The 1,127,807-nt window shown below is 42.3% G+C and overlaps 15 protein-coding genes across 27 annotated transcripts; 8 read left to right on the top strand and 7 right to left on the bottom strand.

Annotated features, from left to right (window-relative positions):
* The first annotated feature begins 2,454 nt into the window (after nucleotides 1–2,454).
* BID (BH3 interacting domain death agonist) lies at nucleotides 2,455–25,300 on the top strand. 5 transcript variants are annotated; one of them, XM_062570285.1, is made up of 7 exons: nucleotides 2,455–2,609; nucleotides 18,574–18,677; nucleotides 19,919–19,985; nucleotides 21,572–21,782; nucleotides 22,820–22,965; nucleotides 23,893–24,096; nucleotides 25,059–25,300. In XM_062570285.1, exons 3-7 carry the CDS (start codon nucleotides 19,977–19,979, stop codon nucleotides 25,068–25,070), a joined length of 582 nt encoding a protein of 193 aa, XP_062426269.1. In that variant the 5' UTR covers nucleotides 2,455–2,609; nucleotides 18,574–18,677; nucleotides 19,919–19,976; the 3' UTR covers nucleotides 25,071–25,300. The 5 variants fall into 5 exon arrangements, with proteins under 5 accessions (XP_062426269.1, XP_062426297.1, XP_062426288.1 ...); XM_062570304.1 differs by lacking the exon at nucleotides 2,455–2,609 and adding an exon at nucleotides 3,986–4,099; XM_062570294.1 differs by lacking the exon at nucleotides 2,455–2,609 and adding an exon at nucleotides 17,292–17,655.
* Nucleotides 25,301–26,313: 1,013 nt separating this feature from the next.
* Nucleotides 26,314–73,936, bottom strand: BCL2L13 (BCL2 like 13). Of its 3 annotated transcripts, XM_062590715.1 has the most exons (7): nucleotides 73,632–73,936; nucleotides 68,005–68,193; nucleotides 57,434–57,544; nucleotides 56,316–56,472; nucleotides 51,630–51,699; nucleotides 45,238–45,381; nucleotides 26,314–33,490 (listed from the first exon to the last, which is right to left on the bottom strand). In XM_062590715.1, the coding sequence occupies exons 2-7, from the start codon at nucleotides 68,123–68,125 to the stop codon at nucleotides 32,681–32,683; spliced, it is 1,413 nt and encodes a 470-aa protein (XP_062446699.1). In that variant the 5' UTR covers nucleotides 68,126–68,193; nucleotides 73,632–73,936; the 3' UTR covers nucleotides 26,314–32,680. The 3 variants fall into 3 exon arrangements, with proteins under 3 accessions (XP_062446699.1, XP_062446719.1, XP_062446709.1); XM_062590735.1 differs by lacking the exon at nucleotides 68,005–68,193 and having other exon boundaries at nucleotides 73,632–73,935; XM_062590725.1 differs by lacking the exons at nucleotides 68,005–68,193; nucleotides 73,632–73,936 and adding an exon at nucleotides 64,940–65,000.
* A 2,094-nt stretch (nucleotides 73,937–76,030) lies between these two features.
* On the top strand, nucleotides 76,031–87,402 carry ATP6V1E1 (ATPase H+ transporting V1 subunit E1). Its single transcript, XM_062590701.1, has 9 exons — nucleotides 76,031–76,147; nucleotides 79,330–79,395; nucleotides 80,807–80,916; nucleotides 81,374–81,440; nucleotides 83,286–83,375; nucleotides 84,731–84,799; nucleotides 85,152–85,246; nucleotides 86,113–86,200; nucleotides 86,786–87,402. The coding sequence occupies exons 1-9, from the start codon at nucleotides 76,115–76,117 to the stop codon at nucleotides 86,846–86,848; spliced, it is 681 nt and encodes a 226-aa protein (XP_062446685.1). The 5' UTR covers nucleotides 76,031–76,114; the 3' UTR covers nucleotides 86,849–87,402.
* Nucleotides 87,403–109,000: 21,598 nt separating this feature from the next.
* LOC134148505 (chromatin remodeling regulator CECR2) lies at nucleotides 109,001–206,176 on the bottom strand. Of its 4 annotated transcripts, XM_062590686.1 has the most exons (19): nucleotides 206,027–206,176; nucleotides 155,554–155,648; nucleotides 134,780–134,963; nucleotides 133,616–133,755; nucleotides 132,970–133,074; nucleotides 132,294–132,343; nucleotides 129,693–129,862; nucleotides 128,896–128,973; nucleotides 123,914–124,070; nucleotides 119,607–119,736; nucleotides 119,277–119,314; nucleotides 119,080–119,171; nucleotides 118,665–118,791; nucleotides 116,803–117,239; nucleotides 115,451–115,579; nucleotides 114,442–115,261; nucleotides 110,576–111,986; nucleotides 109,549–109,654; nucleotides 109,001–109,287 (listed from the first exon to the last, which is right to left on the bottom strand). In XM_062590686.1, exons 4-19 carry the CDS (start codon nucleotides 133,669–133,671, stop codon nucleotides 109,282–109,284), a joined length of 3,912 nt encoding a protein of 1,303 aa, XP_062446670.1. In that variant the 5' UTR covers nucleotides 133,672–133,755; nucleotides 134,780–134,963; nucleotides 155,554–155,648; nucleotides 206,027–206,176; the 3' UTR covers nucleotides 109,001–109,281. The 4 variants fall into 4 exon arrangements, with proteins under 4 accessions (XP_062446670.1, XP_062446653.1, XP_062446644.1 ...); XM_062590669.1 differs by lacking the exon at nucleotides 128,896–128,973 and having other exon boundaries at nucleotides 110,576–111,983; XM_062590660.1 differs by lacking the exon at nucleotides 128,896–128,973 and having other exon boundaries at nucleotides 206,027–206,175.
* Nucleotides 206,177–236,245: 30,069 nt separating this feature from the next.
* Nucleotides 236,246–259,121, top strand: ADA2 (adenosine deaminase 2). The gene is made up of 10 exons (XM_062590646.1): nucleotides 236,246–236,411; nucleotides 237,346–237,671; nucleotides 240,523–240,748; nucleotides 248,389–248,599; nucleotides 251,687–251,814; nucleotides 252,903–252,993; nucleotides 253,311–253,419; nucleotides 254,387–254,544; nucleotides 255,402–255,604; nucleotides 256,546–259,121. Exons 2-10 carry the CDS (start codon nucleotides 237,359–237,361, stop codon nucleotides 256,655–256,657), a joined length of 1,551 nt encoding a protein of 516 aa, XP_062446630.1. The 5' UTR covers nucleotides 236,246–236,411; nucleotides 237,346–237,358; the 3' UTR covers nucleotides 256,658–259,121.
* A 6,279-nt stretch (nucleotides 259,122–265,400) lies between these two features.
* HDHD5 (haloacid dehalogenase like hydrolase domain containing 5) lies at nucleotides 265,401–275,234 on the top strand (the record flags this gene model as incomplete). The annotated part of the gene is made up of 8 exons (XM_062590633.1): nucleotides 265,401–265,433; nucleotides 265,560–265,760; nucleotides 266,702–266,814; nucleotides 268,302–268,395; nucleotides 268,900–268,933; nucleotides 269,402–269,576; nucleotides 269,896–270,084; nucleotides 270,680–275,234. Coding segments are annotated over 8 exons (1,209 nt in total), but the record flags the coding sequence as incomplete, so codon positions are not given.
* A 6,593-nt stretch (nucleotides 275,235–281,827) lies between these two features.
* On the top strand, nucleotides 281,828–283,345 carry TMEM121B (transmembrane protein 121B). The gene is made up of 2 exons (XM_062567509.1): nucleotides 281,828–282,085; nucleotides 282,311–283,345. The coding sequence occupies exons 1-2, from the start codon at nucleotides 281,828–281,830 to the stop codon at nucleotides 283,343–283,345; spliced, it is 1,293 nt and encodes a 430-aa protein (XP_062423493.1).
* A 4,028-nt stretch (nucleotides 283,346–287,373) lies between these two features.
* IL17RA (interleukin 17 receptor A) lies at nucleotides 287,374–310,532 on the bottom strand. The gene is made up of 13 exons (XM_062590621.1): nucleotides 310,386–310,532; nucleotides 302,643–302,667; nucleotides 299,584–299,730; nucleotides 298,215–298,339; nucleotides 297,011–297,137; nucleotides 295,036–295,083; nucleotides 294,787–294,944; nucleotides 293,495–293,572; nucleotides 292,977–293,052; nucleotides 292,879–292,893; nucleotides 291,973–292,074; nucleotides 290,882–290,923; nucleotides 287,374–290,236 (listed from the first exon to the last, which is right to left on the bottom strand). Exons 1-13 carry the CDS (start codon nucleotides 310,530–310,532, stop codon nucleotides 288,720–288,722), a joined length of 2,607 nt encoding a protein of 868 aa, XP_062446605.1. The 3' UTR covers nucleotides 287,374–288,719.
* A 1,657-nt stretch (nucleotides 310,533–312,189) lies between these two features.
* Nucleotides 312,190–807,884, bottom strand: CACNA1C (calcium voltage-gated channel subunit alpha1 C). Of its 2 annotated transcripts, XM_062590597.1 has the most exons (49): nucleotides 807,383–807,884; nucleotides 732,283–732,606; nucleotides 726,165–726,268; nucleotides 521,310–521,449; nucleotides 513,527–513,666; nucleotides 489,067–489,228; nucleotides 486,536–486,732; nucleotides 464,626–464,729; nucleotides 458,212–458,384; nucleotides 435,815–435,905; nucleotides 426,921–426,947; nucleotides 424,719–424,879; nucleotides 423,679–423,904; nucleotides 417,526–417,733; nucleotides 416,607–416,727; nucleotides 414,545–414,659; nucleotides 413,320–413,440; nucleotides 413,134–413,203; nucleotides 406,480–406,612; nucleotides 404,637–404,766; nucleotides 400,805–400,864; nucleotides 396,993–397,099; nucleotides 395,033–395,120; nucleotides 394,467–394,574; nucleotides 393,691–393,743; nucleotides 393,437–393,583; nucleotides 392,364–392,565; nucleotides 391,740–391,898; nucleotides 389,265–389,375; nucleotides 372,536–372,619; nucleotides 371,835–371,918; nucleotides 351,383–351,415; nucleotides 348,229–348,357; nucleotides 344,518–344,583; nucleotides 340,814–340,905; nucleotides 339,750–339,915; nucleotides 338,741–338,868; nucleotides 336,956–337,052; nucleotides 334,944–335,046; nucleotides 332,592–332,693; nucleotides 330,997–331,124; nucleotides 329,655–329,789; nucleotides 328,279–328,631; nucleotides 327,364–327,390; nucleotides 325,928–326,056; nucleotides 325,338–325,447; nucleotides 323,203–323,306; nucleotides 320,011–320,334; nucleotides 312,190–319,736 (listed from the first exon to the last, which is right to left on the bottom strand). In XM_062590597.1, the coding sequence occupies exons 1-49, from the start codon at nucleotides 807,510–807,512 to the stop codon at nucleotides 319,440–319,442; spliced, it is 6,603 nt and encodes a 2,200-aa protein (XP_062446581.1). In that variant the 5' UTR covers nucleotides 807,513–807,884; the 3' UTR covers nucleotides 312,190–319,439. The 2 variants fall into 2 exon arrangements, with proteins under 2 accessions (XP_062446581.1, XP_062446575.1); XM_062590591.1 differs by lacking the exons at nucleotides 372,536–372,619; nucleotides 489,067–489,228; nucleotides 513,527–513,666; ... (2 more) ...; nucleotides 732,283–732,606; nucleotides 807,383–807,884 and adding exons at nucleotides 437,886–437,960; nucleotides 465,103–465,206 and having other exon boundaries at nucleotides 323,203–323,327; nucleotides 329,655–329,804; nucleotides 391,740–391,919; nucleotides 486,536–486,626.
* On the top strand, nucleotides 794,639–840,813 carry DCP1B (decapping mRNA 1B). Of its 2 annotated transcripts, none has more exons than XR_009960223.1 (9): nucleotides 794,639–794,798; nucleotides 795,974–796,014; nucleotides 798,530–798,657; nucleotides 818,949–819,015; nucleotides 821,169–821,304; nucleotides 829,782–829,910; nucleotides 830,668–831,507; nucleotides 837,942–839,337; nucleotides 839,815–839,856. XR_009960223.1 is itself a non-coding variant. In XM_062590605.1 (9 exons), exons 1-9 carry the CDS (start codon nucleotides 794,646–794,648, stop codon nucleotides 839,893–839,895), a joined length of 1,824 nt encoding a protein of 607 aa, XP_062446589.1. In that variant the 5' UTR covers nucleotides 794,639–794,645; the 3' UTR covers nucleotides 839,896–840,813. The 2 variants fall into 2 exon arrangements, 1 of the variants encoding a protein (XP_062446589.1); XM_062590605.1 differs by having other exon boundaries at nucleotides 837,942–838,190; nucleotides 839,815–840,813.
* A 17,635-nt stretch (nucleotides 840,814–858,448) lies between these two features.
* Nucleotides 858,449–990,064, top strand: CACNA2D4 (calcium voltage-gated channel auxiliary subunit alpha2delta 4). The gene is made up of 40 exons (XM_062570259.1): nucleotides 858,449–858,537; nucleotides 863,512–863,593; nucleotides 869,590–869,706; nucleotides 871,216–871,275; nucleotides 873,291–873,453; nucleotides 876,017–876,148; nucleotides 877,201–877,261; nucleotides 877,891–878,041; nucleotides 878,896–878,970; nucleotides 879,888–879,977; nucleotides 890,053–890,166; nucleotides 891,220–891,298; nucleotides 893,018–893,151; nucleotides 894,945–894,962; nucleotides 896,224–896,301; nucleotides 897,619–897,699; nucleotides 900,110–900,184; nucleotides 901,604–901,690; nucleotides 905,225–905,296; nucleotides 909,408–909,469; nucleotides 910,109–910,176; nucleotides 910,310–910,355; nucleotides 911,890–911,987; nucleotides 914,081–914,174; nucleotides 917,088–917,183; nucleotides 919,158–919,285; nucleotides 921,898–921,978; nucleotides 964,043–964,104; nucleotides 965,279–965,293; nucleotides 967,226–967,270; nucleotides 968,259–968,321; nucleotides 974,275–974,345; nucleotides 975,204–975,279; nucleotides 977,093–977,145; nucleotides 978,145–978,200; nucleotides 979,677–979,697; nucleotides 985,075–985,192; nucleotides 988,019–988,131; nucleotides 988,969–989,051; nucleotides 989,877–990,064. The coding sequence occupies exons 1-40, from the start codon at nucleotides 858,449–858,451 to the stop codon at nucleotides 989,961–989,963; spliced, it is 3,294 nt and encodes a 1,097-aa protein (XP_062426243.1). The 3' UTR covers nucleotides 989,964–990,064.
* LRTM2 (leucine rich repeats and transmembrane domains 2) lies at nucleotides 939,946–946,885 on the bottom strand. The gene is made up of 3 exons (XM_062570272.1): nucleotides 946,819–946,885; nucleotides 942,456–943,046; nucleotides 939,946–940,585 (listed from the first exon to the last, which is right to left on the bottom strand). The coding sequence occupies exons 1-3, from the start codon at nucleotides 946,883–946,885 to the stop codon at nucleotides 940,131–940,133; spliced, it is 1,113 nt and encodes a 370-aa protein (XP_062426256.1). The 3' UTR covers nucleotides 939,946–940,130.
* A 9,256-nt stretch (nucleotides 990,065–999,320) lies between the features above and the next one.
* ADIPOR2 (adiponectin receptor 2) lies at nucleotides 999,321–1,042,998 on the bottom strand. Of its 2 annotated transcripts, none has more exons than XM_062590568.1 (8): nucleotides 1,042,912–1,042,998; nucleotides 1,020,849–1,021,085; nucleotides 1,008,881–1,009,000; nucleotides 1,006,974–1,007,145; nucleotides 1,006,136–1,006,322; nucleotides 1,004,806–1,004,993; nucleotides 1,003,600–1,003,793; nucleotides 999,321–1,002,096 (listed from the first exon to the last, which is right to left on the bottom strand). In XM_062590568.1, the coding sequence occupies exons 2-8, from the start codon at nucleotides 1,021,011–1,021,013 to the stop codon at nucleotides 1,001,965–1,001,967; spliced, it is 1,158 nt and encodes a 385-aa protein (XP_062446552.1). In that variant the 5' UTR covers nucleotides 1,021,014–1,021,085; nucleotides 1,042,912–1,042,998; the 3' UTR covers nucleotides 999,321–1,001,964. The 2 variants fall into 2 exon arrangements, with proteins under 2 accessions (XP_062446552.1, XP_062446561.1); XM_062590577.1 differs by lacking the exon at nucleotides 1,042,912–1,042,998 and adding an exon at nucleotides 1,024,477–1,024,498.
* Nucleotides 1,042,999–1,051,305: 8,307 nt separating this feature from the next.
* On the bottom strand, nucleotides 1,051,306–1,069,032 carry WNT5B (Wnt family member 5B). Its single transcript, XM_062570248.1, has 4 exons — nucleotides 1,068,938–1,069,032; nucleotides 1,067,929–1,068,176; nucleotides 1,061,334–1,061,626; nucleotides 1,051,306–1,052,790 (listed from the first exon to the last, which is right to left on the bottom strand). The coding sequence occupies exons 1-4, from the start codon at nucleotides 1,069,015–1,069,017 to the stop codon at nucleotides 1,052,332–1,052,334; spliced, it is 1,080 nt and encodes a 359-aa protein (XP_062426232.1). The 5' UTR covers nucleotides 1,069,018–1,069,032; the 3' UTR covers nucleotides 1,051,306–1,052,331.
* Nucleotides 1,069,033–1,087,562: 18,530 nt separating this feature from the next.
* On the top strand, nucleotides 1,087,563–1,091,208 carry FBXL14 (F-box and leucine rich repeat protein 14). Its single transcript, XM_062570236.1, has one exon. The coding sequence runs from the start codon at nucleotides 1,087,627–1,087,629 to the stop codon at nucleotides 1,088,827–1,088,829; it is 1,203 nt and encodes a 400-aa protein (XP_062426220.1). The 5' UTR covers nucleotides 1,087,563–1,087,626; the 3' UTR covers nucleotides 1,088,830–1,091,208.
* The last annotated feature ends 36,599 nt before the right edge of the window (nucleotides 1,091,209–1,127,807 follow it).

Here is a 1,127,807-nt window from a genome sequence, read left to right as displayed (position 1 = left end):
TCTGTTTGTTATGAAAGTAGCTCAGAAGCATCCAACACTTTCCCCACATGGTTGTTTCATTCCCTAGAAGCTGCCTCACTCATGCCACGTTGTTCCCCTTTTTACAGAGAGAGATGAAGCTGGGGAAATGGGTGGAGACCTGGGCCCTATTCCCACTCCCTCAGATTCAACTCTTGGGTAAGGAATACAAAGAAAGGTAGAACAGTAGGAGTGTGAAGAGGGAGCAAGGAAGGCTGTTGATGGCTTCACATAATAGTATGTAAAGCCAACACCTGCCACTTTTTGGCAACAGCAGATACATATTAATAAACATTATGTAATATGGCTACTTTGACTGGATAAAGACAAAGATGTTCTTTTCTTCCACTTCTGTAAATTTCTCTCTGTACTATGTAACTTGTTAGGAAAAATAACTACAGAAGGGAATCATGCCTAATACCATAAGAGAACAACTAGTGAAAAAAATGGTGTTCTAGCTGCCCTGGCATGTAACTGTTTATAAGAAGTCCTCACAGTGAATATTATGGGCAGCTGCTTATACTAGTCATTGCATTTTTAAGTCCTGTATATAGGAGAATGCAAACCTCAAAGGATGCTACTTGTCTGCTCTCTCTCCAGTAAAGTATTTGTGGAGGAGATTTTCTTTAAGCAGTAAAGTAGAATCCAGGTGCATCTTCCTCCTTTAAACTGTAAGCATCAGAAGCAATAGAGCTGTTTCCAGAGACAAAGGATCCTATGGATGGTAACGGGGTAGAACCACAGATCTGACCCACGGCTGCTTGACCTCAGCTTCATGGCCAGCGTTGTCCTCCCATAGTGCAGCTGGTGGGAGGGGGTCTTCTGCTTCTTTTTATAGAAATTACTCTATGGAAGCTATAAAGAGTTCCTTCCTTTCTATAGTTTCTTAATTTCTGAAACAATAATCAAAATAATGAAAGGGGGAAAAAAAAGAAAGAACTGTATTTTCTCTTATCATTTTCACAATAGTTTAGAGCCTTTGGGCAGCAAGGGAAAGAGCACACAAGGTTTTTCAGGCTGAGTTTTGTAGCATCTGGAGCTTTCCACAACATCTGAGCTTCGGAAGTCACATTTCTTGTAAGCAAAAGATGAGATCACATCTTTTTTACTAGTACTACTTTCTATAAAGATATTTCATATCCCAATTATTCAGATGCCATAGAACAAATAATATGAAGCTTTCTTAAAAGAGATATATGTACCTTGGGCAGAAGAAAGGGAGAAGTAAAGCAGTTTTGAAAAACAGAAACCTAGCTTCAGTTCCTTGTAATTTATTAAAGCCAGCAGCTGCCAGATACGTACATGTCCAGCTTTTTTCCCTAAATAATTCCCAGTGTGAATACAGTTGATGGGTTGACGAACACATGAGTCAAGTCTGAATCAGAATTGATTTGCGCTGCATTTCGCAGAATCCCAGCAAGTTTTAAAACATTGTGTGATCAGCTTTTCCTGATTAACACACTTTGCTTGCTCTGTGCAAGGGATATGGTGACTGCGCATCAGGAGGAAGAAAGAACAAGACAGAAACTGTGTTGAATAAAAACAAATTTTTTTAAATAAAATTATATTTAAAGTAAAATGGTATTAAAATACTTTAAATAAGAGTATACTAAAGCTATGAAACTACTTAATTTTAATTTTAATCCATACAGCCTTTAATAAATTGGACATGAATAGATTTAGGCTGTGAAGCAAATGATCTTCCAAACAGTGGGGACGAGGCACCTGAATTGCTTTAAGACGAAGTTGATACGTACCTGGAAGATGCTGTAACAGCAAGCGGGAACCTCCGGGCCAAACGGCTAAGCTGGCGAAACCACTCTTGGGCACCTGATGGGTTGGAGCCTCTGTGGAAGGGTGTTGGGAGGAGGCTGGATCAGTGTTTATTTCCACTTTATTTAGCTTGCTCTAATGCCATTCTCTGATGACTGTCTACAACCTATAGGCGTTTTTCCCCTGAACACTTCACGGGCTGGTGAAGGTGGGGGAAGGTTTCCCGCCCTGGTGTCGGCCAAGGCTGCGCACAGGCCTGCCATGCGCTCTGCAGAGGGCTTTCCCCATCTGTGCGCACGCCTGGGCCTGGCAGACATGAGGTCCAGAAGAAACCTGCCGCCAGCTCTGGCCGCCTGCCCCAGCCGTGCGGCCCGCGCTCCCCCGCGGCGGTCTCCGGCCCCTCCACATCGCAGCTGCGGTCTCTCTCTCTCTCTTTTTTTTTTAATACCTCTAAGGAAATGCATTTGCGGCCTGCGGTGAGCGGGAATATACGTGACGTTGCACCTATGCGGCCAGCCCTTCCCTTCCCTTCCCAGCCCAGCCCCAAGACGGCGGCTCCCGACCCTCCGCCGCGCCGCTGCGCGCCGGGGTAGCGCCCCTCTCCCCGCGCGCCACGCCGCGCCCGGGCAGGGGGCTGTTGGCCGTTACGGCCGTTACGGCCGTTGGCCGTTACGGCGCCGCGCGCCGCGCTTTCCCTCCGCGTTCGGAAGAGCGGGGCGGGGCGCGGCGCTGAAATAGCGGCGCCGCAGGAGGAAGTGGGCGAGTGCTGGGCTGCCTGGCTGGCGGCGCGCCCGGGGCCTGCCGGCGGCAGCGGCGCGGTGAGTATCGCAGCGGCCAGTCGTGGCGGGCTCTTTGCGCCCTCTCCTCCTGCCTCGCCGGGGCCGGGGGGGACGGACCGCCGGGCCCCGCGCTGCCGCGGCGGGCGCCGGGGAGCTTCGCGGCGCTGCCCGCCGCGCTGCGTGGCCGCACCTGCCTCTCCCTTCGCCCTGCCTGCGGCGAAGGGAGGGCGGCTGCCGCCTTCGGAGAGGGCTTGAATGGCCATTAAAGCCTGGGGGAGGGGGGGGGCCTCCGCGGCGGAGGGCGAGCGGTGGCCGGGGAGGGCGGGAAGCCGCCTGGACGAGCATCGCGGGGTGCCCCGGCGGTGCCGGTGCCGCTGGGGTCCCCACCACGACCCCCGCCCTCCTTCCCCGAGACGTGTCCCCGCGGCGTGAAGCCGGGCCGGGCAGGCGGTGGCCTGCCGCGGTGGGGCGGGCCGGGGGTTCCCGCCCGTGGCAGTGCAGAGTTAGGGATCCCGGCGTCGTTATTACTATTGTTACTTTTTCCTTAAGAACCCTTTCAGTTTGCTTATTTTCTTCTCCCCCCCTCCCCCCAGTCACTGGCACTGTGAGGGGGGATGTATGTGCTTTCTGCCTTTTATTGCTGTAGGAAACTCTTCTCTCTCCTGACAGTTTGCTGATTTCTTTCTGCCTGCTGAATCCTATCCCGATCTTCTTCTGTAGGTCAGTTAATCCTTGTTTTACTCAATGTTTTCTGCTCTCTTCTTCCGCTGAGCAGTTTGTCCTTGTGCACGTTGTCTGTTCTCTGCTCTTTACTATCCCGTTCTCTGTCCATGCTCCTCTTTGTGCTGTGATTTTTTTTTTTTCTTGTCTGCGCTGTTATTTCCTCTGGCTTATGTCCTGCTTTCCCCAGCCATAAGCAACCTTTGCTTCGCTGTTTCCTATTACAGACTGTCCTCTCTTCTGGGGCATAAATCGCTTTATGATTTATCTTTGAAATCTTTATCTTGCTTTATCCTACTTAGTATAGTCCGGTGTCTTGCCCTCAGTGAGTTTTCAGACTGGAGGAATGTCTGCCCAGAACAAGAGAGCAAGGAGTTAATCCTGATGCAGAAACTCCAGAGGGATTGACTCCTGCTGGCTTTTCAGCAAAAAAGTGGGAGTGGTTTCTAGTAATAACGCCATAATTTGCAGGAAAACTGGGCGAGTGATGCAGGGCGAGTGATGCAGGTCAGTTCAGCCTGTGTGCTTTTTCTCAGCTCTTATCTTCCACAGAGCTGCGGATGGCTGTGGTAGCCTGTTAAGGTGATGAGTGCCTTGGCTGTTTCTTTGTCTGCTGTGAGCAGCACTGGTGTTCCTGTGATACAGTGATAATGTTCAGTTCAGGGTGACTGAGGGCTGGAGCAAAGAGCTGCCGAGTGTGTGAAGTGGAAGGGAACTGAGGGAGCAGGTCGCATGCCTTGGAATGGATTTTTAGTGCCTGTGTGAAGTTATGGTCTCTGTGTCTTAGACTGACAATGGCTTTGAACCTGGTAAGTTTTGTGTTTATTTTTTATTAAAGTACTTTTTTCTTTCTCTCTCTCTCTCTCTCTCTCTTTTTTTTTTTTTTTAAGCTTTAACTAAAGACCAAGTACAGGGCCTTGCAGGTATTTAAATCACTAAACTCTTAATCCAGAAAAATCTATACTTACTTCAGGATAGTCTGAGAACTGTTCTGATGTTTCTTAAGGTATTTGCCTACAGTCCTGGAATACTTTTTATTAACTTTTCCAAATGATTAAAAAGTTTTAGGGGAAGAAGGAGCAAAAGGTGATTCCCCAACAGGAAATTATTTTTCTTTTTATTTATATGACCTTTTGCAAAATTACACTTCTTGTGGAAAAATGATGGGGGTGTTGTTAAAAGGTTTTTTTTCTCAATAATCAAATTGAAACTTTGTTTTCGTATGTGTATGAAAGCATAACATCTTGAAAAATATTAAAAGAAATTGTCCTTTTTGCCATCTTTTTATAAAAAGATCAACCCTGTTTAGAGCCTTCTTTAGTTTTTTTTAAAAAAAAACATTACAACCTCTACTCCTTGTGACAACCACTATGCTGATGCTGTTATACAAAACTTCTGGGGAATTCATTCTATAAGTGAATGAATAAATAGTGTTACTAGCAGTTTATTTGCTTGACTTTTTTGCAACCTTCCCATTCCTTCCCGTTTTCCAGCCTTCTCTTCTAGGCTGCATGTTTTCTGCTACAGTTAACTGACTGGCAGGGCTTAGGGACCAGCCAAGGCAAAAGCTCCATTGTGCGTGTGCCGAGTGTAGCATCTGATTGTGAGCCTTCTGGGTAGGCTGTGTGTCTCATTGAGCACCAACTCTCTTGTCGTCTATGCGCTGAGCTGCATTAAAAACAGTAATGGTATGCACTTTTCAGTGGAGCTTGTACTAAGAAATGCTGTTGTGAAGATCTGGCCCTATTTGGCTGATCCTACTTGTTAATACTTGGTGATATTGCTGAATTCAGGAAGGAAAAACAGACTTTAGTTTTTGTTTAGGTGGTTTTGTTGTGTTGTCTCCCCCTCCCCCCCCCCCCTATTTCTTACAATCAGATTAGGCCAGCCAGAACTAGTACAACTGAGATAGTGAGTATGATGCTATTTCTTACTATAAACCGTTGGCAGAGTTTTGACATTGCCTGTGCAAACCTGGAGTCTCTGATCTTGTGAATTGTGCCTTAGTACAAACCTGGAGTCTCTGATCTTGTGAATTGTGCCTTAGTGCTGAGCACTAGGGTAATAATCTTCCATATGATGTGAGGGTGCTGTACAGGTGCTAACCAGTTATGGCTTTTGATTTCTGGTAGCTCCTAAACACTAAGAGCTGTGATGTGTAAGTAGAGAGGCCTGATATTTGTATATATTCACTAAGCACTCTTATGTGGAGTCTGTTATACCATGGGTTTTTTGTGTCCTTTCTCCTGTGTAAGAGGAGTCTGGAGAGCTGCCAGATTGAACAGATTTTTCTATAATAGAATGAAAATGTTTAATCTGGAAGCAGGCAGGCACATAAATCTAGTAACTGCCACCTTTGGGGACCTTTCTGAGGTAGCTTGGCATTTAGAAGTTATTGCTTCCCTTATGTTGCCTCGAATGCACAGTGCTGTGCTGCAATGTGTGCTGGGGGGAGGAGGGACCCAATATCCATTAGAGCAGATAGCTTGGTCTATGGTTTTCTCTGCTCAGAGGAATCAACTGCAAATGTGCAGGTTTCATTTCTACTAGTTAGTAGTTCAACAAACCTGTGAGGGAGCAAAACTTAATAACCTGTGAGGGAGCAAAACTTAACAGCAAGTCTGATGTTTCTTTGCACAGTGCTGTCCTCTGGTTTTTCTCTTACCATGTTGTGTTTTTTTTGTCTGCGTCAGACTGCCAACCGTTTGGGGTAGGAATTATATTGATCTGTGTTGGCTGTACAAAGCCAAGTACATGTAAATATTTCTAAGAAGGGAGTTGAACTCGTGGCTTGACTAAAGATGCAAAACTCCTACTTGAAGTTTGACCTTCTGTTAGTTTGGGGTGGCTTATCCTGAGATGAAAGAGGAGGACTGGGTTCAGCCTTAGCTAAAAGTTGTCAGTTATAATGATTAGAAATAGTGTGTGTAGTTTGGTTCCTGCCATGGAGATTTTTAAGTCTGATTTAGACTGACCCAGACCAAAGAAGACAGACAGGAGGGGTAAAATGTAAAAAGAAGTATTAGGTCATGCAGAATGTTCAGTCTTTTTCTTTGGATTTGAAAAAGATTTGCTCTTTAAGCTTCAGTGCTTGTCCTGATTTGTGGCAGATACCTGCAGGACAGCAGTTGTCATTCTCTGTAGGTATCTCAGCTATAACTGATAGTGAGTAGGACTCTATGCATAACTGGCAGTGGTGTGCGTTGGGCACTTTCCCCATAGCTGAATGAGCTTGACTGCAGTTTCCTGCCCATTCTTTTGCAAACAGTTGCACAAGTGTATAGTTCTTACTATGTTGTGTGTTAATGTGTTTTTTTTACAACAGTTCCCCTAACAGAGCATTGTTAGGACTGATTTGAGGAAGTAGAAATTTCTGGGCTTGATCCATTTTTTAAATTTATCTCTTTGCACTGATGTGGCACAGGAGGTGACAGAGTCCTTCCTGATCACAGAATGGCTGAGGTTGGAAGAGACCTCTAGAGATCATATAGTCCAGCACCCGTTAGCTAGAACAGGTTGCTGAAGGCTTTGTCCAGTTGAGTCTTGAATCTCTCTAAGGATGAAGATTCCACGACTTCTCTGAGCAACCTGTTACTATGTTCAATCACCCTCACAATAACAGGACTTTTTCTTATGTTCAGATAGAATTTCCTGTGTTTCAACTTGTGTCTGTTGCCTCTTATCCTGTCACTGAGAACCACCAGGAAGAGTCTGGCTCCCTCTTTTTTTATACCCTCTCAGGAATTAATGTACATTTTTGAGATTATTTTCCCTTCCCACCCCTTATTTTCTCCAGGCTAAAGAGTCCCATCTTTCTCTCCCTTCATCTTTGCGGCTCTTTGCTGGACTCACTACAGTAGCTCTGCATCTCTCTTATACTGGGGAGCCCAACGCTGGACCCAACACTCCAGGTGCAGCCTCACCAGTGCTGAGCAGAGGGGAAGGATCACCACCCTTGACTGCCTGGCAATGTTCTGCCTAATACAGGATACTATTGGCCTTCTTTGCCACAAGAACGTGTTACTGGCTTACAGTCAACTTGTCCAGCAGGACCCCCACATCCTTCTTTGTAGAGCTGCTCTCCAGCTGGTTGGCCCCTGTGTGCACTAGTGCACAGTGGGTTTTAGTTGACTGGCCTACTTCATGAATATGAAAAGGCTGCAGATCTCATTCTTCAGATGTTTCTCCATTTGTCCTGTCTTACGACAAAGAGGTGTCATTATGGCGCTAACCTTTTACCTCAGTAGTTTGCTCACTGCTTTATTTAAAAGATCTCAGCTTTCACTTGGCTTTAAATAATAAGCAGGGAAATTGGACTATATACATGGATGCTCATGTGTGCTGAATTTCTTTTTTAAGAACAAGTCTGCTGTGTTTTCTGACCAGTCAGGATGCTTCAAGGTTCTAGCATGCCCCACTACAGTTTTATGCTGAATGGGCAATGAGTGTCACTGCAATGCATTGGGCTATCCCTTTCATCTCCCTCAAAGGAGGAAACATATTCTTGGTCAGTGTAACTCCAGAAAGCTGGGTGTAACTGTTGTTACAGTCTTAGATTAACAGCCATATGAAACAAATCCACTTGGATCAGCTAGTTGCTGTGTTTTGGTTTTTACATTTGCTTCCTGGGTCTAAGAGTTAATCTGCATTTCCTGCTGATCTAAAACTGAAAGTGCAATGCTCTGCACTTTTGTTATGCACAGTCATGTTTCTTCTAAATCCACACATTTCCACAGTGCTGCTAGACCTATAACTAGGGAGCCTGAAGAAGTGTCCGATAGGAGATCAGTGAAGGGTGCTGGGGTGTCTTGTGTAAATGTCAGATTTGTCCCAGCGATAAGAAATGTGTTGCTTTTCTACAATTCTGTCATAGTTTCCAAATAGCTCCTGTTTTTTTTTTTTCTTTGAAAGAGAATGTTCTCTTGGCTGTGTGCCATCTTTAAAAGTGCTCAAAAGAGATCATTTATTCTCTTCTTTACTAGAGAATTTTAAAGAGATCATTTACTCTCTATTCTCACAAAACGTTAATCAGGAAATGCTGCCAAAAGGCTCTGGTCGAGACTCTGAATGCTGTTTTCAGTTATCATCATTCTTGGTTGCCTGGTTTGATGCACAACGTAAGGTTATTGGGGACATCTGAGCACAGTGACCCACCTTAAGGTATCTTCTCGGTATGCTTTTATTTTTCCCTGGCATCATCTGTTGAATTATTTGCTGGGGGATGGGGAGATGGCAGTTGAAAGACTAGGACAGTGGGAGAGAGTCTCCTAAGGCCAGTATGGTCAGTGTAATCAAAGGAACAGTGTTGTGCTTTTCTTCCGTGGATCATCTTTTTGGCTGTTCTACTAATGCATGGTTGTTCCCTATCTAAAAGGAAGGGATATTTGTAGCTGATACACTTAATGTTTAGGAGGATGAAAGTTCATTTTAAACTTTGTCTTTAGTTTTGGAGAAGCTGTCCAATATTGAGAAAGTTGTTTTTAGAGCAACTGAGCATGTTCCTGCAAAGATTTTATCTTTGTGCCCCTTCTTCTATAACTGCCTTAGCCCTTGTCCTAGTGAATGCTTCTGATTCTGGTAAGGTGGACAGTCTCCACTTGAGTAGCTCTGGGAAGTATTGGTTGGTCCAAGAAAAAAAGCAAACAACCAAAAACTCCTGAAAGCAGACTGTCATGTGCTCTGAACTGTTGACTAGTAGCTCTGCTGGTGCCATCCTGGCTTTTTACATCTGCACACTTGGTTTCAGTAAGCAGGCAACTTTGATCAGTGTTTGGACGTGTATGTTCTAATGACCCATGCTGATTCAGCATTTAACTCTTTATGTTGTGAGCATCTTCATAGCTGCTGTCTTAGAGAAAGCAGTACACATCTGACTCTGGAAGAGTATTTCTTGTCCAGCCATATGGCCTGAAGGTAACTGAAGGCAGAGAATGTGTCGCTGTTGGCGGCCACCCACGTCCACAGAGCCATTCTCTTGGTTTTGATGTTTCTTTCTTTGTTTACCTAATTTGCCAGTCAGGTGGAAGAAAGAAACCAGGTTCTTCATATTCCTCTTTTTTGTAGGTATCAACAGTGAGATGTAAGTTGCAATATGAAGTGGCATTCCTGTGTGGTGGTATGTGGGTTTTTTTGTTTGTTTTTTCTTCCCTTGAGTAGTGGATGAGCTGTGTCTACCCTGGCACATGAGAAGAGCTGTAAACCTGTTAAAATAAGGAGTATATTCTTGGCATCTAGGTGGCATATCAGTTTTTATTCCCAGGCCCCAACAACCAGTCCTCCTTCCTGAGGATTTTTGATAGCTTGTTCTTGTCTGAGCCTCTTTGAGCAATACCTGCCTTTTTTTTTTTTTTTTTTTTTTTTCTCCTGGAGTTACTGTTGCCAAGTGATACCAGAGACTCCTCTCCCTTCCAGAGGCTCAGCACTTTGTCCCTGCTTTGCTGTAAAAAGCATACCAGAGTGCAAGCATCTGGAGCTGATGCCCCAGCAGGGCAAACCAACGAGGAGTGTAAGGGAATTACCGTGTGAAGGGAGCTAACTATCTGCCTCTTTTTTGCTGCACATCTGAAGTCTTCTTTAGGATAGTTGTCAGCTTTGCTCTGCTTTCTAAATCTGTGAGAAACTTTCATGTTCCTCACACTTTAAATCTTCATCTATGCACCCCATGTGTTAGTAGCATTTTTCATTTATCAACAGTACTGGGGATCTCTTTGCTTTTCTGGTCTATTTGTTTTTCTTCTGTAATGTCAAAAGACCAGAATATCATGATTCCTCAGTCCTTGCATTTTTTCCCCCCCTCCTCCCAGCTGTGACCCAGTGAGCAAACAGTAACAACAGCTTGAGTATGCCCTATGACATTGCTGTAGAGTTGTGTTGCAGCTCTGGTCTGATATGTTTGGGCTTGCAAATAGTAAACTAACCCTATTTAAACAGTCTTATGTGATGGTTTCTGGGATTAGTCTGTTTTTTATGTCAGGTCCAGCTATGGCTGTTTAGGTGAGTTTTCTCATGCTTCTGAGAAAATGAAACACAGGGCTGGCTAGCCTGACTGTGAAGATGTTTTGCTCTGCACCTGAGGAGAAAAGCTGAGTTGTAGATGTGAATGAACATGGCAGTCGGGATCCAAATCTTGCACCTTTCTCTTAGATCTGTACATGCTCAAAATACGGAGATATGTATACACTCAGCTTGGATCCAGCTCTAGTGTCTTGAGTTAGCTGAATCCAAATTGGGGCAATTCAGGATAAAAGTTTTCTGCCAAATAAACTTCGGCCCAGTAGCATCTGTATGCTGGCTTCTAAAGAACACTGAGAAGTAGTGTTGTGCTGCCTCTGTCACTAACCTGTCATAGAAACCACAACGAGCCAAAGTCCTTGCCTTCATTTTGGAGATAATTGGTAATATGTCTGTGTTCCTTCCTGCTCACTGACGTGTTATATAGGGGCTGGGGGAAAGGGCATTTTGAGCCTAATTAAAATAAAGGCTGATGAGGAAATTGAATGTTTTTTCAAGTCAAAGTATTGCCCTGATAACTACAGGGTTGTTATAATTCATGTCATGTGATCATTCATCCAAAAGCACAGAATGAAAAAATCTGAGAACAGTAACCAGAGAGATGAAGTAAGTCTTGGGTTGGCCTTTTTATTAAATACTTATCTTAAGAATAGACAGTAAAGCTTTTCTTTTTAAAAAACAAAAAATAAAATGCCAAACTAGCTCTGCAAAGTGTTTTTATATAAAAATATACAGATGGGAATAGCTTGAATCCAATCTGAGACACTTAACATATTAAAGCAGCATAAAGAAGCACAGGTAAATATGCCCCAGGAAGGAAGTGGAGTCAGAGAAACATGTAGGGGCATCAGATCTTTGTGGCCCAGTTAGAACTTCAGTGCCATTGAATACTGGAAGGTAAATATACAATTAAACTTAATTAAGTTTTAATATACAATTAGTTGTTTAATTGTATATTAAACTTAATTAAGGGCGGGAAACATTCAGCATGTTTCAATGCATTTTTATGTAAATAGCATCATGAGCAAACTGCCTTCTACCTGCCCTTTGCTGGAGTTACTGAAAGTGAGATTATGTGGAAATATTGAGAGAAGATGCAGTCTGAAGCTGAAAGAGAAACAAAAGCAAGCATTCCACACATTTGAGAGCGAGGGGGTGTGGTGTGGATCTAAGCAGCCTCATCTCTGACAAAAAGCCTGTCTTTCCTAAAAGTCTAGCAAATAAATGACTTGTCTAGCAAATAAATGACTTGTAACTAGAAGACAGAGTTTGTCCTTAGCTGGACCACAGACCTGCTGGTATCTCAGCTGAGGTATTCTACACAGCCTCTCAGCTACTTTTGAAATGAAGCTAATAGTGTTGTATCCTCCCTCTCTGAGGGAAATGCAGGGAAAAAAGCTTGTAATGTAGAAGCTGTGGCCACCTGTAGTTCCCTATGATGGGGAAAGTCCTGAGAAACTTCAAGCCAATAGCTTTGGTTTTACCCAGATGGCACCAAGCCATTGCTTTGCTTTCATGGTAGCACAGGTATGGGCAGCCACAGATTCACAAAGGCCCTTTTTCAGCCCATCCTTCAACTGGCTCATACATTGCAGGGTCTCTCTTCCTTCTCCTCCCCCTTCCTTTCCACCCCTTAAGCCTGTGATCTGCTCCTGCTTTGGAAGGACAATGCCTCTTGGAGGTGGCAGTCATGGGGCCTTCTAAGCACAGTTACGCCCCCCCCCCCCCACACACACACATGGGGGCAGGTTCCCTGTGGTCATAATATCCTATTTATTAAAATGGATTTCAGCACTGTTTTGCCTCATTAAACCTTGTTGCAGATCAACAAGGCTTACATCTTAAGGGGGAAAAAAACCCCATAAAGCTATCTTCCTTTTTGCAGTGGTTCTCTTTCAGACTTTGCAGAGTCTGAAGCACATGTGCAGGTGCTGTGGGACTGGTCAAGTTTCTCCTCCCATAGCAGAAAAGCATAGGGAAGAAGTATGGTATCTGTTTGCTGATGGCTGTGCTGTTTCAGTTTCTGTTGAGTTTGTGCGAGGAACCGAGTGTGGCAGGGTTATAGGGATTCCTTTAGGGATCGTGGGCTGAATGGTTTGGAGTTTGCTTACACTCGCATGGCTGTGAGAGCAGTCTGGCACAGCTAAATATCCTTGATCAAGGAACTCTATAGGTCTATGGTGCTGTTGCTCTTTCTGACTTCCCAGTAACAGTTCATTATGTAAAGCAGTAGTGTATGTGAAGTGCTTTCAGGAAGGCAGTGAAATCAAGCTGTTGTGACTTGCCCTGTCACTTGGCATTTTTAAATCTGTATTTTAAGCTACATTGTCTCCGAGTGCCTCAGTTTCCCTATCTGTAAAATGATGCCTTGTTCTGCAGCTCAACAGTGAAGTATTTGATTGCAAGACAAGTAATATCCAACAGGTACAGGAAGGGACAAACAGGCACTGCTTTTGTTTCTTACAGTGTCATCCCAACTGCCAAAAACAAAGCAAAGTTTTTATTTTTATTTTTTTTTTTTTTTTTTTTTTGTCCTTCAGCTGCCAGTCAGAGAGCAATGTGCACGTTGTAAGTTTTCCCTTCCTGGTAACTGATGCATTATTGCTGATTCAGCTTTGGAGATTTTAATTCACTCCTAACCCAAACTTGAAACAAAGATAAATATCTTGACAACTCGCATAATAGGTCCATTGACTGATAGCACGTCTGACCAGCTATCTGTACAGGATATTTCTCAGAATCTAAATGAGTTATGGGAATCAGTCCTACAAGCATGTGCGTTTGCTGCTGGGAAGAGTTTTATTACCCAAACTGTGTCTGGTACAGCTGAGAACATGAAATGATTTTTGTTTGTTTGTTTTTGTGAAGGACAAGTTAACTTGCTCTCTGTGCAGCCTGCAGACTAAGTTGTGAGGATAAGTGAAGCAATGGTAAGTAGAGACATCATTCAAGGGATGGATTCATCTCCAAGCTCTCTTGAAGAATAGCAGAGAATTGTAAAGAAAGGATGAAAGTTGATTTATAGGGTGGCTTTCCACTGTTGCTGTAGGAGACCTGGGACCTGCTCTTGTTTATGGCAGCTTCGAGAGCTATTAAGAGTTCCCCTAACTGGTATCCCTGTGCTGCTGGCTGTCTCTATTGCTGCCATGTGGGATGCTGCTGGTGGTGATATGCTTGCAGTGGCTGGAGGCACAGCAGACCTCCAAATTAGTTGTTAATAGAGCAGGTGAAACGTTGCATGCTTTGCAGCTGTACTGTTTCAACGAACAGCTCCTTACCTGGTAAGACAAAATGTGCAGCTGCAATGCTTGCTCTTGAAATAACTGTGTGACAATGATATGGCTGAGAGGATCTGATTTCATTTTGCTCCAGTACAGCTATGGCCACAGCTGCCCCAGGGGGCCAGTCCCCGGTATATACTTCTGGGGTTCAACCATGCAAATTTCCAGTGCTGCCTCTCTCCCCAAGATGCGCAACACTGCTGGTAATGACCACGGGAGAGAAGTGTCCTACAGTGGATGAGGCTCTTCCTCTGGCTCACCCCTCCCAGAACAGCCAGAGATATTGCTGTGAGGTGGGAGGAGATGTAGGCATGGAAGAGAGCCACGGGAGGTAACTTATCCTGCAGTCCTGCCTCTCCCTTCTTTCTGCCCTGTGAACTTGAAGTGTAGTTTCTCCTTAAAGGTTGGAGTTGGAGAAGAGATTGTGGCCCTTCCTGCTGCCACCTGTGGTGTTGCCATCCCTCCCTAGTGAGGTACAGCTAGGAACAGCAGCTCTGATGAGCTTCTTGGTAAGATTTAAAAGCAAATATAACTTGTCATGAGAGGGAAAAACAGATGGGACCGCAGATGGGTAAGATCTGTGGTGTTGCAGGAGAGAAGTGTGTAGCTGCCCTCACAATGACTGGCTGAAGTGGTGTTTGCCTCATAAGAAGCCTTGGAGGTTTGCTGTGGGGGAAGCACTTGCGGCCTTATCTGTCATGAAAACTGGCATGTGTCAGGGTGGAATGAGCTGTCATCCAGCACTGGAAAGTAGCTGGCGGGTGCATTGCTCAGGCTGTGCAATGATGTTTACTTAACCTTTGGCCTGTGTTGAGATCTATGCAACTTAAGCAGGCAGGGCTGTATGATGGCACAGAGGCAGGGGTCGGGGGAGCAGGCATGACAGCATCTTAGTAGATTAACAGCTTTGCTTCCCCCCTCCTCCCTTATTGGAAACTGTGTCACAAGAAATATAATCTTGAAAATACAGGTACATTGTGAAAGTAGTTAGCTTAATAGTTTCCAGTTGTCAGAGCTAAGGGAAAGCCCAAGGGGGTGTGTGTGTGGATGTGTGTGTCTGTTTAGATCTACAGAGATTCATGAAACCACTTCTGTTGTGTTTGCGCTGTTCCTCATGAGGGAAGCATTGTATGCAGGAGCTACAGCTACTGTTTAATATTTGGGCTTCTAGAGCTCATCTCTTGAGGTTAGCCCCATCGCGTGAAGTCTGGTAGTGTCTCGTGACTTGCAGTTGTGAGAAATACTTGTTTTGTCACACCTCTCTGTAGGCTTGTGGTAGCATGTAGTGCTTTCCAGGATTTTTGAAAAAACTCTGCTTGTTGCTCTCTGCCCCTGTGTCCCCTGCCTCCTTTTGAGCAAGGTTCAGTGTGAAACTCACTGTACGCTGCTGTGTGTTAACATATAACCTCAGCCTTTTTATGCTGGTGCCCAGGCTGACTGGAAAGGAAATGTCTTCCCCACCCTCCCTTCTTACGCTACTCTTTCCTGGTGTGTGTTTTTCCTCCCTGAATTCTTTTATTCCTTTTTTCTTTCTTTTTCTTTTCCCTTCCCAGTAAGTTTCTTTTACTTTCAGCTTCAGAGATTATCCTCTCCCCAAGCTTCGCTGGTTCATCACTGTTTCAGTACACAGCTCGTACTTCAACTGGTGCTGATGAAGGATGGAGAGTGAAAGAATAAGGAGATGAGAAAAATTTGCTGCTGAAGAAACTTACAAGAAACGCATTCAGACTTTCAACTGCAACCCTATCATTTAGTGAGAGACTTCTCTGTGGAGTCTCTCCCATGACAAAATGTTTAGCTGCAGTGAACAAGTCCTGCAGTCTGACTCTTCAGAGCTACTTCAGGGGTCCTAAACTTACATTTAAATTATTCCCCTTCCCCTCTAAAAAATTATAAGGAATATGGAAAGAATTGATCCAAAACCGAATTGTTTTCTTATCTGTTCAGCGTTTCAAAGTGTCTGGCTGTTCCTCAGAGACAGTTGTTGCCACTGAATATGTTAAGCTCGCTTGTCTAATGAGTAAATTGAATGTTAAAGATCCTCATGTGTTAGCAAAATTATTTGGTATATCAATTTTTAAAAAGAAACCTCCGTAAAATGCATTCCTAGACTTCTAGCAGCCATAGGCAGACTTAGCAAGTGATCTAGATTTACTTGTTTTTCCAAATATTTTGGGGTATGAACAGGGAAAAAAAAACTTTTATCTGGAAAGCATTTTATAAATACTTTGATTCTCAGTACACTAGCAGATCTCTTCATTCAGTTTAAAGTAAGCATTTCTATCAACCAGAAAGTGTCTTAGTGTGAATCTAAAGCTTTTAGTCATTAACACTTAAGAATCCTAATAATTTTAGATGCCAGTGACATAGTTAGTTTCACTGTTTGGGGTTTGCTTTTAGGAGGTACAGTTTTTTTTAGATTCCATTAAGGAGGCTGACTTCTCAGGAGGAACTTTGACTATCCAAAGCCCTTGTTTTGATTCAAAGTAATCATCTGAAACTTGAGGTCTCTGGAATTACTTTTTTTTTTTGGGGGGGGGGGGCATGAAAGACGTTCTTGTTCCTTTTACCAGGTGTTTTTTGACCACCCAAGTAGAGCTTTGTTAGCTGAGGGCTGGAACCCCTCTGGGACTTTCATTTTCTTCCTTTATGCAGGGAAGAATTCATGAAATAATCATCCTCAAGCCTCCTTGCCTTCGTTTTTTACCATTTAAGGATTTGGGGAGCTTTTCCCCAGCTCCCCCTTCCTCCACCATGCCAGCACTTAATCTTTGCCCCTGTGCAGGAGTGAACAATCTTGAAATTTACAGCTATAATGGGTGGTTTTGAAAGTGTCTCTTTTGGGGACTTGCCCAGAGGAGGGTCTAATTTTGCTTAAAGCTGAGACAAACCTTTGAGGGGAAGGAGGTGGGAAGAACCCTTGTGTACAGTAGGTCTCTCTCCATATGCACACCCATCACCAGCTCTGAGTGTGGCAGGGCAGTCCTGGCTGCCCTGCCCCTTTCTGCCTGCATTGAGGTCCTTCTCCAGGTATTTCACCTGTGCAGAGTATCTGGTATGCAGGGAAGATCTAGTGCATAAACTTCAGGCTCTCTCTGAAAAATCACTATGCATTTTGAAAGCTTTGCTTCCAGAGCTTTAGAGCTATTGCCAGACACTTTAGACTTACTGCAGCTTTCCAGGAATTCATGTGAGGAACACGCAAAGCTGGATGGACTCAAGCTGTCTTACTGGCTTGCTGTGCTGACGAGGGGTTGTGGAGATGCTTGCAAAACCTGTGTCAAGCTGCTGTGCCCTGCCTCTCCATGCTGACCTGTGTGGACATGCCCAGAATAGACCTGGATCTGTTTAGTTCGACTTGTATTTCCTGGTTTGGGAATGGAGCAGAGTGCCCCCTTTCTGCAGCCTGGAATATTCTGTGCCTCCATTTTAAAGCAGGGAATGGAAAAAGACAATAGTGCACTTCCCTCTGGCTGCTTGTTTCTTGAGGGCTTGGAGTGAACCAAGGAGGCTTCCAGGCGGTATGAAATAGCATGACAAACTGTATGGAATCTGGGGCCTTAAAGCAGCATTCAGAGCTCTCCTTGGAAAGACATGTCAGGTGGCAGCTCCCCAGGGAGTTGTCTTGACCTGGCTTTTCTATCCTACCCTCTTCTGTAGGAATGGCTAAGTTGGTCTCTATGCAGGCTGATGTTTTACTTAGTTTGTTTATAACCACTTGACTTCACTTGTCTGACCTTTTTGCAATTTACTGGAATTTGCCTCCACAAGGGAAAAAGTAGATCATTACAGCACAGTTTAGCTAGATGGAAGTGGTTTCACTGTAAAGTCTCGCAAGAGACAGTGTGGCACTCTCTAGTGCTGCTACTCAGTTACTTGTGTGCAGCTCACAGCTGTAACAGCTTGTATTGCAGCAGACGTCTGTTGGAGAACTCCATATGTCTGCTCTTTTGCGTATGTAGTGTGACGTGAAAGGCATATGAGGTAACTTCTTTCTGTTTTGAATCACAGAATGGTTAAGGTTGGAAGGGACCTCTGGAGATCATGTAGTCGTTGCACAGGATTGTGTCCAGGTGGGTTTTGAATATCTCCAGAGGAGACTCCACAGCCCCTCTGGGCAATGTGTTCCAGTCCTGTCACCCTCACAGTAGAGATGGTTTTTTCCTCATTCAGGTGGAACTTCCTATGTTTTAGTTTCTGCCCATTGCCTGTTGTTCTGTTGCTGGGCACCACTGAAATGAGTCTGGCCCATCCTCTAGATACCCTCCCTTAAGGTATTTGTAGACATTGATAAGATTCCCCCCTCAGTCTTCTCTTCTCCAGGCTAAACAGGCCCAGCTCCTGCAGCCTTTCCCCATAGGGGAGATGCTCCAGTCCTCTGATCATCTTTGTAGCCTTATGCTGGACTCTCTCCAATAGCTCCATGTCTCTCTTGTACTGGGGAGGCCAGTAAAGTACTGCAGTGGTCCTGCAATAGGCTTTTGGCATAGACTGGAGCTGGGTGAGGATGAGGATGATTGTCCTGTTGGAGTCCAGGGAGATCACTGATGAATGTGATTTTTTTTTTTTTTTTCCTTTTTCAAAGCAAATGGGATTTGATCAGTCTGTGTCCACTACTCCTTCAAGACTCTTTTATAATAAGTATCAGCTATGATGGTTGAGGAGGTTGTGATGAACTCGGGAGTGTTAATGTCTGAGGATATCCATTGTTCATTAGCAGTGACAGAATGCCTTGGTTTGGGCTGAATCACTGTGAATGAACTATTAACACAAAAATATGTGTGTGTATGTATGTGTATAATACATGTGCAAGTTGAGGCTTTGCCCAGCCTAGAGAAATTTTGTTCATCTGTGCAACTCCTGAGATGTTTGCAAAACAGATCTGGCTGGAGACTTTATGATAAGTTTTCCCCTTGCTTCATGGTCCTAGAGATTGTGTTTCAAGTACTCCATCCCCTGAGTTAGCATCTCTCTTTCTGCCTCTCTCCCAGGAAAAGAGGTCACCCTCTCCTGTTTCAGAGCCCCCGTCTGATCCCAGGAGAACTGAGAGCACTACATTCTCCCCAGCCTTTAGAGGAGACTTCTTAGGGTAGAGGTGAGTGGCGGGAGTAGAGATTTGATCTGAACAGAGAAAGCAGTGTCTTGAAGCACAACAGCAAAACTTAGGTCTCTGTTTTAGGAAGTTGTTAGTTTTCTAATGTAATGATTAAGTGAAGACAAAAGCTCACGCGTAAGAGCCTACTTTGTATACAGTGACATATTTGAAACTGTCTTTTGGTCTTGGGAACTTTTAAGAGCCTTTGAAAAATTAAAAAATTCCTAATCTCAAGTTGTGACTCTGTGGTTTCCTTCAAAGTTTGAGTTGGTTTCTGCTTTCACTTCCTCTCTTCCACCTGCACTCTTGTTTATTTAAAATAGATATGAGGAGTTGATACTGTAAAATAGGGCAATTATTCACTAGCACAGATCTGTGGTGTTTAGCAGCTCATCTGGTTGTGCTTCTTGATGCTTTCAGCTGATCTGGATCATTAAGCACCTGTGCTGCAGCCGGATTACAGCCTTGGGTGGAGAAGGCCTGGTGGAAATGTAGTGCCCACTTTCAGCCAGGCCCTGCTCTTTGAGAGCTGAAGCCAGTTTGCATCAGGGATTCACATGTGTAGTTGCAGGTTGTTGCATCTTGGACAGCAAACATAGGGGCCACAAGCTGGATTCCTGCCTTCCCTGCCTCAGCTGAAAGTCCTGTATTCTTGGCATTTGCTGTGCCACACCAGTGCCTCTCTTGCTCTGACTTCATGTTCCAGTGTGACTGCTTGACCTGCTGGTCTGACCCACCTGCCAGCTATGCCTGGCTGGAAGAGGAGGAGATCACTGTGCTCTTACAGATCCCCTCCTTGGTGGATGAGGGGTGCTACCTCTGTGCCCTCCCTCCCTGCCTGCCTCTTCCCTTGTGGCACTGCCCATACACAGGGGAGGCCGGGAGTGGTCAGCCCTGTCGGTCTCTGCACCTGTCATGACAGCAGAGGAGACTCACCTTGGGCTTTTAGTATAGGCAAGTTAAAGAGGAAGGCTTCCTCAGCCTAGAGGGCCATCTGCTTGCCCAGTTCAGCTTTCTTGCTCCCTTTGGCACTACGTTGCTTTGTTTTTAGCTTTACTGATTGCTTGTTTTCCATCTTCCTAGCAAGTCTTCCTGCTTGCTCATCTGAGGGCATACTGTGGACAGTATCAAGGAGCCATTGATAACACCTAGTCCAGCCTTCCCTGTCCATAGGTGCTTGTGTGAAAAGTGTGCATTTGTTGAAATTTTTATTCCTTTAATCCATTCTCACTTCTTTGCAGGACAAGGACTTTGGGACTGAAGTAGCAGGCAGTAAGAGCCACTCTTTCTGGAGCCATCATGGAACAGGTAAGTTACAAACATGACTGAGGTTTGTGCTGCAAACTGACCAGTGATTCTCTTTTATACTTTGCCTGAAGTATTTCAAAATACTTTTGATATCATGTATTAAAAACATGCCTGCTCATGCCCTCACATCTCCCCCAGAGTTCCTGCAGGTGCCTCTGACACTGCTTTTTCTTTTTCAAGAATAGGGCCAAAAAGAAGATGAAACAACTTAGTTTGCAGGCTGCTGTGTTACTTTCCAGTCTCATGTGTTCCCTTCAGGTTGCAGGCCTGAGATATGGCTGATTTAAGAGACTACAATGTTTGGTTAAGCAACATACAACTAAAACCAATAAATCAATGTTATTGACTAATAGACATACCACTATAATCAATTCTTATACCCAGATTTGTACTTCTGGTACTGATAATCTGGACCCTGTATTGGGATATTGGTATGGTTACATAGTGTGGGTGGCCTTGCAAGGTTCCACTCCCCTGAAGATCCCTCAAGCTCCCCAACTATCTGGTTCATCCTGTTTGTGTATTGATTACCGTATGCCTCTTATAAGAAAAATCATTCTGCTTTAGCCTTGATTCTTCTTGCGAGTTCCAGTTAAGCCTAAGCTCTCACTTCTCTTATAGGCAGTCTGCTTACCAGTGTAGGGCTCTTTATTTTTTTTTTCACCTCATTTTATTTCTGCACTTGCACAATATCCTGTTCTCTTAGCTGCTTAATTACAATTATTGGCTAATCTGGTTTCTTACAGAGGCCTATGCACTACTGGGACCTCCTCCTTGCATCACTCTGACTACCTGCCAGACCTCCTCAGCCTGACTGTAGTTTGGGGGCAGGATGCCTGGCCACACAGGCAAGGCAGCACATGCCTGCTCTGAAAGTGGAGGTAGATGATATCAGACACTAATAGTCTGCCATTTTGCTGTCAGTCTTCTTGCTGGCAGCCACATGGCTCTCTACAGGGATCTGAGCAGGTATATTATAGACCTTGTCTAGATCCCTCTGAAGAAAGGGAGTTGAAGTGTGAACCTTAATTTTTGCAATCTTCTGTTACCTCTGTTCACCAAGTGATTTCTGCCATACTCTGATTACATTTAAACTGAGAGCTGCAGGCTTACAGTTATATATAGGAAGTAGAATGCCTGATCCCCAAATACACAGGTGGGTATCTGCATTTGGAAGACCTGAATGGAGAAATGGATGGTTTGTGTCAAGTACACCTCTTTTGTAAGAACTACACTCCTAATCAGAGCTCCTCTTTCATCAGCTGGGAATGCACAGAGGGTGAGCTCACTGCTTCAGAGAGTCAGCTCTCTGCTAACTTGTAAAAATGAGTTTGGAAGAACAGTTGATTCTGGTTTGTAAGAACAGCGCTATCTATCTGGCACTTGCCATCAAACAGTTGTGAGTGAGTAAACATCCAGGAGTTAGCATGCATTTGCAGAAGTCTTGTAGGATCCCTGGCTGACATCATTCAAGACCTTCAAAGGAGGCCAGAAATGTATGCCTGCTGTTGGAAAACATATATGCACAGACTTATTTAGTGGTGCTTCTCCTGGGCTAGGTTTAACACTCACTGTCTTGTGTTTAGGATATCCACAGTGATGGATCCAGCCAGATGGAGTGTATCCTCCTGTACAACTTCCTGCAGAGCTCCTCCAACTGCGAGTTCAGAGAGCAACTGCAGGCTCTACAAAGTCAAGTGATCTTACCTTCCGTAAAAACTGTCTGTTACTACGATGATGAGGGGGAGCTTCAGACAGATGGGAATCGGAGTGGCCACTTGCAGAATGGTGAGCTGGGTGAGTATTCTCCTTCCCATCAGCCTCTGAGGCTTATTATTATTATTTGTTATTTTATTGTCTTGCATGTTGCAGAGGAGTAAGTTTCTCTCAGTTGAGAAATTCCACAGCATGGCTATGGATGGTGCTGCTTGCTGGAATTCTAACACTTGGAATAATAGAGCTAATACTTAGCACTATCTCTCTGTGGTTCTCTGGATTACTTGTCACCCTAGGTGTCTTATCTGTCATACATCAGAGAAGAGCTCCAGAGCTGGTACTAATATGATCACTCTTCTTAAGCAGCGTGATGCTGTGTCAGGCTTCACACTGCTCCTTGGAGAGAGTTTCAGTACTTGGTCCTTAATAGCACTAGTTCTGGGGCTAGGATTTTCAATACAACTCTTATTTTGCTACTGAGTTTCTCTTTCTGCTGTACCAGTGTGGTGGAGATGGTTTCTCATGTAGTTACTGGTGCACTTAGTACTTCACTAACCATCTGCAGCAGATTTTTTCCCCCTTGTCCAGGATGTGTCATCTAGTACACTAATCTTCATCTCAGTAGGGCTAAGAGGACCTGCACCTGTAGCCCTCCACCATCCAAATCTGCATTGTTTCATGTCCCAAAGTAGTATAGGGAAGCTTTGCAAAACAGAGACACTGTTTTAGAAGGTGCTTAAGACATAGGTCATGAAGAAGTTACATTCCACTCCCTCCCCAATTCTAAACAAATGTTGGCTGTAATGTCCTGTACAAATTTTGGTTTGATATATTCCAACTCCCCCTCTAGTATTTATTTATTTATTTTTTGGACAGGGTCTGAGGCTACATTTTATCCAGGTTAGAGCTTAAACTATTTGCACACAGTCTCTTGGAAAGTTTATATTGTTGTGTGGACACAAACAACCTATCATACATATAGCTGTCGCAAATGCACTATGGAAGAGGGGGACGGGGGTTGATGGAGATGCCCAGGATGCCATGAGTCCTCTTACCTGCAGTGAGTGTAGTCTGGCTGCAGCCTGTGAATTTTATGTGTTGGCTTTGTGTGTTGGCAGCATTTGTTCCTGAGGGAAATGAGGAAATTCTCCAGATCATTGGTGCTCAGCTTGCTGAGATTGGAGACCGACTGGATAAAGAAATCCATGCAAAAGTAGTAAATGATCTTGTACAGCATTTTCTGAATGAGAATCTGTCTAGAGAGGTGAGTGAAAAGCAACTTGACTAGTAGTAGTGCTTTTAAATGTTGTTGAACCTTCCTACTGTGGCTTTGAAGCAGCAAGCTGGCAACATCTGCAATTTTTTTGCTAGTTTGTTGCTTTAATTGTTCCTAGCTTAAAATTCAGCCCCTACATTTACCTTTGATGTGAATGTTTGTTAAGATGTGATTCTGTGGCAGCTTTGCACCCTGTAACAGCCTATGCCTGGCAAGATGGGCTCATTCTCCCCTTCCTGCAGATGAGGAAGTTGAGGTGGTGAAGGTTTTCAGAGGCATTTTTGCCCTCGTTGGTGAGCTCAAGGGCTTAGCATCTTTGAAAATCGCCAGTCTAGTTAAAGCTCAGTATTTGAATGATTTCTGGGAGGTGTGGGGATGCTGGTGCCAAGTTGTGTACATCTGATGCTGCCACCTGGGCAATACTTGAGCAAGGCAATATTTGTTCCATGCCTGGATCCTTTCTCTAGCTCCTATCTCTGAAGGATTTCCAGTAAACCTCACTCTACTTTCTCACTAGTCTCCACCTAAACACAGTGAAGTTCAGAGCTACACTATGGGGGCACCCAGGCCTCCTGGGCCCTTGTGGGACCTGGCAGGCTGGGTGAAAGCCCTGAGGAGGGGTGGGGTCACTGTCGTGCCCCAAATATAAAGTGTTGTCTGGACTCTCCAGCGGTACGTGTGCCATCACCTTTGCTTTAGTCTTGGCTGAGTGGCTTAGCTGTGGGGTAGCCATTCCCATTGCCATCTGGGGTGCTCAACAGTCCTGGCAGGCTGCTGTGCTAGGGAGGAAAAAGAGGCACCCCATGAGGTGGTTGGACGTTCGTGTTGGTCACTAGCACACCGTGCGGAGAGCCCTTTCTCCTGCAGCTGTTAAACCAAGACTCTTCCTCTCCCCTGCCCATTCCCTCCGTGCAGGAGATAACCCGGTGCCTGTCCCAGGCAGTGGAGGGGCTTGCGCGGGCCATCCCCTCAGACATGGAACAGGAGAAGGCCTTGTTGGTGCTAGCAATGGTCTTAACTAAGAAGATTGCAAACAGAGTGCCCTCCCTCCTACAGCGCGTCTTCAGCACCACTGTGAACTACGTCAGCCAACACCTCCACAACTACCTGGTCAGAATGGTGAGTGCTGTCAAACAGCTCGGCGGCCACTCAGCACGGGGCTCTGGCTTGGCTGGGAGGGACCCTCTGTCTAGGAGGAGCTCTGAATGCTGATACCCTGGGGGGTGGGGAACAGAGGGGTGCCGCACCTGCACATGCCTCAGTCCCCCTCCACCAATCTGGATGGGTGGGTGCGTGCCTGCACACATGCATTTGCACTCATGCATGTGCACGCCCACACACCCCCATGCGTGCACTTGCACTCTCCACGAGGCAGTGCCTGTAAGGATGGATTGAGCCCAACCGTGGGAACGAGCACAGTGCCGCAGTTGAGTGCCGCAGGTTTGCAGGCCGCCCCGTGCTGCGGTCGTGCTGTGGGCAGCAGCAGCAGCAGCTCCCCCAGAGGGGCCTTGCTCAGCTGGCGTCACGAGCCTGAGCGAGTGCCCTGCACCAGGGCAGTTAGCTGCGGGGCAGTGAGGCACTGCTGGGCAGCACTGCCCTCCCCTCTGCTCAGCTGAGCTGCGTTATCACAGAAGCCTGGTCTGTTATCACAGGAGTAGCCATTGCTGCTCAGCAGAGTGCTGACTGACAGAGCTGACTACAAAGCTGGGGAGGGCTTTGCTTCAGCAGTCAGCTCCCTTCCCCTCCCCAGTGTAGCAGCAGCAGCTCCAAGTGCCCTTACAGGCCATTCCCCGTGGGCACCAGGCGCCAGCTCCCGCCGCCAGCCTAGCTCTGCCGTTGGCACAGAAACCAGGGCGTCGGGCAGGTGACAGCAAGAGCAGCGCAGCAGGAGGCAGAGCTGCAGCGAGGCGCTCGGACCTGGTGACCAGCAGAGTCGCAGGGGGCCTGTGGCGGCAGCTGCTGCTGCTTTTCCCCTCCCTTGGGAGCTGCTGCAGGGAAGGCAGAAGGTGGCAGGCAGGCACAGGGCTCGTGGCTGGGGCAAGGCTCTGCTGCTAACACTGGTTCTGTTTCTTTCCTGCTAGCTGTATGAGTGAGGACACGCTGCTCCAGCTGCCTGTGTGAAAGCTGTGGCTTCCTGAGGACTCTGTACTCTTCTTGATATACTAGAATGATTTTAATCCTGAGATACAGCTGTGAAAAAGGAGGCGCAGCTATGTAGATAGGCTTTCATAGACTAGCACAGCAGTGACTGTGAGTTGCATGAGTGTCCTGCCAGCACCTGTAAGGAGTAGTGCTTGCCCTCTAGCGGTCTGTCAGATGGGGGGAGGGGTGGGAGTGGGGGGGGGGGGGGGGTTGGGTTTCTTTCCTCTTCATTAGCAGACTTAGTGCAGGTGCAGACCTGGCTTGTGCCTCCAGAGGAAAGGCCATGCCCCAGCGCCTGGCCTCTCGGTACCCCTTCTGATCAACTGCGGCATTCTGCTTTAGCTGCCGGCTTCCCCCAGCCTGTTGCTGGTGCTGCAGCCGGGCTATGGTGACTGTTAGTCAGTCCCAGCAGGGCCTCTGCTGTAGAACGGGTGGTTCATCAGGATCACGCACTGAGGGGGAGCGGGGAAAAAAAAATCTAGATTATCTCAGATTGAGCTGACTGCAGCTGGAACCCACCCTGGAAGAGGCAGGTGAGGCATCAGCTTAGATGGTTTAGTCTTAATCCAGAGCAGCTATGCTTGCCTGAGAAATGAAACTAAAGCAGAAAATTAGAGAAAAGTACAAGAGTAAATTGTTTGAGGGAGCACAGTAATCTGGATATGCTTGGTGGGGGGGGGGAATGTTCTTTAGCTTTAGAATAGCTTGCTGCAAAGAAAAAGAAGGTAGCAACCTTGAATCAGGAAGAATATCTGGTATTGCTGACCAGACCCTATTGCATTTACATCTCAGAGCCTTGATATCTTGTTGAACAAAAGAAATAAGACTCAGGGGTTTGTATATGATCACAGAGGGCAGCGGAGGCTTCATCCAGCTGCCTCAACTTTTGAGAATGTAAATATTTTGCTTTTTTTTTTTTTTTTTAACTTAAATAAAAAGATCATTTCTGATGGCAATACCACTCGTAAGAATTTGAATTTCTGCTCTACTTTTTTAAGGAGTTGTCATTCTTTGTGCAAGTTCTTACATTAGAAGACTATAATAATGCTTATGAGGCACCTAACAGCAATGGAGATGTTTTTATTCCTACTGCCTTAGCTCATCTTGCATAAGCAAATTGCATAAACAATTTTATTTTTGTTCTACTGCACTATAATGTGGGAGGAGGAAAGCACAGAAATAGTCTACACAGTGTTTTTGAAAACTGTACCATTTATTAAAGTGCAACCTGGGGGCATGGTCTTACAGCAGTGTCCCAGTGGCAGAAGGAAAAAAAATATACATACCCCTTCACTTGTATTGAATGTAGAACAATGAAGCTGGAAAGAACTTCCCTTTAAAGGTGGAAACACTTTTATTAACCAGATGGCACAAAAAGCTTTAGACAGTTTTCCCCAGGAAGGCTGCACTTACTTACATAGTAAAAGGAACAGTGGGACCAGTTCCTTGGTAACTGGTGACTTCAGGACAAGTCAGGGTATCTTCCCACACACAGGCCACGTGGGAACACAGCCTGATCTCGCTGCAAGTCAGTCAGCCTCTGTCTAGACCCAGCAGAAGCCTAGTGGGAGATATCCCCTAACATGCGTACATTGCAGTCAGTCCCATTAGACTTTGCTACTTAACAAAAATCAAGTGGCATTCTTTTGGTCTGAGTGGGCTTTAGCCTTATAACACTTTCTGAATAAAAGCTTATAATGCAAGTTAAAAATGGGGCAGGACCCCCTAAAGATACAGCAATTAGATGCATCCTCTGCTGCTTGTTCTGTCCAAGTCAATAATGTTCCTTGCCTCCCCTGCAGATACTGCAGGGAGATTGAAAGCAGCTTCCACTGGAAGCTAACTCATTTCCCCTCTTCTACAGCATAACCATAGGCAAGTCAGCCTACCTAAGAGACCTAGAGAGGGTCAGTTGTTTTTCTGATTTAAAAAAAAAAAAAAAAAAAAAAAAAAAAAAAGGGATAAAGTCATTTCAGTAAGTGAATATTAGCTGTGGTGTCGTCTGGTTCCCCTACATTTATTGGTAAACACAACAGCTGACCTGTTCCACGCTGGTGCAGGTTGCATTCCCCAGTTCCCCAGCCAAGGAAACTAATCCACGCAGCTAACAGCAGCAGATGCAAATGGAGACCCACTGCATGTAGCTAGTGCCGTATTCCCTGCGCCATGCTGGCCAGCGCACTACTACACCGGACTGAATCAGTGGTGGCTAAAATGCTTTTTTTTTTTTTTTTGTTTTTTTGTTTTTTTTGTTTTAAATGGCAGTACATAGCTTGCACTTCCAAGCACAGCACAAATACACACACTCAAAGCAGTGCTGGTCTTGTAACCATCCTAGTGCAGAAATTTAAGCACACCAAGCCAAATGAAACAATGCACAGTTTCTGCCTCCGCTAGGTACAGGAAATGATGTTCTGCCTCACCTCGCCATGTTTCACTTTGAAATGCACCCCCCCCCCGACCTGTAACCCACTGGAGTACAGAATACACACAGCAGAGGAGCTGCCCTTCAGCCACTGAACGCAGCAGTGTGGGTCATGCCAAGAATCAGAAATTCTACTGACAACCTGGGCGCGACACCTAGCAATGGCAGCCAGGCGACTGTTTGCTCCCCCCCACCCCCAGCAAAGACTCTAGTAATTCTAGCCTGGATACAACTTTTGCAGCTGCTGTTAGCTCTGCCTCAGTGAACTAAAGACTATGCCTATTAGAAGTCCCACCTTTTTTTTTTTTTTTTGGCCAGGATAGTGACATCTGCTGTACTAGGACTTTGCTAGTACTGCCATACTGCTGTAGCTTAAATGCAGGGAAAGCTCAGGACCTCAAGTTACTTGACTACTACAATCACTAAAATGGAAAAAAAAAAAAAAAAAAAAAAACACTCTGAAACTCACCTGTTTAGTAATGATAAGATGGTCCATTTGCGACCATTAGAAAGCACTGATTATTTTTAAAAAAGTCCAAATTGTTAGCCTAGCTGTGATCAGAGATGCATGAAAAGAAAAACAGGATTCAGACAACAGAACTTGACCTGCGCAGAAGCGCTCGCAGCACCTTAGCATCCAACCTTTCCTTGAGCTATAGGCCCCTACTGGCCCCCAGCCAAGCTGAAAATCACTGCCCTTGCAAACAGCAAGGATGAATTCTTATAGTCAGTCTGCTCACTAGAAGGAAGGTTAGGAAATAAATGAATAGCCAACTGCAAACGCCACGCCAACAGGACCTTCCACTTCCCTTGTTAGCTGACTGTCCACAGCTATAACATCAACGTAACTGCTGGAGAAACCCTCTTCTATCTAGAAGCTAAACTGGTGTCCAAAACCAGGTGCAAAACTAAACAGAAAACATACTTCCACTGCATCGTCTGGCTACATACTGGGAGCCTCTGTCCAAAGCCTGGTGAATACTGGAGCAGGCAGATGCTCAGTAGGTCACACTTGAAGTCTGGGGGCTCTGTTGCTTTCCTGGCTCAAGCTTGTTCCATCCTTAGGCCAGAAGTGGTATTTCAGGTGTCAACCTCTAGTACAGGGCAGCCAAATGCCCAAATCACTGCAAACCTCTGCTCAACTTCCACCTACTCCAGCAGGAACTGAAACCTCAAGCTCTCAAGCTGCTGCTCTCTGTGTGCCTGGTGCTGTTCTGATTCCGACCTAGGTGAGTGGCCTGAAACCGCTACCCCGACTGCAGCTCCACGACCCCAGGGATCCTTACGCTTCCTACGTCAGCAGTCGCCGGAGCTCGCGCACAGCTGCAGCGGGGAGGGGATACGGCTCTGGGTCCCGGTGGTTTGGGTGTTTATGTTACAGAGGGATCCTGCGTTTCAGTCTTTGCTCGCAGACCTGTTGTTTTAGGTTTGCTTTACATAAAAAGACCTTGCTTAGTTCACAGCAGTAATGCCTAAGTGAGCCTTCCTATAGCCTAGAGTTAAATATAACGGAAGTTTAAGTCACACCTTAGTTTAAAAGCCTTTTCCTTGACAGTTCCTTATTTAGCATGCTACCAACTGCAATTTTTTTTAAAGTATTTAACTCAGAGTGTGGCTTCCAAGTAAGGTCTCTTAATTGGATACAGAGGAACTCCCTATTGCAGTAATTCACACCTTTTACAGATATAGCCCTTTGTGGTTTTATCATTTTAGCTTGAGGATGTGCAGCAGACGAGCACAAAGTGAAGAAAGAATGGGTCAAAGGTAGATATTTTGTTAAGGTACAGTCCACTCGAGGACAGATATTGAGGCACTTTCGGGAAAGGGATAAGCAACACAAGCAAGAGTAATTCTATATGCTCTTTTTTAAGTATATAGCAGTGTCTTTCCTCTGCCAGCTGCAAGATTCACTAAGTAGAGGTTGCAAGCACGCAGTTTAGTGTCATTACACCATTCAGTTTAGGACTCCCCTAAAACACTTTAAAATAGGAAGGAAAAAAAATCCACTTCCTAATTCAGACCTATCGCAGGGCAAGAAGCCTGGCACTCAAGTCAGTGATAACACTGTCATCTGAGCTCATCCAGCCCCTTTTGTCACTTCCAAAGGGCCTGTGCTAGCACTGACCACAGGACTCCAGATTTAGTAGAATTAAAAGTTCACAACCAACTTTTTTTTTTTTCTTTTAGCTAATGGAGTGTTCCTAGAGGAAAGACAGATATGTGAGAAATTTTATAAACATGTGGTTAGCAGGATAGCGGAGAAGAGGATGCAAGTTCTTTGTCAAATCTGTAAGAGCCTAAGAACAGGAAGTATCAGCAAGGGACCAAGTAACCAAAACACACAGTTGTGCTACTGATGCTCCGTTCAAAGTAGCAACACGCCGGATACTTGAGATTTTCACCCCACTGCAAAAAGCTTAACAAAACCGAAAGTTGTTTGTTTTCCCCACTACTGCTGCCTTCTTCCTCTCACTGCTGTTTGTTGGCAAAGACACTTTTTATTTAGAGCCCCATTGGGCTCTTTGTGTCAATATGCTAGGGACTTTTTTCTCCCTAACTTGCATGGATTTATTATCTGTCCTGTGCCCACGTCCTGCAGTATTAGTAAAATAACCACTTACAGAGAAGGGTGAAAAGAACACCTTTTCCCCCACAGCTTGCACACAGATTATCGAGAATGTCCAAAACCCCCATCTCTGGTTTTGGAGTGGATTTGGGTACTGCTGTATAACCCACCGAGTGACTACAGACGGGGGATTTCCCATATGTCATCATCGTCAGCAAGAAAACAAGAAAAAAAGTAGTAGGAGAGGGGCAGGCCTATCCCTGCTTTATTACTGGGTGATAAAGCAGCACTTGCCATGTAGCAAGCACCCTTGCAGATAGTGTCACCTGCCAATAAATACTGTTCCAATGTGTACGTCTGTGACAACGGGATTAAAAGGACCTCTCCTCTCAAAGAGGGGAAAGCTCCAGGGAGGTACCAAGAGAGAAAATTATGGCAGCGGGAAGGCAGATGTACTGCCCCTACACTGTACCTGCAGCAGCGGGAGCCCGTGGCGTGAGGAGATCCCTGTGACAGTTCTGGGCACACAGCACAGCAACGTGAATCTCAGCAGGGCACCAAGAAATGGCAAAAAAAGATCAATTCAATTTCACAACAAAATTTTTTTCTTCTTCTTTTTAAGGCCAACCTGCTACCTTCTGTACACAGAAAAAGAGCAGTCTATGATCAACAGCAAAATCTAGAACCCCTAAGCTAAGGTTCCTTCCATAGCAGGAGTATATATGTGACAGTCCTTTCTTTTCAATATTCAAACTGAAACAGCTCAAAATACAGGAATTTTTCTATAGAATCCATTATAGAAAAAGGTTAAAATAAAAATTCCCTAGAATCTGCCAGCTTCTTACTGACTTACCAGCATATTGGGATGTGAGAGGGATAGGAAAAAGTAGCAAGAACTCACCTCATGCTAACTTGGAGAGTGTGCTAAAATCTCTTCATCATCAGATCACTTAAGGAACAGGCTCATTACAAGAAGTACAGTAGGCAAGGTTTTCTGTTTTAAGAAAGGACCTTGTCTTTGTGCTTTATGAAGAGTAAGCTTAACAGTAAAAGCAAGCTCACATTTCAGTTTTTACATTATCCTAAGTTCCTTTTCACCTACTTTCACCTGCTCTAAGCCACAGTGCCAGCAAAAACCCTCAGAGATGGTTAGTAATTTTGCCTGGAAAATCTAAGATTTTGCCCACAAAGCTGCAGTACAAACACAGACACAGAAACACACAAGGAAACAGAACACTTGCAGTTGATCTGACGTAACTAATATGTGCAGCAATACTTAAAAGGCTTCTCTTCAAAAGCATTTGAAATGTGACTGCCGGAAGGAAGAAGGATTTACTTTTTCCAAGGTAACTTTTCTCAGCATTTGTGAATCTGTGATTTAGCTAATTACATATTTAGAGTCGCAAAAGAAACTGCACTGAACACCACTCAGGGTCAGGCCAGGAACAGGCAAACAGAGGAGATATTTAATGCTGTTTTGCTTAGTTACTAGAATCCATTACTTTATGTATCTGGGATTCTGTCACAGCCAAGACCAAGTTAGGACTAAATACACGCTGTGCTTAACTTGTGAAAGACAATACAGACTGCAGCATGATATAGGACAAAATAGCATTTAACCTTTGAATTTCGCAGGTGGCATCAGTTTGTGTCTCACTTTCATGTAGTTTTGCCATTTATTTGCTGCATATACACTTGTATCAAAGTACTTATCAAAATGGCACCATGTCTGGTATGAATTTTGCATCTCTGGTAACTGAAGTGTGGCAGTAAAGTAGGCCGGGCAGGAGCACGTCAAATGGATTCTCAGACCAGCAAATAGCAGTGTACCTCCTCCACCTTCCTTGCTAGCAGCAAGCGCGGTTCTGCATCTCCCCCTCAGGAACACCAGAAAGCTCAGAGATAATACGACTATAGAGAGGCAGCTTCTTTACAGGATGGGGCTCCAATAAATGTTAGGGGCCAAACCAGGTGTGAGCAAAGAGGTAAGAATAAGCACTCTCCCACTGGGGTTTAGAAGGAACCTGCAAGGTAACGAGGAGCAGTGCAGTACCTGAGAGGAAGCTGAGACAAAAGGGAGACCAGCCTCTCGCTACAGGATTCAGGTTGGCTAATGTCTGTTAAGGAGGACTCGGGGCTGCAAAGGGAAGTGACAAGACAGCACAGCTGCAATAGCGGGTCAATCTGAGAAGCTAAAAGTTCCAGGGGTTGACAGCAGCTGGCTCTCCCCTTCCCCTGGGGATTCTCTGTTCCAGTTCCTAGAGTATGAGCACCCCTTTCTTCAGCACCTGCACTTAAGTTCTTATATTTGCAGATTTTTTTTCTTTTTTTTTTTTTTAAAAATACCCCTGTACTTTAATCACGAAAAACCAGTCCCCACCCTAATTCAACTAAAAACATGATTGTCCATAGCTGGAGGCTTATGGAATAACCTCACCCCATCACCATTAAGTTACTCAAGTGTCCAATTAAACAGCAGGCAGCTCAACCTTTAGTTAACACATCTACGAAAACAGGATAATGCTCTTTTCTCTCCCCCCCACCTCCTCCTCCTCCTCAAGAAAACTCTGTTACTTCCTTCTAAGCGCCAGCGCTACTCCAACTGCTACAGCTAATATAGCTACTGCAGCAGCCCCACCGTACAGCAATATAGATTTCCCTTCTGGCAATAAGATAGGCTTCTCCTCTGCAGCGGAGGATTTCTCTTCCATTTCTTCCAAATGGCTCTCTTTCCCCACTTTTTTTTCCCCTGGAAGCAGGATTTTCTCAGGTTCTGGTGCAGCCTTTTCTTCTGATGGGGCTAATTTTGGAACAGGTTTACTTAAGATGGGGATTTCAGGTTCAACAGGCTCTTCAGTGCCTTTTCCCTTTTCCTCCTGTTTTGTACGAAGTGCAGAGGGATGCGCTTTTTCAGTAGACACAATTTCAGCTTCAGGTTTTACCTCCTGTAAAGAAGCAGGCGGTTCCGGGAATGCCGCCTGCATGGTCTCTGCTGCGACTGCTGACACCACTGCTTCCTCAATCCCCTCTGGGATCTCTTCCTTCTCCACATGAACAATATCGGAATTGGAAGAGTTGTTCTCGCTCCTTTCTTCACCCCCTCCATTGCTATCCAGGCTTTTGACTTCTTCAGGATCCATGGCCACTTGCTGCCAGGACTCGGGTCCCAGGGAGACTGGCAGGCTCTCTGTGTGCCAGCTCTGACTTGCTGACAGGGAGACAGGCAGGCTCTCCGACTGCCACGACGTGGTCACCGTGGGGGACTCCGGGGGGCTCACCTGTCCCGAGTTGTCACTAGTCAGGATGTAGATATCATTGCTGTCCTCTGCGATGACCCCTGGGTACTCCTCCTCTTCGGATTCCAAAGTAAAGACTGTCCCCTACAAATGAAAAGGAGGACACAACGCATGAGCAATGAGGTTAGCATTACGTCCCCTGTACGGGGAGGAACAAGGCACCTGGAAACTCAGTAAGGCTGGCAGCAAGATCAGAGGACCTCTACAGGAGCAGGATTTGTCTGACCTACATTTTAGAAGAGATTACAAAACCCAGCCGGTCCTACTGGGATTTTCAAAGAGCAGAATCACTTACAGGAGCTTTGCTGTGAACTCTTCTTCCCTTAAAGTTACTGCATCACTCAGTACATTGCCAAAACATATTGTTACTAACCAAAGAAGAAGAAACTTAAGTCCAGCACAATAGGCATGTGAACGTTGTTCAGCATCTCTCCCCTCTCCATTTTGTGCAAGTCCACTGTACTGTTTGCCCATTTCTATATAAGGCCTTCTCTGTATGTTAATTTTATTGCATTTCCAGCGCCATCTGAAGCCTGCATTTCTATTTTGCACCAACAAGTTGTAATTTATAGTAATTCACATAATCTACTAAGAACTAATTTAGCTACTCTTAAAGTAGTTGACTTTCCAAGTCTGGCATTGTAACTTTGGCCACACAAATTAAGTTAAACCAAACAAATGATCACAGACACACAAAACTGTAAAGAGGGTTTCTTTTGTTTTTATTTAGCTAGGTAAAGGTTGACATTCTAAAAATTTGGCATTATGCTCCAAGTTAGGGAGATTGCAAGTGTAAAATACTGATTCCCCCCAGTAAGAACAGCACTGTAGATTCTAGTCATGCACAGACTGCTGAGTAAGTACCACAGAAGAGATCTGCTTCAAGAGAAAAATTACAAGGGAGGAAAAAAAGTGCAAAAGGAGGACCTCCTAAGATGGGTGTGACAATAGGAACATAAAAATAACAGAGACAGAGATGAACCTCTATCAACCTTTCAAATACAATCCCATCATAACATGAAGCATTATGGGGAAAAAAAATCCATTCTTCTCATTTTCCATGCCCCTTTTCATATACAGTAGTTTTCCTAAAGCAGGCCCCTCTCTTTCTGAAACCCTTTTCAACACCTACGAATTTGTATTTGGATTCTGCTTCAGTTTCCTACCATGGTTTGGTAGGAAAATATGCAATGAATACAGAGTCTACAAGTCGGTAGTTTCTAACTTCTAGTAGGCGTTATCAGAAGAATTCATAATGGCTATGCCAGCAGCAGTGTTTTTTCTCATAGAAGGGTGAGCGGTCTGCATTCTCCATAAACACCAAAGTACATTCTGCAGAGCTACTAGACACTGTAATTCTTCACTTTGCTAGAATAGAGAATGACCTCAGAAAACACAAGTAAACAAGAAAAACCCTAAATTAGCAGGCACAGGAGAGAAGCATAAAATTGGGACTTGAGAGTTTTATGCAACTTACAGATAGTAACATGGTGCAAATATCATCACATCAGTAAACTTTCTAACAAGGGGTCACTGAAGATTGAGTTGTGCATGGTGTGAGGTCTCTCAAACCATTCCCCCAAAACACCCTGCCATTCTGCAAAACTGGATGGACTCAGCCCTGGAGATTTTACAGTGTAGGCTGTAATACAGGAGAATACTAGGAAGATAAGGATTTCATAACTTATTTTGATAGTACAGAGGTGCGATCTAACTAACATCATCTTAGAGCACTGAATGTTGGAAGATACATGTGCACTAGTAAATTTGGAGAGCACTTTGAAAGAAACTTTTCTTAATAAATTCATTTAAATTGCTTGGATGTTGGAAGTATCGCCTGGATCAACAACAGGTTCAGAAACTCTGAAGAGAAATGATAAATAAAATTCCTCAAGGAGAGAGTTAAAAGTGATCAAGCTGTTCACTAAGCAATTGAAGATGTGCATATAGTCTTGATTCAGAAGGAAACAAAAAATAGTAGTACATTATATTTATGAAAATGCTTAGACATCACACATAGGCCAACAGATTCAGAACAAGTTCTGTCTTATGAGCAGTAACTGAGAATTCAAGACTTTAATACCCTCTTAAAAATCTTATTTCATTTGGAAAACAAAACATGGCTCATACCATGGAATGAAATGGACTTTTATGATGTGGGAAGAAACAACAAGTGTTCCAAAGTAAGGGCAAAGAAAAAGATGACCAAACAAGAGTAAATAAATACGAATGTTACTGAATCCCACTGCAGGCCAGAGTTCCTCCACAGCATACAGAAACAGAATTCAACAACCACATGCAACATCCTTTCATCCTGTTTTGGAACAGGATGAAACTCGTTTCCAAAACTGGAGACTCAAAATCAGAAGCAAATCAGGCACAGCAGTTAACTTCAACTGCCCTATGCTGAGTCTGGAAAGGCAGCCCACATCACACTGACATCATACATTTGCTCCCTTGATCACTACTATTTTCTCTGGATGTTGATTAAGAAACAGTCTCACTGTAATATAAATACACTAAAAAGCCACCTACGATAATAGCAAATTCTGTATTTCCACAGGCTTTACAGATTCAGAATAACTGCAATTAAACAATGAAATAATTAAATAATTAAAATGCTGAATAAAAATTGCAGTCTCATGAACATCTGACACTATCCTCCTCTCCACTCAGTATTACCCTTTAACAAATAATAATCAATGTATTTCCTGTTCAGAGCTCATCACAACACAACAGATTACATTTGTAATCTGATGCTAGCAGAAACCAGCACGGGAAGAAACTCTACTTAATTGATAACAGTTCTTGACTTAACATACCACTGGAAGGGCACAGATTCTATTGTGATTGATGAAACATGAAGCATACGAACAAAATATTCTGAGATGTCACTATGTTTCTACAGAATTATGAGCTCTGGGTGTTCCTAACAAATTCTTTCCAATAATAAACTAAAAAACACACCAACTAGGACCATTCTCAGATTGCTTAGATTCCTCTGAATCATTATATTAAGGCAAGGTGAAAGTCAAGTGCCTTTGAGCAGCAACTCAGCAACCAGCGAGGGAGGCACTTAATAATTCCTATTGACCGACCTTATGTAAAGAAGCTGTGGTAGAACTTACGCCATCCTAATATTTGTCAATATATATTTTCCTAACCTCTGTTCTACTCCAGATCTGACATGCGTAAGTTTTTCCTTTTCTTCTCATTAACCTCATAACTAAGGAAAATCAAAGTTGTTCTTTGGGGGAAAGAAGAAAAAAAGCCCACAGACAATTTAACAATGATAAAAAATTAACGTGTAGTATAGACAAGGTCTTACCACAGCTGCTACATGGACTGATAGCTGCTTAGGCCAAGTGAAATATTTTAGCTCAGTATGATACAATGCTACATCCTCATGGTCCGTCACAAGGCCTCCTCAGCAGCTTAATGTACAGATGCGGAGGCCCATTTGGTGGTGGCACTGGACAGCACTCATATACAAGGATCAGGCATCAATTTTTCTGGTTATTTCCATATGCCAGCACACTTTGACATGCCATGTGATCTGTTGAAGCACTTTCACTGGGGATATGCTTCTCACAGCATACAGGTAAATCAGGGCATAGGCTGAGAATAACAGGAGGAACTGCTTTGGAGAGGGTAAGGGAATGAAGGATGGCAGTAACGGGAGTATGGGCAATCCTCAACGTTTCAAAGATTTCATTAATACATGTACAAACACCATTCCACCTCCAGCAGAGTGAAAGGCCAAAGAGGTTCAAGTATTTCTCTTCCTGCACCATGAAGAATTAACTGACCCAAAGAGAGTTTTAAGGGGTTCTCTACAAATCAGAGCCTGAGTAATTCCTTCCAGCAGAAGTCCATTCAGGCTAAAAACTGCCAGTGCCTCAGAGACAGAATTCTTAAAGCCTGAAGAGACAGATGGCACAACGCTGAAAAACCTGGGAGAGACCTAAAATACAGAGAGTCAATCTATGATTTCATTACTTTTTCATCAAAAATGTTTGATGACATAACAGACATTACTTAGGATGCAAAATTAATATTTCTCGAGCTGAATTATTCAGAAAATCAAGAGAACAAAGCTAAAATTTTGTGCTGAATGGGTTGGGGGTTGCAACTTTCTTTTGGTTTGTTTTTTGTTTTTCTTTTAAAACAGCTACCATAAAAACTCAGTAACATTTAGGACAAAGAAGTTTCACAAGTCAATGATAATCCTTGGCCTATGCAGTTTGACTTGTAGAAAATTTCCACAAGACTTCTACAAGTGACAGAAAGCACTTTAATAGACATGCTATATTCTCACTAAGAATAGGTTCACAGCATAGTTCTTATGGCATAGTTCTTATGTTCATATGTCAGAGCTCATATGCATTCATTTGTGCAATATGAACATGTATGACACATGGTGAGCTATGCTAAACAACTGCAAAGTGGCAATAAAATGAAAAAAATACTCTGAAAACTGGTACTGTAGGCTGAACCTGTCAGCTTGGATTCAGTTGTAGTCCTGCCAGCATCAGAAATCACAATTTTGTGGAAAATCACTCTCAACAGTGGATTCTGAACACTATCATCTTTAACATATAGTCAAAAACTGCTACTTAAAGGCACCTGTCAATTTTCAATCGTAATTTAAAGACAATAAGCATAAAATAACAATTCAAGACTTGGAACCTGATCTTCACAGTGCCTCTAATTTCATAGTTTTCTAGTAGAAAGTTCTGCTATTGATTGTATTGAAACAAGCTGAATTACTATCTATAGTAGTTATTATTCAGAAAAAATTAACTCTACATAAGAAAAAGTCTTGTTTATCAGAATATTAATTTCAGCCTAATTTATGCAAAGCTGCTTCTGACAGAAATTGATATTTGAATTAAAATTCAGAATGTTGCAAAGATACAAATAACTTTTTTCCTAACAGAAGTAGTGTTACATATGTAATGGAGATCTTATTAAATAATGAATGGAAAGAGACATGCCCACTAAGTTATCTAACAGAGAATTTACTGCACTTTAGATAAAACTTTGAATATCCAGCCCTCTGAACTACTGAAGACCAGATGCATGCCAGAAGACTTTCTAATTGTCGTAGAAGCCCTAGAACTTCAAGTGTGACAAAGCTGAATGTTTTAAGAACTGGAAATTAAAAAGTTCCCAAATTATAACTGACTTGATAAGTATCACACTAGTTCCTTTGTATTGTCCTTCCAAAGCAATTTTACTTGGACTTAGAGAATCTCTGCAATTTGCTTGCCTGGTTGTACTTCTTAAAAAGCTCTTGTCAAGTCTGTAGCACTGAAACCACTGCATTTTCCTAACAGAGGAAAGAAAACTGCCCGACTCGCACAGTTACATGGTACATAGCATCTGGCTGATGGCTGCCATTCACATGCACTCGTTTGTGCTGCAGGAACGTGGCACATACGGCAATATACGCAAGGGCTTGGACTGCAGCCACACACAAAGTAATCTACTGGGTAAATCTCTACCCACACATTTCTGAGCCCTTAAGCCAAGCTAGTAAGCCAAGTCAAACTACAAGTGCATCTCTTGGTTTCCCACTGAACATTTCTTCAATTTCTCTGCTAAAGTATCCAAAAGCACCCTGTCAGCTTGCTCACCTACTCGATGATGCCCGATTAACTTACTCTAGGACAAGGCTTTAGCTAGATGTTACTGTTTGCTCCAAAACAAAGATAAAGTTTTATTAAAAATCTTCCAAAACAATTATTCAGTTAAAAGTGTTTTGAAAAGCTTGACTATTTTTTCTGGGTCAAATTTGAATGAAATTTAAACACACAAGTAACATTTAACTCTTCGCTCACACTGTTACTGAAGTGCAAGCAATGACCCAGTGAAGAAACTTACTCAAAATTCATTAAAAAAAAAAAAAAAAAAAAAGCTCCAGAGTCAAGTAAATCTCCCATGCCTCACACCTTAGATCTTGATTTTGTCCAACACAGGCAAAAATTACATATATTGGTCAGCCAGGAGTGCCACCTTGTGGAAAAAAAATCTGTTCCCTGAACTTTGTTTTTGTCTTTTCTTTCTTTCTCTTTTCTTTTCTTTCTTTTTTTTTCTTCTTTCTTTCTTTTTTTTTTTTTTAAGTTTCTCTGAAATTAAATAGACCAATATAAAATCTCCAAGATTAAAAACTCCTTGAAATACAGGAGGAAAAATTGACAGCCTGGGCAAAGAAAGTGGCAAGCAGAGTCTTTACTAATTTACTCCAATTATAAAAAAAAAAAAAAAAAAAAAAATCGGAAAACACAACACAGTTCAGTAGTTTAAGCTGCAGTCACTGACTTTACCTTGTAATACATCCTATCAAAAGGAAATGAGGTTCATTCAACACTTTCTTCACATTCTGATAGCACCACAGCAACAATACAAATGCTAGAAACCCATCAAATGCATTCCTGCTTACAGTCTAGTGTCTGAAAAACAAAAGGCAGTGAGTCATGAACTGGCTTGTGCCCAAGAATCCTGAGATATCTTCCTCTAAAGAATTAAGCAAATTTCCAACACTAACAAATTTCCCCAGAGATGGAAATGCAGATGTCATATGATTCCTAGCTTTAATTTAGGAGCAGCCTTACACCAGCAAAACAATAAGGTGCCCTCTATGCCAACACCAGAGCAGGAAAGAAAGGTCATGCCCACAAATTACCAATATAGTTGGGACAGCTTCACTCCAGCCTAAAGTAATTCAAGCTAGAGATTCCAGTCAGTCTGTGCCTCTGTATTCAGACTATTTTACGCCTCTTCAGAAACCAGGACATGTGCAAACTCTTTCTGAATTCTCACTACACCATTGTTATGTCAATCCTCCAGAGAAACGGCTTATAAAAGGATCAGATCCAGATCTAAAAATACTCTTAACAAAATAAAAAGTAACAAAAAAATCCCAGGCATCTAATGTGTTATTTATCTATATAGAACTATTAAGATAGGAGGAGTCAAGAAAAACTGAGCAGAATTCACAAAAAAGACTATAGTCGACTTAAAACTTCCCATAAAATTAAAAAAGGCATATGAATCAAAACAAAGCACACTGATATTACAGCCATTGCTTTCAATCCTTCCAATGAGTATTTTGGCTAGAATAGGTAGCCTGCAGAAACGATCCCATTCCTTCTCCTTCCCTCCAACATACCCTCTACTACCTGCAGAGAGTCAGCTCTCAGATTTTAGTTTTAGTAGTTTAAACTAAAGTCAGTAATTTAAAAAACATTTCTTCATACAGACTGAATCGAGAAACCTTGACAAACGCTTTTTTTTGGGGAGGGGGGGGGGCGGGGAGGGGGCACCTGGGAGGGAAAGGAGATGTAGTTGTTCAGTCATGCACTATTTAAGCTCCTTCTTTTTTTTTTTTTTTTCAACCACGATGTCTAAAAAAATTTATTATAATACCAAAGAAGTTATATTAGAATAAAGGTGGATATTTCACTGATATGTTGCACGATAAAATCATGAAGTATCATTATTTTGAAAAGAAAGCTCCTCCTCTAGTTAGATTCCCCCCTCTGGCATCTTTACACTACTAAAAACTTACCTTCCATTCCCTTCCCTAAAATAACTTCTCCTGCCTCCAGTGCAGCACGTCTGTAGATTTCTGCATTGTCATTCTCGAGGCAGACAACTGGACTGCTGCAGAAGGAGATTTTAATCTCCAGCTGCGCAAACTGACTGCCTTGCTTCACAAGTACCTTTTTATTCTTCTCTTCCTCCAGATTTTTAACAGACTCAAGTACATAGATTATTCAATCACTAGCAGCAAAGAAAATGTCAAAAACAGTAGAAAAGTATCAGACAAAACACTGGAGACAAAGTAACTTTTTTTGAGATTGAGATGAGAAACTATAAACAGTATGAGCATATTCCAAACAAATTTACTTTACCCTCTTCAACGTCAGGCTAATGACTAGTTAAATTCAAACCCAGATCTGAACACTGTAACACATGGACCCTGGGAAGGCAGAGACAATTTTAGTCAGGAGTCACAAATGCAAAGATCAGTCTCCCACTGAGAGAATGCAAAGATCAGTCTCCCACTGAGAGAATAAAGGTTATTAACTAAATCCCAATAAGCACAGATTACATGCACTTATTTCAGCTCTTTCAAACAACTGAAAAACAGACGGACTTGTAACATGAACACAAAGCTGAAAAAAAAAAAACCCAGCTAGCCTCCAAGTAATTTTATACTTCTTCCCTTCTTACAGCTATTCCCAGATTATTTCAAAATTGATGAATCTGGCCATGAAAAACAGGATATGGACAGCTTGAGAAAAAATAAATTACTTGAGAGGAGAGGTAGGAGAGGAAGAAAATCCTTACCAACTGACTGGCCTTACTATGCACTTTTCCAGGAGACCAAGAATTGCTTCTGATGCAGCAGTTTTCAGTCCTGGAGAAGTGGAGAAAGAGCAAGATAGGGAGGGAGAGAGGGTGGGAGGGGAGAGAAAGGGAGGGGAGGGAACAGCATTTACACTGCACGTCAGTTTGTTGAGCCCTAACATTGCTTTCAGGAAAGAGAACTAAGCTACTGCCAAATCAGACTGAGAGTTGCTTTACAATGGTTCAAAATGATAAGGGAATGAGATTTTAGAGCATGATCATTTAGGTTCAAAATCTAGAATCAGGAGGAAGAAATGTGTATCTCCACGCAGAGAACTTGAAATATCACGCATGCCTTTGGCTCCAAAAGAGAGACCATACTGAAATTTAAACTCAAGAAAAATAAATGCAAGAGCTGCAGCCAAAACTGCCATTGCAAGAAGTGAAAGAGGGACTATCCAGAAAAAGCAAGGTTTCTTTGCTTTCAACTTGCATCTACCTTCAAATCCAAGAGACTGCAAACTAGATGGAGTAATCCTTTCAACTCTTCATTCACAGCCATTTATGCGACAGCTGCATCCAAACAACATACAGTGTCTTGAAGATAGAAGCACCTATTGGGTAAACCTTCCAACTCGAGCAGTAAAATACACCAAAGGGAATGGGGGACAGAATGCAACATACATTGTATACTTGATACTATTGTATCAAGTACAATAATACACAGGATACTATTGTATCAAGTACAATAATGCACAGTATCAAAGCATGGTATGTGCTTAAAAATAAAAATAGGCCAGTCACTCTCCTACCAAACAACCAATCACTATAACCCAGTGCCACTCTACGATTAGAAGTTAATTGAATTACTATTTTAGCGCATGAACAGAGATGAGGAGGGGGCCGCTCACTGTTTCAGCACATCGTATCATCCTCACATCTGTACAGGACAGAGATGAAAGATCCCAAAGATACTTCTGGGATCAGAGACTCTATATTTAGTATTCCAATTTCCCATCCCTCACAAAGCACATCGATTTCTTGAAATCTATTGCACTGCTACCTGATTTCTTAACCTTCATTCCCTTGAGCTAACAACTTTGCTTCTAGTAACTACTCCTGAGTCAGATGCCTTCCCGGACCTACAAGCTTCCCACACCCAAAAAACCCGCTTGAAATCTGGCACACAAATACAATCTCTGGAGCTCTTCAAACTGCAGAGCAGCACATTATTATGCAGCAAATGGGCTCACTGTGTTACTATCTCAGTAAAATCAGTACCCCACAGGAAAAGCAGCTGAAAAGAGGACGAGCTCTGCTAGCTCCTTTCATTCCTACTGGTTACTTCCCTCCTGGCAAAGCTAGGATTCAATCCAAAAACCGAGGAAGATTCCAAATGAACCCAAATGGTGCCATAGGAAGAGAAATAACCTGAGTGACTGCAGAATTTTTGGGGTCTTCTCCTTAAAATAAGCTCCTGTAAAGCTCTCCTGTTCTCCTCGTTCACAGACCATAATACACAGCTCTGTTTTTTTTTTTTTTTTTTTTTTTTTTTTTTTAAGTAAGCTCTGAGCAGCTCCAGGAAAGACGTATTTGCTATTCACACTACTCTGGAACAACACAAAACCTAAACCTCTTATTATCATAGCGATCTCATTAATTAGAGACTCTTAGGTTTATGTATTGGCCTTATAGCTTCAGCCAAGCATTACTGAGAACTTGATCTGCACACAACTCCTGTATCTTAAAAAATACAAGCCACACACATCACAGCCGACAGCATGCCATGTAGCTCTCCCCTCAGTCCTTCTCAAAAGACAAATAACTCTTCCACCTGTGCTCCGCTCCTTGGTCTCAGTACTGCCATCCCTAGAATACCATCTTCCAACAAAACGACTCTGAACAAACTGAGAAGCATATCGCTCAGCAAAAATGAACATCATCATTACAAGAAACAGATGGGCAGAATAAACCCACACACTTGCTTCCTTCAAGACCACAAGCACAGTGGGTTCCTAACCCTATCCCCAGAGCAACTCACAAGGCCTTACGGCTGCTACCTTCATTCAGTTGGAAGGGGTTTTCATCACCTTGGCTCTTTCCTTGCCTTTTCTGCCGTTTCAAAAATAGCTCTGGCCTGTTTACTGAAGTGCTTATGTCAGTTTGATTTTATGCCTGAGTGGATGTATACAGACAAGCTCCTAGTCCATTAAACACCGACTACCCAGATCTGTACGTACATGCACAGTCACACAAACACAAAGCACATCCCCCTCCTACACAGGCAGTGCTGGAAAGCTGCTTGTTTTCAAAGGCTTTGCACTGTAGCAAGTAGGTCTATAGCAGGCCTCAAAAAGGGCTACAAAACTGACCACAGACTTTTCTGATAGAAAAATACTAGAACAGTAATCTTACGCGGGCCTTAGGCACTAACATCCATCTGTCTTACAGGTGCAAGTAAGGATGTTCACTGTTACAAAAATACTCGTAAATGCTGATGCATTTACGAAATGGACTAAAGTCCAAATGAATGCTGTTTACAGTTGTTTCCGTCCATTACAGATAATGAAAAATCCCTTAAGATTTTAAAAAGCCTTATCCATTCTTGCCAGGAAGGGAAAGGGTACAGTAAGGTGCAGACACACAGAAACAGACTCCTCCTAAGAATATTACAGGTAAAATCTGAAATAAGAGAAGCTGAATGAGATTTTTCCTACCAGCACTTTTTAATCACCGTTTTTTGTTTTTTTTTTTTTAATTACAGTAAATCTACTTGCTAGAGCCATTTCACTAATCCCAGATTAATTCCGCTCAAATCTGGCATCCTTACCAAACCTAGTAATCTGAAGTTCAGCCTCCTTCAGCACAGCTCTACCTTCCAGATCCAGCTCATCAAATGCGATCAGATAAAATGCAGAGGTAGACCATAAGAAGGGCTTAACTTTGACAATTTCCAGATATCTGACACTTTCCAGTGCAAACCTTGTAAGAATACATATAGAATACATAAAGGCAACTTTCTCAGCATGCAGGAACATAGGTCATTATGAATTTAAGATTTCCACAAGAAAACACAGTACAAAGGAATCTTGATTGCTCATTCTAGCCTATGCAGATTCACATATCACTATAAAATCCAGTACACATTAGCTATTTTATCATTATAAAATTATAAAATAATTATATAAAATTATAAAAATAAATTAATACCTATTGGCATTTCTGTATTAAGTGCTCCCCAAAACTTAGCTGCTAAGAAGATTCTGAAATTTAAAGGCATTTCCAGCTGTCACTGAAGTATGAAGATAACATTAAAAAGATGAGTCTCTCTACTTTTTCTGAGACCAATACACCTCTTCTTTCACGTGCTTATTCCTAGCAATCCCTCTAACTTTCACTGCTATTAAGACTAGAACTATAGAGCTAAAAATAAACTTTGAACAGAATATAGAAATTAAACACTGTCTTCTTACCCATCCTCCTTGCTGAATTATATAGTCTGCAGCATAATCTTCTAGATATGTCACCCCAAAGTTCACAAGTGCACTCAGTGGTTCCTGGCCCCTTCTGGTCAACTCCATCAGAAATTGCTGTAGCAGAACCAAAGGCACCAAGACCTTCAAAAGACAAGAAATAAGAATGAATACAGAAAGCACCATCAGTACTGCTGTGCAGGTGAAATGGAAGAATTCATGAGGTCTGAAGAAAAGGTACAAAGGTATTTGAACTGCAGACTTAATTTTTCTGAAGACACAAGACAAATAAAATACAGAACAATACAAAGCTTTTGATCTGACAAGCGGAATACCAAGCGTAACTTAAGACTGCTACAAAAACAGAACTGTAGTGGTTTCTTGAGTCCCATTTTTTCACAATGCAGGATTCAGGTAAAGAAGCAGAACAGGTCCAGTAGCAGAACTTGCTCCAGAAGTGATGAAATACATCATCATAATTAGTTTGAAGGGATATGCATCCAAAACGCTTTTAAAACAGCAAACTCATATATTCTTGAATAGATGTACTGTATTAAAAAGTCTCTTTAGAAAGTTCACTCTCTAATATTCAGACAGGACAGAGGCAACCAACTTCCCACAGCACCATAACATTACACGCATGTTTAAAAATGACATATAGAAAGCCCTCTCCTCATTAAACTCTTTCTCTTGTTTTGCCAAATTTAACACGTATAGAATCCCCTCCCTCACCTTCAGCTTTCATTCCTCCCTCCAAATCTTTTATGTTTCAAATTAATGCTTAGTCTTACCCAAATATGAACTACTCTGGAAAACGTAGCACTCTGTGAACCTACCTCCTTCACATTACACAGCTCTTCCAGACACTTCATTCTGAAGTTATGTTTTTGACTGCCTAAATAACAGGCAGGTGAACTTTGAATTTATTCTTCTAGAGCACCCAAGTAGCCCTCTGTTATGAACTGAAGTTACTAACATTTGAAAAAGCCCTATTACAACACAAGAGAAAAACACTACTAAGTTTTACTATGCCTGGTTTGTGACAACTGCATTGCACATCTATTCTCTGTAAAGGCTGCAGAGGGTCATTAGAACATTGCAAAAGGGGGAATGTTGTTTCTTGTCTGTAAGAGGGGATATTCAGGTTAATTCTATGTCCACTTCTTTTCCCATCAGAAGGTTGATGTCCCAATCTCCTCCTCCTTCAGCCTGATTATCTTTTCTGTAAATATACTCTCATTACTCTTCCTAGACATGACATCTTAGGATGCAAAGCATGGAGAAAAGAGCATAGGAGAAGCAGGTTGGGTTTGAGACTCTTTCTAAATTCACAGTGGAGTCACACTCAGATGGACACTAAACAGATGGGGCCTTAAAAATGCTTGTAATGTGATAAATTTAACATATTCAAGCTGATTAACAACAGAGAGAGTGCAATACTACAAAGGACAGATCATATTACTTTCTTCTGGAAAGAACAGTTAGCACTTCATTCATTCAACTAGGAATGAGATGGCTTTTGAATTTTAAAAGCTTTGAGGGTTTGGGAGTTTCTTGTAATTAATCTCAAACCAGAGACCAAAAGGATGCAAGCTTACATTTATGTGGAGAGGTATACAGAGCAGGTCAAGGAGAGGTTAAGTGTCAGAAGAAACTTCAGTCTTTTTGGATTAAAGGAAAAACAGCATGCTGTCAACATTAGGTATCTTTCAGAGGCTTTGGGCACACCCGCATAACTCTGGGACAGCACAAACATTCAGATCTCAAAATATTTAACATCTACTTTCAGCTAAAGGAAAGAGAAACAAAGGCAAAGCAAGACTGCTTAGGAAATTAAGGGAGATCAAATGTTGGCACACTGAACATGATGGTTGCTTTCTTCCTTTGCCAATTTAAACATCTAATCCATCCTCTCCTCCCAAATTCAGCCAGTCTCTGGCAGGCCTTAGGGGCAATGAAGCAAATTCAAGGCCCAATCTTCAGTACCATGCAGACCAACACAGACAGTTTGGTTTTGCTTTCCCACTGAAGTTATTGGAACTTCTGCTTTTAAGATCAGTAGCAGCAGGAATGGCTTTGCACAACACCATCCTAAATCTGTAAAAGAAATCAAGTTCATAGTACTTTGATAAAGGTTAACAATAGCCCATTTTATGTAAGAGTAGCTATGTGAATCTCAGTGAGATTTTAACTAGATCATAGTAAAATTATGGTCTTAAGGTCTTAAAGCAACTGTGATTTCCTCTACCAGTGTGCACTGGAAGGAATGCTAAGGCTTATTTAGATTTTGATTGAAGAAAAAGCATGTACAATAACAAGTAGAGCATGCCAGAAAATAGTTGGTGGGAGAAAGCTTCTAGGGAATCACTAAACAAAATATTACTTTACTATCACAAGTCATGCAAATGAAAGATTTCTGTCAATTATACTACTTCAATCCCCCAGTACAATACTACAGATTTAGAAGTAAGCAAAAAGAATATGAACTTACAAAGAAAGTTCAACTAGCACTCTGAAAAAGCTGTATCCAAAGTAGTTGCCACTCCTGTGTATCTTTTTACTTTTTCAACATGAAAATTTACCTAATTTTTACCAGACTGTTTCTTCCATTTTTGTTATATTATCCTTTTGCTCCTTTAATCAGTAAAAAGGGACATTCAGATTACTGAGAACCTACTTAACAGTAGGTAAGTAGGTTACCTGACTCCCAATATCAGTATTTTTTTTTAATCTGATGCACAATAATGGGATTGTATTTTTTGAGTATATACATAATACTTCATTTTAAGCAGAAAGCACAAAAACTCAGAGTGGAGTATTTCATTACTACATTTTAAAATATGCCTATTTTATTACAGAAATATAATTCCCTCTAGTTTTATCATCATCATTATTAAGAAACTTACTTCAAATAGAAGGCAAAGACTCCTTCCCTTTAAAAAAATCTATCATCATGGTTTCCAAGAAACATATGGAGTATTTTTTCCTACTGAAATCCCTTTGCTGAAAACCAGCACTTCAAATAGGTACGAGTATGCTTTGCTTCTGAGAGATGCAAATGAAGAACTGATATTCTTGTATATTAATTTACCTTGCAGTATTTCCTCACTCAGATGAATATTCATGTTTTAGTGTCTGAAAACATTCCTCTACATTCCATGTACCAGTCAGTTAATCAAATCTCTTCAGCAGTTCAAATGTACCAATGCACTCTGATAAAGGTCCATAATTTTAAATGGAAAAATAACAGCTGTATTTAGAAGTGGCTCCTTTCTGCTCATGCTTGCATAATGAACAACAAATCCTGTGAAAACTGGTATGACTGAAAAATAACAGGTTCCCAATTCTAAATTAAGCTGGGTTTAACCAAGCCTTTGTCATTATCCAACCTGTAACCAGTAAAGTTAAACTGTATCAATCCGGTATCTCACAGAAGATTATACGCTCTCACCACATACAACTTTGAGTAGAACTTGCAAAGACTGCTTTTAGTCTGTCACAGAGATACCGGGGCACTAAAGGATCAGTGTGGCTCTCTGAGTACATATCATTCATTATATTAAATAGGTGGGGCTTTTATACATCTATAATATATACATATTCACACACCTATATCTCTATATGTAGGTTGGATCTAGTAATTTGACAAATGTGAAACCACAGTAAAAAAAAAATAGTTCATTCTGACTTGGGCTTCTTACAATGTTTGGCTTGCTGAAGGGGACTATGGCACTCTTCCTTTGGCAGCACAGACTCAGAAACATGAAGTGAGACTTTATTACTTCTTCATAGACAATTAAATGCAAAAAGAACATCTTGCTATGCAGGGTACCACTACTGAGCACAACAGATGCAACCTGCATTTAATTAAAAACACATTTCATCCTACCGGTTTTAGTTGTTTTATATCTTCTAGTCTGAATCAAACCATAGCCCCACACCACACATGTACTGCCAGCATTCCATCTGCAGGAAGGCATTTCCACATCTTTAACCAGCTAACGTCTACCAAAACTCCTGTGCATCTTCTTCATCTTGTAATGGCCACGGGCATACAACAGGGAGCGATTTATTATTCTGTTCAGCTAGCTCAGCTAGTGGTTTGTTATCGTTTAGGTATAAAAGGGCCAAAGTAATTTGCTTCAGTTGAAGAATATATATATTTTTTTTATTATTAAAGGGAAGAACATTCTTTTTGTGCAAATTGACAAAAACAAGCACAACAGGAAACATCTCTGAAAAATCTGAGGAAATGTTGGGAAAGTATCTACAGACAGCTCTCTAAAAGGAGTACTGTGCTTCTTGCTTTCTCTCAGATTTTTACAGGTAAGTACATTTAATAAATTTTTACTATTAAATACATTTTATAATGAATAATATGATTTCCATATAAACTACTTATCCTTACTAATTTATTTGTCCTTCCCTCTTAAAGCAGTCATGCTCTGGGCATGTTTTCACTACAACGTTAGCTACATGAAAGAGAAGAACACACAACCTTGAAAGATATAGCTTCCATTCTTAGGGAAATGCATCAGCAAATTTACAAAAGTAGACAAATTCCTGATAAGAGTTAACTTAAACATACATTTTTCAGGTTTTCACAAACCTGAGGCCAGCATAGCCTCATTTTGCTGCTAAAGGCTTGCTAATTAGACCTACACTGTATGTCTATTTTTAGCTACATTTCTAAATTATCTTTTTAACAACTTCTTCTCTGGAGTGAAAATTAAGATAGATGGAGGACAGTTGGAGAAAAGATACCTAGATCTCTTCTATTATAAAAGATGACTCTGATTAAGACAACAAAGGAATGTAAAAGGAAATGAAACCAACCCAAATGTATTCCATTTCCTCAAAACAAGTATTATTAAAGGAACTGCTAGACATTCCTGAAGCATCAAGATATCTCAAAAACAATACCAACAGATATTGTATTAGTCTACATATTTTCCATTCTAGTTTGCTTGCAAACTGTGAATTTTGAAGTAACAAATGTTACGGACAAGCAAAGACAATGACAAAAGTATCTTCTGGCTGATACTCTCAATCAAAAGCTGATGAGGATCCAAAAAACTGTTAGACACTGAGGCTCCACAGATGTAATAGAAATGGGGGCTGAACCATAAAATTGCAGAGGTGAAAGATCAATTTATTCAGGACTATAGCAGCAACGCGTCTGAACCAAGAGTGTCTGGAGACACAGGAGGCAACCGACCACTCTGTAGCCACCTCCTTCCTTGAAGCTGAACCATGACAACTAATTTTATGCTTGTTTTTAGTTTTTATCAACTGCAAAGTAAGATGTTCCAGTTTAAACACTTCTTTGATAATCCGATTTTATGGTAGTTGAAGCTAAAGTGGTATGATTCACAATGCGATAAATTGAAAGCACACTAACATCAGTCTGGGTCACAGGGAATAACTTATCAAGTAATGTTAATAAACTACTACTTTAATTGTGCCCACACCCTTGGTTATAGGTAGATGAGAGAAATGATCAGTATATGAACCAAGCAGAGAAATCTAGTTAAGCAAATGAAGTGTTTCTGAAAAAAAACTTTTTTTAAAAAAAGAGGAAAAAAAAAGATTTCTTGTTCCATTTCAATTTTAAAACTAAACTTTATCAGTCAATTTGTGATTAAATTTGCAAATAGTTGTTTTATTCTTCTCTTTTCTGATGTCCCCTGAACCTGTCATAGAATGGTTAAGATAATGAATGATGAATTAGAATGATTAATAAAATATGAATCTGGGGACAGGAATGCTACTCTGCATTAAAACTATCACAGGAGAGTCCTTTTACAGACGTGCCTATTATTTTAAAAAGAAGCTTCACATTATTTGAGATAGCTTCTCCTGAAACCAGATACTCACGTCCTCCTTATGTTTTCTGAACAATTTAAATACTTTGAAGATATTGTTTATTTTACTTTCACCACGTTTAATACTTTATATATATATATATATATATTCTCTCTCTATATATATATATTTTTTTTTTCCAAGTATGAGACAGGAAGAATGAAATAGTTGAGAAGTATTATGAAAACATCCCTCAGATTTCAGTACAATACCACTGAAACTGTAAATCTCTCTTGGAAATTTATTTTTTTTAAATAGTTATTGTTAAAAAAGTATTTTAAGCAACAACTCTCATTTTACTATAGCAAAAGAAGATTAGCCTAATACTTCCACTTCTGCCTAAACTATCTAAAAGCTAGAAAATATATCCACAGTATCATTGTGAGAAAGAAATTTACTGCATTCTAGAAAGCAAGCATGTTCTTTTTATTCTCAGTCCTCTGCTACGCCTAACTGCACCTAGTAAATACGAACACGGACATCAAGTAGACGAGAAAAAAAAAAAAAAAAAAAAGATTGCTTGTTACCTTGTTCCATCCACTGGCATGAGCAGCTATCTCCTGTGTGCGTTCTCGATATTCTTGGTACGTTACTGGCCTGCAGAAGTTAAATCAACACTGAAAGTTATAAAAGGAAACAAAAGAACAAGAATAAAGTAAAATTCTCAATTTCCAGAAAGCAAAATATTTTCACATACATTACAGCAAATAATTTTCAGCTAACAAGTCCCATGTTTCAGTGTGTAAAATAAAATCACCAGACAGGGTCAGGGAGCCACCACCTTCTCCCAGTGGTATAATATTGCAAAATGGTTAGCTATACTTCATAATAATATGACAATCTACAATTTAAATGACATTAGATAAGAAGGTTCTCTAATGTGCTATCAAAATTATTAAGCTCTTGCAGGGTATCTTTGTAACTTTTCTATGACCTATGATTGGGGAAATTAAAAAAATACTAGCAAATTCACATGAGAGGTGACTGTAGATTAAAATTTTTTATAAATAATACAGACTATGAAAAAACACAGACTGTTTGACTGTGTTAGCATTACACTAGGGTCAAAGCTTTTACTCGCAAGAAGCAGTACTTTTGATCACAAAAACAGCTTTGTATTTTAATAAATATCTCACACGAGACTTCTAATTTTAGAATTACCACATCTCTTCTCTGAATTGGGATGGGGAAACTTTTCCACATGCTCTCCTCTAAAAGGAAATAGTATCTCAGAATTAGTGAATTTGAGGATTCTGCTGAGTGACAACACTAAACATGCTGCTGCAAGAGCAGTTACCCTGAAGCCAGACCACAGCAGAAAGCAAGTTCAAGCTTTAAGTCAAATTTGGTCTTGGCCAGAAGAAACAATAACTGCTTATTGATGTCTAAGAACCTGTCAGGATCTAGCAGCCTATTATGCACTAACAGAAACACTTGTTTATATGTATATAAGAGAACAGGAAAACATCAAATATAAGGAAAATAAGCAAGTATTTTGTCAAGTAATCCCAGTGTAGCAAACAGAGTTGAAGTTCACTGAGGAAAACATAATTTGGGCTTGTTATTTTAAGTGCATTCTCTTAACTTCCTTGGTACATTAATTCCTTTTAAACTCAAATCCAAATGAATCAGCAGGATGAGAAGAAAAACAACAGCTGCAGGAAGGATATTAAGAGATTAAACAGCAGCTCTAGTTCACCTTACAAAAGGCATGTATGTCATCCATATTTTCACAGGCATTTCAGACTTATTTATGTAAACATCTAATTGCATTCACTGAATAGACATAAGGCTTCAGGGAGCCTGAAATCTTGTTTTTAATGAATAAGGACCTAGTAAGCAAGGTAGCAGCAGTGGGAACCTCACTTATGTCTCCTGCATAGCATTGAAAAGCATATATATATATATATATATGTATGTATATAAGTATATAGGTATATATGTTCACAAATATACTTCCAATGGAAGCTTTTCCTGTAAGAAGCACAAAAACCCTACAACATCAACGTACTAACAAGTAATTATTAAAACATTTACATCTAAACTCATGTAATTTTTAAAGCCCTCACCTAAGGATCTCTTCAGAAGAGAAACAACCTAGGATGTACCAGTTAAGATCAAACACTACCAGATGGACAGCTAATATTCCCTTACCTACAATGTATAAGGCATTTAAACTTTTATTTAAAACTTCTATTACACAATACTGTCACTTAAATTTATGATTTTAGATGCACAAAAAGGACAAGTTGCAAGATCTTTCTGTTAATTTTCTAACTTGTTGCCAGTATGTCTTTTTATTGAATAGTGAGGTATTATTCAAAATTTCTGCTCTTTAGAAGATTCTAGTTTTTAAGGTCACATGGGCAATGTCTGACTTCTAAAGGCAGACAAGCTTCTCCCAATTCTAGAGGAATACCAGCAGATCTAGGAATTAGTTAAGAGTAGTAGCTTAAGGAGAAATTTGTAGCACACATACTGACTTCTGTGGTTAATTTTTAGTTCACACAAGATTCAACTTTCTTTTTGACCCTACAAAACTGCATATAGAAGCAGACATTAAATCATAGAATCAGTAAGGTTGGAAGGGACCTCTGGAGATCATCTAGTCCAACCTCCCTGCTCATGCAGGGTCACCTAGAGCATGTTATACAGGGTTGCATCCACGTGGGCCTTGAAGATCTCCAGAGAAGGAGACTCCACAACCTCTCTGGGCAGCCTGGTCCAGTGCTCCATCACTCTCACAGGGAAGAAATTCCCCCTCACGATCAGACGGAACTTCCTGTGCTTCAATTTCTGCCCATTGCCTCTTGTCCTGTCACACGGGACAACTGAAAAGAGTTTGTCCCCTCTCCTTGACATCCTCCCTTCAGGTACTTGTACACATTGATAAGATCCCCTCTCAGTCTTCTCTTCCCCAGGCTAAAGAGGCCCAGCTCTCGCAGCCGTTCCTCAGAGGACAGGTGCCCCAGCCCTCCTATCACCTTCATAGCCTATGCTGGACTCTCTGCAGTAGCTCCATGTCTCCCTTGTACTGGAGAGCCCAGAACTGGACACAGTACTCGAGATGAGGCCTCCTCAGGGCTGAGTAGAGGGGCAGAATCACCTCCCTCCACCTGCTGGCAACACTCTTCCCAATGCACCCCAGGATACCATTGGCCTTCTTGGCTACAAGGGCACATTGCTGGCTCATGGTCAATCTGTCACCCACCAGCACTCCCAGGTCCTTCTCTGCAGAGCTGCTCTCCAGCAGGTCAGCCGCCGGCTTGTACTGGCGGCTAGGGTTATTCCTCCCTAGGTGCAGGACTCTGCGCTTGTCCTTGTTGAATCTCAGGAGGTTCCTCTCCACCCAACTCTCCAGCCTGTCCAGGTCTCTCTGAATGGCAGCACAGCCCTCAGGTGTATCAACCACTCCTCCCAGTGTGGTATCACCAGCAAGCTTGCTGAGGAGGCACTCTGTCCCCTCATCCGGGTCACTGATGAAGAAGCTGAACAGGATGGGACCCAGTACTGAGCCCTGGGGGACGCCACTAGCCACAGGCCTCCAACTAGACTCCACGCCACTGATGACAACCCTCTGAGCTCTGCCTTTCAGACAGTTCTCAAGCCACCTCACCGGCCACTTGTCTAACCCACCCTTCCTGAGCTTCTCTAGGAGGATGTTATGGGAGACAGTGTCAAAAGCCTTGCTGAAGTCAAGGTACACAACATCCACTGCTGTGCCCTCATCTACCCAGCCAGTCACTCCATCAGAGAAGGCTATCAGGTTGGTTAAGCAGGATTTCCCCTTGGTGAATCCATGCTGGCTACTCCTGATCACCTTCTTTTCCTCCATATGTCTGCAGATGACATCCAGAATGAGCTGTTCCATCACCTTTCCAGGGATGGAGGTGAGGCTGACTGGCCTATAGTTGCCTGGGTCCTCCTTCTTGCAGACTGGAGTGACATTGGCTTATTATATGTATGCTTCTGAAAATTAAATTCTGAGTTGACAGGCTGTACTTTTCCACTAGACGACTCAATGAGAAGAGCCAACTGGCTCCAGATGCAGTTATAGCCAGACATTACATTGGACATCTGCTGGGGAGCCCAGACCATGTCCATCAGTCTTAAATGAAACTAGTCATAAAAAGTCAACAATCCTTATTGGTTACCGCAAGAAAATGGGCTAGTTAAGTAATGACTTCCACATCCATTACCTCTCAAATGTTTGCCATAAAGGGGCCTTCATAAGGGCACAGTGATGCCTCTCCAATGCCTATAGGGAATACTTAAAGCCCAAATAGCAAATTAGAAAGTTTAAATTAGGCACTGGTATCTAAGCTTATAATACCTTGCTATTTAAATATTTCATGAACGCAAATCTGAAAGAGCAGTACTAAATATTCACAGCTCCTTTAGAGCCATGTTAGTAAAACCAATCCACAAAACATATATAGTTCAGACAGCCATTTTCTAATGCGGTTTTCACAACTGCATTTATATAACTATACCTGAACTAGCACCTTCCAACTCCAGCTCCCTACAAATACATTTTGGAGCTCATTCAGCATTCTAGCCAGATTTTTAATGGAGACAGTAGTTCATGTGGCTCCACTAGAAATCAGGCTAGTAAGCCAAATTAGAAAAAGAAACGGCCACAACTTGACAGATCTACAAATCACATTAATCAAGACACTGGGATGCCCAGTGAATGAAATGAAAGGACAATTCCTAATACAGTGAGGTTAGCCCACGTGTCCACACTTTGCTTCATACGTGTGTCCGGAATGCTGGTCATAAAACATCAAACTACATTTTCTTCAGGCTGTTCTCCCTCTCATCTTGGGCATGACTATAATCAAACTGCTCACCCCACTTTTTCTATACAGTAGAAGTTAATTTGGCTGTAGCCTAGCATCCATGAAATTGGCAATGGCAAACAGCATTTGCCAGCTGCTAGTTCCACCAGTAAATCAAACTATTCGAATTAATCTCAGAAGTTCAGTGATAAAAGATTAGGAAAAAAAATAGAATTTAGCTTACCTCAAAGAGCAAATACTACAAAGAAGTATTCAGATTCTATAACACAAAACAAGAACCCAGACAGATAAAGGAACACTAAAAAAGACAGAAACGCAATGCAAAAACATAGTGAGCATTGTCAGAATGTAAGCAGCAGCTACAATGCAAGAAGAAATATCTTCCTTTCAAACAGGAAAAAGGAAACTCACTTGCTAAGCAAGCTCTGAAGTGCTTTGTGCAGATGTTCTTTCAATTCCTGGGACACTTTCTCCCCTAGGTGAGCCAGGCAATCTTCTATTGAGCTCTCTGGATTGGCAGGACTGAATACCGGAGAAGTGTGGCAGTCAAATCCTGTACTGGTAAATGCTGAAAGAAAAAATATGGAGATATACCTAAGTACAACAATAGTCTCAGACTTCCTATGCCACTAGTTAAGCACAATTTATATCAGGGAGGAAGAAATCACAACTTGATTGTCAAAGCATGCTATGACCAAATTCCAGTAAAACAAGTACAGGCCAAATTTACTCTGGAAGTGGTACTTAAAAGCCATAGAAGACTCTGAGCTATATTCTCCTTCTAGGTCTTCATTTGTAACCATATCCTAAACAACAAATTCATTGAATGTGCAAATATTCTGAATTTTAAGCTAATGCCAACCCTGACAGAGCAGTAAGAGAGCCTCTTCCTCATGGTAAAATTTGCCCAGGGGACATATCTGTGGCAGTACCGGAGTATCAGTTCTTAAAACAATATTCTGTTCATCTAACCTTTTCCCTTCAATCTGTATCTTCTAGGACAGGTCCAGGACTATACAGATGAATGAAAACAGATCCAGAGCCTTTCCATTTTGGTTTCTCAGTTTGCAACACATATGCAAAGCAAAGATCATTTCCAAATTATCTCTTGCTGGGAATCCCACAAAAGTCACATTTAAGCTCAAAGCAGGGCACAAAAAAAGCAAAACTGGTAGAACTGAGACACTGGACAGATTAAGTCCATTCGGGAGAATGACTTTAGTTGCTGTTTACCTCTGTCATCAACTACAGCAGCTTAAGGGTTTCTTACATTTCATTATTTATACCAACCTACTAATTGCCATTTAACTGTTTGCTTTGGCTAGACTCCACTGCTCTAAATGGTAAAGTTTAACTTTTTACTTAATGTGACAGTAGGTAAAATTTTTTTTTTTGGGGGGGGGGGGAGGGTGGAAGCAAGACATTCAGTGCAGCCAAAAATCTCTAAGTAGAATACCTGTTACAAAATAACCACTGTTACATTGTATAGAGATTGTCAACTGAAATGAGAAAATCTGAACAGCCTGCACCTTCCAAGATTTCTTCATCAAGATGTTTTAGTTCCTCCTCAATTTCTATTTTAATCTTCTCCAAAGCCTCTTTCTCCAAAGCATGGTGTGCCATAAGCTGTTGTTTAGTCCCTAAAATAAAACAGGAAAATTACTCAAATGTAGTATTTCAAATAAAGTGGCTAATGGAACATGATATTGAAATTTTAACTGCAAAGAAATTCAAGACAAAAGTTATTCAGACTTCATTCCCAAAATGTTCCCTTGAGCGCACTTATTACAATAGTTTTATTACCTGAACCCAGAAACACAAAAGTTTTGGGGCTTTTCAAGATACAATAGATCCTTTAAATACAAATTTATAAACAAAACAATTAAAATATTCAACAGCTTTAAAAAACACTAAGCAGTTTATCTTAAATCTAAAATCAAAATCAAATCAAAGCATATAAATAGGCAATAATTAAAATTAATACACTTATTATCAAACTACACCAAAAACAAGTAGATGTCTTTACAAGCCACAATATTCAAATTTTATATAGGCACGAGTTTGATATTTTAGAAACAAAATATAAAATTTATAGAGGTCTGCAAAGTTAGTAAAAATACTCAGAGTAATTATGCAACTGTATCAGTGAAGAGTCCTGAAATCTATTAACTATGCATCATTTCCTTATTCACGACTACCCTACAGGCCACAATATATCATTTAAGATAAGGTTCAAAAGTAACAACTGAGGCAAAATGACCCACAATTGTCAGCCATTTGTCAATTCTCTCTCCTAATCAAGTCACACAGGAATTTGAAACAGCTGCATATCTCCTGAGGTACATATGCCATGGTTTGGGATCGACAATAAATCTTCCATTTGCTGACTCTAGACTTCCGGTCACAAGAAGTTGCTTCAGCCATATCATTTAAGATTATGTAGCTCATCAACTATCTCAATTATTATGCTGTAGAAAAAAAGATATAAAAGCATTTCCAAACAGGTGAAGGTATTTAAAACCTGGAGGCCAGTAACTAGCAGCATACCCCAGGCATAGAGGTCAATACTGAGTCCAATTCTGTTCAACTTACTCATCAATGACCTGGATGAAGGGACGGAGTGCAGCCTCAGCAAGTCTGCTGATGATACAAAACTGGGAGGAAGTGGCTGATTACACCAGAGGATTGTGCTGCCATTCAGAGAGACCTGGACAAGCTAGAGAAATGGGCAGAGAAGAACCTCAAAGTTCAAGAAAGGGAATTGCAATCCTGCACCAGAGGAGGAATTACCTCATGCATCAATATCTGCTGGGAGCTGAGCTGCTGGAAAGCAGCTGGATATGGTGGTCCTGGTGGACAAGCTGATCATGAGCCAGCAATGTGCCCCCATGGCAAAAAAGGAAGAGTGTTGCCAGCAGGTCAAAGAAGGTGATCCTCCCCCTCCACTCAGCCCTGGGGAGGCCACACCTGGAGTGCTGGTTCCATAGTACAAGAGAGACACAGAGCTACTGGAGTGAGTCCAGCAAAAGGCTACTAAGGTGATTAAGGGACTGCAGCATCCCTCACATGGGAAAAGGCTGAGAGAGCTGGGTCTGTTCAGCCTGGAGAAGAGAAGGCTGAGAGGGGATCTCATCAACACATATCAATACCTGAAGGAAGGATGTAAAGAAGATGGCGCCAGACTCTTCAGTGCTGCCTGGGGACAGGACAAGAGGCAACAGGCATAAACAGAAAAAACAGGACATTCTGCCTGAATCTAATGAAAAACTTTTTTACTAGGAGGGTGACTGAGCACTGGAGCAGGTTGCCCAGAAAGGTTGTGGAGGCTCCTTCCTTGGATATATTCCAAAGCTGTTTGGATACAGCCCTGGGCAATGTACAGCCCTGGGCAATGTGCTCCAGGTGATCCTGCTTGAGGAGGGGGCTGGGCCAGATAATCTCTAAAGGTCCTTTCCAGTCTCAACCTCTCTGTGATTCTGTGAAAACATATGAAGCTAAGAAAAGGGCTACCGAATTTCAACCTTTCCAATATAAGACAGTATGATAAAATAACTACTCAAATAACTTTCTGGGACAGGTACTAGTGAAAAGAACAGATGTTTGGGGCATACATGTCAGTTCAAAACTCTTGACAATTAGCTTTTATTCATTTGCTCATCTTCAATGTTCTTTTAGTTTTGCCCATCAGTTTTCAAGCATGAAATCCCCCTGTTCTTAATGAACACTACAGAAACTTCCACTATCACCACACATCACTGACTCAATAGCCTGCTACTGAATTTTAATTCTTCGTTTTAACTACCTAAAACAGTCCTGTACAGAGATATAATGACTCTATTATATCCACATGAATATAAAAGTGGATTTTGTATCTCTCACCTTAAATAAATAAATAGATAAAGCTGACCAGAAAGTTCCCCTTTGCTAAGTAATTCCTCTTCTGTCCACCCCCCTCCCTAAGCGCCAGGGAAGGAAGGAAAGTTGCTTTCAAAAGTATTAGTGACTATATTTCCCCAATCACATTTTCCTGGATCTTTTACTTTTGAATATTCCTTAGAATTATTCTGGGGGACTTCATGTTGTCCGACATCCACGGCTTAAGAACCATCTTCTGTCTGATCTTCTGATAATGCTGCCTGTGTTTCTGTTTTTGGCACCCAAATGCAAACAACTGTCAAACCTATCTCACCCTTTTTGCACCCACACTAACTGTTTGCAACTCTTCCTGGGCATCTTGGCACAATTCAACTGTACGCAGCTTCTTCATTCAGTTGAAGAAAATAAAAAGGGACAGGATTTATATCTGTAATGTTGATATTGTCCAACCTTATTCCTTCCCCACTGCTTATTTTTTACATCAAAATCTTCAAGTTATAATCTTCAGTCCTGCAACAACCACTGCAGCTTTCTAGCATGTCTTTTTTCATCCCTGTTCTAAAGGCACTAAAGCATGATTTGGCAGTCTTATGAACAAATGCTTATTCTTCTTGGTTCATCTTTAGTTAAATCTGATTGAAGTCACATTAACTATTGTACCACCTTCCCCTTTTCTCCATAAGGGGCACACAATAAACACTAGTTTTCATATGAGACATAAAGGCATCAACACCAGCTAAAACACACAGATATCTATAGAGTACACAAAATAGAGTACATTTAATGTATTTAACAAACACTGAATAAGCTTGCAATTGCTTAATTGCAATAAGCTTGCATGTACACTTCAAAAACAAGTGAAAATCTTCAAAAGCAACTCACTGAACATTTGTTTATGCTTATGTATGCAGCACTTACGGATATCTGCGAGACAAATTTATGTGAAATGGATGTACAGGATAACGTAAAATGTTTATACTTACTTACTCAAATAGTTTAAAGGGCCAAGAGATGGTCAGTTTAATTTCATTTTACTTAACCACAAAATTATATCATCATTACCATATTCAGAACAACTTCATTTAGCTTCTCAAATCCCTTGGCAAACAAAGAATCTCACTTTGTCCTGCCGAATCATACATTCCAGAAAGAAGCAAACTGTTCCTTTTTGTGGCTAATGAACAGATACTCAGTAATACCCCGTCAGTCCCCTTAAGGTCTTTGAATGACTGAATTACTGCTTCACAGTCAAACCCAACAGGTATATGCAAACACAAAGTCTTTTTTTAACCTATGTTTCACCCTGCATTTGGAAGGAAAGAAGGCATTCAGAAGAGTAACCATTCTCACAGGACTAATGTGATGTTGATCACACATGACAAGTTGTCATACTTGATAATAAGTCATGTGGAAAATGGAATGATGAGAAATTCCACTGCTGCCAGCACACAAAAGAGCCGTTTAGATAACCAGCACTGCAGAGTCAATGGTTTCCATCCCATAACACCCATAAGTTTGCAGCAGCTGCTGAGTTTCCAGTAGCACCTGACCATTCAGTCACGCCAAAACATCAGAAACCCATCCCTCCTGGCTCAGTGACTTTGCACTGTTTATTCCACTATCAAAGGGCTTCAGCCTTCTACGTCTCCTGTATGTTGTCCCTTCGCCACAAAAATGCACCCAGTATGGGAGAATAGCATACCCTAATGACAAACTTCTTAAGAGAGCAGTTACCCTTTTCCTCCTTTAGAGGACTTCCAATGCAGTTTGAAAATAACTAGGATAAAACAGTAAAAATAGCTTCCATTAGAGTGAGAACATCATATTTTCATTCTTTATTAATGCCAAAGGTCACACTATAAAATGTGCTTGTAAGATTACCAAGAAGAAATGCTTTCCTAGGCTGAAAAAAAATGCCCAGGTTTATCTATTACAGGTCTTTGCTAAACTGATCCCGAAAGGCTTCTTTCCAGCCCAAAGACACAAGAAACTTCTTTTTTTATATTACTTTTTTTTTTTTTTTTTTACATAAATTCTTACACAAAGAAGGTAGCACATTCCACTTTCTATTTAAGAAATAAGTTTTCCCCCTTTGCCCAAGTATTTTCTTGTTAATAGTTCGTTTTTCAGGTATCAGGTAACATGCAAACTAGGGGGAGAATGTGTTCCAAAAGTCCATCGAGTACTGCATCACTGACAATTAGACAGTGTTATAGATGGTAACCTAATTTAATACTTCAGTTAAATTCCATCATTACAGCCATTCCAGACCTTTAGTAACAATACAAGACTAACCTGTTCCCCAAGTTTGATCCTGGGAAGAGGAGGAGTGATAGAAGTCATTCCTCAGAGTTATAGAGCCAGCACACCTAATTCTATTGTGTTTGTGTCAAACTAAGGCTAATAAGAGACAACAGCAACTGTAAGAAGAGACTTAAAGAAGTTGTACGTCAATTTAGTTCAGGTGAATGCAGGGCTTTGATGTCACAGATCTATGCTGGAATGTTTTATTTTATATCTGTTATTTTAACTTATTAGTATGTCTGTTTTCAAGTTTCAAATCTCTGTATTAATGTCTGCATAGTTAACATCGAATTAAAAAGTCATTTTCAGTATGATTCAAGAAATTACACAGTATCTCAGGCTCTTTAAAAAATAAGCAAAGTGGAAAAGCAAGCATCTAAAAATTTTGCAAGCACTGAGAAGTGATGCAGATGTAAGAGATCTATTTAGATATGTATTCATTTTTTTCCTTTAATGAAAAGTATATTCATTACCCCAGGAAACTCCAGAACACAGACTGTCATACTAGATATAGCCCTTGGTTTGAAAAGAAGTTGAAAAGAATCTACTTATAAGGAAGTTTAAACATAAATATGCCTTTACCCAAAAAATCAGGTTCAAAATTCCATTAAGAACCAAAAAGACATAAGAAATTGCCAACCAGAAGTCTTTTCTTTTGTGAACAGAGAGGAGGCTTAAATAAGTGGGAATTTGCATCTCTGGAGGAACCTCCTCTTTCTTCTCCAAGTCACAACCCCAAGAGCTGCCTTCTCTCTCCTGAGTTCAAGAAATAGTTCCCCCATCACCTCTAACAACTGGATTGGTCTGACATATGATGTGTAGCTTTTCAGATCGTGACTTTTCAGCCAAACTATACATATTTTGCTGTAAGAGTAAAGTTTTTAAGGAATGAGTTACTTAGCTAAAAACATCTCACAGTCTCGTTCATTTTCCACAGAACAATGACAGGTACTACGATGGATAAGAAAGATACAGACATGGAGGAAAAAGAAAACCAAGATATTCTAAACAGCCACTCCATTTGATGACAGAAACTCTTGCGACAAGAGTTATCTCACCCGTCATGGTCAAAACTCTACAATAAATCTACTAATTTTAGATTTACTATGGCCACAGAGGGGCCTTGAGCTCACGTACAATGCCGTAAATCACGAGCATCTCAGTATCTGTACACATATTTCCTGAGATGTATCAGAGTTCTCCTCTAACTGGTGCCTGTGAACAAATACATGTAAAATTCACTTCTCCTAATATCCCAATTCAACATCACTTAGCAATAAGAAATCTGTTTGGGAAACCAGCACCACTATAATGGCTTGATTACTGAATATATACAGCACTTCATACAGCAATCTCAAAACAGATAATGGTTGAAAGGACAATGTGCACAGTAATTGGATTACAGTTACCATGGAGAACATGCATCTCAGGAAAACTGTAAAGCTGTCGAAGTTGTGTTCACCTCTTGTGCAATCTATGCCATGCTTAATAGTGACATTGATTATAAATCTCATAGATGCTATTGCAAACTGAAGGATAAGGCCTGTTATTCTTATAATTCTGACCAGGAGACTGTCTAGGAAAATACAGAGAAACAGCTTTCCTTAGAACCACAGTTGTACCTATAGGCTCGTAAGATGGAGTTAAATCATGCAGAAATCAATGTTAAAAAAAAAGAAAAAGTCCCCCTCCCTCCCCAAAACCCAGAAATACACTAACAATTATTCCCTTTGATCAAATTTTAAGACGCATTTGTAACACTGTGTACTGAATCAAAGTACTTGGACACTTCTAAAAGACAGCAAGTAGCACAAGCAGCTGCAGTAGACTGGAAGCCTCCATAATGAGTGTGAGTTTCAGTGGAAAAAACTGTAGAAATGTATTCCAATACTTGATACTTATTTTCAGCATACTTTCAGCATATTTTCAATACTTGGTATTTACTTTGAGAGCTTTCTCCCACATTTAAGTAATCGTACTCATCCAGTCCTTCAGGTTGTACGAATTTACACGTATGATATCTTATCCTGCCTGTTCTATCAGATTTCTCTGAGCAATCTGTATTATTCATCTATCTCAAATTCTACCAAAAAGTAATGCTTTTTACTGCTAAAGGATCTTACTTTAAATAAACTGAAGCTGGAGTTATGTAGAATTATTACTTCTCCAGAATTGGGACTGGAATAGAAGTTATCTCTAAAATTGTTTCTTAGTTAAGTTTGCTGTTTCTTCCGCTGGAGACACTGACATCTACTGCAAAATTCTACACAGCTGTAATATCAAAAGGATCATTTTGTCCAATAAAACAACCTTTTCTTCAAGTGCCTGGAAAACTGCATACACTTCTCTCTAGTCCCTGCACTCTAAATAAGTGATATCCAGGTGCTGACTTACAGATTGGCCGCCTTTGGCTGAAGTTAGAATTGTTTTTAGCTAGTGGAACTGAAGAGACATTTCTTGCAACAATTTAAGATGGACCAAGAGACTCCAAAGGAATTAAGAGTGAGGTAATTCTTCATGTAATTTGTCTGAGCTTTCTCTTTACTAAATTAATTCTCTATGGAAGTCACCGCTCTATTAAAGTATATTAAGCCTGCAAAAATTAAATACAAGTTTTTACATGAAATCTAGCAAGTAGATCTGAGTTTTTGTAACAGAAAGACACACGTCAGAAAAAGAACTCTCCAATATGAAATGCAAGAAAACACAGGTTTGGGGGAGATGACCTAACAGGGAAATGTAAGCGAAGGGACAAAAGCATTCAATTTTTCCTACAAGTTATAGCAGAGATAAAACAGAGCATTACTCTTAGGAAAGACTGCTATTCTTTTGGGTTGTTTTGAGCCACTGCATACCTTCTCCACTTTATCTGGAACGTTGAAGCTTCTCTTTGGTATCGGACAGTGAGATCTAGGAGCCTCGGGGGAAGGTAAAAGCAGACTTTTACCTAGACTCAGGGGAAGTATACAATTAATAACTACACCTAGTATATCTTATTTCTCTATATATGCAGTGGAAAGAGAGAGAAGATCCTATGGAGTAAGAGTCAAGGCAGCTATAATTAGAATCTCACTCTAAACCGCCCCCTAGAGGAGCCTCTCACCCCCAACACAGATGGAGACTAAAGAGATTAATACAGTGAGGCTACAGCCAGCCTTTCTGGATACTCTCTTTATATTGCAGTGAGACACAGAAATTGGACGGAGTCATCTGGACCTAAGAAAAATGTATGAAGGGAGATTATTATATAACAAAGACTCAATACCTTATAAGAATGAAAAGCATACAACAGAAAAATGTTTTGCAACTAAAATATAAATCAGATAACCATTAGCACAACACCAGTGATTAGTGTTTTAAATACCAAAAAAAAAAAAAATCAATGAAAGTACCTCAGAATCTGTCAAGATTTACACCAACAGTTGATGATACTGCATGAAAAAACACACCGACAGACATACTATAATATCATATTATTATCCCCCATATATTTTCCTTATGAAAAACAGAAGTTTCTACTTCATGATGGCATTCTAAACAACTATTCATCTTCATTTACTGGCATTCACATCTCTTGCTCTTTACAGGTTTCTAATACTACACTTGTTACTGTAATACCCAACTAATTCCCGGCAGTGCATTAGGCAGTGCAGCTAACATCCGTTATGGGCTGCTTGTTCTCTCATGGTCTCCTTAGGGAAGAAGTTGAAAATGTAGAGTGCTTTAGTGCAGTTTTCAGCATGTTCTAACCAACAAGAAGATACAGATTGTACATAACTACTTCATATTTAACCAAAATGTATATAGCACTTCACAATAAACACATGGCCCTTACCACAGATAGCCTGAGTGTACAGTTGAAACAACTGTTCAAGCAACAAGAAAAGCAGTAGGAGAAAAGTTTTTTTTTTTTTTTTTTTTTTTTTTCCCTAATGGTCAGATAAATTGAGAGCTGTTACAAGGATGGAAAACAGGAAAGCAACTGCAAAGTGAAGAAAGAAACAAAAACAAATTAAAATTACATAGTGCCTTAAAAGGAAGGATAAAATGTTTGTGCTTTGTTTAAAAGGAGTCTGAAGTTTATCTAAGGTATTCAAAACACAATGAGAAACAACATTGCAGCTTAAGAGTAAGGGGAAATGATTTTTCCAGTTTTGATCAGAAAGCAGTAAAAACACTGAAAGAGAGATCTAATTACAATGAAAAGAGGGATCTAACTACAGTGAAAGATGATGAAGGAAGGAAAATTTGCATTCACTTTCTGTTTTTGAGGGTGTTGGTGAGGGAAGTGCAGGAGAGTTTCCTGTTTAGGACAGAAAATTTAGAGTAATGGGGATGAAAGAATAGATTTTCAAAGTGTAAATGTCTTGAAGTATTTTAATAGCAAATCCCAGCCCCACTGTAACAAAAGCTAATATATCTAAGTAGTGGATATGAGATACAGTGAATAATGGATTCAACAGTTATCTTTAATCAAGACCTCAAAAATCTTCTTAATTGATTATAAAATGTGCATGTAGACATCTGCAGCAGCACTACTTCTTTATACAGTTTTAATAATGTTCTTTAATTCAAACATTTCTTATAGGTGTCTGTACTGAGAAACAGTTCAGGGGTTTCCTCTCAATTTTCAAATATTTCATAGGTAACTATATCCAAATTATTAGAAAAAGCTTTAAGACTAAATTTCCCTATTGAGTCTTACATTTTCAGAACGAAGCAGACTCTTCCACATAGTAGGTTTGTTATGTACTTCATATATTTCCAATTATAGTCCAGTTATCCTGATTGGATATCCAGAATGAGATGTTATTCCTAAAATAACCACATCTTCCAACAAAGAGCTTTATGAAACAGCATTTTGGCACTAAGGTATCTCTCCCTTCACAGACCACAGATATAGTCAAAGTAGAAGTAATAGACACATCTTAAAAAAAACCAAAAAAACAAAAAAACAGTATTTAATTTTATAAATGGTATATGATATAATCAGCATATGCTCTAAATTTTATCAGTTTGGCCCTAAAATGATTTCTGTTGTATCTTTGATGCTATCTTTTCATTTTAGGCATTTTCTTCTGCTAACAGATAACTGAAGTAAAGAGTATGCATTCTTAAATGCTTATTCAAGGAAAAAAGATTCTAAAATCTGCTCTTTTCTCAAATGTGACTTTTATCAGAATAAGTTGTGGCTAAGTGACTGAAACATCATTAAGAATTGACAGGCCATCAAAATAATCATGACAAACACATTGCTTGTTTTAAGTGCTTGCTACCACAACATAAGGGAAGGTTTACTCCCTGGAATATGAAACAATCTACCAAGCCTCTTTTGTTACTCCCAATTTCCTATGTGCATAAGCCCGCTCTGGAAGAACAATCTGACTCCATGCACTCTTTGACTTCTTAAAAATAAACAAACAAATAAATGCAGCATAGGCCAGATTACGCCTCACATCTCCACACTACCACTGACTGACAACAACAGAAGCGTTAATGTAATACGGCAAAAATATTTAGTATGTGACATTGCTTAGGTCATCATTCAAAGATTATGCTGGTAAACAGCATTTCATACCTGCTTACTTCCATTTGTGTCCCAAAAAAGGCAAACATGGGCTCAGATTCTGAAGATGGCTAAACAAAGATGATAAATACTCATCTTTCCTAATCCTGAAGACAGCTATTTAAAACCACTTATTTGCTTTACAAACACCAATCACCTCTGGCATAGCTCAAATTAAAATAGCAATCTAAATGCAAACAGTTTTGTTTCCATCAGCATTTTTTCACATTACTTTAAACGAATAATAGAGAGATATACAACACTAAACATCTGCCTGACATCCTACATATATGCCAAACAGTTGAAGATTACAACTGATTGCCAAAATAGTTACATGTATGTATGGTATATCACCTTGAGTTGAAGGAGAAGGATGTTCCTGTGGCTTCTCTTGTGATAAAAGTCCCAGGTAGCTGAGAACTACATATTTTGTTTCATAATGAAATCCTACAGGCACAGCAGTAGAGGACGCCATTGGGTTGACTTGCAATGCTTCAGTGCTCTTATTGGACACACTGGGTTTTCTCTGGTAACAGATGAGGACTGTAAGGAAAAAAATAGTGTGTTTTGTTTGTTTTTTTATAAGGTTGCAATAGGTCATGAACTCATACATAACAAGGAATTATGTAATGATCTTAAAGTATGATCCAGATGTTTGTCTTGATATCCTATGCATTCTTATTTTAATGAGAATTGTGCAGAGTCAAATCAAATGCCTCCCAGTCCAGTACCCTGTCTGATTGTTGCCAGCAGTGGAATTTCTCACTCCTGCCTCACATACAAACTCTCACATTAAAGCAAACTGAAGAGTTCCTCACCATGTGTCCTCCTTACAAATGTCTCCCAACTCGACCTCACATAAAAACACATGCAAAGAAAATTTTGAGGTATTCTGAAGACTCAGTTAACTACAGTTTGAGGGAAAAGTTCAGAAGAGTCTCTCTCACCCTAAGCCTCAGATGAGTATTTTCTTGCCTCTCAGATTCTCAGCTATTCTGATGCTTAAAATTTTTAATGCAGCAAAAGTGACCACAATTGCCTCAAATTCATTTTACCATTCCAACAGCAGCGTAAAACATATGGTCAACAGAGGAAATAAAATTCACATTTATTGTAGAGATTGGAAGAGCAGATGGTTGTGTGTCCTGGACTTCTCACCCAGACATTAATACTGATAAAACAGAAATCCACATCTAACAGCAACATCTGGCCAAGGATCTTCCACAATTTATTCTGTTTAGTCACTCTTTTCAAATATCCAAATGAGAATAACAGAAAAGTTCTCAGCAACTTCAGAGAGTCATTCCTGAGCAAGTAGTACCTCACATTTAGCCATCAAGCTGGATGTTTAACTGAAAGGCACACAGAAATGTTGAGGATACACAACTTAACAGGTACTGAACAAGCTTGGCAGTTTATTAGTTTGAGACTATACCCATCCTTAGCACAAGGAAGTAAAACAAGTTTAGCAGTAAAAGTGCAGTAAGAATGAGGAAAAACTCTCCTGAAATACCCGATAAGTTGGTATACCTCAGGAGACTTCCTGATTACTTTGGGAATGTCTTGAGACTTAAGATAGAATTTCTAAACCAGGCCAGTAAACCAAAGCACCATCTGCAAATGATGCCTCAAGATTAAAATAAATAAATAAAGCACACACACACACACACACAAAAAAAAAACCATTGATCTGTCTACCTGTATCTTGGCTAACCTCTAATCTCCCTCCTCCCTGGAAAGAGGTTCAGATTAATAGCAGTACAACCGGTTACTGAGGATAAGCAGAACCAGAACTACGCTGTGGTGTGGTTACTTTGTAAGTAGTTTAGCAAAGAAAAGAAAAATGTTTGTCAAACTAAAAGCTACAAAGCAAAAAGAGTTGGTGGAAAATTGGCTAGGCATTCTTTCTTTAATCTTTAGCAATTCTAGCTTCTGAAACTCATTCAGCATTAAAAACAGAGAACGAATCTTTCATGAAGACTGTACCCTGGGAAGCTCTGTCTCTTCTTATGTATTTCAAAACGCTTGAAATCCTCTTACTAGAAAGATTTAATTGGGTCTTTGCTACAGACAGAACTGAAGTATCAGTCTATATAGGAATGGATATTGAGGCTTCGAGCCAACGCTCATCTCTTTCCTCAGAGCAGTAATCGCACATTTATTTTCTCTCTTCCATCCCAGAGTGCTCTATAGGCAATGTGTCATGCTTCAGAAACATAAGACATTGGAGCAAAGGATAAGAGCCGCTTTTGCACAATACACAGCTATCCTTCAGCCACTATCACAAACTGAGACTTTGCTAGAACAGGGACATTTGGCAAAAACAACCGCTCAAAAAAACATTAGGATCTTTTAACAACAGATCTGCTCTTCAGATCTTAAACCAGATGTGAAAGATGTCACTCATCCAAAAGCAAAAGCTTCCTAACACATTTCAGTTTTGTTCAGTAGAACAGCATAACCCTGAAAACAAGATGCTTCCTGCTATGCCTACGTAATGAATGGGAGCCCTTCAAGAAAAACCGAACAGATCTATCTTGAAAGAATCAGTCTGATGTATGGTCCAGAAAAATTCAGACACTACACTGTGTACCGAAGAACAAGTCTGAATATATAACAAAGATTTATTCTTAAAAATAGAATTCCAAATCAGCACCGAAACTGAAAGAAAAAACAATCTACCAATGAGACTGCATACCAGCACAGCGATCTATGTGCACCAGTCAAACCTAATTCATGAAAATTTCAGCATGCTTAACTCAGTATCTCTATGGGGGAAGGGTGGGAGAGAGAGATTCAGACAACTTAATTAAATAGTGGTCAATGTTTCCCTGGGAAGAGATTAAAAAGAAAAAAAAAAAGAAAGAAAGAAAGAAAGAAAAAGAAAAACAACCTGCAGATGAAAAAAAAAAAGAAATCACTTTAGTTAATACAGTCTGAGAGGTAGTCTTATACTGAAATGACAAGGGAAATATAAAAACCTGTATGGAAGAAATATCCTAGGCTTCATATAAAAGAATATCAGACCAGAAATGCATTTCAGAGTCACCAGTCCTTCCTTGAGAAAAGCCTATAATGCAATCATTCAATTATTCATTTTAAATAGTGAATGATTGTTTGTGTTTACCAAGAGAGAAATATTGCCTCACATAGAGCAAATATCTCAGAAAAGGCCATTTTTCAGCAACAAGTGGGAATAAAACAGGACACAGGTTGAAAGGCCAGATCAGAGGAGGGAAAGCATTCCATTTACCAGAGCATAGTGCAAAAAAGACCAGAAACTACTGAAGAGAATGAGACAAAGGCTTGTATGACATGTAAAAGAGCAGAGGAAACAAGGCAAGGGGGTTACTATGGGGGTAAGAGATTCAACATAGGAATACTGCTTCCTCAAAAGCCAAAGAGGCCAGAACTGTTATGAATTATTTCCTACAAAAAATTGCAATTCTTCTCAATTCCTGCATGTTCGGCGGGGGGGGGGGGGGGGAGCTACACATGCTCAAGCTTACTTAGCTTGACACTCCTTCAACTCTGTTGCTATTTGCTCTACATGGGCTGAGCTGTTCAACTGACCTGAGAACCGGAGTTCCAGTCAGACTGCTATTTCCTCATGCAGGCTGTTGCATCCTAATCCACAGAAGAGTTACAGCTTATTTCTAGCGCAATGCAAAAACTACCAATGAATACAATGAATATAATCCTTTAGGAAAGGAGCTTGGATGTTTTTTAGTCCTCTCCTGTACGATCCTAGCATGCATCATGCTTCACATTTACTAAGCATAATTCAAAATCCAAAATGCAACAGCATTATGATACTGCCTTCAAGGACAAGCTACCAGTTGTCATCAATATCTAATGGATATTCATTCGATTGTTGCAGGTCAGAGACATGCCTCATATGGATTTAGAGCTGTGCCATTGCAAAATATTTTGTTGCATGTTTATAAACAAAAGTGCAGTTACAGATTGGCTTCATTACAAAAATAACACCAACATCATGAAAGAGTTAAGTCTCACTTGGAAAGAGTCATTCCAGGGTGGGAGGCAATTCCCATTTTCAGCCCAAGTTACCAAACTTCACTTACTGGCTGCTAATGTAATTACACTAGAGTACTGCTGAAACAGAATCCCTTCCTATTGCTTGAGAATTATTTCAGAGCATGAGTGGTCTCAGTCAGGCAGTGTTAAGCAAGCACAGAGGGTGAGAATTAGAGATGTAACAAAACCACAGTACAAGAGTTCAAATAATTTTTAGGGAAGCATGCTGCCAAAATATTCTGGTTCATCCTCCTGGTATCTACCTCTGTAACACGTAACCACTCTTAGCACTGTCAGCTCAACACACTTCAGTCTAATCTACATCATTACATTTATACCATGCTCCATATTACAATTTTCAACTCTCAATGAGTTGTTTGCAGCTCACATAACTATAAAACCATGCCCCATATGAACAACAAAAAAAACATTCAAGTGCTTTCAAGTTTACCAGAAGGGTTGTATAGATATTTTGAATGAAACTTGCATGTGGAGACTAGTTCAACCTTGCAGCAGTTTGTCTCTGAAAATATTTCACCTACCTGGTAGGATTCTTCAAGGCACCTGATTATGATGAAGCTGGAAGATAAACCCTTCAGAATATTTTTCCAACAATGTATTACAGTATCACTTAGAGATACTGATTGTTTTTAATAAATTGAAAATTACTGAGTTCAAAGAGGTCAATTCCTACTGCAAAAGAATCAATACCACATCCATTACTGATCCTCTAGTGGCATTTAATGGATAAAAATACTGGAAAACATAGCAGTCATTTATCTGGCTGTGGCTTTAGCTGACCTTAGATGGAAATGTAATTAAATGAGCATTCCAGACAAATGTTTTGCTTTTATTTTAGGGAAAAAAAAATCCCCCAAATCTTATGAATTATCTAGTACAAAGGTTTTCAGTCTTTTAAGCTTTAAACAATCCCACCACAATATTAAATCATTACAAACCCAACCTTCATGAACATGTTAAAAAGTCCAGTTTTCATTCACTTTGTTTTCATTTGCCATGTGCTACTTGGAGTTGAAAGCAAACAAGCCAGCAGGTAGCTAATGCAGCAGCTCTCCCCTTGCTGCAAGTTTCCAAAGCAGCAGGCAAACACAGGAATGAAACAGATAAGCAGGACTCTCAGAGTGCAGCGTAAGCTACTCAGTTACTACGGCGATGAGTGAGGTATTTATATCGAGGCAGAAACAGCAAGAGGCAAAAAGACGGGGATGAGTCAGTCAGCAGGGTTTGCACTGGAATCATATGCCTCCATGCTAAATCAGTGCAAGCACCAGGTGCAGGCACAAAGCCCGCGCAGCCAACAGGCGCATCCTGAGGCCACCTGATCTGCTCGCTACTGAACCATCTGCAATTCAGGTTCAGCCGACTCGCCTCTGCTACGTCCTTCAGGGAGCTGCGGCGAGAGGGGCGGCAGCGAGGAGGGTGGTGGAGGGGGCCGGGCCGGGGGTGGCGGAGTGGTCACTGCCCTTTCTCCCGAAGCGCAGGGCCGGGCAGGCCGCAGGCTCCATCGCGGTGCCTGCACACCCGGTCCCCACCCAGGCCTCCAGGGAGGGACCCGCAACGAATTGCCCCACACGCGGCCTCCAACGGCCGGAGTCGGGGGCCCAACGGCTGCGAGGGGGCGCGGCCCGTCCCCGCGCGGCCGCAACGCCACGCGCCGCCCCGCCCCGCCCCCTCAGGACAGTGCGCGCAGGCCACCGACCCCGCGGAGAGTGGCCCGCTGCCTGCTCCCCCCCTCCCCCCCCCGCGCGCGCGCGCCGCCGCCGCACTGACTAACGGCCGCGGGGCGCGCGCGCGCGCGCCCGCTCCCTCTCTCGGCCGGGGCCGGGCGGGGGGAGGGGGAAGGGGCCACGCGCTCGCCGCCGCGCGCGCGCGCGAAGGTGGTGGGGAATAATAAGCCGCCGCCGCTCCCACCCCTTCCTCACCTGAGAGCGCCGCGAGGCGGAGAGAAGGGGCCGGGGAGGAGGAGGAGGAGGAGGAGGAGGAGGGAGAGGAGGGGGGAGGGAAGGTCGGGCGCGTAGCGGCGCCGCTCCGGGTCGGTCCGCCGAGGGTGGGGGGGGTGTGGGTGTGTGCGCGCGCGCGCGAGGCGCTGCGAGCTTTGCCCTAATTTGCCGCCGCCGCCATGACGGAGGGGCGGGAGGGGAGGAGGGCACGGCGAGGGGGCATCACGTCACAGCCCCCACCCCCTCCCCCCGCCGGACAGGGAAACAGGACCCGGAAGGAGAGGTCAGTCGCTACGTGACTTCCCCTTCTGCCCCTCCGCCGGAAGGGGCAGGAGGAGGCGGTGCCGCGGGCCAGGGAGCTTCCGCCTCGGTAGCTGTCATGGCGGCGGCGAGGCGGCTTCGCGCGCTCGGCACGTGACGCGCGCGCGCCCGTCTCGCGCCGGCGCCCCGAGCAGGGCAGCGGCCACAACGCCTCTCCTGCGCTCAAGGATACGCGTGCCAAAAACGCAGCCAGAGCATGCGCAAGTCATCCTTGCGTGAATGTAGCCACTGCTGATTTTTTCCCCAATATAAAAATTCTTGAGGAATATATAATTGCAGTGGCTATAATCCAGTTGACATAGCATAGATTGGGGTTAACTTCAAAGTATGACAGGGTATCAGAGAAAAGCCCAGTATCAAGCCTGAGACTTTGCAAAATTACTAAGCAATAAGAAATAAAGTAAGTTTGAATAAAGTCCTGACTACATTTTTATTTTTTCAGGAAGAGTATAATTAGTATTAAACATTCTCAAGTTTCAAAACACACTCTGCTTCTTACATTGTAATATAACTGAGTTGTAAACATTTTGTACGTGTTCTTTTATATATCTACAATGATATGCTAGTTTTCCTCTAGAGAGTGAAAAAAAGGCACACTAAAAATTAAGGAAATAAAAACAAGCCAGAAAGAAACACGAATATGACAAATGCCGTATATGAAGCTGCTTGTAAAGAGTGCTTCTATTTTTCCAGTAATTGTACAGGCATCATGGGAGTAGATGCTTCAATTAGAATAAATAATATTGTACGTTGTGAAGACTACTTAAAATAACGTCACACAGGGAACAATGGGAAATAGTAACAAAATTCTTGAAAAATTAGTGCATCTTTTCAAAATAGTCCTGAACAATTTGTGATTAGGAATTGACAGAGGCAACTAAAAACAACAATAACAACAACAAACTACAGAGCTCTTGAGTCTTCTAATGTATTTTTGTAATGAAATGCTGGTGCTGTAATTGTTAATCATAAAAGTACAACCAATCTTAGCAGTCATCACAAGACTTCACTAAATCACTTGCACCTGAAAGTTTGTGCCCTCCTACCTCCCTTTTGTTACCCAGCCTCTTCCCTCCCCTTAGTGAGCTATTTCCTGTGTCCTTGTGCTTTACTCTTCATGTTCCTTAACGCTGCCCCTCATCTCATTCAGGTGTAAAAAACTGAGTCAGTTCCATCGCACATGGCCCATCTAAGCATGAAAAAAACATAGGACTTTAAAAAGTAGTATTTCCCAGCCTTATATAATTGACTGCTGAAAGTAACCTTGAGATACTAAAGATAGGAAGTTGGGGAGTTGAAAACATTACCAAAAAGTCTACTTAAGCACTTTATCAACAAGCTTTTCTTTGTGTTTAACCTGAATCCTCTCTGTTGTAAATTAAGATTTTTATCTTAATGTGCTACTTCTGGAAGCAGCTCTTTTCAAAATTGGACACAATATTCCAACCAGTCTTAACAACACTAGCTAGAAGGGAAAGACTGCTTCATCTTTTACATACAGTGCTCCTGAACTGTTTGCTATAGCCAAAGGCTTGCCAGCCTCCAGCAGTTCCCAGCAGGTGAGGTGTGCCTGGTTACTAGGGAAGAGAATATTGCAAGTGAGGAGGGAAACAGGGAGACCAAGGTCTGAACTCAAGGTAAAGCAGCATGTCTTCACACTGTCCTCCAACAACTCTCGAGGGCCAGGAGCAGTCAGCCAGGTCCAGCTGCATGATTTTAAGTCACTCTCAGGGTGCCATGGGCTCGGCATGATGCCAAGGAAGCCCCACACACAGAACACCTGCGCTGGGGGATTATCTTGACAACCTGATTTTACCCCTTTCAGGAAAAACGCTGTTGTGCTTCACAGCTCTCCTCCCGCGGCTGCCCAAAAGCCTGAAACGAATCCGCCGAGAGCCGCCGCGCGGCAACCCCCAACCGCCACAAGATGGCAGCCTGCGCGGCTGAGGCACAACGCAGCGCCCCGCGCCCGTGACGCCACGCCGGCGCCCGGGTTCCTATTGGCCTGGAGGAGCGGGGGGGGGGGCGGGGCGGCGTGACGCAACGCCGGCAGCAACAGCTGTGACCCGAACCGGATTTGATTCCACTCGTGGTCGCCAACGGCTCCAACCGTCTGTCCTCGAGCCGCTGCCGCCGCTGTCATCATGGCGCTCAGCGATGCCGACGTCCAGAAGCAGGTACCGGTTGCGGGCCCCGGCCCGGAGCGGCCACCGCTGAGGCCGCTGCTGAGTCTGTGCTCCCGGCCCGGTTGGGGGTGGGTGGGAGCTGGCGGGACGGAACCGGTGTGAGGAGAGGCGCTGCGGGCAGCGACGGCAGAGCTTTGAGGAGGCCTCTAGGCTGTGCTAAATGGGGGGCGGGGGAGGGGGAATGGGGGACGGGACAGCCTTGCCTGAGCTGACGGGCCGTCCCGCTAGGAAGAGGTCAGGTTGGAGGCGGAGGGATAGTGCCAGCTCTGAAGCAGCAGCCGTACCTGGAAGTGCATCCTATGGCTGATTCACGTTTTAGCTGCTGAATAGGGTCTCCCACTCTGTTTTGGCACTTCTCTTGTGAAGGCAAGGCAAAAGGGAAAAGTCTTCTCTGGGAATCTTTGGGAGAAATAAAGCCAACTTCTGAAGAAGTTGATTTTTCTTTTTCTTGGTGGCTGCACATGGGGGAACTTTGCTGGTAAATTTTGGTGATATCTCATGACAGGCTATAATGAACGTGATCAGAAGCAGCCTTTAGGCTGTCTACAGTATTTAAGTCCATTCTGAGGCAGATAAATACAATACCCTAGGTGAGCCTTATTTTCCAGATCTTTTGTTAAGGCCCCTTTTTTCTTTCTTATAGATATACTAAATCTAATTAGCTACAACATGGCGTTTGTGCAGGCTGTTCAACTCTCTTGAATACTTTTTTTTCATTTCTGTACCTTAAGCAGCATGGTGCACCTGGACTTCTCTGGCAGTGGAAACTCGCAATGCCGAAGTCTGGACTGGGATGCTTCTTCTAGTCAGGACATTCTGTCCTTATTGACAGTAAACAGTGCCCTTCCATAAAAAAACTGCTTTGAGCTGGGTTGAAGGTGGTGTGGAACATTAGAGACTGCACAAATCCAGTTGAGACTTGTCAGTGGAGTTTGCTATGGGTGATGGGCAGATCAGTCAAGCTCCATATGTCCTTTGCATCATAAGTGCTTAGAGTCTCACTTTCTCATTCAGTAAACATAGTCTCTTGGCAAGGAAATGTCACATTGAAAGTAAAATCAGTAGGTTGCCTGTTTCCAAAAGGGGGGTTGTGACATTGCATTCTCTTGATTCTTGTGTGCAAAGATAGGATTTTTTCCTTTCTTTTCCTTGATGATTATAATAATAAATCTGACTTTGGGGTGGTTTTGCTCAGCTGCCATGGACCTGAACTTCAAAGGCTAGTTCAGGATATACAGATTCACTGAACATGTAATGCAAATAGAAATTCACATCTGTGGCCTTTTTTGCTGTTGAAATTAGGATGATCCTGTTAACTGGAAAAAAGAACATGGCTAATAGCATGCTCAGTTCTGCATGTGTATGAATCCTGATGTGGACTTGGCAAATGATCCTCTGAACTGCCACTACTTGCTTTCAATAATTTTCTCACTGAAAATTATTGTTAATAAAGATTTTTTTTCTCCCATTGATAGATTTGCTTACTTTCTTCTGAAAATAGTGGTTTACAAATGGTTGCATGTAATCTGGGTAGTCATTTCTAGCTAAAGCCAGTCAGACAACTAGCACTTACTACAGAAAGGATATTCCAAGTAGTACTGTTGGAAAAAAGAAAAATCCTATATGCCTTTCTATAGGAAATACTGCTGTGCAAAAGCTATTCACTGTGCACAGGTAGATCTCATGCTTGGCTTGACCAGGTATCTAATTGGGAGAGCAGGATAGGAAGCTCAGGTTGTGGGTGGACTTGTTTGTAGAAATGTGGCAAACTGGAATTAAGGAGTTGCTGACTTGATATTCAGAATGGCAATATCACTCATTTCATCCATTGTACATGCTTAAAATCTTCCCCTCATCTGTGAACTTCTGTTTTTCTTGTTTATACGGACATGATGCTGTTCTGCGCATGTTCGTTCTCTTTTCATATTGTCACCCTTTTTCTCTCTTTAAAATACTTCGTTTTAACATGAGAGTATATAAACAGGATCTTTAATCCAAGTTTGTTCAGATCAGGTTGAGAAATATTTCTCTTCACTAAGTGTAAGCAAAAAGACAGTAGGGTTTTATGGTCCACTAAAGGATAATGCATTTGCCCCTGGAAATGGCTATGTATTTTCAAAGGTGTGGTTTGTGTCTGTGTGAGTCTTTATAATGTGCCTTAAATGTGAACCTAAACTTAGACCAGGTCACAGAATGGCATGTAAGCATAGCAAGCAGAACTTACCATAATTGTTTTCCTAGTTTTGAGCCACTGGGCCTGTGCTTTATAATGTTTTGGGGTGGTTCAAAAAGGTTCTTTAAATTGATTATATTAATGTATACCTCTCCCTAAAGCAACATGTGATCTACTTGATGTGGTCTTGATCAAGTAGCATAGCAATCCCTGATTTCTTCTTCCCAACCCCTCCAAACTAAGATGCAACTACATAGTAAAATCACTTAGAGAGCTATTTTTTTTATTGAACAGTTTTGTCACAAATTCATGACCTTGTAATTTTCTACAGAATTTATTACGTTTGTCAAGAAAGATTTCTCCTGTGTGTAAAAGAACCTGTTCAGATCTGCCCAGGGTGATCAGTAGCCCTTTGCTTTCTTTTAAACAATCATCTTGTGTGGAAGGCCCAAGTTCATTCAAGTGCTATCTATTCCTGACTGAGAGCATGGACTCCACATTCAATCTTCCATGTTTCATGTGAATGTTGTAACAATTAGACTATTTAATTTTAGTGTCTGTGTTCTGTGTCTGAGTTTTGTTTTTTTTTTTCCCTCTAACTCCCGGGGGGGGGGGGGGGGGGCGTTAAGGGCCTTGTTCTCACTCAGTGAAGAATGAAAATGTTGAACCTCAAATTTGTACAGGCTGACTTTTTGGTTTGTTTTGCATAGTTGCATTGCACTTCTAATTAGATTTTTCTTAAGATAGCCAATGAAATGGCATTGTACAGAATTATTTTTAATTGATTTTTCAAGCAACCTGTGTTACGCTGAACTAACTTTTTTTTTTAACTGTATACTCAATTTAATTTCTTTGAAAAACAACACACTATTGTATGAATTAAGGAATGGATATGGAGAGGCATATTGTGGAAATGGCGATATGGAGGAAATGGAGGAAAACATTTCTTCTCATCAAAGTCCTTCCCAGCAGAAAATGTTTTCTTTTTTCTCTCTTGTAGATTAAGCATATGATGGCTTTCATTGAGCAGGAAGCCAATGAAAAGGCTGAAGAAATAGATGCAAAGGTAAAAATGCAAGTTCGTTGTAGTAAGTGCAAAAAGAGAACTGCATCTGGCATCCTGTTTGAAGCCAGAGCAGTCCTGCAACACTTTTGAAAGATACAGTTTGCATCACATTTATTTTTTACATAGCAAAATGATGTTACTAAATAAATAGGATGTTTGTTAGCTTTTGACAAATCAAATCAAGACAGCTGAGTTGGAGCTACTTTTGTCAAAGTTTTCGTAGTGATTAAATGTGAACTTGTATGCAATTATACAGGTGCTTATAAGCAAGATAACTCATTTTTAAAGCAAACAAGACCTGAATGTTAATGCAAATACACTAGATTAAGTGGAAGACTCTCTCTCTGCCCCCATAACTCCCCCAATACACACCTCCAACATGTAACTTGGCATCACTGAGGATTAACTGGCTGAATTTTATGTTGGTGAAAACATATTTGTGAACCAGTTCATAAGTGTACCTACATTTGTGTAGCCACCCATAGACTAAGTTTTAGATGCGATTTAGTTGGCATCAAAGGGAAGTAAAGCGTAAATTTAAGGCATGAATTGAATTACTTGCAGAATCGTTCACTTGGAATAATTCAGAAGAGAATGAGTATAATAGTAACCTGGTGATAGAATATAGATGTTTACTAAATAAGGATTAATGGTGCGTTTAATATTTGGTAAAATGCAGTTTGGCAGGTAATCTGCATTATACCAAAAATTTAACTGGTATTTGACTCACCATGGGTATTACTGTACTAATAATCTTCCATAAACATTTTGACCAGTTCTAAAATAGGTATTCCTGATGATCTGCAAGCAGAGGTCAGGAGTTGAGTTTGGATATTTGGATATAAATATGAAAATTTCCCATGTGTTTTCATATGCTATCTGGGCTATCTAGCTAGGCTTTTCTAAAAGATAATACCTATGTTATCACTATGCTTCTTTAAGAATTGCTTAAAATAATGGAGTTCAAGGACACTGAGGGCCAGGTAGCTTATTTTAGGTAGAATCTTGTATATGCTCTCTTTCTGGCTACCAAAAAAGCAAGCTAGGTCTGAAGCTCTCACAAAAGGGAGATCGTCTTCTTAACTCCTTACTCACTAGATAACATGTAGACTCGATATTTTATGCTTCAGGACTGCAGAGGGACAAATATGAGCCATCAAAGACATTGGTAAAATAAACTACTTCTTTGTTAGCGAGGTTTTAGTTTAGCAAAAACATGCTGGACTCCCACTGACCTGAGTACTGATTGAAGTGTTTTGTTTCTGTGGAATCAGAAATTTTATCATCCTGGCTTATCCATGAATGTGTTAAAGCATAGCCATTTCATTTTGATTCTTTTATTTATTTTTTTTTGGTGGGGGCGGCAGCTGTGGAATCAATTTCCACTTCAGTTATTTAATTTTTACTGTAGGCAGAAGAAGAGTTCAACATTGAGAAGGGTCGCCTTGTTCAGACACAGAGGCTGAAAATCATGGAGTACTATGAAAAGAAGGAGAAACAAATTGAACAGCAAAAGAAAATGTAAGTTGCTTAAGTTAGATGTTTGACTTCAGAGCCTGAGCTGCCATCTTGCTACCAGTTATATACAAATATTCTTTTTCTTGGTAGGTAGCTAACATACTGAATTTTAATTTTGAGTTTTTAATAATTCTGGGGAAAATTATTGAAGACGAGCTACAATAGTATAATGGCTAGGAGGTCTGGTGAAAGGATCTTCTGTGTTCATGTGTAAAGCTCTTCCCTGGTTTGTTACCTTAGGACTAATGATCCTGTCAGGTTTGTTTTTGGTGGGCTATTATGGAAGGAGATGGTTTTGCATTGTAATCATTTGTGCGAGTTCAGAAACAGATTCAGACAAGTCAACAGTCTTGTCAGTAAATGCTGTAGAATTTGTTATCTTTAAAGTATACATTTAAATGTTCTAATGTCAGTGTTCAAAGTTTGGTGAATTGATTCAACTTTTCCATGCAACTTGCAGTCAGATGTCCAACCTGATGAATCAGGCAAGACTGAAGGTCCTCAAGGCAAGGGATGACCTTATTGCAGTGAGTATCTGAATTAAAGACATGGAGATTTTTTTCCTACCATGTGTTAAGAAGTGATTTTATCTATTCTCTAAATAAAAATATGGTTTATGATTGAGTGATGTTTGCTTCAGAGCATCTGCAAAAGCCATTTTTGCATGTTGAGAAGTCATTAAGTGTAGTCCAGTTTCTTAATCAACTTTGGCTTATCTTTAGTTTCAGTTTCCTGCCGTTTTAGGTAAATGTAGTTCTCTGCCAGCAGCATGGGAAGTAGCGGTTGTATTTATAATTCAGGCAATACTTTATTTCCTTAAAGAACAGGAACACGCTCTTGCACAACAGTTTGCAGCACTTTCAAGTCCTATTTGCCTGAAGTAACATTTCTACATTAAAGCTAGCATGACATGGCCTTAAGCAAGTAGGCTTAAAACACCACAAAGTGGGTGGTTCTATCTCCATTAGTGGTTCTTAGTAGATCTAAAGGTTTTCTGGCTCTAGCATATGACAGGTATAGGATGATTATTTACCAGTGCAAGCTAAATGTAGTCTTAGTTCAGTGTTACTATGTTTGTCTAATATGGCATGTAACATATTCTCTCGTTCTGTTCATTATACAGCTTGCAAGTTATCTAATATCTCTTTTACAGCTTCCTTATCCCATCTCAGAAACAATGTGAATTTTCCATATTTTAGCTAGGTGGTGCTATTGAGCTATTGGAAAAGCAGCGAGAGCTGTAGAAGTTGAAAATAAAAACTAGATAATGTTGTCCATATTGATGCTATTCTGAAAAAAAGGGAGTTAGCAGAAGGAAGTCACCAGTTTATTGATTCTTTAAATCTAGTTTCAAATTTTTGATTGTTATTACTAGAGAGAAGGAGGGTGAGTGGCTGAAGTGTTAACTCTATTGTGATAGTCTCTGCTGGGTAATCTCTTCCTCATTTATCAGCTGACTCAACCTCATGCTTCTGAGTGCATAACACCCTTCCTCATTTTAAAACACTTAAAGTCACATGCTGCAAGCTCATTTTTCCTTTATCGGATCATTAGCCTCCTTCATAAACAAGAGATGAGCATTTCCAGAAATGCCATGTTACTCTAGGGTGAACAGTATAAGCAAATTTGACAATGATGTTGATCTGTGGTAATCTTACATTTTAGCACTGATTCTGTTAACATGTGCTCTTCTCTTAATCGCTTGAGTCAGGACAGTTTAATAATAATGAAAAAAGTTTTACACCAAATCATACTATTGCTTTGTCAGAAGGAGGTGTGATAATAGTTCAATTCTGGGAGCTATGTTTGAGCTGACTAAAATTTCTTTAAAATTTCTTTAAAACGCTTTGTCAACTGATACAGATTTCCTGAATAAAGATATTCAAAAAACAGCTATTTCAATTAAAATTAATCTTTCCCTTTAAATTTAGACTTGCATTTACTTAAGATTTAAAAAACACCTAAACTGAATGTTGTCGATACAAAGGTAGCTTAGGTTTCTTCGACCACAAAGCTGGAAAAATCAGTTATTTGGACAACTTTAGTTTGTTAGATGATTTAAACATTTATTTTGTCTGTCTGAATTAGTTTTATAAATACTAGACTCTTACTACTGAGCTCTCACTTTTCCATGAAAAAAGGAATTTGTCTGATTACAAGGGGTTCAAACCAAGGCAAGAAGGGGGTACTCTTTGGAAACAATATTGTGTTGTGCACATAGATGAAGGTCTAGCTTGGATGAGCACCAGCTGGAGTGTACATTTACGTGTTGGCAGGGTGTGATAGCTACGCTAGGAGTACAGAAAGTTGGTAGGCATGAAACCAAATGCCAAACAGATGGGCTCTGCTGATCTGATTTCTTCTGAATGTAGGATTTGCTGAATGAGGCCAAGCAGAGACTTGCCAAGGTGGTGAAAGATACTGCCAGGTACCAAACATTGCTGGATGGACTAGTTCTACAGGTAAATATTTAAATCATAACAAATAGTTGATAGCAGCCCTATTCTCCTAGGTGTCCATCTTCAGTCATCAACGAACTGTAGTGGTTACAGTTATTGTATGAAGTCTAGATCAAATATTGCTTGGAGGGGGTTAGCTTTGGTTAGTTTTAAATGTCACTTCTCACTATATCTTTCAGTCTTGGATTTTGAACAGGTAAGTTTGTGGCTGCAGCTTATTTTGGAGTACAAAACTTAACAAGCAGTTGGCTTCTATTATAAGTACAATTGCAGATGCATATATTGTAACATGCACATTTAAGATATAATGTGCACAGTTTAAGCTTCTGTAGTAAGTAGTTAGAGTGAGCTTCTGAAATGTACCTTTGTTAAAAGCTGTTTCTCCAAACCTAGAAGTTGAGTCTTCTGCTTTTAAAAACTGTTGAGCATTTGAGGCTTACAAGTCCTGTCTGTGACAAAACTTACTGTAGTATGGCATACATCTGTGACAGACATATAAAACACAAATCAAGGCTTTGCTGAGACCTGGAATACCATCCTCTAGTCCCAAAACTTAACTGCTAGAAATGGAGTGTTGGTCAGGGTCTTACTGCACTTACTCTTGTGACCACCAGTGCCACCTTCTGGTATGAATTAGTCCTTTTGCCATGAGCTTGCACAGAAATAGGGCACCAGTTCTACCTCCCTCAGTTTGATGGCAGAAATTTTTTTTAGTGCTCCCTACCAGCTTGTGTTTTGAATTTAATACTGTTGTTTCATTGCCACATGTAGGTCTGACCTGTGTGGTATTGCTGTACATCAAACAAACCTCTCTCACCATTGCAAGCTGGCACATCTGTCTTGGCTAATTAGATCTGATTCACTAAGGGAGCAGCTCCTGTTTCAGTGCTTATGTATTACTACAGCAGTTGCAAGACAGAAGTTATTAGAACAGGCACCTGAAATTACTGCCTGCATTAATCAAGGGCTGTACAGGAAACCGTCAGTTTGGCAGCTTGCTTGGTCTACTTACAGCAGTGATCCTTTATGTATGTGTGTACGTTACCTGGGCAAGTCACTCCTACAGTCAATACGTTAGCTACACTTGAGTTCCAAGTTTGTAGCTAGCACAAAAAATGCATGATATGTAGTTGCAGGTTCTTTTGGGTTTCCCAGATATTGGTTGTATCCTTTCTTGGAATGTGTGTTTGAGGTGACCATGTAAGCAAAAAACTACTGCATCTTTACTAAATAAAATAGGTTAATGGTGTCACTTTTTGATTATCAGTTTGATCAGCTCCTGTCCTTTCTTGGGGTTAAACAATTCTAAAACAATTAAAATATTTTTCTGATACTGTAATGGTTATCTTGTACCATAGGGATTCTACCAGCTGCTTGAGCCCAGAATAGTTGTTCGTTGCAGGAAACAAGATCTCTCTATGGTTAAGGTAAGATGCCTATGATAAAATGAAAATATCCATACACTCAAAAGCTGAGACCTGATTGCAAATATTGCATGCTCAGATCCTACCTGTGTGACAGGTAACCAAGTAAAGCACTTCTGCTGCACATACAGTGCAAGAGGACAGGTATACACTTCAATTTGGGTATCATTTACCTGTTTGGATATTCCCTGGGAATTTTAGATGTTAAGAATAATAATTGCTTTTGACTCAAAGGTCATTCAGAAATAAACTTGCTTTAAAACAAAAGTTTTAAACTACAAATGAGTGACCAAATTTATTACATGATGTGCTAGCATTTATCAGTGCTTAATCAGAGGTTTATTTTGTATCTTAGACTGCTGTACAGAAGAGCATTCCCATCTACAAAAATGCCACAAAAAGAGATGTGGATGTTCACATTGACCAAGACAACTTTCTGCCAGAAGAAATGTAAGGAAAATGGAAGTCCCTTATACAAACTACTAACTTAATGCAGTTTTTTTAAGGCACAGCTCCTACTAGGGCAATCTCAGAAAATTATGTATGGAATAACTGCATAATGTGTCTGCTGCTGTTCTAATGGAATTTGGTATTTCATGTGAGTTAAGCATAGATTCTGCAGCTTTCTCCAGACAAGTATTACCTAAATGAAAAATATCAATAAAAGTTTTGTGCAGCCTCTAGGCTGTTTTACACTAATGAAGTAGACAGTGAACAATTGTAGGCAGAAACTACTGGTATTTTAGAGAGGGAGAAGATAGATGTAGCTATGCTTTCTGTCTCAAGAAGCAGCAAAAACCTGAGTCATAAGGAGGAATATATGGTGCTACAGGGTGTTTACTCAATGGGGCTTATGATCATTGGTCTGCAAGGCTTTATTCTCATATAGTATGATAAAAAACGTAGAACAAAGCTTACAAAAGTAACCATCTTTTCTTTTATGTATGAGAAAGCAAAGCTTCTTGCTAGAAACTCTTCATTTCTGAAAATATGAAATCTCCAAGTCTAAAATTTTCTTTTGTAGTGACAAATTTCATAGCTCCACTTGCATCTCAAACATGCTAATAAGGACCCTTGTATGTAGCTAGGGTTTCTAATAACTTTAAAGATGATTTGCGGTACTACTTCACTGCATCACTTTGACCTGTTTTGTTAAGGCATAATTTAAAAACAAAGTTCTGGTCTACATATCTGATATTGCCTTCAGTAGGGATTTGGGATAATGTCTCTACTACACTATAGCTTTAAGATGTATCATGGATTGTTTTTGTTTTTTCTTTCTTTTCCTTTTTTTTTTCCCCTTTTCTCCTTTCTAGTGCTGGAGGTGTTGAAATCTATAACCGTGATGGTAAAATTAAAGTTTCTAATACCCTGGAAAGTCGGCTGGATCTTGTAGCCCAGCAGGTGAGTTTGGCTCCCAACCGAGGTGAACAAAGCATAATTAACTAGTTTTGTCTTACAACTTAATCCTTATGTTTTCAGTGTGACAACAGTCACAATACTGTGTATGATCAGATTTCAACATGGATGACAAGTTAGAATTTATTTTTGAAGGTAAACTATCTACTGCTTGTGCTTTTCCTATAACAAATAGAACTTTTCCCCAAATGCTACCTTTTGAATGAAGTATGAACGTAAAACTCTAGAAGTGGTGATAATGAAAGACTTGGTATGACTACAGTGCAGTAGATGTTGAATTACTGAGGCTGACTTTAATTATTGAAATTAGCTTGAGTACTGGGAACTTTGGCTGAGATCCTATCATACAGCCTGCTGAAAAACTAGCTCTGGCATCTTTTGCTTATGTTGCAATATAGGTAAGTCCACAGACTAGCAAACAATGTGTGATCAGATGAAAGCTTCAGAAAACTCATACTAATGGACTTACTACTTTTTGTGCGATAGCTAGGCTAGTAACTATGTTTGCAATCAGAATGTATAACAATTATATTGCCTGATAAATATAGTTCATGTACTCTTTCTCAACAGATGATGCCAGAAATCAGAGTGGCGCTCTTTGGTGCTAATGCCAACAGGAAGTTTTTGGACTAAACCTCTGTGAGAGAAGGTGGGATCTGTTCCACTGCCATACTGAAGGGATGCAAAAGCATCTGTTAATTTAAAATCTTGAAATGTAACATTACTGTGTCATCCAATATCTGTTCTTCAATGGAATAATTTTGCATACCTGCTGTGCTTAGCCTCTCCACTTGTGGTTAGAATGCATTGCTCTAGGGATGTGAAGACATACATGCTCATCCAGAAGTGGCACTAGAAAGTGGAGGGATTTGAGCTCTTGGCTTTCCTTGCACTGTTGTGGTGCTATAAAGACAAGTGGTCTATTTAGGGTCACTCTTTGCTTTGACCACATCTCTCAAGTTGTCTAATCTGTGAAGTGAATTGCTATGCTGCCCGTGAGAAATCCTTTTCCAGCTAGTCTTCAGTGTTATAGAGGGCGTGCATTCATTCCCAGGGTTAAATAGTTTAATTCATATTAGTTGGTCAGGCACAGTTTTCTGTTCTGTATATGTGATTTAAAAAAAAAAAAGAAAAGCCTGAGCCTGTGAAAATTTATTTATTAAAATAAAAATGCGTGTGTGTATGGAGTTTTTCGTAGCTTCCCTCTGCGTGGTTGGCAACAACCTTGAAGAATGGGCTTGTGTGTATAAGGACTTACTGCTTGTGGGTTTTGTGTAACAACTGTTCTGTGAAGGTAGAATGCAGGCGCATGGATTACTTCCACTACTATTTGCTCAAGCAGTTTGGGGATTTAGGTTAGCACTCTGAGTAAGGGACTCTAGGATGAACTTCATTCTCTTAAAATGAGTATGTAGCTTTGCTATTTAATCCCTCGATCATCTTTCATAAGACAGAATTTGAGTAATGCAGCTGTACTACTTAAAATGGATTATATCTGTTGTTGTATCTCCATTGTAAGTTTGTTGCTTCTGGGCAGGAGATCCAAACCATACTACTTCAGTAATTGCATTTTAGGATTTGAGGAGCAGCAGCTGCCTCTGTTATAGCTATTCTTTTATTGTTAACCTTTAACTTCTTAAAGTAATGCAACTATCTTCACCACCTAAGCTGTTAAGATTTACAAACACTTCTCCTTTTCTCCTGAAGTGTGTCAAGTATTGTCTCTACCTTACGTGGCATAGGAGTGAGAAACTCTTGAGGTGACTTTCCACAGTGCAGCTCACTGCCAGAATACCTGAAGCTTCATTTAGCACTCAACTCTAAATTTTTTTTCATGGAAATATGAAACTGTTCAAATGAACTGGTGCTTGAGCATGTTTTATAGTCATGCTCTCTAAGTACCACACTGATTCAGGAACAACTGGAATTTTACATTGTGATGTGAAGAATATTTGCCACTTGCTACATTACTTGTTACTTTTAGCAACACTGCATGTTTTTAACCTGAGGCCCTTTCTTCTTGCGCTGAGGTGAATACCCCTTTATTCTAAATGTTAGATGATAAACCTTTCACTGGCTCCTTTATCTAAAATGGAGATTAACTGCCAAGGAATTCCCAAGTAATTTAATCTCTCTTTCTAAGAGAAATGCTTTCAGTTCCCTCTTACAATGTAAGAATACTTAGCAAGTGTTTTCTTTTTTTTTCTTTTTTTTTTCTGTCTTTTTAACTGCTCTGCACTTTTGTGTTTTGCTATCCATATCTTGCTTCCATAGATGGTATGGTACTTACTCTTTTAGTACTCTTGCTTTTTCATAGATTGTTTTATGACTGAGCAAGTGTATTGGATCAAGGTTCTGCTCATTCTAGACATGAAATAACCATTACAGCCTGCATTGCTGCAACTGTCAGGGATCTAGTTTTCTGACTATGTGCTGGACTCTGGCTTTATGACACACCTGTAGTGAGGGAAAAGCTTTCACCTGTGCATGTGTATTTATGTTGTTTCTACATCTAAATAGCGTTTTTTGGAGCAGGTTTGTTCCAGTGTTTTCTAATAGTTTCATTCAACTCATCCAGTTATTTGCCAGTGCTTTGAAAATGCAGCTGAACTTCGGTCCTTATTTTTCATATGCTTATGATGAGATACAGGAATTCTGAATGTTGAAATAGAGTGTGCTATCTGGATATAGACTATTGAAGGAAAAGACAAGATGAGATCACTGTCTTGGTAGGCAGTGTGCACTGAAAACTTCACGCAGGTCATAAAATTAGTTGCTTGTGTTACTACTTCACTTGGAAAACTGATACGGGCAGTAGTATAAAGCACGTAGACAAAATTACAGTCAGAATCAGCTAAAAGCAGGGTAAGGAAGAGGCAGATGGCTCTATCTGTTTCTGTTGTAGCTGATTTTGCAGTGATAGGCAGTATTACAGTATAATCTTCCAGTAGATTTTATTTAGAAAATATTTGTATTAGAAGTTATCAAGGCTTTTTCCAATATCAGTAACATAAACATGCTTGGCTGTGTCAGAGAGGGATTTTTTGTACAGGATCTGATAGTTTGCTTCCTTTCTTGAAGCTAGAAGGACCTTCACAAATCAACATCTTGTATGTTTTTGAAAGGCAAAATAAAAAGTAATGAAGTATTTGACTGTGGAGCTCAGTGAAGCATATTGGAGTTATTAATTACTGTGTTCTGTTCATCTTATGAACACTTCTTTTGAAATATGCAGGAAAGAGGAGGAAATACCCTTTGTCATCATGACTCATATAAAAGAATAGTGGCCACAAGAATGCTTTCAGCTTGGAGGGGATGTTTGGTTAATCACTTAAGCAGCAGTGTCTCAGAGCAGTAGACACCTTAAATTGTCTGAGCAGTTCATCTGTATCTCATCTGAAGTCTCAGACCAGTGGTTTAGTATCCCGTCCACAGGAGCTAACAAAAGCACTTTTGCTGCTGAAACTGCAGACCCTCTCAACTCAAGCCACGTCAGCTGTGACAGGAATGTACTCTTGGGCCAGCAGTTCCTTGCAAGAAAGCACTGATGAGTTTTAATCTGTGGGGCAACCAGATGAGAGAATATAATTACAGAGAAATGGTGTCTGGATTACCTGGAACATCCTTACCCTTCATCCCAGGTAATAGAGGCTGTTACCAAATTTTATTACCTTAGAGGTACAGAGAAAAAGTGGAATATGCAATCTAGGCTTATTAGTCGAATATGCAGTCTGGGCACAGGCCCAGAGTTCTCCATGCTGGCACACTCTGCTAGCACCCTTAAAGCTAGGGGAACAGGACCAGGCTCCAAACAGCTGCCCTTAACTGCCTTCTCACCTACTCCACACACATTTTCTTCCCCCTCTCCTTCCCTCCCCTCTCAGACTTTCACTGTCTTCTAGAGATCTCTAAGGTCTCTGGCTTCCAAGCACAGCTATCGATGTCTCAGGCAGTCAATGGCAACATTCTTCTGTTACTGGCTTCCTCACAAAACAGCAACAGGCAACCTTCCCTAATAAACATCCCCAAGCTGGACTCTCAACACTAGCTTTTAAGCAAGACTTGGTTGCATTTTTCTCCAAGACTGGATCTGAGAAGGGAGCTGAGCACTTAGACTTCAATAGACTCCCAAAGCACACTCCCTTTCAGTACCTGTTTTCTGCAAGTAGTACTCACTCGCTGACATCCAGTTGTTTAGAGTTTTGTTTTAGAAGTTAGAGCTCTATCAACCATTACTGGCTTTAAAAAAGGTATTGAGGACTCAGTTCTTAGATACTTTCTGGTTGTTTTCTTCTAGTCTTTTTCTCACCTTGACACTTGTGTGCACCTCCAGGGATCATTCATATGGCATGTGTCTCTCTGATTAATGCTAATACCACTCAGTGTGAAAATTCAGTACTAAAAACAGGGTTGTGACTCAGATGTGCAGCGATGTTTTAAGTCCTCTGCTGATCACTTAGTGTCAAATCAGCTCAATATCCACTGCCAAATGTGCAGAACAAGAGTAGCATTATCTGTTTCCCTGATTCCTTTTCTAGCACTACATAGAACCAACTCTGTACTCTCTGTTAATCTATAATGCATGCCTCTACCACTACAACTTAATTCTTTTGCCTAATTTAATGCCTTCTTTGTTCTCTTCTGTCTAGTAGTCCATCTCTTAATGTGCTGGTCTGGCTGAGGGTTTGTTTATTACACCCTACTGAAAGATGGATAAAGATCAATATCCTCTTTGATTTGCCCTAGGAAATCAGGTGAATCAGTAAGAAAACAAAAAGTGTGCATCTTAATTTGCTTAACTCAGCAGTACAGTTCAAACTGTGCTGCAACAACGCTCTAGCAAGGAACTATGAAATCCTTCTGAAATATTGCTTTAGTTTCACATCTTTTACTTCTAAAAAGTTGTGTTCCAGTGCAGAAGAGAGGCCTGGGTGAAGACACAGCAAATTCACTAACTATATTCACTCAAATAATCTGGGAAATTAAGAGACAGTTATCCATTTGTTTAATTCTAAAAAAAAAAAATTGCAACAAAAGAATAGAAATAAAAAAATGGAAATAAGAGACTTGTACCAGAGGAAAATTCTAGCCAAAGAATTTTGCTTGGTTAAGTGAACTCTGAGCTACTATTCTGGGGAGCAAAGACTTGAGAGTGCTATAAAGTAATTTGGCAAAAGGTGTGTAGCCTTGAGCTGGAGCCCGGATAGCCAAACCATGCTGCAGCCTATGTTTGCCATTTGATGCAGGCAGCGTAGCGGTGCAGGAGAAACAAGGGGGAGCCCCCATCCAGGAAGACCCTTCCAAGGCTGGGAAGTTGCTGCCATTCTCAGCCAAGATAGAACTAACTGGGAAAACACAAATTATCTTCCTAGATCCTTTTTCCAGAGGATCCTATACTACTTCTTTGGTGTCACATCAGATAAAATAGGAGAAACACCTGTAAAGGTGTGTTTTCAGGTTAAAAATCATAGTGAAAATACATTAAACAAAAACTGTAAAATGCTATATGTTACGCTATTGGAATCATATCCACCTTGCTTTAGGTAGCTTGAGCCCAATATGTTGTGAAAGACTCAGTTTATGTAGTGAAATTGTTAAGGGCCCTCCCATCATTTCCAGAGGCCCTATTTCCATGAGGCCAACTTCTTTTTCCGGACAGTCCCTGGCCTGCACATCATCTGTGTAAGCACCAGGTGACTGCATAGCTTTTTGTACCTGGCATAGCACCAATTGCAAACGCTGTGGCTGTCTAGGATCGTGGATTTCTTCCTATCATTTGCCAGTGGCAGAAACATCCATATTTTTCAAATGAAAGAGTTTCAAAGTCTTTACAGACTGTTTACAAGGGGATGGAGAGAGAGTACACTGGTTTTTGAGCAAATTTGGCTTTATAGCGTGAGCCTCTAAGATCTAAGGAACTCGTCCCTCTCCATAACATTAGCTTTGGCAAAGTGTTTCCCAGCTGAGGTTGGCATTGCCTTCCTACCTTCCTGCACAGATGGTGAAACTGAGGCACAGAAAAAGGCAGGCCCATGAGAGCAAGCATGCCAGCCCTTGCCAGGTCACCCGAGTCCCCTGCTAGCACTTGTAGTACTTTTTTCAGTTCAGCTTGCCTCTGGCAGGCTGCCTGGTGTGCAGCTCCTGTAGGGGGACATGCTGCGGTCACTAGGTACTGGAGGTGTGAGGGTTACAAACCAAACCAGTGCTGGGCTATACTGGAAACTTGTGCTTTCTGCTGTAGCAAGATGGTCCACATTGGTTCTTCAGCCTTGTGTATAAGCAGCGTTATTTCTCACACCACTTGCTGACTGTTGCCTGCGGTGGGATCTTAACATCCTTCTCCCAGTGAAAGTCCCTTTTTAGACAGAAGGTTGCAGCAACGCTGTGCTGGGGCCCACCGCAGAGCGTTCTTGGCACATCAGCTGGAGCTGGGTGGGTGCTCTTCCCTAAGGGGCTCCAGAAGGGCCGTGGGTCCCCTCACTGGTCTTTAGCAGCAGCTAAATGCTGGAAGTTAGTCTCAGTGCAACTCTGGAGTGGGAGCATAAGCATATTATTACTGTGGCTAAACATGAAATTATGAGTATTTTCCCAGATGTGCACAATGTTGAGCAGTTAAAGTATGGCCACTCAGTCCACACTTCTGCCCAGGGGTTTTGCTCTCCGCTCCAAACCCTTTGAAAGCAAATGGTAGCATCGCTTGCCAGGGCTGGGCCAGCAGGAGCCTGGCGGCTCCTTTCCGCAGCTGTCTGGGTCATTTCCCAGCCCTCCCTGCCCGCTGCCCTCAGGCTGTAGGAGGGGGGAGGACTGCAGAGACCTCTCTGGGACACAAAGGACTTATTGAGGGCTGGATCCCTGCACCAGAGGAATTTGTGACATGGCCCCAAGCAGCAGCCTGGACCTCCCTTCATGCCTCCCAGTTCAAAGCAGCCCTCACCCGACCCTCCAGGAGCCTGAAACTGAATTTGGGGAAAAGCAGCCACCAGGCAGAAAGCCCTAACTCAGCTCCCAGGTATCCTATCCTTCTTTGGCATCAGCAGCTTCTTGCAGAGGACAGCCCTGGTGCTGCAGGATGGAGAGCACCACTGGACACAGAAACACACACTGGCCACTGTCCCAGCCGCGCTCGCAGCACCCACCCTACGTAGCTGCTATCGCAGCTGCACCGTGAGCGTGTGCCTGCCCATACACACGTGGTAAGAGTGCTCAGGGCACTTGCAGGCCTGCTCCGCAGCACCTTACCCAAAAGTTCACCTCCCCGCCAGTGTGCAGCAGCCCAAGGCTGCCTTTTTATTCTAGGACATGGCCTGCAACAGTGGCCTCTGCTGTCTACAGACATAAAAAAAAGAAATCCTAAAATGATCCTGATACTCTGCAGCACAAAAGGAAACGGCCTCCTCACTGCAGCTGGTGATCAGCTTTAAGTAAGTCATGAAGCTCAAGATAACGCTATGAGAGTTTTTATTAACTAGAAGCTGAGATACTATTTCATACTTTTCTTAAACATAGAAGTATTTCCTTTTTCAAAAAAAAAAAAAAAAATCCAGTGGCTTCAAGGACATCCTGCAAGGAGTTCCACAGCTTGCTTATGTACTAATTCAAAAGGCTTTATAATAAATAAGCATATTGGGATCATTTTTTGAGACTAGGCTCAGCTTGAGTCATTTAGCAGCTATTTAATCACTCAACCACTAATGATTATCTTCTTTACTTAGCTCTGTTGCTCAGAAAGGCAGGAACCCACATACCCTGTATGCACAGCATACCCCACACAGTCCCTGTCCGTGTTTGTGCTGATCAGTGCGAGTCAGATGCTCCAGGAGACAGAAACTTCCCAAGATGTTGGCTCCATAGACTGCAGAAGTGAGATACCCCAGAGATCCCTGCACACCACATCATACATGTATTTGTGTGTGTGTGTATACACATATGAATATATATTTATATGTATATGCACAAATCTGTCTGTCTATCTACAGCCACGTGGCTATTTACATACACTCACCTTTGAGAACAGTGGCCAGAAGAGATCGCTGCTTACCAGCTTGAGTGTGCTCTCTGGGTATGACCAGAATCAATCCCTGGCCTTTCCTGAGTAAGGGGAATGAAGGCTTAATTCACACCATGAGAGGCAGTGAACCCACTGCTCGCAGCCCTTTCCGATCTCTTGTGAGCTGAAGCGGTGGGAGCACAAGGTGGTGAGAAGATTGCGTTAAGAGGAAGGGCTCCTGTGACAAATATGGGGGGGGGGGGGGGGGGGGGGGTGTCCCTGCTGGCCCCTGGATGTTTGTTAGCCTAGAAGGCCGTACGACCGGAACGGTCCACGGAAGGAGAAACTCTGGCTGAGCAGCAGGGACTTCCGTCGGGAGCATCACTGCAGTTTCAGGATGGGCACAGCCAAACTGCTAAATGCAACCCGGTGCTGACATCCTGCCTGCGGCAACACCCTACGTGGAGGGAGTGCTGCTTTGCTGTGTGAGAGGAAATCACTCCTGACTTAGCGCCATGATCACTTCATCACTTTTGGTCTAATTTTTTTTTTTTTTTTTTTTTATTTATTTTTTTTTTGTTATTTTTATCCCAGAGTAGCTGCAAATACTGCTGCAATTCAGAAAAGGATACTAATTTATAAAAACAATTGAAATGGTTGCTGCGCCAGCTTTGCCAATACCGTCCTGCCACAGCGATTGCCACCGCCTCACCAGGGCTACGTGGGGAGGCACAAAGTGTTTGCTTTCATCCAGTCTGAACCATTTGGCTTTCCGTTCCACTAAGTGACCGCTTGCTAAGTCATCTGGAGTTAGAAAGTGGAGCAACCATCTGGCATCTCCCTGTTCCTTATTTAATGTATATCAGTACCATATCTCCCTGCCTCTGATCGGTTTTATTGCTCTTTTTACTAATCATGCCTTTTTCATCATGCATTTCCCTTTTCATTAACTGCCAGCTACCTGCGATGACTGGAAGCGATGGCCTCACGCACCGCAGAGACCAGCTGGCAATCGCCCGGGTGCCTGAGTGCAGTGATCCCCCACAAGCAAACCCGCCTGCACCCTCGGAGAGACAGGATGGGGCAGAGCCGTGCCTTCTCCCAGCTCCTGCGACCGCTGAGCATGACGTGGGCGATGGGGGCCGGCATTGCACACCCAGGGCAGAGGCACGTGCAGCTGCACATGCCCCGCAGCCCTCTGCTCTGCACCTGCGGACGCCCACCCTGAGAGAACATCCTACGCCGCCTTTAAGTGGTTACACTAGCTGGGTGCCAAAGGGCAGGTGATGCCTCAGCCAGACCATGCTAAGCAGATGACCAAGTGCCCTTGACCAGAGGGTTAGAGTAGATGATCTTCAGAGATCTCTTCCAACCTCAACTGTTCTGTGTTTCTGTGATTCCTTGGTACCAGTTTTTCTGGTTTGTGTTTTTACATTGCAGGAGGGTATCTGCCCTTCAGAGTTAAGGGAGTGAGGAGGAGGAACGGAAAGATTTAACTTTGCTCATTTCCATATTTTTGCTCCTTTGACGGCTGCCAAATGCCACTCTGCAGCTTGCTTTGGCCAGCGGGATCCTCTGGAGTTACAGGTCCAGCAGGCCAGCAGCCAGCCCCATAGGACCCTCTCCTGGCCGCAGATGCAGTCACTCAGGAGTGTAGCAAAGGATTTAAAACACCCTCTGTCATGTAGAGCAGACGGGCTATGTGTGCACCTCAAGGAAACCTGCATTTCAGGGAGAAGACGGAGAGGGAGTCCTAAGGCAGCAGCTGAGCAGCAGCAGGCTTCACCCTGAATTGCAGGGGCTCTGGAAAGGGCTGCAGAAATCTCCAGGAGGGAAAGCTAACATTCAGCTTTGCATTTCCATCCTCTACCAACACCCACTGGCTGACGGTAACCGCTGCTCTCCTGCACTCCCAGTGCCCAGGGCGCGTAAGGCATCTGCCCCATCTCCTGGGTTGTAACCAAGGAACAGAAAACACCCGAGGGAAAGGGGCATTTTCCAGTCAGGCCGGGAGAGCCACGGGCGCTGAGGTACATGGCCTTGCTCTGGCAAGCAATATTCCCAGAGGGATGCTCCCTTGCACGAGCAATGGGAAGGGCAGATGCAAGCGCTGCCTGGCTGCCGAGGTCTGGGGCGGGGGGTGGCAGCTCCACTTCCCTGCGTGCAGCTCGGATCCCAGCTCCCTTCCCAGCTAATGCTTTCAGTCAGGCTCTGAGCTCGGAGGGAGCCCACTATCCCCAGGGCAACAGCCAGCAGGTTGGGGAGTTGGGGGGGGGGGTCCCGCAGGTGCTCCCTTTCTGGAATTTCCTCCCTTTTCTTCCCTCCAGCAGTGCTACCACAGCCTGCTTCCCCACCATTCCCAGCTGGCAGCTGCGGAAAAGACGTGCTGCCGGTGTACGGGAATGTCAGCTCGAAAGTGCGAGAGCGCCCGATGTAGGGGGGGAGGGCGATGTTCACAGAGCAGCCTGGGTTCAGGGGCGAGCTTGGGTTGTCCCCTACAGACTTTCTGGGGAGCCCGCGCATTGCTCTCTCCTCTCCCTCCGAGCTGGGGGAGCTGCCTGCCCCGCAGGCAGCACGAGGATTTCAGTTCAAGAGGTGTAAAAGGACAGTCCCGTCCCTTCCACTTCTCCCTGTGCTGCACGGATCCTCACCGATATGGCATGTTTCTTCACATCATGGTTATGCCGTGCCTGGAAATTAGCACAAACCTTCTTCCTGGAAGAACAAAAGAACGAAAGAAAGAGAAAGTTAGAGAGAGAGAAAGAGAGAGAGAAAAAAAAGGAAAAAAGGAAAGGAAAGGAAAGGAAAGGAAAGGAAAGGAAAGGGAAAAGAGAAAAAAGAGAAAAAAATAGTTTGAGTGCAAGTGATTGGGCTAAAAAGGATGATCTCGATGTTGAAATCCTATGCTTGGCATTTCGCAGGGTGCCAGACGAGGCACTGAAATCCTGCCTTCTGACCTTAAAACTTAGGCGTGCTCTGAGCTTGCCCAAGGGGCGTTTGTGAAAGAATAACAACTCCCCAGGGAACCGTTATTTGGAAGCAGGGAAGTGGTGGCCGGATGCATTTCCCCAGGGAAGGGGAGATCGGAGGAAGGGCGCTTTGAGGCCCGCTGCCAAGGGAAGCGGGGGTAGATGGGGTAGACTGGCAAGGCACAGGCTGCAGCTCCTTTCCAGGAGGGAAGATGCACTTCACACGCAGGTAGGTCTTCACAGGGGACACACTGGGGTGCCGGGCAACACGTGCTCTTCTGCCGGATTTCTCCCGGGAACCTTTGCAGAGAGGCAGAGGCCAACAGGGGCTATTTCCCAGGGGATGGGACTTATTTTCCTAACAAAACATAGCAGTGCAGGATCTTCCCCAAACCCTCACAAGCCATAAAAGCAGCTGGGGCTTCAGAGGCAGTCGTAGGTCTGCAAGCATCTCCCAGTTTGCCTCCGCTCCCACTGAAAGCGAGAAGCGTGGGAGCCTCCCCGGAGCTCAGTCCGGTAAAACCCCTCACGCGCGCAGCCTCCATCGCTTGCCGGGCTTGGCCGGAGGAGGCCTCCTGCCCCCGTGGCCGGACGAGCCCCGCGTTTGATGGATTGCAAGCCTCCTCCGCCACGGTCAAAACAGAGGTCACGGCCTGAGGAAATTGCAAACAACTTTTGCCCACCGGCCCCGGAAGACTCGGCGAATTCATGACAAGAGAGTGAGCTTTTTACGATCACTCGACATTGGCAGAAACGAGCCTCTGGGCCCAGAGCAACCCCACTTGAAATTAAGTGGATGTATATATTTTTTTCTAACATGTATGTCTACACAGAACATTTCTGAGAATACAGAAACGTGCTATCACAGCTTCCTCATAGCCCTTCCTCTGCATGCTGGCAGCCCACGATACGGCGGGGGGACTAACCTCGTGGCGCAAGAGTTTTCAAGTTTCCAGGACTCCGGAAACCCGCAAGCAAGGGGACTTGGCCAACAAGGCCCCGAGGCGTAACTCTTGGCCAACAAGGCCCTCGAGGCGTAACTCACGTAGACTCCCGTGACAGGCTGCACGGCGCTCCCCCAAGCCAGCTGAAGCCGAAGCCCTGGCGGCGGCCACGGGCTGCGGTTTTATAGGTTTTTCTGTCATAAAACTCAAGATGGGAACTTTACCTGCTGGAATCTTTCCTTAGGGGAAAACACAACCCTCTCTCCCCCCAACCCCCCACTTCTTCCCAAAACACCGCTGTGTGCCAAGCGCACTCTGGTTTTCCCTCCCTGTTAGGTGCCCACCAGACACCTGAAGTTCAGCACCTCTAGCAAACCTTCCTACAAAGTTGGATGGACCTCTGCAAAGGACATGACAGCCACCCTACACTCGAGGCTCCCACACTCAGCCAGGAGCAGGAGACACCTGGATGCGGTTTTCCTGGGACCCTGCGGAAGGTTGTCCCTCCTTTAGGACATGCCGGTATGGGTTTCTGCTGCTAAGAGCCAACATTTGGCTTTGGCTTATTTCCCCGTAACGCGTCGTTTTCTTATGGTGATGGAAACCAAGCGGTGGCCGCCCGCGGTGCTGTGGCGTTTGCCTCTGCACCCAAGCCGGGCACTGAGAGCAGCCGCTCAAGCTGACCCGTCCGGCCCTTCCCCATTGAAGCCCGCGCAGGCGAGCCAGTTGCTCCGGTATCGCTGCACCAAAAAAAAAAAAAAAAAAAAAAAAAAAAAGCCTCCCAAACCTGGAGATAACGTGGAGGTGGGAAACATCCTAGGAGAAAGGAAGCTAGAAACAAAGCCAGCGGTTCAAAGCCTTGTTTTAAGAGTTCAGGAAAGCCCTGTCTTGTCCCAAAGGGGCAGATTTCCCAGCCCAGTGAGGGGGATGCGGAGGGGAAAGGAGAATCGTGGGCAGCAGAAACTAGAGAGGTGAAGAATAAGTTGTGGGGGGGGGGGAGGGGGCAAATGGCCTAGCTTGACATTGCCTGTTACACTGGTGATAGCATCTTGCCAAGGTTAGGATGTGGCATTTCCTATAGCACAGATGAGCTTTGTCTTCGCCTCGGGTGCAGAGTTGCTCCCGGCGCAGCGGCTTGCAGACCCTTCTTGGGACTGGTTCCAATTAGCGTCAGCTCAGCTCAGCGCCGCTTTAGCCCGAGGATTAGAAACGTCCTCCTGCCGATCCCCTCTGACCCAAGCACTTCCTGGGACTGAAGGAGCGACCGAATTCCTCCCCTTCCTAAATTGGGCAGTTCGCTCCCCTCCACCTTGGACCTTGGCCCCAGCTGGCAGCGTGGCGGGAGAGGGGGAAGGGGGAAAACGTGACCGAGAGCAGCCCTGGGCTCGCCTCCGGGAAGGTCTTACCTCACCCCCACCTCAGAGCAGAGTGCCTCTTCAGACAGCCGGCGATTGCAGCTGGGCCTGGAAACTCTCAGAGCAGCCGTCTGGCCATTTTGGGGTGCTCGAGGTGTAAAGCAACAGCAGATCACGTCCTGGGGTCCTCCAAAAGTCCCGGGGCAGGAAAGCATCACCATGAGCTCTTGCAGGTTCCACAATACAAGTGCAGATCTAGAGGTGTAGTAAAGTCAAATCCTACAGGTAAAATCAGCTCCGAGGGAAACCCTGCAGGAGCAGGGGTGGCAGAAAAGGCTCAGATGAGCTGGGGATTTAGATCAACTCCTGATCAATTAATTTGCTTTAGTTTGTTTGCCATCTTCATAACGCACCAAGGGGATGAACTTGCTGCTGAGGGCACCCAAGAGGGGAAGACGACCTGCAGGGACATCGTCGCGGCACTGATTTGGTCAACAAGCGGAGGGTCCCCCGTTGCCCACGCACATTTTGTGCACCTCTCCTTTCAGAGGCATCTTGGGTCTCCGGCAGCAGGGGTGGGGAGCAAGCCAAGCTTAGGATGAGCCCGCTGGCCCCCGCCCACGCGACAGCCCCAGAGCCGACGTGGGCAGATGGGCCCCGGTGGCGTAAGCAGACTGCTCTGTGAAGCTGTTTTGGCAGTAAAAGAAGATGTGAGCAACAGCATCTGTTACTAGCCCTCAAGGAGACAGAGGGAGCTTTCACCGGGAGGAGAGGGAAGGAGCTCACAGTACGCTGCCCCGCAGCCATCGTGCCCCCCTGCCTTCTGCCATTCGTCCCCAGCTTTCTCATTTGCTGGCACCATCTTTTAAAGAAATCGCACCAATTCTCTCTTGATGAAAAGCTGCTGGATCAGCAAAATGGAGTCAGTTATATATTCAGGGACCAGCCAAGCAAGAGCCAAATGCAAGTTGCCTCCACACGTACGGCAGGCGCCTTTCCAAATCAAATGGTAAAGCCAGTTCCCAACTTCAGCTGCCGAGTCCATTGTAAGACAGTGCCATGTTATCTCAAAAACATCTGTCTGCTCAGAAGGCTGCAATCACTGTCTCATTTCACATGAGAGATCTAATAAATAGCAAATGGCAATCGCGTCTTTGGGCCTGGTACGGATTGAGATTGTTGGACATGAGCTTGAAAGAACCTACATTCAGTTCATCCTTCACTGCAGCAAGACACTATGGCCTTTACTCAAGGGCAGTGATCCGTTTAAAGCAAAGACAGGTTTTGGGTGAATGTGAGGGAAAGGGCTACGTGAGTCCAAAGACCGCACAGTGTTTTGAGGGCAAGCAGGTCTTCTAGCACACACTGCCATGACTGAGCTGGAGAAAACCTGCAGCCTGCCAGTGACTCACAGGACATTGGTGACATTATCTCATTTCCACTCAGTTGTGCATATGCAGACAGCTGTGCTTCAAAAGGCAGAGTGACCCCAAGTAGTTTTCCAGCTGCTCTCCTGTAAATGGTTTTCAGGTGGTACAACCACATCTGATGGCAGCCCAGTGCTCTGTCTCTCTGAGAAAGACCGCTGCATTCCCTTCCCTCCCCTCTCCACTCCCCCCTTGCAAAGGAAGACCACCACCATCCAGGAGACAAGAAAACACACATACAGCAAGAATGATTGCTATTTTAAGAACATACTTTATACAAAATAACCAATTCATATGGAAATAAAATCTACAGACCTCCAAGGATCAAGCTTTTAAAAAAGATCTTTAAAAAAATTACCCAACACACAGTATTAAACTAACTATTGAGGTAACTGTCGCTCTTGGGGAACAAAGGTAATCAGCAGACCAAGACAAAATATACACAATATAAAAATAAATAGCATTCCCCTTTCCAGTATTGACCAGGAAAGTTCACACAACTTTGCAGCAGCAGCAGGAGAGAGAAGAGGATCCCTGACACTGTGCTCTACAGGATGGGGAGGGAGGCAGGGGCTATAGCCAGGGCTCCCGGGAGGTGGCTGATGGCAATGCGTGGTACCTGAGCCCTGCTGGGGAGAGGTGCCTTACGGGGAGCAACTGCAGCAGGAACCATTCTTGCGCTGAAAAATTCAAGCCATCGAATCCAACCTTTCCTTTGCACGAAGGTTGAATGGCATAGGCAGCCTACAAGCTCTTTTTAATCATCTGAAGATGAGCAACACAAGCCCTCAAGTGCAACGTCATACCACCCAAAAAAATGCCCTGGTGCAGAGCCCTGCGCAAGTCTGACTCTCCCCATGGAAAGAGGGCAAGGCAAGGTTTTGTTTTCACAGCGTGGTGCAGGTCTCTGCTGCAGCATCGGCTCACCAGCCTGTTGCCCTGAATACCTGCAATCAGATATAGCTGCAGTCGGTTGATCGAGGCCAGACTTTTGCCCCCATGGCCACTACACTTCCTCCCTAGCCAACAACAAAAAACACAGCAACAAAAGAGCAGCCTGACCCCAAAAGAGAAAGGCTCTGTTTTTTCCTTATGCCCCCGACAGACAGATTACATTCTTTACAAACTTACAATAATACAGAAAACCCAACATGACCCAACTTCAGAAAAATGGATGTAGTGGTGTAGGCTCTCCTGCTACCTTGCCCATCAATGCCAAGTCAAAAAGCAATGGGTTGGTCTCCTCCAAAATGCACAAAACCAGTGATGTGCTTGCCCCTCGCTCCAAGGCACTGCACTCCAGCACGAGACACCCTCTTCCATGTGCTCTGCTCTGAGCCCAGGCTGTGGATGAGGCTTGACTCTCAACAACACACTTGCTTCCCTTTATATCTTCCCGAAACACAGAACAAGTACCAGGTCTCTCCTGGCTGTATCAGTCACTGGGAGAGCAGAAGCATGGCATAGTCACGCAGTTAAAATGCAGGGCCACAGAAAGTACTGTGCTTCTCTGCTGAAACTGTGGAGACCCACAGTGTGTTTTACCCTCTCTCTGAAACCATACGTGAAGGACAAAGTTGCACTGCTGTACGTTATTATTGCTGAGAAAAATCAGGCAGCGGTGCTCATTGATCTATCAAGGAAGAGCAATAACAGCTTTCACAGTGGGTCATAGTATCTATTTAACCTAAGCTGCCTTGGAGGTAGATGTGCCACAGCACTAGTGTGGGAATGCTGCACAAGGGCTGAGAGTGAACCTTGTGCTGGCAGAGGGACAGGGTGGCAGACCCAGGGGCACATCAGACAGCACTAGTTAGTCACTGAGGACACCTTAACTTCACGACAAGAGTAACGCATACTCCTCACCTTCTTTTTACATGTGTACTCAAAGGAGACAGCTGGCAAGTTCAATCTTCAGCCTTTCGGCTCGCATGGGCAGTGAGCTTTCACCTCTGCATTTGACAGCAACTGACTGCAGCAAAGTGAGCAGAAAGAGACTTGAAAATCAGGAAGCAAGGAGAGGGAAAATGTTGGTGCATGAAACAAAAGGGGGTCAGAGGACCTTCCACATGAAAGGTTGAGGCCCAAGCTCCTGTAGCTGTCTGACTGAAAAGGAGATTGCTACCCTGACATACTAAACAGTGTTTGAATGAACTACGTGCCTGCTTGCCTCTCACCGATTTGAAGGCCAAAACAGTCTGTAATGGCCATCTGGTCTAACCTTGTCCATAACAAGGGAATTTTGCCCACACAGAGTCAATTCCACTTTTATTTAAAAGATACTCCAATTACTACCCTTCTGCTAGTGAGCTATGATTTTCAAAATAAAAAGGGCGAAGGACAGAGGGACATGGTAGAGCTAGTGACAATCCCAATTAATCCTCAGCCCAAATTAATCTTTCATCCCCTCTTCCACTGATGAATTCCACTCCTGGATGCACCGTCCTTTTCTCTTTGACATTCATGTTTCAAAAACAGGAAGACCTTTGCCAAAAGAAATCTAGGCCACTGTTGCAGAATAAGGAGGAAAAAAAAGAAAAAAGCAAGTTGACACAAGGCCAGCAGTGCTAACTACAAAACACTCCATGGTTTCTCAAATACTGCATGTGAGAACAGCAGAGGCAGGACAGATCACTGTCAAAAGGGTTTCAGCATCACACAGCTTGTTACACCTGTACTTTTAAGATATACTTGGATGCTATTTCCCTGTCATGGCTTTCCTTGCTCTAGGGGTGGATGGAGCCTTGCTCTTGTCGTCCAATAGCTCCTATTCAGAGACAGCTGGAAATGGATCCTCCCCACACACACACACCCCAGCTCTTTTTTCAGAGCAGTGGGCTGCTGAGGGAGGTGGACGGCGGCGAGTGAAAACCAGAATGCTTAGTTCATTATGTGCTGGTTTAAAGCATTTTCCTTCCGCATGGGCGGCAGGGGTCCTGCCAAGCCAGAATGTGCTTTACCCCCATCTGTATGTTAAACAGGTACAGATGGGCAAAGGCTGGAAGGTCAGCGTTTGAGATGCTTTCTCTGTTACAATAAGCACATGCTCTTAAAGCTTGTCACATGGTCTGCAGCTGCAACACTACTTTCATAGCCTGCTATCTCAATCTTGGCCTTACAGAAAGGATACAGCACTCACACACCTGCTGTTCAACCACTAGCACCACACTTAAAGCAAAACAGGAATTCTGCAAGGGCACCTTCTCTACCAGTAATGCACTGCAGTAAAAACTTTTTAATGGGTAGCTTTTATTAAAAGCAGACCCAGTTGCATGGTTACTATGTAATGAGAAGAACCAGCGGCAACTACACCTTTATGGATTCTCCTGTTTGGTTTCTCCAAGCTACCCCTTGGGATGCTGGTTCCTAGTCACTTAGTTGAGCACCTTCTCCAAAATTTCATGATGTGTATCACAGCACCGAGCTGTCTCCTTGGAAAACAAAAGCAGAACAAAGCCAATAAGAGCAAAGAAATAACCCTGGCTGATCATAAAGATGTGCAGAAGACTGAGATAAGCAGAGGAGGAAAATGAAGGTTGTTGTCTAATTATATTTTCATTTTAATTGGAGAAGTGTTGGGGTATAAAGAGAGAGAGAAGCTTCAGGAAAACTGTCTCAGTCAGCAGAATGAGAGACAGCCTCTGTGACTAGCTTTCAGATAAGACATCAAGAAGCTGATAGTTCTCCAAGACCCTGAGAAACCACACTTACAAAAATACACACCAGAGATTTGTTTCAGAAAGTCTGCATGGGAAAGGCATTTGGCAGAGCAGAAAGAATTAGAAGCTGTTCCAAGAAAAGTGTCTTCATATACTTTAAAGTCACAAATGAAACAGTTGGGCCTTGAAACTTCAAATTTACTTTCCTCTTTTGTCTTCTTCATTGCAGACTGGTGCCTTGGATTGCTACTGAGTGGTTTGGTGGCTAACACCATGGAATTTATAAACTGCAGACTTCTGCTGGACACAGCTAAAAATCACTGTGAAGCCTCAGTTATTGGTCTTCTTAAAATACTTGGTTGAATTGCCAGGGCCTATAGTGCTTATGATGCCCAGAGCTACCAGAGTCCAGTGGGAAGTTGATACAATGGCAATTATAATGGCAATCCAGCATCTAAGGAACGTGTGAATACACTATACATCATATGCAAAGGAGGAGGCAGTAGGGAGAGCAAGCAGCTAAAAAGCCAGAGTAGTGCACAAAGCTTTTCTGAGAACATGAGAAACTTTCAGCATGCTAAAGCATGGACAGAATCTTATTTGTTCTGCATATTATATAGTCCTGTTCAACAAGAAATCTGCAATTATAGCAAAACACATCCTCCATATATGGAAAAGTAACAGCTACAAGAAACGTTCCCAAGTCACTAGTTCAATATGCTTTTTGAAGAAGGACAAACTGGTTATATGCTACATTACAGCAATGCTGGGGTACAAGACAGTGGTGTTCCAATCACAGAGTGCAGAATTTCTCTGTACTGCATTAAAATGTTACTTAAGATAGTGACAGAAGTCTCGACATTCAAATGCCAGGACATTTTAAAATGCAGTTGTTTCTCCTGCACTGTACACCAACCCATGGAAAAGCACCACTCTCTACATGCACAGCTGCCATCTCACTCTCTGTCACAATATCTACAAATCAGTCCTGCACAGCAGGGGCTGGAAATCCATGAGCTGTAAAATTCAGATTTGCTCTGTACATTTCTGTTGGCACTCCATCTTTGCAACCCATTCCCAGCCACTGTAAGCTCTCACTGTGAGGGGCAGGAATTTCTATGATTTGTTTAGATTGTACCTCGTGAAATGGTGCTCTTGATTTTTGGGGAATTCCTAGATGTTATCGTAGAAAAACCGCAAACATTTATGAACACAGCATTTGAAAGTCTGGATACTCAGTGCTAAGATTCCACAAGCAGCTCTCTAAACTTAGCAAGTCCTACCCCTACAGCCCAGCCATAGCTCCCCCATACTACATTAGTACTTTTCTAATACAAACCATGTGTCCTCACAATAGCAGCTTGTTAGTCACTGTAATGAGAATTACCAACTACATCAAAAGCCATCTACCCAGAAACCCTCCCAGGAGGTATCAGCTTCACTGCTCTGTGTTTCATCTACCATCTACGAGTCAAAACCTTCCCTCAGATTTCCATTATGTCAAAAAAAGATATCTTCGTATATCACACACCATATAGGATGCTCAGGGTATCTATCATTATCTGATACTCCACTACCCTCTCTTGGCAGACCACAAGCAATTCTTGCCTTTCTTACTCCTCCTCTGTTTTGATCTGGGGTTGATACTCATCCAGATACCATGACCACTAGAACCAAGTGCCAGCTTCAGATGAAGACCTCCCCAGAGTGCTGCTGCTGCTGCTTCTTCTTTTTTTTAAGCTTCTAAAACCTCCTGTTCCACAAAGTTTACAATAAGCTGAAAGGCACTTCAAATATTTGAGTAACTGTCCGTAATACAGAAGATACAGGCTGAAGTATATGGCAGGGGTCATTTGCAGAATATATGTTCATGTTTCCAGAATTTCAAATACTTTGATACAAGTTATATTTTATATTTCCTCCATTTTTAAACATACTTAAAAAAAAAGAAGCAACTGTTTTTTTCTTTTGTCCTGGGTTTGTTATGCTGAATAGCAAATATATTTTCACAGCTTTTAATAAATACCCATTACTGTTTCAGTTCCTCCACTCATTGAATGGCATGAAAAACTATATTCGGATCTGCATTTCCTGGTAGCTGGGACACTTTTGAAAATGCACCATCAGCCAATGGGCCAGCAGAAGACTTTCAGACCTGGGATGAATTCAAAAAAGCCATAGTCTTGTTCCTGGCTACAGAGAGCAGTTGCCTGCCTCTCACTCCAAGGACAGCCTTTCAGACGATGTATTCCAGTCTACAGCAGCCCACCAATGACAGCTGCTCCTTGTTTGATAAACACAAATGAAAAAACACAAAAAAAAACCTCCCATTAGCAGTTTTATGGCATCTCCAGGTAGGTATTTTAAACAATTCACATTATATTGAAGTCTTTTTTTGAGGAGGAACCAGCCAAACCAGGCACTCCCTGGACTTAACAGAGAGCAGCTATAGTTCGCTGGCTAAGGCAGGGTGTAAGGAGAACTGAACTGATGAACACGTGTGGGAATACCAACAAGCTGTTTAACTTCTGTTAGGCTTGGAAAATGCCTTGCCCCTACCCAGCTCATCAGAGGCAAAAGTACTGTAGTAATAGAGCAGTAAGACCCATTGCTAAGACTGGCACTGACATGATAGTCCTTCCTCGTGCTGACTATTTCAAGAAAGACTGTTCCTCATCTTCTAGGCTTTGTGTGTTTCCAAAAGCTTATGACAGAAGGAATAATGGCCCAGCTGGATGCTAAGTACAGTTTGCTCAGTTTGGCCTACACATGGTACATCTACACAGCAAGACAAAGGCATTGCAATAGCTCATGCTAGCGCAATCCAGCTAGTACAGGTGAAGACAACAAAGCAGCCAGAAAATTTCTCCAGAAACCTGGAGATGAAGACCCTCCTCTAGTTGGCAGCATAGACTAAATGTCATGCTGCACTGTGTCCTCTTCTCTGCTGCCACTTGTGCTAATGGGAGCATATTAGCTGGTTGGCATATTAGCACATCCTTCTTTTCTTGCACCGCTGTCCCTCTAGTCCAACCTGCACCTGACACTGGGGCTGTAGCCCTGACAGATCTTGCTGCCCAGTCTTGCTGTGCAGCAGCTCCATCTTGTTTTACCCCTGACACTGTTCCCAAGAACATTCAGCTATGTCTGCTTGTTACCTTTAAGATGTGGATAAATATCTGCAGATGAGATTTCTACAGAACCCATTGGTCAAAGCTAAACTTGAACTTCAGTCTCAGGCTAAGAATGTGAGTTCAGGCTCCCCAGCTGCAGTATTGCTGGTGAGGAAAGTCCCTTCAGACTGGGTATAGCCTGTGAAGGAAGCTGCCACTAGCACTCTAGTACTTGCTGTCATGTTATCAATAATAATGAGTTCAGTGAACCCACAGCAGCCTTGTACACTCAAGCACACAGCCCTCTTTTCGCTGTACATGCCGAGCCATTGCACCTCTCCATTTGATCTCAAAGCAATGCTTTTTGATTCACCCATAACTTGCAAACACGAAGGCCAGCATGATGGGCCAAGAGATGCACTTGCACTGCAGCAAACAAATCATTCCCCCCAAGCAGCTTCACGTTCCTGTTCCACATGGAAACTAGAGTTGTCAGGAATTCAGGGGTACTTTCTGCTCTGCTGCTGCTAAGAAGAAAATGTAGCCAAGAGACAGTGAAAGAAAAATGGGGTTTCAGCTCCCGTCCTAAGGCAGCAAGAGATTACAGATTTGCATTCTACTACAGAGAGATCCTGCTCCACACCCTAGCTGTCCTGGTTTCTCTTAAAGAAGTTCAAGATGACCACTTTCCAGTTTCTAGAGGATAAATTACTGCTATCAGAAAGGCAGGGAGAGCGGTACTGTACTAGCAGAAGGGACAACGCCATGAGTGTCCTGTCCTGGGTTCAATTCCTGGTCCTGGTTTCCTTGTTCCCCCATGATGACAGGAGCTGGAAGTGCACTCAGGCCCTGGATCCAGGGGGCAGAAGAGGGGATGAGTGGGAAAGGAGGGAGAAGAGAAAGAGGAGGACACATTATGCTCCTGAGAAATGCCTGCTACTCAAAACAAGCAACTACTGGGTTATGTCTCAGTTGCAGAGAACAGGAAGGAGGACAGTAAGTTGTCATCACACATTCCCTCACCTCTCCCTATTCCCCCCATATCCTGAAAGATTTCAGTATGACATGATTGTAAACAGTTAAGGATTCCTCCAGTGCTAAGCCCACTACAAGCTGGGCCCACCCCCTCCCCCATTATGTACAATACATTCACCAACAACAGAAATTTATTTAAAAAGGCAACAGGTTAAATTCTGTAAACTGGATCCAGCTCCAAAACACACACGTTAATACTACAAGTAAAATTCCATCATCATCCTCTTCCACCCTGAAAAATATACCTGAGTTTAGCAGTCAATGAAAGTTTCAGTCCCCACCCCCGCCCTCCCCACCCAAAAAATCCCTCAAACCCTGAATGAGACGCAGTCTCCAGGCATGGAAAGCCACCAGATTGGGATGCTTCCCCCACGGTGGTGAGCCAGCTGCTCGGCTGGCTGGGGGCCGGCACCGCTCTGGGTTTCTGACGCAAAAGCCATTGTGGCACCATGTTCCACGGCCCCAGGAAGCTCCGTGCTGCTTGGGTGAGGGGAGGGTGGGAGGAAGGCCTGCCCCTCCTCCCCCCTGTCCAAATCACATGTGGCTTTCATCTTCTTGAGGGTCTTCCTTCCTTGGACTAGCTCTGGAAGAGAAAAAACAACAGGCAGTTTTACAAAGAAATAGCCTCATGATTTCACACAACTACACAGCAATATGTGTCAGCTCAAGCTATGCTTTACAATCAGCTGTGACAACAGAGACATCCACAATTCCTCTGCGTAACAGCGAGTTCACTTCCCAGCTTTCTCTAGTGCTTCCCACTCCTAGCAAATAGGTCATTCCTTTAAACGACGGGGAGAGAAAAAGTTGTCATCTGAACCCTGTTCTCTTTGGTAGCTCTTACTTGATCCAGAGGCAACGCTGACGGTTTTTGTGGCGTCAACTCCTCCCGGGACATGGTTGCCATAGGCATCTTCGGGAAGGGAACTTGAGCCTGATGCATTTGCATTCTGGAGCCAGGTTGAATGGAGAGAGAATTTTAGCACATGAACATCAAGAATAAATCCCACCTACTCGGCTGAATGCAGATCTTTTACATAAATGCACATATATCACATGCACACTTTTCTTTTTGGCTTTCCCCCAAAACACAGACTTTAAATCCATCCCCATCTCCTCTAACAGATGACTTAGAAGTAAGCCAAGTCTCCTGCATACTGGAAGAAGGGAATTCCTTTATTTCCTTTTTCTCCACACCTGCCTTGCAAGGTAACAGTTTATTGTTCAGTTATGTGGGAATGATGACAAAACAGTAACAGTGGCAGCATATTTATATAATCTGAGCATGGAATTTTTGGAATAGTAGAATTTTCCACTTGGGAATAAAACATGATATGCAAAATCTTAGTGAGAATTAATTTGCTTTGAGGGAAATTTGAAACAGAGGAAGAATGAAGGAAGAGGAGGGGAAAAAGGAGGCGACATTAAAGTTATTGGAGTTGATAACAGGAGGCTAACTTCCACTTGAGTTAGCTACTCTGCTCCATTTTGAAAAAGATGCAACAAAATTCTTGCAAAACAGTAAGTGCCCATTTGCTTAGGAGATGTGCAACACTGGACAACTGGACAACGCATTAGGGAAATACTGTCAGATAAAACAAAACTGTGGTACAGGGATGGTCAGGGCAGGCTAACAGGTCTTCTCAATTGCTAATGTTGCTTGTTAAAAAGCTGCAACAAGACTCTTCAGCTTGTAGAAAGGTCTAAGAGAGTCCTCCTACTCCAAGGGCCCATGAGTAATCTGTTAGCCTTTCAAAAGCACCTGTCAGTTCCTCCAATTTCAAGTCAGAGCCTTTCAAGGATATCCAATACTTCTTGTCACCCTGGTGTCACCCCCTCCCACCTCACCTTCTTGCCAAAAACAGTCTTACCCTGACGATCTATACAAGTCCTGAGGTGGCCCCCCCATGCCACCTCCACTGCCTCTCTGCTCCATCAGCAAGGCCTGAAAATGGCCTATGTTCTCTTCTCGGCAGCGGTACAGGGGTCCCTCCTGAGAGAGGCCGTTGGCCTGGCCAGGGGCTGGGTGATGAGACAGGTGAGCATTCACAGGTGATCCATATGTCCGGGGCTGGTAATGACTGGTGGGATGCCGGGATGCATAAGGAGAGCCAGTCTGTAGCATTACCCCATGGGGAGGGAAACTCGAAGGCCCAAATCCCATGCCCGAACCCAGGTGTGCTGGGGGAGCTCCATAGAGGAACTCTCCTGCTGCCACTGAGCTTTGCCTCTTCGTGGCCGCATTGTGGTTGTCCAAGTCAAGGAACTCTTTGGGACTCTCTGGCCTTTCCTGGGATTCTTCAGACTTCTCATCTTCAGGCCCCAGATCCTGCCCGTCACTCGGAGAAACCTCTTTGGCACTCGCTATGTCCATGCGGTTTGGAGAAGCCAGGGCAGCGCTCAGTGACTCACAGCCCTGCAAGCTGCTCATGTTCCCCCGATCAGAGAAAGGGGGTCTAGCCAGAGGTGGGTGGGTGGGTGGATGCCCACTGGGACTGGCCTGGGGATGGAGAGGCCTCTGCCAGTCTGAGTAGCCTTGCGGACAGGTGTAGTAAGGTGGTCGCTGGTAATGGTGATAGGAAGGCTGCGGCTGGGGCTGGTAGGGGTACGGCATGCCCTGGTGGGGGCGGTATCGGGGGAAGACGCCAGGATGGGTGTTGCTTGGTTGGAAGCCCCGCGATGGAAAATGCTGTGGATGAGACACTGGCGGCGGCTTCCCACCCATCACGGGGCTAAATCCTTGCAAGCCTGGATTGATGTGGTAACGTGCAGCCGAATTTGGGTATTCTAAACCAGGCATGTAGAGAGGGTGAAACTGGTTTGGGGCGGCCCCCATGGAGCCTGCATCCATGCCAGGGAGACCAGTGCTCTGCCCCATACAAGGCACACCTGTGTCAGGCAAAGCCTTCCCCCCGCCGCAGAGGGGCTTCTCCAGCAGGTTGGCAGCCAGCCCCTTGCCCTCCGTGCTGCCTGATGGCCCTTCGCCCACAGTCCCGTTCTCGGTCATTGGCCTTCCTCTCTCAGAGGTGGGCACAAGGTCCCTCACGCAGCCCTGGGTGCCTGGGCTGGTATAGGTGTTCTCCACTGCCCATGCACTCTTGCTTTGGGCTGCCTTCAGGTCGTTTTTCGCTCCTGAGCCGTCTCCTTCCCCATCTGGGGGCAAGGTGCGCCGAGTGCACTCCATGGGCAGTGGGGCTTTGGGATGAGGTACGAGTTTGGTGTAGGCCCCGTCAGGAATGCCGATGCACTGAGCCTTCTCGTCCATGCTGGTGGGTGGCTCTGCTGGAAAGAGAGAGGGAAAAAGTTGCTGTTGGGTCTAAATTTGGAAATCAGCCCTCCTTGCCTAATATATATGTGCTTATTCATGCTCACCTAAAGCAAATTTGCCGAAGAAAAAATCCTGTCAATTTAACAAGATATACCAAAATAACCTCACAATATCTACTTTTGATAGGAAGGATAGCAGCCTCTGTCATTCTGGGTCTCTTAACATCCTCTTTGCTGCTGAACCCAGCAAAAATGTGCTGGGCAGCACTGTCTGACAAATCCCTAACATTTGGATGGAGAAAGCACTCCACTTTGTTAACTGTGTAGAAATGGAAAAGAAAGAGTGACTTTCTAAAATCATGAAGGTATTTTCACTAAAGACCAGGTAAGTACTACAAAGTCTCTGATAACCCATCCACTATTCAAACTTCTCTATGGGACTGTCAGGGCATGGCACTACACAACTGCTGCACAGATTCTGCAGGGTTACGGCCTTCCTGCCACTTCTGACATAAGATCTTTCTTTTGGAGTTTTTTAAGGTTTTGAACTGTGTTTTTGCAAAGTCAGGCAACCTTTAGTAGCTTGTTCTTTTAAAACAACTCTTAAAATTGCTCACAAGGTTGCAGCTCTCTTGGAAGGACGGCACACGTGGACTGAATCCATAGAATTGCCTTAAGATACAGACCCAGAATCATTTGCAAACCTCTAGTAAATCATGCCTCCACCAGATCAACTTTGCACATGTGGGTTTGGTCTGAAACACGGGTGTGTACCGATTGCCTAACAGAGAGGCAGAGTTGGGAGCGACCACAGGATCCATGTAAGAGCAAGCTAAGAAGCAGAGGTAACGACAGCTTGACTTCAGACTGTGTTGCCCCTTCGGGTCCACTAACCCCATTTACCCACAGCTTGGGCAAAAGCACTACCACGTACCAAGATACTGCAAACCAATTCCTGCCGTATTTCAACCAATCATGATTTGGAGATGTAGCTGCTCTGCCTGGTAATTGCTCAAAGTCCTCCCTTAGGCTCTGTTCTGCATCTAGCACAGCCAAATGATAATGAATTTTAAGCAATGCCACCCAAGGAAAGAGCTGCCTTTCAGTGCAAGACACACAAGGGATTAATAAAAGATAAAGGTTTTTGATTTCCCGTTTACCAGCTAGAATGAATGACCCCCGCCCCCCTTTTTTTTGGGATCTGTAGGGTTTTTTTGATCTCTACTCTAGGTTTGTTTTATTTTTAAGTTTTTTTGATCTCTACTTTACCAGATAAAATGAATGAAATTCATCTAGAAAGAAACTTGTGGTGGCACATATGACACACTGCCATCTCATCTAAACTGACATGGCTGTTCAGTGGTTTTCTGGCACTCCTCTTTCATGACTTTGAGATGTTAAGCTCATGAGGCACATATGCATTTCAGAGGAGAAGCCATACTGACATATACCAAAAGAACTGTATTTAAACCATTTTTTAAACATCTTCTTTCCTACCTAACTCTTTGCAGATTCAATTTTTATATTAATTCCAACTGAGCACAGGAAGCATTACAGACTATGTTTTGCATTTGCCCCAAGTGGCACACTAATAACTGCCAGGTATAACTGGGATAGAAGAGACCTTTGGCAGGCTAGTGCTGGTGCCCTGGCAGCCAAACAAAAAAGTCTTGGAAAAATCCTAAGTAATAGCTGAAGCAGAAAATATATTCCAATAAATAAATAAATAAATAAACCCCAAAACACAATATGCCTAAGAACTATGTCTCCACAATTATTTATTCGAGAGTTTAACTCTTTTCTAGAATAAAACTTGTTTTCTTGCTGAGTATTACCCAGTGTTTAAAATGGACTCAGGGTAAGTCTGAAAATCAGGGTATATATTTCATTTCTCTAGCAGTGCAAGTCCAAATAAAGCCATATTGTTTGCAGAGAAAGCTTTCGTGCATCTGCAGCACCACTAAGTTTTGGACCCTAAGAATTTGGAGGCCAAGAGCAGGAATGTTTTCCCCAACAAGGCTGGTCTGGAGGTGCTCCCTCCTTCTCCTTAGCAGCACACAACACATTCTGGGTGCAGCTCCCAGCCCTACGGTGCAGCATCTCATGCCCCAATATGCATGTTTGGCTGTTTGTGAGGTGCTGCTGTATGCACAACAAACATGTGCAGAATAATACAAGGGTTCATGAAGTAGCATCTGCTGTTTGGATGCTGGACAAATCCCAGCAGCACCAAGGACAAGAGGGGAAGCCTCTCAATGGCTTTCAGCCAATGCCTCTCTCCGAAAGAGGTAATCAGTGGGCAGAGGGTCCATCAGAGTACAGGAAAACACAGTGCCGTGTAGCAGGGCAAGTAGCAGATGTGTGGGAGCAAGCAACGGTGAGGTGGGTAAAACACATAGGCAGGGAAAGTACAAAGTTACAGGCAGGTGCTGCCTGCCCTGGCAGATAAGCTCAACATGAGAGGAGTTACCTTGGTTGTTCTCCGGCTCCATGGTCTGACTGCTCTGCTCCTGCGAGTTCCCATTCCCCATGATAGGTTTTGGGGGCTGCATGCTGGTGGACGCCACGTGAGCCAGCTGCGGAAAGGGGCCAGGGAGGTGTGGAGGGGGTGGCTGGCGAGGGTGGTAAGGCACACCTGGTGGGCACACACGGGATGACAACTGCTGCATAGCAATCATCTCCGGACTGTCCATCATGGAGTCCCCACCCTGGCACCCTCTTTGAACCTGAGGTGGCCCCCCAAACAGAGAGGCTGGTGGCTGTGTCATTCGCTGGCTGGCAGCTTTCCCAGGTGGTCTGATATATCCTGAGGGAGGAACCCCATGAGGTAGGAAATTCGATTGCTCAGTCCACTGGCTGGGAGGCAGAGGTGGCCTTATGGCCCGTGGGTCCATCATGTGACTCAGGGCACGAGGCTGGAGAGAGGGCCCTGGTCCCAGAGGGGGTTTCTCCTCAGGCCCGAGGGTGCCCTGGCCAGCAGCACCATGGCTGCCATTCCACAGTGCTGGGTGCGCACGGTTCAGGTACTTGTAGGGTCTGTACATGTGGCCTGGGGGGACCTCCGAGCTCTCCAGCGGCCGCATGGGAGGCCCATTGTGCCTCGGAGGAAGAAATCCTTGCTGGTATTGCGCCGGCGGGTACACGGCTTCGGGAGGGGGACCGCTCATCCGCCCGAGCTGCAGGGCTCCGGGCCGGGGGCCAAGGCCAGCGACATGCGTCGGTCCGGCACACACCTGCTTCTCGGAGGTAGCCAACCTATGCCCTCGGTGTTCATTCAGTCCCACGGCCGGCTAGGCGGAAGGGAGGGAGACAGAGAGAGAGAGAGAGAAGGGGTGGTTTTAATGAGCTGTCACACTGCAAGAGTCACAGGAAGAAACAGGGAAGGACTGATAAGTGCCAATTGCTCATTCCCAGGAGAAGTGATGCCACCATCACAGCCTCTTATGAAAAGAGACCACAGCATTTCTGAAAGCTTTTACCTGCATGGCAAAGTGCTGGTGCTGCTGAACCGGATCTCCAGGATGGGGTTCTGGAACTCGTGGTGAGCCATACAATTTAGTTGGATCTGATCCACGTAGAGGGCCAAATGATCCTGGCACGGCTGGTCTCTGGGGGTGGTGTGAGGAGGAGAAACAAAATCATTTGTGAGATGCAGCAAAGCAACAGAGCGGCTACACATAAGACACTAGGACTGAAGCAAATAGACTTTTTGGAGATATCATGATAAACCTGGGGGCTTTCCTATGAGAATGCACAGCTCCCTACCAAAGAGTCACCCTCATTCTCCTCTCAGCCACATCTCCCTGTGCTCACCTCTTGCCTAAGTAATTGGAAAAAAGCAAGAAGATAGGAGAGGGCAGTGGTTAGCTCCAAGGAGAGGAGCAGATCTCAAGAATATGGGTTCATCAGGAAGTGAGTAGAGTGAGGGGGAACATGCTGGATTTCTTTCAAAATACTTGTTGGCTCCACCTCTCCTGCTGGCTCCCACTATTTGCATCACAAGAGTCGCTCTAATAATTTTGTTTGACTTCCACCTAAAAAAAGTGAGTAGCATGGATCTCTGAGGAGCAGCTGATACAGCGTGCCACACGTCATTGACACCAGACGTCACTGGTTAAATGGAAGAGACAGTAAAGGATGGGTGAGGAACAGTCCATAGGGCAGGCAGAACAGCTGGCACTCAGAGAAGAAATGTCAGGCTAAACAGAGGTCACTACAGCAGTCCAGGGTGGCTTTGTGTTTAGTTTTGTTTACTGCTTTTATAAATACTCAAAGCACCAAGTGCAGTAGCACACAGATGGCACAAAGTTACCAGGCAGCGGTAAACAATTGAGACAAAAGATGAGTGGCTTGTTCAGCATCGTAAAATTGAGGTTAAAAGAGGGAATGTGACTGCTTTACAGGCATAAGCGGGTAACTCACCAAGGAGAGAAAAGAGGTACGGGACAGTGTAGGCCCAGGCATGCATCAGTGCATGCTAGCCACACAAAAAGTTAACAGACTGTTCCTAACTAGTAAAGCATCGATCTAGAACAGCCTCCCACTACAGAAGTAGCTTATTTTTTAGCCCCAGTTACTCTTTAAGATGGAGCGTATTCTTTCCAATCCTCTTCTTCCCCAGAAAGCTGCTTGGAGACCTGGGAAGACCGAGCTGAATCAGTTTAAAACTAAGGGCTGAAAAGCTTAAGTTCTAAAAAACACAGTTTTGGCTCTTAGTCTCCGGGGAAACACTCTTGCCACACAGCGGGGAAATCTACAGGAGACAATTTTGTTCTCTTTTACCTCCCTCCATGTGTCTGATTGGTGCAAAACAGCAGAAACTACTCCTTACCATCTGGCCGGGATGTGGCACAGGGCTGGGCATGCCGCCATACTGCAGTGGGCGAGGAAAACCTCGCCCATTGGAAGGGCCCACTTCCCGAGGAGGCTGCATTAGGTTGCCACTTGGATCCTCTGCAGAGGAGGAGGAGAAGGAAGAGGAGGAGGAGGAAGAGGACGAGGAAGCAGTAGCCCTGGAAGTAGCTCGATATGGTGGGGGTTTCCCTCCATTTTCCAGGCGTTGCTGCCTCTTGCCTGGTCCCTCTGGGTCTCGCGACCGAGTCCAAACGCTGCCAGTGCTGGAGCGGCCAGTCCTCCGGCTCCTCTTCTCCCGCCTCCCGTCCTCTCTGATCCAAAACTCCTCATCTGTGTCTCCATCTTCCCCAGGGAAGTGCTTCATCATCGCTCGGTGGAAACATCTCTCCAAGTTATAGGCCATCTTGGTATATTCTGTAGTCAAAAAATCCAGCAACATCAGGGACAGAGCCTTACAGAGAGGAACAATCACACAACATCAGACTTTTCTCATTTCTAATAGTCCACATTCAAATAAAACATCTGCTCCTACAAATTCCTCTGAGGAAGACTTTTGTTTGTAACTAATCCACTTCTGTTTATGTTCTTAAACCCAATAAGCAACACAGCATCAGATCTGTTCAGTAATCCCACTAAAGGAGAGGCATACAGGCATAACAAAATAGCGTTAGTGGCATGATTTGCACAGTCAGCATTAATCTAGTATTCTAGAGTAGTGCCAAGATTTACACTATGAAAAACATCATCTCTGTTTGCAGATATGTATGACCCGCACAGTTAGCCAGCAGAGAGCCGAGAGAAGAAACGTTAATTTCTAGCAATGTTATTTGATTACAGTCAAAGGCTTTTCTTGGAATGGTTCAAATCTCCACTGCATGCTACCAAAATGGAAAAATCAAAGAGTTTCTCTATGTGCAGTTTCTAAAGCACTTGCTGACCCTGACACAAAAGCTAGTACAAATATTACTCTCCCCAACATGCCATTTCCACAGGACAGTTCAGCTCAGAGAGGCTCATACTTTTCATTGAAGTGGATAGGAAGGAAAAGATATGTGAGAGGTGTTACTGACAAGGCCTTGAAACAAATGACTTCACAGTTGTTTCCACTGAACTAATCCAGAAGATCCTCAGAAAACAGAGCTCTCCCTGTGACAGTGCTGGAATGCTTTTGCTTGATGCCCACACTGGTAAGCTGGGTTGCGCTAACTACCTTCCCCTTTCAGGGTAGCGTTGCTGAGACACAGCCTGCAGTGATGACCCACCATCTGGGAATTGATTTCTTACCTAAGTAACACACAGAATTTTAATTGGCATGGCAATTAAACCAGGGTTTCCCATTAGCAGACTCATGCTGTTCATCCAATAGCCAAGGAATCTAAACCCTACATTTCCATCTAAATGGCTACATGCCTGGTGCCTTCCTCACTTTTCTTGTGGTATTCAACAAAAATTGGGGGCTAATCAGGCTCCTATGCTCCACAAAGTCTTTGTTACTCAGATATTATGAGACAAAGAAGCACAAAAGACACATGAAAACACACAACGGAATGAGCTCACAAAGAAACAGACTTCCCTCTCTTTGCCCCTTCTGCCTTCACTACCTACCACCATGGGGGTCCTTTAACATGCCAGACCCCAATTCAGCATGACAACTGTACTAAAAACCTGTCGGAAACCTCAGGTCTTATTAACTAAAGAGCTCCTACTCTCTTCTCCTCCCTCCCACAAACACCCTAAAAGAGAATAAACATAAGTTAGGTACTGGTGAGTAGGGAGAGATCAGTGCTTGTTTTGAGTCAGCACTGCAAACAGATGAACTTATCATCTTAGCACTCTTACCGCTGCCTTCACCATTGTATTTTAGACAGTTCCTGAACATGGTCTTCATATCACCCACAAATTCCTCCTTGGTGCAGTACTGACCTCCATTCAACTTCTTCTCCATGCTGGAGATGTCCATGGGTGCCTGAAACACAGTAAAAGCTCTTTTCAGTTACAGCAAGAGCAAAGGGGCTCACAAAGTTGCATATATTACTGGCTTCCTCACAGAGACGGACGGTGAGCAGGGGCTCACCATGAGATACAGCCTCTCGCATTGCATTTCCTACACTTGCAAGGTCAGGATGAACTACTGGAGTCAGGCAGTTTGACTATGAGGGGTAACACAGCCCACATAATGTCAAAATGCTACCCAAACAGCTGCATCCCAGTCAACAAAAACCATCAGCCAAGCTAGCTGGACCGCTTCCCCTACCTTAATGATCTGGTAGTAGTTTGGAGCATACGATTCATCAACAGGCTCCAAGAAAGGCCAGGAGTCCTTGTGAGCCTTTACCACATCTAGAACTGACAGTAACAAAAGAAAGGTGAACTGTTACACACTAATGCCCAAGGGATTATTTTACTTTGAAAGACTCATACAAAGCAGAAAGCTGAGGTAGGAAAACTAACCTTTGTACATGGCTGTGAACTCATCATCCAGTTCAAAGCTGTAATGAGAAGTGCAAACAGTGAATATGCAGACTTAGGACTTAAAAGATAGGTCCCTCTTACTTCATCTTCCCTTCCACCACACACAGAGTGCAAATGATGTTAACAAACGTGCCTTACCATGAACACTCCTCTAGTGTGGACCAAACCCTGATGTTTCTCAGCCTTCTCCTCAGTGCTTTCCAACCTCTCTTCTACTTCATTCATGTGAATGACCATACTCCTCTCTGCCCCTACCCACTACACAGACTTCAGCATACAGGCATGCTGCATATTCAGCTGCATACTCACAGGTCCTTGGTCCTTCGCTCCTCCCTGGTAGGGGAACTGGGATCCAAGTGGGAAAGTTCTGGGGGAAGCTCTTTCCCTTGCGCCAGCAGCCAGGCCCGCTCTTCACGAAGTTTCCTCCTCCTAGCCCGTTCTACAGTGGGAGGGGAGACAAGTGAGAAAGCAGTTCGACATTCCTTGTCAGCAATATCTTGCAGGGAAAACTAAGGTTGCTCCTATAACTCTCAAGAACTCCAGTGAAATGCCCTCATTCTTCCAACAAAAGTAGCAAGAGCAAAGAAACAGGAGCTTAGAATACAGTGCACAATAAATATGCCTCTTCACTTTCCCTTTACCTTATCACCACCAATTTTGGAGCTTTACTGTGATAGAGCTGCTCCTAGTCAGCTTCCAGACAAATTCCTGCCCATGGTATGGTACAAAGACAGACATTCAAGGTACAGCTCAGCACTATGGAAACAGCTGGCTTGTTAAGTTACCACCCTTCAGCTGCTTGCCTCTACTTCTGTGCAGTTACAAGGACATAAGCACTCTTCAGCCAGGTGAACTTAAGGCAGCTGGTTTTGCAACGAAGTGGATGGAAAGCAGTGTGGAGGGAAGGGTGAAGTACTTCTACCACATTGGTGACAATGAGTAACTGCAGCCATCAGTATCTGCTGTCACTACTGCTAGCTTTGGAAAGATTGTTCAGGTAGGCCTCCACGGCCAGCAGCCAGAGGGAGCAACTAACCACCCAAGGGGGCCACTGGGACAGTTCTGGTTTAAGAGGCGAGAGGAAGAAGCAATGTTAGTAATATAACCTGTAGTTTGCAACCAGACAGCTGGCTAACAGATTGCTTCATAATAGAAAGTTTATGGTGTCTTATGAACCTCATTTCCTTTTTTTTATAGGAAATCTGAATTCATCTGAATTGCTAAACACCTGCAATTGTACCAACTTTCTGCTCAAGTAGAATTCTGCGAAACTACAGCCCAACAGGAGAAACGTCGTAAGAGTTACACCCCAGAAAACAGATCCCATCAGGGGAACACCCAGAATGAAAGAAAGATGGGGCAGACTCAGCTGTAACCCTCTAACAGAGGCTACATCTCAGAAAAATGCCAAAGATTCAAGAGGCACCAGTACTGGTGGAAGATTATTAACATGCTCTCTTACCCTGCCAGTCAAAAGCAAGTGGGTGGGGGTTGGGTGGAGAAGGGCAAGAAATGAGGGAATGGACATTTCCAAAATGTCCCAACCTGCATGCATTTATAGTCTTTACTCATACATGAGAGTCACAGCTCACATAAGCTTTCTGCTTCTAAAGGCTTCCAATCTTTTTCTGTAGACACTGAAAAAAATGCAGACACTCCTTCCTTGCAGAGAAGTTGATGGCCACACCTTGTGCCCAGCCACAAAGGGAATGGATTTTTATTCTGAGGAGACAGCGATGTTGCAATAATACACTGACGTGGCACCACTACAAATCATAGTTTGACTCCACAAATAATTCCTTCCTTCTAAAGCATGCTCTGACAAGATGATGGATATTATTTAGGAATAGCTACAGGGTGAGTATTTCCAGAGTGGTCCATGGCCAGACATGTTAAAGACTTGGTAGAAGAAAGTCTAAATTTCCCTTTATAGCACTCTGGGTAGCACTGAAGCTGGGAGGAGAGGACTTGCATCTAAGCTGGCTCACAGCATCTGTCAGCATCTACTGTAACATTTAACAATGAGAAGTATGACACAAAACTACAGTTAGCGGAGATTATTAAAGTCAGTCCAAGCACAATTCAATATTGCATACTTCTTTGGTAGAATTAACATCATTTAAATGACGCTTTTATAGATGGGTAAGTGAGAACCCGAGAAAAATATGCAACAATGATTTGGGTGGCAAAAGGCAAATCTCACGATAACAGCAACCAAATAGAATGAAGGTAGATTTTAGAAAGCCTTCAATGCCTGCTGAGGATCCAACCAGGTAAAGTGACAGGAACTGGGAAGTGCTACCATGTTACCAGGCTGAAGGACAGTTAGGGTTAATGGCAGGTCCCTCTACCACTGCCAGTAATTAAAATATCATGTTAATATCATATTTGACAGTGCTCACTGTCATGTTGGCCTAGGCGTAGCCCTACCCACCAGGCTTTCAAAAACTAACCAATGCCCTAGAAAGTACACAAACTGCTAGATAGTCGTATGCGTGAGAAGTGATGTTACAGCAGCATCTGGGAAGAGAGCTGGAAAACTCTAACCTGCTGTTCTGGTAGAAATCTAGAAAGCTGCTTTAACTCATAAATTCAGGAAAGTACAGATGGGCCCAGCAGGAGGCTCACTACCTGGGGTGTGCATTGGAGTGGGGGGAAGTGAAATCCCAGAGTGAAAAGAGGAACATGATCTAAAAACAGACATACAGTCCAAAACTAAGAAGCAGGTGAAGTGCCGATGAAGTCTTATCACAAGCAAATATTTCATGCTGTGTTTCACATCTCCCCTCTACAGAATACCTTATAAAATTAATGTTAAATCCAACACAGATCACAAAGTACAAGAAAATCTTTGTTACCCCTAAAATCTCTGTTGGTAGATGTCCAGTATTAACAAATCTAACAAACGACTCTTTTTCAAATCACTCTCTGCCCATCATGAGAACTGTCAAAGTAAATGCTAATGGAGGATATATTTGACAATAAGGCATGATGGTTAAGAAGCCAAAGTTTTACCTCAATAATTGCCATTTCTAAGGATAAAAAATACTGCAGTGATCTATCTGAAAAGTTTATTTAAATGGCTGATTTTTAAACAGCTTTTGCACCAGGTTAAAAGCAGATTTCTCTTGACTTAGTCTAAATTGACTGGAGACAATTAAACTGAAATAAATCGTTCAAACCAAAATAAAAGCATCTCTGCCAAGATAAGCACTAATGTATACTAAATTAGCTTAAAACAGAATACTCCAATTCTTAGTCAGTTTTTCTGAGTGGCTCTGCTGCACTTGCATCAGATGATGTAGTGACTGTATTTACCAAGAAATGGACATAGCTGATACCGAAGCAATGCCTGAGCAACTCTGAATGCTAGATTTACCTTTGCAGCTCCTTTGAAACTTCAGAATTAATTTTGTCTGTACACATGGAGAACTAAAGCACAGAGAACGTGCAGTTCGCCAAGGTGAAACATATCTGTGGCAGATCTGGAAGCTGGATGGTTCCAAGTTTAAAGCACTAGATTAGCCAGGACTGGTAACCAGAACTATATGAAGGCCAAGTAAGTAATTGGGTTTTCTAAAGATTTAAAAGGTAACCAAGTAAGAAACTATTCTTAGATAACATCTGGTCTGCTATCAGACAATAACTGTATATCAAACATATCAAACTGGTAGCAGACTGTTTTGTCTTGGAAGGTTTACAGGGTTTGTACAAATTTCGTTTCTGTTTTTCGATTCTTTATCCACTTAAAGATTCACAACATTGATACTACCCCATGTTACCAGAACAGTTTTCTGAAGGTGTTCAGTGTTCCCCTGGAACTGCAACAACCCATCAGTTACGGTGGCAAAAACAGCACATAAAGGAATCCCCCGTACGGGAGGCTGACAGAGGGAAGGTGGTCAGGAACAAGCCTGCTCTGTGATACCAGCACCCACAGATACTGGCTGAATGCCTGGTGTCTGTATGTCAATATAACTTATTAAACACGAGGGTTTCTTGCACAACAGCTTAACTTTGTGTTCAATTTAAAAACAACAACAACAGACCAAAATCTGAAGCTGTCACCTTCCTGTGCTCTGGTTAGTCTTGTCCCCTCATCCCTAGCTCTCCATCTGATGAGGGAGGTAGCAATACACTGCTCTTGCTACTTGTGTACTGTTCCCTTCCCTTTCTCCCCAAAGAGAATCCTCCTTTCACTGTGTATTAGACCAAAAGGACCAAATGCTATTCAGCACGAGCAAAGCCAACTAAACCTGCACACAGGGGAATCCATGAGGACCCATGTGGGGAGACAGAGGAGGTACGGGAGCTGAGGAATAATGGGAATAGCAGGAGAAAGAAAGTTTATGGAAAGGGAGAAAACAGGTATGATTTGAGGGAGATGACACAGTTGAAGTGTAAACTAGAGAAGAGCCACCCAACACTAAGGAAGACGGACAAGGGAAAAGAAACTACACTCAGGACAGCAAGGCCAACTTATCTGAGATAAGTCCAAGAAAAGATATTCTCGTTAGCATGTCTGGCAGGGGAAGAACACAAATGGCAGATCTTAATTTGAGATCTCAGGCTTGGCTTTAAGACTCCCACCTCTAGTTCATACTGGCTGCACATACCTTCCACTGCTTTGACCTTCTCTTCCATCTCTCTCTTTCTCTCCTCCTTTAGCAACTGTTCTTGTTCTCTTTTTTGCACTGCTATAAGGATTTGGCGCTCCTCCTCTTCCTCCCTGCGCCTTTGTTTCTCCATCGAACCGAGCACATTCGGGTTTACCTGTAACGAAAAGATGAGCAGACAACTGTAATGTGTTGGCTTATTCAAGCCTGAGCAGAGGCAGGGTTATTTGGAAGAAGAATTAAAACATAGTTACAATGAATGGCTGAAAAAAGAAAAGACTTGTACATCTGTTTTCTCAGATGAAAAAGCAACATGTAAAGGAAAATTATTTGTGAAACAGTGAAACACTATTGATCCAGGAACAAAAGAAGGAGAACGGATTAGTCAGACAAACTGCCACCCTGCCAGGGATGTACCATGTGGTTTTTCCTTCCAGGCAAAGGATCCTGACTGTTGACATCCTTGTACAACCCCTATGCCCTCCCAGCTAGTTGAACCCTGAGTGTTGTGAAGTGTGAGTAGAAAGGGCTACTCTGCCAAATCTGATTTTGCTATAAAACACAGAATACTTAGGATACGAAGAGAGACTGATACAGCCTTAAGTCAAAGTATCAATTCACATTGTTTTCTTTTCCTATTTAAAATAAGGCCTATCATGTTTTTGTGCTAATCTCTCCTGAACTGCCTCTCGCTCATTTGCTTGGATAGCTTTCCTGCTGGGTCCCCTGACCAATTTTCTCCTTCAAGTATGTCTGTTCCTTTATTGCACCACTTCCTTACCTCCCTACTGCCAGCAGGCTGTGTGTGTTTAGTCCTGCTCAGACCGCAGACTTTCCAGACCAGGAACTGCCTGCTCCTGTTTCTCCAATAAATTGCAAGGTATATATATGGCATTGTGGAATTACCTTTATTAGCTTAATTTAATTATAAGACAAAAGAATCAGTCATTTGCCAGCCACTCATACTTCTTTGACTTCTGCAATATCAAGGTATGTGCATCTCTTATCAGCAGGGAATATCAATCAAAAAAAAAAAAAAAAAAAACAGTATGCCTATAGTTTTCTCCACCTCCATTTTCAGGGAATAACCAGCAACCGCCACTTAGGCAGAAGGCATTTCCTGAGGATTAGCAATCAGCTGGGGTCCCTTGGCCGCTGCTTAGACCATCAACTTCCCCAGGCCCATTATTAATCCCCAGAAAAAAATCTGGCACTATGATTACTATTTCATCTTTGTTTCATTGCCTAGGAGTGGAACCTCAGGGTGTTTAGATAAATGCCCAGAAATGTTGTCTGGTTTTACTGCACATTCATTCATTCACTCTGCCTCCCCTTCTCTACTACAGCACTGCCCAGCTATCTCCTACCACAGCTCTCCACGGACAAGGACAATCTATATTATCTCCCTGCTCCCAGCAGCAATAGTATGTTAGGAGAATTATTCTTCAACCACTAACAGGTACAGAGAAGAGCCTGAAAGAGGGCCATGGGATTATTCACAACATTAGGACCATACCCCGAATGTAAGGACAGACTGGGCTGCAAAAACACCTATTTTGCATTCATCTTTCTAGGAAAAACCCACATCATGACCCCACCACAAGGGAACTCTGCCTATGGTCTTTTCCTTTTTAAATCTTTGCCAAATATTAGTACTTCACACTTCTGTTGCTTCCCTAGGTAAACTGTTCTGCAAGTCCGCACTCCTCCAGGTCAGCCAGTTTTTCCTAACATTCAGTCTAAAGTTAATTTTCTTCATTTTCTTCCCTTCATTCCATTCAATTATTCCTAGTTACACTCTTCTGTGTCACCATAAATTCTCATCTTCTTCAGTCAAATTCCAGCGTTTACGGGCTTCCTCAGACACTTAAACAAAACTCCTGTGTTCATGTAATTAGGTTAAATGTTTCCTTATAAAGCAATCCTTCCAGTTCTCTAATCATTCTAGTTGCCTTTCTCATCTTGCCTCCAACTGATCAATATCCAAATACCAGGATCCTAGGACTGAAAAATAGTATGCCAAGTGCAAGAGGTCAAGACCTTAGAGAACTGGATTCTACATTTTTGTTTTTGATTCCTTCAATATCCCTTTCTCATTTTGCTCAACCATCCATCCTACTTTCTACTCATGCACTCCAAACACCATCCTTTCATGTCTGACACTGACCATCAGGCAGTTTCACCCAACTTTATTGTCCAACCTTTAAATTACAATAGGAACCAAAGTCAAGTTCTGCAGCAAGCAGGAAGAAGAAAAGGTAAGCAGGAAGAAGAAAAGGTAAGCAGGAATCAGCCATCAGAAGTTAGCATGTCACAGATTTTATTTACGATGTGACCATCAGCCTTTCACTTCTCCAGGCAGCAGATCTAAGCCAAACTGTGGTGCCATACTGTTTTCTGCAAATGTTGGGGCACTGGTAAAACCTTCTGTTTTTTTGGATTTATATAGCTTCCACCACTCACATCCTACAGAAATGTGAACACAACATCCAAGTGGCAGTGCTCACTCCAGAACCCCTCCAAGCCTGCAGAGTGCATTGAGCACCCTACGCAGAAATAGCATAATAGAGGACCCAGGATGTGTCCTAGATCAACTCACCACAAATACGGCAGCGACAGAACAACATGACACATTTAAAGTAAAGGAGAGACAGTCATCCTAGCAGATCTAACAAGAGAAAAACATAAACCACAAGCCCAGTGTATGCACATGACACAACAGCATTTGCTCCCTGTAGCACTTGCAGGGCAGGGGCAGTGCTGGGATGACTCTTCAAGACACTCAAGATGCAGAAACAGCCTGATCTGCAGAGGGACCTAGTACCTCGTGCCCCCCTGAAGCCCACTGGGGCTGGGGGTGCTCATCTCAGGGTTAAAAAACAAAAGCAACAAAACTAAGTAAAATCAGACAGCTCCTAAATGTGCTGGAAGCAGACACCTACTAGAATGACAAAAGCAAAAAGCCAGCACAAGTAAAACTCCCTTCCTGAGTCAAGAGCTGGCAAAAGGACTTTTCTCCAGCTTCTCCCCACTGGCACAGAAGAAACCCCCTTGCATCTGCGACATCACCATCTCCTTCCCTCCGCCAGAGAGCACTCCAGGACACAACATTGCTGCCTTCCCCTAGACCCTAAAAGAGCCAAATTTCTCCTTTTGCTTTGCTCTTTAGACACCAGGTATCAAACTTCACAAGCAGACGGGGTGGGCACTCTGCCCCCACCAGCATGCACCCCCAGCCCCTTGCCCTCCAAGCCTTCCCCATTCCAGTTTCCTCAGTGCTGCCCTAATGAGGGTGCTGCTTAGGCAGCTCTTTAATGAGGAGCTAATCTGAACCACCTGTTGAGAAATCCCTCACAGTATTAGAAGCCTATGGAGCAGTTACATCTTGGACTGAAGCAGCATTGGACATACAGAGTTGGCAGGAAGGGGTCACTCCTGCACCAGACCAAGTTCTTTTTTTTTTCCCCCTGAAACTCGTCTACTGCTCACTCAGCAAACAGGCCATCAGACATGCTGGCACCTTCTCTGACTCCCCTGTGGCACTTTGACTGCCGTGTCCTGCTGGGTAGCCAGTGTGCGCATCCAGAGATTTGCCGCCCTCCTGCTTGCTGGCACCCCACAACACAGCGTTTGCTGGAAATGTTTCACCAGCCCACAGGCAGCAATTAGCAGCCCTCTGCCACAGCAGACCTGGAGCACCTGCGGTACTGATTAGCATCATTCAGGCTCCATGTGTTTCCCACTCCCCTCCTCCTCAGGGACTTCTGCTGCCTGCGAACAAACATGTGTGCCCTCACCTCCTGGATGGTGGGCTTTGCAGAGAGCAGCTCTGGCCCCACACTGACCATTGCTGGGGTCTTATTTTCCTCTCTGTAGGCTTTTATCTGCACCGTGATGAGAGGCTCTTCCTTCCTTTTATTTACCTATTCTAAGTAATTATATTTATCGTGGGGAACTGCACTTTCTCCTTTGTTTTGCAGGAACCTCTGACCCTGGCTCACGTGGGATATTCCCTGCAGTTTAATTTTCCAGGGTTTGGCAGCATTCTGGGACAAAGCACCAGCTAACTATGTTTTCATTACACCTACAGTGAGAGATTATGCCATGGCCATTTTTTTTTCTCCAAAGCTAACCCTGCATTGTCTGACCAATTTCTTTTGCTGGCAGTTGCCAGTTCAAAGACTCCCATCTCCACCGTACTATGCCCCTGGCTGTGCCAACATGACTGTTGGATGCTGTGTGGTGAACCGGACAGAAAGACTGATCTATGTTAAAAATAATGCCAACCAAAGGAAAAAGTCATATTTAACTCCAGTCATTTTCCCGGGTCTGGTTCACTGCACAGACCTGCCAGCCACAGTGCCGTTATACTGATGGGGTAGAGAAGAAGGAGTGAGGGTGAAGAGGCAGGGAAGAAGCTGTTTTAGCTGGCAGTCCTGTTTTTTGATAGTATTTCTTTAGACAGCCTAAACTGTGCCTTCCATTCCCATCTGATTCCCTCCCAACTCCGTGCTGCATCAAGTCATTCTTCTCTCTCTCTCTCTCCGTACTATCTACACCCTCATGTGTTTGCAGCCTCACGTTTTCCCCTTGGCTGAATTTCTGTCATTTCCCTTTGTAAGCCAGTTCCTTCTAGCCCTCTCATCCTTCTTCAACTTTTCTTTGAACTGCCTCAAATGTGCCAGCACTTTCATTAAAGTGGAATTCCCCAGACTGAGCACAGATTTCCATATGCAGCTGCACCAGAGTTTGCAGCAAGGCCTGTTACCTCCGCGATCCAGAGGGCAGCACCTCCCTGCTTGCCATAGAAACCCTGAGTGTCAGGCTGGATTTGACGGGCATTACCACCCATCTCTCTTTCAGCACAAGCACTTTCAAATGACTCCTTCCCACTGAATAGCGATGCTGTGGTTTATTTTTTCCCCCAGGAGGCATCTGCTTTCGCCTCCCTCCGTTGTCCTCCCCCTCACACCCCCCCTCACCTCCTGCTTGATTGGTTTGATGGGCTGATGGTCAGACATCCACCTGGGAGAAAACTCTGTCCGCTGCAGACGCTTCTCCTGAAACAGGGTTGAGAGTCGAGGGAAGGAAAAAGAGAGTGGATGAAATTAGGGCACATTGGTGATACTGGCGGAAGAAACTCTGAGGGCTAGAAGCGACCATGAAATCCCTAATAGCTTTACAAGGGTAGCAAACAAACAAACTGAACTCAATCCAAGAACGTCACGCTGCCAGCAGAGCCTGGAGGATACCATTCCAAATCTGTCCCCCCTTAAAATATTCATTTGACAGGCAATACCTCTATGAGTCTAAGAGCTCTGACTTACTGTCTCAAGCAGACTTAGCTAGGACAGCTGAAGCAGCAACTGCCCCTTCAGCAGAGCCAGCTGAGAAACTGCAGTTCAAGTGAAATCAGTAGCAGTTTGCATGGAAAAGCTAGGCTGTACACTGCAGCAGTTCAAGAACAGACAGAGATTTCCTGCTAGCAGAAAAGGGAGAAGAACACAGCCGAAGACAGTAACCCCTTCAGCCTTTCAACTTACGCTGCCTTGCAATCATGAACCAGATCCTTACACATTGACTCAAGCCCTATCGCTCCATGACAGGGAGTCTTTCTCCCCATACATAATGCTTAACAGCCCCTGCATCCACGACACTTGCAGGCTGGAGTGAGGAGCAGGGTGGGGTGACAGCTGCCTGGATTCAGTGCTCCTGCAATCAGCAAACATCCATGCTCTTGAAATTGGTCAGAGGTAAACAGGATGCCATGTCTCCTCACCTTCTGCGCAATCATGTTGCAGATCTCCGGCAGGAAGTCTTCACTCAAAAGTTTGTAGAGTTGCCGCTCTCTAAGGGAAGTCCTCTCTCTGAAGCTTTCTGTGACCTGCCTCCACTCCTCTTCCGTCTGACACAGCAGCCACCATGTCCCCCGACCTGGCCCTTGGGACCCTTCAACAACACGAAAGGATGTTATCTCCATGACAGTTAGGACTAGAAACTTTTCTCTATCCCTTCTCCTATCATTATGGCTTGGGAAAGAAAAAAGATACTACTAGTGGTCACTGTTAAGGAGAACATGCTCAGTGAGGGAAAGCACTGTCAGTGTAAAGAAAACGAAAAAACTGCACTGCTGTAGACCCAAAGTTCTCTTGATTCATGGGAAGTTTTGTTACCTCTCCTAGTGGCACTGAAAGAGATGCCAAGACACAGGGCAATTACATAGGCAAAAAATAACATTGGCACTTTGCAACACGTGGGCAGTATGACACGCAACAGTAACCTTCCATCCCAGTTACGGCTTTCCATCACTTTACATGATCAAAGGGTACCAGAGAAAAGGATTTAATTTATTCCTTGTAATGGAGGCTGTCAGCCAAGGCAGAACATAGGGTAATGTAAATGTCTGATTATTTTAATCTGGCAGCAGAATAAAAACATTGAAAATAAATATTATTTTGAAATAAGCCAAATTTTTAGCACTGCAAACCTTTACTGTGGTGAATAAAACCTTCCATTCTACTCAAATAAAACATTTCGTTTGCAGGCACTTGAAAGAAAAGAAGAGGAAGTGAAGGACTGGGTTCATCGGGCTGCCAGATGGGGGGGAAGTTCCAAAAGTTCACATCCCATCCCTGCTTGATTCAGAGTTGAATCTGAAGCAGACTTCCCACTCTGAGCATGTCTTAACTACCAAGACATTCTGAGCTGTTCCACTTTGTGTGAAATATTTGAATATTAATTGTGAAGGGAAGACTCTCCAGCGTGGTGGCTAGAACACCCACCTGGAAAGAGGGAATGTAGTTCCGGTTGCACAAATGTTTACACAGAGCGGAGAAAACTCATCAGTTGCAACTTGCACACTTTTGCCCCAGGACAATCTCTAAACAAAAGGGTTACAGCCCACGTTTGGGGAGGCGTAAGGTGCTGGTTCAAGTCCCTTCAAGCTGAGGGGTTCTCAGCTCCCTCAAAAAAAAAGCATGCTAACCACTGGCTGCTGGAAAGAAAGAAAGAATCCCACACCCCATTGGCAGATGTCACGTAGCTTCTCACTGCATTTTTAAACAAATTTATTATGAAAAAATAAAGAACCCCCCTCAAGCCCTCTCCTCTCTCAGCCCAAGCCTGGGCACTTTGTGGATTTGAGCTGCGGTAGCTCTGCCACGCAAGCTACTACTTTGCCTCAGTAAGATTGGAGAGCTTGCTGCCTCCCTCCAGCCACCTGCCCTCTGTCAGAAACTTCCACGCAGCAGTAGTGACGCAGACCAAACATGTGCTAGTCCCAGGTCACAGGCTAGCGTATTAGCTTAACCCACCATCAGTTTCAGTTCAAGCTAATGTACTGGTCTGTTAACTGAGATGGTGGAGGACCAAAACCACATTTATTTCTGTCACCCCACCATGCTCATTTGGCAGAAGGAGTTATTGGAGCTAAATTTGTGTGAAGAGCGTACCTGCACACTGCCCTAGAATCTGCCTTCTTTTTCCCTTCCCTTGCCAGCTTCTTATGGCAAACTCATTTCAAAAGCAACCAGGACTATTGCCCTATTTTGTGCCACCAGAAGATTATTCCACTGAAGTGACACAGTTCACTAGAAAACAATGATCTGATAAAACCCACAGTATCTCATGTGTGTAGCTTCAGCTTTGCCTCCAAACTATGGAGCAGCAGCCAGGAAATCCGAAAACAAAGGAAGACGAGAAGGAGGCATGGGAAAGACAATGCCCCAGTTGCCTTTTATTGTGGAGGAATGGGCAGGCTGAGCCCATGACTTATGTGGAAGCCAAGGGATTCTCATGTATGACAAATGAGTACCAACCCCTCAGACTCAGTTTCACATTATGTTGCCAACTCTCTTTTTCTCCTTCCCTCATTAACCCTTAGGTGGATATCCTCAAGTCAGCGTCTACAGAGGATGGAGCCTAGCCACCCAACAGCTACTAGGAGAGAGAGGTGAGGAGAATCAAAAGCCTCTTCGCAATGTTGGCATCACTAATTCTACTCTCTCTTCCCAGTGCGTTTGGTACAAAGGAAAAAAAAGCTCCCACTGCAAACAGGGACCTGTATTCACCTCACCCCCAGAGAAGCAAAACTGATTCATTTCTATCCACTCTAGTGAGTAGGTGGGCCCCTAAGGCCTAGTGTAACCCAATACACTGCATTTCTTCATCCCAAACTAATCCATGATAAGATAGGAAGTATGTAGGTACCCAGGCTCCTAGCTGTACAGCAGCCTGTAATGCTAACCTCTCCTCCAAACTCAGCTGGAATCACTAAGAGAAAGACTCTCCCTTTCCTCAGAAGCCCACCTCTCTAGGCTTTGATAATTTAAGAGCTGTGTGAACTGATCATATCAACCCTGACCCCACAAAACCTCTTTACCATTTCTTATCTGTGTCTCATGGATTAGCAAGTTCTCTTCTGCCTTCTCCCTACCAAAAAGAAAGAGAAGGGTTGATATAATACATTACTTAACATCACTGAAATGCAGCCATTTCTGGGTAGAAGCACGGGGAACACAGAAATTATTTGGTGCATAGCAAAACCATAAGAAAATCAGTGTGCAGAACACACACATTCAATATATGTATCATAGCTTCATAACACTTTAAGAAGTGAATTATTTAGATTGGTGTTTGGCAAGGACTGTATTTCAATTCTTACGGGAAGTATCCCAAAATCTATACTGGCTCAAGGGGGCCAGAATTTTGGCTTCAAGTACTAAACAGTGAAAGCTTTCTTTATCAGGACCATATTCCCTAGCACTGCACAGAGGAACTGCATCAGAAGTCAGGCATCAGGAAGAGTGATACCCACTGTTTCACCAAACTTGGCTTCCAGCTCAGTCAGAATTTTCTTTGGAGAGTGATCAAAGCACCTTCCAAGTCTGAGCTTGCTTCATTTCAGAGATACATTGAAATTACGGCTGCATGAGATAGATATACTTTTTGGGGGAAGCCCCGAAGTACATTATATTATTAAAGGCAAGAAATATCAGAGAGACTTCCATCTGGGAACATGTGCATTCTACAACTATCGCAGAACAACCTTTCCATACCTCAGTAGATTTTCCTCCAGCAGTTTTTTTCGCTTTGGGGGTCGCCCTCGTCTCTTGCCTGTTTTCCCAGGAACATTTGGGGTGTTTGTCTGCCCCCCACATCCCCTGTAAAACAACAAAATCAACATGAAATATTTGCTGAGCAAGGGAACCTTGGCTAGCAGGAAAAGAGAAGGGTAGGGAAATTGAAACAGCTGCTAGGAACTAAACCAAAGGAGGGATTAAATCAGAGCAGCAACAGGATGAAGAGGGAGGGAGGGAGGGAGGAAGGGAAGGAGAAGCGGGATTCCCACTTGCTGGGAGCCTGATCTGGGAGCCGCCGGCACGGTGCAGGGCAGACAGCTAGGAATGTGGTGGGGCAGGCAACATCACTTCCACAGCAGGTTCTCGTGGTGCCACAAAGGCTGCAAACTGGCTCTAACACAATGCACAACACGGGGCAGCTAGCAGTCTGCTTGGCAACTCCAGTCTTGCCCTGCATCGACATAGCCCTCTCCCAGGCCCTCCCTTTGCAGCCACACACTCCCCTCTGTGACAACAGCAGTCAGGCGGAGAGTCCCTTCCAGTCAGGCTGGCTGCACAGGCCCCCCCTTCTCCCCATGCACCCAGACACAGGGGAAGTGCAAGGACTCGAGGGGGCTGTTACCTGTCTGGAGCCAGTTCTCCATTGTTTTTTGCCTGCACCGGGTCCTCCTTGTACATCCGCGTGCCGTAGAAGTACCAGTACAGCGCACCGCTGCTGTCCTCGCCCAGCGGCTCCACGCGGAGGCTGTCGGCGTCCAAGCCCTGCATCCATGGGGAGCGCCCAGACAGACGGTGACAAGTTGAAAAGCAGCCACACTGTCACACAAGATGTGATGACACCCCTCCCTCCACAAACACCTCCCTCCCTCCCACCATGCCATAACAGCAGCACAGCTGCTCTTCCAGGCCGTTCTGGGAAAATGCGACTCCAGAGGGAAGACGACATTCGCTCTCTGCCCAGGGAGGGATTTAGATTGGCATCTCTAATTTGAATGGCCTCTCTCATTTTAACATTTCATCTTCGGTGCTCCTGACAGGGAAGGTCTAATTAGTGCTGGTGACAGTCATGCACAGCCTTGAGAAGTGCCCTGGAAACTCTCCCCACTGCTGCCACTCCCATTCCCCCAGCTCTCCCACTACACTTCAGCCCCATCCTTCCATCTCACACTGCCCCTCAGCAACAGTCTCCGCTCCTACAGCACTGCCCTTACAGCTGGAGCATCTCCAAATTCAGTCTTCTCAAAAGTGTAGCCAATGAAGCCAATTTACTTAGTGACTTTTGTGTTAGAAACAAATCTACAGAGGACGAGAGTCCCAAGATCAGTCCAACACATTTGCCTTGGCTCTTCTGCAAGTGAGGGTGTAGGGGGAGGAGAGGACAAACTGTCAAAGCTTGTTGCACTGGCACCAAGTACCGGGCCTTAAAACATGCTTTTCTGGGTGATGGGGGAAAGTGTCCTTGGCTTATCAAAAGCACACCTCAAAACTCATGAGCAACCCACAACTCTTTGACTTCACAGAAAAAGCACAATGAGCTCTAGTCACCAACACATCAGAAAGCTATCAGGAAAAAAAGACAGAAAAGGGCCACCAAGATAAGCGCATTGCTGAAATGTCTCTGACCTGTGACCTAAACCCCACAATATCCTTGCATCATGCCCAACTGCACAAGGGAAACGGGACACTGACTTCCCTCCCTTCTGCCCTCCCCAGGAAGATTTCTTAATCCATCCAGCTCCCACAACTGCACCATCTCCTCCTTCCCCACTCCTGCTGCCCAAAGCACCTTGAGGAGGTCAAAGACATCATCTGCATCGAGCCGGTAGTCACAGAGACGGTGCAGGATCTCGACTCGGGTGCGCAGGGGCAGCTCCTGGAATGTGGATTCCCGCAGCGGGTTGGGTTTTCCTTCCTCCAGCTCCCAGCGGTAGTTGATGATGTCCTCCAGGTAGCTGTGAAATGTCTGTGATCTAGCCAAGAGAAAAAATCCCCCCACAGTCACTCTAGTTTTACCATGCCAGAAATACCTAACGTGACAGGGACAACCTAAATAAACACAACACAGAAATAGTTAACGCTTGAAGGAAAACTGCCTAGGACAGCTGCGGTTCACTCTCTCTCTGTTGTCGAGGTTTCCAAGCTCCCCTACCAGTACCATAATCTGGTTGCAACGCTGTGGGATTTCACGTTACATACATGCAGCTTACAGCACTCTGTACTACTACTGTTTTGCTTCAAGCTGAAAGAACAGGCTAAACATGATCTCATCCCGCTCCATCCTCTTTTTATCACAGTGAGCAGTACCTCGTGCCATCACAGGCATCGACCCTCTATGACACTAAGATGCAATGCAGCAGACTAGTCTGATCCCATCTGCCTCCCTCCATTTCAATCGACTCTTATCTCCTCCAGCTTTCCATTTGCTTCTCACATCTGCTATTGCTAAGCCCTGCTCCTCCCTCTGCCTCTTGGGAAATTTTCTATGCGCCAGGTCAGCAGCTCTGAAATTTTGGATAGCTGATCCTCTCTGCTGCTGTCTCCTTGCCTCTCATACTCCTGTCACCGCCCCCATCCTTCTCTCCCTCCAAGCTCAAAGCTGCTGCTACTTTTCTCCTACTTTGCCAACACCGTCTCTGGCAGGACATATGCGCAGCCCACCTTGGCAGACTGTAGCCTGGGCCCTGCTACACAGCAAGGCTCATTCCTAACACTAGTGTGCCTCACAAAGTGTTCAGCTCAGAGTGCACACTCCTCTCCAGACTCAAGGGCTCAGGCTGAACATCTCTTTAGCACTTCTGCTAAAATGTTTTTTTTTTTTTTTGTTTGTTTGCTAACTAGGGCACAGTAAGCACCCATGCCTTTGCAACAAGTTCACCATCTAACCCAAGGAAACATATATGTTTCTTCTCCTTATCTGGTATTGTTGAGTATTATAAATTGTCCCATCTGACATATCTTGGACCACTGATGAAGCTTAAGATTAGAAGAACTCATATCTATATTTTAAGGAGAGCTTATTCTGATTGTTGAAAAATTCAGGGAAGGGAATAAAGAAGGTATGGTGAGACCATGTATCCCTAAAACCAAAACTTCTTAAGGAACTGTCCATATTGCTTGGACTCCTGAGACTTGCCAGTCTCTGTTAACCTGCTAGAATTGTGTCCTGCGCACAGAAAAGGGGGAGCCTTGCTGTGCCCAGAATCCAGCCACTCTTACACATACAAGCCATCCATATGCCTGGAAGAACACCACTGGGCACACATTCCCACCACCCCTCAAATAGGCAGCTCAACTTGATAGGTTTTTGGCGCAAACAGATTACTCTATATGATTAATGGAACTTTGCCAGTACTACAGTATTGCATGTGCCTGAGAAATTGCTAACTACTACAAAAGCTATTATTATTTTTTTAATGAAGAGACAGAGGAGCATGATCTAACTGGAAGAAGATTCTTAAAAGTAAACGAGAAGTTAGCTATTAGACAGCAAGGCTTCAGACATTTGGTAAAGACTGGACAGTGACTACAAGAACTGAGGAGCAGGATGACACACAATTTCTTCAAGCCCTATCCACCTGGATTTCCTTTCCTTCCTGAATGGAGGGGTATAGATGCTACTGCCTTGTAGATTACTCTCTATGAGCCAGTTTCTTTCTGCATATCAATGAAAGCTGACCTCTTAGAGCTAACTCCTCTCACCGGATGAGTTTTATTGGCCTCCCTATTCTATTTAACAACAGGTGCATGAATGTATGTGGATTTAGTGAATTCTGCAGCCTGCAAGCTTCGTTCTTTTCCATATGGCACAAGCAAAACATCAGCATTTCCAAATGTCAATGTTTTTCCCTACTGATATAAGCAAAACCACACGTAACTTGAAACAGTTCTTTCACCAAAAATATTCAGTCAATACAATAAAGAAGGACAGTTTCATCAAATGATTCATGTTGTCTCAGGCACAAATTTTAGGGTAAAAACTACAGAAACTATCCTTTTATGAAGTATTGAATGCAGAGTCAACCTACCTTACATTCGTTGCTGTACATTTCTATAGTACCTTCATTATATACCTCAAGACCCAACCCAACTTTCAGTGAGGACTTCGGCTTGTCAAAAAGCACAATACTAAGTATAAACTCTTTGTTTTTAGGAGTGCTATTTGATCACACAGATTAAATATCAGATATTTACTACAGGTCACCAAATAGAAAAAAATAAAATAAAAAAAGATTTGACTAAAGCTTTTAGAACAGAAATAATGACCTAAGTCTCCTTCTCTGAAAGCAGGCTTATGCCTGCATTGTTCTTCAAATGCTTCTTCCATTATGAAAGGTGACGGAGAGCATCCAATTCCAGTAGTACAAGTTCATCATTTTGAAACTCTGTCAGAGCTCAAGGTAGAAGATTATCTGATCAGGTCTGATATAGTGGCTCTGGTCATTTCCAGTAAAATTGACCAAATAAACACTTTTCCTAGGATCTTGGAAAACAGTGGTGACACAGGATACCAGAAAGAAGCAACAGAAGTTGCTTTATCAGCTCCTATTTTTCTGCCTAAAACTTCTTCTACAAAAAAAGGGAAAGACATGCATCAGACAGATAGTCTTACCACTTGTATGAGTTCACTTTTCTTGATCTTCCATTTTAGCTGCACCCCCTTAAAAGAATATCCACCCCACTGATCCAGGAAGCTTCTCAATTCCATAAGATCATCTGAAATCTTTGCCAATATAACTCACGTTCCCTTTGTGGATTTGCTCTGTTGACTTAACCAATTTAGTTCAAGTCTGACGTTCACATAACACTAAAAATTTCTGCCATCCAGCTCAGTGTCCGATACATTACAAGCTCTGTTCTCAAAAGTACTTTGAGTTCCTACCCCATCAATTTTCAAAGACAGCTACTGTGCATTTGTCGCTTTGAATAAGGATAGAAATGAGAACCAGAGATGGGAACCAGATGTCTCAAGGCATTTCCAACCACTCTTGATTCTATTCAATTTATATTTTCCCTCTTCAAGAGGGTTGGCCTCATTTTCCCAGACAAATATGAGGTCCCAGTCTTCAACCTGTCTGCCACACCTATGCTTAGTCTCCCTTGGCCTGTCTCAATTAAACTTTTCTTTGCAAAAAGTTTCTGAAACAGGCTGTCTTGATCACAGAATAATATCTGCAGGGAGCATTGCAACTTACAAAAAATCTAGCCTTTGAGTTCTTCCACAGACAAACCAGAAATGCTTGAAACCTATTATTTAGCGTTACCTATTAAATCCAAATCCAAGAATTGAAGAGACAGGGCCCAGGAGTGGAACGACCTGCATGCCTTCTTCAATTCAACAAACAGGATAGCGATACATCTGCAGGTGTGTTAAGTCCTACATAGTATGTGCTGCAGTTGAGAATCTCTGAAAACCCTTTTCTAGGTGAGAAGGTGGTAGGAGATTACCGAGATAATAAGATAGATATATTTCTTCTGATGTTCTCAGCATCACCAACACTCAACTGACAGAAGCAATGGTAAGTCAGCAAAGCTTCTTCTCTACAAATTCAGATATTCAGCAGCTGGAATAGATTCATACTTGGACACATTCTGTTTCAGAGCATGTATCCAATGGAAAATCCCTTTTCCTGTCATCTTGTACCACTAACAGCAAGGGTCATGTCTGTTTAGTTTCTGAATTTAAGAAGGACTAGGTGTCTTCAGAAGAGCTTTTTCACATTGAATTAGTAATCACTTGATCCAGAGGGGAAATCAAGAGAGTTCTCAGTGTCCTCCCTGGAAGCAAATTGGGGCTCCTGGTAACAATTAAAAAAAGCATTTGGGACCATGGGCCATAATGACTGTCATCGTATCTCACTCTTCTACGCCTGCCCCCATGCCATACAGCAGAAGCATCTTTCATACAGCTCATTAGCCAAGAAAAAATATTAAAGTAATCATCTACAAGAGGTCAGAAGAGTTATACTTGGAACACTTACTATAAAGCTTCCCCCTTCCTACAGACAGTTTTTCTCCCCATCCCAACTTCATTAGCCTCTGTGCTGTTAAAATTTCACAAAATCAAGACAAAGTTTCCCTCACTTGCCACAAGGTCCCTTTGCTCTACAGTCACCATCTGATATAGAAAAGAATTGGGATAGCTGCAGTAGGGAGATGGTAGAATAATACATGTGTATCTAAGTGAAACATCCCCAGGTGGATGATGTGGATGTCCTTGTGACATAATTCCTTTTCTGTAAGCATACAAGGAGCCTCATCCTCAACTGTATGCTCTGAAACCACCGTGCTGTCATCAGTAGTCCCTGCCTTTCTCCAATCACTAAAAAGGGGTCAAGCTGAATCACATCTGTGGCTGGAAGTTTTAAGCATATGCTGTGTACCTGTCCATATATAAAAAGAAATCTGTCGTGAGCAGAAGGACATGATCTAGCACACTCGTCTCAAAGGGGAGAAACAACAGCAGACAATCCACAAGAGTACTGGCGATGTTGCAGCTCAAGTTGCCTGTGATCTTTAGTAGCAGCTGCAAAAGAATCAGGGCATAAAGAAGATGGGGGCAAGTTGAAGGAGTATCAGCGTCCAGAAAAATTATCAGCGTCAGAGAAATTATACACCCCCCCGAGAGTCGAGCATGGCAGCCCGACCATCTGCCACACGGCTGCCTCGCAGAAGAGGGATGTTCCTCTGTGCTCCAGGAAAGGGGAGCCGAGGACTCCTCCCCCAGCATGGTGATCACAATTCAGCAGTCTGTCTCCACAGCAGCCTTCCCCACACTCAAAGGCACCTTTCCCACCACCCAAGGTTTTAATGTGCTGGTCTCTTTCTTCCGTCTGAGAGGCTTGGCTGGCACCTGGAACTAGCGAAGTCCCCTTCCTGGTGCCTGTGTGCCATCGCTGTGTGCAGTCTCTAAGAGCATCTCCTCTGGATACCTCAGCAGGAACATGTGAGCATTTCACAGGGCTCACAGGATAAATGAAAAAATTTATCCGGAGCTTCGGGTGAGCACACTTGGGAGAGGACAGCTGCACCTACAGACCTCAAGCCTACAGGCACCCTGGAGGGCGACCTCAATCTGAAATCCCTTCTGAGCAAACCCAGGACTGTTAAGACTGCAAGCATGGGTGCGTGTGTGTGTGTATACATATACATACATACACACACACATATATTTTTATGCTCAAGCCCAACAGAAGCAGAGCCATTTGTGCTTTTATTTTTCAAGTCTCCAAAGCACATTAAATCTTGGCTCGGAAACTGTAAACAAAATCAAGCCAAAAAAACAAAAGCAAAAACAAACACTGATTCAGTAAGAGAGTCCCCATGTCATCTGCACTTCCAGCAGGCAGGATGCCATGGACCAAGTATGGATTTACTGTCACAGCATACTTCTCTATGTGGCCCACTGCTGCCAATTTTGTTATAAGCTCCCCCTCTCTGTTCCCCTCAAAAAGCCTAAGACAAAACACACAAAAATCTCAAGCCTGAGAAAGCAAATATTGGATCAAAAGAAACATTAGGATAAGAAGTTGGAAATATTGGACACAAAAATCTCTCGATGATGCTCAGATACTGCTGGCACACACAGATAAGCCTTCTGAAAGTTCAGAAGCCAAATAATTGCCTGGGCCCACTAGCTAGAATATCTATCATGTTGACAATGTTTTAAGTCTCTTGTTTCATTTAATTTACAAAAATGCGATGGTAGAGTAAATACTGGAACACTCTTTAAGTAAAACTGCTGGGAAAAGGGTAAGCCTGACCTATGTCTTACCCACATGGCATATTGCTCTGTAGTGGAGATTAAAACCAAGAACCCTGACAAAACCAAAGGATGACAAAGAGCAGGAACATTAATAGACCTTCTTCACCTTCACCCAAGAGACTTTCATACAGTGTGAGGGAGGAAAATGGAAAACAAGACTGGAAGAGCTCAACTTCCCTCAAAGACTATCTTCTTGTAGTTCCTTTTACAGAGTTAGTCAGTAAGAAAAACAGTAGAGGTGATATTTCTAGTCAGTAAAAGCTTTAAAGGCTGAAAAAGACTTGGATTCCCTCAGCAAGCAACAGGCAAATAACAGGCAATAATTGCCTTTGCAAGGCAATTCGCTCAGTAATAAGCAAAAAAAGATTTCTTGGATTGAAGATATTTCACCTTATGGGCTGGCACCTTTTATATTCTGAATTGGCAAAAAGGTACCAGTTCGGTGTTGGGAGTCACTCAGGTGTTAATGAGAGCTTTAATTGACAGATGGTATTCCAGATATTTTCCTCTCTCCAATGAAGATAGCTTCTTTGCAACAGCAGAGATCAGGAAAACTAAATTCTTAACAAGCATACAATGCTTCGGCACAAAGGCAAGCCCTCTAGACGGTAATGGGAAGGATTCAGGGTTTGCTGGGATGACCTCAGTCAAACATCATTAGCAGGGTCAGGAGAAGCAAAGCCTATTTTAGATGAAAAAATAACGTAAAGGCCCCCATGATCAATCTATCGTGGCTTGTCAGAAAGAGAAAGCATAGGCTGACCTTAGAAGCAATATGAGTTACTACTACCAGCTTGACCTTGAGCTCTCATGTAACAATGGAGACTTTTTTTTAAACTGTATTAATGAGCTTTCTTATCTGAGGTGGGGGAGGAAGGCTTATGGACCAGCTTGTACTTTACCTTCAAACAACTTACTTTACTTAGAAACTAAGTCAGGCATGGTGCAGGGGAAAAAAGGTACTATCCCGATGGGGGAGAAAAAGATCAGATAGGTACAATCCTGATTTCCTTCCAAGCCCTCTGTGTGCAGCCTGCCCAGAAGACGTGCAAGCCAACACAAAACATGTATTCCTCAGACCATTGTCATCAGGGCAATCAGACTGGCAAAGACTCAAGGGCAACTAGTGCTGTGAAGGGCCTCTCCTTAAAACACTTCACCACAGCAGAGTAAAATGTGCGGGGAGCTGGAGATCCAAGAATCGTGACCGTAAGCTTTAAGAGCCACATTTTGCTTCCAATCCAACTAGCAGCTTTCTGCATTACCTGCAGGGAGAGGCTTTAAGAATACCAGCAATGGATAGTCTTGAGGTAAGGAATAACTCTTGGCCACACCAACCCAGTGACAGGCCTCAGCAAGGCTGGACCCTGGAAGAGCCCTTATGATGGAGGAAATAAACACCTGGGCTCATCCTGCTCTTCAGTGCCCTCTTTTGACTCGTGCTTGGGGAATATGCGCTGATCTACATGGAGCTGTGGACAAAAGAAGGATTGTTTACATTAATGGACCCTGAATGAGATCACAAAACGGGTGGGAGGGTGGGAAAGGGGGAAATCAAACTGGCCTGATCAAAGCTCCAGTGAAGTCTCTCTTCTAGAGTCAGAAGAGAGCAGATATTGCTGGAGTATGAGGCCATCATGAGGCATGTATAGGCACATCTCTACCTCTCATCCTCCACTCTTAACCAGAACTAGCTTTCTGAATGCAGATGCTGTCCAAACCTCAAATAGCTCTGCCTGCATGGCCGTTCAGGAGCACTGACAGTGTAGGAAAGGAGAAAAAGGCTTCAAGAGTCAGAGTGCAGACTGCACAAAGCTCTGCATGCACCAGTCTGTCTTCATACTTCTAAACATGGGAAGATTTATTTCTACCTTACGCTCATGGTTTTGCTTCAAAACATTAAAAAAAAGAAAAAAAGTTGGTTAGTAAATGGTAAATGGCAGCAGCTCTGCCCTAAAACAGTCTCGTCTAACCCCAGGAACTGGCATTTCCACATCCCTGAAAGATACACTCATGTCTTCAAAAAAGTAGAGGAAAGCGGGGTGAATTCAGCACACTAGCTATTCCTGCTCCCTGCCACTCACCCGCCTGCCCCACGACATGCCTCCAGAGGCTGAATGTGGCACTGAGACAACCTTCAAGAGCACACTGAACAGACCACATGACAGGAGGAGACATTAGGACACCAATGTAATTTAGGACCCCCCTTCCAACATAGCAACACAGAGTAGGACAGGAGGTTCTCAAGCAGAAGGGCTGCTTGATCTAGCTAAGAAAATCTAATTTACACAGCTGGATGCTAGAGAATCCCCTGCCTTCCCAGCTGAACTTTGAAACCATTTATATTTAGGAGAGGAAAGAAAGAACTGAGAGAAACCAGGTTTGTCAGAAGCTAAGAATATTCCAGTCCTGCTCCTCATCTTTCTTCATCTTACCTCAAGCAATCTTCCACACACTAAAAACTGGAGAAGCTGGAAGGGGAGCTGGCAGATATGCCGTATCCCACAGAGAAGTAGAATAGGAACAGCTACGGAGCGAGACAGTGTCTCCAGGGATGCAGAGAGAATGGAGAGCTGATATGGCCTGTCTAGTCTAATAAGGGATCACACCACAGGAGCATGTGCTGGCTTGACAGAAGCAAGTGCAGCCACTTAACCTGAATATGGCAGCTGAAGTGGGAGTATTGCTGTGCTACCCCCAAAAAAGGGGAGCACAAAGGAAGAAGGGGAAACCACAAGGTCACCACAGCTCTCACCCTTCAGGGAGGCTCCAGTACTGCACATGGAGACTTCCTGCAGCCCTGACAGAAACACTGAACAACCAAGAAAGTTTCCAGCTTGGGCTCTTCAAACCCTACAAGGCCACACTAACCAACTCATGAATCAGACAGACACCTTTTTGTCTGCCATGAGCCAATATGTGTTGCTTTCCACTTATACAGACTCCTTCTCCTTCACATGAGAGGCAAAAAGCTGCTGGTCTACTCTTCCGAAAGCAGAAAACTTTCGGAACAACTGAACTCATCAGCCAAAGCAGCAAAAGGCATGCTCTAACTTTCCACAGCTGCCTAGCTGCCCATGGTCCACACTTTTCCTGTGATTCTGCCTTTATCTAGCAACCACCGTCCATGTGACACAACTGCTGGAAGTCACTTGTTTGTTGTTTTGCTATGAGAAGACATAAGAGCATCAGAGATACTGAAGCAGATATAAAACTGTCCCATATTGGCCTGTTCTGAAAAGGTTTTTCCCTTAGGCTGGCAAACGCCAGGGACAGGCAGGAAGGCTGAGATAACTGTCTATTTGATCTTCTCTCCCCCATTCACCCTGGATTTTTCACTGCTTTATGTTTACAAAATGCCGAGGCAGCTAATCGGTGCTCTGTGACCCCTGTTAATTGGGCTGTGTGAGAGAAAGGCGGCACCGGCAGGAGAAATCACACGTACCTGTTACTTTGAACTGTCCTGTCGTTTTCCATTTCCCTGCTTGCAGGAGCTCCACGCACCCTTCTGTGAGCCATGGCTGCTCTATTTTCATTGTCACCCCCAGGTTTAGCAGGAGAGGCCACAAGTGTTACCATGCAGTCGTCCCACCTTTAATATGTCAAGGTAGCAGGAGACAACAAAGAGGCACATTGTATTACCACTCCAGCTCCTTCCACGTGTGTATGACTTTTGTTGAAGGAAACGAGTAACCTGAAGGCACCAGTGGCCTTTCTTTTACCTATGCTAAAGCGCCCCTTGCTGCCCTTATCTGCCCCTTTATTGCTCCCCTTCCTCCTCCTACACTGCAGTACCAGGAAGAACGCAGCAGATGCCCAGCATCTATTCCCCCATCTCAAGAGAACAGCAGCCTGTTTGGACAAGTAATCCAGAGATAGAAACCAACTGGTGTGAAGAGGCAAACCACGAAAGAAAAGAGGGGAGATTTGCCAAGTCTGGCGGATTATGCAGTACGTGGAGGATGTGCAAGATGCATATGATGAACTATATGTACATTGGGTGATGGGCCACATTTGATTTTTAGATAGGAGCAAGGGTTGCCTGCATATTTTTGTTGTTTGATTAGGGAGTGGGAAAGGAAGAAGTAAGAAGAATATGAGCAGCAACAAAGCCAGAGCAACCAGAAACATCCCAAACAACAGCTGAAGACATATGGTAGCGTAGGAAGAGAAATTCCCTAGAAGCAGGAGGATGCATAAGATCACTGCCTAGGCAGATTAAGAGAATATTAAAGGGATAAAATAAAACTTAAAATATGACGGCTTCCTGTTTGTTTTTCATTGCCATCTCAACCTCTCTCTCTAACTCAATGAGTCTCTGCACAGGCTCCAGGAAGCGAAGATTTGTGCTCTCAGTGTACACAGACTTTTGGTGTTAAAGTAAGGAAAGAGAAGCAACCCTCCCTCTTCTCCCCCTCACAACTACAGATGCTGCTTTTTGAGTGAAAAGTGATAATGACAAATCAATGCTTTGAATAACTGGGTTAAAAGGGGAAAAAATCATGAAGTCTTCTAAAAGATCCTGAAACATCACTCTGGTCAGCATAGAATATTGCTATATGTAGTTGTTAAAGCATGAGGTAAGGTAGAAATAGATGCTCAAAAAAGAACATCTGCCCTGAATGAATGCAAAAAGGAGATGATTTGAAACAGTTTTTAAAATTTTCTTTTTCCTTAGTTCCAACACTGCATTAATATCAATTAATTAAGTATAATTCTGCTATTTTCCATAGATATTGTTTGGATTGATTCAAGATTACCACACTCCCCTAAAAGCATGTTTAAGCACACTTGCCCAGCTTTGTCAACACACTAACACCACAGTTACTCTGTACTCCACAGTTTATGCAATCTTACCGTTAGGTACTACCCTGAAACCATGAGTCAAAGGGCACAATAACAAATCAGCTGCCATCAATGTGACACACAACCCATGAGAGTGGCAAAGAATGGTTTAAACTCAGAGGAAACCACTCTGTAATCAGCCACTGGTATGCATGTTCCTACCATCATGTTGCAACACGCTCCACAACTCCAGCATGGAAGAAAGCAGACGATATGACGATATTGTAGCTCTTTTTTTATTCTTGCCTAAAATTACAGCTCTTATTTCTTTGAGATATGGCTGAAATTCTAAAATATTGTGCATCTGGAAAAGATACAAGAATGTCCAGGAAACTCGTAGTAAGACAGTCTGTCACATATCCTGCCTGTCTGAATGGGAAGATGACTTGGGAGTTTGTCAAGCATGAAGAGTTTCTGCTCCTTTATAAGACAGTGAAGATCTGAGAACAAAGATTCTTGGAAAAGAGCACTGGATATTATAAAATAAAAACTACCAAAAAAGGTCTTCTAATATTTGTCAGAGGAAGAATACAAGTCTTTGAATGACATCAGATGCTCATTTTGGTGGGCAGTCCTTCAGACGTGGAGAAGGAGATGAACTGCACGACCCAGCAGGGTCAGCTGCTCTTTTCCTGCCCTGAAGAATCAGTCTATTTAGCCAAAGGAACCCAAGAAAGAGGTAACATTGGTTATTGAAGCTTTGCCTAGAAAGAGAAGCAGAGCCAGTACCAGAACAGGGTGGCACCAGCGCTGATGCCATCACACATCATGTCCAAGGTGAAAATGACCAAGGAAAGAACTTATCTCATCCCCAGCCCCCATGATAAGTTAAGGATAGAGTTGAAAATTTCTCTGTAACGCAGCTGAAGAAAGTTTTGTAGTAAGGTGATAGGTGATACTAAGGGATATCTCAAAGAGATGTATATGTCAGCTCTTACTACATGATGACATTTGTGACAGTGATCTTGGCTGTGGAAAATGACTTTCATTAAGCAATGAATTCCCTAGCATACTAATAAATATGGCTGGAGAGCTGAGGAGTGTTGGAGCCCAATCCATCTCTATCCAATGCGAACTACCACTACACCTTAAGCAGGAATAAGAAACTTTCCCTGACAGAATGCTAAGATAAAGCAGTAAGAATCTTCTGAGACTAAATGTAGAGTTTTCTGCAAAGCTCAAAATCAGAGGACAAATAACTGAAGTTGCTGGCAAAGGAAGAATGGCAGGAGACAGAACGGAGGTCCAGAGTCTCAGAGTCAGCACCAGGATGTGTACTGAAGGCACTGGAGCATACACCGCTACCGAAGGACAGGAAGATAATGGCAAGGAGACATATTATGACCAATACTGAAGTTGGTGATAACAATGAACAAGACAGAGGTGCAGAGTAGGAGAGCCAGCTGAAGAAAGAATGCATTAATCCACAGGGCACAGCTGGTCTTCTGATAAAAACATTAGATCACCTGGAGAAGATTAAGCAGTACGATGCCAAATTGGAAACTTTACAGGCACATCAGCAGGCAGCAGTCTTGATAACACCAATAGACTTAATGGTATCAGTAAATTATGTCACTTTTTGGATGCAACTGAAAAGCAAAGAACCAAGGTTCTCCTCAGAACACATACTCATGAGGCAATAAATCTGAGACACAGCAGTTCCCAGGCCTGTTTTAGAGCTTGACGGGCAATTCTTGGGCCTCAAAACAAAACTGGCTGACCTGGACCTTTTGGAGCACAGCTTTAAAAGGGAGGTGCCTTCCTTTCTCAGACAGGAGACCAGAGTTTTTTCAGTCTTGTAAAGGAAGTCAGACAAAGGCAGGAGGGTCCCCAGGCGGGGTGAAATGTTGATCATGAAAGACTAATCAGCAGGTGAGAGAGTAACTCCTCCAGTGGTGGAGGCCTCCCAGCATGGATGGATGCCTCCCAGCGCTCCTGAGGAATTTGGAGTGATGCATTCTTCTCTGGGCAGTTCTTCCCCAAGGCTTATCAGACAGTGAGGATGGGAATCACTTATAGGCATAATGATCCCACAGCCAAGACAGTGTTTGAAGCCCGGGGACTTCTGCATTGCTTCTGTGTCAAGTACCTTGGGCTTTGAATAACAAAAGACAATCCCTTGAGGGATTAAAAAAAACAAAAAACCCACCCCTGTGTTAGAGCTATTTATTAACTAACCAAAGAACTATTTACAGGTTATTAGATACAATAAAAAGGGAGAGAGAAGGATCTGAGTGCTTAAGAAGAAAACAAGTACTTTGGGGAAAGCTAACTTTTGGGGGGTGGGATTTGGGCAATCCTGGAACGGAGCGAGAGACCTGGTAAGATGCTGGCTGCTGCTACTGCCTTGAAGGGTGCTGCTAAAGGAGACTTTGATCCATGTACATTGGGCGTATAGCAGGTACATACTCTTCCGGCCTGGAGTAGACATGCATTCCTTAAAGAAGGGAACTGCTGCCATGCAGACACAATTACATGTGAGAAGCACTGCTGTACACCCTGCTCTTGCCACTGTTTGCCTCTTTCCTCCTCTGCCTCAATGCATACATTTTGACTTTCAAGGCATCAAGTTCTTTTCCTGGTTCTGTGCTGTGTGACCTTGACAACGAACCACACGCAGTGTATGCACAACAAATCACTCCAGAGGTGATGAAATCAAGACCAAGCTTTGCCAGCCTGTATTTCACAAGAGATGAACACAGCCTGGATGGTCCAGGACGAAGAACCTACGATTCTCACCTTCTAAACTGTCTTGATAAGACAGCAAAGGCCTTGGTCTCTTTGTGATGGCATTTTGCTTCTCTCACAAGTTACGCTCACTCGCATCTGACCAGGCTTTAATCTGTGCTAGCTAATTTTCACCCACACGCTTCTTTCTTTCTATTGCTGTTTTTGGACAGTGATGCTCTCTTTGAAAAGAAGCAAATCTACCCTGGGAGTTAGAGCCAATCAACTTAAAGCCCCGAATACATATCTCATATTCTGCCAGAGCAAATAAGAAAGAGAAAGAGGTTCACTTGTGCTCCCCATTCAGATTGGGAGCCGATCATTACTTATTATTCATTCCTGGATCCTTTAAGAACAAGTGAAGCCAACTTAATGTTGCATTGTTTATTCCTAGTGCCCATCAACAGAAAGCATACTCCCAATTCATAGCCATAAAGAAACACAACAGTATTATGGCACCATAAGCTCTTTTGATTGTTCGGGGGCTCTAGAGAGGACCTTAGGGTATTGTAGTGATGATGAGCACTGTGGGGAAGAAACTACAGTTATTGTGTTGATGATGATGGGGAAATAGTAGACATGCATGTATTATGGCACAAGTCCATACAATACAAGTCCCCATTTGCCTCATTGTTCATGGAAAAATATGCTTCATGTGGAAGAAGAAAGTCTCTTCTGAGGCAAAAAATACCTAGCCTGAGGTTGCATTAAAGCAAAAAAGCTTAGTAAGTTACTACTTAGAACCAGCCCCGCAGATTATGACTTTCTTGGGACAAATGTAAAATATTTTTTTTCGGATACACTGTCCTAAGGAACGCCCTTCAGGACTTGATTCAGAGCTGGCTTTTTCCTCCTCTTTTCTCTAAAGTTCTAACTACCTTTGTTGGTTGAACTAGAAGGAAACTAAGGAAAGATGGAAGGTAAAACGAAATAAAACAGAAAGTATACATGACTGAGTATAGAGATTGATATGACACCCACATCATTATAACAGCTGAGCAGCTGGCCAGCACCCAGCCCAGCTGTTCATCAAGCTCACTGGAGCTAAAAGGTCTCCAAGAAAATAATTTCTGAAATTTTACAATATTCTTGGGCCAAAGTTCACTGTCAGAACTCAGCTAAGTTTCTGGAGATGGCCTGCAAAAATAACTGTGTGGGAACAAAGATCCTGCACTGGTGTTTTGGACCATTGCTATTTTGAAATGCAAGGCTCAAAAATTAGGGTAAAAGTTGTACATGGAGAGTTCTCATGCATTCTGCCTTCCTCCCCTGCCCCAGAGAGAATATGTACATGTCTCTTCTTTGTCTTTTTCCTTTTGTCTAAACAGAAGATGTTTTCACTTGCTTTCTCAACTGCTTTCTTCATTATTGCTTTCTTCTTTGGAGTGCCTGATTTGCAAACTCAAGAGCTCAAAATACAGCTGTCCATTTCATATTTCAAATTCTGACAGCAGCAAAATGACATCATTGCAGTCTCCAAAACCCTTCACTGACTCTGCTTTATTCATCCTTTCAAGACTAGCCACCTTTTCCATCCTGTCAATGTTTTGCATAACTTCTTCTCCCCAGTTATCTGATCTATTTCTCTCTCATCCATCTGCCCTGGCAATAACAGCACAGCTTTCACATTCTCAGTCTCTCCTCCTACCATTTGCATTCTCCATTCACTACCACACACATATAGAATGGTACTTCCATAATGTGCTACCAACTTTTCCTCAAATTCTTCTTTAAAGATTCATTTTATCCATCTGAGAGTCAAAGACATTTACTTAGCTTTATTTATACTTGAACTCTACAATTTTATTCCACTGTGCTACTCAATCTCTGAATTGTTGACCGTGTTATTTTACTGCTGTAATCTCATCCTTCCTTCCCCAACATCTCCAGCTGCCTCATTTTCACTTTTTACCCTTTAAAAGGATCACCGTGCATGACTTGGTTGTTATTATAATAAATATTAATATTGGATTCAAGATGAGCAATGTAGCCACTTCATCTCCCTCACCTCCTCAAGATACCTCCTGCACTCATGATACTGGGTTGATTCCAGAGGCCATTCACCAATCTCCATGATGTATGCAAGGCAGCACTTGTTAAAAGTCAGACTGTAAATAATGCTGATCTTGTTGATATTCACACTTGGCATTCATGAATATGATCCAGAGTTAGAAAGGGGATATGCAACCAGGCCATTGGAATAGTTGTTGTAATCAAGGTCATTGGCAAAACTGTAACTGTCGGCTGTTAAACTCTTTCCCAAAGGTGCTGTTCCTCAGGTCTCTCTTGACTGAGCTTACACTATCTGCCCCAGATGTCATGCACCGATTGAACTGCTGAATCCCTTCAGATTGTCACTGTACCTTAGTTTAGTTATTTTTGCTTTCATTTCATATTTTCGTATTTTGTATTTCATATTTTCGCTTTCATATTTCAGTTCATTACAGTATCTATGAGATTGAAAGCTTCTCATTGGTTTGCTTTTCTAGTAATCCTCTTGACCTGCAACTTTATTCCCTAAGCGAGACCACAGTAAAGCAGTTCTTGAAAGCGTACAGCTCTCAATCATGTGCAGAAGGACAATTTTAAAACTTTAAGCATTTTATTGTGGACACTCTTCCAAAACATGAGACTTGGGTAACCCCCAAATTGCACTGTAAAGACACAGTCCTAGCAGAATGAAGAACAAAGATGAATGAGCATGACAAAACAGAAGTAAGAAATGAAATACTCAAAGCCATTAAACCTAGTCCTCAAAAACAGCCATTTTGCCTCGATGGGTTAGAAGATTTCAGATCATCTCTTACCTTTTTTGAACTACCTCATTTCTAGCTAGAGTGATGCACCAATGTCTTGGGATACAAGAAGAAAAAAAAGAAAAAGAGTCTCATGGGGCATAGATGAGAGTAGAGATATTGTTTTTGTTCTTCCTCCCTTTTTGGCACCTTTGTCCACTTTGAATAAATAAGAAGTGAAATATGTTGTAAGAAAAAGCAATTAAAATGCTTTTCAAGATACAATAACATATAGTTCCTGATGAGAAACATGATAAAGTCACTGAAACTTGTTATGCCCTCACATGAAAAAAGTAGTAAATATGCAAGAAATAAATATGCTGGGAAGAAAGAGTTTCGCCTAAAGAAATGCGGAACAGCAGCAGCTTTTCTGGATTATTTTAGTTGAACGTGTCCATCTATGTCACACCATCACTTCTTACTTAAAAACAGCTGCAGAAGGCTCCTGCTGTGGCCTTTGCCGTTAGCTGCAGCTCTGATCTTCCTGTCTTGATACAAGTCATCAAGTCGCATTTCCTGTTGGAATTAAAGTGGCAGCCCCTAGGGATTATGCAGCTGCCCAATTTATATCAGAGCAGATTCTGAAGTGAGTACAAGTATTTCTTCAAACCGCTTTAATTTTTTTAGTATAAACTCCATATTCTATTAAGAACTTTCTCCCTTTTCACTCCTCACTTTCCAGGCAGTCACATTTTGAAACCATTGAAAGAAAACAGACATTTCAAGGTCTCTGGACAAAAGCTAGTAGCAGGAAAAATATATGGGTAAGCTCGTTGGCATCAAACCAAATCATGCCTATAAAACAAAACTGAGCAGTGAGGTTACATAAAAGATCTTCAAGGATATTAGTTATTACATGGTTAGTAGTCACATAGTATGTATGGTATATAAATACGAAGAATGTTATTTACTTGGATCAGAACAAAAAGAGGAAAGAAGAGGGGAACTGCTTCAGCCAAGTGCTTTAACCACCTGGTGCCAGACAAGATCATTGCAAAACGAAGACTACCAGATCACAGAGATGCAGACTACCACATTTTTTGTTCTGTTCTTCTACAATGCTTAGCACAATAAGATCCAGGTCAATGAACAGTGCTCCTAAACACTGCAGTTATGATAAACAACAATTTGAAGACTGTCATGTGGCATCTCATTAAGTAATCTTAGTAGTTAAACCCAAATATCCATAACTCAAAGGAAGTGCTAAATTTACAGTTAAGACTCCTTAACGACCAAATAAGGCAAAAGCAATTTATCTTTTGTATTTAATTCCTTAAAAAAAAAAAACTGTGATAAAGAGTATCAAAACCAAGGCAAAGTTGCAAACCACACTGTTCTACCTGAAAATCAAGAATCATGGAACCTTACAAAATTAATAACCTTATTTTTCTCAAATACCAGTAAGTGTATCAAACTAGAGCATGTTAAATTGTGTATTATAAGGGCTCTCGGCTAGGTTCCATTTCCCAAATTACTTGAGAGCACATTATAATTAGCAAAGGTATGTGACAGTTTTATACCCCTTTATGATGCATGATTAAAGCCAGGCAACCCAGCTCAGTCGTAAGTTCTGCATGCCATCAAAACAGATGTGACAAGAACTACAACCTACTCCCAGACAGACTGTGAGAAAGCATAGACAGATAACATTTTGGCCATCAAAGAGGTAAGACACTGTACAAAACTAATTGCCTACTTCTCAGAAGAGTTTTGAGATTTAAACTATGGTTTACATGAAGTTTATATTCAGTGTCCTGTGCTTAGGCCACAGAGCTCCAGTGTAAGAAAAAGGATGAGAATAGCTACCTTCCCCTGTGAGGTGCAACTGGGAGCAAAGTTTATAGCCTCAAGATTAACAGCCCAGGCTCGGCATGAGAAAGCACGGCACAAATAGTTGTAGAAGTTGCTGTAGTAATGCCGCTGCTCTAGCTGCAATAGTCCAAGAAACTGCTGACATTTTCCATGCAAGACAGATACCTTCGACCTGGCAGCAACAGAGAACTAAGAAGCCCTGGCCCATCATAAGAAGCCGGCTCTAAACTGATCTTCCACAAAAAATGTGCTTCTCCTATCTGTGCGTCTCTGACCACTGAGCAGTCAAGCAAAAATCAATTAGAGGTTCAACTTATTATCATTAATGGGGGATAAATTAAGAACAGCAGGAAAGCTGTGCATCAGCAAAGGCCTATGTTGCCTGAAATTAGGCTAGAGGGAACACATGCATTGGAAGTAAGTGCACAAGGAACAATGAGAATATTAAGTTTCAAAAGCAAATTTATTTTGGATGAATGTTTCATGACTGGTTTTGTAAGCATGAAACAAACAGTGGCTCAAGTTTGTTCCTGAGAAATGTATCCAAGCCACCATTTTTATTCACAGATTTCCACATCTAGACTAACTCTTGATGACTCTTTCTTTGTGCCGTTCCTCTGCATATAGCATATGCATAGCATTCTGTTTCCAGCTAGCCTCCCTATTGCTTCCTCTGCAATGCTTAAGAACTCACCTCCGTAAAATCCTAGCAGCTACGGACAGTTTGCTTGATTTATTCCTTCAGCCATTTGTACCACACCATTCCTACTCTGCTGTTCTTCCCGCTTCCTCTGGAGAAAACATTTTTCTTCTTATTACCCTACCCATGAGTTAGTCCTCCTACACAGTAGCTACTGCTTAGGTGGCCACAGTTTTCACTGTCTGATCACCCATTTCTCCTTCAGGTACCTCATGCTTTTCCTAGCACCACCTTTTGGGTGAGGTGCAAGTTCTCGCAACCACCCTATGCTGCACATGCATCCTGACTAGACTACACAAAAATGCATATATGTTACCCTCCCTTCCTTCTGTAATGAAATTATTTCCTTCCATCTTTTATGTCACCAATCAAGGTGGTATTTACACACATACAGAATGGGACCTACACACGACTGAATAACTGCACATTGTTGAGCGGCCAGATGAGTCACGTAACTGTGCATGAGTGTATATTCAAGCCTACATGTGTAAACTTCCCCAACAGACAACCTGCCAATGCCTAACAACTCACCCATGATTCATCCCTAATTTTTAGCTAATTAAACCAGCTGAGAATTGGAGGCAATTAAACAGTGCAAATGCTAGGCAGACTCTCTTAGAACTTCAAAATGTAGGATTTATTACATTTGTGAGCTACCTCTTGTTTGGGCACCAAAATGCTTAAGCCATTGAAAACTAACACAGCACAGTGAAAAACAGACGCACAGTGACAAATCTTCCACTGCTTCTACTAGAATGAGTTAGTTAATGTGGGCAAAACATTTGAACTACTTTCTGGTATTTCTGTGTGCAGAAATAAATTGGCTACATATTTGTAAGCAAGATAGTATCACTCTGTGGATGTTTAAATGAAGGAGGTATATATGACTGTGGTCACTTTACAATCAAGCTTCCCATTACATCAGTTTCATTCAGAGATAGTAAATGCAGTGGAGCCACTCGGTTCCTGATACTCAGAAATGCAAGAGAACCCATTTAAATGGCAAATAGACACACACACACACGTACATATTATAGTTTTTTTTGGTTGAACAACATCATTTAATCAGAAAAAGAAGCCTTCAAAGCAAGCACTATGGTTATGCCCACATACTAGCCTAAACCTCTGCACAACAGGGGAATCTTAGGGAGCAGGATTGCTTCACACCTCTTCTAAGCAACAGTAAGAGTTGCCAAGATGTCTTCATCTCCACAACTATGATTTGCTATTAGCAGGATTCACAAGAAAAGAACACTGCAACAAGCCTTTGTTACCACTGAGAGTGCATTTTACTGTGTGAGTGGCAATCCTTTAAAATTATGTTTTACAGATGTTTCATTTTGGGAAGCTACTTAGGTGGGCACTAACTGTTTCTGGATGTTGAAACATCAGGAGAACATTCGAAAGTCCTTCTCAACATCTTACAACTGAACTGATTCCAGTGTTCCTCTTATTCCCAAGAAAATAATTACAGTATCTGTCACCGCTCCTGCTGCCCAGCCTGTCCCTTTGTAAAGCAGTGGAACCTTCCACGCAGGTAAGGTGGTTGCAGAGCAGCAATTTTTATTCTGTGCAATGCTTACTACGATGTCACTAAATCGATCAAGTAGCCTGCAGAGCACCACAGCAGATGTGAATGTTCTCAACATGCATTTGTGCTACAGCAGAGTACCAGATTTGCATGAGATCTGAACACCACATTTTCTTCCACAGACTTTCGCTTAGCAACAGGTCTGTAACATTAAAAGCCTGCAAGAGGGGAGATGGAATTCCCTTCCACTTAGTGAAGAATTTGCCCTGATTGCTGGTGACTGTCGATCCCTTCCATGTCATCACTCTGAAGCTGTGAAACATCCCTGCGACTGTGTTAATTAGCTCTCATTGCAAAGTGCTTAAAACCATAGAGTGAGGTTACTCACGTGATATCCCTGCGCTGATAGCAACCTTGAAGAAGGCAAGCGATCAGGTCACTGATAAACTCCACATCATCCCTGTGAAGAGCAGCTTCCAGTTCCTAATGAGCAGAAAGGAGAGAAAAAAAAATTCCAGTCATCAAACTAATTCCTCAAAATACTCTGTTAGCTGACCAGGACCAGAAAGACCCGAACAGTCTGAAGCACCTGTACAGCAGCAAAGCATACATGATGAGGAGGGCATAACCCCCTCCTCATCATTAAAAATAATAATATAAAAATATTAAATTTGAAACTGTTTCTTTTTCCTTTTCCTTTTAATTCCCCCACCCTCAGCTTTTGCTTCCTATTACCTCTTCATTGCAAAAGTTTATGAGAAGACCTTGAAAGGCTTTTTACTAAAAGACACTCTCTAGCCAGAAGACTAATGCTTTTGTCTGGAAACAGGAAAAAAAAAAGAAAAAGAAAAAGATTTAGTGAGTTTGAGCTACTACAATTAAAAAAAAAAACAAAAACAAAAACTAATCTCTCCTATGTACAGCTGATGGGCAGGAATTAACAGTTTCATTCTGCTGCTTTGTCTTCCATTCACTAACAGTGGTAGTGGCGAGTTAATTTAAATGACTTGCTCAGAGAGTGTGGCGCAAAAAGCCACTCAGGCAGAGAAGCAGCAATTTCAGATAGGTAGCCAGAAAATGGTGAAAAAGCTAGAGTAAATGCCTCAACTCCCCCATATCCCCAGGAATTTTGGTTTTCTCCATTTTTTTTTTCACAAGGAGAAAAAGACAGGATGGAGGGATGTCAGGCCACATAACCTGATCCAAACTCTCAACCCTTGACCAAACAGTGGAGAGTATCCCAGCTTATTTCAGGATCCATAGAAATGATAAACTTTCAACTCTTAGTAGTTAATACATATCTTGAACATGTTGTGAGAAAATATCCGTCTTTTGACTGGCAATTTCAAGCTTTCTTTTCAAAATGTTACTAGGTTAACTAAAGTAAGTTGTGTTTATAAGCTAGAAAATCACAGCAAGAAAATCCACTTTTCATATGAGTGATCATCACAGTATACAGCAGATAAGATTTAATACGGATAGATAACATAGCCATAAGAATTTATTCTTTTTGGGTTTCAGAGTAAATAATGGATTGAATACAAATTCCTACTTGAATGTTACTTAGCAGACTGTTATACAAATGGCTAAGCTAATGGCTAGAGAATAAAGGTTAATGGCCAGAGAATAAAGGATAAACGTTTTGGCACTTACCCAATAAAGAAGAGAAAGTGCTTTTTTATTAGACTGCGGTAACTGCAGTAATAAAGTTATTGATAATAGATTGCAGATTAAATGCTGCTTGTAGTATTTTATTGGAAAAGTATTAATGGCATATTTTCACTATCAACACTACTCTTATTTATTTCTTGCACGATATCCAGAGAGCTTCATAAGCAGAAGCCCAACACAGGCCCTGTAAAGTATATATTAAAAACATTTATTATTTGTGGAAACTGAGGCAAAGAAAGGACAAAAGGCAACCAAAGCTTCACACGGTGACCATGCTGCAGAACTAGGAAATGTCCCAAGAATATCTGTGCTGGCCTCTAGCTGACTGCCTTGCTTAATGGCAAGTTAATACAAAAACTACAGTTATTACTTGCCATATCTTGGATGGAGTGAAAACATTGCTATAGAAAAAGTAGTAATTAATAACAGTAATAGGTCATGAGACATGTAAAACTAAATTCACGCAGTAAGCAGGTAGTATTTTGTAGGTGTTGACTTGCTTAATTTTTAAAAGACTTCTAACAAAATATAACTGAGAAGGGGAAAAAAAAAGAAAGAAAAAAAAGGACGTGATGGGGTGGGGGAAGAAGAAAGGATGTGATGTGATAAAATATAGCTGCTCAGGTACGTTACCACCATGAACTTGCAGCTTGTGAAAAATGACACGTTAGGTCCCAGAATGAAAGGGGGAAAAAAGTGAGACTCGGGATATCCTTCCCCCCACGCTGCCTTCAGCCTCTCCCCCTCCCACTGCATCCTTGTGCGTTAAAGCCATCAGTCAACAGCCTGCCCTCGCTAGGATGTGACAGCCTTTTGTACCAAGGAATATTTAAATTGCTTCCCATGAGCCTCTTCAGCCCGCTGTTTGCCTAGCGCTCATTAAACAGCGGCCACAACCTGCCCGGAGAGCCCGCTATCTGCCAGGGTTGTTTTCCAAGCCCAGCGGTGACCTTTTCCGTCGTCGGAGTTCACAGGTCGCTCGCGGAGGAGATACGGGGGCATTCCTCGGGCGCCCGGCAAGGTGCCGGCCACGACGCAGGACAGGCGCGCATCTCCCCGCGCACCCGGCGCCGGGCTTTCCCGGCTCCTTCCCGGACCCATACGGCGCACCCGTAAGCGCAGTCGCCACAGTAGCCCAGGAGCGCGCGGAGCTCGGGGGCTCTCCCTCACGTCAGGACCAGTGAGCACTGGCACTGCATGGGGCTAACGAAGGCCCATCGTCAGCAGGCGCGAGGTTGTCAGGCCCTCTGCAGACCCACATTTGCAACCCGCTCCCCAGTGCACATGTGCGATCCCCCGGGGTCATTTGGTCCCTGCCATCCATTGCACTCAGCATCAAGCCTATGTTTAAGGCACAATCCAAGTGTCGTTGTGAATATTTGCCTTGAAAAAACGACAGCACCACAGTCCCCTATGAAGTTCTTGGCCGCTTCTTTTCTGTTGGTGCTGGAGATCAGACAAAAGCAGTAAGAGGTGGCTTAACTTCCCCGTGATGGGTCCGTTGGCCTTGTCCAACCTAACATGACAGTCTTCTATCCAGGAAAGATTCTCTGGCTTTCTGCCCCCAAACATCCAAATCCTGGAGGTTTACCATTTTCCATCCAGGCAGATTCACTGGCTTTCTGCCCCAAAACATCCAAACGCCGGAGTTTTCCCACGCACTGCCTGGGGCACCCTGGGAGACGTGGGAATGGCAGGTACCAGGAGGACACGATGCACATTTTAACATCTCAGGACCACGAACAAAGAATTAGGATCCTCTCACGTTTCCACTGCATCCTCTAACCCATATTTTTAAGAACAGAAGAATCTTTGCTTCTCTGACCCTCACGCACGTTGGAGCAGGGAGGCGCTGGAGCGGCGCACGGGATGCGCCTAGGAGAAACGCCACAATCCAAGAAAGAAGAGAAGAAGAAAAAATACCCCAAACCCACCCAAACCAGTGGCCTGTTTCTCAGGGCGAGCGCTGCCCCAGGGCGCCCGCCACCATGTGCCCGGGCCCGGTTAGGGTGCCGCGTGCCTCCTCGGCAGCCTCGCCGCCACCATCCCCCCCGACGCCTGCAACCCTTTTGTTTTTCCCCCTTTCTCTTTGAGCACTGAGCTGTGAGCGCAGAAATCTGAACCTTGCCAAAACGCTTTGGGGACAGAACAGAAAGGAAACAGAAGAGGCAGCAAATCAGCAGAGGAAAGCGGGGAGTGAGGGGGGACACATCTCCTCCTCCTGTAGCTGGAGAGAGCAACAGACAGGAGAAAAGCAGGATTCTCCCCCTCTCCAGCTGGCGTCACACCTCATTAGGGAAAAGCCTGTTTAACGTCTTTCCCTGCCCCCAGCCCCCGACTAAATCCCCTCTGAGTCCTGCAATGGCTGTTGGGAAGGAGCGCGCGCGTGGGGCAGGGGTGACCACCTCGCCCGGCAGGAGCGCTGGTCTGCAGCGGGGCTAGCCAGCCCGAGCGCGGGGCCACCCAACGGCCCCGGAGCTCCGCGACGCCCCGTGCCAGAGAAGCGGGCAGGTACGGTTAACTATTTCGGTGTGCCGTCGAAGGCGACAAAGGCTCGAGTTGGAAATGAGCGCTGCTCAACTACCACCACAAAACAACTGTGAATATGCATATATCAAACCCTGCTATTACTTGTATCTCTTTGCAAATGCTGCTTCACCCCCCTGTGCCAGCAGAGAAGAGCACAGCTGGTGCCCAAGCCCCAAAGCATGCGACTTTTCAGTTTCTGTCTGGATTTTTGGAAGAAAAGACCATCAGTCACCAGGAAAAAGCAAAAAAATTTAGTTCACAAACATGACAGCACAGACAAAACAAGTTACCAGCATCAGTGTAGAGATGATGAAGGAAACAAGGGTATTGCTGCATACAGTGGCTTTTTATAAATACGGAAACTCACAGGTCAGCCCCAAGCAAGCTATCTGCTTGGACGGTGGCATCACCAGCCTAGGGGCATTCGTTTCACAAGACAGCCTCCAAACCAGCGGGGAAGCCCAGCAGGCGTGAGGGCACCGCGCGGGCAGGCAGCACGGCGGAGGAGCACAACTGCAGTGCCAGGGCTTCCTTGGTGCTGCAAAGCTGAATCACCTATAACCAACTGTGATGGACATAACCAGTTTAAGCACAGCTAAGCCCTGCCCAAGTTAGCTGTCAGTCTAATAACCCAATCCCTTCAGCTCTATTTCTATACTGCGGCTATTATCAGCTTTCCGTTGCGATACTCTGAAGTGACTCAACAGGCTTTTGCAGAGAGTTTTAGGAGATCGTGGAGAGCTACTAGCAGGCTATGTTGAACCAAACCCAACTCATTGGTTGAAATTTCAACACCACCACTAAATTCAGGACATTCTTCCCCCCTCCCCCCCCCCCAATAATGATATTAATGATAAGAGATGCTTGGGCAGGAGTCTGGCAAATTCATGCCTTCTGGAAAGCTAAAGAAAGAATACAGTTTACTTAGACTGGGAAGGAAGACATGAGGACAACCACAGCTCTGAAATACTTCCAAACAAACACCATCTATCCTAGTGCTCCCTGACACTGCTGCATGTGCTTCCTATCTCCAGCTAAGAGCTCCTGCTCCCCCCCCCCTTAAATATCCAGCTGTCCCCTTAGCTATGAGCAGAAGTAGCCAAACCCAGCAGCATGCAGGGACTCTGGGAGTGACAACCACTCCTCCACGCATACCACAGAGAAAAGTGCAGCATCTTCCTTTCAGTTGCAAAGCATACGCAGCCGATTCATCATGAAAAAGTCAACGCAATGAAAAACAAGAGGTTTTGATATGATGGGCCACCTCATAGCTGCTTGGTAAAGAGGATGGGGAAATGAGAGCCAAAGGTGAACAGTAGCACTCCACTCAGATTTAGAAAAAAAAACGATGTCCTCAAAAGTCCATTTCCAGACTACAGTCAGAAGTGAGCAAACTTAAATTATTAATCCAGCCACTTAGTCTGTCAGATCATATGGTGGAATATATCCAGGCATCTCCAAACAAATCCAAGAGCCGGTTATCTTAGTGGGATGCTGTGTGGTGTCCTTAGGATGTATTTCCCATGCCTAAAAACCCATGAACCCACCCAGCAACCAGAGATTGCTTTCTGCAGGCCACTGCCGCACTCTGCCTGGCTGTGGTTGCTACCAGTGTAGGAAAGTTTTCAAAATATGACACCTACTGAAATTTCCCAGTGTGGAGTGACAAGCAGAGGGGGCAATTCCAGGGAATGAAGGGCACTCCTAAGGTATTCCTGATACTCTGAGAACAAAAAAAAAACCTGTGAGTTTAGATCACCACGATAAAGTCGCATAGAGATGTTTTGGCTCCTGATTCTGATGCAGTCTCTGAGCTACAATCTCCAACTTCAGTCGCTAGTTGGAGACACCATACTTTATCCAAATATTTGAGAGGAGATTACACTCTCTGCCTCACATGCAGGACACACCGGTCCCTCGTGCCTCCCTGTCCCTGACGAACAGCTTGGCAACACCATTCAGGCTGGTATTTGTGCAGTGCCAGGGCCAGTCACAACTGCAGCTACACACTTCTCTCCCAACTTCCCGGTGTCCTCGTTCCCCCAAAGACCTGCAGGTGACGGCACTGCAAGAGTCTCCATACTACCCTGGGCGGATTGCTTTAGGTGACCCTGCTTGAGCAGGGGAGTTGGACTAGACGATCTCCAGAGGTCCCTTCCAACCTCAACCGTTCTGTGATTCTGTGGGAGCTTTTCTAAGCTAGGGAAGCAGTAAAACACTAGAGTGTCTCAATGAAGAAAAGGTAGCATACTACCCCCAGCTCCTCCACAGAGATGGAAACAAGCCCAGAAGTAATGCTGAATCCCCTCCCTGCCCTCCTGGCAGTAGGGACCGAATCAGCAGCTCTCCTCAAGCAAACACCTTCTTGGGTACCTCATCCCCTGCAGACCTCTGATTCAGAGGGAACCAAGCCAGCCTACGCAGCCTCAGGGGCATGAGATGAAGTGGTTTAATAACGCTCAGGGCTGTAGCAGTCCATTGGGTCTTATCTGAGCTGTCAGACTGGTGTGCATTGGGTAAGCGGGGGTGGGGGCAAACACTTGAGGGAAGAGAAAAGCTATCCTGCTGGAAAAGAAATACGATTCGGCGAGGGGGTAAAGGAAATCCAAGAGCAGCAAAAGCCTTCCCTTTTTCTGTTTCTTCAGATCAATCTTTAATGTCTGTCAGTGCCTTCAGAGACCTTGCAAACTCTGCCTCCCTCCCTTAACTTTCTGCAAGCAGACTTTGAAGGCTATTTCAAGCGCGTTGTAAATAGGGGCATAATGTTACTCCAGAGCTAAGCAGAGGTGTGAGATGACAGCTTTATATTAGGGAGATGGTTATAAACAGAAAGCCATGGAGAATTTGTCATGTTGCCTCCACATCACTGCTGTTTGCAAAGAACAAATCTCCCATGCTTCCCTACAGTGCTGGCAGTGCAATGGATAACCTCAAGCCTTCCTCTCTCTCCTCCAGCAGCTCCCTTTGGCTGCAAAAGGGGCTGCACAAACATTGAACTTGGTTTAGTTCAGTCCCAGCAGGTTTGAAAACACAAACTCTTTCCAGTACTGATGAAGCTTTTTGGTCAGGCTAGAATTTGAGGCTTGGTTTGGAGACACACTTTGGTTTTATCTTTCTTAACCTCTCTACCAGGGTGCTTAATGATTTTGGGCAGACGCCAGGCTGCTGGTGCTCTGAGACCACTGCACCCCTCGACATCAAGCTGCTGTCTCTGTCACTCCCTTAGGACAGAGAGCCTTCCCTGTTTGCACAGCACAGGGAGGCTTGCTCTCCAACTGGAATTTTTCACTGCTGTGTAATACAAACAAATACGAACAGCTCACACCGGGTGGCTAAACTGTATTGAGAAGAGATTTCAGAACGATCAATCCAGCCTCCCTCATGGCCCATAGCAGCGTACTGATGATAACAACGCTTTCTCTCCTCTGAGCCACCCAGTTCATCTCGTCTGCAGCGTAAGTGATTTGGGAAAAGAACCGCATTTGTTATGAATTTTATGCACTGTCAGCACTTAAGAGATATAAAATTGCTGCTGGTTCATACTTCCATGCCCTGCAAAGAGCCTTTTCAGATGGACAGTGGTACATCTGAAGTCTGAAGCTCTGAAGTAACAAGCGATTAGTTTGTTTAATAGTAAGACATTAATATTTTACTCCTCTAGAGTAGCTTTCATCCTGGAGCATCAAAAGCATTTTAAAATCACTTAATGAAGCTTCACAGCACCTGTGAAGGAAGGAGAGGCACACAGCCACACAGAGAGCAATGTTAAAGCTGGAGAAACTAACAAAAACCCAGCATCCTCACCAGGGGCACACTTCACACTTGAGGCCACTGCTGCGGCCACTTCTTCTTTTTCAACAGTTTTATTAGTAGCCAAGGCATTTGGAGATCATGCTGTTTCCCTCCAAAAGATCATGTCTCCCTTTCAAAATAATCCCCTCTTCCTTCAAAGCAGATAATCTATGCCATTTACCCATAAGCCAGTTATGCTGGCAGTGGGGCAAGCATCACACCAGGCACTGAGCTGGCTTTTCATGGGAGACGGACAGAAATTTCAGCCTCAGCAGAACCAATGGTCTGCAGTCTATGGTTTGCAGACCTGGTGGAAGACTTCCAAGAAGCCTGTGAGAGGCATTTAAGAAAATTAAGCTTAACACCAGTGCATTTAAATGTCTAATCAGGGGTCCATGCCTTTACTGCCAAAGTACTAGGGTCATGCCCTTAAAAAAAAAAAAAAAAAAAAAAAGAAAAAAAAAAGAAAGAAAGAAAGAAGAAAAAAAAAAAAAGAAAAGAAAAAAGACCCAAGACAAAAACTCCCACAAAGTGGTTGACCAATACTGCCCAAGTCACAAGTTCAATTACTCTAGCTGAAAATAACCTCCAAGCACAACAATATGAGAGGAAACAAAGTTTTTGAATTGCATCCTGTTTGCCTCCCTGTAAGAAAGATACCATTTATTGCTTAGAAGTATCCTCTCAGGCTAGCAGCACTTGTATGGAATAACAGATGTATTCAGATTATTAAACTACTCGTAAAGTCTATTTTTTAGGCTCTTTCCCACCCTCCCTTTTGATAGTGGGAAGACAGGGGAAGGAACATGGTGAGAAGCTAGCTTACCACTAGTTGTATCCCACCATTGGGACCATTCTGAAACCAGCCCACGATGCAGTATAACAGCATTACACATTTTTGAGCTCTCACAACCTCAGGCCAGTAGAATCTTGCTGGTAAAAACAAAGTGAAACAGAGTAAAAAACTCTCCCCAAAACCCTCTCTCCACAAATGCTGGATTTAGTGTTTTCATTTATTGCCTAAACACTACCAACAGCTGAAGGCTAAACATTTTAGCAACTGTTTTACATAGCACCTTTGGTAAATGTAATGGCATATGCAGAAATAGCATCAGCATGGCTACCTGTCTTGGATGTTGTTTTAGGAAACAATATCACTGGGTTAGTTATGGTACCTCCCCAGACTATTCAGCTGCATGATAAATAAAGAACAGCTGATCCTACGATGTTACCATCTTCTGCAGTAAGAGGCTTCCTGGGTACCTAGTGGGAGCTCTGCTAAGCTTTTAAGCCCATTGGCAACGTGGTGAACAGTCTGTAGCTCCAAAGCCAAGAGGCTCGAAGTAATAATCCGATTTCAAAGCTCCTCCTCCTCTCCAGCCAAAGGCAACAAGGGAGGATGAGATCAGACTGTAGATGCTCTTCATTTTAGGTCTGGCCATTGCGCTCATCTGCTCAGCATGAGCACAGGGCAGAGAAAGGATGAACACCAAAATCTGGAATGGATTGCTTGGCTAAAGTTTCTGCAAAGATTTCAAGACTTACTAGGAAAATAACTTTTTAAAGGCAATTTTTACAGTTCTCAATATATCCAGGCTTACACACCTTAGTCAACTTCCACTTTTCTCGTTTTCATACTGTCCAAAACTCCTTGGATTTACTTTTTCCTATCATGTGCTGCTGATGCAACATGGTATTCAAGCTATGCAGCTGTTTCACACTCGCATCATGAAAGTCCTCTTGTAAAAGTGAAGAGTGGCTCTCCAGCGCTCATATCGCTGCCCCCTCCCTCCAGGGCGTTATTAGCTGCCACTTGATAAGCAAGTCATGAAAAACTATGTTCGCGTGTGTCGAAAGAAACTAAAAGCACAGATCATCCTTTAAGAATTAAGGTGATTCCATTATATCCCTTTTGCCCCTTTAACAAAAATGAAGGCCTGGCTTTTTGAATGGGGAAAAATTCCTGCTCACCCTTGCCTGAAAAAGCAGGATGAAACAGTAAAATGCATTGAGATAAAAAAAAAAAAAAAAAGGCTGTAAAGCCTCACTTTTCTCTTTAATCTGATCTCCCCAGCCAGCCATTCTTCTAACTCCCCTTCAGCTGCTGCGCGGCAGTCCGCAGCCCGAGTGCAGTCCACAGCGTACCCATCACAAACAAACCCCGGCTTGTGGCTCAGCAGGGAGAAGGGTCTTAAAGTGCCACCAGCACTAAAAATCCTTCGCCCTCACTCTGGGTCAAACAAAAGAAGAGACAGCAGCAGAGCCTGGAGTCACGCACAGGTAGTCCACAGATTTCTACCCCCAGCACGTGGCGAGCGTGATATGCTGAAATCCGAGTTCCAGGATATATATATATACACACATGCACATACTAATTCAGCAAAGAAATATCTAAAAAGTACAAAATACATGCCTATCAGCATGAATCCTGATTACAGAATCAGCCAGTCACCCAGAAGCAGGAACTGCACATTTGCAACAGGCTTAGTTGCAAATAAGTCTAAAAAACATTTTAAAAAACCCAGATCTATTCTGCTGTTATCAGTTTGTAGTACAAAAGAAGCCTATTAGTTGTGTTTCTCTTAAATCTCCTTCTGTGCTACTCTGGAGAGCCAAAAGTTTTGCCTTACTTATTGTCAGAATCTCTGTATTTGTCCCAAACTTGCACAGTCCAGCCATACTTCAGTGCAAAAATTGAAGGCCTTCACACAGGTTTCCTATTATTATATTTTATAGTAAACACAGATGCTACCATATTAATGAGAGGTATGTACACTAAGGGATAGGCGTCTCGCAGGAAATGGTGTTTTAAGTCTGTCAAATATTGAAACGTGAGAGTCACAGCTCTTCATGCAGCTCTATCTTAACCATCATTACAACACATGTTGCTACAGGAGCCAAGGCCAAAATAAATCTGAGGGGAAGCTATCTCTTCCAGTACTCCTAAACCCTACCTTCAGCCCAGTCCAAAAAATCTGTATTGCATTGGATGTGTGTAAAAGCGCCCCAGAGTTTTTGAAGCCGAGCAGGAGCTTGGAGCACCCGTCCCCCTGCGGCCGCGATCCGGTGCGCATCCCGCACGCGTTCCCGGGCTGGCCTCCCACTCCCAACCGCAATCCTACGCTTCCTTGGCTTTCCTGCCGAGCACGCGGACCTGTTCTGCTCCGCTGAGCGGTCATCTGCCACAGGATGCTTGGGGGGGAGGGAGAAAAAGAGAGGAAAAAAAAAGCCAAACAGGACCCAACAACGTTGCCTAGTGACGGCACCGGCTGCCGCAGGCGCGCGGAGCAGCTGAGAGAAGCAGGAACCTCGCAGGAATTTGCATTCCCCTAATCGCAGCTGAGGGAAATATAGCAGGGAGAAGGGTCTGGTTAGAAAAACAAAGCTTTTTTGTGACATGCTCCAAGCGACCAGACATTAACGCAGAGGCAGTCAGTGAACCATCCTGGCAAACGCCCCTTGGCCAGACCCGGCACTGAACCACCGTACCCACCCAAGCCTGGCAGGAGCTCAGCTCGCGTTCGTGCGCGCTATGGAGAACGATGTAAAGCCCTCCGTGGATTTAGGAAACGGGCCCTCCACTTTTTATTTCACATCTGGCAACACTGCTCAACAGAAAAGGTGATAAAAGTGTTTCTAGGCCTCAATCTTTCCAGCGCACAGACTGAATATCTTCTTCAACATACACTCCATAAGGGAAATTCTCCTGTGGCTGGACTTCATATTGTCTTTATAGCCACTAAATTCACAGGTTGCTATAAACATTTAGCTGTTTCTGCAATAATAGTTATTTGCCAGAAATGGCAAATTATTACTAATGTTAATAATAATTATGTTTGTAAATGTTAATACTAACTGTGGTCATAAAACATGTATTATAAACAGGGCCATAATTTTAAAGAGGGACAGTAAAATATTGCCCAGACACAGAGGAAACTAAGTCTATTGCTGTAACATTTGTTCTAAAGATGTTATTTCAGAGTACCTTCTCCTTCTAAGTCCTCCCTCTTACTCAGAGTAAAAAAGAATATATATATTATATATATACTTTAAAAAAATTTTTAGAAATCAAAACAAAGGTATGTTGCATCTTGTAAACTGTAACAGCCAGCTTTGTTTCTGCAAATCAGTGCACCAATGATGACACTGGATTATCAAAAGATCTGCACAAAATGCTTCAGTTACATGAAATAGTTGATCTCTGCCTGAAGCAGGAAAAGCGGTAATAGATAATTATATAACCAGCTTGTAAAAGTGCTATTTATTAGAGTATGGGATTGGGAAAGCCCTGGCTTTTATTCTCACTTCATGCATTCAGTGATGAGAGCTAAATTTCTCTCTCCCTCCTCCTCCTTTCCTTCTCTCTCTGCAAAGTTGGACAATTTTTACCCAACCCTGTATATCACTTGAATCTTTGGGTGAAAACAATGCTGGGAATGATGTACTGCTACTTTGCTAATACACAAACGCGGTTCTGTGTAGATAACAGAATAAAACTGGAACACTTTTCCTCTCTACAGCATGCTTAGATAAGGTAGCCCTAGGACTCAGGGGTAAGCTCAAAAGTTCAAATGTTTTAGTTTGAAAGGACATTGGCTACTGGAATTCAGATCTTCAGATCTTGGCTAAGTGATAAAATGTAATAAAAAGAACTTTGACAGAAGGTCCCTCTCCCTCGCTTACCCCCCCCCCCCGGCTCTTTCAAGGAAGAAATGGGAACATCAGCCATTCTGTATATTAACTAAGCATAGCAAAAAACACACATGGACCTTGTTCTCAGTTAGCTGCAACTTGATGGTTCTGGAAATCTTTCCTCAGGAGTACAGTTTTCTCTCCCTTTCTTAGAAACGATGGACAGAGGAGAATGCAAGCGGGAGAAAAATTAAACTAGTGGCAACAGACCTTGAAGGTCTGACAGTGACCTGCAGCACTAAGGTCTTCGAAACTGCTTTCATTTGCCAGAACATAAATTAGATCCCTCACTAGGTACAGCACCATGGTTAATGGGAACTTTATAAAGCCTTCTTTGAAAATACAGATTATATTTTTCAAAAAAGTCTAATCTTGTAGTTTAAAGTGCTGTACTTGAAGCCAGGAAACCTATTCCCAGCTTTGTCAGGCTAGGTGACTTCAGGCAACCCACTTGACTGTTCTCTGCTGTTTTTCCAATAGATATGAAATATAGATAAATACCTAAATCTCCCATGTGGCTTGATATTTGTAAGACAACGAGCACCAACTTTACAACTCACAGATCTCTCAAAGCAGGAGAGAATGGCTGGCCCTCATCTATGCATGTTTGCTCAAAATTCTCCACAGTCCCACAGATGACAGCAAGCACAGCTGCACCAGGCAGTTCATAAATTCAAGAACCCTGAACTAGAATATTGCAAATAAAGATTTTTCAGCAATGAAGGAAATATCTCATTCTGTTTAGCACTTAAGTCCCCAGGAGGTGCTCAGAAGGGGCAAAACAGAGATTTTATGAAAAATTCCAGTTTTGAAAAAGCCATGTTAGTTAGATAACTCTTAAAGAACACCCTTTCATTACAGGACATGTTAAAAACAACTTAAAGACTATAAAAGAAAGTGAATTAAAAAAAGAAGAAATAGGAGTTTCAAAGGTAAAACATACAATGCAAGACAAAACAGAATATTCAGCATTTGGAACAATCATCACCACTTTGTTTCAAAGAATAAATTAATCCTAGACAAGTCTATTATGAAAACCAGTATCGGCATAGAGTTTCCCCTCAGAATATGATTTCCATTTCCCTCAAATTTTCACACTCTTTGTAGATTCATCTCTCTCAAAATTTTAAATAAAACAAAGGAATGTTTCAGTCATTCATAAAACAGCTCGAAATAAATACCAGAATTTATCTTTGTCACATTATCTTGTTTATTTAAAGCTAGATTGCATGCAGCATGGAGGGGGAGAGGGGGCTGAAATAAGTCCAATCGCCTAGCAAACTTCTGGGTATGAAATAGTCCTATGGTTACCAAAAATCCTTAAAAGAAGGCACATAAAGCTTCATACATATTACACACAACAAGAGTTCAAAGAGTCAGGTTTTTCAGGACTGTCTACAGCTAGTTTCTGCATACACCAACAGAATGATCAATGCATTCATATACCACTACTCTTCAAAACATCCATTTGCCCGTGAGTACAGGTGACTCTGACCTGGTTACCTCCAGAGCAAAGCTTGACGGGACTGAACAGCACTTGTGTTGATGGGTGATAACATTTCTTGTGAACCAGTCTCAGTAATAATAAGGCTTTTGCAACACTTTAGCTCCAAAGACTGTTTGCAACTCATTCCCTTCTAGCATAGAGAATCCCAGGAAGTTATTTTAATGTAGTAACCTCCAAACCACTTCCTGCCAATCAAAGAAGAAAAAGAAAATGCACAAAGCCCCCACACTGCATCCTAAGCTCTACGATTTGCTCATTCTAGGGTTATTTGCACAGAAGTTATCAAACCACAACAATAAAATGTTGCTTTGTTTTCCTCTAAAATAAATCTTGGTACTGAAAAAAACTCTCATTTGAAGTGCAGCAATGTTTCACCTACGCATTTACAGCAGGCACCCTTAATCAGCACAGAGCCATATCTATAGCCAGCAATCAAGGAACAGCATTGAGATATTGATTTCTAGTTAGAGTGCAAAACCAGGAATTTGCTTTCTTCTGCATCTGCCCTTGATCTGAAAAGGGGGAAATTTTCCAAAAATGCCGGATTGACTTTCAGGTGAACCAAGGCATCACAGTTATTTTTCAAATAAAAAGCAATCGGCTATTTTTTCGTAATAGCACTTGCAACAGAGCTAAAACAGTTTGCTTCATTGCTATTCATTCTTTTGAGCATGCATCTAACTTTTCAGTCACTGTGTGCTTAGTGTCCATACAGAAGGTAAAGCAGCGAGGAACACTAAGGGATTAATTCTCACAATAGCAGCAAGCAGGAGTCTCAGCTCCTGGGGGGCCATGGGAGAAGGACGAGCCTGCAGACTGCCTCACTGGTCCTCGCACTTCTTGCCGTAATTTCGTATTCTGTCTTTCTGTCTAAAGTTACCTTGAAAGGGAGATACCATGGATGGGAATTTTGTTAAACCTGCAAAAGCTATGAAAGGGGGTGATGTGTGAAATATATGTGCTAGGCATGGCACAGTACAGTGGTGGAGAGTTAGCTCTCATACTTCCTTCTCCCACAGCAGGGGTAAGAGATCGTTTCTGTTTTGTTTTTTGTTTTTTTTTTTTTTTTTTAATTGTCAGAAAGGCTTTGAGCCACTTTTACTACAGAAGAAGATCACACTGGCAGTATAATCATAAACATTAGATTCAACCATTGATAATTTAAGTGTAACCTCATTTATTCAGATATAGTTTATGGAAGTATTTTAGTGAGTTTTTGTTATAAGCAAATTCTTAAGTATCTTTTCTTTCTTTCTTTTTCCTTTTTTTTTTCCTAGCAAGACCGTAAAAATCATTTGGGATGGAGCAAGGGCCAACAAAGGAGGGCCCATTGCATTAATTTTATCTTCAGTCTTTATTAACGCCCGTAACATATACATAAGAGGACCTCATGCATCTTTACAGAATTTAACCTCACAGCAACCATGTGGGTTTCTCACAGATAAGCTAAGTGACTCGCCCAAGATCACACAGGAAACCTGACGCAGAGCACTGAGTCTAACAAGTCTCAGACCAGGCTTCTGCAGCATTAATCCATTTCTAATTTAGTTTGATTTAATTCACTGCTCAGCTAACAGATTTATTCCAAAGGACGCAGCACACAGCTATACATTCAAGGAAGACTTTTGGTATTTTTCTGTGAATCCCATCTAATCTTAAATCTGACACAACCTTAACGACAGTCCTTGCTAGTACTGCCACAGTCAGAGGCCTGAAATGCTGCTGACCTTTGAAACTGCCTCACTGCTAGACTTGCTGGTAGAGGAGGACAGTGGTGGGAGTAGCACATTTCTCCTGCCCCACTCACCCCATCCACAGAACACGTATCACCAGTGCACACCAACTTCCAAAGTCCATGTGGGAGCACCTCAACAGAAGCCCGAATCTTCCAAACGCTTACAGCCCACAGCCTGCCACTTACGCTGAAAAGATGAGGGACTTTGCTCTTCCAGGGAGTCAGAGTACTCATCTAAAACGTGGATACGGCAGCTACAGTTCATACTGCTGTAAGCACCGAGTTCCCTTGCACGAGCCATCCTTGCTGGGTTTAAAACATGCTGTGATAGTAGGACTTGTGCAGGAAGGCACTCTATGGCAGGTTCCAGCTAGCGCTGTTTATCCAGGATAACTCTGAAGCAATGCTTATGGGTGGACATAACGTACAACGTAAGAAGCAAACGCAAGGCTCTTGGTGAGTCGCCAAGCTCGTGCATATGTGTCCGCTGTGTGCGGAGTCTACACACTATCAAGTGCATCTGGAAGGCAAACACACCATACATCTGTGCATCAGTGTTGCAGCGGGTCCCAGATACACAAGAAACATCAGACCTACTATGCATAAGTTACACAGATCATCTGAGTGAATTCTATCCAAAAACTCCCAGACAGGAATATACAAGACCCCAGACTTTCCAAAACTGTTTCTTTAAGATTTGCAATACTGCTTTCCTTGAGCTTTTACTCACACTGTGATGAGATTAAGCCCCATTAATGTGAGACATTTTTAAACACCACAAACTGGGGCTAAACTTGGAATTATCTGCATGGGTGTAAAATTATATGTTAATGCACACAGAAACCAGATTAGAAGACAGATGGTGAAGAGTAAAAGAGAAAAAAGAAGAGTGGATTGGATATACATATGTGAATTTACATTTCTGTGAGCTTGGCACAAATCTTAAAGGCATTTTTTCCTTCCAGCGTATTAGAAAGTTGCCTGTCTGCTGGTACGCTAGATAAGACAAGAAAGAGCAGATGCTTCTGAAGGGCTTTGTAGTGCGAATCTTTGGCAGGAATTTGGAGATCAAGGTGGGTAGGAACACTGGAGGAAGGAAGCTCTTCCAGATATAGTAGAAGCATAAAAAGAGAGAAGAAAGAGGAAAAAGGAAATTCTGGTGAGGCAAGAGTAGCTGGCAGAGCTCAGGCCACAAGCAAGAGTGGGAAACGATCAGCTGAGATGCAACCTGGGCAACCAGCAGCATGCAGAACTCTCAAAGCAGAAGCAACAGAGTAGCTGACAAAAATGAATTAAAAACAGTAGGAACGCCTAGGAAAGGAGCATAAAACATCATTATACTTCTGTAAAAATACAGAGCACATCTGCATCTTGAATACTATATGCAGTTCTGGCCCCCAGATTTGAGGGAAAAAAAAGTGGAACTGGAAAAGCTAGAGCAGAGCGACAATAATGATCAAAGGCATGGAACAGCTTCTGTGGGAAAAACAATTATGCAGGATGATAAAGGTCTATAAAACCAGGAATGGCATGGTGAAGGTAAAGGAGTGCTCAGGGTCTCTTCTGAGAAAAGAATGAACAGACATTAAATTAAATTATCAGGTTAAAAACAAACAAAAGGAGGCACTTCTTTGCACAAGCAATAATTCATCTGTCAGTCTCTTTGTCATGGGATATAATGGATGCTAAAAGTGTACATGGGTTCACAGAACAAATGGACAAACTAAAGGAAGAAAAGAATGTATCAAGGGCTTTTAATACAAAAGGAAGTCCCTGAGCTGCAAATATGAACTAGAGGTTGGGAGCATAGTCTGGGGAAGTATCATTGCTCGATTGCCCTGTTCTGACACACTTCCCTGGGTATCCGCTACAGAACAAGAGACAGGATGCTGGGCCAGACAGGTCTTTGATCTAACCTTGTACATCCATTCCTGTCTACCAGGCAAAAAAAAAAAAAGGGGGGGGGGGTTGTATTCCATGTGCAATTGGGACAGTTGCAAAAACTGAACAGGAGAGAACAAGATTCATATGGCAAACACTGAAAACATTGGTTGCCTAGAGCTGAATGTCACAGAGGAGGGAAAATAAAGGCCTTGAAAAATCTTGTTATAGTGTTAAAATGAAGGTTATGGATGAAATTTTTGGCAGTGGGTATATGCATAAATACACAGAAGAGTATTTCAGATGCAGAAGGGAGTAGACTCTTGATTTCACATGACTTGGGATGCAAGAAGGGAGAGAAAAAGAAGGGGATAAAAGAATGGTATTGAAGAAGACTCCCAACATGTAAAAACTCCACTCTTCTCCAATGCCTCTAGCTATAAGCAGAGATGAGAGGAGGAGATGAAAAATGCAGCTTGACATGCTTGTTCAACTTCAAGAGATGATTTTCAGATGAGGCATTGGAGATGATCACGTAATTAAGGCACTAGACAGACACAGGGAGATCAGAGTTCATGTCCCAGCTGTGCCACAGACTTCCTTCATGATGTTGGGCATTTCACTCGTTGTTCCATAAAACTAAAAAAAAATATTTTGTTAATGCACAGGAAAGCTGTGAGGCTGAACTCTTCAAACATCTGAGATGCACTGTAGTATCTGAAGAAGCATAGTTAGAACAGCAAAAGCTGAATACTTGCACTCCCAGTACTACACTTCACAGGCTACTGGAACCAAATACAGAACGGGATGTAACCAAAGTATAGAGCCATGAGCACGCAGGAAACAATTTAATCTCAGGAAATCAATGCAGGGAAATTAAACCTGTTAAGGTATGAGCGGAACAGATACTGCAAGTCAAAATAAGGCATGGAAAACGCATTTAAGGAACTGAAAAGCTTGAAATGCCTCTGAAAAATAACACTGCAAACTCTACAAAGGATTTAGCATAGCTCTAAAAGGGTAGGAGAGAAATAAGGTTATTGGGTTCAATGTGACAAGTACTGTAGTATCTGTGTCCACATCCAAGATGCACTGAATACTTAGAAATACAGAAATAATAATACTTGACATAAATTTTGCAAAGATATTAAATCTTCTACTGAAAAAAAATCCCAACACTCTAGAAACCTCATAGATCTATCTATATCATGAAAGGAGATATAAATAGACTCTGACCTGGGATACCAACACCACTGCAAAATCAGCAAGAACAGCAACAAAAGGTGTTTTGATCTGGTTGGATGTTACACTCAAATACTTAAGACACGCTAATACCTGTAAATTGTACTTACATAAAGCTAAATTTGAAATGGCAATAACCAGTAAGAACTGAAGCTTTTTCTGACTTATATCAGTCATTAAGATATATTTCAAAACATCCAAAATAAATATTTGCCAAAAGATGTAAAACAACTCACAGACTGAACTAGTAGAAAACACAAGGAAGAGCCCAGAATAGACCTTACTGACAGAATAAATTGAGCCTTGACATGTGTGGGTCCCATCTGCGAGCACTTGAAAGAATACACACTTCATTTCTGTGTATTCCTTTCACTTTGAATGAAATCTCACATTTAACTTTGTACCGTCGCTGCCCGACTGATGCCATGTTCCCCTGCCTGTGTCCTCTCCTTGCCTTCCACCCACCACTCACTATCAGCTCTGCAGCAACTTCTCCCCACATGTTGGTGTACGTGACAAACCAGGATGGTTCTTCTATCTCAAAATGGACCAGTTGGCTGAGATTTCTTTGCTGGATTATTTTATGCACGGATCAACCTTCCTCTGCCCAACACATGCACACTCATGGCAACACAGTGCAGCGCGCGGGAGGCGGCGACTGCCGGCACCGGGGTCAGCAGTGCCTCTGCCAAATGCCTAAACCTGCACAACGCTCAGCACACAGGCGGGCACTGGGCTGCGAGCCAAAAACCTTACTTTCTTCTTGCAATCTCCAAATAAAAACTGTATGTGAGAGGCTGAGATCTTGATTTTATAGAGCCCTGAAGGACCTGAGGATCAGCAACAAACCAGGTCAGTCGGCTAACTGCAGTTAAGTCAGTTTTATGTGCAAAAACTATTTCTAGTAACACCCAGCTGTTCGAACACAATTTAGTACTCAACTACATCGTCACACCAGTTTAAAAGGTTTTAGTGCATTTTTAGATCAATTCCAATTTCCATCCAAAAGTATGTTACTACAGATCAAAAGTAACTGTTTTAGTCTGTAAACATGAAGAAACATAGAAACAGGAAGTAACATAAAACATTAAATTAAGAATCCAAGTTAATGAATATTACAGCCGTAAACGGCTTAAAGGCTTATAGAAAAAAGTACTGAATTTAATGTAAAAGCTGAAATTTGGCTGTAAATCCCCACATCTTAGCAAGACCAAGTGACAATCCACCTTTTACTAAAGCACAAATGGCAAAAATTATTACAATCATATTTAAATGAAAAATTATCACAGATGTTCACCTTTCAGTTTAAACACGCAAACAATTTAAACCAGCCCACTTAAGTGTCCTCAACGTTTGAAGAGAAGGGGTTATCATGATACTCAAAACACCTCTTTTTAAAGCGTATCCACAGTGAGAACCTTACAAGAGCGACTGAACTTGGTAAAATAAAGAGATCAATCAATATTAGAAGGCAATGCACATACTGAGAGCTTAACCATGCTCTCTGCCTTTGCTTTGACCACCAAGCGCACGAGAGGCGTCTGCAACATGCAGCACTAGAACAGGTACTGTCAAAACACAGGGCAGCCCTTCCCTGGTGCCTTAAGTCACAGAAAATTAATCCAAACTGGAAACAGACTGGCCCCGGTTGCACTTGCCTGAGTGTCAAACAATGCAAAAATGAAGTGGCATATTACATATTTTGCTGGCAGCTTTATCATTAAAATTACATAGCAGACAGCAAAACTGCAGGGGAGAGAATATCAAAACTTTGCAAATAAAAAGCAACAGTGAGACTGGTACTTACAGATATTTGTGAATCTCATTTCAGTACTGGGTAAAATGGCTCAACGGGGTAGCTACAAAGTTAGGCTAATAGGTACAGGAGGCACAGATTAGCATGGTATTTACAGAAAATAATGGAGGTGCCCATTTTTCTTCTATAAGGGACGTTGGGACAGTGGTTAAAGAAAAACTGGTACATATAATTAATTTGAATTTTCAAAAAGCCTTTGGTAATATTAATCACCACAGCCTATTAGGGAAACCAGTCATGGGGTGAGAGGTAAACATCTGTCAATAGATTAGAGCTAATTTAGAAAAAACGAACAGCACAAATAAATGGCCAGTTTTCAAGAGGGTTAATGGGGGAAGTCCCAGGGGCGGATACTATGATCAACATTTAATATATTAAATGATCTGGAAAGGGGCACATACAATGAGGAATAGGAAAAAAAAATGTGGATGATACAGTTCAATAGGTAAGTTAAAACTGGAGAGTATTCTGAAAAAGAATCCCAAGGATCTACACAAATTACACCAAATAAAATTTAGTACATACAAGTGCAAGGTTATGCAAATTGGCATAAAGAGTTTGAACTAATTGTCAACATAGATCGGTTCTAAATTAATTGTAACCATTTGAAGAAAGATCTAAGTGCCCTTTTGGACAGCACAGGGAAAACATCTGCTTAGTGTTCAGCTATTGTCAAAACCGCAAACCAGATGTGTAACTTGTATTAAAGAGAGATAAAGAATGACATGGAAAACAATTTCAGTCATGAACATTACATTCAATTGTGCTCCATCTCTGCAATAAAAAGAAATATCAGAAACTTGAAAGTCCAGAAAGGACTGACAAAAGTTAGAGATCTAGAAAGAAGCTTGTCAAAGAATTTATTTACAAAATATACATATTACAATTACAGTAGGATCAGACTATCTGAACCCTAGTTAGCATGAATTTGGATGACCTATGATTGAGTAAAAAAAATGTTTGCTGAATAAGAGTTTTAATAATCTTCAAATTTTTGGGCTACGTTCAAGGTGAGATGAGTAAGAGACGAAATGATCAAGTACATAAGGCAGCAGAGAAACCCATCTGGATGCACTTATGCTCCATTTCCACCCTCTTTTTCTCCCAATGAGACAGGAGCAAGGAGTTGTCCAACTAAATAAAAGACAGTAGATCTAAAAGTGAGGAGAGAAAATACTGTTGTACCCATACATTAACCCATAGAACTCCTTTCTGCAAGGTATTTATTGAAGCAATAACCCTAATAAGATTAAAAACCACAAAGCATCAACAATGTCAGCAACAAGAGGAAAGAGAATACTGCAGTTTTCCCATTTGGTCTTTGCAGGATTTTACTCTTTCTTCTAAGGTATCTAATATTAGGTATGACTCAGGACAGGAAATGAGAACAAGCTGGGCCACTGGCCTCATCCAGGACCTGCTCGGGAGGTTCAATGTGAGGAGGCAGACAAACCCTGGACATGAAAGTATCTCAACATGAAAGAGGAAGGAAATGGAGAGGACATGATTTTAACTTCATTGTGTGGAGTATATTCAAGGAAAAAATGGTTTAAGTCAGCACAAGAATAGGTGAAATAATGCTGAGAAACAGAGCTTTTCATGTCTAAAACTACTCATTTTTTCAGCCTTCTCTGAAGAGAAGATGGAGGTGATATCAACTCTACAGTTACTGTAACTGCCTCTTCCCACCCAAACCAAACAGGAGACAATTTTTGCCTTGGTCTTTCCTACGTCTGAATATCCATTCAGATCAGAGCAAGGATTTAAAATAGAATAGCTGTTGCTGAGCAGTAACACACACAGACAAAACCTGAAGTGGACACTGGAAGCAGGATCACACAGGACAGGAAGGAGGGCTGTGCATCTGCCCTGAAGGTCACACAGTGTGGTCCACTTCGTACCATTGCAAGTAAAGAAAATGGTGGGCACAAGATTATCACCCTGACAGCCATCCAGCCCTAGAGGACAAACTAATTATTGGAGGAGATGCCAATCTTCTCATTATATTGGAAAGGGAAAGTATCTCCATCAAAAACCAACCACAGAGCACAGTCAGCTAGCTTGTGCCCTTCACAATGAACCGTGAAGCACTCACACGGTAAGATGACTACAGCATATCTGCTGTCTACTTCCTTCTCACACCTTCCAGTAAAAGCCTGAGTCACTTGTTCAGTACTTCAGTTTTGTCAAAAGAAAGCCAGTCTGAACAGTACAAATGCTTCCTCTTGGTCAAACAATCCTGTCATTGGTTAGCGAGAGGAACCCACTACTGATTCATAATACTAAACTTCCACCATCTTCCAATTCACTTTCTCGAGCATGAAGCTCAGAAACACAAAAGGCTTATTAGATCCTATTTTTAAGCCTGGACTATTTGGGAGATATTCTCTGCTGCCTAGTTTTCTCTCTAATGTGTTATTCTAGTGCAAATGTCCCAAGAGTGGAGCCTTCCTTATATTCAGAACCAACCTTCTCCTCCTTCAACTCAGCTTATTATTTTTGTCACCCAAATGCCTTGGCTCTCTTGGTGTCTGTGTCCCTTAGATACAAGTGAACATCAGACACATTGGATATACTGAGGTCTCTCCACCTTTTTTTTTTAATAATAGGATCATCCTACACTGTTGTTATTGTTGACATTCTATGACTTCCTCACAATTTTTAAATATTTATACGTGCAAACACAATTACACAAAAGGGCAGGAGTTACCACCGGTCTTACGGTATGTTTTATGGTATCATACTCCTCCTATACATGCTGCCAATAGACTTCCTTTCCATTAACATACATTTAAGAAAAAAACATCATGCACTTACAGCCTCTTTACTTTTCCAAAACAGTTTTTGGAAATTCCAAACAGCTTTACTGTTCCAAAACATTCAAAACAAGGTATCCAACCCACAACAAACACAACATATTGGATTCACAATTTAGCTCTTTAAAATAATAAATACTGAGTTCATTTAGATTCTCTATATTGGTGGTATACATAGATCACATTTTCAAAGCATCTTCAAGAACTGAGGTTTTAGGTAAAATACTCAATATTGAGATTTTGGCAACAAGACATGACATACTCATTCTCACAACTCAACTGCTTCCAGTGTGTTTGGCATTATTTTTGTCCAGTTATGAGAGCATACACTTTTCATCTTGAATTTCTTATCTATACATTTAATCTCTCCAGGCTCTTGTCCTATCAAATAAGACTCCTTTAGCATTTTTAACATTCAACAATTTAATTAGTTGCTTATTTCCATCTCTGAATCAACAGTGAATTTATGACACAATCTAACTCTGATACCCATGGCACCTAGATACACATCCTCTCAGTGCAGTGCAGTTTTCAGTTACAGGTTTACCCAGAGTGTGGAGGGAAGACCTGGATTTTTTGGTTATTGCTTTTACAGCTGAATTCATTTAGCAGTGTAAATGAAGCAACATTATTGAGACAAACAAAATGTGTTACAATAACACAGTACTAGGCATCAACTGCTTTGGCTAACAGCACTTAATAACAACATCATACTAACACTGCTTCACTTAAACTTCTCAACCAAAAGAAGGTTCAGAAAGCATGAAACTAAAGGAAAGGCTAGAAGTCTATGTATGTACACAGTGCTAATCAACAGTAAGTCTCATTTTAAATCCATTATGAAAGACTTTACTTGTGTATTGAATGCACTGGAGAAAGCAGTTGGCAGAGAAGGGCAAGTTACTGGAAGACAGGGCTCATGCAGGATTTTCTGGAAGCACATAAAGTGTCTGGAACCTGTCCACAAACACCACCCTGTGCGCTTTGCATACCGTGTGCTGTGGCAGCAGGACAGTGGTTGAGCAGTCCAGTCCCTTTTCCTTTCCTTCTCCACTGCCTCTCTTTCTCCCTGCTTCCCTTGTGAGCACAGCTCTGTCTTACACTACCTGAAGATCTAGTCTTAATTTGCTTTTTACCTGCTGAGAAGACTCCAGAGGGACACATGAATCTCTACCTGCTGTTAGCATTTCCATAGCAGAAATGGGACATCTTAGATTTGTCTAAAACACAACAGAAGAATGTAGCTGTCAGGTCGGGTCAAACCAAAGGTCCATCTAGCCCAATATCCTGTTCAGACAGCAACCAGCAGCAAATGCTTAGAGGGTGCATAAGAATGGGGCAAGCATACCATAAGGCTTCCCCCCTACCAGCTTCCAACAAGCTGTGGCTTAAGACTTCCTGTGCCAGAGATTGTATCTTTGTGTTTAATTGCCCTCGATGAACTTCTCTTCCATGAATTTGTTTAATTGCTTTTTGAACCTACCTAGACTTCTGGCATCCATAACATCCTGTGGCAGTGAATTCCAGTTTAATTATGTCTTGCAAGAAAAAATACTTCCCTTTTGTGCAGAAAATTACTTCCTTTAAAAAAAACCCTACCACTAGGTAGGACTACAAGTTCCAGTAAAATATTGGAAGCAATCACTGCATTCAGTTGTCCTCTCTGGTCTTCTACATAAGGTTACTGCCCAGAGTATTAGATGAGGCTGCTGGTGGAAAAGGTGAAAGGCTACATGGTGGTGTCCTACATGAGTCGAGAACTTGCAGTAATAATGAAAAAATAGGTTGTGTCTACACTCCCGTAGTGTTGTACACACTTGCAGAATCCAAGGTTACAGGACAAGATTTGCTCCCTGCTAGTTCGCAGGATATAGCCTATATTCTAAAAGTTGGCAATGTTACATTTTTATAACTTAGGCCTGATCACAATGAAAACTCTTCTTACTCTCCCCTCTTTTCCCAATGATCCAAACCAAAGAGCACAGAATCTTTCCACACATTGTGGGTTGCTCCTCTCCCTCCCCCCAATACTGGGCATATTTGAGTAAACTGTTCCCTCTTTCCAAAAGTGCAAGGAAAAACAGAAGTTATCAAGGCTGAGAACTATCTTTGTAACGAATCAAAGTGATGATGGTCCTTGCAGGACCAAGAGGAGTAACAGTCACCAACACTTCCTTCTTACTGTTACGGAGGACATTAAAAAGGTTGAGTACAATTCCCTATCCCTACCCTCCTAATCTGCAACAGTGCTTGAAGTGGTCCATTCAACACTATAAATAGGTCTCTACTTAACTCAGCTAACACCATTTAGCTCAACTCAACATGAGTGCAAGCGGCTACACTGCAAAATTGCATACAAATTGCTGGATTCATAGACCTGCTGCTCCCTTCAGCGCTTCCAGGGGCATATCTCACAGCTCCTGTAGCTGTTGCCTCTAAATATTGTGGGAGAATTTTTTGCTTTTCTGGAGACACAAGGCAAATTTGGAGAGGTGCTAGAGGGATTTAAGCACTTAGGTGCTTTAGCCTGTATTAATATTGCAAAGTCAGAGGGTTAGTAGCTTCAATGAACACAGTGCTTTCGCTGGAGCTTTCAGCTGCAGATAACCTCTCTTCCCTGTGCCAAAGTGCTACTAAGCTTGTCAGAGATACTGGGGCAGGGGGCATAGCAGAGAACAGGAAGAGCAATGCTCAAGTGAGATTAAATCCTACCCTGAAGAAATAGTTGGAGCTGACAGCTGGCCATTACTGTCTTCCAAGTGTTTCAGAACATTCCTCTTCACAAGCAGTCGTCCCCCCATTTTATTTAGTTTTGTTAATATTCACTGACAATGTGCCACAAAAGTGAAAGTCAGAACCAGCCTCTGTTTGGATGGATAACAGTAATCTGATAACTAAACCAAGAACAAAACTTAGCATTTATTTTCTCATGAACTCAGACCCTTCGTTTTCATCAACTGAATGCAGAAGTGCACTCAAAACCAATTTTATTTATTTATAAATGTTGCTGCATTCTCTATTCTTGGCAACTGGTGCTCATGACATAGTGGCCTGGGACGTGCTAGAACGGGGCTCTGGGTCACCTTGTAAGTGGTAGCAGCAGCTGCCTCCTGGATCAAGCGTTTATTAACCAACAGCTCAGGAGTGCTCTAAATTAAGTTCTCTGCTCCAGTCCCATTTGGAGGGAGGTGGCGGGGAAATACTCCGCCACTGCTGAGTCCCTATTCGCTTCCAGAGGGACACAACAAAATTTCTCCTACTGCTCTCTTCTAATAACTGTTACCAAGCTAAGATGCTCAAGCCCAGGTTTCCTTCAGCAGCCCTCTTGCTCTGCTTGTATTCCAGCTGCCACAATTTGCCACAAGACCACTACACAGCAAATTGAACTGTTGGTGGGCCACCGTCTTGACTTTTTATTTATTTATTTTGGTGGTGGCATTTGGCTTTTTGCACAGTGTACAGCGCCTGCCCTTGGATTGCATCCATGCTGCCTCAGAAATGCCAGTGCAACGCCGGAGCCAGCAAGGGCGTCTTGATAAAGCCCAACAGCAGAGGGTCGGGGACCAAGGGTACTCCGGGCCCAATATCCGCCGCTTGTGAGAGGAGACTGTATAAATAGCTGGCGTGCACATACTCCGGAGGAGCAGCAGGGGAGGGTGGGAGGGGAATCTGAAGTGTTGGGCCCCAGCTGTGAGCTCCTCTTGTTTTTGTTTTAGGGTAATTAATGTTCCCCTGAATAGAGCCAGGCCATGGGCTCCTGTTTCTGTAGCTTTCAATGCTATCGGCTGCCCTTATTGGACTGAGCTGGGAGCTGCGGGGGGAGGTTTGTATTTCCTGCCATCCCGAATAAATGAGGTAATGTGAGCGCATAGGACTGGGGGGGCTAGAGGCAAGGCAGGGACGGATGGACGGACGGCGGGAACAGTCCTCAAGCCCCTCGCCGAGAAACCTCGGCACCGTGCCGCCTGCCCCTTCCGACTTCTGCATACATATTAATTCTGCTGCTGCGAGACCAGGAGAGACCACCTTAGCCCGGTCCCGCCGCCCCCCTTTCTTCTCCTCCTCTCTCCCACCCCAAACTCCCTGCGCGCCTGAATTAGATACATTCCCCCTGTGCTCCCAGACGTCTCCATCCCCTCGTCCCTTGACAGAGCAATCATTTATCAAGTTGTTTCACGCGTTGTCGGGGAGGGGGGCCCCAGGGGACGGGGGTTTGTTTCGTCCCTTTGTTGTGGCTCCACAGGACGGTCCAGCTTAGTCTCCAGCCAACTGCTGAGAGTTGCCGGAGTCCAGGAGCAAATGTTAAAGGGGCTGCCTTTCATCTGAGGGCTGATCCTGCTGCCTTTTCATTTTATTCTTCCAGCTTCTGGGATGTTACTAGCTTGTGCCCCCCTCACCCATCCCACTATCATTCTGCATGCATGTTTTTGAGGTAGCAGAAGCTGGTTTTCTGTGTGCTTGTCTCTTCTCCCCCCTCCTCCAGTTTCCCCCATCACTGGCCCATTCGAGCTCTGCAAGTTAGATTTACCACCAGCACTTTTCTCATCCCTGAATATAAGATATCATAAATCAAATACAGTTAACAGCAAGCCCTTTTCATGCAGCACATCTCTTCCCTGTGCACACTTTGGGGTATTGCAAGGGTTTTTCCTCTCTCTGTGCTTGAGAGACCGCATAACTTTACAGAATGTATTACCACCAAAACATATCAAGCTTTTTTTTTTTTTTTTTTTTTAAAAAAAAAAGGGGGGGGGGTGGAAGAATAGAGATTTTTGGCAAAAGAACTAAGTAAACCTGCTAAAGAAACAAGAAATGCTTTGAGTGTTCTTGTGCCTTAGACATTCTTGTGTCTCACACATGGAGGACTGGAAGGCAGATGATCAGGGCTGCACTGCAAGCTGCCCGGGATCACACAGGAAGTTTGTGGCAGGTCACTTAACCCCTCTGCGCCTCCATTCTCCACCTGAGGAACAAGAGCACTGCCCGGCTCTCAGACATCCTGCCTGACTATACTCATTAACCTGACGTTAATGCCCTTAGGATTCTTGGGTGGAAGGAAACATGGAAATACAAAGTGCATTGAAAAACAAGGATATTGCCTGAAACAAAGTACCCGGCTACCTGCTTGGAAACAGCTGAATAACAAGGAGGACCCCATAAACTGTCAATCCAAGTGAGCCATTTCCTTCATTTATCAAGATACATATAAAGTACATGCAAATTATATGGCTGCATACTTTTATTTTTGACAACTAAATATAGTCAGTTTTCCAGCAAACTCAGACTGTCCTCTGAGTTTGAGCACTTCCCTGCTATAATTTGCTGTACTTCTTAAATGATGGACAGAACTTCAAGGCCAAAAAAGAAAAAAAAAATACCTAAACCCTTACTCCTTTAGCTGCTAAGTAGCCACTGTAAATTCCACACATTTTACACAAGAGAGGGCAGGAACTGCCTGTAATCTGATGTATTTCTCTCACCACCTTGCCTCCATAACTCTTCCTTGTGGAGGAGAGCTGGATTCATTTGCTTCCCAAGTCAATCAACAGAGTTCATGAGTCAGCCAAGGGAATGCTGAAAAGCAAGAGGGTATGCTCCTGCCCCCAGGAACTGATTACGCTGCTGCTTAATTGTTCCCAGACTCTATTATCCTGGAGAGACTGCGCAGCACCAGCCAGCTTGCCGAGAATACCTATTCCACACAGTCTACCTCATCAGACATACAGAAATTTGCATTTTTTTCAAACCACAGAGCTGTTGAGACTACAATAGTTAGGTTATTAAAAGAAAGTTAGGTCCAAGAGATGCCTATCGGAAAAATCATCTGTCTTCTGGATCAGAGTTGCATATTCTGTAACTCTGAAGCTGCTAGTAATCACAGAGCCAGACAGCCATCTGATACCAAGACAGTTCAAATCTGCAACCAGTGTGATATTCTGATATCGCTGATCCAGATAATTCCTTCTGCTCTCATTCTCTACCAAATCCAGATAAGCATTCAGGCTACCATTTCTACCCCTTTCCCTCCTTCCCTATTACTCTTTTCCTCACCCAAAAGATGGCACCCAAAGCTTCATTTCACTCTTAACTCATTGCTAACCAGAGCAGTTTGGGTTTTTACACTGCCATACTGCCTTACTTATTACTACTTCTTTCATATCATCTGTGCAGAGTGTTGACCTTCCATAACAAAATTTTGGTGACAGAAGGAAATGCTGCATTCAGAACTGCAAAAACAACCTTAGTTCTGTCACATCATTCAAACTCTTTATAACAGCTATTAAATGAGTGATCACCTACTTCTCTATTACACTTCATTCAGTACATGGGAGAGAGCAATGAGGAAGTAGACAGCTGTTCAATATTGATTTTTATCTTTCTCATTCTTTATGTATCCCTATGTCTAATGCACTGCATAGCTTCCAAGCCCCGCCACCAAATAAGAAGCTATTAATCGCTCCATAGACTTTTTTCTCTGGTGGTCCTCCACACAGTATCTCAATTAAATGAAGATGAATTCTCTTCTCAACCACTTTACAAGTTAACGATTTTTAATCCTATTTGACAAATGAGAAATTGAGAAAGGACATGACCAATCCTTGCATGGGTACCCTTACATGAGTAAGCAGTGATGTACCTCAAAGGCAGGGAAAGCAAGAACAAGACCAAAGCCTTTCACGAGCCTGTGGCAGAGGTAGGCTTGTTCCTGCAGTGCTCAACCCAGCTATTGCGACCAATTTCAACTTTAGCAGCAAGCTCTTAGCACTTTCTAAAGATATACCGCAACAATACAGCTAAAGATAGCTTCTGGTTTTCAGTCCTGAACCCAAAATGACACGCTATCTGGCATTCACATCCCTCAGCCACTTCAGATTTTTAACACATTTAACCAGGTTAACTTTGCACTGGCTGGCATCTGCTGCCACTCGTCAGCTGGCATTGACAGGGGCTCATTCAGCCAGCGAAAACTGTGGCCCTTATCTGGACCACCGCAGCCTGGGATGGGGGCTCATGCACACCATGCTGCTGGGCAGCCTCCACGGCTGTACCCTCTATGGTGTGGCCAACACTGTGACTCGTGGGGCTGCCTGTGACACGACATGGGACCCCACCCCGGTCTCCCTCAGCTCACGCACACCTCCACAAACCACAGCATTGCCACAGAGGAGGGGCAGCTTGTGTTCCAGCTCCTCTGGAGGCAAGTGCTGCTACTAAACACACACGGTGACAATAACGACCTCAAGAGCACAAAGATGGGCAAATGGAGGTTGCCGGTGAGAAATCTGGGCAGTCACTTCTGCCTAGACAACAGTTTAAGTCTCTGCAACAGATGAGGGCAACATGCAACTGATCATGCAACTCTGCATCAGCCTGTTTCTGGCAGCAAAGCTCTCCCTTCCTCCTCTATCCCTATGCCACAGCACACTGCCTCTGGCAATTATTTTGTTGCTTCTTTGCAAGACAGACAAGTGAAATTATTCCAGTTTAGCTTCTGAAGCCTGGACTTCCCCCCCACCCCCCATTTTATAGGCAGAGCTCTGATGTTGTACAAAAAGGGGTTGTAAACTCTTAGTCTAGGAGCAGGAGTAAAAGAGGGAAAAGGCAACGATCTCAGACCTGCTTTGCTACAGGAGCGACAAGAAACATGGCACTACACCTCACTTCCTGCCCACCTTCAAACTTCAGTAAATGAGGTGAGACTCAGACAGCTAACAGATTCATTCAATGCTCAGGCCTGATTTATACTCTCAGCACCATCTGTCCTACAAACTGAACACTGCCATTCTCCCATAGAAAAAGAATGTGACCCTGTAATTAAAAACGATCATCATCTGCAGGTACAAGGTAATAGATTAAAGGTTGCACAGACAAGTGTAAATCTATAGTTTCCTGTCAAGTAATTGAATTTGTAATCATTTAGCATCAGTTCCAACACAGAAAACAATAATGTGCAATAAACCCTTCGCTATCATGCCACAGTGGTGTTTCAAAGCAGACACCTTCTCTACCACTGCTACCACTTGAGCTTGAGTACAAATTACGTTTGCAGACAAGGAGAGAACACTGTACTTTGAAGCAGTCCCTATAGCACTGAAACACTGGAAAGCATACAAGAACAGCCCCATTTTACAGGCTGCCTTGCTAACTGCAAGTAGCTAAGAGGGTTTCCCCCCGCTCGCCTCAGAGCTAACAGCTGGCCCTTCAGTTTGTTGCATTATAGTTACAGGTTTGGTTTTCAGGGTTATGTTATTGCTTGCACTTGTCAGGTTATGAGCTTAGGATTAATATTATAAATATTAATTAGGGATGCTGACTTTTCCATTATTAAAATATTAGAGTCAAAGTGAGGCTTGAGTTAGGTGTCATCTGAACAGGTGCATGCTGTTCCTCTCCATCATCTACTGTGAGAGAGGAACACCTCCAGAATGATTCAATTCAGTCTAAAACAGGCTCCTCTCATCTCTCAAACATTATTCCTTTCCACAGACCATGATGAAAACCTGCATGACCAGTCTGACCTCAGGGTCCACATTCAGCACTAAATTATTCTTGCCCCTTTTCTGAATCTCCACCACTTACTTCAACTCACACACTATGGTATGGCTGGCACAGCTGTTTGCAGGGCCATTCCATGAACAGTCTAATGAAGCTGATGCAGGTGAAAAATAACTGGTGGGAAGGAAATTGAGTTGCTGCTAGTTGCACTAGCCTGACGAGCTCCCTGACCTATCTCAGCGTGGCCCCACAAACAGTTGTGCTGGCACACCTGAAAAGGTGCTGCTAGAGATATAGGGACTGTTTCAGTTAATAGTGCTATCAGAAAAATACACACGGAACTAGATGTTAGACTAGTGACTAGTGTTGGGCACATAAAGTAAGAGGAAATTAACTTGATCTTAAAAAAAACAAAGGACAGCATTCAGACTATCTTTTCTTACCTAAAAAAAAAAAAAAATCCCCCCCCCCAAAAAAACACGAGCGAAACCCAAGAAACACCCCCCTCTCCAAGCAAAAACAAACAAGAAAACCTACACTCTCCTGTCTGGCCAGGTAAGAGCTGCTATTTTGTGTGTTCCTTACCCACAGGTCCCATTTCAAGTGCTCACATAATGGCTCCTGAAATGAGGTATCAGAGTACAGGCACCAACCACCCTCAAAGACAAACTATCCCCTGTACAATGAGGAAAAAAATGGCATTTTCCAACTACCCCTTATTATCAATCCCAAACTCAGATGTTCCTCCCCCCCCCCAAAAAAACCCAAATCAACAACTAAATACCCTTATTTCTATCACCCCTCCTGCCCAATGTCATATTTCAGCAAATTGTTTCAGACTATACAGCGCTAAATGTTACCTTAAAACAATTCTTGTGACAATCCTGCTCTCTGTTCTGGGAGGTGGGAAAAGAACAGAGGAAAGCATTACATATCCTCAAAACCATGATCTACTGCCTGCAATAGTCTTGCTGCAAGCAGGAGGGTGGACTAGAGACCTCCAGAAGTCCCTTCCGGCCACATAATTCTGTGGGGTTTCCTTGTCAGTCTCTCCTGAAGTCAGGTTTGACTGGCTTTCCAATCATAATGCTTCTCACAGATCATTTACACTTCAAAGTCTCAGTGTCCATTTTAGCATGATCTCCCTGTTCAGCCTTCTTTCACTGTGTTTTCCATGCTCTGTGGATGGTGTAGCACAAAGCCAGTGCCCCACCAAAGCAGGCAAAAGCATGGCAAAGCAGGCCATGACACCCAGAGCAGGATATCAGTGTGGCAATACTCCACCCACCAAGACCAAAAGACTGTGATGCAAAAGCATTTGAGGCTGGGTGCACATGTGGCTGGATGCCAGGGGATCTGTGCAAAAGTAGTTCAGTAATGTTCAACACACCTTGGATCTTCTGGTGCAGGAAGGAGGCATGAACGCATCTAGCCTAAAAGATACCTGTCTCTAAGCTGCAGCAGATACCACCCCCATCCCACTTCTTCCTCCATCTGTGAAGAAGCTCTTGTGGTTGGACAGGGAAATTAGAGTGTTCCCTCAATTCCCAGCCAAGTGAGAAAGGCCAGAAAGGCACAGCATTCCTCCTCTTCAACCTACAGGAGAGCAAGCTACTCTTTTGGTGGCACAGGTCAAAGCTGTGCACCCTTGCTACAGGAGGAACAGAGACCCTCACTTGCTATCTTTCTGGGCAGGGACCTTAGACTACAAGTAAAAAGTGTTATTTGGCAGTTGGATGTTTCTCCTGCAAGAGGGCTCTGTCCTAGACAGAGCTGAGCATCTTCCTGTTAGTTAGAAAACACCATGGAAGAAAATGCATGACCATAGTGCAGCTAGTCCTCTGCTTCAAAGAAGCCAGGAATATTCCCATGCAGTACAGCATCTCCCTACCCATCCTGTGCTGCTGCTCCACGTTTGTCACATCACGTGTGAGCAACGCCTGTGCAACACATACCAGCCAACTCCTGCACATCCAGACTCATCCTCTTTGCTCAACCAGGTTGATCTGGAGTGGGGGGATACACACTCAAAAGGGAGAAAATGGGGCACTGATGCAGCCATTTGTTTCGCTCAGGCGCAACTTCAAGCGCTGCTGCAATTGTCTAGAAATCAAGCAAGTGGCTGAGAGCACCAATTAACACCTCGGAGGGTAAAAACACCTCCATCCCAGCTCTCCCCATTCCCTCAGCAGCTTAGCACACCGGCAACCTGAACGACTTCTCCTCCAGACAGCAGACAACCAACCATGCGGCCAGAAGGGAGGAATGAAGGTGCACACAGTGCTCTAGGAGGAGAGAGAGAGGCAGAACACACTAATAACTGTTGTAAAATTTTCTATACTAGAATAAAAACTTAGGAGTCAACCTGAGACAATCAAGGCTGGTTTGGAGGAATACTGTTTACTTAACATTTCTTGGTTAATAGCTGCAAGCTGTGAAGATTTCAGAGACAGACCTTTATGCAAGAATACAAGCAGGGAAAAAGCCATACAACCCTCTTCAAGCAGGGAAAAAGCCATACAACCACTTTAATCATAACTGTTCTGGGGGGAGGATTAAAAAAAAAAACTTCACATTTTCTTCATAACAAAGAAGAAATAAGCATATGACCTTATTTACCGCAAAGTTACCTTGAAGTCTTGTGTAAATTCAAGTTTACCAGCTCAACCACACGCAACTGTCTTATGTTACAGAAACACATAATACTGTTTATATAGCACTCCACATTCATTGTACAAACTGGGTAATAAATCAAACAGAAGTCATGATCAGTTAACAAAAAATCAGATATCCCAAAGATAAAGCTTCTGTATCTTGTGTTATATCAGCAGCTACAGCCAGAAAAAAAAGAACACCCAAACAGCTTTGGGATTCAGAGTCCCTTTATTAGAACTTGTGCTACAATTTAAAACAATACAAAATTATCCCTGGTTGAAAGCAAGGCTAGTTACAGTTCACGGTGGCATTGCCCATCTACCTTAAGGTTTCGCGCTGGTGCAGCTGAGTGGATGGCTGAAATGTGAGCACACTCCCAACTCACACAAGGCCTCGGGCTTCGCTCCTTGCTGGAGGCGGAGGAGCACCACCACTGCTAGGAAGGGAGCAGTAAGCCCAACCAGCTAAGCTGCACAGCTCTCCACCACACCCCAAGGGCCTTCGCTTCAAAGGTGTAACATTGAAATGCTAATCTCATACTGTAAACCCATAAACAAAAACAAAGAGGACAGAAGAGGCAAAAGCCTCCCTCAACACCACCCCAAACTGCATTTCTGGCATTCAGGCATACAGGGTCCTACAAAGCACGCTTTTGCCCCCTCCCCATGAGGGCAGCAACAGCTCTAATACTAAAACTGCAAACAATCAACATTCACGGTTAGATGCATTTAAATGGCCACTTCTACCACACACTAAGATAGTCTTTATTTCAGAAATCTCTACAGAAAATAGCTTTTAATTACAACAAGTGATCAGGCGCAGACCTGCCAGCCTTACTTACCACTCTTTCACAACAAGATAACATCAAGTATTAAGAATACTAAAACCTAACTGGTTTCTGCAGTTGGGCTCCAGCTTGACCCTGCTATATGCGGAATATGCTTTTTTCTATCCATGCCTGCCCTCTTGCTCATAAAATGCACAAACCTGCCCGCCCAAGATGCAGGCTAAGAGGCAGGAAGGTACCCTAGCTCTTGCTTTGCTACAGGCTAGACGGGATGGAGAAGACAGCACAAGCTAACTGGTGAGGAAAACAGGTCCGACAGCTTGCCTTGCAAGGGGAGACTGTTAATATCAGGGATCAACAGAAATGTGCTATCCCAAGGCTGGCCGGCCCATCTCTGTGCTTACTCTGCTCTTCTCTCCAATCCCTTTCGCACCCAAATCTATAGCAAGTCAGCACAGGAGATCACTTCTCACAAGCAGATGCCCCGCGCACCAGACAGAGTGCTGAAACTGTCTAATTACCCTGAAATCTGCCCTTTTGTTTCGCATCCTCCTTGTTTTCTTCTGTCTCCTGACCCGTTTTCAGAGGCATTTCTGGCTGCCTGTCATGTGGAAGCCAGATTTTAAAGACAAAGCAGTAGCTCATGCATTCATCCCTCCGCTGAGGACTGGCTGACACTGAGGGCACTACCACTACCACCAGCCTTCAAGAGAGAGGAAGAGCACAGGTCTAGCAAGGCAGGCTGTGGGTAAGGGGAAAGCCATTCTGCCTGCCCAGCAATTCAATAGCAGGGAAGCTGAAGAAAGCTGTGGTTAACTTAGGCCAGAAGGTCCGAGGGCTCTTTTCTGCCAAGTTTAGTCTTGGATGACAGTGAAATGTGCTTAATTTGACAGTTTCGTTTTAACATGTATGGGCAAAGTCCAGAAGGCGACAGCAGCAAGGCAGCAGAGCTGGATTATTATAAGGTGGCTTTGCTACTGCCTCAGCCTAGTGCGCAGTACTAAAAACAAAAAATTATAGATAGTGCCTGTTCATTCTAGCAATGAAATAATCAAAAAAGCAGTCTCCAACAGTATAACAACATTCTCACATGCACATGGCAAGAGTTATGAAAAAAAAAGTCAGCCTCTTGCTATAGATTTCAAACACTGTGCTCACCTTGGGCATTACAGAAGCCGGGGCAGAGCACTGGAAGTGGTAGTAGTGGGGCTGCAACATGTAGGACTATGGAGAAGTTTGGTCTAGAAACCAGCAGCTCAATACTACAAATCATTATGTCTGCTATCATAGGAGACACTCAGAAAAACTGCTTGAATTTGTATCACTTCTCCTCCTCCCAAACAAAACCAGAGCCTCAGTGGGGAAGAACTGCAGGTCTGTTAAACTGTTTCTCCCTGTTACTTTTTTCAGTTTTTTTCTTTTAATCTACAACATAGGAAAGTTGTGAACGATATGACGTGTGTCCTCCTATAACTACAGGAGACACACTTGTCTTCCCGTAAGCACATGCAAAATGCAGTTCCTCAAGCAGCCATTGAAGCAGTAGAGAGAAGTATGTAGTTAACAGTAAGTTTAATTAGTGGAATCCTGTCAAAAAAGTGGAGATATTTGCCTTAGTTTGGGGTTATGTGTCTGTATGGATGAAGAATGCTTCAGAGGTACAGGAGAACATCTTCCAACTTCACCTGACTATTTCTCCTGAAGAACTGTGAAGTACATCTTTCTTCACAGACACTTTGCTAGCCAATACAAAGCCATGGGCTGGTTTACCACACATGCCTGGGCACCAGCTTCCGTAAGCCGAGTGCATTCTTGAGGCTTTTGAGGATAAGAATTTGTTTTGTTTTGTTTTGCTTTGTGTGTGGAGTGTTGCCAAACAGAATGATCACGGAGCAGGTAAAATACCAAATGCCAACTCAGTGGGAGAGTATAACCACATACTTTCTTGTCTTTGCCATGCTCTGCACAAGAAACACACCTGAGATGTCCAGCCCTGGCTGCATCCCAGCCATTCCCCTCTTCTGCTCACGGTCCCCACATTCGAAGAGCTGACCTCTCCATTTCACACAACTGCACCCCAGGCATGCAGGGCAGCAAAGGGTTAATTTAATTAGTTCTGTGTGTGCTCAAAGAATTACAGGCAACTTCATTTAATTATTAAGTAGCCAATCAGGTAATCTCTGTATCTGATTAGCAGGCTAATGAAATAATGTCTTCCAGTTCAAAGCTGTCATTCCAATCAGAAGACAGCCCTTCAGCTAGGAGGAAAAGCTGGCCAGGTTTCCCTGGGCTCCCGGCTTTGGGTTTTGGACAGGGGAATGAGAATAGGGAGAGTACAAACCTTTCAATCTTGCACACTACAACCTCGGCCTTCGCACAGGCAAGTGCATCTTCCTGGGCAGGCGTGTGCCCCTCGCCTCCTGCTCCTGGATGCCCACGAATACACCAGGACTGTGAGCAGCCTCTGAGCAGGGCGCCCCGAGCGCCAGGCCGTCACCTAGGCACTGACAACTGAGAGTGCTGCTAAATATGTGGGGCATGACTCTGCGATGGTCCACATGGGAAAAGAGTCACACAGCAAAGCCATTACAGTGCTAAGAGGAAGCCAGAAAAACCTCCTCCCTCCCCCACCCCGCTCTCTGCTCCTGTGTCATATGCAGTTATTTCCAGCCTGGGGAAAAGTGCAAGGCAGCAGCTGTCACACGAGGCAAGGACTTGCCCCCTTTAAACAGGGATTTCAGGACTAAATGACCCATTACAATTAACACAGCTGCAAGAACTGGGACACTTCCACACAGCACAAGAGGGGGCTTGGGAGTGGGGGGGGAGGAAAGGAGGAGAAAAATAGAGGGTTAGGACCATGCTCCTAAGACCTGGCATGGAGTCTCTGACCCCTCCGCTTTGCAAGTACTAGCTCAGCTGTCTTCGTCCCACTGCTATCACTCAGCCTCACGCCTCATGCCAGAAGCCCCTGCCGCAGTGCTGAGCTGAAGCCTGGTTTAAGCTCACCACACCGCTTGCGGGGGCTGCCCCTTCATGGCACTACTGCTCCTGCTCAGAAATTCCCCTTCCTAAGCAGTAACACTAGGTACTCCACTGCAGTACGGCAGCATGACTGCTTTTTGCACAGCCATGCACATACCAACTTTTAATTAGATAGCCCAGGTACCAGTATCAGCCCAGCTGCAGCAAGATGTGGTTCAGCATGACCTAACCTCCAAAGTATCTACCCAAGGACAGGCTTTGCTGTCCAAGCTCGATTCTGTGCTGCTGCTGCAGCTCTAGTGCTGCACGTCCTCTCTGCTGCCAGTTCAAATGCTAATTCAGGTACAGTCACGGGAGTTGCCGCAGCACCTTTGGATTGCAGGGCACTCGCGTTTCTGAGAGCTAGATCCTGGTGAGACTTCCACTCTCCGGCTGTGTTTCCCAGGAAAAAAGCACAGCCTCCAGGATACCCGCACCAAACGGCAATAGTTTTGTTAAGTCACCACATGGAAAATGAATGCACTTAGAGAGAATCCCAAGAGGCAGCAGAAAAATTGCAAGCAGTCTCCAGACAGCCAGCTAGACAGCTGGCTTTCTACGAGAACACTGAAGTGTTGACACTTTTTGTTGACCCTTTCTTCCTGAGCATATCCCATGAACAAGAAATAAGACTGCCAAATGGGAAGACACATTTCTTTGCTGACTACAGCCATTACAAATGAGGGAAACTGGTTAGATCAAGAAATTCAAGCTTGGACAGCACAATGAAGCATCCACTAATAATCAATCCCTTAACAGCCTTCCTGCCAACTGGCTACAGATTAGGCAATCATTTTAAATTGTACTTACTCTTCCAAGGAAAAACAACACAACACCATATAGAAGTTCATGTTTATCCTTTAATTCTTTAAAAATTTCTGTGGAAACCAGTCCAGCTTACACTTACCAAGAGAAAAGTCTTCCTAACCACCCTCCTGAAAAACTTCAGTCCTGAAATCCAAGGTGAGCTCCTCTGGCTTATGCTTTACAAGTTACAAAACAACAAGAACAACAAAAGAGAAGTGACAGAGTCTGCTGAGGGACTAAGTATATTGGCTACCCAGATACTATTGTTATCTTGTATTTCTGCCATCCTGCTACCTCAAGAAACACATAACAGGACCTGCCAAGACAGTGCTGTTTCGCCACTTATTAACCAGCACACAGATGCAATTCGAACCCTATTTAAGCACAAGCATCTGAAGCAGCCACCTGGGGACCAGCATTCCTTGACAACCCCGTGGCACATATTCCCGCCCTGTGTCCCCCAGCGCTGAAACCAGGTCAGGGAGGCAAAGCATGACCTGATCTCCACCTCTGATAGCACCAAGCCCCGTTTCATCCCCTCTTGCCACTGTTGCCACAGTCAGCAGGTCTGACTGCATGCGCCCCCGGCGAGCAACAAACAGGATACCGATACCCATCCACACACTCGAAGGGACTCCCCTGCAACGCTGTGGCTATTTGTGGTTCAGCCATCATCCAAAACTTCCCAAAATGAGAAAGTCCGGGCATTTGGCAGGGCAGATGCTTACTATAGTGAGCAGTTTGTTCTGCCGAGGGACTCGTAACACCCTCCCAAATTACACACTGCCCTTTACAGGACACCGCAACAGCTGGAATCGGCTCCCTTCTCACATTCCTTAATAAGTACTTCCATAGCCACGCAGGGTGAATGTCGGGCATCAGCTGCAGTTAATCATAACCAAGAGCTGCGCTCCCTTTTACCATGCTCCAGCACTATCTGCAGCCTAAGAATATCCAGCACCACCCTGTCGGGCAAGGGAGCCAAGCGGGCCAAGCTTGGGGGCCTCACAGGTCCCCCGTTACCAGGGACTTTCACTCTGCCTCCTCCTAGCAGCAGCCTTTGGCAGGGCCCCCTGATAGCTGGTCGAGATCCTACAGATCATGGAAAGATAATCCATCGCACTACTAATGCACTACTGCAGCTGTCCATGGAGAAAATCCCCTTTCAACCAAAAAAAACCCTCAAGCCCTTTGATCCTCTCCAACACACAATTATCTTAAGGGCAAAGTAGTCTTCTGTGCCTCGGCACCTTGTATCGAGCTAAAAGAAAAGAAATCGAGACAGCTATTCCATGCTTATTCTACATGGCTGCTCTGTCCTACAGGGCAATCAGTTCGGGCTTTCTCACCATAGGCAAGCAAATCCTGGTGGATAGATACCTGCATACGCTGGGTGACCAGAGCCTGGAAGAAATTTTAGGGACAAAAATGTTGGTTTGTTTAAGACAAGAAAAACCTGAAATTCTAAGAAGGATAATCAGATTTTTCACTACTTTGTTTCTGTGCAAGACAATTAAACTGGTTGATTGTGACTGCATGTTTAGGCCTGAATTTGGAAGGAACAATTTAAAGGACAACCATGAACTTTAATTCATATTTTTTTTCCTTAAGTCAACTCTTAGAAAGCATATATACATATATGCATGCATGTATAGTGTAATATCTACTATTTCATATTATGTGTATGCATGTGTGTATATACATATATATACACACACACACAAGAAAAAAAAACACAGAGCAAATCTTGATTTAGTGTCAGAAAAACCACCCCAAATATCATTGTAAAAGGATGATAAGGATTCTTCCTCAGGTGTCTCCTCTTGCTGTGTGACCTCTTGTTACCTACAGTTTCACTCCACCTGCTACCCAGAGCTGCCGTGTGATAAGCATTTCTTTCAGCAGAAGGGTCAGCTATAAAAAGCCCTTCCTCTCCCCACCGCCTGTTTCCATTCTTGTGCCACTACTTCAGTTATGCTGGTGCAAATCTTTGTGGAGCTACACAGAGAACCAGCTTATGAACACACAACTCAAAGGAAAAAAATATACATATATTTTAAATTCAGATGAACAGTTTTAATGCCATCAGTGAAGGGTGGCAGGAACTGTTGCGAGATAAACACTTGAGAACATGTCCTTTGGCTCCACCAGAAACTCAGTCATGAGTCCACACTAATAGTACAACAGTGAAACTGGCTGTATTGGCTGTCCAATGAACAACACAAAAATAAAGATATAAAGTAACTTCTCTAATCTCCTGAAATCATGTTAATCCAAGAGGAACTCAACAACCGCATTTTGTCCAAATTCTTGAACTAGTTTTTTAAAATCTTTATATAAACTACGCCACGCACACATTTTTCTACCAATCACCAACGAATAACTTTTTGAATTCTTGGTCAACTTAAATCAAATGCAGCATGAGTGCAAAGGTCTTAGACACATAGTTTCTATATTGAGCGCTCAACCACACCTGGCCCCTACATATCCCCATCCCACCCCCCCCCCGACTGTATGTTTGCAAACCAGCACGTGCACAGTCTGCACGAGGTTTGGCTAACTAACAGACCAAGCAGCAGCAGGTGAACAGCAGGGGATGAAATAAGAGCTTTGCATGGGGAGGACACCATTGGAAGGAGTCATGAGGAAGGGTACTGAGGAAAGCTAGATGTGAAGGCCTGATGGGCTGCCACATCCCATGTTCAAACCAGAAGCCCTGTAAAGCCAGGACTCGCTTGTGCTTGCAAATGCACTAGGTGTGCAATTGTAAAAGCGTTTTACCTTTTCACAGCCCCCTTAAGGTTACCTATTCAGGTGTCACAAAGCAAGCTGTATCTTGGACCTAATTCAGTAAGGGTTAGGCCTAATAGAGGTTTTACAGTACTATATGAAAACACGGAAGGGGTCTTTCTTGCAGGGCTTACCCCCCCCCAAATTTCTTTCTGTGTTTGAACCTTCACAGCACACCAGAAGAGGGAGCCTCTGACTCCTTTCCCATGCTTATCATTTGTTTTATATTAGCAACAATGACAAGCTCTATTAAGAGTCAAGCTCCTAAATTGAACTCTCACCTCTTGCCTCCTAAAGCAAATAAGAAAAACCCCCAGCAAGAGCAAAAAAACAAAACAAAACTCTTTGCTTTTATGGATGTATAAACATACTTGCTGCCTAAACTCCTTGTGTACATGGGTCATCTGAAATGGAAAAAAACCAACAACAACAACAACAAAAAAAACCCACTCAGCTCTTTCTTCCTACCTTTTGGCCTTGCAAAGCTGCATCTCCTTTAGAGCAGATGTAGTGGGAAGAAGACTCCAGTAACTAATGGTTTTACCAACGAGGAGGAACAAGACCCTCTGAGGCTGCTTTCACACCAGGAGCCCCAGTGACCAGAGCAGCACTAAGCCAAGAGTTTCGAGGGCTGCAGCGGACTGACCCGCTGGCTCACCGCCGGGCAAACACGAGGTCCCGCTCCCATCGCGCTGCCTCCAGCACCACCGGCAGGAAGCAATCCTGCCCAAGGACTGCCAGGCCCCAGCACGCTGCAGGGCAGGCGCCGGGGAAGGGGCACGGCCGCAGTGTCAGGAGCGAGGCCGGAGCAAGGGCGAGAGCTGGAAAGGGAGCAAGACTTCCTCCACGCAGCGGGCTGCCCGCAAAAGCGAAGCTTCAAGTTTCACAGCTCCTTCAGCAGCAGCGTACGCAGCCCCTTCCGCGGAGCCGAACGCGCCGATTTAACCACACTGATTTAAAAAGCAACAAAGGAATACCCCCCAAGCAGGCAGCAAGGTACTGAAACAACCTAAATCAATATAAGTAGAAGCCGAACTAGTTTAAGTACCTCTAGCATTAAGGATTTGCATCGTTTAAATCAGATCATTCTTAAAATCGTGTTACATTGGTGGCCTGCCCTAGGACAGAGAAGGTCTAAGAAGGTCTATATGCCCCTTATATTTCAAATCTTGTGGTATTGACTTTATATATGGTCCTCTCCAGCCAGCCTTCAGCACCCCTATCCTGGATGATATTCAACAGCCTTGTTTTCAGGAGAAGGTTGGGATCTTACCTAGGCATTTATATATACATAAAAACAGTCCATAAAGACCTAACTTTAAAAGGAGTCACATACAGCTGTTAGGCCACCTCAGAGCAGCATTTGCAAAGCAAAGACCTTGACTGCAATTAGTCTGTAGCGCCAAGTTATTCCCCCATCCCCAGTAAAGACTGACTTAAAAGCACACACACAACAAGCATGAAAGTATAGCAAAAACGTGTGCTCTGGCGACAAACAAAACGCACCAAAAATCAATTTTCTCTATCAGCTGTTTTCTGTTCTTTTACACAAAGGACTCCAAACCCCTCCTAATTACAGGAGTACTCCACCTAACAGGATCTGCTAAGGCGGCCTTCCTTGCAAGGAAGGGAGGGAGAAGGGGGACACAATAGGAAGGAGACTTGCTAAAGGGAATAGATCTGTTAAATTAACACATTTTCTGTCAACCAAATCAGCTGCCCCCAGTGCTATTGTTGATGAAACAATGGAGACCCCAGGAATGGGCACCCATTAAAAGGAACAAGCCTGCTGAAAGGATACACTCTAAGGCACAGCCTTGTGTGTTTAACAGGATTCTCTACTGTAAGGAAGGAGGAATCACTGGGCTGCATTGTTCCCACAACCCCAGCAGATGCTGTTTCTCCGGGTAACGAGGGGGGAAAAATAATTTTCATAAACATCTACTCTAAGATTTAAACTATAAAAACTTTTAATTCAAAAACTTTCAACTCCCTGGCTGTTGTCGTTTCTCCCTGGCCCTTTTCTTGAGGAGATTTTCCCTGAAAGAAGCCTATGAAAGCATCCATTGCCATTACAAAAGTTAATTCTTCACCCTTCATGCAGGCACTTAACAGATGCCAGGGGCAGAATGGCACAGCTCTACAGTATTCTTTGCAGGGAGAGAAAGAGCACAGTTAAGCAGGTCTACATATAAAGCTGCAACACTTTTAAGGTGTTACTTTTAACTGGTTTAGTTGGTGCAAATTCTAAAAAGCACATAAACTTGAAGCCTAATTTAGATGCACCATGCAATGGTTTACATCAGCTTAATTAAATTAGTATAGGTTTGCAGAGAGTCAAGTTGTTGTAAACAAAGCAAACTGCTAAGTCATATTTAAACTATTATAAAGAACATTTTTTTCTAGCAGGGTTTACACTAAATTATCTTTAAACTGTTTTCTAAACCAATTCAGCTTGAACTGTTAAACTTGTGAATGCACAAACACTTCAGCTAACAACAGATGTGATTTTTCACTCTTCTGTGCTGCTGCTGGAAGAGGTAATTGCCTCCAACTACTAATCACCGCAGAAAACCCACAGTACCAACCCCATGTACTCTACCAAAACCTCTGAATTTCTCATTGAAGTCGTCTTTCTCTTATGCCCTGGACTGCTGCATTCATTCTCTCTGACTTCCCTGTCACCTAAGTCAGATCCATTCAAAATGTTGCTGTCAAAATAACCTTCCTTAGCCATTGTTCAGACACCCGTCCTTCTGTGCACAGCCAGTTCTGGGTCCTTTGCAGAGGCTTAAGATAAGGCTTTAACTCGCGTATCAACCTCCTAAACTACCTATTCTGTTTTTTTTTTTCCATCTAATTATACAATCTCATTATATAAAATATAAACACTTGTTAAAAAGTTTAAGATTTACACTTGTGAAAATGTGACTTGCATGTGAAATGTAAACCGATATAATGCTTTCCAATTTGCAGACCACTTGAAACAACAGCTCTGAGAAGTATCTCTCTGCCTCCCCCTCCATTAATCTCAATGGACTCTAAAGCTGAATACTGACATTTAGAGTGTTAATGATTCTATTATGAACAGAGTAAGTAAGGCTGCAAAAGTGAGGCCCAGTAAAGAAAGAATTGCTACCAAAACATGGGAAGAAGAATGGTAACAGAAGCAACAAAACCAAATGGTGAATGAACAGGTAGAAAGAGCAATAGAAAAACAGCACTAAAGCCTAATGTTTCAGCACATTTTTCCTCCCCGAGGAATGACCGTGGTATATAACCCAAATTCGCACACCAGTCCATAAACGGGTATCTCTGCACAGTGGGGCTGACACTCTTTCTAGCATGCATGTTTGAAGCCCATCATCACTTTTCCCAATCCTGTCTACTCACCATACAGCACAAGTCTCTGCACTGCCATTTGCTCTATTCTTCCTCCAATGATTTGCTTTTTCTGAAACGAAGTGCTGACTCCAGCTAAAGTTAAGTTTTGAGGGAGCAGATCCATTATTCAATCTTTCCCCAAGCCACTCGCTTCCACTCTGATGTTTAACACCAATAGGCAAACAGTGAGAAGGGCATCCTAACATCTGAACAATTCTACTGAAAAAGCATTTTTATTACCTCCAACCTATCTTGTGTGAGTAGAGCTCACCTACATGAATTCATTTACATTTTTAGCTTGCACGTTACACCTATTTGTGGCACTTGCCTTAATTAGATTCTAAACTCTTATAATCAGAAGCTGCTTGGCCATCTCAGCTATTACCCAGGCACAATGAGGCTGATGAAGTAAATGCTACTATAAAACAAACAGTAACACAGTCCTGGACCAGAACTGCTATAGAGGGATGGAAATTTAACATTCAGTTTTTGTAGCACACTGTTTATGCATTTAACTCCATTCAGAGCAGTGACAGAAAGGTTGAGCAGTTTTGGTATCGTGGCTCACACAGGACCCACCCAGAGGGCAGAAAGCAAGAAACTCCACGGAGGAATAACAGTAAGACCCAACACCTAAAGTTTAACATGTTAACCATTGTTTTTTAATGTGTTTTTCTGTCTGGCTTGCACCAAAAAACCCCCCTGTCCTTTGCTCTCTACCTCACAGCCACAGCTGAACATTTGCAGCACAGAGGTGGGAAGGTGAGAGATGCCATGGAGTAAGCTGCCTCCCTCTCCCTACACTCTTCCTCCTCCTAAGGGACCCACAGAAGCAGTAGCAGCCACTGCTTTGTAACAGACACAAAATATTTCTAACGGGAAGAGCCTGTCCAAGACCTGCAATGGTAGATACAGGGTTATAGGAGAAAAAAAAAAAAGGAGTGCCAGAGCAGGGGTGCTCTCTTTGGGTGGGAGGAGAGCAGCTAAAGGTAGAGACAGAGCCTGAAGTGTGAGGAAGGGGAAAGAAGAGAAGAAAAGCTTCTTAAAGCTATAGTGAAGTTAACAGCTGAGCCAATTTGCCCAAAGGCGCTTTTAAAAACCACAGGAAAAGATTTATGTTTTCCCTATGTAATGTGGCTTTTCCCCTTTTCCAAATAAACTAAGTTAACAACAACGTTTTGACTATTTTCAAGTAGGTTCTCAAAAATTGCTCCTCTGGACCCACCAAGGCAGAAGTTCTTAAATGGTTTAGTCCACCGTTCTCAGGAGCACATGCCGAAGAGCTGGGTGGCCATGCCGCTCTGGCTTCTCTCCAATTTATTTTTTTTTTTTATTTCAGTTGTGCTGAAATATGCCTGAAAACGTTAAGCGTTCTTCTTATATTTTCTACGTAAACAATTGCTGCAGCTACCAGAAGCATTTCTGTCCCATAGGGGAGGGCATGTGTCCAGGAGACACTGTAGCAAGAGCTGTCACACACGACAGTCTGGTTGTGAAAAGCGAAGTAAATCGCTTCCTATCATCACATGTACTAACTTGACTGTGGAAAGCATCTTTTTTTTTTTTTTTTTTTTTTTTTTTTTTTTTTTTTTTTTTTCCTACCACAGTAAGCCTACAAAAAAAGGAAGGTTGATATCCCCCACGTGGACAGGTCTTCTCGCCCTGAAATACTATTAGGGCAGATAAGGACAAACACTCGCTGTAGATTTTATGAGCCACCAGGAAAGAAACCACAACCAGACCAACACAACTAAAAGCCCACTTTTGAAGTGGCACGGAAGTTTTGTACAGCAGATGGCTGACAAGGCAGCCATTATAAAGGGGGGGAAAAAAAGAAAAGGGGGAAAAAAAAAAAAAAACAAGAACGCAGAGGTCCCCTCTGTCATCCTTGAGAGATCCATGCAAAACCCGGCGTGAACCCGAACGTGTCCCGGTGCACACGCATGCACTCGCTCGTGGCCCACTGAACTTTTGACCTGGTGGTCGCCGAACCCCTCCTGAGCCCATCGCTGTGTGATGCTGCGGAGACGTGAAAAGCGGAGCCCCGCGCCCTGTCAGGCGCCTGCATCTGCCGGAGCCGGCACGGGGGGCTGGCTGCGCCCACCCCCTCCCCGAACAATGCCCGGGGCCCGGCCTGATGGATGCGCTCCTTACTTCCCGCTCCGGACACCCCTGCCCCAGTCTCTCGCTACGCCGCGGTCCGTGCGAAAGAAAACAAAACATCTGCTTCCCAGGTTTCTGACACATCCAGCTGCTGATGGCAGCCCACATCTGGAAGGCTCACGTTCTTTTAGGCCGGTAACGATAGGGCAAAAGTTTTGCATTTAAAAAGGGGTGGAAAAAATACCAGGAGAACTCCATGCTGCCTCATTGTATTAATTACCCCCCCCCCAAAAAAAAAAAAAAAAAGAGTCTTCAAGTATCATCAGCAAATCTGCTCAGTCAGGGTGGGACAGGTCCAGATGGCCTATCACCATAGCACCTTCTGACTAAATACTAGCAGAGCTACCAGAAGAAAACAAATTGGTAGGTTGGGGTGAGGGGGAGAGGAGTAAAAACAAACCAAGAGGTAACAGCCCCCCCCCTTTTTTTTTTTTAATTGATATATCTCCAAAGATCAGATTTTGTCCAGTTTGGGAACAGCAGTGACCATAAAAGTGAAACTCACAGTACAGTAAAGTCTGAGCAACTGAGAACACAAGGGGTATTTGTTAGCGGCACAATTACAGAGTTAGTTTAAAACTTTCACCATTTTAAGAATGTTTTAAGAGTCAAGCAAACTCTTGACTGGAAATACCCTAACATCAGCATAAAGAGGCACCAGCCAGGTTCATACTTGAGAACCAACCTAAGCCCTTCCCACCAGGGAGAATATCCTTCAGGAGTAACTGACTGCATCCCAAGTGAAGCTGGTCCATGGTGACATGGGATGCAGGTGGACAAACATTTGCTACAAAGCACTTTGAACATCAGAGCGTTTCAGCTGAAATACTCTGAAGTGACCCACGAGCTTTGCATTTCTGATTTGCTACATCAGAAAACAGGTTTGCTCCAACCCACCTGCTTTACTTTGCATCAAAATGGACTGTGGCACTCAGCCCCTCAGTTACTGCATCCCAGAGGAGGGACAGTAACTTTCGATCAAGGGGACAGTAACTTCTCAAACCACTTGTCGTCAGCCACAAGCACGCCTCAATAACCAAAGCAGCTAGAAGAAAGAAAATTTCATCTGTAGATGAGTGCACAATCTCACTCTTGGTGGCAAGCCATTTTTTCCTCCAATATGCCTTGAATACTAGTGCTCCTCAAATGCCTACAAGAATGGCCATCTCTGTTTTATGCAGAAGCCTCTGAAACTCAACGTCCATCTCGGATGTACCAGAATATCCCGTGAGACAGTCAAAAGGGAGAATGGCATTTCGAAGTGAGAAACCAAGGGAGGAACCTTCTTTATGCAGCCGAATAAAACACAAACCAAGAATCACATAGAGCAACACTCAAAAAAAAAAAAGTGTTTCTAAGTCCCTGTGTGGTTTCACTCCATAAACCACGTAGGCTCTTTGTGCAACACGCCACTCACAGATATCCCTGAAACCATTGACGAGACGGGAACAACTACACCAGGAAAGAGGTAACAAGATGGTGAACTTTAAGGAAGAGCAAATTTTAAAGTAGCCTAAACTAGACTGCTCGTATCATGCAGGGAAAGGGAAAGAGTCGCACTCTGCATGCCTGCAGATGCGAAGTTACGACAGCCCTATCCGTTCCCTTGCAGCATGCAGATTTTAACCGTGATTTCCACCAGCCCTCGTGCAAAGCATCACCCTACGCGCGGAGGTGCCTGGCGACCCCGTTTTTGGCGAGGCCGGTCGTGCTTGGTAACAGCCCGGGCACCAGCCGGCCCGGGCTCCTCTCCCCCCTGCGACCCCCCAAAAGCAGTTAATTTGTTCGGAGTGATGTTAACTCCCCCACCCGAAGCGTGCCCCAGGAACCAAAGGGGAGCCCACGGCCGCTTCATTTGTGAAGCAAGCCAGATGCTAATTGCCTGCAAAGGTGAAAGGCTAGTGCCTCGGCCCTTTTATCACTGCAGACCCAGGTTCCTCCAAGACTCGGCGCTGCCGGCCGGAGAGCCTCCCCCTTTAATGGTTTTGCCTCAGTAGGAGGGGGAGGGGAGTCCCCCGTCGCAAGAAGTTGCATCATTGAGAGACCTTACCCCCCTTTCAGGATTTCGCACCGCATAAGGGATTCCCCCTCTTCAGAAAGTCGCATCCTGCTCAAGGCGTTGAGCTCTTTAGGGCTTCGCGCATCCTATTGAACTTTCCAGCATCTTTGCAATTCGCATTCACGGGGCAATTACTGTCTTTAAAACACGCACGCCACCATGTTATTCAGCCGGTTTATTGCCAGTGTGCTGGCAAGAATAGCTTTTCACCGCACGCACAAAAGATTTCCTACCCCGACACACTTTGTTTGTAACGTTTGCAGCCAGGGCGCAAAATATTTACAGAGCATTAGCCACACGCACCAAAAAAAAAAAAAAGCATGGGAAAAGTTGCACCACACAATAAAAAAAAAAAAAAGCATAAAAACAGCGAGTTGCCTCCCCGTGGCGGACAGGCACCGCAGTTTCCCCGAAATTTCCCTGCTGCCTCTCCACCGCAACCCGCGCAACGAGCGCGGCGCTGCCCCGCGGAATAGCCACCGCCGGCGGGACCCACCGAGAGCCCGGAGGAAGGCAGCAGCCCCGGCCGCCGTGCCGTGCCGTGCCAGCTGGGACTCCCCCCCCCCCCACCCCCGCCGGGACCGGCCCCAGGGGGATCCTGGGGAGGGGGGCGGCCTCGCCTGCCGCCGCCACCATTTTGGGCAAGGCTGGAGGGGGCGCGGGGAGGCGCGGACGCCCCCGCTTTGTGTGTGCGTGTGAGTGTGCACTTGTGTGTGTGTGTGTGTGTGTGTGTGTGTGTGTGTGCGTGCGTGCGTGCGCGCACACGCACGGACAATGCGGCCCCGCCGCCGCGCCTGCCCGCTGCCCCGGCCGTGCGCCCCGTCGGGGGCCGGGCGGGAGGGAGAGAGTGCGGGGAGGGGGGGGGGGGGGGGGACACGACCGCGGCTCCGGGACGGCGGCGCCGAAAGTTTTGCGGGAGGCGCCGGAGTTGCGGCACCGCCGCGGGGCTCCGCAGCCGGCCGGCGCCGGGGCCCCGTCGGGGCGGCGCGGCGCAGCGCAGCGCGGCGGGTCTCACCTCTATCTCGAAGTCGGGCAGGCGGAAGGCGGTGCGGAAGAGCGAGCAGAAGTGCGCGATGGCCGGGACTTCCCACCAGGAGCGGAGCTCGTCCAGCGCCGCCGCCGCCGCCGCCTCGGAGCCGGCCACGCCGCCGCCGCCGCAGCTGCCGTCCTCCTCCGGGCACATCTCCCGCGGCCGCCGGCTGCCCGCTCGCCCGCCCGCTCGCTGCCTCACTCCGCGGGCGGCTGCGCGCCGCCGCCGCGCTCCGCTCCGCCCGCCCCCCGGCGCCACGCCGCCCCGCGGCCGCCCCCCGGCGGCCCCGCGCTGCCCCCTCGCTGCCGCCCGCGCGCGGGGCCGCTCCGCGCTGCCGCGGGGGGCGCTAGAGCCGACGGGGGCGCTGCTGCTGCTGCTGCCGCTGCTGCCGCCGCCGCCGCCGCCGCTGCTGGTGGTGGTGCGGGCGGGCGGCGGCCGCCGCGGCGCGGGCCCGGCCGCCTCCGCCTCCCCGCGCCGCGGCCCTCGCCGTGCAACGCCGCCGCCGACGGCGGGAGCAGATGGGGCGCGTGGGGAGGGGGGGGGGCCGAACGGGGCGGTGGGGTGGGGGGCGGTGGAGGGGGCGCGGCCTGCGGGCCGGGGGGCGCGGCACCAGGCGGACGGGCCAATGGGGAGGCGAGAAGGGCGCCCCCGGGGCGGGGAAAGGGGCGGAGACTCGGGTGGGAGGGGGCGGGGCCGAGGTGGGAGGGGGCCGCGCGGCGGTGCACGAGGAGGGGGTGGAGCTGGCGCTGATCACAACAACAGGCCCCCCGCGCCCGCCGGGACACGCCCACCGGGGCGGGGCCGCCGTGAGGCGAGGCGAGGCGAGGCGAGGGGCAGGCGTCGGCCGTTGCTCCTTAACGGTTGCTCCGCGGCCGGCGGTGGGCTGCGCCCCTCCGAGACACCTCGCAGCCCCTCGTGGGCATCGGCTCACCTCCTTCCCCCGCCGCAGCGGGCCCTGGTCCGTTACTGCCGTCGGGGCTGCTCCCAGCCCTGCCTCACCCCCCTGCCTCAGCGCTCCTTGGTGTCCATCTTCAGCCTCCCATCAGAGCTCCTCACCTCAGCCATTGCTGATCTCCCACCTCAGGCCCCCATCTCAACTCCCTCACCTCAGCCCCCGCCAGTCTCCAGGGTGGGGGCTGGCAGCATAGGGCTTTCTGGCAGGCCTCTCTGCAGCCCCCTTCTCCCCCCCAGAGAGGGCCTTGGGCCTTGCCCCTGGTGCCCAGGCGGCCCAAGGACATCTGCCCCAACACCAGCCCAGTTGAGCCATGGTCTGCGTTCCCCAACTTGCTGTGCCAGGCCTCCAGATTTTCTGTTCTGGCTTTATATTTTCAAATGAAGGAAATGAAGGAGTGGTGCTTCTTGCTCTCCCTACATTGCTGCAGCAGTAAGGATTTGGGAGCTCTCTGTCTTGAGGTGCTTTAACATCTCACTTGAACCCCCAGCACCTCCATTTCTCTTGGTCCTGAAATGAAGAGAATAACACTGCCCTGCTTGGAAATACATTGCAGAAGAGCATTCTGCAAGAATTAGGTATCAGCTTCGCACAGGATGGCTGGAATAAGGCATAGAGATTTAGTGAAATACTACACTGTTACAGCTTTGTTACAGCTGACCCTGCATTACTTTACAACTGCTCAGTTTCCCTCTGCAATTCAGCTTCAGACCTTTGCAAAGTATTACTGGGCACAGCTGCACCAGCTTAGGATCTTACCTCCAGAGAAACCCTTGCAAAGACTGTTTAACCACAGTTTAGGACTTCATCCTTCCTTCCTTCCACTCCTTTCTACCTTCACCTCTCTGGGGTCATTTTTATACCGGTACTACTTTTCCTAGTGCTTCCTCTCCTTTACTCAGTTAACTTTCTTGTCTTTAGTTCTTACTTCTGTATCTGGCGTTCCCTTGCTGTCTCCTGTATAGTCTCCATCTAGCAGAAAGTGACAGGCTGCTGCTCACAGATGTGCCATGGTCAGTGCAGGAAGGCACTCAAGATACCTACAGCCCAGGATACGGCCTGAGGTGATGTAGTGTTGATAATGCCTTCAAATCTTGCCTGTTTGATGTCCCCAGACATATTCTCAGTGAATGCAGGAAATGTGGCAGAGCGGTACTCTGCCCCAACATTTGTAGTACCCCAGCAAGCTCAGGTACGTGCATTAGGCTCATCCTCTGAGGGAAACTCAGGGCATGGTTTTGGTTACCCTCAATCCAGCTTAGGCTGCCCCCAAAAGGAGCAACATTTTTTGCCTCCCAACAACATCCCTGCCTTGTCCCTTGAGTGAGAGTTAGCAATCACCTGGCTGCTGGGTGATGTTGAGTGGCTCACTGATCTGACAGAAGGCGGCTGCTTTTTTTTTTTTTTTTTTTTTTTTTTTTTTTTATGATGGTGGTGAAGAATTAGTTTTCTCTCAGATCAACAGAACTAGCTTGATTAATCCTAAAACCACACAGTCATCAGCGCTGATGTAAAGAAGCATGAAATGCCTGAGAAGAGATGAGAGGGAGAGTACAACCTTCTGCCTGAAGATAAACTGGATCAGGCTAAGGGGAAACTGCATCACAAATAACCTGCTCTGTCTCTGGTTTGGAGGCAGAAGGGAGGGAAAGGCTGGTAGCATCAGTCGGACAATGGCATTGTTGCTGCTGAGTTAATACCAACTGAAATAGAGCAGCCTATGGCTCTCAGAAATGTGATTTCAGACTGCAGTCTCAAGCATCTACTTCTGTTAGTTCCGGGGTTTCCTCTCCCTCCTCCTTTTCTAAATGTAAATTTCTAAATGGAATAAAGAGTAAGGAGAACGCATGAGAACCGTGCCTAGGCCACTGTGTACTAGCCTTACCATGAAAACTTTGGCCAAGGGTAGGAACTCTTACTTTAGAGAGGAAACAAATAAAGAAGCAGCACTTGGGCTATCAGCAAGAACAACCTCTGAGCTCATTGCCCTTTTTCATATTGCAGGATCAAGGGATACCCAATGGAATGGGAAGGAAGCAAGTTTAAAATGGTGCAAGGAAATACTTGTACTGTGTACAATTAACACATGGTATTTGTTACCATAAGGTTTCATTGAGGCTGGGAGATTAGCAGGATTCAGAAAAGGATTAGACATTTATATTGAGACTAAGAGCATTCATGGTCACGTTAGACAGGATATAAATAAATTTTAGGAGGGATATAAACCGTCAGGCTTCAAGGCACAACATAACCACTAAATGATGGCAAGAGATTAGGGGGAAACTTCCCTTGTGGGCAGATTAGTCTGTAATTGTCCACTACAGGGTTTCTCACACCTTTCTTTGAAGTATCAGATAGCACCAACTGTAAAAGTGAGCATCCTCGACTGGAAGGCATACTGGTCTTATCTGGCATGGCCATTGCTGTGCTCTTCTGTGTGTAGGGGCTGCAAGGTTGCTTTAGAAATGGAGTGACAATGAGGATAAGTAGTGATATGTGTGTCAGTGTTACATGGGGCAGTGTCAGGCACTGACCACCTTCCGGTTGGCTGCAAACTCCACACCTACAACAGAGATTTCCCAGGCCTTCTCTGCCAAGGTGTCTCCCAAAACACATACTCTTAAGCCAGTTTATAACTTACTTTTCTACATACAGTATTTGTGCCTGTTTTCCTCAAAACTACATTAAAAAAAACTTTTGCCTTCGGCAATTTATTATTTACATGAGACCAATATGTTGTACTGAAATCCTGACTCTTTTTCAAGATACAATGATTCTGAGACTTGGTATTGAGCAAGGAAGTATTTGATCTCTTGTGTACTGTATCTGCCTGCACTGGATTAAACCAGCTCCAGCTAAGATATGGTAATTGCTAAAGAGGAGTTTGCAGCCTAACATGTAGTACTTTAACTCAGATCAGTATAAAATACCAATAGCTCTGTATGAGAAATCTTGGGTCATAAACCTCCAGACACAGTTTTCTCTGGGGCAGTTATTGTGGTATTACTTGACTTTTAAATAAACACCTGATTCTCCCATTTGAGCAATCTTTTTGTCCTATTGCTGTTTAAGGGGAGTTTATGTTGCATTTATGTCTTGCTTTGTCTTGACATTCCTCCCTGAATTCCTGTAGTGTCCAGCCATGGCTTATCTTACTGCTGCATGTTAGCTTGTTCTTGACACTAGGTCAAATAGCTTTGTAGTATCCCCACTTTCTATCCTATTAAGAAATTTGTGAATCTTAATGAAGTTTCCAAATCTCTCTTTTTGTCAGAAGAGGTACAGTCCTAATTTCTCCAAAGATTTTTTGAATTAATTTGGCTCCCTCTATCGTCCCCATTCTTTCTGTCTGATTGTGTCTTCTCTTATATTGTTCCTTTTTACACATGGAAGCTGGGATCTGCACATGATCTACATTTAAGATGGATTCACTTTGCCAGGCTCTTACACTGTTCTTAAATCACTTCATTAGATTTATTATTCAAACACAAAAATCTTTGCTCTCCCACTGCTGTTCAATAGAGGGCAAAGACTTGATGAATGCAATCCAGCATTTCCTCTGTGATAAATATCTCCATTCACAAATCCTGTGTGGTTTTCCCCCTCTATACCACCTTTGGTTATGAACTTCCTGCTCATAACCAAACAAAACCAAAGCCTGTTCTGACAAGTGTCCTTTCTTAGTAAGCTGCAGTCATCTTCTCTTGATCGTTATTTCTCTAGGCTATTGGTTAGACTTCACCTACCTACTGATTCTTCTGCTCAGTCTCCACCAGTGGCTGCTCCCATCCCTCTATATACACATTCCTCCCTATTCCTTTGTTTTCTTTTTCTTCCTTTCCCCCCAAATGGGCCATTAGTTGAATGCGTGTACCATGTACACCCACACTAAGAAAGAACTCTGAGGCTGATGGAGTAAACCACAGGTTCAAGTTTTTGTTGTTCAACATCGACACTGGGTTTCTGAGCTCGTTTCCTTAAGAAAAATGCCAAATTCCAAGTGCCAAAACCAAGCAAAAAAGTTCTAGGTGGCACAGGGATTGAAAGTCCTCTTTCTTGTATGACATCTTTCATCTGCAAGTAAAAGGAAGGGAGGAATGCTTTCCACTTTCTCTGAAAGGATGTGAAAAATTTGCCCAATTTGGCAAAGATTAAATGACAGAGAGATCTCTTGTCAGTAAAATGTAGCCTGCCTTTGAAAGAGAATGGATTACTGATGGTACAGGTCAGTTCATTTCCAACTGAAGTGATAGTTCCATTGAAAAGGATCTCTTTTTAAAAACTCACAAGTTCCTTGTATTTCCATTTTACCTCTTTAAGTTAAAGCCCCACTGACTAGATTTCTGTAAGTTAGGCACAGAAATATTGGCAGTTTTCCCTCCTAAAGACTCAAAAGCACTTGCAGAAAGATCAGCCAAACTTGAGACTCAGTTCTCAGTGGGAGTGCATTCTCAGAAGCACTGGGCTGCAGAGACGTTCTGTTTTTTCATAAAATCAGGGGAAACAATTTAAGAATAAGTTAAACTCCCATTTTTTCAAAACAGGCAGAACTTCTATATTTCTCTGTGTGAATTGCTTCAGCTCCGTTCTGTAGCATACTCAAATTTTATTGCTCCGTTACTTATATTGACTTCTTCAATAGTCTAGCACCAGCAAATCTCACTACCTTTGCTTCTTTTTGCTCTCCAAGTTATGGAGCAGAAGACAGTTTTGTTTTAGTCTCCTGTTCACCTCAGGCTGCTTCTACCTTCTAGGACTCTTCCCATTTTGATCCATCTTCAATTTCCTTCTTCCCTTTTCAAGGTCTTCTGCACTAAAAGATTTTTGGTTTATACATCACCTTCCTGAACATAGCAAAGACTGCAGCTGAAGTGGAGTACTTAGCATCAGGGCTCAGGCTTTAATCCCTGGATCTGCCTTTCTGACTCAGGCAGCAAGTCAAGGAAACTGTGGCACAGATGGTGAAAATAAAGGCACAGGATTTTGTGTAGGGTAGTGGTGAGGCCAGGCTCATGGAGGCAGCAGCAGAGATCACAGGGGAGGTAAGAAAGTAGCTGAGAAACTTTACTTCCTGTAACTAAAGAAGGAGAGAAGAAAGAGATAAATTGTATTGCGTTTTGATAATTTCTTATTTTAAGCCTCTACTTCTGATTTTGAAAGAAGAGACAGAAGTGGCACACAGGAGGCTGAGAGTGCACACAAGAAAGCCAATAGGAGTGGAGCAGTCCTTTCTTTGACCAGAAGGTGCTAAAGGAGAAGAAAACCGATCTGGAGTGGAGGAAATTGGTGTAGTCATGAGACTGTGTAGGGCAAGAGAGACACAAGGGAAGCTGATGAGAGAAACTGATAACTACAGGAAGAGGTAGGAAGCAGGGCAAGGAGCCTACATGCCTACTTCCTAGTTAGGAGGGAAGTAGGAAAAGTATGGGAAAGTCTGCAGTCACAAACACTCTCGGAGTGGAAGGAACAGAAAGGTTGTAAGAGGAGTAGGAAAGAGCAGGGAACTCTTGAAAGAGATGAGTGAAGTCAGGGAGAGAAAAACCTGAATATAGAAAAAGGAATAAACGTGTAACAGAGACAAGGTCAAGCAGATGGCTGTTCTGGTGAGTAGGATGGCCCTGAGCAGAACAAGAAGGTGAGGTGAGAAAGATGCAAAATGTGAGGTCTCAGCAGCAAAACAGTGTGAGAGTTTAACTCATTGAGAGTAAAGATGGGAGAGTCAGTGAAAAGAAGAGTCAGCTGTTAAATCAAAGAGTGAATAGGGAAGAGATGGATGGGCAGAGACCACTGCTACTGATTGGAGGCATTAGAGGGATGAGGGTTTGACTGGACACTGCTTGAAAGCACAGGAGATGGGTTAGAGGCAGAAGAAGCACAAGAAAAAAAATGATGTTTTTATTTAATTGGCATCATGTTGCAGCAAACCAGCTTGCACAGTCTGTTGCTGAACTCAAGAGTATGCTGTTGATAGAGCTATGTTTAAACCAGCAAACATGAACAGGGCTGCAGTTTTAATTAGGACACAAACATTTCTTCATAGCTTCATGAGATTGTGTGTGATTCTTGCAGCCTGCATCATGGCCGACATGGATATGTGTTTAATCAGCCCCTAAGTGTTTGCTTGATCAGAGTGTATTCTTCAACTTCTCAAGCACAGACCTGAGCTGGTACACTGTGGAGGGTGCATTTGCAAAGGCGTGGTGCAGTGTCTATTTTGGACATACACATTCAACTTGCTCAGTTTACAAGTTAATGGGAAAGCACTCACTCCTACAAACCTGACCTAGTGTCTGAAAAAAAAATGGTCAATACCTTTTTGTAATGTCCCAGGAAATTATTTCACAAGAAAACAAAAATATTTTCAGCCAAGTACACTATTGAAAAGTAGGAGGAATATCACGTTACTGAAGTGCAGCCACTCTTTCTATGAAGTGTAACAGCAGTCATGCATCCTGCCATAAGTTTAGGTGGAAAATTGCCAACACTGTCATTTTTAGCTTACATGGGTTCTCTCAGGTAGTCAACAAGCACCTACCTACTGGGAACTTGGCTAGCACTGCTGTGGCAAAGCATCCTCCATCACAGCTCCTCTCATGTGTGTTTTACTGAGCTACAAATCAAACCAAGAGATCTGAGGTTAAGCTCTCAACGGATTTTCTGCTCTTTATCCATTGGGGTTGAAAACCACAGGTTGTAACTTGATGTTTTGTCCCCTAGAGAGTAATCAACAGGCGAAAGATAATTTGCGGCAACGGATTCAAGCTGGGGAATCTGATCTTTCCAAATTCTCCCCAAAGAGCAGCAGTGAGAGTGTCCCAAAGTGTACACGTTCGTTTGTGGTCAGCCACACTCACAGCTGCTGCTGAGCACCGTTAGATTTATCTGGCAGAAAAACGGGTCAGAAGCCTACTGGTTTGAATGGCAGCAAAACAGAAGATGGAAAGCTAACAATATACCTTGGAAACTGTGGCAGGAAGCAGAGTGGGGAGACATGCAAGCCCAAATGCTTTCATGTCTCTCCAGGCCTGTTGTCTCTGCTTCTGCAGTCCTCAGCTATTCCACAGGCAACAGTGCTAGAGCATAAAGAGATATTTTAAGTTTTTCCAGGCCAGCGGTTAGCAATAGCACTAATAGGTGTACTGTGTGCTTCTGTACCGGTTCCTATAGATCGCCTCAGAGCAGCTAGCGAGAGATTGCAGGGGATTCATCACTGCAGCCTGAGGTTGTCCCACCCAGGTGCAACACACTGCAGAGGCACAACACTGAAAAGCAAGAACAGCCCGAAAATGAAATGCAGTGTGCACTCCACACATAGAGGAGCTCCCCATCAGTCACTCCAGGAGAGAGTAACTATATTCCATTAGGGAAATTAAAAGCCCATTTTGATTACAACCCATAGGTGTAAGGTTCTCTGTCTCAACACCTTCTTAGATTGGGATGACCATTACCAAAGCAGCTCTGACAGTGCTGCTAAAATTTCCTTTGTTCTAACAAGTCTTTTGTAGTCTGGACCTTAAAACACAATGTGTGAGAAAGCTTGACTTATTATCTAAAACTGCTGATCCCCTAAAACTTGGAGAGGTTTTGCTCAGCAACTGCCTGTGCAGAACAAGAGGGTTCCTGTTCAGACCAGGTATAAAAGATATGCTTTCCATGGAGGTTTCTGGGCCACATTCAGAGCTCATGTACACAACTGAGTCCATAGTAACCAGCAAAGGGGAGTGGACTGGGGGATGGGCAATCTGATTGCTGCAAATGTTGAGGGGGCTGGAGAGCAAGGACCTAGAATGGTTTGAGTTAAACCTTTTCAATACTGCATTTGACCTGTTAGTCACTTCTCCTGCTTCACTACTTCTGTGATGAGTGCAGCTCCTGAATTCTAAAAGCAAGTTTACAAGTATGCATTTCTACCTTACTGATAACTCTGTTGCTACTGAATTTGGCTAGGGAGATACGCAAATCCCATTCCTTCCATAGCAGTCAACAGAAATTAAAAGTAATGTATATTTAAACCCTACTAAGAGTGGGATCCTAGATTAGACTGACACATGGGTCTACAAATAAGGCAGAGCCTCACAGAGGACTGAGCCGCCATCCAAACATTAGCAGTACTGAGGTGTGATCCCAGCTCCTTCACTGAATTGCTCTGTGCCTTTGAGTATATCAATTCAAATATATTTTCCTCATCTATAAGATGGGAATAGTCATATTTATATACCTCAGGGAAGTTGTGAGGCTTAATTAGTTAATGCTAGTGCCTTGTCAGCTCTCATTACCATGGTAGCTCAGTATTTATTGCTTTGATATTGTAAAATGCTACTTATATGCTAAATATTATTATTCTGTGTAAGATGGGAGAGGCTTAATCCAACTTCTCTGTGTATACCAGAGGCAAGGAGGTGACATTCCCAGTAATGACATTGATATGAAATTTAGCCTAGATGAAGAAAAGTTTTCCTGGCATATAACAAAATTGATTTAATTCCAGATCCTTAATGTAGATGCTCTTGAACCAATTTAAACTGCACTTCTACTGTTTTGCTTAATTCAATACATGTAATTAAACTTAACCAGCACAAACATAATTTAAGCTGGTTTAGACACATATCTGCTTGGATTTAGTCCCAGTACAATGAAAACAGCTAGGATCACTTCCCCTAGCATAAATAATCCTGGCAGATCTCACTCAGGACAAGATCCATGAAAGACTTTCCAAAACTGTCTGGGTGTCAAGCCATTCTGAGAGAAGTGGTTGCCAGCATTGTAGGCAGTGAGAAGGGGGCTATGGTTAGCAGACTAATGGAGTGAAAGGATCTTAACTGTCCAGCCACAAAGGGAAAGGGCTAGTGACTAATCCAGTTAGTCATCTCCAGACTCTTCCCAGAAAAGTCTTGCCTATAACTGGGGAGCTCTCAGATGTTCAGACCTTTTTCTGTCAACCAGTTAAGGAAAATCCTGACTCTGTACAGGAGCACAATCCTGGGCTATTTCCATTAGTGCTAAGTGTGCATTAGAACAGACCTTAAACATTGGCAGCTAGCCCCAAGAACCTTCCTTCATACCCCAGCCTCTCAAATAGCTGTGTCTGGTAAGAGCAGTGGAGTGCTTGGCTAACCATGTGGCTGATGGCAATCAGCACTGAAATTAGCACTTAGGCTGCTCTCCCTGCTGCATGTGCACAGGGGCTAGGAAATGATTTTACAGGTTTAGGTTTAGGTTTATAGGTATAGGTCTCGGGCCAGCATTTGTCCTTTGTGAGATTGGACACAGCTGGAATGTCACAAAGCAGAGGGGCGGGGGGCCTGCTGGCAGTGAGGCTGCTTCCTTTACATGAACTGTGGTGCACAGGGTGTACTGGGCAGTACTAATCGGGATGCAGAGTGCTACCATCTCCTTAGATCTCATTTATATGTTCATCCTTCCTCTCAGCATTTTGCATTGTACGTACATCTGCCATCTAACACTAAATCCAGGAATCTTGTGGCACCAGTACAGTTTCACATGTCCTTCTGCAAGGTTTTGGCCCTGATAGCCACAAAAAACAACTGCCCAAAGGATTGCAACCTGGTCAGTATTTGCATGGCAGTGGTCTCCTTAAGGATGAAGTAACTGCCTGTTGGGAAGCAGTCTTGTCCATCTGATGTAGCTGTGGTGTCCATCAGGGCAACTCTGCCACTCAGAAACTCCCAGTGGTGTGGACTAAGGCCATGCAATGTATTTAATACAGGCCACAGGATGACAGTGGCTGGCTGCCTCTCTTGGTCACTAGACTGGTTTAAACCAGCAGTCTAGGGAAGGAAAGAAAAGACCTGCTTGTGCCATTGCTAACACTGCGGTTCACTGACTCTTCCATCTGGTTTTCATTTACTACATTTCATCAAGCACTTGAGGCTCAACTCCAGGTGCCCATGCTAATAAGGTGTCAACACAAGCTGCTAGTGCTCCTTAAACAAGGCATTAGATGGGAGAGGTGGCATAGGCTCCTGAACAGAAACCTGATAAATATATCACATCACATCTTGGCTAGATGAACCGCTAGGCTTCAGTTCCCAGCTCCTTGAACAGTTCTGCCGATAGACCTCTGCTCTTACCTGAATTCAAGATGGGGGACTTGCTAAAGTAGCAAGCTGTGGTGGGATGATTGCTGCCTGAGGAAGCATCTGACTTGTCTTAAACCTGTGAACTGATAAAAAATAGAAAAAAACATGTAATAGAGAAAGGCCTGCACTGGCAGGGAGAAGAGCTGGTTGATCTAATCTTTCTTCTGTGCTTAATAACTTTCCTTTCAAGTTTTGGGTTCCCACATCCAGCCCTTCAGGTTCTCCCTTCCCTCTGAGACCCATTTTCCTGCTGGGGGAAGGGGTGTGGGCTGGCAGCTCTGTCTGTCTGCCCCAGCGCCCAGGATGTTACCAACTCTGCTAGACCATGGCATCAAAAGAAAAGCTTGATGTTATTAATGCTGTAGGTAAACACCTAAATAAACAGCCTGATTTGCACATGTACATGGCACCCAACTGCCCTGGCCAATTATCTGAGTGACCACCTTCCCCTTGCCTGTTGCCAGGGGCTGCTCCCAAGGATGTGCACATACAATGGGGTAACTCCACTGCTAGCCACAGAGGTGAGCCACTTTAGGCTCTGGGGGAGAGCAGAATCTGCTCCTGAGCTCCCCAAAGGAGCAGCAAGGCTCTGATTTATATATCTGGACAAAGCCCTATGGGGACCTGTTATAGGGAAATTAAAAAAAAAATATATATGCTTTACCATTAGAGAGCAAGAAGGGCTTAGAGGGTTAAAATGCGAAGTGGTCAAGCTATTAACCTTCTAATTTAGAAGGAACGGTCACTAAATTATAGGGCATATTTCCTTCCTCCTCCTCCAAAGAATAGGTCTTTGAAGATGATACCAGCCCGTTGTGAACAAGCAATAAAGAGTAATTAATCGTGCTCTGAAAATATGATCAAATACCGGCAGTGAGTCACAGTTGAGCCTGAGGAGGTTAAGGAACTTAAAGCAGAGAGTCAGCATGACAGGCAAATAGCAAATCCTCCCACTGCTGCCTGCCACCCCTACCTCGTCGCTTGGGCCTGTCCCCATCAGGCACATCAAGCATGCCACCTTGAGCAGGATGTGGACACCACAATGGGAAAGCTTAGTTAACACGGTTGTGTGAGACCTCGTAAGATCGGCTGGGTCAATGCTCGAATGGGAGGTCCTGAGAGAGCCCTTGGAGAGCACAAGAAGAGCTTATGTGGGCCAAAATCTTCCCTTTGAGTCAGTGCTGAAGCAACTCCCATGTAGCACTGGGGGGCAGGTGTGTGTTTAGGAAGGGGAGGGAGATGGGATTGAGTTTTCAGAGATCCTATCTTTTAAGAAGTAATATTGCATACAGGCCCTTGCCAGTCCTGGTGGTTAAAAATCCCCTGGCATTATTTGGGCACATGTGCTCTGGGCGCATTATAACCTGAGCAATTGTATTTTGCTAGTCTTAATTCCAGACAGCTTCAGTCAGAGGAGAAATTAATCTTCCACTTCTCTGGTGAAATATGCCCTGCTGTGCATGGTCTATGCTAGAGGCAGCTGCACTGCTAGAAGGAGGAGAAATGGCTTGTTAGTACATACTGCAGAGATGCTTCTGGGCGAAACGTGTTTTGTACATTTAATCAGTGGTCAGAATGGACAACGGGAATGAGAAGTCTCAGGAGACAATGGACTGTTCCTGCAGCCCAGTTCAGAGAAATGGCAGTGCACAGCTCTGTCGTGCTGTGAATTGGAGGCAGGGCAGACCACCTTATAGTGGCCCCTTGACTTACAGCACCAAATGCCTGCTTTCAGCCAAACACTGCTGCTTGGGCACATGTGTTCCCCATGAAGCAAGCAGGAGAAAACCCTCACCAATGTTAGGAAGGCATAGCAGAAAGCTGTTTTCTCACTGCTGCTGTGAGATGTAGGGGGGAAAGCACCAGTTCACATACCAGAGGGCCATGCCCACTCTGCTGCTCCTCTGGGTGAAACTGTACAAAGAACAGAGAAACGAAATTCACCCTTCTTTTTATGTAGTATCATCTGTAAAGAAGCACAGCTGAACTGCCAGCTAGATTTAATGTTTAAAGCCGCTGCTCTTGCTCTGGGGGCTGTGAAGAGGCAGGAGCTGGGCTGGCACTATTTGGGCATGAGTACTTCACTGTACCCTGTTGAGATGGCGCAGACACCTCCTGCCAAATGCCTGCCTGTGTCAGGAGCACAAGCAGAGCAGAATGGGGAGTGCATCTATGAGCCAGCAGGCATGGAGCAGTGCTGAAGGGGCAGTAGGAACTGGACCAGCCCACTTGAGGATGGTTTATTAGTGGCATGTTTCTTCCCTCCTGTTGTTACTTGGCGAGCTAGCTAGCAGCTTGTGTGCTTACTTTTGTTCAGATACTCTTGTTTGCTTATGTAGGTGCACTTGACATCTGCAGGCTCCAATCTTTGGTGGCTCAAGGGCACAAGCAAGTAAGATGCTGCAAGTAACGTTGTTCATTGTCTTTGTTGGAAACTGGAATGATGCTAAAGTACTGCTTGCTTGAGGCACCTGAGTTGATTTTTGCATGACCTACTCAGAGTTTTTCATCTGGATGACAACATACAATCTTTTGGGCATTCTTCAAATTGAATTTCTAAGCAACTACTACATGTCTCAGGAGTGAGCCTTCTTCCCAGTTCATCTGCTCCCTGGTCCATTTGTGTATGGCCATTCAAGTTCACCCTGTACTCTTCCACCAGGTTTATAGCTGCAGGTAAAAGCTGGTCCGCGAGCTCTAGGTCGAGGCCACCACCTAAGTGACTTCTATTTTTATGTGCTCAGCATGCCAAGGCCTCAGAGAGGAGCCTCACTCGAGGCCAGCATTTTCATAGGGAGTCATATTGGTTAGAGAAGCGGAACTTTACTTCTTTTGCTTTTCTTTCACTACCTTACATGTCTTGCTGATGTAAATAAAGTTTCTAAATGGCCATTACAACTCTACTCGTACCTTCCCAGAGCAAGTGCTTTTCTCAAATAATTTTTCTTTGCCATGAGAGACAGGTACCACTGTTTTAAATAAATGTTACAGAAGTCAGGTTAAAAACAGAGAGAAGCAAAAATTCATTTAGAAAAACATTCTGACAACATTGCAACAGTGATATTGCATATAAACCAAACTGACAGTGAAATGTTCCCCTGCAGTCTTCCCAACTTTGAAAACTGCATTAGAGAAGATTTACAGAAAGAAAAATGAAGCTGACTTGAAGTAGAAGAGAAACAAGTCAAATTAATTCCTTTGATCCATTCCCAAGAGGGAAAATAACTAGCATAAATAGTGGCTTTTAAAAAAGTGCTATCAGTTTTAGTAGTCCAACCTTTTACTAGTACAAGTGATCTCTGTGTATCAAGATCATTGTAAAGTGAAGATACTAATCTATGGTTGTAACTATAGGCAGTTTTATTAAAAGGTCTTTGTTAAAAGCCCTTAGATGCTACAGGGAAAAGACTAGAGACAGAAGCAACAAGTACTGTAATGAACTCCAAATATATCACTACCCACTACAAGATCTGCTTAACTGTGTGCATTATAGGTTCCATACTGCTAATTGTCATATTTTGACAGTAGGCAGAATATACTACTTATTTTGATAGTCTATGTGGTTAGGATAGGCAGGAAATTCATACAGCGGTATTAATGTGAGGAGGCATGTGTGTGCATGAATATATACATTGTGTGTTTATGCGTACACATATAGCGTATGTAATATTTCAGGGTAGCAAATTGCAGGAAAACCCCAAAGCAGATGAATGAGGAGCTATCTAGCAGATCAGGCCAATGATTTGCTCCTCTGTTTGAAGTGTCATGGGAGAGGGCAGGGTTTGGGGAGGAATGTTTTACTTGCCAGCTACACATAAAAGGCTGCTAGATAGCTTGGGTCGATAGCTGGCAGTCTCCTGTTGCTACATCTATTCCTGACATCTCCACATCTGCAATCAATGCCTGGTGAGAGACGGTCCTCAAAAAAGAGTCTAGGAGCAGTTACTAGGGTGGGGGTGGGGGGGAAGGAGGTGTCACATGAAATTGCTGGTCACTTACTGACCTAATGGGTCACTGCTGTACTGTCCCAAATCAGGTGTCCATCCTGCACTAGGAGGTTGCAGGTGGCTCTCCGTAACCATTCTGCCCCCTCTTGCAAAGAATGAATGAGGGGCAGGACAGGAGGTTTCTGGTACAGCTAGTAAAATTCCTAGTCTTAGAAGCACCTGTCTTTCATCCCAGGTAAACGGACCCTAACACTGGCAAACCTCTGCCCATCTTCCCCCATATTTTCCCCCTCATGGGGTGGGGGGTGCTGAGAAGGACAGACCTTCTCCTCTCCGAAATATGGCCAGTCATGAAATACTGTAAGTGTTCTCTGCCCTTTTCCTGCTCTAGCTGCTGTGCCTCATGCCCCATACTGCATCTTTGTAGCTAGGGAGAGAGGGACATCATATTTTAAGTGCTCACTTCCAGTCGGTATTCTTCACCATTGCCTGTCTGCAGGCTCCTCTTGTCCTTTCCTGGATAGATGCCTTCTATAGTTCAGCACCAATTTCCTAAAAATGAATTTACTGGACAAGGAATCACATGCTCTCTTCCATTTTCCTACTTACCCTGCCTGCCTGCCCACTTGAGGTAAACCTGGCATATAAAAGCCTTTATTTAAAGGCTACAAGCTGCCTGAGGCAGCGATTGATTCTCCCTACATCTTCACATAGTAGCCAGCACACTGGGCTCTGGGGCCTGGATGAGCTACCACAGGTGAAATAACACCTGATGAGAGAGGCGCTGTGGCATAGAGGGGAAAAAAACACCTATGTGATAACATAGAGGATAGTTTTGGTCCTTACTCCTTGTGCCATAACATTAGCAAAAACATACCCAAGATTTTTTCTTAAGTTGGCAGCTGGCTTTGCTGAGCTCTGAAGTTGCGGCTATGAAACACCAGATTGCGACTGAGCAGAAGTCTGTTGTGACAGCTGTACCCATCAGGCTGGAGCCTCTCCCTATCCCTGTGCAGATACACTCCAAGAGACTCTACCAGCAAAGTGCTTATAGCACAGGAACAGCTGAAATTGCAGAGCTGTAACCTATCTCTCCCCCTCCCAATACAAGGCTAATAGCACAGACAGATATTGCACACCACAGAGGAACCAAACTACCAGTGTCAGGGTGCCCCACACCACTCCTGGAACTGCCCAGCCCTCTGCTAGCAGGGCCAGCACTGCCTGGCTAGGGAAGGCCCCACTCACCTATTTATTCAGGAGTCCAGTGGGGGTTAATGCTCCTCTCTCCCAGTTGCAGAGTGACCCAGGTGGGGCTAATGAGCACTTGCCTTGCTTAGCTAATTAGAGGCTCTTAGAGCAGCAGACTGCATTTTGAGGTGTGGGGCACTTGCAGAGGGAATATAGTGTGAGGGTTTTATTTCCATCAATATATTTTTTTTGGTCAAATAAAAACCTCTGGCAAGAGTAGCACGGCACAGATGGGAAAGAGCAATGAGATCCATAGTACCCCTCCCTCCCTCTTGTAATCTGCATTATTCTGTGGCTTCAGAAGGCAAGAGCAAAAGACTGGGAAGGCTGGACAATTTGCTCCCCTACAAGGAAATAAATTTGGACCCCAATGCAGGAGATGATTGACCCACTGCCTGCACTATCAGGGCACCCTCACCACAGCAGGGGCTGCCCCTCTGCTATGCTGGGTCCATAGCCATCACCTGCCACCTGGAGGGGTGAGGGACACCAGGCTGCGTCCCCGAGTGGTACCCGCTTGAGCTGAAAACCTTGCGATCTTGAATGTGCCTGGAGGAGGCCGGTGTAGGGGCCTAGGCTTGTCCTGCCCAGTATGACGGTGAGGGCACAGTCAGCCTCACCAACGCTGTGTCCAGCTGTCCCGTGTATGGCAGTGGACTGGCAAGTGCGTGACAGCTCAACGGGATCTGGGTTTTAAACATCACCTCTATCATTATACACCCCGAGAAGGCCATTAAATCCTCTTGACTCTGTCCTGCACTTACGGCCTCGACCTCCAAAAGTTGTAGTCCGAGCTCTTTCTTGCCTGCCCAGCCCTTTAAATACAAATTAGAGTCAAAAGCAGCGGCTGCCAAGAGGTGCTTGTTTTGCTTCACGCTATTGCAAGCGGCATTTCCCTTGCCTCTTTCTAGCTGTTACTTAGTTCCCATCATGTTGTTTTCCCCTGGCTTTTCCTTTGTTTCTTTCCTAGGGAAGCGGCACATCATTACAGCTGGGCTTTCTCTAGAGCTCTCCTAGCCGAGGTCATTACTTAGCTTGTGAAATCCAACAAGGTTGCTGTTTGTATGGATGTGAGGCCTCTGAAAAAACAGCTAATCAATTCAGAAAATCATCTGGGTGGTAACCCCACTGTCAGCTTATTTTCTTCCCTTCCACTTAGACATCAAACTGGCTGAAGAGGGCTCTGGGGAATGAGGCATGCACTGAGAGCTGCTCCTCTGCAGACACATCTGTGTCTTTCATCAGCAGGGCTCAGGGAATACCACTAACGGGAGAGGGGAAAATCTCTTTGGAGCAGATAGGTTTGCAGCCACCATCCTCTCCCTCTGAAGAGACCCAACCCAGCGGGGAAGTGATCATTTGAAAAGTGGCTAATGCACTAATGTTGTTTGGCAGAAACTGTCACATTATATACAGATCTGGGGGAGGACGGGGACAAAATGCACAAACAAACAGGGCTACATTCAAATAGCCTCACTTCAGTAGGCACCCCCCCCCGGCTGCAAAACCAGCTCACCATGGCTAAGCGGAGCGACAACTGTCAAAAGCATATGCAAACTGGGTTATGTCAAATAAACTTACTAATTGCTGCACTTTGCTTTCACCCACTTTTGCTGTTTTGCGTCTTTGTGGGCTACACTGGAACAGTGCACAGTCAGAGCAGTAAAGCCTCTCCCTCTGGTTTTAGTAATTAGGCGTATAGATGCGCAGCTCCTTGGACACTGGGACTTGGTGGTGTCACAGCTCATTCAGAGGAGATAAGTCACATCTGAAAGCCACTCTCTGTTGTACCAGCTATTCCTTTGAAGCGTGGGGGTGGGTATGAGTGTGTGTGTCCTACCCGTGGATTTGGCCAGCAGTCTGGAAAATGTCAAGGTTGGGAAAGGCTGAGCTTCATTTGCTTTTCACAGATCTGGGTAATGAATTTTTCATCGTAAAGTATTGTTCTAGCCTGAAAAGTGAGTCCGTAGCACTGGCATTGCAGGGTTCCACACCTGTCTCAATTGGTCTGTTTCACATTTTCTCAATTTACTAAACAGGGATTTTTTTTTGTGTTTTGCCACCCTGCAAAATAAACAGGAATCATGAGGCTTCAGTAGGGACTTTCTTCTTCATGTGCCTTTATCAGTGTTCCAGATTTTGCCAGCTAACTCTTTAAAGTGATTTCCGACACTGGTGTTGCTTTTGCAGGGAGAACAGGTAACATTGAGGTCTCAAGAACTTACTTTTGTCACTAGATGGAATAATTGTAATTCTGAATGCAAGTAGGAAACAGAACTGCAGAGTAAAAACAAAGGCATTTTCCTCCCTAGTCATGGTTGAGTCAAAGTCGTCGTCTTTTTTTTTCTTTTTTTTTTTTTTTTCTCATTTGTGGTTGCAGCTTGATAAAACTTCATAAAACAATGAGCAGGCTTGAAGGATTCATTGGAAGCTCCTCACCTCTCTGTTTCATTGTATGAAACCTAGAGATATTCAATGACATTGGAGGCAGTTGTGGAGCGATAAAAGGCAGTATCTTTTCACACCATTCATATTTTACCTGTGGAACTGGCTTCAGTCATGTGTGATAGGGACCAAGAGGCTTAGTAGGATTCAGAAAAGAGTGCAGCAGGTCTCAAACGTTTTTACTGACAATATAAGAACCTATAATGGAAGCAATGAAAAATTCAAGTGATGTAAGCCTTGCTTGTCAAAGCTGAATTGTCCCTCCATTGATGTGGTTTGGGGAAGTATTTCTTCAGGAGGCATGTTGTCCTCCTCCTGCCCACTGGAGGGTTTTGTGTCCCTGCCTGTGACGCTGACCCTGAGAAAAGCACTTCGCTTGAACAGAGGAAGAGTTAGCCTGATCTGATGCAAGCAGCAGTTGGATCCTCTATTTCTACTTAAAATGTCAAGCACTGAATATGCTCACTTTACTCCTGAGGTAATCTCCTTTGCGCTCCGGGCAAGGAGGCAGGATTAGAGGAATGGTCAGAAGGGTGATGCCCAAGAGGTCCTCACTCCAGTAAAGACTTGTATGAGATGCTTAAGAGAAGGTGCAAAGAAATCCTTTGCCTTAAAAAAATACTTTGGGGCAGAAAGTCTCATAGTTTAATTGCCTGGTCAAGCAAGAAACGAACAAGAAAATTATCTTTTTATCTGTTTTATTTCCCCCTGAGTTGTATTTCATTGCCTGTGCTGTAGCATTTGCATTTTGAAACACAGAAAACACAAATTCCCCAAATGCTTTCCCTCACCTTTTTGTTATTTTACATGTTTTAAGCAACCCCAAAAGGTGACAGTATTGTGCCAGATGTGTGTGTGTACAAACTGAAGTAGCTGAACACGGCTGCTAGGCACGGAGAGAACGATTCAATTGTAAAACAGGCTGCTATCAGATGTAATGGAGACCAAGGACTTAACAGGGGTCAGACTTGGGTCTAGTTAATCAGATGAGAACAACTAGATTTAAAATACCCTATCTGCACACTTAATGGTGTTCACACATGCCACGGCCGGTAGAAAACCAGTGCGTGCCGAGGTGCAGCAGGTTACCAGTGGCTGAGCACAGCCGTGCTCCTGCCTGCGGCACAGCCGAGGGGGGAAAACATCAGAGTTGCGGCGTAAGCAAATGCGACAGTAAATGCAAACGTGCGCTTAAGGGGAATTCCTAATAGAAGTCATAATAACTCGTTATCGCTAACAGATTGTGACTAACTGTTATTATCTCCAGGGGTGGCTGGAAGACTGAGGCGTCCTGGTTGCTTTTGTCTTGGAGCAGCCACATCCACCCTTTTCTACCATGCTCCCCATTGCCCTTCTTGCCTGGTTGCCCCGGCAGGACAGATGTGCTGGACTGATTTGGCCAAAACATGGCCGGGCACGTTCGGGGTTTGCTTTGGAGGTGCCCCCTCATTTCCCGTTTGCACCCTGGGGGCCTAGAGCGTGGGGGAGGTGGGTGCGGGTGGAGGGGCCGAGCTCTGGACGCCGCGGGATGCCGAGGGCGGCATGGGAGGTGGGAGCAGGTGGCGCCCTGCTTATCTGCTCAGCTGTTGGGTGGCTGCGGAGAGACAGCCGCAGCTGGGAAAGAGCACAGGGTCTGGCAGGCTTTCTGCTTTCCAGGTTTGTGACCATGGCAAAACCAGCGGAGAGCGACGCAGCTGGGAGGCAGGGCCCCGCTGTGGCCCCTATGGTGCGACTCGCCCCTCGCAGGGGCTGCGCCGGGCGGCAGCGGGGGCTGCGGCGGCGGCATCCACAGGCCTGCGCTGCTTTGTGCCCGTGCAAGCGCCCTGGCGGCAGCCCCTGCTGTGTGCCAGCGGGGGCCTTGGCACTGCTCTCTGGGGCATGCATTTATAGCTGCTCATGCAAATAACCTGGAAGTGTCCCCTGGAGTGGGACAGCTGGTCCCCGGCAGCGTTTTTGGGAGCATTCTTTATATGTCCATGTAAGTACCCTGGCAATATCTTTTGGGGCTTGCCAGCAGGGGCCCTGGCAGAGGCCAGGAGGCAGCGTCTCGCTGGCTGAAGCCCTGCCAGCTGAAGCTTTCTGACAGCAAAGCTTTCTTCTGCCCCTAACAAAGAGCCAATGTGGCTAGCGTTATTCATCTATTTCATGCCTTGCTGCTTTTAATGTGGCAGGGAAATACCAAGAGGAGTTTTAATTTGTCCAAATGATTTTAGACAAGGTTAATACAACTCATCAATAAATGACACTTTTTATTAAGTTTTAATTACAATGTCATCTCAACAGGCTGGACTTGTCCTGCCTGCTCAATGTGGCCAGTGGGTTTTTGTTTGAGGTGCACTTCCTTTAGCTTCAGTGATTAATTTCCATTGCAGACCTAGGAGCTGACTCGCTGCCGGAGAGCCAAACTGTCTCAGTGTATCACCACTGGCTGTAGTCCCTGCACTGGCAATTAGGGCTTTGCATCCTCGCTGCGAATGGGGCCGCATGCTGGAGCGGCACTGCGAGGGGTGGGAGGGGGCGGCGTGGCGATGTGAGAGACATTAAAATGTACGCAGACAAAATGCAGTTGTTAGCTCTTTCTTCACGCTAATGGAGATTGTCCCTTCCAACAAGCTACAGCCTGGCTCTGTATCAATGCCTCTGGGACAGCTTGTGGTGTGTTTTATTAGGCCTGATTACTTATTCTGCAGAAGGGCCTCACCTGAGCAGATCTCGATGTAGAGTCTAGACCAAAGTCTTTGAACCTATCACACTACTGTCCTTGCCTTGTCCCTACCCTGATACATCTTCGTCTTGGTCCTGGAAAAGAGCCCAGAAAGACTGCTGGTAGCAGGTAGCCTGCTTTCCTAAACAGGGAATGGAGAAGGATGAAACGAATGCTGATTGTTTAATCTTTGCTATCTAGCTCCAGAGATGGGTTTTGATCACCCAGGAGAAGCTGCAGATAGGAGCTGTTTCTGGTCCGACTCACATGAAAGTGAATAAATGCAAACTATCAAAAACAGTAGAGTCAGTCAGAAGTTCAGCTTGGTTTATAGTTCTTGCTCTCCAGCCTGAAATCAGGAATACTATTTTAGCATAAGAAGGTGTGTGCATGCAGGGGCTAAAGCACAGTTTCCTCCTGTGCACCATCCCACTGTTTGTCCCCAGTACTGTTTCAAAAACCCTGCTAAAACGGTTATTTTATGCTGGGGGCAATTTCTATCAACTTTTTCTTCCTGTAGCAACTTTCTACATCCTTTCTGAGCTAGCAAGATCTTTCTAACAGCGAAGAGTCTTACTGCTACAGAAGGCACAGTAGTGACAAACCACCACTTGTTTATAACACTACAAACCAGCCCTCCTTCCACTGCTCTGTACCTTCAGATACAGCTGGGCAAGTGGTATCAGCAATACCTAGCCTTTGCCTCTGCAGAGGGTGCCTTATACAAAGGGACCAGGCAAAGAGAGCTCTGAGTTGCAGAAGACCTCTGTAGGTAGAAAGGCAGCCAGATTTAAACTATGTTAGCTATTGAATCAAATACAACATAATAAAAAGTCAGAACCAAGACTCTGGGTGAAACTGGGGTACTCAGCTACTGCACAGTTTACCTCAGGTTGTATTATGGCAGAATTTACTGTTCAAGGCAACAGAATTGAAGGTAAGTCTACGGAATGAATATTGGTTATAACACAGACTGGTCCCAGCCAGGCAGAAAGCTGCCACTGGAACTTAGATGCGGTGTATCTTGAATGGGACTTTTCCTTAAAAATGTCCATTGTTGTTACCAGTGGCATTTGGGGAGGCACTTGAGTCTGGAGACTGGAATAAGGTTATATTAATCCTTGACATCTATACCTGCCTTGAGAAGGATCAGATAGGGTGGTAGCTAGTCTCAGGGTCTTGAGCACATCCTCCCCCAGGGGTTTGGCTCCTTGGTTTGGCTCCTCAGAGCCCACTGAGAAAGTAGTGTAAGGGTCAAACCTGAGGCCATGAAGCCTCCGTGAGGGCCTGTCCTACTGTTCACTTTTAAGTTGAGGCGCTCATGCTTGGTCCCTGCCTGAGCTACACTGTGGCTACATTGTAGTCATGCTTGTGTCTTGCCATGTACCCTGGTGATGCAGATTCTGTCCTGCTGGCTTGACTTCCTGGCTTGACTCCAGCCTGCTTTGTCGTCATGGATTTGTCTGGCAGTCATGGGACTCTTGGCTGAACCTGGTTACTATCACCAGACCTGCTGTGCTCTTCTTGCTCAGCTGTTGAGGGACCATGCCTCTGTCAGTGTGTGCCACTGCTCCATGCTTGCCTTGTTATCGCCCTTCAGCTCATAGCTCGTCCTCCCTTGTGGGGCAGCCACCCTTGCTGCTCCCTCCAGCTAACATGCAATTGATTTCTAGGTCCCTAATGTTGTTCGTGATCTTGCCTTGGCTGTCACTGTTGGAGTGAAACTACTGAGAACCATAGTAGGAAACAGAGTTGTCCCTCTGCAGAAGGCATATCTACCAGGTAGGACATAAAGGAAGCAGCTCTCATATATTACAATGCAGTGTGGAGATGAGGCAGTGTTCCTGCTCACATGTGCCACATACCAACATCTTCATGCCTGTTAGAGCTGTGGGGATGTATCCAGCACTGAAGAGGGCCCCAGGAATGGGGAACTTAAAGCAGATGATGGTAACAGCTCCCCAAGGCTCCCAGCATGTCATTGTGGAGGGGACTGTGCTAAATGTAGAGCTGGATTCCAGGATAAGGTGGAAAGACTGGTCCCTGCAGCTGTGTTTCCTCCCATAGCTGGTGATCCAGGTTATACAGTGGGTCTCATAGCAGCACTGTCCAGTGCTGTTGCATAGTTTATTCCTTAGACAGGAGTCGTCTTCAGAGCCAACAGTGAGGTTTGAGAGCCAAGTCTTGTTTCTGACGATTGAAAGAAGGTGGGCTTCAGCTATCTGTTCCCAGGGCGGAGTAAAAGAAGATTGTATCCCCATGCATAGCATATGACATGAGCTGTTTGGCTTGAAGACCCTACAAGCTGTGCCCTTGAAATCTCTGTCTGTGCCTCACTTTGCAAAGTCACTGTTCACACTGAAGCTTGCTGTTTGACAGGCTTCCAAAAGTGACATTTGTACTTGTCTACCTTGACCCTTGGGTTGGCATAGGTGCATTGAGGATTTCTCTGCTTGCCCTGGTGATGCAGATAGTGCTGTCACACTTTAATGTAAAAGCATTTGTCAGTGTGATTTAGGAGAAGGTAAGATTGTATGTAACACTACCTGCCGGACAGAGTTGAGAAACACTGAGGGATGAAAAGCAAAGTTTTATGACCTGGGCTGAAATTTATTTGAAGAACAGGGTGAAGAGATCTATACCTGCAGGGAATGACATGAGCTTTTTCTGTAGTGATCCTGAGTGGCTGGGCTCTGCCCTTCAGTCAGTACTCTGCACATGTGACTGCTGATGTGATGAGCACCCTCCACCTTGCTTTAAGCTCTCCTGATCAGGTGCCTAAATCACCACAGAGTGCAACCCTGCCTGAGGAACTGGGTGAATGCTTGGGGGAGGAAAGTGCTGTTCTGCTGGCAGTGCTGCTGGCAGTAACAGAACTAACTGGCTTGAGGCCAGTGTTTGCATTTGCTATGATACTGTATGGAGGTACCTGTACAGAGGAAGAGGCAGAAGCCCTGTTTTGACATTTCCAAGCCATTAATAAAGTTTGGAGGTTTGCCTAGGCAGGATGAAGCTTGGCTACAAGACAGACGTTTTTGGGGAAAACAGTCCAGTTTTAACTTAGATGCACCTCACTGCAGTTAATTTTGTAGTACAAGCCAGGTCTAAATGCCATCTTCCTTGCTTTGTGAACAGGAGGAAAAATAAACATATACATTGGTGTGACTTCTGAACAGCTGAAGTAGGGCTGTAGCTAGAGGTGTGCTTCCCAGCCTTTGCTGTCCTCTCTTCCAAAGCACCTCTGGAGGCTTAGATTACATGACAGGGCAATAGCTTTGGGATACAGTGGGGGTATCTGTCTTTTCGTGAGACTTGAGAGACAGACAGACTGACCATGGTGCTGTGGCATAGAAAGGCTTACTTATTGGGCTTGGAGTACAAGTGATGCTGGAGCAACCTAGGGAATGTAGATGTAGAGAAACAGCCAGCCAAGATTGTGGAGACACACATTGTCCTGGCAGAGGTGAAAGGGAGACTCACAGGTGCACAGCGACAAATTCAGCTCCTCTGTTTCAAGGCATGAAGGACTCCTAGGGAAAATGTTGGGGGATTGGGAATTTAGGAGAAGATGGAGTATGCTTCAGGGGGCTGATGAGTGGAGAAGGTAGAGAAGAGAGCAGGTTCTGGTTTGGGAAGCCAGGTGGGTACAGTAGGAGGCATGGATTGAGTGGGGTGTTTACCAGGAATATAGCTTTTAGGGGTAGGAATTTTGCCCTCCTTCTTATACTAGGGAAAACCCCCTCAAAACCACACTGACCTGTGGAAGACAACACAGCCCAATGAAGGATGGACACCCCAGGCAGGCAGGAAACCTGATGCGACTAATGAAAAAAGCAAGAAAACATTTCCTACAGTGACACTGGGTTTCTTCCTTCCCTAAAGTCACTCTCAGCAACCCAGGATGTTTCTGGTATTTCTGTTGCCTAGTTTGCACTTAGTTTTGCCTCTAATAAGTAGGAGAGAGAAAAGACAAATAATAAACTTGAGGCTGTGCTAATGCTTGCTGGGGGCCTTTGCACAGAAACCTTGGAGGCAGTTTGGGATCTGCCCTGTGTGGCACTGAGCCCCTTTCCCAAAGTACCCAGCGCTCTTAGCTCCCTCCACCAGGACCCCTTAACAGGCTGCAGCTTGGTTCCAATGTGACAGGGTGCTAACACCTGCTGGCTTGCTTTGTTTTGTTCTTCCCCTGGTGCTGGGTGACAGCAGCAGGGAACAGCCCTGGGGGACACTGGAAGGAATGATACAGTTTGACTTATTTATTTGAAAGCTCAGCTCAGCAGCAGCACAGTGCCAGACCAGCGTGCATTCAGGCTGCTGCTGGTGAGTGCCACTGACTCCGCTTGTTACGGCACTAGCGTTGATAAAGTTACTGAGCTCCCCAAGCTACGAGACCTGCTCTTGTGAGCAAGACGGATTTGAATTTTTGCAGGTGTGCTGGGAATAGCCCAAAGCGCCTCGTCTCAGTCGCCGGTCAGAGGAATTCGTGGCTTTTATATTTGGGAGCCAGGCAATGATTACAAATCAATGACTGCGCTCCCTGAGTGATTCATCATTAACCTGGGAGTTTTGCTCCTGCCCTGGCTCCCTCCATTACCTGTTCCAGTTCTCATAGCATCTTGAATTTTAAATTCAAGATTTTAAATATCATCAGATGGCTGTGGATGTAGCTGAGAAGGAAAGGAAAGAAAACACAGATGTATGGAAGAGCTGGGCAGCTAATGAAAGGCAGAGTTTCTGAACATGGAGGGAGTACCTTAAGGGTGAGCTGAACTTGCTGCAGGCTGAGATGCAATGCTGCCAGCACAACCCACATGGCAAACTGGCTTCTTCTCCACTGCAAGTCTCCAACTGACCTCCTCACTTGTCTGGTAAATGACTCATATTTTTGCCTGGCTGGGCACAAAAGGGGTGAAAAAAAGGCAAAAAAATACCAACCCATGCCCAGCCAGACAAAAGTAGGCCAGTGGGGAGGTTATAATCATCCCAAACATCCTGGGCTAGTCTATTGTTAATGATAATTTATAGTACTTTGCACTTTTACACGTTCTAAGCATTTCACAGGAATTAACAGGGGGTTGGGAGACTGAACAGTTTGGAGTAAAGATTGTCACTGTGCTGCGCTGCAAGCCTAGCAGGGAGGGACATGCGTGCGACATTTTCCAGAGTCCTTATTAAATATTGTGTCTGCTTACATATGGCTGCCTTCCCCTTCCTTGTCCCACCTCACAGTTTTCCTTTCAAACTAGACTATGACCACTATGCATACCTGCTTTAAAAACTCAGTCATCTAGCAGCTGGCTATGGCAGTGCAGCTATTTCACCAGCAGATAGAGTAAATAATTGCAACTGTCAGCAGGGTAGCTAGATTGGTAACTGTTCCTGTTTTACACATAAGGCAGCTGGCACAGAGAGAATGTCTAACTGGTAAAGCTGAGAACACATTTTCCAGCTCCAACCTCCTTTCCTTGGGCTTATACTGATACTTCCAGAGTATAGCTTAGATTTAAGTGTGCTCAGAATGGCTAGGAAGCTAAAAGACATTTCAACCCTCTGTACTATCAGAAACACCCCTTGGTTTGGAGAAAAGCAGCAAGTATAGCTTATGCAAAATGCATTGCCAAAAACAAGAAGCACAAGCTGGGGCTGCACCACTCATAGTTTGCCCACTGCCTGCTATGTCATTGCTGTAATTTCTGCATTGGTCTGTAAAGCATCTAACTTCTGCAAGGTCTTCACCTGAGGCAAGCTGATCCTCCACACAGAGGCTGCAGCAGAAAGATGGACATTGCAGAACACTAAAACACTGTGCCAAGTGGAAAGACAAAGTTCAAAATAGGAGTCCACAGACCCAACACTGCTGCCCCTGCAGCCCTTCACCTTTCCTTTCACCCTTCTGCTGGGGACAACCAATGCTCCCCATCACACTGCTGCTGCTGCAAAGGCCTGAACATGGGAGCAGAAACCCAGATGTGGCAGCAGCAGGAAAGACCCAGGAGGATGAGCTGGGAAGCAGAGAGTGATGGTGGGGAAACACGTGGTTGGGGAGACGGTAGCAGTTGCCTAAAAGAAGCTCTAAAGAACAAAAAAACGGGTTCGCATATGGAACTGAAACTGAACCAAGGGGACTTCACTGAGTGCACTAAATGGTGGCCACCAGCTATATAAAGCTTCACATGCATCTAATGTGCAGCTGGTATTAGAGCAAGCTGAAGCTTGCACAGACCCAAGACAGCTTTAAAACAGGGCTTTTGGAAACCAGTAAGTATGGCTGCAGGAGCACAGAGGTCAGCCAGATCTAGAAGCCACTCAAGAAGCTAGAAAATAGTTATGCTTGCTCCCTCCTCAACTCTGCACAACTGGTGCCCCCACCAGCTTCAGCCAGGGAGATTATTTCAGGAGCTAATTAGGACTGGAGAGGAACTGCAATAGTGGTCTCCTGGACAGACTCAAAGAGCTGTTATATAGCCATCAGCCAGGCTACCCCATCCTTGGCAACAATTCAAACTAGCTAAGAGATACATCAGTTTGGAAATGACTCTTATAATCATCCTTGTCAATGCTTTATACAGGGCAAGTCTTCCTGTCTCATGCCTTGATTCCCAGTGAGGCCTGCCACCAAAGCTGTGAATACTTGCAGGCACTAAAAGAACCCAGGTCCTCTCAACAAATGAGGCTTTTGAATGGTGATAACCATACTCTGGCTTGTGTTATCCTATTCTCCCTCCCTCCATCCCTTCCATCCTCAAGGGCCATAGGAGAGCTATCTAAAAGCAACTTAACTCTTATTTCACTAGTGCAGACTCCCTGCGACGTTTTTCAGAGCACAGGCCACACTTCAATAGAGAGCAAAGCATCTCAAACACCTTCTTATTTCTTAGCTTATTTCTCTCAACATCTGTATAGCATTCATCTGGCAACTGTTACAATTGCTTATGTGGAAAAGTTCCATTAAATAAGTGTTTTAGTACTGGACTTTGGTTTTGTTTTTCAAACTCAATTTAGCAGGATGAATCAGTGCTGCAAAACTGGCAAATATCTGAGGCCCTCTGGCAGGCATTTCTAAAACCACTGCCTAGCTGTGAACTGCTGTTTGAGGCCCTTCACACAGTGCTTTAACCAGTCTTAATACCCTTCCCTTGGAACCTGTCTCTAGTGCCTGATTTCTCACTGCAAAGCCATTTTTCTAACTGCCTAGCCTGAATTTGGTTTTATGGTCCTAACTCCAAGCTTTACTACTCTGAGATAATTAGAGCAATTCCCTTCCTTCGTTTATATTGTTCCCTTGAAGGTATTTATGGGCATAACACTTGTCCCTGCTGAACCTTCCCTTTTCCATGCTACATGCCTTGCTCTTCAGTCTCTCCCACTACCTCTGATCCTTGGATTGCTTTAACAAACTAATAGTTGCTGTGGAGCCTTCCACAGCTGGGGCATCCTTCAGGTTCAGAGAGCCTGAATACACTCTCTACTCCTCTGATTCCTCCTTGAGGGCAAGACCATCTCAGGGCTCAAGAAAAGCTCACTCCTACTGAAGAGTGACCCTCCACACATGCTGTCACACTTGGGGTTCAAAAGAAGAGTCATTCATGGTGCACAGGCCTAGAAAACTCTGACTAATCCCTGAATATAGTGGGCTACCCTTTTTATTTTCCATCAGGATTGATGACAGCATTAGTGACAGCAAAGGGTGAATGAATCAGAAGAGGAGAGATGGCATGGATTATCTGGCTGGTCACCAGCTGGAATATTCAGGGTGCTCTTCACTGTACTAAGTTTGTTGCAGTGGTGCCTGGTGATGAAATTTAATGTACTACTGACCAGACTATTTTCTCTACCTTTAAAACAGTCTTTTTGACTGCTGATGGTTGTTTTCAGTAACTGTTGACTTACAAGATTTTTTTTTTATTAAAAGAATTAAAATCATTACAACTTTGGTTAAATTAAACCAAGTGGACTTTGTTCTCCACTGGAAGCTGTTTATGTAACATCTATTTTAAATAACTTTAAAACTCAGCCTATTTAACTGTGCAAAATAAAATAGTGAAATTACAATATTTGTTATGACTGAAAAAAAAATCGGATCAGTTTTAACAACTGTGTCATCACTAATCCCTAATTTACTCCACAGGGAAAAGTTTATCCCTGTGTGCCAACTCTACTCTGGTGAGTCCAGTCAGATTGGCTTTGGCCTGGTTTGCAGAGCTGACAAAAAAAGCATTAGGCAAAATCGTTTAAAACTACCTTTACAAATTCTTATTTTCTCAGATTAAGAAATGTTACTAATTAGAATTTGCAGTATTATTGTTAAATTAAATGGCATTAGAAGCACAGTACTCTAAAAGGGATTAGACTAGCCAAGCTCAGACGTATTCCTGGGACTCCAGAATTTCCCTGCATTGGGAATGTCTAAGTATTTCTTTGAGGATATTTAAAAGCTGTGTAGGAGTACCATGGCATGCAGGAGGGCTGCAGAGAACATGCCAGAGTTTGCATGTGAAGGGTTAAAGAGTCACAGCACTATCAGGCTCAAGGAGCAGGGTGTTTGTGGAAGTGACCCTGCTGCTTTGGCTCTCTTGTTTGCAGGGTCCCAGGAGTGCTGGAATTGCCTCCTGCTAGCGCAGGCAAAGGATGCAGCTCTCCTTACCCGGCCACCAGGCTTGCAACCCCTTGCCTTCCTGCAGCTTCTTTCTCATAACTTCTCCTGCCTCCTCCTCCTCTTTATATATTCATGAAGCTGTACAGACAGGGGAGGAGAGGAATAAATAAAAGCTGAGCAAAGTGAAACTCCAGTACAGGAAGGGGAACTCTGTGTGCTGGCTGGGCTGGCTCACGCCTTGTTTGGCACAGCCAGGACAGAGCCTGCCTGTTTAGCTTTGGCTGTGGCAGTTTTTGCTTACAAGAAAAAACTGTTCCCTGCACTCTCCAATTGCAGTTGGATGAGCTCTGGATGCAAGGAGGAGAAAAAATAACAGTAAGTGAGTCAGTCTCAGTAGGGCTGTCATAGTGCCTTTTAGGGAGTTTCTCTCTCCAGGTTCAGAGCCAGGCCTGATGTCAGCAAGTCTTCATCTTGTGGGACCAGCTGATGGGGCAGAGGCAGAGAGGGGTGGAAGAGCCTAAGCAAAGCTGTGAGTAGAGAAGAGGCTAGAAGCAGAAGGCATGTGTGCAAGCAGGATGTAATATATAATTCACAGGGGACCATTTCAAAATGCTGAGTCTTTCTCCAGCCTGCTTTGGACTAGTGGGATTGGTGTTGAGGGTCACTGAAGCCTGGTATTGGAATGTTATATTACAGCTGTGCTTTTTCAGGGAAAAGGCAGAGACCTCCGAGTTCACATGTGCCTGTCTTCTGTGATTTACATGCTCCTACTATTCTCATATTCTCCCTTCCTGTCTCATTCTCTGGGATTGCAAAAAAGGGACATGCTCCAACTGCTACAGGGGAGTCTTTTTGACTGTAGGGAGCCAGGATGTGCATAGCTCTGCAATTCTGCACAGCCTATGCACTCACAAAAGCACCTCCCCAAGTGCTTTGTCCCCAGCTTCTCTCACTTGCACTGTCACCAGTGCCCCACATGCTGAGGGGGCTTCACTCTAGCTTGCAAGCCAGAGTCCTTACCTTACCAGTCCTTGGCCCTAGGGACAGACCTTCACCACATTGCAGGTCCATGTGATGTGTTATCAGCCTCATCCTATGCGGCACTCCTTCCTCCCTGCCCTGCCACCAACCTTGCACTGTGTCAACAAAATCACAAAACCTTGAATACAGGAGGTGATGGTACCACAGTATCACATTAACCCACTACTTTTGCAGGATAGAACAGCAGTTTAGTGACTCAGTGTGTCATCACTAAAATTTCACTGTCTGATGTGCGCTTATACACTGATTTATTTATTTATTTTTCCAGGTGCAGCTCTAAGATGAAGCTTCCATCTGGGCAAAGCATAAGGCTGGTATACCTTCTGCTGAATCTGGCTTCTTTCTGTCTCCCCAACCCACTCTGGAAGGACAGAGACTCACTAATGCAGGAGGAAAAAGCCCATCAGACAGGTGGTAATTTGGTGCTGAACAAACAGGAACAGCAGCTCAGTACAAAGCTTGTAAGCCTCAAGAAGAAGGAGGTCGCTACAGCCATGAATACAGGCCTGTTCCCTCCAAGCATGCACTTCTTTCAGGCCAAAAGCCTCATTGATCAAAGCACAGTGTTCAGCACATTAAAGCGCATGCCAAAAGGTAGGCTCTGGCGTACGGGTTCCTGGTCCTATCCACCCTTCCCCTGTTATTGTCTACGTTAAAGCTAGGATGATGTACAAGATGTGGCAAACCTCTGATCATAAGCAAACTTACAAGAGCTGTGAACAGTACTGACTGGATCCCAGGGAGGGTTCTGTTGCGTAGCCTTGGGATAGGAGCAAACAAACAGGAAATGGGGATGGATTGCTCAGTTGGTTAGCACGTGGTGCTAGTAATGCCAAGGTCGTGGGTTTGATCCCCGAATGGGCCACTCATTTGAGGGTTGGACTAGATGATCTCCAGAGTTCTCTTCCAACATTACCAATTCTATGATTCTATGGATTGGATGAATACATGTTTCCAACAATGGCAGCACTTATAATAACTTAGCTGAGATTGCTGCATCCCCCAGTACACTTGTTTTATAGCCAGTTATGTAGTTGATCTGCAAGTCTACTGGAAGTCTGAAGGTATCAGAGGAGAAAGGTGTGACCTCTAATACTGCAAGCTTTTACTAACTGAATGTAAGTCAAAGCCTCTGTTGATGTGATCTGTAGAACATAAAACAACAACAACAACAACAAACTAATGTATTCTTTTGATCAATCTTTCTTAATCAAGTTATCTTCTGCCCACTTATGGGAGACCTCTGCTTATAAAGCCAAGCATCTGTCCTATTGCCTTTTGTCCAGACACTTTCTCCCTTGTTGTTGTTCAGCAAATCATCTGCTAATGGACTACCATGCTCTACACCAGAAGTGGCTTCTTTATACTCCACAGCACACAAAGTTTTTAAGGCATTTGGGACAATTTAGGTTGCATACCAGCATGAGATTGTCTGATACATTTATCATATCCTATGCATCCTTCATTGAGCACCTGGAACACAGCAGCATTTGAAGTCACAGCTCTCCAGGGTACACAGGAGAGTGGGAAAGGATATTTTTAGCTATGTGGAAATCTAAGTCACCTAAGCTGGGCTTCAGGGAGGCAGACATCTCCACGTCTGAACTGCTGACAGTTCAGTGGAGAGGCAGGATATCAAGCAGTTGCAGTATGTAGACCTTGAGTCCTGACTGATTTCTCCCTGCACATCTTTGGTTTAGTGAGGAAGTATTTGAAAGAGGTGCCTTCTTTAACTAAAGGTAAGAGGCACTCGGTGAAAATTGTCAACACCCCTACTACTCTGGATGATACACTCACCTTTCTAGAGGCAATCCCATAGCCTTGCCCACGGAGCTCGCTGGCAATAGGCTGGTGACTACATTCAGCACAGTCAACAGGTCAGCTCCTCTGCAAGAGGGCTTCTCATCTGCAAGACCATGATACTAGTGCTTGGATAAGAACTGTCTAGCTCCCCTCCCAGTCTGATGTGGCTCCCTGGCTTGCAGCATCCTGACTAGTTACCATAAGTGCTTGGGATGTCAGCATGGCCATTATCCGTTCACCAGAATTGGGTGGTAAGGAATTTAAAGGCAACCCTCTGTCTTCCTCAAACAGGGTACTTTGAATACCCAGAGGGAAGCAGAGAAAACTTAATACTTTCCAATCCAAGAGATATTAAAATAGGTTCTGATAGCCCTTGTAAGAACTGCAAGCTTTTTAGGGTTAGAGCACATTCTTTTAATTGCTTGTGTAGAACGTAGTCTTATGAGGCCTCAATCTTGAGTAGAACCTCCAGGAATTACTGTTGTTTCAAATACTACTGTAATAGCTATTGCTGCTCACATAGCGAAAAGGATGGTACTGTAAGTGACAGGAGGCTCAACTTTGGACAACCTGCTTTTACAGACACAGCCTGTTGCTCTAGCTCTGGTGAGAGCAGTCCCTGCCATCACCCAGTAGCTTAACTGTCAGACCTTTTATGATGACTGATTATCAACTTACTTGTCTTGATGTTTCAGTTTGTCTACCACCACGTGACAACTAGTCTTCTGTTCCTGCTGCTTATTCTCCCTCCCTGTTCTTAAGTGGGTCAAACCCATTTTTGATTACAAGGTCTCCCCTAGACCAATAATATGCATATCTGTAAGACTAGCTTCTTCTAGTATAGCATCTCCCATCTACAGAGGGAAAGTTTAGTTCAAGCAACAGTGTAAGAAGTCTCTGCAAGAGAACAGATTTTGGCAGTACAAAAGGAGGCACTGAACAAGGTGAGCATATAGAAATTTCCTATGCCAGGAAGGCTCAGAAAGTTGCCAACATACTGCACAGTAACAGAGCTTCCCAGAGGCACATGGTGCTGGTCAGCAGCAGATGTACACTGTATTTGATAAGGGGTAGAGGTGGATGCTCCTTCTGCATCTGACTAATTTCCCAGTGCCTCATGATCTGGGATTTTGGTGTAGGCCAGAGATTCCAAAGAGATGAAAGAAGGACACAGATGCAAAAATTGATGCTGAGACTCAAACAGCTTAGATACAGAGGCTTGGTGCAGTCTGCCTGGTAGCCAGCATGCCTTTGAATGGCTGCCTACTGTGAAAGCTCCTCTTTAAATAAGTGGGGCCTGTGCCAGCTCACAGCAAAGTCTGTCTGAAAGACCTTTAATAACTCAGAGAATTTTCCATCCCAGTGGAGAAGTAGAGCTCCCTACTGATTTCCTCCCTGCCTCTTCTCCCAGTGAGCTGTCATGCTCTGCCTGCCCTCTGTTTGATGTGAAGTGGGCCACATCCCCCAGCAGAGAGGAGGCAGAGCAGCCACTCAGTCTCACTGGTGGGAGAGATCAGTCATGACTATCTAGAAGCATTTCCAGATGCCCCAGGAGGAGCAAGCTTGAACTATTACCACATTAAAGCTGCTTTCCTTCTCTTCAGCTGCCTTGTCTCATTAGAGTTGCTTTTCCTCTCACCAGGTGCTGTCTTACACCTGCATGACTACGCCATCTTGAGTGTAGACTGGCTGGTTTACAATGCCACCTATATGCCCAACTGCTACATCTGCTTCACACGCACAGGCACAGTGCGGTTTAGGTTTTCCAAGCCTCACCCTCCTCAACCCACGCCAGTCCAGTGCTCCGAGTGGGTGTTGCTGGAGACATACCGAAAGCAGTTGCCCAATGTGACCAAGTTCGATAACAGGTGAGTGAAAAGGAGTTGCAAGCTACTTCATAGTAGCATTACATAGCTGGCAGGATCATTTTGGTGCACCTTTCCCATCTGCTTGCTGCTCTGAAAGCAGGGTGCTTCATTTAAAGCTGTGTAGGCAGAACAAGTGAATAACAACCTAAGAACATGAAAGATGCAGCATTAAGTTTACTAGAATTACAGAGTATCAAAATTGAAGTTTCCTGTGCACTCTTGCTTTGGAGCTTTACACAGACAGGGTTGAACACAGTGGTTTAAGTAGTTTTATGCCACCTGCCCCTACCTTCCCTCAGCACCTATATTGGAGAGACTTCCAGCATAGTATAGGGCTGCATGGTAAAGGACTTTGTCTCCTCTGTTGAGGTAACCAAAAAAATAAGTAACCAGTAAGGCAGAACATCACCAAAGAGCAGGAAGTCAGGTAGCTAAGCAATTAGTCTCTCCCTCTACAGCAATAAAGTCATTTTTTAAGTCATTACTTTGCCACAGGGCAGGAAGTTGGACAAACTACTTAAGTTAAAGTTATTGTAGTAACAAACAAACAACTCCCCCGCCCCATCAACCCCTTACTTCCTAAATGCTCACTTTGAAACCAGCTAGGACTCACCATGCTCAAGCACAGGGCACTCATTCCTTGTAAGAACCTCAGGCACCAGGAACTGCATACAGCCCCTATGCCTGGCAGCATATTCCGCTCAATACCTGCCTGCTAACAGAGCTTCCCTCCACACTAACAGGCCCTCCTATAGCTATCTAGGAGGTCTTACATCAAACTACTTCCTCCAAAGCATCATCTACTCCTAAGAACTCCTTTCTCTGGGGATTGCAGCCTTTTATCAGGATCAGGTGTTTGCTGGTTGCCCAGCAGCTGCCCAGCATTTAATTACTTACAGGTGGGTGGGAAGAGCCTGGATCCCCCTCCGGAAGGAGGTGACAGGAGGATGGAGACCTGTCTCCCTACTGAGGGGCCATTCAGCCTTTGACAAAGACCTGCTGAAAAGACCAGGAGGCAGTGTGTAGTTCTGAGTTGCATTTTGGGGGCTGGATGGCATGTGCTAAATAATGCATGAAGGCAGACACTGAGTAATGAGGACAAAGAAAAATATTGAGTAGCAATTCATTCAGAGAGCACTGCTGTCCACTGAGCTCAGGGAAGCTGGGTCCTGTGGAAAAAAATAGTATGTGGTATAATGTAATTAAAGATGGTATTGTGGTGCTGACACACAAGGAGAAGGCTGGACTAAGGCCATGTGGTGAACCTAATTACAGCATTTCCTAAGTGAAACTTCTTGGCTTTTACTGTAGCACTCTTTGGTGAGCTTGTGAGTATGCGTGCTTTTAAGTAGAAACTATTTAAGTCTCAGGAAGCTGGTACCCCCTCCTCATGCAGTCTGACCGGGCTCTGTGCCCTGCAGATCCGGGAAGCAGGTTGGGTTGGGCTAACAAGCTCTGTTGGGATGGCATTGCCTTCCCTCCTTCATAAACACAAAGTGGACTTCTGCTTCTGGGTAAGGCAGAGAGAGCTGACTCTCCTGGGCACCCACTGCTCCTCTGCAGATTCCTTTGCAGCCTGTTCCTTAGTAGACACCTATTTCCAGGAGGCCAAAAACCATTCCTAAATCCTAGACTAGTACCCAGGGATTAGATCAAAATAGGCTGAGACCAAAGTCTGAGCACTTCCAGAATGGAAGGAAAATGGACTCCCCACCTTTTCTACACAAAGGCACAGCTGCCCTGACGTGTAATGGAAGAAATAATATCCAGTGAGAAATCACTTATGCGCTTCTAAAGAGAAAACTGTTTTCCCATTAGTTCCTTTCCATTTCAACTGGGAGTGATGAGGAAAGAAATACCATGGCACCAGCCCTCTTCAGCTCCACCAGGAGACCCATAAATAATGTGCAAGAGATTAGATTTTGAAATAGCTTCACTTTCTTGAGGCACAAGCAATCACACTGGCTATTTTGGAACTTCTTAGAAGGAAGCCTTCATTGTATTTAGTTTTAGTTGTATTTACGTAGTGTGATGTCTCTTCCTGGCTGAGGCTAGGTGACATGACATCCTACAGAGGAATGAGGGTGGAGCTGTGTATGGCTTGATTCCCTATAGTCCTATTTGGGTCCTGAAGTAATATCATCATGTTCCTCTTGTATTATTTATCAATAATGTCTAGTAACTGCAAGTCAAAGCAGGACTTCATAGTGGTAGGTACTGTACAATACAGGACACAGACCCTGCTACACAAGTCTGACCAAGAGTGGAAAGGGAAACTGAGGCAGAGACCAACAAAGTGATTTTCCTCAGCAAGTGTTAGAGCGAAGTACAAAAATCTAGTTCTCTTGCATCCTTGTTGTGCAGACTTATTTATTTATGTTGTATTTTGAGTATTTTGAAGTTGGAAAGGAGTCATTGTACATAATGTGCAGGCACATGAACAACAGCTACATTGAGGCACTTCCCCTCCTATTTTGATCTAATCCCTGGGTACTAATCTAGGGGTTAGGAATGTTTTTTGGCTGCCTGGAAATAGGTCTCTAGCCAGGAATAGGCCCCAATCTGTTCTGCTTCTCAGTTTCTGGAAACTCTCCCAGTCTCTTGAACATGTGCATCCCAGGCTACCTCTTTCCTGCACTCCTCTTTGCCCTTGAGCACTGACAAACTGAGAGAAAGCAGATGTCAGAGGAAGGAAGGGATGGATAGTTGGATGGTTTCAAGAAAGTATCAGTGGAATATGGCAGAAAGGAAGGGTTCTCATGCAAGATAGTGCGGCTCAGCAAATGTGAAGGGAACAATGAGACCGTTTCCTAGAGGATGCACCTCCTTCACCTTACTACATTCCTGATCACCAAACGCAAAGGAGTGAGATAGGTACCATTTCATTTTTGTTGTTTTTATTTTTAAGTTTGTGTGTGTGTGTGTATGTGTGTTTATGCTGAAAGTCTTTTTGTTTATTTACCTCAAAAGAAGTTTTCATCATTCATATTCAAAACACAAGTCCAATGGGCCAAGACCCGTGAGTATTCTGTTACTGGTAAACTTCCAAAATGATGCTATCACAAGAGTCAAGAGACTGTGGGCTCGGAAAAAGAGAAAGGAAGGGAAGTTTGCTCTGACAGTTAAAAAGATTTCCTCATTTATGTTACAATTAATTATGATATAAGAGAATGCCATTTGCTTCCTCGAGATGCAGTGTAATTGCCACTGTTTGTAAAGCCAGAGCTCACAATCACCATGCTGCAATATATCTAAGGAAACAGCATTGATATTCCAGATATCTGTGAAATAACCTCCCTGCTAGTAGCCCAGGGATTAAGGCTGTGCCCAGCAGTTCAGCTCTTGTGGCCCAGTGGAGCTCTCTATCATACGGATGAAGTCATCTGTGAGGGAGCTGACACAGAGGCCAGGTCTAGGCAGTGGAGAGAATTCCCCTGGGTGCTAACGGCTGCCCAGACCTCCAGCAACTTCCCCTTCATGTCTTCTGACTTGCCCTAGCCAACAGAAAAATAGGGCAGCATGTACATTACAAAAAAAAAAAAAAAAAAAAAAAAAGAAAAAGAAAAAAAAAGAAAAAAAATCCACTACAGAAACAAAACACTGTACTCCCTCTACGAGTCTCCCCTTGGGGAGAAGAAGAGAGGAAGAGAGAGAACGAATGAACCACATGTGACAGATGTTAGTCACACTATTTAATGCATCACTGGAAGACATTCAGATACTACGGTGAGGAGAGTGCTATAATTACCCATATAGAATAGAAAAGAAGCAGGAAAAAAAACACCTTTAAAAAACAGGAAGAAGCAACCTTTCACTCTGATATTATACAGCGCAAAGAAACAAAGCAGTTAGAATAAAAAACAGGAAAAAAGAAAGCAAAAACAGTCAAAAATAAATAATCCTTAGCTGGTCATTCTAGTTGTGCCCCTTTGGGCATATGCATTGCGATAACATTGTTCACTGCATATATGATATGACATGGAAAGCTATTTGTAGTCTGCACCTGATCACTGAATAAGTTCCATTCCAGAAAATAAGCAAAAATGTATTTATGAAGCTTTGCTTCATCTGCATCAACTACTCCCGGTACAAAATTATCAGCCTGGACCCTTAGGAGATTATCCTGTTATCAAACATGGATCACTGTTACCTAATAAATCTTCACAGTTCTAAGGATCAATAATCAGTCTCAAAGGAAGGGGGATCATAAAAAACATTATATGATTTATGTGCTTTTAGGAGCAGGGTGGTGTGGGAATTTATTGCTGTATCTAGCCCAAGAGCACAGGCTGAGTAAACAACCCCAAGTTTGCCCTGCTAGATTTAAAAATAAGGAGCGGAGCACTGAGTGCTCTTTGTTGAATGAGTCTGTTCTCATGGACAATGGGAAAAAATAGTTGGATCCCAAGCAACTGTTGGTCCTTATCTAAACGAAGCTCTAGATGGTGGCGAGAATAGGCTTGCAAGATCTTTTGATCCACGCGGAGGTTTTTCCCGCAGTGTTTCCAGCACTAAAGGGAGAAATGCCCCGCTCGCCCTGCTGCTCCAGGCCGGCGATCTCTGCTGCTGTGCGGGGCCTGTGAGGAGCCCCCGCGGCCAGGCCCAGGCAGGAGCGTGGGAGCAAGGCCAGGCGAGGAAGGGAGTGGAAAAGTTGGTTTGAACGGGACTGCTGCGCGTGTTTTCCCAGAGGCTTGGTTGCGTAGCCCGAGCTCTTCCCACACAAAATCTTTTCTCCCCTCCCTGCCGAGCTGGCGCACACCCGCTCCGCTTGAGGCCAATCTCCGACTGCGCTCTGTCAGTCAGATAAGCTCTTTAAAGATGCCCCTGGCTCCTGCATTCCTGGTTTCTAGGGTGATGCTACAATGTCACTCCTCAGTGCTCCCCCAAACATGTCTAAAATGCCAAACGCCACTGCAGGCCGCAGTACAAAATACTACACATGTGCCTCCCTGGTTATGGTTCAGTTCCTTTCCATTTTGTTGCATTGTTTACTGAATAGTATCTGGGGTTGCCCAGTGTTGTGTGATAATGGACCGAAAGGCCCCATTGTAATGTGCAAGAGGGCAGAGCTAAAGTTGCTGTGGAAACCTTAACTCTGAATATCCTGACTGTTGTGCATTTAAAATCTCATCCTCAATGTGGTACAAATGTCTCTGTTTATATACAGTTTTGTTTCTAAAAGTGTTCCCAGCAGACAGATTAAATGAAGAAATGAAACTACAACTGCTGGAAGAGGGTCCTCGGAGAGCCAAAGAGCAGCCAGTACACAGATGCTGGGAGAACAGCTCCATTTTATGCTCCGAATGGAGGATCTCCAAAGGAGTGTCCCTACCCAAGATGCCTTCGTTTATAAGTTTGGACCAGATCACACTTTAGATCTCTAAGAGGGAGATTTTTAATTGAATCCACAGAAGCCTCTTGGAATGAGATAATACAAGCACAAATCAAACCCACATCTCCTATATAACAGAGCAGAGTACTGTGGTAGGATGAGGGGCAAAACATCAAAGACAAAACATTATTAAAGATCAGTAGCAGTTATCAAAGAGAAACCATATACTTGGATGAAAGATGAAGCTTGGCCGAAGGTATTTCTATCTGAACCTGCATAGTCTCTGAGACTAGATAAACATCAGGCCTAGTAGGATTGGTAAGACCGTGAGCCTCAAGCACCCTTCTGTGTAACTAACACTGATGGCTTAGTTGTCCACCCAGGAATGAAGTTAATTGCTCCCTGTATTGCCATTTAAACTTTGCTTTCCAGCATGAGAAATTTCTTATAAAATCTTGTGGGCCAACTTAAAAAGTGAGGACACCTACTGCCGGAGGAAAAGTTTCAGGCAGAATGAAAGCTATAAGCTTTCCCGCAGACAGACTTTCACCCTGTCCAAAATGCAAATGCTCACCTACAGCTACACCCACAACTCAACAACAATACAATTACTGATTCCAATTACTGGTTCCCTCAAACTCTACTTGATAAAACAACCTGCTCCCTCTCTGGATTTCTTGAAGAGGCTTACATTCCAGTAGAGTCTATGAAAAGAATAAATATATTTCCTGCCCCTCTACTCAGCCCTGGTGAGGCCTCATCTCGAGTACTGTGTCCAGTTCTGGGCTCCCCATTACAAGAGAGACATGGAGCTACTGGAGAGAGTCCAGTGTAGGGCTGCGAAGATGATCAGAAGGCTGGAGCATCTGCCCTCTGAGGAACGGCTGCGAGAGCTGGGCCTCTTCAGCCTGGGGAAGAGAAGACTGAGGGAGGATCTTATCAACGTGTATAAGTACCTGAAGGGAGGGTGTCAAGGGGATGGCAACAAACTCTTTTCAGTTGTCCCATGCGACAGGACCAGAGGCAATGGGCAAAAACTGAACCACAGGAAGTTCCGCCTGAACGTGAGGAGGAATTTCTTCACTGTGAGAGTGACGGAGCTCTGGAACAGGTTGCCCAGAGAGGCTGTGGAGTCTCCTTCTCTGGAGATATTCAAAGCCCACCTGGATGCAACCCTGTCTAACATGCTCTAGGTGACCCTGCTTGAGCAAGGGGGCTGGACTAGATGATCTTCAGAGGTCCCTTCCAACCCTGCCAATTCTATGATTGCCATCTCAGTAAGAAAAAGACAGGACCCACAATTCTTATCAGTTATTTCCCAGCAGACAATCTGAAAAAGTTATCAGCAAGTCACAAGCTTTCATTTAATGGGCATTGCACCTTTGTTTCACTAGGGGGGAAAAAGGATTTCTGATTCACAGTCATTTTTCCTCTGCTTATTTTAGATGACACATTTTGATGACACAAAGGTACCAGGGAAAGTTTTAGGTTTAGTAAGCAGGCTGGTGGATACCAGTACTCTGGTGTCTCCTGAACACTACCTGCCTTTAGATGGTAAATAGAGGCACTGATGTGATAACTTTTTGCATGCATTTAAGATGTTTGGGAAAATATATTGTCTGCAGAAGTAAGGTATTAGGTTACTCTTGGATTAAGAGTTCTCCTGGGTAGGAGAGTGCAATTCTTATGATATAAAGTCATCACACTTCCTTTTGTAACTCCTATATTACTCTTTGAGTTTTTACCCTCAAAAAGGAATGGGCAAGTACTTTGCATGTCTAGTTGTAAGCTGCATGGAGCTTAATGTCTAAGGTACGACTTTTTATGGGTCAGAGGGCACAGCTATTATCTGTACCAATCATTAAACATAAATATATTAGACTATATAATTTTAAAGTAAATATAGGGTAAATATAGGTGGTAGAAAACCTATCTGAATGCATCATAGTTGCACCAGTTATATAGTACATTTGATGGTATAATAGTGCCGACAGGCTCCAAGTTAGGCATTGAGCCCTTGTTGTGGTAGGACTGGCTTTTCACCTCTTCCTGATCCTCCGCAACATGCATGCCTTCTTCAGAACAGTTGGGCTGTGCTGCCTTACTTCATCTGAGATGGTATGGATGGGAGACTGTCATGTCTGCAAAGCTGTGTCTCTGATAATAAAACTCACACCTATCTTGGAGGAATCCTATTTCCTCCTGTAGAAGTTACCCAAGTTGCCAGCTGGTGGCTTTTGGTATACTGAAAGCCAGTTGATTTGTTTGATCTTCTAATTCTTCCTCTTCCCTTCACCCTTTTCTATAGCTTGCTGAGAAACTTGACCCTGGTGACAGATGCCCCTGAGCTGGCCTATCCTTCTCAGGCTTACATTTGGAGAAGATTTGAAGAAGTCTTTCTCATTGCCTCTGGCCTTATCTGCTATGCACCTGTGTTCAAGGCCTATTTCTACCAGGGCCTGCTGGAACTCTATGAGGATAACATACAGTATGTTGAGATAAGAGCTCTCCTGCCTGCGGTACATATTTTTTGGCTTCTCTAGTACTCTTTTAAATCCTTCTTTCTCCCTAACTTTTCTCAAGCCCTATCCTGAATTTAGTTTTGGGGTGTTTGCATACCTGGTCTTGTAAGGATACTGGAAAAACTTTCTCATATTCAAAGGTTTTCGTTGAAGATTTGCATACTCAGGGGCTTGAAAATGAGAGGTACTTTGTTCTTACTGATTAAGGAAGATACCTACTGTGGCAACACTGCAAAACTGTGTTGTAGACTCTGACCTGTAACTGTGTCTAATATTCCTGGTTGGGAAGATATTTAGGATTTGTCTGCACCAGAATCACCTGTTCTGCTGTAGCTATTCTGGAATAATTTCCCATCTTGTAATATTTACATCATTTTAAATCTACAGCTTACTTCAGAATGACTTCTCTGAATAGGCTAGAATATTAACTGGCAAAACACTGTCTTCCAGAGTGTGCAGACAACCTTAAATGTTAACTCTGTGAGGTATGAACTGCTTCTTTCATAGCCATTAACACTAAAATTTGTTGATAGTAATTTGGACATTTCTCGCTGCATATGTCCTAGAGCCAGTAAGACTATCCTACAGTCCCACACTGCCCATGACACCATCCCAAGTGCCAACAGACTCCACTCCCATCTTACAGCTACGACAACTGTCACTTTCTCTGAGACAGTTTCTACATTCCAGACATGCATTTTCCATACAATCCTCCACAAAAAACTCAAAGCAGGAGATTGTGGGGGTGGATGTTTACAAGAGAGGCAAATTCCTTATCAAAATAAACAAACTAGGGCCATCACTCCTAATTACACCATTTATTTCCATCTTCTAAACAATCCATTAAAATGGGAATGAAATTGCTACATGACATCCATTTGGCAGCACCCAAGGGACACGGCAGCTGAGTACCTTGTATTGAAAGGCAGGTAGCGGCTCGCTGTGGGGAACACAGCATCCAGAGGACAGAGCAGCCACACTAATGTCTCACCGATAGTCTGACTCCAGAACGTGCCTGCCAGCAACTTACTTAAATCATTGCGTTTATGAGAAATGGCTGGCAGGCTCACACCAGCTGCAGATGACTGTCTGCAACCCAGCAACCATCGGTGCTGCTGGGGAGTCCTCCAGAGCCACCCCATCGGCAGGCAGCCAGGCATTGTTACAAATTTGGAGGCTGAGCTAGCTTTCTACGTCAACAGCTGGGGAGCGGGCTGTCTAACCTTGCCCTGTTGTGGCTCAGGCTGGCCCCGTGCAGAAACAGGGCCGTGGCATTCAGGGCTGTGGGCTGGCACGCTTTACCATGCCTGAAATGAGAATGGTGTATTAAAGGGAAAAAGAAACAAAAGGAGGGGAAGAAAACCACAGAGCTTATATGCATCTTACTTTGTTGGGAGTTGGTCACAAGCCAATTCTCCCGAACCAGCTCAGTCACCATCTGTCTTTGGGGTACCTGGAAAGAGCAAACAATAGCAGTGTCAAAATTCCTGTGCTGTGAGACAGCATGAGTGCTGGCATGCCTCCAGGTCACAGAGGTTTCCGGGCCAAGAATATCTGCGATGAAATGAGTGTGTGGGCCTGATTGGAAAATACCCTGCATTTACCGGCAGCCATTAGACATGGTTGTAATGTCTTCCGAAGGGAGGCTTGGCACAAGAGATTTGCTTCCCATCCAGGCCCTAATGCTGGTTCCAGGCATGGGAGACTCTAGAGCCCCAGGCTTGTTCACACCTAGAGCTCAAGTGTGCCACAAGGTATGCGCAGGCAGCCTGCCTGCAGCCGGGATAGCACTGTAAGGGCTGCAAGGATCCAGGAGTGTGCACGGCTCCTGGCCTCTGCAAGCAGTGCAGAGCTGGTGAGGTCAAACTGGAGATGAGAGGGAAGAAAAGCCTTTCAGAATGAAAGTCAAGGTGAGCACGGTGTGACAGGAATGATGAGATATCTGCGGACCTAGAGATCCTCTGCAAGGCTTGGGCAACAGCACTGATACTGTACAAAAGCTGGCCTTGCAGCAAAGCATGCCAGAAGCGGTAACTGAAGACAAGTAAATGAAAGTCAGGATTCAGTGGGAAACAGCAAACATTGTAGAAAAGCTCCCCCAAACCCAGCTGTGTTTGCAAATTCAGCTGTGTAAAGTCTCAGATTCCTGTGAGGAGCAGTAGTGGAAAATTCCCTTTGATAATCTGCAGCCACCCGGTGGCTCCCGGTGCCTACAAGGGGAATGCCATGCGGGGCCCGCAGGCTTAGCAACTGCAATGAATGCAAGGGAGCAGCACCAGCGGGACAATGAGAAGGTGGAATGAACTAGTTTAGGAGTAAAGAAAAAGAGAAAAGTGAAAGAGAAAAGAAAGAAAAAGAGAATGGATTGAGTGATTTTAGCCTCCATTTCTTATGAGCTCAAGGCAGTGCCTTTGTGGATTTGTAGCAATTAGGGCATGTAGGGTCTACACTCCCGCTGAAATCAGGGCAAAAGCCCTGCACATAGCCCTGGTAGTGAGGAACTCACTAAATAAGCTGATGAGACAGAGCATGCAAAAAGGATTATTTTTCCCAGTTTGCAGCCAGAGACCTGGGAAACCGTGGAAGGATTAAATGACCTACTCAAGGTCATGGAGCAAACCTCAGGCAGAGGGGAGCTGAAGTCCAGCCCAGCTAGTAGCTTATGGAGCCCAGCCCTTGCATGCTTTGGGCCTGCCTCTGCTGACAGAATGCCACCACAAGGCGCAGAGTATGTATGAGCAGCCAGACGGCTGGACAAATGCTCCAGCGTTTGATATATACATGAGTCAGAGGTCATGGCCTCCTCGGGATACCCAAGAGCACTACTTGCCATGTCTGAACTTGTGGAGGAGAAACTAGTTTCTGGTATCATATAGTAGGGAGGAAAACCACTCCTCAGTTCTTGCCAGCCAGTTAAGGTTTCAAAAAAATATATATATTCTGAAGTTTTAACTGTTTTTTTCTGCCCTGTTGCCAGGACTGCAGCAGATTGCTTCTCTGAGAGTTTTCTTCAGTTCATTTCTTCCTCCCTCTAACAAAACACTTTACTAACTCCTGTTTGCCATGTACTTCTTTGTCCTACAGGTGTACGAACTGGATGGCACTCGGCACAGTAAGTCCTGGTCCGTGGCAACATATCAGGAAGTGACCAAGCAGTTTGTGAAAGATCACCCTGACTTTGTTGGAGCAAAGATTATATTTACAGCACACAGGTAGAGGCTGAGCATGGCTAAGAGCAGTGGGGCATAACCAGCTAACTACAGTGGAGGCGGCGGTGGGGAAGACTCAGGCAGCATGAGGAGAAGCAATGCTTTCTGAGCGACAGGCTGGAAATGCTACAGTTTGTTAGCAACGCCTGCATGGGTTGTCAGACCTCGGGTACTGACTCTTGAAGCATTTCCTGGCACTCATAGGAGGTTGAGGATGAGAAATCCTCTCTACAAACCTGTGTACGTGCAGAACAACTAGGTTTAGCTGATGGCGTGTGCCTGGAGAGGCAAGCGTCTGTGAGTGCCCGGGCACAGGAATGAGTAAAGGAAAGGCTGCTTGTGTGCGTACGTGTCCAAGCTGCATGACCTCTCCTCCTGTGCCTGGACATACTCTCCCTCTTTGGAGGCTGAAGCAGTGACAGAAGTGCCCGAGTTTGGGCACTGTATTGCAAAGGTCCTTGCAGGACCCTGCAAATCCTATTCTCCCAGCAGCCTTTGTACGGTATGTTCATGCTGCTGTTTGCAGGCAGATACAAGGCTGTTCTCCAAGTCAGCCAGATGCCATGAAGTCATGTGAGGTGATCCTGAGCAAATATAACATACCTCTCAGCAGCACTTACTTGCTCCGACTCTGCATGATGAGGTTTCCTGTTCAGAGCTGGCTTGCCTCTGGCCAGCCTGGGTATGGACAGAGTGAGCTTGTGTCTGTCTGCAAAATGCACTATGATGTTCAAGTCCAATAGGGCTGAAACCTATAAAACTCTATTTAAATGCAACTGTTCTCCCACCTCCCAGCAAAATAGTAGAGAGGGAAAAGATGTTTAAACATTTTTTTTCATGCTGTTCTGTTCCCTACTTGGTATATGGGAATGCCAGTGAATCTTTGACAAGCATGCCTCAGGGTTTCTTTTCATAATATCATTTTTCTACTGCTGTTACTTTGGAGACCTGAAGCTGGATGCCAAATTCAGGAGGACCTTGCATTTTGGAAATACCACTGAGGGCCCCAGTTCACAGTTCAAACAAACCCAAAGAAGGCAGGCCTGTAGAAGTAAGCCTCTGCACTGCTCTCTCTCGCTCTTGCTGTTTAGGATGCTGAATGTTTCCCAGATTAAAGACGCCATCGTCACTGCCATGGCACTCAGAGCCCGCTTCCCAGACTTCCTGGCAGGCTTTGACCTGGTAACTGTATTTCTTCCATGACTCTGAATTAGCCTCTAGAGGTGCAATGTAACTATTTGTATATATGGTTTATGTTTCATACCAGAGCCAGATCCTCTGCTGCTCTACTGAAATCGGTGTAAATGAGTCATAAATCTTCTACTTAAGGATTTTGCTAAGGATAGTTAACAAAAAGACCTGAAAGAGTCAATTGCCTTCCCCCTAAAACACAACATGGCAATTTCAGTACAGTTGGCAACATGTACTGATTTCTAGCTGTGAGTCCCACCATCTTCCAAAGCACCTTCAAAAATATCTTTTCTCTTTCTCCTCCCCAGGTAGGCAATGAGGACGAAGGTCATTCTTTATGGGAGCTGAAGGATGCCCTGACCATCCCATATTCCTTGGGGGTCAACTTGCCATACTTTTTCCATGCTGGGGAGACTGGTAAGCATGAGGACATAAGCATCACATTATTGCTTACAGAGCCAGGAAATTAAGACTTGCAAAGCATAGAAGAAGCAAGCCTTGCTGTGTCAAAATGGGTGTATGTGTGCATGCATGTGTTTGCATGAGTATAATCTGATTTCCCTGTACTTCTCCCATATCAGCATGTTACTTAAGCATTCCTACCTGCCACCTCTCCTACCTGCTCCCTGCTTTTAACTATAGGCTTCATGTTGCTGAGCTTCTTTGCCCTGTGTATAACCTGGAGTCATGCAGCAGGAGAAATCATTGCTGGTATGACTCAGCCATTACTTCCATCTCCCATCCACAGCAGCAGCCTTTATTTTACATTTTAAGATGAAGGAATGTCTGAGCCAGCTGCAAGTCTTAGCTGAATATACTTACCAAAATAGCTGACTCTTGTCCTTCATTCCTGGGGTAGTCTGCTTATTTGGAATATATTATTCAGCCTGTTTAGGTGGGATTTAACCTACCATGCAAGACAGTTGTGTCTAACTATTGCATTGTGCTTATTAAATGTTGACATCTCTGGAGAAGATGTCTACATCTGAACTAGTCACTTTGGGCTCCCTTTATAGTCGTAAACAGTAACAGGCACTTCTAAGGTGCATTTCATTGCCTGTAAAGCAGAGGTCTAAAATAGGTCATACTCTAAAAATGATTACCTCTCTCCCTTAACTATAAAGAGAGCTCAGGGTGATTAGCTTAGCTGTAAGGGTGATACAGTGCACATCTAAAGTTAGGCAAGATTAATGAGTATCTTCGTGCTAGGCAATGTCCCAGGCAAATCTGTGTCCCTGCTGGACTGCAAAAGCAAAGTTGAAACTCAGAGCATGAGAAACTCTCTCACATTGCAATTGATACCTTTATTAACAAAACTGTCTAGCCATTTGAGAAGATATATTTCCTTATTGCACAGCAATGATTCTTATCTGTCTCTCCTCAGACTGGCAGGGCACCTCTATAGACAATAATGTGCTGGATGCTCTGCTACTGAACACCAGCCGGATTGGCCATGGACTTGCCCTCATTAAACACCCAGTAGCCAAAGATTTATCTCTGAAGAGGGATATTCCGATAGAAGTCTGTCCTATCTCCAACCAGGTATGTTGGTAAAAGCTTAGGTCTTAACTCAGGGCTTGGGACATTGGAACGGGATTCACCATAGCAACTAGGAGGAGCAGGGAGCTGGAGGGCTCCCTGCTATGACAGCTGCACTTTTTGTTGCACCCAGGTTGGCAAAGTTTTCTTTGCACATTACTCTGCTGCCTGCTATGCAGACACACTCTGTCTATGTGTAAGGTTTGTGCCACCAGTCAGCTCAAAATCTTTTAAATCCCTATCCAGAGGGGCCTGGGAAGACAGCCAGTCTTCCGTAGTGAAGACAACAAGGCCCAGAGCCAGGGAGATGCCTAGAGGCATAATGAAAAATACTTTAAAGGCAGGAGGGCCAGAGGTCAAGAAGCTGAGATGGCAAATGAGAGTCCTTTTGGTTTCACGGAATTCATAACTCTTTTGTAACACAGCTGCATGGCACACGTTGTCCCCAGGGTGCAGCAGAAGAGCTAGTCTGGAGTGAAGATGTACCCTGATACCATCTTCTGATTCCCTGTTTTTAATGTCATGGCAAATTTGTAAGAAATTGAAACACAGTCCTTGAGCCATTTGCACTCAAATTATTATAAATAAGCAAAAGTTATTCAAACCACTGTCTTTGATTTAGGGGATTAACTTAAGAGACCAATCTCCCTGTATAGTCTCTGGAGAAAGGTAAGCTCCTCCTGCAGCAATTCAGAGTAGGTGCCTAATACGCTCTGAATAGCCCTCTGGAAGCTCTTCCTCCCAGATAACTAGCAGCTGACACAGGCAACTATAGGTATGTGGTGTGATGGGTGCCACAGTGCAACCATGGGTACAGCAATAACCCGACTTGGTGTCGTCTCTCACTCTTTCTCACCGAGGTGCTGCTGTTGGTAGCTGACTTGCGGAGCCACCCTGCAGCCAGCCTCATGGCTGAAGGACACCCCATTGTGATCAGCCCCGATGATCCCCCTATCTTTGGGGCAAAGGGTGTCTCCTATGACTTCTACGAGGTGTTCATGGCCATTGGAGGGGTGAATGCTGACTTGAGGACCTTAAAACAGCTTGTACTCAACTCTATAAAGTAAGTTCTTTACCTCTCTAGGCATAGTAATTCTATGGGGAATATCAGCTTGCTGTCTGGAAACCCACTTTATTTGGATTTTGGCTCCAGAGCCTCCTCCACCACATGGACTGGGCAGATTTAATTCAAAATCTGCTCTGTCTTAGCACCTCCTCCAAGAGCAGCACATGGGATCCCCAGAATCTCCTCTGTCTATGCCCTAGAGAACCTTTCTCTAACCCAGAGTCTTAGTTTATTCTCCTTTTCCATCCTGCATGAAGTTACCTCTAGCACCTCATCCTAGGAGGGGGAGCAATGCTATGTTTTTATATCATTTGTCTATTTCTACTTGAATTTGACTTGCTCTGGTGTTTGCCATGGCCCAGTGGATAAACAAAGAAAAATGATTTGCCAGCATATAATTTGTGTGTGTTTAACCACTTTTTCTGTTTATCTGGACAGCACTGAATGTCCCAAAATAGTTTGGACGTGGTGCCCAGTGTCTTCTGGCACATTCCTAGAGTTTTGTCTGTTTGCCAAATCCCGTGCCAATCCTCATGTCAACCCCAAGCCCCCGCATGGCTGGGGAGATGACAAATACTCTTATTTCCTACTGATTTGAACTGAGTCCAGGGACAACCTCAAAGCAACAGTAGGCATGTCACTTTTGCACTAGCCACTGGGTGCTGGTCAGAGACCCTCCCAGCTAATACAGGCTGAGCTGGTTTGTCCTTGCAGTGCAGGAGTCGGTAGCTGTTGAGATCGCTGTGAGGTCTCTGGTTCCAGTATTAGCCCAGCCAACAGGAACTCAGGGCTCCCTACACTGTGTTACTCTGTGCAGCATAGATATGTCCTGTAAGGGTTAATCTGTTGCTGCTTCTTGCCGTTTCATTTTGATCACTGATCTTGAAATAGCTGCCCCCTGCCTCCTTGTCTCATACTGACTTTTCTTCTCCTCACAGATACAGTGCCATGCTACCAGAAGAGAAAGCCAAGGCCAAAGATATCTGGCAGAAAAAATGGGACCAGTTCATAGCTGACCTCTCTGATGATAGCTTTTTGAGGGAGCTTTAGAAGGGAGGAGAGCCATCTCAGAAGGCAGCTGGCAAGTCAGAGTGAGCGAAGCTTATTGCTAACGCAGAGACAGAGAGTGCTTCCTGCATAGGGCTTGAGCAGACAAGCCTCTAAGTCTCACATGGGAATGGGTGATTCTGGTAAACTAGACTTAATGCTAAGAACAAGTTGTGCTATCCTATGAAAGTCATCGACTGGAGGTAAAATGCAGTTGTGAGCCTTTGTAACAGCAACAGCAGCAACAACAACAACAAAATACCCTGCTCAAAATGACATAGTCAAAACACAATTAGAAATTGCCAGTGACCAAATCCTGACATTCTTGTTCAGGGAAAACATGGCTTCTAATTAGAGTTAGTGGGAGATTGCCAACATGAGGATCTCTGAATTTTGCCTTATCATTACAAAACGCAGACCTTGTCCGGAAACAGCTAAGACAAACATCCAGCCATTTGGGCCACTGACCTTCAGGAGAGCAAGGACTGAAAATGACTCTTGTTATGTTTAACCCTGGGCCTGCTGCCAAAATAGCACTGCTAGGTCGAAGAACCAGTCATAGGTCTGATGTCTGCTATTTCAGGACTTACCAGTGCTGCAAACAAGTTGATGGAACTGTACAAATGCTCCCAGAATGTTGAAGCTTGGTCACACAGTGATCACAAAACTAAGAAAGTGCCTCAGTTGCTGACGGTTTTTTCAAGCAGAATCCTTTTGTGTCCTCTGGTCGCATGGAAACTAAAATGCTTTTCAGCTGAGAAAAAAAAAAAAAAAAAAAGCCCACCCTCGCTTCCCAGATCCAGCTTAATTAAAACACTGCTCCTGCACAAGAACATGTTAACATAGGGCTAACCTAGTCTGATCTGCATTTATAGAAAGCTCCTTTTGATTTCTGGGGGTTCCACTGTGGGCATGCACTGCCTAAATCAAAGCACACATGTGCCCTTATTCAACTATGTCCATATCAGACAGACCTTAGTGGAAAGCCATTCTCATGCTTTGGATATCCAGTATTTTCACCTTTGTAGTTGCCAGTTCTTTGGCAGAAAAGTATTGCACCAATTACACAATAAGTAGTGTTGAGACGAGCAGATTCCCTTGCTTAGCAACATCAGAAATACTGGGGAAAGAAATAGTTTCAGGACGACTGCTTTGTATAAGGGAGATTTAAAAAGAAATCTTAACCAAGATGCTAAGCAATTTCAGCAAAATCCTTCAGCACAAATGTTGAAAGGCCACATAGCCCAACTATGCAGCCAGGATCAGCTGGAGTCTTTCTGGCTTCAGTGGAATCACACTGGTTTGCCTTGGCCAAGGAAGCTGTCATGGAGAATTTACACTTTTTCCCAATAAAAGATGTCTTCCTCCTCAGAGCCTACAACTTGCTCTGTCTGTCATTGCCTGATCTGACCAGCTCAGGCTAACTGGCTGTCTTTACATTTTCTGCTAATTGGTCCAAGCTGCCTGGCCATAGTCTTTATTTCCACCCACCTCAAGTAAAATGCAGGTGGGACAAAAGAACACTTACTGCAGAAGCTAATCAAGCTGCACAGCCTGTGTGTCCCTTGCTTGCAAAGCATTAATTTGTCCACATTTCACAGACTGCAAGTTTCCATCTAGCTATCTCAGGCAAAACCAAAACAAAAACAGAACACACTGAAGGCACCTGGACTGCAGAACACAAACCAGCAGAAAAGCAAACCACAGAAAGCAGAAAGTGGGAACCCACTGACAGATTTTGCTAAACAAGTGAGTTTAGCTCCTCATACCACTACCTCTTCCAGCTACAGATACCTCCAGATATGGCTTTCTGCCCACATGACCCACACCTTCCTCTGAAGACCAGCAACTGCTCTTTGCAAGTTAGCTGTTCAGAGGCCTTGATGCAGAGCTGGTAAGGGCAGTGAGCTTTATACTGGAGGAGGAGTCAAGAAGAAACACCTCCTCCTCTGTGGGTGCAGCATACAGGCCTCCAAGTGATGTCCCCCAGGTTGCCATTGCTTGGAGATTATAAATGGTGACTGGGGAAATGCCTTTTCTTTTACGCTGATGAGAAAAACTGCTGCAAAATGCTGAACAAGTGCTAATGAGTGACCTAAAGTCACGTCCCTCTGAGCCCTCTGGTATTTCAGCTTACTACATGTCTGTGGAGGAAGATCTTTTATTTGCTGTGAGCTGATTCTCCCTTAAGTGAGCCTCTTTGCTGCACAGTGAAGCTAATCATTAGAGACTTTGTGTGGGAGGACCTCAGGTCCCTAACACAGGTTTACCCACCTCTATTCCTTTTCTACTTCAGTGAAAAGGTTTTAGCTGTCACAGTATTGACCTGTATACTTCCTGCATGTGTTTTCTCAGGGGCTTGAACCACTGATGGCCTTTTGGTTACATGTACTTCTCCCTCCTCACTATCTGCAAGCAGGGTTAGCTCTACTGATTGCTGAAGACTTGCTGAGCTCAGCTTACCTGTTTTATCTGGTTTGTTCTCACCTTCCTGTGAAAAACTTCCTGAGCATTAGGTCATTACCCTACTTTGCAGCAGGAACTGTGATGTGTTGTGGCCTGATGTCTGGAGTCCACAATGGCGATGCTGTTCAGGACGATGGCACAGCAGCCACTGGGGGAGTTTCAAATCAGGCAGGGCTGAGGTGATCTTAAATTCCTCAAATGGAGCCCTCAGAAAGGTAAAGCATAGTCCTTACAGGCCTATGTTTGGATTTGTGACTAGCCTAGAGATTCCTTTCTGCCGAAGAAAACCATCTTAGGGTTTGGTCAGATGGCAGAAGCTTTCTCATCCAAATCACATATATTTAAATGTGAATTTGAATTGAATGGAGGCTCTTGACTCCAGTGGTACATCCTTCCCTGTATCTCCTTAAACAGATCATTGTTGTGTACAACTGGGACTTCCAAGTATCTTCTGGCAATAAATAGGCTTTACCTCTTTTAGGGCCTTTGAAAGACAGATAGGAGTGGGGCTTGTCTGCTTTACTGCTGGGGATCAACGTTTTGCGAGTGCGTACTTTTTCAGAGAAAGGTACAAACTGCAAAACCTAGACTGAATCCCCACCTCTCTAACTCTTGGAGTAGAAAAAGATAGGAATTTAGGCTGCACCACAGCAGTTTAAAAAGATCATTCCATTCAGATATCTCTAAAGCTTAGGGGAAAATTGGCTATGGGGCTTGGCTGAGACTCAGACTTAACGCTTGCAGTAACATTTAAAGGATTTTGCTGCCAGTCCATCTTCTCACCTTCAGTACTTTGGTTCCCTGCTCTGATTTGTGGTACAGATACATGATATATAATGTTCTCTTGTCCATTTTTTTCAGACGACAGTATATATTTTAGTTTCTAGACCTGTTTCCATTGTGGAGGATTTTTCTCCCTCTTTTGTCAAAAAGAACTGTGATACCTGTATTTTATGTGAGGTTTTACCCTGGTATGTGCAGAGGGATGTTTCATGTCGCTCAGGCTGGAGTACAATTATGAGGGAGTCTGCAATGTCTTCACAGCTCGATGCAAAGGGCAGTTTGATCCATGGGACCAACATGCTGTGGAGACAAACCTAAGACGCATGGCTGTGCACTGCGCAGGACTCTCAGTTCCCCTCTTCCCCAGCCCACACTGTAGCTGCAGCCAGCTCTGGACATATCTTTGCGCAGAAATAGTCCAATGGATGTGTTTTGCTTGTGCTGCTTCTCCTCCTATTACAGTGTGTACCATCTCTGTGACAGCTACAGCATGGGAAAGCAGAAAGAACTACTGAAGGTCATTTTACCTGCTTTTAGCAAGAATCTAACGGGCAACAAGGAAAGAACAAACACTATGTGACTAGCCCATCCTTTGCAAAGCTGCCAAGTGCCTTGTGGAGCATCAGTGAGCTACATGGTACAGTCTGAAGGCTCTTTGTCCCAAGTGCTAATGGCGAGTATGGGAAGAAAGGGCCAGCTAGAGAATCCAAAAACCTGAGATGAAGGAGGCATTTGGATGAGCAGAGTTGGAAGTAGACACAAAGGTAGTGGGAGGCTGGGTAGCCTGCACTGAGCAGGACAGAGCTAATGGGGCCAAAACAGTCCACCTTCACTATCCATCCAGTCTCAGAAGCAAGGAAGGAGAGCAGAAAATGCACAGAAGTTCTTGTATCACTTTTTTCAAGCAGTCATATGGATACAGCAAGTCCTATACCTGTTATTTCCCCCATCAGTCTCTTCTTGCAGCCTCTTCAGAATCAATTTGTTTAAAAGGGAAGTGGATAGAGCTTTGTTAGTAGCACACCATGTCACAAATCTATTGGTGCTTTGTTGCACGGCAGCTTAGACTGCCTTTGGGTCATTTTAATAAATGAAATGTTCCTCCCAGGCACCCACTGAGAGGAAATGGCTGACCCAGCACTAGTCGTGCTGTCAAAAATCGTGTCAATAAAAGCAGGGAGAAAAGTAAAATAGTAGGCTGGAGAAGTAGGGCCAAATGAGTAGCTGCATATAAACTTCACATGAGTCTCCATCACAACAGTGGGACTAAGCAGATACCAGACCCTAAGCAATGCTGTCTATCTGGCTATAAAACATAGGGCTGTAGAGGTATGTTCCATTAGTTCCCGCTGCTTGGCCTGCTTCAGGTTTTTGTCCTGTAAGTCTTTGAATTAGTCTCTTCACAGGTAGAAGAAGGACATTGGCCAGAAATGTGTAGCTCTAATTGGCCAAGTATATAATTCTTTTCTTTACAGCCTTACAACAGTTGCAACCATGGCAAATGGATCAAGTGTTTCCTGTCCACTGAGGGACAGGCAAGTGAAGGGTCTGGCCCTCAATTCTACTGGCTTGTCATTTTTATCAGGCTGTGTCCTTCTCCTTGGTCATTACAGGATAAGAAAGGCATTTTACTGTATTTTCTCAGCCTTTGGCTTGTCCATCATTCCATGAGCAAGCTGCTGCAGAGAAAGAGAATAGAGAAACCAGAGGGGGAGGGTTGGTACAGTCCAGTAGAGCCTCTCTGGTAAGAAATGAGACTGAAGGTATTGCTGCTTTCAAGGGGGGTATTAGAAGGTCAAGAAGCGGGGTTGATGACAGGGCTAAGAGTCCAGGGAAAACACAGCTGCAAAGTTTACATAGGAACCCACAGGCGAAGGCTATGGGCAACTGCCTGCTTTGCTTGTGTTTAAAGCTAGCTATGAGAGGGGGGGAAAGCATCGAAGTATGGTATAAATGGAGGAAGAAGAGTCTCCTGCGGGCTGGTGTGAGAGGGGCCGAACAAACAGTTCTGGTGCACTGGGGGTGTTATGGGATATGGCTATCACCAGATGTGCATGTAGAAGAAATTGTAAGGCCCATCTATAACATGCAAAACAAGAAGCTCTTAGTAGAGTTGGTGAGAAAGTCTCAACTCTTCAAGAGAAAATTATACCACCAGATGTTAGCACAGTGATGAGAGGGCTCAAGTCTATGACTGCTGCTGCTGGGAGGACCAGATTTCAGCAGCCAAAGCAGGAGCTGTAGGGAGCAGCGCCTGGCAGCCATGCTGTTGTCGGGCCCGGCTGTGCATGCCAGGCTCAGCCTGCGTCCGGCTGCTGGCAAAGTCCCTCTGCAGTGGTTTAAAAATAAACATTTCAGTCTGTTGGACAACCTTCCTTGTAAAAATAAATACAACATCTTTGCCAGCCTCCTGGGAGTACTCACGAGGATCGACTGGGGCACACGTGCCCTCAGAGGCAGATACCTCAGCTGGAAACACGGCACTCTCGCTCAGCGGCGTTTGAGGCACGAGGGGGACCAAATCTCCTTCTGAGCCCAGACCTTCGCTCCTTACGCTGGTCACTTCAGAGGTCTGCAAGCTTGGACAGCGCTGTCACAGGCGCCAATGTTTTCTTCCGCGGCCGATTAATGAGAGGGAAATGCTCCAGCGGGGGTAAACTGAATTTGCAGGGACCCCATCTCGCCCCGGGAAGGGTACTTAGCAGCTGACTCGTTGTTGCTCCAGGTCCCAAAGCAGAAAGACACCACCTAGCTCGCTCTTTCTCCTCCCTGGGCGGGGGGGGGGGCCGTGCCGTGGCCGAGCAGGCAGCCGACCCCGCGGAGCAGCGCCGCGCAGCGCCGCGCAGCGCCGCCGTGGAGCAGCGGCGCCCCCTGCCGGCCCGCGCCGGCTGCGCGCCCCGCGCCCGCCCGCCGCGCCCCTCGCCGCTGGCCGCCGGCGGCTTGCGCGGCCTTGGAAGCTTGTTAAGTAGCAAAAAAACAGGTGAAAAAAACCCAGGTCGTCTACTGGTCCGGGGCAAGGGAAAAGCCTGCTTTTGCTCCAGTCTTAAATTTGTGCAGCACCAGCCATGAATGCGTAAGACCTCTGGGTATAACACGAGAGAAAAAGCACTAGAAAACAAAACAAAACAGAACAAAACAAAGAAGCCCAGCCAAGCTTGAGGATGTTTAGATACCCTAGATGTTTTTTAAATCAGCTTAGGTTGATGAAATTCACCCTATGTCAGAGAAGAGGCTAGGTCTCTACCCAAGCTTTTTGCAAGTCTTGGAAAGGGGCAAAAGTGCATTTGCAGTTAATGAGAAGGGAATGACGGACCCCAGACGCAGTTTGGTCGGCCTCATGTCACTGACCAGAAAGGTGCTGAGGCAAGTAACCAAAACAATTAATCTAACCTGCAAGTGGTTGTATCATTAAAAGATGATAAATCCCTCTTAGCCATAATCAGAGTAAATCACAGTAAATTAATCCTTTTTTTCCCTCTCTGCCAGAAACAACCAGCTTGGTAGGATAGTTGAGAAACATTTGTGGTTTTCTCGTTTGTTTTTAATTTTAGAAGGTCTTTGGTTCTTTCTTTGACCGTATTTTTCTTCAGCAGCCAAAGGAAACAAGGTCTGCTAGATGGAAGTCCCGAGCTGTAAGTGGGTGTGTAACTAGCTAAGAAGATGTATTTAAGAGTAGCTGTAATTAGCTCAGTCCTGCTACTGGAAGATGGTTTTGAGCCCGATTCCACAACGGCCTGTTGTGAGGCTGCTAAGACTCAATGCTTTGAGTAGCACCTCCAAGGCCAGCATCAATTCTGCCAGAGCAGGAGGAGCTCCAAACACATCTAAGAAATAAAAGTGATCTTGGCAGCTTGTAGAAATGATGTAAAATAAACGGTAAGTAATTCAGTAACAGCAAGGGCCCTTAAGGAGGAATAACCGTCTGCATAAATGTATAACCTTTTGTTGCTGATGCTGTGATATCTCCACAGAAAGGGCTCTGGGAGCTAGAGTGGGTCAAAAATGAATCAACACTGCAGTTCACGGGAACGACAACATAAAAACAATCAATCATGCTGGGATGCCTGAAGTCATACGTGCCAAACCTGTCCTTACCATGGAAGTCAGGAGACAGACAACCTACTCAGAAAGCAAACAAACATTGTTTCCTCTCTATGGACATTAAGCAAACCTTTAGCTCTATTCAGCACTAGAAAAAAAACACCAAAATACAGTATCAAGATTTCTGTGGCACACCACAAGAAAGAGGTTCAGAGTGCACCAGAGAATAAGAATAATGATCAGAGTTTTAGAAAACAGAGATCTGTAGGATAAAAGACTTGAGTTTGTATAGAAAAAAAAATGAGTGAAGGCACGGTAGGCGTTTGCATAGTTTTTTTTTTTTTTTTTAAAAAAAAAAATGCAGTGAAGATCCTTTGCATGTCCACTGCAGGTAGGATAAGTGGTTTATTAAACCTCTGCAAAGGCCTGTATAATTGATTTGGAGGGGTCTAGGCCTCGAGCTCGCGTCCAGCCTTCATCTTTCCTCGTTAGTGATCTTGCACGGCTTTCCTCTCGCAGGGGCCGTTTGCATCTGCTTCCCTCGAGCGCTTCCACTTTCCTCCATCACATCAAATCCTGCCAGCTTCACTGCTCCTCCTCAACACAGATGCCCGCTCCTATGATCGCTCGCCATCTTCAGCTTCTCTCCCAGTTTTACTGAAATCCCAAGTTTTTCTCTGTAACAGCGCAGTGAAAACTTCGGAAGCGTACTCAGTGGAGACGAAGACAGCGTTTAAACCAAGTGTTTGAGCGCCCCAGAGCCGGTGTCGGGGCAAACTCTTAGGAAACACGCCACTATCAGCGCCCTTCCCACTGTGCTGCGCCCTCGACGCACACACCAACTCGAGATCCGAGCCCTGGCTGCTCTATCTCTAGGGCGCCAGCGCCGTTGCCTGCTGCGGAAAGGGCGGGAGGAGCCGTTAGGGATGCGGCCACGGCCAGGCACGCGCTCGCCCACGCGTGACACCGCCCCGTGGGGAGCCCGCGTCCTGTCTCCCTCCAAACCCACGGCTCGGTCTCATGGGGGGGGTCGCACCCCCAAAACGCGGGGCCAGGCGCCACAGCCCCCGCCCGCCCCCGGACCCCCCCCCCGCTGGAAGTGGCCGGACTCAACCGGCTCAGACCGGCGCTGCGCGGCAACGGGCGGCGCCGCGTTGTGACGCGGGGCGGCGCGGGGGCCCCGCGCGGCGGCCGCCGCCGCCGCCACCCGCCCTCCCTCTCCCCCGTCCCGCCCCTTCGCCGGCGCCATGGGGCAGGTAGCGCCGCCGCCGCCCGCCCCGCGTCCCGCCCCGCGTCCCGCCTCCCTGGGAGTTGTAGTCCGGGGACTACGAGCCCCGGCGTGCCCCGCCGCCGCGCCCCGGGGCCGCGCGGGCAGGCGGGCGGGCGGCGGCGCGGCATGGCGCTGCGCGGCTGCCTGCGGGCCGGGCGCGGGGCGCTGCGCGGCGCGGCGGCTCCTGTCCGCGGCCGCGGCGGCGGCGGGGGCGGCCGGGTGAGCGGCGGGGGGCCGGGCCGGGCCATGTCCTTCGCCGCGGCGCGGGAAGGGCGCAGCGGGGGGGGGAGGGGGAGGAAAGGGGCTGCCGGGCCGCGGTGACCGTGCCCTCCGCTCGCCTTGCAGCCGCCGGCCTTCGGCTTCCTCTTCGACATCGACGGGGTGCTGGTGCGGGGCAGCCAGGTGATCCCCGCCGCCCGCGACGCCTTCCGCGCCCTCTCCGACGCCGGCGGGCGGCTCCGGGTGCCCGTCGTCTTCCTCACCAACGCCGGCAACTGCCTGAGGAAGGCCAAGGCCGAAGAGCTGTCACGGGCTCTGGGGCTGCAGGTAACTGCCCGGCCTCACACCCACCTGCCCCCCCGTTGCGGGCGGGAAACGCAGCGCGGACGCCGCGAGGTATCGCCTAGGGCAGGGTCACCCCCAGCGCGGGGAGACGGGGGAAGAAACCCATCCCCACCGCCGTTTCGCTCTGCGTCGCAGCGCTGGGCGTTGAGCCGGCCGGCCGAGGACGTCGGCTGTGCCCCGCAGCCGGGAGGTTGCCCAGCGGTGCCCATGCCGGGCTTTCCCATGGGGAGGAGGGGGGAAGCTCTTACACTGGGGTGAAATAAGTCCAAGTGATTGAGAAACTGCTTTTTCACAGCACCTTGAATTTGATTTTGTGTATCTGTACTTTGAACAGGAGCATCAAGAGGAGGAGGGAGCCTTCCCAGCACGGCTTTCTGGGGAGGGCTTAAGGGCGAGGAAACTTTGACCTTCATAGTACAAACAGATTTGAAACTTCAGTCAAAATAAGCTGGCTTCCGGTTGCTGAGCCTGGGTCCACTAGGGGTGGGGAATATAAATTTGTTCCTCGGAGCTAAATAAATAATGAAGAAAAACGTATGTGTTTTTAGGCCAGCTTGGCCTGGCAAGGGGGCTACAGAAAGAGGGCTCTAGCAGGAGCACACAGGAGTAGGAAGCCCTGCCTTGATCTACCCTTGCTCCCGTCAGGACCTGTGCAGAGGCACTGCTGAGCGAAGGAGAGAGAATCCTGTTCGGATGCAGTCTGAGTGTGTCTGTGTGGCTGTCAGCTGGAGCTGGGTCCATGGCAGATCCCACTAAATGACTAGCTCTGCTTTGGTATGACCTATTAATTGACAAGGACAACAGGGATGGGCGGAGGAAGGCAGCAACGTGGCGAAAGGGAAGCGGCCTTGCTGCTGAACACTGCATGGAGAAGGGCAAATCTTCCACATTTTTCACCCGAGCACCTTTCCTCCGTTCTGCAGGTGTCTCCAGAGCAGGTGATCCTGTCCCACAGCCCCCTGCGGCTCTTCAGTCAGTTCCACCAGAAGTGTGTGCTAGTGGCGGGCCAGGGACCTGTGGAGGAGAACGCCCAGAAGTATCCTTTGCTACAGTTGTCTTGCAGCTGGCTGCTTTTCCCGCTGTAGCCTCCCAACTAAACACTGCTCTTCCAACCCTGCCTGTACCCAGAGCATTTGCTCAGTCAGCTTGCAGGAGGGCAAGGAAACGGGAAGGCCACTGGTCTTATGGGGAGGGACCCTTATGGAGAGGCTCAAGTGCAGGCACTCGTCATTTGCCTTTATCTTCTGTCTTTCCTTGGTCTGCCTTTTACTCCTCACATTGATTAGCTGTTCTGTGAGCTGCACTGCTATTCTTCCTGGTGGGATCTCACCTGCAGGCTTTGAATCTCTTCTCTTTTGGGATAGTACTATGCTCCTACCTAGTCTTTAGAGGCAAACTAAATTACAGATTACAGCCAACCCTCCACAATTAAGATTTCTCCCAGGAACGTGATTTTAAGCAAATGCCTATAAAAGCAGAATGCCAAGGTGCAGGGCTGTGGTTTAACAGAGAATCAATCCCACATGCATATTCCCTTGTTGGGCAGAGTGCAAAGCAGGTCTGGCATAGTCTACTTCTACAAGCAGGAAAGAAGCACCTGCACTGTTTGTGACATCCCAACCTATGTGTCTGCTCACCGTTTCAGCCTGTTGGCTTATTGCTTAGGTGTCTTTTGAGTTTCCCCTCATTTTCACAGTGCCATTCCCTTTTCTAGGGCCTTTGAAGATATATCGCTTTTAGTGCCAGGGTTAACTCTGTAAAGAGGACCTCATCCAGACCTGTTGCTGTTCACTTAGCTTCTCTGAAGCTGTGGGCTTGGGTCACTGTTCTGTCTTTCCAGTGGCATCTTTGAGTCGGCTTAATGGGTCTGGCAGAGAGCAACATAAACAGGAAAACAGAACAATAGACCCTCCCCTTGTGTATGAGCACATGCACACGCTTACTCATACACACCCATACAGAGTCACACCTTGTACTTTCATTTGAATGCACTTGGTACAAAGTCTTGGCCTGTTCTTGCCTTTCCCCAGAGCAAGTAGAGGAAGCTAATGGCAAGTTATCCTGCAAACAAGTACGGTTCAGCCTTCCCTTGCCTTGGTTTGTCAGCATGCACTGTTTTCTTGTCCCCAGGCAAGCTAATCCAGAGCTTTACTGATTCTACTTCAGTCCAGAAGCTTGGCCAGCCCCCTGCACTGCCCCAATACCAGAATCCTGGTCTTAAAAGGTCTCCCAAAGCACATCCGTTCTGCCCTGGAGCAATCTCTTTTCTTGACCTACCACCAGAGGCTGCTAATGACAAAGTAAATCCCTCCAGTCTTTTCGACCTTTAGGACCACCTTTAAGTTGATACATAACACACAGTTTGACTGAAAACAATGAAATTAACCAATTATCAGGTGTAAGTAACAGCTCTGCTACTGGGGCTTGTGTTTCTTAACCTTGTAGATGCCTTTGCAAATAATTTATTTATTTATTTATTTTTAAGAAATAACCTCTCTATCTTTCCTTGATGATCTGCAATAGCTTGGGGTTCAAACATGTGGTCACCATAGAGGCACTGAGGAAGGCATTTCCCCTGTTGGACATGGTGGATCAAAGTCGGAGGCCAAAGGAGCTGGTAATTTCCTGATATGTCAGTAGAACGAGTGGTCTACTGTGTTACAGCTTATAGCACAGTGGGAAGAAGCTGCAAAGACACAGAGCAGCTGTGCCTTTGGCTAGACCTTCTCTAGCGAGAGCCTGGGATTGGTACCAAGTAGCCAGAATCTCCTGTGCTTTCCAGTGTTGGCTCCTGTTGAAAGGGCAGTAACTTTGCCCTCTTCTTTCTCCCGCGTGCCATGGCTGTGTTTCATTGCAGTTCCTTGCAGTGACTGACAGGATAGTTTGGTTGACCTCTTCAGGTCTGAGAGACAGGAATGCAGGATCTGTGAAATCCAATCTGGGTGGGGGGGGGGAGGGGTAAAAAGAATCTTTTTGGGGATTCAGAGTAGTCTGATAGGGGCTTTATCCTACCTTTTCATGGGTCAACCCTAGCAGTGTCATAGGAAGCATTTTTGTTTCTGTTTTGAAGAGGGCATTAGCTTTTACATTAATAACTCAGCCTTCTATTTTTTTCTGGCAGCCTCCTCCAACCACTGACTTCCCCACTATAGAAGGTAAGCAGTAGCCTTTGTTTACGTGTGAACAGCAAGCAGAAATAACAGGCGAGCAAGCTGGGATAGGAGCTAATAATGTGCTGTCAGCTCAGCAGTATCCACAGGCAGCTTATTGAGAGGATACAGTTTGGAGGCAGTCTAGCTGCACTTGCGCAGCATGAAGCACAAGCTGATAAGACTGAAGCCAACTCCTCTCTGTACCACATTCCCAACACCTGGAAGCAGTGGTGAACGCAGCAGAGTCCTATGCAAACCGGAGCCTGCTACTAGCTGTGCTGTTATTGTAGCAGTATTAGCCAGGGCATCCCACCAGAGGGAACAAAGTGAAGAGTGGATGGCTCTTTTATTCCTTCAGGATGGCTACTTTATTTCTTCTGGAAAAGTGCAGTATGGCAGACATTATGCTTCTGCTAATAGGTCCTGTACTTGTGTGCTGTGAGTGTCAAAGCGTTTCTCGAAATATTTCAGGGGTGATTCTGTTTGGGGAGCCGGTCAGGTGGGAGACAAGTCTACAACTTATTATTGATGTACTCTTGAGCAATGGGAACCCTGGGGCAGAGCTGGAAGATATACCGTATCCTCATCTGCCTGTTCTCGCCTGCAACATGGATCTTCTGTGGATGGCTGAAGCCAAGATGCCCAGGTGAAAAACATGTCTGATATTTATTTCAACCTAGTTCATACAGCTTTCTTACAGATCTTTTCTTACACAGTATGTTTCTTCAGTGCAAGAACCTGACATTATGGCATTGTTAGCAGTAGAGACACTAAAACTGTCTGAGAAACAAAAACTAAAACTTAAAAGATACAAAAGGCAAATCACTTCCTGTGTAGGTGTGTGGGTAGATACAGTGTCCAAACCAGGTGATACCCTGGTTGCAGCAGATGGCCCTCCCCGCAGAGGGGTGTTTGCCATGCAAGTGGCATGACTGAGGGCACTGATGACTTCCTTTTCGGAGCAGGTTTGGCCATGGCACTTTCCTTCTCTGCTTGGAGAACATCTACAAGAAAGTGACAGGCCGTGAGCTGAAGTACGAGGCCTTGATTGGCAAACCCAGCACAGTCACCTACCGCTATGCCGAATACCTGATAAAACAGCAGGCTGAGAAACAAGGCTGGAAGTCTCCCATACGACGCCTCTATGCAATTGGGTAAGAGACCATCTTTCCTGCTTGCTTCCTTAGGGAGTTGTATTCTGGATTTTTTAAAGTTTTTTATTTTTTTTTAATGGGAATTGCTAAAATGAACACCAAAATCATCAAGTCATTGCTGGTGTCTCTTGTCCTAGAACAAAGGTTTGCTAGATCTTTGCACCCTATGCTTCTAATAATTAGAAGGGCACCGTCAGCTGAGGAAAGCTCTTGCTGCAGGATGCATGTGACATGACTGGATTAAAGAAAAAGATAGAAGACCCGGATGTAGTACCATTAGCTGATTTGGCTAAACACTCTGGGGTCATAACGGTTGCATTACAGTAACGACAGAACCTGCTGAGTGCTTTGGGTGTGTCTTTTTCCCTTTGAAAAAAAACATTTGTGAAGCATGTGTCCTTTACCACAGCTGAACAGGACACATCATTGTGTCCTACACATCCCCTACTGGTCCAGTCTAGGGGATACTCTTGACATTAGCAAGTGTCCTGTGCCCCTTCCTCTCTTAGTGCTGCCTTAATCCCAATATGTCAGAGCCAGAACTTGATGTATGGGTTAGTTTCTCATTTCTGTTTCATACTGTGGCCTTATCCAGGGATAATCCCATGTCCGATATCTATGGGGCAAACCTCTACAACAGCTACCTCAAGTCAGCTCACCAGAACCAGGTCCAGGCTGGGGTGAAGAGGAGCCCACTGGCAGCTAGTCCCCAAACTGAGGAGAAACTTGGGCAAAGGAAGGACTGCAACATTTCAATGGAGAGCTGTGAGTCGATTCTGGTCTGCACCGGGGTCTACCGCCACAATACAGATGTTCCCAATAACCCAGAGGAATGTGTGCCGGAGACTGTGTTCCACGGGCATCGGGACTTCTGCTTTGACCCCAGCCTGGTGGAGGCATCTTACGTAGTACCGGATGTAAATGACGCTGTGCAACTTGCTTTCAAGAAGGAAAACTGGAGCTAGGGATAAGACAGGTGTGCCGCAAAGATCTACAGTCAGGGGTTTCCAGTAGTGGAAAGGGGAGAGGGGGAGAACAGGGAAAGACCTGGAGTGATCTAGTCTAGCCAACATGAAAGAAAACTCCTTTAAACACCCCTTGTTTGTACTGATACTCTTCTGCAATCCTGACAGCTGCCAGCAGGCTTTCAACTGTGAACTTAACGTTGCTACAATCACAAATTGAACCATAATGGGAATTATGGGATATAATGAGAAGGCCTGTCCCAGCAGTCCAGTTTTGTTCTGCCGGGGTTCCTTCTCTTGCACCCTTTGTGCACAGGAATCAGACGAGCCTACTCTCCTCTTTGCAATGTATTTGAGGATGAAGCTCTTCCCTGAGCAAAGAGGCACCATCAGCCAACATACCATACGTACAATGTACCATTCGTCCAGTTTGTGATGTGAGCAGCCCAGAAGCTCTGCTATGGTGGCACTCTGCCAAGGGAAGGCTTTAACTCTTTACACTCTCCTTCAGTGAATAAGTGCCTATGGACTTAAAAAAAATTCTACTTGCTTGGGGATTTGGCACTGTGTCACTGTCAGTCTGAAACAAAATCCCATTTTGTAGCCCTCCAGCAGTTAAGGTGGGGGCAGGCCCCCTGAAAGGAAGCAGCAGTTGCCAGAGCAGTTTGCTGCAGGGCCAAGGGAAAAGTTGTATTATTCCCTCCCCACTATTTAGCATTCTGTGAGTACTTCTGCCTTTTGCAGCCAGCCTTAGGATTCAGCAGCTGGCTCTCAATAGCAGAGGGAAACACCTCAGTGTCTGGATTTCCAGAGGTGTCTTTGCCCAGAACTCAGCATTGCAGCAAGAGGCTGTTCCTGTGACCAGCCTGGCCCCAGCTGTTGCAAAGGGCAGCCCCCTGCTCCGGTTGGCCCAGTTTCCACAGGGAGGCCGCTGAGAACGAGGGCTGGCTAGCACGAGTTGCAGCTCACCTTTGCTTCTTCCTTGTACTTAGGGGTCGAAAGAGCCAGGATCGTACCCAAGCCCCAACCCCCAGTCTTGATCTATAGGAGCTCAAGTCAGTCTGTCCTTTGCTGCCATCTTTCCTCTCACCCCCATGTGGTTTGCATCTCAGGGATATCCCATATGGTCTGATACTTTCCCCAATAGGGTCTCTGTTCCCTCTCCTTCCTGCAGCCTGGAGGTGGAACCTACTAACGTGCATTAGTTGCTGGGGTCTTGCTGCCCAGGACTATATTCATACCCCTAACAGCATATGCCTTCTGTTGCCTCTCTTTCCCTAGTGCCGACTAGTCAGAGAAAGTTCACAGCTTGTGTCTCCTTAGTCCTAAAAAGTTAAGTAAACATTACTTGAGAATCTTTATGTGAAAGATTGGCTCAGGAAGGGATTTCTTAATTGCAGACGAGCATCATGATTTTAAAAACATAAGCCAATCTGCGTAAGCAACAGAAAGCCTTTGGAGCCAATACACTGAATCATATTCGTAGTTATACCCTACTTGCCCCTTTTAGAGATTAAAATTCAGTCTGAGGTGCCTCCATTTCCCTCCTTCCCATTTTACCAGGCAGCTGCATATACAGGGTACAAACAAGATAATACTGCACAGAAGTCTGTGGTGTTCTCAATTAAAATCTCAGCATCCACACGCACAGACATTCTGTGTCGGCAGCTCTCTCTGTTCCTCTTCCAGTACTGCTGTATCTTGCTAGGAAGGTCACACTGCAGAGGGGGCTCTTTGCTTACATTATGCCAGGTTCTGTGCCCTGAGGGGGCTGGTGCTCTGTCAGTGACCGAGACAAAGAGTTCCTTCTCTGTTCCCTAACAGGGCAAGTTCTTTCTCTCCCTTATATTCCGAACAGAAGCAGAAAAATACTTCTGGGTGCACTCCCCTCCTATGAAATCTGTAATGGGAAGCAGTCTCTTCCTCACTTAGCACTAGTTGGGGCTCTTCTTTGTCTCATCAGGACAAAAATCACTTGGCTGCTTCTAAGAGAAGCTGTGATGTGAGGAACACAGTCTTAAATTTTAATTCTTTGTCTTTCACTGGAGAGAAAAAGAAATGATTGTTTAACCTGCTTGTACAAAAGCTCATTTCCAGTTCCCAGAAGAATAAGTACAGAGGTTGACTTTGTGTTTAACATGGAGAAGGTCTTTTAACTTTCAGAGCATCTCCAGAGTCAGAAATGTGCTCTAGACCCAGTGTGCGAGGCCTGATATTGGAGCCCCAAATCCCATTTATTCTTAGACTCACTCTGGTGTCTCTCAACCTCACTTCCACAGGTGACATCCAGCAGCAGGAAGAGGAATGCTCCTTTTCTGAGCAATATCTGCTAGCTTTGGTGATTAGCTGGTGACTTCATTAGGATTAACTGGAAACTGTCTTCTAGGCCATAGGCAACAGGGAGCCTCGCTGCTGGCCATGCCTTCCATTTGGGTAGGTACTTATCTGCAGAAATACTAAGGTTTGTCCATCTGTGTGTGCAGTGGCCTTTGGTAGAGCTCTTTCTTGTGATGTGTTAAGATCATGGTGCCCGTTGCTCAAAGACAGGATGCTGCTGAGACAGTGTTCCCAGGGGCTGCAGTGCTGTCAAACCCTCTGTCCTGAGTTGAGTCAGGCGCTCTGGCTGCCATTTCTGATAACTGTGGTAGCTTTGTGGAAGGAATGTGCAGAGAAATTTTGAGAGATCGCAGGCGGTTTTGTAATTTCATATCAACATGCACAGCCCACCTCAGCCAGAAGTGAGGTAAGTAGCAAGGAGGAGATAGGGCCTCCTCCAAAAAGGGAACAGTTTTGCATTTGCATGGAGAATGAGCCAGGCAGCTCCATCTCTAGAACAGTAGTGAAGATGAACTGACTGACGTGAATCTGCTTTGGATTCCAAATCTGCTTTTAGCTTCAGTTTTGGTGGGGTAGGAGGAGGTTAGCATGTTAGAGTTGAAACAGTGCTCTGGGAGTCTTTAAAATGCATAGGAGGAGCTTTAGTGATTAAAGAAGCTTCACTTTTAAGTTGAATCTGGGGAGAAGGGAGAAGAAAGCTAGAAGAATTTCCTATCCTTTCCCCTATTCTTGCCAAGTAATGCTGCATGCAGGGCTCTGCTCGGTCTGTGCATTGATAAGTCAAATGAGCTACCCTTGGTCTGAGCCACAAAGAGAACTTGTCCCTCTTCCTCTGCTCAGCTCCTTGAAACAGTGCACTTTGTCTGAGTCACTTCCAAGGAACTGTGTGGGCACAGTGAGTGGAGTAGGAATTTGGGATCTCCAGCTGCTGATACTGACCTGGTTATAGAAGATTTCTACAATGAGAAGCACTTGCCAGATACCTGTTCCATGAGTTTTGTGGTAGAACACTGTGCAGGCTGCTGGCTGATCTGCAGATCTGTATCTATCTGTGGATGGGTGCCTGTTAATAATAGAATTTGATAAAGTCCTTCCTCTTGCTTTGTTTTCTGGAATTAGCTTTAAGTGTGGCTGGAACATAACCCTTCCTTTGGCTCACGTATTACACAGATGTGGTATTTTAGATACCATATTTCTGTTTTCCAGTAAGCATACTTCTATGCACATTATTGAACATAGTAATCAGGAGAGAGGATTTCACTTGCCAATGTAATCCTGTAACATTTTTTTATATGGTGCATTTCCCTGTTGCAACAAATGCTATGAAGACCTGATCCTAACAGCTCTGTGTGCTGCAGATGGATGAGTTTTGGTCAAGCCCTAAAGGAGCAAGTAGTGAGGTGAGGCAACCGAGAACAGCACAGAGTAACTGCAGGATGGATAAGTTATTTTGGACCTGAAGCAGAGCTTCTATGTCTTGCAATAAAGGACAAAATGTGGTTTTGAAAAGGGTGGCCAGAGAAGATGATTCCCTTATTCTACAGGACACAAACAGCTTGTAGCCTGCCATTCAGGGAGTGGTGTAACACTACTGTGCCCTTTCTTCCAATCCTATTGCTGGTATGTCTTTTTTATCTGATAAATGGGTAATTTGGGTTTCAGATTATATCTTGTGCATTGTAACAGGGTGATCATGTATCGTAGATAGAAATCACAAGCTCTGATATTTCTAGCTTTCGTGTTAAGTTCTACCCAGTTCCAGAGCTGCTCCTTTGAACTAGCACGTATGAAAAAAATAACAAAAGAGGATTTCTGTGAAATAAATTTTAACATGCTGTGTGTACTGTATCATGAGTATTGTCCTGGCCTTTTTCATGCCTTTGTCTTAGAAAATAACCAGGACAAATTCTGTCGTCTTCTGTTCATCAAGCCATTCTCAGGTTTTCTTTAGGGAGCCACTCTGAAGGGTACCCCTCCAGCAATTCTTTTGATGGGCCAAACTATCATTCCCTGTAAGCTCTGTATCTGCTGTACACAGGTGAGATAAATTAACTTTGACCATTCCCCCTTTAGTAGAGGAAAAAACATGACAGATCACAAACTATGACATCCTTGCTGACTATTCACAGTCATCAAGGCCTGTTTTTCTGCTGCATACACTCCCTACCCTCGCTCCCCCCAACCCCCACTAAGTAGCTTAAGCTATTTTTCGGTAAGTTTGGGAATGCCACTTGTATATAATACACTTTCAGGGAAGGCATTTAGTTGTGACCTTGCACAAGCAGTTTTTTGTAATGACTACTACAGTGTAGGGAAGCCAAAAACTAGGTATCACCAATTCAACCTGCTATTGCAGAGAGAGAACAAGCCTAAGGGCATACAAAAACCATCCTTACCGTTAGCTTACTAGCTGTTGTGTAAAACCATTAGTGATCATAAAAGAAGCCCAACTTGTCTGACAGGAGCCATGCTCTGGTACCTTTTGGAAAATATGAGTGGAGTTACAGAGACAGTTACAGATAGTAACTGACAGAAACTCTCGCAGTAGAGCCAAGAGCTTCCACTGACTTCAGCAAATGAAAAATTTGAGATCCTACCAGGTGAAAATCTTCAGCTTTAGTGACCTAGAAACAGTCAGTGCGCAATATTTTACTTGCCTTGAAGAGCCACACAGAAATACTTAAACGAAATGAAGGGTGCAATGAAACACTGATGAAGGAACAGCTTAAACAAGAGGGGCCGAGGGACTGCTGCCAGGCAAGTCTGGGGGAGCACCTTCTGGAGGAAGTGCTGAAAAATGCTTAGTTTGTAGATGATGATGGATCTCAAACACAAGCAGTTACCGGCTCACCCTGGTACTGATGTGGGCTCTTCAGGGGCATGCCCAAACCCACCCTCTACCGAGTGTAGCTAGCATCAATTATAAAGGCACAAGTCCTTTGGACGAGTATGGATTTATGTACCCACAGGGACGATATGGTGAAAATAACGCACATAAGACCCTTATGGATCCAGTCTGAAGCACTTCATAAACCCACACAAGCAGGACCAAAACTAGGAGCCAAGCTGTTCTGTCACAAAAATATTTCTCTCTAGTTCACTATAAAAAAACCTTATTTTTCCTTTCAGTCTGTTCAGCTATCAAGATCTTTTTATTTTCCATTTTCTTCACCTAAGGTCAGTTCCAGTACACACTATGTGCCGAGGCTGGATAAACACAAAATATTAAGAACAACCCCTAAAGCCACTATGCACCTGAAACCTGTGCCCCACCACAATAAGCATGAAAAAAAAATCTGCATTTTACATCAGTATCAGTCTTTGAACTGAAATTTGTTTATAAGTAATAGGTTGTTAAACACTCATATCCTTTTGAAGGAGACCTATATTCCCCAAAATCAGAATTTTCAATCAGCAGTTTAGTTACAAAGACTTTGCATTCAGAGGTAAACACACTGAGGCATCTTTGAATTTTCGGTACTGGCCAGGTGAGACTGCTCTACGCCTGTTTGTATCTTCCACCCTGGACATTTTAATAGATTAAATAACCATGTTACAAAGTGTGCATCAGAGCCTTCCCATCCCACACAAAATGCATTTTAAGTATGGTTAGAGCAGATTACACTAATTCAAACTTACTGAAATCAGCTTTGCCTCTTCTCGCTCCCTCCCACTGCTGCCGGTTTCTGACAGCTTACTGCAGGGTATAATCAGGGTTTTAGCTTCTGGTCTTTTCTTCTGGCATATTTTTGTCTCTTTCTTTCTTTTTTTCCTCCCTTCTTCTCAAGAAATAGAGTCATTATTTTGTTTCCTCTTGAGTTCTGCCCTCAAGAATTTTTGCCTTTCCCCCAGCAGGGGTATTTTTGAGGACACTCTGCTTGTCTCCACTAGTAGAGAAAACTAGAAATGGTAGCATTTTAGGTAGTCACTATGACTATTTCATAAAACCTTGTTCTCCACTGCTAGCCTTTAAACACATGCATATGCACAAACACACATAAATATATAAAAAGGCCAGAAAAATGGCTTTGGAGTCGCTGTAGAGTAGAAGCTATCTATAGTTTAGCCTTTTAGTGTTTTAACAGTAATGATTAAGCACTAACACCTCCAAGGACTGCATATTGCGTTAAATAACTGGATCATGTGGGAGACATCAGCTTGTCATATTTCATCCTACAGCATGCTACAAAAAGCTCTTGAGTGCCTTCTCAAGCAGAAGATATTTCTCCCCCTACCTCCATTTTAAAACACAGGCACAATTTCTGCTTCCTTCCACTCTTTTCTTATTCGCACCTGTTTGTTCAGGTTTTCTTCTCCCTGCGGCACTCTGCTGGCCTGGAGAAGCATCGGATCTGAAAGCCCACGCTCAGCCCAAGGAAGCCTTTGGCTCCTGCTCTCCATCCCAGTGCTCCCCACACATAGCTCCCCTTGCCCAAAGGCTGCCAGATCCCCTCCCCAGTTACCTCTAGCACAGGGGCCTCCTCAGCAGCAATCCTACCATCCCTGGAGAACATTTCCATGCAGCTCCTCTTGCCCTGCTCACCAAGTACCAGCCCAGCACAGCCGTATTCCCAGGGGCAGCAAGGTGCTAACCCATGCAGACCCACTTAGCACCCAGTTCTCCCCACAGGTGCCTCACTTACTATACTTCCCCCTGGGCTGCCTTAGCTGCTTCACCTGGCCAGCATGTCGGAGCCCGTTTTCCCCAGGAGGGCAGTCCAGCTGCAGGGCTGGCAATGAGACTGCTCATTCCTCTCAAAACTCCAGGGACTCTGTCCAATTGCACTTACCCCAACAGGTGGGACAGAGTCCAGTCCACCAAGAAACACAGTCAAATGTCTGTGAAGCAAGCCTCAAGCTCGAAAGGAGAGAAGATGTGAGCAGACTTCTAGGACAGCTAAATGAACGTGTCCTACAGCATCCAAGCACGAGGAAACACACTGTGCCACAAACCCTGGGCAGGAAAGCCAGCAAGGCAAAGCAAGCGCTGCCTGTGGCCCATGTAGCACAAGGAACAGCCCTATTTGTATGAAGACTGTTGTCCTGAGGGGCCCAGATGGACGATCTGTTTTCACTCCGGGTCCTGTTGTCCCTTGAAAAGTTTTCTTGTAGTAACAGGTAAATGGGTTAGAAGCAAGACCAGTTTAGCCAGTTCTCAGGACTGACAGGTCTCTGTCGCATTAATGATGTCAGTGACCCAAATGTTGGCTTACCTTGAGAAGGACACCCTCTAAATGATGACCAGGATTCAGTCCAGAAGATTATGATTTTACCCTCTACCCTAGATCACGTGTTTACACTGCCATCTAACCTAGTCTTTATGGAGAAACCACATGATAGAGGCACAGTCTGTATTATTTGTAGCCTGTTGTTGCTGCTCAGATTGACCTGCAGCCATCCTGAGCTGACTGAATCACAGGGGCATTGGGCAAACTCTTGACCTCAGCCAAAGAAAAGGGGCACTAGGCTGTGCTTGAGCCTGAAACAGGATGCGGACAATGGACATCCTCTCTGGCCATAGTCTCGAGACTCATCCTCCTCGTATAACAGCAAATACCTGACCGAGCCCTAAGCAGCGCGTTTGTCCAGTTGTACAAAAAATATAAACAAAGAAATTCTTTGGCCATAGTGTTCTTCTTTGGCAGGCAAGTCTGTATTTGGTATCAAAGAGAGAAAGCCTGGTAGGCTGAACACCAGCGCTCAGCAGCAAAGTCCAGGCACAGGGATTTTGTCTCCAAAACAGTTCACATGTCTTGAAAGGTCTCGAGAGCAAAACAAACTCCTCATAGTGCATTTGGTAAGGAAAGGAGAGGTGGTTCACTGCTCACTGTCTTTTTACATCTTGAATTACCTTAGGTGCAGTCAGCTCAGCAGAAAATGTGATTATATTGCTTCTGTCACTTAATAGCTAGCAATTTTCATGTGCTGGGTGGCAGTGGGCTGGCACTACACCCTGGCAATGCAGAGGAAAAGTTTGGCCAATGTCACTACAAAAGCAACAGTGTGGAAACACCACTGAGGCGTTGATATGGGCTGCAGAGAGACAGGAGCTGCCGAGGGAAAGGACAGTCTCAGGCCTCTGGCAACACGGTCGAGGCGACACCGCAGCCGTGACGCCCAAGCCATGCGCCTCGGCAGGGGCCACCGAGCCAAATACAGGGCATCTCTGCACGGCGCTCTCTGCAGCCTGCCAGGAGAAAGCCTCAGCCCCCCCACTGCCAGGCAGACACACGCTGGCAAATGACTGGTGACAGATCTCTTGGGACTCACCTGATTTTAAACTTGTGAGCGCTGGTCACATGTCACAGTCACAAGGCTGGTGGTGCCTCCCACTGCATCCTGGTCCCTCTGCAAGCATCTTTGTAGGTGTCATGACCATTTTGCATTGGGTTTCTTGTGACATGCTGTAGTGCCTGACCACAAAGTGAAGTATTTTTATTCACTAATTGGCAGGGGAATTAGAGAGAAATGCTTCTTAAACAGCAAGACAGTGCACGCATGGACCTAAGCATTGAAACACAATGTGAATGTAGCAGAAAGCACATGTCCCCCCCCCTTCTAGATTTAACCCAGCCATGCAGGCAATAGCTGCAGAGATGCAGCAGCATGGGCTTTAAAACAGGATGAAAACCAGTGTGGGAGACCATGGGTATGCCTGTGGGCTGCTGGCATTATTTAGGAGTTGAGTACTATGGTGCCCAAGTAACTAGATTAAAGTCTGCTTGGCTTCCTATTATTATTTTGCCTTTTTTTTTTTTTTTTTTTTTTTTTTTTTTTTTTTGCTGTTCTGTGTTTAGAAAACAGATTTATCTGTGGTCCTACTCTGATCTCCGTTAACAGACTAATACTTTTGCTGTGACTCGTCTTATTCTTCCCCTGCTTGCTATGTGCCTAAAGAAGTCTCCACATGCCAGCCCACCCTGGAGCTCCTCCCTCCCCTTCTCAGTTTTTTCTTTGTTTCAGGTTCATGAAGCCTCCTGGTACGCCAGGCTGATTTCTGCTTGTTGTCAGGAGCATCCACGGGCATTTACTGACACAGGCCTCCCCAGGGAGGCTGCACCAGCACTTGTATAGTAGGCTGTTGTCACTGGCCTTGTGGATGTCCTTTCTTGGTCTTCAACAGCTGGGGCTTTCTCAGCCCAGTGTGTTGATTAGCCTACGCCCTCAAAAGTCTTGTTGTTTTGGATATTTATCAGCAATTGTAATTTATACAGACTTTTGTGGATGCAGCTTATGTAGAAGGCTTCACTTCATGGTCTGGCAGCACTGGGCTTATCACTGACAGGTGTGCTTAGGAGTGGAGCTGCTGTGGCTGCTGAGCACCAAACCACTTAGCGACGTGGTGTGTCCAGTCATCATTGCTGATGCTGAGCCCATTTCCTGGACATCATTGCTGGTGGTCCAGTAAAGGCCCAGAGCAGTGATTTCAGTAGAGGTAGGAACCTTACTGCTATTTGCATCAATTTAAAGCAGGTGCCCCATGAAGGCCAGCTGGGCAGAGCACTCAGCACGTAGCTTGGCTGAACTCAGGAAACCTATAGGGTAAATAAGACTTACTTTGATGTGCAATTACTCACACCAACTCGAAAGTATGGGCAGCTGCATGTCCAGCTCCATGGATGGGGAGCCCCAAGCTAGAGCCTGAGCACAGGCCCAGTGCCAGGCCTCTGCCCTCATCGCGGTTAGCCCAGAGAGATCTGGGAACACAGTGCTGTTAAAGCACTTCTGACTTTCTGGAGTTACCCATGCAGAAGCCTGAATATGTTTGTGTATAGGGAGGGCACTTGGTACAGGTGGAGGCTTTTGTGCTGCGCTGCAGTTCTTTTGGAGCTGATGACATGGGGGAACCTTGCTGCCTTTTCAGCTTTGCTGGGAACCTGGCAGCAAATGTGTACGGGACCCTCTGGCTCTGCCTGCGCTGAGCCTCGCAGGCAGCATGGCCCAGGGTCTGCGCTGTGACGCTTCAGGTGCCCCGAGCCCCTGCCCTGGGCTGGCGCTGGGGGTCCCTGCTCGCCTCCAGCGCGGAGCCCACACACCTGGCTCCGTTCAGATTTGGGGAGCAGGTGCCAGCCTGCTCTGCCCCTCACCTCCGGTTACGGCTCCCGGGGCCTGCCCCACCGCAGCCTCTGGGGAAGGGAGCCTTCCGCCCCCTCCCCCACCTCCCCCTCCTCCTCTTCCTCCTGCCTGCACAGTCTCTCTCTGCTCCCCCCCACCCCCAGCCCACCAACCAGCGGCGGAGGCGCCCGCTCCGGCACCGGCTGCGGCTGCGGCTCCCGCCGCCGCTGCCCGCCGGCTGCCGCCGCTCGGGGGCTCCTCGGGGCCGGGGCCGGAGCCGGGGCCGGTGCGGCGGCGCGGGGCGTGGGGAGGGCGGGCCGGGGGCGGGCCGGGGCCGCGGCGCGGCCGTCGGGCCCAGCACGCCGGCTCGGGGGCCGGGGAGGACCATGCACCGCGCTGCCTCCAACCAGCGCTCGGTCTCCTCCTCCTCGGGCTCCTTCCAGCCGCCGCCGCCGCTGCCGCACGCCGCCGACCGGCAGCCGCTCTTCCCAGGCGGCTGCAGCAGCGGCGGCAGCCGGCGGGGCTCGGGGTCGAGCTCGGGCTCGGCCCTGGCCCGCCGCCCCCGCAGCAGCGGTAGCAGCACCGAGGAGGAGGAGGAGGAGGAGGAGGAGGAAGAGGACAGCATCAGCATCAGCAAGCCCCTGGTGCAGCCGCCCGCCGCCCCGCCGCCCGCCGCCGCCTCGCCGCTCCCCAGCAGCAGCAGCAGCAGCAGCACCAGCAGCGGCGGCGGCGGCGGCGGCAGCGCGGGCCGCAGCATGACGGCGGCGGAGCTGTACGGGGCGGCGGCGGCGGGCGGCGCGGCGAGCGGCGGCGCGGCGGGCGGCGGGGCGCTGCCGGGGCCCGGCGGGGCGGCGGGCGGGCGGCGCTGGGGCTTCAAGGCGCTGTCCCTGGTGCTGCTGCTGGGGCAGGGCGCGCTGCTGGACCTCTACCTGATCGCCGTCACCGACCTCTACTGGTGCAGCTGGATCGCCACCGACCTGGTGCTGGCCGCCGGCTGGGGCATCTTCTTCTGCCGCAACAGCCGGGCGCGTCGCCGGGAGCGGCCGCCGCCGCCGCCGCCCGGGCCGCCGCCGCCGCACCCGCTGCTGCTGCACGGGCCGCCCGGGGGCCGCGGCGCCGGGGGCCGCGGGGCTGGGGCCTCCCCGCGCGGCGGCGACTTCGCCTACGCGCACCTCGCCTGGCTCATCTACTCCATCGCCTTCACGCCCAAGGCGGCCCTGATCCTGGGCACCTCCATCCTGGAGCTGATCGAGCTGCGCCTGCCCCTGGGCACCACCGGCTTCCGCATCACCCTGGCGCTCTCGGCGCCGCTGCTCTACTGCCTGCTGCGGGCCATCGGCACCGAGGGCGCCGGGCAGCTGCTGCTGCCGCCGCAGCCGCCGCCGCAGCACCGCGCCGCCGCCGCCTTCCTCGCCACCTGCCTCGACCTGCTGGACAGCTTCTCCCTGCTGGAGCTGGTGCTGCAGCCCGGGCGGCCGGCGCCGCTGCCCGCGCCGCTCCGCTACCTCCTCATCGCCGTCTATTTCCTCTGCCTGGCCTCGCCGGTGCTGTGGCTGTACGAGCTCAGCGCCGCCCGCGCCCCCGGCGCCGCCCGCCTCGCCCTGCACCTCCTGCTGCCCGCCGGGCTGCTGGACGCGCCGCTCCTGGCGCTGCGCTGCCTCCTGCTCCTGCGCTACCAGCAGCCCCTCTCCCTCTTCATGCTGAAAAACCTCTTCTTCCTCGCCTGCCGCGGCCTGGAGGCCCTGGAGACCTGCTGCCTTCTGCGCCCCGCCGCCGTGCCCGCTGCCAAGTATGGCGCGGCCCCCGTGCCCCCCACCGCCGCGCCGCTGCCCCATGGCCTCTCTGACGCCGACGTGGGCCCCCACGGCTATGTCAACGCGCTGGCGGTCACGGCGCAGGGCTGAGCCCCTGCACTGGTGCCGCCTCGGCAGGTGCCCCCCAGCCGCTGCGCCAGCCCCGCGTTCCTCCCCGTGGCTGAACCGCGGGCGGGAGCTGGGCGCTCACCCCCCTGCAGCAGAGCTCGTCCCTCACCTCCAAAAATGCGCCTGCCCTCGGCAGTGAGTCTCTCCCCAGTGCTTTCGCCACTTTGCACTGTTGGAAAGAGCCAACTCTGTCTCCTTCGCTGCCTGCCAGGCTGTCGTGTTGCTTCGTCACCGTGGATGTTTCCTTTTCTCTTTCCCCCCCAAGCAAAGGGGACCAGCGGATTTCCCCCTTTCTTCAACATCACCATGAGATGTGAAAAAAGGTCTGAACAGCAGAGACCTGCCTTTGGGGTGCACACAGGACAGAAGGAAGCACACTCTGGATTCACTAGGGCTTGCAAAGCTGCCACCCCCGTTTTCCAACAAGCAGAGTCGAAGAGGGTCTTTGAGGACCAGCTGGGAACTTCTGGAAGTCAGCTGGCCACCAGGTCATTGCGAGCCTAGAAGCCACTTTCTCCTTGCCGAAAACGTCTACCTCTGTGCTTCAACCTTTTGCATCTTACATTGACTTCACACGATAAAGAAACACATGAACCTGAGACAGACATTAATCTGGGGGCTTAGGCCCCATTTCACCACCACTGAGACATTGAATTCTGGTGAGAACAGGGTTTACAGCAGCTTACTGCTTACTTCAGACGGCAGCACCCACTTGCTGGGGGCTCTCACTTCTCTGTGAATAGGCATGCTTACCGGGTCAGTGTTGGGTTTTCTTTTATGTGGAGTGTAGGGGCTCCCTTCGCACAGGCAGGGCAGGCTGGACAGATTTTCTCCAGCCCCTCTCCCCATGTGCTTGGCAGAGCCAGGATGGGCTAAGCTGGCAAACCGTTCCTCTCTCAATGAGCAGGGAAGAGGAGCTGGGTGCTGCTCGAGGTGGGCCCTGTGCTCAGTGCACCTCACTTCTCCGCACAGAAAGCGAAGTGCTACCCGAGTCCCTGTGTCGCAGGGGGCCGAGCTAAAGCTCCGGCCCCTTGGGGAAAGCCCAGAGGCCAGCACCCTGCCCTCTGCACGCATGCGGTTAAGGGTGGGTGGGGGAAAAAGTTAGTTGTAAAGTAACCTCCTGTAGAAACACTATTACCTTTGGTTTTATGCTCCATGAGTGCTTGGTGTGGGGTAAGGCCTGCTCCGTTGCCTGTCTATAGCTGTTCCTGAGAGCAGTCAAGTGAAAGCAGGAGCACAGATGCCAGGCACGGAGGGAGGACTTCGCCCCTCACAGGTTTATATTTTGTTATCCGGGCAGGACCGCGTTCATTGAAAACGTGTCACAAAGTTTCCTGCCCAGAGCTGTTGCTCAAGCCGTCCCTGTGGGAAGGGGAAATAAAGTGCCGCTGCCTACTACCCAGAGGCAAGAGCAGGCCCCCAGGTGCAGCCCATGCCAGTCCTCCCCCCGCACCTCCCCTTTCACAGGGCAGGACCCGCCGCCTGCTCTAACACACTGCTACAACGAAATGTTTACAGTCCGGTAACTTCCAACTCCCACGGGCAGAACTGTGGGGCCACGGGGCTCTCCTCCCCCTGCCCTCGGGCGGCCGACCAGCATCGAGGGGCTCCTCAAGATGGGTCCGTTCAGACCTGCTGCTCTCCCCCAGCCAAGGGGAGAGCCAGCAAAGACCAGGCTGAACTTTCCCACCAGTGCTTTATTTATAATCTGAGCCCTTTGGCGGGCAGCTGTGTGAATTTTGGCCAGTGGCCTTCTCTTCAGTAACTTTTCTTTTGTCTGGACAATCTTGGTGCTGTGAGTGACTGTGATTGTAAAACTAAGTACTGTGAATTTTTCCTATGTGATGTGAGATGTGTCTAGGGGATGCTAATTTCCTGGCCAAAGGGGATGAAATGGCAGGTAGACTGTGCTTGTACAGAGATTTGCTCCTTTGTGCCTCTCTCTTTCAGCACTAAAAAGACACTGAAAGCTCAGAAAAAGCTTGGGTAACATTAAAGAGAGAACGAGATGGTACCTGAACCCAAGAGTACTCCCCACTTTAGTCAAAACAGTCGCCCTCTCCCCTTTTTTGTGAGTTTTTTTTTATTCAACTCTAGCACCCACAAAGTTTTGCTGTGGTTAACTTTATGATAATGCCAAGGGGTGTACAATGACATCCCCACCGCACTGAAGCGTAAGCACAGCTGAGAGACTAGAATAAGAATCACAGCAGAGTTGTTAACAAGTCTCAGCTTCAGTATTGCTCCATACAACACAACAAAGCTGCTGTTTCAGCAGCGAGTGCCTTTTTCCATTTAAAACATTAATGCAAAAATGGCATACCGGAAATTTATCCAGCCATCACATACTCCAACCATTGACTGCATTAATAGTAAAGTTCAAATTTGTTCTTTAATTTGAAAATTACCCTGGACAGATGACAGTTCAAAATAGTGTTTCTGCTGTATAAAATTCCCTCGCAGAAAGGTTCATGGAGCGATTCCATGGTTTCTGGTACTCGGTTGTAAGTAAAGGCGCTACGTAAGAGTTTAAAGCTCTCTCAGCAACTGACTGTACGGAAGCCCCTTGCAACTAGAAGGGCAGCTCTGCGGCCACTTAAATTACTTCCTACGGAGAGACATTTAGAGCTCTTTAATTCCTTGTTTATAAGCCTGCTCCGCCTTTTGAATTCCCTTCTCTTTGGTAACTGAACTCACTTCCTTTTACACCTTTCCAGCATGTGACAGAGGTCTCTGCAGAAATGGCAGTGGTACCATTACAGTGCCAGCAATACCTCACACCCAACGCACCTTTCACACTTACCAGATATTCTGCCCAACATTAAATTACTGGCCCAGGTCAATATCACCTTGCTAAACCAATTTGTGCTATGCTAAGACATATGCCCCTTAACAGTCCTGTTATTAGATTTGTAACAGAATTCACCTATTTCACATTTTATTGCTGTTTCCTAAGAAACTGTTTGCTAGCCCAACAAAAAGATGACAACTCCCAGGAGGAGAAACTGAAATTAGAGAGGTGGCCTGTGGCCAATGGACACTTGGCATCCCTGTGGCATTAATCAGAACTTGTATTTTTTAAAAAGCAAGATTGCTAAAATAAAATTAGAAACTTGTGACTGATTTTGCTCCCTTTCTTTCTTCAAGTCTTGTTGAACTACTGAATATTACATTCAGAGACCAACAGATGCACTAAAGTTATCTGTCCTTCCTCATTTTGGATTGCTAAAGTGTCCAGATATTCCCCAAGCTTAAGCTTATTCTAATGAAAGTAAATTCTGAAAGTTGCAACACAAAGGGAAATTCTTGAGAAGGGGATGATTAATGCAAAAAAAAAGTTTAGATGATGCTCCTGAACTTCCTACTCAAATCGCTTACAGAAATACATACCACTTGAAAATGGCTCATGACGTGAAAAAACAGATTTAAGTGTTAACTACTGTAAAATAAAAGGAATTTTATAAACCGGATCATCAAGATGACAATTATCTGCATACTCCAAGACAAACAACTCACTGGAGAAACTCACAGTTGCCACTTGCTTAGCTCCTGTCGTCCAGCTGGTCCTGTACAGTCAGGAAATAAAAATGGTACCTCCTCCAGCTAAGTTCAGATACGGGCAGGCACTGTCCCTCTGTCAGTTTTGCTAGGGGAAGCAGGCTCTGCTCAGCAGTCCTGCCTCACTAACCAGCTTCTGCACAGAACATATAACTTCTTTAACATCCATTTTGAGGAAATGGGTATTTCTCACATGTGATGTCCCTCAGCAGTCTCCAAGAGCACAGCTCCTTGCAGGAAGGTTATGGCATTTGTCAACTGGTTCAGCTTCAGTTTTATCTTAGTTTCAGATTTCTACACAAAATACTTACACAAGTGTTAGGCATAAATTGAGAAGACGGCACAAAAGTATTTAAGTAAATATATTCTAATGTATTCTTGTGTTTTGTTCCTTAAATTAAAAACAAGTTAGAAACATATACATTTATAAAATAACATAATACATCATTGGCTGAAAAAAAATCCAGATGGAGTAGGTTATCTTCTGAAATAACAACATTTAAAAAAAGCTGAAATAAAATTCTCTTAACATTTTTGGACAAGTAAGCTCAGGACAGTTTACTTACAAGATGACAAGCTTGTCTGAGCACACAGGAGAAAGGCACAGATGTGTTTACATCTCACAAACTGCCTTCCCAGCTTGCTGGACTGCAGAAACCACGATAACAAACAGGGTGAATGGCAGCTCTGACTAGAGTGGCAATGCTACAGGGGGCAACGTGCGATCACTTACGGGGAACTATTCTTTCTAGTGTGTCAAGCCCAATTTTTTAAACATTGGAACTCATAGTTTCCATCATTGCTCCTGGAAGACCAACCCCTCAGTTTATTATTAGCAAATATTTCACAACAGTTAGCATCTGTTCAAGCTACATTCCACCCCCTTCCCTCCCACAATAATCTTTCATTTCCTTCACTGTGCCACTAGCTACATCTTCAAGTCTTCCGGGTACTAAGATGTCCAAAAGCAAACAGCATCACAGCAACATGTTATAGAATTTGCCAAACTCCCCTGATTCAGCAACTCTCTATTCAGACCCAGGTTCTTCTTTTTATTGCACAATGAACCCAAATCCCGTTTTCTGCTCAGCATACCTTTTTCCCCAACTCCCTTTTGCCCCTACTGCTGGTTTGAAGCACCAAACTCCTACATGAGATATGGAGAGCTATTAAGGAGACAAAGCAGCCTCCTAATTTAGAAGTTTTTTCCTGCTACTACTCAGGTCTTCCACCTGATTTCTGAATGGCCACAGAAACGCAGATGTATCAAAGAATGAATGGCAAAAATGAGAATCCATCCAGGCAAGGACATCCCTAACCTTGCTGAAGTTTAAGACACACGTCTTTAACACAGTATTTAAAAGAATTTTTTTAAAAGACATTAAACTGGCAATATAAAGTTCGCTATGCTATCTAAATCCATTCTGATTTCTGACCTTGACTTCTATCCAGTGCAATAGATCAAGGACAGTTGCTGCGAAATCTGAAGGCACAGCTGGATGAACCACAGTGACTTTTCTGCCATCAGCCAGTGAAGATCCAATGTAATACGTTTCCCAGAGGAATAGAATTACTACCTTTGGCTAATATTCTTGTTCCCTCCCCCCAATACAGAGCTTGCAAGCAATGACATTAGTCATCCAGAGGGCAATCCTGTCTCCTGACAGCAGACAGGAAGCTCCCACCAATAAATTGTTTGTAATACAACGGCAAGGACCGTGTTTGAAGTGTAGTTTCAGCACTGTGCAGGATACCAATTTCCATCTCTATTTCAAACAGAGCATGTCCCCAATGGAGCCTAACAGTCCTCCAGAGATTGGCCCATGTCCATCACCTCAGATGGATACCTCCAGTCATAGCTCTGTTGAATGTCCTGAAAAAACAAGCGCTGCTGGAGGCTCTTTAGACTACTCAAGACCTCTGGAGAGAGCTCATGAAAGAGCATCTGTTTCTCTAGTTCCTCCTCCTCTTCTTCCTCATCTTCCTCCACAAGGTCATCAGGAGGCAAAGGAGAACATCTGGAGATGTATCCCTGGTCTGATTGCATTGACTGTCTTTGCTCTTTGCATTGGTCATTTAAGACTAACTGGTGTAACTGGTGTTGCTTGTCAGCTTCCTCTGGGCAGAAAGAAGGTTCTGAAGGCAGGACACTCTGCTGATAAACAGTGTACATGAGTCCATTCAGCTGGTCTTTCAGTTTGCCTGAGAGGTTTGCAGGATTATTATCTATTGCAGAAACTTCACAGTTGTTATGGAGGATGATGTTATTCCTCACTGGAAAACTTGTCTCCAGAAAAGGGACTCCTTCCATGCAGTCCTCATTAGTCAGCACATGATGACGAAGTACACTTTTGTCTTCCATGGGAGGGACTAGCTCTACTGCCTGAACTACAGGAGCCTCGTCCATAGGAATGACCGTAATCTGAGAAGTCACATCCCCAGACAGATTCAGCTGAGGCTGCAGTTTGCATCCTCTGCTCTCACCTTCATGCATGTGGAGGTTGACAACATAACAACCATTAGGATCAGGCTCCTGTAGGTGCAGCTGATGTCTCACAATTCCACCCTGCTCACTTAGCAATGAATCCACCTGACTGTCTCTGTTTAGAGACTGCACCTCCTCATCATTCTCCAAGCAGATGCTTTCAGTCTCAAACCAATTTGGGTGCTCTGTCTGCCACTCCTTGAACTTTTGCACTGCCTCTTTCAACTTCCATCCACTAGGGGTATCGATGTAATTTTCAGCTGTGATTTCCTGGAATCGATGTATACGTCCTGGTTCAAACTTCTCCAGGTCCTGAATCCGAAAATAAATATCCTCAAACTTGTCCATTAGTTGGTACCTGGAAGTGACGTTGAAGAGTTCAGGTATATCCTTCTCACTACTTATCCCCTCAAAATAGCAGACTATATACATCCCAAAACAGGCTGGCTTCTTGAAATCAGGCAGGATCAAATTCAAGGCTGGAGTGAACAGGTCTCCAGTTGGCTTTTGTTGATCTTGCTTGAGACACACAGGCTCACTCCCAAGCATGGCCTGCCATTTGGCTTGAGTGCCACGTGAACATAAGATAATAATCTTTGAAGAGAGGTTTTCCATTTCCTTCTTCTGTCGAGTAAGCCAGGGTAATACCCCCAGCTCTGAGATCTGATGATCTTCCAGCAGATCTAAGGCCACAGCAGTGCCACAGACTGTCATCAGAAACTCTGCAAACTTCAGCACCACATCCACATAGAGCAGGTGATCAGCAGAGTACACAATCCAAACCTTTCGAGGCTTCAAGGATGGCAGAGGAAGGTCTGGAGATAGCACCTCTGAAAGACAAAAAAGATTCATCCCAACTACAATTCTGAAATTGTAATGGTGCAAGCCAGCAGCAAGCAGCGTAGGACAGTATCAAAAGGCTATTACCGGTTTTGAAGCTATCTTGGCAACATAAGCAGACAACATCTCGCTGTAGGAATTTAATATGGAAGTCCAGACAGTGGAGCTGTGGTTTACAGTAGCAACTAAATAGTTCACAGAATTTCACCATGCATAGAAGTAAAGGAGACTGATTTCAATAGTCTTTCAAGTATAGCTATAATCCTCCCTGGTAAGCTGCATTCACCCTCACAGCAATCTCCTGCTGCTACGGCTTAGATGATTAGCCAGGGTTCTTTTGCAAGTACAACCACAGCTGTACCAACAAAGCAAAACAACAAACAAACAAAACTTTATAAAGTAGTTATCTCCCATCTGCCAAAGGATGGCATTCCAACTTGTATATTCTCTGTCCAATGTTACCAGTTATTAAAAAGTTCCTTTTGGCTGACTAAGACGATATTGAGGCTATCTATTTTGGTTTTGAGAAGCACCTTATAGAGGAGCAGAGTCCATGGTAACCCCTCCTGAAAAACTATTCCAGAATGAATTACATCTGAGAGAGTGCTTGACAACACAAAGGCAAGATCTCTTACCAGTTTGCAAGCCAATGCGGCTGCTTTTCCCTTGCTGGCGTCCTGGAAGAGAAAGTCGCTGTCAACTCCAGCAAGCAAAACAATCCCCTTAAAATAACAACTTCTTCCAAATATTAGATTTGAAAAATCTCTAATTGAGAGGCAAAACAGGAAGCGAAAAGCCTAATAAAAACATTAAATGAATACAGACCCTTCCACAGCCAATTTTATTATATGCTTTACATTGTTCTTCCTTGGAGAGAAGGGTTGCACTCAAAACTGTTTTCCATCTTTCCCAAATCTTGCTGGCCTCTGAAAAATGAGTACAGAGCCCCCACACCTTCTCCTACTTCTTCTTTAGAAGCTGCAAGGTATTTTTTAACACAGCTTTTTCTTAAGAGGCTTTTCTAAAGAAGCAGCTGATGTGTCTCCTGGTACATCTTACAAATAATTTTTATGTTGAGAAGTCCTTTGAAAGATTTTGATTACTCCTTTCAGGTAAAAACCTTCAGCAAGTTGTACAGTCTCCCTGTGATAATTGCCTCATGCTTACAGCACAAAAGACTGAATTTGTCTTTAATTACCCAATTTTCCAAACTGCTCAGTGTCAATCTCTGTGCTCCATTTTTCTTTCTCTGTCTTCACTAAAGAATGTTATTTAAACTCCAAATAGTATAGAAGCGATTTCTGCAGAGACACTGAGGTACAGGGGAAAGACTATGGTCTTGTAAAACACAAATTTCTATTCTGTAAGGCTCTTACACAAAGCAGGAGAAAAATAAATGGAAGAGATAGGTGCAGGGACCTGGTTCAGTAAGAATCAAAGGGCTAAACCATGAAGTTCCTTTTTCCTCCCCCCACGAACGTCCTCTGAAGCTCTACGACAGAGAAATGTTAGCCAGTGCACCCCATCAAGGCTTTACTGAACTAGGTGGATGATATTAGGATGTTACACAACTCTTGCGACATAAACAGAAGAAAGCATTTACATAAGCAACATATCAGTGGCAGAATATCAAAAAGGCAAGGAAGAAAACAGTAAGAAAAATAAAGGAGTAGGAAATATTAGTTGTAGTGCTCTGCCTTCTCTTTCTGGCTGGTATGAGTCTTACCTGCTCGTTTTTTGGTCATACAAATGACAGCTCCTATGACTGATCCCACCAGTAACACACAGATCCCAGTGATACACCAATATAACCATATAATCATATCACCTACGGTATAAAAAGAGCACTCAGACATGGCTTTCAACAGTTAAACAGTTTCACCCAGGAATAGAAATTTCTTGAGCAGCCGAAGCCAAAACAGAAGGACCATGGTTCTGCCCGAAGCTATGGGCAGGGCATGCTGACAGTCCAGTATTTCCCCCATCACCCCTCCCCAGCAATGCCACACTCACATTTGAGAACAAAGTCCTGCTTTCATGATGATGCTCTGCACTATAGGCTTGCTCCACAAAGAGCAATACATGGAACACATTGAAACAACATACTGAAACCACAGACCAATAGCCTTCATCTGTGAACAGCATGCATCCCATATCCTGCTTGTTCACAGGATCTACCTTCTTAAAAAAAGAAATTTAGGATGAAGCATTATTTCAGTCCACAGGGGTGTGTGCATGTGTGTGAGAGTGAGACAATCTTGGATAAAACTCACTTTTCACAGGTGGTGTGGCAGCCAAGAAAAATCATTATGCACATGATTTATCTTGACATTCATGAAGATGAATATATGCAAGCTATTCTCTCCCAAAGCTCTTTTTACTATGCAAATTTTTTGAACATTGAGTAAAGTGACAGAAAGTTTTAAATAAAGACTCCTTGTCAAAATAGTATTTCTCAAAGAATTTCATGCAACTCAAGTACCTCTAAAAACAAAAATCATCATTCCGTAAGGTTCATACTGTATACAAATACTTGCCTTTTAAAAGCATGGTGAAATAACTACCACAACTCACGTTCTGAACTCAGCAGTTCTACAAGGAGGTATTTCAGTGTTTTGGAAGGACTGCTTACCTGATGGATCTGTACCTGCAAAATACAGAGCTGCATTAAAATTTCAGCTCTCATCTGTAAAACAGTAAAAACCTGATTTAGAGAAGAGTGTGTCTCACTTGGAGTCGGTGAACACGGGATGGAAGCAGAATGTCTCATACAGTCTGTGCCACAGTTCACAAAGAATGGCTGGATCTGTAGTCAAAATAAGAATAGCTTGTTTTCTGGATTCTTAAGAGCAGTTCTGTTCCCTATTTCGCTTTCCCTCTGCCTCTTCATTCCCTAAAGCTCAGCACAGGGCACAGAACTCATTTCCCTCACAAAATCAAGATTAATCAGTGATTTGCACACTATTCACTGTACATTAATAAGGCAGTGGGCTGAGATTGCATACCTGTCAAATCTTTTTCCTGTGTCATTCAGGCTTGGCTACCCTATACTAGAATGTAGAGCCACTGTCTATAGAGGGCGCCTTTACATGAGAAATTACCCTTTCAGGCATAGCCATTATTTCCCTGATACGGGTAACTGGGGATTAGCCAACCTCAGAAGAAAACTGTGCAAAAATGTTATATTCAGAGATTGTTGTTCACTGTTTTGTTGGTGAAAGAAGGACACAGGAACAATGAGACTGTACCTGAATTTTGTAGTTGCAACACGCTTTTATTTTCTTCTGTATTTTGATTGTAACGTTTACTTGCTGCTGCAGTCCATCCTGTAGAAATCAGAAACTACTATTATAAGAGAAGGAAAGAGAAAACAGTGAAAGCAATAAGAAAGGAGTAGAGAGGAGAACATGGAAAATGTGAGTTACTGGTGTGGTACAAACAAGCAGAAATTCCTAATTTTGTTTGGAATCAGAAGCTCATAGGATGAAACAGATAAATGTCCTAGTGACCATTACTGGGGGTATCTCGTGCCACTGCAATTGGAATGCAGTTAAAATAGTAGGCTAATGTTGCATAAGTAGCAGTAAATGAGTAATTAAGGATGTCTTTTGTGCAATTTCAAAAACATTAAACTTACAGTTTCTTTACAGCGTTAATGTCTTAAGACATTTGATGCTCACACTTTAATTAACAAATAATAGTTTCTGGTTTCTCTGAGTTTAAGAAAAGCTGACTTAAAACAATGAGCAGAGGCATACTCTGAAATGAGGTATAGTCACCTCTGCCAGGGATATATGTACACAGCTGTACATGCTGCATCAGTAATAACTTCAGGCATAGCTGGGTGTGGCGTCCAAAGGATGTTAAGTGTGGAAGGAACGGAAAGATTAAGCAAGGTGAATTCCAGTTTACTTGCCCTCCATCAAGGCAGGATAGGGACTAGCATTAAATTTTCAGTATTCCTCCTTCCTCAGATTCCTGAAAGGGGCAGTTTCTTATGTCAGAAGACAACAGTCCGCCTCTACTTTGAGCTTCTCAGTAACACAGGCTTAAGACCTACAGGAATTGATTCTCAGTTTAACTGGAACACTTCTTGCAAAAGCACTCAATCTTGATTTCAAAAAAACAAATGCACCATTTCATAAACTGCTTCAACAATTTATTGTACCCACTGTTAAAACTTTGCACCTCAATTTTGTTCGATTTACTTAGCTTTATCTCCAAGGCACTGGCACAACAAAGGAAATAAAGCCCAAATTGTCCAATGTCAAATTTCTGTCTTTATAGGTGTTTACAGACTGCCCCATAACCATCTCATAAGTCAGTTTATTTTTGTGAACAAAGTCTTTTACTCTAATGCATTAGAAAACATGCCTTTGAGAACATCCTTTTGATCTTTTATCTTCCAAAGGCCAAATAAAAATCTGAAACTAATTCCTTGGAAATCATCGTTCAGGTACATTTGTTAGTTCTCCTAACATCAGCTATCTGTTTGTTTTGTGACTATTAAAGAAATAGAAATCATTTGGAAGGTAATTACCTCAGTGAAATCATGTGTGACCACTTCACATTTCTTCTCATTCAGGAAACTGGTCACATGGATTTGGTATCGGGCAGACTCCGTCCATGGGTTAAAGCTCACAAGTAGAGTCGCATCATCTAGACTTCTACCTTGGATCTTGGGCTCCCACAGACTGCCTGCAAGAAGTGCAGATATTCAAGTTTCTCAGCTGCTTGAAATATTTCAACAGGGCACCAATGACTGGTAACTTAAACAGACAATTTTTACCTGTATTTATACATGGAACAGTTCTTTTCATCCGAGAATCCTTACAGTCTGCAGAAAAGAGATCATCAGTTAACAGGTCAGAAATACTGCACTTCCATTCAAGAGAAATATCCCCTTTATCAGAAAGCAGACATCTAATCTGGAACCCTCCTTAAGGAGCAGAGATTTTTATTTCAATGCAGTAGCAAAATTCTGCAGTAGAATAACATTGCCATTTCCAAGGTGAAAACTATCCCTTCCACTGATGCTATGTTTTTAAGGATGGGGGTAATTAATTAGAAAAAGACTAAAACTGTACAATGCTTCTAATACTGTCAAGTATTAATGCTTAATCCTTGCTGGTTGAAGACTTGTGCATTCTCAAGGGAGGGGAGTTACAACTTTATATGGATCTCTGGACCTACAGAGAGCCACAGCCATAGATTCCACCAAAGTACTCTGTCCCAGGAAAACTAGCATCTCTGGAATCTCTTTCTTGATCCTGCAAATGCTCTTCCACATTTACAAGTTTCTTAGCTTTATTTACCAGATTGGCCCTGCTTTTTGAGATCTTTTTCACAGTCAAATCTAAACTTATATGCTTAGCTGCGTGGGATTTACAAGTCTCAGCCTAAAATATTTCTCCTCCAGGGTCTGGAGACAACAAAGGGAAAGAAACAACTCCTTCCCATTGCTTGAAATAGATGGAAGAAAATACTACTGATCTTAAATTTCCAACCTTCTGTCAAGTTTATGCCCCTGTAATTCACAGGTAAACTCTAATCAGCAAAGCTCCCTGCAACTACTGACCTCGACACAATTCATTAAGTTCCAGAAGAACAGTGGCAGATCAAAGCTAGAATGTGCTCTGCATAATCAGTGCTAAAAACCAAGTGTCAGCTCTCCTTTTCCAGCTGCACAAAGACTGACAAACCACACACTTTGTAATTTTGTAACTACAGAATTACACTCCCAAATCTAAGTTAAGAAGAAAATGATGGACCAGTTTAAGCTGTATATTGAATGCCATTTACAAACGGGTCAGTACAGCTGGAGAGTACTGCAGATGTTCAGCATATTCAGGAAAAAAAAGCCCAAACACAACAGGTTCTTTTAGTTAGAGGAACATTTTTACATGCACAACACAGGGTCAGACACACAACTGTCAACATTCTCGGTAAGATTTGCCTAATTGTGCCTCTTAAACCAATCCTTAGGTGCCTAAAATCTGACATTAGAAGCTAAATTTTACTCATCTTGATTTGGAAGTTTTGGTCTGTGCTTCAGCATCCACAAGCACAGGGGCAACTTCCAAAGATTTCAGATCAAATAAAAGCAGCACTGATAGCCTGCAGAGAGCATGAAAGATTAGTCTAGAGTCCTGTGCAACTAGATGAAATATCTTTTTATCTACTCCACTGATGAACATTTCAGCAACAAAATTCAGCGAATGTAATTTATCTTTACACAGCCTCTCAGAGAGGCATCTATATTAGTCTTCAAATTTAATTACGACTTTCTGTTTAATCAGAGCTGCAGCAGAATTCCTAATAAGCAATGCCTCAGAGCCCAATACTCTGTCCAGCTTCCTAGAGAGCATATAAAAATTTTTGTAACAGCATTTTCCATCTAGGAAGCTACTATTCACCCAGAAGAAAAGCGTCTGGCCTCCACTGCATTGTTCTTTCACACACATCTTCTTCAATCACAGATTCATGTGTTATCTTTCAGTGAGATGATCCCAGAAACAAGGATGGTAACTTTTAACACAGATGATACAAGCACTTTGGGGATAAACTACAGCAACACTGTAAAAAAGACTAGCATTATGACTTTTCTAAACAGCTATATTCAGAAAGGACAAGAGTTTTACAATACTGTTATCTAATTACCAAACTTGCTCCCTGGTCATGTACCTGATCTGGACAGAAATCCAGTCCACAACTATCAAACAAAATTACAAGCTCAAGGCCTAATGAAATGGAGCATCTCTTACCAGGCATCGTGTAAGGCATGGACTTGCAGTTGTAGTCACCATCTGTACCCAGTTTGGGCAGGTGGTAGACAGTCACTTGGTAAGTCTGGCCAGGTTCCACCTCAAAGCGGTCAAAACTGAAGTTCCACTGAAACAAATCATTCAGAAGGACTTAAAAATCAGATAGTTGTGCTATCAAGGCACTGAAATTAACAGTTGACATGTTTTTGTCCCACTGTGTTCCTCCATCCTACAAGGCCTTCTTTTTGAAGCCTAATTGTTAAAAAAAAAGGAGACCCAAATGCCTTAAATATACCAGTCTCCTGGTCTTGCTTTCCTGTCTCAAATTCTCATGTTTGCACTGAGGGGAGTACAGTTACTCCTTGGGATTTATGAGCCGAAACAACAGTTTCACGCCAAACAACTGCATGGACAGCTTCCAGTAAATCACATTCTGAACTGAAAGGAGATTAGATTATGTAGTTGAGACTAAAATTTTAGTCATATATGAATCTTGCAGTGCCACATAAGTGCTAAGCATTTAAAATTACAACTATACACGTATAGCTCTGTACCCAGCCATTTTTTTCTATACTGCTTTTCATATGTCAGCAATGCTGTGAAAATGCTGAGGAAGGCATAGGGTCCCGAGGGTAAATTAACTTCGGCCCAATTCATCGAGCAAAGAAATGAAATTCAGCTTCCTACTGTTATAAAGGGAGCTGTGGATGCTCAGCATTTTTCTGATGAGTCTCCTAATCTGTCAGCATATGGTGGAAAGACAAACCTGGAGGTTCACACTTCTATCTACAGCAGGACAATGCAAGAGAAAATTGGAAGCACAAGGAAAGACTGAGTTAAAGACAGTGCCACAGCTGTCAGGTAGAAAGCAAAAACTGCTATAACTGTTCATCTTAAGAACATCTACTACAATGACACATGCTAGGCACTGAACTAGCATATAAAATATCAGAAGGTATTTATTACCTGAAGGACAATAAAAGTGAAAGAGAAACCAAAATAGGTAAGGAGCTTGCACACAGTCACACAAAAGCACCAAATAAACTGGAAATTACACCAGGCCTCAAGTGCAGCATCTGCCTTGCTACATCAGCTCTTCCGACTAACCAGTTGGTGCTTTTCATCACTAGACTCGCTATGTGACAGAGGAAGCGGAAACAAACCCATGGACTAGAAAAGGTGGTTCAGAGCCCTTGGCACTCACCCGGCCTCCATCCGGACGGACCTGAAACGTCAGGTTGTTCTGCAAATCAAACTTGGCGCAGACCTGCTGATTGTTGCTCACCTGCGTCACAGACAGCTCTGCCCCCTCGAGATACTGGATGCTAGCTGCAGGCACAGGGATGGAGAAGTTGTGAAGTTTTTCTTTTCCTGCCAGCTCCACGCGTACAGGCTGCAACCCCCCACTGAGCCTACCACAGAGCCTAGTCTTGTCACAGCCTCACTGCTTTGAAGTCCTGAGGACGCCGACACAAACACATCTAGCCATGAAGCAGTCAGACTGCAGCTTGTCCTGCGCATCAAGCGCTCCCTCCGTACAAACGCAGGAGCAGAGGGAAAGATAACCTCACTCTTCCAGGTGCCCTGGCAGTTCATAGCTTGTGAGTGTTGTGTTCAGCCCTGACTCTCAGGGCTGCTTTATGCAATTCTGGCACCAGAACAAATATGCTTTTATTTTGGCATAAACAATCCCAGCGAGCACATTTATAACCATGACTACCAGATAACTACGTTATCTGAACCACACCTGCTTCTACATTAACACAGCTACACTGAGATAACAACACTGTAGAGACCAGCCCTCAGACACTGATCCTACAGAACCAGAAGGTGAATGTATTTCATTCTGCTTCAGATCAGTGCAAAACTGAACAAGGGTATGCAAAGGGAACACCATAAATGAACGGAAAAAGAGGCATTTGGAGAATGAAAAAAATTTACTGGCATTTAAGTACCTCGTTGACTTACTGGTACATGCTAAACTTCCAGCAATGAGACAACTATTTCTTCATCAAGACACAGGTGCACATAGGAAACCTAAGTTACAAGGACTGCAATATCCTAAATGGGAAGAACTTGCACTAGGTTAAGGATAACAGCACATATGCAACTATTTGCGCTCTCAAATTAATTCCCATTTGCTTTGTTCACAGACGAAGCTCCCCTGTATAAAACAGCCACAGTCACTACTCTGACTGAACAGCTCTTGAGAGAGTACTGCTTGCAGTGGGAACCTCCTTCCTTCCCTCACTACTGCAGCAAAGGCACGTTCCACTGTTTCATTCCCTTTTTATCCATTTTTTCCCACATTTTATATATCTCTCCATACTAACGGAAGCATTTTAAACTCTGTTGAAGGCTCAGCAAACTCAGAACCCTGACTCAGGCTGCAAGAAACCATCCCCCAAAATGAAAAACAAACCCAAAACAAAATGACATAGCCAAAACTCCCAAATCTCTAAACTCTGCTTCCATAAGTAGATCAGACTTTGAGTACTAATTTTCCTCTCAATACTTACTAGATCCCATCTAATTCCTCCACTCCATTTTCACGTTAAACCACCATCACTTACCATCAGTGGCCACTTTCCATTCTATCCGAAGCACAGGGAGCAATTTTCCATCCATCTGACGGAAAACGTCAGAAGAAACATGAAGACTACTGGGAGCAGAAGGCGTCCACGCTGAAACCCGCAGCCAACTTATCTCCATGCAGGTACCTGTCCAGCAAAGGAAAGCTGCTATTTAGGAGCAGGGCAAAGGAGATTCTTCCCTTGACACCAAACTTGGATTTCAATAGTGTTTTTGGTTCTGACAACAAATTACCACTAGTCCTAAGTTTATCTTGCTTCCATCTCTCCTGTCATGTGCAGCAATTTATTAAATGTGTAGTCTGCCTTTTATGGGATAACATAAGAGCAGCTTAATTGAAATTATGGTCTTTGCTTTGTCCCTGGGGTACTCAGAAGGCAAAATTTGGTGACAGTTTAAGACTGCTTCACAGTTAACAAAGGCAGCTTTCAGCATGCACAGACTCAAACATGAACTGGGAAACGCAAGTACTCAAAATAGTCTGTAATACCATGAACTTGTGCCTTCCAGTAATACATATTTCCTCTTTTCCTTAAAATCCATGAAATGGATTATTATTACAATCAACCTGGTTAAACAAGTCAAGTAAGTTTACTCAACATCTCCTGCAGCAAGTCCACTCCTTCATGTGGAACCAGACATGTGCTAGAAGACTAAATTTCAAGCCTTCCAATGATAAAAGGGTCTATCAAACAGTAGTTAAGCAAGTTGTTCCAACAGTTAATTACTTTCTGTTTAAAAAGTGCCTTAGTTCTAATCTGAATATATGTCTCACTTCAGCTTACAGCTCTTTTAAACCTTTCCTAAACTAATAAGCCCTCTGGATAGAAAAATAATTAATGCCAGTCACCACAGTGTTAGAAAAACAGGTCCTGTAATTTCATCAGAGGAGAGAGAGAAAAAAAAAGACGACAGGCGTTACGGCCAGACATAACCTACTTAAGACTTATGGAAGACATTTGACTTACCATCAGAACATATTAAAAACAGTTCCACTGAGTATCAATGAAGCACAAATGTAGGAAGAACTGACAAATCTCAAGGTCAAGTAAGTTGCCAGTGGGAAATCATTAGTTTGAGTGTTTTTAACAGCTCTGGGCAGGTGGGGATGGGTGGGCATGGGCCTGAGGCTATGCATTTTTAAAAGTATATATCAAAAAATCATATTAAATGTGAATCACTTCGTATCCTGGACTCACTCAGACAAAACTTTTTGACATACTATAATGTACATACAAGTACAAGTTGTGTAGGCTACATATACCTAGTGAGAATTTATAAACTGAGCAATAGTACTTCTGAAAACCTAGTAGAAAAACTACTGAACATGAGGTCCTTGTCACACAATCTATGAACCACACAATCAGGCTAGCATGATCACTGTGTATGTAAAAATAATAAAAACAGAACAGGTAAAATGGCAGGTAGAATATAGGCTTTGGAGAGATGGCTTCCGCTTCAGCTTTTTGCTGTGTCCACATTAAAATGCTGGAACATTGAAATGAAAAGCAAAGAAGGAATTTTTAGTTTGACACTTCCCTCTCCCAAATAAAAGCCAAACATGTAGTTTCACTTTCAGCTTAAGCCAGTAAAACCCATGCTGCTAATGAAAGGTTGCTCTTCCCTGGCTACATTTTCCACTTGCTCACGGCTTGCAAGGGAGTAACTGTGGGGCTGCGTGATGACCTTGTTCAGAAATGGATCCAGCAAACAAAGTTTCACCGTTTCTTTGGTAGGCTACTTGGTCAGAGCTCAGTGAAGCTGCTCGGCCTGCCGGCCACAGCCGCTGGCGCTGCCTGGAGGGGAGCGGGGGCCAGGCCCAGCCAGCCGCCAGCACGGACGGAGCAGGGACCCAGCAGTAGTTTGCCGCTACGGGCTGGATTAGCTCCCCTCGCAGAGCGTGCTTCCAGGCCTTGCTGCTGGGTCAGTGACGGGAGCAGCGGAAAATTGGCACCATCCCTTCTGACATCAGCCTATTTTTTGGCTTAGGAAAAAGTTAGACCATTCTCAGATGCTCATTTTACAAGAACCTAGAGGAGCCTAGAAAAATAGCACATTCCAGGGCAGAGTGTACCAGGCACTAGCAAGTCTTTCCCTGAGAGGGGAAAACCAAAGTTAGACCCAAAAGGCGGAATTTAAGCCAAACAAACTCAAACAAGGCAGTGCATTAAGTAACAGCGGAGCTGCAGCAGGGCTTAGCTGTGCTGTCAAGCTGCATCCTGATGGCTAGCTGCCAATGCAAACCCCACCTCTCCTGCTGCCTCCCTCTTGCCAAAAAAGTTTAAAATCTGTTTTTTTCCAGCACAGTCAGCTCCCTGGTCTGGCTTGCCAAGCATGGCTGCGTAAATACTTGGATCTGCATCATACAGGGTGGGCATAGAAGCAGATCTAGTCAGATGTCTCCCATATACCAAATGAACAATCTGCCTAACCTTTTTTTTTTTTTTTTTAAATATTGCTGATAATTCTACTTAAGTGTAGCAGATCTGTGCCGTGGCTAAGATTTGACTCCTTACACCCAGTTTATCCAATGACATCTGTGTTCAGTAAGGCTTATGATAACTTTAGTTTCCTTTCCCAACTCATTGTATTTATCCTGGATAACTTATATTCATTGCCCTCAGTAATACCACCACCTCCTTCCTGCTCCTTTCTTTTTTTTTATTCTAGTTTATACATTAATCTTTCCATCAAGAATTACTATTATAGATGGCAAGCCTGTAACAAAACAAATGTTTATAGACAAACTTGCCCATCTCTCAAAATTGACTGCAATAGAAGACAAACAATTTGGGTTGTGTTTCACCCTCCCCTCCTGTCATGAACTCTATCCTGAAAGACAGACTTAACTTCACATTCCTCTTTTGGCTATATCCGATTACGGATCAAATAGGAAAACCCCTAAGGCCAGGTGCAATAGCAATGCTTCACTTTACATTTCTCTGATTTTAGTAGAAAATTGTCTTTGCTGCACAAAGACAGTTAAAAAAAAAAAACCCAAAGTCTGAGGAAAAAATCACAAAGAAGAAAAATTACTTACTATTTCTTACGAAGCATTTTAAATCCTGTGAGGAGAAAAAGAAACAAGAATGTTACTCACAAAATAAAAAACTGGTTTGACATTGGTTTGCTTCTACTTGGTGGCAGGAGAGGGACAGATACCAAACGGTTCAGTGAACAGCAACACAGATGGGCCAGAAGAATTAATCATTAGAAAAACCACAAAGTTTAAGCAGAAAAACAAATGACACCGGGTATGAAACCTCTGTGCACCTGAAACGCACACTTAAGTGACAGTAGTAGCAGCAATAATAGAATGAAATTGAAAAGAGGCAAAAATGCAAAATGACGACAGTCAAAACCTTCCAAGACTGTTAAAACCAAACCCAATGTGACATGAAATACTCTGTCTGGAGAAGACGAGTACGATTTTAAACACCACTGCCTTCAGTCACTGCTGCCCAGCACTGATCAGGGCAGTGACGCTCGTGGGGTCTGAGCCCAGCCTGCCGGAAGCAGGAGCTGCCTGCAGCTCCCTTTGCTGCTGCGGCACCGGATTACGCGTTGCCTAATGAGGAGCATTTCCCACGTCTCGCGTTTGGAATCAAAAAACACAGTGCAGAAATGTTCAAAAAACTTACCTTGGACAAACGACGAGTAACGCACACAGGAGCAACAAATGCTCCTTTCCCTCAACAGAAAGGCTGAAGCTTTTCCCTGAAGTAATTTAAGAATCAGGGAAAAGAAATAAGATAAACCCTTTCGTAAACACCAGGCCTGTATGGAGGATGCAGTGTTTTTATTTTCGAAAGATACAAATACACTTCAGAGTTGATCCATGACAGAAGAAAATCAGAATTAGACTCTTTCCTATTGAAGTTAAGGATGCCCTGAATATAAAGCAGCAAGCAGAGGTTATATGGGCTCTGTCTGGTTTCTCCCATGTATGTTTTGTTTATTCTGGAAGACACCACGGTCACTAGAGAAAAGCAGCCTGTAAACTTACCCGGTTAGTGTGGAGCAAATCCTAGTGATGATAAAGTGTGAAATTCTCACTGACTTATCAAACAAAGATAAAGGCTAGGTTCCCTCCTGCTCTTTTCCTAGGAGGGTGGCATGCTGTTGCCACAACATAATTCCTACAGACACAAGGCAGCGGTGTTTTTGACCCTTGTAACCTGTTACAGCCAGCTCGAGGTATATGAGGGACTTGAGGCTGAAGTAAAAGCTATCTCTGGTTGTGTTCACTGGGATTTTCATAGGGATGGCACTTGATAAAGCCAGCTTTCAGTACCTTCTCCGTAGTGAAAAATATATTCCAGCCCAAGAAGGAAGGCTGAAATTTCATAGCCATTAAACTGCATTAGACAGTTCCACTGCCAGCGAAACAACCCTACACTTCCCTTCATTTACATCCCAGCTTTGCACCCTCCCTTGGGCTGGCACAAGTATTTAGGTGGCTACATGGGCATCTTGATCCAGGCTAAAACCAACCCAAGGTGAAGAAGAGGAAGTCAGCTGTGAATCAGGTCTTTCCCCATTCAGGTTTGCCACAGAGCTGCTTATACGAGAGAGGCCGTGAACAAGCCACCACGTCTGGGGAGACTGGGGGACACTGTTCTCCGATGGCCATGCTGCCTTTTGTCTCCTTGTAACACACACAGGGCTGCATCCCAGCTTAAGACAAGTCCTAGTGAAGGCAAACTATCAGAGCAATTAATAAACTTTGCAGTATTTGAAGGAAATGCAGAAGATAAGCAACAGGTGAATTCAGGTATCATACAAACTACTATAAGCAATTGGTTATTTTAAATGTGAGTTGATTTTCACTGATTAGAATATCCCCCCCCAAAAAAAGCTTGAGAAATTAATGACTATATTTCAATTAATGCATCTGCATTCCTACAAACTTTCACCTAAAGCAGACAGATTTCATATTTAGCTCCTCATGTTTATAGAAAAAAAATGAAAAACTGAAAATTTCTTCCAGGCCTTTGTTACAGCAGTCAAGCGGACAAGTATAAATCCAGTTTCAGGTGTCCTTTAGAGGTAAAGACATCCCCATACTGATAACCAGTAATACAAAAGTATCTAAGCTATCGTTACGTTAAAAAGATTCAGTGCAACATCAACTGCATAATATTGATCACCTTTTTTTTTTTTTTTTTTTTTTTTTTTTTTTTTTTTAATAATTCAGGAAAGACTGCTCAATTACAGCAAAGAAATGAATCTGCCTAATCAGCCACTCTGACTTTTTGAATATATACAAATCTATACAACACCTCACCTGAAAACTAAACCTTGATGAATAACTATTTTCCTACCAGCTACCTAGCAAAGGGCCTCTATTTTTCCAATTAGAAATTTAAGTGAAATCATTTAAGAATGTTAAATTCGGATTGAAGCAACATCCCACAGTCGGCACAAATATTCCAGTTGCTTTTCACTACTGAAACTTCCCCCCTTATAAATGAAGGGGGAAGGGGAATAAGCAGCAGCATATTTAACCTTTCTTTGCTGCTACCCCATTCTGTTCCCTTCCTCCTGGACCACAAGTATTAACAGCTCCAGTGCAGACCCCCCCCCCCAGTCTGCTCCTTCCCTAGCTCCGCTTTGCCGGTGGACTGCCTGCCTCATTCCTGGGCTGCAGCACTAACAACTCTGGAAACATCTAGTGATTTACTAGATGGAAGTCTCAGGACAAATGCCACCAAAAGCTGTTCTGCATAAGGCAGAGGAGAGTAGAAAAATACTAGTAAAAATATTCAAGATTCAACTAGTTAAGAAAACAACTAGTAAAAATATGCAAGAGGTACTCTTCATTATTTTCCATGCACTCAAAAGGTCAACACAGTCACAACTAAAAGAATTAATCAATTTGAGTATCAAATACTAATTTAGTCTGTGAATTACACTCTCACAATTACATTGTACCAATTTAAATTACTGCAGACAAACAGGCAGGCAAACCCTCCAGAGAGTATTTGACTGCATCAATCTTAAGGAAAAATGCTTTAGAAATAAAGGAAATATGACAATTCTGTGCCTCAAAAATTTTTTTTTTCACTGAACATTCATATGTAGCATCTGCAACTTAAATCTTTTGACAATGGAAAAAAAAACTAGAATGCAACAACTGAATGCTAATTATACTAAAACCAAACTAGCTAAGCTGTATTCACTGAAAGAGATTAAAAAAAATGTAACTACCAGTATGGAAAAGCAGATTAAGCTATGAAAAGAATTGACTCCTAACACTTCAAATGCTTAATCAGACTTTTTTTTTTTTTTTTTTTTTTTTTTTTTTTTTGGCAAAGCATTTAACCTGACAATGCTTCTTGCATTAACAGGCAACAAAACCAATGGGCTACTAATCATATATTTTTCCCCTAGTTTAAAAACTTCATTTAAAATCTACCACTTAATATCATGTCATTTTGACCTTGTGCTGTTTCAGTTATCAGCAATTATTGTAAATTGCACCATGATAAAGTCCTTGTATAAATTATAATGCTTTATTTGCCTAAACAGCAGCAATATCTGCTTTCATCTGAATGTTAGTGTTTCTGTTTATTAGCAGATAAGACACGGTTAACCAAAGAAGCGTTGCAATTTCCGTTTTTTTTTGTTTTGTTACAGATAGGAAGACTGATCCAGCAGAGCAGGCAAACAGATTTGCTCTTTGCCCAGGTCTGCTGTACCAGGTGAAACGTTTGCAAGGATGTTCCCAGCAGGGATGAGTCTGCCCCTTATCTGGCATTCATTAAAAGGGCTACAGCTGGACCAGGCGCCATCAGTTTGTTGACAAGGGCTGTGGACTAACCAAAATTCAACATTCAAGAGTTCTCTTCAAGCACTAGATTTCATAACTGTACTTATTCCAGTAGGTCACTATTCCAGTAGGCCACAGCTGTATTCCCCAGCCCCACTCAAGGTTTTCAGGGGGCTACATTCACATGTTTTTTCCTACTCTTCATCTGTTGTGCAAGCGGCATTTGTTTACCTCTAGCTGGCTACATTAAAGTGTGCTACCCCAAGCTTTATTCTTGCTTTTGGCAACAAAGAAGAAAAGATCACATACAACATGAACCACATGAATCTGAAAAATTGAACTGATCAAGAGCACTATGTCACAACAATCCAAGCATTAAATTAATAGAAGGCCAAGATTTCCCAGCAGGATGCTGTGGTAATCGGCAAGAAACTGCACTGAGCTGTGAAGTTATCCAACTTGCCTTTAAAAAATGGCTGCTGCTGAAAGGGAAGGGCACTTACCCCCCAAAATTTACCTGTCATCTATGAGCTATTCTAGACACTTCCCAAAGCTTGACCGACTTCAAACTTACTGTTATTTCCTTTTCCTGATTCCTCGCTTCACAGAAGCAGAGACTGCCAGGACATTTGTATTTTACAAGAATAACTACTGAAAGATGTTTAACACCAGGAAGAAACAACCATCTTCCACAAAATTGTTGTGATATTTGTAATTTAGCTGGTTAACAGTAAAGGTGAGTTAAAAATCTTTGTAGAGAAGACACAGAAAGAGTCTCTCAGGTGTACCACCACTCATCTTCACAAATGGAATTGCATGAACTTCCTCTCCAGAGATTTTAAGTGCATGTCCATCAACTATATACACCTATCCAACAGTATACAGATAGTGGGGTTATAAATACTGTATTCCTCCAGGACACAAAGTATGCTGTGTCGTAAAACAGTTACAGCCCAATGACTGAACATGATGATTAAACACTTCACTGTGAACAACCAGATGGGTATCTGTGGGATGTTTTTCCCCACGCACACTGTAAGGGCAGAACGCCACCTCCCCACAGATGACATATTCAACAGTTACTAGAAAGAACTAGATTTGCAACTGTGTTAACTGCTCAGCCTTAGAACAGAGTAGATTTGATCAAATGGTGGCGAGTAGGCTCCATTAAGTATATTTGTTGTCATTTCAGTAAGATGAGCTCCTGTTCACAGGAGTTTTATTTATTTTTTAATTATTGCAGGTGTATTCCAATATTACGCTCTTCCTTCTCTGCCCCTTCTCCAAAACTGTCTTGGCCACAAGAGAGTTTTGCTGAAAAGCCACTGTAACTTGCCTTGACCTCCTCTAAAGTTCAGTAACAGAAATGAGTGTGGTGGCTTATGAAAAGGAAGTGTCTCATCAGCCTAACTCAACAACAGCTGCCCTGTCAAACCACACTGCAATCACCAGTTGGCAGGATTACTGAATCGCCCTCTGAAAACAGTGCAACTGGCAGAAAAGGGGAAGCTGTTTTCAACTGTCATAATTTCGGTTGATGGTCGTTTTCCTATACACGTCAACAGCTTCTCAACTGCTTTTGAAGAGGTTGGTACAGGTTTGTTTAGGCCAACTGATTTTTCATAAGTTGTTTTGCACTTTAGAAAACGGCTTATCGAAAGCAACCAAAGTAGCAGGCTTCCAAATTCACTGGTCTACAAGCACACACAGGGTGATATGCTGGCAATACTCTCACTGAGAAACTGTGTTTGCTTTCCCTAAAAAGTGCAACCAGGAAGACAGGGCCAGTCAAAGCCCGAGCATCCAAGGACTCGGGGTCCTTGCATAATGCATTATTCTCAAACTTTGTGCAACTAGGAGTTTGGACACACGCAGCTGTATCAGGTGCCTAAGCAATGCTGTGGTCTCCGCTTTCCCTTTTCCTAAGGTTTTGCATTTTGTAATTCCTATATGTCCAGGCTATACTGAAATTGCAGAAATTGACTGTCTTCTTGGAGTATTTTTAAACACCCCAAGCAAAGTCAGCACAGGAGAGGCTGGGGAAACATGGATTAACTCATGGCCAATTATTAGGACAGGAGGCAGAATATACAATAAATAGGAAGTGTGTAGGGAAAAGATTATAGAGGAGCAAGAATATCACAGTCTAGGAGACAGCTGAGTCTCTTGCAAGGGCAGAAGGAAGGGACTGGGATCACAGGACATGCTCCTCAGCTCAGCATTCAGCAATTCCAAAATTTAAACTAATCAGGACAGGAAAGTATTTCTTTAGGTCACTACACCATGGTAATTGTGCTAAAGGCTTCACTGAGTGACATATATAGGAGAAGACACTCTGAAATGGCAGATGTGCTGTGGAACAGCTGGGATTTATGTTTTCCCTTAAAGGTCATATTTTCCTCCTGTAGCAGGCCACACATATCCTGATTTAATACAGAGAGGGAAGTTTTCTTTAAAAGAGCTAGAAACACAAAGTTGAAAAGAAGATGCAACATACTACAAGAAGCAAATCATTTATTTACCTATATGCTCATTTATAAATCTATCATCCCAAAAGAAACATTTTGCTTGACATATGAGCAACTTTATCTGAAGAGCTGCCTTCTCTAGACTGCTGGTAGTGCATCATGACATGTAAGTCCTTCCAACTTGGAAGACAGCTGCCCATTATCCTGTAATTATGCATGCACCATTATTATTATTAACAAAAGAGAGATCTTCCCCCCCCATTTCTGTGTATTTTTTACATGCATCTTAGACACTTTCCCCCTAAACCCACTAGGAGTTCATACTCCAGGCCAACAAAAATCACATTGGTTAGTTCACTTCTTAAATATGTCACATTTGCACATCTCTTATTTTACATCCTCTCCATCTGGCTGCACTAGGAGGAAAAGCAATAATAAAAAAAAAAATCAGCCTTTACAAAATTTGAGAAACACAGATAATTTAACTACTCCTTCAGCAGGTTTCCACCCAAAATTCCCTTAACTGTAAGGAAGAGGTTAAAATATTTGTAGCATTAGGCAACCCCAGCTATTAGCAAAGACTCACATCCTGCCCAGTTACTCCAGACAGTTTGAGCAAATCCCAGCGCGGCCCCTCACGGCCGGTACCGACGGGCGCTTCCCGGCAGGGATCACATGACCGCGCCGACGCTGGGGCATTTACAGTTTCGGTTTTAACGTGAAAGTTAACACAACTGCTTCGTTATGAACAGCTGCTTTGCTGCACAGAGACCGCAACCACCACAGCTCCGAATTGCAGAGAAAGAGGAAAAAAAAAGAGAGAAAAACAAAAAAACAACAACAACAAAAAAAAAAAAAAAAAAAAAAGAGAGAAAAGAGAAAAGAGAAAAGGAAAGAAAAGGAAAAGCAGGAGTGGTTCTTAGCGGAGCAGCAGGGCAGGACGCGGCCAGGAGCAGGACCACAGCGGGCAGCGCTGGCGACGCCGCCGGGCCCGGGAGCAGCGCTCGCCCCAGCCCGGGCAGGGACAGGCTCCTTCGGGGGCACCGGGACGACTCCCGCCGCCCCCTCCCCGCCCGGCCCGGCCGCCCCAGGAGCGGCCCTTCCCCCCCGCCCGGCGAGCGGCACCGACAAACCCCCGGACAGCAAAGCGCCGCCGCCCCGGCTCGCGCCCCCCGCGGCGCTGCCGGCGGCCGTTGGCGGCCGTTGGCGGCCGTTGGCGGCCGTTGGCGGCCGTTGGCGGCCGTTGGCGGCCGTTGGCGGCCGTTGGCGGCCGTTGGCGGCCGTTGGCGGCCGTTGGCGGCCGTTGGCGGCCGTTGGCGGCCGTTGGCGGCCGTTGGCGGCCGTTGGCGGCCGTTGGCGGCCGTTGGCGGCCGTTGGCGGCCGTTGGCGGCCGTTGGCGGCCGTTGGCGGCCGTTGGCGCCGCCGTCCCCGCGCAGCCCCGTCCCCGCCGCCCCCGCCCCGGTCCCGTCCGGGTGCCACCGCCGGGCGGGCGGGCGGCCGCCCTCGTGCCCCCGGCCGCCGCCGCCGCCGCCGCCGCGCTTACCGGCTGGGAGCAGGTGAAGGGCGGCGCGGCGCCAAGCAGCAGCCGCAGCGCGGTGGCCGCGGGCGGGACGGGGAGGACGAGAAGAAGCAGAAGCCGCAGCGGCGGCGGCGGCAGCCCCGCGCCCGCCCTGGCCGTGGCCGCGGCCATTGCCCCGCCGCCGCCGCCAGCGTCTCGGGGCTTCCGGGCTCCGACCTGGGCGCGGGGCGGTGCCGCCCTCACCTGAGGAGGGGCCGGCAGCGCGGGGCGGGGCCCGGAGCATCGGGGGCGGGGCCACTGATTAGGGGGCGGGGTCCGGGGCGGGGCCAGGGAACAAGGGGCGGGGTCTAGGGCCTGGGGGCGTGGCCACGGAGCAGGGGCGTGGCCTGGGCGCCGCGGGGTGGGTGGGCGCCCCGGCTAGGCCGGGTTTGGCTGCGGGCCGTGGGGTGCTCGCGGTGTCTGCGGGTGCGGTGTCGCCAGAGAAAGTTTCTCGAGCAAAGCTGTGGGGCTGGGAAGCCGAAGCTTGTTTCGTCCGGGGATGCGTCCTTGATTTCGCAAGGAAACGAGAGCCATGTCAGGGCTCTTCCTGCTCATCTTCGCCTGGCGGATGCCTCTAGCTTCAGATAAATATTGTGAGCGTTAATAATGACCACTGATAGAGGGCTGTGAATGCCCAATAAGAGGGTATCGCATTTGCCTACAGCAATTTTTATTTCTCTGTTGTGGGGATATTCCAAATGGGTTTAATTCATGGGAGTCTGCGCAAACCTGTCATTTGTTTCTGATGCTCACAGGATTTCAACTGCCTCATGAGTTTCCACTTTGACTTTCACGCCTTAAACCTCAGACAAATCCTTGACTGACTTTCACCTGGTTTTGCATCCAAACCGTAGCCTCCGTATTGGCTTCACACAGAACCATAGCCCGGCCCAGGGCAGCTCAGCCGCGACTCCAGCTCAGCAAACATCTCAGCAAAGCTGAAGTGTTTGCTGGACTTCTGCTGACAGCTGAGAGCACGGCAGTTTCTTATGTTTTCACAGTGAAAAATGTCTAATGAAGGCCAGTCCGAGTCTGGCAATGAAGAGGCTTCTGGTAATCATACTGTCATTCCAACCCCTTATGCCAGGGAAAACCACAGGTTTGAATCATCTTCTGGATTTTACTGTTTTGTGACACCACTAGTTAATAGTAGTGAATGCCGCAAAACCTGCAGTGCGACATCTGTGAACAAATCAAGGACTGTATATATGTATGTGTACATAATTGAAGGAAAATATTCCTTTTTATTTAGGGAAGATTTTGCTCAGTCTTGTAGAAATATACTTGGTCTAAGTGCACTGTGATTTATAGTGCTGTGACAGGAAATACAGCGTTCACCTGGCCTCACAACGTAACTGCCTGCCAACCACGCTGTCTAATCAAAAAGTGAATGTGTGATATGCCAGTTACTATCGTTCCATCTGAGCTGCGTGGCGTCTGCACGTATTAATTACACCATAATTAGGTGGCAGGTATTCATTTCGGATGCGTGCGCTCAGTAAGAAAGAATCCTCTGTGGCAAACATTAAGTGTTTGGTCATACGTGAGTCACCCTTCGGTTGTCGTTGCGTGGTAGGATTTCTGCAGCGACCGCGACTGGCCTGAGTTACTGTTTAACCGTGGCTATGCGAGACTGTTCGGCGGCCGCTGAAGTGCTCGAGAGGCCCCTTGAACTGCAGCGGGTCTGCCAGCGGGAAAGAAGGGGCTGCAGGGAGCTGATTTTTCAGCCACTGCAGTGAGAAGGGAGCAATGTCGAAGGAGTTCTGATAACATTTACAATAGTGAACGATTCTAGACATTGTTTAGAAATTTATTAGCAATTTTAAAATAACATCATTCCTTAGATAAAAATGCAATCTTACAGGAATATACATTTGTCCCACACCGAGATGACCCTATAGCTCACTTGCGGGCCATTCGCTCTAACTTTCCTCTGTTGATTTTAAAACGTGCGAGAGGGCAAGACGGACTCTGGCACTGATGACAGGCTTACATGACGGTTACAAACTGTACAGCGTTATTTACAAAAGCATTTCTGTGGGTTCATGAAAACTAGATATAAAATTGTGGAAGGAGGAAAAGACTGGCGAGAGGGAAGGGCTTGGGTGAAGGTACAAGGGAGGGCTGGGGGGCTGGTCAGGGAGCGTAGGGAAGAGTGGAAGAGGAGGTTTATATCTGGACTGATTTATACTTGAGAGAGGTCATTTTACAGCTCTGGGCAATTCAAATGAAGGCAAAACACTTATATTTATCAACATTTATAGCTGATGATCAGAGCAGGAAATGATGCTCCAGGGCCTGAACTTAAGAGGTGCTGAGGATCCCCATCTTCCCTGAAGTCACTGGGAAACACAGGTATGCAGTACCTTGCCAGGCCAGCCCCCAACCATATAGATACAGACCAGATACCCCTCATACCTTAAATACTTTCGATCCTGTTGTGCTCAGTCATTGGTGCTGATGCAAATTTAGACTGAGGGAGAGATCAGCTCCTAAATTACATTTTCATCCCTGAAACTGGACTCGAGTCCAACCACTTCTTGCCAGAATTCACCCAAAGCGCCTTATCCCTAAACGTTATCCCTCAGTCTACCAAGTGGCAATCATTAGGAGGGAGATTTCATCATTCAGAATTGATTTTTTAAGGCAGTTTTAAAAGTATCTCCCTCCTTTTATGTGTGTGTGATGCAGCAAGGTTTTTCAAAGAGATATTTACAATCATCTCACTCTTCCTCCTCTGAAATCTTCCCATATTCAAACGGTCAAGACTGAATAATCCTGAACCAATCACTCTCATGAGTGACCATGAAGTGGCTGATGTTTAGGTAGTATTGGTTACCAGTCTTTCTAATTGAGACAGGAGCAGACTGGCTTAGGATGCTTAAAATATTGAAAACATTACAGCCTGTTTGGGGGAGAGCTTGCATTTTGCCTTGCTGGACAAAATGCAGAGTGCAGCAGAAAAACACAGGTAATTCATCACCTGAATGATGAGGCTGGTGGAGGAATGGTGTCTGATTTGTGGCTCTGTTTTGAATAGGAAAATGCTTCGGAAAGGGGCTGTTTGGACACTGGCAGAAAAAAAAAAATCTGTTGTTGGATATAATCATGCCTGCTCTCTCACATGGGCTTGCTGCCGCCCCGTGGGGCTGGGGATGCAGCCCCTGGCTAAGGGCTAGGCAGAGCGGGGTGAGCTGTAGGCTGTTTGTAGGACATGGCATAGAAAAGCAACGGCATGGAAATGGGGAAATGGGCTCCTGGTAGTGCCTGACCAAGCCCTTGGCAATGTTAAAGCCGATTCCCTTATTACCTCAGTCATTGGTGCTGCTCCTCTCAATTAGCCCTTTGGAAAGGGACTTGATTAAGTTGCCTAATTGTCTGCTGCCATCTGAGACTTGTGCCATCCACATGGGGCTGGTAGACGTGACACAGGAGCCCTAGAAGAGAGCCATGCTTTTTTGGACCACCTGCCCCAGGCCAGGCAGAATACCGTAGGATATCTCAAATGGCAACAGATGCATACATTTAGGCAACTGGATCGAGCCCTGTGCCCCTAAAGAAGGCATGTTTTTAATGCTCAAGTGTTAAGTTCCCCGTAAGGGACAGGGGAAGAATGGAGGGTTTAGCTAGAACACTAAAGTTTATATCAGAAGAGTTTTTTTTTTTTTTTTTTTTTTTTTTTTTTTTTTTCCATTCCAGTGTGATGCTACTGCCTTCTCTGAAAGCAAGTGGAGCCCAGTCTTTCAGTACAGCACATATCTCTCTGCTGTGCTTTTGCCCTCACCCATCCCGTCACAGGATGCTGTAGTAGCAAGGTCCTTATGTTTCAGCTGTCCAGAAATAAAGCAGCGACAGAGAGCAAAAGCTCTGGGGACTGAGATCCACTGGAAATCATCTGGATCCCTGGGCTTGCTAACCTAGAAAAAGACTTTATTAACTTTGCAACATTCAAGAGAAGAGAAAATGAAACCCTATGCAGCTATTCATTTTTTTAAAATTTATATTTATTACTCCCCTTCAAAGAAGAAGACAAATGGGGGAAAACCATTTTTTTTTCTGGGCCCTGTCCTGTTTTCCACATTCTTTGCATCAGTAAAACCTCCATAGCCTCCAGCGTATTCATTTCAACTTATCCTTGTGTTAGCAAGATGGGAGCTGGGGCTTCTGCTGGCCTGGAATGAATAGTTTTTTTATGCACTCTACAGCCTTTGTTATCAGAGCTGCTAAAAGCTCACCACAACCAGAAGCCCCCAACTGGATTTTCATTATTTTAACAACTTTGTTGTGTTTCAAATTTCCTGTTCAGTGTTCCTCTCCCCCACCCTGCCCCTGGCACTGGGACAGTCACAACTGGCCCGTGCGTGTATTTTAGGATACTCACTTCTGTCTTAGTATGGCTTCAGTTCAGCTCATTGGACTGATGGGTTGGGGTTTCTCATCTACACATAAGAAGCAAGGCCTCCAACTTTATCTACAGCACAGGTCAACAACCCCACAGGCTCGTGGTGCTGCTACCTAGTATGATTGTGTCTGTGTGCAAACACGCATACATTTCATACAGCAATCTGAAACTATCAGGCAGAAAAGACACAGGAGCCTGGCTGAGACCCATACAACTGTTATATTGGCGTCAGTCTAAAGAAAGCAATGATACATTGCTTTGGAAATTATCAAGAAATGTAAAAAAATGCATTTGCCCTTTTTTTGTTGTTGTTGTTGTCGTCATCGTTGTCATAGTCATCGGGGGGCAGGGTCAGAAAACAAAGCAGAAATAGATGCGATTCTGTACATGGCGCCTCTCTGGCTGTCCCTCCGTGCTGGGGTACGGTGGGCAGGGTAATAAAACAGGTCGGAGCCCTGCAGTAGCAGCAGCATCTACACCATCATCATTCATATATCCAGCTGAAGAGGCAGATGATGCAGAAAGGTCTGTGGATAACGAAACGCCAGCTCTGGATCACGAGTTCCACCTTTTCCCCTGTCACATCAGCCACACAGAATAAGGAAGAAAAAAGAAATGCACCTGGTGTGGCTGGGCCAGTACTGCCTGAATAATGAGCAGGAGTGATAAAGGGAGGAGGTTTGTTGTTTTATAAGAAACGTCTTTCGTCTGCAGTGTACTCTTAGCAAGTCAGAGGTGCTCAGTGATGAACAGCAGATTGTTCTCCCCATTCTTGCCTTCCTTCCATGCCACTCCTCAGCCACCAGTTCCTTTAAAGTTTCCATCCACAGCACAGTGCTCATACCCGCCACCCGCTCCCCTACACAGGGGAAGGAAGGACACTCCAAGGACTAAACCTGCCCCCGCCTTCCCACCATCCCCTAGACACTACCTCACCTAAAGGAGGCAGTAGCTCTTTGCTCAGGCCTGTCACAATGTGCACGTTGGAAGTACCTCCAATAAAATAATAATAATAAAAAAAAGAAGCCAACTTCCCCAGAAAGAGAAATTTGCACAGCAGGCATCAGCAATCATTGAATTTAGCACCTGCCCCTCAGACTGTGAAGTTCATCTGCATCCTCTGCTAGCCACATGTTTTTCACGCTGCAGGACCTATGGGAGCTTTCAGGAGAGAGCAGGGATTTCCCTGCCTGTTGTAGGCTCTGACCCCTGAGGGAGTCAGTTTTCACAGGGAATATATGGGGAATAATCCATTCTATCATCTTCCTTTCCATCCGGAAAAATTCTAAAGGTGACATACACTGTCAAGCACCCCAAACTCCCACTGCTTCCACTAGTCTAGATCAGTACTTTGCTTCCTGGGAGGAGAGAACACCTCCACCTCCTAGTGGGAGGGTCAGATGAACTTTCTAGTGAGAGAAAATGAGATAGCAAACTCTTGAACTGATTTTGCTTTCAGAAACAGCCAGCCAGGAAAAGCGTTATTTCCTTTCAAGTGGCCTTGGAGCACCTCAGCACTAGCAACAGCAAACTCCCAAAGGGACAAGCACTTGCACAGGCATCTCAAGACAGGCAGAGCGGATGGAGAGGACAGGAGTGACTTACGTCAGGGGGGTAACGTTCTCCAGGGAAGTATTGAATTAGGACTTTGAGGCCAGATGGTTGATGAAGCGGATTCACATGTCTCTGGTTTAAAAGGCTTTGTTTTTTTTGCGAGATGTCTTGAGCTGCTACGGGTCAGTGCATAATGACACTGAAAAAAGTTCACTGTCAACAATATTCTTTGCTATTTTTGCTTTAGGGCCCCAGCATAACCAGGAAATTAAACAAGGGCATTTCAAAAATAATGGAATCAACATATACAATAAATGATGTTCTCAAACATCTGCAAAAGTTCAAGATTTGAATGAAAGTTTAGTTCTGAGTCAGATCACACCTCCAAACTCAGCACTGATCTCCAAGTTTGTGAAGCTTCTCTCAAAAAGGGAGAAAAAACAGCAGTAGTCTAGACAAAAATCAGTTGCATAAAATCTACAATAGGTCCCTGTTTTTTCAGCCTCTTTCACTGGTTAGGGCCACTGACCAGTGTGAGGAAAATCAAGAGAGGTTCACATTCACAAGTATGGAAATATCGCTGGGATATGCTGTGCCATTAGGTGGTTTGTGACTTAGACTCACAATATGAACCACTAAGGCCTGGGAAGAGGGAAGAGACCCTGCACAGGAACACCAAAGTATGGATTAAATCACTTAACTTCTGCATTTTGACCTGCAAGCCAGACTGCAGCAATTTTCCAAAGCAACTCTGCAGAGCTCCTTCCCTCACTTACCCCAGGCTCTCAGTCCAGGCCAGAGTTAGGTAATTCTACTTTGCTGACCATTCTGCCTGTTGCATTTGCTCATCCCGGGATCCTATTATTATTGATCAAGATTAGCTATTTAAGAAAAATGATTTGAAAGCAGATTTTTTCCCCTGCTCCTTGAATTGCTGGTGCCAGCTGTATACCAAGAATTGATCTGCCAAATTGGTTTGGGCGTCTTGCCACCCTCTAGTGGGAAGAGACTTTTAGAGAAACTGAGCAAAAGGAAAGAGAACAAACCTGAATAAAATGTCTCGGTCTCGAGAAGAATGATTTTATACCAATAAAGTCATCGTGCATGTTTAACGAGAGTGAGGAAAAAGGAAAATGAACACAAGATATGCAAAATCAGTAACGTTCAACCTGTCAGTGGATTGCAGAATAGTTACTTACACCAGATACACGTTGTTCATTGTACAAATTAAAAATGAAAAAAAAAAAATAACCCAAAACAGTATCCCTTTCCCCAACCACACATAGAAAAGCACTTAAAAGTTCAAAGGTAAAGCTTGGCACATTCCAAATACGAAATGATTCACTTGACATGCAGCAAAATATACAAGAAGTGATTTTTTTCTTTTTCTTTTAAACAAACTCAATTCAATTCATTATATTCGCTTGGCACAATTGCAATTCATTTTAAAAAAATATTTGAAAAATACTGAAACTGACCTGAATTCAAGTATAACGGTTTGTTCAACAGAAACATTATCATTGCAATAAAACATCACACAGAATATATTGAAGCGTAACGCCTTCTGGTTTTTGTTTTCTCCCATCCCCCTAATTTTTTTTTCTATACAGTGTTAATGCCAGCACAACTTACAATTGTATTTTAAAATTAATATTATTGCATTGTTTTTGCATATCTTGTGGAACAAAAAATGCAAAGAGTTACTGATTCCCCTTTCAAAAGCAGAGACAGTGGTTTGTTTTTGCATTCAAATGGCCCCAGGTACAGATCTCCTGCAGTTCAAACCAGGATGTGGAGAACTGCATGCACTTACCCCCCCACACACGCGCACGCACACTCGCTCGGTATTGCTCCCACGCTCACAGGTATACTTAGCACTAAAAAGAACCCAAATCAATCACTCAAATGTGCAAGACTATATCAAGTGCATTGCCTACTATCTTTAAATTATAAAACAACAACAAAAAAAGGAGGTTTCAATTACTAGCAAATAAAATTACAAATTCTTGGTGTACATAATGTTTGGTAAAACCTGTCTATCGTTGTACTTCTACCAAATTTCAATGGAGAAAAAAACCCAGCTTAAATAATACAACATGATCAAACCAATTTAACATTTGCAAAGGTGAAAATAAACCAAAACAAAAAGGTCGGTGATTACAAAACTTTGTAAACACTCCCTTCTCCCTCCAAAAAATAATCATAAAATAGTCAAAATAAAAACTGCAACATGCTTTCAAGAAAATATCAAACCGCAAAACAAGGAGAGATCTACACAAGCCCATCACCACCTCAGCAAGTACAGGGCAGGGGGCTCCGCCCCGCCGCAGAGCCTGCTCCCCACTCTCCCACCAGCTGGCACCGCTGGCTGCCGGAGCTCTGATTGGCTGGCAAGTGGCTGCCTGAGCTCTGATTGGCTGGCAAGTGGCTGCTCGAGCTCAGATTGGCTGGCAGGAATGACCGCCGGAGCTCTGGTTGGTTGGCAGAGACCGCTGCCTGGGAGTCTTTGCAGGTTGGCTCGGCAGGGTTCGGCAGTGCCGCCACCTGCCCCTCGGGCGCCCTCGGGCTTCTTCTGCTTCCTCCTCCCCGTCATGGTACTGGAATCCACAGCAGAAGAAGTCCTCCTCTCCCTCCGAATCAAAGGGCCTTGGCTTTATGGAGACGGTGAGGCTCATACAGAATATGTGCAAAATGATTTTTACAAGCAAAGTTGAAAGACACCCGTTTGACGCAGGGTCCTTTTGGCTAGGGCCATCCACAGGAAGCTGAGGTTCCCCTTCGCATTCAGGAGGCAGTCGTCGTTCCTTGTGCAGGGACTGAAAAAAGAGGAAGCTGGCTCTCCTCTTCTTCTTCCTCTTCCTCCTCCTCCTCCTCACTCTTCCTTCATGGACATGTGCTGGGGTTATATCCACTCCTGAAAAGCTTTCTTACACCACCCAACTCTGCGACTCGTCCCAACAGAAATGAATGAAGAACGCTGTTCCGGTTACTCCAGGTCACGAGAACAGTGAGGCACTTCTGAAACAAACCCATTAGGAACATTGAAACAAATAAAAAACCAGCATCGCTTCCAGCCCTGGCAACTACAGGCTGCTGATATAAATCCTGCTGTCCTTGAGCTCCTCCTGACTTTTTCTACAATCCGGGTTCTGTACCTCTTCCTCTTCCTCTCCTGCACTGTCCTGCCCTGGGTCCCTGCAGTTAACAAAAGGCAAGAGGTTGCCATTGGGGCTCTGCTTGCTGTTACCATTGAGAATGTTGTCTGCTGCATTTTCCATCTCTTCTATCGTCATGTCACAGGCGTCTGCGAGCTCCTGGGTTGTGACCTCAATGAACTTTGGATCTTGAGCAAACTGCATCAGTCCTTCCGAAATCAAGACCTTCAAAAGCAGGTAGGGAACCAGAGACAAAAGAAACATCAGTACTCTGCATCGTCAATCTTATGGCACCCCTATCACAACCCTCTTTGCAGCTGTATTTTCCCTAATAATCTTTCTTCTCCTCCCATTCATGCTGCTAACTCCCCACTTGGAAATGGGCTTTCCCATTCCTGACATTGTGAGCAGCAGTATTTCTGTTGCCCTGCTCTTTTGAGGGCCACATTTCAGGGTGTCCTTGACACTGCTCATGTCCTCGGTGACTCCGCAGTCTTACCGCTTCAACCAGGCTGCCAGCGCTGCCGTGAAACTGCCTGTTGCTCCCTCCGGTCTGACTGGGGACAGTGAGGGAGACTGGCCTGGCTCTCCTCGGGCTGCTGCAGCCACTGTTGTCAGGGTACCGAGAGCTGCAGTGTATTGACGGGAAGCTGCTGTTGAGTTTCTCGCTGGACTCTGCTCCATCGAGGCGCAGAGTCGGGATGGTCTGCTGTGGCCAGCCACGGCTGCAGGGTGTCGCGGGGGGCGTAGCACACAGTCGGGAGAACGTGGTGGGGGAATGGCTTCGCTGGAGCAGGGGACTCAGGCCTGCCACTGCCAACGCCTGCGGACAGAGAAGGAATAAGGTGAGTTAGCAGCCAGGCTAGCATGATTAGATGGTGGAGAAATTGTCCAGGAAAGGGTCTTGAGCTTTGTGAAAACAGTTGCCAGATCCTGGAACTGTATAAATATTTATTGTGAATGCATTTTGGAAGCTTTCTTTTAAATGGTGTATCCTGCACTGGTGCCAAGCACCAGACTGAAAACTTTCAAGACTTTGGTTCATCAGCCTTGGACCCCTCTGCCCCGCACTCACAAGAGTGATGAAAGCCTGCTCCCCGCAGTCTTGCCAGAACCACCACCTCTTCTCCAGTAGGTGAGACGGCAATTCTTTTTACCACCACTGCTACCACCCCTACAGCTAGCAGCTTTAACTGCCAATTACTGTGTTTTTGGTCAGTATGTGCTATAGAACCTGAATGGATACCATGAGTGAATCTTAAATATGTCTGCAGTTGGCAATAACTGTAAATCCACCACTAGATTTTAAAGCATCTGCTGCTGGTGGGAGGATCACTATCTGATGAATGTCCTTTGAGCCACATAGTCCCTCTTGTGGTCATATGTGTAACCCCTGAGTCATCCAGCCTCCTTCTATAACATAAATTTCTCAAGAAGCCCCTCTTTGCACAGGGCTGATCTGATGCCTTACTCATGGTGACCAGTGCCTTGTTCATGAGCAATGCCACTAACCTACCCCACAGAGTTCACTACTGCCTAATATGAGTAAAGAAATAAATGCTGACCCACAGAAAATACAAAAGAATGTGGATTTGTGTTGCAGAGAATCCTTTCATTAGGGATGAGGTTAGTCTCACTCAACTTGAACTATCTAAAAGCTATGTGTTTAGTGCAAAGTCAGTGTCTAGAGAGACACCCAGAGGCATCCTGCCTGATTTGCATACCTACCTGAAAAAAAATCCTCTGGAGGATGAGACTTAGACTAAACTTATACTTGCTCTTTGGGGATGCCGTTTCCCTCTACTGAGTACAACGGGCCTGAACTGACCGGTTTAGACTAGACAGCTAACCTTTAGATATCTGAAGTTAAGTGAAGTGAATTTTAACGTAAGTGCTCAATCTAGCTGCCATGGGAATCCTTGGCAACTGATTTCAGTATGCTATATTGATGATTTTACAGTGACAGAAGAACAAAAGAAGCAATTACTGACTCAATTAGTCCAGTAATGTTCACCAAGAATTAGATGTCAGACTCTTATCAATTTTCAGTGAGGAAAAAAGCCCTTAAAATTCTTCTGTACAGGTCATGTCCTGCAGGCTATGATGGCCTCAGCAATTTGCTTAACAGACTAGACTTCAAGGAGAGTCCTGGATTTGTTGGGAAGAACAACTGAACCAGTTTTTCAATAGAAACACATACAAGGTGCATTATCCAAAACGTGAGGTGATGAAGCTGAAAGAAGCTCTGAGGGATTGTTTCAAGCTTCAGCTGCATATATTTACATATCCATATGTATGAGTATTTTTTGAGAAAACCTCTTCACGCATGCACATGCCACAGAATCTACTGCACTTAGCAAGGTGCAACTTTTCCTGTTCATGTTCTTGTTTTAAGCACTCTTGTAGGCTGACATCTTTGTAGATGGAATAACACTGCTGAATGTTCCTGGCCAGAGGCCAGATGCCTATTTCAGGATAACCCTGCAGGCTGGTGGAGTGATACTGGGGTAGGTAGAGCCCCGTCCCTCAAGGTTTGGGGCTGCATGGTGGGATGTAGATGGGTGAGGTAGGTCCATCCTCTTCATACAGGTTTCTGCCTTCGGAGGCAGGTGATTCTGCCAGCTGGCTGGCTGATAGGATGGGAAATATGTGTCCTGTCTGCCTGGCTTACCATGGGAGGTACCCCATGGGAGATACCTCCAGAAAGCCTCAGGAAGGCTATTACTGCTGTGGGGAGGGCAGGAAGCTGTTAGCTGCCCACTACCTGCTCCCTGCCCCTGCCTCAACATTTTTGCTGGTTGTCTCTGCCACAGCAGTAACTCTCTGCAGACCATTGCTTTATGAAGGTCTATCCTTAAAGGACAACTGGCTGTTGCTGCCATGAATGGAGGTGAGAAAAGACAGGGAGTCTAAGGTGCACTCACCTCTCTCTTCTCTTACTGCTATGACTTCTCCCTCCTCCTATAGCTACTTTGTGGCATTTTATGCCCTTACGGCAACCCAAGGAGGTGGGAAGGCAATTCTGCTCTGCCTAGAGGATTGCACAGAGCAGGGTACCCTATGCTGCAGGGCAGGCACTTGTCTGCACCTGTTTCTTTTATGGTGATAGGCAGTGGGAACCATCAAGCTTGAAGACACAAATCTACTTTTGACATTGAAAGCTGGCTAATCATGTAGATATGTGCCTAAGCATACATTTGCTAGGCTGCTGAATGCAGTTATAAAGAGCTTAAGAAGCTGATTAATTACATGTAATCAGTTTATTTTTTAAAACAATTAATTATAGTTACTGGTTACCTTTAATTAATATAGAAGTAGACCTTGCACATTTTATTCATATAAGTACTATCATCAAAGCCAGTGTAATTGCACTGCAGTGTGCAATTTCGGTAGTTATTTTTATCTTGACATTTTAGGTAGGTTTTTATTCTTCCTTTTCAAGGACATCAGATAATGATAACTCTGCTAACTCTGGAAGATATGTTCCTGTAGCATTCTTCTGGGAGTGATAAAATCCTGAAAGCAGGAATGAGCATGAGGACAAATTCAATTTCCAAAAAATGAACCTTCGGTATGAGTGAGAAACAATCCCAAAGAGTCTTTAAAAAGTTGGCTGTATACAGTGGGAGGGCACTGCAGATGGTAGATTCTCAGTTGCATTACTGGGCCCTTCATGGTTATTAATGCTTACCTGATGATGTACCAGATGCAAAGGCAGAACTGTCTTCTGTGAGACATCTACACCCTGGTTTTTCTGTCTTTTCAGACACTCTAAGTGAAAAGACGCTCTTCGACCTGAAACACAATCACCGAGAACTGTGTCCATCACTCACACTGTTCTACAGATAATCTCATTTCAATTTGTTTTAGTGCACTTCCACTGGAGAAATAGCAATGACATCTTCACTTTAGGTTCTGTCTACTTGCCCTCAACACCTTGCCCTTTTCAAAAACTGTTGTACTTGCAAAACACAGTCAAGAACCATGGAATAACCAGTGCTACCTTCCAAGCAAGTTGCAAAATAAAGTTCTAGATCATGGTTTTCTTTTATTTTTCTCTTTTAAAAAATTGTCCTAGCAGATACCATACAGCTTATTTCCCTACAAAGTAGTGAAAGTGTCCCCAAATCTCTCTGGTTCAGGTAAATCTCTCAATGGGGATGACAATGGATACTCTGGCTCCGTGCCTGGCTGTACACATGCACAGGAGGAAGCATCGGGCTACTCGGGTGACACTGGCTTCCCACTTTCATGTGGTCTGTTTCCCTTAGTGCCACGTGTACCACAGCTTATGAGGCTGTGTCTATAGCAAGATCAAGTAGAAGTGAATTATTTACATCAGAGGTTGAATTCACTGATGAACAGAGGTTTGGGTATGTAAATGTGCAGCATTTACAGAAATTTGAAAGAGAGGAAGAAGGAAAAGAAGAAGGGAGGAAGGGAGGAAGAGAGGAAGAAAAAAAGTCTTTTTTTTTTGAAAATAAAAATGATTGAAAGGAGTTGAAATATTTACACTGGTTACCTGCTATGAAATTAAACTTTATTTCTGTAGATATGAGAAATGTATTCCTTATACAGGAATAAAAAAGTACTGCAAGGTATATTATGAACAAATACATGGGCTCTACTTCTGAATAATCTAGAGCTGCATGGCACAATAAATACTTCATGTACTTCTCGGTCCCATTTGTATTTTTCTAAAATAAGAAAGAAAATTAGAGTTCTGAAAATAATAAGTATCTGTATTATTGATTTGTTGAGAAAAGGTCCCCTCCACGGCCTGGAGGGAACGCATGTTATGATACATAGAACTAATGCTCTGATGCAGATAAAACATGCTTCCTCTTTCTTGAGAAAAGTCTAGTAAAATGAATATGACATCGCTATATAAATATTAATTGGAATGCAGTTAAAGGAGCATTGTATCAAGGTTTGACTGCAAATCTGGCCCTCAGGATAGACATTGGAATTCTTGCTGCCTACTATTTTAAGTTTTGAAATAACAAAATGCTTTTGAAATTTTCACTGGTAAAAGCATCTTGAAGGCTTTAAGTGAAGACACACTAGCCTCACTTTAAACATTACACTGCATAGTCTGTCATTGTTTATTTTGTAAGAATGTATTTTATTTACAGTATTCTTTTCAGTCCCTCGCCTCCCTTTTTTTTTTCCCACACCACTACTCAGGGAAAAAGTCTGAAAGGTATTCTACATAAAAGATCTTATTTCCTTCCAGACTCTCACATTTGTCCTGGTATCTTCATCAAATCTTATGATCTATGAATTTAATTTGAACATAGTCTGCACACTTAAGTATTTGAAAACCCACTACAATTACAGCAGAAAGCAAATTCTTATGGTATTAACTTAATCTGAAATTCACTGTTTTCCTCATAGCAGCCGTAAAAGAAAACCTCTCCTTTTTTTCTGCTGAATATACACACAACAGAACACTGTTTACTGAAGGTTAGTCCATCCATTGACTCCCTAGTGTCTGTTTGGAGAATATACAGCACTCTGATAAACTCTCCTAATTCACATACAGGTCTAATCAAACAGATCACATGGATTATCCAAATAATCACAGACTGTCCAAACAACCACAGATTCATCTACTGATTAAGCATCAAGTCAGCACAGGTGTCTGCTGGCGATGCATCTACATGATCACAATCTTATGCACGCTGTGAGATTCCTGGTCTCATGAGCCAAGTGCAATATACACTAACATTCAGGCCCTACATGTGACAGGATTCCTCCTGAAAGATGTAAGAACTTTGTCAAGACAGAGTAGAGCAGAGCCTGCATGCCACCCTGGGATGTTACCTAGTGAGGAGGAGCACAGAAATCCTTTCTTCGGGGAGTGCCGGGTGTCCTCTCCTTTGTTGTTTTCTGGTGGGGTAAGTTGTCTATTTTCATCATCCTGGTATGAAAGCCTGGAAAGAAGAACAGAGGGATGCTGGAAAACTATCTCACATTGGACAATAACCCCTCTTCCAGCAGGAAAGCCAGGAAGAACATACTGTTGAATGGATGCAACTAGCCTAGCTAGCTATTGCCTATAATTGATCCAGGAGCAGCCACAGAGGTGTTGAGACAGAGACATGCTCTAAAGGTGAGATCTGGAAATGTTAGATAGCAGAAAAGAATGGGAGAGAGGACCTGAAGATACAAAAGAAGATATCCAGATATACAGTTGAGAGAAGAAGGAAAAATCCTAGGAGAAAAATTGTTTCAATGTTATTTCTCAGGGCTGAACTACATTTTCTTTTACTCTGATATTTGAGTTGTCTGACTAAAATCTTCTGGTCTCATCCTAGAAACTGATTTTTTTGTAGAAAAATGTCACCTCTTCCTACGGCTCTCTCTTAATTAAAGAACCCCCCAAACATCTTGATTAAAGTTGCAAAGCTCACATTTCAGTAGAGATCAGGCTTGGTTCACTACAGTACTCCATGTCTTCATTCAAATTTTCATCATAAGTCTCATCCTGAGAAACTTCCTCTTGGCAAACAATTGCCAGCTGGCTGTCTCTGGAACTGGAGCTAATGAGCAAAAAAGACAAGTCAAGATACGGAGATGGTAAAGAAAACCTGTTACAGAAACAAGAATGACAGGCTCCATCTGTCTCAGCTTATTATAATGGTGCACAGCTATCGTAGAAAAATCAATGACTGAACAGAGCCACAAAGCTCACAAATACAAAAGCAGCAACTATTTTCTGTGTTGTTTTTCAGAGGAAGAGTTTCTTAAATCAAAACTGGACAATAGTGTAAGTATATTATTGTCATGTGTGACCATGTGTACTAACTGTGAATGTACACATCACACTGACCACATTTCCAAAGATCTGCCTCATTGAACTCATTGTAAAATTTGAGATGTGCTCTTGGAGATGCTTCTTCTTCTCTTATTGCAAAAGACTTTGTTAAGAATTTTGAAGAGCAGCCTGCTAACCTAATTACCGTTTACCCTCTCAGCTCTGTGTAGTATGATCTCTGCCTCCCAAATTCTTTACTCTGCACCACCTCTCCGCTGCCTCTTGTCCACATTCTTGTTCATTGCTGACTTATCCATCTTTTGTTCTTTTTTTCTCATCACTAATTGTAGAGAGCTTCCATTGAACTCAGTAGGATCTGTTCAAATTCTTAAGCATAAGAGCCCTTAATTCCCTGTCTTTCTTCTTCTTGTCCCTCTGTTTCACATTCCAGGATCTTGTATTTCATTTCACTTTGAGTTTGAGGTTTGTGAGCAGCAGAATAAAAATGGAAGCTTGAATCTTAGAAACACCAGCATGAAGGTACTGGAGCCAATTTCAGTCTATTACTAGCATTCTCAGAAGGCAGCAGCGTGGCAGGTTTTTGCATCTTTCAGGGACAGAACAGGAAATATTATTTTCTCATTTAATTCAGTCAAAAAGCACTGGGAGCATGGTACCGAACGGTTTGAAAGAGAGTGCTGCAGTAATCTTCCTGCTGAGATGGGAGGCAATTAAAACGGCTGAGGTGCAGAAAGAACAACTCAGTAAGTGGCAGCTCCTCCTGTTCATTGGTCTATGTTTAGCCAAAACATACAGATTTTTTGTACAAACACACCAAGGAACACTTCCTGTGCTGTGATCAGACTGTGCCTAGGTGTGTGAGCCCAGCTAGAAACCTAAAAGACTACAAATCATTATCTGCCTGTGGGTAAAAAGAACCCAAGACAGGAGTATTTTCTGGAGATGTTATGGAGAACATTACTTCTTTTTCAGTCCTACTGACACCAAGAACTGACACCATTTGAACTGTCAATGGGAGAAACAATGGATCTTACACCTGGAGAGTATCACAGCATGAGAGAAAATACATACCATCCCAGTGTTTCATAGTAATGTGTCCTAGTTCAAGGAACATGGCCAGGGAAGAAAGGAAAGAGAACAAAACCATGTTAGCAGTGTCACATCAGCACGGTCAGCAACAGGTAACAAATGGTAATACATGTTATGTAACTCCCCTGGCCTCCCTACGGAAGGCAGGGAATGGAAAAGCCACAGCATTCTTCACTCAAGTATTTTGCACCCACTGATTTTTCACCATCTTATTATCTTTTTTTTTTCTTTTCTTACAGCAGCATTCCTCCACTTTCTCACATTGCCCACTGTCTGCACTGAAAACAAATTTCCAGCTCCCTCCCACAGTTACTGGAAGGGTTAAAAAAATGTCCAGTGCTGGAAATGTTGCTTCTGTCATTTTACTCATCTGCGTGCAGATTTGTGTTTCAGCCCCAAAGCTGTTCTGAGAAGAATATTTTCTTTGCTTTACATAGTGTTGCATTTCTGAAATCCTTGCAATCCTCCTCCCAGAATGCCTTTGGTGACCCCCTGGAGGAAAAAAAAGAATGACTTCCTTAAAACTCCCTGTTGGGTTTCTTTTTCTTTTAATTACCAGTACATAAAACATCTCCCTGCGGTGAAGGAAGGCTGTCTTTGGTTCTTACAAAGGTTTCTTCATGAAAAAGCTCAAGGAGATCAAATGTATTGGTCAGTGAGGGTGTTATGTGCTGCTTCTTCCCAGTGGTCAGCTAGTGCATATTTGTTGCACCATGGTCTTTGGCACAAGTGGAGAACCAGAAAGCTCAATTCAGGCTGCCAGCAGGGCAATGCCTTCTCTTGTTTCTAGCTGATGGGTGATTTTAGCTGCTGGGTGACTTTAGCAACAGTGCTCTGGCATTGCCATGCATGTTCCTTTCCCTGGTCCCTCAGCCCACTCTCTGCTATGAAGCTTACCTTTTGGAGGGTAGTTTCCAAGAAGCCTCCTGCACACGTATAGTGGGTGACAAGGGGGTGCCATGGCCTTCTACTGTGCTGACAGTGCTGGGGTAGCTGGGTGGGCTGGGGAAGCGGCACAGGGCAGTATTGTTGGCGTTGTTGATGTTGGCATTGGAGCCTGAAGATGAGTAGCTGCTGGGAGTGAAAGTGGAATCTACCAGCTTCTCATGGGATGGAGACTCAGTATCTCCCTGGTTGTTGCCAGACTTATTGATGTGCAAAGGTCGCTGTGTGGTGAATGTCTGGGGAAATGCGCTCCTGCCATCACTTTGGTAATAGCTGACATGGTTTCCAAACAAGCCGCCAGCTCTCTGTCAGGGAAAAAGAAACAAATTTCCTTTTGTAAATGAGAAGATTTGCAAGGGGCTGGTATTTGTTGCTGAACCTGTTTCAGGGGGAAAAGAAAATGTGAAGAACAAATTTTTGCATTATGGCACTGGTGCTCTCTCTACTAGAAGTTAAAGTGCATGGACTTCTCTGCCAGAGAGGCCTGGGACAGACACACCGAGAAAGCACTACCTTTCTGAAATATTTCAGAGAACTGGCTTTAGAGCAATGGACAGGTGCATATGTGAGGCAAGGGTATTTCTACAGCTCCCACCAGCCCTGGCAGGAGTGGGTAGGGGTGCAATAACCAGGTTACTGCTGTCTAGTCTTCACAATGCAGTTGCAAAACAGTGTCTATACATGAGAGGGAATTTGAGAAGAACACTAGAAATGATTAATCACCTGGAGGAATGCATGAAACAGGATTTTCTGTACTGTCTACATGGTCAGTAGCAAAAGGGACAGACAGTAATTTTCTGTAAATATTTGAAGGGGGAAAATGCCAAAGAACAGCAGAAAATATTACCAGGAGCCAATTAGAAGAGATAAAGATGAAGTAAAAAAGAGAAGATTTAGGTAACTTATTCAGGAAATTTCCTCCAGGACCACAGGAACTCTGTTAGGTTCTGTGGTAGTTTTTGAAAGGAAACTTCTTGGGCCGCTGAAAAAAAGCGTGAACAAAACACTGGTGTGTGCCTGGCTCATGTTCTGTGGATGGGAAGATGAAGCTGAATTGAGCTGTTCTTCTTTGACCACATCTGGCCATTCTCACTCTAATTTTATTTAGGTTTTATGTAAGGGAAACTTCCATTGAGAAGAAAAAGTGATAAAACCCACATAAGATCCTCAGGACCTAGCACCTTGAGTCTACTAGTGTGCTTTCCAGTATGGTCTAGAAAACAAGAAAGAGAGGTCCGCTGAAATACAAGGTGTATGAAACAGTGTGTTGCACTCATTGAGCTAAGCAACAGGTCTATCTTCAGCATGTAAACTTGTTCAGCGCCTACCCGGAAGATATCATCTTCAGAGGCAGCAGAAACAGCTTCTTTCATCGCCTTATCTAGCTCCTCTTCAGCTGTCAGATCTCCAGAGATTGCTCGTCGGATCTCCGGCCCGATGTCATGAAGTGTGCGCAGACCAGCCTGCAAAACGGCAAACTGTACAGCTTCATATCTCCGAGTGGGTATATGAGAAATAAAAGCAGTGTTATTTCTTCCCAAGCACTGTGAGGCCATTTTATTTAATACAGCATTCTCAGATCCTGGTAAAGCTGCAACAAATTCTGTTCCCTCATTTGCAGCTTAGAGATGGAAAGGCTCTTAGTAGCTTGCAAAGACTTTAGGTGACTTGTTCCTAGCCACACAATTTTTGAAGGCACCGACAATCCAACCCAGGAATGCTCATTGCTAGTCACCTGGTTGCATAACTGCAGGACATAGGCATAAATCTACAGGCCTGACTAAGCAAGCTTCTGTGCAGTCAGCTTTGGGTTCTCAGATCCACAGCCAGAAACCCTACAGCATCGACAGTTTCAGCTGAACCATGTACTCAGTGCCTCTGAAAATCTGTTCTTTTTAGTCAGGAGCTTAAATACGGATTCAATAGCTCAACTTCTGGCATCTGGATTTAAACAGTCCTCAAATCCCATATTGACTGGAAAGGATATCAGTCAATAAGGAAGTCAACCCAGGGAGGTATGCTAAGGGTGTGTTAAAACCTCTTTTACAGCATCCTGTATTCGTATCACAACACATTTTAGTTTGCTGGAATTCCAGTGTCACACTTCTTCCTTAATCTACAACTGAGAGACTGAAATGGTACAGACTGTATAATCAATGGGACTTTCTCATTCTTTTGGACAGCCTAGCAGTCCACTCAACAGTCTTGTAGCAGTGTGGGTATTAGAGTCTGATGTCCTGTCCAGTGGACTATGATGCCTTGGCATCCAGATATCCTTCTTGCTTTTAAACTAATTTAGCCTCTTGGCAATATACTCTCCTTTACCCACAGTTCACAGTTACAGTGACTCTCCTCAAAAGGGATGTAATGAATATGGTAATAAATGTCTTCCAGACACTTCATACCAGCTTTCTAAAGGGAACCCAAGTTTCAAATGTTATCAGCTGATCACTAAACAATATATATAAACTCATTTGTGCATTTCACCTCCAGAGCTAAGGTATATGGTCTGTGGTAGATAAATACTTATTCAAAGGGATTGAATTGAAGGTGCCTGCAAGTTCCTTTCCAGTGGGGAATGCCCACTGCAGCTCCCAGAATGGTTGAGAGGGAAGCAGATTCAAATGCCTCAACTGCACCACCCCTGCCCATCCCTGGCCCATTTTTCACCTGCAGGGAGAGTGCGTTGCGCTGGGAGGGCTTGCCCACTAGGCCCTGTTCTTTACGTTTCTTGAATTTCCGGAAATACTCTTGGATTAGGAAAGTGGCATAGAACTTCCCAACAGTCACCTCGTCATCTGAAAAGGAGTATGTCCAAAAAAAAAAAAAAAAAAAAAAAAAACAAAATAATCAACTGATTTTAAGCAGAGAATTTGCTAATGTGAGACTTGCAATTCAAAGCAGAACCTTTAGGCACCACAGTACTTCTTTGTTTTTCATGGTATCAGTATGTGGGGCTGAAGGAAGTGATTATTCCACAGCCAGAGCTTGCTGAGAGGACTCAGGAAGAGAGGGGCCAATGGCACTTGGATAGACTGCTAACAGAGAACACCTACAGTTATGTACCTGTGGATGCACCTTGGTTATCATGAAGGGTCTCCTAATCTTTGCAGTCTCTAGTACTGGTTTACTATATAGGACTTTGTTATAGCAGCAGCCTCCCAGTATGGGTTAACACATGCTCCTCTGTCTCATGACAGCCTAGGGTAAACGCATGCTCAGAGTTTGGGCTCACTAATGGCATGTGACTGACCATCTGCCCCAGACATAATCTGACCCTCCTCTGTCCTAAAACTTTGTTGGACTGTGTGTAGCATGGGTGCGATAGGACCAAAATGGTCACCCTCCACCCCCAGGAATGGAATCATTGCCCAGTTCTTGCTCCTGAGTGAGTCCTCTCACTCAACACAAACTGTCAAGGAGCCAAAATATGCACTTAGCTTTTACCCAGGTAACTCTCCCGTCTTCTCCAAATCCCCAACCCACTAAAAATTTTATAAGATACGGTGTCCACTGACTTCAGAGTGGGCTGAGCAAGGCTTCAGGATCTGATTACAAACATCAAGTATCTGCCAAGAGTTTTTTTGTGCTACAGCCCCTGTAGCCCCCTGGAAGGTCAGTGAAAATCATACTGGATGCATCCTGGCTCCCAAGAAGCCTGGAGAAGGAAGAGCCCAAAGGCTTTGTGATTATGACTCATCAGGGATGCTGCATAGAAACAGTCAGTTATACCAATTCAGACTGGCTGAGGATTGGCCCCAGGTCTGTAAGTCTTTGACAGGTATCATAGTAGAAAGTAGTTTTGCTACAGAAAAGGTAGTTTTGGTAATTACAAAGGGGTTATGAGAAGGGGTTGCACACTTGAGTGAAAGGCCAATTTCTAACATGCATTAATTAAATCCACATCTTCTCTGGAGCTACTCAGCTCTGCTTGCGTCCTTTGTCCACAGCACCTACTGGGCAACATCCAGGGGAGCAAGTGCCCATGACTGGGGTCAGATCTAGGAATTAAGTTTTCTAACTCCTATTTAGAACCCCTTTCTTCCTTCCCTGATTTCTCAGCAGTAAGAGCATCATGTTCTGGTTATTATTAGCAGAAACAGTTCTCAACCTGATGAAATATCCAGCCAAGTGAACAGGTTACAGCTTGAAGGAGAAAGCATGTACCCCATATTCCACCTGATGAGTCCAGGGTGCAGTAGGACATGTCAGGTAGAAGAAAGGACAGAGAAATTTCGCAGACCACGACAGCATCCTGCACTCACCACCTGCGGGGGGCACCACCTGGTCCAACAGCTTCATACTGGTGCGCTTCCAGATTTTCTTAATTATTGCTCTCAGCTCTTCATTGGCTTGCTCTAAGTTACCTGCAGGGTGAAAATCATCAGAGACAGAATCAAGCCAGTCCCTGCTGAGGAGCGATTTCACATGTCTGGCACAACAATCTGAGGAGGAAAATAGCAGAGCTTTTTCAGCAGTAGAAGGTTTTGGGCAAAGATAGCTCTGACCATTGCTAAATCTTCCTCAAAGCAAGAAGTCTTCTTCCTAAGTATATCTAGTCATCTAAGGGTAGGAAGGTGACTGGTAGGTATTTGCTGATACTGTGTTACTGAGTGTTTGCCTCCAGCAGCCAAGAACAACAGAACAGCAGTGCAACTTTCTCTAAAAAGCAGTGATCTCATTCAATAGTTCCAAATTTTAGTTGAGATCCAGTGAAGGTTAAATATGATGATAATAAAAGTCCGTTACCAGGAAACTACTATCAAGAGAAGAGAAACAATTGGTGGTAAAGAACTCTGAAGACTTGAGTCTGCTTTCAGGCCTTCCCAAGAGTTACTCACTGCATTCCCTGTATCCCAGCATATGTCAACTTCTTTACATAGTGCCAAGAGTCTGCCTTGGAGAGAGCCTGCGCAGTACTCTAAGAAAGCACTCAAAGAATCTGCAAGGCCTTCACTATCTGACTGACAGGGCAGTCTCAGGATATTCTTGTTTATTCTCAAAGCAACAGTATAAGAGGTAACAAGTCTTTTATGTTACTGTCTGAATTTAGATATTATTTGTTTTCTCCTAGAGGCTCTAAGCTGATGGAGCATTAATCCAGCCACATTACTCCTCTGAGAGTGGAGCAGATTCATTTTATATCCTTTCCTTCAAAGCGCCCTTTTCTTCCCAAGCTGCTCATCTTCATTTTAATTTCTTGATTCACATACATTTAAACCCCTTACACTTGAAGTGCCCTCCTCTCTCTAGGTATACTAAACTACTGTCTTCCCCTTCCAGATCTGCTGTTCCTGTAGCTTTTCTTATAGTACCCCAAGCATTAAGGCTCCTCAGTGTGTTGCATAGGGCTCTGCGTGCCAGAGAGTGTGCCACTTAATTGTCTTAATACAATTAAGTGAAAATGGAGAGACTAAGTAAATTGTTGAGGATGAAACAGCTAGACAGCATCAAAGCCAGTAATTTGACTCAGAAGAGCTGATCCCAAACTCTTGCCCTAACTACTTATAAGATGCTGCTAAGGCAAGAAGGGAGGTAGTTTGAGGCTTCAGATGGTTTCACAGGAGGTCACTGGCAATGAATCAGAGTTTGAAGCTAAGACAGAGAAGATCCAATTCCTTTTGGGCCTCTGTTTCATCTAAGACACAAGATGTGCTGCAGAGGTTGAGGCTGGCTTTTTTCTCAGGAGAGCCACTTTTGCTGTCGTCAAATTATGCTTAGCACAACATCCAGTGCCTTAAATGCAATTTTTAATTTTGCCACCTTTTTGGGGCTCAGCTGTCAGTATAATTCTGGCATGGTAAGCTAGGCTTCTGCTAGCCTCTACTTTCCTATGCCTAAATGTAATGCAGCCACTCCTGAGGCAGAGATGTTTAACTGTGAATCACAACTCTATATACTCTTTAAACTATGTTATTAATATGTGAAGCCGAATCTAGGCTCCGGGCCAATATATTTCACTATAGCAGGTAATGTGCAGAGTTTACCAATGGTGAAAAGCTGAGCTCAAAAGCTTGTCTGCTTTCCCTAACTCTGTCCTCTTGTCTATGAAAAGATACTCACAGTCTCTATGCCCTTGGCTTCCCATATGTCCTTAGACCTACAATAACATTGTCACTAAAATGTGATGTTAACATCTGCTAATGGAAGCACAGGAGGAATTTTAATGAGATGAGACCCTCTGGTCTAAGCTTTCGGCCTCCCATGGACTGGCAGATTAGTGGTAAAGACTGCTTTTAAAAAGCTGCACAGCTCTGCAGTCAATTTGCACAAGGGAAGGCTTCTCTGCCCCTCTCCCTTCTTCTGCTTTGACCAGACAGTCGGTGTGAAGCTTTTGAATTCCAGACCATCATAAAGATCATGATTGGTAATCTGTGATGATACCATGGGAAGCACCAGCTTTCTAGATAACACTCAGCTGGAAACACTGTTCTCTTCCTAGAAGATATTATTCTTCCAAATATATTTACTCTGCTTTTTGTACTATGTGCTGCATATGAGTAACTGGAAGGCTTTTACACAAGATGTCATTATGTTACATTCCAGCTCAGCACATGTTGGCGTGGACATCATTCAGGTACTGCAAGCGTACCTTGCAGTCAGCAAGGTTATATTACCTTCTGTCTTGATCCTCAGTGCTGTTCTGACCAATGCAAAGAGAGTAGCATTGAACATGACAGTCCCATCACTATTCAGTGGCATATTCATGGAGACAAGGCGCTGTGGAGTAAGGACAAAAAACAGAACAATCACACTACCAATACATGGACTGAAAAAATGCTCCTCCTTCTCTCTCACAACGCCCTCCAGACCTGTCATCCCTCATACCTGTGCCTCCATGGCCTGTAGATTTGGTTAAATAATAAAAGGACTTGTTGCATCCACCACTTGTCCCAGCCATGGCATGAGTTTGCCCTGGGGTCTGTCTTCCATTGCTAAAGAGTCCATTTTTTTCAATATGAATATCACTTTCTAGCCTTTATTTTCCCCAGTGGCCAGAGGTCATTTGCCCACAGTGCATTTTACAGACAGAAGTTATTCCACTTCTCAAATCATTTGGCTTTTAAATGACTCCTTTCATTCTTATCAGGAGCAAACTGATTTCTTCACATCTCACAAGACACTTCGCAAACTCCTCTGCACTAAAGCTATGTCTGGTGCAAATGTATTTAAACAGAGAATGGGTATCTTTCACTGAAATAGCTGACAGACTGGATCAAGGTGGACTAGCTGAACCTGAAAGTTTGTCTGTTTTCTCCACCTATACCCTCTCTTCCTTTTACAGTAGAGTTGCGTCTGCCCTGCAGTCATTTTGCAAAGCCATGTAGGACAGAGAGTGATGCCAAGGACCGTGCAGCTTCAGGGGAACTTCCACAAGACCAGTGACGTCTGTCTGAAGTAAAATGTAGTAAAGTCACCAGATCTTACATCCATACTTCTTTCTTAGGAGGTAAGAGGCATCAGGGACTTGGTCTGTGCTTTAAGGGGTTGATTTTGTTAGAGCTCTGTCTGCTACCACTTTCATGCAATGGGCCTGGTTCAGCACAAAACTGGAGTTTCTCATTCCCTGTCACTACTAGTGCTTTAATGGACTGTGGGATTTGAACTGGATTGTTTAGATTGACAAAAGAGACAGAAGATAGCTAGGTAGTAGACTAAAATGGATAGGCAGCAGGCTGCAGAAGGCATATATTTTTGTGTAGAGGTCCCAGCATTTGTATATTGCGCTGAGATTTATACAAACCATCTACAAAAGTCACATACAAACTCTGAGACTTGTGAAGTGATGAATGAGGAAGCTCAAGGGAAGGAAGCACAAAGGTTATAAACATGTCATTCACTAGAGTTAGCTCTTTTCGTTAGCTGGGATCTCACAGCCAAAAAAATTAATAAGACATTTTCACTGAAAATCTGCCTTTGTTCCTCCTTTATTTTAATACTTTGTTCACTTTGCTATTCAGTTTCTATCTATTTAAGAAAGAACAAAAGCTAATATTACGTTTCTGGGTTATTACTTTATACAAAGGAAATCTTGGAGATATTTTTACTTGCCCTGTTATCTGTCCTAATCTGGCTTTTTGGTATGTGTGTTTGATACCACAAACACATGCAGTTGATACAACGCTTGTTATCAGAGAGCTAGAATTATATGAACACCCTCCTAGCTAGACACAGGGCTGATATAGCCAGTGCTGCCTTAACGGTGCAGGAAGACCTGCCTGTCACAGAGTAGAGGGCCCTCCACCACGTTATTACCAGCCGAAAGGAGCAGGGGAGCAGTGCAGACTGGAGATAAGCTGGGTTCAAACACGTGCTATTCCCAGCTTTCCCACGCTGGGGCAGCACACACTGCTTCATGCATCACTGGCTCAGCTTTCAACTCAGCTTTCCAAAGGCACATCCCTAAATGTCTACGGGGGCCTCACACTTTTGGAGCTGCTGGGCCTTGCCTTGCAAGGGGTCTGTTGTGTGCGCTAAGCAGCAGTCTGCGTAGCAGCTCGCGGAGAAGTATAGAGGCTGTGCATCAAGATTGTCTGGATCTTACACTCTGGATTAGTAATAAAAGGCCCCTGCTTGGTATTTTGCTGCTTCTGACTCCCAGCCTTCCCTGGGCCACACTGTGCCTTACTTTGCAAGCTACTCGATGAGGACAGAGCTTCCCAAAGCCCAGGGGTGGCTGAATCCGCCGGAGCAGTGTCACCACATCCAAGTGCTTGATCCGTCCCCTGAGGAAAAAAGCAAGATGAGGGTCACATCCTTAACAACCTGCTGATTTCTCTGCAGAGTGCAGATGTAGCCAGAAGTATCACTGAGGTCTTTCCAGACCCATACTGCCAGTCTCTGTAACCTAGACATAGCCTGTAGGAGTATTTCAGGCCTCTTGTGTCCTCAGGATTTGCCCAATACTCACAGAACTCCTACTAGTACAAAAAACACACCGGTCAGTCAAACACAAGTCAATACTTGCAATAACTGACTTCAGTGTTTTGAATGCTATGGATCCAAAGTGCACAAACCAGCACTCTGGGGTTGTCTCCCTGCCTCTGACCTATTCTATATCTGTGGCTGCCTGTGCACCTGCTAGCCTTAGGGCTTAACATTTACAAAGTGCAGAGGGTTTCTTTTTTTTTCTTGGTGCTTTACTTCCCAGATGAATAGCCCTGAGCCACTATCTTTCGATTCTTGTTTATGCTTCTGGCTGTCATTGGAGCCAGTGTGAAATGAAGTCTTGAATTGCCTCCATAAACACACCTAGGAGGCGCAGTATGATTTCTTCCAAATTTTGTAAATGGCTTTCCAAAATGAGAATTCTCTCATGGTGAGAGGAGAGCTACCAGAGCCAGAGCTGGAGCCTTAGACATGGGGCATTGATAAGGAAGAGGAAAAAAATGCGCATTTATGGATGGGAAGGAACAAGATGTCGTCTGGAGTGAGAGGTTATCTATTATATAACTCCAGCCACTGTAGTTTTGTCTTCAAACAAGCACAAATACTGGCATGTGTTTTGTTAGTAAGAAATGTACTTATTAAGATGTTCTGCTTATCTCCTAGTGAAAATTTTTCTGGAGAGTCACTACAGATGTGAAGAAAGGTTCCCATTTAAATACCACTCTGATAATATGACACAGGATCGCATCCTGCAGAGCCTGAGCCCAAATTAATCTTGACACTGTCTACAGATCCAGAACCAAAGAGATCTGCTTTCAGTTTACACTAAGATCTCCTTCCACAGTTTTGCAGTATTAAGGGGTCTTTATAATAGCAATTGTCATTAATACCATAATGCCACAGGGATGTAAATGCACTTTAAGCCTAAGCATGCCTCAAAGAGAGCATGTACTGACAGATGTCAGTTAAGCTTTTGTGTGACTTATTCTGTTTATTTTTGTGTAACTTTAAATTTTCCAGGTCTGCTGATGTGAATAAGCCTGCAGACCATGTAATGCAGTCATGTGAAGCTACAAGTTATGATGGGCCCATATGACATGTTACAAAATGGAGATTTGAGCATAGCAGCTCTACTGTGAGCAGAAAGCCAAACAGAACATTCACAACTTGGATTCAATATACTTCCAACACATACCACAATAAAACAACCCTCTGACCTCCTCTAAATTTCCTACTGTCCCCTTCCTAAACAACCTGTATCCACCCCCCACTCCAGACTGAAGGTGAAACAGGGTCCTGTCAGGTAAAAATGCAGCCCGGATGCTGAGATTTCTGTGTGTATCCTAGCTCTGCTGCCCACTGGATTCACCAGCAATACCTTACAGAGGTATCTGTTTTAGGTTTCTTGCAGAGAGAAAGTGGTTCCTGCAGGAAGAACATGGCACTGACTGCAGTGCATCTAGAGACTAGAAAAAAACAGGCCTGTTCTCCTGAGAAGTACTGGTATTCCTGGTGGGTTACTTACTTGGCTTCAGGGTCATACTCTGCCCAGATCCTTTTAAACTCATCCAGGTGGTGTGGTCCTAAAATTGACCAGTCTCGTGTCAGGTAATCAAAGTTATCCATTATAACAGCTACAAAAAGATTGATGATCTGCAAACAAGGATAGAGGTGATTTAATGGATTAGGCAGGTAACAACAGACTTCACCACATCCCCAGTTCAAAGTTTGGACTTCGACTCACAAAACTGTGAAGCCCTTTGTGTGTGGGGGGGATTTCTCTGTTCCCCCATGCCAGTTCCATTTTAAATGAGAGGATCCTAGAGGCAGGATTTATCAGCTGATCTTATCTTTCTCCTCCCAACTGAATGGATGTGGCTCAAGTTTGCTGACTTCTCAGACATGCTGTGATGGCATTTTATTTACCTATGTCTTTTCCTAGAAGAATGTGCTATGGTGGGGGACACCTGGGATTTATGTTCTAAAAGCAGTGGGCCTGAGATAGAAGTCCTTTCTCCTGGCCCAAGACCAAGCCTTTTAAAATGTTTCTGCTGTTCATTGGGAGAGTTTTGCACACTGATGCCAGCTGCAGAGCATGTGCTCAAGCTCTGAGCAATGCCGCACTGCCAACACTGAGCAAATGCAAGTGGGATATGTGTATTCTCACAGTCATTGCTGCTGGCAGGGGAAGAAAAACCTGCTCAGCTGGCAGAAGGATGGTAGGAGGGAAGGTGGGAAGTGTGGCTGAGGCGTTGCTAGCCTCAGCACAGCCCACAACACTCTAATTTGGTTTTCTCATCGAGGGGGAGGGGGGAAGAACATTCCTTTGCTGTGCACAAAGAATTGAGACTGGAAGCAGAGCATCCCCCAGAGTTCTAAAGAGAGGCAGAAATTGCAGTGATCAAGGGAGTGCTCTCATGGGAAAGACGTGATGGGGAGATTTCCTATGTTTGAGATAATTTTTCTGCTGTGCAACACTGAGGCTCAGGGTCAGTCCAACACAGGGCACATTTAGGTTGCTAATACAGACTCACCAGGAAGGCACAGAGCATGTAGAAGCTGATGAAATAGAAGACAGCGAAGCTGCTCCCACAGGAGTGATCAGCTTCTGTAGAGTTGGCCGGTTCTGATTCTGGATCGCACTTTTTGTCTGGGAGACATGCCAGCATGATTTCCTGCCAGGCTTCACCAGTGGCACACCTGGGCAGAGCAAAGGGCAAGTCAAGTCAACAGTCACCTTCCATTTGAGAGAGGAGGGACTGGTACATCAGCAAGCTGCTCCTGTTGCCATGAACGTTAATGGGAATTTTGCCACTGAGGTCAATTAAGAACAAGCTAGGCCTATCAAGGAAGAGGGATGGCCTAGCTGTGACATACATTGGTTACTACTCTCTTTGGCTTTGTTGTCATTGTCATTGTGTTGTTCCTTACTTACTCTGTCTAGTCTGGGTATGGGGCTGTCATGCTCCAGCCCGCCAGAGTCATGGAGACTCATGTGAGGTGGCTATGTCTTACATGATGCTAAATGGAAGGGGAAACCTAGTTTCTCTGATATTAGTCCTTCTCCTTTCCCTTGCTCCCCCCTCCTTGCAAACAAGAGGAGAGTGCTGAATTCCTGCCAACTCCCAACCCTTCTCTCTTTTCTCTTCAGCACCCTTTCCTGGTCCTGGCACACCTAACCACAACTGGAGCACAGTGGTAGGCTAAGCTAAGCTAGGCATGGCCACACCAAGGCACAAGCAGGGTTCATGTTCTTTTCCCTGCTACAATAAACAGCAAGTCATATTGACTGGATTTAAAAGAAAGGAGTACTTAATGATGAGTATCAACATTTGAGAGAGCTGAAAAACTGGCCACCTTCCTTCTCAGTAGGAGGAATTGCTTCCCTCCTGGGACAGTGGGTATTGGCCTGTGTCAGCTGGCAGGTGTGAGGGTTAACAGACCAGTTATTTCATTTGACGTAACTCCTAGGCTACTACTATGGTGCATGTTTTTACTTACCTCATGAGCATGACATAGTAGAAGCAGATAAGCTGTGTCTGAGAGCAAAGGAATAGTACTCCCAGACTGACACTATCCAGAACTGTCAGACACCCACCTGAAAAGCAGCAACACTGCCTGGGGGAAGGTCTGGAAGTTGTTGTTGCGGTTGATTTCTGTGGTATCATTCAGCGCAATTTTACCAAACACCTGGCAGAAAGCAGAGGTCTTTTCAGGTTAGCCTTGCAAAAACCCCAAACCTCTTGTCACTTGTAGCTCTTCATTTCACTCTGACTCAGGGGATTTGATATATAACAGGATCTGCTTGTCACTTACAAAACATTTCCACTGGTCTTTCATATTCACTGTTAGTTCCCTTGCTTGTACTTTATCATCAGCAAAGCACTCACATTGTAACAAGAAGCATCTCTTGTTTAAACAACACATCCTTCCTTATTTCATACACTGTGAATAGGTGATACAGGGTCTTAGATAGGGATGGGGTCCAGCTGAAATAAGTTAACACAGAAAGAAAGGCTTTTTTCCCCTCATTGCTTATCTGTCTTCATGAGCAGGAAATCATAGCAAAAGACCATCAGCTGCAAAACCTTGAGCTTCCAATGCTTTAGGATGCCCTGCATCTTCCAAAAACAATGTAAAGTACATTGCCTTGGATCTGGAGATTATCCAACCGCCTGCACCTCTAGGAACTGTGTTTGTCACCAGGAGGTGTTTTAGAGCCCCCAAGAATGCAGCAGTGCAAAGATGATGACTAGATTTGCCCAGAGGAAAAGCGAATGGAGCAATTCAAGAAAATAACAAAACAGATGAAATCAGGGACAAAGGTTAGTGATGTAAAGAAGAGAGGCATATGAAGGAGAAGATCTGTCTTAAAGGCCTCACAGTGCCACTGAAAGCAGTGGGTCTGCCCTGTGGAACTGATGAAGGCTGGTGGCTTGTGTGTTGTTTTGAGGTGCTCTGAAGAGGCAATGCTTTTGCAGAGAAGGCAACTCAAGAATTATGGGGCTGCAGTGAATTTGGTCTTCGGTACAAAGAGATGGTAACAGCTTAAGGCACTGTATAAGACAAATTCAAATTATTTCTTTTCAGCAGTTGTGCATCAAGGCATTTCTCAGAACAAAGCTATTTCAGCTTGGGGTTTTCACTTGGGATTTTTACTTTTTACTCGGGATTATCTGTGCCCCATCCCTTGACTATTCCGAATTTTAACTTAGAATCTAACAGCCCTTTCCCTAAATCCATAGAAATGGCTTACAGAAATCCATAAAGATGGCTTACAACTTCCTTCTGTGTCCAGCCAACCATTGCTGCACCAAGTACAGTTCACCTAGTCACTAGACAAAGCCTACAATGATGGGCACACCTTTTGGGAACGTGCTCTGAGATGTAAAGTCTCCAGAGCAGGAGAGTTTCAGGAGACTTTAACAAAGTCTTTTGTATTTATGGGCATTGAGACTAAGAACTTAATAAGCCTTCCCTAGCAGAAAAGTCTCTGCACAACATAATCAGGACAATAGTAGTCAGGACTATTTATTTCCCATCGATAGCAATCTGACAGAGATCTCAAGGACTGGGAGCTGTAATCTCATAGCCAAAATGAGCATCAGAAACACAGCAGCTCTGAGAAAACACCGACCTTCCTTTCAAGCAAATGTCACCAGTAATTAGCACCCCAAGACAAATAGCAACATGGAGTGAAGCACAGGGACAGGAGGGAGTGTCTGTACATGGAAAACTTTCTGCAGGGGTTGTTCTTGGATGTATGGGCCTTTCCCAGCCCCTCTTTGGATAGCAGTGACAGCTCCAGCTGCATTGAGGAGGATCAGGAAGACAGTTTAAATGCTCAGAGGAAGCTTGAGCTGAGGCAGCCCATGTTTTTCATTTCAGGCAAGCGTAGGCAAGGAAACTCCCCATGCTGGAAGTCTGTGATTGTCCTTTTGACCCTGTGGCTTCCCTCACACATGATGCACTGGCAACAGCTAATAGGGGTGTTTCATGTTAGCCAGCCATAAAGAGCTGCAGGCAGAGATTCCTGTCTCTTGGCCTCTTCGACCTGTGCCTCTTATCCATCAACATCAGTTTTTATTTTTGCACTTGGGCACACTAGGTAGCAAGGCTTGAATGTTATTATGTTCCATGCCAGGGGAGCAGCTGAGATAAAGTGGTAGGTCTCCTTTACATGCAAAATTTGTATGCTGACATCAGATCTGGTACATCTAGGCATTTAAGGGTGCTGCTTAAAAGAGCAGAGAAGGATCTTCTTTCCTACGTGTCCCTATGTGTGAGGGAACTTCATGTGTTAGTATGTTCAAGAGAGCAGCACACTAAATATCTGAAATGTCATGAGGACAAAAAGTGATGAGGACAGGTCTGCAGACTCTAAGAAATGAGAGAAGATTAAGAACTCCTGTTTTTGTCAATGAAAAGATGGTAGAAAGTGATCTAATAAACTAGTATGTAATCTGCTTCAACATGATTGAGAGCTAGATGACCTTCAGGCTGCTGAAATGGTTAAAACAGAGGTTTGAATCTAAATCCAGGATTAAATAGTCAACTGAGAACTAGTTCACAGAACATGGAATAGAATTACAGAATCATACATCTAGCCTTGGTAGTGATAGGATCATTAGAAACTGAAGCTAGGTAGGTGCTTGGAAGCCATCTTTAATGCTTTCTTTAGCTACATAACACCTACGTAATACTCTCAAGTGATTTTCTATATGGCATAGGTAATCCTGTCAAGATCTTGGCTACCTGAGCTAGTTAGGTATTAAAGCAAAACCAGCAAGTTTAAAGTGTGAGTCTGGTAGATTAAATGACAGCTGCAGCTACTGGGGCCAAATGATATGGCCCCATATCTATGATAATTCAAGAAATGATTAGCTTTATTTTTCAAACTGAGGAAGAGTAAACAGCAGTCTGTAAAAAGATCTGATTTTAGTAACAGGAAACAAAAAAATGGTCACAGAGGTCAAATGAACATTGTTAAAAATTCTGTCTGCATTGTAAAACCAAGAAGCCTGTCATATTTAACGACCTCTGGAAGTAATTATGACATGCCTTTCTATACTTTGGTCTCTGGTCCCAGATGGCTGACTTCTCTGATATCTTTGATTAATATGGAAGTGGAAAGTGAAGTGTAGTTTGAAAGGCAGCACAGTAAATGAGGCTGGAACTGTCACAAACTGTGCCTACATCACGTGCTTTCTTTAATGGTCCATACGCGACATCAGTTCCTTGCACAGGTGAATGCTCAGGCTGCTTCCAAGTTCATTTTTGCCAACTCAATAGGACATTGTATTGATGCAGCTTTCTGAAGAACTGGCACAAACATAGAGAATTGGTACACTAAGTCTGATCCCATATTTGCTTTCATGAGTGTAAATCAAAAGCTGCTCTTTATAACTCACTGGAATTACACCAGTGCAAAAGTGATGTAAGAGAAAAATTAGGTTTGTTCAATATGGCATGGCCATGAGCCCACTAAACCAACTACTTTGAGCCAATGAGCAAGCCAGTAAATCACCTTTGCTACAGCTGCTGTGCATTCCTTTGGGAGTGTGGAGGGCTGGCATGTTGCTTTTATTATGTTATTATGTTCTGCTGTTAAATGGGATTCAATTTGGTTTTGCTGGTGTATATTGCGTTCCTGTTTGAAGCCCATACGCAGACATGTTGCCAGTCAAGATAAGTCACCTTGTTACATTAGTGGGAGAAAACATTATAGGAAGTCCTTACCACCATACATTGATCTGGTGACTTCCCCTGTTAGAAACAGTTGAGCTCCTTAGTATCACTTACCTGCATCCCAATCACAGCATAGATGAAGAACAACATCACTATTAAAAGAGCCACATAGGGGAGAGCCTAGAAATGAAAAAAAGAAAAAAAAAAGAAAGAGAAAGAGCACTGTGTCTCCTCTGAACTTGCCACACTGGAGCATATGCTCCTGGCTTTGGCAATGTGGGTTGAGGCAGCCCCAAAACTTGGAGTTTGTAATTTAGCCAGGTGGCCGCTAGGTGCCTCTACAGGCCCACATTTGCTTACCCTCTCTGCCACCACCCTGCTGCCACCCAGCCCAGAAAGGATCTGACTCTGTTCGCACTTGTGGTGGTGTGGCTCTGCCTCCTTCAAATCAATCCTGTCCATGACAGAACAGGGAAAGTGATGGCACAGGCAGTATCCACAGCTCTTTATCAACAACAGAAAACTGTTGTAATAGGTATTACTCTGTGACTAACGGCAATGACTTGCCTGTGATTTTTTCTGGATCCAGTCTGGTGGAATGAAAAATGCGACAGCTGTTAAGATCCAAGTTCAATGGCTGGTACCATCCTAAGTACTTGCAGCAGCACCAGCTTCAGTCCCTGTTCAGCATTAGATGCTTGTAATGGTGCCTACAATGCACTAGGTGTCTGTGATCAGCTGCTGAAGAGTAAATGCAGAGCCCTGATATGCAGTGCTGGCTTGTAAGGAAGAGGCCAGTGCAATCAACAAAATGTTGAGTGCTATCAGCTTCCTCCACCACTAGCAGGAATGAAGGGCACAACTGTGGATCTCACAAGCTTGGGCTTTCCAGAAGCAACTTTCTACTCTGTGCTCTGACCACAGATTTTCAGACCTTACTTCAGAGGTAATGCATGGATATGCATGGTAATTCATCCTGAAAATGTGAGCACTCTCCATGGTCTGGATTTTGGACACCCTGCTTCATGAAGTATCAAATGCCCACAATATTAAATTTTGTTTTTATCTGAGATTATTTACACATTCCAAGTTTATGTTAAATTTCAATAGGGTAAAATCCCACGGGAAGAATTCGGGAATAATTTTCACTGACCACCATCTGAATTTGATTAAGACCTGCAGAAATCGTCTCAAAGAAATCTGAATATTAAAATGCCCCAAATTTAAACTTTTAAACAATGCCTGCAACCATCATCTTAAGACTGAGAGATTCCTCTGTGTTTTATGGCCAGACAAATCTGTATGGTTATCCCACAATGTCCATGGATATAAACCAGCTTAGAGTTTGGCTGCATGCATTTTGTGACAATCCGTTCTGGACTTCAGTCACACAGGACCTCAGAAGATTTCCCGGGATAGCATCCAGACAGAACATAAAGGTCATAAACCTCAGAGTTTGTCCAGCTTTCACACAGGCATTGGAAAACTGTCATCCCTCCTGGCTCTCTACTTTCCTTCCACTTTTTTTCTGCTCAGCCCACTCCTCTCTCCTGATGCACCTTACTCATCTCTACTTCTTATTCCTCATGCTCCCTTCAGCTCACCATGTCCCATACTCCACTCTTCTAACTTTGTCCTCCTCCAGCTCTGTCTTTCTCTGGTTTTACTTGTTCTTTTCATTCCCACGGCCTAGCCTTGCTCTAAGCACCCCTCTCACTTCCTACTCCTCCCACTCGCCAGTCTGGTCTCTGTCGCCAACTCTTCAGGCGGAAACCCCGCTGAGCATTTTTCCCACCACACACTCCTCTGATCAGTGCCTCAAGTCGTATGGATTGCACATCATGCACAGGACACTTGGTAGTTGCAATGAGATCTGAACTCCTGCACAAGTTCATTGCTTATTAAGCTGTCCTGTAAGAAGAAATACACTTCCTAGAAGCATGTGGGGACACAGAGAAAAGCGTGTGCCAGACAAAAAAGTCCACAGAGATCCTAGATTTTGACAGTGGGAGTGGCTGAGTTAAGAGTTCTGCACTGTGGCTATTCTTAGCTATGAAAGCAACCTAGAAGCAATTGCAAGAGGAGGAGCCTTCAGCAGAGAACACCGTGTTATAAACAGCTAAAGGCTTTCAAGGGAAAAGGCACTTGCTTGCAGTGCTTTTTTTCCCCCTCTCCTTTGTGGAAGATACATCCCTTGGCACTTTCTCCCATCACCCTTTAGCCCTGCCTAAGAGAGACCAATTCTCCAATCAAAGAGGTCTGAAGGTCACTGGAGGGAAGCACACTCCTTCCCATCCACCACGTCCTCTCCAGCCAAGAACTGGGACAAGTGGAGCTCAGGATTAAAGAGAGCTGTTGTTGCTCAAGCGACTGGAGGAGCCAGGGGCAAGGGGAGGGGATGAAGGCGCTAGGAAGTGTGACTCTGCCCCTACATCAGGGATGACTGAGCTTTGCCAAGTGCACCTCATTCCTACACACTCTGCCAAAGCAGTTCCACTGGAGCTGCTCAAATAACTACCTGAAAGTTAGCAACCATATAAGCAATGGAAAAAGTTGCACATGGTACAGATGTGTCAGAAAACTACCGTGCAATACTACATCCTTACTGCTTTGGTAGTCAAGGAGTGGGAAAAATGAAAGTCCTTTACATCAGCCCAGTCGTATGGCTACCAAGAAGACCTGAGAGCTGCACTGGAAAGAGTCCAAATTTGATCCCTGGTGTAAACATGTGCTACTCCCACTGACAGAGACAGAAGTCATGGTGATCTAAAGCACAGCAGGCTTTGGTGCCAGTTTGTGTTGTGGCTGGTGAAGTTTAAGTTTTAAAGTTCAGATCAGTTCTGTTACCATTTGATTCAGTAAAAATGCTATCAACCATTTAAAGCCTGAATTGAGGAATGTTTTGTGTTTTATGACTTCTGTTTTATGACTTCTGTGTTTGGCAAGTTAGTCTTTTATGCTTTTGTCTAGTGGCTCATCCTGCATCTTTTCATATGTTTAGATCACCATTTGTATCACCGTACTGTATTTTCTCTGACACTGCCTCATCTAGGCTGTGCTGGCCCAGTAAGTCCAGGTCAAATATTTGTAAAATGCAGAAACATGCCATGCTTCATTTCTCACTACCATTTTTCTATACATTGTGCCACTACTGGATGGTTTGAAAGCAATATTTGTAGCAAGCAGATATCTCTTGCTTTTTTTTCCCCCACAGAGGTGGTAATTCTTATCCAGTCTGGTCTCCTTCCCCTTCCCCTATCTGCTCTGATACTTTACCTACCACCAAAATTCAGCTGCCTCCAGGGCAAAAGAAGCAGTAATTTAATAGCTTGGCATTGTTACCAAGGCCAAAGGTGTTGGGCAGAAAAGATGAAATTCTTCTGAATGAAGCACAGGGGCAACACACCTCTAATATTCACTGGAAATCCTCAAAACAAGGCTTAAGAGAAATTTATTTGAGACCCAAGTCTTCCCCTCAGATGTAAATTTCACCTACAATAACAGATATAAAATACAACTACAATGGAAAAAACAGTTGATGGGGTTACAGACTGTAATTGAGCTGAACTGAACTATCAAAACTGTTCAGAAAGGTCTCAGGCACTTACTCATACTTTAAGATGAAACTCATACCCATGCAGTGATCCACCATAAGCCCCGTTTACTTGAGTCTCATTCATGCCATATGTCGCTTCTACGCACAGGACTGATGAGCATCCTTTGTACTCAGGCACTTCCACTTATGGGAAATCCCTCTTTGAGGGGCAATGAAGAGGAAAAAGAATTAGGTATTCTACATATACTCAGAGATAAGTAAAGGAATACCTGGAAGGACTTGATGAAGGTCCAAAGCAGAGTCCGGATGCCCTCCCCTCGGCTCAGGAGCTTCACAAGACGCATCACACGGAAGAGTCGGAAGAAGGTGATTGAGATGCGAGAGTTTTCCTCTGCGTTCTGGAAGCCATTGGCACAGAGGCAGGAGTTACAACAGCACGAGAGGAACAAAGACCCTGGGTCACAGAGAACACTATGCCAAGAGCTCACTGCACTGTTCCTCGTCCTGGGCATGCTCCTGGGTGTTGTGCTGCCCCACCACCTCAGGGACGGACGGATGCTGGCCTGGCCTGCTTTCTCTCCCATGGTAGTGATGCTATTCTACGGCGGCTTTCAAGACCATCAGCATCTCCACTGAAAACACCTGAACTTCTGGTGATCAGAGATTGTTTACGCTCTACTTCCCCCCATCATTAAATTGGTGAGATGCCATTCTCCTTTGATACTGTACTGGAGGAGAAAGATACTTTCTCTTTGAACCTGTATTTGAAGCTACCACATCAGGAACCTCAGTCAGCAGCTCTAGTGAGTCTGGTGCTGCACATCAGATGTGTAGCTGGCTCTGCTGGGAAATAGGAACAGGTCCCAACTCTGCTTTGGTGTGCAAAGTCCTGCATGGGCACGGCATTTGTTGCCCTCAGCTCAGCTGCTAGCGTTTCTTGTATCTCTGAGAGCCCTGCTGCTGCTGTGCTGCTGTGGCTGAGCCTCTGGGTGCTGAGCTCTGGTTGCTAGCTCCCACTGCTCTGCATTTGGGACTTTCACATTTCTCATGACCCCTTTGTATTTCCCACAGTCTGTGCACTGCTTTTTTTTTTTTTTTTTTTTTTTTTTTTTTTTTTTTAATTATTTTGGCTTCATTGCTACTGTTCAGCATGGTATTTTTAAATAGTCTTTTTTTTTGGGGGGGGGCTGTGCTTTTCTCACAGCATCTGCTTAGTCCCTAAGCATTTTCCCCTCGGCCTGTAACCAGCTTTGACATTCCTCAGACTTCACACATGTGAAGGCAACAGTTTCCTGAATGCTGAGATGTCAGCAGGCTTACCTGGGCCTCTGTGAGGAACCTGTTATCTTGCTCGAGGGGATGCAAGGCTCAGAAAATGCAATGTGATTCCCAGGTCATTAACTCCCTAAAATATTGTGTGAAGTCTGTGGAGCACTAGAAGCACTGTGGGAATGTAATCTTCTGCCATACGGGGAGGTAACACTGTTACCTTGCTAGTTGACCTGCTCCTGGAGCAAAGTGCACAGAACCCCCATTTCTATCCCCACCCGCACTGCAAAGTCCAGAGTTTAAGCCCCCAAAGAGCAACGTTTAGGATGAAGAAACAGTGCAGATCACCCCTGCTGTTAACGACTCACCACTGTGTAAACCAAGAGAGAACAGACCCTTTGGATTTCCTGTCAGAGGGCAACAAAAACAGCATGTGCTTGCATTTCTACTTCTTATAAAACCCAAGGCATAGAAACTGCCTGGTTGCATATTTCTGTGATTAAAAGTCAGCATGTGCAGATAAGAATATGTACCTGTGCTGTGTGCTTGCTCCTATTTCCAGCCTGTGCTGTGCAGATTCATGCTCAGCTTTGCTGGGTCCCCAGCTGGGTCTCTGCCCTGCCGCCTGTCAGGCAGCAGCAGTGTTGCACAGTGGGTGTAGCTGTTTGCTGCTGTTCTGTGCACAAGTGAGCTTGACTCTCACAGAAAATACAGCAGTACATTTAACACTTCAGGACTGTACTAGAGCTGCGGTTTGACTATCTATGTGAATCTTTAGTGGGTATGTTGGGTATCTTCCTGCTATATGCAGCAAAGGTTGATGCTAGGCAGCAAAGGTTGATGCTAGCTGCCCATGCAGTAATGAGGAAGGGAAGACTAGGGGTACAGGCTTTGCCAAGGGACAGCCTGAGTGCTCCCTAAATCTAACATCATCCTCTTTTTCCAACTTGGGACCACAGCCTGGGGGCTTCAGTTAATGGGAGGGAGTTGCTCTGAAGGTAAAGGAGAGAATCTGGCCTCTGAGCAACCAAATTATCATGGCATTCAATACCCTCAGAACTACAGTTCTAGTGGGCTGACTATAATGTCACACATCTCTGTCAATCCTTCCTAAAATCCAATACCACTCAAGAGAGTTGAGATCCAAATTTAAAAAATATGTGGATCGCAGTCTTGCTGGAATTGTGCCTAAGAAAAAAGGGTTCACTTACTTTAACTGTCAATGCTCTCATGGGCTTGGCTCTTTGGCTGGCAATGAGCTGGGATACTGGTATGGAAAGGGGTTTTAGCAATGCCTCCGCTTTCCTTGCTGAGAGGAGGCAGGAACTGTAAACAGAAAATTAGCCCTTCTTTCCTGGATGAGACAAAATGTGAGCAGTGGACAAAGCAGAACAAATTCCTTCAATTCCCCGCAACTAACTGGCATCAAACCACTTAGCAGATCTGATGCTGGCCTGAGGGAGCAGGCCTGAGGGAGATTATGTTTTGTTTTAGGACTGGATGGCTACAGATTAGCCAGTGTCTGAGTGACTTTGCTTACTTCCTCCTTGCTTTCATCCAGCCTTTTGATGACATATCTTTGCCAGAGGAGAGATCTTATCCAAAACGGCAATCAAAGATTGGACTTACTGCAACTCTGTTAGGGTAGTGTGGGAACTGCCTTGCACATCAAGACAGCATTGTTTGTGTGCACCATTGCACAGCTTATTCTTAGGTGTGCAAAGTATGAACCCTAAAGTTACAGTGACATCACCTCATCAAAGAGGAGCTGCCGAGTCCTAGTCATTTGTAGTCTGTAAGCTTGGACATGAAGTCACATTGCAAATCCATTCAGTGTCACATTGATCCTGACAGTGTGTTGATAACAAGAAATCTTATCAGTTCTCGTTCTCTCTTGGTGATTCATTAGAAGGCAGAACAACAGTTAACTTGACCAAAGGAAAGCTCAGGATGCACAAGAAATACACATGTGCAGCATATTCACAGCTCACGTGAACACCAGACTCACACCAATACACAACACGGCAGCTTCATGCACAAATAACTAGGCTGGGCTTGGAGAGAGAACTTGTGATCAGGGGGGAAGAGAATAAAGGAGTGTGTTAGAAAAAGTGTCACAGAAGCTGGGAGGGTGGTCTGTATTTTTGGTCTTACCATAGAGGAAGAGCATTGGGTATGTTCAGCTGGCTTTAAAGAAAGGCAGACAGAAATAAGCTGTAATAAGTCTCCAATCAAGAGGCCTAGTAAACTAGGTCCTGGCTAACACAGGAGCATCAAAATGGCAGAAGAGGGCAAATGGCAGTGTGAAAGAAATGCACAAGAGGCTGAGCTCATTCCCTGGGACACACAGGATCAAAAAGTTGGCCATGGCAGAAGTAGGAACAACTCCTATTGAATTTGATGTGAGCTGTACCCACTAATACCATGTGCGAATTTGACCCAGTATCAATGTTAGACATCCTGGAACCCAGGTAGTGGAAGTACTGATACTGTTAAGATGTTCCTGGTATCTCTACTGTCAAGTTCAATACAGGGGCTGAATTACCTCCCCAGCTCAGATCCAGGCCATGTCTGCATAGGGAACAGCCAGCTTCCAGTGCATCAACCTGATTGTAAACCCTTAATAGCCCAATGCTAAAGTAACACTTTCTATTTATATAGCTCCATTCCCTTACAGGTATTTCTCAGTGATTACATTGCTGTTAATAAAACAATGAGTTGGGATAGTGGAATCATGCTCTTGGCAACCCTACAGAAGACACTGCCAGCTGAGGAAAGTGGGTTGGTAAAGTTGTTGTTTAGCTTTCTCTGATTTCACCAAGGTCCCAGTAAAGCCCCAGGGACCTATTGGATATGTCCACTGAGGCCAAGCTGAGCTGAGTTCCAGCCATTCTGGGAACAACTGAATTGCTGCAAACACTGTGGCCTTAGCCATTAATTAACTTCTGGGGGGCTTCTTCCAATACTGAGGTCAATTCAAAAAAAAAAAAAAAAAAAAAAAAAAAAACTAAGGCAAGAAATACCATTAGGCAGAAGAAGCATAATTAAAAATAAATAAAAACAACTTCTCTGGGAGCCCTTCAGTTAAATGGCAGCATAATCCTCTAGGCCTAACCTCTATTACATGCCATATACTCTGTCTGACACTACTTCCTGTGACTACCTTCACAAAGCTGAACTTAATACATTTCCTTTACATTTCCTTTTCCAGTGGTAGAATTCCCTTCTAGTGCAATGCAGGACTCCTGCAGTGCGTTCCTGCTCTCCAAGCACACTGCACTAACAAAACTGGCATTGTATTTTGCCATTACCTCAATAAAAACTGTATTTTGGATGCCAGGTTTATTTGGTGACACATACAAATGAAATAAAACCACCACCCAAGCTACACCTAATCATATATTATTGTTTTGGGTTAACTGATTGGTTTGACATTGTCAGTGCTCATTGCTTTTTTACTCCTCTTTCACATGTTTTGTCTCATGTTTTCAGTTTACATACAGGCAAAATATGGCTTGAATATCAAATAAGGAAGCGGTGCCCACAGAGATATTTCTTACCGATCAGGTGTAAATTTTGATTTCATGTTACTGGGCAAACCTCTCCTTTCCAATAGTGACTTTCCCTGTTCCACCCCTTCCACCTTCTATCAGCTTGGCAAATCATCTTTTTCTAATAATAGGAGAAAGCCTCAACCTGCTAGTTGCTGCATTCCTGGAAGAAGGTACAAAGCACCTGCGATTTGACTGAAGGTACCCAGAAAATTTTCAGCACCTTTCAGGATTCTGCATCCTTCCTTGGTGGCAATGCGAGTGCATCTCAGTGCAGTCCTGACTGACTGACTGTCTGAGGAAGTGTTGTAAGTTACTCTGGAATACTGTAACTTAATTGTCATTTTGTTATCCTTAACATTTCAGCTGAAAGTGAGGAAAATAGTAGTGTAATAGAGTAAAAAATTCTGTATAAAAGATGCAACTATATAAGGAGTTAAGACTGCACTGTTGAAATGGAAGGCTCAGTTTTGAGGAGTTGGCAAGGTATTAAAAAACTATGAACCACACGTTCTGAGTATCTTCTGCACTGCTAAGAAAACAGAGGTTCTCTGACTCCTCTCTCATTCCCCTAACTGTCCTATGTTTTAAGATGGGGTCAAATATGAAGTAAATTATATTAGTAACTACAACAAAAGCTCAAAAGCAGCATAGGAGAGTTTCTGTTAATGCTGGCAGGTGATATTTGTATAGACTCTGGCACAGTAGACTGATGCTCCTGATATGCTTGTGCTCATACAGTATGGGTATATAAGGGGGAGATGGTGAACTACCTCCACAAGGGTTTGAGAGAGGAGCCAAATTCCACCATTTTCCACTAGTGCCAAACAGCCACCAAATGGACTGAGCACAGATATCTGAGAACTTGTTAAGACTTTCAGCAGTGGCCATTCCTAAGTATACTGTAGAGAGAAAGACTGCTAGCTTTTTGAGAACCTTTAACCCTGCAAGCGATGCAGCTACACCAATTTTAGTACAAGGGCAGGCACTGGGCACCCAAGAACATAATAGTCAAGTCAGTTCATAGGAAAGGAAATCATGGTGATAGGTACTTGGAATTAAAGCCAGTGTCTTATTCCCATCTAAACTGGACAGGATTTATTTTCTACAAATCTCAGAACAATGTACAAAAGCAAATCTTCATCTGTATAATATATTTGAAAAGCCTTTTTGAGAAATAACACCACTTAAGAGAAAAAGGCATAGGGTTTACTCTCTAAAACTTACAGCTATCTCTCCCAATGTTTGTGGTCTAACCTTCAAAGGAACTTCAGCTATTCCACTGTGTTCCTGTCACTTGGTACACAAGTAACATCCACATAATTGAATGAGAAAAGGCAACAACAGTAATAGATCAAACAAGAGATAATGCCCTGAGCAACTTCAATTGTAGAGAAAAGGGACCCAAAGTGACTGGATCACAAACAAGTCCAGGCACATGTAAGAACAATATAAAAAAGGACCTCCAGGTTGAGAGTGGGAAGAGAAGTATCTGAGACAAGTGCCTTTCTGCCTACTCAACACTCAACATGGACAAGTGCAAGGGAACTACTTAGACCATTTTTTTTTCTTTTTCTTGATATTACCATATTTAAAGAGGTAACAGAGATGTTAGGAAGCAGAAGAGGTCAAGAAGAGAAAAAGGTACTGAAAGCCAGAACAAAAATTCAGTAGGTAAAATGCTGAGGGAATTTTGAAGCATGTCTGGAAAGCTCTTCATAATATTGTTGCCCACATGTACCTTATTTTAATGTTGTTCTAAGTGTGTGTCAAAATGCCAGTCTTTTGTATCGTCACACTGCTTGAGCTGCTGCTAACCTGTGCATGTCCTTATGGCCCCTGCAGATACAAAAATGAAAGGCATGGCTTATGCCAATCAATAATTCAGGATCCTGAGTGGGGATGACTCTAGAAAAGAAGAGAGCGTCGCAGAAGATAGGCTTAAAATCTCAGTGGCTACAACATCAAATAAGGTAACTGATAGTTCTGTTTTCCTGGTAATCCTGTTGTCTGTGTAATCAATAAGAAGAGCTCCCCCTGTGTAGGTGGGAGTAAGGCTTTCTGGTGGCTGTTAGCAAAGAACATACCACATCCAGGTGAATTCATGGAGCATCAGAGTCTTCTGAATAGCCATCCTGACTGACATATTAAACTTGGCATCTAATCTTACATTAAAGTCATGGAAATAATGGTTCACAGAGGTAAGAGGATTATTATGTTTAGGGGCTTTCCAAACACTGAATGCTTGGTAAGCTAAGAGAGGATAAAATTTGCACCCCAGGAAAACCAATTTCAATGTTTCAATGGCGATATGTAACAGTCAACATCATAGCATGCTGATGACTTAACATAATCCATTCTGAAATTCTTCATAGGTGATAGCTTGGCTTCTCAGAGCTGTAACAACAGAAGCTAAAACACAAGCATAAAGACTAAAGGACTTTGTACTGTCCCCGTAGAATTGAAGTCCCTTGAAATATCCATGGCTTAGAATATCTTCTGGATAGATAAATATGTGGAGGAAAATAATAAGCTGAATTAACAGATTTAAATGAAAGTTTCAGTAGAAAAGTCCTGAGGAGAGATAAGAGTCCTACACAGTCCTTGTGGAATGCTGGAGATGGAGGAGTACGTTGAGAGGTTTGAGTCCCCTGAGATTTTTGGCTGGTTGACTGACAACTACAAGGGCCATCCAGAGAAACAGCACCAAAAAATGTCTGAAGTGGAGCTCAATTAGGTTTGTACAGCACAAACTGAATTAATACATTCAAAGACGTTCCTTAACTACTGCTAGGTATTTTTCAATACTTTCAGAAGCTTGACTACCATTGAGATGTCAGTACCAGCAGGTACTATTCCCATTACCATCAGTGCAGATGCTAGTGACTTTTTACACCACGGAAAACAGTGTAATATGTTGAGTTCAGTTCCTACAGTGGATTCAGTCTGTGCTATGAAGTCCACATAGTTTTCTCCCCCACCTTTGAGGATTAAAACTTCCTTTCTGATAGTTTTTAACTTTCTATCAAGATTTCTTCTATTTGTAGGGAGAAACCTTTTTGAAGCACCCTGTGAGACAGAATCTAATTTTAAAGTTGCAGAGAACTTGAGCATGGTTTGATCTGGGGAATCTGTAAGCAGCTGAATATAGAGAGTTACTGTCGTCTTTGTTAGTCAGAGTTGTCTCAGTCAATGCAGTCCTACAATGACAGTCTTCTAATTTTGCCTAATAGCCTAGACTTGAGATGGGAGGAAATCTGTGTCTGAGACTTTGGCACAGTGATATGAGAGAGCTTCTTCACGTATTTCTCGTGAGAACAAATGGTTAGATGCTTACATTGCTGTTCATGATAAATGATTTCTAATTGTATTTCTCAAATAACTACATGGCTTGTAGAAGAAGCTTTTCAAAGACCACTTGCAGTAGTTGGTTATTCGTGATGGCTGTCTGCTAATAATGTTGTTTGATTGTTGTTGACACCTGGGAAATGAAAAGCTACAGATGAAAATGCTGTATTTGTTGGAAACTTCTCCATTGATCTGTTAGCTTTATAACATGGGTTATGGGTGACATATTCATCTTGTGCTATTTTATACTCCTTGCAGGAAAGATGTTCCTGAGAATCCGCATTGTGGAGTTCACTTGAGCAGATTGCAGTGCTGTGTTGTTCATTTGCAATTCTAGGATGTCGGTTGTTTTGAGCAAAAGTTATTTGTATACAGAAGTCCTCTAAGAGTCCTGCCTACTTTGCTCATACTGCATCTCTAACTTTCTTGGATACAAAATGAATCAGAGGGATAGAAGGAGACATTTTGGGGAAATGATCATGTCTTACCAACATAGGTAATATCTTGAGAGGAATTAAAAGCAGTTTCATTAAGGGACACCTGGAAGGCAACAGTGATTTAAATTTGTTGCTGCAGGGAGTGAGAAAGAACTCAACGATTGTATCAGCTGCTTGGCCACTTACAGCTTGACTGGATGCAGAGAGCACATATAGGGCAACTGTAAGCCAACACCACCACTATTCTGAAGATTTTTGTTTTACACATGTGGGTCACACACAAGCTGGAGTGGGATCTCCAAGGATATGAGCTTCAAGAAGAATGAAAATTTACCAGAGTATAGGACAGAGAGAGATTTAGAATTTATCAATGTCATGAAGACATGGTAAGAGAAAAAACACTAGACTTCCTGTTGCATTTGTAGTGTCAAAAGGCTGAAGTGACTTCTGGAGGCTAACAGAAGTTTTTGTGGAGAGCTAGAAAAAGTCAGGGCTTCAAATCAACCTGGCTGCTGCCATTACACTAGGGAGTTACCACAACCCCTCTAGAGTCATCTCTCTGCCACTGCTGCATGTGGTTTTAATCACAAGTACTCTAGAGATAATCCACCTGCCACTGAAGTTTGTGAAATTATTGTAAGATCAGGCAAAAAAGTATCTGGTATTCCTCTGTGCAGGAACACTACTGGATTGCCAAAAGCATAATTCTCAATTACTACAACCTTACAGTGAAACCAAATTATTAAAATTAAAAAAAAAACAAACAGGCAAGGTGCTAAATCTCTGCATTCTTCCATTAAGAGTACAGTTCTTTGAGAATTTCTGGGCATATTTTGAATAAAACTAGCCAGAATTATATTCTCTGCCATAAAAATATTTTCTATTGGAAGAATGCTAACATTGAAAGTGAAATGTTCTGTAGAAACATGCCAATTTTGGAAAAAAAGTGTTTCTGAAATGTTAGTAAGATTGAAATCTCATATTTTGTCCTGTTTGTAATAACATATTTCAACTTGAGCTTTCATTTCAGTTAGAAACGTTACATACCTACGAAAAATCACTCCCAGAATGAATTGTTTTTAGTTTACTAAGACAAATGTTTTGATTTTCCCCAAACGATTTCTGTTGGAATGATCTTTTACTGGAAATTTTGCAATTTTTAATTTTTATTCTATTTTAAAGGAGGAAAATCTTTCAGAATTTCAGGGAGCCTTTGTGGAACAAAAATTCAAGCCTCCCCACAGCTCCAATTTTGTGTGAAGCACTAGAGTTTTTCTGGATCATTTTCATAAACTGAGGTTTGTTTTTAGTGTCTGTTAGAAAGGGACATTCCTTTCACAAGACAGGGAATCAAGGTGTATGATGCTGCCTTTACTGAGGCAAATGCTGACTATTGCTGTTCTCCCTGTGGTTCAATGGAACATGCTAATCTTCAGACAGCTCTGCAGAAGAAAGCACTTGTACTATGGAACTAAATAATTATTTGGTGTAGTATGGGGAATTAGGGAAAAGTGTGAACAATTGACACCTGTAATTAAGTTTATCATTACAATCCTGCCAGCACTAATTAATGTGTGTCATTATATATTAATATAAGTGCCAGCTCATGCAGTTGCAATATATATATACATATATATGTATATATATATAATATATATTTTTTTTTTTCACATAGATTCCGCATGAGCTCAGATACTTGGGGAAATATTAGCATACCCATACGCAACAAAAACCTATTTTGGATACAGTTAAAAAGGTCAAAGTAACTTTTACAGCAAATGAATCTCATACTTTTTTTCCCCTTCATTTCCTATGTATGCTAAGATTTTTAAATTCCAGAGCTTGCTTTTCTAATTAGCTTCAAATATGCAAATCATACCAATTTGAATAGCTTATTAATTAATTTCACATATATATCTCCATGAATTTTCAGATAGTAATCTTATAATTCCATGTGCTTAAGGTAAATATAAGGGAAGTCAATTGCTTTAATTCGGTTATGCAAATTACCTTAGATTGACAATTACTGGACAGTTAATGAGAGTCACTTTTTATATAGCTCAAAGCTGTATTTTTTTCATGACTTTCAGAGGAAAAGTAGAACAATTGGGAAAGTATGTCTATGCAAATTATTCTTAATTTTCAGGATGTTTTAATAATTCTTCTCATTAGCTCTGGGTAAATGATGACTTCAAGTTTTATGGTAATGAAACCCGGGTGTTCCTGAGAAACAAGTAGATACTAAATGCTATCAGAGATGCAGTGCTCATCTCCGCTGTACAAGGAGTGGTCTGACTCAGAGGGCCAGGTGCAGGCTTGCCTCTGTGTTACTGTTTATTTTTTGAGGGACAGGTAGCAAAAGAAAACCTTAGCACATCTGGATAGGAAGGTCTGAAAATAAACCAAACCATGAAAATAAATGTTGAAATGCCAGCTCCGTGCAGAATTTCTGTTCATATTAAGGGTTTTCTATTTTGAGTATGAGGTGAGGAGAGATCTTGCTGATTTGAATACCTCTGCCAGAAGCCATGTGCGACAGTGCTGACTATTTTGCATTTAATTTGCCTTTTTTCCTGACCAGTTCTTGATCCAGGGGACAAGGGTTCCCAAAGGAGGTAATCAGGTTGTCCCAGCCCAGAACAGATTAAGGGGATGACCCAGGAAGCTGAGTAGACCACTAAGCAAGGCGGAGACAGTGCAAGTCTTAAGAGTTCCCAGGTCTTCATTATCCTCCATGCCTAATAGCCTCCTCGTTGTTTATAAGTAGTTCAAAGGGTTTCACTCTTTTTTCAATGGTAGAATTAATATGGCTTTTAAATACCAAACCTAGCAGTGTAGTTAGCACTGTGATGGAAAGAGGAGTCTTCTGTTTCTCTAACTTTTTAGGAAGATTTATCTTCTCTCTTACATTGATCATTTCTTCTTTCTCTCCGCTAGTTTTTTTTTCAATTGCCCAGGAGGCAGGAAAATCTATGAAGCTGGTTTTCCAAACAGAGCACAGCTTGGTTCTGACTTTGACTCATTCCTGGCAACAAAGCTTTTCATATTCAGGTCTTATCACATTCAAAACATCTAAATACATCTATCATCTTGACTTCTTATCTGTAGTAGTGCTGTGAAAGCACTGTTGCTCTGGTGGGCTGCATGTAGAGAAAATAGTATCTGACATAACTTGGCTTGTTAAAGTTCTTGTTTATTAGGATGATGCCTGTGATTTTTATCTTGAAGTAAAAAAGAAGACTTCAAAGCCTTCATACCAGTCTTGGTTTCTTTAAAGACATGTTGTTGTGTGCTGCATAAGGCGTAGCTTCTAAGAAGTATCCACTCCATTCCTCATATCATCCCATGGCCTGTCTTGGAAGGGGTAATGGCAGCAGAGTTCTCTAAGCTGAATTTCCTGAGCCATAGGTAGGCGGGACTTTTCCATGTCTCCAATGCATTGCAATATTCCATTAGAATCACAGAATCACAGAATGGGGAAGGTTGGAAGGGACCTCCGGAGATCATCTAGTCCAACCTCTCTGCTCAGCAGGGTCACCTACAGCATGTTAGATGGGGTTGCGTCCAGGCGGGCCTTGAAGATCTCCAGAGAAGGAGACTCCACAGCCTCTCTGGGCAACCTGGTCCAGTGCTCCGTCACTCTCACAGTGAAGAAATTCCTCCTCATGTGCAGGCAGAACTTCCTGTGCTTCAGTTTCTGCCCATTGCCTCTTCTCCTGTCACACGGGACAACTGAAAAGAGTTTGTCCCCGTCCCCTTGACACCCCTCCCTCCAGGCACTTATACACATTGATAAGATCCCCCCTCAGTCTTCTCTTCCCCAGGCTGAAGAGGCCCAGCTCTCGCAGCCATTCCTCAGAGGGCAGATGCTCCAGCCCTCTGATCACCTTTGTAGCCCTACGCTGGACTCTCTCCAGTAGCTCCATGTCTCTCTTGTACTGAGGGGGTGAGTGAAATCAGCTGGCTTCATATTCCATGAAGACTAATGATTTGAGGAACTAAGCAAAGTCCTGGAAGCATGTTATTCTATCATGGCTGTGCTTTGTCAGTGGTGCCTTGAGCATTTGAGTAATTTCTTCCACAGCTATTTGTTAATTGGCTGATAGGATTGCAAAGTGTAGGAAGAGAAGAAGGAAGAAGAATGAAGAACAGATTGAACCTTGATGCCTTGATGCCATCGGTGTCAGTAGTTGCTCTGGGGAGCCTCACTTGTATAGAACCAAAAGGAGGCCAGGGAACTTTGGACCTTGAAAGACTTCATCTATGAAGAGCTTTACTGGGCAGCTCAGCAGGGTTTACTGAAATGTGGTTGGCAGGAGTATATGAATCCACAAGGACCCTTCAGTAGCATCTTTGCAGCACCTGCATAATCGATGGGGAATTACACTGCCAGAGTTAAGGCCAGAAGCAGGCCTATCATTTGCAAAAAGATACTCACTTCTCAGTATGGTAGCTCTTCTGGGCATTAATGGAGCCAGACGGAGAGTAGACCATGAGCAGGTTTTTTCCAGAGATGAAGGCAGTTCAAAGATTCTGCCGTGTCATCAAGATCCTTCCTCTGGCCAGCCCAAAGGCTCTGGGGCAGGGTGAAGAAGAGTGAGCTGTACTATGCTTTGACAAAGGTGCTGGAAGAAACTGCTCATCCCACTCAAATCAGAAAAAAGCCGAACCCACCTTTTTTCAAATGCAACAGGATTGTGTATTGCAAAGGACTTGGGATACAGGTGAAATAGCTGTCAGTCAATATACTCAAAATACTCAACAGACCTCTTTCCAAGAATAAATGATTACTGATTTGATGTTTTCTTTAGTAAAAAAAAAGAAAGAAGTTGGATGGTTTGGATGAAATAGAATACTTGCTGCATGTAATTCAGTATATTCAAGTACAGGCAATTCAGTATATTCAAGTACAGCTCAAAATTCCTAGCTCTAAATATCAATTTGTTTTAGTGCTTTCCCATTAACAAGTGTTTCCTAATAGCTGAGGCATTTTTGCCTTCATGTCAGTTCAACTTAGGAAAAGATGTCACTTTTTTCCCAGTCACTCAGACAAGGCTTAGCAGACAGCACTGCTGACTGCTATCTCCCAGTTTAAAAGTGGGTATTGAGACAAAGACCAGACAACGTGACCAGCTGGGGTATCCCACTGCTCTGTGCTGTAGTCAATTTTACTAACAGTGTCTAGCCAGACCCACATTTTTGGCTATCAATCTTCTGACAATCAGAAGCAATCCAGTTTCTACAGCCAAATCATCCGGATTGAGCTGGGAACGGCTTGGATTTAGCAGATGTCTAAGGAGATACATGGAACAGAATTCATTTTGTTGGCATTTTGTGCTCAACAATCCCATGAGGAACAGACCAGTCATGAAAGGTAAGAGCACAGCAATTTTAAAAGCAATTGTCTAGTGAGAAAAAAAAAATACGTTTGCCTTGTTAGTAAATATGAGGCTGGGTTGGGGTGGGAGCTGAGAGTGCTAAAAGAATATGCTTTATTGCCTATATTAGAAAGGGTAAAACTAGTTACTATTTGTTTACCTTTGATTATACACCTGGCTGGGAGACCACATTCTCTTTCCTAGCAGCAAAAACATAAACAAGGCTTTATCTAATGGGAATCTTTGGAGTTCCTTTTAGTCTGTGCATTTGGGTTGGCAGAATGGTACCCATCACCATGCTGAATTTTTGCTGCTTAGTGCCTGGTACTAAAACCTTCATAAGGCGGGAAAAAGACTTTTCCCTTGGCTGACAATATCTTAACTGAAGAAAGAATTGATAAATCACTGATAGAGTAGGTAGAGGGGAGCTAGCCATTGCCTTGCTGAAAACTATTGCCAGTCCTCCTTGAAAGCCTGCGAAATATGAGCTCTACTGCACAAGATTTCAGCAAAATTTGGGGAAAGTAACTAGAGATAAGCTGATGGAGGAAAAGAGAAAATTAAAGAGAAAAACAAGTAAAATACTTGTGCATGTCTTTCACTTTCTTCTTTTCCATCACCTTTATTGCGTTCATTGTAACTGACAGTACAGTTTGTAGCCAGTTAGCAGATCTCTAGCTATGCATAATAGTAAGGTACGGTGCACACATGGGGTTTTAGAGGACTGAGGTTAAAAGCTGTTGCAATTTGGATGAAAAACAGAAGCTTTTTACAGCAAAACTGAATTAGCGAAGTACAGGGGATTGTGTACCCTCTACTACTGCAATCAGTATGTGTGGAACAGTGACACTGGAAAATTCCTTGAACATTCTAAGCAAAGTAAGTCCTACAAAAAGGAGAATTAAATGCCAGAAAATATTTTTCATTGCTTCAGGGAATGGAGTTGAATGACATAACTAGCTGAGCACCTTTGAAATCAGCTGAGCACCTTTTTGAACATCTAACTTTATGGTGCTTGGGGAGCTATCGTTAATTAATGCTTACATTAAGAGAGCATCCAAGGAATCAGAGTCACAGATTTTCTACGGATTCATAAAAAGATACAATCTCTATTACAGTTCAGGGAAGTTAAAAGAAGTTTTTGCTATGCAAAAGGAATGATTTATCCTGGCTAGCAAACCAATGGAAAATGTAACTAGCTTGGGTTAGTTTTAATGTTTTTTATTTTGAAGATTTTAACTAGCTTTGAGGAAAAACATGTTGACATTAAAATAAAAATGAAATATAACTGTATTATTTCTCAAACGTTGGTGCCTGAGAATTGTAACTTATTTTTTTAAAGTGATGTGACAAAAAAAGACAAGTTAAATATTGATCAGAAAACCTAAAAGTAACTTTTTAAAGATCTCCTTGTACTTAAATATATATGCCATACACATATTTCACCATTGAATAGACACAGGACAAGGCCTGTAGTACTTAGTGTTCCCACTATTAGCTAGTATTGTTATTGTAACAAGAATTTATAGCTCAATAGGCAGTCAGGACTCCTGCCCTAAAAACCTTAAAACACACAGAGGTTTTGGGCACAGGAAAGCCTGTGGTAATTAAAAGCACAATCCAGTTCACAGTACAGTCAATGAGACAATGTGTCCCACCATTTTAAAGAGAGCTTTAAATATTTTTTACTCTGAAGGATTCCAGGCAAGTTTCTGCATCAGGTCATATAGATACAGAGCTATATAACTTCATTCTTCTTACCTTTCATTTTACTGCTTTTATATTTAGGTTATAAGTGTCTTTTTCTCCTGGAGGCTGTATCTTCCTTTTCTCATGTGTTAATTAACTACCATGTCTGTGATTAGATTTACTCAGTAAGGCAAATTTATCTTTATCTTGCTCTTAAATCTCCCCTGCATTAAAATACATTGTGATTATTCCATGCATCTGGAATAATATCTGAAGCCAAGTGTAACACATAGTTTTGTGGAAATCGCAACACTGAGGCATTTCCTCAAAACTGTGTAATAAAGACAGTCTTTCCATGTTTTTTTCCCCATGCAGACCACAAACTTTATTCTTATGGTGCATTGCGAATATTACTAGTCATCAGTAATAGCTCACACGCTCAGGTAAACTGGGAAAGGAGTCACTGGCATTCACTGCTCCCTTTTTGCAAAAAATACATTTTTTTCCTGTTTGTCCACATTTCACATAGATTTCCTTACTAAAGAAGCTGTGTAGTTATCAAAAACATTCCTTTGAATGGGTAAATCATATTATGCATTCTGGAAATGCACTCAGAATACCAACACTTTTTAAATCAAAAGAGAAAAAAAGAAGAGGCCCCATCTTCATGACCAATAATACGTAAATAAAAATGAAAATAGCCCTGTTCAAACATGGTTGTGGTCAAATAGTCTTAGCATATGTCCTTCTCATCAATACAGCATGAAAAGCACACACATGAATTGTTGATTAACCATGACAGGCATCAAATTTAAATAGATCTAAGCATAGTTTGGGGAAGAGTTGAGGGCTGCTTTCCCAATGTTCACAAAATAAACCATGGAGCACTATCATTTGCTGCACCAACAGCTCACAACCATGCTTCAACGTGGCTTCCTAAGTACAGAAGCTGGGGCCTCAGCAGTGGGTTACCTGGATTACTCTAGAGATAAAAACACCATCAGACATTCAAAAAAAATCCAACCCCCCACCCCCAAAGAATTTTATTAGTAGTGTTTCCAAAGAGAAAACAAGTCATATATACATACGTATACACACGCACAGGGATAGCTCAGGACTACATACAACTTTTAGGATGGCAGCAGTAAGGGTATGACAACACAAGATGTCAAAAGAAGCCACTGTGCTTCTCCAGCCCTTTGCTACGTAATTTGGAGGCCTCCGCTACCCAGATGGCATTTGAGGAAGCGAGGGGGGAGGGAGAAAGACGGAGGGAGGAGAGATGATTTCTGCCTCTTCCAGAAAGTTTGGACAAATGAACTTGCAAGTTCTAGGAATTGCAAGGATTTGCATCCAGCGGCAGCTGATGGCCAAAATCTGAGCAGCAAAGGGCATGGAAGCAGAGAGAACCAGACAGACAGAGACAGAAAGGCATACAGACAGACACAGCAACAGAGATGAATGCAAGTCCCAACTGAGGTGCAGGCTAGATGTGTGTCGTCCTTCCACTGATCCTTGCTCCCATTGCAGGGGTGTGTGTGTGTATAAGACTGCATTATAGAGGCCAACTGCTCCAGTTCTTACACACATGAAATGCTCTGGGGCAGTTTTCCCTAAAGAAGGACTGCAGAATTTAAGCCACTGTTTCTCTGCCTTCAAACACATTGATTGAGGGTGAAAATGAACTTGTGAGGTTTAGTGTGGCTGGAGACATGGGAGAGGAAAGCAAGGGAGAAAAGGAAGAAAGGAAGGGGTAGGTTAGAAAGGAAGGGTGCAGGAGAAGGGTGAGCGGGGGACAAGTATATGCTGTCAGATATTCTAGAGAATGGGAGCAGGAGCCTATGAGAAATGACATGAAGCCTCTTGACATCAAAAGCAGGATGACTGTAAGAAAAGGCTCCATGCACCTGGTCTAAGCCTGAGCTGCTTTACCTTAGGGGAAAAAAAAAAAAAAAAAAAAAAAAAAAAAAAAAAAAAAAAGGAGCCTAAAGGAGAAACCACTGCACAGGTCTCCAAGTATTCTTGGGATCTGAATGCTTCAATATCTCTCTGGCCTTACTGCACTAGTACTCAGCAATCAACAAAGCTACAACCCTCTACCAACTCCCTATCAGAGCTTGGAAACCTTTTCAGAAAGTACTCAGCCCTTCTAAATATCTGACAGACAAATGCTAAACCACTATCCAGCAGGCCTGGGCACAACGGTCCCAGCTAACATTTTCCAGGGGAAAGTGTACAGCAAGGTGACTTACTCTTACTTTCTTCATATCGGTATCACTTCCTGAAGCCCTAGATCTTATGTCTCCCAGAGGTCACCATGGATCAGATCAGCACACAACATCGTACTTTCCTGTTCTCTCCTCCTGTCACCTCTTCCATTTTAAAAAAAAACATTTCCATCAATCCCCCGACCAGTGAAAATGCTCACTCTTCAGAAAATGCGTATTGCTGCAATTGGAAGGCAACTTATGCAGGCAATTTCATCCATTATTTCACATAAATGCACAAACCACCAGTTACCTACCTACCTCCCTGATGGTTTTCATCTTGTCCCCAGGCACCCCCTCTTGGCTCTCTGTCACACTGGTGTATTGTATTCTGTACCTGTCTCGTGTACCTCATCCTCTGTATATCTTTCAGCATCCACAGACATACTCAGACATGCAGGTATTTTTGTGGTCACTGATTAGCACAGGTGGGCGGATACCAGTCGTTTTTGTTCAGTCATTGTCACACGCTCTCAGACACTGCTGATGTACACAGAGGTAACCATACATGCAAACCTGTTCAGAGTCACCAAGAGAATCTGAGAGGACAGGCTCATGGCTTGGCACAGTAAATGCAGACCCTTCCATCCTGACATCCTTTCAAGATGGACAGACAGAATCAAACACACGACATCTCCACTGCCACTGATATCTACGCTAGTGCTCTGCAGGCACACATGCTCCCACATGAACACGCCTCTGTAACTCTCACACATCCACAAGGCATTAACTGCCCATCACATCTGAATGGAACAAACTCTCAGCTGGCCACAGAAACTCGTCCAGGTAAGCACGAGCTGCCATGGGATTCACTTTTGCAGCAAACGAAGACTTAACCACAGTGAATCCTCAGTCTGACACTGAGAAAGGACGCAGTCTGACACTGACAGAAGAAAGGACATTACTTCAGCAGCTTTCTCAGTGGCTCAGGGTCTGAACTGTTTTCTTCCACTATTCTGCGCACTGTAGCTCAGAGCACAAATTAAACTTAATCTCCTCTTTGGTACAGCACAACAAATAGTAATGAGAAACTTTGCCTAGAGGAGGGGACAGGAGGCTGTCAGTCAGCTTCACAAGACTGAACTCTGGGCTGTGTCTGCTGATGTGGAGAGCAAGGAAATGTAAGCTCGTGCTTGTGGCTCCTTCTTGGATGACATATTCCAAATTTGCTAGCTTTTGTTCAATTTCTATAATTTTTTATTTCCTTTTATTATTATGATAGTAATCATTTTTAGCACCATAGTGTTTTCCAATAAGGACCATAAAGTGTTTTGTAAAAACTAATGACAATGCTTTCTTGGGGAATCATCACAACCCATAATTTCCAGATGCGGAGCCTGAGGCAAAGGGATGAAGTTAAAGTCTAAGAAATACAACCCACAGGCCATGCCTCCCAGGCTCCAAACATTACATCATATTTCATCTTATCCCCCAAAGCTCATGCTTGGTCTTAGCACTCAGAGACAGTTGAAACATGGCAGATGTGGTTTCTCCCTGGGATATTCCTTTTTAATAGCAGATTTAAAAACAAAACTAAAAACCCAAACCCTTTAGTTACTTAAAGAGTTGCCTAGTTGTAGCTCAAAATAGAATCAATGTTTATAAAAAATTTTGAAAGATCTTCATTTTGTGGCTAGGAAGTTAGCTGTGTAACACTTAGTAAGAAACAAAGCTCTGAAAATGCAGTCATATAGTAATCTTGAAAATAAGCTAATTTAAAAGTGAATTTGGCATAAACTGTGTAACTCCCGGAAGTTTCCAAACCTGCAAAATTTTAACCTGCCCTGTGCTCTTTGCATATATAATCATTAGTGCAAGTGCATATATAATTATTAGGGCATCGTTGTGTCTGTGGGGCTGGCTGGGGGGGACCTGGGAAGTGTTCCCAAGTTGCAGTTGGATGCAATTGGAGTTATAACTTGATATACTTTCATGCCATGGAGGTGTCTTAAGTGGGGGCTTCCCTAAGGTTTGAGGAATGCTGTGGGGGACCTGACTTGTGAGTACATGCCTTCTCACTACATGTGAATACAGAGCCATGCTAACAAATATATGCTGAACTTGACATGCGAATGTACATTCATCCAAAGGCATGCAGATAAACATGCCTGCATACAGTCAGCTCCCAGATACAAACATCCACCCATAAGCAGATCAGACTTGCACATTAGGAGAGCCACACTGGCTCTGAAAATGTATTCATATATACTCAGGTACATACAGAACAACCCACGTCTCCACCGACAACCATTCAGAACACAAATACATATGCTTGCATACACATCCTGTCTTTCCCACACACACAGATTCATGTCTATACACTCTCCCATTGATCTGTAGCCCATACATAGGTATCCAAACACATTCAGGAAAATATACTATACCCAATGGAGTATACACACGAAGACCCACACATGCACACTCACATATATCTTAACGAAGGTTTTGGTCTGGGAAATTCCTTTTCAAAAAACAAAAATAATTGTCAAAAGGAAAAAACAGAGCACGGGAAACTGCACAAGTAAATGCAGGCATATTCCTACACACCTACCGTCATGCCTGTCTATCAGTGTTCCCACAGCAACCACAGCTACAGCACCTAACACATTCTGGGTATGTTCTCTGTGTGCAAACATCTGGTGAACCTCACAGAAATTTCAGGATTAAACATCTACAGCCTCATGTCAAACTAACCTATGCCAGGTGTCTCCATCTTCACTAACTGACCTCAGTGAAAGCTGTCCTTAGATCCAAGAGCAGCACCTTCCGAGATCCTACCACACACATTCTTTAGCTTCTAACGAGTTGGGCAGAAACATCTTACCTGCACCTGCCCAGGCTAAACATCTCCAATTAGTGGAGCTCACTGATGTTTTGGAGTTTATTTTTTCTTTATTTTTCAGACTCCAGGTCTACTGGAACAAGACAAGACAGTGTACAGAGACACAAGGCAGGGTTTGCTCAAACCCACAAACAGCAAGAAAGCAACAAGCTCCTGAGGAGAAAGGGAGAAGTGCATCTTTTAAACTGCCTCACACTGCTTGGGAAGATGACAACTGTCCATCCAAGATGGGCTGATATTTCCAGTGCCCATCTGCTAAATATGTAACATCAAGTGCTGCTAGCAGGTAAGGGAATCCAACAGGACAAACCAACATACAATACATTCTCTTATTCAATAACGGTTATAAGTGCAAAGGGTTTTCAAAACATTTCAGAACAAACTCCATCCATAGTTGCTGCTCATTTATCAGTGCATCAAAAGATTGTGCAAGTTTTTAGTAACAAACGTTAGAAACTAGTAGCAAAGGACTTGCCTAGATAAAAAGAGAAGATTTAAACATGCCAGGTAACAAAAAGACATGTGCAGAAATCTGTGAAAACTGTATAGAAGGAAAGGATTCTTTAGAGGAAACACAGGGACCATCATGAAATGCTGTCTGTAACCCTTGCTAAATGAGTAAGGGCTACTACTGCTGCCTCCTCATCTAAGACAGGTGACATTTTTTTTGGACAGAGGCACACCCTCATTTTTCATATATTTCTGTAACCAAAAACTGGATTTTAAGCCTTGGCTAACATGGAAATGAACCTGAATTTAGACAGAGAAGGAAAAAGAAAGGGAACCTTGTCAGTGGTAATTCAACGCACCAACATGGATAGCCCTGGAGACTGAAAATCTGTGCACAGGACCTATATAGCACTATTATCAGCAGCATGACCTCTACGACATGCTGAGAATGGTTGCCATTTATCCTGCTTAAATCTAGTGTCTAACAGCTAGATGTCTACCCAAACCTAACAACCTAGATACTCTGCAGTCATTGGATGGGCATCTCTAAAAAGCAATTCATTTCACCTGTCACCCACACTTACATAGGAAGGAATTAGCAGGTCTGTGGAAGTGTGTATTTCTCTCTAATAACTGTAAGAAGATGCCTGGATGGGTATCTGTCTTCTCTCAGATGGCTAAAATTTTGTGAGATGTACATCAAAGTGTATCAAGCCTTGATGTAAGAATTTTTTTAATTTATAGGAAATTACTCCAAATTTCTTCAAAAGGATCCATTAGATTTTCTTGCCATACAGCGTTTCTTGCTACGAAAGGCCTTCATTTATTTGACAAAATAAAAGGATTTCCCTTCTTTTTGCTTGGAAGACTTTTCAACAAATTCAAATACATCAGTTAGAAAGGTGTTCTTGATGTTTAGCATAATTCATCTCCCATTAACTACAGTTATTTCCTCACTTATCATGTACTATCTCTTTGGATGAAATCTGAACATTTGCACAATGTCCAGCCTAACATCAGGTTACCATTCTAGTTTTCTTGTGACAAGGGTGACATACAAAAGGCTTTCATTTTGTTCTTTAAAATTAATTGCTTGAGCCGCTTGATCATTTCAACTTCCCTCTACAAACTCAGCCCAGTCTTAATATCTTTCTAGTAAAAGGGTAACTAAAATTGTTTACAACATTCTGAACAAAATTGTAGCAGGAAGCAGAACACTTATGAGATGTTAAAAAAAAAATCATTTTCATTTAGGGACTATTTTCCGTTCTTTCAAAAGACAACGAAAATAGATGAGGGTAAAATATTTCATTTATTCAAAATAAAAATATTACAATTTGGAAAAATTTGCTTGTTTTAGAATTTAGAAAAATTAAGAAAGGCTTTAACGGAAAATAAAGTTGACCAAAATACCAAAACATTTTGTTCAAAATAAAGCATTTTGATCTTTTCAAAATGTCTATAATTTCTCCCAAACAAAGCACTGAGTGAAAAATATGCTGTCACTTTTCTACTTGCATTGGATTACCTCTATGGCAAACAACAATTTCAAGTGGGAATGTTTATTCACTAGCCATATCATTTTGCAAATTCATGATCTATTTGCTCTATATTAAATATGCTCACAGCAATTTTTTACAATCTTTCTACCTTCTGGCTTCACTAAGCTGCATTAGTATGTTATTTTTGTTCGTGCTCCTAAATCCAAGGGGTCCTTTGCTGTCCTTCTTTTGGGAATCTTCATAGTTCCTGCCTGTTTATCCTGTAGTTCTACCCCATTTGATGCCCGCCCCTGCTGCAGCCCACCCTACCCCTACCCCCACCCCTCAAAAAAAAGAGGAAAAAATTGCTTGATATGATTTATTCTTTGAACACTAACTGCTCATTTCAGTCTCCATGGCTCATTTAATCCTTCACCTGCCCACTGACATGGGCATTACCAAAGCAAATCAGTGCCTATTGTGCTGGTGGATTTTGTGAGATGTAGCAAACTGAACTGGGCTGAATCATGGATATATGGGTTTTTTGAATCATGGATATATGGGGTTTTTTGTGTGCTTTTTTCTTATAATTTATCTACCTTTTTTTTCAAATTAGAAACTAAATATTAGGAGCAGTTTCCTCTAAATAGGGTTGATTTGACCTTTATTTATTTTGGAGGAAGCCTGGGTATGGTAGGAAAGGAGCACCAGAAGGATTCTAGGTTTGGTTCCCACAGTTCCACCTCGAAAGAACTGACCTTTAGATCTCTGTGGGGTGGAGGGTATTGAACTGCCATGGGAAGCAAAGCATAATGCTGGGTAGACCAAAGTGCTGGGACTGTTCTAGCAACTTCCCATGGCACAAATCTCTTTTTCACTTACACTCCACATTTCCCATCACTTTTCCTGCTATACAGTTTAATTCATGCCAGGCGGTTTATGAAGGAAAGAAAATGATGCAACAGTCAAAAAGTCCTTTAAGTCGTTCCAAAAATTAAAACAGAATAAAAAAAAAGAGAGAGAGAGAGAGCTTCAAAACTAAACAAAAAGCTCTTAAAACAAACCCAAGAGAAAGGAGGAAGGGAGAGGAAAAATAAAAGAACCCGGGAAAGACCAATGAATGTTAGAGCAGGCACGATCATGGACAGACGCCAGCTACTTACGTTCACCTCGGTGATTGCTATATCAACAATGCTACCCACAACAATCAAGGCGTCAAATGTATTCCATGCATCACAGAAATAGTGCTGCATGTGGCAGAGAAGCCAAGGAAAGAGAAAGAGAGAGAAAGGAAGAGAAAAAAAGAACAAGAGAGAGAAAGAAAGAGAGAGAGGTAGAGAAAGAGGGAAAAAAGATAAAAAGTAAAATAAAATAAAATAAAAAACAAAACAAAACAAAAAAGCATGAAAGAGGGAGAGAAGAGGAAAAAAATAAGAAAAGAAAGAGGTTATGTGGGCATATTAAATAGTCTCTTACCACTCTACAGTATTGGTTGCTCAAACCTCTGTAACGTTTCACATGATGGAGGGTATCAACAAAAGCCTGGTTAGTCAGAAAGTTACACTCAAGCATGTCTACCTTTTGGAGGGAAAAAAAGCACACACACCCCAAACTCTGTGCGCTTTCACCAGTCACAGCCTTGGGGCGAGCTATGACAAGTGAAAAAGAAGGAGGCGTTTCCCCCCCCTCCTTTTTTTTTCCCTGGGAGAAGGAGAAGGACGACGGCAAGTTCAATAAAAGCATGACTAGAGGAAAAAAAATCAGAAAAAATAAAAGAGAAAGAGAGAGAGAGAGAGAAGGAACAGCGGAGGAGGAGGAGGAAGTGGTGGTGGTGGTATCCTGGGGAGGGTAGAGTAATACTCACATTAGTTTCACTGAGAATGACGTCTATAATGCTGCCAATTACGATGAGGAAGTCAAAAACATTCCAAGGATCACTAAAGTAACCCTACATAAGGAAGGGGCAGGCAGGATGGGGATTAAAAAGGAATGTTAGACAGACAAAAACAGTTCAAAATTACCATTAGAATTACTGCCCTGATAGCTCAAATGGTATTCCTCCTAAACCTACTTGTTGCATCTCAAGCTGCTGGCCAGTGCTGATATCCCTGAATTGTGTGAGCTGGCCCTTTCCAGGTAATGTGATCCCTGGATAGCGACTGCTCCCCTCCTGAGAGCAGGGTGAAGAGAAGCTACATGGATGGCTTTGAGGCATGGCTGCTTACAGGAGTAGGGATTGCAGGGCCAGCTCCTCTGGACATCTCCAATGCCTAGCAACATACTACCTTTCCCCATTTCAGATGGGTTTAGATTTGTTTGGGAGAAGAGTATAGGAATGGTGTCATATTAGCTCAGAAAAACTGCTCCCCTTCTGCCCATGTGAATAACAGTCTGTATGTTGTATGTGAGGCTCTGTGCTGGTGCTAAGAATGACCAGGTGCCCCATCACAGCAGAGGAGAGGGCACAGCTGAGCCAGGGGATGTGCTAGTTCACTAGGCTCACTGGTTGTCACATTTCTTTTTACTCAGCCATAATGTGTATTATGGCAGCCCTTAGACTAGAAGCTTCTACTGCTAACATCTTAGCTCCTTTCTTAAACCACAGAGCCAAGCTGTTATTTTTGTTACTCATAAATGACTTCTGCACTGTGAAATGACAGTGTGAATGTAGCATGTGTGAGTGTATCCTACAGGAAGAGGTAAGAAAGGAATCAAAGTTGGCTTTAGCATCTGCTCAGAACAAGACTAGTTGCTAACTCATGCTAAAGACTGTGCCACAGCAACACTGAGACATTAGATGTCTAAAACTAGCCATGGCAGAGCTTCTAGGATGTGCTGAACTCATACCTTCATTTTGCTGTGCAGAAATATCTTGCGTGATGCATCTCATTGTTCTAAGCAGTGGTCAGAAGATGCTAATCTGCACTGCTTGCCTTCCTCATCCTGCATAACTTTTTGCTGAATGGGCCATGAGGATACAAGATCCTTTTAAGAAAGGTCCTGCTCAGCCTGGAAGAAAAGCTTCTCTTTGTCTACTTCCTGTTCAAATTAGCATCATGAGCAAAGAAATTTTATCTTGGCTCACAAAATACCTTTGCACACCTCTCCTCTTGTTCTGCAGTCCTAAAAATAAGCAAACACATAAGTTTCTGTGTTCCTTTTAGGTGTTTTGGTTTTGTGAGCACAGGCTAGTCTGACCTCCCTGTTTCCCAGCTGCAGCATGTCTCCAACAAGACTGAACCCAAGTTGCACTGTGACTGCTATTCTTAGCTAGAGAGTCAGGTCATGGGTAAACTCTGAGTCTGTGTTCCCAGCCAGCATTGCAGAAAGCAAAAAGAAGGGTGGGGGGAGGGGGAAAATCCCAGCACTGGCACTGCAAAAGCCAGGCTTGGGAACCTGAAATTACTGTGGGCTCAACCATCCCCTAGAGCAGGCACTGGCAAAAAGTTTCTTTCCAAAATTTGAAACACTGCCTACCAGGATGCTTTTGAGATTTATGGTTACAAGCTATATTACGCATAGGGCAGGAAAAAAAAAAAAAAAAGAGGCAGAGAAAGACACTGCCCAGTTGTGCCCAGTCCACACCAGTGAAGGGTGTTGGTAGACTGGACTTAGAAATCTGCTTCTCAAAACTACAAAAAAGCCTTTAATTTTGCCTGAAATACATAACCCTTCCTTAACCAGATCTGCACTGTGAGGAGCAATCATCCCATGACTACTCATCACTACACAATTAGCTACAACAGGAAGGAAGGAAACAGGAGCAAAAGCAAATACAGAGAATATTATTATTCAGCATCCAGCCTAGAAAATACATAACAAATATTAGAATGAATTCAGCGGTGATGTCCAGCATCGTTAGCAACCAGATGGACCTGAAATAAAACTGTAATTAGACTTCACCAAGAGGAAGGGGAGGGAGAGAATGGCAGATTAAATTGTAGAGGCACACACATTTTAATAAAGGACAGATACAGATCATACAAAGTTGCAAAAAGTGCCATTGCAGCCTGATGCGACCTTGGCAGAGAAAACACTTGCAGGATCAAAGAGAATGGAGTAGAAGACAACAAGCCCAATCCTCCTGCCCCTGTTCATGTGAGCAGTCCTGCTGAAGGCAATGGCACTGTTCACATGGCACAGCCAAATGAACAGTGCTATTCAGTAGCATGGCTATCTTCCATATACTTCTCCAACTGTACAGTCTGGGAACTATTAAGGATTTCAGCAGCTACCCAAACAACTCCAGGAAAAGCAGAGTTTGCTTTTGGGCAGCTGCAAGGGTGAAGATTAGAAACAAATTGTGCAGGGTTTTGCCCACAAAAATGAAGACTCCCTACTTTTAAATCTGTGGTAATGCATATGTGGTTCTTTTTAGTAGCTATATGATGCCAATCATACAGCAAAGAATATTTTTGAGGTAACCAATTTAGCAATTTCTTTTTACTGAGCAACTCTGGACATGGAGTCCAACGGCCATGGCTGCTGTTACAACAGCGTTTGCTGTTGGTACACGGCCAGGGTGACAAGTAACATCAAATTTTGTCCTCAGACGACCACTGAATTCACCAAATTAAATTCTGCTCCCACTTGCAGTAATGTAACTTCACTGAAAGCAACAGCATTATGCTGACACAGTTGGCACATCTCAGGAGAGACTCGGACCTGGAAAGAAAAGGTCCCCTTTTCATTGCCATCACATATAGCTGATTTGGACCTTTGTGAGATCACAGCATATCTGGGGTCACTCTGCTACCTTCTGTGGAATTGCTCCAGATTTACTCTTTGAGTTCCTCCCCCAGGGATGCTCTGCTGAGTCTCATCAGCCAGCTTCTCACTTTGAAAGTCACGGGCTGGTCCATTATGCAGTCACAGAAGGAAAACTATCATGGCATGCTACTGCTTGGCTGTAAGGTAGACTCAGAGAACTCTTCTCTTCCTCCTGAGCCTCTTATATAAGGGATAAAGAGGAATTATGGGTATGAATGTAGTTTTATTCAACCCCATATCCAATATACCAGTGTTGAATTAAGAAAATACATGAATTTTAAAACCTTCCTTTCCTCCTCACCTGCTCCCTCCGTATTTCAAACAGAAAGGTGAAAAATAAGAAGATATTATTCACAGTAATAGAGCTCAAAGAAAACGGAGAACATAGATGCTTCATTTGTGTGCAAGTTAATGGAATCCTTCCTTAAGGCAACATCCTCCTTAGAGACATTTACCTATGAATGACAATGTGATTACTTAGTTTTGGATCAGACCTCATAATTTCGTCGAGAGTTATGAGTACATACAGAGAATGAATTAGACCCCTTGGGGATTTGCCTCCTGTGATCTCAAAGTACCTCTTAAAGCCACATTCCTCACTGAAGTGTACCAGGGTGGCTAATGAAAGACAAGCTGAATGAAGGAAAAGGTTTCACTCTAATAAAGAGGTTGTATTTCCAAACTATTTTTCCCACCAGAAAGTTCTTATACTTTTCCCAAGGGGGTGGAGGTCTGACTGGAAATGAATTGATGGCACTATTTGTTTTTGCAGTACAGGAATTTAGAGTGTAATACCACATTTTACCCTTAAAGGGAGATGCTTGACACTGATTTAACTGTATAATTACATTTTGCATTATGGCAGCCCCAGGGACCTATTGGGGACTGGTAGTTGCCTTGTCTTGTGGGAATTCTGTGGAGACTCATGAAGCTTTTGGGGAGAAAGGAGGACAGAAAGAGACCAGGAGGACTGGACTGAATATTCAGGAAACATGAAAATACCTCACCATTAGAGCACATTATTTCCCCATTTTTTTATTTCCTCAAAGGTAGCCAAGGATAGTAAATCATCATATGATCAATAAGTTGATAAAAGGCTGAGCATAAATATTCAGTAGCTGACTGGAATGGAATCTCGTTTGTGAAAGGGGAGCAGACATTGTATCATTTCAGAATGAACATGCCAATCATTTTTAGGTTTCCTAGTTGCTGCAGTTAGCTATCAAATATGTTGGGGTTTGTTTTGGTACTAATGGAGCCACTGAAATCTCTAGAGACCATTTCTTTTACCTCACGTGAATATGAGATCCTAAATGCAGTATCCAAGAAACCATATTAACAGCAGGAAAAATTGTCCACTGGAGGTCTGAGCTCAGAGTCACCTGAGGCCTGTAATAAGAATGTGCTGTGGCTAGAGAGCTATATGGCTATGCTGAAGCACAAATATCCTGAGGGGAGGGCTGTTTGAATCATAGTACCACCTGGGTTATGAGCATCCAGCCCTGTGGGAATTGCAGGGTCACCTCAATGTTAATTGATGTGCAGATTTTTGTCTGCTTAGTCACAGGTTTTCATTTCTGTCTATTACTAGGTGGCTGGCAAAAATTAACAAATCCCTCTGAGTGTAAAGCCTCTAAAGATGAAGGGCACAGCAAGGGTCAAGGGTATTCACTGAGTGGGAACTGAATGTAGGTCAGATGGTCCCCAGTGGCAGAAGCTGCCGCAATATCGCAAGAAAAAGGGGAAAGATATATATGTATGCATCCATGAATACACAAATGAAGAGATGAGGGTGGGAAAGAAACTGAGACATATAGATACCTATGGAGCCTAAGAGGAAAGCAAACTGACTGGAGAACCTTGCCTCCATTTATCTGAAGTAAATCTGTATGTGCAAACAATGAGGGAAATATTAATCTTAATCAGCTGGAATGAGTACATGGGAAAAAGAGAAAGGGGCTGGTTTCCTGATATCCATATGATTTCTTAGCAAAAAATTCCCGCTCATTGTAAAGGGCACCAAAGCAGATTTTGCTGATTATTTGCAAAATGAGATGAACTGCTGCAATTCGACAGATAGATACTTGCTTAGAATGTGAATATGTTTCTGAAAATGCTGCAGGCCATTTGGAGTTGTGAGAGACAGTTCTCAGATTTCATTAAAAGAAGCTTTCCTGGAAAGTATTTTTGCAAGGGACAATCTCACTAGAAAACAGAATTGAATGAAGTGACATTTACACTGCACTGACTCTTGACATACCTTCTTAAAACATATATGAGAGATTTACATGTAACCTGAAGAATCTTACAAAGCTACAATAGCTCCTGACATCAAATGGAGATAATGCAAATTCTGTTATGTGGAGATATCATTTAGCCATAGCTACAATCAGGGAAATTAGCAGAACCTAATGCAAAAGGAATAAAGTGGAGGATGCTGCTCCTTGGTGCTTCTGACAGACTGCAAGAAATCAGAATCTATTTGCATACTATCTATCAGCTCTCATCCATTGATGGATTAATTCTGAGACATAGACTCACTGCAGTTCACCTAACAATTGCTGTACTGACTCACTGCTGCAGGAAATTGCACAATCTCCCACCCTGTACTCTACCAAATCTTTCTGCAGACAGAGATGGAGGAGAAAAGCTTTTCAGTTCCCGAGGCTTTTCTAAAGGTCTCATCAGTTCTGGAGAAACCTGCCTTTCTTTGCTTATTCAATAAGACAATAAGACCAACTTGTAAAGCGAGCTAAATAGATTTCATATTTTCTTTTATGATCCTCTCTCACTCTGATTCCTTCTCTCTCACACAATTCCCATATGAAGATGTTACTGAGAGCAGACAAGGGTCTTCTGGGGTGTGCAAGGCCTGTCTGGACATACTGGACAGCATGGCAGAATCAAAGAAGCTGAAGGACTTAAATGGTTCTGTAATCTGGAGAAAGATTGAAGTATTTATTTCCAGGCCACTGGTATAAATCTGGGGTAGTTTGTTACTGGTTAAAAGTGATCATCTTCTGATAATTGCTTGAGAACCTGCAGTTGCTGAAGTGAGTTACTTATCTCAGCTGTGCTTCTAGTGGATAAATATCTCCATCACAGAAAAAACAAACACACAAAACAAAAACAAACAAAAAACCTTTGCCTGAACTGAGTTTCCCAAGCCCTCTTTCAACAAACTTATTAACAAAAAATTATGGAGGCTGGAACTCTCTTGAGTCAGACAAGAACTTTTTCATCCTCTTCACACCTACAGATAATCAACAACATTGAGGATATCTGCCAGAACAGTCTTTATCGTATCTGTCCTGTGAACAGGAAACTCACATTTCCAGATCTTGCAGCCCAGTTTATTCCACCAGAACTGTATTGTCTAGATGGTACCATGAGTCTTTCTCTGTCCATTTAAGCGATGGTACAGTTATATCACACCTCCTTCTACTTTCATTTTTCTAAAGCACCTGTCATCGTAGTATATAAGCACTCAGCCATGTCAGAGGCCTGAATTGCAATGTTATGGTCACAAGTCCTCTAAAGACTGGGATAGAAGCACAGCAAAAGTAACATGAAACATTTTTAAATGAAGCATCTCCTAGAGGTAGCAAAGATTGTATTTCAAGACTATATGCTAAGAAGGCCTGAAAGAACGATAACAAGATGACATACTGAAACAGGGCTATTCAGCTAGCTGATCCTGATGTTGCTTTTGGCCTGAATTACTTATAGCTTCCTATGAAGGAAGAGTAAGATAGGTTGAGAACAATAGCGCCTAAAGCTTCCTTGTTATAAGTGCATGAAAATGGAGGCAGAGTAATGGAAAGTTCTCAATCCTGCCGGCCACTTGGAGTAATAAAGTAAAGATTTTTGAACTTCCTCCAGGTCCTTTGTGTGTACAGTGGTACTGAAGGGGGTGTTGGGCTCTTTTCCTCATAAACAGTAATTACATTTCAATCATTTAAGAATTACTGCCCTGCAGTCAGAGACCAGACTTGTTCTCAGTAAAGAGAAATAAAATCCGTTTTACTCGAAAGACTGAAAAGTGAATGTGATTGACTGCTAGTTCTGAACAGACCAGTTACCACACAACGCATTCTGTATGGTGAGATCAATGAAAATTTTGCTGTCAAATTCCATTAGGAAGAATCTATAGATACTCAAAGATTTTTCAAGGTTCAGAACAAGCAGGTCTTGAGGAGAGACAACAACAACAACAGTCTTGAATACAATAAACCAAACTAGCATCATGAAACAGCCTTATGAAAAGGACAAAAGGATGGGCTTTGCTGTTTCTGATGATCTGTCATCTGAAGTAGGACTGGTATCACAGTCTAGGGAAGAACATTTCAAAAGAAGTAAAACACAACTCAACTTGTAAGAACAGAACCTATACACCTTTCAGAGCAAAGAGCCATTTACTATTGTGGAAAGATAAGGCAGTGACAGACACTGTGGCATACAACAGATGAAGAAGCAGTTTATATAAGGGGCTGGATTTGGTATAGTTTCTCAGTCCTCATATTTACCAGATGAAAAGGATATGGTCTGCTCTGACATGGTTGCAGCATGAACAATGGATACTCACTGGCAGAAAGGCACATTCATAGATATGATCAATAGCTTTTTGAGTAGCTTCTTTTTTTAAGTTATCTCAATTTTCAGAAATGATTTAGTTTTAGATTAGTTAATAAATAATATACTAATTAATAAAATAATACTTTCACATAATGCTGGCTTTCATATGCCATCCATCAGTCAAAAAATTTTACAAAAGAGGATGGCTATTCTCATTTTACACTTGGGGAAGCAGAAATACAGAGAATTAAAGTCTCCAAAGCCTCACAGAAGCCAAATACATGATAGAGAAGAGGTATTAGCTTAGAGTCTAGTCCAGTGACCATATGGCTTTGAAAATGTCATTTCCTAACATACCGAAAAGTTCTTGCAGGGGCTGTATCACAGGCTGTTATCTGGTATCATTGTTATATAAAGAGAAGACTCACATCCGTGAGAACTGGTCCTCTTAAAAAACTTTATGATGGAAGTGATAGAGAGTTGGGATTTTTCTTCTGTGAGTGAGAGCAAGTCACTTTTCCCTGGAACTGTTCCCTTTACATGCTGTTGCTGAAGCTGCCTATGCTGTTGTGAATGAGACCCCAGTGCACCATCCCACTGGGCTTTTAACACTGTGTGAATAATTTTCTGTATTAAATAATTAAGTGTAATAGCTAATACAGTACTTCCCACACTGTTGCACTATGCAGTCATATCATTATTTTTGATCATTTATAATGACATTAAAACCCTCAAGTGCCAGACTGAAAATAAATCTGTCACAATTTTGCAGTAATATGCAAATTCTCTGGGTATGTTTGCTGTGAAGGAAAAGGTCCTCCCTCATTGAAACTTTTACCCAGCTTTTTTAACAGTTATTTCTGCCTACCGAATTCTCCATTGATCCTTCAGAAAGCTGGAGGACTGCATAGTTCTGGCTGAGCAATGTTAGAATATTCACATGTTCTATGTAGAAATACTTAGAGGAGCTATTTCTGTGCAAAAAAAAGGCAGCATCCTCTAGGAATGAGAAAGTTTAAACAGTGTTTAAACAACAACTGTAACATAGGAAGCAGTGGGTCGAACAGCCTTCTTACTCCTTATCAGCTATTTCAACCATGACATGAAAGGACAAGCTTTTAGCAGGAAAAGGAAAACTTGTTATTTATACTCATTTCACTCTTGGCCTCTTCCTTGGAGACATCAACAAGGAAACCAAATGAGATCAATTCTGTAGGTACATTTCTGTGACATACATTTTCCATGAGGAAACTGGACAGAGACCAGTATGCTTCATAGGGGTTGTCAACCAGTGCTCAGTAGTAAGACTTTGCTATTTCCTGACTCAAATTCAACTACAACTTTGACCTGGAAATTACTGAAAAATTCCATTTCTCATCATCAGTCTAGTTCCTTCTGTTATATTCACATACCAAATGCTTTTCATGCTATATGACCTGTTCAGGTGGAGTCATGGCCTATGCTACCTCAGATTATAGGCATATTCACAATAGAAAAACTTTAGTCTAGAACTACTTTCCTCCTTTCAGAGACTGAGGAATAGCCAAACTTTCCCTCTTGCAAACAGTCAGGATCTGCTACAGAACTGAATGAAATCTATAAGCACCGAAGAAGATTCCCTGGACTTCCATATGAAGAAGGCAGTAACGTGCTTATTGACTCCTCCCTTGTGGAAGCTGTTACTAAATGAACCTAATCTCTGAGTGTCCTGTTGCAAATTTTCTTTCTTTGTACTGAATTGGAAGATTTGTTGCTTAAGGCCCTATTGTTATGTCAGGTATACTTTTTAACTTAATGGGCCAGCACTCTAATGCGGTTCCTCTTTCTTTTAACATCCCTCCCATGTAGTATCTCCTCCCTCCCATGTAGTATCTCTGTAGCACAGACTCCTGAAGAGTTTCTATTTAAAGCCTGGAATACCAACAGCAGCTGCTTTGGCCCTTGGCTAGAAGAAAGCCTTTCCTTGTTTTCTGAGAAAGTCTCATAGCTGAGCTGCTGTGAGAATGCTGTGGCACAGGCTCTGCTGCAAGTTGCCCAGTCACTTTCTCAGCCTCTCTCTTCTTTTCCTTCTCCAGGACACATGAGCAAATAGCAATTCTGTAGAGCAAACAGCATCAAAGAGCAAGTCCCCTTAATGACCTTATGTTCCAATCTATTGATAGGTATAAAGGATTGGGATGACCTGATCCTTTATGTCTAGAAATATCTCAATTATTTCTTTGCATCAAAGTAACCAACAGATCTTGCTCTGACATACAGTACACTTAATATTTGCTTAATGACTTAGAAAAGAGGTTCAATTTTCCTCCCAAATCTGTGGACATAAAAGACTATATGGTCAAATCTCCATGTGACATATATGCTATGCAAAATGCATGAAACTCCTGGCAGACAAGGTTACTAAAGAGAAAGCAGAGGAGCGACTAATAAGGAATTAAACTTTTTTCTTTTTCTAATCTATTTCCAAAACCCTCGGGCCCGATTCAGCAACTTCTTGAGAGCCTTGGTCTGACTGCACGGATGTTGTGCAATGCCTGGACACATACTGCAGAAATGTCAAAGATTTCTGGTCATCTGGCTGCTGGGCTTGCTGAAACTGCCATGTTGTAACTCCAGCTGGGCTGCTGGGTATACAGGAGAGCATGAGTAATATTTAGCATCTTCAAACCCTATTCAGAGAAAATTTTAGGGTGAAAAAGTAAGGCATTTCTGAAGAAACACACTGATATTAACTTTTTGTAACAGGTCTGAGTTTTATCCACAGAAATGGGATATTTTTTATTGAAAATTATTCTAATGAAACAGTACATGGAGAGGCGCTGTGGCTGACTGATACAGAGGTGTTTGAACATGGAGATCTGGGATGTCTGCCAGTGAACTTCAGTAACACATAAAAGCACAAAAAGAAGAGGCTCATTAGCTTAAAAGCTATGCAATTCTCTTTGCTTTTAATTCCCCCCACTTTTTTTTAAATCTTTTAAAAATTCTTTTCCATCTCCACTCTTCCTTTCAGACCTATTTCTGTTTTTATTGTACTGTTTCTGTTTATCTTGCACTTTTTTTGGAGCTCCAATTGCCTCTTCCTCCACTTTACCAATATTTTCCTCTTTTTGGATCTTGTGTTTACTTTTTGCTTTCTCCCTGCAAGAATATTCTGTCCTTTCTTCTCTCCATTATCTATGTACGACTTTTCCTCCCCTCCAGGTTTTGTTCCCCTCTTTATTTTTCCCTAAACATGGCCTTTCCTGTTTATTTACTGCTCTCACTTTCTTCAGTCCACTTACTCTATTACCTGGCTATTCCTTGTTCTCTCCATGTTCACTATTTCTTACCCCACAGCATCATCAAATGTAGCCCACTCTTCCCATTTATTGAATAAAGTATGTTTCTTTTCACCCACAAATCCTGAAACACATTATTTTTCTCATACTTTCTTTTGCCTTTTACAACTCTTGTTACAACTAAAGGCAGAGTGGGGGTTGGAGGCTGCCCTGCCTATTGCATTGGATAGATGACTCAGTCAGCACATGCTCCATTTCTAGGTGCTGTCCCTTTCAAAACAGAAAGGATAAAACTGAAGCTGAGGAGAGGAAACAACCACATGACTATTTAGGTTAAGAATCTACCAAATGCAGCACAGACAATCTGCAAAGTAAGATTTTCTTTAACAATCAGAACTGTGTAGACAAACTTTGGAACAGGGATGCTGTTACCTGTGCCAAGGGCTCTGGAAGGTTGTAGTTCAGAGACTGTGTATAGCCTAACACAAATTACCGCACACTTTTATTATGTATATTTTTATACAACCTACACTACTAATTTATTCCACTTTACCTCATCTCAGACCATTTGATTTTTAATCAGACATGATTCCTATATCTGTTGGCTGGACCTGAAGTATTTTTCAGAGCTGGGAAAAGACCACTCAGTTGTAACCATGTTTCCTGACATTTTTGTATCAGTGCAGAACATCTTTACTCTGCTTTCTCCATGTAAGCTGGAGCAAGGAAATACTCTGATGAATGATGCCAGGGCAGCACACTAAACTACACAGGTATTTCTAAAGCTACTAGAATGAAGAAGTACAAAAATTTCTCAAATTAACCTTTCTGGTGTCAATTGGACAAGGGGATAGATAAGATATAAAATTTCAATTGTTTGGGAAAACACTGAAGCATCTACCCTAACTAAGGAATAACAGATTGTGATCATGATAAGAAAGAAGAATACAAGCAGCATGAAGCAGCCAGTGTGACTTTATGAGACACTGCTCAAGGATTTGTGTGTATAGGCAAATATGTAATAGAAATGGAGTAGTTAAAAGGGAACAAAAGCAGATGAGTCATTTTGTAGGTTTGAGAGGAAGATGTCAATGCATTATATACATGATAAATGCTATATGAGAGGAGCTTGAAGGGGAATGAAGAAGGACAAATTCATTGGGAAGAAAGAAACACTAAAGAAAGGTAGATCTGTCAATAAACAGAGACTAATAACCATCGGTAAGAGTACTTCTTACTAGATACAGAGAAGGAGTGACACTCGTGACTTCCACTGTTAAAAGGGTCATAGCCCTTCCTGGGATCATATAGGATTATGTGCCTTGTACTGAATGTGAAACTTGTTTGAAACAGTACACAGAAGCCTAAACTCTGTTTTATGAAAACGGTATTAGAGAATGGAAGTAATTCAGAGGAAAGTCACAGTGATAAATGAAGAACTGAACTACCTATCTGATGCAGGACAGATGGTATTGTTACAAGATGCTTTACAGGTGACATCCATAATACCAGTGAAAGAAAGGTGCTGATGGTGTCTAACAAATGGAATAGACTTGTGATCTGTAATCTCACAGATGATCATAATTCCAAGGAAGAAATCCCCAAGATTCCCCTTTCACATACAGATGTGAATTTGACAAGATATATGAACAAATACTTTATCCATGGAAGTAGTTCCACCGATGTATCTTCCAACTTTGAGATGACAGAGAGGATGAAAATTCACAGCTCTCAGATTTCTAGTCCTGCCCTAGCTAACAGGAAGATACATGAAACATTTCCTGAAAGAAGCAGAGGATGTGTTTTATCAGTAAAAGAGTTCATTCCAGAGAGCTGGAAAGATCTGAAATTCCTAGACAAAAATCTCTCTCTATACTAAAATGGCATATATATATATATATACACACCTATGTTACAGATTCTTGTGAATAGGAATTTCAAGCCATTGTCTTTGAGTTGAAAAGATAAACCCTAGCCAGGTTTTTAGAGAACAGCTGGTCTTTCATGGACTACTCCTTGTGATGATTTTCTCTTTAAGAAGCTAGGACAGTAGTAACTGTGAGCACTCCAGAGAGCACAGCACCTCTGATTTCCTTCAGCAGTTCTCTTCAGAAAAAGGAGAAATAAGCAGCAGCTTTGTGCACCCAGGAACTGGAAAACAGCTTACCGGACTGGCCAGAGAACTTAGAAAATTAGAAAATCAAAGCAGCAAAAGGCCTTGGCTCAGGGGTATTAATTTTAAACTGTCTGCCTCTTTGAAGTAACTAGTCCTGAATCAGTTTATGAACTTCAGCCAAGGCAAACACACAGGTCAGTTTGGGTATTTTGCTTCAGAGCAGCACATTAATACTCTGTAAGGAGATGTAGGGCACGTAGTGGATGTTTTCTTTATCAGTAGCTCTAATCATCCCAAATCTCTCTTGCTCATTGTTAAAAACCATCCTACCTTGAGTGCACCAGACATGTATGAGCCGTCTTACACAGTGTTTAGACTTATACTGCAAAAACGTCAGAGAATGGATCCTCTTCTCCAAAAAAAATGTACCATGCAGAAACACATGAGCTCTGAGGCTGACCTTGTCCCTGCCTAGCATGCACTGCCTCTACCAGTGGAAAATTACTACAGCTAACATGCCCCTCTTCTCAATAACCCTTTGCTATCTATAGCTTCTTTATCTTCCCAGAGACTAAACAAACTCAAAATACTGTTCACAGAAGATGGTCAGTAATAAGGTATCAAAGGGATGCCCTGACCAGACCAGCCAATCTCACAGTAACAGTATGTTTAGTCAGAAAAACTCTTGTCTTTCTAGCTACTCAAGAAGCTATAGGAAGCTATACACAGGAAGAGTTCTGTGGCAGCTACTTCAGAGCTACAACTTTGTTACAGTGCTGCCTGCTGTAGCTTAGCTGAAGGTCAGCTGTAGTACCACTCTTGAGTTAAGCACAACAAAACTGGAGAAAATGGAACACATTTTACCAGTTTTAGCTTGTGATGGCTCTCACATCACATTTTCCTGGAGACTGTGATGAAGATGAGGACACAACACCTCCAGCTACCTAAGTTTCTCTTGTCAGTCTTGTTGCCTACAGCTCCATCATTTTAGGCAACTCTTCAGACAGAAAAGAGTGATGTTTAGGCATAATATCAAAATGAGATGCAGTAGCTTAATCAAAGGTTGATCTGGGCTTTAATACTCTGGAAATGGCAGACAATTCTGACTTCAGTAGAGATTTCACAACTACTTAATCTTGCTATTCATACCTGGGAAACATAAACATCACTTAGCACCTCATCTCTTTGTCTGCAGAACTTGGTTGATCAGAGAGGAGAGGATAGTGACTGCTCCCCAGTAACGTTCACCCAGGTGACACTGAAATCCTTTTGCACTTTTCCAGGCTTCCTGGGGACAATCTCCATCTGAAAACTTGTTTTGCTCATTCTCATATCTTGCATAATAAGAGGACACAAGCTCTGGCCAAGCAGTGGGCAGCCTGAGGGAGCAACTTTCTCCATTCTGGGAGACTCCCACGTTAGAACATATTCCAGGCACGTTCAGCATCAATACCAAATGTACAACCCAAAAAGAAAAAGACTGTCCTGCAGTGTTGGTCCACATGGGTTTAAATGGTCTTCTGGAGGGAGAGGTTTCCTTCCTTGGAGAGCAGTCTGAGTCAATACAGAGCAGGGAATGAAGACTGCAGGCCAAATCCTTGTACCAAATAAGACAACAATGGGAAGCTACAGAAAGCATTTTGATGTTCCCAGACCTGAGTCACTGAACAGGTACTGAGCATAATTCAGCGTGAAGGAACACTTGCTGGAGGCAAGTGCTTTTGTTGTATTAGCTCTTTTCACAAATTCATTCCTCTTATTCTTCCCTGTAGATCCTACGGTTCCATTTCTTTAAATGTTATTTTCCTTTTTTCCTAAACTAGCAGTTTAAGGGTTAGTACTATTTTCAGCACACAGGGTAGACTGAGATTTTAAGCAGATTTATTCTTCTCATGGCCTATCCTTTCAGGATGGGCAGGGCCCAATCTGAGGTTGGTGTATGAACCCTAGTTAAGAAGACTATTAATACTCTACTATTCTAGTCAGAAGGAAAATCTCTCACATATTCTCACTTTTAACTGTGCAGTAGCTGGGGGCTTAGTTTGGAAATTATAGAATCATAGAAAATTGGGCTTAGAGAGGCTTATAAGATGGTCTCTTCCTTTATCCTGGGGCAGCACATATATCCTAAACCTCTTCCAACAAAAGTTCATCTACCCTAATTTGAAAACCTCTAATGATGGAGATTCCACAACCTCTTTAGGCAATCTGTTTCAGTCCTTTGCTACCTGGAGGATAGGCGTTTAACTTCAGCTGATTTTGATTAATTCTTTGTTGTGCAGCAAAGCTTGAAAAGGAGACTGAACACAGGAATATGAGAGACAAAGTAGAAGAGACATCCACATAAGCCCAATTCCCTACTGTTAGAAGCAATCATGTCACATAAAGTCTTTCCTGAATGTGTCAAGCTCAATATTTAAACTAGTTAGGCTTCTTCCCTTAAATGTTCAAATGAAATTCTGCCTGAGAACCTCACCTTCCTCATAGTTAAGAATCTTCCTGTAAAGTAAAACTATGAAATCAGAAAAGCATTACAAAGCCTGTAAGATATATAATGTGCAGATAGTATTTTACAAAGTGTGAAAAGATGTGCTTGATAAGAGATATAGCAAAATCTCAAATGTGAAAGGTAGATCCCTCTTGCAAATTACAATCCTTTGTAGGGGATTGGACTTCAGATGATTTTTCAGATGATATACAATTACACTTCTAATTTCCCAAGACTGTGTTTTTCTGTGAGATCTTGGACACATCCTTCACAGGACAGCAAGAGATACTCCTAGTGTTCAGTGATAATGGGCTCAGGACACAAGACAAAACTGTGACTCTTCTGAAAGAATTCCTGGAAATCATGTAAAAAGGAAGACAGGATGGGTGGAAGGAAATAAAAACAAAGAAAACAAGAAAAACTAAGACTGAATTCAGTGGAAGGGAAGAATGAAGCTTTTCAGCTGGAGCTCTGAATTTCTGCAGTCCCCTAAATGTTTAACATGAAGGACAAAAATAACTGTCAGACATGGTGGTTCTCATCTTTCCTATTATTGTAATTGACATTTCAGTCTGTATCTGCCAAACCCAATGTATCAAAGCATCTGTGAAGATATGAAATGGCATGAGGTACCTGTGTTTAGGTATCTGAATTCCACTCCTTACGACATCACTGAATTTATACTCCAAAGAATAAAGCCTCACATAATTTAAAATTACATGAGGTCAGAATTTTTGTCCTTGTCCTGCACTAGCTGTGTCAAATGCGTCTTATGCCAGGGTAAAACTTTACCAGCAGAATGCCATGGCCTTATGGACACAACAATACTTCCGAACAGGGCCTGCTGGGGTACTGAATATTATCAATGAAGTCTTAAATTCAAAATGAAAGTAATTCAAACCAACATGGAGCTATAGCCACTACAGAAGAAAAGCTATTTTTTTTTTTTTTCTTTTCCCAAAGCTCGTAACTTGAAATGAGTCATGCTTAATTAACTTCACTTGGGCCAGGATACTAATCATGGGATGCTATTTGTATTCTATTTTAGGAAAGTAAGAGAGAACATTAGAATAACATTCAGCATGGAAACCATGTTATAGCCATAACATACTGTAACTAGTATAACTTAATAAAGAACTAGGAACCTTCTCTACTAACAGGCTCTTTTTTTTAACGTGTCTACTCTCCAGTGAGAAAAGCTATCAAACACATGTGAGACTCCAATCCAGAGAGCAACTGTCCAGCTCAGTTATTGATGGGGGTGATAGATCAGAAACTTTTACCTCCTCCTTCTCCTCACAGCTGCCCCACACACATGCACACACACACAGAGGCTGGGAAGCTCCACATCTATAGCACCTACCTTGGGTTTGAAGGCAATTAATTTCAGGACCATCTCAACAGTGAAGAGGCCAGTGAAGAGCATGTTGAGGATATTCATGGCTTCCTTGAACATGCAGCTCTGACCGTAGTGCTGAAAAATAGGCATCCCAGCAGCAGTGTGAAGAATGAATGTACCAGCCACATATGATTCCACAGGGCCCCTACTAATCTCCTTTGAAATCAACGTTCTCTAAAGAAATCTCCAGCACACCATTTTTTTCAATTTATAATCCCTATCATCCTTCACATACAAGCATTTTCATACCTCTAGTCACTTCTGCCATTTGGCTCTGGATCACTTCTCTCTCTCTCTCTTTTTTTTTTTTTTTAAAAAAAAAAAACTTTTTGAGTGGGGGGTTACTTGCACTTATCATTCCAGTTGAGGACTCATTATAAATTTGCATAATGGTACAAGACAGTCTCCAGTTATGTTATCTCCCTCTTCCCTAACACTTGGATAACTTTTTTGCTTGACTGCTACAGCACAGTGAATGGGGGTTTCATTGAGCTGTTCATAATGATAGCTCTTCCCCAAGTAATTACATTTAATTCAGGATCCTGCAAAGTACATAAGCAGATCAAATCATATCTTTCCAATATGTATTATCTTGCCTTTGTCAACTCTGAATTACATTTGCAATCATACTGCCCATTCACTTAGCTTTATTAAGATCTAATGAAGTTACTCTTTGTCTTCTCTTTATTAATCGAAACAGTGTCTTCTGCAAATGTTGCCACCTCACTCTTCATTTCCCCCTTTCCAGATCATTATACTGGGAGCTGACTACATTACCTTAGGTCATCTTCCCATTTGTATAATAAGGCTCTGTTCTGAGTTGCTTAACTATGCTAAACTTAAATCACTCCGGCTGAATTTTCCTATTCTGAATTGGCTCAGGATAATTTATTTAATCATTGAAATAAATAATTTAAATTTAATAATGTGACTTTCATGTTTGCTACAGCATCTTTGCTGACAGGGAACTGGGGCTATTTTTTATGGGCATCCCGTAGCTGGGCAAATTGGGAATGATCCAGTGGGAAATGAAGTGGTGGGATGCTAAGGTCAAAAGAGAAGTTGGTGTAGGAGGGGAAAGAATGGGGCAGATTGGAGGAGGGCTTGGGGAACAGGACTCAGAGTAAGGTATGAAACAGAGACAGGAACAAAGTGTATTGAACTATGAAATGGAAAGGGAGGGTTCATGGAGGGAAAACTGCAATTGGGAGTCTATGTAGTGAGGAGAAGGACTGGTTCAAGAATGGGGATCTGGGACTGTCTGGGCCAGAGTCTGAGGAAAGGAGTTCAGAGGCAGATTGGACTGACTGGGCAAGAAGAAGGGATGGAGTTCAGGGAGGAGAGTGATGGGCAGCCTAGTTCTTAAACAGCCGGAGTGTAGAGGAGAATGGGGCTCGAGTGGCTGCGGAAACTGTAACTGAGGAGCTAGGCTTAATAGATGAAGTATAGGACTGACTGAACATGGAAGCAGAGGCGAGAGCGGTCTTAGGTAGAGACGGATGCGAAGTAACAAGACAGAAAAGGAGAGGCTTGAGGAAATGTACAGAACAGCTTTTATCTACAAGGACCTATTCCTTGATTGAAAAGAACTTAAACTTTACTTTTTGCAAGCAGGCCATTATGTAAAGATTGTGTGTCCTCCCCTTTTATTTTTTCTATTCTGTGCATGTAAATCTACTACTGTTATTTGCTGTTCTTGTAGATCCAGCAGCATATGTTTGATAGCTAGGTTCACATTAGATGTTTGGAAAACCTTCTCACAGTAAGGAAGATAAGTGCACAAGCATAGGGGGTAGTAAGGCTACCATTTGCATCACTAGTGAAGCAAATTAGGCAAACATCTGTCAAGAAATACTTTAGGTGGAGCTGATCCTGCCTAGAGGTGATGAGTTATAAAACATGGCCTCTGGAGATACTTTTTAGTCAGGTTTCTATGGGTCTTAATACAGAATAAAAGAGATGCTAGAGATCGCCTGCCTTCTATCTCCATTTTCCTTATTCATCTTGTTTGCCCAAATATTTGTTCTCTGTTTTTTTAACGTAAAAAAGGCCAAAATGTAAACTTTAGTTTACACAGTTCATATCCCATTTCTACTTTTTAGAGGCTACAAGTCAGAATTGAAAAGTCACTTGTTCTTATAGTGACCACTGAATTGATCTCTAACTGTAGGATTTTATTTATTTATTTATTTATTTTGAACAGGATAAACAGAATTGCTGAAAGTACCAAATATTACTGGGAAGACGAGGAGAGGCAGATTCTTGATTCTAACTAAATGTCATCCAGAGTGAACATGGTACAACAGTAAAAGTAGCATGCCCCTCTTTCTCGGTGCATGGTGTGAAAATCAAAGTTGGCCTCAACCTTTGCTGTTTTTACATTTTCCGCAGCAAGGTCTCATAACTCATCTCCAGGGAGTCTTCTGCTTGCATACTTACTTGCATGGCCAGGCAGATGGTGTTCAGCAGGATCAGAACGAACATCAGGTACTCAAAATAGGTGGAATTCACCACATACCAGACTTTGTATTGGTACTGGTTTTTAGGGATGTACCTCCGCAGGGGCCGGGCCTTCAAGGCATATTCTACACATTGGCGCTGTGAAAGAGGCACAGTAGACTTAAAAATCAAAATGAAAAATATGTTATTGGTCAGCTGCCTCCAAAAATAAAAACAGTAAGTTCAGGTTATGTACTGAAATGACGATCCTTGGAATAAGAATATATTTTATATCATAATCTGAATGCATCTGTTCTATTAGAGAGATCCATACGTACTTACTTTGGCCAGATAACATATTCACATATATCTAATTAATGTCAGCGAACCAAATAATACAGCACACTTTAAAGTAGATGTTGGTCCTGTGTGCAAATCTTAAAGAGAGACTTTTTTTTTTTTTTTTTTTTAACCTGGCTCCTGAAAGATGGCAGTATAGCCAGCTTAGTGTTTTAGCTTGTTGGCAGTCCCTACATGTTCCTCTGTGGATGTATTTTCTCTATAAAATGTTTATTGTTATTGTTTATTGTATTTCTTAAGTGGTAATGAGTAGCTGTAAATTACCTGGTTTTTGTCCAGCTCACAGTTCTTGTATTCCTGTTCTCCTTGCTCCTGAAATGTGACGATGACGAAACCGACGAAGATGTTCATCATGAAGAAAGCAATGATGATGATGTAGATAATAAAGAAGATGGATATCTCAACCCTGTGATTATAGATGGGTCCCACATCCTCCATATGGGAATCAATGGACCTATACAGCAACCTGAAAGCAAATAGGAACCCAATGCAGAGAAAAATTTGCAACTGTTAGGAGGCCTTATAGGTCATAAGACTCAGATTTGCTATTTTTCTTTTAATTGTATCAGAATGTTTTCACTCGCACATGTGCAAACTTTCACCAATTTGAGTGTAAGCTTTTGCAAAAGAGAAAGCACAGCCCTTACTAACTTTATACACTTGAGCCTGTTCAGAGGTGAAGTGTATTCACTGTTAAACAATTAAAAAGTTAGAAAAGATCCATTCCTTCATTTAACAGAAAACATAAGAGTCTGACTTCCTGGGAACTGGGTTCTGTGAGAGAAGGGGATTTCAGTGCTTTTAATACTTGCTAACACTGCAGTTAGCATCACCCAGTGACATAGCTCTGGGGCAACCCCATCATACCCTGCACACCCATGTCACACTGACAGAATGGTGCAATGGAGGTCCTTGGCCCCTGTGGTACAGGCAGTGAAATATCCCATGTCTGCCCATACTGCAGAGACAGCACTGGTGCACTTCATACTAGCCTGCTGGCTCCATGGGGAAACTTGCAACATTTGGCAGTTCTGGTAAGTCAGTATTAGTATCAGCATTAGTACCCACAAGTATTGCTATCAGTACCACTACTGGAAATTGTTTCTTAAGACCTAGAGATGTGCTGTGCACTGTTGACAGATGAAAGAACAGCAATCCTTCCAGGCTGTTAGGAATTTACAAAGGAATTATATAATAATACAGTGACTGTTGCTACTATTGCTACCTTTAATGCTCTAGATTTTTAAAAATATCCTGCATTTAAATTTTCTTTTTAGAAATGAATGAGGACATTGTCAACATCACATCCCAGCCCTTGCGGTCCAAAAAGCACTCACTCTGGCCAGCCCTCAAAAGTTGAGACAGTGAAGAGGGCCATCATGGCAGTCAAGACGTTGTCAAAGTCAAACTTGCTGTTCTCCCAGCTTCGGGGCTGGATCATTGGCTGGTTGACCTCACCATCTTTGTATGTAATGTAGTACCCCCTGTGGTTAGAGGAAATACCAAAAAAATAGGGCAATTGCACTTCCAGTACCAGGCCCTGAAAGCAGGCAGACAGTAAAAGAGGCTAACCAGGAAAGATCAGACTCACCTGCATTCTGCTGCAGTCTGCTTGGAGCTATCAGTGCAGCTGTACAGTTTGCCCTTGAAAAAGAAGAAAGAAGAATGAAGCTTCCTTTCCTGGAAAGACTTTCCTTTCCTTTCCTGGACTGTGCGAGGCTTAGGGCAGGTCACGTAGCAAGAAGACTAGATTTACTACTTGCTTAACTATGAGAATGTTTACATGCTCCTTTGCACACAGATGTGAGCAAATGGATTGAAATTTGCCTGCATCTGGGTAGTTCAGAGCACAAGCTTTCATCTGCCTGCACAGAACTTTTCTGTGTCTCACTGCACGTCTACTGAGTGCTGTAGAACATTACTTATCAGAAGGGTGATGAAGGGCAAAAAAAATAAAAGTAGACCATAAGAAGAGAATAAAGAACCTGCAGTGATCATCTGGCATGGCCCTTCCTCCGTAAGATGGTGAGTAGACAGAATCTGCTAGTCTAAATCCTTTAGAATAGCCCCATTCACCTCCCTGCCACTGAGGTCATGCCACAAACTATTTGGGAAAGAAGAGGGTGACCAATCTTACTGTTGGTTTCTTATGATTACAGATGAAATGCAGAAATTCTGCATGTGCCTGGTCCAGATTGGGGGAATTCATAGTAGCAGGAGCCAGGGTAACATGATACTGCTGCAGATATATTTTTCTTTCACAAGGGAAGACTCCATCTCCCCTTCCACAGACTTCTTCATGCTATTCTTCCCACCCCAGAAGACAGCTCAGTGTGATGGATGAATGAATGAGTCCAATGGTATTACCTTGAACAACTGAACTCCAATGCAGGCAAACATGAACTGCAGCAAAGTGGTGACAATCACAATGTTTCCGATGGTTCGGATGGCGACAAACACACACTGGACCACATGCTGCAAATGGAAGATAGGAACAAGAGTAACTTGTAGGATTGTTCTGAGCTGCTCTGGCTAGGGGAGAGGCCCATGACTACAACAACAAATAAAAGGATCTGATTTAACTATTACCATTAAGTAATGTCTCAGGAAATAAAACTGACCTCTGACATTCTTCATTGTACTTTAGAAGCAAGCAAAAGGGGACAGGAAAGCACCAGACCTCAAATGTTTAATACGTCCAGCAACACGTCCTTACCTAGTTGGGCACCCACCAGTGCACGGATGGGAATTTAGCTAATAGTGCAAGGGTGGAAGAATTAAAGTAGGCTTGTGAGTCCATCTGCAACCCTATCCAACTGCACCATTTGACATTAGTGGTGATCCTTGAACAGCACTTGAACTTTTATAAAAGTCCTGATAGACTAAAAAAACTTGACTTTGTAGTTTACAGAATGCATTGGGACTCTTTTAACCTTTAGGCCTTTGGCTCTGTTGATGGCCCTCAGTGGTCTGAGCACTCGCAGAACACGTAGGATCTTCACCACATTGATAGCACTGGACCTGAAAGAAAGAATCAAAAGGTCAGCTTTAAGAGATACAGCAATATGGCGAGGGACATGCTGTAAGGGGCAGGTGGATTTCATCCACTCATTCTCGTCTGAAATCCTATACAGCCTTAGACTTTTAGGATACTTGTGGAGTCAGTTCTCTGCTACTGCTATAGCAATTCAAGGCATTGGGTGATTGTAATCAGAACTCAGATCCATCTGCTTCAAAAGCAAATGCTGATTTTACTAATACAGACTCTTTCAAACTGTTTGCAGTTTACAGCTTAGGGCTCACAGATGATCATGTTTTGATTTTAGCTATGATAAAATGTATATTCCTAAAATGTATATTCCTACTGATCGGTACACTACCAAACATTTCATCCTTATATAAGAAACCATTTAACATGAGTAAGCATATGCTACAGATTAGCAATGCTAATGGCATATGTACAAAGAAAATATATTTTATCCTTGAAATTTTAAGTATGTTTGAAAAATGTGTATGGAGAAGGGCTGCCATTCTAGACATTTTACAAAAAACTGTGATGGGGGTGAGGAAACCACTCTGAGGTTCTTATGTAGGTCTTGCTTCCTGATCTAAGCAGGCACAGGATACGTTTGCCTGGTGTTCACTATCCTTGTTGTATTAATGAAAGGAATGGAACATGGGCAGTCTTTTTAAGAAGGGCAAACTGCCAAATAGTCTGTAGATATTTAATGGAAACTGTGCCAAAATGTAGTCATCACATGTAATTTTAAGATAAGGCTCAAAGAAGTGCTCTGCTGAAGTGTTAATAGAAAAAAAGGAAACTCCAGGTGACTCTGGCATTTAAAGGTATACCACCCAGCTGGGTTTGATCCTGCAAGCTACTGGCCTCTGATCCAGCAAATCAATTAAGAGTGTACATAACTTCAGGGATGTGGAAACTCCCGCTGAATTAATTAGGGTTAGTTACGTGCTTAATTTTAAGTTCTGAACAAAACTGTCTGCTACAATAGGGCCACAGCTATCTGCATCTTCAAGCACTGAAACCTTAACTGAGAATTTTCTCCATTCTATATGTCATCACACCCTCCTACTGATTTTGAGAATAAGCTTCTTTTGCTAACATATGAAGAGCCTAGTTAGGTCTGTAAGAACAAAACAGCAGGCCAAGATGAGCACTGAGCCGTTCTTCCTTGACTGAAAGCCAAATGAACCTAGTAAAATCTTCTGCTTGACTTATCAAGTTCTGGAATATCATATTTGAGCTGCTAATCCGTAATGGGAACAACTGAGAGCTGATTTCTTATCAGGTGTGCTGTTATTACTTTGGAAACATCTTATCTGATGCATACAGGTCTATATAGTCAAGTAAATTCATAAATTTATTAAGCAAATTATCAGATCAACGAATACAAAGTGGAAGTGATGGAAGTAGGAGCAACTGACACTGCCACCACGGCTCTGAGGATTCTTACACAGCCCTTCAAGTGTTTGATAATATTTCACTGACCAAGTCTCTTAGGGAGTAGCAAAATGTTATCAGTCTGTTTCCCAAAGAGAAAAGATATCTCTGGGAGGAAACAGTTAAGTGTCTTAACTATCCTGAACTGATACAGTATCTCAGATCTTGGAACAAAGCTGTGTCATGATTCCCAATGGACCAAGTTTCTTGTTCTCATTTGCTCTTTCTGGGAGATCTGGGTCATCAGCGTAGTATAGGCCAATTATTATCTCCCCTCAAAGGAAGAATTCTAATGTCTCCTGAATCATCTGGGAAGAATACTTTCAGGCTCACAAGAAAAATCTTGCCTAGATAAGACAATGAGACTGAGGTATCCTCTCCCATCCCAATCCTACTATCTGGAAAAATCAACTAGTCAAAAATAGCTCACTCACTGGATCCCAAAGGAGATGAGAGAAACGCTGACCACCAGCAGGTCTAAGATGTTGAAATAGTTCCTGCAGAAGGAGCCTTTATGGAGGAAAGCCCCGTAAGCGGTCATCTGCAGGGAGGCACATGAAGACAAAAAAATACTTTGCCATTAGCATCTGTTCAGAAACCAAGCCTAACTGTTTTTTTCTCAGAGTGTACATTTGGGGAGGGGCAGTATTTCTAACATAGCAGACAATTTACCCCCAGATCCCAAAGGAGAAGTTGAAAAAGAAAGAATGAAGAAGACAGTAGGATAACTATGAGAGAACTAACTAGGGAAAGTCAATATTAGGTTTGGTGAGGAACAGGGTGCTCATATGGTCTCTCTGGTACTTTTTTCTCTGCACTTCCAATGCCTAAAATATGTAAGACTCAGAATCAGCAAAGCAGCATAGTGACTGTTTGCAAAACTACTCTTTGCAATCATATGCTTTCTCCTTTATCTTCAGTGACAGGGGACATTTGTGAGTATTGCACTATAAAAAGGCCTCCTTGGCTAAACTGAACAAAAATATGAAATAAGGGGGACTCTCCTGTGATGTTTTTCAGAGCTTAAACCAGCTGCAGTGGACAATTGAGCTTTCCTCCCTCTGCACAAGAAAAACCAGAATCCCTCAGGGACTTCATGCTTAGGAGTACACCTTAAGCAATAGGAAGAATTCCTGTTCTCTTCAGTTTGCTCCTTCTATTCAGCTCAATTGTGTTCAATCAATTCTTCTTCCCTCGTCCAGTTACCTTAGTCTTTACCCTACAAAAGAAGCAATTGTATTTTTCTTTGCAAAGTCCAAGGTAAGATTCCTTGAGACAGAGAGGTCTCTTTGTGAAGGTAATCATTATGAGCATCACACACTTGGGGAATGGAAACTAGTGTTTACAGTTTTTGCATGGGACTCTGCCCTGCTGGGTGTGTTCTGCTGAAGGGGATGTCACAGGTCTAGAACTGGATAAAGTGACAATGGAAATAGAAGTGGGTCTCAGCCACCATGTCAGACTTAAACACTTCAGAACTCAGGAAAGTCAAGGTCCTGACTTTCAATTTTAGGCTGAGCTCTATTTCAGAATATGAATAAATATGTCTGGCATGTCAATATCTCAAAGCAGGTGAGGTGATAACGGTATTTGCACCACTCACTTGGCCTTCTTGAGTGATCTGATGCAGCTGCTTTGAGCACTCCTCAACCTTACAATTGCTAATCTTACTCCATTATCTGCATTAGGAACATGGGCTTCTAAATTTGGTCCTCTGCATCTCATCTAAGTTAGATGCCTGAAGCAACTTGAAGCAGACATCATGAGACTATTCCTCAATGACCAGTTGTAGCCCAACTCTCCCAACTAGAAGTATGAACCAGAAGTTCAAACTGGAATTCTCTGGTTCCTAATAGCTCAGGATGGCATACCCACTGGTGGTTTCCTGCCATGTCTACCTGTGACAACTTTAGCAAAAGTGGAAGAGCACATGATATATCAGATTACTTTTTTCACCAGACATCCATGACATCAGGGAATCAACTGTCCATCAGTCAGACAGAACTTAGAAGGGGAAGAAGTATAAACTCTGATCCTGGCTTAGAATTTATACTTATAGACACATTCAATTGGGGAAGAGGGGGGGAGGTTCTTGCCATAACAAAGTTGGTAAAGATGCTCTTTAGTGGTTATGTTTTGTATGGCAATACTGAAAGAAAGAAGACACCATTGAAATCAGGAGGGGAATCTCTGCTGAGTTTAAGTTCTATACAAACTGTGGTTGTCTCATGCATGTTGAGAGATTTTGTTACCTTAGGAGAGGCTCTCACAGAGTGTACAATCTATGCCTGCTTTCCACCTGGGGCACTGAACAAAGCTCCTAGAATGCTATTTAAAACTAAATCATAGTTATCTTCAATGGCATGCTCAAAACACTGCTAAAATAGTCATCTTGCTAACATTCATCAAACTCCATCATGTCAGTGTGAGGCTTGTATGTGCCATCAGCAACACTGAGGTAGATGACACTTGTTTCTCCACCATCTCAAATCCATATAATCATTTATTCCTTTGCTTATCATTTACACTAACTTTGTTCTTGCGCAAAAGGTTGTGCACAAGGCAAGGCATCAGAGAAACAGGCTCTGAGAAACAAGCCCTTGTGAGGCAGAGACTGACAAGATAAGAACAGAATTTCTTAAATGTCTGTAGTCCTTGCACTCCTCTCCTACTTGGCTCTGAAGAAAATGCAGAGGTGTTGTCACATAGTCACTGAAGTTAATGGGGAAATTTTGCCAGTGGTATCAGGGAAACTCAGAGATAGTTACTATGCAGTACACCTCTGATGAAAACAACGCAGTATACCAGTTGATTAGGTTAGGTTCTGCTTCCACTGACATTGTTACAGTTTGCTTCAGTGGGAGCAGAATTGCTACTGTAAATTCAAATAGGTGGGAAGGTGCCTTGACGTAGAAAGCTAAGCTTTGGACTACAGCTTTGGTTTTAAATATTGCTGCTGAGATGTGTGTCTTGTTGGTAGACCATTTGGTGTGTGCATATTTGGATTGATTGTGGAAACACAGATGAATACTGGATTGAGCGTGACGGCAGAATACATACATCGCTCTGGAGAGCATTCTGGCTCTTGTGCTTTAAAGTCATATCAAAAGCACACCTCTCTACAAAAATATGCAGAGTTCTCCCTGACTGCCAGCCTCCAGTTTGGATACCGTTATTAGGGACCTGAGCTGCAAGATCAGAGCAACTCTAAGGAGAATGCTGCTGCCTGCCAGCACTTAAAACCATCTTGCTGAGAAAAAGATCAAGCTGCCAAGCAAACCTAGCATTTGAGAAGCCAGAACTTTGCTCAATTACTGTTATTTAAATTATTAGCCTAATAATTTGGGAAAATTAGAGTTAAGATCAAGGCAGCCTATTTTTATTTGCTTCCCAGTTGAACAATTCTCCAGCACATTTCCATTGGTACAGAGCATGTTCCTGGGAAATCTGAGGCCGTGTTTCAACCAGGTGGCTCAGTAATTTTCATTCTCAGCTACAGTCCTTCACATTTCAGTTCCCTCACCATATCTAAAAAATGAGCTTCTGCACTGAATTCCCTGGTAGAACCATTTCCTATCTCCCATTCACCTGTGTACACTGTAATCTTGGGCAAGTCATTGGCTCCCTCTGGCCCAGTGTCATTACTTGTGCAGAACCAATACCTTCTCTTTGGGTTGTAATATGCAGAAGAGGAAGTACATGTGCTCTTGTACAACAAACAAAGCCTGTTTTGGAAAGACTGGCCAGGATGGAGAGAGCAAATTTTGAGGTGTTGGCCTTTTTCTTGGTCCTCTCTTACTTTTCCCAATCCATCCTTTCATTGTGATTCCCCAGTAGAGGACCGTGCTGATATTGGCTATTACAAGTTTGAATATCAAATTTTCACAGGAGACTTCCACAACTACTAAAAGGATCATATCAAAAGATAAACAATCCTGTATGTAGAGATAATATTGGGGTTTAAAGTGATACAAGAAAAAAAGATAGATAGATAGATAGATAGAGAGAGAGAGAGAAGAAAGGAAGAAGTGTATTGCTCAGATTGGTTACCTTAAGAATAATTTCTAATGTAAAGATACTAGTGAAGACATAGTCTGCATTGCCTAGGATCTGAAAAATAAGCACAATTGGGTTAGTGGTACTGAGCGTGACCCAGGAACAAACAGGCGTGTGTGTTAGCAACAGATAGTGGCAGAAAACTAGTAAGCTTGTGATCGAGTAATGGTAGAGAAGATGGGCACTTTACCTTTAGAGCAATTTCAATGGTGAAAATGACAGTAAAAACTATATCAAAATAAAAGAGAATCTGTAAAAACAAAAGGGAATAGGAGTGGGGAGGGTATATCAGTGACTAACCACTGGAATGGGAAATCACAATTCAAAATCAAATACACAAGCCTCTTAACAAGGGGACAAAGAGGAAAATACAGGAAATATTTTTACAATGATGTCCTGTTGAATGCAGTGAAAGTCTTGGTACGGGTGACAAGAAGTACATTAAATGATAATCTTTGCTGAGTTACAAAACTATGAGGGCTTTGAAGGCAAAACAAGTTCTTAGTTGTTGTAGGCCTTTTTTTCCCTCTCTCTTTTCTTTTAAATTTGTATCTGTAAAGAACAGACAGTTCAAGGGTCTTCCCCAATAGATTTCCAAACTGAGAATACAGGAATGTCTAGTCTCTCAGTGGAAAACATGCAATTCCTTCTTATTAATTTCAGGTTCGTTCTGTGACTTTTGCAAAGGAAGGAAAACAAACTGCAAATTGATGCACAGGGGCTGCTCTAGTTCTTCTTTTTATAAATGTCTTGACTTGCCCTGGATTAGGATGAATAACAAATATGCATTCTGCCAATTGAACAGAATTGAACAGAACTGCAGCTTTATCTTGGAGTCATAATTTGTTCATCCACTAGAGATGCCTAGCTTAGATTTTGCATCTTTCCATTGGCATTCTGGGGAACAAGTAAGCTGAAAAGCTCAACAGTCCCATGAACTTAGACTCCATAGTGGGCTTAACAGAGTTGTACATAGTAAGCCACAAAATAGGGCCACAGAAGGCAACAGAAAGTCTGGAAATGTAACTTGACTTTCAAAGTAGCAGCATTAAGGACAGAAATGTCTTTTACTGCAGACCAATTTACATCCCCCAGAAGCAAATGGGAACTTTACTACTGACTACAGAATTAGACTCCTTTTTCCCAGTATATTCCAATATCCCAAACCCTTTTGTTTTGCCTACACCACAAACAATGAAAAATCAAACAAAAAGTATTGTTCTGTTGGATTACTGTCCTCTTAGCTTAACCAAGTTATAAACTGAATAATCACTATGTAGAAGCAGTAGGAACCTGGTCATTTGTTTAATTTAAGCCTTTACTACTGAAAAACTAATAAACATAAAGCAGCAAACTCTTCTCCACCACCAGGAAGATGTTATGCATCCCACAGGTCTTTACTGTATCTGGATGCTCTTATCCTAACCCAGACTTACAGCTTAACAAAGAATAGCTAGATTCTTACAGATTGTTATGCCCGGGGCAATGAGATAGCTATTGCAAACTGTAGTGTTATTTTAGATTGCATCATTTAAGCATGACCTAAATCCATCCCAATTTGCAGTCACTGAAGATCAAACACAAAAAGATGTATCACTTACTGTGACTGTATAACTTAAAATTCGTCAAGTCACTGTCAATTTTTGACTTCTGTAGAAGTTGTTCTCACTCTTCAAGGCTAGTTTGGGCTCCACATATATTTGCAACTTAAAGAATTAAAAAAGTGCTATTTCAAGGATGGACTACCCTCAGTTGCATCCTATATTAACTTCCATACATTATAACTGGAAATGTCCCTGTGCATTACAGCCTACTAGGTCCTGACATTTGGTTATTATATCAACAGAATAATTTTATAACCAATGGGTCAGATTCATAGGTACTCTCAGACTGCTGAGCATCACTCCACTAACATAAAGCAGTCATAAACTTGATTAAATGGATGATTAAGCTGGGTCTGCAGCTCTTTTACATCACCAAAGCACAGCAAAGCAGCTAGACCATACTGGTGAATGTGGCCCCATAGCTGCAGCTAGTAAAAAGCTGCTGATTAGATGAAATCATGCCTGCTGGAAACGACCACAGATCACCTGCGCAGGCAGTATCATTTACCAGCAGGCACATTTATCATCTTCTATTTAATTTAATAATATTATTAAATTATTAAAGTATTTAATCCAGAATAAATTAAAATGAAAGAGCACCTTGCCAGAATGCCAAACAGGAGAACATTGTGGGCTTATAAAATTTTAGGTCTTGCTTGAGTTTTGAGGCTGTTTGATCAGATTGGAGAGACACTCCAAAGACTTGCTGCCCGAGCTCTGTACAACACAAGAAAGACGCAGCCACCAGCCCACTCCAGGAAAGAAGACTCCTCCTTTCCAAAGCTCTTTGTTAACCCTTGTTGGAGGAGGATCTCTTCATTCCTGTCTTCCTGTCTGGAACGGTTTGTGGGTTTGTGTTAACAGCAGAAACTAGGCTGCAAAAGTCCATGTGAATAGGTTAATACCTGATTATGTTGTCTCAGAGCAAGGGCAGGGGCAATTAGTTCACCTGCACCTCTATTTCCCTTCCAGCCCTCTGAGCAGGCACAGGGCAGGACATAATCTTAGTGTTCTACTGTCTGCAAAGCATAAAGGCAGATCACATTTGCAACCCAAACATTTTGTCAGTATCCTCTTACTTGATACAATTTTAAACATCCGTACCTGCAAAAATTAAATACAGATTTTCATGCAGCAGCAGTGGATTTAAATGGCCAAAACAACAATTTGTCCCAAGCTTCTAGCTATCTATCCAGAACAACTAGCTTTGATTAATTTTTTCTCATTTAAATCTCTCTGCAATGTATTCTTCAGCAGCTTCTGTGGCGTGTCAGAAGCCCATACGCCACTGGCATCGTTCTCCAATGCTAAGGCTGACATACGTTTAGCTCTACACGATAGACACACTCAGCTATGTGGAAGTGTGGGTCATTGGTGGCACAGGTTTGACTGTATTATTTAGCACCTTCTTTCAGGATAAAATGCAAAGCAGCTCTGAGATACGCTCAGGAATAAACCTCCACTATCATCTTCTCTGTAAATGCATGTATCGGCCAGGATATTTCAGAGGAGGCAGAATACTGAGCGTTCAATTATGGTTTTAATATTAAACAATAAATAAATTGGCCCACTGTTCAACTCTAGCAAATTCTTCCAGCATTCAAGCAGAAAGATGCCCAAATGCTGCTGCAGACAGCAGAGATCAGGAGTGTCACATATGACTGCAGAAACTTCTGATTTCTACAGTAACCCCAGATTAATGGAAACAACTACTGGCAGACTTAGGAGACCACTGAACATTTCAAAAGGCTAACAGGAATGTCCAGAAAGGAAGGACAGAATGCATCTCTGTGCTGAATGCTTTCCTCTCTTTCCCCCAGCCTGGCCAGGAGAGGAACATGGCATGTTTTCTACTCAAATTTAGTAGACTTTCAGACACATTTACTTTGCAGCTTGTGTTCAAACAGTCTGATTCTAACCTTAATGACATTGACATCCCCCAGAGTAACTGTGCCAAACTCAGGAATGTTACTCCTGATTTATACCAGGGCAAACAAAGTAAGAATCAGACCATGCATTTTTTTTAGCTGTAAAGCAAGTGTAAGGCAGGAGAGCAGATGTTCCAAAGGGAACTTGCAAATCGCAAGAATTAGAATGATCTGAACCCCAACCAGTGTTTCTATCCCCTTCTTTAATGCCTCAAATCCCAAGAAACAGTAATTTTGCTTCAGTATCCTGTCCCTTCTTCTCCAACAGATGCTTATGAAATGAACTAGGGGCCAAATTCTGCCCTGACTCACACCCCCTGTAAAGCTCAGTGATTTCACATTCACAAAGCCTACAAAAGACACAAATCAGTGCAGAAAGTCACTCCAGAAGTCTCTGATGCAGTCTTTTCTGCCTTTCCTGGCTTTGACTGGTGATCTGTTTGTACCACACTCTTAACACACTGCAAGGGAAGGAGAATGGGAAGCATACTTGGTTCCTAAAGGAGAGGTGTCGGACAGGGTCCTCTGCTGCCAGGGAGATGCTGCTGAGCAAGATGAAAAATAGGATCAGGTTGGTGAAAATATTATCATTAACGATTCGATGGCAGTGGACACGAAACCTGCAAGAGAGAGGAGAGGCATAACTTTATCTCTCAGAGAAAGGCAAGACATGGGAAACATTCCCCCCCCTCCTCTTTGGCCAGCAGGACTGGACCTGGAGGACTGTTCTGCAGAGCAGCTTTGCTTTGCTCCAGCAGCAGGTAAAATCATGGCCCAGATAGCTGTGCATGGCCCTACTAGGTGCTGGGCTCCCTTGGATCTCGATTTCACGAAATGATACACAAGGTGTGATAGGCTGCCTGTAAGACTCATGTTTGGTGTGTTTGAAGAGAGCACAGCCAGCCTCTCCTGACAGAGCCTTTCATGATTTATATGTGGTCTAAAACCTGTCAACTTGAAATTACATCACTCACTCTCATTCATTGTGAACAAGTTAGAGGAAAGCAGCAGAAACAGGCTTTGTAGTCACTACTGTCTTTCCAAGCTGAGACTGGACTGTCACTGGGCAGAAGTCACAGGGGATCCACCTGCTACTAGTGCACAAACCCATCAAAATGAATGTAAGGAAGCCTGGCTTCTGGAAAGGGCTTCTGACAGGACAACATCATGCCAAGCAGGGTATCTGCTAATGTTCAGCCTAATATAAAGTGCTTGCTGCTCTTAGAAGGAAACTAGCACAGGTAAGTAGCAGTCTCCCATCAAATGGCAGTGTGCTTACTTGAAACCATTAAAGCACCTTCCATACAACATCAGAGTATGAGGAGTTAAGCCTCATAACAGTCCTATGCATAATTCTAGAGACACTTTGTTAGTCTGTTCAGCTCTACTTTTGGCTGTTCAGCTTCCAAGCTCCTATTATACCAATTCTATAGATGATTGCAGAGGTTAATTTACTTCTTCAACAAGCAACAGCAGATAAAGCTGACATTACAGTACATGAGTCCCAATCACTGCTAGTCCTTCCCTGTTACACACATACCAAGGAGGAGCGGCACAGGCCCTGCTGTGCATAGACTGGTTCTAAATTCCATTTTGCTCTGCCTTACTTCAGGGACGTATTTGGAAGCATAGTCCCCAGGAAGAGGTTGGGACACATGGTATCGCACAGAGCACTGGGCAATTAGCTCATTTCTGCACCCTTCGAAAGATATACATAACCCTGCGTTCACATTACTTGTCTCACACATCTGTACTGAGAAGAGAGGTGGGGAAATGTGAAGCCACACTGCCTGCAGGAGTCTGAGGGAAGAGTTTGAGAGAAAAATTACTCTCCTCAGCCTGCCTTGGGAGCTGTGGACTCTCCTTTTCCCTGTCTTGTTTCCTGCATGCTCACTCCTGAAGGTAGGAGTAAGCAGAGACACAGGAACTTCCTACTGGGAATAGATTTTGAGCAGTCATTAGGACAAGAGGCCTTCCTCATGCTTGACTGCCTACCTGATGGCTTGTTTGAATCTGGATCTGTACACGTTGGAGAATTCCAATTGCTGACTTGCTTCAGAGTCCCTTATTTCCAAAGCTTTTGTGATTTATATTTTCAATCAAATATTGCAGGTGCCCTGACCTCTCTCATTGAACAGGCATGCAGTTAGGGGGCTCCCTACAGCCAGGCTTTCATGGAGATTTCATGCCAGGGCCTTTGAAGGAAAGACTGGCGAAAGGAGGCCTCTGGTATGAACTGCTTGAAGGGAGCTTCACAGCACACAGCCTTTGGGACTCAGGGTCAAAGGGGTACCTGTCTCCTCCTGGTTCCAGCAGAGCAGCCTCTTAAATACCTGTTGTTAGGACTGAAGATGAAAAATGCGCTGGCATCAGGCATGGGCACAGCCTTTTCCTTGAGGTGCAGCTCTGACATTGGGCGAGGTCGAGGGCCAACTGGCATCTCAGGTTCTTCCTCATCTTCCTCTGCTGCAAGAAGCATTTTTGTCTTTTAATACAAAACACAACCCATTCTAGAGTTCTGGGGTATTTGTCTCTATCAGAACTATAGCTACACACTTAGGATCATCCAAATAGGAAGATGCATGCTCAAGGTTCCTTCCCCTCCACGGCAGCATCTGCTGCTCAGCACCCTTCCCAGCAGACATTGATCTAGTCTGACTGTAAAACCATCAGTGCTGGTAAGTCCACAACCTCCTCGTAATAGTCTCTTCAGATGGTTCACTATCTCTTCTACAAAAAAGCTTCTTCTAATGACTAACCTGAATCGTTCTTGCTGTAGTCTAAATCCACTAACTATTGTCTTATTTTCCATGGACACAGGAAAGAGATAATTCATTTCTCCTTTCAGCAGCCTTCTGTTATTATGTCTCTGCTAGGTTTTCTGGTTCCTAGAGAAAACAAAAGTAGTCTTTCCTGATGTGCTGTGTTCCCTAGACCTCTGATCATTCTTGATACTTTCCTTTGAGTTTTCTGCCGTTTTCTCCCACAACTTTCTTGCAATACCTGCAGTTTAGGTCCTACTTCTGAGAGGAACTAGATTACTTCTTATATCTTGTAATACTATTTTCCTGTTTGAATGTCATTTTTGGCACTTTTTTCATCGCATCCTGACATTATGTTGCCATTAGTTCCTGATCTGTGCAAAGCACAAATCCTTTTTGGCAGACCTGCTGCCTAGCCTGTCATTCCCCACTCCGCATTTGTGCTGCAGACTATTCCCAAGAGTGGCATTTTGATCTCATCCTTATTGAACTGCATTGTATTTTCCTCAGATCATATCAAGATCTGCTTTTCTCCTCTCCCTCTGTGAGAGCTCTGCATGGAGCTATTGCCACACATGGGGTTGCACCTGTAAGAGTGCACAGAAGCCACAGAGCAAACATGGAGGACATGTACTTTGTCTTACAACAATCAGAAATTCTTAAAATTGCCACTTTTCAGAATTCAGAAAAGAGAAGAATGAAAGGGCAGGCGACAAAGCTGAGACTTTTGAACTGATGCCTATGAAGCAGGACTCCAGGCACTGTGCATATCAGTGACTGCCCTCAAGGAAGAAAACACAGAGATGGGGACTAATGGCAACATGAGAGTACCTTCCACTTTTGAGGACTTCCCCTACCCGTTGAAATGAGATGCTGTTTTGGAAATGTCATGATAGGATCTTACTATTTTAAAGTTCACAATCCTCTCATTTAATTAGCAAGACAAAAAGAAATATTTTAAGAAGGGAGTCTGACAAATTACATCCAACTCATTCATCTTCCCGCTAAAGTAAAGAAGGAAACTCCAGTTAAAATGTTTATCTGGACTCTATGAAGTAAGATAAATTCCAGAAAGAGCCTGTTCCTTTACGGTCAGGTGCTGTGCTTGGCCTGGTAATAGACACATTAGAAAGAACAGATGAATCAGCACAGACTCTAATCTAGATATTAGAGACAGCAGAAAAGTGGCCTTTTCAATGCACGCCATTATTGCATGCAAATAGGCCTCTCTATGTACACTTACAGTAGCAAGAATTCAGCTCAAAGCCATGTGATAGATTTTTGGATAAATGTTTGAGCTAGTACAAGGAGTTTGTACTTTTTGAGTAAGTCTATTTTCTAACAGCTCATTTTTCTTTTATAGTATAATTTTCTTTCTATAGATCTTATTGGTTTAAGAAGCATTCTGTCAGAACTACTTTTGTATACAGCACTTGTAAAATTGGTCTAGTCCAATGTTAATGCTCATAATTATATAATAATTACAATACTTAGAACTTACATCGGATATCTACAAATTTCAAAGTGGGCTGGCAAACAGTGAGGGAGATTAGCACATCTTTTTTCTTCTTTAACAGTCTGGAATATCAATGTCCCCGATTACTTAGGATATCTGAGAACTCTCATTTAAAAGACCAGTGTTCTGAGTCCTAGTTCTGTGCCTTTACCACTGGATCACTCTTTTTATTTTTCTCAGAGGGATGTTGAAAAAAGCCATTTCAAATGGGCATGGAATAATGCCCCAGAAAAATGGACTCTCAGCAGAAGGATCAGCTTCATGAAGACCATAAAGAACATCGTTTCTCTTTTCTTTGTCTTGTGTCTGCCATAGAGCAAGAAATATATTAATAATTCTGGCAACCATATAGCTTCAGACTAGAAAACATATTCAGTCTCTCAGCCATGAAAAAAAAAGTAATGTTCTAAATGTTTTTCATTTAAAGTAGGGTTTAGGGCTCAGAAGAAAGGACAAGCTGAGGGACAAATACTCAAAGGGTAACACATGATTACAGCCTTAGCTCAGGCCACTACCTAAGCTTTCTACCAGTACAAAGAAACAGTATATTGCATAGCTTCCAGTATGCATATAAGCAAAGGTCAAGGCAGTATTCATAAATAGGCTGGGGAGTACATCTGCTGAAATCCAACACCTGCTCTTTGACTGTATTTTACACCTAAGGTATATTTGTGTTTAAAAAGTGACCCTTCTAGTGAAGCCTGCCCCAAAATCATAAAGAAACATGACTCAACGGCCAAGTTCAGATTTCCTCAGGTTCAAGAAAATTCAAATCCAGGACTGTCGTTTTGAATTATGCCTTATTAGAATGCTGATGTCCTTTGGCTGTAAATCCATAAGCACACACATGAGGCTACAGTGTAGCATCAGTTAGAAGTTTGATTATGAGAATTTTTTTCTCTTGTTATACAAAGACCAGAACTCCTGCGTAAGGGCACTACTTTGCTTTAGGCTCCCATGAATCATCCCAAGTTTTTTCCTTCATCTGACATTCTGTATTCTTGTTCTGTTTCTGTACTAGACTGCAAAACTTGCTCCCTGTCTTCCTATAATAAACATATCATCATAATAAACCGTCCAGTGTACACAAATCTCTGGTACAACTAGTCTTGCCTTCCAGCAAAGGGGATAGGCAAACTGATGAGTTGCAAGTACACGGAGGATTCTGGGGGATAAGAGCAGTACTGTGTAGCAGTCAGAAGAGATTATGGAGAAAACTGGTTGAGGAAATGAAAGCTAACAGGAGGTAGGGTGGGGTAGGGAGTAGGTTTGAAGAACAAAGGAAAAAATAGATGAACTGAGCATTTCAAAATGTTTTTGAACACTGGATTTTCGCAATGAAAGTGAAGGATTTTCAGAGGATGGAATGACACACAACCATGGGAAGGTCACTGGCCTTAAATTGTAAGTGGAAAACTGGCAGAACAAGCTGACTGCATCTAAGAAGCAATAGGATATTGCATTCCAAGCACAGCTGAAATGCATCAACATGCAAGAAATGGGCAAAAAAGGTGTTGTCCCAGATTGACAGGATGTGGTTACGCAGCATCTCCTGCAGCACAGCTATACTGATTAGCTGTAAGCAAAAGGACTTTGGAGTGGTCAGATGGACACAATAAAGTTGATAAAGAGACAGAGGTACACACTGTAACTGGGAAATTCTTGCTTGCTAATGCCAGGGGAAGCCTTGGAGCCTCGTCCTCCAGAACTGACTATCCAAGACAGATGCCACGTGTCACGTCAGGTCAGAGAGGACCTTTGTATTTCAGAGCTTTATACAGAGATGACTATGGTACATCATCTGATCTAAAAAGGGATTTATAAAAATGTACACTATCTGAACCTTACAATGAATTCCATGAGTCTGAAAGAAGTGGTCAGTTAATAGTATGAACTGTTGGCTCTCATTTTCAGCAAATAGCTAACACTTCCAGACTGTTTGAAAAGAGGAAAAGTAACTTCAGTCTTCATAAAGGTAGTAAAAAACAGTTCTGGGAATAATCTGTTTAGAAATAGTATGATACAATGACAAATTACCAAGATGCTGTCCCTTTGCTCTGATAACACTTTAGGAGACAGAAGATAGTCTAAGCATTTGGAAAACTAAATATGTCAGGAAAATACAGATTCTTTGTTCAGATTCTGGGTTTGCTTTAAAAGTATGACAAGCCAGGGACTGGCACCTCAAAGTAGGAGCTTAGAAGTGCTTTTACTTATTCGATTTTCTACACTCTAGTCCTAGGTATGGCTACAGATAAAACATCGCTAACACAAATTGTAGATGGTATTTTTTGAAGTACAGTCTACGCACTGGGTGATTTCTCAGGCTCTCCACAAAAGGCAACTAAGAAAGTAATTCTATTATCAGTAGGCTTAAATTTGCAATACAGGTGGCTTTTGAAAAATGTAGGGGTCTGCAAATCAAAATCAGTCAACAACCACGACCAGAATTGTCTCAGGCTGTTTTAATACGTGCTTATTACTAAGCACGTATTAAAACAATTCCTTTAGCCCACTGAATTCTCCCCCAATTCCTTTAGCCACTGATTGTGGATGTCCACTAAGTGGCCTGTGCCGACAGGGATGCTTGGAAGATTAAAGCTGGAGTATTTTCCCCTAGCCAAGATAAAACACTATTGCATGATGTTGGAACAACCGTCTATTCCTACAAATATTGATGAATACAAGTGCAGCAAATGCGGGGGGGGGGGGGGGGTTGTATTGAAAATCAAATACAAGGAATAGTTTTCCTTTCTGCTTGTCTGAAACACTTGTCCGTCTAAAATGAACTAATGTGTCTTTTTTCACCCTATCAGATCAACCTGTTTACAAACACTTACTAAGAGTTACAGAATAAAAGAGAATATGATTTATTACCTACTACAGACTGTTACATAACCATAGAAACACAGAAAAACAGAGTAGGAAAGGATCACAGAAGGTCCTCTATTTCATGCCTCTGCCAAGCCAGGCTCACACAGTTATTATATATAAGTGTTTTCTGGCAGATATTTTTCTGACCTGTTCTTAATAACAGTCAGTGATGCTGTGCTTCCACAACCATCTTCACAATCTTTTCTGGCCTTACCATTAGAAAATTCTCCCATAGTGTGATCTAGTCTGTTACTTCTCTTGTAAAGGAGAAGAAAAGATTATTCTCCTCCTACCTATAACAGCCTTTTATGCATTTGAAGACAGCTCTCTTTAGCCTTCCCTACCTCAGACACACACAGTTCTTTCAATCTTAGTTCTTGCTTCCCACATTCATTACTTTCACCAAGCTCCTCTAGACTCCTTCCAATTGAACTCCACTTCTCCTATCTAAAGCTCCCAAAATGAGACACAGTACTCCAGCTGAGATTGTCTTAATGGTGAACAGAATAAAACAATTGTTATGCTCAGGTTAGCTTTCACTGGACTATTAGAAGTAACCCATAAGTTGACCAAGAGTTCATGTTTTTCATGTTTTGCTTTTTGCATGCAACCATGTTGTTGGCCTGCTGAGTTTGTAATCCATAACAGGATTCAGATTCTTTTCTCAGGACTGTTACCTAACTAGCTGTCACCTAAAATCCTTTATTTGTGAATTGTTCATTTCTGCCTACAGGTAGAGCCTTGCACTTTCAACTTTTTTTAAACCATTTCTCCATTTCCTCAAGATCTCTTTGAATTCTAATGCTGCTCCTTCAGCATGCTTCCAGTCCCTTCTAGCTTCACGTCATCTGCAAATATAATAAGCATACTTCCTCCTCCATCATTCAGGTCATTAACACTGAACCCGGGACAGACCTTTGTGTTGCAGAACCTCACTTGAGCAAATACTCTCCACCTAAATGGTCTGACTGATTTCTCTCCCAATCATCTAGACCATGTTTTTCTAGCCAGCTTATGAGAATTTTGCAAGAGATGATACAAAATTAAAGCATATGACACTTACTTCTCCTCCTCCATATACAAATTCTGTTGGCCTCTTTTAGAAGACAATTAGAGAGGTTTGACAATTTGTTCTTGGCAAATCTATGTTGGTTGCTAGTCATCTCCTTATCTTGCAGTTATATATATGTATATATATATATATATGCAGTTCGTTTAAGCATTTGTTCCAGCACTTTTCCAAGAATGGAAGTTTCATTGTCTAGCTTATAATTCCTCTGCTCCACCTCTCTAAAATATCCAGCCTTCATGACTTCTCAAAGAAAAACTGCCAGAAAAGGTTGCTTCAACTAGCTTTTAAAGACTTTAGGAGGAAGACGATTAGGTCCAACTGATTTGAAAACTAGCCTAACTCATGCTCTAGCATGTTCTTTTCCTACTCTAAGCTAAGACCTTGTGCCTTTTGTATTAACAGGTCCCATTGACTATTTCAATTAAGAAAAGAAACTTGTGCAAAACAAGGCAGTCAAAACTTCGGCTGTTAAGGGTTTTCCCTGAACACTGAATACAGAAGAAAGGACTGAAAATATATATATAATCATATAATGTGGCATTTGTAGAGAAAAAAATCTAATCAGCATAGGGACTCGAAGAGATCAAGTCCATAGCCCTGCAAACACAGGTAAGCCCATTGTCCTGTTTCATCATGAAGGCATTAAAAGCTTTGCACACCTGCTGCCTTCAGACTGTATCAGATGGAGCAATTTGGCTCTATGTGCATTAACAACTGGAGCTTTTGTTTCCTGAATCAGGGATAAGAAGAAGCAGAGAAATACCTGTCACTTCTGTTGTGGGATATGAGCTCTTTTCTTCACTTTCATTGGGCTGATACTCATCTACGTTGATCTGACAGAAAGAGAAGAGGCAAAGTCTTTATCAAACAAGGCAGAGGGTTTTCATTCCCTCAGAAACCCAAGCTGTTCTTGCCATCACTGCACAGAGAGTGGTGGCTGGCAGCAGACCTTGGTAGCAGGCGGGGACTCTCCATCAGCAGTGATCGATTTCAGCTCAATTTTCTCCTCCTTTGTCTCCTCCTCCACAGCTGCTTTTTCTATCTCCTGTTTCTTTTCGGGACTAGCAGTCCTAACAATTTGACAAGATAAAAAGCAAGTAGTTACAAATGTGAAAAGCTGTTTGCCTTTCAGAAACTTCACGTAGTATAGCACACATCACAAGAACATTCAGCTGGCTGGCATGTCCATCCTGAGTCCAGATTACATACATACCACCTTTTTATCATCTGCAGGCAAAAGCAGAGAATCTGCTCTAACTCTCTGCAGCATCCTCTTATTTTGTAGCTTTCTCACTGCCATGTATTCCTGTGGGGGGGGGGGGGTGTCAGACAGTATGTGCCTGTGTGTTTGTGCACATGCATATTGTATGTCTGTGATCAGAGATCTCCTTTTCATTCACAAGTTCTACCCAATGACAAAAGTATAAACTGTCTTCAACCCATAGTTTGTGATCTTCTGTTAGCTTGCCTACCAACTTTTCTGGGATCACAGTTTGCCCCTCACCTCACTCCCAGAACTATGGAAACCCTGCTGACTGTTCTGCAGGACAAAGTAGAACAATCTCCTCCAAAAAGCCTGGAAGAGAGTGAATAGAATTAACAAACAGGGAGAGACTTCCCCACTGTTGGCTGCTGAGAATGAAAGAGAAGCTCTACAGTCAGCTCATGCCTCCTAGGAGTCTGCAGAAATACCAGGAGAACTGACAAGAGGAGAACAGAATGTGGAGAAAAAAACAGCTGAATCTTATGTCATGGGAGTGACAATCTGAGAATGTGCCTTGTGCTCCAGCGCAATCAGAAGATAATAGGGAGACTGAAATGGCATTATCATACTGACACCATTTCATGCTTTCTCCACAGACACCCTGAAAGCTCATCAGTCACCCAGAGTTCCTCTCCTCTGCTCACATCATCACAACTGTGTGGACTTACAACTCACAAGATTTTATTGTCCTATAGTTTCAAGTGTTTTATTCAAAATATTATATAAAACAATAATATATATAATTATATAATTATTATTCACATATATATGTATAATACATATACCCTTCCAGAGAAGCTATACATAACACACCTACATATGCACATGTATATATGTGCATAATGGATGTGTATATAGACACATACAAATGCATGAATTTGAGTGTAGATATGTATACATATGGGTTTACCTAGCTAGTTTTTTCCTTTCTTTTTCCTCTTCCTCCTCTTTCTGTGCAGATGTTAAACTCTCAGCATCAGCAAGGTTGTCCACAGCAATGGCCAAAAATACATTCAGCAGGATATCTGTTTGTGTTATACTTAAAGAAAATGGGCTTTGAAAACTGCAGAACAACATTGTACCAGGGGTGTCTTGATTGAAACTTTTTAGCAAGCTGTAATCAGATCTCCTGGATTTTCCAAACTTCCAGTTCACACAGATGTTCAAGATGTACATATCCAGCATGCACAAACCCACACCTTCCATCCAAATGGCTAACACACTGTATGAGGTTTCCAGACTGATTGATATAAAGCATCCAAGTCCAGATTTGAACACTTATATTTCAGTTTCTGATTTCTCAGAAGAGTCTCACTTAGTTCAGCAGATCCCACTGATGATAACAGGAACTGTGAATGCTTTGCATCTTTGACAGGTCAGGTTATTTTTATTAAAGCACCTAAACAGAGCTTCAAGAGCTTCATAATATTAGGTATCTAGACTTCCTGGTTTTGGCTGATGTACTCAAATTGAACAAACTCATTATAGGCACTCCCACAGACATGAGTGGATCCAACGGACAGTAAGCATTTCTGAGGAGACCAAAGAGAAAATTCCTTTGGGATTTGAAGCACTGAAGGGACAAGCTGGTAACCCTGCTGTCTCCTAGCAGATAGCCCATCCATGGAAGCTACATTATAAAGCAGGTATACATGTGCAACTGAAGGGGAAGCAATCACAACTTCTTTCTTGTCTGACAGTCAACGTTCAGTTCTTACATTACTAATCTGAACACCAGCTTCTTCTACAAATTTATTGAGAGTGGGTCTTATTATACTTTAATAACTTTTAAGTAAACTCCAAGGCTTAGTCTTGAGCACAACCATCCCCCTCCGTGGGTTCCAAGGTCTAGTAGCTCCAAAGCTAGCCAGCATGTTGAACTGGCTCACATACTCCTCTGCACTTCACAAGGTGATTCAAACTATAGCTTTTTTTAAGCTGTCAGGCAGACTGCCTAACTCAACCTTCAGATAAGTGGAATTGCACAATCCCACTTTGAAGAGAGGGTATGCAGGTCAACAGAAATGTCAAATAACAGGGTTTGAGAGATCTGAATTATGAGGAAAGGCCAAAAGAGCATGGCTGAGTTTACAAGGTGGCTTTATAGAAGAATCAGTATTAAAGAAATGTCACCTCTGACACAGGAGGGCTTGGAAGGGAAGAGAAACTGAACATGAACAAATCTGGAGCAAACTGAGATATGGAACAGAACCACAGTTGCATGTTACACGCAAATTCTTATGAAAGGACACTCATGGCCTAATCATGCAATGTGCTCGTACCTCCTCGGATACATATAGTGCCCTCATTTTACCTTGACGCCAGAGACTGAATTTAGCATCTTCTTAGGCTAGCAGACAACAGAGCACAGAGTTTTCTATTTGAAGGACACATGGGTTGCATTAAGTGAAATGGAACGTGGTTCCCGTTAGTTTATACATGAGTTAATGTATGATCTCACATAGATCAATTATGTCAAACATATGTTACTCTTACTACAGCACTTGTATATGTATATAGCATATTGTAATATACGTATTTTTGTTCCACATAAGATTTGGATGAAAGCACATGGAATATATTACTGAAAAGGCAATTAAAGCAAAAATATACAGTAAGTACAGTAGGTAGACATAGAGATTAGCTTCTGGAGAAGGCATAAAAGAAAAACCCACGGGGGAATTAAGGGGAATAAAAATTAAAAACACTAAACATGTGAAGTTACTAAATAAAAGCTGGCATGCGGAATTGGCATGTAGCTGGCTCTTACAACTGTTTATGTGCCTGAAGTCTTAGCACTAACTAAAATTCAACAAACTTGTTTAACTTCTGGCAGTGCCAAGCCAAAATTCAGTCCTCAGGAAAAGGTAAAGATGCAAGGTATGTAATTCATTATTTACTGACATGACAAAATAGTAAAGAGTGGCTTTAAATTCAGCCCCACTTGGAGAAAAGACAGCATCAAAGGATACAATTTCCACAGATGAAGAGGATGATGAAGTAAATACAGACCAACATTCCTGGAAAAGAGGGGCCGCCATAAGCCATGATCCCATCATACATCACCGAATTCCAGTCCTCCCCAGTCAGGATCTAAATGACACATTCCCACCAATAGGGATACAGTGTTAGACCACACAGAGAATTTGAAATTTCTATTAACACAAAGATATCTCTTACTATCCTACAGATACCCTCCCCCAGGATGCTTGAGGACTCTGGATGTGTCCATCTAGAAAATTTAAAGGAAAAAAAAAAGAGAGAATGCAATGCAGGTTTATATTCTAAGTATTAAGAAACCAGAGATGTCCCCTTGAGGACTGATGTTCGAAACCAAACAGCTCTCCAAGACAACTCTGTTCAGGCATTTCCCTCCCACATGCCTGCTGTTTCAGACAGACTGTACAAGCCACAGCACTGAAGACAGCACTTAGTGGAGCCCCCCTGCCACTTTTCTTCACCATGAATGTGCAATCATGATCCTGATGCTCTTGACAGAAAATAGCTGCCTGCTTAAAGAGCATTTGATTTCTCCTCTGGTGCTGTGGACAGATATTTGTTCTCCAGTACTGTGTGAGTAGAGAGCACACCAGCAGGGCTAAGCCTTGGCATGCAGGTGGTGCCCTGGGACATGGCAAGAGCTGTTCTCTTGTCCTATCCTGCTAAACACTGGAAGCACTGCTACACATGAGGACTGCAGCTTTGGTTTCCAATCTTGGGAGAGAGAACCCCTGCTCTAACATCATAACCTGCTGCCTGGCTCCTAGTGCTGTTAGCCTGATTTCCAGTCTCAGGGACTGTAAGCCTGCAGAGGAAGGGTGCAAGACCCGCTCTCTTTCTCCCAGTGCAAGAACAATGTCTTGGCTTTATCAGGATTACTCTTGTCCTTACCTGAAACACAGTGAGGAGGGACTGGGGGAAGTTGTCAAATGTACTCCTCCTGGTTTGCATCTCATCAAAGTTAAACTTGCCCCCAAAGAGCTGCATTCCCAGGAGTGAGAAGATGATAATGAAGAGGAAGAGAAGCAGCAACAGGGAGGCAATGGAACGGACTGAATTCAGGAGTGAAGCCACGAGGTTACTCAGAGAATTCCAATATCTAGGAGAGAAAATAGAGGCAGTTAAAATTTCTTTACTCCAAAACAGATGCTCATGGACTGCAGAGGACATTGGTTCAGACTGTCTTCTGCATATAAGCAGGCATTTCCAAATAGCCTGTTAAACAGTGAATCATTGATGTGCTTGCCTAAGATAATGAGACCTACTGCAGTTAATGAGTGTTTTTACTACCACATGTGTACATACACAATTCCCTCCACCCCCCACCACATACACGCACCCAGAAGATTATTGCAGCACTCTCTATCTAAGGCTCTTCAAATCTTCTATCAATATACAGTGATTAGTTCTTGCTGCTTAAGTGAGTTACATTCTCACCAACCTCATTACAACACTCACAGATGTTATAGCAGCCAGAATACCTCACTCCAGAGAATGGTTTGTAATAACTAACAGGAACAGATGGGGAAACATTTTGGATGCAAATACCAACTTGTCCAAAAGCTAGTGTGCATGTATATGTATTTGTGTTCACTCATGGATAGAGGCTGCTAAGCTTCCCAGGACTGGGAAGAATGAGAGAGATATTAAACCTTCTCCTCCTCCAGTGCTTGTTTTATATGGACACTAAAAAAGAGACTCCAGATCTACATCCATATAGCCCTGAGTTCCCATTACTCTTGGAAGAGCACACCACCACTGCTTCTTGGGTATCAAACCTACTACACTTCCTCAGGCAGGCTGCAGAACAGGGCTTAATCACAGAATCACAGAATCATTAAGGTTGGAAGAGACCTCTGGAGAGCACCTAGTCCAATGCCTCTGCTCAAGCAGGGTCACCTAGAGCATGTTGGACAGGGTTGCATCCAGGGTGATGGGTTCAAAGACAGCTGGCCAAGATATTTCCAGAATCCCCAAGGCACCAAGGCACCAGTTGATCACAATGACCCAAATCAACAGATATTCCTTCTATTCTCAGGGACTGACATGAATGTCTTAGATATGACTAAAGTGAAGGCTACTTAGACCAGCTACTGAGAGAAGGACAGATGACTTGTGATCTCACACAAAACGACAGAAAATTGTGACTTCTGCTTTTAAAACAATTACCATTAAAGAGAGATGATGGCTAACCCCTGCTCTCTCACACTGTATTCAGACTTGCACTTGGATCAAATTGATGTGTGATGCAGAGAAAGGATATTCTTGCGCCCATAGTCCCATTTAGGGATCAAAGAGATGCCAGTAGCATGCACTACCCCAGCATGGGAGTTTGTTTGCTTTGCCGGCTTGTAGAATAGCTGTGCGTTGAAAAAGGCAGCATTTTTCTAAGGAATCCACCAAATCACCCATGAAGCAATTTTCCACAGAGACAGAAGTTCCACTTAAGAAGGATGGCAGACATGTCTAGTGCTCTCACTCCTCTGAGGAAGCCCGATCCTTCAACATACAAATCTGTCTGTTCTTCAGGCAATGCAGTCAGTAGATACAAATGTTCTTGAAATCACAGTTAAATTAATATTCCCCAAAAGTCAGTGTAAAAAGAAGGTTTTCCTTCTCCCATGGGAGATAGGAATGTTAGAACGGCCCAATCACTTCGTAAAGGTTAGCAATCTGATCTGCAAAGGCACTCTGCCACGTCCTCTGAAGTTCACCAACTAGTTCATCTCCAGGGGCTGAGCTTCAAAGAGAACTGTGATGTTTTCCCTCCAGCCTCACTTCAGCACTTCAGAGAAAACTAAAATGCTTTAAACTTTAACTGCAATTAAAGAGATGAGCAATGTAAAACTACAGAGTAAAGGTAAGGGCATAGAAGCTGCAGGCTCTGTGCCACCAACTGTCCGCATTGAAGTGCAATGTAACAGCTCTCTGTATTTGCGTTTACACTTAAAGCTCACATACTTTCAAGCTTTGGGAGGAAGGGAAAGTGATTTAGGAAAAAGGACAAATTTATTCCTGATGGAACTTCAATGGCTTTAGCAGTCTTACACTAGAAACTGATAGGGTCCTGAATATCTCTCCAAGTCCTCCAATGTCAGCCAAGACACATATTTTCTAGGACTCAATCTAGCAATGCCCTTAAGAGCACAGAATAAAGCCATTACAAATGCGAATACTCTCAGTGACTCACTTACTTAAAGCTTAAATGCTTTACTATCTCAAAACACAAGCACACAAACTTTTATGAGGTCTTCACTTCTAATAAATGGCTGAGATTCTCTTACTAGAGATTCAGTTTCTTATGCAACAATCAAACTTTAAAGCAATTAACTTAGATGATCTAATGATAAAGTTCCTGCTATATTATCTGTGCTCTGCTAATCAGAAATACAGCACCATTAGAAAAGCAAACAAACCAACCTCCTTGACCTTCCCCACCCGCCAAAAAAAAAAAAAAAAAAAAAAAAAAAAAAAAAGAGAGAGAAAAAGAAAAGAAGGAAAGAATAAGGAGGGCTGGACTTGACTAGAAAGTGGAACTAATGAAGGTCTTAGTGTTCTAGAAGTCTGAGGTTCCCGTATGTCACATTAGCTGGTTGCAGAGCTAACACGAACACTCACTCAAAGCGAGATCTGGAGTAACTCAATGAAACACATATCAAGAATGAATGAAGCCCAGACAAAGAAAAAGTCTCTGACCATTTCATCCTTTTCTTTTAATATACTACCAAGGAAAAAAAAGTTAGAGTAAATCTCATAGCACTGCTTGACAAAATCAGAGATTTTGGACCAGTCAACACAATATGGGAAGTACAAGAGAAAGAATCGCTGCTTCCTCAGACTGCTAGAGAACTGAATGCACTTCTTGACATTGCCCACCTGAGGAACTCAGGCCCTTGAAGAGGCTAATGAGTAAGTCACTGCAAACCCCTAATGAATAGGATTAGATCATGATCTTTGTTTCGAAAGAGAGGAATAAGATGCAGAGAAGTTACATGGTTTGTTCAACATCTCACACAAACTTAATTGCAGAACTGGAATCAAATTTTTTTTTATTCTCTTCCCTCTCCTCTTTATTGCCTTTCACTATGTTTTTACGATACTAGCAATCACAGATGCAGAGCTTAAAACAATAGCAATAGCTGGCAGGCTCCTTGTAGTAAAGCTTCCCACACTGCTTCTCCAATATAACACCACTCTGAACTTAAGTAGAGGAAAGGGGGCCCTGTCTCTCTTCACAAAAGTTAACAGAGAGGTATCCACACTTAGTGATGGGATTTCAGTTTACTCGTGAAAATAAATTGACTTATCTTCAGTGTATAATGGAGTAAATACAGGGATTTATAAAGCAGCAAGGGACTGCGTGTAAAGAGACAATCATTTGTCTTATCTTAGTAAAGGAAGATTTTCTGGGCAGCACTGTAAAAATTAGGGATAATAAAATAAATAGATTATTTTGACTGCTTGCCCTAATGCAAAAGATGAAATAATTCTGAACAGGACTTACACTCTTGAAAGAAATGTTTGCTCTTGAAATTCTGACTGTGGTTTCTAAAATGATATGTTGTTCTTCTGATGGCATCTTTATTTGTTTCTATTATATTATGGATCTGTACTCATGCTTTTCCTAGAAGATTTTTTTTATGCACCCAAAATTTGTTTGTGCTTAATGCTTAGCATGGAAAATCCACACAATCATATAAACACTAGGCTACCTACTGACATACGCTTGCTAGAATAATTTCCCTGCTTTGTGCTTTTTTAAATCCCCTTGATTATCACTATTTCCACCTCCACTGTATGTCCACATGTCACTGCTTGTGAATACATATTTGACACAAAACATTACATTATCATCCCTCCTATCCTTCTCACCTTTTCAGGATTGTATCTTTCCATATTATCATTGCACTCAGCTGACATATTCTACCAGTACTGATAATGTCAGAGTCACTAAATCATTACTGTATTTAGAGCTGAGTGAATAATGAAAAATACTGTATTTTACCAGAGAATATCAGAAGTAAAAGTTAAGTATTAATGCTAGAACATTCTCCCCTGCAGTCAGACATGAGTGGGCCTAAAGCACTGCTTGGAGGCTTGTGCTAGGGCCTTCCTCATGAGGGTGAACTTCACCCACGGAAGGGAAAACACAGATAAATCTGAGATTACTGCAACCTACTTGCCAATATTTTAGGAACAGAAAAGGAGGCAAAATCTGATTAATACATTATTCATTGTTCCTTAGCTCTTACTGTGCTTTACACATAGACCTCTGTACAAATTACAGGACACACACTTCAGGTAATTATTTACTGCCATGCATAACTATATTTTAGTTCTGCTGTAGGTTGAAGATAAATGCAACTAGTCCTATGTCTGGTTGATTTCTAAATTAAATCACTGTCAGAAGCTTTTGGAATATTTGAATATTCCAGTATCTCAACCTTCCTAAAGTATTAGTGACATTCTCTTAGTATTTGCCTTTTTATTAGAGAATTCTCCTAACTAGATTACATACTTTGTGTAGAAGTGGAGAAAAGTCCTGAAAAAACAATGACCTCTTCAGGATGCTGTGCTAAATTTTATGCTTTTATACCTGTTGGTATGTTGCCCTCGTGTATCTGATTACTGAATGCCTGAAACAGCTACCAGTTTCCCCAGAAACCAAGCCTGGAACTCAGTGATGATGATAGCTTTCAGACTCAAAGATTCAGAAAATGCAGTCACCAGACCAGAGCTCCTCACTATTTCTAAAAGAGCAAAGATGCCTTTCTTGCTGGGAACCGTTGTTAGCTGGAACATTCTTCCCTCTCCTATGATCACTCCTCTACATAGACCACTTTTTTTTCCTTTTGACAGTTGTAGTCTTGCTTGTCCACTTTGTCTTAGATTGCAAACTGATTTTCTGTCTGCCATCTGATCCTGAAAACCATCACCTTGCCAGAGAGATGAGGTTCAGAAGCTTTAAGGGTAAATCTTACCCTTAAAGGTAAGGGTACTAGAATCTAAGTCAAGTTTTTTTGCTGCCTCAAAACTCTGCCATCTTGACTGTCTTCCTGTTCTGGTCTTGTTTTTCTCATGCTCTGTGTTTTTTAACCCAAGTTCGTCAAAAATTTCCTTTTGGGGAGTTTAAAGTGATTCTAGGGACACTTGTATAGCTGAGTCTGCACAAAACTCACTCTTTCACCACCTCAATCAAGCCTTTTATAGAATGGCAGGCCCTCTGCTGCACTGGGGACCACCTCAGCAGGTTTGTTCCAAGAGCTTCCATTTGGGTAAGTCAAAAACTGACCTGTCTCACGACCTCCCCTCAAGCTCAAAAACTCCAGCTAAATCCAGCTGGTGTTTCGGAGGTGCTTGATTGCAGGAAGTAGCTCTTACTTAACAGGCACCCCTGTGACTTTATGTAAAGGAAATACATACAAGAAAAAGGAAAAAGAGGGGAGATTGGACTCTGGAAATGTCGTCTCCTTCACAGAACTACTGCTGTCATGCTAGCTCTTCTGAAGGAGAAGAAGGGCTGGCAAAATCTTTTGCCTATAGCTGCTAGTGTTGACACCTTCTCCCTCTCAGGACACTGTTGAGTCCACTGGAACTGGCAGAGGCTCCTCAGTCAAATATTTATGCTCAAAGCAGTCTTTCAGGCTTCTCTCTACCACCACAAGGCAACAGAAAAGGTCACAAAGCTATCTGCTGTTTTATTTTCACTTTTTATTTTTCAGGCAACCCTTAAAGCCTAAGTTCAGCTCTTATTATTATCCTCGTAGATTTCAGTTAATCAATTTGCTTGGTATAAGATGTCCCCAGTCCTCTTTGCCAGACTCTGCACCATTCCTTACCACTTACATCAGAGACGTCCAGCCCTCCCCATCCTGCACCAATCTTCAAAAGATGAAGACCATGAATCTAGTACTCTCACTATCCAACTGATGGTAGAAAAAGTGAAAAGATAGGCATGTGAGTGTCTTATACCCATATGTGTTGTGCATTGAGAAGTAGCCCTCCTTCATTTCCAAAGATGACCTCCAAAAAGCACAAAAGTACCTTGTGATTTTAAATATTCTTAGGAGTCGAACACATCTCAACACCGAAATGCCCAGCGGTGACATGATCTTTGTCTCAACCAGAATTGTTTCCAGGATTCCTCCACACACAATGAAACAGTCAAACCGGTTGAAGAGGGACACAAAATAGGCCTGGAGACCAAGGCTATACATCTTCAGCAGCATCTCTGCCGTGAAAAGAGCTAGCAGCACCTTATTGGCAGTGTCTCATGAAAAGTAAACAGAAACATATTAATGAAACTTAGTCAAAAGACCATCACAGCCAACCATCAATGTTTGCCTATGACAAACCCATTCTGGGAATAATCTGATAGAGCAACATCATCTAAGCTTGGGTCAAAGAATGATCTTCAAAGTGTGGCCATCTCCTTCACAGAAATGTTTTACAAAGATGCTTACAGTGCTTCTTATAAATTGTGTATATAGCTATGAGGTATTGCGCAACCACACAACCTCCATGGCAGAAATAAGCCTTCCCGTGCACAACCTCCCATCTCACTTGTCATCTGCAGATGAGAGTGGGAACAGAAAAGCTGCTATGATAGCTGCTGTTGCTTAAGTAAACCTTTCAGCTGGTCTTACCTCCAGTGAGGCTTCAGCAGTTCTGCAAACAGAGGAGAACTTTACAAATCTTTCTTTCTTTCTCACCTCCCTGGTAACTAGAATTTATCATAAATGCCATTTCAGGGAAAACCTTGGAGCATCTGTGGCTCCCAGTAGTCATCTATAAATTGGAATTCCAACTGCTGCAGATATATATGTAGTATAAGCTTCTGCTTTTACCTACACCTATTGAACACTGCCTTGGTTGGCAAGCAGGAAGCTATGGATTCCCAGAAACCTCTCCTAATGTAGGCAGGTTTTTTGTTGTGTAATTTAGTTTCTCCACAGACAGAGGACTATATTTGCAGCTCTGTGTACTACTTTTTCACTTTGTGGCTATCCTAATGCATCAGCTCATCCCTCAGTCCCCTTTCTAGACACTGAAGATAATAAGCAGAACCACTAGCCCTTCCTTACCTTGGACCTCAGTGAGCCAGTCTGGTTGATTGTAGTGTTCAGAGGCAATGGTAAGAGTGTTGAGAAACACGAGGAAGATCACCAACCAGTAGAAAACATTGGACTTGACAGCAGCTCGGCACTTTCTTCTGCAGAATCGATTCCATCGGCGCCAGTAGCGGCTTGAAAAATTAGAAAAGGAAAAGTTTTCTGATGGGACACCTTAGGCTACTGCAAAGCTCTCTGTCAACTATTCAGTATCTATAGGTGGTAGAAAATAACTTGGAAATTCATCCTGAGAAAATGTTCTTTTGTTTTAATCTGAGTTGACAGTTTGGGCCATTCTTCTTTTAGCTAGAGGAATACAGTTAGCCCTAAGTCAATTTGAAATATTTAAGGATGAATGAACCTCTTCAAGCAATGTCTTAATCCTATTAAGACATCCATCACCACTACCCTGAGAGGTCTTTTAGCCCTGTTCTCACAGAAATCATTATTTTTCTTGTATTTAATGCTTGTGGCCTGAAATGGGACCTGTCCCAGTATCAGGATAGTCAATGAAAAAATGGACCTTTGGATAAAACTCTTGGATAGATGAGGTCAAATAAAACCTTGAGAGGGTTTCCAATATTCAGCAATGTTCAGGACCAGGCCCAATCTGAGGGCTAGCTCTGAACAGAAAAACAAAATTCAGGGGACCTCAGCATTGCCCTTTCATGCCTGGAACTAAGGATACCGTTTGCTAATCAACAGACCTTTTAAAGTTTGTCTTCCGTGAATACATCCCCTGGTGTCACTGATTTCTGAGGGTAATTACTAACCACAGAAGATATTTAAAGCTAATTACACACCTCCTACTCTTCAGAATTTAACCTGCATAGCAACCAGTTTCCAGGCAACACTTGCCACTGTATAATAAATCTAATAGTTTTTTTATAGATACTATATATGTATGTGTATGCATGTGTATGTGTGTTTCTGTAGACACACATACATACAGAACACTACAGAACAAAGTGGCAAATTGAGGAGAGAACTTCTATAGATCAATCTTCTCTTTGATATTACTTCCAGTGATAAATTGTGACTATGCTTGATGTGAAGGCTCAGCATCTAGATAAACTAATGCCAAACACTATGAACTTCGCCCACTGTCCAAGAATTTTGCAGCAACATTTTAACATCTAAGATGTTTTTAGCTATGCAATTTGTAAAAGCATCCAGTCTAGGTAACACAAGTATTTAACCTGGGTTATGTGTTTTGCAGTGGATTGGGGCAAAGACATGGTCTTCTCAACATTCAAAAAAATACTCATAATACTTAGGCATTCATGTTATCCTTAAATCATCACACATCCCGTTGCACATTTGTACATGTGCATGTATACGATCACATGATGATACAAATGTTTTCCTGTGCTTGCACCTACACAGTAATGCATGAACTGCAGGAATGTGATAACTTATGCTACTCTGTACATGTATGCACACCTACAGCCTGTATCCATTATATAGATTCCTGAATTTATATTACTGTTTATTATCTAGGTAAGCCAAATGGCAGAGTTAACTCACTTGTCCCTGTTACTGTGAAAGCTAATTTACTTTTTTTACAAAAGTAATTTCAAATTCAGAGTTATAGAGGCAGCTGGGCTCCAACTGAAGAGATAGAAATGGACGGGGACCACAACAAAGTATCATGAAATTAATCTTTCCAATAGAAACACATAGATGATTAGCCTGAGACTGCTTCACATTTTTAAGAGCTGTAAGTCAACAGAGAATCAAACATCACCAGAAAAACTCCAGGTTTCCCATGGTGAAATGAAGCATTCTACAAATAACCTGATGATGCAAATCTCATCAGTTGAGAGATTTATAACTAAGTAGAACAGAGTACTGGAACAGAGTGTAGAAAATAGAAGTTGAGCTGACAGGGTTGTTGCTGATGGACATAGTTATGATTATGTAGTTGAACTTTTTTTCTTCTACTTTTATATATTTTATGGCTCAAGATGTGTAGGTAGCAATCAGATAGGTACTTCTGAGTGAAATGCTCTCAAGAGTCTCTCTGCCTTACTTTAGTGTGAAACAGAGATAAGGGACGTTGATTTTAGGTAGATGAATAATTCCTGCCCCACAGATGCAGGAACAAATCACTTTACAAGGCAAGGAACAAAACAAGTAGAAATGAAGAAAAACATAAAAATCTGCTTTACTTACCTAAACTTAGATTTGGAGATCCGATGCCTGAAAGATAAGAATTGCCATTAAAGTCTCTAAACCTATGCCATCTCTCCCAAGCTTTTATGAGAACAGCAATAGAAAGAAATAAAATTAAGTACATTAAATTTTTAAGGATACTGTTTTCTTCTTAAATTCCCTGTAAGTTAATGTAGACACTGGGAAGGGCTAGGATTCCCTGATATTCAAATCTTGTTGTTTCCCTAGTCAGAAGCAGGTGTCATGCCATGATGGGATCCTACCACCTTTGGACATCAGTAAAATAGTCCTTCTCTTGGGGGAAAAGGCTGTCCTAAAGGTAGGGGCACTCTTTACCTGCTATCAAAATCTGAGTCTTCTCTTTGGTCACTGGGTTTTGTACTTATATTAAAATATGTATGACTTGATATACACAAACTTGTTGCTGTCACACATCACTTCTCTCTTCAGGATAGATAAACCCATTATGATACTATGGGGAAAATAACATTGTGTTTTTTTTCCCAGCAATTCAGGCAAAAAGAGTATATGGTGGATATTTTCAAACTTAGATTCTAACACTCATATTTATTGTTATCTATGTAAAATGCTTTGGATTTAAGTGAGGCTGAACAATTGCCGATTCTGAGGCTACTAATGGAATTTGGGGTGTCAAGCTTTCCTTAATACTGGGCCATACTCCCACTGTGTATTTTTAAATATCTAATTCAATGCAATCAAATTAATTCATCTAAATAACCTCATTTGCTTTATATATGAAGTCACAAGCAAAGCTAGAGTCAGACTCCATTTCTCTAACCATTATGTCACGCTGCTTGAAATACATACTACAGGACTTCTGTATCCTTTGGCTGTCTCTTAGTACATACACATTGGTTCATAGAGAGACATAGTTACATGGATGCAATGGCACGAGTCTGGGATGATTTAAGAGGCTGCAAAATCTACCACCAATAACAAAAGAAATGAGAACCTGAGGAGTGACTATCAAAGAGATACTTTTGCTGTGCTGAAGTATTTTTTAAGGTTTCCTCTATGATAGGAAAGTGATCCACTGTTGACAACAGCCAGAAAAGGTCTTCCTTATCAGCTTAAAAATGGATTTCCTGTTAGCAGACATGGGAGAAAGTAATTCTCAAAACATCCAACACTACTTTCTGTGGCAATGTTAAAAATGGTCATGTTCCTGTTTGAGGACATCAGTTGCTGACAAGTAATCAGTGATGGGTCAGTTTCTTTATGTGGGAGAGATTTTAGTGATAGCAGCATTTCACCAGCAGATGGTCCAAGACAAAAAAAAAGGCGTCTACACTGAATATATCTTTCCTGCTGTGTCACTGGCAGCTTGTCTAGGCCACATGCTTAGCAGCAGTGTTGCTACAGACACATACAAGAACTCTTTCAATAAAGAAGAAATAATACAGTGGTCGAACAGAATGCTAAATTATGTTGCAGAGATAATGTAAGCTTTAATCAAGATGGCTAGTGAAGCACCTACAGAGCATATCCTTCAAGTTAAGACTATCCAAACAGTCTCACTGAAGATAAGTCTTGCTTGAAAAGCCCTATCTAATAACTGTAATAGATCAGATCTATAGGCAACAGGAATGAAGGATCAGACAAAGCCAGGAGAAAGAAGAATTAAAAAAACAGGATGAAAAAAGAAGGTGGGCACTGAAAAGAAGACAGTGAAGACATTCATAGGGAAAGTTTGGAAGAGAGAGAAAGTGAGAGAAAGATACGTCATGGAGGACTCCATTGGTGTAAAGGGAAGGACGGGGAATGTGAAGTCCTCTGATGACCGCATGGGCTGAAGGTTTCCCAGTAAGGGAGCTGTGTGGCATTTAAGGAAATCTTTTATTTATTTTAGCAAAAGAGATGTAGCAGGTGTAGTACTCATCATGCATGTGATAATTACATCTTTGGAGCATTATGAGCTGCAGCCAAGTGCCTTCACTGCTCCGACAGGTTGGCTAATAAGTCCTCCCTCCCCGCCCCGCTTCTCATGCCTTACTGCTAAGGCAGAAGGCTTTATCACATGTGGGTGTGCTATATATATAGAACAGGACAAGGAAGGAGGAAGAGATTTATATTTAGAGGCAGAATCCAAGAGTGAAAAGGAATTTTGGAAACATGAATTGTACAATAATTGTTTCTGCAAACATTATGTTCTAATCTGAAACACACTTTTCAAATGACCCTTATCATCAAGAATCTTTTGTCCTTCAGAACCCAGTTAACTATGCCATATATAAACATGCTCTTATGACATTGCTAGCGGCTGTCAAAAAGTCTGGATATGGGGCCTTGCTGTGGCCTCTTTGTGATGCTCCAAATTTGCACTTGCCAGGGATTCAAGGTGGACCAGCTTCTATGCTGATGAGTTTAAGTACTAGTCTTCTGCAACCCTTGTATCTTGGGAGCTTTATGTCACTGAGAGAAAGAGAGCTTCCCCAGTTGTTGTGTCCAGCTCTGGAATGTCTTGAGAAATTGTATTTTAAAATCATGGTATTGGAACCTATACAAAATCCATTTCAGATCACTATTGAGAATTTTTATTATAGGAACTATGTAATTCAGATTATCTTTTAAAAAGACAAACAGAAAAAAGTCCTCTACTGTTCAACTAGTTATCTTCTTAATTCTCTAGACTTCTTCTAACCTTACATAGCTATGCACCAAATACAGCTAAGATAGTGAAATTTAAAGATTTTATCAGCATAAACTCAGAATAATCATTATAATTCAAATGCAGTGAGTCATCCTATATTCTTGTAGATAATCTCTTCATTTCTCTGGTCATGGTGTACACCACAGAAGAGAAATCAGACACTTGCAAAGGGTGTGCCAACCTTTGGTAACAGAGATGGAGGACTTTTTGTTGTAATTGTACACACAACGAACAAGAATTCTAGAAAAACATTGCAGGTCTCTAAACATGATACAAAAGCCACGCTACAGTTGTTTTTCAGATATTGATATTACTATATGGGACCAAACAATTATTTGGCAAGCTGGTCACAACTACTTTTACACTGTATGACTCCCCCTAGCAATTATCTTCATGAAAACTTACAAAATCCCTTGGATACTACTGAAAGCTCTCAGAAGAGCAGAGACACAGAAATTCACTTACTATGCCTCTTGGTTATAGCAGCTTTGGAGTTACAATGTCACATCCAAAGAGCTGCATTGTGCTTATCAGAGATTTTAGAACTGTGAGAACAGAGTCCTGTTGTGATACTGATTCTGTGCTGGTGCAATATGGTGCATTCCTACTGTTACTGGTCAAGATGCACAAGTCTTTGGAAAGCACTTTTTCTCTCTCTGTCTCCCTGCTGATGGAGGTACACTTCATTGCTTCTACTCAGGATGCTGGAATGCCTGAAAAGAAGATGGTCACCCAGGATCCTTTTCCACACATTCCTGGGAAAAGAACATATAGCAGCAAGACATCTTTGGGAATGCATGCTGTATTCCTGGTAATCTCTCAGCTTAATAAAGTGTAAGGGCTAAATTCTCCCCTCAGGTATGTCTCTGAGAATCACAGTGAACCACCTGCTATCCTCTGTACAATGTAGGTAACACTGGGCAGTTGTATAGGGGTGTGCACAAACACTGAAGAGTACATTGACCTGAATGAGTGATGCAAGTTAAGAGCAATATGGTCACTGGCCAGCAGCAGTGAAAGTCTAAAGAACCTTCCTAAGAAAACTGGGTATGTCCCACTAAAAGCTGAGGTGGCTTCCTATTCAATAGGCTTTCTTATGGGCTGGGAAAACAACACTCCAGAATCTAGTGGATAATCTTGCTCTCTCTGTGGCAATTTACAGGTAAGGCCTCTTACAATTTGAAGTGGGAAGAAAATTCTTCCTCCACAAGGGCATGCTATTGTCCTTTAGACACATATGTAGGGCTGACTGTGAATATCAAAAACTGTATGCCTTTAATAAATGGAAGAGCAATAGCTGAGGCTAACACACAGGGGCTGATCCCGTGTGTTTTCCTGCTAAAGTCAGCAGTGGTTTCAGAGCTTTTGGCAGAGATTTCTTACCATTGATCCTGAAGTGATAGGCACATTGTCTTCTCAGAAGGATGCTATCTTCTCATTAGCGGAAAACCAGCAGCAATAGTAGTGAATGACAAACCTGCAAGCAAACTGACTCTTTCCTCTTCACCACCAGCTCTCATGCTGATTGTTGTAAGAGCTGCATAGGAACTAATTTGCCACCCAGAAAAGCAAAAAGGGAAAATCACTGATGGTTCAGCTGCCACGGAAAGCTTTCATTGTTCATAGGATGTTCAGGACATTGTGTTTCCAGTTGGAAAGTTCATATTGTCTTATCTTGTTTTAACCCCCTTTGGAGGAAATGCAATTGAACTGTCCTCCAAATGTATGGAAAGCCTCGCCAAAGTGAAATGAGAAGTGGCTTATTGTTTCAGTGAAAGCAGATCATTTTAAGCTCTCTTTCATTTTGAGCTCAAGTGCTTCAGTTTTCTAATGTTGCTCCACGGATCATTAGCTTCCACAAATGTCTTTCTTTAGCTAATACATATGCATAAAGGCAAGTTCTTTTGTGGCACTTCAGATCTGTATGGTTGTATTAGAAAATTAACATTCTGGTGTACTAGAAGATTACAACAACAGTCTGCACAGAATAGATTACTATTGATTATAAGCAACAGCCTGTCCTCAGTAATCTAAGATCTGCAGAGCAGTAACCACAGAGGCTCAAAGAAATTGCTCTCTACTGGTAAGTCCTGGCTATAAGGCTATCCTCTATATAGAAACCCATTCCTCCTAGGTCTGGGTTTATCCTACTGATACTTGTTGTAGAGGAAAAGTATTTCATTGTGCCATTGACAACAAAGTATTAAAGCTGTGACACAGAAGAAGTAAGTTAAAGTTTCATTTATTAATGTTGTCCTTGAGGATAAAAGCTGTTACGTTTCTAGTACAGGGCAGATATCAGTGCAGTACAAGGCAACACCATGACAGAGATGATACAGCATGGAAGTTGTGGGATGCTTTTCAGTGTCCTGCACAACCCTACAAAACCCTTTTCAAATGCAAAGTATCCCTAAAGCCTGATAAAGCTAATTCCTATCTTAGGAAAGGAACTACTGTCTGCTGCAGCTCTGCCAATGGCAGTGGCATTATAGAAGTGATGAACATGAGTTAGGGACTTTTTGTTTTAGTTCTAAAAAACAGGGTTTACAGAATAAGCAAATATAGAAATCCTTTTAGATTCCTCCTGAAAATCCTTTTGCTGGTTTGAAGGTGGGCATTGCTTCAGACTGCACAGCTGATGAAGGCACTTCCTACAATACAGATATTATAGAAATAAAAGCTTCTTTGGAGACAATTCATCAGTAGGAAATGGCTTGTGTTAGAGAGGTACTTTCCTGATCTTACACAGTATATGTGTCTATGGAGCTGAGAAAGGCTGTCAGGGGAGATGTCCAGTTCCAAAAGAGATGCTTGAGCTTGGCTTCTCAAACAGATCTTTCTGTCATTCACAGATGCTTTCTAAGCTCTGCAGCTTTGTATAAGAATAGAAAGAACTACTGGTAATTCTAAGTTAGCGTCAATACAAATGTTTTTGCTTTTAGATGCCTGGTCATTTTCTCTTTTTGTCATGTGCACATTTGGATGGTATGGTCAGCCTTTCATCATGATGGGGTTAAACAGCCTTCCAGCCTGATGCCACTAAATAAATAAATATATTACCTTTGACTTGAAATCTCCCTGTTGCTTCAGTCATATCTGGTTGCAGCTTCCCAGTGCAGTTTCTGCTCTCTGGGAAAAAGTGTGTTTATACCAAGACAACGGCCACTAGGTGATTTTAGCAGGCTGGCAAAATGAAGATTTGTCTACAATACATAGAACTCAACAATCCAACAAAAATCTTGTCTAGCCATTTCAACTGCAAAAACAAAATCCAGAGGGCAGATGACTGCTCAAAAGTCCAGGCCTAATCTTTAGCTGCAGTAAATCATGATGGCTTGACTACAATTATTAATGCTCACTGAAAGTCAGCAATATTAGATGAGGAAATTATTTGAAAAGCTCAGGCAACTTCACACAAGAATTATTCCTGTTCTTGAGCAATGCTGAAATTATCAGAATCATTACGCCATTTCTGATGTTCTTAGGTTCCACACAAGGCAAATACTCATTCAAGGCAATTTTGAAATCCTCACATTTTATATGTTCCAGCAGAAATGTTGGCTTATAGGAAGTTTAACTGAAGATTCAGTAAGAAGAGGATTTAGTACTTCCTGGAAAAGACAAGTTCTCCCTGGTCTCTCTGCTTGAATGTGTGATACAGTAAATAAACCAGAAAAGAGTCCAAGACTCAAAATCCAGGATGGATTTGAATTTATGCTTCCTTGAAGAATTTTCAGCTCCACAGCTCTGAAGTAGACACTTTATAAAGGCAGGAACCATTGGCAAAATTTGTGTCTCTGTCCAAACTTTCAAATACAATGATACAGCCATTCATTTCCTAGTTGGAAGAAGCTCATCCATCTTTTTGAGATGAAAAACAATCTCAGTGGGGCCTTGAGAATGCAGATTGTCCTTGTGAAAGGAGTAAAAAACCCCTTCTCAATAACAGACTTCAATTCTCTACTATATGCTACCTATTTTTGAATGAAGTGGAAAGTGCCAAGGAAAACGTCTATCTCCCTGAACCTTACGTGTCATGCTCTGGTGAAACATAGGGTAGCAAGGTACACGGGTATAGTGATCACTGTGCCAGACCGTGATACTGTCATTCTCCTGTGGATACATTTGTCTATTTTAAGTAAAATCTGTTCTAAGTCATGGTTATGTTTAGAGTAGGGTTTAACTTCAGCTCTCCTGGCTACATTCCAGCTAAGATTACGTGCTGCTTGCCAAAATTCCCCATGCAGTTTCAGTGCAAAACAAGCCATCCCTCCTACATCTCCTTATATATTTGTGCCTTTTCTCCTTATATTTTTAAACACCTGTCACATTTTAGCCTGAAGGTGGCTGAACTCTAACGCTTTGAAAACAAACCCTGCATATACAGTCCACAAAGTGTTTTAGGACCCTTTGGGATTTAGGACATCAAATGAATGTAAGCTGTAATATTAAAAATATATGCAACCTTATAGTAACAGTTGCCATTGTTGTTGGCACTGTGCAGCACCCGGGGGACCCACTGTGTTAGGCACTGTAACTGAAGAATAGACATGGTTTTCCAAATTGGATCCACCTTACAGGAGTGGTCACATATCCAGCTGCTGCTTCCCATAATGCCACAAGAGCATATGCAACTTGGTAGGGTGCTAATAGGAGGGCTACATCTGCCTTTGCACTATCAGTAGGTTTAGTCTGGTTCCTTCAGAAAAGAGTTCATAATCTAAACTATAATGCCAGACTCAGCAGGTAGATAACAGCAGGCAGGTGAAGAAAAACAATCATAAATAATTTCTCAGGGGGATCATAAGCCACTGGCTGTCACTTGCAGCAGAGCAGACTGAATTTACAGTATATTCCATATATCATATGCTGTAATGTAGATACGATCTCCTTCTCCTCTTCAGTTTTTAGAGGACAAGGCCAAGGGGTGTGTGGAGGACATACAATCAAGGCTTACAGAGTCATGAAAGTGATGTATAAGCTGAATGCAGAGCTGTTGTTCACCAAACTTACAGTATTAGAAGGAGAGGGCATTCACTGAAACTAGTAAGAGATCAGCTGAAAACAGATACAAGCAAATACTTTTCTACACAGCAGGTAATGAAATTTGGAATCTTGTTTCCATAGGAGGTTGTAGGGGCAGACAGCACAGCAGAATCAGATATAATCCATGGACAACAGGTCCATAAATGTCCACTAAAGGGAATAGGCAGAAATGTGCCTTCTAACATCTTTAATCTAATGAATGTGAATTTGGGGTAGTAAAAGGGGAACGGAACATAGGAAATGTCCAGGCTCATGCATTTGCCCTCCTACCACTGCCAGGACTTGAACATTGGGCCAACTGGACCACAGGTCTGATCAAAAACATTTCTTATGTACTTATGATCAGCAGTTGACCAGCACTGAAGGGCTCCAGGTATGCCCCAGGGACAAAACAGTGCCTCAAAGTACTCCAACATGCTTCAAGCAATAGCAGCAGTGTGCTTAGTCCATCTTCCAAGGAAATTTGGAGGGCTTAACATATTCCTCCAAAGCATAAAGTCCATTTTTTGTTTAAGTAAGTAATGCAAAAGAGAATAGGACTCCTCTTTCTCTGTGGCACTAAAAAATATACTGTAAAGTATAAATGCTTCCATATGTGCTGTTTCACATATTTTTGAGTGTCCAGTACATACAATGGTGCAATTACAAGGAGGTATTACCTCCTGCTAACTGACGTATTTCTTTGTCACTACAGTGATGTGTTCAGAACTTGAAAGGCATAATTTGGGCTGTAGGACGGGACTTATCATTAGTGTTTTTCCATTGCAAGACTCCATAAAATGTACAAGAATCATTAGAGAGATTAAAATAGAACAGTTATTTCCACTTTTTGGTCTACATATGCTGGATTTGATTATCTATCACTAAAGAGGAACTTTTAAGTAAGAACACTTTTACATCAGTTATTCTTTTAGCTATTATGCAAAACCATCCCTGCTTATCTTGGGAATTCTGTGCTTTATTTATATCTTTGTAACTCAGAGTCTCTCCATTAAGATCCAGAGTGAGTTTACACTGAAATTAAGGTAAAGAACCAGGATCAATAGACCTTCTGCACTCTTTCCTTTCCCCCACTGTGTAGTTTCCTCCCCCTTAAAAAGCCTGAAATTTGTCCTGATATTAACCCTCCCAGCTCAATCCAGCCCCTACATACATATCTCTGTGTATATGTACTCACGCTAGCCTAGCACCGCAGTTTTCGCCTTCAATATCTGCTCCAGGGACGTTGTCTGTGTTCACGGACTCGGTCTCACTGGTGGGCATGCTCACTGTAAGAGTTGAAGGGAAGAAAAAGATAGGGTTGGCCATTAGAACCCAACACACCTATTAGTCAAATGTGGCAGTGAAGGAACTGGCTTAATCAAAAGATACTCAACCGCAGCTCTTGAGCAGTAAGCAATATGCTAGGCAAGCCTGCTGCCTCCCTGCCCAAGGCAGGCTGGGCAGGTGGAGCTTAAGAACATGTACAAGTTACCCAAATGCCAAAGAAAAGGGGAAGAAGCAGATGCTTTCTTTCTTTGAGAGTCAGTTCCTGAAAATTTGAAAAATAAGAACCATTGAAAATTAGAGAAGCAACAAAGAAGCTTTTCTTCAACTTAGTGGAACACTTAAAAAATGCCCCTTTACTCGCACTAGCCAAATCACCTCACTGCCCTCCTCAGTCTCTTATGTGATAAGTGGAGTGCGAGAGTGCAAATAAAAAGCACCAGATTGACAGGTACTCAGACAAGTCTTCTGTTTGTCCTGAAAGTATGTACTGCATAAATAATATTGGTGGCTCATCTGCCACATACTACCCATTAATGTACTTCAACCTTACACTTAGAAACTGGACATGCAGGGATAAGAGGGGAATTCAGAGTTTCTGACCCATTCAGATACTACCAATGAAAGAACCTTTGCAGAGGTTTTGTGAAGATACCCATCAACTAAGAACTAGGAAGAGTCTCCTAGGCTTTTATAGAAATGTCATGGAATAGCCATCAAATGAAAGGAATCCTAGGTCTAGACCTATCTCCTTCGGATTCAGAGAGGTGTCACATATCCCATGTGTTATCGAACCCTGAATATTTGGTCTTATGTATATTATATGACCCCCATAATTCCCTTTTCACCTGTTGCTCCCAGGTCTCCTATACACTGTGAGGTGAGCTGTAATAACTCCTTAATATAAAACCATTCAACATAGAGTAGGACAAAGGATGACACTCCAATATTGTATCCTCTTTCCCCTCCCCCTCCTTTTCAAATACACAAACAAAATAATAAAAAAAAATCTTTCAAACTGAACAATAGAAAAGTTTGGCAAATCTCTCAGATATCTGGTAGAACTTCAGAGCATGACATGCAATAGCAACTGGATATAGATCTCAAATGAGACTTGAGAGCACATACTATTAGCTGTTGGAGACACTTTTAGCAGCTTGTCAGAATACATTATTCATTAATAAGAGTGTATCTATTTGTGGGTCCCTGTAGCAAAAGGAAACAATGGAGAATAAATAGGCTTTGCATTTCAGTTGGACATAAGTTTAATGGGCCTTGTGATCAAGTCTTCTTTTAAAAACTAGAATGATATCAGAATCTTTCCAAAGAGGTCCTGTGTTTCTGCATTTGAAATATCATTGTAGAAATGTCTCCTAAAAATGTACTAACTTTCCTTTATCCCAACAGTGCAAGTGCCTATAAAGTGCCTCTTTGGAAATCGGAAGTTCTTGCACTGTGTTCTTAGGACCATATGAAATAATGGACTACCTTGGCTCTACATAGCCATGAAATATTCTACTCTAATGGTGCCTGTTGCTTTACAAAGAGTAGCTGTTTTAATTGTCTTATCTGTTTGCAAAGAAAAATTAAGACATCAACTATAAATTCATATTTTGATGCATAAGAAAGAACAAGGTAAGCTGTATGAAAAACAAACATTTATGATTAACATTCCCTGTCTAAGCCGTTCAGCAAAAAAAATTGATATTTGGCAAGTCATCTTCAAAGACGAGGTAAAGCACTTTAATGACATTTGAGCTTGTTTGTAAATGGAAAACAAATTTAAAGACACTAGCAAGAAACTGATTTAAAGAAAAACCTATTATCTTGAGTGCATGAAGAGGACACTGCACAAGCAACAGAAAAAGCAAGGCATGTGCAAGCATGAGTATATGAAGATACACTGTAAGTAAGCATGTATAGAGATACATAAACACACACAGTTACACACAGTGTGGACACAGAGTGCAGTGGAACATTACCATGGGTTTCTGTGGAGTGACTAAACCAAGCAAACTTCCCTTTCTTCTTATCAGGCAAGCCAGCTGGAGTGCTTCCTTTCACAGACAAGATGATCAGTGTCAAGTACCAGGAACAAGACATCAATAGAGAACATGCAGCCAGTGACAGGCAAAAGAAAAAAACAAGGAACTCAGCTTACACGACATCCATTTCTGTCTGAAAACTTCATCACATGAATTAAAAATACAGAATGAAAGGTATATGGAAGTATGAAGTATTATAACAGAGCTCATCAGAAGACAATTGTTCCTTGCTTTCTGTTTTGTTTTACATTTGAATATTTAGAACACTGAGTTGCTGAATTAAAGTTATGGGCCAAATCCTTTCCCCAGTCATATCAATAGCAAATTTTTTGACTGTCTGATGTATCTAAATCAAAGAGACTAAGGCAATCACAATTTGTCCCTAAGTTATCCCCTGTCCTTCAGGGCCAGAATCAAGACCAGACTATTTCTGAAAGAGATTTCCTGTATTTCTTCCTAAACTCCTCCCATATAAAGAAACTCTGGCAGAACTGCTAATGGAAAGTTGTTTGTGTGACCACAGTTTTGTGTCTTTCCCCATCTACAAAGATTAACAACTCTTAGCATGCATTCAGATACACTGCTTTAACCAAACCAGCATCCATCTAAACTATGCCTCACAATTTCCATCTGAGTTTACATTTGGCATTTACCCTCTGATGTCCTTCTGCTGCATGGCTTTTCACAGCTTTAGTTAATGTTGATCCTCTGCTTATTACACACAGAGGTCCTCCACCCACATAGATCAGAGGTGTATGCACAAAGCTGTCTTAGAGCTTACTTTGCATTTCCCTAATCTTACTGCTACTCTGTGTCTGGAAAGCCAAATTAAATTGAGGGATGCAGGTGCTGTGCCACGTGGGCTGATCAGATTCCTGTGGTTCAGGCTGTGAGCTCACTGTCACCTTACTGGCATTTATTATCTTCAGTGCATAATGCACTGATATAAAATGTTAAGGACAATAAAAAGAATTAAGATGGTATCAAGTGTAGGAGGAATCATGGGCTAGAAGTTAAAGGTCAGGACAGACAGGAGATCAGAACTGCATTCCCAAATGTGGTATTCATTCAGCATGGCAATTGCTGATTTTTACTGGTACTTCCTAACACCGTCAATATCAGAGGATAATCATGTGCACTAACGCTGTGAAGTTCATTCAAGCCAGATAACAAATCCTGAAAACAGAAGATGCTGCAGAAGAGGTATGTACAAACTAGGGCTGAATATGAGAGGAGGTAGACCAAATACTGCCCAGATGGCATTCTTATCTGATTCTGCTCTCAGACACAGACCTTGTGCCTGCATCCAGGCTCCAGTCTAGAAACAGGGCAGACATTTTTTGCAGTCAGAGTAATTAATTACTGGAACCATGCACCAAGAATGCTGGTGGCAAATCCACCACAGGAATGTTTTAATCAGGAGGAGATGTTTTTCTAAATGGTGGGCTCTAGTCCAGAGCAGAGTTATGTTTGGGACCACGCTATACAGACTATGCAATCACAACGGGCACTTCCTCCTTGCCATTTGGGATAAAGAGACAAAAGCAGGAATGGGATAAATGCTTTTTTTCCCTCCCACCTAGACACAAAGTGACTTAGCACTGGAAATCTTGGTGCAATTTTTTTAAAGAGAAGTGAGACAAATTTTTAAAGGCGTGAAATGGCATATCTCATGGCTTCAAGAGAATACAAAACATAAGGACCACTAGGCTTTATATTTTCTCTACAGTCGCTTCTAAAGTGTTTGCACTTCTTAATTTTCTCCACAGTGTGGCTCATTTCTGAATACAGACTTTCTCTCCTGGACTATCTAAACTCCAATTTCGTATTACCTACATAGCACTCCTGCAGCAACTAAAGCAGTAACAAATGCTATCTAGCAACCCCCTTAAAAATAAATTTAAGAAATGCTTCCTGTTATGTTAATTCTAGCCCTGAGGCCCAGCAGACAGAAATAAGGACAAACAGTCTGAATTCTGTGACTGGTTAGATAGCACAGACATGCAAGACCCTTTGAGAGCCTGTGTTCCATGTTACTGGCATCAAGCATTGATACAAGCTCTGCTCTTGCACTAACATATGTCCCTCCACCAACCAAATGCCCCATGGACATGCAAATAAATTATTAGACAGCAGGTTGCCAAGAGACAGTCAACCACTCAAACAAAAAGCTAATACCCTTCTGTGTAATCTTGAGATAATTTTTTCCTTTACAGACTTAGAGAATAATAGTTGCTCCCAGTTCAGAAATATCATTATCACTGCTGCACCTGCATTTATGACACTGTTTTCATCAGAGCAGTAGAAGTCGTGCAATTCAAATTTTCAGATGTATCCCCATAGATTATAATGATGTCACACTTACTGAATCACAAGTGCTGAATTTCTCTCAATTGCTGTGATAATTTAAGACCCAGAAAAGCAGCAGCTCAGAGAAAGGGTGCCCAGATCCACAAATGCAGATAAAGCATTTACTTTTCACAGATTTTCATGGGACACATGTGCCTAAATGAGTTTGCATTAGTTTTAGAACTATGTGCATCAGAGGCTCTTCACATTGCCTGACTTTATGCCTCTGATTTAGCTGTTTGAGTTAGGCTGTAGAGGCAGATAGGTTCCTATCACAAGTTTTATGAAAGACCTTCTAATGGCTCCATCAACTATATGGACAGCCTGGGCATTTAACTTACGCCCTTAGGTTAGATACCTGACTTGAAACAGTATGGCTACCCAACATGTACAAATGTGTTGATTGTACTAAAAAAAGACCTGTACCTGGTTTTCAGATTGAGATGGGAATAATACACTTGACTGTTTTTTCTGATGTGCTCACTTGGACAGCACACTCCAATTTCTAGTGGTATTGAAGTACACTGCAAAATATGGGGCTAAATCACTCATTTTGCCTCCACTGGTGTTTGATGTCAGAAGGACCTGATGTTACTCTGCTACCATCTCATCTCATTGTGTCACCTTGGACATATCATCAACTCTTTCTAGATATGTGTCCATTTTCTCTAAAATGGGGATTACAATTCTGCGCTCACCTTGCAAAACTCTGAGATCTGCAGATGAAATGCATTACAGTAAGTGCTAAGTACTATAGTTATTACTGATGCTAATGTTTCCCAAGCGAGACTCTGAAGAACTATAAAGCAAATCTAAAGAGCAAAGAAGTCCCATGAATTCTCCAGCTGGGACTTAAGATTTCTTTTTCTATCAAGTACAACAAGAATAAATTACAGTATCCAGGCTGCTTCCTTTAACAGAATGTGCATCAAGTGAATGACTTTGTCTCCAGTAAGAACCCTGCTTCCCATGGTGCCTCTCACTCCCATCATTTCATGAATCAGTTTATGGGCAGATGTCAGAATATCAATCAACTCATCTTTTTTTTTTTCTGTGGAGAGCTCTCATTTTAATTAATATATGAATATTGCCTAGCTTTCCTCTTCTCATTGCCTGTTTTGGAAATGCTGTACTCATTCAACTTATTCACTAATTTAAATAAGACACAGCTTTCATTCTGCTCCATGCATACAGTGTCTTAGTAACAACCAGTGAGTATGTTCTTACATGCAAGCAGCATGTGGAAGGCAAACTATCAGAGATATCTGACTAGTTTTCTCTAGATTTGTTCCTGATTCTGGCAGAAAAATATGCTAGCTATTACTGGGGAACACTTTGGGGGTTTCTATTTTGAAAAGGCATTCTGCATTGGGGAAGCTTCTACAGAAGAGAAAGGGGAATCTGAATTATCTGTGGATCTTGGTAGTTACATACCTTCCAAAGTTAGATAGACTGGATCAATGAATCTAGCACAAAAAAAATTCCAGAAAAATGATGAAAATATGTGAAAAATGCTTATCAAGGGCTCAGAGGCCAATGTCCACACAGGAAGTATTATACACACACCATTACAGTATATATACATTGCATAACTTAATTTAGGGATATGTACAAATGACTGCAATTAGAAGAAGACTTGCAAACAGAAGAAGAAGATATGTACTTTCACTACATGTTGTCCACAGGATCTAGAACAATAATAAAGAGCCATGAAGCAGTTGCCAGTTGCACCCACTTCAATCAAACAGAAAAAAGCTTTAGGTAAAAAGACTGTGACATCAGTAAATCAGTAGCAAAGATGGAGTACCTAGTATGTAGTAACAGAGCTTGTTATGGTAGTAAAACCAGGCTGGGTATTGGACTGCATCACAAAAGACTGATGCAATGCAGTTACGAATGGAGCAGAAGTAGGAAGTATAGCCGATTCTGAGAGGGAGTACTGTATATCAAACATTTTGATTATGTTTAAATTACAGATTTTACAATACAACTTAAAATACTTATCTTCCATGTAATAAGACTTATTTTTACATGGCTTCCTCCCCTTCCAGAGCCTCACCATAAGCACATATGCATCCTGTGATGTTGAAGGAACACATGGGCTAAGTGATCTTACACCATACTCAACAAGGAATATGAGAGGCAGAGGAATGTTTCAATTGTGCCAGCCAGATCTGTCATTAAAACATGCAGACTACTGCACACCTGTGAATGCATTACCTTGCCACTAATTACTCTCGCTGGAACTGTAGTCAAACTTCACAGTTACTTTAAACAGCAACTATTTTTCTTCTTTTCATAATAATATTGACACTAGTATGTAGTGTTCCATAAATATTTGTTCATTTCAGCCAGTGAGTGAAACACACATTACACAGAAGACTGCATAACGGACACAATTAAACTTCTCCCAAGGGATGGCTGTCACAAGCCTTAAATGTATACTGTTCTGTATTTGAAAGGAAGAACTTAAAATCCTCTCCCCACTTCCCTGCAGAGGTGTTTTTTGCCTAACCTATGGTATCTCAAATGTCTCACATGCACAGGATATAGGACTCTCACTCAAAACCAGACTTTCCAGAAAGCAGCCTATAACTCCGTTAAAAGGGGCAAACGAGCACTCTCCCTGGAGAACTGGTTGTACTGCTGAGCTAACATCTGAGTCCATATTAGGAGCCCACTCAGCGCTCTGCGGAGTATCTGCCTGCAAGAGCTATGGAAGCAACTCGCTTAATCCATGCAGCTGAAGGAGCACAGGAACAGCAGATGGGCTGGGTCACAGGGTGACAGAGCTGCCACCAGAATGAATTGTAAAAGATGCCTCTCTTCTGAATATGGATCCTTCCATGACATCCTGAACCAATTTTCTAGTCTGATAAATGACTTGTGTTTTTCATTTTCCTTGTCATTAGGAACAACTACTTGGACAAAGTACAAGGCATTTATAGACCAGGACATAGTTTATAGCCTAACCTTCTGGTGCCTCTCTAATGCTTTTAAGCAGCTCTTCTGATTTGCCAAAGAATTCTGGAGCAATTCATAAAAAAAAAAAAAAAAAAAAAAAAAAAGTTAAGAAAGAAGAAAGCAAAAAAGGAAAAGTGAAACAACTGAGTATCTACAACTCTTTCAACAGTAGGCTGTGATGGTGAACAAATCAGAACACCACATTCTGAATCATTCCACAAGACACCTTTGTATTCTTATGGTTTTCAGCAAAGGAAGATGTGAGAAGAAGTAATGCCATCAGTTGTGCTTGAATCCACCCTGCATAATGGTCCATGGATTCAACAAGCAGGAGCATAGGATGTTTTCTGGATATCCTAGCTTGTGATGCTCTGGGCAAAGCAGAAATCCCAGCATAAAAGTCAGAAGGATTCTGCTATTGCAGGTTGATCTGGCAGTGCCTCAGAAATGGGTGCCCAAGAGCTGTGCATAATGTAATGGGAAATGATACAAAAAAATTCTTCTTATGAACAAAGTAACCAATTACAGAAAGGACCCCAATACACCAACCTTAAGTGTGATTAACATCTAAAAAAAAAAAAAAACCCTCACTTTGATCATTTTTATCCCCAAATAATCATGACATTTCTCATACTTTGCTCACTAGCATTGTTATTAATGTCAATAATCAGCCACAAGCTTCAAGTACAGAAGTGTTTTTATAGCAGGTCACATGTGTCCTTAAACTCCTGTACATGGGAAAACTTCTGCATCTGCCCATCCACACAGATGCACACTTGGGTGGTGAATCAGTAACTCTAATGAACAGTAAGTATGATGAGGATCCATACTTCAGCAGAAGCATCTTTGTTCTTTCAGTTTACAGCCTTGTGAACCTGCCTTCCCTGCAGAGTTCAGGAGAAGCAAAAAATTGCAGAAGCCTGTTCCAACTTGATATGCTTAGGTCATCAGAAACTCTCCAGGGAGTGCTGACTTACCACCAAGACTGCTAAGCTTCAAAGTGACTGAGATGCAGCTCTAGCAGTTTTATGACATTCCTGCCTGTCACAAGCCATTTCAAGGTGAGTGACATCTGAAAACTCAGTGAGTGGTTCAAGGTTTGTGAGATAGAGTGCATAAAAGGATACATCAGGACAGCAGGGACTGCACTTCTGTCTGAATGGTGCAGTGGATGGGAGCCATGGTCCACTAGCCCACTATGAATATATTTTGGGGAGGAACATGCTCAGTTCAGGTAAAATTCCTGCTGAAGCCAGTTTCCTAGCTGCAGGGTTGTATGTGTTCTCTCCAGAGAAATAGTTTAACATAGATCTGTTTAAGGACTACATCCAGTATAGAGGAAGGAAACTATTCTCCTGGAGGCTGGCCCCTGTTAGTAGAACATTCCCCCCCCCCCCCAAAAAAAAAAAAAAAAAAAAAAGAAAGAAAGAAAACAAAAATGAATGTGAAACAGAAATTGAGCTGTACTTTTTCAAAGGACAGGTAGGTCACCTGGACAGATGTTGGGCCATACCTGAAGAAGCTGTGCGAACGAACAACAGTGACTGAATATTTTTATCTGAAATACCACCCTGCAAGTTGGAATAGCAGTTTATGTTTTCTGCAAGTTGAAAGATTCAGTTTGGGAGTGACTTGCTCAAAATATTTCAGCATTAATATTATCAAGGAAAAGAGAGCAGCAGATCGCTGTCCATCTGAGCAGGCATGTTGCACATGCAGTACCTGACAGACCCAGCAAGCACAGACATTTTCTAATAGCAGTATTCAAGTAGGTTGTGTGAGAAGCCTTCTGGATGATGCCTTCCTGATGGCAATTGACCAAGCAATTCAATTCATTGATCAACAGGAACAGTAACACCCATGATAGATGTAGGTTATTCTTGAGTTATATTCTTTGATCACACTGAATATTCTACTCAACTTCACAATCAGAAATAGAAATCACCTCTCCTGTTCTGAAATGTCCACAAAACTCTGTTTTTAAACCTTAGTCTATTACATTTCTTCTGTGATTAGTAAATAAAATGCTTGTGACTGTGTGCTGCTGCTGCATGTGGTGTTCTTTCAGACACTTGCTAACATAATGACTAGTCTGATACTAGACACTATTATCACAATATCATGAGTCAGAAGCATGAGACATGCTAGCTGGGCAGGCTGTGCTACTGTGCAGCCAGGAGGTAAGTAAAAATTTCAAGTTAAAGGATTTTGCCCTTAAGATCAGCTTGTCAAATACGTAATCAACACTTTTGTACATTGAGAATAGGTCAATTACTCCAAGTCAAAGAAACGGGCATTTTCTAGTAGCCTTGAAATAATAGATTTTTAATTTGCATATACTTTTAGCATTCAGAAAGAGTGAGGGACCGATAACAACAGCTTGAGTTAAGCTTAACGTAGGGAGGTGTTACACAAGCTTCCCTCACACAGCTGTGTTAAAGCAACTCATTCGTGACCTGACATGCCCCTGTTATTCTGCTTATGGTTCTTCAAATAGCTAGATAATACACTTATATTTTGATCTGCACATCTGTGAGGAGTCACATAGCTTTGCCGCTGCACCTCCATTCCAACAATAAACCCCTTTGCTATGTGGGTTTTAATGCAATTGGTAACATCCCCATTCTGATATCCAGTAACTCTTATGTTACCTGTCCTAGGATCCCCTATGATCCTCTACTGTCTACTTAGAAGGACACCTCTGAATATAGTCCTTCCTCAAACAGATAAGTAAAAGTGAGCTGCATCATGCTGTGGTCATATAAATGGAAATAAGGATATAAGCAGCCCTAAGAACATGCATGACCCCTGAAGTGGAATTTAAATGTAGGACTCAAAATATGAAAGGCCATTTCCCAGATCTGTTGATTTATCTGTACTGTCCTGCTAACTGAAGAGCTGCTGTAACCAGCAGGCAGACACAGTGACACAGCTACTTTCAGTTCAGTTCCCCAGCTGGAAACATTCTCCTTCCTTCTTCCCTCCCCTCCCCCCGACCCCTGGGCTTAATATTGTTCTTGAGATAACTGGGATGGTGGAACCTGCATTTCTTCCCAGGAACAAACACAACTGGAGATTTTTATCTTATTAGCAGAGAGTACTGCCATAGACAGGAAGTTTCTCACCCAATAAAGAGTAAGTGAGGAGTCACAGAGCAGAACTTTGACTGCTTCTCTGTTAGAGTTATGCCTATACTGAGGTTTTGCAACAAGTTTCCTAGTCTTCTCAGCAAAACACTGAATAGGGCTGAATGCCATTCACAACTGTTTATTCTTTTCAACCGTGCCAACACTGGCTATCAGTTCAGTAGTATACATACAGTTCAGCTGTGTAATGTCACCCAGACTCCTTGTCTTTAAAGTCTGCCTCAGGAATATCACAGCATCACAGACCTCCCATCAGCTACTGCTCATTGCACTGCTCCGTCACACTGCCATTACAGCTGCGGGGTCAGTTTTCTAACCCTACTTGAATTTAAAACACAATACTATTACCTTTGCCCTCTTCTGTACTTGTTTGTGAATATGCTCAAGCAAGTGATGGACTATTCATGCTGCCCTGCAGTCAGGTGTGGGGAAAGTGAAGGATGCAACTATTTCCCTGGGGAAACTCTGCTGATGCAACTCTTGCTTCCTCCAGCCTGTCCTGGACCTCTTAGAGACTTTCCACTTTGGCCCCAATCCCCACACAACTCTTGATTAGGGTCCAAGAATACTTGCTCTAGGCCTCAGTATTGATCTTCTTGTATGTGAATCTTCAAGATAGGAATACAAAATGCAACAGGGAAGAAAGATAGGTAGGCTGGTCACAATGAATACACACTTACACTGAGGGGGGAAAAAAGCCCTGATCAGAACAATTTCTGTAAAAGTGGGTACCATCACACTCCTCTATCTACCAGGAACATTTCTAAGACATTTTGCTTACAAGATCTGTGTTGAAGTTCCTACTTGGACAAATTTTTTTCTATGTGTCTTCAGACAAACTACATTCGATTGTCTCTACCAAGGCACTGGATGCCTTTTCAGACACCCTTTTTGACTTCCCTGCCTGGAGGATGCCCTTTCAACTATCACAGCAGAAGGGGGCAAGCCCCCAGTGCTGTATTTATCTGTCAGTCCAAAATAAAGTTCTTGGGTACCATGAAGTGTCTAAATAGGTATTAGATGACTATGTTTAGGAAGCTGAATCCCATCTGTATTATCTATGCCTGAGTTTCCTGGGAAAAAGAAAGGAACTATAATGTTGTCTTTTGCTTGCTGAGACTGCAAACTCTTGGAGTCAAAGATGTCTTTTATCTGTGTAAATACATATTTTTGTTTGTGTATACAGTCCCAGGCACACTGTGGCTTTGATCTCAGCTGACACTACTGTAACACAACTAATTTTCACCCCCAACACTTGCTCCTAACGCCAGATACATGCTCCATGTCCCTCAGACATCACTGCTGAACACCACAGCCTCTCTCCTGACAGTTCTTTATACCACATTAAAAAGTCTTTAGGATTTCAGCTGCTGTTGGTCCTGTTCATTAATGCTTTCTTCTCAATGAAGAGACTTTTAAGATTAAATCTGCAATGATAATTGGTAAATCTGCAATGATAATTGGTTTTCATATGCTGATCTCTGGTTGTCCTCAGCAGGAACAGTTTTGAAAAACACTTTTTAAGTGCCCTTATAAAGATTTAAGAATACACATTAGTTATTTACTTTAAAAAATGGCCTTGCTGTATAAACAGTCAGTTTAGAGGTTGTGGCTTTTCTTACTATAATTTTCTGTGGAGACCCTGGTATTGAATGCCTTCTACATCTCTCTAACAACGAGAAATAAAGCACATCATGCCAGAAAGTATAGTGATAGCAATTTTCTCACAGACTGTTTCCTTTACTGTCCCTTCTTGAGAAGTGGAATCACCAGGTCAGTGGATAAGTAAGGACAGCTCCATGAAGCACATCCTAATGCGGCAGATGAAGATTAATCTATTTGCAAAAAGGTGCCTTCCCCAACCATATAAACAATGGTCTCTCTCTAAAGCCTCACCTTCAAAGATACTTATCTATGACATACTAGTATTAGACAGGATTCCTACATCAATGTAAGTCTCTCTTCCAGCAGGCAAAACAGAGGTGTTACCTCACCAGACACACGTTGCTAGGAAAATAGCCTTTATAGTAGATAAACTTAATGCCCTATCAACATTCATGTCAGCTTCTATATGCTGTAGCTTGTCACATTTCATGCTCCAGCAGTTCTCAGTGTAATGTTGTTCACACTCCAGGTTAACAGAGCAAGGGAATGGAGAAGCTGGAAAAACTGTACAAGAACAACACAAGCCAGATACTCAGCTGCTAGAGAGCAGAGTGCATGTAGATCACCACTTAACTACTTCAGTCACAGAGGATCTTACAGGCAGAGCTTTTCCCCAAGCATGAACTATAGCAGCCTAGAAGCTTACCTAATTTATGTAGTTTTTGATGGCTGTAAGGGGATAAGAAGAAGAATTGAGACTAGAGGCAAAAATTAGCACAGCTTTGGAGTTTGCTCTCCACACGGCCCTCCCTTCCTCCACATAACAGGACCAGCAATGGCAAAGAAGATTTGATAGATGCTCTTTGTGGTTTCAGAGTTAGTTAATTACCTCTAGGCCTTCTCTGTTCATCAGCACTCACTCAGTAAGTGGCTGCTGGAGTTAGACACATATCTGCATTTGGCCCACCTCTCCCAAATGAGTGAGTTACTCTGTGCTACTTTCCAAAAAAGGTATTTTCTGCTTCACCAAACAAGACCAAGCCTCATACCGAGCTGAAACAAACACTTTAGAGTTATATACTGTAGCACTGGCCACAGCTTTGTCCTGAGGATTTCTGACTACCAGCAGTTCTTTCTTCTTTTTTGGAAGGGACCACTAGAGAGGAACCTTACTGATTCTATGATTCTATGATTCTTTTGCTCTCCATTCAAACAAAGGAAACAAGTCCTTTTCTCCATACTGTGCCTGGACATAAAAAGCAGGCTTGAGCTACACTGTTTCTATATGCCATTTGGTTGGATAGGATTTACCCACCCTTGGCAGTAACTACCACCAGGGAAAGAAAGGGGAGGAGGTGTTCAAATGGTTGCTTGCATTTTGTTCTATGATCAAAGTTTCCTTTCAGCCAGAAAGGGAGAAGGAGAAACTAGGAAATTGTGAAATTTATGTAATGATGAAACTAAATACTGCTCTTTGGTTAAATCTGGGTTGTTAGATTATACTACTAGTTACAAACAAACCTGTTGATTACCTTACAGAGTGAATCTCCATTCATTCAGGGGAACAAGAAAACTGTATCTATTAAAGTGATTAAGATGATTACAGTGAATTCCCAAAGAAGGAAAATAGTTCAAACACATCCTGATAAAGCCTTCAAATACATTATTTGATACAATCCATGGTCAAAATTCTGGTTTAGAGGGCAGAACAATGGTGTGAGAGACTATTTGGGCTCTGACACTGAGGGGCAGGGTGATCTTGAGAAAATCATTAAACCTTTCTGTGCCTTTTTCTCTGAACAAAACAGAACATTTTCTCCATGTAAGAACCTGAACAATTTTCTCCCTCCCCAAATATTAACTTGTATACATATTTTAAAAAATAGATGTTGTAGGTGAAATATTTCTAAGCATAAGTTAAAACTCAAACTTTCTAATTTCACTTAATTAAGAAAACTGATTTTATCTTGCTTTGTAAGTGTTTCCTCTTTTTTTCTCTTGGAAAGGGAGAGGAAGACAAGCAATCAAGGAGAAAGGCCCTACTGTTGCCCTGTTTTTTCACTGAAAAGAAGAAAAGAAAGCAAGATCTAAAGAGAGTCAGTAGGGAAAATTTTCATTTTTATTTTTATTCCAATAGGGAAAAAGTCAAATGTTGGCATCATAGTCTTGTTGACATCAATGAAATAGGAGGCAAAAGAACAAGTATTCCATTCAAAACAATCCTTTTTGTTACTTCACAGACTTTTTAAAATGGCAACATGCTAATTTTTTCACCTATAGAGCTGAACATAATTGCCCCAGGTACTCTGCTATTGCAGCTCCATAGAGGGTCATTATGCCTTCTCATTCTTTTTGTTTTATCTGTCATTTTTCCACTTTAGAATATAAAAGCTTCTCAGGGCACAATCCCACATTCACTTAAAAACAAGTATGGAAGCAAAATGCTAATAAAGACAGTGGGTCAAATTAATGACTAATACAACTTCATTTTAGACAGTGGAATTATGTACTGGGGCAAACATTATGATCTGGACTATTTGGTCCTGTAAGTAATTTCAGATCACAGATATCTCATGCTCTCCCTTCAAAGGACAATAGCTGCACAATCCTGAAGTCATGTGTGAGCACACTGCAGCCGCTGGTGCAGCATGACCTCACACTGCACAGCATTCTCAAGATCTGACATTTGGGCATTTTATTATTGACCTCAGATGAGATAGATCAGGACCCAAGTCCTTACCCAGGCAAACGCCTAGCACCTTCAACAGACTTTTGCCTAAGCATTGCAGGAGTGATTCAACTCCATGTAAGATCCAATGTCCATTTTTCTAGGCACTCCAGTTAGACATCTGTAGCACAAACCTATGTGGCTATTTGCAACCTTAGCCACTCTGTGTCACAAAGCAAAGACAAAGCTGACTCATCATTTACTTTGACAAGCCTTTGAGTAACTGTACTCCAACATAGCTATTTGTATTAGGAGTAATCTATGAGCTACTTCAAAAGATGAAAAGATACAAAAATACCACCAGGACTGTTTGCTAGAGCATTCACTGGGCACAGTATGCAGTCGGGAACTGCTGTCACTCCTACGCAAGCAAACCATGTTTTGGAACCTGCAACTGAATATATAGAATTTTTTTTTTCTCTAGAAGAATTGGGTAAGTACAGTGAACACTAGGAAGCACTTCTTTTCCCCCTCTGTCTCCAGGTGAAAGAGAATAAATCTATCGCAGCTACTAAATTCCTTGTGAAGTACCTATCAGTGCCCTTGCAAAACGCCTACAATTGTTGGCACTGAAGCTCGTCTTTTCTTAGTTACCAGATGATTATTTTCCACATCAGTGGACAATGATAAAACTAGATGACACTGTGCTTTCTTTGTCTATAGATGAGGTTTTGACAGATAATAAATCATTTCACAACACTGGTTTTTATTTCCTTGTATTTATGCATGAAAAGCAAAATGCAACTGGGTTGTATCATATCATTCTCAAATCACTAGCTGGTTTTGGAGGAACTAAATTGATATGGGTTTCATTTTCCAGTCTGTGCCTCTTACAGCTTTTGCTTAGATGACCTAAAAAAATCCATGTGAGAACCTCTTTTTTTTTTTTTTTTTTTTTTTAACAATAGCCAAAATCCTCTAAAATATCAAGCTGTACTCTGCTGTCACAGATGAGCTGCCCATGTCCTTCCATATACACATTTAAAAAACTGAACTAATTCTGCAGAGGATGAAACTTGAATGAATCAAGGTGAGTTGAACTGCTGTCAACAGACTTACTTCAATGCATTCTCGTTAAACAAGAGACAAGAATTAACCCAGCACACTGCCTTTTTGCTTGTAGAGTCAGAAGCATGTGTTTAAAAGGAAGTAATGGTCAAGACTGAAGTTAAAATGGATGTCTTGGATATATACTCATTTTTCACATGGAATCTTCCATGTTAATTCCCTAGCTGTGCAATTTCCCCATTGAATTTCATGACAGAAACTGGACCAACAGCTTTTTAGGTGATCCTGAAAATTTACGCTTTAACCAGGTCTGTGAAAATCCTGTTATTTACTTCTGCCTCAAAAATTAAAAGAACTGAGGCTTCTACTTCTGGAGCTCTCAAATGCTTCTCTTTTCCTGTTTTGAACTACTGACTCTCTTGTTCTCCTTATTTCTGGCCTGATGTTCACAAGCACGAAACGCTTCCCTGGAAGATGCAGATTTTCCAAAAGTTCTAATGGTCCAAGAAGTCCCATTTCTTCTTTTTACTTTTGCATCTGAAAACTTCCTTTCTTTCTCAAAATTGCTTTCTCCTAGGGAAGTCAAACCTTGCAAACCTAAGATTAAATATACTGCCCAGAATTAAGCCCTAGTCATGACAACATGCTGCTGTTCACAAGAAACATTGTTTTTAAGTGAAATACAAAATACATAGTCTGTCTAAAGGTTAGGTCACAGTTGATTCATTAGGGACAGTGAACTCAGACATAACTTTTCCAAAGATCACTAAGGTCCTACAAAAACTGCTTGGAAAATGAAAACTGAAGTTTGTTTCTTTTTAAGCAGCTTAGACTTTTAGAAGTTTTAGAACTTGCCTGTATTTCTATACTTTTTGTCTTCATGTCGGCACCTCTGCATTCCCACTTTGAGACATAAACCTGCACGTACAGTCAAAATTGCTGTACCTTTCACCATCCAACATACTCTTTAAACTACTCTTAGATAGTTTTGATAGGCAACACATTGATTTCCACTATTACTTCTGTTACATTACATGAAAACCTCATTATCTACAGCCATCAGTTGGATTACAAGAGAATCCTGGAGTATGATTAGGCTTTGAATTTTTCTAGGGTAAACTACTTGCAGATCAGCTCTTCATAGAATTTACACACCTGCCTAAGATATGACTTAATTAAAGAAAATGTGTTTTCTTGAATCATAGAATGGCTTTGTTATCAGATATCAGGCCAACCAGCGGGCTCTGTTCTACTTAGGGACTCTGCTGACATCAATGGGGTCCTACTTGCATTACAAACAGCAGCAACTAAACAGGACTGAAATAAAGGAAGGGCAAAATCTGTGCAGTTAGAAATGTCAAGTTACTTCTGCCTGGCTATTCACATTTTTTTCCTGACTCCGGTGCAGTCATTGGGAGTTTTTCCCATTAAATTCAATAGGAAGAGAATCTGGCTTGGAAGGAGGTTTCCTGTTTCTGCCCACAGCAACATAGATGCATTCCAGACCATTCTTAGGAAGAAAAAAAAGGGCAAATTCCCGGTTGCTGTGGTAACAGGAGGGGGAATTCTCTTTTCTATCATGTAATTTTGAGACTCAGCATCTGTTTTGTGCCATGACATGTGTTTCTCTCCTCTGTCAAATTAATGTTTTCTTCCCTTGCGAAGGGCTCATCAGGGAAAGGGCATAGAAAAGAATCATAAACACGTACAGCCCTCAGAAGCCTCTTTACCTCATATCTGCCATAATGGTGAAATCATGTTTGCAAACAATAAAGAAAAGCTGCTTTATAAATTTCTACCACTTCCCAGAACACAGAGGATGGATTCAGCTTGCTCTGTGAATGCCCCTCAATGCATGTGAGACATACAGGTAATTAAGCTGCCTTACAGGAATGCCAAGACCTCTTTAGTGGAAAGTATCAGTTAAAGTCTGCACAGATTGTCCAGCTCAGGCTACATTTACCTTTCTTGCTCATACTTTCCTCCTCCAAGGTACTCACTGTTGTAGTGCTTGGATTTGTTGATCATTTCATTAGGGGCTGTTAATACCCACTAAGACTTAGGACAGGTTTTGAAAGCTTCAGGAAAGCTGTGGCACATACACAATACGACTGATAATGCCATGAGGCCTGCAGCACTTCTAAGGATCAGCAGAGACAATCAGACCAAATGGGGATGCAAGTGAATTTCTCTTCCCTTCTGCCTTGTGTTCTCTGTTTTACAGAATGCCACTCCTGTGCTGAGAGGCAGGCAGCTCTCCTTACAGAATAGGAAACAGCAAAACCTGCCTCTGCAGCCAAGCACAGAGAAGAGAATGGAAATATAAATTCCCTGTGTTCAGGATGATTTAATTCAGGTAGACTACTTAGGCCAGAGCCAGACAGTATGAATTACTGAATCTCAGAGTTGCAGACTTACATTTGCTGAGACTCTGGCTTTATATATATATATATGTGTGTGTATATATATATATATATATATATATATATATGCTTGTTACTTGCTGCTTAACTCTTCTGAGGGTCTTCATGAAAAAAAACTCCAAACAACCTCCAAAACACTAGAGAAATGGAGGCAGCAAAGCTTGAAGTGACTTCTTTGAAGTAATAGCGTGAGCCATTGTCAGAGTTCATGCTAGTGCCCAAGTGCTCCTGAGCATTAATGCATGTGTAACTGCACTGACTTGTAACTGATGCAAAGTTTGTTGAACAAGTAAAACAACATCTGTAGAAAGTCTGATCTGCTTCATATGCTTCGGTAAATGGTTATTTGAAAGGCTTAAGGTTGATAATTTAGAAGTCGACATTGTTAATACACACATCACTGAAGAAAGTATGTTGAAGTGTGTGAAGAAAGGGGCAGTAACACTCCACTGTGAAGATCAGGACCTTATACTGAAGATAGGAAGCAGTGAGTCTGAAGGATACCAGGGATTAAAATTGACTCAAGAGATAACAACGCTGAAGTAATTGAACAGATATCTGATCCCTTCAGAGAGGGCTAAACACAAGAAGAGAAGCAGGAGAAGTCTCAGCAATGCAATGCCAAGAAGCCTGGCACAGCTAGCAGGTGGGATTCAGATGTGCTGAAGGGAATCAAGCCTAAGGAATTCCTGAGGGCATTTACAATTGTATCTTAATTGCTGTGCCATCTGTCCCACATAGTTGGAGCTTATCTTGTAGATGGGTTGGATGAAGCGAATGAATACCATCTTTCTCCCTCAGTCTAACTTCTACCAGTGAATTTGAACACTGGCATGAATGCCAAAACATTCAGCATAGTAGATAACACACACAGCCTTCCCCACCCCCATCATTTACTTGTGGCACTCTTTATATGGCATTATCTTAAGCTGACGCCATTAAGAAAAGCACCTCCACTTCTCTGTTTGATTTTGCTACACAGTGTTCTTTCAACTAATTTTCTAGCAGATCCATCAAGCCTCATGAGCTGTATGCCTGGACTGTGACTCAGCTTCAGGAGAGCAGAAAGGACTGTTCAGAGCTGCTCTGTACTGGTGGGCACCAGGCAAATGCTGGTTTCCAGCACAGAAGTGGCTTGAGGCTACTCTGTAGAAGGTATGTTTGTAGGCAGAAGGATATGTAAGATGTGTATATAGGTAGATACAATATATGAAAGACAAGCTGTCAGTCAGTGAAGTGAGTATTACATTTTAGGATAGGGTGTCTGCAACCTATTTCGCTTTGAAAGTACTATAAGCCTTGTCACGTGAATAAAGGCTGAAACTCAGAACTATCAAGAAATACAATAAGGCTTGAACAATATGATACCGGTGACTGTACGAAAGTAAATATAGCAGCCTACTGGAAAAGAAAAGGATTATTCTTTATGAAATACAAAAGGCCGAAATCAAACTCTCCTGGGTGCAGCATGCACCCAAGGATTCTTAATGGCTTTGGGGTGGGGCAAGGGGTTACTGCTTGCTCAAGCAACAGTGCTTTAGTGTCACTAACAGTTTACCATTTTGATGCAGAAGCTATTTAGATTAATTTGGCATTCACAGATGCAGGCCACAGATGCAAGAAGAATACTGTTATAAACATCCTCTTCTAGATAGGGGCATACATATCAGAGGAATAGAAAAATATGTTTCATGGAGTGATCTGTTTGCTTGATCTCTGCCATTCTGTTCTGCGGAGACTTTTGTTAGCATGACTGTTGTCCCCAGTACCTGGCCAGCATCAGTCCACAGCCTTCCTTCACATGCTGAGCGATTCTTCTCAACAGAGGTGCAATTCTACTCTATAGTACCAGGCATGGCAGACATCTGTTCTCAAGCTTGGTCTGTCACGTAACAGAAACTGATGAAGTGATCCAAAACCACAGTGTCACAGAAAATGGTATTTTTTGTAGCAGGGATTGATTAACAACTATTGCCCTTGGACCTGATACTTGGCACCAAGACACTGCATTCATTAATGGTTTGGAAAAGAAATCGGTAACACGTTAGCTTGCTACTAGCATGTAATTCTTTCATTAACAGACAACTAAGAGAAACTCTAGAGAAGCTGTGAGACATAACAGGACTAATTCTTATTAACCATGCATTACAAAACTAACCTTATGAAACTGAATATGAAGAAGTGAAAGCAAGCTGAAGATGTACTATTGTTCAGTTCTAAACATCACCATCTATAAATAGAGTTTGTTAGCTCAAATTTGGATTGCCTCCCAAGGCAGCTGCAATGAAGCTACTCTTACTGCAAAACATTTTTGCTGAAGTAGCATTATTTTCATGCTAAAAACAAAAATTGAAACCAGCAAGCAGCTAAGGTAGGTTTTCACAACACTACCTTGTCAGTGTGGCTACACTTTCCTTTGACAGGCAGGCCTCTAAGAGGAGCGGGCAGTTCAGATGTGATAAAGATGACCCAATTCCCACTGAAGTCAACAGAAGGCCTCCTGGTGACTTCAGCAAAGTTGTTTGTCAATTTAGGCCTTGGCTTCCCCACTCAGACCTCATGTAAGGACACCAATCAGAGCTTCAGAGCTCATTACAGATTTTTTTTTTAAAGAAAGAGTTCTGTCTAAAAAGAACTGAAATTAGACCACCACACCCTTCCATGTCTTATTATAGGCCACAGACCATCAAATTCTGGCCATGAACCATAAATTCATTATCAAATGATTACTGAGCCTATATTCTCAAATGAAGCTGTAAGCTGTACATAGGCTTATACACACGCACACACAAAAAAACCAACCTGATTTGGGGAAAGTCTTAGAGTACTTAGTAGTCTAAGACTAAAGAGTCTAGACTCTGAAGATTACTTAGTAACCCTGATTACTTCCTTAAATCCAGATACCTAAGATAGTATGACTTGATATTAAAGATGCTGCATTTCTTTTTTCTAAAACAAGAACTTAAGTGTTTGGGCAGCTAGAGGGAGTAGTGCTTACTCCTCCTCCAAGGATCACAAGCATCTGATACAAATCTTACTTTACTCTCCTGACACAACTTTCCAGTGTCCAGTCTTCCTATTGAATGGAATATATGGTTCTAATGAGATCATCACACGGATTTTGCTTATTTGGTTGGAAAGGTGCTCTCTAGGGAAATGCTTCATGTCTTCTCTTTCAGAATCAAACCAGGACGATGCATATTTCAGTAATGAAAACTAAGAGTAGTGCCACTGGCTATTAATGGTGTAACTGTCTGAACTCTGACATTTCCAGACTTGTGACCTGCAATGATAATTGCTAGGTGTTTCTGAAGTGATACACAGCCTGGGCTGGTAAAAGAGAGGTAGAGGAAGAAGGTAATGACATGTAAGGAATTGCTGCTTTCTTTAAACCTTTCCTCCTTCAGCATTTCTGATTAGTAGAGATAGTTGGTAAATTTTCACTTTGTAAAAGCATCTTCTCAACTCCAGAAAAGAAGAATAAGAGATAATTCCCTTACAAGAAATCTCTGAGAGTTTAATTTCAGTCTGGCAAAAGCAAATGTAATTCCACTGATTTCAGTGGAGTTACAGATGGCCCACTTAATGTACAACAGAGTTGATTTGGCCTTTCTCCCATGCTGTAGTATTGCTTTGCCTAGAAACCTTTACTTTCAAAGTAATTAACCATGTGTCAACAGTCTGCAACACTGAACTGCAATTAAATAAATGAATAGGATACAGATGTATATTTTAAAACTTATTCCAGTAGCAGACTTCTAACAGCAAGTATTGATTTTTTCTTTCTATTTAGTATCAGCATCTAACATCAGTATTACAGACAAGAAGCTGAGGATCTGCAGAACAAATTCAATATTTTGTATGTATTTCACCTTCCCACAGTTTCCTAAAGGCACTCCACGGGACTCATGCATAAGGATAGTGAGAGTCCCAGGAAGAACTTTTTCTGTCTAATAAGCAGTCTTGGCATTAGATCACATGGGCATGAGCTCCCTTGCTAAAAGCATAGTAAGAAAGAGAGACAGAAGAAAATTGCTTACTGTTTCGAGGTTTCTCCTCATCCATGCCTTCATCTTCATTTTCCGGATCAATATCTTCTGCTTGTGTTATCCAGTCTAAGTATCCCTTCAAGTCCTCCTCTAGCTGTTGTTTTTCCCGCAGTTTCTGGAAATCACCACGAGCCTTAGCCTTCTCTCTTTCTTTGGAAAACTCCCTAGCAAGAGGGAGGGAGGGACAGGATACGGACGGAAAGAGAGGAAGAGATTGAAAAACAATGAGTTAGATGGATTTCCACCAGAAAGAGTCCACTTCCTGTGTATCATCACCAACTTTCTCTATTCTTTCAGTCACACACGTATGGAGTATTCTTGCTAGGTACACAGGTAAAACAGCTGGAGTGTCCACATTTTTACTAGTGCTTAAAGATAAGTACCGTTTTTAATCCTATCATTCTCAACATTTGACTGATAATTCAAACAAAACATATATAACATTTATGCAAAATACCATTCACTTCCTAATATTCTTTACAACTTGATTATCTCCAACTGTTATCTGCAAATATCTGTATGAATAATGATTAATTTAATTCAATGATGAACTGTTTGACAATAATCTGACATCTGGAGAGTGAGACGATGGCTCTAATTTGCAGCCAGTTATCAATCTGACCTTATGATTACAGGTGTAATCACAAATAGATTGGGCTAAGTGTAATTAATGGTACCCACAATTCAATACACATTCATTATGGATACTTCCACCCACAGTCCTGGACAATATATTTCAAAAGTCATACTTCAGTATTTTACTGCAGATTTTCAGTATTCAGGCCTTTTATCTCAATATGAAACATATTTTTCAATTCTCAAACTGGGGAGACAAATACGAGCAATACTAGATTTTGCCAGAAAGTGAATTGGTTGGTGGCTTGATGAAAGCCCACTATGGGGAATATGGGCTTAAATAGAAAGTGTAAGAATAAGAATTTCATGTTGCTTAGTTATGATGCACAGTGTCTAATTTGTCTTCTTTTTTGGCTGTAGGCTGTATCTTCCTCTGTCAGAAACTCATATACTGGATTACATTTTCTAGAAATGTTGAGCTGCCTCCATTTAGAGACCCTTCTGTGGTTTTAACTAGGTTTTAATGTTTGTATTTTAAGAAGTGTGCTTAATGATTGTGAATAGTTCTGGACCAAGAGCACCAAAGCATTAAGTCCTATATCTGCTGAAGCCGACTGCTACACAAGGCCCACTGTGTCTAGAAATGAGAGGTAAACTCATTCTCTTCTATGTAACATCGTTTATCCTAGCTGATGACTGTCAGTAATGAATGGTGTTTCCAGAACCTCCCTAATCTTTGCCTTATGCTTGCTGCTGCAAAAAGTAGTAGAAAATCCACCAGTACTTTGGTAACAGTAACACTAAAACTATAAAAATCCTACCCCAAAACATTAATGTATGTCGCACAAGCGTCTTCAAGTAACCAACATGGAGATGAATTTCTAATAAGGAGGGTGAAGTTGTTTGGTCCAAGATCCACTGAAAGACTTCCATTGACTTCATACTCTTTGGATTATGCTTTCTATATTATGAGCAGTGCTTGACATTAGCATTGCAGAAGAATGAAAGTAGGAATAGGTTTTCATTTCAAGCCACAATATGTGACAAAGCATGCCTGTGTAATCCTCACCTCTATCACATGCCTAAGTTTTCAAGCCTGTCCCATAAAATTGTGATAACTAAAGTGGAAATGAAGAATTGAATCACTGGCTTCTCAAACCTGAAGAATGATCACAGTCAGCCCTGAGACCAAACTTGGCCACAAGACATAAACAGCTTCTGCAAAAGTGGCAAGAACGAAATCAAATTTTTTCTCACTGAAAGCCATTTGTTGTTTAAATATATATATTAAAAAAGCCAACAAAAATCATAAAGACTGAAATAAAAGAAATTTTTTTGAAAGATCTAATTTATATTTTCTGCTTCAACAACATCTTTCCTCTGGGTCTCTCATAATGCCTTACTCAAATTAATGAATTAACTCTCCAAAAAATATCACTGAATGTGGCTATATATTATTAATCCTATCTGATAAATTAAATCCCAATATTTCAGTTTTAGTTTTTTAGAACCTATAACAAACAGGTCTAATTTTCAAAAGGACAGGGCCCACAACCTCAAGTGAGGACTATTTATATTTTTATGGGTATTATCTGAAGGGGCAATATGAGACACCAAAATGTGAAAAACAGTACACCGTGGCCCAGCCCACAGAAAGTGAAATTTCTACTGTGTACTAAAGTGGATCATCTACATTAGATTCATTAAAGCTGCATACCTACTTGGGTCTTTTCAAGCCCCACTTACTGCCTCTCTCAAAGGAGATTGGATGGGGCGGGAGAGCTGACAAAAATAAAGATGGTGAGATTTTTGCATCATGTCTTTACACTGACTGTCTGTATAAGACTGAATTTGTTACCTAATTTTGTAATGGCACAGCTGAAAATACTACAATCGCCTGGTCTAAATGCTACCTATTTGCATATCTCTTCCCTTCTACAGTGTATGGTATTCCGCCTGTCAGATGACTCTCTAAAGAAAACAACTTATTTAAACGATCTTCATTTCTATGCTCTACTAACATTAAAACATAGAAAACAGGTGGCTCAGGAAATCACTAATGCAATTCAAAATACTTCCCATGTGGAACGCCAGCCTGTATTCAAGCAACTGTAGTTAACAACCAAAATCTGCTACCAATGAATGTTCATTTACTATCCTGTGTGAAATGAGTTGGTGACCTCAGTCCAGTTCCTATTGCAGGCAGGTGTGCATATTACTTCTGCCACCTTCACAGTTGGCAATAAATGCTCATTATTGCAGTTTCAGCAGGGAGGCCAAGGATCAAATAAACTTTCTGATGGAAATGCCATCTTGAGTCTGAGGTGGCCTTCTCAAAAATGATTGTACTATCATGTCAGGGAAAGGAAGACAGAGGCTTGCAGAGCTACCAAGTAATTTGTCTCTTTCCAGCAGGCTGGAAAACATCAGCTTAAGAAATTGTGAATTGGGTTGTTCTCACCCAATTCAGTTTGCTTCACTTTCCCTCTCTTCTCCCAGAAAACTCTAAGATACATCTGCCAATGGGAACAATACCAAAAAGCAGAGTATTCCAGACAGAGGTTTTCTTAGTGAGGTTAGGGTGGGTCAAGATCATGAATATAACAACACAGTTCTGTATCCTGTGTAGATCCAAAAGAAAACTTCTCTTGCCCATCCTGATGACAGAATATAGAAAATTCCTGGCTATACCTAATTGCTCTATTATTATTCTCATTTTGAGAAGTGATGGGAGGTGAGCAAAACAGAATTCTAAAAGTTCAGAGATCTTGCTTACTGCTAAAAAGCACAATGCAGGGCTTCAAACCTCATCCATCCTGACAGCTACAGTAAGGAATGGGATGGGTTGGAAGAGGGAATAGAGATTGGGTAAGACTCCAGAAGGGTCAGAAATACTGCTCTGGCAGTTCCCAGGAGGAGCTGCAATCATAGCTAGCCTTCCATTCACTCTAACCTCTTCCTTGGCAGAAAGAACAGCAGAAGCAGCCAAATGGGTTTTCCAGCGTCCTCTCAGAGCAAAAGAGATGGCTGTTCTCTTGCCCTCCATCTGCCCTAGGCAACTGCTTGCTTGGCCTATGTCCTGGGATTTGGATCACTGCTAGGAAAGATATGTGAATAACACTGCCATTAATCTCCTTACTATTTCACTGAAACAGATACCGCAGATACAAACATCTCTGATCTCTGCAGACCTCTAACAATGGCTTTACTCACAACAGTGATGTCTTATCCTTTTGCCTGTTCTTAATGAGGTCTACTGTGTGGTCCACCAGCTGGATATTTCCTTTGGAATCCTTGAATTTTACATTGTGCTTAGTCAAGATACAAAGAGAATTATAGCTCTACACATTAATATTCTTTCATACTATTTAGCTTAGCATGTGACTATTAAATTCACCAAAACGACCATGAATGAGTGAAATACTTAAGGGAAAACAAATTGCAGGTGTGATCTTTAGGCAGAAAAGAACTCAGCAGTCAGTTTTGCAGATGCAAAAAGTCTAGGTGTGATCAAAGCATCTTAGTGAGTACAATTAATTACACTTACGTATTCAGAAGTGATTAAAAAACTGAGCTTATCTATTATTGATGAAATATCTACCTACAAAACATGTTTGGTGACGTTCCTGAAAAAAATACATGAGGAGATGTCAGAGATGCCCAGAATGGAGCTATGAAGATGACCAGGAATACTGCTTTGGATCTGCAGAGAACAAATCAGTGGGTCATCCAAATAGAAGAAACTTACAGCAACAGTAAGTCTATAAAAAAAAGCTGAATCTGCAAAGCAAAGACACTTTGTGACTCTGCAAAATTTAGAACTGTTTTATAAAGTTAATTGTTTAAGAACTGCTTATTTAGCCCAAAGAAAATTTGGAACATTTCTCCCATCACTTCTGTGTTTTTTCATGGATGCAGATGCTGAAGTTTCTTTTTACTTTTCTCCAGTTGGGAAAAAATTTGCAGAAACAGTGCAGCTGTCATAATACTGTGAACGCAGCCAGGAAGAGTGACTCACAGCTTAAACAAGGTGAACTTCATGTTTGATTTCAATTCTCCCTACAGACTATTTCCATCTCTCACCACTAGCTGTGGTGAAGTCTAGCTGCAGTATCTCAAAAGGTGGGGGATGTAGGTCCCAAAACACCTTCTTGAGTTGAAAAATGAAAGACAGAGGAAATTCAATTTTCAGTTAGGTACAGACACAAATCCAAGAGCTGGTAAAGTGAATCAGCCCTGCTTCAACAGTGGGTACTCCTCAAGGCTGGGCTCATGGGCACAGTTTATCCAATCAGATGCTATGTAATCTTTAATCGGTCTTACATGGTCCTTGATTGCATCTCTGACATGACAAATTGCTTACCCACTTCTCACTGGTCATCATCCTTCACTACTGCTGATGTCCTCACTTGCTGATTAGAGTATCCATGTGAAATAGGGAGGAGCTTATGTTTTAAAATTGTATCTCAAGTATCACTCTCCAGAAATCCAACACAGACTATTGCCTGACACTTCATTCTGGCGACTTATTCCCTCTCCATTTACTCTCTTTGCAGCAGCTGTCTTAGCTGCATGTCTCCTTCAGCAGAGTAGCAAAGACAACAGTAAACCTCCTGTAAATCCACAACTACCTGTCACTTTGCATGATGGTCAGTGAAGGATCTTCTCTATTCTTAATACTGCCCTTCCTGTTTTGTTGGCCTAAGTACTGAGGATATAGACAGGAGACTTCAGGACTCCCCAGCCTGGCAACACATAAAGGCTCTGACCAAATTAATTTGGAGCTCATTACAGGTGGCAGGATGTTAGGAATAAAAAATAAAAAAGGATGCATAGAAGTCCTCATACCATATTAATGCATCTACATAGAATGGCTTTAAGCATCCAGTCATGCTCAAATACGGAATCAGAACCCTAATTCTAGGTAAACTTAAAAAAAAAAAACAAAAACAAAAACAAAAAAAAAAAACCAAAAAACCTTGCAAGGAATGCTGGTTGGCTTGATTTTTTCAATCATCTTGCTCCCCAAGGACATTAAAGTTTTTAATTACTGGGAACAGTATCAATTGTTTTTAACCAAAGCTACCAAAGTGATGCCTTGCACTGAGGGTTACACTGCAGAGCTGAAATACAGCTAGATGGCTAGATGTCTTAGGGACATTTAAACACTAGAAGCAATTCTCCTGCTTCTTTGTTCATCCTTAGGTCAGAGGGAAATGATCTTTTCTCCCTGCATCATGCCCAAGTTTGTAATCTGCACAACACAGATGTGCTTACTGAAGAAGAAACACGTCCAAGACTCTCTCTAGAGAAAACAGTCTCCCATCAGACTGTGCTTTAGAGATATTAAGCAATGTGAAAACTTCTCATGTGAGAAGACAAAATCTGGCAGGAATCTCATTCCACAAATGTGAAGAGATTTGCCTTAGCTGTCTCCTTCTTCCTTCAGTACTCTTGACTCTGCTAGAGATTTTACAGTAATTCTTTTCTATGGTGAAAGGTATGCTTCACTTACAGTCAGTTTTACAGGGGATATATATAGTGTTGTGTTCTTCCCACAGAGCACAGGTAGAGATTTTGGGTAGAGGAATATGTTTAAAGGCAAAGAGTTGTCCTGTCTTTTGCTCTTTTTTGATTTACTCAAAAGACTCCTTCCAAGCCACTTGGAATGCCCTATTTTGCCATTTGCACAACAATAACCCAGGCCTTCTTTAAAGGTTCCTGAGATAACCCCACCATTGCCCTTTGTTTTGGTAACCAGAGAGTAGGAATAGAAATACAAAATTTTTAAAATAAACAATAATAAAACATTTTCCTGGTACTGCTTACCCGCTAAGTACACCGAGAACCAAGTTAAGTACAAAAAATGACCCTATGATGATTAGTGTAACAAAATAGATCCAGGGCCAGTCCCTTCCTATGGCATCATTGACCTGGAAGAGTGGAATGATAATTAGTGAGACAAGCTCAGTTTCTGAGCACTGCAAGGCTCCAGCCAAAGAGATCCCAAGTCACCAGCAGTAAGGCTTTCAATAGTCTTTTTTTAATGGAAATTTAGGAAATGTTGGCATTAGCAATTTTGGATGCACTCAAGTTGAATTTCTTTGCTGGAAGATAACTTTTTCTGTTACCTATATTTTTATTTGCAAAGTCTGAACATTTTGTAAAAATATTTCAGAGTTGATGTGAAAACCTTAGATTTGCATTTTTAATCCCTCAGAAAGAATCCTGGTGACAGGGAAGAACCCTTATTATGGAGTCTTGCCCTGTAGCATTGGAAAAAGGACACCAAAACTGTCGGCTTACCCGCTCAACACACCAAGAACCAGATTTAGAACGAAAAAGGATCCAAAGATGACCAGACTGACAAAATACACCCATGGTAACTCATAGCCCATAGCGTCCTGCATCTGGAAAGACGAAGGAAAGTTAGAAGACAGAGAGGGAAAGCAGAAATGATTAGGCAAAGGAACAGATGGAAAGGTTTGTAAACAGAGCCTGTGGCTGGTTTTCACATAATCACAGCAAGCGTTTTTGTATGTTCTTTCTGATGTGTCCTCTCATTTAATTGGATGGTTCTCTACCTGTTTCCTTACAGGCAAAGATTAATGTAGGCTGAGATACACCAATGTGCCATACTGGCATTTTTTTGAATACTCAAAGCTGCAGGCTATCACTTTCTGGAGTTTATTCACAGGACCACAAGGGTCCATCCAGTGACTTCTAAACTTCTGTTTTAATCTCCTGCATGTATATATGACTGTTTGCTGCCAGTGTAAATATTGTTAGTGCTTGCTAAGCATTATTACAATGTGCTATCAGGTCACATTTATTTTCCATCTGTAACACAGGTTCACATACCTCAAAGAGAAGCATGTGGTGGCATTTGTGGGCAAATACTGATATTTTCCTAGCAATGCTGTGGTAATTTTTAGTTAACCACAATCAGAGCAGTAGCTGTATCCCTTAGAGGAAAGTCTTATCAAGGCCTGTCATGTTCTGACCAGGTCAAGTGTTTTCTCAAGCTTTCCCACAAACTTCCTTTCTCTCTAGAGAGGAATCTCTCCTCCACACCAAAACACAATCCCTACACAACTGAATACTCAGAGAATTTCAGACTTTAAATTGATTGTCTTGAGCACAGGCCTGACTTTAACACTACTACATGAATCTGCAAATAAAGCAGGCAGACTATCATTTTAGCACCAGAACTTACAGGCATAGAGCAGCTCTAGTGCATAATATGATATTTTATGCATTCCAAAAGCTCTTGTACATACAAACACCATTTTATCTTGAGGTGTCCTTTGAAGTTCAAAAATCTCCTTCACATGATGGTTTCATAAATACCACAGCCCCCTTTTTCTTTACATTTCATAAACATTTATATCCTGAACAGACATAGTATTATTAAAGAAACAGGCAGTGGTTAACATTTTCAGGAGCACTAAAATGATTTATGAATGTAAATTTCCAATTTAAAAGTACCTAAAGGCATAAAGCAGCTTAGGTTCCTTTGGTTTCAATGCTTTTGAAAATTGTCTTCTATGCTCTCTCCTTTGCAACCTAAGCATTTGTTGTGATCACAGAAGAAATATTCTTCCATACATGGGCACTGAGACATACTTCAGGGGAGCAGATCTGACTTAAGATTTATAACAACTCAGGAAAGGAATTTGAGACCTTCAGTAGGACAAGGCAGGAGAGTAACACTAATATAATCAGTTCTTGTGGATAGAACATCATCCATTTTCAGTACAGTCACTGAAGTCCTTGTTTGGCAATGGTCCACAGTCAATGGGGTGATCCAGAACTCTATCTCAGGGCTCCTTCAGCTGCAACTTAACCGAAGAAGGCTCATTAAAGAATAAGCTCAAAATATGCCCCAGTGAAAATAGTTCATCAAATCTTTCCTCAGAGGATTAATAAATTTTGTGTTTGGAAGAGAGTGAAAACCTCTCTTCAGAAACCCAGAAAACTTTTCCCAGGTATATCATTCAGTTTCCTTTGCATACCTTTTTGGAATCACCTAGTTAATTTGTAAATGATACTAATTGTTCATTATGTTTGCAACTACATTTCAACTCACACAGCTTTAAAAAAAAAAAGGTAACTGACTGGTTAAAGACTGGTACCTCTGCTGTGAAACATGACAATGATTTAAAGAGAACACAATATAATGATAGAATAGCATATTTATCTCAAGTCACAGAGGAGAAATTGGGCAGGCAAAGTGTAACTACTCGAGCTGGAATTAGGTCAGGAAACAAGACTTAACATCTCCTTTCTTATATAAAGAATGTCACTACCTATATAAAGTGCTCCACACAATGACTATAAATCACTTTTTGAAAAACTGCCATAAGAAATTACCAGCACAGGCAGAGTGATGACCTGACTTCCCTTTAATTAGGACTGATGGTGATAAGAAACCCTCAGCTACATGGTACTTATCTAGCAACATTTTTTTTCAATCAGATGAGAAAGTGAATAAGTAAAGCTTTTCAGGGCTGTGCAAGTGAATCTTTGTACGCTATGCCAGAGTTTCTGGTACATAATTCAGATGCTTGACCCTTCATACTATTCTACCATGAAGAAACCTCATGGTAGAATAGCAAGAAACTTCTGCTCTGGCCAGGTAAGGTACATAACAGAGTATAGTGTACTCCAGCTATTCCCAGTGCCTGTAAATTGCATAAAGACTGGGTCAACTTCCATCAGTGCAAATTATCCTAAAAAATAGACCTGCCTCCTAACAAAGCAGAGCACTGGTGCTTCTCCCCTTCACTGCCCTATCATATAAGTAACAGAGAAGCTGAGAGATTGGAACAATACAAGCTTCTCAAGAGTAGAGAAACCATCAATATTTTGCAGAAAGCTCATTATTTAGCATCTCTCTTCCTGGAACCCATCACACAGAACTTCTCTGTATGTTGGGTGCTCTCACATCTCATTTTCTTTAGAAGGAGGTGACAGTATTCCATACTTTGTGAGACTGAGCCACAGGTGATAGGTAGGTATGTTACATGTTGATATACTATTAAGTAATTGGTTAAATATGTAGAATACTCCCTTTGATAAAGAGACAGTACTCTGTTAGCTTACTATTTGCTTGAAAAACGTCTCCAGGAGAAACACAAGACAGATACCTAGGCTGCTTGGCAGAAGGTGGAGGGGAAAAAGAAAATACACTTATTCTGAACAGTAACAGCAAAGTATTAACATTTAAGAAACACTAAGTTCTTGGCTAAGATTGTGTCCTACCAAATATCTGGAAATGCTTCCTCTAAAATGAAAGCATCTTGTAAGTCCATAATAGACTGTGCCCAACTGAACAATGTTTCCATACTGCTATCAACAGAAACCTTGCATCTCTGATTCAAATTCCTTCCTGGAAATTTATCAGCATTCTTCAAATATGTAGCTATTCATCACATGTGTATGCATACACATATCTTGCTGACTGCAGCTGGAGGCTTCTACAACAAACTTCTACCTCTTAAGTTACGTAAACATAATTTAGGTGGTACAGTTGAATTTTCCTAATTATGATATTGAAGTGGAGAAACTCACAGCATCACAACAGGATCAGAATGAGATTTACCATCTACACACCACTGAGTGCAGAAGATGACATTGGCAGAATATTTTTTGTAGTATTTACTGTGAAATTTACCAAGTATTTACCAAGAAAAGGGTTCTGTTACAAATTACCTCTCTAGTACAGACAGTACAACTCCTGACACAGAGCTCATCCATCTGGTTGCAGAGTGCACTTTTTCTCCCCTTATTTCTCCCTGTGTGCTTATTATTAACCATAGGAAGCTCATCAGGAAAGGTGGATCTTCTAAATTTGCAGTTCCAAAGATTATTAAACATTGTAGGTATGAGCGAGAGTACTCCCACTAGAGTGGGCAAGGTGACTGCAACCTGGTGTCAGTTAAAGTATGTTATGAGACAATTACTAGATCAGCTATAAGCACAGCATTGGTGGGAATCTACAAATGGTCATTTATGTTCTCTAACTCAAACTGCTTGACCTTTTCAGCTCACATCTCCACACTAACATCTCCTTACTCTCAGTGATCAGAAGTTTCGTACGTTTCTGAATATTGATATATCTATCATCACTTAGAGATGATCTCTGAGAGACCTCAGACCAGCCTCAGGATTACTGGAATTGAATGAGGCTGAGGAGTCAGAGCTATTGTACCTCTTAGGGAAGAAATCTGCTTAAAACACTCCTTAGTGATCAAAAGGTGAGCAGTGACCTGCAAAATCCAGGTAAGTCTTTCATTCAGTAATGCTCTAACCTTGCACTGGACTCGGGTTGATGGGACTGGGACTAGAACCAAGTTCCTGCACTGTGCAAATGCTAGGTCATGCTGAGGGTTTTCCAATCACTTGCAGTGAAAGGAACAGGAGGGTCATTTTCTTTGAAGAGCAACTATAGCACTCCTCTAACATCAATTTTGTTTCAGCTAATTGTCAGTTTTGTGGCAACAGTGGGGTCCACCATCACACTATGTGCTAGTTCTCAGTATTAAAGAGTCAAGCTACTCTCTAGTTAGTCCTTGGATAAGAGCATGGAGATCTGCATTTTCTGGCAGGAAAGGCTGTCTTCTGTTTTCTAAACAAGGTGCTCAATTAGAACTAAAAAGATTTGGTAACTTTCAAACTGGACTACATAATCAGAGCTCTAGTAGTTATGCTTGGAAACACTGTGATTAAAGAAACACATCTGGCATTCTCTTTAAGCTTTTCTAGATCTGTGTCATCCTTTTGCCTTGGGTCCTGTCAATAAACACTTGTAAGAAGCACTAATACTCTCCTACATAATGAACAGTAGTAAGGTACTGAGAGACATAATGGGATGGATATGCACAAGTTATTATTTTGTCAAAGCTCTTAACTGCCACATGGCAATAGATTCTATGTTGGTGTTCTTTTACAAAAAATATCTTTCTGGGAAAACTCAAGTATCCCATTGCATTGGCTACAACACATATCTCTTGTTATTAAAAAGTTGGAGTCAGTCTTTCCTCTCTCAGCCAAGTAAACATCATTATTGTACAAATATAATTACACACAGAATTACAGAATTACACATGGGAATTGAATTCTGATACTTTACACTGATAATTTTGCTTCCTGGGAACTGTAGAACCCACTCAGCATCAAGATGAAAAGAAAGTATTCCAGCATATCTGAGAAGGTCTGCTGGATGTTGTGTACTATGGAAGAACTCTTCCTTTTACCAAACATTGTTCTCAATTGCTATCATGACTATAGCATTTCAACCTTCATCTGAAGGCTTTTATCTCGATGATACAGACTGTCTCCCAGCAGTGACATCAGCATTTTTAATTCTGTAGTCTGCTAATCACAGTTATAACCTACAGTTTCAGTAGTGCCAAGGAGTAAAAAGAGGGAGCTAAGACACTTGTGCCTTGTGAATTTGCAGAAGTAGGTGAAGAGAGATAAGTGGGGGCACATGAGACACAGCTGTTACTCTACTTTATCTGTTCAGTGATTTTTTCTTTTTCAGAGGTGTTAGTCTGGCACATTTTGCAAACATCTCATTCATTACACCAGCACCATAGTTCAAAGATAATGTTAGATGTATGTTATCTATTAACATAATAGTTCATCAACACCAGGCACATAGTAGAGATCTATCTTTCAGTTAATGGGGAGGATTGATGCAACTCACTATACTCTCCTGACTTCACAATTCACACACCCTCATCCTTACACGTTGTGCCAAATATCTTTCAAAAACAATTGACAAACTCAAGCTACAAGAAAAGTTTCATCCATTACAGAAGGACAGTTACCACTAGAAAGCAGCAAGCCGCTCACGCTAAGTACAGTTGAAGGAAAGAAAAAAAGTAGTTTGTCTTGCTCAGTGTGAAATACTGGACGACTGCAGGTTAACGGAAAGCAAGTTAGCTAGGACACCAGGGCTGGCTTTCTATTTCTTGAATAAATTGCTAATTGATTTTTAATGACTAAAGAATGTTATGATAGACTTTTTTAAACACAAATCAAGTGCTTCAAGTACTCCATAATGAAGCATACAACCTTTCACAGAATAACATTAATCAAGAAGCACAGACTACTCAATAAAATTAAAGGGCAGTAAATTTGAAACTTGTGTGTAGAAATGCTATTTTATGCAGCCTACAACCAATCTGTGGAATTCACCACCTCAAGAAGTGACCTAGGCAAATCCAATGGTAAATGCCAATAACAAGATCTCTAGGTGAAACTGAATCTTGCTTATAGTCATATAGGGAAATAAAACTGGAGAATACATGGAGAGAGAGAGAGGAGAAGGAAGAGGAGGCACACAAAACACTTAACTCTCCCTGAACACAGCTTCCTGCTCGAAGCTTTCATTTTGAAAATCATTTTTTTCATTAAAAGTACTGAAGCACTTCAAGGATTTGTAAGTGATTTGGTCAGTTTAGATCAAAGTGCATCATACTGATAAGCATGGCTCAGGGGACGGAGAAAGACTTATGAAAAAAATAACATTAGACTTAAATATTTATCATTTATCAATAACAAAGAAGTTTGGGTTAAAATAAAGAATTTTCCTTTTCCACACCTCCTCTTACAACGAATATTTGGGTGAATGCATTTTATTCAAACACATTCTCATGAGCACTTACTTTAAACGGCTCGAGCAGCACTAGAAACTGTCTTTTGTAGAGGATAAGGCATTGTTTTGCACTGGTGGGGGACAGGAGGAGTGGAGGAGTTTTTCCTAAAACATTTTTATCAGAACTCAGGCACAAAAAGGATCAGAGTAAACAACAGAGGTTGGCACTTCACCTTTCACTGCTACACCTAAACTATGCTGGCCATATTCAAGAAAAAAAGTCTAAACTACAGATAATAAAACCTACGTATTGGAGTCTCCTTCTCTGGAGATCTTCAAGGCCCGCCTGGACGCAATCCTGTCTAACATGCTCTAGGTGACCCTGCTGAGCAGGGAGGTTGGACTAGATGATCTCCGGAGGTCCCTTTCAACCTTACTGATTCTGTGATTCTATGATTCTATTAGGCAAGGGCTATGTGCCCCAGAGAGGAACAGGTTTAAGATTTTCAACTATTTCTGCTCTTCTGTTATCTCTTCTGCTTCCATTATATTGTAATAATGCTTCATGATTCAAAACTTTGCTTTGTTGTTGAGCTCTCAGTCCAACTGCCTGCCTAAATGTGTTGCACTCATCCTGTCAAGGAAATAATATGGTCTCATAAAACTGATGCAACCCATAAGAAGCAAATAAGGCAGAATGAATTTGCCAGGAAGTAGCTGGATAAATCTATACAGTGAAGAAACAAAATAAACCCAGAGATTAATTTTGCTACCTTTATTTATGCTAGATGTAGTAGATCAGCAGAAATTGCTGAAGAACAAAATACTCATCCTAAATGTAAATAGGGATAAAGTTGGCAGTTCCTAAGAATATTCAACTAAGAACTGTAATTGGTGATGGAGTGTTTTTGAGGTTGCTCTGCATACAAAAAATAATTTGTTCAATAGATTACTCTCTTCTGGCTAATCTCTCAATTCTACAGCTGATTCTGGTTTAGGAACACCTTGGTTCTGAAACACTTGCAATCTTTGCCTTAAAAGCTCTCGCCAGCAGTCAGTACAGACAGAGGACTCATGACATGAAGGCTTGACTCTTTCCTTTCTATCAACAAGTTTTTTTGTCCTTAGAAGTCTAAGGCTCTGTAGTGGTCATGCTTTTTTACAGCTCTTAGTTAACTGAACTGTGACTATACAGACTGTGATATAAATAAATCAGCCCCTGAATTTGCAAAAAATTGTCATCCTGAATTTGCAAAAAATTGTCATTGCTATTTAGCTCTGGTGACAAAGTCTGCATACTAATTTTCTCTGACCTCTAACAGTACTGCTTATGTTATATTCTTTTTTTCATATAAAACTTGCAATAAATATATTGGAAACCACACTACTCTTAATATTGCTTTTTCATAGAATCATAGAATCATAGAGCAATTTCTTTTTTACACAGAAATTTTTACAGAGAAATTGCTCAGTATTGTTCACAATTTCTAGCTTTTTTGCAAAACTATAAATCCTAAAAGAAGCCCCAGGAAGAGTTTTATGAGGGAGTAAAAAGGGACACAGTACTAAAATTGAATTTCTGTATATGTTAGGATCTGAAGAATTTTATTCTGTGAGACAAAGCAGGGGATTGCTTCTTTAGCACTGAAATCCCACAGATCCTGAATCTGCAGGTGTGTTTGGAGCCTAAATAGCGTGAGGCTGCTGCATATCATGTCTATAAAGACATGAAAAACGCACATTTTTGCTTCAGAATTCTACGGCTGGTCTCCAAACACATCTCAAGTAAGTCTTTAAACAGCATACATCCATCTGACTTTACTGTTCACACAGGAAGCAAGAAAGGATCGTATTTGCTATTTCCCATCATATGCCCCTAACACTGGATTTAGACTTACTGCATCTTTGTCCTAGAGATGAAGAGTCTACCTTTCAAATCCCTCAATATTTAAAATCTAATCAGCTGTCCTTGCTCGGTTGGTTTTTAATCCAATATTCATGTATGTGCATAACTTATTTGAGTAATTGCATTGAAGTCAATGGTCAGTAATATTGTTACCAGTAGAAATGAACTTACACGTTTAAGCACTTTGCTTGAATGGGGTGGGGTGCAGGACTGGGAAAAATATATGATAAGGAGCTCATTTTCTGAAATGTGCTGTGAAGAAGAGGAGTATAAAATGAGAAGTTTTGTGTACATAGTGACTAAGAGATGACAAAATCATCTGGTTCATAACAAAAGGCTTTGAGCATTTCAGTCTAGACATTCTAGTGCATCATGAGAAGAATTATCATTCTTCTTGTCAACCTGAAATACTCTTTTAGCCTTCCTGAATCTGTAAGACAGGTGATAAGAAGCAGGAATCAATGGTCTCAGAGCTGACTCACAGCAAAAGGGTACAGAAGGGGAGTGGAGAAATAAAAAACCCAAATCCTATAATAAGCAAAATATACAAATAAAAATAAATAAAAATAATAAAAATAATAAAAATTATACAAATTATACAAATTAAAAGAAGCTGGACTCACTTTTCTAGTGTCTTCAACACAAAGACAAGACAGAGCTGGATGCAGATAAGTGCACAAGGATCAGGAACCAGGACAGGGAATGCTTCAGCCAGGTTATTCTGATATATGGTAGGATCAAAGGAAATAACGTAGGCAAGAGCCACCATATGTGGACAGTAGCAAGAACAACAGGTAGCATTCCAAGATTCTTGTGTGTACCTCGATTTCCCAATTGTTCTGTGTGTTGTGTAGTGATGAAAAGAGCAAATTAAAATTCCATCCTGACCCGGAAATACTGGCAATTTGCACAGAACTCCCTATAGCAGGCTATGGGAGACTTTGGCTGTGAAAGGACTGCCTTGATGAGGACAACAAAAACTCAAGGGAAGAGATTAATTTGCAATAGAGAGCCCTTGGGAAAGAGCCAAAGAAACTGCAGCAAGGGACGGTAAGTCCAGAAAAAAGAAGGGGAAGGGGGCAGACAGATCTGAGAAGATGCAGCCTGCCAAGACTGCTTCTTAATCCCTGCTAACAAAGACTACGCTGAATCTGCTCAAGGTGTCCTTACCCAATGCTTGCTGCCTGCTCTGATCCAGGTGAACCATAATTCCTGTTTTATTTTAAAATCCTTTTGGTCTAGGTGTAATTCACGGCTAGGCTGCCTGATTTCCTTCACAGAAGGGTGAAGTCGCTGTTCAGAGCTGACCAAGCGTCCCACACATCACTACGGAGAAGTGAAAGCACTGAACCTGATGGGCTCAATCTCAGAGTCAAAAGAGCATACACTCCTGCAAAAAGTATACTTTGACAGGCTCCCACTTCTCAGAGAGACCATGTAAAGGCAGAAGTCTTGCAGAAAGGCTCTAACAGGCTGCTGCAACCTGTGCAAGTACAAGGCTAGACTGGAGACATACAAGCAGTGTCAGCTGCTTGACTGCAGATAAACTGAGAACATGTAAAACATGTTTGAGCTTCTCTGAAATTACATAATCACAGTAGAATGACATTTGCTGTTGTATAAACTCCCTCTGATGAGGAACACATAAAAAACATGAAACAAACTGTATTTGTTTTTGTTACATATACTATGCAGGAAGTAAATTGCTACCAGTAGAATTTGCCAAGCCTATTTTTTTACAATAGCACCAAGTTGTATTTTCATGAATCATTAAATATTGGCCGTACCTTCTCAAGAGTATGTTCATTTTCTCAGCTGGATAAAGCCTCATAACATTTAAGACACATTAAAACCACCAATTTTCAGCCATCCAGCCCCAAATTACTGATATTGTAAGCTCACAATGTTATTTCATTTTTGGTCAGTTTTTATATTCACATTTCATCTAGTTTTTGTTTGGGTGCACATTTTTTATTCAGTCAGATTTTCTTTAAAAGACTGAACTACTAACTGAATTTCAAGGTCTTTGTGCATGTCATTTTAGGATCTTAGATCTGAGATCAGGAAAAGAATTAAAATTTTCATTCAAATACCAGCAGGTCAAAGTGTCTGTAGCACACAATAACTGACTTGGACTGTTTTCCCCCTGAAATCTATTTACATTGAATATGCTCACTGATTCTGTATTTTTAAGGCTTGTTAGTTTATGCTTGTAGGAGAGAGAGAGGGAATACTGACTTGGGTGTGTTTACTCCTTGTCTTAATTAAACTTGTGATTTTAAATGGACATCATCCAAGCTTGTTATACAACTTCCATTGATGGCAAAGGCTACCAGCAGCTGACTTACTACTTTTTTCTTTTTAAAATAGAGGAATAAAAAGTTAGGCTCTCTGTTGACTAAGAAAACATGGCAGTGTTAATGGGTTTTGTTTTCACAAAGTTATTAGCACCAGTAAAGCTCCAAAAGGATATGGATTTCAATGGCAAATCAGCCATCTGAAAAGTATGTTTTGCTGACATAACCTCAGCATCTTCACTTTTGTGAGTGAAAAGTACCACTGGGAAATCCTAATCAACTATATTAAGGGACAGAAAAAAAATATTCAGGAAGGAACCATTTATATCTTCCTCTCCTTCCACCTGTACTCTCTGGACTTTTCTGTGGGACTTTTGTATTAAATTTCTTCTGTGAAAACCAGAGGGGTCTGTATACCTCTGCAGGATGTTTGGCAATACAGAGATTCTGAACTCCCACCAAAAATATTAGTTACATAGCTAGAATTCCTTACATCAAAGGCAGCTAATTTCTGGGCTCCAACTTCACTAGCTCACCTTCTTTCTGCAGGTTTAATGGGTAAAGGAGAAAAAAATATATTTCTAGATGTATTTCAATTCAGTTTACCAAGGAGCAATATTTAGAAGTAAGTCAAGTGTGGTCACTGTTCTGTTAGTTCAGATGCCCTGAGATGGCAGAAACAAAATAGGCCAGAATTAATTCAGTTTCAGAAATGTAAACCTGAGAAGGACTTTTTTACAATAGTTTGGGCTGTCAGCCTTAGTGTCCTTGATAGTTCATTTCAGTTCTCACCCTTAAGTTTCTACTGGATGAATTATTCCCCATTAAACCTATAGCACAGCATGGAAAATTGAGGCCTCTGCAATTCTGGGTTCCTGCCTTGCATAACAAAATCATCTTTGCCTGAGTGTTAATTCTAGACTAACCTTATTGAAGGTAGTGAACTGAACCTACATCAGTGAAAGATCAAAACATCCTTCAGTCTACAGAACACTCTCAGATCCTTTAGGGCAACAGTGGTTCTGTGAATGAGAGAGATGAACGAAACATATTTAAAATGAGTCAAACTATGAGCTGATTGCAGTGCTTCTGGAACAAATGAGGAGGTTGAATGAAAGGACCTTCTGATTTCAAAGTATTTTCCTCTTTCGACTCAAAACTGTTGTAGTCCTGTGGAACCAGTGCCTTGTGGATGAGGCAGCCAAAAGCCACAAGACACAGTACAGCCTAGCATCTCTGTCACTGCCATGTCTAGGATTCATAGCATATGCTCCATCCTCACCAGAGAACCAGTGTCCCAGCAGGATGGAAGGGGACATCAGCTCCCCTACTCATACGTTCCTTAGGTTCCATAGTCATAGGTTCCATCTGCCCCTGAAACATTTCTGCTTAATTTACAGTACTCCACAATGCAAAAAATATAAGATATAGTATGTTCTAGCAGTGATAGCAACTTAAAACTAATTCTTTGGTACTCAACTTTCAAAAACACCTATGCAAACTTCCAATTTACAAATGCAAAAAATCTCTTGATGTAAGAATATGTCAGCCATATATTTGCATGGATGCATTTTGGATTTAACTTTTCTCTTTTTTTGCTTGTTTAACACAAGTGAAATCTTGATATTCATTTATTGCCAAGTTACTCATATTCTAGAGAGTTCTGGAACCATTGCACATTGACAATACATATAATTCCCCCTAAACTATTCCCTTAAAAGATTTTTTTTAATGGTGTCTTTGGTCACCCTATTGCTGCACTGGGCTGACTACGATATACAGACTAGCTGGAGGAGAAAAGGTAGTACACTGACCCAGGGAAAACTCCTAAAGATGTAAGGCTGAGACTGAGCAGAAGGTCTCCAGGACTTTCTATGAACATATGGCCTGGAGTGTAGCATGCCAAGCCTCTGCCCTTGGTCATTCTGCTTGTTGATACAGTTGCCTCACAGACCATTTTTCCTACTTCTTCACTTCTCAAAAGCTAGTATCAGTAATTACATTATCTTTGCCTTATTACTGCACTACTCTTTTTGGTTGCTGCACAGTATATCTACTTAGAGGAGATTCATTCTCTTGAACAGTCTGCACAGCCAGGTCCCTATATGGATAACAGCACCCATTAATACTCTCCATTCTCTCATGCAGCCAAGTAAGCAAGGGAGTTCGCTTGTTGGGGTGAATTTACAAGTTTCAGAAATGCCCTATAGTGACCTCCAAAAATTACTTTGACTTGTGTGACTTAATCAGGATTTGAATTCAGGCCTCCAGAGGCAAAAGTCACAGAGCTTAATGTGAGTTGCCTTGTTCCTACATAACTCTCTTTCTCTCTATTTCTTTCCTCTTTAAAAAGAAAGGTTGATCTTTGAAAAAGTCATTCAAAAGCCCAAAGGCTGTTCAGCTACAGGGCTGATAGTTCTTTCATTATAGCTACTACAGCACTTCCATCTTTTATTGCTGCTTCGCTATTTAAAAATCTTTTTATCTTTTAAAAGCTTTGGAAATTCACCTCAAAAGAATAAAGCACTGATTTCAAGCATGAAAATATCGCCCAAGACGGTGGATTTCCAAATGTAAAGATTTCATCTCATCTTAGAATTCTGGGCTTTACCTTCCTGTCTCTGTTTATTTCACATTTATGTTTGCATGGCTGACTATCTAGAAAGGATTTTCTGCCTGTTTTACTGTATTGCTGCTTTATAACTGCCTCTACTTTTCTCAGTGCAGACCGATAGCAAATTCTACCATGAATACATCAGAACAGCACTGATTGCTGCATGCAAAGGATACACAAGTACTTGCTGTTCATTGATTTACATAGTCAATTAAATCTTTAAAAATAAAGAGAATGAAATTCAGTACTGTAAGCTGTAGATAATCATTACCTTCTTTCTTAAGTAGAGGCATGACTGTCAACTCTTTTATTTTACCCTTGATCTGTATATCCCATTTTCCTTTGTAGACAGTTCCCCAATCTATGATATTCCTAGAAATCTATTCTACATTTTAGATGATGAATCTAGCTTTCAGCTATGAAATCACACCCAAAACTCACCAATAAATTGCATCGTATTTAGACCTCATAGCACAGATGATATACCTTCATGTCATAGGCACACTACACTCACAGATACTGTACAAAGACAAGTGGTTCACTGAAAAAAACTACTGTCAAAATGCCTGAATGTAGTGCAACAGCATACAAAGCTGACCCTTCTTTTTTCATGAGTTATCAGCAATAGTAAGCACACAACATCAGCATCACATCCAGAACTGAATTCTTGTAAATATGCTTTGAACATCCATAGTGTGGATGTTCTGTGTCAACTATTCCTCTGACTGAGTCCTGAATCCTTGATTTGCTAGTTCTGGTTACTTGGTATCTTTAGGAAAATGTGCCCACAGTCATTTTTAGGTCTCTGATTTGCATGCAATTCAGAGAACTGGAGTGAGAAGCCTAAGAGAGAAGAAGACATTTCTAGGGAAGAACATAGGAGCAGCTAAACTATAAGCTTACAAAGGTATGACCAGCCATGAGAGGACCTGCAAGTCCTGCTCAGATGGAAATCCCACTGAAACTGATGAAGAAATGCAGAAGCCAATCTCAGTGGACCAATTCTCTGTGCAGACAGGGAACATTTACAATTCACAGTAAAACTGATAAAGAATGAGCTGTATGGTCTTGTGTCTTGAGAATGTGATGTTGAAACAAAATTAAATTCAAATATGAGGCTTATAAATAGTTGGTTCTAGAGCTACCACTTCTGTTCTGACTTCGTATGTATTTCTAAGTCTTTTTCTTTCTCAGGGACTAGATCATGAGCCAAAGTCCACTATTTGTGTATCTGAATACTGGATCTGGATCCAAACTTAAAAATTCTGAACATGATTGTTTCAGAAGGCAATGATCACCAGTGATCATTCAAAAATATGACCAAAGTAGTAGGGCCAAAGAAATGAACCCAAAAATAGAGACACTCAAATCCTAAGTCACTTGAAAGTGTCCCAGTAGTGCAGCTCTTAATTTCATAGCTCTGGGATAAAAGATTAAAGACAAGAAAGGTCTCTGTGGTGATTAGACAGTAGCAATTAGGAAAGAGCCTAAGGAAGAACAAAAGAAAAGAGAACAGCGAAAGGGTAACAGAAAGACAGGGCTATTAAAGAGGTCCTTCCCACGCAGGAGCACTGGGCAGAGGGTCTCCACTAACACCACCCCATAAACATCTCATGAAGGAGCTCATTTTAAATGGAGAGCTTCTTTTCATATAGAGGAGGAAGGCTGAGAGGCCCAAAGTTGAGGTCTGAAGGGCTCATGAAGCCTTTATGTCACACAATATGTGCCCATTTTGCATTAAAAGCCACAAATGTTCAGCGGCAGATTTTTTGTGGCAGCTGGCAAACAGCAAGTCATTGCTTGTTGCTCGCTTTTAAGGCAGCAGTAGAGGCAACTGCGACAGTTTCATGTGCGGTTCATGGAAAAAATATAAGATTCAAGTCAGCATTTATGCAAATTAAGTGTGGCCACTGCATTTCCAACACAATAATGCTGCAGCACTTCAGTTCTCAGAACTGTGGGCCCTCTCCCCTTACCCACCACTGTTACAGCAGATGGAGATGATACACCGTCTGCAATCACAGACATAGTCTGCTCATACTTGCGTGCTTATTCTTTGTTATTTTTTCACATCCATGCCAAACTCTGCCAAAAAGATGATTAAAAAACCTCTGGCCCACAACAATAAAAGCTCAGCATTTTTTTGAGAGGAGGGGGGTTGGGAAGAAATAAACACCATGAAAACATATAGACAGATACATTCTTAGAATCAGATAATTCTCTTGTGTGGAAAGCCTTACTAATTCAAGCCCAAGTGCTGCAAGAATAACAGGTTAGGAAGAAAAACACAGCAGGCAAAATTGGGGGTTGCAGCTCTGTGTTTAATGTCTTCTACTTTGTGGCAATATCATTGTATTCCTCACAACATCTTCCTCATTGGCTGCTATAGGCTGTGGAGGGATGAGAAAAGCTCACAAGATATGTCAAGGCTGTTAGCAAAGTAAATTATATCTGTTTTCCTATTTGTTCTTCAATTTGATTTCACGTTGGGAATTGTAAGGCTGACTGTGAGCTCCAGTTTCAAGTTTAGTTTGTGAATCTTGGAAGTACGATTTTGCAGACTCAGAGATTGGAAGAAATCTTTCAGGTCAGCCTGTCTAACCCACTGCATCTTGTATGCTGTCTTTGAGGATGTGCTGCTTCTGAATGGTTTCACTGATTCAACCTCATTACGTTGTCTTGGTTGTGGCTCTAGGGCACTGTCTTATATTACTAAAATGTTTTCTCTCCTAGAGACTGGGCAAAGCTACCAAAGATCGTTTAGTTAAATTTGAGGGAGTTAACCTTTTGTGTGCCAGGTCAGGCATCTCTTCCAGAGACAAGTCCATGCCCTGGATCTGATCCAGAGCTGGCTTTAGTCCATCAGTAATAATAACAAACTCCTTAATTTACAGTCAGAGCCTTGAGGTAAGCTGTCCCTAGAAGCACTGCATTACCATGTTATTTTGAGAGACTCATCCAAGTATGCTGAAGCATTGTCCAAATGACATAGGACAAAGCTAATACTACTATAACTATGGCAGGCTTAAGGCTGTTCATTATTAATAATCATCAAGTAGATCAAGTAGAATTACCTAACTCTATAATTCAAGCTGCAATGGCCTAATTGTATGCAGAGTATCCCAGGGCCAGGTTCTCTGTTACTCAGTTACTCAACATTGAGGTACTCTGTTACTCAATGCAACAACATTTGATTGCAGTTTGCCCTTGTACTCTGCTTTGTTTGCATTTATTTATATTTATATAGGAGGGTGGAGAAATTGGGCCCTTAGAAGAGAGGCTTCTGTGGGCACTTTTGTATGCAGTGTTACAGGGCTTCAGCTGCAGAGAGCAGAATTCACATGAAGATGAAAGTCCGTTCTAAAGACAAGGCACTGTACAAATTGTATTTAACTCAGAAGTGGAACTTCCCCTAAAGGACAACAACAAACTGATTAAAAATAATTAAAAAGAAGCCCCATTAGGGAAGGTTAAAAGAAATGGATCTGCTCAGATTAGATAAAGATTAAAGGGAGACACTAAATGCCTACAAATACTTAAACAGGATGTTACAAACGGCACAGGGATTAATCTTCCTCATTAGTCAAAAAGACAATAAGAAATTACGGACTGCAATAGAGATCAATTACAAAATGCAAAATGATTCAGTTTATAACATTTGTCTGTATCTGCTGCTGAAAGTTCCCAAGACTGCGGGGTCTTCAGAAATCTGCCCAGGTGTCTGCAGGAAGGAATCTGCTAATGCTAGTCCCTCATGCATTAAGAGGCTTGAGAATAATAAACTCTATCTTGCTACAATGCACAGGAAATATTATGATCAGTAGAGGTGCCAGTCAACTCCAATGATCCTATGATCTGCCTGCATTTGAGATAAAGCCACCTGACAGTTTAGGAGGATAAAGTAAACTTTTTAAGACTGAGGCAGTTTAGGAGATATGCTCCTATAGACACTTAATGCTCCCTTCAGCAAAGATCAGTCCTTCAGCAAAGAGTCAACAAGGTTGTTCTCCACTGATTTTCATCCTGTCCAACATAGTTACTTTACATAAGAAATTTGGCTCATTCCAAGTCTTACTTGCCACTGTAGTGGTGTCAAACTCTTTTTCCCAGCATAATTCTTTCATGTTTCAAAAGAAGTGAATTAATTCACAAATCTTCTCTGTTGAGTGAGGGAAGACCTGGGAAGTTTACTGATCTTCTCAACATCAAGTCCTTCTAGAGAACAAAAATTTTTTGCTTTCCTGTCCCTGGTTATCTTTTTGTGATCATGTGGATCACAGGCTGGGAAATAACACTCCATGATAGAGGAAACAAACTTCATTTAAGAGGTGAAAAGCTGAAGGTGGTATGATGGAAAGCATGAAGTAGGAAGCAGGAACCTGAAGGTAAAATCTGAAAAGCTATCTAAGTGGATTAGGAGTCCAGGATTAGGACCTTGTGGAAGGCCATATAGCTTTCTAACTTATGAACATCCAGGTTCAACCTTGCAAAGTGTGGCAAAAGATATACTTAGGTTTTATGAAAATACTGGTTTATTTTTTAGGGCATCATACTGAAATCTGTTAAGTTCCCTCCATTCCCACTGAGAGAAACTCAGAGATCTAGGTACCTCTCAGAAGCTATTTTTCAGGAAATAGGAAGGCCTAATTGAAAAGCATTTATAAAAGAGTTCAAACCCAGGGAACTGTTCCACTGGCTAAATATTTCAAGCCGAGTAATTCAGCCCAGAGCCTTATCTGTTTTTCTGCTAAGGTTTAGGTCAGGTTCTTATTTTCAGATTTAAGGAGAGAGCAAAGAAAGCTCCTTATATCCACAGGTAGTCCTTTGAATGTTATCACAACAAACACTAAGGCTCTGAATAAGCATTTTTAAGTCCTTGTGTGGTGCACATGACTGCATGCGGTACATCTAGACAGTATCAGTAATATTTTACAACATAGAAAGTGAGATCCTGACATTTTGAGAATAGCAGGCATTTTGCCATTGACCTCAGCAGTATCAGATTCAATCCTTGGTATCTACTCTGATTTTCAGATGAGACAAGAACCTGCTTGAAACTTTGAATGCTCAGAACTTTTAATAATTAACCCATTAGCTTACATCATTAAGTGTAGGTAATTATTTTGGAAAATCATGACCTAAAATTTTCAGCCACAAAACTGACTGATTTGCAGACAACTGTTCCTTATACCTTTCTTTAATCAGTATTTCCCTTTCAGATTAAAATGGAAAACCAATTCTCAAGATGAGGATAAAATTAGAGAGAGAGGGGATCTATAAGTCTGAATTTCTAATTTAACTGTGAAGATACATTTACTAATAGAGCAAATTTTAATTCGTATGTTTTCACTGTTAATGCAGGATATCTTTTAAAGAGCTACCTATTTGAGAAGAGACTAGCTTTCTATCTCTCTGCTCTCTTGTGGAGCTACAACTTGTAATGAGTTGTCTACTACCTGTACTCTCTTCTTTGGCTGAAAAAGGTAAATGCCAGGGAACAGAGAGAGTCATATATGACTCAGGCTTCACTAAAGAAACAGTGGCTCACACATGTTTAGAAATCTGCTTATACCCTACTCAAACTACTAAATTCTTCTTTCATTCTCAGGTTAGAATGTTGCATCTTTATCAATTCTTTACTGTTTAGAAATACTCTTCCTATTGGATCTGGCCACTTTAATCTAGAATGCCCTTTGTGTGGACTACAAAAATTACTGTATAAACCACAACAGATACAGTTTGAATTTTTATCTATGGATGAAATTGCAGTATGAGTGTTTAGAGATTGTTTCTACAAATCAGTATTACAGACATAATGCTTCTCATCATACGTGTGTACTGCAGTAACTGTCCAGTCAACAGTTGCCCAAAGAGTACCACAGACTTCTTTGCAGAAGGAGATACCCACAGCATCTCAAATATCTACTGTATGGCAAACATTGATCAGTGCTGACTTCTAGCCACATTGCCACTATAACATGAAGAGGCAAAAAGTCCCATGGAGACAATTGCACTCTTAGGACTGTTTAGAATAGCTTAATCCTGTGTGTCTGTCACATCAGGTGTTCTGCACATCAGATATTTACCATATGAGTCAAGCTTTGTATTTCATGGTCTTTAAACATAGATGGTACATTTTTTCTTTATAAACTAAGTTTCTGCCTCATCCATTACTGAAACTGTATCTGCACTGCTAACTCTAGCTTTTATAGTTTCATCTAGGAATAACTGGGAACTGACAATAACAAATACTACTTTTGTTTCAAAAAGCAAGCCTTTTAGTAAAGCCATAAAACTAAAATGTCCCTGAAAATAATGACCATCAATCTGTACTAATTTCAGGTCTCAGTTCACTGTAAAAAAAAAAAAAAAAAAAAAAAAAAAAAAAAATCAGCTCAGGAAATTAGTGAAAAAGCTGTCTGAGTACCAAACAAAAGCCAACTGCTAAAATTCAGGTTGCTGTAGGGATGCCACAAATAAATGAAACCATCTGCAGCAGTCATAGTAGAAAATCATTTAGCAGTGAATATATGCCTTTTGGCTTCTGTTATTAGGCAACTGATAGTTGAGTTCTGAACAATTCACATCCACTCATGCAAGTGATGCATGAATCCAAAAGTGTGAGGATTCACTGTGTCTTTCGTAAGAAGTGCCTTTGGAGAAAATTCTGAGAACTTGCAGATAAGGTTTTAAGTGAAAAAATGGTATACAGTGCAACAGTTGTCTTCATGTTTACTCCTCATATCATTTATTCTCTCTCTATTTGCCCTAAACTACTCATAAGTCCTCTCTATCACACAGAGAGATGGCACTAAGAGAGTGGAGGAATATGAGATAAATATGATAAAAAGTTATATTATATATAACTGCAGTTGAACAGTTAAGCAGTTTTGTCCAGTTTCTTTTTCAACTTAGCTTCTGCTATTCTTCATTATTTTATTAATTTACACCCTCATTTCAAGTAAAGTCAACTTTAGTGTTCTGAGACTCAGATTCTCCTTCTGTTATGATTTCTGCCCTTTATCTCAGGTGTTAGAAGAAAGCTAGAATTACAGTTTTAATCTAAATGTAAGAGGATAAAAAGACTACTGTTAGCTATTCCACACACAGTATCTATTGCAGATAAGCTAAATCTTCAAAGGAAAATCTTGTACACTCTGACTCACTGGTGGGCAGAATGCAGCTTCAGGCTTGTGTTTAAAAGAGAAGCTGATGCTGATCAACAGAGCAAGCCTGCTTCAGTCTGGACTATCCTTTTGTGTGCTTTAGGCCATCTTGAGTTAAATTCCATCATGCATTGTAGCACAATTTACATTGGAATTCCTATCATCTTGGAAAACTAGGTGTCATAACATGCTAATCTTCAAATTTAGTCATAGTCCAGGTTAGCCCTGTATAGATAGGGCAGAGCTGTTTCGATTAAATTCCTGGACTTCAATATAGTGCTGCAGAAGTTGATGGCAACAGCTAAATCCAGAAAACATTTTGTCTGATTTACAGTTTAAGACTCATCTGATTTTAACTCCTATAATGTAATTGTATTGCCACTGAATCTCCCAGCACAGTAAGAATTATATTATTGAAACTAAAGCCACTGAAACTTCCAGAATTAGGGTAAAAGACGAGTTCATTTAAAATTATGCATTTACAGTAAAGATAAGGTCATATTTGGACTAATCATATAAACCATGACCTAAATCAGTATGAGAGTTAGGATGGGGGCAAGAATTAGTATTAGAGTAATTCAGAATGAGAAATAGTGCTGGCATGAAGAAGTGTGTGTGAGGCCCTTCTTAAAACCCATGCATAGATCAGTGTAGTACCTTTGAAACCTTCATGCCACAGGCAGAGGGTGTGTGAGGCCCTTTTTAAAACCTATGAGTAGATCAGTGTTATGCCTTTGCAACCTTAATGCCACTGATAGAGCACCCAATTATCTGTTTTAAAAATACTTTTACATTAGTAATCTAGAGATGTATGAGATAGTTAACCACTTCAAAGAGGGTCATGACATGTGCACATGACATTCTGGTCAACAAAGGTACACTGCAAATCTTCAAACCAATAAGACATGTGCAATCCTTCAGTATTTTAATATTGATAGTAAGTCAACATTTACATTTGATTTAACTATGCCAGATAAAATCTCTCATATAACTCACCAATACTGAGCTAATTAAAGCCTCATGCTAGCAACCATGCCTTGAACATATAGAACGACCATGGAAAAACAAAGATCGAACTAAAGCATCAAAGTCTCAACTTTGCTGGAGCACACAGGTAGGCATTTCAACTTATCATTTTCGGATACGTACCCAGTACAATACATCTGTCCAGCCCTCCATGGTGATGCACTGAAACACTGTCAGCATGGCAAAAGCAAAATTGTCAAAGTTCGTAATGCCATGCTTAGGTCCCTCCCAACCTGCTTTGCACTCTGTGCCATTCTGACACTGCCGTCCATGTGCAGACTGGGGAGCACAAGGAGAGGGATCATCTTCTGCAGGTGTATCTAAAATGAGAGGCGGGGGAAAAAGGAGATGAAGAGATTTAACTGCCATTTGACATACAGATGAACAAGTAAAGAATATTTGGTTTTGGAAAATGCATACTGCAGTGAATTTGATGGATTTTTCTGAAGACACCCAAGAAACTATTGATTTTAATTGGCAGAGGGATGTTTGGTTAGCTGCAATTTCTTTTTGTAAAAAATGGCCAAGCTGCCAAACTTTACAATCAAAACTGAAATGTACAATTTTTAATGTATACGCTTCTAATAGGAAGAAAACTGCCCTCCAACGTTAGAGGGAACACTAGGTCAAGTTTATCATGTTTCCTTAGTCTGCACATTTATAACGAGTATTTTCATACTGCAGTCACCTGGCTGACTGTGTTAATCACAGAAGGTAACAGCATCATTGAAGGTACTGCTGTTAGAGCCTCTGGAACTCTGCTCTTTTGGAGGTTAGAAGCTGTGTGGTATATTACCAGTAGCCATGTGGCACTCAGAAGCTCTGTAAGACTTTAATGCTTGATTATCCATCCTTTACTCCATATAGGTGTTTCCAAAGATCTGGGAACCATACAGCAAGCCTGCCTAAATGCTTTGGTATGTGAAAAATGCTACATAAAGCGTTTTTATAAGCATAAAACATCCCACAATGGGAACTTTTTTAATATGAACCTAGTGATACATTTATAACAGATGCAGGTATTCTGATCATATTTATACCAAGGCATGCAAGAAATAGCAATACTAGAATTAGATGCTGTAATGTGTAGTAATAGTGTAATAATTGTGATATATATACTTTGAAGACGTAAAAAGAACTGACAAGTCATTATGGTTCTAGCACCATTTCCAGAAGATGAAATTTGCCAACATTAGAATAGCAAAAAATAAAGAACTTCTGAAACAACTTCCTCCTGAATGATATTTTCTTGATTATGAGCAGAACTGGGTCATTGGCACCCACAAGCACACAGGGGCTCAAATCAAATGATAAAGAGCAGATGGTTAGATAGGTGAGCAAAAACAGACTAATTTGAAAGTTCTTTCCTGATAGATTTGGTGTAATTCTTCCCATGAACATACTCTCACTTTCTAATTAGCTGTGCTTCTAACCACAGTCATAGCCTGTGATTAAGAAGGCAACAAAGGGTACTGGCCCTCAATTAGATGATCCTTTACCCTCATACAGGGTATGTATTTGGATGTATTTGGGAACTGGACTAATAATAAAATCTTAGGGTTGCTCATTTCCATGATGCCAGCTCATTTCCAGCTCAGTCTGCTAGTGGTAAAATCATTACTACTTTAGGGTTGCTTGAGCCTCTGGGAGATTCGTTAAAAACTCAGCTTGGCTTCTAGTGCTAAAGGACCACAAAAAGTCTAAAACTATGTTCAGCAAAAGTTGGCAGTTTGGCTTGTAGCCTTGACAGACCAGCAATTGAAGTGCCTAAGAACAGAAAGCCAAACTCTTACTATCAGAGGCAGTCTCTCTACATCAAAACTGATTCACATTCAAGGGACGGGAGAGAGTTAACTACCATGCCTGTGAATCCCCAAACACATACACAGTACGGAGCACAGGCCACTCATTTCTACAGCTAGAACAAATGCTCCACTATAAGCCAAAACCTCCCTCAGAAACTCTTGTGTTTATTATCATCTTTCCTTTTCACTTATGCACTTTGTCTGAAGGCACCTATGAACTTGCTGTGTGGGTCACTTTTATAAAATCTAGCCCCAGGTAGCTTTCATTTGTCTTTGTCTCGTTTGAGAAGGGTATTTCCTGCATCTGCTGTTGCTTCTGAAGTGTATTGCTATCCACACCCTGGCACGACTAAGTGACCACGATCTCTCAAACACAGCTTTTGCATCATGCCTCAGTGTCTGCTGTTTCTTGGCTCACATGCCCATAGTGAGGAAACCCATTCAAATGGCTTTCCTTTCACTGAGCGGGATGAAGTCTGGGTGAAGAGAGGAGATTAAAGACAGTGAACCAAATATTTAATCAGGAAGAGAGATCAATGAAGGAACTGGCCTTTATAATAAAAGTGCAAAAGGATGTTTCCATTCATCCTGGAGTTTTTGTTTCAATGCAGCAGGTGGATCAGCAGCACCAAATTATTGCTGCTCTCAGTACTTCAGGATCCTAACACATGGTTGCTTCACACTAGGTACTGTTATTTGCTCTAGCACTCACAGACTGTCATATGACTATGCAAGAATACCCCTGTCAGAACACAAACACCTGATACTTGCATTGCACTGGTGAAAATCTTCATATAAAAGACAACAAACCAAGGAGGTGGGCTCCATATCATAGAGCATGCCCCTTACCTATTAGTCCCCCTTGTACATGGTAGCATGTCTTATGCATTTTCCCCATGAAAAGCTCCAGTCCAATGATGGCATAGATAATTATGACAAACAGCACCAGCAGGGCAATATGCAACAAAGGGACCATGGCCTTGATAATTGAATTTAAAACCACCTGGAGACCTGCAGAAAGAACAGAAGGAAGTATTTATCAGTGAGGGAACAAAACTTAGAGAAGCACCTATGGGAGACTATAAATAGCGCAATAATATGTTATTTCTAACTTGTTTCCCCACCACCACCAGAACTCATTATCTCGATGATGTAAAATCTCTCATTTACAGAGGACCTTCCCTCCAGAAGATTCCCAGTGTTTCACAATTTAGCACTGTACCTTGAATCACGGGCCAAAATAAAATAGGTACTAGCTTACCTGTCATTGAAATGCCACCTCTGTGGGGAGGGAATACATTAGCTATTTTGCCTTGAAAATCAGACTTTAGGTATTCCCCAGATAGTGTTTAGCAGAGCTAAAGTATGGAAAAACGAAGAACAACCAGAACTGAATCAGGACAAAAAGAATCATAGAATCAGTAAGGTTGAAAGGGACCTCTGGAGACCATCTAGTCCAACCTCCCTGCTCAGCAGGGTCACCTAGAGAATAGTGAGATGTGCAAGACAGCAAATGCTGGGGTGCCATGGAGCTGCACCACAGAGTGTGGGGAGGGATGGCAAACTGACGTTATGTCCTTGCTTAGATTTTGGGTCCTTCTAGACATTTGACTAGTCTCAGGGAGAAGGACCACCAAGCTCCTTCTGCCTGAGAGCTCCTGGCCATATTGGGATCTGCCTACACTTTAGATCAACCTCATCTTACTTTAGTCTGAGTGCAGGAAGAGAGAGAACCATCAGCACTGGTTTTACACCAAGATTTAGGGATAATTCTGTAACAGAGCTTGACCAATTCCCAGCAAGGAGTATGAACAAAATGTTACTATGCAGTTGTTAAGGCATAAGACTGGTATAATTCCTATTCTTGAGCCAGCCACACATTTCCAAAATGGCACTGACAGTGACTTGTAGCCTGACTTGCCAAGATGATGAACAGCTGCTCCCTTAGATGCAGCTGACACAAGCTGCAGATTCATTGGCTTCTCTGTCTCCTTCTCCTCACTTGTAAAATCAGAATAACAAAGTCAGCTTCATAAGCCTTGCATTTATGAAGGTCTTAAAGTTAATATTGTTGCTAGCAGTGATGGCAAGTGCTGTCATTGTCTTGTTATTAATGCTGGGCATACTGAGAGACCTCTAAGACTGTAGTCTACAAATAGCCAGATCAGAACAATTATAAGCTCATGATTTTGCAATGACTGCAAGCCAGAAGCCATCAGTGTCTTCTGCAAATGCTGTCATCTCCTTAGAGTAGTTGGTATTAGCTGTGATTTTTGAAAAATATGATTCATGAGTTGAAAATGCTTGTTATACGTCTGCCAAGAGAGTTTGCAATAATGATTAACTTTTGAAATCTACCATCTAAAATCTTAGATTTTCATTGCCTTCCACCCTCTTTTTACAAATTCAAATAGTTTCTAATAAGAATGACACATTTCTTGACAAGCACTTTCACTTCTAGGCAATCCACTTGTCAAATGACAACTAAGGCTGAGACTGCATTTGCTCACAAGTCATAATGGCATGCAGTAGAAACAATCAAAGGTGGTATTAGCTGTCAGGTCAACAGGATCATTCACTGTCTGCTAGTAATCCCAAATTGGCTATTAGCATCCCTTTAATCTGAGTTCTTTTTTCAGGTGTCTACAGTCAGTTCAGCTACCTGTTAATGTCCCATACTACTACCATCCAAAGAGGGAGCTATTCAGCATGAATTACTCTGGCTTTCATAAAGAGTTCCTTAAATGAAGTACAATACTGACAGGATCAAAAATTATCATATACAAGAGTGGGATGCTCTGTTAGCTCAGTTACCATAGGTACTTACTTTAGATAGGTAAGTCACTGGGGAAGAAACTATTGATGTGATCACATGGGGCAGCCAAGTTTTTTCCCTATTCTTCCTAACTGCTCACTTCATTTCTACTAATTCTAAATATATAGAGAAACTGAATAGCATTCCACACCAACATCACGCCATTACTTTACAGAAGAGAATGTGAGGTTCACCAGAAAATGAAAACAATATGTCACATCTTCTCCAAAACAATGTAAAACATTTAAAGAAAGTTAAGAGTATGGTTCTCAGTAAATCTGAAGAAGTCAAAACTTTGTACATTATTTGTAGCTGCAAATAAATCTACACAGGAGCAAAAAAAAGACCTAAATTTTTAGCGATTTTAGGAGCCTCATTAATGCTAAATATAGTAAAGATTAGAAGGTCAAGAGTTCTAAGGCTAGCTCTTGCATTATTTATCCTTCATTATTATTATTAATTGATTTAACTTTTATCATAGGATTTACCCAGGGATCTTGAGAGGGTATTGAGGACAGATGCAATGATGAACAAAATGCTCTCTCATTTTAAAACTAGATTCATTATCAACCACAGCATTAAAGTGCTGTAGCATAGTGCAATGTCCAGAGAAGATAGTATCAGCACAAACCAATGCTGCTTGTGATAACAAAGCCGTGCTTGTAAAATCAAAGGCTTGCACCAATAAACACGAGAGGGCAAGGTGTTTAGACAGCCAAGGAGAACATGCATCATCAGAAGATTTACAGGTTCTTCAGCTAGGTTAATTAGAGAAAAGCTTCTCAAGGATAATAAACCAACTTTCAAGAGAAGAGCTATTGAATAATGTTATCGTGAATTGGTATGTGTGCTCTGCGGTACTCTATTTGGGCAGTCTGTTTTCAAATCCAGATGATTCTGCTATTTAGCAAGTAGTATATACATTACTATTAAATTATTCAGAGATTTTCTGAAAGTTTAAAATCACTAACTATGCAGCTACTTTAGAAATGTTCTCTCAGAAGATGTACTGAATGCTGCTCTAGAGGGGCAAGGGATATATGCACACCACCATGCTCCTGGTATTGCTATCAAGGTTATTGCTCTGATATAGTCGCTGCCAGTAAGTTATCTTATTTTTCTCAGTTCAAGCAGCCACTTGCAACATGAATAGTTGTTGCAGGGAATAGAATGAGGAATCAGGCCTGGACAATCAGAAAAATCTATGTTGTAGAATGGGGAGAGTAGATGAAGAATGAAAGGAACAGAGAGAGCAGCACAGATAAGCAGAACAGACAGAGAAACTTTCTTTTTAGGAATAATCACAGAATCACAGAATGGTTGAGGTTGGCAGAGACCTCTGGAGATCATCTAGTCCCATATCCCCTGCTCAAGCAGGGTCACCTGGAGCACATTGCACAGGATCACATCCAGGTGGGTTTTGAGTATCTCCAGAGAAGGATACTCCACAGCCTCTCAGGGCAACCAGTTCTAGTGCTCTGTCATCCTCACAGTAAAGAAGTTTTTCTTCACATTCAGGTGGAACTTAGTGCTTTGGTTTGCGCCTGCTGCCTCTTGTCTTGTCACTGGGCACTAGTGAAAACAGTCTGGTCCCATCCTCTCTACACCCTTAACACATGCTCCAAAACACTTCAAAACTGTGCTCTGACTTCTGAAAAATGCAGATTAGTGTTTGAACTGAGCAGGAGGTCTAATAGCTGATCAGATGCATTTCTGCTCAGGATAAATATAGGTGAATCACTCCCTTACAGCTAATCACAAAACGTTTTCTAGCCAATAGTGAGAACTTCTACACACTTTTACGTGCTCTTTTCCTGTATAGAAGAAGAAGAAATAGTTGAATTTACAAAGAAACCACTTCTCTGTCCCAGCTCATGCATTCTCCTAATCTCTGCACACAGCAACATGAAGGTAACACTCAACACGTGCCCTCCTGATACTGGCGCAATGCAGTCCCCTCTACCACTTACCTGTTACATGCTGTTACACACCACCATACACCACTGGGATTTTTTTCCTTGTGGGGACAGAGGACTGCACTCCTAGCAATGAGCCATGTAGCTAATAAACATAATTATATTGTAACACTTGATGGTCTGACCAGGCTCAAAAGCCAGCCTCTGGCTTTCAAGCAGGTGATGTCCATAACCACCTCCCCACAGCAGAGCTGATAGCTGTGTTTTCATACTGCTTTACGGAGGCAAGCTAGCAATGCCATCATTGTCTAACCATGAATGCAGAGAAACACAGAGCCCTGAACTTATGTCCTGGCAAGTAAATATAGGAAGAATTGTTTTTCAAATATTTGTTATTCTGAATGTACTTATTCATTTGTAGAAGCTCGGTCCATGTGCTAGACACTCTCCAGACATCTGTGAAGGCACAGCATCTGCCCTGAGGAGCTCACACAGGACTCAACAAAGAGATAACTGCACAGAGGTTAGGGAAAGTGCCACAAAGAGGATTGTTTTCAGTTTTCTAGCTTGGCCTTTTCTTCTCTTAATAATTGAAGATCTTAAACAGCCCTTAGTATTTATTTTAAAAGCATTTCCGTTTACCTTTAAAAAAATCTTAGCTGCATTCTGTTGGCCAACACTGACTCCGTAAATGTTTCAGTAAGCAAAACACATTAATGCCATTCCCTGGGCTCACAGAATTTAGCATTTATTTACCTGGATAAAACATTTTAAATATTTATTACATGGAAACAACATTGCTTTTTATGCCAGGTCAAGCTGTTTACAGCCCCTGCAGGACTGTGTTAACTCAATGGTTTAGGGCACCATTGGAGATGAGGGGGAATGGAAAGAGGAAAGGAAAATAGCCCGTACAATGCAACATACATCTTTCTTAAAGCTCTGGAAATACACTGTTTTGGGGATGCTGCAGTTGTTTTACAGCCATTGTTCAGTGCTGTATTTTTCTCTCAGGATAATGCTCAATCATGTGAAGGGCTGGCTGGTGTCTCCTCAGTCCAGTCAGTTACTGAAGAACATGCTTATCAGTAAGTATGCAAGTGTCTACACCTAAAGCAATGGGATTACCTGCATACTACATTGTGTACTTACAAGCTTTTTTGGATTTAGACCAATGCTCAGCAAGATGGCACAAAAAAATTACACCGGACCCAACTGCTAAAATGCACTTGGCATTGTTGTTCTGTGGAACATTTCCAAGAAATATTATGGTAGGCTAGTCTCAGAAAACAAAACAAAACAAAACAAAACAACCTCCTATACACATTTGGGCCTTTCCAAGCACAGCTCTTTCTTGCAGTTTCACTTGCCTTTAATTTTGGACCAAACTTGGTTAGCTGGATTTCTTGTTCTGATCAGATCAACAGCCCAGATCTTCAGAGAAAGTGTTTCCTGATTCTGCTTCTTCATTTGTTTATGCAAGGCTATCTTTTGCCTACACCATAAAACTGCTTGAATCATGAGTATGGCACAGTCTCACACATATGATCTTCTAGGAGCAAGGAAGTAAGAATAAAAGGGAAAAGAGAAGACTCTCTACTCCCCCTTCTTTCCCCATGCACACATACATACACAGATTTCAGTAGCTAAACTAGTGCCAAGGGTGTAGGAGGTAATTATTTTTCCTTTAATACAGTTCAGAAGAAAACTACTACTTTCTGCAACTAAGGAGGAAGCAGGGGAGGAATTGTGACTCAGCACAGTGCCTGAGTCAGATCACTTCTGGGAACCACTCTTAAGTGGTGGAGTTCATGCACCATCTCCTGCCATGAGCTAAGCCTACTGAGAAAGTACAATTATTTCTGATACTACACAAAGAGAATGCCATGACAGGATCTCCATTTCCAAAACACAAACTATGTGATCAGTAATATTCCCCAAAGGGAATGTTTATCATTTAACAAACATAGGCACTCACTACAAAAATGGGAAAACCCTGAGTATTCATGAATATGATAGGTTTTATCCCCCAAAAGACTGGAAAATGACAGATACTTTACCACGAAAGAATACGCAGTCATAGTAAGACACCCAAGATGAGAACATCTGGAATGATTTTTGAGAAAATTTTGAAGACTTTCCTCACCAATTTTGCAAAGGGAACTTAAATGGTGCAGTTCAGTTAAGGATAGCTATACAGTAATAATTTAGGGAGGTTGTCCTTTACTGTGTAGCTGGAGTCTGCAAATACTAGCAACACTGCTGGACAAAGCATATTCTGTGGGCATAGTGCAACGTTCTTGGAGCTGCAGATATCATTTCTATTTCATGAATAACACAGAAGGTCTTGGAATAGGAAGGCAGGGCTCAGGATATGAAACTGTCTGAAATTCCTGAGAGCAAAGAAAAGCTAGGAAGGACACATTCCAAGTGGGTGGATAATGCCATTTAAACATATATGAACGTATGATTCAAAATCATGTGCTGGATGAATAGAAAAAGAAAATTTTTGCAGCTGTTCCCAATATTCTCATTCCTCTGTTTCCAATTTGTGTTTCCATTGACTTTGCAAACTGAAATCCACACACATACAAAAGGAGATTACTCCAAATGGGCACAAGTCTGTGAATATAACTGTTTTATATTTGTGAAGTCTTGCAATACTGCCCTTGCCTCATCCTCTGAGGCGAGAAAGGAATAGCGGAACAAAACCAAAAGCCACAACAAAACCCAACTCTTTCCTCTGGCTCTTTTTCTCCTGGGAAACAGTTCATCTTCAGTGTTCTCTGCTTGTCAGACTGACCTAGCTTCAGCAGCCAAACAATACAGCTTGCCCTCAACATGGTGACCACAGAGCCCCAGCTTTCAGCTGTCTGAAGAGGAAGATTGGATAAATGTAATGGCATACACTGTCTTAGGCTCTTTGCCTCTCTGCTGGAAGAAACCTCTGTTTCCACCCATAAGAGCACCCCTCTCCCCTCCTGTAGGTGCTTAACACGTTTTTACAGCTTTTTGCTCAACGAACACTGTGTCTACTTTCTTCTGAATTTGCTTGCTGATTAGAAGAGCCTGCTCATCTTGCCAGTCCCAGCACATTAGGTAGCTCAACTTTAATCTCTATTTTATTCTCCAGACATCTGAGGTATTTCATCCTAGCAAGGTTTGGCTGAGGATGTAGTCCAGGCATGATCTTCTAAAGATTTCAAGGTAAAAACACGGTGTAGTGTCCCTCACATGCAGTAACCTGCGTATAGAGAAACAGCATGGAAAGCAAAGCAGCAACAAATTGCATGCTGAAAATTGTGCATCATGGAAGAAAGACCATTTTGGTCAAGAACACAAATGAAATGTTGTAAATTAATTTTGAGGCTACCTTTAACAAAGCCCATTGCAAAGTAAGTTTATGGTGAGAGGAGCGAGGACAAGGTCAGAAATTCACAGTCAGGCAGGAATTCCTAAAGATGGGCTATATAAGTAAGGTAGGTAGACTGCATTCAGGATCCTTGGCAGTACCAAGGCTGACAAGGATCACCTACTTCCTGGAAAGTAGCCTTGATTTTCTACTGTCTGAAGGATCATAGCCTTTCTGAGAAAACTGCTCTTGTGCTCATTGTGAAAGTTTTATTTGTAATTTGTCTATAATTAATCATGGTGCGGGATCATAAATAGGAAGAACTTTTATTCGTCCTCCTCCCTGCACAGCTATGCAAAACCAAAGACAATCAGCCAGAAGACTGCACCAGTTCTTAGTGAAATGATCCATCCCACTTCCATTTTATTTAACTTTTCCTTGCTCAGTCACAGTTGTGTCATACAATAGCCTTTAGAGCCAGGCACAGGAGCAAATTTTGGCCCAGTCCTGTGCCACTAGATCCAGTGGAAAAAACTGCATAGGAGTGTGTCAAGAAGCTGTTCTGTCTTAGTCTAGTGGTCAAGTTAACAGGAAAAACAATCCCAAAGTTAAGAAACATCTCAATTGAGATGATGATGAAAGAGCTTTCTTTCAGAACTCCAAATGCAGTTTGTACACAGCTCTGAATGACTGCACACATTATTGTGTCCAAAAGATTTCATTTTTGAAAAAAGGAATTATGGATGCCTGTAACTCTGTTTAAAGCAGCATAATAAAAGAAACGGGCTCAAAACCTGACTTGTGAATACACTGACATTTGAGTGGAAGACCAATGGCTGTCAGGTTAAAAATACCATTTCAAATTTGCCAAAATCTCAGGGTCATGAACAGTGTTATTTTTACCTGTTTATTCTCATAGCTTTCTAGGTGAGATAATGTCAGTTGCTTGGGTTCATCACTAAATAAATCTTCCTGTCTTCTAAATTCCTTTAGTTGGCTGAGCGCCTTCTCCTGAAACTCCTCCTGACTTATCAGTTGTGAATAGGCTCAAAAAAGATAAAACTAGTAAGGTAACAAAAGTTAACAGTGATCCATCAAATGTAAAAGTGTATCCAGAGATGACTATATTACAATTTTGGGGGAAAAAAATATATTGATGACAGAAATTGATCCTTCTGAAGCCCTATGAGAATTAAACTCTTACAAATCTATCATTACTGGTGTACCATCAACTATGCTAATTTCTACATTCTTGTGAAAGAAAATGTGTAACAAATACTAGCTAAACCCTAAAACTTGCTAGATGGCAGTCCACAGAGAAGTAAAGCATCATATGTAACAAAAGCAGGGTATATAACCTAGCAGCAGAAAACTTACACCATCTCTTAATTCTTGATAGTGTCTAATGAGCTTAGTTGGGCTACCATTTAGGCAGATATAGCATCACATTTTCAAAAGTACTGTCATACAGAGTGTTCAGGAGTATTTTCGAAATAACTTTAGGAATTTTGGAATTAAGAAAGATACTTAACAGGGTACTGAAAGAATGAATGTATTCAAACCACATGGTATGTGATCACCACTGTATTACTGTCTTCATGCACATGTGGGATTTGTTTGTGTGTTCTTAACTGCTGAAAATGTTGCTAATGAAAATGCATGCTCTAATGCTAAAATTCTTGAAAGTATATAGCCAGACAAATCCAAACAACTTTGCTTTTAGTTTTAAGAACTGAGTTTGGATTTAGGGACTCATTCATTCAGAGATTAAATAGGCCCACCTCAGAATATCTAAAACTCCAGCTTTTTGCTTTCCATACTAGTAAGACTGTTGCTTTTGCCTTTTATAAACCTAATTAATCTTCATAAAACTGGGTTTGAAGACATCAGATAATAAAAGAGATGTAGGGGAAAAAAGCCTTCTAATATAATAAGCAAAATCTCTTTTAGTTCACTAGGTAGCTCAAGTATGTTTGGACAAAGAAATAAATAGCTGCAGCTTTTCCAAAGGTGTATTTGTCATAAGAAAGAATAGTTCTTTATTGATATTTACATTCTTCGTAACTTTATGACTTGTAGAATTCACAAGATTTTTGTGCAGATTATTCATATTTTGCTGGAATAAATTGGTACTAAAAGCTTATTTACTTTGAATTTCCTTGTATATATATTAAACTTTAAGAAGAGACTTAGGTCCCTTAGATCACAGGGCTCTCTTTCTGCAGGTATAGCGAAAACTGAACAGCTAAATTAAACTCTTTACAGATGCCAATGAGACAACTGCACATACAAATCTGTGTGGAATTTGGCTCCCTCTAAGTAAATTTTTTAAGTGTAATTAAGATCTCAACACTGAAATGTTAAAAGTAAGAGAAGAGTTGAAGCTTAAACTGAAATTTTCAACAACATTGGGAGAGTAGAGTTGACATTCAATCCTAAATTGGACACTGTTTACGCTAAACAGCTCAACTTTGTAAATCATAGAATCAGTAAGGCTAGAAGGGACCTCTGGAGATCATCTAGTCCACCCTCCCCGCTCTGCAGGGTCACCTACAGCATGTTAGACAGGGTTGCATCCAGGGGGGCCTTGAAGATCTCCAGAGAAAAAGACTCCACAATCTCTCTGGGCAACCTGGTCCAGTGCTCTGTCACTCTCACAGGGAAGAAATTCCCCCTCACGTTTCACGTTCAGGCGGAACTTCCTGTGCTTCAATTTCTGCCCATTGCCTCTTGTCCTGTCACACGGGACAACTGAAAAGAGTTTGTCCCCGTCCCCTTGACACCCTCCCTCCAGGTACTTGTACACATTGATAAGATCCCCCCTCAGTCTTCTCTTCCCCAGGCTGAAGAGGCCCAGCTCTCGCAGCCATTCCTCATAGGGCAGGTGCTCCAGCCTTCTGATCATCTTCGCAGCTCTACGCTGGACTCTCTCCAGTAGCTCCATGTCTCTCTTGTACTGAGGAGCCCAGAACTGGGCACAGTACTGGTGATGAGGCCTCCCCAGGGCTGAGTAGAGGGGCAGAATCACCTCCCTCGACCTGCTGGCAACACTCTTCCTAATGCACTCCAGGAGACCATTGGCCTTCTTGGCCACAAGGGCACATCGCTGGCTCATGGTCAGCTTGTCATCCACCAGCACTCCCAGGTCCTTCTCTGCAGAGCTGCTCTCTAGAAGGTCAGCCTCCAGCTTGTACTGGTGCCTAGGGTTATTTTTCCCTAGGTGTAGGACTCTGCACTTGCCCTTGTTGAACCCCCCTCAGGGGGTTCCTCTCTGCCCAGCTCTCCAGCCTGTCCAGGTCTTTTTGAATGGCAACACAACCCTCAGCTGTGTCAGCCACTCCTCCCAGCTTGGTATCATCAGCAGACTTGCTGAGGAGGCACTCTGTCCCCTCATCCAGGTCACTGATGAAGAAGTTGAACAGGATGGGACATGGTACTGAGCCCTGGGGGACACCACTAGCCACAGGCCTCCAACTGGACTCCACACCACTGATGACAACCCTCTGAGCTCTGCCTTTCAGCCAGTTCTCAATCCACCTCACAATCCACTCATCTAACCCACACTTCCTGAGCTTCTCTAGGAGGATGCCATGGGAGATAGTGTCAAAAGCCTTGCTGAAGTCAAGGTACAAAACGTCCACTGCTCTCCCCTCATCTACCCAGCCAGTCATTCCATCATAGAAGGCTATCAGGTTGGTTAAGCAGGATTTCCCCTTGGTGAATCCATGCTGGCTACTCCTGATCACCTTCTTTTCCTCCATTTGCCTGGAGATGACATCCAGAATGAGCTGTTCCATCACCTTTCCAGGGATGGAGGTGAGGCTGAGGGGCCTATAGTTGCCTGGGTCCTCCTTCTTGCCCTTTCTGAAGACTGGAGTGACACTGGCTTTCTTCCAGTCCTCAGGCACCTCTCCAATTTTCCATGACTTTTCAAAGATGATGGAGAACGGCCTGGCAACAACATCCGCCAGCTCCCTCAGTACCCGTGGGTGCAGCCCATCCGGGCCAACGGATTTGTGTACATCAAGCTTGCCCAGAAGGTCTCTAATCCTTTCCTCCTCAAACGAAGGAAAGTCTTCCCTTCTCCAGACTTTCTCCCCCACATCCAGGCTGCAGGATTCGGGAGGGCTGCCCTTAGAAGTGAGCACTGAAGCAAAGACGGCATTCAGTAATTCTGCCTTCTCTGTATCCCTTGTCACCAGGGCCCCTGCCCCATTCAGTAGCGGGCCCACATTTTCCCTAGTCCTCCTCTTGCTGCTGATATATTTGAAGAAGCCCTTCCTGTTGTCCTTAACATCCCTTGCCAGACTCAGTTCCAACAGGGCCTTAGCATTCCTCGCAGCATCTCTACATACTCTGACTGCATTCCTATAATTCTCCCAGGTAGCCTGTCCCCTCTTCCACATTCTGTGCATTTTCTTCTTCTATCTGAATTTGGCCAAGAGCTCCTTGCTCACCCATGCAGGTCTCCTGCCTCTCTTCTTGCACTTCTTACTTATAGGGGTGCACCGCTCTTGAGCCTGGAGGAAGTGATGTTTGAATACTAGCCAGCTCTCCTGGACCCCCCCTTCCTTCTAGGTCTTAACCCATGAGATTCCTCCAAGTAGGTCTCTGAAGAGCCCGAAGTCTGCTCTCCTGAAGTCCAGGATTGCAATCCTGCTTGTTGCCTTAGTTCTTTCCTGCAGGATCCTGAACTCCACCATCTCGTGGTCACTGCAGCCAAGGCTGCCCCCAACCTTCACATCTCTAACCAGTCCCTCTCTGTTGGTAAGGACAAGGTCCAGCAGGACATCCTTCCTTGTAGGCTCCTTCACCATTTGCGACAAGAAGATATCATCAATGCACTGCAGGAACCTCCTGGACTGTTTGTGCCTTGCTGTTTAGTCCTTCCAGCAGATGTCAGGGTAGTTGAAGTCTCCCATGAGAATCAGGGCCTGTGATCGTGAGGCTACTTCCAGCTGCCTATAAAAGGCCTCATCAACTTTCTCTTCCTGGTCAGGTGGCCTGTAGTAGACACCCACAACAGTGTCCCCCGTGTTAGCCTGCCCTTTGATCTTTACTCACAAGCTCATGACTGCCTCCTCCTCCACCCCTAGACAGAGTTTGGTACATTCCAGTTGCTCTCTCACATAAAGAGCAACTCCACCACCTCGCCTTCCTGGCCTGTCTTTCCTAAAAAACACATATCCATCCATGACAGCATTCCAGTCATGTGAGCTATCCCACCATATCTCTGTGACTGCAATGAGATCATGGCCCTACGATCGCACACAGATCTCCAGTTCCTCCTGTTTGTTCCTCATGCTGCATGCATTGGTATACATGCATTTTAAAAGAGGTGGTCATGCGTGCAGGTTTCCCAGGAAAAGTGTACGAGGGTCCCCCATACCCATGTCCCAAACGCACATCCCCAGCTGCATGCAGCCACTGGAGGTCTCCCAAACCAACTTGTGTTTTGTTGTCTACTCTGTCTCTGTGACACCCTCCTCCCCCTTCCTACCTAGTTTAAAGCCCTCTTTACTAGGCTGGCCAAGCTGTTTGCAAAGGCAAATGTGCCCCACTTGGTGAGGTGAATCCCATCTCTCCCCACCAGTTGCTGATCTTCAAACCATGTTCCATGGTCATAGAATCCCAAACCCTGTTGCCAACACCTGCGGCGTAGCCAGTTGTTGATTTGGAAAATTTTCCTACTCCTCCTCCCATGCCTCCCCCTAATCAGCAGGACCGATAAGAAGACCTCCTGGGCTCCCAGATCCTTGACCACCATGCCCAAGGCCTTGCAGTCTTCTTCTTTCCTCAGCATGGAATCACCCACCACAACCACTCGTCACCTCTTCTGAGTGGCCACATGAGGCACAAAGTCAGACAGCCCAGTTGCTTCCCTTGAGGTCATGTCCGGATTCTCTTCATCCCAGAGTGCACTAAATCTGTTCTTCAACTGTAACTCCAGGTCTACAGGAGGATTAGGGGCCTTTCTTCTTTTTGTTCAAGAAGCAACTAGCTTCCAGCCTTCTTTGACAGTGCTGTGCTGTACTATTTCACTCTTCACAGAGTCCTCCAGCAACTCCCCTGCTGCGGGGGATTGGGATTCTGGGAGCAGTACAGTCTCTGAGAATGCCCTGTCTATCTCCTGCTCACTTTCTTGCATGTTTTGCAGTCTACTGACTTCATTCTGCAACTCTTTGACTTGACGACACAAATAGTCAACAACAGCACACCTCTTTCAGGAGGGCAGACCATCAGTCCAGGCCTTCTGGAGAGGCTCCAAGCACTCCCTGCAGCCTGAGACCTGTAGGACAGCATCTGCTGCAAGAGGCTCTGTCTGGGTTGAAGCTTTCAACACAGCTGATGGAGCAATTCCCACAGCTACTGGCAAATATGCTTTGTGGCAAGTTATAACTATATTTGCAAGAGTGGGCACTACCAGCACCAGAAAAGAAAGATGTCCTCTTGCACCTAACTGTGCTCTTCCTGCACAAACTGCTGCATCTGTTCACTGCCTCTGTTTGCTGCGCTCCAGGCCTGGCTCTTAAATAGACCTCTCTCTACTACCAACTCACAGGGTACTTGATCCACCATAAACAAGGGCTACCTGTGCCAAAAGCCCCAACTCCCTCTATTCAGGGGCAATGGAGACTGCTCCTTAGAAGTAGCTACACCCAGCTAGAGGGGGTGGTAAGTGCTGGGGCTTCTTCCAGGAGAGCTTAAGGCTTCCTGCAGTTGCTCTTGCCCAGCTCCCCTTACCTGTTAGCAGAGTCACTCTCTAGTCCCCTTGTTCCACAAGGGTCAGCAGACCACAATGTCGAACATGGGCCCCAGATTTGCTTCATCTTAGTTCTAATACCGTGTATGCGCTATTGCCTTCAAAAAGGCAAGGCCACTGCAAGAATGATATTTGATTAAAAGATCAGAAGCCTGAGAAAATTTTAGAATGGAGGTTTTGTAGCCAATCTTGAAATAGTTCAAATTTCTACAGATCTTTCCACTCCTGAGGCTTCCTAAATTTCATTTTATTAAAAATATGACCAAAATAGAATTTCGATAATAAAATATTTCTTTTATGCTATGAGCTCTTTTCTGTCAAAAATACTTCTGATGGAAAAAATGTTGAGTAGTATTAGTATTACTAAAGTTAAGAAACAGAGATTCTTTACAGAGGGCTAGCAGATGTTTTCTGAATTGTGATTGATGTGGCAGAACAAACTATGGTAACATAATCTAAAACTGAAAAAACACAAGGCATAACTACGGAACTCAAACAAAATAGTTATGACAAAGAGTAGCAAACATATGGGATAGGTACATGTGTTAAACCGGGATTGGATTTGCTTCTGGGAAAAGAGGAGCATAAAAAAGACAGCTGATATCCTTCCCTTCTGGTAGGAAGAAAACTTTGATAAAATATTAAGAATCTAGGCAGATTAGGAGGGCTGAAGTCTGCCAATAATCAATATATCTCCACAATCAGAATAACAAATTATTTGTTCTGTCAGTTAACACATTAAATACAGAAAAGTTTATTAACTGCTCATACCAGTCAACATTCCTGGGTTATCAACAAGCACAGTAATATCAAGTAGACATAATTCTGCAGACAACAGCTGATTTGATTAAGGTAGCTAGTAGATTTACATAGCCATTTAGATCTTCAAATATATTTACTCAGATTTGCCTCCTCTCAGCTATGTGTAATTTGTAGGGTTTCTTTCCAACACTTATACAAGTATTGGTACAAATCCAAGCAATACCAAAAAATAATTTGTTTGGAGGCTGAACAAGAGACTAAAAATGCATTCACTGGTTGAGAGAAATAACTGAATGGTCCATTACCCTGTGCCTTGCTGATATTTTTATCATGCTTTGTTAAAATAGAACACAGTGATGACTAATATTTAACATTCTTCTTTGGAAGCCTAGGATGAACTAGGATGATTAATTAAAATGGTGCTAGAGTCACTGGAACATCTATGTACCTCCTTGTGTCCTGAGCAAAACACTATTCTATGAACTCTCTTATTTCTCAGTTTCAAGTCAAATGCTAGCCCTAGGGTGTTAGCCACTTCCTCCAGAGAGGATGGGAAGGTTTCTGGTATGTTCAAAGGTCCAGTAACAGATTAATAGACACCAATTCATTTTAGAGAAACAAACATAGTACTTCAAATAATTCCTTGCAAGACCTTAAGACCTTAAAATTGCAAATTTTAGCCAGTTGAAATCAGAAATGAAATGCAACCACACTTGATGCTAAGCCTAGGACAACATCAGATGATGTAGAGAAGTCATTAAAGAGAGAACATAAATAGAAAACAGAGTGGATCATGTCTTTGCTATATTGACCTGAAACAGTAAGACGCTCCCTCGCCCATCTTTGGGATAGTGATTGCCAGCAAGTGAGCAACTGGGAACCCAACACACTTTTGCTGGTAACAGTTTGCTACAGTCTGCATGTATACTTCTGTTCCTTTATGGTCTGGACAAATACACGTCTAAACAAGGATGCAAACTGCTCTTAGAAGACAATAGATGGCATTTGCAGATTTTTAGGCTCATTAGGACAAGCCTTTGCTCTCACAGAGCCATGCCCTATGCCCATTCTGAATGAGACCTCTGGGCACCGTCTGAAGAATAAAAAAATGGTGCTACAGAAAGAGTCTGATACATCTGGAACATTTCTGAAAAATCTCCTACTCAGCCAGGCTAGTGGTTCAGACTATCTCCATGTCTGTTCTTTGATGTCAGTGGGGGGTTTATTTTCTTCAGTTGGAAAGCACTGCCTACACCCTGATGTGGTCCCACATTATGAAGACATGTTTTGCTCCATCATGAAGATGTTTAATAATCATTCCAGCATGCTCAGTAACTGGTAGGATAAAGCTTGACAGAGTTATTTGCTACATTTGTAGTTACTGCTATTTTTAAATGACCTACACAGCAAAGATCAAATAATAAGTATTTCCTTGTTTTCATTGGCATTCCTTAAATACAAGAGAAATCTTTATTACAACAAGAAGCCTGTGCCTCTGTGAGTAATCTTCCTTGCTAGGATAAACCTCTTGTTGCTACACTCGCGTTAATCTCTTCTGTCATAAATTACATCATTTTGCAGGTTGCATGCCTCTAAGAAATACGATTTAGATCCTGACTGTGTAAGCCCTACTCACAGGAATGATCTTTAACTATAGGAGAAACTATGCTGGAATTAAATTATTCCTTTGAATAGGAGCGACCTAAGTAAATAAAGGGTTTGCAAGCCTGTGAAGAGTTTTAAGTTAAATATACAGAAATAAGCCTAATGAGGACATTTGGTTCAGGCTGCTCTCTCCTTTTTTCCCCCCCTTACTCTTTCCCATTTGTATTGAAAGCACAACAAATTGGCCACTTGAGATTAAAAACAGCTAGGCAATGACATGGGAAAGGTGATGTGACTTGTCCTCACATGTTGCAGTGTGTGCTGGAGAGATGGTACTAACAGTTGAGCAGTCCTAGTCAAGAACGAAGTAGCTTGTAAGAAAATTTTGTCTGTCGTTAATGACCTTACACAGGTTCAAAGGTAGACAATTTTTTTTCCAGGCATATTGGCTCCTCCAGCAAGGATAACTCCTTTCTATCTATGCAGACACCTTTCATACTTGATAGCTTTGATTAGGCCTCTTCTCATGTCTTCTCACAGCTCATACCACATCCAAGGCAACCCAGAATCCTCCATTTTTATGATATTCGCACCACAACCTCACATGTGTTGAAAAGGTAAATTTAGGCTCATAGCTCCACCAGTGGCAACGTATAAGTGCAAACAATGTGCAAACCAGATGAGGGTCAACCCTGCTTGGCAAGAAGTGTACACATTTTGAAAAAAAATGAGTTCTTGATTGCCAGCCAGTTAGCATTTGCTTAAAACTTAAGATTTAATATGCACTATTCAACATACAGGAACAGATAGTGGCTCACATTTCTCTGCAATATTCCAAAAACACATGGCTCTCAAAGAGGCATTATTTTGGATTTCCTCAATTCTGTATATTTAAAACCTCAATTACATTATTTCTGTAACTATATAAAGTAGTGTTAATTTCCTTGGGCTGTGTGGAAAACGGAGAAAATACAGTTGAAATTTTTGATTGTGCATTCAAAAAAGAAATCCAAAATGCAATCAAATAACTGCATGGAGTATGTTATTTCAATGGCTGCAAACATGGAATCATTGCAACAGATCCAGCTGCTGTGTTTCAGTGACTGGATAAGGAATGACAAGCACAGTGACACAAACAGGAGAGGAATTAGAGGTGAAACAGTCAGATACAGAGGATGAAAAAGGTGAATGTCAACAGCTGCATGCTGAGACTTGGAAAGAGCTGAGAACCCACATAATTGTTTTAGGCCCCATCTTTAGCCTCCAATAAAGTTTTTTGGCATATCCAAGTTACCATGATGCTACAAATGAGAAGAATGATTTTCCCCCAGGGGAAGAAATTCTAGGGTAGTCAAAAACCACCATTTCTCAGGACTGGCAGAATTTGGGGGTTCAGGAGGAACTGGGCTCTCTGCTTAGTGCTTGATCCTTATCTACTGGCATAGCTTTCTCCATACATCAATTACAGTGGCTTAGAGGCTGCTTCAATCACACTTGAGTTCATTTTGGCCTCTAGACAGATTCAGCTTTACAAGGATTTCACAAGAGAGAGGATATCATGCTTGTTCTCCCCCCTGGTTAGGTATATTACCTCTAAATCAGGTGTAGCTGGAGACCTAGCCTTCAGTATAGCATCACCTTCCAGCTCACAGGACTAAGAGGCATTTTGATACACAGAAATATCAACACTTTTTTTTTTTTTTTTTTTTTTAATAAATCATTTAAAAGCAAATTCAGTTTCCTGAATGAAAACAAAACATGAGACAGAAGATTCGCTTGGACTTACTTTAGGAGGACCCAATAATTAGTTTGACATACCTCTGCTGTATTAAACCCTGCAAGTTGCTCTAACTTTTGCAGGAATCCTGCAGTCCTCTCATATTTTTCTACTAGTGGGGGAAATTCTGAATTATGAGATCATACAGACAAAATTCACCTGTGATTTGAAATTACTAGATTAGATCTTATTTGTTAAAAAAGAGGGGGAAAAGTATTGCCAGTTTTGGAGAGAAGAACAATCTTACTCGGAAAATGTGGATTGCACCTTAAACATTTTGTAAATATTTGTAAGCCTTTTTCTCTTTCTTCTACCAAAAAACCTGACTGTGCACTGTTCCACTCACAAAAACTAGACAAAGAAAAAGCCAGCGCTATCATCCCCTGGGATTTCCTTGCTTCGCCTATCTCCACTGATATGGCAAAATAACAAACCCAATTGGATGACTTTGCCAACACACCATCTTGCAGATGGGCTAAGTAACTTTCTTCATGTATTACTCTTTTTAGAGGCACCCTCAGGGACATTTTAATCTTTTATCCTGGTTGCAGTATGCAGTGAACATAGCATCATATATGAGTATCTAAATGACTCAGCTCAATCAGGACATTGCAAGTAAATACAGAGTACTTTGCAACATGTTGCAAAGTTTAAAGACATAATCTGATGAAAACTAGAGAGTTTTGGATAAGGATGGAAGATGACTGTGGTAATAAGAAAACACTGCAATAAACATGTCATAGTGAACATTTCTGAGACTGAGAAAGCAATGTGAATTCCAACAGCATTAATAAAGAGTATTTCAGGGCAAATGATGATTGGCTGTGGTAAGACAGACTAAAATCTAAAATCTTGTCTAAATTTTTCATTCACAGATGCACCTTGTCTGAAGGTCTTATCTCATTTTAACCAAAAATATAGACTGAGCTAGTTAGATGCTGTTGTTTCACTGACAGAAAGATATTACACTGTCATGAGGAAGGCCTGGTTTATGTTCCTCTGCTCATATTCTGTTTCCCAGTTACGCAATCACTGCAAATCCATTAGGTCATGCATGTACTAGTGAAAGATACCTTCCCACTCTGCTTTTGAGCAATTCTCTTCAGCTAGAAATCAGCCATCAATGAATCTTGAAGATATCACAGGCTTAGTTTTCTGTGGTTATTATTATTATTATTAAAAAAAAAGGCAAATTAATAGAAAAGACAAGTTTGCGCTCTAATTTTGGTAAAGATACTATGTTCTGCTGCCCATGTACATCTGGTTGGTCAGTGGAGGACCTCACTGACAATACAGAAGTACAAAATAAAATACACTTACTGATCAAATTAAACGGCATTTGAAATTATCTAGAAGAGCTTATAAATCAAGTTTGGCTGAAATTAGATAGGCAATTGCTAATGGCAACAATTTAGTTACATGAAAATGAAGTGCAACATATAAAGAGCACGAACAGAATGTATGAGGTGATACAATCAAGCAGCATGAATTTACTCACACAAAAAGCAAATAAAAATTGAACTTATTAAGTGAAATGGGCATGAGTTAGCATATGTAGGAGTAACTGACTGCCCTTTCCAATAGTCAAGAGTGATTTTTTTTTTAATTAGATCATGCTTCTTCACTGCCAAATTGGCTGGGTTTTTTTTGCCCTCTTCAAGCACAAAAGGTTTAAAATAAGTTTTAAAATGTTCAATAATGCAAAACAGAGATAGAAAAGTAATCAACCAATAACTCCTGACACATAAGGGCTATGACTCAATTCTGTCCCTAAAAAGCTTTGCAATGCTTTACCCCTGCCAAAGGAGATACTGAGTAACAATTTCCAAAGCACTGAAGTGATTATATTTTGGTGTACAAGCTGATTTTGCACTTGTCCACTTATGGCTATCAGGAAAATTGTTTTTCTTTTCTTTCTTTTCTCAAACCAATATATTGATCTCAATGCCATATTAAGATGGATTTTCTAATGCACATGAGGAGCTCTTTTTATCAGGAGGCCGTTGTGGTAGAGTAACAGGTATGCTGGAATAAAGTATGTACTAGATGATAGATTATGTTAGCATGACAGTTCACAGAAGCATTGAACAGTAGACTCTGATCTGTGTATCAAAGATCTGAAGGGCTCATGTCTAATTTTTAAAAGTAACTTATCACTTAGAAACCTAAATCATTCATGTGGTTTTGAAAATGTTCACCATTGGTGGTAAATGTTAACATTTACCACTGGGGTGGCAGACTATACTTGTAGAAGTATACTGGGAACAGATTATACTTGTAGAAGCAATACAACATTTTAAAAAAGAGTTAAAAATGTTTTGCTTAATTATCTTTTTTTTTGTTCATATGGCAACAGTATGCACTGAGATGCATCTAATAATCTAATGCATCTAATAATGCTTTGCCATACACCCCACACCATTACAACATAAACTGTAGCTCTTCCCATTTTGACAGAAGACTAAGAAAGGAGCTCAAACAGTTATTAAAAAAAACCAATCCTACTGCACTGCTTGGAAATGTGTAAATAATAAACACCAACTATTAACAATGTAATGGGATCCCCAAAACATTAAGTTATGGCTATTAAGTTCAGTTAAGGTCTTTCCCCCCGTGCTGCAATCACGTTTGTAACTTAGGTATGAAATGACTATCTCACCTTCTAAACAAAATGACTATCTCTTTTCTTATCACAAGTGGTCTTGTGAATGCCCATATAATCATAAAGAAAAAAAAATACTGTCTGTTCTCTTAAGGATTATGGGATATTTATTTGTTTTCTTGCAGATCAACTACTTGTCATGTTGAATAGTCCCTGAACTCTTCCCTACTTAGCTGAGAAGTTTTCTGGCATGAGATAGCCTCATCCTGGGGACTATGCAGGGACGGGACTGACAGCAAATGGATTCTCAGTTCTCATGCTGCTGTCCTCTAGCCCTCTATCTGAAGCTTTCAGACACCCATGCTGGCCCATACATGTAGCATATGAAGCCAATATGAGTCAAACAGAAATAGAAGCCACTTCTGAAAGTGTTTAGCCTTGAACGTTTACTTTCATTTGTCCATCTGTTAAACCTAGATAGTGGTAATTTACCTTAGAGGGCAATTCATGTTTTTTTCCATCCACTTCTAACCATACCTTTGTGAAAACTCCATATTCTGAAACACTAGGTCATTAAATTCTCTAAACTGAATTCAAAAGATGCCTCTATTAAATTGGATTATTTCCAATGCATCGAGCAAGAGAGAAACAATTCACACAAACTCTTCTTGACTCAGAAAAAATGATTCCCTCCTCACTGCTCCCGTGCCACCGGTCAATCTCTCTGTCCCAGATTACCTATTTCCCAAGCCCAGTCCCAATGAGTTGGTTATAATTTGCATAGTTCACCATGTGCTTCATAATTTGGTTTATAAGAATTATTGTGCTTTGCAAATTTTTTTTTCCAGGTTGTGGTAACTAGATCCGGACCTCAAGCCAAATAGGAGATGTTGGGCTTTCCTTGCAGAAGGCAGCTGCCAGTGACCTAGACGATCCCCTCTCATAAATCAGATGCTGTTTCCACACCCTGTCAGAGTCTGTTAAATGAGAATAAGCTACAGGACACATTACACTCATGTAATTTTAGGACAAATCCAAGTAGGTAATCTCACAGTGAAAAAAATGCTGTATTTTGGAAGGTGAAGGAAGCAAAAGGCAGTTTGTTATGGATGGCAAAGCACAAGTGCAATGTTGATAACTCATGTACCAGAATTAGTAATGTTATCTCAGGGACAGATTTGGAATGGGATTCAGAGATTTGACTTCCAAATCTCTTTACTAGCTTATTATGTTATAATATAGCCTTGCAATGCACTATTTATGGCTGGCTCAGGCAATGTTATCTGAAGGCCTCATGAGAAAAAATATACACTAATACATATGGATTTGGTAACATCTACTAGGCTAATCAACAGGTGTTTTGTACAATATACAAATGTGCAGAGAAGACTGAGGCCATGCTAGCTACAGATCTGAACAGACTTTCTAAAAACCATACCAGCCTCGAAGAAGCCTGGTTCAATAAATACAACCCTGTTGAGAACCATAAAGATTAGGAGAGGATGCAGCTATCAGGTCAAGTTGATGGTTTGCCTGCTTCACACTGGACTGACATCTGATTGTCTAGACCAAATAACTGTTAGTTTGCATCTGGCTCCCTGCCTCTGTTCTGGTGCAAACTGAATACTTCCCTTTATGAGAAAACCCATAAATGGACTAGGAGATAGATTATGCTGGCATCAAGATGCACATGGCCAGATTTGGCTTCCTCAGCTTTCTCCTGTCCTCTCAGAGCACCCAACCAAGACTAACGCCCTCCCAGATGAGTGGTTGATTGTTAAATGGATACATATTAAACAGAACTCAGAGTGATGGGATAGCTTTTCTGCACACAACCTGTTTACCTGAAAGGGCCCTGAGACTTGTAAAGATAAAAAGTAAAAAAGGCAAAAGTAGTAATCAAACTCCATTTGCACCCCTTAGTTAGGAAAACACACATTGCTCTCAAAACAGCTAAAGGTATAAGCACAGCTAAACTTGGCCTATGTCAGAACAGCTTCCAGACCACATCCCCGGCATCAGCTGCATCTCAGCAAGAACACTCAGGTTCACAGATGTTTAAATATGAGGCTGGTCACTTTAAGCACTTTTCTTCTACCAATGGGTGGGAACACAAGAAACCATCAAAAGACTTAGATCAGAGAATGACTAGAAAGAACAACAACGTACAGCCAGGAATTAGTGGGTGCCAGTGCAGACCAAACAGCACAGGCAGAAAATGCTGGATGTGACAAATCCCACTAAGGACAGAGCTGCGTTTTGCACTGACTGAAGGTTTTGCATGGTGCCTGATTTTCTGCACACATCAACTCACTGCAGTAGGTTTGCACACTCACAGGTGGTAAAATGTTTAGTGTGTGTCAGAGAGGGATGCCCTTAGTTGACTAACAGACAATATTTACTTCTCTGTATTTGCTACTTACCCATCAACACCCAAAGCAATCCCATGCTGGGTACAAGCTAAGGCCCTACAGGGAAGTTACCAAGCATGGCTATTTTATGAGACTAAGTATGAGTGCTGTCAACTGCTTGAACATTTTGCTTTTATTAATGCTTCAACTCCTCCCACAGAGATTCTCAGCTTCCATTCAAAAAGTTTCTACCCATTATGGTTGTGGAGAAAAGCTGAAAATATGGCTCTAATATAACCTAATGGGTCAGAAAGCAAGCCAAAGAAAAAGAACTTCATGTTGATTTATTTTGTAACAAATTAATCATGATCTTTAAGCTAATCTCAAAGAGTTTATGGTAGCCTGACTCAAGGTTTTTTGAATGACTGCAGTATGAAGTACTTAAATAAAATATCCAACGAGCAGGCTCCCTAAAAAAAATAAACAAAGTTCTCTCCATAGCTATTCTGGAAAAGATTAACTCTTTTCCTGGTTAACTATGTATCTCACTGCTATCAACACAGAAATCAATGACAGTTTCCAGCTAACTCCCTTCCCAGGAAGCCAGTAGGTCCATTCTAAAACAAACTCTTGAGCCAAATGATATGATCCTCACATACTGGTTGTCCATTTTCCACCTCCGCAACAGAATTACCAGCCTTCTAGTTACTCAAACCTTTGTTGTATATAAGAAAATGGATGTTAGACTATGAAAAACTGAAACTGCTTGAGGACTTCCTCAGAGTCATTACAAATGACTTAAGCTAATACAACTAACTGAGACCCTGATTGTTTCACTGCCCAATGTTCTGCTGGTTCCAAATTGTTCCCAACACTCTCGATCAGCATATTGCACGCAAACAAGGAAACGCAGTTTTAATGAAAAAAGGCTCCAAAAATGAAAAATCCTCCAAAATCTATACAAATGACCATTCAGCATTTCCATCAGGGTCAAGTATTTATAATACCCACAATATACCCTGACTTCATAGTTGTTTAAAGCATCTAACATAAACAAAATGATTCAAACAGACTATATTTTAATTTGTTAGCTTGAAATCTTGACTCTCCCACTTCCATTGCTTAGAAAGTTTGGATGATCAAATCGGACACGTGTCATGGAATTTCCATTTCCCCTCAGCTCTGGCTTGGTCCTCTTTTGATTAATATCATATCTATCATAAAGCTACAGTCATGTGAATGTACCTCCTCCAAATGCCAAAAAAGTCTGCATCATGTTGCATTGTTAAAATGATTACACAGAAGGATTACCCCTGCCTCATGCCATGGCACACATGCGTAAAAGAAAGACAATGATGTAACTTACTAGGAACTCCAGACACCAGCCGTAAGGGACGTAATACTCGGAAAGCCCGCAGTGCTTTAACATCGAATCCGGCACCTTTTCCTCCTATTGAATTCCCTCCATCTGCTTTGGTTGCTTGTTCTAAAATTGCACTAAAAAGCCTGCAAAAAGAAAAGAGGAAACAAACTGTAGGCAGACAGCAAGGCTTGGGCTAAACAGGAACAGAGATCATCATCATCATATCACCCAAACTATCTTACAGCCCTGTGAAGAGTGCCACACATCTCACTCGACTTTCACATATGGTAGAGGAAAGAGATAGACTTGTTCCATATGCAATAGCCTAATGGTGATGTCTACACCATTTGCAAAACATTTGTTTCTGGAATAGATATCAACATGATACGCTCCTCCTTCAGCCTCATGGCTCCTTGCAGCCAGCTTGCAGTTTGCCCCCGGGGCCAGAATGCCTGGGCTTGTGGGGAGGTGTGCGCCCTGCCCCATGCACTAGGGCATGTTGGGCACTGTATGCTTCAGAATGAGCATTCTGGCAGTACCTGAGGCCAAGCATAACATGTGAGTTTCACTTTGAAGGCACCCTCCAGGCTGCCCTTAACAGACAGTCTGTACACACTCAGTGGGAGCTGGGTGGAAAGGAAAAAAAACATGAAATTTACATTTTGCCCTTTCTGCTGTCATTGGTTTGCTATCTTTATTAACCAACAATCCACCTTAGGGAAAAAAAATCATCATTTGTAATTAACCCAATTATTAATTAAGTGTCACCCATTTTACAGGGAATTAAGATGCACCAAGGTTACTCCAGGTAGAACTAGATGCAAAACTCAGGGATCCTTCAAGTTGCACATTTTCAGTGTGCTCAGATTATGTGCTTGTGTATCCCATTGTTAATCTCCTGAGGCAGTGGCTAGGGAAGTGCAAAACTGTAGGAGTCTTATGTTTTACTACAACAGTCTTAATGTTTGATCTTGGCTAAAAGGAGTTGCTCCTTTAAGGAGAGGGTGGCTCACTCAGAATACATTTGAAATACAGAAGAGGGTAAGAAAGACATTGTTTTTTTAAGAAAGAGTTGAAGGTGCACTCTAAGTGTTCATAAGAACTTGATTTAATGTATTAGCTTTTAGGAAGCAGCTACCATTTTTCTGGTAAAACATTGGTACCTTTGCGGGAGGACAGATTTCTCATGAATTTGCTAATGACATTGTTTTCAACCTTATGAAGTCATCAGCTTGAACCCCGCCAAATTCAGTAGAATTTAAAAGCTGTTCCAGTCAAAATGGGTATCTGGCACTCTATAGAAAAAGCCTGCCTGCAAGAGGCAGAATATCCTGTGGCCCACAGTAAGCCATGGAGTACCAGAGGGACCTTTAAACAAGCTAGCAGAGATACAAGAAATACTTCTGTTAGAGCATCCTGGATTCAGCAGTGACTAATTTATGTCACGGACACTGCAGTCTGTAATTCCTTTGTCAGGATCTCATCTACACACTCTAACTGGAAAACTCCACAGCGATCCTCAAAACTGCATACATAGCAGAGACTGAACTACTCAATTCAAAAAGTTCCAATCCCTGCCGTCCACAGTTAAAACTTACTGACAAGGCCATGAATACAGGAAGCTTGCTCTGGACAGAAAAAGGATTCATTTACCAAGCATTTAAGCCAACACATTTCCTCAGCACTAAATCCACACAAAAATGTGGATTTACTGGAGTGCAAATGTGAAATTAGTTTCTCAAGCAGTTTTTAAAAATTCATATGGAAAGCCTTATAAAACTTGTCAGCTGTGACTGAGGAACTCCTAACTCGATCTATTCAAAGCCCCAACTCCAAGTACTGCAGAAAGATTTAACAACTAGGTAACCAGCGTGGGAAAAACTGTGCGTGAGGAGGCTGGATGCTGAGTTTGTAGGTGTTGCAGACTGAGAAGCAGGGTTCAGAGAAGACAAAAACAGAGCCTATGAGAAATACTGAGACTGCTACAGATATCACAGGCAGAGATAAACAAGGGCCCATGCAAGGAACATGCATCATTAGAATATACACAGTTTTTGAGCTTTGTACGTAAATTACACAGCATTGCAATTTTCTGCTGGTCTTTGTAACAGAAACACTGTGGGTCAAATTTGATCTAATGTATTTCCAGTAAGCTAGTGATTAAGCTCTATAAATGTGTTATACTTCTTATTCAAACATTTCTGTCTTCCTAGTCAACAGAATTCCCATGCTAGATTATGAGTGGCATACCTATACAACAGTCCCGGTCTCCCGGGACCCTCTGGAGGAAAAAAGAATTCACTGCAAAACGTTTCTCATGCTGTTTTTCAGCTCTCTTTTGCAATGCTGAAAACAAAAAATCTTAAATAAAGAACTCTGAGTCGGTGACTGTGCATAAATGAGGGTCTGTTCCCCTGGTCCCCAACATCACTGGACCCATGTTCTGTTACCAAACAGTAATTCTTGGAAACTGCTACTAAAGGCATCTTCTCCTGCCACTCATGCAACAGGCAAACCATGGATTACTCTAGAATTCTATATTCTAAGATAAGTATTAAGTCAATTTGGGAGAAGCACCCCAAGCGAAAACACCACTAAGAGGGCAACTTACTGCAGTTGAGCTGGAACCGGCCTTCCCAGACTAATGTAGTTCTACTCTAGGCCAGCTGGCCCTGCTCATGCGCTTCAAAGACGGTACACTGTATGTGCTGACTTAAGGCATCTGAAATCATATGCCTATTGCACTTCAGAAGTAATTTGCAATCATTCCTGCAGCTCCTCAATTAAAAACCTAAATTTAAACTTGAACTGTATTACTCCTGTCAGTCCTACTTTAACATGTTTACTCCAAGCTTAGTATCTTCCTCTGTACTAATCCTGCTTTTTACTAATGAAATACAACTTTTTATTTCTCTGATTTCTCTCCCTTCTGCCTCTACACTGGGGTATAGACTCTGTGCCTGACCTGGCCTACTGAATCTCCATCTATTCCTCTCTTCAAATTTAGAGGACATCCTGTCAATCACACTTCATTGTGCCTACAGCCTCCTTAGTTACAGCATGGACAGACATCTGTGACTCAGAGGCTACAACTACTTCAGTGCTCCTTTGGTCATAACTTCATTATGATCTGGAGAAAAAAAAGGAAAATTTTGTTCATAAATAGCACAGATGATTAGATACAGAAGAAAGGTAAGGCTTCCAACCCCCTCTTCCATTATCCTCTTCTAGGGAAAACCCACAACCTATATACAATTTGTAGGTTCTATGAGCTCTACAGAGTCCTTCTAGTTTGTCAGATAACCGTTCCTCAACCCTAAAAAAGATAGATGGATGTAAACTACCTATATAAAACTTCAAGTTAGAATCCTTCTATTCTGTATTAATAAGGGAAGATGAATGATAACCCTCTTGATGAAAACCTTTGGGAAAAGTATGTATGGTGAAATGAGGTCCTGTTCTTCTCTTCTCTTCTCTGTAGGTGAGTTAGCTGAAATATATGCTCTAAGCATGATGTGAGACAACACTGCTGACAGAGAAATCAAAGTTTGAATGATGTGAAAATGCAAATGGGCTAATCTCTTGCGGCCTCTGAAAATTTCACCAACTCTTTTTACAAAAGCTATGAAAATCAATCCTATTTCCTTCCAACTACCTACTTTTTGCCAACCTAAATTCATGTCCCATTTTCAATGGATATAGTAGTTTCCACCGATGAGGCACAATTAACCATATCTTGATTGCTGAATTTCACCTGTGACATGACTACATCTGAACTAAATTAGACAGAGATGAACTTTAAAGCAGAAAATAAATATCTAACATACATATGCATGAATGGACCCACTCCACTTTCTTAACATTTACTTGTGATATATAAAGCTAGCTTCACTGCTTTCCTATTTTTTCTGCTTCCTTTTTGACATCTGAAATATCAAGAAGATTTTCTCTTTGCTAGATGACCCCAACAGCAGCATGACAGGGCTGAAACCTGCTCTACAGCTCTTCATCTCTTCCTCTGTGGGGAATGGCAAGGTGATTTTTGTAGCATAAAAAAGAACTTGTCAAGGACCTCCAGAAAATAGAGGGAATAGAGCACCTGGAATTTTAAAGCCAAAAATCAGCAGAAAATTTGAAAGAATGCTTATAGGTACAAAGAAATAGTGAAGTACAATGACTTTTTCACCATGTTTTACAGTTCACCTGTGGTTTGTGAGTATGGAACTGTTTGGGTCTGCCCTTTAGAAACTCCTCACAGGCTTTCAGAAAGACATATCCTGTGACCACACTTTCAAATCTATTCTGAATTTCAGAGCCTTTGGAAATACATTCACTGCTTACCTTACCAAGTAAGACAGTCTTTCAAATTATGACACCTTTTCTTTTTCTGGCAGTAGCTATGGGTCCTTGGAGAATGCCTGTGCTTGGCAGACAAACCAGAACACTGCCAGTAAAGAAAGATATTCTTCAAGCGTAACATTTTCAAGTTAGTTTTCTCTCAAGAGAGATTTCTTCCAACAGCTGAACATTAAAGGACATCACTGTTTTATCTGGAAGTTTTATGTTGTACAAAAGAGAAACAGTCAGACTGAAGGAAGCAAGAAACAATTTGACTATTGGTTAATGTTTGCGGGCTGTACCCCATTAGGCAGCTTAGGGGTGTGATCTCTACTCTTAAATAATAATGTTCTTATCCACAGAGCCCCTGATTGATACCCACATGGAAAAAATTCTTCAAAGCAGTATTTAACGGTGCTACAATAGCAGGGTCATAGGCTATTTTAAGATAAGATAGAATCAAGCTTTAAAGTTAGCTGATGAATAAGCAGATCTTGCACACTGCAAGAACAATAAGCTGTTACAAGCCTACAGGTCTGAAGTGCATCCTTTCTCCAGAAAACACAGCAGTTTTCAATACTCCCCTCTCCTGCTGTGTATTCATGTGGCCATACTAGAAACATGGACTCTGAGACTCCTTTTGATAGCAAGGAGACCTGTCTTCAGAAGGTATGGAAAAATATACAAGCAAATACCCATTTTTATAAAAACTGAGATTGCTTTCTATAATTCATGGTAGCTTGTACACATTTCCATTTTCCTCAGACTCTATTGACTTGTACGTTTTAGTGTAAAGGAAGTCAGTTTCTTTGTATTCTCTCTTCAAGGTAGTAGCAGTAAGCTGTGTATATAGGTAAACAAAAAAACTGTCTTATTTTCACTTCCTTATCTTCCAGCAATACTTGAAGAAGTACTTCCCACCTGGCCTTTATATTTTTTGTAGCAAGGGCAATCATTGCTGAAAATGAAGATTATTCCTAAAACAGAATAAGCGTGACTGGCAGCTGCAAGGGTCATTTCAAGACTTGATGCTTCCAGTGTTAGTTCCATACCATCCTTAATTCCACTACGAAGTAAACCCCTCTGCCCAGTGCTACAGCTGCATTCAAGTAAGTCAGCCTTTTCTAATAGCTCTGGCAGTGGGCAAGAAAAGAGCAGCAAGAAAAGTTAATTACCATTCTTTTCTCTGCACTTGCTTTCTTTCTCCTTCCTCTTTTTTTTTTTTTTTTTTTTTTTTTGTTTGTTTGTTTTAAACTTTACCATGGGTCTTTCCCTAACAAAATACTCAGCTATGCCAGAATTTAAACATAATGTCATTGAGGGTTTTCAGACTGTAAAAGACAGGGCAGAACACAAACACACAGTATCACCACCTAGATTTCACAGAAGGTCTGTGGAGAGAAAAAGTAGTGCACTAGCCTAGGCTCTGATAGTGTACAAGTGAGTTTCAACAGATAAACATCAAAAGAACCCATCTGGCCTTGAAGTGAAATCCGTGTCTTGAGATTGCTACTCTTTAACAGAGACCTTGGGGTCTTGGCCATGTTTATTATACTTGTGCAATCCCTCTTCGGTTACATTTTTTGTTTCTCATCTACAGAGACTGAGAGTTGCTGGAGGTAAGCACAGACAGAAGAGCTTAGAGCTGCTGCTTCTGTCACTGGCAAGGGAATTAATTTCAGCCTGAATATCATCCTGCTGATTAACTGCCCTAGCAGGAAAACTGAAAAGAACTGTACTTAGATATAATGCTGCCTTGTGATTTCTGGAGCCCTGCTCTTCTACATTCCTATGGAAAAAGAAAAGATAACACGTTTAAAAATTCTCTTTCTCACAAAAACAGTAAGGGAACAATCATATTCACAGGACTTTGTTTCTCCAATCTTTCTTCACCTTAAGCAGTGATTCCCAAGCAGGTGAGATGTCTGAGGGCATTCAAAGGTAGAACCAACTAGAGAACTGGACATTAATGCCAGGTACAGGTGGGAGATTTGCCAATTTCCAATGACTGTTTTGCTGTGGCATCTTCTGGCTACAGGGAGCAACAAAGGGCAAGGGTAACTGGGCGCTGCTGCACGCAGAACAGTTATGCCCACTTGGAGGTGGGGACGCTTTGGAACTAAGAACATGTTCCAACTTGTCCTCCCTCCTTCTCACCATGAACCTTCCTTGCACCCACTCTTCCCCATGATGCCACAAACCAGCAGGTTCAGGTAGCACAGAGCAGACTGACTGGTGTTGACTGGTAATTTCTCAGGTCAGACTTGCACCAAAAATACATGCAAGAGGCCATATGGACTTCAGTTTAGGGCAGAAATTGTGAGGGGCTTTGACTGTTTATAGTGCCCCTATTTTGATATTTTCTCTAGGAGCCGATGCCGGTTCCTTGGGAAAGATGTCAAAAGAGTGCAAGTTTTTGTAGGGGATGAAACTCTTTAGCCATGGAGGGGCATGGTGGATGGGACAAATTATTCAGCCAAAGACGTACTTGGTGTCATCGGAGTAGATTATCCTTACTTTACCATCCCCTCTCCTAGACAACAATTCAAAACCCTTGGTTATCTCTTAACCTCAGCTTGAAGCAACAGAAGATGTTTTATTTTGCTTTTCTGGGAATCAATTAACCTTCTAGCTTAAAAAACATAAGAGGAGCAAGGGGATTAGAAAAGCTGCACTTCAAACTGGCAATCTGATCCACAATATCAAAATTAGTCTTTAAAAAGGTTCAAAACTTAAAAGGTTAAAATCAAAATCAGAGCACTGAAATACCAACAGAACAGTGTGAATGAACTAAAGAACGTATTTTTGTTTGCAAGTGTGAAAACTTGAGATTTAAATTGTTAATCCTTATTTGGGAAAGACAACAATCAGTAAAACTCACAAGATTGCAGAATTCATTTCACATCCAACTCTAATCTCAACTAAAAGATGCCACAAAAGGATTATTCTTACAGAATTACAAACAAAAGGGGTTTCTTCCAACAAGAGTATATTCAGTAGTTTATCCAACAACCTTGCACTTCTCCCTCTTTTTATCCCTGTCCCCAAAGAGCAGTTTAATTTCTGTGTCTTGCAAACCATTAAAAGGCTGAGCAGCAAGAGAAACACACAATCAGAAACTGTACCATCAACAGACAGGCAGAACTAAATTTTAAGGTAAATCAATACTACACTAACTGAAGGCAGCACGAATCAAGTCATACCTGAAGAAGACTTATGTGAGTTAACTCTATTTTTAGATTACATAGTAACCTTTCATAAAGGGTGTGGAATCTATCGGAAGGCTAACATGGGAGGGATGAATGGTGGTGGTAGAAAGAACATGATGGACATCAACCCCTAACATCACCTGTAAATAATGTTACCAACTCTTTCTCTATCCTCAAGTCCCAAAGAATCCCCATGTTCCCATGTGCAGTGCATTCAAAGACAAGATGGTGGTACTCACCCTACTACCACAATTATAAAATCTAGTAAATTCCAGCCATTGCGGAGGTAAGCGTTGGGGTGAAAGAGAAGTCCATATGCTATTACTTTTAAAAATGCTTCCACTGTAAAAATTATGAGAAAGAGATATTCCACTCGTTCCTGGGGGGAAGACAAGAAAACAAGAAAGACAATAGTTAGCATGACTGAAAAACAGTGGAAAAGAACATCTTTTTTTTTTTTTTTAACTTTCTATCCATACAGCATCCAACTCACTGATTCACTGCTTAGGTACATCTAATGTGCATGTCTTGCTAAAAGACTTTTTTAAATTTACATCTGCATAGTGTTGCAGCCAGTTTGACAGGACAGTGACAGCAAATTTTGCCTTGGCAAGGACTGAACATTGCACAGGTCTGTGCACAGGAGGAGGAGAGAGGATTAGCAGGCATGTTCTAGCACTCAGTCCTCTGCAGGGTACATTGTAAAATATTGTCAGTCTTCAAGACGAGCTGCATGCACCCAGTTCTTTTCTGCCTCTGGAGAGGAAACGTTGCTGGATGCAATGCTGTGGAGAGACATGGGGAGAAATAGCAGAGAGGCCCATCTGGGACTGATGCATGTGTCATACTGTGCCTTCTTTTTTTGACTTGTCATATGGGACTCCCTTTTCCTTTGCTGGGGAATAGGTAGGCTGAATGTTGGTGACAAACGATTTACAGATCAGGCCGACTAATGCAAGAGGCATTTAGTCATTCCATCAGAAATGTACATGACTGTGAAATACAGGCTGCAGTTAAGCACATCCAAAGTCACTCCCAGTTACAGTATAGTCTGATTCAGGACAAACAAGCAGACTTGCGGAGTCAGTACACAGACTCTCTGTCTCCCCTGTCCCTGGGATTTTTAACTCCAGTGAGGAATCAGACTAGCAGTAATAATGCAGAAATGGCACTTCCATCCAAGTAGGAGGGAAACTGCAGCATTAGCTGACCACTACAAAAGTGCTGCATGGCAAGCTGGGTAGGAAATAAATACACGGAAACTCGACGACACCAAAAGGAGACTACGTCCCTGCAAGGTTAAACTACAAAATCAGTCATTAAAAGTTCACATTAAAGAAATAAAAATATGTGATAAATACAAATTAAAACAACCTAGAGATTCTAGTTTGATTGCATCTTGAAGGATACCCAACTAAACAATCAGATAGGTACATTATTTTTCTTTTCAGCTCCAAACTGTCATGGCCCTCTTTCAGCTCCAGGTAATTAAAGGCAATCCACTAGCCACTAGTTATCAAAAAACACATTAACTAATTCATCTTCATGTTTACATTAATGTGTTATTTTACATGCCTGAAAAATTCTGTCTGACAGCCATAGGCACGTATTTCTGCTTCAAAATATTGCTGTTTTCCCTCAGATAATGCTATCATAATGTTTGCAGTATTCCCCTGTGCTTAGTACAGGGAATATCTACAAAAGAAAAAGATTGAGTATTGTTCCTTGCTTATTTAATCCATTTGTAAAGCTTTTAAACACATCCGCAGTTCTCCCTGATAGATTCAGGACATTAAGTTTTTCTCTCTCCTCGAACTTAAAGGAGGAAACAACAGCATATAGCAGTAGTGATTACCATATCTCCAGCTCTCCATATAGTAAGTGCATTACTGCATATAGCCTAGGAATTAGCACGTAATTGCTAACAACTACAGGTCCAGTCATGGGCATGGCCACAGAAAAAAACCTCCATAATGGCTTGGTCCATTCTTAGAATGGATTAATCTGGCTTTACTCCTCTCTGTACTGCTCCTAAAAACAGAGTAGGTACTAACTGGTATACAGACTATAGTAAAATAAACCCCAACTATCAGAGCTCTATGCACACATTTGTAAAGTACAACGAACTGTTAGGAGACATCTTAAAAAAAAAAACAAAAACATTGTGTGAAGGGAAGTCTTTATGCAGTGTTCTTCTGATTGCCCTGCACCTTTGCGCTGCCACATGCCTCTAGCAGCACGGCATGAGGCCAGGCTCCAACCTGGCACCGCAGGCAGCTACCTTGCGCTAGCTCTGCCCAAGAGGCAATGCTCTGGCTCTGAGAGGACAAGGTGAAGCCTGTGTGAAGGCTGGCGGAACACGAAAATGGGCACCACAGGGGAACAACATGCTGAGAATTGAAGATGGCAGTATGGCGTGTTGCATCTGGGATTGAAATGGCCTTCCTAGAGATGAATGAACACTTTCAAGAAGGAAACAGAGATTTCTCTTGCTACAATCCAGTCTATCAATGGGCCTCACTCTGTGTTTCAGCTAAAGAGTTTCTGCAGTTGTGAGCAAGTTTTCATTCCCTTCCTCCAGAAGGGTCACCAATAGGCCTGTGACCGCTCTCATTCAGACTGCTTTTGAGCATGCCCTTCACAATTAATTCATCTGACATCCCACTCCATAGAGACATGAGCTCACTGAGAAGCCCCCCAAAATAGTACTTCACCTAAAACCCCTCTTGGCACTCACAGCTGAGACTGGTTTCAAGGAGATTTTGAGAAGCTCACCATCTTCTTTGGTTGGTTGGAAACACAGTGATGAAAAAGAGGAAGCACTAAAGCTGACTGGGCGCTGAAAACACTGTTCTTGACTATGAGGACCTCTAGGACCTTGCCCTTGGACAAATACTGCTGCCAGCTTTGTGTCTAGCTTTGCACTTGTTCTGTGGCTGCAGAGCCCTGCTGCACATTTTGGGCTAGAGGAAACTTTCTGCTCCATAAATTTCATTGGAATACCTGTATTATCTGCAATCAAAAAAACCCCCAAGGAACGAAATAATCTGGAAAATTCTAGAATAAACTACATTTTTGTTGTTTGTTTAATACTCTATGCACTATCCAGAATTTCAACAAGTAACAAGTTCCATTCGGCTGGGTTTAAAAGCCTCGGACTTTTTTGTCTCCTGAAGACACCTGTGGAACTACAGACTCCTGTTTTGTCACTGTAATAATGCAGTTTGTTGAACCTTGTTACTGAGATAGAAATATGCCAAAATATTACACTCACACACCTGTACATCTGTACATATATGCATGTAGATTTACACATATAACTACAAGCTGCTTGATTAAAATCTTTACAATGCTCATGCTCTGGTAATGTGGCAAGATCCACGCAAAACAAGATTCTGCAAAAGCCTCTGCAATGACAATAACATACAGAATGCTGAGCAGAGGAGAGAGGTTTTATGATCCTCTGCACTTGAATTAATGATTTCAGGATCTAAAACTGAAGGAAAAATATTGGCAAGTTTAAGCAGTGCAGTTACTCCAAGGCTGTTGCAGAAAGCTACTCTTGCTTACAATTCAGAAGGATTTAAAAAAATGAGTAATTAATTTGTGTTTCTTTTCCTACACTATAAAACTCAAGAGCTTTTTATGAACACAGTATATAGCTCAGTGTAACAGGCAAAACAGTCTTGACTGGGGGAATTTAACTTAATTTAATTTATTGCCAATTAACAACAATCTTTGATTTCTGATTTGGGTACTGAGAAACATAAACAATTTAACATGTAGGGAAACACCCTTCCTGCCCTTTCCCAGGCTCAGCTTCAGCCCAGGCACCTCTCCTCCTGCCTCCCAGTCTCAGCTCCTCTCGTTTTCGCCATGAGTCCCCCCAATCCCTTTGATGAGCTAACGGGCGGCACAAGAGGTTGGCATGGGGGCTGAGTGGTTTCTTTCTGCTACTCTTTGCCCGCTTCCCCTGTGCTGGTGCAGGTCTCCAGGGGCTCCTCCGAGGCACCTCCTCAGGCACGCAGCGCGTCCCCAACACCAGCACCACTGGCCTGCCGCCCTCTTTGAACCCTGTCCTGGTGGCAGCCATTGAAGCCTCAGCGGGCGGGGCTGCCTCCGGCAGTTACAGAACCGGCTGGAAGCGGCCGAGACCGGCACGGGGCGGTTTGTGGCCCCGCCCACCGGGCAGCCCCCGCTGCCCCGCCCTGCCCATGCCCTCGGAAGCGGGGAGCTGACAGACGGGACTCGGCTACCCGCAGCGTGAGGCCGCAGCCTGAGGAGCACCTACCCCGCGCGGCAGCCGCGCAAGGATTGCTTTACCTCTGCTGAATGGGCCGCTCGTTTCAATCCTTGCTGTCAGGGATGAGGCGCCCTCGGCCCCAGTGTTTCAGGCTCCCCCCCGCCCCCACCTCCGGGGACACAGCTCTGCTCCTCTGAGGAGCCAGTCTGGTGCCTTTTTAAAAGAAACACAGGGTGTCCTCTGGGGAGAGCGCCCCTCTACACGGCCGCTACCTTCTGGGAGGGAAAGGAGAGGCGAATGGCGTTGTCACTTAAAGCACGTTCCCAAACCCCAGAATCAAAGCAGAGGGAGCTTATTTTGAAGCTATATGGAAGAGGCAATGGTGTTTTTCCCTTCCTGCCTTAGAAACGGGAACTGTGGTGAGACTGCTGAGGTACATGAAGGATATTGTAAGTGGCAGAATTACAAAGTAGGAACTTTGTACTTGGACAGTAGTGATGAAAATGGAAGGAGAAAAAGGCAAAATACACGTGGAAGAAGAGAAACAACAATAGTTTGCTAAAACTGGCCAGTCTCTGGAGCATACATAGATGTTTTGGGGCTGGCTCCACTGCCTTTCTTTTTATAGATACAGGACATGAGCATCAGCTACAGTAGCTGATACATTAGCCAGCACTAACATTGCCAAGAAACAAATTGCTTATTTTCTTACTCTTAACAAAGAAACAGTAAGTAACTATTGAGACTCTAACATATACTTCCAAAAGAGGCTCACAGTATTAACTACAAAACCCCTCTAATGCCATCTACATTCTGAAGATGCTAAGGGTTTGTTTTTGTTTTTAATTAATTTTTAAACTGTACCTAATGACATCCTGAATTAATAAGAGTCTGAAAACAGGAAGTAAAGTAAACCATTGCAGGGAGCCGTGAAGTTTTTCTGCCATTAGGAAAGTCCTCAAAGGATTCACTGTAGTTTGATGCCCAGGCTCTCCAGTCTCCATGCACCTGGCAGCACTACCAGCTTACAGTATTTGCATTACAGGATTTCTTCCAGGCTCCAATCAGACTCAGGTCCTTGCATTTCAGTCTAAAATTTAGTCATTACCGGTTTTCTCAATCTTCACTTTTTCCCTTTGCTCACACCTAGCCCAGCCTGTGCTACAATCTCCGTTTCAAAAGCTAGCTCTTGCATATTTGAAGCAATATGCAGCAAGTCCTGCACATCTATAACCTTTTTAGCTGCCTGTTTGACCTTAGACTAAGTTACGTCAGTGTCTGCATTATTATTCCCCAGTGCTTCCCTAAACATAAGAAACTACATTTCTTCAATAATGCAAATATGCAGTTATCTAAGGAAAACAGCAGTGTTTTAAGGGCCTCTGTCATTTAGGATGTTTTGGCATTAATTGTACAAACAGCTTCTGAGAGATACAAGTCAGAGTGGAAGCCCTCAGACATTTTCCTAGTAGGAAAAACAATCTTTTGCTGATTGACAGTAAGGAGACTGAACTACAGTGTTGGGAAAGAAGTTCCAGAAAACTGTATGTAAAAAGTTCCATGTTTTTGGATTACAGATTATCATCACATCTGAGATACGGATATCCGCACTGTGTGAATATGCTCACCTGAAGCTACTGTTAGCATTGACAACTTCGACCTTTGGTGCTGAAGAACCACTTACAGGATCAATTCAATAAAGCTGATGTTAAGTCAGGTTTGTTGACACTGGGTCAGTTCTGAATGCACTCAGTTGCAGAGGAGATACTTCCAGCTAAGTGTATGTGAATATACTGACATGACAAACATGTGAAGGAATAAAATGTAAAGCATGCTTGAGTTTTTTTTGTTTGTTTGACTCCTTAAAATTACTGTAATTCCAGAAAAAAAGTGTCAGTTTTCCTTCGTTTCATAAAGTGAAAAGACTGGTAGGATGGCATACTGCTGAACATAATTCCTTTGCTGTTACAAGTCCTAAAGCTAGTTCTAAAACAGTGCCCCTTCCTCTAGCTGTTCCCTATGAATAATATTTTTAAAAATCAAGCAAAAGCACTAGCTAATATTACCTGACAAGAGTAAAATAAAGCCACAAAGGGAAGTGGATGAGTAGCAGACAGCTAAGCCTAGCCCACTGTGTTGTAAACAGAAGTCAGAACAGTTTCTGGAAGATTAGATTTCCAAGCATGTTCAGCACTGCCTTCCCCTACTCCACCCAAATTCAGTATCTGTTTTATGGTAAGTGTTACTGTGAGAAAAACTAAATTTGACATGGCGTACTGCAGAAATACCCCCTTTTAACTAACAGCTGATCCTAAAAATGGGAGTTACTGTCATGTGCAGCTACTTAAATCCAACATTTGAAGACTAAACCAGATAAATACAGAATTCTCAGTAAACTGAAATGAGAAATTACACAACAGGAATGTTGTGCAAGCCACTCTTCAGTACTTTATAATAATTCATAACATGTCTATGATCCATTTGAAGATCTCCCACAGAAATGAATAGAAGAATAGGACATTAGTAGTTCTGAATGATCACAGACCTGATACATATGCTCTATATACAAGAGTTCCTTGGTAAATCAATGAATACTTCATGTATAGCTCTTATAGGATCTAGTTAAGCTCCTTATTTTTCTTAGGGTACTCTAGCAAAGATCAAGTTGAAGTTATTTATGGGTTCAGTGGAATTACATTTTATGTCAGAGTTCAATTGTAATACAAAGTCAAGGTGTAAGAGGGTCAATTCCCTGTGCTAGGTATCTTGTGCAAGCATACATTCCCTTTCAGTGAGCCATGTGTTCCTTATTCACTCAGAGCAAAATGCAGTTGAGGATGCCATTACTGTTCTGATTAATCAAAATTTCACCTCCATTTTTGCTAATAAAAGTGGAGAAACAGGCTCCAGCTATACAGAATAACTTAATCATTGAGAATCTTGCATTTCAGAAGGCTTGACATGCCAGTCCTGTGTGCACCAGAGGCAAGGCAATTTTGAAATCTTTTACTGGAGAAGGTTCTGAGCAACTTGACCTAACTTTGAGGATAGCGCCGCTTTGAGATAGAAGTTGGACTCGTCGACCCACAGATGTCCCTTTAAACCTATATTTTTCAAAGATTCTACACCCATGTTTTCTCAATCTAAATGCATCCCTGTCCTCAGCAGGATGCCTCATTCTCCATGGTTAGACATGCCCCTTTCTATATCCATATAAAGGATTATGCATCCAACTGGACCTAAATTTTGGACTCTGGTGCTGATTAGATAATGTCTAACCAATATAAGATTTTTCTTTACAGTTTTTGGCTAACAGTAGGGGAAATCTCTTGGGTTTTATTGCTTAAGATTGCTTCTTTCTTGGTTTGAAATAGAACAATAGGATTCTCTCCATATTTGAACTAAAGCCAGAGAATATGTTCTGCAGGAGTTGGGAGTTTTTTGTGTAAAAAAGAATTGGAGACATCCAACCATTCAAACCTGCATAGTTCTGAGGAAGCAAAGAAAGTCATATCAGAGGTTCTTTTGGTTTGGTCCACTACTCTGATTAAGTTGAAATGAACTGTCACTTTATATTCTGGTCAGATCAATATGAGATTTCCCTTCCTGAGGGAAGCAGCATTACAGAAGGCAGCATAAGGTTTATGATCGTCAGCCTCATTTAGGACCTCTGGATAGGAATTAAAAGCTGGCTAGGTGTTGTTTTGTTATAATGTGCAGGAATGAAATTTGCCCCCTAGTAAAAAGCTTTTTATTAGTTCCCTTTATGCAGTTTCAGATGCAGTGAGGCAGTCCAGTACCTTCTCCCAAGGTTAAAACAGACATTTGAAATGCCACAGTCAATTGTCCATCTACCAGACATGGACTGAGGACAGAATACCAGAGGCATCCATTTAAATCAGAGCAGCTTCAGTATGACAGCTACATCTAAGAGATCATCACAAGGCATATCATGTCTCATTCAGCTTCCCAAATGACTCTGGTAAGTTAGACATTGGCTACTCACCATTCCATTATAAAACTTTATTAGTATTATTAACATTAAAACAGCCCCCTCTAGCCTAATCTTTCTGTGCTCAAAACCATATTGGTGTTTAATGCTGAGCATTTTGGTGCCAGGCAGAACTGTAAATACATACCCCACTTTAGAAGGAATTTAAAAAAAACAGCTGTTAAATGATACTGGATTTTCAGGACTGTTTATAAAAGGCCTTTACAGCTCATCATCTAAGCAAGATACACTAAGATGCTTGCTGCTGGAAATAAGCTACAGACACAGAAATGACTATTCTAAAGATTTTATTGCTTCTTACCATATATGGTATGGTTCCTGAGATCATAGTTTTTGAGTTCTTCTCATTATATGATTATCATCTGATCATGATGATCATGATCAGTGCTTTCAGTACATTATTTCCCAATGAGTTTCTAAACTTCATAGCTGTAGGAAAAATGCTTAAAATAAGCAAATCTCAAATGTCTGACTGCTGAAAAGATGTAACCCTGTCCTCAAGGGATTTATTAATTTCAAGTCAATCACATGATTTTTAGGGCAGATGATTGATTTTTTTTATTCCTTGGAATCAACATTACCATAATATATTACATATCATGTAATTTGTCTGCCTTGTAAATTTAGGCTGCTGGAAGGTACTTGGAGGAATCTTCATCTTCATAGTCAATCATCTCTTCTAAGAGCTCACTGAAATTGAACCCCAAAATGAAGGACTGAATTTCCAATAGAACTCAACATGTGGATAGTGTGTTCCTTTGGAAATCTGCCCATAATGAGAATTTCTATGTGCCAAAGGTTTTTATATTTCCCTCATGGATAAGGGGTGTGGAAGAGTTGCATTCCATACCATTAATTTAATGAGGTATCTTTTCTCTCGGAAGGGTTTTTTTCTTTCTGTTTTAAAATGATCCAATCCTCCAAAGTTCTGAGTAATTTCAGTAGATTCCAGGTTAGACGAACATATAGTCTAAGTCAAGGATAATTTTGCTACTAACTTGAACATGGAAAGTATTATTCTCTTACCAGATAGGTCAGTAAGTATCTACAGTCTGGATCCCCCATTTCACCTCAACCTGTTCACAATGCTCAGGTGACACTTAAGAATTGGAAACCTTCCCTCAATCCCCTTGCAAAGGAAGCCCCAATCTGAAGGCACCTCCAGTGAGCACCAAACCAGCAGAATCACTGGCAACATCTTTCTTGTCCAAGCCCTTGAGTTAGGGCATGTTTGTAGGACAGGAGAGGAGAAGAAGAAGAAGGGTGAGGAGAGCTGAAGAAAGAAATATCTGAACAGCTAGCATAGGATCACTTGTCAGCAAACATGGGTTCCCCAAGAAATGATAGCCACAACCAGCACAATTTAGACCTTCCATGAACTACTCACAACTACTATAGGACTTGGACTAAGAACTGTGGAGCCACAAAAAAAAACCCTGCAGAAAGCCAGCCCTGAATCTTTGTTTTAATAGGCCAATGATCACAGAGTTTTCTCTGACTGACCACTCAGAAGGAGCTAATTGAATCCCACTTTTAAAATATTTTTGTCAAATGCACTTTAATCTGAACACTCTTGTGCATTTTATGATGCTCTAATTTATGTTTCTAATCTATTATGATTCTTTTATAATTGTCTGTGCAGCACAGTAATGCCTGACAGGGAATGCTTTATAAATAAATTGAATTTATGACTATTTATAACTCTCCCTCTTGAAATTTCTAAGCAAATAAAGTGATATCAGTTCAACTCTGCATGTTCTAGGATTTAGGTCTTTCAGTACATATTCATACAAACACACAATACGCATATGTGAGTGAGAGAGAGAGAGTGCATGTGTGTGGGGGGAAATGTGCCTCTGTGTGTGTGTGTGTGTGTGTGTGTGTGTGTGTGTGCTTGCATGTGCGTGTGTGTATGCATGCATGTGTGCGTGTGTGACCTTTTCTTTCCACAAGTAATTTAAGGGCATATTTAACATTTTGTTCACACTGCTCACAGTAGACAGGAAAAACAACTGAAGGGAATGAAAAATGAAAAGTCCTTGCAGCTTCTCTAGCTCAGTTTCTGTCTTTCCTTCTGTGGGGTAAAGTATCTGAGGTTTTGTTTACTACCTCTGAGTAAGTTTCTGTTCATTTGCTTGCTGCTTGAATGGACAGGGCACATGAAATGAGGCAGCTAAAAGGACCTTTGACAACCAGCACATAAAACTCATTTTAGTTCCTTAATGGAAGTCTAATTGGTAATTAAAAACATGACTGTGACCTGTGCTGTACCCAGAGAATAGAAATGAACTTCATTTTGAACAGACAAAGCTCACAAGGCTACAGCTCTTCATAGTAGCAAGATTTCTTCTGGGAAAGGAGAAGTGAACTGCTTTTGCTTTTAGCAGTTTTTGCTAATTTATGCTTACCTGAACCCCTCAAACTACTGATATTCTTTGCCAGCTTTTCCATTCCTTAGCTCAAATTCCACCAGCAACTTTGCTTACCCTTAACATAGTGGCTGCAGGTGCTGAAAGACATCTAGGGATTAGAAGCTGGAAACTGGAGTTCAGATTCCTCATCTCTCAGTGAGACTGGGACATGTTTCTTCATTTTTTGTAAGCCAAACCTTTGTTTCATCCTCATATGTGCATGTATTGGGGCATAAAGGGGAAAATACCAATTCTGACACACAATACCATCTTTTGACCACTTGGGCTGACATTAGGTCTGGTATATTTTGGTCAGATAGCTCAGCCAGTAGAAAAGACAAGGCAGTGGATCACCGTCACAAAGCCTGCAGAAGCATTCTAGCGGGTGCAGATTAATGCAAGGTCAAGTCACATCAAAATATTTGTATTTGCTTCAAGAAATCCAAACATCTGGGAATGTTAAAACATTTTCTTTCAATAAAAATGTTTAAACATAATGCTCTGTTGTTTCTGCACTCAAACTCATTGAGAACTCCTTTGGAGACAGGGGAGAGGAGGAACATCATATTTAGAGTATTTCAACTTTTCATTCAAATTTTCAACCAAAACAAATTTTGAATATCAGAATTTCCTATAAAATGCCTAGATTTCAACCGGTCTTGCTGGCAAACAAACAGGAGGGAAAATGGGGAGAAGAGAAACATCTCTGAAATGGGTTAATGCCTACTAATGCATTTAATTCATGAAAAAGGAAGAAAGACTTTTAATGTAGTTCAGGCATTAATGAGGAATGAATATTGTCCTAATGCCACTTTTTGCATGTAAAAAAAAAAAGACTTAAAAGAATTATAGTGAACTACTAATTTTAAAGCCAGAGGAGAGGCAAATAATGTACATGTTTTTTTTTTCTTACTATGATAAACACTTAAAGCAATATTTATGCTCAAGTAGGTACTTTTAAAATGAAAACTATGAAAAATATTACCCTCTGGACAGTAAAGGTCAGTAATGTTATTAATTTTCTGTCTTTAATTAAACTCAGCTTAATCAGCTTCTGGCTAGTTTGCAAAAAGGTATTTTCTTCCTACATCCCTCTGCTTCAAGGGTGGCATATCGCCTGCAAATACTATATGCTGTGGGATCTCTGTCTAAAGAGAAAATTAGGTTGCAGCTGTCCTGTGCGCAGCATCTAAATCCTGCCCCTAACCAGAATTCCCTTTCATCAGTTACAAGCAAATCCTTATTAACCCCATGGCTCAGGAGGTCACTCCTGGTGAAATGATCTCTCAGAACTCAGCCAGATTTCCTCTACGTCCAAGAGACTACTGCTCCAGGCTGGCAAACATTTTGCCAAATGGACTTGAATTTCAAAGATTTTGTGTTCACTTGATAAAAATAAGATGTTACACACTTTGTGTTTTCACTCTGTTCCCAGTGCCCCTCTCTCTTCAATCACTCTCAGGCTCTAAGCAAACAGGATTCATATTGATCTGCCTGAAAATTATTTTTAATGCTATTAATGTTACAGGCTGCTATACTGGATGTCTTCCAAGCTTTTCAACCTTACGTGTTGTTCTGACTGATCTGTAATACACTAAAACCATCACTTTTGCCCGTCTGCTGGCAAAGTCCCAACTCGCACCACAGAAATAAAACACAGCCAATGCCTGCACGTGAACTCATTTTGGTGAGGTATAAGTGTTTTCCTGGGCTCAGTACATATTCCTCATAGCCTTGCAGATTCTGCACAGTGTCATCCTGTGACATCTCTGGCTTTTCACCCCCTCCACTCCCCCTGCCCCGCTTTTTGTACATTTTAGGTCATGCATATTAAAGCTGGGCTCATTGCTGCCAGTGCAAAAGTGGCAGGAGCTGGATGAACTCCTGGATAGTCATAAGAGAATTATTCTCTTATCATATTGTTATCTCCCAGTCAAACATGCAGCAATTACTAAACCAAAGACTGTCACATCAAACTGAGAGACATCAAATCCAAACTTCATATTTAAGGTTGTAAAAAGTTAATAGCTTAAATTAATGTGATGGTATTGCAGGTAACGCTCTTAAGATACATTGTACTATAAGGCACCACTTTGAAAAAAGTGAGGGCAAAAATACAGATTTTATAAACACTGTCATGAAGCAGATTTTAACTGAAGTCCTTATTTGGACAAGTTTTATATCAACTTCTAGAAGTCTGGCATGAGCAAGAATTGAATAAAAACTAAGTACAGTAAGCTTTGGCCCAGTAATACTTGAAATATTTTCCAACATTGACACTAAATATAATTGCAGAGACTGAGGATTTTAGTGTTTTAATTGTCTGCAAACTCTTCTAAGGAGTGCTGTGCTCATGTTTGAGGAATGAATGGTGAAACGGATTAACAAATGAAATGGAATAAGGCATTATGAATTACAGAACAGCACAAAGGGTGGGAAAAAAAGGAATAAACACATAAATGGTGAAAAATAATTTAGGATACAAGTATTTCATTCTGTTTTAAACAGTCTTTGGTACCACTAGTAATACATGAATGGAAGGAGAGCAAGTTTTGCAGGTGACAAGTATTCACAGTCCACAGCTTCCTTCAGATCTCTTAAAAAGCTCCAGAAACCAGCATAGAAACTTAATATTTTTTCATAAAACAGTTCCTTCATGGAAGACGACCTTGTGATTAATTTTTTGCAAAGATTTTTGTGTTTTGCTAAATTATTTCCATTCTAGTTAAGCAATCTAAAACTGAAATTTTCCAATGCCATTTTTTCCCCTCATAAGCATTCCCTTCTTATAGGTCCATCATGATTCATGAAGATGTGGGCAAACACTGGTAAGCAGGCATGTCACAAGCACTTGAATCAACCCTCTGAGCATAACAGCATTCCTCAACTTATCTTCCAGCCACACTGTGTCACTACATGTCCTCTCTTTCACGCTGCTTCTCTGTCTCACTTAGCTTTATTTCAAACTCAATTCATTTTCACAAGGAGCCGAAATGTAATAAGCAAATAAGACTGTCAGTTCACTGACTGTTGACAAAGGGGCTATAAAATAAAATAATTAAGAGAGTTTCTTTAATTTTCATTAGTTTCTTTTCTGCAATCACTCCCTTCATGAAATGTTCAATTACCCAGAATTGATGCCATTAGATTCTCTGTACTATACTATGTTTAGCCAGACTGCTGCACAGCAAACGGAAATGACAATGAAATCTCTTGTATAACTTGCCAGATGTGTAACTAGTACAGCTAAATTCGTCCCACAAGTTTTCTAGAACTGACTGAAAGGAGGAGATCATTAGAGATAAGCTTGTCTTATCACCTTAGGGCTTTCGATCTTCACAAAAGGCTTCAGGGGCTATAACTGATTGCAAACTGAAGATGACTCAACATCACACTATTGCAAAACAAAAAAAGCAAACATCATGCTGGGATGTGTAAACAAATGTATAAACCACAAGACATACTCAGCAGGGGTAAAAATTCTGCTGAAATTCTATGAATTCTGCTGAAACTCTGTGATTGAAGGAGTACATGGATGGACTGAAGAGGGTAGAGGGAGAACAACAAGGATCATCTGAAGTATAGAAAAATGACTTGAGAGAAATTACTGTTGGGAAGCTGTTCATCATAGAGAAGACAAGGCAGACAAGGCTATAGACTGCTGCAAGAGACAGTGAATAACCTGTTACCTACGTTCACTGTGGACAGGGCAGGAAATAATGGCTTTACACTGGCACAGAGACAACTTAGGATGGCTATTAATGAAACCTTTCTTTGAGATGGCGGTACTGGTAATAGCTCCAATGCGCTAGAGCACATTACCTGGGAAGTTAAGAAGTTTAAAGCAGTAGAGGCTAAACCCTTCTTGGGCGCAACAGCTGGACCAAATGGCCTCTCAAGATTTCTTCTAGCCCAGGCTTTTGTAGTTCTGAGGCTCAAAGAGCTGTCCAGGGTCATAAGACCAAGCCAGATTTGTCTCCTCAGAGAGACAGCTATCTATTTGCTTTGGATGCAAAGACATCAGGGGACAGTCCTTCCATATCCACGAGTGAATAGCCTCTCAAAATCTCACTGACACTCTTCCAGCTAAGTGGATCTATGCAAGAAATGTTAGTCATTTGGGAATGCAAGAAATGCCATCATTTGAAAAGGACTCAGAAGATCTCTTGGGGGGGAAACAGAATTCAGACTTCTGCCCTGGCAATCCTGCTGGAATGGAGTAAGTCCTGTTCTTCTGTTGCAGATTCAGGGTTTTTAAAGATTACCTTCTAAAGGCCAAGTTAACCAGAGAGATTGTCCCCTCTTTCAGAAGACTCTCAAGGCTTATTGTTCTGCCCAGTTCTCCTTTGCCTACTTCATTATGATGGGAGTTTTTCTTCCACAGTGGAATTGCCTCTGCAAGGCTTTTGGGAACACGACCTTGTGAATGTTTAGTCTTCTTTTGATCTCTTTTGCTTAGGGTCCACAGAGCCCCCCTAGCAGAAATACATGAGCTTTGCCGAGCATATTTTTAATTAATCCTGCGTTTATAAAAATTTGGGGATTATTGGATTGCTGAACTCCTTATGTCTCCAGAGCTATGCTGGAGTTTCCTTGATACCGGCAGCAGAGAAGGAGTTGGCATTTGTTGAGAGTTTGACTTAGGCTACTAAATTAACTGATTTCTAGTAGATCTAGTAGATCAGAAAAGCCTTCAAAGCAGCAATACTACTACATTGAATAAGTACAGTCTCCTTCACCCAAGGGTGGCAGTGGACTTCAGAGACAGTAATGAATGAATTAAAATATAAATCATATCACATGGCCAAGAGAGGAACCGTCCCTGTTTCACAATTGGGAAAATGAAGAGATACATAGGAGAAAGGTATCTGAAGGTTTGGGGTCTTCCAGTTTCTGAGTACCCATTTTGGAACAAGACAGCCTTATTTTTCAGAGACACCAAATTCTTTATTCACTAATTAGAGTGATGATGCCTCCAGGGATATGAGTTTGGCATGCTGACTTGGCTGACTTACCCAGCTAACGAGCTGATAACAATTTAGAGAAAAGAAACCTCTGACAAGCATGAAAAGATTTTGTCTAAATGTTTAAAAACCTTTGATTAATTCCTGGTGAATGAAAACTGAGATGTTGCTGCCTCTGTCCCCTTTTCCCTCTCAGTTTTTTCCACCCCACCTCTTGCCTTCTGTTTCTGACATCTGTCTGTCCTGTTGCCTCTTTGGTTTTGTTGTTGTTTTTGTTTTGCACTCCGCTTTTGTCCTTTGAATATACAAAATTTCTAGAGGTTCAGCTGCAACTGTATGTTTTTTGGGGGTTTCCATCTCTAAAACACAAGGTATCCAATACTGAAAAACAAATTTGGAAATTGAGCCTGCGTGATTATTACCTTATGACAAAATCAGGAGTAGAAAATTCCAGCAGAAGGCCCCAACCCCCAATCTTCCCACTGTGGGAGAATACTCTTCTCTTCTACACTCTAGATAAAATATACATACTAGGCTATTTTTGGGGGGTACTAAAGAAACTTCATTATATGAAAAGGATATTTGGTGGGTAATTTCTCTAAGCCATTCTGTGCTATAGCAACACACTTATGTGGCGGTATTTGTATTGTAACACCAGAGATACCAAGATGTTGCAAGAACAGCTGCAGTGTTGACTGGAGACCAGAAGACCCCAAATTCTCTCAACTGGCAAATTATATATGAACAAAAATGTCAAAAAGAACCCAGCAGCCTTCTGTTGCCACACTGGTTAAAAGCAGGGAGGATATTATATGATATTATTTGATATTATATAGCATAATACTTAATTTTATTGTGCTGTGGCTGGTATGTATTTTCATTTGCTGACAGGTCCACAACCAATGCTGACTGAAGCAAAGAGGGCTGTGGTACGTCTTGGTAGGTAGAGATAAATCCATTTACACTCACCAGGGAGGGAAATCGAGTATCTGCCTGTACAACAGAGTTCAGTTGCTCCATTTATAAGCCTGAATTTGGACAAGAAAGAGCTGACAAACTTGGTGCATTTTTCATTTCAATGGTCCCAGTGCAGTTCAGAGTTAGACCCTGTGAGTCAGTCTGCTGTTCCTCCTACCTGTTGCTATGTATGTTCTTTTTCTGTGAAATCAAAACATCCTTTGCAGAATAGTGAATCAGTTTGACTAAAACAGTATCTGACAAGACACATTCCCCAGGAACGTAACCAAGTAATGTAGCGTCTCTCTGCTCTTTAAAATGCAGAACAAAACCCAATTAAATAACAAGACAGTGCACCTACTGAGCACACAACAAGGCTTACATCTCTACAGCTCTGATGTAAAATAGGCACAATATAGCTCACTCTTCTAAAGCCATCACACTTCTTAAAAGCAATCAGAAGAATTCATGCTGTGGGTAGACTAATGAGAATGAAAATCTAAGATGAAATTAGGAGCAGGTCATAAAGGAAAGAAGGTAATATTGACTTCTGCTTAGCAGTAAATATTCTTTAACTTATTCACTCCAGTCCCTACAAATTGGTACCAATAAAGCTTTTGGTAAGGCTGGCAATCTGGAGCGTTGCAGTGTGAGCAAGAAAGACCTTCACAAGAAGGGAAATGAGGGCTTCTGATAATCACCAGTAAATACACCAAAATGACCATCAGACAAATCTTGCATCGTTCCAGCCTCAGCTGAGCCTGCCATGCCCTTCCCTCACCAGGGCTCCTACTTTATATTCTCCCAAAGGGAGCTTTATAGCCTCCTAAAATAATTTTTATTGGTCTCTGTTTTACAAGGCAGTAATTTATAAGAAATATACTACAGTTTTAGCAGTTATGCTTAACTGCTTAAAAATATCCTAGTATTTAGGAAAAAGAACCTAAGAGTAACAGGCACTATCAAATTCTGATTTTCATTATTTTTCAAATTCAGTCCAGTTAGGAAGAAAAGAATATGCACTCTCACACATACAGACCTATGCACATCAACATATTTTAATGGATGATTTTTTTTCTCTTACAGTTAGCCTCTGAATTTTTCACCTCTGAGCAAGACCTAAAAATGTACCACATCCTCTGTACTGCTCTGTAACCTGAAACCCCAAGTCTCCCTAGGAAACTTTCCTTTTAGAACAATTTAATAAGTTGTGATATTAACATCCCAACAGCTTTTCCCTTTGAGTTCCCCGTGTCATTCTCACTGTTTTGACTAATTCCTGCTAGATAAATACAGCTTACCTATATTAGAGAAATTCCTGAGTTCTGCCTTTTTTTGACTGGTGCAGCTTTCTGTACTTTCTATGCTGAGCTCTTAAGTAGCTCTGCATTGTTTAAAAGCTGTATCTTTCTACTCAGCACATCTACATTCCAGCGGAGAGTTACTTAATCCTTTTGTATACTTTCAATCTTTCTGTAAAGAATGCAGAGCTGAGCTCTTTAAAGGGAGGCAACATAAAAATCTATTTTTCTTTTATTAATGGAAAATAATCCCTGCACTATTTTTAAAAATTCCCAAATTCCCACCCCCCCCCGCCTTTTTCAGTACTATCTTTTTTCCTGCTTTGCTCAATTATAGCTGATTGGTTATTAACTGCCATGACATATGAGTCATGCAGGATCTAGGACACAGGATGTGTTCAGAGTTGCTTAATCATGTTCTAATATTTAACATGTACACTTGTTTATTAGGTAACAGAGTTGAGCATGATATTTACATTGTGCTGTATTAATTTGGGATGTTAATGCTAGAAGGGGCCAGAGAATAGATAAACAAATGTGATACAGACAAGTCAGGAGGAAGAAAGAAAAGAAAACTTAAAAGCACAATGAGAAACAGACTCTCATGGCACAGGAAGAAAGAATGCACATTCAAATTTTTCTATCTAGTTGTAGGTCTAATCTCAGTTACACCATTTTAAGCTCAGACTACCTTCCTGTTCATGGTGCCCTTCTAATTTTACCCCACAGTCGTAGCCAGTCTTTCCACACCTCAAATTCTCCTGGAAAATACCTAGATCTCAAATACCTTAAAACTACTTCAGCATATGATGACAGCTGCCTGTTCACCATATCTTAAGTTTTGCTGCCTATTAAGAAATTGGAGCCCTCTGTCCCCACTTGTATGAGGAAAGGAAAGGAACATCCTATGTGAAAATATATCCATGTTTCTCTTTTTCCTCTCTCACTCCAAGCAATTAGTCCTCCATCAGCACAGCAGACAGCTTTCGCAAGCTCACAGGAGGAAGCCACGCCGTGTCAAGGTGAAGCTGCCCATCATGTTGAATTCAGGAGCAGTGCATTAATGTTGCTGAAAAGGCAATTTAGTCTGGAAGTTCCACTGTAAGAATCACTAGCTTTATCATGGGTAAAAACAATAAAAGCCTTAAATAAGTTTCACAGCCAAGTAATCTTATCCAAGAATGACAGAGCTTTGTAGACAAGATGGAAGAAGAGAAGAGGAACAAGATGTGCTTAATATATGCAATGGTATTTGAACTTGCAATACTTAAGGAAGGAAAAGACTATGCAAAAGCCAAAAAATGCTATTTGGCTAACTTGTCCTGGAAGCACTTGACAGCCAACATGGCTTCAAAAGGCAGTTTACTGCAGGGAATGAGGTCAGACAGCTTTGCATCAGAGATGATGGCATTCTGCAACACACAGAGGGTAGATGCCTATTTTAAGGAGATAGTTTGGTGTCTCCAGAGAAACTTGATGTGGGATGAGACAACATGGAAGACTGCAGCAAGAGCTGTCTTAGAAGCAGAACTTAACTTGGGTATTGTTTTACAGATGAATTGCTTATATTGCAGTTCTTCATTGTTTTTCTTCCCCATACTTCGTAGCTTTTTGTCTCTTGTCCTCCTTCCTGTGACTTCTCCCATTTTCATTCCACTTTTATCATCTCTACATAAATAATATTTTCTTGATTTATGTCATTTTCTGTCAGTACTCCCGAGCCACTGATAAAACACTACAACCACCTACAGTAACAGCTTGTAATCCCTATATTGGATGTGTTTAATGGAAGCCCACAAGTTAAAATGTATTCCTTAGGAGGCATCAAAAAGCCAACAAGAAGGCGTGAAAAATCCAAACAAGACTAAACCAGGAAGGCATAATGTGAAAAGTCAGATTCAATTTAGAGGAAAAAAAAAAAGATTATTGAGAATCAGAGGTGCCCTGGCTCTTCTTTAATAGCACACATGGACCACTGGTACATCATCTGACTTGCAGAGAACTGTTGTAATGAAATTATGCTACTCTTCAGCAAAGGATTTGAACAGAGGCTATGCAGATGGCAAGGTATTCCCAGATGCTAGGTTGGGCCTTTATGGGCAAAAGCTGATAAACTTTTAATCTGTGTTATGGACAAAATGACTCCCTAGCAATTCCCAGGAAAGAGAAGACCCAAAGGTCACACAGCCACATTTTCCTATGCTATTGCTAGTCCTGCAATGGGCACAAGAGTGAATCAGAGCCCATATTTAAGAGACCATCTGTCCATCAGCTCCTCTGTCTGTGCCAAAGCACCTACCAGCATTTTGGCATTCCACATTTCAATCTCAGAATCTTTCACTGACTCGAGTGAGACTTGTGTTTTCCAAGTAAGTATAGAGATTTGTTTTGCACAGCAAATTTTATAATAATTGTGTTCATGGCACATATGCATCTAATTCTTTTAAACTTCCCCCTCGTACATAATTTCTAACAACGATCCCAAATTGGTCCATTCTGTCTTCACCTCTGCTGTTCACCTGGCTGCACAACCCCTTCCAGAGAGAGGTGCTTCCACAGTGCTCTGGGAAAGACTGATCATTCTGCAGCCAGCCCTCATCTTGGCTCCCCACTCCTAGGCCTCATTTCAAATCTTTTCCCACTTTTTCCCCCAGCCACTGAGCAGTTTTCTTGCAAAGTAAGCTGTAAACAGAGTTCATTTCCCTTTCCAACATTACAAACATCTTTGCCATGGCAGACAAGCTAAAACACTCAGCAATTAAGATATCACTTCAATTTATTACCCGATTCAAATTATCAAGGACCACACACTCCTGACAGTTCTCTCAGAAAAATGAAAAAAAAAAAAAAAATCATACCTCATCTCTGTAATGCCTGTCCAGAAATGTTACCACTTGAGTATCTCACAAGTGATCATAAAAACCGCAGCTTTTCCAATACCAAAATACACAAGAACCTTATAAATATTGATTCGATTTAAGGGAGGAGAGTCAACCAATATCTGTGTCCTCTGCCAAACTGCTAAAGGAAAAATACTAAAGCAGATTGGTTTACAACTTTGGAGAAGAATTGATGAAGTTCATACTATTACAAAAGGACTTTTGTCTCCATAACCCAGTGGGCTTCTGCATTTTTCCAATTTTTGATTTCCGTGTCATGTTAACAAATCTCTCTTTTTATCTTGCCACATCTTAACTGTTATTCAACTGAAAAAGAAACATGAGGTAACCAGAGAATCTATGTGGGATATTTGGTACATGGGGTAGAGGATGGAGGGAAGGCAATGAAATCCTCTCAGCCTGATTTGTGCAGGAAAAGAGGAGAGAAACATTATTACCTTGAAGCTGAGAGGCAATATACAGATATGAGTGGCAAGGGTTGTGGAAACACGGAACAGATGCAGAAACTAAGGAATGTCACTCATTCTCAATACCTCTATGGAAATATAAATTAAACTTATGTAACACTTTAAAGCTAATGGAGCTCCTTACAATGAAATTCTTGCTCCTTAGGTAGGTCAAGAGTTCCTGAGTGAACAAGTTTGTCTCTATGAAAATATAAGCCAGCCTAAGTTTTCTGATTTTCCTGGGCATTGAAAGAGGTGTCATTAACAAATCAGCACTGACACCCACTCAGGAGGAGCAGATGACCATTTTTTTTACCAATTTGTAGAATATACACCAAATTATGGTTGTACTTGGTAGCCACTGTAAGCAAAATGCTAAGATCTTTCATAACTTCCAGAATTTCTCAAGTTATATTAAAAAGAAAGGCTGGGGATTTCTACTGTCCTAGGCTACAGATGAGCTAATGCTTGTCAACCACAGAGATGTTTTAAATGGGCCACTCAGCCCACACCAGCACTGAATTAGGGCAGCTTCTCTGTCTAGAGCAGAAAATAGCATCTCCAGCCTGACTTTGTGAGTAGCTCTTGTAGTTCTTCAGGCCCACTCATAAGCTGCACACGAATGTGGGACTTACTGTTTAAAAGGGGGTATGCAAGTATACAAACTTTCGCGTCTGTGACTTATCCAAACTGTGCAGAGTGAACTGAGATGGATGAGAGGGCAGAACCTAGAACTGCCCTGTCAATTCCCTGCTCTGCCAACATGCACTGCTGACATGCTGAGAAAGAGGTAAACATCTTCTCACATGTGGTCTTCTCTCAGCAAAACAAACTTACTGGTTGGCTTCAAACTGTGGATATTGTCAAGTTAATTATTGCTGTCAAGTTAATTATTGCTGCTGTTCTTATTATTTTCCACCCATCATCTCTCCTGTAACAATTCACTAGGTTCCTTGGAGAAAGAAGTTTGTCTGCGGGTAATGATTTAACTGTTTTCTTCCTCTGCCCACCTCTCGATTGCTCTTTTATATTAAATAATCATTTATAAGGTAGTTTAATTAGCTAATTATGAATGTGTTTGGGTATTCTAAGGAGCAAGAATCATTGTTTACTTGCTAGTAATTAAGTGGGTTGCATTTGATTTCTGTGTCAGGAAATTGATGAGTATTATTTTTCTGGGTGGCAATACCAAAATATTAAAACCATAATTATTTACTTATATTGTGGTGCACTAAACAGGGAAGTAAATTTCCATGACTGTAGGCTTTCAGCTTCTGGGGGATTATCTTTAGCATAACCAATTTGGATATTCTTATTAGGATGTGGAAAGAGCAGTGGAAAAAGGGACACGAGTTACAGCCAGAAAGCCTCATTGCATTCTGAAGGCTTTGCAGAATACTCAGTTCACCTGTCTGCTGTCAATAGTGGCACAAACAGCTTCTAACTTCTTCCTTCTCCTTCAAGGGGATAGGCAAAAAAGCAAGCATCTAAATGAATCTTCTATGATTCTTGTGATCTGTATGCGGTGGCTGTGTGGTAAAGTCAACATTCATCCTGAGAGCCCAGGAGAAGCTCTGTGTACTGGAAGGCACTATTTGAATTTCTTGGCACTAATAAACAAGACAGGTTGCCACAAAACAGCAGTAGACCAGAGTAGAAGGCATGGGCAAGATCAGTGTAGGCACAGACACTGGTACTTAGCTTCTACCGCTTGGCATCCTCCTGAGAAAGGCAGTAGTGCACCAGCTGCAAGCCTGCTTTGCCACAAGTGTCAAATGATGAGCTTTCAACAGTTCCAGGATGACATTTTTTAAAATGCACAGACTATGAAGCAGGACTGAAAAAAAACTCAGAAAATTTACCTCAGAATATTGCTATTAATTTCCCAGTATCACGTCCTGTATGTGACACTCATCCTTCCTGTGCAAAAGCAGACAGCATGGAACGAGATGGATGATGCAGAAACAATGAAATCCTTTGGTTTCCTCAGTCTTTTACCCCATTTACCAACCTCTCCATCTGACAAATATATACCACTCAGTCAGTCTAATTAAGCATAGTATTAATATCTATGTCTGCCAGTTACAGGGACAACAGAGCGTGGCTTTGGTTACAGATGAAGTCCTTTCTATCATCAGTACCTTTTAGCTCACACCATGAACACTTAGAACACAGTGGTAGGAGAAATATCCAAATATTAGCTCTTTAATAATGCAAAACAAGGAGTAAAATATTTAGTGCATTGATTTAGTGCAGGGAGAGAGAAACAACTCATGCTCCTGTCAGTGTGCTTTATGAGAGAGTGCCTAGAAAGAAGAGATTACTGTAGGATATCTACAGTTCAGTTCCCTCTCAAAGGCTTATGTCTATTCCCACTGGTGAGAAAACCAGCTCAACTCCTGTATTTTCCAGTAGCACTGCTTCCAATTTCATTGATGAACACGAGTAAGAGGAGGGATCATTTCTAAAAAAAACCCAAACCAAAACAAAAAAAAACAACCAAACAAAAAACACCTCCGTGTCTCCCATTTTGTTCCTTTTCAACTGAATTTAGGGGAGATTACATGTCAGCTATTCCACACCCCATTTTGCACTTTTCTTATGTACCGCTCACTGATCTTTTCAGACTTTTTTAAGAACTCTGTATCTATTTGAAACTCATATATACTATAACTAACAACAAATAAACAGGCAAATCCTAAATTTGCCTTAAAAGGACCTACTGAGAACAACAGCAATGTGTTTTTAGTTCTTTTTCTTTGATTTATAGTTTCTAAGGCTTTACTGCACATTTTCGAACTTTGCTCTGAAAATTACACAGGCTAAAACTTTACTGTTTTGCAGACTGAAGCTGAAAGCAACTTAACTTTAGGAGATGGACTGTTATAAAATAATCAACCACTGTGAAACTCAAGGTAAAGTTGTGAGGTGTGGAACAAACACAGACTGGACCAAGTGTACCATCAAAGTCCATCCTAGCCCAAGAAAATTAACTTTCATCCATACCCAACTCCTATTGCCAAAGGTCCTAGAAAATAAATTAATCTTGCAATGTGAACTGAAGGTCATTAGAGACGGGCTCAGCCGCACCAGCAGGGGAGCAAGTCCCAGAGTCAAGGACCCAGGCTAAATTTAACCTGCCATCAGCTTTATCCTGCCTTAACCCTGAGGCTATCATCAAAGCATTCCAGTGAATTTCAAGTGCCTTGGTACCACATGAGAAGACAGTTGCTCTCAGGTATTCATATTAGTGTAATTTACAACTTCACAGTTTATTAATGTCACAGGTACAGTGAAGTTATAGGTATGAGCCTAAAGCCTCCTTCTACTTACACCAGTTTCTCACAAGTATGACTTTTTCTTTTCTTTTTTTTAAACCTGGACTGGAGTTACTTCTGTGAAATTGAGAGTAGAAGCCATTCCAGAATCTCACAGTTAATTAACATCTTGGCTATCCATTTTATTGCTTGAATGCTTTTAAAACCTAGTTTGTGTACATTTTCATAACCTGATTATCAATTATTTGTCTTCCCTCAGTCTTACAAACATCTGCATTGAATAATGAATATTAAAGGTTAATACTTTATCAAACATCTTGAGGCCAGATATCATCAAGATCTATTGCACAGTGACAACCGCTGAGTACTTGAACTGCAGAAGTGTGCACTCAGTAACTTGGTGGTGTGCTCACTGAAAGGTTGGCCATAATTGCAGAGCCACAAAAGACTGCTGCAAGCTTACAGCTGCAGTTGCATTCAAAGTTGGGTGAAAAAAAAAAAACTCCCAAATTTAGGATTATTCAGAACCAATAATAACACTGATATCTTGTACAGAGCCCTCTAATTCTTCAGGTTTACTGCATTTTAAGTCAGTAGCACAGCTCGTATGTTTGAAAAAATCATATTGGAACCAGAGGAACAATTTTAAAACTTACCTCTCAACAACAAATATATGTAACCAAAGATAGGAAGAGACAAGTTTGATGATATAAACTTTTTAAAGCTTTACTTTCATTAAATAAAGTCTCTCATTCTGCCTAATTGGCATAGCCACAGTGCCTTCACTCTGGTTGTTACAGTCATTACGACCTGAGATTTGTAGATTTCTCTAAAATCTGATCTCTTGCAGATACTCACACTAGCAGCCAAGGACAGAGAAATTTCCACAGTGCCCCATTAACCATTGTTTTCCAGACTCAAAACCACAAGAAAATGTGCTGCCAAGCACAGAGGCCCCACAAATACTATATATAACTTTTGAATTTCTGTTCCTATTGTTGACAAAGAGTAGAGGAGAATGAGGGAGCAAGGGGAGCAAGAATGCCTTCAGAGATGAATGTACAGAAGCAGGAGATAATTCCCATTTTTTCACCCCTTGCACCTAAGGAACTGCTCATTTTTCCTCTTTGATCATTAACACCATACACAGGCATACACTTCGTATCTTGGGGGAAGTAAGGCTACTTGTAGCATAGAAAGGGAAGACAACAAAGTTTTCTTAACACTTACAGACAAACAGGACTGAGCTCTATAGCATATTCTCCCCTGCAATGTCCAGTCTACTTTTATATGCTTAAACCGAGGGAGCTTCCACTATTTCTCTTTCAAGTCTCTTCAACAAGCTAAGAGGCCTCACAGTGAGAATGTTTCCTAATACTTGACTCATCTTTTATTTGTCAAATACTGCTAGCTAGTATGTAGTCCATTTCCTTCTCCAAACCCCAAAAATCCTCTTTTTGGGAAAAAAGCATTAATTGACTGTTTCAAAAGTGTGGCATTTTTCTGCACTAGGAAATCAGCCCCCTTTCTTTATTCAATGCTCAGTAACAAAGAAGCAGCCTACCAAAATAGGATCACAGATTGTTTAAATCAGGGCGGGAAAGGGAGGACAGATGCATCCCCAGAGCATGCAAACCAGAAATTAGACTGAAAAGCAAATTAGGCTTAGATAAAGTCACCTTGATTCAAATTACACAATCACACACCGCAGCAGTGTTAGTGTCGCACCTGTATGAAAGCTAACCAGAAGTTATCGTTCCATCGTTCTTGTATGAACATGGCATGCTTCCCTGAAAAATAAATGTATAATCAGAAATGGTCATTATATTTGATGTACTAATATCCTGAAACCAGTATCCATACATGTAGGCTACAACCCCCAGGACACTGGCAGCTGACTGGACCAGCCCAAATCCTGGCAGCCCTGACAGGTTACAGCAGTACAGTAGACCCCAGAGTGCTGAGAGATACAGTTCACTTTGCAGTGAGGACAGGGTAGGTCACTCAAGGGAAGATCATAATTCTGCCTAAGCAACAGGATGGCAGGCTAAACTTCTTGGCTTGAGGTTCATCTGCTGGTGTAAGGATGAAATCCATGAGAGGATAAGCAAGACCCAAACAAAAGTGATTTTGCTGCTGCAGCTGGAGGAAGCTAAGCACCCTCCAAAGGTTGCAATCATGACAGAAGAGCAGCCTGGATCCAGCACAGAGTGCTCAATCATCAGCTGAGCTGTAACTGAACTGTGATGCACTGTGTAGCATGCCTCATTTTTCTGGTTCTCAGCTGTCCACATCAGAACGTGCCACAGCTTCCTTTCAGTCCTCGAGCCTGGATCTTCTTCCCAGGGAAGGACAGCAGGCCTCCAGGCAAAGGGTTTGGAAGCAGCCAGGGAAAACATTTAGACCCAGACAGTGTGAAGAATGCTTGGATCTCACTGTTTATAGCTGGAGTGAACGCAAGGATGGATGCACGTTAAGCAATGGCCTGAGGACTCAAATTTAGCCTAGTGCACTTCCCTACACCCTTCAGCTCAAAAGCACAAGAGTCCTTTGGATCAAGGCTTGCGGCACAGTCTGGAGGGAGGGTTATGCTAAGAAGTATTTCTCTGTGCTTCTACCTGCTAAGAACTGCTACTTTGTGTTCTCGAAGTAAGCAATACATGAAGCTGCAGATAAAGCCTGTTATGTACAATGTAGGAGGATTTTTATGTCCAGATGAAAATATGAGTTTATAGATAAGTTCATCAACCTTTTGCTTCTGAAGTTAATCCATCCTTCTCCAAAGAGTTCATAGAAATTAAGGAACTTGAGGTTGGGAGGAGACAAATAGTGTTCTCTGAGATGGGCAATATGAGTTTAATCGATCTCAGGTACACACAACTCACAGCTAGTACACAAAAGGACAGATGATAATCAGCCTCCAGAAAACGTCCTTCCAAAGCAGCTGCTTGTAGTTGTAAATTGACTCTAAACTCATTTCACTCAGGATTTGAAGACCGTGGTGTTGGAGAAGGTCACAAAATAACCGTAGCTTTTTGGGGACTGCTACTTCTCAAGCTTTCAGTCTCGGCAACGGCAGCCACAATGCTGTGCTGTGTATGCCAATGCATGTCACTACATAGGGACATCAGCTAGCTATCAGATGGCCTCAGCCTCACTAACCTTACCTGGAAGGGAAGTGGCAACCTCATGAGAAACAGATCCTTAACCCCATTACTAATCTTTTGAACCAGCTAGTTCTGCATCTTTCTCCCTTCAGATTGATTGATTTGGCATGTTTAAGTCTACATATGTAATGCAGTTACGATTCAGGGATACACATATTTTTCACAGTTCATTTTATATAAAAAAAATAAAATCCAAACCACTTTGGATCCTTTGCACACTAAAAGGGGTACTTGCAGTGACAGGAAATTTGGTGGCATTTACCAAAGGAGTGCAGTTCCCATGAGAAGCTGAGGCATCTTGTACACAAGCCTGAAAATGGGTTTTGCTTTGGGGTTAAAGCTTACTTTGTTTTCAGCTGAAACACTTCTCGAGGTTAGAAAAAAAGACTTCGTGGAGTCCCATACATGAGGTCTCGTTTAACCTAAGAACTGCCAGCAAGGCTGGAAATTGGAAACTCCGCTCTATGGCCACACTTTCCAAAACGCCTTCCATGCAATTAGATGTCCATGTCAATTGTCTCATGGACTTCAGGAGGTGGCTAGGCAGCACTCACTGGCAAAACCTGCTTGTCAGGGCATCTGGAGCTTCTTGGCTGACTCTCTGGGGCTGTCAGATCTGATGAGCTCACTTCCCAAGGTAGCCTGGCTACAAATGTATGTTTGTTCTCTCTGCCATTACACACACGCATGCTCACACCAACACTTTCTTAATAGGCAGCTGACAGGCAGGCAGATTATTTCTAATAACTTGGCTTATCATCACAGCTCATGATGACACAAAGCAACCCATATGGAGGAAAGTATGTTCATCTGTGACCTTTACCTACCTCAGCCTGGGAAAGGACAAAACACTGAGTGCTGTCCTTTTTTGAGGACAGCAATGGGCAGAGTATCTAAATTTAGATCTAAAGTGCAGCCGTGAGGAAGGGAACTCAGGTACTGGTACCAAAGCAGTGCAAAGCAGAGACAACCTGGACCTTCCTCTGGCTCATTGCTAATGCAGCAAGTGCCAGCAATTTAATTCTGGAAATGTGCCAAGCCAGGCCTCACAGCAAGAGATACTAGACCCCAGCAGCTGCATTGGCAGACCATGCTGGCACGCTGCTCTCCTTTCACTGTCCCAAGGTGGTTGGGTGAATGGAGCCAGCCTTGTAACAGAGAGCATTTTCTCGGGACCGTTCAAACAAATCTAGCACATTCTACAAGCCAACTTGTTTAACTCCTACTTGCCTGATCCAAGGCCCATGTGTGACCTTCACCTTCACAATTACTATAAGACAACTCTGCCATGCTAGAGGCTGGGAGGCGTCAGATCAGCCATCAGACAGTAAAGAGACCAGTCAGCTGCTTGATCAGAATATGTGTACTTTGGAAAGGGTTAAGTTACTTCCTCCTCCCCAAATTCTGACTGGCATGGTGCAAAAACAGCTGGTGCAGGAACCCAAGTAACTTAAGAGATAGCATGTAAGTGAAATCAAGTTCTTTTTAACTACAGCTTTGAGATCATCTTATTAGTCTGCTCCTTCCTTTTTCTTCCTCTTCTCTTGGAAAGGCCTCCTTTCGGTCTGCAAGAGCTAACCCGAGTCTCTCTGCTTCGTTGACTCCTTGCATGTCACGTCTCAGTGAAAGACGTGCACAGAACAGAGAGCTGGGGAGAGTCAAGAACAGCGGATAAGCAGACAGCTAGAGCAACTGGCCAGTGCAGAAACAGTAGATGAAGGCACTTTCTATCATGGAAATTTAAGCATATGGGGCCAGCTGTTACATACAACTTGGGGAAGTAAGGCTCTTCTCATCAATGGGAAGTCAGCAGGATTTAAAAGTTCAATAGGAGATGATGCTAGTGTGTGATAGATAAATCTCGTAGGATTGCAGTAACAGGAATAACACAAAATTAGAGAAATCGGCAGGTGAAAAATTTACTCAGACAAACACAGGCTGATAAAAAGAAATAAGACAAAGGCATTCTGGTTCCCAGCTGAAGTCAGCTAACTGGGTCAGAGCTATATAAAGATATTCTGTATGTGGCTATCTTATCTGTCTTCACTTGTGAAAGAATTCATACATTATTGTTATTAATGAAAGACAAAGATATGTTAAGAAATAGTTTTCTCCATGTCCCCAAATTTATTATCATCATGGTATAAGATTTTCTTTTGCTTATTCTTTATTTTTACAACATTCCTGGGTTAATAGCTTACTGACTTTTGTCCTAAAAAGAGGTTTAAAGAACTAAAGTTAACAGTGGGTTTCACTGAATGTTCTTGTGAAGATATTTAATTAAGAAAATACAAGGATTACAAAGTGAGACAAATCTTATTTTATTCACTTGCAGAAGATACACTTTCCCCCCAAAAAAAGATCAGTTCCATTTGAGTCCAAAAGGGTTAAAAGGCATGAGAAGGGAAGAAATATGCTGTGGGGTCCCTGCATTGAAGGAAGGAACACATGGAGCCCCTGGCATGGAGATACTAAAAGAACAATCTGGCCTGTGAAGGCTGCAAAACCACAGATATGGGAAGAAGGGGCACATAAAGGTGCACAGAGCTGCTGGCAAAAAAGAATTAAGTCCCCACAGTGAAAAAGAGTGGGCAAGTAGCACACAGGCTGCTAAGCAGGGCAGAAAAACAGAAGAATGCAAGAAAGCCTTCAAGGATGCAATGCACTTTTACACAGCCATAAACCAGGTAGCTGAACTGACAATAACTGCTGTTCTGTATGGCAACAAACTGGAACAAATACAAACAGAAAGCATATATAAAAATGCAGAAATAAAGTCACAAGGACTAGTTTGTACCCATTCAGTACTATGGACAGGATTGTATCTCACTGGGACCAGCAGGCACCATACAGCGAGGAGAACTCAGGGAGGGGAGAATCTGCAGACAAACCTGGAGGCCTGCATAGTGAGTGATCCCTACTACATTTTGTCTACTCTCCAGTCTCTGAGAAAAATATGTAGGCCTGACAACACGCAGAAGAAGTCCCTTTGTTTGTAAGAAGATTGGAATGGCAACCACTCCCAGCAAAATCAGTGGGTATAAAAACTCTGAGAAAACTCCTATGTAGCTTCCTGTATACATCTGCAAAGTGATGCCAAACTTTCTCATCAGTATAAGCTATTCTGCAGGGAGTTCTACAGTTTTATGCAAACTAATTAAAACACAACACCTTTTCCTCTTGCTATTACACAGATTACTTTCCCTTTTATTGGGGATCAGAGTCCTGCAACAAATTGAAAAACTACCTATATAGATAACTAACATGAAGAAATGTGTTTAATGTACTCTAAATCCATGTAACAAAATCTCATGTCTAGGGCAAGAGACTGCACTTAGTGACCAGACAGTTCTTTGCCAACCACATGAAACACAAAACTGGGGTTTCCAGACCATAGTCAGGCAGCTCTAATATGCAAAATAATAGAACGACTTTTTAAGCTGCGCTGCTTTGTAAAGAATAAAGACTGCCAGAAAAACCTGAGTATCTTTTATAGAATTATAAAATTAGTGGCTGTAGAGAATATGGTATACATAACATATCTGAATTATAAGTATTTGACAGAGCATCTCAGGAAATATTACTCAGAGAATTAATTCAATTCAACTCAGATAGGAACAAAATCATCCAGGGAGAAAACAGATTGAATGGAAGTAAACAAAATCCAGTTCTTGGCACTATATCAACTTTGCACACATAGCTTCTTGGGATATTACAGGGAAATATGTTAGCCCACTCTCTACCTAACATCCTCATGATTGTTTCAGAAAAAATAAAATGCCCATTAATAAAGAATGACATGGTTATAAACCGAAATACGGTTACAAACATTAGTCAGATCAGCAAACAGAAACAGAAAAGAAAGATAGCCTGAAAGGCTGTAACTGCAACTAGAAAACAAGAGACTGAAGTGAGCTAAATACAGTGGCATTAGCCACTGTCACGGGTTGGCTGCAAGAATTTTATCTGGTGCCATGCACTGGAAAAGTACAAAAATGTCACTGCCAGGTTGTCCTTCACCTACCATGCAAGAATGTCACCGTCCCTCCAATATAGCTTCAGGGTTCAAGAAGTGCAAAATAACCCCAGCCTAGCTGAGGATATGGGAGGGCTCTCTTAGGGACTTTGGTGGGCCATTTCACAGCTATGATTAGAGATCTCTACAACTCCAGACAGACATTTGCAGTTAGCAAGGCTGGCTGCATTCACTGAACATGTGATAGGGAGCACAGACAAGCCTGCATAGTAAATTCAACACATTGGATTTGCTCTGCATACAGAATTTATGTACATGTACACTAGCTGCTTTTGCAAGCCACAAGTGCTGGCTTCCCCAGAAACAGAGGAAAAAACACATCTAATCCCTTTTTACGCAAGACATTTTATATAACATGAGAAATCTCTAATAGATAGGATTTCTGGGAATTCAAACATTGGTTCATGGATCTTTTGACCCTCTCACAAGACCATGCCTTAAGATGGTTTTGAGCTACGGGCCAGGACATGTAGAGAACAGAGTTAGTCCCTATTTCTAGAACACTTGGGAATATTTCATTCACTTCAAAACATCCTATTAACTAAAACAAAAATCTATCTAAAGTAGAAGCAAAGGAGCAACAAGAACATCCGGGGGCTAATTTAAAAGGAGAGACTAAAAAAATGAAATATGCAGACTTTGGCTAGGAGACAATGAAGAAGGAGTACATAACAAGAAACGACAAATATTTAAAGGCTATAAACACCAAGAAAGGAGAAGAATTCAGGGTTGTGCAAGAAGTAGTAAAACTAAGAGTAATGACACTAAATTAAGGAAAGATAAACTTCAACTGAAACATCAATTTGTCTTTACAAGTAGTTCTAGTATGCTATCAAGCAGTCTTCCAACAGAAAGTTCAGAAAATCCATTGCTTTGGATACTTAAGAGGACAAATAATTGAAAGTTCTCTGTAGCAAAAATATTCTGCACCAAAAGCCAGAAAAGTTACATGATTTAGTAAGCTTTTTCTTACTGTGACTTCTCTGAATTTCTATTTTGAAACATTTTAAAACATCACAGTGAGATTTTCTAGCTCATGACGATGGTGAATGTTAATTTTTCTCCTCTTTCTAGAGAGGTCCTACAAATTATAGAAGTATTATACATTGTTTATTGGATGTTGTTGACATCACTGCCTCAAAACTCAGTAAGAGATTTAAAAGGAAAGACTAAGAAAAAGCTAAATATGCAGACTTTGGCAAAGAGACGATGAAGAAGGAGAATTTAAATAGCTGGCAAACATCTGAAGGATATAAAGCACAAGGAACCAGAGACAAAAGACTCAGGCAATGACAGCTTAAATAATTTCCTCATATTGCAGAATTAGACAATGGTGAAGCCAAGAATTGGTTCCAGGAGTCTCTCAGGAGACTGAACACTCTGGATTCGAGGCTGTGGAGTCTCCTTCTCTGGAGATATTCAAAATCCACCTGGACGCAATCCTGTCTAACATGCTGTAGGTGACCCTGCTTGAGCAGGGCGGTTGGACTAGATGATCTCCAGAGGTCCCTTCCAACCTCAACCATTCTGTGATTCTGTGTGATTCTGATTCCTTTCCTAAATCAATGGGACTGATACCTGTTTATGTCATGACCAAAGCTCATTCTCTCTAAAAGAAACATATGTTGGGTAAATCCAAGGTGTAAGAGGTACTAAGAAGCATACATCACAGAAAATGAAAGATACACTCAGCTCGGAACAGATCACATAGTGGAATGGACACATTCAGATATATTGATGCAGTGCTACAACTGAAGTACAAACATTTTTGTATTAAAAGTAGTAACAGCACTTTCAAATGAAGAGCACCTTTATAGTCTGAAGGGTCAAAGGTTTTGACCTGTTGCACATGACAAAGCTAGGGTCTACAAAGCATGTTCTCACCCATATATTGAAAACTTTTAGGTGATTTTTATCCACCCACTGGATGGGGTGATTTATCACCCACTGCTGGAGAGTGGAGCAGATATTTTCTGCACATTACAGACTTAAATGAGGTCGCTTCTGGTTTGCACAAAGGAAAACAGACACAGAGTAGGTGAAAGCATTTCCCAAATCCTACTTTCATTGAGAAGAGATACCATGCTTGCATGTGCAGCTGGATGTCAAACACGTCCCAGTCTGCTAAAGGTTCTCCTGCCAGTGACAGCAATGGCTGTGGATAATCCAGGCAGCTAGACTTCGGAATCTTCTTTAAAAGCCTAATGATTAATCAAGTCTGGTTTTAAAGTATTAGTAATGTTAAGGGTCATAGACAGGCTGATGAGAGGAGCCCAATCCCTGAGGAATTAATTCAAGTCCTTCAAAAGGGATGAAGCAATTGCGTCACCAGTGGAAACAGAGCATCAGTTGGAAATACCAGGCAGTCATTGCTCGCTGATGGAAATGAAGTGCAGCAGCTGCATCCCACTGCATTACTTTGTAGCTTCTGCAGCACTGATGCAGTGTTCAAGTCTCCAGTGGAAACATGATGCTGTGCAAGTACCACTGCTGGAAACTACTGAAGCTATGGAAGCTTGTGGCAGCAGAAAATTAATGTGGGATCATAAGAGAAGGAAGCTAGGGTGTCTTGCTCAGAAACTGGATGCAATTGTAATCCCACCTAGGAAATGAAACACAGTGCTTGTATCACCAAAGGAAAAGTGGTGCAATGCATGTGGTGCAGGTAGATACCTGGCACAATGACCCTTTGACTGCTGGCATTTCACAGCATGGCATTTGCATTTCCATGAGATGCAGCTTCCTGTGATGGCTTCTCAAGCTAAAACACCAGCGTGGGAGCACTGTGTCTTTATACCTTAGGGTCGTGAATGCACTGCCATATCCTGGGCAGATGTGGCTCCCCAGCCCTCCTGCCCAGGCACCAAGCTAATATTACAGTGAAAATTGTGTTTGCGTTGGCATTTGTCTGAATTGTGCTCTGCTTCCCCATAACCCACCCCCATCATGCTCTCTCTGTTCTGAGAAATGCGGTCTCCCCAAGAAAGCAATTCTGGCCTTGGACTTGAATGGTTTCTCTCTCTGCAAAACCTGCTTTTTCCTTTAATTTAGCACATTTACAGGGAAGCTGGAAGGATGGGAGGCTTGAGGGGACAGCATTATTTATATCTAAAATGTAAAAAAACTGCAATCAAACAAAAGAAGAGTTCATCTGAGCTGTTGAAGTCAGCAGACACCAGAGCCCAGGGCTGGCAATGGGTTCGCCCCACAGTACAGGGCTCCTCTTTGCTTCACTCTTACCCTGGGCTCCCCCACACTTTTCCCTTCACATCACTTGCATCCCCATGCTCTTTACAGCATCACACTCTGCAGGGCCTATAGGCCGAGCTACACACCACTTTTGTTACATGTGGCTACCCCAAGGCGAACAGACCGAGAAGACATATGCAGAAGAACAGGTTGGAAATGTGTGGCCATTGGGACCTCTCTCGACTGCTGATCCATTTGGAAAAGCCGAGCACCAGCTCAGAATGTGGCACCTGCCAGGATGCACCAGGCAGGCAGAAAGGAGGGCAAGCAGGGTCACGGAGGGAACAGCTGAGGCTGGCTGTCGCTCCGAGACAAGCCCACGCGAGAAGCACGGCCGCTGTCCCCGGCAGTGCTGCAGAGAAATTAAACAGGAGGCTGGGGACTTCCCAGGGCAGGTCAGGGAGGTGGACACTGCCGTCTCTGTCACTCAGGGGAAAGAGCTGGGAAATGACTGAGCAGGTCTTTGGCCTGCAGTCCTCACCAGCCACCTCCACACCTGCACTCACGTTTCCTTCTCTCCTTCCCCATCAAGCCAACATGCCCCACTGCACAGGTCAAAGCAGGCACAAGGGGAAAAATCCAAAGTATCACTTTGCGGTAGCTAATCGTAGTAACTAAATGCAACAGTCTTTTTAATGAAAAAGCTGAAAAAGGCTTATGGGCATGCCTTGGCCAAAATGTGAATCACCATAAAACTGCACTTGCAAAGATCCCCATATAAGGAAATCTAAATAATCATCCCAAACCCTCTGCACATCAGATACCCTTGAGCTAACACACTAGCCAGCTTTACCGATCTGAGTGTGTGTGTGAGGTGTGCATATGTATACATGTGCCCCTTCCTTCAAAGTAAAAAAAGGAAAAAAATCACATATGAATACAAGAATTTGGGCAGCACTGCTGTGGCAACGAATCTGTAATACAAATCTGTAATATCACTATATTCAAACAGGGAAATCATCTACTGCTATTGGAAAAACCTGCAAAAAAGACCACGCCAACCAGATTTCTTTGTAACTTACTACTAAGAACAGCAGTATATGAGTTGCCTTTCCCCCTTACTCCCCCCTTGCTTTGGAGAAAGTCTGCAGAGCCGTAATGCGATAGGTGACAATGTGGTGCATACACAGAGACTGAACACAGGCACCATTCAATTTCTGACCACTTTCTTCTGAAAAGAAGATCCCCATATAAGGAGATTCAAGACTTTCCCTTTAGGGCTCAGGCAGCGGGTGGTGGTGTAGGGATTACACACACGCTTACTCTCTCAGTGCAACTGCATTTTAACTCATTCCCTGGGGATGTGAATTTGAAACTGCTTTGCTGTTGTAGTTTTAGCTTGCAAAGAGTTTCCTAGGAGCTGGGATGCTGGGAAGGGAAGCAAGCAAAGCAGGGGCAGTTGCTGAGGATCCCTCAGAGCAAGTGCCAAGACTCTGCCTGCTTGAGGACCAGGCTGCCCTGATCTAGCTTGTGTTGGGGCTGAACAGATGGCACGTCTGACCCAGCCACCGCACACATGCTCCTCTGTGTAGCGCAGTCTCTATACTTGTTTAGGTAGCCAGAAGAGCCCCATCACTACTGCACTTCAGTCATACTCTAAATGAAAGACAGACGGAAGGAAGAGATACAAAGATGCAGTTGATTCAATACAAACAGCTATTATTGGAAGATGATTTCATTAACGAATTATTCCAATTGCAAGCTTAGCTAGCAGCCATGTGAAAAGCCCAAAGTTATCAGTTTAAGCTGAAGGGATTTTATTTTGTTCTGTAATTCTGCTCCTCCGGAGTTGTCAGTCTCCCAACAATTTCTAGTCACACACATGCATGTATAGCTCACTATACATTTTACTTGCTAATTTCATCACACAAACTGCAGGTGCCTCCCATACTCCGAATGCATTTCCCGTTGGAAGATAACAGCAGGGATGGACAAGCGAGGACAACCAGATGTTAACCAAGTAGCAAAGGTGGGGAAAGGGGAGAATGTGAAGAGAAGGTGAAAAAGAAAATGTGAGACTGATTGCTAGGAGTGAAAAGGAGAGAGATTCAGGAAAAAAAAAAGAGGAGAACAATTGAGAAATTAGTAACGGAGAGCAAATAATAGAGAAAAAGTGCAATAAAAGGAAGAGGTATGATGATCCCTTTTGGAAGGGAGAGAGAAAGATTTAGAAGGAAGCAAATATAGAATTCAAAGCATATAGGTAATGCAGACAAACTAAAAGCTGCTTAGGAATGACACATTCTCTAAGGGATTCAGTTGTCTGAAAGGTGACATTTTGAACAACTTAAATTATTTGAAGCACCCATATTCAGCCAGCAGATACAACACAGGACCTATAGGAGAGGCAAGCTCTTCTAGAGGCCAGGCAGGATACCCAAAATCTCTAAAATGGCACCACGTGCTCCAGCTTAGGCAGCTGAATGGTACCCTAACCAAAAAAGATGAAGAGGCAGAGCTAGATGCACAATGAGAATACGAGAGAAATACTCAAGGACCATAGAGAACAGGGGCAGAGACAAACCCTATCATCCACCAACAATCCTGGGGTATGTCAGGGGGAAGCCTAAACTGTGTGGAAATAAGTAGCTACTACAGCAGAAAGGTGGGCAGCCCGTCAAAGGGTGGTCAGAAAGAGCAGAGACACTGAAAGCAATAGAAGAGACATTCTTAGATCAATTAGCTGCCGCATAAGATTGAGTGTATTACAAAAATGTCAGCCTGAATCATGAGTAGTCATCACATTTTAAAAACAGGTTCATGTTGTTTACAGTAGGAGTAATACTTGACAGCATTCAGAGGAACTTAGGAAAGAAAATACACAATGTAAAAGTATAACAGCAATAGCAGGTCAGACCAAAGATCTGTCTTGCCCCATATCCTAGCTCTCACGGTGATCCACAGCAGTTGCTCAGGCAGGAGCTCAGGATGAGCACAAGCCTTCAGTGATACTTCTGCAGAGCACTTCTCTTAGCACTACAGTCAGAACTTCAGGGACTTTCTGAGCCACAAGTAGTATCTTTGCATCTGGTAGCCTTTGGTGGCTTTTTTTTCTTGTGAACATGCCCGGTCTCTTCAATATCCACAGTATAACGCACCAAGCCGTTCCACAGATGAATCCCATGGCACGTAGAAAGCCAAGTGCTTTGAACCTGCCTTATCACTTGCTAGTTTCATATAATCCTTCTCCTTCTATGATTTGTGCATGGGAAAAGATAACGAACAATTATTTGTTACCTCTCCTTTTAAGTGTCACTCCTGATTTTAAAGACAAAGCAGAATGATTACATGGAGAAGCTCTGGTGTTTAGCATACTTCATGCATGTCTAAATAAGTAAGCTAGTTTATCTTTCTCTTCTTTACAACTGCTATTCCACATTGTTAACAAGTCACGAAAGGTAGTCAGAGAAGGACTCTCCAAGCAAAGGAGATAGATACCTTCCTTAGCGCCAGCCTCGGCACCTGGCTGTTTCCTGCTGTGGGAAAAACTTCTTTTCCTATCTCTTGAGTGGGAAGGGAGAAATATGACTGGTTATTAATTGAGCCTGCTCTCTGCACTGGTTTACTTGCTGCCTACATTCCCAGAGGAAATACGAAGGGCAACCTTCAGTCCTGTCACTACATTAACATACCCATACTCCCAGCTCCCCGCAGCAGCACTGCTCCCTTAGTCTGAACGGATTACCCTGTGGGGTCAGTCATGCTAGGGCTTTGTCTTTCTAACACGTCCCTTCTTGGAGAAGCACAGAGAATGAATATAGTACTTCCCACAAAAATAGGAAAGTAGAGGCTAAGATGAGGCATAGAAACATTGATAGGGAAGGCACAGATAGGGAAAGGGGAAAGAGAATGAAAGCAGAGGGAGACCGAAGAAAAGGAGGTAAGCATAGAGAATGGGCAGGATGGCTGCTGAAGTGATGCAGTACAGCTAGCATAGTGTTAATTGGGTCAGCTTTATGAGAAGGCAAATGACAGTTTGTTTTTACTGTGTTATTTATGAACTTACGTAACCCTAGCACGCTCCACTATTACAATGCTTTTTATTACTAATCATTTCCATCTGCAAAAATAATCTCTTACTGAGACAAATTGTATGCAGCATCTTGGAGCTGAAGTTGCAGCTGCTGATTTGGTAACTGAATCTGGATTTTTGAGGGATTAGATTGCTTGATATTTTCTTTACTACTGAGAAATACACAATTTTTAAATCACTTCTTTAAAAATAGATCCATCAACAGTACTGTTTAAAGCCTACATTAAAAGTTGTGGGAATTATAGTACGAGGCAGGGTGTGAACATACAGCTACGTAAATAGCCTAAGAGACATAAAATAAAAGTATATTGCTGTGCATGCACAAGTTTGTATGCATATAAAGGACAAGCTTCCCCAGAAGATACTGATATATCTTTAGTCTGCTACTACTAGTAATCTAAACACACAAATATCAGACATGCTGTGGGAAGCCTTTTAAGATCACTAATTGTATATGCATGCAACAGTTTAAAAACCTTTGCAGACCTAATGTTCAGATTGTGACTCCACAAAAGTCAAGAAACATGGCTGTGGAAAGTTAGATCTTACTGTGTTTCTGTAAAGCTACTGATTTTGTATTGATATGAAATACCCAATAGCTTTGTTGAGAAGTGAAGCTACTTGCCATTGAAACCATTAACCTACAATGACTCACATTCAAACCTGTTTTATTCTGGCTTTGGGGGGCTAAAACAGCATGCTTAGTACCACAAGTGCTACTGCTAGAGACTTTTTTGTCCCCTCTGCACCTATATCTGCTTGCTCAAAAAATTCCTATTTGAAATAGCTAGGACAACAGTAAAAAGTGAACCTACAAGACATGACATGTGGCTACAGGTAGGTGTTCCACACCAAGAAGAGCAAGTATGAAAAGGCATCTCCCCATGTAGGCAGTCTTCCTACATAGCTCTCTTGAGCAATGTTTATTACTATATATTGCACCAGCTTGACTTATGCCAGCTTCAGAAGTGATTGTGGTAGTAAACCATGTCAGAGCTCTTCCTGGATACTTGTATCACCGTAAGTAGCACCTGTTCATTTCTGGATGAGCCATAAACTGCCATATACTGTGTTCAAGAGTGCCAACAAAACAGAGCAAATCTTACCTAGGAGTATAAAAAAAATTTTTTTTAATCACATTTTCATTCAGTTGCCTATGGAATATATGAAATCTCACAGCAGTTTATGCAGCATAACTCTCAGAAGCACTGCTCAACTGGGGCTGAATGCAGCTGCCTATCCAGATCACTTACAATCTCTTTTTACACCAATATAAAAAGGTAGGTGGCTGCTGTAGCCACGACAGCCCAACAACTGAAAAAAGAATTTGCTGGTGTGGCAATAAGCTGCTGATGTGAGAGAAAGAAGTAAATAGCTCCTTCCATAGGGAAAGAGGCTGCAACAGCAGCTAGGTCCTAAAACAGAGCCCCAGGTCCTGTGGCTTTGGTGGTTAGACCACTTCTAGCCTCAGCAAGGAATCTGCCTAATTAAGGTCCACAAAGGAGAGAGCTTGTTCAGGTCTACCCACAGCCTCAGGCAGAAAAAGTAAAGGAAAATATTCCTGACCTGATTATAAGGTCCCTAAGCACTTACAAATCTCATTTGACATTAGCAAAGCTGTAGGTGATCAGGTCTTCAATAACAGCAGTCACTTGCAGAGAGGTTCATTCCATACCTGAACCTATCTGGACTAGCAAAATACTTTGACAAACTGTTGCCCAAAAGTGAAATGCAGTCAGGAAAAAATATATATATCTGTCAGGAATAAAATATATACATATATATCCTTAGATAAGTTTGAATTTAATATTTTTGTTGAAAATACGAGAAGAAAATTTGCAGTGGCAACGCCAGCAAGAGGGCTCCGAACCCCCCTGGCTACCTGAGGAGAAGCAAGTCCCAGGGTAGGCACATGTGGCAGAGAACAGGAGAGAGGCAAAATTCCACATTTGTTTGTAGCGTGAACACTAGCAATAAAACTTAATCAAGGTCTAATTGTGTCTCAAAACAATGCATTCTACTTGAACCAGAAAGAATCCAGCTTGACGCTCATATTACATTTGCAGAACTGGCAATTATGTCAGAAACAAACACATATTACTCCATTTATAAATCAGAAGATCTGAACCTGGAGTAGGGGCAATGCAGTACCTGCACAGTACACCTTTTAATCCTTTTCATTTTGTATTCAAACATTGCCCAGAGCTACTGCTCTTCAAAATATACTATAAGGCATCAGCAGAACAGTGATCAAATATCAGTTATTGGAACCAATAATTAATGCCTTACAACTTGGTCAAATTACTGGGCTGGTACTGGGACCAAGCAAGTACTTGAATTTGAGAAACATGATGCATTACAAAAACTCTGTTAAAGAACATAACAGCAGTAAATTCACGATTTATCCCATTAGGGTTTCAATGGCCATCTACCCTAGGAAGCCTGCAGCAGAACTAGAGATAGAACCAAGGTCCCAGGCTCTTTTCTGAAATAACAATATATTTTAATCTGGTCAACAGTATGGAAAATGAAGTGCATAGAGTGATTAATTAGTGATGGGGGCTGAAATCAAGAGTAACAACAGCTGATTTTTGGCTCTTGGATCAGCCATCTCATTGAGCAACCAAAGGGAATTTTGCCTCTCTCCTGTTCTCTGCCACGTGTGCCTATCCTGGGACTTGCTTCTCCTCAGGTAGCCAGGGGGGTTCGGAGCCCTCTTGCTGGGGTTGCCACTGCAAAACTCAAGGATGCCTAACACAGAGGATAGCAGAGAAAGTTTTTTCCAATACAGTCTCCACAGCACAAGCAAAAAGGTCATTTCAAGGAGTCTGGAGCAAAGCAAATCTTACTAAGCATTTATATAAAGAGCAGAAGTTAAGCTCAACTTACAGATGATGTTATCTTAACTAGCTAAGATCACATTTCCTTTTGGCCTCGAAAAAAAAATTTTTTCCCCCAAATTGTAAGTGCCTGCAATTCACCTGTTCAGAAACCATCACTTTTTCAATACCTATTCAATGTCTAGAGAGACAGCTATCATCTTCTCATGTGCAAACTTAAATGCATCCATCCATTGCTCTGCAAGTGTGTTCATCCACTGACATCCTACCCTTTTGGTGAATACATGTAAATTTGGCTTTAAAAAGTCAGTTCCAAAAGCAAAAATGAACTTGGACTGAGAGGTTCATATGTCCTTATTTTAGGTCCTTGCTTGTCAAAATTTTTTTATATATTGAAGAGAAAAGAATTAATTGCTAACTATGTATCCGGTAGGCCCCAACTACAAAGATTTTTAAAACTATAAATTTTACTGTCATTTCTGCCCACTAAAAAGATAATATTTATAATTATAATTAATCCCTCTCTTCATGAAGGGAAAAGGAGTATCACAAAAAGAAATACAAAAATAGTTAAAGAAATCCTTATCCTTACTTTGAAAGTAGCAGACACTGCTGGAAAACATATCCATCTCAACTTACTTGCTCTCATGCAGCAATTTTGTTACAATTCCAGCCTCTTAGGATTTAGAATATGTAGTACCTCTTGGTACTTCTGTCAATACACCCACACTTTCCTTTCAAGCATGGACGTCCCAGTGTCTGAGTGCCTCTAACCAGCAAAACAGTATTAGCATATTAGCAATATTAGCAAAAAGCTCAATATATGCAGACAGAATCCAGAATTAAAATGCATCCTTCAGCTCACAACTGTGTGAGAATTTGTGTAAGCGTATCTTTAACATAGAGGGATTACCACATACAAATAAGGGGACTGTGCTGGCCCCTTAAAGGGATGAAGCTCCCCAGGAGCTTGCAGAAGGCTCATCTGGCTTCTGTCTGTCACAACTAACCTGGGGGTCATTGGATCGGGTCCAGAAAGTGTCCTAGGACACACATAGCCATTCAATAGGTGCACGTTGGAGGAAAAAAGCGTCCCTGGAGATTTGCAGAAGAGGAACAGCCCTGGTGAGAAATCTGAGCCTAGGTACAGCTCCATAGCAGCAGGGCAGCAGGATCATCTCGCTGAGCTGCTCAGTTAGAAGCTGCAAGAACGTTGCAGGCATCGCTGCCTCCTGGCACAGGGTGGCCTTACCCGTGCCCTGCGTACCGTAGGGAGGCCTCTACACAGATGTTCCCTAGAAGTCATCAAGCCTCGCGGGGAGCTTTGGGCACAAATTTATGTTTTATGATTAAAAGGCTTGTATAAAAAAAAAAAACAAGTCAGGAAAAAGGGGCAAGTTTCAACATCATCCCTTGCATTTGGACTCTGGGAAAGCCAGCTTCTCATACTCATGGTATTTCACTTATAGTAGCATTACTGAGCCTTGACAGGTGTGGTTTGGGCCATTTATCCATCAACCTTACCTCTTTTCTAATAGGGAGCTTTTTAACTTGACAAAGTTATGTTTTGCTCTTCAATGAACCTCAGTTAAATCATATCACGAACTATAGTTTTGCACGTCATGACTTCCAACCCCAGTGTACAGAAAGTCCTTTTGAGATATTTCAATGGTTTTTTTGTCATGTTTTTTAAAAGTACTTTACATTTTTGGATGTGGCTATAAACAATTGTAGCCTTGCATTAATCTTTTATTCTGTCAAAGCCTTGACTCAAATTCACACCTTCTGAACAAATTAAATACAGAAACTGGCCTGTATGAAATATTTATCTTGTACTTAAAGCCCTGAGATAAATAAACTACTAGAAGACTAATAAACTAGACAGTCTTGTTCAAAATGATGACAACCAGTTTGACATGTGTAAAACAAAAGGGGGAATTGAAATGAACTCCTCCATGCGTCTCATGAGGCACGAGAAAACACAAGTTTTCTTTCAACTAGCTCCCAAACGAGACCTGCACACTGCTCTCACATGCACCTCTGGAACAGCACAATCAGTGACAGAGTTAAAAAAAGAAATAAAAAAGGACACATTTGAAGGAGCCACTTCAGTAAGGACAGGAACAGGATCTGGTCAGAAAATTACTAGAAAAAGTACTAAGCTATGCAAGCATGTTTTGGCTTCAGTCCTGAGTACGTCGTGAATTTCTAAACCTTTACATCTGTCCTGGGCTAGAAGTTTGACAGATGGAGCAACAGCTGGTTGAGGCCCCGGTATCTGACAATGCATTTATCATGCTCTATGGTACATGAACCTACAACATCTACAGCTAGAACAACTTCCTTTGCCCGGCCTTCCCCTCAACATTTGGTTTAAAATATACCTACCAAAATGTACCAGTCTGGGACCTGTGTGTTTCACATTACTGGGTCTCAACAGCATGTATCACATCCAAATAGGGTTTTGTAAGTGACTATAACATCTCATAATCCCAGGAACCTCCTTTCTCATCTTCTGGGGACTCCTTCACTTTATCCCCATGGGACTCTACACTACTACATGGCAACTAGTGCTGGTGCTACCAGAAGCTAGGAGAGACATCCCACTTCATAAAATTTAACCACATCCTCAACAGCAGCAAGGAAACTTCAAATGCCTGAATTTCCCTGCACAACAAGACTGAAACAAATCATTTTCTTTTCAGTGCAATTAAAACCTTTCATTACAATTTTGGCTTTTTCTTTTCTATTGTATAATATCAATATAAGTCTTCATAATAAACATTTCAAAATGAAAAATCAAAATACTCCATTCCAAAAATCTCAAAATCATATGTTAGAATGTTCTCACTCTGTTCTTGTTGTGTTCTATTTGTTTTATTTTGTTTAAACTGATGCACATCTTTGAAGCATTTCAATTCTGATGAAATTTCATTTTTGGAAGTGAAGTTATTTTCAGAAAGAGTCCAACCAACTCTAGCAGCTGTGGCAACTCGCTAGTACTTGCTTGTCTCCTGCACAGTTGTGTTAAAACAGCTGGTGAGAGGTTGTAAGCCATGAACTTGAGACATTGGTAGCTGGAGATTAACTGTTGATAATTAAATCTCATGCTCTGATTAATTTTCAGCTGACTAGGTGCAAGGAGGAAGCACCAGAAGAGCTCTTTGAACTCTTCTGCTCCTTTAATTCTTACCTAGTAGCTCAGATGTTACAGAAATGTAGAGCAAATTTCACAATGATATTTAATATCTTGTCTTTTGTGTTCATGTTTGCATGAGAGTAGTTTTCCTTGAGTGGCACACTGAATTTTAGATTGGTTATCAAAGAAATTAAAATATATTTCTGTAAATGAAAAACAGTAATAACATTGAATTTTAGAAGAGGCTCTGTTGAAATTTCAAAATAATCCACTCTCATTTGTTATTTACTGTGCTTGGCCTCATCATATATTGCCGATGCCTCTATAAATTATCTTGTCAGAGAGTGACTGCCAAAAGTGATGAAAGCTGCCACTTAATCGGAAAGCTCAAACTAGTCAGAAGGAAAGGAGAGCAGACCCAGCACTGCCATCAATGCTTTCTCCTGCTCCGGTGGCAATGACAGACACGACTGTGGGATCTGCAAACCAAACAGTGACAACAGCAACAACAGGTTGAGGAAATCGTGCTGGTACCTGGGCGCAAGCAGGTACACCAGCTGCTCCAGAAGCTTCTCCCTTCTCCAAGCGCCCAAGTGTGCCCTGTGGTTGCAAGTAAATTTGATTTCCTCCTCATTTATTCTCACAGCGGTAATAAAACGGCCCGTTAAGGAACTGCTGCATTCCGCCCCAGAGACAGAGCTTCGCTTCAGGAGTGGGCAAATAATCTTTATATCTCATATAAACACCATTTTGCAAACTGCTTCAAGATTCTCCAAGATGAATGGCGCTACGGGAAGGGACAATATTTCTTCAGGGATTATTCTCTGCTAGGAGCTGCTGACAGGCCACAGGACAGGGTTTGCATAAAAGTGTGCATGACTCATCGCTTCTGATGAGAGCAATGAAATAAACACGGGTTTTTATCAACATTGGAAGTTTTACCGCTTCAGATTCTAATGTGTGGTCCCAAACTGTAGGGCTACATTAGCTACTCTTGTAAGAGAATATATCACCACTAACACCGTCATGAGTTTGGTAGGCAGTCTCTACACTGGAAGCTCTCCGACGATAATGTTGTACTGCACAAATGTGGCTGCTGTCTATGCATCACGGTAAATACTAGGGAAGGAGAAGACCTACTTAAACAAAAGGGCACTATCTATGCAGACAAACTCTCCAAAAACACGCTCAGTTACTCCAGACGCAAATGGAATAAAAGAGCTACAGAGAATCCAAATCTCAGTGCTCAACCTCCACAAGGTGTTGAACATCTTGGTGCTGTGAACCCGTTGTATACATGCACCATATCTTTCCGATGCCAGCTAAAAGTTCCTTAAAATGCAGGGAGCTCACATGCTTGCAGTCGTATCCAAACCAGATGAATCAGTGTTTTTACTCAAAAACAAGTCCAATCCTCTCTAACTTAGTAACCTCTTTGCCTATATGTAACGCTGGTCAAATTTCCTGTTGGACAGAAAAGTATCATGTTTTAGTGTGTCAAGTTTGATTCATTTCATCTAAGCCAGGACAGCTAGGCTTGAGCAAATCAAACCGAAATCAAACTAAATGTTTTAGTTCGGGCAGCAGTCAGCATCGCCGTGTGATGCTGCGTGCCGCGGAGAGCCTGCCCGCTTTGCAGGGCCCAAGTATGGCTTCAGCTTAATCAGGCTACTGAAGAATTAAAGCCAGTCTCCCCACAATACACACACTGCTCAGCCCCCTTCAGGATATTCTGGAAAATAAGCCTTGTACAGACAACGGGGTAATTTTTTAAAAAGAAACCAGGTTGCTGGCAGAAATGGGACTAATGGCTCTATGTAAAATGTACCTGCACAGGACACTGGCAATTACATAATTAAACCAACACTTCATTGTTCTTAAAAATGACCTATCCTAGCCTCCTTCTATGAAAGGTAATAGTCAAAAATAGTAACACAGTCCACCATACAAACAGCCAAGGATGCCCCAACTTTCCCATTTCCCCTGGACATTTTTCAGTCTACTGGCTTCTTTCCCCTAGCTCTCCATCTTTTTCTGCTGTTGTTCTCTCACTGCTTTAACCAGAAGCCCTTTTTCCTGTGGTTGCCTTCCAGTTATTTGACTCCCTCCTTCACGTGCCCCTGGGCTCACATGCTCTTCTCCATTTCTACACTTGTATTGCAGACTCTGTCGTAAGCCTGTCAGCATTTCTCAATGAGGTAGCACATAAAGAACACTCCTTTTTCTTCTCATATGTGTCAGATGATATACACTTTACTATCATAAACTTGCAAGAAACTCATTTTGAGTCCTACTGGTACAGAGAAAATCTGTTAGCTATTCTCTGCTTCCTAAAGGTGTTACCAATAACAAACAACATGGCATCTGCTAAGTGTTTGCTGCTAACAGCTGATGGCTACTAGAGCTCAGTGATCCTCCATCCTGTATTCAAAATTAGCAACAATCTTAAGTTTCCACCAGTAAGTGATGGTTAATCAAATTATTTCATTTATTTTTCTTTTGGAGGTGTCCTACCAACTGGTTCAGCAAGATTGTTTACAATACCCATTTCACTTCTCCCAGCTACTGGTTGTTTGAATTACAAAAATTAAGTGAAAAAAAAAAGAAATGCTCTGCCTGTAAAGATGATCAGAGGGCTGGAGCATCTGCCCTATGAGGAACGGCTACGAGAGCTGGGCCTCTTCAGCCTGGGGAAGAGAAGACTGAGGGGGGATCTTATCAATGTGTACAAGTACCTGAAGGGAGGGTGTCCTCCCTTCAGTTGTCCCGAGTGACAGGACAAGAGGCAATGGGCAGAAACTGAAGCACAGGAAGTTCTGCCTGAATGTGAGGGGGAATTTCTTCCCTGTGAGAGTGACGGAGCACTGGACCAGGTTGCCCAGAGAGGTTGTGGAGTCTCCTTCTCTGGAGATCTTCAAGGTCCGCTTGGATGCAACCCTGTCTAACATGCTGTAGGTGACCCTGCTGAGCAGGGAGGTTGGACTAGATGATCTTCAGAGGTCCCTTCCGACCTTACTGATTCTATGATTCTATGAAAAGCTGCTGCAATTTTCAAGCCCCAATGATGGTGCTTTTCCGCTGCCTCTGTTAACAAACTCCTCCATGTTGCTGAACAGCAAAAGGGTGTTCTCATTCCCTTCGGGTTCATATCATTTCCTTTATGGCTACTCGACAGCCCAGCTCTCTCCCTGCCCCATTTCACTAAGTCTCAGAAGCTGTTATGTATGAACTCAGTGACCCTCCTAAGAAATTCATAAAACTTCTATGAGAACTTGCAGCCAAGCCAAAAGGATCTTCCGGAATACAGAGAATTTGGGGCGAGTTGTCACTCAACATCCCTTGGTCCAGTGGAAAGTCCTGCTACTAGAGAGCCTTGTTACTGATAGCTGAGCTACATGCCAGAATCACCAAAACCTCCCTGGGCAGAAGCAATGTTGAGGTGGTTCATGATCCTTTTCACAGGGATTCAAAGCTGCCTTCCAAACCACATTATCCATATATGAGAGAAAGCCTGAAAAGAACAATCTTTAAAACTGACTTTCCATCCAACTAATGGATAATCTATCAAATTTTTTGCTCTTACAGTATGATACTCCCCAGAAACACAAAGACATTACTGAAGACCCTACAGCCAACACTGACTGCAAAACTGTAAACCTTGCTCTTTGGACTAGAAATAACTTATAAGAGAAAAGAAATTTGAATTTGTTTCTTCCAAATGGGTTCGTGAAAAATATCTGCAAACTTTTTAATTTGAGAGAACATTATTCTGTTTGCAATAAGCCAACTACACCAGACAACAGGAATTCAAATGTCTTTGAATGGCTCTTTGCTCTGCCAAGCAACTGAGAGTCATCTGGAATAAGGATGTAGGAGGAGGTTATATGTTATGGGTCAGCTGAATTAGATCATCTAAGTACTGAAAATAATCAAGGCCAGACTGAGGAGATTCTCAATACAAAATATAGCAAACAGACTGTGGAATAGACAGTGTGGCAAAATGGGAGATCAAGGCCTAGAAAAGGGGCACTTTCTGGCTACAGGTGACCATTAATAATTTGAATTTCTATCAGTAGAAATGTCAGTGAACAGTCTTTCTGCTGTTCTTGCTTTTGTCCTTTGCATTCAAACTAAACAGCACATGAGTATACAGGATAAACAAAAAACATTGAGTGATGAGAATAGACTGCCATTTCTCTTCCAGTTGGACACAATTACGCAGTTCTCTTCTCCCTCCAAATATACCAATACCTGGCAACAGATTACAAAACAACAAGGACATTTCCACACTGAGCAACTAGAGAGTATCTGTACGGGTCGACTGAGGTGCAAAGACCCAAGCAACTGTTACATAAATCACACACATTTAATTAAGAGAAATAGGAGTTCTGCAAACTCACAAACATACCTAACATGGAAAATATGCCCTGAAATAGCTGAATTCTGTAACATAAATGAAAATTGTTTTTCAGTCAGAGAGCAAATACATTTCTGACTAGTAATTGTTGACAGAAGTCAGAGTCCCTGCCAAAATATTTACACTCAATTTGATTACAACAATGATCGGAGAGCATTGTTAAATTTACTGTGTTCAGGTTTGGCAACAACAGCAACACGAGTCCTATGAAATAATTCTTTTGCTCCAGATTTTTTATATATATTTAGTATACTTAAATATATATATAAACATACAAACACACACACACACACACAGATATATATATAAATATATTTATATGCATTCCAGTTGGTTAACAAAGACAGTGTTTCTCCAATGTCTCTGGGTTTACTTAAAGCAGCCAGCACCTAAGTTAGCAGCTTTGCATCCTCAGTAAGTTGGCACCAACAAGATATGCATACAGTCTAGTGTTTTCACTATTGCCTTGAGAAACAATACTTTATAAGCATCCCTACATGAATTTTTACTTCCACAATATTCCCATATATGCTTCAAGATTTTATTGCACAGACAAAGTAATAGAGGTTGCAATAAACTAACCATTTGCATCTATTCATGTCACCCTCAAACTGTTTGAAAATTTCACGCCAGTCCTTCTAGAAAGCATGAAGTGGATTTTCATGAAATAAATCTCATTGCCCCACTGAGATACCTGGTTGGCAGCAGCCATCCCTCTAGAAATGGCCTACCACAGAGCAGAGCTAGCTTTGCAAAGCAACCCCACAATAAACCCAGAATTTTCAATAGGTTTGCTGTGTTATATTGACTCTCTCTTCATGGATGACTCAATGCCAGAGTTGGATCTTGACAAGGTGCAGCTTGGTTGCACTGTGTTTGGTGCAGGTGGCAGCATTCACCTCCCTGCTCACAAGACGGAGGAAGGACATTACCAGCACTGTTTTTGAGGTCCTCTTTTGAGGTCCTCCTACCGCTGCAGGGAGGAAGGATGAAAGTCTGCAGGGAGGAAGCTGCAGAGAGCTGGACTTTCTGGTCCCTCTACCAGCCAGGGTGGAAGTGGTACCGAGGCTGTAGTAGGAGTCCGTAATGTACCCCAGCCCCTTCACACCAACAAACAGTGAACAACTGTGAGAGGCAGAACACGAGCTTTCTGCACTTTGTTAAGGGAAGATGGTGCTTACAAATATAGAGCGTAATATAGGCAGTGCACTGCTAGGTGAAGTTTTGACAATGCCCCCAAAGTGTGGAAGAAATGGGAGAAAGTGGAGAAATGAGAAATGCAATGAGGAATAAACATGAAGAAATAAAGGTCTGCACGTATCTAGAAAACAAAGTAGATTTTATCCACAAACAAGCAGCAGGGAAGGGGTATGAGCGGTAAAACAGAACGGGCAATCTCTGTCCTGTCAGGCCTGAGCAAAGCAAGGAGCCAGCCATCACCAGCGGGTTCCCCACTCTGCACTACTGCCACACTGCCTTCTGGTTGAGTCAGCTCTTACGACATGTCTGGTGAAACAGCATCTAAGTCCTTATCCCAGATGCTCCCTAACATCAGAGGTATATGCTATAGTTAATACTGACCTGGCTGAGTTCTGCAAAATGTTGTTAACTAGTGCATCTAATGATCATTAGATGATGTGATTTGCTCTTTGGACTTAGCGAGGAGGTAATGGGCTGGTAGGATCAAGTAAATGGTCAGGAATGAGATGTTCTGGTAGCGGACAGGCTTTCCTTTGGAGCTGCCTTCGCAGCCACAGAGCACTGATGCAGAAACACCCCAAGATGCTGTTGGGTTTTCTCTCTTCATCAAGCAGTGGCTGCCAAAACATCTACCTGGCTCCAAATGATTTGCTCGTTAAAGTAAACTCTGGCACTCCTCCACCTCCACAGCAGAGTAATCTTTTAAAGAGGATTTCTCACCTTGGGGTGCATTTTCTGCTCTGTTTACAGTAACATCCTGTTGTCAGATCCTTAGCTTGAGGCCTTCATTTCTCATTAGGATTCTCGGCTTCATGGAAAAGGTTTGAGCAGCAAAAGCTTCAGGCTCTGTGCATGTCACAATGGTTTCATGGCATGTTAAATGCAAATGCAGCCATAAACTGAGGCTTCTCTTAAAGCAACTGGAGCTTCTGTTAACTGCAGCGATTATGGAAAAGTATCTGTAAACGTTTCAATGTCTGGCTCAGTTGTTTTTTCAGGCTGGAAGGTTAGTATGAGATGATGGTCTAAAAACACCATGCAACTTCAGTAGCTTGCAGCAGAGATTTTTTTTTCTTTTAGTTGCCCTCCCCCCCAAAAAAAAAAAGTATGTACGTGCTGTTAAGAAATAATAGCAGCACTTTACTGTGCCTCACACCTGCATAGTCCAGAACATTTTCAAAACACTAATTAATTTAAAATTGTAGCAGCCTGGAAGATAATTAAGAATTATGCTCATTTATGGATGTCTCACAAAAGTTAGCTGTCTTATTCCAGCAGACAAAGCCAACCAAACACAAAGCTGGGACTTCATTTTTCAGTACCTTACTCTTACCACTAAAGTAATCTTATGCTTCTTGGAAATAAAAGGGCTGTGACAAAATCATTTTTCTGACATGCTAAGTTGGCTGAGGCCCTCAGTAGTGCAGAAAAGGGATTTCTCACATGTAGCACTGCCGGCAAGTAACTGCTTATAAGCCTAAAGCAACAAACACTCAGACTGGCCCACTACATCCTTCCAAAACCAAGCAGATGACTGAATAAGTGATTCTGGTGCAATGTTGCATATTATGGCATATAACCACATTTACACACCATCATCCTCTAACTACTTTGCTAAGTCCACGCTACTTTGGAATGACTACTTTCCTGAGGAGACAAAAATCACTTCTACTGGATTCTTCCATTAAACAGATAGTGCCCCATGGACTTCCTCTTAATGTGATTTCACCTGTTCAGCCTCTCCTCCGCCCCCAACCATCTCTAGAGCTCCCTTAACTTTATGAAGGCTTTAGCCTTACCTGCTGCTATTTCTGTCCCTATCACAAAGATTCCCAAGGTACAGAGCATCTGACAGAGAACTGGAATGGAGAACTGAACAAAACAGCTGACAGGGATTTGACAGGACAAGAGAAATACTAGATATGAATGCAGTTAAATTATATAAAAGAGACAATATGTCAGGGTTATGGTGGAAGGTGCTAGACTGTGAAAATGAAGTGTAGCTAGCGGACAATATGAACCTGAATATCATACCACATGCAAAAAAAATGCAATATAGAAAACACTGACTTAATATATCCTACTGTTACCTGTCACTGATGATGTGATTTTGTGTTGATTTCATAAGACCAGTGCAAATGTACTACAGCAGAAGGGAAAAAAGCAGACTAAATTCCAAGGAAAAAGCAAACTTAATTCCATGAATCACACCTGCCTGGCATGGGTGAGGGCGTAAAAAGATAGAACCTATAAGCATAATTTTCAACTCTGCTGTTAAAAGTGAACTTCACAGTAAGTACTTTCTCCTCTTCCTCTCTCCAACTCCCCAGCACCTTTTCCTTTCTTCCCTTTCCCTTTCCCTTTCCCTTTCCCTTTCCCTTTCCCTTTCCCTTTCCCTTTCCCTTTCCCCTTCAACTCTGAGGCACTATCACTCCTCAGCAATCCCTTCTCCACTCTCCCCCTCCCCTCCAGCCTCCTGCCAGGGTCCTGTGGATGACTCCAGGACACCGACCTTTCTCTGTGTAATTAGTGATCTCAGTTCCTTCAGGATTAAGACCTTACATTGGGGGAATCTATTCACATACAGTTTGTTGATGCTGTTTGAGATATGGAATTCCTGAACCGCGTAAGGCTTAGGCATGCAGACAGGCAGCTATACCATCATAGGCCTTTTAGTCAAAGTAAAATGGGCACTACTTAAACCTTGATGATCCTCCTGGATGACTGAAAAAAGCTTCCTCCAAATTCCACACAGAACGTGGGACTTGAACTACAGCTGACAGCTGGAGAAGGAGACAAATAGGTCAGGGATTAGGCCTTGATCCTAAATATGGAGCCTGAGAGATCTCTGAAAAAAACTCAGATTTGCAAAGACTCAGAAACTCTGAGCAAGCAGAAGAAATACAAGGACCTGATTTTATTGCTCAGAGGTCTTGTGTAACCAAGAGACCCACTGAGGAAGGAGGAGTCTAGCTTTTTACAACAGAAAGAGACTAGATAAATATGATGAAGAATCGTTACAGTTATGGGATTTTCTATGCTTCAGTTACTACATGCCACTCAGAAAGCCCCCTTTGAAATCAGAGATATCACAAAAACGGAGCTGTGGACAAGGGCATGAATAAGCAGAAGGCATACGTTGGGTAGGCTGAAGGCAGGGGTAAGGGGCCAGCGCTGATCCTGGAGATCCTGCAGAGATAAAGCAAACGGGTCACCCTTTACATGGAGAACTATTAGACAGCAAACATCTACCAAGCAAGTGTGGTGGAGTTCAAGAATTCAGGCAGCTTTACTTATGTCAGGAAAAGTAGGAGTACATGAGCAAGAAGGCTCTGGGTGCTAGGATCAAAACACAGCACCTGGTAAGCACCTAGATGAGGAAAGCTTACAAGGGCTGTGTGAGGCTTTAAACATAAGGTGGTCTTGTACACTGGTGAGAAAATGCAAGGCAGAATAAACAGGTTGATGTGCTAAAGAAATTTTCTATCTTCTAGACATTGCGCTTTGGAGAACTCGTGTCAGTCTTCATTCTGGCAAATGTTGCTTGATACAAATACAATTTTGAAGAAGATAACACAAAAATAGCTGTGGTGTTTGCCGTAAGATAGCTGAGTTCCTCTAGAAAAGCCTTTTCTGCAGTGAACATTTGTAAGCCTTTATGATACTTATTTACTCTGTAGATTATGAGCTCTTCTTTTGGATGTCCCAGAAGAGTTCTTCAAAACTAAATTCATTAATACAATAGTGCAGAACTTCAGCCCACAGCCTGGTAGCACCGAACGCGAGAGAGTGGGGGAGAGGAGGAGGATGGTCTTCGCACTTGTGTGCTGAGGTTACAGCAAGCCCAATTTCTGATCTAAGAGTCTGCACAGCTAGCGGTGTCCAACAAGCATCTCATCTACAACTGTAAAATGCCCACAGAGGTTGGATTAATGTTTTGAAAGGCCAAAGTTATGCTGTTGTGTACAGAGTTGTTCTTTTTTTCTAGCTGACCTAGCTGAATGGAGAAAGACTATAGGCTTCTCTCTGTGAAATGCCCTAGTAAAAGCCAGGTTCATCTTTAGAGCAGGCTTCTAACTTGATGCTGGTCACTGGCAGGCAATTTCTAAGGCTGGACAGAAATGCGATTTTCTGTCTCAGAAGAATTTGGAGAACTTAAAAAAAATGCTTAAAAGATTTTATTCTGAACTTCAAAAAGTTTTTAACGATAATTAGCTTAGCTTTCTAAAGATCATTTTGAAATGGAAAAGCACTAAAGCACTATTTTTTTTAATTTAAGAAAGGTCAAGCTAGATATATTGCAAATTTGGAAACTCTCCTCTCCCCCCAAATATTTGTCTTGAAATATTAATCAAAATTAACTTGCACTTCTGAACTGGTTCAGTTTTGATGAATCCATGTTCTCTGAAAAATACCAATTTCGTGGAAATATTAATGACTGCCTCCATGATGTTATTGGTAGTACAGTACATGCTGTAATATCTCACAGAGCTGGAGTTATCAGTCTTGCTGGGCTATGCTTTGTTGACTTAGAAAAAAAAGGATTAAGATTTTGGAAAATGCAAATGTTTTGCTAATTTGGCCCTCCCAGTAAACTGAAGGGCTGTTTTCATTTAAATCATTTGAGAAGCCTCCTGAAACAACTTAGGTACGTAAGAAATTAGATTGCCAATTACCTCTGTAAGAATTGGAATTCATAATAAATAAATAAATAACAGCTAGATCTAGAAGCATAGTCATTAAAATGACCAAGCAAATCTCCAAAGTGAGAACAAGGGAATCCTGAAGACCATTGAACAGGTCAGGAAAAGAAAACACGAACATGCATAAATTAAAACATCAATAAAGGAGCCTTATATTTTGCTTTGCTGTGCACAGATGTGCTTCCCATCATACTGAGGAAAGGAAAGCCATCACAAACATCATCACAAATATTCAAGAGGAGACAGTCCATCTCCTGTGATCTGGCCATAGGCTGGTCAGCAATTCCTGCTCCACCAAGAGTCCCTCTGCCATGAGGAAACAGCGCTGGTCCCTCAGGAATGAGACACTGGCCATTAATGATTTGGGCGCAAATAGTCAAGTTTAAACAGCTAATAATGTAGGCTTAAAACTGAAAAGCCAAGTTAATTCGCTTAAAGCTATCTCCATACACTAGTGGCACTACCCCTGCGAACCTGCCCACCAGCCTCTAATTTGAAATAAACCTTGCAGCATGTGTGGTGAGGAAGCTTCAGAGATGACAGAAGAGAGGCAGCACAGCGGTCTGTGGAGTGCAATGCTGCAATCCCGTTCTGGGTGGCACTATGGTTGTAAGGTGGAAGAAAGATGACTAGGCACAGGGTAAGAACATATTGTGTGAAATCATATGCCATTGCTGAAGGGCTGAGAGAATTTCAGGGCAAAGCCAGACTGTTGCTTTCTGGTGGCACAAAGTTCTCAGACATCTGATAGGAAAGGCAGCGTTCCTTTCTGAAGCATTTTGCAACACTCAATTAACTAGATTCTCTTGTGATGCACGAAAGCAATCTGTCATTGCAAATGGGGCTGATTATTTTTCTTTTCTTAGATTGCTTCTTAGCATGATCACAGTAAAACTCTCAAGGCTAAAAGCCTCCTCGATTTACGATAAAATGTGAATAAAAACTGGCGAAGAGATAAGAATTCTTTCTTAAGACTTCCCTAAAAGGCTGAGGAATCTAAACAAAGGGGCCTTGATTACTAGCTCAGGACAACCTATCATCACAGCTACACGGACAAATTGCATTGCATGCCAAAGCACACTGAAGACACACAATAATTTATCAGTCAGAATGCAGAAAATTGTACAGTGCACGCAGGCTTTCCAAATCACATTTCTCTGCAGGTCCTCCATTTCTGATTTAAAGGAACATTGCCATGCAGCTTTGGGCTAGAATGAAGTTTGGGAGGGGGAGCACAGAAAGGGTAGAAAAGTACCTAATTTTGAGCACTGGTGCACGAATGTACGTACGTTCATACACACACATACACTTTAATAGAAAAACTGAATCAAGAATTCTGTACTTTCCTGCTCTTAACAACTTAGGATGGGAAGACAGAAGAGCAGGAAAGGAAATGCAGTGGATCTCAAGGAAGCAGGCTTTGGTAGTCTTAGAGAATTTCTGCAGGAAAGATCTCTGGGGGGCTCTAAGGGGAAAAAGGCATTAAAGAGAAATGAAAGCTCTTTAAAGAAATGATTCTTAAGGCTTTAAGTGCCAACTGTTTTACGATGGAGGAAAGACAAGACACACAGTAACCTTGACTAGATCATGAGCTCTTGGTTGACCTGAAAGGGAAGCATGCCCGAAGTGAAGACCAAGTCCGATTACCGATCAAAAATACAAAACCCAGCAGGATTACACTACGTTACAGAGAATATATACGGTACAAAGTTGTAAGGTACATCAAGAAATCGTTCAGAAAAGACATTAATAATAAAGAAAAGATCAAGGGTAGCCTGCCATGAAACTGAGAGTGAAAGTTATTGATGGATGATGTCAAAAAGTTCAATCTCTTCAATGCTATCTTGTGTGTTGATTTTCACAGGATGTGAGCGTTCATCAGATGGCTATCATACCTAATGCCAGTGATGAAAGAGCAACATCTAAGCCTCTGAATAGAAAGAGAACAGATTAACAAGTATTAGTTAAGCTAGTTCTTGTTCAAGTTGTCTAGACCTAATGAACTTCATCCCAGACTACCCTAAAGGTTTGGCTGATGAAATGTAGACTTTTTAGCAGCTATTTTGAGCACTTGTGGAGGATGGATGAGGTATCAGATGCCACATTTACTTTTCTCTAGTCTTTTTACTTTCAAAAGACTGTAAAGGAGGAAAAAGGGAAGTAGAAACCAGTCAGTATAATTGGTGGCTGGTCCACTCAATTCCTGAAAAAATCATGAAAAAAAAAATATGTGGAAGGTAACTATTGACCTCCAACAGAGATCTGTTGTGAAGAAAATCTTGTCACACTAATCTAATCTAATTTATTTTTATAACCTGCTAACATGCCTTGTAGAAAGAGAGGAAAGATATTAGATGTTGTAGAACTTCAGTAACATATGTAATGCACTCTTATGTGACATGTAGAATACTAGAGAACTAAGATTTAGATGCAAATGAGTATAAAACTAGTAGGAACACTATTTTAGAAATTACTTATTGATATTTCATTGTCAGCATCAAATGCTGCTTGCATATTGGGATGTATAAGAAAAGATCATTTGCAAAATCACCCTTCTTTTATTCTGAACAAATGGAATGGCTTCAGGTTTAGGTGGTCCATCTGGGTACCACATATAGACTGATTACAGAAAGTCCAAAGACAGCAATAGAAACTATTGGAGGACTCATAAACACCATTTATAAAGACCTACCAAAGGCATTGGCAAAGCGTAATGCAAAGAAAACTGATAGTAGATGTGATAATAGATTCTAAGTATCTTCCATTTCAGAAGAACCCTTCAAATATTAACATCATTAAGTCATCTTTTCAGTCCAACCAAAGATACAGTCAAGCAGTGACTGTCCTTATTTATTTTGCATTTTAGGGTCAATTCTAGTTTATCTACAGTGGAAAATTAATGTTTTGCATTTCATGTGTTTCAGTCAATAAGCCTAAAATGATGAGACACTATGATGGCAGTATTCAATTTTATACTATATATGTATGATGTAGGCACAGACACACACAATGTAGGTTGGTATGCCCTCAGAATAAACTTTGTGTGTTTTTATTTCTTATTCTTATGCTGAAATATAGAGGGTCAGCCTAAAACAGCGAGATCAGATAAAGTAATGACCGTACATGCTGCAATCTGGGATGAGTGCTAACACTTCCCATTAATAGGAACATCTCAGATCTCTAGAAACAGCTTCTGCCTTGTCCCCTGACCTCTGCATGGTTAAAAGCCACTGTTTAGCCCTAATGTCACATCAATATTCAATCCAGAGTTAAGGGAAACCTCCATGTCCTTGGACTTGCTATTCTTTGCCCTGCTCCCTTCACCAGCTTGCTCACTGCCTGGTCTCCACACGCTCATATTCTTTCCAATTAGTTACATCCAGTAAGGATTGCATTCTTAAATTTATCATTAATAGTTATTAAAAAAAAATACTCCCACACTTAAGGCCCTCTCCCCTCACTCCCTTCTTCTAAATTACAGCTAGGATGTGTTGAAGTGTTTTAAGATGTGCCTTTTCTGCCTTGGAAAGTCGCACGGTGCCTGCCCTTCGAAACACCCGCTTGCCCGCAGGAGGTTGCCTGCCTGCCACGGATGATTCCCCAAAACGCCCGAGCTGCCGTGTGAAGGGCCCGAGAAACCTTACCGGATCGAGACGGTATTTAAAGGTGCCAGCACCTGCCCTCTGAGCTCTGTTATGGCAGTCTACAGTTCTGCCTATTTCTGGCCTTCTAATGATGCTCCTTCCTCCCGCCCTGTCAGACAGTCAGATTTCCAGAGAGAAACATTTCCCTTCTGTGTGCTCAGCGAATACTGGAGTTAAAACGCTCCCTGTTAGCGCAACTCCAGCCCCGGCGCTCTGCCCCCTCCCCGCCTGCACCCCTTTAGCCGGCGGCAGCTGCCGAGTCGGGGCACCCTAATTATTCCCAGCAGCGCCAAGCTGGAGGCGCCGCTGTCACGGAGGATGGCAGCAGAGCGCAGAGCATGACAGCAGCAGCAGCAGGTGGGCAGAGCAGAAAAGGCCAGATTACTGTCTATGTGATTACTGTCATTTATCTCAAGTCAGGCAGAAAGCAGAGCTTGCTCTGCCTTCGCTTGTTCCTTCCCTCTGTTGCTACAGAGCAATTCCTGAAAACGCTGTACAGAGATGTTAGGCACTTGTTCAGCGTTGTTTTAAGCACTGAAAACCACCTCAGTCAGAACAAGTAATTGCCCCTTACAGCAGTCATAGCCTTCTCTCAAACACAAGTGCCATAGGAAAATACAGACAAGGAAACCTTCACTGCTAGGGCCAACTTGAAAAGCTTTATTTTTTATTTAATTATTACTTTTTTTTTTTTTTTTTACAGATGTGTATATTTCTGTCTTTCAACATATCAGGCAGCAAAACGGTGGAAATGTCAACAAGGATTTTACCCGCGCAGCTCTCCCTTCTCAGCGCAGCAGCACTGCGACGCTACGAGGGGAGCAGCCGGTGGGGAAAACCGCTGGGAAGCTGCGGAGCCGCACTGCAGAGCGGCCAGTGCGTGGCGAGACAGGGAGCGCTCCTTCTCCAGTGCTGGGATCACTCTGCACGCATCTGGTTCCCGTCTGTGCTAATTCTTCTCTCTTTTCTCCCTGATATTTAACAGTTTAATAATCTCTGTCATGGCTAAGTGTTTTCAATTCTGGCTGTCAAATTTCTAAATGAAATCCATACACTTAAAAGCATTCAGATTTATATATCAATGCATTATACAAAAATGTCATTTCTGAATCTTAAAACAGACTTTCTAAAGTTAGCCAGAAAGCTTAACATCACTACAAATAGTCTTCATTGCGACACATATCTTCCTCCTCTAAAACCGTATCCAAACTTTGCTGCTTGGCCTCATCATTAGGTTAAGAACAGATGATAAAATAAGACTCAGCTAAAGCCTGTGTCCATGTGAGAGATAAATCTGTTTTGAGACCTGAAAATATTCCATATGTTCTGATTTTCATTCCATTGGTCTTGAACTAGAGGCAAAATTGAGAAAAGATTCGATTTGGGGGGGAAAGTTTTTCCATTCCACATTAAGGGTGCAGAAAACCATATAGCCCAAATAAGGTTTAACAAAAGCTTCCTAAATAAATCTATGGACCTCCTGAGGTTTTCAAACATCACCCACTCAGACAGAAGGGGAGGAGAAGAGAGAATGCCTCTCTCAGAGGTGGCTGCATGACTCCAAGCTAACAGGTATGCAAAAGAGGGCTGTATTTTAAATATATTTTAATACTGCTTTCTCCATCAGCTAGCTAAGATTTTTAGAGCCACCAGTTTCATGCAAAGACTCCTAACTCATCATCAAAAGTAAAACTTAATTGCTTCTTCAGTTTCTAGTATGATCTGTTTTAAAAACAGGTATTTGGAAAGCTCCACATTAGACTATTAAGAAAGAAATTCCTGGTAGACAAAACATTCAGAAATGAGCATTAGCATGGATTAAGCATTGACCGTTTTTAGTCAACAGCATAACTGCAGTGGCTTCAGCTCACAGCACACATACACGTTGTCAACCAGATATCTTGCGGTTGCACGTGCCATTCCGCCTTGGAAGAACACAAAAGCCCAGGAAAGATCAACACATAAAGAGTTTTTAACTGGTCTGGAAGTAGAAAGTATTTTCTTAATTCCTGGCTCTGTCGCCAGTTTTCTTCACCAGCCTGCTTTCACAGCCATTAAAATTTCTGAGTAAACAAGCAGAGAGCGCACGGAAAGCCCGATCATTTAAAGAAGCTCTGGGTACAGGTCGTGGGAGTTACGCTTCCTTTTTTTGCAGCCCCAGCATCTCTTCCTTACTTTCCAAGCTCAGGACCTGAACACCACCAGCAACATCTGGCAAGACGAGCCCTACGAATGAACGGAGGGGGTCTTTCCAGGGCCTTCCTATCCTCCCCAACAGCAGCCCCCTGGCCACAGCAATCCCACGCAGGAATATGGCCACGTTTGCAGAGAAAGGGCGGCAGGGAGATGCCACATGCCCGTGCGGCACCCACCAGGCCAAAAGAGCAAGCAGACAGCCTCTTTTCCACACTTCCCAGCTACCACGGGCCAGCTGCGACGGCAGTGACTGTGCCTGCAGGTGCATCCCGCTCAGCTCTGATGAGGGCAGGCGAGCGATTTGAGGAGGGCTGAGCGTGCTCGAGGTGTAACTTTGCAACACCCCGGGGGCTGCGCACTGGCTGTCCTGCCCTTGCTCATGTGCTAAGGCCACCCGGTCCCTCTCGGCGCTGGTGGGCACCTCTTGCTGCTCCGCTTGCAGCAGCACGTTGCCCTGCCTGCGCAGTACGCGAGCCAGAGGAGGCACCGGCAATCAGGGGATGTAACATGGTGCCCGCGAAGCTGGCTGCGGGGTCCAGAGCTCGCGCGTTAACGGCGAACCGAGCCAGGGTTCAGCCATGGGAGCCTGACTGCGCTGCGTACCGCGGGACCAAAGGAGCAGCCTGCCTCTCTCCACATCCTAACTCTGGATACCGCGAGCTGCATGAGATAAAAGGTGCGAGGAGCCCGACCTGAGGTTGCCGTGGAGACCAAAATCTTCCCTAGTGCCATGGCAACTGACTCCAGGATGCGCTATGAAAAGCTCGCTGCACACCCTAGTTGAGGGTTCTCATATTTTTAAACCAATTAACAGAGAGTTCAGTTAAATTAGTTTCTGTTTAAAGAAAGGCACTGTCAAAATGGAAGATACGTTAGTCAGTGTCTTCTTCTTAACAAAACAAAAGAGAACAAAAGCTGAGGGATATTATCCAGGTCCGTTTGATTGTTTCTGAAAAATCAAGTCTTCTCTTTTCACAAAAGAAATTCAATTTTTATACCCTTATACGGAATTCTAAGGAGGAAAGAGTCGAGCATCTCTAAAACAGCTTCCCTCAGGGCACAGTACTATATTCCTTGCCTTTCCAAAAGTCTCTCTGACATCTCTGGAAGTTTTGAATGGTCAAGGAATAGGCTTCAGAAAGGGAATAAACTAGGTTTTCAATAAAACGTTTTTAAATAAACATCACAAATCTGTGACAGCAGCTGGGCATGATACAGCTGGCCTCGGATGCGCGAATAGTGAGAGAGTTTAAAATGGAAATGCTCAGTTTGCCATCTGACTCTCTGGGCCTCTGTTTCCCCCCTTTTAGCGGGCAGTGATCCTTCCTTCACTTTACAATACCCCGTGCAATCAGTGGACCGAAAACTCTCGGTTATCATTAGTGGCAAGAATTATGAAGAAACACGGAACATGTTATTCATTTCAGGGACGTAGGTGGCAGAGCTCTGCTACTGAAATTGTGCAAAAGACTGTCCTCGTTTGACCCAGTTGTAAACGCACACCTGGTCATCTGTGCCGCGGGGCGGAAGCTGGCCCGATGCAGCAGGAGTCGCACAGCACTCGGATGAATAACGAGAGAGGTGAACCCCATCTCCCGTCGCCTGGAGGTTTGGTTTTGACTTGCTCGCCGGCACTTCTAACTCATTTTTTTTCCCTTAGCAAAAGTTGCAGCAAGAAACGTCTGTGGAGCGCAGCTGTAAATACTGCACCGCCGCTCCAGTCAGGTGGTCTCCCAGCAGGTGTCATGGAAGAGGCCAGGCAGAAGAACATGGATTATGGAAGTTTTAATAAAAAAACTGCCATTGCTAATAAACAGCCTGTAATAACAAAGAACATTTCCTCTGAATTTAAGTGAGTAAACTGAGGTTTCTATATAAGGCAGCGATTGCATCAGGAGAAGATGTACTGGATAGATCTAAAAAAAAAAAAAAAAAAAAAAAAAAAAAAAAAAAAAACCCTGCAACCTGTCTTTGTTCAAGAGACAATTCCTCTCCCAGTTTTAGTTACTCTGCAAAAAAAAAAAAAAAAAAAAAAAAAAAAATCCATTGCATTAAATACACAGACAGGTTATTTTGCCAGAATTAATTTAAGCCAGATTCCTGCTGCATCACAAGAAGAGAGCAAAGAAGGAAAGGGACCGCTTACACAAGAAAAATGCAAGAGAGATACCACAGTAAACACGTTGCAATCACCATAGAAACACACCTCGAAAGTTTGTGATACATGTTTAAAGAGCAAGTCAGGAGTCTGGAGGAAAGACATCCCGAGTCCTGGCTAGAAAACATACATCTCTTTCCCCCAAAAGAGGGAACACTTAGTATGAGATAAACATTATGGATATCAAGTAAAAAATAGGTAGGTAAGGAGGGACAGGGAAGCAGATAGAAGATATTTTGCTGGTAACTACTGGAGAATGCAGCGTTGGCTGATCAGCAGCAGGAATCCATTTCAGAGTTTTTCAAGAGATGCTAAAAATACTCACAAGAGTACGAGATGCCAAACCAGCTAGCTAGTCAAGGAGAAGCAAGAACAAAAGAGGAAAAATCCCAATATGTTGTACAGGAGACAGATAAAGGGGAAAACAGAAGAAAAAGTGAACAAAATGAGAACGAACTCCCATTTCTGGCTGACAGTCTGTTCTGTATTATGTTTGCTGCACAATTTCTTTAGAGAAGATTTTTTATAACACTTCACTGAAAGTAAAATAATGCAATAGGCATTTGGTGCTAGAAGAGATTCTTTAGAGATGTTCTGCAGCTCAGAGACAAGTGGTCTAAACATGGGATTTAACCACAAGGGCTAAATATACTTAAATGTCATCTTATCTCGCTGATTTGTACACTGCTACTCCAGGGAGAAATTTTAGCTGTTATCCTCTGTTGTGCTTAACTACGTCCTACTTCTATAAAAAGCATGAATTCTCATTCTGGGTGGCTTTCCCTTTTATCTGTCTAGGATGCTAGTTAAGTTTGTCTTTAATCAAGTTGTTAAAGCAAATGATTAATAAGAGATTTAAGCACATGTCAGACTCAAGTACACATTGAAATATTGGCTTGGAAGGATGGATCTGTTCTTCACTAATGAACCTAAGGAATCAAGTCCTATTTTGTACCGTAGATAATATTTCTTGAGATTCCGAATTAAATAACAGACAGAGATAGATGAAGTATTTCTGTCCCTGAAAATAGCTACCCAGTCCTCTTTATCATATTATAAAGTCAAACATACTCTCCTGAAAATACCCAGCGTCCTGAATTGCTCGCTATGTGGGGAATTGGCTGCAAGTTCTTCGTGTACTATGAACCTTCTAGCAGTGGAGACTTTCCAGATGTAAAATAAATGACCAACAAGGAGATTTAAACAAAAAAAAAAAAAAAAAAAAAAAAAAAACAAAAAAAACAAAAAAAAAAAAAGAAAAGAAAAAAGAAAAGAAAAAAAAAGATCATCCCACATCTTTGTTTCCTCATCTCCTGACCAAATACGGCGGTACAACCAGAGAAGTAACCGTGTTTGTTCGCCTTTTTGTTCACTAACAGCTGGTCAACAACAGCTGGATGAAAAACTTACTCACCTTGAAGAGGCAGAGATTTCTCTTTAAAGAGTCGTCATTTTGGCACCATCAAATGCTCTCAAAACCAAAGAGAAGTTACCTGCACTATTGCTCCAGTCTAAAACAAACCTCAGATTCCTGTAGCTATTTTTTCATTAGTCAGGATTCCCACATTTTTATGCTGTTTGCAAGCTTCCACATTTCTTTATTATTCCTCAAAATATCATGAAAAACACTCTTGCCAAAACACTATGGACCCCTTAGAAAGAGCTGATTTCCCGGGTTATTACAGGGAAGTTTGCTCCCGTAGGATTTTGAGCACAGCGCTGCAGCAGCAGCCTCGGCCAAGAGCCGTGTTAGCGTTGATCTGCCTGCAGAAACACATCTATGTTCTGCCGTCGTTGACACCTGAAATCCCACCGATTGCCAGGAGCTTGGTCAGGTACAAACAGCGTTTGGCTCATGGTCTTTCATTAAATTAACTATCTTTAGTGCTCTTCCCAATTACCCTGGCATTTTACCTGTTTACACTAACCGCACGTTAAGTGCTGTATCAACAACCAAAGGGGCAAATGGCAGATCCTCTGCCACACGTGAGCCATCACCACCATCACTTTAGCAAGCCAACGAGCAGCATCAGCTAGAAGAAAAGAAATAGTAAACTTTTCCCCTTTTTGCCTTCCATCTTGTGGAGAAAAATCATAGGAAAGCTTAGCAGACTGACATTGCAGAAAGCAGAAGAAAACTCTCTTACAAGTCTTTTTGGTGAAAAAATATAGCTTCTCCAGGTACATTACTATGGAAAAATTGTCATCCTGAGCTGCTCCCTTCAGAGCTAGCCGGAAATTAGTCATGGGCAAGCCACAAATACCTTGAAGGCTCAGATTCAGAATGTCTGATACTTATCATAATCTCTGGAGTCTGCAGAATAGTCTTTATTGCGGTTTCTTGATGCTTCTGCACAAAGCACAGATATGTGAAAGATATGAAAAATTATGGCAAAAAACAATTGGCCTAACATTTTTTTGAATTACACAAAAAAGCACCAGCTGAATTTTGAGGGAGGACTGCAGTTAGCTCTTATTTTACATAAAATAGCTTATATATCCTAAACTGCTTTCATGGAAGAACTGTTTGGAACTCTCAAACCTTTAAGCAACATACAGTACCTTTATTAGACACAAATCCCTGAAAACTCTGAAGTACCATTTTTTAATACTGGAAAATAAATCCAAACACATATCTGGGAAAAAGGTGGGGAAAACAGTTACAAACAATCATTAGCTTCTTCCCCCCCCCCCCCCCCCCCCCAATTTAGGAATAAAAGTATAGTGAAATAGTGAGTATTATAGCGGAGAACTGAGATGGGATCATCGCTGTGTACAATACTCTGCACCATCTGATTACAAGAAAAATGAGAAATAGTCAGAAAGACTTTACAGCCTACAGCTCAACACACAGACATGAAAATGAACATAATAGTTACCATTCTTATTACCCCATTCGCATTCGAAATTTCACACACTGGACTATAGTCAAACATTACTCAAGCGAAAGAGGCTTCATCGAAACATGCAAAAGGGCATATTTTTTCCATGGATTATTGAAACTGTAGCAGTGATCATGAATCTGAGAAATGAACTAAAAAGTCATGCGAAAGTGCAGAAAATTGTCACTAACCTTAACAGATTGGTCTCCTAGACAGAGATATTGATGTGTATGCTACCTATGAAAATTCTGTATTATTAAGAGGAATTTAAAACCTGAGGTGGTGGAAAGTTGTATATTAATATGGAAATAAAAGTAATAGGAGAACTAAAGGAAAGAGAAAAGGAACGAGCTATCATAATAGGACCAATTGCATTTTTCTAAGTAAGTTCCTCTTATAAAAACGTTTCACAGTCTAGTTCTTGTTCCACATGCTGGTACCAATAGAAGAGTTCTGCTGAAATCAAGAAATGATTGCATGACAGTGTTGCCAAAGACAATTCGTCTACGAATTCACAGAGAACGAGGAACTAGTTGTATACACAGAGAAAAAAAATCTAAGCAATATTTAATTCCTTGTACTAGCCCAGAACTAAGTATGCTGGCTCTTCTAGTTTGGTATCTTCTCTGCATGCTTTCTTTACCTATTTCTTGTAACAGATCTGCTAAGCTTATCTGAAAATAATCTGTCTTTGAAAAGTGGCCTCTTGCTTCTGCTGAAAAGAACAGAAGAGTGTGAATTATTCTTTATCTAGATACTGCCTAAAATGATTGAATTGTACAAGAAAAACTCAGAAGAATGAAAAAAAACCTCTTTGACACAGAGATGATCTTCTGTGTAGCTCTGCTGGCAAGTTGGGCTGTGGAGAGTGAAGTGTTGCAGGTGCATCCTGAAAACCATTCCGTACACCCTCACAGTTTCATATTATTATGGATCAAAGTTAAAAAAAAAAAAAAAAAAAAAAAAGAATTTCTCTTTGGGGTCTAGTATTTACTTTCTGAAGTGATGGTCCAGATAATGGCATAACTTAAAAAAAGAGAGCTGTTCCAGGGGACTGCAAAACCAAGAACTTTAAAACTTAAAAACACTAAAAGACATAATTTACCTTTACCATAATAGATGCTGCCATTTCTGGTAAGTAGAAAAAATAAACCGTGTAGTAGCATCTTGCTGTTACTGGGCATTTTTCTCATATGGTCCCAGAGATACTTCATTCAGAAAATATTTTTTCTGAGTCATATGATAAATAAAAAGAATGCAGTCATGACAGCATTTTAAGAAACCTGAAGGGGAGAAAGCAGGCTGCAATAGTGCTGAAATGCTTTAACTATAACGGTATTCTCTCACACTGATCTAACAAGGAGCTCAAGTGCAGTTACTGTAAAATGAACAACAAATCCAGCTCCATTTGACCGGCAAAACCAAGATAAACATCTTGGCACTAAATGCCTCTATTGAGAAAAGAACGATCTGCCTTTGTTTCCAAGCACCAGGAGTTTATGAAAAACAGCAGAGAGAGAGAGAGAGAGAAAACCCCAAACCCAAAGGCTCTGTGACATCAAGCCAGTTTGAGTTCATGTGTAACAAGTACTTAAGAGCTTTGAGATCCTTGAATAGTTAATGGTCTAATGCCCCAACTTTGTGGGTGTTTTTGCATGTTACCAAAGCAACTTGCAGTCTATTGAAAAGTTCAAGAAATTCAAGTTCCAGAAGAGAGCTTAAAAACATTCAAATCAAATATTTTGACACTGCTGTATGACAAACTGCAGAGACACAGAGCTTAACTGCAAGACACATTGAAAGAAAGTACTAAGTTCAGGTTATTTTGACTAAGAATTGATAAACTGGTGTTTCTTAGAAAACACAGCTGTACTGCACAGAACAGTTTTCTCTCTTCTCCACATTTGAAGAATTTAAGCTCAAGACAGTATCTAAGAATAACTGGGGGCAAAATTTGGCTCATGCAGTTTTTTCTCCAGCTTTCTGTACCCCAAAGGCATATTCAATTATAAATTCACATCCATTCCTCCTTTTGCTGTACAGGAAGTCCAAAAAGAAAAAAAACAACAACAAAAGCCTTTATTGTATTTGAAGTATGTGAAAACAGATGCCACAGACGGTTGAGAAATGGCAAACTCTTGCATCGTTCAGGAAAATTTAATTATAAACAACCCAAAGATCCATTTAAGCCACATGTTTTGATTTAAAAAGTAGGGTAAAAGAACAGATACATTCTTCTTGCTACCTTCTTGCTGCAGGCCACAGTATCTATGGCAATACGATTACAATCTCAGGCTTAGGATTGATCAGAAGTTTTATAATTACATTCAACCTTTGCAAATGAAGTGCCTTTTTCTGAGTTTGTTTTAAGGTTTGAATTTTATAGTTATTGCCTTGATAGTCTCCACCTCCCCATGCTCTATTTTAAAAATATTTGCTACTAAGTGGTCTCTTTTCCTCTCTCCAGTTCTCTTTCCTACAAATCCAACAGGATAGAAAATCCTACATAAGGCCAGGTGACTCTATGTTCTGTTTGCTTTGGATCTCTTTCCCTCTCCTCTCAGTTACAGTTTCTTGAAAAAGCATACACATGGCAACAGAGAAATGTAGTATGATGAAAGAGCAAGGGTGTTCTGAAGGCTTGTCTTATCACTAGAAATTCTGCAGTTAGGATATGAATTTTGCTGACTTGCAAACTCATGGCAAGGTAAAAGCCATAAAAGAAAATCTCTCTCTTTTTTTTTTTTTTTTTTTTTTTTCCTTTTTTTCAGTCTTCTAGTTTTCACTCTCTATTCATTTACTCCTTTGTGGCTTTAATTTTTAATGCCTAATGTCTATTTTTAATGTCTAAGCACTCATGGCATCCATGCGATACCCTTCTATAAAAGCATATTCATGGGCAGCTCTCCTGGGCCAGGAGATACCTTGTCTGGCTGTATTAAGGAATGGAATAAAGAAAAAAAAAATGAGATGGTCCTAGCGGTACAAAGGAGATAGTGCCAAACAACCAGAAGCCCGTGCTAGAAACGATGGGGGAAAAGAAAACTGACTCCATGATTCACAAATATCGAGGAAAAAATTTATTTATGCCAGGCGCTGGCCTCGCGAGAAGCAAGTGGAAGCGAGCAATTGCCTTTGACTGCTCCCTGGTTTGAGTGGGAGCCCAGGCAGGAACAGCTTGGAGAGATCTGGGCTTCAGACTCCCCGCGAATTGCTGCAGTGCAGAGCAACGGAAAGCCGATGCTCACACAGATCATGTTTGCTAGCTGGGTTTTCCTGAACCAACAGCATATTTTATTTTCTGATGCCTGTACATTGGCTCACATGACAGCACATGAACCTTACAAAACGGTTTACCACATGGAACAGATCCTATAAAAACACACACAAAAAAGGGAATTTTTGGCTCTTACGATGACCTGCACCGTCTGGAATACGTGCCTGCGAACGGAGAGGACAGATAACCAGATCCGCCTGTTAGAAATCACTGGAGCTGCCCCAACACCCAGGGCATACAGGACCTGCCAGGTTTCTAAAACAGAGAAACAGATTTTCACCTCCTTGCGCCAGATTTTGAAGGGTTTTGAGAAGGCTGGAAGGGCGAAGAGCAGCAAGTGAGATTCTCAGGCGCAGCTAGCCAAGTAAGGCCCCAACCTACCGAGGCACTTTCTGAAAATCTCATTAACCACATCTCAGCATCTTCAGATACCTGCAGGTTTTGAAAATCTGGTCTCCGCTCTCTGACGAGTCAACCTTTTATCTGCTTGCTGCCTGCTCTTGTTTACCCCTAGGTTTTCATAACAAGACGCAGTAAGCTGTTGACTTTGGAGAGAGGATCCCGGACTGCTATTTTTGAGTGCTTCTTAAAGGAGAGACTAAGCGTAGACTAATACCTCTGGAAGGAACAGACTGAACAGCGTTTTTTGCTGTTTAACCAGCACAGCCATAGATTACAGGGAGTTTGGTTTCGTTATATAACGCCCCGTCATGGTTCCCTAACCCATTATCTCCTCAGGAGGCCCCATTTCAGAGAGGCTATGTTGACACACATTTCTTAATAGCAGAGCTAAGTGGCAGCATGATCTAGTGGATTAATTATATAACTGGCACCTAGGCTTTCCTGGGTTTAATACAATTTTAAATTTACATCTTTAAATCAAATTTCTGGACAACTAAAATGCGCTTGACTTGCATCTAGCTCATTTGCTTGAAAAAAGGACCATTTTTCTCTTTAGGAGCTCCCTTGATCGTGTTTATCTTCACTGCAGCCACAAACCTCTGGGACATTACAGTCATTTCAAAAAACATAAAAAATAGCTCACAAACGTTAGATATGGAGGCCAAAGCAAAAGTATATGAATTCAAACCAAGCCATTTGATAAAATTGTTCTCATTAGTACGAAAAATGAGAAGGTAAACAAGTGGAAAACTATTTCTGCCTCTGACAGAGGTTTGTCTGAAAAAGTCCAAATAAAGGAATTCTATCAGAGTCGCATCCAGTTGCTGAAAGGAGTAAAAGCAGTGATATTCTGAGACCCCTTCGGGCAACGCTTTTCCTTCCCCACCTGGAAAAGCTTTAAATTTTCTGTTATGAAATATTGTGTGAGATTATGCATTTAGCACACCCTTTTAAATCTTCTCCATATGGTACCAATCATTCTACAAATACAGACCATGTGGCTATCAGGATTTATGAACAATGTGCACAGGCTGTCAGACCACTGAAGTGGATTCTGAAATAAAGCATGGTAGATAAGCAGATCCCATATGAATTCTTTTTTTAACAGGAGATATCCCCATGCTTGCTCTTCTTCGGGATTTTTATTAAAGCTCTCCTAAGAATCAATGAAGAGAAGACTTTTACTCTTCCGGAGTCAGAGCACCTTACCAAATTATCCTAAGTGGTTTTGCTATAAAATTATCTCAGTGTCCTAGACAAGGTTTCATGCTCGTATTTATGAAGACTTACATCAAAATTTCACTTTTACGTAAGCACTATTATTTACCTCTACATATTGAGAATGGAAGAAAACAGAGGATACAATCCCACTCCTCTTTACATCACCAGAAGTAAAACCAACCTCCGTAACTAGAGCTAATCCCGTTTGGTGAGCTGAAAGCTCCTTTCGTCAGGCATATACCTTACGTATTTGTTGACGTTGTTTGTTCCCTTCCTGTGGGGTAGAATATGAAAGTACTTCTTTCCTTTCTGTCCTTATTGCCTGAAGCCTCCACTTCCTTCTCTCCAGATGAGCAACTGAATGACAACAATTTTACTGATTTTGCAATATAAATTGCCATTTCTGAGCAAATTTACGGAACAAAAACAATGACCAAAAAGAACCTCATGATCAAAGCAGCTACGGCCAGACTAGATTTTGAATCTGACAAGAAAGGATTATTTCCAATCCACCTGATTCTAGTCTCATTTACATTGACTTTTTGCTAGTGTTAACTCTGCTGACTTCATCATCTAATTATTATCTTATTATCTAATCTTCACCATTGCAGATTAAAAGAACCCTTACATTTTAAGTTTGAAGATCTTCTTGCACCTTAAAACATTTGCAATTCACTCTAATTCTATGTATATTAATGAAAATCTGGAGTTACTCCAACTGGAAACTATCACTTCTTTGGCATGCAGAAAGTGAGGATAATTTAGCAACAATTTCTTTTGCTCATGTAAAGACTGCAGCACCATAAAAGAAAATAGCACTAATGGTCACAACTGTAAATTCAAAAATCTTTCATCCCTTTTAGCATGGAAAATAAATTACATTTCATGATAAAACTACGGAAAGTAGATGCTTTTGTAGTTAAAGCTTAAATGACATTAATCAAGTGATAATGAATTTTCTAGGAGATGTTTTTCCCAAATCAGATTAGGTAATAATTTCTAGAGAATACCAGTAGAGCATATTCAAGAGGAACAGTATGATATTTTTAAGTAAGAATTTTGAGCATTTTTTTTTCATATCATTGATATGTCTGATAGGACTTGATACTAAAGGTTGCACTACTGAGGGGAAAAAAGGCTAGAAACACTGGCTTAAATGGAAAACTATCCCTCCTACAGAATCATTTTAGATAGTTAAGATTACGCACAGTATGAGTTACAGGGTTACTAATGTAATTTGAATAAAACTTAACAATTATCTCTGAGCTAGAGATTGTCACAAAGTAATGCTTGATGGACAGCAGAGAAGAAGCAGAACTGATAATGTTTAACAGCAAGGATTCCTCTACTTGTGCAATATTTGAAAATAATCTATTAGGTAGTCTTTTGTGTTTTTTCTTTTAAGCGGATGTATTGTTTGCTGCTATTACAGGGATCAAATTCTCTTCTGAACTTGAAGAATGATCTGTCCAGGTGCCGGTGTTGGAAGGGATTCAGGAGGTGGCTACTGAGCAAGCAGGCACTGCAAGCACGCTAGAGCAGGCAGACCAGGGAACTCAACTGTTGGGACAGGAAAGGAAGAGAAGGTGGGAGCCCACGCCCTTATTGTATGTTTTTCCAAACCTGATCTGAACATGTTCTCTCTCTTTTTCCACTCTGCAATACCACCTTCCTCCCTGTTCTTGTTTCAGTCATGGGAGTAACGGGTCTGTGCTGCTGCCTTGACCTTGGTGCACTGCATGCTGCTGATGGCTCAGCTCATAAGCTTTTCCCTCTGAACATTTAATCACAACATGCAAGATCTTCTGGCCTTCTGGACAGTTTTGCCCTATCATTTTTTGCTACTTCATTTTTATTTTAATATGACATATCATGGCCAGTATTAAAATTCATCCAAAATACTACAGGCCTGAACTCTGTTGCTGCTTCCCCAGCCCTTGGGCAGTATGGCTCTGCTGATACAAGTATCCCGCTCTTTTGAAAAGGTGGAAGAGGCGTCTCTTTTTACTATTAATAAAATGGATATGTTACCCCCATGCAGTGAAACATCGTTTAGAATCACTCATTTACTGAAGAGCACAGTGATGCCACACTGTTTTGAAAATCTACTGTAGCATGCAGAATTACTACAGACAATTTTTTTCAACAAACTGAGCACTTCTTATGACTTGTGTCCAAAACAGACCACAATATTTACACTTCCCTTAACTATTTAATATTCTCTAATCTATGGACTGCCAGTTAACTGTTTTTGCTGATCTAGTTGATAATTCAGCTCAGACTTTATCCAGACATCTGATCCCAACAAACACGTATTGTTTCTATTCCCAGATCAACTGTATTAATTTTGTAACTGCATACCCAATGGTAGATTAATCTATTATTTCTGCTTCCACCCAAAATTATCACATTTGAAATTAATTTTAGCTCTAGATCAAAATTAGTTTTTGCAAATGTTCTCATGAATAAAATCTCATTATTAAAAGTTTCTACTTTTATTTAATATTTATATAAAAGAGTAGAGTATAGGGAAGACCGGCTTGACAGGTCAACAGGAGAATATCAACAGGAAATCACAAGATGACAATAATTTTGAAAATTGACCTTTTAGGCACAAGATGATTAAGTGTCAAACAAAACAAAGAGGTGACTGGTCTTGGTGTAGAAGCCAAGAGGAACTTTACGTATTCGTTTTATCAATTTCATTTCATTTGGATGGAATGCAAAGTCAGATGACACTTTTGTGATTAGATGAAAGACTGATTAACCACTCGAAGAAATCACTGTTCAATTATGCAAAGTTAACTTACTTTTATTAATCTCTACATACTAATGGTTGATCAGTCATAAGAAATTGGCATCCCTTGACTCAGCTGAAGAGGCTGCCATCAGAAAAGCACTCTTCATGAAATGTGTATGAGTAGGCAGGAATCAAGAAGCCCAGAAGAGCCTTCTGTCCATTTTTGGGAACAATAGACATCCATCGGTAGCTTCTGTACAGACTCTTCTGGTGGACTGAGCACACTCGGTCAGGTTTTTGAGAAAACGCTCGCTCTGATTAGTCTCCTTCGCTACAGCAATGCCTTTTAGAACTTTGTTGAGGGCAAAAGAGACAACTGAAATTCAGCTGAGACATGTCCAATGAAGGCTGGATGCCTGTTCCCTATTGTTATGTGGGAAAATATTAAACTTGGATAAGTTTTGTCATACATTTTGATGCCTCCGGCAGCACAAAGCTCTGATGTACTGATTGCTCTTTACAACACAATGTCCTTATTTAGGCAGCCTTTCAGTTTGGATATTTGTGCATTGGCAATTGCACAGCTAACTACGCTTGTTATTATAAATAACCCCCTCTCTTCTGCCCCACGGTTGGTTGAAAGAGGCTTCTGAAGACACATTATGAACAGGAAATTCCAGGAATGTAGGCAAGTAGAATAGGTTTTCTTGCTAGTAATCTCCTGGTCACAGGGAAAATACTTGACTCAGAAGAATACTTGTACCACCTAAAGTCCTATCAGATCTTAACAGATATAAGCAAGTATTACAGACATCAAACTAAAGGCTAAATAAAGGGTCAACTGATTTTATTTTTTTAAAACACTAGGAACTATTTTATTAACAGTTTAATTCAGTTCTGCTTCATTTACAGGCCCCTTTTCTCTAAAGAGTAAACAGTAATATATCCATGAGCTAGCTAAGATTAGCTCTCCAAATCACTGCATGAGAATTGTTTGTTTTGAATCAATCCTAGGCCTAGAGGGACTCTGAGCACAGCAAACCCTCGCTCAAGTTAGCAGTATTTGGAGGTCTTCAGAACTTCTCTCTAAATATATAGATATTAAAAAATGCATTTCCTTTGTATCACTTAATTAACTTATCCTGAGAAAAGATTTCTGAGTTCTTAGAGATTCACGTGCTTTCTACCCCCAAAGAGCAGGTGATTTAACCTTTACAGCCTATTCCATCCTATGACTTCCTGTTTAAACAACTGATGCTATCTGTGTTCCTGGTTGGTGTAACGGGGGCTAAGATCAGCAGAAGCATGTGTTCCACTGAAAAGATATAATACCTTCATGACTCTTAGTCTCTTGTGATTTAGATGGCTTTAAGCCACTTCTGAGTGAGAGTATCCTTGTTTCACTCCTAATTTGTAGAGCCGCAAGATCTCCAAAGAACTGTTATTCTATTGCTAAGTGTTCAGGGTGGATATGAACTTGCATTAGCCTATTAAACGTGGTCCTCAGCTCAAAATCCGCTAGATTTTCTAGATAGTCAGACACTTCTGTCTTGCCTAGGGAAAGTCTTAAGATGTAGGGGCTGACCACCAATTTGATTATGTGCATCATTTCTTCTTTTATAGGCTACTGATATACACCCTGATTATAATGCAGCCCTGCACTATTAACAGTTTTCCAGAGTCATACGAATAGGGTCAGAAAGAATCATGTATTAGCATGTCAAGACAAAAACTGAAATACATTGCAAAGTGAAACTGCAGGACCACATAGGCCACTTTGTCTTTGCTATTTTAATGGAATTTGCCCTTCCCAATGGGCCAATTTCAGAAGATATATTTAAATGATTATGAAATTCTCCTCTCTGACCCACACCTCTTCTCTAGGCTTCTTACGCATTCGGTCTCTTACTGTGGGAATAGTTATGTCACAGTGAGACGATTCTGCGTCCTAGAAATACATTAACTAACCAATAGACAGAGGATATGAAAAGACTAAGAAGGGCGACAAGCCAGCCCTTTTCATATACAAATAGATAGTGTAGTAAGTAATAATTTGGGGACAAGAGTTTCCTGGGAAAAGAATCCAGGGTGAAGGGTAAAAGGATATCTTTTTATACATTATGTATTGTTCTGTAAGTATGAAACCTCCTTTTTAAAAATCTATGTCTCCTGGTGCCTTGAAGAAGAACAGACTATTCCTGCCTGTCTGACTCATGTATCTCTGGACAGTCAGACCTTCTGACTCACTGAATAGTCAAAATCTCAGATTAACAATACTGCGCGGCTGCTAAAAATAGTAACTGTAGACCCTGGACTGAACACAGACAGAAATAAACACGCTTCCTCTGAATATGTGCAATCAGTGAAACACACAAAAGTGTTGGCATTATGCTTCTTTACTTATATTTCAGCAGTTTTGCTGGAAAATCAGATCTCCAAATGCCTCTACAATTGTTTCAAAGCATCATTAGAAGAGGCATCTCAAGAACAAATAACAGTATTCCTTTCTGAATTTTATACCTGGTAATAATTTGATTATGTTTTAGAGAACAATGCCTGGACGGATAATGTAATGATTCCTTATCCTGCCACCTGAACCTCAGACCTTCTCACAGGTCTTTGGGAATACACTTTCCAATATTCAAACATATTACACATATCTTTATGTACAGTATTTTTTGCTTTTTTGTGTGCCTGTAAGTTAACCACTATTGAATTCATAACATGAACAGATTTCGGAAAGATACTGTGAAGATTATCTGTCTACGGTGTGTACATCTTGCCGCTAACCTCTTTAAATGATAGGATTGCTGTGATACAAGGTAAAGGCATAGAAGCAAATTAAACATTGTAACTTGGAAAATGGCCTTGAAAAAGTTTCAGGAAAGTTTACCATGAAAGGCACAAGGACTATTTATGTTGCCTTTTGTTGTAGATCTGATGTTGATGCCAAAACTGATAGTTAACTTACTTGTTTCTCAGCGTGATAAATTTGTATTAATGTATTTCAATTGCATGCATCTGAATCAACAAGAAATGGCCCAGCCATATGACAATCTCACAGTGTAACTGCAATTGTTTTCTGAAGTTCTGTCATAAAAGAACACTATTCAAATGCAGGATTTGGGCATATGATCAGCAGGAACTCCTAAAGCTTAAGCTCCTGAGCTCTTGCATTGTCAGATTTTTTTGTATAACAGCTTCAATATCCTTTACACTAGATGCACACTTCTGTCTTGTAAAATGTCCCACATGAGTTACTTGGAAATTACTATTATCAATGCCAAACAACATCCAGTTGATTGGCTTAATGGAAGAGCAGGTTAGAGAATGGCTATCTTCAAAGAAAAATTACACATAAGAAGTTAAGTCACTTCCAAAGAATCCTATCAAACTGCCAGTCTTGGAAACCAAAATTTTAGGCTAGAAAACAGATTTGAAAAAACTTTCAGAATTATTCAACAGGCAGCAGCACTTTAATAATACTCTATTTTTTAAGCTGTAACCTTAAAACCCAAAAGCAGAAAAAAATTTCTCCAAAAAAGTCCTATTTTTTTCTTAGTCTGTTTTATCCAGTGTAACTACTCACACTTGTGCTCAAGACTGCCTCCATTAGAAGCCTCCTTTCTTAACATGTAATTCCGCAGTTTTGAGGAGCATATTCTTATTGCAATTAGAGATAATGCTCTATTTGGCAACCCATTTTTGTTGGCCTCTTGAGTAGCATTTTAAAAGAGGCTCAGCTAGAAAGAAAGAGAAAGAATGTGATCATGCACAGCTGGCAAGCTGGAAAATAGATATTGAAGAAAGGTGGAAAAAAATCCATAGAATTCTGAAAAATGAAATAAGATTGGCAGGGATTAAGGTGATTTAATGCCAGAAAAAGAGTTCTGCAATCCAAATAGTCCAATCTTTGACTGCTGTCTTAATTCTTGTCAAGTCTAGGCAACAACACTTTGTAAAAGGGTGCCGAAAACTCCATGTGGCTGCCAAAAATTATCAAAGATTGACTAACAGGGCTGAAATCACTTCTATTCAGTGCACCACCGAACCAGCTCTTAAGAGATGTAAGTAGACAGCTATTTGGACACAGAACCCTTTGGCAACAGCAGAAGTTATTGTATTTATGTCAGAAGTAACAAAAATTTGGTGCTTTTCTTAGAGAGTTGGCCTACTCTACAGAGGAATGTCGGAAGAAAATGTATTTTCATGCCACATCTGTAAAGAAAGTTCACAGTGGATTAGGACATCAATTTTCCATTATCTTTAGAAGGAATTCAGGATGAAGCTATAATCCTTAAAAATTAACCCATCATTTTAGTAAAGAGTCTCAAGGAATTAAGTCCAGGAATTAAAACTCACTCATGCTGACACAGTTCTTGCTAACACTTGTGGGCATGCTTTCCAGTTTGGAAACTTCCAGGATCCCTGGCATACAAAATGACCTTAAAAAAAAAATCACCTTTTTTATCCCCCCCCCCAATCATTTTTTTGCTGTGAGGACACAGAGATTACTTCCAAACAACCAAGAATTCAAGAAGAGACACTTGGAAATTACTGGGAAGACTGTTTATCAAATTTATTGATTTGACATTTTTAAAATGAAGTAATAGGATGTTTCAAAAGAGAAAGAAGTGAAGTGATCCACAGAAAGTCTTTCTTCAGTCATTCACAGAGAACTACTGATAGAAACAGCAAGAAGCATCACCATCCTCCAAGAATGGCTTATACTGTAGTTGGAAGAAGGAAATCTGCAAAAACTTGAGCCATTTCCTATCATCATCCATATCTGGACCACTTATTGAAGAGCTGTCATCTTTACAAAGGGCTTGTCTACAGACATATTACCATGAAGAAATAAGTTGAATGCTTGGTCTCATTTCAGTTCCTACCAAGCTTTTTTCCATATATCAAAATCACCATTATTGCCAAGTGACCTTCTTCCTGGCAATCTTAGCAAGAGACAGACTTAGGCCAGTAATGATACTTTTGTGATTTATGTTGAGATAGTTTTTACAATTGCATGCTTGCCCTGAACCATTTATCTTGTCAAAAGTACATCTTCAATGCTAAAAATCCATGTCCGTCACCAGTGCTAAACATACTTCAGAAATGTATTTTTAAAACATCTTAATCTTATGTAGGAGAAATATCTACTGAAAAAAATCAATTTTAGCAATGAAGTCTTTGTGTATTTATCACTATATTACAGTATAAATCCAAATAATAACAGAATCAGATTGCTGTGAATATAGGATTTACCATAGAATCTCTTTGCAAAGGAATCAAAATAGACATAATTATGCCAAGCACATCTTTAGTAATGAAGATTCAAGTGCATGTTTTTGAAATTCTGAATCTCTTCTTGACAACAATCAAGTGTATCTAAAGAGGTTCAGATTTTGATAGCTATAACTAGGTTCTATATCAAATGTAATTGGTTTATAGTCCACACACTAGAACTGCCACATAAGATGGTAAGACATTTCTGCATCCTAACACATTTAAGCAACTTCTGCTAACTTTGGACCAAAATTTTACTGAATATATATATATATATATATATATATATATATATATATATATATTTGGCCATCTCTCGTCATTAGCTTTTGTCTGTTTCAAACACAGGAAAAGCATCTGTCTTGCATTCAAAGCAGCACTTGTCAGGCTATCAGCAAGGTGTCAGACTTCAAAAAGTACCTTGGACACCTTGGACAAGCTCTGTATAGTTTCTACACATGTTGAAACTTATTTTCAGCACATCTGTTAGAAACTTTGACCCGTAATTTCCTTGGGCAAAGTCCCAGATGTAATTAATTATTGGATTTATCTATACATGTGTGTGCATGTGTGCACACAGAGAGCAAGCCCAGCCAAGGAGTGCAGTAAACCCTTACTTGCTCTGTTTCCTCTGGTACTGATGTAATGGAAAAGTAACAAAAAATTAATATGAGATTGATACATGTATGAGAGCTATATAGACACATAGATAAAAGCAAAGCACAATCTTGTCTTCTCAATAGATGTAAAAATAGCCTGAAATAAAATAAAGGATTTTTTTTTTTTTTTTTTTTTTTTTTTTTTTTTTTTTTTTTTTAATGTTCAGTTAGCTACAACTTAGCGCTTTTCTATCTAGGATAAGTCTGAAATAGGCACTACTAGGGTCTGAGTTTATATAAAAGATCTTACATAGATGCTAAGCAAAAATACCTTCCCATGATAGGTATTCAGAAAAAAAAAAAAAAAAAAAAAAAAAAAAAAAAAGAATCCATTAATCAGTTTTGTCGATGTCAGCTTTCCAGAGAGTAATTTCTCTCTGGAGAATAGAATTTCATCAGTAGCTCTACACAAAATCTCTCTCTTTTTCTCAGTGATATTGTGCGTGTCAATACATGTAAAGAAAGCCATGATTCTTTTTAATGACTATAGCAATGTTCAACTAGTGCATCTAAGATACCAGGCCACAGTGACTGCTTTGTGTGTAAAGAAGGGGTAAGCTTGGGGGGGATAAAAATCAAGAGATTTCTTTAACAGAAAAGAAAAAAGATAGGGAGAAAGGCAAAATATGCTTTCAAGTGAGATGTAGAAGTTGCAAGACAGATGCAAAAACCTTAAGCGCTGAAAAAAATATGCATCGGATCTTTGTGCTTAGACCTATATTGAGTTTTCTGATCTTAGTAGCCAGATGAATGATCTGAGGGATAGGAAACTATTTTCAGAAGTGCCTCTATGAACTTTTGGAGGGAGAACAAGACTAAAACAGAAGGAGCAAGGGAAAAGAGATAGAGAGAGAGAGAGAGAGAGACAGACAGACAGACAGACAGGACAGTATCTCCTTTTACGCTCCAAATCTCTAACTACACCAGAATCTGCAGCTGTGCATCCTATGTAGAACATAAGCTGTACATCAGCAAGGATGAGAGTAGAACATAAGCAGGTTTTCAACATCATTTTTGCTGCAGTAAGATGAGATGACCTGACATTAATACCTGGTGCTGAAAGCAGGCAATTCTTGACAAGGAGCCCTGACCACTGCTCAGTTATCTTGAAAGCATTACAGAATTAGAAGCCTTATGCTGCTCATCACCTGGGCACACCACCAGGCATGGCAGGTGATTAACTAGCTGTTATGAATCACTGTGCTAATTCCAAAGGGATCTAGATGTCTTGTTTGGAGGAATCATGCCAGCAGTTAGAGGAAGGCAATTATTTCCTCCCACTCAGCACTTCTGAGGCCATATCTGGAGTGCTCTGTCCAGCTCTGGGCTCCCCAGCACAAGACAGATATGAGAATCCTAGAGAGAGTCCAGTCTAAGGAGCCACACTCTTCCCAGAGGTGCGCAACAAAAGGACAAGAAGCAATGGACACAAGTTACAGCAAGAAAAATTCTGATTAGATAAAGGGAAAAAATTACTCACGAGGGTGGTTGAACACTGCAACAGGTGCCCAGAGAGGCTGCCAGATCTCCATTTTTGGATATATCCAAAACTCATATGGAAAAAGCCCTTGAAAAAATGTGATCCAACTTTGAAGTCAGCACTTCTTTGAGCACGGAGTTAGACCAGATGACCTACAAAGGATCTAGTTATACTGCATAATTGTTTACATTTCTTTATTCTTTCAATGTTTAGCAGTCAAAAAGAGCCTGTCCAGTGGGGCATACATTAAAAGTCATTAACAGAGATGAGCCATTATTGTAAAACCCTGATTTAAATGTCCCCCCCCTTTTTTTTCCTACTATATGGGCACTGGTAATCAGATGCGAAGTTCTCACTACACGAACTGACTAGTTTTGGTTCACTCATGCACTGTAGAGATGTTTGTATTTGTGTCAGAGTTTCAGAATTGGCCAGCCTTTATTATTTCCTCTAAGAAAGAAGACTCTCCTCTAAACTACACCTCAGTTACTAGATAAAACGGAGATTTGTTTATGGTAGACTTTCTAAACTTCTGGCATTTAGCCATGCTCTATCTTGCACAAACACCTTTTTAAAGTGACTGCTGGGTACAACTTTACATAATTATTCTTCATCTACAGGAGTGAAATAATGAATTTGGTAATTTTTAAAATGACATTATAAGAATAAAATATTTTTGCATGCCTTCCAACAGAAAGATTTTGACTAACAATAAAAAATAGACTAAAGTTTTAGATATTGAAGGCCATTTTAGCTTAAATTTGGGCAGCAATAACCATTATGTATTTTTATAGATTAAAAATATTGCTAAAAATGAATCAAAATGGAATTGCAGATCTGCTCTGCCCACTTTGCTTTATTCCAGTGGCAATTCTGTGGAATCACAAAATCAGAAGGCCAGGAAAAACCTTCAAAAGCCATTTAGTACAATGACTTATCTTCTGGAAAGCATTACTCCCTCTGGGGTTACACATCTTGTTGCAACAATTATGTGAATACAGGGGCAGAAATTTTAAGTCAAATACTATTAGATGTAGCCACTGTTAACACTTTATGACCTCTTTGAATATCAAGAGTATCATGACCCACAGTTTGAAAACGGCTAGTTTATTTCATCCCTTTAATTTACTTTTCTCCCTATTCCAAGAGAGAATCAGATATAAAGTATATCATTCCTAACAGATGTTTGCTTAGTCTGTTTTGGAAATCTTCCAGTGAGAGACTCCACAGCCTTCTTTGGCAATGAATTCCAAAGCTTCACTATCCTTATTGTTAGAATTTCTTTCCTAGTATCTAGTCTGCAATTCCTATCTCTAGACTAAACATTCCTAAATTGCAGGTCATATTTTGATCATTCTTCCCTTGAACTCTTTGCTCTTGGTGCTTACCTTTCCCAAAACATACTACCTAGCACTGGCCTCAGTGTTTTAGCTACAATCTTAACTAATGCTCAATAACACTGAAAGGTTCTTCCATTTCTTCCGGTATTTGCTTCTCTTACAATAGCATGATGGGCTTATACAGCTCTCTGTTGGTTTCCTACTGCAGCCTTCTTGTTTTTAACCCAGTCAAAGCTGCATCTTGCCTTTGCTTCAACATTTCCAGATGCTGGAATAGCCTTTGGGTCCCCAGCCATCTGTGATATAAATTATGGCTGTTGTGAACTGGCTACACTGGGGATTAGCACAATTCTCAGCCTACATCTGAAGGTAGCTAACTCCTCCAGGAGCCCTCAGCAAACACCAGCTAGAACACAGCTGAGGAGCTAAGCCTGAATGAGAAGCAAGTATGAACATCAAAAAAAAAAACAAACAGGTTTCTAGAATACGATTCCCTAATGCATTTCTCCAGTTGCAAGGCAAATAAAATGGTATGTCATACAGCAGCAGGCTGGTTAGATTCTTATATCTACAGAAGGCATGTGCACACAGTCCACAGAGTTGCCAAAATATGATTGTATAGCTTCACTACTACTAAATATGAAAGCCTTTTTCAATTATTATCTCCCCTTCATTCTTTTAAATATGCTTTGGGGAAATTAAATACAAAGAATCTAGAATATTATATTTTCAATATTAAGCATTCCTTTGCTAGGAAATACAGAAGTTAATCATATTAAGGTAATTCCACTATACTACATGTCTTGTTTTGGGTAGCTGGTAATAAAGAGAAAAATGCGAGTTGGTATACAGTCTGTGCCGTGCAGGGAGCTTGATGTTGTAATGGGAACCTTACCTTCTGCATTTCCTCACCTGCTCTATTCATTTAGGCAATCCTAACACGAGTTCTGGCACAGTACACATTCTCCTCCTCCTCCTTCGCTTTCTCCCTGCCCTCCTTTCCTCTGCCTCAATTCTTTCCCTTTTTTTTTTTCCTCCAAAAGGTGGAACAAGTAAGTCTTTTCTTGCTTGTTGTTCTGAACAATATAGCAACTTGCTCAAGCAAGGCAAGCAGTCCTCTCTTGACTTCTATGGCAAGTGGCTGTTGCTTTGCTTATCACACCTTTAATTTAGAGTAATGAGGCACTGTAAATATGTGATTACAGGCTATAAAATCAGAACTTCCAATGCTTTAAATACCTGCTGCAGCCTTTTTATATTCTTAATGCCTCTTATCACATTAAGAGGTTTAGCTGCAGCTCCCACCAGAAATGGAAACGTTTCAACAGCCCTGAGCAAGGCTTTTGTATGATTGCTGTCAGATTCTGGAATAATTTCCATATGGTGTGTGTTCAGTGAAATGACCACATCACTATTTTTTCTTTTTTATTATTTTCTGAAAGGAAATAAGGAGCTGCATGGCAAGTAAACAAATGACATTCTCATGGTTAGTGTATCGCACACAAGGATCAAGAGTGGCTGCATACTGCAAGCAATGAGGAGAATCCAAACTGTATGTTTTAATAAACAGATGTAACAGTAATTCTATACTTCCTTTTCTAGTTCTCTAGTCCTGTTATCCTTGTACAGTCAATTAATTCTATCAACACTAAGGGCAGACACCTGAAAACAAACAAACCAATCCACATTCTTTCTGAGCTAATTCATAGAGGCCTACAGAGATAAGAACTCCAAAAGGGAAGAACAATAGATTCATGCCTTAAAAAGCATGACAAGAAACACCCTTCTGTAATGTGCATGTAATCTAGAGCAAACCTAGAAATTACACGCTTTCTTCCTGCCTATAAGAAGTGCTGCTCTGTAATTCCCCTTTCAATTCTCCACTATTCTTTCACTTCCAAAAAAGACTGTCTCCTCTCTTACTGATAGTTTCCATGCAGGGAAATGCTAGCATTTAGTTCTTGACCAAAGGTTGGGGCAAAATTTGTTTTCCAAAAGAGGTTTTATAAAATCTGTGTTATTAATAAATGCTACATGGAGGATCTAAACCAAAATAACTACTTTTGTTGATAAAAGTTTGGGGCTTTCCTCTAGCACATTGATGAGGAGAATAGCTTTAATCCTTCCACGATTCCATGACCTTGACATCGGTCCACAGCATTATCATTTTGCCTCAGTTGATCCTAAGAGGTCTGAGAAATTGCTCTTTCACTTCCAGAGTCCTCAGCTGAGGAGTCTTAAAGACTCAGACCTGTAGTCCACATTGCCTGCTATCCATATGAAGCTGCTAGGAGAGCTGGTGAGATAACGAACAACATAGTGCTGGCAGTCTGCGAGCCAACCCACAGTTTCAAGTCTCCTTTTTATCACATGTAAACAGCCCCATCCCTCAGCTTTCTCAGTGCCTCTATGAAAACAGCATGTGGAGGCAGGGTAGCTACCCACAGCTGAACAACCTACACATGACTGAGTAACGTTGGTAAAGAGCAGCAGCTTTTTTCTGCTAAGATGTTTGTCCTCAGATTTACCAAATGGAGTTTATTTAATTGCATTTGGACTTCCTAAGATATCACTTACCCAAATAGCCAGGGCAGCAAGAAAATTTACTTGTATACATGCCTAATGAGAAAATAGGACTTTCAGCCTAACAGAGTAGAATATCACCTAGGTACCTGTGGTCAGTGCCATGCTTATCGTGGACATTTATGTAGTCAGCAGCACAGATCAGAGGAACATCTCTGAAAAACTCCACTTCCTATTCTAATACTCTGCTGAATACCAAAGTTGAGGTTCCTGCTTGGAGAGACAAGGCTTCTTATGGTTATTCCTGGCTACCTTAGAAACTACCTTCTCTCCCTGTGTCCAAGCCTTCCTGCAACACATGCTTTTCACTGACACAATTACCACCAACTAATGATGTTACAGATTTCAGAGCAGCTAACCCTATCTTCTAAGATTACACTAACAGGAGAAAACTGATCATGATCTCATTTGTTTCAGAGCTAAATACAAGATCATCTTTTTCTTTTTTATGAGCCTTCCCTTTACAAATTTCTGCCCACCCACAAGCACAAACAAGTGAGCAAACAACAAAATCTTATGACTGAAACAGCAGCTCCGTTCTCTAAGCTGGAAAAGGAGTGACAGAGATCATCAGTTTTAAAAAATATTTTGGAGCTATTTAGATATCACCATCACATAGGCTATACAAACACTTAAGTATACAGTCTCCAAATTATACTCTCATCTATGACTGCTAAATCCCACAAAGTAATCTGTGCAAGTTCTACTGCGGTAGTCCCAGAGGAAAGACTTGCCCTTTCATCCTACAGAAATCAGTTTAGAGTATCTAGGTCAGATTAGTGGCTAGAAAGAGATTACTTTTAGAAACCTTATAAAAAAAAAAAAAAAAGTTGTAAGCAAAGCCAATGGTTGAGATTTATAGGTCCCTCGCGGCAGGGATAAGCAGAACCTCTGTGGTTCCTTTCACCAGAAAGTGCGTAAGCCAGAAGAAGTGGACCCAAGGAGTGTCCCTTTTTAAAATATTTAGGTAATATGCACTTCCATTGGATCAGGCTACAGTCACTTTGAGACTCAGCTGCTCAGCAGATGAACCACCAGCTACCAAAGGTTCCAAATGATGACTTAAAGGAAACTCAAGTCACCATCAAAACCTCCGAGTAAGAGCTCAAATAGCTGAAGACATCTCTCTTCCTTTTGGCTTTCCAAATACTTGCAGTCGGCTCAGGGTAAACGAGGGTTGGTTGGTTGGTTGTTGTCTTCAAGGTAACAGCTTAAACCAGGCAGCAAAGAGGACTATACAGGTGCAAGTCAGCATATACCATTTTGGCATTTCCTGATGAGAAGCAGTCTGGTCTGTGGGAAAGTGTTTTATTTATGACTGATTCATGGCTATTATATAAAGCCTCCTGCTTTTCCAAATGGGTCTTGTGAGAGGATTTTAATAATACATAGTGACCCCAGCAGGCATAGGTTACAGTGCTATTAATATATCAGAACATGAATATCTTTCACGTAGCAATGGATACTGTGGGCTTCTTAAGTCTGTAAAGTGCCAACTGGGTAACAATTTAAAGAGACCAAAAAGGAAACACATCACTGTTTTGTAACACAAACTTCTGAACCCCCCCAACTAATTTTCTCAGTTGTTTTTATCTCTTATAGATAAAACTATTTACAGATTAAAGTAATTTTACATAAATATTTGATGCTAGACTTCATTATGAATCTGGGTTTAGTAACAGAGACTGAGACAGAACATTTCACAGGCAGCATTTTCCAATACAAAATCATTTAAGCATCTGCTGGCTGTATGAATAAATGTCTCTACCAGCCTGTCAGAGCCTGTCAGGCCTATAATTATGTTCTCCAGCATTAAAGAAACTACTTTTGATTGTGTAGGTATAAATTCTAGAAACAACAATACCAAGTTATGCAGACTGCAAGCAGAACAGATTCAGTGGGAACGTGTGGGGCGTTTTCTGACCAAGGGCTTCTCATCTGTTGCCCCCGGCACTCTTCTTCCCGACGCGTGCATGGTGATCTGCACCTCCCCTGTTACGGAGGCTCCCGCATCTTGGCACGCCATTCCCAGCCTACAGCCAGCCCACTTTCTGCTGACGAAACCTCGTGAGCTGAAGAAGGTCATATTAGGTCACTTGCTTAATGGAAGGACATTTAGTGCTAGCAATTTCGGAGGCGACGGTATTTTCTGTGTATGGCAAGATGGTCTCGACTGCAACTTGCTTGATCAGCGGGCGCCTTTGGAAATCCTCACTGTGGTTTTGACTGTAAACAGTGTCTGGCCTTACCTCTCATCCCAAACTCTCTGGGACATTGCTTTGTGCTGTTTTGGATCCTCCTCCCTTTGCACCCCAGGCAGGTGGCTACATTTAGATACAGAAACTACTTGTTCAGTATTTATCCTATGACTAACATAAGAAGGTAGGGTTATGAGCTTGGCTGTCTTCAAAGAACAAGGGCAAGTATCCCTTTTAACAGCGCTACTTTTAAATTGAAAGAAGAAAGCATTTCCAGCACACGAATATACAACATGTTTTGAGTCTAAAACTTTTGGATGATACTTAGGCACTGCATTTCTCTTACATGTGGAAGGCAAAGAGAATGTCCCAGAAGAATTAAGTGATTTTTCTGCTTCTAAATAATAAGCATGATTGATATTTTAGATATTCTCTATATATCATACAGTATATACTAATCATAGGGAAAATCTGTAAAGCTGCTGAAAAATATTAATCACTTGCAATCACCTAGCTTTTTAAATACTTTATCTTCTAACTCCTTGAAAAAAATCCTACATGAAAACATTAACTTTTACCTAATCCTCAGAAATAACCACTTTTAGTTAACAAAAAATAGCTTCAAAATCACCTTGTCAGAATGCCTCTTGTTTACTACTTAAGCCTTGTTTTGAAGAATTAAACTCCACTTAAAAAAAAAGGCTCATGCTCTCATGTTGACAGTAATTGTCCTACCATAACAGAATTTATTGCTCTGATGTACTACTTTAAAAACGGGTGACACTATGTTAGGCAGTAGAGAGGGTTTAATTTTGCTGAATGCACTACAACATTAGCACATGAGAAAAAAAAATCCTCGGGAACTCACACCACAAAAAAAAAAAAAAAAAAAAAAAAAAAAAAAAAAAAAAAAAAAGAAAAAACAAACCACTCTTTTGTGACCCTGTTTTAACTCCATCCTCAGGCAGTCATTTATACAGGGCCTGCTTCCTCTTGCACCGAATTCAGTGGAAAAAACACCTATTAACTTTGCTCAGAGTGGAATTAGCCACTAACATCCAAGACCTCAGAGTAGTCATTTTGTTTCAAGAGACAATTATCATTCAAAATTGAGTCCATATGGTCTTGTTTTGTTACAATTCTGCCTCTACTTAAGGAAATTCTCTGCTCTACTGTAGAATAGTGAGTTTCTGTAAGAGACAAAATCCTATGTTTCAGAAAAAAATATATATTCAACTCCGAACTATAATCTCCATCCTGGCAAAGACAAAACTCTGTAAAAGCATCTGCACAAAATATACAGTACAAGAAAGATTTTATTCTCTCGAGAATTCTCCTTTCATGCTTTGGTTTGTTGGCTCTTTTTTAGCCTTGGCATACACTAGAAATACTGGTCATGGCTACATACTCTCAATTTCTTCTTGGTGTTTCATCACCCACAAAAACCTTCTATGGCCTCATATACTCCTGTAGATGAACAATGTTCCATAACTATTTCTAAAAAAAAATATATAAAAAATAAATAAAATAAAAAAAATTTGAAAGTTAAAAGGAAAATAAGGACTAGTTTGTTTTAAGAAACTGCAGTACAAACTGATGGACGAGTTGAAGATTCATGACCAGTTTAAAGAAAACAGTGCTTGAACGGGAAAGAAAGCTTTTGTCCATTACTTTCAACAGCAGCTGGCTGAGGAGGATATTTTCATTGAGGGGACTGACTGTTGTAGTCTGCATCCCTACGTCTGCAGACTGAGTCACTAGTCAGAGGTCACTGGAATGGAAGCAGCTCTGCTTCTCCAAACAGAGACCTGTGGCATCACGAAATGGGCAGAAGTGATCTGCAGGAAGTCATCCATGTTTTCTGTATTTTACTTAATGGAGAAATAAGCTCATACTTGACCTATTTGCAATCACGCGGTCACCTCTTTTTTCCAGAAGTATTGTGTTTCTCTCACATGGAAAAAGAACGTCAGATGACGACTGGCCAATGTGACTGTCAAAATGAGGGGATTTACAGTGCAGAGCAGGGTCCTTCAGGTACGTGAGTTCAGACCTGCAAAGGAACCCTTTCTTTCCTGCTGCTTGCACTGCATCTGTGCTCCCTCCCATGGCACCTCCTCCACTTTCCCAAGCCTGCTCCTATCCTTTGGGAGCGCAATCAGCTGCCAAACATGTCCCCTTCTGCAACCTCTGCCAGCACTGGGGACATAGGAAATGCAGAGACCACTCTGTGAAGCTATGGGGAGCCATCTCCCTTCGTAGCATCTGCCCGTTCCTTCTCAGTCTCTCTCTATGCCATAGCAGAGATGGCAAAAGCAGGAGCACCTGCATCTGCAGCTCAGCAGACAGCACGTGCAAGCAGGCAGAGAGATGTTCATGTGCTCAGGTAACGGTTTCTGCTCGAACGGCTACTCCCCATCTCCGCTGAAGAAAATTCAGTGTGTTGAATGGAACTGTTTTCAACTACCAGGCAGGCCATATGTGATCATAGTCATTTTATATCTAGAGAGAGTAGTTTTACACTTTAAGGGATTAAATGAAATGCATCATGAGATCCCCAGCTTTCTTTTTAAAGAACCCTGTCCTCTCTCTGTTATTACAGGTCTACATCCAAGCTAGTCAACCACATTTTCTTTTTAGTGGCAAATAAGAAACACTTCTAGGTTATGACTCACCCAATTATTTGTGACATGGACCTTCAAGTAGACAAATCTCCATCTAGAAAGGGGACAGCTGAACCCCACCCTGCACAGGAAATACAGCCAGGTACATTGGGTTATGGGACATCTGTGTTTAGCTCTGCTGTTTGTTGAGATGGGCAGGTTAGAGATTCAGATTTTAGTAATCCATTTAATTTTTTCTGAATGATAAGTGGATCAGCTGAAAAATTTTTGTCTTAACTTATTGGACAATAGTTCTAAATAAGACTAATTTTCTAGGAACTCATGAATAAATTTTTTTAAATAAATGATTTATATTTTGAAACAAAACACTGACATCCTTATTGTATTTCTGCTGAGTCAACTGAATTGTGACCTAGCATCAAAGACAATTTGAATTGTCTAAACTAAACTTATTTAGCAATGTGGTACACCAGAGTTAGAACGGTGCAAAGACCATGGATGTGGATCTCAATTTTACAAGACTGCTACAGTCAAACTGACAGTATACAAAAAAATGCAATGGAGAATGAGAATGCAACATGTGTATTTCTCAGATTATACTTCACTGAAGGTGCAGCTGTATCTTGTGGGAATTTTGCATGGGATCCAAAAGCTGAATGTTATTTTGCTACTAAGTCTAATTAGGAAGGTAGAACATGTACTACTTGCATAAGACGACCAGCACAATCTGAGCAGAACTGTTATTTCTCAAAAAGCACACTGGCAATAAACGTAGAGACTGGTGACCCTGGCTGAAATATTTAACAACATGCAAATACTCAGGAAAATCCAAGTTGATTCTAACATGGAAGGTTTGTCTGTGGGCCCATGGTGCACAGATACACAAACACCCACCGGATTTGACAGAAACAGAGATTAAGAGAAAGTATGATGCAATTCTTATCAAAGAAGTAAAACCAAAGCAGTCTGGTTTGAGAGGCAACGGAGACAACGTGGAGGGAGCTACTTGAGAGAACATTTATGGAATGTTCTTTTCTGATGAAAGACATCACATTTGGTAGGAGTCACTCATGGGGCATTCTACTGATACTACATTTCACTGAGGATACTATCATGCCATTAATCTCATCACTGACTACTGCTGCGTACTTCCCACTAGTTGGGCAATGCATGTTTACTTCTGTTTCAGTAGCATTGATAGAAGTATATGCAGATCATTACTGAAACATTTTGAAGTCTTGATGGAGTTGACTGGTTAAGAAATAAGGCCTTACATAATGTTGGAGAAGCTACTTATTACACAAAGGCTGGAATAAGGTAACCAAAGGCTGGAATTAGTTAAAAACAGGGAGTTCAATACCGTGATTGGTATTTCAGTGCTGTGTTTTATCTAAGAAATGTGCCAAAACCAAGTCAAAAAGCCATAACCTCATGCATACTTTTTTAGAACATCAAGTTCCAGAAAATTTTAGCTAGAAATGCCAATATTTTTTGTTTTGACATTAATGTCAAATTGAAACTCAAAGCTATACTTTGGCTAAAAGCATTTTGTTTTGCACGGATTATGTGACTCTCACAACATATTGCAAAGGTCAAACAAAAGGGGAACACAGCTGAGAGAACCCAGAGGAAAGATTCAGCCCAGGAGGAATATAGAGACACAAACCAACTGTATTTAAACTCTCACAAGGAGTCACAACAATTCAGGTGAAAAAGACCTGAAACACATCAGCTCAGCATCTTGAATCTATGAAATGAAACATCCATTTGAATTCCAAATAGAAAATCTAAAATAGAAGATTGCTAGTGCCTCAGGAAAACAAATGTGTGTACGTATGCATGTACACATACACACATTTTATAGCATTTTCCCCTCAAATCTGAAGGGCAGAACAGTTACCTGGCTACAATGGAAGTAAGTGGCAGTAAAGGGATAAACAGAACTAGCAACGGTATTAAGGGGGCAACAGCCATTCCTTCCTCCTCCTCTATTACACTGCCCAGACACCCAACAGCTCAAAGCCAGGTCCCGAATAGCAGCTCTTGTCTGGAGCACCTTCTATAGGGAGGGTATGACTTTGAAATTGCTGTTGCCAAAGCTGTCGTCTTTGAAATGGTTTATCTCCAGGCACTAGCAAAATGGGTTTCAAATTTGCTTCATCTGATGCATAATTGTGAGTCACACAGCAGCTTATGTTTCCTAGTGCAGACATTCAGAAGCAGGCTGATGTTTGTTAATTAGTGCTAAGCCCTGTTTTTTGTCAGCATTTGCTTTCCATTGTTTTCACTAAATGTTACTTTATCATGCATCCTAAGATTTTTAACCTTTTTTTAAATCCCAGAAGACTTGCTGGGTTTTTAGATTGTATTTGTTTTCTGTGGAAACCCCGCATTTTGCTTCCTCTCTGCAACATGCTCTTTGTTGGCATCGTGCGCACCCTAGTTAGGTTCTTTCATCTCTAAGATACATAATAGGATGTTGTGAGCCTTCTCTCTGTGATGTTAAAGTTGAGGTAGCTTTAGCGGCCTTTACCCAGTTGTGGCCCTCTTAAGTAATCTCAGATCATATCAGTTCACCAGCTGAACATGACTTGATCTAATATTAGCAATGAAATACTTCGGTATTTCAGATTTCTGCTCACAGCGCTCCATCCCCAGCGTGTAGCAGACAGGATTTAGGAAACAAGGAAAGAATAAGATGATTTTTGCTAAGACCCACTATAGCGGATCATCAGTGATTTCCCTTCCCCAGCAGGTGAAGGAACAAAGTCATTAAATTGCATTTATTCTTACACCAGTTGATTTTCTTGTCTTGTTATTAATGTAAACAATTACTTGCAGGCTCACAGCCCTTGGAGAATAGCTGATGGCTCCAATTAATTCCAGTACATGCCCTGTAGCGATTACATGCCAGATCACCTTCAAGTTGGGCATATGCCACGGTCATAGTATGGGAACGTCTGGGAACAAAGTCTCAACAACTGCCACTGCCAACATCTGAGAGACATTATGAACAGCACCAAGGATGTTTGCTGTCAGGTAAAGCAATTTCCTTCAGTAAAGGGGAATTTGTTTGTCTTCCTCTATCACTCTGCACTGCATCTGCGGAACCAGGTGAGGAAACATCCAGATGTCAAAGAATCGGGTGTAAGCATTTCAGTTGCAAGGGTGCAACAGAAGTAATTCCCTGCCTCTAGAGGAGTAGGAACATGGACTAATATTTAGGAGGCATTAAAATATCGCTCATTTATGATGCCAGTCTTTTCCTCTCAAGACACAGAGTCACACCGTTTCAAATTATTTAACTTGGCAAGGCCAAGCAGTCTTTTCTTTCTGTCCTTAAATCTCTCTGGTTTAAATCTCACTTCCCCTTCCCTATTATTTATTCCTGGTAGACTAAGGAACACTTATGACAGGCTAGCTCCTACTCCTGCCTAGAAGGCTCAGCACCACGGACCAGCAGCAAAGCATCCGAGCCTTCCTCTCCTTGCTTTTGCTGAAGACAGCAGTGACAGCAGATGCTGCTCCCCTCCACATCTGGAGCTGGCCAGGCACTGTGTTAACTAGCTTCGAGTTTACCAGCCCAGCCAAGCTTTAAGCAAGCAACAGCTAGTTAGTCAAAGGTCTCAGACGGCCACCTCAACAGCTAGGCCAGTCCTCACCACCACCAAAAGCCATGTGCTTTCTGGGTCTACAGCACTTGCTGTGAATTCAGGAGCTGGGCTTGTTACCAAGCCAGCATGTCCTCCACAGCGTTCTTAGTGGCCTGCAGAACCAAGACTTCACTCACAGGGCCTCTGCCCCTGCAGTTCAGGAAAGATAGTGGTCAAATTTGAGTTATGGGCTTCTCAGCATTTATTTTTAAGAGTTATTCAGGGTCACTACCAGGGTCCTAGATGCTTTTGGCAAACAAGGAGGAGATATACAGTGCTGTAAAGTGAGTGGAAAAGCATTGGCATATGCATAATAAATATGTTAGGACAGGTCTAGCTCAGCTGGTTAGAGCATGGGTGCTGCTAATGCCAAGGTTGCGGGTTCAATCCCCGTATGGGCTATGCTGAGGGTTGGACTAGATTGTCTCCAGAGGCCCCTTCCAATCTTACCATCCTATGATCCTATGACATTTCTTTAAAATAAATAGCCCAGGCTAATCTTAACTACACTTGAGTGTTACAGACACAACACCACTAAAGAGTGGACTGTTACCTCCTCCCCAGCATTGTATCTCCTTGGATCAGAGCCCCTGATTCGCTATGGGACTTTGTCTTCAACACCGTGTATAATCACACTGCAGCTGTAACTAAGGTTAGTAGGACCTCAGATGTAGCAAAGTGAATAAAATGCAGTATACCCTTTTAAGTGTTGAGTGATTTTCAGTGGTCAGGAAAACAGTAAGTTTTACATACAAAAAAGCCAGACAGATTTGCACAAGCTTTATAGCTGTTCAACTCCACTTACATCAGACTAACTACTACTTTACATAACAAGCAAATTTTAAACCTTTAAACCTGCTGCCTCTTAGAAAAAGTTTTTTTTTTTTTTTTTTTTGAAGACTAACTTCTCCCACATGACTGAGTTACCCTATAGTCACCTGTGCAAATGCGAGTGCCATGACTGCATCCCCAGTGACTCTAAAAGCAACGGAGAGACCAAGGCTCAGTCTTGCACTCGAGACCAGTGCCCTCAACAACTTGTTTCAGACACCGGCCTCTACAGGCAGGGAAACTTGGGAATATGAAGTTGGGTTCATGTGCAATCTTAGCCTCTCTGGGCAGCGGAGATAGAAAATCAGCTTCACTACTTTTTGAGCAACATACTCATCTACCAAAATGCAGAGCTTATTTAAATATATATAAATACACACACATCAAATAGTGCACCTTTTAGCCCAAGTCCTGACTTCCCTGCAGTTATTAATACATAATGTATGCTTATGAATCAGTGCAAGAACTTCATATAGTTCTTGCAGAAATATATCTGAAATGCTCCCATGGCTTATTTTAGAATGTGAAAGACAGAATCAAAATGGATGGAAATATGATTCTTTCACATTTGGGAATATTAACCAAATAGATTATATATTCTGGATGAATCTTATATAAGAGTCAACATGTTCAGACAACTAAAAATAGGTCTGAAAAACTTTGGTGAGCAAATTCACAATGCTTCTTCTGTGTTTTGTTTTTAACCTATTAGATAACATAGATGTTTTGCCTGCTTCCTGCAGCTTTTATTTGCCTCCTTCTAACAGATTGAAAACAGCAATATTTCTGATGATTTAAACAGGATCTCAGGTAGAGACCTATTCCATTTTCACATCAGCAGTCAAAAAGAGAAGCAACATGGTAGAATAAAAAGCTGCCAAAATTCAAGCAAATGACACATGGAACATAAAATCTTGGCTGATTTGGATCAATTGTTTCTAGTTATTATTAGTCAGGAAAAGGAATCAGGTTGTATGTATTTTTACAGGCATTAACGCATCTGATTTAGATGATAAACTGAATGGTGACCAGAAACAAAGAATTATCATTTTAGATTTGTATAGATTTCAAAAGACAACTCAACCAATGCCCTGGACATATTGTCCAAGGCATTGGACAACAGCAACATAAGTCGCCATATAGACCTTCCGCCTGACTTCCAAGTCATATATCTAGTAGCCAGCAATGTATGTCACAACTGTGGGCTGTATTTTGGAGAAGTGACTCAGATGGGGACTCAGGGGTCACAGCTAGACAGCTAGCAAGACACAAACTCCTTCCAGGGTCAATTTAGTGATGAAGTGAGCAAATCTTAAATTTAGAAGTATAAGAAAGAGTATGTTGAAAAAACCATAAGGTGTTTTTACTGCTGCAAGATTAACATTAAATTAGATCATTATCAGATTAGCACATTCCGTTGCGCTGTCTACACTTTGAAAAGGATGCTAAAAAATTAGAAAGGATTAAAAAGAGCTACAGACATCCTGAGTATTTCACAAAATCGCAGGTTTTCTAGAGGAGAGGCATAAAGATGATTTGAACGTAAGCAAAGAAATACTTCTGACAGACTTGCATCTATCACTTAAAGGCCAGAAGCTGTGAGGTAGGAGGAATAAAGACTACAATTAAAAAATCTTTTAAAAATATATATTGTTTAAAGGAAAATTAAGTAAAACACTGCGGCAAATCACCATGTACGATGATTTCTCCATCACTTTATACCATATGTCAAGCTTAGATATCTTTTCTAGAAGGTATGTTCTACTTTAAGCTTGGCTTGACACAGGAAATCACTTAGGGAAATTCTGCGGCTTTTGTAATTCAGGAGGTCAGAGTAAGTGTTATCAATGGATCTTTATTTATATTCATCTATGAATATAAATATAATGGGTGATGACATCCCCTCAAACAAATCCCAGAGTTCTGAATCCCTGTGGCAGACCTGCACATACTGTCTCACACATACTGTCTCATCAATGAGACAGAAAAGTTTTTTTCAAAAAAAAAAAAAAAAAAAAAAAAAAAAACTCCCCCCTCCCTCCCCCCAAAAAAATCTTTGCACACTGAACAACCTTTATTGAAAGAGCCTTCAAACTTGGAAGAAAGTCTGGCCAGCCAAGCTCCTTTGCTCACCCCTTCCCCATTTACGCTATTGCTACCTTTGATAACAAGAAACTATGAAGAGAAAGCAAGTTTCTTAGACAGCTTGGACTGAAACTTGAAAAAGCTTTTCATAAAGCATATATAGATAAATCTAGAGAAAAAAAATCAACAAAAGACAGTACAGGCTGAAGAGGACAGGGCTGACATGTTCACTGAAGAACTAGCAAAAGCTCCCCTCCCACCACTGCAGTCCCTGAATAGTCTTGAAACGTAGCCTTACCCAGAAAGCGTCAAACAGATTAACCTCAGTGTAACAAAAGCATTAGAAGATCGCACTTCGTCCTCTCTGTTTTTATTTCCAGCCACACTAGCTGGAAACAGAAAGATTTACAGTTATTCTCAGAAGATCTTGCATACTTTCAGACAAGTACTTTTCAGACAGAATTGATTTGCAGCATAGCCAGAAGTGAAAACATTTAATATGAGGCACTCATGTTCTCTTAAAAAATAGCAACTGTGTTGGATAAAAATTGATGCAAGGCGATGCCCTGACAGAAGTTACAGTGGGTTGGAAAGGGATAGAATATTGGAAAAATATTCCAGTATTCCAAAGAACACTGGAAAATATTTTTTTCCATGTTAATAGTAACAGTTGCAGTACAGAAAACAGCAACTTTTACTTAGGAAGATTTCTGATTTCTTTACAAAACTTGCTTCCACAAATCACTGCCACCTTTCCTGAAATAAATATGCCCCTGTTGTGTTGAATAACTGTGGTAAAGGGAATTACTGTACATAACATGAGGAGTCAGTTCAAGACAGACTAAGCTGCACACAGGCAGGAAGAAGGTCAATAACCTCATTAACATTTTCTTCAAAAACACCTGAGATAATGCAAAGCACACAGTTTAACCCTTTATAGGGCTCACCAGTATAGTACCAAGCAACTGAAAGGCCTGAAAAGAGAGAACAAGGGCTATGGCCAGGTTTTAAAATGATGCATTTAGAAGAGAGCATTTCCAGACGACACTCACAGGGACCAGGCTGATGCCCACAGACATAAGATCCTCAAGAAATGTGCCCTTCCCAAGACTTCAAGAGGCTTTAAAGAAGTTTAGGAGAGTTCAATGTGTAAGATGATCTCTTATTTATTAAAAAAAAATACTTTCCTCTGCTTTGTTTCATAAATGTATAATAGCATCATACATTCAGGGAAGCATCATACATTCAGGAAAGGGAGCAGCAAGAGTTGTGGTCCACACTGAGTCACAAGGTCCAGTCTTGGCAATGCCAGGTCCTTTGCTAAAAGACATACAGGCGTGGAAGCCTTTCATGCAAAGGGCGTACACTCGGAAGAGACAGGTCCTGAACATGACACCACCACCACACAGGAATGATACTCAGCCTTTTAGGACTAGAAGTGAACATAATATCTAAATTTAGCTTCAGGGAAAAGTAAGCAGGGGAATTTAATTTTCTGAATTAGCAAGTGAAAAGCAAGTAGGGTGTCCAAAACTCCTATCCTTGTGAAAAGGTCTGAGCTATCACTAACAAAGAGAATTTCATCTCTACATCTTATTAGGTCTCTGACAACTCAGGATGTTCAAATGGACCAGAGACAGACCCACTAGTTAAGTATTATCTTAAAGCCAACAAAAAAGCTGTCACTAACATAGCTGTAGTCAATGCTTTGAAATACTACACCATTCATTCCTCTCATTTGCTAGCCCTAATGAAAAACTGGGGAACCGTGTTCTTGTTCAGATTTTTCCTATTTTACTTAAGACAACTGATTATCTGCCTGCATTTCATGCAATGCACCAGCCAACATGCCTCTGCTTTGTCCATCCCCAATACTTACCTTGAGTATTCCTGGCAACTTTTGAACCGTCATTTCTGTGATGCATTCTGCTGTTAATCTGAGGACTATTAAGACAAAGGGCACTTTCTGCTTTCATTTAAAATATCCATGAAAGGTAATTATTTTAGGCCACTAAAGATGAAAACTTGAACAATTTATTCTGTTCAGCCATAGTTGCACAACAGGGAAATTCCTCTGAACAAAAAATTAAATGGAACAGTAATTAGGACTAATTTACTTACAGTTAGAAATAGCTTAAAACTAAAAGAGGGTAAATGTTTCAGTTTACATTAATTTCATGTTTTAGGCTAGTATTTCCTAGACTTTATTGTTGTTGTGTTACAAGTTTGGCCTTATTTGACCCAAATTTTGTCATGAAGAATAAGTTTTCTTAACTAGTCTTATAAGCAGCCTCCCCCACAACTTTCATCGTTGCCCTTCTTTAGGTATTTTCTTGCATAGTATCAATATGATTTTTGCTAGGGAAACAAATTTACCCATGCAGGTTGATGGGACTCCTGAATAAATGGGTAACTACATTGCCTGGACAGACATTCATGAATCCCTGGTTTCCAAAGCACTACCCTCCAAACAGATCCTGAAGCCAGAAGGCAGTACAATATCCTGTCCTTGTTGCCTGGGCTACAGATTGACCCAATTTCTTCATTGTCATTAACGCACTTTAAATCCTCCCTGACACCTGGAGGAGCCCATTCACCTGACATTCATGCAAAGTATAATCTCATGGTATCTGTGTAGGCCCATCTCTCAGGCTTCTTGGTAAGTCTTTTCCACTTGTCTGAATACCTCCGGAATAGTTTAAAAAAAACATACACAGCATCCATATGCGTGCATGTCACACACACGCATATCTGCTGATTTTTGGTCTTCTTCCAGGCTAAATCCTTCAGGTAAAGGCCTCATTCTGTTTTTCTGAGTCATGACACCCGAGTGCATGGGACATTTCCAACTGGATTCTGACTATACTGTACTATAGGTCAGACTTAACAGTCTCAACTATACCTGACAGCTCGACCTGAATGGCTGTGCTGGGGTCTGACATTAAATCCAGTATAAAACTACAAAGTTGGGTCACACTTGAAAGTATCGCAGCTCAGCGCACTGCAAGTCTCCTGTATGCGCAGTGTCAGAAGGCCAAATTCATTATTTCCCTTGCAAATAATCACAAATAGTGAAAATGTATCTTGTAGCAAAAGGGTCTCCTGAACTTTGAGGGCAATTTATTCTTAGAAGAATAAGACAGAACCCATAACAAGGGTTCCCACTGAAATGTGGACTCAGATTTCTTTCATACCCAGACAGTGTACTGGAAAAGCATGCCACCTGAGCGCACCTTCTTTTTAGTCAAACCCCATTTACATTGGGAATGTTCCTGCCCCAGCCATTCCTGTAATCTAAAACTTAAGTCTGCAGTCCAAGTAGTCTTTATACTCTTGAAATAGGTGATATGATAATAATAAAAATCCTGCTATGAACATGTAACCTAATAACAGTATCTGTTTCTGTCAAAGACTCTATATTTGTCAGTCTTTAGCTTGTGTGAAAGATTATTGCATCTCTTCTAAAACACAGCCAAAGTGACTGGTAAAGCAAACAACCTTTAAACATGTCTGGTAAATGCTCCTTGTCAACAGCGTAGCTCACGGAGCTGACAGCTAGGGTAATTTCTTCCCTTCCCCATCACTGTGGGTAACTGACATTAAGAATTTAGACATGTCAGCTGAGAGGAAAACAGGTGAGTTCAGCAAATTTGCAGATACAATCAAGAATCAAGTTGCTTGCATTAGCAGCATTCATTTCCCCAGCAACTAACAACTCCCTTCCCATTTCCATTCCTCTCTCAGCCTTAGGACCACACTGTCATTCACAGGCCATTCCCAAGAAGTATTGGCACACAGTTTGGGGCCCCCTGCTCAAAACATTCAGCACTTTGGCTCTCCCCTCTAAATTCTGAGTGGCCATGTCCTATGGTCCTGCTTTAGGCATTTCTACAAGTTGTCCAAAAATGAAAATAATACGACATTCTACTTTCCAGCTTTGCTGCAGCCAAAATATTGGGCTCCCTGACTATTTAGAAAAGCAGATTCATTGGCTGCTAATTTATGCAAATGCCTTTCCTTCAGATTTGTCTATTCGTATTCTTTAAAATAAGCAGCAGAACAATGATTAAAAAGGCCTAAAAACTGTTTCTTCTCTTTGTCAGCTCTGCTCTCTCCACTCCCGCTGCTTCCCACATACATAAGTCAGTCACAAAGGATGAAGATCATTGCATATCATATTTGCATTTTGAGGCACCCCTATTTTTGGTAAATATCTCTTAACACCGAACTACACCGTTATTTCTTTAGGGAAATAAGGCTTATTTACTTAAAATGGTCCACAGGATTCATTGTACAAGTTACTGAAATAAAGAGTCCCACCACTCGGCCCAGAGAAACACAGCAGGTGAATGCATGATCCTTTAATTTGTAGAAACTTTAAGTCCAATGCCTTTGCTTCTACACGGACCTAGCACCTTCTCTCTCAAGGACCCAACACCGGCAACACTTCTCCCAACCTCTTAGAGTCAGAGTTGGACTGATTTCCTCATCTATTTGCCAAAAAGCCGTTGTGATTTCTTGGATGCCTCATGCACAGCAAGCACCAGTTTTGTAAACAATGAGTAAATCAGGTGAGGCAAAAGAAGAAGCTCAACATAGTCCAACCTCCTTGATGACCCCTTTCCCCTGCCCCCCAAAGTTTGCCTCTTTAAATTCATTTATATTTGAGGTACTTTAGACAGTTGCCTATAGGATACAAACGCATGTGTACCTGTATGCACACACCCACACACGCGGACCTGGAGGACGTTAAGCCGCTTTTAGCGCCACAGACACGCCAGTCCTATTAGAGGGTTATCCATGCCAAGCTTACTTTCCTGCTTTTGTTAGGACACAGTCAATACGCAGTTATCTCACCAGGATTATCTCCACATTAAGTGATGGAGGTTGTCCTCTGCAACTTCTCCAGCTCACTGTTGTATATTTATGACTAGCACTCTGCATTTCTGAAGTCTGTACTGGCTAGAGATCTGAAAGCACTTTATGAATATTAATATTTATGTAATTTACTAAGATTACTTCTGTTATCTTCTCCATTTTATGGTATAGCACACATATTAAAGCCTATACACTCAATAAGGGCCAGTGATTTTGTGAGTTTATTTGTAGAGGTATCCAAAACAGCAAGCCATTCCTGGGAATTCTGGTTTGCACAGCAAGACGGAGTACACCAAAGGAGGTGTCTGGCACAGAAACCTGAGTTTCTGCTTCACAGAGCCAGAAAGAACATATTGTCACTGCTCTGATTACACTTACTACTACAGAAGTAAGGGACCCACCAGGATATTCAGCGGAGTTAACTAAGTACATTCTTTATTTGCCGATGTAGTGTTTCTTGTCATTAAAAAAATGCCGAATCAATAAAGCCCAAACTTTTCACAGGAAAGGCTTGGTTTCAATATAAATTTCATTTGGACATTTTCTGAGGGCCAGGATGTAATTTCTACTTCCTTGTATTATTTCAGAGACCATTCAATAGCTTCTGAATAGATGAAAGACTGATCTCCAGTATGTAAGTTAATTTTATCATAATAAGGAAACTGGAAGGGTTTCCTCTTTGGCCCTGAAACTAAGGAGTTCAAGTAACCTGTATCAAAGTTAATTTAGAAATACACAGAGATTATTAATTTTGGATGGGGCAATATTAAATAACTTTCCACCAGTTTTAGGAATCTCTATCTAGCATTTATGCAAAAGAGAAATAAAATAAACCTCCATAACTTTCCAAAAATTACATATAAACATGTCTGATCAGCCCCTTGCAAAAGGGAAAGCCTTGTCAGCTATAATTGGTATTAAAAGTGGTAATCCAGATGGATTCTGATTACACATTATCAAATATTTAAAGCAAAAAAATCAGTAGGCTCTTTTACAAAAGTGCTGTGCAGAAGGGGGAAGGAAGAAAAGTCACACAGGCTTTTTTGATAAACTCATGTATAAACATACATTCGGATGAAATATTCTCTAACACACTGAAGAGATGCAGCTGAATGTTTTGGTAAGTTAAATAAGCATTAAAAGGTGGAGAGATTTGGGGGGAAAATTCTGGCCCAGTTAAGCTCAATGTCGCCCATTTCAAAGGAATGTTACACCTGGGACCGCCAAAGACAAAGTAAAATACTGAAAAACAGGGGACGGGGGGACCAGAAGGAATTCAGCATGGGAAGTGGCCCATCATGGACAACATTCAAATATATTTAAGCGGCAAGACACTACATCGACTGCAGCAACTGACATATCATAGACACATTTCACGGGCTGTGTTACCAAGGAGATAGTGTTAATGCGGAAGCAGCAAGGGAGTAGGAGTGAAAAAATAAATAACTATTCTTTATGTCTTTCGTGTCAATTGTGTTTGTGTATTTGGAAGGATAAATACATCATTTAAAAAAAGAAGTGAAAAGCATAACTATTTTAAATATAGTTGCCGAAGAGCTAGAGCCTTAGCTTAGATTAAGGGTTTTTCAAGAAATCAGCTCACGCAGTTTCCCCCCCTTCTTTTTCCTTGAATGCTTCTTATTTATGAGAGGATGAGCACAAACAGTTCAACCACTAGCACATTTTGGAGTGGGGGGGAAGAAAGGATGCAACAAGCACTGATGACTTCCCCACATCCCTCCCCCAACGAAGCGACACAGGTATTAGTATTAGTGTGCAGCGCCTGAGGGTTTTCTACACCATCAGCAGCACTGCCTATACTCCCAGCATCCAAAAGCTCTCAGGCTTGAGCTTTTTCCCAATTTGTGCAACACTAAAACCCAGATCCAGCAACTGGTTATTACACCACTAGATTTATCAAGAAGACAGGCTAAACGAGAAGGCCCGTAGAAAGCAGTCTATCCAGAGATACGTCGGCTTCAAGTGAACCCCCTTCTTTTGCACAGAAATTAGCAGGAAGGAGTTAGAGCGCTCTCATCCTACAGGCGATGCTAACAATTTCTCAAGCTGTCTAAATAATCGACATAAGTATTTCTAAATCAAAAGGGGAAAAAAAAGAAAAAACAAGCAAAAGACCAAACCCAATATTCTATCAATACTGGTTTTCTAAATTACACTTACATTTGGCATCTGAAGAGAGAATTGTTGATTTTCTCTACAATCATCAGTTTATTTCACTATAAAATTTCTATGCTTTCAGCAAAAATGAGTCTGACAACATCTGCTTGTGTGGGTATGCATGTATGTATCCCAGAAGAGTATCAGCAGCAAAAAAAAAAGAAGAAATTTGAAAGTGTGGAATAGCAGTTATTTCATAGGTCCACCAAATCTCTTTTCTTTTTATGGAATGACATTACTTCAAAAATTAACTTCTAGTTTGCTAAAGTGATATTACATTCTCTACATTGGGTCACCAGATTTTTTTTCCAGTCTTACAAATGTAAAGTATTCTTGAAGGGGGAACTGGCTACTTAAGGAATGCATCAGACACTAAAAACTGGTATCCAGTTCACTGATGTTTAATTATTTTGTTCATCTTTCCTCCAAGAAACTAAAGTTATGTATGTACGTATTTAGTTAGAAGGCCAAGGCTAGAATAAATCTTTATATAAGATTATTCTCATAAGCTGTGTAACACAAGCTTTTATTGCAGTGTTTAAAACACTAACTCTACTTTGCACAAAATGAGAAAGCAGCAGAACACTTAGAGATAACAAAACTTAGAAGTAGAACCAGTTTTGTGGGGAAAATCCTCTGGGAATGATTGGATTAAAAAAAATGATAACCGAAAGAACATAAGAAAAATATTTTTGATGATATCAATATTGACATGTTCAGAATGGAATATTTCAGCTTATCATTAACTGGAACAAAGCATTTCATCTCAAAATCCAGTTTAAAATACATATAAAACAATCCTTTAGAATAAAAAGTTTGCATTAATGGAAGAAGTCCAACATGAGTAAAAATTTTTGTTAACCCTCTCCCCAGGAGAAATTGTCTCCCCACACTATTTCATCTAGTTGTTATTAGCCATATATAAAACTACATTTGTCATATTTACAGTTGGTTTTTCTTAGTATTTTCAACATCAGTTTGAGACCTCAGTAAACTTCACAGATGCCAGTGGAGTTTATCCGCCTGCAAGACCAAACCGTAGCCTTCATGCACTAAATTGTGCTTTCTCAGATTTTCCGCTACAAAAAAACCCCCCAGAAAATTCCTAAATAAAGTACCAAGTAATTTATAACACTAATAAAAGCAATCGTGATGTGCCATACAATGTACTTTGTTCATTTACTTAACAGGTGTCATTTAGTGATAGTTATTTATTGTAATATTTCATAATATAATAGTAAATGTACTTTGGCATATTTCTAAAAGCAACAAAGGCCTAAATAATACAATACCTCACTGCAGCATTATGCTGTTAAGTCTTTACTATGAGCGGTGGGGAGACAGAGATTTTTCTGTGTGAAAATCAGCAAAAGGCATACACGTGAAATTTCTTATGTCCTTTAATAGCACTCTGGATTTCTACACTGCTTTAGATTCAGCAATTTCTGAGTATTCCTGAAATCATTTGCATCACGATAACCCCAAGACACAGGGAAAAGATTAAAAAACCGTTATTTCATCTGCTGCTGAACTTCCTCCCTACCTGAATTCAGAGAGAGGACAGGATTTGTTTAACACTAAAAGATAACTGAACTGTATCGAGCCAAAAGAGTGATTTAGGGAAGAGGAACGTATTTATGCCACTAAGAATAGTTAAGAGCCCAGATTTCACAAAGAAGTTCTCTTCATGACCATAACAGGCAGAACTTCAAGTACAGCCCAAGAAGCTTCACACAACGTCCCACGGGGCAGTCCTGCTCTTTCACCCTGATGCCCAGCCACACACCCCTGTGCTCCTCCTGTCCACCTGTTCCAGCTTTGCTGAAAACCAGGTCACAGCTCTTCTGCAAGTCTTGCCCCAACCTGACTTGGCTCACCACCGAGCTGCGCAAGCGGTGAGTGCTGCTGTGAGGGACACGGCAGGGATACACGGTCAGAGGCAAGAAGAGGGCAAGGCCACCTCTTTTGGTGAGTACAGCAAGTGATGACAGAACCACACGACTTCACTTGTATTTGTCATTTATTACCAAAACATCCAACCTCTCCCACCCTAAGGCCTTCTGAACTTCTTTGTTATTTTGTTTGGCCTTCCTTCAAGCCTGCAATGTATCATGACCTTAATGCCACTTTCTACGTGTTCCAGAGGCACAACAAACGCTTTGATCCTGCCTCCACATTCCCTGCTGTGCACCTAAATGTCTGCTTATGTGCCTTTGTGGGAGATGGGAACAATTCTGTAACAGCAGGGGAAGCAGAACTGCCTTCCTTATAGCCATGAATTACAGTCCACATAAGGAGCTCACTTTGCTTGTAAATGCAGGAAGTACAACCTGGCAATATTATATGTTGAAGCTGCATGCTCCTGGAAATAGCACAGAATTACCAAGTCTGAGCAGCTTCCTATAATAATATGTAATCCCAATAATTTCCTTCGAAATATGAAAAATACCAGCAGCAAACTTTTTAAACAGGAAAGTGATGTACCCCTATTTTACACAGGTAGAAGGACTACAGAATCCAAGACCCATCAAGACAGAATGAAAACATACTGCTCCTGGCTTATTCGCTACCTCATTTTTTGCACAACTGTAATGGCTACAGCCAGCATACTGCTGAGCAGTCTGACATCTTTCATATGTTCTTGATAGCCTGAAAACTGTCCCAGCAGCCTGCTTTCACATCAAAACCCTGATGGTATTTATATTGCTAGAGAAAAGGAAGATCCAGCAATTGCAGCATTAGCCAGAAACCAAAAGCATCAAAACACATTACTTTGATTGACCAGAGCCTTTCTGTGCAACTCTGATCATCCAATTTCCCTGCCCTGTCCATAAAATGGGTAATATGGCTTTGCAAACCCTGAGAACATAGACTTCTTTGACATGAAATACCAATTAGCAAGAACTGTTAACAGTTAGTAGGTATCGGGTAGTAGGTATCTTGCTCTTATTTTTCTTCCAAGTCACTGGCAACACACTTCCCCAGAGCCTCTCCCTCTTGAGATTATCAGAACAGACTGTATTTCTTTTCCTCAGAGTTGCGCGGTAAAGTACATCGAAAAAAATCTCAGAATTCAGCATACCACTGTTAATATGGGATCTAGAAACATCTTGTATAGGCCTTGACTTTGAAAGGCTGAAATAGAATAAAAAGTACGTTTGCAGTTATTGATAGGTTAATTTCTTAAATTCAGAACTGATGTTGCTGAATCCCTTAGATACTTTTGAAAAAAATTGCCCTGAATGCCATTTTATGTAGGCACAACTAGAAAGCCAAAAATAATTGGCATTAGTTAAGCCTGTACTTTCATGCTACAGCTAAAGAGTAAAGAGTAGATACCCCCTATTGCACGTACTTCAATCAGACTTCTATACTCTTGGATATCATCCTATAGCCCAGGCATGCTCACGTAAGCTATGCAGTAAGAAACCCAAGTACAACATTATGCAGCCATGACCTCAAGTGGTCCCATCACACCTGCACAAAATCCCTGAAGTCTATGAGAAAACTCAAAGTTTACAGGCTGAAAGAACACTTTAAATCAGAAGAGAGTCACGTAATGGTGACCTTACACATCCAACCCACTTCCCCTTTGCCCTCAAGCACTCCTGCTTCACAAACTGTACTCATCTCACATCGTCTTCATTACTCAGGAAGCTCCAGCCTGCCAGGCACAACCCCATCGGTTGTGGTGTTTCTGAACACGGCAGATACGTTTAGTGCATAATTATGCAAGGGTGCTGAATTTCAATAAGCTGTATTTTTCAAATGGGTCCACTTTGTTAGATGTGAACCCTTTTAGTTTGACTGGCAAGTGGACGACTTGGCATCTCCTCATCCTAATGAAAGGCACAGGTTTTGAACAGAGTTTAATTAAAACCATCTAAACTATATACACTGCCCTGCAGTTCACAGTATAATTTTCAGGTCAGATGTACCTATCAGCACTACCTTTTGACAGCCACAGTTCTTCCAACCAAGTAAACTAAATATTACTCGGCAAAGGCTGCAAGAGCCACTAGATAGCAGCAAGCCAAGCAGCACATTCATTAGTACATATGATATCTCCCCTCACCCCATTTCTTGCATACACAAGCAACGGTGCTGTTAGCATGCACTGTGCAGCCTGTACAAAGGAACACTTGCAAACCAAACATAACACAGGAAAATACAGGCTTTCTATAAACTAAATACAAGCTAGAAATACATATAACAGGTAACAGCCAAAGCTTGCTAACAGACGAAGCATCAGCAGTCTCAACACAATGAAAACAAGCTACAGAAAGTGCCCTAGCACACAGATTGCCAGTCAGATGCTTCACTTACATGGGGACTCCTGCAGAGGGGCTAGGGGCTTCTAGGGCTGCTACGCAGCAGACTTCCTTCTAATAGGAAGGAGTCATATTTCTGGGCAGAAAATAAGGAAAGCTCACCTTTGGGTCCCGCAAAGCTCGAGAAAGACTGGCTCTTGCACATCCCTAATGGGAACAGAGAAGAGCTGCGCAGCCCCTAATCATCAGCCCAGGAGGCTGCATCACCCTTACTGCTCATCTGCCACAGCCTGGGGGGCAGCTGCAGCAGAAGTGCTCTCTTCAAGGTGGATTTGACCTAATCAGAGCAACCTGTGTTGGCCATATCAGCACAGCCCCCTGGGGTTCAACTGGGAAATCAGAGAGGGTTTGTGGGGAATTCACCCCTCCAAACATACTCCTGGTGAACTTCTGTGGTTCCTAGAGCCAGAGAAATGGAGACAGAAGTTTCTTCACCTTGTTTGTCAATTCTTTTGCTACTTTCCCTATTGTGCCACAAACAGTAGCAAGAGGACTTACGCTTTCACACCATATTTTGTCAGATATCAAAGTTAGTGACTTGCCTGTAAAAGCTTTGTAGGAAGAAGAAAATTACAAAGATGCCAGTAAACAACATGTCTTAACATTTATGAAAGCAAGATATATATATGCACATAAATATCTTGCTTATATACATATAAATGTATAATAATATATTACAAATATATATCTTTGTGTACAGAGGGAGGGAAAATACATAGTTGGGTAGGAATTCAGCAAGATTTTGGTGCCAAAGAAAGAACAAGAGGGAAAGGGTAATTTCATTGGTTTCCATAAGATGTTGTGAAAAGATTATATCGAAGAAACAAACACAGTACAGCAGTATTATACGGTTACTATTCTCTTGCCATGGACAACTGGGGTCAGGCCTGTCTCTGCAATCCCCTGACCAGCATGTTGTTCCTCTTTGCCACAACTACTTAGGAGCCATCAAACACTCGGGTCTAAACTCCCCGAGGTGGATAGGGATCATAAAGCTTTAGTAATGTCAGCACAGGTTTGGAAGTAGCCAGCTAGATGAGGAGGGAAGCTGAAGGTGCACTTCTGTAGTCCACGGGAGGGAGGAAGCAAGCTGCCAGGAAAGATCAATGAATTGTTTCCCGTGAGGGATGTTTACAGCATGAAACATTTAAGACACTCTGACCATAGTGGAAGTGACTTAAATGAAGATTGACGTACACTTTGGAAAGCAACAATTCCTCATGCCAGCACCTCACTCTGAGCCTCTGAAGATCGTGTTAGCTGCTTAGTTTCGGATCAGAAACAGAATGTTTCCAGCTTCCGGGTGTTCAGACCTGCAGTTCCACTGCAGACAGCTCTTCGGCATACACCCGTGGAAAAGGTGGTACATTGTTATTCTGAGTGATCGGCATACAAAGGTAAGGGAGGCTTGCAAGCTGTTTCATCTTCCACCCAAAGGACTCTGTGTGTGTGTTGATGCAGGCGTGTATGCTTGCAGGCAGGTAGGTGTAGGTATGTGCAAGCAGCTGAGTAACACAGGTAAGAAAAAGCTCATATTACTAGAGAAAGGATTTATCAGATGTTTGTCAATAACTGAGAGCGCTATGAAAGAATGTCACATAGTATCAGGAATGAAAACACAGCAGCATTGTGGAAGGTGCTAGACCTGGAGGAATGATGAGGCAGTTCTGAATTTTAATTAAATGAACACCACCTCAAAGCAAGAAAACAGAAGTTTGGTCCAAGTAACAAAGAAAAAAAAATTGGTCCACCACTTAGTAACTAAGAAAAGCAATCAAACGAGATCAGTGACTGATCTCTCTTCATATCATTGTCACCCTTCACTCCCCTAAATAAGGCACCTGATCAATGAAAAACTGTACTCTCCTTGTAGCGACCAAAGACTCATTAGCGTATGCAATATAATTAGAGCTATGTTTGCAGGTTACATATCAACAACAGTCAGGCCAAATACTGCAAATACTTACTGCTGAAACTAGTTTCTAGAAGAAGCAAGTAGTAAGGTTGCAATATGTAATATTCACAGCTTTCTGAAATTCAGGAGACTGAAACAACATGTAAGATGAAATTAATTAGCAAGTTGAGGCTACAAGTGCATACACTTATGAATTCAAATCCCAAATTCAAAATGACAGAGCATGGAAAGAGATACAGACAGTGGTAAGGCTTTTTCTATGTTCTGACAGCAAAAGTCCATCTGAGTCAGTCAACTAAAAATATAGCTTAAAAAATGGAAGAGGTATGACTTACTGACAAGTCTTCTCACCCACTCTTTTATCGACTTAAAACATGATAGATAGAATATGGAAAAACATTTTGGTAAATTGTAATTAGGACTCCGCACACAAATTAGCAATAGAACAGCGAGGGAGCTCCTGCAATGCAACAGCACATCTCAGCCAGGGAGGGGACCATAAACCAGAAGAGGCCCCTTGTAGCGCAGGAGCATGGACAGGGGGAAGCAGAAGGAAACTCCCTTGGTCCTGCATCACCTCCAAAGTCAACTGCCCAGCAACAGCACTGATCTGAATGGAAGGAAGACCTCTTAAGGGAGTCAGGAATTTAACAGTGAAGCTTAGAGGACTAGGTCTATGCAGATTTTCACACAGTTGTTATTCCTTTCCCTCTTTTTTATTTTTTGCCAGCTTTTAAGATAATGTTTTCAAAATCACCTGTTTGGTGGGAACCCAGTTCCCTAAGGCAACTTTGAAAATCTCCATCTCACATCTGCTCTATTTACCTTGGCAGGCATTTCTTGTTCAATTGAAATCTGAAATTTCATTTGTCTCATTCATAACGAGGGCTAATAGCTCAGCTTTTTTTCTCAGTCAAAGCAACTAGAAGGCTGGGGTCCATTCTCAGGTATTTCTACTCAGCTAGAGCATTGGGACAGCTGTAGTATCAAAGAGGATATTATTTCTAAACTGTAGCAGAATGGCTTTCTCTTTCCAAATACCTGAATTAGTCTTTACACATATAAGGCAACAGAAGGATTTCTTGTCTGTGGATTGAAGAGTTTCTCAACTAGCTCCCCTTTTCTTAAGTTTTTTTTTAGGGAGGCAGGAATAGTTGCAAAACAATACAGTCCTAGTCCCCAAATTCTAGTTTTTCAAACAAGTCTGGTTCACTGGGGTGCAATCAAGTCACTGTGATTGTGGAACCTGCTCAATAACAGCTTGTGCAACAAAACTGGAAAATTAAAACTGTATGCCCACATTCACTGTCTTCAGTGGACTAAAATAGAAAAAAGCAAATATACAGAACATATTTTGCACTAGTAGGAATGTCTAGCTAATCCAGACAGGACAAATTTAAAACCAGTAATGAAAGATATAGAAGACTGGAGGAAGATGGGGCAACTTGACAAGTATATAGCCAACTCAGGAATGCTGTAATATGCAAAAATCTTTAAAGTTGCCTCTTTTGCTTTAGAAAGGGAACCATCCCAGTTGCATGCATTAGAGTTTGAACATGAAGGCTATGCATATTTGTATCTGAGCTGGTTGGTCTTAGGATCATCTGGAAGCTGTCAAGTATTCTCCTTAAATCTGTCTCCCTGTGTCCAAATAAGGTTACCTACTAATCCCATCTGTCCTTGCAGCAGGTGAGTTTGGCCTTTTTACAGGGGACCACAGGACATCTTCTGTGACTAACATCAGCGGTGCAATGGCAGGAAAATGACAGATGGGCTACATGGAGTTACCTGGGTCATGAACAGCGAACTAGTTGTTAATCCACACTGCAGCCAAATGCATGGCAAGCCACACTCAGTGGTTTTTCCCTTGAATATCAGCTGGTTCACCCTAAACGCAGTCCTAAATGCACTTCTGGTGTTTGGTCAGCAGCTTTAATTTTGGGCCCAAACTCAAAGCTACTCTTAGAAAGCAGGAAGGAATGTTAGGGGATTAGCAGCTTCATTGGCTTTCTTTTTGGTGTCTAGTTGAAAAGCTTTACAACTACTCCAGCAACATCACTGAAGAGCTGAATAAGTGAGAGATCTTAGATAATGAACAACAAAAATAATGTTGTCAAATATCTAGGGACAACGGAAAGTCCCAAGAGAGGCCACAAAAATCAATACACTATCAGCATTCCTGTGCTTCAGAAATTGCAGTCTATGTGTCAAAGCAGGGAGATCAAGGGAAATTGCATTATATTTATAGATTTCTGATATGTGTTCTAGTCAGAGTTGCAAGATTTCATACCAAAATAAACATGTGGTTCCTCTTGCTTTTACTTTTTCATATTTGTCCACTCTGAATGACAACCAAAAATGTCCACTCAGGCAATTTAGCATAAAAACATGCGACAACATGGAAATGTATGGCTTGAAGACTCACATTTTCTCAGCAACCATTTGAAAGTATTTGAAAGATTTTTAAAATTATTTGGAATTGTTGAACTACTTCAGTCTGACACTTCCCACTGAACTGAAAACTCTGACATGAATGTGAACCCTCACAAGCTGCCACACGGTTTCTTAGGGGATGTACTCGCGGTGCCTCATGCGAATTACACATGGTAGGCCATGCTCTAGGAGTTACATCTCCCATGATGTACTCCAAGTGCTCAACCAGACAACAGACTGAGCGAGCTGTAGACCAAGGAGGCTGCTCCCTTCAGGAGCATGGAGACAGGAGGTATCTCACCTACCTCTCTTGTGAGGCATTAAACCGGCTCAGGTGGTTTAACAGCAAATTGACTCAGAGGGAAGATGTTCCTATTCAGTTCAACACAATGAAACACATTTTTTCCAGTTAACCACGCTTGAAATTAACTGTTTTGTTTGATTTTTCTTCAGAGAAAAAGCAAACACTGGTAATAACAACTTTCCTCAAAGAAAATGTAAGATTTTCCAAAAAACAAGTTTTCCTTTAAACATACATTTGCAGAAAATGTTGTAATAAATAGTAATACAAACCAAGAGATTCCTCTTTCATTTGCAAACTGCTTGAAAATGTCGCAAAAACTAATCCTCTCAAGAGATATCCTGTTTCCAAACAAATCACTCTTGTTATTTTCAAACTGCTTTAGATGATGTTCATTAAGATGTTCAAACGAACATCAGAATAAGAAAGATGGTTTCAGAACTGGAAGCTAAATGTACTATAATCAAAACTGTAGTTAAACAATATCTCAATTTTTCCCCCTAAATTGAGTCAAAGATATTTTATACACTGTCAGAAAATTTCAGAAGTATGTCTTATCATGTAGCATCCCATCAACTTTCATATGTACTCTCAGATCATGCAGGTCCAGCAGGTCCAAATTTAAAACAGAGGAATGTGCGAGATGCCCATAGCTACATTAATACATGAGTATCAAAACAACTGTCCATGATGAAATATTGCTGCCAAGGCATCATACTACAAAACAAAACACAAAGATGTCACGTATAGAAAAAGAACTTAGCAACAAAACTAAGTGGAAAAAATATTCAAGAAATTTTGTAGAGGGCTGGTTACCAAAAGCCTTTTTAAGTGTTGTGGTAATAGCTTAATAAACAGTGAAGCTCTCCTTAAAGCCACAGAAGGACATACCAGAAGCCCTTTCCTTTGCCATTCCTTATGCATCACATTGTGAAATCTTCCATCTGATCTTTGACTTGAACCTCTCACGCAAAAACAGAAACTGAATAGAAGAATACATCTTTTTACATATTTACGTGTTACATCTGCCTTTTAGTTATGACCCCAGTTTCCAGAATCGTAGGGGAAAAGTTCGGTTTTTCTTCAAAAACAGATTCTGCTGAAAGATGGTCCTCAGAGCCATGAGAACATTTACGGGTGATTAAAGTATGCTTAAAGAATTGTTTTTCTTGGTTTAAATTCAACTTGGATTCCATCTCTGTTCCCGTTCGGAAGGAAAGACATTACAGACCAACCTACTAAACAGAAGAAAACCCCAGAAAAAGCTTGTTAGGAGTAGCTGTCTCTTCAGTTCAGACATCTTGACTTTAGTGTACTCACAAAAACAAGTTGTGCCAGACACTCTGGGTATAAGCGTTTCAAAATCAATCAAATCATAGTTTATGATAGGAGTTATAATAATATTTAGGTAATAGCATTATGACCAGATTAAAGTTTGATTGTGCATCTAATTTTGTATTTAGTAGGTCCCTCAGCTATTCTCACTTCTAGTGCTGGGGTAATAGGATCTTTTTGCTAATTAAACGTTAATATGCAACAAAGGACAAGCACTGGAAAACAAATCCATTTGGGGGCTTCACATAAGCAGCTCTCTTTGAATACAATTAAAGTGTGAGAAATCTAAAACCAGTCCTAATGTGCTAAGGGGAGAGGCGATAAGCCAAAGAGCAGACTCCAGACCCGCTGCATCCTAAATGCTGGAGGGACAAACCTGATTAGGAAATGAATGGCCTAATATCCAGATGCAGATCATCAGGCCAGTATTTTTTTAACATAATGAGTGTTTCATATTTTAAAGGAAAACTCTAGTGATATGGTCTCACTGCAGCCTGCCTAGTAAAGTGAGCATAGACCTAGAAGCGGGAGCAAATCTGAAAATTCAGCTCTCTCACTAAATCCCATCCCATCGCCAGCCACATCTTTTAATTTCTTTGCCTCAATTTCTTGATTTATGCAATATTTTCTAGTCTATTTCATAAAAATATTGCATCACTGGAGAAACCTAAGCATTAAATATTGTTAGCACAGGAGGGTATACAACCAAATAAATATTTGGTAAATTGAGGTAATGCTATTATTATTAACAGTACAGTGGCATTCAGAGGTCTCCCCTTGATTTGGATCTCCACAAGCCAAAGCACATTACAAGTCACATAATACAGTTTCTTTGTAAAAAATTAATTTTGAAACATCAGATGAAAACAAGTAGATATAGCACGCTAGGGGAAGATGTGAAAAATGAAGGCTATTGTGGCTGTAAGGAGACTTTATGGTCACACTGATTCAGAGAGGTAAAAAAAGGAATTGAGACACACTTAAAAACTAAAATACATATGTAAGTATTAATAATAATACTTCACTTCTACAAACTATCCTTCTGAAACTGTTTAAATACTTCAAGACAATAAATTAAGCTATCGCACGTTTGCGATGTAAGGAATCATTATCGTTTTTCTATGAACTTGTACGGACAGATAACGCACACAAAGACAACAGACTGAGACGAAGAAGGCCTGGCTGCGCTGAGCTCTGGAGCAGCTCTGTCCCTGCTTCCGTCTGAGCTGGGATTTCGCTCAGTCAGGCTAGAAGGGACTGTTAAAATAATCAAATCTGTCCTTGTGGACGAACTCCAGCACATTTTTCCCAACGACACAACGATGAGCTGCAAATCAGCATGACTTTGGGATAATTATATTACTGAAGACGACAAACAGGGGTTTGTTTTGTTTTGAAGCTAGAGGCTTCTCGCTGCTGGCTGGTGGCTGACACTTATTTTTTGATTCGCTTCTTCTGCAGGAAATCTCTCCCTGGAGCTCGGTTCCTGCTTGAGGGGCACCCAGCTGTACCAAACCTGGCCCTCAGCCTGCTCCATTTACTTGTCTATACCTGAGCGACTGAAGCGGAGGGATATTCCCTGTCTGGCTACTGCTGGGCTTCACCGTGGAGTATATCAGCCGGGCGTCTCTCTAACAGCCTGGCAGGGCTGCAAAGCATACGAGTAACTTGTTCTGATGCACTAGAGATACAAGCTGCAGTTCACTACTTGTGCAAGTGTATGCATGCATATATGCACAGGTAATATATATTTATGTGTAGTATAATGATATATCTTGATTACAGACAGAAATTACACATGCAAGGATTCTTTTGCCACTGTACTAAAAACAGATTTCCCCAGGGAAATGATATCTGACAAGATGGCTATGTTGAATAATTAATGAATAATCACCAAAACACTTGAAAAGCATAGCTGGAGTTGATGTGTCCCATTTGAGAAAATAATAAATGGGGCAAATGTGCCATGGCACAGGGATCAGAAGACCCCTGAGGGGAACAAAATAAGTGTTTTGGAGGCACAAGTCCATTCACATTGGAAATGTGCAATGAAATACTGCCTCAGAATGTGTAGAGATGACCTTTACATGCAGTAAAAACATGTTTCATTAGAGTTTGTTCTTTTTGTTTGTTTAAAGTTGTTTAAGATCCTTTTCGGAGATTGGCAATCTCCCAATACGCAGTCATCTTTCAATGATTTTTTTCCATGCAGACATATTGATAGCAACATAAACATACCAAGCCTCTTTAGTTAGAAGTTACACATGTCATTTTTATGATAGTGACTAATACTCTAGTTCATTAAAAAAAAAATTGAAGGAACTCACTCCAACTGCATTATGTATTGTGGAGTTTCATAACATATATTACATTTCAGAAATAAATTAAAAATAGGAGGTTGAATGTGTCCTTTATTATTTGTAGCTTGCTTTCTTAAAGAAATATTAAAGACTTATGGAGCCTTTCAGATTTATGCTCTATGAGCTGCGAAAGCCCCAATATCCTCGTCCAAAGAAAGAAAATGTCAGTAGATCAGTCATTTACCATTTTTAACTCCCAAATCAAACTTCTAAGATCTTTCCCATTTTTTCACATTACTAAAACCAGGAACACTTACATGCTAAATTTTGAGATTATCTGTAATGTATACATATGCGTGTCTTTATACCAGCAGTTAAATCAAATTATTGTTCCCCTTTATTTGAACAAGTACCTTAATTTCTTAACTTTTTTTAACTACACTCTTAAATTATTGGGTTCATAGATCTACTCCTACATTTCTTAAGAAAATTCAGAAGCTGTGTAGTATGAAATCTACAATTTTTTTTGTACCTGTGCTAGGTAAGCAGAATAAGGATTTTCATTTTTGTTCTACTTAAACATCACAAGACGAGAAAAGTTAGTTTCCCTATTAAGGGGAATTGATCTCGAAGATACAGAGACTGGGGTGGTATCATCTTAGTCTCCATTTATTAATTTTACAGAATCAAAGTTTTAGAGGCAGCTTCAAATCCAAGTTCATGACATAAGCTGCTCAGCGAAGACAGCATGGTTCAGGATGCACTTTTTAGGACTGTGGACTGTTACTAGGTCTGGCAGAACTGGACACCAGTGACAACATCTACTCAAGAAAGACCAATGATTCAAACTGCAAAGCTATTACAGAGGTTAGAGAAAAGGATTCTGCGAATCGCATATGGTAGAGGTACTGCATATACGTGCAACCGCAGAAATGAGGAAGGTTGAAATCAGAACGTGAGACATACAGTCACAGAGCCAGGTGAAGGTCAGAGGCCCGCAGCAATGCGATGCTATGGGCCATGATTAAGCCGCCCCACAGCTCTGTCTGACAGCAGCTCTGAATACAAACTAACTCATTGCGAAAACATATTTACCCTAAAAATGTCAAAGAGGAAAAACTGAAAATGCTTGTAAGTCTCATAGTCAAACGATGACTGTTGAACAGTGACACAAATTCTACTTATAGAACATATTACAGTAACTAATTCATGGGCAGATCAAAATAAATCAAAACAAAAAGTATAATCAAAACAAAGCTATCTGCAAATATTTGCTCTCATTTCTTTTTTGTGAAATTCTCTTCTCCACCAAGGCAGTCACTGATGAATATACACAGTGAGGCAACTTTATACCACAGTCAGAAAGTTCATATGACTTCCAGAGAACGTAGTCATTTCCATAGAAAATTTTCAGTACAAAAATGTCCAGCGTAATACTACATATTACCACCCTGCTCAACCACCCACTGGTACAACAGGGACATCCTAAGTCCCAAATAACAAATCTAATATTTTTCAATATCCTAAATCATCAGATTATAGTACCTCCATGATCTAATATAAACAAAAGAGCACAAACAAACCAACCAGAAGTTCCAATTGGTTTTAATATGAGAGCCAGAGTTCAAAAGGTGTATAATTTCCCTGTCTGAACCTTCATGAATAGAGTTCTAAAATCTCTGTGGTACGTTTCTGTTTTCCAACAAAACGGAAAAATCTCTCAGATCTGCCCTGCAGATAAAAGTTGAGAAATTCTGCTCTAATTATTGGTAATATTTTAATTATGCTTTGCAATAACAGCAGAGGCATTCAAAGTACTTTACAAATGAACTAGCTCCTTTTTAAGGATGAAATTGAAATAAAAGATTGGCAGGATGGAAAAAAAATGAGGAAGGAAATAAGGAAATCTGCAAGTCATCATGGCACAAGTGACTCACAGATTATCCTTTCCTCTCCTGACTCTTTTCTGTAAAATGTGGCAGCAGAAACATTGCAAAGCAAAAGAGGAGAGGCATGAGCATGGAGCATGTGAGATGGTTGATTTAAATGAGAGGTCAGCAGTATTTCACCAGTATTGGCTGGTATGCCAAAGTGTAATTTTCTTTTCCAAATTGGAGGTTAAGTGGATCAGGAGAAATGCCACAGTAACTGGAAGATGCAAAGGAGGGAATGGAAAGGAGAACTGAGGAAAAAATTTATGACCAATGCATCAAAGCAAAAGAGTTCAGGGTGAGAAAGAAGAGAGATTTGTCTACAAGAAGCCTTTAGACCTTTATGAACAGAGAAGGAAGAAGGCAGACTGAAGTGCAATAAGTATGTCATTAGAGAAGAGGCCCCTGGAGCATCAGTTGCAAACGATTAACTCAGTGAGTTCTCCGGTGAGGCAAAAAAGGTACAAGCTGGTAACAGGAGGTCACAGGTAGCTGTTTAACAAGAGACAAAAAGGAATCCAACTGTACCTTGAGCAGAAGAGAACAAAGATAACGTTAAGGAAAGATGGACAGCTATTGGCTTCCTTTCTGAACTCTGACTTTCTATCTCAGTGCACACGCAGGCAGCAGGTTTGGTCTAGTTGATTTCTTCAAGCCACACTATAAATCAAGCAGTAATCTCTATCGTGCTCTCTCTGAGTTAGCATTCCCTCAAAGCACCTAAATTTCTTCTGCACATTGAAGTCATTTTGCTCATTGCTTGCTCGCCAAGGAGTTACTGGCTGGAGCATTTTGCAACTGTCAGTATTTTGATAGTGCACAAGCATTTAATTTTATGCCATCCTTACCCTGGACAGTAAACTTCTCGCTAGCCTGCAGCACTTTGGCCAAAGACTCACTACACCAGCAAGCAAAAGTGGACCTTGCCAAGCAGCATGCTTGTTCTTTTAGTAGGCAAAAAAAGATGTACAGGCCCCTATTAAAGCCAGAATAAACAAAATGCATGTATTCACCTACATTTTAAATTCAATTTTAACTAGCAAACAGGAGAAGATCAACATCTACGGAGAATGATGCAGGACAGGTATAGCAGAAACAACTTCGGCAACTTACAATTTGTTTCTTCCATAACTTGGAGAGTCTGTGCCTAGGGTTCACTTATGAAATCTTTTCCTTCTCTTCTGAGGTTGCTTTCTGTGCCAATAATGATGCTGATTTACTGTAAGGTGAGTCCTGGACAGAAGTCACTAACTCACATCACATGAACCACCAGAAACCACCACAGTCGTCTCCTAACACCCCATTTCAGTACCTTGACATGAGTCTGTAAACGTCCTAACAATAGCATTTGCTGCTATTATTAAACTCCCAAACCACAATGAAAATTAACAATAATACAAAGATGGTTTTGTTAATAAATTATAAACTGGGTTCTTTAAAATATATGCTTATTAAATTCTCAAAAAGCTAGTAAAACTCCTAAAGTATTTCAGAGTGACAGCTAAAGGTACAAATATTCTGATAGGCACTCAGATGTTATTTTTGTTTATGCTTTCATCTCTGTTGAAACTTCTAGCTACACACTTGTCTGAAGGATCTTCGCAAAGATCCGACAAATCTCTATAGGGATACCTTTATAGCCCTTAGTTCTCACAACATATCCTTGAAAGTGAATTTTTCTGTAGCATAAGTCATTTTTCGTTATTGTCTCTGCACCAGGTGAACAAAACTCTTAAACGTGATTCAGGGTTCACTGAGAAATGAAAGCAAGCTCAACCATTATGAAGGGAACATCCTGCACTGTGCAAAGAGAAGCAGTGCACAGGCTGCTAGTGTGGGCAAGAATCAAAGATGAAACTTGTTTCTTTGACAGTAAACATCAAAAGACAAAGCCCTCCTTAAAATCACTGCCTCTCACACTTTACATGGACTCTGGAACAATTCAAACATTTGGTTTTACAAAATTAAAATGCTGGTGCATTTAACACAATGTTATTCCACAAATTCTCTCTGTAAATTTCCCACTAATGATGAAAAGCTTCCTTCCTTCAGATGTTTTAAGTCATTGATGTCTGAAATACTTTATCTCCTTTTTGAGGGTTAATTAAATATTATTTTGGAAATCCTCACTAGAATGATTTGAACTAAGACTTTGTAAGCAAACCTTCCATTAAATCTGTGGAAGAAAAACTATTGGCAGGCTCATGGGTATCAGGGAGCTACTCTTACCTCGACCATTTATTCTGGTAAGTGTGACAAGTCAGTAAATTATCTTTCTCAATTTCTACATTTGCGAAACAGACATAAAATCCTTTTCTTATCTATGGATGAGCCATGAGTTGCTTTTTTGTGTATGTTCCAAAAAGAGTGGCATTATTCAAGTAAATGGCACTAGGAGATACTAAACATTAAAGTAAATCCATAAAAATCACAATCTCTGATCCCTATTTTTAAACTGGGATACTACTAACATATTTCAGATTTTTTGGCATCTTTAGTTGGCACTGCAGAACTACCCAGGTTCTAATCTCTGGTTAACCTGCTCAGACACATGTCAGATTGTGTCTCCGATGTTGCCAGATGTGATCTTTGGAAACTCATCACAGTATGAAATTGCACTATGTGAAACTCCTTCCCTAAGTGTAACCTGTTAATGGAATAAAATACATCCATACTCCCCAATAAAGTAAATGGCAACTTCCTTTGGTTTCACTGGAGTAAAGATCTCAGGTACAGTCAGGATTTCTGAGAAACACAGAATGATCTTCAGGAGGAATTGCATCAGCTGTGTGATGCATATACCCTGTTTCTGAGCTTCTTATCCTGAGAGTTAATGGAATTATAAAGCCTCATAGATTAAAAACAGGTCACAAAGTCTAGGTAGAAAGAATGTTCAGGTTTACTTTATTATATGAATACAGTCTGCAAAAGCCATTTTCCACTTTATCAGAGTATTGCCATCCACAAGGAAAAAAACAGAGCTCCCACAGTAATTTCGTAATGAGGCTTTAGGTCTACTTTCGCTGAACAGTATTTAGAACGTTGAGGAGAATCCAGTTTCTGACTTACAAAGAGGAAAAGAAGGGAATGCTAGTTCACGCCCCTTGTAGGAATTAAATCTATCTTCATATTCCTAGTGAGAGAAAGGAAGACAAAAAAGGTATTCTCAGATTGCAGGGAGGAGAATAAAAGCATGCTTGGATCTCAAAGAATGAGACCTTGAGAATCCATGTATGGATCTGAGCAAAAAGAATCTACCTTGGCCCTGCAAAGAAAACAGCAAAGAATTTATAACCAGATTCCAGCAGAGCAGAACAAGGCAGACAGCAACAGAAATCACATGCCTGTATCTTAGCAAGAAGAAACTGATGTTGCACCACCAAAAAACTGCTTTTCTAGCAATGTATTCTCCAGATTGTTTGTGCATACTGTCCCTTACTGGTGTGGTAAATCATCCATGATCATTAGGAATTAGGTTATATCTCCATTCCCTGGCTGATGAGAGCCCTATTCATTTTCTGTGGCAGAACTGGATTAAAAGCATTCGCTACGTGATTTAGGAAGTTGGTACTTCTTCCTATCTCTGTTGCGCAGGACAGCTTGCTGCATTCTTACACAGGATTTCCAAACAGCTGATTCATAAGGGCTCCCTAAGCAGACAACAGCATAAAAATGTTGAAAGCAGTGAATTCTCCCCAACTGAAATGGTCAACCAAAAAAATGTTCTTTCTGTGTGCATAGTTCTGACCCTTCTTCATTCCTTCCCTTTAGTCAGGTGCTTCCATATTGTAACTACCTAACTTCAGATATTTTCATCTGAAAATTCTGGCAAGTATGAATTACCTGAAGTCATGGAGCAAATTAGGTAGCTACTGAGTTCTCTCCCAGTCAAGAATAGAACTAGGTTTCTCACACTTCTCCCCTAGACTACATTTCTTCCTACAGGGCAAAATACGTTCCTCCACTTCTTTCTTTAACACCATAATTCTCAAATGGAAGCCATATACTACTGATAAACAGCATTTCAGAACTGACACAGGAAAAAAATTCTGCGACTTTGTTTTGTAGGCTCAAGTCAATGTAACAGTATAAGCCACTTATCCTTTAATCTTCTTTTCATGGTAGCAGAACACTCAGAAACGTATTATCCTGAATTTCCTTTGGTAGGTGTTCAGTAGCAGCAGGCTCCCATTCAGCCAGGCTACTTTTTCTTCATGCTGTAACTGCTCTCACACTAAGGACAAGGCGGGAGTTTCTGTGTTTTAAACCTGAATGACCTTTCAGAGCAGGAGTAGTAGCAATTACTTCTTGCCACTATGAACACTCCCACTAGGAAGACAGCTTAGCATTATAGATGTCATTTAATTTTATTTCATAGTGGCAGCTAGTATCTGTTCTTTGCCTGCAGAGTTAGAAGCATGAAAGACGATTGTCCTATGAAAATATTTCCCATTTTGATCTTCTATGCCATACCTTGTTTTCAATCAAGTGCCGCTCTAGAACACAGTACAATATCTCATCAAGTTGACAGAGAAAGAAGAATTAGAATGAGAATGGTTGGTACTAGTTCTAAAACAAAATTGAAAAACCACTGATTCAAAAACTGTGCTTTCTTTGGTTGTGTCTACATTAAAAATTTTCTTATGCAACAGAATAATATCAGTACGTGAAAGCAGTTGGTACTGAGACCCCTACATCTCCACTATATGTAGTTCCAGTGCTACTTCCAATTAAATTTAATCTTTTCCTGGATCAAAACATCCCCACTACGCATGTGGTGTGACACACTGTGACAGAGTGATCCTTGGTTCCAACCCCCACATCCTCTTCAGGAGTTGGAGTCCTTTTGGTGCATACCTTGACCTTAGCTGTTGGTGATGTTTCTTCTGAAAAGCATCCATTTGGTGTCTCAGGAGAAATGGAGCAAATCGTGGGGACAGTCAGAGGTTCACTTCAAAACTGCACTGCTTTTCTGAATCAAAATGCTAACATAAAGCCACCTTCTGTGATGGTTGTAATGGAGCAATTAAACAAATAGCACTGAAAAGAGCCCCAACTGGCTGCAGAATGGCAATAATGTTGGATTGGATATAATACATAGAAAGGTATACAGCTGTGAAAAGAGGGACTTACACATAAGCACTGTGATGCTTGCATATATTTATTCATATCATATGGGAAACCTGGGGCCCATCACGTAATTGTAATGTACAGTTCACTCATTTTGTCTGTCACAATATAGACACTGAACTTTGATTTTTTTGCCGTTTCTTCAGCTGAAAATGTGCTATCTGAGAAGATGCATACAAAATTTCATAAATATATGTCTTACATCATTTTAAGATCAGTAAAGAGATATTTTTATGACCTAAGAGGCTACCCGACTGTTATAATTCCATGAATATGCTAATAGGAACATTTTTTTCCCCAGCCTGTATCCAGCAGTTTTCAAACCTATTGGTTTCCAACTTATTCATTTTTTCAATCCAATAAAACTGTAATATTTTCTAGGGGCATTCAACTCTGATGGGCTAAGATATTGTGGTATGCAAGAGCTAAATTATTTGGCTGGGTTTCAAAACTGATTTGTGGTCCTGAGAATTATTAACTGCCAAAATATTTTAAAAGAGCTGTCTCTACAAAAAATAGCATCCATCAAAAAATATTCCTACTTGGAAAAAGTCTGTTACTTTTAGAGACACGAAATTATTTCCTTACATATATTTTGTACATCAACAAAGTGAATTTGGAAATATTTTTGTTAACCTGAGGTCAAGTTGACCATTTAGTTATATATTAAAATGTCGGTCAGGACTTCTGTTATCATATGTTCGGAAAGGACAAACGCTCTTGCAGATGGTATTCTCATACTCTCAAAAGACTGGCAGTGATTCTGCAGGACTAGGAAGTGGTAATTTAGATGATACAGTGCTTAACATATCTCTTCAAAGATCCAAACACTTCAACAGCGTATTAGATATTTTTAAAATCTCTTAAAATCAACCTATATGTAATAGTGTCTTTAAAGAGGCTACTATAAGTGGTAATGCCAGATTCCTTTTGAGTGAGATGATGAGATGAAGTCCTCGCATGGGAGCCTAACATAATGCCTTGCACTCCTGTAGCTCTATTATCAGCATTTTAAGTTGTGCTGGTGTCATCTGTGGGCCTTAGGTTGCTGTGCACACTTGCTGAGCAGGTTGTGTAAAGCGCACAGCACTTCTGTTTGGCTTATCAAATAACCTGCAGAAGTCTGAAAAAATATTCTCAAAAAAGACTCAAGTTCTTCTCATTACTAGCTTTGCCACAATAAAGCCTATATTCAATACAGTAAATGTGAGTCATTCTCTTCAGTTTATAGGTCTTGACCAAATTGCTAAGCAAAGGAGAACATGGAAAATATAATCGCTTGGAAACTGTAATTATAGAAACACTACATCTAAATTTGTACCTAGTACCATAAAATGACCTTCCTAAAAGGAGGAAAGAGAGTCAAAAGAACAGAGAATCAATCTGTAGAAGACTATGCTACACTTTATTTCCAGCTGTGGTTTTACTATTCTAAATTGTTTGGTCTAAAGCAAATGCTAATAGAAATCTAGAAGAACTTAAGCTCTTTATAGATTAGATAAACTATTGGCTATATAAATAAGCATTACACAACTGAAATACAGGGATGCAACAATAATTTAAGGCAGTCAAACCAGTTCAAAAGTGCAGACAGGAATGGTCCTGAAAAAGGAGCATGAAACAGCATGCAAGTCTAAAAGAAAGAAAGTCTACCCATCCAGATCTATAGTTCAGCTCATTGCATTTTAACACAGAGGATGCAAAGACAGGTATTATTTCCTGCAGACATGAAAAAGATTTGAAGGGATTATACAACTCCTACCACCATTTTAAAATGTAAATTCAGCACATTTAAAATAAATTTAGAAGTATTTTATCTTACTCTTTATCTGAGAAATTAATTTGTCACTAGAGGAGGCCAAAAGACATCTGGTAGAGCTGAATAACTTATTAACAACATTAGGAACTATGCAAGCTAGGAGAACATCAATGCCCAAAATGTACTACTTTTGGCATGACAGGAGCCTCATTCATCACCTCAGAAAGATCACAGCATCCCTTGAACGTCTTACACAACTGACATATCAAATGATGGCCACTCTCAGGAGAAGGTATTAGACTTGCTGAAACAGCAGTTTGATTTGAGGTGGCAAATCATCCCTTCCTGTGTGCTTCAGAAATTGCTCCTAATTTAAAACCTACAGGAGATACCGGAACCAAATCCCTGCCACCAAATTCTGTTGTTATCTGTTGATCTGGAAATACTTGTCTCTCCTCTTTCCCTCCTTCCCTAGAGCTGCTGAAAGACTTTTTCTCTTTTGGAAATCTCTAGGGAAAAAGAGATTCAAAGCAATGTGACCAACAGCCAACACATTCCAGACATGTGGGGAACATACATACGGTGTGGCCAGGACCCTATAAATGTCAAAGATAATTTGTGCTGTTGCCTGTTACCTACTTGGTATATTACTTACTCCAGTGCTTTTTTGGGGTGTTTATCTGAGAGTGCACCAGGTGCATACTAGCTATAGGTAAAGCAATTCCAAATTATTTTGCCAAAGCTGCAGCTTGTTGCAGCTTGGATTTCACTGCTTTTATTGTTATTTGCAGTGATAGAAGTCAAGGAAATGGCTAGGAGGCTTCTGTATGTCTTAAATTCTACAAATGTTATGAGGACATATGCGGAAGGAAAGAAGCTGTTGACAAGCAGCTGGGATCACAAATTCCCACTGAGATTACAATTTCCAATGCAGTTAACAGACAAACACCATTTTTCAGAAAGCAGCTTAAATGGCCAGGTCAAACAGGTGCCAAAGCAGAAGCTGGGCCAAAAAGTATAAGCTTGCTACAAAAATACCCTCTTTTGCTAGCTCTTCCAAAGGAGTGTTTGTTAGCTTGTGTGAGCACTTGCCTTCTGAAGAGTAGAGTGAATAGAGATGTTTATTTTTGGAGTCTTGAACGGGTTGTTATTCTGTATCTCTCCCAATTTTTCTGTCTCCTGACCAAACATTTTCCTTTCTCCTCGGAGAAACAGGGGAAGTTTCTTACTGAGCTCAAAACTTATCTGAAATTTCTTAGATACTTCCATGGTTTGGAGCAACAAATCTACTTAAGAGTCCAGCACGTTTACACAAAGTATTGTTCTTGCTTCCTCCACATCATTTCTATGTCCTGTGTAAACATAACAGAACTTTCTAATGTCATAAGACATTCTCTTCTAGTTTTTAACCAGGAGAGCTTGAAAGCATAAATTCCCTTTCACAGAAAATTTTGGTATTTCTTCATTTTTGTGTCTCAGATCAGAACAAAACATAGTCCACTCCTGCAGTAATTCTTGTGATTATGACAGTCTCATGCACATGAGAGACCATAACTCAAATACATAGTCTGTATCAGTGGTGGGAACCTGAACTTGTGGTTTCCCTCATTTCATCTGGAAACTCCATCCAAGCCCTCAGAAAACTTTTCCAATAAAAACGTTAATTAAGATGAACAAAGTTCAAACACAACTTATGACTAGGGGACACATGGCTCCTAGATGCTCCCCCTGAAATTTTGCTTTTACATCTAAGCAAACTGGGAGAAAGCAAGTTATTGCTCAGACAGCTACTAAATTCATGACCAGGTACAAAGCTATGGGTTTCACTACTTCAATTGTGTAAGTGCCACTGATTCTGGGAAAGAATTCAGTGAGCTTATTCTGATAAATTCTTATCTAGTATTATTTGTGCATGCTTTTTTGAAGGTTTATATTTACATGTACACATAAGCTAGGAGAGCACACAGATACATCTCAGTGATTCCTGGCCCAAGTAGCTATTTTATCATTTATTAAGAAGTGGATGCAGCAAATGTCACAAAGGAGGTGGCAGCACTTGAGACGTAAAATAAAAATGGACTAAATTCCAGAGCTTTTTATCCTTTGGCAGCAGAATAATCAGTGTTTCAAAGCCATAATGTAGGAGGATAAGGCACAGTCACAAAGCAATGTTAGCTATCCAACAATATTGCTTATAATGACACTGGCATTAATTGGCGCTTAAAGTGTGCATTACACCATCGTTTCTGTTGCACAGCATCTGAATTTTGTGCCTGCGTGCATTAGCCCTTTCACTTCTGTCAACGTGAGACCAAGAGTCTCATTTAACCCGTGTGGCTTGTGCTGGGGGAACAGGGGATGGTTTTGCAAGGCATCGGCGTTCACGGAGTCTCTCAGCCACTACCGTGAAGTTCTGACGCGCCCCCGCAGGCAGCAAAATGAAGATGGTGAGGATCTGACCTAGCGAAAAACTTATTTTAATGCCTTTAGGTTCTTCAGCAGCAGCTGACCTGCTCGTTATGTACATAACTATATACAGTTATACAGGAAACTAGAAAACATGGATGGGAATATATGGAAGGAAAAGCAACAAGAAAACAGTCAGAAAAAAGATGTCTGAAGACACCTAAGTTACACTGTGCACCTCGTGTCCTAACTCACATCTTTCCTATACACAGAAAACAGACTTCTTCTTACAACTAAGCAAATATTCACTGATTTTTTGCTTAAACACAAGCTGAAAACATTTTTTTCACGTTGACTAGGTACAACCTTTCTCTTTTTTTTCCAGCAAAACGAAAAGCTAAATATTTATTTCAAGATGAGTGAAAAGCTTCCCATAATTTTATATATCAAAATACATATTTTGCTTTGAAAACATCATGAATTATTTTGACTTTAGCTATTTTATTGCACTTCTTAAATAAAAATGATTTACTGATTTCAGAACAAATGTGAGTAATTTTTCAGCAGTTTTAACCTAGATTTTTATAGTGGGCTAATACCCCCCAAAATTTCAATTATTTATTGAATTTATTGAATTACTTATTTCATTTACTATTTCCTCTGGTGAATGTAGGTGTGAATGTAGAAAAAGCTCCGCTATGGCTCACACACATAGCAGGCACATCTTTGTGGATGTAAAATAATAACTTTTGAGTTGACCCATGTATGTAACTCTCTGGTCCCTCATTCCCCTGAATATCATTCTGATTCAAAGGCTGATTGCAAAAGTAAATCTGTGGATTTGACCTAGCTTCCAATGCAGCTAAATTAAAGCTTTAGAACGAAACCTTTTTGTGTTCCATTCTTTCATCACATAAACATTTATCCACCAAACCTAAGCCCTTATAATATCTGTAAGTATTATGTAAAATACTGATGGAAAGGTAATGCTTAGTGAAAATTTTAATTCTTTAACATAAAAGTCATAACTTAAACTTTAAAAATAAATTTCCCAACTTAACGTAGACAGAGGCTTCATATTCAACTAAAAAAAAAATGCTTGAATATAAAAAGAATCCCTTATTTTGGTTGAAAATCCAATCTTTTTTCGTTCTGATCATTTCAAGAAAAAAAATCTTTATAATAGTAATTTTCACTTTTGAAAAGATGGTGGAATTAAAATGCCCTTTCACTGTGTGGGACGTTATTTTTTATCTGTTCTTTAACTCCCTTGTAAGGAAAAGAAAGATTAAAATACAAGAAAAAGATGAAATAATATACCTCTTTCATATCTTTTTAAACTTTCTTTCATTATCTAATGAAATCAAATTGTATCAAATACAAATTGAACATAAGAAAGTAATTCATTTTCTAAGCTTTAATTTTCCTTACATTTTTCTCCAATGCTGAAGTATGGAGAGATTCCCATCCTTGTCCCAAATTCTTAGCCTTCATTTCCTGCTTCCTTTCCTTTTCCCTCTTCCTCAGTGCAAAAGAGGGGAGGAAGTAGCCAGCAAGGTAAAGGAGGAGAAAATCCTAAAATAGCCCTTTCTTTTACATTTTTAAACTAAACTGAAGTTTAAACTGAACTATTTCACTTGTAATTCTTTCAAAATAAAACAATCAATAGTCTTTCAACAGATTCTATCCATTCGAATACTCTAAAACCAAACTTAACCAAAGACTTCTTAGAAAAAATTGTAAGCCAAGATTTCTTCTTGTTCAAAGCACTACCACAAACTTTTTCACCTTATTTGGCCAACTTACTTAGTCATTCTATTCTTCATTCTTAAAATGGAAGAAATAATATTAACTTATCTAACAAGGATGTGATAGGGTTTTATGTATTAAAGTGGAGTACTTTGAGCAACAAATTTGTTTCAAAGTCAAAATGCTGGACATAACAGCTACTCTGAAGAATTGCAAAGTGGTGTCACCTTTATCAAAATGAGGAATAACAGAAATGCTTGTACCACTGTGCTACACATGTCAATAACCAGTTTTCTGAAATTAAGCTTCTATATTGTACTCAGGTATTTAGAAAGCCAGTTTAATTTTCAAAAGAGCTGATCTCAGTATATCTCTATGCTTGAGTGCTTAAAGACATAGAAGCCTAATTTTAACCACACCTTTAAATTTTACTTTAGGCCTATACCTAAATTTTGTTCTAATTATATCAGCTGAATTTTCCATTCTCTGAGTGTCTTGGATATTTACCTGAACATAGAAATACAGATGGGCATTTGAAAACCAGCTGGTCTTTTGTTCCTCTAAAGCTAAGCACAGTGTCACCTGCAGACGTTCATGCAGCCGACTAGACATGTCCTCTGCTGCTCCTTTTTGCCCTGCACTCCGTTTTCATGAACACTGCGAGATCAAAGGTACAGCCCGAGCACTGCAGGTCACTCTCATCAGAGAGAATAAACTCTGCAGGTGGATAACAGAACTTGTGTGGTAAAAGAAAGCAACTCACCACGTAGTGCCACCACCTTTCCTTTATGATCTATCTTCTCTCTCAGATGCCAACGAGCAACATACATCACCTACGAGTTTCTATGGTACCAAAGACCCTACCTTGTGCTTACAGCTAGATGCTAAATATATTGAGGAGCATAAGTGGATGTAGGGCTTCAGCGTAGTTACAAAGGAAAGGAAAATTTTCATGTTCATTGGCCTTGCCATAGGGAAATGTTCCTTGGAAAGAGATCAGAGAGATTCCAGACGTTCCAGCACCCTCACCGCGACTGAGTTAGCTCTTTCTTCAACATGTAGTCGGAGTAAAGGTGGGGGCCAGCGGAGAGAATGCCATGAGCTTGATTTATTATTTCTTATAAAGTAGATGACACTACAGTGAGTGAGATTAAGAGAACGCTCAGCATAAACAATCTGAGGAGGAATGCAAAATGTGTGGATGATTATCCTGAAATGAAGGCTCTGTCTGAGACATTTTAGGTGCTTTTTTTACTTCTAAATAGCACAGGAGTGTTAAAGTCTATATCTAAATCTTTCTTGAGACAGGCTCGCAGGAGCTGAGCTTCTGCGAGTAAGGGATGCCCTGGTGATATCTGAGAAGTGGAAAACTCAGGGCCTTATTCAGAGCTGAATTTTAAAGAAGGTTTCTATATTTTTCTCTTCCTTATTTTGCACTGAATTTTAATACTGTTTGCTTTCCTCTCTTTCTGAAGAATCAAAGGATGATAAGGACAGATGGATCTAAAATAAACACAGAGCTCTCACTTGTTTCTGAGAAGTACACAGATAGCTGAAGGCAGAATCTGTACCTAAATTATTGAAACCTATCAGTTTTAATTAATACTGCCACACAGTCCAACTTCAAACAAAGGAAGAAAAATTGGACTTTGCAGTTTGTGACCAGTATCTGACCACATATTCAAATAGCAGCAATGACAGCAAATGCAGCTGTGCATAATGAAGCATCTCAGCAACCCAACATCAATATGAGGCACTGTCATACCATCCTCTAAAAAAGCAGAACCTAGTTAATTCAGGGTGGATATTAAAAGAACTGTTTTGGAAAGCTCACAGTAAATGTTTTGGGGCAGGTGCTCTACCACCAAACTCCTCATATCTTTTCTGCTGAGAACTGTCTTCAAATGAGAGAGCCCTCAGGAGGCAGAGAATTTATCCTGGCCAGTGTCTAGCAGCCATCCCACAGCCAAGGCAGTATCAGCTGCAGCAAGCAGAGGGGAAGGAAATAATTGCAGCACACTGCATGCTGGATAGTGTCTAGCCCTTATGAAATGCAGCTAACAAGGTCAAGCTAGAGCAGCCCCCAGGCTGCTGTGTTCTACCAAGATTATAGCCAAGATTCAGGGACATAAAGAGCATATCACAGTATTATCCAGTCCTGGATAAAGAGGTAGAAAGCGGCAGCAAAAAGACAAACATAGACAGAGGGCTGAGGCTGAAGCACCGGGGAAAACAGGAGTTCTCCACTACCTGAGCACATGGGCAGGTAGTTACAAAGCCCATGGAGTCTATGGAGAAGGGCCAGGAGCAGCAGCAAAAAGTAGGGCAGCCAGGACAGTTTGCCAATCAGCTGCAATTTCAACTATTTGTCTGACTAAACCAAACCGAACTTCCTCCAATATCGCATTTGTTTTCTCTTTTCACTCTCTTCTCCTTTCTTCTCTATGCTGAGCTACTCTGGGTGTCTTTGTAGGAGGATGGGGACTGCACTTTGGCAGAAAAACTGCTCTCCCAAGGAAGACAGAGACGATGTTCTCCCTTTGACTTCCACTATTCAGAAAAAAAGTAGAGTACAGAATAGAGACTTTTCTCTTCCACAGCTATAATACAGCTGCAGCAAGGAAGGGAAGAAGCTGTGTGGATCACTCTCAGCTTACACTATCAACTGCACGTAGAACAGGGCAGTCATGAGGAAAAAGATGGGCAGTCAATGCTTCCTAATATCTCTTCAGAGCAATGGAGTTACTCTGAATATTTCAGCTACCAAATCATCAGGCCCAGCTCCATAAATTTATTTTCCATTCATGATACATTCAAACTGTTCCTCAATCCATCACTAACAAGTTGCACACCTCTGGTCCAAAGGGCACTTTCCAGATGGAACTCTCTATGTTCAAGTTAGCTTCATCAGACCCCAACACAGCTGATTACTGGCACCAGAAAGAGCTGAAAGTCTGTTGCTGCCACTGATCCCAGCCAACAGCTTTTTTAGCAGTAAGAGAAATTTTGCAGGGAAGGACAATATCCAAGGTCATATGGCATAGCTGATCAGAAACTGCCCATCAAAATAAAAACCAACTATTTTTAAGCTACCTAGAAACTTATTTGGTTTGGATAGCTCAGACAATCTGCTACAGTCTAAGAGATTCCGAGACGCCTACACTGAATAAGTATAATCACCTCCGTTCTTTGAGAATGTGTTCAGGATTTGCTATAGGGAGCCACCCTTACTTACTGGAAGAAGCCTTTAAAATTCAAGCCTGTTAGAAACTCAAGGAATGTCTAGATTTATTTTTGGAAGAGAATTGAGGGACAAAATGAAAAACACAGGAAAACAGGAAAAAAACAGAAATAAATAAGTATGCAGTCTTTTTCTCTTCTGAATGTTTCTTACATTCTGATGTCCTCTGCTAGCCATCATCCAGCTATGCGTCAAACCCATTCTGCTAGACTGTAAATCTCTGCAGACAGGCATGAGCAGATGATGCATCCTTTGAACTTGCTGGGCAGCGAGAAGAATGGGATAGCATTAAGTTCACAAAGTTAAAGTTTATTAGGAGGCAAGACAATCTCCAGCTTTACTGTCATGTGAGGACTGAGTCCTCCCAGTAGATTTAATTTGATTGATATTAAAAAGAATGGCCGAAGTGCCACATTCAAAATCTGTGGCAAGTGTTATTGTTTAGAAAGTATTTTCTCTGTCCAAAACTGCATGCATGTGAGCATGGAGTGACATTCTGAAGGTACAGCTCCAAAACTTCTCACTCCTCTGATCCCTTTTTCTATTTTCATGTTTCATTTCTCAGGAAAAATATTGAAAAGCTCTGCTATTCAAACATGGGACACTGCATGAGGGAATAAAACATCTTAAAATCAACTGGGAAATCTATTTGTTTTTGTAAGACTAATTAATAAAATTCACAGTTATGAAAGTCTTGAATCCTACTTTTAAAAGAAACTTGGAAGTTGAGATTTGTCCTAGTCACCTATGAAGGAAAATGGTCTTGTTGATTTTTGCTTCTTTATCTTTTAGGTGTTGTTTATGGTTTTTAGACTCTTTAGTACTCATGAGCAGTACCTTCTAGCCACTTTGTCCTTAATCTCACTTTTCCATGTAGCAGAGCTTCTCACAAGTCATGAACTTGAAGGAGGCCTCAGGATCACCTTCTTTTCCAAAAATTCCCTCTCTTTAGAGTATGGATCCAATCCTGTCCCTATTAAAGTGAATGGAATAAACCCCAGTAATTTCAGTGGGATTAGCCACAAATCCTGTGAAATAAACTTCGTAAGTCTGACGAAACTGGCAACACGACCTTAGTGGAAAGCCAAAAAAGAAATGTGCAAGGCAGATGAGCTAAGAAATCACTGTTTAATACTCCAAGTGGTTGTGAATCCTTCAGTATAGTCATATTGTTTTCCCTATTTTAGCTGGTGGTACCTCTAACTGAATGAAGTAGGCACAGGTCACTAACAAATGGAGACTATCCAAAGTAAAAAATCAAGTGCTGCAGAATTGTCTGTGATTTACTACTAGGGCTTGGCTATGTTTGAAGCATTTGTGGTTGTAAGTAGAAACTACTTTTCAGTAGCATCAAGAGGTTTTGTATGAAATCCTGGTCTCTTCTAACAAGGCCCATGTTTTCATATGGAGTATGCTTGTTAGCCAGATACCCTAGCTAAATTTCAGCCTGGGGAATTACTTCTTAACTATCTGGTACTTCCAGAAATATGTTCTCTAAAATTATTCTATTACCGTGGGAGTTTTTAAGCAATTCCTCTGTTTCCCTACAGAGGTGACTGCACATGAATTTGTTTGTTTGCCAGACAAACCCAACTTTTGCAAACAGTAATTAAGCTAAGAAGTGGGTTGAAAGAAATGTGAATGCATGCCTATCACCCTGCATTGCCCTGAATTATACAGGTTTGGACATCATAAAAATAAGAAAAAATCTCCTCATATCTATTGGCTTGAATGAATATCATCGCATGATACTTTGCTGTCTCCACACTGCATCTTGTGCTGTTATTACACAGGCCTGGGATGATGAGCATCTGCAGTCCTGTGATTACAGAGCTTGGCGACCACTCACTTGGGGCAGTGATGAGGAACAGAAATGTGGAAAGGGTGGAGAAAGAAAAAAGCACTTTATAAATTTCCCGGCTGATACATCAGACTGGCAGGGAAACTGCCTGGAAAGGTTGTGGCACAGCCATCATCATGAATACCAAGGAGAATGTTTATTTTAAAAGAAAGAACAGAAAAGAAAAGAGAAGTGATGCAGCTGTGTTGTTCTACCCATTAAATTACATTAACACTACAGACTGAAAAGGTACATTCCAGGCACTTGCTGGCATCAAGCCCTTTATTCATTAATCTTCTTAATGCATCCAATAAACTACAGAATTAGAGAATATGCAGTGGGTTCTGTCATTCCTTGACCTATTTTTTCCAGCTTCATACAGTTCTTTAGCTCATCACAAATATACATACACACACAAATACGCACTTTACTTCTTCAAACCCTTACTGAGGGCAGAAGAGGTCAGTCTGGAACAGAAATGATCTCATACACTAAATTGATGTTCCTGATCCAGAAGAATGAGAAATCAAGAGGCCTGGTAATACCCTAAGTTTCTTTGGCACAGAAAGTACAGGCTTTACTGTTGGGACAAGATGGAAAAAAATACACCCCACGTATCAAAATCCTGCTATGGCTGTAAGCGCTGATGTTAAACCTAAAGATGTTTCTTGTTAGGAAAAAAAAGAGAGATTAGGAAGATTAAAACAAAATCACCACCTAAAATTAAATGTGCAATATATATTCATAAAATTTCTTTCTCATATAGATCCTCTTATTTCCATCTACCCCAGCAAACATCCATCTCTCCACCTAAATACTATCCTCATCACCACTACTCACATACCCTCAACTCACATATACTCACTTTCTCTCACACCCACATATACATACATAATCCATGGGCTGTTAGTCTGTCACTGTGCCTTAGTCATGACACAATGATATTACAAGAGCTAAAAGACAGATATACATTCACTGAATTTCACAGCAACAGAGTACGGTCTAGCAAATTGACCATGATTATTTCTATTTAGAGGGCAAGACAAAAGATCCTGCCCCATCCTTGTTCGTCCTATGCGACCATAGCCTGATAAATCCAAGAATACTGGCAGCATACTCACCCTTCATCTCCTGCATTTATTGAAAACTTTCCTGGCTGTCAGAAAAGAGAGAACCAGGGCAAAGCTCACACATACGGGAGAACCAAAGTACTAAATTCCCTTAATCGATGTCAGTGTTACTAAAGATTGTCAAAAGTTTTCCACCAGATCAAATCGTGCTTCAACCAAGATAGGAAGGACAGCACTGACAAGGCTTTTTGAAAGCATAAAAACAGCTGAAGGAAAAAAGATGCCCCCCAGCTCTGAACTTTGCTGTAGCCACCGGGAGTGTGACTGAAGACAGATTGATCTTTCAACTGCACAGAAAATGTCTATTGCCAGTAATCTAAAGTCAGTTTAGGCTTTTTAAATTCACAAGTAGGAGATTTACAAGCAGAATGACACTGATAGAGAAAAATACTGTATTAAGAAAATATGATGTTTAGGAGCAGAGCAATCAAGAATTACAGTTGTTGGTATTATGTCTCTTTTAGACTATAGATCAAGCCGAGCAAAGAGTTATCATCCTGAGCTATTTGTGTTTCATGTAATAATGCCTTAATGATTCAATTAGCATTGATTCTTCAGCTGCAACAATATTTTCTGACTGATCTAGTAATTTAGCTCTCACTGTTGATTGATACAATTCCTATGAGTAATAAAGCAGTTTGAAAGAAATTTATTCAATAATTCACAAATTACTTTAAAGAACATTTTTATTGCCTCTCCACTAGTAATCCCTAAGATTTCAGAAAGCAGAATATTCCCTTTAACAGTTTGGAATTTGTAACGGTGGTGCTTTCTTTTAACAAGTCTTTTTTCCTGCCTGACATGCTTGTGATAATTCCTTCTTGGAAAATTTACCAGCATTTAGGTGGAAGAGATCAAGACAACGATGGGTAATCTGAAGATAAATGTGCGTTAATGTATATAATGTGCCCAGACCATACGGAAACAACATGGGCAACTTGTGCAAAATCAGTACAGAAAATGTTTTTTTGAGTCTCATCTGTAAATCTCATTAGCTGTGAGAAAATATCTTAATACTAAATGTAATTAGGTATTAGGGGAGATACCCAAAGAGTGAAAACTGTTACTGAAGGTAATCAGACAGAGACACTCGTGATGTATAACAAATGGAAATTTCCTCTAATATAGAAACAATAGTATATAAATGAATTACAACATCCTCTGAAGTGATTTGGGGAATAACAACTGCTTCAGAACTTCTATGGCATAAGCTCAACCAAAAAGAACTACATGGTCAAATGGGTTTCACGAGGCAGTAGCAAAAAATATACAAGGAAAACATCATCAGTTTTTCAAAAGAGCATTCCACCCCTGGCTTGGGTTTCTCCGTTCTCTACAGTACTCATAGATTTCCACAACGATAAGCAGATCTGTCCAAATGAAATGTTCTTTTAATGGGTTGGTATGTATCTCTTTGTGCATGTATTTATATACACTTATTCTATGACAGGTCCCTAGGCAAAATCCTTCATTTCTGTTCTATTAATTGTCTAGAATTTCCTGGGGAAAGCAGACAGTTCTGAAACACACACAAGTTTTTCTTTAAGTCGTACTGTTAGAAATTCATTTTTAACTTAATAGGGAGCAATCAGGCTTAAAAAACAACGTGAGAAAAAAACATTTAGCTAAAACAAAACCAGAGAAACCTACACGAAGCTCTGAGTAGGATTAATCCTCATTGGAATATATCAACTTCCCAGTTAATTTCACTCTTTCAAAGAAGATGAATAGTTCTATGTTTAAAACACAGTGCAGGGACACTTAAGACATCAGTTTTCTTCCTCGCTCTGATTAAACTCATTATGTGACCTTGAAAAAAAGAAGTTTAGTTTTTGCTTGAAACTGCACTTAAGTTACCCGCACATATATTTGTCAGCCATTTACAAATATACATGTTTAACAGTTGGTCACTTTATTATGAGATGGTGCTTTCACAATTTGGGGGTGAAATTCAGAGCCTTAGTCCATCTGTGCCTTAACATCCTATCTTGCTCCTGTATAAAACAGGAGATAATGATTCTTACCTAGTTGTACTTCCCAGGCATGTCAAGAGGCTCCGTTCATTCATACAATATTCATAAAGCTTTCTGAGATCCCTAATAAAAGATTCTACATAGCTACAAATTATTATTTAATGATGGAAAATTGAAACATGGCACGTAGAATGCAAATGAGAGTGAGATAAAGTGGTTTTGCTCTGACAAACTGAGTTGTCCCCTCAGCTGAATGCTGACCAGCGTGCAAACATGAATACAACAAAAATCTGTCTAACCACCATGCTGCAAAAAACCTATTATCACAAGGTTCTCAAGAGCAGCATAAGTTCTTTCTCTCAGTTACGCTATCCAAAAAGAAAAACAAAACTGAGAATCTATTGTACATTTGTATGTTCCTCTCCTCCTATCAGCTAAGGAATTCATATGTGGAATTACATTCCCTCTCCTTTACTTTTAATTGATATTGATAATATATCTAAGACTTTTAATAAAAACATTCCTAGAGCAAGCCATTACACTGTGAACAGGAGGCGATAAAAAGACTTGTCTGCTACACAGTTACTTTCAAACATTTTTAAAATTCTTGTAAAGTACAGAATAATACAATAAATGTTAAATCTTTTCTGCTCTTGCCTCAACCTGCTCCTGCCCTGCTACAGAAATCAGTATTTAACTATCAACAGCCTTTTCTTCAACCTTCCCTGTTCAATATAATGCCCTGTGAACCCAGAAAGCCCTGAACTTTCTTCCCTGTTTAACCAAGTCACCGATCCCAAACATTTTCCCTCTTCCTACGTAATGCTTCCACAGAGCAGAACTGCTCCTCAGCTGAGTCTTTTTCCACCTTCCCAACTCTCCCACTTGACAATCACTGCTCCTGAGTTTAGAGACATCCTCAACCCTTTCTGCTTCTCTCTTTGTGAGCCTAGAAAAGACTTAAGAGCACAAGGGTATGTGCTCACAGATCTCCCTTCAGCTGCACTGAACTCTGGGCAGAGAATGGTATCCCACTGCCCAATACCCACTCCACCCATGCTTGCCAAAGCAGAAATCCCCACGTTACAGTCTCACTAAAAACCCTTTACAGCTGCAGTGGTAACATACACTTCAGTGAATCAATTATTTCAAATAGGCATGACACTGGCGAGGTGAATCTGCCTTCAGCCTCCATACCCAAATGACCCAAATGAAAACATACTTGACAGAGCCATCATCATCACAAACAGGAATCACCTGAGACCTGGACTGTTTAAAAGACCACAGATTAAATGGTTATGGAGCCAAAATCCTTCTAACATGCCAAAATGTTCCTTCCACTTTGGAATTGAGGCAGGGTATGCTTGCTTCCTGACAAACAAGCGTTAAATATTCACTTCTTTCCATTCAGGATTAGTAACTCATATATTAATGCTCAGCTTAGTTTAAAAGGAGGAAAAACTCTTCAGTCCCATTATTTTTAATCATATTACCTCATATAATATTATCTTATGAAAAGGTACGAACAGTAGAAACTCAAGAATGCAGTAAAGAAAATTGAAATAAGAGGCTAAATATTATGTTTCCACAGGTCTGCTTCTAGCTGATTGTCTGTTACTGGAACCATAATGCTGAATCATGTCAATGCTTGGTTTCTTCAAAAAATAAGTTCAGTGGCATGCTGTTTCTTTATTTTTCTTCTTGAGTTAAAATCACGCCATTCTTCATCTCCATTCTTGGATTTCATCTATGATCTATAATGTTCTACACACAGCACATCCTACAGGAGCGTCCTGAAGGAGGAGGACAGCTTGGAGGTTAGCAGCAGGGAGAGGAGCAGCAGGAAGAATGTGCTGGGAAGTGAGAGATATGCACATGAGTAGTAAGTGTTAATAAGAAAGAAATTCCCAAGGAAAATAATTTTAGTGAGATGAGGCAAACATATCAGAGAAATATTTTTAATACACTTTTCACTTAAAAGAGTTTTACTCAGTAGAGTTGCAGCCTTAGTTTGGCCAACTCCATTTGATTGACCTCATTTCAGCGTAAGTCTCCCTTGCTGCACTGTTTGCCATTAGCGTACAAGCTTTCTGGATAATGACTGACTTCCTCTATATCTATAGAATGCTGAGGACATTTTGTATGCCAATGATCTATAAACAATAAATTAATATTATTAAGAAGTGAAGATCTTGTCATATATATGGTAGCTGCTGAGTATCTGGATTTCCTCCAGGATGAAAAGCATTACCAAATATAATTTATTTTTGTAAGTCATTTAAAAGGTACTTTTCTAGACTTACACCAAGTTCCTACACCTGACCTACAACTTCAATGTGAAGAACTAGCAATTATTTTTCAATATGTAATATGAAAGCAAACAGTTTTCTGAAGATTTGCTTGAGTTGAAAAGGATAAACTAACTTAGCACTACTCACTCATTTATAAAATGTATTCATTTGAATGTAACTTTTCCTTTGATGGTAACGCTACCACTCTCATGCCAGTTTACACCTGCAAATTAGAAATTATCTTTTTGAGAAAGCTGATTGTTTTCAACAATTTAGTTTTGGTGATTCATGATTATGGGACACTGACAGTGAGGAGGTCCAGAGAATATCAAGACCGGTATCTGACAGATCCTTCTGACTGGCTCCTTATTAACAGAGGATATTTCCTCCTTTCCATAGGTCCAGTGGGCTCTCAAATTAAGAGCACTGTATTTGAATGCCATTCACTTCTCTGGAGCTACTTGTTGAGTGATTCACTAAAAATTAATAGGATAGCTTTTAGCCTTTAAGATGCACAAAGATAAATCATTACTCTGTATGCTCACTAGGTAAAAGTCAGCAGAGAGCACCATACTCTACAACACAAGCAAGGACAGGGTGTTGAATTCAATAGTGTTTGAATAACAAAAAAAAAAAAAAAAAAAAAAAAATAGAGTAAAATTTCCTCTGATAAATAGAACAATTTTTACTATATTTATATTACATATAAACATGCGTGAAGTGAAATAAAGTTCACAGTGACATACATTAGAGAACCTGGCAGTCCTTTTTAGAAGACTTATTTCTGCATCCTTGCCATCTCCTTGAGTACAATGTCAAATTGCTCCCTACTGTACATTCATTAACATTTTGTCCAGTCTATATTTAAATGTGTCAACAATAGGGTTCCCACCATTTCTCTGTTCCACAATCTATTCCCCTCAGGTCTAAAATTACTCTGCTATAATTTCTGTCATTATCTCTATTTAACCCTCTAGTCCCATCCCAAACACTCTCTCTTCAGGATTAGATTTACATCATTCTATTGTGTCCCTGCTCTTCCTCTCCTACTGGACAAACAAGTTACCAGAGGGGACAGCACCCTTTCCAGTAACATCTATTTTAAAGCTGTTAAATGCCTCTCATTAAAAGATCCCCCTTTCCACTGCTTATTGCTGAAGAATAGCTAGAAATTTTTCATCCTGCCTCAGGCTGAGCTTGGGGGAATTTTTTTTTAATTTCAGCCAAAGCAATCGTGCTGTTGGCCAGTAAGAAAAATTTTATTTCTTCTGCGTTTTTAAAATCTCCTATGATTTTTTGTTTGAGCAGTTCTAGCACTGCTATTCGAGACCAAAACCTTGAAATCATCATAACGTTCTCTCATGCTTTTTTTTTTTTTTTGCTATACATATGTAATTCACTTAAAACTTTTTTTTTTTTCAGTCTCTCAAGACAAACCCAACAGGAAAAACTATTTCACTGACAGCCACCTATTGCTTTCATTAGCACCGTGATTACCCTTCTGCGCTCCAATTGCCCGTAGCATTCACTTATGGCCTGTCCTACGGGGTACTGATTATCCTCGGCTTCCACAGAAATCAGCGGAGGCCGAGACGGCTCTGCACTGCACAGGAGGCTCTCAGCTACTGGCAGGCGCAGGTACTTACAGATTAGCCACGTATTGACAACATCACAGGAGCAGCCACTCGCTAATATTAAAACCGCCCTTCTTGAAAGAAAAGAGGGCTTATTACTGATGCAAGCCGGGCCTGCCATATTTAAAGCGTGTTATTAACTGTAGTGAAATACGGTCAAGCAAGGAACTTGGTGGGAAAAGAGAAAGAGAGGAGGTGCGATACATAGCGTGCGCTTCGTACATCACACTAGCCCGTTTGTCGGGGACACAACAGCTCCCCTGCTCATGCCCTAATAACTGCTGCGACAGTCAGCTGCTGCGCGCATGGAGACGAGAGACGGAGGCAGTTTCTCTCAAGGAACACTTCAGCATACATTAGAAAGCAACAGGAATAACGTGAAGTACCACGGGACTCAATCTTGTTGGTCCAACCATGGATCACAGAGAGCTATGGTCTATCCAGGCCAATTCAAGGCTTATTTGAACTAGTTTGCTCCTCCCTACAGCAGAGTATGTCCTTCAGAGCACGGTGACATCATGTAGCTGTCCAAATGTTATCTGTTTTCTACCTGAGTAAGTTTTCAACAGCTCCAGAACTTGGGTGAGCTATTCACTGGGAGAGACAGGACTGCCAGATGGATCACCAGCCCCTCAAAACCAGCAGAAATGAATGAGTGTGGATATGAGACAAGCTTTCCAGGACATGGTTGATCTGTGGTTCAGATTGCTTGAAAACAATTTCATTACTGCTTTAGGACTATATATGAGGTTAGATATAACATAATTCCCACCAGTTGTGTAAATGGGTCTCAGAAAAATAATGAGAAAAAAAAACAGAGCCTCTGTCATTCCAAAAAGAAATGCTGAAGGAAAACCACTATGGAGTTCAAAGTTTGCATGTGTTCAGACAGACTGCATAGTATGAAATCTACATTTGTAGCAATATTTTGAGATAGTTTTGTTTTTATCTGGTTTTGCTACAGAGGCTAAAATGAGTATTCCTTGACTTGCAGAATATTTCAGGTGAGTTTTTAGCAAAGTGTATCAGTGTGATCTTGCTAGTAGAATTTCTGGGTGGGAACTGTAAAGACATAAATCAGAAAAACTGCTGATCCCTCCAGACATCACAGAACACTAACTATGCTACCTAAAAATCTGTGGTCCCCCTTTGGAGTGTTCTGGTGGCTACTGACTCATTAAAGTCTGTGAGTAGGACAGAATTTGCAAGTGTTTAAAACTTTGTTACATTTGTTAATATTTTACTTTTTTTAAGAAATGACACAAATGGAACATAAAATCAAATTACAAAAGCAGAAATCAATGCAAAAGGAAAAAAACAGGAAACTGCTGTAGCAGCCTAACTCCTACATGTCTTCATCATACCTTGTACTACAACATTTCTCTCATAACTGCATGTCATTGTTTTCATTCCTTTACACTTTGCTATAAAAGATAATTAAAAATTCTCAAAGGACATAAAATAAAGCTATTGCTATTGGTCTTGGAAATGAAATGGAGATACTCAATGCATTTCCATTTTGCAGATATAGTAAAAGTCAATCAGATATAAGAGGTGGAAGTAAATGCATGGTTTAGATTCACACCATTTATAAGCAAAAAAAATTTTTTTCTTTATTGAGTATTGGCTATATTATACCAAGAATATCACCAATACAATAGTTCAGAAGAACTTTGAGTTTCTATGACATATATCACCTATGAACTTACAGTAATTGCAAATATTTTAACTTATATTTCAGAGGAAGAGAAATAAAGAGGATGAACTACTTTATGGTTTTTGCTGCAGAGAACAAATGTGTACGCAGAAATCAGACTCCTAAATGATACTAAATGTATGACCTAAATTTTCATAGGTAGATATAACAACAAATATCTTCCCACTAGTTTCCACACAAACATACACACAGCCACGTACACAGAGTTGTGCCTGAACAGTAGCTATAGGTGTTTGGCTATCAGCATAGCTGTGGAAGCACAGAGCAAGCTGTAAAGGTCACCTGAAAAGCAGGGAAAATACTTGGGCAGTCAGCTTGAGCTGAACTGTGTGCTGCTGTGAGCTGCACTGAAGAGCTATCGGTACACCAGCTACTCAGCTTTAAAGCTAGCTTCACTACCCCTATGCAAGCTACAGTGAAATACATCACAGTCCAGAGATCTGTCACATATTTAGATTAAACAGGCAGCTTCATCTCAGTCTTTTAAGTCCAAAATTCTTCACATGCATGCATTTGGAAAACCTCAGGATATGTAGAAACAGGTATTCTTTTCTTTGAAGCCGCTGATGGTTTGTATACATTAGGCCAACACTTTAGTGGGGAACTAGAAAATACAGTGAGCCTGACAGCTCTACCACTTCCCTTTCTGACTCTAACATTTCACAGAAGCTGAAAGAGATTGAGCTGAATCCTGACATCAGTTTGGACTCTCTCTGGAAAGACATGTGAATACACAATGGAAAATGTTTATGCTGTGCACAGTCTGCATACGCTGTGCCCTTACTTATCCCATAGCAACTTCACAACAGCAACATGTGCCCTGGCCACCACGTGGACGGAGGTGCTGCGCTGCCGTCTTTGCAGAGCAGCTCTGAAGCGCGCAGCCTGTTCAGAACGGATTAGCCCGTCTGCTCTTCTGCTCGGCAAAGAGCAACCACACTTAGCCAAGCCACAGCTCTTCCCATGGGCTGCCCAGAGAATGGTATTTGGACCTCAGGCTGTTCTTGTTAAGTTTTAAAACCAAATCTGGTAAGACCCTCCCCAACACGGAAAGCTCCGCACTGCCTTGACCTCCACCCTGCTCCAGGGATCGCAGCGCTGCCTGCTGAAGTGGTAGGGCTCAGCACACTACCGCGGCCGGTTTCTTGGCTATGGAGTTCACTCTCTACAGTACCTACTTCATCTCATCTTCCTACTCACTTTTTATTCAATAGAAACCTCCAGTATTTTTTTTAACTGTCAAGGGGACTTATTTAATGATATTTATTTAATGACTGCTGCTGGCCTTATGTTTATTAATGCTACATCTTTCCCAGCCTCCCTCCTGAGCCTGTTAATGTATAGAAGAGAGTGATAGTAGGATGCTGCCTTTATTTTTAATGTTTGATTTTTAATATCATGTTATTTGTTTAGTTCTTTAATGCAATGTTTTTTTTTTTTTTTTTTTTTGCATTTTTATGTTTAAATGAACATTTTTTTTAAACAAATAGAATAAAGCAAGGAACATAGAGTGCTTTCTAAAAAAAAATGTGCTATTATTCCAATTCCGCTGGCATCAAAAGGATAGAATAGGCAGGACAGGGCTGCAGTGCTTAGGCGTTACCATATATAAATAATCACAGTTCATGCTCATAGTGACCCAAAAATTCTGAGCCAAAGCTGACGTGTTCCCAGCAAAAGCTGAATAATGCTGGCAGAGTGGCTCAACTCAGAGCTACAAGGTTGTCCGGAAAAAGAAATAGAGCTTTTGCCCAATCTAGGGACTCAAAGGACTGTTCTCTTAAAGGTAAGCATTGAAAAAGGAAGGGAAAAAAACCAAATTCCCAGGGAAAAGAGCTAGATACATTTAAAAAATTCAGACTTGAGGGGAAGTTATGGAGCGAAATATGTCTGGCAAAAGACCAGCTTCACCAGGATCAGGTGGACAAGTGAAACCAAAAGAGAAGAAACCTTTGCCTCCACAGCACCTCAGGTTTTGTATGGAAATGCCCAAGCCTGCAGAGGCCACGGTCTGCACAAAGTCCACCCTGGGGTGAATTCTGCAGTATTGCAGGGCCCTGAGAGTGGGTTCCATGGTTCAGGTATTGTACATGAAAACTGCTTTATGAGAAGATCCTTTATTTTCTCACCTACATGAGGATGGAGCTATGAACATAGAACATTTTTGACTGAAGTCCTCTCATAATCTCACAAGCCTCAAATATCATTAGGAGAAAATTTACAGCAACAGTGAGATGTTCTTCAAAAATATTCTTTGTATGCATAGGAGCCCTTCAGATCCTCACTGCAAAACAATACTGAAGGCAAGTGAAAGAATTATCACCCAAACTAAATCATTTGATGATTTAATGCAGTTGATCTAGCTATGATTAAACATGCCCCATTTCACCCATTACATGTTACTACAGCATTAGTGCATGCATACAGTATATCTATGCCTGTATACACATATAAAATTACAAATGTTTGTTACACAGCAAAAACACAGTCGGGAAAAAAAGGAAATCAGAGAAAAGACAGACTTCCAACATATCAATTTATCCTACTGAAACAACTCTGATTTGTCAAAATTGAAAAAGCAAGATATTTTGATGTGTTCATCTCTCTACAGTATTTTGCAGGATGGACAGAGGCACTAAGCACTCGGTGGTCACGCTGGGCGCTGCACCAGCCGTCCCGAAGGAGTTAAGCCTGGCATTGATTTAAAGGGATACCACACACATCTGTTTAGCACACACTGACTAATTGCAGCGTTGGCAGTGTTTGGTAGGATGCCAGTTCCCGTGCTCATGCGCAAAACACTGTTTTATACATTGATCTGCTTTTCTTGCGTGGGCTTTAAATATCCAGATAAGCCTGCAAAGCTGCAAGAAGATCACATCGATATATTTACCCCACAGGCTTCCCTCTCCCTTTCTGTCATTCTGTTATGTGTCTACCAAAGGTCTGTTGTGAAACAATCTCCTGAGCCCTGTTGTGTTGTAGTATTTACTAATGTTAACTGAATTTCCCTCAGTAACAGAGACATGCTATCTCAGCAGTATTCCTACTCTCTTCTCTCACTAGCTTATCATTTGATAGTGGAGCTATTCAAAATGGCATCTAGTGTTTTCTTCCTAAGACTTCACTGCTGAATTATTGCTGAATTAGAGTGTAATTTTAAAGGAGCTGTAATTCAGCAAAACAGCTGGGTAAGCAATAAATAGAGGGTTAGCACATTTGCTCTGTGGTGAGTTTTGCCTGTAACAGTACTACATCCAATTTTGAGGTCGAGACTCTCATTCTCAGGCAGCATTTAGCATTAGGTGGAATACCCAGCAGTTCATCAACAGAAACTCGTTCATTCTCACAACTCCTCCATGAGGCAGGCGGGTGGTAGGGTGGTACCATCTCCACTACACAAGGAAAGGAACATCTGAGAGACAGAGAGTCCTGCCTAACGCCTGACTCCATTTGCCAGTGGGAAGGCTTGTTTTAACAATAATAGCTACAAAAGCTGGCTAGAGATTTTCAAATGAAATAGTTGTTATTTTTTTTTCCAGAAAGATGTTGATAAATTGAAGCCAAAACTTTAAATGAACATCTATGCCTGTATCAACAAAAATGGGATCTCTGACCCCAAAAAGAGAAAGGCTCAACCAGGATTAATTTGGTGATAAGTGAAACCTAGATAACTAGAATGTAACTGGTTATATTCTATAACTAGAACATGGGAGAAAAGAAGGTTTAAAACTCTGCTTCAAACAAGCATAGTCCTCTACATGGAAGAGAGTATCTTGCCTACCACTCTAGAAGCATCTTCTTCACTTTGAGAGGCTCATCCATCCATAGAATGGGTCAATATATGAAATGCTGAAACATCTCACAGGACAGGAAATGGTTTTTGCTGCCCAATTCTAACAATTATGGCTGAAATCCGGATCAAATAAAATCCACAAAGCAGCAGAAAGCTAAATGAAGCCGTCACGTCTGAGAAACAGTTGTGTTGATATGAAACTTCTAGATGTATTTTAGGAAGCTTTTTTAAAAAAGAAAGGCAAACTAAAGCTGGGTTATTTCCTCCAGCAAGAATCCCGGTACCAGATCAGAATTAGAGTAACCTCTGCCTCATTCTGAAACAAGGTAGCATTTCCACAATAGTGAGAAAAGCACTTATTTCTGGATAAGAAAATTTAGTTCTAGAGAACACAAGCAGAATAGAGGAAAGAAAAAGAATGATTTCATTTCATGCTAATATGAGCGTACAGTACGGGAAATTGCAAGTTTAAACTTACTGGCATCTATTTTGAAATTATCATGTAATAAATACATTGTTAAGATGCTTTTTGATTAGTTCTCTCCTAAAACATCATTGTTTAAGGAATGTGTTTTGGTACAATTTTGTACCTTTTAACTCTCGTTTTATTTTATCCTCCGTTTCTATCAGCTTCCAGGGAGTTATTACATATCCTTTTTAAAAAAATTGGTTTTATTTGTGGATGAATTAGGTTAAAATAAAGCAAGTGACTGAGCTTCTTCTATCTCTTAGACCAAATTCTCTCATTTCTTTCAGTATTCTAATATTCTTTCATTATTGTAATTGAAAAGATTTTGGAATGGAAACTCTAAAGTATGCTTACTTATTTTCTTAGGAAAGGGAACTAAACAGAGAGCTGCCAATATAGCTATTTTCAAGCTTATCATCGTGCTAATAAAAGTTGGTCCAGATCAATCCTATAACATGTGCCCATCCTGATCACTGTCATATGGTCCCCATTGGCATCCTTTTGACCTGAAAATGTGATTTTCTTTGTCTTTCTTTTCTCTGAAAAGGAGGTCTGCTTGAAAGGACACTGCTTGAATGGTTTTCCAACAACATATCTCTGAAGACAGGTAGTGAACATCTTTGCACCTTCAGCTTCCTCTGTCCGGACTGGCTTACCTAGCTGTTTTCAGCCTAGTTCATTCTTACTTGAAAAGTATAATTTTAGTTTATTTGTACTTGTTTGTTAATATAATTCTGGAATATGCCTCTGTTACAGGTATGGAGAGAATGGTAATGGCGAAAGGAAAGCTTTAAAACAGGACAATTTTTGCTGGCTTTACTTCCTAAGTTACCATGGCAGCGAATTCAACGTATTACCTGTAGACTGAAGAGTAACAGATAAATAAAAGCTGGGAGATATCATATTAAAACCTACAGGTCTGCTCAGCAGATTCTCTGTTTGTAGCCATTATAATGAGCAGATACGTGTGTTGTTTTGATTCCTGGCACCCGTAACATGACAGAGCAGTGCAGAAGGTCTTACTGGACCTCATTTCCTGAGGCAGTATTCTGTAGGTATCCTTTGAGAATTAATTTCTGGTAGGTTTATGTAATAATTCATCTCCGCAGAAGCCATCCCCTCTGATGATGAAAGAGTGTTTCTTTTCAGTTTTCCGTGAATGAAAAAGAATGCCTAATCCCAGATGCTATCAGCTCCCTAAGAATAACCTAATCTTCTGTGAGATCAGGGTGTTCTCTGAATTGAATGCAGACTGTTAATGCTTATCTAACAGGAGACAGAGTGATTTGTGTTTACGAGTCTGGGAGAATACCTCATACATATTTTGTATTTTACGAACATACAGAATTGAAACCTATGTGATAAACTGTACATTCAGATGATAGATGAATTTTACATCCGTGATTGATCGATCTTTTACATTCTGATCCATTTTGTTTTAACATTTCAAATAATCGGGGCCATTGGGCTTACATGGCACAATTCAGCTGGATGGCAAGAGGCAAGATACAATCATATCACTGCAAATTATGTCACCCACCATATTAGCTAACTCAGGTTAGACCATGATCAAAGCAAGTTGTCGGGTCCTTTGGCCTGGCTACAGTCAATAAGGCAATTCCATTTCTCTCAGAATATCCAGTGTTAATAAAACTGACCAAGAGCAAAGGTAATAGAGCCATTACTTAGGCACAGGTCAAACACAGTTCAGCTTGGCTACAGAACAAAGTTCTTGCCTAGCTTCAAAGACATCCATAGCGCTGTGGTCTGATCCTCGCATGAAGTTTGTTGTTTTTAAGAAGTGATTTCCGCACTGTTACTTCACTGGGTACAAGTGAACAATGCAGGGCATAAATAGACCTTCTCTCAAGGGTTAATGAAGAAAATGCTTAAACTGTACAGCTGGAAATCTTCTCTGCTACTAATATACATGTTGGCTCTCTCTGTGTAAAGTAAAAATCAGGAAAGAGATTACTCAGTTCAGTTCTACAAGAATATTAATGAGATTTCGTCTCAGTGGGAATCTCTTGGTGTTTGTCGATGTTTGTCAATTATGCCACTTTACCTGTCCTTTCGGCTTTTATTCCTCCAGTGACTTCTCTATGCAATTTGCCAAATAACAAAGGATAATAATGATGGAAGCTTCCATTTTAACATTTTAACACTTTTTCATTCAAAAAAAAAAAAAAAAAAAAAAAAAAAAGAAAAAACCCACAAAACTGAATATAATTCAGGCTCTGGCTACAGAAGAGTGCTTAAGGATATCATTAAGCTTAAGCCTGTGCAGCAGTCCTACAAACAGACTCAGGCAAGTGTTAAGTACTTTCTCAAGTAGGTTTTACAGAAGTTTTAGGCTACTTAAGATTTTTCTACATCACCTAAGATGCTTCATTGCAGGAATTATTATGTTTCTGAAGCTTTATCATTTTACCACCAAGAGTGCCTATACAAGTTCTATTTCCATCACTTTAAAGATCATACTTCTACACCAGAAGAGACAGTCCCTGACTCAGAGATCTTAGGATGTCAAATGGACAAGAAAGATAAATGCATGAAAACTGAAGGCAGCAAAACAGTTACAGTAGGTAACCACCAAAACAAAGAAAACTGGATGAGCATAAACCAAGGAATAGATGTATGATGCATTTTTAGTTGAAAGAAAAGAGTGGAGCCAAAGGATGCTAAAGGTGGGACAGGACCCACCTGTTCTTGTTCATTGCTGTTAACTTCAAATAAGATGTATCAGGAAGTTCAGACCAAAGTCTTGGCTCCTAACTTCTGCTGGCTTGAGAAGCTAGGGTTCTTCTCTCTAACCAACGCACCATGAACTTGAACCTGAAAATGTCTGTTTAGGTGCAGTACTGTGCAATGGCTTAGGAGGACAGTGGAAATGTGCTGCAAGAATTTCCCATTTCTTGACAGATTCACTTTCAGCCACTCTTAGGTAAAGTATTGTTCATGTAATTTTTCTGGTGTGGAAATTAGTGACTGAAACATTTGGCTAAATTAAATTGTATGTGAAGATAATGAACGAATGAAAGATACACTGAAAAAGTACTGAGTAAACCTAAGAGCTACCAAGACAATAAAGGGGAAAAAAAAGCCCACATATAGATGTCAACTAATCACCCAACTGTGAATCTTTTCGGTCATCTGAAAGCAATGATGTTTGTCCCACTGCATTTTGAAAAGATACAATTGCCAACTAGTCCCAAACCTCCGTTTGTGCAATGATTGCAAATTTGCCTAATTAAGAACAGCCTAAATGGTTATTAGTCCAGAAAAATCTCACTGCAATCTGCTAAAGTTTGTGGGCTAGGAAGAAATGTCATGAGGATTGGCAGGATGGTCTCATGGCTTAACGAAGCAAAGTATGTTTGTGAACTTGATATGCTTGCTTCATTTGTGACCTTAGAACTATACTTCACTACTATTTAATTCAGTTTCCTATCTATAAAGTGGGGATAATATGTGACCTTTTCCATAAAACAGTTCATGATTCTTGATTGAAAGGACCTATAAAAGTGCAAATTATTTACTATTATGTAAACTGTTGTTGAGAATCACTCCATGACAGTGAGTTATACTTCATTTAAAAATATATTATCTCTCTTTATGGAATTCTCTTGTAAATACAAAACATAATTTCATAATATTAATTTATCATCTAGGGGCAAGTCCCCATGTTTTCAATCATTCCTTCTTCAGGCAGTACTCCATAATGTTAGTAAGGTATCTGTTTAAAAAAGTAGCAAGTCAAAACTAATTGGGGACATCAGGATTGAACCATGAAGCAGTAATATTTGCACGCGCATATGAATGGGGAAGGGGAAAGGACTAACCTTTCTCAGATTAGCTTTGTTATCATGGAATATAATTAATTTGGTGGATTTTGATTTTCTTTAGTTAGCAAATACACTTCTCTCTATCACACAACATGCATTCTAGCTGTCATTTTACATGCCAAACATATTCAAATAGATCTTAAAACAGTTAAAATGATTAACTCAGAAAATGAAGCTTATCAAGGAAAAAGAACACATCCCTTTAATCCTAATGCCTTCAGAAACCTTCTGGACAGATTGATAAAAATCAAGATTAAAAGATTCCTGAGTTCAAAATGCATCAGAATAAAGCATATCCACGATCATGCTTTTATTTTGTTTCTATTCAGCACTCCTATCTGAAAATCAGGCGTCTTAACCAAAGCCTCCTAAAGCTGATGAAAGTCTTTAGCTTGACTAAAGTTAATTCGACCGCCAGTCCCAAATGCATTTCAAGCTCCAATTAAATTCAGAATTCTATTTGCAATATACAATCATTACTCTTATTTCCCCCCGCATGTTGTGGTGCAGAGGTACTGCTAAGCAGATGACAAACACTAACAATTTCCTGGTATGTAAAATTCTGCTATACAATCGATAATCCACTCTCTTTCTTGTCCAAGTTCAAATACTTCAGAAGTCATGCAGAAACACCTTGATTTCAATCTTTGATCTTCATGCATTAGGGGAAAAAAATAAGCAAACTACACATCACCATGAAGCCTCTTTTAAGTCTTTCAACACTGCAATTATGGAAGAGGAAACAGTATTTCTTAAAAAAATGCAGATCTCTGTGCAGCAGATTTTCTTTTCTATGAATAGAGTTTATTTTGAGCACTAGAGATATGGTAAAATACTTTCTATTGTTTTGCTTCACAAGAAAGGGTAGCAAACTCATTTTAGGTGAGTTATAAAACTCACAAAAAGCCCAGCTGGACACCTCCACCCCAGTTCTGCACGTTTGCCCCCACACAAACAGAAAGCCCTGTCACGAGTGGCCTCAAAGAAGATGGACATCTCCCCCAAGCCAGAAGTGCTTTCTGATTTTTTGTGATTAAATTAGTTGAGTAGGCGGTTACTAGAAAATTCTCCCACCTTGCTTCATTTGCTTCTTTCCACAGGGCCCTACTGAACTAAACGCTCCTTGCTCATGCTGGCCACCGTTGTGAGTCCCCATCATCACTGCCTGCTGCTCTGCACTTCCCTTGGCTGACTGCTTCATTACTTCTCCTGCCTTAGCCTATTTGACTCGCATACAAATCGGAGAGAAAACAAACACTTTGGTATGAGAGTTGGGGTTTTTGGATGGGGTTTTTGCACAGCCATGGACTAGGCACCAAGACTGAGATCCATTTCCTTAAACTGGAATAGCAACCAGAATTAAAATTTTATGGACATGGGAGGGCTGGATCTTCTTTAGTTATTTAGTTATTAGAGGGCTCTGGTTTTTTTTCTGCTATGCCATCTCCAATATCTGCAGTTTTCTCCCTGACTCTGTCTTTCATCTTTTCATCTTTAGACCCTTCATGGCTCTAAATCCTCAGCAATGACCTTCAGATCAGCTCTCATTCTGGGATACCAATTACAATCTTACAGTATTAAATACAGTTTCTCTTTGACATTTTATTAGCTAGATATCAGAATGTGTGTAGCAATAAACACAGTTCAAGATATTTCTCTCCTGTGAAAACATATTTTCTTCTAATCTCCCTGTGATTACTAGCATCCCTTACTGTGTAACGTTTCATTGGAGTCTTAATTCCTCTGTGTCAGAATCTCTTGTTTAGCTGTACAGTGCCACAGACATCCGTGGATCTGTGTACAAATCTAAAACCACATAAAAAATACAATATTCTTCCTTCTTCTTACTGTCTTCCTCACCTCCTTCTCACTTATGAATGCACCAAAGTCAATGTGAAAGTTTATCACAAGTAGGCTGTCTTTTGCCTTCATTTTTGACTTTAAAATAGCCACAGAATATTGTAGAACGAGTCAAAAGCAGCGTCTCGTCCTCTTCTGCTGTTTTGCCACACGGTAACGGCTCAGATGTCTCACTCTGCTATTTCAAGTGGTTAACAGCATTATCTAAAGCAAGTCTTGATTGTCAAAGCTTGAGCCCATATTCTTCCCCATTTTATTTGAAGGTAATGCAATTTTGTATAAATGATTATTTCAACTGATGAGAAAAAAAGAATGCTCTCTCTAATGCACTGAAAGGATCCAAGTACTAATGTCTTAATATGCTGTAATGAACATTAAGAAAATATCTTCTCATCTTGTGAAAGGGGAATTTTTTGATTGCAAAAATGCATCTGTGATAGCATCAGTATACATCATCGCACAATCAGCTCAGCCTAATGATGCTTGCAGAGAGCACAGTACAGATGATACAACACAGCAGAGCAATTTTTTCCCCACATACTTTTGTCCTTGGATTTTAAGAAAGATGTTCCAGGAAAGCGTGAGGGCAATATTTTCAAGTTACATAAGAACTGTCAACCCTTCACAGTTAAAAATAAAAGGATTCAGGCTCTCCTCCATAATTGTGATTTACAATAAGGAGTTGCACAGACGCATTCTCCTAAAGAATTTCTGTATTTATTCCTCTTTTTAGCTCTATGAATCATAAAGGCCCACTGGCTCTCTTTCTAGGTGAGACACCCAGTGATTTTAATGGATTAAGAATAAAAAAGCAATCAAGCCCAAGGTATCCTTGTTTTCTGCTTTTGTTGCTTACGGGCAAATGATATTAAAGAAAAACATAGATACACTTTTCTGAAAGTTACTGCTGAAATGCACCTTAGGCTTTGTTTCTGCCCAATACATTTCTGTATCCCTCTCCCCTCCTGAGTCCACCCCACAGTTTCAAAGCACTGTATATTTGCAATCTGTATTTATATCCCAGTTCTGGTGAGAGGTTTCAGGGATGAGAGAGCAAAGAAGAGTTCAGAAGGAAGTGGTAGGAAAATGCACATGGCTGGTAGAGCAAACTCCCAACAAAAAGGTATTGGTAAGCCTATAGAGAAATGAGAGAGAAGAAGCATTTCTTGAGCTGATGAAGTTTTAAGACGTAGGATGCTAAAAGAAAAAATGCAGCTCATGCAAATTATGATTCCAAATATATTTCCAGAAGTATAGTTTGTACCTGAAGAGTTTCCTCCCTTCTTCTCTCCTTCCCCTCAGCCACACAGTCCTTATTTGTAATAGTTGTATTTTTTTTCCTGTAACATTTTAAGGCTTTCATTCCCAAAGCAGTGATGAAGTACTAGCAATCACCTGCAATAACACTATGAGTGCAAGAAGAGTTGTAACTTGGACATACTCTAAAGCATCTTCCTTCTGCCGACAGCTTGTTGGACAGATTATGTTACTGAAAGAATAAAGTGTTTACTATGTCACCAGAGTAATTATATCTGGCAAAAACACATGAACATTCATAAAATCTAAAACTGAGTTATGTGCTAAAATAAAGAATGATGGCTGCATAAATAATCTCAACTTTGAAAAAAGTTTCTCTTGCAAAGCTCACAGCAACCTATCCTTTCCTCTCCGTCTTCTAAAGGCGTTAGTCATCTGTTTTACCACCATGAAGACAATGCAGCCCAGCACTGACAACTTCTTATCCTGGAAGGACATTTTAGTGATTAATTTGAGCTTTTTCTTTTGTTTCTCTTTATTTCTGATAGTTCCCTTGCTCTTGAATATTAAAAGAATTTTTCCACTACAAAGTTTGTCCATGGCTCCAGTGACAACTTCTACAGATACAAAAAGACTCCTGGACTTCCCAAGCCTTGTGCTAACAAGAGCTTCAGCTGACTTCTGGAGCCCTGAAAATCAGGTAGGTGGCAAACAACACCATGACCCCAGCTTTTAAAACACCCCAATGTTAAAATAGTAAGGCTTTTGGAGATATGTAATGAGTGAAAGATGTAGATTTAACATGAGATAACCTTCAACATTTCCAGTGATCTGAATAGGGTCAAAAAAGCCATAAAATTACTACTGAGGTTTGCAAAGACCATCCAATAGCTCCAAATTCTAATGCAATTTTTGGATCAGAAAGGAAGGGAGTGTCTTTATAAATATTTGATTGACCCTTTTTAATTCTATTGTACTAATTAGACTATTTAAAGCTTTTTATTTATTATGACTTCCACAAACACTTATATGAGAATTTTAGCAATCTACCAGTGAAACCTAGACTCAGAGGTAAAAAAGCAATTTCTGATGGACTTAGATCATGATGTGAGTGCTGTATCACATAATGAAGGCATTTACAGCAACACCATGTTTTCACAGATTTTATTTAAAAAGTAATCTCTTATAGTTATGTCACTATCTTGTTTTAGGAAATGCGAGCCCAAGAAGAAAAAGAAAATGGTTTTACTACCACTGACACTAAATACTCTCATTCAGGGAGTACCAATCAGAATTTTGTCTGTAGCTTTATATCAAACTTAAAAAAAAAAGATAAAAATAAAAGAAAATTCAAACTAGTAAGTGCAGCCACAAGATGCATGGAATTATCAACATATTTACACTTAAGTAACACAGCTTTTCACCCATGATTTATGAATGGCATAGGAATCAAATCAAATGGTACAACATCAGTTCTCAGTTTCTTATAAGAGGTACACATGTACATTCAAATTCCCTCCAAAATGCCAATTTAGATAACTTTGAGGTATCCTATTTTGAGACATACATCCTACAAACTCACTACTCTCCTAGTTTATGGCGATACAGGAATGTTATAGTTAAATTCGAGTACAAATTTAGCATTAGCACTTGGTTATTTTACTGCTGCTAATAGAAATATTATGAGATGACATTACAAAATACTAGACCAGTCACAGAATATTCTATTCCACTGACACATATGAGAAATAAGGTATATCAATCAGTGCTTTTATGGGCAACCACAGGCCCTCATAAAATGACAAGACAGGCAGCATGCCTGGGTTTTTATAGTGCATATTTGGGTATTTCTGAGTAAAAGTGAAAAATATTTCACTTTTACATGGCTAAAATCGACACAGTGGTACTACTGAGCCTAATAAATAGTAATATTCAGAAACCCAAGACATGCAAATACAAAGCTACAAACAATCTACCAATTCAGAGTAAAGATGAGACATTGCAAGACAACATCAGTGACCTTCCAAGAATGGTGTATCAAATGATATTCTTCCTTCCCAGACCAAGTGTTGAATACTGGTAAAATTTCAGCAGGACCCAAGATATGTTGCTACCACCAGTCATTTCATGAGTACAAGGCAAAGCCCTCCACTGATTTCAGAAGGCAGGACCTGTGAGGCATTCCCCTTCACAAATGCTTTTGTAGGATACTGGTAGCCTACAACGGCCCTCATGCTGGCTCTGCTCTATGCCACTTAGTCTGTCTTGTGTTTGACCATTAGCGCACAGGCTCACAGGCTGTTCCCTTTGCCCTAGGGGCACTTATTTCATAGCTCACTTACCCAGTCAAAGAGGCAGTGATAACGTCACCAAAGAACTTCATGATAAATTCTCATTGATCAACTGGGTTACACGAACGTCGGCCAAAAGGGAACACCAGCCATTGTATTTTAATGAGGACTGCTCAGAGTAGTTTTTTGGTCCCCGTGGAAATTTCTGGGAGGAATATGAGCTTCTGAAATCTGCAAACTATCCAGGAAAAGAAGTCTGTTTTTCTATAGGTAACATTAATTTTGACTTACAGTGTTTAGTAAATTTAGATTTCTGGAAAGTCCAGAATTTCATCTCTTTGTTATCAGTTAAGGACTTTCTTGAATTTACTTTTTCCTATATTGCCATGATCACTGTGCTTCTTTGTTTTCTCACTTCAGAGAAGGAAGACACATTAAGGAATCATGGGAAAATTTTGGAAATACCACACCTTTATGCTTTTTTAAATCTTTTGAAACTCTTGACTGGAAAAATCAAAAGTTTACAAGACTTTTTATTTCACAGAAGCACAGAATCACTGAGGTTGGAAGGAACCTCCACGGATGATCTAGCCCCCTGTTCAAAGAAGGGTCAACCTGATCAGGTTGTTCTAGGCCATTTCCGTTCAAGTTTTGAATATCTCCACAGATGGAGAAGCCATAACCTCTCTGGGCAACCCATTCCAGTATTTCACCACCCTCACAGGAAAAAAAAAATCTTATGTTTAAATGTAGTTTCCTGTATTCCATTTTGTGTGCACTGCCTCTTGTGCTTTCACTGCACACCACTGAGACGAGTCTGGCTCCATCTTCTTTTCACCTTTCCCTTAGGTTTTTATACACATTGATAAGCTCTGCAGCGAGCCTTCTCTTTGCAAGGCTAAACAATCCCAACTTTCTCAGCCTCTCCTCATATGAGAGATCCTTCAAGCTCTAATTATCTTTGTGGTCCTGCTCCAGTATGTCCACATCTCTTGTACTGGGGAGCCCAGAAGTGGACAGAGTACTCCAGACGTGGCCTCACCAGAGCTGAGCAGAGGGGAAGGATCGCCTCCCTTGACTCACTGGCAACGCTCTGCGTCATGCAGCCAAGGATGCTGCTGGTCGTCTTTGCTGCGGAAGCGCATTGCTGGCTCCTGGTCAACTTGTCCACCAGGACTCCTAGGTCCTTTTCTGCACAGCTGAGTCCCAGCTAGTCAGACCCCAACATACACCAATATATAAGATTATTCCACCCAGGGTGCAGGACTTTGCACTTCCCTTTGTTGTACTTTATGAGATTCCTGTTGGACAATATCTCCCGCTTATTGAGATGACTCTGTACAGTAGCACAACCATCTGGTGAATCTGCTGGTCCTCCCAGCTTGGTCTCATCTTGCTGAAGAAACACTATGTCCCATCGTCTGTGTTGTTTATGAAAATGTTAAACAGTGTTGGACCCAGTGTTGACCTCCGGAGGATACTACTAGTGACTGGCCTCCAGGTGGACTTTATGCCACTGCTCACAACCCTTTGAGCCTAGCACATTAGGTGATTTTCAGTCCACATCACTGTCCATTTATATAGCCTGTATTTCATCAGCTAGTCTACAAAGATGTTATGGGAGACAGTGTTGTAATGCTTGCGAAAGTCAAGATAAGCAGTATCCACTGCTCTCCCCTCATCCACTGAGAGAATCATCTCATTGCAGAAGGCTATCAGGTTGGTCTAGCATGACCTCCCTTCTGTAAATGCATGCTGACTACTCCCAATCACCTTCTGGCCTTTATTATGTTTAGAAATGGCTTCCAGGAGTATTTGCTCCATAATCTTCCCAGGAAAGGAGATAACTGGCCTATAATTGCTTGGATTCTCCTTCTTGCCCATCTTGAAGATAGGAGTGACATTTGCTTTTTCAGTTCTGCTCTCCAGAAATCTCCTGGATTGTTTGCGCCCTGCTGTGTTGCCTTTCAGTAGATACTTCCACAGTTAAAATCCCCTATGAGAACAAGGGCCCACAAACATCAAGCTTCCTGCATTTTGTCTGAAGATGACCTCATCTACCTCCTCTTCCTGACCAGGCAGTCTATAGCAGACACCTACCACATCATCCTCCATGTTGGGCCGCCCTCTAATCCTGATCCATAAGCTCTTAGCTGTCTCATCATCTGTCCCTAGGCAGAGCTCCATGCATTCCCACAGCTCTTTCATGTTTAGGGCAAATCTCCCTCCTTGCCTTTCCAGCCTGTCCAAAGAGCCCCTAGCCATTCATTGCAGCACTCCAGTCATGTGAGATCTCCCACCACATTTCTGTGATCCTGGTGAGACTGTAGCCCTACAACTGCACGCAGACCCCTAATTCCTCCTATTTGTTCCTCATGGTGTGTTCATTAGCATATAGGTGCTTCAGAGAGCCACCCAGTTGTGCTACTTCCAGTAAAGGTATGAGAGCTTCCCTCGCAATGCTGTCCTGCAGGCACTTCCTTATTTATGTGCATACTCTTGAGGTGGGCCCCTTTCAGCCCTGTTTTGTTGATTAAGAGCTCTCTTCTGTCCACATCACCCTGTGCTCTTGCTTATGAACACAGCGTGCTACTTTTCCCCTTGATTGTGGGTTGTCATCTCCCTCTGCTGTCATTCCTCGTTTAAATTTCTCATTAGCAGGCTGGCCAGCCTGTTGGCAAAGATGCTTTTTCCCTACCTGGCCAGGTGGATCTCTGCCTATTAGCCCTTGATATTTAGGGAGGCTCCCATGGTTGTAAAAGCTGAATTCCTGTAGTTTATGCCAGCTGCCCAACCAATTGGTGACCTGCAGAATCTATCCAGTCTTCCTCAAGACCTTGCCCTTCATGGGCAGAATGGAGGAGAATTTCAACAGAAACACATTTTCTAATGCAGAGATGCCAATCATTTCTAATCTGCATCAACTGTGCAGTGCAGAACAGTCAGGCCTGAGTCATATTCCACTGGTAAGAAACCAAGATACGGAGCTTGGAACAATCCACTCCAAAGCTGGAAGCAAAGCTAAGACAGTATCCTACCATTCAGGGGAGAGAATTATCTTTCTCCAAGAACTTTCTCCGGCAGACTTTCAGACCAAGGTCCCAGAAATCACATCAAAGTTTCAACAGACTGGAATGTCTGCGTATGAGTGTTCAGTGGAATAACGGTACACAGCGAGAAGAAATCTAACCCCTTACCCAGCAGTAAATATTGCCTTAATTTAGAGAAGACCAATAGTTTTTTCCTGTTGTGGTCCTTTAACCTCATTACATTAAATGGCCAAAATTCTGCTCTGGCTTGCAACCTCCTCATTAAAGTCCCAGGTAAATATCTGGCTTCCGTTAACCCAGTGACAGAACTGCAACTGGTATGAGGAGTAATTCTATGCATGAACCATGCGGATGCAATCGAGATGCGTTCCAGCCTTGTGGACTGGGTGCCTCGAGCTGACAGAAAAAAAAAATCAGGAAGAGTAAATGCAAAAAGAGAGAACACATTTTTGGTAAGCACATGAGGAATGCACAAGCAGATACAACTGCAACCGTGAAAGGAACAAAACTAACCAAACTGGGGGTCTGGGTAACTGCTCGAAATAGCAGGTGAATTCTCCAGGTGTTCATCTCTCCTCTCTGCTCCCCAACAAAAACATGAACCCAAGGCAACAAGTTGCCTGCTTCCTTCTCCGTCCACCGCAATATTGTGCACGAGGTGCCCGGTAACTCTGCACCACCTCGAACAAGCAAGTGGCCTGGGGGCTTATGCCCTTCCGTGGCCCCAAGGATCCCGCGGCTTTGCATCTAGCAGGAGGAACCAGACCAAACAGACAGACCGAGCGTCACTCGTCAGCACCGCGGTTGCCATGACAATAAGCGGTTGCCAGGTAGCCAGCAACTAAGAGAAGGCGGAGAATTAGCAAAGCCTAAAAATAAAGATGTTGGGGGCTTTTTTTTTTTTTTTTTTCCTTTTTCCTAGACGTTCGTGTGTACCAGGCAAAATAATAATAAAAACTCCCTCAAGATCTCTGCAATTACAGAGTGTTTACGTTCCACAGACTTTGATCACCTTTTAAAACGAGCACTACTTTTTTTTTTTTTTTCTAAGCAGCCAAAACAACCAAAACATGACAGTCAGAATGATTTTCCAAATCAGTGAAAACACAAAACCAAACAGCAGGAAAGAAGATGGATTGCTGTGAACATCCAGAGGAAAACTGACAGGTAAAAGCCTACAAAAACCTTCCACATCTCTGCAGCAGTGTCGGAAAGCACGACAGCTCTGCTGGTTTACGTTGCCTGAGCCGGTACCGTCCTGTAGTTAAGGGACAAGGACAACTGGATTTCGTTGCCATGCAATGAAAGGGTCCATGCAAACCCCGTAACACGGCAGGAAACGCCAGCGCAGCCTGCTCCGGAGCCTCACACGTTCAGGGCTTTGGTAGCCTCAGATTAAGGACACCGTGGCAATAAAAGACAGGCCGTGCCTAGCTGCAACGGAGCTTGCGGAAGCAAATATTGTGAAGGTTCGTTAGCAAGGAGGTAAAGGTTGCTGCTGTGAAAAAATCTCCGGTAGAAATTAGTAAGAGTTACAAGCGAGACACCATAAGGTGGCCTTTACTGTTTCTTACTGGTTTCTACAGGGACACATGACAAACAAACAATCTCATAGAAAGGCAAATCAGCAAATTTTCCAAGGAATAAGTATTGCATTTAAAGGAGAGAAAGCTGTTACACTCCCTGTAAACTGCTACTGTAAACACCGAAATCAAATCTGAGCCTAACCAGAGAAGTTTTTACAGTTGGTGCTTCAAAGATCCGCGTGCTTTAGGGAACTGTGCTTGCCCCCGTCCAAGGCGGAGGCCAACGGCAAGGTTGGGATGAACTGCAGGCCCAGCCGATTTCCTCCATAGGAAAAGCTACACAAAGAATGCGATGCTGAGGCTGACTCCGTTCCTACGTATAAAATAAGCAATTCATTTGGATTAAGCGAAAAAGGAGTTTTTTTTTTCCTTTTCAAGCAAGAAAAATCTGAAAAGCATTAATTCTACCAGGAACAATTTTTTAAAAACTTTTTAAATTTGAAAACAAAATGAAGAGAAATGAAACAAAAAGGAATTCTGAACCAGAAGATAACTTCAGATTAAATATTATAATCTTTCAATGTTTAAGATGCTAAAATAAAACATTCAGGGTTGGGGGGGGTTTTTTGGAATATTGTTGTTTTTTCTTTTCAAATGAATAACTTGTCAATGTAAAAGAAATTTCTAAAACATCCTGACGCTGCAGAATCTGTATTTTTTTAGCTGCAGTGAAACCCCTGGCTAAAATATGCAGTCTCCCTCTACTCCAAGCACTCAGCCCAAGTGGTATTTCCTCCCCCTAATTCTATGCCGTACCTGACCCAATGATTAGAAAGACATCGCACAACAGTTATATCGTGATGAAAATGCTTCACTCTTTTTCCCCTTTTTCCATAATGTTTGAATAAAGATGACATCTTTTTCAGAGAATGTTAGGAAGCAATGGCAACTGGAAAACATCATGATAAACACTTAATAGTGGCACAGTGGATTTGAGAAACTGGAATAATATCTTTGATCACAAGGACCTCTCAGTGGCATAAACAAAGAAGAAGTGGATTTACTGTGAATATTCAAAAATATATTTTTAGACACCCTGAAAAGACAGCAAATAAAAATAGGCCAAATTTGAGTGGAAAGTTACTTCAAGAAAAAACAAACAAGAACAATACAAACAGAGCTAAAGCAATGAGAGCAAGATTTCTTTTTTTGTGCCTGTTTGTTTTCAGAGAGAACTTAAAATTAAAACGTCTTTTTTAGTTAGAAGCTTTCTTATCCTCTTCCCCTTGTTCTGGCATCCATCACTGAATTTTATACATTTTGACTTGCTGAGTATCAGATAAGATTAATTTATACAAACAAAACCAGACACACAGAACACTTAAAATAACTGTATTTTAATCCTGCTGATTTCAGCCTCCAAATTGATTTTTGTCCGGATGGGTTTCAGCTCCCGAGAAAAACAAAGCAATTGCAAATACAAGGATAACCTTTAAGGAAGCCACAAACTCAAATATGGAAATAAAAATCTTGCTTTTTTGCCTTGTTGCATCCCCTTGGGAAACACAAATATCCATCTAGGGAGGGCTTACAGAGATACAATGTTTTCTGAAGTTCAGCAGAGTTATTTTGACCACTCTGAGTTTCTGAGTTTTGTTTCTGCAGTAAAATCAGGGATTCTTTAGCCTTAGCCAAGTTCTCGCCTATCTGGAGGTGCCAGTTAGCAGCTCCCCCCAGGAGGGGCGCGCAGGGAAAGGCGATGCCTTTATAAAGCCATTCTGCTCGCCGCACCATGCCCGAGACTCCAGCTGTCCTCGCAAAACTGAACGAGTTTGGAGGAAATGCTTCCTCCAAGGAGTTTTCCACGGTAAACTCCTCAGCAACACCCACACTGAGGGACTAAATACTGCATTACGTACAGGCACCAAAGACTGGCAATGCATACCAGCTATGCTGGAATACTGCTAGCTATGCTATCGCAGAGATAGTTGCTCCGTCGGCAGAGAGGAGGTTAACTCTTATTTCTAACAAGTGCAAGTGTTTATAAAAGAACAGCCATCATAAAAGGCAAAGCCATTACCCAGCCATTACAAGGGTGTCTCTCATTTTATGTCTGCTGCTCTTCAGTTACCTACACCAAGTCTTTCCTTGGGTATCTTTTAAAGCTAATAAAGATTGCCAGGAGAGTTCTTTTGCAAGAAATATAATCTTATGAAAATGGAAGTGTTTTGCAGACGTGTTGTTGGTTTCAATTGAAGGTTTTGACAGAAAATGTCAAAACTTTCCATTTCAAGAGTTGAACATAGCAATTAATCTACTCATTCTCATATTATTTTAAACTTTTAATTGTAATTGTATATGTAAAATTATATATATCACATTTAGTGAGATAATACAATACAAAAGTGGAAATGAACTTAATAAAAATCTTTTGACACCATTAAAATGATATAATTTCATTCAAAAATGCTGGATTTATATTCCAACTTGAAATTATTTTCTACTCAAATTTTGGAATTTCCCATGGAAGAGAAAACCTGACATTGGAGACACAAACAATTATCACAAATTCCTGTGAATCTCTTCAGGAACAGCACAGCTGCAGCTCAGGAGCATTAGCCATATTGAATTCACTCAAGGAAAAATGATTATTAATTTATCTCCAAAATACTGCTGTTAAAATAGCATTTTATTTCAAACAACACTGTATATAGTCTTCTTTCAGCCTTAAGGAGTCTTTTTACTCTTATCATTATTTTTTATACCTATATTATATTTTACGGTTGAAACAACAGATGAAACAGAAAATATGTTCAAAAAGCTACAGTAACACTAATAACTACCTATTTCTCTGCAAAAGAGAAGTGAAAGCTTTGCATTCAGATAACAGATGGGGAAGAAAAATGGCATATAGTCACAGAGAGGCCACACAAGGAAGTATGTGTAACACAAGAAACATCTCCATATGATTCCAAAACTTAGTGATTGCTCTCTGCTGATCAGTTCCGTAGGCAAAACAGAAGATGCATCACATTCCTGCGGGAACACTAGGATGAGAATATACCAATTTAATCTCGCCGACTCTCCCTAAGCTTTGTTCAGTTTGGAAAACTTCACCTTAAACGCCCTCTAAACGTGTACATTATCTGAAGGAGCACTTTTTGTTCTAAGTGTGCTGAAATCACCTTCTCCATCACTTCCTCTATTCGGAATAATTAAGCAATGCAACCATGTCTTACACCTTTCACTAGCTAGGAAGGAAGGTGCATTTACTCATGAGAAGCCCAAATCTCTTTAAAGTGTCACCATCTGTGGTGACACTGAGAACTGGAGTATGGCAAGGTGTGAATTTAAAATAAAACAGGTATTCTGGAATAGCTTCCTGTGAGTACACATATCCCTTTTGCCTTCTCTACTCTAAACATTTCTGTTGTGTGAATTTGAATTTAACTGGCATAAAATGTGTTCACACCTACATGCACCAGTGTGAACACATTTTATGCCAGTTAAATTCAAATTAAACTTAAACCTTGGAGTAAATTCTACCTAGCACCATTGAATTCCAGTTAATTTCCACCAAGAACTAGTAATTGACTTAAATATATTGAAAAGATTTGCAAAGCTCTTTATGGTTTCTCCTCTACAAAGCAATCTGCAAAAATAATTCTGACAATGTGACCACTCTCTGTATAAGCCTGCCAAAACTTTAGGCATTGCTTTAAATGTCTGATTTCTAGCGAAGAAATACAGCTATCGGAAAGTCAGACAGGTTCTCTTTTGGCTTAGATATCAATTTATAAGCTTCAACTGTGGTGCCAGATCTGTCAGTTTATGATACCTATAAAACTACACTAAAACAATTGGTTTGGATAAGTTTCACTGAGAGCCAGATTTGTCCTGTAGAATATTACCGGCAATGATATGTAAGTAGGAAAGAATTAGGCTTGTCTTTCTTGACTAAGTCTGCAAGGCTGACAGCAAAAATATCTATAATCTGAATATATTTGATCTGAAACTATATAGAGAGAAACATGACAATCACATCTTTCTTCTTTTTAAACAAAGTCACATTTCTGAGAACTGCAATTTAAGGAGCCTTTCAAGTTTTGAGGTCTGAGGAAGCTATAAAAGGAGAAAGCCGGCATAATGAACATACACAGCTCCCGCAGGAACTTTTCTGTTCCAGTTAAGAAATATATATATATATATATATACACATATATACATACATATATATATATATATAATGTGCCCCTCTCCTTCAGAGAGTTATACCGGAAAGCGAGCAGAACTTTTGCCTTCAGCAGGGATCACCAGCTCCTGGGAAGCTTTCAAAGACTCTCTGGAAATCAGCCTGGTGATGCATCGCAGTCGTCCTGCACCGTCCCCGTTCGCAGAACGACCTGCCGAGGGAGGCCGGTAAGCCGGCCCGCCTGCAGCCAGCCTCTCTCCCAGCCCTCCACCCTACAGCTCCAGCCCCGTCTCTTCCCGACGGCCGCGGTGAGCCACGGTTTGTTTCTCAAAACGGTTCAACGTGCTGCTTCCTTGGGAAGAATGCATTCTGAGAAAGCAGTTACACCATTTTGAAAGGCTAAAAGCAAAGATTCATATTTTCTATTGCTTCTGTTATTTTTTTAACTTATTTTAGACTATCTCATGGAAACAGGCTCATCGCCTTCAAACAACTGTGTTAACTGTAGGGAATATGGGTAAGGCTGGTAGAAAGAAAACAAGATTACTTATTGAAAATGTTTGAAGTCTTGATTTTTTTTTTTTTTTTGATTAGCAGAAAGACTTGATCATCCATCTTCTGTGCCTTGTGCGTGCACTAATTTACACTTATCCATACTTGTTTTGCTGAAATTCTATCCAAGATTCGATGAAATTGTCATCAAAACAGAAACATCTTACTTCTTAGGGGAGAGAGGGGAAGATTTAAGTAGCTTTAGCTATGCCCAAATGAATAATAAACCAACACAGAATGATAAATTTAACACTGTCTTTCAGACACAGCCTCAAAGATTCAGAAAGAAAAAAGAAAGGAAAAGAAAGGTAGCATGACATATCTTTCTTCTTCAACTAAGAAGTGGCACAAAGGAAAACACACAGATGTTGATCAACATCCAAAGGACTAGAAGTTCCTGAATCTCGGTATTTTGAGTTCTTTTCAACAGTCTCTGCCATAGCACAGATCTCTAATTTACAGTCTTCAAAGAAAATTTGAATGCAACAACCAAAATAGACTTAACTTAAATTTAAAAAATTATTTTCTTTCTGGAGGATGCAGTCTGTAAATATGCATAATATTTAAAATAGGTCTTGTACAATTCAAATTTGAGATAATCACCCAAGCACAGAGATCCAAGCACCAAACCTCCACCACCTTCAAGTCCATCCATCTAAACGGAGGAACTGTACACAAAGCCCTAAAAATGAAATGAAATATTTGTTTGGCTGCAGTGGTGGGAGAACTAAAGAAATCAAGATTCCAACAAATTTGCATCTCACATCTTCCACTTCCTCCCTGACAAGAAGCTCAATTCACCCCACATCATTTACTGTATTTCCACATTCCCCCTGATACTACTACCTGGCATTTCTTTCTATTCCTCTCCATATGCCTACTATTTTTTCATACTACTCTCAGTGTTCCCCAGCACCACCTTCCTCTCAAGCAATATTCTGCATTTGCTTCGAATCCTGTTTACCTTTCTTTTGGAGGCAAGGCACAACCCGAGTCTGTCTGAAGTTATACAGGCCATGCATGCTCTTTCCTCGTGTAACACGCGTGAGCCGATTACTTGACTTGTAGGAAATCTGATTGTGCAACTGGCTGTTGCCAAACAAGATGGATAATGGCTGAGTTTTGTCCGCCATCCTCTCAATAGGGCCATTAACAGGTTTCCCTCCTCTAAACAGCCACTCTTTTGTAAAGGTTTTAGGAATTTATCATCTTTGAGACCTCTGCCTCCATGCTAACTTTGCTTAAAATTTGCCAACCAGTTCAGAAGTTCCTAGCAGAAGACTGACAGAAAGTGCTATCACGTATGCTTTGTTTCTTGAAGAAACTATTCAAAATATGCAGTTCAAAGACCTGTCATTCATGAAGTCATTCTTTATTCCCCATGAAACTCATCTCAGATTCAGTACAAATTTTCCATCTTATATCACACTTTTTTCTTGTAACTAAATCAGAGCTTCATACTCTGTTATGAGAAATCAAAAGATACTTTGCACAAGATCATATAATATGTCACTGACTCAGGTGGGATTATAGCTTATATTTCCCTATGCAACCTCACTCTACCTTTTCCTCTCTACCTCTTCTACCTCAAACACCTCTGACTTACTGTTTTTGTCACTGGAAAACACAGAGTGTGGCTTTGCATTAGCCCATCCAAGACATGAATTTCACCTTCTTTAAAGAACTAAGGCAAGTATAAGAATGCGTAGGGGGAAAAAAAAATCACAGCAAATTTGCCTGAAGGATATTTTGTTCTAGTACTTTTAAATGTACTTTTAAAGCTTTTAAATGGCTGAAATGCTACTACAACATCTTTGATGGAATTTTCCACCTTAATTGTGTTCATGCATTTTGTTTTCATCGATTGCAACTTTTAAACACTTTGATTAATAATTAGGTATAAAACTGCTAAACAGGTACACAAGAAAGTTGTTAAGAATGTTTTGTACCAAAACTTCCTGCAGTACGTTAAAAATATAGTGTTCCCTCTTACTTCAACATTTCATTAACTCCTATTTCAACATATTAAGGATTCAGCACTGTCCCTTTTGATTAAATACACTACATCTGACAATCTTGGAAGCAATACAAAAAGGTCCCAGTATTTAATATGATCTCTTGCAAATCAGTCCATAAACTTGTTTTTAAATTTCTGTTCTATATGTATCAAATGCAAAAGAAATGCACTATAAAGGAAGAAAACCTTGAACGCTCTCATAATGTCATTATGTAAGAAGATTTGTGTAGTAGACCTTATTTTTCAGATACATGGTTTCTGAAAAATGTTATTTTAAAAGCACTTGTCAGTGTTACACTCTTTCATCTCTGTTTCTGTTATTTCAGGTATATAATTGTTTTCTGGCTAGTCCTGCACTGCTTGTTTATTCCTCAAGTGTAGCATGAATAAGAAGTCTACTCAAAAGAATTAGAAATGCCCATCACTAAAAGCAGCAACTTGCAAGCAGTATCCCATAGGCCACTAATAGTCTCTAAAGAATATCTATGGAACAGTTCCTAACTCAAGGATGAAGCATTCTTTCTTCAAGAAGCTACACTCTGTCTGTAAAGAATGACAGGAATTTTAGGAGATGTCTTTCCTGCCACATAAAATTTCTGAAATTTTAGAAACATTCCCCTTATAAAATTCAAAATTTCCTCCCTTTTTGTTTAATCAAAAACAGGGGGAGGAGAAAGAGCCTACTGGGGAGGGAATGCCTCTGATATGCAGAGGGCAAGAATTCAAGTCTCTACCCACAATCAGAATGATAAAGATTTTAATCCTAGACTGCCTAATCCCTGCTGAGGACTCAGCCATAGCTGTTCCTGTTGTAATAATCCTATTTTGTACAAGTAATAACAGAGACATAAAGATATAGGCCTCATTAGTAAAAGCCTCATGTAGTGTGAGGATGACCAAGTTTCACCTGCTGACTGCAATGAGCAGAGCTGAACTTTTCCAGTAGTTGAAACCATTCTAGCAGGATTCCAATCCTATATTCCCAATAGGATATAGGATTCCCAATAGAGAGCACCAAAACCCTTGAAGCTGCATTTCCTGTGTTCCTAATCAGCATTTCATCCACTAGAATACTGCTTATTCCAGCAGGGCTTTCAGACAGGAATCCTATCCAGGAATTCAAAAATCCCTGCTGGTTTCAGGTTCATCAAAACTGGTAGGTTCCTACAAAAGCTTTCTGTTTCAATAAACCGGTATTTTCTGATGGAAATGTTTAGTCAAAAAAATTCCTGACCAATCTTATTCTCAGTAATTGCCCAATCCTGTTTAAGGGATTTGCAGACCCTTAGGAACAACTGGAGTCTAAAAAGCAAGCATTTCTCAGCCCTTTGCTAAGTTTAGATTTCCTTTGCTGCTCCTTTAACCGTGGCCATATTTGTTCACAAACTGAAATTTACTTAAGAAGCCTAAGTAAAATTTCAAAGTGACCTTGAGACAGTATTGGGGATGTTATCACTCCTAGCAAGGAGGGGGATACCAGAAAATAGACTCAATTTTTTCTTTTTTGGGGGGAGGGGGGATTGGGGGGGGGAAGGGGGTACGACACAGAAGTATACAACATCTATTAGGTAAATTCACTTCAGTTGTGACCAAACTCCAATTTATTCCAGCATCTGAGAAGCCTGCCAAGAATCCTTACTTCAAATCACAGTACCAGGTGCAATGGACTTGGAACTCTGTCAAGGGGTAAAAGCTAAGCAGTTGTGCTGTCCACAAGATCCGAATGGGAGACTACATGGGCACAGTTTTCGCCTTTTCCTGCTGCACTAAAGGGAAGCATGGACATTAATGTAAGTAGGACAGACTACAGAGACGATATAAATTCGTCAGCAATGGTACATGACAGCAGTGCATTCCTAAGTACTCACAGACCAGCATTCCCCGAGTACTGGGGCTTTTAGTGGGGACCTTGTACAACAGCGTAACTCGAAACGTGTTCAGCTTGAAAACTGAGGAAAATTCTGTTCTTGAACTTATCTGAGGTTGTCCTGCCTGCTTAACAGAGATTTGGGATCTCTCCAGGATCTTTGCAGAAAGCCTCATCCGTGTTTCAATGCACAGCTTTTTCTTTTCAGAAGTCACTACTGATAAATCAATAACTGAGTGATCTGACATATTCTTAGAGGGAGTGGCTATCATAGACACTGTTTTACAGTTGAGATTCAACAGATGAGGCTCTGGAGTATTTACAGTCATTACAAATCCCACAATCCTACACAGAAGTCATGTTGGTATTCATGCCTGTTTGAGTTATTACCTTCTCTGCTTTGAAATAAATGGTGGTTGTTTAGGTGTTAGTGATGAATGAAAAAATGTTTGCACGTTTTGTATATAAAATCATTTACAATTTTAAAATACAGCCTTACAGTGTGATGAAGTATTTTCCCAGAAATGGTATAAATCTTTTAACTATCCTTTAAACACTATATTTCTCTTCTTGGTACTTATTCCCATTATGTATTTATAGGCACTAACTGTACCTCCTCTCAAGCTTTGTTTTGTTAAGCAGAGCTATTGAAACTCTACCACAGTAAGCTTAATAGATAATGGCCTCCAGTCTCTTACTCCTGGTTCTCTTTTCCCCACCTACTCTTTCATTCATGGTCTAACATTAAAGGTCATCATCTTTGGAGCAGTACAGTAGGGCTAATACTTCCTTCCATCTATTGGACTTCTTTTAACGCGAGTGGCACATTTTCCTCCTTCTCAACTAAGTTAAATGGCAAATTCAGAATCATTCTCTGTTCAGCTAGTACCTATCTTAGCTGTTTCCAAGAGACGGACTTCATATAGTATCAGAACTTTATTCTTACTAGTTCTTCTGTCCTGGTCTTGCATTTTGTGCCACTAAATTAATCTGATTTTTATTACTCAAGTCTCATTATCCAGTTGTTTCCATATGATAGCAGATCTTCTTCCATGGTGATAATGCCTCATCATTTTGGTGATCAGCAATTTTCCTCAGTACATTCTTAGTTTTTGCCTCAAAGCCAATAATGATAAAGGAAATATTAAACACGATGTTTTAGTTACCAGACAATTCCCCTCATGCAAAAAAAAATGAGCTCTCCTCTGTTCTCAAAATCAGCATGCAGCCTAAGCAAAATCATTCATTTCACATTTCAGCCAAAACTTGTCATGAAATCCAGGGCTCTGACTAGTTCTGCATACCTATACTTATATCCACATCGATATATGCCCCTAGTAAGAAAAGTTTGCTTATTTTAATCATCCTGAAAATAAAAGCTGTTTGCTTTACTACTTAGCATAGCACCACTCTGGCTTCATGTCCCATCCGCATAACGTGAGCTCGCTAAATCTACCACACATCTCCCAGACACAGTCCTGCAGCAAGTTACTAAATCCTGCCTCGTGTGGTTGATGCAAGCCAGGGTACATTACGTACTATTAACTGCAAAGGAAACAATTCCCTCGCTAGTTCCTAAATAAAAGTATGCTTGGATATAAAATCATAACAGACCTACAAATTTTATGTAAAGACAAGAGGTTCTTCCAGCAAAAACCATCTAATTTGAAGACAACATTAAATAAAAAGAACTATGGATTAACAAAACAATTTCCAAGGTGAAATAGATCTCTCAAAGGTCAGTAGAGCATTAAGAATCAATTAATTATGTTTTGAGTCCCACAGGAAGAAAGAGTCAATAGATACCTGCGTTTTGGAAGTAATTTTCTGCAGTGTGGGTGTTTTACCATGGAAATAGGACCATTCCCTAACTAAATGTCAGACTCCAAAGGAAGATGAAGGTTTGGTCTCTGGTTCAGATTTCTGCAAGAGCTGTATGCTTTCTTTGTTACTTACTTGAAAAAAGAATTCAAGAAAAGATAGAAACCCTGAAAGGCTTTGTTGGATCTTTGACATACATTCAAATCTACTGGCCACTGACCCCTGCTAAATCATTGACTAATGAAGCACTGTCAACCACAAACATGTTAAAACATGCTAATTATGCCTGCTTTTTCAACAGATCTTGCTGAGACATACAAGCTCTCTGCCTTTCCAGGGTACGCTTAAAACAGCCTTGAATGAGATTTAGAGAACTGACAGAGATGATGGAATAGATGGGAATATTCCAGCTGTGACTGAATTTATGCTGCAAATTAGAAGATACTTTCAAACTACAAAATAGCTTTGCTCACATGACTAGGACACAATCATCTCAGATATTATATTTTACACTTTTCATTCCATCTTCATTCCTAAAGCAATGATACTTAGGCATCATAATATTTGCCCCTTCAGGATCATTCAAACAAAAGCAACTCCCATCAGTTCCATTTTAAGAATAAAAGGAAATCTACTATTATTAATAAAGTTTGCAGAAAGGAGTCCAGCATGTTCTGGTGACCACAATGGATATCATCCAAGAACAGCGATGACGGTGAACTAAGAAAGAGCTAACAAGAACTGAATGCTTAGTTCACTAAAAGGGCAAAGTTAGCAGATAGATCTTAGCAAAGCTGAAGTCAGATTGAGCAGCAGTCCAAATGATCCAAGGTTAAATAAGGGAGCAGATGTATAAGGATGCCTGTGTAGGCAGGAAAGCTGTTTAGCTAGGAGAGTCTCACTGAAGACAGCAAAAACATAAGGGATTTTTATTTTTTTTACCCTGCAGAAAATGAAAAACACTGTGAAATGTTATTAGAAACCATCCATATCATAAAAAATTGAAGTGTTTCTAGCACTTCTTAACTAGTTGTGATTATAGTTGAAAATGACACATTCCTCTAACTAAAACCTATGGTATAAAACCCATTAAATAGGAATAGTCTGAAATAAAAATCGAAATTTTGATTTTTATTCTTACATATTCCCACTGCCTACATGGGGGAGTTAAACATACAGCTATCTCATTCCTGACACATTAAAAAGGTATTTAGATGATGATTTCTTCTATATATAGGCTTTTCTGCTGCTGCAGAGAATAGTGTAGCTTTTACAGGTATATATTAGCATAAAAATATTAAATGTTCTATGTGTTTTGAATTTTGTTCATCTATTAGTGCAATTTTGGGATCACATGACTTCATATGTTCATTAAAAAAAGTTCATTGTAATAAAAAGGAACCGAGCCATTCCATAAGGGTTAATACCTTCCATCTTGGTGTCCCAGAGAAACATACAGACATTAAGGTCTAAGAGGGAAACTATCTAGTTCGTATAAGGTTTAGGCACCTCATTTGCTTTCTCTCTTTAACGCTATGTGCCTTAAACTATGTAGAATGAAAGTATTTCCCTCTACTTTTGCATATCAGAAAAATTGGAATGTGATGTATTGGAGGGTTCGGGACAATTAGAATAAATTGCAAACAATTTCAGACTATATATATATATTCTTTCTATCATGGTGAGATGCAACTCAATTAAGTTTTACCTATATAGAAAACCATGCCACAGCATTTCTGATAAAATATTAGGAAAAATCACTGTAGTCACAAGTGTAATGATTACAACTGGAACAGGTTGCCCAGAGAGGCTGTGGAATCTCCCTCCTTGGAGATGATCAAAACTCGACTGGACAAGGCCCTGAGCAACTTGATTTAACTCTGAAATACAATCTAACCTCAAGGTTGGCTCTGCTTTGAGTGAGAGCCTAGAACAAATGACCCTCGGAAGTCCCTGCCACCCTAACTTGTTCTGTGATTCTACTTTCAACATCAAACTTATGAAGCTGAGTACAGCAGCACCTTTTGAGTTTCATGAGTGCAAGCTGCAGTTATCACTCTGCCACGATGATTCTTCACTGAGCTACACAAGCTGTTCTTTTGCAAAGTCTGTTTTCAGCACACATCTTAAACTGCACGACCACCTCCTCCTGGCCTATCATCCTCCAGGCTCCCATATATTTCAAACCTCTCAAGCTTATTCTAAGAGCATCCATCATCTCACACACCTCACACACCTTACAGAGTCCTGAAGAAGAAAGGACCCCGATGAAATTTTGTCTATAAATGGAGCTTCTGTGCTACTGGAGCAAGGAAATGCCCCTTTCTAAGACACACTTCTATTGAAGTTACACAAAGTATATACTAGTGAACTAGTGCCCAAGTCCATCTTTATTTGTTCAGCTGGCACTACCTGAACTTCTCCTAGAGTTTTGATTGAACCTGTTCACCCTCCTGGATCACAGACAGTCAACGAGTTGTATGTGCACCAGAATCAGGAGGACGACAGATGTGCCCTGTGGTTCAAATGGGTGACATGTAGGTACAGAAGTCAGAAGATTATGAGTCTATGACTAGCTGAGGAAGTCACAAGCTAGAAAGTGAGACAAGAGACATGTCAAGAGGTATGATATACATCTATAGAATTTATGCCAATACTCTCTTTAGCTTTGCAAGAATTTTTCTTTTAAGGGATGAAGGTCATGATCTGTGTAAAAAGACAGTTTATGCTTGATTTGAAAACAACTGATGAATCTGATGTGACAATTGTCTTCATATAGATAATATATTTTACTATCAGCATCCTGGAAACTCTGTTAGTTTCCCAAGATCAGCCTCACTAGGAAGCCTCGAATTTCTAAAGAGAAGTAGCTAACAAAACTTTAGATGTGGGTGGCAGGAGAGAGGGAAACACACTCAAGGTACAGACTGTCATCATCATAATGCAGATAATATTAACAATCTCTCCCAGGAATGCAAACAATCTTTAGAATAAAGTAAATCTTTTTTTTCAGATACTCACTGGGTGCACAACTACTAAACCTAACTCCAGTGTGAAAAAAATCATGACGACTTCTGTTCGCTGATGCTTCTGTACACTTGATGTGCACTTCTTGTCCATATTTTGTGCTCCTCCTAGACTTCATGTGTCTACCCCTATTACAGGAGACTTCCACAATTCTTAATCTCACAACCAGATAGAACATAGGCTATAGGACAATCCACTAGGCCTAAGAGAGATTCCTATAGTTTACTCCAGCTAGGGGTTCGTGACCAGTAGTGCTGACTGAGAAAACAGCCTTCCAAGATCCAACCCTTAAGTATCTGCTGTGGAGTGGATGCTCTTGGGCCATTCTTTTTCCTGGCTTGTTTTTGAATCTGGATGGCTCCAATTAGACTAAACATGGCTGTGTAGTAAATACTGATACAAGCTAATCAAAATACCATTCATAGCATTAAGTCTATCACACTACTCTGAAATCTTACTCCCTAATTATCTTGAACAGCATATGGAAGTAAAGTAGCATAATGCAACACAAAAAGTACCATCCAAATCCTTTCTAATCAATCAGTGTAAAGATCCCTCCAGTGACTTTATTCTTTCTGCTTTAAGGAAAAATGTTACACAAATGCAACCAGCGTGGACTTTGCTGCCACTGTTTCCTAGAGGCAGTGTACGGATCATTGATGTTTATTAATTAGTGCTCCAAAAAATCCAAACAGAATTTTCATCTCAAAAGTTAGTCTGTTTCTCGACATAGCCCATGCTTCATGAACATGTTATGGTCTCCAAAAAGAATGCAGAGACCAACTTTCTAATTCAGATGCATGGGCACTCATGCACACACACAGAGGAGTGCATAATTCTTAGTACTGTTGAAGTGTCAGCTCCTGCTCTATTTCATTATCACCAAGGAATATGTTTCTCTGACTTTATCTGACCTTTAAGAGAGTTGTCTGTTAATGCTAATAGTGGACTACTGTGTCAGAAGCACACTAGAAAGGAGACTGGCTGCTGGATATGCCTAATAAACTAAAGCAAGGAAAGGCACTTTAACTCCGAACAGTGACAGTCAAACCACTGGAGGCTTGAGGTTAAGTACACCAAATGATGACTATCCAAACCTTTACCAAACCTCTTTGCTCTTTTCTCTTGAAAGGAATCTTTTGATAGCAGGTTTGGGAATTTACGTATCTTGCTTACGTGTGTTTGGTTGGTTTGATTTTATTTTTCTGTGGGGAGGTTTCTGGTCCCTCGCACACTTGATCCAGCTGGAGTTACCTTCCCTCCCATGATGCAGACTTTGCACAGAGGGCCATCGATAGAACAAGAAAGTGCAGAGTGCACAAAAATGAACAAAAGAGGATTAATTTTAAGAGCTTAGCAAAGTGAAAGATCAGAGTCCTGAATGAATGATTCCAATTAAAATCTGTGAGAGTTTTGCGAGTCACTTCAAAAGTAGTCTGATGTAAGTTTTGTTCAAGGACTTGGTAAAGAACAGTCACTTCTAATTTTATCTGGACTGATTTGCCCATTTGTAATAGGTTGTCCTAAGTGCTCTGCTAACACAGTACTGTGGATCATATACCCACACTGATAGACAGATAGCAGATTTTTAAGATCCTGAAGAGGATTTTTTGCTGACAAGCTGGTAGCCTGACCAAATGAATGTTATTAGCTTCTACTAAGGGAGGTTAGGGAGGTTCCCTAAGGCAAGCCACAGGACAGCAGGCAAGACAGCATGTTTCATATGAAAAATGTAAATAGCAGCCAACTCAGAATGCTCTTTGAGCATACACCGCGTTTACTGTATTTGAGTTAAAAATGTTGAAACCACAAGCAAGTGTTAGAACAAAGTACATAAATTGCAGAACATGTCTGAGAACATCCAGAGATGAAACACTATTGATACTACGGTCTACGCTACTGATAAGGAAGGAGAGTAAGAATAATTGAAACATCAGCTGACAGGAGAAACTCAGGACTGTAGAGTTCACTGCCTTTCTTTGTGTTCCTTCCTTTCACTCTCATTGAATTTTAGTTTGGGCAAAAATGAAGCTTTTGCAGAATTAGAAATGAAGGTTTTACCCAAAGAATATCTGCAGCAATACTCACCAAAAACCCCCAAATTCCTTACCAATGCTTTTCCACATTAGCAAAGAGAAACTCCTTTGAAAGGCATTGGGGGTGATCCGGCATGAACATGTTCACTCAGCCAATTATGGTCAAATGTTAGTGGTGACTTTTCTGATGTGGACATTACTGATGATTTATAGACAGACTATTACTGTAGCAGTGAAACATTTACTAGAAATTGGACTGGGGCCACCAATTCATTTCACACAAGCTATTGAAGCAGTAAAATGTTCTCTCGTCCCATTACTAATTTGAGCCAAAGTTATTCAGTTCCTTTAAATCAATGTTTCTCATTAGCTGCTTTGGGTTCAAAAAGGCTGCTTACAATCTCAGTGACTATTTATATGGCTTTTAAGTACTCAGTTTAGTGTAGTTCATTAGATAAGGGTTAAAGTGATTGAAACATCCCTGTGGAACATACACAGTCCTCCTAAAACTTTTCCTGTGACCATACACTTGCGGCATTTCAAAACAAGGAAGCCAGTTTAGCAATGCAAACTGTATTGGTATTGTTAGTGGCTTTCATCATTTTTTCGGATTATTTTTATAGGGACCTGCAAAGATAAGCCAAATATAACAAATAGTTTGGTACACAGATGCACATCCTTTGTCCACAGAGGGTCATAAAGAAACAGCAGCAGCAGAACACCGACATAAAACTGAGTGGAATGGAGCCAGCCATTATCTTTAACACTGAGACATCATGTAATGCTCCATCTAGAACCAAACAACTGAATCTAAGCATGAAATAGTTTCCTAATGTAAAAGTTTTAAATTAAGTGAAACAAAATTCTTCTTACACATGAGGATGTTCCGGAGTTCACATGAAAAAAACAGAGTCCTTGCTTTCAGCATAACTACCAGCAGCCATGTGGCTGATAAAAGCATTCTTCTTGGATTTGGGGTCCAGATCTGTACTCCACTGGTTTAAGGATGTGCATCTTAATTTTAAAAGAATTTGTAAGCAACCAGATTATAGAATCTCTCTCTTCCATGCTTTCCTGTTGGAGCTGCCCCATTTTGTGTAAATCAATAAATATTCATTACAGTCCAGATTTGAATCTGTTTCCCACATCTCTGGAAGTTGTCCTAACCATGGACATGAATTTAGTACTACTCACCTTTTGTACTCTATATGTAATTTTCTATAACTTGGTGCTGCCCATGTGGAACAGCCCATAGGGATCATCTCCTATCCCTCCACTGTAATTCTTTCTCCCCTACAGCCAAAACCAAGACAATAGACCAAGAGTTAATAGTGACAAATGGAAATAAATAAATACACGAGTATCCCAGATGATCCCTTACTGTAACACAGAACCTTAATATTTAAATGTTTGATCTGAAATGTGACTGAGCAACAGTAAGTATCCAATGAATTTACACATACATATTAGTAATAGTGTCTGTGCATATAAGACTGGCAATCATTGGCTCAGTCAGAGATAACCTACATGTATTTCTCATTGGATACTTGTTTAGGGAATAGCCAGGCTCTAATCCATAACATATAATCTTACAGGTGCAAGCATTATTAAAAAAAAAAAAAAACAAAAAAACAAACAAAAGAAATTGAATTTCAGTTTGGAGTATAACATTTGGGGAAATTGAGTTGATCAGATAACATAAATGTCAAACCTCTGTCGGGTGAAGTTCAATAACAGTTTGAAAGAATATTTGCAGAAGATCTCTTATCACTCAAGCAGCACGCTTCATATGACTCATTGTAATACACCCTTAGCTTATATTTGTACTGCATCATCCAGTCTCTGAGGGCAGTCTCCTGAAATGTATTGTAACTGCACAAATAGATTTTGTTATTTGGTGTGATGGTTAAGATGGAAAAAAAAAAAAAAAAAGATAACTATGTAGGTGGGGAGACTGCGGGAAAGAAGTAAAATAAGAAAAGGCCCAGAGAAGAGGAGCTTATAGGTAGGTTGCTCCCCGCCCCCGCCTCAGCTAGGTTTTAACATGACAGCTAGGTTTTCAGACAGTTACAACTTAGCCCCATTGAAATCTGTGGAGTTACACCACTTTACGCAGGCTGAGGATCTAGCTCCAACACTGGAGCCTTTTTACGGTAAACCAATTCATCTTCACAGATAGTTCGTCACCATCAGAGTCTCATATGGGCAGAAATGATCTCATCTCACTAGTTCTCCGTGAACTGTAATTAAATAACTTGTAGTAGGAGTCCAGGGGCTCCAGACTGGTTTTAATCGTGTTTTCATTAAGGTAAGTCCAGCTATTGTCCAAACGAACGGAGAGCTCTGAACGTGGTCTGAGCCGCCTCTGCAGAACCCAGGTGAACTGCAAGTTCCAGCACATGCTAGCTGATACAACACTGTAATGAAATTAAATGCTATGGCTAGCAACATAGCTGGTCAATTTTAAAGCCAGTTAATTAAAATGAAGAAACAACACACACAGCTGTTCTTTCCTTCATTTACTTTACTGCCAAGAAAAACAGTAATGCTAAGCCATTGCTGAGGAAAGCAGCCCTATGCAATAGGCAAATGGCATTTGGCGAATGCATATTCAACTCTCCTGACACTCTTCAAGCAAGACAGGTACAACACCTTCCTAACCGAGAGAAAATAAAGGGCAATATCTGAACAACACACCTTCCAACTGAAACCTGGCGAAGAAAGCAAGTAGTTTGCACATAAGGTCTGCGCTATGCAGCTTTGGTTCAACATCTGCTGCAAGAGTAGATTTCCTCCTAAAGCTCCTGCAGTTATTAATATTGAAAAAATAGGATTATTGTCTGAACAGCAGGGAGATGAAAAACTGCTTGTATCTGCAAGCTGCCTTCTTATTTTGAAAGTATTCAGGTTTTTTCTCTTGAAGTATAATTTGGAGTAAATAAACCTTTTGGACAATTTTTTGCTTTTTTCCTCCTCCCCACAGATGACCTGGGATTTGTTCTAAGTGACAGAGAGCACACAGCCTCTTGCCTCTTCCCACCACATGCATAGAAAGGGCTTCCAAGAGATTAAATCCAAGGATTCCAAATCATAATATTAGAATAATAAAGAATGATTTGAAGAGCTTCCTCCCACAGCAAGCTTGTCCTGAAGTACGTAAAAATCAGCCATTGCTATGCAGAGGTAAGTGTCTCTCAGGCTGTTTTTATTTCATATCCTAGCTAGGAGAAACTGGAAAACACTTCAGAGAGAAAGTGGATGAAAATACAGGCCCTGATGACTGTTGCTAGGCACCAAGCAATGTACAGAGGCCTACAACAGGCCGGATTTCAAGCAGATTTAGATATTGTTCTAATTTTAATGAACATAGAGTGTCATTAAAAACCAAGGGGTGGTTTCAGCAATTTTGGCCAGATTACTCAAAAACCAGAAAAGGCAAGATTTTTCTCTTGAGCGACTCAGCCAGAACAGATACGATACCTGCCTATGTAAACACACTGACAATTAGAAATACATAGCGTAGCATACTTAATTCCCAAACAAAGGAAAATTAAATAGTATTCAGCACTCCTACTGAACACCAGCTCAGCGGTTCACTTGCGAAGTACCTGTTGCAGGATGGGAATCTAAATCCTAATTCACCTATTCTCACTTAACTCCTGAAAGTGTTTATATCTTGACAGCTCTTGGCTGTACATCAGACCATCTTGGAAACCTAACCACCTTGTGCTGCCTTGCTGTGGGGCTCAGGCCCACAGCAGACATACTCCAGGGCACTCTCAGTGCGCTCCCCAGGAGAGACACTTCTGCACGGCAAGTCGCACCCCCGAAAGAGGCAATGCCAGGGGAGCCTGCAACCTTTTGAGCTTATCTGGCACAAGTGCAGAGGACAATTCGCCTCTAAGCCTCCTGCAAAACATACTACAGAGAACCAAAGAATCACAGAATAATCTAGGTCGGAAGGGACCTCTGGAGGTCATCCAATTCAACCTCCCACTCAAAGCCAGGCTTCGGACTCAAAGCAGACTTCAGGTGTTTAAAAAATTCCATCTTTACATAGATTCAGCTTCAGAGTCTAACCAGTTTGGAGGATATATATATATATTTATATATATATTTTGGCAAGTTTGAGTCTTTGATCACAGTTGTTTTTGTGGATGCATGACATATCCTCACCCGTATCTGCCACTCCTTTTCATGCTTTAGATCTTGAGACTGACTGGAAATAAAATCATGTCCCAGATTTGGGGATATAGAGCCAAACTTCTCAGTTGCTGCCCAGCTGATTAAAATGTTTACGTGAACACAATTTGATTCTGGTGCTTTCATTTTTTCACCTATATTCTAATTATCGTGACCAGTAGTTAGATAATGATAACTACAAATAAGCAAACTACCACCACCATTGCCCCAACCCCAAAAACTCCAAGCAACCTTGAACCAGTAAGGGAGCTAATCGGAATGCAAATACATCAAAAACCATGATCTCTATTGAAAAGTTTCATCTTCAGTTAAGGCCGCACTAAATTTCACTATAAAAAATACATTTAGAAGAGCAATTTCCTAAGTATTTTCTGCAATACAAAGAATTCTCTAGGTCATCTGCTACTAGGACAGAAACCTCTGTTTATACATTCAGTTATCTTGCATCACATCTTCAGAATATTTTATTGTTTATATTTATCTTCCTGTCCTTTTATACCTTTTATTTTCAGGTTGCACCATAACTTGCAGCATTTGTGCTCTAATCTGCTAATGGTGCTTGGACAGAATTTCCATTTTTAAAAGTTAATGAATTAGTTCTCTTCTGTGATTTATTGCTCCAAACTTACTGCCTCTATTTAGTTATTCAATTTACTCTTGCAGCAAAATGCATTTAAATGGCCTTCTCTGGGATGATTCTATGGTTTAAAATTTCTCTTATTTTTCCATCTAACTTTCAACCTCATTTTAACTATTTTCCTTCAAGCCTTACAATAATGAAATCATTCAAGTTGCCATAAAAAGCCTCTACATATATAAATTACAGTTCCCTTATTTAACAGCTGATTTACTCCTAGCTTTCTGTAGCAAGGGCTGGCATATGAATTTCTGCCATTATAAACTGGTAAAAATTACTGTCATCATAACAAATAGCTGTTGGCCTACTATCTCCAGCTCTTCAGCTAGTTCTTTCATTGAAGTTGCTATCGCAGTATATTAGCATGATTCCCAAGAATTAAGAATTTCCCTTCACATGCCAAACTGAACCAGAGTGACGGAGGAAATGGCACATTAAACCCATCATTTGACAGCTACTTGTGATGCCCTATTTGTCTCTGCCCGTCCCTGTAAGTTTTGAGTCCTCCCTCTTCCTTTACAGGCTCCAAAGGCAAATATTTATAATATTGCCATTTATATGCTAAAAAGAGTATTTCTTCAAAGCACACCCTCATGTGTTGTTCAGTCTTTTAATAGCAGGTTAATTATAATAATTCCCTGACAATTTCAAAATCGATTTTACTCTCTTATCAAACAAGTCTATTTACCATTTGGGTTCTGGCAGATGCAGAACACTTCTGCTATTGCCTGTATTCACTGATATTTATAACTAAAGCCAAGAATTTGAAAAGTCACTGCTTGAAGTTAGCACTGTAAGTCCATATTTAAGCACCTAAAGCAGTGGCTTGATTTTCACAGGTGCAGAGCAAATAGTTCCTACTTTAACTTTCAGGGTGAAGAATAAAGGCCAATCTGAAATTTGGATGTTTTCTAGAAAGTGTGCACCTCTAAAGTTGACATGCACTGCTTTTATTTTTCATGATAACAGCTAGGCAATCTGACAGGTGAAGCAGAAAAGCATCACTAAATAAATAAAAGCTTTTATAGCAACAGCAGAATTCACTGCAGAACTTCAGTGAGATTTTAAAAGGAATGCCCATGAACAAAGCATGTTTTAGAGCCTAAGCCAAGTGTATGAGGCACAATATTTTCCTTCTCAGAAAAATTTGCACATTATAATGGGTTTTACTCTGTTACTCTTCAATTCAGACACTATTACAGTCCTCCAAAGGCAGGACAGTGAACTAGAAGCCAGCTAGGTCTTTTGTAATGTGGGAACTGCAGCGTTTCCGTGCTCTAAACCTCACTATAGCACTACTCTGTGCTCGTTCTCGAAACTGTATGTTCCTATTCTGAAGCTGAAAAAGCCCTCTTAAACTGTACCATAGGGGCATGAACAAAAATAGCTGTATTCTTTCTCTGGGAGTTAATACAAAGGTACATCAACAGCCCACCAAGAATACAGATTTTGACATTCCAGATAAGAAATAACAATATTCAGACCACTAAACTTCAAATACAGCTACAGGGTGAAAAGCTCCATCGTCCCTGATATGTAGGAAGTTAGGGAAGAAGATCACAAACTGATCCTAAATATTCATATAATACATAATACAGTCAAATTATGAATCTAGCCTGACAGGCTATATTAGGAAGGAGCCTGTTGCTGAAATTTCGTACAAAAGCACAAAATCTCCATCATACACTTGGCTGAAAGTGGAAACTTGTAAACATGTGGAAAGCATTTAGATGCAAGGAACTTCACCGATTCCAACAACCGTTATATCTACATACAGATATGACATAATTAATCTAATGATCATGTCACTACATTATTGTATTAAAGTCCAGTCATCACATTGTTTTATCAGTGAAGCCCACAGTTTAACATCTTTATAAATGGTTTCACAAATTCCCACACACAGTCACATGAGAAGAAAAGCAAATACTTCTGTTGTTAGCAATCACATTAATCCTTAATAAAATCATCACATGCTATGCAATCTGTGGAAAACAAAATGAAGGTAAATCATGTTCAAGGTGTTCTTCCTTATCCTGACATGAACTAGAAGCTGCCCCTAGTAAATCAATTAATTTTACCTAATGTGGCTGGAAGAGTGTCAGATCAGTCAAGGAGAAAGACGCCCTCACATCTCTTTCCTGCCAGCTGCACAGTCCTTCCAAATGACTTGTTCATGAAGAAAAGATGGAGGAGTCTCTGTCTTAATCCACTACTCTCTCAGAACATAGTCTTCAGGACAGTGACTCACTGCAATGGCTGAAGTTGAATTATTACATTTCTTATTTGATTTGAGTTACTTCATGTCTAGCAGAAAGATCTCATTCTCTTTCCTGTTCCTACACCAACTAACATTTTACATCATGTAAAGGTGTAATAACAAATCTTTCTAAGTTTCAAGCTTCAATGTTTTTATTTCAGGAATAGGATGCAGAATTTAAAATACATATATATTCCATTTCCTCGAAGAGATGTGTGGAAGGAAGGAGAAAGCAGAATTGCAAAGGTCACACAGTAAGGATGCAGCTTATCTTGATGACTTTAATCCTACTTGCTAGTTAAGAACCAGTTTTTCTTAATACCAGGCATTCTTACTATTTTTGAACAAAATTATCATAATCATAGTTCACAAGAACCTATGCTTCACGCAACCTGGAATTGTTGTCTATCTGTAAAGTATCTGAAGGCAATGAGGGACTATTGTCTTCATTCCTATTGTCATGCAGGAAAATGGTCACGCGGACCATTTTCCTGATTTTTTTTTTTATTCTAGCACCACAAGATTGGAAACTTTTGGGAAATTAAAAAAGCATGAGCCTTTGACCGCAGTCTCAAAACAAGCACTTACAAATTAATTTCAAAATATTGTGGCTATACATATGATTGTTGGTGCTTAAACAATGGAAGTTATGCCGTAATTCTCAAATATCAAATTACAAAAATTTATAGCTTTAGGCTCAAGGAGTACCTGCATACAAAATCTAAGGGGAAACTTTGTTGTAAGAAGTGGAGCGGATATGAGCAAATGCTCTTCTCTTCTAATCATCTATGAACCAGTATGGATTAGATGCAAAGCGGAGGGCCAGAGCACTTGTCAGCTCTGTAACATACTAGTGTCTCAAGACATTTATTCCACGCAAAGCGGAAGAGTCAGTAAAACCCTGGCAAAATCCCATTTTAATTTGCTTTGTCCCTCCTCTGAAAACTAAATTACATATTTTTTTCTTCCACTGTAACAGTCCTATGCTGCCATTTTATTCTTATCTCACACACAGGCTGATTAACTTTGCAGACTATTTTAGGAAATTCTAAGATGAAAAGCAAGTAGATATGCCCACCTCTGCTAAAAATCAAATTCAGGCCGGTAGTCATGTGTATCACCCTAGCCTTTCAGAATGGTTGATATTTGGAATATTAAACCACATAGAAAGCAGGTGTAAATATGTAGAAGACCGGGGTCCCCACGAGTTTGTATCAGCAGTTTCAAAGCACCAACCCGCTTCGTTCCAAATAAGGCAGCAACAAGTGCACGTGCCACTGACGGGAATCGCCGAAGTAACAAGGCTAATGGTGCGTGGAAGCAATGCCATCCATCAAATCTCGTCCTGCTGCCTTTCTTTTAAATCTGACATGCAGTAAACACGAGACAAAAACCGAGGGATATCAGATATTGCACCTGCTAAGGATTCGTCTGCTGGTGAACAAAAGGAGCACAATTAGAGTAAACATGGACAAAAGATAACGGTAGCACCAGCTTCCTTCCTCTTCACAAAACGGGGAGCATATGACTTTGCCTATAAGCTATTCCACTGGGAACATTTTAAAAGCATTGAAATAACATACATTTTCTGTTAAAGATTTCATCTCCCCATGTGTTTTGCCGTATTTTCATCATATGAAAATGTAGCTGTCGTAATTTAGAACTAATTTTACAGAGTACAAAAAAATTACAGTGACTGTTTACATATTCTTCTTTATACATGTATTCTGTTTTAAGGCAATGTGCTTTATTCTACTTCTAGACATGGAAGAGCCACCAGACACCTCTTCTTCTAATTGTACCATTTAAGAAAGTGCAGCCTAAAATCAATATTACAGTGCTATGACAGAGTAGTCCAAAATCTCCCTCATCCTGTTTTGGTAACTTTGCACTGCTAAGGAAAGTGGAAATGCTATGTAAACTCAAACATTCTTAAAAATAGGCATGTTAAGCTGTAATTCCCTGTGATGTATGCCATTTCCATAGAGACCGTTCTTGATACTCAGATAAAGATACCAGCTTGCAGTCGTATATTTGTTTGCTATTCATATTCAGGAAAAGGAATCGAGCACTTTGAGAAAACTTAGCTAGATAGGACTGCTTCTTCCACGCAGTACGCTGAAAGATTTGGGACAGGGTTCATCTTTTATTCTCTGTAATGCCAAGCACAGTGGGGGCTAGCCTACCACCAAAGCTCCTGGCAGCTTTGATTCTCTAAATAACATTTCTGCAGCCTAATGGCATGGATCACTTTGACAACTATTCTGTGCTGCTAATACAAACACTCTGTGACATTCAAGCGTTGTTTCACAATGTGGCTGCACTGACTCAAGACAGCAAACCTGAGATGACTGCTTTAGCTAAATTTTCACTGAAGGCTTTTTCATAAAGATGCACAATGCTTCTAGAATCAATCCCAGCCTACTGAAATCCAACCTACTCCTCTGAACCACAAACTTCTGTGTCCCAAGCGGGCTGCTACTATATTGCTCTCTCCTGCACTGTGATGACCGCAGACTGAATCTCCTCCACCCTCCTGAAGGTGCATGTAGACAGGCTCTCCTAACCAGCAAACACTGATACACATTCAGAACGGGTATCTGGATAGATAGCTGCACCAGAAATGCAGGAACCCGTTATAGAAGGGATATAGCATCTCTGAGAGCATCAATAGCACCAGACAAATAAACCAGCATTTAGCGGTAACAATTCACAAGTCAGTACATTGTCTCACCTATGTTATCTGATATCCCATGTTGCCTAAAAGGAGTGACTCAGATAAACATTGGTAAACACAGCTTCCTCAAATTTTCCAATAAAGTTCTTTCAAGGAAAAAAAGCAATTTACATTGCCAGAGACAATTTTTATGTTAACGACATAGTTTAATTTGGAGAAGAAAATAAAAACAGCTTTTCTGCAAGTCACTTTTAAATCAGTCTTTTATGATGTGGTTACCAATGTTTATACTCAGAGTCTTCTCATGTAATAAGTATTTTTCATAAAATTTAGGTCATGTATACATTTTTACATGACTTATTTATGTTGGTTGAAGTAGGACTATCAGTGTGAATCACTTACTATAAAGTTTCAGCTCAAGGATTTTTATAACCACTTTATAATTCCTTTGTTCTATGTACTACCAGAGTCTCTAAAAGTGCCTAATTAATGCTCCTATTAGAACTGAATTGCTTTTATTCAAATCACTGTGTTAACAATTATTGAAACGAAAAAGGCATTGTCATAATACATACACTTGTAATCTACAAGTGGAAAATACTATAATACCTTTCAGATGATAGTACTTTCGGTTCTGTGACCTTCTCTTGACATTGTTAGAATTGTTCTCCTGCAAAAGTAAGTGCCGAACAGGAGCTGCTGTCTGTCCTAAATCCAGTTACTCAAGCATATATGGTAAAACAATTAGTATAGTACTCATTTACTTCTCAGTTGTGAGTAGATGATTATTTTTTCTGACAGTTCTATACTTAGGAAATCTGTGAAAATGAGGGGGAAAAAGATAGAAATAGAAAAGGAAAAAGAAAAAGAAAAAGGAAAAAGAAAAGGAAAGAGAAAAGGAAAAAGAAAAGGAAAAAAGAAGAAGAAAGAAAAAGTGCTTCTGGTCAAATTTCTAGGTCAAACGTCTTCATCCACACTTCCACATGGGAATTAAACCTAGACTACATCCAGAAAGAGGAAGTGACCTTATAACTGTGACTCCTTATAACCCTATGTCACATGTTCCTATATTTATGTCCTCTTTGGAACCTGAACTTGCCTAAAGTTCACAGGAGTTCAGATCCAGAAACTAATTTCTACTAATCACTATTACATCTGCTTATACAGTGGGGAAAAAACAAAAACAAAATACAACGTCATGTTAGAAGACGAGTAGATTGAACCACAGATTACGTACCCCGCAGTTTTGTTTTGTCTGTCTTTAAAAGTTCAAATGCTGCAACTGTTCGGTAAAATAACATTGTCAGGAAATCAGTAGCAACCACTTGTGGTCCATAAAAGAAACTTTATCAACAAAAGATAAATATAACACCCAGATTCAATCAGACGCTGGAAAAATACAAGAGTGTGTACAGAGAAAAGGATCTTGATTTTGATAGGCATCAGCTCTGGATTCTAATGGCCTCCTGATACGTCAGTGTGTTAAAAAAGTGTTTTCAGCTTCTTTTTCTTGGCTTTCAGATAATTTTGCTGAACAGCCTTCCTAGAAAAACTGGGAAATGCCAAAAATATATGCAGAACGCAGCTATATTTTCCAATATAAAGAATCAGCCTCCAGACCTTCAATTCAGACAACACTAGAGATTGACTTAGAGCTTTTTCCTAGCCTAGGCTACTTCCTGAGCCCAGAGAAATGCCTTTTCTTTGTTAACACAGTGTGATTGCAGGTACCTCAAAACTGACAGACCAGCTATTACATACCCTGCTCATGGCAGGATACAGTACAACCTCTGCATTGTTAATAAACTGGCTCACGCTCCAGCTTTGTCTACTTCCTCTCAGGTACCACTAGCAAACCTTGGGAATGGATTTTAAAAAGTCTTTTTTTTTTTTTAATTGAGAGGTTAAAAAGAAATAAAAAGGGAGGGAGCATTTTTTCCCAGCCAGTTGAAATTCAGCCCCAGTCAAACTTTCAAGCACTGAAGCAGCAGCAAAGGAACAGCAACACAATCTTACATTTGTAAGCTGCCTTGGAAAATGTCAAACTAGCGCTGGGCTTCGTTTTCATAGAAAGTGGAAGGACTAAAAGGGAAGCAGGTATCTTGTGAAGATGAGGTAAAATATCACTATGTAATGAGAGCTGGCACTTGTTGATACAGTGCCTGAGTAACAGGCATTGCCTGTTCCTGTAAACTGTCTTCTAAGAAAGTAAGTTCCCAGTCAGGAACTTTATTGGAAAGACAGAGGATTCTGTTAAGGCAAGGTTTCTGAGGCCTTACAGAGATCCATTTTTCGGATATCTGGGACACTTATATCTGGACTCAAATTTGCTAGGGAATTGATGAAAATAGGGACAGTATCTAGACCGTGCTGCTAGGTTTGTTCTCCTTGGAGAGAGGCTGCAATGTCTTGGGTCCTGCCACCTCCTTTATAGTCCTTGCATGTGACTCTCCACTAAAAACTCCTTGAAATAAAGGTACTAAAGGACAGCATGAACAGAAAAAAAGTGTCACAAATCCGATGGCATGTTGTAAAAGACTCTAATGCAAGATTCGTCATAGCATTTCACAGGTTTCTGGTTTCTCTTGCCTAACAATGTGAGAACAAAATTAGATTAAAAAGACATGCTGCGAATGAAGGGCTATAATACAAATGAATAAACCAACATTCTGATATTATTTGCCTTTCTCCTCCTCAATTTCTATCTACTTTGAAACATCTTAGTTAAATCAGATGAAAAGCCACAGAAACCCAAGATTGCCATCTCAACTTAATACCGCTCTTCCTACTTTGTCATCTTGAGATGAAGAATTTTTGCTGAATACTCATTCACAATTACCCAGCTCTCAAATTGAAGGCCTCTTTATATAACAGGAATACCACTGGAAGGCAATTTCACCTCCAGGGCTTGGGACAGTCCCAACAGCATCCTGAGAGATTAAGAAAAGCACAGAATTTTATTTTGCAGTTAGCCATGCCACCTTAAAAGAACCTGGCCAGCATTACTGCATAGCAGGAATTGCTATCAGTGCTGTCAGATTCCTTGCCACAGCTTTAATGACTAGCTGAATTAACCAGCCAACAAGAGGGTATTAAAATAATGTGCTTGGGAAGAATTCTCCAGTGAGAAGGGATGTAAAAGAAGAAAATCCCCTATGAATAGTTTCCCCAGTCATTCAGATTTCATTTCACAGTCTCATTCAGATCCAAGTCCAGAACCCGTATGAAGTCAAAGCTCACTGCCCTTCCTTGAATCTAGCCTTTATTAACAATGAAATTAGGATTTTGAGGTGAAAGTACATTTTCAGATGTCTGTCTGAGTTTGGCTGCTCCTACATTACTGTCTCAGAACGGGCTTCTCATCTGGGAAGCTGAGTCAGCTTCTCCTCCTTTCTCATTTAATTACAGTAACAAGCCCTAGATCTTCAGCTTTATGTACAATCATTTTCCCTATTAAACCAAATTCACTAAAAGGCAAAGACTACTGGCATTAAAAGACAGTTTCAGCATTATGAATCACTGGGATTCAAAACACATTAATTGATCCGTTTTTCTTCCCATCTATGCCAGCATAAGAGTGGCTACAAAGACATGAAACAAAATATCTTAAACTCTTTCTGGATTTTGAACCTCAAAATTCTGGGTTTCAAGCTGTTTTCTTTTCCCCTCCCCTCCTATTCCCTTGCAACCTCATAGGCCAGGGAAAGAAAAAAAAGTAGCATGAGATCATTAACAAGTCAATTGGTTCAAAGCAAGGACTCATGTAGCTCAGTACCATGCCTCCAGCAGCAACCATAATGAAAAGCCAAAGGAAGCCCAGTAACAGGACAAGCTGTACGTCTTCCAAGCACTCCTCTAACCTCCTATTATTTTCAGCTCAGGACACTTCCAGAGCCTGATGCTGTTTGTCTATTTAGGAACCCTCAATGGACTTCTCTTCTAAAGTCTTGTTCCATTCTCCCCTTGAGTTCATGTGAAATTTCTGTATTCTTATACTACAGTCATACTTCAGACTAAGTTTCTTGATTGTTCGTGAAGTAATGTCAGAGGGAATGGTACACAGAATGAGTCATTTCTCTCTCCTGACTCAACTTTTGTCCAACAATGCTGTTTTCCTGTGAGGCTACAGGGAATAGATGGAAACTACTACTATTTGCAAAAATCAGTCAGTTCCCAAGTGCAACAATTAATTTTAGTAAGCTAGCAAAACAAAAAGGCTTTAATAAAAGTCATAAAATGCTTTTCTATATGTTGGTCATTTTCAATCTTTAAAGTCTGTAGACTCTTCTGTGATTCACTGAAAGCAGTCTGGAAAATGAATAGTTGATGACTGAAACAAAATATCACTGGTAGTAGGCATATTCTATCAAGAACACAGTCTATTTATCAAGAGTCCAGTTTAAGCTTATTTGACTTAAACTAGTCTCTTGTTGTCACAGGCTTATGAACATTTTAATATAAGAAAAATTAATAGGGTGAGATGGAGTCATCATAATCATCATATCTGATTCATGAAGAGCACAGACTATGTAATTTCAGATGAAGCTAGGAGTCTACCCAGAAAATGATGAGGCAATGAGATGATTTTAATATATTTTAATTTTTAAGTAAATAACATGCCTGCAATGATAGTTTTTTTTTTTTTTTGCTTTCCTCCTTCCTCTTTCACCCTATTCTGGCATTCAATGATGGAAGCAAAAACAAATATAAATCACTATATGCCAATGCAAAATTGTCCCTGGGAGTCTGGCATCATGCCCAGATTTTTACTCACTCTATGACAAGTGGTGTTCTCTTCAGCTAGGATTTATCCAGCCTCATCAATAAATACCTCGAGCATGGTCATTTGATGGACACAATGAGACTAGATTCCAAAACATCTCGGGCTGTGTACAGTATTTGATTATTGTAAAGCAAATGGCAAATATCCTGAATCAGGAATGGTTTCTTTTTCTGACATTAAATGCCTGAACAAATTCTTTTACAATCCTGGTGGCCAGCCATAACAACAAGATGTTTTAAATTTGACTTTTTTTTCCTCCCTGTACATTATTCTACCAGCCATTTCCCCTTTTTCACTCTACTAAAAATGACCACTTTTCTCACCTCTTTATGATGAGGGAGAACATATTCTGATCTGAATCTTGAGAAGCAAGATCTGGATCTGTTTACAAGCTTTCAGTTCCTGCTTTTCTGGTGCAAGCTAGATCCAAAATATTAGTTCTGAATGTGGCATGTAAATGAAACAGTCAAAACCCATACAGCTTTCTCTTGCTCTCTAATCCAATTAAATGTACTTATTGATAGCAGAACAGGATAGCTATGTAATTTTTTCTATACAACATGGAGCTCCAGCAGGTAAGACAGAGAGAAGATGCAGAGACATGACAGGAGAAGCTAAACAGCAGAAGCAAGCACAACACGTTGTTCACAAGCTGTTCAAATGAGACTCACTGACCAACTGATATCAAGCTGAATGCTTGTCGTTTTGCTAAAGCAGCGTAAGGTTGAGAATATTTATGAAAGAACTGGGAGCTATTGACCAGTATGTGATTTCAAAATAGCCAGAAACGGATATGCCTGGGGACAAAGAACATAGGCCAAATATGATGACATATCAGAGAGCAATTGTTTTGCAAGGTGGCTTTCAGATTATATCCAAGGTCAGCTGAACTCAACCATCAAGGTAATGCTTTTGCCTAAGATCACTAATAGGATTCTAGGACACAGAGACAAACTTGAACAGAAACAGAGAAGAGTTACTACCTCTGTATAGCACTGAGAGCACTGTGGAAAACTATCTATTTCCATTGTATGTCCTTCTAAGATGATGCTGATTAGAATTTTCAGGAAAAAAATATAAGAAAAATAATTAAATTTTTAAAAAGTTATGTTCTTATCATGGAGAGGATTAAGTGATGGCTCAAGCAATTTGTCAGAATTTACATGGAGTTAGCAAAGAAGTTTTCATCCCTGATGCAAATTAATAGTAGTAGGACAATGTACTGAGGAATGAAAACCATTATCATGGGGTTTTTTAGGTTATATTATTCTTAAACATCTTTAAATTACAGTATAAGTTGTCCTTAAAAATATACCATAGATCTTTACTTTTCTTGATAGAAGAATTACAGCATGCAATTACACGGTCAGTGGAAGGCAAGACCAGTTGCTTGAAATAGATCATAGATCACAGAATGGTAAGGTTGGAAGGGACCTCTGGAGATCATCTAGTCCAACCCTCAGCAGAGCCCATATGGGGACTGAACCCATGACCTTGGCATTAGCAGCACCACACTCTAACCAACTGAGCTAAACCTGCCCCCATCATCAACTCCAACTTTACAATATAATCTGCTCTATGGAATTTGGGTCCAAATTCAAGTTTGTGCACACCTCTGGGTTCTGCTCTTGCCTAGTTCATCTGGTCCTCTCCCTACTCCCACAGGGTGAGACATACTTTCAAGAGGTCATAAGCCACTTTATTTTAAGCAGTTCAATGAAAGAGGAATCATTTTCAGCTCAGTATAGATTTTCATGCTTTCGAAAGGTCAGAGGCTCTGCTGAGCCCAGTTTGCCTTCTGGGCTGGAACAGTGAAGGCACATGAGTTTCTATAGCCAGAAACACACAGGGAATGATGTGGCTCTTAAGCTGCCTTCAGCCCTCTGCTCTCAGTGATTGTATAAACATATGCAGAGGCACTGATGAAAGACAATTTTCAATACTGCTCCTGATCAAAGCTTAAACTCTTATCCCTGGGACACTAGTCAAGGGCCTTACCTACTCCGTCACAATTTCAAAAGCTGAACAGACTCCTCCCCTGCACAGACTGTCAAGTGGACCTGCTACCCATCCCAGCGAGACAGGAGGGAAGGTGCGAGGCAGAGGAAGAGGCACCCCTCCTACGCACGCAGCTGCTGCTGTGTCTGTGTGCGGAGACAGGGGAGAAGCCTCCAGGCTGGTGCCTGCTACCCTGAATGTCTGTGTCAGTAGGAGCGTGTACTTTTTTGTCAAGAGATAGCAAATGACAGGAAGAAGGCATGCCTCTGACAATTTTACAGCTTCTCAGAGGTCTGACTTGCTCTCATCACCACCCAGAAGCATCCATAACCATGGCTCCCAAGGAGATCCTAGAACGGGGATGCAGCACTCCTAGTAAAGGTTTGCAAGTTCTGTTTCAATGCATTAAGATCAACAGAGGCTTTTTTAAAACGCCAAGAAGTACTATAGATTCAGCAATTCAAAAAATCTTCTTTGGAAATGATTATTCTTTTAAGAAAAGGATAAATGCGCAGGTTATTAGAGCTTATCATCCAATGAAACCTTTCTTTGTATTTTACTGAGCATCAGCAGCAACAGCAGGCACACTGGCTCGGAGACACGTCAGTTCAGGTCTGGGTGGTGGAAGGAGGGAGAATGAATCACAAAAAACGCCAACTGTTTTAAACACACACTTTAAAATTCATACTGGAGTCCAACGTTACCTGCCTACCACGGAAAATGACTTGAGTAATTGATATGAATAGAGCAGAGAAGCACATGAGCAGCATCTTGAATACAAGCTGTGATCTCTTGTCCTCTGAAAGGAGGATCAATATCTCTGTGGTATCCTTTTTCAATACAGTATTTTAATGTGAAAGCAGAGGTAAACATTTCCAAAAGGAGCTGTCAGCCAGGACTGAATTTATTTCAAGAGATAATAATCAGAAATATTTCCACAGTTGTACCAGAAGTTACTTCTCTCTAAAATATTGCATTGCATTTTCCTTAGATTGGTTCCTGCTCTTCAAAATCTTTAAACCCCTACGTCCCTCATGTAACCATATCCTCTGTAAGGTGACTGCTATGAAAATGCCCAGAAGTTAGCAGAAGCAGAACTTCTGAACATTATAAATACTTTTCAACATTTTTTGTTCACTCCATAAGTATTTCAGTATGGAAAGATCATTTGAATGACTCAAACACATTCTCATATTTCATAGCCTCTGAAAGGCTAAAATATTCAACTCTGCTTCATCCGCTTTTGCCTTTTTTCCCCTGTGGACTGTCAAATACTCGCATGCAACAGCCTGATACCTGAAAGGTGAAAACAAAGTAGCAGCACTGGTTTTATAACAGGGACAATGAAATATGGAGACAAAACTGGTTTGGACATTAATATTTATATCTGATATAAAGAAAAAGTGAGAGGCAGAAACAGGAATGTAATTTTTAAGCAGCCTGTAAAAGTATGTTAGACATTTAATTAGAGTAAATAAAAGGTAATGCTGGGGTTAGAATTGCTATAAACTAGAAATTGCTTATGTCAGGATGAAACCATCACATAACGTCTTTTCCTGAAGACTGATAAAAATTATATGACTGTCAAATGAGAATGAGAATACAGTGAAAATGTTAAATAAGGTAAAAACTAAAAAAGGTCAGCAGCTTGATTCACAGGCAAATCTTGGTTTGAGATATGATCAGGGAAGAATAAATCATTGTTAATGATTTATAAAAATTAGGATTTGGTTGATTTAAAGGAGATGTATCAGTTTCTTTTTGGCAGAAGTAATGCAACATCAGGTGTACACCAGTTATGCATCAAGCCCAGGATGTCTACACAACACGTCAAGTATTACCTACAGTTTTCCTTACTTTGATGTAAAGCATTGGATTTTAAAGAAAACTCCAGGTGAAAATATTGTATTTCTGTATGCTCAGTTGCTATGGTTGCATATGATTATTCAGTATCTACACAAGCAGATGCTTAGTTTACTTGTAGGACTCAGCAGGCAGTTGAGACATTTGATAGGAAGTTGAAGTTGGAAATACGTTTTTCCCTTCCATTTGTTGCAAAGACAGGAGTGACTTAAAACAGTGGAGGCAGCTGAATTCCTTGTTCTCCAGAAAAAACAATCAATAGTTAAATGCACCAATAGCTGCCACTACAGTGGTAGTTTTATATGTGTTTGAGATCTTAGCTTGTCATTGCTGTGATTCAGTGCCAACAGGTAAAGGGGATAAATAGGCGCTGTTAATTCTCTCAGATGCTTGTTTTGTCTTGCACTCTTCCAACTCAGCCACTCCTGAAGGGCACTAATGTGCCTTTTGTTCAGATTCAGACATTATCTCGGCATCCATAATGAGAAGGGTTTTGTTTGTTTTTTAAATAAAAGTTTAGATTGTGAAAAAATTATGTAACTAGATCTTTAAAAATCTTATGGGACCACGTTTGACTTCATAATCTCATTTAAACAGGGATTCTTACTTTAAAGCAAATAACACACAATAAGGCCACACAAGGATAATATCACTGTAAGTAGTTTTCAATAGATGATAACAACAACAACAACAACAACAACATGCAAGTGCCTCTTTTGAGCAAGGTTTTAATTTTGAAGGTATGTAATAGAAATTTTTTAATGTAAAAATAAAAGCATTCATCTTGCTTCAGATCAAGGAGTACTAGTAATAGAGATTAAGCTAATTTATGGCTAACTAGAAAAATATTTCAACGTAAGAGATGAAAGTAATCATATACAAAAGATGACTGCTTAAGTTTCTAACATAAGCTACGTACATAAAAGCTTCACAGTAGAGAGCCAGTAAGAGGAAGAATTCCAAAATCTCAAACTCTCCATCAATGCGTGTTTATCAGGACAGCCTGAAAAAAGTTGCACAGCTGCCAGCACAACAAGCTAGGCAACCACATAAATGCTTCTACTGGAAAGCTTATAATATGGGAGTCGGGCATCTGGCTCCTGCCACTGCCAAATTTAATTCATGTGGCTAAAAGTGTTGACACCACTGAAGAGAATGTAAAGCAATTACTATAAGCACTATCAGCAACCGCAGGAGGGGAACACAGAGGATTTTCAAGGAGCAGAGATGCTCCTTGGAGCTTCCAATATTATGATTCTTAATAGAAAACCGTCACTGATAAGCTTAGTCTCTTCACGGTTAGTGTATCCAGTGAAAAAGATTTTATTTCATGGATTGTAGATAATCTAAAGTTGTCCAGCATTTCTCAATAGTGAAATTCAAGGATAGTCTTAGCCAGCTTTGCAGTATAGACTGTCCATCATTCAATCAGGAGGACTGAAGGGCTGCTATGACATATGAACCCTCAGGTTTTAGAAGTCAGAAGATACAAAAAGTATAAAAAATAGAAATTGCCCCTGAGAGGAAGAGCCAGTCAAAACTTTGATAAATATACAAAACATTTTCTTCTTTTCTGGCAATTTTGCCCTATGACAAGCACCAAATTTTCTAAGGGAATTATTAAAAGTTGTTGGTTTGGGTTTTTTTTTTTCCTTATTTTCACCTGTACAAGCAGTATTGCCATTTAAATTTATTTTGTACATGCCAGCAAGGCCTGAGGTTCCAACTATTTGTCAATAGCAGACAATCAATTGGTGGATGAATTTTGGTGATTTGGTCAAGTAAACTCCAGTGAGGCCAATGGGAGCTTTGCCTGATTGAAAAACAAAGAATTTGTCATAACAGGAACTATGCATATCTGAAAAGCATATGTAAAACTGTCCATCAGATTTCTAAGAAGAGATGCTTATTTCTTAATATCATTAATGGGATTTTGAGGAACTCATGAACAAAAGTCTAGCATTCCACAGGCTTAGAGAGAGATAAGCATACCTGTACCAAAAGGGCAGCACAAAAAGTATCTATATCTATTGTTTTGGATATTTAATTCCTATCCTTTGCGAGGATAGGAATTAAACTAGAGTGAAGAAAACAGCACTTAAAAATCTCATTTGACCTTCATCCATATTTTTCCTATCTTTCCTGAACAGGGAGGGAGGAAAAAAAAGAAAAAAACCCAATCATATCCCAACCATACTGAGATCTGACAAACAACTACTACCTAAAAAAAAATTAAAATCACACTTGATCAGTCAGATATTTAGAAAGCTTCCACATAAAGGAGGGATGAATGGCAACCAGAACTGTCTAGAGAAATGAGATAAACTATTCTATATTTGGGCAAACCAATGGGCCCACCACCAATTAGAACCAAAAAATACTGTTAAAAATTCAAAATCATTTGAACAGAAACATACAAGCTGCAAATTTCAAGTGCATATTTCCTTGGACTTGGACCAGGTGGCATAGCCAAACTCTTCTTTCCCAAGTTGTCTCCCAGATTCCTACTGAAAGTGAATAGGTCTCCTCTTTCTTTCTTCTAACAATTCTGATGCTGTCTGTACAGCTCCTCTGTAGCTTTCTGTTGCTGCTTTCCTCTGCTGCTTTTCCAAGCCAGGACAGGTTTTTTGAGTAATCTTTCCTTTTTTTTTTTTTTTTTTCCCTCCCCCAAAGACATGTATTTCTCTTTCAAATTCTCTCTGAAACCTACTTTTTCTCTTGGCCTGTATCTCTTAATACTCTTCTTTCTCCACTATATTCTATACTATACAATATAAAGGTACTTGAAATCATTACAGCATTATATATAATTCATTATTCAATTCTGGAAGTCTATTATGTCACTTTTCAATATCTCATTGATTCAGTGAAGCACTGTGTTTTAATATGGAAGATATTATTGGAGGTGGAATTCTGGCACTACCGTTTTCAAGATACTCTTTTCGGTTGCTTTCAGTTGTGACTTTAACAATTTAACTCCAGGCCAGTTCCTGCCTCAGGCTGAGTATTTTTGTGCTTTTTCAGCCAAAACACTTTAACAATAGCCATTGTTTTACCCTAGTTAAAAACAATTCTCAACATCTATTTTCTCTAGTGACATAATACTTTGTAAGAAGAACATAAGAACGGGCAAGCTAACAGCTCATGTGTCAGGGATTCATTTTGTTTTTCCTACCTACTCAAATTTGGCCAGGTTTTCAAAGGCCAGTTTTGGCTCTTAAAATCTCCATCTGTGCAGGCGCCACAGAGACGTGCAAGAACTTAACATCCAAACTGTCATTGCAAATACTAATCAAGCATCTTAGAGCTTCTGCATACTAGAACGCAGATATCACCTCCACAAAGCTGGGCAAGGGCTACAGAGTCTTAAAAGTATTTGTAATGACTGTTCTCAGCTGGCCTGAATCAAGGAGGAATAAAGCAACTGAACTTCAAGTTGGGGCTGCTCTCTCAGTACTCCATCATTGGAGAGGAGATTTCTTATTTCAAAAGCAAAAGGGCCAAAAGTCAGGGAAAGACTAAGACTGAGAGAACAACATGCTGAGAATGGAATTGGAAAAGGGGGATGTGAAGGAAGACTGGGATTGCTTGTTACAGAGACCTGGTTTAGGAACTGAAAGGAATTTAAGGCTGGGGTGGATGAGAGAAGCAGTTGTGTATTTGAAGTTGAAGACAGCGCTGAGATCAAATGAGAAGACAGCTGAGCAACGTACAGAATCATTATGAAGAGGAGACTGCAGTTAGAAGCAAATAGAAAAAAAAAACAAAGAAGCAGGAAGGATAGGTTTGATGGAGAAAACTGATTTGGCCAAGCAAAGATAACTAATAAAACAAGGGAACAAAAGTGATGGCACAGAGAGATAAGAGAGCTCAGAGCAGATGAAGAGCTGGGAAAAAATAGCAAACACAGGCTGGATGAGGACACTGGAACCACTGGTACAAACAGAATGTCTGATACGGGCAATCAGCAAGGACAGGGAACCAGCTGACTAAATGAAATGGTAGAAAGAGAAACCTGAAGTATGGACTCTAAGTCCAGTTAAGCAAAAAGAATAGAAATAGCAGAAGAACTAAGGAAGAGTTAGACCTCAAACAACTGCAGCTAAGCAGAGGAAAGGTTCAGAAGGAGGCATCACTGGCAAAAATAATCCTTTTTTTCAAAGAGGCAGAAGAGTCCTTTAAGTATATTCCCTTCTAGAGCCTGGAAAAAACCTTGCATTCCTCTGCTGTGGGCAAACATCTGCGAATCTCTCTGCCAAGCCTTCCCAATCCTCTCTTCACCTGATCCACACAGAGAGCAACCTCTTACTGCTGCTCATTACCGACAGTTCAAGTGGCAAAGATCTGTCTAGGAAATCTAACAGTTCTAGCCTTGCTAGGGACACATACAGGTGTTAATCTCTGCTTTACCAGTTTCACTTTCACAAAGCCTAGGAAATTGTACTACTGTGTCAAAAGGCCGAAACAAAGGCTGCAAATTTAAGCATTCAAAAGTTAAGAGGCCTCCTCAAATTAATTCAGTGCATGTGAGCATATTGTGATGATATTCTTCACACTTGCTTCTCCACAGAAATGTTGTGTCCTCCATGTACAACAGATGAGGCATCTGTCCTACATTTTTGCTTCATAAGGGTCTGAATGGTGTAAAGCTAATTATTTTAACCATGGAAGCACTAACTCATTTTACAGATGGGCAAATTAAGCCAGTAGATCACCCAAGGCCACACAGCGTGCTAACAGCAGAACCAGCATATAGGCCTGAATGTCTTAATCTCAAACTCAGTGCTTATTCTTCCCCCCGGTGCTTCAGTACTGTCCCAGATACTGAGTATCAATCAGCCTCTTTGCCAGAGGAAGGGATCCTGAGGACTTCTGAATAACAAGCCTCAGTTTGACCACCTGGAAAATGTCGAGATTAAATTTTATCATATCCAACTTCCTTAGAACCCCACAGGTCAATGGTTCTCAAGTGTCTCTGGAGCAAGTTCTCACTGATTTTTTGGAACAATTTTTTCTTTTCCTCCTCCTTCCTTCAATCACTTTCCACTCTCCTCAGGCTCTCTCCTCCAGCCTGTTACTTATTCCTCACTTTTCAAATTCTAAAACCTTCTCCCAACCCAGCTGTGTTGGGGGATGGGTCAGTGATGGCTTGAGGCCTAAGCTAATAGACCTACCACAGCTTATTAGCTTGGTATCCACTCTAACCTGCTCAGCACCTCACCTTTAAGGTTAGTACGTGTCATTACAGTATTCACTCACTAGTTAGGAACTGTCACATAGGAGGACTGCAGCAATGACAGAAGAGACACAAGAGCTTTTGTTTGGTAACCGTCCTTACACACAAAAGCCATCCTTTCTCTTCCTGAACCCTCCACTTTGCTCTCTAAAGCTTTTGACTTTGGACAAGGGGAAAAAAAAAAAAAAAGGAAGAAGAAGATGACAACGACGAAGAAGAAGAGATACTGCTCCGTGTTCTGACATCAGAATTCTCTAATATATAACATGTTTGTTATGCCACTATCTAGAAATACAGTATGTATTTAGCCACAACTACATCTATCATATCAGTCTGCTGCAAATGCAAAAACATTAAAAATATTTCTTCATTTTGTACAGAGGTCATCCACTCATCTGGACACCTTGGTAACCACCAGTTAGTAAAGCAGCCATACCTCACCGAACGGCAAGCCCTGCTGCCATAGGCAGATAGTCACACAAACACAGGCTGCCGCAACCATGGACAAGCAAGCACAAATCCCATTTTTTCTTTTCACAGGGTCGTATTTAGCAAATTAGCCTGAAAGTGACATCCAGCTATAAACTCACTTGTAAATGCTGGAGAGCTTTCTTAAAAAAAAAAAAAAAAAAAAAAAAAAAAAAACTTTTGTACAATAGGATTTCCTTCCTGTAGTAAGTACAAGGGAGGGAGAGCAGAGCTATCAAAACTACACAAGGAATTTTCTCCTGCTATTTCTCCAAGGCATAAACAACCAACTGCACTGTGTTCCACGAAACCTGTTGTAGACCTTGGTCTTCACCTCATTATGTTTTCGTCATGCTGTGACATTGACCAGGCTTGTGCCATTTGCAATCGCCAGTGAAGTGACAGAAGCATTTTCCTCTCAGCTTCCTATCTTAGGCAGTCTATAGTTTTATTCCTAAATGTACATTATCTCTGTTCTAACGCATAATTGCAGGGATAACAAGCAGAAAGTCTCTCTATCAGTTACAGCCTCTCATGCAGGCTAACGTTAATTCCCCTCGAACTAGCTCCAATCTTCCTGACTCCATCAAGAGAATACATAGCATTATTCTTTGTAGAGTCAAGCTTGAGCTTTCTTTACTTGTAAATTCAAGCAAAGCCTCAGCAAAGTTCATTAATATGAAAACACTTTTACACTTAGTACAACTCCCCTCCATTTGCACAAATTTAATAGCTTTCCAGTGAACATAGTACAAAATAAAAACATAAAAACTACAGAAGCCAGTTTCAAGCATTTATTTTTACTACATATTATTGTTCTTAAACCCAGTAGCAAAAATACTCCAATGAGCAAAAAATTCAAAATCTGGGTTTGAGCATATTTTAAAAATGCGCATTTTAAAAATGAAAGTGCTTCATTGCCCAGCTACTGTAGCTAGACCTGATGCAAATGGCTTGCTGTTTTATAGGTATTATTATTAAACAAAGTCAGATCACAAGGAACCAGGCAATACAGCTGTGTGGTATTTGGCCTAAACTTCTAAAAGATAACAGTTAATGACAATTCCTCTCTAGCGCAAAATGACAAGCACTATTTATTGGAAAATTCTGCGTTTAGTTCCAATATGCATGCTAACAACAGCCACGGCATAATGTTGAATAACCTAAAGGCAAGATTTATTAAGAAGGAGATATGAATATATATTATTGGGTTTTGTAAACACTAATGAGGTATGTGTCTCCAAGACTTCTATGAAAGCCATTGACCAATGGCTGCTCACATCTGTGAAATTCATACAGATAATCACTTATCAAAATATTATTCAGCCATCATTTTCCTACTTTTACACAAAAAGGAAGCCACTCTCCCCGTTTAGAATCCTCTTCTCTTCTCTCACCACTCTCCACTTCGTGGGCTTATTAAAAACAGCTGTTTGAATTTTAACCCAAGCTCCAAAAGAAAACACTGTTTGAAAAGTTATGATGAAATCTTAAAAAGGAATACTCTGACCCTAAGGGAAAAGTGGTTGTTTATTGGTGTCTGCTGTTTTGTGTCTCTTTCAGACCTTGTATATCAGTTACTATCCATCATGTGTTTCCTGAACACAGTTTGTCCATATCTCAGGAGCTTAAGGATGTCTCAGGAAAGCAGGAATGTGGGAATGACTATGGTAACTTCATCCTCCAAAGACTAAATTGCGAAGTGGAAATGAAACAAGAATTTTTACACAAGTGAAACTTTCTCTGGGCACATTCTCTATATGTTCAGACTTATACTGATGCACAAGTACACACATCCGTACACACTGTTAACCTGCTTGCACACACTGCAACACACATCACTTTCATGCTTCTGATTGTAGCCTTTGGAGCTCTAGGCTTCATGACTACAAAATAAATCTGATCGCAAGATTTTTGCACACAAGCATTGGAGGAAAATCAGACAAGTATCCCAGATCTTACAACAAGAGCATATTACCAACCCCAGCTTCTTTATAGTCTACTCTAGTCTTCCTCATACACTTTGGCTGTTTGAGTGTGAGGTTTCTGCAGTCGCTGCCATATGGAACAGCTTTCCTTTAACTCTGCATTTCATCTACTCCTTCATCCCATTCCAAGACACAACTAACACTTTTTTTCATCCTTATCTCACCCTTTTGCCTCCACTCTCCCCTCATTATTGCTCAGTACTTCACTCACTGATCACAATCTATAATTCTGTGAAGTGTTTGGGAACGCAATTGTATGACCTGTGCTCTAAAAGCTTGTTTCCTAACAACAGTATATACATACAAAACAAATGCATATCAACATAAGGGAAAAAAAAAAAGATATAACAGGTGATAGTGCTGCATTGACTTCAATGGAATAGTTCAGCGACCTGGACTAACCATGTTCCACCCTGTCACTTGCATGTTGAAAAGGAATGCTCCTTTCTCAGGTCCCAGCAGGAAAGGCTACTGGGCACTCAAAGCTCCAGAGCTTGATCCAAAATGTAGGACAGAGTCTTAAGTCCACTCTGAAAGTCTTGCTATTTTTAATGGTTTTTTCATTGAGACCCAGAGAACAGAGTGTAGTAAAGCAGATTACCCAGTTTACTTTCTTCTCTCCTCTCCTAGTGAAACAGCTATTCAGGTAAACTAACCACACTTCCTCATCCTCAAGGTTACAGCATTTCTAAATTTTGGGGGGATGATAATTCTCAAGTGTTTGTTTTTAACCCTACCCACAAATAAAGTAGGTATTCTGAGGGATTGGTCAAATGAGGTAAAAGATGCAAGAGATGTCTTGGAAAACATATTTAGAATAGCAATTCAGCTCACAAGGTGAATATGTTTTCTGATAATAGAACAGTTTCAATATACCTCATTCAATTACAAAGTTATTTCAATATACTCCCAACATGGTATTAGCCAGCAGTCTCATCACTGAAATAAGGCAAATACTCACACTCAATTAAGCTCAAGACAAATTAAGAGTCCTCTAACCTTCAACTCTACTTCACTTCTGTCTTTTAACCTTGTTAGTGAGGATGTGTAATGAGTAACACAGTCTTTTACAGTCACTGAGGTGCAACTTAATGTGCATTTTTAATATAAAATATTATTTCTGAAGTATTCTAAACATACATATGACAGATCATTGCTGTTCCACACTAAGTCAAGCTAGCAAAAAGATGGCAGGAAGAGATGACACCAACTCATGAACTCCTTTGTTATAAACCCCGTATGGGCTTGAAATCAACCATAAATATAGAAAATACTTCAAGTGTAACACTAAGATTAACCACTTATCTCCTCCTGTTCCCATTTTAAAATTTCTTTAAGGAGTTAGAAAAGTATGACACTAAGATTTTTTTTTAGCCAGGAGTACTGTTCCAGTAAAGTCCTGAAGTTTGCAGTTTGTTTTATACAACTTCAAAGGATATTTAATCAAAGGACTGACTTCCAGAGAACAGCATAAATCATTTTAACTACAGTGTCTGTCAACTATCCCAACTATCCCTACTTCAGAAGGGATATTTTCCACCTCTGTTGCTCTAAAAATTCTTATGCCCCAATAAATTTCAGTAAGAAAATAGTGTCCCAAATCTTAAATTCTGGCAGTAAGTTTTTATTCCCATTCAACCACACAAGTAGGAGATTTGTTCACATATTTGGGAAGAAAGAAGAATGTTTTCTACTAATTCAGCGGCTTGCATTCCCGAACTGTTTTGTTTTGTGCCTTACTGAACAGAATTCTTCGCTATAACTTCATGCTGAACTAAAAGTAAACACTTTCCTTGTTCCATGGACAACGCTATCCCAAAGTACCAGCATTAGCATCACCAGCAACAGAGGAAAAGCTATCTTTCCCAAAAGGGGGGGGGGGGGAATAGTTCTACCAAATGCACATCTCAGTGTGGAAAGCAAACATTAATACACTCCTAGGAACTAGTCATCAAGCTAGCTCATATGTATCACCCAAGAGGAGGACTGTATCAATTTCACTATGGCACTTCATAAGTTTAACACCACTTCATAATCCACAAATAAAAAATTTCTTCTGCAAATACCCACACTTTCAACTTACCAAGCACTTTTACAGCATGCAATTTTTGCTAACCAAGACTTCATATACAGGACCCCTGCAATTTTTGGAACATTCTTTTCTAAAGTCAGCTCAGCCAAAACAGGTGCTAACCTGAATGAAAGAGATGTCACATTCAAACCCCAGATCCAGTTTATTATGGTCTCTTTGTCAGCAGACAGATTCATGTTCCCTAGCTTCAAAAGTCACTCTAGTCACAGTTTAGAAGGACTTTCAAAGTAGTTAAGACTAGACACCAGTAAGGACTTACCAGATTGGAATTGGTGGCATTGGAATCATCTTCTGGAAAGGGGATATAGATAGCTAAGGCCACACAATTGGCAAAAATAGTCAGTAAAATAATTATTTCAAATGGTCTGAGGAATGGAGTTAAGGGAATTGTTCTGAAACGTGCACACACAAATAAAAAAATAAAAGATTTATAAGAATTCTGTTTAAAGAAAACATTCCAAGTCCCTTATATTCTGAAAAGAAACATATGCCTTTTTAAGTGCTCTTAGGAGCTCCTAGCCAAGAATCTTCCTAATATGTCAAAAGCAGTGTAGGCCAGTCGTGTGCCAGAGTAAACACAGATTTCTTAAAAGTTTTTTTCTTCTTTTATTTATTTAGATTGCATTTTCCCTATTTTCCTTCAAGTGTGCCTGCACTATTTTTAATAATAGAAGTCTGCTATGGAAGGACTGTCATCTTTCCTCTTACAATTACAGTTTTTCTTGGTCTTTTCCACCTGCACTTACAAATCCTAAAAATGATTTTTAATGAAAGTTCTTATTTTATCACTCCCTCTCATATCTCAAAGTTAAAGGAAAGGATTGAAGAAATATATGTATATACTTAGAAGACACTGAAAGCTCTGATAATATAATTTAAGGTAAAAAAATAAAATAAAAAAGGCCTTTGTCCAAAATGTACTTACTCTGCATATTGCCACATATACGTTTTTCCCCTTCTCTTAAAAGTTATTTGCGAGACTATTACCTTCTTTTTTATTCACATTTCAGTTGGCTTCCTGAGCAAAAAAATGCAGCTACCCAGTATGTTAGGCACACCAGGAAAGTAAGAGTTCTTGATGACAGTGAAACAAGAACAAATCCCGGGGTATTTCAGCCTATCATCAACTTCCTTTAAAAATAAATAAATAAATAAAGCATTCCCAAAACCAACAGCATTAGGGATGTTCAATGAACAAACCTAATTGCACAGTGGTCAGCAGACTGCCATTCTCAAAAGGTCTTAGCAGAGAACAACTGGAAAGCCAGATGCCCAGCAGCCTGAACTGTAAGATATACACAGATCCCAGGCCACTGGCCCCTATGCTTGTTCTACATAACTACATCTCAAATATGGAAGAGTCAAAGGGTTCCAAACTTGCTGCAGTACCATTCTTGAACCCATGAATAACAGAAGATATATGATAATACAGAGGAAGAAGATAGTCCAGGGGGCCTTTCTAGAAGGAGCTCAATTCAGCTGTCAGTGTGGCAAATAAGGCCTGTAGTCACATGAGAAATCAGAACAAATAGGGAAACAGGGCTACCAGAGACCTGGTCTTAGGAACTTCCTGACCTAAGGCAACAAGAACCTTGCAGATCAGAGCAGATACATTACAGGTGAAGACTGGAAAGACAGGTGGTGGAATTGCTCTTCATATGAGAGAGCAACTGGAATATATCAAGCTCTGCATAGGGGTGAATGAAGAGTGAATCGAGAGCTTGTCGATAAGGATTAAAGGGCAGGCTAACATTGGTGACATTGTTGAGGGTGTTTACTACAAGCTACCTGACCAGAAAGAGGAAGTCATTGAGGCCTTCTAGACAGCTGGTAGTAGCCTCACAATCACAGGCCCTGGTTCTCATGGGTGATTTCAACCACCCTGATATCTGCTGGGAAGACAACACAGCTAGGCACGGACAGTCTAGGAGGTTCCTGCAGAGCACTGATGATAACTTCTTGACACATGTGATGAAGGAGCCAACCGGGTGACGTATGCTGCTGGACCCTGTGCTAACAAACAAAGAAGGACTGGTTGGAGATGTGAAGGTGGGGGGCAGCCTTGGCTGCAGTGACCACGAGATGATGGAGTTCAGGATCTTGCAAGGAGGAAGCAAGGCAGTAAATAGGATCACAACCCTGGACTTCAGGAGAGAAAACTTTGGCCTCTTCAAGGACCTACCTGGAAGAATCCCATGGGTTAGGGCCCTAAAAGGAAGGGGGGTCCAAGAGAGATGGTTAATATTCAAGCATCACTTCCTCCAACCTCAAGATCAGTGCATCCCCATGAGCAGGAAGTCAAGCAAAGGGGGCAGGAGACCTGCACAGGTGAGCAAGGAGCTGCTGGCAAAACACAAACAGAAGCATGAAGCATACAGAATGTGGAAGAAGGGACAGGCCACTTGGGAGGAATATAGGAGCATCCTCAGAGTATGCAGGGATGTGACAAGGAAGGCTAAGGCCCATTTGGAATTAAATTTAGCAAGGGTTGTCAAGAACAACAAGAAGAGCTTCATATACATCAGTAGCAAAAAGAAGCTACTGAATAGGGTGGGCGCCCTGGTGACAAAGGATATAGAGAAGACAGAGTAAAGAAGACCGAATGCTGCCTTTGCTTCAGTCTTTACTACTAAGGCCACCCCTCAGGAATTCTAGACCCTGGAGATAAGAGAGAAGGCCTAGAGAAAGGAAGACTTTCCTTTGGTTGAGGAGGATAGGATTAGAGACCTTCTGGGCAGGCTAGACATCCACAAATACAGGGGCCCAGATGGGATGCACCCACGGGTACTGAGGGAGCTGGCGGATGTTGTTGCCAGGCCGTTCTCCATCATTTTTGAAAGGTCATAGAGAGCAGAAGAGGTGCCTGAAGACTGGAAGAAAGCCAGTGTCACTCCAGTCTTCAAAAAGGGCAAGAGGAAGGACCCAGGCAACTATAGGCAAGTCAGCCTCACCTCCATCCCTGGAAAGGTGATGGAAGAGCTCATTCTGGATGTCATCTCCAGACATATGGAGGAAAAGAAGGTGATCAGGAGTAGTCAGCATGGATTCACCAAGGTGAAATTGCACACAACCAATCTGATGGCCTTCTAGGATGGCATGACTGGCTGGGTAGATGAGGAAAGATCAGTGGATGTTGTGTACCCTGACTTCAGCAAGGCTTTTGACACTGTCTCCCACAACATCCTCATAGGTAAGCTCAGGAAGTGCAAGATAGATGAGTGGACAGTGAGGTGGATTGAGAACTGGCTGAAAAGCAGAACTCGGAGGGCTGTAATCAATAGCATGGAGTCCAGTTGGAGGCCTGTGGCTAGTGGTGTCCCCCAGGGCTCAGTACTGGGTCCCATCCTGTTCAACTTACTCATCAGTGACCTGGATGAGGGGACAGAGTGCCTCCTCAGCAAGTTTGCTGATGCTACCAAGCTGGGAGGAGTGGCTGACACACCTGAGGGCTGTGCTGCCATTCAGAGAGACCTGGACAGGCTGGAGAGTTGGACAGAAAGAAACCCCCTGAGTTTCAAGAAGGGCAAGTGCAGAGTCCTGCACCTAGGGAGGAGTAACTCCATGCACCAGTACAAGCTGGGGGCTAACCTGCTGGAAAGCAGCCTTTCAGAGAAGGGCCTCGGAGTGCTGGGAAGGCAACGGCCTCCTAGGGTGCATTAGGAAGAGTGTTGCCAGCAGGTGGAGGGAGGTGATTCTGCCCCTTTACTCAGCCCTGGGGAGGCCTCATCACCAGTACTGCACCCAGTTCTGGGCTCCCCACTACAAGAGAGACATGGAGCTACTGGAGAGAGTCCAGCATAGGGCTACAAAGATGATCAGAGGGCTGGAGCATCTGCCCTCTGAGGAACGGCTGGGAGAGCTGGGCCTCTTCAGCCTCGGGAAGAGAAGACTGAGGGGGGAATTTTATCAATGTATTTATTATCTAAAAGGAGAGTGTCAAGAGGATGGGGCCAAACTCTTTTCAGTGGTGCCCAGCAACAGGACAAGAGACAACAGGCAAACTGAAATACAGGAAGTTCCATCCGAACATGAGGAAAAATTTCTTTACTTGGTTGTGAAGTCTCCTTCTCTGGAGATACTCAAAATCCACCTGGACATGATAGTGCAACATGGTCTAGATGACCCTGCTTGAGCAGGGGGATTAGATTAGATGATCTCCAGCAGTGCCTTCCAACCTCAGCCATTCTGTGATTCTGTGAAACCAGTGAGACTTCTCAGATGACTCAGGTTGCATACACAGTGTTTACCACATTACCTACATTTCCAAAGGCTTTCTTTCTCCTAATTGCTTTCTTCTAGTCCCCCTTTCCCCCTTTGACAGGAGTATTTTCTATAAACTTATCACTGTTTATGCCTTTTTCTTTTTTCTCCTAAACCTCTTTACAGTGTAAAGATAAAATTGTATAAAATCTGCAAGGATACTGCAAGCATAGCAGAAAATTAAATACACATAAATCTCTGCAAAATAAGGTAATTACTTCGTTTCACTTTATATATGTATGTAAATATATACATAGTTGCACTTCCAAGCTCTTAACACCATAATATTTGTGTATGAAACACTGCAGAAGTGCCATTTGATATTCCTTTAATAGCCACTGTGCTTAGAATTTAGACATTCAGAAAATTAAGCTCAGCTTTTCTTGGTAATTCTTAGTGATTAGGAAGAGTCAGTACAAAAAAAATTAAATCTTATCACAGCCCTTTGATGATGTTATTTGTTATTTAAGTGTTTCATGCTTATAAACACTAGATGTCCAATGAGCAGTTCCAACAGAAGAAAATATATATTTCCACTAACTCATCTAAAACCAAATAAATATTTAAAAAAAATGCAAGCACCAGCATCTTTGGATTGCTTTAATCACATTGTTTGGTCCTCTCTTGATCTCAGCGGTGCTGTATCCTGTTTTACAGCACATCATTCATTGCTGATTGTATTCATTTATCAAATGTCACTCTGTGCTCTTTCTCTAAAGAGATGTGGTTACTGAGGTACTGACAAGTAAACCAATATTCAGCTTTGTCCTGTTAGTCATCATCCATCATCTTTTGCTTAAAGTATCAGGGTTGTGCCAGAAGGGATAGAAAGTAACAAATCTAATCAAGAGGATTAAAAATTAGCATCTGAAGAAGAAAGGAATAGGCAGGTACGTACTTTAAGGACATCAAGGAATTGTCAGGAGTATTTTTAACGAGTTCTTCATCTAGAACAGATGTCTATGTCAGCAAGACCTCATACAATCATTCTGTTTTCTTCTTCCTAATGTCTCACCAGATCCCCAAAGAAGCAATATTATCACTTCTTTTTATTATTATATTAACGGCTGTTGAATTCTGTACTGCCTTCCCTTAATGTACTTATCTATCCCTAGCAGCGTGCCGCTTCTTTTGTATTTACTGAAGAACACTGTTAGCTTGTGATTTACTGACAGTTACTGTTCAGGGTTAGTTTTAGTTTCTCTGGGGAGGCAGGGGGAGGTATTTTTATTTCAGCTTGTATTTCATACCGAATTGTAAAATTCAAGCCTGTGCTCCTTTGACTTTGCTGACTAAAGCAGCTTTGCTCCTTCACTTGATGAAGTCAACGGCCAGACTCGCTGACTTTCCAGGGAAGCAGAACTGACCCCTGCGTTCCGCAGTTCTCGGTCGGTGGTTATCATCTATCATCTGTGACACGGTCTGCTTCTTGTTCAGACTACTAGATCCAGCCCTCTGCTGCATTTGTACATGTTGCAGGATTACTTTAACTGTCTTTCTCTTTCCCTGCTTCTAGATAATCAGAAGTTTTATCTTCCCATTAGTGAGTGCTATTGGTTTCAATGGAATTCCAATATAATTAACAGAGCTTAGCCCTATTTCAGGGTTTTATCACATACAGTTTTTTCTATCCCAGTCCCTTTTTTGCAGAGGCTCCACAAGTTAAACAGTTCTGGTATTTTGAATCATACACATTTTTGTTATAAACATGCCACCCCGTTTTCACTGTATGGAAAGGAAAGCCAGCAGCTGTTGTCAATCCCGTAGAGTCAGTTCAGTTCCAGCTCTAGAATATGTACCTTGATATACCTTGCATATCTCCCATCAGCTTCAGCTTGGGTTGCATACGTTTGTGAAGGGCAGAATTCAACCCTTAACCTTTATAGGATTTAAACTTTTTGGTAGCTTCTTACACACTAGAATGGGTAAGGCTTCAGTTCTAAACCATTCCCCCCCCAACCTTAAGTGATCTCAATTAAGATGTCAAATGCTACTTGTATACTTTATGCTCCTACCAGTACCCTTCAACTTAATAGATTGATTTCTCCACAGTTATGAATAGTGCCTAATGCACACTAACAATTTGCTGTTTTCCAAATAAGAACATCAAAAAGGATATTTCCATTCGACGATGCTGATGCATGCCCTCCGGATGGGATTCTTCAGTGTTAAACACAGCAGCGCCCGGGGAGGACGCGTAGCGGTGGTGGTACCCTGTTTTTTCTGTTTTCCATACTGCTGCCGTTTTCTCTGTGTGGAGCTAGCTGTGGATATTGTTGCATTGCCAGCACTACCCATCAATTTGGCCTGCCTGGCAGCATCAATCGCAGCTTGCCAGGACAGAGCTGCCCCCGGAGTAGGGATGTGCTCTGGAGCAAGCCCTGCAGCCGCATTGGCATTCATGTTGGCATGAGCTGGACGGGGACTCCCATAGTTGGAACCTGTGAAAGAAAAAGAACAAAGAGAAAATTGTGGAGACATTTAACAGCAGAAGAGAATGCATTTAAAATCTTAAGCATCAGTTAAAAAAAAAAAAAGAAAAAAAAACACACACACAAGATCTGAGGTTTAGAATAAGTGCAGGGTATCCATTCACTAACAGCTTTTTCCTCCAATTCAGCCTCTTCATTTTAAAGTAATACTATTGTGCAGTCATTTGTCTTGCAACAGTCTCCCAACAACAATGGGCGCAGCTTGTAAGTGCCTCCAACCAACAATCCCCAGGGAGTCAACACACAAAAAAGTCTTTTTTCTTTCTTTTTTAGCCACACATTTTACAAGTTGTATTGTTTGAAAGCTCAAAAGCTGAGGCTAGTTCTCACTACTTTATCACACAGACATATGGCACCATGCTGTGTAATATGTGGCAAAGAACCCAGACGAGACTCTCAAGTGCCATCATAAAGATCCTTATGTTTTCAACGTTTCCTCAGTGTAAAATGAGAATTCAGCTGAGTTAAATGCTCTCTGCAAACAGTACATATGCATACGCCTAGGAACAGGCTGACTAAAAGGAACATTGAAGCAGCAACGGGAACATAAAGGCAGGGTTCATGGCCATTGTACCCTATAGGATGCTGGCGCAGGTAATTCAGGCCAACCAATGTACGTATTTAGAAACTGGAACAGATTCCTTATCCTGATAAACTGATGAGAACTGAACTGCTGAAATCAGTGGAATAAGACTCACTTTAAAAGCTATCACTGGCAAAAAAAGATCACCTCCAACAGTCTCAAGTTTTGCACCTATTTCAGCCTAAACTGCAGCAGTGTGTGTATTCACCCAATCCTAACACTGGAACATGTCAGATGACCGTTTTCTTACGTGTCTCTGATGTTTGGCAGATTTTGGCAAAGTCATCCTTTCGGGATAGAGCAATTGTTCCACTGCTTCAGTGAAGACAGTTATTAAGCCACCCGCGTCTCTGCAATGAGGCTTCTTCAGAGAGTGAAATTAAAACTTCTATCACTCCAAAACGAGTGAATTTTGAAGCTTCAAACCCGCTTCCCTGACTCTTTGTTGGAGTACACTTCAATTAAGATATATGAGAACTTGGGAAAGTGAAATTAATTTTTGCCACAGACAACACCTCATAGAAGAAGATATAAGCCATGCTAGAAAAGTGCAATGTAAAGCCAAAACATGCAAACTTTAATTAGGAAGAACCTCTTGCTTAGCTACATCCTATTCAAGTCTTAAAATCCTATTTAACTTTCTCGTGGACATGCGAACATGCCTGGCACCTATATTTTGGGATACAGGTAAAAGGAAGTTGGAATGGTTTATAGATCTTATAGCCTATGAAGGAATAAGAACTCCGTTTCCAAACACTGCCCATCCTCAAGAAACTGTTTCTCTTACTTCTGATCAGAAGAGTTTATGCTTCTAAGTGCATACTCTAAAGTTACTCTAAAGTGCAGATAGTAGAAAACCCAGTAAAAGACTCAGATCACCTTTATTTCAAAGCAAGCTCAAAGTCTATCATTGACTGTTGTCCACTTTAGATGAATGTGGTGTTATCACTGGGCTCCTGTAGACTACAGGACAAAGCAAACAAAGACCATGAGAATCTCTCTTATCCTTCAGTAAGAGATATTAGATGAAGGACAAGTTAAATTAGGGACACCAGCAACCGTTTCAAAGTCTTGAAAAAAAATCATTACTCAAGATGCATATTTTAAGGCTGCACATGCAATGGCAAGATATCACAGCAATGACTGTAGCACAAATGAATCAGAGCAGACAGAGTGATGGGATCACATTGAGAGATGCAGTGCAGCAGGCTATGACCCTATCCAGGTAGCGTGCAAGATTTTAAAATTCATCTCACTGAATCTCAAGGAAGGACACAATAGAGTTAAATGTTATTTTATGTCAGGCATTGCCACAAGATTACCAGGCTGTTGTAGTTTCATTACACAGCAGGAAAATCTAGAGTTTGTCATATTCGCTGAAGAAACTTCCTAGTTACAAAAGCAGCCAAAGGAAGCTGGTGAGTAATATCACTCCGATATGTGAAAGGGAAAGCAGAAAGAAACACGAAACAGGAACTAGTTAATTCACATCCCTAACATTTTCAAAGTGAGAAAGAGCTTTCAGAATTGCACAGTCTAAGCAGATTTTCCTAGCTGAAGCTGGCAACCAACTCGTGGACAAACTTAGTTAGAAGTTTTCTAAGACTAAGCAAATTGTACACAGCACTACTCATAGGATACATATTTATTTTCAGACTCAGTTTTCAGTTTCTCTTTTTTTTTCCAGATTCAGTTTTTCTCTTCAGCACCCATTTGACCTCCCTACCCCGAGGCATGCTGGAAATAAAAAAAATAAATGGAAAATTGCTCTAATTATTCTCCAGCTCTTCTTTAATACTGAGCCATTATAGCGGATGAGAAAGATGCCTGTGTTTTCCAGTAAAAGCGAACTTGCTGATCCATCGCCACTGTGTTCTTATCATGCAGTCATGAAAATAAACAGCAGCTGCATCTTAATGAGGACTCCTCTGCAATTTGGGAACGTGTCAAGTTTCTCCATTATTACTGCTTTCGAGTTCGATTTCGCATGAGGATGCGATTCTCTGTGTTTTGACTTCGATGTGCCAGTATAGCTAAGGATACAGCTTCTGGGGGGAGGTTCGTTGCTTTTACTTCTACCACAGTCACAAGGCCCATAAAGCCTTTTATCTCAATTTATCTTCAAAATACAAGTCAGTAATGATAGATTTTATATTAACAAATATTACAGATATTGATTACTGATAAAGATCTGTCTGTTTTATGAAGCTCAGAGGCTGCAGACACTATCTGCACTAAATAACTAATGGCAGTGACAAATGACTTATCTACCGGCACTTTATAGAAATAGCTTAAATTAAAAAGAGTAAAGCTCAGAGTTCTACACAAAGTACACCAAAGAACTGAGCAAAATATTTTCAAAGATAGTATAGCCAAACTTTCAGGAATTTCTCTGGAGAATGAAATTCAGCACAATAATTTAGATGTGTAGTATTAAAATGAGACATGTTCTGCTTACGTCCTAGGAATTGAGCTTGTGAGGCACCACAATAAATTTTACCTATGGCAGTCATTTCTCCCTTACCACAAAACTTTGCCGTAACCTGAGATTTGCAGTTACTGGAACTGCTATTTTCATTTTGCAATGTGGCAATTAAAATGCTTCATTTGATTTCCCTGCTACAAATGAAGCTCCATGATACCTAAATCACTTTAATCACATTTACTTATATGGTTTTAAAGCTGGAAGGTGGCCAGAAGCAGGAAAGATATTTAGCCCCTACCAAAACAGAATCACTCACTAAAGCACTGCGATCTGCAGCAGCATCACCCGGCTAATCTCTACCACCCTTTAACAAGAATTTGTGCTGTTGACTATGTCCAGCTGGTGCATAAAACTAAAAGGTTTATGAATCTTTTTCTCTCTCTCTCAAGTACTTTTGTGCTATGAATCACGAATTTAAATGTTTGAAAAGTAATTAAACAGAAAAGTTCATATCAACAAATAAATTAAAGTCCTTGAGATAGACTTACATTTCTGCAAAGTTGCAAAGTTCTAGAACTGTCTCAATAGTGAAATAACAGAAATACATTTCAAAATTAAATACTGAAAAGTAACAGATAAAGTTGCTACACAACAACAAAAAAAAAAGAACCAATTTCCACAAAACACACAATGTTGTAAATTTACAGCTAAAACACCAAAAGAGTTACAGTAATGACCACCAAAGCCTTAAAGCCTTTACAAGTGCAAATATACATGCAAGTGTCATGAGATGTTAACTGATCCAAAAGCATCTTTGTGGTGACCACTTTATGTGGAAGTGGGCAAGTTAATGGAATTGCACCTTTTCAGTTTCTTGATTTCATCTAGTTATCCACAACATTATTTTATGGTAGTTTTGCTCAGATTAATTCTTAAAAAGAAATTAGAGCTATGCCAATGCTGAATGTTACTCTTCTTTTTTTCAGTCAGTCTATAAACATCAGAACTGCAAAACTGCACACACTGAAACAATGGTGTTGCACAACTGTATTTTTCCCCAAAGGTTAGTATAAGACAAACACTCATTAAATCATATCCTAATTGATTTCAAACACTGAAGGAAAGCATACAGAAATTAGGAACCTGGTCACACTACTAAGACTGCGTATAAGACTACAAACCAGGCACAGCACACAAGGAAAAACTTTCAGAAGGATGGAATGAGAGGTGCCCAATTAGAAACATGAACAATAACACACACACACACACACACACACACACAAATCAGTCTGTGAGGATATCTGTTAGTTAGAAGAAGAATGTGGAAAACATTGATTCATTATCTAGTGGAAAATGAGAGCATCTGACAAATGTCAAGAAGAATAAAGTGTTTCATGTCCTTTTTTCAATCAATCTTCACTAAAGGGAAAAAAAATTAAAAAAGCAAAAGCAGATGACTAGCACAATTAATCCTAAAATGGGTACAATTACCACCTATATTAGAAAAAGAGCAAGTTAGAAAGTACTTCAATAATGTACGTGCTTTCTGCTAGCACTAGTTAAGTACTGCATCCTCAAATATTTCAGAAAGCTCTTTAAATAATCTCAAAGCTGTTGGCTGCAGTTTTGAACTCATGGAGGATGGGAGAGAGCTGAGAAGACTAAGAAAGGGCAAATGTAGTCCCCATTAAAAAAGAAAAAAAAAAAGTGAGAAAGGGAGAAAGTTCAAATCCAGCTTAACATCAATCCCCAGAAAAAATCTGCAACAAGCGTCAGCAAGTACTTGGAAAACAAAGAGAAGTAGCAGCAGAGAGGGAGCTGTCAGGAACGCACTGTGTCAAAGACAACTTTATTCCTTCCACAACAGTGCACCAGAATTCACAGGCAGCACAGAAGCTGCAGGTGCCAGCTCTCCTGACTCCCTTAGCACTCTTGATAACATCTCATATGATGCTTTTATAAGTATACTAGAGACATGAGCTAGAGAAAGGAAAAAAAGAAAAAAAGAAAAAAAAAAAGAAAACCCTTGTTGTTAAAACACCTGTGCAAAGTCAGTGAATGCCCAAGAGCAGTTATGCTGGTACACAGTCTAAATAGAGGTACGTGGTGCACAGAAGCTCCCAACTTCCCACCCAGGATCTGCTTTCTGTCCAACGCGTTCCTTAATGATCCAGAGGATGAAGTGGGGAACATATTATTAAACAAGCAAGTAACTATGAAACTGGGAGATGGAGCAAATACACTGAAGGGCAGGATTAGAATTCAAAATGAGCTTCATGAATTGGAGAAAAGGTCTTAAAAACAGAATACAGTTCAGCAGGGACAAATGCAAAGTACTTAAGCACGATGAATCATCTGTCCAAATTATTTTCAGAAAAACCTTGGAGGTTATATTGGATTCCCAGCAGACTGGGAGTTGACATTGCCATACCGCTTGCTCCCCACAAAAGGCAATCATCGCGATGCAGTGTATGAGCAGGCACGCAGTCCACACAGCACATCAAGTAATGCTTCCTTCCCGCTCCGTGCCATCAGGGCTTTGGCAGGAGCGCCGCAGCCAGGTTTGGGTTCCACACATTGGGAAAGATGTCGCTGGGGCAGCCCAGAAGAGGGTAACAAGTGCAACCAAACACCACAAAAAGATGGCCTACATGGCAAAGAGATGGAAGTGGGAATGCTAGAACCAGGACTGCTTCCCCTGAGGATATGAGGAAAACGAGGACATGATAATGATCTTTAAAAAGCTTAAAGCTTTAAGACAGTTCAGAGAACAAAAAAGGAACAATCTATGTCCATACTCTCTGCAAAAGCAAGAAGTGATAGCTTTTGCAGTAAGAAAAAGTTCAAGATGCACAGTAGGAGAAAACTTTCTAGTAGTAATGATAATGAAGTATATGTATTGGTTGCCTGGCTTGGTGACAGTAGCTCCTGCACTCTAGGTCTTTTTCTCTAGGTTATTTCTCCCTAGGTGCAGGACTCTGCACTTGCCCTTGTTGAACCTCAGGAGGTTCCTCTCTGCCCAGCTCTCCAGCCTGTCCAGGTCTCTCTGAATGACAGCACACCCCTCTGGTGTGTCAGCCACTCCTCCCAGCTTGGTAGCATCAGCAAACTTGCTGAGGAGGCACTCTGTTCCCTCAACCAGGTCACTGATGAAGAAGTTGAACAGGATGGGACCCAGTACTGAGCCCTGGGGGACACCACTGGCCACAGGCCTCCAACTGGACTCCATGCCACTGATGACGACCCTCTGAGCTCTGCCCGTCAGCCAGTTCTCAATCCACCTCACTGTCCACTCATCTCTCTTGCACTTCCTGAGCTTACCTATGAGGATGTTATGGGAGACAGTGTCAAAAGCCTTGCTGAAGTCAAGGCACACAACATCCACTGTTCTCCCCTCATCTACCCAGCCAGTCATGCCATCCTAGAAGGCCATCAGATTGGTTAAGCAGGATTTCCCCTTGAATCCCCTTGAATCCATGCTGACTACTCCTGATCACCTTCTTTTCCTCCATGTGCCTGGAGATGACATCCAGAATGAGCTGTTCCATCACCTTTCCAGGGATGGAGGTGAGGCTGACTGGCCTATAGTTGCCTGGGTCCTCCTTCTTGCCCTTCTTGAAGACTGGAGTGACATTGGCTTTCTTCCAGTCCTCAGGCACCACTTCTGCTCTCTATGACCTTTCAAAAATGATGGAGAACGGCCTGGCAACAACATCCGCCAGCTCCCTCAGTACCCGTGGGTGCATCCCATCTGGGCCCATGGATTTGTGGATGTCTAGCTTGCCCAGAAGATCCCTAATCCTATCCTCCTCATCAAAACCCATATACAAAGTTTAAAATCTTGAAGTGATATAACCCAGCTTATTTGTATGAGAAAACAGTCTTTTCTGGAAATGTTTATTAAATTTTCAGTGTATTTTCCTGGAAATTTCACATAATGAATGCAAGACTGCACTCACATAAATCTCCCTTTCTTTAAAGCATGATTTGGACATTTTTTTGGACATTTTTCCTTATTTAAGATAATGGACAAGACATATTCTAGCAGAGTTAATGTCTAGTGACAGTTCCCCTCCCACACCCCAAAAAAGAAGATTTTTTTCCTGGAGGTAACATACAAGTAGAAAGAGTGGTTATAATGAAAACTGGACTGCAACCTGAACCACAGCTTTTGCTGTAACAAAAATTTATAATATACACATACACTTCTAAACATCACGTCAAACTAAAACTCAGCATGTAGTTGTTAGCCCAGATAAGAGAGTTAAAGAATTTTTGCTGTAAATTGTTTTGGGTCTTCAGAACACACACATAAAAGACACATGATTTAAGACAGTTCATTCGCCACAGCTGAGACTAAACATTTTTTAAAAACTAAACACAAAATCTTATTCGAGAATTATGCTTCATTTGCAACTAGAGCTCTTTGTTTTTCTTCATATCCTCCCTCCAAACAGAGCTTTTTTGCTGCATGTCATTAGTCTAAGATGCAAAGAGCTACTACCAACGTGTAAAAATGAGTCCGCTTCGATGAAGAGAGCAAGTGCAGAAGCTCCTCTCATATCAAGTAATGAATGCCTCCAAGTTTAAATATTTACACTTGAAAGTTAGCTACAGATTCAGCGTAAGTTTTCATAACTTGGTCAACATTATGTAGATTCTGAATTTTCTAAGGAAGGGATAAACTTTTTTCTGTGTTAGTACAAAACATCTACCAGAATTGATCCCTGGCTGATAAAAAAAGGTTCAGAGACCCAAGAATACAAGTAATAATTCCTTATCAGTACCAAAATAAATCATGGGTCAATTCTTCCCTTCAGGGTCACTGCAAATATAGTTTTATCCATGCAAATATATCTTTTTTTCACCAGAGTATACTGGAAACCTGTGGCCTTTGGAAAAGATGCTTCCTCCACATGCACTCTCCTAGACATGCAAAATGTTTAGGCACAGAAACAGAGATTTCTATTATTTCCTTCCAAGTACTGGTAAGCTCTTTGAAATTGCTCTCAGGCAGACATGTGCATGCACAAACAATAATACAATTGATCCTTTTGGCATGCAACCTGTCCGCATTTTGGGATAGTAAGTTGGGCACAGGAGAGATCCTAGTTTAGCGAACCTTGACGCTACTACAGCTAGCAAGCTGTCTCACGGGACATTTATGCAGTTAGCTGTTCAGCTGGAGAGATATCAACAAATCTGAATCCATGCAAATCTGACAAGTTTGGAAGTATTTTGAGAGCTAAGCTTGGCCTTATGGGATAAACATGCCCAGTAAAACCAGATATCACAAGCTGGCAAGGTTTTTCCAGCATCACATCCCCCATATGATACAATTTGCCATCTTCTGACATGAAAAGGAAGGGAAAAAAATATATATATATACACCACACACAGAACAAGAAATGATGTGACTTAGAGTATATGCTTTTTCATACTCCAGCATAGCTAAATGTTATTTTTTCAGAAATCCAGCTAGTCAATAAAGAACCATTTTACCAAGACTTTTGTTTGCATTTAGTTATGAAATGTAGATAGGTCCCTTTAAAAAACAAAAAAAAAGCAATGAGCAAATATTAGATTCACTACATTATTGCTATAAAAATCAGTAATTAACAGAAGGATGACCTGAAATTATATTTCCTTTCTTCCTGATAGTCTGCATATTTTATTTGAAAGCTGAGCCTTTGATATACACATGCAAAAACACCCCAGCACTATGGTCAGAAGTGCAACTAGAGTCTTCCACTGTCAATCTTATCCAAGATCTTTTTCCTGTTTTAAAGTGCAGTGTTTTTCAATTAACACAATTCAGACTTATTAAAAAAAAAATATGCTGCACTTGAAATAAAAGCAAATTACATTCTTGCTGTCTAGTTTGTTTTCTATGGCTCAGTCTACAATGTCACAAGTGATAGAAACTCCTTCTCCCCCTCCTAATTAGCAGGAGGATAACAAGTTAGCATCTGCGATTCACAGCTCCAGTGCTCCTTCTTCTCTTTCTTAGTTTGTTTCGTTTTGTTTCCTTTCAGGGTGGAAGGATACAAAGCAGATCCTTCAGCCTTCTTCACCCAAAACGTGTCTCATCAAATCTCTCTGGAATAATCTAGAAAGCCAGGCTTTAGAAAACCTTCAAGGGTCCCCCCCAAAAAATACAGCTAACTCCTGACTTTTTCCTCTGTGATTATTCTGCAACTGTATGGTCAAAGGAAAGAGAAGACATCCAGAACTAGGCAAGGAAAGAGTGCCCTGTTTAAGAAACAGGTGGGGGGGGGGGGGGGGAAAGCAGTGAGCCTACTAAATATTAAGCTTCTCTCCACCCAAAAGCAAGTCTTTAATATGAAGTGTTTGGTAATTAATGTGGGTATCAGGAGAGCCACAGGAGTCTGTAACATAACCCTTAGGCTGAAAACTCTATTGAGAGAATTGTACTAGGCTGGGGGGGGAGGGGGAAGGAATTCCCTTTGAAGGATTCACATTTTCTTGCAGCTTTCCAGTTACAAAAAATTGTTTAAAAATGCACACAAAAAACCCACAAGCAAGCCTCCTTGATTTCTCAAGACATGTTTCTGGTGGTATCCAGACTCAGCGCTCAGATGCTGAGCCAGGGAACACTTTTCTTTCAACTGCATCTCACTGAAACAGTCATGAAAACTCAAAACAGAGGACTAGTGATGTAAATATGCTTTGACTAACAACAGTATTTGCATTCATCTCAAGAGAGCCTGACAGAACCCGATTAGCTATGGATTTGAAGGACCGGCTAGTAGGAGTTTGTATGCAGTGCTGCAGTTCTGCTGGCGTAACACAATCTTCCACAGAATGCAAAGCATAATGCATTTCTAACACCAAATGGAATATAAATTTAAAAAAGCATGTTCTTCACTTGTAGAAATTACAGATGTATGTCTTGTGCACTATACATCTATTTAAAATCTTTCAGGTTACCTATTGTTACAAGATTTTTGCAGGAACATGCGCTAATAGGTGTATGCATGTCATGGTAAGAGTCTCAGAAGAACATCCTACTTCTTAGGACAAACTCCAGGCACAGATCCACAAATGAGAAGACCTTGAGAGAGCTTTCTTGCTTAAACATATCTTTTTGCTTTCATCTACAGTGAATACAGGTACCATAATAAAGGGCACTGGATCAAAACACACTTGGCAAAGTTTCCTTGACTTCTGTAAAGTTGTTCTAGAGATGAACTCAATGGACTGGACTCTTCCTGACAAATTTGTCAACATAACAGCTTTTCACTTTCTTCTTGGTGAATAATGATTATTCTTCACTTAGACAGTAATAAAGATATACCTAGTTTAAAAGTAACAAGGCTCTTAAGAGTTAAAGCATACTAGATGGTCTTAAAATTCCTTATCTGAAGAATGCACAGAAGTCAATACACAAAATTAGAGATACTGCATATGTAACCTATCTCACCTTACTCAAATCATTTTAAAATAAGGATTTTGTCTAAGCTCCCACTATAGGCAATGCAGAGGACAATTCACCCCCTTCTTAAAACAGATGTGTAACATACAGGAGAAGTCAGCTGCTAGAAATGCCAATCTCTTCAGAGTACACAGAAGTAACCTAAAAAAGAAGTCTGATGTGCAACTAAACTTGAGCAGATAAGATGAGATGCCATGACTCCCACCCATACGCGGGGAGCACATGCATGCACATGTGTTTATACATTAGGTAAAGAGCAGCTCCGTAGCTGCTCTCCTGCAAAAAGCACATTAGACACTGTTTCCTATTTTGACCCAAAACGTGTGACAAAAGTCTGGAAAATGCATACAAGCATATGATATCTAAATAACTCAAAGCTTGCCATTTCAATGGTTCTTCATTCTACCAAGTCAATCACATTTCCTCCACAATTTAAGCTCTTATCCATCAAGAAATCAAAGTCTCTTCACAGTTGCATCATATAGATGATGGGCTACATCAGGTCGATGATCACCAGAAAGCATGAAATGAATCCCTCTGAATTGGTCTATATCTGAGTTAAAGACAGTATGAATTTGAATGAAGGCAGATCTTAAAACACTGTATCTTTCAGCTCTTAACACAGATCAGCACTGATAAACAATACACAGTGCAAATTCTTTCGGCTTCACAGGCTGAGATTTCAGCTTCCTCTTGCTGTTTATAGGGTCAGTGCTGAGATACACAAACCCAGACAGCAGGTAGAGTTTGTAAGAAAGGGCTTAGCAAGTGTATAAAAAGAAAATACACTTCTATCCTTCCTCTGCACAAGTACCCCCTGCCAGTCCTCCCAATGGAGCTAGCTATATCAGGAAGCCATTAATCCACATTTATCATAGAATAATTTAGTTTAAAAAGGACTCTGGAGGCCAACCAGTCTCTGCCTCCCTTCCTTATTTGATGCCTCATTCAGCAGCCCCTCTGGCTACCTACCTGCACCGCTACTGTCTCCAAGGCTGTGGCTAGGGGTGCAAGGACTACACACCCAAACCAAAGGTACAGGAATCAGCAAGACTTTACACACAAGCTTATATTAAAGCATTTCTCTCCCAAAGAGCAAAGATAGATTGCTTAGCCTTCAGGATCATCAGGCATTCTTGTATGGAGGCTTTTATCCAGTCATCTAGTTTTTAAATTCACTTTCTAGTCAGTGTTGCACACGTTGCCCTATCAGAAAATAAGGACAGCTTTTCATTTTCCTTACATTTCTCCAAACATACAAAGTTTTAATGTCTTTTACTTTTCTGATAGCTATTGAATCAGATTTCTTTGTTTTCTCCATAAAGCTAATCACATTAACATCCAAAGCAGGGCTCCTAAACTCCATTAACTTTTAAGATGAAACCAACTTTCAGATGCATTCATCTTGGGTAAAATAAGCTCAGTCTAAATTTTCAAAAGTGACTACTGCTTTTAGAGATACCAGGTATTGTGCACGCAAGAAAATAAAATATAGCTATTTTTCAGAAGCATTTAATACACTAATTGCAAAAAAGTTACCTGTAAATTATATCATTACCACCCAGCCAAAAGAGACACCTAAAAACTAAATTATGCATTTGAAAATGAAAGATTTAGAAATTTCTTTTAAGCAGCATTTACCTAATGTTTAGATCATGCATGTATCATACTAATAAATAAGAGATGCATTATCTTCTTGAAATGCAGTCAGTTTCAAAGGAAATGAAACTTTTTTTAAAAAAAGTTAAGTGTCAAAACTGACTTTAATTTCATCTGTTAATCTCAGTGTTTTAACCATCACATTTTTCTATTTTAAAAATATGATTTTTCCCTGCTGCTTGGAGCAAGGCCAACAAAACATCAGAAAAGAAGCAACTATAAGGAAGAGTCTAGAAAACAGCTATACAATAAGTTCTACTAAATCCAAAGTATTACATGAAAATAAGGTTTTTTTCCTCACCCTAACTTCAGTAACCCCGTTACTGCAATCTTAGTTTTAAATAATTTTATACCAGATAAAAGTATTCAAACAGGAGGGATCTTTTTAACTTGGCACTTTTCAGATGCTAGAAAGAGATCAGGCAGAAAATGGCAAAAATTGAACTGAAGAAGAAAAAAAAAATGCTGCCTCAGTCGTATCATTCTATTTTCTTTCATCCACAGAACCTCAAGAGGATGTTCCATATGCAACGGACTCTTCAGGAAGAGAAAGGCAGCTCTTTCATTTGAGAGCCTCCATTACAACAAACCCACACAAAATTACTAACCACATGAATATAAACCATGATATACAACAAAAGTGGCTCAAGTTTCAAATTCTATGTCACCCTGAAAGGCAGTCTGAAAAAAGTTATTCCTACTCAGAGTAGGTTTATTTGATATAGAGACATTGCAACATTAACAGATACATATTTATAGTCAATTTGTACGGAGAAAAATAATTTTATTGAATTGTCTGAGTATCTAACGCAGTATGTTCTGCCTCTAACATGCAGATATTTCTCTAATGTATTTTTGTTTTTACTGGTATCCACTTGGAAAATGTTCAAACTCTGAACACTAAGTATGTGTAATATTCAGATGCAAAAACAAGCTCTCTTGACTTTCTCTGCTGATTTCCAACCTAAATAAGGCCCTAAATCAGAAGGCTGCAACTACAGCAGAAAGCAAAAAAAGTACAGGAAAAAACTATGTTGGCACTAGAGGCAAATGCAAGAGATAATAAAATGTAGGGAAATTTAGCAAATTTAGCTGCTTTGTGAGCACCTTTGCAGGGAAAAAAAAAAAAAAGTGTCTGGCTTGCACCTTCTGTTGAACACCAATGCATAACCATGATACAGTTATAGACAATTTCAGGGTATAGTTTGTATACAAACATTATTAACCAGTTCTCTGTGACCTTTTCTGTAGCAGGCAAATGTTTTAAGAAACAATCTATAAAGACTGTCCCAAAATATAAAATCTTTATATATAAAAGCAGATTCATTGATCATTACTGAATTTACATGTACCAGAGAAAAGGTGGTGACAGCAGATGTAGGGCAGGTTTGCAGAATACTTGCCGAGAAGCTAGTGGCCAATATTCATGCTCATAGCATGGAGGTAGTACTCCAATCACTGATCCAGTCTCTAGCTTTTCTATAGTTCTTGGATCGCACTGGAAGTGGTGGAAGCTGAGGCTGTTCTGTACCTTTTGGGGGATGCTCTGCACTTTGTAGAATCAGGATCACCAAGAGGGCAAGCAATTTCCACAAACTGTTTCCTTGGATAATATTTGAAAACCAACTGAGACATTTCTACTGCTCATCGGGAAGAAGCTGAGCCTGTTCACAAGAAGGACTGAGCACCTCTGATCACCTCCAGAAACTCCACGTACCTGTTGTGACCTCCCTGCTAGTAGTCCAGGTAACATGCTGTATAAACAAAGCCATAGCACTGCTATAGAAGACAGAATTACAAACTCCAGTTTTGGGAGCCATACCTCAAAAAGAACAACAGAAAAAAAAATAATAGAAATAATAGAAAAGAGTACTCTGAGAAATAAGCACAAGAAAGCACAGAGTGCAAAGAATATTTTATAATGAGGAATTAAAGACACATCAGTTTAGTCTTACACAAGAGATGGTTAAGAAAAAGTGACCGTAATTTACCAGTATGTGCATACAAATTTGATGCCATGTGACCCTGTAATCTAACTGAAAAAAGAAAACCCTTATGAAATTAAATATTTTGTAGCTGAAACTAAGCAAGCAGAGAGATCTAGTAAGGTATACATTACTAACAATAAGGGTGCCTAACCACTAGAAAACTTAACTGTGCAATGTTAGGGAATCACTTTAACTTTGGGTCTCCAAAATCAGAGGCCCAGACGTTTTTCTAATTTCTGTGGGGTTTTGATGCTCAAGCAGAAGGATTCAGAAACTGCTGGGGGAAATTCTTTGGCCTGTTAAGTGTCCCTCCTGCCCTTAAAATCCATTATCCACAGAGACCCCAAGGACAGTACGAAACAACACAATTACAGTAATATTTAAAATACTATTTTAGTTTTCCAAGTGGTTTATCTCTTGCAACATATCTAGGCCTGTAGCAAGATAAATTCAGCATTTTCACACACAGACTGGGGATCCCCATTGTTGTCCTTTTGCAAGTTATTTGCAGCACAATGGTGAATAATCAGAAAACTAGTGTTACAGAAACAGTTACGATATTTTAAGTAAATTACTCCCACTTAAATCTATACATTTCCTGAAATTCCTCGTCTCAAGTTTTGAGTCATTGTATCATTACTAGGCACTGGCAGTAAAAGAGCATTCAAAAGCAAATGGTGATACGATGACAGAAAGCAGCATAGACAAATCTATGCAAAATTATAGATGAGCTTCCCATAGAAGCACAGCATACGCTTGTGATTTTTACCAAAAGTTTAAGCTGGAAGCCACTGATGGGAGACGCTGCAATTGCATTATTATTAGTGGAAAGCTCCCCTCATTTTCCATTTTGAAAATTCATATTTGAAATTTGAAACCAAAAAGTGGGAATTATTACAGAACCATCTCACAATAAAGAGCTTACTCCAGGAAGGACAAGTATCATTTTGAACTGATCTATCTCACTGGGGACGACAATTTCTGTGAGCAGAATTTCTCGCTGATGTTTTTAAGCAAGTTATAATGGTTGTTGCACATCTCAGTTGCCACAGCACACCCTTTCTCCCAGGGCAAGGCAGATGTTCTGTCACTGTATCACGTGGAGAGTAACATGATAAAGTCATGGCTATAAGTTCTATAAAAAGAGGCTCTGAAGAGATAAGAAGTTGATACAGAAAGAATTCATATTTCTGCTTGGGGCAGTGAGGGAGGAAGAAGTTTCAAAAAAGATACGCATTTCTTTATAAAAACTGCATTATCTTGAAGAAAATGCAAGTATCACCCTTTGTTCAGGTCAACAAAAGCTTGCCCTGCTGCGATGGCTTAAGCTTTTTCTCCTTACATCACCCGAACAAAATCCCTTCCCGGTCCTTCTCAGGGTGCACCCTTCACCAGATGGCTCTCCTTCAGGCTGGACTCTCACCACCAGCACCTTGCCTGGTACTCCAAGCTGTGGCAGGTGGAAGCCAGTTTTCCAATGTTAAGTCAGCGAGACCAAATGAGTTTCGCCCCTTGATTTATCTTGCCTTTGGGGCCTGTTACCGTGTACGTTTGCAATGATTCAGAAGTAACACTGTCAAAACCCAAGCATGCTATATTTTTCCCGCCCAAAAGCACAAACCAAAGAGTTAATGCAAAGCCTCTCACTACATTGTTATTACCTAACTGCTAATCTTTCTGTGTAAATTTTGTACGTTCCAGTTGGCCCAGCTAACTACCCTCCGTAGCTAAGAGAAGCAGACTGAACCAATTACAGTACGATTTCTCTGACGCTGTGCGTCTTCTGGCACGCTCATCGTCTTTTGCTGACGCTGCCTGGAAAGCCCCTGCTCCTTCCTGAGGCTACCTACTTTGCCTTCACAATACTCTCCAATCCTAAACATAGTGTGTGTGGGGGGGGGGAGGGAATGAACTATTTTCACCACAGATGGAGACAGATACAGATATTCCTCAAGAAACAGCTTCTCCAGACTTCCTAAGTTTCTCTCCCCTGAATTACTGCTTTTCCTGTCATACTTGTTTGCTTTAACAAGTCCTTTCATTTAATGGTATGCATTCAGGCAGAAGTATATGTTTAATGTATGCATTCACACAGGTCATCTGAAAGACTATATACTTATTATAAAGTAACATAGGTATATTTATACTTGCATTGTCGACAACTAAAATTAGAAATCGACACCTGCAGAAGGTGGAATTCATTTCACTAGTTCCAGCAATCTAAAAGCTGGCATTTAGTCTTAGTCAAAGTTCTCTCTATACAGTCAAGGCAGTTAAGTACCTCCAGAAAAGCACTCCATCCCACTTACCTTCAATACCCAGCGTGTTCTGCGGCCATGCCTGCCTTCCTCTCCACTGACTACAGAGGGAATCTATATGATTAGCTGAGACTAGACACTTCTAGATACCTACAACGAGGTAAGACAAAACCTATGCCAACTGATTCATTTTACTATATAAAAGAGAATGACGATTTGAAAACATGTCTCTGAAAGCTTTTATTGGATACCTTAAAAATCTCTGTAGCTAAGCTCTTCCTATTGTAAGGAGGTGACCTGGATCACAAAATACTATAGCCCCTTTCTCTCTCAATTCATATTATTCTGTTCCTTTCCAAATTTTTTGTAATACTGCTAGATCCCTTTCAGTCACCATCACTTATCCATTCTGCCAGTCCTTTTAGCAAATTTCACTTCTGCGTATATATACACACACATATGTACACCCAGTGCAACTGCATACATCTCTGAGACATTCTAATGACTCTAGAGTGCAGAAAATGTTCCTCCCCATCTCCCCCCCCCCCCCCACACACACAACTATTTGGGCACAAAAACACCAGTGTCCTGTGACATACTCACTGGAAAGACAGCAGATAAGAACAGAAGTCCCTATATAGATGGGTTTCTATTCAAGTCCCAGTCCAGTCTACTGATAAGTATGTCTAGGTGGAGATGGAAAGATGACAGGAGCTTAATCCCCTCTTACCCATTAGCACCAAGCACTCTGCACACACACTATATGCTACTGTGTGCAGTCCCCCATTAGGTAACACACACTCTTCCATGCCCATTAGTCTTTGTCCATTCTTTGCATCATCTACGAGTTGTCAGATTCCTGACTGACTTCAAAATTTGGTGGCTAAGAATAAAATTCTCATTCTAGTACAAAGACAGAGTTTAACTATCTCCTTACCTTTCAACTAAAGGCACTGTCTGCAAAGCGGTGAACTGGTCCCTTAGCTTATCTATCCTACCAGAGTCCAACCTAGTCATTAGGTAAAAGATGTCTACCTCTATGTGCAGATCAGAGAAGAGTCTCCTTTTCTATTAGACTCACATTTGCCCATGGTGGCACACGCCCAGCTTTTAGATTGCTAGAACTAGTGAAATTAATTCCACATACAACAGAAGCACACTTGATCACTTACAACTTAACTGCATGAGTGAAACCATACACATCCTGAAGGTCAAGTTACTGAACATGGCAAATAACAGAGTGAGAAGCTGATAAAGTTCACAGATAGCATGAGAGAGGGCCAGGTTTCACTGTGAAAGTCAAGTATTGGGGACATTTTAGGGAGTATTGTAAAGCCAGCAGTGCCTAGGTTAACTGCATCAGTAATGCCACATAAGGCCAGAATTACCCAGGTATCAATGTCAGAAATACCAAACTTGGGTATAGGTGTAGCACAACTGGGACAATTAGGGAAAAATTAGAGGTATTTTTTTTTTATTTTGAAGAAGATTGAGGCAGAGAAGAGAGGTAAAAAAAAGCAGTAAAAAAGGAGGGTCAAAAAACAGGAAAAGGGATAAGCTATGCCATCATGGGATCACAGCTGTCCAGGGACACCTCGGAAGTCCTGCACTTGAACACAACGTTGGAGCAGGACAGCAAACTAATCCCTTGTTCTGACCATACCACAAGAGTCTGCAGCTTCTGACAGCTTCTGCAGTCAGGAGGACTGAGGTACAGGGTGCTTTCTCTGGCTTGCTAGGGAACACCTAAACAGATGGATCAAGCATCACAGTATCACCATGTTATAGGCCTGGAACAGGCACTGGCATAAGCAACTACGCAACGCTTCATAACACTCATCTCATTAAAATTAAATGCTAAATTAATTTCTTCAACTGCATTTCCCAAATTAATATCTTCACATGAGCATGACATTTTATTTTTTAAGAATATCAACTTTCTAAGCCTACCCACCTGGCAGGTTAGGAAGAGTAATAGAATGTTTAACATTTGGAAGACATTATTACTACAGGGATAATGACCATGTAAATATATAACGACATAAATACACAACTTCCCAGAAAACATTTCTTTGACAGCCTTACGAAAGAAAAGAAGTATACCCTTCGTTCAAATATGACAGATTTTCTGGAAGCCCATATCCTAACATATAAATAAATTAAAATACTGTCTGATCCTCCAAATGTTCATACTCTAGCCTCTACATTAATCTGCCAGCAAGCACTTGATGACATGTCAAATCTCTGTTCCAGGCTTTGTAGCTGCAGAAGCAGGTTTAGATCCTTTCTATGACTGTTATTAAAAAAAAAAAAAAAAAAAGTTACATGGACTAGAGGCTTAAATCCCAAGATGACAAGTTGAGCTTTCCATCTTCCACAGTAATTCCATCTTGAAATACTACTTAAAAGTACCGTTTAAACACCAACATTGGGAGACAAGTACTAAAACTCACTAATGTATATAAGCACATCCAGATGGCTTAATCACATTCCTTTTGAAATATCAAAACACCACTGATATACACCAGAAGAATATGTTTCCTGCCCTCCGGTACTCATAGAACTAGCTCCAAATAAGATTTCCTCATTCATATTTCTGGTAAATAATGCACCATCTAGTCTTACTGAACACATGCCAAAAACCTTAACAACTTTCAAACCTACATCTGTATTCTGTGCACAAACTCTCTCTATGATAAGCCACCTTAAAGCACAAGTGATCCAGGGTAGGGGGAGAAAAAAAAAATAAAATGCAAAATCTTAAAAAAAAAAAATACATACCCCAAAAATCAAAATACAAAGACGTTCAGGGGAAGAAATATTACCAAAATCAAGGCAAAGAAAAATATCAGCAAAGTTATCAACAAGAATGCTACACAAAACTGACAGAGAACTCCTGACCAATATGTACCATCAAATCTGAAGAATTTTATATTTCAGTACATGTTTTGCATTATATCAACAGCATGTATGTTCTACCTGAACAAATTCAACTGACAGAAATACTCTAAGTTGTTGCAAATTACAACATTTCAGAAGATGTCCAAGCATAGTGTTTCTCAAGAAACAATGAAAGTTGCCTTCCTTCAGTTTAAAAGGCTTTGAAATTTTTGTTGGACTTTTCATACTTTAAAATCCAATCCTTTTCAAAGGGTTTCAAGTTTGATCATGTGCTAAGATGCTTTCCAGTGGCTTCCAGAGATTCTAGCAACTGCCTGTAGAGCTCTATGTTCATCGCTTCTAAAGACAGAAAACCAGCTTTTTTTGTTTTTTAATTTGTTTTAAACAATAAGTTGTTCTTAGAAACTCCTTATTTTCTGCTGGCTTCTGTTAGGCATACAGGCATGACAGCTTTTATCACTGCATATGAACTAGGACACAAGTTTTCCTCTCACGTCCTTCCTCTACACACTTTGCCTTTAAGCAGATAATAGCCTTCAAGCTCTGTTCATCTTAATCTTCTTTTATTTCTGACTTCTGCTCTAATGGACAAATTTAGAATAGATATTCCCTTTAACTCTGTCACTAATATGCTGCTTCATTTGCTTTCAAATCCAGAATTTCTCTGTTCCTCTTTTGGTCACAATTTAAATCCCAAAACCAAATTAAGGAACTAACTTCAATACAGTCCCTCCTAAACTTCTCTGGAATTCAGTATTTCTCCATTTTTGACTTAAGCAATAAGTTTATCATATTTAACCGATAACAGTCAACAACTTTCTTCAAAGAAAACCATAGAAATATGCATTTGAAAGCTCTACACAGGATTTCTACATCCTAAAACACCTATTAGCAGTAACAAGTATTTCATATTCACAAGACTCAGGCAAATAAGCCAAAGCCAGAAGAGTCTCTGACAGACAAAAATGTTAGATACATATCACTTAAACTATTCATTGATTTAAGAATTCAAATTTGGCACTGACTGTGCCAAAACTAACTGATGTCTGTGAATCTAGGGTTTTGCACTTAATTTAGCTCAAGATGAGGTAAAAATTGCATATAATGCACTCTTCCCTGTGGCTTATAAGTCATACAGAAGTTCCATTCCTATCAAAGTTAAATCCAATCGAAATCAATTTCCATCAATTCTAAGAATCAGCAATAATAGGTGATTTAACCATCACTTTGGGAATTTCAGCACATAACTGCTGAATTTTTCCTCTCTACATAAAAGTTGATTTGCATACAAATCAGGAAAGCAAAGAATGCTACGATTTCCTGTTTTCATACTGGTGCTTGGGTTTATTTGACTTATTGACAGCAAAGTTAACAAATTATGTTAAATGCCTCCAAAGAATATCAGATCCCTTGACACTTAACTAAAGTCTAAGTTTTACACCTATTTACACCACAGGGCCTGCGTGGAAAATGCAGCCTGCTGTGAACTACATGAAAGCTACAATATAGAAATAACAACAAAGTCTGAGGCTGTGTACCACACTTAATTTTCAGCGTCACAACACTGTCAATCAGTATGAGACTTAAACATAAAATTCAATATACAATGCAGCATATTTAAGTGTAACATTTTCCCACCACCTTCAACAAATATCAAAATTAACTCTTGAATTCACTTGAATTCCATTGCCTCTCACATGAGCCGTTGTAGTAGATCTGTATCTAAAATTCATAAACTCTACTAATCTAGTCACAGTCACCTATAAGACAAGTTTCAGTTCCAAATTATTGTTGTCAATAATGCATGAAGCAGAAATAATAAATACAGGTAACTAAGAGAGCTGGACTGGCTGGCAAAAAAAAAAAAAAAAAAAAAAAAAAAAAAAACAAACATGCCTCTCTTGTATATTTAAAAATAAATTTCATCTGACAATGTACAAGTTGGATATCACATGCACAAAAAAAAAATTAAATTAAAAAATGAAGAAATTTTTAAAAATTTTACTTCCATCTGGCCATATTGAAGAATAGAAGTATTTTTTCTCCTTTGGAATAAAGGATCTGAAATCTGATCAGTAACATGAATTCGTTCCTACAATGCCTGTAGGAAGAAATGTTGAGTTAATTACTCAATTAGAGCATATTTACTTTGTAATTATAATGTCATGTTCAGTCATTTTAAATTGTTTTTTCCAAAATACCCGAAGGCAACCATCCACATCATGGTCTGAAAACCTGAAAAAATTTAAGATAAATAACAATACCATTCAGAGAAGCATATATTAGAAGTATGATACAGCATCCTTTAAGATTGGACAGATCTTATCTAATATTTTCATTGAAACAATTAAGTCTAAGATTCATGTACAAGATGCAGAGAGAGTTCCCATGGGATTAGCCAGAGTTTTGGTCTCATTTCTGGGTCTGTTCTGAAAATCATTAAGTCTCCAGTCACCCTTGAGAATGACTTAATTTTCATCTTGTATGTTTTACCAAAGGAGCAAAATTTCCCTTCATCATATCAGTGCTGGCTTAATCTGTTGGTGCCCAGCTCACGACATTGATTAATCCTGTGGATTTCTTTTGTTTCCTTAGAGGTGCCAGGATAAATAACTCCTTCCAGCTAAGGCTTTAACTCGTACTCTGGTAACTCTTCCCTACTGTTAGGGAAGATTAAACTTCCCAGTCTGTTTTAACAGATTCTGATTGTTTTAGCTGCCTGGACAGCCACTGAGATTTTAAGTATCATATCAGGGATTAAAAACACACATATGGGAAAATTGCAGAAGTTATCTACTCAAATCCAACACACAACTACTCTTTAAATTCCTCTATTAGCTTCCACCATTCCAGAGAACACCATCAGCACTTATCTTAATTGTCTCAGGTCAGTGGGTAGCTAGAAGCGCCCAGTGTTACAAGTGGGTGTATATGTAGTCCCACAATAGTCAGATTCAACGGGACATTTGTGAGTTATGGCAGGATTCATCTATTGACCTGATGCATTCCTAGGTATTGAAACATTAAAGTGAATTGCCTAGAGACTTCTGCTTCCTCACCACCATCAGTGCTGGTCACCGCCTCCATCCACAATTCTTCAGGAGAACCGCTGTACGGCAGTGCCGGGACACAATGCACTTAAACTTAGCGTGTCTACTGGAATAATGGTGACGCCAGGCTTGTTTCTTCTCACTTTTGAGTGACATAACGCTCACATAAGACCTTCAAAAATAAACTATTCTTCTACTCTGAAAGTGGCGTGAGGCATTGAGGCCAAAGTCCCTCATACCCTCCATCCAGAGGCTTCAAAAAATTAAAAGTACAGAAACATGGTTGCAGTTCAGCTATTGGCTGAATAGCCTTCAATCTTTAAATATACAGATTAAATAGTAGGGGAAAAAAAATCTTTTATTTATTTATTTTTTTTTTTTAAATCACGAGTGTGGTCACATACTGGAACAAGTTGCCAAAAGAAGGTGAGAAATCTCTGTCCTTGGAGGTGTGAAAGACTTGACTGCTTTTGGCCTCCAGCAACCTCATCTAATTAGACCTGTTTTGAGCAGGGAACTGAACTAGATAATCTCTGGAGGCCCTTCTACCCTAAATTATGATTCTATGATTCTATTTAATCTCCACTCCTTAGGCATGCAATTTTTATCAGTGGAACATGTACCAGCAAGAGCAGCATCTCAAAATCACCCCTTCTTGGGAGGATGACTGTGAAGATAATACATGGAGCAGACCAGTATCACAGCCATTACAAATGGTTTTCCCTCAATCTAAACTTCCGGGATGAACTACACTAATAACCTCTCAACTGTAGATCTAAATAATTTGTCTTTATATCTGAACATATGACAATATGCCAAAATAAATACAAAATGGAATTCCATCAAATCTTCTATCTTATTCCATCAAATCTTCTATCTTATATCATTAATCATTTCTCTTTTTTTTTCCCTCTCCCTCCCCCCAGTCCACACTATACAAACTACTAATTTTACATTTAGGCTTCTGGGAGAAATGCAGCAGGACAGTCTGTTCTGGAAGTCTCTATGCACAGTACAGAAACAACCACAGTTCTTCTAGCCAAAAGCAAACTACTCTGACTCCCTTTCAAGTTCGTCACAAAGTTTATGCTCTCACCATCGTTATGGCCGCCCGCCTTCCCCCACCCCCCACGCAAACTGATAAAGTCACTTCAAATATTCTTTAGGACACCGATTTATACACATTACAGACTTCACTCATTTATTCCATGCCAATTTTACAGTACCAATATGTGTTCTTGTGACTAGGAGCTTTCCTCGCTGTTTCAGAGCTCCCAGAAGTACTGCTTCACCTCCTAAAACTAGTGCCAATACTTCAAAGCACCTGCTTTCTGGCACAAGCACAGTATGCCCATCACCTGTGTCCTCTGTTCTCTGTACAGAGGACTGACTCTTGGGGAAAAGGGAAGGAAAAGGAACAAATCCTCAAGAAGCATAAGCACACAGTGTCTCATTTACTCCAATAAAACAAAAGCAGTCTAAAAACGGTAAACATTCCATGCGTTTGTAAAAGTGATAACTTGCATTTGTAAAAGTGACAAGAACAAAAAAGCCAATTTTATGCAAGATAACATATATCAAAAGGAAAACCATTCAATAGTGAAAATAAGACTGAGCTCAATGTCTTCTATTCTTAAAATTAATGATACTGAAATCCAGTAATAAACATTTTAATTACCAAAAATTCTCTCAAATTCATCTCATCTCCACTACGAATCTAAATAAAAAAATAGTGTTTTCAACAAACAAACTCAGAAATATATTGGGCTGCTCAAGAGCCCTAGAAGCAAGATAAGCAATTGAACAATTTAATAACATTGTGTTTTGTAGAGCATATATCTGCCATTGATAAAAGCTTTCTTTAGTGTTGATCTGATTTGTTGTTTTCAGTAATTTAAGAGAGACTTTTACTGCACAGTCATATCTGTTATGTTCGTTGATAGTCAATAAATTTTCAGATGTAATTTGTTCAGAAGAGATCTTTTGTTTGCTATTCCTGAATATCAGTTCCTTGAACTGATTCCCCAAAAGGGTTAAATGAAACAGTTTCTTACAAGTAAAATGACAAGCTGATGTTCTCAACCGCCTTGTATAAATAGTGAAAGTTCCTTTAAGAAAAAAGAAATAGAGGGGTAGGGAGAAGAAAAACACAAGTTTAACAGTGATTGTCATTCAGATGAATGCTATCCTAAATATGGATGTGGACTGATTTTCCACAAAGCCGAAAGAAAATAAAACAAATAGAAACATTCATTGTAATATTGTAGTTATACTGCATGTTCTCTAAACCAAAGTGTTCTCAGGAAGTTTTTTTTAAAAAAAAAAAAAAAAAAAAAAACGAGAATAAATAGCTTAAAGTAAATAAATTGGCAGAACAAGGGTGCATCACGTCTCCTGCAATGAATTACACAGATGTAACCCCCAAAACATATTTGGTGGCACAGCAGAGATGCAGCTAGGAGGGGTTTCCACAAGGAACATCTCGGTTACAGAGAGCTCTGGCTAGATCTGCACAAGTGAGTGCTCACGATGGGAGAAACTCACAAACTTTAGGAAGAGCCACTCAGCGGACTGACATACCTTTCAAAGAAAATCTTTCAAAAGTGTACGTTTTAAATTCCATGCCTTTTGCAGGATACTTAAATGCTCCTTTTAAGGACTGGAAATGGCTGAAAGCACTTAAATACTTTTCTGTAGGCTCTACTGGTAACTTCTACAAGTAAATGCAGAACACTATTATGCAGGCTGCTTAACTATTTTTATTTAACATTATGTTAAGAATATTTTATACTACACTGCTAGTTCATATTATATTAAAATACTTGATGCTTAGAGCATATTCTGAGTACTTTGACATAAAAGATTGTACTTTATAAATACAAACAATTATTGTTAAATTGGTGGGGTTGGAATTGTAGTGCTGCATTTTAGAAGAGTGATTCAGATTTTTTTCCCCTAAAATCCTGAAGGTAAATATGAGATGCTGTAAATCTATTAGCAGAATTCATTACGCCCCACAAGTAATGCCTATTCCAACAAATGATAGCACACAAAAATAAAGTGATTAGATTGGCAATCTGATTCTTCACCACCACAAGAGTGGAGTTTCTCCTGCCTGCAAGAACACAGTCCCCCCCAAAAAAAATACAGGAAGAAGAAATGGAATTCTAAAAACATAGCAGAAAATAAAAGCAAATATCCATTTTAGTCCATATCACCAATGGTTTTGTCTCATAGCACAGCATGAGATAGATCTCAACCCTTAAACTGAAATCAACTGTGAAGTGAACACCATCATCTGTTATATATACCTGAAAAGTTAAGGGGAATATTTCTCATTTTGACCCTTACTTCAGGTCAGAAAATACATTAGGGATATACTAGCGATTTGACTGTCACTATCAGTAGGCTTCTGACAAATAAAGGGAATACTAATTAGTTGCTTAATTTAACAGATACCGAAGATACAAGGACTATGAAAAGAACGTCTTACAGGGAAAGATTTCAAGAACAATATATGCATAGGTTAGAAAAGGAGGTTGCAAGAAGACCTAATTATGGTTGTCAAATACCTGAGGGGGTTTCTACAAGAAGCCGGTAGAAATCTGTTCAAAATATGCAATAAGGACAAAGCCCAAAGGCATTACCTGAAACTCAACGAAGGGTAGTTGAGACCTGGCATCAGAAATGGTTTTTTACTCAGAGGATCATTACTGTATGGAACAGATGACCTACGATGGGGCTCGTTAACACTAATGAATTTTATTCCAGGACAGATACATATCTATCAGTGCTAGGTCTGGCCTTTCCTCCTGAAGAGCAGGGGATGGATGAAGCAGACCTCGAGCTGTCTCCCGCCGAGCGCCTCTCCGGCGCCCGGGCTCCGCAGCCCTGTAGTGCCACCTTCCGGGAGAGGCAGTCCTCGGCCACCCCCACCGCCTCCCACGGCCGCCTCCCACCGAAGCCCTGCAACTAAAACACAGAGCAAAAAATCCTAGTTTTATTCCATTTCCTGGCCGATCACCAAGTCTCACCGGGAAAGGTCCCTCCGAACGCCGAAGTCTCAAGCAGTGAGATGTTTAAACTACATTTGAGAGTCCAACTTGCAGCCCCGAAGGCCGGGTTGACTCATTCTGCTCCCTCCCCCCGGGGGGGGGGGGGGGGCCTGTAAAACATAGTTTTGCAAACTGATTTTCCATTTTATATTACGGGAGGAAATTTTCAAAATATTATGAGGGAATGCATTAAAGATGCCCATCTAGGCTTACACTAGGTCCCACACGTGCATTAGGTGTGATGCAGTGAGTTTTGAAAGCTTTTTCTTGGGCTTGCTGGTTTTTAAATTTTTCTAAATAAGCATATGCTCTGTGGTAACAATGAATAATTAATTGTTATCAAAATACATTCCATTATGTAGGAAAAATAAACATTGAAAAGTACCTCAACATCAAGAAATAATACTATTAGTCTCCCCCTGTGTAACATAAGACTGCAAAGAAAATGTAGCAGAGTCTCATTTTTAACATCCTAAAGAGTCAGGAAATTCTTATTTTAGGGCAAAACATTCTTTATGTGCTAAGTCACATTCAAAAATGTAAAATAAGGATATTGCAAACCTAGACTAAATTAGTAGTGAAGAAATCAACAAGCCATTTTCAGACAAAATTCAATTTCCTTCCCATCATTCTCTCCCTTTAACTAATGGTCTCCAGTATACTTTTCTTTTTCAAATAAACAATTACTATTTTGGCTTACTTACTGTATAAGATTATTCAGGTGGTTCAATAAGCAGTTAACTGAGAGCCGACATGTGCAGAAAGCAACTACAGGCAGCGGCCTAGTCACACCACTCACATTTCAAGAAAGAGACGTAAAAAAATTTTCACGCCTTGGTAGCACCTGGACCATCCAGCCGGCTGCCAGCAGCTGAGAAGGATGCAAGGCACTGATTACCCTAAACCCATCCTCCCTCCACACATGCGAGGGGCAGACCAACAGCACGGCCCTGGCCTTGCCTTCCTTCCGCTCATCTTTTTAATCTCTTTCAGCTGAGACCCTACGTTTGCTTTTAATTACTCCCTTCCCCAGCGTGATTGGTTTGCTCTCATCTCCCTGCCACCAGGTTTTCCTGACTACTGATCAATTTAACCTTTCGAGCGCTCTCTCTTTACACAAAATAAAAAGGGAGTGTAAATACAGGACAGCCCCGGCGCTCCCGGGGGCACAGAACTTTCTTCCATCTGGCTGATTTTCCGTTTGCTTTGCGAGTTGCGCTTTCACCTGGGAGCAGCGACGATCCGCATCAAGAGACAGATGCGAAACTGCTCCGCCAATTATATAATCGCTGCAGCTGATAAGCAGGGAGCCGGCCGCGGGTTGCCATAGCGCTGGCGACCCGCTAATGGAGGCTGAGCTTCCCCGGGCGCCCGTGCCTGCGCCGGCCGCGCTCCGCGCCGGCGGCCGCTGCCCCTGCCCCTGCGCTCCCGGCCCGCAGCAGTCCGCGGGAGCCTGGGGGTTGGCTGGGTGGGTGGTTCCCCCCCCCCCCTCCCCCTTTTCCACCGTATTTAGCTGGAAGCTGGCGGGGGAATGACCGCTAAAACCCCCTCCGCCATCGGGCGCTGCCACCGCGATAGCCGGTGTCGCCGGTTGCGCCCCTGGAGGGGGCGGCTCAGCTGGGCGGGCTGGGAAGAAGTTGGCCCTAAGCGGGGAGGGGGGAGTCTGCTGAAAAAGACCCCTACACACACAAACACACACACACGCTGCCGGGCAGAGCGCTGCCCCTCTCCTCTCGCCGAGGCGAGGAAATGGCTCTGCCTGCGCTGCGATGCCGCTGTGTGCGCTCAGGGCTGGCCGGGAGGGGAGGGAGGGGAGGGGAGGAGAGGGGGGTGACAACATGCAGGTAACACGATAAAAATAACTCCAGGAACAGCAGATCGGGGTTGGGCAGCAGGGTGGGGAGGGAAGACTTTTGGAGTTTGGAGGAACAAAGTTTTACTATAGGGAATCGCTGGGAACGTTTGCCAATACGGAGGAGCAGCAGCACGGCTGGGTATCCATGATGAGGGCGATCCCGAGAGGGGCTAGGCGAGAAATCGCTGCCCCGGGTAAAGCCTCGCTTTAATTTTAATACAGGCACTCACTGGTGTCTGTCATCCCCTGTACGTGCGTGTGTTGTGTGTGTGTGTGTGTAAATAGATAATTCCCCCCCCCCTTCCCTCCCCTTTCGCGTGAGAGATTAGAAACAGCGTAAGGGAAGGGAAGGGCTCCCCTCCCAGCGTCTTAGGAAGCCGTATTGAGATTGGGGGTAGAAGGCCCAGGACGACATTAATTCGAAAAGCTCCCCTAATCCCGGCTGCACCGCCAGCTAATCTGCCCCTGACACCACGAGCGAGCTGCCCCCGTGCGCGCCGCGCAGCCCCTGCCCTGCGCGCCCCTTCCGCTTCGGCGGCGACTCGAGCAACTTTTCCTCGCCTAGGGCTTCGCATGAAGCACACATTCCCCGGGGGGGGGGGGGGGGGAAGGAGGTGAGGGATGGGGTTTGGGGTGGGGAGGGATGGGGGGGGGGTCCTTCCCTGCAACGCACCCGCCCGGTGGTATCTGCATGCTCCGAATGGAAACCGGTGTCGAAGCGCGCCGCCGGCTGTGGCAGCAGCGGGAGCAGCGAGCCGCACCGGGGCATTACAGACAATGGGGGCGGCGGGGAAGGGCTGCGGGAGCCTCGGAGGTAAACCTCAAGCTTACCTTGATGGTTTTCTTCTGGAATGTACATCCTCTTGTTTTCATTGACCATTTAAAGCGAGTCCAGATTAATCCCTCCACAAATCGGCTCGGTAAAATTCAAGGAAGAATGGAGCTGCAGAATTTCCTCTTTTATTATTACCTGATTCCCATTATTGCATCAAACACCAAAAACTGATCCTTTCCACTACTGCCTCCTTTAGTGAAATTGCAATGCATCCTCAGTACATCCGGGCCCCTTCCAAGAATTTAGCACAGCACCTCTGGCTGTTAAACCATAAAAAAGAACAGGAAGGGGGGAAACGAGAGAGGGGGAAAAAAAAAGAAAGAAAGAAAAAGCATCCAGGACAAACCTCTGAGGGTTAAATGTCTTTTTAAAATCCACCAACTACAAGAGTAAGAAAAGGAGGAAAAAAAAAAGAGAGAGAGAGAGATGTTCAAACGCTGCTGCTCCTCCTCTTCAAAGCCATTCTGAGCGCGTTGTGTTGGCAGGGAGCTGTTTCTGCAGAGGAAGAGAGAGCACAGTCCCAGCCCCTTACTCCCTCCCCTCCCTCAGCACGCTCGCTCCCTTCTCTCTGCCTCTCGCAGACAGACAGACACCCTGAACGCTTCCAGATGTTCCAGCTGCGGCGGCAGCGCGCAGCCCCCCGCGCACAGCGCTGCGAGCCGGCGGACTTGATCTGAAAGTTTAACGCGGCTCCCTGCCTTCACTGCGCCTGCTGAAGCCTTTCCACAGACATGACGTCAAGGAGGCAAGCCGGAGCCGGCTGCCTGGGCGAGTGGGGGGACCGAGCCGGGCCGGGCCGGGCCGGGCCGGGCGGCGGCACCGCGCCTCCCGCGCCGCCCGCGGCAGCGGTCGCCGCCGGCCTCCTGCCCCTCTTCGAGGCGATTTCTCAGTGCCGTGGGCTCTGCGCTGCGGTTCCACCACGGAATGCAGTTGTGAGCTGAACTGAAAGGCGGGCGCGGTAATTCGCTGAAATACTGCCGCCCGCAGCCCGGGCGAGCGCCGAGGCGGGCGGCAGAAGGGGCCGCGGCGGTGCCGGCCGGGCCGCGGGCCGGGCCGCGGGGCGCCGGGCGGAGGGCACTCGGCGGCGAGCTGCGCCGGCCACAGCACGCCCAGATGTTTGAACGGATTAACCAAACTCGGATTTTCAAAATGCGTGGTGGAAACACTCGTGTTCTGCCGGTATCCCACCACTCGCCTTAATTATCCCTGTCGTTTGGCCCACTGTAATTGAAGCCTCCGCAGGGAGCAAAAATGACTTCTTTAAAATGAAATGTGAACTGAATGCTGTACACGCGAAATGTATCTGGACTCTCAGAGCTGCCATGTTAAACAAGAGAAAAATACCCCTCCGGAACCACTGCAGAAACTGTAACGACCTCAGAAACCAAAACGCTTGGAATTACATGTGGGCGAATGTGCAGAATATTGTGTCCCCTGTGCCAACCTATAGGTGTGAATTCTCCTGATAACAGAGTATCCATTTAACATCACCTGTATGCAATACTATTTATGGAAACTGAAGTATAGCACTTCTTCCTTTTCTAATGGTTTTTCATGTAACCTAGAAAGACAAGAGTGTTTCTATTCAAATATGCTAAAGTTGGTAACACCATCTATGAAGGAATTACTTTATAATGAACTTAGTGCCTTCTCTACAAATGGATTTCAATGGGATTTATCAAATACCTGTCTCTCTTTGAAGCTCTTCTTCCCACCACTTTAAAACAGCTGTCTCTTGAGTGAAGCTCAGAATATAATAAGAGCAGCAACACCTTACAGATTTAGGGGAAGAAAAAAAAAAGGAAAGAAAAGAAAATACAACATCCACTTCGAACTACAAGAGAAACTGGAATAGATGTAAAGCACTTCCCAAAATCTGGATGCAGCCAAAGCACTAGCCCTAAGAAAGGTCATTTGGGTTTCTAATAACCACTGATGATTACAACTTCTGCTTTAGATGTTATCCAAAAGGTAATTCACTAACAACATACTGCCATTCACAGCATGTAGCGATGCAGCTTTATTTCTGACTTGGTGGAAGAGTTCCTCCGAGCAATTAAAATACTCTGCCCTCTATTGCCTAGTTTTTCTCTAATAATGTCACATGCACTTACCCTGTTTAACTTACGAGATCAAGCAAGATCATACCTAGAGGTGGAATAGCAGTATATTGCCTTTCATTTGCAATTCCAGTTTTCCCTTGTTAAAAAAAATAAAATAACTCCCCCTCAAGCTGCTCTTCTCTTCATTATTGTAAAAGGACTAAACAGCAAAGTATCCCCTTGCTAAATCTGTCATGTAAACAAACATTTTATTTTTCTCCTCATGAACACAAATTCTTACCATTTTGGACTGTACTAATTCCTTTTTTTTTTTCCAAGCCATGAGTCAACCAGGAGTTGTATGATTCACCCTTGCATGGACATAATCTCTTAGGAAGTGATTAAGTGCTTGCTGATCATTCTTGCACAGAAATCAAACACCACTGGGGCACTTGCAAACATTTCTTTTGCCCTTACCAGGTCACATTGTTAGCTAGCTAAGGATTTATATACAGTATTAGTTAAATACTTAGCATCCACATAGCCTTGCTTTATGCCAGCTCACATACGTAATGCAGCTACATACACAAGCTGTCCCTGCCACCTACAAATCTTTTTCTCCATTCTTTATTCCTCTCTCTCTGCCAAGCTCCCACTGTGGGACACAATTTGGGCCAATTACCAAAAACCAAATACAGAAGAAAAATAGAACAAGAAACAAGAATATTAGCTGGCATTAATTCCTTTAACATAAATAAAATTGTACTATAACTTGAGATTTCCTTATCCAGCAAATAAATTTCCATGCAGAGAAGTGGAAAGAAACTGATTGTAGCATTAAGATGGAGCCATCTGCTAATGAAGGACAGTCAAGTGACATAAGAGTGAACATCATGCCTTCCCCTAAAACATTTGTACTGTCAAAGAGCACTAAGCAAATGTAGTTCATGAAAATAGGTTTTGATAAAAAGTGGCATTTGAAGTAAAGGTGCTTGTAAGATTTTTCTTAATACTGTGATTGCTTAAATTCACATTTAATAATAGATCTCTCAGTACAGCACCCAAGGTGTTACGCTTCTCAGAAAATGAGAAAACTCAATTGCTCTAAAATACATTTGCTTTCTTTCTATTTTTCCTAGAGATAGTGATAAAGGGATGCTTTTAGGGATTCCTGAGCAGCAGCTTTGAGACTTCGGAGAGGCCAAGAGCCCTTCTCTGAATGGTCCTTGGCCTCTGAGCAGTTTGATCAGGTAAGTTCTGGGCCAGGACTCCAAAGGTGAAGAGTACGGGCTGTGGGAATTAGAAGACTTTCTATTATTTTTGAGTGACTGATGACTGCCTGATAGCCTGAAAAGCCTTTAGGCCTTGTGAAGGGCAGCACATTTTGCTTTCTTCAAATGGGGCGAGATAACTACACCTGCAGCCCAAAGATGAGTTTGCAGGTCAGCAAAAGATCTTAATATAATTAGGAAAGAGTTATTCTTTCACTATAAAAACCATTAGAAAGTCTGTTGTCCCTTTCTGATGTGGTAGCCAACAGCTTTAAAGCTAAAATGGATGGCGTAATGATCAGGAAGGGTAAGTCTCAGATCAGCACTGAATTCCTCCTCAATCATAGATCTTTTTTAAGCAGACAACAATAGATTGGACAAATGATCCAACGTATGTTTGGCCTTAGACCAACTCAAAAGTGGAGATAGCAGTTTTCCTCCTCAGAGGAATGCCTGGAGGAGAAAAGTAGTTCTGCGACTGCTCCGAGAACGACAGGAATGAAGGCCATATAAAGCACCAAGGCAGAGATTTCTGAGAAACAGCTACTGAAAGTTACAAAATATCGAAGATGATTTGTGGCGTACATAATTCAGACATGCAACAGCGCATTCCGCCGGTGAGGAATGTCGTCGTTCTGCGTACAATCTAATACTCCTTCCCTTTACCCCGCCGGAAATAGAGTATACTGGGCACAACAGCTTCTTCCACACCCAGTTATCAGAACCAACATCCACGTCCAGGACAGTAATCACCGACTAGGCGGTGGAGGAGGACGATCCCTTCACTCAAAAAGGAGGAGTTGCTGTAATGCTGATTTTTATAGACAGGGCTAGAAAGTAATAGCATGAGAACAGACAAGAATATACAGTAACTCTGCATAACTCTGCACTGAACTATTTTTATAAATCATAAATTTTTTTGAAATACTCTTCTAAGTAGTCTCACTACTTTTTACGTGATCTAAGGTGTTCATTGGGCCTACTGCATAAGTTATCTGACTATCTAATTTTCATAGGTTATACTCACACTGTTTTGGCAGCTATGTCTTTCACTATAAAAAGATAAATTATTCAAAAGTGGAAAAGAAATGTATTAATCCCCAGAAACAGTATTAAAGCTCACAATACAAATGTGATTCCTTTCAGGGCCAGCTTGGAGAAACAGTGCCAGAGCTCTTCTACTTTGCCAAAAGTGATTTTTTTCACAGATTTTTTTTACACCTCCACCAACTAACAGAGGAAGCTTCACATAAGAATCAGCACCTTGTTGCACTGAAAACTATGAGATTTTTTTGTCACTGGTTTAAATAAGTAGGATCTAAACACTGCAATTTGTGCATGAAGAATTTGGTCTTTCTTTTTCAGAGCATTTAAATAATTGTTTTCTGTCTAGTGTCCATTTCCTTTAAAATAGTGTTCAAACCTAAATGCAATAGCCGGATTGTCCTGGCACACTAAAATAATCATCATACATGAATAACATAATACCCTTAACACAAGCTCTGCCATTTTTGTGACACTGCTTTGTTGGTCCATATACAGTGTACTGGAAACGCTGTTTGTTTGTTTCTTTTTTTTTTCCAGTGTTGCATGAGTAAAATGTATTTATCTTAAATCAAATACTGATGACAGCAAACTCTTCTCATATATCAGGGCTGCTCTGTTTAGAATTGTTCTCAAAGCTAGTTGTGATTTTTCTGAACTTCATATCACCAGAAAATGAAATACCATCCTTTCCGTCTCACTTTCCTAGTTACTTTTTTTTTGGGGGGGAATCACATCTATAATGAATATGGATTTCTAAAACGTGTTCTTTATTTGACAATTTTGTTTCAGCTCCTTAATTTTAATTGTAATGAAAGGAATTCATAGTCCTGTCTAAAGCCACTGGAAGTGTGGTCAAGAAACTGCAGACCTTTCAGACCTACCAATTAGCTGTAACCCAGGGGACTGTCTCCAAAAAAGAAGAGATGTGGGATGGAAGGGGAAAGGGATGATCAGGATTTCTAGGTGCTTTCATTTCTTAAAATCTGCAACAGTGCCAAACGCACAAAAAATTTTGAAAATTTTTAAAATCAGAAACATTCACTTTCAAAGTCAACTTGGGAAAATTAACCACATATTTCACATTGAAATTAGCAGGAGTTGTTGCTTGGCTTTGAAATTTTGGTCATTAGCGTTTACATTTAAATGTAAATGTGTGTTGACACAACAAAATGTGTGTTTGTGGAAACAAAGTTTGAAGGAAAATGATATTTGTATGATCTCCTAAATCATATTATGGCCCACTATTGGGAAACGACACAAACTGTTAGAGCGAAGGAGAGAAAAGAATGAAGTCACTGACAACTGGAGAGGAAAATGGCTAATATTTAGAATAAACTGTCATTAGACATAGGAGAGAAATAAGTAAATGGAAATGAGAGCTGTAAAGTAGGTTTTGATTTTCTGGACTACAGAAGGTCCAAGAAGAGAAGCTGGATATCTAAAAATGTGATTTTATTTAAATTTTCCTAGCTGTAATCTATACAAGTTATTTCAATGGGTGGTGGCAGTGCGATTTTTTAATTCCCTTTGTAGAAATGTGAGCACTTGCCATTTCTTAATGTAAAGAGGTGGTTAGTTGCTTAATGATTACTATGTAGAATTGTAGGAACTCACGCACAAATCTGAAGTATAGTTGGAAACAAATGCTTAAGCAGACTGAAACAATACAAGAGACATCTACCCTAAGAAAATGCAAATGCAAATATGCTTATCAGACTTGAAGAGAACTTGTGCCCGTCCTCAAGATCTGCAAAGTAAGAATCTGTATGCCATCTTCATCAGGGACACATGGCCACAGCGCTCATTAGCGCCTTGGGGAAGGTCTATCAACTTTTCACAATTTCAATAGAGAAGTAATCTCTGTTCCTCAAAAGCAAAAAAGGTCAATTGGTGACTGCGCCATAAAAACTTAAAGGAAAGACCTGAACTTAGTGAAAAACTGTTTTACTCTTTCTATTTTAGAGAAGAAATAATAGGAGATACGTACTGATACAAAGACATTTAAACACAGCACTTCATTATTGGCAACTGCAAATAGAGAAACATAGGGAAAATAATATTCACCATTAACAATAGCCTACAATCACTAGTCAGATATAAGAAATAATCTAATAATGCCTACAAGGAAATCTACAATGAAAAATGATTTTTTATCCAAGCAGCCTACACTTGGTCAAAAAACAGCACCATTCAAACTATTGAGTATATATAAGAAAGAAAGAAAGGGAAAGAAAGAAAGGGAAAGAAAGGGAAAGAAAGAAGCACAGGAAGAAGGAAGGAAGGAAGGAAGGAAGGAAGGAAACGAAAGAGGAAATGGCAAGTATGAGGAAGGACTTCCTTAAGAGATGGACTCTACAAAGACTAAATTTGCACAAGCTGTTGAGGAATAGTTTACAGTGACTAGAAGGATTACAGAATGTTGGCATCATGAAACCTCAGTGGATCTAATTATTAAACAATGAGAACTACACAAAGGCAAAATAAGAAAGCAATAGAGAAAAATATATTTAGCCAGTACAACCAATTCTAAACATAAAAATCATAAACTGAGCTCAGAAGAGAAAAACACAAAGGAAACATAGAGGATGGGAGATATAATATACAGTTCTTTCCTTCTCTTGAGTTTCAAGACTTCTAAATCTGCTTTTTCAACACAGAAAATTATTGATGTAAATTCATGAAAGACAATGCTTAAGAATTCTGTCAAACTTTGAATGATCTACAATAATCACTAATCAGTAATGAGCTAAAATGATCTAAAAATACATGGTCTTATGTATTAGCTTTAAGGAAGATGATTAGATTAACTCATTAACATAGTCCGTTACTGTGATACTGACCTTACATACAACGTCAAGCATTTCACTTTGCACTATGCGTCTTTTCATGCTGGAGGGCTAAATCTGCTTAGTAAGTGTATCAGGTTATAATGTAAAATTGGGCAGTCCTTTTGGCTTTTTTCATGATTATTTTTCTTAAAATGGAGGAAATCACAACTCACCCAGCCATCAGCCTCTGTTTCAACTGCAGCACTTTTAACTTAGGGAATTTTATATGCTCCACAACTTGCAGTTCTCCCACTGCCTCCTGCTAAAAGACCTGTAACTGTTTTTAGCTGAATAATGATTTTATGGTGAATTAAAATGGACACTAAATTAAAGACATCTTGCATATAAAGCAATATTAGATTTCACCCCCAAATTCCAGAAATGGATGGTTAAGGACAACAGTTAATCCAGCCTCTGCACTACCTAAACCTTGCATTCAGGCAATCTAAAGCTAGTCTTTGCAAATCCTCCTTTAAAACAAAATTAGTTCCAACTAATTGCCCAAAATAGCTCTTTCTTTGTTTCCATAAAAATCATTATCAAAACACCATGAGCGAATGTTACACAGACCCTAATTGGATTGGTTAAATCATCAACTTTAAAACTGTACATTTCATTATGCTTCCATCTTGACTAATCGTTCTCCCAGGACATCCAAAAGCTCATTTACTGGGACTTTAATAAAGTGTTACAGAAGTTCTGAAGTGCGAAACAAAGTGTTATTTTGCTGGAGAGATATTAAAGGCATCCTGCAAAGGTTCGTAAATACTGTATTAATTAAATCCTCCCCAACCACATGGATTTGGGCTAGCACACAATAGTTATTCAAACGGCTTTTAATTTAAAAGTGGTTGTGCAACTATCACTGTTTGTAAACTCCAGGATTGCTGCAGAATATTCCAAATATTTGTACCAATATGTAATGGGTGGTCTCCTGAATACAAGCCCTCCAATGCTTCCTTAACTGCAGTGGAATGTTAATGGAACAGAGGCAGTAAAATAGGTGAAGCGACCAGCAGCAAACAATCGAGAGCATTAATTCATTTGGGCGATACTAAAGTTAGACAGGTTTCGAATCAACATAGTGTAAAAGATGCTTGCTATGTTTGCAGTTTCTTGAAAAAGGCTTTAGCATTAGAAGCTGAGAAGAATGTTATACTGTTATTTAATCTATCCCTCCAGCATGCAATCAGAACAGTTTATTTATATCTCCCCTTTCATTTCTTCTCATCTTTGCTAAAACAAGCAAAAGGAAACAAAAAACAACTCTGCTCTGAAGTCTTTACTCACTAATCCCACATGTTCTGAAGGAAATATTTATATTTCCTTAACATAAATAGTTAAGAGTTCAGTTATTTTATAACAACATCATACATGTAGATTAGTTTGTAAGAGTTACCTCTCAAGAATTGCATGAGACTATGAATGACCAAGTTAAGCTCCTAACATGCACAAAATCAGCAGTTTTATCTACAAGGACTGCATCATAAGAAGTAAGCATTCCAGATTAGGTTTAATACATTCTTTGATTTAGGGTGAGCACGAGAAAGTTAGAGGAAGAAAACCTTTTGCTGGAACTTAATACAGTAATGGAATTTCATACTGAAAAACTTGTTACCTCCTCACCAACTATTCAAGACTACACTATTCTGCAAAGTAACTTTGGTAACAAAATTAATAAATTTAAGAACAGGCTACATCTGGGATTAAGGCTGGTTGAGCTATTATTCATAACTTACCTTTTTTTCAGAGCATTGTGGAATTTTTTAGTCCTCATTTAATTTCCCCTTTTACACTATGGGAAGAAAAACTATCAATTTTTAATACAAGTGAAAAGAGAATGGAAAGCTGACGCCAATTATACATTCAGCAAGCATATATAATTGCATGATCTCATTCTTTGTCTTTTTCCCTCCTTTCAGTCCAGCTCCCCTTACCTTCCTGCATAGTTGTCCTAAATCAGAATAGGCAGGATTTACATCTTTTATTTTTGTAAAGAACTCAGGCCCTGATCCTGATTAAGATTTTAGGGCATTAGACCAATAAACTGAAAAAATACCGTAAGACTTACCACAGTAATCTTACAACTGGGGAAAAAGAATAAATGTCTGGCCCAATGTTACACAATAAAATAGGCTGTGAAGAGAACAGAAGATGTCATGTTTTCCACTTTATTCCCTGACTGCCTCCTTAAAATGTCCTTTTCATCTCATTTACTTATGTTTTTATGAGACAGTTTGAAGCCTTCTGACTTCAGAAGGGAATTGAGCTAGTGGAAGTAGGATGAATATTTCAGACCTGGCTCCTGTACAACCAAATCTCTGAAGAAGCCCCCTGCCCAATTCCTAAATTTCTTCTGCTAAAATTCAGAGCTATGCCCTTTAAACAGGCACCCAGCAGACACAAATGACCACGGTCAAACTGAAACACGGGATAATCCAACTTGATGTAGAGGAAACATTGCTCACCCTGAGGACAGCCAGATTGCTCAGAGAGGCTGTGGAATCTCCATCCTTGGAGGTTTTCAAAATGAGCTGGCCATGCTCCCTGCTTTAAGCAAGATGGTGGAGAAGGGGACCTCCTGAGGCCCCTTCCAACATGAGCTCTTCAGATTCTAAGACTAAAAGGGACAAAAATGCCATAATTTTAAGACTTTCTAAATCCTGGTGTTTCTTTTATTGTAATCAGTGTAAAATGTCTATTGACAGACTGTGATTCTGAAACAAGATCAGGTGAAAGAGAAAATTGTTCATTGACTTCCAACAGTGCTTTACCATTTTCCTTTAGTCTGGAGGGTATTTCTCTTGCATCCAAAGAACAAAAGGCTCAACATCTTACTCAGTTCCACCTGTATCATCACAACGCACAAGGCTTCATCATTCTGTTATTTTACTGAATAACTGTTGGACAGAAATGGGGATTTTTTCCCTTTTCAGTCTCATAGGAGAGTCTCTGACTTCTAAAATTACTGTATCATCTGCTACCACCTCCTGCAGAAACACAGGAGGAAGGAAGATGGAGATATTGACATCTGAACCTTCTAGTGGTCACTGCTGCCTGTCAATCCAAAGGGAAAAGAGTGGCCTAAGAGTTCCAGGCTGACCGAGCTTGTGAATGTAGACAACGAACGATAAATAATAGGGGACTACTTAGTCCCCCTCATTCTGTTTCTTTTCCATTCAAGTCCACAGTGCTTACGACAATCACTACCATGCACAACAGGGGCTGCTGGTTTTCACTGCAGCCTAAGGAAGGAACACTTATCAGCAAAAGCACAACAGTGTAGCTTATGCAGTATATAGCAGAACAAATCCACAGTACATGGGATGCAAGAAGAATACCTGATTTAATAAGACATGTGACTGTTGTTCTAGCATGAATAGGTACAGACTTGTGCCCAAGGGACTGACTGACAGACTTCACATTTTGAACATCTGTATTTAGCTATATGTTACTGTACTGCTGCTTTGCAGCCTTTACTTGTATCTACAAGTGAAAGATATCTATTAATTTAAGAAGGAATAAGCTAGGAGAGAAATTCTGCTCTTAAAAAAATTAGTTAATAGAAAAAAATACTATAATATTCCTTATAAAAAGACACTGCACGGGCCAGTGACCCAAAGACAGACCAGTAAAATCATCCTGATCACAGCTAGAAATGATTCTTTATCTATACTTACATAAACCTTCCTTTTTATGCTACTCTAGTATATCAGATAGCTTCAGTTTACCAGAAATAGCTCTACAGAAATAGATGTATAACCATGTATAAACAATTTTTTCTTCTGTGCTCCTCCAGTTTTTAAAAATCATTTTAAAATCATACAGCTATTTTTAAACTAGATTTCTGCAGCTTAACTAGCCTAACATATCAAAACAATGTAGTCATCAACAGAGTTACAAAGACAGAGGACTGAGCATACGATCGAAGACTGGCAGATGATATTATTGCCAAAATGGAAGAGTGCTGGTGGTCAAACTTAATCATTCATTGAAAGCTACATCATGCCTGAATTTTCATACCGAAAGAGCACATGGATTAAACATGTCAAGTGAATTTATTTTTTAAATATTTTACTGGAGAATAACAATCAGAGCTTACGCATGCTCCCCAGTGTGGAAAATCCATTACTTTTCAAGGGAACTAAATATATATATCTATCTGTTTGTTAGGACCAAACCCATTTGCAGTGAAGCTGTTGAAGCTGACAAGATCTCACACAAGAATTACACTGATGTAGGTCAATCAGTTTTCCAGAATTACTCCCAACTTACATTATTATAAATGAGATCAGGATGCCATTTAGTCTTCAATGGAAGTAAAATCTAACCCATAAGATGCATCTGCACTTCAGTATTCAGCAAAATGGGAGTGATGAATCACACGCTTGCCCTCAGAGTGACACAAAGGAGTAATCAGCTTGCGCTGATGTTCTGGCACTAGGCAGAACACACTTGTGACTCCCTGTGTTCTTCACTTCTCAGTCCTTGAGATGAAGCTTCCACAGCCTGCAGTAGCATCAATACTGTAACTAATGATATCACAGAGTGCCTTGCCTCCAAAAAAACTTCAGAGCACACAAAAACTGTTAAAAATCATCTTACTAGTCACAAAGATAGAACTGACATTTGAGTTAAAGCTTCCTTTTGAGTTAATACCATATAGTACTTCAAGACTGGAAGTGCAAATACCATATGAAATTATTCAGCTATTGTAGGAATTTGGTCAGAATATAATTATGAGAACAGGAAATTAGCTTGCTTCTGAAAATTTTACTCAACTAAAAGGTTCAGTGGTATCCATAATGATCATAAATTGTCGAGCCATCAGAGGTATGCTACAGTTTAAAGGTAGCATATTAGGTAGCACAGTGGAACCCAAAGCATATAGCTTTTTTTGGCTCAGTACTTATTCCAGACAAACACAACCTACTCACACTCTTTACCATATCTGGTGCCACCCTGAATTCTACTTGCAGTCTGATCCGATTAATAACTATGAGTGATTTTGCTTAATTTGCAAGAGTTCAATTCCAGGTAATATGACAAGTAGAGCAATTAAAAGCTAGACTGTAGAGCTGAGAAGCAAATTATAATGCTTACATGGCATTTTTAACTCTTCAAAGCATTACAAAGCATGGGTTAGTTAATCCTTACAGCATCTGTGAAGACAATAAATAAAATGTTGTTCTTTATGTCCAGATTCAACCACCCTGAATTGCAGAGATCTTGGAAAGTTTGCTATTAAAAAAATCACACTCAGGGAGGGGAGAGGGAATCACTGTGCTGAGATGAAATGCATTTTCAAATAAAGCCAAGGTATCAACTCTACTAAGTGTTAGGAAAGAAGGAAATGAGTAGGTGGCTGCCCAGCAGTGTTCTGACATGATAACATTCCTCTCTGTCCATAAATTCATAAATTAGCTCTGAGAATAAATGTTAAATGGACCTTCTCAGAAGAGTATTTCTTTAACTCTGTAATATGAAAAAATCAACTATTTTTTAAAAGCTTTTTAAACAAAAAAACCCTAAGTTCTACAGTGACTTCCATCATCGTTTTGTTTCTCTTTATATGCTTAATGCTCTTGTGTACAGTAAGTGTTTTCTTCTTCCTTGACAGATCAATAAAATTAGAAGTATTAGGTTGTTCGAAGGCAAAATGAATGGTAGACCAAGGGGAGTCAAGAGTAAGGGGTAAAAGATAAATCACACTTGTACTTCCAATTAATTTGCTGTTTCCTGTCAGCCGTGAGTAAAGAATACAGGACATCATTTCCAAGCTGGTGGAGCCAGATGGTGTGATGTGCTACTGTTAATATTAATGGTTGCATGCTGCCTTCTCTTGACTAATCAAGAGTGCTGCTTCATACTGTAATTGGGGAGAGGACTGCAAAGCCAAGGAGATTTGTCATTATAAGGAAACATGAAGCAGAACACATCTTTGTTCAAATAGGCTTTCAGTGTCTCCAGTTGGTACCAGAAGTTTTAAATAGACTTTTTTCCCCTCAAAGTTGTATTAAGGGAGTTATCATAGTATTACAAATATTTTCAACTATTGAAGAAAGAGCGAAATCTCTCTTCAAAATATATTTGAATTCGTATTTTTGATTCGGGGGTCTGAATTGTTGCTGAGAGAGCACTTTTTTTTTCCTGCAGGTGTGCTCTTAAGACAATATTGGAAAAGCTACTGCAGTAACTCACAACACTCACCTACTTTATTCCCCATCACATTTACCATTTTACAAAGAACATGGAAGAATTTATTTCAGAGAGCTGAAAAATACCATCGCATGTTAGGTGCTTTGCAAAGATGTTATTTCCACAGCCTGACCCTTAAAAGAGGAACACAGGATACTTTAACTCCTTCAGTGCTATCAGGGAATGATTCTGTGGGTCAGGAATCATTTCCAGTATTAAAACGTGGCAACATCATATGCTATAGAGGTTTACCATCTTGTGCCCACTATGTTAATGGATAATTGTGGGAAAAAAAAAAGAAGAAACACATGTTAGCGTATAACCCTTGCTCATTACTTTTTTTTACTACATCTGCTATATGTTATGAATATAATAAAGGTGAGGTCTTCCTTTTTCTTGACTAGCTCTTCCAGTAAAAGTCAACTCCCACAAATAGTGGGCAGATTTGGACACACTTTCAATTCTAGAGCACCAATGTTTGCCACTATCCTAAAATGTATTAGGCCACATCCTGCAGTGCTTTATATTCATTCAGGTGAAACACTCATCAACCTAAACAGTGACTTCAGATCAAAAATGAAAGCAGGATTAGGTATTTTGTTATTTTTCCCTTTTAATAATAAATTTGGATTTTGAAAGTCCATGTAAGCATCTCTTACAGGCCATTAAGTAAACTTTTGACCCTAAATAATCCAGTTTTTAATTTTGATCTCTTTCTAGTACTCGTCTTAAGTACACTTATAGCATTTTGATGGTAGTAGATGTGAATCTAATCTTCCCATTGTAAGCAAAATGATTTTTTTTAACATCACATGCCTCCTTTAATTTCAGACACCTGAAGTCTAAGGCATACATTCTGATATCCAGAATATTTTCTTCTTTAAACACAGAAATTAAACTAATTGTCTTTGTAACCTCTAATTATAAAACATATAAAATAAAAATGTATTTCTTTTTATTCCTTATAGCACTAAGTAACATAAAAAAACCTCCAAAACATAGACTGGAAAAAAATATTTTCAATCAAATTACATTATCAAATTTCATGCAATTTCTATTAATAATATCAACTAAAATCTGTTTTTGTTTTTCACACTGAAGTGGTACATCTGATCTTCTCAGGCACAAATGCTATTTTTAAATAAAAAAATGCTTCTATAAATATTTCAGCTTTAAATACCCATAATTCTGTTCCTCTTTTTTTACATCTAGAACTGCAGCAAGGCCTTGAGAGGTTAAACAACTACAAAAAAATGAACATCCACATGATGACTGTTAGTAGCATTTCCCCATGTTCAAAGCAGACTGCCCATAATTCAGGGGACGAGACAAGGTCACTAATAAACATCGGTGAACTGTGTCTGCTTTTGCAAGTTCTGCATAAAAATAGTGCATCCCTAGGAACACAAAACAGACATAATAGATTGGTTTAATTCACATCAAAACACACATAAACACAAGAAACTAATCATCTTTTGATTGCAACAGGCTCTGACTCAATTATTTTGCAACACCAGCAGCCCTATCCTTTGTATAGGGTTTAAAAAAAAAAGAGAGAGAGAGAAAGAAGATGTTTTGTAACTTAAAACCCTTACAACTACACCAGAGACAAATTCAGCTTTTTGTAGACAAAAGAGAAAGTCTGCATTTGGCCCATTATGGTCTGCCCATCTGGCAGAACTAGACCTGAAAAACTATAATTTACGTCATGAATGTGTCACCAATTAAACTACCATCTCCCATCAGAAAGTTTGCATGTAATAAGGTGGGAACGAGGATATTTTCTATCACCTTACCTCTTACAGATGTAAGAGGTGGCTCCAAAAGAGACTGAGAGCACTACCTACCTGTGCACCTATCTGTACCACAAAACACCTGACGAAGCAAAAAGCACCCTGCACTCCCCTCTCTAGGTAAACTACCTTCAGCTCTGAAAAAATAAAACCTGAGTGAAATGAGCCGTAAGTTAGAAGTGAGGAGAATTACTGGCTGATCTTGTACTCACTGAGCCAAATGCTGCCCCGTGAAGGGTCAACCCAGGGAAGTTACTGCAGGTGGCCCATAAAGAATGTGCTCCGGGATCATTTGCTCTCATACGGACACAATGACGAGGAAGAGAGTGTGGACATGCCTAACACCCCAGTGACAATGACCTGCATAAAGCAGAGAAGGATCAGGGACCTCTGAATCACTCAAGACCTTGGATATTACAGATACACTTTCTCTTATTCAGTAAGTTAATGAATGTTGAAGTTCTAAAGGATAGGCCAGAGTGTATCTTAAAATACGCTGTATTTGAATAAAAGAAAGTACTAGCTGTCCTCAAAAAAAAAGGGGGGGGGGAAATCAAAGCAAAAAGAATGTGCAACATATTTTATTTATTTTGTGCTTCTTCGGTACTTGGCACTCTTTAAGGTATCATCTTCTAATGCACAGCATCTCCTGCATTATATTCTTCCTAGGTTTTTCATTTTTATCCCTTCTTAGCTTTCTGGATTCAGATCACATTTAAAATAGCGTAAAGAAAGAAGGACAATTTCTTTCTTAAAGATTTATTTTCAGGACATATCTTGCTCAGCCAAACTGTCAGGTCTTTTACCCTTTAGCTCCCAGGCTCCACACAGAGTTAATAAGGATGTTTGTACTGACATCTCTGTGTCAGCTGCATGTTCCCACCTGCAGGGGAGCAGATAATAAGTGCAGGTTGATTTATTATTGAAACATACAGAAATCAAAACATGAAACACTTGATGTCTCCCCACTAACTTCTAGCTATATCTCTGTCTAGATATATCAGCAATCTGCAGATTCAGCCTCTTGTAATACTGTGAATTGAATCAACCCTCCTCTCTCCTCTAAGTGCTGCATCCACTCTCCAAAGATTCTGGTCTACATTCCAAAGGGCAAGGGAGCCCCAGAGAGGCAGAGTTACAGTAACGAAGCCTGCTCGTGACGTGCATGACCTATGACTATGCCTAAATTTCACAAGAGGACATGCAGTCTTCTTGCTAACCTCAGGTGGTTGCAAGCTTTGGTTTGCAGTAAAAGTTTTATGAATCTTCGGAAGTAATGAAAGAAGTAGGAGACCACGGGATCTTAATCTTCAGGCAGATTTTTCCATAGCTGTATGCAATGAGTATGGTGATTTCTTTGTATTGCTTCTCCCATCCATCATATCACCTCACTTTCCCTGGGACTGAATTCTGACTCATCTGTTTTGCAGCCATTTGCTAATATGACCCTGGTATTTGGATAAATGATACGACAGGGGAAAGCTACATGCAAATAAGCCACCCTTTCCCAGATTAGAAAAATAATGATGAGAAAATAGGTTTTTCAGGGATGTAACATACATCTTAAGACACCTGAGGATGATTTGGTAAAAAGCTGTCCTCAGAGACTCTAGTTGATAATACACTAATGTCTCAATAAGGTAAACTGCTTAGGCACTGGCAATACAGAGGATTGTTTGACAGACAGTTAAAGCTTTCTGAGAATTGGAAATATTTTTTAAAAGAGTCTTGGTCTTGTATCACCAGCAGAAAACTGTCCAGATGCATTAGGTCTCTTGAGGGGTACTTCATTAGTATAGTCAAATCCGCGGCTGTAAACAGGTTATATAACTTCATGAAGCCACATGATACCGAGAAGTTCTGACTAGTGCTAGTGCATAAGAACCGAAGTGTGGAAGTGATTACAAACAAAAATGACACTGATCATTGGATTCAGAGTGACACGTAAAATGTAGACAAACAGTGTAAGTGTTGATTTTAAAAATTGTTTCTAAAAGATATACTATTAGGGCCAAAACACATTAATGATTTTTTTCGTATATATTTTGCTTGATAGCATCCCTTTAACTGATACAACTTTCACTCAGTAGACCCTTTATTTAAAGAAAGGGCACCAGAAGTGTCTTCTGTTAGAAGCTATCAAGACATATTTCCAAATTAGTCTGTTTTGACAAGTGTTTTTCCAGAGAACAAGAAGTTGCAGGTGTCCATGGGTTTGCACTAAACAGCCAACATGATGGAAATAAATATCCTAAAATACTTACTGATTCATTGACCAGGCACAAAGGCACATGTGGAAACAATAATACAGATTCTTATCATTAAATAGGATACTATGACTCTGCATGCAGCAATCAGAGGCTTAATTCAAAACTTAAGAGAAGTCAAAGAAAAGTGTTCCATTGACTTAGTGGATAATGCAGCAGTCTCAAATGACAAAGACAGAACTACTAAATTTTTCCTGAAGATCATTTCAGAATGAAAAGCTGCCATTTCAAAGGTTAACAGGGAGAACCGGCTAAATTATTTAATCTCTGACCCAGTTCCTCAATGGTATCTTGCCTCTTCAGTCATATTGACCAAATGTGGCTTTTGTAACTATTTTTACTTTTAAAAGGGTGTAATATTTCTGGATTTCACTGAAATAATATTTGTAAAAAGTGTTTTGAGATCTTGTAATAAAAGAACTAAAAATCTATGTTAGTACTTTATGCACACACTAACTATACTGTTACTAAATGGCTCCCTGTAATTTAATTTCCATTTAAAAATAAGCCTGCTTTTACACAGCATACATCGTAATATCTCCAATTAATGTGGCATATGAGGCTACACTTCCACATAAAACATTCTTTTCAGTCATTGATAGCAAAATTTTAACTGTTTAGATTTAAATTTCTGAGGCTAGCTGTCAGCTGCAGGTTGAATTTATTCTGCAAGTTTCTGCAAATGAATGATCACTCATTCCTGAGAGAATGGTTAAGAAGAACTGCATTGAAACATGTTCAAAAATCCATATTCCCATTTTGTTGGGAACTCCTAATAAGACATGCTTTACAGCTAGGACTTGCAATCTGACTGGCAAAATTGCCCAGATTTCAAGGCCTTCCGGCACACATGTGACTTGACTTTTGTCAAATGAAATTTCAGATAAATTCGTGCTTTCCGTGTGCTCTGTATGGAATTACTGGCTATAGGGGGCCAGAAAAATCCCAGATCACAACAATCGCTGACCACAGAAGCTAAACTAGAACCACATTCGTGGATGTTTAACACTCGTTTGCTCTGAGAAAATAGTCTCAGGCTCTTGTGCAGGTGCAGTCCTTGTTTTCTTTCCAGGGCTGACATGATAGGGGATGATCACCTCTACTTGTTATCAGTCACTCTTGCTTTTCAAATGGCAAAATAGGTAGTAGTAATGGAAATGTTTCAGTTTTAATAAACCATGCATTAATAACATTGTGTATATTTAAATTTGGGAATGGCTGAAAGTCTGTGTCTGTCAGGGGGTATATAACAAGAAAATTAGATCCAGAAGATTAGATGAAAGAAACAAGAATTAAGCTTGGCTAGGTAACCTTGTAATTCTGTTTCCATGGAGTTATGTCTTATAACATTTAAATTATATTCAAGTGCTACTTTTTGCAAGGATCACTATCTTCTGTGGTATTAATTTAACTTCTCTGCCTTTGCAACTGAAGGACTGAGGAAAGAGATCATATTTACAATAAAATCTCTGTCCCTAGGAAAGAGATCTCTATACTGAATCAAATTAGCATTACTGTAGCTCCAGACAGGAGTTACAGTCTTTGCTGATGGATGACTAGGCCAGATCAATCTGAACTCAGTCATTTTTAACTATGTCACAGTCTTTTGAAGATAGTCATGCAACCAGTTGGTGCTCCGAGTCCAAATGGGATAGTTCTTTATATGAAAGGTCTTGCTGATGCTCTAATGACAGTGACTAACATAAGCAACTAATTTTCCATCGACTTAAATGGGACAAGGAATATTCCTGTATATATGTGTGTAGTAGAATATGTTTCTCACTTCCGAATGGCATCTTGATGGACAAATTCTTTAAAAGTTAAAAAAAAAAAAAAAAAAAAAAGAGAGAGAGAGAGAGAGAATTTTTGCTTCCAGGAGATAGGACTCAACTTTTAAAATCATCCTGAAAATGTAAACTATCAGCTGTAGATTGTCAGGAGTTCTTCTGGGACACTAAATACCTCCATGAGCCTGGCCTTCAATAACCTAATTATTCTGTCTTATTTTTCTGGAATCTCCTGTTTTCTTTGTCCTCATGAACGGCTTATCATTAAAAAAAAAAAAGAACACTTCTGATCATGAAGCATGGATTATGCACTGTAAGAGTAATGAGAATGTTCGTTTCCCCCTTTTATAAGTTGTTGCACTGTTAGATTTTTAGTATAACACGGCATGCATGTTTCAGACATACGGTTGAACACCCCAAGATCATTTAATACTTAGTTTTAGAAACAGTGTTACTAGATTGATATGGCTATGTTAAGTATACCTTGTTCAGAAGACTAAAATGTTAGCTTCTGAAGCTTCACATCCTTTCATACATGCAACAATTCGTACTTTATGATATCCTAATTTTATCTCTAAGTTTACAGTAAATGTGTGTACAGTTGACTTACTTCTCCCAAAACATAACGTTCTAGTGTTCTGAACAGTCAACCTTTAGTTTCCAAATCATAAAAACATGTTTTCTCATTTGCTCCCTTTGCTTTGTTTGGAATGAGCAAGCAAAGCAAACTGATCAGACATTTTCATAATGCATTCCTTCTTCTCATATAACACACGAAATAATATTAAAAACCCCAAATATTTGCATAACAACTTGCACATGACCAGAGAAGCATTTTTTAATCTAGTTTGAAGAAATTTACTAACTGCTCTGGATAGATGTGTGTAATAGGATATTCAACTACATGTACAACATTTCTTAGAATGCTATGTGAAGAAAATCTTAGTATTTGGTTCTGTGGACCTCTCTTCTCTAATGCCCATATCCTAACAGCATGCCAAGCCCACATTCCAAAAAGTCATTTTGATGGCTCCCTTTTGGCACGCCTCTCTGGAATAATACCCTCCGATATATGCCTCAAAACTATGCCTTAGCCTTCCTGTGCTGGCTAACTCAATAGCTGACTATGTACGGTCAAGTCAGTTCACTTCTACGCAGAACAAACAGTGGTACCTGATCTTATTAGCCTTTTTACTCTCCCGAGAATCTTTATGTAATGTTGCATTAGTAGTCTTTACTAAATTAGAAAACCAAAGGGAACATAAATCAATATGAATGTACGTTTGCTGATATTGATTTTTCCCCTCACAGTCAGCATGGGAATATTGTGGCTCCTATTAATATAAAGAGTGGGAGAACTTTAAACTGTTTGGTTTGGATAATTACCTGGTAGTTTCAGAAACTCACTCAAACTTCTTTAGTCTGCAAATGAGACATTTCAAAAAATGAAATCCTCATTAATAATCATATTAAGATATTGATGACAATTTCTTGATGCAGGTCACTGATGAGCTGACTAGGGGAGACACTCAACCTCCTAAGCTTGTGAAAAAGGATGAATGTGTTGGTGATATGACATTCCAGAGTAGCCTAGGCTGCAGCAATCATGACAATCTGGAGTTTAAAATACCAAAAGAAGCAAGCAAGACAAATATTAGAATAATCACAGCTCTGGACTTCAGGAGAGCAGAATTCAGCTTGTTCAAGAACACACCTGACAGGATCCCATGGGACACTGCCCTGTAGGGCAAAGTGGCCCAGCACAGCTGGTTGGTCCACACAGGACAACCTCCTCAATGCACACAAACAGGACATTCTAAGGCGCAGAAGCTGAGCAAGTGTGGCAGAAGCCTAACAGGGATAAACAGGGAACTCATGACTGAGCTCAAAGGCAAAAAGGAAGCATGCAGAAGGTGGAAGTAGGAATGGGGTACCCAGGAGAAATATACAGCATTGCCTAAGAGTGCAGTGATGGTGTCACGCAGGCCAAAGTTCAGCTGGAGTTGGAAATCGTGAGAGATGCGCAGGGCCACAACAAGGTCTTCTGTAAGAACATTGGGAACAAGAGGAAGGCTAAGAAAAACCTGGACCCACAGCTCAGTGAGGCGCAGGAACAAAGGATGTGGATAAGGCTCAAGTGCTCCATGCCTGTTTTACCTATTTTTTCACTGGGAAGGTTTGTCTTCAGGTTCCTGAGCCCAGGGCCGTCTGTGTGAGTGAAGCATTACTCACTGTAGTGGAAGATTGATCTAGGGAGCACTTAAGCCAATTGGAAATGCACAAGTCCTTGAGACCAGATCGGATGCATCCTTTCGTGAGAAGTGGCCAATGTCACTGCCAAGCCACTCTCCTGGGAAGGTTATGGAGCAGATCTTTCTGGAAGCCATTTTCAAGCATATGAAGGACAAGGTGACTGGGAACAGCCAGTATGGATTTTCCAAAGGCAAACCATGCCTGGCCAGCCTGATTGTTTTTTACAGTGAGATATCTGGCTCCATGGACACAGGAGAGTACTAGGTGTCATTTACCTCGACTTTAGCAAGGTCTTTGTCATGATCTCCCATAATACTCTTGTAGCCACCTTGGTGAGATACGGACTGGATTAGTATGGTAGATGAAAAAAAAATCACCGGGACTAGCAAATTCAAAGGACAGCTCAGCAGTGCAAAGTCCTACCAGTGGCTAGTTTCTATTGGTATCCCTCAGAGAATGAAACTGGGACCAGTTCTGTGTAATGTCTTTATTAATAAGCAGGATAATCAGATGGAGTGCATTCTCAGCAAGTTCATGGATGATACAAAGTTGGGGGAGCAGTCAGTATGCTGCAGTGCAGGGCTGCTGCAAGCTGGAGAAATGTAGAAGAATCTCATGAAGTTCAAAATGGAAGTGCAAGGTCTGCACCTGGGACTGAATAACCACTTGCACCAGCTCACACTGGAGCCAACTGGCTGGACAGAAAAGGACCTGGGGGTGAGGGGAACAACAAGCTGAAGATAAATAAGCAGTGAAGTCTTGCTGTGAAGAAAGACAACTGAATCCTAGATTGTATTAGCAAGAGTACAGCCTGCAGATCACAGGGAAGTCATTCTGTGAAACCCCAGCTGGAGTACTGTGTCTAATTTGGGGCTACTCACTACAAGAAAGACAGGCAAGTCCAGAATCTCCCAGATGATTAAGGGGTTGCAGTATACAACATATGAGGATGTAACACATGAGGAGAGGCTGAGAGACCTGGGTTTGTTAAGCCTGAAGAAGAGATGATTAAAAGAGACCTTGTTAGTGCCTTCAGGTATGTAATGGAAGAGTATAGAGAAGATTGAGCCAGTCTCTTCTCGGAGATATATAGTAATAGGACAAGAGGATACAGACACACGTTGCAACATGGAAAGTTTCTATTATATATTAGAAAATTGTTTTCATCACGAGGCTGGTCAAACACTGAGACAAGCTGTCCAGAAAGGCTGTGTAATCTCCATCATTGTTGTTACTACTTTTGCTTTAGAACAAAGGTCTGTTCAGCTTTGTTTCTATGAAAAAGATAAATCTGCAATCAATATTTGTGTTATTCTTGCAGTTCATAAATAGTATCTTCATTCATGAAATAAAGATCATATTGCTCAGTACCTTAGGACACCTAAGAACCAATAAAACTACAAATGTAGCGGGCTTACAACTCTCTTCCTGACATAGCAAGATGGATTTGCCCTATGAAATGAAAATCTGTAAGTCAAACCATTTTACTGATTTACATGAAATAAAAATGGAGTTATCATTACTGGAGTTATCGAGTGCAGTTAATGCAGGTAACCAAATGCTAGCGGGATTAGACCTCAGAAAAGCTTTTTTGTTTTTCCATGGCTTGAAATTTTTAATGACACGTACAAAACAACCTCCCTTCCACCCTCTTTAGACCTGTTTTTTGTATATACACATACATATGTATACTGTCTCTCTAAAACTCAGCCAAAATAGCTTGCTCTATATAATTTTTGCAAGCAACAATTTCCAAGATAGGTCATTAAATACAGTACCTCACATTTACATAGACGTTACCTCCCTTTATATCCTAATCCATATTTCAAACTCCAGACTCTATCATCATATAATTTTAGGATAAAATGCAACTGCTTTTTATCTGTTGATATTAACTATATAATGATATTTGTAAATGTAGAACTGTATGATCTCTCCTGGAACTGTGACTGCAAGGAGGCTTTGACATCTGGTGGTGAATGTTGTCAGGTAGTAAGAAAACCAGAAGTTTTCTAGCTGGCCTTATACTTTCATATACGCCTCTCCCGTCATCATTGTAACTTTTCTCTCTTGATGACCAACCTGCTTCTCCTACAATCAGTCAGTCTATGTCCTTGTCTTCTTGTTCTTCAAGCAGACAGAGAAATTGCTTATTGTTCTGTATTCCTCAGAAACCACTTCGAGACAAAGAGACAGATACCTATTAAGATGCTGTATCTGCTTGCTAATTGCCCAGCACTGCATGAGAAGAGACTCTCCACACGTTCTTTCCACAACAGCAACCAGTTCCAACTAGGTCACCTCACAAACAGTGAGTAAACTGACCTAAAAAATGGTAGTAGCAGAAAAGGGGCATTTTCAAAAACCATGCCACATTATTTACCCATTTTTGTGCTCAGCAGTTCAATCCATATAAACCCCAGAACACCACTCTTCCTCTACTTCCCGTTATGAAATCTGTGCTAGTTTTTCTTCACTAAGATTTACACTGATTCTGTTATTTTCATTTCATTCCATTCATTTCATTCCCAGTAGTTTTCTCATTCTAGCCACAACCCTCTTAAGTTTCACCCCTATGTTAATGCTGTCTTCCACTCCCCCATGGCAGCTACAGTTGCACCTCAGCTCCCCTTCCTGTACTCCATCCATCTCTTCCCAGGTGTCCTGTCCCCTAATCTTATCAGTTGTGACTCTATATGTATCCTATTTCCCCAGTCTGCACGTTCATATAAGCAACATAACAATACTACCAGTATTTTTCTTCCAACACTGACCTCTCCTTTATCATCCAATCTACCTACTTCTATCGGACATATTTTGCCCTGTCAGTGCTTCTGTGAGCTCTGCCTTGGCACAAGCTCAGGCTGCTCAGGTAACTGCTCCCATTTCGCCCTCAGAAGCAAGAAATGCCATTCTCCAGGTGCAATACTCTGAAAGCAAGTGCTGGGATAGACATCCACAGACACAAATCCTCCTCAGGAAATACAAAAATCCTTGCCTGCCAGCAACCTGAGAGGTTCTGCTGGTTAGAAATTTAAGTTCCAGGGTCTATGACCCCATTTGTTTTAGAATACCTTAAGCAAGATACTTGCTACGAACTAACTACATAAAGAACCTTTGGGCAATGTTATTGCTTGTATGTTCTACTGCTATGGTTTTCCTTTCTGCTCTTTGTTCAAATGCTATTACCATACAGTTCCACTACAGTTTATTTTGCTGTCCACTGGCTAACATATTATGGCTCCTATGACTAAACATTTTCTTTTATTTTTGATTCAGAGATTAAGATTTTTTCAGGCTTAGAACCAACATGTTGGCTCTTCCATTAAGAATGAAAACAAATCATGTTGATTTGAGTAAGAAATAAAAGAGAAGGTCATGAAATAGAATGCATTTGATTTGTTATTAATAAACTGAACTCCTTAAGAAGCCACTCACAGAACTATTTCAGAAAATCTTTTCTTACAGTCAAATAGTAAGACAATAGTGAACGACAAAAGCATCTAAGAAAAAATGTCCTCAATCTGTTTTTGTTTTGCCCTTCTTATTTGGAGTTGCTAGCTTTACTACTGCCTAAATGACAAAGCAATTTCACTGCACATCACAAAGCAGGATTACACAAGTTCAACAGAAGGTTATATTTATATGATTAATTACGGATTAAAATAAAATTGACAGATTCAGGCAAACATCAATGAAAGAAATGAGGAAGAAAGGAACTCCAGCCTGTTACTAGTCACAGAAGCTTTTCTTTGGAAAATCCATGTAGTTCATGCTTCTGTCGAGCAAGCTAGTGTGCCTGTAAATTTAATCTGACAGAAAACACAGCACAGAATCACCAGAAAATGACAAAATCAGATTGTAGAAGATGGCCCGCTGAACACCTTCACAGCTCTCAGGATTCACCATGGGAAATAAGTTCACACAAGTGTAATAAACCTAGACTCAGACACCCACTGGAGTTTTGTGGTGCTAGTATCTTTAGTTTCCACTTCAAAAATCTCATTCAAAATGCATAAGTCTTCTATTGGCTGCCTGCTAGAGGCTGCCTTTGCCCAAATCCATCCTTCTTAAAAACCAGAGACGGATTTTGTTCATTGTTTCCAAGGGCAACACTTCAAATGTTATCAAGCTCTATCTTCTAGTACAGTTACACAGATCTGAGCTCTTTTTTCTGCCCAGGCCATTCTTTCCATATCCACAAACCCTAGAGCAACACAAATAATAATTTAAAATCAAAATGAAAAATTCTTAGCTTTAATCCATTGTATTAAAGCACTGAGGCAATTGTGGATCCTTATTACAACAGTCCGTATGATGAAAGAAAAAAAAGTCAATTTTCATTTTGAAAGGAAATCTATTTTAAAACAAATATCACATTGATATTTGCCAGCAAAATAAAGCCAGTAATAAATAAAAATGATCACCCCAAATGATATACCAGGTGGAAAGATCACACTGTTATAGATTAGCTGATCTCATATTGAGAAAAAATATAACATCTTTTAAGCCTCACTTTAACTACAGAGTACATGTTTATGAGAACCTTCGTAAGCTTTACCATCTCCAGAATCAGATACTAAGCAGCCATAAGCATCACACATATTTCCCTATAGGATTCTCCACAAGCAGCTACAAAATTTTACTGAGGACACTTCAGGCAGAACACCCACTTTTACTCTTTATTTTTCTTACTTTACATCTATAGAACAATATAGTAAATAGATATGATTCGGTATAGCAACAATATAGTGAGTAGATACGATTCACGTAAGGATCCTTGACTATTTATCATTTATCTGTATTTCTGTAGTGGTACAACACTCTCACCAGCTCCATTCACCTTTGCTGTGCCTAATGTTATAAAATGCTTTACCAGCGTCTGTAATAAACACTCATGTTCTGCACAAAAAAAGCAATAGTATTTTTATCAGTCAAGAATGCAGTAATGTGAACTGCCTTAATAAAGTAACACTACAAAAGCTACAGGTATGATAGTAATTTAGAGCCTTCCCTTCTATGGCTAACACAACCAAACTAATTTGAATATGCAGAGTTTGTTTTCTTAAAAAAGATACTTTGGCACCAAAGCACTTTCCCCTTCTTTAGATCTCCCCCTCGGGATCCCATTGCCCTGAACAAGTACTTCTCTAGGCTTGCCACCAGCTCCTTTGCAGCAACAGCTGCACATCTTTGCAATGACACCATTTCTCTAATGTGACAAGAGCTCCGATGCTAGGTGAGGTGTAAAAATGAGGTCCTGGCTTAATGTAATTATCTAATGGAACTTTTCACATTAGTAAATAAATTAAATGAGGCAATCTTCTCTGTAACTAGTTGGAAAATGGATCTTTTAAAGCTACAGGTGTTTGATTCTGCCAGAATAAACGGTGATTACCAGAAAGAGGTGCTTGCAAAGATATTATCTTAGGTAAGATGTAATTAATACTATATCTCATTAACCTATGGGAGATAGCAGGCATAGCCTATCATCAGTATTTTGGTGGTTCGCCTGGCCAATCATCTATCTAAAGAATGAAGCTGATGGATCAAATCAGTTTATGTCACTTTATCAGGATGGCAATAAGGTAATGGATAACAATAGTATTTTATTGATTATAAGCACACACAGCTGTGGTTACAAGATTATGGAGGAACTCAAATACTGGTCCAAAATTATTGCTTACTAATAAGATAATCCAGTGTCAATTTTTAACTATAACTAAAATAGCATAGGATTGAGTAAAGTAGCTTGCAAAGTTAAACTTTAGAAGAAGTATTGCTGAAGGAAGTCAATGATTTCTGATATGATAAATAACTAAAGAAGTTGAAAAAAGCTAATGAGATTTGACAGCATTTCTTTCTTTGTTACAACAGGAAAATCAACAATGTGCATTTATTTGATATGCCCCCAAAGCATTATCAGCTTTGGGAGAGGCTGAAGGAAGTAATTTAGAATTTTATTAGGAGGTGTGACAGAAATTGTATTTGCAATCATATAGAAGTTAGGCAAAGTTTTGGGGAAGAAGTAACACCTTTTATTAAATCAACTAGTATAGCTGGAAAAAATATTTCAGGTACAAAAATCTTTTGTGGCGTCTATAATCTTTTAATTTCTGTCATTCTAAAAGATAAGACACTGAATTATTATTACAATCACTTAAAATATTGAAAGTCTAACACTGATAAAAATCAGAATTTTTACAGACTAAATGTATACAATAATTTTTTTTGCATAACGTTCTAATTCAATTGAACCATATTGAGTAAAAGTTCTCCTTTTCTGCTCTTGAAATATATAGTCTTTTCCTGATAATAGAATTTTTCAGCTCTGTATATGGCTTCTGAAAAGTGACTTAAGTTAAATCAAAAAGAATTCTTCACTACAGAAGAGTATCTAAATATGAAGTTATAGAGGCAAAAACTATACTTCAGCGAACTATATTGGTTAGTTTTCTTTAAATTTTTTTTAGACATGCCACTGACAGGAGCTGGGCCTATAAATAGGTAATGCTGAGCATCTTGTAAATAAATACACACACACACACAAAAAAAAAAAGTTCAGAAGTTAGTAGCAGAACCACTTAGCAAAATATAAGTCAAAGCAAGAAATAGTATTTTGGTAAGAATCCAGGCCCTTACAAAGGATACAAAACCACAAGGTTCTATGGAAAAATCATAGCAAATTGTAATTAATCATTTCAGACACAGTATGGATAACATCAGAATTTCAAAAGCAACAATGCCGAACAATACCATCCCATTCTTGTGCGGACTAACATACTGCAGAAAATCTCAGAAGAGTCTCATAAACTTCACCAGGGAGCAATGTTACAAACACACATGTGTATACTAACAAGTGAATGTGCTGTGGTTAATTTGGAGGTGGAATGTGAATCAAACTAATCAGATTTAATTTTAGTCTGGGGATTATTTTCAAATAACTGTAACAGATTAAACTACACTGTCTGTCCCTGTGTGTGCTAAAGAACCTTCAGCTAGTAATAAATTACTAACAAAAAGACTAAAACTGCTTTGACCATTAGGATTGGAATTAAAAGGTGATCCAACAATACAACCAACAATTTAGACTTTTGAGCATGATGAATGCATACTCTGAAGTTAGCTACTGAGAGCCTGTAGTAAACGTGGGTTGAAAAGACCATGCATTTCTACAGCACCTGGGAAGGGACGCAGTCAGCCTCCAGCAGACCGCAAAGGCACTGCTTCCCCAAGGGTGGGAGGTATCTTGCTGAGGAGGTGTGAACGCATCCCCAGAGATGTGTGGAGCATGGGTGAACCAGCCCTGTCAGATCTGTCTGGCTCCACAAGAGCCACCTACTCACCTACTGTTCTCCTGGAAGCCGGCATGTCGGGAAGTTCCAAGCAAAGATATGCAAGTGGCCCTGGATGGAGTGAGATGAGCTTATTAATGCTGCCTTGGCACCTTTCTGCTAGCAGGGGAAGCAGTGATGCCACTGGCCAGAGTGAAAAGGAAATTATGGCAACCTTGGGGAAGGAGTAAGAAGGAAAAAGCAACTACCATGCGATAATAGCTCCAGAGGGGTGCAAGATGAGGAAGGGGAGCAAATGAGGTGTTCAATGCCATACATCTCCTAAGTCAGACCTGCCATTTATTAAAAAAATAAAAGGAACTGAATCAAAGAAGGAACTGAATGTGAACAGACAGGAAAGCAGTCAACTGAGGCACAATCTCAAGCAGCAGGATGAACACTTGTTTTTCAATCAGTTCAGCTCCCCAGTCTGACTGGTTCATGCAGTGGCTGCACATGCACTTGTGCCAGTACCGTACAAAGATGCCAGCATGGCAGGAATGAATGCCTGGGACCTGGGACAAGGCCTGCATAAACTCAGCATTGCCACCTAATAAATTCACGTGAAATCATATTGTCAGTGTCAATACTTTGCTGCAGGAAGAAAGGCTCAGCCTTCCCAAGTGACATAGATTCTGAATGTGAAGCAAAGACTTAAAATCTGGTTCGAAGAATTCTTGTGGAAAGGTTTGGCCTAAATACATTAGTGTTTATTATTCAACAGAGACCTTAAGAATGGCATGCTGTGTGGATTTTGCCTTAAACAAGTCTGGATATTACCTACTCAAAATCCCTTTCATACTATGTCAAAAGCATAGTTTTTTAATAGAATAGTATCCACGTGGGTGGAAAACAAATATGTGACATTCTAATTATATACTTCATGAAATTACGACATTTTCAAAGCTAAAAAATGACTTTGTTTCATAAACAAATTAGAGCAAAATCATTCTGACTTGATTTGATAGTTAGTATAGACCAGTGGATTACAGACTGTAAGCAAATAAATACTGTTTAAAGAATCAATCTTTTTAAACTGTGTGCTAAGATGTTCTCAACTTTTTAGATGCAGTGAAAATCTATAGTGTTTCTCTACTTACAAGATTTTGTTAGAAGACTTAAGTCTACTATCAAGTGACCCCATAAAGCAGGGTAAAGCTAACGGTTTTATTAAGTACCTTTGCTTCAGGCTAAATAAAAGGCGCAATTATATCACACTTACACAGGGAAACAGCTGGAACCAGGAGAAGCTTCCACACAGTGCAACAAGTAATATGAAATAGCCTGATCAAAAGCATAAATTCACTGACTATAAATGCAGGGCTGGGAAACTGCCAAGCTCTGTTCAAAAGAGATGCAGTAATCCAGGAAGAACTTAGTACTAAAGGGGAGAGGCAGCCATGACTAGGGCTCTGAGAACAGAAAGGCAAAATTTTTTGACAGGCCTGCTTGGAGATTTGGAGCTGGCATTTTTCTCCATGAAGTGCAGGTGAAGAGAGCAGTCTGTACAATGTTTGCATGTGAAGAGAAGTGCACAAGAAGGGAGAAGACCTGACCCCGTCAGCCCGTCTTCCTAAAATACCCCATGTGCAAGGTCTCAAGTGTTCATTACTGCTTGGCCTGACAAAAGGGGAAATGAGAAGTTGTAAAAGTTCAAAGATACTCATTCCTACTTCAAGCATTTTTTTTCAGTTAGAACAGGGCTGCAATATGTCTTTGCAAATTCTGTATACCACCTTCTCCTACCAGGTAGCAACTATGACTACCTGCAGTCCAAATGAATAACCTTTTGAAAAATGGGTTTCTGCAACACATTTCTTCTCATCAGACTTTGCAATATCCTCTCCCCCTTCCCTGTAGGGGAAAAAAAAAAAGAGCAGAAGAACCTCTTTTTAAAGTATTACTTCTGGAGGTAGCAAAGGCATCTGGAAAGGGAACTGTAGAAGTGGGGCTCCAAGAGTTTGAATCTCCTATGTGTTGGTGACAAAGGTCTCCTATAAGCAGGAGATGTGACAAAGAATTGGCAAGAGGAGAGTGCTAAGCAGATAAGGAGGACTGTGATTAGGAGTGCCTGCAACCTGGAAATTGAAGATCATTTAACACCAAAAAGCAAAGATTGTGCATCCATTCACTACCTGGGCTATCTTTCCTACTTAATTGTTCTTCCTACCATTCTATTTCTGTCATTTCTAGACCAAGCAGGGTAGTTTCTCTTGTCCACCACGAACAATGTATCTTCTTTGTTGTTACAGGATCCATGAGTCGGCCAGAGCTTTGGAGTAAAACCACTTAGAACCAGTTCTCTACCGTAAGTATATCAAAAACATCTAAGCAACTTTTGAACTCTAAAGCTATGTTTCATTAGAGTCCTAGATAGAACAAGACAGCTTCAGAAAGAGTGAGGCAAATCATAATAAAATTCTGTAAGGAGGTTCCCCCACACACAATGTACACACCACATACCTGCAGAGCAAGCTGTAGATCATTGCTCTTAGTAAGGCAACTTTCAGTGGCTTTCTGGGCTACAAGAAAACCTACACGTTCCCTCTTGAGTCTCAGAGAAAAGTCTCTTTATCTGACTTTTCTCTCGCTAGCTCCATGTGCATTCCTAACTCAAGAGACTCACTATCCCTGCAGTTAATACTACAAATCCCTAGCTGCTTGTCTCTCAGCTCTCTCCTGTCCCCACGTTACACTACAGAGATTTCATCCACTGGGCTTGCCCAGTTGCTCTCAGAGCAGGCGCCTCTGCTTATCCTGTCCCACAGCCTCCATCCAAACCAGGGGGCCAAGGCCAGAGGAAAACAAAATGGAGGTCTTCCTCCCCTACCTGCAGCTACTACCCTTCCAAAAATGTATCGTATCCCATTCTTTAGAAGAAAATATATTGCCCTGGTGGTAACTCCTTGCAAAGCTGCCACTGCAGTCTCATGTGATGAAGTCACAGTTTAGAAAGTCGTGCTCTCACAGGGGGTCAGGCTGGACTGTTAACCGGAACTTTCACATGTAACAGGATGTACTGCGTTTATCTGCATGTCGCAAAAAGCTGATTTGTTGTAAATTGTTGATATAACAGATTAATACGAAAATACATATGGTTGATAGGAAAATATGGTATGTATGGTTGACAGGAAAACTGAGTTCATGGTCCTATCAGTCTGTTCCTCTTGTTTGCTTGGTTGGTGCTCATGTGCTCTTTGTTGCTTATGCGCTGTGCAGAAATGCGCCCGAGTGTATGCCAGCAAATACATATTTATGTATAGATCTTAACTAGCTTATGTTCCCATGCACGTGTGGGGTGTGTTGTGCTGGTGCACGCAAGGTGCATACAGGAAGTACACACGTGCTTACAGGCACACATGCTAACTTTGTGCGCGCTTGTATACATATTCTCTGCATTGTCACACTGGCGTGCCTGAATTTTCCAGTGCGTGCATATGCTCGTAGACATGAGGCTTCCCTTACACATCTTTTTGGTGGCTTTCCCTGCTCTTGAAGGTGTATTTTGGAGCATACCAGCCCTTCACCTAGGCGTGCAGATAGGCATAGCATACACGTGCCGGATGCCTAGCTCAACACCTCCAACTCTCATGATTTCGTGGCAAGTCTCTGTAGGGTTTGGCACGCTCTTTTAAAACTCCTGGGGTTTAAAGCTGGGGAACCGGGTCGTTACCGGCAGATCTCAAAGGCCACTCCGACAAGGAAGTCGGTGGCCATCCCAGTGGTGGGGAGAGGCCCGAAAACGAAAGATTTTCGGGGAGCACTGGGAGCAAACAAACGGCCACGCCGGGTCCCTGCGGGCGCCGTGCAGGGGCGCGGGGCAGGCGCTGAGGAGGGCGCGGGCGGCACCGGCCTCCCTGAGCCCGCGGCCAACGGCCGCCGCGCCAGGCCGGGCTCGCAGCTTGCCTGTTGCCACGTGCAACAATCCCGACAGAGCGGTGCTCGGTGCTCGATTGCTACGGCTGCCTTCCTACTCTCCCGCCCGCTCTCTGGGCGGGAGTAAGGAGAAACCGAGGGGGGCGGGGGAAGAGGGCCACCACCCTTCCTTTCGGCATTGGATTGGTTGCGCCTACTAGGAACCGTGTGTTGTTGTTGGAGGCAAAATGGCGGCGGCGGTGGCCGGGGCCGCCCTGCTGGGCAAGGGGCTGGACATCAGCCTGGCGGCGCTGCAGCAGCACGACCCCTACATCAGCAGCATCGTGGACGTGGCCAGCCAGGTGGCGCTCTACACCTTCGGGCACCGCGCCAACGAGTGGGTACGTGCCCCCCCCCTTCCCCCCCCCCGGCCCCGCCGCGGCGCGCAGCGGGGCGGGGCGTGGCGAGCGGAGACCCCGCCCCCTCGCGGAGAAGGGGCGGGGCGCGTGTGAAGGGGGCGGGCAGAGGGGTGGCCCCGCCCCCGCCGGCGTGGGGGAGGGGAGCGCCGAGGTGTGAGGGCGGTTGCTGCCTCACGGAGTTTGGGGCTTGCTTGTCCTTGGGCTCTTTGGGGCTTCGTGGAGCCCCGCAGTGCCCAGCGGGTGGGTTTGGAAGTGTCCGTGGGGCTTTTTCACTCTGCAGTATCGGAGAGGGGGGATGGGAAGGGGCTGGGTTTTGTACCAGGCCCATAAGAATGAAGAAATATCTCCTGTTTGAAAATGGTTAGTGACAGTTATAACTGAAATACATGGAGAAATAGGGTTGTGAATGTTAAGAAATGCTTTAAGATAAAGCGATTTAATATATATAAAAAAGGCAATTTAAGATTTAAAAAGTTGTCTTGGGGAATCCTTTGAAAATTTGAGAGGCTGTTTACGGGTCATTCTTGGATTATTATCGTTATTATTATAAGGTTTAAGGTGTATGCACCCAGCTGTGTTTGCAATATACTTTCTGTATGTTTTTCCCCCCTAATCAGCTTTGAACGTTGCTCGTGAGGAGCAAGTCTGTTTGAAAACTGAATCAGATTTAAGTCACCCTCAAATGTCGATGAGTGTCGTGTTTAACCTTGTATTGCCGGCTCTGTAGCCTGAAGCAGCCCTCCCCGCTCCTTGCTGTGTCCTAAAATACTTGCCCCCAGACACAGACCCTTGTATACCTTGAACAGGATATTAAGCCTCACTATCCACTTTGTCACAAAAGTTCGCAGTCTTCTTTGTTTCCAGTGCAGTCTCATCAGTTATCTTGGCTGACAGAGTATAAAAAGATTAGAAATTCACTGTGAGGCTTTATTAAGAAAGAAAAAGCTGATCTAATAGCTTTCCTATCTTGTCATAACACTTGCATCAGTTGAATGGTGACCTGTGCTATTTGTAATCTATCACCACCATCCATAAGGTAGGGTTTAATTATTTTTTCATTGCTTAAGTCAGAGAGGTGTAACTCCAGTTGATACTGTTAAAATAAAGATAAAAGAGACATATTTATGCCTGAACTTTGTAACGTCCTTTTTGTTTAGGAGAAGACTGATGTGGAAGGAACACTGTTTGTTTACACAAGGTAAGCATGTTATGTTTTCATGCCTGAACATGAGACCTCTGGATGTAGAAAACCTAGCTAGGTAACAGTTTGGCCAAATGAAGTAACATGCTCAAATCCTGTCATATTCCAAAGTGAAAAGAAATTGAATACTGAAAAAAAGACAATACACAGAAGAAAACACTGAGAAAGAGGCATCACCTAGAATGTGGATAAGACTTCAAAATGTAGTTTGAAACTCAGTGTGGTTGAACCAGAGAAATCTGTGACATTGTTTTAAATAGGATGTAGCATTTTTTCCTTGAAAACATGTCTGAAAAAAGAGTGAAGAAAACAATGATGTTCACTAAGGGTAGGGAATGACAGGACTTTTTTTCCCCCCCTGTATAGAGGAACATTCATGTTACTTGAATCTGATTGCTAATTTTCTGTGCATATTTCCTCCACAGTTTTGGATTTTTTTAATGCTTATGTAATGGCTGTGGTTATGGAATATTTTATATAATTCATATGTTTAGGTATATGTTTTATTTGCAGATTTTTTGCTTACACTTCAATGTTTTTACTTAGGAATATGGCTGTTGAGGAGATGAGAAATTCTTGTGATGTTCAGAGATTTTACAAAGACAGTACTCTTTGGATCATCCATCAGATCATCTGTTCTAATATTCTATGTACTAGATCTGTTGTAAAGCCTGCCTTGTGTTCGGACAGGGTTTCCAAGGTAGTGCCCCAGCATTTTCACATGACTAATGTTAAAAGCATAAAATGACTCAGTTAACAGATCTTGCAGTAGCTGCTGGAAGGGACACTGAAGCAGATAAACATATTTTCTTCTTCAGCTTTTATGCTTTTGAGGATCCGATAGGAGTACTGAGAAAGCAAAGGATTCTTTTGAGTAGGCAAGTGACAAACTGACACTGAGGAGGCACAAGAGAATTTGAATTGTGTGAGGTGGGAATGCTGATTTTAATCTTTTAAGCTCTTTCCTACCAGCAGCAGGAATCATTAGCAGTAATTTTTCTAACCTCCTTTTAGGTAAGTGAAGAGGAACAAAAAGATGATATGAGATGCTGTAAAAATTACTGCTGCAAGATGAAAGAACTGGCCCTTGTTTGTGCTAGCAGTAGCATGAAGTGCCTAGCTTTGTACTGTACAACAGAAGCAGTATTTCTCTGGGATGTTGGATTTAGATGCCTGGAACTGACAACGTGTAGGCCTGGCACTTCTAGGACCTGTGTTCTTCCATTGTTCTTTTTGTTCCCTGTATAGAAGGGAAGCTGAGGAAGATTTCATTTTCATCAAAGATTCCCACCGTTGCTGCCCTACAGAGAACAATACTGAACAGGTTATGAGCTGTGGGTGACATCATGTGTTGACCTCCCCCTGAGTTTCAGTTTTAACTTTAATTTTCGGTAGCTTTGAACAAAGTCATAAAATCCTGTTGGAAAAACATTGCCACCAGACCATAGGTTTGTCACAGTTACCATTGTGATAAAGTAGGGTGACCGTTTTACTTCAGCTGTTTTATTTATCTCCTATCCCATCTTTGAGAATTCTCAGGAAGTTTCAAAAATCAGACTTGCCACTGGGTTAACACCAGTGGAAGTAGATTATTTAAAAACAAGAAAGGGAAAAAAAGTGAAGCACTGGCTGTTGCAAACCTTAAGAAGAATCCTTGTTTGCAACAACCCTTTTGTTTGATTTTCTGTTGCCTCCCATCCTGTAATGCAGGTTCCTGAACTTTGGATTTCATAGAGACATCCACCCGCCAGCGATTACCAGAGTTGGCGCTTTTCCCAAACATTTAGCCATTATCTTGTCCTTTACTGTCAAACTCAGTTTGAAAATGGTATCTTCTGTCAGAATTGGTGGTAGGGGTAACACTCACGTTAACATAAATTATCTAAGTGACTTAGGAGTATAACCCCTATGAAACAGCATATTAGGATTTGTGTTTTTGTACTTTAGATGGTATTGAAAATCCCATCTGGAATGATTGTTATCCTATATGGTTGTTTCCTGAATATTAAACAACAGGCTGTCTCTGGCCCATGACTGTATCTTTCTAATTGCTGTTTACAGTTCTACAGTCTACCAAGAAACCATAGGCTAGATTTTGATGTTTGAGTAGTGTGGTGCTAGTGGTCTGGGATGAAGTGTCATTTAGTAATATATTTCCTGTTCAGACGTTGTAGCCCTTATAATACAATGTAAAAATGATTATGATTAATGCAGTGTGTGTGTAATTCTTGTGACTAAATCTTTGGGCCTCAAATGGTAGTGTTACAGATGCTGCATACTCTCCGCAGTTATTGTGAACATGGTGCTTTGGTCATGTCTCCTACAGAATGTTTTGAAATAATTAAAAGGATTACATGAAAGACTGCAAGGCTCAGTTGTTATTTCTTTGACAATTAAATTAGATTTTTGAAATATCTGTTAAAAAAGAAAAACAGTTTTGGAGAACTGAACAACAAAAAATTAGTCATTTCTGTTTTTCTTTGACCTGGTATTTCTACTTGATAATTTTCAGATCAGCTTCTCCAAGGCATGGCTTCACAATTATGAACAGGCTAAGCATGGAAAATCGAACAGAACCAATTACTAAAGACCTCGATTTCCAACTGCAGGATCCTTTTCTGCTTTACAGAAATGCCAGATGTAAGTGTGTGATATGTTGGGTTAAATGTTTAGTCAGCTCTTCTTCAGAGTCTCTTTTCTGTTTAAGACAGTCTAAGTCATTAGATTACAGCTTTCAAGGACTGAAACTAGCTGGTTAATAGCTATAATTGAAGGAATACTTTTTTGTTGTTGTTATTTTGACATGCTGAAAGAGAAGTCTCTCAGTGCTTCCTAACATACCACTTTTCTCAAGAAAGCATTTAAACATGCTTAACACATAATCTTTCCCTTAATTGACAAATGGTAGATTTTTATGGCAAAGTGTGTGTGTTGGATGTACATATTCATACAGATAGTGTTTGTGTTTTGAATATACTTCAATTGGTGTTGGAAAGTCTTGTGGTAAAGAAAATCTACTGAAAGTTGGAGTGATGTATGTGATCTTGGTGTTCTGCGTAAAGATAGACAAATGTAGCCAATTCAAACCCTGTCTCTGTTCCAGCTCCAAATTACTGTCCTTACAGCAGGTTTTAGAAAGGGTTACTTCTGGACTGTTAGGGGTAACTGACCTGAGAACAGTGCTAATACAGAGTTGAGCCTCATTTAAGCCCTGATGAGAGACAAAGGTAGTACTTTGGGCTCTGTGCTTGTCTTATATAATTATCAGGCTTCTATGTAAGAATTGGCATATATCAGGCAAACTCAGAATTGAGTGGTAGATATGAGTATGCTGTACATACAGATATAGACAGAACCATTGCAACATGCAATTATATGTGAATGAGCATTTATAAATATACATATTTATGTCTGTACTTGGAAGTAGAGCTGTAGTGTGATCTGTTCTTTGTGTTTGATGCATAAAAGCTGATTCTAAAAATTCTGTGTGTGACCTCTGATCCAGAAGTGTTCCCTCTGAACAAAGTAAAAACTGAGGAAATTCATGGCATCCAAGGCCATGCAGTTTTGATAATCTGTTAGATCTTTCTATTTCCTAAGCTCAATGTGGAGCTTGAAAGCTCCACAGCTTGAAAGCTCCAGATCAGGAGGGAGCTCTGTTGCTCGCATATGCTATGTGGCAGAAATAATAATGGTGTAATAACATTTTAAATACTCTCAGAAACAGATTATTCGAGATGCTGAAAAAGAGGTGAAGTTCTCCCTTTTAATTTCCCAAGTAAACGGAAAAGAAATGCAGACGTCTCCAGGTACACTAGACAAGACATGAAGATTTTAAGCAGTGTTAAGTACCACAAGACTCGTTTATCCTATATGATTTTGATGAGTCTCTCCTATGTATATAGGGTTTTTTAATCTCATTTTAAATTCCTGGTAGGAATTTGTATATGCATATACTAATATTTGCCTTTTGAAGTTAAACCTATTTTTTTAATTTTTGTTGAGACACAATTTGCATAAAGAATAAATAGAGAGAACTTGTCTATTACTACTCTCTGTGCTGACATAATAGAAGTAAGACAGTCTTTAATCTGAACACCATGTATAAACAGCTTTTTTTTTAACAGCAGAGAAGATTGTTTGCTTGGTTTTTGAGGTGCAAACAATTTGTTCACTAAGAGATGTCAGAATTTAGGTTTACAGGGTCTCAAGCACAGGTATTAACATATGCTTCTGAGCAGTGGGCTTGTGTTCAAGTAACCTGCTTGGGTCCTTTTTGGCTAATTGTGTAACAACAAAACGCAGAAGGCTTCCTTTCTGAATTCTTCTGTCTAAACAAGGATTCTTTTAGGGCAGGATTTCCATCTGACAATTCAAATCTGGATTTTTTTTTGAAAAATTCATTGTCAGTCAGCCTCTGCAAAGTTAGAACAGTCCATTGGTACCTCTCTGCTCTTCTGTGCAGGAGAATTTTACTGAACCCTTCTATGTTCAGCTTTAAGACCTGTCATGCAAAATGGACTAGTCAGCTAAACGCACCAAGGGATTCATTTCCCTGAATTAGTTAATGGCCCTTTTTGCTAGTAGATTCACAAATCTGTACTAGGAGGCACTATCTTGAAGAATTTTCAGTGTACATTAAAGAACAAACCCAACAAGCATACCAAACCAAGGGAATGGAAGCAGGAGGATTGGAGCAGAGGAGATGAAAGCATATCTTCAGGGGTGACCTACACTGACAATTTGCCAGCACCAGTATGAAGTTACCAGCATTTCTGTTTCTCAGCCACAAGAACCAGTGTATTTTTGGCTTCATGGCGCTCTTCGATGTATCATTCAGTTGAGGAGAAGCATGAATAAGAGAGTACTAAAACCCCAGCTACTGTACTACTAGTTTTTCAAGGTCTTCAGACATAGTTTTGGTAGGTCTGTTTTCTCCAGAGTTAAGTGCAGCATCTGACTATAGAGAATTCTGTCTGTTACTTAATTTGGGCATTCTATTATGTGAGAAGAGGTTCATGTTTGCTTTAGTAAAAAGTCCACTAGTTTAAGATATCGGGTAGTATTGGGGCATTCCATGTATACGGATACATGTTAATACTAGTTATTTATCTTTCTAGAATAGTCTTACAAAGATTTAATCCTTAGTCTCCAAAAAAGCTGAAGCTATTGGTAGTTTAGAGGAACAACTTTTTTTCTCAGCCTTTCATGGAAAGAGTTATGTCTCTAGAACAAACTGGGTTTACAGACCCATAGAAGAAGAGTTATTTACTACCTCATTTGACCTTTGCAGGTTTTCTTTAGGTCATCCTGATAGTTTACATGGTGATTTCTCCACTAAGATGCAGCTAACTTCAGTCCTTTTCTTCCTTATTGTATGTTTGAGAGTCTTTACTACATAAAATAAACTCCTCAACATTAAATATCTATCTTCACTGAAGTCTCAACCAAACATGATTCTGAATATCCACCTTGAATTTTTGCTATAAATATCTTCATTGAGTTTTGCTTTGTTATACAACTTCTGTTTATCATTTTTGCTAAACTGAGGCTTTAGGCTTTTTCCTTATTAAATTGAGTTTTCAAATTCAAAACCTATTCTTATTGGGCACTAGTGTTACATTGTTATTTTTATTTCCTGTTTCCAGATACTAAGAGAGGACTATTCAGTAATAGCTGTTTACTTGGCTCAACCTTGTGCAGTTTTGAAGTAGCACTTAATGGGATCTGGAAACAAGTTGCCTTTTCTAATCTTTTGTTTGAATTAGTTACTTTTTATTCTATTTGTTATAGAAATCTTATTAGATATGACATAACTAGCACTATTTCCTCTGTTCTAATTGGCATAGTTCCTTTCTCATACAAGAAGATCTGTATTCGATTTTTGTGAAAATATAAATTTCAAAAAACACAAAATCCAATATTTGGAAGAATAAGAAAGTCCTGTCCAGTCTTTTGTTTGTTGCAATGTTATGAATGTTTGTTGAAACTAGTTTTATTTCAGTAGAACTGAGTATCTACAGTTGGTTGTATCATACAATTTAAAATAAATGCTCTTGGCAGCCAAAGGGTGTTATTTTTGCACTGGACAAGTCCCCCAACATTTTGCCATGTTATACTTACCATTTCAGAAAGACTGCTTTGCACCCACTATATGATTACAGTAGAAAAAGCTATCCAAAATGATATATAACAAAAGTAAAGTTTATGAATACTTAAAAAAGGACTATTTTGATCTTTTTACTATATTGGGTTTTATATAGCTTCTATTTTTTCCATATGATCTTCTGCTGTCCTAGTGGTCTAAAGTCTATTGTCTAAAAACATTGGTGCAGACACCTACAGTCTCATACCAGGACTTTTCAGGCTAGATTTGGGAGCCCTGCCAGTTAATGTTTACAGTGATCCGCTATTTAACATAAAAGTTTGTGTCTGTTAAAGTAAGGTTAGAACTAGGCGTATTCATTTAAAAGCCAGAAGGGAAGCTCAGGTTACATAGTATTTGATGCCAAAAGAAACCCTTTTCTAAGTACACCAAAAACCAAACGGTTTACAGATCAAATAATTATTTTCAATATGATCCTTAAACTTGTGTAGTTAACTGTGGTTTCAGACAATTTGTCTCTCTGAGAGCAAATAAAGATGGTGGTTTTAGTTATTTGTTTAGATGATCTAATGTTTTAAAACTTTTAAAGGCAATTCCTGGCTTATGTTTTTGACTAGTTTTTAATTCATAATTACTACTTTTCCCTCCTAATCTTGGTGGTATTTATTGTGGAAACCAATGTTTGGAACCTGTTGCTCTAGACTTTATGCTAATTAATATGAAATAATGCAATAGAATATGCGTAAATGTAATTCTTGTTTAAGCTAATATCAGTTTCTCCTTTCGGCAATGATCGAGAGCTGCGGTGATAGGATTATTATATAGTTGAAGTACATCATACCAGTTGTATATGGGTGTATGCTGGGTTAGAGAATTATTTCTTGAGTTGACTGATTTATCATCTTATCACTGTATACTGGTTTTTGTATTTATAGAACAGGGAGAACTTGAGGAAAACTAAGTTGTATATCTTGGAGCTCAGCTCAACTTTAGCGTTCTAGCTGCCAGAAGAAGATACAAGGAAGTGGACACAAGCAGAACAGCCATGCCTACTTTTGGTGAAACTGCGTAGAGACAAGTGGTACCTACATAACCTCATAGTAATCTGGTTTAACTAGCCACCATCTGTCTGTCAGGACCCCTCAAATTTAGTGTCACTTTCCCAGATTCCTACACTGCAAAGATTTGCAGTAGATGGAGGGAGTTTGGCAGTTGTCCATAGACATAGCCAAAGTTTTAGGGGGGGTTCTTTCTCCCCTCCCCCACCAGAAATATTTTTTTCCCTACGTCATGATTATTCCAGAAGGAAAATTTTTCCAAAAGTATGTTGAGGGCAAGTGAAATGGAAAGGAGATGTTTAGGAAAAGACAGTTGTCAAACTAGATTTTTTTTATTCTTAGTTTCTGTACTACAGTCTCCTAGAGCCCTCTCAGCTGGAGGAGCTCATTTTTTCCAAGGCTGAGAGGGATCCTTTCAGATCACCCTTCTGATTAAGCACTAAGTAGCTAGTAAGTGCCCCACTTGAGCAGGCATGTATGAAGACTTATTGATCCTCAGGTGGACTCTAAAAACATTTCTCTTCTAAGAAACTTCTTCTTGGAATACTATTAGAAGTTTACTTTCCTAGGGAAAAGAGAAGTCAACGGTATAAAAGTTCAGTAAATCCTGTAAAAAAGAATAACGGATGTTAAAAAAAAAATTCCCCTGAAATCTGTTCTGATGATATCCTACATTGTGTATTCTAGAATTCAATATTAGTAAAACTCTTCTTTCTTCTGAAGTGTGTTTCTATTTGAGAAAGAAATCAGTATTTGGTGGTTAGATCTACTTTCTGTATATATTTGGTTTCAGTCTTGTGTGTCGTGGTCAGTAAACAAAAACTTGCTCAACTATTTCCATTGAGACAGGGAAAATAGATTTGTTTGTTTGTTTTAGGCTTTCTTTTTATGATGTAGTAAAACTTCAGAGTTTCTATTTGCTTTTTGGTTTTGGTAAAAATGTCAGTTTAAAATGGAGAACTTTATTAGCCTTTTACCCACCAACGCACAGTATTCTGATCGAATAATGAAAAAGAACAAAATGACATTCTCATTTGGAACCTGTTGCTCTAGACTTCATGCTAGTTAATATGAAATAATGCAACAGAATATGCATAAATATAATTATTGTTTAAGCCAATATCAATTTCTCCTTTTGGCAATGATCGGGAGCTGTGGTAATCGGATTATTATGTAGCTGAAGTACATCATATCAGTTGTATATGGGTGTATGCTGGGTTAGAGAATTATTTCTTGAGTTGACTGATTTATCATCACTGTATACTGGTTTTCGTATTTATAGAACAGGGAGAACTTGAGGAAAACTAAGTTGCTAGCACTGTTAAGAATAGATATTATTTTCCTTTTTTAAATTTAAAAGGAAAACAAATTATACACACTGAAAATGCATTAATATTGCAGTAGGATTGAAAATTCCAGAAAATTAAGGTCATATTTCTGACAGAATTAACTTTGTCATGTTGTATGCAATTTTCCTAATCTATTTTACAATTTATCTGTAACTTAACTATTTTACAGTTTTGTCATGTGCACATTTTTTGGAGAGGAGTAAATAAGCAGAGAGTGGGAAGAAAGTTGCTTATCTAGTTCTTGGTGACCTTTTTGACCTTTTTTTTTTTTTTTTTTTTTTTTTTTTGTCTTTTGAGATGCTGTCTTGCATTCGGTTAAATGACTTCCTTGTACCTTCTCTCAGAATTTATCTGTTCTTAGATTGGTTTGTAACACCTCTACTAGCCTACTGCTATGCTTCCCATATACTGTCTCCTTTTCTGTTCTGTTCTTCACTCTACTGACTTTAATGTGCGTAGATGGTAAAAATTACTTCAGAAGGTCAAGAAAAATAATAAATGACCCTTCAGAAATAGTGTAGGGTTTTTAGGATTTACTTTTTTTCTACAACTTCGTTAGGTTTTTCCAATTCTGTCTCTCATTTTAGTTTTCAGTGACATGTAAAAATCTTTAATGTTTGCCTGTAGATGTATAAAAACAATATGGTAACCTGATGGCATAATTGAGCACTATTTTGCATTTAGATGTGGTTGGACACACAGCAGTGCTGCTTTACAGCAGAAGATTTGTAAGATCAGGATTGCCAATCTTGCTGCCTAATGCTTAGTTAGCTTGCTTATTTTAGAATATACAAGCTGGTATGACTCTTTTTGAAGTATGTGATTAAGCTCTGCTTGATTCTATGGGAGTAGGATTTGATTTTTAATGTTACGTGATGTCTGTGGAAACATCATTTATTGCTGAAAAGGGATGCTTATGTGCAAATTACTATAAAATAAATAAATAGAATGAAAAAACAGAGTAGAAAAGTAGAAGATACTTTTCCGTAACAATCTGTAGTTTATCATATTATCGTCTTTACCAGGCTCTTTATCTAACCGAAGTTAGCCCTATTTTGAGCAGTGTTCGGCTAGATGACCTCCAGATGCCTCCTCCAAACTAAACTATTAATGGCATTCTAGGATTATCAGGTATTGGTTAGTTCTGCTTCAAGGTGCTTGGGATTTTTTTGTACTTGGCGTGGAAAGGACATGTAGGTTTACTATATTTAGATTTCTAGGGTTCAAATCACAAGAGAGAAAGAAGGAATTAATAGTCTGTTTTTTCCTTTTAAACAAAACTCTTTGTATATAATACTATTAAGTATTTTTAAGTGATATTTTTTCCCTAGGGCTTTCTTGTTGTTCATGTTTTCCCTTAAACTACATACAACACATTTTCAGTGCAAAATTGTAAATCCAATTTTGAAGGTCCTATCTTAAGACATAAAAATCTTGATGTGGAAAACCATGTCACTTGTTTCCCCCATCAACTCGGCCCAAATATACAAGGATTCTTTTCAGACTTTTCTAAAAGGTTGTATTTGTCGTCTCCTCCTCACCCTTCATATCCTGAGATTTTTGTCCGAGGTCTGGAATCTTCCAACTGTAAAGCAAGTAATTTAGAAAGCTTTGCGTTTGTAAAGTGGTTTTATAATGACAGGAGGTTTTGCAGCTAAAACTGCAATGAGTGCAGCCATCTTTTGCTCTAATGACATGTGTGTTTATGTTGTGTAATGAAAGTGGTCAAAATTATAAGAAAAAGTGTGGTACTGCTACCAGATTTTTCGGTTATGTGGAATGATGGAGTCCAGTTTGAAAGGCAGTGAAGCTTATGTCATGTGAGAAGAAACAGACTAAGGATTTGAGGTAAAAGTGCTACGTAGTTTTTTGGTGACTGAGAATTATTTTGTGTATGGTAGAAGTGTATACCAACCTGGGAAAGTGAATTGGTAGAGAAAGTATATGGAATAGAACTAAAAGCATTTATCAAGTACCCTGCAGTTGTGGGTGAGTTTCTGAATAGAATGGAAAGAGCATAATACTGCGTATATCTGCTAAACACAGTCTTAGTTTCCCATTTATGGATGTCAGCACATAAGTAGCGTATTAGCTTGTCTGGACGTTTACTGCTGAGAGTGTACTGCCAACATGAGGAATTCCGGACATCTTTTCAAGATAAGATAGGCATATGATGCAGTAAAGCTCAAGAGTTAAAGTCGGAACAGATTTTTTTTTAAAAGGGTCTTTTTCATGTGACTACCTGTACACAGTCGTCTTTATACATACCTCCTTGTGTAGTATAAAATAGCAGATGTTTCCACATCAGTGAAATTACATATGTGAACACTTAAATACTTACACAAGCAAAATGTTTGATAACTAATTACTTTTTAAAAACCACTCATATAACCCCCTTTTCAGATTAACCCCTTTACTTGCAGATGTTTGCATTTAATATATCAAGCTTTCAGGTAATGTTTTAAACTTCTTAGCCTATTCACTTACAATAAAAACTTTTTCATGTTTGCTACTCATACCTGCATGCCTATGCATTTATTTTTTACCCTAGAGTCAAAGGAGAGGTGGGAGAATGATGTTCTTTAGATGCTCAAAAGACGGTATATTACCAAGAGAAGCTGTCCATTTGCATCTCCACCAACTGGAGAATTACCAGAGTTCTCTATACCATATTGTAGTGTAATCACACATGCATGACTTTAAAGTACATTATCCCACACTATTACTTCGCATTATTAATGCTATTTCGTACATGATACAGACTCTTCTATTTACATAGAAATCGAATACTTATCACAGGAGATAGATTCTCATGCAGTCTGCATGCACACAACTCTATAGTGCTGTCTTACCTCCAGGTTTGATGTAGAAGCAGTTGAGCTGAGTTTCGTGCACCAGCTTCCCCTTATACTTCGTTTCAGGTTCCGCTGGCAAGTGGCTGGTTAGCGGGTGATACGCTTGCCGAACAAAGGCTTGAAACATTTTAGAATTCCAAAGGAGCTTTATAACAGCTGAACCAGGGTATATTTTCTGTGTATATTAAATGAAAATTCCTTTTGGTTGTTTCTTGCTTTAGAAATACTTAAAGTAATAGTCTTGCACAGAAGTTAAAACCTCACTGTTGCTTAGAACTGCTGGCAACTTAGTGCTTTCATCTAGAAACTATTTTCTAGCTCTTGGAAATCTCAGCAGTATCTCTTGCATTATCCTTCCTTTCCTTGTTCTTCACTCCTAATCCTTTCCTTGTCCTCTGTGCCTAATGCTCAGTTGGAGCCTTCTCCTCCCCCTGTGGTTTTTCAGGAAAACTTGGATTGAAAAGTGAAGATAATGGGCGCCATCCACCCGTCAGCTCATCACCTCACCAAGCCATGACAATCTCTGGTTTCTGTATATCAGCACGAACTTCTCTGATAATATCCTCTTGTGTTTGAAAAAAATAGGTTTGTCTAGTAGGACGTGGACTGCACTCCTGACATAGCCAGAAAACTTCTCTTGGAATGCAAGCTTGCTTGTTCTCAGTCTCTTTTATATGTGTGTGTATATATATAAAAATACTTGTAACCTTCTCTTAATGGGAAAGAGTGTAGCCTACAGCACATATGCAGACTCCTCACTTCTGTCTACTATTGATTTAATAAAAGCTCTTGACTGTCTCGTCAGCTTTGCCTTCATCAGTACAAGTCTTAAATCAGCATTAAACAGTATTTTTCAATTGTGGGAGGGAAAAAAAAAAAAGAGAAACCTTTTTCAAGTATAAGATAGCATACCCTTTAAAGGACAAGGAATGTGGTCTATATAGAAACCCGGTGCAACTGTTCCAGTGGAATTCCGCTAAGGCTCAAATGCTGTGTTGCTTTTTTGTCTTAAGAGGCATACAAACTAGTAACAGTGTTGGGCTTAGTATTTGCTATCTGCTGTGCTTTAATGGTTATGGCTGCAACCCAGTTGTTGGGTTTACGGTGCAGAGCTTGCTTTAATACAATGTAACAGAATATAAAGTCTTCATGCCATTATGTATTGCTTAAAATTAATCTTTACAAAAAATGTGTTTGTACCTGCTATCTTCATTATTTTAGACATATATACTCCCAGGTCTTTTAGAGTTTGTTTCAGTAATCCTTTTACATAGTAGAGATATTATTCATACGAATAAAAGCAGCCACAGATCTAGTAGGTAGGGGAAGGGGAAAAAAAATAAGTGATGTAAGACACATGCTTCAGGTCAGATGTTGACAGTAAAGGGGCTAGGAAGATTCTTCCTGTGAATCATCTGGTGCCAGTCATTGTCTCATACAGGATATGGACTTTCAATTTGAGCTTCACCGATTCTTTTGTCTCTGTTAAGCAACTGCTTTTCTGTAAAATTTCAGGATTAATTGATTAACAAAATACAGTGCTAAATCCTGTACACAGGAATTTGAATGCCTTGTGGCATCTTTCAGTGGGAAGGCTCTTGAAGCTTTGTAATAATTAATTAGAAAAGGAGGAGAGATAACATTGGATTTTATGTAACGTATATGCTTTCAGGCAATGCTTTACTTCTTTTTGCTTTTCAGTTGTCATCTCTCTTCTGTTTTTATTCTGATTTCTGTCACATGAGTATTTTGTACATCTCCTTGCCATACTGAACACAAAGTTGAGATTCAAGTTTCTACTGAGCAAGTTAGAAGTAGAAGGAGGCCACAAAAAGAGAATGAGGAAGCAGAAGGGGAAAATTACTGGTATGTTTTATACCGAAGGGATTATGCATGGGTTGATAAACACGGTTGACTTCTGAAAAAAAAAACAAGTGATACAGTGTTACTTCCTTTCATACTTCCTGCATGAAAATAATGCAATGCAATCGCTGTAACAAAAATCTCCTGATGCATAGTTCCAAATCTGAACTTGAACTGAAACATTTCTCTATTCAGCAGTGCAAAAATTGCAGAGTATCTCCCAGCATTGCTTCAGTATTTTAAGATGTCTAACTGCTAGTATAACATAAATTTGGTAAATATGGATTTTTTGATGCTCTCATCCGTTGGATTACAGATCTAAAACAAAGAAATATTTTCAAGGTAACAAACTTGATCATGAAAGGTATATTCTGTTTCTCCCTCTGTTTCTCCCTTGTGCACACATGCGTCTGCAGACACGCACACATGCACACATTGCTTTGCACAAAAGAAGGTAGAAAAGTTAATATTCATTTTTAAAGATATACAAATACCTTAAAAAGGAAAAAAGCAGTAAGGTGGTTTCAAAGAGGTGATATCTGTATCCTCTTGAAAGAAAAAATCCATTGTAAAAGCAATGACATAAGCTATACTGTAAACAGGAGCTACGAATTGTGAAATTCCGCCCCCCTCCAAAAAATATATATATATATAGTAGTTGACTTTTACATTTGCCTATATCTCCAGGGCATTTGTTTTATTTTTCTAACCTTTTTCAGAAAGAAGTTGATTGCGTAGGAAAGATGGTGAGATGGTGAAGTTGACTGTCTCCAAAATGTTGGAATGTGCAGGGTATACAAATGGAAAAACAGAGTTTTGTGGGTTTTTTAGTTTTGTCAATGTTGTGATATTCTTTAGATATTACACACATTACAAGAACATGTTTTCAGTCAACTTAGACTGTTGTTGCATGTTGACAGCTTCATCCTGATCTGCAAATGTATTTCCATTAATTAGGATCTGAAGATACGCAGTGGAAAAATAAGTGAAATGAGATCACAACAGTCAGAATTTTAAACAACAGCTATAGTTGAGGTTGCTTATTTTCATAATAAAGCCTTGTTTCGAGTTGTTCATAATTTTGCTTGACTTGAACTGTTTTGGATAAGAGCTCATCAGAGTGATTATAGGAAAACTTCAGGATTCAGGAAAAAATACTATAACTTAGTCTTGAATGCTTACTTAAGGGTGAAAGACTTCTTTCCCCTCTTGCCCCTCCCCCCCCCCCCTTTTTTGGGGGGTAACAGAAAAAATTAACACCCATAGAGTTTGAAAACCTGAAGGTAGCTCTGGGATGAGAGATGTTCTTTGGTAGGTACCTCAGAGAGGAACTTTTCAAAATTTGGGGGAGTATATTCTTAGATTTGGCTGAATTATGAATCCATGAAAACTGCAGTGGTACAATCCTGTCGAGTCTTCTATCAGTCCTTCAAGTATGTCATTAACACTGGAGCAGCCTTCATCCCCACAGGACTAGAACACCAGATAATCCATAAGATACGTAACAGAAGCTGCCACTTACCTTAGCTAGTGGAAGGCAGGAAATATAAAGGCTAGAAATAGAGAAGATGAAGGCAGCTCTCAGTTATATTCTCTAAAATAAAAGCAAACTGTTTTTTTTTTTTTTTCATCTCCCAGGCTGGAAGAGCAGTGGTGCTTCCTATTGTCCCTTTCGCCTCAGTTGAGAAGGGGAGTTCTTCTCATTGCTTTAACTTTTAGGGTGATGTGCATATCATCAAGGTTCCAGTTTAAAGTTTTCTGATGGTAATTAACTGTTCTGTGAGCTTTATAAACAATATTACTGAGAAAAGGCTTCAGAGGTAATCCAGTATAACTTCCCTTTTTACAGCTTCATAACTTGTAAAAGTTCATTTCTAGCATTCTGGGAAGAAGCCTGTATCTGTAAGTGCTGGATGGGTGGTAGATATAATCTTAGGATGATTTTGTGCTCGTTGAGTACTGGTGTGTATTTTTTTTTCTGCTGATAGAAGTTACAGATACCTATTTAGTTTAGATTTGAGTGGTGGTATTTTTTTGTTTATGTTCAGGTCACTTTGTGTGTATGAGAGCCTGGCTTTATTTCAGTGTGCATGGAAGACCCAGTTAGTGGTTAGGAGTGGGAAGCTGTTGGAGATAATGGAGCACTAGTAAGCTAGTATGGATAGTAAGAGCTTCAGACGTTGAAGAGTTACGTTTCTTTTCCCACTCAGCCATTCTCTGATGGATTTCTTTCACAGGAAGGTTGCTGTTGTTGGCTCAGGATATCTGGGTTTGTTTTTAGCCATGATAAAGACTTCCACATACAGCTTTCCAAAGCCAGTGTCTTCTCATTTTTCTTTTAAAAATGGAAACAGTAGCGTTTGTCTAAGGTAGTCTCTCTTCACTTTGCTTGTAAGCTCTTTCAGTAAGAGACTATATGGTCATTCCTGTTAGAAAAGGCAGTGGAGCTCCTGTCTGATGTGGATGTTTTAGGAGTCTATTGTGAAATAATAATGAGAAACATTTGTTACTTAAGAACAGCTTATTTTTGAGAACAATACAGGTTTTATTAAGAACAACTTGTTATTTAAGAAGACGGTGGCCTAGCACCTAAGACCTCCTACCTTCATGTGAGTGTCATGCATCATCATGATTTAAAAGTTACTTGGAATTGATGATGCAGTGGCAGGGGATGAGACTAGAAATCAGTAGAAGGCAGAAAAAAATTTCACTAAGCCAGATGGATCATTGCGTTGACTCTATTCCTGTGACATGACTGAAAATTTCTTGTAGCATCAACAGAAGTCAGTTTTAAGGGAAATCTTGCAAATTTGGTTTACCTTTGGGATCTTTTCCAAAAAGTAGATAACCTGCTGTTGGATTCTTTTATCTGCTGAGCTATATGGAAATAAATGGATCAATGGAAATTGAAGTTTCTTACCAAGCTAACATAACTTAGCTTTGAGACTATTTGAGGGACATTCTAGTAAGCCTATTTTGCTTATCCCTGCCACAGAGTTGATATTCTTTTCATTACAAAATTTCCTATAGATTTTTCTTAAAGATGCATCTCAGATCAGACCATCAGAGTTGAACTGCAGACATGATTTTATAGACAAATCATCATCTGTTTGAATTGTCATTCTTTTGCTCAGTGAGATCAGTAATGTTTGTTGGCTCTGTATCTGGAAGTCTGTGAATTGGTCACCCACCCTTCATTAGAGGTTGAAGATCACAAGGATATTTCAGGGTCCATTTTATTAACAAAAATTGTTTTATGCATGGATTTTTAAGACGTAGTTCCAGGCATAATTAAACAGATGGCAGTGACGATCCTATTCTTGACCTTAATAATGTTGCCAGTCACTGCCCACTCTCTAACCATCTGCTTTTGGAGAATGGGGTTTTGGGGAGCTTTTTGCTTTGTGTTTTGATTTTATTGAGAAAGTTATTTGAATACTTCCCTCCTCACTTGACTTTAAGATGACTGGTCAAGCTGTAAAAAGGCTTTTTCATTCTCCATGAATCATTTTAATTTTGTGTTAAGAGACCTGTGAGGAGGATTTCTTTTCCCTATAATAATTGGCTTTTTTTTCCTGCTTGTTCATGTATAATGTTAAAAACCTTTGAAATAATGGAAATACTATGGAAAGTCATCTTTTCCCTGTCCATGTTAAAATTGACCCAGAGAGATGGATCAGGAGCATTATCAAGCTTTACATGAAAGAACAAGTGTCTGATTGTTTAACAGTTTTTTTTTCCCCTTGCATTTCAGGAATTTAATTTACACTGTTATCAAAATAGTTTCGTATTGTCCAAAGAATTATTTTCTTCCAATGACTTGGGGGATTGTGGGTATATATTTTGTGTTGTACTGCTTTATGTAACATAGAGGAGCAAGAGACCTAAAGATTACAGTCCTGCTGATGATGGATCCACATGACTATCGATATGGTTTATTAGGGTGAAATTTATGTTTTTATTATTTATTATTTTTAAATACATAAATAGTGATGCAAAATACTATGTTTAAAATGAGCTAAAGCTGCAGAATTGAGCCCTCCTAGATTGGCAAATACCAAAATTAAGATTGCCACTAAAATCTCTCTTTTTTGTGTGTATGTATCTTTAAATTGTGTGATCACATATTTTTTCTCTAAGGAACCAAATCATCAGTCATCAGATAGTCTGAATGGTGTTCATGTAAAGAGCAGCTACTCAGTATTCTGATTTTTTTTCTCCTCATCGCTAAAATGTGGGCCTCTTGCATACTGCTGAAATCCTGTAGTAGAGATGGAACTACAAATTATTATTTTTTCTGTGATATTCATCAGTATGCAGCTGGTACCTTGTAAGTAAACTGAACTGGTTTATTTGTGTTGCACCTTGTTCAGATTAGAAGTATTATTCCTCCTATTTTACAACTTGGAATCCTGGGGCTGAATGGTTAAAATTACAAAGATTAATGTGGGCTATCTTACTTTAAATTACTTGGACCTGTTTTTTTCAGTATATTTTTCACATGTTCAGAAACACCTCCTGCAGACTGCAGTTTTAGTTAAAAGTGGCTGGTGTTTTTGCAGATCACACACTCGAATTTTATACTCAGATACAGGATCTCAGATCAAACACCCGGAAATGAAACATACCCAATCAATGACAGCCACTTCAGATGGTATTTTGCAAATGCATATCATTGCCTAATGTCTCTGGGGCAATGTTGGAGATGTTCTTCAGCTCTCCAGCATAGCGTGTAGCTGCCTTAGCTGCAGTTCTTTTACATCCTCTTTGCTTTCTTGCAGTCCTGGTTTACTGCTTTATGCTGTGTTAAGAGGATATCCTGTGTCTAGAGCTCTGACAGGGAAGTTTTCCTTCACTACTTGAGCCTGAGCAAACTGGAAGGAATATCCTATGGTTGTATCATAATCCTAAAGACTCTATTGTGAACAAAGTAGTCAGATTTGCATTAGAGTAGAATGATACAAAATTAAGATGATGTGCTTTAAATGGAGTTTTAAGATTAAGAACTCATAAATCTGGAAGTATTATTGTGGGTATAATCTGCTTTGGGTACTTTTTGAGTAGGTCTTGCAAAATGATTCTTGGCACTATAGCGTTTTAACATGTTTATCAGAAGAAGGAAACACAGTTGTCATTAATAGTTTGCAAACTAGTCAAATACTGCACAAAAGGTAGATAGCAGAGAGAAATGATCATCAGCGTAAAGCAGTCTGGCTTCTTTGTAAGATATGCATAGACAAACTGCATTTCAGTGTAGTCAAGTGTGGATTTACCTATTCAGGAGGAAGAGCGTAGTCCATACTTGCGAAATCAATACCCAAGGAAGCATGACATCAAGAAAAAAAAGCATTGAAGTTGAAATGAATAGTCAGCTTCCCGTCCATCTCTGGATTTTTTTTTTTCTTTTGGTCAGGAAGTTTAAAGCAGTTAATTACAGGGGAATCTCAAGTAGGAAGTTACGATATTTCTATATTTAATGTTATCTATGCTTAAATATTGTAGTCTGTGTATCAGTAGCTTTAAAAAATGACGGCAGATATATACACTGAAACCAAAACTTTGATAGTGGAAACTTCTATCCAGAGCACAAAAGTGTAATAGCTGGAAGTTGAAGCTATGCAAGTGAAGACTAAATAGAATAATCCTAAAGAAAAACCCTTTCTTTTTGATAGGGTCCTTAATCCTTAACATGAATTATGAAAAGTGGTAAGAAATTCTTCATCATTATAAATAAATGTTTTAACTTTGAGAGGTTAGAAGTTGTCATTTGTAATTCTGGTAAGTAGCAGCTGCCAACTTCCGCTTATGAATAGCATTCAGTGCTGTAGTATTTGTGAGATAGGAGAAAGAGCCAAAAAAATAAAATTATGAGTCAGAAGCTTTAGAATTGGCTCTGAAGTTGTGATTGTAAAATTAAATTATTTCATTTCTGAAATTAAATCACTGAGCAGTATTAAATAAGCTTCACTGATTTTGTTAAAATTTTTCAGTTTTGATTTCTAAGACATCTTTTTAAATTCTAACAATTTAAAGGACTGATACACTTTAATATTAAATTTAATAAATTTAATTTGATGATATAACTAATTTATTTATCTTATTCAAGTTCAATACTATTTCTTGTTTATTTGATACCTGTTACATCCTTCTAGTTTCGTTTAATTTTATTAAAACATAACCATAGTGAGGGTTTTTTTTCCCCTTTAATATGATCAATTCATTACTAAATCTCATTCCTTTTAGTAAATGACATGATTTCAGAACTACTGAAAGTGGATGAATAGATGAATACCAGCTTGGCAGTATAAAATTAGCTCTCCTCATTGGTCCTCAGTTTTGTTAGCTACTGTTCGTGTAGCTGGCTCATTTAGGGAGCAGAAGACATTTGATTTTGATGTTTGTTTGTTTGTTTGTTTATTTGTTTTACAACAGTATCTCCCTGGAAAACTTTATACGTAAAGCTGGCTGTTTAGTGACTTAGTATTTCCTCTTTTGTGCTACAACGGAAGAATCTCCTTTGTAGCTCAGATGTTTAACGATTACGTTTTAACATGCAGGTGATACTTAGATATAGATTTTCTTCTTGTCAAACAGTTTGATGGAGATGAGAGGGTGTATATAGATAATCTGTTTAAATTTAGTCCTGATAAGAAATATATTATTTTCATACCGGTTGAAAGCTTCCAGTGAAAGTAGTATTGCATATGTATTTGTCTCTTCATTAGTATGAAGAGCATACTGGGTGGCTAGCTTAGTAGTTACAGTTTGTTTTCATCTTAGATTCTTTGGCTGATCCTGGATTTTTATGTGTTGACATACATATAATTTTATATATACACAGATATATGCATGTGTATATATAATATATGTATATTATATATATAATACATATTTTGTTGTTGTTGTTTCCTTAAACATCGATTAAAGTAGAATATATTGTAATATAACTTTATGTCAAGATTAGCCCAGGTGGTGAGCACTCAATATGAACACATAGGTTTCGTGTACCTCAGCTGTGTGATATCTGAGATTTGCAGCCAAACTGTTACCTTTTTATTGGTACCTGCGGTACCCATGCATGAAGAATACTTCAGAGTGCACGTTAAAGTGTCCGTTGTTCTGCAGTAAGTTGAGGAGCTCAGTGTATTTCTGCAGTATTGATCTGTTCTGGACAGGTGAATATTGGAGGAAGCATGGAAGGAAGTGGAGGACTGTCCACTTGTGAAGACAGCTCTCCAGAGGATATTCTGACTAAAATATTCAATTAAAATGTCATATAATGTTGCTTTGGTTGACAGACACAATCAGTATTCTGATTCTGTCATCTGAACTAGCTGTGCGTTCATTTGAAATGCATTTTGTAGTTTTATAAAATCTGAAATTGTCCTTTATACTGGCTGTCAGACAGTTTCCCTTTTTTTTTTTTTTTTTGTCTCTGAATTGAGGTAAGCTAGCTTGCTTCTCCTGTTGATTCTAGTCTTTACACTTTTAATGGCCAGAAGCAGTGCAGTATTTCCAAGAGACTGCCCCATTTCACATTTATCAGATTTTCATGAATAGCCTATGACTTGTTTGATCAATTGGCCAATAGGTGAATCTGTTCAACCTGTCTTGCATAGTGGAGATGCCACCAACTGTGGCAGAGATAATGAAAAACAACCAGTGTTTCATCAATATTTGTCTATGCTGGAGATTCTTTTGTAACAAAGACGATTCTTGATTTATTAAAACAATTTTGACTTGTCTGGACAGATGAGATTTTCAATCTGTTATATTGTTGTGTTCAAGAATACGGTTGTGTTACCTATAAAATGGACAACATCTAACAGAACAACAACTTTTTCAAATTCTCTAAATACATATTTATTCAAATAAATATATATTCTCTGTGTTTAGATAGAAGGATGTCTACTGTAGCATAGCAGTGTTTTGGAACCTTGCAAATCCTTCACACACTTTTCTACAAGTGTGCAGTTTATTATTTGATACTTACTGTGGCATGTGTTGGAATATTATTATCTTTTTTTAAGTTCAGTGTTAAATGTTAGTGTCCATTTTACAAAAAGGAGATAAATTGTGCGGTTCACACCAGCACTTACATTGCACATTTATACATGGAGTTTAGAACCTCTGGAGCATATTGTGTTATTTGCCTTTTTTTAGCTGAATAATAAAAATCATCATCAAACTTTGAAAATATTAATGATTAAAAGACCTATACGTCTTTTGAAAATTGTTATTTGTTGTCTGTCAATAGGATAGCTGTGTCTATAGTATAACTTTTTACCAGTGTACTCTGTTAAACGGTTAAACCATTTTTAGCAGTATAAAAGACAACAAATGGTTGAAAATTTGAGAGGGAATGGAGATAAATATTACATTGTGTCTTACAAAGAGCTGCACATTCATTTTCAGACTTTAATAAAACCAACTTATACGAAGTATGCTATGTTTTTGGTTCTTTGTAATCGAAGAAGCGATTGCTTTTGGATTGCTCTAATACAAAGAAATATTACATGACCAGGAGTAGTGTTACTCTTGCTTTCAAGCATTTACTCCATCTATTTAGTTCCCTCTCAAATAAAAACTAGCCTCTGCTATGTTTGAAGATGTGCTAGGAATTACCACATGTTAGTGAGATCAACTTCTGCTGCAATGCGAGGGTGGAGGTGGGGAACGGTTAGTTGCCTGTGCTACTGTATCATGTAAACGGGAACAAAGACATTGCACAAGCTTGTGGTGATGAGATAGAGGCGAAGGTACGTATTAGCCCTGTAAGCGCCCCTGTCCTCTCCGTCTTGCAGCAGGTTTGTGCCTGATGTTAGAACTAGGACGGCTGCCCTGAGCGTTGTGGAGAGATCATTTTCAAGAATGTGGGCAGACAGTGTTACAGATTTATTCCTGGGCTTTCTTATAAAAATTGTATAACGTGGTTGTGAGTGGAAAACCTCCCTGCTCATGAAGATTGTGGGAGCTGCACTAACTAAGTTCAATTATATTTACTACCATCGTGATGGTTGCATTAGTGGTGTATACATTTCAGAATTTTGTGCTGTTAGTAAATTTAAATCTGTTGTTGCTGGGCAGAGCTGCACGCACTTACTTTTGCAGAAACTAGAATCTGAAGTCTGAGCTTAGATACAGGTTTTCTAATGCTAGGGTTCACTACAGATAATTACTGCTTTGGAGGTGAAGGTCGTGGGCAACATGATAGGAAATCTGCAACAAGGAAGAGATCTGTTTATGCTACTATAACAACATTGGTGGTATATTATGTAAGAGAGGCCTGGAAGTTGTGAAAAACAAAATAAATCTTGCTTGCTTCTCTGCCTGCAGCACGCTAACCACTAGGGGTCCAGTGAATGGATATGACAACTGAAAAAAATTGTCAGAGAAAAAGGATTTAAAGAAAAAAAATGTTAGTTTAGTGTTTTGGAGAAAAGGATCAAATATCTCTGCCTTCAGTATAGATTTAAGAACTTGTATTGTACATCCGTGGAGATATGCCTTTGATCTTTTTGATTTATTGGAGGATCTGAGTCCTCGTATTTATTTTAAAGAGGAGGAAGAAAGAAAGACAAAAATAAATTTAAAAATTACTTTGCAGGTTACATTTAAATATCTACCAGGTAGAATTGCTATCAGGTGGAAATGCTGTTTGAGAAGATGCTCATAGTTTGTGTTTGATGTGCATTTACAGTGTCCATATATGGGATTTGGTTTTATGATAAGGAAGAATGCCAAAGAATTGCAGAGCTCATGAAAAAGTAAGTGATGGGTAAACAAGACTTTCTGTGCTTTTTTATGTATGTATTTCTGTACATACATGCACATTATCTTACAAGGATGGTCATACCTCTCTACTTTAAGCCTATTTCTATAGAATCTGTTAAAAGTAAAACTGTCACACAGCTGCATTTTATATATTAAAAAATAAATTGCTGTATTGTAATACATTTTCATAATTCACTGCTTACCTGTGAGAGTGTAACAGTGCATCTGATTTATTCCCTGATGCTTCAGAGATCTGCTTTGAAGAATTGTATTCTTTGGGGGCTTAATATATTTTTCAGCTTGGGGAGATTTTTTTAATGTTGCTGTTACCTTTGTCTTCTCATATTAAGGTAAGTGAGGGCAATCATGAAGACATACTGTAATAATACAGTTTATGTGGTTTAATCCTCTTTCTGAATCGTGGCTGAATTCCTCTTTCCTCTTTTCTTAGTAATATGTACAAAATTCACTTAATTAGCTCTGACTTTATGACTCTTATGTACTTAATAAAATTATTTTATATAAGTTCTGTAAACTCAAATTTTGCAATCAAATCAGAAATCAAAATTTCACATAGAACTGTGTTCTCAGATGTATTTTAATCTTACATTATCATGGATAGCCTCATAACTGTCACTGCTTTCTCCATATGTCCAGATTTGATAGGGGCCCGTTTTCTTACTCTGCCCTCCAGTTGGTTTAATAATTGGCTTACTTGTGGTGATCCCATTTTTGATGATTGTATTCTGCAGGTTTTCATGTTTTCTTGAAGGAGGAAGGAGCTCATTTAGATTGTATTGGTATGTGAAATCTAAATTTTTTACAGGTGTTATGTGGAGGCTATAGTAGAAGGACCTGATAGGAAGTGGCAAAGATGGTATTTACCAGTTTCCTGTGCTATATGGGATTTGGAGACGTCATGTCACAGCTATTCTGACATTTCTTTGAAGGGATAGGAAGAGAAATGATGTAGGTCCAGTCTTTGTCATCCCAAGAAAAACTATATGAGACTGATACAGTCAAGCTGACAACATTATATACTAGCCGAGCAGTGCACAGGCACTGTCAGAACTGTGACTCTTTCCTTTTCAGGTCATCTGTGCCAGTCTTAACAGCCTGGTTAACAAACGTGTTTCTGTAGCCAGAAGCATGCTGAGGAAGTGACATCAATTCTGGTTGCCAAAGTATCACGTGCCTGCTTGAGTCCTGCAGTACAAGTCCAAACAAGGCTCACACTTACATATTTAGATTAACAGCAAAATGCTTTAACTATTCTACCACTATGTTCCAAATAGTATTCATTATAAAATACTGACTGGGAAATTAGTCGTTTCCTTTATGTCTCTTTTTAAAAAAAATACCTGCTGCTCTACATTTTTGCAGTGACAAAACATTATGAAGCACAGACTGTGACAATGGTGGGGTTTTTGGTTTTGCTTTTTTGTTGTTTCTGCTGTGTGTACTGCAGCTCTAAAATGAGTCAGTTGTGACCAAAGAAATAATTGATGGGGATGAATTTACAGAAATAAGCAATGAACCCTAGGAAGCCCAGGTTTTTGACAGCTGATTTTAGTTAACTAGCTCAAGTTGCAGTTGATGGTGATTAGGTACTCTCAAACTGGTAATTTACTACAATAAAGACTAGTTTTCAGAGGATTCATGCTATTGTAAACCATATGTAGTGGTTTATAATAGCAGTGTTGCATATAGATAAAAAATACCCTGTAGTTCAGCCCGTTGGCTGTGTGTTATAATTCTCAGCATTCTGCGGTAATAATAAAGCAGCTGGGGCAGGAAATTGGTCATTTGCTAGTAGTTAATGACCGATCTGTGTGTGTTTGCTATCCTTCACCACCAGTAGAACTGAATAACGCTGTAAATTCCCCGCTCTTTCTGAGTATGGAAATCGTGAGTAGCTTACAGAAATTTAAACTTATGACCTAGCGTACTCAAGATTGAAGAACACGTATCTCATACTGTATCAAACTGTTTTAGTATAGCTCTTTTAATATGGATGTGTTTACTATGTTTTAACAGAGAAAAATAAAAATAGCCAAGCTTTGTTTAAAAATGGTAAAGTAGCAGCGGTTAAATTTCTTGTTTGTTTGTTTATCTTGTATATTCTCCTCTCACCTCCCACTTTCAGCCTAACTCAACAGGAACAATTCAAAGCACAACAGGGCACAGGAACAGGAGCATCCCCAATGATCATGAATTCTACTAATAACAAAGAAGTGGATATCTTACGAATGCTTACCAAGGCCAAAGATGAGTATACCAAGGTGAGACTTGCATTCTATAAAATGAGGGCATTTCCTTTCATTGATACCGTAATGCCGACTTGTTTGATACTTGGCATTTTAACACAAAACCATTCTTTCTGTGGAAGAGTTTAACTCAAAGTAAACTGGTGGTCTGATTTCAAAAAGTATACTCTGTCAGTTGTCTTTCAGAATTTGCTGAAGATTCAAGAGGAAAGAATGCTCTGAATAAAATTTTCTGATCATTTATTTGTTGCACTCTAGGGGTTAAAAAAGTGTAAGCTTGAGGCGTGAATGTTTCTGGCTTTGATTTTTGACATACAGAACCTTAACGTTCCTTAAAGTTGTGTCCTATTTCTGGATGGTGTAGCAGGCCTTTAGCATTGAGGTTACTGCTTTTAATCGTAGTCATTAGCTAGTTTGGGACACTGATGGAACCTAATATGATTTCAGCCCATAGGCTGCTTTGTTCTTCTGAGGCTTCTAAACAAAGAAGTAACTAATGGACTAATAATGTTCGGTATTATTGAGCAATCAAAAAAGCTTACTTTAGGGAATAAAAATCTAATAATTTTAATTATTCATATGTATGCTTCCAATTGTTTCAGAGCCTGTAATTCCTACTGCTACTTCCTGTCTTTCTTGTATGTTATCATGTAATAATAAGCTCATAACCTAAGAGTGTTTTGAGTCTAGAAATATGTGTGTCTTGAACATAAACAACTTGAAGAGAGAAAAATTGTATTTCTGAAATATGACTACTAATAAGAACCTCAGAAAGGTTATGAGAGACCGTTTTAGTTACGGTGAAATATAGTTGTTTTTCTTGTGGCATAGCTTAATTTGAAATTAAGACCTTCATGTTTTCTCAAAGAGGTGAATTTCATGTTTTATAGTGGACAAAAACACCCTCAGAACCTGGTATCTGTTCTGTATTTTAATACTGAATAAGTATCTAGTATTTGCATAAAAGAGTGTGATTTGATATATTCCAAAATGTTCAAGGATTTTTCATTAACCACCTTTAAAGATACTCTTAACTGGAAAGATGGAAAAAATACTAAGCTGTTTTCAGATACTATGAGAAGGATGTGTAAGTCTAAAGAAAGTTATCTTCCACATATAGATGAACACACAGAAAATGAAGACAGAGGAAAGGCAATGCTGCAAGATGTGTTCAAGTAACAGATTTTAATTTTTTTTCTCCCCAGATAAGATCTTTTGTAAACTTGCTTCTTATCCATACCTTTAATCTTTCTGCTAAAAAGTGGTTGCTAAGGAAATAACTTGAGAACTTCCTCTTCATCTGGGACATAAGTAATAGGAGTATTTGACCTCTTAAAAATGGATTCCCATTTTGTTAGTAATATAAACTTAGGAAGAGTGCACGAAATAAAGGCAATGAGAACCACTTTTGCATTTAATGTCAGTATGTTTCAGAGCAGTCATGCTTTTTGGCTGCTTTATGACATATGCTTTCTTGGCAGAGTGTGTCTTATGACTTACGATGCAGAGGTGCTGTAATCAGCCATGAAGTGTGTTGTTCTCCTTTCTGAATTCTGTGTGGTTTCAGAAAAGAGAGTGATTTGAAGTTTTGTGAGGCATAGAATAAGAGCATGAGTTTTTAAAACATCTGAAGAGTTTGCTGAATTTTAAGTCCCACAGTAAGATTTTGAAGAGTGTAAGTAACTTTGAAGAGTATAGTGCATTCTCAGAAGTAATGTACACATTTAGAGGTTATGGGGAAAAAAAGAAATGCTTAGCCTCCCCCTTCCCTTCCCTTTTTTTTTTTTTTTTTTTTTTTTGATTAATTGATTTTTTTTTTTTAGCTTAAAGATGCCAAATCACCAAGGCATTTTTGAAAGAAGTACTTCTGCTGTATCCTTGCCTTTTCTTGGTCTCTGGTGAGAAGAAGTGGTATTAGCAGACTTCATAATAATAGTTAGAGAAAAACTTCAAGAGCTGCTAGGGTGCAGAATGAAGCATGATGAAATGTGTTTTAACTGTTGTGCATTGTCTCATGCTCTGAGGTACAGTGGTTTTAGCTCTGTGTGACACAGTTCTTCTATCATATCTACCCATTTATTGCTCCATCTACCTCCTAATCTGACCTTTAATATTCTAGACCAGAGGACGTGATAAGGTGGAATTCCTTTGGCTGGTTGATATGCCTAAAACAACTGAAGCTTACTTGTCCATTATTAAGGATACACCACTATTTGATATGAGCATCACTTCTGGCTGTGAGCAGGCCTGTCCTCTGAATTTTATTTCTGTTCTTTGACTGCTTCTTCACTGTCTTTCAGCAAAATGTTCCAGTGTTATTGACCTGCTCAAACAGGAATATAATTTCAAAGTTTTCAAGTACATTCTCATTTTTTGATTTGCTATCTGTAAGAAGGCCTTGATACTATCTTACCATCTCTCCAGAAGGTCTGTCTTTGCAGAGGGCACTGTGCCATAATTGGCCCAGATGATGCAGAGTCTGTGCTACTATTCTTAAATGGTCTGTGTTTGTTCTGAATGTCTCACTTAAGCAGGGCTTTCTCTGGGAATCTTTGCTGATATTGCTCTTTGCTGTGATAGTTCTCCTCCTCCTTGCATTCCTCTTCAGAGCACCTTGTACACCTTCATGTGACTGTATGATGTCTAATGTCATCTTGTGGCTGCTTGACATCAGCTAAGTCTTGGTTTCCAGGGTTACCTATCTCTACATTCCTTCTCTGACAACTTCAGAGTTCTCTTTATCACTTTCAATGTAGCCATCCATCTACAAAACTTCTGGACTAAGTCCCATCCAGTCTTGATTGACATTTCCTTGTATCAGGCCTTTTTGCCTCTCCTCCTTGTGTTTGATAGGCCTTTGCAGCTCATATTTTCTCTGAGAGACAAATTTCTGCTATAGAGGAAGAGACGGTGAAGTGACGTTGTAGCTTTTACAGGAGAACTCCAATACTGAGGTACTATGCTTGTCCATTGTCTGTGTTTCCTTTAACAGCATCCTCTTCAGTCTGTGCTTGAGCCTTATGTGGTTCAGGTAGATGATGAAATCTCACATCACACAGCAGTTGTTTGCCTCAAATGTTTCTGTTTAATGTACCAAATTTGCCTAACATGTCCTGTGTAGTGCTTTTGTTTATCTTGATTGCTGTTCACCCTGTGTGTTTCTGTGTGGCTTAACCTCTCTTTGACTTGGTTTTAGAAGCTTTTCATTTCTTCTCCGCATTTTGGAGAAACAGTTTTGAACAAGATGTATGACTAAAGGGCTGACCTCTAAAGCAGGTTGTAGTAATCATGAAGTATTGTAGCTGATCAATATTCTTCTGCTTCTGTCTCTAAAGAGCATGTTGACACTTCTTTTATGCTGTGTTTTGCCACTTAATGGTGATGGTGTCGGATACTTTCTTTACCTGCCCACCTGGCAGTGGCTTAAAATGTCATGCAGATGCCCGTAATTTACTCTTCAGCAAGGACATGCTACCAGTGTGCCAAAATGACCTTACACTCTGAGTTCCAGCAGTTACTGATTCTTTTGAAATCATCAGAGGCTGTTTTTTTTCTTCAGCATACTTCTCTGCATCAGATGCCACCCAACCATCTATGTTATCAAATCATGGGAACAATACAGAGACAGGTTAACTTCGTTCTCTCTAGGCCTTTATGTGTGCTCCTATAATTTGTGTTTTCCTTTTGCTGAAGAGCTTAGTCTTAAAAATTGCTCATATCATGGTTACTATGCTCAACTCTCTTCTCTCCTCATTTACTTATTCTTAGTTCTGGCATCATGCAAAGGATGACAGTGGAATTTAAGATATGTATGATTTCTGAAGAATTCAGCTCATTGAAATATACTGGGGAAATAAAGACCTAATATAACATATATTTTAAATCCTACGGAACTCATTGTAAAAGATACAAAAGTATGCTATTGATTGTAGTAGAGGAAAGAAGGTAAACAAATGCTTATATATCTATCCCAAAATAGCTAGGCTGAAAAGTAGCACTAAGGAGGAGGTACATTTTAAAAAAAGACAGCAGTCTATAGAAAGATGATAATTTGGGAGAAAAAAGCAACTTGATTTTACTTAAGTGTGTCTCTGCTCATCTGTGTAATATCACAATAGTCTAGGATCTATCCAATCTAGAAAAGAAAATGATCTTCACATGTTTATCATTGATCAAACAGTGGCTACACTTGGCTATTTTGGGGGACTTTCAAGAAACTTTCTTCTGACAATTACCTAGATAAAGTGCCTGATTGTCATTAAGTGAATGAGAGAAAACGTAAGTCACCAGTCAGAAACTGGCTGAAAAGGTGATTAAGAATAAATTGCAGACATTTATCCTGGTGTTAAAAAAAACTTGATGGAGTTACAAAACAGTCCATACTAAGACTGGCATTGTTTGAGAGTCCATATGAACTGCCTGGCAAAGATGATAAAAGTTTGTAGAAAACAAACAAAATAAAATAACTCAAATCGAAGGATGACTATGCATAAGCTTGGAAGAACGTATAAAACAATTTGTATGGGAAGTGCATTGAAAATGTAACTCAGATTAAAAATGCAAAAGAAATCTTTGTTTAGTGTGAAAGTTTTAATTAGTTAGGCTTATGTTCTATGTTGTTTTTTCACATTTTCTTCTGTTCATTTTTTGTAGCAATCTATTTATAACTATTTTAAAGATGAACTGCAAAGCTGAAACTGAAACTTTAAACTTCAATTAAATATAGATTTCTATTGAATGCCTCCATTAATCAGGCCTTGAATCATACGGAAGGGAAATAAGCATGAACTAGCTTAAAAACAAAAAGAGAAAAGCAACCTTTTGCCTACCACGAAAAGACTTTGGACTTGGTTTTTTCCTTGAATTTTGAGGTGTCTTTAATCATGAAACTTACTCTGTACTGTGAGATGGGTAGAGAGACTTTAGGTAAATGAAATACCTCATTATGGGGCAATTATTTCTAGGCTTTTGTTCAGAGAAGGGAAATACTGTAGTTAAGTTTGAATAGATTTCCACATCGAATGTGACCTACTCAGATTAGCCATGATGGACTCACTTGCATGATTTTATATTTAACTGAAATTTAATTTTGCTGTGAAGCTCTCCATTGCTGACAAAGTCAGTGTCTTGTTTTTCATGGTTTTCAAAGCTAGTGCTTGAGGCACTTTCTCACTTTATGCAGTAGTGGTACAACAGGAAAGAAGATACAAGTGCTTCTTGTTTCTTTAAACCAAATGGATAAACTGCCTGTAGCATGATTGTCTCTGTATGTTTTAAAATTATTTCTGAGAGCAGCATTTGAACCAGAAATTGCTGTACAATGGAAGATAGCCAAGTGCAATAGTAGAAAGCCAAGTGCCAGTGGAACTACACTTCTACTTTGTGAGAGCAAGTCTTCAGAAATTCATTGCAGAAGGCCGTCACTGTCCAAACACCCAGAAGATGATTTTTGAGCAGAAACTCACAGAATCTCAGAATCACTGGGACTGGAAGGGAGCGCTGGAGATCAGCTAGTTGTTCAACTCCCTTGTTCAAAGTAGGATCAGTTAGAGCAGGTTACTCAGGTCCATGTCTAGTCAGGTTTTGAATATCTTCACAGATGGAAACTCCACAACCTCTCTGGACAACCCGAACCCATTCCAGCATTTGACCACTCTCACAGTAAAAAAAATAAATAATAATAAATCAATAATAATAAAAAATTCTTATGTTTAAATGTAGTTTCCTGTATTCCATTTTGTGCACACTGGTTCTTGTGCTTTCACTGCACACCACTGAGACGAGTCTGGCTCCATCTTCTTTTCACCTTTCCATTAGGTTTTTATACACATTGATAAGCTCTGCAGCGAGCCTTCTCTTTGCAAGGCTAAACAATCCCAGCTTTCTCAGCCTCTCCTCATACGAGAGATCCTTCAACCTCTAATCATCTTTGTGGTCCTGCTCTAGTATGTCCACATCTCTTGTACTGGGGAGCCCAGAACTGGACAGAATACTCCAGATGTGGCCTCATCAGAGCTGAACAGAGGGGAAGGATCGCCTCCCTTGACACACTGGCAACGCTCTGCATCATGCAGCCGAGGGTGCTGCTGGTCATCTTTGCTGCAGAAGCGCATTGCTGGCTCCTGGTCAACTTGTCCACTAGGACTCCCAGGTCCTTTTCTACACAGCTGCGTTCCAGCTAGTCAGACCCCAACATACACCAGTACATAAGATTATTCCTCCCAAGCTGCAGGACTTTGCACTTCCCTTTGTTGAACTTTATGAGATTCCTGTCAGCCAGTTTTTCCAGCTTGCCAAGGTGACTCTGTCCAGTAGCACCATCTGATGAATCTGCTGGTCCTCCCAGCTTGGTCTCATCTTGCTGAAGGAACACTGTCCCATCATCTGGGTCATTTATGAAGATGTTAAACAGTGTTGGACCCAGCGTTGATCTCCAGAGGATACCACTAGAGACTGGCCTCCAGGTGGACTTTATGCCACTGCTCACAACCCTTTGAGCCTAGCACATCAGCTGATTTTCAGTCCACATCACTGTCCTCTATTACAGCCTGTATATAGAGCCTGTATTTCATCAGCTAGTCTACAAAGATGTTATGGGAGACAGTGTTGTAATGCTTGCGAAAGCCAAGATAAGCAGTATCCACTGCTCTCCCCTCATCCACTGAGAGAATCATCTCATTGCAGAAGGCTATCAGGTTGGTCTAGCATGACCTCCCTGCTGTAAACGCATGCTGACTACTCCCAATCACCTTCTGGTCTTACTATGTTTAGAAATGGCTTCCAGGTGTATTTGCTCCAGGAAAGAGGTAGAAAGGCTGGCTGGCCTGTAGTTCCCTGGATCCTCTTCTTTGTCCATCCTGAAGATAGAAGCGATATTTGCTTTCTTCCACTCCTCACAAACACTCTCCGTTTGCCATGACCTTTCAAAGATAATTGAGAGTGGTCACACTGCATCAGCCAGCTCCTTTGGCACTCATAGGTGCATCCCATGGACTTGTCCGTGTTTGTTCCTTTACCAGATCCTCCTCATTATGTCAAACTTCTCCTCCATGTCTCGGGGGTCTGGCATTCCTGAAGGCAGGTCTTAGCAGTGACAGGTGAAGGGAAGACCATGGCCTTTGTCACCAGGTCCCCTCAAACCCTCTCAAGAACTGAAGTTCTGTTTCACTGAACCATCCAGTGTTTGCTTGCTTTCATGTTTTACTGTTGTGGTTAAGTGTTAGAAATGAATGCTACAGACAGTTTTGTGTACTGCAGGGGGTCTAATTATTTTCTCACCTGACGTATTTGTGATAAAGAGTTTTTCACAAAGTTCTAGAAAAGACACTAATGTTTTCATAATCACATACCAGTGGCTCTACTGCATGAGAACAGCAGTCTGTCTAGTGCAGTATTTTGTCTTCAGTAATGCATAATACTGGATTCTTTGGAGGAAGGAACAAGAAATCAAAGTTGATTATTCCTTACCAACCATTTTTTTTCCTAGTACTCATTAGTCCTGAGGCATAAAACTTAGACCCATCAAATTTAGCTAATTAACTATGAATATTCTTGTTAGATATGATTAAATTTTTATTAAATAATTCTTTAAAAACTTTTCCAGTTTCTTAGTATGAATAATTTAGCCGCAGTGACTTCCACTGTTTCACTATTTTCTTTTCCACTGAAAACAGCATTCCTTGCATGCTCATTACTTTTTTAGTTTCGTAACTATCCTCTTACTTTCTGTATAATATGAATAAGACCATTTAATTCACCTTTTGCATTCTATTTATTGTTTCTCTATATCTCTTTCATGCAGCATATTTGATGTCTCTTTTCTAAATTAAATGATACCCTTCTATCTTTATATATCAGTCTTTCTATGTCACTGATCAGTTTTAGTCATCGGTCTCAGCTTACCTATCTCCATATAAATACAATGATTAATATTGTCATACTTGATAAGGAAACATACTGATTCTATAAATGCAAGTTGATCTAAACCTTTTGATTGTTTTTCCATGTGGGTATATGTATCTTCTAAGTTCTCACACTGTGGTGTATTTACATAAAGGAGTTTATAATCCCAATTTTTAACAAAAAGCATTTGAAATGATGTTTATGTGCTGATAAATCCTCCATGTGACTAAACTACTTATAGGCTGTTATAGGATTAGCTGGCTGCTGATGCAGAAAAAGCATGTCTGTTGCTTAGTTTCTAAGGTGCCACACTGATTTTGGGCTAAATGCTGGAAAAGCAAAAAAATAAGAGAACTGAGATTAAACCAGAAGGGGAAACCTTGTACACAGGAAGTCTCAGATGAGTCTTTATTTGTGCATACACTTTGTATTTTTAGAAAATTAGGTTGTAGTTGTTGTATTTCTTTCAGTAGAGCAACTTTTTAACAGTGCTAAAACTGATATTTTGGATTATTAAATACCTGACTGTGTTTGGATTTTATTATGGTAGAGAATTAAGGGAAAAGATACTTTTTTTTTTTCTGTTGCAGTGTAAGACCTGCTCAGAGCCAAAACAAATGACTAGTTCCTCTGCTATCTATAACAACCCTAACCTAATCAAGCCAATTCCAGTGAAGCCTAGTGAAAATCAGCATCAACGAATATCTCAGCAAGGCAAGGTAAAATGCTGTACTTGTATTCTGATTAGTGCTGCTGTAACCCAGTAGCCATTTTGGGAATGCTTATTTAGGTCAGAAGGTCAGTGCAAGTATTCAAGGTGGAACTATGGTAAGGAATTATTTTAATGCAAAACTATCTGTTTATAAAAGACACCCTTCCCCATACCACGTGATGTGGAGGCATTAAAATTACAGGCATACTACACCAATGCAACAAACAAATACTGATCTTTCAATTTTGGGATGCTGCTTTGGTGCCAAGCTCATCTAGCCAATTGCTGGACCACAGTTTGTTTTATGTTCTTTTTGTTTAGGTGAATTTAGTTAATTTAAATACAGAAAAATGTTTTGATATATCTTCAAGCTGCATTGCATTGCAAAATCCTAAAAACTGAATCCAGTCAGCCATGACAGTGAGATGTACAAGAAGTGACACACCTTTGCACAAGGGCAGAATATTTCAGTCTCTTACTAATATTGTAGTGTTAGCTGAAAAGGAAGATGCTCTTTCTTAGTATTTAAAGTGAAGCTGCTGCTGTCTCTCAGATTCACTGGTTTTCTCCCACATCAGCAGCTTGACAACTGTTTCCTTGCCCTTCCTGTGTGACAATTGTTAAGACTTTTCTTGAGAGAAAAGATCAAAGTATAGTTTTCTCAGCTGTTGCTTGAGTATTGCTGGCTAAATTTTGTAGCCACCTTACGTGACTTAGCATACAAAAGAGAACTATATTTACTTTTTTTCTTTTTCCCCTCACAGAATGTGGATCCTGAACCACAGCACTTGTCTCTGACGGCACTGTTTGGAAAACAAGAAAAGCCAGATGTCTCAGAACCACATAATAAACAGCATCAAGAGAATCTTCCTGTTAGGCAGGGGGTGGTACGTTCATTGTCTTATGAAGAACCTAGCAGACATTCACCCTCTGCAGAGAAACAGCTTTGCCCAGCAATTCAAAAGCTTATGGTACGTGGGACAGACCTTCATCCACTTGCTGAGTTTCCAGAGAACCGACTCTGTGAAAATGGCAATATCCACCCTGTGGGTGAGACTTTCACAGGACTCTTCCAGCCTGTGACTTCTCATGGCATTGCAACATCTCATGTAGTCCAGGATACTGCTGGCACTCAGAGCTTGTTACAGAAATTACAGGGTCAGTCGGGATCAGTCCCCAAGATGGACCCCAGTGCAACTGGACCTGTAAACTCAACAGCTTCTGTCTTCAGCAGGACTCCTGCTGCTGTTGGAGCACCAGCAGCACAGATAAATAGTCTGACCCAGCCACCTTTGGTATATTTCAATGGCTCCCTGCAAGGCCAGGCTTTGGAGGCTCAGACAGTTGGTAAAGAACAGTCCAAACTTTCTAGACAGCCACTTCCTCTCTCTGGCAATCAAGCGTCTAATTCTGGGGTGATTTCGCCTCAAGAGTTACTGAAAAAGCTCCAAATAGTGCAACAAGAACAACAGTTGCATGTATCCAGCAGACCAACCTTGGCAGCTAAGTTTCCTGTTGTTACACAGAACACCAGTACACTGAAACCACTGGATTCCTGGATAGACAAGGCACCAGGTGCAGAAAAACAAAGCTCTCTCTTTCAGGTAAATAAGTAAGTTCAGAATTAAGAAGAAGACAAAAAAAATGGGGCTGTCTTTTGAACCTGGAGTTTTATAAGAGTAGTCCCCGTTTCTTTTTGGCTAGTATCTTCCTATATTGCCATCTTACACACATCATTCATTTTACAGGTAATAATTCTGTAGCAACATCAAGTAAGTTCTTTATTGCCAAGATATGATATTGTAAACACTGAAGGGTGAATCTCTTGCACATGAATAATGACCAAAATTAGGTCATACAGTTTTTCAGGGGCACTTTAAAAATTCACCTCATTTTCAATTACCATACTTGTTCTCAGGCTATAGTGACTATTCACTAGTTACTGGATATAATGTCATTTGTAACTTTCCATGGTTGTAGGTATGGATTCCTATGCATGCCAATTGGATGCTAAAAGTTCAGGTCACTCATTTTTTAACAGCCATTTCTTAAGATTTTGTATATTGCTGAATTAATTCTCTTGTAACATAGCTGCTACTCCTAGCTATTCAGTAGGGTTTTTTTATTATTATTCACTATATATTATTTTGAAAAGTTGCCCGGTGCCTATCTTAAAAAGAACAAAGCCTGCATTCTGGTGATTGTGACTGAAAGCCAGATTGTGTCTTAGAAAATTCAAGAAACTTCAAAGAAATTGTGTGTACCTCATGAGTAAATCTTCCTGTCCTTCCAAAGAGCCTCATGTGGAATTACCTAATGCCCCCTCCTAGACAACTACTGTCTTTGTTAATAACTTCATTCTCCATAGGAGATGCTACACTTGAATGTTTTCCAAAGTCCTGTTTTGGGATGAGCATCTAAGCCCCCTTTAACTTCCTTTATTGTGGACAGTCTATCCTCAAGACCTGTGTTGTACTGCTGCCTAGAAGTTACTCTTCCAAGTAATAACAAAATATTCACCTTTTCAGTATAAAGTTTAAAAGCTGCTTTAATCTATTGCAACTTCTAAAAAAGCTGAATGAAAGACTGCAAAATGTTTCAGCATGCTGCACAAATCCCTTATTGTAGAAAGTTGCTCTATATCTGAAGATAACTGAAATGGCCATTTAACAATTAAAGGTCACATCTATCACAAACACTGACAGGTCAACATTTCTAATTCTGTGAGAGAGATCAGAAGAAGATGAATACAATATAGCCATCTATATATAACCATCTTTATTCTTTAATCAAAGCAGTGTGACTTTGAACCTGTGTGAAACAGTTTTTGGTGGATTAGTCACTCAAATTATTCAGAAGCAATTGCTTACAGATGGGTATCTGAGTACTAATGAATAAAAAGAGGATCTAGAGTTGCAGTAATTTACTCCTGTTTTCCCTGGGAATGGAGATTACTTGCTATACATGAAAGAAATTGTCTAGTTTACCAGGAAATGTACTGATAGCATGGAGACATGAGCCATTTCTACTTAGTAAAAGTGAAATGAGGCAAGTGCCAACCTCTGGTTATAAGCCAGTGCACACTAACAAAAAATGGCCAGAATACTGAAGATTGGTACTGATGCTAATAAGTCCTTATTTGTTTATATTTATAAAAGAAAATGATGCTGACAGTTGCAATAAGGAAAGAGAATGAAATATGGGAAGAGAATAAAATATGAAAATATTCCCTGGAAAGGGAATCACAATTTCAGCTATTTTACTGCAAGGGTACAAATAGAACAACGGCTAGAGAAGAGAAAAATGCTCACTTTAAGAAGCCTTATTCACTTCGATTATTGCTGCAAGTGTTTGTCCTTTTTTAAAAAAAAGGGGAAAAAAAGGCAAGTGAGGAGACTCTTGATCTTAATTTACATGGTTGAGACCAGACCAAGAAGATCTAGCCTTGCTAAGAGTAGCTTTACTGACTGATACAGTTACAGCTATTACCAAAACAGTATTAGATGCATTTCTTTTGACAGATTCAATATTGTTTATAAGACTTAATATTAAAATGGTGTGACTAATGATATTTTAGGGCACCTAAATCTTTGCAGTCTGGAAGGCATGGCTGCTTTCAGTAGACTTCCCCCTCTCCCCCCCAAAGAAAAAAAGGCCTAAAAATGAAGGAATTAGTCTTTCTTCTATAGAATGCCATGAATTAGCCAAATTAAATATTCCTACTCTTGAAAATTTTTGAAAGATAACTATCTGAAACAACCTTTAAAACCATCATTGATCTTTTTATAATCACATCCTTCTTGTAGACCACAGGCTTAAGTGCTGCCCTGCCTCCAGACAGACATCTTGAGTAAAATTGAATTGGCACAAATATATCTGTACATGCTTATGCAAAATTGATTAAAGCAGAGCCCAACAACAAATACGGTAAAAGGTTTGTTCTCTATAATTATTTATATTTTGGTATTGCATCTTCTACTATAATTCAGTGTACAGAAAAAACAAATTCAAGTCTAACAGGAATAGAAAGGTAGCTGGACAGTGTCTTTGTTGTTGGAAAAATAATTTTAAAGGAACACCCCACATACTTCAGCAGTACTAAGAAGATGGAAGCAATAGTCTTTTCCACAACTGACACATTACAAGCCCAAATTTAAATTGGTTTCTGCTTCATCTCCATATGGTGTAAGAGCTGTGATCTCCCACGTAGAAAGGAAGAGACCAGTCACCAAAATAAAATTTTAGCAAAAGCTAAAGAATAATACTCGAAAGCATTCAGTCTGGTGCCAGCCCTATTCTGAGATGTATTTCTTATTCGGACAATGAGCAACATGTGCTTAAGCTGCAATAAAAAAGCATTAATCTGCATTAGGCTTTAAAACATGGGTTTAGAATTAGGCATGAGTTGTCCTGATTAGAGATACATGAGTGCTTAAGCGTTTATGTTAATCAGTTATGGTTTTAAAAGTGCTTACAATAACCTTGACACAAATGTATCTTTTCTTTTTTAAAAAGCCACTTATTTTTCAGACCATTTGACCATTTGTCTCTTTTCTTGGCTCATTTTCTATCAGAAACACATTTTGTATATCATATATTGTTTCTACTGAATTTGTGTGTAGTACATGGTATCTGGTGGGAGAGTCACACCATTTCCTATTGATTATCTTGACTGCAGTTTCAGCATGAGATTGTAAAGATGCACAGAGCAAGGCAACTACTAAGTTAAATTTGCCATGGAAAACTATGTAAGATTCTGCTGTTAAATATCAATTAAAATTTTCTGATTTGAACTTGGGAAGATGAAGCAATGTTAGCATCAGCATTGTAGCCAGCTATGTTTTAACAGTGACTGCATTTTAAAGTTCCTGAATCATTCTTAGATTAAATGCTCTGAGTTTTAAATAATGCTCACTGAAAACAGCTGGTGGCCCACAACATCTGCTCTGGCTACTGATATTCTAGAGAAGCGGTTGATGCATACGGAATTGTGCATGTTTAGGGAGCAACGGTGGTTGCTAATTTACATTACAGGGGAGCCAGTGCATTTCTTGGTTCATGGTGTGATATGAATTTACCAGCTGTCCTGTCGTCTAAGTGCCACCAGCAATGCAGAATACCAGAAAGAGGTATTTTAGTGAGATCTCCCTATAGAGAAGGAATATTATATGCTGCAGAAATCTTCTTGCACATTTTTCATTGTTCATATTTCATTAGTGTACACCTGATGCTAGACTGTTACTCTATTATTAGTGATTCGGTGGTTTAAGTGTTGACCTGATAAAGCTGGAGATAATTCAAGAGAGACTGGATGAACAAGCAACTTGAGATAAATTCTATGAGAAAGTTGTTGTTGAGTAGCATTTTGGAAGGGTTATTGTGTCCTCATGGGCAATTACTCAAAGCTGAAAGATTAGCCTGAAGGCTACATGTCCCTACTAAGCATTTTCAGCAAAGCATGGTACTACAGGAATTCCAGTAGTAGTGCCAAGATCAGCATCCAGAGCTGATGATGGAATTCATCCCAGTGACTGAAGATTATTTAAACTAAAATCTAAACTGAAGATTCCTCCTTACATTTTGAAAAGAAACTGTTCTGTTTATGTAAAAGTTTGAAAAATGGCAGAAGCTTTGAACACAAGTGTTAACAGAAAATACATTTTAAAGTTTTCACACAGAAACAAATACTGTGCGCCGGAAAATGATACTTGTATTTTCTATTCCTGTTTTGAGACAACTAAATGTATTACAGTAACTTGTAGATATTAGCTATGTCATCAGTAGATGGCAGTATTGCTTACTACTTTTAGCTTCCATATGCTTGGCAAGTCCTAACAAACACCTGTTTTATCCATGAAAAACAGATTTTTTTCAGATATCTCCTAAACCACAACGTGTGTATCTGTTTGATAGTTGTAGATTATGTATTAAGAGCATAGTTTATGTCAGGTTTTTTTTTGTGTCAGACTAGAGCAAAATGTCTTTTGGTTTCTAGAGACGTGTCATTTAGGTGTTTGGCATGCAATTTCTCAGATTCATGAGAATTCAGAGCCAACTGGAGGGACAGTTTCTCTGCTCTAGTTGCTCACCACCATTCCTTTACTGGCGTTCTTACCCTTGCCAAGCAGTTTGTATAAGCACTCGTTAAATCACTTTAGGAAAAATCATCTGGTTTAAGCTAACTTGGCCAATTTTGCTTAAACTAACTTGGCCAGTTTTGCTTGAGGTGAACTAAAGGCAAGTCGCTAGAGCTGCGTGGTTGAGCAGAGCAGAAGTGCTGTGATCAGTGCCTGGAGACAGTGAATCTTCCACAGGCACGTTTGGAGGAGAACATCTGTCCAGAGCCTCAATGTCTCACTCCACAGAGCTATGGCACTTTGGGCATACATTGGTTCTTTTCTAAAATGAACTTTTTTTTCAAGCATAGTTGTACATATATATGTACTACCTTACTGCTTGAAGGAAACCTAGAGTGAGTTAAGAATACCTTAACTCATTCAGGAGCATTGTGATAAGGACTTAATTTCTGTTATGATTGTGTCATGAAGTAGAAGAAAAGCTGTAGGTGGCGAGTCGTTTTCAAATAGTATTCTAGCTTTCAGAAGCCGTATTTAAACAAAGTAACAATATCTACCTAAAAAAGTGTTATTACTAGGAAATTTTGTATAAAGTGTGTATGGCATGCTTTCTAATATCCACAAGTCTTTCCTGTCCCCTAGCCTTTCTGCTTTCTCAAATTTAGTATAAACTAGCATGAGATTGATCCTCCTTGATTCTTTATATTTCTCTTCATATGGTGCTATAACTAAAAATACTCAGAGGTGTCTTGAGCAAAAAAATTGAAACCAGGGGTAAGAGAAGCTGCAAAAATACGAATTTTCTTTAATAAACATCATTGTTTTTGCACAGCTAGCAGATAAACCTCGGCTTTATTTTCTTATTTAATTTACTTAATTTCATTTCAAGATTTAAATGTAACCCAAGACTCAGACAAAATGAAATGATTCAGTAGCTTTTGACCTTTGCACAGTAGCAATGAGTCATGTTCCAGTCCCAAACAGAGGAGCTGAGGTGGGCTTATACTAATTCTTTTTATGTTTTATTCTTTAAAGAAAAAGATTGGATACCTGAATAGGGAGGAGATAGCTGATCAAGATTTATTACTAGAGTTACCCAAAGAATGTTCTAATATCTAAAATCTTAGTGAATAAACTTTCCATAATGTCTTATATCTGCTAGTATTGCTAGGCTTGCATGTTTTAGAGGTCCCAAATGCATCACAAAATTTAAAACTTCTTTGACACATAATCTATTTTCAGATTGGTATGGGTATGATAAAGAGGGAACTCACAGAACTACAGAAGCATCTGTATTTTCTTTGAGGGCCTTTTTTGATTTTGTGAACTGAATGTGAGCTGGGTAGATTATGGGTAAGTTCTATTTCTGATGGTACCATCAGCTCGCAGTAGCTCTTCAGATATGTCATGTAATCTCTGTTTCCATTCCGCCCCTCTTATGTAAAATAATATAAAAGTTTAAAAGCATATAAAAGTAAAAAAGTAAAAAAGTAAAATGAGGATATTTACAGTAGTTTGGAAGTTATTACTGGAAAATACTTTTGAGTATTAGGTGTAAAGTGTTAGTCTTCAATAATCGTATTTGCATGTAAGCAAGTGTATTCTCAAAGGTGTGACTTAAGGAGAGCACCTATGTAGAAAACATAGCTATTGTATTCCCAGAGTGTTGATGTTTGGTAAGTCTAATTTCTGTAATAAGATTCTCTAGTACTTATATCATTTGCCTATCAACTGGACTTAATTGCATTTGAATCTATTACTGCATTCTGCAGTTGGAGGGAAGGCCTTTTAGTTTGGAAATAGATTGTATAAGTGGTCCTGAATTGGAGTTTCACTTGTCTAGACTCTGATCTCCAGCAGTTTGTATACCTCTTGTCGAAACTGCAGTTTTCACCATCTTTATTCCCAGATCAATAATTAGATAGGTTGTTCAATTGATGACTTTTTTTTCATATGGACAGGTAATCTCACCTCAGCGTATTCCTGCCACTGTGACTCCTACCTTGTTGATGTCTCCAATGGTGTTCACTCAGTCCACACCTGCTCCACCCAAAGCAAATGAAAGTGGGCGATTAGCAGCAGCCACCCAAGAACCTACTGCTAGCTCTGCTAGCCTTCTCCTGCCGCTGCAAACCCCGGAGCCATCTGTGGTCAATAGCAACTCAGTGACAAAGATGCAGCTGCAGGAAACACTTTTACACCTGATTCAGGTAGAGTGTCAAGACTACTTTGTGCTACTTTGCTTAAAGCTCTTACTTGTGCTTTGGTTTAAACATCTATGCACCTAATGGTTACAACCATCTGTGTGGAGCCTATATGAGTAATTAAAATGCATGCTGAAGTGGTGCTGTGCTAAGGGAGTACTACGTCACAGACGAGGAAGGTGATAGGTTTTCTCTGCAAATTGCTGGCTTAACTGCATTTTGATTAATGCATGTAGTTCTGTTTTCAAGAAAGATAATAATTTTGAAGGAAAACAACAAACATAATTGAAGGCTTCAGAAAGTTGGCATATGAGCCAGAAAGATATAATAAATATCTTTAGCTAAGGATAAATAATGGGTGATTATGCTAGCTGCCAAATATTTTCAGAGATGCATGTTAACAGTAAGAGGAATCCAGATGGGAAATGAAAATCACAGAACGATGCAAAAGCAAATGCAAAATGAATTGGAGACACAGGTTTAGGGTTCCAGTTTGTAGACCAAAACTATGTGTCTGTATGACTTTGGAATAAAAATAAAAGTAATTATTGGAATGTTAAAGTGACTCATTTAAAATTCAATTTAAATTATAGACCCAGAAAGACAATAATATCTTTAACAAATAAGAGGCTTTTCTCATTTTTCTCTGTATTTTTAGTTTGGGAGTAAAAAAGAAAAAATACTACATTGTCCTATCTTTACATACTTGGAATATCTGGATAGTAGGAAAGCCATACCTTAAGTTAAAAAGAAAACTAGTCAAGGAAAATTGGATTTTAACCTCTGAAACTGTACTTGCAAGCGTGCATTGGACCCTGCTATTCTTGATGGTAGTAAGGGCTGAGTGAGTTGCCTGGAAATTATTTGCTGTTTGATACTGTGATACTGACTGCCAATTTCTCACCTGTTATTTTCTGATTTATAACTGCAATCTCAGATGCTCCCGATTTTCCTCAAGGAATATCCCGATTTTAATTATCTTCATATATTCATGTGAGCTACTTAACGACATTCTTTCTTAATTTGAGTTGACCAGTTCTTGCAAAATGATCTTCAGAAGGAAAAGGTTAAACAAGCATCAAAGCAAAAGGAGCAGCATCAGTTAGGAGCATTAAGTCTAAAAGAGCTAAACAAGATGCAAGGATTTGCCCAGGTAGGATTTAGTACAGGATCAAAAAACACAGTGTTTCTCTGTTCCTTCAGACATCTTTGGCATTATTATTGAAGTAATGGAGGAAACTACTTAAAGAAACCCCTAGGTTAATGAGAGTAGAGGGAAGAAATTACAAGGATATATCATCACTGCAATATCATATAAGAATATTTTACTCAAGTTAAATACACTATGAGTCTGCAAAATCTACTTTCTGTGTATTCATTATTCTTACAGAGATACAGTCAGGTTTGCCAGAGTAAAATTTATGTTCTCATATACCAAAATTCTTGCAGGGCCACTAGCAAGACTTGGAAGTAATGTGTATTTTTGGTAATGGAAATAAGCCTTCCTACACCTGGCTTTTTTAAATAGAAAAAGGATGAAAATATTTATTCCATGAAATGGGAAGAACTTTTAATCTCTTTAACGAAGAACCTCTATTTTGTAGTAACCATTATCTGTTTTTTTTTTCAGAATGATGACAACTTCTTAAATATTATTTATGAAGCATATCTCTTCAGTGTGAGAAAGGCGGCAATGAAAAAGTCTATGTGAAAGATGATTTTTAAATTAAATTTCTATGACTACCTGAATCCAGGGGAAAAGTTTCAAATTTTTCAAGTAATGTTATGTTTAAAAGCTTCTGCCTTTAAAAAAAATTAAACTGAAATGAATGGTCTTTAGGCACTTTGCATATGCGTAGATTTTACTTATTGGCAAGTACATAATGTACTGAGAAAAAGGTGGGTGGAAACGGATTGTGCCTTCGGGGAGGGGAGTGTCACGATACTGAAGACTTAATCACAAAATATCTTAAATTATTTTTCTTATATGGGCCCATACTTAGAATTGTTATTCCTGCATAAAGACTCAGTTCTCAGAGGTCAGTTTCCTTTTTTTAATTATACTGTGGTTATTCATCAACTAGGTATTTTACATGAATTTTCTCTGAAAGAGATGCCATGTGCAGCTTTCAAAATGAACGATACCCACTTTTGACCACATGGTGGCAATGTTGGACTATTTTTAACCCTGTGAAAATACTGGAGAAATTCTGAAACTGAAAGATTTGAGTAGACTTCCATCACCTTGTTTAGTTCTCTGCAAAGCAATTTAGAAACTATTTAGAAGAAATGTCGTGATTTTCCCCCAAATTTTTGTAGAAAAATCTTTTTCTATTTTAACAGGAATATTTTTAGCTAGTTGTAGTAATGGGACTCTGGGAGGCCTTTGACAAATTGGGGTGAGAGGGGGGTTGTTTGTGATTATTGCTGTCAGCATAGCTTCAGGTGGCACTGGAGTCATGTTTCTGTTCTTCCAGATCGAATCTGCATTACTGTAAGCGATGTACAACTTTGTTAAGAGGGAGGCTACCTGGTGTAAAAGTCCTGGATTTCTTTTCAGTGTGTTCATGGAGCACAATGATTTCATTGAACCATTTCTACAAAACAAAATAAAATGGACTTATCTCTACTATGCAGTGACTTCATCTTGTTATACCACAGACTATGTATTTAGAATTGTTGGATTGCTCCTATCTTAGCATGTTTTTACACTTGGCAGAAGACACATTAATAAGATTTTAAATCAATTCAAATTTAAATTATTGAAAGAAATAATATGTATATTTTTATTAGCATCTCCTGCTGAAGTGCTAGTTTACTACAGTTTAGGAATCCAGTGCCAGTTGCTCAGGGAGACATTTCTTTCATGGTACAGAGAGCCCAATCTGTAATGCATAAATGAGTATACACTCCTCTTTGCTCTGAGCAGTGCTGTAGGCACAACTCTGTAGCCTCATCTGTGAAGGAAAGGTTCTTCAGTGTAAATTAGGATGCAAGTTTCAATTAGTATATTTATAACTATTTGCATAGTTGCCCCATCCCCCATATATCTGTCCTTACTCTGGTGTAAGAGCAGGATTTGGAGGGTTTGGTCTGGGTTTTCTGCTTAGATTTCTTGGGAAAGAGTTTAGGCCAAATCAAAAAAAAAAAAAAAAAAAAAAAAGCAAAAACTACTTCCTTTATACATGAGTGAATAACCCCATGGAACTTGTGCCTGCAGAACTGATGGGCTTTTTCTATGCAGGCTAGCTTGTAGAAGGCAAGTGGTATTCCGGCTCTGTTTTGTTATCGATTTGCTTATGACTCTTGCAGACTCTGTGGAAAGAACATGTTGCACAGATATCATGAAAGGCAGAATTTTAAAGACAGCAAGTCTTGATTCTAATCCTATAGCCATTATAAAGTTATGTGATCCTACTGAGTTATTTTGAATTACTTCCGAAATGAACTGGTGTGAAAGAAATTGGCCTCTACACAAAAGCATTTATATAAGAATAGATAGTCATATGATAGGTATTTGTGATTCTGGATTATTTGAGAGTGTAATTTAAACATAGTTAAGTCTTAACTTGACAGGTAGAACTTTTGTTATAGCGGAGGGGGGAGAGGTGGAGCGAATCCAGCTCAGCTCTGAAGCATTTCAGGTTGTATTAGTGGTAAGCTTCCTAGTCATGGGAGAAACATTTTTATTTACAGAAAAGCAATTTTGATGTAGAAATATTTAAAGCATCCTAATTTATTGGGTTTTGAGATATTTTAAAAATTGAAATGCAGATTCTTTGAAAACCTCTGTTAACTCCAGATGTGTATGACCACAATGGTATTCACACTATGCCTAACACACTGAAGCCACTCTTCAAGCGCACGAGGGTAAAGCAAATGGTTTCTACTCTCTGATCTCTTTTCTGGTTACATCTACACCACGTAGCACTGACAGAGTTGGTTTTCTCCCATCCTCACTGTATTTTGTTATAAGGAATATCTGGGATTGTTCGGGAGGCAGATACCTGTCTTTCATGGAGTGAAGCAAAGAAGGGCATGTGACAAAGGAAGGAGATGCCATTTAAACTGGCTTCCACACTTACAAAGAACAGCAGATGTAAGAAGGTAAAATGAGACTCAAAGAAACTGAATTTTATGACCACAAAGGAAGAAAAATAGAGAATTCTCATGAGAAACTTCTTGTTTTCTAGGTTTCTATTTCAGATTGTGGGATCTGCCCCTTTAGAGATGTTTGGGAATTGGAGTCTGAGTTTGGAATCATACTGATGTCTAAAACTGTGACATGCCCCTTTTCTCTTTTTCCTATTGCAAACCAAAGTGTCTGTCTCAGAAAAAGGCTTTTTCTCAAAATATAATCAGAGCCTCTCAGTACCATAGAAAAGCTAGAGGATCCTCATGTATTACTGAAAACTTCATCTCTCCGTTTCTCTATTATGATTTGCTTAATAGCTTTTTTTATCAGCTGGGAATTTCCCTTTATGAAAGTCTTTGCATGGTGTTGGAAAATTTAATTCAGGTTTTATACATCACCTCCAAGCTAGAGTACTTCTGAACATTTGGGTTCCCTGAGTTGTTTCAGTTTTAAGATGTTATTAGAACTTGGGAGCACTTAAACTTACAATGCCTTTAGAGAGGAAAAGGCCACTGCATTTGGGCTGCTACTCTTTGGGCCTGTACCCCCCCACCCTTTTTTTTTCTTAAATAGGAAAAAAGGAAGCAGAAAATCAGAAGGTGTGTAAGGATTACATTAACTTTGCACTAGGCACTTCCACAGTATGCATGCTGGGGGCAAGTAGAGGCGGCAGAGGATGTTCTTGTCATACTGTTGTGTTCCCTAATATACTGCTTTTTATTTTTTCAGTAGAATGCATACATTTTGTATTGGGGCTTAGCAAGAATTCCAGAAGTTGCAGCAGTGCTTTGTTATGCATTAATCCCAGTCTCATGTTAGTTTTCAGTATATTTCCACTTTAACCACTGTTTACTTCCTTAAAAAGATTCCATATATATAAAACTACAGTGAGAAGACAAGTAGAAAGTCAGCAAAATACAGAAGCATGATCTTTGACTAATTCTAGCTCTGTTTATCATGGAAATCTGTAATACTCAGTGAAGCCATGCAAACCTTTCCTCAGGCTCTTCTCCGAAAATTCAAATCCTTTATCTGATTTTTATGCATTAGCTGCCTACTGCTCCTCTATTTACTCCTCGTTGTTGTTGCAAAGGGGATAATTAAAACTGTACAGCAAAATAAAATTTTCCAGAAGCAGGATGCAGCTGAATAGGCAGGATGGTTGGTCTCCTCTGACAGCCTATTTGGAATATGTGGAGCTTTGAATTTCAATCATAAGTGCAGTGAGTATTCTAGATATCTTTGTCCCTTTAGAATATTAAAATCACAGTTTAATATTTTAGCAAAGTTGGAGATCATTGCTGAGAAAAAGGCAAGATTAGAAAAGATTTTTTCAGTAAGCATTTGAGGCTCTAATGTAGAAAATATTACAAGAAGGAAGCTTTTCCCAGAAGGATTCCTGAAATGTAGAAAAAGGCAAAATTCCAGTCATTAAAATAAATAATTTACTAAAAAAATGAATCCTCAGTCAAACTACAGTAACCTTTAATGCTAGTCCTGACTAAGGACTTTTAAGAGACTCGTAAGACTCTTTGCCTTTTCCAAAGTTCTACTGATATCTGTAACAAGCTTGTTCTGACCTCTGTGCTCAGCTGAGCTGGAATTCAGGAGGGGGGAGCTTGGAATATACAGGCTGGAGAAGGAAAACGTGGTTCTGCAAGACACCGAAGAAACAAAGGCTGCAGCTTGATAAACACTTTAAGCTGGTGCTGTGCTGCTGCGGCAGCCTGTCCCAGCCACCCACTCCTAGCTGCTCATTCCTGCTCCCACCTGTCCTTCCTTCCTTTTTTCTTCTTTTTTTTTCCCCTCCTTGTTTTTTATCTTGATGGAAGTAGCTACATCCTGAAATGCATTGCAGAATTAGTCCAGGTTAAGACTCCTCCCCACCCCAAGGTTAGTTTTAACCAAGATCAGTTTAGTGGGCAGCTGCACAAGTACCTACACCAGCATAGGGATGGAGTGTGCAGCAGTGGGAATGAATGCACAGGAGCTAAGGAGAGGAAAGCGAGGCAGGAGACTTGAGCTGCAGTACTGCCTTAAACTGACTTGAAGCATTTCTGAAACTGTAATCTAAGGGTCTTTTCCTCTTCACTGACTTTGATACTCTGAGACAATACACAAAGATCAAAATGCAACTTCATTTTTATCTGCTACTTTGGCTATATGTGGAAATCCATTAAGGTGTTTGCAGATGCCTCTGCAGAGGGTAGTTACTGTTCATGAGCTGTAGGGCCAGTGGAAAGACAAGATCCTCTTGAGAACAAGTCAGAGCACAAACCTAATTTAGCCTGGGAGATTAGCAGGGCTGGGCTAAAGTTAGCCTTTGCAAACACCTTCCCCCTCTTCGTCCGTGTGCTGAAACAAGACTGATACCAGAGTGGATCCCTACTTCTCACAATATAGCAATATAGCAGATGTTTGAATTACTTTTTTTTTTTTCTTTTTATTTTGAGACAGAGATGGTATCATCAAACATGAACTGACTGTTCAGATATAAATCTGCCCAACCTGGAAGTGAATGAGAAATGCAGGGACAATTAAAGTCCAGGTTCCCTTTATGGATAGCTGAGAATACTACTAAAATAAACAGGAAATAAGCACTGGAAAGATTAAGGGGAGAGGAAATCAAATTCTAGGTAAATTTATTTAATAATTTCTAGAGAAAGCGTGTCCAGTGTATGAACACTTTTACCTTGTAGTTGTTACAAAAAGAATTCTAGTTGCAAGTAATCTCCATGCATCTTCCTTTTAAAAAGTGAGCAACATAGTAAAGACTTCCATAGAACGAATTTAGAACAAACATCTAGTATATAGAGTGGGAAGTCGCTACATACTTTGTGAGAGTCACTTGAGTAATAAAAGACTTCTGAAACTATTTTGGACATATATTAGTTAAAAGCCTTTTTTATTGTGTTCTGATAAAAATTTGGAGAAACAGCAAAGCAAGCTGTGACTTCAGAACAACGTATCTGCACTAACAACAGCAGTCAGTAGAGGCAGAAGAATGAGAAAAACCCCTCCGGTCATGTGGTGACCAAACTAAAGTCAAGAAATAGAAAGGATCAGCCCTTACCGTACTATCAGGAAGTTAGTAGCCTTTTTTCAAGCCATGAGGGGAACTATAGGAAATGATGGCAAAGTCCTCAAACTGCTACAGGGTACCTAGGGGGATGTTAATCCTGCTGTTGGATGTTGTGTAAATATTAACTCCTGTCTTGCCCAAGTACTGCCCTCATGCATCATGGGTACCAAGCGCAGTAGTGAACGGTGGTGTGCATCTCTGTTACAGCAAATAGCTTTCAGTATACCCATAGGTACTGATTTCTTCACCCAGTTCCTGAAATCTATCTACTTATGAAACAAACTAAAATTGAGTTAGATATTATTATTATGCCACTTCAAAAACCTGCCTACATCTGTGTTTTTCTTCAGCACTTGCCTGTAAATGCAGCATTCAGAAGGACAGAGGAAAGGAACGTGCAGACTCTTGGCAGCGTTCCTGACATAGGGCTACTCAGGCTGGGAACACAAGCTCTGTTTTCTTTCATTTTTATGGCTGCTTAGCAGCCTGGCTCATTAACAATCTCCTCTCCACTTAAAGCAGTAGCCCCAGACATACCACTTAGCAAAAGTGCCTGCTTTTCCCATTCATTTAAGATTTTTTTTTTCTGCCTGAGGATCCCATCCTGGACTCTTATCAGGAAAGTTCTGTGTTCTCTGGATGCAGGTAGCTGTGGCCAAGAGTTTGAATTGGGAGATCAGTCAAGCTGTAGCCTAATTCAGGGATCCCATACTTAACCATGTTTGACAGCAGAGGTAGCAATTCCCAACTTTTTCAGAGCTGTGTTTACAGGTAGAATCAACTCTTTGTCCCTGCTGTGTTACCCTCATGTGATCTGCCTTCCCCTTCCCCTTTTCTACACCCAGAGACCTAGTGTTTCTAGGCAATTTGTGTCCTGTTTCCTACCACTGACTCAATTCCCAAAAAATCTCAACTCCATTTCCTCCAAAGCAGCTGCTAACAGATATTTACTCATGTCTTCCATGTGAGCAAGCACAAGTGGTCACCATGTGCTACTCACAAGTGGAGCAGAGCCTACTAATTACGTGTGCCACAATTCAGGAATGTCTAGACTATATCAGCAGCACCAAGGATGATGATGATGACTCCTATCACAAATAAAAGCTTCATTATCCTTGAAATCCTTCAGAAAGCTCCCTGCAAGAATCATAAAACAAGAGATTCGTCAAGGCAAAATGCAAAGGAATTACTAGAAACATTAAGATGAAGAATCCCCAGTTAACTCCTTTGACGGAGATATCAAGAGATTCCAGCTACGTGATCCAGAAAACCCACTAGGGTCTGTTAAAGGATAGTGAATAATTATAAACATAAGTGAAATTGGTGAATTTTCAACTCACCTGCAGGGACAGCCATTGGACGAGGAAGAAGGGAGAGAAAAGAGCAAAACTGACCCAGGAAAGTGTCATCCAGGAAAATTTTCACCAAATGTTCTTGCATAAAAAAAGGAATTTAGAGAGCATTAAAAATCAGAATGGATGCTAAGCTAAGCACTGGCGGGGGGACATTAAATTCAGCAGACAGATGTTCTTCAGTGTCAAGAGCATTGAACCAGCGCAATGACCAAAGATCAAAGAAATACAGACTTGCTTCTGAGACATCAGCTGGCAGTCGAAGCAGAGCAGATTTTGCAAGTGTTACTGTGCCTGTACTGAGGAAATCAGCTAATGAAATGGGAACTTTTCAGAGATAAAATACCAGCATAGGAGGTGACAGAAGGAGTAAATGTGGGGGCTCTTGTTGCACTAAAACCATATGTTTAATTACATTGGTGCTGATGGAGGCAGGTCTGAATGCATAAATGGCTGAAATGGCTTCAGGTACGGAACAGAAGGACGCAGAAATTCTGCTCAATATCTAATCCAAGCTGACCTGCTCTTTTTTTGGAGAGATGGTAACAGAGGTAATTTCATATTCCAATTCATGTTCCAATTTTCATATTCTAATTCCAACTACTTTGGATGAGATTTTTCATATGATTTTAAAGGACTTCTGTTTCTTACATGTATTTTGTATGTCTTTAGCATTGCTTAAGTATCTAAATAGGCTTTTCTATACAAGTCATCCTTGCAATGCAGACAGAAGGAAATATTATCTCCATTTAAAATGGACATGAACAGTGGTTACATAATGGATTTATCAAGGTCATAGAGGAAGTTGAGAGGCAAAGCAGGGGATTCTGATCCTCTGCCACAACTCATTGGGGCCTCACTCCTTTTTCCATCCCTTTATATATATATATATGTATGTGTGTGTGTGTGTGTGTGTGTGTGTGTGTGTTGCAAAAAGACAGACAAATCCCACAGTCCAGCCCAAATTGCTCTACTTTCCAAAAGCAGCACTTTGTAGAGATCAGCATGCCATGTAGCTAGGGAAGACTGGAAAAAGCAAGGCACAGCTAGAGGCAACAGCAGCAGCATAGCACCCAAACTCTGAGCCCTGACAAATGCAGGATTTCTGAAGTTGTGTTTTTTCCCTTAGCTGGTGGTAATGACCCAGCAGGAATGCCTTCCCCTTCCCCTTTTCCTACAGCATCCTACAGGCTGCACAGATCACACAGTTGAGGTAGCCTGCACTTGAGAGTACAGTATGCCATGGGCAAAGCCAGCAGGAATGAACTAAACCGAGACAGTATTTTCATATGCAATTCCTGTATTGATCCCCCCCAAAATTACTGTCGCTCTGAAATTTCCTCTCTCCAACTGTGCAACAGAGACTACGCTAGAGAGGCCAGTCAGTACAAGTTTTTCATTATCCTTCCTGTCCTTTTAGCATCTGCTCGTCACTCTGAGTCGCTGATGTGATTTGTGATATGTGCTGACAAAGCTGCTGTTGCATTTCCTCCTCAGAAATGTTTTTCTTCTGCCAAATGACTGCAGCAGCTCAGTGGGAGTCCTAAAGGCTTTCTGACGGCCTGTCCAGAGGTGAGCAATTGTTACTGGCTTTTCAGAGAGGCCAGAAATGAACAGAAAGTCCATTTTCAGGGGAACAGGGAACAGGAAAACATCCTGTACATTAGCTATTTACCTGCAAAAGCAAGTTTACCAGAACAGGTGGGACTATTGGGCTATCAAGATACCTTTGCGCTTCTGTCTTTTGCCACCATGATCTTCGTGCTTCAGAGAAATCCCACCACCTGCTAAAGCGCTGTTCAGCAATGCTGAAAACCACTGTCGGTGATAATATGTCTTCCTGGCTCTTGAACATAGGAACTTTTCACCCTGTCTGCACTGAGCTTCTGTACAAAGGCTGAACTTGCAGCGCATTTTCAAGCACACTATCTATACTTGTTTCTACAGCTTATTGGCCCTGAATGTGCATATACACAACTGGCAATTTTCTAGTGCTAATTACAGCTTTCTGTGCAGTTAACATTCTAAATCCAGCTCATCAGTGCTGTCTTGGCCAAAACACAGGAAAAGGACCCCACAGCTATTCTACCCTGTCAGCTCTCCTAGCCACCCAAAGCAATTAATTCCAAGGCATTTTGAGTTACATGAACCTAAAATACATCTTCGTGTTTCTATCTGCCATAGTAGGCGCATTAGGTCATTTTTTTGTATTATGTCCCGGGTGTGACCAGCAGCGTGCAGCGTTCAGAAGTATGCTGTGCCTCCATTCATCACTCTGGGGAAAAAAATGAAAGCAGTGAGCTCTCTTTTCTTTTTCCTTTTTTTTTTTTTTTTTTTCTGATCACCCTCAACATGTCCATGTCAGTGAGATGAGAAAGGACAACAGGCTGCCATTTGCTGCTGGAGACTGTTCTTGGAAGGAAGGCTTTGGAAGTGAATAACTTCGCATCTTCTGTTTCTGCCTTAAACATGTAGACAAGGTGAAAGCAGCTGTTAGTAGATGCAAAGCCAGAGATCAGCAGAGAGAAAAGAATCAGCAGAGCTCTGTGAAAGCTCTGAGAGACAGGTGAGAGCTTATGACACTTTAAAGACAGGAAAAAGCTGAGCAGGAATCAAGGAATTGCAAATAAAGTCAGCACAGTTTGGAGGTGCCCCAGCAAAGGATTTGCCGAGTCCTGGACACTCCTTACATCCCCAGCATGATGAGTGCTGGGACTCGGGCCTCGTGTGCTGACTCGCTATTTCCAGAGCCACAGCCCAGACCCAGGAATCCAGCTCTTAAGTGGTCTCAGGTGCAGGGTGGAGGCACAAGTGTTGTAAGGAAAATTTGTTAGAAGCTGAGGTGAGGTGAGATGTCCTGGTAGAGGTGGCCCTATGCTTTGAAGACTGTGAGGGGACGACCATAACATTGTGTAACAGCATACGCTGTAAAACCCAACTGCTGTGTTTAGTTGCAGCGTTCCCAATGGCAGGCCTACAGGGGCAGCTGGTACTTACAGCTGGAAGGCGTGGGGAAATCAGAAAGTATGCTGGAAAGTATGGCCTGCCTGCTATGACCAGTAGAGGCTGCTGTCCATCTACCCCCTCAGCTAGGTGCAGCAACTATAGATGCTACCGGCGTCCGGCGAGAGCCAGCGTGTGGACCTGTCCCGTGAAACCAGCCCTTCACCAGCGCTCCCGAGGGCCCAGTGCTGCCCGAGCAGCTTTGCTGGCTCCACTCATCACGAGCTCTTAGTTGAGGTCTTCATTTCTTGCAAAGAAATGCTTTGAAAACGGGCAGAGACGCTGCTGTCCGAAAGCTTTTTACCTGTTGAGAGCAGAAGTGCTCCGTAAAAATTGCTGGTGTGCAAGCTGCAACTTCACACACGTTTCACTGCTGCCTGCTATGACATTTTGGGCCTTACACAGACATAAAGTAGCTTAGGGGCTGTCAGGATGTAATGCTGTACGTCTGCGTACGAGGGAAGACAGGTAATGCTTTTTCTTTCCAGTCGATTTAAAGACCTGGCAAGCAGACTAGATCCTGTTTTAAACTGCAGCTAGAAAAGAGAATCGCTCCAAACTGAAAACACCAATTAACTCCAGCATCACTTGAATGAATTAGGCTAAGGTCAGAGCTACAGCGAATAACCATTGCTAATGAGATTTCGGTGCCGGCCTGCCTACTTAATGCACATCAGATTTCATGCGTAGGAATCCCTCGGGGCACAACCGCTTGGCTTCTGCCTGAAACTTTAGGCGCCTCTGGCTCAGAAAGATGCTAACTTCAACCTTGGTGCTGTGCTAACCAGAAGACAGGCAGCTGCAATGTGTTTCTTTAGCAAATGGCAGATGATGTTAGACAGAGATCGTGAATTGGAGGAAGATTTTTTTTTTGTTACATTTGTATGCACATATTTATTTGTTTATTTATCATTCTGGTAAAACTAAATTCCAGTTTTTGTAAGGGAAATCAAATGCATTTCTTAGATTTACTCAGGCATGCTGTAGGCATCTCTGTTCCTGGTCCATGGAAATGGTTTGCCATTTCATAGCTGTCATCGCTGTCTCTCTCTTCACTGTCACACGCACTGCACAGATATTGACAACAGCAAGAAGGAGCAGAATAAGTGAGGTTGTAGGATATTGATTTTTTTCGGACATATACTTTGGACACTGGTACACGTTATAGCAGTGAGAGAAACGGTTTGCTCTCATTACCTATACACGTAGGGCAGGATGAATCCTTGTGAGTCCCTCTTTCCCCTTGGGCTGATGTTCTCATGGGCCAGCACCCATGTGGGGAGGAGACGCTTGCCGATATGCCGAGATATCGGCCAGAACGAGGGACTCCTGGCTCAACTGCCCAGGGCCGATAGGGGTTACAAGACCAACACGAACTTCTCGCAAGAAACGCAGTGGTTTGCTTCCCCGGCTAATTTATGCTCCTTGAAGGAAATCAAACAAGGCATTTCATGATTTCCTACACACAACACGATTTGTATCTATCTTCATCCTTCCGGGGCAGACTCACAGCGTTAAAACCTCTGGAGCGGAGGGGAAATCTCTTTGAAAGCTCCTCTCCGAGAGAGCCGCTGTCAAGCGTTGAAGGAAGGGAGAGCGCCTGTGCGCTATGAAAGTTGGCAGGTGACGGAGCTAATTACGGACTCGGAGGCAATTAAGGGTGACGGGAAGGGACTTGAACTGCGAGCAGATGTTACCGGAGACGCTGCCGGCACGGCCTTGCTCGGCTGCCTCCCTCGCCCAGAGCTGAAGACCATTCCCAGGCAACCAGCTGAACAGTGGCAGGTCAGGAAATACCTTTCACTCGCTCTGGATAAGTTCAGGAGCAAACCACAGACTGGTTTAAAGTGGTGTTGATCTGCTGCGGAAAGCCTTGCACAGTCTTCCTTCAGCCTCTCTTCTTTCAAATCTGTCAGAGTATTTTTAATAACAATTGCGGGTTGCCTAAAATCACAAACATGTTTTCATTAATATTCATGAAAGAATGGACTGTTTTATCTACACCTACATCTATGTGTGGTAAATGTGTCTAAAGCCCAACTTTTGTCTTTAATCATGCTGCAACTGATCATTCCTGATTTTATGTGAAAAAATAGCCCTGTTTTCAAAGGGGAAAAGCATGAAATGTTATAATTTGTGACCTAGAATTTTGGCAAATCTGCTCCTTTCTGTGAAATCAAAAGGAAAGAGGGGGAAAATAAAGCTTTTGAGATTTTTAATTGAGATCTGAATATTTCAAAGATCTCAGCAATGCGGATATACATTTCTACAATAACTCTTGTCTGGACATTCAGCAGCAGCAGCGAAAAGTAAAATTAACAGAAAAATTTTAAAAGGATGCAAAACGTAGTCACTCGCCTACTGAGCCTCTGTGGATCACCTGCTGAGCGAGAATACGGTCCCGACATTTCCAGGGCAGTGTCCCCTGCCCTGGAGGCTCTGCTGTCTCCCTTTACAGCGACACAGAGAATTGCAGAGCACCCCGTACTTCCAGTGCACTCTACAGCTGTTACCTTGTGAGTCCTCAGAAGGACGGCAGCAAAGAGGCGAGCGTGTCTGCACGCTGACACGTGGACACGTAGGCAGGAGGACCCTCCTTCCTTCTAGCCCAGCAAGGCTGGAGCAACCCTAATTTGGCCCAAATACCTCTGTCCTGATAACCTGGCAAAATCCTGAATCCTTCTTAGCACGCTGGGGCTGGGGGGGGGGGGGGGTGTTTGCAGCACGTCCTCTGAACAGGGTCATTGCATCACACATTTAATGCAAAGGATTTGGCAGCACAAACGATGTTGCTAGATGCGCCCTGAGTCAAGTGTCTTTGTGGCTGTGCAGATTAGCAGAATAAGTAGCATCATTTATTTAGTCACTTGATGCGCTGCAATTCCTGGGGCTCCCCAGGAAGCAAAGCTTCCTCCCTCGAAAATGCTGTTCTGGTGCAGCCACTTTATCACGAAAGATTTTAATCCCTGTTAAAATGGGGTTTCCCTTCCTCTTAATCAAGTTCCTTCGGGTCATGTGGACTTGAAATGGAAAAGATTAAGTTTAACCCTTTGGTAGTAGACAGATAAGGATAAAGTTGATTTTCTGTCTGGTTACTACCTCTGTGACAGCACCCAGGAAAGCTGCTGTTTGCTCACAGTTCTCCCCAAACGGAGTATCTGTGGAATATCTCTTTCCCTCACTTCCCTTCCAATAGAGGGAGATGCTTCACTGCTCCGTGTTTTTTATGCATTTTGCTCTCCCTTGGTGCGTCTCTCTGTGCTCTCACTTTCTGCTCAGAACATTATGGATCCTGAGGATTTAAAATGCTGCTAGCAAAAAAAAAAAAAAAAAAAAAAAAAAGCCTGTTTCATCTCAGAGTATTTAAACAAGTCTAAATTTAGCATAGAGCTAGGGAGAGGGAGGAGGGAAGGGAAAAAGCAAAGTAACCAGCCAAAGGCATTAATTAATATGATGCCTATGTTGCAGCTTCTATAAACAGCAGGGAAAGCATGCAGCAGCTTGCAGATGACTTGATCAAGGGGCTGATATTTACAGCATAACCAAGTGGAAGGTAGAGTCTAAGAGGACACTTTTGTCCAGAGTCATCCCCACTGACACCTGATCATATTCTGGGGCCAGATACTCATCCACTACTCACTGCTTCTGAAGCAACCTGAGCTGAGGAGTGTCAGTGGTGCAACACTTGCCTAACGAGTCTCTGCTCTGAGTCAGCCTATGACACCCTGTATGTCCCCGCCGTGTTACTCAAGGGTGAATCTGTCCCGCTCTGTGGAGATCTGTGAGGTTTCGGTACCAAGCTGCATTCCTGCAGCAAGCAGCCTTCTGCGTAACTGCTCTGTGGAGTCATACCGGGGTCTTCCTGTGAGCGCTATTAGTCATTGGCCTGGTCTCCGACGCAGAGGGAGCCTTTCAGACCGTACTGAGTATTCTCCTGCAGCCAGATGGTATTAAAAATAGCTAGTTTAACCCCAGACGCTCCTGGGAGTGAGGGAGGTGTCATCTTCCCATAAGGATAGGTGAGAAAGGGACACTTACAGTGACGGTGCTCACCAGCACCACGAGGTGCTGCAAATCATTCGGCTCTCAATGCTGGCAGCAAGACTTGAAATTCCCAGGTCCCAGGCACGTTGCCATCCATGCAGCTAGCCCGTTGCTAGAGTAAAGAGTATCATCTACTGGTATCATTTCCCAGGCCTGAATGGGATCGCCCCCCCCCCCCCCCCAGTTGTGGGGATGCTTCCCCAGCCTATGACCAAGGGTCCGCTTGCAGCATCGGCACTAATGCAGAAGACAGACTACAGCCCTCTTTCCCTTCCCCACTCCCCTATTAAATCCACACTCCTGTAAATTTTGGCTTGCAAGTGCTAAACCTTTGCAGTGCTGAAACCTGATCAGAAGAGATTTGCATGACCAGCCAGTAAAACCACCAATAAAAGTGCTTTTCCATCACTGCCTCTGGCAAGGGCTCCCTCCTCCTGGCAGTTGCTGAGACAGGGAGATCAGGTTTTCTAGTATTGGCAAAGCACTAAATGACTGCTTTCCAAACTCCTCCAAGGCACTCTTAAACCTACCTCGACAGGCCAGAGACATCGTCTTCATATCTCCTGAACAAACACCATTTGTGAGAGCAGTTCTCAAAGAGGATGTTTGATCAGAGTAGAAAGAATCCTTTGTGCCCAGATATGTATCTAAGGAAGCCTGCCATGAGATAATGAGAGACATAAGTTTATGTTCTTAGATAAATACATCTGCTGTGAACAAGACCACATAGTTTACCTCTGTCATTCCTTCAAGGAAAAATACAATCTTTCTAGGATCATAGGACTGAATTATTTTAAATCATTCAAAATCAAAGCAAACAATTTTTATTAAGCAATTATGTCCCAGCTGTTTTAAGTTCAGGACCATGATGGAACAAAGATTTGCTTTGAGGTAGGAGGTAATGGCAGGCACCCAACAAGATCCCAATGACTCCAGAAAGAAAAACAAATCAATACTTGTTTTATCTCCCACATCTTCTTCTCCAGTTCTGATACCTACAGTGGAAGAGGATCCTGAAGCTCTCTCCAGATGAGCTCCAAGTCACTGCTCCAGAATATGCAGAAGATGGAAGGGTGCACCCCTGCCTTGCTGCATGGGACAACAGGGAAATCAGTACCACAGATGCCATGGGGAAGAAGTATCTTCTCGTGACCAGCTTTAGTCAGAAAAACCTCCTGGCAACAGAGGAGTGTGTGGCTTGATACCTAAGGAGTCTGAGACACTGTCCCATCTGCTCATGATCTCCACAAAGCTGCATACACCTCTCTCTGCCATATTCAAGGCCACAGCCATGTCCTCTGTACTAGCAAAGGGAGACTTGGTTGCTTCAAAGTGTACCTTAATAAACAGTACTGCATGGAGAGAGGCTGCCTGAAGAGGTTGTGCTATGCCCAGTAGATATATCTACTCAGCTTTTTCTGATGCTCAATATACATTTTCCCTTTCTACATTTTATCCCATTCTTCTTATGTCTATCCTGCTGTAAGACTACATATTAGGCTGCTCAGGCATTTCCAGGTTAGGGTCATCACACTAATGCATTAAACAAATGAGGATTTCTAGTGACTTTAATAAACTCTCCTCATACAACGCTTACACCAATGTTCTGGTCATATTTGTTCTTTTACTGGTCTTGACATTTGCCAGTATCTTCTCATAACAAGATCATCCAAACTGAACTCAGGTTCTTGTCAAACCCGAAACAAACAGAGCTGGTGTATCTTCCCTGTGTCTGGGAACATAGCACAAAATTGCACTGGCATTTTTTACAGCTCCATTATTTTGCAAATTTAGCTCTAATTTGGTGACTGTCTCAGCCCATATCTCTTGCAGCCTTCCTCAGATCCTCACTCCTAATTATTTGTTTGTTTTCATTCTTTCTCATGGGATTCATATTCTTTCCCTCTGTTAGACCCTGCTGTCATTTATCTCCTCCCTGCAGTCCAAAAACTCACAAACTGCAGTAGCTGAGCTCTGCAGAAGTATCTTGATGCACACTAATCCCATTAAAGGTTCTCCAATCACCTTGTATTTCTCAGTTCTCTGTGCTATTTTCATTTCATCTTTGAACCCCATTGCCTTGCAATTTCAGATCATTAAGGGGTTAAGTGAGCTATATCCATTGGATGATATCCATTAAATGAGATAAATCCAAATAAAGGGATTTGGATTTCCCAGTTCAGTGTGTTGCTGTTTCTCGTCGCCTTTTCTATCAGTGTTTCAGAGTTTTCTAGAGAGGCAGAGACAAGGTCTCTTGCCAGTACCCATTTGGATTAAACCAGGTCCCAGCTGCAAATAACCGAAAGTGATTGCAAGGGTTAGCAAAAAGATCCTGGAAGAGTCACTCAGAATATCTATTTGCTTATGGCTCCTTGCAAAGTAGAAGTAAAATGCTGTCTAAGATGTTGGTTCACTTTCCTTCAGCTCTCATTTTGGATTTTTTCAAAATATGAATTTTTACCATCTCTTCCACAGGCAAGGAAGCTAGCCAGTGTTGCTCTCTATCCCTCACTTTTAATCCTGGTAATCAGAGCAATTAGACTTTGATGGCCAGTTTTCATAGCCTTCCTAAGAACTATCTTCTCCTTTTGTCTGGATGCAGAGGAAGGAGGAGAAAAAGGTGGCAGAAGCTTGGCCCTGAGGTCCCCAGTCCCAGCAGCAGGAGGCCGGAGTTAGGGGAAGAGCAACCAGCTCTGCTGTAGCGAACGACACATGGGCACCCCGTGGATGCAATGAGTCTTTCTTGGAGGAAGGTGTTTCTCTGTACTGTTATCACCTTCAGTTGCCTTTTGGAGCAGTTTGGTACTGTATTTACCCCTTTTCAGGGAAGGAGCCAACATACCATATTTTGGGCATTTGAGAGAGAGAAACACGTTATTAGGATCCAGGTCTATTCTGCCGCTTCATGCCGTATGCCGTTGGCTATACAGTCATGTGGGACTTTGAAGGCAGTGTCTCTAGAGTGTGAGTATGCGTGTGTGGAAATTGATTTTTTTGTTGATTTTAAGGTCAGAAAGAACCACTTTGACCTTCCAGCATAATCCTTTGCATAGCACAGACTTAAGAACGTCGTCTTGGAAATTTCTGCCCTTCAAGCCCATTACTTCTGATTGAACAAGATCCTAACTCTTTAAAAGATACTCCGTCTGGAATAAAGACCACAATAAATGAACAAACCATCCTATCCTGAGCTAAGTCATTCCTGTAATTACTTGCTCACCCTGGACTTCCAATGTCTTCATCATACAATCTATCCTCCAGTCCATGTATCACAGGTTTATTTTTCTTTTCTCTGTACTTTCTCTGTTTCTTCTGTTATCCCATTTCATGTGTGGCACCAACACTGCACCCAACAACACATGTAAGATAGGTCACTTAGTTTTACTTCAGTGGTTACATAACCCTTCACATCCTTATGAGAACCCTAACCTGACCTATTGTAGCATTGCATTTTATGTTAAATAAGTAGTTTGTAAAGGCATGAAAAAGAATTGCAAGATAGTCTAAAAATGGCTTAATCCATAGCTACAGAGTCAAGCTGCTCAACAGGTTGCTATAGTCATTTATAACCTTTCCACTGCTGTATCTACAGTTATTCATAATTCATACTTCTCCTGATGATAATGAGCTTATGAAAAGTGCTCCTCATCAGCGTACGCCGTTTGCTGCTTTCTGTTATTCATCTACTGCAGCCCTCGGTCCCTTGTGATTCACTGGTCTCCAGACGCCAATTAGGGGACTGCAATCTCAGCTGGATGTTGCCCGAACAGAGAGGTTTGACTATTAATGAATAGTCGCCCACATTAGTAAGCGGTCGGTTAACTGGCATGGGCCTTTTCTCATGCCATTTTTTCTTCTTGCTGTCCATCTGCTTTCCTCTTGACTTGCTTACGTGAGGTCTCCGACATTACTTAGATTACAAGCTCTTCGGTCCAAGGGCTGCACCGGCGTTCGATGGTGCCACCAGGCCCGCGGCAGGGGTCATCGGTCCTGTGCCAACCCGAGGCAAGGGGGCACCGACCCACTGGTGTCCCACGGGACGTGGGAGCCCTCCAAGCGCTCCTGACGGCGGGTCGCCCTTTCCCGGAGAGGGGACCCGGCTCGCTCCCCGGACCGCTGGCCCCCGGGCGCCGGGACACAGAGCGGCAGCAGCGCGTTGCTGGAGGGTCCCTGGCGGAGGGGAGGACGGGCAACGCGCAAGCGTCCCCTGGCCAGGGATCAAAGGTGAGGAGGCTTTTGGGGGAGGCACAATGCGACCCCTTTAAAGCAGGCTCGGCGCCCTGACCTCCGCCGAGACCCGTCTTCAGGAATCAGAGTAATCCCGGGTGATTTTATCCCACTCCACTTCCCTAAATCTGCCGCTGCGGCTGCTCTGCAAGGGGGATTAGAGGGCTGGCGGCGGATTACGCAGACGCCGCGGCTCCCGCCGGGCGCTCCCGCCGGGCTCCGCCGTCCCCGCGGGGCGCCGAGCCGGCGGGTGCAGGGTCCCCCCCCGCCGGGGCTCGGCCCCGCAGCAGCGCGGCCGGCGGCCCCACGCCATGCCGGCGCCCGCCGGCGGCCCGCAGGCACGGCGCCGCGGCGGCAGCACGGGCCGGGAGCCCCCACGTCCCCACGGCTCGGCCTCCCGCTGACGGTCGGCGCGTGGACGATGGGGCCCGGGGCCGCCCCGCGGCTTCTCCTCTGCCTCCTCTGCCTCCCGCCCGCCGCCGAGGCCCAGACCAAGATACCGCTGGAGACGTAAGCGCTCGCCTCGCGCGTCGCCCCTCTCCCGCTCTCCCCGCCGCCTCCCCGGCCGCCCGCCCGCGGGGCCTGGGGTGAGGGCACGTCCCCTCGGCGCGGAGGAGGCCCCAGCGTGCGCGGTGCGCGCTTTCCTGCTCTCTTGACCGCCGCGCGTCGCCGGCACCGATCCCTTCTGCAAACACACGGGGAATTTTGCTGCGCCTTTTGCGCGTGGGCTCTTTGGGCGCCCGCAAGGCATCGGGGTGCCCCACGGCCGTGGCGCGTGCCGGCGGGTGCGAGCGGCTCCTCCGTCACGGTGGCGGCTGGAAAGCTACCGCTGCGAGGTGACGTCGGCGGCAAGTCCCGTCTCACAGCCCACCGGGAGGTGAAGGGGTCTCGGCAAACCGAGTTTGTAACAGCCTCACCTTGTTAAGCTGAGTTGGACAAATTAAATCCTTTAAGGATTAAAAAACCTGTCAGTAACTGTTGGTAAAAGTTGGTTGTTTCTCTGGTGGAGAAGAGTTGGGACAGGTCTGTCTGCAGAGGACAGGGGGGGTAACTTGGAGAGGAGACAACGCTGTCCTGGAGTCTCAGAAAGAGGTACGTCGGCTCCCCCAGCCAAGGCAAGCCAAAGTCCTTCCCCGAGATCGAGAAAGCGTTTTGTATTCAAAAAGCACCAAGAAGACCCCTGCCGCTTTGCTCGCTAACGTGGCACAGCCGACGCAGCGGAGCATCGCGGTGACTCCCTGCCGCTTTCAAGGGTTTTATCAAGGGGATCGCAGGAGACTTTGCCAGCGGCTTTACTGTTGGCGGTACTGTCCTCAGCTCAGGGCTTCTGACTTGGGTTTCATAAGAAGGATGCACAGGTTATAGAGCCGTCCTTAGCCTTCGCCACACCTCCAGCCTTCTGTGAAACTACCTTTGCTCCCACGTGGGACGGCTTTTGATTTACAGCAATCTGCATTTTCTTAAGTGCTTCTATCGATAAATTTTGGGCGATGGTAAACAAGACTTTAGAAGTCCATCAGAAAGGAAATTCGCAGCGAAAGGAGCAGTTTGTTCCAAAATATATTTCCCTCTTGCTCTCTCTCTGCTCATTTCTCTGTAGAATAAAGTTCAACCTCTAATAAGTTTAAACGGTGTAAAGAAAAAAGCAACTTTCTGTGCCCCGAGTACATACTGCATAGAAATACCGTGTGGCCTTGAAATCTGTGGCAATAAGAAGACAGCCTGTCCTTTCTGCTGTTTTTGCCGCTGCATAAAAGTGCAGGGATTACAGGCAGGCAATCTCTGCTCAAATCCTTTTCTGATGTGTTTGGTTATAATGCGATAGCCCTTTACTACAGAGAAAACAGTTACGTCACTTCACACAATTCGGAACTTATTCATGTACAAGAAAAAAGCAAAAAAAAAAAAAAAAAAAAGGGAAAAAGAGCTTCTCTCCTCCGATACCAAAAACAGACCAATAACTGAATTAGTCTCTGGTGTCTCAAATTCACTCATGAAAGGGGCACGGAAGTTGCCCCTTTGAAAGAGATTTCAGCAGAAGAATATATTCACTAGGGGACAAAAGGGAGTAGGAAAACGGACCTGCTCTATAGATTGCACAAGGACATTTTGGGGACACAGAACTGAAAGCTTTTAAACACCAGCTGGGTTCAGTCACGGCGAAGTGGCACACAGCTAAGCGGGCCTGGGCTGCTCACGGCGTCGCGCCTGGCTTTGTGGCAGTGCACTCGCTTCTTCACCAGCTTATTCAAATCTTCACAAAACACACTCAGCTTGAACTCCCGTGGTGCAAAGATCCGCTCAGTCAATTATTATTTCTGAGGTGCAAGTTCAGCACAGACACCACCTCCTCTTTTCTCCTGGCCACCGCTCTGCTTATGCGCTAGTCACGGCACGGGCAGCTGCAAGACTGGTGAGGATTTGGGGCTGGCTGCTCAGCCTCCGCTTGCTGGGGCACTTGAAACATCAGGCCATGCTGGTGGATAGGTGCAGACCAGCCTGCTGTGGCCTCCTTCGACTGCCCCATCGCCTCTGTACATCTGCTCCCTAGTGCTGGGCGCCAGCAGCCTTAGATGAAATATCTCTACAACCTGGCGAATTTTAGACCGACCTTTTCTGTTGTTGTTTATGAAAAGGCAAAGAAACCTATTTAAATTCAGCAGGCTGCCATTAACCTTCCAGGACTCTAAGACCATTCCCTTCCATGGCAAGTAATTGTCTTTTATATATGTAAATGCCAGTGTATTTCTGCTTCTTCACTTGCCTTCTTTTCATCTTCCATGAAATACCACCATACATTTTTAATTATCTGCTTTGCAGTCCTATCACGCACGGCCCTGGGACCTTTTTGCCCTCTCACTCTTTCATTTCCCCTAACTTTCCAGTCATTACTCTAAAGCGCCCTGTCTGTAACCATCTCTCTGTGCTTCCTTCCTCCTCTGGTGCTTTTCACTCCCTTTGTCTCTCCCAAGGTTTGTGGGTTTTGCAGCATGACACCTTGCAGACCTGTTTAAAGGACATCAGCAGAAATATGGGCTCCAGAGCTGGGGTGGCAGCTCAGAAGTAGCTGTGAGGGGTCCTGCCCTGGCCTTCACAGGCCATGCCAGAGCTGTGCCCTGTGTCCTCAGGAGGGCTGGGAGTGTGCTCCTAGTCTGAGTATTCACCACCTAGGAGACTGGCTTAGCAATGGTTAAGTTACACAAATCTTTTTTCTTTTCTTTTCTTTTTTCTTCTTTTTTTCTTTCTTTTTTTTTTTTTTTTTTTTTTTTTTTTTGCCTAAGTTCTTCTCTTACTGGATTTAGTCTTCTTTTGCCATAGCCTCAAAGGCTAAAAAATTAACTTCCCCTTTCCTGTTTTTATGAAAGCCAAGAATGCCGAGTAATCGCGTGGCACCAGGACTTAAGGATTTCAGAAATGAGTAGTTCTGTGAGCAGCAGAGCTGCATTTTCTATAAAATTGTGTCTTGTGGTTGGCTTCCCTAGTGGCTGATAATTGCTGAGCTCATATTGCAACCCCTTTTTCCTCAATAATAGCATCTTTCTGCTGAGTCTGCCCATCTACACGTCTGTCAGGGCTTAATATCTTTGAGTCTCCTACTCTGCTGGAGAAAAAAATTATTAGGGCTGGGAGGATAGAGTCACATGCAGAGCCACAGACACAACAGAAAAAGCAGGATCACATGCGCCTCATTTCTTCCAGCAAACAGGGTAAAAACAAGTCTCTCTGCTAGAATTACTACCCCAAGCCTCATGTTTAGGCTTTCACTTTCTACAGTAAAAAGTGAGGAGATCTGAAGAGCATTAGTTATCAGCACAAGTATCAGCACAAAACATCTCACATATAAGAGTTATAAAACAACATCAGCAGATGGGCATCAAGTTAAATGTCAGCTGAGATCCTCAGACCTCATGCCTCAGGGAATAAGTTGGTCACTGCAAGAACCAGGAAAGAATTTAATGAGGTCCCATGCTCCATACAACTATTTGCAGTGTATTTCTTTGCCTTTTTTCTCTTTTCCTCTTCTTTTCTAGACTTCTTAAAATAACTCTGAGGTGAGACAATAAATCCTGCCTTCCTAGCAAATACCTATATTCTTTCTGGTCTAAGAATGAAATGAAGAGATCAAAGCTCTGGCTGTCAAAACGGAATGCAGAATACAACACCAAAAACCCCCTGCATTGTTCTTACTGATTTCAGCTGGTGCTGGATCACACTCAGTGGTTACAAATGAATGCCTCGCTGTCAATTAAGGAGTGATCAGAAAGGGTACCTAAGCTGATTATACCCCCTTTGGAGTTAGTGAGAGAGGTGTGGTACAGAGCAGGAGCCTTACATGTGGTCTAAATCAGCCCCCATAACTGCCTGTCTGCCCCTGCTCGCAATAGGGGAAGCTGAACAGGGTTCTTGAGGCTAAAGTTAGCTGTTTCGATTCTTCCACCATCACTGTGCTGGCTTTGCTCCAGAGCTCCTCTTAACGGTGGCTGTCGCACCGGGACAGTCAGGCCCTGGGGTTAAAGTCTGCTTTGAACTGGGAGAAGACTGCTGAAAGCCATAGGTAAGACTCTCTACCCCATAAATAAATAGCATGCTCTGATAAGTGGAGAAGGCCATTTATTCTGTTAAACAAATCCCTCCAAAGTGAATCCTTGTTAGAGGAATTGTGTGTAGGTGGAGCTGCCTAATGTGAAACACATAGCTGGTTTCTGATGAAGTCTTCTGTCAGTTACAGCAGCCATCTATTCTGATTTGGGTGGCTTGATGTTCAGGCTGCTCTTCAACATCCTTGTGTTCTCCAGTGTCATCAGTTATTTCCAGGATGGCACAAATAACAATAGTGTTTTACAATGCTGAGATACAGAATCTACTCTAGCATTATCAAGCCCATAGTATCTCCACTGAGAGCATTATCTTCATCCAGCTCACTAGCCTCTGCCCTGTGCAACTCTAGGAGCTGAACTAAAGAGATGGATCTTGACAACTCCTTTCAGGCCTGAGATTTATTTCTGTTTAGCAATCTAAAAATTAGGTGTCTAGACAATCACCCTAGGCTCCTTCTGCAATCAGCAAAGACAAATGGGTATCTCAAGAAAGCTATTTATTTCACTCTAACAACAGAGGAAACCAGATGATATATAAGACCAAGCACATAACTTGCTCACTTCTAAAGTTAGGTGAGATAAACTCTACTCTCTGATTCAACAAGTAGTGGCTGAGACTACTAGAGCTCACTGTTGCTCCTTGCTGACTAGTGTCATGGGGAGAACGTCCAAAATCAGTAATCGCCTCCCACCTTACTGCTTGTTTCATTAGCAGGCTGGGGAGAAAGGATTATCATTGTCACTATAATGAGTGAGAAGAAATATGGAGGTTTTCATGCATAGGAAGACAGATTTTTCCTATTTATTCCCTGGAAGTAAGCTCTACTGACTTTGAGGTTAGAAGTTGTTGCCTATTTACACAGGTTTCTCTCTTTTCTCCTTTTAGGGTGAAATCTTGGGCAGATGCCTTTGGTATGGAGCTGTACTCCGTTGCGACTAAGTATTCGGGTTCTCTCCTATTACAGAAGGTAGGCAAAAGCTGCAAGGGTTTTCTTGCCTTCACATGTTCTTCCCATGTAGCCTTCCAGACTTTTCTCTCTACAGAAGACTTGGAGTGGAAAAAGGCAAAACATATAGGTCTCCAGCTAACTTTCAAAACCATGAGGCTTCGTGTCTCATGGGAGCAGAGGGGTGCCCCTCAACTATATTGAACTAAAGAAAATTTGATCTGCCTCACTTCTGCTTTCATTAACCATGACCAAATGCCACCTAAATTGTCCTTTTTTTAATGCTTTTTAACAATACTCCCCATGTTTCTCCCCGATCATCGTTCTGCTCCCCTGCACTGCCTCTTCACTCCTACCTTCCTAACAGCATGTCCCTCCCTCCCCTCCTGTTCATCCTTCATCTGCGCTTCATCACCCAGCCTTTCTGCCTCTTCTGTGGTCCTCCAGCTGGTATTCCTGTTTATTTCTGCTGCCTCATCTATCTTCCTGCAGGCATTTGTCAAGTCACATTCCCCTTCTTAAATCTTGCCTTCAAAACTATCTTTCCTCCTTTCCTCTTGGATCGTGTCTCCAAGATGGGTATCTTGGCAGGGCTGGAGGCTGTGACCTCAAGAGGCAGATCTCTGCCTCCCTTTCCTGCCTGGGGTGCCCAGTTTGCTGCTTGAAGACTGAGCAGCACTAGCCTAAAGTTTTTGCCAGCATTAAAGGGTGCATCCCCAGGGACTTTAACTGAGTTTTCCTGTCTGCAGCAGTAGAGAATTTGCCTTATTACCTTTTTGATTCCTAAAATTTAAGATGAATAGCTGGTGTGGGCTCAACATAACAAACAATACAGCCTGTGGTTTTGCTGTAACATAGCTAATAATTATTAGCTAGTTCTAACACAAGGAATTTACTCTAGCATTGCCTTTCACTCTTCATGAACTCTGTGCATCACTGCCAGCAGGGCTGTATTAATCAGCCTCTGCTAAGCACTGCCCAAGAGGCCTAATTGCTGCCAGGCACATCTGAGAGGATGTATTTCCCTCTCTATCTCGTGTGGCCATCCAGTTTCTCTTCTTTTCTTTCTCTGATTCTTCTTTTCAACATAAGCCATGCGTTGCCTCTTAGGCCTTTCAGGTATCTCATTTTTGTCCTCTGAACAGTAATAATAACCATATCCTAGTGCAAAAGGGGATGGTTTGACTTGCCTTGCTAATGAGCCCTCTAATTCTCTGTTCCTAGCATGCTAGGGAGGAAGGGAGAGGCTCCTGCAGCATTGCCTTTGCTAGGCTTGGCAGAGAAACATCTTCAGTATTTGTTGCAAAGGTCTATACTGATTATTAGTCCTTTTTAAGAGGAATATGCCACTATGCAATAAAACATTGTCAGTAATGACATAGGTACTTCATAGCCTGATCATGAGGCAACTGTGCTGTGATGAGACAGCAGCCAGAAATTTGGCCTTTAGCAGTTTTGATGCTTCTGCATTGTTTGTTTTTCCATGAAGTCTGCAGAGGGTAATGTCAGAGGGAAGGCAACCTGATATAGCATCTCTGATGGGCACCTGAGGTCCAGTGAGCAGGAGATGGGGGTTATTCGGTACTCAGATATGTGTCTGATACTGCATAAGTATTTGGTGTCTCACAGAAAGTCTATAAATACCATTTTTTCAAAAGATGGTAAGGGTGTCACCATTTCATATGAGGAAAAACTGCTGCCAATGCCTTCTCCTGACTGCTTCAACACAGCCAGCCTGTGCTGCTCCCATGGCTTTTTCTAACAGATTAAGGGAGTTCACATTCCTTAAAGCTCAAATGTTTTGGGGAATAAGGAGAAAAGGGTTTAGCTCAAAAATACTAGCGTCATGAAAGGCACGAGCAGAGGCCAGGGATGGTAGCTGTGGCACTGAGGTGGGTGTCAAGATAGCTGTGTATTTTTTGCTTTCTGGAGCCATTGCACCCAGTCATTTCACTTCCTTCTGTCCGCACTGTGTGTTCGGTCTGTTTGAATCTTAGCCCCTTTGGGGAAGGGGCTATATGGGGCCTCTAAATGATACCTGTAGTATCACTAAGGACAACAGCCATGACATCCAAATCTTCAATGAAAAGAAGTTCATAATTGCCAGGACTTTTGGTATAATTCACTAGAAGCAAACATTGATTTCTAACCAAAAATAAGCCTGAATCTGATCAAACCCAATCCAGGATTCATGCTGAGGTATTTCATGGGAGAACTATATTTTCCTGGCAACCTGACAGACATTTTGCTCTTAAAACCACAATCGCACTTGCCTGCCCCAGCTCAGGCCCTCACAATCTCCCTGATGGGGAGGGTCAGTAGGTGCTCTGACTTTGAGAAAATCCAAACTAAGTACATTTCACATTTGAGCTCATGTTCTTTTGCCTAAGAGGTATGAAGCAACTAACTTATCACTGCTCTGACAGCCATAATTTTTTAGTTACCTAAGTGCTGTGCCTATAAACTTTCTATTTCATTAGTTTGTAATATAAGTTTCCTTCGGTGACTTTGAGTTTATTTGAGGATTTGTTTGTTTGTTTTTCTAAAAGAAATGAAATAGCATGTTGTAAACCGAAATGTTTAGTTTCTTCCTGGGCTATTTTGCTCCTAGAGACCCAGTGAACCAGTAGATACCTCTCGAGTCTAGAAGGGCAGGTTCTCTCCCAGACTGGAAAACATTAAGGTAGCTCTTAGTCCCCCAGCAGTTGGTATATCATCAAATCAAACCTCAGAGATGTAGCAAAAGCTAAAGAGCTGCTTTGAGGTGATGGCTGAAGTGTTCATTGTATTCCACTGAATATTACAGAGCCAGATGTCAGGATGAGCTGGCTCACCACTCTGGCATAGTAGCCTAGATCAGTGACAGTGGATTTGCACTGAAATGTTGGAAGTGGTCTAGGACTGCTGAGGGCAATACAGCTGGAGCAAAGGGGCTGCGTAGAAGGGTGGTAGCATCCCACAGAGCTACTGAGCAAAAATTGGTGGCCTGTGGCTCATTTCATTTGTTTGCTGTAGTCCTCTTGCAGTTGTCGCTTAGGCAGCTACCAAGGGCACACTCCCGGGGTCTGGGGCTGCGGACAGCACCTGTACTGGGAAGGCTGCACAGTGTTTCTGGGCTTCTCAGGGCTTCCCTGCAAGGGGGAAAAACACCAGTTGGCTTCAGTGGTTTTCTTTTTATTCTACTGAGTTAATACCACATGCTAAATGTTTCAGAATTACTTCCTACTTCCTTTTGTAGCTAAGGTCCCAATTGCCTTAAGTAGTGGATAGGACTGAGAAAGGACAGCAGGGTTTGGCTCCAGCTATGTAATTACTAGAAAGCACTACAAATAATTGCATGGCAAAGAACAGAAGTTAAATAGCTGAAATTGAGACATTTTTCTGTGTGAGGATGGAATGAATATCTTTCATATTCTTGATATAGTTTCACTAGCAGTGAGTAATGCAACACTGTGTACTTCAATGGGCTAAATTCCATGGAGGTGGGAACAAGAAAATGTATTTGGTGACATCCATATCTCTGTTCACAGGTAAAATTTAAGATATTGAATTCTGGATCCTCTAATCGCCACCTGCTTCCCTGTTGAAGGGGAATCTTAATGAATTGTTCCTACTGTTTTAAGGGACTAAAGTTCCTGACAAATGTGAAAAGATTTTCCGTTAGTTTACATGTAGCTTGTGAAGTTTTAGTCCCTTCTCAACACCAGATCATATCAGCCAGTTTCCCTAAGCCCACAGGTGATTCCCATGCTGTAAATTCTAAAGATTTGATAACCTGAGCACTAAATTCAGGTTGTGCTGGTTAGTCTTAGTTGATGACAAGAACCTGTCTTGATGCCTACCAAGTATATTCAGCCACGGTATCTGGTAACAGTATTGAAGTCACAAGTATTATTATCCTGTAGCCTACCTTGAGGAACCGCTGCAGAATGCAGTCATTAATAGCAGATGACTTCAGTGGCAGGAATACAGATACAAAATGGTGTGCTGGATCATTTGTAGGAAACAAGCTCAAACTTGGTGTATTCCCTGAATTAGCCAGCTAAAATTTTGTAGAGAGTTATTTTGCAGTGTTTTCCCACCTCTGGCTAGTTTCCAGAGCTGAGATGTGAGTATGACATTAGCAGGCTGCTCATGATTGCTCATGATTACTTTTACCCTGTTAACCTGTACTTGTCAACGTGTCAAAGACACATTAAAAAATAATTGAGAGGTAAAGAGCCCAATTCTTTTTAATTCAAGATATGACCCAAAGTAGCCAATAGTAGGTCACTTTGTAAAGAGCCTGCTTGCTGATGCTGTTCCTCCCTGCTTCCAGTAGCTTTCCCAGGAGAGATCACCCTCCTCCCCCCTGGGGAGGGCCTGATTAAAGTGTAGCGTGGCAGAGATGGCTTCACTCCCGACAACACCATGACAGGGAGCTAAATGGGACAGGCAGCAGCTGGGATGCGTGCTGTGGTCTCGTCATCAGCTGAGGCCCTTGTTGGGCGGGGGGGGGCTGTTACACATCTCATATGGCAGCATGGTTGCGCTAACCTTTGCGCTCAACCCTTCCCTCCTCCCCCGTGCATCCCCGCTACCCGGCTGCAGCAGAGTGGATGCGAGGCCTGGCGTTTTTAATCCAGTAAAACCCTTGCTGTTAATCACGCCAGGCAGAGGGAGCAGCCTCCCCACCATGCCTGCTGCAGGCTGGATGCTGCTTCTATTTCTGGCTGACCTCCTCAGCCTGCCCCGTCCTCAAGGTATTTCTGCCTCTGCCTACGCTCAGCTGCCTTCCCTAAGGATCAATGAGCTTGTTGAACAAAAGGAGCTTCGCTTGCTCACCTTAAGGGCATGCAAACACCCTCCCACTTTCTTCTCATCCAGGAGGGTCAGTAAAGTCCCTGCTGTACCCTTACCCTTTAAACCTCCTCTTGTACCAAGGCGAGAGGCATAGCTCTGACTGAGATGGCTGTGGTGCCAATACAAGAAGAGAACGTGACAAAACTTACAGGCTGGAATAAATTTCCTACAGCAGGATGGAGGAGATGTGTATGTGCTGCAGAGGGCAATGATGATGAGGGACCAGGGAATCCAATCACTTGCCTTTGCACTCCCAGGGAACGTAGTCATTGCCAGGGAGATAAGGCTCTGTCTTTTCTGAAATAGGTTAATCACGTTGTCTCCTTTTGCAGGGTTTTTTGGCTTTTTGTTTTTGTTTTTTCCCCCTCTTTTTCTGTCTATCTTAATCTACTTTAGGATTTTTTGAGAAGAAATAGAGGCCATTGCATTCAATTTTAAAGGACCAGGCTTAGGGGAACAGAATATAATTACTCAGTTTGGGAGTACTCTCAGGCTTTAAATGCCTAGATTATATGAAACAGTCAGAAAAACCTCTAAAGTTATGGTACCTTCCTCATTACTGCATCTGCACCACACTTGTAATTGCTAGTTGTTGGAAGTCACCTGCACTGCTCCTAGCCAAAATATGCTCATATGTGCTAAATAAATACCACGGTTCCTGTCTTCCTGGCTTTTCCTTGGCAATCTCTTGCCTAAAGCACTTAGCAGCCCATTGACCCACCTTGCTGGAGGACCAGCAAGCTATGCTGCAGATAAGATGGCACTGTGGGAGGAAAGCGTGCTCGCTAGTGTGACCCTGTCACCAGTGCCCCAGGGCACCTATAACATGGAGGGCAATGTAAATACAGCACACAGCCCCCTCTGCCCTAAGTAAATCTTCCCATGTGGCTGATTCAGTTTCAGGGCTGGGATGCAGATAATGTTATTACTGATATAAGAACAGCACACTTCTGGTTTTCAAAACCTGATTTTCAGGCACCAGTGTTGTGGCCAGTTATCTGCATGTGCCCAAATTATGGGATGAAAAGGGAGGCAGCACAAAGACAAGAGGAAGGAGTAAATTGGGTCATTCCTCTCAATACATCTTTCTTCACCAAAGATAACAGCCATACTAGATTGACCCTTTTCCTTGTGAGCCTCCTGCTCAGCAGGATTTTCTCCTTTCCCTCGGGTAGAAATACAAAGATGTGGAGCCAACTCTGAAGATTAAAGAGGTGGACGGCTTGGAGCTGGTGAAAAAATTCTCGGAGCAGATGGAGAGCATGCTCCGCAGGAAGGTCGAAGCTGTTGAGGTATGACCATGGGGCTCTAGGAAGGAAGGCGCTCCTGCTGGCCTTAGAGCAGCAGGTGCTGGCCCCCCTCCTCTGCCAGAGGTATGTGGGCGTAGAGGTCACACAAGGGCTTTCTCATCCCACCAAACGCCTGCTGGTGCAGCTGGCTCCTTCTGAGCTTTAAGTAGATACTGGTGGGAGGTTGTGGGCATACAGACAGGGGAATACTGGTTTCTCCCTTAGCCCAGAGTAAGAAATAAGAAAAAAAAAAAAAAAAAAAAAAAAAAAAAAAAATGAGGGAATGAATGCTCTTCTGGGAGAAGAAGGTTTAGCTTTGTAGTTTTTTAAACAGAAAAAAGCCTCCCACAAATGAAAATAAAGTTCATCCATGCATAATGCACTCCACTGAAGCCATTGAAGACTAGTAGCTTGCTTTAACTCTGCGTGTGGCTCAGGGGAAAACTTCTGCAGCCCTTGAACATGACCTGCAAGTAAAGCACTTGGATTTCCAGCTGTGTACATGGGGAAATGTGGAGGAGGTGACAAATATTCTTTAACTGCTGCTATATTGGAATGAGAGCAGGTAATTGTTACGGCCCCTCTTCTTGCATCCAGGGATCTAACATACTCCCTTATATTTAGGAGCATATTTCTGCAGTCACACAACCCTGACAGCTTAAAGCATTTAATGTGTAAAAATGATCCAGAAACACATCATTTGAATCTCAAAGCTAAATTTGGGCATGTTCAGACTCAGGGCTTTGGCCCATACCATTACATTCATAGCCAGGCTCTCTCAGTGTTTGGATTGCCTTATCCTTTGTGAAGCACCAAAAAAAGTAGTTTTTCTGAGGCTGCCACTAATTGTGGAACTCTGAAAACTTGTACATGTTTGGCTGGATTCCTTCCCAGTCTGTACGAAGTGAGAATTAGTGCCCCGAAGCATCAGACTGGAGAATACCAATGATTATTTTGGCTTCCATAAATGGCAAAAGTGTATAAATGGCCATAGCATCAATGAGGCCTGTAAAAAATCAAATTGTGTTCTTTTGTCTCAGTAACAATAGCAGATTGATACTCCCAGAAGGCCTGTTTCTTTGACAAGGTATTGACATCAGGCTTGGTCTGAAATGCCTTTCCCATGGCTTTTTGGAAGGGCTCCTGGAAAATAAGATAAAATCTCTGTCTGTTTTTTCTCTAAATGGACATGTGTCTGTTTGTATATGTATGTCTTATGATGTCTATGATTGCTCAGGAGGTTACCAGGGACTCTGGAGTAAGTAGATGTGAACATACTCAGAAAGAAATTGCTGTGAATGTCTTCCAGGTGGTAAAGCTGGAGGAGAGAATGACAGACCAGCAGGAAAAGAGGGAAGCAGGGAAGTTTATAGCCCCCACAACTTTGTGCTGTGTGGGCAGAGGTGGTTGCTGCCCTCTCACTAATTGTGGTTAGGAAATAACTGATGCTACTGGAAAAGCTTCTTGTGTGCTTCCCGCAGCATCCCTCATCTTTCTTTGTGTTTGTGTTAGAGGTTGGTGGAGGCAGCAGAAGATGCAGATCTGAACCATGAGTACAACTCCTCACTGGAGGTAAGTTTATATCTATCAGTGACCAAATGTGGCCCATATACTTAGAGAGACTAGCAAAAAGACAGGAGTAGCAGGACCCACTCCCCTCAGGTTCCTAGACATGTTAGGAGTGTCCTTGTTTTCATGGCCCTCAGCTTGTCTTACTAGACAGCAGTCTAAGTGACTCCTATGGCAGGTCCTAAGCCTTTTAACGCTGACCTAGAGCTCCTTGCCTTGCCATCCTGCGAAAATGGGAGGGACGCATGCACATCAAGTGAGAGAGTGGGATTTTGGCAGGGGCGAACACAGTATGATAGATAATTAAACTGTTCCTCCCTTTCCTATAATGGCTTCTCATGCCACAAACCCAGCTTATTAATGCTCAGCTGGAAATGGCTAGAGAAGCAAGTTAACCATGAAACATGAGGCTTCAAAGTAGCTATAGCATTAGGCTTCTGTTTGGGCATCTCCAGTACTTTGAAGGTGCTGAAGCCCCTCAAAAGGGATAAGGATTAGCATGTGGGAGCTGGATAAGCAGCTGCTGCAATCCTCATGGGGAATTAGTACCCAATTCTCCCCTCCTTAGAAAAGGGAATGAGACCCTTTGGATCAAGGATGGGAAGGATCTGAGAAAGCACTGGCTTGTGTGATGCTACAGATAATACTCTTACTGCATACCAGTAAGTTGTCATTATGCATACCAGCTGTCGTTATCCATGTAATGTGTTAGTGCAAATTAGCTGCTGTTCTGTGGATTACTTGACTGGAAAACGGGCTAAAAATTGAGTGTGCATGAGCAGTGAGGAGGATGCAGTTGCAAAGGTCAAACCTAAGATATGACAACTATCTGCATCAAACCATTAATCCAACGAGATGAGTCTCCCACCATCTTTCTCACCAACTCCCATCATCTTTTCTCTACCCTGCAGACACACACTTGTCAGGATTCCCAACTAAGTGAAAGTTTGGTGCTGTCCATACTGGATAATTGGCTTTCTAATTGTTTGCAGCAGTGCTACGGGGTTATTGTTGGTGAAAGGAATAGAACTGAAAAACTGATTAAGGCAGTATAAACACAGGGAGCATAGTGGAAGTACAAGGTACCCTGCAAGTATGCCTTTCCACACTGACGAAAAGCTGAGGATGAAAATGCTTCTTGAAATCAAGCTAGCTATTAACTTCACCTCTCCTACCTCTTTATTTAAGAGTCATGTTACTGTCATTGGTTAGGTCAGCTGCATCCACAGTAAGGGTTATGGGTAAAGCAAGGCACATGTTCCTGTGTTCACACACACAAGTCACGCTCCCTAAGTATTACTTGAATACGTATTCTGAGATAACCTCTGATCTGAGATAAAATGCACAAAATCACTTTAAAAGCATTTGTTATCCAAGGAGGAGAATCCTAGAGACACCAAAAGGTTGGTTGATACTAAATACTGAATAGTCTTAGCAGGGAGGGTAACTGCCTTCTCTTTGAGCACCTTCTGCTCTGTCTTTTGCTTTTGATGGGCTCCTGCTGCTTGGAGAGGCACAGCAAGGGGAAAATCCTAGTTGCATTTGCATCAAGATTTACTCCAGTAGATGATAGCTATAGGAACAGAACAAGTAAGCTCAGAATTGGCGCACACTGTAGCAAAGCTCAGGAGCCAGACACAGGAAGACACTTCACCTCTCCAGGTAATCCCTTAAATACTTCTCAGGTGAGGAATCATGAGAATCTGTCACCATGTCCATTTGCTCCAGATGGCTCTTCAGAGGCTTCCCGTCTGAGTCTGATGCCAATTATCGTGTTGCACCATCACGTGTGGGCACTTGACAGTGAGAAATTGGACAGAAATCATCATTTGGGTAGCTTACCATTTTTCAGTTGATAGCGGCTCTCTTTTGCTGCTCATATTGACCTAATTTGAAGCCTAAATTATCCAGATGTCCGCTTTTCATATTTTAATGTTTTTTTTTCAGGCAGTACTGATAATAATCTGTCTTATTCTTTCTCTTGCTGCCTTTCTCTTTTCCATTGTCTTCATCAACAGTTTGATTACTACAACTCTCTTCTGATTAATGAAAAGGATGAGAATGATAATTATGTGGAACTTGGAGATGAATTTATTTTGGAGCCAAATGAGCATTTCAATAATCTACTGGTGAACACAACATATAGTGATATCCAGCTCCCCACTAATGTCTACAACAAAGGTAATGGACTCCACTGGACTCTACTTTCTCACTATTGGCTGCTGTAGAAGCTATCAAGGAGTAATAATATTAAAAGGAGGGGTGGGACAAAAGAAAAAAAGACAATTAAAAAAAAAAGATGATAGAAAATAGAGTTGGAGGGGTACTGTCCCAAGACACAGTCAAGTCTCTGTTGCAGTCTGCCACTGTGACAGGACTTAGGTATAATCCATTCTTGGAAGACCTCTTATGATGGACAGCCTTCTGTCTTAGGTAGACTATAGTCTTGCAGGATTCATCTAGCAAAAATGAACTGTGGTGTGGATTTACTGGATATAGCTACTCTCTACAGAGGGCCAGATCCATCATGGCCTTTGGGTGCCAAAGACCTCACTGATTTCAACAGAGAAATTAGATCATAAATACCTTTGTGTTATGAGGCTCTAATGTCTCATGAGGACACTCTTAATTCTCAGTGAGCTTATTGTGGGGAGTTAATTCACAACTGCTATGGAGATGTGGTTATTCTGGGCTATTTTCTGTTCTCAGCAAGCCTTTGGCAGTTGCAGGAGCCAAGGGAAGCACTGAGGCTCATATAGCCTCCTTCATGCCTGAGCTGTGTCCTCTCCTCCTTGCACATTCACACAGCTACAGCTGCACATGAGAAACTGGCCCATCTTTGAGCAAACCAGCACGCTGCTTACCTCATCTGAAAGCTGAGGCACCTGATGACAGTTGCCCTTAGGTTGCTGCTCTTTTCTGTCAACATTTGAAGCTGCTTGAACTGGTTCTTTGCCAGCCTGCCCATCGGTTATTCTCCTTGTAAACGTTTTGGCAAAAAAAAAGGAAAAAAAGAAAGAAAGAAAAGAAAAGAAAAAAGAAAGAAAGCTCCATCATTACCTCTCTCATAGACTGAGCTCATTTACAAGCTTCAGGACCAGACAGGACAGGCGCATTGGCAATTGTGCTCACAACTGCTACATTATTTAGAGGAACAATAGAGGGACTTTTCTTTCTCTCGCATTTTTAAATGAATTTCATCTGGTCTGACAGCACCAGACACTAAAAATTTGTGCCTAAAGATCGGTGTGATTCCTAGACTTTTCATATGGAACTTCCCCACCCAGGTCAAGCACAGCCTGACTTAGGTTTCAAAACCACAGGAGTCTAGATAATTCAAGCAGCCATCTGTCTTGTCAGCAACCACCCCTCAGTCCTTCATCTGAGACATCTCTGACCCCTGTGATGTCTGTGAGGATGATTTTGGTTGAAATGAGGATCACTAACACTGGCTTACTTCTGCTGCTGGCTTTAGGAATGATGTGTACTACTGAGCTGAAGATATATTTGAAAATCATCAGTTTTGCCACCAGCAGAGCGGGCTGCGGTGGCAGAACATGAAGTGAGCTGTTGCCTACAGTGGCACACAGAAATGTGGCCAAATGGCTGCTGCAAGAGGCAGTTATAGTCCTTCCCCTCTCCTGGAGGGGAGAGGCACTGCCCAGCCAGCTGATTTCTTGTCTGTACAACACCTGGGAGTACTGCCTCCCTCTCTGGCAAATGGCAGCAGGAGCACGGAGGCTCACTCTCTGCAGCTCTTCTGGCTCCCCTTCCTGCATAAGTGAGTTTGGCTTCATCGCTGAGGAGCCACAATTCAGTTTCGCTCCTATTTTGACTAAAGCTGTCTTTCATAAAGTGACTAAACAGGAAGTGGTGGGTCATAGCCTCATCCTGTTCCACGTTAATGCAGTTAATTCTATGATGACCATTCTCCTAAAATACCCTTATCCTACTGCTGCTGCTCCATTTGATCTCCTGAGGTACCCTGAGTCAACATCAGACACTACAAACACATGGCCTCCTATGAGCTCATGCAAATTTGCAACTTTATATCAACTGCGCGGCAAGTGAGAACAGCTTGGGCTTTGGGGAAGAAGTGGAAAGGGGCGGCAAGAGAAGAACAGAATCAAAGAAATGCAGTGGAAAAGGAGAAAGAAAAGACATGTAAATCATAGGGCTTCTGTGTCTTAGGACATACTACAATGTGTCCAGAGGAGAGGTTTGAGAGCTAGTATAAATTTTAAAACTTTGTAGAAAAGCTGTTCTTCTTAATGGTGTGCCAGGCGGTTGCCATACAACAGCCACGCATGCCATCTTAGGTAACAGGTCAGTTGTGTCTGCTTGTTGTGCCAGCTGTGTACTGCACAGTGCTGGCTGTTGTGAGTCTCCTGGAGCCCTGTAATGCCCAGGGGTAGAAGAGCCCAGAAAGAGAAAAGGGGATAGCATATGACCAAGCTGAGATCACCTGCTGTTGCCAGTGGTGACCTGCCCTCCAGGATTTGCTTGAATGATGTAATCAATTCCCTTTACAATGTCTCTTGGGAAGCCGCTGTCGAGGGCCTAGGTGTCATTTTGAGGCAAGCGACCCTAGTTAAGGGAGCATGACTTTGTGCAGAGCACAAGGAATGAACTTTGGATGAGGCCAGGAGTCTTTCCAGGGCTCTCTGTCTCCATCTCCTTCCTCCCCTCTTTTGCACACTTCCCCTGCCCCCCTCCCCCCCGATTTCCTGTTTTTTCCCTGCAGATCCTGACATTCTGAATGGAGTTTACATGTCAGAAGCCTTGAATCCTGTTTTTGTGGACAATTTTGAAAGGGACCCCACACTGACCTGGCAGTACTTTGGCAGCTCCACTGGATTCTTCAGGCTTTACCCAGGTAAAAGAGGAAATACCTGCTCAGCTCTTCCAGCTCAAAGCATGAACATTGCAGGAAGGGAAATGTGCTGTGAAAGAGCCTAGTCTGGGAAGCTTGGAGATAGTATGTCCCCATGAAGGGTCACATGCAGCAAACAGAAAGACTCGATGCACACACCTCTGCCACTTAGGCAAAGGAAGAGCATCCGTGGCAGACATAGACCCTTACTTCTTATGTGGACTAGCCTCCCAAGTATGTAGCGTTTGTGACCCCAGAGGAGTCTGCTTGCTCAGGTGAGCTTCAGGCAAACTACCCTCCAAAAAGACCTCACAAAACACCATGGGGTCTTCAAATCCCTCAGATTGGATTTGGAAGTTGTACAGCAGCTCTCAGTCTCGTTCTCCTGTGATCTTTAGCTGCAGCTACAGCACTATAGCCACTCTCCATCTTCAAGACCACACGTGCCAGATACAGCTGAGCAGCCTGACTTGCTGTCCCCTCACCAGCTGTGAGCGGCATGTAAGGTCACGGTGTGAGAGGGAGGATCCATGCTTGGAGGAGTGCACAAGATTCTTCTGCAGCTGTAATTTGGCCTTGCCACCTCTCTGTCAGATGGCTCTTGTGTCCTTGTTATGTGACCTGTCACGTGCCATAGAAGAGGAAAGCAGAGATGACAGTGTCAGCCTTTAGTAGAGAATCAAGGACATGTTCTCATCTCTGCTACTTTTTTATGCTTAACCTTTCCTCCTTAAAGAGAAAGGATGTTGCTGAGAACTACATCAAAATGTCAGAAAGCTTACAGTGTAGCTGCTCCCCAAATCCAAATAGATTTTACAGGTGCCAGCCAATACTGGGTATATTTTGAACAGAAATCTAATTAACAGTTTACTGAGAACTGCCAAAGACCATGCAGTTCTGCTTTCATTTCTGCAGAATGGCAACTGCTACTGCTGGCCAGACTTGCGTGACCCTGCAGGGTCTCAGCAGTGAGTAACAGAAGTGTTGGTGCCCAGGGAGCAGGGAGCAGATGCCTGTTTTTGTGTGTTGATTGTTCTTTTTGCTGCTCCCTTCAGGAATAAAATGGTTACCAGATGAGAATGGAGTCATCTCCTTTGACTGCAGGAATCGTGGCTGGTAAGGCTTTTGGAGAAACTTGGTCAAAGCATTTTTCTGCCCTTCTCGCTCCTTATTTTCCATCTTCTTCTCTACTCTGGACAACAGGTAGCAAAACAGGAAGGGAACAGACCTTGCTTTGGTGAGGCAGCTAATCAGTAGCTGCTGCCCCATGCTGCCTCTGGGAGATCTGAGGGGCACACAGACTAAGGCAATACCAGATTAGAGAGTCTGGCTTACCACCTACAGTTCCACCTTTCTGTACAGGCATTAACATGTACCAGGTGGAAATTACCACAAATGTTTCCTTCCTCTGTCTCATCCTCATTGTAATTTTGCAGCCAGAGAGTTCAGACTCTGGAAATGTGGGTCATTTATTCAATCTGTTCAACATCTCTAAAGGATGGTTCAGCAGTTGTCACTCTCAGCAGTATCTGGACTTTTGTCTGTAGCAGGCCCAGTACTTGTCAATGCAGCAGAAGAGATACTGGGGCCAGTGGGGAACAAGGTAGGGCCCTGCCCCAACCTTGCACCTTTCTGCATTGGGTACCACTTCCCCAGCCCAACCCTGCCTAATAGCTGTGCTCATGGTACATGTTATGCTGAGGCTTGTGTTCACCCTGCTTTAGCATATTTCTCTTCTTATAAAGGTACATCCAAGCAGCTACCTCTCCCAAAGACATTGTAATTATTGTGGACGTCAGTGGGAGCATGAAGGGCCTGCGGATGACCATTGCCAAACACACTATTATTACTATTTTAGACACCTTGGGAGAAAATGACTTTGTCAACATCATTGCAGTAAGTATGTCTCATTTCCTGTAGAGAGTTGGCTTTTGTCCCTCGTGTCCCTTTAGCGAACTACAAGCATTACAGTAGTGTAACTACAGCCATTAGTACTCAGGTTGGATGGGGGATTAAAATGAATTATCCCTTAGGAGTCAGCTTCATGTGATCAGTGGGGTGGCTGCTAAGTCATCTCATTCCCTCTATGGAGGATGTCAGCTGCATCTTTTTATTTAGGATGTGACTGCAACAGATAATGAAGTGCTGTAAAAAGATACCTGAGCTAATAGGGACCTGAGCTAGTAAACACATATACTCATCTGGACCTTAGTGAAAGAGGTTTACACTGGTATGTTTTGCCTGATGTCTACAGCACGCACCGCTGATTGTCACGGTTAGTTGATGTGTGGTAACTTGACTGGTTGTCATCAATCACCATGTGTCAGAGACATCAGAGCTTAAACTAAATCCATTTGCAAGGTTCAGCTGATGGCTGGGGACTCACGACATCTCTGAAATCAAAAGTATATGCAAATAGTGCTGGAAGTGGGGCCAGAAGCACAAGCTAATAGGGTATGGAGAACTCTAGGAAGTCTTGAGTGGAAAAAAACCATCAGTTTTTGTACATGTGCATGTGCCCAGATGGAACTTAGCAAAAAAATTATAATTAACACATAGGAAAAAACAAGATTTATCAAAATTACAATTTGCCATGATCACTACATACAATTCTAAAGGGAGAATGAATAAAGTAGCATAATATCCATTACTGTTCTTCTGAACGTCCACTTATGCATCTCAGTTTGTGATTTTTTTTCCCCCCTCTCTTCCCCCATTACAACTCCTTTCTTTTCATTTTGTCTTTGCAGTACAATGACTATGTTCATTTTATTGAGCCCTGTTTTAAGGGTATCCTGGTCCAAGCAGACAGAGATAACAGAGAGGTGAGTACCAGATTCCTATTGATACTATTAGGTTAGCTCTCTTAGTGTGGTAAGAGCACATGGTTAGGATGCTATGGTGTGAAACTCTAGAGACAAGAAAGAGCTATCTCCCAAAAGCATGTGGGTTTGTATTTCAGAAACAGGGCCCAATGCAGTGGTGTGTCCTGACTCTATGGTATACCTTTGCCTATGCAAAGCTGCTGTAACACCAGGTCAGCTAGCAACAGCCAGCTTCCCTGGGTCACAACACATTTTGTACCTCCTCTGCTGGGGCACGAGTGAACCTGCCATGGAAAAAAATGTGAGCAGAAGGCAAAGGTTCTCTGAAATCCTATGTTCTCAGCCCTCAGAAAGGAGAAAAATCAACCCTTTTCCAGTGAATGTGCTCTCAGCCTGGCCTGACCCTCTACCAGGATACTTTCGCATCAGACTTTCTTTGTCTAGGGGTTTTGCTGCTCTGATCCAGGAAGGCTCAGCAGCTGCAGCCCCGAGGTGGTCAGTCTGTGTCTGACTGCTCCACTGCCCTCTGGGCTGACTCATATTTTTAGCTTAGATTTTTTTTCTTTCCCTGTGTGTATTAATATGATGTAGTACATCCTCACATGGCCAGTTCCATGTGTTCAACAACCAGCTTTCTCTCCAAGTTTCTTTCCCTGCTTAGCTCTGTGTCACAGAGTATAACTTTAGAGGGTGATGTCTTAGCAGAGTTTCTCAAAGGATCCTGCAGCTTTCTAGGAAAAAAATAACCAAGAATGCTGTCCATCCTGTGTCCATCTCTGAGGGTTTCATTTACAGCCAGATCAGGGCAAATTAATATCTAACCAGTTTCCAGATTACCTTTTTCTCTCCTTGTCCACAAAAGTGCCTTGCCTGCCACTTGCAACTCATCAATACCTTTCTGTCTCTCTTCCTGCCAGCACTTTAAGCAGCTGGTTGACGAACTACAGGCAAAAGGAGTGGGGACTGTGAACAAGGCCTTGACAGAGTCCTTCAAAATCCTGAGGGAGGTAAGAGAATCATGCAAGGTGGACATGCCCCTGGCCCACCCCGCCATTCCCCTCCACTTCCAAAAACCAGCACAGCCATCATAGCACTGCAGGGCGAAGTGGCGTGAGCTGATCTCAGGGGTCCTGAATTTGCGACAAGCAGCATGCAAGGGCAAGCTGGTTTTAGAGATGCCCTGGTTTGTGTGTGACACCTTGGGGCAGGTGTTTGTGGCCATGGAGGGCAGCAGCATGGGCAGCAAGCTGCTGGGCAGGCACCAGACTCGAGATCCTCATTGACTTCAAATAGGAGGGAAATTTTTATTTTCTTCTGCTGTCAGTCTCATGCTTTCTGTGAGAATTACAGGGGCTGAGATCTGCTCTTTTATGCACCAGGAATAATCATAGAATCATAGAATCAGTAAGGTTGGAAGGGACCTCTGGAGATCATCTAGTCCAACCTCCCTGCTCATGCAGGGTCACCTAGTGCATGTTAGACAGGGTTGCATCCAGGCGGGCCTTGGAGACCTCCAGAGAAGGAGACTCCACAACCTCCCTGGGCAGCGTGGTCCAGAGCTCCGTCACTCTCACAGGGAAGAAATTCCCCCTCACGGTCAGGCGGAACTTCCTGTGCTTCAATTTCTGCCCATTGCCTCTTGTCCTGTCACATGGGACAACTGAAAAGAGTTTGTCCCCTCCCCTTGACACCCTCCCTTCAGGTACTTGTACACATTGATAAGATCCCCCCTCAGTCTTCTCTTCCCCAGGCTGAAGAGGCCCAGCTCTCGCACCAGTTCCTCATAGGGCAGATGCTCCAGCCCTCTGATCATCTTCATAGCCCTACACTGGACTCTCTTCAGTAGCTCCATGTCTCTCTTGTACTGGGAGGCCCAGAACTGGGCACAGTACTTGAGATGAGGCCTCGCCAGGGCTGAGTAGAGGGGCAGGATCACCTCCCTCCACCTGCTGGCAACACTCTCCCTAATGCACCCCAGGAGACCATTGGCCTTCCTGGCCAGAAGGGCACATTGCTGGCTCATGGTCAACCTGTCATCCACCAGGACTCCCAGGTCCTTATCTGCAGCGGTGCTCTCCAGAAGGTCAGCCCCCAGCCTGTACTGGTGCATGGGGTTACTCCTCCCTAGGTGCAGGACTCTGCGCTTGCCCTTGTTGAACCTCAGGAGGTTCCTCTCTGCCCAGGTCTCTCCGAATGGGAGCACAGCCTTCAGGTGTATCAGCCACTCCTCCCAGCTTGGTAGCATCAGCAGACTTGCTGAGGAGGCACTCTGTTCCCTCATCCAGGTCACTGATGAGTAAGTTGAACGGGATGGGACCCAGTACTGAGCCCTGGGGGATGCCACTAGCCACAGGCCTCCAACTGGACTCCACGCCACTGATGACGACCCTCTGAGCTCTGCCTTTCAGCCAGTTCTCAATCCACCTCGCTGTCCACTCGTCTAACCCACACTTCCTGAGTAATCACGAGTTACGTGGCAGAAGTTGGTCAGTCTGTGGCCTTGTGCTTCCTTAATGAGCCCATGGCCTGACCTTGGCCCAAGCCGCTCTCCGGGAGTGCACTGCAGCTCCTGCTGCTAACAGCTGCAGACCGCAGCCCAGTGCCGAGGGGATGGTGCCCACGTGGGAGAGCACTGTGTTCATCAGCGTGAATACTGCTGATAGCGTGGGGGTGGAGATTCCTTGGTTATTGATGTTGGCAATAAAATGTAACTGATAAGTTCAAGGCAATAATTCTGATCTTATGATCAGAATTACATTACTTATGTAATGTTATTAGTGAGCCTTGGTAAGTAGGCTGTGATGAAGACATGAAAGATTATTTTCAGGCTTCAGATTTATTTGAATACTACTCTTCTGAGGATCAGGGCTCTTCATATGGAAGAAACCACAGGTCAGGGGAATTAATCCATGTCATGTCCTGTGATAAGGCTGTGGAACATTTACAAATCTTATGTGAACAACTGGCTTATGTGAACAATCCTCATTGTCCTGGAGGTAAACATATCACCGAACTCTGTTTCTTAAAGCATGTTAACTCAAAGAGGACCAAGAACTCAGCTGAACCCCACCACCACCTTATTGCACCATCTAGGCAGGTAGATGTCGATGCCTTTGCAGACAGAAATAAGTACACTGTATGATGCTAACAGCTAACAGTAATGGTGGTGTAGATGCTTTAAGTACCAGAGACGCTGGCATCCTAGGAAAGATTCTCTGCTCTTAATCATTTTGCAGACTGCAAGTTTAAGTTGATTGGCTATGGTAAAGTTGTTCCTGACTTATCCTGATGCAGGTATGGTCAGAATTGTACTTCATGATGGCAGTAGCTGAGCTGTATTGTCAGTGTTTAAACAGCCAGAATGAATTTAATGGCAATCTGAGAATAGTAGTATAGCATTGTCACTGTGGTAATAAAGTGGCAGCACTCCTAGCAGTAATGATTTAGTATTTTGGGGGAAAGATGGTGACTAAAGAGATCAGGGAAGCAGTAATGGTATAAAGCTAGAATCCATTACACACACTAGATGTCTGCTAGATTCATCTAAGTACAACTTTGCATTTTTATGTTAAAATTAACTTTACTTGTAAAAGATTTGGAGCCTATAGAGGCCTGAGTTTTATAAATCAGAATATTTAAATAGAGAATATATTTTTAAATATCTAATGTAGCACTGATTATCTACAATGACAATGGATTAAAGAAGCAGGCTTTCGGTCAGCATAACTTTTAAGGTCCAGGAAGAAGGGAATGTAGGCCTAAAGAAGGTCTGTTTGCCCCAGCTGAAACAGCAACTGGCTGTGCTAGGCATAGACATCAAAACAGGTTTGGTTCCACTGATGAGACCTCACGTCTCCTTTCCAGCAAGTGTGACCCACTTCTGACAATCTGACCCACTAGACCAGGCAAGCCTCCAGAAGGTAGGAACCCCTGCCTTTGTTATAAAACCCTGTGTATGAACCTTCAGTCAAGCATGCCCATGGGAAATGGAAGGTACACGGCAGAAAGCTGAGACTGAGGAAAAAAGTCTTCATCTGACATAGAACAAAAAAACCTCCAGAAAGAGACTGATGTGCATGCAGCCCAGTGGATTAACATAAGTTCACTGCAGTAACACAGAAGCAGCTCTTTGGCAGACAGAATATTTTTCTTCTCTATTCAGTATCCAAAATGCAGTGAACAATGTGAGTAGAAATCACTTATCTTGACCTTTCTTGATCTAATAAGGTCAACAAAGTGGTGAGATTACTACTAGACACTACAGCACCCAGTACTAATAAAACCTCTCAACGCTATTTATTCTGAAGGTTAGATACCACTTCCCTCCTGTCTTTCATTATCACCCCAATTCTGAGGAGAGAATAACTGACTCAGACATTTCAGCATCCTTGCCCTGGGCATCTGCAGATAAGGAAAGGTGACTGTGCTCTAGGTGACTCCTACTGTTAAATACCTCCTCTTTACACCTTGGAGCTGCTGGCTCAGGGTGTACTCAGGTGCTGAATCACTCACCCAGTTGATGGCATGATTCCTGGAAAGCACTGTGCTGTCTCTGCTGTTTGTAAGACCTCTGACAAATATGGTTCAAGCAGACAATCAGGAGCAGTGCAGAGAGCAGCATTATAGATCTCTGCCGCATCTATATTGACTTGATTAAAGAACTGGGTACGGTCACTCAGGTAGGACTGCAAAAGCTCCTCAACAAGCAGAGGGATGGTGTTGCCCATTTCTTGGTAGTATGAAATTCCATGAAATACAAATTTTCATAAATTTGTTGGGGGGAGAGGGTATGGAACTGAGCTATGGGCATGCATCTCCTCTGCCCAGCTTTCCTTTCCCAGTAACATTGATAGCAGCCTTGTCAGAGTGGGACAGAAGGGAGCCTGTCCACCAGAGCATGGATGATGGCTGTCTCATTTTTTGGCAAGCTGAGGCCTAAACCTGAGGTTGCTGAAGCCATCAGTTGGCAATCTTTTTTTGCAGTGAGCCATGGAAGGGCTGCATGCACAGCAGAAGGCTACAGGATCTCTTCAGTCGCTTTACAGTATCGTCCTAGGATTTCAGTCTTGCTGGTGACATTTATAAGAGACTGAGATCATGTCTCAGTACACTTGCAACAGCCCCAGGGGCTGAATATACACAGGCATGCCACTGTAGAAACACCCCCATTACTCTGCAGCAGCCTTCCCAAAACTGTCACCTTCCTGGAAAGGCCTCAGCTGGAGAGTCCCTCCATACCATCAGCTGGAGGACCCCAGGCTCTGCAAGTACCACAGCCAGCCTCCTTCAGGCAAAACGGCACCTCCAAGCACACATGTGCTTTAAGGACCCTCTTCTCTTAGAGCTGGTCGGATCAATGTCAATAACAGAGGAGGGAAACTGTTTGCATCAGAGTCCTGAAAAAAATCTGGAGGGTGGTGCTGCTGTAGTCTCGCAGGTAAGGTGCACAGCCAAGCTGGAGGGCAACACAATATGCAAGAGAAGAAAAATGAAAACTGCTATATCACACTGATGAAACAGACATTGCTGATTGCAGTAGTCAACTAGTAAAAATCTCTGTAATGAAAGTGGCTGCAAAATTTCGTTGGTAATTTGTTTGTAGTGCAATTGCTCAAAGAATTAATAGCCTGACAGCAACCTGCTCAAAGAGGTATGAGTAACAGAGAAGGGTTGCACAACCTCTCACCATTTTTGTGCTTTGCCATTATGTTCTGGGGTGGACGGGGCACATTTTAATCTGTGATACAATTTACAGTAAAGCTTCAGGAGAACAGTTAGCCAGAGCTTCCCCCGCCATTCTCTGCCATGATGGATAAGCCACTTAAACTCTCTATTTCAATTTAGCCACATACCAAGTAGTTTCAATCAAATTTGCATCACAGAGAAACCAGGGTGTTAAACATATTTATAAAGCACTTCAAAATTCTCAAGCATCAAGTGCTATCTTTGAGTTCCTTTCAAGTTTCCAAGTTTTATTCTACCTCGCTGCGACTTTCTTTGTCTCTTTGTTTCAACAAGCTGGGCAGGTCTTGTTCTCTCATCCTTTCCCCCCACCGCAGGATTTATAACCCTTTGTTCTGGCCGCTGCTCTGCTCTCAGCTGCTTCTAGTTTCCTGCCTTCTCTGAAACACCGTGCTCCCAACAGTTTGCAAGTGCTGCAGCTGAGGGCTATCAAGTGCTAAGCAGAGCAGAATAATTACCTTTCTTGTTTTACACACAAAGGTCCTCTTAACACAATCTAAGACATCAGTTACCTTTCTTTAGATGCTGTCCCATTGTTAATTTATATCCAGCTGATCTGCCTCTGTGGGGCTCCTTCCCAGGCAGTATTCCCTTTCCTGCTCTGTATTTAAACCTGTGATTATGTTTTCCAGTGCAAACCAATTGTAAGTATATCTATATATTTTGGTAGATATGCCATATGTATGTGTGTATGTACATATGCATATGCAAGTATACTCACATTCCCCTAATGTTGAGAGCCTGTATATGTTCATATATTTGTTATATATGAATCTCTTAGGATTAGGCATTACAAAATCTCACTGTTATGGGCCCTCCTTTCTCAGGATCTAGTCAGAGTATATTTTTCTTTTCAAAACTGATATTTTTTCAACTCTGGAGGTAAAAAGATCCCAAGTTCTATTTTCTGAGGCCACCTTAGAACAATCTTTCCTCTTAACACCAAGCTGTTGTAATGTTACCTTGGCTTACTGCTGAACACAGAAGTGACATAATTTATGTGGTTCATTATGAATAAGTCACTCTGAAATGAATATGGGTGGGAAAATGGTGAAATTGGTTCTAAATTGGCTTTCAGTGAGACAAAATTCTGTGCAACTTGAGCAGAACTGGTGCCATATAAAGAATAAGCCATCTGCTGATGTAAGAAGTCAAAGGAGTTTGTGCTGTCTTATGTCATACCTGTGTCATCCCTTTGTGCACTTGCAAGAGAGCTGTGTTAGTAATTTTTATAGGAATGTGCTAGATGTTTAAGGTTAATTTACTTTTTTTTCCCCCTTCTTCTTGTAAAACATTTTCTGTTGATTTGCTCCCATCCTTTGGGATCTCATATGGTCTCAGTCAGTCCTCAGACCATGAAGCAAGTAGGGGCCAGACTCTTCCCAGAGGTACCCAGTGACATGACAAGAGGTGAGGGGCACAAACTGAAACACAGCAAGTTCCACTTGAATGTAATAAAATAGCTCTTTACTGTGGGGGTGGTTGAGCACTGGAGCAGGTTGCCCAGAGAGGTGGAGTCTCTATTCTTGGAGATACTCAAAACCTAAGTGGACGGAGTCCTGGACAGCCTGCTCTAGGTGATCTTGCTTGAGCAGGGGGTTGCACCAGATGATCCCCAAAGGTGCCTTCAGACTGCAACCATTCTGTGATTCTGCAGTCCAGCAATTCTTTCCCTTTCTGATGAGCACAGTTTACTTGAATGTGTTCAATTTCCACCTTTTTTTAACTGTACCGCTTTATGATCCTGCCTGTAGTTCCTTCCTTTCTATGTTTCTTAGCACTTCAGCGTGTATCTAGCCAGCCATGACAATATTGCTGTAAAACCTCAGACCTCTGTTATTTATCATCTGGCCATGTACTCTTTTTGCTCCCTTTCTTGTTTCTTATCTGAATGTTTATAAATCTTCTCTTTGATCTTGTTCACATCTTTACGGACATAGATATTTTGCAGCATATTTTTCAGGATACGCAGATCTCAGGGCTTTCTATTTTCCAGCTGATGCTATTTTACTTAATTCTGTCTCTCATTTTGTTGCCATTGACTTTCTGTTTCCTTCTCTACTCTTGATTTTCTCCTCAGGGGACACTCTACTAAATTCAAATTTCTACTAATTCTGGAGGCCAGGGGTGGAGAGTACTGCACTGCAGACAGGGCTGCATCCAGCTGCAGCATGAGTGGGGCAGGAGGAGATGGAGGGGGCTGCTTGTTCATTTGGCCAGATGTGTTTTATCAATTAGTCAGTGCACGCACGCGCCACTGAGCTGTGCTGATGTTCCTCTTGCCTCCCCAGTGACTCTGGGCCAGGCTATAACTGCAAAGTAAAAGGCAATGAACAAATGAGGGAGTACAAGAGAACATGAACTTGAATGAATTATATCATGCCTGTTACTCCTGGCAACATGTCCAAAGCTACAGAGGAGAGTGCATAGCTCAGTGCCTCATTTACCCACTGCAGCTCTGGCATACACCTCTTCAGACATGTCTGCTCTATGACCATCTTGCTCTTCATTTCACCTTCTTTCAGTCAGAGCAAAGAATTATATCCAGAGCTGCCTGTGAAAAGGTCTTCAGATACTCTCAGATCATTGCTGCAGCCAGTTATGAAAGGACCTAAGAATCAGGGATTCTCTCATACTCATTTCTTTTCTAAATCTGCCTTTTAGTCAATACTTCTATGATACTGATGATCTCATTTTCCCTCTTGAAAATACTGTCTAGTCCTATAATTAGGAGATTGCCGATTGTGATATTGTATTTAATTTCTCAGTATCTCGGTATTATGAGATCTAAAGTAACCTACATGAAGAGATGTCTTAAATAATTTGATGAATTGGTGGGTGACTTAAGTGTTAATTTAATAATCACGTAAACAAAACATGTAGATTGCAACAGACTGGAATAAGCTACTTTCGTAATTATAAGATTCACATATCCACAATATGAACCTGATTCTGGTAGCCTCTTCCACACTAGTGTGTCCCTATGCCTCTGTAATGGACGATCTCACTAGTCATTCTCTTCAGTGATCTGGATGCAGTTGATACCTGTCCTAGGCGTAGCTCACCTAGACACCTTGTCTTTTTCCCATCTGGTGGTCTGCAGGATCCCACATGGCTGTCAACTACTATTTGCCTTTCACTTGCACTTAGCAGTATCCCATGCTTGTTCCTATTGTGCACCTTCACCCTCAGTCTCCATCTTGAGTCTCCTTGCTGGGCATGTAGTATGTGTGCTTCAATGGCTCCTGGGGCTCTGACAACTGTGTGGGTGACACTGATGGTTTTTCCATGGGATAAGGTGTAGAAACTCTCCAGACCTCTCTTCCCTTCACATGCATCTTCTCTGCTTTCTAAACAACCACTGGAAAAGTCAGACCTTGTAGACCACATGGAGGAAGATGTGGGAGAGGCCACTATTGTGTTGGCATGACCACAGCAGCAGCAGAAGTACAGCTAGTCTCTAGCTTAGTCACTCTAAATGTGCTGCTCTGGTGGTAATGAAAGAAGAGGAGCAAGTCCAACCATCTCACTCTGTTTTATTAACCCTCATGGAAGACTTGCCTGAGGAACAGCTAGTTAGGAAAGAAGCAGGGACCCTGCTAAACTACCCTTCTCTCTCATGTCAGATCATCACTCCTGATTCTGATCTGTAATGCAAATAATGGGATTATTATTAAATCGTGAGGGAAGGAGGAGTCATACATGTGGTCCTAGCGGTGGTTGTTCAGAAGCTATTGAATCCAATCTCACTGCAGTAGAGCAACAGGTATTTCAGTGGTATTAAGAATAATTCTGAAGGAGGCAGGACTACAGATATAGATGATGGTAGAAGTAGACATTATTGTGATTTTTGGCACTGAACCTGGTAATTTTATGAAGAGATGCTGGTAGGAGTGGTAAAATAACTGGGGAAATCCGACTGCAGAAGTGATAGAGTATGGACTTGGCTTTGTGGTATTGATGATCATCACGTTAATCTTCAGGGGGATCCGTATCAGTAAAAGCATTTGCCTTCTCTCCTAACATGGCATTACCAAACTGGAGGAGACTTATGGACTGAACCTTAAAACACCTAACAAGTCCCAGTCCACACCCTGCACTCTGTTCTCCTATCTGTTGCTTGATTTTATTTTATTTTAGTCTAACTACTTTTCCTAAATTTTAAGATACAGCTGCCCCTCTACAATTTCAAGTCACTGCTGTGTTTAACACAGCTTTAGTTGCCCTCAAATTAGTCTTCTATACACTCACTATCTCATGCCACTGCCTCTCATTAATCTCTTGTGCAGAGCTGTCATATCTTCCTCCTTCCATATTTTTAATCTGTATCAGCTTCTGCAAGCCTCCTCTGTTGATCAGGCTTTTCGTTGCTCTAAGCATAAAAGCAGAGAGATGCTGTGCACGAAAAGAAGCACATGTTGACATTGAGCTAGGAGGAGCAGCAAAGTAGCTTCTCATTTTTGCTCCCTGATGTGAGCAAAGCCTGTCGTCTGCTACTTTCTTCCCTGATGTGAGCAAAGCCTGTCGTCTGCTACTTTCTCTGCTGACTGCTAGTTCAACACCCATGATGGTAGTCCATAAAGCACTTAGTTCTCTAGGGCTGCTGCACCTGAGGGCATATGAAACAAATGGCATTGCCTTTAGGAGCGTTAGATAAGCAGCTTTCAAAGGCTGGCCTTCTTCGCTAAACTGTCCTGTTCTGGCTTGCCTGTAAAAGCACAATAGAGTCCTAGCATAATTCTACTCTACCTTAAATATTGTTTATTCACAGATAACATGTCTTCTGTCATTACAGTATATGGCCTTTCTATTTGGCACATCCATAACCTATTTCAGCTCTGATGGCAGTACCCTTATTTTTTTTTCATGTGTTCCTGCTTTTCTCTGCTCTTTATTTGGCAGATTGATGGATCTTGCTTGAAATAATGAGTCTGATTCCCCCTCCTCTCGCATTTACTGCCGTATGAAGTGACAGAAATTGCTGTCAAATCAGAATGGCAGTGTTTATGGTCAGTCTATAGTCACTCTGCATAAATAAATGCAATTGTGCAATCTGTGAGACAGCAGGGAGTCTCACCCTTTCTCCATAGCACTTAATTTCTTCTTGTTATTTTACTTCTATAAAGCATCTGTGACCAAATGTGTTAGAAAGAGCGGTATGAACAACAAAAAAACATTATATGCAGCGTACAAATATAGTCCTTATTTAGGCAGAACTCTTTGTGGAGATAGTGTAAGCAGTGCACAAGGAGTCAGAATCTAGCCCATTGTGAATAAATATGCTGCAGTTACATAGAATCAGTTGCTGGAACAACTAATGCTGTTCCTCTCTCTCTTTAGTTCAGAGATGCTGGTCAAGGAGGTTTGTGTAACCAAGCTATCATGCTGATCACAGACGGAGCAGTGGAGGACTATGAAGCCGTGTTTGAAAAATACAACTGGCCAGATCGGAAGGTTTGTCTGGGAAGTGATAAATAGAAAGGGTGAGGAGAGCTGCTACCCTGCCATAGCAGGAATAGAAGTGTGTGAGCCAGGATGCCAAGCAGAACCCAGTATTCACATCTTCCAATATCCGCATGCATCCGGCTGCAAACACAACACAAAGCAGCCAGACAGGAGTCTGCTGGGGTGATTTTGGACGTGATAGGATCACAAATGGGTATCTGCAGGTCAGTGCAGACTTTTTTTCATATACATCTTTTTCCAAAGCTGCAGATGATCAAAACTTTCTCCTGATACAATGATAAAGACTCAACTGAGTATTTTTAAGTAATAAACACCTCTACAAAGAATTTTCATCCCATCCGTGACTGATCCTGTCTGGGAGTTGTTCAGCTATGATTCTCCTGACAGTGGACAGGAAAATGACCCAGATGACCTCTTTAGGTACCTTCCTGCCCTATTTGCTCTAAGGTCTGCAACTACAGAGTTGCGCTAGCAGAGTAGACTGTGAAAGTGGAACAGACTGTGGCTCATCTTAAACCTTGATTTATTTGTTTACCTCATCCAAGCTAGAGGCAGTGCACAAAGGGAGAGAAGCAGCCTACAGAGAGACCAAAGCATGGTGCTGTTAAAGCTGTTTATTTCAGGATTCACTTAATTGCTATTGGTCAAACACAAGAGAAATGGTGAAGTTTTCCTCAAAAGATTCACGTGGCCAGCTCTTCCCCTGGGTAAAGGATTTCTGTGAGCTATAAACCTCTCTGCATGTGCTTGGCAAGTGCCTGGCAGAGCTGCTATCATAAAATCTAATAGCATTCACACTACCTTTTTATTCAAATGATCCTGAGTGCTACTTGGCTTTCTGGGCTTATTGCAATTGATAATAAAGTTCCAGTCCACAAAATGCAAAACAAAGACACTCCTGTCTCCATGTGAACGCTAAACATTGCTTTGCACCTCAAGTAGATATTCACACCAGTATATAATGAGATGTCAAACTTTGGCCATTTGGATTTGGTAACATATTACAGCTTATTTAGGCTCACTTTGTGTTCTTGTTGCCAGGTCCGGGTTTTCACTTACCTTATTGGACGGGAGGTCACTTTTGCCCCCAATGTGAAATGGATCGCCTGCAACAACAAAGGTGCAGTATAGCAATGGCTCCCCAGTGCCGCCTGCACGTGTCACACGTCGACTGCAGCCATGGGGTCCTGGGCTGCAACCCCTCTGGGGCCCACTGAGCCTCCCAGAAAAAAAGCAGAGCCTGCTAGTCCGTGCGAAGTGTGCCTCTGTCCAGCTAACACAAGTCCTCCATGCTGAACCACCACATTTTCTTGTCACGGTGCCAAGGGACGCTATGACCAAGATTCATGCTGGCTGTAGTCCAGCTAAGTCCCTGTGCTTATTCTGTCCCAGTGGCTGACTTTTGACAATCTGTCTAAACCTCTATCACTAAGCCTGAAGTCTTTTGACTGAGATGTAAAACAAACACCTCTTCTTTAAAGATTTTGCAGCATTTTTCACAAGATCTGCAAGTTAACCCCTAGACCCTGGCCAAATTCTCTGTGTGCCATTGGTTTCACTGGGATAACAGAATGGCTTGTTACTCCTGCCCCAAAATGAATATTCCTTGCAGCTGGCATGAAGTGACATGTATGGGACAATCCAATCCAAATAGATGAGTGATCTCTATGCATTTGGGGCTGCTTTAAAAGTCCAGTTAGCCCTGTCAGAGTCCACAAGGGGGAAGAAGGGGGGAATAAAAGAGTCTTTCCCCTCTTAAGTCAAAGAGTCAGAGTCATGTTTGGGCATGACTTGGTCTCAGTACATCTGGAGACAGCCAGAAACCAGCAATGCTTGCAAAATCAGAATCACTCTTAAAACAGGGAAAGGAAGGGGGGTTGGGGAAAGGACTGCAGCTGGAGATTGACTAGCTAGGTATATTGGCTCTTGTTCTGTCTGAGCAGTGTCTCCAGCAGACTGTGAAATGCATGGGTACATTTGCTACTGAAAAGAATTGACAGAAAAGAAACAAAAGAATGCTTGGCCTGCAGAATGTCTGTGAGTGGAGATGTTCAAAGTTCAAACAGTCATCTGTTAGCACCGTGAATTATATGTAACATTTTTACTTTCTTATTAGATGAGACAAAAGCCTGGATTTTGGATTACATATTCAGCATCAAGATTAGTGACAGGGAATTCATTGTGCTGCTAGTTTGCCATAAAATAGGAGAATGGATTCTTCTGAACAACCAAGCAAAGACCAAAAATACTCTCTTTGCATGAGGCTTCTCACCTACCAAACTTGAGCTCCGAAGAAAGCTCATTGATTTTGACTCTTCTGTATAGATGTATTACATAGCTCTTGTGCTCTTTGTTTTCAAGCACACCAAATTTGCTTCCACATCACATATCAGATCAGCTGGTAAAACTCTTTCCAGAGAAGCTGGGAGTTTAGGCTGTATATAAATTGGGCAGGATAAGTGAGTAGCCTGGTAGAATAGTTTGTTTGCATATGTTTGGCCTCCAGGAGTGAAGGCTGCCTCATTTGGTAAAGTTTTTGCCTAAGACTCACAGCAACATTTTACATCTGCTTAGTGGGATTCTTCTTATACCAGGGCTCTCTGGTCTTGAGCACTGGGCCAGGATTTTGAGAACAGAGCCAATGCTTTGAAATTCTAGTTTTCAACAAGATTAAGATTTATCCCTGCAAGGCGCATAAAGGCATTTTTTGAAAAGAGCAGACTAAGCTTTTGGGGTAGATACAGCCTTTGACATCTAGTTTTACAGCTTTGCATGAACAATAATATATAAATATGGAAGGAGCATTAGAAGAATGACTCCTACCTGTTTTTTCATGAAGGCTACTACACTCAGATATCCACACTGGCAGATGTCCAAGAGAACGTGATGGAGTACCTGCATGTGCTCAGCCGTCCCATGGTCATCAACCATGATCACGACATTATTTGGACTGAGGCCTACATGGACAGCGCGGTAAGGACCTAAAGCACAAGTCTTTAGTCAGCAAATAGGGGCCACAGGCTGGACTGACAAATTTGTTAGACATTCAGCTCTTAAAGTTAGGCATCTAACTTGTCCTGATTTCCCATCTAAATATCCTATGTATATCAGAGCCTAAATAAAGCCCAGAGAACTATCTAAAACCATGGGATAGAAATTACAGAGCTCTGGCTCTGCTGAGATAGACAATATTTCTCTGCTCACTCCTGGAGTTGAGATGTATAAGCAGATTCAGATCTCCTTGAGAATCTGCAGTGACCCAGGAACCCAGGACTAATCACACAGACACGAGTAGTACTTCTGTGAAAGGAGGCTACCTTCTCAAGGATTAGTTATAGGAAAGATTATTTACAGCTCAGGATATGGGTCATGGAGGTTCATTCCCTTCAGCCCAGTGGCCAAGTGCATGCTGCTTGTCACCCAAAGATACATATTTCAGTGTGGGAGGCAGGCTCACTTTCTGTTGCTTGGGCTGGCAAGATGTAATGTCACCCCAGTGGCCCTGTGCTCAGTCCCGTGAGTAAAGGACATACTGCACTTACTGTGAGGGAAACAAAGGACTGTACGTCAAGACTCCCAACTCTACTTGCTTTCTCCCAGGCCTGCCCCAAGGGAAGAGCTGACACATTTAGACCACAAACAGGTCTTATTATGGTGTTGTGTTGCCAAGGTCATTTTGGAATCCAAAGGAATGAAAGGAAGGACAAAGTAGACCACTGAAAGAGCCTTCCCCTGCAGTTCACAAAATAGATGACTTTCCTCAATCGTCTTCTCCATCCCTTTTTACTTTGCAGAAAGAGAAAACTATAGTTCTACTTTTGGGGGAGGGGGGCACTCTCTGTACCTTCAGGTAGATAAAGCTTTTTCCTACACTGAGTATCTACCACAGAGACGTGTCTAGCATAATTGTGAGATGTAGCGCTGACCAGAAGTCAGATTTCCTTCTTCCAGAAACAAATGCCATCATTTTTTTCTCTCTTTATGAGAGAAAAATTCTTCTAAAAACAGTTAAAATGTTTCCATACATCATTTCCTGAGCTGAATCCTATTGTGGGACTGAAATTTCTACCCCAGATCTACACAGCAGCAGTTTTAGAATGTCTGCCACAGCCCTGAGACAGCTTGGAGGAACCTGCAGTTTTTGGATTTAAGATTCATGGCAAGAAACTTGAACTCACTGTGAGATGGAGTAAAACTAGCAGTTCTGAGCTAACTTAGCTTTGTGGCAGGAAATGTGAAAGTCCAGGTTGCACATGGTATCACTCTATGCTGATGCCATGCTTAGAGTTGAAACCATGTGAACCCCAAGAAATACCCCCAAGCCTGCCTGGCTTGCATTGTCACAGTGCACAGGTATTATGCTCACAGGAATAGACTGGTCCTCACCTCTGAGCTGAATGCTGAGGATGCAGCCATGGCATACGTGCTCTGTGAGGTGATATGAGGATGTTTTCTGCTGTAGGGGCTGTGCCAAGGCAGAGCTGGGGGCATGATATTTGAAGGTGCTAAGGAAAACCTCCAGAAGAGCCCCTATGTACCTAGCAATTATATTTTGATAGTAAGCATGCTATACCCAGCACTGGTGTTTGATGTCACACTTTCCAAGGCTGCGGCAGGGTTTCTGCTGTTGCATTTTCTCGCTGCATCATTTTTTTTTGCCTCTTTTCTTGGCTTGCCATTCTCTCCCTCCAGTCCTGCCTCTCCCATCTTTGATTCATTCCTCCATTCATGTATTCATTCATCTGTTCATCCATGTCTCTCACTAGCTGCCACAATCCGAGGAGGTAACTGCACCCCTGCATTTTGTGAATGTGTCGTTTCCTTTGTGCCAGTTGGTGTGCCAGTGCTAACGTGCAGTCACAGCTGGCCTGTACATCTGGAGGGAGGAATGGGGGTTACAGCACTGAGGGAGCCCTGTTACACTATCAAGAAGAGGAAATGCTGGATGTACTGGAGAGCTGTGCTGTGCTATTGGTTCAGAGTGGGTAGGGATGCCTGTGTCGTGCAGTAGTTTAGTTCACTGGATCTCTTTTTCCATATGCCCAGTGTGTGCTGGTGAAGTTTATTTGCTGTGTTAGCATTAGTGTTGCTACAATGGGAAGTTTCTACAAAGAAGTGTACAACACAGTAACTCAAGATACCTGGCTTGAATCTCCATCAAGCAACTGCATAGATTATTGCCTGACTCGTCTATGGCTCCTACTTTGTACAATAACAAAGAAATAGGGTCATTTTGTGCCTTGCTACTTACCAGACCAAATGAAAGATGGTAGGAAAATGTTGCTGGCATCAAAGGATTACCAGTTTCCTATAGCTAGGCAAGTTTGAGAGACTCCTGTGCACATCTTGCTTCTTTTACTTCCTTTCTTGAGTGTTTTCAGAGTGTCTGTCTTCTGAAGTATTGGGACCCTGTGCTACCCCCTTACCTGTGCATGTCCTGTATCCCCTGTAGAGACATTCACACCTGTTTGTATCATGATTTTGTCTCTGTCTCTACTACACTTGGATGTCTGAGTAACAAGTATAGAAGTAGGCTCTGTGTATATTTGTGGCTTTTACACATTTGCCTGTGATGTTTCTCATTCACCCTATTCATGTGTTTGCAATATAGACTGTATGTATTGTCTGTGATTTTGCTCGTGTTTCTGTTGTTTTTCTTAATTCCATGCACGATGCGTTGGTGGTTTTTACACATGTTGCATAAGTGCCCATGTCTGCTCCCATTGCGTGGTGGGTGTAAATTGTGCCACCACTTTTACAGGTTTCTGTCTCTTCATTAAAACAGCTCTTTAATGTCTCTTGCTTCACCACATTTTACCGGCTTTCATCCCAGCCTCATCACTCCACACTAGCAAGCATCCATCCCACGATCGTCTTGGATACAGAGTATTACGAAGTTCTGCCATCTGTTTTCAGAGGGGTGTGGGAGGCGAGGAGGTGTCTAATTGTACTCAACATCTGGGGTCCTTGGGAATTCCAGTGGCTCTTTATCAGGTTAGCTGCACTATCACTTTTGCTAACACCCTGCTTGTTGTTTTGTGGCAGCTCTTTGCATCTCAAGCTCAAAGTCTGTTGCTCATGACAACAGTGGCGATGCCAGTCTTCAGCAAGAAGAATGAGACGGTAAGTGCAATGCTGGCTTGACTCTCTAGCCAGCAGAAGTTATAGGATGCAGCAGTCCTCTGTGGTGTTTTAAAGCCAATGAGCCTCTGAAAACACACTGGGCCATTAAGGACTGTGGTGGATTTCTGGCAAGATGCGAGGCTGATGATTGCTCAGTCAAAATGATAGTCTGTCATTTCCTCTGAAATACTATTTCTTCCAAATGCCCCTTAAATATGACACTTCTCTTTTTGTACTATATTTTCCATTTTCAAATGAGCCTAATTCACAGACCCATAAAGTTTCAGGCTGGAAGAGATCATTATATTGTCTAGTCTGGGCAGTTTATTGCAGACCTTTACATTTCACGTAGACAGCTCTTCCTGAGCCCAGTAACCTGTGTTTGGCAAAAATGTCATTCCAGAAAGGCATCCAGCCCTGAGCTCTCCATTGTGGATTCTCACTCTCTGTTAAAAACTGGTGGCTAAATTCCAGTCTGAATTTGTCTGGCTTCACCTTCCCACCATTATGGCTTTCTCTGCTAGATTATAAAGCCTGTAGCCTTTGGTATTTTCTCCCTGAAAAGTATCTTCTACACTTCAGTAAAGTCAAATCTGTCTTTCTTTTGATTAGATAAAAAGTTTGAGCGATTTAGGTATCTTTGATAAGGGCATTTCCTCCAGGTTTTGAAACTCTTCAGAGACTCTTTTCTGCACCATTTCTAGTTTTTCATGATCCTTTTAAAATGACGGACTTTACCTCACCATTACTAAATAAGGGATAAACTCAGCTGGCTCCAATGCAGGTTGTCTGCCTTCTCCGCCCAAGGCCAGCCTTAACTTGTATTTTCACAGCACTGCAGTGGGAGCTTGTGTATCATTTTTCCACCATGATCCCCAGATACTTTTTAAAGAACCGTCACCCATTTTGTGGGGATTTCCTGCATTCTTTTTTTTTAGATGAATAATTTGACATTGGCTTAGTTGTCCCAGTTATCAACCAATCCATACTGCTTTGCATGATTGCCTTTTCTTTTCTGTTATTTGCACATATTGAATGCAGGTTTTTGTCCTCAAATCTTGTTTCAGTGATTTTATAGTACTTCTGAAACATTATCAAAAATATTGAAAATATTGGGTGGAAGTACTCCTAAACTCTGGAGCAACCCTCTTGAGACTTTCTGAGGTATGTTAGTTGATCTGAATGAACTTACTCACTCAAGCCCAGAGAGAATACTGTGAGAGACTAATAGAAAGGCAATTGTGTGTATTCAGTCAGGAGTAGATCAAAAGCTACCAAAGCTTTGCATCTGAAAATGGACTCTTCTTTATTTTTAAGCGATCTCATGGGATTCTCCTGGGTGTGGTGGGCTCTGATGTACCACTGAGGGAGCTGTTAAAACTTGCACCACGATATAAGGTAAGACCTCAGTCTTGCAATTTGTTATTTTACACAGAGAAGTCACCACTCATTCTTCCACGGATGTGACTCTATGAAAAATCTTTCCTCTGCCTATAGGAAGAACTATGAGCATAAAGCAAGAGAGGTGCGATGATGTGTCATTTCAACATGACATATGAGAATTCATCATTCACCACTAGAAGCTCGTAGGCTACTTTAGAAATATAGAGAATGGATGATTCAGTGGATTGGCAACAGCTCATGGAGCCTTTGCATCTTGGTGGTCACCAACTTAGATCCCTCAGGGGTGATACAGATCTAGCAGGCTGTCTCAGAAGAATTAATGTTTTATATCTATTTCCCAGTGGACAAAGGGTGCCATGCCAGCTGGCACAAAATAAGCTAGTTTCACTGTCAATGCTTTTGGCAGAAAAACTGAGGACTGAATGGACTGTGGAGACCAAATTGTTCTGTCATGCCTAGGGGTTTCTTTCTACAGATCAGCATGAAGATTTCTTGGCAGGAGAGTGTATAGGAAGTTGGCTCTCACTCACTTGTGCTGTACCTAGATAGAGTATTTGCCCTCCAGAATTGCTAGTCCAGGACTTTCCATTAGCTCTATATTCAGTATATTCGGAACAGAAAAATGAGTTGATCTCTAGGAAAATACCCTGAGATATACTGTTTCATTCAGTTTCTGCTGTAAATTTTGTGCACTGACCTTTTGTTCAATCAGTCTGCATGCCAGGAGACAGCAGTAACCATTGAAGATCACTACAGAAATCAAGTAATTTGAGCCACAAAGCTTCCAGTCTCCCTTAAATAACTACTAGACAACAACTACCTGTTAGGTAATTGTCTGAAGTCTGAGTGATAAAGACTGACAGGACTGAAAGTGCTGCCAGAAGCTATGAATCTGTGTGGTGCTTCCAGAGCTGGACACAGGATTTTTAGACCATTTGTATGCAGCTGTAGAAATGATCCTTCAGGCAACCCAGGATTTATAAGTACACCCCTCTAGCTGTTTTGGGTCTGGGAGAAACTTGTCTAGGAGGCTCAATTTTTATATACATTTATTTTCTCTAGAAGATTAATTCCCCTTCATCTTCCTTTCTCCATGTCACTCAAAGGCAATGTGTCACAATAATCTTTCTTCAGAACTAAGGTGGAACACCACTCTTTCCTCCAGCCAGTGCCAGGGAAGCAGGGAAAATTAATTGAAGGATTTTTTTACATCAGAGACAGAATATGTCTTCATAGAAGCTCTTCCAGCTCCAGTCCAGTTTGGAAACCTGGTATCCTCAGCTTGAATCCCCTGGCATATGAGTTACAAAGGTTCAGTGAGCTGTTCCAGAGTTGCAGCCCTGGAGAGCTCACACATTCATGACCCCACTTACTGGCTGAGAAATTTCGGCTTTAATAGGCCAACAGGGAAACCTGCTGATCCAAGTCCTAATCCAGTGTCCATCGAATTCAGTCTGTTATGCTGAGCTGAGCTGTGTGTGATTTGCAAGAAATTGTTCCATACAGAGAGAGACCAAAGCTCTGATCTGGGTTATGTGAAATAGATAAATAATTGCCTCCAAAAATGTACAGACTGATTGTGAATGACTTACCTCCCTGCTTCTCGACTGTTATTCCCCAGGATAGGTTGTCTGTATAAGCATATAAATTTGCTACATCTTTTCCGAGATAGAAATTTCAGCCATTCTTGTTTTCTTTGAAACGCTTCTTGTTTTGGCAAGTACAGGCTATCAGTGGGTTTTTAGCAATTCAGGGTTTAACTGGAATTTGTATGATGTATGAACTTGATCTTGCAGATCAAGTCAGCCAGTGTCTGCTCTTGTCAGGTTATGCTATTCCTTAAAAAGCATTTTAGGACTGTAGGCTTGCACAATTGACCTAGGCTAGATCTGGCCTTGCCAATGCTGACACATAATGCAAAGCTTGTCTGAAGGTCAAGTTTCCAGAAATGTCTGTGAAATTCATACTCCCTTTCCCTTCACTATTGTACATATATCGTGATAAGCTACACACTTGTTACAGCTGTTACTGTATGGTTTATATTTCCCCTTATTGCCTATTCTGCGTTCAGAACTGCTGTGACTGAAGTATGCGACATATACTTCTGTGTGGTGACTTTCAGCTAAGATGATCACAGACTCTGAGTGTGCACCTTTTTTGAACATGTGCACTAATCAACTGCTTGCCCATGCATCTGTGCACCCAAGCACAGTCAGTCTTCTCAGACAGAGCAGCCAAAGATGCAGAGACAAATGGTTTGAGATGGAGCCTACCTTCTACTGGTGAATATCTTTAAAAGGAAAATACTTCTGAATGTTGGTGGGGTCAGAGTATCTGCAGCATCCTTAACATAGCAGTGTTTCTAGAAAAAGCAGAGTTAATTATTCTATGCCTCTTTCTCCAGCTGGGTGTCCATGGATACGCCTTTCTGAACACTAACAACGGCTACATCCTTTCACACCCAGACCTGCGTCCTTTGGTATGTATAGCTATGAACTTGAGAACCTTTGCTTACTTGAAAACACTGACTCTCAGGGATGCTCCTGATTTTTTTTTTTTTTTTTTGAGCTGTGGGGGCTACCAGGTTCTGACATATAGACACTGTGAACATGGCAGCCAGAGAAATCTGTTCCACATGCATTGATGTATATATGGATGCACATGTGTATGAAATGTTAGGTAGCCTACCTGCCTGTTCTCTAAGATAGCATGTGAGTGCTGTACTTGTGTGTACTTAATGTACTGTGGGTACACGTATTTTTGCATGCATGCAAAGTTTCACTGCTGAGTATCAGGCTGCAGAAGCAATTCCCCTCACTCAGGCACATCTCCTCCAGGAAGATTCAGCATGTGTAGCATCCCAGTAGTAGCTGCCCAGCAGCTGTAGAGGTGGATGTTTGAGGAATTTGAAGCCAGTAGGATCCAGTACCACAAATCTTAGTAATCTCATAAGTTAGAGACAATGTAGGGACTAGTAGGCTGCAGAGACCTTTTGAGACTTGAGGGGCAGGCTGGACACAAGGACAACCTGTCTCCTTTGTGCTGCCACCTGGATCTCCAGACTGCATACCTCCCTGCAGCACATGAAAGGTTTCATGGCACAGATACTCGGACATGTGATGCATTTAACATTTCATACATGTGCCTGTGTGCACAAATCCACATGTGCAGAGCTGTAAGTTTTAGTGCTGTTACTAGCAAGAGAAAGTGCCACAACAGGGCTTCCCACCAGCTGTCTTCAAAAAGGCGGCTTTGTATAGGAAGACAACAGGCACTGGTGATTACTGCACTCTGTGAACAGAAGGGAGATATGGTGTTCCCAGGATAGGGGCTAGGCAAGGCCAGTGCTTTATCCCACCTGGGATTAGCCTCTCCTAGTCTATTGCACACCATTTTCTTCACCAGGGAGATTACAGGGAAATAGCTCGCTTCCATCAGTTAGCTTCAGGAGAAAAGCATACCATTTTGTCAGTGAAGCTAAAGCCTAATTCCCATCAGAAAAGATCTCCTGGTGTTATTATTGTGTTAATGGGATTAGACTCTTAGCTGTGGGCAGCATGTGATTTGCTGGAGGACAGTGTATTGTGCTGAGCTATTTTGTAGAATATTCTCACAAAGCAGGCTGTAGTCTTTACTTGCAAGTTTACCTATGTTCCTGCTTGTTCCTTACTCTTGAAATGGCTTTTCTCAGTTGAACTCCTGTAGCCCAGTGTTGCCCATGTACAGCAAAAGATGGCATGGGACTGAGATGGCACCTGAATCCAAATTTTTCCTTGCCAGTCAGAGACTAGATGAGGCACCCCTGTCTTGTAAATTAAATATCATTTTTAAAGGGTTAGTTTGGGAAGTTACCTAACCACTTACTTGGGTTTTTTATCCTTTTTTTAATAAACCCCAGTATAAAGAAGGAAAGAAATTGAAACCTAAACCAAACTACAACAGCGTAGATCTGTCAGAAGTGGAATGGGAAGATGAGGATGAAATAGTAAGTATCCGAAACTGATATTTGCCTTCTTGTATCTCCTTCTTTCTATTACTTTGTGTGTATGTATGGTGGGAGGAGGAGAGAAGAAGCATGCTTACAGCAGGCAACAGATGCTCTTGGTTTCTTCTATGCATGACTGGCCTTGCCTAGGAGAGGCTGGTGGTCTACAAAGGGATAAGACTGTTGCTCCCCTTCAAAGTACTTGTCTTCCTCTCAATGTGAGGTTTCCCTCCTCTGCAAGGAGGGAAGGAGCTGGCAAGAGCATGGAAGCACTTGCGAGGTGCTTCAGGGAGCCAGTCTGCATGCACACAGCCCAAATGCTAGCAATAGGCTGCGGCACCTCTGTATGCAGTTTGCTTAATACAAAGCCAAGGTAGTTCAAGAATATGGGGGCCTCCCATGATGTTACTCATACATGAAGCATATGAGGTATAGTTGGAGCCACGCAACTAACAAAATCCACAGCAAGGAAGAAAGTGCAACTCACAAAGAGACTGAAACTCAGTTTTTATTAATAATAAACAAAGAATATAAAAGACTTAGACACTTGGGAAAAACAAATTTCCAGATAACCCTTTATTGTGCAAATTAGGAGGCAGTGAAAACAATAGCTGACTAGAGGGAAAAAAGATTGGAAAATGTTCTTTTGCTCAAAGGAGCAAGATTAGTAGAAAGTGAACAAGTGTGCACCTGAACATCTGATGAAAAGTGTTTCAGAACTAGGAACCCAGATATAATAGGAAGGCAGCGAGGTTCTGCTGTAGTTGGTTTTCTTTTACTCAAAAGAAGAATTAGGAGAGAATAAATACTTAAGTTGCTAAGATAAGAACTGCATTTGGAGTAAGACAGAATTATCCATGGGACACATGACTGTGGATTACAGAGGAGATTGTTGAGATAAACAGATCTGATGCTATAGATATCCACCCAAACAGGAAGGACAAATGAACTGCCCAGCAAGAGGATCTAAGTAACTGCTGTCACTAGCACAAGTACAAAGGGCCATGCCAAAGGAGTGGCAGCAGACTGAGAAAGGAAACACAACAGGACTATGCGCGAAATGTGGAAAGCAAGGCAAAATTAAGCAGTTTTACATATGGCAGAACTAACAAGATACAGATTGCCTCTGGCTTTATGTGGGAACTCTGCTCCCACTGTAGTTCTCTCTCACTCACTGGAGCCAGTTTTAGTGCCACTCTTCTCTACCCATTTTACTATTTCACAAAAGCTTCCAGGAATTTAGAGGCCTCCACCTTGCTGTCGTAGTTATTTGGCCAGCAAATTCCTGACTGACCAAAAAATTTTGATACTTGAACACAAACATGATGCAAAGTGTAAGGTTTCTGTGTTTAGACAATCAGAGTAAAACTACCCAGAGTGACAAAAATTCAAAAGAGGCACGAAAAACAAAACCACTTTATGTTCCTATACTGCTTTTTCCAGAAGACAGAAAGGTTGCAGTCACTGAGGGCACACAGACAATCAGTGACGCGAACGGTATCTGCAGTGTGACTTCAGCAAGTCTAGAGACTCTCAAGATACACCCACTGCAGCAGAAAGCTGCCAACATTTCAATGCTCAGATTTGCAGCTATGCTATTAGATCAATGACAGACTCAACATCAGTTACAGCATAATCTCAGCAACACTGATAAGCAGCAAAATCAGACTGGAAAAATATGCCCCTGTGCTAATGATGTGTAATATAGCCAGCTGCTAAAAGAAAGCCAGGGAGGAAAAATGGCAGTGTCTGGAAAATTCAAATTGGTGCACAATAGTAACATCCACAACTGGGCAGCAAGGAAGTTTGGGCTTCCTTAAAGCACCAAACAGATGCTCTCCATGTGAGGGGAAAAGGGAAGGGTCAAGGGATCTTGCCCAGCAGCCTAGGAGCTCTCACCCAAGCAGACTTCCTTCAGCTTTGACTGAGCCACTGAAAAAGAAATTATCCTTCCAGAATCCTTCCAGTGTTGAAAGTGAGTGGCTAAACATCTAGATATTATGAAAAGTCTTAGGTAAACTATATGTCTGTGTTGAATTGAAATCACACGAGAGGGCACTGGAAAGGAGCCAGTGCTCATTACTAGCAATTGGGGCAGCATAGCCTTATCGCTTGCGAGCAGGAGCAGTTGCTGTTTGGGGTGTCTGGAACAGCTGTGGACCAGATGACTCCTCCATCCAAACTTTCCTGCACATTTTTGCAAGTGGATGCCAACTGCCACTGTAACTGTCCTATGTAAAAAGGATCAAGTAGTATGAGGACTCCTAGACACCACGACTATAGCTCAATGACTTCTCAGTGCAGGAGAAGCTATTGAAGAAGCAGCAGCTAGCCCAGATCTTAGCACCAGCCTACAACCACTCTTGCACAGGACAGTAGCCTGCCTGCAGACTAAGTGGAGCTGAAGAGATCTGAATTTGCTGTCTCAGACAGCTGTTCATTTGCTTCTCCACTGCCATATGGAGCAACAAAAGATGCCTGAGATTTAAGGAAAAGGTATGGATGGAACAACGATATCCAAACAGTCCAAAACCCAGAGAAAATGTAGCAGGCTCAGTCATACCAGAACAGCACATGGTCATGGATGGCTCTGACAGGAAGTCAGACTCTGCTAGCTAAGAAGGAATAATAGTACTAGTCAGTGTTTTGATTTCTAAGGGCCCATGAACATACAAGCTTTATATTCCAGGCCTGTAAATAACCCACTTCAAACAGCCATAGTATTTTGAACTGTGGCCGTGTAAAGTAAATACAGTTGAGACTGACCAGCGCTCGAATGGAAGCCTGTCTCTGGAAGTAAGGAAGTAATCTGTGTGAACGAATTAGTTACTTCCCACCTTATTTTTTTCTATTCAGGCTGAAGCAATAAGCTGAAATGCTCTGGGAGGTTGGACCTAAAGTCAAAGCCTTTGTGCTTATGGAAAATTCCCTGGCTCTCTCTTGCAAGAGCTTGAAAGTCACTGTGAAAATTACATTTTGCTTTTGGAAACTGGATTGAATAAACTGGTCTTCCCACTGCCTACCCTGCTATCATACAGTCTTGCTGAGCTGTGTTAAACAGCTGCTTTGCTACACTCCAGAAGTGTTGCTGAATACAGCTTATAATTTATAAATCAGTCTAAAAAAAGTCAAAGAGCTTTGGAATTGGTCTGGGGAAGCTAGTGCACTTTCTCAGGTGTCTTTCTCTCACAGTCTTAAAGTACTGTGCTAATGACTTGCTGGTTGCCAAATGATGAAGTCTGAAACTTGGACTGACAATTTCATAGCTTCCAAGTCCTTTCCTTTAGCTAAAAAGACATATCAACAAGCTTTCAACATAAGCCATTATTATCCTATGTCACTTATTAGACTGATTGAACAAGGATCCTGACCACTGAGAACACATTTTCGGTTTAAAAGAAGCAAGAAAGAGCTGGGTGGTGGGAGGGAATCCAATCACTCTTCTGTCAGTCTCTGTAGGTTAATGACAAGTGGCTCCATTGACACCTGTCCTGCTCTACCTGCAGACACTAACACTCTCATTCACTTCTGCAGCTGAGAACTGCCATGATCAATGGGGAAACAGGCTACCTCTCTATGGATGTGAAGGTCCCTGTGGATAAAGGGGTAAGAAATTATCCTTCTGTTCAGGTCACAAGCAGGAAGGGCTGGGAAATAGATGCTGAAGAACCACGAAGGATGTGTTTTCTAATGCTCAGCATTTCTGAATGTGAGAATTTTATTGTTTTATCATGCATATAACACACATGCTAAAGACATAAAATGGAGAATCGTTAGAAGTATTCTTCTTACCTACTGACATTCTGCTCGTACAAAGGTGTTGGAAGTGCTTCACAGCTCCCTACTTTGTCCAAGCAAAGCCAAAAAGCACTTTGTTCATTGTAGGACTGTGAAATGAATCTGAGAGCTTTAAGAGTTTAGAGATGGGGAAGGTGTGTTGAGCTGACCTAGACAGAAAGAGTTTGGGAGACTCTTTCACAACTCCCTTTCCCTCCCCAAAAACACTCATGAAAATTTTTCCCTTACTCTGTCAGAATATGATTTCCTTTAACCAGCTCCAAGATTAAATTTCTGTGCAAATATTTACATATATTTTATGAAAAATCCCCATGAAGTTGAGACTTTTGAATGTTCCCTACCAGCTCTAATGTAAGGTTATACATATTCTCTTGGAATCAGTGCAAAATTGTCCTGTACATTAAGTTCACTGGTACTTTTTCATTCAGGTTTATTTAACTCTCCCAAAGATTTTGGCTTTCATCATTTCCTCTTAGGAAGAATTCCAGAGTCCTGCAAGTTACACTGCCCAGAAGTTTTCTATCTTTCAGGAAAACTTTCCATCTTTTAGGAAAGAGCATTTTTTTCAGCAGTCAGGTTGGCTAACTGCTCCTATACTAAACCACTACCAGCACTAGTTCCAATAAACCAACTGCTCACAGTCGATGCCATTTCTTAGTGTAGATATCTCTTGGTCTCCTCTGAATGGATCCTAGATACATTATTTTCCCCTGTTCTCTGTGTTCACAGCTATCAGGTACCTGTCAATAGATTTGCCCTCCCTCTCTTCACCATTGCCAACATACGCATTTGAAATACTTGCACACTTTTCAGTCCAAAGTAGTTCAGCAATTATTTTTGTTCCTTTTGTCTGTTGTATCGCTTCTGGTACACAAATGCCAGAGTTTCACTGAAGTATTTGAGTACTGTTTCCCTGCGCTCTATAGAGAGCGTCTATTCTCTGCAACAGGACATTTCTGAACAGGGAGCCTCAGATTTCCTTTCTGCTGTCCCTTTGTATTTCTCCTCTCTTCTTTAGTTGCCCCAGAATTGCTTCCTTGGCTTTTATATTTCTTAACTATTTTTTCCACTTGACTTTTTTTTTAACTGAATCCCATGCCTTCTTTTTATTCCATTTTTCTAACTTCTAGGGCTGTTGAGACTTTTTCTCCGTATGCAGAGAAATGCCATTTTATTTCGTCTTATAGATCATTGTATATAATGGCTCCTAAGACAGATTTCATCTGTTCCTCTCATTAGATCAGGTTCTTGATATACTGTTGTTTACTGATTCTTTCTGTTTACAGTACAGCAGTTAGGTCTCACTCTGCATCTTATTTAAGCCCACATTAATTGTTTTTTTGAAAAAAAAAATATGAGAAGCTGTTTCAAGTGCTTTATATAAACCCAGATATATTGCATGTCCTTTATTGCCTTCAACCATTAGCTTTGTTACTCTGTCAGAAAAGCAATCAGGGTTTTCCAGCAAGTCTGTTCTTTGGAAGTCTGGATTGCTTATTTCTCTGGCTTAACCTCTTTCCTCATTCTGTCTTTGTGCACCCACAATAACATTTCTTCTGAGTCATCTGAAGACATCCTTTTAATTCAGTATTTTAGCCAATTTTTCTGCTCCCCTACCTAAGGAAAAAATGTAACAAGAAGTAGCCTCAGCAAGAGATATTGGCTGTTTTATTCTACAACTCTGTGAGCCTTATGAAGCACAATAGGAAACTGAAGCTGAGCAGGTGACAGTTCTACTTCTATCTGAATACACATGGAGCAGGGACCAGAAGTGAAACTTCGCTGTTCCCTCTAGTACTCTGCTAGCTGATGAAGCAGAGCAGCAGCTGCAACAAAGGAAGTGCTGACAGAGCCTTAAAACAATGGGAATGAGAGAGTCAGACAGCAGGGCAAGGGGCTGAGCGAAGGGGATAGAAAATACTCTGTCAGCCATGTAAAGTGATTCCCCAGGCTGATCAAAGGAAGGCATTAGGAACAGAGTGAGATGGAGAGAGAAAAATAAGGACCAAAGAGAAGGGGCAGTCCTTAGAGAGATCTGGCAGCTAGCAGACAAAAGGGTTGAGATTGTAACGGTAGGCGTAAAAGCAAAAGAGCAAGGACATGTGTAACAGCTGTGGCAAACCACTGCTGATGGCATTAGTGAGGAGTGCCGGCCCAGTACAGTCAGCGTATCAGAGCTTGAAATACACACGTTCCCAGAACATTGGTGCTGTTAAATAGCCATGCCATTGCTGTGACAAGGTGCCTGTGTTCTTGTCATCTTCCTTGCTCTGTGCGCACAGCGAAGTCCTGCCTGATCATCCTCAGTACTCATTCTCAGTACTGATCATCCTCAGTACTGTTTGGTTCCAGGGTGTCTCTGCCTCTTGCTCTTCCACAATGCCTCAGGGAGAGCTGGGTGGCCATTCCCACTCCCTGCCCAAACAGAGGTCTACCCTCCTTCCCAGAAGGATGCCAGAGTGGTTGCACGTGCAGAAGAGGGGCAGCAGGAGGTGAGCGAAGGACAAACAGACAAGCTCTGCAGGAAAAAAGAGTCTTGGATTCCAGAAGGAGTGGCACCCCAAGGCGATCTGCTGCTGCATCCTTCACCCCAGGCAGAGGCCTTCACCCCCAGGTCTCCTCCTTCCCTGTGAGATCAGACTGGCAAGACTGTGGGGACCCTCACTGTCACCCAAATGCCACTGTGTCAGGTTGCTTATCATGATGCTTCTGGAACATCACTGCTTGGCAAAAGACTGTGACTACATTGCTAAACAGTACATAAATGCCACGCAGAGAGGGAGGGAGGTGAAAAGTGGTTGAGCTGTCTGCAACTTTCGCATCTTATTCCTTAACTCTAGCCTCCATCCGCATCCCCATTAGCCCATCTGCCTTGTGCACAAACTCAGGGCACATTGCAGAGCTGGTACTTTGCGTGTTGCTCCACCTTTACTGCTGCACAGCCTCCGCGCTGAGCAGGTTACAGCAGGCATGACTTTCCCTGGGGAACAGTGAGTTTTCTGTATATCCTCACAGTCTCCCACATACATTGTCTCACCTCATTTTTGGAGTAGGGCTGGGATTTTAAATCTATTAGCATTCATATACAAGCAAAAATGTTGGGATAGAAATTTTCCAAAAACTTCTCTCCTTTGGAAAAAAGTTACACTGACATCAACACTTGCCTACAGGAAAAGGCGAGTCTGGCAAACAGCTAAAGTTCTCAATCAGCTTTCAAAAATCTGAAATGTCTTGAGTAAAATGTCAGTTTGAAACAAATATTTTCAGGTGAATCAAAATGGCTTGGATTTGAATCAAAATTTGTGTTTTATTTTGAAAATGTAAATTGTTTCTTTTATTGATTTTTTTCAGAAAATTGAAATATGTTCTTTTTGTCCCAGTTTGGCATGAAAACAAATGTCAGGAATCTCAGCATTTCCTACAAAAGTGGGGAGAGCTGGTCCCAGCTGCACACCTCCCTGGCAAGCCAACTTGCCATTTTGTTTCTGCTAACTCTCCTCTGGCCCGACCTCCTCTCCTTATTAGCTGCCTCACAGAGACCCTAGTCCAGCTGGTGATGATGATGACGAAGTGCAAAGCCATCAAGGTTGCTCTGTACAGCAAAAGACCAACAGGGCCCCGGTGTGTTGGCTCAGTTGATGCAAGAGGCAGAACAGCTTCTCCTCCCTTTCCCACAGCTGCCTTGGAGCCCCAAAGCAAAGAAAGGTTTAACTGAAGGCCTATATGGAAAAGATCCCTGAAAGACACAAATTGCTGCACATTCATCTCTGCCTCTGGCCTGTCCTGCTGGGGTGTGAAGTGTTGGTGCTGATCAACTACTTTGGCCTAACTTTGGGGACATACTTCCCAGGTCACATCACCACTACAGTCTTGGTCTATCAGATGGTCTCTCACGTTCTTATTCACGCTTTTATTCCAGAAACGAGTTCTCTTCCTCACCAACGATTATTTCTTCACGGACATCAGTGGCACACCTTTTAGGTGAGCAAGGTTTCACATGTCACCAATACAAAGTATCAGGAGTCTTTTCTTCATAAAACTGCTTATGACTCAGGAGAAAAGCAGTGCGAATAACTGATTTCTTTGTTCCCGTAATAATTAAAATCTAGGGTCAACTCAAAATTACTATTAAAATTCATCTGAAGTTCAAAATCCGAAAGCTACATTTTAGATAGATTGTTTCATTTCAGAGAAATGAAAGATATTCAATATCTGATTCTATTAAATATATGTTCTGATGTATGGCTCAAAACAAATCATTGCTATAAAGTGAAAATTATAAAATATCACATGAGAAATCAAGTTAATTTTTATTTTGTGTTTTTTCTCCAGCTGAAATGGTTTGAAATTGGCAAGATTTTAGAAATGCTCTTGTTGACCTGAATGTGCAACTCTGGCCAAAAAAAATGTGATCAAAAAATGCCTCATAGCTCTACAGACAGGTTCCTTCTCTCCTGCGCTGAAATTAGATCTCACTTAATCCTCTTATGATGATGTTCTTTAATAGCTGTAGAGGAAGTTAATGGCTTTTAGGGTTGTAATTGAAGGGAATGCAGTGTCATGTTCAGGGATTACACCTTGCCTTGCTGACAAGCCCAATGTTTTCCCTCCTGCCTGCAGCCTGGGTGTTGTGCTGTCCAGAGGACATGGGGAATACATCCTGCTGGGCAACACTTCAGTGGAAGAAGGTAGGTTAATTTGGAACAGCCATAGTGATCCAATAGACAAGGAAGTTAATCTGAATTTCACTGCTTCACCTCTGCCCTCCCAGCCTATCAGTCTGCTACCTAAATGAATACTCAATATATTATTTGGTTTCAGGTTTGCATGACCTGCTCCAGCCAGACTTGTCTTTAGCCAATGAATGGTAAGTGGAGGGAATACTGTCAGTGATGCAGGACTTTGTTCAGAGATGTTGGCAAGGTTCCCAGCAGTTTTGCTTGAGTTCCCCACCTTTAGTGGCCTTGAGAAAAAGTAGTGTTATTCAGGGACTGCATCCTGAAGAACTGATGGTCTTGAGGAAATGCAGCAGCACCTCAAGAATTCAGTTCCATCTCTTCCTTTGAGAGATCACTCCAGGGCCTGATACATCACCCTGCTAGGAAACATCTCCCAGGATTTATCCTCAGTCTTCTGTGCTCAAACTCATCTCTTTCCTCCTCATGTTGCTCAAGATTGTGCTACAAAACCTAGACTACATCAAATCTGGCAGGGGATTTTGTTGCAAGGTTAGCTAGAGATTGAAGTGCTTTTTAAAATCCTAACTTATTTTTGGTTGGCATTCCCATGAACTGAGCCTAGACCCAATTTCAAGTGAACATGCAGCTGATTTATTACCTCTGTTTCAATATCATGTGTAATTTACGGGTTTGCTTGGTTTGGATATGAAACAGGGTGAAGCATGGCACTTTCCATTTATTGCTGAGAGGTTTGGGATTTTCATGAACCCAAAATTCAGCTACACTCAGGCACACGAACCCACCTTGAATCAAAGCCAAAACAAGTATATTCAAGAAGACCTGCAGCCCTTCAGACCTCTCATTACATTGTCAAGTTTCGTAGGCAGCACACTTCAGACACATGCAGGGACTCCTCCTTCTACTCCTAACTTGAGGTGTCAGCTTACCATGCTTTACATATTCATTTCTCTTAGACATCTCTCATAAATCATTCCTTTCAGTCCCTTAATGAGTTGTAATTCTCTCTTAGAAGCCCCTTCCTATGTCCTGTCACTGAGACAGTCAAAATTGAAAGCAGAATTAGAAGTCTGGTTTCTTTTATAAAACAGAGCCCTCTATTTATAATACACTGTCCCACCTCTCCCCTAAATCTGTGTCCTGATGCTCCTGGAGCTGTGTCCCATTTCTTTGGAACAGCTTTTCTTGCCACTGTATCAAACTAAAAGCTCCTTCTGCATCTCACATTCTGTTTCTCTGTCTCTCGGCTTTTCTGGTCCCAGCCCAGGGTTACACACACTGCATGTGGTCCCCTGCTTTCCAGATTGATCCGTCACATTGTTATTGTTTTACACACACAGGTACACATCTTATGCAGCATATATATAACTCTGCTGGAAGGATTTGGGACTGTTAAGTAGGTTGCATTGTTAGCTTATGCTGGAGGATTTAAGAGCAGCCATATTAAGTTAGCACAGCAGTCACACTAAATGATGTTTGATTTTATCAGTAGGGCCTGAGTTACGGTAACACTGTTAGGTTTTAAGCTGCTGTGGTGTGCAGCAACAGCAAAATCTTTGCAGTCCAACCTTTCTTGATGAATCTTTGTTTGCAGTTTTGAGGGGGGGGGGAATTTTTTGTTTGTTTGTTTGTTTGGGTTTTTTTTTAGGAGCATTTGCTTGATTTGTTTTTTGTCTTTGTGGGCCTGTTTCCCCTCCCTATCAGGATTTACTGCATCACTGACATTGATCCAGACCACCGAAAGCTCAGCCAGCTGGAGGCTGTGATCCGTTTCCTCACTGGAGAGGAACCTGACCTGGAATGTGAGTCCTCGGTATCAAAAAGGCCCTGCTGGGGTTTTCCTGTTCCCATCATGGTACAGAAGGGACTAGGAGAAACTGATTGGTGTCAGACTGAGCTCCTGCGGCATCTGCTCACGCAGACAGAACTGAACTCAAGCCCAGCTTAATTCACAAGTGGAAATGAGCTGAGGACCCACTTCCTTGTCTCTGTCAGAGGATTATTCTCCATTTCAAAACTGTCACATAACTTGGCCTTATTGAAGGTCTCTGTATAGGAAATAGTGAAGGGTGAAAGGCTTGAATGACGCAGGGAGGCTGCACACCGTGTTTAAGGTAGACTGACCAGCAGCAGCGAGACAGCAGGAGAGCCAAGAAAGCTGCTGTGACTATTCTGCTCCCTAGGGCTCCAGCTAGCATCCTATCAGTGCTGCACTGCGCCATTTAGACAGATGGGTTCTTCCAGAACAAGGATTATTGATTTTGTTTTTCAAACACAATTGGTAATTGATATGGGGAGGAAAAAAGAAAACCTGTTACCAAATGATTATCTCCCCCAGTCCCCCTGCTGCTCATCCCTCGCAGCAGGCCCCATTCTCTAGGTAAGTGTAGCCACACAATCAGCTTATACAGCACCACTACAAAGTGGGAATCTCTGCTGCAGGGCGGGGGAGGCAGGCAGCTGTGCGTGAGGAATCCCTATAGCAATCTAGCTTCAGGATGTCCTTCAGCCAACCCCACTCTCCACAGCTTCAACCTCTTAGTTACGTCAAATGCCTAGTCAAGTGTTTGCATATCATGCTCCACCTGAGAAACCTCTGGCAGAGAGGTGGGAATCTCTTAAAATTGTAAACAAATGGAATCCAATAATTGTTTGTCTCTTATGCAGTGTGAACAGATCTCTCCTGGCTCTGTTTGGAGCAGACACAAAGGAGGAGACGTATGAGACCAAAAGGCCAGGGAGGCAGAAGAAAATTTTAGGAGAGCTGACTGTGAAAGCATGGAGATTTGGAAGTGTTATGGAGGAAAAAGAAATAGGATTTGGACATGACATAGATATGTGGGGGCCAGGGAAGAAAAGATCTGCCTGTGACCTCTGTTTTTGAGATCTGAATGACAGCAAGGATGGGGGAATGGATCTTGCCAGCTGTGACAGAGGAAGTATAAGAAAGTTGGGAACACTTGGAAGAAAAGATTAGGAGAGCCCTGCAGGCTCAGCCCAGAATGTGGAGGCTCAGACACCAAAATGGAGTGGATGGCTCTGTCTAGAAAAGCAACAAGGGCAGCATTTCTGGAATATGACAGCTATCACATGCTCAGAACATGATACAACTGTAAGCAGGGCAATATAAAAATGAAACAGATCAAATCAAAGATTAGTTTAGATACTTTTCTACAATGGGATTTTAGAGCATGCCATTTAAAGCATGATACCTCACACTTTTCCAAACACCTCTCAGTCCCAATTCAGGCTGGACTAGCCTGGTAGTTTAGACTGGCTGGACCATCTGAGGGAAACCAGGACAGGACAGCATCCTGTGAGACCTGCAGGAAAGATAGAGGGTTAATGCCAAGACACACCAAGGAGCACAAGGAAAGGCTTTAGGCCATCAAGAAGTCACTAAAGGTTTTGATGGAAGCTGCTTGAGTGGAATGGGGTGGCTGGTGTCCTCAATACAGGGCACCCAGAAGCAAGGCCTAGGGGAAGGATTTCAGGCAACAGCTGTGGACAGCCTGCTCAGTCAAGGAGAAGGCCAGAGAGAAGGTGTGGTGAATAACTTCATCGGAAAGCCTCTCATTTGCCCACTTTTTAAAACCCAAACCTTTCCACCAAGTTTAGAGGAGGATCAGCATGATGAATCTCCCTTATTAGAGCAGCCCCTATAGCTCTTTCTCTGCATGAGCACCATTTGCCTTAGCAGTAACATCTGCTCCTGTGCTCTCCACCAGGCAGGACTGTGGGTCCCGTCTTCAGCACTGCAAGGGGCTGCCTCTTTCCATGCTCTGTTGCTCCACTGTCCACAGCCAGACAGATGGTCTATGACAAGGGACTCTTTAAGACATCCAGGGGGACGGTATGTCTTTCTCTCCTGATTCTTGTTCCCCTTTCTCCTTAGGTGATGAGGAGTTGGTCCAGGAAGTGCTGTTTGATGCAGTAGTCACTGCACCCATGGAGGCCTACTGGACAACACTAGCCCTCAATATGTCCACGTAAGTGTGTGAGAAATAAATGTGTAAAACACCACTGACGCTGCATTTCCAGATGTGCTTACTAGTGCCAGACACAGATGCTTACACCATATATGGGAAATTTTTAGAAATAGTTCAGAAGGCACTGGTATCTTTCAGAAGTGAACTCCAGCAGGTTGGGCCTTCTCAGGGGCCTTCTCAGTTCTCAGGCCTTCTCAGCTTTCTGGTTAGTGAGGTTTCTTTGGTACTGAAACATTCTCTTTAAGGTCAGCCATGTTTGAATGGAGAACAGTAATGATCCAGAAGTGTCACTGCAAGAGGTGTTCAGCACCAGCTCATTGCAGCACCTAACTCAGGTGCATTGTGTTTTCCTTTATAGTTGATACAGTTTGGTACCTCACACCAACTAAGACCATTTCAGTTTGATGTTTACAGTTAGGATGTGAGGGAGAAAGTCCAGAGAAGGGAAGACTTTCCTTTGGTTGAGGAGGAAAGGATTAGAGGCCTTCTGGGCAGGCTAGACATCCACAAATCCATGGGCCCGGATGGGATGCACCCACGGGTACTGAGGGAGCTGGCGGATGTTGTTGCCAGGCCACTCTCCATCATCTTTGAAAAGTCCTGGAGAACTGGAGAGGTGCCTGAGGACTGGAAGAAAGCCAATGTCACCCCAGTCTTCAAGAAGGGCAAAAAGGAGGACCCAGGCAACTACAGGCCAGTCAGCCTCACCTCCCTGGAAAGGTGATGGAACAGTTCATTCTGGATGTCATCTCCAGACATACGGAGGAGGAGAAGGTGATCAGGAGTAGCCAGCATGGATTCACCAAGGAGAAATCCTACTTAACCAACCTGATAGCCTTCTATGATGGCATGACTGGCTGGGTAGATGAGGGGAGAGCAGTGGACATTGTGTGCCTTGACTTCAGCAAGGCTTTTGACACTGTCTCCCATAACATCCTCCTAGAGAAGCACAGGAAGTGTGGGTTAGACGAGTGGACAGTGAGGTGGATTGAGAACTGGCTGAAAGGGTTGTCATCAGTGGCGTGGAGTCCAGTTGGAGGCCTGTGGCTAGTGGCATTCCCCAGGGCTCAGTACTGGGTCCCATCCTGTTCAACTTACTCATCAGTGACCTGGATGAGGGGACAGAGTGCCTCCTCAGCAAGTCTGCTGATGCTACCAAGCTGGGAGGAGTGGCTGACACACCTGAGGGTTGTGCTGCCATTCAGAAAGACCTGGACAGGCTGGAGAGCTGGATGGAGAGGAACCTCCTGAGGTTCAACAAGGGCAAGTGCAAGGTCATGCACCTAGGGAAAAATAACCCTAGGCGCCAATACAAGCTGGGGGCTGACCTTCTGGAGAACAGCGCTGCAGATAAGGACCTGGGAGTCCTGATGGATGACAGGTTGACCATGAGCCAGCAGTGTGCCCTTCTGGCCAGGAAGGCCAATGGTCTCCTGGGGTGCATTAGGGAGAGTGTTGCCAGCAGGTGGAGGGAGGTGATTCTGCCCCTCTACTCAGCCCTGGGGAGGCCTCGTCTCAAGTACTGTGCCCAGTTCTGGGCTCCCCATTAAAAGAGAGACATGGAGCTACTGGAGAGAGTCCAGCGTAGGGCTACAAAGATGATCAGAGGGCTGGAGCATCTGCCCTACGAGGAACTGGTGCAAGAGCTGGGCCTCTTCAGCCTGGGGAAGAGAAGACTGAGGGGGGATCTTATCAATGTGTGAAGGAAGGGTGTCAAGGGGAGGGGACAAACTCTTTTCAGTTGTCCTGTGTGACAGGACAAGAGGCAATGGGCTGAAACTGAACCACAGGAAGTTCTGCCTGAACATGAGGGGGAATTTCTTCACTGTGAGAGTGACAGAGCACTGGACCACGCTGCCCAGAGAGGTTGTAGAGTCTCCTTCTCTGGAGATCTTCAAGGCCCGCCTGGACGCAACCCTGTCTAACACGCTCTAGGTGACCCTGCATGAGCAGGGAGGTTGGACTAGATGATCTCCAGAGGTCCCTTCCAACCTTACTGATTCTGTGATTCTGTGATTCTCTATGCATGGATTGTCCCTCTGAATGGCAGCAAAGCTGTACAGCTTGACTTCCTATATGACTACCAGCAAAAAAACATACCAGTGGGAAAGGAATTTGGTCCCTTATCAACAGCAGGACAAAGGGAGTTTGATCGTGTGTCTGTTGGTGATGCCTTCAGGTTGAGACTCAGGAAAGGACAGGACAGCCTGGCTTTAAAGGGCAGATTTCTACTTCATTATTCTCAGGATGGCACCTATTGTTTTTAGTATCTAACATCATGTCACACAGATCTGCTTTCAGCAGACAACATACTACTTACACAGATTCATGGCCACTTGCAGTGACTCTTCTCCCTGTTTCAGTTACCTACTGGAACACAACTTGAGCCAGTGGCAACCCTGCTAGGAAATTTTAGCCAGCACATCCTTAGAGGGCCACAGCAACACACACATCTCACTTTAAAGCTGCACCATATACACCACACTGAAGCATGCTCTCCACCGTGTAGCTCTCCCATCTGTGCCCTTGATGACTCCAGCTATAGTTGTCTTTGTGCTGTTTCAGACTAGATCTGCTACTTGGCCCATCCCATACAAGCTTGAGATAGACATTATTTCTCTGCAGTCCTTCTCCCTTGCTTATGTCCTGTTTACAAAAGAACCAAATGAACAAACTTCAAAACTGTAACTGTAGGCACAAGTGTAAGCCAGTCAATTGTTAGCCAAAGACTAGTTTGCTGTTAGCAGGTAGAAGCCAGTGTCATTCCTGCTGTAAATGTGGTTACATTACAAATGAATTTGGCTGCTACTTCCCCAGGTGTGCTTCTAGTTTGAAAGGCCCTTACCTTCCGACAGGGAGATAGCTCATGTTCTCAGAATTATTTGCATCTACTTGTATGTTTGTGCCCCACAGGGAGACTGAGGCAGGCATTGAGATGGCATTTCTGGGCACTCGAGCTGGACTCATGAGGAATGCCTTATACGTGGGCTCTGAGAAACTTTCCAACAGGCAAGTCCCTAAACTGCATTACAGGGTTTCTCTCAGTTTCTGCTAAGGGACAGCAGGAAATCACCACCAGTCTCTGAACTGTATTTGGGAATGCAGAAATGGAAACAAGCAAGACCTTTGTGGAGTGGGTGCTGCTTTATGAAGTCAGGGGAGGGGTTCTTTGTCTTGCTCTTGTTCTTTTGAATATTTCTTTAAAATACTGCCTCAAAGTGCATTCATTTCAATGTAAAATGAAAAATTTCAACCACTCCCTGACTTCAGTCAGCTAAATGAGAGAATATCCCCAGTTGCTACAGATCCCTAGAACCATTTTTGCAGTGTAGAGGGATCTGCTCTCCAGTGCCCAGGAGACATTCCAGTCCGGATAGGTTTGATCTTTCTGTCTCGGTTCCTCTCCCAGATTTATTCTGTTCTGGCTCTTACATTGTCCACATCACAGTAATATCCCAATGCCTTCCAGTGATGCATTAAGTGATGTGACTGACATCTGTCATATATGATTCATTCTCTTGTCCTCTCCCTCAAGGCAGAAGTGTGTGTTCAGTGAAGGGTTTTGACATGGAAAGGGAACAGTTTTCATTTTTGTTGAGTTTTAAATGTAGACTGGCGCATGCTGTTGCAAGAAAGGACAAGCCACAGAGGCATCACGAGCAGCTGGAGCAGAACAGGCTGGCATCAATGGTGGTCCTTAGCTTCTTTGCAAGTGTTTCACTGTCTTCGAGACCCCCAAACATGATCTTTGCTTTCAGCTCCATTGTGCTTGAGGTGCTGAACATGTTGGCCACTTTTCATGTTTTTGAGGCCATCCTGGATAAGCTAGAGCCAGGACTTGAGCACAAGGAAGAAATTGGTGTGTATAGGATGCTGTTACGACAATTCCCTATCCCACACCGCTCACCAGGAGCATTGCTCAGAGCTTTCAACAGCTGCAGTCACTACATTTCTGTGGCAGAACCTCGTGTCTCACACGTGAGGCACTTCTGGAATCTCCTGAAAGGAAGGAACTGAATAAACAAGTAGTTATCATTATGTCAAAATATATGGGGAAATGAGAGCCTGAAAACAAAGTGGTTTTGTCAGGCAAGAACTGACCACCTCTAGGGAAGGCGGGGACCTGCTCTCCCCGAGGGCTCTCCCAAGCGCTCATCGCCTGCCCTGCCGAGCCCCCCCGGCCCATCCTTCGCCCTTCAGGAGCATCGCTTTCCTCAGCTCCGCCAGCCAGGGCGCCTCGAGGACTTCAGCGCTTCGCGGCCGCAGCATCGCCCACCCCGCTTTTCCCGTTTATCTCTGGCACTGTCCAGGCTCCTTTTCCCACCTCTCGCCCGTTCCTCTGTAGCAAAGCTTTGACCTGGGGGATTCCCTCGCCCACCGCCGCTAACCCCGGCGGCGAAGGGCGGCCGCCGCTCTCCGCGGCCGCGGCAGCCGGCGGGGGGGGGGGGGTGGGGGGCGCCCCGCGACCAACGGCCGCCGCGGACGGTTGGGGCGGGGGGAGGGGGAGGCGGCGGCGCCGCCGAGGGCCTCGGCCGGGGCAACAGCGGCACCTGGCGGGCGGCCGCGGGCGGCGCGGCGGCCCCGGCGGCGCGGGGAGCGGGGCGGGCAGGGGCCCGCAGCAGGTGGCGGTGCGGGAGCGTGCGGGGCGCGGAGCAGGCGTGTCCCAGCCCGTGGGGCAGCGCGTCTCGGTGAACGAGGGGCCAGCGCGCAGCCCCCACCTGCCGAGCTGTCGGAGAGGCCTCTGCGCACGCGAGGTTAAGGTTAAACTTGGCACTCGCACCTCTGATCCAAACGTGCCCCAGAGCTGGCCTGTCTCCCCTCTGACTGCAGAGGAAGCCGCAGGTGACGGGAGGCCACCAGTGGCTCCGAGAAGGGCCCGGCTGGTGGATCCAGCCTGGAGTGCTTCCTGCTGTGTAGCCCCAAGGGGAACCACTGCTCCTCTGTGTCAGCTGCAAAAGACTACTCTCGTTTCTCCTCTGGCAGGAAATTCCTGACACGGAAGGACAAGGAAAGTATCTTCACCATGGACCACTTCCCTCTGTGGTATCGTCGGGCAGCTGAACATCCCCCTGGGAGCTTCATCTATAGCATCGTTTCAGATGATGATTCAGGTAACCTCAGCCTGAACAGGAAGCAGGGAAAAGAAAGCTTGTCCTATGCTGCTCCCCATGCAACGTTCATCCTGGTCCCTTTATTGCCAGCTCTTGCACAGTGGGAAGTGCTGAGATCTGGCCGCTGGCAGCTTGTTAGCACGGGTATAGAGGCACAAGGGTCATGACACGATATCAGAACTGGAGATGAAGGAAAGACACAGCTACGAACCATGGGGAAAGCGTTCACAGCTGTGTAACATGTAGGTACAGGCAGTTAAAGGGCCTGGGTAAACTGAGAGATTCAGAGAGGCGGAGGAGGGAATACAAGGGGCTGCAGGACATGCGAACCTTAAGAAGGGGAAGTTAAAGGTATTGCAAAAGGAATTAGAGAGCCAGACCTGGGAGGCATATGTGTGTCAGGCCTGCTAGCCGCGATGATCAGAGTTATGGTCAGCCAGAACTGGTGAGAGACCAGTGAGCACTCAGTGAGGAAGACATGAGTTTAGAAGGAGTCATTTCTTCTATCACCACTTTCTGTGACTAGAATATGGTACCTTTTACCCAGCAAAGGACTCAAACATGACAGACAAGCAAGGAACAGCTTTTTGGTGTCTCTTGCTTAGGGTGTTGGTTCCTGTGAGCTCTCAGAGCCAGCTAGGACTTCCTCAAAGAATGGAAGAGAATAGAAGAGCCTGGAAGGATAAGATCAAAATAAAACACTGATGTAAGATTCCTACACAGGAGGCAGAAATCCCCTCTGTGCTCTTCTCTGGCCCTCAGCACTCCATCTCTGTCATGGAGCTCAGCACTTTAGGTGTTAGAGCTTTTTGTGGCACAGCAGTGGGAGGCTGGTGAGTGGGAAAGCAAGCAGCAAAGAGGAAAAAATGAGACTGGGAGGCAAGAGTTGAACCAGGATGTAAAGGGAGAGGAGTGGAAATTGAACATGTGAAGCCCTTCACCAAAATTTCTCTTTGCCTGGCACCTTTACATTTACTTAAAAGGGAAGTGTAGAGAGGAGGGAGAGGCATGGCAGGAGGGACCTTTTGCTGCCCTGCATGCCACTGCATTTGCTGTTTGGAATGGAGTGTCGCTTGGAAAACCTGGTGATAATTCTCTATGGTGCTTCCTACGGACTGCCATTACCCAGGCATGGACTGCCATTACCCAGGCATGAGCAGTCACTGCTGACTCACTGTTGGGGTTTTGGCTTGATTTGGCTTTCTTCTAAGTCATAGGTAGTTTTACATGGATAAAGACTGAATAAAAGCAGCTACCACTGTTTTTTGTATTACACTACTATTATTCAGAATCATCAATCAAGTTCAGGACCCCATATTGCTGGAAAGCCTGAAAGCATGTTGTAAGAAATGGTGCCTGGACCTGAAAACCTTATACTCTAACCTGTAGGGAAGATAATTACTCCCTTTAGAGCTGGATAGTCGTGCTTAAAGAGACTGTGATCCCTGAGATCATACAAGATGCCTGTAAAGAACCTGGAAATAATACTCAGTTCTTCTGAGCCACAGACCTTCACTCTTAGAGCAGAATCTGGGCCTTTCACTTGACATCCGATGGAACAGTGGTGCCCCACCTTTTCGCCAGGAAGAGGCCACTCAGTACCTTGTGGGAGTCAAATGCCAAAGTCCACTTTTCTTGTTTTCCACATGACTCAGTGTATGTCCTCCTGACTGGAGGTGTGCATGGCAGATGCACTTCTCATTGCATGAGAAGAGAGAGCCAGAAGTCAAACAGCAAATGGCTGTAGGCTATGGAAATAATTTATCCAAACACCTCCTTCCCAATGTCCAAAATCCCTGAGAGAAGGTAGCAGGGAATGCTTTCCAGGTCAAATAGAACTGTTCTTGCAGCCCAGATCTGTCATGTGTTGGATGTATCTTTTTTACAGATACTATGTGCATATTGCTTATTTAATCTCACTCCAAGGACAACAAGAAATTTGGGATTCGCCATAAATGCAGGATAGGGCTCAAAGCATGTGAACATCAGTTAGCTGAGTATTTCTGTTTCATAAGGGCTTTGCTAGTTCTGTCTTACACCCTTGAGGAAGTTAATCTGGCTTTAGTCCAAAAAAATGAGTGAGACTCCAGGCTAAACCATAGTAGCCACAGATGCATTCTAAGGACACACTGAGTACAAAAAAGAATGATGAAGGCAGAAATGAGAAGCAGTGACAAATTCTGAAGCTCTTGGGAAGGAAAGAATCCCCAATCCATCCATCTGAGCAAGAGTTTCCTGTACAGAATGTGATGAAGGAATCAGTTGCAGGCTAGTTTGGTCATGCTGACCTTCAAACTGTCCCCTGGCAGTTTCAAAAGTGTTGCCCCAGATGAAGCTCATCTAATCACTAAAAAAAAAAAAAAATACTGAAATGACATCTGTCTCATGGGCAATTGCATTCTCTAGAAAGGAAAAAACTATCTCCTTGTTAGCCAATTAGGCTGCTTTTGTGGCTTGAAAGATGCAGTCCTCCAAACTCTAGAAATTTTTAGAGTTTAGGCCTCTCTGAACACTGACCTGGATGTGAAATTGTATGAGCAAGCTGCTCCTGCTGCATTTTCCTGATCTCTGATGATAAGCTAACTGAGTCTGCTATATTTGTGTCTTGACAGAGGGAGGTGGCCCACCAGAAGTGGTGACAGTGAGCACAGCTGTAGCTGTGTCTGTGGATGGGAAGATGGGTATTGCTGCAGGTAGGATGTTCTGATTCTCTTTTTATTTTGAATGAAATGGTAGCATCTTATATTAAGAGCAGAAGCTGAGAGCTGTTAGCTTGTTACTCAAGGGAAGAGAGGGTAGTGATGTTGAAAAGGAGGCTAAATAGAGAACATTAAAACAGGTACTGAATGGCTAATATGCTTTTGGAAAGGAAATTTGGTGTTTGAATGGAAGCTTCTCATCTTCCAAGTTGGTCACTTTGTGGATTGAGACTGTCTTTGACCCTGGAGCATGACTAGGTTGAGAATTCTGTGCAGCTTTTGAACTGCTTGTGGAAGACACTTATTTTCAGAAGAACAGGGTGTTCCTGCATCTGCAGCTCTATGTCAACTGAAAACTAACTTTTACTGGTAGAATGAGCTTGCTGCTGGATTTCATATATACATATTTTCATAATGTTCTTTGTATTTGAGCTTTGAGCCTCTTTTGACAGACCCTCACTAGACTCTATGCGCACTTTTGGAATATTTGTAGAACATGTTTTTTCCCACAGAGCCCCAAAGCACTGTTGAAACTTTACCATTTTCTGTAACAGTTGTTTCAGCTGTTAGAAAATACAACAAAGTCACTGTGTAGAAGTATGGATATTGGAGAAAATATAGTTCAATATGAGTGGAAATTTTTTTATAGCTGGAAGCATTCACTAAAGGAAGAGATTGTCAAAACAGATAGTGGAGTAATTATCACCAGAAATACGCAGAGACGCAGCGCTACCCATGAAAGAATGTTTGTTGTTAACTACGTTCTGTATGACGGAAAGAATGACCATCTAGAACAGGTACCAAGCAATGACTTTGAATTTCCAGTTATGTGTGAGTCTGCCATTTAATCTTTAACAATGAAATCAGTTACAGACTCTCCTATACTGAGTAGCATTACAATAGATGTCTGATTTTGTACAGAAAGATTGTGCCATTTACCTCAGCATGAGGTAGTGCCAATTGTTACAGAGATAACCAGCTGAGAGAAGGCTGTGTTGCAAATACCTTCAGATCAGAGAATCATCCATTGCTTTTATTTAGGCCGAGTAGGATGCAAAGAATATCACAACTTGCAAGAGTGCAAATGCCCCTCAGTCTACTGAAGTCAGTAAAAACTATCGCAACTTAATTTCATCTGATGAACTGTTCCATAGTTTCCAGACTTTCAATAAGTTCCAGTAGAGAGTGGTACTCTCTAACTATCACTTGGAGATTGAGAGAGCAGTGATGACATGAAATAACAGTTTTCATTGGTAGGCCACCATATCAAATGCAACCAAGGTCAGAAAATTATTGTCAAGTGAAGTCTGTTCAGAGGCCCCCATGAAATAAGGAGATGATTTCAATATAGTTTATGTATTATGTACGCTATTAAGAGTACACTGGCAGAGAATGAAGTCATACTGGGACTGTACTAAATATCTCTATGCAGCACTGGAGTATTTCTTTTCTGGGCATGAATTTGGGAGAGGAAAAAAAATTTTAAGAAAAGATTGTCCTTCATGAATCCTTTCTTCCCTGTGAGTTTGAGCAGAGCTACACAAAAACAGTTCATCAGGCACTCAGCATAAATACAAGGGAGGAAACTTATTCTGGATGGGAGAGAGAGAGAGCAAGGAGTGGCAAGAGGATCTGACCCTGAGACCATTTATCTTCTGTCAGCAGCTCTTTTTGCAACCCCTTTGGAGATTTCTACCCTCTCAATTGTACTGAATGCCAAATCAACTGTCTGTGTGGACATTCTGTGAAGGGATAGAAACCTCTGGTGAGGGAAGAGGAGGGTGGAGAAAGCAGCAGAGGATAGGAAAAGAAACCCTGTTAGAACAGTATTAAGGTAAATTTTCTGACAGCTGTGGAAACGGTAAGGAACAAACTGTTTTCCTCACTGGTAACCACAGGCTGAGACATAGAAATGAATTCTCAGTTGCTTTTGTTCCTTAAAAATACCATGGTCCCTTTGCACTAGCAGGCATATTAGGTGACCTGATCATAAAAGATCATCACCTTTTGCTTGCTTCCACTCACCTTCAGCTACATGTTCTCCATTCTTTATGCCTTATACACTGATGAAAACTAGCCATATTTCATCCAAAATATGCACTGCACAATAGCACTGAGGGGAGTCATTTCTCCCGAAGAGTCTCAAATCCTTCAGGCAGCTAATGTCTGAAGGCAGCAGAGAGAATGTCTGTTCCCTAACTGTAGCCACCATTGACTTCAGTGGAAGTGTAAGGGTTTGCCCAAGTACATCTCATTTGCTGGGTTGGGTGCATGTTTTCAACATGTTTTGCGGGTTTCAGGAAGTGGAGAGGTACTGTATCTAAATTACCATTTGCTTTGTTTCCAGTAGTGATCAGGATCACTATCTGAATCTTTCTTAATACTAGTAGTCACATAAAAAAGCATCATGATCATGCTACCTGTTGAAATACTATTAACTCTTGAGGACAGTAGGTTTGAAGGTAAGGGCATAGGTTTCTCTTCATTTTCCCTGACACTAATGTAACTATGCTGGGTGGCTGAGACCAGATTCTGGGCAACTTCACCCCACAATAGAGGTTCAACACAAATGACCCTAGGAGTGCTGCTGTACCATCCTACCCTCACACTAGCTACAGGAGAGAGAGGTGAAGGAAGGGGCTTGAGTGCAGACACAGCAAGAGGCACAGAGCACAGTGGGGCACAGATTGTTATTATTATTCTGATAGCATCTGCCCTCAATGAGTTTGATATCTTGTTCATTTAGAGTCAGGATACTACCAGAAATCCATTTACTGTCTAGCAATGGTTCCCCAAATGCCAAAGATTTGGGTGGGTTTCTAGTTTCTGAGTGCATTTTGTCACAGTTATGTACAGGGGGACCAACAGAAAGCTTTTTAAGTGCTCCTATAAAAGTGTAATTTGGATGAACTGGCCTGTTATACTGTCACTGATTGTTACTGTCACTTGTTTGACTTGATGGTGCTTGGGGAAATTTGTAAGCTCTTTGAAATGTTTGCTACATGTGCAGTGAAAAATGAACTCTAGGATTTACAGCTATGCCTGTGGGTAGGGGGCACCCTCAATGCCCCCTTGAGGAGGATGACAGTGACAGGGAGTGTTGGGCCCCTTTTGTTCTGGCAGATGAATGCCAGTCCTCAGCCAGGGCTGAGAAAGACAAACTCATGAAACCAAATGGCCAAGATGACACAGGCCTGGACTCTGTCAGAGAATGAGGGAGGAGTCATCTGTGATTAGAGAGCAGCCCAGCCGAAGGGCTGAGGGCACAGATGGCAGGCCGGTAAAGGGCCTCCTTTCTACTGTTCAGATCTGGCTTGGCTCAGTGGTGCAACCCAGAATGGGGAGGAGACCAAAGCTGTCCTGTCTCCATTAGAGAGACTGCTGCACATGAAGACAGGTGTGGAGCTGTCCAAATTCAACAGGAATGAACCGGCGGGGAGCTAAAGCAGTTATGCAGTCCCTTGGCAGGCTTGGGACATGTAAAGTTGAACAGCCTCCAGGACTGCTCTGAAATTATGCTGTATATGGCACTATATTACAGTGGACTTCTATGGGTCAAAGCACAGTGTCCTCTGTGCTATGCTGTTACCTTTTCACCTGTCTCTTTCTGTCTTCAGGCCAAGCTGTGTATCTGGGCTGTGAGGGAGATTTTCACAGACTTTTTGCTGGTTCTAGGTGCCTGGAGGCCTCTTAGAGGGCAAGATGGAGTCAAGGTAGGGCCCACTTGTGCAAGCTGAGTGCAAGCAAAGTCGGGGCTTTGGTGGGAAGCCATGCAGGCAAATTGACCGCTAGCTTGGCTGTACTTGTTTCTTTGAATTAATAATATCTACCTGCTATGTTGTGCTTTGCTGCTTCAAAGCACTGTGCAAACATTAAGTAATGCCTGGATGATTAATTGTAATTAATTAGAAGGAAGTTATTCTCCTGGGAAGTCAGTCCAGTACCTTTCACAAGCACTAACTTTGTTGGAAATGAAAAATAAGGAATTATGATGGCACTCTCCCCAAGCCAAGTCCTGCTCCAGATAGCATTGTGTTATCTGTTCCCTCCAGTGAGTAAGTAGCCTGGGGCTTTATGGTCCTCATGGGGGTCACTGCAGAAATCACATGCAGTTGCTGACAGAAGCTTTTAGGGATTTAAGGCCCCAGTGAAACTGCTGGAATCTGTGCAGGAGTTTAACTGTCTCTTCGGGCTGCATATGACATATCTTTTATTGCGTGACCTTCTCTGTATAAGTTATGTGGTAGTCAGCTGACTGCCAGTCAGAACAGGAACAGATACAGGTTTCCTTTTATTAGGATCTTTGCCACTTTTATCATATCTCAGGGACGGGAGACAGCTGATATCAGCAAACCACGGGGTATGCACAGGCCCGGTGGTGTCCAATAAAACAAACAGGGTGACCAAACAGGTCTCTGGGAGATCCAGATTAATTTTATACCATGCCTTTCTCCTCTGTTTATATTAAAGTTATTGTTAGTTTCTATTCACTAGGCCAAAGTGAAATTTTTATCCCATGATGAACAGTATATACAGATGTACTTGGGGAGAGTCCTCTTCAGAGAAGGCTTATTTTTCAGAAAGGCAAGCTCAAAGAAGAGTGAGAGGGAAGTGTCTGGATTTTACAGAGAGGGATTTGGGACAGTGAATTATTAAGGCCAGTATTTTCAAGAGCTCTGTACTCTCAGCAGGAAAAGATTTTCAAAAAAGCTTATTTTTTTTTCAAAAATATCTGAAATCAATTGGTCTGAAAATAGATAATGGAGAATAATTTTTCCATTATACCACTGGTTAGAATCCAGCCTCTATCAAAAGTACAGCCTGACAGAAGCCCTTCGTTTGAAAAGAGATTACTGGCCAGCTTGATGCCTCTTCATCCTCTTCCTTGGTCCCCAATTTTGGCTGCCTGCTGTCTGTTACTGACAAGCAGGAAGAGGAGATGCAGGTGGCTCTTTCAGCAGTTCTGTTATGGTGGCATTTTTTCCGGGTAATTTACACACAGTTCTGTATTCCTACATTTCTGTTGTTTGGCTGGTTAAAACATTTCAACCTCCTCTGTTATCCCCCCTAGAAAGTGGCAGTTGTACCTGTAGAAGCTAAGTGTGTGGTAGATGCATGTAAAATGCATGCTATGGTAGTATAAGCACTTTTTATACTGAAAGAACTGCATCCAAGCCAGAAAATTAAAATGATTTCACTTTACTGGCTTAGAAACCAGCATAATATTAGCAATAAAAGAACTGTGAGCAACTGATATCTTCAGATGTGTGCTGCACTATTTGAAGGGAACGTTCCTTTTCTCTTAATGCTGGAAGTTGTGCCAAAAATGTCCCAGTGTATGCACTGCTGTGAACTCCTAGGGTATCATCTGGATGCCTTATTTATAAAGCAGGATCTCCTCTACATCCTCCTCCTCTCTACCCAGTGGCAGCATAAGTAGAAAGAGAGGCAACTGAGCTCATTTTCTGCTGGTCACCCTGCTACTTCTGGGTCTGCCTAACGCCAGTCCCTCCTGGCAATCCCTTTGGTCTAACAAAAGAAGCACTTTCGTAAGATAAACATCTGAAGGGGCAGTGCCTTGGAGCTCAGTCATAGAAAGTGTTAGGGGAACTCAATAAAGCAGAAATGCTGATAATTTTAACGTTAACAGCAGCAGTGGCTTCTCTGCCTCTCAGGACATCTGTCTGGAGTTGGTTATCACTCAGTACACATTTGACTGACCTGAACATTGAGTCCTCAGCAGGCCAGGCTCTCAATGTTGCACAATTCTGATGATACACCAAAACCAGCATCTCTCCTTTCACACTGCTTCCTTGCATCTCTCGTCCACCGCTCTGCTTGCATGGCATCCACTGTATTCCCCATTATATGCAGAGACTTTGTGCCAGAGACCTGTGAGCAAAATGGACACCTATTGGTAAATAAACAATAATGGGTTTAAAATACCCAGTAAGATATTTTAATAATTTGTGATCATTAGTCTCATATGACAGATACAAGCAATATTGCTTTTATGTTTCATCTGAGACTCAAAGACAAAACACAACTCAAAAGATTCAAAAGTCTTTGAGTGTTTTGGGGGCAGATGCAAGCTTGCTCTACCTACGCCATGAGCCAACCAAAAATGAGGTGGATACTTTATTTTACATTGAGTCTTGAGCTTACAAATTCTGTCTTTTGCCAAGGCTTGGTACTGGTATATCTACTCTCTGCATAGATTGGAAGATCTTCAGTGCAGGGATTGTGTCTGTCTGTGGATAGCGTCTTCCAGGGAGGAGCCCTTGATTGAGAGGGGAGAAGGCAAAGACAGTAACCTTTTCTGCAGTGTAAATATTTCCTAATAGTCTCAACTCATCTGAGTGCTGGGTTCTGCATGCTTCACCACTTACTAGGAAAAAAACTGTTAAGTAAATCATCCCTCCTTTCCTCAGCCCATCCAGGCAGTGCTTTGCATAACACAGAGCAAACAGCCCCGCTGTGGGTCCATACCTGTGCCGAAATTGTGCTCACTGCCAGCTTAGGACAGTGCCCTTACAGGATAGTTTCTCAGGATAGTTGCCATGACAACTTGTGAGCATTGGGGTTTCCTTGGTGGTTCTGGTGGGGCATTACTCTGGGAAATCCAGCTCTCCGTAGTGTTGGAGCTGTTCCAGGCTGGCGCTCCAGCCCAGGAGCCCATTCTTGCCAGTATATAGCAGAAATCTTCTGGCCTAAGGTTATCCATCATTCTCGCCTGTATAGCTCATCTGATTGCCATGGTTGTCATGCTTGAAGGGAGAAGAGCCCTTGACACTGGCTCAGGAGAGGCTTGCATACAGCCGGATTTTTTAGATTGGCACCCAGAGCCTTTGCCATGTTCCCTTTGCTTGCAAATTATTTGATTTCATTTTAATTCTGAGCTGAATTAGAGCAGTGCGAGGGTTGCCATAGCAACCATTTCCTTGTGCCTTTTGGTCTGACTCATTGCAGACAATTACTCTCGCGCTCCAGGATTCACAGATGTGATAGGAGAAGAATCATGTGCTGGGCTTTCAACTTTTTTGCTTTTAATTTCCTTTGTATCCTTTCTTGCATTAACTCCTCTCTAGCCAGGTTCCTTGGAGACCTGTATCTCTGCCTGGGGTCATGTGGGCCTGCAGGGGCATATTACATGTAGGGTATATGTAGATACACAATGTGTGAGGGAATTTGTGCAGATATATGTGTATCTACATACACAGTCAGTTTCTCTGCAGTGTGTAATGCATTTATGATACTTGTCTGGAATGTATAAGTAGGGGTGCACATAAGTGCGTGTATTTGCTGAGAGATTTGCACTTATTCCTGCCTGTTGTGGGGTTACACACACACATTCATCTTCTCTTGTACACACAAGAGTATGTGAGTGTGTATGTGAGTAATCCATGTGGACGTGGCAGAGTACCCAGTTGGTAGCTGATGCAGATGCATAGAGGTGGGTAGCAGCATTCTGAGAATGTGACTCTGAGGGCCACAGACTGACCAGGGTCTCAAATTAAGAGCTATTAAGAGCCATGGACTGACAAGCAAGTGCCATTAACCCTTCTGGCTAAGTAGGGTGCAACCTAAATCTGCAAATGCAAGGCCAGCGTGTTCCCTCATCCATGCCTATGCCTCCAAACACAACTCCTGCTCCCAGCCTTTTTCCCTCACAAGACCCCTTTCTTCTTGTCCTCCCTTCCTGAGATACAGGAGCCCCATTCATAGGGTCACAGGATAATTCAGGTTGTAAGAGACACCTCAAGTGGTCCCTAATCAACTTCTGTCTCAAAGCAGAGTCAGCTATGAGGACAGACCAGTTTGCTCAGGCCTTTATCCCAATAATATTCCCAATAATATCCTGGGTAATGTAACACTTCTTCCCCAAATGCTCTTACACGATACCCTGCTCTATCTCCGTCATGCAGAGGCTGTATTGACAGCCATTCTCTTTTTCTCTCTCTACCCCCACTCTGGGTAAGGGCTATCCACAAGTCTTCATATCTTGGCAGGGACTATGCAGGTGCTGAATGCAGGGTGCTTTGGAGTGGATATGGGCCTATTGTTAGGTGGTAAGGCATGGAGAGTATGAGAGGAAAAGGGGGTGGATGGTGGCCACCCTGGCTTCTGCCTGTGGGTGAAATTGGATAGGAGCCCTTGCCTAGAAGCCTTGGGAAATGCCTGACTTTCTCAAGGCAGTGGAGAGGCAGGGGGGAGAGTTGTTGCTGCGTGTGCAGGAGGAAGACATGGTTCAGACAACACTGTTTGCCCTGAGTATGTAGAGGGGTGATGTGTCTCTAGCTCTTGGCACTCCTTCAGATTAGAGCCTGCACTGACAGCATTGAGACAGTGCAAAGTCTGGAATGCAGGGAGGCAACAGTTCAGCTTTTGGGGACACTGCGGAGATCGTACTTCTGTGAAGAGTCAGTAAATGGTTGTGCCTGATTCTGCTCCCCTCCATCTGTCTGCCACCACAGGCAGCTGCTTATGCAGCTTAAGCTGGCTCTGCAGAGAGCCTATGTGGAATGGAAAAAAGAACAGACAGCAAAGAAGTCTGTGTCTTAGAGGTCAGGAAATGCAGGGATAAAGTGAGGATTGCTTACAAATCAAGCTGAGTTAGACCTCGCAAAGGAGATTAAAACAAACAGCAAAAGATTCTTCAGCTATTTAAAGAAAAAGAATAAGAAGTGAGGCCACTTCTGGGCAGTGAGAGTGAGGTCAAGATCGAGGAGAATATGGTCTGGGGCAAAACCAAAGCAGGCTGTGTGCCTCAGTTATTGATAAGGACAGCGATCTTGACTCTGGGAAAATAAACAAGCTGCCTACTGGGAATAAGCAGTTCAAGCTGCTTAGCACACTCACAGGGCTGGGGGAACTGAGTGCCCCCCATCTCTGGGAGAGCTGACACATGGAGTCACAGGCTTACAGCAAGGATTTTTGTCGACTCTGCCTGCAAGGATGACTCCATGCTGGCTGGAGAAGTGCAAATTCAGTATTTAGGATTAAACAAAGGAGGTAAAACAAGCTTGTCACTCTAAGACCTCTAAGTGTGGCCTCTGTAATGTTTGTAGTGCCTTAGAGGAGATCTTTCAGGAAAGCATAATTATCGTGCAGATTAGGGAAAAAATGGAGTCATGTGGTATGATTTATCAAAGCTAGATCATGCTGGGCTAATCCGATAGTCTCCTCTGAGATAATTATTTTCCTGGAAGGCGAAAGAAATTTCAAAGATCTCATTCTAATTTCAGTGAAGTATTTGATGTGGTGCCACTCAGGAAACAGTTAAACTGCAGAAAATACAGAAAAGTAGAGTAGTTGTTAGGGACACGGAGGTAGAGGTGGGTCTGAAGGACGTAGCAGCAACAAGATCACTTCTCAATCTAGCAAAATATTACTTGTAGCAGTCCCCAACTTTTAGCCATGGGATTAGTCTTTGTTAACATTACCCTGAGACCCTGACACAAATAGTAATAGAGAGTGAGGAAGTATCCTGATGCTTCAACACTAGAAGGCATTGCCACTACAGGGAAGGACCAAGATACCATAGAGAAAGCCTTATTTGACCTTGACAGGAGTAGTAGAAACAGAGTGAATTTTAGTAGTAAAACAGACAAGGTCAAATGCTTGAGAACTAATATTAGAAGTATTCTGTAAGCTGGGAATTCTGTGGGAGCAGGCAGAAAGCACAGCAAGCAGGCATGGAGGTAGCCCTTGTCTTCTGGAAACCGCTGGGTTCATTTTGCCACCTCTCAGTTTGGATCTTAAATATAGGCTGTATTACTCCTTTATGCTCACATGAAATTTAAGGCTGAGAGCTACCAAGTTTAATCCCAAGATCCTTGCTGAAAGGCAGCAGGGTGGATGCGACAGTTCCCAACAGCTCTTGGATATGGTCCCAGACATATCTTGCCCTCCCTCCCGCTCCTCTCTAGCCTTTAGCTCTTGAAGATGCATGTTTTTAGAATCTGTCCATCAAGTGATTAAATTTTTCTTAACTGGCCAGGAAGGAGGAGTTAAATGTATCCTAAGGAAGCTGAGAAGAAAAATATTGAGAACTTCTGTACTAGCTGATCAGAGGATGGTGGTGAGAGATTGTGTGATGCAGCTGTGGAAGAAGCAAGCATTGTCTTAGGAGGTACCTGGTTCCCAGCAGAGATGCGTTGGTGCTATTGCCCAAAGCCGTCTAAGACCTCTTCTGCAGTTCCCATATAATTTTGACTGGGGGAATGCAGATCAAAACAGGTACAAGCAGGACAGGATGATAATGAGAGGAATGGGAAGCCCGTCTTCATGAGAGGAGCATGTGAGAACTCAAGTGGAACAAGGGTTCCAGTGGATAGGATTGCTATATATATAAGTACATCAATGAGGAAACATATGAGAAAGAGGAAAGCTATTTAAACTAAAGGACACTGCTAGTATGAAAACAGTGTAGTATAGATACACTAAGAAAGTATTTAGGGTGGAAAACTAGAAGAGAGTTCCTTTAGAGTAGCCTTCCGGCAGGAATCTGAGATTAAAAGCCAAATGGATTTAGGCTGCAGCTTGAAAAGTTTGTGAGAGGTTTGTGTGAGATGTGGTGCCTGGAATGGAAAGAGATGAGCCTGCAGCTGCTTCTCCATTGCCCAACGAACAGCCAAGTTCCCTTGTCTCTCTGTTTGGCAATACAATCACCAGTGAGCAAGCGAGCTGCAGGGCAGTTACTTAGGATACCCCACTATTCGCCTCAGAGCTCCCTTTGGGTGCAAGGCCGAGCCTTTTTACCACATAATTCACACATTCTCCATCATGACTGAATAAAAGTATCTTTGTTAATGCAGTGGAAGGCCACCATACAGCATCTGGAAGGCCAGAAGCTAGACAGGGCTGACTAAAACCCTCTCTCGCCCCTTGACAGCATGATGGTTTCTCTTGATTGATGAGGGTTTTGCAAAGTAAAGAACAGTGAGCGGAGAAGCCCCTGCTTATGATAACAAGCCTTTAAAAAGCAGATGGGGATGTGGGGGCTGGTGTGTTTTGTGAACTGAGAAGTGACAGTTGAGATCAGAGAAGGGAGAATCTGAAAAGCAGCTGGTCAGAGGCAGTCGCTGAAAAGGGGATGATCAGTCACAAGAGAACAAAAATAAGAGGGAGAGAGAAAGAATAGCTGAAGAATCAAAGACATTTAAATCCAGTGGGAGAGATGTGAAAAATACCATATGAGATCAGGAGTGAATACTAAAGTGGAGACTGCTAGGAGGAGACCATTAGTTTAAATAAAGGGCCAGATTTTCCGCTTGCCAAGAATCGCATAAATCAGGAGAATCTTATTCAAAAGCCAGTGAATTTATACTAGTATAAATGTGATTATGAGTGGGATCATAATCAGTTCCCCATAATCCTAGCTCTCTCAAAATGTCTTGTAGGGTGTTGTACTAGCTTTTCCATATACCTCTGTCTTTAAAGTAGAAATAATGCACATACAGCCTAGCAAGTGTATTGTGAGACATGGTTGGTGGGTAGGTGTAGGGAAAGGTGATATTTACTATTGTATGACAACAGTTAGGTAATATCTACAATACATATCATAGATTGTGATGGATGAGGGGCGTACTTTTAAAAGGAGGAGGAAAAATTGGAAAGAGTGCAACAAAGGCCTACAGTATTGTTGGAGAGATGAGGAAATACTTTGCAGTGAAAGACTTAATGAACTCAATCTGCTTATCTCAACAAAAGATTGAGCAATGATTTGATTAATGTAAAAGTATCTGCACAGGGAGAGATGCTGGTTAGTAAATGTTTTTTTTTTTAATCTAGCAGAGAGAAGCATAACAAAAACCCATGACAGGAAGCTGAAACCAGACAGATTCAAATGAGATATTAAGAGTAAATGTTAACAGTGAGAAAGAATAGTTATTGTAATAAGGTACCAAGGTAAAGGGGGATTTTTAATCTCCTAAATGTTTTCAAATCAAAAGTGGATGCCTTTCTGGAAAATTCACTTTAGCTGCATGTAAATACACACTGTTGGACTTTCTACAGGATAACCTCTGTATTTTCTGTTTCATAAGCTAAACAGATTGAGCTCTTTAAGCTGTTCACAGCAAGGCATTTTCTGCCACCCCCAAATAACGTTTGTGGTTCTTTTCTGCACGCTTTCCAAGTAGCGTGCGATACACGGAAGGTCAGACTGGATGATCTAAAGTCCCTTCTGGCCTTTATACTCTCTGAATCTCTGCCTCTGTGAATTCATTAATGTTTGCAAGCTCCCAGAGAGCTGCCAAAGGCAAGCAGTATAGAAATGCAAAGCATTGTTGTTACTCTGGATATTTCCCTTGAGCTTTATGCAGAGCTGGGTGAATATCTTAGCATACTGTCTGTGTATATTTTCTCAGATGAAATAAATACCTGAATTTGTCACTCTTTCTGTGCCCTTTATGCATTGACTTTCTGCAGATGTTCTAACAAACAAGTTTATTCTGAAGTTAGAACACAGAAAAAGCAATTGGAAGAACTAAATCTTGTTTTAGAGCCCCAAGCAAAGAGCAGTGTGTTGTCCTGGCCCAGGAGCTTCATGCAAGGCAGGCTGTTATTCTTAGCACCATGCTTTGCTTTCTCCTTGACTCCCATGTGCGTGACCTCTGCCTGGCTTGAGCACAGTACCACTGTAGGAAGGAGCGGTCTATCCCCTGTTGCCTCCTTCACCCCTACTCTCTAAACGGAGAAAAGCTATGAGAATGCTGCCTTGTATCCATCTTTCAGAGCTGTTAGTGGTGTGGGGAGCTCCCAAAATGACAAAGGAAATCTTTTATTTACTTTCACTCAGTTCTGTAACTGTATTCATCAGGGGATGCTTATTCTTTTGTCTGTATTATACAGTTTTCTTGGAGGGAAGGATTTTCAGAAATCCTATGCTAGGACTTGCCCTTATCTAATCGAGGACAGAAACTGACCCTCTGACCTCTGTTTCCAATCAGAGCTAGCAAACGCTTCAAGCCTGCACAGCAGACTGCCGATGAACAATATACTGAGGAGGTATTCTATTTTATATGTTTTACATGTATTCTGTATACATATACCTAATTACATGTGTGGAATTACATGTGTGTATGAGTAGGTGTGTATGCATGGTGAATACATTTGGCAAATGAAAGATAATCAAATTGCAGAAAATTGCAGGCTGCTCCCAGATAATTTGTTAACAGAAGAAGTTTAGGGTCATCAAATGAGTGTGTTGGCTTTGCTTTTTTTCAGCTCTGTATTTCTGGTGCTATATGAACTGTTCAGTATTTGTGTGCACTCCTGTGCCTGAATAGTAAAATCAGATTAAACTATGTGTTATAGATACCATACTGTTAAATGATAGTAATGTCAATTCTGTCATGGCAGTACATTTTCAACAGAACAGACCCTTCAGTTGTTGTTAGCAGATTAGGAGTAGCTGGGTTCTGCTCCCAGTTTCTCTCTGAAGATCAGACTGAGTGTAACAGTGTGAGTTTGCTTGTGATGGTTTTAGCGTCTTTGGAGATTCTGTATGCCTCAGAATTAGCTTTTTGTCACAGGAAGAATATGTGATGAATTGTGTGTGTGTAGCACTTTTCTGGAGAAGTGGGCAATTTAAACTTCTTAGCTGTGTATGATAGACCTAGCTAGTAAACAGCTGGTAGAGAGACTCATTTATCTCTGGGGTGATAGCCTGTGTAATTGGGGGTGCAATGGGATTACCTAGCAATTTTCATTTATTTTAAAATAACCCTGCTGAGGATGGCCAGAAATCTGGACATGTCAGAACCCATAGCTCACTGTTTGTTACAATAAGTTTTGTTGAATATTATGCTCTATTTTTTTTAAAAAAAAAAAGCTTTTGGAATCAAATTTGACCTGAATATAACTCTATTGGCTTCCGTGTTCTTACACTGGGGATTAATTTGGCCCTTTCGTCTTTTATGTAATGAGCTGATTGCCACAGTATCTTATCCTTGTTACACAATCGCCCTTGTCTGGCTGTGTCCCTGGAGCACTGTGTGTGTGTGTTTCTAGATCTAGGGTCTCACCTTGACTGACTGTGTGTTTTGTCCTACAGCCTCACTCTGACTATAGACACATGCTTGCCTGGGACTTATGCTGATGGTGTATGTGTGTGTATATGTGCGCGTGTTCATTCCAAGCTGAAACACTGTGTGCAGACAAGTATATACATATGTGGAAATACAGATATTTTTTCTCTAGCTAGCTGCAGTGTTTGCGGTATTTGCTTTTGCAGAGGATGGGGGAAAGGGTTACTATCAGAGATCTCATTTAAACAATGAGGAGCATAGGAAAATACATTCTTTATTATTCTTCTGTAACAACAAGCCAGAAATATAATATACCTTTAAAAATCTTCTGTCTCCTGCCAAAGAAACCTCCATTCGATCATTTTAGAAAATCTTGTTGCTCTCCCTCAGAACAGTAACAAAAAGAAAAAGAAATTACAAGTGCCATCTGTTCCCTGCAAGAAATGAGCCTGCCTGCACCACAGGTGGGTGTATGGGGAGGGAGAGAGGAGGGAGCAGAGGGGCTCTTTCTGGTGGGCCTGTCTACCCCTAAGGGCTACATAACCCTGGCATGTTGGTTGGGCCTACCTGCCCTGAGAGTGTTTCCTGAGGGCAGTCATGTGCATGTGGTGTTGGTGCTCTTGCCTGCAGCAAAGGATGTGTTTAGTGGGATCCCCTCTGCCCAGTTGTGCTTTCAGGGAGAGTGGGAGCCCCCTGCCCCACACACCAGAGGAACCCCTTTCCTGAGCATGCAAGGAGCACTGGCTCTCCAAATCCAGCAGCCTGCAGGAGAGCTTCACTTCTGACCAGTTGGATACCGTGCTCCCAAAGCTCAGTCCCACTAGAGCAGCCTGCTTTCCAGGTGTGCTACAGAGTGAGAAAGAGCCTATTTGCTACCAGTGGTATAACAAGGGCATTTCCTAATGAACCCTGTTGCTCTGCATGAAAGAGGACAGCACCTTGTCCTTCAAAGTACAGCATTTACTCTCCAGTGGGACTCCCCCTAGCATCCAGCCTTCATGTTTCTCAGCAACTCTTTTCTCCCTTTTCCTGTCTTCTCCTTTCCTGGGTGGGTTTCTAAACATAGTGGTCCCTTGTCTAGAGCTGCGATGAATCCAGACTTTCTGCCTTACAATTGAAAACAAAGAGGAAAGGATGGGCGAGGTCATCATCAGCCCCACAACATAAGATGTGGAAAATATTATTAGCAACAAAGAAAAATGGTCGGGGCAGGAGGTCACAGGGGAGGTGCAGGAAAGGCGGGATTTCCTCCTCACATCCTCCCATGCCTCCATCCCATTTATTTTACCTCTAGTCTATCCCCTTAAAAACATTCTCATTCTCTCTCTCTCTCACACACACACACCACACACCCCAATTGTTTTGTGCAATGTTTCACCATTATTTGATGCAATTAAAATATATATCTATAAATATACCACTCTGACTCAAGTCCCATTTCAAGTATGATTGCAGAGTCCAGTATGGTAAAGAAAGAAGTTCCCCTGAGAGGGGAGTTGGGGAGAGGTTTGGATCCAGCAGTTACTGTAGTCCTGGCTTGCTGAGAATGTGGAGCAGCAGTAACACACATAAGGAGTCTGCAGTGCACCAGTTCTGCCCTTCAGAGTGGGCTACAGCTGCAGCAGATGGGATGGTTTGAGTGGCTATACAGTGCATGGGGGAAGAGTCCTTCCTCCTCACATCTTGCCAGCCCCCCTTGTCCTCCTCCTTCTCCTCCCAGCATGCAGTGTGCTGGCAGCGAGGGGTAATAGTATGTGCACACGCTTGTGGATGGACTGCTTCTCCCAATCCTTCTTCTAGGGCAATGTGGTCTTCTGCTCCCTGAAGAACATCTTTCTTTGTCCGCTGCATTCCTGTATCAAAGCGAAGTAATGCGAAAACAGTCTCCTGTCTCTTTGCCTCTCATGGCCTTTGGCAGGTCAGGAGGGACTGTGCTATTCCAAGCTCACATCAAAGATTGGCATTGTGTTCCCATGGATCAGTACAACAACCTAGCTGGGACCAAAAGGGGTTGAAGAGCCAGCGTGAATCACTTCCACGGGAATCCAGCAGCACTGAGCAGGAGCTCTGCAAGATACCCAAAGGCATTGGGGTTCAGTTGGAGCAGGGGGGAGAGGTGCCATGCCCTGGCAGAGTCCACCTGTAGTGCATACTGGCCTCCCACACAGATTACTAGCGAAGCACCATGCAAAGCTGAACTTGCTGCCAGTTTGTTCCTTGATGGTGAGGATCACACCATTCACAGGCACTGCAGATGCACGACCTCCAGTGTCATCTTCCTAGCCCAGGAATACCCACTGTGATGGGTTAGAGTGGGTTACCATGGCAATGTGTGCTCTCCCCTGCTGACAGCATTTTATCCCACTTCCAGTGATATAAACTGAATCCTTATGTTATGTTCCTTTTCTTTTATATTTTTCCCCTCTCACTTTTATTTTTTTTCCTGTCAGGTTGTAAAAAGCTGAGATTAATATGAGGCACTGCAGTCTGAGGGCTTTAAAATCTGGTTGGGGAAAGTTACTGTACATGATGGTTACAGTGTGTACAGTTGTATGTATGGGCATACTCATGTGCAGCTGTCGCTGGTGGTGAACATAGCAGTGGATATGAGGTGAGCATATGTGTACCATGCTGTGTACCGTATCAGCGTCTCCGTGGGCCCTCCCTTCTGTGCCATGCTGTGGTTTAGATTTTTGTCCTCACCTCGAGACCCTCCAGAATTCTGTCCCCTTTCTGCGGTCACCTCGCTGCGTTGCCCTACTACCCCTACTACGTGCACCATGCTTGCATGCTTGCCCCTCTGCCAGCAATGCCAGGTCTCTGGCTGTTTGTTTTCTCCCCCTCCACCCCGGAACTTTCCCCTTAGGCTACACCATCCCTCAGCATGACTTGCACTGCCTCGACTGGTGAGCCACATTGTCTTGTGTATCTTTCCTGTGACCCACTTCTCTCTGCCCTTCAGATGCTTGCAGATGGAGGCTTTGTATCTTTCAGCCTCTCCATTTATCATAGAAAAGATAAAATAGATAACAAAAACACACCTTTTTTATGCTCTGTACGCATCTTTGCTGACTCATGCTAATTTTGCTTTTCTCTGTCCTCTCCTGCCCCTTCCCTCACTGGCTCTGCAGTATGGCTGAAATGTTTTTGTTAGCTCCTCAGTGACAGTGTTCATGTATTTTCTATGAACCAGTAGGTGCTATGCACTGTTATAATAAAAATAAGGTAAAGTGGCTAAAGGTGTTCATGGCTGCCTGCACAGGGCAGATCAATTTGTGCACATGTGGCTCTGCATGCACAGATGGGGTGCCTGGAGGTATGGAGCAGGGCTGTATCTGTGTATGTGTATCAGAGTGAGCCTGTCTGTGTGCATGTGTGTATATGTGTGTGTGTGTACAAGAGCATGGCTCAGTCTCTGTGTACCTATAAAGGATGACACATGTATCAGCTTGTAAACCTGTCCTTGGCCAGGAGCAAAAAGAACTTTGTGCTCCCAGGCAGTGTTCAAAAGATGTAGGTATCCTTCCACCTCTAAAAGTGAGAAGGGAAATCTATCTCAGACAGTTGCCATCCCCTAGAGACCTTCCATCCCTTCTAGCATGCTCTTGGCTACACTGATTTGTTGAGTGAGGAGCAAGTTACTGTCACACAACAGCAGTGACCCCAACAGTGAGGCATGGACACTTCCCTGGTGTCCATGAGCTTTCATAGAGCTGCTCTCTCTGCAGAGAGCTCTGGGCAGGACCCAAGAGGGTCCTGAAGTCCTGAAGCTGAAGGGATGGCACAGGTTCCCAGAAGGTGCCAGCTGCTGCCAAAGCAGGCATGTGAGGGAAGCTCTGTGCAAGGACATGAGGCACAGCAAGCACTTGAGGTCTGACTCTACTTTATTTGCCTTGAAGGGCCCAAGGATGGAAGGGCACAAAAGGGGCCTGGGACAGAGGAACAGAAATTAGAGCCAGGTTTCCTGACCCCCCAGAAGCGTGTTGCACTACTTGGGTGAGTGGAGCAATAGCACAGTCTGTCTGTCTGGGAAGATGTATTTCAGGAAGACCCCATGCTTGGCAGCTCTCAGGTACCTTTGTTCATTGCTGTCCTTGCCTTCCTAGAAGGGTTTCATGCCACAGAAGAGATTTGTTTTTGCTCTTCATGTTCACCCTCTGTGTCACCCATGAGTGGCTGCCTCTTCTTCAGCTCCCGGTGGTATTTTGCCATGAGGGATGCATAGATACAGCCATAAGCTGCTGCCACCACCATCATGATGCACACAATGCCACAAACCACCCCTGCAATGATCACAGTGCCAATAGCCCGGCGAACGCTCACAGGCCTGTATCGCTGTTTCTGAGGGCATCCCACACTGGGCTCCACCTCTGGTTCTGGTCCCGATTTAGATTTGGAAGGAGTTGGGCTTCCTTTAGTGCAAGGTGGGCCAGTATTGTCCAGCACAGTAGAGCTGTTCTCATCATCCAGCTGTGAGCAGTAGTTGAACATCTCCATAGGCACCATTCGCATATCCTTCCCTTTCAGCTCTTTGGGCAGGGTACATGCCAGCTGGTCAATTTTCCCGCCTGTCCCAACAGAGATAATAGGAGTGAATTACAGCTGCATCCTGATACAGTGCTATGGTGGAGCATTTAAACACAGCCTACAAAAGACAGTCATAGCAGCATTATGTTTTTCAAGCGTAGAACCACTGTGTTACAGTGTTGGTGCTGTAAAATCTAGTCCCTCATGTGGGAGTGCTTTGTTGAGTGGAGAGAGGTTTCCTAGTGCTTCTTCCTACCTCAAAAGGGAACCGTGATCCAGCATGGGATGTTCCTAGAGTTCAAGGGTAAGATGAAGTCAGGAGGTGCTGCTGCCCTCGCCCTCCTCCCTTCCATATCCTACTAGGTCTACTGTGCCTCTCAAAAGTGGCAGGAGGGAGGAAAGGCTGCACCTCCATTCATTGGGTAGACAGGGCAGATGGGGCACACATGGTGTCCTTTAGAAAGGTTACTTTGCCTAACCGGGACATTTGGCATGGCTTAGCCTTCCATGAAGAGGTTTCAACCATGGCACCTGGCTGGGATGCTTCTGCCTAGGTTGGATTTGACAGTAGAGCTCCTGGTGCATGATATCTGTGTAGATGGCTTTCAGGCCAAGACATGAAAGCCCTTTGAAACCATGTATTAAGTCACCCTCATACTGTTTACTGAGTTATGTAAATGTCAGTAGAAGCTTTTTAGGAAAGGAGAAATTAAAACAGAAAGATAGGATTGGGACCTATCTTCTCAAAATAACAACAGACACACGGTCCCATCTTCTGACAACCAATCTATCTCCCCTTTGTGAAAATTGCGACAGATGTTGAAACAAATGCTTCAGCGAATTTGGGCAATTTATTTTGAAGGGGCAAAAAAAGGCAAAGTTAACTCTGTGTGCTTTTTATCAATTCTGTAATGTGAGAATCAAGAAAGAAAAAATCCCCAAAAGGGAAAAGTGGCATTCATATGATTGTTTGGTTCTGCTCACACAAATACATATTTCAATGTATTGCAGTCTAGTCACAGACATAGATAATCTCTTTGCAGGATAGCTGTAACTGGCAGGAATATGACAGCTGACTGTTGCTATCCACATGATTTGAGACCCTTTCCTACTCAGTTGCTTCCATGACAGAAGGTCAAGCCTTCAGTCAACATTCTTGTAAAATGTTACATGTTTCTTAGAATCTCAGCTCCTGAAATAATGTTGTTCCATCAGAATTCCTGCTAAGTAATCTACACAATTCTAGCCTTCAATATTTCAAGAAGAAACTAGAAATATGAAGTTGTCAAAAACTACTTGTTCTGAAATAATGATTTTATGACCAATCAGACTTAGGACCTGACTTAATGATTTGAACGTTTGGGTTTGACAATGTTAGTTATAATATTTTCCTAAGTGGTACTGTTTCCTATGGTTGTTTTGTTGAAGGCAAACGACATGCTTTACAGACAAATCTGGTTATTATTTCTCCTAGCATAAGGAAGAGGAGTGGATAGTTATTTAGAAGCTTTGGCAGAAAGGGTGAAGCAAACTTATAATGCTAAAATTTTCAAGTGATTTGAGGAAAGATCCTTCCCCTCAAAAAAAAAAAAAAAAAAAGAGAGAGAGAGAGAGAGAAATAATCTTTGAAATTTGAAACAAAACTAGGAAATAGGGAATCTAGGATTACATGGGCCTTCTCAGGACTGGCTGTGGCATTAACTGCATCATGGTACAGTAGTGCTACACGATCTCTTAGCATTATAGCACTGCCCTCCTGTTCCGTGACAAAGACCTGGAATTTAGGTCAGCCTGATCTGCTGGATGTATCTGCCTGTGTTTCTTCCCTACCTGCCTTTGACTGCCTTTCCCTGAAAAACTAGCAGTCTTATCTCCCACACCTTGCTTTGCTTACCTTGCCTGAGCACCTACCTCGATAGGAGAACCACTCCATCCAGTGCTTGAAGTCTCGGAGGTTGCAGTCGCATTCCCAGGGGTTATCCCCAACTTGGAGCTGCTGCAAGCTGGTTAAAGGTTCAAAGGTCACCCTGTCCAGGCTCTGCAGGCGATTAGACCTGAGAGAGAGGGAGCGGAGAGCAGGCAGGTCATCAAAGATGCCTGAGGGTATCTGGGCCAGGCCATTGATGGAGAGGTCCAGCTGGCGCAGCAAGGCTGTGTGCTGCAGCAGGTCCTTGTCTAAGGCCCTGATGCTGTTGTTCCTCAACTGGAGCTCCGTGAGGTTCCCCAGGTCACTGAAAATGTTCTGAGGGAGCTGGTCCAAGAAGTTGTTGGATAGGTCCAGCCTCTGTAGGGCAGATAGGTTGGAAAACACTGGTCCTGGCAGGGTGCTGAGTTTGTTGTTGAGAAAAAGGAAGGTCCTGGTGTTTGTGGGGATGTCTGAGGGGATGGAAGAGAGGCCCAAGCCACTGCAGTCCACTTCCAGATTACCACTGTTACACTTGCAGGAAGAAGGGCAAGCAAAGAAGGACTCTGCAGCACATAGTGACAGCCAACAGCCAAGCACTGGTAGTTGAAAAGCAGAGGGAGAGGGAGAGAGAACATGTGTTAGAGCAGTGCTTTCCTCTCCTCATCCATCACCACTTTTAGCACAGCTACAACTACAGTATGACCATCATAGCAGGACTCCTCACCGCAGTGTCCTGCAGTGAATGATATTCCTCATGGCTGTACCATTTTGCCACCAGGCAGCTCCCTGGCAGCGTGAGTTTCTTGTTAGCCACTCTTTCTTTTTTTTTTTTTTTTTTTTTTCCTTTTTTTTTTTTTTTTTTATGAGCAGGGAAGTAAATATCCTTCCAGTTTCTCAAGGAAGTAAGGAGAGTATATTCCAGAGGGTTTTTTCTGCCTGATGCCAGAGTATTAGTTCCTGTCAGAAGAAACTGGAGCAAGGAGTGATGGGAGATATCACAAAAGTCACGTGAGATGAAGAACACCTCTCTCTAAGAGGTCAGGGTTGAGAGAGAAGAGTCTGCTATCTGCTTAAGGAGCTGCATTTTTTTGAAAAATAAACCTATTAATGAAAAACCTTTAAAAGGAAAGCAAAACAGAACAACAAGTATGTCAATTTTGCACCTGCACCTTGTGATGGATCAAGCTCCAATCCAAATTAACCTCATAATCAGGGTATCATTTGCTCTCCATAACTACCATGTGTTTGTGTAGGCCTTTAGGTAAGAGACTTTTTTATGAATTAGATTTTGGTACAGAGGAATGACCAAGGAAGCTATTATAAAGCAAGAAAGAGATCCTGACCTACTGAACACTTTCACTTGCTGTTCTGTCAAGATGGTTTCTGAATCCCACACTAATAGCCCCACAAGCATCTCCTTTGACCCAAATCACCCAGACCAGAGAAGAAATGAGAAAAAAATGCAGTCTCATAGATAAGGAAAAGGGTATAAGAAAAAAGGCTACTGCACACCCCCCTTCTCTTAGAGTCTCTCAAAAGTAAGTTTGGAAAATCCTCAAAACATCATTTGTGCTTTGTACGGCTGTTCTGGATTACCATTCCAGACATGTGTCCAGATCTCATGAATAGTGTCAGGGCACTAGTTGTCAACCCTCGTGGGGAGCCAGTGGCCTTTAAAAGTCTCATTTCTGTGATGATGAAGCATCAGCAACAGGAAAGCAAGCTTTGTGCCTCCTGTCATTAGAGGGGTGGGAGTTATGTTCAGGCAGTCTATGTAAAACATTTGCATCCTTCATCATAATTCTGCAAAAGGAATTAGGATGAATTTCTTCAATGTGGGAAGCAAGTTCAGCTCTCGCAGTTTTTTTAAGGTGACAAGTTTGAACATTTGAGTAGAACTGAAGTAGATTTGCCTCTACGTCATGTCCTGTCCTCTCTATTTTTCCCTTCTTCTCAATAAAGGCAGTCACTTGGGGTCAGTAGAGTCTTCCTAAAGCTGAATGACAGCTAAAATGGATGTATTTGTTGTCTTACCATTCAGTCCTGGATTGGAAACTAGATTCTTCTGTCCTGCCTGCATTCTTGCTTTTTTGTAAGAACCAATGGAGATATCTTATTTCTTAACCCCAAGGGAATTTTGGAAAGACTGTCATAGGAGAGGTAGCCAGTAGAGACCTGTATTTTGGAGAAGCTCTGACTGGAGCAGCTCTGCAGTCAGTTATGCATTTCCTCTCTCCCCTCACAGCTTTAGAGTTTAGTCTGCCCCATAGTCACCTCCTCCATTTTTTTTCTTTTTTTTTAACTTGGCTTCTATCAATGATGCTGCCTTCATACTCAAATATTGCCATCATACCTGAGATCTCTTTGTGTTCCTGATGACCCTTGTGAAAATTGGCTAATTAGTGGACTGGCAGCGTAAGGACAACTACATGATTTGGATCCTGAGCTATGTAACTACCTTAAGGACTAAGGGATAAAAGAGGGTGCCTGCTATTTTTTTTTCAACCATCTTTCACAATTTCTTCAAGATTTTTTTTTTTCCGTCATACAGTCAAGATCTCAGATATAGATTGGCCAAGCCAGTACCAGTCTGTGTGCTCTTTTGGTAATAATTATGTAACGTTATAGTGAAATGTAAGAGAGATCTTTATCCTGAGTACCTCCATGCTTTCCTGTTGCGCAAAGCTTGGGGTCAACAGCAGACATTGCCATGAAAGCAGATCATAGCCCATGAATAGGCACAGTCAAGGTACTGTCTGGCTGGGTGATATTAAATTCCATTTAGAATACATTGCTCCCTTGTTGTAGGATGAGAATTAAAAGACTGAGAGCAAGAGTGGGAAAGAGAAAGAGCCGTGAGTCCCTCACGTGACCCTGTCTTTTCCTGGATGCTTGACAAAAGTACAGTATTAATAATAGATTGACAGCTGTGATGATGAGATAACGCTTAGCTGCTTTGTACACCAAGAAAGGCGAGAACAGACCATGTAATGCTATACAGGTGGCATTGTTCAGGGCTTATCTCTCAAAATACCTACCCGCCACTGGTCCATGACTGAGCTGCTGTGGGATTTCACCAGTATATATGCTGGCACTGACTTGTAGGAACAACATGCCAGGCAGCTGGTTATGGTTAAGTTTAGGAATTGTATTTGTGTCAAGTTTCTGCAGCCATATAGGGTTTGACAGATACCCGTATATTGCTTTGTGCTCTTGGAAACATTTTATTAAAATCGCAGAATGGAGGAGGACTGATTTAATTTTCCATCCTTGTGAGATATGCATCTACGTACGATGTCACCTGAGACCCAGAAATCCATCTCACTGGTTAGGATGCAATTATATAGGGAATAAAAGCAGGGAAGCAATAGGCAGAACTTAACGCTGTCTGCCAGCCCTGCTGGAGGATGAGCAGTGTATGTTTTTCTGTGAGGGAAAGATGAAGTTACTTTATGGGGTGTTTGGTGATTCTAGTAGGTGGCAGAAAGCTGATCCAGGAATATCAGATTAAGTCAAGACTCAGCAGCTTTCATTGTAAATAATTTATACATCAGTCTAGTCTGTGAGGGTGGATTACAAAGATGCCGTTTTTTCTGGAAAAGGAAATAATTCCCCTCGCTTCTTACAGTGGTAGTCCCAAATTTCATCAAGAGGGCAGGAGCAGGTCTGCTCATGCCTGGGCATACAGTAGTGACGAGTGCTATCCAAGTGCTCCCTTTCCTCTGCTGTGACCTTCAGATGTTTTTCTAAGGTGCAGGTACCTTCCCTAATGCCCCACAGCGGCCTAGTGATCTATGCTCTGCATTTAGGGGTACTATAGTAGATGCTCAGGTCCACTGGGAAAATGAACGTTTATGTTTTAATTTAAAGGATGTCTTCTTTATTTACTTGTTGATTTTTGCTACTTGTGGCAGTGCCTAGTAGGAGTATTCAGCATTCCCATCTTGTATTCACTTCTAAAATCTGTCATGACTTCTCCTGCCATGAAGTGCTGGGAGTCTTGTTCAGCAACGTATGTATAAACCCCTACCACAGAGAGGAGTCTGCTGCTTACAGGGTGCCAATCAGAGAAGTGTTTGGGGTGGATCTTTGTGCAGTGGTATCTTTCTCACTGTTTCTCATCTGTCAGGCCCACTAGAATTCAGAAGCAATCATCGCTGACTGTCCCACTTTAAGCCCATCTTCAGCTTTAGAGTCTCGCTCTCCCTCCCAGCTAGCCTGGCCTCTAAAGGAATCAGGAATTAGTTCAAACATCTCCATTCTTAGCTGTCCCTCTCCCCTGTTCTTAACCCTGACATGACCTATTTTATTTCCATTCCCTTGAGAAACAGGAGCATTGTACTTAGTACCTGAGTAGGTATTACTTACGGCAAGCCTCTCGCCACCTCATGGGAAAGCTGCTCCTCAATCGGTGGCCAGCACTTGTGGGCAGCATTGTTGTCTTCTCCAGTGTGTCTTCACATCCACCAGCCAGCCTGGCACATGGCCCTGGAGGGTGGAGGAGTGACCTTGCAGCCTGCCTGTCAGGACCTGGAGGAGAAGAACCAAGCAGAAGGGGTGATATTCAGTCCCCTGGGCCCAGGAGGCAGGTCTGGGCTCAATGTTTTCATTCCCTTCCCCAGCTAGTGTTCTGCCTTTGAGGCATCAGCTCCATTTTGGAGGAGAGATGGAGGATATTTCAAGAGGTACAGCAAGATGTTAATTCATTTTGAACTTCATGATAAAGAAATAAGGCCTTATTCATGTACGTGCCAAACTGACAAGCCTGTGCTTGAATAGCCTGCCACAATAGCTACATTAACCTCACATTCAAGGTTAACCTGATGAATTGCTGAGGTGACCCTGCTAGGGCAGCAGCTCCAGCTCATTCCTTCTCGTTGCCACACAGGCTAGTGCCACCTGTGTGTCCTGCTCCAGGACACGTGGCTTGGGCTAACCACAATTTGGGCACTAGTGGTTGCCAAGCCACTTCTCCCTCCACACTTCCTATTAGTGCTTCCTTTCTGCTTTATGGTAAAATAGATGTGGTGTAAGGGAGGGGCTGAATAGAGCACAGCTTCAGCCTCGGGGTTGCACACTGCAGCAACTGCAGGAGCAGAAGAGCAAGGGAGCCTCAGAGGAGAAAGGAGGACCTGGGGCAAGGGAGACTGAGTGGGTGTGTTGAAATGAGAGGAGTTACATCTTAATTAGAAGAAGGCAAAATACTCAGTCTAATTAGAAACCTAAAGACCATAAACTCTCCCCTGACAATAAGTGACTGACAACAGGTCTCTCTTTCCCTCCCTCTTCCCTCTTGAATAGAGGGAAGCAGGAAAAGGGGAAACACCACAGACCATGCTGTCCCCCTGCTTGCTCTCTGATATGCTACCCACAGTTACAATAGCAGTTAGATGGACATATTTCCACAAGGGTACAGAAATACACCATCCTGCATCCCCTCCATTGGGCCCTGACAATGTCCACAACCTTTATTTTCAATGGGCACTGTGCTCCCACTGAGACACTGTCCCCATGCACATGCCAGCTGTTCTCTCCCTCCCTGCCAGGCTCCCATGACTGTTTTATTTTGTACAGGAGTGTAAATCATATTTAAATAAGCACCTCAGTGAGAAACGCAGGCAGCTTCAGTGCCTGTATTAGCACATTTTGCCACGCTGTTTAGATTATTTATCCAAATGCCGATGCACCAGACAGATGAATACCTTGCCGTGCACCAAAACAACTCCAGCCTTCCCCTACTGCAACCCACTACTCCCCAAACAGAGCTGGAGTGCCTTGCCTGCAGCCTCCAATGAAGGAAAAGCCTCAACAAATAGCTGTCCCCGTTCAGTGCTTTTGCTCGCAGTGGCTGAGAAGACGACTTCCAGCCTCCTCCGTATTGGATGCTCTGTCCTAAATGCCACCCCTGAAGCTTCCTGCCTCCAGCTCTCGATATCGACAAGGACAATGAAAAGCACAAGCACTTACCTGGAGGGGCTTTGGCCGCAGCCACTTCCACCCGACTCCCGGGCACTGTCCAATTACAGTCTCTGCCTTCCCTCTCCCTTCTTGACTTTCACTCCCCGGCAGTAGGCTTTCCGTGTGCTCTATTTAACTCCCTGCAGCACAGGAATAAACGGCAGAGTTAAGCTGACAGCCACAGAGCCTTATCTGACTGCTGGATAGCTGGAGTTGATCAGTTCCAAATCCTGTTGTCGACTGATCGTGTCCTTGCTTTCAGCATTAGGGGCTGCCTTCCACGCTCTGCGTTTTCCTCTTCGCCACCTTCATTCCATCTAACTTTGTCTGGGTTATAGATAGCTCTGTTCCTTGCGCTCTTGCCTTTTGGCTCTGTTTTGTAACACCCCATCTGTATCAGCTGGCTCAGCTCCAATCAAGGGGGCTAAACCTAAAAAAAAAACTTCCTTGGGTGCTTCGTGACACCACTTCCCTCTCTGATCTCTCCTCACCCAAGCCCCTGCTAAGTTTATGGGTTGGCGTTTTCCGCTGCTCGCTGTTCTGTGTAATTCTGCTGTGCCGTCCCCAGGTGACAACAGGGGCTGAGGGCAGGACTGGCATACCCAGGGCAAGGATGGTAACAGAGTGAGGGTTTCTACTCCTAATTCCTGCTCTGGCAGGAAAGGTCCAGTTCATGCGCTCATTTCTGGTATTTCACAAGCGTCTCATCCTAGAAGGCAGTGCCAAGGCTCAAGCACAGAGTGCAAGGTGGGAGGAGCAGATGTGTTGTATAAATAAGCTCTTTCCCTATGTTTAGAATCTATTACAGTGCGTAGTGATTAACACCTGTTCATGCTTTGATGCTGTCTCCTGTGCTGCAACATGTACAAAGATGGAGGCACCTTGATAAACCCATGGTTATTTTAAAAGCTTGTCTCAAAAACACAATACTTCCTGCCCTATAGATAGCAGCTACACATTTGTGCACTCATACACATCTACCTAAGTCTGAAAGGCAGCAATCTGCATGTACATATGGAGATAAGGCACAAATGTAGCTTACATTTACAAATGTATGCACAGAGGTAGACTTGTACATGTACTTGGGACTCTTCTGTGACCCATGTCTATCTACATCCGTTTCTTGCACAAAGCTGTCAACATTTACAAGCATAACGTATGTTTAGGTGGCAGAGCTACAGCTTTGGAATATGTAGAGTTGCTGGCTATTGAAGTGAAAGTACTGGTGAGCTTCTGCATTAACACCTTGAAATAATATGTTTATAGAGAAATTTTAAATCCAAGGATCCAGAAAGAACGGTTTCTCCCAGGACATATCGCCCATAAGCTTGTTATACCAGTGCCACCAGTGAATAACATCTTGCAGCCAGGAGAGAGTCAGAAAGCAGAGAGCATTTTTGACAACTTCCTTGGTAAAGGTTTTCTCTGATTTGTCTTGAATTCTGACTTAATTAGGTGTTTTGCTTTGACCTGAGATGCTTCTGCTCCGCGGAGCAGCAGGCCAGCTGTGCTCTCTGCAAACCCAGTGCTGGAAAGCCTGTAGTCCTGGGGCAACCAGCACCTCCCCACACCTCAAGGCTCTCTAGAGCACCACCAAAGCTGCTCTGGCTGCTTTCAGCCTGAAAACCCAGGGCTTCTCCAGCAGCAAGGACTCTGCCAGACCTAGGATTGCCTCATATATGCCCCCACCTCCAAAGAGGAGAGGCACCATACTGTCCATTCTAGAGAAGCATGGGATTGTCTTGGTTTGGAAGTTTATAACTGATCTCCATTGCTGGACCTCTGATGCTCTGAAGTCATCCAAGGGATCCACAAACCTGATTTGTCCTGTCTTGTGAGCTTACTGCGTGGTTCCTTCTTCTTGGAACATGTTAGCTAAATGCCCTGTGATCCAAGGGATGGGATGTCCAAAGCTTTCTTCCACATGTGTGGAGTTTAATCTCTTTTCCAGATTATGGAGATATGAACAGAGTAGCCTGTGGGGCAGCTGATGACCTTTTCTTCTTGCCCTTTGATATAGGACAGTAAAAGACATTTTTTTTTTTGTTTGTTTCAGTTCAGAGCATCAGAATGAAACCATCCATTTCTGGCCGCGGGCTCCAGTGGCCAGAAGTATACTAAGCTAAAGTGCCACTTGGGCATTTGGCCTGCTGTTAGACACCCCCAGAGGACTCCATAAGGAGGATTCCCCTCATTAGCTTAAACAGAGAGCTTTACTGCTGGAGTAGGCAGGGGGATGCATTAATTGTAATGACTCTGCAGTACTTGCTAGGGCGTAAAAGCTACAGCAGGAGCTATCACTGTCTTGTGCTCCCTTTCTCCCTGTCCAGACACCAGTGGTGTTTGTAATATCATTGTAAAACCTTAGCTTTCATAAGTAGGGTCCCAAGGATCATGTTGTTAGGGTGGTAAGGGTCTCTGTTTATTGTATCCCAATACTTTTAGTAACAATTCCCCGTTCTGTGACACCTTCTATCCAAAGCTTTCCATCTGCTTTACAAATGGCCCTTACCATGGTTGTACGTGTTGTTGTTGTTGTTATTGTTATATATTTAATAACCTGTGGACGATGGTTTCCAGAAAGACTGTCTGTCAGTCTTTCCATTAAGTGCCTTGAATGCTCAGTATAAAGGAAAGTAAGGCTCAGATCTTAGCCTGTAATATCTCAGCTCTAGGTAGGTAGATAGAATTACCCCTTTTTCCAGACAGGGACCCTGAGGCTATAGAGACAGGTGACTATCCCAGTATGTCACTAGTGTGAGCTGTAGTTAGAAACAGAGCCCAGCAACCTCTCTCTGTGATCATCTGTCATAGTCCATTGTGCTAACCCTTAGCTCACAGCTCCAGGATCAGACTCCTTTAACAGTCTGGCTTAATACCATTGTCATGGCGTGAGGGTGACCTATATTACAAAAGGGTAGGTAACAGGCTACAACAGTTGCCAGTGATAAATCAACAGGAAGTATACAAATGCATCCACTCTCCTTGATGAGTGATGGCAAAGACCCTTTCCAGTGCTAAATTGCTTTAGCCTTTATCAGAAAACCAACAGGGTGAGGGAGGGCATAGAGGATGCTTTAAAGAGGTTACCTTTCTCCCCCCGCCCCCTTTTCCTTTGGGAAGCTATTGTTTCTGGGACTCCTGTTTTATTGCCCTCAGTCACAGTGGAGGGGGGCAGTGGGACCCCAGAGTCTGGTGATTAAAATATCCCATTCTGTGTCTGTTCCTTCGTCAGCCCTCAGAGGGTAAGACACTGTACACAAAGGGAAGGGAGACATATAAGCTTGGTGGCTAATTATAGGAATTGGAGGTTCATTAAAGAATCTGGTTGAGTTGTCCTAGCGGGAGCTACTCTTCTTCAAAAACTACCAGAAGTGGGTTTAGGTGGCATGGGTATGATACCTATTCTTGCTCCGTCAACAGACCTAGGTCAGTCAAGCAAATTTTTGACCACATTTCAGATTTAAGCTCATTGTCTCAGCAGCAGCTCCTCCTCAGTTGTTTATTTGGATTGCAAAAGCACACAGAGATGGCAGCCAAGCTCAACAGCACTGGAGAAACATACAGTGTATGTCTCTGCCCTAGTGAGGTTATATGCTAAGTAGCCAGGGGCTCCATTTCCATGTGATTTATTAACACATGTTCAGGATTCATTAGCGTTGTACTATCACACTCAATGGAAAGTGCATTTTCAATTCACACTAGAAACCTAGCTGCAGAAGAAATGATGCCATCTGACTTGCAGTGATCGATCACAGTTAAGCAAAACGCCTCATACAGCAAGCTGCAAAGTAGAAAGCATACGAAACCCACTCAGTATGGTTAAGGAGCTGTGACTGTGGGACCTGCCACATTTCTGCCTTGCTATGAATTATAATCCCACCCTATTCTCTAGGATATACATAGGTCATAAAGCTTCTGATCTTTGAAATGATAATGCATAGACTCTTTTGAAATGCAGCTGTGACTGATGTTAACAAATTTTTCCTTCCCAAACCTTTGTAAGAAAGGTCAATATTATCCCCATTTTATGGAGGGGTAAGCTATGATAGAGATGAAAATGGCTGCTAAGTTTGGCTGTCTGAAATTTCAGATGCTTAGTTTGTAAGACCTCAACACGAGTCCACATCTGTTCTCAGCTCAAGATTTTCAAAGCTGCCAAGTGCATCACTGGATCACTTAGGCTTGAAAATGTTTTCCTGTCCTGCAGAAATGATCTGTAAGAGTTATCAAAGTTACACAGAATAAATTAGTTCTAACAGGGTCAATTACAGGGCTTTCCCAAAGTTCCCTGATCAGCTTATGGCAAAATCATGAGAGAAGCCAGTTTTTCTGATTCGCAGTCCCTTTCCTTAACCAAGACACATTATTTGCAGCCCAAGCCTTCCCAGTAATGAGAGTGGGAGAGGTCAGAGGGGCTGGGAATATCAAGGACATCAGACCTCATTGAACCATCTGAGAAAGCACAGAGCATCTGAAAGGGATTAGGGGGTAGCACTGATGGGAAAGAGCAAGATTGCTGCAGAGAAGTAGGACGCCTTGGGATACTGCAGAAGCAGGTGGGGAGACCGGGATATCCAACACAGAAGTGACAGGAAAGTCCCAGCGCAGCTAGAGTGCGGCATATGGAGGAGGCCCAGAGCAGCAGTAGGAGGAGAGCTGAGGGGGCAGTTGACAGGAAGAAATCCAGCCATGTGTGTGCCAGCATCTTCGCCAAGTATTATTGAATGTGACAGACCACGTGCATGTTTCATTTAGTGAAGTGGAGGCAGCTGAGAAGGGAGGCAGGTGAGGGAGTGGCAGGGGGCTCAGACATGTGAGCTACTCGCCCAATTTCCTCCTCTTTTTTTTTTTTTTTTTCTGCCACAGAGTGATGTTTTTATTCTTCTCGTGCTGTTGGCAAAAACTGATAACCAAGTGAGATGTGGAGGGGGGATTCTATGTGGAGCCTGAGATAACGTTTTCTGATCCAGCCGGGAACAGTTGGCTGTGGGTGGTGGCTTGTCACTAGGCCTGCCAATTCTAATCCAAATCCCAATTTTTCTCTTTCAGTTGTAGAGGGAAGAGTCTTCTCTACAACTTTAATTTTCTATAGGGGTTAATCCCGTGGTCAGTCGTAGCTCAGGCCCGTAATCCTTTCACTCAGCCTGCAACCACTCCCAACTCAACAGATCTGATAGAGGCACAGTTCTGCTTCCACTTCCATTTTTACTCCTCATGGATGTCCTTCAGCATATTGACATTTAAAATGCCATTCCCCCAGGCTTAACCAGGGGTAGATTGTTGGCATACCTCGGGGAGAGACTGCAGAGAAAGAAGAAGACTTGGTGAGAGAATCCTGTTTCTGCTTTGCTCATCTCCCTCCCCGCCCCCACAGACACTTTCCTCACTTCTTAGTTGGATGGTACTCAGGATCCCAAAATAATCTCTTTCTTGTTTTTATTCTGTGTGTTTAAGAAGAAGAAAATGGGCCCACATTTGTGAAGGGTTCTCTGAGGGCTCAGAAACACTGAGATGCCCCAATACTCTCTTCTTATTAGGGGCTAAAAAGGCAGCAGATCCATAGCAGGGAGGGACCCTGCCTGTGTGAGATTAAAGACACATGTACTTACACAGTGGGGCAGAGGGAGGATCCTCAATTTAGCCACTAAACATGAAAATATTAGTTTTTTGATCAAATAGCTCCCCATTCATTGCTCTATCCCTAGAATGCTAGGTGAGACATCTATTGAACAGTAAAGCAAGTGAAGGAGCCAAACTGCCAAATCAAGGAGCTACCACATCAATACCAAAAACACCCCTGTTACATCTTACTTACGTCAAGGTGCCTCAACCATAAAGCTTTCTCCTTGTGCTTTCTAATCCCTAAGACGTGATGATCTTCTGCAAATCTGGGTGATCCCATGCACATAAATTGTCCCACACCAGCTTATCTGCCATCATTCAAGCCTGTGTCTGCTCAGGAACTGCTTTTGCCTCTTAACATAGCCTATATCCTGAAAGATATAGGACTCCAAGCTCCCTGGTCTTCCAAGCAACGTTTGTTACTTTTGTTCCTGGGAACTGAAATGCTGCCTGGTGGAGAAGCCAGTGTGATGGAGAATTGCTGTCACCTTAGCTGTTGGGTAAAAGAGTCACTCCCACTCTTCCTCATCCAGCACCTTGGCTGAGCTCTGCTGGCTGCTAGCCTCTCAAAATCAGACTATATCAGCTGCAAGAAGAATCACTCACCGCTTTGCCAGTTGGAGCAGAGAGGGGAGAGGAGTTAGAAAACACTGTGGGATGAGGCAGAACTTCACTGCCGTGTCACTTAACAAGCTTATGCCCCTGGCATGTTCACAGGGGCAGGGGTCATTCATGCATGCACAGCAGTGGGGCAGAGCGCAGGATGCCAGCAGTAAAAATCCTCTCTGCTCTTATCGTAAGGAGATCAGTGACCCAGCACACAAAGCTCCTGGCAAACTTCCCAAAGAAAGGCTGACTCTCATTGTTCGCACTTGATACATTTATTCTGAACTTTTGCTGATTTCTTTTTCTGCCTTAGTGAGTTGCATGGATCTGTTTCACTTGGATGCGCCTATGGCACCAGGAGTCCCATGCTGCATGTTAAAAGAGGGCCTAGAGTTCTCCTCCCCCTTCCCTATCTCCCCTCATCACCTTCCCAGAGCATCCAAGAGGGGCCTCCCTGCAACATCCATGCAAACTGCCTAGGTCCAGGTTGCTGCTTGCAGCACCAGCTGTGCCTGAGGATCGCTGGCATACATTTACAGGCTTTAGAAGTCAGCAACATTGCCCACACCTCAACGACATGCAGTGACAGCCATTGCTGGCCAGAGCTCCAGCATGGCTGCTCAGATCCATGCTGCAGAGTTCACTGAGGCTGTGGAACATCTTCAGATTCGATGTGACTTCAGTTGTCTGGAGGGTTTGCAGCCATGGAAGGAGTACAGGCACGATAACATTCATAGCCCATCAAAATCACTAAATGCAAGTGTGCAGAACAGGGTCCTCCTTCAGCCCCTCTGCTCCCTCACAGCAAAACCACAGCAGCAGCACATTGTGCTTTGGGAAGCACTGGCAGCAGAGGGCCTAGTCAGGGGTGGAAAGAGAGCACAAGTGATGAGTGCTAAGCTAAGTTTCTTCTAACAGCACTTCTTCAGAATCACAATGTGGTCCTATGATTTTATTCCTCAAGTGAAGGAATGCTACATAGGGAAGGAAGTCCCCCAGCCTCCTCTGAGTGAGGAGGAGAATGATCTCAGGCAAGACTTCCGAGTAACAAGCCTATGCTCACAGATACTCATGGAGTTCAGACTTGTGTGACCCTGATGTAAATTTAGGTCTCAGTCCTTCCCATGATGGGTGTGAGGAGTTACAATGTGTAAATAAGAGAAAGTGTCCTGCTTTTGCATTCTTAAAAAAGAATCAAGAAAGAGTCATTTTCACTTCAAAAAATATTCTGTGTGAAAAAATACGCCATTTGCTTTGCAAAGCCAAGCACTTAATTAGTTAATACCTGCACGACCTTAATTCACCCACTTGTGTATATGCATTACAACTCAGCCTTTGCTTGCTGATCAAGTACTATTTTCCCATACTCAAGTACCATGTCCCATACTCAGTGCAAAGGACACATGATACATAGGATAACAATGAGGATGTTGTAATAAATGAGACCATTTTAATATTGTCAACTTAAAATATTAAACCACAGTTTTGGCAGGTGACCAATCTGTACATTCCTAATTTTGCGGGTGCCCACCAGGAGACCCTAGGGGCCGTTTTGCGGAACTGCTGAGTACTCACAGCTGATGTTTTGCAAAATGCTGATGGCTTAGCCAGTAAGCTCTTGTGGTCTCAAGGCATTAATGATGCTAAGAGCCAAGAGTTCCCAAGCTCCACTTCTGCACCTGCTGTTCGTTCACTGTGTGGCTAAGGGGAAAATCTCTTTTCCTTTCAACAGCAAGGAAAATAACCACTCTCTCTTGCCTCATCAGGAGAATAAATTCTCTATCATCTGTGAAGCAACTAGAGCAGCGAACATCTTCTGAACACCACAAGGCAATGAATAATGATGTATTGCCTGCAGGGCTTCATGACAGGCAATAAACAAATAAAACAGGCACACACGTAGCAGTACCAAAATAATAACAACCCACTGCTTCACTCCCTGAGTGCCGTACAGCCGGTTCCCTGAATGAGGCAGCCTTATGAAAATGCAGTATGTGATCATAATAGTCAGGACTGCAACCCAGTGCAGATGGCACGGTGCCCTGAATCCCAACATTTCCTAACCTTCAAGTGCTTGTTTTTGCAATATGAATAAAATGGTATTTCATATAATCCCATCTCTCATAGGTGAGGCAACTTTCCCTTACATCCATCCAGCCTGGATTTGAACTGGCACATAGAAACAAATATTTCTTCTTGGTATTAGGGTCCTCTGAACAACAAAAAGCATTTTTGTGAGCAAGTATTTCAGTAAAACCACAGGAGGAATAAGGTTTGTGTTGTGGAGTATTTTCATGTTAGACAGTTTACAGTATGGCCAGAAACAATCCAGTACTCTTTAACGTCAGTGCTTTCTCAGAAGTGCAATATGTGTCATAGTGTAGCATTTTGAGCATTACCCAGCTGGCAGGGGTATCCCAGTATGGTCATTTTGGTTGCTACTTGAGCCACACAGGACTGGGACAGATGTCAAGCACTGTAAACAGCTGCTTGTAATCAAACATGGCAAGTGAAGGGAAATGCTTGGTATTTCTTCTGAATCAGCAACAGGCAAGTGCTGAAGAGTCACTGAAGTCCTACCCAGACATACCCTCCCACAGGAGTGAGCCTGTCCCTGGCCTGTTACCACTCTGCTCCAGCCTCCAGTGCTCCCTGTCAGTGTTGTCCTGGCCCTGTGCTGCTGAGGCCCTCCCTGCCATGTTGAGATGGCAGCTCTGCCTTTGTCAGGCTTCTGTGGTTCTGAAGAGCTCCAAAAACCCTTTCTGAATCAGTATTCGCAAAGCTAGAGGAAGGGCAGGAGGTTGGAGTAACTCATGAAGATACCAAAGCTCTGAGTGCACCTTGCTAACACATGGCATTCACTTTGCTGGAAGCAAAGGTAAAGCTATGATGTAGTATAAAAATTACATAAGAGAGCTTCCCTCCTCCTCTTTGCAAACAGCCTCTTTGCTCAGGATTTACCATGAATTCCTCCAAATGGGCAACATACATTGACAGAGACTGCACTGATGTCTGACAGGGAGACAACTCCCTCAAGCCCTTCATTCATGTGGAATGATTTCCTGCAAATGTTGCTTGCCCACGGCAGTTAGAGGAAGATCCAGTCCCCCAAAACATGCCTAAGAGCTCAGAAGAAAAATGGTCTGAGGTTCTGGAAAGGCACCCCTTTCTCCTCACAGCTAGAAATATCCCCTACTTTGTGACAAGCCTTTAAGGGAGACGCTGTCCTTCTTGTAAATTGTTTAATAGTACTCTGGACAGCAGCTGCTCCAGCTCTTTTCAAAATGAGCTCTTAATTTTTCTCTCAATCCTTCAGTGGCAGAAGAGGAACCGATGGCAGACCAATGCTGTATTCTGCTACCTACCATTCAAATCAGGGACGCACTGGAACCAGCACATTCAGTCTACCTGACAATCCAAATTGCAGGCCTGGGACCTGATTCGGTAATGACCTGGTTAGACTGCCAGCTCCAAACATCCCCTCTCCCTAGACTAGGAGAACTCTGATCTTATATGACTCTCTTAATTAGAATGAGATGCAATAGAGTAATAAGCTGGGCAGGCAGCAGAGGAAGCAGAGGAAAATGCCCTGCTTGATATGTATGTGCACACGTGTCTCCTCATGTGTATATATGCACACAAACATATGCACAGACTAACACACATATGTATTTCCCTGCCTGAAGCAAAATCCGTAGGAGGCTTCACATCAGCTCATTCAGGACCTTCTCCTCCCCCTTTTCTCCTAGGCAGAGCAATACTGGAAAAGGCTGTTAAGTCTTTCCATACTGTCTTCACTCCCATCGCTTTTGGTGCACCTTCCTCCCAGAAGTTCAGAAATCACAGACTCAAATTGCAGGGATTCTGGAAACAACTCGGGATTTATTTTTGGCCCCACTTGTGATACAGTTCGTGGCCTGTGATCATGTCCGTGAGCTTTATGTGTGAAGATGTACATGCAACATACACACAAAGAACTCATCCTTAAGCCTGTTTACTGAATTTCAGGTCAGTCATCCCCTCCAATTTTAGTCCCTGTTCACTTCTCCATTTTAAGTTTTTCCTACTAAGGAGGGCAGCTGAGACCAAAATGCTACCCAACAAAGCCTCCACTGGTCAGATGAGTGGCACCTGGTGTGTTGGACCCATTCCTCTTTGCTGAGGAGGGGACAGGAGCCAGGGTCACCAGGAACTGCCGAGTACATAGTTATCACCGCACCAAGCAGTTAGCCTCAAAGCTGCACTTGAGCTGTCCGTGCTGTAGCTAAAGATGCTTGATGCCATTCACAACTAGAAGTTGCTTCCAGCTCCCCATATTTAAACTGGACTAGAACCAGTACCATCAGCCTCCGCGGCAGAATTGTCGTTCAGCCTTATCAGGAAAATTGCTGCCCTTCAGCCTCATGCAACTGGGATTTCTCTGCTGCACTGAGTCGCAGCCAGTGCTGTCTCTGCCTGCCAATGTCCTCCCTGAGGAAGCCACTTCCTTGGGGGCAGCCCCACTGAAAGATCTCACATAGCCCAGGAGATATACAGACAAGCGAGCCTCTACTTACTGTTCTCAGGCTAGGGTGGACCCTCCTCTGAGCCAGCTCTTCCAGCGAATCCTGTGCAATTCCCAAAGCAAATCCTGCAGAAACTCCCTCCGTTGCCCGATGAGTTCTTGCTGGACTCCTGTTGGCACGAGCCCTTGTCTCCTTGCGGGCTAGCCAGCTGGTAGACCCACACAGCAGGCAGAGAAGCAGAACAGTTAGATGACAGGGTGGGAAAGGGACTGTAATCCTCTGTAAATAATAAATAGGGGGAGAGAGAGAGAGGCGGGAGAGGGAGCGACTGAGCGCAGTGAAGTGACAGCTGGGGGTACATATGCGGTGGCAGCAGCACACGCACAGGAATGCGCACATACACTGCAAAGGAATCACCCTGCCGAGCAGGTAGGATCTGCTCTGAAACACCCGGCGGAAGGAGCTCAGAAGATTTTGATTTCTCTCAACCCATACTGGCAAAAGAGCAGTTGTCTGCTTCGCCGTCTCTCTGGCGCGCGTACTCCCTCCTCCCCCTCCTTGCTTCCTTCGCTCTCCCGGTGAATGATATAAAGGGCTCAAGGAGGGGTGCGGAGGCACTGGGGTGGGGGGAGCTCCCCGCGGCCCCTTGCCAGGCAGATTGGACCAAGCTGTTAGGCACAGGTTATGAGAGGAATGGCTGAGCCGAAGTGCCTCCTCCCCTCCCGCCCTCCCCTCACTGGCATGGCTGATCACAATAAACCTGGGAAGAAAGGCATGCGAAGGGGAAGGGAACAAGCCGCTGGGTCTGCCGGATTTGTATAGGGATGAGGCTGGCGGATGTGGGAAAGGGGAGGCAGCAGGGAAACACCATGGGGCCTGCGACCCAGACACTCTGCTTCCCATCGGTGCCCTGGCAGTGGAGAGGGGCATATGGCACTGTGAGTTACAAGGAGCGTAACGAAGAAATGCCCACAACGGGCTGCACGAAGGGTGCCTTCGCAGGCACAGCAAGCTATTGTAGCACTTCAGCGCTCAACAGAGCATGTCCTGGCATTCACTTACTTGGTAATTCAGGGAAAACTTGAAGAATATGGGGAGGGAGTGGGGAGTAGCTGTGAGGAGAAGAATGGGCAAGAGAGGAGCTTTTACACGTGTGATTCACTCCACTGGAGTGGGTGAGTGGCGGGGAGAGTGTGGTCAGCCACTATGTCCACCACAAATATTGCTTGCAGTTATATCCACATAATGGCGGAGGCATCCCCTGCCCTATGTGAGATAACCTGTCGGTGTGGTGAGGTCCCAAATCCAACCCACCGCTTCCCTCTGGTTTCTCCCAGGGCTTCTTCCACCTGCCTTTCAAAATCAAACGTCTCACTTGCCTTTGTCCTGCATGTTGATTATCCCAGTAGCTAAAGTTTGCAAGAATTATTGTTTTTCACTGATTGATTTTAAGTGCCTCTTCTCTGAGCTCCAGTACTATTGGCAGTCTGCCTTTGTTTTGGGCTTTTTTTATTTTTAATTTGTCTTGAAGTCACTTTTTATGTTAAATTTTTAGTGGACTTTTCTTAGACTGAATGGAGCAGTTCATTTTGGCTTGAGGGGTAAAATGGGAATATTTTAGTTACAAGAAATACGAAACGAAGTTTGATGGAAAGGCAGGGCTTTTCTGCTGCTTCCTTTGGAGTCATGGTTTTTATTTAAACTCACACCAACCACTGTGAAAACAGGTTTTGAATGACAAGGTACATCTTGATAAGCAATCTACAGAATGTAATCTTATGACTCTTTGTTATGCCTTTTTGTGGCGTGGCAGGCCAGAGAATTAAATCTTGAGGAAAGCTCCTTATGAAAACAGCATATGGATAATCAAGGAGACAAGGTAGGGAAGGCAGACAGAAAGAAAGCCAAGCAGAGGATGAGCTAATGAGGCGGGCACGCTGCACAGAGGCATGAACAGGTGGAGGGGAAAGCTATTATCTGTGTGCCGAACGGCAGCCGATGAGTCCTGAGAAAGCCAGCTGCAGTAATGCAGCAGGTCCCGCTTCGGTATGCAGGGCAGACAGGGTACCTGCCGGCAGGAAGTTGTGCATGGGTCTGGGTAGCTTATCAACATGGTGAAGCAACATCTAAATACGCAAGGTGTGCAGCATTGTTTGTTTTCATATTTTGTACTATCACTGGGAAACCACAGTTGCTCAGGTTAGCTGTACATTAGTTGCAATAAAGCTGTTAGCCTTGGTCTCTCCAAGGGCTTTATGGTTGTTACTGTGGCACGCACCAGGACCACTCAGAATTTCATGGACCTTGGATCTTTCTGTTCCTGCAGTGTGCTCTTTGCCACCAGAGCAAAAAGGCTCATTAACTATTGGTTATACTTGGAACAAGCAGAGAGGGTTTTATTCTAGTTTTCTCTCTCTCATCTGAGCTGTGGAATCATCCTTTACTGAAATAGAGATGTTGCTTTCCACCTTTCTCCCTATCCTCACTGGATGTCTAAAGGCACCAAGACATCTGTCCGTTACCAGTACTGGGAGGTTGTTCCTGGCTCCCTTGCATCACTTGAGCGCATAGAAGATTCTCCTAATTTTTACCAGGAGCCGCCAAGCCCCTGAGTGGCAAGAAGCAGTGCTGCCAGGCAGGAGCATGGAGCAGTTTCTCTATTGTGGTCCCCCTTGGTGGAAGCCATCCCCACCACTGTTTGGACAGACAAACCTGAGTGAAAGTCCAACTAGCCCCTAACTTTGCTTCCAGTGACCTCTTCAGACTGCACAACAATGTGAGGAGAGAATGGCAGACACTGCAGCTCCACAGGGGATAGCTAGGGATGTCTATTAGGCACCAAGCAAAGAGATTGCTGTGAAGGAAGGACTGGTGTAGAGATCAGTAAGCACAGGCCCTATGGAGAGGCTAGGATTCAGAAAGATTGCGTGTGAAGGACAAAGCTTGCTGACAGATGGCTAGACATGGCTGTGGGCATTACAGAAAACAGAAGAAGAGAGCTAGGAGAGCGTGCTTCCTGTCCGTGCTACAGGACACCAGTGCAAGCCCCCAGCTACTTTCTGCTCTCATGTTGCAGGCAACTCTCTCTGAATTTGGAAGATACCACTCATATTTGAGGGGGAAGGGGGAGGCAAAGATTCCTGACCAGGAGCTAAGGTCCCTTTGAGGAATGATTTCTGGATAGATGTTCCTCTTAGCAAAAACATGAGCTGCTCAGTAAGTCTCTTCATTACAAGGTTAGTTTTCTAGATACCAACTTCTCTTCACATCTTACAAAATCTGTGTGTCCCAGGTAATGCTCATACCTATCAATGCAATCTGCTGTGAGAAGGAGAAAAGCTCTTGACTGAGATAGTTTTAAAGAATAACAAGGAAATTATTCAAAGCTACACACCAAATCAGATCTTCTGCACCTCAGTGGACTCAGCAGCAGTGGCTCTATTTGCTGTCTGGCAAAGATTGGTCTAAAGGGACACTAGGCTAAACAGGGCCTGCCATAAACCCACTGATGTTGATGACTTCACTAGGGCTGAAGTAGATATGGATGAATCTTGAGCGAACATTGTATCTTGTCTGGTTTGTGCTCTTTGAGGCCTAGGGACATGGCACTTGCACAAAATAATCCCTTGACCCCACATAAAGGCAGTCAGATTGATTCTGCAACAGGGAGAGCTGGATAAGAAACATGCCTGTGAATGGGATTTTGTAAGATAAACCAGCAATGGGAATGTGACAAGAAGGACACTGACACTGGTATAAAAGGCAGAGCTGATGTAACATGGCTGTGATTCCAGCTGATGCCAGGTTTTCTGTATTTGCTGCAAGAAAATATAGCATACTGTGATTCTCATTCTTAACCAACTGAATTAGAACATCAGATCAGACTTAAAAGCATCCACATAGTATATAATGTGATTCAGATTTTAAGGATCCTAAGTGAGATTCTGTTCCCCTTGTGCAGCTCCTGCTAATTCAGAGAAAATCTATAGAAAGCAGAAACAGGTATCTGATACTGATGGTTTTGAAGAGCGGCTCAGGTCTCCCTCTATATACTTTCTTTTCTCCCTCATTTCACTTTATATTCTATTTCAGTGTCTTGCTTGAGGTTTCCTGTTTTCCTCTGTCACAGTGCTAGGATGTGCACATTGGGTTATTATGTGCACTCGTAGGCAACCTACCTGGGGGATAGCTGTGTTACTCTGTCAGGGAGGCCCTGCACATTTTTTTCTAATGTAGAGTTAGGCCTCGCTTCAGGGACATGATGCTGGGAATGGAAGAGAGATTAAGCCAAGAAGTTAAGATGGACTTCATTAAAAGACACACATACACTTCTACTTGGAGCAATGTGGAATAGGCTGGCAGTTAGCTAAGCAGTTCTGATCTACACTCATCCATCAAGTGGCATTAGTATTTCTCTGCTTTCACAGTGGCTTAATGGCTGTCTAAGTCACTGTGGTCTCCCCTTGAGGCAGGTGGGCATTTGAATCTCTTCTTTATACTGGCCTACTTTTTTCCGGTTGAGACTCTGTAGTGTAGGTGATGAGCCTGGAGTGATCATAAAAGTCCATTCTGGTCTGACAAATCTATAGCAGAAAAAGATGAAAGTTCATGCTCACTCATTGTTTTTTTTTTTTTTTAATCTGTTTGTATCTCTGTCGTGGTTAGTGGGTGGGAGGTGTCAGTACTTCAGTACAGCAGTCAACGTCTCCTTTTCGCCTCCTTGTTAAACCTCTGACTCTCACTTGACAGTCTGACTCAGTGCTTATCCGTCAGTGCTTATCATTTACACTTGCAGGCAGGTTGCAATTGCAATTCCATCCCATTACTTTGGGCAAATATATACCCTTCCTTTCCTAACTTATGCTTGTCTTCCTTTCTCTCTCTTTTATTTCCCATAGCGGTGGGTGTGCAAATTAAGCTGGAGTTACTCCAACGCAAGTTTTGGATGACCATGCAACAGGTAGGAGCAATCCTGCAGAGAGACAGTTTAATGTTCTTCGTCAGCTAGGCTGACGCTAGGTTACATCATGTACGATCACCTTTTGATACAGGCTTTAGTGAAATTTATATTAAAAGATTTATGGAGTAGATTAGTTTGAAGTCACACATTTTTCTAATCTTTTGATGGCACTAATGCCGGGTGAGCCATGAATCTGTTCCGCAAATGCTGTGTTGACGGTGTCGGCATCCTGACCTGGCATTAGCTCTACTGCATATGACACATTTAATTGTGGAAGTATGCTTGTGCTCATTCAGCCTTTCAGAAACCTCATGGAAGTCTGCAATTCTGGGCACGTGGAAAACAAAATCTACTGCCGTCTTTTATCATCTTGATAATGGTAACAAAATGCTAGTAGCTTGCCAGAATAAAAATGATTTGCTCTAGGGATAAGCTTTCAGTGTTGTGCTAATTTTGGACACTCTTGCTGGACCAAGAGAAGTAGCATAATTGAAGCAGTCCTCTGGTCTGAGAGACAGGAAAAGTGAAATACTTTTCTGTTATTGTTCAGGGCCTTTCCCCCCAGATTTTGCTTTTGGGGCAGTACACAAGGGAGAAGAGTCTGGTAGGACTAAAGTAACACACAACAGAAATGGATCTGTGCTGTAAAAAAGAGAGAAATATCAAAAGGTGACTCTGTGGTGATGCAAGAGCAGAAAGTTAATCACCGTGACAGAGAACAGGTGAAGAATGGAAAAATCCACAATTGTCTGTGGTGGCAGGAGGAGGCATCTTAGCAGATCTGAGATAGGGGGACCTAATATAAGCCTAATCTGAGCTAAAAAGACTTCTGCAAAGCATGTGAGCACATCCTGGAGTGTTGGCAGAGAGTTCAATTTTAAAAATCTCCTGAGGGCTGTAGCCAGGCAGTTCTCACACAGGCACACACACACTCTCATTTCAAGTGTTAAGTGAAACCGAGAAGGTTTATTAAAGAAGCTAAAAGGAGGCCTGTTCACCAAGTGTCTGTGTGCCATGGTCCTCATAAGTGCCTATAGGAAGAAAGCCTTTGTGTGGTTTCCCAGGACATGACTGCAGTTGTCAGGGCAATGACTAACAGATTTTGTTTTCTCTCCCCCATGTCAATGCATGCTGTGCTTCTCTGGATATCCACACTGTGCCTCCTGCCTCCCAGCCCAATGACAGTGATGTAAGTAGACAAAAGCACTGGATGGGGAGGTATCCCAGCGTGCCTCGCCGCGTCTCTGCTTCATAATTGTGCAGTTTGTGTGCCAGTGTAATATAGGCACTGTCCCTTGTCTGTAATCACTGGAGACAGTCCAGGCCTGTCTCAGGCTGTATTTGCCTTCGCAGTAATTAAGTGTCTTTGGCAAAGCTGAAAGTGCTCTGGGTTGCAGCATTTCAGAAACCTGACCAGGATCAGGAGAAAGCTGTGAGGTAGGTTGGTCTCTGAGGAGGGAGCTGTAAAGATAAGGCAGTAGATGTAGTGATCTCAAGGCAACCACTAAGCTCAGGTTCAGCTATGCCCCCCTCAAGGGCTCTCTGCAAGTTGTCTGTGCTTTCCAAACAGGCTTCTCATCTCACTCCCATTGCTGCAAACACAGCCTAGCACTAGGGAGTACTACTGGAATTTTTCCAGGTCTGGGCCTCAGCAACAAAGAGGAGAATCAATCCTTACACTGTTTAGAAAGACACTGTGAGACCTGGGACCTTCGTGAGGGAAATGACCATCCCTGGTTCATGTGGGTTTCTCTTCGGACTTCTGAGCTCTGGGGTCTGTATTTGTTAGCCCCCAGGGCAATAAGGGTCATTATGGCCATGTTTCTCAACTAACCAAAGGAAGAAACCCATCAGAGATAAAGGATAGGGCCACTGCTTTTACTGTCTATGTCAAGGGAGACAAAACAACCCGATCAGGGTGAGACTATGCTTGCAACTTTGCATCATGACGCTGGGCCAAGGAGGGTCTTTAAACCATCATTCACAGGGCTTCAAAGAGCCAGTCAGAGTTGGAGTGTAAGGATGGGGTATTGCAAAGCCACAGGGCTTGAAACAAACTCAAGCATCACTGAGCCTCCTTGGAAACTGAGCAGAGGGACAGAAACCTGAAAATACTGCTTTAGTCCTGCAAATCTTCCTGAAAGTAATGGTTTTGTTGTGGTTTGAAATGACAGTTTTACTTCTTGTGTTGAGACTCATCCTGAAAGGGAGCTGGGATTTGTATATAAGAGTTTTGCAGTAATAAAGGGCAGCTGACGGAGAGCAAACAGGCTACACTACACGTCAGCATCCTTCCCTGACCCTAGAAAACCTCTGGCAGGAAGGGGACCCCATGTACAGAAATGGCAACACCATGTCAGCTTTCTTTACTCAGCTCCTAGTGAAAATAGCATTAAAAAATAACACAAAGAGACAGATACATGCAACCACCACAAACTCAGAACAATTATGAAATCAATAAGCACCTGAAGGGTTTTGTTACTCACCACTTAACCCCTCCTGTCCCCATTCAGTTCAGTGTTGTGAAATGCATGTCAGCTCTGGTACACATAAATCCTAAATGAAACAAATGGACGGTGCCTCGGGCTACATAAGCACCATTCACATCCTATTTTATCATTAGTTGTCTAGTGAATAAAGAAACCAACAGCAACAACAACAACAAAAAAACCTGCCTGAAAATAATCCTGAACTAAAATACCATACATATATTTAGTCCAGATTTTAGGATACTGAAACACGTGCTGTTTTCTCCATAATGCACAATAACCTTTGTTATCACAGCCAGAGAGCTTGATGCTGCCCCCTTCCTTTATAAGTGCCATCCCTCCTGGAAGTGCGTAGGGAGCTGCTTAAAGCAACTCACAGAGGCTGGTATAGGCTCAGAGCCCTTAGCAACATTATTCAGGGAGGGCTCATGGTGTGGGGAATATACAGAGCCACTAACTTGTTTACTTGGTGAGTGTTGTCTGTGCACACTATAGGCTTGTCTTGTTCAAAAGGCCAAGTAACTTAAACAGCTTAATGGGATGCTGATACAGAGACTTTTTGCTAGCCCTGCCAAGATGGAGATCATAAGATGAGATCATGCTATGATTTAATTCCTGCTTTTCTTTTTCAGTGCAGTGCCTTCGATGGTGCCTGTCCACTAAGCTGTCAGGATGATGTAAGTTGCCTAGATTTCTTCTCTGTGCCTGTGATAGGTATGATTACCTGCTCTGCAGAGGCTTTTGTATCCCCCAAAATCAAGTATTGCGCAACATCTTCTCACAAGAGGCTGGGCAACTGGAGCAAGATGTCATGCCACTTGACACAAACCTGCAGTTTAGGTCTTCACCTAGGACCAGCATCAGCTGTGAAATATAGCTGAGCTCATCCAGGGGGATGAAAATTCCAGCCAGTGCCTCTAAGGAGACTCCATCTTTTCTAAGTCTGTCCCAGTGGGGTCCAGACCTGCTGAAGAGAGTGGCTGCCAGCATGACAAACATGCTGGACACTCTGTTTGCTTTTATGCCACTGCTCCAATATTGATCTCAGGCATGTTCAAGACAGGTATCCTCTGCCTGGAGGGTGAAGTCATCAGAGAATTTTCATCCAATATTCCTGTAGGATCTTCTTTGCATCCTAATTTTTCCCACTGACTCACTGTGAGACCCAAAGATTTTTATCTAAATTCTGTGCCTCCATTTCCTGAGCTGCAAAATAAAAATGATAAGACCAGCACCACTGGTCTTAAAGAGTGATAAGGAGAGAGTTATTTCACTGGTGCTTGTAAAACTCTGAAATCTGAAGATGGAAAGTATTAAATATCTTATTATTAAAGTGGAGTTGTCTCCAAATACCGTATCGCTTCCTACAGCATATATTATCTGCATAAGTATGGTTCAGTGTATGCTAGGCCTGCAGGCAACTATGCCAAGAGAAAATCTCTATCACAAACAGCTCACAGACAAAATATCTCAAAATAGAGGCAGAGAGGGAAAAGTGAATTATCTAAGGCCTGCTGTAATGAGTGGTGGAGGTAGACATGGAAATGCTGAGGATGAAGCCATTTCTATAAGCATATGTCCACAGTGCTTCACCCACCACACAGCAGTACATAACAAAACCATGGCAAACCCATCTTTAATGTTGCTTCTCTTTCATCTCTGCAGATTCTGAATTGCTTCCTCGTTGATAATAATGGCTTTATACTCATTTCCAAAAGACCTGCAGAGGTAAGAGAGCATAAGAGAAGGAGAGTGTGCTTGTCATGTTCCTATGTAACACACCAGAACTATTTAAAACAAATGAGTTAAATTCTGTACCAAGGGTGGCCACAGTGTGATTAAATTCAACTGTGTTGTGAGGGGAAGGCCTCCAGGCATAGTGATAGCATGTTCTTGGTAAGTAAGAAGCTTGCAATGATAAAGAAGGAACTAGCCAAAGTGTCTTTTTTTATAGAAAGTGAGGAAATTAGAATCCTTACCCTTGCTACAGATGCTACTGAATGATCTAAGAGAGTCCCAGAAGGTGGGCGCTCCTTGAAACTGGAAGGAAAGGCAGCAGCACTTTTGAGAGCCTCTTAAAAAAAAAAAAAAAAAAAAAAAAAAAAAAAAAGGCGTTCTTAAGGAAAAGAAGATGAAGGGATACTAAGAGCAAAATGCCAAAGGCAAAAATGAAAAAAGAAAATCATTTAAGTAAATTACAAGGAGGACTTGCTGGACTCATGGAGGTAACAAAGTAAGGAGAAAAACTCAGAACATTAATAAGAATATAGCAGCAAAAGTTGATTCCTTTTCTCCTGCTGCCAGTGCCTCTGCAACCAGTTTCAGAGAGCTCAAGCGGAGCAATTTGTGATGTGATACCTGTTCACCTTGGGCAAAGTCAACAGAACTAGCCACTACGTGGTTTAGCTACACCTTTCTGACCTCTGGTAAACTTACTACAGAGCTGCTTGTTTCAAAATAAATAAATGCCGTGGATACGGATGTCAAAAAGTGGCATGCTGGAACAGACTCATGAACTACAAAGCAATAAGTTACTAGCAAGAGCTAGCTTACAGAAGAAATGGAAAATGAAGCATTTTCATTACTAACAGTGATGTGGAATTTAATTAAAATTGCCATAGTACTGAAGTTACAAATATATACATTTCCAAGAGGCGGTAGATTTGGTCCCAGAAAGTACTTTTTTGAGATGTGACAAACAAGTTGAAATGGTACTTTAAAACAGAATTATAAAACACCCAATTGATGTGATTGGGACAAACAGCACAGCTTCTGTAAAGGAAGAAAATCTATGTTATCAGCTACAGTTGTTTGAGAGTTTCAGCAGAATAGCAAATAAGGGAGAATGAATGATCTAATGTATTTCAGTTTTTCTAAAAGCCTTTAACAGAGTCCCTCATAAGCGGTTGTTAAAGAAGTTCTGGCTAAGGAACGAAACATGAAGTACTGTCATTGATCTCAAGGTAGCTGAGACAGAAAAGAAAAAAAAGAAGAGGAATAAAACAGGATTTTTAGAATGGAAAACATCAGCAGTATGTGTTCCATAGTTTCTGGACTTTTGTTGGCTAGCATATTCATTAATCTGCTGGCAAACGGGAAAGGTGACAATGAATTCTGCAGACACTACACAATAATTTCAGAGGTGCCAAATGAGAATTGTTAAGGCAGCCGAAGCAAAGTGAATCAGCAACGCAGTAGCACCCAGAGGTGGTACTGACAGGTAAAAAATAGTGCATATTGCAAGGAATAACCAACCTGTTTTCCATCAGAAAAGTGACCTATCTGGCACAATGGATATTTCAGTAAAATTACCTGTTGTTCTTTCAAGAAAAGCAAACAAAGCTTGAAAAATAAAAGAGGAAAATGCATTAGCGTTGTAATGGCTCCCTTCTCTGGGAGGCCAGGTCCTACTGTATGTTCCGTATGGGTTGGTCTTTTTAGTCTTAGGAGTCACCATTTCCTCCTCTGACCACCTTAGCATTTTCAAAGGTGCTTTACTATGTGCTGTTGCATGTGTTCACAGATGAAGGCAGCTACATTCCCTGGGCACCACATTTATTGCCCTTTCTCAGTGCTGTCATCCTAGGTTCTGTCGCTGTGTTTTTCTACATCTTATGGAAAATGCTTTGGGTTTTTTTATTTTCTGAAAAATTGGTCTCTGAAAGATCTGACTAGCAAAAACTTAGCATTACGGTAGATTTGGGTAAATTATAAACATTACCCACATGCCTCTGAGATCAGGCTTTTTGGCAGGCACCAATACTGTCAGCTTCTCCAGCTGTTACCTCCCCTGACCTTGGAAAGCTCGCCACTACTTTTCTTCCCAGATGATTTCTTTATCTTGTTCCAGTTGATGCTTCTATTTCCCAGTGACACCACAGGTGTCCACACTTTAGACCCCGTATGGAATTCAAGATTGCAGCTACCCAGCCGGGAAAGCACATAGGCAGCAGCAGCATTAAATCAATAGCTGGGGTTTCATAGCCTTCGTCGCTAAATGCTGTTATGTGGGAGCCCCTGCCTTGTACCCTCGTACAGCAAGAGTGGCTCAGGTAGCCGGGTCAGTGTTTATGCCTAGCAGAAGGGAGAAAGGCTTTCTGCCTGTCCTACTCGTTCTGCGAGGCCAGCCAGAATGGGAGGGAGCGCATCAGATCCGGAGCGAGCGGGAGTGTGCGGGCGATCCCGGTGACTCACGCCAAGTGGAGCGCCTCGGGAGGAAGTGCTCCTCGCAGGCCATCTGCCTGGCTGAGCGGCACAAACTGTTACAGCTCCGGCGTGAGCGGGGCCGTGGACGTTTCCCTTGCGTTTGCCCGAGAAAGGCAGCCAAGGAACCTGCTTCATGTCGAAAACAAACAGAACCTGCCAACAGGGCGCTGCTTCCTGGGGCACCACTCAAGCTAAAAATAGAGGAGAGGTGCCAAAGTGCATGTGTTCTTACGGAGCAGCCGGCGCTGAGAGCTGCTGCAGGGGGATGCGAGATCTTCTGCTCTGTTTCTTTGCTTGCTGCCCGCACCCCTTTCCCTGAACAACCTGCGCTGGAAACAAGGGGCTCTGCAGACAAGCCCTCTAAAAGCAGCCTCATGCAAGTTCTGCCTCCCTCCACCTTTGGAATGGGGGATTGGCTCTAATGACCACTTGCCAAAAGGTGGCAAGAAGCTTATTGACAGCCAGAAGCCACAGCAGAAGAAAGAGGGACTCAGGATTTTAATGACTGATGAGATGGAAGCTCCCTGCAGGATTACTTGAAAAAGAATGGGTAATCTCTTAATTCAGACTAATCCCCCATCCAGACTCATCGCAGAGGGAACGAAGAGTTAATAGCCAGTCATGAAAGAAGAGTGGGTGGAAGAGAAGACCAGGCAATCTGGGGCAGAGGAGGAAGGGAAAGTATCTGACAGTCCCAGGCTGCGTTGCCACAAGGGCTGTGCCAGGGGAGCAGTTTCCAATGCTGTCAAAACATGAGGCGAACTCGTCCCCCGCACACTGGCACAGAGCTGCATCCCGGCCAGGCACGGGCCTGTGCAGACAGCCCTCCCCGCCTGCTGTCACCACCACAGATGTGAGAGTTGCTCTGCACAGTGACAGGGTTTTTCTGCCGATGTTTGCAGTCGTTGCCCCGTGACCACCCCTGAGTTTTTAGCCATCTTTCGTTGCCAGTCAGAACGAGTGCCTGAGGCACAGCTGCAGATCTCAAGTCTTGAGATTTCTCCACGTGCGGCATCCAGATGTCCCCTCGCCCACTGCAAGAATTTCTTTGGGACTCCTGTGTTCTCTCTGAGGCATCTTGCAGGGTAGTTCTGCAAGCAGTGCCCAGATGGGACGTCTTGGGACAAGGTACAGGGCAGGATCTGACAGATCAAGACCCCACCAGGACCTGAGCGGAGGATGCAGAAAAAAGCAAGAGCTGTCTTTGCTTGAGTTGTACAGTGAGGAGGCTGTGTGCTGGCCCCATGCCTGACCTGTTTGGCCATTTTTCCACAGCTCTCTGGTGCCAGTCCCACAACAGCCCTTGTCAGTCCAAAACACAGCACTGAAATTAACAGGGTTGCTAGCAATGATGATTCCTGGTCGCACACAGCATCACAGCAGACACAAAATGAGCTGCCTTCCACCGTGTTTGTGTGAATCGTTTCGCGCACAGGCAAAGCATGGATGGATACGTGTCCGTGAGCAGTGATGGACCTTGCCAGCTAGGTGTGTGCTCCAAGATGCATCTCTTCGCTGTGTGTAGCCCATGTACTTGTATGCCCTCAGCTGCAGGGCAGCATGACGCACCATGCCTCATGCAAGGATGTCAGAGGTGATGCTTTGTTCTGTGAGTCTCTGGAATTGCAAGGGCCTGTGGAAACCTGCCCAGAGCTGAGAATAAGGAGGAGCACAGCAAAGAGACTGCTGCAGGAGCAGCAGACAGTCACTGGAGGCAGGAGCCTGTAATGAGAATTGCTTTGCAAAATGTTGCCTTGGTAAAGAAGTGTTTCAGCTCATGCCAAGTAGTGGCTTTATGTGTTACTACCTGTACAGAGTACCTAAACCAATGTTTAGCTTTTAATGTCTGATTCTGTGTTAAATGCCAGTTTGATGATGCTTTTCTCTACTCATTCCCTCGGCCTTACTCTCACTTACACAAATATCCCCCTCATACGAGTAAGAATCAGGCCCTCCCTGGAGCAGTTCAGTCATCAGTATCTTTGGGGAGCGCAGGCCCCCTTTGTGGTCCTGCAGTGACCCTCTGCCCTTGCCACACCAGCTGCAGATCGTGCTACATTAAATCCCACTGCTCTAGCTCCTGCTGTGGCTGCAGACTGGTATTAACGCAGGCAGCTGGCTTCCTAACCACCATAATCAGCTTGAAAGAGCTAGAGAGGTGGAAAAACTTAGCACTTGCTCAGACTCATTTGACTACGTTTGAGATTATTAAAATTCAAATGCTAAAGGGGAAGTTGATGCTATGTATCAATTTATGCAATAAAACACCTTCTAAAGCCTGTTGGGAGGAGGCTTATAACCATGTAACACTACTGTTAGACAACTATGATGTGCACTGAGGTAAATCTGCTTAAGGCTTTTTCTAGTGGAAATGGCCCACTCAAATAAATGAAGTCGTCTGTCAACTGCTAATACATGCTAAACAACTGGTAGCCTATATCAGTGGAAAAGTAAAATGTCCCCCCACAAACCACATCAATGGTTCTGTAACATGTGGGAGCTATTTACTGTATAAAGATCCATGAGCCAGGATACAGAGGACAGATCTGTGTCTGTATTTTTATTATTTATAAGCATTTTATTTACTTATTTGCAAACAAAGCAGTAAACTTGGCAGATTGTAACCATTTTTGTAATAGATTTGTCACAATGTGGTGATTAGGAAAGCTAGAACTGTCATTCAGTTTAAAAAGTCTTTATTGTGTTGGTTCACATTGTTGGGATTGTGACCCTACTTGGGTTTATCAGCTCTGAAATATAAATAGGACGAGAGGGTCACAAGCCCCACTTTCAGTCCAGAAATGCAAGCGGAATTTGGGGATTGTTGCCTCCCAGATGCAACTGCTGCTAGAGTGGAGCCTGAGCAATAGCTTGGACTGTACTAGTGCATAGTATCTGGTGCAAACTAAAGAGATAAATCAGTTTGTGATACGTTGTTTTTGGTTTTTTAACTATTGCATGTTTGGAACTTGAACTACAGTGAGTTGTAAAATTGCTTGTGCTACCTAAATAAATCTGTACTGTGCACTTATACATGGTGAGTCAGTTAGCCCTGGGTAGCTGGACAACAGAGGTTTATGAACGTGCTACAGCCCCAAGCTAACAGAGTAGGCTGAAATAGAAGAGACTTAAGCTTTCAGATCTGAAGAACATGGGTTCACAAAAACTCACAAGAGAACCAAGCTACAAGTGAATTGATGTTCCTGGGCCTCTGCAGCTTTAAAATCTGCCTTTTTTCTTCAGACTCCGCAGGGACTTATGTGGGCTAAGTCATTCTGAAGCACAGTATACCCAGCCGGCAATGCGGTAAAGTCCTCCCTCAATTTTGGCCAGCCAAAGGACAAACTCCTTAAAATGCTTGTTATGCGCAGTAGGTAGCAGAATCTTCAGCTTCTAGACAGACTATATCAGCTGAAGTAGTAGAGCACTTGGAAATTTTACTGTTCACAGTTTATTCCTCTTTCTTTGCTTGCAGACTGGAAGATTTTTTGGTGCAGTGGATGGTTCAGTAATGACCCAACTGCTAAACATGGGCATGTTCAAGCGGTAGGTGGTGATCTCTGCTCTGTACTTCTCTGCTTTCAGTTGGTGTGTGGAGCAGGGTGTATCAGGCCCCAAAAGCAGCACCAAGGGGGAGGGCAAGGATGCATGAGCTGGTCCATGTGTCCCTTATTTTACTACAAGAGCTCCTTTGACTGCCTGCCCTCTTCCACTGGCTTGCTCAACTATCAGTCATCATCATGCACCCTGTTTCTCCTCATTGCTTGCCCTTCAGCCTGCTACAAAGCGCTGTTGTATATAGTAACTCCCAAGATTTGTGCTGCCGGAGAGCAGCTACTTCTCTGTCATTTCTAAGGCAAAGTACTATGGGAAACACTTCTTTGCATTTTGCGTGAAAACACTTCAGTTCCCTGTGCCACTTGGAAAGCCTCTCCATGACTGGTTGGCTGAGAGGCCCCTCCAGACGCAGCATTGCAGCTAGCTGAGAACATTTCTCTCTCTTAAAAATACCTCTGTTATTTTCATTCCACACCCCCAGTAGTTTTCAGAAGAGAATTGAGAATTTCAGTTGAATGAAAACAGAAGCTAGTGAGACTTGAGGTAGATACAGTTATAATTTTTCTGTTCCAGAATCTGTGTTGCTCATCGTCTGAAATTAGGGACATACTTCCTCCTATACTGACCCAGTTGCATTAATCTGGGGCCCGTTTACCTCACTTTTCAAAATTCAGAAGTGACCAAAGAATAGAGACTGATACAAGCAGGCCACCACTTTATTTCTTCTGTACAGATTTTTTTTTAGAATGTGCTCCAAGTAGGAAAAAAGTAGTGCACACTTTCAGTGTCTCAGAGGTAGTTGCGTTGCTTGCTTTTGACTGCTTGCTTCTTTTGTTTTGATTGTAGGGTGACAATGTATGATTATCAAGCAATGTGTAAAATACCCTACCACCACCACAGTGGAGCCCAGCCTCTGCTCAGTGTATGTATCTCTCTGCACATAACCCTGGGATAGTCTATGGAGGCTTTCTTCTAGGGCATCTCAACATCTTGATGAAGCACATTCCCCAAAAGAGCTTAGTAACTGTTTGCTTTCAAGTGATGGTAATACCCAACCTCATGTAAAGCAAATTTCTGAGGCAGTGACGGCCATAGGCAGTGGTTCCCACTTTGATTTTTTGATGGTATATAGGATCTCATTGATATTTCAAGGGACTGGGGAAAGGACATGAACTAGACTATGTCAGTCCAGAAGCCAGGTTGGAGCTGGTTGCAACAGAGCAGAGTTGTTTTTACAGGGCATTGCTTTATACAGCAGCTCAAAAAGGGAGTTTCCCTGTCAGTGAACAGAGCATCTGGGACAAAGCCATCAACTTTTCAAGGAAGATCAAGTAGGCTTGAGTAACTGAGAAGAAGGTTAAAGCTGGGAGAAGCTGATAGCCCAGAGAAAGGCTGAGCTGCCAGAGTCAACAGTTTCACAAGTACTCAAATGCAATCACTTCTTAGTCTGATACAACCTAGTAATCTAATCCAGTTCTGCCTTCCTAACCTGGCCTCAACCAGACAGAATTAAGTAATTAATCCAAAGATAATCCAGTTCAAACTAGTTAAAGCAACCCTCAAGAGGGATGTATTTATTATTTTTATGATCATTTTTTGATATCTTAAAATGTACTGTTCTGGAAGCACATTTTATGGCATGACTGTCATTTTTTTCTACTAAACAGTATTTCCAACAAAATATTACCTTCTAATAATATGGGGTTTTTAGCAATTGTTATGCTAGATGATAGATAAAATACTGTGATTATAGTGAAAATATTTGCTTGATCATATCCTATAAAATTTTAGTTACATTTGGTTAGAAATGTAAGCTGCCAAAAAAGGGCAAATTGGGAGAAGAATAACAGGGTGAGCTTTAAGCTCTCATCTCTCCTTTTCCTTTCCTAGCAAAATCCTCAGAAAGTAGGAAATCAACAAGTACATTTTTCATATACATTGTTCATAGGAAAAATCAATCCAGTTCCCAAACTTCTATACATTTTACCATTTGCTGACTTATTTTGGTTGAAATGAGTTAGCAGTAACTGAAGATTATCTTGTGTCCTGTGACTGCTGGACTGTTTTGGGTCTGAGGATATGGAGGATTAGGGGAGAGACGTGAGAATTAGACATGGTCACCATGAAGAAAAGAACCAGCAGGATTCTGTGTAGATGAATTGTCCCTGGGACAACGCTGAATTTCCAATTTGTAGCTGAAAAGAAAGAAAATGAAAGTAGAATGCCATTTTGAGGAAAAGCTGGATAAAAGCATAGTCAAGCATAATCAATAGCAGATAACAGTAACTTCTGGACAGTACTGTAGCTTGTCCCAGAAACACTGCTTGCCATTGGAATATGAAAGCATCCAAAACTGGTGATGTCCCATTTAGCTGTATTTCTCTCCTGCTCTGAGCTCTCAAGGTCATCCATACTGGAGAGAAATCATCTAGCAATTACATCTTCAAAGTCCTTCATACATTTGTGATAAACTCTCTGACCCTGCCTGGGAGGGGGTGAGAAGATATTATTAGTAGCAAGGCAGTTCTGCTGCCTTTTGATGCATTTTGATCATTTTCCAGTGACACCCAGACTTTGAATTTCCAGCCTGTCTTCAAGAGTTCAGACTCACGGAGGGAATTGGTCTGAAACGTGGGGTCCTGCACAATGATTATAAACTCTCTGACCAGGTCCTTATGGTATTTTTTTTTTCTTTCTCTCTCGCTCACACACACACTTTTTTTTTTTTCCTCCAGCCAATTTATGCCTTTCTAGCTGCAGTGAAATGGCTGATAAGTGATTTAATCATGTGAGTACAAAAAGAGATGGGTATTTGGGAGGCTCAGACCAATAGAGGTGAGAGCTAAAAAAACTACAAGTTTCTTGGGCTCCCAGGCCCCAGAGTAGAGCATTGCTGTCAGCCTTTTTGTGACATTCAGCTCTGTGCTCCTGGAGCCTGTGCCTCACTCCTGGGAGACAGAAAACTATTACTATTCCCTTTCTGCAAATGGAGAGGCAGAGGCCCAGAATGGGTCTGGGATTTACCTGAGGTCACTCAGTACAAAGTGGCAGTCAGAAATAGGACTTGGGTCTCCCGAGGCTTGGTGCAGATCCTTGACTCTAAGTCCTCTTTCCTGTCTCACTTGCCTGCGCCAAGTGAATCATGTGTTCACATAACAGGAGGTGACGACTGAAAGAATGAAGTCAGGAAGCTCAGATCCGAGGGACAGGCAAGGAAGAAAAGAGCAGGGTGAGGGAAGGCCTTGAATTAAGCACTGGCTTCAGGCTTACCTCATACTGCAGGGGTTGGGAGCAAGAGTTCAGGTTCAAATTAGGATCAAAGTGCCTCTGCTGAACTTGCTGGGCCCAGGCTGAAATACTGACCCTGATTATCCCAACCTGAGATATGGAAAAGATCCAGATCCTAGGGCTTGAGTTTATTGCTACAGAATTATTCAGTGTGACTTGTAGCTGATGCTGTGTAGCCAGAGTACTGGCTTCCTGGCATTCATCTATACCTGCTTCTCAGGTGGCTCTCACAGTGACTGTACTCCTCAGCAGCCTCAGGGGCCACTGTAGTCATTCTTTCAGTGGCAAGGCCCACCTACAGTGTGTACTCCTGGAAAAAGCCCATTTAGTTATTCCAGAGTCCATGAGACAGAAAAAAAAGTTCTTTGAATTCCACTGCCAGAAAATTCATAAGGAATATTTTGGGACTGATACTCACTGGGCCACAGGGCCATCTCACTGACACCTGCATCCCTCTAGGCTACTGAAAAAGTGTCCTTTGTTCTTGATCTTTTGACAGCTTCCTTTTGGAGTTTAACATGAGTAGCTTCTGGCAGTCAGACAACTTGGCAGATGGTGAGTATACAGGAACGCAGCCACCCCATAGCACATAAGTGTTACAGCCACCAGTGGCAGAAGCTGCATGGGAAAGCCAGCATCATGTGAAAACACCACCCTCTCCCCACATTGTGTCTCCCTCTGCGGAATCTGGAATTTAGTTTCCATGTGCCAGCACCACTTCTCCCTCCCCTTCCACTCCTGTCTCAGCCTACTGAAGCACTAGAGCTGTCAAGGTGAAGCCTCTCAATGTGCAGCTCAGAGGATGCTGCTTTCCTTTCCCCAGTGCAATTGCAGGGCAGAGGCCTTCTTTCCAAGCGCCCTCCCACAGTGTGCGCTGAGGCAAGAGCTTTTGTCTCTCAGCTGCAGAGCCCTTCAGTTTGAAACTCCCCTCAGTTCTTTCGTCACAGTGGCCTATGGGACAGGACAGAGTACGGCTGGGATCAGCAGGCCCTGCAGAGCTTAGTGGGTGTCACTGGAAGCTAGCCTGTAGAATTCAAACAAAAATGACGTCCTTACATCCTTTTTTTGAACCATCCTGTGGGATTCTTTGCTGAGTTGTACTGGCTGGTTCAAATAACCCATCAAGAGTCGTTGCTTTCCCACTGAACTCTCTCTGGAAGATAAAAGACTGTGGCACGTGCTTTTGCAAAGTAACTGAGTACTGCAGAAGAAGCAGAGGGGTACGTCTGGGTTAAAATCCAGTGACCTGCCCAGGAGTTACAAGGCTGCCTGCTAAAATGTCACAAGAGCCTCTGTGGTCTCATCCCTGCTTCTACATGCAGGGAATGTAAATGGCCGTAAGGCAATCCTAAGGGAAAGGTGAGGAGTGTGTTGCACAGCAATGTAGATACTGTTATTACATCCAGACTAGTTGTTCAGCACTAAAGGTACTTTCACTGGAGGCAGTGATACGTTCCCTGCTAGTTGTAGAGCTGAGCTTTCATTTGCACTGAATTTTCCTGATGTAATAGCAAAGCAGTCGTTTTCAGAAAGCAAAACTTCCTCCTAGCTGGAGAATCAGCCCAGTACTTAGGTACCATTTAACTCCCACTTGGATCACCAGATGTGGTAATGGAAGTTGCAGGTATCCCCTGTGCAGCACTGCATACTACTTAACACGTCAGAATAAACCGAGTGGCCCCATGCAGAAATCAGTGAGGAAGAGTCAGGTGAGAAGTACAATACTTCTGCTAGTGACTGCTCTTACTGGAAGACAGACAGACCTAGAGGCCCGGTGTTCCTGCAAAGAGCTGTTACAGATGTTAAACAGCTGAAATTTGTTTTAATCTTTGAGATGTGAGCAAGAAGGGAGGGATTCTGACTGCTGCACTGCTCATCACTATTTCCTTTTCTGCCTTTTTCATCTCTCTCTTGCATCACTTCCATGACCTCTGTGTGTGAATTCATCTCTTCGTTGTGCTGCCATCATGGGAAAATGTCACGTGGCTCCATCTTCGTCATGTGTGTGTGTGTGTTACGTGATCTGTCCAGCCAAGGCTGTCTTCCATCACTGTAAGTAGAACTTTTTAGCAACAAAAAAAAAATCTAGAAATCCCAGGCTAGGAAAGACATTCCTCCACCTCTTGGACAATGTGGAACTTGCAGAAAGGTTTCACAGTGACACAGTAGTGCCTGGCTGTATTTCCCTGCACTACAAAGAGAATAAGCAAGCAGTGCTGTTACTTGTTTAACTGTGTGATCTGACGGTTGGAAGTCTGTCACTGAGAAGTCAGTAAAAGAAGGGACACACCAGCCTCCTCAGAGATGCAGGCCCAGACAAAACCATCACTTATTACTGTAGCATAGATGGGCCCTTAATGCCTGTAATGTGGCATGTCCTTCACTTTGGTTCCCAACTGCCCCACTCTTTTCAGGCATTTTGCTAAAAATAAAGAATACCTTCAATGGACTGTTTTAAAAAAAACTGTGCGCTCTTGCAGTATAAACGATATGGATCTTGTACACTTCAGATATTAAGAGGCAACTTAAGTCTTCTTTTCCACACCCCATGGCATATCTCCTTCTGATGAATATCAGCCCAGCTCTAGAATAATGCAGTATTGCTTTCAGTCAGTTTAACTAAGTATATACTCTAGCTGATAAATCCGCTCTTACAGGCAAGTTAGAAATCCCTCCAGATACAGTCCAGACTGGTTGTGTTTGTACTTCATTGCTTCCATATCTATTTTGCCTTCACTGATTTGCTCTCTGCCCAGCAAGATGTATGCGTGAGAGAAATAGATGGTTGGAATGTGTCTTCATGTATGAAGAGGATGAGAAATGGAGTGTGGCTGTGGATGAAGAAATGAGTGTCTATGTGCGGGGAAGGGAGTAGCAGGGTGGAAGAATACTGCTGGGGCTGGAAGGAATGGATTGCACATGTTGTTAAGAATGGGCTGTAGATTTTTGCCAGAGATGTTAACAGTTCCTTGACTGCCTGCCAAGGCTGGTGTGTGCAAAAAGTATGGAGAGAGGGAGACATTTTGTGAGAGAGAAATTGAGTGCACATTTATTCAGGGATATAGACAGAAGAATGGTTGGAGGATCTAGTGCTCACCGTTGTCTGAATGTACAGCTCCAGTTCTGCCGCTGTGATCACATACGCACTTCCCAAGTTCGCTTGCTTTCTGGGAAGGCAAGATTTGCTGTTGCAATATGGGCATAATTGATTCAGATTGCACTTACCATGCAAATGTGCTTTTCAGTGATGGTGACAAGACATATTTTCTTCCACAGACTTTTACTGCTTCTAGAATTCTGTCGGTCAAAAAAATGTTTTTTGACTGCATGATGATGTCCACAAAGGATATACAAGATAATTGATTAAATTCTGTGCTTTATAGTGCACAGAATTTAGTACTTAGCATTTATACCTAAATGGCAGGTTTTGTCTTATTTACACCATTGTAAATCCATTAACTTGGGTTGTAGTTATTCATGATTTATACTGGTGGGAAAGAGTTCACAATCTGGGCTGTATAGTTCATAACAAGGAGCGGCAGCTTGCTTTGCTGCTCAGAAGGATTGGTTGCCAACTGCCTGACAAAGTCTTTCTGGAAGTGCAGATGGTAGCAATGACAGCCTGGAATTAACTCACTCTTTGCTATAAAGTTTGCAATTTGTTATCAGCTCCCCTGACTGTTTACTAATCCCTGACCACCACACTCTCGGAGCTGCTGATAACGTTTTGATGTGCAGCATGTGCATGCAGAGGCTCAGCCCAAGTGTAATGCTGATGATGTTCATGTTACTGGGCTCCTCTGAACTTCTGAGTACTGCTGCAGCTGCATTGCTTCCAAGGCCAAATAAGTGGCAATAGGCTTAAGCATAATCTCTGTCTTAGGTTGGTCTTGTCTCTGTGCAGAAGTCAGAAGATTTTAAAGTGGTTTATTTTCATTTAGCCTGTGCCAAGAAACTGATTTAAGATGGTGTGTGCAGGGGACTAGTGCCAATTTGACACAGTTTAAAAATACAGCTTAGTGCACATGATGAGGTTAACCCAGAGCAAATTGAATTGCAGGCATTTGTAAAAGACTGCAAGCAGAAGTACAACTTCTGTTAGTGACTTAGCCGATACTACCAGTGGCCAAAGTGCCCGTAAAGGGGCTAAACCTGGTGCACTTACCACTGCTTATCTTCAAACGCAGAGCCTGCTCCTATGAATGCCACCACGGTATAGTTTGGACCAGGGTCACTGATCAAGGGTCACCTCTTTAATGTGGTGCCTAGAGCTGAAGTCAAGGTTTATCCCAGGTATACATGGTGCAATTCGTTCGATTCCCTTCCCTTCATATGAAGGCTTGGTTCTCCAAGTCTACCAAATTTGGCACAACAGTCCTGATTCAACACTAACTGAGGTTGGGAGACCTCAAAGATCCTTCCATTACATATTTTCAAAGTCAAGGGTCTAAGTCATACCTTTTTCCCCACACACACACACCCTCCTTTACACCACTGATTTTTATTTAGCTGTTAGTCCACTGGGTTTGATGACATTACACCAGGAAGCTGAAGCTAATGGAGAATCTAATTCAGTGTTGGGGAGGAGGAAAGAACTGAGCAACTGGATTAAAGTTCTGTTATGTCTTTGTAACTCCTGGCATGAGCAATATCCTAAATTCTGGCAGACACTTGCACCATACCTTTATCAGATCACCTTTACTGTCATCACAGCTGTTGTTTTGCATGGGGAATGGCAGAGTCTGGTTCCAAGGGGTGTGCTGCTATGAAAGCCCTGGTCAGCACAGTGCTGTGAACCAAATATAACATAACGGGACATTGAGAGTTCCTTGGCTTAGGGCAAATGTGTGGTCTTGCAACAAGTGTGTCCCTCAAAAGGCTCTATGCCAGGTGCAGACTGTGATAGTCTGGCCTTGTGTTTTGGAGCTAAATAGTTATTTTCCTGGCCTCTAATACAGCAAAATAAGGCTGAAGGAAAAGGTTCCCACTCTGTTTTCCATCCTCCTTCTACCATCAGCAGCATATTGTTCGTTCTTCGCAGCTAGTCTGAGCAGGAAAGCATTTGTCGTTTGTACCCTTAGAGCATAATTGGATATATCCTTAGTGTTTTACCAGAAATGTCTAATCCTCCTTTGAAATTTGCCTCAGTAATAGCATCTCCTAGTGCTCATCCCAAATAGCCTTAGGACTGTTGATCTCTGCGACATATCCTAGTAAGAGCGGTTCTCTGTTAGTAAAAATGGGAGAGGCCCTTTTGTGCTTCTGCAGCGTGGGGTTTTTCGGTGCAGTGCCTGTTCACACAGTGGAGCAGCAGATGGTCACAGACACAGCCAGACAGCTTCTGGCTGGCCACAGAGTTGCCCCCAGACCCTGAACAGGTTTCAAACATTAATTTAAAAAGTGAATCGAGTGAATACATAGCAAATCAGAATGCTGAAATCAATATACTAATCTATATGCTTTTAGAATTGTGAAAAAATGAACACAAATATGATACTGAAAGGTTGTTCCCTGAGACTGGAAGGATTTAAGTAGGAGGCTGCCTTGTGTGTGACATATTTAGAGGGAGTCTGAAGAAAAGCACAAGGTACAACTACCAGAGACTCTATACTGCAGGGAGGGGTTTAAATATACATCGTATCACCTGGTGAAGGCATTAGAGGGGAGATTTGGCTGCAGTTGCTGGCTCTTAATGGATGTCTTATGTCACTGGCTCTCCATGGGCAGAGAGAAAAATCATCCTTCTTGTCTCTTTCTCTCTCACATAATCCATATTGTTTAGATGGCAAGCTCCCTGAGATGGTGACTGCCTCTTACTGTGTCCTTCAGCAGTGTCAGAGGAGAGGAGGCCAGAGGTCTCAGTGAGGACCTTTGGATTTTACAGCTACATAGATTGCCCATCAGTATTGTTGATGGTCTCTTGGTGCTTTCTTCCCATACCGTACTTTTACTGGTTAAAACCTCTGTTGCTTCATTTTTCTATAAATTATCAGTGCTGGTGCTGTTGCAAGGAAAAAGCTGGTTGTCCTCCAGACCAGAAGGACTCTCTTCCCCTACCCATCACACCCAGCAGTGCATGCAGCCATGTAGGTGGAAGGTTGTGCGGGAATCTCTTGTGCTCAGACCCAAAGCTGATTTAGAAACCATTTCTCTTACTTCTTGTTGTTTGAGCTGCAGCCACTTCTCCCCTAGCAACAAAGCCTCACATTTCGATCGGAGACGTTCCCCCGTGGGTGACAGAGGCAGGAGCTGGCTTTACTACCTCTGACAGCAGAAAAATAATTGCCAGACTGGCCTATTATGAACAAGGCAGTTGTTTGAGGAAAGACAGACTTTGTTGAACCCCTAGAAAGGATGCCCTTAGTTTTCTGGGGAGGCTCTGTAAGGCAAAGAGTCAGTTTGGTTCCCCCTCATCCTGAAATTAGTTTGGGAGCCCCACAGAGTGTGACTGATGAGTGATGACCCAGCTGCTTGCTGCCTCAGTAATAGATGGTTCCCTCCTGGAGCTGGTTCCTCGCATAGGTGGGGCTCTGCCTCTCTGTAAGAGCTGTCTGGTGCTTCCCTGCAGGTTTGTGGTGAGTCGTATTTGCTGCTGGTGTTGTCTTTTTAATGTGACACATATTTAACCCATAAAATTCCTTGCTATAGAGTCTCTCTGAAATGTCCCAGGATTCAGAAAGGATCAGAGGCTGTTGAGGAACATGGAAGTGTGGGAGGCTGCATTAATTCACAGATCATTTCAGAAAGGCTACCAGGCCTCATCTGCCATTGGGATTAACCTTAACATGTAGCGGACTTACCACTCACCCACAGATGCTGGGGATCCCTGTCAGCGCAGGTCTGCAAGCACAGACACTGAGGACTAGTCCAGCCACAGCTCTGAACCCAGGTTAAAACTAGCGTTCGAACCACAGTCAGGTTAGGCAGGAGGGCATTTATTAACATAACTGGTTTGGGAGACCCCCTCCTCCCTTGAGTAGGGGGATATCGGTGTCAAAACGTCCTTGTAACAGGCTTGTTGGCCCTGCCTGGGGTCTCCCAGCAGTGGCTGCGCATCCTCCTGCGGTGGCTAGTGGGTGGCCCCACTGCTACCTTTCCAGAGGGCAAGGGCCAGCCTTACTTCAGGGAGCCAAGTGGGAATTTCGGGAACGTTTCTCACATAGACTGGGTTTCCTACACCACCTAGTGGGAGCAGGGGTCATTGCAGTGCTGAGTTTCTACAGCATCTTGCCTCTTTGTCTCTTTTCTCTCTGGTGGGCAGCTGCCTTTGGCCACCATCAGAGACAGGACACAGGGCTGGATGGGCTTCTGCTCCCACCCAGATGGCCAGTCTAATTTCTTACGTGGGAACCTTCATACAAACCTCTCCTTCATGAGCCTCTAACCTTTTTTTTTTTTTTTTTGTCTTGTCTCCTTTTCCCCATCATAGCTCACAAGCATAAGAAGCAAGACACCTTGCAGCCCTGTGACACAGAGTACCCTGTCTTCGTGTACGAGCCAGCCATCAAAGAGACAAATGGGCTGATCGAGTGTGGAGATTGCCAAAAGTAAGAATTACAGCTTCTCTTTCATTCTGGGTTTTCCACTCCTACGCAGCTCACGACACATGCACAGTTGCGGTCACTGAGTGTGCCAACAGAGCTCAAGAGCCACGGTGGACAACACAGGGGTGGGACAACCAAATTAAATGGATTAAAAAAGAAAAACTTAAAATCATCTGTTAACAAGCAGAGCTGCCTGTAGAATAAAGGAGAGCATTTTAAAAAATTGTTCCATTCCACAAATTTCAAAAAGAAGCATTTTTTGTTGTTTTTCATGCTTTTGGCAAAAATTTTCTCTTTAGAAAGTTTTTCCTTTTTGCATTGCTTTCACCTTTCCTTTTGTATTTTTCCTCCTTTCTGTTTTTATACAGAAGAAAAGGGGGATGGAAAGAGAAGTGCTAAACCAAAAGAAATCAAAAAACAGATACACTTTTTTATTTTCCATTTTCATTTTAAGAGAATGAACAGTCAAAAATAACAGAAGAGTCATTGTGAAGAGAGGCCATTTTCAGCAGTTATAAAATGCCTAGCACCATTAGTAATCACGTGTGGGAAGGTGAAGAAAGGATGAATTTCCCGAGGGCCAGCTTTTCCCAACAAACTCTTACACAAAAATGCGCAGAGGAGTCAAAATGGATCTAACTGGAATCCCTCATAAAAAAAAGCCTAGCCAGTCTGACTTCAGTCTTGGATCGACTACAGGAAAGAATTAAAGGTTAGGAAAATAGCTTGTGCTAGTCAGCATGACTTTATGAAAAACAGGCCTTGCCAAACTTTATTTTAGAAGAGATTGCAGATTTGGTTTAAAAAAGAAGGTATTGCATAGGTGAAATAAGCTCTGGGCAGATCCTAAGGAGTAAAGTGCCCAAAACAGACTTTGTGCATTACACATTAAGCTGGTGCCTCAGGAACCACCACCACCAAACCAGCCTCAGGCCAGCCTCGCCTTGCTGCCACCCCACGCCGTTGCCTTCTCGCAGCTGGAGTCTGGCATTGCTTGCGGTGCCGTCACCCACCCTCAATAGCAACAACAAAAAAAAGCTGACAGCTGTTTCCACCCCAAGATTTTTGTACTTTGGTGGTTACAGCAATCTCCTGAGTGATGGGAACAGGGTTTTGAATTATCTCAGGATGACAAGGCCGAAAACCCATGTTCCCTACTTCCTGCCCCACTTGATTCACTGTATAAAACAGGAGGGAGGCAGCACTGTCACTGAGCTTCTTCTTCAGCAGCCACTGAGTCCTGCTCAGCTCTTTCATAGTTGAAGTGTGGGGCTGGATTGCAAGTTCTGGATACTGCGTTCATCTCTTTTGTCTCCTTCATGCAGATGCTCAAGAGAGGGGAGAGCTCAGACACAGGCTCTGTGTAGCCTCTTCCTCAGACCTGTTCGGGCATATAGGCTCTCTGGAGTATATTAGCAACCCCAGGCTGCTCCCAGTGGTGTGGGAACCTTTGTGTTTCATTCTGGGCATTGACTTCCACTGCAGAGGGTGAAAAGTTGGCTCTCAGTTCTGCGTATGGGGTGCCTTCATCCTGACCACAGAGTTTGTGCATGGGTTAAAACCTGCCTGTCAAAGCTCCCAAAGTAATCATCAGTCAGGAATACTCAAGAAGTGGTCACATGCTGCAGTGTGTGACATTCAGCACTTCTGTCAAAGCTCTAAAATTGAATATAAAAAAACATTAGAGACCAGAGGCTAAGTGGTGAATAACCAGGGAAACAGGCCTGTCCTACAGAGCAATCAGGATGGTTGGCACAGTGAGGCACATCCTCACAAACCTGTATTTCTACTGCCTGGTCCAGAAAACCTCCTCCTTGGCTGACAGAGGGTTAGCAGGAGTGGTGGCACACAAAGACATATACAAAATGCAGCTAAGCATGGTGCAGCCTCCCCCCCCACACACACACACAGACAAAAATGTACCCGCAGCTGAAGCACATGCCTACCCTCGCCCTTGTGTGCTCACACAAGCCTTCCTGCCTGTGCAAGCCCTCCAACTCCTGCACAACCTGGTAGTAGCACTTCGCCATCCTTCTGTCACATGATGCAACCCCCTCATGTGCACATGCATGGGCAAGCAGCTGCACCTAGACACGTTCTCATCTGCACGTGCCATTAGTCATCACTGGACACCTTTGTATTCTGCTTGTTATATACAGGGAGGGGAAGGAGCAGACAAATTTGTGACTGTAAGTTGAGGCATCGCATTTTTTTTCATGGCAGTAGGCAAACAAAGCACCCTGTGGTCAGTCCTGGGTCATAAATACAATGAATGACGTTCCTGGCATCTTCCATTTCTCACTCAAATAACATGAAACTTAGCAAAATTCTGCCCTTTGCGGGACCACATACTAGCTGCACTCTTCACTGTGCAAACACATATATAAATGTACGTTGAATTGGCATTGGCAGACCACCATCTACAAGTAGGCCTTCTCAGATGTGATCCTCATTTCTGTCTGCAACTGGTTCATGCTGCCTCATTTCAGCATGCATGTATGTGTTCTGGGAGGAGTAGTTTTTTGGAATTTGTTTGTTGGTTGGGTTTGGGGTTTGATTCTGGCTTTTGTGCCTAGCATGAAGTGGTAAATCTGATTTAGTTAGGAGTTTCCTGCAGACAGAAAGGTGTGTTAAAACCATCTCCCCTTGCACACATTCCCCAGCTGCTCACTATTTCTCTCCTGCTTCCTGCTGGCATCCCTTTCTGATTTCCCCTGTTTTCTTTGCATTCCTTTGCTCTGGTAAGCAGAGCTCTGTGATGCCAGGGCTGCTGCTGTGGCTCTGTGGTGGGAGTAATGTGATTTCTCTCTCATGCTCCTTTCTCCACAGGATGTTTGTGGCACAGCAGATTGCCAGCAGTAACCTGCTGCTCCTTGTCACAGATGCCACCTGCGACTGCAGCATCTTCCCACCCGTCTTGCTGAATCCAAAAGAAGTCAAATATATCCTTTTAGGTGCAGCAGCCTACAAGGCTCCACAGGCCCTTTTGTCTCGGTGTTTGCTAGGGTGCTAACCTGCTCCTGAGGCAATCACTGGAGGGGGAAGGAAAGGAGGTGGAGGGCTGGGCCCAGCTTGCAGGACAGCCGGAGAGACAAGCACAGAGCTGGGCAGGTCTGAGGTGCGATGGAGAGGAAGGAGAAAACAGCTCTGCCCTTTAAAATGGGAAATGGGGGCATGCTAACACGAGGACTTGCCACAGCCACTGAGGCATTCTCTGCTGGAGCGAAAAGTGTGAAGGCCACATCTCCTCTCCCCGAGGCCAGATGAGGAATGTCTCCTCTTCCTTGCTACAAACTGTAGAGCTCATGGGCAGGAGCAGGGGGCATGGAAATGAGGCTGCGCCTCGGCAGCACTCTCGGATGGGCTGTACAAGCGCAAAGGCTGCTGCAAGCTGCGAGGAAGGGTCTGTGCCGAGGTGGGTGCAGCTGGGCTGGCCCCCCGGCAGTGCGCCGTCGTGCATTTCTAACTCCATTCTCCTCGGTGAGGGCAGTGACGTGGTGAAGCCCAGCACCATGAAGCTGAGCCCTCTCCATGCATTTTGCCATTTTCAGGTGCCCATCTTTTCTTGCCTTCTCCTAGTGTTTCAAAATGGCCTCAACCTGCCTATCTGCAACTTCACAGCTGTGAGATGAGCTGCCCTTCCCCTCTGCCTCCCCCATCTGTCCTCAAGGCTGGGTGATTACACCTAGACTACTTGCATCAGGACCCCCCTGGTCTATGCCACACTCGTATCCCTTTTTGTCTGCCTGCCTCTGCTAATGTCCTTAACAGCCTCTCACATAATGCATCAGTGAAGTGTGACCGAATGCGCTCGCAGAAGCTGAGGAGGCGACCAGACACCTGCCACGCGTTTCACCCCGAGGTACTCCCATGGGGCAGGAAGCAGGGAGGGAGAGCACACACCTGGGTTTCCCTGCGGCCCTACACACTGTGTACATGACTGTGAACATGCCTGCATGTCCCACCGCATACATGCATTATGCATATCTTCTCTCCATCCTGCTGGCTGGACAGAGAAACAGCTGCGTGACTTCCCAGAGGGTTTTCTAGCAAGAAAACATTCACACTAGTGACATCTGTGAAGAGCCTGAGTTCAGATGGTAGTGGGTTGTTGGGTTTCTTTGGGATTTCTTTGGGGAAAATTGCTTGCTTGAAGAGTATCTGCTGCTGCAACACTCCTCACAGCCAGGAGCTGGCGCAGGAACAGACAGCTCTGCTACCGCTGGTGTGAGCATGGTCTGGGCACCTTTGCACAGCACGAGAGACGCAGCCCCGCTGCCTCACCTCCCTGCCCCTCGCAGCAGGCATCCCGGCTGCCTGTCCTGCAATGCCAAAGGCAGGCACAGGACCTGCTTCTTGGGCAAAGGAGTCTGGAAGGAGCTGCAGAAGGTCCTTGCAGGTGCAAGCAGGAGCCCAGGGAGCCCCCCATGGCAGCATAGCTGTTGCAGAAGCAGATCCTGCTGCACCCTCAGACAGCTAGATTGCAGGGTGTGGGGCAGAGCACAGCGAGCACTGGAGAGGTGTGTGGTTCTCTAGCTTGCAGGGAGCAGCCTAGGGCTGTGGGCATCAAAACAGTCCCCATCCTTTGCCCTCAGCGAGCCTTTCTGAAAGTGAGAAGAGGGCTCCCTTTCCACTGGCTGGTGCCACCCTGGCAGTGAAGCAAACTGATGCCTTATCTCCTTCCTAGGAAAACGCCCAAGACTGTGGTGGCGCTGCTGAGATCTCAGTCTCACCAACGTTGTTCCTACTGCCCCTGGCGCTGCTCCTACGGTAACACTGTCTGCAACGCCTTACACAGCAGAGACGTGGGGAAGGATGGGGCGACCTTCCCCATTCAGCAGCCAACCAGCCACAAGGCCAGAGCTGTGGGAGGAGAGGACATCATGGCACGGGCATTTTTGTGACTCCCTCTGTGACTCCTTGAGGAGATGAGGCACTAGAGATGCAGCACAGCATGTCCTGCGTCCTTCCCAACAAGCCCTGTTGTCCAGCTTGGTGCCAACATTGGAAACAGTTTCCTCCGCGACAGCCCGCAGCTCAAGGCCCACCTTGGCAGTGTGGAGACCAGTGAGGTCAGCTCTGTGCACTGTGTACCCGAGCTGCTCTCAGCCCATCAGCTCATGGCAGGAGAGGTGGAGGTCAAGGCATGGCTGATTTGTAGGTTTGACCTCCACACACTTTGCATTTTGCTGCTGCTCCTGCTAGCAACGAGAGAGCCCACGCAGATGCCCTTGGGGATTTTACTATGGCCCTGCCTCTCTCAGAGCCACAGTGGAGTAATTTACCCCGTGGAGGCAGAGGGCTCTGCTGTGCCAGCCTTGCCTTAGGAGGGCGGGATGGATAGGAAAATTGTCTACCTGTTGCTCCAGAAGAGCCAGAATTTTGAGCACCTTGGACTGGGGCAGCTATACCAGACCAGGGCCCACACTGGACCTCAGCAGGGAGGCAAAGCCTTGGGGTCTTGGTGGTGTTCAGTGGTCAGACACCAGGGACAGGACATGGCATCTAACCTGAATTGCACTAACATGACATGCACCTGGACCACGGGAAGTAGCATGGCTTGACTAGTTAGCTGCGACTACGTGAGCTCTACCAAGGCGGATCTAGCATAGACCTTCCCTAATGCTGCTAGGACAGCATCCAGGTTCTTACCTGTATTTGGGCTCCCACGTAGGAAGGAGTTATGCATGACCCACCAAAAGAAGGGGTAGGTTCTCTGCTGCCTGCTAGTTTCACTGCATAAGCAGCTAAGAAACGGGCATTTTTTCCCTCAGAGCTGCACTAGCTGGCTCACTGAAGCTGCCACTGGTTGTCCTGGGGCAAGCAGTCATTGCCCTGAGCCCAACTGTTCCCAGCTGTTAGGCACAGGCTGGTTCTCACCAGCTTTATGAAAATGGGTGGGGAGCACTCATTTTTAATTTTTTGTATGAACTGTTCCATATCATCTCTTTAAAAACAAATATATGGCATATTTTAATAGATACTTAAGCTGCATCATGTCATGTTCGGTGCTAATCACAGCCCTACATTACATCCCAGACACCCCTCTCCCTGCCAGAGCCCACAGGGACATCACACGGGTGGAGGAATGGAAATGGAGCTGCACTGTTTGGCCATCAGGAATATGCCAACACCTCACAAGGATGCCAAGAAATGTTCCTGGTCACTGCCCCGTTACTTTTCCTGGAGCTCTGGGAAGATGAGTCTCCTGCCTTATAGGGCACTCTCTGAAGCCAGTTAGCTGCACCACGCTTAGCTTATGGCCTTCTGATCACCTTTGAGGCAGGCGGGGATCCCCGTGCCTGCAGGATACATGCCAGGGTAAGGATACCATGGCTGATAGCTACAGACAGCAGCAGGGTCTCATCTTGTGTTCTGCACCTTCCCTTTCTCTAGCCACCCACAGCACCCGCAGGTACACAGCAGCAGCTCCAAGGGGCCAGGCTGGAAGACAAGCAATGCACCCTTTGAGGTGGGCAGCCTCAGGAGCCCCTCCACCCCTCTGTGCCCCACAAGAGCTGTCTGGCTCATCACACTGAACCAGCAGCTCCAGCAGTGGATGTCTTGACACTGCCCTTCACCCTTTGCATAGTGTTCTCGTCACTCCTCAACAAGCACCTTCTGCCACAGCAGCAGCAGCCACCTCTCAAACCTGCTGCTCCCACAGCTCAGCAGCGGCAGTGGTTAAATGCACGCACAGCTCGTACCAAGGGTAGTTTTAACAGGCCTTCCCTGAAGCTTTAGTCTCACACCAGGATTATCTCCTTTCCCACATGACCAAGAGCCAACAAATCCACCCTGGTGCGCACCAGGACCACTACAGATGCTTCCCCTTCTACCACCACATCTCAGCCCTAAGCCTAACGGGGACCTTCTGTGACATTTGAGCTCCTTCTGTGGCTCTTTTTGCCTTGTTGGAGGTGATGTTACAGCAAAGAGGAACAACTGCAGTGCTGGAAGTAAATCAGCCCCTAGAAGTGGAGATGTTTTCCATGCTTCAGATCCAGTGACCTTATTAGAGTCAGAAGCAGCCAAGAAAGATTAAGACTATGCTGAGGAAAAAGGGTCTTCTGTCAAGACCGAGAAGCTCTGGGACCTGCTCCCAAACTGAGGAGCAACTGGCTCAGGGCATCCCCCACCGGCTGACGCAGCTCCAAGAGCATCACGCTCCTGCCTTTCGCATGAGCCCTCTTGGGGCACACAGCTCTCAAGGGTGACCTCACCTGTCAGAAAGGATTAAAGTCCCAGCTCCACTCAGCTTTAAAAAAAGATATATAAATATGCATTGCCCTGCCACATAACAATGTTTGACTTCAGGTGTATTAATCCACAAGAAACAAGGTCCTGTAAGCAGACCTGCACTAAAAGAATAAGATGAATTATACCCAGTTTAATTATTTCACCCAGTTTGTGTATAGGTTTCAACTGAAGGGAATGGGAGGGAAAGGAGGGGGGATGGAAACTGAATCATTTCTTCAACCAAAAAATAAGGGGGTAGGTCTGCTGGTAGGTCCTGGTGTAAAAATAAAGCACACCCTGGGAATTGGTCTTAACAGCGACTTTCACCAGCTTGCCTGATGCAACAGCAATCTGCTACATCGAGAAGCAGGAGGACAAACATTTGCACCTCAGTGGATCTGGCAGCGAGACATGACTGGCTAAAACAAAACCAGCCGTGCTCAGAGGTGCCGGAGCTGCTGCGTCGGGGCTTGCTGGGCCGCCAGCGCGCAGCCTGAGGCAGCGCCGAGCCCTGCGCCCACCCTGCCAGCTCGCGCTGCCTGCTGTGGTGCTCGCCGGCTGCCCCCCGAGTGCCCCTGGCACCGCTCCCTGCAGAAGAGCATCCCTGCCCTCCACGTGCAGGGCTTCAGCTAGGCAGAAAGGGGTGAAACCAGGTGGCAGCTAACAGGGGATGCTCTTCGGAGAGCTGTTTCAGACGTGCTGCCTCGATCAGGACATCACGGGCAGCCGCCTGCTGCCCGCCACAGCCCTGTGCCAGGCGATGGACACAGTCTCAGAGCGGGCAGCGCCGCGGGGGCAGCGCCGGGCTCCCCGCTGCCCATGGAGGGAGCACGAGCTAAAGAGCTGCCGCTGGCGCCGCGATGGCCCAGCTCGCTGCAGGGAACCACGGCGGACGGGCTTGGTCAGGGCGGCTCCGGAGCGGCCTGCACCACTCAGGGCCCTGCCAGGCTTCCCCGGGGGAGGCAGCGCGGGAGCGCACCGCGGCACACCGAGGTTTCTGACAAAGCTCTTGCTGTACGTGCGGTTTGTCAAAGCCATTCATTTTAGGAGGCAGACACAGCTCTCTCTCCCACCGTGCTGCTGACCCAAGGTGGGATGAACTGCACGTGGGTACATTCGTAGCCTTCAAAGTTAAAAGCTTGCTTTTTTGCCAGCAAAGCAGACTCCAAACACACCTACCCGTTCCTCATCTCTGACATAGGGTTAAGCAAATTCCACCGTATGCTCTGCTTGCCCAGCAGACGTATCAGCTCACAGCCCTGGAGCAAAAGACAAATCCCCAGGAAGACCAGCTGCTCCAGTTCCCAACTTCTCCAGCCCTGCATGCTGGGCAGAGCAGACAAAAATAGCTCAGCAAAGCAGAGAGCTGAGGACAGAGAAGTCAACCAGCAGCTGAGCAGCTGTGGAAGAAGCCATCTCTCATTTCCAGCCAAGCAGCATCACACTGCCACCCCAATACGCCACTATAAACCACAGCCGTGACTTCTGCAGGATCCTGTCCACCCCTGTAAGCGCACAAATTGTAGGCAGTGGTTTTTATTATAGAAGGGCAAGACCTGAAGGGTGGTGGGTCACCAAGCACTGCTCAGCAGTGAACAGTGCCAGTCAGAGCCACCTGACCCCATCTGGCTGCTGCACAAATCAGGGCTCCATCAGCCCTTAAAGCTGCAGCCAATTCCTTCCCAGGAAGGAGGACAGAGACTCAAGAAGGAACTCTGAAATAATAAGGTTAAATTCCTCAGAACTAGAGGTTTCAGGGACACGTTACAGGCTGCAGACATCCTACTGCCCCGTATGCTCTGGCAGGCACTGACAGCATCCCAGCTGCAGGCAGGGACACACACCTCGCACGGCTTTACATGCGCATACCCTAGCTTGACTCACGCTACCAAACCTGTGACAGAGAACAAACCAATGACCTAGACCCTCAAGTATGACCAGACACGGATGACCTCATGCTATAAAGAAGTAGGAAAATCAATCCTAGATTTACCTAACCACATCAGCTGTTTGCAGTTCGGACAGGGCACAGAAACAGCAGCTTCTTAGCAGTCTGTCCCGAGTTGTCTTTTCCTAAGCAAGAGCCTGACAGATCCCAGACTGGGGACAGCAGCGAGCACTGTGAGGAGCCACAGGCTACAAGCAGGGTAGGTGGGGTGACCTCCTTGCGGACGAAGGACTGATACCACGGCCTTGCTTGGTTCTACGCACACCTCAGACCTGAGCTTCTCAGTGTTTTCCGGGACGCTCTTCCCGCTGACAACGGCAAAGCCCTTTGGTACTCTGCTCAGAAGCCCTGCAGGCTCACGTGACTCTGCATGGGGGAGTGCTGAAGGCAGCCAAACGCACCACTTTTGCACAAACCGATTTTTGAAAGCAACTGGGGATGGAGCATCAAACTCCTGTGCGCTGAGTGACTCCGTTTCCAGCTGGCTGGACCCTCGCAGCTCTTCTGCCCTGGATCACTCAGCTGCCAGCACTCAGGTGCTCTCTCGCAGGGCAGCCTCGCCTCTGGGCCTCTCCCCTGCCCTGCCCCTGGCACGGGTCCCCTTGCGCCACCTCTGCCTGCACTTGAAAGGAAGCCCTGCACCTTCCATCCTTTCATCACAGCTAATGCCACTGTCATTAACTCCAATTATGTCAGCCCCAGCAACCCAGCCGTGAGCAGCTCTTCATTAGTGCATGATGCAAACTGTAATAGCCCCAGTTACGTGCTGCCAAGCACCTTTCTTTATTAAACATCTCATGGGCTGCTGAGAACCAATTTTCACCGATTCTGGCTTTATTTATTGCTGCTCGTGGGCTGTGAGGAGCTGCGGAGCCTCAGCCCCCAGCCTTCCACCTTCAGCAAGGCAGTGGCAGGTGAAGGCTGCGCACTGAGCCCCACTGAGTCCCTCGGTTGGATCCATCACTGTGGTCCTTCCTGCTGGTGTCAAGATGAGTAGCACCTCTGCCGCACAACAGCGAGCACAGGTACTTCTTTGGCCCTTCTCAGGCTGTTTTCCAGAAAAAGCAGGATGGAAAACAGGTACATGAACCACTCCTGGCTTCCTGCACACACAGGGAGCAAACAGGGCGAGCGGCTGCAGTGGTGAGGGCAGAAAGCTGTGTCCTTCCAGGAGGCCCTGCCTTTGCTCAGCTCTCACATCAGGAACTCGCTTCGTGCAGGTCACACAGGGAAGGAGCCAAGGAGCTGCTGGGGAAGCCCTCATGCCAGGCAGAGGGAGTACACCTAAGCTGTACACATTAGATACTAGCCAAAACTCAATTTGCACTTGCACTTCTGAATTTCAGGCACCAATTGCTTTCTTCTCCAAAGCAGCCTCAACACTTAACAGCAGGCTGTGCTGGAAGCGCTGTATGAAGCCTGCTGTCGTGTTCCTCTCCTCTCCATACTACCCATCTTGGAAAGATGCATCACAGCAGGAAAATGACTCATCTGCAATAACAACATTAACAGGCTGCTTTGGCGTCACTCCTGTGGCCAGGGCTGAAACATCACATAAACGCAGTCACTTTAAAAAACGAGCACGCTGGATGCCAGCAAACGCAGCAAATTCAGGGCCAGTCGCAGCTCTGGGAGTGTGGGGCAGGTGGAAGGAAGGATGGAGCTGGGGGAGAGCCAGGGGGAAGCCCCAGGCTGGCGCTGCTGCTGGGAAGAGCAGGCAGGATGGTGGTGGCAACTGCTGCTCCTGGGAGGGGCAGCATCTCCCTTTTCCTTCCCAGCAATAGCTGCCACCCCGCAAGCCCTGGCTGCTCCTTCTCCTAGTCCTCGAACTAGCTCTGCGGTTTGGCATTTGGTGGTGAGAGCATCCAGAGCCGTGCTGCAGCGAACAGCCAACCCCTTTGATCACTCAACCATGGCCGAGTGTGGGAGCAGGGAGGCTCAGCTGCGCAATTTCCTTCGGTTTGTGGGAGCTCAGCTCCAGCCAATTCTAAGCCAATCTTCAAGCAATATAGCAAAGGTTCAGCACAGTTAGAGACAAAAAAACAAAATATATATTATGTATCTATTGGATCTGCTTTGGGCGTAATTTGCCTCTGTTAGGGAAACGCATCATCATTCTGGGAACCCAGCCAGCCATATGATTCTCTCATCTTGTTTACAGCTAGACCAGCTCGGTTTTAAGCCAGCTGTAAAAAAAAAAAAAAAAAAAAAAAAAAAAAAAAAAAAACAAACTCTTTGTCCGGTTGTTCTATACCAGAAATGAAGCTGCTAAAAATGCCATCAGTGTGAATCTCCAATGCAAACACCTCAGAGCTCAAAAACAGTAACATCACTGCCATTGAAACACAAACGCTATTGGAGGAGAGAACGACAAAAGAGAAGGCCTCCCGAGTCCCAGAAATGCTAGAATTAAGCAGTCAGTCCTGTTGTGCACAAGCAGCCTTGTCAGGCTAACTGCTCACTCACATGCTGCCCTCCCTCCCCAAGAGGCCTGACTTGCTGTGAGAGAACAAGATGGTCCATGCTGAGGGACCAGTTACCCCACGGTCCTTTTGTAACTGTTGACCTGGATGCTGTTCAGATGATGCTGGGCAGAAGATTTCCTCGTGGACTCCTCCTGCGTTGCTTGTTGTTAAAGTACTCGAAGATGATCACATGCAAAGAGCTGAACACTGCCATGAAGGCGAGGCTGGTGTTCCCTTTTCCTGAATAGCCATGTGGGCCTGAGAATTAACAAGTGTCTTCTGCAAGGAGCTGGTTTTTCCAGGAAACTTTATTCAAAGGCACATCAGTTAGCACTCAGCACTTGTGGAAATCAGCTTTCAGAATTTAAACTTCGGCACTCAAGACAAGCACAGAGGCAGTGACCAGCAGGAGAGATTGGTTCAAACAAATTGCTTGACATCACACACAAACTTTAGCAGAGGCAGAAGAACTCAGTTTTGCAGGGAAGCTGCTATTAGCTTCAACAAAAACAAACTCAATTTCCTCCTTCCAATCACATGCTTCATTTACTTCCAGCTCCTCTAATAAAGTTAGGCAATGGCCTTAGACATTCACCTTTATTGCAGCGGTCCGGTCCGTTATCAGGACAAGTTCACCCTTTGCAATGAATTAAGCAAAGGGTTTGGGGGAGAGAAAATCACATTGCCACAACTACATGCAGAAGGGTTAGGAGACACAAGTTAAAGTTGCCCTAGCGACGCTGAAGTATCATTCTTATTTCTGAAAAATCAAACCTAGTTTATATTCAACTGGGGCAGCATTTTTTTTCGTTTTTAACTTCAGGTGTGATCTGAGAGAAAAATTCTCACTGCTCCTTGAATGTCTTGCATTTAAAAAAAGTCGTTTGCTTAAGCTGAATCTCATAAGTCACTGCAGAACACGCATCCAGAGTCAAATAACTGATAAACAGTACAGCTGTAGATGGCCACACTCAGCGTGAACTACTGCAAGAAAAGGATTAGACGTATCTTGCCACAGGGGTTCACAGACATTTGCTGACAGCTGAGGAATGGGATGGAAGAATTCAAGGCTCCACTCCGGGCACAGGGCTGGCCAAACTCACACCCTCCCCAGCCAAAAACCAATTCCTTCCCATCCCTGTCAGCCTCCAGCTCCGCATACAGGAACAAGACAATTCCTTACGTGAGCAGGCAGCAAGCTAGGAGCAGTCTTTCCTTTTTACACCAGTCATTTGAGTCTAGCCTTCCTGAAGAGGCTATTCCTAAACTCAACTGATCTACAAGCTGTTGCCAGCCAAGGTCTCCAGGGCCTGTCCTTTCCTTTCCAACTCCTTCTTTTGGCCCTTGGTCCCTCCTGCTCACTTTCCTCCTCACAGCCTCACACTCTCAGCAAGTGCTTCACCTCTGGCTTTCCACTACTGTCACCATGTCACAGCCTGTTTCTGCTCCTTCCACCACACTCCATCCAGCTCAACTCCTTGGCCCAGTTTGTTCCTTTCCCTGGCCTGCTCACTACCCCTTTAGCATTCAAAGGGTTCATTTCCCCAAACTGGCTGTGCACCAGCCACTGGCTGTGGGTAGATGCAAGACACTCTTACTGCCCTTAACCCCGCTGGCACCCAATCTGAAGCAGTACACATGGTCTGTTCCAGAACTGGAAAACTGAGCCACTAAAAATCAGTATATCTGAAAAATGCAACAATAGCTACCTTTCCAAATTACAGCTAGCCCACGTTCAGATGGAGTCTCAGTTGAAAATGAGAGATCCCCCAAAAAACTAACCCGAAGACCTTCCTTCAGCTTTAGGTCCTCATTCTAAAGCATGGATTCAACTAAGCTTTCCAAAATGAAGTAAGAAATTTAAAAGCAACAATAACTCCATTTTGTCCTTAAGTTGCTTTTTAAATATAACATGGGTCAAAAACAAGCACACACAGGACATGACAAATGTTGTCACAAGCTATTCCTCTGGCAGGTGAACTCTTACAATGGGCAGCCTCATGAAATGGTGGCACGGGCCACTCCTAAAGGTATCTCCTTTCTCCACACTACAGGCTACAGCTCCAGTGGGCATCAAGTGAAAGTCTAGACTTTGAGATAAACTTCTCTCAGGATTATTACTATAACTAAGAGGCAGCAAGGTCCATGGACAACTTTGTCTCCTGCAATGTTTATATGTTGAACAGTACCAAAATCTTACTAGCAAGATGAGCCATGTACTCACTTGTAGATATCAAGGTGTCATATAGTAGCACTAACATTTCAGTCACACGATCTCCCAGCCACCAGGTTCTGTTTCAGGAGGCACAGAGCAAGCATTAGTTCAACCCTACATAAACAAGTCTTTGAGCATCAGTTTGGTTTCTAGAACAGCAGAAGCCTTTTACCTATGAAGTATTGGCTGCACTGGGAAGGAGGAAAGCAAGAGCGACTCTTTCAAATGTTATACACAGCATGGAAAGATCCAAGCTAGACAATATTCCATTTGGTTCTTTTATTAGCAGAAGTTAAGAATACAGCAAGTAGTAAGATCCCATCTTATATGGAACCATCACCAGAGTCCCCAACCATCAAAACCCCAGAATGTGCTTCATTGCTTCCAACAGTAGGCAATTTTTAAAAAGAAATATACTGAACAAGGCCACTATTTAATGGGGAAGGAAAGAAGCTGTAGGTCCTAACTATTCTATGGCAATAACCTGCACACAGAGCAAGCAAGCCTCTGACTGCTGAGAGTAAGGCATTCAGGTGCCAACCTGGGAAGAGTTCTCAGCAAGAGCTACAGAAAAGTGCACAGCTAGGTTGCTTTTATTGGAACAAACAAACTTCTCGAACAGAGAGACTGACTGGGTTAAGAATAGCAGGTGGAGTACTGTGTTTTTGTAATAGTTCTGTGCTGTTAGGACCAGGTTACAATCACCCTACAGGGAGTGAGCGCAGGACGATCCAGGATGGAGACTGTCACTTCTGCTGTCACTGACACAGAGGTATCCCGGAGCATCTTACGGACAAGTCTGCTTCTGATATGTACCATACTTTTCTCAGATAACAGCAGATTTCCTGCCAGGCAACTCTTCACATCTTTGCCATGGATACCAGTGCTAATTAGCCCTTGCATCCAGTTAATACTGCTCTTTATTTCATTTTAGTACCACACAGACTCACAATAAACTTCTGGCCTACTGGCATCCAGTGTTGTAATCTGACTGAGAACACATCTCTCCAGCTTACGGCCACTACTGCAGCACCTCTTGCTGCAGCTGGCCTTGCTTTCAAAGGCTTTAAACAGATCCCATTCAGGGTGAAGTCTTAATACCCAGTAAATCTTAGAAAGGCATTCTGCTCCTATTTGACTCCATTATGCAAAGTAACTCCCTGAAAAATTCAGTGATATCCAGGGTGCTGCAAGATCTTTGCAATCCACACTTTTTCTTGAAGGATGAAAAATTCAAACTTGCAGGAGTCGTAAAGAAAAAAAAGGGGAAGAAACACACACACACACACACACACCGCTTTACCTTCCTGCCTTGTGAACTACAGCATTTTATGAGCTATTCAACTCATCTACAAGAGACATAATTGCTCTGAATTTCCAACTAAACACTCCAAGCAATAGCTGTGCCATAACAAAACATTCAAATTTCATCTAACAACTCCAAAGATTCTCCTTCAGTCTGGCTTCTGACAGGGCTCCAAAGATCAAGCTACATCAATTAAACAAGAGAAGGGTATATGCCTCCCCTTACAGAGACAGTGTGTCTGCTCCACATCAACCCAACTGAACTCTGCATCTAGAGTTTAAGTACCACCAGTAATCCCATTGCTAAAGCACAGATGGGAAGCAGACCTAAAAAGAAAAAAAGAAAAAAGGGAACCACCTTGGGCTGATTGTGGAATTTTTTTCTTAGAAAAGCCTCTAAACCCCCTTGGCATATGGAGCCTGATGCATGAGAAAGTAATGTGCTTGAGGGCTGCTGTAACTGTTAACTCCAAATCTCAGAGCACAGTTTCTTCTTTCCAATCTATCTCAGCCCCATCTCTGTTTCCTCTCACATGCTCAACTATCTTTTGACAAGTGCATTACCACCATTTTTTTTTCCTCCTCAGACAAAACAGGGCAGGCCCACAGACAGCACCCATGTACTCAGCTGGGGCCTTTGGGTGTAGACAGGCACTGATGGAGTTGGTCTGTTTGCCATTCCATACACAGTTAACCCATCATGCTCCAATTCATGTGGTGAGAACCAAAACAACTTATGAAGGTTCCATTATCCAAAACCATACCAGCCAAGCAAGCCTGGAAGGCAGCTGTCCCACATACTTGGGCAGGGCTCAGGTGTACCTTTCCAGTTACTTCAGTAAATAAACTTGTAACACTGGCCTGAACAACAGTTTGATTAATTCAGCCCTTCACAACCCTTGTGCACACATACCGAACCTACTCCAAGTGCTACCAGGACCCCACATTGCCTTGGGCATGTTGGTCACCAGGAAAAATCTGCAGGGACAACATACCTCACTCCTGGGAATTTTACCTGGTCCTCCTGCAGTCATTTATTTTGTGCAAAATTGAAACAGTGTGTGGTACTTGTATGTTGCATTCTTTACAAAAAAACCCTTTCTCCCCCCACCCATTGTTTAAAACATTTATATAAATTTTATTTAAACAGAAAGTTAGAAATCTTATTTACAATTTCTTTTTCTCCCAAAAGAGCATCTAAAATCAAATCCCAAACCCTCCAAGAGGATATAAATTTAACCTTGATTTTTTTTTTAAAAAAAAAAAAAAAAAAAAAAAAGAAAAAGAAAACTGCTAAGCTATCCCTCCCAACATCTACAAATAAATATGGCATTGAACAGAAGCCGATTTGGAAAGGGTCCTCTGTAGCTCAATCTGTAGATCCCAAGAATAAATTAGGGCTTCAGAATTTCCTGGTCTTCAAATTGATTCATTCCACTGCTTGAGGTATAGAATTTATCTTGGTTAGTCAGAATCCCCCTGAAGCTCCATGCTCCACCAGCTGAAACTTGGATTCTTCTTAGGTATTCATTTTGCTAACCAGTATGCTTCAACCGCACTTGCGGTATCTGTTTTGGTTACGATCTTGGGTTGAAGGCTGGTTTTACTGCATTCCCTCTTCCTCTGTGCAGCCTCCTCCGACTGTGAAACGGAACTCCTGAAGGTTTGAAACTCCATGGAAGTGCACAAAAGCGCCAGCCACTACAAAGACGTGAAACAGCTGATGGGAGTGGAACTGCGAAAAACAAAATACTTCCGTTCAGCCAGGGTATTCTGGGTTCTAATGATGCCCTGCCTCCAAAAAAGCCATACATTCAGCTGAAGTATACACATAGTAGTACCTCAGGTCACAAGCTGCAAAGTTATTTAAATCCTGTATTAAGCCCATGCCTCTCCTATCATCAGGAAAAGAAGCAAATTCTCCACAAAACTCTCTTCATAGTCAATCTGATCAATCAAAAAAAGCTACACAAGTGTTAAAGCATATCTTTGGTGAGAGACAAAGATAATTTTAGAGCTTTGGCCAAAAGGCCTAAAAAGCACACTTTTTGAACTAGTCCCTCAACAGTTAATGGGCACAACACTCACTGGCAGTTTATGATTAGAGGGGCACAGTCACATAGTGAATGTGTATGAATTCTGCTCTGGTCATGGGCATGAGTTTTATCAAGTATATTTTCAAAACACTCTTTTTGTCACAACGAATCACAGCAGAAAAACAATGTGATATTATATTAAAACCCTGAAAGAACCAGATGTTCTGAATGAATGCTCAGGATGCTAATGATTACAGTAGAGCAGAACAAAAGCCATGAGGGAGCTACATGACAAAGCATACCCCTGTTGGAGGAAAGACATACCAACATGGGTAATAGTCTTAAATAAACGTGCATTGCAGGCTCCATGGGAAGCTTGGAAAAAGATCTGGAGGCACACCAGCACTTTTGGAGCCTAGCTCAATATCATAACAAGGTTTTGTTAGGCCATTTAAACGATAACGCCTCTGGTATTTCTTCACCTGGCAAATTGGTGCTATGCAGAAGCCACTCAATCCAAGCATCATTCCCATTTTAAGTCTTCTTTAGGTGCCTTAAACTAGTCTAATAGAAGTACAGTGGTCTGATACCTTTCCCAAATGCCCAACCCCTCCCTTTAATCTTTAGTCTCATTCCACCCCATTTCATGTTCCCCACACATTTCCCCTACTCAGTCTTCACGATCCTTTTGCTCATCCACATTCACCCACTCCACTTTCCCTTCTTCAGGATCAGAGATCCCTCTGAAGTTCATCAGCTCTATCCAGTATTTCCACTGGACATACAAGATGAGGAGTCAGACACAGGATCCTAGAGAACACACTGGAAGCAACCACAGGCTACTGCTTCCCACGGTAACACATGTGCTTGTAGGATCCTCAGCACGCACACACACAGATATGCAAAGTTGTTTACCCATCAATAAAAGCTACCTCCTATTAAAGCTGCCAAGTACACATGCTGAGGTAAGTTTGCACACCAACAGTTACCTCAGATCAGCTTGTGGTAGCTCAACTAGTAACTTAATGAGAGGCAGTAGGTCAGCGGGGCTTGGAGAATCCACAACTGTTTGGCCCCTTAAGACCTAGGCTCCCAATGGAGCAGTTCAGTATCTGCAAGAAAACACCAACGTAGCATCCTCTAGCCTCAAGGGGATGCATCTTTCATGTCGGTCTCCTCACCCAGTCATTTTGTACACTCACCCAGATATCACACTTGCCAGGGAAGAATCTCTCCGGGATGCGGGCAGCATATAGTGCAGCACCAGTGATGTACAGGCATGCCATGAGTGCCAGCCAGCCTATTTGCCCCATTGTGGCTGCCTTCAGGAGCCCCTCAGAGATGACAAAGTGCAGGGTGGGAATAACCCCACTAAGACCCAGACCTAGAAATACTCCTAGGAGGTTAAAAAAAAAAAGTGGGAGAGTCAGGTTTGAACATAATGGCAGTAAAGGGAGACAAAGAGGGGGGAAAAAAAGAACAAAGTAAAAACGACGGAGGGCTCACTCAGTGTTTGCAAAAGTAGTAGAAAGGTGACAACTGTTGAAGTTGAAGGTCCCCAGGATAGCTTTAATGGAAAGTAAACTAAAGAATACAGAAAGTTCCTTGATATACCAGAAGTTGCTTGATCGAACATTCCTGTAAAGACTAAAATATTTCATTGTGTCTGCCAGCTTTAATATACATAGAGCTAGTTACACTTCTTGGACTGTAGAGGGCACTGAGACTACATGAACCATGTCACACTTTACCATAACCTCTCAGGAACAAGACAACAAGGAGCGACAAGGAGATTTACCATTATAGTGTACAAGTAATCCTAGGAAACATCTGAGGCTCATTTGCCCTGTATGAGAACATGATTTATTCATTTAGGTTCTAGCAAAATCTATTTTGGATCCTTGATCGTGTGAGGAGAAAAGCTGGTCTGTCTCAAATCAGTATTTTACTTAGACAAATCATTCAGATTAATTCATTCAGATGATTGGCTAATGTTTGAGCCTAGTATTACAGAAACAAAACAAGTAGTTCAAGGAACATACGCATACCTACACCAAGCAAATCAGTCACTCTTCTAGAGAGCAGAGTTGCTCAATAATGCTAGAAATTTCCAAGATAGCAAAGTTTTCCAGAGAGCAAAATTGCTAGATAATGCCAGAAATACCTGTACTATCTGTCCTACTACATGTGTCACTGACCACTTCAGAAATGCACTTTCAGGACTTGTGCTAGCCATTATTTATGTATCCAAGGGGCTACAATCAATGCTGAAAGAACACTCATCAAGTTCCCAATCCAAGAATATTAGCATTCTGTAAGATCATGCACACTCTCCCCAAGATTGTTTTTTCAGGTGATAAGTAGGAAGGAGACAGTCAAGAAGCAAAACAATTAACTTCAGATCTTACCTGCCCTTACACCCCGGTATTGAGGGGTTGCAAACATGTCCCACTGTGAGACAATTATGGCTGCAATGCCCAGGACACAGATCACAATCAAGTAGATGAAGCAAGGCTGCGGGTTGCAATAGAAGGAGTAGTACAGCCATGGTACAAAGCTGCCCATAATGAGAAGTGCAATGCCAGAATAATCCAGCCTAGAGTGGAACAAAAAAAACAAAAAAAAAATCAAATTTCATTTAAAACAAGAAACTTGAAGTTCTCATGCCAACATACTCTTCTCTCTAGTACCTGCACCAAGAGCCTACGTATCAGTGCATAATGAAGTTATTCTCACTATCACAGCTTATTCCTTGACTGGAAGTTTCCATCAATGCCCTGTTATATTAATGGACTACCTTGTTAGGCAACTAGTAAAGCCATTTTTGGTAGTCATCAGCAAGAATATATAGCAGCCTTTAGATCAAGACCTTTCGAAGGAACCTCAGGTCAACCTTTGGATGAGGAAACAAGTATTCTGAGCACACAAAAAGAAGGCACACAGCATGTTATGAGAGCACAGCCAACACAAACACCTTTGTGTCTGACAAGCATGTGTTAGGAAGGCATCAGCTTAAGTGACCATTGAGGAATAATGTCACAAATTTTCAGTCAAGCTGTTTTTCTAGACACCAGTGAAGAAAAATTCCCACAGCCACTGTTTTTTTTTTGTTTTTTTTTTTACCACTCCCTGACAAAACGTTCTTGCAAGAGAAGATGAATTTATATCTTCAGTAGAGGATTTTAATTACTGGGTTATTTTAGAGAGGGCTTGGCAGATTTCACAATCCTAGGTTGAGCAGTCTTAGGAAATACAAGGTATTTAGCATCTAGCCAAAGCAGAATGCTTAGTAAAACAATGACAAGAACAACAAAAAGTTAATTTTTTTTTTAAAAAAAGTAGACATCTTGATACACATGGTGAAGCTGTTTTATGTAATAAAATTTAAGATTCAAAGTTACCCAAAATAATTTGAAACGACAGAAGTGAGTGACAGTCCCATTAAAAATTCAAAGTTCTGTAACTAAACTCTAGGTATATTACTTACAGCAGTAATAAATATGCACATGCCTGGCAAACAGTGATAAAGAAGTTTCAAGACTAAAACAGCAGCACAAAAACAACCATGCTGCAGCAAACCATGACTAGAAGAAACTGCATTGAACCTGCACTCAATTCTGTTTCAAAATACATGCAGTCACGTAATGAACAACTCCTACACTGAGCTTCCAAGCAAGAGTCCCAGCTCTATTTTCCCAACTGTTTCTACAGGGCCTACCCTGTCCTCTAGGCACTTACTTGGAGAAGAGCCGAGAAACACCTTCCGAGTGGCAATAAACGGTGTGGAAGAGCCATGAGAAGGAGAGGCAAAGTATGGCTCCCAGAAAGAACAATCCAACAACCACTTTCTCCTGCACAGGTGCTACAAAGGACATGTTTGGCCGGAACATGTAGAAGATTCCCAGACACAGGAAAAACACACATCCTGAATAACAGCAGGGCAAAAAGGCATCAAGTTCATGCAAACTGAAAGCATTTTTTTTTTCAGAAAAAAAAGATTCTAATGCATCAGAGTACTAAACCCAGGAATTGCATGACAACTAATGACAGTCATACTGAATAAAGCACTGCCCTACTTCATTTAGGCAACCACATTTGTCTCAGACTGAAGCAATACAAACCCACATGGACTTTTTACTTGCTTGCAAGATGCCTGACAACTGGCTGGACATTCCCAAATTATGAAAAAACAACACAAAAAAAATGCTGCAAAATGTAAAAGGAGAAGGACATGGGTCTTTTCTGAAGCTCAAAGAAATTCCCTCCCTTCAAAGTTCCTTGTAAATTAAAAAACATTCAAACAAGTTGCAGTGTAGGTGTGTGTACCTGTGGCCAGAAATGTCAATTCAGTTAATACCTACAGGACTTCAGAATAGAGGATATCTATTGGTATCACGAAGTTGAATGTCATAATTAACAGTCCCATCCAGTCTTGATGGGAGAAAATTGAGAGGGACAGCAAGTTAAACAGGTTACTAATGGAATGATAATGCTTACTACTCCCTATTCCTTCCTGTCTTGCTCTCAAAGAGAAAGAGGAATGAGACCAATAACCATTAAAGCAAACTGAAAATACCTAGAAGATGTGTCCAGATGTTACCAGTCTCTGTGTGTATTCTGAAGATACTCTTGAAACAAGCCCGGAACGAAGGCATGGGTGGTCTGTGCCCATGCAACAAGTAGTCGTTGTCCTTTAGCCAGTCAGGCAGAACATCGTGGGGAATGACTCTCCATCGGCCCTCCCACACCTGGAGGTTAGAAGGCTTCGGTTAAATGCAGGCAATTGAGTTCTATTAACATATGGCAAATTAGTAAAACTGCCAAAATAATGTGCAAGAACGAAATGGGTCAGCAGGACATCTCTGGGGAAAACGCTTTACACTTAAAATGTAGTGCTTAAGTTGTTCTTCCCTGCTCAACCCCATCATGAACTTGAGTTGCACCAAAAAGAAATACTTCATTTCATTTAAATGGGAAAGCTATTGGGCTTTTTGCCGCTTAATGAAGGAAAAGCATCTAATCTAGCTGCACGTTGTTATACAGATTTTCACAGCTTATCCCTTCCATTTAATTGAAGAAAGTAGCCTATAGCTAGTCTACTCATCAGCACTAATTTAGGCTATAAAACATGAATGTGCAAGAGTTGAGTAAGAAGAGTCTAATCCCTTATCCAGGTTGGGGAAAAAATTCCTCCCACATGCCCAGAACAAGCAATGACAGATTAGTTAAGGCAACAGATCCACGGCTCTCCCAATTCTGCCAGATTTCTTCTTAAGGAAGAGAGAGAACATGTGCACACATCTATTCTTGCAGCTGATTCCAAATGAAAAAGCGTGCAGAGCTGTTCATAGCACTGCTTCAATGACATAAGATGCACTGAATCTTCAGTTTGGCTTCAGAAGCAGCACTGCCAAGTAGAGGGGCATCAGAGAAGTGCTTTATGTACCAGGGTCACTTCTGCAATGTTCCTTGGATTTGCCATCTGGCTAGTAATACAGGAGCCAGCTTGAAGAATCCTGCAACACTAAGTTTAAAAACTATATTCTTATTTCAGTTTCAGCATCAAGAGTCCACAATGTTTTTAATCAGTTCTGCTCAATCTTTCACAGATGCAAAACAAAACTAAGCAGAATAACCATCCCAGTTAAAGACAGGATGCTCCAAAAAAAGAATTATGAATCATGAACAAAAATTTGAATTTTGAACAGCAAAGAATTCATTTTAGCTCATAATCTACCCTACAAACATCTAAAATGGAGAAGAATGCATAGAAAAAAAAACCACAGAAGAACACTTGGTAACTAGGGTGCCTGTAAAAACATCAAACGATAGTTCATAAAACCAGCAGGACCAAGTGTATGAAGTGGCAACACTCTTCCACCAAGCAAGAAGGGCCAGAGACCAGCACAGACCATGACTTCAGAGTGTAGCAAGAACTGAGCCAAGGTCAGCAATATTTACAAAATTTACAATGGATTTACTCAAATATTCTTTCTACAGAATCTTTCTTTCCCCCCTCTCATTTGAGAAACAGACAAAGCTAATTCAACAATGGATGCAAATAGTGCTATGAAAGTAAAGTACCTGCAAGTCTGGGAAAGCCTTGCCTGGAAGAATCCTGGGAAAAACTGGCCTTGTAAATGAAAGTGCTTTGAACTACAAACATTGGAGGCAGAAAGCATTTAATGAGCCTCTGAGAAACACCTGTGACTGGAAGACAGCTCAGTTGCCTGATCAGTTTTAGAGTTTCTGCTTCAGTTTGTAACCCCTACTGTTCCACGCTTTACAATTTATTCATTTATGGCAGACTGGGATCCCCATAAGCTCTAATATTAGTGCTTACAACAAGAGCCGTCCATTCAGGGATAATGTGGAGAAGTACACATTAGCACTGCAGTAGCTGCAGTTACATGACCAACAGGCTATCTGAACTTCCTAAACAAGGAAACTACGTGGGCAGACTTGTTTTTCACATGCTCTTACCTTACACACAAATTCTTCCATTCTCTCCATAGCATGGTGGGCTTGTAGAAGAGGAGACATACCCATAAACCCTTCATCTTCTTGAGGCAATTCATTATTGTGGTTATTATCCTCAGAACTCTGAAGAAAAAGAAGAGAAAAAGAGAAAATGTTTTGTAGGAAGATAGACAGAGAAAGGCAACAGTTAACATACAGAACTATGATTGTTTGAGGTCCTGACAAATAAAGAAGTCATCCTCCCCTGTACTGTGCTGAGGAAGGAATCCAGAATAACCTGGAAAGATATTAATCCTTATTTTACATTCTCAGAACAACTCACGTGTCAAAGTATTATACAGTTTGCACTTGTCTTCCACAAGCCTGGAAGAAAGTAGTGGTGCTATAAGGTACACTTCATTACAGCCTGCAGCCTATCCACTTCTAGGGGTAGATTAATTCCTGTTCTATGTTTCAATGCCACTATCCCCGCCTTAATACCACTGTAACATATCTGGCTTTTTAGGACAAGAAAAAGTAAGTCAAGGGCAGGAATCTATCAACCTAGTTACAGCTTCATCTCAAATTTCATTTCAACTCTGGAGTTCTATTCTTTTTAACTAACACTTCTCTTACCTCATAATCTAATAAAATACATTTATTCATCTTTGACTTTCAACATATTCCAAAAACTAGTATGAGACTTCTTCCAGTTAGAAAGCAGTAACGGCATCAGAAAGTTTTAAACAAAATTCAAACAAACATCCATATCCCCAAGACCTATGGAGAGCTATGGAGAAAAGGAAAAAAGCAGCCTGGATTTTCAGTTGATACATGTATTACCAGCAATTATATAGGAAAGAGTCACTAGGTTAGGCAATTTTCTACACTATATTGACTTCCTATTTAAGTAATGCCATGTAGATAATCTACATACGACACATTCTAGCTTCCCATTAGAAGAAAGGAAATGGCATTCCTGGGTTGCATGAGGCAGAGCATTGCCAGCAGGTCAAGGGAGATGATCCTGCCCCTCTACTCTGCCCTGGTGAGGCTGCACCTGAGTGCTGTGTCCAGTTCTGGGCTCCCCAGTACAAGAGGAGACACGGAGCTACTGGAACAAGCCTAGTGGAGAGCTAAGATGATGAAGGGACTAGAGCATTTCTCAGATGAGGAAGGGCTGAAAGAGCTGGGCCTGTTCAGCCTGGAGAAGGTAAAACTAAGGGCAGGGGGGATCCTATGTGTACAAGTATCTGAAGGTAGAGTGTAAATAGCCAGATTCTCTTCAGCGGAGCCCAGCAAAAGAACAAGAGGCAACAGGCACAAACTGAAATACAGAAAGCTCTGACTGAACATAGGGAAAAAGTTCTTTACTGTGAGGGTGACAGAGCACTGGAACAGGTTGCCCAGAAAAGTTGTGGAGTCTCCTTCTCTGGAGATATTCAAAAGCCATCTAGACACAATCCTGGGTAATGTGTTCTAGGTGACCCCGTTTCAGCAGAGGGATTGGACTAGATGTTTTGCAGAGATCCTTTCCAATCTCAACCATTCTGTAATGCTAGGGGGGGTGTCTATGTTCCTCTTTGCTTACTGCAATGCTCATTGCCCCTCAGCAACTCCATTTAATGCTTCAGCTTCCAAGGTAAACAAGTTTGAGAAAGCAAGGAGAGAATGAGCTTTTTGCACCCTTCAAGCTTGACATAGAAAGCCACCAAGTGACCAAGCCAAGAAAACCCCACAATTCATTTGCTGACTGGCCTCCTCCATACCACAAGCCATGACACTTTCTCCCTCCCTATTCCCATATCAAGGTTAACAACTTGATATTTAGATCAATTATCAGTAATTCAGTCTATAGTGTCTGAGATCTAATATATAACCTCATACACTTTAATGAATTTATAGGAATGTTCAAATTAATAACATCCTGTTTGAGTTTTGCATCAGAAATCAGATCTAGCTACACGTCCCACATTTACAGTTCTCTCCTTAGGAGTATGCCCTTGTTAACTACTTTCATCAATAAGTTATCTGAACAAGTTCTTTAAAACTTTTTTTAAATAAATAAAAGGAGACCTCAAATTTACAGTCAACTATCTAGATTCTTCAGTCCTTTTTTGGAGAGAAAGGAATGATGTGATAATACTTATTTATACATCTAAGGGTTGCAGTAGCTTCCTGTAACATCAGCTTTTGAAGAGGACTCCTTACCTCGTACTTCTATTGAGAAAGGCATCAGGCAACATAGATACATTAATAGGTTTAACGTTCTTTTAATATACATGCATGTCCTCTTGCACTAGAAAGTATAGGACACACAAATTTGATTTCATGCTCATTCAGGAACATTTAATGACATGTTTCCCAAACTATCAATTTTACTGGCTTCTACTAATGAATCCCAACTTTAGGATTCTTAGTTTTCAATATTATTTATAATTCACTCAAGGTTTGGATGAGATACTCATCATAATAATCTGCACACACATACAAATCAAAAATCTTCAATTTCCAGGATCATACCCTACAGAAAGGCAAGGCTGATACTTAAGTTCCAGCACACCCGATATAAGATGCACTGCTCTGCTTTTTAGCCAACCCTTCCCCAGCACCACACACCGACTAGTTGAATGGGGCTGTCTTCTTAGTAATCATCAACTTACAAAACTAGGTAGACTGAAGGGAAAAAAAAGATCCTTCACTGTATTCATTGTAATCTGCCCAGTGACTCAAAGCCAAAAAATGACCATTTCTCTCTTCACATACTCCCATTTCTAGAACGATGGGAAGGCTTAATTTCATCAGACCATAAGGCCTGAAGAGCACTGCTATTTATGAGCCAGTTCAAAATGTTTGCATTTTGGCAAAGTGCCTACAAACAAATCATTACTGTGCTTTTTAGTGATAAAAGGAATTTGTATACAAGTCCAGATTACTGCCAGAAAATGGAACTGATTTTCCTATCTCCTTCCTGCTATTAAGCTGCAAAATCAGCATTCAAGGGAAAAATTAAAGCTCCCGCTAAGTAGGAAAAATGAGGTCCATGCTGGAACATCTGTCCTCTCTCAACTCCTTCCTCATATATGCTTCCTCATATATACTTAAAAACAGTAAACTATGAACAGTAAACCATGCCTCTTGGAAGCTGGAAATACATAGTGCAAAACCAATGCTATTTTTCAATTGGAAATCTGAAGGGGTCTACTGACCTTCAAATTCTTCAGACAATGACTTAAGAAAAAAAAGCTACCACTTTTCTGTTCAGAAGGAGTATTGTTACAATAAAGTTTCCACTGTGACAAGTTCCTTTTTTATTTTAGGATTGCCATATTCTCTCTTCTTTGATTACACTAGTAATTCAAAAGTACTTCTAGAATATAACACCACAGGCAACCATTTGCAACTATTTCTAAGTGCTGCCCATTCTGGGGAAACAGAGGAAATAATTCCACTCGTCTGCGACGGTGTAAGAAACAAGAGCCCAAATACGCCCACTTTTAATGTAGTATCCTATATCCTGAATCAAATGCTTCCAGAAGTAGTTTTTGCCTTTGTATTTTCCAGATTGTTGGCTTAAAGGATTCCCACTCAATTAATTATTTCAGATGCTCTTTTGTTATCTAATTTACTCAGTTGCTTTTTTTTTTTTTTTAAATCTGAAACTTTGAAAAAAGTCCTTAGGGCATTTGGAAATATTTGATTTTGAAATGAAACTCCTCACTCACTTGCAAGAAGCAAAACTTAGATCAGTATCATCTGCCATTCTTCTGCTGCACCTATGCAGCAACGCCTAGCACCAGTCTTTCACACAAATCAGAAATCATGGCTCCTACACACTTACATTGTGGAGGGGCTAGATATCTAATTCTGTAAAACTTAATCCTTCCAATTTTCAACTTACCACCTTTGCAGATTCATAAAATGTGAAAACTACCAAAAACAGCATGGATACCTAATATGTAAACTACAGAACAGATTCATAAATGCATCTTGAATTGAATAAATCATACTAAAAAATAAACTAAACTTGAAGGACAAGTAACAATAATTGAAAGACCGTTCTAATGGTTTAAGTACATGCATTTTATTTGGGGAAGTTTTTCAGATTCTTTTATGATAGCAATGATAAGAAGGTAAATGAAAGCGAACAGATTTGATTATATATAGTATTCAAATATTACATATTTGTATATATATGTTTGTCCAAGATTTCAGGCAATACACTTTCCAGAGACAGATCTTGTTCTAAACAGGAACTTCAGAGAATCTTTTAGTGGGCATGAAAAAGGCTCAGTGCTAAAACCATGACTCGGAACATGGCAAATAAGAGCATGAATTTTTTCTGTAAGAGCTCAACTGCATGTTGTCCTACACAGCCTGGTTTTATTAAGTTTATTTCAACATTAAAATCTCATTCTTCTATAGCAATGGCACAGAAGCCATAGAATGTGTTTACATTTAATACAAGAATTTGCCGCCTGAATGTCATCAAAAAAAAAAAAACAAAACGGTTCATATACTAAAAATACCTTGCGATAAGCAACAAAACTACAGCAGAACTTGCTCTAGTAAATTCAGTACATTTGCCTATTACAACAGCTTATTCTTCTCAAACAGATTAACAATTTCTATGTGATCACTTTTAAATTTGTTAGCAGGTATAGTTTATTAATGCAGTTACTGTGGAAAATCCTGCCAGAAGTCAAACCACAACAGTAGAATGAGACTTCAGAAACTTTGCTGACTTCTGAGAAAGCTGTACTTTTTGGACTTCCATAGTTCCTTGAAGTCAATTTACATGTTTAGAGAAAGATTATATGGCTTGCTTAAAGTTTGTATATCATTAGGATCTTGTGAAGGCAACAAGCAAGCTACAGCTCATTGCTTTAGACTGAAATTTCACCAGAAAATATTCTGCCACACCTGTGCTATGTTCATTACAATATGCAAAGTGAAATAGAAATCATGCTTGAATGAAGCAACCTATCAAGCTTACTGTACCAGAAGTGGTCCTGTATCCCTCACTCCTATCTTTTGTCACCTTGCTTCTGGCACTCTGACCCTTGGATTGATCAGCTGATCCAACCCACTAATCTGGCAGAAGTTACTTACATTTTTGCTGTCTTAGCTTCCCTTTACATATTCAAGCTGAATCAGATCACCAACAGATTTAAGGAGCTCAAGCTAGCATAACAGAAACAAAGGGAACATCAGCACCTGTTTCACTGAGCTCTGCTGCAGACTATTTTCTGTGGACCATTTTCAAGAGTAAGTTTCCTTTAGGCACATATCAGTTGGATACCAGATAACTGCTATTCTCCCTTTTTGTAATGACAGCCGGCTAGAAAGGAGCTTAAGAACCCTAGCATGCATGAACTAAGGAAAGAAAGTAATACACACTTCCACGGGCTGCTGCATTCTCAAAACTTTCAGCAGTTTTCAGGATTGCTCTTTCAAAAATTTCTTAACTTCCATTGGTATTCGAAGCAGAACCAGAAGGGCATGTGTTAACCAGTAACACTTGTAACTGTAATACGAGTCACCTAAACCCAGGAAAGGAGAGAACTTGCTCATGATAAGGCTCCCGTTTGGGCAAAGTCATCACTCAGCTACTTGAGAGCCTAACTCACAGTGCACATATCTACACAGTATTAACTTCTGGAGTTAAGAAAATCCCACATCTCAAAGCTCAACTGTTTGTGATGCCAAATCACTATCAAGATGTCACCAGTGCCCTAAAGCTACTATCATGGGAATTTTCAAAACATGATTCAGTTTGAATCTGTTTTAAAGTTCTTGTTGTTTCCTTCAGCTGCTGACAGATGTTCTCTCATTCACCTCTTGATCCTTGTCCAGAAAGGACTTTACCTTAGTATGAAAACACCTTTGTATCATGGGCAAGACTCTTCAGAAGAAGTAATGTCTTGATTAACCCTGAGTCACAGGACATTATACAACTCAGTATTTATATAAAATTCTCTTTTTAGAATAAAGGAGAGAAAACATACATTGACTCATTTACAGTATCACTGTTATCCCCTATATTAAACTGAAGTCAAAAAGTCTAGACATGAACTTGGAGTTCTTGCTCTGTTTATCTTGATCACATCAGATGAATGATTAATAGTGTTTAACGTGACATTCAAGTCATTTAATGTTTCTTGGGGCAGCCTGCCAGATTCAGTAACCCAAGAGCATTCCGCAAAATGGCCAGGATACATTCATGGCTTTAATATAAAAATCTATTTTTCTACCCACAGGCCTGTAACATCCTTTTCAACTAGTCAGATTGCTTTTTTCAGCAACTTCAGTGTGCCCATTCTGTCAACTGACCTTTTACCAACTGGTCTTTCACAAAGGGAAAGTAGCAGCAGGCAGTGCAGTGCAATTTCTACTAAAAGCCTGTGGCACATTTTTCAGAATTTCTTCAGCTTATGTTCTTTGGATTATAAGTAATCAGCTGGAAAAGCACAGCACCTAGAGACTTTCCCCGACTTCCTGTAACTCTTGTACATATCAAGTTACTCTAAATAGCAAAGCTGTTTCAGAGTTTACTTTCTCTCTTAATCTAACACAGTTGTAAGTGTAGAGACACCACAGTTGCCAAAAGGCTAACTACATCCATCCTCTAAGCACAAAGGTGCAAAAAGCTATTTTTGCGGTCACGGGACCAAAAAAGAAAAAAAAATAGTAATCTTATTAGTGCTATGCCTAAGACCCTAGGAGCCTGTTGGTCAAAATGTTAAGTGTTTTAAGGTTTCTCAAGTTTAGTACTTCTCCTTTGTAGGTCACCTTCTTATAAAAGCTACACTCCATTTAATACAGCACTTGGAAACAGTTTCATACAACTGGTTATGGGTGAATGCTTGCTGGCACTCATTAAAGAAACAACCACTAACATTCAACATTTATTTAGCAAACAGCCATAAGAAAGTTGCATTTTGGCTTCAGCAGCCCTGCTAATACATCCTTATTAGAACTCACTGCCTTGTCAAGAGTCTTCATATGACAAAGGTTTGTTGAACTGAACAGTAGCAACTACTGATTTTCCGTCAATGTTCAGTACTTGATGAAGACCAAAGGCTTCAGGGCCCATGAACTCATCTGCACCCTCTTTGGAGAAAGGCCCCTAAAAGTTACATCTGCCACAGAAAATTTTCACATGCCATTTTCTCTATTATTGTTAATCCTGATAGTAGAAAACAACTGCTCTGGGATTTTTGGAAAAAAAGTGCTCCCTCCCCCCCACAAAAAAAAAGGAGAAAGAAAAGAGAAAAAAAGTATGTTGCTGACCTTCACATAAGAGAATATTCAGGCAATTTAAAGGTTGTTGGAGGAGGATGCAAGTTGATCCATCTGCACTATCCTGTATTACCCTGACTGAAAGGCAGTCACTTCCTTTCCATTACTGCCCAAATCAGGCAGATACGATCTCCATAAGCACAACGGAAGAGAACTGTGGAATCTAACCTTTGTCCAGGAAAACAATTGTACTAGTGAATTTTAAACAAAACCACTCCCTCCCTCTCCTAGCTTCAACACACAGCACAGCAGGCAACAGTTACAAAACCAACTGGCAGGCAATGAACTCAGTTGCCAACACATCCCCTCTCACACAGCTTCCAGGCTTAAATGGAGGCAGACAAACCCAGCTGTAACTCAAGAAGCCATAACCTCTTACAACTTTCTTGCTAATTCCCAGGAGCTTTCCAGGAGACAGGGCAGAGACAGACACAGCCCTTTCCCACATTAGACAATCTGCCTGAAAGTCTGGTATTGATGGTTGACTAGGTCACCAAGCTCTCCCTTTTCTACAGACACTCAAGCTCTAAAAGCCTCTAAATAAGCTAGGCACATTAGCATCTTTGTCAGTTAAGGGTGACCAGGCAGCATCTGACCAACTGAAGCCTGTTGAGCCTGGAAAGCATCTCCATAAGACGTGTCATGTGTCTTCATACAGTTTAAACATGAGCACTCAGATATTCTGTTCTGTATACCCACAGATGTTTTCCTGTGCAAGAAGAGGAGTATTATAGGGAAAGATACGCACTTGCTTCAGCAATTAGTAGTCTGAGAACAAACATGCATTACTTCCAGTGCCTAGAACAGCAAATGAAGGAGAAATTCGGACATTAAGATTTTTTGATCTGAAGGAAAAAGGCCAAGTCACATACTTTCAAAGAAATAACATTCTCTAAGAAATGTAAAAATAGAGGAATGTCAATGCAGATACAGAAATCTAACTAGTGAGAAAGTCTAAATATAATCTGCTTAAAAACAAAAGCAAACATGTTTTGGTGAGACCTCAAATTCTGTTATTCCAGGCCTTTCCCACATCCACTCCTAAGGCAATCTCAACCAACAAAACTTATAATGCAATGCAGGAGGAAGGCAAATGCAGAAGCAAATTTTTTAACCAAAAGTCCAACTACCATTAGTAAAACGCTAGATGGAATAAAGCTTAGTGGTTTCAAACTGGGCAAGAAGCTTGTAAGTGGATCTACAAAGGAAAAAAGTTAAAAAAGCCAGAATTTACAAGTACCAGCTCCAGAGAGACTACTTTTAAGGGTTTAATATCAAGCCTGGATCTGTAAGACTTCAACCGAGTATTTTTCATTCAAATAGCATCCACCACAGAGACAAGTTAACCGTTCCACAAATTTACATGTGCATTTTTGTGAAAGCTGTTTTTGTAGTCCATATAGATAATACATACACAGTTCTGTAACAGAAAAGGCTTTCTGCAAGTTCTGTGATCCCAGCTAAGAACCCTGAGTGATTTACTCACCTTCCAACTATTCTTAAGTTTTCTTTTATATCTGAAAGTCTTATGTCCTTCTCTCCCCCTCCTTCAGGTTGTTTTGGTATTTGTATTCTGAAAAGACTCTAGCTGCATGCAAGTATCAAGAAGTTTGTCAGAGGTCAAATTCCACCTGAAGTGAAAGTCCATACCCCATGAGACGTGATCCAGCTGAGTATTTGCCAAGGTTTCTTCTATCTGCTCAGATGACTTGAGAGCTATGCACACCTCCTCCCAAACCCCTACTATAGATTATCAAGCCCTTCAGATCAATAGGCCCCCACTTCATGGAGGCATTTTTGTACCACACCAGACAACTGCACAGTGCAGCTCAACTGCAAGAAAGGAAACAATTCAAGAACATGAGTCTGATGGTTGGAATAAAGGCAAAGAAAATGGTTCTTTTGTTCACCTCCTGTCACTGACGGATTAAAGTAGAGAAGGAAAGAGTCAAGCACAGGTTTTTAGGGCAGCATAAAGAGCTCATTCATCAGGTTATAAAAAGTCACATGCATTTGCTTGTGTCAGCTTAACAAAGCCACAGTAAGAGGGATTTCTGTAGGCACTATGACACTGCCTGAATTACAAAAGCAGTTGAGACATGAAAATACTAAAGAAGGAGAAAAGATGCTGTCACAACAGCCAGACAACCCAAGCTACAGGAGAGAAGCACCTGCTTAAAAGTGCTTTGCCAGCACACATACACAACACATCTAACACAAGGAAAAAAAAAAAAAGTTGCAAAAAGGAAGAAAAGATTATGCAAGTTGTTCAAATCCTCTTCTCACCACAACATCCGACAGGAGAGGAGTAGAAAGTCAATACACAAATAGGCAGAGGAAAAGGAATCTCACGAAGGAAAGTTTCAGCCAGATTTGATATATTAAAAAAGTTGCAAGGATATAAATAAGTTAGTATGATCAAATATTTGTACACAGGCACCAAGAGAATAATGCAGTTTTATCACAGGACAAAAACAAAGGCTTTTACACCGATGCCTCAAGTCTTAAGCCCAGTAAGTTTCACTGAGATATTGTAACTACTAGGATACCTTTACATGATGATATTCAAGAAAGTCAATACCACTAGCTTGTCAAAAGTAGAAGCATCTAAAAGCTGATTAGACTACCATGGATATTCTGATGAAGACATTATACAGTTCTTATCCACTTTGCATCTCCGACATATAAATTCCTGGGCTGTTACTTTTTGCTTCTAAGAGGTTGCATTTGACTAGTAACATAAGCCTTAAGTGGTGTCCACTTTATTAGTGAGTGCCCACTTAAGCCTTACAAGGTTATATTTAGTCTGTCCTGGGTACTATTGCCATCTACAGAACAGTGATAACCTTGCATTACAGTTATCTAACAAGAGCTTCTTCAAGACTAGAGGAAAGATCATGCTTTTGAACTAATAAGTCATTTCCACTGAGACTGCTTCACATAGGCATAACGTACAGTAGAACAAAAAGTAAATCCTAGCTTGCGCGTCAACATATTTGAGTAACAGCTGTGCTCAGACTTGCACAAGACAGAGAAAGAGGTATAGTGTAATGTGTTCTCCAGATTATTTAGAATACTGCAGTATGTCACAAAATAAAGGCCATTTGGCAAGTTAACGTTAATGCATTTGGTAGCAGAGAGTTTTAGGATGTTCCATCTGAGGCATCAAGCATCCGATTTCTTAAGAGGGGAAAGACTAATAATACCACAGTATTAAAAACAAGACGACATACAGAGGAAACATACCAGAATAAACATTAGGCTTAAAAAAAGGGGTTAAGAAAACAGGAAGCTATATAGGGCAGAAAAAGCCCTTTAGAACAGATGACACCAAACACACTGTCAGATTAAATGTACATACAACTATCTGCAAGTGCAACTCAAACTTATCTGACCTTAGCAGATTCAGCCACTAACACTTTGCACAAGTTATAACCACGCATTATGATTGTCTTTCTTTGCATTATGTGGACATTGTGTGCATTTCCTATTATGATGCTGAGAATGTCCCGTAGAAGTTCATAATGACATACAATTTGCATTGACTTGGCTTCTTAGCCATGAATACCTATTTTGACTTCTCATTATAAGGACACTTGAGGTTAAATTCAGTAAGGCCTCAGACTAATGAAGTTAAGACAGCTTTCCAGGGGTTATTGTTAGCTGCACTATGGTACTGGTCCATGCGCACACCCAGAACCTATGGCAAATGCAATTACAGCAACAGTCTTGCTCTTCTGCATTGAAGGCTATGCTATGTAACATCAGTATGTTTTTGCTGATGGCTAAGAACATAAAGCTGTATAACTAACCCGATACAGTAAACTCATTAAGCCATGAGAAATGTAATAGTGAATCTAAGCTGAATGTCTCTTCCACTTAACTGTGCTGATAACTATCTGTATAAATCCTGGCAGAAGCATTAGAGTTCTGAAACTCCCCAGTCAGAGGGTTCTTTTGTCCAATGCTTGGACATTACCTTCATACAACACCTAATTAAGTTGTGGAATGCCTTTCTGCAGGATATTGTGGCTGCTGAAGTTTACAAAGGCTCATGTAACAAAAATTCAGAAACAGTGCCACTGGCTCAGGAAATCCCTGAACCACCAATTGCTAAAGGCTAGGAGAGATCCTAGAGAAGTAACATAACATGCTTCCCTGTCCTTATAAGATTCCTTACAAGTCCATTATTGGCTACTATCAGAGATAGAATTTTGAGCAATGTGATGTTTGGTCTAATCCAGGATGGTCATTCTTCTGATAGGAATGTTAGTAAGCAGATTTTTCTCTCCTGCTCTCCAAGAGAATAGCAACAGTCAAGGTTCAGATTATATTCAAACTATAGCCAGTGTATCTTCTCCTTCCACTTGCATCTAATTGGCAGCTAAAGCACAAAAAGCTTGATAGAAATACTTTCTCTGCAGAAAAGAATGACACAGTAAAAACTCCATTTCTTTAAGGAGGAAATCCAAAGCACAAAGCTGGTAAGCCTACATTTATGCCCAGTCTTGCCAACCAAGTTTCCATATATTCAGCTGAACATTTCTGACAATTTTCTGGTTTTCTTAGATTTAGCCACAGGCACAAAATGGTTGCAGGCTCCTAGTTCACATTTCTGGAACTTATTTCAAGCACTGAAGCACTTTAAATTCATTTATCACAGCAAACTTATCAGATCATCATAACTCACATTTTCCTGGTCACAAGACAGAGGTGGCTCCACTAGAAGAGGCTTCTGCTCAGAGCTGTCCTCTTCAATATCTGACTGTGTTGCAGTGCTAGACATGTGTCTTTTCCTGAGCCGTAGACCTGGCTCTGGAGAACCAGCATTATCGAGTTCCGTTAGTTCATTCATGAGATGCTGGGAGCCTTCTCAAATACTCTTGCTTCCTCTTGTGGCTTTGGCTTGGCTGATAATGTGTTGGTTCTGAAAGATAAACAGTTTATATAACTAAACTCAGGTTAAAAAGAACATTGTAAGAGTTGGCTAGAAGAAAAGTATGTCTAAAAGCTACTAAACAGCCAGGGCTAGCTGTTTAGAAATAGCTACGATTGCCTTTAGGTATGCCCAAACTCCCACAGGACCATCTGCACAGACTTCTACAAAGCTGGACAATGAATTCTCATTTCATGATCACTAATGCTTTTGTAACCTAACATAGCTTAAACATCTGTCTTTAAAGGTGACAAAGTGAGTTCCAGCACAACAGCAAATTCACAAAAGCACAAGGGTGTTTAACTACATGATTTTTTATGGTATTAACATCACAGCATTTACAACACTGTAAAAAAGTAAACTATTTATCACAGTCATTCTACAATTCAATTTTCTGTGGGTACAAGACTCATTTCAAATCAACTGGGCTAGATTTCACTAGAACATCAGGCATGGTGCAGCTGCAGGGGTAGCAGTAAGCAAGCAGAACTCAAGCATCAGACTTCAGACTGGTTGCAAAGAGAGCAGCAGCAGACACAATGGTTATGTAGCGTCCCTTGCTTAAATTAACATGTCCAAAATACTATCAGCAATGGGTCTGTACCCTTACTTTTAAAAGGAACTAGACCAGACAGATTTAAATGCCATGCTTTCTGTCATAGATATCGGAAATACACAATTCCCTCAGAAAGCCATAAGCCATATTATCCTCTCAGAGGAGTAACTACATTTTGCGCTTATAACACTGCAAAAAGGATTTGGGATAAATTTAACTCAAGATGTTAAAGATTAAAGTTCCAGGAATACAACTGATAGCAACCTGTCAATCTGAGCTCATCCAAGTTGGCAATTTCTTCTGTACACCACCATGTGACAGTCACTTCAATATCCAGTCAAGACATACTCTGATATTTGTTTTCGTGGAAGACAAAATAACCAGAATGCCAGGAACAACCAAAAGGAGTTAGCACTCAGGTGAGACTGCAGAATTGCTTTAAATGAGAATCTATAAATACAATAAAAGATGCAGAGTTCTGCCAATATCAAATCCCCATTTTATATTTTTATCATCCAACATTATGACAATCTTGTAATAAAATATTACCTCTCAAAAGCCTACAAATAAAGTACTTTTTCCTTTAATGAATTAACCTCATTACATATGACAACTACACAATAATTTGGGGCTCTGTCAAATATGCTGTAGCTGATTTTGCTGCAGCAATTTTAATGATACATCCCCTCAGCTGCCTGGCATTTTCCAGTGAAGAGAGGTGTTAATGAGCAGGTAACAGACTTGGCAAAACTAAATCATACACGATCTGCCCAAGTTCAGTACGGCATACTGTTTTAATCATCCAAGAAGGTAGGTTTACAATATGACAGCAGAGCAGACAGTGCACCCATCTTTCTGCTAGCTCTGCTACACAGGCATTAGCCACCATCAGAAAAGTAACATCTAAAACGATCACAGCTGTTTATTTGGTAAACACAAAAGCATCAGAATTATCACATGAAAATTAAGCCAAGGAATGAAACAAAGCTACACAAGAAGCCCAGCAAAGTTAGGTCGAGCAAGAGGATTTTAAGACCAAGAACAAATATTCAGCAAGCAACTGAACGACTGAAATCTTGCCTTCGTCACATTTTAAGTAGCCAAGTCACAATTCTTCTTGTGTGGGAGAAACATGGGGAACTTGTCATATGGCAGTTTCGTAAAATTGAACTGAAGAGAAAAGAGTATGCAACAAGAACTACACTTTTAAATGAAATTTATTGGGCATCTCATTTTAAAAGGCAACTTACAAAAGACTAATTTCAATACAGTGCATTGAAGCAAATTTGAAGCTGCAGCTATAGCCAATAAGAAGGCCAAATTAGCAAAGCAGCTGTTTATAAAGTTACAAACACATATACACTCCCTATCCAACATTACACCTTTGTTTGCAACATTTCAAACATGTGCATGATAGTTAGTTCCATGGATTGATCAATTTGCATTAGACATTTAGCAGCAAGTTTTACTGCTTTTTCTTTCTGAAAGGTTGCAGCAACAGAACTGCCCCTGCATACTGCCCTAACTGCCATATTGCCTAACAGCATGTCCTTGTATCACCTAAATCCATGACATTATGGGAGTGACACTCAGAGACACGGAGTCAACACAACAGGCTTAACCACATTTGGACTCATACAAAGCCAAAATGCTTGCAAAAGATTCTTCTGATACCAGAAAATACAAGAATGCCAAAAGACTTCTCAAAATAAGCCTTGACGATTTATTTGACCAGTACTTGTTGCCAAGCAGTCATTAAGTTTAAATAAAAAAAATAAAAAAGGAAACTCTAGCAAATTAATTTTCATTCAGCAGTACAGATGAACTTCAGAACTCTGCATAAGTGAAATTTGTTGATCAAATCCATTATAAACCCAAGTCCACAAACCACAAACTAAGAAGTTTCCACACTGTCATTTATACAGGATGTCAGTGCTAAGTCTACTTGCCCCTAATGAGCATGCAAAGTAAGCTAGCTGAAAAAGGGTCTAAAAATCTTTGGATTATCTAAGCGGACTGCAACAGCAAAAAATACGTACCTGAATGCAGCAAGGAGCTGCCAACAGAAAGGTGCTAATAGCCCAAACTATTTGATTATGAAAGAAAGCAGAAAGTAGTCTGAAATTATGAATGGGAAGAACAGAGATAGTCTACAATTTCTGTTAAAGAGCTTTCTACGAGTCCATAGTTCACCGAAGGGTTCAAATGCCTAAAATGACTTTTTCCCAAGATAGAAAGTCAAGATGATACATGCTCAGTATCATCTGACTAGAAGACCACAGTTAAAACGCTGTAAATAGAAGCCTACTGTCCCATTCTGTCTTTAAGACTATGAATTAAATCTAAAACTGGAAAATGGAAGGGTATAGAACACTTGTGTTCTGGAAGAGATTGCTTCATATTTCAATTAAATTATAAATCTCATATTTAAGACCTTAAATATTTTGCAGCATGCAATTAAAATTAGCTGCTATTGAGAACAAAAGATGCTGTCTGTGTACAACCTGAACTGTACTTACAGATTCTAGATGTTGTAAGGACATCAGCATCTAGATCAACCAATGAGTTCCTGCTGTGCTTTTAATCAGCTAAGAAAAGTATCTAGAGTTTGATGTTTGTTTTGGAGTTGGATTTTTCTTGTTTGTTTAAGTATAGAACTTCTAAATGCTAAGGCAGCTTTTAGATAAAACTTATCAGTTCAACATTGCCTATAACCCAGCTGCCTATAACACAGACAGCATTCCATTAATCTGTTGACACTATAGGCTGCTGCCACCACACAACCTACAAGAATCCATGTGGTCATCACTCAACTGCTCATCCTACCCCGGTTCAGGAGCTGTCATCCCCTCAGCAAGGAGAGTCAGTGTCTGTTTCAGGCTCCATCTTATTTCTGAAAACAGAATCAGGAGAAAGCAAAACTATTTCAGTATTTCCCTGCTGTTATGCCATGGCAAAGGAGTCAATATCCACAGTTACACATCATATTTAAGGACATTTAAATACTTGCTCTTTCCTCATCTGCTTGGGGAGCAAAATAAACTTACTAAACACCACATGAACATGCTACTGTTCTTTGTAAACTATCCCTAGATATTCTAGGGATAATTGGAACAGCTTACAAGCTTTCCTAACAGTAAGTGATATGGCCCTCCTAAGCTCCCAGAATTCACTTGGCACAGGGAATGGTTTTCTACCTAAGTTAAACAAGCACCACATGGTAGCAAAGTGAAGAAAGCACTCAAATTTAACTACAAACCCTATCCTTAAGGAGATCTGTGACTCCTCTCTTTAAGATAAAACACAGTCCTAGGTGATCAGACTGTCTCCCGCTATCCTTAAGCAAACAAACCTTTCCAGCATTCAACTCTTCCTGGTATGCTCCTCCTCTAAACAGCACTGGAATCATCCTTTCAAAAGTTACTTCTTTCCACCTACAGTGGTATTATTTGAAAGAATGAAAATGTCATCTTCCCTTCACTCCCCTTCACTGACCAATGACCCTCTCATTGGTCAGCAGCCTTTCTGACAGAAACTCTCATTCAGGAAGGCAATGGCATTTCCGCTGTATGTTCTTTCCTTGCTAATCCTCTTCAAAACATCCTTAAACTAGCACGTGCAGTGTGCGGGTAGGACTAATCTTCACAAGATTTGTTCATTCTCATCAACACAGCTCAGTTTCCAAAAGAATAAAAAGTCATCATGAAAGTTTCACATTATATGATTTCTCAAAAAACATTTGTTCATCTTTAAAGAAGGGCTTGAGTGCTTGAAACCTCATAAGAGTTACTAACTCTCAAGCCTGTCTTTGTCTTGCCTACATCCATGTGCCACTACAGCTGCAACAACATCACTAGCTGGTTAGCTACATCCACGCCAAGGTCAGTCACACAGCACAGCTATTTGGCCACTAAACCACCCACAGATTCAACAGCTTTACCAAATCAGCTGTTGTTTGGATTAGCCTTATTAACAAAAATAGGTGGAACTGCGTGGCCAAAACTGATAGTATAGCTACAAATGGCAAAGTACTTCCTGTATGCTCTATGGGCTGATTGCTCATGACAGGAACACAGCTTATACAGGATGACAGAGGCAAATTTTACATATAAATGGATTATTTTGGCTACCTTGACTGAAATAAGATATACTAAGCCAAATACAGCTTTTTGGCACCTTGTATTTATACTGCTTTCTGCTAGAGAGGTTCTGTCACAAGAAGCCACTCCCCTCCCTCCCCTCAAAAATATATAGTCACACCAACACCATTCAGTAAGGTTAAGTTACTTAATTTACTTAAATTGCTCTCAGGTGATACTGCCATGAACCTATCCCTGCCCAAGCTATCCCTCCTTCCCTCCCTAGCACCGGTACTGGTGCTCGTTTGACTTTATCCACAGTAATTTGAGTCAAAGTAATAGATAGATTTTTCTTCCTTCTTTCACTGTCTGGCACCCAACCCACTTACTGGGAAAAATTAGGCAAATATCAGTGTCAATACAAGGTAGAAGATGAGAGGATGCAGTTTGGGTAAGGGAGAAAGAAGAGGAAGACAGAAAGCAGAGGATTAAGTGCTGTAGCACATAAGGCTGTTGCTGAATTTCACCCACAGACTTGGCCTAGCTAATCCCTGTTAGGTCACAAACTAACTACATGGGTATCAACTGAGTGGCTACTTTCTTTATTGTGCATAGAACAAAGAAGAGAGAAGAAAATTCTGTATGTTTCAAGGAGATTTTTGAATTGCCCCTAAGTTGGAAGACCACAGCTAAAAAGTTAACAAAACAGTAATATCAAAATATCAAAGAGTAAGTTGAAATAAGGAATGTTTATCCTTCTTAATTTTCTAAGATAAAGTCCCTTAATGATTGAGCCATGTCTTCTTCAATTACAGAGTTATATATCCACAGCCTTCCAAACACTCTCTCAAAAGCTACACAGTCAAAAATAAAGCAAACAAGGGCATATAAGCATGGTGGGGGAGGAGAAGAATTTCAGTAAACCTCATGTTTTCTTAATATACCCTGAAGGAAAAACACGAATCAAGCTGTAAAAATTAGTTGGAGGTCATCTTTAACAATGAGGGACAAAGCAATCCAGCACCTCTTCTCTTAGGTGCAATTTCCCTAGACAAAGAGACATCTACAAAACAAAGCTTACAGATTCCTGCAGAGGGTCACCGGCCAAAAAGCTGTCTTTGTAACTTGTAAACTGTCACCGGACACTTCAGCCTAAGCTATTTCACAGCGGGCTACAGAGGCAAACAATCAAGCACATTCTGATGCATTTGGATCCAAAGAAAAAAAGGGAGCAAGCCAAGAGCCTGCCTACATTAGCTAAATGCATCCACTTCAGAGGATCCTATTACATTGTTACAACATTTGTCCAATTTGTACTGCAAATTGGATCCCAGTTTTGTAACTGGGTTAAAGCGTTATGTCAGAGGTTGGCCCATCCCCAGGACAGAATGTCCAGTTGTTACAGACTGGATGGCTGCTGGAAATTAGTTTTACTTGTCAGTAAATCAGAGACAAGAGGATTGTCACAAAAGCTGTATGAAATGAGCAACAGAAGTTCAAGTTCTTTTCACACCATGCTCCACAAAAAGCCACTGCCCAGACACGGGAGACTTTCAGTTCCTTTTTCATTAAATGGCTCATTTTTCTTTGAATGAGAAACATTCAGTCTTTGTGCTCTTTTATGCTTTTCTTTCTGTGGCATCTTACTAGTTCACATCAACTTACTTGACAACTGCTAACAATAGAAAGATGTATTTGTTTTTTGTTAGTAACACATTGGATCACCAACTGTCTAAATGTGAAAGACTGAAATGAGACAAGTTTTCCTCTTGTAAGTGAAGCTGGAGTACAGTCCTTTAAATCATGCCTCAAGGACATTCAATTCATAAAAAGAACTGCTGGGCGAGTATAAAAAGATTCTTTGGAGACACTAAAATCCAGAGCTAAGCTACCAGGCTTGTTACACTCCTCCTCCCCTCTACACAGAGGGGCTTTGCATGAGAATGAAAATGGCACCAGACCAACATGAGCAATCCAGACAGCAAACATTCCTCTATCCTGGCAGGTACAACACCTCCTCTAGAAAGCAGGGGTTTGAATCCTGCTAAAAATTGAACAGATTTCTTCAGCTCAAGTGCTCCAACCGATGGAACAACCATATTTAAAAAACACATACCCAACTTCCCCCCACTCAATAGCACCCTGCCACCTTGATTAAAAAAAAGGAAAGAAAGTATACAAGTTTTAGGCTGCAAATTTCAAGCAGGAAGACAGGAAGGGACCACTGCCTTTAGTGCTTTTCAGGGGCTTGCACGAACAACCCACAAACTGGATGAGAAAAGATTTAAGGGCTGGCTGCTGCCAAAAGGGGGCAGCCCCACTCTTCCTTCTCTCCCTGGGAGTACATTAGGCAATTCCACTTATGTTTGTCCCCTCCAAAAGCAGCTCAGATACCTGTTAAAGCCCATTCTAGGCCCATTCTAGTTGGTGGGCTGGAAAAGGGGGGGGGGGAAAGAGAGAACAGTTTTCTATCAAATTAGTAAGCTGAATTGGCTCAGGACGCTGTCAAATAAGCCACAGTGGCAACATGACAGAGCAGGATCACCCAGCTAAGATTTTCACCCTTCATGTTTTGTACAGGCAGCATTTTCCAAACTTTTTGAGGACTAACAGTTATCTGTTGGCTCAAGTACCAAATTGTCATATATACCCATGCCACAGTCTTCATTATGATCCTCCTGACCAGCTGCAGACCACAGTTAGCCTAGCAAACCAGCCACCTTACCAAGACTACCAATTTAAATACAGAGGTCAGGATCCCAGAAGCCAAGTTCCAAGATGCTGAGCAGAACATCATTCTTAATTTTTGGAAGTATACAGTCTCCAGTTTTCCTGATAGTCTTGGCAAATGTTATTCATAGTGCTGTGAGTTTACTCAGTGTTTTATCTTGCGAGACACAGGTTTGGTCTACAAAACATGGTCAAATTCTTGTACAAAAATTAGAACAAAAATCTTACTCTTCTATTTATGTTCAAAGTCCTTAAAGTCCTTTTTTTTTTTTTTCCTCCAGTGGAAAACAGCACATAGCCATTCCCTCAAAACCCATAATGTAGTTTTGCCACAGGTCAGACATCATTATAACAAACAGAAGCTACAAGAACAGTGTGGGAATAACCAGCCTCCTTTCCCAGTGCATCGTATCAGTCTAAGAACAAACAGAACAAGAGTCCAGAATCTTTGTTCAGATAATTCCTTAACCACCAAGAATTCACAAAAAAAAGGGGGGGGGAGATCTACAGTAACTAGATTGCACCTGATTAATATGTCAGATGCAAATTTAGTCAAATGGGTGAAATTTTAGACAAGACTAGGGTTTGCAATATAAAGTTACTTTAATTATGGGTATTAACATCCTTCATGAAATAACTAAAGAATATAATCTACTTTGAAAAGATAATCACAACTGAAAAAGTTAAGAAATGAGCTTAAATAAAATTTAAATCCACTCCACTATCTGCTGCCACTCTTTCAGATAAACAATATTATCAGGATAGTAGTTTATTACATCAAGTCAAACTTTGATACAAGACCAAGGACACTCATGATGCATCACTTATAATTCAAAAGCAGAAAGGTGAATAATTACATTCTACTGTCCTATAACTAATGAGATAGGAAAACACTCAGTCTATTAATATCCTAGCCTGTGTGGTTACTGCTATAATTCTAAGAATGAAAACTACTATACCATACATGCAAGCCCTTTAAGTAGAGATGTAGCTTACACTCAAAACATTTGCAAAACCTAAACCAGGTCACTTGCACAACAAGTCATCCTTCTGTGATTTATTTTGTAATTCTGGTAAAAGAATTTTTGCTAGTATAACTGCATTCCCTGCAGAGTCTTCTGCTAGTATAGCTGTGACCTGGAGTCTAATTAACAAAGCTACATTAGTGTAAATCTAAAACATGAAAGAGCTTAGGTCCATGTTAATTTTCAAGTAACTAAGAAGCATCATCATATTCCTCCCAGCAAAGGACTCCGAGTTTGTCAGTTTATAGTGTTACTCTATCCAGCAGTCCAAAGCTACTGAGTTTAAGACTTAGAGGAGCAACGGAAGAGTGTGAATACCTCCAAAAGAACGGACAGAAACTGTGTGCTACAGTTTTAATTGTTTTACAACTATCATTGTAACTTTCTTGTATATAAGCACTAACTGCATTATTCTTCTTTAAGTAATAATTAGATCTAGACTAATGATTATTCTTGAATCAGACTAAGCTTTTCACTATACTTGCAATAAATTCTCGGCTCTGCATAAGCACATACACACACACACATTTGTACGGTGTGCTTCCTTTTTGCCCATAAACAAGATTTGGGGCATAACAGTGTCAGGACAATGGAAGAGCAAACTCCTCCATTCCTGCTCCCATTTCGCAACTCTGAAGAGCATTATTAGTCTTTGAAGTGCTACAGGAAAATTATAATGTCATATAAAAGACTGAAAACAGCCTAAGGAGAAGTAATCAAACAGACCACCTGAACTTTTAATACTCTAACCCCGGAGAAGAGCTCTCTGTACCAAGGTGACCCAAACATCAGTGTTGTTCTGCACCACAAGGTCTCCCATACAGTTACATATGTTTCTGTGGTATTTAAATATTAAAAAAAAAAAAAAAAAGTGAGTGAGTTAAGCAGTCACTGTCTATCTGCACCTTCTGTTTGCAGAACAGACTTCTGGACATCACAGAAGATGCAAAGTTTCAAGAAACCTATGAAAAGGAAGAAAGCATGGCAACGTTGATAAATATCCGCACTGTTAAGAGTGGGAAGGGTAGGAATTTGGGCTGACTTCTGGACAAGGGCCCAGACAGTAGGAATATGAGCAGAGAAGGAAATGGGTCAACAAGCTACTGAATAGTTATTTGTCCTAATTTTCAGTACTCAGTGAAGGCACTCTTACGCTAGCCCAACTGCATCTGCAAATCGTGTTAAGACATGCAAAATTATTCAGTTAACTATCCTGTGAAGTAGAAAAACACACCTTATACTGGCAGAATGTCTAGTGTCAACGGAGTTGGCAAAAAGGGATCTCATTACAGTACAAGCGTGTTCTCTTTCCTGCTGAGAAATAAGCTATATTACTATCATCTAATGCAAAGATCAGCTACTGTGTCCATACCTGCATACCTGAGAGGCAATACAGCTATTCAGGCTCATGTGCTGTGCCCAGACAGACAGCTGCCATCAATATTGAAAGAATGCAAACCAAGCTTCTTAATAAAGACAGAGTGCTACACGCACAAGCCAACCACTAATCTGCGTGCCAGAGATATGCTAGCTGAAAACTGCATAAAGGGGGTCGGATGTAAATTCATCTGCCTTCTAAAATCCCCAGGTACACTACCATGAAAAGTATGGAAAGTTTTTGCAGCATTGACAGCAAAGCAGTGTCATGTATGCTTTTCAAATAAAAAGACTTGTAAATGCTAAAAGCCAATAACCAGTACTGTAAATATAATCTGCCTGTTAAATTTTGTATATGTTAGAACAGAAAAAAAAATCTTGGACAACTGACCTGCCCAGATTACCAGGCCAGTCCTGACCTACGCTGACAAGCAAGCAGCTGTAGCTAAGGAAACGGAGTATGAAGTGACACAAGCCTTCCATGTACAAAATACAAAATCTGGAATCTATTTTTATCATGTGCTAGCTATCAGTTCAGATGTTTTACAGCTTGTCATTTGCTAAATGATTTGGGAAAGGATTTTATTTGCAATAACAAAAAAAAGGTATTTAAAACTAGAGTTGACCACTCAAAATTTCAGTAAGATTTCAACATAGCAGGCTTTTGCAATCATCATGACTTAAAAAAAAAAAAAAAAGAAAAAAGAAAGAAAAGAAAAGAAAAGAAAAAAAAGAAGAAGAAGAAAGCACCAAACAATTGAGCATTTGAGCATTTTCTGTGAGCCAAGTGAATGTCACAGAACTAGCAGATGGCAAACTCAAACACAGAGGTTGTTCTTGACACAGCAAACAAGCAAACTGTGGAATATGAGGATTCATGGTAAGACTGAACAAGTTCATGGGAGAACTCCATCAAGGGGCGTTAAGAAGCCACCTCTAGTTCTAGAAGTCCCTGTCCTGAATACTTTCTCAGCTTCCAGAGAAGTATCAGCACATGCTTTCCACAGACTCTTTGCATGTTCATTTTTAGTCGATATTTCTTCTTTGGGGGATAGGCATCCTTACTAAAAACCTTAGAGTCCTCTCTGAAGGAGGGGAAGGGCACTAAAGGGGAAGAAAAAATCATGGAAGAAGTCAAATATTGAGACAGAAAACATGGAGAGGAAAAAAAATCACAGAAGGATGAGAATCAAAATAGAAAACTTCGAGGATACTAGGCAAAGCACCTCAAAAAATGCCAATAGCTCCCTAAAGACATCCAAGAACTTGGAGGGTACTACCCTGAGATACTCTGGCCAGAGACCAAGAGGACAAGGAAGCAGAAATAAACTCTACCCTACAGATGCCAGAATATCATCTGCTAGGTTTCCTCCTCCTCCTCCGAATTGCCAGCTTGGCTAGGACCAGGAAGAGGTTGTGCAACTTGGCTGGGGTTTAGACCCAAAGAGTATAAATAGAAAGGGCAAGGACAAAGCACAGTCCAAGTTGCTGTAAGCAGTCCTGCGACCTGACACAGTAGACCAATACATATCAGGATTTCTTACTGCAGCAAGGGGACACACCAAGCAAACTTTACCATGAACATATCCATAGCTCTACTTTTTGTAACATCCACCAACTTAACACCCACAGCAAAACATGGGATCTGCTTAGTGCGAGTCAGCCTGAAGTTTCCTGGTCTCTCTGCTTCTGGTAAAAGGTCTGATCACTCTGCAGGTGGGCAGGACACAAGGGCAAGAAAACTGAGCAAACAGAGCACAAGCATGCAAAGGTGTTTTGGTAGCATGGCCTGAAGGAAGACCAGCTGTGTATCATTGGGGGGGGGGGGGAAGGAGGGGGCAGAAGGGGCCAGAGGCATTTGCAGGACAGAAGATTAATCAGTAGCTCCACAGGGAGGTAGGATACTGAGCTAGAGGGTCCTTTGCTTTGATCCAACTTGGCTGTACTTAAGTTACAGCTAATCCAGCATTCTAAGTTTTACTGGAATAACTCACCTTTTATCAAATCAAAATACTCAACTTGCCCCCATTTTGATTTGTATGTGCAGATTAAATAGTCAGTTAACCACAGATTAAGATTTTTCACCTTCCTTCATGAAGGGTGCTTAAACTATCACACAGCAATTTGATGTCTTTGATTTTCATTGCCACTCAAAGTCAGAATGGTGAGAGCAAAGGCTTCAGAAAAGAGCCCACTAGCAAATACCAGATAATATGCAGCAACATCCATCTTGAACTGGAAAAGAGCAAGTAGTTCAAGTCCAACCACAGACTTGTTTACATTTGCACTGACCTCAGCTATCTACAGAAAGCAAGCTTGTCATATTAAGTGTCACCTCACTTCGGAGGTGCACAACTCTTGTAAGCGCCAGTTTCAAAATATACAACTTAAAAAAATAGATCTTGTACCTTCCTCATGGAGGAATATATCGGTTAGCTTAATCACTTCCTCAAAAACACAAGCATAACACCCAGCATTCCTAATCTCCAATATGTTACTGCTCTCTGACAAATAGTTGGGCTAAGTAAGCACAGATCACTTTCTCATACAAGACTTGTCACTGGTTCTTGACTTTTCTATTCAAGTTTGGGAATGTTGTAGTCTAAGATCCCTAGAAGGAGGCATGAAAGTAGCAAGAAGCCTGCTTTCTAAGTTATCTTAAAAAAAAAAGATTGATATGTTTGCACAGTAAGGAAGTTTAGATTTGTGTACTACAGAGCTGCTACCGAACATAAGCAGTGGCTAACAAAATGTATGCCTGCCATTCAAATCAGAATCCCTTGACATTTGCAGACCTGCCTACCAAGAAAACCACCTTGACTTAAATCTTTATATAGTTACTGCTATTTGTATAGTTAACTAAATTTGTATTAAGATGAACCAGCACAACACCAAGGAAAGTGGAAAGTAATCTCCACTACATCGTTTCCCATAAGACTTTCAGTGTAACCCCAAATACTTTATTTTTTTCTAATCCTCAAACAAATCTCACCTCAGTATTTGACGAGGCAGACTTATTAGTCATAAATACACTAATCTACATGCTAATCTGCTTTGGGTCACATAGTCAGAAAGGAGTTTTATCAAACTATATGTAACATTGCTTTTTCATACACACGGGAGTTTGAAATCAGAGCTTGGGAAAGGATTTTCTATGACAAATGTTACAGCATAAAATCAGCAAGCAACGCAGAAGACTTTTCCTATCATTCATTTTCATTTTTCCTGCTTGATTTGAAGGCATGATGCCAAACAACATAAAGATCTTCCTAAACAAAGTATGAGTTTCTTAGGGCTCTGTCACTAGAGCTGTAAAGCATTACAATACTTGCAAGTCAGCCTCAAACTGAGGCTGATTCCACACCAGTGGAGGAACGAATGTTTTTACAAGTTACATAACCTATTTTACCTCTACTTCTAGTAGTACATAAAAGAAAAGCTCGCTCCAACATTACATTTATGACAACATATTCAGTAAGTGCTAGCCTGTGTGAAATCTTACCCAACAATTCATTCAGAGGCTCGAAGTTGTATGTTTTTTTTAATTTATTTCAAAGAGTAAACAGAATTGCTTTTCACCAACAGATTGCTGACCTCCCAGTATAATCAATTCTCTAGACTACTTACCAGATGATCATGACTTTTGCCACAATTAAGTCAGAAGTTCAGTAACTGTCCAACAGTCTTTATTCTTGCTTGAAGAGTAGTTTTAGCACAAACATCCTGCACATTTCCTTAGCAACTGGATCACCATTAGCACAACATTCTGATACACATCTATTGCCACATCTCTTAAAGCAGCAGTCTCAAATGCAAACAACAGTAATACATACTCTGCACCTTTCCTTTCTATGTCTGCCTAGTAATTTAAGTGCCATTAATTTAAGTGCCATTAATTCTTAATTACTCCATCATTAGCATGACTAAATGTCACTCTACAATAGGAATTACGAAACTATGCTTTGGTCAACTCCAAATACTACTACTGTCACCTGTGACTTTGTATTTTAAAAAATATGCTTATAAACTGTTCTTATTACAAAGACATGACTTAGATTGCTCTCTAATTCAGGAGTCCCTTTGGCTTCAAATGAGAAAGCGTTCAAATATTCTGTTACCTCATAATAGGATATGCAAGAAGGGAGTACAAAGTTTTAAGAGTTTTAATCCCTATATGGAATAAAACTTCTCAAAAGGTAATACAAAGGAGGACTGCAGGTAGTGCTAAGAACTCCTGGGCACTTAGTAGGCACTAGCAAAGGAACATGAATGTGGAACTGCACTTTTTTGAGGATGATCTTAGACTGCACAGAATATTCATGTGAGTCTTGCAGGCAGATCAGCCCTAAGGCACTCACATAATAATGAACTATTGAAACAGAGCCAAGACATTAGTGTTCAGAGGAGAACAGTCATGGGTTTGGTGATCATGCTTTGTTTTTCACAATGACTTCACTGTGATGTGTGACAAGGGGCTGACTGGGAGTGGTTAATTAACACAGAAAAATGCAGCTGGAAAGGACTTATATTGAAGAATGAGAAACTAATGTCCTCCTGACAGCACCTTACACTACTTTTCCACGGCATTTAAGTCTCTGATGCTTAAAATCCAAGGTGGACCTGGTTTACCATACAGAGCTGCATGGTTGCATCAACCTTGACCTTATTTGAGTATTTTAGACTTTTTTCTAGTATCACAGACAGTCTTGTGTATCATCTCCTTTTCCCTACACTGACCTGTATACTGGAGTCCTTCCAAATCATTTGACATAACTGGCATTTTCAACAGCATCAAGCACTAGTTAAATGTTTAGAATAGAAATATTTATGTGAATGCTGGGAAACTTGGCCAGTCTCTCTTGCTCGCCAAAGATCATCTTAATTTGAAATTCTGATTTAGACTTTACGGCAGAAGATAGGAAATATCCTAACTCTAAACTTGAGAGCATAGGAAGGATAAAGACCAAATTAGAAGAGAATTTTACAGACACAGCAGCTAAATCCAACACACAAATCTTCAACTATTTTAGTCACCTCTTACTGAGTCAAAGACGGGATTTTTGTTACCCATAAGGTTTTAATGTTTTGTTATTCATCTTCCTTCTCTGCATTCCTAGTCGATACAAGATTGCCAAGATGCCTAAAAAAGGCCTAATAAAAAACCAAGGAAGCTTTGCTGAATTATACTCCGTATTTTTGTGGAACCATCTACAAAGAGAACTAGAAGAAAATACCCACCCCTTTATATCCTTCATAAGTATAAAATGGGTAACTCTGGTTGTCAGAAAAATTTAGTAGCTCTCTTCTATGTCCAAGACATATTTGAAAATTGCCCCTACAACAGAACTTATAAATCAAGTATAAGTCAATTAGCAGGTTCCTTAGCTCCATCAGGGAAGCTGGCAATAAGAAACATTTTTATAACACATTCATTATTGAACATATTTCTGCAACTCCGCAGAATTCGTATGGTTTTTAATTATTAAAAAGGTCAAGAACAGAAAGCCAATTGCAGTAACACAAGGCACAGGCATCAACATTATCAGGACACAAGCCTTTTTCAACATCCTACTCTTAGAGCTGATTATACAAAGGCCAGAAAGCCACTAAGTAAAGCTTTTGTTGACTTTTTTTATGCTTGTTTTCATCTCTCAGGACATCCACCTCAAAACAATTCATTTTGTTCCCCACTCAAGGTACAGCAAGCAAAAAGCCAGCAGTTGGCACTTTGTCACATTGCTACTTTAATGAGGAGTCTGAATAGGCTCTTCCTTTTATTTTTACAGTCATGTTCCATTAAAAGACAAAAAAAAAAAAGATTTGCAAAGACGACTAATATTGAGAACAGCAAAGTACAGCTGTTATCAACCTTGCAGTGTTATATCCTGTTCTAAGGAATACATCAAGAAATCTAAAAAAACATTTAAATCTAAAACAAAAATAAGTCATATCTGGAATATACACCATTCTTTGCAAGTAAATTAGTTCTATCACAGCCTTTAATGTCAGGAAGCATCAGATTCCACCACCACTAACTTATCTTTGGACCACTAGTATCTGTCTATGTAATCCAAACCCAAATTCCACCAGCCAAGAAAACCAAGACTTTAAAGTTTCTGAAAGAAAATAAGCGCATATTTCAGTTTACACCAGGAGCTGGCAACCACTAAATCTCAAAAGCAGCCCACTATGAAATGCAGCACAGTACTCTTCATAAAACTATCACTAACCTGCCAGCTCAGAGAAGCTGAAATGCATATTCAGTGGCACTCCATCTCAAGTCCTACCAGCTATCCTCTTATGTGTTCCAAATGCTAAAATCCTGCGGTTAAAAGCTTGGCAATTCTCAAGAGTGACAACCAGTCTTGTCTATATTTATCTTTACATTGCATGGATTTAAAATAGTTCCCACTGCAGGTTAGGAAATACAGATACAGGTATTTCTAGTACAGGCAGGAGTTAAAAGTTAGCTAAAGGAATCTGTAATTCAGATTAAGTCTCAGTTGTCAGAGGTGGCATTCATTCTCAGAAGGCAAGGCTGCTTCTACTGTCTAAATTCAGTTATTCTGTTTTCATAGGAAATTCTCCATTTTATGAAAACTCAAAATAAAGACTTATGTTGACTGCAAGTCCTTAAGGCAGCAGGTCCCGAAAGCTAGTACTATTAAACAGTTTACATGAGAAGTCAGAAGAGCGCAAATAAGTGGCTTTAAAAAAGACTGTAGAATTCCATGAAGAAAAAATTCCACATAAGCAGAAGGTCCGTGGTATGTTCCCTCAAGAAGAATATGTAACTTTGAATAAACAGGTTAAACCTCCAGTTTACTACACTATACTGACGACAGCATTTTGAAAAAATCATACTAAACAAACCTATCCATAAGGAGCTAAAATGGCAACTTCAGCAGAATGCTGTCATTAAAACAGGCTGAAGCCCAATAAGGGATCCTACCAACAGGACACAAAACAAAACTCTTTCCCAAAAGTTGCTGGTACATTGCTCAACAGATCCAGCAATCCCCTAAGCAGAGCTAAGGGAACATATGCTATCTTCTCTTCCTCCAGACCCCAAGAGGACAGTACAATTGATCCTGGCTTCAAACAAGGAAAAGCAGATTGCAGTCCTTTAAGTAGAGGAATCAAGAGGTGGTAGAAAAGAACACTTAGCTTGGTTAAGAAGAGGGAGGGAAATCGGTCAAAAAGGCAGGAAGAATGGCTTTAGTGTACTTCAGATAAGTCAGTGTAACCATGCCTTTGAAAATATGCAGATGATCAGGGCTGCATCTAGAAAAACAAACTACACTACTAAAGACACTTAGATTTTAGTATAGATGTCGTAATGTTACAACACTGCCTACATTTGAAAAGGTCATCTATAATTTTGGTTCTCAGTATTAGATGAAGAAATATGAATACTAACTGCTTTCAAATAAAATATGGTCAGAAAGGAAATAAGGTAGGACAAAAAAAAAAAAAAAGAAGCAGCATTTCCTATACCAAGTTCCAACAGAAGTTTCTAATGTACTTAAATCTACCACCAGAACACTGCAATACTCATTCTAAGTATGCAGAATAGACCTTGAATCCATTCATTCAAGTAAATTGTCTACTCTTGCTCACTGCTAGCTAAAGGCACCTTAGAGAGCCAGTGATTATAGCTCTGCTTATTCCAACACTTTCTTTTTGCAAGCAGTACCTGACTTTATATTCAGTTCTCACAAGGCTTAGTCCTGTTCACAATGAGTTGCAGCATCTGGCACAACCCAGCAGACTCCACTGCATTTTCATGGTTACTGAAACCCAACTGAACCACATTAGCAAAATTTGCTACATTGACAGTTACATATTCTGTGACCCTTACACTTACCTAAACATTCAAAGATGCCTTTCTGCAAGTAAGTTGGTCACCAGTCAGTACTGAGAAGTTGTGAAACATTCTGATACACACACAGTTTGGGTGCAGATTACTTGGAAGGATAAACAATCCTGCATGGCCAGAGAAAGCAAACACTTTCTCCTCTGCAAGGAGGAGACTATTTCTCCTCCTCTCTCTGTTATAATGGAGAAGCAGAGATCAGCAACTCTAGAATACAAAAGCAATCATGACTACATGCAATAACAAATATAATTTTCATCTACCTTTTTTATATCCATCATCCCCACATCATATTTCATCAGCTCAAGAGCCCATTATTTAAGAAAAAAACAGTAAAAATAGTAACTTTCTTCCTACCTTGACTACATCCTGACTCAAACAGATGCCACTCAACAACAATAAAAAAAAAGCAGCAGTGGGAGATGCAGATATTTCCATGTGGTGTTGAAAATGCAACAGAAAGCAGAAGTTTTAACTTAAAACCACCCTAAATCAGCTGGCAAGCCAGCATTTAAATACATAGTATTTCCTTCTCAGAACTCTGAGTATCTTAATTTTGCCAACGTGCCATCAATTCAAATTATTTGCTACTTCTCAAAACAAAGCGGCAGCAGCATGAGCTGTGGCACCTCCTTCCCCAAGGGAGGCTGACTGCCGATCACCACACCAACTGCCACATTGCAATGTGGCGAGTAACATTCTGCACACAGAAAGACTGTCGTTGTGCCCTCAAAGTAAACCTCAAAGTTTGTCCTCAAACTGCCTTAAGAAACATTTTCTTTTATGGCAAATCACTGACATGAACTTTCCAGAAAAAGTATGTAATCACTGGGCAAGTTATACTTCACCTCTGTTCTACAATTACCCAGTCATTAAAGTCTGATTCTGTTAGTCCTAGTGATTGACACATACAATGCAAGAGGCCATTCTTTTCAAAGCCCTGCAATAGGAAATATATGGAAGTGACTCACCTCCTCCTTTATCTGCAGCATCCTACTCCAAAAGTAAGTTCTTCTGACAGTAGGAAAATATTTAAATACAAAAATGAAAGTTTAAAAGTGTTTTCAAAAACAGAAATCTAACAAAGCAAGGCTAATACTAGAGTTTGTTACCATTTTCTTACTCTTTGAAAGCCAATTTCTTTATTGGAACTGGTCTAGACAAACAGATTGCTTTAAAAAGCAAAGCCCATCAGTCACCATGTTAAGTGCAACCAGCTGAAATAGAATGCCTCACAGAAAGGATAAGACAATTGTTTAGTACAAGCTTTATCACAGAATGATACTGTTTAAATGATACTTTTCCCCTTAAACACTCTCCCAAGTACTTTTTCATAATCACTACCATTATCTTGTGTAACAACCTCTTCAAATCTACCAACACTGTCTGCCAGAAAAGCCAGTGAATGACTCAGACACAGACTTTTGAATCATAAATACTCAAAATTGCTATTTCCATTTCAGTCCTATTTCTATTTAAGCATCTGAATTGCAGATGGCATAATAAGCCAACGACCTCCTGAAGTTTTCTTATCAAGATTTTCCTCATGCACAGACAGCAGCTCCACTGATGAAAGCAAGCCTTGTTTCTTCACGCAGCATCTTGGACAACACAAGTTACACAATCAGAAACCTGTAAAACCTGCAAAATTTTTAGTGCCTAATACTGAGTAACTGTGGACATCAACGCTTGACACAGCTCCTTGAACATTCAACTGAAAGCATAAGATAGCTACAAAGACCAGACACTAAAATCACTGGCATTACATGCCCTGTCAACTCCCATTAGTTTTCTTTCATGGTATATCAGCAGAAACTCTTGCTTACAGCAAGCACAGGCTTTTCAAACTTCTTCAGAAAGGTCCAGCCTTTCTACCCTGTACCCAGAAGACAGGATTCAAGTCTGAATCTTGCCCACAACTGCCAAAAACACACTAGCCACCTGAGCAAACTTGCAATAATGCCACCAGTATCAATGTCACTGGTAAAGGGCACTGGTGCAAAGTGGAGTTACGGGGAGGAGCCCTTTGTTTAGGCCTGGCTCTGCTGAAGACCTGAAACAATTTAAGATCCTATAGTTACCACATTTTATGTTTTTTTAAGAACATACTTAGCATAGATAAATAGATTGAAGGGATATTCACCCTGAAAGGCTTTGTTTCAGAGGTATGCCAAAAAAAAAAAAAAAAAAAAAAAAAAAAAAAAACTTCCATTTCACACAGGATTATTTTTTATATCTGATTTACCCTCAGGAATAATCCTTTTGAAAAAATGGATAGATACAGCTTTTCCCACCTCCATCACCAATTCCAATTCAGTTTTCCACCCAGTAGGTACTCCCCAAGGTCTCTGGTTAGCTATTAAAAAAAATGGTACCACAAAGCTGCCAACAACCTTATCCACAGGCTTACTTAACTATATTAAGTTGTCACCTTAGATCAGAGAGTCATTTCCATATTTTAGCAACTAATCCTACACTTCCAACACAACAGTGAACTTGTTCAGCTTCAGGCTGCCTAGTAATGCACACTCAGTCTTCACACAAGGTAAAGAGTCACAGAATATCTGAAGCTTACACACAGTAAGTTTTCTTTACTGTAAGATCTACCACACAAAGCTATCTTAACTTGAACTGGTTAGTGCTCCCATGTGAAAAGGGAAAAAACAAAAAAATAAAAACCCGGAACATGACAACTTCCTTTCTTGTAAAAACAGTAATTGTTCACAGCTGAAGACAAAAAAAGGGAAAACAGGCTTTGTTTTTTGACCATGCTGCACCTTACATTCTATGATGTAACACCTAGAAATCTTTTTCTCTGTTATAGCAGCTACCATCAAATTACAAGTAGTCTCATTAAGATTCTGTATAAAGACAAGTACCTCAGTACTGAAACATTATAAAAAGGCCATTCAAACCTGAGGAATTTTCTATGGAATTTTGGGGGAAGAAAAAAAAAAAGAACACAACTGTGTAGCACACTGTCCTTCAGTGACTTCCAGAACAGATTTATGACAACCACAGAGAGAACGTAACTAAGAATTTAATATTCGCTGACATCGACTACAGCAGGAGACTGAAAACAGCTTCAATTACATATTAAGAACTCAACTCTCAGAATGAGTATGCCCAGAAGGCATTGCCCAGAGGACCTGGCCAATTTTAAAAGCCAAATCCACTCTAAACCCGACACACAAAACAATTGTGCTGCCTGAAGAACTTCAGTGCCTCACTAAGAACAAAATACATCTTTAAATAAGCTGTAACCTCTGAAAATTTTTCTAACATGTGGCAGGTGCATACAATAGTTTATATGCATAAAGTGACAGAGCCCATACATCAAGGAAGGTATGATTTAGTATTCAGGGAAAGTGTTTTCTTAAACCTATACCAACACAGACATCTACTAAGGCCACTAAGTCAACAGGCTTGTAAGTTTAAGACAGTCACACAAAAAAGAAATCCAACACACTGTTTCAGAAGCCCGGTAAAACAACAGCTGTTCTATCTTCCTCACCATCTAGTCAAATACTATAGGTTTCTCCCTCTTTGTTTCCTGTTCTAAACATAGGAGAGAAGAACATCTGATTCTCTGTTAAAAAACGCAACTTCTAAAACAAGTTTGTTTAATTAAAGAGTTTCACGTGGGAGTACCTGGATTCTGGTTGCACTGAAACCTGTTTACATTATCTGTTGCTGATAACCGCAGTGTTTACAAATATGCATAAAAGCATGGAGCGGTCCCCGGCGAGACGAGGCTCCCCAGTCTCCTCTCGCGCAAGGGCAGGTGTTAATATTTTTATCCCACCCGTAAAAGAGATGTTAGGAGCAGCAGCGGCGGGCTTCCCCGCCCAGACAAGCAACAAGTGTGAAGGAGCCGAGGAACAAGCCCCACGTACAGCACACTTGACCCACTTAAGAGTGCTTCAGCGGCCTAAAGCCTCCTCCAAGCGAGGATCCCGCCGAGCGAACACCCTGGCCGCAAGCCCGTCGTACCGCCGCCCACGCCGGCTTGGCACCCCCCGCTCCCGCCCCACCACGGCCGCCCGGCGGGACCGGGGCCCCGGCCGCTCCCCCAACCCCCGCTTCGGGGAGCAGCGGCAGGGAAGGGGGCGCCCTCCGCCGCCGCGCCGCCCCCCACGGCCGGGCCGGGTCCCTTCCCGCGCCGGCCGCTCACCTGCCCACGCGCGCGCTGGCAACGGCCGGCGCCCGCCCGGTGCTGCCCGCCGCCCCCCTCCTGCGGCAACCGCTGCCGCCGCCGCCGCCTCCCTCCCGGCCCTTATCGCCTCCTCCTTGCCCTACAGCGTCATCATCGCACGAGGCCGCCGGCGCCAATGCGGGCCGCCGCGCGGCGCCTGCGCACGACGCACCGGAAGGAAGCGCGGGACGGAGCCCGGCTGCATCTTGGGGGCTGTAGTCGGCGGCGGCGGCAGCGCGGCTGCGCGCGGGGCAGGAGCCGGCTTTGGCGCGCGCGGGTCGGGGAAAGGAGGAACGCGCCTCCCCTCCCAGCCCGCTGCGCCCGCTGCAGGAGCCGGCTCTGATTGGCCGAAAGAAGCGAGTGACGTTTGCGCGGGCTTTTGTTCTCCGCCGGCGCGCGCTGGCAGGTGTGCGAGACGGTTGCCATGGCAAGGGCGGTTAGGGCGGTTGGAGCGGGCGGGCAGGCCGGCCGGCCGGCCGGCCCGGGTCGGCCTGTCGCTATATCCGTCACATCTCCGGGGACAGTCCCTCCTGCCCCCGGAACTGGCAGCCCTGGGCCTTCTGCGAGGGGCAAAGGGTCGCCTTTCCCCATTGGAAACGGCCCACCACATAGCCTTTGCCCTGGCCTGACAAAATGGCACCCTGCAGGCATAGCCATGGGGCACCTAGGCACAGCACGATGCCCGGCAGGCTGGGGCAGACACTGGGAAACTCTTCTGTGGGGAAGGTGGGAATAATCCCCTGCAGCCTGAAGGGCTGCCAGCACTAGAGCAGCTACGTCCAATTCAGAGGCACAGAGAGGGGACACCAGAAAGAACAAGAAATTCTTTTTTGAAGTCATGGGAAGTGTGGGCAGAATAGCAGGAAAACCTATGTGACTTTAAGGTCTTAGCTTCTGGAATTGTGTCCATGGGGAAAATGGTGGAAACCCAAAGCCTGAATCTTGCACAATGAGGCTAGTCAAAATACTGCAAAAACATCCTGTTAGGGGACAGTCTCATATTGTCAAGGAGAACAATTAGGAGTTAGATAGGACTTGTCCATCTGTTTTTTTTTTTTTTGTTGTTTTTTTTGTTTTTTTGTTTTTTTATCTTCTGTGCCTTGCTGAGACACAATCCTTTAAAGTACCCACATCAGAAGTTGTATCTCAAACATTTTATTAACTGCAAAAGAGATAGTTATGGGAGCAAATTGTCCCTATAAATAAGTATCTGAAACATTTTGGCCTGAAACACCCACGAAAATTAAATAAATATAATTTCTTAAAACTTATGTTTATAAAAATATGATTCTCTATTATCTGCATTAAAATAGCTGCCCCCTCTCAAGCATTCATTATAATATTTACATAAGAGTTTTGAAGGGAGCAAGACAGTTATCGAACATCAAGATTCAAAATTACACTATTAGATAAATTTACAATTTCTACCAGTTGTCAAAATGTATTTTGATGGCACCAAGGCAGCAGAATAGCAAGTAGCAGCTGCAGTGTCTGCTCCTAGTTTTACCCCCTGCCTATTAGATGAAGTATTTCCTGTCCCATGTTTCAATATTTCATCTGTAAACTGGTACTAATTTTAAAATACTTTCAGCCCTACTGATGAAAATATAGGCAAAAACTGCATGTCATTCTCATCTGCCATTTCCCGTCACAAGTTTATATGTAATCAGACAATTAAGAGAGAAATTGAGATAAGAATAGTATTCTAAATTAATCATCAAATGAACTGATTTAAGGTGGTTTATTCTGGTTCAAGAACTTAAGAATCAAAAAGCAAATCTGTTCTGTGCAGTACAGGGCAATTTATTCATTTGGAAAGATACATTTTAAAAACCTGGGTTATGTACGTCTTGGACATTACAGATAATTCCTAAAAATCACAGGGTTAATACAAAACGTTCATTGCCCTCATTTTCTCTGATTGCTTTTGTCCTAAATACATAGTCTTGTACTTTGGAAAAGTTAGCAAGTCATTACTTACCTCTGTTATTGTTCCAGAGGCAAGAGAGAGCAAATTTGCCTGTGGTAAATGAAACTGAGACTGACTAGAATAATCACAGTGAATTGCAAAGAGGCTGCCACTCTAAAACCCTGGTCTAGATGTTTTCTCAGCCAAAGAAAGGTAACGGCTAAATGCTTATGAGGCTGCTTGAGGCTGTGAACATGGCAGGGCTGCAATTAGCTCCAGGAGAGTGACTGTGACATTCCTGAAGTGACACTGGCTCTACCCCACATTTTTTTCCCCCTGAAAGGCATGATTGTAATGTGTCCTTGCATGGTAATGCCTTGTTCTGCCCATCCTGAACTGATGATGGTACTTCTGGAGTCATATGAAAGACTGACACAACTATATGGCATTCTAGGAACAGCCAAAAGACTGTGATTCAGAAGGAAATACAGGATATACCTTATTTCTGCAAGCCTTTAAAATGCTTCATCCCTGTGCACAAACATATTTGAAAGACTTCCTTCTGTATTCTCTAGGATGGGTGCAGCCAAGTGGGTGGCATGGGACATAGTGGTCACACTACCACAGAGCAGCAGCACTTGTGGGGAAAAGGCCCAGGGTGGAGGCAGTACTCTAATCTCTCTGGGCTCCAGGAAAGTTTCACCTCATCGTTCCCTTCGCATTTCTTTATAAGATTTAGATAATTATAGAGATGCACAAGTTAACGAACCCTGCCCAGACTGCTGAGCTGAGCTCTGCAGCACTGTAAGAGGACACAGCAGTGGTTGCTGAGCAGAGGAGAAATGTGTAAGCATCAGCAGCACTTGGTGCCCATGGGGAAACAGATCAGCAGCAAAAGTAGCAGCAAGATAGAATTTAGGCAGCTGGATTTTAAGAACCTTTAAGTGCCTCAAGGACTTTCAGCACCAAGGTGCCTGTAGCAGGATCCGGGGACAAGAGTGGGGCAGCAAGACTCTGTGAGGGCGAGAGGAGGAGGGAAGCAGGGCTGGTGGAGCAGGAATGAGTATAAGAAAAGGCGGCAACAGTGAGACCTTCCTAGAAAAAAAAAAAAAAAAAAGGAAGACCCACTGATAGCTCCATTAATAAGACTCTACAAAGAACCAATTTCTTTGGTATATTAGACTCTTCCCAATACCTGCCTGCACACTCTTGGGAGCTCCCAGTCAGTACTGTCTGTTAGGAAGGAGAAATTAAAATGGGGCTGTCTGTCAAATGTAAAGAACAACAGTAATTTTAAAAGATATGCCTAGCTGTGGTGTTTTTCCAAAATAAAAGAACAAAATAAAGGAAAATAATGTTATGATAACATATCTCTTTATATGTGCCATGGGATGCATTGCCTGACGTGTGAGTGGTTACCACTGCTCTCTACTGGTGCTGGGACACGTAGCATCTAGGGTAACTTCACATAGCAGAGGTGCCAGTGGTGTCTGAGATGTATACATGGATCTGTCACACAATGGACCCTGCCTCCCTGGGTCACAAGAAGGCTCCTGGTCTGCGTGACGCTGGCATCACCAGCTGAAACTGTGTCTGCGATAATTTGGCCACCTTTCAGGTCACATCGCATCAAAAGAGGGCTGGCGGCGTTCTCGCACTGTGCTGCTCAAAGCAAGCACATCCAGCGGAGGCAGCGCTCACAGAGATTAGGACTGTTGTTGGGCTTTGAGGAAAATTTCTTCTAGCTATGCTCATGATGGAGAGAAATATTTACAGAATATTGCATCTGTTTGCTAAAAAAAAAGATTAAAAAAAATATTACTGTTTTTCCTTTTACTGGGAAATGCTGTCTCTTTGTAGAGGACAGGTAGCAAAGTCCAAACAAACAATCAGGCAGAAAGTATTAAAATTACAAACAAATGAAATGACGCCAAATACTCTTCTTCCCACATGGCCCCCATACACACCAGCTTACCTTCCAGACCTTCCCATGTAAGCTAGTGGTTAAATATGTAGACAATTTTCTCTGGAAAAGGGAGAAGGAGCCTTTCCAATTATATGGGAAGAGACTGCAAACCCTTTCTCCATGTGCCTCACTGTGAAGATACACAAATTCTGCCAACCCAAGATATATTTTCCAGATTGCAGTTACCTGAATGAAGACAGAGCCCTAATTCTGCATGCTTAAAACTGAAGTCTTGGTTCCTTGACAAGGAGCAGTTTGGATTTTCTCAAACTGGCCTCCTTTTTACCTCTCCTAATTACCTTCTTTCTGCAATGCCTGTGACCCTTGAACCACCAGTTCCCCCCTAATAAACTATAGGCCTTTAAATAGTTTAGCAAGGTCTTGTGGAAAGCTCAAGTGCCCTACACAGAGCCAGCATAATCCAGTACAGGGTAATAGTTAGTACTTTATTTTATGGCTGTCCACCAGCATGGGGAAAAAGAGAGAAACTGCTTCTCTGTGTTCACTGAAGAAGAGGAACTCCTGACCCTACTGTTGTTCCCCCTTTCTGTACTTGAGGAAATGCAATGAGTAGGTCATGTTTTTTTTTTCTTTTTCTTTTGTAACCCTCTAATGCAACAAATAGATTTCAACTGTCATTTAAACAGCACTAAGGAAGAAAAGGGAATAGTAACAGCTTCAGGCTCTGCAGGAAAGAACTGACAACAGAGAATTTGGCAGGAAGGCATGAGCATGCTGTGATCATCATATTTTGCTGGGTTTTTTATCATGATTTTGGGATTTACAATTGCTGATCATGATTCTTTTTTGTCCCTCCTGGTATGTGTTCTGCTGGCCACAGAGATCTGTTTTGCTTATCTTTGATGTGGGTTATATTTAGACTTCAGAGCTGGTATGCTCCATAGCATGGACCCACTCCCAGAGCTGGCAGCTGTCTCCCGGAGCTGGAGCTGGAACAGGCTCAGCACACTACGGCCTTTGCACCTGGCAGCCTTCCCACAAGCACACACAGTGGGGCAATCAATGCCCGCATGCAGCCCTCCTGAGGAGTCAGGACATAGCTAGGGTATGCATCAGGGCCAAGGAGATGGGATGCATTCCTGGGTCCCATGGTTTGGACATAGCCAGAGTCTACCTTTGAGGAAAATGGCATCCAATGTTATGTTCATATCTGCTCACTGTCTGTTGTATGACACTTTAGAGCCTGCTGCTCAGTGCAACTTTATTTCATACAGTATCTTCTAGAAACTATATGGCTCAAAATGTAGTTAATAAAAGCTAAATGAGAGTGAATGTGCATAAAAGCCACTGTTCCTGGACAACCTAGTGACAGATATTTTAGAAGTGCCCTTTAGTTGATGAAAGGTATTTCCTAAGGTCTCCTTGGGATGTTCTGTGTACGCGTCAGCTGATCAAAATACCATCTGTATTTCTGTAGCCACAGATGATTAGGAATTGCTCCCACAGCATAATTTAAACCTACTAGACTTATCCCTAGACAGGCTTAAGTGAGCAGAGAAAGATCTTCGCCTGGTTGATAATATATGACTGAATGAGATCTGCTTCATTTGAACTTTGTTGGGGCTACAAAAGTTGGGTCCAGATCAAAAGTGTAAGTTACATTTATACTACATACTAACAGCCTTGCTGTTTCCCAAATGGCAAAAGACAGAAATCTCTCCATCACACTGAGCTCTGGGGAGCCACAGACTTCCTGAGGACAGAGAATGTGAACCACCGAACAGCGGAGACTGGCCTATAGCCCGGTGTTTTCTGAGGGTTAACAGGTCTACTTATATTTTCTCACACCACCACCACTATTTTTCTACCTTAATTAATCTAAGAGGGTTTCTATTTTTTCTGGGATTGCATATTTCTTAGCATACCTTGCACTAGAATATATTAAGAACTCATTCATTCAGTTTATGATGTATATATTACTAACTAGTTGGAAAGTGATGACATATTCGCATCTTGTGCAGCTTCGTTCAGGAGCCAATGTTTACTGATTTGCAATAACCATATACTTGCATAGTGCCTTTCATCCTGAAATACTTCAGTTTTACACGACTTACGGGTGGTCATTTCTAGCAGCCATGAAGTGCACCAACTTCAGGGCTGGAATGTGGCAGTTAGTTACCAACACATACTATATAACAGTGTATTGTGTGAATATCTTATCCATATGAAACTGTAGATAGAATTCAAGTAGGCAAGTATCTGATTCAGAGACTAGGGCAGCTTTCCTAAGCCTTACTACAAGATATTCAATAGCCATAGATAAACAAGTCTTGAATTTACCTTTCTTTTATAAAACAATGCTTCTTCCACTCCTGTGCCAGATGAGGATTTTTGTGCAACAGCCCCCAGGCTCCTGCTGAGCCCCTCAACAACTACCTTCAAGCACCTGCACCAGCATTGGCCTGGCTGTCCCTAATTGAGCATATCACAGCACAGTGGGGATACAGCTGACTGACTGAAAGAGTATATAGAGTAGGCCTTTAGTTACATTTTTTTCCTCTGTATTTCTCAAAAAAAAAAAAAAAAAAAAAAAAAAAAAAAGGTAGCCTGCTCCTCATCTTTTATAGCAGGATACTGGAGACTAAAATGCAAAGAAATTCAGTAACTTGTTAAAGTTTACAAAACAGATAACTGACAGAGCTCAGAATCAAGTTTAACCACCCTCCAACAGCCCTCTACCACTTTGTCCATCCAACAGTCCACAAAATCCACCACTTTCTAGTTTTCATGGTGAAGAAGCAGTTCCTCTCCAGTTTTATGTTTGACTTTCTTTGGCTTTGCATCAAACCAAACTTACTGTGCTCTGACTTATTTTATACTTACTACCATCCTAAGGAGGTTCTTTTATGTGTGCGTGCCATATAAATTAAGTTTTAAGCTAGAGCTTAGCAGAATCAAATTTTTGGATATAAAACACCCAGAAAGTCGAGAAGGCTGAAACTCAGGTCTTATGAAAAAGGGGATGGGGAGGGCAGGGCGGGGGATGGAGGGGGGAGAGAAGAAAGTGATCCAGTGGTCACTTCTCTCATATCACCATATGGTCCCAGTCCAATAGGAACTACTGGCTCCAACCAGGCTGCCAGAGGTCCAGCGTTCTGGGACAAAAAGCCAAAATCATCTTCTTTCCATCCAGACAAAATTTTGGGTTGGGAAAGGGACATAGCTGGGGCACCCAGATGAATAGTGGCCCTTACAATGCCAACTTTTCTGCTCCCAAAGTTGTTTACACTCACAAAAGAAACTGTGATGCCAAACTGCAAGGAGAATTGAGACTGCCTTTAATGTGTGGTCTTTATTGGGAAGGCCAAATTAAATCATTTTGAATTATTAGACATATTAATAACACCTAAGGGTGTCATATAAAAATATCTGACACCTTTAAGTACTGATGTAATCAGGATGGACAAGAACATGAGGTGAGGGTCACGGGAGGAAAGGTCTTTTTAGATGTATCCAATATAGAGTAAGTTTTATTACTGGGTTAGAAATGTATAGTATCCCAGGAGTGAATAGCTCACACATTTGATCTGATCTTGGGCTCAGTCCAGCTCCCACTGAAGTTTAATGGGAGTTGGATCAGGCCATTGCACTCACATTTTTTCCATGCATGGAAAACTATTTCCGTTACTTTGAATTACAATACCACTGGCTTCGGATTTTATATAATAAAATAAATCTAGTCCACTGTTTATATTCCAAGAAACTGCATTCTGGGATGCCAGCAAATATATTGCCTGTTGGATTTAAAAAAATAAAATAAAAACTGGACACATTGCTTTAAAAAAACAACAGCTCCTAATTATTTAACATAATTTTTCTTCCTTACGCTTTTCTGGACTCCTCAAATATTTGAAGTATGAAAGGTACATATAAATTCTTCTCTGGTGGTTGAAATGGTGGAATCTGTAAAACTGCAATGTTTTATAAGAAACAGAGGTTTAGTATAAAAATAATAATCTTCATGACTGGCTCTTTGCTTATTGGCGTATTTTGCACATCTTAAAATTCATAGAAAAAAAACTAGGAATGTCAGTAAGAAAGAGGGTGTGTATTAGCAAACCCTTGCATTTTGGGACTGGCTTCTCTTGATTGTTCTATGACTGCAAATGAACTCTGCAGATGCTAAGAGGCACAGGAAATGTCCTGTGCTAGATACAGCATTTGTTCCCTGTTTGATGGATTGGATTGTACTAAAATTCCAAAGTGGTAAGACTGATTAGCAGACTTGGTAACAGCTTCTACCCTACTACAATTTTATTATACTTTTATTACCAGTGGAAAACACAGAAAAGACTTCCATTAGTGAACATCTGTCCGTATTCTGGGAACAAATTTATCTGTGGCTAGTTTAGATCAGGGAACAGCATGGCCCCTGGGCTCTGAAATACCAAGCTGCAAAATAAAAGATTCCCCAAAAAGAATAAAAACACACATATACACAAGCAAGAGAGGGAAAGAAACCTCAGTGAGGGGTGTTTAATGTTAAAGAGAAATTGTACATCTGGGATGGTGGTGGTAAGGATTTTATAGCGCTGAACAAAGTGACCACCTGCATCCACTTCAAAGAGGAAAAATGGCAGCAGTATGAGGAGTACTTACGCAGTCATGTGTATGCGTGCAAAACGTCTGTCTACTGACAAAACATGAAGTATATTTCTTTCACAAACATCTCTGCACACAGGCAGCTCCTCCTCTACCATGACAAGTTAAGTTTCAGTACAGGGTTGAAAAGAAAAAAAAAAACTCTCTTGTATATGTCCACGTAGTCTGCGATCTGACAGATTCCCCTCTGTCCAGGTGGTACAGAAGAACTAGATGCTGGCTTCATGGGGACTCCCAGGCTGTACACTTCTCAGCCATGGGTCCTGCCTTCCCTCTTCATCGTCAGCTGCAAGGCTTCCACCACCACATTCTGCTCTGTTCAGTCTCTAGGCATGGTTTACAGCACTCTGCAGTTTAAGTCATATTCTTGTCCATGAGACTTGGCAACTTTCCCTCTACTGTAACCCTTAATAGGGACCAAAAATTGCTTCCAAATCCCTCATTGGGTTTAGTGGGGTGGAAGGGTTTGAAATGCAAGTAACTAGGACTCTCCCATGTCTGGCTGTAATTTCAGATGTCCACTATTAGGCAAAATGCAGACATTTAATGGTGAGATAGTAGAAAGAACCCACCCTTCTCCTCCTCCTCCTTGCTGACCTTGTTTCTGTAGTGAGATGGTGCGTGCATGTGCATGCCTGCGTGCAATGGGCGTTCTTTCTGTCAGCAGCTCCCTGAACCCCTTCTCCCCAACTGAAACATCCAAGGGGAGATGCACACAGACAAATTCCTCAGCAGAATCAAAGGAATAGCAAAGTAGCCAGTCTGATGGGGGAAATTTCAAAACCAAAGTGTCTCTTAAATAAGCTTCTTTAATTATTATCATCATCTGTTTATTTATACAAATATAAAATATATTTATATAGATTTATATAATATAGATTTGTTGCTTTGGTGGCTCTTTTCATTTACAGACGTACTGGTCAACGATCTCTGTGCACTTTTTACACTTGACGTAACAGCACCAATGGAACTTGCAGTGGCAACGCTCCACTTGGACACTCTTGAACTGGTCATAACCCCGGCCGCAACACATCAGCTCACACCCATCCATGCCCTCTGAGGTCTTGTTGCACAGTCGGCCCTGAGTGCCCAGCGAGCCAGTGGTCTCATTGCGCAGGCAATAGTCCGGGCTAGGGTCAACGTAGACCAGGTCCTCCTGTGTAGGCATGTTGAAACGGTTGTTCACCAGCTCCAACTTGCCCTTGCGGCTGATCCTCATGGCGGCTGCGCTGTCGTACTTCTCCTTCAGCAGATCACCCACCTTGCGGAAGTCAGCCAGCTGCAGCCAGCAGGTCTTGAGGCTGCAGGAGCCTGACACGCCATGGCACTTACAGGCCACATCTGCCAGCTTATACACGGCCTGCAGGAAAAGGCATCAAGCAAAGTGTAGTTATTCTTGCTGCAACTGGCAGCTGGCCTAATTACAATCAATTCTTCACATTTTCATAATTGCTTTGATTATCCCCCAATTTCTGTTGTTTCTCCCTTCAAAAGAGACAAAAATCTCTCTTCCGCCTGTTGCAACTGCGGCTCTCTTGTTTCCTAAATATTTCGAGTTCTGATCACATTCCCTCTAAACATGCCTTCCCCACTCCTTCCTCTTTTCCTTTGGCAAATCTCTGACCTGATGGCAGGGCCAAGAATGGAAAAGAACGAGGAGGAAGAGTCCTATCCTTGTGACATATTCCTGGAAATGCTGCTAGTCTCATGGACTACCACATATAACATCTCTTTCCCTTCAAAGTTCATAAAAGAGAACACTTGGGAATCTGTTCATTTGCTATCAATTAAAACAGGAAATGATGCTATAGTTCTAAAAATACATCTGTATCCTTTTGAAATAAATCCATGGATCTACACGTTTTCCTGCTGTCTCTGCTGAGGATCTTGCTCACCTACAGTTTCCAAAGGAGTAGTTGTTTTCCAGGAAAGAACAAGCAGAGTTGGTAGTAGCAGTGTGAAGGATTAACACTTTTACACTGAAACAAAACAGTTCTCATCTTTTCAATGTGTTACCAGTCTCAGTACTTGAAGAACAGATTTGCAAGCCCAAACTGCAAATTTGCGCCATCTTGTGTTGAGATATTTCACTACTCTAAAATTACTGTAGCTATGGAAAAGGCCTACATTTTAAAAAGCAAATACAATTTTTCAGTGCTGTCTTTTCTGAGATGCTTTAAAGTTTCAGAAGTTCGTGGGGGCTAGAGATGAATCGGACCTCTGAAAATGTGGCAATGCCTGCTGCAATTTTGGAAACCGAAATTAACAAATAATACTGAAAAATTAGGCCAGTGAGATTTAAATTCTCAATAGAACAAGTATGTGATATATAGAAAAAGACTCATTTCTCTCCTCTCTCCTCCCCTAGCTAGGAGGAGAGAAAGATTAAAAAATACTCTAGAATAACACAGGTCAAAACCTATGAAAAAATAAACTGAAATGCAGGTTGGGTTTGTTCTTTCCATTAATTTCAAGTGTAAGTACAAAACTGCAGATTATGTGAGATCCTGTCAGCACTAACAGGAACTTAATAAAGTTTACAAAGTGAAGAGTTGGCATCCACATTAAATCAGAGGTACTAAGTGTTACAGTATTTTACTTCCAGAAATCCTATGCATTAAGTACGAGGCTCACATCTGTTTTCCCATAACCATCCTGCATCTTGCACATTTGCAGGGCACTGCTTCTGCCAGATCCCACATGCCAAATAGAGCTATTTGGCTTAAGCTGCAAAATTACCACCAGCTGTATCTGGTGTGGGAGATCACGGAATGGGAGGAAAAAATAGGATGTTCTGAAGGAGATGGTGAAATATGTCTTCCAGCCAGGTTTTATGCTGAAGAAAGCAGCCAAACACTGAAGTTACTTCTCTGCCTCACTCTTTGACACAGAATAAAGTTTCCCAACTCTCTGCATTTGCTTGCCAAAGGGGTAGGTGATTAAAGCAATTTCACATACTGCAAACAAAGCAATCTGCATACAACTACTTTCTAAACCAGCAAAGAGAGGTCAGAGTCTTCCTAGAAAAAAAGAAAAAAAGAAAAAAAAAAAAAAGAAAAGAAAGAAAGAAATGGTTCCTGGTATAGCTAATGTCTTGTGCTTTTGACAGCTAGTGAAGATTCAGTATGGCTTAACCGCTAAATCACATGGATGCCCACCCAGCTCCCAAGCAAGTCAAGGGACTGAGTCCTTAAAACGGGGAAGCTTTAGTTCTGTTGTTCTGAATTCAATTTACTGAAGCAATTCCTCACAGTGTAACCTAACAGCTACAGGCTGGGAGTTAAGCACTTGTCTTGGACTGAACTATAACTGCAGAGGACCAACCACACTGTTACTTATGATTCCTGCTGTACTGTAACCAGATAGAACTACAGCTGAATTTCCCAAGCCCCAGACACTTACTATATCCTCACTGCCTTGCCAGTCTGCTTGTTATAAGCTTGTGTTAGCACTTTTTGGTTATGGTTCTGTCAAATCCCAGACCACTCATGCCTGCCTTGCCCTTGCATATGTTTTTATAAAGTATTATGATTCTTCCTAATCCCAAGCTTTGTTCTTTTAGAAAAACACTGCAACTTGATCCCTCCCAGCTAATGTCATGGGACTGAGTTTACTCTGACTTGGCTTAAAGCAACTGATGCTCAAAACATCTGGCCCATGTGGGTAAGAGCTGTGCCGAGGAATGCAAATGCTACCAGTTATCGCAGGAAAGCATGGCGCCACTTGGCCCCACTGCTGCCCCCAGCTCCTGCTATCAACATACCGTGGGTGTAACCGTACCTTCGGTCTCAAAATGGCTCTCCCACTTGGATGGGGAGAAAGTAGAGGAAATTGGAGAATTCCTTTCTGACTGAGCTGGGGTCACGGTAAAGAATAAAAGACCTCACATGTAGTTCTAAAGGCAGGGTCTGATCGATGGCCGTGCCACTTAAACAGGTTGAAAATACCTTTAATGGAAGGGCTTAACGCCCTTTCCTATAAGCCCAAGTTCTCTTCCAACTGTTTTCTCACAAGAATGGGAATGGGAAGAGAATTAATGATGAATTCCTGTGTGGTCAATTAGCCAGACCTTCTTCCAGGCTCTTCTGGCACTGGATTGAGTGACTGATGACTGAGGCCTGCCATATGCTGACTGGGTAAATAGTACGGAAGGACTGACTGCCACAGCCTGCCAGACAGGACGGCGGATAAGGAAGGAGGGGGAGGGGAAAAGGGGGAATAAGAGAGGGTAATGGAGACCAATTGGAAAAAAAGACAGATGGAAGGAAAGGACATATTGAGATAACAGCCAAAGACAAACAAACAAGAGCAATAAAGCCAGGAGCCACTACCAGGAGGACTCCAAAGTGGAGTGAAGAGGTGACAAGGTCAGGACTGCCTGAAAGATAAGAAGAGCTTTGTTCTCTTTATGTCCCTCTCACCTCCTTGTGCCATCCATGGACAAATTGCCCTCTTGCCATCAGAGCTCCTCAGGCTTCAAGGAGGGCTTTCTCACCTAGAGGAAACTGAGTGGCAGGACATGGCAAAAATCTGCCTAGAAATCAGAAGACATCTCCACTGGCTGGGAAATGGGGGCCAGGCTGTGTGTGCTGGCACTTGATGGTCACTTAGCAATGACGACTGCTATGTCTGTAGTACTTCTATGCTTTTCTCTTTCCTTTCAGCACCAACTTTCAGCAATATGGAGTTACACAGATACCTTCCAACTTCCAAAAACAGAATCCCAGAAGTGAAAACTTAACAGTTAGGAATGCAGGACTAGATGAGACCTCCAGGGTTATTAAGTACGATCTCTTGCTATTGTGGGCACCACTTCTAATAATATTTTCCTTTAAAATATTGAGTGGCCTTTTAAAAGCAATTAGGTTTTTAACCACCATTACTCTGATCACTATTCCAATGATAAAGTATCCTTTTTCTTATTTCCAGACTAAATTTATACACTCAGTTTGGCCATTTGCTATTGTGCCAAATTGGCCTTTTGCTTAAAAAGTACTTTTCCTTCTCTGCTATTTATCCCACTAACATAGACATCAGTCATATTCTCTCTCAACTTTCACTTTGTTAGGCCAAACATGGCAAGCTTTTCTAGCCTGCTTTCCTAGAAAAAGATTCCTACCCCTTGGGTCAACTGTAACAACCCTTTTCTAGTCTGAGGTCATTCTGCTTGGGAATATGACAGTAGGCAGTAGGTAATATTTTAGATAGTAATACAATGGCATTAATATTTCCCATATCTTATGAAAATGTTTTCTTTAATGCATCCTAGATATTTGCCACTTTCACAGCCACATTACATCTGCAGTCATCTGCAGCTGACCAGTGCATTCAGTTTGTTTCCTACTGGTTTCCTAAACACTAGAAGCATTTTTCATACAAGACCTCAAATAATGGTTTTAATGTTGTTTTATTAAATGTCACCCTTTTCTTTACTGCTGCAGTCAAAATTAGCTGATGGACAAGATCCAGAATCTCCTCTGTATTCATGATACCTGCCAACTTTGCATCATCAGCAAATTTCATCAGCACATTCCTAATATTTGTGCGAAGGTCCATAAAGAAAATGTTAAGCATTGGTCTTGAGGTCAGCCCATAAAGAACTCTGTTAATTAAGCACTCTCTAGATCAAAACACACCTTTTCACACAACTTACTGACATCTCCACATGAACAAGTTTCTTATCCATCTCATAATTGCTATCCTTTTCCTTATCTTTCCCAATTTAACTGTTTCCCTGTGGAAAATACAAGAAATGTCTTACACAAGTTTAGATAAACAAGACCTGTCAAATATATTTTGCCTTTCAGGAAATCAATAATGTCTTAAGAGAAAACTCATGAGTTAGCTTTGTATGATCATCCTTTAAGAAATACACGTTGAATTACTCCCCATTTTGCCATTTCCTCTGAGTTATCCTTTCCCTCTAGTCAGCCTATTCACACTGCCTGTGCTGCCAGATGCTAGCTCTTTCAGAGTATTGGGAGAAAAAGTGGGCACTTTTTATGATTTGAGGACTTTAAGCTTTACTGTGTTTTGTTTCCACCTTAGTGACAGTAATTTCCATTTCTGGAAATTTGCTTCTTTTCTCTCCCCATACCACTCAGTCTTTGCTCCTGTATGTCTAACAGCCAAGAGGAAAGGTTGTCCTGCACTGGTCAAACATCATTCTGACCAGACAACCCCAGAGCACATAGCAATGCCATCTCTGAGCTACCTCAGGCCTACGCTCCAGATCCATTCACAGTCATCTCCTTTCCTGAGCCCAGTACCTCCATTCCTCACTACCCCCAAATTCTCATCCACTCAGTCTACCCCCAAAACCCCAATCTTATTTACTTCCAACGTTCATAGAATCATAGAATCAGTAAGGTTGGAAGGGACCTCTGGAGATCATCTAGTCCAACCTCCCTGCTTAAACAGGGTCACCCAGAGCATGTTAGACAGGGTTGTGTCCAGGCGGGCCTTGACTATCTCTAGAGAAGGAGACTCCACAACCTCTCTGGGCAACATGGTCCAGTGCTCCGTCACTCTCACAGGGAAGAAATTCCCCCTCATGTTCAGGCGGAACTTCCTGTGCTTCAATTTCTGCCCATTGCCTCTTGTCCTGTCACACGGGACAACTGAAAAGAGTTTGTCCCCATCCCCTTGACTCCCTCCCTTCAGGTACTTTGCTGCCACTTGACTCCAGTCTTCTCCACTCTGAATCACACAGTCCTAAAATCCTCTCCTTTAGCAGCCCCCCTGCTCCATCCCAGCTCCTCCAGATCTTCCAGTTGTGAATTTCAGTGCTTGCTGCTCAGCTCCTTTTCCTTTACCTGTCCAACACAAGAGTTGCTTCCTTGTGCCTTCCTCGCTCCCATAGGATGCCAGCATCATTGGCCACTTCCAACTGTCCTAGGCCTTTCCTGCCCCTTGGGTGCCCTGCCTTGCTTTCCACAAAAAAAGCACAGTCCCAGGGGACATTAAAATTCAGCCTATGGACACTTTTTCCCCAGGCAGGCATCTTGAAGTCAGAAAAAGACATATCCCGTGAAGCAGACATACAGTATCCATCCCCATGAGCAATGCCCTCATTCTGACTTGAAACCTGAGGTAAAGTACTCACTCACCTTTATATGGTGAGTGAGTACTTTGGTGAGACCTGCTGTCTTTAGACTCAGCCCCATCCTCAATCAACAGTAGTCTCACTTCTGATTTCTTCTTATTTGCTTAGTATAAGAACATTTCACTAATTTATTACCTCTTGTAAGGTCTAACTCGGCTTGATTTTTTACTGTTCTTACTTCATCTTTACACTTCTTGACCTCTAAGAGATTTTCTTTATTTATTTGCTATCAGGTCTTTCGCCCTCCCCCCCCCCTCCATTCTTAGTAGGCTCTCAGGCTATTGCTAACAGCTTCTTTGTGGTAGTTATTCATTCAGTGAGATCTGCAGATTCTTCCTACAAGCTTTTTCCTCTTGCTTGGCATGCAGAACCATAATGGCTTTAGCATTTTTGACTTGAAAAAGTTCCAGACCTCCTCCACATCGAGCTCCTCAGCTGAGTTTACTAACCAGTTCCTTTAGTTTATCAGAGTTTGTTCTTTGAACACCACAAGCTTAATTACACAGCTGTTTATACTCCATTTCATTTACTCTAAAATGACTAGTGTTCACTTAATCTAAGATGATTTTCTATGGCCGTTTATTTTATAGAGCCCTAACTATTTATCAAAACAAGCTTAAAATAACATTGCCTTTTTTCAGACTCTTTGGAAAACTTTAGTCCAGTCTTGCACTGACCGGAGACAAAGAAATCACCTGGCCTTGAGAGTCTTGTCTACATAGTCCAAGGAAGCCTGAGCATTATAGCAGCCCACACACAGTTTAAACAATTTTCTACATTATCATAATGGTGGGACATAACTGTTTTTAAGCAATGTTCCTGATCAGGACAAAACTTTCTTCTGTCTAAAACTGTACCATCCTTTGAAGTCACAGCTCAAACTTTCCCCTGTAACAAGACAGGTGTAGAGCAAGTGTCTTCTTACTTATCTTCTAATACAGACGTTACTACAGTGAAGCCAGCCCCTCCACAGGCCATTTGCTTTGTCTGGTTCTCTCAAGACAACAGAACTGGCTTTTAAAAGAGTTCCTAAACCATGCACTCCCTGTTTTAACCAGAATATTCATTTGTAGTAATACAGGTTCATGACTCCAGGCATATAGGATGTTCAGTGTAAGCAATGCAGAGAAGAACTTCAACACAGCTCCTCCATGGAGGAACTGAAGCCCCTTCTAAGCAAGGGCAGTTATAATTCCAATCTCCTTGTCATCCCAAGATTAAAAACAAAAACAAAAACATACAAACCACTGAGTTCCAGAGCTCTCAAGTCTACTATTTTCCACCATCTGCAAATTTACCCCAATTTGGTTTTGCAAAAAAAAGTAGGGAGCATTTGCAATGCTTCAACCTGACATATACCAATTTCACAATGAAAAGAACACATTAAGTCTTCTTTGACTAAAGAACGCAGCTGCAATTATATGCAGAAAAGCAACATATGCCTGGGAAAGGGAAAGATAACTCAGTAATAATCAGAAGTTAGAAAGAACAGAAAATTGATAAGGAAAACTAAGGATATTAGTGAAGAATGTACCAAAGAGCAAGGCTAAGAATATTTAATAGGATTTTTTGTAGCATTAGAAATAAACCTTAGAAATGCTCACTACTAGGTAGCCGTGGTAACATTCTTAAGCATCATATAGAGAAGGCAAAAAGGTTCAGTAAAGTGTTTCTGTTCTACATTTGGAAAGAAGTGGGATTAAGCAGTTATACCACATAAGGATGATGATAAACCTTCCAGGCTATTAGTCACAGACAGACGGATTGAGTGAAAAGCAGATGTGTATACACTGAATGTATAAGAAGGGAGCAACTTCACCTATGTTTATGGCATCAGAGAGACCAGTCCCAGAACCCTGCATGTAATTCTGGTATCCGCTTTCTTAAAAGATATGGGAAAACTGGGAAGGGTACACTAAAGTGACACAGATATGATTTGATGGCTGAAGAAAATGTCTGAGAGCAAGAGAGACTTAAGTGCTCAATCTAGTTGTCAAAAAAGAGTGGTGAAAAAATTGCAGTATATAAATACTTCCATAGATAGGAAATTCTGATTACTATGGGGCTCTTCAATCTGGCTGTAAAAGTCAGAAAAAGAACCAGTTGGAAGCCGATGCCAGATAAATTCAAATGATAAATGAGGCCCAATGTTACAACAGTGAGGGTGATTAATGATGGTAGCATACTACAAAGGGAGGTGATGGATTCCCCATCTCTAGGTTTCTGCAGATCAAAACTGGGTATCTTTTCAGAAAATGTCTGTTGCCTAAATGCAAATTTTTTGGCCCCAAACCAGGGTAGCTGAGCCGGGTGTAAATTTCAATGATAGCCAGGCAGTCTGATTCAGTGTTTGTTTTTGGCCTTGATATTCCCAAGAATCTGAATAATGCTAGCAGAATAAAACTCCACAAGCCGACTTCCTGTTCACCACTACCTTGTCACTTCAGCGACTCTGGGAAGAAGTTCCTGAGACATAAATCTTGAAAGTGGGCCATGACTGGACCAGGTTGATTTGGTAAGGGCTTACATGTCTGCATGCATGTGTGCCAGCCAGTATTTCAATAGACCCAAAAGCTCGCTGGCTTTAACATAATGGCTGTCTTCCGTTGCCAGACTGGAATATAATACTGTCTATAATCAGAGAAATGGAAACAATGTGACCATACACCCTTTCAAGGGATTTAATAGGGCACTGTTGGGCTATCCCTCATCAAATCTCCCAGCAATCTGTTATCCAACTATATCCTAAGCTCAAAATCTGCCTCGGAGAAACAGGAAAGGGTCATCATTCATCTTACCCTGCGACCAGCCTCGTTGTTCTGTAAGTTCATCAACATGCGAGCCTGCTCCTCCGAACCTTTCACGTAGTTTTTCTCCCTCTCCTTGGCATCCACAAACTCCTTGGCAAAGCGATATCCATACTCCACATTATCCCCACAGCCGCCCCACAGCCAGTCTCGGGGCAAGTCCTTGGGCCGGGCTGTCCGGCTGCAGCCACAGCTAGAGAGCTCTCCTTCCCGGCAAGCCCGGCTGATTGCGTTCACCACCCCGGCAGCACTGACAGCGTAGGTGAAAGCAGTCTCTCGGCTACCTGTGAGAGGACATGAGGAGCAAATTAACAAAAGACAGATCTCTTAAATGAACACAGCAGCCATGAAGGAGGGACTACACTCACCCCAAGCAGTGGGAAATGGTGTGATCTGAGTAAGCTCGCATAATTAACTGGCACAAAGGCACGGACGATCAAGTTTAAGGGAACCACAGAGTTTTGGCAAAGGGAAGTGGGAACCGCCATAACACAGGCTTACATTCCATTTTTCTTTCCATTTCATATTAATGGCTCCAGTCAACTAACTGTTCAATCCTGGCAGTTTCTGTGCACCCAGGATCAAACCCAAATATCCGCTGTCATACCAGAGATGGGGCTGAGATTCCTTCTATGGCCTGGAGGAATATTCTTGTGAGTGGCATGTACTTTATGAATTTGTAGGTGCTGCTCTTCAAGGATTATTATTACACTCATGTTTGCCCATTTAAGATTCCTGGAAACTAGTCTTTAGCCCAAAGAAATAGCGACATCAAGGGCAGGGACTGCGCAGCCTTGTTCCTATTTCTGCCTCAGACCAACCCTTCAGAGTGCTCTGATTCTAACATGGAGGAATCGCTCAAGCAGGCTTATGCGGCCTTGTCCGCCGAACCTGCCAGTAATCATTGAGAACGATGCATGAAGTCAGGTCTGTGCAAGAGAAGTGATCCAGTTTAACCAACTATCATTCCAGCACTGTTTTAGTTTAATTGCGACAAACACTTCTTTATGGACACCTCAGTTCAAGTCAATCTTATTTTGGTTTAATTAAGGTCTGCTGGTAATTACTTCGAGATAGACTAAAGGAAACCATTTTTACACTAAAACATCAAGACAGAGGCTCTCCTAGCACCTACAGAAGTGCAGTGCTGGAACGAGTAAAACTTTCCCATGTAGACAATAATAAATGAAAAGACTTTCCATTTGCACTTCTACTAGAGACTGCCCTGCTTGCAGCATATTCCCTATACAGTTTAGAATACAAGCCAAGCAGCTGGATCAGTCTCCAGTTATGTATTCCTGGCATTGATTCAGCCGCAGTTTGACCGGGGCACCTCTGCAGCCAGAACACTACATAAGGCTAAGTGTGCTGTGCAACCCAGTGCTGTGGGTCCAGGGGGAAAGAAGGGGACAGAGGCAACCCACACTTGCACTGACACCACACAGTGTAATAAATAATTGAACCAACACCTTCTGGGTCATTGTTTTGTCACACTTTCAGATGATAAAGAGAACAACTGCCAAAGCTTTACTGGAACAAGCAGTATGATTTTGAGGAGCTACTTGCATCAAATCCCAGCAAGAGATGACTGTCTAATGCTCTCAGCCAAATAACACTGACCTCAGAGGGCAGATCCTCCAAGAACAGTTTGCTACCAATGTGTGACACTCTCAGTGCCAGCTCCCTCAGCAGGACTGAGCTGATGCTTTAGGTAGGCTCTTGTTCCAATTTGCATGAGCTGACAATCTGCAATTAATAGCAGCTTATCACCAGCTTAGTGGTACTTGACCCAAGACAAAGGCAAGTGGTTACCCACCTTGCAGAACAACCTGTGATTTTTTTTTTTTTTTTTGTTTGTTTGTTTGGTTTTTTTTTCCCTAAATGAGGGTTGTACACTAAGAGTTTCTGCCAAAAGAGCTGCTGCTCTGGAGTAGATCATAAAGCAAATCCAACTCCTACAAGGGATGCATACTATAGAAAGGAAGGCCTTAACAGCAGATCTTAAGGGAAGGATTACTGCCTCCAAACCCTCCCTTGAATGAGAGGTAAAGAGAGTGACTCCTAGTCAAGGTAAATCAGCTGAAAGAGGTGGCTAAGGGAGCCACAGTCATTTTGCAGTGAGTAACACTCAGCTTTTACTGAAGTTGCTTGTTTTGCATGTTACGCATACCTCTAAGGTAATGGAATAATGAGCAGCTTACTCCTACTGCTCTGTGCCTGTATGGAGAGAGCTCAAAACACATACAAGCAGTAGATGTCCTAATGCTGCAGTTTGTTCAACAGAGAGTGCATCAATTCAGGTGCTTAGGATCCTTAAAGTGTGGTTGAGATTCCTGTATGGAAAGTACAGGCTGGATTTGTGCTTTTACTATCATGTTTTAACCATTTCCATGTCTGAGATTGTAGCAGCATCACAGCTCAGTGTGCCTGGGGGATTTAAGGGGTTCAGGCTGCTGAAGATGGCAGTGGGAAAGGCTGAGACAAGCAGTGGTGGTGTTGTTCCTTGCTGCGCACGAAGCAGAACCAACCATGATTTTTGTTACATATAGTTTTGGAACACTACAGCTTAGTTTGGAAGGTGACTTCAGGTATGGGTGTGAAATCCTGTGCTAATACAAAACAGTTGGTGACTGTGGTCTTAAACATCCTTGTTTTCAGTTGGTCTCCTCAGTGTGTTGTCTCTGCTCTCCTACCACACCTTCCAGCCAGTAGAGTTTTATCTCATCTGCTTTTCTCAAAATTCACTCCAGTTGTCAGTGTTACTCCCTAAAGTTGTGCAAACACGAACAAAGGTTACAGAGAAGGTCAGGCAGTAATCCCCCTCCGGCCCTCTTGCACGCCTTCAGCAAGCTCTCCTAGGCAGGTTAGGTGGCCAGCAGTGCTGCTGTGCCCTGGGCAGGCCAGGGGTGATGCCCGGGGGCTACGGTCCCCAGGCCGGTGTGGGAGGCTGGCAGGGCTGGGAGCAAGGCTCTCTGCAGAGCAATGCTGCCCTCCTGTGCCCGCCTGGCTCCCTGCTCCCCAGGCACGGGCCAGGAACAAGGGACGGAGCCTGGGGCTGCATGGGCTTTCAAGGGCCACCTGCGAGCATCCTCCTGTGCCGTACTCAGATCAATCGCAGCAGCTTGTTTTTTCTTGAAGTACAAATGGAAGCAGAACTGACCTCAGTGGGGAGACTGAGATAAAAATGATAAAAATTTGTTATTCTAACATTTTTGATGAAAACATCTTTATTTCAAATTATCTTTTTAGAAAGCACTTTCCTAAAGCTTGCTGATCTCAAAGAAAAATGAGGAAAAATATTTCTCTCTTTTTTCTTTTATGACTCCTTTTCTCCTTTTTGCATTTGAAAAGGCAAAAAAGATAAGATCTTTGGCTCTAGAAATGACTGGACTAACCTGAAAAACTCAGTCTTGCATTTGGGATTGCACTGAAAGAGATTACAGAATAGGCTATATGCTCCCTCCTCCCCTAAAAATTCTAACACTACCTGATTGGGCGCTCTGTCCTCTCTTTCATATATGTTGGAGTAATTAATGTATATACATCTGTATATAATCTATATAAGCACACATATACAGCCTGTAATCTGTATTGATAGGGCAAGAAGCAACTTCAGAAGGATAATTTTTATACGTCACCAATTAGATATTGCTTTTGAATGAGCCGCAGACTACATTCCAAAGCTAAAAGCCATTCTCACGATAACACAAACACTAGGAAAAACAAATGTTAAAAAGCAGCTGACTTCAGTGCTACAGATACCTCTACAAAATCTTTGTATTATCGGACTGCCTCACCTCTATAAAATGCACAAGATGAAGGTGTAATGATTAAACACAGACCAACTGCCAAGTAGCTGTTCTGTGAAGGTGGAAGGAAAAGAGTCTTCCAGGTTTCCCAGTGAAGACCCTCCCAAGGATCTCCCAGGTTTTTCATTTGGCTGGAGTAGGTTTTTCTCCTGTCTCATAATCTAGAACAGCTCAAGAAATCATGTATGGTATCATAACACACGCCATGCCTGCATTTGTGGGTGGGCAGCCTAGAATTATTGGCACACTATACACCTTCTGGGTCCTTCTTATCTCTTGTTCCCGCTCTCTCCACCAGACTCTGGCATGCCTCTGCACTCTTGCAGATACTCTGGTCTCCAGACCTTTTTTGTGCCACTGGAACAACAGAGGGAAAAAGGGCTGTCATCCAGAATTGGGGCTTAGAGGTTGAAAACAGGAGACAGGCACACAGTATGAACCCAGGGAAGAATGACTTTATAGTTGACATGACCTAAGAGATTGAAATGGTTTCTTTTCTTCTCCAGCATGGAAAATAGATTTGCTGAAATAATGTGCAATACCCCATTACAAAGTAAGAAAAAATAAAAATTGAAAGTAGAACTAAGAGAAAAGAGGCAGTGTCATCCTTTACAGCCACTTATCACTGAGTTAGACAACACTGATGAATCATCATAAAACCCGTAAAGCTCCAGGCTACTTTTGGCAACAGTTTTCTAACTTGTCTTCTCTACTGTCTTGCATTAGAGGAGAAACATCACCCTCCGAACATGCTCTAACTGACCAAAGCAGAGGATTTAATGGAGCCAGGTTCAAAACTTGTTGTTAGAGTAGCTTTTTAAATAGTGGGCAACCTCAGGCAATGACTTCACAGACATCAGCAGATTCCTACTACAGATGCATCAGCATTCTCAACAAACAAACATCACCCATCTCCCCAGAAAAATAGCAAAAGGACTGCTGGACATAACCATCACATATGCACATCTTTCCTCACCAAAATCCAATCCACTCTCAATTTAAAGATCAAACTAAATTTTTAAAAGGATCAAAGTAATTTTAAAAAGGAGGAATCTTCCCTCTTCCTTTATTCACTGTAGTCCCATCTTCCCATACTCCTACTGATCCTTTCTGTCTGCTTTTCTTCCTTCAGCTCTGAGCTCTGCTTTCTCTTCAGTTCACCCTTACTTCTTCTCCACATGTGGACTCTCCCACTAGACTAGCAAAGGATGAGGTTTGCCCCAGAAGGAGAGAATCATCTTTCCTTACGTCCTTGCTGAGTCACTAGGCTCTCTGGGAACCTTAAATTTACCCCATTCTTTGGCATGCTGAGGCTATGCTGGAGGGAGGGATGCCAGATGGGAGAGATGGAGAGTATTTGCTGTCATGACACAGCTCCAGTCTCTGTCCCTTTCCTTTTGGTGGCTCAACTTTAAGTTTTCATACCCTGAAGCACAAATTTTAACTATCTGGGACTGTATGTAGCATCATCTGGCCACCACCATCGCTATAAGGGAGCAAGAGATCAAGGATGCGCAGATGCCTTGGATGTGTTTCAGAAGCTGAAAGTATGGGTCAGGAAACAGAATTTCCCACGGGATTACCCTTGAGAAATACAGGATTTCTTAGAGTATGGGCTGAAGAGATGGACAGAAAGGGTGGAATTGGAATTTGATGGGCTGAATTAGGGATTCTGAGACACTAACACATGCTGAGAAGTTACTAAAATTTTCCAGGATGACGCCTAAGAATTTTACAGTGAGCCTTCAAACGGAAGGGATTAAGGGCCTTGGTTATTTCAGCACCCTATTGATTTGACCACAGAAGTGAAGAGGTATAAAGATTGGTGTTGTCCTGCTAGGGAGCTGTTTTTTGAGCCTGGAGTGCAAAAAAGTGTAAGCAATGCCGGGGGTCTCTTCCCATCCTCTATTAAATGTTTTCCCTGATCCTACCACGGAGGGATAGCAGAGATACTGGATTCTTTAGTGGTAAATGACTGGCTTTGTGGGTGGGTAATAAAACTTCACACGAGGGGTGGAGTGTGCATGCCAGCGTGTGTGCATGTGTGTAAGCTGCTGTTTTAACACCTTTTCTTTATTGTCCTGGCTGTCGGACACATCAAACCAAGCCCGGATTTCTCAGTTTCTTGCCATCAGATCATTGCATTTCAAAAGGAGCTGGGACAATGTAGCTAGGTCACACCTCAATTCAAGTGCAGGAATGGCCTGTCAATGCGCCTCTTACGGCCAGCAGGGCAGGAATTATAAAAATCTCTTAGGTTTACACAGAAAGCAGCAGAAAAGAGAGAAGCTGGGGGGGGGGAGAAGAGATCCCAAATCAGGGAGTCAATATTTCCCCTGTATCTCAGGGCTACATTCCCTGTCCATGGGCACTCCAGATGCTGGGGAAGATAATGCGGGTCCATTGTTCCTGGCTCCAGTTTCTTCCCTCCCTAGCTCCAAACAAGCTCACTAAACAAAAGCAGCCCCCTCTTCCTGACCTTCCCATGTCCTGTGTCTCCCCTTCCCCAGAAGGAAATCCCCACCCCCCACCCCCTTGGTAACTCCTGCTGTAGGTCAGGTGCATAGCGCCTGTCAGGCGCGGGCTGCACAGAGGCAGCGCTTGGGCAGCTCCAGCACGCCAGGGAATGGAAAAGCTCGTTTAAGGGAGCTTTAGGAGCACCGCTAATGGGGCTCATCACTCCTCCGTGTGTATTTGAACAAAGGGAGAAAGCTGCACAGAAACACCCGGCGTGAGTCCAGCATCTGACGCCTGCCAGCGGTGCTGGCTGCTCATACCTATTTTCATGACCCGGCCAAAGACGGAGATGTTGTCCACTGTGCTGCAGTTCCACCTCCGCTGCCGAAACTGGTACTGGCACTCTTTGATGGCGCTGCGGGCCCCCTCCCCGATGAAGACCATGTGCTCCTGGTAGAGCTGGCACAGCTTGCGCTGCCCAGGGGACAGCCCCGGCAGCTGGCTGCACACGGGCTGCGCGCCGATGATGTACATCTCAGGTCTCTGGATGGGGTTCATGGCCAAAGACCTACAACGAGAAAAAAAAAAAAAAAAAAAAAAAAATCCAACGGAGCCTGGGGGAAGAGAGCCGAGGGTCCCCTCTGCCGAGCGCCCCGCACCTCTCCCCCCCCAGCCTGGAAGCACTGCCCGTGCCAGCTGCCTCCCCCTACGCCTCTGCCAGACGCGAGTCTTTTCCAGGGCTCTAGCGGGAGAAACGCAGCTCGTTTGTAACCTGAGTTTAAACACTGAGGGCACCCGCGATGGGGAGGGGGCTGAGAGGAAGCTCAGTGCTTTCTCGGCGAAAGAAGAAAGTGAGCTGTTCCGTGCGGGCTGCCAGCGAGCGATGCCGGCAAGCCGCGGCGTTTGCCGCTGTTCAGGGGCTGGGGACTACGGGGCTGCTCCTGGGGCTTGCGGCAGTGGAGAGGAGACTTTGTCCATCTTCTCCTCGAGTTCCCCCCGCCCCGCGCCCCGTTTCCAGCAGCCCGTTCGGGATTTCCAGGAGAGCTCACAAAAAGCACCCCCGAAACAACGCTCGGAGGGGAGAGCGGCAGCGAGGCGGCTGCGTCCCTCGTCCCCACCACTGGATGGGACGGGGGGACAACACCTGGGAGAAGCGAGCTGCTTAAATAATAAAAAAAAAAAAGCAGCGAAACCGCGACGTGCAGGACGGGGCTGACAGGAAACTTCCCGCGGGGAAACCTACCCCGGTCCCGGCCCCGGCCCCGGCCCCGGCCCCGGCCCCGGCGCCGGCGGACAAAGGCGCCGCCCGCCCGCCGCTCGCTCACTCACCACCAGGAGTTGGCGTCGGCCCCCGGCGAGGTGCAGCTGCAGAGGAGCGCGGCGGCCAGCGCCAGCCTCGGCCCCGTCATCGTGGGCTGCGGGCGGCGGCGGCGCTGCGGCGGCCCCCGCGGAGGCGGCCGCCGGGACGGGGCGCCCTGCGGAGAAGCGCGGAGAGGCGGCGGCGCTGCAGCGGCGCCTGCGAGCGGCGGGGGCGCGGCGAGCGCGGCCCGGCCGCGGCGCCCCCTCCCGCTCCGCCCCCGCCAGCCCCCCCCCACCCCCGACCCGACCCGACCCGACCCGCGGGACCCTCCCCCGCCTGGGGGGGCTGCTGGTGCCGCGGGCCGGGCCGGGCCAAGCGGCAGGTGCGCTGCACGGACACTTAAAAGCGCCCCGCGACGGCAAGCGGAGACCTTCCTCCTCTCCTCCACCACCCCGGTTTTGGACCTCCTCACCCAAAATAGGCTTCAAAAGGGCCCCGCTGCAGAGCCCGGCCCGCGCCCCCTCCGCGCCCCTGCGAGGCAGAGCCGGCGAGAGAGGAGCTCCGACGGCGCCTCCCGTGCCGGGTCCCCCCGGGCCCAGCTGGGAGCCCGAACGCTCCTCCGGGCCTTTCCCCCCACGAACGCAAAAGCCTGCGCAGAAGGCGAAGGGGCGCAGGCACCTCGCGCAGCTTGCGCCCTGCCTCCCTCCTAAGGCACCCTGTGCGCCGCTGGCTGCCGTCTTCTCGGCCTCGAAACAGTCTCCCGCAGCCCTGTCTTTCCCCGCACCAGGCGGCTCCCACGTCGCTGCCATGGCCAAGCGCTCACCCCAAACTCTCCTCCCGACACAGCCCGGTGGCCCAACAGCCGCGTGGCAGCGACGCTGCCGCCGCGAGGCTGGACGTTGGACGCTGGCTGAGCATGCAGTTCCCCTTCACTGGCTCCCGAGCTGTGACCGAGACGTGCGCGGTCCAAGAACCGCAAGTATCTGGCCTTTCATTTTGCCTCATAAACAGCACTGGAGACATTAATCACCGGCCTCAGCAACTCAGACCGCTGAAGTGTATTTTTTATCAAATTCCTTGTGCCCACCATGGTGGAATTGCTGTGTTTGTTTGTACCAAGCTTCGCTTCCTCACACATCCAGATGTGCAGTACCTGCAGCTGGTGGCCCATGTCACCTGGCAGACAGATGTGCGGCTCTGAGTGCCAGAATTAGCCCCAGGACAAAAAGGCCTTGTGTGACCCACAGCCTCCACGGGAGGGGAGTTTCACTGCTCAGGCACAGCGGGATCCGTGCCTGAAGAAAACAGGGTGACTTTATTCGCATCTCCCGTGTCCTCCCTCTTCCTCCGCCCACACCCTCAAGCGTGACGGACGGATGGCGAGGTGTATGTGTGTGTAGCCACGCATGCCTGTTTTGGGTCGGTTTCTATAGGGAATGGACAGAATGGAAAGTTTATCTCTCGGAGTCTGGGGAGGAAGGAAGTTGTGTATGGATGAATGACTTTTCCATGACAAACAATGAGGCTGCACAGACATGGTCTGATGTCACCTACAGAATTTCCAAGGCAGCCTCGGATCCAGAAAACCTTTTCGCTGGCAGAGAAGAGAACATCCCACCTTTCCATTTCAACACAGCCAGAAGGAAGAAGAATTCGGGCGGGAAAAAAACAAACAAAAAAAAGCCTTCACTCTCTGTCTTTCACACACACGTATCAGGTATGCACCATGTAAATAAATGACATGATGGGAGAGGTGTATCTATAAGCTTCACCCTAACCAAGTCTCCTCATGGATTCTGAGAAAGGAGTAAACAGTGGCAAGCTGTCCCAATGACTCCCCCAGCTCGGTATGTGAGATGGTACGTTCACAAATACAGATGATGTCAATGTTCATGTTGGTGTGAACCTCTCCCAGTGCCTGTTCACAGTTGCAGCAGTCCATGGGGCAACAAGCACACGATCGCAAAGCAGTACTGCACTGGCAGTCAAACTTTGGCACTGTGGTGGACTATAACTTAAAACCTTTATGGCCTGTAAAGCCTGCAAGATGCTTAGGTGAAACTTGGTCTAGAAACACACAGCATTAACTAAATATCTCATTTTTAATTATTAATATTTGAATGCAGCTGTTGATTAATGACAGCAAAATGTGAATACTGCTAGTAGCAGCCTGATGGCTAGTAAGCACACGCAATACAATGACCTTGTTTTGAACGACGGGACATAAAAATTGCCATATTAGTTAAGAGGACTTAACCAGCCAACCCAATATTCTGTCAAAGGCTAAAGGAAATGCGTCAAAGGAAAATGTCTGAAACTCTGAATTCTAGCTAAATTCTGCTCCTGGAGAGAGTGACTACTGTTAAGATGTGAATTGTGGAAGTGAGTCCTTTTTAAGGTCTTCTAGATAATTTCTTCAATGATTGTTTATGACTTCAGATAAAGTTGTAATAGCAGGTGAAGTTTTGTTGGAGGGATTTAGCCTCAGCCAGCAACTTCCCAACTGAAAGTTGCAAAGTATTTGTCTGGTGGTTGGAAGAATACTGGCAGCCTCTCTTCCTTGTTGCTATCTGCTTCAACTTGCCTTCAAAATGAGTCTTTGCAAATGAAAAGTTTGTGTAATTTTTTTAAGCCCCAAAGCACGGTTGCTTCAAGCAGCTTTGGTAAAGTTCAGTTTGCCAAAGCAGGGTTGGCTGGAAGAAGTCAGTGAGACTTTGTGAGGAAGAGAGCTGGGGTAAAGCTGGAGAGCTGAGATGAGACAGGTCGGCGAGGCTATGGGGGGTAAGGAGCTGTCAGCTGTAATCCGAATGATTGACTGGGATGCTGGCAGGGTTATCAGGATTTGGGGGGCTCAGGTGGAGGCACCTAGGAGCCAACAGGACATTAGGGTGGCTCTGTAGAAGTGACATGAGTGGGTCACACTAATAGTGGGTCACTTCACTAACAGGGTTTTGACGAGGCCCTGCACAAAGCCAATTTCACCCTGCCTTGCTGCCCCTTGCCAGCCCCTGCCTCTGGCCCAGCACCGCCCAGCCAGACCACCCCTCCTGGTGATCGTCCCTGGCCACCCCGTGCCACTGGTCTGAGTACTGCTTTTATCCCAACCCTCCGTCCACGCAGCAGCCTACTCATATCCACTCATGCAAGGAGATCTCTCCCCTGCCAGCATTCACCATCTCCCTCCCCTCCTTCCCCCCCCCCCCCTTGCTGAAACCCCTGGCCTCTTGCTGCTCAAATGCAAAGAGAGAGGAAGCATAAAATGGGTAAGTGGCCACACTGCTCACACCGTACGAGGGAGGGAAGGGTGTGAGGAAAAAATCCGAAACAAGAGGCCTGGCCCACTCAGATGGTGGCAATGAGTCCACGCTGCCACGAGGCAGCTACAAGGCTACTGCACGCACCCAGTCATTGAGGATCATCTGGGCAAAACAGGGAGCTGTCACCTGAAAAGGGACATGAATCCTAACCCTCAGAGTAAAGGTCTAATGCTCTCCTGACTGAGCTAGCTGATCCCTTCTTAGAAGAAAAAAGCAGCAGCCAGCTTATATCTTACTAAGGCCTTGGCATTTTGCTGCACTCAACAAGTCTGCTGCCCTAGGCAACTGTCTACTGTGTTGCCTGGCTGCCTAAAATTAGTACCTGTATTCGCCTTTGTTCAGTTTTCAGAGGTGACAAATGTGCATGAAGCACAAATTTACACATCAAGTTTTAAAAGTCACGCTGAAGCAGCTGGGGAGCTATCGCCATTTTCCTAATACTGTTACTGCTGCGCTTGCTGGAGGGAAGTTACAAGACTTCAAGAAGGGGAGGTCACGTCCATAAAATCACTTGCAAAAATTTGGCAAACTCTGTGAAAAAGCTAAACCCTGGCTAGAAGACAGCCATGACAAAAGAGTTGTCTACACAAGCCCCTTGTCTTATTATTGATTTTTTTTTATTATTATTTTGGGATATCCTCAAATGTGACAGAGATCCTCAACAAGTACTATAAAGGGCGTTGAAAGAAAATGTAAGCCTCCTTCCATTGCAATTTAAATGATCATAATTTCTGCATCTTGTCTGGTTTCTCTCAGACTGGGCAGAACTGGACATACATCCTTCCTGTTATGGTCAAGAGCCTCTTTCAAGTTCCTGTTTATTCTCACAGCTTGACTGTGCTCATCGCCTGTTTCTAATGCCTCACAATGTCCAGTGCCTCCAGAAACATCTGTTGCGCCCTCTCTCTGTCTCTGGACTGACATAAGCTACTGAACAGGGGGAAATACTCAGTTATGTAGCATCTTGTCTGCTTAAGGAGCCAGTAGAGATTCTCAGGGATCCCTGACCTGGAAAGGCAGGTTTACGTATGCTGCCTGGGAGGGAATCTCTGCCCTCAGTTTCTCCACAGTGGACACAGGTTCTACCGAAAGGTGCCCCATAAAGCCCTACCATACACTTCTGGCTTCTGGCAGCTGGGCTTGGTTTTAACCACAGTTCTTACTAAGATTTCAGGAATCTCACTGAAGTAGCATATCCACCCATTCATCTGAACCAGTTTTAGAGGGAGTGTAAATTAAAAAAAAAAAAAAAAAAAAAAAAAAAAGAAGAAGTTCCTTGAAGCTAAATTGCAGCCTTCAGCCAGAATCCTCAGCAATCTTTTACCTCCCTGACTTGTTTTGGACTGTGCTGTTCACCTAGTATTGCTCCTGAGCTGTTCTTCTTTTAGCACTGTACATCGTGTTGCTGCACTGGCGTCAATCTTTCCAGATGTATTGTGTTATTTTATTTGTCACATGATTATTAATAGAGCAGCAATGGGAGTCACTTCCATAGGTCCAGATCCAGCTGAGGTGTCACAGAAGGTGTAACAAAACCTACCCAAAGCATCCCAGCACATCAGTCCTCTGTGTCTGTCTCTGTTCTTGACATTGCACTGCCTTGTTCAGTTGTTCCACGCTGTCTGTCTGCTCCACTGCAAAGGCAGATTATTCCTACTTGCATCCTGCTTGTTTCTGTTGGTACTTATGCACTCAGTTTTATCTTCTGAGGTGCTCTTGTGCTACCTTTTTCTGCATCTCATCACCTGTCACCCCTGCTGACAGATCCAGATTTCCTTTCACTACTACCTTGCTCTTTCATTTTTCCATGACTCCCCTGACCAATGACATTCAGTCTCACTGTCACTAGAGCATGTAGTGCAGCAAATGCCAAGATATACCTGCCTGTCTCAGCAGACCTGGTGACAGCTGTCCCTGAAGTGTCTAACCAAGGCAAACAAGAATGGAGGGAGGTAGGAAGAAAAGCAGTATTAAAAACAGCAAAAGAGGTCAGATATTAAATCTTTTTACTATTTACTACTAGAATAGCTAAAAAGTATAGTGTTTTTTTTAATGAATAAACCAGTATCTCACTAGCAAAAGACCTCACAATCCTTGTCATTCATCCCACAGTATTTCACATGACAGGCAGTGAGTTCACCTACAGCAAGACCATCTCGCTTGCTACAAAAAAGGAGCAAACTCCAACGATAAATTGGCACTACCCCGCCTTCCCATCCAGGTAATTCAGTGGTAGATGTACCCTTACAATAGATGGGATCCCCCTGTCTAGCCAACCTGTTAACAGAGACCAGATGTTGCAAAGAGAAGTGCAGAAGACTCAGCAGTGACCTATGGAGCACATGCAGCTTCTGCAGGTGCTAAAACGAAAGCAATTTCACACTTTTGTGACACCTTGTGCTGAGAACGGTCACATCTCTTTTGGACGGTTGAGTAGAAGCACTGTGGCACAAAGAAGGTAAGAAATTTGTCCATTTTCCTCACCGCTAAGCTTCACAGTAGGGGCTAGGAAGAAAAGTAACCTGAGACTTTTTTTCCCCCCCTAAATTCTTGGTTATGCACCCTGCAGCTTAAGAGAGGGAAGCATCATAAAATTATTCTAGCAGGTACCTCTCTGCCTGGCAAACATCAATATTCACAATATTCCCAGAGACAGACTCCAGGCCATTCAATTCTCTTTTCCATGGTTAGTCCACTACACTCTATCTGCATGTTGGTCCAAAGAACCTAAATTGGGAGTTACATGAGAGGGATGGGACATGTTTGGCCCAAATTTTGCCCTCGTTGTTTCTATGACAGATAGAATTCCAGCGTTTCTAGAGCTGCAGCAGACCATCGTTAATCACACACTGAAGCCATCTCAGTGTAATTTATTTACACAGGCAAGCTATATAAGAAACTAAAACAGCTCAGGTCCCATGGACCCCTCGAGTTGTGTAGGGAAGGCAGCTCTGCCTGCAAGGTAGTAGCTGTTGCAGTATTTCCAGAGAGCAGAGAACTCCGGACCCAGGTTATGGCCATTACAAGTACACACATCAGCCCTCCTTTAAGATTAAGCAGGATAATTGGACAAAGTTCTTTGAGAGTGTGAGCAACGAGGCACTGAAAGATAGTCCAAGTCGAAGCAACTTCTCTGCAGAGATTTCAGGACAGCCCAGAGGAAGGGAACAGCTGGATGGCTTTAAGTAGTTTTTTGCTTGCTTTGATCTTGCAAAGCACAACGCACCCTTGCTCCTCCCCAAAGTGGCATTTAGCTCCTCCAATCCCATTGGAGCTATCCCAAATTGAGAAGATTTATGTCCCTGCATCTACAGGCCTGGACCTCATCTTTGCTTTTAGCATGTTCTACTTCTAGTTTGTTTCACACTGTGTTTCATACTTCCAGTAACTAGCACACATAGTCAAATATTTAAATACAGTTACGCCGCTGCTGCGGTGGTTCACAGCTCCCCAGGAGTGAGTGACCCAGGGGAAACACAGAGATGCACAGTTACTTCTCTGTTTCGGACATGCAACAACTCAGTATAAGCCACAAGGATTGGTGTCAGTCTGACTTGGATCAATAGTCTCCTGTTAGTTTCTTATTTTAAACTGTAACGAGCAAATCTTGCTGTAGGAATACAAATACAAATTTCCAAAGGAAATAGTCATGCAATAAATACTTTCTCTCTCTTTCCTGTTAGAATCTTCAAAGATGTTCTTACAAAGTCCAGTTTAATGAAAATAATACTAATAGTCAGCTCTTCTCCCACTGAAGAACTACAAAGGAAGCGCATAAAGACCTAACAGCTACTCACCCCTAACAGCTACTGTTTTCCCTTAACCTACAGATAGGGAAAACGAGGTGCAGGAAGGCTAGGTAACAGGTTCAGACCAGTAAATCTGCAGTGCAGATTCACCCCCATTCAGTAAAGCATTAAACCAGGTGCTTAAAAGTAGGCATATGTCAACCCGTTTTCCTGAATCAGGGTCAGTATTAAAATTTGTTTTCTGTTTCCATTCTTTTGAGCACCAAATACTTCTTCCATCCATTAAACATTGTTCCTGCTCAAATACTGTGCATTCAAAGCCACAAGTAATAAAACATCGTGGGAATAATGTGCCAGTGAACAGCATCACTACGCACTTATCGCAGTTTCCAAAGAAAAAAAAATCCAAGCATGCTTAATATATTTTGAGTATTAAAAGCCCTCTCTATAATGAGAGGATGACATTAATTTATCCATCAATTTCAAAACCTATCTTTTATATGGTCACTTCCAATCAGTTTAGGAGTATCTGTCAATTCTGGATGCAACAAACTTAAGCTAAATCAGTTCAAACTGTCTTAGGAATAGACGGCATACACATTGGTACTAAAAAAAAGATCATTTTATATCTCACCTTTATTTTAGCACCAATCACATATGTACAGTTCTGATTTCAGAATAAAAGTTATTTAAGATCTTGTTTGCAAAATGCTATTATAACATTGACCTTCTTAAATAAAGAGTTTCTAGATACAAATTTTCAGCAAAATGCACACTCATGCAAGTCCAGTCTGCAAGGGTTATTTCAGTGTTGATCTTTGTGTAGGTTACCCTTTAAAATGAAAGCAAAGCCTTCAAAATTACAATCTGCCCTCGTTTAACTAAACACAAGCAGAGCCTAAACTGGCCCCACTGTAGTCCCAAGCTCCCGTCTCCCTCTGCCTGTCTCCTTCCTGTGCTGCTCCTGATTTCATCTGTCCCACTGTGAGCAGGGGCAGTGAGCTAAAAAGATTCAGAATTAAACTTACGAAAATTATATTTTTGACTTATTTAACTCCCTAGACTGACACTCAGAAATGAGGCCAAGCAGAGCAGGACATGTGGCCAGATGGAGCTGTCCTGGCAATTCAAGAAAAATTGTATTCCTTGGAGGATTTTTGATTGTGGATCAGTTCCCTGACTGAGTTCACAGCACATTGCCACAGGCTGAGGGCACAACCGAGTGCGCTGTGGAGAGGGTGAAAATCTGCTTCTTGGACAGAAAATCTGCTTCAAACCAATACTGCTGCCAAAATGAAAAGCAAGAACATAGTAATGCAAACAAATCTAAAATATCTAAATTCAAAAACTTCTCAATAAAGCACAAATTTGAAAGACACCTCTGTGTAAAATTAACTACTTTATGTTTGAAGTGTAGCAGCTAGTATTTTATGCTTTGTAAATCCTTCCCTGAGCAGAAAGAAAAAAAAATCTGAACTGGAGAAGCAACTAAAATTGCAGAGCACTTTACTCAAATTTATTCCTTCTCAATGACTTTGAATTCAACTCAGTTTTCAGGGCTTATTATACAGATATTTAACTGCCAAAGCTCTCCAAAAACGCTATGTTTTTTCTTCTGCTTCTCTCCTCAACACAAACTGTAATGTGACATTTTTGCTGGTGGTACAGACACTAGAATAGAATGCATCTCTTCCTCCCACACCTCTGCTGGCCCAGTGGGGCTAACAAAAGCAAAAGCTCACTTCCTATCACGAAAAATCAGTGGAAACTGTCACCAGATTGGTTATCCCACTGACAGTGATGGCTTCTGAGCGCAGCTTTCTCCTTTGCACTTCCTGCACCCCATCAGTGGGGCTTTATCCTCCAAAGGCCCAACTCACACCTAAGCGTCAAAGAAAGAACCTAGATTTCAAAAGTGCATGTAAAAACTGAGCTTTTCCCTTCCTGCTTTTGATGAGAAAAAAATGTTGTAACCACTGGACTCAAGACTCCTAAATTTTTGGAAAACCTTCATTCAGGTGCCTGTTTGACACCTCATCTAATCAAAAAATGCTGTTCATGCCTATGGACAATGTACACTGGAGACTTTGGCCCCAAGCCGTTCTGAGAGCCTAGTCAGTAGTATCCACATTTGCAGCCCATCAAATACCCTAAAAAGTCCCTAAAATTCACCTTTCCTCTACCGGGTACAATTGGTAGAGTAAGTCTGTGATCCTGCAGACTTACTGCAGAAAGAAGATTGGAAATTTTGACTTCTTGTGACAGCCAGTCTTTCAGTTGAGGTTGCTGTGAAGAGCTGAAGAAGGACGGTCCTGCTTCTCCTGCCACAAGAGTGGCCCTTGAATTGCCATGCCCTGTTATCTGCAGCAAGGAGCAGGTAGCAAGGCAGCTGTCTGGTTCTCACCATCCGCCTCACCACGATCTTAGCTGGAGCTGTGCTGCTCTGCGAGGCAGGGACGTGACCCTGTGCCTGGGCATTACAAGATGCTGGGCCGGGACCTGCCAAGCCCAGTACTGCTGCTGATTTGCTTAGTGATTTTGGTTATAACTAAGCGAGACTCTGAACTTCAGTTTCTTCACCTACCAAGGATTAGTATTGTGATATTGCTGGTGGATACTGTGATACATTACAGGCTCTAATGCATTTAATATCCTTCTGTGAAACCACGTTAATACAATTATTATTAACTCCACCTTCAGTGACACCACAGGCAGAATTTAACAAACAAAAGAGAGCAGTGTATAGGAGACAGAGCTTTTTTTTTCCCCCAAATAAAAAGAGGTGTTTATGCATTTTTTAAAGTTAATGGGAAAATATGTAACCAATGACAGAAATTAAAGCGTTTCAATCATCTTCCAATTGCCACTCAAACAGAGGAAATCAAAATGATCTATTTCAAGCTACTATCCAAAGAACATTTACAGTACTGGAGACTTTTTCTTTTGAAATATTTGTATTTCAAAAAAAAATAAGTATTTTGAATGTATATATTCTCTCTAGGCAATATGTTAACTGAGCGTCTTTAGAAAGGACTAGGGAATTTCTGTACGTGGAACGGCTATTCATCTGGAACGCAATGTTGGCTTTCTTGGCCAAATACAATGTTCTTGCAGTGAGATACCTGCCTGTCCTGCAGAAATAGTGTATTTGTAGAAAAGGTAAAGATTGCTTGTCTTGTGGGTGAGGGAAGCACGCTGTGTCACACAGAAGGGTTTGTGTGTGTGGTGTCCTGCACGCTTGTTTGCAGGTGTGGACTGCAGACAGCCGGTGTACGCAGATCTGTGCACCCATGCCTGCAGCAGGCAGGGTGTAGGAGGACAGAAAGAATTGCTTCAGTATCTACATTGCAGGGAAAGCACAAAATCCTATTAAGAATTTATGCTGTTACAGCAAAGCAACTTGCTCACTTTAAGCAGAAGCCAGCTTTTTGATTGTCTTTACTTCACTCATGCTGACAGGGTATAGTTCTTCGATCAAGCCCAGTGCCTTTTTGGTTCTGAGAAATTCATCACTAAAAACAGGCTACCAAGACTCCTAGCTTCTACTCCAGCTCTCGGTCAAAAATAGCCCTATTTTTCCGAAGTACTCAGTTGCCTTTGAAATGAACTTCCAAGACTCTGGGTGAACAGCCTCCATACTGCTGCACACTCATACAGTGAAAGTAGAGTATTCATATGATCATATGAATGTGTTTGAAAATATAGTGACATGCATGTTCAAAAATAAGTTCTAGAGAAAGCATATATGGGAGATATCTGAAATTTGTGCATGTTGTGTAATAATTATAGTATGTTTTCATTTATGCAGTGTCTCCCATATGCACAAGGGAATATAATAAAATATAACTAAAACCACATATCGTTACAAAAAAAAGAGAGAGAGCGTTTCATTCAAAGGTTAAACAAAAAAATCCGTTTAATGTCACTTTGGGGATTAGAGGAACTGGAGTAAAACAAACATCCAGAACAAACTTTGAGGGGTTGCTTCAGGAAAAGCACATGTGCGTGTGTGTGCCATCACATCTGCATATTCAGTATGTCTTGCTGGGACAGCGAGAGGAAAAGAGGAAGCTGGAAATTTTCAGTGTGGGAATTAGATGGAAGAATGTGAACCATTCTAAACAAAACATGGCTAAGTTGCCAGCTGACTTGCTAAAATGCCAGTGCTCTCTAGGATCCATTGAGGCCGAGCTAAGGATTGGCCTTGCAGCTCAGGCACTGGGTAGGAAGCCAGGAGATCTGGGCTGTACTCCTGGCCCTGCGAGAAACTCAGCATGTGACTCCGGAAAGTCACTGAGGCCTCGTTTTCCAAAAACTGATTTCATGCCTATATTTCTGGGCATCCAGTGTGAGACAGCATGAGCTCAAATAACCCACATTTCAAATGAAATCAAGCTGCAGGTAACAAATTCCTGTTCCTGCAGAAGATAGTTTTGGGCCTCAGTTTTACCACAGATGAACTGGGGCTAAAACTTGCTAAGCAACCAGAAACACTGCGAAGCTTAAGGTATTAAATGATTACACAGCACTTTGATTCTACCAAATGAAAGGTACTACAGATAAGCAAAGGAGTATTATTTAGTTACCTGTTACTTCCCATGTCCTGGCAACCATTGCCATTCTATAAATATTTTCACAGGTTTCAAAATATCTAGAGATTTTTGTTTGTGTTTCCTGCTTCAGGGCATTAAGGAATAATTTTCATACTAAAGGATTCATTGGTCCCAAAAGAACAGAAAGAATACAGACTGGGTTTGCTGGCAAAAAGTGTAAAACAACAACACCAACAAGACTAGGAAAATAGTTGAACTCGGATGAAATAGTGGAAAGCAAGCTGCTTTTCCACACAATTTAATCAGCTTGTATGCTAGAAACAAAGGACTGAAAGCAGTATTTCTAGCTCACAATTTCATGTGCACATATATTTTTTTAAAAAAATTAGGGACCGAGTAGACTAAAGAAAGTTGTGTTCTCCTTGTACATGACAGGGCCTGGTCACGTAAAAATAACAAAAATTGAATGAATAGACTATAGGCAAAGCATTATCTTGTTTTTCGGAATGATATAGAAATAAGTTGAAATAAGAAATAGTATAAAACACACATCTTTTTATATCTGTTTATATTTCTACCTCTGACACTGTGAACCCTATACTTGCTCACCATTCTATTCATGTCTCCCCTTAACTTTACCTCTACATTTTTAGGGAGGATTTTCAAAACTTTTATTGTGCATAGGCGGATAGTGTGCTTTAGGAAATTCAGCAGTTTGAATGAGGTTTTAGAGTGTCTGCAGGTACCAAAGAATGGAAGGAAGAACAAATGCAGCTTCTGAAAGTCACCTCCCTCTGCCACCACTTCTCCCTGCATTCTCTGGAACTGCAACAGAAAAAATGCTGAAAATCAGGCAAATTTAGCACCAGAAGTTTCTGCACTATTACTTTTAAAACCAAGATGTTAAGCTAACCTGCCTTTGGCCAGAACTAACGCAAATCCTGCATTCTCTGTAAAATTGTATTTTGTATCTTTAACCTGCATTCCATATAAAATTGTATTTTATAACGCTTACCTGCAGCTTGTGTTTTTCCATGCTGGACTCTTAACTGTGACTCTGATTTTCACAGCATATTTCCAAAACAGTACTGCCCCATTTTTCATTCTTCCTCTAAGAATTTACTTTGGAGCCAATATTTGTAGGGCAGGTGACATAACTTTGTCCAGTTCTAGTGAATTGCCAGTTTTAAAATGCTGTTTACTACCTGAAAATGTGCTGGTGGCTCTGGTCCAGAGAGGGAAGAGTTAATAGTTAAAATTAACGCTGCAGTAATCCCTGGATAAAAAAATACTGTGTTTCAAGAACTGGGCAGCTACTTCTGCCTCTTCCCTGGCAAAGCTCACCTTCTTGTCAGGTTACATCTAACTCTTGCTATTGCAAGAATACATGAATCACCCCTCCCCAGACCTTGCTCCCATGTGCTCCAGGCAAGACTTGACTGGAGAGGAACAAGTGCAGGTATCGATGCCTCCCCCCTTCTTGGAGTTTCTGGCAGAGATGACTAACGACAAGCTTTCCTGATAGCCCAATAACCCTTACTTGCAAGCTGGCCAGTATTGCTACATCTGCCCTGACGGTATGCAAACCTTCTGGTAAAGGGTAAGTCGCAACCACTTTTACGCACTCCCTTTTCTCCGATCTCAGATGAAGGCCAGCTACTTCAGGAGAGCACATCCTCTGTCCTAGGCTGAATGTGCTGGATGTCAGTGTTACACAGAGTTTTAGCTGCTCTACTAGATTTCGGACAAAACAACTGTTGCAGAGAGAGAGATTTCACAAACACGCTGCTGTAGCAGGTACTACACAGCATGTCAGGCATACATGTAGGGGCTGTAACTACAAGAACTACGCATTTCTGCTCAAGTTGTAGAGGTCTTAGAGTTCAATCCCCAGGCAAGGCTTATGAAAGCAATTACTACCTGAAAGGTCTCTTTGTTTTTGTACCACTCTGCTTTTAATAATGATTGTATCAGATACTTTCTGACATCTCAGTCTTCTTTGGCATTGCTAATAAAGGAATGACAAAGCTCAACACTTAAAATAGCATTCAGTGCGATGAATTGCAAGCATTCAGGTTTAGGATTTTACTTCCTGCACTCTCGGAATACTTTCTTTTGCTGAGTTGTAACCATTGTGTACAAAACTTCGTATTAGCTAAGAAGGATCTGACATGTGGTGGAACAAGGATTTGCCAGTGGTCATGGGCCCAGGTCCCTCTGTCTAACCACCAGACGGTCCTGTCACACAAGAGCAGATGAGCTGTATGGGACAGGTACAGGACATTTGAGTCCAAGAGCCAACACCATAATATATTATTGTGGTTCTTCATATAGTCTTTTCATCTATAGATGGTTCAATCTATTACAGCAGCAATAATCACTGAACAATTTAATGGCAAAACCGGGAATATAAACTAGAAACTGGGAATATAAACTATAACTCCTATCCTTTATACCCTCTGACCATTCTTCCTCATATAAACACAGTTATATTCTTGTCAGACTGACAGGTAAAATCAAAACCCAAATTAAAAAAAAATCCCACTGGTTCAAATTTAGAACCAGTTTTTGCACTGGGACATCAGATCTGAATTTTGCCCCAGCACCTGACTAAATATTAACAGTATATTGTATTTTGAATGAAAACACCTCCCACCCTGACACCAGGAAATAAATGGCAGATCAGAGTTACTTTGTCCAGATAGAACTACTTAATGTTAAAATACAGACTTGCACAGCTCTTGACCCTATTGAAGTTATGGTACCTGCAACATACAGTAAAAACATTGTTTTGCACTTTTAAGGAAAGCTTCATCGTGACCTAAGGCTCAGGACAAAGCTCCGCCAAGGCAGGAGGAACATAATGTTACATTGCAACGTAATGTTGTAATTGCTAGTTGTATTTTCTTTACACTATCTGGTCCAAAAATGACTGTTTTAAATAAAAGCCTAGACCTCCAATGCTGTCTGCATGAATGAGGACCCCTCAGGCTCCTAACTCCCTAATACCCCTTTAATAATCTTGGGGCCATAACGAATGGCAGCAGACAAATCCGAGCTGTCTGGACGCCCGCTCTGTGCAGTCCCTTCCGCTCCGTGGGGTGAAGCTGCCTGTCATCTCTCAGGTGCTGGGATGTGGTACAGTGCAGCGCACATGGGGCAAGGGAGGGAGTAGTGACTGCAGGACTCAGGAGAAGGCAAGAGACAGCCAAGTTAGGGAAAGCAGTAAGGTTAGCTAGGCAAGGTGGGGAAATATAGTACTTTAGGAGCTAATTTAAGGTTGAATGGATCAAAAGAGAGAGAAGCGTTTGAAGACCACAGGCTTTATTGTTTAAGTGGTTTGGTGTCATTGCTCTCCTGCAATCAGTGGGATTGCCCATGAGTGAGAAAAAAACAAATGCCAAGAAGATTCCTGTGGATAAACTCAGCAATCTTCCAGTCCATGGTTGAAGCTTTAAAAATGCAGAAAGCACATGGAGGGGGGTGGCAGAAGAAAAGGAAGGATAGGGAAGGAATCCATATTTGTTATCTCTTAAATGATTAATTTAAACCAGGCATGGAAAAGGGGGTGGGGGTGAGGGGAGAAATGTTATCCTACAAACTAAGAAGCAAAAGGAACAAATAGGGTCAGGCTGAGATGAAATTGCAGAAAAACCCAGTGGACATTATGCCCAAAAATGCAATATAAGATATAGGCTACATGATGGTGCAGCTTTATCGGCACAGATCGCTTCCAATCACAGAAGCCACAAGCGAGTTATGCAGCTCCTCCTGAACCACTGCCAAGCAAAACTGTCCAGCCTCCACTGAACACCGGGTTAATGGGGGAAAAAAAGAACGAAACGTTTGTCTGGCAAGTGCTTTCAAGAAAGAGAAAGCGGCTGTTCAGAGCTGTTCAAGGGGTTGCAATGTCAGAAACAGTTCCATGGGGATAGATTAGCGGTCAGAGTGCATATAAGGCAGCCAGAGATTTTTAATAAAATGCAGTTTATCACATGGTGATTACCACCTCCTATTTATACCATATGAAATCATAATAAACATGGCATATATTTCTTTACTCCTGGAAATGCAAAATTAACTGAACAACCATGTGATAAATTGCCCCTTCCCACGCACTTTTGCTTTGTCTTTCTGAACCTCTATTTCCAAAGATTTATCATTTAGATGAAGCAGACAATGAAAAACTATTACAAAAATACTTTCTGTCCTTCCCCCTCAAAATACAGTAGATTAGGATTATGAGTCCAAATTCCAGAGCTTCTCCATGTAACATCTTACTAGTTCACAATGTAGCACAGACAGACACTCAAAGTATTATTCGTGAGAGAGGGGACTTCAGGGTCTTCAAAAAAATGCATCATCTATTTCTAGCCTTTGCTAGTGACACATAACAGGCATTAAACACGCAACATTCAAAGATATAAAGAAAAAAACATTTAAAGTAAGCTCCTGTGCCTTAAGGAGAGTGCCTCTCCCCCTTCCCTTCAACTATGATTTCAAAATAGATGGCTAAAATACAGGAATTACAGAATTATTTCCAAGGTAAGTTTCCATAACCAAATACAGGATAATACGGTAAAAGACTTCATTAGCCCTCTTTCAGAATGACTCGTATAACTTGCTTGTAGCTCTGCCAGTTATGAGTAATGCAACAATCACTAAGATATGCCAGCACCACCTTTGTACCACATTTCTTTCATATGTTGCCTGATGTCTACTGGACTCAGCCTTCTGCTGAGCAGCTCCACTGTCTTCAGCTGCACAGCTCTCACAAAGCCAGGCCCACGCAGCCTATGAAACACTGCGCATAACCATACCTTTCCCCTTGCTCCCGACTTTATGTAAATTCTCATTTTCGGTCGAAGCATTCTCTGATTGGTCTAAGCACAGAAGCAGGTTTAGAGCGCTCTTGCTCAGCAAAATTGATTCATCTGTTTTTATATTAATCTGATGGTATAGGCAAAAATAAATGATCAGTGCTCAGAGGATAACTAGCACTGGGTGGTACAGTGTCTTTGTGAGGCTGTGGTTCTGTGATCATTTAAGCCAGATCTGCACATTGCTGGATCACCCAGGAGCACAAATTTGATCAGGATCAGGCCAAGACACGTGACCACACTTCTGAATGAGCCAGGGCACACGATACAGAGCCAATGCCAATTTTATGCTGGCTTTATCCCCACTGCAGGGGTGCAGACGATACCTGATACCTGATTTGGCTGGAGTGGTGTATAGCGATACCTGATACAGCATCGAGTCTGCTAGTAAAAAGTTAACCTGTCAAAAACTTCTTGAATTAACTTGACCAGGCAGAGTGAATGAATACCAGGCCAGCACTTCGCCTCATGTGGCCACAACATTTTTGAGCCAGTAACAGCAGTTCTATTGCTAGATTTTCTGCATTGCCAAACCACAACCTAATGTCAACAGTGATGCTTATATGCACTGGGATCTCATTGCAGGACCAGGGCCTAAGAGCCTTTCCACTGTCAATGCCTCTGACTTAACGCAAAGCAAAAAAAGAAAAAAAAAAAAAAAGAAAACTTAACATCTAAGTGCTCAATAGAGACTACTAATATGGAATCTATATATGAAGATGGAGCCAGAGGCACTTCTATAGTAGATAAATTTAGATGATGATTAAAATAGAGCCTATTCCTTTGGGTTAGCGAAAGTTTAGTATGTCAAGCAAATCAGTAACTTGGCTGATTTTAGTAGTATTAGAGTAATTCAAACAGTATTAAAAACGCGGCCTGCTACAATGAATGTGAACTTTTTCTCGTAACAGCCCTTTGGCACTGCAGAGCAGCATCGCTCTTCAGAAACTGCTTCCAACAGCGTTACCTGATCTGCAGTAGGGCTTATCCCATTTTTAACAGGGAGCAAAGGTGGATTTCAAGGTGTCTTCCTTGAAATAGCTGGAAAACGCCGGAGACTGCATGGTTTACGTGAACCACGCTCCAACCGTTTTCAGGGCCAGCGCATGGAGACCGCTAAGAGAAAGCTGCTCTCCCTGTTCTTCCACCGCCCAGCGCGGAGGCCCAGCCCCCTGACTGCGCTCCCCATCCCCCAGCTATACGGGGCCGCGCTCCCGAGGCTCCCACGGGGACGCCCGTGGTGGGAGAGCGCGGAAAAGTTTCGGTCCTCCTGGCGCCGGGACACGGACCGCGGCGAGCGCTGCCCCTCGCTGACATGGCGGGCGGGGCGGGGCGGGGGCGGGGCCGAGGCAGGCGGGGCCCCGCCCCCCGCCGGCGCCCCCTGGCGGAGGGGCGGTTGCGGCGGCGGTTGCGGCGGCGGCGCAACGGTTAACGGCGGGGCGCAGCGAATGGGCCGCGCTGTTTCCAGGGCGACGGCTCGGAGTGTTCCGGATCGTACCATTGCGCAAGAGGCGCGGGGGGTGGAGGAGCGCCGCCGCCGCCAGACCCAGCCCAGCGTCGCCTCCTCCCTCCCTCGCTGCCCCCCCCCTCCTCCTTTCCCTCCTCCCCCCTCCCCGCCCGGCCCGAGCGCGGCGCCGGGGCCCAGCAGCGAGCGGCGCGGCGCGGCGGAGCAGAGCAGGCGGCCGGCAGCGGCCGGGCCCGGAGCGGCGGAGTCGGTACCGGCGGCGGGGCGGGCCGGGCCGGGCCGCGCCGGCGCGACCTCGCTGCCTTCTGGTCGCCGCCGCGGGATGCGGGCGGCCCGGGGCCGCGGGCTGTGAGCGGCGGCGGCGCGGAGACAAAGGGAGGCGGCGGGGCTCGGCGGCCGGCACCAGGGACGGAGCGCGGGGGCCGCCGCCGCCGGGGCGCACCCGCCCGCCCGCCCGCCGCGAGGCGGCACGATGCGGCACGGCGCGGCGCGGCCGCAGCAGCAGCGCGGCGGCGCGGCCCGCCCGGCGCGGCGGTAAAGGCGGCGGTGGCGGCAGGGCCGGGCCGGGCCGGGCCGCGGTCGCGCAGCAGCGTTTCCCCCCCGCGGGCCGCGCCGCCCGGGCCGGCGATGTGAGGGCGGCGGCGGCGGCGAGGAGGAGCGCGGCGCGGCGCGGCGCGGAGAGGAGCGGAAGGCGGGCGGGCCCCGAGCGGAAGCGGGCCGGGCCCGGCGGCGGAGCGCGGCGGCGGCGGGGGCGATGGAAACGCACATCTCGTGCCTGTTCCCGGAGCTGCTGGCCATGATCTTCGGGTACCTGGAGGTGCGCGACAAGGGCCGCGCGGCGCAGGTGTGCACGGCCTGGCGCGACGCCGCCTACCACCGCTCCGTGTGGCGGGGCGTGGAGGCGAAGCTGCACCTGCGCCGCGCCAACCCCTCGCTCTTCCCCAGCCTGGCGGCGCGGGGCATCCGGCGGGTGCAGATCCTGTCGCTGCGGCGCAGCCTGAGCTACGTGATCCAGGGCATGGCGGACATCGAGAGCCTCAACCTCAGCGGCTGCTACAACCTCACCGACAACGGGCTGGGCCACGCCTTCGTGGCCGAGATCGGCTCTCTGCGCTCGCTCAACCTCAGCCTCTGCAAGCAGATCACGGACAGCAGCCTGGGCCGCATCGCCCAGTACCTCAAGGGCCTCGAGGTGCTCGAGCTGGGCGGCTGCAGCAACATCACTAACACTGGCCTCCTCCTCATTGCCTGGGGCCTGCAGCGCCTCAAGAGCCTCAACCTGCGCTCCTGCCGGCACCTCTCCGACGTGGGCATCGGGCACCTGGCGGGCATGACGCGCAGTGCGGCCGAGGGCTGCCTGGGCCTGGAGCAGCTCACGCTGCAGGACTGCCAGAAGCTCAGCGACCTCTCGCTCAAGCACCTGGCCCGCGGGCTGGGCCGCCTCCGCCAGCTCAACCTCAGCTTCTGCGGGGGCATCTCGGACGCGGGGCTGCTGCACCTGTCGCACATGAGCAGCCTGCGCAGCCTCAACCTGCGCTCCTGCGACAACATCAGCGACACGGGCATCATGCATCTGGCCATGGGCAGCCTGCGGCTGTCCGGCCTCGACGTCTCCTTCTGTGACAAGGTCGGGGACCAGAGTCTAGCCTATATCGCACAGGGCCTGGACGGGCTGCGTTCCCTCTCCCTCTGCTCCTGCCACATCAGTGACGAGGGCATCAACCGCATGGTGCGACAGATGCACGGGCTTCGCACCCTCAACATTGGCCAGTGCGTCCGCATCACTGACAAGGGCCTGGAGCTCATTGCTGAACACCTCAGCCAGCTCACAGGCATCGACCTCTATGGCTGCACCCGCATTACCAAGCGGGGCTTGGAGCGCATCACCCAGCTGCCCTGCCTCAAGGTGCTCAACTTGGGACTTTGGGAAATGACTGAGAGCGAGAAGGTCAGGTGAGAGGAGGGGGCTCCCCGAGACCTCCATCTCCTCTGGAGGGACTCATGGACGGACTTACTGACTGACTGCTGCAATGGAGGAGAGAAAGAGAAAGAGAGAGAGAGAGAGAAAGAGAGAGGGGGGCACGCACAGAGCCATGCTACCCACGCACCCTGGCGCTGGAGGGAGGAATATATATAGAGAGAGAGTATATCCTTGACCCTTCTGTGCTGCCTACCCACCCTTGCTCTGGAGGAGGAGGAGGAAGGAGGGGGGACAGGAGGTGGGGGAGAGAGAGAGAAAGAGAGAAAGCACCTATCCTTTCCAGGTCATGCCTCCAGCTCCACACTTGGGAAACAGAGCTCCCCCTCCCCCCATAGCATCCTTCTCTACATAAGAGGCAGAAGCCCACAATCTTATGCACTGGGGCTAGAGATACCCCTCTTTATCCCCACTCCTTGACTCCATCCCCTCATGCACTAAGGATGGATAAAGAAAGACCCTTGTTCTGCCATGTATTGAGACTAGATTATTTTGTGTTTATGTAAAGGAGAGTGGGAACGGAGATGGTAACAAACAATAACAGCAGCAGCAGAAGCTTCCTAGCTACATTTCTATACCCAGACACCCCAGTCCTCCTGCACATTGGGCACAGGCACAGCTTTTGGTAAAAACCATTCCACCTCTGCGCCTGCCCCTCCCCCGTCAACTGGGAATTGTGACAGAAATACTGCTCCCTAGGTACATTGATTTTCTTTTTATTTTTTTTAATCTGTTCTCAATCTCCAGTTCCATGTTATTCTCTGCTGTGGGTGGATACAAGCTCCCACTATTCCAGTTCTCCACTGCACTGAGAACAGGGATAGCTGCAACGTCTCCTTTTGTATGTTTCCATGTCATCCTGCGCTATAGTTAAAGAGAAAGCCTAGGCACTCCATTCTTTCTCCCCATCTCTCTGTACTGGAGATAGAGATAACCATTTCCTCCTTCCCCTGTCTCTGTAGGGACTGGACACAGACCCTGGTCTCTTAAACCTCCCCATGTACTGGGGGACGCTGAGAGTTACCGAGAGACACATCTTCCCTTTCATCATTTGCTCTTTTTCTCCCCTCCTTCTCTTTCTTGGCAATGAGGATAAAGACATATCCAGCTACATATCCATTCCTCTTTGGATTGGGGGCAAGTGGGTGGAAGGGGCAAGTAGCTCCCCTCTACCCATGGGGCTTGAGGAAGAATCTCCAGTTTCATTTCTGCTTCTTTTGAGATACTGTGACCTGTTTTTATTTTGAAATGCATAAAAAAAATTACTGCTACAAAAACAGCCTCTTAACTCTCCCACCTATCCCTTGCTTATGTCTTATAACTGGTCCCAGTTTTCCTCATACATTCTCCTCTTTACAGTATTCATTTTCTTACATTTTTTTTATTATTTTTAAAGACATTTGAAGTTGCTGTTCTTGTGGATTTTTAAGTACATTTTTTTTCTGCTGAATATATTCTATATATATAAATATATATATATATGATGTCTGGCTACCTCGTTTTAATTTGTTACCTTTTTTTCCTCAAAAACCCTGGAATTCTTACAGGAAAGAGATTTTGAGACTGAAACATTTTTGTGCCTAGACTGGAATAATGCCCCTTGGGTTTGTACTTTTTTCTTTTCTTTCCCTTCCCTGCCCTTTCTCCTTTATTTTTTTTATGATTTTTTTTAACCTTATCCTACTGTGTCCCGCCTTCACATTCTGGTTGTGCCTCTCCCTCCCTCTTCATTGGGGATTGGGGACCCAAACTGTGCTTCTGCATTTTTACTCTTCTAGCACAAACATGTAACGTGAGAATCCATGCTGAGGATTGGGCTACTGTTAACAGAAATGTGTAAAATGCAAGCTTGTTTAAAAAAATTTATATATATAGATATATGCAAATATTTTCCCCTCCCCTCCCAAATCACCTACAAAAGGTCACTATGTGAGGCTTCCTGTTTGTAAGTGGAGAGAGGAGCAAAGCAGGCCTGCAGGCCCTGAGGCTGTAATGTGAAGGGGAGGAGACTGAAGTTCATCTGTCTTATCTCTCTTCTGTCAATAAAATGGAGCTGGTTCTTTAGATTTTTTTTTTTAATTATTTTAAAGAGGAAGAATAAGTTTGTTTTTTGTTTTTTTTTTTAAGAAAAATATCTTGGCTTTTTTTTGCTTATATGTTCAAAATCTCAAATCCTCCACAGTAACAGGCCAGACCATGGAGTTAACGCAAACCCAGAGACCCCTATGGATTAATTGTACTGTTTGTGAATTTGTATAAAAAAATAACAAAGATCCTCTTAAAACATTTTATATTCTTACAGTAAAAGGTTAAACTGATATTTATATAATAAAAGAGGAAATATGAAGTATGTTTTTGAAAAAAGTTGTATCTGTGTTGTCTGTGCTTTTTAAAGACAGGTATCTTATCTGTTGATTTTGGATGTAAGCTTGCTGTAATAGCTTGTATGGAAGGTTTGGAGCTGCTGTCTCTTGTGTCAGTGAGTGACCAGGTCTGATGAGAGAGAGGAAGGAGAGTCTGGTCCCTCCTCTGCAGGATGTTGAGTAACATCATAATGGAAAGTTTATTTTTTTATAAAAAGGTTTTAGTGGGACCTGCTTTGTATGTGAGAAATTACCTGTTCTCAGCATCTGTAAAGAGAAATGAGTTATACATCAGATTAGTATTACATGCCTGCTCAGTCTGAGGTCAGACATGCTAAACTGCTGAAGTTTGCAATCAGGCAAATTAAATATTTTGTGGTAGAGGAAACCTACCAGTTGGAAGGGGGAACAGAGGGTTATATTTATTATTTTTTTAAAGCTTCAGGAATATGGCAGAGTTTTTTTTTTTTTTTTTTTTTTTTTTTTTTTTTGATTTACTTAGCCTAAATTGACACCCATCCTCACTATCCCCTGCAGAAGACCAATCAAATAAAAATGATTCCTGTAATGGCAATCACCTAAAACAGCATTCTTGCCAGCGCATTAAAACCTGGGAAATTTGAAATGGCTTGGTTGGTTTCCATTGCCCAAGCAAAGATAAAAGTAAAGTGGAAATTTAAAAAAATACATATTTGAATAATCTAAGGTGTCCTTTGTATTATACCGTAATCTTTCTCTTTAATGTATGACTTTTAACCTGGCGGGGTCCCTTTTAGACTTCTACGATGTGGGTTTTTTATTGTTGTTTGAGATGGAGCTTAAGCGGTGTTTATAGGGCACGAAACAAAGCTTTCCTCCCTCTAAGTCCTGCAGCAGGGCTTTCTTCCCCCCTCCGCTGCCCCTTTCCTCCTTTGAAGGAGGGGTTGGGGTAGAGAGAATGTGAAATGGTGGAAGAAGCCAAAGCCATTGTTCAGGAAAGTTAAAAGAGGAGCTGTCCTTGCTTGCTTGTTCAGTCATGCATACTGAATCTCGCCATGTGAGGGTCCCTATGGAAAGGAGGAGGGTGATTCTTCCCCTCTTTTTAACATTCCTCTCCAGGCCTGGCTGTATTTAAGCTGCTTTCCTCCGTGCAGAGGAGGGAGGGGGATGGTCTGAAGTTCCTGTACATTTGCATTTTAAGCACTTCCAGCGCTGAGCAGGCCACTTTGTTCCAGCCCGGCTATCCCGCTCCTGCTCCGGCAGCCCTCACCCAAGTTCTGCTCCAGGTGGGGGAACTGCCCGCAGCGTGGCCCTAGCCAGAGGTCCCCTCCACGCCTAGTGCAAGCCTGTTCTGGGCGCTTAATCTGTGCAGTTACGGATGGTTTTTGGCTGAGACTTGGCTAAACAAAGTTCTTTGTTACCAGCTCTAGCCACCTCACCTCTTTCATGCCGGTGTCTCACTTTAAAGGGGAAAATACCTTGTAAGAGGGCAGAGTTGCATGCTACCTCCTCCGCATCCTAAGACGGGCTGACACCTAGACTACCTCAAGATCCAGGCTTTCGGCCTTGGCTGCTTCTCCCCCCACCACCCAAGACTTCCAAGCTTTCTGCTGGGAGTTCATCACAAAAGCTGCATTGTTCACTTCAGGGAAGGCCACCACAATTGGATCTAATTGAGCCTGACACTATATCCATCTTCCTTTACTTGGCGGGAGGTGTGGGGTCTTTCTTCCCTGTGTTAAAAAAAAAAAAAAAAAAAAAAAGTCTACAATAACTTCTTGACTGAAAAAGAGGATGTATGTATGTATGAACACTATAAACAACAGGGAATCCAGATCAGGTTCCTACTACCACTGAAAATTTAAGTGTTTGCTGCAGTTCTAGCAACGGCTGGAGGATGATAGATCTCCTACTAGGTAGGTTTGTTTCTGCGGGATTTCAGTGGAAACACACAGCAGCTCCTTATTAAGCCCCATATTCATTCACATGGATAATACTTGAACATCTAAGCGACCATAATGTGTGTGTTCTTTTTAAATCAGAAATAGGGCTTTAAACTTCCTCTTCTCATATTTTTTTTTAATATATATGTGTGTGTGTACACACACACACACACACACACACACACACACACACACACATATATATAAAAACATTGCCCACATGGCCCAGTGGAAGCCACATCTGCCTGAAGCCTGGTGTTTAGACACACTAGACTGTTCTCACAGAAGGAGCAAGTGCTCCCTATGGATTGCGTCTCTCTCCAACACCCAGAACACCAGTACTGTCTTGGGCACAGATGCAGGCCTTACTGTCCAGCGAGGCCAGAGTTAGAAGAATGCAGGCATTTACTAGTATAGAGAAGGGTTTCTTAAAATAAATAATCCATTGCTAACAACCATAAAGCAATTGCCATATAACTCCTCAGGGTAACAGGGAAACTTAATTTTCATTCTTCAGCCACTCTTGAATTTTTGAACACGACTCAGTTGGCAACCAAGACAGAAAACCCTAAAAGCGCTGTTTGAAAGTGAACTGGAAATCTCCTGCCTGTGTCACGGAGGTTGTGATGCCCAGACATATGCCAGAGACCCACCGGAGCAGGAGTGGCTCCTGTGAGTGAGCATGTGGGCCTGGGAGGCAGCCCTGCGTGTCCTGGCCCTTTGGGCCCAGCTGTCACTGCTGAACCTACCAACAGCTCTCCCAGCATGTTCAGCCTTGCCAGTTGAGGCAGCAGAGCCCCCTGCCCTGGAGTGTCTACAGCAGTGCGAGCCAGGTGCGGAGGCTACACCGGGAGCTTACTAGCTGCCCAGCCTGCTTTATGCAGGTGGTGGCACAGAGTAGGTGTGAAATGAAGGGGAGGAAAAGCGTGCAGGCAGGAGAGAAAGAGGAGGAGGCAGCCAGGGATCAAGCAGCACAGGCAGGGGGAAGCTGGCTCACAAGCTGCAATGTTGTCCCTGAGTGCATTAGTGTCCCTGGTTTGCTGCAGCAGCTGCTCCCCTGGCTGGATCCTGCGGCTGGATCCTCTCCCTGGTCCTCCAAGACCACATTTGTGGAGGGGGGAGATGGGGCAGAAGGAGGAGGCTCCACCTGGGTCCTACTGCCCTGGACTAGCACATGGGAGGTCTGTGCTAGTCAGCGCTAAGCATGAAAGATTTATTCATTTTCATACCTTCTCACCCCACATTGCTAGTTGTGCCGAAGCCGTTTGCCGTGGCAATTCTGGGGGCTTCGGTTTCCCCATTAATAAATAACTGGGGTCTCAGGATAGGTTTAAGGCAAACTGATTGGGGGTCTGTGCCAGGATAAGAGGTGCTTTTTGCAGAATACTATATAACTTACTATTGAACCTGCTCTTTGGCAGTTGAGGAAGAGTTAAAGCGAGAGCTGGGTGGCCGAGACGCCCAAAGTTTTTGGAACTGAAACTAGAAGTTAACACATGCTGCCATTAACAGCCCAAAGGTAGTTGTCCCTTAGCTCTGGCAGCCTCACTGCATGCATGGGTTTGTTCCAGCAAAAGGGACTCGTGTTCTTTCTCTCCCTCTTGTTCCTACCTTAAACCTCGTTCTTTTAGCCAGCAGCTCTTTAATAGCGCTTCTGCAGAGAAAAGATAATCAATAAGCTCAACTGGGTGGTTCAGGCGGTATCGGAGGACCCCTAAGGACATCAGCTAGGCGCTATGCCAAAGCTGCTGGCTCGGTTGCGTAATGCTCCTGGCCGTGGCCAGCCGTAGAGCCCTTCCCGCTGAATTCCCCAGCCCTAAGCTGCATGAAATAAAGAGCTGGAGAGGGTTTGTCAGGCTCCTGTGCCAGAACTCAGATTCCAGCCACGTTTGGCGGTGACACTAGTGCTTTCCTCCCCCCCACCTTTAATTAAATCTACCAAATGCATTAGCTAAATGCCAGTCCAACCTGAAATAGCATTGTGAAGATTAAAAAAAAAAAAAAAAATCAACTCTGACCTGTCCTTAAGACAGAAAGATAAATGCAAATGGGATTGTCTTAAAATTATTCCCCCAAACCAGGGGTGTGTTTTGGAGACCAGGTCAGAAGTTTAATACCGGGGACTAGACAAGTGCCCTGAGCAACTATTTTCATACGAGAGGGTTACAGAGACACAAACTCTTATTTTGCTATGGAATCGAGTGTGCATTTGGATAGAAAAAAAGGGGGCGATTCCTGGCCATTTTCCTTCCCTTTATTCTTCCGTCTCCGGGCACCAGTTCAGCGATTGGAAGATAAAGCAATGTCTCCCCCGACCTTTAAATAAATAAATACATATATAAATAATAATAATAATAAAGTCCTGTGCGGCCGGTCCCGATGACGCTCGGTCCCCGGGCGCTCGGCGGCGACAAAACCCTGCCACCATCTCCTGTCGCGACAGCCGGGGTCCGCCAGGCGGCAGCATAGCCCGCCGAGTGCCGGCCCGGCTCGGCTCGGCTCGGCCCGGCTCGGCCCGGCGCTGCCGCTCTGCAGCGGTCCCGTTCCCTTGGGACCTGCCTTGCAGCTCGTTTCTTAAGCAAAGCTGCAAGCAAAAGTCAGGTTTAATCACGATTAACAGGCAGCGCGAGAGAAGCAGCTCGAGCCAACCACGATTTCACGCAGATAACTGTTGTAAAAGTCTCCTCCGCTTGCGGACCGAGAACGACGTTTCCCTCCCCCGGATACGCAGACTTCGCCCCCAAAACGCTAACTTGTGCAACAGACCACGGGGAGCTGCGTTCCCCACCAACGCTGCATCTCCTGGTTAACTCCAGCATCTCCCTGCAGCCTCCACGCGCACAGAGGTTCAGGTTGGAAGGGACCTCTGGAGATCATCCAGATCTGGAGATCATCCAGATCTCCGGCGGTCCAAACCCCTGACTGTTAAACAACACATCTCTTCCTTGTGTAGGAGACCTGTGTTTCAGGACCTGAACTATCTGTGGGCTGCTAGGGAAAAAGAATAAGAAAAAAAAAAGTGAGGGGGAAGGCCATGCTAGATAACTAGTAAGGCTCTCTATTGATTTTAGTTTTAGCTTTTTTTTTTTTTTTTTTTTTTTTTTTTTTTTTTTTTTGTAAAGCCTAATTCTGCTTCTGGCTAGTCCAAAGCTTTTGACATTTCTAGCTTGACATGCAGAACTTATTTCCTTGGGTTTTCTGAAAAGCGTGCAAGCGTGAGAAAGGCAGCAGAGTAGGATGACACTTAAATTCATGTTTTGATTATTTTAGTTCAGCTTCGGTGTGCTGAGCTGTGCTAAACTGCTGGCAGTTACTCCGCAGGATACCTCCCTAACGATAAAGGTATCTAAGACTGTCTGCACTTGTCCTTTTCTGAACTTGAACTGGATTTTTTTCTTTTCTTCTTTTAACTTCTAACACTGCTGCTACAGATGCAGCGGTAGTGCCTTTTTCAGAAGCAGATACAGCCAGGAATTTACTACAATTAATAATTAGCTCTTACATGCTCAGACATCCGATAGGGAAGCATCATCACTAAGGTGAAAAAAGCGCTGGAAGGGACCTGGCTAAGGTTAGGTCCCAGATCAGGGGCAGACCCGTGCCTAGCGTCTCCCTCCTCTCCTGACCCCCACTCCTGCCAGCCTCCGCTTCTTGGCCAGCGGGAAAAACAGAAACGAGTTTTCCAGCCTAACGCAACACTTGGGGGGAAGGACCAGGACAGAGAAACACCGAGCGTGACGGGACTTCTCCCCAGCAGTCTCACAGCAGGCTGTGCCACCCAGGGCCACCAAAGCGTGGCTGTGCGCGCGTGGGCTGTAGAAGAGCTCCCGGCCTCGGGAACCGCTCCGACAAAATATTCTTCAGCCGCCGCAGCCTTCCGGTAAGGCAACAGCGGGTCTCGCAAAACAAACGCAGCGCTGACCAAGAGCAGCGCCGGGAGAGCCCCGGGGACCGGCGTCCCGTCGCAAGAACGGGTGCAGCTCAGAGGGCAGCCGCGCCGGCCGCTCCGCCGGCCACCTCCGCCTTCACGGCTACCGCCTCCGGAGCGAGCCGCAGGGACCACCCACACGGATCCAAGGACGCGGTCGGGACACGGTCCTCAGGACCGCAAACGGTACCGCCCGTCGCGACTTTGCTCCTGGAGAGGCGCCTGCCCGTCGGCCGACCTGCGCAGCCCGCAGCAGGCGCCGATCGGGCGGCGGCGGCTTCTGCCAGGGGGCAGGCGGCCGGCGCGCCGTGAGAACTTGCCTCCGGGCGACCCCTGCCCATCCTCTTCGTCGCGGAGGTTTCCGCAGGCAGCGCGCGGGGACGACATCTCCCTCACGCACCTGCCGGCAGCAGCTCGGACAGGCAGAGGGCGGCTGCATGCGAGCGGCTGGGTGTAACTTCCACCCCGGTCCCCAGTGCCAAAAACAAGCATGTTAAAGCTAATCTACCCCTGTCTCAGCTCAACTGCTTTTCTGTGACTAAGCCCCTTATAATGGTTTTACTAAAATCCCCTTTTGATGGAAAAAATCCCAGCTGGAAGTTTCGGGCAGTGGCACAATGTGCAAGTCTGCGTGTCCCTTTCCCCAGTTTCACAAAAGCCTCTAATCGAGTGGAAAATTTGCTGGAGGCCAGAGGTTTAGGCCTGCAATTATTTTTTAAGGGATTATCAGGAGAGAATGGGGGGTACTTACGACCCTCCCTCTCTTTGTGCTTTGCACTGTGCCGCTTTCAGGCAGACTCAGCCAGAAACCTAAACCGCTGCAGCTGGATCCAGAGAAACCACCACTCATGTCAGCTGCAAGCCTCCTCTCTGTCCTACACGGCAGACCCTGGGCTTCGGGCTGGAGGAGCCCCACTCCAGCACTGCGCAGCCAACAGAAACGCTTCTTCACAGAAGCGGCACGGCATCCTGGAAGCTTATTAACGATAGCTCAAGGAAAAGCAACCGAATCCAGCCCTGGGAGCCTCACCGAGCTGAAAAGAAATAAAGTATAAGCTTGGATGTGGTCCACTGGATAGGCCGTAAGCTCGGGCTTTGGCTCTGCAAACCCATTATGCAGGAGGCCTTGCACAAGTCACTTACAGCAAGTTCCAAAAAAGACTTGGCACCTAAGACGCAAACTGCAACACCCGGCTTTTAGGACTCTCGCTCCAAGGGTGGAAACCAGGGTTAAGGTCCCCAGTCTCCGAGAAGAGCTACACACCTCAGAGGCTCCAAAACAACTCCTTACTAGGCACAGAGCCACCTCTTGTCAGCACGCTTGCTGTGCGACAGCCAAAAGGGAAACGCCGCAGGTGGGGGAGCGCTGGCTCCCCTGCCCGAGGAGCCAGGTACCATGCTCAGGGCTACAGGGAACTGGCCGTGCTCCCACGTGATCTCCAAAAGTAGGAGCTTCACCTCTGCCGTCAAAGAGCTGCGCTCGCACTTGTGTACAAAGACGCAAACTTCCTGGAGGAAGCAGCGGTCTGCCCTACTTTTAAACAGTAGCCTGAGCAAGTGGGAGACCTACTTTAGCTCCTTCCTCCACTCGTGGCACTTCAAACCGTCCCCTCCCAGCAAAGGCACTAACCATCAGCCCTCAGGAGAGAGCCAGGAGAAAGGGCCACTCGCTACTTCTCCCGTCTAAGCCACATTACTATGCAGATGATAATTCAAGATTCACTGCAACACGGAGGAAAGAAATGACCTTAGACAACCAGCACTTGACCTCAGGGCCCGTCTCGACTTCTGGAAACCTTTCTGTATGTTGCATACAACAGCTGTTGGATAAAACACAGAAGCGGTTCTTGAGCCCTGAGCATCCCAACCATTCGGTTGCTATATAAGAGGATGCTTTAAAAGAAAGTGGCAGCTGTCACTGTGTTTTGGAGCTTACCGTGTGCGCTAGGTGCATTCTGAAAACACCTCGGGAGGCTGAGGGGCCAGGATGCTTTGTTTCTGGATCATGATCAGACCCCAGCAGTTTTGGGCAGGCATGTAAGTACAACACTCAGCACCCGAGGGGCTTAAATAAAAAAAAAGACTACTGAACACAGAGAAAAAGGCAAATGAGGCATTTGTGGAATTCAGATGCCTCCAGGAGCTAGGTGGTGTCTAAGCTGGGGGGTTTGATTTTGCAATTTTGAATACTGCTTAAGTGTCTTTTTTTTTTGTTTGTTTGGTTGGTTGGTTTTGGTTTTGGATCTGGTCTTTTACTCCCTCTACATCATTCTCTCTGTCTGTAACACAAGGACACCGTTTCTGTAAAGAAGAATTTTAAGCTAGTGAGATAAAAGGATTAACAGCCAAACATTTTCAAAGTTGCTCTTTAAGGCTGATGTTCTTTAAGAAACTCTGTATTGCCCAACTTTCAGAGGATGGGCGAGTCTACTCTTCCAGATGGCTTGACAGCTTCAGTATCCAACAACAAGGGACCCGGAATCATCATTCACGAGCAGTGTAGTGTGACACCTGTGTAATTCACTCCTGTTACTAAAGATGTAAGGTTAGATGAAGAATCAGCTCGAGTTCCATCTTTTCACCCTAATAAGCTGTAAGCAGACCTAACTCCACAGGACAGCCATCCTTTACTGGTTCCTGACAAGTGACTCTTTCACCTGGCCGGTCATTCCTAAGCACTGTGGGTGAGAGTCACCTATGGAGTTCCCCATCTTTCTATTTATACATAGCCTGCTATCCATGGATAACCTTGAAAAGCCCAAGTTACAGTATCCTTGAAACATGGGGGACTTCCAGAGATCACTGTCCAACATTCTGCACTGCGGCAGGATCAAGTATACTTAGATCACGTCCGACAAAGGTTTAATCTTACTCGTTCCTAAAATTCTTCAACAAAGGCATAACCTATAGCTCCCCCACTTAACCATTTCCAGGGTACTTGTAATACTTTTTCTTTATGCTTTCCACAAGTGGTAATGCAAAATAATTGATCACTGCCCCATCTAGGGCCACCTCTTACCGCCTTGAACACAACTCCTTTCTCCTCAGCCTTCTCGATCAGCTCTCTGCAGATGCACCTCAAGTGTAACATGCTGCAGCTCTACTTCTGTGCTGGCCTTTTCTTGTAAAAAGCCCAACTATAATGCAACTATCATGCTGTATTATACTGGTGGATTTTTAGACGTATGACAAACATGTCTGGAAACTATTATGATCCTCCCAAATGTCTGTGACCAGCAACATTTGAATCTGGAATCCCAATGATTTAAAGTGACTGGTTACAGGGACATTATAAAGATTAATTACTTGCCATTTGGAAATTGTTAAAGATCCCCAAGACATGTAGCTAATTCGATATTCCTCCTCTTTCTGAGCATTCCTCTGCCCCCCCTTTTTTTTTTTTTTAAGACTTCTGGAAATCCCACTCCCTTATCTTCTCTCATACTGATGACCCACTAATCTAACAGTGGTGTTCTCCACAGGTACCAACACGGGCCATATTTCTGACCCCTACACAGGGCTTGCTAATGATGATGAGTGGGATATGCTCAGTTTGCTAAAACCGAAGCGCAGCTGTATGAGGTAGAAGGATCTTACTTCTCTACTGTAACTCTATGATGCAAGGGAAAAGAGGGGACTGACGGGGTGACGATTAATACCATTCCTGTTCCAGCTGTACAATGCACAAAACTATTCTCTCATGAGCATCATAGATCTATGAACTTTATCAGCTCTTGTCAATTCTGTCACCAGGATAGGATGCCCCGTAGTCATAAACAGAGGTAAAAATCCTTTTCCAGCTCTAAGCAGATACCTCTCCAAGCAGAGATACCACGCTGACTGTCACCATACATGGAGGAAGTTTGCTGTGCATACTGGTTGCCTGCTTGCACTATCACTACATGTTTTCAAAACCCAGTTTCAGTTCTAGTCATATTAGTTCTGCAGGACAGAAGTAGTGCATGCAGCATAGTACAAAAATAATGTTGCTCATCCAGAAAATTACAGCTCCATTTCCTACACGTTGTATTGCCCTCATCTCTAGTTATACAATGCAATGAGCAGGAAAGTAAATGTTAAGGCTTGATTTTCTAAAAAAACAAAAACAAAAAACCTCCCCCAAAACACTAAGTATTCAGAAATCCCGGAGTGCCATGAGAGCTTCTGGTGACTAGTACCTTTGAAGAAGATAACAGAGTGGATTCTATTCCCAGCTCACTGTTTGACTCTGGGCAAGTCCTACCACCCTTCCGTGTCTCCATTGCTTCATGCTAATATCACCCTCGATTTAATTTATCTATGAGAATTGAAGAGCTAATTAATGGAAATTCATAAAATACTTGAGACCTTTGGATGGAGGTCATCAAAGAAGTCTAGAATATAAACACTGATACTTCTGGGCTCAGAATACAACACAGAAAAGCTGTCAGAGCCTGCAGACAACCGTAGAGGAGGTCCTAGAGCATGTTCTTTTCTGTTCCATTCCATACCCATTCCCTGAAGAATTGTTCTGGTAGAAATAAATACTTAAAAATGCTATTTGGGTCTAGTAACTGCAGACAAATTATGTCTGACAGTGGTTCTGCATTGAAAGAACTGTCTATAAATTCGGCTGCGTATTGTTACAAACATTTAAAGAAGTAGCTTTATCCAAAAAGGAAGGACAAGTTCTTATTATTATGAAAGCTGGGGGCTTTCCAGGACTGCTAGTATGTCAGCAAGCAATCTAGAGCCAGAAGAGATAATCAGGTCGAAATGATAGGAAAATCTACAAGCATCTGAGGACCACCTACGCAACATCTGCACGTCTCATAAACCAGGTGTTGCTCCCTGGAGCACATAATTCGGGCATGCATTCAGTATGCCACTCCTACCACCTCCTGACTTGGACAGGACGTCACTCCCACCAGAACAATGTCATGCACTGCCTACAGCTACGTGCAAAGCGAGTAGCGCTAACCCCAGTTCAGACAAATCTGTCATTTACACAAGAATATGTTGTGTCAGTATAAAACTAGCCCACAGCTGGGAATCAGCAGGAACATATTTGAGGTATAACACTCACAGAGGAGGAACAGAAAACTGCTTTGCCCACAACTGCCCAAAAGCAACTGTGGCAGTTTAAGTCAAAGACTTAAAGGGAGCCACACAGAGAAGTCAGAGGTCAGGCTGCAAAAGAGACGTGGCCTTGCACTCCAAAAAACAGACTACAAGATACCAAATGCAAACAGGGGTTTATCCCAGCAGCAAGCTCCATGCCGCATACAGACATGCTTTCCTTACAGAGGCAAAAGAATTTCACTGTACCCAGCATCCAGTGTGGCTCTGGCTGCTTACTTAGTACATGGATCCCACCATGCTTCAAGGATGGAAGAACTTCTCCCCTCCATTCACTAGCTGTTCTCAGGGGGCTGGAAACCCTGGCAATAGCTCCCCCCCCCCCTTTTTTTTTACTCCTTAGTCAGGAGCCTGCTCTACCACAGAATGAAAAAAGTGCTTACTTTTATTCAGGAAGAGATTATGTTTCGTATATCAGGTTGAAGGTGGCTGTGAAATGGGGTTCAGCACAGGGATATAATTCTGGAGGATTTTTATTTTAATAAATAAGCATAACTCCAGGGGGAAACCTCTGTCAATACAAATCCTATGGAAAATATTGCTCCCGTAGACAGAAGAGAGACTGGTTCTGTTTGTGTATTCAGGCACTGTATATATGAAGATATTTTAGAGGCCTCTATACTTAGCCATTGTGGTTTCAATCTTTCCCAGGCCAGAGGTAGCTGTGTAAGCATATAGTCAGCATTGGCTAAACAAGTACTTTTAAAACCATGCTATTATTACCAAGTTAGTTAAAGAAGGGGGTTTTTTTTCTTTCTTTCTTTTTCCTGAAGATCTGTAATTCAAGAAATCATTCAAAAAAACAAAAAAATAACAACAACAAAAAGAAAACCCAAAAGCTCAACACCCATCCAGCTCTTACAAGAAGTGTTATTTCAATATCTCCTTGTGTTTGACTGCAGCCAGACCGCTTCAGGTCATGATCTCATCCGATCTCACCAGCACGGCAATGCTGGGTCTAGTCAGTACTCCAGGGAAAACCCAGGGTCCTTCGGGAAGCGATGCGGGTGACTTAGTCAGTGGAACTCTTTCCTCTGAGTCAACACTGACCCAGTGTTTCGGCATAACGCCGGCGGGCGCTGACCTGCTCAACGTGTTGTCTTTCGGAGGAAATAACTGGGTGCCTGACCACACTTGTGGTTATTAAAGACAACATGTCACTTTACACAGATGCTGGCATTTGGCTACGTGACCGCTCCTGTGCGCGTAATTACATCCCGCCTTCCTCCGCTTTCTCTCCTGAATTGTTTCAATAGCTGCTGTGTTTCATCCAGACCTAAATGCGCTTCAGCAGCTGGAGCAGCAGTTCTAGTACAGCACAGAACCAAGAACCTCGAATTTTACTGTCAACCCTACCTTTGGTTGGCTGCATATTTTCAAGCGTGTCTTCAGCTCTACTTTGTTTTTCCCCATCTGTACAGATGTTTCCCCATCTGTAAAATGGGCATGGTGAAAAAAAAATCTCTTCTGTAAAAGGTTTTGAGAGCTACTGATGGAAAACTCCCATACAAAAAGAAATCACTATAATGATGACTCATGCAAGATAGTACTATTAACTAAGTATGTTTCTTAAACATTCTGGGATTTTTCAGCAGAAGGGACACTGGGGAAAATTAGAGAGATTTCTAAAGATAGCAGTGGAGTTTTCTGCGTCTGACGTAATTGTGACCTATGATCTTTCTATAATCCACGAGTACCTTAGATTATAAACCTGACAGATATTTTCCCCTTTGATGTACAGAAGTTCAGTGATGCCTGCATTGCAGTAAGTGCTCCGAAGGTGCTGAGTATTAGTAGGATTTTGGTTTTTTTCCTACAGGCAACTCAGCTGCCTATAATTATCTGAAAAAAATACCTCTTCTTCTTCACTAATCCCAGTGCTGTGATCATACACTATGTTTGCTCCATGGGCTAAATTTCAGAGCCATGTGACATTTACAACACACAGTCCTAAAAACATATGAAAAATACACCTGGTTCTGGGATTTGGCACAGACTCAGCCCAGGTTCACTGAAAGGTTTGTGACCCTTCAGAGCACAGCTGGGACCAAGTTACAGTTTTGCATTGTAACTTGTGGCTTGGACAGGAAAAAAAAAAGTCAGATCAAACTTGGAAGCTTTGGCTGAGATGCACTTAGAGAGTTTAGGTTCAGTTCAGGCATAACTTGATTCAAACCTCAGGGGCTGCAAACTGCCTTGAATGGAGAGCAGATGGAGTATCTGCAGTCACCTGCATTTTAAAAATGATCAGTTTGGCATGGGTGACAGGGACTCAATAGCAGACCTGACCATAACTGACAACGAGACAGTCACGGGTACACTCGTATTTTAGTTCAAATCAGGATTCCCTTTCGAAGCAAACCTCCCAGCTGCTCCCACGACCCACGCTTTGGTTTGCAGCTTGGAGCAGGCTTGGAGTTCATGAACCGGATTCGCTTTGGGCGAAACTACACAGGAGAACGTACTCGAGGAGGACACATCACCTACGCTCCATCTGCAAGCGGACGCCGAGTTCACGGGACCAGAAAAGAGCTGGTCCAAAGCAACAAGCCTCCACCCCAAAATGCTATAACGTGGGTGCCAGGTCTTCAGCGCCAGCTGTTTCGTCCTCCGGATCCACTCCTACCGGTCCTCTCTCTACTGGCTAACGCAGGCAGAGGCCACCGAAAACTGGGGCTCCACCACAAGCGCGCCGGGCAGCGCGGAGGTACCCGCAGCACCCGCTTGCTCCGTCCGTCTGTTCATTAGCACCCTCTGCTGGATACAACCACGCTTTCCTCCCTCCAGGCCAGGGATGCTATCAGGCCGCTTCTGCTAAACTGGCGGGGGGCCGGGGTGGCGGCAGGAGGGAGGCCAAACCCGTCGCGGGCACCCCCAGGAAGGCCCAGCCTCCGCGGCGCCCAGCGTCGCGGCCGCGGGGGACCGTCCCGCGCCTGTGCGTCTGCAGCGGCACACGTCGCCGACGGTTAAAGACGGTCGTGCCGTCCAAAGATGCGCGCTCCTAACAGGGAAGGGTTAAACCCAGAGAAGCCCCTCGAAGTTCCTCAGAGGCAATACCCTCACACGCCGCAAATCAGCTGGCGGGCGATCAGAAACTCTCGGTCATCGCTGATTGCAGCTAGGTTTACGCTGACCGCTTGACGCAGGGACCTTTTGGGAAGGCAAGGCTCCGGCAGGGACTCCTCTGCACTAGTGTCCCCTGTGAAGATGCTTCAGGGGAAGGTACGGTCTGTTCTCGGGGCCAGGAAGGGCGTTTAACCAGTTGCAGCTGGAGGAACGTCCAGGAACAGGAGGCCTGATACCTTTTAAAACAGCTAGAATAAAATCCATAAACTGCAGTATCTCTATCTATATAAACGTCTAATCCTTTCTGAATTCTATTAAATTCTTGGTCTCAATTATTTATGTGTTGTCTGAAAAAATAAGTTTCACCTATGTCAGATGTTTTATTTCAGTTTCATCGAAATCCTTGTATTACGTAAAAGTATACACAGGAATGCCTGGTTTACTTCTCTGTACTTCTAAGTTTATATACTTCTGTCACGTTACTTTTTATTGCTCTTCACTCTAAACTATGGATGCAAAATCTTTTCAGTCTCCCTACTACTCTAAGCACTTTTCATCACCGTTTTCTGCTAAATATTTGTAGCAGAACAACCGGAAATGAACAAATGATATTTTATTTTTAAGACCAGAGTCCCAGGCTGGCAGAGAATCACTAATCTTTCAACCAAGCCCATCCAGCACATCCCCACGTACTGCAGCCTTCTCTTCACTGAAGTTCAGACAGTAAGGGAGGAAGCAACGCTTATTACATCAGGCTTTTTCATACTGTAAAATTCATTAGTCCTGGAGAAGTTATGTCCTCCAGTTCCATGCCAGCCCATGTCAGCTATGGTAAAGCAAATGAAAAGGCATTAACTCCGCTCCCTGCTAGGAAATAAGGAACAAAGTCTCCCACTCATTCCTTAGAAAAGTCGAAGGTATTCATTTCTGAGGGACGTGTGGGGTGAGTAGATATGTTCACTACAGTTCTCCAAAGATAGCTCAGAAATAACCTGGGAGGATCCCGGATGAAAGCTGGGTGTCTTCTTACATCTGTCTGGTTTGGGAGATGGAGTGTAAACAGTGGCACATTAGCTTAGATTAATTACAGACTGCCGGTATTTTGCTTTCATGTAGGGAACTCTGGGAACATAACACCACGGATAATTAAATAGCACCTTCCATCAAAAGGCTCCAAACCACTCAGCAAACCAGTTAAGCTGTTAAGGTAGGACTGCTGGATTGAGACAGAGCACTGGCTTAACAGGACACAGGACCATAGCATGCTAGAATAGGATCGAGAAACATCTACTGACATTACAGAAGGATATATCATGGGTTTTACATTATTTATTACACAGTAAAACATGGGCAGGATTAGCATTAGTGCCTGGAGACCTTCAATAGTCAGGCACAAAGTTTTATACCCCATGAGAAAGATGGTTTCTCCCATAACACAATGCCCTATTTTATCATTTTCCTGATAACATTGGTTATCTTCTACTCTATCATTGGCAGCTACGGGGTTTTTCTGCAGAATATGAGCAAAGCCCAGGTTTTATTTCAGACATGACAGTCCTCAGGTAAGCAAGGGGTAAGAAAATGCAGAGGAGCTTGGAAGTAGTGGCAGTTAATGCTCAAGGGCAGCATTAACACTGTCCGCTGTGCAGGCACATTGACGGATTCCACCTATCTCCCCTTCCCCAGTTGTAATCCAAGGCAAAGCCACAAACATTTCTTAAAAAACAAAGCAAAAATAAAAAACAGAAATTGAGGCTTTGATCTACCCATCTCTACTAGACGGCTGATGCGCCCAGTCAGGACACCGCTCCATAGGGATAATGGGGGTGAGGGAAAAGAGGAATGGGAGCACTGCTTCACACAGGGGAAGCATTTGTTTCTGAATAGTGAATCATATATTACTATGGTTCAGTTAATGATCTGTGCGGGAGGAGATTGTGAGAGAGAGACATGCTATCCAGCCAGTACATGGCATTATTTTCTGTGCAACAGTTGAATATTAAGGTAATATCACAGATCATAGTGCACAAGTTAGAGAAAGCAACGCAGGGCAGCTATTTGTGAATTCTGTCTACCTTTGCTAGGAAACCCTCTTCCCTAAGTCCTGCCAGCCCACTGATAAAACAAGGTAATTCCAACTGCAAATTACACTGATTCCTTGGGGATGAGGCAGGCTTACTGCTGAACAGGAAGAAGGAGAAAATGGATTGCTTTGGAAACACAAATCACCAAAGAATAAAGGACAGGAAATCAAAAGAGATACAGAATTGTCAAACCTCTGCAGTAACATCTGCTACAGTTGTTCATTTACTTACCATCTTCCCAGGAACCACTGGACAGTCAAAGAAGCCATGAAAGCTGAAGAAATCTGTTCCTCATCTGTCCTCCCAATGCTTCTAAATTACAGACAGGATAAGCTACACCTCAGCAGATTGAAATGGTAATGGAAATCCTCTGGAGTCTCCACCACTCACAGACATCAGTACCCAGGTGAAGTCTATGAAGGAAAGGAGGCACCCAAACTTACCTCAATCACAGAGCAGGGGATAAACCCCAGAAATCCTAAGATCTAGCCCGCTTCCTCACAACTGAATACCCCTAGAGAAATCTGGAGGATTTTATTGTCATCAGTATGAAATGCATGACACAAAGCTCTAGGATCCCTAGCTGTAGGTTGGGACTCCAGTACGACAAATGCTCTACGCACGTAAAGCTATAAGGTTTTGGTCCACAACGTGCTGCTTGCATTGAAGTAGCACCCAGAAGCCTGTACGCCAGGCACTGCCAAACACAAGACAGGAGTTATTTCACATCATCAGTCCCACTGGATAAATGTAAAGCCTTATACTGTACTATTTAGTTATTGTTTACTACTGTTTTAGTAAGACAGCCAAACATAGACTGCAGCACTTCTCCCAGTTACAACAATATAAGGAAGAAAAGAGGAAAAATATATTCAGCACCCAGAGCTTTTAGACATACAACAAGAAGTCTTGGCTAGCTCAGAGACAGCACTGTTGACATGGGTAAGTCTCAGAAGATTTGTGTTGCCACTGCAGCTACATTTGCCCTGCTGCTATTTGTGTGAGGCAGAGACCAGAGCTAGCTCAGGTGTGCATCATGAGGCATCAGCACCTGTGGACCAAGGTGAGGAAACACCATTCATTTGAAGTCACTCATGCTGCACTAGCAGAAACAACAGTAGAGGACAAAGCAAAAATCAGATCCAGAAAGTGCGAATTCAAAGCCTCTTCAGCTACCCTTTTGCATCTGTTCATTATGCATTTCTTGAAGGTACACATTTCTGTACCTCCCCACATAATCAAAACCCAAGGACTCCAGCTGCCAATGTGCTGCCAGAGCTGGAGTTCTTTGGGATATATTTAGAGCACTTAAAATCACACCAACTCCTCTACCCAATAAGCGATGATATTTGAGCTATGATTCTTTTTGTTGTTTTTTTAAGGCGACCTATCCATAGACGCTCTTGGACCTTAAATCTGGTTGTTGAACAAGGAAAATATGGTTACTCCAATCTTATTTTGTTGCTTTAATTAGCTTGTTTTTCATTTAGAAAGCAGGCTTTATGTCTCTTTTTCAAGGACAAACTCCTGATCGAAACTAGGATTCAGAGTGAGACGACTGACCAATGCATCTGACCCAAGGCTGAAAATAAAAGCTGGCTTCCCACCTTAGTTTCCAAGTAAACTCCACGAAATGACGCAGTACCCCATACTGCATTTCACAGACAGCGCAGATATATTTAGCTTGGTACGCCCCTCCCAAAGCGTGGCACGGGGTGCAACCGGCTGAGCAGAACCCAGGGAGAAATCCAGGAAACTGAGATGGGCAAATCACCGTCTCGTGTTCAGTAGCACGGCTGCTGCTTGCTTGCCTTGTTTAAAACAAAACAAAACAAAACAAAAAAACAAAGCAAGAAAACTTCACAAGAAGAGTTTTATTTTCAGGTCGGGCAGCAAATCCAGGACTGTAATTATGTCCTGGAAATTAGCAGTTTAATTTATTTATGCTGTCAAGCATTCTCTGTATTTCCACCCAAGCACAAGAAAGCAATGTAGAGGACGAGAACACCATTTACACTGTCCACTCAGTCTTGATTCAAGAGAAAATAGTATCAGGACCATGTTAGCATCAGGGAAGTATGAACATGCTATGACTGCCCTTTCATAGATGTGAAGCTAAGACACACCGAGAGACCATAAGCCAATTTAATAGAGATATTTAGAAACCTAAAAAGACAGAGCAGTTGCTTTGGGAATTTATAAAGGTGTCGGAGGGAAATGTATATCAAGGGTATTTAGGGCAGCTAACTTGCAAATGACTTGGTGCACTTCAGCAGACACCTCCACGGAGAGATGCCTCCTGGGGTCAGCACAGGGACTGTGGCAGGGAATTAAGCACAGCTAAGCTCTAGGAAGCCCAAGCTTTGCCTTGAGAGGTGATCTCCTTCCCTCCTTGTCAGCCTCGAACAAATCAGATAGCAAATAAAGCAAAGGTGATCAGACCGATAAAAGGCAGTGGCTTCTGCCAACCTGCTGGGATTTGGCGATGCTGGGTTGTGCCTGGTGACTCCCTTCGGCCCAAAAGGCTACGGGGATGGCTCTTTGCCTTCTTGGGAAGGGCTCCCACCTGCAGTATGGTAACAAATGATATCTTCTTGACTTCCACACTTGAGATTCTCTTGCCTCAAATAAAAGAATTAGACACCAAAATCTTTGATGTAAAGGACTTTCCTTCTTTTCAAACGTGGAAAATAATCTCTTTTATACTAGAAATGAAACAAGACATCAGGACAAAGCCTGACCTTAGGCTTGCATGACCAGGAGTATCCAGTCCAGAGCCTCATCCTCTAGCTTTCCCTGACATGGCTGTTTTTCTCGTAAGCATCTGGGAGCCTTTCACTCCATAACAGAAACTTTCAGTTCAGGGCTGGACGAAGTAGCATGTGATTCTTCAGGGAGATCTCAGCACAGAACACAAATTTCTCTTATTTTTATCCCCAAATGGGAGGTAGGGTAGGGCCGGGTTCATGGCAGTAAAATGACTTGAACGTTGAAGTAACACTACCAGCACAAAGACTGAAAGGTTTCTCAGAGTTGCACAGCTTCATCCTCTCAAGTGACAATTCAAGGGGTTATTTTGAGTGGAATAGCTGTCTCCCCGCCTTCTCACTCTTTCCTTCCTTTCCTCTCCTCCGTCCAATACTCTCCTGAGGCCTCCTTTCCATGGCCTTCCTTCAGCCAAGAAAGGCTGATCTTGGGTTTTTCTCCCAGAACATGCTCGCTCTGCCCTGGGCCAGCCTGCCAAGAGAGCAGACTATTATTTAAAGAGGTGCACAGAGGAACTGGACATGTTCTTAATCACTGACCAATGGGTATCCAAAAGCGAAGGACCACAACGTGCTGAGAAATGAGAAACTTGTCATCCTGTGGAGAAAGTTGAGCACTCCTGCTATACATGACAACAGTCCAAGAGTTAACAGGGTTTAGAAACCCTAAATACTAAAGTCCAGTTTCACAGTCATGCAGCTACAGAGACGAGTAATAGTTCATAACATACAACTTGAGGAAACCTGTCTCTTTGCCTTATCAGATTTTTTAAAAGCAAAATAAGATTGTCTCTAATTGAAGATAAAAATTTGTTTGTAAGAACTCTTGCAAGTAACTCCTGACCTGTAGACTATTTGTGAACATACTGCTGAAAATGCCTGATACCCGAATACGTAAGAAGAACAAATGGCTTCTCATCCTTAGACGGAGCAGTGCAATTCCTGGAGTCAGTGATGCAACTACTTGAAGTTATGATGTCAAAATTTAAGTTCTATCAACAGCATTTGCTTTAGCATGTTAATATTTTATTTTTGAGCATCTGTACTATTAAATTCATTTGTTAGAATATTCACGGAAGACTCTTCAAACACTGCCACACACCATTCCTATTTTAAATATCAGCCAGTGTTAGCAGAAAAGGTTTAAAATATTCACCTAGCTCATCACTGTTCCAGTGATGTAATGTTTGTAACTGTCCCGCCAACGCAATACACAGGGGAGGCTGCTGTGAGAACGAGTCTTTTCTCCTTCAAGAATATGTCTCTTACTCTTTTAGATTAATTGATTTCACACACAGTTGTTTATGCGTGTGGCCTCTCTTGATTTTCTGAGCTCTCTTTGCTCCAAACAAAACAGCTTAGGGATGTGGACGGAGCCAACTGCATTTTGGAAGAGTGAAGATAACACCTCAAAGCCAAACAGAAAAAGACGTTTCTTGGTTCAGCAACCTTCTCTGGATTATGCTTCGAGGCAACTTTAGAAAAGCGTGCTGCTGGGGAGCACCACAAAGCTGCTTCAGAGACGCAGTGCACAGAGCCTGGCACGAAAACGTTCCCGACAATGGTGGGAAGGAGAAAAAGTAACTTCTTCGCAGAAAGATAAATGGCAGTTTGCAAGACTGTAAACAATAGCCAACCCAGAAGCTGTCTCAAATTTTAAAACATCCTGATTTCCTAGGAGAGCTCCTAGCTACACTGAGAGAACATCAGAGACCTAATTTGTGTATGGAATATGTATCAGGAAACTGTGCAGCGCATTACCAAACACTGGTTAGGAAGGAAAATTTATCTTGGGGAAGAAATCTGGATATTAATCTGAAAGCACAACACAGAGCAAGAAAGATTAACTGCCCTCAGCCTCTCCAGGCCAGCCATGTGGACACGCCACAGATTCAGTCTGCACTGAATTACAAGTCATCACACACAAAGTATTGGAGTAGCCAGCCAGCAAAACCAGTGGAAATATACTTTTGTGGATCTGGTCAGAGAATGGAATCTCTGTTCCCCAAGAAGGTCTGAGATTTCAGCATTTGCCTTCATCCCAAATAAGGATGAAAGGTCAAAATATTATACTATTTCATGCCATGAACAATTCCAAACACTTTTGATTTGAAAATGTGGGGAAAAAAACAAGATATTGTTGATAGAAACAGAACATTCAAAATGAAACGTTGATCCAAACCAAGATATTTCAGTATGTTGACCTGAAATTTGAACTCTTGTTTCAGGTTAAGGTTTCAACTTAAAGTGACATTTAAGTCTAAATAGCAATTGGAAACAGAAATAATTAAGTTTTGAAATGCCACTATGGAAAAATATGTTTTTCTTCAGAAAATTTCAATTTAGACCAAACCATGTTTTCTAATGAAAGCCTTTTTATTTTATCAGCTCCATGCTTGTTTGTTTTGCTGTTTGAGGACTTGGCATTTGCTTTAAGTGTATCAGTGTCCCCAGTGGGCACGTCCACACCAGGCACACACCAGGAACCAGAGTCTTTATAAAGTCCAAGAATCGGGATGCTTTCACACAGACCCATTCAGAAACATTATATTCTGTGAAAAATTACAAAGCAATTACAAATTTTAGTTTAAAGGAGAGGGTCCACAATTTCATGCAAGTACTATACAAAGAGAAATCCAGTTCTGCACACAAATGAAGGGTAGATTTTGAGGATACTCCCAGATATGCTCTCCAAGGCAACATCTCTTATTCAGCATACTAGACTGTGGACCACTTTCCAAAGGTCTGCTTCACGAAACCTTGGAAAGGAAAAGGCAAACTGAATCCAGGAAACAGAAAATTACCTCTAATCACTTGCTAATGTATTTAATGTTACTTCTTTGCAGAACAACACAACCAAAGGCCTAACTCAAACTCTAGGAATCCACCAAATTTGTAAAGATGCCTTTAGGCAGCTATACAACTAGCAACAATTTCTGTCCAGTGCAGAAATACCCAACCAGATTTTACTGCAGAAAGCAGGGCAAAGAGAGAAAAAATGTGTATCACAGACACAGGATTTCAAAATTAGGCTGAAAATGCAACCGCACCTCTGGTATCTGCCACTTCCGAGAAGCAGGAAGATCACGCAAGTCTGCACAGCATAAAAACTGCACAGCAAGTCAGTTTACAAGGACTAGTCACAGGGCCGAAGATGCAGGACCTCAAATTACAAGTCAGCAAGATGGTCTGGAAGATCCACTCAGAACGATGCTGAGATACATTGAGAGAAAGAACTACAAAGAAAAGAGTGACAGGATCAAGCGAGGAATTTAACACTGTTGGCATTAAGAGCCAAAGGCTCCTGCCCATTTGGGCAGAAGAGCTGCAGGGAAAGATTAAATTTAGTTAGGTTTGGATTTTGGTGACAACAGTGACTAAGCAGAGCAACATCTGCCTGAGACCCAAGCCAGGAGAGGACTTCGTTGAAGCTACTCTGTGGCTTTTTACACCAGACCAGTGCCTTCAATGTTGACGGACCTTCTGGATAACAGCTCATAACTTGGGAATAGGTGTCACTTCTGAGCTCTTTCAATCCTGGGCTGAGTTTAGAAAGCTATGTCCCCTCTATGGCACTCTCATGCCTGTCCCAATGATGCAAATGAGCCACTGTTTCCACGGGGCCATATCCTTCTCCCCCAGCCTCCCCCATCCCTCCAGCATATCCTAGAGGCAGGCACACACACATGGTCCGCTAGATGATCCTTTCCTGGCTTTGGATAGAGCTTTTGGGCTCTCTGCAGATTGCAGTCTCTTTCACCAAGAGAAATAACGAGGCACCGGCAAGCTGGGAAATAAGAGGATAATCTTCCCTGTTACATCATGGAAATGCAGGAATTCATACAGGTGACGGACAAAGCGGTTCACCACGGCTCACAGGCATGCTATGACCATGAGCGGCAGCTGGTCGCCTTCAAGCTGCACAGCTCAGGATTCTCCTTGTTTCCACGAAGCACAAGGTTCGCCAACTCAGATCTCACGCAGGTCTACCAAAAGTGGCAAGGAGCTGACAGAGCCTTATGATTAGGTATTTAAAATACAGTTCCTAATTCAGCCTTGTCCATAGATAAGTGAGCCAAAACTAGGCTTAACTAGCATGATCTAATTCAACCCTATCTAAATATAGCCACTTTTTCTATTGCTTTTTGCTTGTTTCTGTGCTCGACTTAAAAGTGGTACCTCATCTACATGAGGTCCTGGTCTAGACTATCAAGTTTAGATCATGTAACCATGTTAGTTCACTAAATAAAAAAATCACATACCTCCCAACACCCCAGTTAATACTGTCTTACTGACTGGGATCTTCCCGATGCGTTCTTCTGAACCAGCTGAAGGAGCTTTTGCTGATTTCATTCATGTTCTTTATCACAACTATGCAGGTAGAAAAGCACGATGCTGGAGAACTGTGCTGGCCCAGCTCTAGTACAGTGAAGACCTTAGGAAAACAGTCAAACTGACGGAGATTGATTGGAGTAGATCGTTCCTGGTATGTAAGCCCAACCTAAATGGCACCATTTTCTTAGAAAATACAGACGCTTTACATGCCTTTTGGAGAAAAACTTGGATCGTTATGTGCAATGAGTTTTTACACCATCGGAGTGCAACTTTAGTCATGTAGAAATACTGAACTACTACTATATCATCTTAGAATACCTTGGAGAAGACTACCAGCTCTCCAGTCTTTCAGGATTGCGCAGAGTCCTTGGAAAATAGCAGAGATGCTGACAGAGTAGGCAGCTACAATAAAAGCTGAACATAAAACGATGCTGCACTTACCAGACTTACTCTGCTGAAAACTTTCTTGCTATTAATAAAAAATTAACAGAAGTTCATTTTGCACTTTGGCAAAACTCCCAACCAGCTTGTTAAGAATAGGTGGAAACAGGGAATAGTTATAAAAATGGGGGGGAGGGGGCATGTCACAGGTAACTGGTCATAATTCACATGAGCACTAACTCCACTCTACCTGTACGACGGAGTGTGAAATCTCCGCAGGCAGAATAACAGCTGCAATCACACATAAGACTGCAGATGTCAGTGAGAAATCTGGTTTTTTTTGTACACATTATGCACTTGAGCAAGAACTGGTATTTAGGCTCAAAAACGGAAGCCGCCACTACAACATGTAGAGTAATGCTGCATCATCTTAATACAAGCCCATAAAACTCCCATTAAGTTTTTAGGATCCAAACCTGGGCAGGATCGAAAGTGATGACAGGCACAGGAAATTTGAAACACCCCCACCATGACACAGAAATGATAATGGTAAAATATTTACTAAACAAAATCCTGAAGTTCTGCCACATCCAGTAACTACAGTGATTATAACAAATCTGAGCCACAGAGTATCATAAGGAACCCCCTAGGAAGCCCCTAGAGTTGCTCTATCTGTAAGAAGAAGAGGAAGAAAGAAACTTTTCCCTTTCATTTGTACAATATCCAATTTTTACGATGAGAGACAACTTTGGAGTACTTAGGGGCATACCTCAGAGACAAATCACCCTAACAGTCACAAAATGGTATTTTTCTGAAAAATGTTCTATCAGTGAAGGTGTATTTGGGCTTATACATTTCTCTCACCCTTCGCTGATGTGTAACAAAGGTCAGAAATGTTTTAATAGCTCAAGACAGGAGATTCTCATATAATTTGCTTTCGAACTGAAACTTGTACACAACAGAGCTGCCACAGGAGTCAGGGAAACTACAATGCCAAAACAGCCAAGAAACTGAACATAGGAAACGGAAGATGAATTTAGGGAGACCCCAGAAATACTAGTATTGGTATGATTTTTGTTAATCCTTAGTTACTAAAATAAGTCTGAAAAAACAACACATCCACACGACCACTTCAGTCTCCTTGTTCACCAGTTATGATGTGAGAGTTTACAAAAAACTTTTCCCAAGCCCTTCAAATAAGCTAAGACTTAAAACTTTGAGATATATACATATATATGTGTGTGTATACATATACATATATATATATAAGAAGCCATTCTCTTTTTCTTTCCCTAAAAGAAAAACTACCATGCCCTTCAAGACTGTCTTTAAGCAATAGCAAAAATTAAACTATTCTGAAATCTCTGCCACAAACTTGATTATCGCCATAGGAAGATCTACTCCACTGGAGTATTCCTGTGAGAGCCTTACATAGTGCATTATTCTGATTTTGTTTTTTCGAATTCCACACCAGATCCTTAGATGAAGATTTGCAAAACTGGCTAGTTTTTTGGGGGGGTAATCAATTCCAGACTACCTAAGACTGCCCAAGCATCAGCAATAGCTGAACCTTGGAAAAAATCAAGACCTTTGACAGTGTTTCAAGTTGGCTATCCCAAATCACTAGTCACTGCTGAAAACCTTGGCCTTCATTACCTTTCCCTGAATACAAGAGTATTAAATACAAGGCCACCGGCTTAGCTCAAAGAGTGACAGATGAGGCCAGGATTCGAACCGTTTCTCTCATGTGGTAGACCACAGCATTAACTACACGACAACCAGGCATGGCCGGAAAAGTAGCGATCAATTAGGGGTCTCTTGCAGGGTTATGCAGGACACTAATAATTTGATCCTGCCGTTTTTATTTAGATGAACAAGGCTGCCAGGTTGGGCCATATTTACTGCACCGAATTCCAATGTTAAAGGAAATTCATTCTGCTCAGCCCAACAGAAATATGAGCTCTTCCTCTTCTCTGCTTCTCCCTCTCTTTAATTCCTTTGAAGCTGAGGCGCACATCAGTTAAGTTCCCAAACAGATGAACAAACTACAGGAAACTCAGGGAAACGCCGTTCTGAACAAAGTGAAGTACAGAAGACGTGTATGTTGAGGAGCGCCTACCAGCCCGACCTCTGGGGTCCTGACAGGGGCTGAAAGAAGCGCCCTCCCTTTACAGACTGCCCCGGAGCTCTTCAGGGTGCCTGGTCTCCATTTGGGAACCACCACTGCAAGAGCAAACCACTGGGGACTGTACCAGGCCAGCTGGAGACTTCCTGGAGCGCACTGCATAGCAAGCAATCACAGCAGGAAAGCACCCTAGGAGATGAGAGAACAAGGGACCCTCCAGTCCTCAGGGCTGCTAAGTCTCTTTTTGCACAGCCGGATTTAGAAGTAAAACCTACGAGCAGGGAAAATTGGCTTGCCCAGGGCCTCGAAGGAACCGGCGTTTGCTGGAGAGAGGGAATGAGCAGCAAACCACGAGCCTAAAGCAGCCAGGAAACGCTGCAGCACGAGCCAGACCCACAGCTTAGCCACAAGAGAACAGGTCGGCTTAGGATGGATGAAGCTGGCTGGGGAGTTAAATTTAGACAGGTAAACATACATACTGAGGGGAAGAGACAAGGTTTGCACAGCTCCCACCATTCGTCGTGCTAGTGCAGACCCCCCTTTCCCACCAACAAAACCTCTGGGGGGCTGTAACCACAGACGAGGGCATTTCAGGATCTTCTGAGGTGAGCAGGGGTGTGGGGTGTGGGAGAGCCTCACTGCGTGGACATTTTTTCTCCCCATCATTCGTCCGAGCCCGTCTGTGCTACAGCGTCCCTGGAAGGTGGGAAAGCCGTCTGGAGAAGCGCGTGTGAAACTGCAGTCTGAGGAGAGCCTCAGCCCTGAGCAAGGTACTTGGGGAAAACTGGGACCGTGCGCAAAGGAAAGTTGCCAAAGGAAGCCCACAGAGAACCAAGGAGGGGACGGTGTTGGCACGGCCACTCAGAGCCCTGCCGAGCCCTACCTTTCTGAGGAAAAAGGGAGTAAAAGCAGAGGTTCAGCAATCGCTTGTGACACTTGCTGGAAGAACAAGAAGTTAAAGTCTTGCAATCTCGGCCAAATTCTAACGGGAGCCTTCCAGGCCCCGAGGACTCAAGGGGATACAGCGCTCTTTTCCTCAAGCCGTCTGCAGTCTCGCTGCAAGCCATCAAACTTCACTGCGTGTTTTACAGCTTCCAAGGACAAGTGAAGGATCCCTACACGTGAATAGCTGCAATGTACATCAGTCTCAGCTTGCAAAGTGCTTTTGCAAAGAAAGCCTGTGTAATTACAAGGTACACGAGAGCATCCCTTCTCTGTGGAACAGCTGTGCTGAAAAGCGACAATCTGCTTTCAACGACCCTGTTGCTCCACCTCACTTATAGAGGAGAAAGATTTGTGTAAGCTTTAAAAATTCATAAGCCAAAGCTTGGAAGGGGGCAGCGGATCATACGGTCTTATCTCCTCTGTAATTCCGTATGTACGATTTCATCCAGTTATCTCTGCAGTGAGCCCAATAACACATGCTCGAGTAAAGCATATTTTCCAAAAAGACATTCAGCCTTTACTCCAAGATTTTAAGAGCTGGAGAAGCCAACCTTTCCTTTGGTAGTTTGTTCCAATGGTTAATCACCCTGCTGTTAAAAATGTTGCCTGTTGCTAATGTGTACGTATATAGCTTAAATGCCCAGCTGCAGAGTTTTGTTATGCATTTCTCTGCTTGAATTAAAATGCTAACTACCAGATATTTTCTGCTGCTTAGATATCACATCAAGCTACCTCTTAATTTTCTTTGCAAAATGCAACATAGATCCACGTTCCCTAAATCTCCCTTTAGAAAGGAGTTTTCTGGTCCAGGAGCAATTCCTGTGACTCTTCTCTGCACTGCCTTCACTTTTAATGAAGTCTATACTCCTTTTCCCAACAAGCTAACATCCCTTTCTCTGTAAAAAAACGGAAGGAAATAACAGACTGCGCTGCCTTAAATGACAACATGCCTTGGCTATCCGCATTCTGATTTTAAAAGTACTGTGTTTAAAAGTCTCTCTGAAATACTTATTGTGTGTGTGTCCAATTCATTTTCAAATGATGAAATGGTTTTTACTTGAACTTTTGATCAGCCATTAGAAAAAAGATCTTACAAATAGATACAATTTATATTCATTTAAATGAGCAATCATGCAGTTTTCAAAAACTTCCAAAAGTTCAAAAAAAGTTCAGTTTCAAAATGTTCAAAAATATTTTCCCTGTGCTCCTTGAAACCCATACCCAAAACTTAACACCTGAAGCAGTCTAGAAGCACAGAGGCCTACTGGTCCAGAGAAAAGGACAAACAGCATCAAAGATGATTGCACTGAGATTTGCTGATTTATTTATTTTTTTAGAATTTCACCATATTTGACTGCTTGAGCCAGGCTCCTGGAGACTTGTCATTATAAGGGAATGTGAGTTTTCCTTTGAAAAGCTATTTTTCTGGTCTTTCTTTGATTACAGAAAAACTTTTGAAAATACAGTTGGGCCATACCTTTGTATCTGAAAAGAATAGGAAAACTCAACTTGTTTAGACCCAGCTCTTTCAAATGATCTGGTCTTGGACTGAATTCTTGGACATTGGCAGGGAAGAGGCTGAGAGAGAAGACATCTCTCTGCTTGGAGCTGGCTTCAATGTTTTCAGCTTCAACGTTCTCTAAACTGACTTCAGTAACACATGCAAAGACATTTTAGTTTTGTACAATAGAGACCGTGGAAAGGATACGAGGACTGCTTAAAGCTACCAAGAGCGAAGGTGTATTAGTATTAAAGTCAGTAACTAAGGTAGGTAGGTATTTCCAACAGGGAGGAATCTCTCCCTGACACTCCTGGGCATAGAAATGCAAGTGAGAGATGGAGCCTGGGAGCACAGGAAATCCACAGCTGGAAGGAGGCCAGCTTGCCTGTACAACTCTTGCCTCCTACCCTGAATTGGCAGTTGAACCTCATGCTTTTCCCTTCATATACTTGGCTAATTTCTTTAAAGAAGAAGGAAAAAAATGACTACTTACGCTAGCTTTGCTGCCACTCAGGGTAACTTACTCCATATACTGGAAGCTTGGGGTAAAGAAATGCCACCTGAATTCCTTCAGCGCCCAACCTTATACAAATCCATGCACCCACAAATAGGACAGTGGCTTAAAAGAAGTCTCCCTCTCATGTAGACTTTGAGAAAGTCCACTTCTTTCCCACCAAGGAAGACGAGCACGCGTCAAACTTCATTCCCCTTCTAAAACGGTACACGTGCGCATGCCAGCACGAGAAGTGCGACGTGCAGGGACCACGGCTTTCAGCTAGAAAAGCCAAAACTAGTCTTTTGGGGTGGGGGGAAGAAAGCAAAGTGAGAACACGAGCGCTGGTACATGCGTGAGAAACGGCACCGTCGCAAGGAACCCATGAACAATTTTCCACATGGGTGCGGACTGTAGCGCAAGGGTATCAACGGACACACGCATGTGAGAAGGCGCTGAGAGCCTGGCAAAAGCCGAGTAGACAGAGAGCGATGCTTGTCTGTGGCTCAGGAAAATTACAGAAAACGTGAGGCAACAAAGCGCACCGCAGCACATCAAAAGCTCTTTGGGGAAGATCTTTTGCCCATACCGCCAAGGGAGATGCAGCACCCAAACTTCCCAGAAAGAGAGTTGCATCAACCAGCGTGGCTGCTACGGACGTCACCGGGACGTCACCCGCGGGTGCCGCCGGACCGGGTTCTCCCACGCCGCGCGGCCGCGCGGGCAGAGACAACGGCGCGGGCGAGGGGGCTCCGCGGACAGCGGACGGGTCCGCGCTGGCACCCGAGACGGACGCGGCCGGCGCCGCGTGCCGGGGCGGCCGGCGGCACGTGCCGGAGGGGCGTCCGTCGGGCCGCAGCAAGGCGCCTCGTGCCGCAGAGACCTCGGTCCGGCCGAAGTCGTGCCGGTCACCCCAGGATAACGCCGCTTGCCCGGAGCGACGCCCGCCGCAGCGAACGGAGGGTCCCTCCCGCCGGCGGGCCGAGCCGCCCCGCGCCTCCCCCTGCCCCGACGGACGGGCCGCGCCGCCATTTGGCGCGGTGGGACGCCCCCGGGGGTCCTGCCCCTGCGCCGCCGACGGCCCGGGGGCACCCGCCGGCCCCCCCGGACACCACCCACATCCCGGCGCTGCGCCGGCCGGCGGCCCGTCGCGGGAGGGGGGCGCCCGCGTCCCCGCGGCGGGGACTAACGGGAGTCGTCCCCCCCCCTCCACCTCCCCTTCCCACTCCCCGGGGCGGCGCCGCTTCCCGCCCCTCACCGTGCCGCCGGGGCTGGCGTCCGGCGAAACACCGCCCTCCTCTCCCGCTGCCGCCGCGGGCCGGGGCCGCCTCCTACCTGCATCTCCCGGGCGCCGTGTCCCCGGGCGGCGGCGGCAGGTGAGCCGGTGCCCGCGGCGGGCGCGGGGGCCCCGCGCCCCTCGCCGCGGCGCCGCGGCGGCCGGGGACCGCGAGGGGCCGCACCTGCCCCGGGGGCCGCGGCCCCGTCGCCGCCGGCAGCGAGAGGGGAGCGGCGCGGCGGATCGGCGGCGGCTCCCGGCGCTGCCCTGCGCGTCGCCGCGGCCGCGCTGCGCTCCGGCCCCCGCGGCCCCCGCGGCGGCTCCCGGCCGAAGTTGGCGGCGGCGAGTGCCGGGCCCGGGAGGTGCCGGCGGATCCCGGGGGCTCCGGCCGCCTCCGCCCCGCCTCCCCCCCGCCCCCCGCGCCCGCCCCCCGCGCCCTGCGCCCGCCCCGCCGCGGGCACCGCCGCCCCCCTCGCCGGTGCCGCCGGGGGCCCGGGCGCCTCCGCCCGCCACGTCCCGGCGGCGGCGCGCTGCCGTCGGGGGGCGGCGGCGGGAGCGAGAGGCCGCGGCCTGGTGTGACCGGGGGGTACCCGGCCCGGGGCGGGAAGGATTTCGGCAGCTCGTGGGGAGCCGCCGGTGCTGCTCGCCGCGCCCCTCGCCGGGGGCGGCCGGTCCCCAGGCTGCCCGGCCGGCGGGCCCACAGCCGGCAGCTCCGCGCAGCCCGCGCAGAGCCAGCGGGAGCAGGGGGAACCCGCCGTGAAGCGTGTTTCTTGCAGCGGGTGCCTGCGGACGCGCCGTCCGTACAGCCCCCACCCTGGGCCCGGCGCGGGTGGGTGGGAAGCGCCAGCCCCTCCGGCATCGGGGTTTTCACCTGGCGACCTGCTGCTTCGCTCCGCTCTGAACTGCGAGCGGCGGCTTTGGCTCCCCAGGTTTGGAGAGATGGCGAGAACGAGGCCAAGCCTGGTTCAGGAACACGGCTAAAACCTCCCCGGTGATGCTCTGTGTAGCAGGCAGCGTGCCACGCTCACGGAGCTTGTGATGGGGCTGGCTTTCAAGAGGCAAGTCCATCCTCTGCCTACAAGATCTGGATCACACTGGAGTTCACAGCATCCCCTCACCAGTACCACAACCACCGTCTCCTCCCAAAAAACTTTGCAGATCCATGGCCAGATCCTGTTCTCGCTTTTCCTGGCAGAGGTAGGGAGTAGCTGCATGGGCATTAGCAGGACCACTGCACACGTACGCTGCTGTAACTGAGAGCAGTGCTCGCCCTGGGGATCACTGTGCACGGCAGCACGTGCAGGCGGGATTGGTAGGCCCGGCCTCCGAGCTTGGCGGCAGCCCTGCAGCCGCGAGCTAAGCCAGGGTTGGCACTTGTTGTGTTGGGTCCCCATCTGTGGGCCCCCCCCAGTGTCGGCAATCCAAAGTCGGTGCAGCCGGAGCAGCGGAGCCTGGCGCAAAGGGCAAGGAGCAGCCCGACCCGGCTCCGTGCTGCGCCGACCCGTCCGCGTCCACGTGCACATTAATACCGAAAGGGAAGCGTTCGGCCCACTGGAGTTACTCAAATTTTCACCAATTTCTGACTTCAGCAGCGAAGCTCGAGGCGTGCACCCACACACCAGTGTCCTGTTTCAGACAGCTTCGCGTGTCCGATTACATTCCTAGTGGAAACACTCGTGTGAGCGTTTTTCGAGAAGCAGGTAAGTGTTTGAATTGAGGACACCCGGTACAAATAAGTGAAGGCTCTGAGCCTCCGAGCATCTTAATTTATGACTGTCTGTTCCAGTGGTTCCCGTCACTGTGGTCATTAATGATACTTTCTTTTAATGTGACTGGGGGATAGAGGAGGGGCAGCTGGAGGTTAATGGTAACCCAGTATTTGTGGCAGGAAATAGGGAACCATTGTCCTCAGCAGTGTATAACTAGGAAGATAATAGTTGGTATAGCGAATACCAGCTAATTAGAGGGGAAATGCAGTCTTGAAATGGCAACTGGCTGCAGTCGTTAATGTTAGATGCCAGCTTTCCTTGCTCCAAGGTAAAGCCGCTTTATGAGCTGGGACGTTGTTCCCTGCTTGCCTGACAAACGTTTAACTTGCATATTCAGGCTTCGGAGAGCAGATGCAGGGTCCTCTTGGGGGGAACTAGCGGACACCAGGGTCCTCTTTCGGGGACCTGGCGGTGTGAGGGGGAGCATCACAGGACTGAGGCTTGCCCTGCGCAGTGGCATGCTTTTCCACTGCTGGTGCAACGAGGGACATCCAGCCCCAACAGGCTCGCAGGCCCGAGGTCCTCATCTTTGTGTCTGATACAACGCCACGGGAGTCCTCCTGGGGCTGGCACCAGTTCAGATCTTGAGGTGTTGCCTTCTGTGAGGGTTAAAGCTGGGGGAAAGAGAAGGCAGAGGGCAGAGTGGCTGTAGGATTGCAGCAGAGGCAGCCTGGCAGGGCTGGGTACACGTGCTCCTTAAAACCTCCAGCCGTGGTGTGCGTGAATTGTTCAGAAAGACCACGGACCATCCAAAAGACCACACCGGCTTCGGGGTGGTCACTGAGAAAGACGGCACTCGCTGCAGCTTTAACCCTTCCTCCATCTCTGCTCCTGCCTCTTTGACAAGGCGAGAAGAGCAGGCCGTGGGTCGCTCCCGTGGCGATGCTGGATGCTAGGAAGGGCAGGAGGGAGAGCTGGGGACAAGCACCCAGCAAGTGGGGCAGGAGCAGGCCCTTGGCTGCTCATGTGAGGGGCTGGAGGGGAGGAAGGAGGGTGTCAGCCAGCAGCTGCAAGCCATATAGGGGGTCACCTTCACCAGGGAGCAAAGTGTGTGTGTGTGTGTGTGTGTGTTTAGGAGGGGAGCGTCATGTGAGAGAAGACCAGGCAGGCCTGCCAGGTCTGGTAAAAGCCATGCAATGTGTTGGTCATGAGTGTTCATGGGGATGGGTAAGGACTGCTGCTTTTCCTCGCGTTGTCCTTTCTTCTGAAATGTCTTTGATGTTTTTCTTTAGAGAAGAAAAGTAGGTTGCCCATGTTCCTTCCAGTTTCTCCCACAACTTTGCTTTTTTCCTCCACCAAAACACTGACCCATGAATATCACAGCCTTTTTGTCCATTGAAGCTACTCTTCCACTTACAGAGCAGGACAGAAGAGGAAAGAGGCATTTGTACCGTCACTATGGATGATCCTCACAAGGTGCAGGGGGCACCAGCTGCCAGCAGGAGGGCTTCCTGTCCTGTCTCAGCTGCTGAAGAAGTTGTCCAGATGTTCCTTACAAGACGTCCCAGTATGACTAAGCCTGCCTGATTTAATTATGAGCATTGTCCACAACTGCAGCTGGGTGGAGGTTGGACTTTACTCCACCACCAGAGTCTTGGATGTGACTAATAATGATAGGAGACAGTGTGACAGCACAGCCAGGGAAGCTGTTACATCAGACCATTTGCAAAAAGTAGTTTAACCCATACAGCACAAGGAACAAAAGTCCCTTTCTGTAAATGGCATCACCTGCAGCATACATTCAGAAATGGGAGACTGTGTCACTAGAGCATAAGCGATGTGGTCCCAACTTCTCTTTTTGTAGAACTAGGCCCAGTTTAGCATTTCTGTGATGTTCATAAACTTTTATCTCTCGAGATTTTTTTTTTTTTTTTGCCCCTGTTGCATCTGTACAACAAGCTTCTCCCTGGTCAGATGGTCCTGGATCATTTTTTCATGCAGGGCAGAGTTGAGGTCAAGCCATTGCTCATTCTGGGACATCTTTAAGCAGTACTTGCTACAACTCTTCACACTTCTTTGATAGAGATGCATACTTGTCCTTTAATTACCACTTGCCCCCCACTCCTGTGGTGGGGATTAGGAGCAAGGAACAAATCAAATGGGGCAAGTTTATCGTGCAAAACTGCACAAGTTTTCAGGAGTGAGATCTTTATGAGTCAGGGTGGGATTTGTGAAATAAAAATCTGGAAATGGAAAAAATATCTCCAGCTCCTGCCAAGGAAGGGCTTGTTCCAGACAAGTTACCTGACCTGACCTGCCTCACAGGTGTGAAAACCTTCGCTGGCCCACCCCCATGTTCTTTACCTGCCCCTGCAAACCCCGACAAAAACCACCACCTTATTCCCGGCTGCTGCCCTCATGGGAAGCAGCCAGTTTCCTTGAGGCATAAAGCTCATGACCTGAGAATTTGTGGCGCTCCACAAAAGGAAATGTAGGCTAAACTCCTGAAACATTTCCTAATGCTGACGTCTTCTAAGCTGTGGAATCGTCTCCCCAGAGACACGTGGATGCTCCGGTCCTTGAGTCACCGAGACAGGACTGGACAAAGCACAGGGGAACGTACTGTTGGGAACGGTACTGCCTCCGTCCCTCGGGAGAGACACTAAGGGGGGGGAGAGAGGAAATAAATTAGATGACTTGAATCATTTCCAGCTCTAATTGCTATGATCTTGCAGTAGTTTTCCCAGCCCCAAGTATAACATTAACCATCGAAGCACGATTTCACCCACGGTCAATTAAACCGGGATTCATCTGGCCTGACATCACCGAGTAAAATCCATGGCGGACTCTGGGACGCCCCGCTGAGGCAAGACAGGAGCCAGACTGTGCATGCGGCCGAGTGTGCGTGCAGCCAAGTGTGCATGCTGGTGCACGTGTGTGTGCACATGCATGCTGCTGCGTGTGCGCGTGCAAAGCGGGCCCTGCAGGAGGCGATGCCGCGGCCCGGCGGTGGCAGCTGGGTGACGAGGGCAGGAGCGTGGCGAGGCCACGGGGACGAGCTTCCGTCCTTTCTGTCCGCCCCACTCTTCTTCTCCTCCTCTCCACGTGCAACCCTTCTCTTCATTCGCCCATGTGGTCGGCTGTGGTTTCTACTGGGGAAGCGCGATGTGCTTCTGGCTGGCTCTGGCAGGTGGAAGGCAGGAGGAGATGCTTCTCCCGCTCATCACTGGGGTTAACGCTGCAGGGCAACGTCAGATAAAGGAAGGGGAGGAGAAAAAAAAAAACCCAAAGAACCCCACAGTTTGCACATTGCACCCAGCTTTCCCACGGACGGCGCAGGACGCCTGGGCTCGCGCCCGAGGGCGCAAGCCGCGCTGCGAGCTGGAGGACAGCAGAGCCCTTGGATGAAACCCACCGTGGTTTGCCAGCTCCGAGGAGTCCTTTGATGAGAAACGCCTTTGCCTCACCGCCACCGTGCCAGCCGAAGGGAGCATTAGCGGATTTACCTGAAAAGGGGCCAGAAAGCCCCTACGTGATTCGTGATGTGACGCCATTTGTAAATGCGTTTCCGTCGTTGGGCTTTGGGGGCTGTTTTCTAAAGAGCCAAATGTTGTAATGCTGTGTTCGACACCTTTCCAGATTTGGCTTGTATGTAATCCGTTTTATAGCAGCACGAATTACCTGTGCACAGAGATCTATGCAGAGCAAATGAGCTTATATGAGATGCAGGGGGCCCATATATATTTCTGTTGATACTTAGTGTATATATATATAATTTAGGGTTTAGAATAATCACAGGATTTTTTTATCAGCAAGTTATATGAACCTTCCCAAGTACATGGCAGCTAGAAGTCTATGCAACAACAGTATTTTTAGAGGCCTGAATTGCAAATGGTACAGGTGGAGAAAGCACTGTGGAAGGCAAGGGAGGAGCTGACCTTCGATTTCTTCTTTTGCTGATCTGCTCTCTGTCTTTTCTTAAATCTCCTCAGCTCTTCCTTGTCGAGAAGATGTTAATTATTAATGGTGTCAGCACTGCTGCGAGGACAGGCGCTGTCTAGGGACACCCAGGAGGGCAGGAGCCTGGTCAGGCCTGGCTTTGAGTTGCGCCTGGAGTAATTGCTGTTTGGCTGACTTTTCACACGTTTACAGAAGTTCCCAGATGATCCCCTGCACCCGGGCTGCACAGTGCCAGGCTGTAATACACCCTGCAGCGACACAACTCAAAGGTCTCAATCGTGTCTGAACTTGCCGAGATATCATCTTAGGATTGCACACATAACGATGAGCATAAGTGATACTGTTGTGCTGAGTAAGGTCCCTTACCAGAAAAACAAAAACAGGGAAAGTTGGCGTCATCGTCTCTAACCTCTGTCACCGCTCAGTTGTAAGCAAACCGCAAAGGAAAGCTCTGGGTCAGCATTAGCCTGGATGACTTTGCTGTATGGACCTAAGGCTGATTTTCAAATGAAGTCATACTCCATGCTGTCACCTCACACAAAGGACGCCTTTGGGTCGGCCGTGGTGATAGTTGTCTGCAGCTCTGTAGATAGCTTTGATATACTCTTCTGTCAGATGAACATAAATAATTGCATTACCGCTGTTGTTTTCGAGAGTCCTCACTCCCTTCATTAACAGTGGGATCAAATCAAAGCCTCCAAACGTAAGGATTAAGATCAGCCTTTCAGCCTTGAAGTAAAATTCCTACCTTAGGTCACTCTCATGCTGTGGCAGACAGCAAGGACTAATGTTGCATTAGGTGCGTTACATCTCTGACACCTGTTGTGCAGCAAAATGCTCATCCCGGCAGCCCGGCGAGGCTCATCGCTGCAGCCCAGCGAGGAGCCCCGTGAAGGCTGCGGCCATGTGCTATAGCTTGTTGACAAATCTCCGTTCTGCTCTTTCCTCAGGCAGGCTCCACGCTGCTGCACCTCTCTCACACTGGG

Source organism: Rhea pennata, chromosome 1 (genome assembly GCF_028389875.1).
Source record: "Rhea pennata isolate bPtePen1 chromosome 1, bPtePen1.pri, whole genome shotgun sequence".
In the NCBI taxonomy this organism is placed as follows: domain Eukaryota; kingdom Metazoa; phylum Chordata; class Aves; order Rheiformes; family Rheidae; genus Rhea; species Rhea pennata.
Note: the sequence above shows the minus strand (reverse complement) of the source record. Positions and strands in the feature narration are given on the sequence as shown.

What these genes read in the sequence shown, in the direction of transcription:
- BID (XM_062570313.1), top strand. An exon ending in CTTGCAGAATGGTGAGCTGG is followed by an intron (nt 21,783 to 22,819) that starts GTGAGTATTCTC and finishes GTGTGTTGGCAG; the next exon opens with CATTTGTTCCTGAGGGAAAT. An exon ending in ATGAGAATCTGTCTAGAGAG is followed by an intron (nt 22,966 to 23,892) that starts GTGAGTGAAAAG and finishes CCCTCCGTGCAG; the next exon opens with GAGATAACCCGGTGCCTGTC.
- BCL2L13 (XM_062590715.1), bottom strand. Translation starts at nt 68,125, where the DNA reads ATGGCGTCCTCTACTGCTGTGCCTGTAGGATTTCATTATGAAACAAAA. An exon ending in CTTCAGAGCTTGCTTAGCAA is followed by an intron (nt 51,700 to 56,315) that starts GTGAGTTTCCTT and finishes TAACTTCTGCAG; the next exon opens with GCCAGTAACGTACCAAGAAT. An exon ending in TAATTCAGCAAGGAGGATGG is followed by an intron (nt 33,491 to 45,237) that starts GTAAGAAGACAG and finishes TTTCATTTGTAG; the next exon opens with GGGACAGTCTTTACTTTGGA.
- ATP6V1E1 (XM_062590701.1), top strand. Translation starts at nt 76,115, where the DNA reads ATGGCGCTCAGCGATGCCGACGTCCAGAAGCAG. An exon ending in ATTGAACAGCAAAAGAAAAT is followed by an intron (nt 80,917 to 81,373) that starts GTAAGTTGCTTA and finishes TGCAACTTGCAG; the next exon opens with TCAGATGTCCAACCTGATGA. An exon ending in AAGATCTCTCTATGGTTAAG is followed by an intron (nt 84,800 to 85,151) that starts GTAAGATGCCTA and finishes TTTGTATCTTAG; the next exon opens with ACTGCTGTACAGAAGAGCAT.
- LOC134148505 (XM_062590686.1), bottom strand. Translation starts at nt 133,671, where the DNA reads ATGTACAAGGAGGACCCGGTGCAGGCAAAAAACAATGGAGAACTGGCT. An exon ending in GGAGAACTGGCTCCAGACAG is followed by an intron (nt 133,075 to 133,615) that starts GTAACAGCCCCC and finishes GTTGTTTTACAG; the next exon opens with GGGATGTGGGGGGCAGACAA. An exon ending in GGAGCCGGAGAACAACCAAG is followed by an intron (nt 111,987 to 114,441) that starts GTAACTCCTCTC and finishes CTCTCTTTCCAG; the next exon opens with CAGAGCCACCCACCAGCATG.
- ADA2 (XM_062590646.1), top strand. Translation starts at nt 237,359, where the DNA reads ATGAAGCTTCCATCTGGGCAAAGCATAAGGCTGGTATACCTTCTGCTG. An exon ending in TTTCCATGCTGGGGAGACTG is followed by an intron (nt 253,420 to 254,386) that starts GTAAGCATGAGG and finishes GTCTCTCCTCAG; the next exon opens with ACTGGCAGGGCACCTCTATA. An exon ending in CTTGTACTCAACTCTATAAA is followed by an intron (nt 255,605 to 256,545) that starts GTAAGTTCTTTA and finishes TTCTCCTCACAG; the next exon opens with ATACAGTGCCATGCTACCAG.
- TMEM121B (XM_062567509.1), top strand. Translation starts at nt 281,828, where the DNA reads ATGCACCGCGCTGCCTCCAACCAGCGCTCGGTCTCCTCCTCCTCGGGC. An exon ending in TCAGCATCAGCAAGCCCCTG is followed by an intron (nt 282,086 to 282,310) that starts GTGCAGCCGCCC and finishes GGGCGGCGCTGG; the next exon opens with GGCTTCAAGGCGCTGTCCCT.
- IL17RA (XM_062590621.1), bottom strand. Translation starts at nt 310,532, where the DNA reads ATGGCCGCGGCCACGGCCAGGGCGGGCGCGGGGCTGCCGCCGCCGCCG. An exon ending in CCTTCACCTGCTCCCAGCCG is followed by an intron (nt 302,668 to 310,385) that starts GTAAGCGCGGCG and finishes TTCTCCTCACAG; the next exon opens with GATTTAAAATGCTTCGTAAG. An exon ending in AAAATGCTTCGTAAGAAATA is followed by an intron (nt 299,731 to 302,642) that starts GTAAGTAATTTT and finishes TTTGCTGGACAG; the next exon opens with GTACCTGCATGGAGATAAGT.
- DCP1B (XM_062590605.1), top strand. Translation starts at nt 794,646, where the DNA reads ATGGCGGCGGCGGTGGCCGGGGCCGCCCTGCTGGGCAAGGGGCTGGAC. An exon ending in GCTTTACAGAAATGCCAGAT is followed by an intron (nt 798,658 to 818,948) that starts GTAAGTGTGTGA and finishes GTGCATTTACAG; the next exon opens with TGTCCATATATGGGATTTGG. An exon ending in GAATATCTCAGCAAGGCAAG is followed by an intron (nt 829,911 to 830,667) that starts GTAAAATGCTGT and finishes TTCCCCTCACAG; the next exon opens with AATGTGGATCCTGAACCACA.
- CACNA1C (XM_062590597.1), bottom strand. Translation starts at nt 807,512, where the DNA reads ATGTTTCAAGCCTTTGTTCGGCAAGCGTATCACCCGCTAACCAGCCAC. An exon ending in CCCAATGCTCTTCCTCTATG is followed by an intron (nt 348,358 to 351,382) that starts GTAAGACCAAAA and finishes AATGGCTTCCAG; the next exon opens with AACGCAGAGGAAAACTCTCG. An exon ending in CTCATCGAGTAGCTTGCAAA is followed by an intron (nt 335,047 to 336,955) that starts GTAAGGCACAGT and finishes CTTACTCCACAG; the next exon opens with CGCCTTGTCTCCATGAATAT.
- CACNA2D4 (XM_062570259.1), top strand. Translation starts at nt 858,449, where the DNA reads ATGGGGCCCGGGGCCGCCCCGCGGCTTCTCCTCTGCCTCCTCTGCCTC. An exon ending in AGGTCCCTGTGGATAAAGGG is followed by an intron (nt 905,297 to 909,407) that starts GTAAGAAATTAT and finishes CTTTTATTCCAG; the next exon opens with AAACGAGTTCTCTTCCTCAC. An exon ending in CGTTTCAGATGATGATTCAG is followed by an intron (nt 919,286 to 921,897) that starts GTAACCTCAGCC and finishes GTGTCTTGACAG; the next exon opens with AGGGAGGTGGCCCACCAGAA.
- LRTM2 (XM_062570272.1), bottom strand. Translation starts at nt 946,885, where the DNA reads ATGCTGCCCACAAGTGCTGGCCACCGATTGAGGAGCAGCTTTCCCATG. An exon ending in GAGGTGGCGAGAGGCTTGCC is followed by an intron (nt 943,047 to 946,818) that starts GTAAGTAATACC and finishes TTCAACTACCAG; the next exon opens with TGCTTGGCTGTTGGCTGTCA. An exon ending in GGAGTGGTTCTCCTATCGAG is followed by an intron (nt 940,586 to 942,455) that starts GTAGGTGCTCAG and finishes CTGTTGGGACAG; the next exon opens with GCGGGAAAATTGACCAGCTG.
- ADIPOR2 (XM_062590568.1), bottom strand. Translation starts at nt 1,021,013, where the DNA reads ATGAATGAACTAACGGAACTCGATAATGCTGGTTCTCCAGAGCCAGGT. An exon ending in TGTCTTGTGACCAGGAAAAT is followed by an intron (nt 1,009,001 to 1,020,848) that starts GTGAGTTATGAT and finishes CTTTTTCTTCAG; the next exon opens with AGTTCTGAGGATAATAACCA. An exon ending in ATACCGGGGTGTAAGGGCAG is followed by an intron (nt 1,003,794 to 1,004,805) that starts GTAAGATCTGAA and finishes TTAACCTCCTAG; the next exon opens with GAGTATTTCTAGGTCTGGGT.
- WNT5B (XM_062570248.1), bottom strand. Translation starts at nt 1,069,017, where the DNA reads ATGACGGGGCCGAGGCTGGCGCTGGCCGCCGCGCTCCTCTGCAGCTGC. An exon ending in TGGCCGGGTCATGAAAATAG is followed by an intron (nt 1,061,627 to 1,067,928) that starts GTATGAGCAGCC and finishes GTCCTCTCACAG; the next exon opens with GTAGCCGAGAGACTGCTTTC. An exon ending in ACAACGAGGCTGGTCGCAGG is followed by an intron (nt 1,052,791 to 1,061,333) that starts GTAAGATGAATG and finishes CTTTTCCTGCAG; the next exon opens with GCCGTGTATAAGCTGGCAGA.
- FBXL14 (XM_062570236.1), top strand. Translation starts at nt 1,087,627, where the DNA reads ATGGAAACGCACATCTCGTGCCTGTTCCCGGAGCTGCTGGCCATGATC.